This window comes from Chlorocebus sabaeus, chromosome 11 (assembly GCF_047675955.1).
Source record: "Chlorocebus sabaeus isolate Y175 chromosome 11, mChlSab1.0.hap1, whole genome shotgun sequence".
Classification (NCBI taxonomy): domain Eukaryota; kingdom Metazoa; phylum Chordata; class Mammalia; order Primates; family Cercopithecidae; genus Chlorocebus; species Chlorocebus sabaeus.
The window spans coordinates 76,087,439-77,240,871 of NC_132914.1; the positions used below are offsets into that span (position 1 = coordinate 76,087,439).

General features: G+C 36.6%; 3 protein-coding genes, 1 long non-coding RNA gene and 3 pseudogenes across 13 annotated transcripts; 3 read left to right on the forward strand and 4 right to left on the reverse strand.

The window, feature by feature from the left end:
* Positions 1 to 42,705: 42,705 nt before the first annotated feature.
* Positions 42,706 to 635,471, forward strand: SYT1 (synaptotagmin 1). Of its 5 annotated transcripts, XM_037987647.2 has the most exons (12): positions 42,729 to 43,149; positions 155,026 to 155,150; positions 221,182 to 221,247; positions 281,447 to 281,487; positions 395,690 to 395,872; positions 464,381 to 464,565; positions 470,591 to 470,713; positions 474,568 to 474,735; positions 477,885 to 478,052; positions 529,767 to 529,884; positions 627,184 to 627,317; positions 632,385 to 635,471. In XM_037987647.2, exons 5-12 carry the CDS (start codon positions 395,707 to 395,709, stop codon positions 632,589 to 632,591), a joined length of 1,269 nt encoding a protein of 422 aa, XP_037843575.1. In that variant the 5' UTR covers positions 42,729 to 43,149; positions 155,026 to 155,150; positions 221,182 to 221,247; positions 281,447 to 281,487; positions 395,690 to 395,706; the 3' UTR covers positions 632,592 to 635,471. The 5 variants fall into 5 exon arrangements, with proteins under 5 accessions (XP_037843583.1, XP_008002303.1, XP_037843575.1 ...); XM_008004112.3 differs by lacking the exon at positions 281,447 to 281,487 and having other exon boundaries at positions 42,708 to 43,149; positions 470,600 to 470,713; XM_008004109.3 differs by lacking the exon at positions 281,447 to 281,487 and having other exon boundaries at positions 42,732 to 43,149.
* On the reverse strand, positions 162,441 to 163,771 carry LOC119620287 (L-lactate dehydrogenase B chain pseudogene; annotated as a pseudogene).
* LOC119620288 (RE1-silencing transcription factor-like) lies at positions 483,381 to 487,071 on the forward strand (annotated as a pseudogene).
* Positions 635,472 to 732,372: 96,901 nt separating the features above from the next.
* Positions 732,373 to 823,115, reverse strand: PAWR (pro-apoptotic WT1 regulator). Of its 2 annotated transcripts, XM_008004113.3 has the most exons (7): positions 823,015 to 823,115; positions 821,856 to 822,518; positions 769,934 to 770,065; positions 761,900 to 761,934; positions 742,604 to 742,751; positions 740,454 to 740,558; positions 732,373 to 735,585 (listed from the first exon to the last, which is right to left on the reverse strand). In XM_008004113.3, the coding sequence occupies exons 2-7, from the start codon at positions 822,369 to 822,371 to the stop codon at positions 735,499 to 735,501; spliced, it is 1,023 nt and encodes a 340-aa protein (XP_008002304.3). In that variant the 5' UTR covers positions 822,372 to 822,518; positions 823,015 to 823,115; the 3' UTR covers positions 732,373 to 735,498. The 2 variants fall into 2 exon arrangements, with proteins under 2 accessions (XP_008002304.3, XP_072877068.1); XM_073020967.1 differs by lacking the exon at positions 823,015 to 823,115 and having other exon boundaries at positions 821,856 to 822,664.
* Positions 823,116 to 903,991: 80,876 nt separating this feature from the next.
* On the reverse strand, positions 903,992 to 1,070,666 carry PPP1R12A (protein phosphatase 1 regulatory subunit 12A). 5 transcript variants are annotated; one of them, XM_008004114.3, is made up of 25 exons: positions 1,070,214 to 1,070,666; positions 1,009,578 to 1,009,708; positions 982,300 to 982,418; positions 962,901 to 963,060; positions 958,860 to 959,004; positions 952,723 to 952,797; positions 951,682 to 951,770; positions 951,378 to 951,535; positions 948,003 to 948,127; positions 940,799 to 941,014; positions 939,500 to 939,594; positions 938,277 to 938,381; positions 937,220 to 937,387; positions 936,651 to 936,827; positions 929,644 to 929,734; positions 928,407 to 928,607; positions 927,997 to 928,162; positions 926,838 to 926,959; positions 924,758 to 924,823; positions 920,847 to 920,863; positions 918,998 to 919,133; positions 916,697 to 916,801; positions 912,036 to 912,083; positions 908,717 to 908,767; positions 903,992 to 906,193 (listed from the first exon to the last, which is right to left on the reverse strand). In XM_008004114.3, exons 1-25 carry the CDS (start codon positions 1,070,448 to 1,070,450, stop codon positions 906,107 to 906,109), a joined length of 3,090 nt encoding a protein of 1,029 aa, XP_008002305.1. In that variant the 5' UTR covers positions 1,070,451 to 1,070,666; the 3' UTR covers positions 903,992 to 906,106. The 5 variants fall into 5 exon arrangements, with proteins under 5 accessions (XP_008002305.1, XP_008002307.1, XP_008002306.1 ...); XM_008004115.3 differs by having other exon boundaries at positions 904,555 to 906,193; positions 937,220 to 937,351; positions 1,070,214 to 1,070,589; XM_008004116.3 differs by lacking the exon at positions 937,220 to 937,387 and having other exon boundaries at positions 1,070,214 to 1,070,589.
* A 133-nt stretch (positions 1,070,667 to 1,070,799) lies between these two features.
* LOC103238781 (uncharacterized) lies at positions 1,070,800 to 1,076,097 on the forward strand. Its single transcript, XR_005239922.2, has 3 exons — positions 1,070,800 to 1,071,173; positions 1,074,227 to 1,074,352; positions 1,075,890 to 1,076,097. It is a non-coding gene; the product is annotated as an uncharacterized lncRNA (long non-coding RNA).
* A 43,563-nt stretch (positions 1,076,098 to 1,119,660) lies between these two features.
* On the reverse strand, positions 1,119,661 to 1,120,264 carry LOC119620669 (small nuclear ribonucleoprotein G pseudogene; annotated as a pseudogene).
* Positions 1,120,265 to 1,153,433: the final 33,169 nt, after the last annotated feature.

The following is a 1,153,433-nucleotide window of genomic DNA, read 5'->3' on the forward strand; positions in this document are numbered from 1 at the left end:
TACTCCCTTCCTTACCCTTAATTGGAAGTTAAGATTACAGATTCTGAGTTAGACCAACCTTCAAACTGCAGATATGACATTTATTTGCTGAGCAACCTTGGAAGACAATAATAACAATTTCATTGGCTAATGATGAGAATTAGGCAATTTCATTTGACTAAAGCACTTCAAACAATACCCGCACATAGTGAATACTCAAAAAAATCAAGAAATACCTGTCTAAAATACTTGATTTCTAGTGTATTTATTTTCTCTTTTCCTTCCTTTTTATTTCATTTTTCTGACAAGTGATAAATAATAATTATAAAACATTAGAATATATGAAAAATAAGAAAACTCATGGTATCTCCATCTAATCACATGTAGTATAAATATTTGAGAGTGTTGCTTCTTTTTTAAATTTTATTTTAGGTTCAGGGGTTCATGTGTAGTTTGTCATATAGGTAAACTTGTGTCATGGGGGTTTGGTGCACAGATTATTGCATCACCCAGGTACAAAGCCTAGTACCCAATAGTAATTTTTTCTAATCCTATTCTTCCTCCCACTCTTGACTCTCAACTATGCCCCGGCATCTGTTATTCCCTTCTTTCTGTCCATACGTACTCAATGTCTAGCTCCCACTTATAAGTGAGAACATGCTATATTTGGTATTCTGTTCCTGTGGTTTCTTGCTAAGGATAATGGCCTCCATCTCCAGCCATGTTCCTGCAAAGAACATGATCTTGTTCTTTTTTTATGGTTGCACAATATTCCATCTTGCATATGTACCACATTTTCTTTATCCAGTCTACCATTGATGGATATTCAGGTTGATTCCATGTTTTTGCTATTGTGAATAGTGCTGCAGTAAACATACACATGTAGGTGTCTTTATGGTAGAAAAATTTATATTCCTTTGGGTGTATACCCAATAATTAGATTGCTAGATTGAATGTTAGTTCTGTTTTTAGTTCTTGGAGGAATCACCACACTGCTTTCCACAATAGTCGAACTAATTCTCACTTCCACCAGCAGTGTATAACTGTTCCCTTTTCTCCACAACCTCGTCAGCATCAGTTATTTTTTTTACTTTAATAATAGCCATTCTGACAGGCTGAGATTGCATCTCATTGTGGTTTTGGTTCAATTTCTCTAATGATTAGTGATATTAAGCATTTCTTATATACTTGTTGGCCGCATATAGGCCTTATTTTAAAAAGTCTCTGTTCATGTCCTTTGCCCACTTTTTAAAAGGATTTTGGTTGTTGTTTGTAAATTTGTTTAAGTGCTGGATATTAGATCTTTGTCAGACGCATAGTTTGCAACTATATTTTTCCCTTCTGTAGACTGTTTACTCTGTTGGTAGTTTCTCTTGCTGTGCAGAAACTCTTCAGTTTAATTAGATCCCATTTGTCAATTTTTGCTTTTGTTGCAATTACTTTTGATGCATTGATCATGAAATCTTTGCCAGTTCCTATGTCAAAAATGGTATTGCCTAAGCTACCTTCCAGGGTTTTTATAGTGATGGGTTTTACATTTAATCTTTAATGCATCTTGAGTTGATTTTCATAGATGGTGTAAGGAAGGGGTCCAGTTTCAATCTTCTGCATATAGCTATCCAGTTACCCCAATGCTATTTTTTGCATACAGTACCTTTTCCCCATTGCTTGTTTTTGTAAGCTTTGTCAAAGATCAGATGGTTGTAGGTGTATGGCATTATTTCTGGGTTCTCTGTTCTGTTGGACTACATGCCTATTTTTAGACTAATACTATGCTGTTGGGATTACTGTAGCCCTGTAGTATAGTTTGAAGTTAGGTAACATAATGCCTCCAGCTTTGTTCTTTTTTTTTTTTTTTTTTTTTTGAGACGGAGTCTCGCTCTGTCGCCCAGGCTGGAGTGCAGTAGCCGGATCTCAGCTCACTGCAAGCTCCGCCTCCTGGGTTAAGCCATTCTCCTGCCTCAGCCTCCCGAGTAGCTGGGACTACGGGCGCCCGTCACCACGCCTGGCTAGTTTTTTGTATTTTTTAGTAGAGATGGGTTTTCACCATGTTAGCCAGGATGGTCTTGATCTCCTGACCTTGTGATTCGCCCATCTCGGCCTCCCAAAGTGCTGGGATTACAGGCTTGAGCCACCGCGCCCGGCCAATCAGCTTTGTTCTATTGATTACCTAGGCTATTCGGGCTCTTTTTTGGTTCCATTTGTATTTTAAAATAGTTTTTTCTAATTCTGTGAAGAAAATGTTATTGGTAGTTTGAAAGGAATAACATTCAATCTGTAAATTGCTTTGGTCAGTATAGTCATTGTAACAATATTGAGTCTTCCTATTCATGAGCATGAAATGTTTGTCCAGTTAACTGTGTTCCTAGGTATTTTATTCTTTTTGTGACAATTATCACTGGGATTGTGTTCTTGATTTGGCTCTTGGTTTTGATGTTGCTGATGTATAGGAATGCTACTAATTTCTGTATGTTGATTTTGTATCCTGAAACTTTGCTGAAGTTGTTTGTCAGCTGAAGGAGCTATTAAGCAGAGACTGGGGTTTTCTAGGTATAGAAGCAAGTCACCTGTAAACAGAGATAGTTTGACTTTCTCTCATCCTGTCTGAATGCCTTTTATTTCTTCTCCTGCCTGATTGCTCTGACTAGGACTTCCAATACTATGCTGAATAGAAGTGGTGAGAGAAGACATACTTTCCTTGTGCCAGTTTTCAAGGGGAATGATTCCAGCCTCTGCCATTCAGTATGCTGTTGGTTGTGGCTCTGTCATAGACAGCTCTTATTATTTCAAAGTATGTTCATTCACTACCTAGTTTATTGAAGGTTTTTAACGTGAAAGGATGTTGAATTGTATCAAAAACTTTTTCTGTATCTATTGAAATATAATCATGTGCTTTTTTGTCTTCAGTTTTGTTTCTGTGATGAATCACATTTATTGATTTGTGTATATCAAACCAACCTTGCATCCCAGGAATAAAGCCTACTTGATCATGATAGATAAACTTTTGTGCTGCCAGATCTGGTTTGCTAGTATTTTGTTCAGTATTTTCACATCAATGTTCATCAAGGACATTGGCCTGAAGTTTTATACTTTGTTGTGTCTCTGCCAGGTTTTGGTATCAGGATGATGGTGGCCTCACAGAATGAGTCGGGAAGGAGTCCCTCCTCCTCAATTTTTTGGAATAGTGTCAGTAGAAATGGTATCAGCTCTTCTTTGCATATCTGGTAGTATTCGACTGTGAATCTGTCTGGTCCTGGGGTTTTTTTGGTTGGTAGATTATCTATTACTGATTCAATTTCAGAGCTCATTGTTTGTATGTTCAGGGATTAAATTTCTTCCTCTTTTTCCTAGGAGTACATACATACACTGTTATGATCACACTGCAAGTACGATTCTTGGTCTTGCCTTATTCATATAATATTACAACAACAACAAAATATTTTCTAAGAAACATGTAGACATCATTTTAAATATCCACATAATGGTTTAAATTATTAATATATACTAAGTTATCTAACTATGTTTCTATTATAGAGCATTTAGTTTATTTTTATCTTTTTATCATTATAGCTAGTGTCAAGATTCATTAATTCACCAACTAAGAGTGTTCTCTAGCCAGGAGATACAGTAGAAAACAAAAGATGGAGAATCTCTACCTTTGTGGAGCTAATATTGTGGCTAGGGAAGTAATAATATAGACACAGATAAAAACTTCTATATACATATAAATAAGTGGCATGGGACACAAAGAATACTAAGGCAAGACATATGTATAAAAGGTGACGGGGAGTCTCTCTTTTAGACAAGGATGAATTTAGAAAGCTTCTCTGAAGGGGAGATATTTGAACAGACACCTGAATGCAATCCTGATGAGATCATAAAAATGTTAGTGCATAAAATGTCTCATTATAATTTTTTAAGTATATGTATATTTATACATACATGAAAAATCAAAGGTGCAGAAATCCTAAATATTTTCATGCCATATCCTAAAGGCACTCTCCAGCAAACGTTAATATAAGAAAATCAATAACATGATAACAGCAAAATAAACACATTTGACTCACTGGTTGATAAATGACAGGTTCAAAATATGGCTCAGGGAGTTATGTGATTACTCAGGCCAATTTTCTTGTCTGGCAGGTTACAAGTCATGGATCTGAAAAGGAGCTTAGGCTTTATACTTCTCAGCAAAATCTTCTTCATCTATTTATAAAAGAAAATATGGTCAACATCCATGAGTATGATTCTAACAGGCTCATCCGCTTGGATTCAAACTATTGGCAACAACATATCTACATATTATTATACTTATAAAACAACTTAGAATCTCCTGTGGAATCTCAGTAGACAGAAACCTGTTATATTCAGCAATCTATAACCTGCAAAGAATTTCTTCTGACATTCAGGGTGCATAATGGAGGCTGCTTTGCTTAGAATTTTACATAATCACTGACAGTCAGCCTTCCTGCAGAAGTTCCCATATTCAGCACTACAGTCCTTTGATCATAATGCAATAGGACACATGTCAGAAAATATATTTCTATAAAGTGAAATAAATCTTGTTCTTTAACCCAGAAATGACTATAAACATTACCTTCATGCAAATTTCACTCATATGCATATATTCAGCTTCTGTAAGGAGAACACTGAATGGCAATTAGGTAGTGGTATTTTTAATTGAGGACAAGATTAAACTTTACTTAGCAGATTCTTACATAGTACAGGCTCAGAACTTTCATCTATATGCTATAGTAAAAACACAACCCTTTGGCCTCAAACTATTTGAGGTTTTTAAATTTTTCTTTGGCTGAAAGAAAAAGTGAAATTAATTTGGATAAGTCCTCTTGATGAAAAAAATTCATACAATATTTATATATCTGTTTTGTTCTTTAGTAGTGTGTTTATATATTTAGAGATAAAACCCAGCATTTCTTTTTTAGCTTTTTTGTTTGTTTGTTTGCAATGTAGTACTGTAGGAGCTCAAAAAACCTAAACAAAGCCTTAGGTGCATATACAAGGCTCAAACTGGAGATATGATGGATTTAAGACTGGGCAATGGTAAGAAAGAAGAAAAATAACGAAATGAGAATATAACTAAAACACTAGGGAATAATTTGTGGTAAGAATGGGCAGATAAGTGTCAGGCATGGTGGCTCACACCTGTAATCCTAGCGATTTGGAATGCCAAGGCTGACAGATCACTTGAGACCAGGGGTTCAAGACCAGCCTAGCCAACATAGTAAAACCACGGTCTCTATTAAAAATACAAAAAATCAGCTAGGCATGGTGGTGCACATCTGTAATCCCAGCTACTTGGTAGGTTGAGGCATGAGAATTGCTTGAACCCAGGAGGTGGGGATTGCAGTGAACTGAGATCGGACCACTGTACCCCAGCCTGGGTAGTAGAGCAAGACTGTGTCTAAAAAAAAGAATGTGTAGATAATAATCAGAAGTACCATGAGAAGGAGAAAGCAGAGAAGGAGGTAGGTAGAAAAAAAGATGTAAAGAATAGATAGAAATAGAAGCAAGAAGAAAGAGAAGAGAAAAGAAGTATTAATAGAAAGGATTAAATCAGCCCACAACAAAATGGAGGTATCAAGAAGGGAAAAGAGGAGAAAGTTAGAGGCAAAGGAAAGATAAATTCCAAGACTGAAAGTTACAGAATACCACTACAACTAGGGATGGATGGATGGATAGATGCATAGATAGATAGATAGATAGATAGATAAACTAGCTCATAAAGATACACAACTATCTCAGAGAACACAACACGTGGAAGTTCAACCAGGTCTTTCCAGGAGTTAACACCAGGACTGGAAAGCTGAAAATTTCAAGATCTTATAGTCTTAATTGTATGTACTTGCTCCCTTCTTCTCTTTCTGCAGTTTGGCTTCTAGTTAGAAGTTTTGTTTTCTCACAGTTGCCAGTTTTTCATCTACTCAGTATGACCAACATCAGAGAGTGGCTAGGATTCCGAATTTTAATCCTAGAATATCAAGGGAATTTGTTTGATCCAGTTGTATCAAGGATCCACCTTTGGTACAGTGGGTTTAAACTGCCTTCACTAGGGAGTTAGAATTAAATTGAGATTAGTTAAACTCCCACCTATTAATTGTGGGACAGTTCTCAGGAAAGAAAGTCATGAAATAGAAAAGTTTAAAGATGTCAACTTCTTAAAAGTAAAGATAATTAATTTAGAAATAAATGAAAGAAGAATACCTATAAATTGGTCATGTAAAACTCATGTTGAGAGCAAAAACAAACAGAGGAAGAGACAATAGGAGGGAAGGAATATTACGTTAAACAGGAATCTCTTCAATTACAACCAGAGTGCTTCATATTAACATCTGTGTTGGTAAACATTTTGTAACACCACAAAAAGTTGGTAAAAATTTTTATAACACCACATTCTGTTCTCCCTAGGACAGAATGTCTACTTATGAATTCACATAATTTAACCTTCTACAACCAACACCTCTTGAGGGCAAAGATTGAGCCTTATTTGTGTTTATGTCAGCATTTCACAAATTGCCAGGCACTTAATCAATGGTTATGGAGTAAATGTACCTCATAGTCAAGCTGAAGGTAAAAAAGTTTAGTTAGAGGTGTGATCACATTATACATATCCATAAATAAACTAAGAATGTACTGTAAGGTATTTCTAGACAACAGGAAGATTGGTGATATTAAATCATACAGTGTTAAGACTTTGGTGCTGTCTACTGATTCAATAAATTACATATTCATTAAAAAAAAAAAAAAAAAAACCCTGTGTGTCTTGTTTTTACCGAACACATTTTTTCCCAAACATGAAAGGCTATCCATTAGGAAAGATGTGGATAGAATGGCCAACTTGATATACGCAATGCTCGGAATGCTCTAGGTTATGTTCCTTGAGGGAGCTCAGTAAATAATATCCTTCCCTCTCTGGATCTTGAACAAACTGGGGAGCAAGATAAAAGACCAGCATGTGGAGAAACAAAATATCTCCTTTATTATTGACAAAGTCTGAGGAAGGATAAAATGGGAAAATCAAAATTGCTTTGCTAATTGGACCCACAAAAATAGACCGACTTACCCAAAGGGCAGCTCTGCATTGGGCCAGCCACCTCTGCAGAAGAGCATGCCACCAGATAAATAAGGAGAAAATATAATATCCATGAGTATTCTTAGAAGTAAGGGAAGAGGAATGACTTACTCCTACCTACAACATTCCAAATTAGTGAACTCATATGATGAGTGAGGTGCATTAACTAATATTGAAGCAAAATACAAATGAATAATGAGAAAAAATGAGGTTCAAAAATTTTTACTAAATTTTGTTTTAAATAAAGATTTAAATTTACTCACTAATAATGCCATTGATTTCTGCTTGTAACTAATACATTATTACTATTTTTATTTATTTCTTAGTGATAGCAATTAAAGCTTTGGTTATAATTCTCCTACATTAATTTAGTGGAAGCTGTCCAATAGTAATCTATTAAATTTTCCCTGTTAAATTAGCATGATGGACTTTTAATGGATCTCTTAATAAACATTATGATGATCGAAAATATTGTGAAATCAAAATCACTCTGAATGACATTTCTGACTTTGTGTAGTAAAACAGACCTCAAAGTCACGGATTCTGGTCCTCTGAGAAATAACTCAAAATCCATTATTAAAAAATTTCTGTACTGCTAGCAAGAAAAATGACAAGTGAACAGAGACTAGGTCACATTTAACAAGATATTTTAAAGAAATAAGCTCTTTAATTAGCTAATTTAAAGTTTTCATTAAAATTCTTCAATTCTAAGATCTTTCCCAATAAAATAGAGATAGAAGAGAGGAGATTTGATTTCAAATTAAAAGAGTATAATACATGGGTCATTTATTTGTATTTGTAAACTTCATGTCTTGGGATCATATGTTCAGTTATTTGGATCACCCATAAAGGCAAACCTTGAGGAGTTTAACTAATTTCAAAAACAACATTTCCTGTAGGATATAGATTCTTAAGACCTTCAGGTACAGCCAGCAGCTATTTCCCTTTGCTTCTGTGGAAACAGACAACAAGACTCCTTGAATTAGCAAAAACTGGAGAACTTCAATAATTTAACTTGGTTTTTGTCATTTAAAAAAATGCTAAGCTTCATGTTTACGGTCTCCGAGGATATATTTTAAAGAAACTTCTGCAAGTGGTTGAAAGTTGTGCTCTATGCAGCTGCAGTAAGGGAATGAAAACTGCTTACCTTGGAAACAATGACTATATCATGCTTATGTCATCTGTGAGCTACTTAAATAGTTCACATTGCTGAAGGGGTAGCAAGGCTCATTGTTATGTTTCCCTCTTGCCGCTGTCATTTCCTATACTCACTGGGTATTTATTGCGAGAAAAGCAAATAGTTTTTCTTTTAAATTTTCATTAGATTTTTATTATTTGTGTAATATATTTTCACCAAAGGAAAAGTAAATATATGCATATAATGACAAAAGATAATTTAGGAAATATTTGTCTTTTTCCTTTTCTTTTTTTTTTTTTTTGAGACAAAGTCTCGCTCTGTCACCCAGGTTGGAGTGCAGTGGCACAATCTCGGCTCACTGCAACCTCCACCTCCCAGGTTCAAGCGATTCTCCTCTCTCAGCCTCCAGAGTAGCCGGGATTATGGGAGCCTGCCACCACTCATGGCTAATTTTTGTATTTTTAGTAGATATGGAGTTTCGCCGTGTTGGTCTGGCTGGTGTCGAACTCCTGACCTCAGGTGATCTGCCCCACTCAGCCTCCCAAAGTGCTGGAATGACAGGTATGAGCCACCGTGCCCAGCCAGGAAGTATTCGTCTTATAATCTAGCACTGAATTACAAATCCTGGTAATATTTTAATTAATAACCATTAAGACATATTTATATGAGAATATTTGTTTTGCTTTGTTTTATTTTTCCTCATTATTCATTTAGTTCATTCACATATAAAGAATATTTCAAATACATTAAACTTATCATTTCTAATGACCTACAAATGTTATAGAAATTTTTTTAAAAAATAAAAGAAACATAATAAAGTGGAAATACTATGTATCATTGCTCTGAGACAACTACTAGAAATATTTTAAGATAAATATTTTATTTTCCCATTTTGTATTCTGAATAATTGAAATGACTGAATAATATATTAAGAACATACCCCATGTCAGTAAATGTGGAGAGACATCAATAGCATAGTGATCCAAAACATCATTTCTAGAATCACATTTCCTGGCTTTCTGAATTAAGACTATCACTCAGTTGTGGAAAACAGGACAAATTGCTTAATTTATTGAACCTCATCTCTTTAATGGGGAATAAAGCACTACCTACCACATATGGCTATAGTAAAGTAACTAGTACATAGCATTTATGTAACTAGTATATAGTATTTTATATAATACTATGTAATTTGAAACAATATTATACCACTAGTATATACTTTGTCAAATGAATAGCTATACTATGAACTATTTAACCAATTCTATTTTGATGGACTTTCATAGCATTTCTAATTTGTCACTATTAAATAGAATGCCTGCGATAAAAATCTTTAGACATAGTCCTTTTTCATTTATCAAATTATTTTGCACAAAATGGAAAGATAAGTCCAAGATTATTCATTTGAAAGAATTTCAGAAAACAGAACTTTTTAATTTTAAATCTTAATTACATGTGAGTATAAATAAAACTATGAATAAGCACGAAAGAACTCTTCTTGCTGTCAACAAATGCCATTATTTATAATCTGCACGGAGGAACAAAAGGACTCACAATCTTTCAGAAACTTACCTGTTCATAAATAGAAGAATTTCTCTCTTGCCAAATTTCTTCTAGAAAGTTTATACCATATATCTTACGTCACGTATTTTCTGTTTAAAATATTCAAACAAATATTTAAACAAAAATAAAAACCATGTAACATAAGTTTATAAGTAACTGTCAGTGTGTAAATGTTTTGTGTTCAGGGTTTCATTTTAAATTTGTTACTCGTTTTTTGTAACACATCTTTCCAACTGAAGGAGTGATAGACATAATGTGATTTTCAGGCTACCCTCCAAAAGCCTTTATAAATCATGGTGGGTCTGAAATACGTTATTTTACCATTTATTACAATCTAATATTGAAACAAAAAATGCATGGTGCAAGGAGAATAAAGTTTCTATTTCTCACAATACTTGATACAGCCACTAGATACTTGCGAAGGGTGTTGGCTCTTAGAGAAAGTCTATCAAGCCCCATTTCTTTGGGGTTTTGGAAAGGGGGAAAAAAAAACCAGAAAGAGATAGAATAACAGAAATGAGAGAGACATAAAGAATGCTTAGGATTAGGAGACATTCAGCTAAAAATAATAAAAAGTTTGAAAAGAGATGGAAGAAGAAAAATAAATCAGTAGCCTTAGGATGGTGATTGATTTTTCCTGATGGTCTCCAGGGCAATTCCTCAAGGACTCAGAGGCAGAAATACTATGTAACCCAGCAATCCCATTACTGGGCATATACCCAAAGAAATATAAATCATTCTATTATAAAGATACATGCACGCATATGTTTATTGCAGCACTATTCATATAACAAAGACATGAAATCAACCTAAATACCCATCAATGATAGACAGGATAAAGAAACTATACAGCCATAGAAAGAAATGAGTTAATGTCCTTTGCATTGACATGGACGGAGCTGGAAGCCATTATTTTCAGCAAATTAACACATGAACAGAAAACCAAATTCCGCATGTTCTCAGTTATTAGTGAGAGGTGAACGACAAGAACACATGGACACTTGGGAGTGAGCAACATACACTGGGGCCTGTCAGAGGCTGGGGGATGGGAGGAAGGAGAGCAGCAGGAAGAATAGCTAATGGGCTACTCATAACAGCTAAATGCTGGGCTTAATACCTAGGTGAGGGGATGATCCAGGCAGCAAACCACCATGGCACATGTTTACCTGTGTAACGATCCTGCGCATCCTGCACATGTACCACTGAACTTAAAATAAAAGTTGGAGGAAGAAGAACCTGAGTAACGCAAGAAAAATGAACGAAAAGGAAAAGATGTTTTAATATATTGTAGTGGAACATGTATTTTTATATCTCTTAATTTTTTTTCCAAATAAGTGAATAGAGAATGGCCTATAGGGAGAAAAAGTCAAAAGACATAACAAAGAAAAAGTAGAAAATGAGAACGATTACAAATAATTTGAAACAACTACTAATTATAATTATAGATGGACTTAGTTAAAAAATAAAGCAGTTCTCAGGGGAACATGTATAGCCTCAAATGTTTATGTTTTCAAAAAAGTAATGACCATAAATTAAGAGGCCAAGTCTTTATTATTTTCTTCTTCCTTCTCCCTCCCTTTCGGATGACATCTTTGGCCACAGATGCGTGTCTTTCACGATTCCTCTCTGAAGTCTCAGCTCTCTTGGGACAGCCTTCACAGCAGGAGGAACCAGGGAGCATGGCTCCTTAGAGGTGGTAGTTGTTTCCTGATGCTGTGAAACTCTAGATTCTCTCAGCTTGCCTGTATGACCCTTCGAGTCTTTCAACCTTTGCACCCACTTGGCTCTTTGAAATGTCTGCTGTTGAACTACTTAGAACACACTCTAGTTTTGCTGACTCTATCCTTACAGATAGAGGAAGGATTTTCCACAATTGTTTCCCGCCCCCCACCTCACAAAATAGTCCACAAATGATTGTAAAATGCACCACATTAAAATACATACATCTTTTTATCAAAAACAGTGAAAAGACAAAAATGACAAGATATATGCAACACATATAAATGATTAGTACCCAAAATATGTATAAACATCTATAATAAGCCAAATTAATAACAATATAAGAAAATACCATAGGTAAGGGAATTTTAACAGAAGATCTGCATGGACCATAAACATGTCATAAGCTTAAGTCTATTAGTAATTGTGAAAATGCAAATTAAAATAGCATCATTTTATACTCACTAGATAGAAAAAAAAAAAATCTCCCAATATTAACTGTTGACAAGGATGAAAAGTGACCTGAAAATTATACAGTGCTGGAGGCAGTACGAACTGGTTTAACCAATTTCAAAAACAATTTAACATTATATAGTAAACTTAAGATTGCATGTACCCTCAGACCAGTGTTACCTGATTTTTAGAAGTACATACTCAAAAAGTCCTCCATGCTTGCAACAAAAAATATGTGTAAAATTGTTTCCAACAACAACACAGAAGTAGCACAAAAAAGCAAATGTACATCATTTGAGAATCACACAATAAATCCGCATATATTCACATAATGGAATAATATACAGCAGAAAATAAATGACTTACAGCAACACTAAAAAGTGTGAACTGATCTCAGCAACTCAAAATTGAGTAATAAAAGTAAATTATAAAATTATAGAGCAGAAATTCAATTATATAAAGTTGTACAAAATTTTTAAATGTACAATTAAATAATATATTGTTTAATGATATGAAGATGTGGTAAACTATAAAGAAAACTATAAACATGTAGGGGAATATTAGGCAGCAACTTCTGGGCAGTGGTAATCTCTGAGAGTAGGATGCAGTGGCTTGGGTCAAGGAGGGGCCTACAGAAAGCTTTAAAGGTAATACTATTTGTTTTGGTCAACTAAATAGTGTATAAAAATTGGATGATATTTTCATTGTATATTATTAAATTTAAATATGCTCATAAATATTTATCTGTATCTATGCAATGGGTCCCAAAAGACAAGTTTTTAAAATGACATAAAACTGCCAACTTCAGCTAATAATTAAATCCTAAAATACTTCATACCTTAATATGAGTTATTAAACATAATTATTCAATAATTCACTATTATTGGACATCATATACTTGTACCAAACATCATCTCCTGTATAAACTGGGAAAGACATAGCATTTACAACCAGTGTCATTCTATTTATAGATATATGTTACATATAATGTTTGAGTATTTCTAATTCAGAAAATGTCCATAGTATGTTCTAAAATCTAAAATAAGTAACTTTTCTTAAGTTAAAAAATGTATTCTATCAGCAAAAGATTTAAAATGTAGGCCCTCTCTCTCTGAGTAACATTAAAAATGTAATTTTATGATAGTTGAACTTTACATACAGACAAACTTATCTTGATGTAATGAACTCACATTTTATTTAACTTCTTGCTCATTTTTAATCCCAAATAAATTTAGGGAATTCTTATTTAGACACCATATTTTCTGAGTTACCTCTTTTAAAGAAATGCCAAACTTAAATATAAACGTCACAGTGAAAGATTCCAGAGCTTAATCCTCGAAATTGATTCACTTGTTTTTATTGATGTGAGATGGACTAAAAACTCTATTGACATTCAGGGTTCCAAGTTTTATTTCCTTGCAGGATTGCCTTTATGACCAGAGGAATAGGTGAACTGCATATCTTAACACATAAAGAAAAAAAGTCACCATTTTATGAACAATTTTAAGATTTATCTGATCATGAAATAACTAAAATTTAGTAATTTTTTGAAATGCCTAAAGTTCTACATGTCTTAAAAATCTAAAATTAGGTTATCATGTTTCACTGAAATGTTTCCTCTATTGCAATGCTTCCTGAAATGTTTTTTTCTACTTTCTTAACTTACATTCAGTGCTCCTTTCCCCACACAGTATGCAACTTGGTCAGTATTTTTTCTCTTATTTTAAATAGAATAAAATGGGTATCAAGGGGTTCTTAATTTTCATATTTCAGATTGTGCCAATTGATATCAATTCCTTACATTTATATTTTTAATTATAAGTGAACAATTTTCCAAGTTCAAGTAAAAGCACTTACTCTAAACCTTGGCTTTATTATTCTATTCTTACAGTTCTTAAACAATTTACAAGTATCACTATCTTCCACTTTAGGTTAAGTGAAATCAAGTAATAAATGTACATAGTATAATTACTTGATGATGCTCAATATGTTGTAATAGTATTATTGCTTCCAGGTGATGAAAATAGTGGAGGTTTGTTTATTTGGAAATCTAAATAAAGAGTGCATAGTACCAGGTAACAAAATCATGCAGAATTTCATAGTCTATGGAATGAGGGGAAAATATACATTAATCATATTATTTATATCACTTTTAAACTCAGAAACATATAGAAAGACATTTATGTGAATGATATGTTCAATAAGGAAATGAAATGAATATTAATGTTTTTAACAACATAAGGTTATTTTCTAATACACGAAAAAACTTGTTAAAGAATATGCCTAAAGATCTCACAGCATAAATTTTTTTCACAATTTTAATTGGAAAACTTCCCACAAACCAATTGGAAGGAAAGCAAAAGAAGTGAACTCCTGCAGTGTCATATGTTTGAGAGCAATGAAATCCCTTCAGTCCAAGCATTAATAAGCATTTTCAGACCATAGAATAGTACACTGTTGACATACTTTAAGAATGAACTTCTGGTTACACAGGAAGATTGGCATGTGTGTGTTTCTCCATCTTTCTTTGAATCATATCAAGCATAAAAATATGCCTTATCTGTATAATCCTGTAAATCAAAAACTTGTAATTCCAGAGGCATTGCAATTGTTTACGTTAAAAATAACTTCAAAATGTCTCGGAAGTAAATGATTTAAACTCTAATTTGGATTTAAGAGCTGCTTAACTGTACAGAGCTTCCACAGCTGCTGGACAATACAATTCTGAAAGCACATTAAAAAAATTAAAGGAATCAAAGATGATTAAGGGATGGAAAAGTAACACTAGTAAAAGAATATTAAAGGAAGAGGGTTAAAATGTAAAAAAAGAAAAGAAAACTAGAACTAGTAATTCCTTTTCACACATAGTTTGTCTAATGTAGAGACTGAGGCAATATGCTGATACCTTATTGGGAAGGGGTATCTGTACTGTTGTGTCCTGAAAAAGTATCAGACATTAACTATGGGGTCGGAGAAGACAGATTCAGTATAAAATTGTATCAGTAAATTTCCCATACAGTGCTACACTTTGAACAGTTTTCTTTGTCTTTTTTTTTTTTTTTTTTTTTTTTGACCGTCTCACTCTGTCGCCCAGACTGTAGTGCAGTGGCGCGATCTCGGTTCACAGCAAGCTCTGCGTCCCGGCTTCACGCCATTCTCCTGCCTTAGCCTCCCGAGTAGCTGGGACCACAGGCGTCTGCTACTGTGCCCTGCTACTGTAAACAGCTTTCTTAAAAAAGAAAGTTCAATCCAAAACCTCATCAACATTGAAATGAAGTTCTATTTCAAGGGTCTCTTAACAACTATCTTGATGGCTTTTAACTCATGTTATCATGGCCACCAAAAGCGATATTCTTAACACAAAAACATACAATGTTATTCTTTTTTCCTGCTATCTCTTGAGCACATGGAATAATTCGTCTTTTTAAGTTTTTTATGATTATGAAATACATATAAAATAAGAAATTTATTGTCTTCTCCATTTTAAGGTATACAATCCAGTGGCATTTAATTGTTGTCCAATCATCCCCATGATCTAGTTCCAGGAGATCTTTATCACCTCTAAAAGAAACCCATACCCACCAGCAGCCACTGTCCTTAATGGGTTGTCTCTTTCCCCCACAACCCTTGACAACTATTAATATGCTTTGTGTCTCTATGGATTTAACTATTCTGGATATTTTATCTAAGTGGAATGATATAGTATGTGCCCTTTTGTGTCTGGCATTGTTTACTTAGCATAATGTTTTCAAGGTTCATGTATTTTATAAGCATGCAGCAATACTTCATTATTTTTCATAAAAACCGTATTCCATTGTTTGTTTATACCACATTTCGTCTGTTCGTCGATTGATGGACATTTGAGTTGTTTCCACATTTTGACTATTGGGAATAGTGCTGCTATCAATATAAAATATAGAATTTTTAGTTTGAACACTTGTGCTCTATTCTTCGGAGTATGTATCTACAAGTGGAAATGCTGGGTCATGTGGTACTTACATGTTTTAATTATTGAAGAACTGTTTTCCATAGCAGCTGCATCATTTGACATTCCCACCAGAGATATATATGAAGGTTAACATTTCTCCACATTCTCATCAACACTTATTTTCATTTATTAAATGATTATAGCCACCCTACTGTCTCTGAACTGGCATATCATTTTGCTTTTAATTCTCCCTAATGACTAATGATATTGAGCATTTTTCATGTACTTGTTGAACATTTGTATATGTTCTTTGAAAAAATGTCTACTGACATTTGCCAGTGTTTTAATTGGGTTGTTTTTATTTTTATTGGTGATTTACAAATGTTCTTTATATACAGATACCACATTTATTTCACTTTGCAGACATTGCTTTATTTTCTTTTTCTTTTTTTTTTTTTTTACAAACAAATGGAAAGTTTGAGGCAACTCTAAGTCAAGCAAGTCTACCAGAACCATTTTTTTCCAATAACGTGTGCCCACTTTTTGTCTCTATGTCACATTTTGATAATTCATACAATATTTCAAATGCCTTCATTGTTATTATACCTCATTATGGTCATCTGTGATCAGTAATATTTGATGTTACTATTGTAATCTTTTTTTTTTTTTTTTGAGACAGAGTCTCAGTCTGTCACCCAGGCTAGAGTTCAGTGGTGCAATCTCGGTTCACTGCAACTTCTGCTGCCCGGGATTCAAGCAATTCTCCTGCCGGGATTACAGGCACTGCCACCACGCCTGGCTAATGTTTTTTGTATTTTTTGTAGAGACAGGGTTTTGCCATCTTAGCCAGGTTGGTCTTGAACTGCTGACCTTGTGATCCACCCACCTCAGCCTCCCAAAGTGCTGGAATTACAGGCATGAGCCACTGCGCCTGGCCTTGTAACCATTTTGAGGTACCACAAACCTCAGCAAACTTCATTGACAATGTTGTGTGTGTTCTGACTGCTCCACCAACTGACTGTTCCCCTGCTTCTCTCCCTCTTCTTAAGCCTCCCTGTTCCCTGAGACAGAGCAATATTATAATTACATGAAGTCATTAATAATCCTACACTGGCTTCTAAGTGTTGAAGTGAAAAGAAGAGTCATGCATCTTTCATTTTAAATCAAAAGCCATAAATGATTAAACTTTATATGAAAGGCATGTTGGAAGCCACGCTAGGTCAAAAGCTAGGCCTCTTATGTTGTGAATGCAAAGGAAAGGTTCCTGAAGAAAATTAAATGTGCTACTCCAGTAAACACATAAATTGATAAGGAAAGTTAAACTATTTTATTACTAATATGGAGAGAGTTTTAGTGGTCTGGATAGAAGATCAGACCACCCAAAACATTCCTTTAAGCCAAAGCCTAATACAGAGTAAGGTCCTAACTCTTAAATTCTATGAAAGTGAGAGAGGTGTGGAGGCTGAAGAAAAAAAAGTTTGAAGCTAGCAGGGGTTGGTTTATGAGGTTTAATAAAAGAAGTTTTCTCCATAACATTAAAGTACAAGGTAAAGCAACAAGTGTTGATGGAGAAGCTGCAGAAATTTGCCAGAAGACCTGGCTAACATATTTGGTTGCCACACTAAAGGTGGCCACACTAAACAATATGTCTTTCTTATAAACAAAACCGCCTTATATTGGAAGAAGACATAATCTAAGACTTTCATAACTAGAGAGAAGTCTGTATCTGGCTTCAAAGTTTCAAAATACAGGCCGACTCTCTTGTTAGAGACTAATGCAGCTGGTGACTTTTAGCTGAAGCCAGTGCTCATTTACCATTCCAAAAATCATAGGGCCTTTTAGAATGATGCTTTATAAATGGAACAACAAAGCCTAGATGACAGCACATCTGTTTATAGCATGGTTTATTGAATATTTTAAGCCAACTGTTCAGACCTACTGCTCAGAATAAAAGAATCCTCTCAAAATATTATTGCTCATTGACAATGTGCCTGGTCCCTCAAGAGCTCTGATGGAGATGTACAAGGAAATTAATATTGTTTTCATGCCAGTGAACACAACACCCATTCTGCAGCCCATGGATTAAGGAGTAATTTTAACTTTCAAGTCTTATTATTTAAAGCATACGTTTTGTAAGGCTATTGCTGGGATATATTGCGGTTCTTCTGATGGAAATGAGCAAAGTAAATTAAAAACTTTTTGGAAAGGATTCGCCTTTCTAGATGCCATTAAGAGCAACAGTGATTCATGGGAGGTTGTCAAGATATCAGGATTAACAGGAATTTAGAAGAAATTGATTTCAACATTCATGGATGATTGAGGGACTCAAGACTTCAGTGGAGGAAGCCACTGCAGATGTGGTGAAAATAGCAAGAGAACTAGCATTAGGAATGAAGTCTAAGATTTGATTAAATTCCTACAATCTCATGATAAAACTTTAACAGATGAGGAGTTGCTTCTTATTTGTAGCACAGAAAGTGGTTTATTGAGGTGGAATGTGCTCTTCTTGAAGATGCTGTGATCATTATTGAAATAACAACAGAGGATTTAGAACCTTACATAAACCGAGTTGACAGGGCAGTGGCAAGTTTTGAAAGGATTAACTCTAATGTTGAAAGAAGTTCTATTGTGGGTAAAATGCTATTAAACACTATTGCATAGTTCAGAGAAATTTTTCTTGAAAAGTTAATCAATCTGGCAAGCTTCACTGTTGTCTTATTTTAAGAAATTACCACAGTCACCCCAGTCTTCAGCAACCACCACCCTGATTAGCCAGTAGCCAGCCATCAATGCCAAGCAAGACCCACCACCAAAAGCAAAAAGATTACAACTTGCTGAAGACTCAGATTATTGTTAGCATATTTTAGCAAAAAATTATCTCTACATTAATGCATGTACCTTTTTTAGACATAATGTTTTTGCACATTAATGGACTACTGAATAGTGTGAACATAACTTTCATATGCACTGGGAAAACAAAAATTCATGTGACTCTGTTTACCGAAGTATTTGCTTCATTGCAGTGGTTGGGAACCAAATCCACAATATCTATGAGATAGGTCTGTATTCTGGACACCAGAACCTGACCAGATTTATGATTTGCAAGTATTTTCTACCCATATGTGGATTATCTTTTAAGACTCTTGATTGTGTCCTTTGACGGATAAACATTTTTAATTTCGATGAAGTCTAATGTATCTATTTTCTTTTGTCCCTTGTGTTTTTGGTATCATACCTAAACGATTATGAAATCCATGGTTATGAAGATTTACCTCAGTTTTCCTCTAAGAGTTTTATAGTTTTAGCTCTTATCTTTGGGTCTTTGATCCATTTTTAGTTACTTTTTACATACGAAGCGAGGTAAAAAAGTACAACGCATTGTTTTGCACATTGCAATCCAATTGTCACAGCACCATTATTGAAAAGATTGCCCTTTCCCTTTTGCAAAGTCTTGTCACCCTTGTCAAAAATTAATTGGTCATAGATATTTGGTTTATTTCTGTACTTTCAAATCTATTTCATATGTCTACCCTTATGCCAGTACCACATTGGCATTGATTACTGTAGTTTTGTAGTTACTTTTGAGATCAGGAAGTGTGAATTTTCCAGTTTTTTAAAAAATACTGTTTGGCTCTTCATTGTTCCTTGCAATCTTATATAAATTTTAGGATCAGCTTTCCATTTCTACATAAAAGACCACTGACTTTTGATAGAGATTTCATTGATTCTATAAATTGCTTTGAGAAGTGTTGCTATTTAAGTAATATTAAGTCTACAAATTCATGAACATGGAATGTCTTGCCATTTATTTAAGTCTTTTTAAATTTCTCTCAACAATTTTAAGAAAATTTTAGTGTACAAGTTTTACACCTCGTTTGTTACATTTATTCCTAAATATTTTCTTCTTTTGATGCTATTATGAATAAAAGTGTTTTCTACATTTTGGAGGATTGTTCATTGATAGTATACAGAAATAAAACTGACATTTTGTTTTAATGTTGTATCCTGAAAAGTTTTCTTAATTTATTTCTCTAACAGTTGCATCTTATGGATTCTTTAGAATTTCACATGTTTAAGATCATGTCATTTAACAATAAAGATAATTTTACTTTTTCTTTTCCAATTTAGGTGTCTCTTACTTCCTTTTCTTGCCTAAATGCTTGGACTATAACTTACAGTACAGTATTGAATAAAAGTACAAAATGAAATTTTTGTCTTTTTTCTTAGTGAGAAAAATTTTATTCTTTCTGTTAGATGTGAGTTTTTCATAAATGCCTTTTATCTTGTTGCGATATTTCCTTTTTATTCCTAGTGTGTTGACTGTTACTATAAAATGGTGTTACATTTTGTGAAACACTTTTTCTTCACCAATTGAGATAATCGTATAAGCTGACTTTTTGTTGCTGTTTTTCTTTTCTTTTTTAACCTTTGTTCATAATGTAGTATATGATACAGATTTGTCTCTGTTGAGCAATTCTTGCATTCCTGGTATAAATCCCACTTGTTTATGGTCTATTTCTCACTTGGTTATGGTGTATAATCTTTATAATATTTTGCTAGATTCACTTTGGTAGCATATTGTTTAAGATTTTTTTCATCTATGGAAGTAAGGGATATTGATCTGTGTTTTTGTGGTAGTTTTGGCTTTTTATCAGCCTAGGCACATAGAATCAATTAGAAAGCATTACCTCCTCTTCTAATTTCTGGAAGAGTTCAAGGAGAATTGAAGTTAATTTTTCCCTAAAATTTTGGTAGAATTAACCAGTAAAGTGATCTACTCTTGTACTTTTCTTTATTGGGAGGTTTTTTAGGGATATTTTACATTGTTTTAATTTGCAATTTACCAAACATAAATGATTTGAGCACTGTTAAATGTACTAAACATATTCTTTTGTGACACGTCTGTTGAAATCTGTTCCTCATTTTTTAAATTGCTTAACTATATTTTTATTATTGGATTTTAGGATTTGTTCATATATCTTGGATACCAATGTGGCTTGCCTACTTAATTTCTTAAGTATCTTTTGAAGAGATTTTTAATATTGGTAGTCTATCAATATTTTACTCTAATAGTTGTTATTTTATGTGTTCTGCACAGCTAAGAACTCTTTAAATGCTGTAGATTTCAGTCTTTTATTAGAAATGTGCAGCATTTATCTCAGTTTGCGATGTGCCTTTTCAATCTTTTAATAATGTTTCATGATGATCAAAAGTTCTTAATTTAACGAAGTTCATTATGTCAATTTTCCATCAATACTTAGTTATTTCCATTTAAGAAATGTTTGCCTATCTGTACCATGTGAAGATATTTTTCTGTATGTTACACCAGAAGATTTACTGTTTAACTTTCACATTTAGGTCTATGTTCCAATTCCAAAGATACATACATCCAATTGGTTTAGTATTATACATTAAACATAAATCCTTTTTCCACTGAATTGTAGATGTGCCTTTGTTATAATCAGATGACTGTACACTTATGTGGGAGTGTTTCTGGACTCTGCATTCAATTCCATTGAACTATTCACATATTGTTTTACCAGTAACACAGTTATAATTACTGAACCTCTATAATAAATCCTTATACATAGCAGTATAAGATTTTCAATTCAGTTAAACTTCTTTAAGAAATTTTATGGCTACTACAAGACCTTTAGAACTCCGTATACATTTTTAATCAGCTTGTCAACTTACATTAAAATTGGTATTTAATTGTGCTATAAATCAGTGTAAATGAAATTTATTTTTACTCCTCTAATATAAAAATATATTTTTCCATCTTCTTAGGTTTTCTTAATTTTTCCTCATCAATGTTTATCATATTTAATATAGATGTCATAACTATATTTTGTTAGGTTTAATATTTAACATTCTTTGATGTTATTTTAAATGGTATTTTAAATGTTATCTGTTTCTAATATATAGAGAAGTTATCTATTTTTACATATTGATCATATATCCAAACATTGGTTGTTTATTTATTAAATGTAAGACCATTTATCCTTTTAAAAATTTTTTTGCATACAGAAAAATGTAATTTGCAAATAATGAAATGTTGATTTCTTAATTATTTATAAACACAGAGACACACATACAAATTCCTGGGTGAATTTAATTAGATGGGAATTCTATTTTCCAGAATTTCTTTCTATGTATGATGTAAATAGAGAGTTGGTTCAGCATTACTTGTGTAACACATGAAAGACAGAAATGAAGTTGCAGTTATTGGTCACTGAAGGTCCTCATACTCAGATGTGATATCAGACAGAAACTGACAAATGTGTAACATAAAGAACTTGGCAATTTCTAGCTTTTCCTCATATCTCTCCATTCTATACCCAGTTTTTCTTCCTAATAATACCCTCAGACCCACAACCAGACCCTTGGCTGCAGACCCACAGACACACAACCACTTTCTATAAATCTCTCCATAAGTTTCATGTGTTAGCTCCTTACTAAATATTAAGCTTACAGTTATAAAGGACAGATAACTTAAACCTCTAACTATTTTGTAAAAAGCAAAGAAACAACAAAATGTATTCTCAGGCGTTCAGAAGAAAAAAATTTTAATATGCAGAAAATATATAAAATAGGTTTATATTTTATGATGGGTTGCTGGGAAAACATAAGGGTTGAAACTTGAGGAAGTTTATAAAGAAATAGTTGTTTGAGATAAATTTGAAGAAAAAAACACTATAATTAAATCATAAACTCTTTTATACTTAAAAATGAAATGTCCTTCAACTTCTAGAGACATTAACAATGTAGACTGTTTATTTTAATTTTAGCACTATTGTATGTAGTTTGCAAACATATAAATCGCTACAAAATATTTAAAGTACCATATAATAGTGAAAATCTTACACATTAAATTTGAGATTAAAATGTATCTCATTGTATTAATAATATTTAATTTCCAGTTCAATCTTTTTATGTTTTAAAAACTGTTTAAACAAAAATATAAACACATAAATTGTTCAGCTAAGAAACCCATATGTAAGCAGAGAAATAAAGAAATTTTTAAAATAATAAAACAATTGTAAGCAATACTCATTGAATAGCTGATATGAAGTTCTTAATGGTTTCATCATGAATGTTTACATTAGACATGTCAAGACATTTGGTGTAATTTTGATAAAATGCTTAAGAAAGTTGTATCGTCTCTACTAAAAATACAAAATTAGCCGGGCGTGGTGGCGCATGCCTGTAATCCCAGCTACTCGGGAGGCTGAGGCATGAGAATTGCTTGAACCCGGGAGGCAGAGGGTGAGGTGAGCCGAGATTGTGCCATTGCACTCCAGCCTAGACAACAAGAGCGAAGTTCCATCTAAAAGAAAAAAAAAAAAAAAAAATCTGTATCTGTATCTTGCAGACACATTTTAATAAAATAAAATCATAGAAATATCAATTGTACATACCTAAATTTTTAATAAAGTAATTCTTTGACCAATAAATACCTAACCTATAGTCTTAGGAATAGGCAGCAAAACAAAGTTAATTTCCCAAATTTTAGACCAATTCAAACTCACTTGAACCACCATTTTTACTAGCTCTTTGCAATCTGTGCTCTGAATTTTCTTTCAATTCAGTCCATTTTCATTCTCATTGACCTTCTCCTAATTAACCTTTTTCTAATCTATTCCAAAATCCTCTGGTCTGTTACATATGCCCAGAATCAGCTTGCCATCTCATCACCCCAACACCAGAATGTTAAATTCTTACTATTTAAGCTAACACCACCACAGATTTTTCTTCCCTTGGGAAAAGCTTTTCTGAACATTGAATTGAAATGGCTGCCTTTGCCTAGTTACACCAATTTTTTTTTTTTTTTTTTTAAATGCTTTACTGGCAAAGCCTGAAACTGTTCCTAGCTATTTCATTCTGGAGTTTGCCTGGCATCAACATTGTACTCTGACACTACCAATGTAGATGATACAGAAGTAAACTGGGTAAAGCAATAGACATAACATCAGTAGAACCAAGTTACACTCCTATACCATTAATTGTTCTGTCATGTTTATTGTGACCTTTAAACAATCTGACTGTTAATTTCATCCTCTGTAAAGTGGGACCAATGGAAATGAGATCAGAAGTCTATGAGAATAAGATGATACGGGTACAAATACTCTATAACATACAAAGTATTCCCATTATAAAATATGCCAATTCTGAAAATATTTTTGTAATATTCTGACATATTGTACTGATGTTTTTCTCCTGTGGAAGCAGTATTACATATGGTGGTTAGGAATAGTTAATATGAATTATTATTATTAAGCTTTAGGTGTATAATGGATTACACAGGCCCCTTTGAGTCCTCTAGAGGAGCACTATGACAATCCTTCTCTCTGTCTCTCTCTACCTCTATCCCCATATATGTGTGTGTGTGTATATATATATATTTAGTAAGCAACCATCTTACAAATAAACTTTTCATTATAATTTATTAATTTGCTTATTATAAGTAAAGGTACCTGTTGTTTTTTTCTTTATATAAAATTATGATCTAAGAAGCTTATGCAAACAGGGTTAATGTTGAGATACAAGTATTCTACCTTATTGTTAAAAATTGTGTGCTAGAACAATAGTACAAATGGCAAGAGTCCTTTTTTCTTATTTTGTTCCATTAATTTGATCACAAACAAGCAACCTCTTCAAAGTGCTATCTGAGACCTGTACCTAATTCTCAGAGCTGAATATTTTTGACCTATGCAACACCATCATATCTCCTTTCCATAGGCAACCTAAACTTCACAACTCCCACATTGAAATGACATTCTTTTTAAAATGTACTTTTTCTGTATTTGCACCCTTAGTTAATAACTAATTTAAAATTTTCAATTAACTGAGTCAGAAATCTGCTATCCTCCTATATTTCTCCTTTATCAACTCTGCCTTCAGACCTGAAGAAGTCTTAATTTTATCCGTTAACTATCTCCCCAATGTGTTCCATCTTATCCATTTACTATCACTGACTTCATTCGGGGCCACATACATGCTGAGGCTAAGGGCCAGCAAACTTTTCTTGTAAAAGACCAGAAAGTGAATATTTTAGGATTTCAGGTCATATAACCTCTGTACCAATTACCTACCTCTGCTGTTGCACCCTGAAAGCAGCCATAGACAACACGTAAGCAAGTGGGTGCTGTTGGGTTTCACAAAAATTTTATTTACAAAAACAAAAAGTCAGCCCTCAGGCTGAGACCACTGAAGCAGCAATTCATGTCTAATCCTGTAATCTCCCTCTCAAATCCACACTCCACATTTTATTTTCTGCATTGAAAAGAAAATCTGACTATATTTATCTCTTTGGGTGGTTCTTTATTATTTGTAGATGCTCAAGATTTGTCCTTCATAATGTAAATCCTGGCTAAAATTTCAAATTTATTTTGAGAATCCTGGTATACGCACCTAGAGTTCTAAAGTTGCTAAAGTACTTGCGGTTCTTGGCTTCTTACTCATGGATTTGGTAAACGTTTATTAAGTACATATTATCTGCCAGTGTGGACTATTTTCTTTTGTGTGAATCGCTCTCTAAACTGAACACCTGGGGTGTGTCAGTCTGGTAGCCCAAATTTGCCTCCTCCAGTTTCACTTAAGAGCTTCACATTTTTATTTACTTATTAAATTTTATAATCTTCCCAAGGTTTTCATTTTTAGCTCTTGATTTTCCATCACTATATATTTGATCTACTTTCATCACTACAATGCTCACTCATAGTTGCCTGAATCTAAAATACATATTTCTGGTTTCAATTTCTGCTTTAGTTTCAATTCTGTATTTACTATTGTCACATACAAACCCTTTGAAGACATCTCCAACTGGACATATTCCAAACCTGAACCATTAGCTTCCTTTATTTCTTATCTTGATTAGTACAACTATTAAATCAATTACCCAAAGACTCTCAGTTGAATGTAATAAAGACTACATCTTAAGGGTGACAGGAATGTTTATCAAAATTTGAAACTCAACTTTTATTTATTTCAGCTCATTAATACATTAAGATGAACAGCCCTGTTCTATCCACCTACCAGAGGAAAAGGTAAATTCTCTGTGGATAAATATATTTTAAGGCTCTACATTTTTAATAAAAAATGTGATGCATTCTAAAGAAAAATAATATTAAGTTATGCTGAGAGAAAAAAAAAAAATGAATGACAACAATCCAAGGTTAAAAAAAACAGAAACACAAAGATACAAGTGATACAAATATTGTAATTAATGGTTAAGCCTTTTTTTTTTTTTTTTTTTTTTGAGATGGAGTCTCGCTCTGTCGCCCGGACTGGAGTGCAGTGGCACGATCTCGGCTCACTGCAAGCTCCGCCTCCCGGGTTTACGCCATTCTCCTGCCTCAGCCTCCCGAGTAGCTGGGACTACAGGCACCTGCCAGCATGCCCGGCTAAATTTTTTTTGTATTTTTTAGTAGAGACGGGGTTTCACTGTGTTAGCCAGGATGGTCTCAATCTCCTGACCTCGTGATCCGCCCGTCTCGGCCTCCCAAAGTGCTGGGATTACAGGCTTGAGCCACCGCGCCCGGCCAGTTAAGCCTTTTTTTAAATAATCATGATTGATAGTGAAAAAAGGAGATTAAAAAGGAAACTGTGAAAATATAGGAAAGGTGTGATAAAATAGAATTATAGTCTATGAAATGAACGAAATAAGGCCAGGCTTGGTTGATCATGTCCGTAATCCCAGCACTTTGGGAGGCCGAGGTGGGCAGATCATGAGGTCAGGAGTTTGAGACCAGCCTGACCAACATGGCGAAACCCTGTCTCTACTAAAAATACAAAAATTAACCGGGCGTGGTGGCACGTGCCTGTAGTCCCAGCTACTCAGGAGGCTGAGGCAGGAGAATTGTTTGAACCTGGGAGGTGGAGGTTGCAGTGAGCCGAGATCTTGCCATTGCACTCCAGCCTGATGACAGAGTGAGACTCCATCAAAAAAAAAAAAAAAAAAAAAAAAAGTAAAGAAATGGATGTTCTAGAACTGAAAAATACAATAATTAAATTAAGTATTATTATATGGATTAAACAACAGGTTTAATAGAGTAGAAGACAGAAATTGTAAATAAGAATCAACTTAAACATAATTCCAAACTGAAAATAAAGAAAGACTGCAAATAGAGAGAAAAAGAATGAAAATACACAAAGACTATAATACAGAGGTAGAGCACAGTAAAAATGGTCTGGCATATGTATAACAGGAGTCCCAGAACAAGAGAAGGTAAAAGAAACAAAACAATATATAAAGACACAGTGAGTATAAAATTTTCAAAACTGAGGAAAGATATTAAGCCATAGATTAAAGAAGCTCTGTAAACCCAAAGTAGGACAAATCAAGGGAAACCACAAATTGAAATAAGTTAATAAAATTACTGTAAAACACAGACAAAAAATTTTAGAAGTGATCAGAGTGAAAAATAAATATTATATTTTGAGGACAACAATAAAATAGATAACTTACTTCTCAACAGAAAACAATAAAATGAAATATTTAATTGCTGAAAGAAAATAACTGACCACAGAATTCTAAATCCAGTGAAAACATGCATTAAAATGAAAGCAAATATGAAAAATTTTCACTTCTAGCCATGACAAAATAATAAGTTCCCAACTTACATTCTGTTCATAAAAACACTAGAAAACTGGATAAAATATATGAAACAACTGCTTTCAAATATTGAACAAGAAATACATAACTACATTCCCTAAAATAGGGAAAAAAAGAGTGTTACAACCATCCTGAAATTCTGCCTGGAGGTACTTTCTGTACTGCGGTTTAGAAAGGAGAAACTGAAGCAGTGCAAACTCAAATCACCTTTGGGTTTGTCTGACTCAAGAGAGACCAGTTTGGACAATCCGAAGCAGCTGAAATTAACAGGTAAGGGAACTGGAAAAGGCACCAAACAGAGACAGTACAGAGATCCTGAAGTCAGCATAGAGATTACTTTGACTCTTTGGGTGAATAGTAAGATCCACATGAGGGAAAAAGAGAACTTCCTTAAGGGTGTGAACTCAACAGCTCACACAGGGCAGAGAAATAACCAGTTTCTGACCTACTCGAGTGGAGGAACCTTGCTGAACACCCAGAGCATTTAGTGGAGACGTCAGAGAGGTCATGCCTGAGGAAGAAAGCTAAAATAATCCTATAGTAATGGCTACTCTAGATGCACTCGAATGAAGCTAACAGACAAACCTTAAAATGAACAAGTTGATCTTAGAAAAATAAATCTTCATGCCAATATAAAATTCAACACATTTCAAAAGAAAACAACAATGCTCAGGTGCTTGACAACATAATATTCACAAAGCTCTGTATTTTTCTTTCTATGATCAGGAAGAAAAGCATTAATAGAAAAATAACAGAAATAGCAGAGATGATAGAATTAGCAACAAGGACTTCAAAAGAGCTATTATAAGTTCAAGCATTTAAAGGTAAACAAACACATAACAGAGAAAGAAGTAGAAGATGGGAAACAAAACAACATTCTGAAGTTGAAGGCCCATGATCTGAAAGGAAAATTGATAGGCTAAATAAATATCAAATAAGATACTGAGAAGAAAAGAACAGTGTATAAAGTGACATAGCAATAAAATTATCAACACCCATACTGAAACAAAGAAAAATAAAAGGTTAAATATCTCAGTTTTGGTTAACTGTGAGGATATTAAGAAGTCTAACATATGTATAAGTGAAATCTTTATTAAAAAGAAAATAGGTTTAAGGTGGGCAGAAGAAATATTTTAAAGATTAATGGCCCTAACTATAGATTGAAACTCTAAATCCATATATTAAAGAGACTTAATGAACCCAGCCAAAATAAAACAAAGAAAAGCTTTACACACAAAAATTATACTGCCATTGGTAAAAACAAATGATAAATAGTAAACTCTAAAAGCAATCAGACATTTGGAGACTGAACATGGCAGGGTTTGCAGGGGGGTAGATGATGAAAAATTACTTAAATGGATACAATGCATATTATTCGGGTGATGGATACACTAAAAGCCCAGCTGCTACCACCTTACAAAATATCCATGTGACAGAATTGCACTTGTATCCATTATATTTATACAAATAAAATAATATATATTATAATAATTATTATAATAATCTCAGTTGGAGAAAATGAAAATATTTTATGAAGGTCAACAAAGAAAATAAATTCCACCCACTTCTATCAAAAGCAATGCAAACTAGAAAATAATAGAATAAGGCTCTAAAGGGCTGGGAAAAACCACACATATTTATCAGTCTAAAATTCTATGTTCAGCAAAAAATTATTCAAAAATTAAGAATAAATTAATGACGTTTTCAAACAAACCAAAGCTCAGATAATTTGTGAACAGTTGACCTGTATTAACACAAATGTGACAAGACGTTTTTCAAGCTCCTAGAAATATGAACCCAACTGGAAACACAGAATGCAGAAAACAATAAAGTAAAACAGAAAAAAGTTTGTGAGTAAAGATAAATGAATATTGTGCATTAATAATAATAACCTAGAGATTTAAAATATTTGCATAACTATAAATGAATTACTAAAATTCTACTAAAGGTGGCCTAAGGATAAATACAGTTAAACATTCCTATTATTGAAAATCTGGTAAATATATAAGGCATATTAGATTGCAGTAAGCAAAGAATAAATGTCCTGTAAAGCAATCACTAAAAAACAGTAAGAATAATGAATAAATAACAAGTAAATAGATGGAAATAAAAAAACATTTTGTTTACCACAGAAAAAGAGGATAAGGAAAAAACAGGGAAAAATATTAAGATAAGTATAAATTAAAATGGTATACATAATTACATTAAATATAAATGGATTAAATCCTTAGAATATTTTTTAAATAGGAGATAAATAAATATGTACATGTAGCAAAGCATACGTTAAATGTAACAGCATACATGAGATTAAAGTAAAAATATGGAAAAATATACCATTAAAGTATTAACCAAAAGAAAGTTGATGATGTTCCATGATGTTTTGAAATTGCATGATTATTAAGCAAAGTAGATATAACATTGCTAAACAAAAACAGTTTTATTTCATAATTTAAAAAATGAGTCAATCCATTTATTAATAGAAGATAAAACAATTTTAAATCTGATTGTTTCAAATACATAGCTTCAGAATATAAGCACAATTAACTAAATTCACAATCTACAATCCATATCCACAGTTGTAATACAAGTATTTAACATCTATATCAATTGTTGACAAGTAAACAGATCAATAAATAATGATATTGAATATTTAAATCATAAAATTTACAAAATGAGCCTAATTGACATGTAAAATATTGCTAACAACAGACTATACATTATTTTCAAGTGGCCATGTGCTTTTATCAAGATATATCATCTGTTGACCAATAAATCAAGTTTCAACATGTCTTAAAAGATTGAAAATATCCAACCATTCCATTTAAAATAAAGCTAAAAATCAATAAATAATTAAATATCCAAACTGCTTGAAAATTAAGAAATACACTACTAAATAATCAATGGGTCGAAGAAGAAATTACAATACAAATTAGAAACTATTTTGAACCATAATGTAATGAAGATATGACATAACAAAATGTGTGGAAATGTAGCTGAGGCTGTGCTTAGAGGGAAACTTATTCCTTAAGTGTATATATTGGAAAGAATCAAATACTAAAGATAAATTATCTAACCCATTACTTTAAGAGTTTGGAGGAAAAAAACCAGCAAGTCAAAAACCTAATGAAATAATAAAAAAGTTATTGTACTTGCAAACAAGTGTTCAAAGGAAATCAAACAAAATAGTTACTATTTTCAAAATATAATCAAATTCCTGAGTATCAAAATAATTCAAAGTATAAGAAAATAAAATCTACTAACAAGAAATGAAATTAAAGAATATTAATAAGGCTTCTACTGTTATTAAAATACAATGGGGGATATGAATAATAACTTTTTGCTAATACTTAAATTACTTTATTAATCATTAAATTATTTAAAAACACTATGTACCAAAATAGCTTTTAAAAGAAATAGAAATCAGAAAGCCCTGTAACACCTAAATAAAATCCATTAGCAAACTTTCCTGTAAATACTCCAGTTTTAAATATAGTTATTGGTAAATTTTTTCAAACTATACAAAAGGAATAGCACAAATTACATGCAAGTATTCCAGGGGAAAAAAAGAAAAAATATTTTGCAACTCATTTTATGAGACCAGATAATTATAATTTTGATACTAAAATATATAAAAATATAATGAGAAAGGAAAATTATAGAATAATTTCTCTCACAGCTATATACACAAATAATATATATATATATGCAAACTAATTTCAGCAATATGTAAAACTATGATCCCTAATGCCCAAGTAAAGGTTATTCTGAAAATGGGAAAAATGACCGAACACTTGAAATTAAATGAGTGTAATTCACAAAATATAAAGGAGAAAATTATATAATCATTTTAATTAATGCAGAAAAGCCATTTGGTAGAAATTTATCCCAAAGTAATTAATAAAACACTTTCAAACCACCAGAAATAGAAACATTCTTATTCTAATAAACGTTACCTATAAAAGCCCCCCCAAAACAACATGTTTAATTTTTTTTTTTTTTTTTTTTTTGAGACAGAGTCTCACTCTGTCGCCCAGGCTAGAGTGCAGTGGCCGGATCTCAGCTCACTGCAAGCTCCGCCTCCCGGGTTAAGCCATTCTCCTGCCTCAGAACCCCCAAGTAGCTGGGACTACAGGCGCCCGCCACCTCGCCCGGCTAGTTTTTTGTTTTTTTTTTAAGTAGAGACGGGGTTTCACCGGGTTAGCCAGGATGGTCTCGATCTCCTGACCTCGTGATCCACTCATCTTGGCCTCCCAAAGTGCTGGGATTACAGGCTTGAGCCACCGCGCCCGGCAACATGTTTAATGTTAAATTATTTAAGATTTTCTCTCAGTTTGGGAATAAGACAAGAATGTCTACTGTCACCACTTTTGAAATTTCTTGCCAACCTAATAAAATAAGAAAAAGATTAAGATTGGAAAGAAGTTTTAAAACTACCATAAGTTACAAATAATTATACACATAAAAATCATTTTAAAATTTTGAGATATTTATAATAGTATCAAAGAACATTCAATATATGGTAATAAATCTAATAAAAGTTCTGTATGATCTCCACCTGAAAATTTTTAGATATTATTGATAAAATTAGGGAACATCTAAATAAATTGGGGTATTTACCATATTGATAAATTAGGATTTTTAATCTATATTATGAAAATATAAGCTGTTCATAAAGTTAACTATAAATGCAATTCTCTTAAAAATTCACCCCACAACAAATGTATTAATTATAATAGTATGTTATAGTTGAAAAACATGATAGACACTACTTTAGCAGAATGATCAAAGTTAATAACACCAATAATGGGGCAAATCAATGGCATAGCCTCTTAAAGAGGTGCACTGAGAAGAACAAAGGATGACTTCTGTGGTATTACTGCCAAAAGTATGCAACTTGAGTTGAGAGAATGTCAGAGAAGACCCAGTTTAAGAGACACTCTACAAAGCCATTGTACTGTACTCTTGAAAATATGTCAGTGTAAAATTGAACTCACTCATAAATCCTGGCATTTTCACAGAAATTTTCACAGGTATTTTTCTGGTGGTATTATCTGTGGTATTTTTCACAGGTATTTTTCCTTGAAAATTGCCAAACTAATTTTAAAAAGCATATTGAAATGCAGAGGACTAAGAATTGTCAAAGCAGTCTTGGAAAAAATCAACAAAGTATGAAAACATACTACCAAATTCAAGGCCTATGATGAAGCAGCAATGTTAAATAAGATAATGCAGTATTATCATAAGGACAAAGTAAACCACTTGAACGGGATTTAGATTATATTAACAGAAGAAGACCTGTTGCATATTGATTGACGAGAGTTGCTATTGCAGTGAAATGAGCAAAGGATCAGTTTAATAAATCCTGTTGGGTCAACTAGATATTCACATTGAAAAAAAAAATCTTGACCCCAACATAATGCCATACATAAAATGTAATTCCAGATGGAGTACATAAGTGAATGTTAAAAGCAACAAACAAAGCTTTTAGATGAAAATACAGGAAACACTCTTTATAACTTTGGAGTCAAGGAAGATTTCTTACAGTAGACACAAAACAAACCATCCATAAGGGCAAAATGTGAAAGACTGCACTACATAGGAAAAAGAACACATGCCCAATATATTTTATTATGATGCTACAGTAACCTTGATATCAAAAGCAGAAAGTACAGCTCAAGAGAAAAATTGTAGTACAATCTCAGAGGACAATAGGAATGTAAACACCTTAACAGAATGTTATCAAATCAAATCTAGTCATTGAAAAAATATTATATTAGAGTTCATTTATTTAAAAAATACAAATGTAATTTAATTAAAATACCCATTGTCTAGGTACAGTGGCTCATGCCTGTAATTCCAGCACTTTGGGAGGCTTAGGTGGGAGGATTCCTTGAGGCCAGGAATTTTAGACCAGCCTGAGCAACACAGCAAAACCCTCCCTCTACAAAAACTAAAAAATTAGCTAGGCATGGTGGCACACACCTACAGTCCCAGCTGCTTGCAAGCCTGAAGCAAGAGGATTTCTTGAGCGCAAGAGTTCAAGGCTGCAGTGAGTTCTGATTACACAATGATTACACTCCAGCCTGGGTAACAGAGGGAGACCTTATCTTAGAAACAACAACAACAACAAAATACACATTGATATAAATCATGTTAACCACATTCCCAAATTGATAGAAATTTGCCCTCTCAGTATGTGTAAACAAAATAACAAACAAAAACCTAGACAAAGTTCCTCATCATGGTTACAACAATAAAATGTAAACCAAAAATAGAAGAGAACTTCCTTACCCTAATAAATAACTTTGCCTAAAACCCTACAGCAAACATTAGATTTATTGGTAACATATTATATCATTTTTCTTAAAGGGAAGATAATAAAAGTCCTTACTTTAAGTGGATAATCCACCCAATGCAATAAGTCAGCATAAAAACTGAAAATGATAGATGTTGGAAAAAAAATGAAAGCTACTTTTCGTCGATTTTATGTTTGTCGCTTTAGAAAATTGTTAAAATCTGCAGATGATTATTATTAATTAGAAAAGAGAATTGCTAGATATTCAATTCCTCCACAGAAGTTAATTTATTTCATTTTTAGGAGGAAACATAGGTTTTAAAAGAGTAGAATTTACAACATTAAAAATTGGTATTAAATTAGATCTAGGAAAAAACGTGCCTTGCCTTTATTAGAAAATATATTAAATTTTTATTGGAATGCTTAGAGGAAGAATCAAATAATGAAACTATAAGCCAGACTGATAGAAACAAAGTCAAAATAATGCCAATTTTCCTCAAAATTAATTTTAAAAAGTAATAAATGATATCAATAGATCAACCAGATTTTTGTTTTGCTGGAAATTTACAAGGGGACTTTAAAATATACATGAGCATGTTAAAGATGAAGAATAATCAAAACATTTTGGGAGTAGAAGGAAGAATTTGTGGGGAAACGCTCTTTCAGATATTAAAATATATTAGAAATTTATGTTATTAAGCAGTGTGCTATTAATGCAGGAATAAAGAGGTCAAACAGAATGAAGACTTTAGAAACAGATATGTGCATATATGAAAAAATTATAGAACTAGAATTGCAGGTTGATGGGGAAAGAAGAGGCTCTCAACTGCTAGGAAACTGATCATTAGGGTAGAAAAATGTAATTAGATTCTGTCTCATAGTATAAATAAAATTTATTTTTAGAAAAAGAAAGTAAATATAAAATGATTAAATTTTATTAACTTATACATATAGAGAATATAAAGAAAAAGTGATAGAATTGGACTATACTAAAATAAGTTTCTCATATAAAAAGAAAAAAACTCCCCCCAAATTTAAAATATGAGTCAAAAGCTGGGAGAAGATATCTACAGTATATATTAGCCAACAAAGTATTAATATTCAGACTATATCAAGAATTCCAGTGAATCAAAAGGAAAGATTTAAAAATAAACAGATTATGGGCAAAATATCTGTGAAGGCATTTCACAGAAAAGGAAATATGAATGGTCAATAAATATATGACATTGTTCTCAAATTTCTCAGTATAAGAAAAACACAAATTTAAATCTCAAAATATATCATTAGTATCTACCACATTGATAAAAAGTATTAAGATTTGTTGTGATTTATTTTCTTATCCCAAGTAAATATAAACATCGATGCCTAATTTCGGGCTATTTTGTTTTTACAAAATACCTTAAATTATAATTATTTCCAATCTACAAAACCTGGATCCAATTCTTCACAGGAGAAGCTTACCCAAGAGAAGCTTGTGTATGTGTGACAATGTTCATAGCAGCATTGTATGTAATATAAAATCATCAGAATAATGCAAATATCTAAAGACAGAAGAATGGGTTTAAAATTAATGCAGCAGGGTGCAGTGGCTCACACCTGTAATCCCAGCAGTTTGGGAGGCCGAGGTGGGAGGAACACAAGGTCAAGCGATCGAAACCATCCTGGCCAACATGGTGAAACTAAAAATACAAAAAAAAAATTAGCTGGGTGTGGTGGCGCACGTCTGTAGTCCCAGCCACTCAGGAGGCTGAAGCAGGAGAATCACCCGAACCCGGGAGGCAGAGGTTGCAGTGAGCCGAGATCACGCCCCTGCACTCCAGCCTGGTGACAGAACAAGACTCCATCTCAAGAGAGAGAGAGAGAAAAAGAAGTTATGCAATTGAACACAATCACGCCTGTAATCCCGGCACTTTGAAAGGTCAAGGCGGGCAGATCACTTGAGGTCAGGAGTTCAAGACCAGCCTGGCCAACATGGTGAAATTCTGTCTCTACTGAAAGTACAAAAATTAGCCAGGTTTGGTGGTGGGTGCCTGTAATCCCAGCTACTTGGGAGGCTGAGGCAGGAGAATCACTTGAACCCAGGAGGTGGAGGTTGCCGTGAGCCGAGATCTCGCCACTGCATTCCAGCCTGGGTGACAGAGCAAGCTTCCATCTGAAAAGCAAAACAAAACAAAACAAAACAAAACAAAACAAAACAAAACAAAAGTGATAAGAAACTAATTTCAGTTACATAAATAAATCTCAAATTTTATTCTTAAACTAAGAAAGCAAGTTGCAGAAATACATCTTAAAGCATGATTCTATGTATAAAGCATCAAAAACAGGTAAAACTAATACATATGGTAAAACTATAAAGAATAGCAATATAATGATAAATACAAAACACAAGATAGTAGTTACCTTGGTTGTGCAGCTAGGGAGAAATATCAGATAGGGGAGAGAAATAGGTGATGGCAAAGGTTACCTTAATACTTGATTTCTGAAGCTGAATTGTGGGTATACTGGTGGCTTTATTATTAACCTTTACAGCATGCATACTATTTCATAATGAAGTTCTAAGAGTTCTTAAGCCCATAGCTAAAACTCAGTCACCTCATTGATTAAAGAGAGTGACTGGAAAAATACCCCTGCTCTAGTTTCATGGATTTCCCTTGGAGGTGATGAGATAATTATATTAATAGACGTGATTCAAGCTGTTTCTACATACATCTTTCAAGTTACTCAGTATTTCTAGAGTCTACTCAACTGGAGTGGTAGTCCTTGAAATAGTCACAGCTATTTTTAATACATCGTAAATGTCTATTAAGATTATCAAGCCATGGCAGTTGAACGCATGGAAGAGGGGGAGTCACCCACCGTGTGATCTTCCAAAAATTACTGAACATTTCTGTGTCTCAGGTTTTGCAAAAATGTTTGCTTTTATTTATACTATTGGCCTCCTGACACTCAAATGTAGTTATTCAGTTCTACTTAGGATGGATGTGGAGACACACATCCAGGACAGCTAAGGTCCAGGAGATGTCATTTTTGTTGCACCCATAATAGGTTCCCGCCCCCTGGAGCAGAAGCATGCCCACAGACAGAGAACAATCACTCACGTCCCTATCAACCTCTAGCAAATCTTCAACATCCCCAAAGACTTAAATAAACAAATGGAAGTATGCCCAGGTCCATGGCAGACATTTATGCTGGAGCCGGGGGTAGAAAACCTGGTGTCCTTACCCTTTTTGTTAGTTCAATGTCCAGTAAATGAACCTTCCTTAACAGTCCACCAATTTATGGTGCTTTATTTAGTATTAGGTGAACTAGGAACAAGTAGTACAGGTTGCATAAAATATTGAAACAAACCCATATGGTCTTCTCTGCAAAAAGCCATCCAGAAGTGTCCCGGAAAGAATCAAATGTATTTTTCAGCCCTATCAGAACACTAAGAACCACTGCAGAATCAAATTTTGAAGTAGAGGTTTTGATTGTCTACCATCCTTCTCTCCACAATTGTATTATTAAAATAGTTTTATTTTGTTGAAAACACAGACTCTTCTCCCACCCACACCCAACCCTCTATGGCTTTGAGTAACTCAATTAGTCTCTCTGGACACACTTTTCAAATAAGTTGAATGAAGCAGCTGAACTATAATTCTCTATGTGTTCAATTAGATAGAAATCCTTCCTCTGATTTCAAAGGGAGTTAATGTAAACTTTAATGTTGCCCTTGCTTTATTAGCAAACTAGTTTTCACCATGGTATATTCCTTTTATGATAGAGTATTTGAAACATATATCATTTGTTTCCTTTCTAAGAGCTTTAGCTAACATTAGCTCAAACTATTTTATTTTGCCCCTGAGATAGATTCACCTAAATGATATTTTCCTTGCTAACCTCAACAGCCTGACACAGTATATTACTTTTTGAGTCACTGTCCTCCTTTTCATTTCCAATATTTTCTTAGCCATATCTTTAAGAAAAGGCTTTTGTAAAGCCACATAGAAAACTACTAGCTCTTTATTTTCCTTTCTTTGGAAATTGTGAAGTTTCGTCGTTCGATTATGGGGCTCTAACTGTCTGCTCCAGAGACTTTACTCCCATCAGTATTCATTTTTTTTCTTCTCCCATTTCTAGATTCTCTTTATTAAATACCATGGATGTTCAGTATAAAAATCCACACGGCTAATTTCTTATCCAATTTTGATATAGGGAGTCTTCATATTTTATTCTTCACCCATTGGTTATAAAATAAAATCACTAGCAGTAATCCCAGGACAAATGATCTTGAGAAAGATGAGTGGAAGAGAAATAAAAATGATGGCTCTACTGTCTTTAAGGGCATTTTCTAGAAAACAAAACAAAACAAAAAAAGTGTTCATCATTTTTTTACCACCAGAATTGGATATTTCTTAATTTTAAAGAATAATATAAAGAAATGTTTTTATGAAAAAAAGCTTAAGTACACATTCCCCCAAAACTAAATTATTCCTATCCTAGATGATTACAGTGTAAGAATACTACATGCAAGACGGATGACTGTTGTCATTTTATGTATTAACATTTTCTATATCCAGGCATGGTGGCTCATACCTGTAATCTCAGCACTTTGGGAGGCCAAGGTGGGAGGATCACTTGAGCCCAGGAGTTCAAGACTAGCCTGGGCAAAATGGCCAAAAAAAAAAAAAAAAAAAAAAAAAAGGCAAAAAATTAGCCCAACATTGTGGCATGCACTTGTAGTCCCAGCTACCAAAGAGGATAAGCTGGGAGAATCGCCCAAGCCTAGGAATTCGTGTATGCAGTGAGCCATGATTGAGCCACTGTACTCTAGCATGGGCTACAGGATTAGACCCTGTCTCCTCCTACCAAAAAATAAATAAAAGTTCTTATAACATGAATTAACACCCTTCTACCTTTAATGCTCATAGGTGAAGAGTCTATGGCTGACTATTGGCTTAAATGGATGAGTTGATGGGAGGAAACCCAATAACTCAGAAATCTGGGAAAAAAATAATAGTGGCAGAAGTAGCAGCAAGAATAATGATAAAATGATAATAATAGTCATTAAGTTCTTGCTATGTGCTTGGAACTAGCACTTTATGTGCACCGCTTTTTTTAATACAAAAAAATTACCTGATTATAAATGCTGTGTTCTTATGTACATATTTTAGATGAGAAAATTGAGGCTTGGAGGGGTTTTGTACATATTTCAAGGTGACACAGCCAATCAGTGGTGAAGCTGGAATTCTACCCCAATTGTGACATCAGAAAACATTTAATTAATTATCTGTCCTGCAAAGAGAACAAAAAGTCAGTATCTTGAGAAACAGATAAAAAGTGAAAAGAATAGTAAGATATACATCTATATAAAAAATAAACAAAAAGTAGAAAAATTTAGAGAAGTCAATTTTTTTTTTTTAAAGAAACAATCCTGGGTAATGATATTTATAAATAGTTTTCACCAGACAACTAGTGTGGCTACTAAAGATATAAAGTTTAATGATGTGTGAGTCTTGATTAAATGTAACTCTTTTTTATTTTGACACAGAGTCTCATACTTGTCGCCGAGGCTGGAGTGCAGTGGCATGATCTCAGCTGACTGCAAACTCTGCCTCCTGGGTTCACACCATTCTCCTGCCTCAGGCTCCCGAGTAGCTGGGACTACAGGCGCCCGCCACCACACCCGGCTAATTTTTTGTATTTTTAGTAGAGACGGGTTTCACCTTGTTAGCCAGGATGGTCTCGATCTCCCGACCTTGTAATCCGCCTGCCTCGGCCTCCCAAAGTGCTAGGGTTACAGGTGTGAGCCACCACGCCCGGCCTGATTAAATGTAACTCTTTAGTATTATTGATTGACCAGGGAATTCTGGCCTTTCCAACAACATGCAGAATTTTCTTGATACCTCTCTCACGTTAAGTATTCTTTCTGTGGTTTACAGAAACCTTGGCTAAGTTTCCACTTAATGAATTTCTAGTTCTAAAGTCCCTAATTCCCACTCTTGCCATAAGACACACTTTTCTCCTCAGTGCCCCAATCCAATTTAGTTTCTATTCTGATCTTATAGCCTAAAATAGATGGCAAAGGAAGCATGAAAGTAGTAAATAGATGAATCCAATAAAAAAGGAATAAAGAAAATATTGAAAATGAGATCTTGATCACAGCAAAATACGAAGAAAAATTAATAACACTTTTTTAACAAAGAGGAAACAAAACATGAAAATAGATTTTTTAAAAGTTCTGAAAATAATATTTTTAAAATACCAATCAGGAGATAAATTAATTCTCAATAGCAAAAGATACAGGAATTCTAGATATAAAAGTACTTAAGAAATGGGATAATAAGAGTGACAAAGAGAGAGACAGAACAATTGACCCGATCTTCCTTTTAATAAAAATGAGTCTGCTTCAATAGGCAAAGAGATGATACACACTCTCTGCAAAGTATGATGTTGTCAGCCCAGTAGAAGCAGGAGGACATCTTCAAAACATTTCCAAGAGCTTGGAGATAATTTAGGAATAGGAGGGAGAGTTAAAATCTTAGTATAGCTACAGCCACCGTATAAAGAGTCTTCTTAATATTAATGTACAGAAAATGCTATTAATTTTAAAGTTAAGCATAATATACATGTAAAGCCTATTTCTTATTTTAGCCTGCAGTCTCCCTCAAGGTTTTGGGATACAAACCTCTGATACCATTCATGTTGCCAAGGATTCTGGCCACTGAAAGAGAAAGATTGCTAGGTAAGATGTGAAGTAAACAGGAAAAGAAATTGACTAAAATATTGATGACAAAATCAGCATCTGGAACAGAAATTTTAAAATCTGTATTTGTATTCTATTGCCTAATTTCTTCTAAAATAAGCATTTTTTTTTTCTATATGCAGCTATTGGTAAATAGGATAAATGTGTCAGTTTTAATCACTGGAATCTAGAAAGCATGCTAGGCATATATTTAGAATAAAGATTTATATTCAGTGGATATTATAATAATCCTCTCATACAAAGATATTTATTGGACAACAAAATTACAGGGTTACTTAATTCTTCTTTGTCTCCTCTTCCTCCTTCTTCTCTTTCTCCTCCCCTTCCTCCTCCTCCAGATTCTTCATCTCCTTTTTCTCCTGTCGTTTTTCCTCCTCTCCTTTTTCTTCTCCTCCTCTCCTTCACTAAATAACTGAAATAAAATTTAGACCAAATTCTGTTATCTTCTTTCTCCAACTATGAAATTATTTAAAAATAAGGTTTGGAGACTCTTTTGGGAAATGGAAAGTGAATATTTACATAAAGTCACAAGTCTGGAGTGCATTATTTTCACACTTCTCCCTCTAAGGTTAAACTTCCTATTATTCAAGCATAGTGCAAACAAAAGTATTTGTCACTTAGAAGGATATGTTTATATCACGTTGCCTTCTTTTCCCATATACTTAGAATAAGGATCTTAATCTTAAACATTACATAAGTAGAAGAGATTTAATTAAAAACTTGAAGAAATGTGTTACTGTTAATTGAATTCTTGCAACATTTACCTTTGCACACCATTGTTAATAAAACTCCAGTTCAAAGTGGATGGGTTTGGGGAATTGAGATAGCTATTTATTTCCCTACCTGAGATGCCAAGATAATCTTCTCAGTAAAATAAAGAACCCAATTAGGTGAGTTCTCATTTGTAGCTATTGATCAAGTTTACACAAAATGCTAGGATTTCTAAGTAAAACAAATAAGAGGTTCAAAGGCCTTTAAACGAGGTTGAGGGAGTGAGAAAGAGAAATAGTTCTCTGCGTTTTGAAAGCCTTTCACCTGTGGAGCAGATAATGGACTGGCCCCTCTCCCAGCTGGGCTCCGCTCCCGCCCCTCGCCTGGCGCGCGGTCCCTTCCCCCACCCGCTGAGCCTTCCTGTTTGGTATCTCGGTATTACCAAGCTATAAATTGCCTGAGAGCTTAGAGACAATCAGGTCACCACCGCCCTCACAAGGGAAAAGCTTCTTTCTTCCGAGCAGAACGGTTCAGCTGGGAAGAGAGGAAGCAGGGAGAGATCTGTGCTTTAGTCGTCACTGCTCTGGTAAGGGGTCGAGAGAGATGGGGGAAGGAGGTGGCAAAAAATAAAAATAAAAAGCATCCCCAACAATGCCGCACTTGACCCAAGTCTACAAACTTATTGGTCGCTGCAATGGAAACTCCCAGTGCACTCTCCACGGCCTGGCAGCCGCCGCTGATGGGTGGAGTCGCGTTCCCGGCCCCACCTATGGGACGGAGCTGCTTCTCCTGCATCTCGGCAACACCACACCCTTCGCGGGAAGTCTCCAGGCTTCCAGCAAAGCTCAGCTTATCCCGCCCCCGCTTCCAACCCGGAACCCCAGAAGAAGAGCATGATGAACCTCCAGCAGCCCGGCGGGCCACCTCCCCGCGGCTCAGTTTGAAGACACTTGTGCAGAACCCTTTCATGTCCCCACCCTGCCCAGCTTTCATAACTCCGCCGGGTTAAATGGCCAAAGACAAACTTCTGCCTCTTCTATCCCGGGTCCCAGCTTTTCAAAAACCCACAGCTGGCAAACCCACACACATCGAAACTCCTAGGTCGCTGTTGCAGTCTGGGCATGCTCAGTATCAGGGCAGGTTTTGATTGAAAGTAAAAAAAAAAAAAAAAAAGCTTTGTATTATGCTCGCTCTCTTTCTCCTGTGCATATGGCTTGCTGAACAGGTTTTGGGGCATTCTTGAGTCTACCCAGAGGTTTTATCAGATGCCCTTGATTGTGTCTCCTTGGCATCTGTTCCCCTCTTACTTCACTCCCTCCCCCAACCCGCCTCCACCCCGCTTCCCAGGTCCCTGTCCGCTGTGGGGATGGAGGGACACTAACAGAACTGGGATGGGAGATGTTGGCTGAGCGGATCCACCTATTATTAGTGCGCTGGGATTGGCTTCTTGGCGCAGCGTAGCCGAGGTGGAGCCAATGAGGATGCTAGGGCTGGGAGATGATGGGCGGCCGCCTCCTCACTGGAGGGATTCCTGGAGAAGCTGCAGTGTGGGGATGCTTTAGACCGAGTACTGCCCCCAGTGTCTTTCCACCTCCTCCTGCAGCAGCGGCAGCGGCAGCAGCAGTTAGCAGCGGCAACTTGAGGCTGCACCCCGGGCAAGCCCCCAGGGTGGTGCTCAGCCGAGAGGGGGGCTCGGCGCCCCGAAGGGGTGTGTGTAGGGTGGGGGCGACCAGCTGGGACCAGCTGGTGGCCCTGGAAAACCTCCCACACACCCACACCCACACACCCCTTTTGTGTTGCAGGCTGCCCCTCCAAGAGCGGAGGCAGCGAGAGCACGCGTGTGCCTCGCGCCGGTCCACGCGGGGAGAGCACTGGGGACCGAGACCCGGCACCACCTCCCGGTCCGCCCTCCAGGTAAGGAAGCGGGACTGGCGGCGCGGCCACCTCGGCGGTGCCTATCTGCTCGAATCCATCCCAAAGATTTTCTTCTCGATACACTTGGATTTTAGTGGTGGGAGTCTGAGACCTAGGGAGGGATCCCCGGGTGGCCTATTGTGAGAAATATGAGACCACATGTGCATCTCCTGAAAAGCACTTTGCACAGCGCCCGTGATTTAGAGCTTGGAGTTGATATTGGGCATCCCCCATCTTCTTGCTTCCTCTTTCCTTCTCTTCTCTCTCCTCCGTCCCCCGCCCCCAATCTCAATCTTTTCTCTCTTTCTCTCCCACACCTCCCCTCTCGCCCTCCTCCCACCCTAAGCACGCACAGGGTTTCTTTCTCCTCCTGGAGAGGATTGTCTTTCTTAGAGGAAAGAGGGGGAGTGAAGAAAGGAGAAAGATTTCTTTCTGTTGGGGAGAGGGATATGGGGGTGGGTGGGTTGGGGCGTAAACAAGATAGAACACAATCTCTGCGAAAATCAGAGCACAGAAAGCAATTAAACTGAATAAGGGGAGTAGACAAGCCGTCCAGCTTGGGCTGTCAGAGAGGGGAAGCGTCAAGTTTGACTTGATTTCCTCCTTGCAAGAGACTATGTCTCTCACTTGATTCGTTCAAATGGAACAAAAATAAACCGACAATCCAACCCACTTTCAACTGCTTAATTGCTGTTGCTTTTGAGTGCCAACCATCTGACTTTTCCTGTTTCCATCTGTCCTGTGGGACTGACAATTTGGTATTGCACATCAGTGTTAATATCTGAACTTTGAAAGGTTTCTTGAGTAAGAAAAAAAACACAATTAAAAATCGATTATTACTTTCCTGAGGTTTCTTGGTATGGTCTGTTGTTGGGGGATCAAAAAATGTAAAGTTTCAAAACATTTGCAAGGGACAACAGTTTTATAGGGAGGCTTGGATTTCTACTTTGAGAAAGCTAATCTTCTAGTTAGCTTTGTGTACATGTTGATATTCACTTTCTCCAGTATTAACCCTTTGGTGAAATAAAGCAACTGTTTAACTTTTGTGTGGAAGCTACATTTGTGGATGGATTTTCACTTTATTCTACCTTTCTACTATCTATTTGAATTTTATTGTCTGGATACCAAACTTATGCCTGGCTTTATTTTCTTTTAATAGGAGAATATTTAATGGATGTAAACATGATGTTTGTACAATTTCAGCACTCCCTTTAGAAGGCACATGGAGGCTCAGCTGGGCAAGAATCCTCCTGTACTGGAACAAAGTTTAGAAAGTAATGCTAGAAAGATAGCCTAAATTTTAAAAATCCTGAAGGGGAAAACATTTTTGTAACGTCTTGTTAAAAGAAAGAAAAATATATCAAAACAGCAACATGCCCCTGGCTGCCTGCATAATAGGTCAAGTAAATGGTACTTGTTGGACAGAGCCTTTACAGCAGCTTCAGCAGTCTCTAATTCCATCACTGGGGATATAAGCTTTATTTTCTTAGTATTCATCAGGGACAGCGAAGCGATAGTACTGTCAGATGGAAGGAGGTATACAGAAGTGCCTCGTTTGATGTAATAGGAAAGCATTCCAAGTGGGTCTTACCTGAACACAGAAAAATCAGCAGATGTTAGTATACAAAACACTTATTTTTATGTATAAGGGGAAATGCAGAGTCTTACTTTTTTTTTCTAGAAGTCCACTTGATATAAGAAAAGGGAATCTTCTATCCTAACTCTGCCTGACCTTCTACACTAATTTGTATCTCAGAGAGTATTTTTTCACTATGTATCTTTAATGTATAAGTTTACACACCAACTTAGAGAAGAGCTGGATTCATTTGCCATCAGTGTAATGTGTACTATTTCCAAACCATTTTGCATTTGAGGGAATGATCCCTCCGACCTAAGCAGAATTACCAAGTCAGGAAAAAGGATTCTCTTTCTAGGGCTTTGACATTTAAATGACTTAAAAAAAATACTGTCTGTGTTGAAAGCTAACTCTGGTTTTTAGAGGTGCCACCTTTTGGTTACAAGGACAAAGGGACAATCACTTAATTACCTCATGTGTATGTACAACTGAATTAACAAGTTTAGACACGAAAAGATGTACAAAAAGGAAGCCAGCTGACTTCATGTGAGAAAAAATAAGATTTTGTTGTCTCATTTCTCCACTGTCTTAGGAATATGTGAAAATTTAGGCTTGGTTTGTGACATTTATTTTCATGACTCTTTACAAATGTTAATTATAGAAATAACATCTAAAAAGATGGATATCAGTAGTTTTTCACATACTTCTAAAAAATTCAATATCTATATATTGGAAAGCAGAACTAATTCCAATATATTGTGAGTGGATTGTGGAGAGACCTTAAATGATACATTATAGGAAATTCTTATTCTGTTAGCCCACAAAATAGTCTAATGTCACAATTTCATACAGTCTTTATTTTTTTCTCCCTTTGACAGGATATTTTAGTAAATCTCATTCATGTTTCAGAGTAAACATGATAATTATGCCTTAAGGTATTTTTGTCATAATTGAAGACTGCTAATACACAGGGAAAATCCTAAAATACTAATTTCACAGAAAATACCACATGATTGAGAGTTGTTGCTGAGTAGCTTTGAACTTCATTTTATAATAGAGAATATTAGTTATTTCATCTGGTCAAATTATCAGATAGTTCTAATCAAGAAATATGAAAATGAATAACATTATATTTATACGATTTGCATATTAGACTGAAAATAAAACTAAAAAATAGTATTAATTATATGCTTGTATTAATTATATGCAAGATGAGCTGGAAGATTAATAAAATAAAATGTAGAATATGTTAGAAATCTGAAAGTTAATTTGAACTTTCCATTAGCCTAATAACACCATTAACATAATATCAGTTCATCACTTTTGATGTCAGTATATTAAATTGATTTTGAGTAAATTCCCAAAACAGAACCATCTAATCTTAAAGAACACACCCTTAATGTAGACAATTATGCGAGCCTGAAATATAGTTCTTATGATCTCCAGTTTATGCAACAGCCAAGATGAGCTATCACTAATTCCAAATTGAAACATAATACTTATTTTCCTAATGGTAATAATTAAGTAATTTGGGGGCAACAAGAAAGTAAAACAGTTTGGTTATATAATGGAGCAAATCTCTGTCTACTCTTACCAAAAATCCATATCAAAGTTAGACTTTCTGTCATTGTATAATGTAGGTATGGGTCTTGCATGCATTCTGCTGAAAATATAATATTTAAAAAAATTAAATATCTGATGTAGTTGTGATATTTTAAAAGTTTTAAATAATTTATTTGTCATAAATATTATTTGTACCAAAAGTTCAATTCATGACGTGGCTGATTTTTAGCTGAATTTTTTTCATTGAAATTGACGAAAGCCATTTAAACAGAGACAAAATATATGGCAATCTAAATAATAATTTCAGTTAGAATTTAAGGATATGTGTGTGTGTGTATATATATACACACATATATATATGCATGTTTGTGTGTATATATATACACACATATATATATGCATATGTTTGTGTGTATATATATATTCCACAATTATGTAACTTTTTCAAGAAGGATTAGAAACTCATGGACAGTAGAATATAATTTGCTGAAACTAGGGGGTATTCATGTACAAAGTACCATTTAAAGAAAGATGACGGAGTCTTGGGAATGCTTTTAAGTCTGGGAATACTCAGAGATAATATTAATGGGAGCCTAGATTTTTTTTCTTTAAAAATGGGGTTCTATGACTTTGGGCAGAAATTATTTTTATATGTATCATGATTGAAAAAACTCTCAGTACAAGATGATGCACTTCTTTATACAGGTAACAAATAAGTTGAAATCATATGATTTAGATATGATGGCTGATAAAACTTCTGTCTTTCTAAGGCTTTTGACAGATATTTCTTTCATTATTTGCATTAAGGTAAACATTCTTAATTTTTTATGTAATTGAATGGCATGATTATCATTGCATTGGGTGAGAGAATGTGGGTTGATATGTTTTCATTCAATTCCTCAAGAAATGATCAACATTATTTCATAGTCTTTTTGCAAACTTGATTACATTTCTCCACTAAGTGTGTCCATTTTCTTAAACGGAAATGTAACATTTAAAAAAAAAAAAGAAAAAAAAGAAAACCAGCATTTTTCTTTCAGCTGGTCATTTTAAGAGTGTTCTTGAGGAGCTAGTTTTATATGGACTATAAGATAAACTGTGGTAGCCGGGTATATGAACATCACTCTATTCATATGTACTAGCAATACAAAATAAACTTATTTAAAATTATAGTGCAAATGTATGCTACCTATTACAAGTAAGAGAGTATGCCATCAATTCCTGTCTATATCAATAAAATTTACTTTTGTTTTATTAAAAAAGGAAAACTTTTCTTTAAAGTGAACAATAAATACATTGCTATGTTGTAGAAATGGTGAACACTAGAGATGCTATTTCTGCAATTTAAAATATAATATTAGAGATTCTGTTGCAAAGAATCCTCCTTTTAAAATGGCATCTACATTACATTATTTTAAAAAAACAGTATTTAAGAGAGTTTCAAAAGAAATTAAAACCTACATTAAAGTAAAATAACACATTTATAGTAGTGTTAGAAATGCATTTTCTAGCATGTCTTTGACAAATGCAAAACAGATATTTTAAAGAATTATTTCTATAATTGCTCTAATTTTTATGTTTATTTAAACCCCAAGTTCTCATTGCTGATTTCCATACTTTACTAATAAAATAAATGAAAGGTCAAAGTTTATCTTTTTTGGTTACTACTATTGTGGAGATACAAAGAAAGCATACTGGTCACTCCTATAAATGTCTCACATATAGTATGTTTAGCATATTACTTACGCATATAAAAAGGCATTTTGTTAAAGAAGAGCTCTGGAAAATCATAAAGCAGATGAAGATAAAAAAACATGCCTTCTATTTCTTTGCTGTTTGTACAAAATGAGAGCTGGGGAATTTCCACGTAGAATGGGAATGGCCTATAAACTAGTGTAAGAATTTGGTGAAACTACTTGGTTAAGATATAATTTCCAAGAGTTCATAACAGCCCTGTTGAACAACATTTCATCACAGATACTAGCTTGCAACCTTGCTCTGCCAATCATAAATACTGTATACAAGATATTTAGCTAAGTGCCTCAGTTAGAAATTAATTTCTGATTGAAATATCCACTTAATTAAATCCAGGTATGGTACTGAAACTTGGTAATACCTTACCTCAAAGAACCTGTTTCTGTACTTGTGAAATGTAGCTTTGTTAATAATTTTAAAGTACTTAGTTCCAAGATATATATATATATATATATATATTTTTTTTTTTTTGGCCAAAGGGTATTATATAAGTAAAAGTAATTATGTCTTATTTCCTGTGATAGATAAATGTTTTCTTTTTCTTTTGAAATAATTTACTAAATCAAAGATAAAGTGCACATATGTACTCAAATGCAAACTTACTTGAAGAGTTTGAAATGTAAACATTCTTATTTTGCAATTGCTTACATGAGAAGTACAGTCTCCTGTCGTCTTCTATCATGCTTCCTGACAGCAGCCATCATTTCAGTCCCTTGGGAATAGAAAGGAAAGCAGACAAACCACCTGAAAACTCTGGTGAAAGTTCTCGTGATGTGGCCTCCAGGGAACAGCCTCTTGTTTTACTTGAGGCTCATTTCCTCTGGGCCAGCCTCCTTGCATGTCACTCCATGCCTACTGTGGGTAGAAAACAGGTACTTGGATTGACTGATTGCTGCTTTGAGATTCCTTGACGTATTTTTTCATCAACATGAAGGCGAAAGGACATGAATACTCGGTCAAAACATGCAGAGCTGTACTTACGTGAACACTTTTAAAATACGATACTGAATCTTATATAATTTTAGGAAAATTTATGAAATAGCTTTTCTTTCTTGGAATTTCTTTTGTTTACTCACAAGTGATCCAAGCAAAAGATGAGGCTGTTAAACCATGAGTCAGTATGGTATTTTTTTTTAGCTTAACACTTGAGGATAAAGCTGAGAGGATTGTTTAAAAAGAGTTTCAAGTCATACTTTCAAAATCCATCTGTGTCTTGTTGATGGAGGCCTTTAAATAAGCACATGCTTCATGGTCATTATCCCAGATAACTGACAATTTGTTTTTCTACAAAATCTCTAGATATTGTGAAACATCACACACAAGCTTGCTTTTAGGATGGATTATTAATAATGTATTTTTCAGATACAATTGTATGTGAGAGTTTCTGCAAGTGTAAACAACAAGATAACATCACAGCAACAGGCAACACTCACTAAAATATCAATTTAGAATTATCTGCTCTCTCTTTGAGAAGGAGAAAGAGCTAATTGAGTGTCTTTTTTCCCTCATGATGTGCTGGTCTCCAGTATCCCATGCCATACAAACAGTGGGTATGTTCCTTGCTTCCCTCCTATGAAATATGGAAACTGCCTACCTGCTTACTTTTGAGGGGGAAAAAAAAACTTATCTAGAAAGGTTTTTAGACAAATGATTTAATGGCCTTTGAAGCAAGGACAAGTGCTATAACAGCTTATTAAGGGATAGTTGAGCTCTAGCAATCAGGTTTTGAGTTATCAAGATTATTAGAAAGAAAAGTTGACACAGTTTCTCAGGAGAAAGACAAGGAAGCAGAGTATTGAAATCTGTTTCTGACTTGGAGTGTCTGCCAGATCCTAGTTTACAAGGCTGGCTTTCTGCCTAATCCCTAGCATTTTCATCAGATTTGAAGACTGAATAAAGTGAGCCTTTGGGCATTAGAGCATATTTCTAGAGCACTGAGACCTCTTCTATAAATAGCATAACATCACCCTTCTATTATAACCAATGTTCAGAATCCGAGGCCACACGTTTTTATATTTAAATATGTATAAACCAGATCATTCTGTGCCTGAAAGTACTAGGGTTTTATCTGTCTGTGTACAGGAAATTCTTCTGTGAAAAGCTTAGTTAACAATATGACATTACAAATAATATACCTATTTTTAGTAGTTTTATTAAATTATAATGTTAAATTTAAAAAGCCAAGCATTCATCTTGAGCTACATCTGAGCCTGAGAATTCAAAAAGTGACATTTCAGTACATAGCCAACATACGCTTAAATTGACAAAACTGCCCTGCTTTTAAATTGTTTTGTAAAAAAGTACTTGATATACAAGTTTCCGATGACTTTTTTTTCTGGAGAATCTTAGATACTTTCTGAACCACTCTTAGACGACACAGAATGAATATTAATGACAGGAGAGAGCTGACTCCTTCAGGCAAAAGTGGATGAGACAAGTTCTGTTATGCCTTTGAGACTCTGTTTCATCATTTATATATTGAACACATAACAACAGTTTTATTTCTCTTGATTTCTTGACTTTTAGACCTGTATGCATTGAAGCATATTACAACTCACAGCCTGAATAGAAAAGATTTGTTAAGTTCTCTTGTTATAAGAATGATATAGGAATTCCTTTGTGTTCCCTTCCGTTCTGTGCATTTTATTCCTTTCTCGTGTATCCCCTTCCTACTCTGCCCTTCTTCCTTCTTTTCTTCATTCTTTCGTATTTCCTTTCTTTTTTCATATCTTAATGAAATATTTTCCTATAGAATCACTAAATGAAGGTTTAGTACTTTTGACCGATAGTAATCTTCACCGGCTGGATTTATTTTGTTTCAACAACCAAGAAATGTAATTCTTAGTTTGTATACATTTTAGGTTAGCTTCACAAAATATATAGATAGATAAATAAAGAAGCAGCCTTTTAATTTGTTTATGTAATTGGCACACTTAAATGGAATGTGTCATGATTTGAATGTTTTTAAAATTTTGCATGTAAAGGCTAGCTTGCTGATAATTTCTAAACCGTAACTGTTTGCAGAGAGACAGAATAATGTTTGAGAGTCAAAAAAACTGGCATGTACTATTTGCATTGTTTTTCTTTATTTTCTATTTGGCCATTGCAATGGTAATAAGTTATTGTTTTCATGACAGGTGTGCAGCACTGTATATTTCTTTATTTTATTGCCTTATTTGATGTTGATAACGAAGAGGTTCCCTCTCTTACAGATGCAATGAAGGAGACTCAAGTGTTGTTACTTGCTTGCAATTACACATTTAGAAAGCCTCTTATATTTTTTTTCTATTGGAACTTACTGCCTCAGCACTTAATAAAGGGGGAAAAAGCATGTTTTGTAATTCTTTTAATATGTAAAAACTCGTTTGCCTTTGCTTATCTAACATCATTGTTGAGTATAGGATATGTAGTCTTTATGTATCCCACTGAAAAAATAAGAAAGATTTGATATGCTATCATTTCTTCTGTGACTTTAATTGCAAAACAAGTTGAGTTTGTGTTGTAAAATTATTCAAGGGACATTTTTTGTAACCTACAAGAAAAGTCACTAAGCTTGAGTCACTAGGCTAAGTTGGCCTTTAGTCATTGCTATTTCACTGTGATGTTAGATAAGTCATCTTATTTGTTTTCTTATTTGTAAACTCCATAGTTCCCAGCCACCAAGTAGGGTGCAGTGAGAAGTGATTAGAATCATAAGTATTGCAGCTTTATCACTAGCTCTCCAAACTTACCTCTTATTATTCTCCTCATTGATATTCATACACATCTTCTTGCTGTTCCTTCTCATAACATTAATGGAAGTTGTAAGAATCTATTGATACTTTTTATCTTCTATTCCAAGGTAGAATGATTAAACATTCTGCTTTAAGTGAACATGTCCAAACCACAATTATTATTCAATTCAAATGTAAAGTCTATCAGTTGGCAATTCTTTCGTTAAGAAACACATTTGGGAGCAATAGCGAATAGCCATACCATTGCAATGTGCATTAATATAAATGTATTTATAGCTAATCTGATTGAAGAAAACAGGACTTATAGTTGGGAATGGCCTATAGAAAGAATACAAAATTATATGAAACATAGGATAGGTATTAATGGAGATATTTGAATGAATACAGGTAATCATATTGTTTCTTACAATATGTCAGGCACTTTTCTATGTACTTTCCATGCTTCATCCCATTTAATATTCTCAATAACTCCTTGGGATTTGTGCTAATTTGTTCATAATTTTAAGTGAGAAAGTTGTGGAAAAAGAATAATTGAGTAACTTAAAGAATAATTGGGTAACTTCCCAGGTCACATTAAACCCAAGCTACTTATTTACAGAGCCAATACTCACTCATAGGTAGTCACACAATCAATAAACTCATAAATGGCAGAAGAATAGAATAGATAGTGGCAAAGAGGTAGAGGTAGAGGTACTCAAAAAAGATTAAATAGTGATAGGCAAAGTGATCCACTTTATAGGTTAGGTCGATATGACCATGACGGCAATAGGATAAAAGTGTGAAACTTAGAGAGCTGGATTCAGATAGCCAACTCTGGAATGGTGAACTTCAATAAGGAATGAAAATGCAATAATGTTTGCAAATTGTCTAGTACCCTGTTACTACCATATGGTAGATTTGACCACCTTTGCTCTTTCTCTTTTTTTATTCTCAGAAATTCTTCCACTTGTAAAAATGCCACCTGCCTCAAAATGCTTAAGCAAGAAAAGGGATTTTGGTGCTCATGTGACCGTAAAGTTCAGAAATATTCTGACTTCAGTCAGAGGTGGAAATGGGGACTCACACCATGTGGTCAGAACCAAGCCTATTCTCCTTCCCACCACTGTACCACTAGTACTCAATAATTTAACAACTGGTATGATCATACCAGTGTGAAAAGTCTACCTATAAGAGGCTATTGATTGAATTGAGTGTTATTTAATTCTAGTTATGTCCTTGCCTTACTCTCTTTGGCTTCCTCACTTTTTAATGTAGAAGGCTAGATAGTCTTTATTCACTTAATTGCAAAGATAAGAAGAAAGTCCTTTATAGGACTTGAAGAAATTTAGCTTAGTAGAATTAAGAACAGCAAATTGCAGAGCCACTTGTGTATAAATGAGAATTTCAAACCTTTATTAGTTTTGTGAGGAAGGAGGGCTTATTTCAAGGAGTTTATAAAGTTTTAACCTATATATGCTACAGATTAAACATTATCAATTTGTACAAATATATTATACATTTTTACATTTGCTATACCCTGAATTGAAGAGGAAATATTTGGGAATAATATATTTCTTCAGTAAGCATGATGATGTGCCTATTATATGCCAGGCAACATTTGGATGCTGGGGATACAGAAATAACAATAGTACACAGGTTTCCTGCATGTAGGAACTTACATTCTAAGGAAGAGGAGAGACCATTAAAAACAACAACAAAACATAGCTATGGTTCTTATATAATAAATACTACAAAAATCATAAAATAAACTAATAAATAAAACAGAGCAATACTGGGGAATGTGATTAACCAAAAGTTGAGCCTGAAAAGGAAAAGGAGCCAGCCCTATGACTATCAGGGAAAAGCACTGAGGTCAAATGAAGCAACCAGTACAGAAGCTCTACAATGGGAAATAGTTTGGTCTACTTAGGTATAAAGACGCTGGTTTTATGTGTTTGCCCTGCCTTAATATTTCAATTAAAAATAATCTGCAAACATTATTAAGAAATTTTCAAAACCGTATAATCATGTATGATCTCACCATGCTTTAAATATATGCTGTCTCATTTCCATGTAATATGTTTCCAGTCTGTGTTCATATGCTTACATTTTTTATGACAACAATCACAGAATATACACTGTTTTTACTCTGACTTTTCAAATGTATTTTCAGGTGTCTTATAGATATATGTTTTTATCTTCCAGTTTTATCTTCAGAAGAGCAACTGCTTTTCTTTTATTTTGTATATTCCTTAGACACTTTCTGCATGTCTTTTGTTTCTTAAATCTTAATAAGTCTTTCCCTTTCCCCTCACTTCTAAAGAAATTAAATACATGGCCTAACTCCAGTTTTATTGTTCCTGTAAATTTAAGTCAACACCTTAACTTTTTATCACATTCATGACATTTTTCAATGCAATTTCCTTTTGAGTGTATTTTTGATTATATCCTACAAAACTCTAATTTAGATTTTGAAACAAAAGTAAATAAACACTGAAAACATAATGAAACAAATCATTTTGTGTCGATTATCACTTAGACAACACAGGTCTTGTAGCATTAACCGGAAATTATTTTTCCTCTATCTAGTCTCATATCCTGGTTTCAAGAACTCAATAACCTAAGTCTACTTAAGTCGCTATATGATAGTAAACCAGTTGCTTACAAAGGCATATGAACTTTTGTGAGACTGCAATACTACTCAATCTGCTACACAGTAATGAAGTAATAATTAAAGCATCAATCTTAAATGTCCCTCTTTTTTTTTCTCCTAATGCTCTCTATAGACATTATATTCTGATAATAACATGTTTTGAAAATGGAGGGTTTTTTTGTTTTTTTTTTTTTGCCAAACTACTGTGCTCCTTTAGGCTCCTTTGTATCCTAAATATTTTATGTTATACTATATATATATGTGTGTGTATATATATGTGTGTATATATATATACACACACACACGCATATATAGTATATTTTGATTTTTTAAATGCACCTGGCTCCTCTACTAAATGCAAGTTTTTCTGAATTTTGCAATGACATTTTTATCATCTCTGACTCTTCAGTACCTGAAAGATATTAGGGAGTGAATATTTTATAGAATATTTATCAAATGAGTGTATTAGTCTGTTCTCAGGCTGCTAATAAAGACATACCCAAGACTGGGCAACTTATAACGGAAAGAGGTTTAATGGATTCACAGTTCCACATGGGTGGGGAGGCCTCACAATCATAGCAGAAGATGAAGGAAGAGCAAAGGGATGTCTTATGTGGCAGGAGGCAAAGAGAGAGCATGTATGGGGATCTCCCCTTTATAAAACCATCAGATCTCGTGAGATTTACTATCATGAGAGCAGCATGGGAAAAACCTTCCCCCATGATTCAGTTAACTCCCACTGGTTCCCTCCCACAACATGCGGAAATTATGGGAGCTACAATTCAAGATGAGATCTGGGTGGGGACACAGCTAACCCATATCAATGAGTAAATCCACTAACTCTGTATTTTCTAACATTTTTAACTGGCATCCAAATTTAGTATATACATACACACACTATTAGCAAAAGTTGTATGAAATATTACTTGTTATGCTTTCTGATACTTTTCAATTATCCTTTTCTATTTCATTTAAAAAGCACTGGTGATGATCAACTAAGTTTATATTACAATTTAACAATGTATAACAGCCTGTAGTTTTTTTTGTTGTTGCTGTTGCTGTTTTTTTGTTTGTTTTTTATTTTTGCTTTTTTGAGACAGATTCTGGCTCTGTCATTTAGGTTGGAGTGTAAGCACATGATCCTCTCAACTCAGCCTCCTGAGTAACTGGGACTACACGTGCATAACATCACGCCTGGCTAATTTTTATATTTTTTGTAGAGACAGGGTCTCACTATGTTACAGCCCAGGCTGGTCCTGAACTCCTGGGTTGAAGAGATCTCCCTGATTTAGCCTCTCAAGGTGCTAGGATTATAGGCATGAGCCACCACACCTGGCCTCAAAATTATAATCTTCTTGCTATATTCACATACAGGTAATTTTGTGTGAATTTATAATACATTATTTTTAAGTCCACAATGAATCTAGCACCAATGCTGTTATTGGCCACTCTTAAGCAGATTCATGTCAGTTGGCTACCTTCTAAGAAGTTCAGCTAATAGCTCTTAAGCTTCTTTTTGGTTGTCATGGGGTTGATATATTGCACCTTTTTTTTTTTTTTTTTTTTTTTTTTTTTTTTTAGTTGTGTATAAACTTTCTCGTAGATCAGAAGAGGATACACGAAAGGAATAAGGGATTACTTCTTTTCCTTTAAAATAGTGAGTGGAGAACTAGTCTATGGAAAAAATAGGCAATGAAGATTTAGCATAGGTATTTAGAGTTTTGTATTCCAATTAAGAAACAAACAAATAACATAAAATCTGTCAATCCGTCACCAAGTTCATAATGTGGAAATTTTACTAAATGATTTCCCTGATACCTTTCAGTGCTAACATGTGAAGGTCTGTAATTGAGTATGGCATTTTGCTGCAAGAAAATTAGACATATGAGTAGCCCAGCACATAAAGCCTTTGGCTTCCCTTCTAACATTTGAGTACTCTCATAGTGGTGAATAAGGTTGAAGATTGTATCTTTCCGTCATTCATTTATCTACTCAAAAATAGTTAAAGAATACAAACAAACTCCAAGACACAATTAGCCACCCATGGAAGAATTGAGTACCGTCTAGTTAAGAGTGAAACTATAAGCAAGTAATGATTCGCTCACATGTGAGCTGTGAAATAGCATAGTGTAGGATACTCTGTGGTAGCAAACAATACAAAAGCCTCAAGAACTTCAGCACAAAAGCTTTATTCCTTGCACATACCACATAGCCATTGTGGATCAGAGTTTTTGGAGAGTACATAGGGGAGAATGTTCTCTGATTTACATACTCATTCAAAAATCTAGACTCTGAGAGCTCCAGTGCCCCAGTGTCTTATAAGGCTGTCATCTCAATGTAAAGTTTAAGGATTCATTGCAGTAGGGCGAAGAGCATCAGAGAGTTTCTCACCAGCAATTATCTACTTTGACCCTGTAAAAGATACATAAAATTTCTGTTCACAGTCCATTAGCCAGACCCAGTCATGTGGCTCCTAATTAGAAGGATATAGGAAGTATAACACACCCATTCCCAGTCCAGGCTTGGAAGAAGAGGATATTGGCAAGTACTTGAAGAGATAAGCTGCATCAGGAAAATGCAAAGCTTTCTGCAAACACTAGAGTGAATGACAGTTAGCTGAAACAGCAATGGCTTCATATAGGAAGTGATGCATAAGATATACTCTGAGCGACTTTGAGGTTATGTTAGGTATTCAGTTCATTCCTTAATGAAAGCATCTCTTTTTAAACATCTAAGTCTCAAACAATGATATGTGTTTGGTTTAGAAGACCAGCACTCCTGGCAAATTTGGAAGCTGAACTAAATCTTTCCCAGCTTACTAGGATTCCTGACACATAGTCCAACCACCTACAAGGCAGACCTATTTAGATAGCTGAAAAACATCTCAAACTCACCACATTGAAACTGAACGCATCTTCATCAACATATCTAGTCCTTCCCTAGTGTCTTCAATCTTAGTGAATGATTGCACCATTCATCTAATTTTGTTATCTAGAAACCTGGGAGTTATATTTGTTTCATATATCTCTCATTTTTAACCTCAAATTCAGAATAAATAAATCTTGATAAAATTTTTAACTCATAAATATCTTTTGAATATGTTTACTCTTCTCTATCTTCATTGCAGCACCATAATTCAAATCAACTTGCCTTCTGAAATCTGTTATCCTTAACTTGACTTTCAAGTCCATGTGTTATCTGGCCCTACCTATTCACCAGCTGCATTTATCATATTGTTCCTTTGTTATGATACTCTGGCCATATTGGCCTTCTGTCAGGTTTTTAATATTCCGATTTTTTTTTTCTGCCTCAGTATCTTAACATATGCTGATTATGATGTTGGAGTGCTTTCTTTTCTCTTTTATCTGGTTAAATTCTATGCAGCCTTCAGATCTCAACATAGGTATCAGTTATTCCAGGAAGACATTTTTGACTCCCAGAATCACTCAGAACTTTGCATTGTACCTCCTCATAGTGACCTGTATTTTCCCTTTACAGAATTTGTCAATTTATGATTATATATTTATTTGGGTAGTTATTTGATTAGTAACTTCTTCCCCAACCAGATTTGGAGTTTCAACAAAACAGGCATGATCTGTTTTCCTCATCTGTGTGGATCAGAGCCTCACAGATAGTAATTAGTCGTTATATTACATTCCTGCTTCAGATCCTTTGTTCTTCCCCTTCCTACTGGCTGGAATGCACTTCCTCTGTATTCTCTTTTGATTACTTCTTCAAACCTTTTGTGTGTTTACTCAATTTTTGTGTGGTCTTTCCTGCCCAGTATTGCTGTACACTTATATCTCCTCCCCATTTCCCAACATCTTTCTTCGAATACAGTTTTTAAATAAATAAATTTATTTATTTATTGCCTCCCTGTGATCATTAGAATGTAAATTCTATGGTAACAGAGATTTTTGTATTTTTTACTTCCTGCTCTCCCAATGCCTAAAACAATACATATTTGTTGTTTCATAAATATTTGTTGAGTCAATGAATAAATGAACTGTAAATTGTCTCTCCATGAATTAGAACAGCTCTATGCATCTCATCCAATGAAAAACTATTAATTTACCAGTCTTAACAATTTCCGTAGAGATGACAAGCTTATACCTTTAAAGTGTATATAGGAAATATTTTTTTGTAGACTGTTACAATTTACAATAAGAAGGCCAAAATGACTAATTTGTCTATTATACCATACTTGGAAGCTTAAACTTTCTAGTGAAAGGGTTATATTTATTATAAAAATAATTTTTAACTTAGCTATTTTCTGACTGTCATCATCCAATCAACTTCATCCTACTGAATTTTCCTCCTAACTATTGCTCATTTTTTTCTTCTAATCTCACATTAATTATTGTAAGAAAAAAACAAACTTTTTCCAACGGTTTTTCTACCTTACAGTCCTGCTCTCTTCCAACTTATGTTCCTCACTGTCACGTAAGTCACTGAACACAAATCTGATCAGACTATTCTTCTGATTGACATACTCATGCAGCTTCCTCAAAATTAGAAAACAAAAGGAAATGCCTCTCATTCCTATATGCCCATTATAATTGACTTTGCTTGGCTTGTCACAGGATTTGTCACCCCCAAATACTTCCCTCCTGTCCCTCTCCATGAACGACTTCCATCCCTAACTACATCCATTTTATATGGCTCCCTTCATTTCTAATTTATTTTTTATGTCTATTTCTCAAAGAAATTTTTCCCAACCCATCTCTATAGTTCAAAGCTTACGTAATACTCTCAGCATATTTCCAGCATTACATTTATCATGTTGTTGTAGGATTATTGTTCATATAGCCACCCCCTGCTAGTTTAGAACTAACTAGGTTTAAAGATTATGTCTTATTCTTTATATTCCCATTTACTGGAGGAATGTCTGGCACATAAAATACATTATCAAACCTTGTTGAACAAAAATAATTAGCATATTTAGCCTTGATGGGGAGAAACTTCTAAAATATGCACAAAACTCAGGCATTTTCTAACTGTGTTTGTAAAGATAAACTTGATTATATCACTAGCCATTTATGCTTTGGGGAGAGTAAGCTTCATGTAGTCTAGGGAAACCAAGTAACCTTAACTTGGTAATTTGCCTTTCAAAAGAAAAGAAGAGGAGAGGAGAGGAGGAAAGGACAGAGGAAGGGAAAAGATAGGAAAAAAAAGAGGAAATAAGAGAAGAAGAGTATCAGCTCTCTTTGAGAAGCTGATTCTAGGGCTCATCTTTGACAAGAGAAATGTTAAGATGATTTTTTTTTTTTTTTTTTTTTTTTTTTTTTTGCTTGCTAAACTTGACACATCCCTCAGGCATCAAATCAGAGAGTATATTTCTAATCTCTCAATGACAATTTTGTTTCCCATTATATTTCCTATAGTACCCTGTATTTTTATAGCACTTGCACAATTTGAAATTATATATTTATTTATTAGACTATTTATTAAATGCCATGAGAAGCCACTAAGAACATAAACCACAAGAGGTCAGGGGGCCATGTATCCTCTATGGAAGCGACCACAATGCCAGTTACATGCAACACCTGACACATAATAGATGCTCAAAAAACGTTTGCTGAATGAATGGGGAGATGATAAGATGCACAGGAGATTGACTGAACTTTAAATAGATGCTTTCTTTATCCCCTAATCTTTAAAGAAGTATGAAGTTTTCTATATTGGGGAGGAAACAAAATAATATTGTAGCTTGGTATATTTGAGGGAGGATGAGCAGGCTTGGTTAAAATAGAAAGCTGAGCTTTCCACAGTGATTGGATCCAATCTGAATACAAATTTAATCACTCTATGAATGTATCTACTATCATTAGACCCTAAAATTGTAAATTCAGCAATGTAATATGGCTGACTCTCTAAAAATAAATTTTTATTATTTATATCTGAGAGTAAATATTCAGTTTTTTCATATTATAGTAGGATGAATAAGTTGCTTTCCAAAATTCCTCTAGAACTGCCAAGAATTGGCAAACTCTGTGTGGTAGAGAGATTTGAACAAATAACTGGAACAAAATGAAAATATTTTGGTAAACCCTAAGTAGACATTACGTTTGAAAATACTGAAAACTTAACTGATTTTAAAGAAGAAATATATTTATAAATTTACATCTTATATGTGAGGGTACTGATGAGACTAAATGTAGTTGATGGAAATCTGAAGTGGGATGTAGAGAAGTCCTTTAAATATATATTGCTAAAATTTTAACCTCGAGTTTTTATCCAATTATTTTGATAACGTGTTTTCTCCAAATCATGGCATCACAGATTTTTTTTTCTTGTTTGCTTCTTTTCTTTGTAATGGGAACAGTCTGTGATTTTACATCCTCTGGGTGTGAAAACACATTTTCAGAAACTAAAAAAGTGCAGTGAAAAATAAATCTTCTAGCTAAAGATAAAATGGAGATTGTTACCGAAATACAAGGTCATATGATTTTTTACAAAAATCTCTTATTACTTGATTACCCAGTTGAGAATAACTATGTCAAAAAATCTCTGAATTATATATGTGTATTTCTATAATTTCTTCGAACAATAATACATTAAATTATGATGTTCTAACAGTGAACAATTAATGTTTATTGCCACAATGCAAAAAATAAGATTGAATTAAGGGCTCTGTGATTGCAGGAACCATTTCTATATTGTTTGCAATTTTTTCCCCAGTGCCGACCTAGCAATACATGGCACATACTAAGTAGTACTTAAAAATCTTCGGTGGATATCGTTGAAGTGTCATCCTTGATTTTTTTCATTCATTTCTCACTCACTTATATATTTCTTTTGAATAAGTGTAATAATTTAATATGTGATTTTGGTAATAATTCTTCATGAACTGAAACTAGATGTAGTCAAGTCTTTTCTTCCAAGATGAAATATGACTTTCTTTCTTTTCTCAAGTCTTTGCTTCCCTAGATTAAATCAACAGGTAGCTCACTGTTAAGCTTCAAATAAAATATGGTAATTTAAGTGCTCATTTTGTCATAGACAATTAAGAGTGAAGAGACGATATATAATAATGTATTCCAATTCTTCTTTAATGGGACCAACTAATGCTTTGGATTATTTGAGTCCGTGTTACCTATCTCTGAAACAGATAATCATTCTTGACTTTCTCTTTTCTCTTTCACTTTCTCTCTACCTTTTCTTCTTGCTCTATTTTTAACCATTTCTTCAATTATATTATAAATCTCTATGGCATCCAAAGTGCCGAAGGGTTCTGTCACTGAAAAAGTTATTCCTTCTGTAAAGATGTTCAATATATACTTAATAATATAAGAGAAACATTTTAAAAGAAATATTTTAGCTTGTTTTTTAAATAAAAAATTATTCCATAAAATTATTTAAAATACTCAAATAATCTAATAATATATAAGTGGAAAAATTAGTCTTTTTTCAGATACTGTTTTCTTTCAGTCAGCCACTGTTACCAACCTCTTATATTCTCTAACAGAAATATTTAAAGCCCCCAACAGAAATACTGCATTTGCAAACATCACATTTAAAATCAGCATTCTATGATATATACACAATGGTCTATACATTTTCAGTTAGATTATTTCATTTATGTTGGATTAGATTTTACTTTATACAATCTACAGTGATTTTTAAATGTATAGTTATATATTTTATATATTAGGAATAGTTATATCTACTGCTTTTGGTTAATGCAGCATTAAATAATTGTGTGAAACGTTAATTTGAAGTGATTTTTTACTTTAAGCTAATTCAGTTTGATAATTTAGTTTTTTTCTAGTAAAATTTGTGATGACAGTAACAATGCACATAAGGTGTATTAAAGGGTTTTATAGATTTGATCACATTTAAAGATTTTTATAAATGTTCCACTTTTTTCATACTGCAAAGTATCTTTGTGTTAACATATTTTATAACATCTTGTTTAATATTTTCATTAATAATTGATTCTCTATATCATAATCTTTTAATATTTTAATGTTTGCATTTCTATATACATTCAGACATTATGAATACAATTTTATAATTACATTTAATATATCTTTGGTCTGGGGCTGCAATTGTTGAGCTTAAGAATATTAAAGCTTTTCAAAATGTAAACTTGTTAAGAATGAGCTTGCATATGTTAGCTATATGTAAAATATTTTAAAACAAAAAGAAACAATATGGAATATGTCTGAAGAAATATGAAGTTTTAAAAATGTTTGTAAAATTTGGCAAATTTAATAATAATAGTTTATATGTATAGAGTTTTCATTACATACCAGGTATTATTTTAACTGTTTTTGTATATTGCTTATTTAATACTTTCTTCAAAACCTCTCTGAAGTTTCAACTATTATCATGCTTGTTTTGGAAATAAGAAAATTGAGGCACAGAGAAATGATACTCTTTGCTTTAAGGTCATAGCTGTTAAATGTTAGGGGATTTGGATTTCAATCCACTAGGATCTAGATAATTTTTTACTTCATTAATTCAAAAATCTCTGAGCATTAGTTCAAAAATTTTCAGTATCAATAAGTTATTTATTCTCAAATAACTTACCTTTCAGTGAGGGCAGAAAAATAAGTGGAGAAAGGAAGGAAGGCAGGAAGGGAAGAGTGAGAAGAAAGGAGGAAGGAGGGAAGGGAAGGAGGAAGGGAGGGAAGGAGGAAGGGAGGGAGGAAGGAAGGGAGGGAGGGAGGGAGAGAGGGAGGAAGGGGACAGGTGCTATTAATAAGCTTTATCTTCATGAATGCTATCAAAAAATAAAAATAAAAAACAAGGAAAGAGATTAGAGAGTGCCAAGTTGGGAATATGAAGGCAGAATACATTTTTAAATAAGATTGTCATTGAAAGTCACATTTCAGCACAGATCTGGAGGAGGTGAGGAATTAGGCTAGGGTTAGAGATCAGGCCATGCCTGGTGATTTCAGAGAAAGCAAGGCGTCCACGTGGGCCAGGTGGTGTGGGCTGAGGAAGCACTAGAAGCTTTTTTCTGAGAGGAAACACAGGGCCAGATGGTGTAAGGCCCTGGGACGACTTTGGTTTTTATTTGGAATGAGAGGGGAAACCAGTAAAAGGTTTTGAGCATATGTGTAGCACATCCAACTTTGATATTTTTAAGGATCATTTAGAATAAAATATTCTTGCTAGAATAGACTGAATGGGGCCAAGGGTGGAAACAAGAAGGGAATTTGGACTTTGTTGGTTTATGATGGAAGCAAAATGCATATCTATTCTATTTATTTCCTAGATTTTGTGGTTTCTAAGTACATTAAGATAGCAGTGGATAGCTCATAAATACATTCCTATAAAATTTTTATAAGAAATGGAGTTTAACTTCCCTCATACATGGTAAAGCTTATCAAAACGGCATTTATTAACATGTTATACATACTTCCTCAGCCACTTTGCCAGCTAATTTATTATCCTGGGGCAAGTAAATGAAAGTTGGTCTAACTTCAAGGCATCTAGGAAAATAGCTGAAAAATATCTTTTTGTTTTTTTCTATGATTGAAAGAAATGTGAATGCACTCACAAACGTCAGAATGAGCAGCATTAAGGGTTCATGAATATAGAGCGAGTGCAATTGGTTCTAAAAGCTGGCCTCCACAAAATTCCTGGATTGGTATTACTTTTCGAGTAAGTTATTTTGAGACAAAATGAGTTTTCTTTCCAATATTTACGTTTAACTTCATTTTAAACAAAACAGATTGATACCAGCATTCACAATGATGCCTACTGTGCTGAAGGCTGATTTCGACAGTTGTAAGACAATATATGCCGTTCTTTGAAATTAATCATCACCTAAATGTTGCTTATTATAGTCAAATGCATAGCAACAAATTTAGAATTAAAAGATGTTTGTGACCATATGCCTGTGGTGATCTGTATTTTAATAAGTACATACTCCTGATGTTTTTAGTACACCGTCAGCAAGTATTTACTTATTGCCTGCTCTGAGATGAGCATTCAGCCACATTTGAATATTTTTTGAAAAGTTTGGGTTTTCAGGGAGAATATAATATAAACAGCTGAGAAAGACCCACAAAATGCTTTTGGATAAAAGTGTATGATAGTGTGTTATTTATTGCTCAAATAAAGACAATAGATACTTAAAAGCCATGAGAAATAAGCTGATACAAGCTATATGGGGTTAAGTCATTCAACACATTTTCATGATCTAGATTTAGGCATGAGATTAGACTGGAAGCCCCACCAGTGAGTGTAGAATAGAGTACCAGTTTATGTATGAAGTTTTAGGAGGAATATTTTTCTTTGGGATTAAGGAAATAATGGTATCCCATGATACTTTCACTTTCTAGCTTTTACAGTAGTTCCCGTTACCCACGATTTCACTTTCTGTGGTTTCCGTTACCCATGGCGAACCATGGTCTGAAAATATTAAATGGAAAAATTCCAGAAATAAACTATTCATACATTTTAAAATGCATGTTGCTCTGAGTAGCATGATGAAATCTCACGCCATCCTACTCCATCCTGCCCAGGACATGAATCATCTCTCAGTCCAGTATCTCGATGCTGTCTGTTATCCACCCATTAGTCACTTGGTAGTCCTGGCAGTTGTCACATTGGCTGTTGGTATCACAGTGCTTGTGTTCAAGTAACCCTTATTTTACTTAATAACGGCCCAAATGCACACGAGTGTAGATGTTGGCAATTCGGATATGCCAAAGGGAAGCCATTAAGTACTTCTTTTAAATGACGAGGTGAAAGTTCTTGACTTAGTAAGGAAAGAAAAAAGAATCATATGCTGAGATCATTAAGAGCTATGGTAAGAATAAATCTATTCATGAAATTGTGAAGAAGGAAAAATAAATCCATGCATGGTACACATAATTATTAGTACTAGCCGTGGTTTCAGGAATACACTAGGGGAGCTGGAACCTATCCCCCACGGATAAGGGAGGATTTCTGTAATGTAATTGTTTGTTTTTGCATATTATCTTCCCTATTAGAACAAGAGCTCCTCATAAGAGGATATCTCAATCATCTTTATATCCAAAATTATTTCTCATAAAGCTAATATTCAGTAAATATTTATTGATTGAAGTAGGTCATGAAATACTAAAATATAATTTCAATATCTAGCCCTTTTGTTTAGGAGAAATTGATTATTAATACTTGTTTTAAAAACCTGATTGTATTTCTCAAATATAATATTCTTGACTTATTGAAGACAGGTTTACATTAAGATTTAAATAATTAAAACAAACTAACTGAATTTTATTCCTAAAGAGGACTGCTCAAGTTTTGTACCCAAAAGTCTGTGATAGACAGTTTAAGTGGTTTTCAAGTTATAATTAGTAGTTGAACTCATTACATGAGAAAATTAAGATATTGTGTCATTGGCAGTAGTAATAAGGAATATAAATTTGTGCAATCACAGATATTAAAATATTTTTAAATCCTTTCTTAAGAAATTGATAGTATTTTTTTCAATGTCTATGATTTTGGAGGACAAGGTATTGCAGGTATTGGCTTTGTTTGTAGAAGATTACACATATAATTGTATAAAGTTAGGGTAAATAGATTGCTGATATTTCAATTCTTAGACCTCATCTTCTTTTCCTCTCCTGGAAATCCTTGTGTACAATTACCTTGGTAAATGGATGGACCCATTTCAATATTTTAGATTAATTTCATTTTAAAGAAAAATAGATTGACATCAACATCCCCAGTGATACCACTTTGCTGAAGGATGATTTTGAAAGTTGTAAGACATTTTATGCAATCATTTAAAATTAATCATCACCTAAATGTTCCTTATTGTAGTCAAATGCATAGCAACATATTTAGAATTAAAAAGATGCTTAGCACAGTGCTGGACACTTAGAAATGTCCAATAAATATTTCTATGATAGTTATTATCATCTTTTCTAATCTTGTTGGAGTTGTTCACTTTTAGGAGTGCTTTAAAGATCACTTCTTTCAGTCACCTTCTGAACTCCTCTTTACTTTTTATAGTTCAGCACACCACTACCTGCTGATTGGTTAATATCTTTGGTAGCTTCTGAGTCATGGTTCATCAGGAAACCAAGGGTGCTATTTGCATTCCAGCAAATCCTCCTCCTTCCTCCTGCTCACTGTCACTTCTATTTTTACTTTGGAGTGCAAGGTTCTTTAAGGCATCTTGTATTCTGAGGCTTCCTGCATTTACAGATTTACTACCTGCTTTATAAGAAATGTGTACTTGGCGACAAATCTTTACTAGAAAAAGACAGTTGTAATTAGACTAATACCTAAGGCCAAAGCTTTTCTTTGCTCCGAAACCCATATTATTTCCCCTTTTTAGACTATTATCAATTTTTATCCCAGTTCCTTCAGAGCTCCTGGTTAATTTTTTTAAGAAAAAATCAAAACTTATTTGAGAAACTTATAGTTAATGCATTGACAAACATGTATTGAATTCCTACTTTATCCAGAAATGTTTGTTAAGAACTAGTTCAGGATTTCTTATCCTGGTATCTGTGTTTCTTCGGGGGTTTCAGAATATTTTCCCTGAAATTATATACAAAATGTGGTGTATATATTTGCCTATACATTTTTCTGGGGAATGAGCTTATAGTTCCAATCACATTGCCAAAGGGTTGAGACTCCAAAGAAGTTAAGATTCACTCACTACGCTGGCAGAAATACAAAAAGCACATTTCTTTGGTTGAGGAACTTGTAATATAAGTGAAGATGACACCATAAATGGTAGTATAAAAATAAAGTTGAAGTGCTCTACAAGAGGTGAAAAGAGAAGAATCACTTAATCATTTTGGAGAGGAAGAACTGAGACTTTGTCTGGATTTGGAAATGTTATTTATGAAAGTTTTATGGGACTTCTATCCTGGATGGGAAAGAGCATGAGCAAAGCCTTGGAATTAGTATTGATGAGCGCGCATGGGAACATAACAGAGAGCCCATGTCTTGAATAATATTGATTTATAAAGAAAGAAAAGCTATTGCACATGTGAGATATTAATAATTCCCATGGCTTAAAATGTTGACTAGTACAATGATACATTGTAGATGATCTTTTAGCTAATCACTCTTAGATTTAAGCACTTTAGGATTTTGAAAACCTTAAATATTCTTCAAGAATGTTTTGTAAAATGACTCAATCACATTGATCAGCATGATACATAATTAAGAAAGACACTGGTCCATTTCCCAAAGGGGTCAAGCACAGTTTTCCATTAACAAATCACATTATAGCAGTTTACACTAACCCAGACTGCCCCAAACTTATGTATATTTGAGTTTTATTAAGTATATTCAGTGCATTTTGCATCTGGGCTTCTGTTTTATTTGATTAAAAGAAAAAATGTTCAAATATTCTGGCTAAAGAGAGCAGACATATCTACTTGAATATTCCACTGTCACCTCAAAAATAATATATCTTAAACTAGACTGTTCAGGATGCTCTCCTCCCTTCTACTTACATCATCTTTCTCCTCGTTCTTTCTTCTTCCAAGCTACACAGTTTCTATCCATTGCAACCAGTCTTTCATTCTCCAACTCCCTCATCCTACCCCAAATCAACTCATTTTCCCCAGAAAATTACTTTCTTCATCTTCTTACACTGTCTTTCTCGTTTTCACTCCTCGTTATAACCACATTTCTGTTACCTCCAATCTACAATCCAGAGTCTATCTTTTCCTTTCACCATTTTAAATATTGCTGTAACTTCAAAGCTTGGCTGAAGAGTAACTATCTGCTAGAATGTTTCTGAATTATAACTATGCAATACTTATGCAATAGAACTATGCTCCTAACATGCACCTCTCCAGATATTAGATATGTAGCTCACTATTTTATTTAGAATTAATCCTACTGATTCCTCATGTATATGTATAGTACCTGTCTTCTCACCCAAACTATAATCTTCTTGTGGGCAGATATAAGTCTATTTTATTATTGGTTTATTGTGAGTTTTATTTTGTTTTGTTTTCATCTATCAGATCATTAGGCACAAAATGAGCTCTTGATATGTAGTCATTTATTAAGACACTGGCATGATTTTAGGAGGGGAATAACACATAGTCGCTAGCCACCAACATATAATTTATGGTGTACAAAGCACTTTTACATGCTCTTTCTCATTTGCTAATCATAACAACACTATTATATGTTGTCACCCACATTTTGAAGATAAGAAAACAGTACATTTAGAGAAACTCACTGATTTGGTTAGGAATAGGAAACTAGTAAATTGCTAAACTGAGCATTAAACTCAACATTTTTACTCCATACCCAGGTTTCCATGTTACCATAGCTGTCTTCTAAGGCGGCATTTTGTACAAGAGAGTTAAAAATGAAATCATTTCTAATATCTGTTCGATCAAAGGAAAATATCTAGAACAAATTTGTCAAGATAGCTGACAGAATTTCTAGGTGTTACTGAAGTTTAAACTCTCCACAGTGAAATGATGGTTAACTAACATTTATTTACATATGGAAGAAGGTATTTTTGGCAGCTTTTTAAGGTGTAAAACTTAAGACACCTCAGAACATGTAGGATAAAAGGAAACTTTGTCAGGGATGTCTTGAGAAACCTGTGACAATTTGAACTGTGCTCAGGAGGAAGGACACAAATAATGGCTGTAGTGATATCTATTAAGTAGTCTTCCCTCTACAGTCTCTCTTTAAAAGCTAAGTAATGGGTGGCAGAATAAACCAAACTCAAACTGAGATGCATGTCATCTCATTAGTGTCTTCTTAGATCCGTGATACTAGTACTGATAAGCTCAAGTGCTGAGAATTGTTCAAATCAATCCTATGTACAATCAATAGAAGATCTAAGAAAACTATGAATCAGTTAATCACTATAATTTTATATATTAACAGTTCTTCATTCTCTTCCTCCTGGTATAAATTATTTTTGTCTTAATTCTTATGAATTGAAAGTCAAGTTCTGTCTGGTTTTCCTTCCATATCATGTATGGTCTACCTGAACTGTAGCTCTGGCAAGTCCTTGAACTAAGTGGTTTAAATGGGATAATACTTAACATACTTTGATAAAAACCAGGTGACTTCACTCATTAACCTCTTGGATTCACTAATATGGAAAACATCATCTTATCATGTTTTTAACAAGAAAACAATCTACCTACTTCCTACCGCTAATTTTTAAAATAATAATCTTATCAGTCAAATTATAGTACATTTTAGCTTCTGCACATAATATTACTCAGAAATTAGCTTAGTCACATACACCCAGGGGATCAGTCACTGCTGTTATAAAAAATCAAAAAAGTTCTTCAGTAATAGAAACCATTCTTCAGTAATATAAAATAGAGAAAATATTTTAGCAGTATGAAAAATGACCAGTATAGAGCTAATCAATCGTTTCCCTTTCCCCACCTCTCTAAATACACACTTTAAAACAGGAGCCCCCTGACAAATTTTAAATTTTGACATATAAATAGAAGACTTCAATCTTCCTTAGAAAATAACATTTGTTTTATTTTACTGGAGGTCTGATTCAGAATTCAAAAGGAAGTCAAAATTTAAAAGGAAGGCAAAAGGAAGTCAAGATTGATTTGGTAATAGTGGGACGCAAATATATATGGATATTTAATTTAGCAATACATTTATCACCCAATATTATCTCAAGGTTTAGTAAAGTTTAACCTTGTAAAGTTTAATGACAAATAACAATAAAGAGGAAAATTATTTTTTGAGAATTACATAATATTTTTGAAACAACTAGATATGAATCCTAATGTGAATAAACTCACTTTCGCAGAGAACTTTAGAGAAACATGTCATATTCTTGAATTGAAAAATTAGGATGTATAAATAGCATTATAATGTTCTCATAATGGTTTGGATTCACTCCTAACTAAATTGCCCAAATAAATTGATCTACTGCTGGCCTTTGCCATCAAAAACGGTTACCAATCTCCACTAGGATTGTGCAGATAAATGCAGTGGCTGCCTTCATCACAATCAGTATGCATGTACTTACTGAGGAGGAGTCTACAAATGAAAACCAATTCCTGGGAATTTGTGGGCAATTTCAATACCAAAAGCAGCAGTGACTAATAGTAAATGACAGGCTACATTTTTCAATTTGCTAATAATGATTCTTGCTTTAATTTTTTTTAATTTCCACTGGCTGATTTATCAAAATATATGGATTGTTAACACTGACTGTGAAGTTATAATCTAGATGAATCATTATTAATTCTTAGTACTAAAATCTATGTTTTTTAATTAAAGTTGTCAAAAATTCAATTTTGTCTCCAAAATTTGAATCAATGTTAAGCATAACTTTCAAAGCCAACTCACCTAGCAACGTTCTTCTCCATCTGTATTAAAGACGAGGAAAGTCTTAGTGCCAATAATCACTGAATACTAAAAAAATAAAAAGCCCACAAACTTAGATACTCATGAAGTCTGAACTGTAAGGGAATATCATGGAAAAGTTGAGGCAAAGATGTCAAGTCTTCTATCTGAATAAAATTTGTTATCCTATAATTTCTGCATACAGTAGGCCAGTAGATGACAATGTGTTAATGAAAACAAACTTCTCTTAAGAGAAACTGAGGCTTTAACCAAAAAGGTAAATTTAAGGCTAGAATTTATCTCATGTTTTATAGATAAGCAAAAAATAGAAACCATGTTGCAGTGTTAATAAATTAGAAATGAGTTTAATATGTATTTTTATACAGATTATTCTGCCATAACCAAGGCAATGATAAAAAAAAAATAGTAATAAAGCTGCCCTCTGCATTTCTCCTGAAGACTTCAACTTTCAGAGTCTCTCATGTGCAAAGATGCTTCCAGGGACCTGGGAGAATCAGGAGGCTAGCAATGAATATGTTTTATTTTTGGAAAATCTGCAAAAATAAGCTATTTTAACCAATATTGGTGAGAACACTGCATTCTTTCTACCTAACTTTGTATTCACACTGCTTTTATTTTTTTCATTTTTTCCCCTAAAAGGTTCTGATAATTGTACAAGTGTCAGGAAACTTAACACCTGGACCCACTCTTACATTCTTTTACTCTGCTTCAGTATCTCTCCCCATCAGTCCTCCTCACTGAAATCCTTCCTAGCAGTCAAGTACTACCCTAAATACCTCCTCTTCTAGACATGTGTTACAGTATGTTTATAGTACTTTGATTGTATCTATTTTCAGTTTTAATTTTACTCGGTCTTAATTTATGATTGTGTTTTTTAATCTTTTTTTTGTGTGATCAGCATAATATAGTAGCAAATGTCTCTACAGCCTAAAATAGGGCTGGCAGAGGCTTGTACCCAAGTCTTGTGACTTTCTAGCTGTGTAACACAGACAAAAAACTCACTTATTCTTTTACCCTGATTGAGCCTCAGTTCCCTCACTATCAAATAGGCATCAAAATAATGGGATTCTCTTCATAAACTCCTCACGATTAAATGAAACAATGCGTATTAAGTGCTTATCAGAGATCTTGGACAAGGATGAAAACTCATTATGAGCTAGTTCTTACAATTATGGCTATTTAAAGCCAGGCACAGAAAGCCAAATATCTGATGATATCACCTATATGTGGAATCTAAAAAAATCAAAACTCGTAGAAACAGAGAGTAGAATGGTGATTATCAGAGACTGGGAGGTGGAGATGGGGAGCTGTTTGTTAAAGGACACAAAATTTCAGTTAGACAAGAAGAATAAGTTTAAGAGACTTATTGTGCATGATGACTGTGGTTAATAACAGTATATTGTATACTTGAAAATTGCTAAAAAGTAGATTTTAAGTGTTCTCACCACACACACACACAAAATTCAGTGAGGTAATGCATTTGCTTATTAGGTTCATTTAGCCATTCCACAATATGTACATTTTTCAAAACATCATATTGTACAATATAAACATGCGCAATTTTTATTTGTTAATTAAAAATTAGTTAAGGTAAAATTAAAAATTAAAAAAATTTGTGACCGAGCCACTATTTTTGATGTTTTCTCCTTTGAGATTTTCCATACCATCCTGCAAAATATTTAGAAAATAAATATGTATTGAAATGAGTAACTCATGAGAATATTAATTTTTTGAGACATAAAATTATTTTGAATACAAAATGCACAAAGATAAAAAAGTGTTCTCTCGTAAAACTAATTTGTGACATTTAGGATTATGGGATTAAGTAATCAGCATATTAAATAAAACAACAAAAAGTTCTTCAACTATGATGTTTATTCTGTCAAATGCCTAATGTAAAATAACATTTGTTTTGGCAATTACTGAAGATTTAGCATTTGTTTGCCTCCCACATAATAAACAGACTGAAAAAAACACATTTGGTAGCTTGAAAAATGGCATCTTCATATGAAAAATTAAATGTTTCTATAGACACATTTTCATTTGTTTGTGATTAAGATTTAATTTTAAGTATTTTTAAAAGTATTCTGTAAAAGAATTCCATTTGTTGTTGTTGATCTATATACTTACCCATATGTAAGATATTTTAAATAACAACATATTTGAAGTCACAGGGCACAGAAATGAATGATTGTGAAATGTGCAAAGTATTTGAATAGTGAGAGTTAATTCTATACTATTAAGGACAATAAAAAGTGCAAGAGTAATTGTAAGTGCTAAAATGCTCTTTCAAGTTTTAGTCCATATTGTGATCTATGGTCTAAATTGAAGTTCATTGCTTCTGTAACTCATTGGAGTTCCAACCTAGAGAAATCAGTCACTGTATTATACTGGGGGCCTTATAAAAAGTATAAATGTGTAGGAGAAAGAAAAATGGATAAAAGAAACATAAGGACAGGAGGCAAGCTCAGCTATTTAGTTACCATGCAATGCAGTCATTTGTGGGCTTTTTCTCAAATGTAAAATGGAAATAATTATACCTAATTTAAAGCTAGGTGATGCATAGAGCACTTGGACAATTTCTGGCATATAGTCTGTGACTGAGCTATGTCAATAAATGAATGAATTTATATCTAGAAATCCAACTCTGTATAGCACCAAATCCCTTTATTATTTTCTTTTTTCAAAGCATTTAATGTAAAATTTGAACTGTATTATTCTTTCCTACTAATTTAAATTGCTGCTTGCCCTATTTGAATAAAAAAACTGCCTATTTCTATGGTTTTGCTAAGTAGTGAATAACTAGTGCCTTTACAGGAATTACAAGAAAAACACACTGAAAAATGTACTTGGAAGAAAGAATATATGGAAATATATGATAAAGAAATAACTAGGAAAATGCCTTAGGATAAATTATGAAAGAAAATATTTTGGCTACCCTTTTCTGTTGAACATATGAGAAAATGTGGTCAATAAGCAAGTATAAATCTGTTGGGAAAAGAAATTTATCTCCTACTACCCCAAATTTTACCTGAAACATGTTTTTAAGGAAAGAGAGAACAAACATATTCTGAAACATAGAAGAGGTGAGTTTAACTTGAAATTAAGAGCAACCACCCTCCCCAAAGGGAAAAATATCTCCAAACCCCTCTCCTCATGTAAACAGAGACTTTTCAGTATTAGCAGTCAACAATATTTTTATTAATTATTTATAATGTAGAAAGCAATGCCATTTAGTTCCATTTTCATTTAAAACACTACAAAATATGACATATCTTAAGATATAAAAATTTCGTGAAAAGAAGGTATCTGAATTATCTTCATTTCTTTTTGATGAATACAAAAAGAGAAAAAGGGAATGGTTTTTGCTTTACAATTTCTATATCTTTAGGAAGATTATAAGGAATCTTAAAATCTAACATATAAAATATCACTTTCTACAGCCAAATTACTTTACATAAACAGAAACCTATAATTAAATAATTTCACTTCCTTGAGTCTGAGAACCTCACAATCATGCTCTTCAGTTCTTTTGACTTAACAAAATATCTATATAAGTGTATGACAATGTCAATAGTCAACTAAAGACAATATATTCGAAGTAAATTTTATTTTAAACTTCTATTTCTTACATATAGACTACAAAATAGCAAACCTGGCATTTAAATATATAATTCCTTCAAATTAATTAAACTAAAACATGTCATAGGTAGTTTTTATACATTTTTATTAAAAATAACACTTAGAAAATATTCAGCCTAATTTGTCTTTAAAAATGTCAAATATCAGGATACTTTTAATGATTTTTGAGCATAAAAGAAAAGCAACTTTTCTTTCTCTGTGGTTCAAAGATACCGACATAGTAATATTACCTAGTAAACTATCCTTGTAGGATTAAATGTTCAGTGACCAGAAGCTAGATTGTTTTCTTTTGTTTTGTTTAACAAACTAGCCTCAAATACTGTCCAAACCTAAAAGTGGATCTTCATCATTACATACATTCTGCAAGCCTAAAAAATGACAGCCCAAGACTGTTATACAGAGACATGCGAGACTTTATCCTGATCCTTTAAAATGAATAGTCAGATGATGCCTTCACACTGATACAAATTAGATCTCGCATGCTGATATGCTCATAACACTAACAAGGGTCTATATATAATTAATTAAGTGCTACAGGCGGAGCCTATGCTAGGGCTTTGCATCTACCATTTCAAATACTCATCAGAATCACAATTAACCTATTGATAAGTTTTTGCTGAAAATTTAAAATTTGGAGACGTTCTTTTTCCAGTGGTTTTGAAATATTATGTTCATTAGAGAATACAGTGCTGAGCCTCTGATGCCTTTGTTGGTTTTTATTTCATGAAGTTAGTGTACACAGCACCCCTGCCTGAGCAGAGCTGAAACTCCGAAGTTAGGACATGAACCGAATATAAGGGCCACTCAGAGCTTGGGTTTAGGCAGCCTTCCGCACCTTTAGCTCCTAAAGGGTGAAACATCTCAGATGAAAAACTTCACTAACCAAAACTCCTAATTGCTAAATAAAACTTCTCTTAAGGCATTCATAAACGCTTACATGTCTGAAATTGCAAGTCTATACAGTTGAAAATGCATTTTCTGAATTCAGATTTTTGCCCTTGCTGCATAATAACTATAGAATTTTGAGCAAATTACTTAAACTCAGTGTCTCATTTGTCTTATCTGTAAAATTGGAGTAAGACTAGCACTGCCTCATAGACTTGTTTTGAGGATTAGAGTGACTTAATAAATATCAATATTCATGGAAAGATGCCTGGCAAAATTATTATTGTTTTGCCTTGTTGTTATCTCAGATAGGTCGTCCCTATACCATGCCAAAACTATTGTGTCAACTGGAGGCAGAAAAATTAAGAGTCAAAATAGCAAGTTGGTGCCTGAACATTTACTCTCCTTTTCGTTATTTTATCATTGTGTCAAAGAATTACAAACAACACAATACCTATTTTCAAAACGTCCTCAGCCCTCTGATCTTCCCAGAGTCACAGAAAGTAGTATTAGAATGGCTTTAATCTAGTTTGTCTTAGTAATAGACCCACAGTCCATCAAGAAACAAATGCCATTCTATGGCCCTAGTTAAACAGAATTCATGATTGTTTTTTCCCTTAGGACTGCATTGCAACCTCAGACAAGAATGGCAGACAGCCAGCAGGTTCTGCCAGCTGGCTTTGTACTGCACTCTGGGTTTTAGAGAACAGTAGCACAGATATTTTTGATCCTGCAGGCCAATTCAAGCACAATTTACAGTGAAGAAGAAAATTTTTAATAGTGATTTAGCATGTAGAGAAATTATGTTTTTAATATAAAAGAATATCACAATTTTTTAGCAGGCATGCTTTTGAAATGGATACTGACAAATTATCAGCTAACATGGGACATTTCTTTAAAAAGCATGTTTTCCAACAATTGATTGCAAATCCAGTAAAGATATAAAATGACATAACTGTTGGTTTTGAGATATTTTATTCATTCATCTCTTCAATACATCTTTAGTGAGTGCCTACTATTTGCCCGACACTGGCATGACACTGTATTAACTTTATTATTGAAAGCTTTAATGTGGCAAATGCTGGTGTAATATTGTTGCTTATACTATACTAATAGTGGAAATTATTGCTCAGTAACTATAACTAGTTTCAAATAAAATCTGAGATTAAAATTAAGCATTTAACTCTCTTAATAATTGAGATTATTGCTGAAATCATTATGAATGCTTTTAGTGTAGGAAACTTTGCCTTGTCCCTCAGTGTACTAGAACAGTACCTGACAGTTAAGAGTGCAATGTAATAACTCATTCAGTAAATAAGTATGAAAATCTAAGAAATGCACAATGTCAATTAGAGGAATTATGCTAATGATGAAAGGCTACAAACCCTGGAAAAATATTTTCATTCCAAAAATGTACATAATATTCTCGAAATATAATTTTTATTTGTATTTAAAAAGATGTGTAATTTGTATTAAATATGTATAAATGTATTATAAGGTAAAAGATGCATGTCTGTATTTAACTGTGGGTGGAGAGAAATTACAATCTACTCTATTTAAAAGTTTCTAAAATATATTTGTGAAATATTAATATTTTTCACCTAAAAGAGATTTTTCTTTTTTCTTATTCAAGAAGACTTTCTCTTTGAAATTTAATGTAGCATTTAAAAATATTCAGTGCTTTGTTTAATATGCAAACTTAGTATAATTGGATTTTTTGAGCCTGGCTCTTAAAATACTATGTGAAAACTTTTCCTCTAATACACTTAGTTCAATATGTTTTATACTTTTTATCAAAACTTTGTAATGAATTTCAAAATAATTTTAGAGCTAGATTATTTTGTGGGTAACACAGAATATTTTCCAAGAAGAAGTTCTTTGAAGGGAAGTCATTAATTTTTGTTACATAATTGAATTTAGCTCCTACTTTTTAATCTAAGTTACTTTTAGAAATATAAATTAGAAAGTCACATGAATAGGTAGACTCCTTATCAGAAGGAAAGATAGCATTATCTTGTAATTGTACAGTAAGACCAAACACAAATGTGACAAACTAGGTTAATCAAATAAATGGTCATTGAAAATTGCTAATAAATGCATAAGTGGTGATTAAGAGAGGCTGAGGTAATGATAATTATATTTCCATAGTTTTCTGATAAAATAGATGTTTTGGATGGAAAAATACTGAGGTGATGATTATTTACTTATTATTTTATTCTTTCATTTAAGAAATATTGATTTAAATTGGACTGTTTGCCAGGCATTCTTCTATTACTAATACTAAATTTGTGAACAATCCAGGTAACATAACTGCTCTCAGGGAACTTAAATCTAGGAGGAGAAGGCAGATGTTAATACATTATAACTGTGGTGCAATCAGGTGGGTTTAATTGTGAGAAGAAAATAAGAAAGGCCAGAAAATGATATGGGAAGACAGAGCCAATTTAGATTGAATAGTCAAGGAAGTCTCCTTTGAACTGAGATCCAATGATAAGAAGATGCCAGCCATTAGAAGATTGTGAGTCCTATTCTCTAGGCAAAAGAAAGAGCCAAATTTTCCAAGGGAAAGAGCTGATCTTGGTATGTCTGAAAAATGGAGAAAAGGTACATTTGAGTGGAGCATGGAGAACTGGAGGAAGGATGTGGAGAAGAAGCTAGAGCACATGCAAAGTACACCACATAGGACCTAGGAGGCCGTGGAAATAATTGGACTGAACTCCAAGTATAATGAATTGTGAACAGCATATTGGTAGCATCTTATTTATAATTTTAGAAATTTCTTCTATGTGAAGGAATAGCTGTTCTATACTTTTTATAGTTAACATGAATTTGGATTCCTATTGGTGAACATTCTTATTTCTTAATTTGAATACTCAACACAATCAAAATGCATGTAATTTTTAATTCATTGTGGTTTGTCAGAACACTAGAGGCAATTAAAATCATTTGACATAATATTTTCTTTTTTATCCTTTTACATGAATGCATTTTTCAATTCTTTCAAAATTCAGTTGAACAAAACTAAACCATTTATTTCACTATATCCTTCATAAAACATCACATTTTTTAAAAACGTGTATGGATATGTATCTCTATCTGGTTGATTTTATATTAATGCATTGCTTCTCTAACCAGAAAGAAGGGTAATGAACAGCATCTTTTCAGGTTAATGATTTCATGTATCGTGAAATGTTTCATGAAGTGTATCATGAAATGTTTCATGATGATAAAACTACTCTTTTCTAAAATCATTAACTTTGAATTGAATGTGGACCTCCTAAAATAATTTTTTCCAAAAAGAAAATCTTCTTCCATGAATGATGAAGATTAGTGTTGGTTACTGAGTTCGAGATTTTATTTTGGTGTAGTATTTTTTCCCTTTTCTTCATTTTCCAGACATGAGTATCTGCCAAGAAAACACTATATTTAAACCCCTGAGAAGTTCAAAAGGGATTGGAGACAGCAAAGGGAAGTCTTTTATATTTCAATATCCTCTGTAATTAACATTTCTGTCTTAGCATTAATAAAACTAAGTTTTGCCTACTTTTGCTTTTGATTTTAGTGGTTGAAGCCATTATTATTTGTGCAAAAAGACAATCTAGTAACACAAGTGTAAATTGGAGGGTAATTGGAAGAGATAATTTGCTGTTGTGAAAACATGTCCAAATATTTTTTCATGTAGTTGTTGGCAAAATGGTGATCATAGACCAATCCAATTCTCCTCAGACACCAACTGGTTGTTGTTGAGTGTTTGGCCTTCACAGTAGTCATGTGATCAAACTCCATCATACATGCTTGAAACATCTTAAAAAATGGAGATTACTCTTAATGGATGAAATGTGGATGCTGCCTCCTTACCTCTACATTCCTAAAAATAATCTACATTCCTAAAAATAATCTACATTCCTAAAAATGTACTTCAAGCTGGAAACCATCATTCTCAGCAAACCAACACAAGAATGGAAAACCAAACACTGCATATTCTCTCTTATAAGTGGGAATTGAACAATGAGAACACATGGACACAGGGAGGGGAACATCGCACACTGGGGCCTGTTGCGGAGTGGGGGGTGGAGGGGAGGGATAGCATTAGGAGGGATACCTAATGTAGATGACTGGTTGAGGGGAGCAGCAAACCACCGTGGCACGTGTATACATATGTAACAAACCTGCACGTTCTGCACATGTACCCCAGAACTTAAAGTATAATAATAATAAATATGTGTATATATACATTAATGTATATGATTAATGCTGATCATGTAAAGATAATCACAATTACACACATACTGTTAATCTTATGTGTGTAACTATGCCCACTGATTCTTGAAAAAATGAAAATACATTTGTTTACTTAAATTATAAAGAATCCGTTTGAAAGCAAGCTCAACACATAGAATAGTAAAAACATGAAGTATATCTTAGGGACATCTCTGCACCTTCCACATAAGACAATATAATGGGTCAGAATTTATAAACAGCCGTCTTCCAGAGTGTTAGTTCCTCATAGACAATGATGCAAACTACTGTAGGTAATATAAACTGAAAATATGGAAAAGAAAAAATAATTTGTCAGTAATAATAGCCCTCACATTGAACTAGAGCAATACTATTGATGAATATCAGTATTATTGGATTTTTTCCAGGAGGTTTCTCATTTTTCTAGAAAGTAGTAGACCTTGAGTTTTTTAACAACCAAATAAATAAATATACAAAATCAAATTAAAGATAGACAGAAATTTAAGTTTATTTTTTTCGTTGATGTGGATGCACACACATTAACTGTAAAGCAGAAGTAAATGGATAGTTGGCTATTTCACTGGCAACTGTGTTTTGTTTGATCTTAACATCTGATAGTCATGAAATTTGTAGCATGCTGTGAAAGACTCTGACACTATTAAAAATTTGAAGCTCTAAATAAACATACTGGATGCGCCATTTTCTGAAAGTCATTTGTGGGATTATGTACTAAAGCAAGGACCTTAATTTCAAGTGTTAACTATTCAACTCTACTAACATAAGTTCTGAAAGCTGAATTAGGGTCATGATATTAAATCAGCTGGATTTGGCCACAATTTTACAGAATCAATTCTTAACTCAGAAAATTGACAAAAGTCATTTATATTATACCTCAGGTGAAAGTAGTGTGACAGTTCAAAGTTAGAAGTAAATTTAAAAACCGTCAAATCTGAAATTTATCTTTCAAAGTAAATGTAGATACCTTTTTGTATTTTATATTAAAAAGTTTTGTGTTTTAAATTAAAAAAGAGAAAAATCTCAATATATTTGTATATAGACAAAATAGATATACAAATATATATAATATGTGTATATATATATGTTTTTGGATGAAGTCTCACTGTGTCACTCAGGCTGGGGTTCAGTGGCACAATCTTGGCACACTGCAACTTCTGCCTCCCAGGTTCAAGCTATTCTGCTGCCTCAGCCTCCTGTGTAGCTGGGATGACAGGCATGCGCCACCATGCCCGGCTAATTTTTGTAATTTTAGTGGAGATGGGTTTTCGCCATGTTGGTCAGGCTGGCCTCGAACTACTGCCTTCGTGATCTGCCTGCCTCGGCCTCCCAAAGTGCTGGGATTACAGACTTGAGCCACTGCACCTGGCCAAAATATGTGTATATTTTATATGTAATATTTGTTTTATAATTATTTGTAAAATTCAATAGGCTTTTATTCTTTCTGTATTCTTTAAAAAGGTTTTCTTTATTGGTTAAAGAGATACACATATATTAATTTCAAAAATTGCTGAATGAAAATGATAATTTATAATATTCTGAATATTTAATAGGTATGCATATTTAATTATAATCTTGAATGACAAATTATAAGATTGTTATACATAAATTAATTTACAAATGTGCCAAGAATTTTCTTATAGTTTTCGACCATATTTTATAAAAAGAAATTTTTGTACCCTTTAAGCCAGAGGACAATACTCTTACCCCATTATTTTCTATTAAAAAATTCACATATTATTAAAGAATCACACTTGAATGTACATTATAGAAAACTTGATCTGTCTCATTAATGGAACCAAATAACTGCTGTATTTAGTAAGAAAAATAATAATTTAAACAGCTATATATCATGACGGTTATTAGAATCCCCAGTAACCAAAATTTAGTCATAAACCAAATTTACTAATTTTTGTTTTTATAGTAAAATGTTACAATTTTAAAAACAAACTGGAAACACTAGTGTGTATTAAATTCGAAATTATATTTTTATAGACAATGTTTGCCTATAAATATTTGTGAGATTTTAAATTGGTCATGATCTGCATATGACTGAGCCTTATGATACTTTTATATTAAGTTACATGTGATTTATCCATTGAAAGCTAATGTAAAGCTTAGATACATTGAAGAAATATGCTATTAACCCGTAAAAATATAAAATTTGAATTTTTTTAGTAAGTATTCAATGAGCACCTACTCTGGAAAAAGTAATGTACTGGATCTATGGAGAACATGGATGTATAAAACATCATAACCTCTATTCACGAGTTTTCAAGTATCCCTACTTAATTCTGCCCAAGGATGAAACTCATTAACTCTAGAGTAGCTCATGACACACAAGTCAACATCAAACATAGAAAAACTATCCTTATATAGAAAACTTTTAGAAAGAAAAGTGCTGCAAAATAATGTTATTTGACATTTGAGGGGAAGAGATACATATTCCATTGTTCAAAAATAATGCAAAATCAGCCTCATCACATGAGTAATATTATATGAGCCATAGTCTACACAACATAAAAATACACAAATGGACATTCTTAGTGTTTTATTAACATACATACCATTTTAACCTGAAAGATAATATTATATATATAATTGTCATTGGCAATTAGGCATAATAGAACTAAATATTTTAGAAGAGATTTTATTTTTTTGGTAAAAGATTTCAAAATTTAAATAGAATCAACTTTTGCTCAAATCTATTTAATAGTTTGTAATATTGTCCTATAATTTTTGAATCTCAATCATCATTGTATTTAAGATTCCTATAATAAGAAGGCCAAATATGAATTAAACAATCTCCTAAGATATCTCATTTAACTGTAGCTTTTGTTGTTGTTGTTCTTACCTGAATACATCCTATAGTAGGCACTGATTACGTTGTAAGGCAGTTTATTGTTTTAGGACCACTTTATTTATTTATTTATTATTTATTTATTTATTTATTTATTTATTTATTTTTGAGATGGAGTCTCGCTCTCCATCTCCATCTCCAGCCCCAGGCTGGAGTGCAGTGGCGCGATCTCATCCCGGCTCACTGCAAGCTCCGCCTCCCGGGCTCACGCCATTCTCCTGCCTCAGCCTCCCAAATAGCTGGGACTACAGGCGCCCGCCACCTCGCCCGGCTAATTTTCTGTATTTTCAGTAGAGACGGGATTTCACCGTGGTCTCGATTTCCTGATTTTGTGATCCACCCGCCTCGGCCTCCCAAAGTGCTGGGATTACAGGCGTGAGCCCCCGCGCCCAGCCGTTTTAGGACCACTCTAATCTTGAGAAAGGTCTTCCTATTTTCTGTGGGCCAGAAAAGTTTATCATCTTTCTTTAGTAACATGTTGCCATGATTTTAAAGAGATTAATTATCTGGGGCCAGCCCGTAGTTTCTTCTTCGTAGAAGTACAGAAATCCCGCGGGGGGGCAAGAACGTCCTTATCTACACACTTCCACATAACATACAATGGGTTTTGCCATTATGATCAGCTTTAGGAGTACATATCCACTAATTTCATGAAGAATTGGAAATTCTCCCTATCCAAATTATCTAACTTGTATGTTAACAGTGGTGGCATGGTGTTAATTGAAGGAAAGCAGTTGTAATAGTAATAGCTAAATTGTCTTGAGCACTCACTAATATCAACTTTACATTCAATGTTTCATTCAAAGTCATACAATTTATATTTATTAAAAGTCCTTAAGCAGGAATGGTTTGGAGAAAGATAAACCATCCATTCTTCTCCCCTAACCTTTTATTAGATGGAATCTACAAGATACTGGATTTTGATTTTCTTACCGTTATTTATTTTCATTTTATTTTCAGTTTCAATAATAAAAACATAAATACCTGAACGTTGGACTATTATTCCTTTTAAGGGAAATGACTTGGAAAATTAGAGTTTTGAGACCTATTTTTTTTTAATTACAGCACATTACAAGGCTATTAAAAGTGTTGTAAATAATGTAAAATCTATTTAAAACTCTAATATGGAGAAAAATTACTCTAATTATATGTGTTGCAGCATCAAGGAAGTTTTTTTACCCTCAAGGGCTTCTTATATTTCATAAACACAGATGAGGTTTTCCTTCACTGAGGTAACATCAAAATTATATTTGTAATTTAAAAGTACGTCTCCTTGTCAGTATATTTCAAGGAATCTGAAGAAATAAAAGCACTATTTTTAGCATACTCCAATCAAGTCAGTAAATAAAGATATGGAATATATAAATATAAAGAAATTTGTGTATTTAGAAAGTACAATTGTAAGAGAGGTTCCTCTCAATAAAATATGACTGATTAAATTATTTTCAATAACATTAAGAAAGTCTTGAAATAGAAAAAAAAAAACAAAGTCAAATCAAATATTAAGTTTTGGTGATTGATTTTATTGTAGGCTTCGTGTATATATTCAAAAAGTAGGAAGATGTTCTAAAGGAAAAATGTATTTCCTCATGACAAGTGGAAGTTCATTCAAATATTTAACAAATACTGATGAGTACTTGCCAAGTACCTGATTCTAAGGGCTGAAGATATAGCAGTGCACAGAACAGAAAAAAAATACCTACTTTCATTTAGTTTATGGGATAATAGAGAGAAGCAGATAGACGTTCTAAGTCATAAAATATTTAGCATGTCAGACTCTAAAATGCTATAGAGAAAAGAAAGGGAAAAAGACCGTAACAGCTGTAAATGTATGCATTGTCTGTGGGCCACTGACTCATGTGACAGCATTCAGGGTGTGAGGGATACACTGGAAGTCCTGGCCTCTTTAGAGTAAGCAGAAGATTCATTCTGCCTGTCTTGATGCAGGTCCCAGACAGACTGGGGGTGTCCTAATGTAGGAAATGACCAGAGTCCTGCCAGGAGGAAGCAGTGTTCTGGGCTCTATCTTTACTCTGCTCGAGCACCATGGTATCCCTAGGCCATATTGATCATTTTGTCATTTTCAGGTTAACATCTCATCACCAAAACATTTATTTTAGTGCCTACTGTGTCAAACATTATGCTATATCTTGTGTATACAAAGAAAATTAAGACTTCATAACCACACATGGAAAGCTTAAATTCTGGCACTTTAATAATACCTACTGCTATAACTTTTTGATGTACATTAATTAAAGACAAGATTTTCATGTTGCATTTATTAAAGTATACATTTATGGCAAAGTGTAGTTAGACAGGGAATTTAACATTTTTTGAGGTCCTCCTCTTGTTTGGGTTTGTGGTAGGTGCTTCATGTGCATTACCTTATAAAATCAATTAAACATTATCTTCAGTTGGGTGTCATGATTCCCATTTTAACAGAAGAAAAACAAGATATGCAAGTTCTTAAAGCAAGCAAGTGACAAAGCAGACAATTGAATTTTCAGTATTCGTTTATTCTTTCTGTCAAAATAAGATGTCTGGAAAAACCACCCCATAAAATAGATTCATTCTGTAGCTTGAAATATTATAATAATTGCCTATGCGATATGGAAAAGTCAATTATTTCATATGAAAATACATTAAATCAGAATATATTACAGAATATATAAATAGATTTATATATAATAAGTTTATATATAAATAAGAATACATTACATAATATATTATATATTAGTTCCCTGGAATCTCTCTTCTCTAGTGAAGGACCAAAAGATTGAGTTTCTCTAGTAAAGCAAAGTGATCAAGTTTAGGTAATGATTCTTAGAGATTTACATCATCAAAGCAGTCCTTCTTTCCAGAAGTTGCATACTTATTAGAGCATTCAACACTAAATTCTTCTTTTATGTACTAGTGAAAGTATCCAAAGATGAGCTGTCTGAAGCCAAAATATAAAATGCCATGTGCCGTTAGGTCAAACACTCTGATCTGCCTCCCAGTTATTACTGTCACGAAGCTACTTTTTATTTTGTCAAATGAAATAAAAATGTGAGTTTGCCTATGCTTTACAACCAAAAAAGCATCATCAAAACCACACGTTCTTAGGACTTAATAGAAGCAAAATGATCAAGATGACTGTTTATAAAAAGCATTGATATATTCCTCTGCTTTATACTTTGAAGGTAATGAGTAATTTAATTACCTCTCAGGTATATAGAGAAAAGCTTTTCTCCAAACATTTTCTAGGGTCTGAAATATCTGAAATTGATCAGCCAGCAGCTATGTTATCACACTGAAAGTATGCAAATTTTGGTTTTGCCTAAGGGTCAAAATAATAGAAAATCATGCCAAGCTATTATAATCTTACTTTATTTTTTTTCTGTTTTTCTCATCTTGCCAGAGTTTTCAGAAACTCAAGGAAAATAATCTGTGAAGGATTCTTCACTAGCTGATCAGCCTGAGGCAAATAACTCCATCTCCCTCTGCCACAGTTTCCTCATATCCACAGTCTCCACAATTCCATGAAAATCCTACTCATTCCATTAATATTCATGGAATTTCCCGTTTCTAAGCACAGAGGGTCTTTCGTAATCCATTATTTTAGTTGAAATACTGAATTTAAAATTCGGACCAGATTTTTTGTTGTTGTTGTTGTTTTAAGTGCTGGTTATGTTATTTCTAAATATAATGTTACCTTAAGGGCACATGGTACAACTTCAAAGAAATGAGAAGCTCAGGCTACAGTCTCTGTCAGTTTTCATAAGAACATATCTTAACCATATAAAACTGAACAGAACTCAATGGTTCACTCTTAGAGCAGAATCTGCATCAACCATTCTGCTCTAATGATCAGTACTTAAAGCCAAGATATTTTCCCCTAATCACTAAAACATGGTTTTCCCATATTCCAATGGTTATTTGATAATATTTCCACTTTACCCTGTATTACAACTTCCTATATTTCTATAAATATAATACACTTAATAGAATATTGCAGTGGAAATGAATAAAAAGGACTCACAGAAAGAGTCGACAAGAGTCCACTATTTTGGCCCTTAGTAAAGTCACGACATGTCCAGGTTTAACTTCTTATCTGGAATATGCAGAAAATCAATTTTTTTTTACTTCACTTGGGTTTAATTAGGTTCTGGGACACTGATCTCTATTATACGTTTCATAAAGGAATGATTTAACAATCAGATCATGTTTTACTAATATATAATTAAGGCATTTCAGTCAACCAAAAGATTCCTAAGCCCTGCAGGACAAAGAAGGCATGGAAGTTGCATTTTATGACAGACTCTTTGTGGCTCCTCCATGTGGATGTGGAATGATTTCTGTCCAGAAATGGCTATTTTATTGGCATTGCACTGAGTAAATATATTACAGTTACTATTTTTTCTGGCCTCCATGCATTTTTTTTTGTGCTCCCATTCACAATTTTATTAACTTATTGTAAATATTTCCAAGGTGGATAGTTATCTAATATAAGTGTATGATTAGTTTAATGCCTTTATGAAATTAAAGTATGCTATGATTTATCATCTGTTTATTTACAAAACATCTCTCAGGGTGAGTTATATCTAAATTGCTTTGCTTCATCTGTTTCCTTATTTCCTAAGTAGAAAAATAATTTATTTATTTTTTCTTATTAGGTCTTCAAATTGTTTTTGATATATATAATTCCCTTTTACTCTTAAGATTCTGATTAAATTCTAACTGCAACAAAAATAACAAATATAAGCTTATGCTTTACCCATAGGGAAAAAATCCAGGGACACGTATACTTCCTTCTATCCAGAGAGAATTGTTATAGAAACCATTCTAACCAGATTTACTTGCTGCCATATTTTTCTTACAGTTAAATTTTTGTCCTGTTACAATCTAAGCCTAGATAGACATAGAGATAGATAAAGACTTTGTCCTCATTGTCCTCCATGAAGGAAAATTACAGATAATGACAAATCAATATAATACCTACTTGATTTCTTGAACATTGCCATCACCAAACTAGTACTTTAATAACTAACACCTACCTCAATATAATCCATTTCACTTTTGGTTGTTGTAATTCATTTTACTGCAATCAAATACCATGATATTCTAACTTAGTCTTCAAAGTGTCAAGTACCACCCACAACAGGTTGTTCTTTTAATTTTTTAAAAATGTGCTCTCTCTTTAAACAATATTCATAAAGTTATCAGATATTATGGATGCCCTAGTACCATCTCCAGTATTGTTTGATTGAACCCCCTCTTCCTCCTCTGTTCACATATTATCCAGCTTGGCATTATTAGCCCCCAGCCCTGCTGTTTCCTGCTTTATTCATGTGCATCCAAGAATCACTACATTTCATATCTAGAAATAAATTAGAAATTGCTTCCTCACCATTGAGTGGGCTCCAGAACTATTTACCTACTAGGTTGTAAGCTTCCTAAGGAAGGACAATCGTCATCTTACATTTGGAGCCCAAATGCCTAGCATAGTCCATGTGGCATAGTAGGTGTTTAATAGATATTTGCTAAGTAAATGGATGAGTGAATAATTGGATAAACAAAAGCATGAACCTGAACCCTGACCTCCTTGCCTAGTTCTTATTAGTTCCTTTATTGCATATCCAGTGTCTCAGTTCCTAAACATTCCATTTCTGCCTATTGCCTTGTACTAAACCTGGGTTAACTTTTTCAGACTCTAAGTGTCAAATAATAAAAAGGCTTAGGGATTTTTCTACCCTTTTAATTGATTCCTCAGCTCATCTTAAATCCCTGGATATTTGCATCCATCCAGTTCAGACTGCAAACATTTATTTGTTGATTCATTCAAATGGTGTATATTGATTTTTTAAGGTAAGCTGTCGAATTTTGCATACAATGGGGAGTAAACAAGCAACAAGCAAAGCCCTTGCCTTCATGAAAATTGCAATCTAGACAAATAGAGTAAATAGATAATTATTGCAAAAACCATGTAAAGTTACAACTCTGAAAAATTCTACAGAAGAGGATAAAACATACGGCGTTAAGAGAGCTCATAGTAAGGAAACTTGATGTTATCGAAGAATCTAGGCTTTCCCCAATAGTGTATACATGAGCTGACATCAGAAGGACAAACTGGAAAGAACCTGGATGATGTGCATGGGAAAAAGAATCCAGGCAAATTATTGAGAGGGCAGACAAGAGACTGAAAAGTCCCCTCTATGTGGAAGTTCAGGCAATGCAGAAAGGCATCTGTAAGAAAAGATCAAAGTAGAGATAGTCAGGTCATGTAGGGCCTTTTAGGTTATGGTGAGATTTTGTTTAAGAGTAATGGGAGGCCACTGAACGGTGTTGAACAAGGGAGGAAAATGATCAGATTTGATTTTTAAATTATCATCCAAGCTTCAGTTTTGTAAATAGATGAAAGTAGCACTAGGGTGAATGTAGACATATTAGTTTGTTGTCAAGATGAGTTTTCTGGCTTGTACAACTAGACGGATGTGGGTGTTATTCATTGAGATAGACAACACACTGAGTGTGTGGGAAGGCTGTGAAATTGATTTTGGACATGAATATGTGTTTGGAAATAAATCCTAGGAAAGATGTCCTATAGAAAATTGAATATGTTGGTTGAGAGCTCAGAGAAAATAATTTGTGTTTAGGTAGTAATTCAAGCTGTGGATGTGGAAGAAAGTATACAATAAAAAGATGGAGAGCCTAAGACTGAACCTTGAGGTACTCCAACATTTCATGTCTGTGTATACGAGAATGAGCCTGCAAGCTGATAAAGGAAAGACTAAAATAAGGCAAATATGTGAGAGAAGACCTGGGAAGAACATGGTTTAGGAGAGAGAGAAGACACTGTAACCGCCCCCTCAAAAAAAAAAAATCTGCTTTGAGATCACCTAAAAACTGAAAAATGTCCATTAGATTTAGTAATAATGGAAGTCGTTCGGGATTCCAGCAAGGACTGTTTCAATGGAGTCGTGGGACCAGACAACACAATGGTGTGAGGTGAGCAGATAATGGTGTGAGGTCTGAGATTTTTTGGTCATGATATTGGTGACTCCTTGGGAAAGTGAGGAGACTTAAATGCTGGGGAAACATTTGTCATTGCCTCATTTCTTTCACTTTATTCCAACCACGGTAGTGATGGAGTCCTAGAGGCTCCCCACTGGGACTACCCACTTTGTTAAAGTACTAAATGTGATGAATATTTGTTGACGATAGTAGCTAATTTGTATTAATAGAATCATAATGTCTTCTACAAGGCTCAAAGTCCTACACAATTGATGACATCTGTATCTGACTTCCAATATTTGTGACTTCCCAGGTGAGTTTCCATATTTCTGCAAGTTTTCTCTGAAACACTTGGAAAATACAATTTAGAATTGGGATATATAAGAAATATAATATCAGGGATGGAAGGTTAGGTGTATCTGTCATTTGCGATATTTTACAAAGTGAAAATGAATTTATTCATTTATTTTTACCCCATCTTCTTCCTTTCTTATTCTTTTTTTCTTCTTGTTCTCTTTAAGAAATGAATACTAAATGTTTATTCTGTAATGTACAAGGCACTAGATGATAAATAGAAAAAGGAAATTATGAGATAATGATAAATACACTGAAATTGCTGAAACAGAAAAGCTATGTCAGAATGAATAAAGATAAGGTTAAAGAGAATGGAATTGAGAGGACGGATATGATAGATACTTCTGAATGCAAGGCTGAGACGTGGTGGAGAATAAAGCAGCACTGAAAAAAAACAACATTTAACAGAGATTTCCTAGCAGCTCTGTGAAGGTCTAAAAATAAAGAGAGTTTGGTTATTGTAATAATCTGGATATCAATTTTAGGAAGTGAATATAAATGAAAAGCATTATGTAATGGAAGTAGTCTGAAGACTCAGTAATCAACAGAGGCATGCAAAGGTAAAGGCAGTGAATTTGGAATCAACAGGAACTTTTTTTAAAAAGATACTTTAAAAGGGAGATGTTTTAAATAAGTAAAATTATAATTATTGGCTTATTGGGCATCATGTGTTGGTAGGACATCTAAGTGTTCATATAATAAGCAGGAGAAAATGCTCACACACTTGGGGTTGCCCTGTAATTCACCTCAGAATACCCGCTTAGTAACTAGCATTTTCTTTTTTTTTTTTTTTTGAGACGGAGTCTCGCTCTGTCCCCCAGGCTGGAGTGCGGTGGCCGGATCTCAGCTCACTGCAAGCTCCGCCTCCCGGGTTCACCTCATTCTCCTGCCTCAGCCTCCCGAGTAGCTGGGACTAAAGGCGCCCGCCACCTCGCCTGGCTAGTTTTTTGTGTGTGTGTGTGTTTTTTTTTTTTTTTTTTTTAGTAGAGACGGGGTTTCACCGTGTTAGCCAGGATGGTCTCGATCTCTTGACCTCGTGATTCGCCTGTCTCGGCCTCCCAAAGTGCTGGGATTACAGGCGTGAGCCACCGCGCCCGGCCTGTAACCAGCATTTTCTAAGAGATGCTCTACATTGATAAATACAAGTGAAAGTGTCCATTGATTGAAAATATGTTACACATCCATTAGATTTATTTACATACGACTGGGAAGTTATATTTTACTTCTAATTATAAGTAAAATTATTTTATTGTATTCTCTTCTACTAGATATTATTGAGTCTATTCTTAGATTACCTAAATAGAACATTTCAACTTTGTCATAAGAAAATGTACACAATAATCTTGATTTTTCATTTAAAATTCTTATAAAGAAGGCTTATTTTTAAGGAACTAAATTCTAAATTTTATTTCTCTGTTCTTCATAGGTATGTTTTATTTAATTATTGAATTTATTTTCAGTTTTCTTTCAAAATAATTTTTAAGCATATTCATTTTGTATCAATTTACACTCGTAAAATCTAACATTGATCTAGAACTGTTAGGTAATTTTAAATTAAGCAAAATACACTCTCTTTGTCTTATTAATTGTGTAAGTATTTGAGAAGATCCTTAAACTTCGAAAAATTATATTTCTTCAAGAAACAATTATTAAATTTTGATATAATGCAGTACTAAATACTTCATTATTGTTAAAGAACTTTATGTATTTTTTCTCTATATCTCATAATGATTTAAAATCCATCCATGCTTGAAAAATGCTTTAGTATGCTCATTTCTCCGATTGTCTAACTGAAAAATGTTCTCTAATGATGTCAGTGATTATTTTTTATAAAATGCAGAATTCCTCATTCATTCTTTACTCTGAATAAGTCTTTAAGTAGCTTTTTCCAATATGAGTTTTTTTTAATGCTTTGCTTGATTATCAGATTCTTTGCAACTTTTATTTGATCTTGTAAAATATGTGATTTATTTAACACAATGGTGGGTACATGAAATGATTAAACTAATAGTAATTACAGTCTAACCATTAACCAGTGATATAGATGGTGAACAAATCAACCTTTTGTATCACTAGTCGCATACATGAGGATATTGGAAGGGTATCTTGCTATCCAAAACATTTATTGTGTCTCTAGGAATCTCATAAAAATTGAAATATCGTGGGAAAAACAGGTATGTTGTAAAGGGCATTGAATTGGATTTGCCTTGAGAAAATCAGTTAATTTCATTAAGTTTCAGTTTCTTCATTTGTGAGATAAAGATAATAATTTTTACCTATTGCACAATGTTATTCTGACCATAAATTAGATAATACATGTAAATTTATCAAAATAAAAAGATATTAATGTTCAATTAATTATTCTTTTGATCATCTATCAAATTAATCACTAATCAAAATTCTGTGGAAATATATGTAAGTAAATTTTCAAAGGGGCATTGGGAAATGATCGTGGATCTTTAATGAATTAAGCCTACTGTAACAGCAACAAATTATAAAGTAATTTGTTTGTATTGATGCACATGATAGATAGATGATAGATATGTGAGATATGTGTGTATAGATAGAATGATAGATAGATAGATAGATGATAGATATGTGTGTATAGATAGAACAATAGAACGATAGATAGATAGATGTTTCCACTTTAATGCCCTCATTTACATACATTTAAATAGACATATGAATTACAGCTCAGGCTGATTCGACTTCATTTATGGTTCCTATACCTTTTGATGTTTGCCTAACGATATATTCAGCTTAAATGCTATATTAGGAATATTTATTTTTCTTTTCGTAAAATTTCTGAATTCAAGAATATTATTTTGTTTTCTATTTATTTTTATGTATTAATTCATATAATTAAATATGTACCCTTGCAAGATATGTACACAGAATACAGAGTTTGTACATATGCAATTATAATACAAAAGTGAAGATTACAAATGCCACGTTAGTAATACAGAATGTTTGGGGATTCCAAAGAGGGAGGGATGACTTCTCACAGGTGGTGAAAGTGGGCATCTTAGAGGAAGTGTCTTTTGAGCTGTGCCTTGAAAGATAACTAGTAATCTCTTTAAAAAGATAGATTGGAACTCAACTATGAGCTATTGAACGTTTTAAAATAGAAAGGTGATATCATCAGAGAGATGCTTTAGGAAGATTGAAGTAGTGGCTTGAACCAGGTGGATTGGAAGGCAGAGAATGACTCTGCAGGTAAAAATGCAGTCAGATCACTATTTTAATAATAGATCAAAGGTTCCCAAGCACTGAACCCCCTGCTACAGAAGCATCTGCAGAGACTTTTGAACTGCAAATTTCCAGGCTCCTCCTCAGAGCCTAATTCAGTGGGTCTAAGATATAGCCCCAGAAGTAATATTAAAAACCTACAGAGTGATTTTGATGCCTAGCCAAGGTTAAGAACCACAGGCGGCAATGAGAAAGCTCTGGCCTTGCTGATAGACTCGAAGCAGGGTGAGAAGACAAGGCAATAGGGTCAACAAAGAAAAAAAAAAATGTAGAAATGACATAGAAGATATTTTCTTTCCTGTTACTTGCCCAGAATTCAAAATGATAATTTCTACTATTATTTGAATTTAATAAAATACACTTGCCAAAAAGTTTATCTTATATATGTGTTTATCTGTATTTTATCTATAGATGGATTGAATGCTTCTTTTCCTGCCATTTTTCTCTCATTTAAAAAACAACAAAATTTGTCTGAATAAGCTTACAATATTTCTTTTCTTTTTTCTATTTATTCTGGCTAGAATCTTGAAATTGTTTTAAGATTTTATGTCCTTTTATAATTACACTGATATTTAAAATGACTCTGCTTGCTACCATGGATATTTTTAAGAAGAAAAATATCAGGTGATGAGAAAGAAAACCACTATGCTTGAGACCATTTTCAGGGCTTTGTTATCTACTTTTCATCCCCAATTCTATATATTTTTATTAAGATTCGCAAATGCATAAGGATAGAAATTATAATATATTTTTAAATGCTAACTTAAAATATCAGTATTTAATTATGCTGTGTTAATGGGGATGTTTTATTCTAGACTTTAATCAGATGTTTTTGTGCCTAAATGAAATTTAGTCTTATTTTAATTAAATGGTAGAACATGCTAAAAATGATGGGTAAAACTAGAAGAAATGAACCCTAGCGGAAAACTCCGGTTTCAGTTATCAGTTTTGTAGGTGGAAAGTAGTTAAGCTCTGTGGTTGAACCTGCCGGACAGGCATTAACATTATGGTATAGGATTCATCTGTTGAGATAAGATTTTCTCTTATTTAACTTTATTGAAACATCTGAATAAATTACTAAGCCAAATGTATAGTTTCTTGTTTAAAATATATTAAAATCATGGCATAAAACAAAATTCTCATATGAAGTAAATAATAAAAATAATTGTGAATACATCATTCAAAACATTTTTCCAACAAAAAATGTTTGAGAAGAGCTCAGATTTGGTTATTGAAACCAATATTCCTTTGATAACTTATTTCTCTTTTTTCTTTCAAAATTCAGACTAGTTAAATTGACTTATTTCCCTCTTATCCTACTCTTTTGTATTCTTGCAACTAAATACATTTAGTTATTACTTATTGATCTGTTCACTTGAACCATCTGACATTTTTTTCCTATTGTGTACATATAAAATAAACAAAGTATCTTTTATTTATAAAGGCATTGGTTAATTGTACCCAATGAAACTATCAAAACCTGTTTTAATTACTTCTAAAACTCTATTCTCTGTTCAAGTCTCTGAGTTTAATATTTAATATTGAAACTATAGTGTTTACTGTTTTGCTACCTGATCTCTTTTTAAAGACTTTATTTTTTAGAGCACTTTTAGGTTCACAGGCAAAATTGAGAGACAGGTACAGAGATTTCCTGTGTACCTCCATTCTCAACATTCATTTCTTTTTTAAAAATATAAACTTGAAAATTTTTCTTTTTACAATCTTAATATAAATTCTCAAAGCATTTACAATTGTCCCTGTCCTTTATTAGAAAGTTCTCGCCCAGGCTGGAGTGCAGTGGCATGATGATGACTCACTGAAGCCCTGACCTCAAAAGCAATTCTCCCACTTCAACCACCCAAGTACCTGGGACCACAGGCATGCACCATCATGCCCAGCTATGTTTTTTATATTTTTTAGAAAACAAAAGAAAGAAAGTTCTTTCCTGTATTGAGTTGAAATGTTTTCTTATATTTCCACCAATAGCTCAATCCCTTGTGGCTATACAGAACAAATCTTACTCTACACGGCAGCCTTTCAAGAATTTGAAGACAGTTATATTTATCCTCCTACATCGTCTCTGTTCTTGGCAATTTTTCATGAGTCATGACTTTGACTTCTTTATCATCCTGTCTTCTGAATGTATCCCAATTATTTTCCATACCCAAAGTTGACTGTAGGACTCAGTTTTAGTCTGAACATCACAGCAAAAGGTAAAACCAATTTTGTTCTTGAGAATATATTTCCATTAACACCCTTTGCTGCCCACCCACACATCCCCACAAACTTGCCTGATGAGATTAGCTTTGAAGATGATTGTTTCATAATCTTGACTCACATTGAATTTAAGGTTGACGAGAATTGGGCCTTGGACAGAACTAAAGCCTACGTTGTTCGATAGACTAAAACACAAAATTTGTTAACTCTTAAGAATTAATGTTTTATATGGAACAAAATCTTTCAGGAATTCTAAAAGTCATACATCAATAAAGAGATTTTTATGTCTTTAGTGAGGCTTTTAAGTACTCTCATATTAAATCCTCTATAAAATTATTTAGCTCAGAAATGTACAAGCAATATTAACGTAGTTTTTTTTTTTTTTTTTTTTTTTTTGCTTAAATAATTCATTAGCCTCTGTAACTTCTAGAGTATACAAAATAATGCCAGGATTTTTTTAAGGTGTCTTTAAATCTGCTATCAAGTTAAAGAAAAGGTTAAACTTTTTCAGACGCTATGCTTTAGTGAAAGCAACAGAAGATACATGTTTTATTGCAAATAAGTGGATAACTTTTCTATTGAGATTTGGAACAAGACTATGCACCATACATGCTCTGAGTGGGCTTGATTCCTCCAGGGAAGAGGCCAGGAAAGCATTGATATGAAAACAGCCTTTCCCTTGCCATTCTCTCCATTCCAGGCAGATTATCTGCCAAGAAGCTCATCCTTATCTGTAAAACTGCCAGCATCAGTTCATGCAGCATTCATGTGTAATTTGCTTTTTCTGGAGAGCCATACTAGGGCAGAGTTGACTGATTGAGGGAATTAAAAGCTACAGACTCTGGGACAGGAGGGCTGCCCTGTGGGTATATGAGCTGGTTACATTTTGGTCCCTTTTCAAACCAGAGATATACAACTCTTGGTATATATAGGAAAGGCAGAATTGCCAATACTGACAGCGCTCCTAAGCAGCGCAAATGATCCACATGGCAAGCGCATCATTCACAGAGAACTCATCAGAGCAGCACCCAGATGAAACCCAAACAGAGCAATACACAGAGAGACCAACTGGGGCCAAATTTCGTATATAAAACGTATATAAAACATTCCTCATATAATAACTTATAATGGGAAGAAAAAGGATAAGTTCTGAATGGCAAAATATTATAGTATTAATTATAGTACATCCATAGAAAGAAATATCATGCATCTATGTATGATGATGGTAAAGAAAAACCTTTAAGATCTTCAGGAGAAATGTTTATGAGATACTAAACTAAATACTAAATTTCAATGCAATATGCATATTGGTATCTCATTTTTAAATTCTTAACTAATGTATTTGGAAAGATAAATGGTAATTAAGATCAAGATGTGGAGACAGGACAAATGAAAGATTACAACGAACATTTTAAAAGAGGCCAGGAAAGCATTAATGTGAAAACAACCTTTGAGATGACAGAGTTATTGATGAATTTTCATGATTATTAATTCCTGTCTTTGTACTCCTATGTGTTATGCAAATATTCCACAGACAATAAAGTTACTACTTTTGTAATAAAAGTCTATGTAATTAAACAATTTTTTAAAAATGTGACAGGTATAAAAGTTTCTAATTTGTGAACAATAAAAACTTCCTCTGGGGACCTTGAGCAAAATAATGATAGGTTAGAAGGCTATTAAAGAACTCCTAGAATCTGCTGGGTGGCTAGATCCAAGCTTCTGAAGGATGTCAAGGGAAGCTCAATACCAGGTGAGACCAGGAAGCTGAACACAAAGCTGGATCAGGTAGACCAAGAGAATAGTCTGACTACAACTCTTCCACTTGACCATCGATCTGTGCCACAGCCATTTGACCCCTGGGCTCTTCTGCCCTGAATAATCGTTAGTTCCCCTTACATTTTTGCTTTGCGTTGCCAAGATTTTGGCATCATCTGTTTGTCTATGATGCACATTTTGTCTTTTCACTTTCATTTGTTGAATGTGATCTATTAGCTCATAAGACAACTCAGTCACAGTTATTATATCTATACTTTGCCAAAATTTAAGGTGGTGTAGTATATATGTAGTATATATTACTACTCCATTTCCCATGGCATATGCTGATGTCTGAGCTTCCAGGGACTTGCATGTATATTTACTGCTTCCTTTGGCTTCTAGTGAAGGCATTTCTCTTATTTTGAGATTTCTATAACTCTCTGCCTCCGATAGAAAGGTGTTAGATGCTAAGTGGCAAATGTCCTGCACATGAAATGTTGGAATAGAAGGTAAAGCATTGTGTTAGCATGTCTCTGGATATTTTTAAAATCCTTAAAATAAATTTTTACCTGTACAAGAAAGTCTAATTGTGTGTGCCACAATTCCTAAGACTCTAGAACATTTCAATAATTTGTATTATATAGTTCAGGCATAATACCAATACATTGTCCCAGTGATCCATGTATGATCTGATTTATGTATGCATTACCAGCCTCAGACACCATATATTAGTAGTAATATATTGTAGAGTATCATTGGGGTATTTTTTTTTTTTGTTCAAAGAGCTATGGAATTTAGTCTTTTTGAAATACTAAGGCAGAAAAATACTAAGCTAACTACCAAAATTTAAATAAAAAATATATATTTTTCAGTTTTGAGTGATGTATAGTAATTTGTCTTTTTATTAATGGACTTGAATGAAATGTGCAAACTAAATTAAAATCATGGAAATCCATAATTAGGTTAATAATGTAGTGACAACTTCTTACCAGAGAAACAATAGCATTCAATAGGATATGATTTTTTATTTCATAAGATGTTTTACAAGATAGGAAATAAAGTCATAGGCATAATACCTGTGACTGAGTTGTCTTATGAGCTAATAGATCACATTCAACAAATGAAAGTGAAAAGACAAAATACGCATCATAGACAAACAGATGATGTCATCATCTATGAATGTGCAATATGGGTTATTGGAATGGCTTTAACACATTGAAGTTGGTCTAATAAACATTCAAGAAGCAATTTAGTTTTTAATTCACATGTTTTAATTTCTTCTTTTACCCATTTAGGTGCATGCATGTTTATAAACTTTTATAACCGAAAGTTCTCTAAATAAGAATTTTTTATTAAAATGCTTACATAACCACACTGAGAATAGAAAGAGTTCTTCAAATATTGCTGTTACCTTGATGTATATAAAGTAACTCTCAACTGGCAATTCACAACCTTCTATGAACTATTCAGTTGAAATTAATTCCCTTTCTTTCGCTTCATGTTTCCACTAAACTTTGCTTTTACCTTTATTATCTGATTCAAGTTTGCATAATATGATGCTGCTAATAATGATGATAATAATGAACTTTTAGTGATTTGCAAATCAAAGTTTAGACAGATTAGCAGGTTTGTTCAAGGTCATGCAGCTGATAAATAAGGTATTAATACTAAGATTCAGTCCTGAGCTGTCAGACTTGAGTCCATAATTTTCATTTCTACGCTATTGATAGATTATATATTTTCTTCTCTGCATCATCAGTTCTTTGAAGGTGAGACATTGATTTTATTTACTATTATAACTTTTAAGATACTTAGGACCACGATGACCACCAAATAAGTAAAATTAAAAGAAAATATATCAAAAATTTTAGTACAGCTGTTGTATAGTGTGATTGTAAGTACTCTATCTCATGCTGTTACCACTATAATTTTTTAATATTCTATAATGAACATAAGTTAGCATAGGGAAATAATTAAGAGTAGACATTTTGGTCAAATATGACTGTTTTTAAATTACTTCTTCCTCACTTTACAACTATAACAGGTTATCTATTGCTTCATCTAATCCATGAATTGGGAGCTGTTGGTGAAACTGATACTCAAGATTGTTGTAACAACTAAATAGACACTTTATTAGAGTCTCCGGCAGAAAGCAATCAATAGATGCTAGTTATTATTTTTAAATCAAACAAAATATTTAAGGAGAGACTTTAAGATTATTAAATATAACCCTTCAAATCCTTAAACCAGATTGTTTTGTATACAAGAAAGTCTGGTTATATATGCTACAATTCCTAAAACTGGAACATTTCAGTAATGTTATTACACAGCTCAGGTCTTGATTCTAGTGCTCAGGGTGGATAGAATAGGTAAAAAGTGCTAGTAATGAAGACATGCCCCACCAGGCTTCTTCCCATTGGTATGCTACCTTGACACGGTCATATTGAACAGTGAACTCTGTTTCGAAGCAATTTACATGCATATATAGATATGTTCACATGGTGCCGCTGAGATAATTACGATGTTATTTACTAGTTTTGTTTGGTATTTCTGCTATGTCTTTAATGACAAAATGTTGCAGAGACATGGGTGAGAGAGACAAAAGATGATGAGAATGAGTTGATTTTTTAAATAAGCAAAAAGAGGAGTATTTCTGCATACTTTTGTACTGGATGAAAACGGTAGAAGAGCAAATTTAGGTCTAAGAGAAGTTAATAAATTATATGTTTAAATTGAATACCTTTAAAGAATAAAAAAAACTCTTTGATTGTCACAGGAAAAATTTCAGTATATTTCATCTTGCATCAAAAAGTTACATCTAAATATTACTTCATAAAAATTATCCTAGGGTTTACTTGACTTTTCTCCATGCAATTCCAAATAAAATAAAGTTTTATGAACTCTGAGATTCTTTGAACAGTTTGAAGAACTTGAACTGGAATATCTCTTACACTAAGCACAGGAGACTGTTTTCCATATTTAACACTATTTTCACAGTGTATACTACCATATCCAGTACATACTATGTGCTCAATAAATATACAATGAATATGTAACTAATAGAGTCAAGAGGCATAAAGGACTTGTAACTGCAAGACCTCTCTTCAACCCTAGGCTTTGCCAGTTGTTGATTATTCTACTTTAGGCTAATAATTTATCATATAAAATATTGTATGTTATAAAATTATAAATATACAATTTCTTAAGAGAACTTATTATAAATTTATTTGGAAAATTAAAAAAATATCAGATTTTATTAAGGAAATATATGTAAATGATCCTTGCAAATTATAAATGCTAATTGTTTTAAAGTCACTTCCAGGGCGGAATGACAATGCCCTTAGCCCTTAATATTATGAAATCATAGAGCCTCTGTTGAAAGAGAACTTAAAAGTCATCAAGTTCAACCACACCTCTGGTTTTTAATTATCTTTCTACATAGGGACCTGGTGGACACATGGTGTATATTTAATTTTATCTTTAAGGAAATCGTTAACTCTATCCCTGGTATGCCTCGGAGTGTTCCCTTTGAATTATAAAGAAGTGTTCTTTTCAGTATTTTATTTCACTCATTTGGTTCTCACACAACCCCGTGAAGTACTATTACTATTCCCATTAAACAGATGAGAAACCTAAATAAAAAATGTGGTTACTTACCGAGTAACTCAAAACTAGTAAGTTGTATAGTCAGGACATGAACCCAGGTAATCTCCAGAGCCCATTCCCATAACCAGTACTGAGTACTCTTTCCATGTGAAGTGGAATGTGAAAATCTCCTCTGCTTCTTGCACACAATTGTGGATGAATGTAAGGAGCACCCCTTTTAATTGCATTACAGTATATCATCCAAACCAGCACAGTCCAATAGAAATTTCGGATGTGAAAGAAATATTCTGTACTTATGCTGTCCAATATGTTGGTTAGTAGCCACACTTGCCTTTTGAGCACTTGGTGTGTGGCTAGTGTGATTGAGGAACCAACATTTATATTTTGATAATATTAATTTAAATAAGCACACATGGCTGTCGCACATGCCAGCACTTATTGGGCAATGCAGTTTAAGTTCTATATCAAAGCTCTTCAGTGTTTTCTTTATTGGCATGTGTTACAGCTCCTATTTATGTGTGAGAAACTCTCCCATAGCTACAGGCTGACAAGACAGAGAAAATAGTGACTAAAAATTTAGATGCTGAAGAGACTTAAGTTTAAATCTTGGCTGTGGAGCTTAGTATTTACTCTGAGTGTAGAGCTGATTTACCCTTAAACTGGGATGATTATTGAACTACATCATAAAACTATTTTTTGAAACATTTTATTTTGATGTAATTTCAAATTTCAGACATTTGGAAAAGAGATAAGAATTGTACAAAGAATAACTGCATGAACTTCACTCAGAATCTCCAAAGATTCCTGAACTCTTTCTCTCTCCCCCCTTCCTTCCTTCCTTCCTTCCTTCCTTCCTTCCTTCCTTCCTTCCTTCCTTCCTTCCTTCCTTCCTTCCTTCCTTCCTTCCTTCCTTCCTTCCTTCCTTCCTTCCTTCCTTTCTTTCTTTCTTTCTTTCTTTCTTTCTTTCTTTCTTTCTTTCTTTCTTTCTTTCTTTCTTTTTTCTTTCTTTCTTTCTTTCTTTCTTTCTTTCTTTCTTTCTTTCTTTCTTTCTTTCTTTCTTTCTTTCTTTCTTTCTTTCTCTCTCTCTCTCTCTCTCTCTGTGTGTGTGTGTGTGTGTGTGTGTGTGTACGCTTTATTATTTTCGTGAATAATGTGAGAGTAAGTTGCTGGCTTACTCCTTTTCTTTTAGGTGCATATTTTCTAAAAATAAAGGCATGATCTCATCAGGAAATTAACATTCACTAGTCTTAATACTATTACCTAATCTACAGACTTTATTCAGATTTCGTAGATTTCCCAATAATGTCTTTTATAGCTAAAGAAAATATCATCTTATGTCTTGCATTCCATTTTTATGTCTTTAAACTTCTTTATTCTGAAACTGTTCCTCAATCTTAATTTGTGTTCCATGACATAGACATTTTCTAAATAATGCAAGCCAGTTATTTTGTAAATAGTCTCTCAATTTAAATTTGTCAAATGTTTCCTCACGATGAGATTTATCCTATACACTTTTGGTGGCAATACCACAGAAGTGATGATGTGTCTTTTGCAGTGCATCATATCAGAAGGCACATGCTATCCACCGCCCCATTATGGTGATTTTAACTTCGGATTAAGGTGGTGTCTATCAGAATGGTGTTTGCTAGTTAAGGTGATGTCTGCCAATAATTTCAATGTAGTTATTACTTTTTCCCTCTGTAATGAAAAGTATATTGGGGAAAGTTACATTGAGAATAACTGAATATCCTGTTGCTGCCTCGGATTTTTACCCACTTGTGTTTGCACTTGTTGATGATTCTTGTGTGAATTCTTATGATGATTGCTAAATAGAGATTTTCTAATTCCATATATTCTTTACATTTATTAGTTGAGTTTCTACCTGAAAAATAGCTTTTTTTCCACCTAATTGTTTATATCCTGGTGGACTTACATTATTCAATGGGTAATAATCCTTTATTTCATTACATATATGTGAATACACACACACACACACACACACACACACACACACGTATATATAGAGAGACAGATCTGTATTTCTTTATATCGTTGATGCTCAAATTGTCCTGGATTTGAGCTAAGGGAGCTCCTTCAAGTTGGCTTCTATGTCCTTTTGATGTGTCTCCATAATTCTTTGAATACATCCCTAATTTCTGGCATGAGACAATGTTTCATACTGATTTTCTGCTTTCCCTCACTAGCCATGGAATCAGTAATTTCCCTAAAATTCCTTCAATTCTTTGAGTGAATAAAAGTATTTAGAAACCGAGATTATGGGGCTAGGTCTTCTTCTTGCTACTGGGTGTCATTGATTCTAGGCTTTCTCAGCAGATAGCCTGGAGGTAGGACTAGAAATATTCATGAATGTATATTTATCTATATGAATAAATGCACATACATGCATGTATATTTATTCATGTATATGATCATATGTGTCACTACATATCTATTTCTATTTTTATGCCTATCTATGTATCTAGTTATCCATCTTAAAAGTCCTAAGTTCAAACTGACACCTCCAAAATCAACACCTTGGAGTTCATTCTATCTTCTCCCTTTTCCATATTTATAATTCCCTTCTCTAATTTAGCAAAACTTAGTTGCCATTGGCCACAATTTATTTTATTTATTTGTTCATCTTAGAATATATAGAAACTAGTTTCCAAACTGTTAATCTAGGAATCTGAGCAAAACCTACTCACTACAATTGAATATCTGTGCAGAGTTCTTTGTCTTCAGACTGAGAGTACGTAGTTCTAATAGTCAAGGTTCATATAGTTCAAAAATTGACTGAGGTTCCCCCTAAGCTGTGTGGCCATGTTATTCATTTGAAATATGACTCTGTTCATGTTTTTGTTTTAGGTTTTTAGATCTAGGAGATTTTTCCTCCCATGCTTGTTGGTTTTCTATTCTTTTTAAAGTATGTATGTGAAACATTAAAATTCCCCAAGTCAGAACCATACAAATATTATACTCAAGAAAATGTGGTTCCATCCCCCCTTTCTTCACAGAGCTGTTTTGAAGAGTAAATAATATTATAAATGTTAAGATTTTGCACTACCTGGCACATATTTTGGTCTCAAAAAATCTAATATAGCTATTCATCTAATAATAGTACTTTTTCTATGTTCAATTACACACTCATTAAGTACTTCATACCTTTTTCTCAATGTATGAAACCAAATTGGAATGCACATATGTGAACAAAACTCTTCTAAAATTTTGGTATTTAACTTTTAATAGCAAAATATTATTTGCAATCTTCTCACAATTGATCACAAAACAAACTATTGTGTTTGATTTCCCAACTAAGGAATAATGGCTTATTTTATTCCTTAAAAAGTGGAACATGAATGCTGCATGTGGAATAAGCATAATGTTATTGCAAGAGTAATATAGAAAACATATCAGGGTCAGAACTCATTTAGTGGTGCCTTAAATGTGAAGAAAATAGCTGTAATTCTGCATAAATGTTATAATTGTTAGATTGCAGAGAAACAAATAAAGAGCCCTGAGGCATGTCTGAAGAAATGAGCGGATTACATGCTTAACTAATTCTGGAAGATAAGGTTTCTAGATTAAGTCATGCTCTGCAAGGAAACAAATAAAGCAAGCACTACATCATTAGAATCTATTTTATTTTAATGTATTTCTTTAAAGAGAAAGCTTTGATTCTAATGTCTAACACTGCTGCATTTTCCTCAAGAAATCTTCTGTGCATACATAACTAGCGATTCTAATATGTACATTTTACTAGTGATATACAGTAAATATGTCAGAGAACAGAATTCTTCTCTTGGCTAAATGCTTGCAATAAAATTTCTGGATAAAATTTGAATTATTTTCCAACTTTGTGAATCATATATCATTAATAAAGCATCTTTTTACTTCTTTTTTGATCGTGTATAAAAGTTATTGAATATAATAAGAAATTTTAAAACATTATATTTTGATCACGTAACAGAAATGGAATAAAGAAAAAAGAAGTATATTTAGAGAACTCTTAAATGACAATACAACTATGAATCTTAAAGATTTTGGGGAAGCAAATAGAGATGACACATCAAGATCAAATTGTAAAATCCATATAAGTATCATCAGCATGACAATCTTTCTAAGAGATGGTTACTTTTAGATATACTCTCTATGTTATTTATAATATATAGAAACTTTTTTTTTGTCTATATCTTAATAGCAGGATGAAGTTAGAGGTAAGTTATAAGTTGCATACATTTAAATGTTGATTTTAATGCACCTTTGGTACATTTTATATTTCAAGTTGAAGGGAAATTTTAATTCTGTAATATAAATATTTTAATAGATACTTACTCATATATCCAGAGATTTTAATAGATATCCAGTTTTACCAAGAATTTTCTTAAAGGAATACACAGATGCTTACTGATTGGTTAGTACCCTTCTTTCACATTTCTGAGGTCTCATCTTCCAAATGAGGTAGATTCAACAACATTCCCCAGCTGTAGCACCTCAGGACCCAAGTCCTTTCCATACTGTGGCTAGGGCTTCCAAAGTCCCTCATTTCCCCACATCACCACTCCTCTTTAAGATCTCCTTCTTTCCTGATTTCTCATATAACCTTTTTATGCCCACCTCTGTCCTTGATGTTGGAGGAGGAAGTGGAACTGCCAAACATCATCACCAGGATGTGCATGAAATCCAACCACATATGGAACCCCAGATTTCCTTAGGCTGTTTTGAACACCCAATCTTTGTGTCAGATTATTTCTATGAAAATTTGGTTTCCACTTTCTAAACAATTGAACTGTAAATTTTACTGTAAGATTACTGTGCATCATTTAAAAATTTTTACATCTTCCATTCATTATGAGATATGTCCCATTCTGTAATCTCTGACCATGGAATCAAGCTTAAATTTTCATGACCCTTTTTGAAATTACATAGGTGTCTTGAGTTTGTTTTTAAGTGATATTCACCTGCTGTGCTTGTTGGTCTAAATGAAGAGAAAATTATCCTAATGGCTTTATTTTCCTTCTTCAGATGGAATTGTTAGCATGGCAAGGAAAAAAAATATATTAGCTTTTCCACTTTTATTGTAATAAGATTTCCAATAGATATCAGGATAATTTAAGGCTTCCATTGCTACAGTTGCTTGCCTTTCTCTCTTCTGGTTTTGAAATTATTACTAGGAATAAAGGACTCATTTCTTTCTCCTAGCTAGCCGTCTATAGCATAGTACTAAATACCCTTTCAACAGGATGCTTCTATTTGCATTGATCTTACTTCATTCTACTAATTTTCCCTATGCTTTCACTCAGAAACCTATGGATTCCTCCACACTTTGTTTTTCACTATTTATCTCCGTGTTCATCTGCTGGGATTTGAAAGTATGCACTTGAACTTGAAATAAGTAATAGTAATTGATGCAGTGTAAGACATACTCTGTTGTTATAGTATGGGGAAAGAGATAACTTAGAAAGACAACATTTGTAACAATAAAAGTTTTGAATATTTTTCCTTCTTGGCTGACTTCATTAGTAACTATCAAAGAAACATCTGACACTTCATTTTAAAGTGCAGTACTCCCCCATTATTCTCCAGGGATATATTCAAAGACCCCCAGTGGATGCCTGAAACTGCAGATAGTACTGAACCCACTTGCTGTCAGTCAGTACACCTTTCTGTTCATCCTCCAACTACAAATTTAATACTTCTTCCACGTTAACTAAGCCCTTATCATACACTCTATCCATAACTTTAATAGTGAAGTATGACAGCAAAGCTTATATAATTTGTTTTCCTTCTTCTCAATTTCATGAATAGAAGACTCATTCTTACCATAAACATTAGCAACTTCAGCATACTTCCTTTTTTTTTTCCTTAAATGAAGAACCTTCACTTTTTCCCTTAAAGGAAGCACTTCCCAGCTTCTGATTGGCATATCCAAATTCTCACCAACATTACTTTTGTGCTTTGGGGTTATTATAAAGTCAATTAAGGGTTCCTTGAATACATGCACTGTGATATCACAGACGGTCAATTCATCACAGAGATGGATACTAAGTGACTCACCAGCCAAGTAGCGTGGACAGCATGGATAGACTGGACAAAAAAATAATTCACATCCTGGGCCTGTCAGAGCAGGATGGCATGAGGTCTCATCAGCTACTCAGAATGATGTGCAACTGAAAACTTATGAATTGTTTATTTCTGAAAATTTTATTTAATATTTTCAAACTGCACGATAATTAAAGCCATGAAAAGCAAAACCTTGCACAAGAGGGGAATGCTGTATATATGTCTGAATCATATTCCATTGGGAATAATTTACATAAGATATACAGCATAGCTATATCTGTATAAACAGCACAGGTTTGAGCTGTGCAAATCTTACAGATGAAACTTAAGATTGTTAACTAAAAAAAGGTGGTAGAAAATTAATACAGTTTTATGTCTTAAATAATAATAAGCAGGAAATTTCGATAAATATGTAAGTTATTAGCAGCCAGGCGTAGTGACTCACTTCTGTAATCCAAGCACTTTGGATTACTCCTGTAATCCCAGGTGATCTGAGGCGGGTGGATCACCTGAGGTCAGGAGTTCAGGACCAGCCTGGCCAACATGGTGAAACCCCACCTCTACTAAAAACACAAAAATTAGCTGGACGTGACAGTGTGTGCCTGTAGTCCCAGCTACTCGGGAGGCTGAGGCAGGAGAATTGCTTGAACCCGGGAGGCGGAGGTTTCAATGAGCGGAGATGGTGCCAGTGCACTACGGCACTCCAACCTGGGTAACAGAGCGAGATTCCATCTCAAAAAATTAAAAAAAAAAAAGTTATTAGCAGCAATTAGTTTTATAAAGATGGGAAGAATTTTTACTCAGTAATTTTACTTTCTAACTTCACAATTTATGTAGTGTTTGAATGATTTATAGTTAGCAGCTATTACCTGTCTGAGTAAGAAAAGATAGAGATTTTCGAAGGACAAACTTTAGTTTAAAAAGCCAAGTGATGTAATGGAAAGTTGTGGAGTTTACAGTCAGAAAATGTAGCAGCCATCTAATCATATGACTCACTAGACGTAATTTATTCCTTTTGAGCCTCAGTATTCTTACCTGTAAAGTATGATAATAATTACCAGCCTAAAAGATTGTTCTGCAAGCAACATGTGAGAAATGTAAGCTGCAAATAGCAAGATACATCTTCTGGTTTTGTATGTATGATTTTATACTTACTTACAGATACTTATAATTCAGAAAGAATGTGGTGGGGGGGTGGTAGTGAGTAGGCCCATTTGTAAAATGGTGAAAACAAAATTCAATAAAGGAAGCTCCTGTTTCTGTGAAGTGGGCTTTTTTGGGTTGCACAAACAAGTGAGATCATAAGAGGACAGAGGGGAGGAAGAGTTATGGAGAAAGAGGAGCTGTTGATCCAGGGAAAACATTTCAATTAAATTGGAGGAATAAGTTTTAGTAATCGATTGCACTGCATAGTGACTACAGATAATAACAATAATGTACTATATATTTCAAATTGCTTATACTAGATTTTAATATCTTCACAAAAAATCAGTTGGTGAGGTGATGAATACATTAATTAGACTGGTTAAATCTTTCTGCAATGTATAGATGGATCAAAACATCACATTGTACCCTATAAATACACACAGTTAATAACTGTCATTTTAAAATAAATTAATAGAAAAAGAAAGCTCACATTGAAAATTCAAGACAGAAAGAGAAGGAAAATACAATGCAAATATACTGTACTACATTTTCAATCAAAGTAAAATAGCTATTCAGTGCTGGAAGTAAGGAGAAGGGAAATTGAAGAAAAAGTAACATAGCAAACAAAAAAGTCAAAAGTTGGGAAAAAATAGATAAAGCTAATGACTCAGAGACTTTTAGAAATAGCACCAAGCTGTGACGCCCAAGAATGGTCATTCGATTTGGAAAGGATGATCGAGGCCTCAATCACTTTCGTATATTGATAATGATAGGATTAAAATATTTTTAAAGACTTTCACCACTTCCCAACATCCTCCATTGGGAGGTTGGGAAGTCATGGAAGACTTAAACATAATCAAGCGATGCAAGCAAAATTTGATCTACTGAATGTAATGCAGCTCTTCATGGATTCAGGTTACAGTGAGCAACAGGTATAAGCTAAGCTTTAGAGTAAGGTGGAGATTTGTAATCTTGTGCCAATTGCTTTTCTTCCTTAAGCCTCATCAGGCTGTCAGGAGGAAATAATGTGTTGCTATACTTAAGACTGAATAAATGCTAAATATTGTTGTAGTTGTTGGAAATTATCCAGGCATTGTGCATCAATGAATTAAGAAGTTAAATATTCAGGTCGGGCACGGTGACTCACGCCTGAAATCCTAGCTACTTGGGAGGCTGAGGCAGAAAAATCACTTGAACCCAGGAGGCAGAGGTTGCAGTGAGCCGAGATCGCACCGCTGCACTCCAGCCTGGGCAGCAAGAGTGAAACTCTGTCTTCAAAAAAAAAAAAAAAAAAAAAAAAAAGAAAGAGAAAAGAAGTTAAATATTCAGAGTGCTTCCATCTGCCCATAGAAAGCAGGACTTCAATTCGTGTCTTGAGAACTGAAATTGGTTACTTAGAACTGAGTGAACAAGTGTGTAGGCATGATGTAGATTTATTTATGTTTCTCTCAGGAGTTATTTTAACAATTTTGTTTTGAGACTTCTAACAGACTTTCTGGAGCTCTCCTACCAGCTGCTATTGTTCTGTGCCCCTTGCTGGCAAGTACTGTCTTTCAATAGAGATGAGCCAATTTATTTGATGCTGCCTCTGGAGAAGAGAGAAGCCCTTTGGGTACAAAGTGTGCCTGTCATGCAGATGTCTTCTCTAATCTAATGAGGTAGAGAGCTGAGCAGTCAGGAGAGGAAGGAGTGTTGGTAAAAGCAGAGTCTGTTCTCTGCACCCACTTCTCCCATCTATATATGAATAGTTAGTACAAGAGCCACTTTCTACAAGAATCTTTAAAATTTGATATGACTTGACAAGGATGACTATCCTAGAGATGATCACATCTGAGTCTGTGCATGACTGGTGTATCAGTGCAGTCTATTTGGACAGATAGTTTCCTCTACTGCAAGGTGTGTTTCCTTTTTATTCTTCGTGACAGTTTGGCTTATAAAGTCTTCCCTTATTGATGCAATTGTGAGAGATTAAATTTAATTCTTCCCCTGAATCTGTAACATCTTTAGAATGTAATCTGAATATCCAAATTTAGGTTTTTGGTTTGGTTTTGTTTAATTAATTCATTGAACCATAAATACTTCTGTAATGAGAAACCAATTGTAGATTATACAATAACCTGATAGTGGTGATGAGGAAGACATATGCCTGCTGCCTTAATGCTTTCTGTGCCTCAGTTTCCTCATGCATGTAAGTGGGAAATGTGTCACTATCTTTTACTGGTTTCATAGGATTATATTCAGTGCCGCTTATATTTGTTCTAAAACCCTTGAAAAGTTATTTGTGCCTTCAAAGTTATCTAATGTCATATGAAAATACAAATTTTGAAAGGATACTATTGCAATGAGCTGTCAGTTTTAAATATTTTGATTTGAATTTTATTGAAAAAGCAAAATCCGCTTTAGGTTTTCTATGTGAAATGTTTAAAATTTGTGTAAATATTAACATCACATGGAAATCATATTCTATTTAATTTTTTAGCCATCATTTATCTTTTATCTGACTCTCCTTGTAATTTTCTTTTCAATTGCCTTCAGGGAACAATACGCAAACTCTTCAAGAACTCATTTAACTCTTATCAATTTATACCAATAAAAATCAAAGCTTATATAGTATTATGCAAATATTTTATTCACTTGGATAAGAGGGAGTCCATTCAATTCCACTAAGTCAGTTCTTGTATTAAAATCATTATTCATTTTATTTCATCATTTCAATTATAGGCACATAAGTTCTTATATCTTTTCTCAAACACAAAATCTCAGAACGTCTTACTTTCACGCAAAAAAAATTAAGCTCTAAAAAAGCAAATTTATATCACCTTAAGACGTCCAAAATTATAAAGGTTATTGGACGTCACTCCTGGTATCCTTGAAAATATTTGTTTGATTTTGAAGGAAGCCTCTAAGCAGTCAAGTTGAGTAATATTTTTAACTTCCTTTCTCTACTGTGAAAGAGTGCCCCTGTGAAGAAATATCTAGGGCATAGATATTTCCTCATCTCTCTTTATCATCTTGCTTTCTACCCTGGTGGTCTGCATATGGTTAGATGAATCTGTGTGACTAATATTAGGGCAATCTTGACCTCAGTGTATCAACTTCTGTGAGCCTGTCTTGTCTAAAATGAATTTGGCTGAGTTATAGAGCCTCTAAGAAACTCTTACTAGAGGAAGGAAGACAAAAGTTTGTGGTGGGAAAATGAAGAGGTCAAAAAAATGAGCTAGAACTTACTAAATAAACATTTTAGCATATATTATCAATATTAAGAGTAACCCAGGAAAATCACTGTTATGGCTTCTATATTCTTGAATTTAGTAAAAAAATAATTTGATTTTGGCTTAAATGTAATGTTCTATTTCTTAAGGTCCCATTTCTTAAGTCCTATTTCTCAGGGTCCCATTTCTTTTCACTCTACTTGTCAAGTTCAAGACTATTTAAAAAATTAGTATTTTGCTAGTACAGTTTATTAATAACCATCTGATTTAAAAGAGTAGAGATATATATCAGATGCACTCAATTTTATGTTTCAGATCACCTTGGATACTATCTGTTTTAGCATTAGTTTAATAATTTTTGATAATTCATCGTAAACTTCCATCACAGGTATTAGCGTGAAATCTAAAGGCCAATTTTTTTATATATCCTTTTTTACCTCATCAAGAGAGACATAAAGAGCGAGAGAAAAGTGAAAGAGAGAGTGAGATGGGGTAGAGTCCGATGACATTTAGATTTAAGGGAACATGCCTGCTTTGTGTGTTTGTCTGTTTGGTTCTTTCCAGAAACATAGGAATCTCAGCAGGGGAAATTGAGTATAATGTTCTGTATTTAAAGGATGCAGTTTATATGGCTTTTTGGTCAATACCATTATCTCCTTTATTCAGGGGGATATGTTCCAAGACCCCCAATGGATGCCTGAAGCCATGGATAGTAGGAAACCCTATATACACTGTTTTTACATATATATGTGTGCATATATGTGTGTGTGTGTGTATGTGTGTGTGTGTGTGTACATATATACCCACACACCCCATACCTGTTGATATGGTCTGGCTGTGTCCCCATCCAAATCTCACTTTGAATAATTCCTATGTGTCAAGGACAGGGCCAGGTGGAGATAATTGAATCATAGCTTGAATCACTTGAGTCAAGGAGTTCAAAACCAGCCTGGGCAACAGGGCAAAAACCCATCTCTACAAAACAAAACAAACAAACAAACAAAAAACAATTGGCCAGGTGTGGTGGTGCACATCTGTAGTCTCAGCTACCCAGAAAGCTGAGATTGGAGGATCACCTGAACCTGTGGGGTTGAGGCTGCAGTGAGCCGTGATTGTGCCATTGCACTTTAGCCTGGATAACAGAGCAAGACTCTGTCTCAAAAAACAAGCAAACAAATACAACGAAATAACAACAACAACAAAAACACTTCTTTTATGTCTGGAATTGAAAACATCTGTCACGCGGTCAAAACCTAGATTAATTTTCTATGTGGAATATATATATATATAAAAAGGGGTTGAAGTGAAAAATCTGGAGTAAAATATTTGTATTGAAATAAAATCTGAACTTTTTTTGAAAAGATACACTGAAATTTACTACACAAATAAGTCAAGGCTCTCTCTAAAGAATGTGTCATATAATCTTTGTCTTTAGAAAGTGGTAGAAGCATGGGGATGGCTGCACGACCTCCACATTCTCTGCAGGTAGATGAAATCTTGAATTTAGAAATTCTAGCAGATCGTGCTCTCTGTCCTTAGAGAAAAGGTATTAAATGTTAGTAAGTGAGGTATAAAAAAACCAAAGCCCAGGTCTTTTCTCATGCTCCACAGAAATCATGCCTTGCTCAAGTCAATAATTGGCTGAATTCATTTCCAATGAATGAAATGCAAAAACATGGAAAAGACTAAAATTGAAACTTTTTAATTTAAAAGATTTAAGCTGTGAGGATGGTACCTTGACCTAGAGAATTTCGAATCTGTCTTTGGACAGCTGGGCAACCATAGGAAGCAAGTAGGTGTCTGGAGATGGCTGCAGACAGGAGACACCCATCCCCTGGGTAGCACTGATTGCATTTTCCATGAAGGTTGCTGTTAAATTCAAAGCAGACACTCTGCTGAGAAGGTTCTGAGAGGTTGGTTCTGGGTCTCATTGTTTCAGTTAATCATTTATTCAATTAATAAATTTTGAGCTCCTGCTGTGAGTCAGGCAGTATGCTAGGCCCTGTGGCTACAATATAGGCATGGTTCATGTTTTCAGCAAACGACATTTTACTGCTTTGGTAAAAATAACAATTCCTCAGAAGAAAGGCTATATACTAAGTTATAGAACAGAACAGAACAGAACAGAAGTAAGACCCTTCCAAAAAGGAATGCAAATATACAAGAATGGATATGGATAATTTTACAAAGTATAGATTCAGGTTGGGTAAAGAAAACTGTGGGATTAGTTACCCTTGCTTTATGCTGAGAGTTAAGAAAAAATAAATACAATAAAATCAAACCTTTCATGTTAATCCTTTCTAAGACAAACATGCTTTTATATTCTGATTTTAATTTTCCATTTGCCAATGAAAGGCTCTTAGATAGCAGTTAAAAGAAATATATAAAAATTAAAACATAAAATGAAATTATTCCTAGGTTATTAAGTATTTAAAAGCTACAAACATATATAAAAACTAAAAAGTTTGTTGTAAAGCCATTTGAAAGGGAGCATACTTATCTGTAGCCACCTAAACTATATCTCAGGGCAGAGTAAGCACAGCTTGATCATATAATCTAGAAACCAGAATTATGTTAGCCTCATAAAATATTTCCAAGTATGCAGAGTTCATTTTCTTTGACGTAACAAGGGAGAGATACAGTAGTCTTATAGCCAAGGCAAGCCTTTGGATATAAGATTTTTAAAAGCTTGGAGAAAGTTATTTTATTATAATAAAATCAATTATTGAGATCCACTGCATTTATGTCACTTCTTTTAGAGTTACATAGAAATTTTAAGCTTTGTCTGCAAAGAATTACACTTTAAAAGAACAATTTCAGTGTAGGAAAGGTTAACCGATGAAAATATCATAGCATATTTGGGAATGTTTGCTTAGATAAGGACATAGTATTCATTGTTTCCTCATTTGTAACATATGGTGGTTTAATCAGCATTATCTCTAAGTTTCCTGGTAACTTGAACACTAGGATTCTTTAAACCCTAAGGAATCAGAATTCAAATTATGACTCGTGTGCTTGCTACTATATAATTGAAAAGTTAAACCTTGGTTATTTACTGTTTTGTAAATCATTACATATGTGTTACGTCTTTTAAGCATCTTTTAGTATAATTCTTGTAGATTGGCCTTGTAGGTATGCTTGTTTATTTTCTTTATTCTTTAAGTTGGCTATTTATAGGTAATTAGGAGATAAGATTAATCACATTTTTTCCTTATAAAGCCTACTTTTATGTTCACTAAATAATTTTAAAAATGCATATTCTTTATTTCTTAGTATATGTAGACTATATTTTTCTGACTTTAACCGAGTTTGGCAATTTTGCATGAACAAGCAAGGGACACTTTATTCAAGACTATTGCAATAGGAGAGAAAGGCTAGAATTCAGTCTGAGCTCAATTCCACTGAAATAAAAGGCACATATGTTCTTAAGAGCTGTGGTGGGGAATGTTAAGCCATATGTGTTTGTTAATTGTCTACCAAAGTGAGAGGAAAACTTTCTGATATCTTCCAGGCAAAGGATGGCTTTACAACTTGGAGCAAGGTACCCCTGAAAGTTAGGATCCTACCCTCCAAAAGACAGGGGAATAGGAGCTCTATCTTCCTTGATGATGACATTTCAAAGGGATGGCTCCCAGGTCCTTGAGAAAGACATTTCTGGGTTGTAAAACTGACAAGATGTTTTTTTTAAAGATTTACATTTCAAAGGAGGAAAGATTTTACAATTACAAGTTTTCTAAAGCAAATGTTCTAAGAGAGATCAAGGGCCTAGTATCAGGAAACAGACTGTCTAAAATTTAGTCGAGCTGGAGCTGAGGGGAATGTTTAGTCCACCATGGCCTTTTTTTCGAGGTCCTGTGATTTTGGGCCTTCTGGGTATGACTCATTTGGACTCTTAGAGATGGGAGGAACAGTAGGGACGATGCTTTGCGTACTCTCCTTTACTCTCTGCTATCCACTATTTCTTGAGAAGCCTTTGTGGCCTTTAAATTCTATAAGTTGAGTAGAAATTAAATATTTATTCTGGTAACAAACAATGAAAATGTATCTTAAATCAGTGGGATTGCACACAAGAAGATTATCATTGAAACACAATTATTAATAGTATTTGTATTACTTTTTTTTAGACCATAAACGTGATGGGGAATAAAAAAGGGAGGTTGTTATATTACAAAGATAGATAAATTCAAAAGTAAGTCATGATAAGCCACTGCTTAAATAGAATAGCCATATTCTTCTATTAGCTGCTTCTTATCTTCCAACTGAAGTTAAAAGAGAAAGGGTGTTTATATGTCATTTTAATAAGAAGACTGTGATAAGTATAAATTATTTTTTTCCTTCAGAATCTTCTCAATAAAAAGCCATAATTTCTGAAAAATTCTGTAGTGTGCTATAATGCTGAAAATGATTCAGAATACATTTACTCATAAAAATGTCAGTAAGAAAAGCTAACCTAGATAATTTTATTTATCTGAAAGCCAGAGCTCGCTAATATTTACTTTTGGGGTGCTGCTTAGGGTAATTAGGTATGATTTTCCAGTTACTTGGGGATGAGCAGATGTGACTGGTATTGCTGAGATCTTAATTTTATACTGCTAATGTGATGCTTACCATACAAAGGAATGTGAATGTGAGACAGTTAATGGTCGACGTAAAGATCGGAAACTGGGAGTCTTTCTAATCTATTTAAAATAATTACAACTAGGGCTAAAATAATTTTATCTTTGCGTTTCTCTTTTTTCTTCTTTCTTTGTTTTCATCCACCATTCCCATAGCACCTGAATTCTCGAGGTCCCTCCTCTCCCTTTCTACCCTTTTCCTTCTATTTCAACACAGCTTTTCTCCAGGAAAATAGGACACAGAAAGAACATCTACCTTCAAACAGCCATCAGCGAGTAAGTCCCGATCATGCCAGTACTCAGTAAGCCATGTCTGACAACTCACCCTTTCCTCTGAGTTTAATAGGATAAAGCTAGTAGTGGAATAGAAATTGAGAAATGTGGTTCTACTGATAAGGAAACCTTGTCTTAAAGTATGAATTAGCAGCAGTTAAGCAGATTTACTTCAGGAGTTGTTTCACTGCTATTATATTGCCTGTTTTATCCTTTGGCTTGTATGGACATATAATCTGAGATAATGACCCTCCATCTATTTGCACAGGTGCAAGTAAAAAGGTCCTAAAATGGACACACAAACTCACACACATACACACATATGCATGCCAGGCATACTAAATTACAGAAATGAATAATTCATCAATAAAGCAAATGTTATAATGTCCTGTTGACTCATCATTCATTATTTACTCATAACACAAATTAAAAAATAATTCTGAAATAAATTGACAGATTAGACCAGAGGATAAATCTAGGCTATCCAAGAAGTATAACTCTGTACAGTAACACTAAAAGAACAGCTGCCGTCTTTGTGTAGCTCACACATAGTCTGCTTTTATAGACCATAATGAGGACAAAACCGATTAGCAAATTAGAAATTGACAGAAATCAGAGGCACTCTGCTTAAGAATCACTAAAGATGGATAGTATTTCGACTAATGCTATTCTTTATTCATCTAAAGATTTATGGAATGAGTGTCTTATGTATAAACATCTGCTTCTTCAGGGAAGCATCTGTCATGTAGCCACCAAATAACATGACAGAGGGGTACTGTGTGAATCTGAAAAGCCTTAAGATCTGTGGTAGTGCTCAAATTCCAACCGCAGATTAAAACTTTTAATCAGGGTAGTTTTTAAAAAGTAGAATAAACCTAGCTCATAAAATGAACTGTTGAATAGCTTAATGTAAAAGAAAGCATTTCAAAGGATATTTCATTTAAATGCAAATGTGGACAATGAGTTGTTAAAGAGAATTGAGCTTTTCATATTCTTGTTTTTCTATACTCCTGGGATCAAAGTCACCTTTTGAACTTGCAAAGTAAGCTTCAAAACTTATATCTTACTGTTAGGATTTGAGTTTATTGTTTTCACTATTAAAAGACAAATGCTATCTGAAGCTTTATCTGCAGTATTAATTGTCCCATAAAGACAAGGGAACTGAATTAACAGGGGAAAGAGTAGGACTCTAGAACATTTAGGTCATGGCTTTGGAATCAGAGCTCTCAGCAGTTTCATGCTTTGTGGATAATTAAAATCAATACAAAATAATTACAGAACTAGAAGGATCTCCAGATACCTAATCCAGTCCCTTGTCTCCAAGAGAAGCTAGCTCTAGTCTAAACTAACTTCCACACAGACACTTGGGTTGCGTGAGAGAAACTGGGACTCTAGATTCACTCTCTGCACTTTCCAAGAATATTGCAAATGTGGCTTGGTAACCAGTATTCAAAAAGAGATTATGGTTTTTATAAGCATGACCTTGGCATCATCAAACTATCTTCTACAGTCTCAGATCAGCAATGCTTAAATGCTAGTCCCCAGAGCCTAACACAATACTCTTTACTTAGTCACTACTCAAAAAATGCTGGTTGATGATGTTTTTATCTAAATCTGGTTGAAATTAATTATCTTTATTATTCTGTTCTCAGGGAAGATGAGGACAAGAATGAGATGTACTGAGTCTCCTGATTTCAATTCTCTATTTCAACATTATATTTCTCTTTATACCATTCTTAAGGCTCCTTTTTGTTATAAGCTCAAACATCAGAGTGAAACAAATATATCCAAGTTCCATTAATGTTCCATTTCTTTAAGTAATTTTAAAGAGACAGAGTCTTGCTCTATTGCTCAGTCTACAGTGCAGTGGACCAATCATGGCTTGCTGCAGGCTCAAACTCCTGAGCTCAAGTGATCCTCCTGCCTCAGCCTCCTGAGTAGCTGGGACAACAGGAGCCTGCCACCAGCACAGCTATTTATTTTTTTTAAATTTTTTTTGTAGAGATGGGGCTATGTTGCTCAGGCTGGTCTTGAACTCTAGGCCTCAAGCATCCTCCTGCCTCAACCTCCTAAAGTGCTGGGGTTACCAGCGTGAACCACTGCACCTAGCGACTTTAAGTAAAATTTAATGTGACAAAATTACTTTGCAACATAAGTTTCTGGATGACGCCTTGGAGTTTAGTTTTATTTTTAGATACATTTTCTTCCTAAAGAAAAGGGCCATGGTTATCGAAGCATTTTGTAAATCAGTAGAATTCAACATGCGTAAGGTAACATGTCGAGTTAGATTAGTGGACTAGTACAACAATACTTTCTCTTTCAGAAAGGTCAGCATTGAAAACGTATGTGTGTCTGCATTACTGAATTGAATTGGTGAAGTTGAATATTTAATTGTGTGCTCTGTGAGAATAACTGCGGTGAGATACATGTCCTTTAGAACATTTCTTAATAGAATGTATACACACACACACACACACACACACACTATGTAACACTTTAGAAGAAAGAGATGGATCATTTTCATTGTTAGAGAAAGTCTTAGGAAAATTTTGTTTATTACATCTACTACATGCTTTGCAAACACAGAAGAGAGCTTTTAATCAATAGTTAACATTAGGCAGCTATAGGAACTTGCGTCCTATTTCACTGAATCTTGCCATCCTTGACTACTGGTCAAAATGAAAGATTGCTATTACACTATTACAGGAAAAGTTTCTCATTGATTGTTATTTCTACAACCAACAGTCTCCACCATCACTTTTCTACATTCTCTGACCCACATTTTACATTTCTTTGCAAATGCTTCTTCTTCCTCCTTGAGCTAATAGACACCTGGTTAGTTCACCTGCCAAAAACTCAAGGCATCCCAAGTGGAGGCTATTCATTTCATTAAGTCAGGTGGGGTGAAAAGAGAGGGGAGGGCTGAAAATAGGGATGACATTCTCCTCAGTTTCTATTGCTATTCAAGGGCTATCGCTTTCCTCTCATGTAAAACCTTTCCTCTGCACACACATCCCAGCACTGTCTTCTTATCATTGAGGGCACTGGAATCTAGCTTACTATTTTCCTTTTGGCCTCTTTTGTACAACTTCAGTGTCTTTGTGGAGAACCCTTCAATATGCCAACCTCCTCTGCTGACGTTCCATTCAGCAAACGTTATCAAACCTGAGGTCCAAAGAAAAGAATTAACCTTCATTTGATTCCTTATTAAAATCCCTCTCTACATTCAAGCTTTATGTCCTTTAACCCTTTATGTCCTTTAAAATTATCCATTGAATCCTCTAAAAGCAATACATTATTGCAGACAATGACTGCTTCCCATTATCACATGTTCAATCTTCTTATCCTGGCATTCAATGACCTTCAAGATTGGTTCTTAACCTTTGTCTCTAGACATTTTTAATTACTTGCATGAGATTATAACTAATGCAACAATTCTCCAAATATGCCTAGCTTTTCAGACTCCAAATCTTTCTCATGGCCTCTCTCCATCTTTCCAATTCTCTTCTTCCCCCACAACCCCAAATAATCATCCCCTTTAAAGCCCAAATTTCCAGGAATTCCATGACCTTTCCATATGAAAGTGTCCATGTCCTTCTCTGAACTTCTGCAGAATTATGTCCCACTGTCTGAAAGCATTTACTTTCTTGCTTTGTGGTTACCTATATATTTATCTAAGTCTCCTTAACTACTTGGAAGGTAGAACTAGCTTACTGTATAGTAAAATAGGATATTAGTTCAGTTTATGGTTCTAATTCGTTTTCTGATTTATCTCTTCACTTGTGTGAGCAATAGTTGTAAAATATATCATGCAAGGATACTGGTTACAGTGCTTTGAGTTCTGTATGTGTTCTATGAAATCATCAGTGAAACTGACCAGGGATTTCCTATGTTTATATTTTCCACATCACTCTCTGTGTAGTAGCCTAATAATAGTAGATGTTCAATGAGTATTCATTGACTAAGAAGAAGATATTAACTACATTCTTTTGCATAGAGTACAATAATATATAAAGGGTTTCTATTCCATTCACGTGGCTAGTTTTTGGTTATCTATTACTTCTTTTATCCCATCTGTGGTTGGAATTTCTCATGGAGTCTCATTGTGTTAGGCTGTTCTTGCATTGCTATAAAGAAGAACCTGATCGTGGGTGATTTATAAAGAAAAGAATTGAATAGGTTCATGGTCTTGCAGGCTTTATAAGAAGCATGGTCTTGGTATCTGCTCAGCTTCTGGGGAGGCCTCAGGAAGCTTACAATCATGGCAGAATGCAAAGGGGAAGCAGGCACCTCACATGGCCAGAGCAGGAGCAAGAAGTGAGGGGCAAGGGAGGTGCCACATGCTTTTAAACAAATAGATTTCGTAAGAACTCATTCACTGGCTTGAGGACAATACCAAGGGCATGGTGCTAAACCATTCATAAGAAATCCACCCCCATGATCCAGTCATCTCCCACCAGCCCCCCTCTTTAATACTGGGGACTATAATTCAACATGAGATTTGGCAGGGACATATATTCAAACTATATCACCCATCTCACAGGCCACAGCTTTAGCCTGTGTCAAATACTAAAACTAGTAGAAAAAGCATGGCATGTCAGATTTGGCAAAACAGATGTTTAAGTAATAGTGACAAGTCATACCGTGTTACAATGCCATGATTGCTTTGAAAATACTTTGCAAAACTTCTCAACTACAATTCATCATATGGTTCTTGCACCTTGATAATATTTCCCCGATAAAATGACATAAAATTGGCATTGTTACTCACCATTGACAAGACTGCATCACATGATCCATCTGGCTTGAACCTCATACTAAGTCAGAAGTTGTAAGTTTTTCCTGTTGAATTAATTGCCTATCATCACTAATTTTGCATAATTATATAGGTGTTTCTTTAAATGACATCTTACAAACATTGCAATTTGTATCTTTCAGAAGCTTATAACTTTTGGTTGTATATATTGATAAATAATATTTAAAATTAGTTTATTCTTACAAAGGTTTCAGAATTTTAAAAATCCCTGGGAAGGAATATACGCTAAAAGATGCTTAATGTTTAGTGTAGCTGAAATATATACTTAGAGGAAGGTTTTTCTTTTTAAACAGTTAAATAATGGTAAACTTGGCAAGTACCATACCAATTCCCCTTCTTGCCATGTGTAGTACAGGAGTGGTGATAATGTTAGCTATTAGAGATATTAATTTTATTTATCTTTTTTCCTGGAGATAAAGGCTTAGTAAAAGATGAAAATATTTCTTATAAGTAAATTACTACAAACCACTTAGTTTTTATTTAAAAAGTGGAAAAAGCTTCTAACTCAGCCTCAGGACATTAATTTTATTTGTGTACCATCTAAGATTTGTAAGTGGACTTCATTTTATCTTGGGAGTTCAGAATGCAAATACAAAACAATTCCTGGGGGGAAATGCAATTATTGAAAACTCCCTTAGAGAATTATTCAAAAGACAGGTTACTTTATTTATTTATTTATTTATTTATTTATTTATTTATTTATTTTTTTTGAGACGGAGTCTCGCTCTGTCGCCCAGGCTGGAGTGCAGTGGCCGGATCTCAGCTCACTGCAAGCTCCGCCTCCCGGGTTCATGCCATTCTCCTGCCTCAGCCTCCTGAGTAGCTGGGACTACAGGCGCCCGCCACCTCGCCCGGCTAGTTTTTTTGTAGTTTTAGTAGAGACGGGGTTTCACCGTGTTAGCCAGGATGGTCTCGATCTTCTGACCTCGTGATCCGCCCGCCTCGGCCTCCCAAAGTGCTGGGATTACTTTATTTATTTTAATAAATAAAGTAAAAGAATATTGTGATCACAACATGAAAAAATGAAATTAATCTGTATTTAATACAGAACAGAAATAAAATTAAGTTGTATTAATTCAAAACAGAAATATGCCTTATTTGCAATTACCTTATTTATGACAGTATTTAATTTTTCCTTTACATACAATTTTGGAGAAACTAAATTTTTGACTAAATTTTGATTTTAATCAACACACACACACACACACACACACACACACAGTGTAGCCTTATGTCATAATAACTGAGATTAATATCCAGTATGCAAAATACTTGAGATTAATGTAGAATAATTTTGAAGCAAAAATGTTTTTCTCTCAGATGTGGGACATGATTCAACATTTAATACTTAGAATTTCCTTTACAATGTTGCAGAGACAAACTGTATTCAAACTGAAATAAGAGCCATTTCCATTATTACATACCGATCCTGGAAATGTGTGTGAGAATGACAACTTCGATCACCACCACATCAGTTTGCCTTCCTTGTCGATTTCTTAGTAAAACCAGTTTAAGAGAATGTGTAGCTACAGGTATGTATATACAAAACTGAACTTATAAATAACACAGCAATTCAGCTGTTTTACTTGTTTCAGAATAAATAAGTAAATATTTCATTTTTACAAATTATTTTCTCAACTTTAGAAATATAAATGCACCTTGACTTGATTTTTTTTCTTACCTGAACATCTGTGGATGATTAATTGGATTTCTAGCCTAAGATATTCTTTCATGTATGTTTTGCTTTGTAGGAAGTTATAAAGCTGTGCACACATATATATGATATTACACATATGATATGCATATGTTATACATATGAATATATGTACATAATATATTCATACATATTTTACATGTATATTGTGTGTGTATCTATATATACATTTATTTCTTTCTTTATAAAATTACACAATTTTAGGTTAACCAATGATGTAATTAGGCAAATGTTTTCAAGCCAAACCTCCCTCCTCTGTTCAGAAAATGAGATTTGCAGTGCTTATATGACACACTCCTTGAATCATCAGTCTTTGGTGCTAATTTAGTCAAATTAGGTTTATGCTTCATTACTAATGTAGATTTTGACAGTGTAATCCAAAGACATGAATCTCGTAATATTAATAGGAAGTCACTTCCATTTGTAAAGAGAGTAAAGAATGGACAGTTGTGCCTGGTCCACCCTTATTCAGTCCGTGATCCTCATCTCCACAGCCAACGTGCCTCACACATATCCTACCTATAACTGAAGGCAGCCCTTCTTGGTTTTACCACTTTTTCTAAGATTCTTTAGCCTTGTAGAAGAAGGTTGAAGGGGGAAATAAAATAAGTCTAGTTCAAAATATCCAGTTTCCTCTTCAATGACACCACTCAACCTAATACTGTTCAAAGAAAAATTCAGGGCCCTTTTCTTTCAAGCAGTAACATCCAGGAGAAAATTTTAGGATGTAACAGACTAATAATGTTGAAGCTGATTAAAAATACACAAATAGTTATATATTAACGAATTCTTAAATAAAACTCCTTTGTTTTTATTTCAATAAAATGCCCTTTTAAAAATATTTAAAATCTGAAGTAAAAATTTCCAAAAGATCATCTTTTGGATCTTGAGGGATCCAATGAGGGAGCAGGTTTATTCAGGCCTCAAGAATTCATGGGGCATCTGGTGAATGCCAGGTGTCTTCTAACTGAAGATATAGCAGGAAACAAGAAAGACAAACGTCTTGTCTTTGAGAAGTTTACGTTCTAGTCATACTTAATGGAAAAAACATTTATTTATGGCTGGGGCACGGTGGCTCACGCCTCTAATCCCAGCACTTTGGGATGCCTACGCAGGTGGATCCCTTAAGGTCAGGAGTTCGAGACCAGCCTGGCCAACAAGGCGAAACTGCATCTTTACTAAAAATACAAAAATTAGCCAGGCTTGGTGGCACACACCTGCAATTTCAGCTACTTGGGAGGCTGAGGCAGGAGAATCACTTGAACCCGGGAGGCAGACACAGGAGAATCACTTGAACCCGGGAGGCAGAGGCAGGAGAATCACTTGAACCCGGGAGGCAAAAGGTTGCTGTGAACCAAGATCGTGCCACTGCACAGCCGAAGCGACAGAGTAAGACTCTGTCTCAAAAACAAAACACAACACAACAACAACATAGAAAAGAAACGAAAAATCATGTATTTATAAAACCCGGAATGATTCTTAAACCCACTAAACTCCGTAATTCTATGTGCCTATAACATTATACTAAATAAGTAATAAATACTTTTCTGATTATACACATACTCACCAAATGTAATGACCAGAGAACATGTTTTTAGCTAAAATATCCTAGCTTTGGGATGAACAGTAAGAGCACTGGACTGGATCAGAATGCAGTATAGACATATTTATTTGTTATGAGTCTGCCTCTTAGTAAAAAGTGTATTTTATACCACTCTGTTTTCAAAAACACACCAAAACCCAAGTTTTGTTTCCTCAAATGTTTAATGACATTTATTTATTGTATCTGAATGATTTATTATGATATTGTGATACAGCATCACTTAAGGTTGTTTGGATTTTTTAAAGCTATTCCCGAAAGATTTGCAACTACTTTCTCCTGCTATTTTGGTTTCCTGCTATTCTCACTGGAATGTGGATGATGTCCCTCATGTACTGCTTATTTCTTGAGCTTTTAGGTGCCACTTGGCAAATATACCAAATGATAGAGAGGAAAAATGAAGGTATTTTTACATTGTGAAAATTTTTCACTGGCAAAGCTCCTTTCCTGAAAGAAACATCACTCATGTTTAGACTAGATTATGTACACATCATGACCTAGAATTGGAAACCCAGTGGCTACTGAACTGGGGCTTTTCTAAAGCTAAACCAAACCATTTGAGCAAGAATTATGGACTATTCATACAGGTTATCAAATTTAGCCAGATGAGAGAGACCGTGTCTGTCAAAAGGTTGAATCTAGTAAAAAAAAAAAAAAAAAAAAAAAGATTCACTTAGGAGAAAATGTCTAATGAAAGATTAAAACTTTAAAATATGTACTAAATTGGTGTTCCCCAGGCTGTTAATATTCTCAGTGCCTACAGAATACAGAAAAGCTAGAAATAGGTAATGTAGCTTTGGAGGATAACAGAAATTTTGTTTGGTTTTGTTCCTATGTTTTCTTCAAAATGTTGTTATTCTTTATAGAACTTTTTAGGTTATTTTCATTGGTTTAAAAAAGCTCGAGTTGCCGGGCGCGGTGGCACAAGCCTGTAATCCCAGCACTTTGGGAGGCGGAGACGGGCGGATCACGAGGTCAGGAGATCGAGACCATCCTGGCTAACACGGTGAAACCCCGTCTCTACTAAAAACACAAAAAACTAGCCGGGGGAGGTGGCGGGCGCCTGTAGTCCCCGCTACTCCGGAGGCTGAGGCAGGAGAATGGCGTAAACCCGGGAGGTGGAGCTTGCAGTGAGCTGAGATCCGGCCACTGCACTCCAGCCCGGGCGACAGAGCGAGACTCCGTCTCAAAAAAAAAAAAAAAAAAAAGCTCGAGTCTATTCCAGGGGGGATTTTTTTTTTAAAGAAAGATAGAATTTAAAGGGGTTGAGTCTCTACATGGATGAGAAAAAAAGTCAATATAAGTATTTTATATAAATCAATCTCTTAAAATATTTTAATAAATATTTTATATTAATCTATTAAAATCCCTTCATAGCCCACTAACATTCTAAAATACCAGTTCTAAATTTTCAAGTTCATTTTTTAGAGCTTTCAAAGAAGAATAGATATATTATAGAAGAAAGTTGATGAAATTAATAATAGTTATGGAAAAAGATACAAATATAACAATGAAAGGTCCTGCAGATTAATTTAACCATTTAATTAAGAAAAAGAGCACCATTACTTAGGTAATTTTTTAAAGTCAATATTACTATAACTCAGTATATTAAAGGATTTCAAAATGAAGGAATTAGTCATGGAATAGTGTTTTGTATAATTAATGACATATTTAACTTTTTTATTTAGTCATATTGCTATCTTTACTCCTAATCAAAATACAATTTACAGAATGTATTATTTCATCTAGAAATTAACAGCTGGCTTGTAAGAAACGTTTAAGTTAGGTTAATTACTGCCTTTTAAATTTGTATAATATACTGTGACAGAAAATTAATGATGCTCACAGTATTTAGCATAGTTCATAACCCATATTTTAATGAAAATATACCGTTATTAGTGATATGCATGATACAGATATAATATACTCTAATTGCTGGTCATTTTATGTCTGTTCTATATAATTCTATAAAATGAAGCCATATTCATTCTGCTTATTAATTTAGACTTCACAGAGAAAAATTTGCATTTAATATATTCATGTTTATATTGGATTATATGAATTTAATCAACCTAAGGCATGACAAGTGGGGTTTGACTGACAGTTTCTCAAGATTCTAATCTGGTCAAGAATTCATTTTCCTTTCATCTTATCGCAGACATATGAGAATCTTAAATTAAACTGAACATGTTAGCATTTTAAGTAGTATCCATTTTCTTCCTGTGCACTGTGCCAAAAGTGAGATAACTACTTGTACAGTGTCCATAGAGAGGTGTTTCCTTAACATGCCCTAATAACAAATTTGTGACAGCTCCAGTTCTGGTGTCTCAAATGTAAGTTTTTTACAGAAGCCTACATTAAAATCTCTTTCTTTTTCTGTAGCAAAAATCAAGGTCCATTATATTATATTATACTATATTATATTATGTCAACTACCAAATTTAAGTTTCTCAAATTGGGTCACTGCTTTCTTTAGTCACACTAAATTCAGTGATTGTCTCTATGCCAGTGGCTAGTGATTGGCTATAGGACTTCTCCAAACCAAGGACTACAATTATAGGAAAGAAATGGTATACCTCTGAGCTAATATGAGAACACATAATTTTTGAACCATAGGCAAAAAATACTAGAAAAAGTGCCTTAGTAGTTGTACTGTAGAACATAATTTTAGAAATATAGGACTCCTGTGAAATACTTGCAGAAAATTTGATAAATATATTGCATGAGTAGTCAAGATGGCTATATTACTAATGAGTATGAAATAAAGCTTTAGTTACTTTTGTAGAGTAATACCAACTAACTTCTGTGCAGGGCAATGATAATGAGTAAAATATGTCTACTGGTTTCAAGATACTTCCAAGTAAGTTTAGAAGATATGAGTTCTCACAAGATAACCAAGATAATATAGCTCATTAAAATAAAACAAAACAAAACAAAACAAAAACCTTAAATAATATCCAGTTTAAGAGATTTCAAATACCATTGCATTTATAATTCACTTTGAGGTATCTATATTCCAGAAAATGACCGACAATGGCAAGTGTTTCTGAGTCATTGCTGTAGAAAATATCCAGGATGGGTTATTGCAGACATAAAACTTCCCCTAAAAGAAGATAATTCAAAGGAGCCAAGTATGGAAATTCATTTTTGAGTGAGAAAATATAACAGATTTTCAAATCTCTCATTTTGTCTTATTCAGCATATTGAGAAAGAAGCATATCAGAAAAACAGAGAAGCCACAGAGGAGAGTAGGGCAGTTCCATCCCATTAGGGTGAAAGGACAAGCAGGAAAAATGTAAAACTGGGCAACCTAAATTCTACTGGATTATCTGTACTATGAAAACCCATAAGATATGCATTTCTAACTGAACAGGAAGAGTAAATAAATAATATAGTAAATGTTTATACATAGCAGCAGAATAACTTTTTTTCACAAGTTACAAATATTTTAGCATTTTTCTTTTAACCCACAATTCTCCAATTATTTTTTTCAAAAACACAAGGAAAGTAAAAGCCTCCCTGGAATTACTACTATATACTCTAAAAGTAACTGCAGTCATCAGTTTGGTGTGAATCCCTTCAGACTTTTGACAGTATATGAATATGTATTTTTGCATTAATGACATTTTTCTATAGCACTCTGCTGTAGACTAGATTTCCATTCAATCATGAGGCATAAACATTTTGTATCATTACATATGAACCTACCTTATAATTTTGTCACTACAGTGTTTAAATAACTATCATAATTCAATTAAATAATCCTTTTTGAAGTATCTTTTTAATATAATAATATAAGCCATCATGCAACATATGTAAATGAACAATCACGCAACACACACACTTCTAGTGGAATTTACATTTTTACACAGTTTCTAATAAGCCTCTGTGATACGAGGGGACCAGTTTCGGTGGAGTATATACGAAGTGCCAGGGACTTTTTCATATATAATTTCATAAAATCACAACATTTGTTTGTAGAAATTGTGAGCATTGTTTTACAGTAGAAGACAATATGTTTCAAAGAAGTTGAAAAGTTTGTTGAAAGACACATAGATAATATATGGCAAAACAAATCTTCAAAGTCAGCTGTGTTTGGATGATTCCTTGCTCATTCCAGGTCAACAAACTGCAGGAAAGGCACTTTAAATGTACATGTATTTATTTGATTAGATCATACTTCTTTAATCAGATTATTTGAGTCTCAAACTGTTTTCCTGAACCACAAATCTCTGATTTGCAAAAATTGTGCTGTTCTGATTTTCACCTAGCATCCTTAGTAGGAAACCTGGCTGCTCAGACAAAAATGGAGTCACCATTGTGCTCTAGCCAAAAGTATCAGCTCGCAAATTGTCTCAGCAGGAGTGATGGGTTTCTATATTTCTACATTTCAAATACAAATTGACATCATCCATGGACATCAAAGATAAAATTTTCCCATCCAGTGCATTTTATAGTATATTGGAACTCACTGGTTTGGTTGGATAATGAGACAATCCTCTATATAAATGAACATATGTATTCTCTCCAGTGTAATAGTCAAGTCCAAACTCTCAGTATATGGACTAAATTTTTTCTGTAATTCAGTAATCGCATTGTTTACATAATGAATCTTTACTTCTAACTTTTTTAACTAATTTTTTTTTTCTTTTGAGTAAAAAGCATTCATTGCCTCCTAATATGTCAGTCTATTATGGGACCAGGAACTAATCTATTTATTTATTAAACAAAACTTATGGAACAATTATTATTTCCTAGATATATGCTAGACTCTAGGGATATAAAAACAAATTACACATAGAATCAATGTCTTTAAGTAGTAGTTACCTATATAGTAGGTAGGAAAGTTATATATGGGCAAGGAATTGTTATAATATAGACTATAAGGTGAAATTATAGTCCAAAGGTAGTTTTCAGTTATAATACAGAAAACATATGAACACTAGTGTTATTTTGGTTTCCGGGACAACATTAATGTGATATTTAATAAGATAAAAATGTTAAAGTAATTGGAATATTCCAAGGTGGGAGAAACATTAGTTTAAAATGTACCATTTAATATTTGATGTCAATGTGTAATTATGCAAAGAACTACAATGCCTGGTTAACATTAATTTAAAACTCTCCTAGTCTGTATTTTGAGTCAGTACAGTGAACAGGTTAGTCAACCTACCAGTAAGCATCATGTTAAAAGCCAGATGAATGACCAGATGTTTTTGTTCACCTGAGTGGGTATTTTGCTATTGTCTAGTCGCAACCTCCGTGCAGCTCCCAGTGATTTGGCTACAAGAGTGCTTTCTGGAGCTTATGTGTCATTCAGGGCATCTCTGGCGTCTGCACTTCTGTCTGTTCTAATGACCACACTCAGCAAGCACCAGCTTTCGAAGGAGACTCCACTAATTAGCTTAGTCGGCATAGCATCTGGTAACTGGTTGGTGGGATAAACAGAAAAGACTCCCGAAGTGAAGGGTGGAAAAATGAATTCTCCAGGCCATGAAGAGCACAATGAAATTATGAGCATACAACCCAAAGCCATGAAGAAGCTTCATCATTTACATTAGCCGCATCTGTAACATTGCCTGGCACGAAATCCTGGGCCAAAATGGAGATAATTGGAATTACACAATACTCAGTGCTTCAGTTTGGCATCAGTTTCATAATATAATAAAACTTATCATTTGTAAGCCTGTCTGCTTTTTCAAAAAAAGACCTAGAACAATTTGATCTGTCCTGCTACAGCAGACACTGATGCAGGTGGTTTAAAAACAAAGCATTTAATCAGGCAGGGTTTTACTTAAACTACTTGATGATTCATCATCCAGCCTCTGCTCATTGTCAATTGTGCCTCTCTGAGCTATTATTTATAGAATATTTAAAGAGCCTGGACTGCATGTGCCTCTGTCTTGGGTTCTATTGTACTATAAATTATAGGTCCAATTTGTTTCAAATTCGGCATGGACTGTCAGGATACCATGACTCATCTTCTGTTCAGATGAATACTGTATATGGCTAAAACAAAAAGTACTGTTGTTACTATTAATTTATTGGTAATTCTGGAATATTCCGAGACTACAGTTTTGTCATGTTTTAGGTCCACAGAATCACTCCATTCCTACATTCCCTTATGTTCTTCTTTCCACAGGGTAAAAATAAATGAATGGCTTTATGACCACTATGTAAATTCTGGTCTTCTAAAATGGCCACTATTAAAGGAGGTTGTTCGGGATGACACAACCCTTTCTTCATCATGAAAACAGACCAACTTTTCCTAAGTAGAGACTGTATAGATTTATTGAATCACATTCTATATGCTGAGGGAGTTTTGTTTTGTTTTGTTTTTCTTAAGCTGACTATTAAAAACAAAGTCAGAATTGGATTAAAGAAAGGAAAAGTTGACCTTTAATGAGAAAACCAAGAGGACAAAATTTGTATGCCTCATCTTTTAGCAGTTAATCATTGCAATTAAATAAACATTCAGTTTACTTCATCCTCATAGGCTCCTTGGAAGCAGAACTGTCTAATTTTCTTCATCACGGTACTCTAGTCTTTAACACATAGTAAGGGCACAATAAAAAGAGTGGTGGTAGGAATTGATGCATGAGTGAATGAGTAAACGACAAGTTGTATGGCTAGACTATTGCAATTCTGGAGAAAGTGGATTTTTTTAATATTAAAGGATGAGAAGAGGAATGAATAATATAGGGAAGAGATGAAATGGATATGTTTGTATCTGGTCTGAGGGTCCACTTCAAAATGAACATTCTCTCTTCAGAGCACACATGCATTACTCATGTGCTACTATTGCACCCATCACCTTGATATGTTATAGCTCCTAGGGGTTACTTAGATGGATTAGTTCACCTATTTATTTCCAGCGTAGAGTGTGGCACATTAGAAGTACTCAAAGTACATTTATGTATACACTCACTCATAGTGGATGAACAGTATAATCATCGCCCAATCCTAAAGTCTTGCCCCGTTTAAGGAGCCTTGAGGTATTGTCTTGAAAAGTCATGCAAATTGAAATAATGCACTGAAAGAATTTAGGCATTCAGCAAACACAAATTTTAGTAAAATTTGAAAATCCAAACCACAGCATGACATTAAGAAAACACAAATATTACTTAGCCAGAAGAAACAGGATTTTGAAATTTTTCATAAAATATTTAGAAAGAAAGAACTTGGATCTTGGAGCAGTTGAGTGAGAAATAAGGAAGCAATACGTGGGAGAGAAGAGAAAGGGAAAAGGAAGTGGATCAGATTTTTTTGTTGTTGTTAGTACTAAACTGGTTTACTTTGGGCTCCTAGCCAGGGTTGCTTTTTAAATCTATCCAAAGGCCCGGCGCGGTGGATCAAGCCTGTAATCCCAGCACTTTGGGAGGCCGAGACGGGTGGATCACGAGGTCAGGAGATCGAGATCATCCTGGCTAACACGGTGAAACCCCGTGTCTACTAAAAAATACAAAAAACTAGCCAGGCGAGGTGGCGGGCGCCTGTAGTCCCAGCTACTTGGGAGGCTGAGGCAGGAGAATGGCGTGAACCCGGGAGGCGGAGCTTTCAGTGAGCTGAGATCCGGCCACTGCACTCCACCCTGGGCGACAGAGCGAGACTCCGTCTCAAAAAAACAAACAAACAAAAAAAAAAAACAAAAAATGTATCCAAATATCCAACAACAACAACAAAAAATCCTCAATGATATTTATATGTCCACTAACGTTTCAGTTATATTTATAGAGTCAGTGACATGAAGGTAAATTATTCCGATTCACATGGCGCACAAAGGCACTTCATAGAATTCTTGGACTTCTCAGAGAATCAGAGAGATACTTTCTCTAGCTGCTACTTCATTTGTGGCCTTAGAGAAATAATGCATTAATCTGCAATTAGATCATGTCATCTTTCAGGATGTTTAGCTAAGGTGAAACGTGTGATTAGACATTTTAAATTGCAAGTCACCTCCACCCACAGGGTTGACACATGTTTTGTCTTTGGTATAGTTTTGTGTAAGGATTCACTCAGTATATCCAGAAGTCACCTTGACCATGAAATTAAGTCTGCCGCAAATTACAGCCTCACAATTAACTCAAACATTATCTTCTATTATTTGTGTTCTCTGACTTGAGGAGCAGGTGTTTGATTATTTTTTAACTTTTTACTTATTAACATAACTTTTATATTTGAATATATAATAATTTTTAAATTATCAAAATGATAGCAGGTATTAAGTGACAGTCTTCCACATGATCTTATGTGGTGCCCTGTGTACCTTTCTTATAATAAAAATATACGTGGAATGTCAGAGAGAGAGAGAAAGAAAAATATATGTAAATATCTTTTTAATATTGAATTAATTTAAGCTTCATCAGTTTGTTGTGCATATGATACTTACCCTACAGATTTTTGTTTTCAATAATGGTATATTATTATGAATAACTTTAAATACAAGTATTTTTCATTTAGAATTTTGCTGAATATTAGCACATGAGGAAAAATAAAATATGTAACTCATCTATCTGTGTAAAATAACGAATGCTAGATCTAAAGGAACTATTTGTTAAAATGTACTTAAACAAATGCATATTGCCTGCATTATATTTCTCTACTCTTTTATTGCACTATTAATCAGAAATTTAAATTCTATTTTTGAGCTTGTGATTATCCCGAATACTATGTGAAAGGGAAGTAATGATGGAATTTTTATTTTAATTATAACAACAGTTTTCAAGGGAGATAATCAAAATCTTTATCTGAAGCTTGAAGATGAGAAAACTGTATAAATCCATCTGCTGAGTTCATGTGCCTTTTGAGATTTGCTTTTCAATCTTTTAATTTCACATTTCTGGTTTTTAAATTATTTCTCTTATAAAATAATTTTTTGATGTCATTAATGCTGTTTTATTTAGAAGTGACGATTAAACAGGGTTTCTAATAATTCAACAGTTCTGTTTGGTTTTGTACAACATGTTATATTCAGGTGGTATCTGAATGATCAACAGGATCAAAATTCAGAAGACAAGAAAAGCGTTGCTTGATCAATTTTCGAACACACATTCAGGTTTTGTCCGGAGATCTTGAGTGCCGTAACACCAGTTGTGCTTGCGGAAAAGTATATGATTACTTGTCACATAGGTTTTTAGTTGGTATCTTAGACCATTTGGGTCATTATGACAAAACACCTTAGACTGGGTAATTTAAAAATAACAGAAATGTATTACTCACGGTTTTGGAAGCTGGAAACTCCTGGATCAAGGCACTGGCAGATTCTGTCTGGTGAGGGCCCATTCCTTATGGTGGTAACTTCCACATGTCTTTCCATCACAGAAGGTGTAAGCAAGCTTCTTGGCCTCTTTTATAAGGGCACTAATTTCATTCATGAGGGGAGAGCCCTCCCAAAGGCCCCACCTCTTAATGCCATTTTTGGAGACACAACATTCAAACCACAGCAATTGGTGTTATTGGTGGTTTTAGTGTCATTGAAATACAAACTTTATAATGACCAGAAAGAAACTTTTTTTTTTCTTTTTTGCCCTTAACCTAACAGTTTTCTGGGTCCATGCATTTTATTTTCTGCCAAGATATTATGTGTGTGGTGTGTGTGTGTGTGTGTGTGTGTGTGTGTAGAGAGAGAGAAGCAGCACTCAAATATAATGTCTGCACTATCAATTGCATCTTCTTTTATCTTTTGAAATTTCAAGGTCAAACTCAGTTTAAGATTAATATTTTTCTTTGGCTGAAAATAAATGAGTTGATCTGTGTGGAATGGGGTGATGTAAGAGGTCAAAATGTGTGGGTAAGGATGGAAACTTCTATAATATGAAAAAACCTCGCAAAATGAAGGTGCTTTACTTCTCTATTGAACACAGATACTTTTTGAATGGAAATGTGGTATGTAGTAATTTGGGAGAGAGTATCTTAGTAATAATGGAGTACCAACATTGATAGAAAGACTGGCATGGGGGGGCGAAATGTGCATTTCATAAATATTTCACAAAAGTGCAATAACATTCTGAGAAATAGCTGGAACATTTTAACATAAGATATTAATATAAAACACACAGCCAAAGAATCTGGAGACACGCTTACTGAGTTTGAATCCTAGCTCTTCTCCTTCTTTTTTTTTTTTTAATGATGGGCAATTTGTTTAACTTCCCTGAGCCTCAGTTTCCTCATGGGTAAAATTGGGAAAACAGTAGCATCTATTTCATTAAATTGTCTTGATGATTAACTGAGTTAATATCTCTCTCCCTACCCCTGCTAGAAAGAAAACTTGAGGAGGTTTTAACATTTTTCAGGAATGTGACCCAAATACCTGAAACAATGATGAAAATCATTTTAAACTGAAAATAGGCATCAAAAATGAAAAAAAAAAGTGTTTTTTGTCAAAATTAATGACATTTCTGCACAATTACTCTGTAATTAATACAATAACCAATATGTCTCTCTCTCTGACGTTCCATGTACGTTTTTATTATAAGAAAAGGTACACGGGGTACCAATTACTCTGTAATATTTATTGAGATTTGACTTCCTATATATAAGGCGGTTTCACAAAGCTTATGAAAAATATAGTTAAAAGATAAAATTAAAAATATAGACTATTTCTTGACATAAGTTCCATCAAGCTCAAGATACTTTTGTACATGAAGAACTAAGGTTCCTGGGAATTTCAAGGTACTCTAGAGCAGTTAAATGGAGTCTATTTTTCAAAACCCATCTAGGCCATAAAGCCTTTCCTGACTTGAAAAAGAAATATCAAATAGGACAGGAGCCACACATCAGTGATTTCAAGGAGAATGCACAGCAGAGTGAATATGGACTGTATCCTTTGGCCATTTTATCAGAGGACCAAGGAGATAAGGTCAGAATCAGAAAAAGATTTGCTGTTGAAAGTCACATTTATTGATTCCATTGGGTGTCCACTGTTTGAGGGAGACTGATGGACAAACATCTGCTTAGTTTTTCTATCGACTGTCAATTTACTGGAAAATATACCCGTGTGCCTTGATTATTAAGAAGAATATCTAAAATTGGTCACAGTGACTCACGCCTGTAAACCCAGCACTTTGGGAGGCCCAGACAGGAGGACAACTTGAGCCCAGTGTTTCAAACTATCCTGGGCAACATGGTGACAGCCTGTCTCTATTTTTAAAAAAGAAGAAGAATACCTAAGAAGTAGTTACATTTTTTTTCTTACTTTCATTTTCTCCTTAAATAAAAGTGCATTCTAAGTATTTTAAAGAAAACTCTTCTTTCTCATCCTGCCTCTTACTGAAGCACTTACGACATTCAAGCATTAAGCATAATACTGACATTATTTCAACTAATACAAAAATTCTTTGGGATGGATTTTATTGACTTTATTTTGAAGCTTTGAAATGAACTCAGAAAGATTAAGTAATTTACCTGTAGTCACACAGCTGGTAGGTGAGTAGAGCCAGGGTTGTATCCTGTTTCTTTTTAAAGGAAAAGCTTATATTCTTTGCATTTCTTTGGGAGTCAAAATAGCATGCTGACTTTAATCACTACATGGTTTTTGTTATTGTTGTTGTTGTTGTTATTTTGGGTTGTTAAGGTCTTGTGCACATTTTTTTTTTTTAAACCTGGAGATCTTAATCTTGTAAGGTGTTTTCAAATAATACTCAAAAAATAAGTAAATATAGAAATCCTACAAAATGTAGAAAATTGGCAACATTATACCAAATTGTTTGGTTCAGAAATTGCTTAAGACTTTAAAATCAATTGACCCAAGCTGCAATTTTATTTGCTTTCCGGAATTCAGATAATTTTCAAACATAAGAAATAGCTAAAAAACTTTAATTTCTATTTTCCTTTAGATTCTTGTATAGTTTCATGTGAGATCATAGCCTCTTATAATTCTGTTCAAACAAATTTTTATGGAAAATAAAAACCATTTTTGAGTGTACTTTTCATCTTTCTTTGTGAAGAAAGTTATAAGATAAAGGTTTATCTCCCTTCTCCAAATGTCCTTTAATAAATGGATTATGCTTCTGAAGCCCAGGTAGTTTCAAACAACACCACAAACACTGCACACAAGAGCTGTCACTTAGAAACGAAGTAATCAATAAACATTTCAAATTTATTTTTAAAATTTATTTCACAAATCCAAACAACACAAGTTTGTCTATAAGTTCCTTGCCATGTTTTTTCTTTTCTTTTTTTTTTTTTTTCTGTTTATATAATTCTTATTTAGTCCCTATCAGTTATGTTCAGGAACAGGCCAAAATAAGTCAAAACACAAGGCTGGGAGCAATGGCTCACATCAGGAATCCCAGCACTTTGGGAGGCTGAGGCGGGTGGATCACCCGAGGTCAAGAGTTGGAGACCAGCCTGGCCAACATGGTGCAACCCCGTCTCTACTAAAATACAAAAATTGGCTGGGTGTGGTGACACGCACCTGAAATCCCAGCTACTTGGGAGGCTGAGGCATGAGAATCACTTGAATCTGGGAGGCAGAGGTTGCAGTGAGCCAAGATTGCACCACTGCACTCCAGCCTGGGCAGTGAAAGCAAAACTCCGTCTAAAGAAAAAAAAAGCAACAAAAACAAAACAAAACGAAAACCTATGCGTTATTGTTTATGGTGATTGAGTTTTATTATTTGCAGCTGTAATTTGAAATAAAGGAAACCACACTATGCTTAATCTCATTTTGGATCATTTGTGCAAATGTGGAAAACTTTCAAGACCTGTATAGTATCTGAGAAAAATATTTAGAGGGCTTATGAGTCTGATGTTTTTATGATATATGAAATGATTTCATACGTAAATATTCCTATAATATGCTAACTCAAACTTCATTCTTTCATTTTCAGCAAATTATTAAGTCAATTCATCAAGTTACTTTTCTACAAACTGATAGAAAGCTGTCAATGTATACAAACTGATAGAAAGCTATCAATTATACAAACTGATAAAAAGCTATAAAAATATAGCATGAGGGAAGCCCATTTGCATTCAGCCGAATTTAACTTAAATGCCTAGATAACTTCTGGGAATTTGAGAAGCTACCTAAGCTGGAATGTGCAAATGTAGCTACCTGCTTACTTCACAGTTGTTATGAAATAAAAGACTAAAACCTTAAAAAAAAAAAAAAGCATGTATATAGATAATATATATACACATGCTGTTTTAAGAGAAACTTGGGAGATGTTCCAAAGTGTTGAATCAGCTAGAAGAAATTTTTTTAACTAAATATATATGTTTCTAAATCTATTTAGAATAAAATTATAGGTAACTGCAAATATAATAGCTTAAGATGTTTGTTTAGAGTTACTGAGATTATCTTATTTTAAAATTTGTAATTTAAAAGCTACTTTACATAAAAATACTGATTTGATTTTGCTTCAAATTTGTTCTTTAATTCTTTTGTACACATCGGATATGACAAAAACATTGTTTATTAATTGGCACTGCTACCATAAAATGTAAATGAGGGTGAACTTTACCATAGATATCCATTATTCTGTTGGACAATTCTAGCAAGAGACGCCTAAAAAGGAAGAATAAATCAAACATAGAAGGTTCTAGTCCTTATTACAAACAACAGCTGTCAGGGCTTCTTAAGAATATGTGCCTGTCAGAGAAAGCTGCTGAATTCTTCCCTGTCTGAAATTAATAAAAACGCAGTTGCAATGCCAGCTATGTAAGCCAGGGAGGAACTCGGTGAAAAGTGAGATAACAGGGTAAATGTTTTTATGTCTTTGGAGCTGTAAGTGCATTTGAGTGTTACCCTGTGATGAGAAAGGCCATATGAAGCAATTTGGTTTCTGAAGAATTGTGGATATAAAGAGTTTGAACTACAGGTATCAGTAAACAAGTAAACACCACTGGTGATTTTAAAATTGATACAAAGCCAAAGTTAGGAAAACCTGCATTCCAGAACTGTTTTAAAATGTCACATACAAAGTGTCAAAATTTGTATTTTTTAAATTTTTTTAAAATTTTAAGTCTGATAGTCAATACATTAGTGAAGAAATTTAATTAAAATGGCCACTTTACCACTCATATGTTTTTCTGGGAGTTTTGCTGGTTTTTGTTTTAACCCCGTTTGAACCTACTCTTTTAGGTAGATTTCTTTCTAACCATTAGCCTTTTCAGATTTCCTCTAAATAAGCACTTTAAGTAATGACTTGGATTTCAGGAATTTTTTGGTCACATTTGTCTGCCACAATTTAAATATATACAGCAATCTGGTAATATGGTGACTTGCACATTCAGTATTCATTTCTTGAGTGAATAAGTAAATATGTTTAAAATTTGGAAAATAGACACACTTTTCTGACTCAGACTTTCTTCCCTTAGTTTCCCTTATCTTAAAGAAATGCAAAACAACAACAACAGCAACAACACCAGCACAACTGAGTTCCTTTAGCACAAATGAAACCATTTGGTGAGCTAAGTGTCACAGACAAATGTTTTTGCATGCCCCCTGCTCTGGGACATCCCAGGCTCTTGAAGAGGACCAAGTACAGAGCGGCACCATCACTGTCATGTTATGAAGGGGGTTGCAGGATCTGCAGGTACCCAGGAAGGATTCTCACTTAAATCAGTAGGGTTAGAGATGACTTCTGGGAGATGTCACCTGGAATATCGAACACTTTTGAAAGTTTTCAAGTGAAAAAACTTAACCTAGCTAGAAGTTTTAAAGAAAGACCTACGATATTTTTTTCCTGTAGAACTAAAATATTAGTTTATACTCGAATTGCAAGAATCTCTATTAGCCCAGTGGTCTGTGTCCACATGTTGGCATTCTGAAGCATACGGTAGAGGTGGAAAGCAATATAAAGCTATCAGAATTGTTTTATATAGCGCAGTATGGCTCTGTCATCCATTAATTTTCTAAAGTTTTCTTCAAAAACACATATGTATTCATTCTGCCTTTCTGAAGTAGTTTATTTCTGCACTCAAAATGCCCATTGTATTGAAGATTGAGTATTTTTTTGGTTGCTGTTTTCTTAAGTTTGCTACTTCAAGCTTTTTTTTTTTTTTTTTTTAAAGAAAATTTGTATTTTAGAAGAAAGTTCTCACTTTATCATGCAGGCTGGAGTGCAGTAGTGTGATCAGAGTTCACTGCAGCCTCCAACTCTTGGGATCACTTCCTACCTCAGCCTCCAGAGTATCTGGGACTACAGGTATGCCCCACCTACTCCCTGGCTAATTTTTTGAATTTGTATTTTGTAGAGACATGATCTTATTGTGTTGCCCAAACTGGTCTTGAACTCCTCGCCCAACGTGATCCTCCCACCTCAGTCTCCTAAACTACTGGGACTATAGGCACGAGCCACTGCTCCCAGCACACTTCACACTTTAAATAGTTCTTACCCTCTTAAATTCTAGTGATGCCAGATTTCTGTGACCAAGTTCATATTGAACCAATTGACTGCTTTCCTGTCTTCATGAAAATTGGTCATACCTCTTTGTCTTTGTAGAAGATTTTATCTTTGTAACTATGTCTCCTATAGTAGGTTGATATTTCTCTGTGTCTCAAGCAGTATGGCATATAAACATGAGAAGGTAGTCATAGGATACATTGCTTAATAATGAGCAATTCTTAGGCATTACTAATGGCAACTTGAAACTATTTAGGCAGAAGGGCTCTTAGTAAAGAGAAAATGACCATCCTTCTAGAAGAAGTAAGCTGTATAATTGAACTGGAATAATTGTTGAACATGGTATCTTTTTCTTTTCTGCTTGATATGTCATATTTTGGCAAATGGATATGATCTTTTACTAAGTAGCTGGTATTATACTTTAGCAACTTCATAGTGACACCTTTTTGACTCATAAGTTACTAAGAACCAAACAAAGATAAAGGGTAATATTATAATATTCTTACAATATTTTTAATGTCACATAATTCTATGTAACTAAACTGTATCGAGACGAATGTATTGGATTATGTTGTTTGTTGTTTTATAGGTTTCTTCTCTTGTTTTTGTTGTTGTTGTTGTTTTACTTTGTTTGGCTTGGTTTGAGTTAGTTTAGGTTTGCTTACTTCAGTGTTTTGGACTGTGCTGACACAGAGAGTCTACACAGAAGTTTGGGTCACTCAGCTAATTTAGGGAATTATCTCAATGAGGTTGGGTATATAATGGAGCAAACATATGTAGGAACTATCTAATATGATTGTTACCAACACTAAATAACTTAATACGAGGTAAAGTATTTTGACCACTGCTTGGTACACAGCGATCACTCAATAGCATTCTTTTTTTGAGTCTTATAATGAATAATATCATCACTTCCTAGGTCACGTACCTTTGCTTTTCTCTTGTGCAAACTTATCCTGAATAGCCTAATGATCAATAAATATCAGACATCAGTACCAGAAAACTATCTCAATTTATGATCTAATTACATCAACCAAGTGGGTATATTTGTAAAGAGATTGGACCAATTGAATGAGTACATGTATGTGAGGTGTATGCATTTTCATCTTGTGTGGTGAAGAGAGAGAGAGAGGTTGGCCTGTGTGTATTCTTATTCCTAATCTCTATAGGATATCCTAAACCCAAGCTGTCATTTAAATTACATTTTAAAAATGTGGCTCATAGGAACAAGGAATTTGATTAATCTGAATTGGAAAGAAAAAATTGTGTAGCTTAACTTGTCCATCTTTGTTTCCCTGCAATCTACTCACCATGCCACAGTCAAAATGATGTTTCAAAAATTCAGTAGAACTGAAGTAGAACTGCCAACCTGGCTTAACAATTTTTAATGACTTCCTTTTTCATTTTATTGTGGTAAGAACAGTTAACACAGTATCTCTAGAATTAATTCATCTTCATAAACTGAAACTTCATACCAGTTGAACAACTCCCCAGTTTCCCTTGCCCATAGTCTCGGGCAACCACCATTCCATTTTTTATTCTATGAGTTTGACTATTTTACCTGTCTCATAAATGAGAACCATGAAGTATTTGACCTTCTGTGACTGTCTTGTTTCACTTAGTGTAATATCCTCAAGTGTCATTCATGTTGTATATTATAGGAATTCCTTCTCCTTGAAGGCTGAATAATATTTAATCACATATATATATATATATATATATGACATTTTCTTATCCATTTATCTGTATTCCTAAAATAAACATAGGGAAAAACAGCATGACATTGGTCTTTGCAATGATTTCATGAGTATGAAAATAAAATTACAGGCAACAAAAGCAAAAATAGCAAATGTGACTACATTTAGCTACAAAGCTTCTGCACAGTAAAGGAAACAATGGTGCGAAAAGGCTACCTACAGAATGGGAGAAAATGTTTGCAAACCATAGATAATGATGGGTAAATTTTCAAGGTAGGAACTCCTACAAATCAATAACAAAGAAACACACTGACAACACAATTTAAAAATGACCTAAATACCTGATCAGACATTTCTTTAAAGAAGACATGAATATAGCCAGCAAATATATGAAAAGATGCTCAACATCACAAATCGTCAGGAAAATGCAAATCAAAACCACGAGCTATCACCTCACACCTGTTAGGACAGCCACTAACAAAACAAAAGCAAAACAAAACAAAATGAAACAACAAACAGATGCTGGCAAGGTTGTGGAGAAATTGAAACCCTTCTATGCTCTTGGTGAAAATGGAAAAAGGGTGCAGCTGCTAAAAAAGCAAGAGGAGGCTCCTCAAAAAATTAAGAGTAGTACTATCATATGATTCAGTAATATCACTTCTGGGATTTAGTCAAAAGAATTAAATCAGGATGCCAAAGAGACATTAACACTCCCATAGTCATAGCAGCAGTATTCACAATAGCCAAGATGTGGAAATAACCTAAATGTCCATCGACAGATGAATACATTTTTTAAATGTAGTGTATACATACAGTGGGCTACTGGTCCACTCTCACTTTGCTTTCTGTGCTTCAGCTGTCCCCAGCACATGCTCACTCATTTCAGAGGAACCTTTGTGCATTCTGAATCATCCTCTTAGAACACTCTCCCATCCAGGCCCCAGCCAACTAATTTTTAATCATAATTTAGATCTCAACACAAAGGCTGGCACAGAGTAAGTCCCATAAATATATGTAGGATGAATGAAAAAAAGGTGAATGAATAATTAATTGAATGTGTATTTTCTCAGAGACTCTGGAATAAAGGGTAATTTGAAAAGTTTTCATTGGTAGTTTTCTGTCTATTTGAGTTAGTTTTATATTAGAATTATGTCAAAACCCAACTTAAAACTTCCCTTTCTTATATTTCATAATCATGTATCTGAATTTTTAAAAGATTCTTAGCAGGGTAACAGAGAAAAAAAGTCCTTTATGTGCTACTGTTTTCTTTTAAAATTTAAGGTTAATGCATTAAGCAGGGGAGGATAATACATACTGCCTTTAGAATTTTGGAAGATTTGAGATAAGGCCCAAAACTTAACTCACTGAAAATGGAATGACTGCATATGTCAAAACTACAGTGAATAGTCACAATTGAAATAGTGAATATTCTGCTTATGGCATAAACTGTTTTACTATTTGTGCTCTAAAAGTGTTATAAAACTATAGTCATACAAAGATAATAAAGTTAAAAAATCTTAAAGTAAAAGAATTCCTGTACGTGTTATGACCTTAATCCACTGCAACTGTCTCAGTCTCCTCTCACAGCAGCCTTAGTTGTTTAGCGTGAGTAACTGAGACAAAAATAATTCTTTCGAAAGAAAAAACATTTAAGCCCCAAATGCTGATAACTTTTCTTCTCCTCTTAGAAGAGCAAAAAGAAAGAAAGATACAACTTTTGAACTTTACTTTTATATATAACAAGGTTGTTGTGGTCAAATAAATGTGAAGAGTTTAGAATTCCATAAAACTGTAAAACACTGATGTAAATAATAATATTTTATTATTAACTATTATTAATGCAAATATATTCTGATATGCCACTGAGGAAAGTGATATATTTTATGCACACTACATAAAAATAGACCCAATCTGACAATGAGAAATTATTCGTAACCTTATTTCTAAGCTTTGTAAAATTTGTAAATTTAAATCATTCAAAATTTTATATTCATTTTAATCTTCCTCTATTTGTAAGTTCCTCACCATATTGAAAATCTATATTTGTTGTCTGATCTATTTCTTAAATAATATGAATTAAATATTGTGGGATGTTTTAGGCCTTTAAGAGATGTCATTTTTCCTTTTCAGTTTATGAAGATGCTAGTTGTCATTTTATATATACAGATTGGGCAGCTGCTGTGAGCACAGAATAATAATATTAAGCAAGTGATGCAAAACCTCTGCTCTCCTGGAGCATATAGTCTTTAATCCTCTGTTTCCAGCTTCCTACTGGATATTTGTGCTTGGTTTTCCTATGGGCATTTCAAATATATAATATTTAGTCCAAATCAAATACATGTGTTCCCCTCAAATCTACATCTAGTACTAATATTTACAATCTTTACAGTTATAACCTAGTAAATCAAATATTACTTTAACTGGTGTTCGAAGGAAGCAACTTTTTGAGGGTTTTCACAGGTGAGAAACAGTGGTTTAATGGGGCTCAGCCACTTGTCAACAATCACATAGTTAATAAGTCCCAGAGCTGACACTTGAGCCAAGATTGGTCTCCAGGCCCCATCACCATCACGTGATACTCTCCCATCAGATATCTCACGTTGCCTGGAACCTAGTAAATCATCAAAAATATTCTTGAATAGGCCTGGTGCAGTGACTCACACCTGTAATCCCAGCACTTTGGGAGGCTGAGGTGGGTGGATCATGAGGTCAGGAGTTCAAGACCAGCCTGAGCAAGATGGTGAAACCCCGTCTCTACTAAAAATACAAAAATTAGCTGTGCACGGTGGCAGGTGCATGTAATCTCAGCTATTCAGGAGGCTGAGGCAGGAGAATCACTTGAACCCGGGTGGCAGAGGTTGTAGTGAGCCAAGACCACGCCACTGTATTCCAGCTTGGATGACAGAGTGAGACACTGTCTCAAAAAAAAAAAAAAAAAAAAAAAAAGAAAAGAAAAGAAAAGAAAAGAAAAAAAATTGAATACACAAATATAAACGACAATTCATAATTCACATTTTTTAACTCTATTTTCTGTTTTTTTGACAGGGTAGTGGGAAGGGACCAACATTTGCTGAACATGACACAGTTACATACCTGAATCATTTATTTGTCATATATCATCCCATTTTATCCTCTTAACTCTAAGATTGGTACCCTTATCATCATTTTAAAGAAGTGAAAACCCAAGAAACTGAACAATTTTCTCTAGGCCAGTGTATATTAAAGTCACAATTCAATTACAAGTCCATTTAATTCTAATGACTTACTTAAATCTACTACATCATCTTGCTGATCCATTTTGCCTGGCAAACTACAGAGAGTAGTTTCCTTCTTCACATTTTTAGCATTTCAAAAGATGTATGTCAAACATTTCTGCTATATCGCTTATATCAGATAAGTCAGAATAAAAACATTGATGAGATGTCACCTATTTACTTACAGTGTCTCAGCCTGAACCCAGGAGCATTATTCAAAAACTCAGGAATGTGTGTTAATTTCACACTACATCCTTTTGATATGATGTTGGAGAAAGTACTTATTCCTTCTGTATCCTACAGATACATATAAAACATACCAAAACGTTAATATTCATAAAAGCATTTTCTTGCCAAAAATAGACAAGTTCAAGAGAAATCATTGTTGATTTCTGAGTTACATGTAAAGTCAATATATGCTTCTAAACTCTTTTTAACTTTTCCAATGTGTTACAGTTTTTAACAATCTGTTTTTCAAAACTAAATACCAGAGATCCATAAAATATTAGATAATATTTGAGCTTAAACTGTTGAAGGCAACAGCATAATTTTATTTCCTTATGTCAGAGTAGAGGATCGCATCTCAGTCAGCCTACCACAATGATGATATATTTTCTGAATTGTTTTTACCCACACATCTTATACTCAATTTAACAAATATTTATTAAGTACATAGCTGGCAAGGTAACAATATGGAGGAGATGAAAAAGACTAAGATATCATTTGTGCCCCTGAGGAATTAATAATCTGATGGCAAAAGCTGACATATATACAATCAACTGTAGTATGTGAAAGAATAAAGTAAGTCCTTTAATAGCAATATAAAGTGCTCTGCTAGTATTGAGAGAGGAAGGCTAGAGGGCAGAGCAATGTGGAGCTTGGATTGAAGTGGCAGGATATTAAAGGCAAGACATCAGTTACGAAGCTAAAGCACATATAGGCAATAACATGATAACGGCCTGAATTAGTCAGTGGACTGACAGAATAGAAGGAAAAGGAATACCAGGGGCATTTCACTGGAAGAATCAATAGTATGTGACAATCAGATGTGAGAGTGGAAATTAGGAGGAGTCAAAGATGAATTCAAGTTTTCTTATCAGATACTGGACTAGGAAACACAAAATTAGAAAGCTGTGGGAGAAGCATATGACATTTCATTTGAGGTTTGTGGGTTTAATATACCAGCAAGCCATCTATGAGCAGATAGCCATCAGTGGGAAATTTGAGTCTGCAAAGATATACAGCACAGCAGTAATTGGAGTACACAGAAGATTATAGAAATAGGAAAGTGCTGAGGATAAAAACTTGGGGGAAATTAAACACAGATATGATAAAGGAAGAGTAAGCAGAAAAATACACTGAAGTAGAACACAAAACTAGAAAAATCAAAATGTGTATGCATTGACACGGAACCCAAATTTTGAAACAAAGAGTAAAGAGAAGCTCAACAATATTAACAATGTAGAGAAGTTCAGAATTGAGAATGAGGTATGGGATTTGACAACCAGGACTTTTATGATGACTTTAGTAGGATGAAATGGGGAACCTGGATAACTAAAGATTACATATCTATATATGGAAGTAAATGCATAAAAATTTACTATGAAAATTTAATTGTAAATAGTAAAAAGATGTGTATATGGTTAAATAGGATGCAGTGTGGAATTAGTATTTTGACTCAGTATGGAGAAAATTGAACATACTTGTGAACTAGTAGGGAACAGCAATCGAGAAAAATGTAGCAAAGGATTCTTAACCCAAAATCAAGGATTAGGAATCTATTAGGTTGTTTTTGATCTCCTGCAAGCATAAGTAATATACTGAATGTACATGTAGTTTTATTGGAAGCATCATCACATTCTTGTAAAGATTCATACACCTCTTTAGCTCCCACCACCCCCAAAAGGAAACTTTGGAATCTCCGAAATATACAGACAAAATATTTTATGAGCAATGCCCAAGAGAACAAGATGAAATGCATTTGAGAGGATGTATAGGGAAGATCAAATGCAAAGCTCTGGATAAAAACACATCTTGGTTGGGATTCAGGAATGACCAATGTGGCAAGAGCAGTTTGAGGAGGACAGAGAATGGTAAATAAGGCCAGCAGAGCCTTTATGGACCATAGCAGGCGATCAGGAGAGGAATAAGTCAAGTTGGGATCCAAAGGAGTAGCTTGGATTGGAAGGAGTAGCTTGGATTGGAAGGAGTAATATGACTTATTCCAGAAACTTGATTTGACTGTGATATAATGAGCGGAGTGTGGTGAGATGAAGTAGGAGAAGTCAGCAGGACCCAGGAAATAAAGGGCATTATAAACATAAGCTATTATCAGAGCAAAGGTGAGCCACTGAAGATTTTAAATGGGGAGGTGACATGCTTTATCAGTCTTGCATTTTGAGTATTGCATTTTCACTGGGTACATTATGGAAAATGCCTTGGCAGACTATCAAGATTGTCTTCAGGGAGAAAAATTCCAAGTAATGGCCCAGGATTCAATGTCTATTGCTCTTTCTACTAGTACTTTCTTTCCTAATAATGGGAATGGTTATGTACTCAAGTATATTAGGAAAATTAATCTGAAACCGGTGTTTAGGATGAAGGGGAAGTAGAAGATATTCAGGAGTTTGTTACAGTATCTAAGTATAATGTGATAAAGATCTCAGTCAGTCCACTCAATGTATTAATGATGGAAATTGAGAAAAAAGGTGAGTTGCTGCTAGAGACATAAAAGAAAGAATTGATCGACTAGTGCCTGATTACAGAAAGAGAGGAAAAAGTCAAAGATGACCTCATGTGGCATTAATGACTAAAGATATTGTCATTTGTTTTTGTGGGCCTGGCCCATTGCAAACCTCCAGTAAACCCTACTTAAAGTGAATTAATGAACACAGGACCAAATGAGAAAGAAAGAAAACAAGGTTATGGGAATTGGTTTTAGTTTTAGGCATCTTAAGTTTGAATAGAATGGGTAAAGACAGTTGCCTAAATTGTAAAAGGTTATCAGTATATTAGTTTCATTTTACATTCTGGACTAACTCAGTAGTATTATAAACATGAGTCAATTTAACTAGGTGCACCTGTCTTGCAACAATACACAGAAAAAAAAATGACAGAGACGTATTTAAGAGTAAGGGCTTGAAGCATGATAGCCAGGGTTCAAATCTCAGCTCAACTTCCTGTAAGTGTGACCTTGAGAAAAGTACATAATCGTGATATTCCTATTATCTTCTTCAGAGGATAGCAAAGATGTGATAAATAATCCACTACCACTAGCCTTTAGCAAATACACTATAAATCTGAGGCTTGCAGATCAAAGACATCATTGAGTAACTTAATTACCCAAGATTCTCAACCAAAAAATAAACCCAATATGGCTTATTATGTGCTACACATTTTAATTGGATTAATTACCCAATCCTCATAACAGCAATGTTGGAGATTTACTATTATACCCGTTGTTTTAGTTCGTTTTCTAGATGATTAAATAAAGAATTATAGCTAGGTGGGCGGATCACCTGAGGTCAAGAGCTCGAGATCAGCCTGGCCAACATGGTGAAACTCCATCTCTACTAAAGAAAAAAAAAAATACAAAAAAGGTTAGCAGGGTGTGGTGACGCACACTTATGATCCCAGCTACTCGGGAGGCTGAGGCAGGAGAATTGCTTGAACCTAGGTGGTGGAGGTTGTAGTGAGTTGAGATCACGCCACTGCACTCCATCCAGTCTGGGCAACAGAGTGAGACTATGTCTAAAAAAAAAAAAAAAAGAAAGAAAGAAAGAAAAAGAATTATAACTAGGAGGTGCTAGAGCCTGGATTTGAACTCAAAACTGTCTGAAAAAAGAAGCCAATGACAACCAAGAACTAATGACTTTTAATAAATCAATTAATTTTTTGAAATTGACAATTTTTAAAAGATTAATCTAGTCATTTACTGTAAATATCACTCAAAAGATTATTTTCATATAAGATTCCATTCATTGTTTCTTAAATGGACTTTGTAGTAAAATGATAATAATTATATATAATAATATAAATGTTTCAAACTATTTAAAAGTTTAAATATATTAAATAGCATAAATATTATTAATTATGCTTCATAGAAAAACTTATTAAAAGACACCTTTTGAAACAAGAAACTAAAAATATTCTAAGAACATGTCAATGTTCTTCTGGTTATAAAGTCTCCTTTCTCTAGATTTCTAAAACTTGCCTACAAAATATTGCTCTTTTTAGCTCCCCTCTCCAGTCACACATGTCAGAAAGTCTGCTGTGCTTGGAGCAACTGAATCCTGTGCAGAGTAAACTTTTAATTTCTTGGCTTGTTCAATCCACGAATTATTGTTAAATGGAAGCTTGTGACTGACAGTTACTCTGACTTTAGTTTCCTAAAGTGTGAGTGTGTGTGTGTGTGTGTGTGTGTACACGTATGTCTATAGCGAGGGAGAGAGATTTTTCGTGCTTTTTTGCTTTTCCCAAATTTATTCTCCCAAAGATTTTTCCTGCACTTCAGACCAGAGTTTGCCTAAATTGCCACAGTGGTCACCTGTTTCTATTATTGCTGCTATTCATCATCTAGTAACCAATATACATTCTTCACTGTTCAATAGATCATGTGTGTTAAAAATTTTCTCTCATGATGACCACTTTTAGCAAATCTCTAGACTAGATTCATTTCTTAACCAAATTTATCTTATAAAGGTGTCCAAACTTCTTTTGAACAATTTTGAAATCAAATTTGAAAAATAAATTTACAAAAGATAAAAGAAATACATTCATCTTTTCTCACTAAGGACTAGAGAAAGTGAAGGCAATTCAGTTGAACAAAAACAGGTTGTTAAAATTCACAGCATAGTCTGTGTTGAGATTTTAGAAATAATAAAAAAATGAGAGTAGATGCATTTTTCCATGGATTAAATCAGACAAGAGAGCTAAGCTTTTCAAATTCACTTTTCTAAACAATTCACAAAGAAAAATTATATAAAGTTTCTTGTGTCTTTCATTTCACATTGAATAATATGGTAAACAGTTTTTCCCAACATTTTTGATTAAAAAAACAAACAAATTTTACTTTTAATAATGAAGCTGAAACGTTTTTCTAAGTATTTTGTGCTATTTTAACTTTATGATTCTAGAGGCAAATAAAGTCTTACAATGCCTTGACTTGGACTATATATTATAGCAGAGGCAATGTATAATGAAAAGGGCACTTTTCACTGACTCGACTGAGAATCAATAGATATGAATAATACTTCACCTATGCTGCTAATAAGCTGTGAGACTTTGGGCAAGTAAATTCAATTTCTGAACACTGTTTTCAAGGAAGGGAATCATTGACCCCTTTTAAGAGTCTGGTGACAATGCGTAAACATATATAATTTTAAAAAATATTTCAGGAGATTTGCAGACTTCTAGGAATTAAAGTTCCTATTAATGGGTAATTAAATGAAGAAATACATAATCCTAATGTCTGTTTTACATTCTGTTTTTAATACAATTTGTAATTATTTAATTGTAAATTATTTCTTAAACTAAGAACAAACACTTGAACGGTGTAGGTGAAAGCCTCGCTCTTATATTTTCTCCCCCATTTGCTGCCTTTGCCCTTTTAAACCGAGATTCTTCTTATGTAAATATCATGTAAGATATCTTGCCACAAAGAACATTTCAGTGTAATTATTCCTTAAATATTCATGTCTCAGGTAATTAACTGGTATACCATCTGTGATTTGCTTTTACATAAGGTCAAAAACCTAAGGTAATGCATCATAAACTAATCATTTATATTTTCTTTGCCAAGGTTCACTGAATCTTTTAACCTACATTGACTACGAGAAAGTTAATTTTGCATATTAAAATAATATTCAAATTAGACTTTTAAAAGTTATAGTATGGGAAAAAATGAACACACGTAAGTTAAAATTAAGGTTGCAATAAGCAAATAACTTGGCAGCTTTTCTTAGCAGAAACATATATATATATATGAGGCACATTTCTCTAAATTATTTAAGTTGGTATATTAAACCAATTTATATCTAATCCAGTGAAATTTATGGCACATATGTTCATTAGGAGAAAATAATTGATAAATTAAGAAACACTTCACTGTGAAAAATCTATTAATATTCCTAACTCATTCGATTTTTTTCTTTCACTTTTGAATTTTTATGAACTTATTTCTATGCCATAACAGTATAATATTGATAAGTGTAAAATACATACATTTGGCTTAAGTTAGATTCCCACTAGTCTCCTTAAGAAATAAAGGGTGCCAGATAGTCCACTATCTGCATTTATCTCTAAATTGATAATAACTAAAGGATTCAGAATTTTATGTAAACATCAAGAGAATGTGCTTAAAATAATTGAAACTTACTCTACGATAATCGAACTTAAGGTCTCAGAGAAATATGTTAGTTAGGATAAATGTATTTTGCTTTCCCATTAGCCTCTTTACCTTCTATTTTTCATCAGTTTGCTTTGCCCAATCAGGTTTTATTTACACCTTTTTAATAAGCTACAACAATTCTAACGACTGTTTCTTCTAACTTTATTTTTTAATTCACAAGAAAAATTGTATGTATTTACATACACAACATGATATTTGAAGTCTGTGTACATTGTGAAATGACTAACACTAGCTAACGTACGCATTACCTCACGTAATTACCATTTTTGTGGTAAGAACACTTTACATCCACTCTTAGTATTTTTATGACTACCTCATATTACTAACTATAGTCACCATGTTGTACAGTAGATTTCAGTTCCTTCTAACTGAAATTTTGTGTCCTTTGGCCAACATCTCCCCAGCCCAACTTCCAACCACCCCAGGCCCTGATAACCACCATTCTATGGAGGCTTCTCAAAAAAATTAGAAATAAAACTACCTTATGATCCAGCAATCCCATTACTGGGTATATATCCAAAGAAAATGAAAACGGTATGTCGAAGCGGTATCTCCATTCCCCTACATTTGCAGTATTCATAGCTAATGTATGGAATCAACCTAAAGAATGTTTTCAATGACAAATAACCAGGAACACATTTTATTAATCTCATATGCTCCAACTTACTACGCAAGTTGACCTTGTATAAAAGTAACTTTACAAGAACATTAGCACTAAATAATTCCTAATATCTTGGAGATAATTTTCAAAACAATACATTTGTTTACTCACTCAAGATGTATTTACTGAGTTACTACTGTTCTATGCCAAGTGATGTTCTACATCCTAGACATGCAGCAAAAACCAAACTGAAAAAAAAAAAATTCTTGTAGATTTTCAAAGCAACTATAGTAGAGAGAAAAAGCATGTGCAGTCATGTCTTACTTAATGACAGGGACTTGTTGTGAGAAATGCATCATTAGGTATTTTGTCATTGGGTGAACATCATAGAGTGTATTTACACAAACCTAGATGATATAGGCTAACTACACATGTCAGTTAGATGGTATAGCCTATTGCTCCTAAGCTCCAAACCAGTACAACATGTTACTGCACTGAATACTGTAGACAATTGTAACACAATGGTATTGGTGTATTGAAACATAGTACAGTAAAAATATGGTATGCTAAGCTTATGAGACCATCATCATTAACTGAAATTTTATTATTTGGTGCATAGCTATGTTAGATAATGATCAGTACTATGAAGAAAAATATAGCATTACTTATAAATTAAGAAAACAGATCAATCTACTAAATATCAGGTCTTCCAAAAATTATTTTTTAAACCAATATAATAATTACTCCTGAGAATAGGTACAAGAATTTTTTTAATCATGATAAATCTTATCTCCTACCCCTCTTCATTCCTGCCTCCACCTCAATCCATTCTTCAAAGAGCGACTAAAGAAATTAGATCCTCCAGAGGCTTCTCATGACCCCCCTCACATAGACCCCTCAGCACAAACTGACCCATGCTCGCCTCCAGCTTCATCATCCTCTGTGTTTCTCTAAACTCACTATATTCAAGCCGTAGTAACTTTTTATTTTTTTAAATCTGTCAAACATATAAAGTTCCTTCCTGCCTTAGGTCTTCTCACACATATCGTTCCCATGTTGGGCTCAGTCCCCACCTCCCTCATCCCACCCCACCCCCAAACCCAGCTAACTCCTGCTCACTTTTTAATACCTAAGTGTGATTTCTGCATGGAAGCCAAGTCTCCATGAGGTTCCCCTGTTTACACTCTTCAAGAGTCTTTACCTATCCTTTGGGAACTTATTACTATTTAAATTATGTAAACACTTATGTTATACTCTGTGTATTTATCAAATACCCCTCCTTGGATTGCAAGTTCTGTGGGATGAGGTGAGAGGAGGCAGTTGTTTCTCTCCTTGGCCGGTGTACTTTCACTGCTTTGCACCCTGCCTGGCATAGACTAGGCATTTAGAAAATTGTTCCTGAGAGAATTAAAGAATAAATTTCATCAAAAGTGTCTTCAATTTACAACATGTAGTTTTATGCAACACTTGGCAAAGTGGGTTCTTGTGGGAGCTGGTAATATCCTTTAAACCATGGGACTGAGAAAATGATTCTAGTTGAATCTGTGTTATTTAATCTGTGTTTTTTTAATCTATGGGGCTCTTGCCCCAGACTCTGTTGGAAGGCTGCTGTGCTTGCTTGTAAGCTCATAGTCCCAATGACAGATGGTTTTTAATCTTTGCTATTTGGCTTCTAGAATGGGTATGTATTACTAACTCATGCATTTTCTCTAACGTGGAATCTGATTCTGGTGGCCATTCCCTCTGAGGAATAAGATACTTTCTGGAACTTGTAGCCATGGGAGAAAGGTTTCAAACACTTTCAGTGAGTTGAGGGGAAGCCACTTTATGCTTGGAATCATTGTTTAAAAAAATTTAATTATGAAAAATCACAAATGGGTAAAACCATTAAATAATCCCAGATACCAATAGCTCAGGGCATTATTGTTTAATCACCTCATGCTCGGTATTCTAAAGGACATACACATAGAAGGCAAACACACAGTGTTGGTGATGTTTTCTGTGTTTTTTAGAGTGAGAAATTAGAATTATTTTTGAGGATGGGAAGAATCTTTCCTCACTGACTAGCATATCCCAAATTTACACCATGACACTTACCAATTTATAAAAATATTTTATTTCCATATGTGTCACCCCTACTTTTTTAGAGGCAGGAACTTGTCTTTTCTCTTTTTTATCCCCATAACCTGGCCAAAAAGAAAAAAAAAAAGTTTTAAATAGATGATTAATATTCATTAAACAAATCACAGGTAGTAAAGAAGTATCAAAAGCAACCTGAGCTGGAGTCAACTATTTCTTGTCTGTATCAGCCAGGCAAAATGTTGCTCAGAAGCCACTCAGGGAATAAAACTCTCTTGTGAAGAATCTGTTCCTTTAAACTAAGGACTTAAGTTTTCCCAAACCCTGTACATTCCCTTGTTTTTCTATATGGATTTATGCCAGAATGATTCCAATCCACTGGTTGGCAAAGAGAATGGTTTAATAACTGCAGAGGAAATATAAAATTCTATTCAGAATATAATAAAAGCTGTAGGAGATTATGTATTCATTTATCTTGTAGTAGGAAAATTCAGATCTTCATATAACAGAGTGTTGCCATGTCAGCTTCCTCTGGAGAGTTGAAAACTGAACTGTAAAGACAGCAGAATGATGTGATTTGTATTGGAGTCACTGGAATCGACAAAACCTAAATTTTTAAAAAAGGTATTTATTTCAGTTGACAAATGACATTTTATAAACTAGTGGTATACAATATGATTTTAATATATGTTCTACTATGCAAAGCCTCAATTCTTAATTGGTCTACAGGATTCAGCTGATAATGTGAATTCTGTCTACCTATGTTTTTATATCTGTGAAAGAATTATGCTACTTTATAACTCAGTTTTTTTGAGATTCCATATTCTAAAATTATTACTTTCAACCATCAAATATAAGACAGTAGAAATATGGGGCAAATTTTTTTGCAGTTTTATATCAAAAAAGTAGATAAATGCAATAGGGAGTGCATTAAAGAGAACAAAAAAAATTTTTTTAAAGAAAGAATGGGGAAAAAAGAAGAGAAAAAATGTAAAAGAAAGGAGAGAGGAAGGGAGCCCAAAGGGGCAAAGAAAGTGAGGAAGGAAGGGAATATTAAAGTATTTGATTGAGCTTCCCTACCACTCAAATGCTTTTGTATGTGCAGTATTTCAAAGTTCTTCCTAGGTAAATAGCAATGTCTTTCCTTTTTATTAGCACTGCTGCAGCTGCTGTTGCTCACAAAGAGATTCACAAATCAAAATAGACTCAGTTAGCTTTTCAATAATTCTGAAAAGGTAGGAGAACATTGCCAGAAAAGGATAGCACTCCAGTATCCTAACATGGAGTCTTGTTAGCAAAACAAAGTGTGAATTGCTTAGATAATTCCCTGCTGTTGGTAATTCCACTGGGTGCCTTCTGTGGCAGCACAGGCTATTTCTCCTCTATAGACCAATGCCATTGAGCAGGAGATGTCAGAATAATATGAAAAAGTTGCTCTTTTGAAATGTTTATTCTTCTAGTTTTTTTTAAATGTCAGCATGATTCATACCTATTGGTTCTTAGCCTCGAGCACCCAGCGCAACCAGGTATTGAGGAAGCTAGAGCAGGACGTGAATAATGAATGGGCTGAATAAGCAGAAGTCTATACTCAGTCAATAAGCAGAAGTCTATACCCAGTCAATGTGCAGAGTTGCAGGTTAGCATTTTCACAGATTCTTTCTATTATTCTCTCTCTCTCAAGGGAAAACAGGAAAACTAGCAAGAGAACTAGCAAGAGCTTGAACAAACGCCTGGACTCAGATTGGAAGACTACTCATTTGTCTACTCCCTCATTCCTGGAAATCGCACTGAAACCGTCTGATTAAGGTATTTGGAAAAAACAAATTTCTGACACATTTCGTTGATGATCAGCCTCCGTTATCCATCCATATCTTTTTATATGTGGCGGTGGGGCAGGGGGGCTAGTATTTGTGCTGAAGATTGAAGAACTGTATCTCTTTAAAAGTTTTTGTGATATTAAGGGGAAATTAGTATTTGTCACATCTTCTAAAATTATTACTATTATTAATGTTTTTGAAATGCTAGTTTCACTGGTGGCACACTGGCTCCTTGTATAACATGTTTGCTTTCTCCCACTGTCATTTTTTACTCTATCAAATCCAAAGCTGTCATGGTTCATTATCTGTAGATGATCTTGAGCAGCCTTGCATTCTAAAAGAATATGCCATGGCATCTGCCTCTGTGCTTTTGTGACCTGCTGCAGAGATGATATTTTAGCACGAGTCTTGGGTGAGGGGCTAGAGGGGAGAGCAGAATTTGTCTCAGACTGATGTTTCTTTGTACCATGCTGTGTCTCATTCTTTCCTATATGGCTAATTCAACAGTGAAGTACATATATCACACTGTGACTATTACATATGTTAGAGTATATAATTGGGGTTGTAAAGTATCTGTCTGAATGTCTTCACTAATGAATTCCGTCAAATTCAATTATCATTCTTAGATTCTTCATTAACCAATCAAATTACTCCTTTGGTCTAAGTCATTTCTAACACACTTTTATTAGACATACACACAATTCTATGAAGTAAATGTGAGGTGATTAGATTATCTCATGATCTTTATTTGGAGTCCTATGCTCCTGAAGTTTGGATTTCTAAAGAATAACCTTTCACATTACTTCCACTGTATACAGGAGAAATAATGCTACAGTGTGAAGCTCTAAGACTCTATTTTACTACTTATATCTTAGAATTTCTTTTTCCTGAGGAAGTTTGCTACAGTGGATCACCAATACAAAAATACATAGAAACATACCGACTATATATTCCTATTAAATTAACCTACTTATTAAATAGATGTATCTATAGGCTTATACTATACTGAATCATAATGTTCTTCACCTTTTAGGAATAAATTATTTCAGTACTAGAACTTTCTCCTATCTCTTACAGTAAGATACCACAGCATAGGATCACAGTTGTTATTGTGGAAACATTTTTTTCAAATTATCACTATTTCTTTACATGGATTTCTTCTTAAACAAAGTGGTTCTGGAAATGCATATACCCAGTATTTATAGTACTTTAGTTTTCTAGGAAATAATTGCTACAGTACTAATTTACATTGGATATTTTAATCATTTTACAATGAAGGGCAGGTGCCTAATATCCTTGCAGTATGATTCTTACCATACAGATCTGAAAATATTTCCATTTTGTTTTCTTCTACATTAATGTCTTTTAGGAACATTTTCATCTTCTGTCCTACAACTATTTTGAGAAACATCTCAAAATGTGGTCTAAAACCAACCTACAAAAATATATGTTCTGGGTCCCATGCCAGACTTAAGTCAGAATCTTTGAGAGTAGGCCCTAGGACCAGCATTTAAAATATACATATTAGGTGATTATAATGTACTCCAATGTGTAATAACCACTGCTCTACAAAATGAGAGAAAGGAAACAACTGATAGAAAAGCATTGTAAAACTAGATGTATAACTGATAACAAAAATAAAAACACCAAAATCAAGTTAAATTTGGATTTTAAATTTTTCTACATGTTTTTATTACTTGCTGCACAAAGCATTCTAGGTTGTTTATTTTGCCTTTAATATCAGTCTTAAATATTTTAAATTAAAATTTTTAATATTTAGTGTTAATTAAGGATATGGATGTCTGTTATTTAAAAGCATTTTCCAAGTTGCCAAATAATGAATAATATTTATAATGGTAAAAGGTATTACATTTATAATTTGTGTAATTCATTCATATTTTCATATTTGAATCTTTAGTTTTACAAAGCTTTGTAAATAACAAGTCTATATTCAATATTTTATATGTATTTAAGTATATAATAAACACCACTTTTTAAAGAATTTCAACATATCTTTTTGTTGTTATATACTTTACATATTAAAGTATATAATAAACACCACTTTTTAAAGAATTTCAACATATCTTTTTGTTGTTATATACTTTACATATTAAAGTATATAATAAACACCACTTTTTAAAGAATTTCAACCCATCTTTTTGTTATGGTTTCCATTTAAATGAATTACTTGAGTGTCTTACTTTCAGAAGATGCTTTATTAATACAACTAAATTGAATTCTTTGGGCTGAGATTTTTCCATTTTTTCATAAATGAATATTTCCATATTATCTAATCTTAATAAGAATATTTTCTCAGTATGACAAGTAAGGCATGTTTGCCAATTTAATATACCAAACTCTAAAGTAAGTATACACTCAAACGAGAGTTAGGGGACAAAGAACTGTCTTCTGAACCATGAAAAGACAGAATGTCATGATTACCTCAGGCACTGAAAGACAGCAAAAATCTACATTAGTTCTAGTAGAAAGACTACAGAGAATGTTTGACCCATAAAATTAATTTTTGCTTCCTACACAGCCGACTCCATGGAGACAAGGGCTAAAAAGTGACAATGGTCAAAATCTTAAGTTTGTAGGTTAACTTACTTTGTAAACTAAATATGTCCTGAAAAGACTGGAATAGTTTAAATTGTTTCTGCATTCATAAGAATCATTTTATATATCAAAAATTCTTTTGTTTTCATCTAGTTTTAAAGATTGTTTTTAGATTATGGACAGGCACTACTTTAATTCGGTTGTGTTTCAAAAGTTTCATTTAGAAGTTAAATATTTGGAACTCAAAACTTATTTTCAAATATAAAGAATGCTATAAATGACATTTCTTGCCCAGATTCAATTTTATGAAATCCACAACATTTTAGTAAAATTACAAAAGTTATAAAACTAGGAACTGAAGGGAAGAATCATTGAAAACAATACTATATGATCCTCAAAATTAAACCCATTAAACCAAAAATATTAAATTATATATTTCCTTTGAATATCAATGCTAAAGGAAAATAAATTTGCTTATAAATAAGTGAGAAATTAAAAGAGGGTAGGATACTTTTCTAAAACACAGAGAAACTGGGATGATAGCATGAGCAGTATTCCTCTGAGCAGGGGAGAGGGAGATGGAGGGGAGAGATGCTGGGTAGATTTAGATAATGAAAGGCAAAAGGATCTCAAGTATGAGTGGCCAACAGCATTGAACTAGCTATTAAATAGAAAATTTGCTCATAAATGGTATATTTATAATCCAGAAGAACAGGTGTATTCAATTTTTCTTTTCCTTTTGAGACAGAGTTTTGCTCACGTTGCCCAGGCTAGAGTGCAGTGGTGTGATCCTGGCTCACTGCAACCTCCACCTCCTGGGTTCAAATGATTCTCCTGCCTCAGCCTCCTGAGTAGCTGGGATTACAGGCATGAGCCACCACACCCAGCTAATTTTGTACTTTTAGTAGAGATGGAGTTTATCCATGTTGGCCAGGCTGGTCAAAAACTCCTGACCTCAGGTGATCCACTGCCTCGACCTCCTAAAGTTCTGAGATTACAGGCGTGAGTCACCATGACTGGCCTTAATTCTTTTAAAATGAATAGATAACTATGCTGTTACACATCCATTTAGAAAGCAGCTGTGTAGAGGAAATGGTAAGGAGAGATAGTGAGCATGCATGCTAACTCAGTGGGTGCCGACTAATGGAGTGAAGGGACAGCCTTCCACCAACAGCTTTTTCTGAGTGGATTAACTCCTTACTCAAGGTTTTATTGAGCTCCACTTTCTAAGGAATTCTACCCTTCATTTCTTTCAAAAAATTCAGCATCAAGTGAACCAAATTTACCAATTTGCTGCCTTTGTGTGCACAGTTGTTCATTTAATTTATGAAATATTTATTGAATACCTACTATGTAGTCAACACTATGCAATTTTTGTTACCTTTAGCCCAGACATTAGGACACAAATAATATTTTGTTATATTTGAATTTTAGTATTTTGTGTTTTACCATTTCTCCTTTATTTTCTGTTTCTTAAATTTGGTTAGTTGAAGGGAACAGGTGGCATCCATGCCTAGGGATGGAGGGCTAGGAGTGTGGATAACCCAGAGAAGAAGGTGCAAAAAAAGGAGGTATCTGTCTTGTTCCTCTATTCTTCTGATTTTAAGGATGTCTTAGCAGTCCTAAGTAGAGCCCCTATCACTTCCATTTAACCTTAAAAACAATTTTTAGAGATGGAAAAAAAATAGAACTATTTGCTCATGATAAAAATTCTCCATTCAAAGTGAAGAAAAACTAATACATTCAAATTGAAGACCTGTAATATATAGCTCTTTTTGGGCTGATAGATCTCACTACTAGGCTAATCTGTGATTTAAGAAGCAAGAAGTTAGAAAGGCATCCTGGAAAAACTGCCCATAATTCTTCATCAACTGTAATTTTCAGTGAAATAAAAGTCTAAATCTCCATTACCAGTTAGTTTGAAGTACAGAAGGTCATCATGTAAGTTTCTAAAATCCCTTTTAACTCTAGAAATTCTACTGGAGAGATAGGTGAATAAGACTGGGAAAAAAGAGTGGTTCATCTTTTATTGAAGAAAGGTGTTTAGAGGAATTTTTCAGTATCAAGCCCTCATTTCCATTCCATTTTCAAGAAACAAGAGCAAAGGATGAGTTTTGGCAACATTCAAAGAAGTGTCTTAGGGCAGGAATGGTCAATGCCTGTGTTGAGTTACCTGAATCTCTATTTGGCACCTTCTGAAAGTTACTATAAAAACCTGGGCTTAAGAAGAGGATGATGGTAGTCTCGCAGCCTTGTGTGAATTTTTCAAATGGTTTTGTTACCCCAAACCATAGAAGTGATAGCTCAAAATTTATAACTGATGCTATGTCATCAGTTGTACTCACATATAAACTTGCTTGATAATATTTCCTACACTTAAGTTTCCAATCAATTTATTTTTGTCTCCTACACTTCCCTGATCCAACAAATCTTACCCATCATGCAGCCTGAGTTCATACCTTTGTTTATTCAATGATTTTATTAAGCATCTACAATGTCAGTTATTCTTCAGATCGTCTTGTCCAGGCCCCTGTCCTCATGGAGACTACCTTCTAGTACAGAGGTAGACTATTAACAAGGAACAAATATATAAATAATAAGACCCACCAAAATCTTGTTTATTCACTAACTTTAATCGTATTTTTTTCTAAATTTTCTTCCTCTAAGTTTTTTTTTTCAGTCAGTAATCATACGCTTCATTTTAGCCTCCTTGATTCTTACTGTTTTCAACATTGCACTGAAATTAATATAATACACTTATTTTAACTCTTTTAAGATTTTCCATCATCTTAAGTGGGAGGAACAAATAAATTCATAAATTAACATATTAGATAAGATGAATTGCCTAAGAAGTTTAATCCACATAGCCAGGCATAAGTAACACTAGAGTTGCTCCAGTGTGGCCATTATGAAATCAAATACCTCACAGCCCAGGCCTCAAAGGCATCTTTTGTTGTCATGAGATTTTTCTTAATTACATTTTCCAGTGATTAAGTGTCCCATTTCAACACATCGGAATGCATTTCCTGTATTAAGTTGTCAATGATCATAAACTATCTGGCAAGAACTTACTCCAGTTATCCAAACAACCTCCTCCAGGATCTCTAGCTTAACCATTCAACATTTACTATGTGTACTTGGCACAAAGATGGTATAAAGTTTTAGACACTAAATTGTTTATACATTTTTCTCACTATTCCAAGATATTAGAACAGGATATTCATTTACATGTGTACACATCTAAATGTCTGAATATACATGTTGAAATGCAATAGGTTACATCTGATGATGGTTCGAGAACTAGAAGGATAATCTTAAGGAACATAAAAATTTCGCATTTGAAGTTATTGCTAAGAAAAATAGCAGTGTTAAGAGTTTAGATAACTGCAAAAGTAAAGAATCAAGGCAGTGTGAAGTTTCTATATCTTAGGGAACTTAACTAGCTGTTGAAAGGGCACCTCTCTGATATCATTAAAATTTTAAAAATTTGATACATAAAGATGTGCCAGTAACAAGTTTTGTCCTTAGCAACATTCCATTAATGATACTATCCTTTTCATTCAATGAATCTGAGAATAATAGTTTTCAGACCTAAATATTTACAACCATGGTTTCATCAAAATACAGAGAACATATATTGTATTGAGTATGCCTTTAGGGCAAATCTTAATAGCATCTAGAGACAGACCAACTACCCAGAAAAATTACCAAGACAATTATTAAGAAATTTGTATAAATCCCTTTATTACATCTTAGATTTTAAAAATTCTCAAAACAATTCCAGCCTTTACATACCTGTGATGGATTTTTATTCCCTGGACAATTTATCAAGAAATTAAAAATTCAGAGCATCCTAGCAACACAGTGGTATATTTACCATTACAGTATGCCTGTTTTATTTATTTTTTGTGACACAAATACCCCAAAGTATTTTATTTATTAACCTATTGGCTGAACTATAATATACCTACAGAAAAGTGAATAAAACATGCATTTTATATAGCATTATGAGATTTTTTTCTCTTGTTTTTTGGTCATTTGATCTTGTAAATTATTATTTTTTAGTTGTTATGATGAGGATTTAATATCCACAATATACAAAGAAATCCTACAACTCAACAACAAAACCTAATTTGTCTATTTACAAATAAAAATTACAAATTAGTTTAGATAATTACAAATTAGAAAACAATGAAGAATAGAATTTAATTGAATGGAAAATATATTAAACATGTATATTCATGGAAGAAACACACATGAAGATGAATTATAATTTGCTATCAAATACACAGAAAATTAGATGGAGTTTTTGGTTCACAATAGCTGACTAGTTGACAATATGCTAATGTTAAAAATAAACATTCTTCTAAGGTATTTAAATAGAAACACAACAAAAATAATCTTGGGTACGATCACTTCATTAGAGACTTGGGTTCAAATTTAGGTCCCACAATAGAAAAAGAATTAACAGGAAGGTGGAAAGAGCAACAAAACCACAGTTATTTGTAGTTCGTGACACAATCTTGTAAGAAAAGAAATTCAAGATGCTAAAATGAGAAAAAAGAAAGAAGCATCAAGTGTGGATTTAAAGTGAATATATACCATTACAAGACACACTGTATACCAAGAACCAAAAAGAAACTTACTGAAATTGTAGGAAAGAACAACGAATGACATAATGCAATATTTTGAAAATAGAATGTTGACATTTCTTCTTGAATTCTTTTTATTTTTTTTTAATTTTTTTTTATTTTTTTTTTACACTACAATAGTTAATTTTATTTGTTCAAGAGCTCATATTGCAAGCATTAAACCAAGCATAGGCTTTGATTCTATGAGCCCAAATTCACATATTGAAGAAGATCAAAGCAAACTGCGATCCATGTACACAGATGAAAACTAAAGGCTCAGAGTTAATAACATTGTAGTTTTTAAATTTCTATAGCCTAGAGCCCAGTTGTCACGGGTCTTTTAGGTGTCCTTCTGGATGTCCCACAGGGTATCTGCACTTTTCTTGAGCTGAGCAACTTCATCATCCTTTAGCTTCTGGTTGATAACGCTGGTTAATCCTCGGGCATTGAGGATACACGGAAGGCTCAGGAAGACTTCATTCTCGATGCCATACATCCCCTTTACCATTGTTGACACGGGATGAATCCTGGATAGATTTTTCAACATGGATTCAATAAGATCAGCCACACTTAATCCAATAGCCCAGTTGGCATATCCTTTTAGCTTGATGACTTCATAGGCACTTTCAACCACCATCTTATGCACTTCCTTCCAATTTTCACTATCATTGTCCGTTCCCATTTCTGGATTCAATTCCTGGAGAGAAACACCTGCCACATTCACGCCACTCCATACAGCCACACTTGAGTCGCCATGTTCCCCCAAAATCCACCCATGGCAGCTGCTGGGATGAATGCCAAGTTTTTCAGCCATAAGGTATCGAAATCTAGCAGAATCCAGATTACATCCACTTCCAATCACGCGGTGTTTGGGTAATCCACTTAGTTTCCAGGTAACATACGTAAGAATGTCCACTGGGTTGGAAACCACAATTATGATGCAATCAGGACTGTACTTGACGATCTGAGGAATAATGAATTTGAAGACATTAACATTTCTCTGCACCAAATTGAGCCGACTCTCCCCTTCTTGCTGACGGACTCCTGCAGTTACTACTACAATCTTAGAATTGGCAGTCACAGAATAATCTTTATCTGCCACAATTTTAGGCGTCTGAAGAAATAAGCTCCCATGCTGCAGATCCATCATTTCTCCTTTAAGCTTATCTTCCAAAACATCCACAAGAGCAAGTTCATCAGCCAGAGACTTTCCCAGAATGCTGATAGCACACGCCATACCAACTTGTCCAACACCCACTACAGTGATCTTATTGTTTGGGACTGTTGTCTCTTCTTCCGCAACTGGTGCAATGAGTTTTTCCTTAAGAGTTGCCATTTTGCACAGGAGGGAGAAGGCGCTGGAGACCTCAGTAACAGCAGTGCGGAGAAGACAATGTGAGCTGCGTGCGTCTCTTGAATTCTTTTTAAAAGGCAGCTATTTATCTTTTGTGAAAAATCGTAATACAGTTCCGTTTAAAAACGAAGACATACTCTACTATATTACCTCCCAATTCTCACATATTTATGGATAAGTATTAAAACTATACTTAGTATAATAAACCTAAATTTCTGAAATATGAACACTCACAATTTTCTAGGTGATAAGTTATTATATGATTTTGTTATTTAACTGTAAGCAAGGGAAAAATCTAAGAAAGAAGAATATATTCTTTCCAAAATGACTGCCCTTCAAGATGGCACTTGAATACATAGAATAATCAGATTGATCATTTGGGGTTAGTGGTTGTTTTTGTGTTACATAGAAGTAGAAATGACCACTATCTGATGGCATCCAAGAAAGTACCTCTCCGGTGACAGAACCGTCACCCTGATCACCATTGCTCATGAACCCCCTTCATGTTAATGGGCACATTCCAAGTAGAAGACATGATAACACATTCTTTATGTTCTTTTAGGACTGTTAATTCTAAAACTGTTGGGACTTCTTATATACTGCTGGTTAACTTCTGAGTATAAATGTAAGGAAATTCTATTTCATAATTTAGTGTCTTGAATAGGACTTTATAAATTGGTTTATGATCAGTATGCTTCAAGTTTATTTTGGATACCAGATGTTCCCTTTATTTAATCTACTTAAATCAGCAAAAGAAGTAATTTCAAACAGTATTCATCCAATAGACTGTAGTTAGGAAAATGTACATTAATCTATTTTTATTTACCAACAACTTTGTCCTTTTCTGTAGAAAAGCACTTTGAAGAAGGGAAAAATAAAAACAGAAGGAAAGAGAAATTATATATAACTATAAAAATTATATGCAGCTTTGCCTGCTTTTTATGTAACCTAGTATTCAAAACTTATCTGGTTTTATCATATTCCATTATGTTATGGACACACAGGCCAGTATTTTCCCACCAGTTTCTCCTAACTAAGAAGAACATTCAAACTGAAAATCTAAGTTTGTGTTTTTCTACTGAAAGAAATGTCGCTGGTGAATAAGGAAGATGATTTATGTGCATAAAACTGACCTTATAAAAATAATCTCTGTGTTCATCATAAAGTTGAATTTTATTGCTATGTAACATTTGTTCCAATTTCTTTTTGTATATCTCTGATAAACCATTAGTTTGTTGATCTCTGATGCCTTAGAACATATGACAGTTTAAAAAACATCTATTGTGTTTTCCCCAAAATTCTTTCATTAGTCGGTAGTTTTGTTTTGTTTTTTGTTTTTTTTTATGAAACAGTGACAACAATTTCTTTCCTGGTTACAATTTTTGCAGTCAGTGTTTTAGCTAACATACTGTACTAACTGAAAATTATCTTTAATTTAATTATAAATTAAATATATTTATTAATTAACAATTATATCTCCAAAGTAAAGATTTTTTGGTTTCTAATGCTAGCAATTCTTGTTTATATTTAATGAAATTCACATTTCACCTGACAGGGGAAAAATATTTTTCCCCATTAAGAAAGCCTTTTCATTCATGTCCTGAAACTACATATTTTTGTTCTGGAATATAAATCATCTATTTATTTGATATGTATGCTGAAATTTAGTTTGTGAAACAGGATATATATCTATTTGTATGTCTCACTGTAATAGAATTCTGGACTGTAATGAGTTGTTCTCCATATACATGAAGGATTAGATACATATCTTTCTCCTTTCCAAAAATGCCATCAGCATTGTCAGTCTCAGAAAACAGGTGAAAAAATGTCTCAATATTTCTGATATCTCTTATTAAAGATAGTCACAGTGCAGAACTGAAAAATATTAAAGTTTTATGAAGCATGACCATGAAATAATAAAGCTTTCTTTTTTATTTTATTTTATTATTATTATTATTATTATTATTATTATTATTATTATTTGAGACAGAGCCTTGCTCTGTTGCCCAGGCTGGAGTGCAGTGGCGTGATCTCGGCTCACTGCAAGCTCGGCCTCCCGGGTTCATGCCATTCTCCTGCCTCAGCCTCCCGAGTAGCTGGGACTGCAGGCGCCACCTGGCCCGGCTAATTTTTTCTATTTTTAGTAGAGACTGGGTTTCACCATGTTGGCCAGGATGGTCTTGATCTGACCTTGTGATCCGCCCGCCTCGGCCTCCCAAAGTGCTGGGATTACAGACGTGAGCCACCATGCCTGGCCAAAACTTTATTTTAATAAAGGGCTCATATCAAATAAAGGGCTTATATCCAAATGAGTATTGTCCTTCACTATGGTCATCTTAGATTTCAGAAATGCTTCCATCGTTCAAAATGTTCCACTATGTGTTTGCAACTTTTAGAACCAGTTTATGCACCAGGAAGCAGTCTTCGACAAACACCACTGTGAAGGCGTTGTCATTGTGATCAGTACAAATGAGGAGGCAGCCTTTCTAAGCATGAGGAACATTTCTTTTAATGAGTCTGTGTCCTCTCCAAAAGAAATACGCATTCATCAAGTACAATTTAATTTGAAATGGTGTGTGTTTTTTAGACAAAAAGATACATCTCTCACAAAGGAGAAGTACTCTGAGGCTGATGGGTTCATGAGGTCACGTGGTAGCTAAACGACCTCATAGGCTATGCCCAGAACATTAGTTAGACCTTTTCCAGATGTGGGGGAAAAAAACACATAAAGTTTCAGGCTGAATCAATGAGACTATTTTTTTACTCAACTCTTGTTACGTTTTAGAGTTATATCCTTATCCCAAGCAGGACATAAGGTCCTTTCAAGAACCCATGAGGCTATACATGACCTTCCCCTGCTACCTCTCTTTATTGGAATATAAAACCTTACTTGAGCCTACAGTACTCTGCATACATAGTTACTATTTGCTATTTACTTTACATTAGGGATATATAAAATAAACCCTAAAAAGCCAACCTATGCCAAGCTCGGATGGGCTCACTAGTGAATTTTATTCAACATTTAAAGAAGAGATTTTACTAGTTCTCTATGATCTCTTCCGGAAGATAGAAGCAGAGGGAATACATCCTAACTCCTTCTGTGATGACAGAATTACATGAATATCAAAACCAGGCAAAGGCAATACAAGAAAAGAATACTATAGACCAGTATCTCTCATGAACGTAGATGCAAAACTCCTCAACAAAAGCCAGCCCACAAGCTATCACGCCGGGTGAAAAGGTAATGGAACTGTGGAGGGATATTCTGCTTTCCATTACAAACCATTTATTTATTCAATCAATATTTATTTTTGTGAAGTTGATTCTATGTGGTCAAGAAATCAAACTTGTCATCTCTCTCATTCAGTCAGTCACTTATTCATTCACTCACTGAACAAATATTTTTTCAAAATGTACAATGCGTTGGCATTATACCTGGTGCTGGGGGATACAATAGTGAGCAAAATAGGCCAAATTCCTGCCATCATGGTTTTTACATTATATTGGAGAAGCAGACAATAAATGAGATGTTAAACAAATAGATAATAAACAAGATAAATACATCTACATTATATACTATGTTATCTTTATATCAATAAATCAAGATACATAGATATATATCTTATTATCTATTTATCCAATATAATGCAAGGTATATAGTAAGGTTTATATTATATATAATAAATATATAAATATTAAATAAATATATATAACAAATATATATAAAACGTAAAGTATGCTAATGATAAATGCCAAGAAGAAAGCAAGAACTTAACTTGTACATAGGGGTGAAATTTACATAGATTGTTTAGAGATTGCCTCATTGAGAAAACGACTTTGTGTAAAACCCCAAAGGCAATGAAGAAGAGTCTTGATAATGGTTCCTGGAAGAGCAGTACTCTGCATACATAGTACTGTACAAAAGTACATAGTACTTTTATGCAGACATAAAGAACGAGACACAACAACAGAGGCTGGTGTAGAGTGAATGAGGAAATATGCTTGAAGATATGAAGTCATAGATTTAGATGGAAATCAAACCATGCAGACCCTTGTGAGAAATGGCATGGAGTTTTGATTTTCAGCCAAATGTAATGAACAGCCATTGGAGGGTTTTCAACAGGAAAATGCTATAAAATGATCGACTATTATAAAAAATGTATTCCAGTTTCTGTACAGAGGACAATATTTAGATGTCAAGAGTACAGGCAGATAGAACAATAGGAAGTTACTGCAGTACTCCAGGTGGGGCAGCTACCAGAGTTGGTAATTTTGATTAGGCTTGTGGCTGCACACTACTGAGAAGTTAGTAGACTTGAGATATATTTTAAAAGTAGAACCTACATGACTTGTTGATGGATTGAATATGGAAAATAAGAGAGAAGGAATCATGAAAATAATTACCCTAGAGTTTTTCCTTGAACACTTTGGTGAAGCCGTTTACTCTGATGGGGAAAACTCCAACAGAAATGGGTAGGGGAGGAGAAAACAAATTTTGTTTTTATGTTAGGTTTGAGACTTCTAAGATAAGTCAGTTAGGCAGTTAAAATATAGGAGGCTGGACCTCAATGAAAAAGACTGGGATGAAGATATCAAATTAGGATTTGTATAAAGTAAGATATTCCCAATAGCAAATTAAAAAAACACCTTACTAAAATTTACTTAAATATTATTAATATTTGTTATGTCACTTTATTATATCTATTTATTAAATCCAACTCTAGAGAGTACCGATGTTTATTCAGTGGATAATTGATATTAGAACCCTGGATCAGCCTCTCTGGGAGTCTCCAGGCCTATACCCCATGTTTCCAGACTTTGTGCAGCATCTCAAGCAACATATCCTCCCATGGCAACAGACAAGGCAGAGTCACTGCAAGGAGAACACGCAGGAGAAAGGGGTTCTTTTTAAAAGAAGCTCTCTCTTCTGACTGGGGAGAAGATAGAAAGTATCTTCCAGAAAACTACCGATGGATTTCCCTAATGTCTTCCTCCAGAGCTACATCAAATGCCCATCCCTATACTATCCTTTGCAAAAGGGAAGTGTATTATCTAAATTTGAGAGGACAAGTATGAGTTATTACTTGTGACTGAAGTTCCATCATCAAAGAAAGAACTAGGACGTGTTGGGAAGGTAACCTTCCATGTCTGCTACAGTAGACATTCTCTTATAGATTGTATTTAAAATCAGGACCAGATGATGTCTCCAAAAACATACCCACTGTGCCAAGATATCTTCATCTTCTCTATGGCTACTGGAAGAAACAGATTATATCAGCGTGATAAGGGGATAGACAGACTTGTTGAGTCATAAATAGAACAAGCAGAAATAATAGAAGAGCTTAGAACATTCACAGGAAAGAAGAAGAAACTGAATTTCAGAAAATAAGTTTCTGTGTTTTTGTACCATAATTGAGGGATTGTGGGTGGTATTTGAACATGAGCTAGTGCACCTGAATGTCTTAAGTGCCTGTGAATGCTGCCATTCACCAGCAGCCTCTGTGAGAAGGCTTAATAGGTACTAATTGTTCATTTGTTTCTGAGACTCTGCAATATACCAGGTGCTGTGCCTGGAGCAAATAAAAGGCAGGCCTCTATCCTCAAAAAGTTCATAATCTCTGATGGTGATCTAGGTAAATAAGTAATATATTAAATATTTTTTGCCATAACTCTCCTATTATTGTAATTTTTTCTGACTTTAAAAACTATAACTCAAGCAATCTATTGACATTTAAACCACAATTATCTGGTTTACACTGTCTTTCCAGACATTTACTTTGTTCTATTATAGAAAAGACAATGCGTATTGATATCTGCATGTGTTTTTAAGTACAAATTCTTATCTGTGTCTGCCATATCACACTGTATTGTGAGAAGTCCAAAATTTAGGTTCTTTCTTAAATTTAATTATCTAGTACTTTCCTACAACAATGTGTCTCCTATTGACATTTCGAATTTCATTTTGTTCACATATCTTTTGTTTGTGTCTCCTTGATATTGCTAACAATGGCTGGTATAAGAGCTTATCTCCTATTGATTCTGAAAATGCAATAAAGAAAGAAAATGCAAAGTATCAGCCACATGTGCTGGTTATTCAAGCAACCATCCAACTTCTGTATGAAACTAATATTGGAGGAAATATGGTATGCATGCTGCAGCTCAAGCTCACTTGTGTCAAAGAGAAATACAAAGGCAAGGGATGGTGCTGCTTTGACAAATACATGAAGGAATAAAGTATTGAAATAAAACAACTGAACGTGGCCTTATGAGAATCTTTGTTTTACTTATAAGGCACAGCAGTTTCATGAATGTTATCTTGCTTATTATATTACTATATTTACTTCAAAACAACAGCATTTGTATTCTTATCTAACAATTTATGAATACAAATGACATGAAAATCAGGAGATACTTTTACTCTTTATTTTGATTTTTATTCCATTTACTCCACATGGATATATATCCTAAGTAATCATCAAAATTAAATGAATATTTGACGGAAAATATAACATTAAAAGAAACCCTGAGAAGTTATGTAGTTCTTGCCTGACTCTAGGCAAATTTATAATATATAAAGATCTTCTAAAGAAGAAATTCATATAACCTATTTTAGAAACTCTTCCTTATTTCTAACTCAAATCTTTATATTTTATATTGTTTGTTATATTTTATATTAAGTTTTTTCTTAGAAAATTTGTAATAAAGCATCATGTCTTTTGGCCTATGGCAAATGAAAAAAACCTTACAGTTAATTAATACAGAGATTTTAAAATTGTAGATCTTTGGATAACTCATTTTGTTTCCTTTGGATTTTACACATAAAAGTAAGCATTGATTTGTAATTAAGAGAAGGGAAGAATTCACGATTTGGAATAATTTTCTGTAAAAGAAGAATAGAATTAAAGATGTGTCACTATTTAAAATTAGATATTAGACATTTTTATCCAAGAAAATTCTAGAGAAATAATTTTGATTTTCGAATATGATTAGAAAAACTCAAACATTCAGCCTTGCCCTTTCTTTGAACTCTTTCTTAGGTTAACAAGTTCTCCTAATCTTATAGTTTTCGGTGCTGTTTATAAAATTGATAGTTGTACATTTATAGATTTTACAAAATTGTACTCTTTTTGTGGATAAGTATCTTTATGCCAAGTTTATTTGGCTTTGTGTGAATTACTGTTTGAAAAAAGACTGATCATTTTGTAATGAGTATCATTACATGAAGAGCTATTATTTCCTGGAACCTTTATTCTGCAGCCTCAGAATGTAGATCGGGGCCCTAGCAAGTTAAGGGCCAGGCTCCTCATCAAGGTCATTTTCCTCTTCGAAACACTGCCCTTTCCCCAACTCAAAGTCAGCCTAATGGTCAGGAAAATTCACTTATAAGGAAAGAAAAGGAACAGTGCCTTCTTTACCTATGCCCTGCATAGCAGGTAACAATTACCTCAAATTCATTGTGGAAGATTGGAATATCCAAGAGTTTTAGAAACAGTTATGCTCAGACAGCTGTGTGTGACCCCAGGCAAAGTGGATAAGCTCTCCAACATATTGTCCTTTATACAGAGTAAGTAAAAAGGGTCCTCAAAACATTATCTCTACAATAAGATATGAAGGTACTTTGACTTGTACTTTGTCAGTAGCATGAGGCTGTGTTAAGATATAACTTAAAATAGTGCTTCATAAACAGTGGATGGCCATGGAATCGAATTAGTGGCTTGTGATTGGCATTTTGAATAAAATAGAATAGAAAAATTAAACTATATAAGTTACATCAAATGCAGCAAGGATTAGTATTGCTATGTGAAACTTTGTATATTTGTACTATGTATATGAAATTGTGCTGTAAAATGTATTTCTTACCATGTGTAAAAGTTTTCCAAAAATGTTTGAAAGATATCAGCCTACAGAATTGGACCATCTAGTACAACATGAAAACCCCCTAAAAAATACCACTCCAAGATACAGAGCACAGACTGGCATTCAGGACCACCAGAAAGAAGCAGTGCAGTGATGATCTTCAGGGTCTGTGATTGCTTTGGGTAGTCTTCTTGCTGTCATGTTGCATTAAGTAAGGTTTCTGAGCTGCAGTCGTCATGTGGGTGTAATGAGTAAAAACTCACAAATGCCCATTCAGTTGGGCACTTATGGGAAAAAAGCAAATATAATAGTGTATCCTTTTTTAGTTTACGTTAAGAGCTGTGTTTAGGAATCTTCCTCAGAATTCATAGTACTATGATGACTGCAGAGAAAATTCCCTATATGTTTCCTCTACAAATTTTTACATTTGCTCTCTGGCATTTTTTTGTCAGCAACAAGATGGCTACTGTATGCTAATAAAATCCCTGTGCATCTACCCACAACTCATCCCTTCTGATGGCTTTATGTCTAATTACTTAAAACCTGTATTATGTTTTTCTATTTTTAAAACAGAATATGAAACTGTCAGGCCTAAATTATCCTGAACCCCAATCTGTGAAAGGACACATAATGATGGGGAAAATATATTCCTTATCAGAACAACCAGGTGTTCTCAAATATTGACTGAGCTGCATAATCATTTGGGCAAAGTATATCTTGCAAGAAAAGGCAGTGATGTTCAAATTCTTGCATTTTTATTTTCCATGAGTTTGATGTTTTCCTTTCAGAATAATCATTCTTCATGTTCTTGATAAAATCAAGTTGATGCATCAAGGCAGCCATCCTTGAAGACATAAAGCCTATGACATTAGGTCCTGTGATGTTGTTTTACATGCTGCTTACTGGCATGGATGCCCATTCAGAAATTCTGCTGTTTTACTGGGACTCCATTTTTGTTTTTCTAGAAGCAACTGCACATCCGCAGAATCTATCTTCTGGAAAGAAAACCTTTCAAATAAAACATACTCTGCATTTATTTATTTTAAGCCACATTAAAATTTTAAAAGGCAAACAAAATTTTAAAAGTATACACATGAACCATATAAAATTGTTGATGTTTTAGTTTCTTTGGCCTATAAAAATGATGATTTAATATAGCCCAATCTAATATTACTTTTCAAAAAGTAAGGCAAGATTCTAAACCTAATATGCAATTGCTTTTAAGTATCCAAATTCTTTGAGTTCAGCTGGTATTAGAAGCAATCTCATGCTTTTCTTCATTCTCATACTTAACAAATATTTTCCTGAGGTTCTACTATGTTCAGAGTACCAGGCATGTGGTAAAGAAAAAAAATAGAGCTGACACAACTTAATAATTATGAAACATTTTTTCTGATAATAGTATATTGTTGGCAGAACAAAAAAAGTTATATGTTTCCTTTGCTCATAAAGTGACCCAAAACTTTATAACTCCTTCACATGCCTGGTTTTTCTTAAGCATTTCCTCTACTTGGTATTGTTTTTTGTCAAATTCCCTGTGTTTATTTCCTCCTGAGTAGATTCACTCTGAATCAACCTGTCCGTGTAGCTTAGTCTTTCCCAGACATTATTCCCCAATTTTTTGTGTAAGAATTAGCCTAGTCTCTCTGTGTCTTGAAACATTAACAAAGCACTTAAGTGAGTCTTTATCATTTCAATTGCACTAACCACAATAAATAAAACATTAGTTGTTCTCATATAGTATTTATTGTTCCTTCAGTTTTGAGGAGAGAATCACAAGTGGATGTCTATGTAGTTTGTCCCTTTGTAAGACATTCACTGAATAGTCTGCCTATTGTTCTGCTTAGCTCTTTCACGTTTACTTGAGAAGTTGCATCATATTTTATTTTCTTTTTCTTTTCCTTCTCCATCTTTTTTTTTTCTTTTCACTTGGTGAGAATCCTTTGTTCTGAGGATGAAGTTTTTGAAACAAATGCTTCCCACCATCAATACCCAATGCCGCATGGTTTCTGGGTTTTTTGTTTGTTTGTTTGTTTTCGGAGCTCTCACTTTGTTTCTCCAAAATTGGTCGTCCCACTGTGATTGCTGCACTGAAGCTCCCCAGTCTATATGCTGAGTACAGTAGGGCAATTCATGGAAGCCAGCAATTCTTCACCTTCACTTCACCCTGGATCACCTGGGGAATTTTTAAAATACCGACACCTGGGTTTCACTCCCAAGATTCAGATTAAACAGGCCTGAACCAAAGCCTGGGCATTAGGATTTTTTTAAATCTCCCAGGGGGAGCTTAATGCACAGTGAAGCCTGAGAAGCACTGATTGAAGTTTTAACAAGAATCCCCAGGCACAGCCTTGTGTCTTTGACCTAATTGAAACCACGTCGAAACTTTGGAATAAGGTAAAAGCTAGTGTCTATACCCACTTTTAGAAACCCATTGTGGTGATTCGTTGGCTACCATTTATTAAGTTTTTCCTATCTGCCCAAAATTCATCAGAGTAGAGCTCAGATCTCAACAGGGGTGAGAAACAATAACCATAATAGTCTTTTTTTTTTTTTTTTTTTTTTTTTTTTGAGACGGAGTCTCGCTCTGTCGCCCAGGCTGGAGTGCAGTGGCCGGATCTCAGCTCACTGCAAGCTCCGCCTCCCGGGTTCACGCCATTCTCCTGCCTCAGCCTCCCGAGTAGCTGGGACTACAGGCGCCCGCCACTGCACCCGGCTAATTTTTTTCTATTTTTTAGTAGAGACGGGGTTTCACCATGGTCTCGATCTCCTGACCTTGTGATCCGCCCGCCTCGGCCTCCCAAAGTGCTGGGATTACAGGCGTGAGCCACCGCGCCCGGCACCATAATAGTCTTGAAGTCACTCTTTGGTATCCACTACCAGATGATGCTACTCACCTAACAATTTGGGCAGCTTTCTCCAGAGAATAATTAACATCTGTGTAAAGATGTAATCACCTGAAGCAGCTATATAAGCAGGAGCAATCTCAAGAGCTTTCATTTCTAGCAGCAAAGAGATTGTATTACAGTAGCATTTTGCCAGCATATCTTAGAACATCAGTGTAATCAGTATTAGAATGACGCATTGTAAGACTGAATAACAGAAAGAGATCAATTTCTATTGAATATCTACGTCTGTTGGTTCCCCAAGGTAGATTAGACTGGGAAAATCTAATGGAGGATTTTTTTAACCCAGCCTCCTTTCACTCCGTGTCCAATTCCTGCAGTTGTTGCTGAGGTTCACCAGATGGACTAAAAAAAAAGAAGAAGTGGCCCCAAACATGTAAGCAATCCCCAATTAATTGCTGTTTGAATGAACTGTGATGTTATTTGCATTCAGTCTTAATTTACATGGAAAATGACATCCTTTTGCTTAGAAACAAAGATAGTTTTCTTTGTCTATGTAACATTACTCACTGTAAGATAAAAACTTGCCTGAAGTTTCTGAACTGAACTTATTATTGTCCATAATGTCAGTAATAACCCAGGTCTATCTCCATCCAGGATTGTTACAATAAGGTCTAAAGGTGTAATTATAGGTATAATTTGACCTCTTTTTTACTACCTTCATACCATTTATTTGGTTGAAAGATCTCTGTTAGCTTTTGCTGAACTTTATGCTTCGCTGCCTCAATGCATTAAGTAAACCATAAAAAGAGGCATTAATAGTAATTTCCAATGAATATAATATCCAGCTGCTCTCAAGAGAATCCCTTGATCACATCTATTGCCATGATTTTGGCTTAGAAAAATGTTACTAAGCACCGTCTTGTCCCTTAAGGAAGGGTTGGTTTCAGGATTTTATAGGGGAATCTTGCAAAGGCACCTTTTCCCTTTGACCAGTGTATTGAGACCAACTTAGAGAAAATAATGAGATAGGAACTCTGCTAGTTGTCTGTTCTGTTTTGTCAGAATTTTGTTAAAGCCGTGGGGAAGAGCTTTAAACTTCCCTTGATTGTTATTTTAGACACTAATAGATTATTCTTTAAGGTTCTCAAAGTTCAGAAAGGCCATGTTGACACTGTTACCTATAAAGAGTTAGGTTTCTAAACACCACATCAAACAGCACATGCAGAATAAGCCCAAGAACAGTATGATTTGAGGATGCTGTAAAGTTCTATGCCACACCCTACAAATCCATGTATCTTCTTTTCCTACTCAACTCTAGTTTGCTAAAATACAGAAAATGGGTCAAACAAATCAGAGAGGTAAAGAACACGAGTAAACTAACAAAAGCAGCCTGGGAAATGCAGTGCTTTAAAGGAAACAGAGAAACAGAGTTTGGATTATTCATGGGATAAATATAGGCCTGGACACTGTATGAAGAATCTTTGAATGGTAAGTCATAGAAACCATGTGAGCTAATCTCAGTGATTTTTATCAAAAAAGACACTGGGCTATCTACAGAACCCAAGGAAGCATTAAGCTTTAGCATCTCAAAAAGAGAGGGGTCAGAAGCAAATACAGGGAGCTGAGCAGCAGGAGTATGGTCTCCAGGTTTCTGAAAGTCTCTTAGAGGCCCAACAGCATATGCCTCTACATCTTTCAGTTCTAATTCCAAACTGGTAGGAAAGTCATTTGATATTTCTATTTGGATAAGAGACCCATCCTATATGAATTAGTGAATTAGCAATAGCCAGGAAAGAGGTTCTTAGAAAAAAAACATGGCCCGTGGGAATCATTCCTATGGACAGTGTGAGCAGTTCTCACTCAGAAGGACCTAGATAGATAACTCTATAAGATTCTGTTATGGCTATTTTCACAGAATCCTTAAAATAAAGAGAGATCACTGAAATATAGGGAAACTTATGTATCATGTTATTCCCCATGCCTTGGGCTTTTCTATTTTGGCTAAATTGTCTTATATTCTTGACAGCTAGTTATTAAATAATTATGCACTGAGAGAAGGTGGTAATACTTTGCTTTTAAAAATAGGATTAAACTAGTCTGTGAGCAACCTTGAGTTTCTCTTCTCTTGAATTTATAAGTCATACTTGAGGAGGAGCATACACTGAGAGTATCTTCTGCCCTCCCAGAAGCCATCTCTTACCCAAATTATGTATATTTCCGCCTTGTTTCTTTCCTTCCTTTTTTTTTTTTTTTTTTTTAAGAAATGAAGAGGAAAACAGTGGAGTTGGGATGAGTGGAGTTGGGATGTGATGATGGGTAGGAAAGGAAAGGCCGTGAGGAAGAAAAGACACATGGGGAAGAAAAGACAGTATCTAGCAGAGAACACTGTTGTTAAATGTATCCCCTCACCTAACAGCCTCATGGAAAGAGAACCACTGCTTCAAGCAACAATTCTGGAGAAGGAGACTGACTCCACAGTCACCCCGTCTTTCTCTTAGTGGCCCTGGTGCCTGAAATGACTTTACAAAAGCTCCGACCCTCAGTCCACATTTAACAAGGAAAGACTGGGTTCATTTAAGTTCAAAACAAGTAACAAATTGACTCCTATCAGATCTTTGCCCCAGACCAGGTTTTGGTACATCTGAGAACAAATGGAACAAAAGAATTACAATAATCTGAAAAGAAAAAGGAAAGAAAGAGCAGGATCTGAGAACCCCCAAAATGACTCTTGCTCTCTTCATAGTTTGCCTTGTGCTGTCCTTGAGTAGAAGTAACTTTATTTCATTTGCCTATGAAAAAGAAAAATATTGAAATTATGACCAAGCATGGAGATATTTTACAGACACTGACCTTTAAATTAGCTGAAGGAACAGTTAGGGCAAGAGCACAAGAGTCAGGATTTCACTATGAAACAAATTTCATTCATCCTCATTGGAAGATAACCCTAAGTGTGTGAACTCATTGCAACCTATATCTGAAGTCTTTTTGCCAAGGAACAGTGCTGCTTGCTTTGTTCGGGGATCTGGATTGTGAGCAGTTTGAGGACAGAAGTCATGTCTACTGTGCCATGACATAACACCAAGCACCTAGCATAAGGCCTGCACATGGAGGCGCTGGGCTGAGTAAGATTTACTGAAAGGATATTAAATCATAAGGCAGTATCTAAACAACGATATGATGTTTGAGAAATCTTGGGAAGCAGTGTAGAATTAGTAGTGTTTACGAGTGGGGACTCTCAAGTTAGACTAAATTGATTCAAATCATGACTGCATTCTCTAGCTTTGTGATCTCCGATTTGTTTACTCTCTCTGAATCTGGTTACTTTCTTTGCAAAATTGGAGTAATAATATGAGCTTCCTCATGGGATCATTCATTAAGTAGAACAAGTTGCTGTATAGCCATATGCAAAGTCCAGTGGAAATTTGGTCAATATCTTGCGTTTCCATATTGACAGAAATTTTCGTTCTATCACACTGATTCCTGATCAAGGGATGGGTGGAATAAAGTGTGATAAAAAGGTCTCGTTTGTAGATAGTAATATTGATGTTCTAGAACATCAACACACTGGACTATGTCATAGAACATGGATTATTTTAGTGCTCTGCCCTATCACTAACCAATAAATAAATTATAAAATTCAAATAGGAAGCTCTGACCCAGCAAGTAATTTTTGGAAATTCCTATCTGGTGTTTTTCATCTACATTAGCATCATTCAAGGAGCAGTAGCATGCTCTTGGCTGTGGTTCTAAGTGTTTTTGAGCCTTCGTTTGTAACATTCTCTCTAGAAAGGCAGCAAACAATTTAAAGGCAACAAGATGGTGTTATTTGTAAAAGAAGATTCTTTTGTATATCTATAGTTTCACTTTCTGAGGGTTATTTTTCAAGAGTCTAGATCTTTGACGTGTTTTTCTATTTTTTTTGTCTAAAAGTGGCAGACTAATAGTGCTGATCAAAACCAGGATAACCATGATGTAAACTGTTTCTAACAGCCCTTCTAATGACAAGTTCAATTCTGATTTATATCGCCTTTCCTTTTCTTTTCTAATCCCTCCAGCCTGGAATAGTCTATTTTGGATGAAATGTATGTCTGTCAGAACAAATCTGATTAATAGCAACTGGAATTAAATTAATCCCACTCTCAATATTTGAATTTGTGTGTTACAGAGAGGATAGGTATGTGTAATGCAGCATCCAGTGTAGCACTTTGGCCTGCTGAATTGAGGTAACTCAGGAATCAGTCATTGTCAGTAGTTAATATATTCAGTGTTAGTGAGAACAGGAGAGGAGATCATCAGAAGGTGTAGAAGCCTGCTAATATCCCTACAAAGAATTCATTAACTTCAATATGATGTGATTTGAGAGAAAATGTTCTAATCACTACACATTTTAAATAAGCACTTGTACTTAATAGGTGCCAGGGTTTCAATTATATAGCTGGATATTATTTCATACTGAGAACTGCTGACTATTGGAAATGTATCAGTGAAGTTCATGGAAATATACAAAATGTTTGAAGTGTGAAATAAATGCAAACATTACCAATATTAGATCAGATAATATTAAATTGGATTGGGGTGTGTTAGAATATAGGACAGACATCATCTCTAAAGTAATTCAAAACTAATTCACCATTACTAAGCTGTGATTCAGCTGCAAACAAAATGGAAAGCAGAGTGCAATTTTTTTACAGCTAAACAGTGGAAGGATTAAAAATTGTAAACTTCTTGGAAACAAAATACCTCCTTTGCTGTTTAACATAAATGGTATTTTAAAATGAATTTTTAGAATTGCCTTAACTGCTTTTTTAAATTTATTTTTTATGTTATGTTATGTTATGTTATTTATTTATTTATTTATTTATTTATTTATTTATTTATTGAGACAGAGTTTCGCTCTAGTTGCCCAGCCTGGAGTGCAATGGTGCAATCTCAGCTCACGGCAACATCTGCCGCCTGGGTTCAAGAGATTCTCCTGCCTCGGTCTCCCAAGTAGCTGAGATTACAGTTACAAGTATGTGCCACCACACCCAGCTAATTTTGTATGTTTAGTAGAGATGGGGTTTCACCGTGTTGGTCAAGCTGGTTCAAACTCCCGACCTCAGATGACCCACCCGCCTCGGCCTTCTAAAGTGCTGGGATTACAGGCATGAGCCACCGTGTCTGGCCACCTTAACTGCTTCTTAATTTGAATACATAAAGCTCTTTATACTTAAAGGGAAATTATACTTTGTCTCTGTAGTTGAAGCTGTCAAGACTGAGGTTGGATTTTCTAATGGTGCCTTAGTCATACACATTATTCTGGGGCCAAAGGGTTCCAATCAGTATTTTGTTTGGGATTGTTGTTAGACCAGGTGGTTTACCTTTTACATCAACATCCATTGGTCAAATACCTATATACTCAGTTTCTCCAAGAAACGCCAATTTAAATTCCTCAAAATATCTCTACTTACAAAATATAAACAAAAACAATCTTAGCCACACTGTCAACAGAAAGTTTCAAATAAATTAGATAATTGAACAGTGCCTTTCCAAGAATTCTGAAAGTTTACCCTTCTAGTGTGTATGCCCATGGGATCCCTTATTTGTGCATACCTTAATTCATGTAATATTCTAGTGTAAAAATTACAGCAAGTATAAGGGGCTCCAAGAGATTTCTAGTTTAAATTTTCAGTAGCTAAAAATTGCCATTATGTAACCAGTTTACCTATTTTACATGCTACATTTAATGGACTAAAACTATGGTATTTTGCAAATCCTTTACACATTATGAAGTTCATTTCTTAAAAAGTCCCTATCCCTCTAATGAAGCCACTGTCAGTAGTATAGTCAGTAGAACATTCTGAAGTTTCACCATTCAGAGATAATTTAGAGAACATTAACTTTAGTTCCTATTATTAATTGGATTCAAATATCAATACTTCGTAGTTTTCTCTTCCTTTAGTGCAAATTTTAACTCTATTTTATAAAGAAGAATGCAGTTCAAACAACGCATTTAAGGAGAATCTATGACTAGGGTTTAGAAGACTAGAGATGTTACATTGCTCTCTCTACAATCCATTCTAATGGTTGGAAAGATCATGTGCTATTAGTGACTATATAAAGGCTCAAGGAGTCAGCACACCACCATTATCTAACTAATTGCTTTGTGAAGTGCTTTTAGAAAAATTGGAACTGAAAGGCACTCCATACTACCAATTTATTTTCTATTCTTAGTGTCAATGATGCATGAGAGAACAGCATATTGTAAAGTGTGTTTTTCTGGTGATAATATTTTTGTTAAAGTGATGCAGATTTTAAAATACTGTCTTGCTGAAAGGTGCAAACTTATCATCTGTTTTTTCCTGATGTGAAGTTTATCTTCTGGATATTGATTTCTTCAACTTTCTTCGCTCAAATAAGCTAGTTTTGTTTTGTTTTGTTTTTGTTGTTGTTTTTTGTTTTTTTTTGTTTTTTCGGAGTTTTTTTGTTTTGTTTTGTTTTGTTTTTGGCACTTGCTTAGAATTTAAGAGAAGCTAAAAAGAGTGCATGGATTAATTTCAGTGGTTGAATTAACCGAGATGTTTTGCTTTTGGTGATTTCAGAATTTTTTAATTCTATTTTAAGAACATTCTCTGCTTTAATCATCTGCATGATAAAATAACTAAAATATTTAAGGAAAAAACACTGCTGCAGTTGTATAGAAATGTTTATAGATCCCTTTTATAAAAAGTATAAAAATATAGTTTTTGTTTCTCATTTCTTTCAAACAATTAAATCAATTTTATTATAGACTTACTACAATCCTTTGCTGGTTAAAAAATTTTGCAGAAATAACATGGATAAAGTGAGCTTAAGCAAGGATAAAGTGCATCAATGCAATGATCTCCCTCCCCAGTCGAAAGACTGTGAAATAAAAGCAATCATGATATATGCTTGCTGTTCCTTTATTATAATTTTCATTTATGAACAACTTACTTGCTCTTAGCTGAAATTTCCTCAGGAGGAGGAATAACAATGCACTTGTGATTTCAACATGAAATATTCCTTGTTTGGCTTTTTGCTCATTGCCAGTTTTTTTATTTTTTTATGAAGGAAAATTTTGCTTAAAATAATGTCTCATCATTTCACATTTTAAAAACTTTTTCCTAATGAATGAAGCTTGGCTTTTGGACCTCAATTTCAGTATCCAGGTAGGGAGCTACACGGAAAATACTCTCATGCTGTTTTTATTGAAATGCCCTGAACTCTTGCCCTGAGCTTATTTCATTTATATTCCAAGTCTCCTCTAACTGTGTATCTAGTTTAGCATCACTAATAAATATGTATTCCTTGTCTCTCAAATTCACTGCGTCACTCCTTTGGGATCCTTCTATTGTTGTTAAGGAGATGAGGAGGTAAAATAAGGCAGAATGAGAAAAATGGGAGCCCCCACTTTGTTTGCAAATGATTTTATGAGATTTAAAGTTTTAAAAATATATCTGTTATGTTAAGATCGGTATGTAGTTTCCTTTTAAAATGAGTACAAGGATCTTTTATTTATGCAGCACTTTTCTTCCTTAGGGAATGTTACAAACTAGACAAACTATACAGAGTGCAGAAATCACTTGACCCACCACTGGAGTGGAACACAGCAGTTGTTTAACAGATCACAATGATACTGCAAAATCATTTAAGAAAAGAATTCAATGAGAGAGTACAACTCTCAAAGAAACTACAAAGAGACTTAGAAAAGAAGACTACAGTCTCTCAACTTAGAATTTGGCTAGGATATTTAGGCCAAACACTTCATTCCATTTTTTTCCCTTAAAAATTGTAGTGCCTTTGATCCAGTGATTGGCATCTAGAAATTTAAGTGTTTCTGTCACATGACATCTCCTAGACCTAGTCCCTTGAAAATTACTTGTCTAGAACTGATCCCCCCCAAAACACACACAAAAATTCCACTTAATGACTTGCAATCTTCACTCTTCTAGTGTACCTGCCTTCCTACCTTCATGTATCCTTTCCGATCACCAACAGTCCTAGTCAACGTTAGCAATATTGCAACACATATGTTATTTAAAACCCACAGTGCCAGAGTTGTAGCTTATCAAAAGCCTCATAAATATGAACAGGTACACACTTAAGACATCACTGCAAAATTAGAAAAAAATTTAGAGATATTCAATGAAGTTAAGTAAATAATGTAGTAGTAAAATAAACCTAGTATGCATCATTGATTGGTTGTTGCTGCTTTAATTCTGATTACAAAAGGGTATAATTTCATTCATATTATACTGCAGAGCTTTCTGAGCTCCTGAATATGACCTATTCATACTTTACACTTTGATGATGTAGTCTGTTTTCTCAATTTGTAAGTGTTGGACAGTCCCATTTAATTTTACATAATTCTATAGAAACTACTTCTACAAAGAAAAATGTAGGCTTTGAAGTCAGATTACAGTTATTTTTTTTTCCATCTGGCAGGTTTGAATCATCAGTTTCTCTAAAAGGATTAATTTCTTTTGTTCCAATTTAAAGCAACTGTTGCCAGCATCTTGAAAAGCATCAATTATGTGTAAAAACAGCCATAAGCAGAAAGCAGAAACCATAAGAAAATAGTTAACCTTCATCTTTAGAGTAACTCTGATGCCACTAATAATTCCATTTTCTATGTTCCCAAATATCTAATGACCCTCCTTTTTAAAATCTAATACTCTATTCAAGAAAAGGTAGTCACATGTAGTTTATATGTATAAGAAATGATAATGAAAAAATATCATATTCATTGAAATTTTATTTGCTATATTATTATTAAAAACAAATTATAAATATGAAAGTGATGACAATTGCAATTTCTGTCAAAATAATTGTGGCATGAAACTAATTCAGCTAATTCTCACTGACCTCTCTTATGTACCTGATCAATGCCAAGATTTGGATATGAAGCACTGAGGACAATTTTGGGAAATACTGAGCTCTACACAAATTTTGCCATTTTTATTTTACTACTGTTTTCTTTAGTTGAATAAGTAATTGTATAAATTACTTTAGTTAGCATAAGTAATTTGAATGAAATTTCAGTAAAATGTCAATAAAATAGCTATTTTGTTTTGTTGGCTTGGGGCTAAAGATAAGAAAGATTTGATGTTGCAACTGCTTTTGGATATTTTATTAGTACAGTAGCAATTGTTCATAAATACAGAATGAAAATAATAATGTAATTTTGATATAGATGTGAGAAGACTCTAGACCAATATTTTGTATCTAGTATGTCTCAGCTTTCTTTAAGTACTTTACCTCATTTCATTTCACAACAACATTATCAAGAAAATATTATTTCCATATTTAGATAAAGCAAATGGAGCAGAAAGTGGTTCGGTAACTTGCCCCAGGTCACATGGTTATAAGAGATAGATCAATACAGCTAACTCTAAGATCCTTTCTATTAAACAATAATATTGATTTGGTGAATAATATGCTCATATAATTTCAAACTTTCAAGGCAGAGTTTACACAGAAACTTGAAGCTTAACTTTAGTTGTATGAAACCCCAGGGTTTCATGGGCGGTAACTTGAAAACCATAATAGATAGCATTTTATAAAGAGATGCTTATTGTGTGGGCACAGTAAAACTTTCCTTTAGCACTTTCAGCTCTAGCAAATAAGGCTTCTCTGTGACTATGCTAATTTTATTTGCCCTAGCTATACGTGAAGTCAGCGGAGAACCTTATTTCAAGGGTGCACCAAACATGTGTTATAGGGCAGCCACAGACTTCAGAAAGAGAGTATGAATGAACTCATAATATATCTGAACCTATTTATTAATAATGTATTTCATGATAATGTTTTATTCATATCATGAAATTCAATATATAAATGTGTATTAATAGAAAGCATACCCCCCATGGATATTAAGAACATGGAATTTAAGGTCCCACAAACCTGAATTGCAATCCCAGTTTTCCTTTTGCTAGCTCTAGATCTAGGACAAATAATTTTAATTCACTCATCTACAGTCTCCTTATAGGAAAACTCAAGCTAATAATAATGTCTATCTCAGGCCTGTTGTACATTAATCATGCATTAAGTTAGATAGTATATGTAAAACACTTAATGGGATATCCGACGCATAGGAAGCCCTTCAGAAATGATTTTATTATTTTTTCATATATAATAGCATTATTAGTGATATATATCAGATACTAGACAAGGTCCTTAATAGTAAATAGACACGGCCCCTACACAGATATGTAGGTTATGAACTGAGAAGAGAGACAGTTAAACAAGCATTGGCCATGCGGTTTACTAATTACTAAACCAGGAAATAATTAAAATTGTTGGAGTTCCAAAAGCTTTCACTGAGTTCAAAAGTAATTTCAAGTTGAGAACTGGTCACATTGAAGGTGTATATGTCATGAGGGCCAGAGTTTAAACTCACATTTTCAAATTGTCCTTCCCACCATGGAAACACCTCAACACTCATGGGTGAGAAACAGACACCCCAAGGAGTACTGCCATTTGGACAGGTGCTCTGTTTGACTACATTTCTTTTCCCTAATTGTTTTGCATTGAAAGTTTCTGGTGCACCTTTTAAGATGCCAAAAGACCACAGGCCTCATCTCCTAACAACCAGATGTGACTGTGAATAAAAAGTTTAGAGAGGTTTCTCATTCAAGGTGTTCTTCTAGGGAGGACCAAAATCTTGAAGTTGATTAAAAATGCAATTTCTATTTTAGCTTAGAGAGGAGATGATGGCATTCATTACTTTTAGGATTTCCTGTCTCTGGCAGGCCAACTTGTGACCATGTATGAAGATCGCTTATATCAGGTTTGGGAATTAAAGTATTAGATTCGATTATCAAAGGAATGCTTGGTTAGCCAATGGATCAAGTGGGCTCCTGTATGGCCGACATTGCCAAGGCCAAAGGGTGGCTAGTGTGTAAGAAGTGGTTCCCATAATACATTGTCATTGGAATGCTCAGTTAGGGGAAAAAGCAGAAGCAGCAGTGACTATAAAAGAGGTCTAGGCAACAGGTGCTTTTCTTGAGAAACTGGTCATGTTACTAAGAATGATGATGATGATGTATGTTTGGCTTTTCTTATCTTTTGGCAGTCAGTAGGGATGAGTATTTGGTGCCATCTTCTGAGAGCCCCTGAAATGACATCTGTCCCATCTGTTTTATTTATTTGTGTGTGTGATTTTTTTAATTTTGTTTTGGGTTTTGTTATCTGAAATATACTATGTAGGATCATTAGATATTTGTGAGAAGATATTCTCGGAAAGCTTCAGAGCTTTGCGTAGTAAGTCAGATTGCAATGGGGGAAAAAGGGAGGATCCTGCAACACAGTTCCTGCTTTCTCCATGATCAGCCATGCTGACGCTTTTGGCAGAACACATTATTATCACACTTAATTCTTTTGAAACACGGTTTATTTATAAGTAATTCAGATGTCTTGCATTGATTATGGACTTTGATTGATATGTAGTTCCTGATATTTCTTGCTCTGTAAAGTTTTTCAAACCACTAGCAGAGTTGTAAGGAAAGAAGTGGTCTGTATCCTTACAAACATACTCCCAAGCTGCTCTGCCCATTAACATTTCAATTTATGAGTGTTTTCAATGTGAAACACTCATTGTTGGCCATTTTTCAGCAAAAGGGCCACTCCTGCTGCTGACAGGCATGACAGCCAGCCAGGAGAAACTGGTCATAGAGGAGATGCAAATCTCCCCTCAAAATTAGGTGAGGGGAAATTATATAACTAAATATAGCACTTTCATATTTTTATTTTGTTTTTTATTTTAACTTTTTTAACTGTTTATATTCATCCGTAATTCAAAGACTATATCAAGTCCCTCCTCCTCTGTGATGCTTCTTTAATTACTCCAAGCCATGTTGACCACCCTGTCCTCTGGACCTTCATGGCTCTTAGTTTATTCAGGTATTTAAAATTAAAAGTAAGACACATTAGTCATTGAGCACATGGAAACTATTTTCCAGAGGGTGAAAACATGCATGTTTTATGTGATTATTTTATTTTTTTTTTTGTAGTCAGCTTCATTAACATTATTCAGAGATTATTGCCTGGCTCAGTCCTGACCAAAGCCTTTTAACCATCATGTAGTAGTAACAGTACTGCAGGAACTTGATGCCCTTAAGGACCTCTATGTCCAAATATCTCGAGTTTACTTTGTCTTAATCTAATAGATCATTTGAACTCAGAAGGTAATGAAAGGTTAATTTGGGAGTGGAGGACAAAAGCTAGATCATACTTATACCTTTTTTTGTTCCCTTACATTAACGTTCATTTCCTGGGAATGAACGTGTCAAGAAAAGGCTTTGGGAGCAGAAGGCAAATAGATTTGAAAGTTCAATTCTCATTAGAGAGGTAACGAAATAATTTCAGTGCAAATATTCATCAAAGACAGAAGAGCACATGGGAAGTAGATGGCTTCAGAGATAGGAAATGCATGTGGATAAAAAGTATGAGGAATGACCCCCACAGTCATTCAATATTCAACTAATGAATGCTTTCTAAGTGTCTGGCACTGGTTTTAGGAAGGACTTGGAGATACAGTAATAAATATGTTAGCCAGGATCGCTGCCCTCAAGGAACTTATACTCTAGTGAAATAAAAAAAGAAAATAACATATATACCTATAAATAGTGATTACTCTGGTGAGGGGAAATATGAAGATAAAAAGGGAATAACGAGTAGTGACTTGGGAGTAGAAGGTTCATTTGTACAGGATGGTCAGAGAAAGGCTGTCTGAAATGCTCGCTTCTTAGTTGAAACCTAGAGAGTAACAACCATCCTGGAACGTCTGAAGGAAGAGGGCTCCAAACAGAGGATTCAAAACGTGCAAAATTCCTAAGGCAGGAGTGACTCTGGTTTGTTCTAGGGGCAGAGAGGAGTGTATGGCTGGAATTTAATAAAAAGAGGAAGAGAGGATTGGGTGAAATAGGCAGGAGCACAGCATGTAGAATCCTATAAGCCATGACAAGTGGTTGGACTTAATTCTAATTGCAATAGTAAAGCCACTGAGATGTTTTCAGCAGAGAAATACTATGACCCTAGATTATGTTCAAGAAATTTACTCTGGCTATTGGGTAGAATACTTACTATAGGGAGAAAATATTAGAGTTAAGATACTGAAGGGAATAATGGAAGTCATTTAGACTGTAATAGTGACTGTGAGAATGATATGAAGTAGTTAGATTTGGACCATTTTCTGGAGATGGAATAGATAGGTTGATAATGTAGAGAGTGAGGGAAAGAACAGAATCACAGATGATTTCCAGGATCCTGGATTCAGCAGCATGTTGGATACGTAAGGTGCTCCAAATGCCTTCTAGGCCATCTCCCATTGCTTATTCCTGCTTTTTGCTAGTCTTGTTTTCCTGCGTAATGTCCTCCTGGACAAGTGCCCTCATGTCTTTTCGCCATACCGAGCATAGCGTGAAGTACACAACAGGGGATCAATTACAACTCTATGAATTGATTTTCTTTACTACCTGGAAAAGAAAATATGATTCAAGAACAATTTTCTTCTATAGGAAAAACATTTTGGTAAAATTTATAGAAACTTTAGCTTTGCTCTCACCATGTTTATGGTTCCAAGATTACTTGGAACATGATTGTTCCATTTAGTGGCCTTCCTTGAAATTTAAAATATGAGTTGTTCGTTCTCATTACATGTTTAACTTGCACGAGGATACGTCTTTTTGTTATTATGTGACAACTTCTGTTGTGGCTGTTCTGAAATACAAAACAATATTTTAAGGGCTCTATAAATGGTTAGTACTTTCTATAAGAAAAAAATGTCTATGATTACTGTGTATTGTATTTTCCTACACTAATACTTTAAATCTTAGTGACTTTATCTTTACCATTTAGATAAAGAGCCCTCTGGTTTTTGTTTGCTGCTTTTGTTTTGTTTTGTTTTTGAATTCCAATTATTTATGCAAGGCCATACACTCTGTGGATTGTCAAAAGCAGTAGGCAAACCTACTTTCAGTCTTCCCTGACCTCAGAATAATCTTTGATTGTCTGCATACTTCCTTATGGATGAGCATTAGCAAATACAAATCATAGCTATTAATACTAAACTACAGGTATTAAGTTCTTACTTGCTCCCTGGTACCATGATAAACATGTGTATGTTTTATTTCATTTAATCAATGGAAATACCCTATGAAGTAAGTAACATAATTATCCCCATTTTACTGATAAAGACTGAGTCTTAGAAAGGTTAAAAAATGTGCCTAATATCATCTAGCTGTTCAACCAGAACTGAAACGAATAAAAATCTACAACTCACGCTCTTAACTGTTTAGATTTTCAGCATTTTGAAATTTGATGTGCTTATGCCTGCATCTCTTTGTTTCCCCATCAATATCAATTCCATTTGTTTCATTATCCTCTTATGTTTCTTTTCTTTTCTTTTTGTTTCTGAACCTAGATTTGATGCTTTTCTCCACAGGTACTTTGAGCTTAGCACAGAGACAGCATCCTCTATATTTCGTGGCACTTTCCTGCCATTGCTGTCACTGTCCTCTCTCCTGGATTCACAATACTGAGCTCTGATAATATTTCCAACATTTCTTACTTGCCTTTCAGTGTCTGTGAATGGAATGCTGCTGTGTGAGTCTGAGGTTTGTACTGGAGGTTTTATGGGTTTCTTGTTATTGTTAGATGAATACTGTAGGTTATTACTATTACTGTAGGTTAATATTTCTTTATCTTGTTCTTTCAATATCTTCCTAGCATGATGGAGAGAGAGGTTAAAAAATCAATAGAATTAGAATTGAAAAGAGACCATGACAAGATGAAAATCGGATAGAAACAAATTGAATGATTTTTTTTTCCAAGTCGAAGTTCAAGATTAGAGTAAGGAGGTGTCTCCAGTTTCTCTCAGAAAATAAAAGGTGGACAGTGTCTCACACGTATCTATCACGTGCCCTTTTCTCACTTTGGTTGCCTACTATGGAATCCTCCATTTCATTCTGAACAAGCTCTCCTTTCAAAGTGTTTCTTTATGTGTTCATAGCAGGGATCAAGCTGTTTGTGGTAGTATTTCCTACTGCCTCCCTTGATGAAGGCCTCACATCTTTGTATGAAGATGGGGAGGGTAGGTATCTATATTTTAACCCCTCACTTATTCAGTAAAGCCCACTAAACTATTCTGTATTATATTTTTTTAATTAAACCTGGATTCCTGATTTAAAACTTCAGTTCCTCATAAAATGCCTCTGAAACACCCAGATCTTCTGATTTTTTGGCTCTCACTGATTATGCCTTTATTCTTTCACTACAGACTCATAAAGTCCTGTCCTGCTATCAGTTTTCAGGCCATCCCTATGGAAGTTCAAAAATTTTTCTAGAGCCCATCCTAATCATTTTATCTTTCTATCTGTATTTTCATTATTCATGTCATGAAGACAATTTTCTTCTAAAGCTAGATCCTCTAATTGTACCCCTCATTTTATATTTACCTAATTCCTGAGCAGTCTTATTCCCATAGAATGTTTTCATTTTCCAAACCTATTTTATTTCCCCTCAAAGGGAAGGAAGGACAGAGGTGTCTTGATCTAGAATTGTACCTGCAGAGATGGTGAGAGGTAGCCAGATTTAGGTCATTTTGTCAATCATTGTTGAAAAGTTCTTCCAGAATTTGCTTTCTATTTCTTAAAAGAAATAATGGCTAAAAAGTTGCATTAGAATCTAATATGAAACTTTACTCGAAATAATATAATGTCATTAGTGAAGAGGAAGTTAAGGAAGAGACCACAGTCTTCAAGTAATGGAAACATTTATTTAACATTTACTGCATAATTTTTCATGCAATAAGTATTCATTAATTGCTAGGTACTCTGCCAGATATTAAAGATTCTGTTGAACATACAATAAACAATATCTCCTTAAGTTTACATAAGCTTAGAAGAAGGATAATTAATCAGTTTATTACAAGGAAGTGTGATGAGTGACCAGACTGGGAAATTACAGAGAAGTATGCAAATTCATAGTAGGGCATTCCATCTAGTCAAGAAGGAAATGACATTTCATCAAAGACCCTAAGAATAAATAAGAGTTAATCCTTTCCTGGTATTAAGGAGATAAAGTTGAAAAAAACAGTGTCCCTGACCTCAAAGAACTTACAACATAGGAATCTGTATGCTTTCTGAGAGATCTTGCTAGAAATAGTTCAAATAAACTAGAAAGAATTTTTAAAACAGCTGCCAATTTTGCTCTTAACATTTACCTGAGATTTGTAAAAACAAAACAAAACTAAACAAAAATCTGTGACCAATCAAAACCTCCTAAATTAAAATTTCTGAGTGTAGATCCTGGGAATCTGCATTTTATAAGCTCCCTGGGTGCTTCATATATATATATGAATAATTGGGAAACTTTGCCTAAAATATAAACATAGGTTTTCTTAAGAATCATCTGTGGGTGTTTTAGGCCAGGCGTGGTGGCTCACGCCTGTAATACCAGCACTTTGGGGGGCTGAGGCGGGTGAATCACCTTAGGTCAGGAGTTCAAGACAAGTCTAGCCAACATGGTGAAACCCTGTCTACTCTAAAAATACAAAAATTAGCCGGACATGGTGGTGTGCACCTGTAGTCCCAGCTACTCAGGAGGCTGAGGCAGGAGAATTGCTTGAACCCAGGAGGCAGAAGCAGCACTGAATGGAGATTTCCCCACTGCACTCCAGCCTGGGTGACAGAATGAGACTCCATCTCAAAAAAAAAAAAAAAAAAAAGAGAGAGAGAGAGAGAGAATCATCTGTGGTATATTATGTCTGCATATTCTCAGGCTGTACCTGAGAACTTGGAATTTATAGAAGAGGTCCAGACTCTATTTTTAGGAACCAGCACAGTGGGTGCTGATTGAGGAGTACACAGACCACACATGGTAAACTAAGTACTGTGAAGTTCCACCACAATGTTATCTATTACGGAAGACAACTGTGGACTAGATACTGATTTAAGTTTTAGAGGCAAATTGGATCCAATCACCTGGATGATATCTTACTTTTTTACCACACGTAGCACAAACCATCTCTTACTCAAGCATAATTGAGCAGGTGCTATTCTGATATACAAATGGCAAACACTTCTTTGTTCACAAAAATGTAAGTATATGTAGGGCTTTCAATATGTAAGGAGAGAATAACTTTTCCAGTTCTATTATTTGTTATTGTGGTACTTCTGGGATCGATGTGGTCATGTCACCATTATATAGCTCTTCCTTTTAAAAAGAGCTGAAGGGAAAATTTATTATAATATCTCCTCGTTCTTTGTGAAGTGTGTAGGCAAAAACAGACAGCTGTCTATAAACAAGTATTCAATGCTTCTGAAAACAGCAGAGTGCACCCTGTAGCTGCTCCCTGTGCCTCTTTCCGGACTGCCACTGCTTTGTAGTCCGAATGCCATTTTCCTTCTGTGGTTTTTCTTTTTTTTTCTTTTTTTTTTTTTTTTTTTTTTGAGACGGAGTCTCGCTGTGTCACCCAGGCTGGAGTGCAGTGGCCAGATCTCAGCTCACTGCAAGCTCCGCCTCCCGGGTTTACGCCATTCTCCGGCCTCAGCCTCCAAGTAGCTGGGACTACAGGCGCCCGCCACCTCACCCGGCTAGTTTTTTGTATTTTTTAGTAGAGACGGGGTTTCACCATGTTAGCCAGGATGGTCTCGATCTCCTGACCTCGTGATCCACCCGCCTCGGCCTCCCAAAGTGCTGGGATTACAGGCTTGAGCCACCGCGCCCCGCCCCTTCTGTGGTTTTTCATTACGCTTTATGATGAGGTAATCTCCTTAATGTGGCCTGCTGTGCTTTCTGGGTCGTACCCCAGCCCACTTCCAGATGCATCCCCCCTCTTTCTTTGTTTCATTAACTGTGCCACACCCCTTTCCATTACAAGGCCCCTCCTCCCATGCAGTCCCTTCTACCTGGAGGTCTCTGCCACCTCTGCTTGCTTCCACACCAGCCTAGCTAACACTCATCTTTCACAGGTGAGCTCAGGAGTCACTTAGTAAATAAGCCTGCCTTGATTCCCAGTCAAGGTCAGTTATTAATCACTATTTCTGTCTTGTAGAGTGCTCTTCTCAGTTTGTTATTTTATTCTCTTTCATGAGTTTATTTGCTTAATATCACCTTAACTAGACTGAATGCAGGGATTGTGTGTGTGTGTGTGTGTATGTGTGTGTGTGTGTGTGTGTGTTTACCATATTGCCTAAGCATAGTAGGTGTTGAATAAGTATTTGTTGAAGAAGTGAATGAGGGTTTAAAACACTCTGAGAGCATCAGGTCTATGGTTTCAGTTCATTGAGTGGGTTCATCAAATAATTGTTCAATATTTTCTATGTGCTGAGTCCAGTAATGGGCACCAGGAACTCCTAGAGGGATTAACTGTTTGTAAACTGTAACTACAACATGCACCCTGAGTTTCAGCCAACTCTCTTAAGAGTAGATGCTGTTGGAGCACCCATTTGTATAAGTGGTAGCCCTTCCTCACCAACTTATCTCCCCATCTTACCTGCAAGCATCTTAAGCATATTTCACTATATTTCTTCTGTTTTTTGCTCTATAATCCTAGGAGGTCTTAATAACAAAAATCCAATCGAGTCCAATTGTAGAAAACAAAGCAAAAACATCAGATGAGTTCTTCATTTACTATATAAAGCCACTTTTATTCTAGCTAGTTATAGAATATAAAGGCTAGGAGAAAATATTAGAAGGGTAAGCTTATGAACATTTTCTTCATATAAGACCAAGATTCTATCATTATATCCATTTTGTTAGAAAATAAGCCTTGGGTATTTTTGACAACTTCTAACGAAAAACCAGTTCAAATACTTTCATCAGTAACAATTATCATAGTTAGTACAATTTATTTTTTCTGAAATTTAACCTGAAACCTATGTTCAGATATGATTCCTAGTCTTTTCAAATACTTTATACTATTTAGAATAATGTTTAGAATTCTTCCCTTTAACCATTCCGTATCATGCCTATTTTAGTGAAAATATTTCTTCTCTTTGAAAAATGCATTCTAAAACTTTGATATTAAATGTAAGTTAAAAGTTTCAAAGCTAAACATGCACTCTAATATAAGCTTATGCTGCATAGCTTATATATTTATTTAATTTAAATAAATTAAATATATTTGTATTTTAATGCAAATTTAAATGTATTTGTAATATTGTCCTTTTATTTTAAGTAACAATAAGTAGTCAACTTTTTTATTTGCCTTTCCTATTTTTTATAGCTGTGCACATCAATTTATACCATATATTGTTTTATCTGATTCATATTGTTGCTGTCTCTATCACTTACTATTTTGTTAATGGTTTAAACTAGAAGAATCAGAGCCTAAATGGCCAGAAAAATAAAAGTTTATGCATTAAGTATATTCATCTAAACAACATGTGCAGCCAGAATATTTGGGTCTAATGGACCGAAGTAAATATAATCGTTCCTCATTTGCTTAAACGAATCCAAAATACCTAGTTGTCAAAACAGTTCTGAAGTTCAAATGAAAGCAATTTGTTTAAAGGCTTATGTGAAAGACACAGTAATATTCTTATGCCATCATGTTTATCCTTTATATCAATAATCTTCCATGTACATACCTATTTAACGTATTCTGCTAGTGTTTATTTTTGCCAGGCTAGGTAGGCCAGGATTATCTACACTTTATATAAATGAAAAATCTGAGGTAAGGAGAGGTTAAATGACTTTGCCAAGGTCGCACAGTGAGTCCACAGCAGATCTAAGATGAAAACACAGTGTAATGAGCCATGGTGCCTCCTTTCCTGGAAAATAATTTATCAAGCACTTATCCCAAATCAAGATTAATAGGGTCAGATGATAACTCTTCCTTCACTGAAACACATTCAACTATTACAACTGAGACCTGTTATTTTTATGTTACCATTTCTAAATTTTGTGTGTAATGAAACACAAAGACAAAGACAGTTAAAAACAGAAGTTCTTTCTCTCTAATAATATCAAAGATTTCACATCTTTTCACTATCATAGCATCTGTGTGAGGTAGGACATGTGTAGTGAATTTACCACACCTATCTCCAGATAAAAGCTCAAAAGAAAAATAGGTCTATGGCTCCTCAATGCTCTGATACCATACTTGTTTCTAGAACTAAGGCTGCATCTAGTGTGTTTCCATAAGCATTATGCTTTCCTTTGGAGTCACATGGTTCCTGTTTAAACAGCTGTCCTCAGTGCAACTGCTTTCATACTGGTGGCAATTATATTTCAACTAACAAACATTGTTGCATTGTTATTTATAAATTGGGGAGGGAGAGCAACTTAAACTACATAGAGGTCAGTTTTTCAGATCTGGAATCAGTTAAATTATTTACTAAGGGCGCCAGTGTCAGAAATATTATCCTCTGGTATATTTATACTTTTAAAGGGGAAAAACTCAATTACAAAATCCTTGAGCATTAAATGGGTAGGAGTGCTTTCTGCAACTTAATTTGAAATGGATTTTTAAAATCGATGGAAGTTGTTACTAATGATGTCATGGAGAAGGCATCATGATTAAGTTAAGGTCCAGTATATGCCCAGGATTTAAATATCTGCATGTGGTCTCCCATTCAGTTTGTAACAAATAAATAACTACCAACAAGATATAAATTTGGGAAAATTGTTATTTTTTATTTGAAATGTTGTGTAGTTTGATGGATAAAGGCCACCATAAATCCACTCCACTATATACTAACTATGATGATTTAGGGCATTTTAAGAGGCAAAGCATTGGTCTGTTTAATTATCTGCTTCTAGATATGGACAAGGGGCTTATTGTGTTTACATAAATTTTCTTACATCCATCACTTTTTGACCTATTAGAAATCCCTGATGGGAATGGAGAAAAATATAGTGACTCCCTAATAATGCACAAGATTTCCAAAGGTGGCTTTAAAAAACAACCTCAAGTCAGCTACCTGAGAACCTGGAAGTTCTCTGCTTTATGATATTCACATTTAAGAAAAATATGACTTCAGATCAGGAGACAAGAATATCAGAAATAATTGTAGTACATTCATTTTATACTTACTTGTATTAGGCATTTATTTTATATCAAGCGTTACGCCAAGTGATAAGAATAGCAAAAAAATTAATCATAGCCCTTCAATGAGCTTAACTGTCTAATAAAATAACCAGGCGTGTAAGCAAATAACCACAATGTAGTGGTAGACTCTCTAATTGAGACACAGATCAACAAAGAAAAATTAACTAGGATATTTCAAAAAATATAATAGAGATGTTACTGAAGAGATAATGGTTTAATGGTTTTTCAAAGTTATTTACCAACAAACTGATAGATGAGGAGGGGGTTGTGAGCAATGTGTGTGATACAAAATTAGGAAATCTAAAGGGCCATGACAATTGTGGGGAGGGGACTTCAACATAGCCAGAACATGTAAGAGTTGGGAGCCAATGCTGGAGGAAGAGGTTGGAAATATAAAAAGAGGCTAGGCTGATAAAGGCCCTGCATGCTCTGCTAAGGAATTTCAGGAAGCAGCTGTTGAAGATTTTTAACTAGAAAATTGACATGATTAGATTGTACTTTGATAAAATGTCTCTATCAACAAGGAAATAAATGGATAGAAGGAGTAACATGAGTCATATAAAGCTAGTAGCAAAGAGTCTAGTATAGAAGCCATGGCAATGGTCTAGGCTGAAGGTGAAGAGGTCAGTAGGGAGGGTTTAAAAGGATTGGTTTGAAATAAAATTGTTTATTTTTGTTAGAAGAGTAGTGTAGCATGGATGGCAATGGATAATGAGGGCAAAGAAGGACACGAAGATTTCTTCCATCAATAAGAGTAGATCTAGGTTTAGGGCAAAAGATAATTTTTTTAAAAAGTTTTTGGATATTTATTCAAATCTTTCCTCTTATCTGACATAAATTCTAAGTGAAAACCAAGTGCCAAGAAAGGAAAGAGCTGCTAGAAGTGGATTTCCCTTGATTGGATGGGCCAAATCTAAGTCCTATAAAGGCCTAAAGAAAAACGTTTGCCTTTTGTGGGTGGAGACTTTCTAGAGTTGGGCAGCAAGACATTCCTGGAAGAAAAGTTGCTCCTTATGGGTATCATTATTTAGCTTCAATAAGCATAAAGACCGGGTTATTTGAGAGTTAAAGAGTTTCCTTCTAATAATTTGGGAAAGACATATGTTAATCCCAGTTCCATGAATTAGTAGTTATAAAACATTTTATGAGTTGCTTGGATATTCTCTGAAACTCAGTTGTATTATGCTTAAAATAGGAGAGTAATATCTGCCTCATAATTATCTCTAAAATTAAATGAAATAGTATAAGTACAGTGTTTTGTATTCTGCTAAACACATACATAATTTGTAAACAGTAGCTATTCGTCAAATTCCTATTGAAAGTAGTACATGTGTCCATTAAATTAAGGAGTTGCCAAACCTCAATTTTATATTTCTTTATATCTTGTTTCTCTCCTTTATTCAATCAGCAAGCAGTTTTTAAAGCCTTGTCCTGTATCAAGGGGTCACAGATTTGCTGGCTATGGTCTGACAATCTAATGGAAAGAGAGAAGTATTGTCGAATAAAAACAGTACAATGTGATTTCACAGTCTATGAATATATACAAATAATATTTCATTCATGAGTATTCTGTTAGTGTCCTTCTTAAAATAACTTAATTTGGAGATTTGTCTTTAAAACTCTTGCAAAACTTTGAAGCCAAATTAAGTTACTCATGAGATAACTAGTTTGAATTACCATCAACATTCCAGGATCATACTGCAAAACCTATAGATGATATAACTACATAAACCAATCTACACAGTGATAATAAATATCATAATGATAATAATCATAATGAAGTTAAAAGTTAATGCAAACACTGTAATTCAGAGTGCCTACCTAACACAGTTGCTCTCTGTATAGATGTAATTATCAAGAATAATCAACATAAGAGACATTTTATCTATGATTCATCTTCCTGGTTGGTACTATGTTAGTTACTTTTAACTTTGATCGGAAAAATGACATGGGACTGGAAGGAGTTAGAAGTGAAGAAACAACCTACAGCATTTATTTATTTATTTTTTTACTAAACTCCTTTCATGTCAGAGAAACATAAAACTGCTGGCTAGAGAAACCAGGAGTAGAATTTGTAAGTGAAGCAAAGCAAATTCTAATCAATTCTTGTTACAGTATTAAAATGCTTTCATTTTCATAACCCATTTAACAAGTAGATATTTCCTGTGATGCAAAAATAAATTTTTTTCCCACACCTCTACAAATTGCTTTTGTGTGATATACTGCACCACAGGACACTTATCCGAAGAGCTAATGTAAAAACCTCATTTTGAGAAATAAAAGTAGTGTCAGTTTATATGTCAAGAGAATGAATACTGCATTCCAAGTTGATGTAGGATCTGACATTTCAAATCCAAAATAAATTATTTGGAAGACCGCTGTCTTTTTCCCCGATCTCTGTATTAAGAGCTTTTGTGACCTTGAATGCAAATGAAGTACAATACTAAGGATGTCCTTCATCAGTATGAATTAGAAGTTTTTTGATGTATGTTTCTGTGATCACCAGTTTATTTTCCAACACTTATTTTTTACCTACCTAAATCAGTTTAACCAGCAGCATGTTGTGAATGTGACTCATGTCATCTGTGCCTGTGGTTAACATTATGTTGCTGCAACAAGTCCGCCTGACAGATTTTTTGAGCCTAGGAAGTTGTCCATTTCAATTAACAGGATGCCCAGGACATTTCCCTGGCAGAATAATAAAAGTGCACACTGGTTCTTCTCCTCTCTGAAAAAGAAGAAAATATTATGTACTATTACCATGAAGTCAACTTTCTATTTTTTTTTTGTTTTTGAAAGCACAGTCTTAACAGGAAACTGATATAAACAATAAAAAATAATACGTATGTGCTGAAACTTAGAGAAGTGTGATTTCTTTATTCTCTGCATTACAGTATATGCACCAGGCATTCCTTTCCTAATTCTGTCTCTCCTGTGGAAAATAGATGGATACGTCCATGAGTTTATATTGCTGCTATTGCCTGCTGTTCCCTGTCCACAGCAATAGGTCTGAGTTTTCTGTGCTCTGGAAAGAAAGCACTTTGAAGAAAATGCATCATTCTAATGTTTAAATATTGTTTACTCTGTGAACTCTTTGAAGAAACCTGTGGTGTTTAATTCCTAGGCCAGTGCTAAGCAAGACTACCTAATGTGTGGTAAAGTAAAAACACAGTGTGATGATGACTCCAAATGGTTTCATGAAGAATTGATGCAGCTTCTCAATAATACTTTAATGAGATAGGAAACTGACATTGTCTCACACTTAGTCAACATTGGTGCTAAACTTTTAACAAAATTGCATTGTAAGCCGTAACTCTTTAGTCCAACTAGATTTCTCTCTGTTCTATTCTTGATATATATTTTTAATTTTTTTGGTAAACCTACATCAGAAAAGAGGCCAAAAAACAGAAAACCAAACTGAAGCAAAACTCCATTCAGCTATGAAAACATCCTTGCAAATGTATGCAGGCACTCCTTAGATATACCATTTTGTATGGTTGAGCTTCACAAACTCATCTCTGCAGCAGGCTGCACATTTGGCTAGGAGACAGCTGAGTTATAAAATTGGTTTTGGACTGTTGAGAAAAGAAATGGAGCTAAAGGATAGAGATTCTATCATGAGCCTAGTAAAACAGGAACCATTTCTTTTAGTAAATTTCTCCTCTAATATTGGTTTATTTTCTTTTATAAGCAGCTTGATAATTATCAAGTTGCCTCACCCTGTTTCTCTATGCACAGTGATCCTCAATTAAAATTGTGCATATATAGGTAGTGAGGAGATGAGCCTAAAACACTGAAAACATCTCCTTTCTTAAAAAATCAATTATTACTGAAAATAATATCATAGCATCATATGATTGATAAATTATAGCATTATAAAAAAGAATTATAAGGAAAAAGAACCATAGCATCATATAATTCGGAACCTGAAAGGATGATCAGTTAACCCCTCCAAAAATTATTTTAAAGATGAAAACTGCTGTGCACAAATGTCTATTTGCACCAAATTAGAAAGCTAGCTAGTATTGGAAGAACAGAAGTTTAGAAAATGCATGGTGCCCAAACCTAGGCTTTTTAAGAAAATAAGTTAGTATAATTCTTTTTATTTGATCTTTCAAAGAATTGAATTTTGTCTAAGTAGAAAATTTAACTCACTCATTAACATTTTTATTCTGTTGCCAAAATAAATTTATTTTTTATATTATATGCCCCTTTTGTTTCAAAGCATCTTCAAATCTATTTTTGTCATCATAGCTATTCTGTAAGTTAGCTATAAAATTTCTGATTTACTTTTTTCCCACTGAGGACAGTGAAAAACAGAGATAAATTACAACCCTTCCAAGTTCACAAATCAATGTCACTACAGACATTGACCATATAATTATGAGTGCCAATGAATTTGCAGAAGAAAAAAAGAAGAGGAAACTTACTTTCACTGAATACAAAGTTATTTGTGCTGAAAACTATTGAGAGAAGTTTTATATTTATTATGTAATTATCTGTGGAGAAGCATTATCTCAATTTCCTAAACAACAAACTGAGTCTCTCAGATAGGGTGACTAATTCAACTGAGGTTTTAAAATTACTTAGAGGCAAAGGTGGGATTCAAACCCAGGATTATTAGTCCAAAACATGGTCTGCTACATCAGTGATTCTCAAAGTACGATCTGGGTACCTATAGACTCCAAGACCTTTTTAAGGAAGATTCTAAGATTAAAACGATTTTCTTTATAATACCGTTTAAAATCTGATTATCTAACAATTGTACACTGGAGTTTTCTAGAGGTTACCTGAAGCTGCTTGACTGAAGAAGCAGAGTCCAACTGTTTTCTCTTAAATCAGACATTTAACAAGATTTGCAAATATATAAAACAATGTCATGCTTCTCATTATTTTTTGTTTGTTTTGGAAAATTATTTTTAATATATTATGTTACATGTTAGAGGTTTATTGTTTATTTTAAAATTAATTATATTTTATATTTTTTACTTTTAATATCTAGTAGGTTATATATCTGTAGATGCGGCTCACATACATAAAACCTCTCATGCATCCTTAATTTTTAAGAGTATAAAGGAGTTCTGACACAAAAAACATTTTGAGAACAGTGCTAAATTAAGCTTCTTTACTGACTAAAATTGGAAGCCATGATATACAGCAAAATAACACAGGATCTAGCTTTCAAAAGACAAGCAAATCTCTGTGTACCTTAGTTTTAGTGCTAGAAATGACCTTTAGATAAAATCTTGCTTCCATGCCGGTTTTTTATTTAACTTATCCTAGAAATAAATCAGTAATTATTGTTCTTTGCTTGGAGGTCATGAGTTATGAATTGTCACTGTAACCAGGTATTTAAATCTGACTCTTTTGACTTAGTTTGAGCAAAGGTCTAAAAAGCCAAAAAGGAAAAGATGGGGGATAAAACTTGCACATTCCAATGCGAGGGGCAAGAGTCTCCGCAGGGCTTTCAAAGGCAACTTTAAAAATTGGTTTGACAGTGCTGCTTCTACCTGAATAATATAAAAGAGTTGAAGTAGGAAAAGCCAGGTTTTTGGAGATTAAATAATATATTTGGTTATGGCTGTCACTGTGCTCTGAATCTTCATGGAGGAGGGAAGAGGAAAGCTTCTGTCTCCCACAAAACCTGAGGAGTGGGGCTGTAGAGAGACCTCTGGACATCCTCGACTGTAACACATGACATTTCTGGGGCTCCACAGAGGATGTCTGACCCAGAGCAGGAAAAGTCAAAGGTGGGATATTGTGACTGGCTCAGCCCTCAAATGGAGGAGCATGCATTGGAGGCTTCATTGAGAGCCATCTGTACTTACAGAGACTGAGAGCCAAGCATGATGTTTCCTCTGGGACCAGATTTTGAGAAACCAGCCTGTAGTCATTGTTTTTAGTAACCTTTTATTTTTTATTATATATTTTATAACTGATAAGAATACATTATTATTATTACATAATTATATTGCATTATTTCATGCCTACAGACATTACAAGACAAGCACAAAAATTCCCATATACTGTTTACCGAGCTTCATCAATTGTTTCTGTTATCTCATTTGCTTTATTATTCCATGTCTCTCTCTCTTTCTCTCTCTCCATGCACATTCATCACACATACACTTTTGTTTTCTGAACCATTCACCTATAAGTTAGAGACATCATGCCTCTTTACTCCTAAACACGTATGTACTTCCTAAGAATAAGCACATTTTGTTATATAACCACAGTACAGTGGTCAACATCAGGACATTTCACACTGATACAATAGTATTACCTAACATACAGCTGGAGTTGTTTTAAATTCTTCCCAAGACTGCCTGGAAGAGCATCCTAACCTCACAGAGGGTTAAAACTGCTATTTTTCCAAAGGTTGAAGGAGGAAGTGTGAAGGGCAAACAGATGAAAATGCATGGGGTTCTAACTCAGTCTTGAGTGTCTAGCAACGATTCTAGGAAATTGGGGCTGGAAATAGAACAGAATCTTTACTGAAGGACAATTCAAAGACGTATTTGCTGGGTAATGGGACTGAGAGAGGTGTGTGGCCAGCAAGCAGCAAGGCAAATTCAAGGATGGATTGGAGAGCACCTACCCCAAGCTTATGTTTGTGCCTATTGACTAATGTCAGAATTGATGGCAGAACCCAGGGTTGTGCTGCTTCAAAAAGTAAAGCACATTTATGTTCAGCAGCCAAGATTAGCTGCTCTATTCTTATTCAAATCCAGAATTTTGCTTGACAGTATGTTAATATAATGTGTAATGTATCTTTAACATTCTAGGGCTATAAACTCATTTATTCATTTAATAATCAAATATTAACTGAATGTCTACCTTGTAAAGATACCTGGGCAGTTTGTTCAACATTCATTCTTCAACAAACATTTACAGATAAGAATAATGTGCCAGAGTTTCTAATTGCTAGGAAAACAGTATTTGACTAAAATGGGCAAGATCCCTGCTCTCCCCTGGAAACTACTTTCTAGGGTGCATTCTGTTGTCCTTGTTGAACTTAGCAGTATCATTTCTGTAGGGAGATGCTGAAATGGTGTTTTGGTATATCTGGCATACTATAGTTTGTATCCTTAGTGATTAATGAAAGATTTTGATTGGAGAATAATGCTAAATGAAATTTTGATCTAACTTTGTTCCTCTGAATGATCTACTGTCTTCGTAAGGTCCTATTTGTTGGCTACATATTTTGTTATTTTTAAATTGTTTCAGGATAGTAAGTACTTTATGCTGCATTTACTGTGACCTTTGATAGCGTAAAGCAAAGCAGAACACACTTATTTTAAATGTGCTTATAAGATGCTTCTTTAGGCAAATAAAAGTTATACATTCATGAGCAAAAGCTTACAGGTGTATATATTAATAAATTAATTATTGTGAATATCAAGTGTTGATTTTATATCCAAAGTTCCATGTGTAGTTTTAATATTTAGGCAGTTATGATTTGTCTACAAGTATTTTGACATAATCCATGTATTAAACACTCGAACCTGAATTCAGAGTAATTTTCCTCTGGAGGCAAAAAAAAAAAAATTATCTGAACCATCATTAGTTTTACTTCAATGTGAATCATGAGTCTGCATCAACATGATTCCATTTTTCCTAAGGTGACTTTAAAACTCTAAACTGAAAGCCAAAACTATAATGACATTTGCTTGTTGAGCTTTATAGAAGCATTGGGAAGCCTGGAAATGATGCTTAAATTATTGAACCTTGATGTTTCTAGTAGCCATTTATTAAATCATGAGAAACTAAGTTTAGTAGCTTGCTTCGGGGATATTATTTCTAGACACACAAATCTAGTGAAAAGAACACAAAGTACACTGTGTTAGATTTCTGGGTATTATACATTGTAGAATAAAAACATGATTGATATCTTAGGCATACACACACATATAACACGTATGCATATATATGATGTATGTATATGTGTTTTATATATATGTATATATTTCTTCTATACATATGTATATAGGCTCTGTATTTTGTTCTGCAGGACTTGTAATGTGTGCATATATATATAGATATACATATGTTTATGTATGTGGGCATAATAGCTATTAAGTGGTAGCAAATTATAAAGCCTGTTTGACTCTAGAGCTTTTTTTAAAAAAAATACCAGACATTGTAACTGTGTAAGTGACCTTTTCAGAACGTTGGTAATATTGACAACCTCACTGGGAAGTGTGTTTTTATTTTGCTAAATAGAAGTAGATTATGTTTACATTGGAATGTTAAACTACTTTAAAATGAATCTTTCCCTCAGTGCTAGATATAAGATACTGAAAATAGCTGTTTAAAAAGATCCTTGAAATTCAAATGCCTTTGGCATAATATTATGATAAAGCATTGTGTTTAAAGCCTGATTTGTTAATTTTATGCATCATTTATTTGAATTTTATATAATTTTTAAAGGAAATATTACTATTCGAGTGTTTTAAATCACTTCCTTTTATAATTCTAAGTTAACAGATTGCTTACAGCAGTTTATGCTTCTGTTCAAACATTTTAAAGAAAGAAGAACGTTATTAATTTGTTGGGCATAGAAATTATATCTGTTCCATAAACATGTTCCAAGTACAGCACACAGTTATTATTGTTTCTTGATCAAGGAGCAGTTCATGTTCTAGTTATAGAAATGAGGAAGCAAAGATTCAAAGAGTTAGTTGCACTCTCTGAATGTGTGATGCATTTATATATTGAACATTGGAAAAAATGTCCATTCTTATCCATTCAACATGTCTTTCTTGATAAGAAAATGCCATTCTTCAGTTAAAAAAGAAAGCAGAAAGTTATAATAAATAAAACACTATGCTTTTATGTTATTGGAATCACGTGGTTTATTTATTTATTGGTTTTTAGCTATTAGAATATATTTAAAGCTAATTGAAAATCCACACAGAACTGAATACTGACTTGTTCCTTTTATACATATATGTGTATAATATATATATATATATAAAATACACATGTATATCACACTTTCATTGTCCATTCACTATCAATGGACACTTAGGTTGTTTCCATATCTTAGCTATTGTGAATAATGCTGCAAGAAACATGAAGTGGAGATATCTCTTTGAGATACTAATTTAATTTCCTTTGGATTTATCAAGACCACAATGAGACATCGCCTCACACCTATTAGAATGGCTGCTACAAAAAAGATAAGTGATAACAAGGGTTGGCAAGGGAATGCAGAAAAGGGAATTCTGTACACCGTTGGTAGAAAAGCAAATGGTACAGCCATTATAGAAAACAGTGCGGAGGTTCCTCAAAAAATTGAAAATAGAACTACCATACAATCCAGTATATCCCACTTGTGGAGGTACTCTGCTTTATTACAAGAACTGAGGTTCTTGCTATTTCTTGAACATAGACAACTTTCTGCTGACTCAGGCCATTTGGCCTTCAACTCTCTCCACCTGGAAGTTTCTTACCTGGATCCTCAGCTGAATGTCTTTCTCACTTTACTCTGGTTTCTGCTGGAATATCTTTCCAGAGACCCCTTTGCTGACCACCTACTTTAAATAGGTTCTCCTCCCTGTCTCCTGCTTACTTTCATTAAGTTTTACCAGCCTATAATTTTCTTCATAGCCATTATCACTACCAAGAGTTATACGGATTCATTTTCTCAATGAGTCCATGAGAGTAAGGACTTCATCATATTCAACTCTAGAAACACTGTCTATCATATTAAGGAGTCATCAAAAAAATAAATCATAAATGCATATATAAAGCATATATATAAGTATGCATTTTATTATATATAAGTATAATAAATAATACACAGATATTATATAGATATATATATACTTGTCAAACCCTCTGTGGAATAAATGCATTGGGTGGGTTGAAAACCGAAAGCTTTTAGGCAAGTTACAACCATGCATACTCGAAGTCAATTTGTGATCTTAAAAAAAATTCATTTTGTTTTCCACAGAAGAAGTCAAACTAAAACATAATATTCTACAGATATTTTAACGTGGAACAATAGAAATAATTTATTTAAAACCATAAATAAGAAGCTTTATTAAGATACATTCTATCTGCAGCAATGTAAAGACATAGCACCACATCAATTATCTTGAGTTTGCTTTAAACAGATGGAGACCAGTGTAGCCATAGAATTCACATCAGCTACCTGCCAAGATTTCATGGTCTGATAGCCTTTCTGTGGATGGACATTTCTCCTTATACATTCCCACCTTGCATGCATTTAAACTTGTCTGTCTCTTTATGCAGTCATATTATAGATTGATAAAGATCTCTACATTTGATCAAAGGGAGAAAGAGGATATTGAATACAACCAAATCCATAAGATGAGATTATCAATTGCTTGTTCAAGTAATATTGTAAAAACACATGGTTAATTTTGTCATCTGAGCAGTGTTTCTATGATTAATGTGTTCAAAAACCAGAAAAATCACATACTGTGTATTGAAAGCCTCTTCAACTTTTCTATCGAGTTATTATTTGTGTTCTACTAACCCTGTCAGACCTTATCAGATATTTCTTCACTTCAATAAAAATCTGTTTTTAAGCATAATCTTCTTTTATATTACTGTTCTTCTAAAATTTTAAGTGTAAATGCTGCAGAATAATGCATGTTGCTGACTAATACTACAGAATTCAAAACACAGAAATAAAGGAATATGGATAGAGCTGAGTGCTATTCAGTCTTTTTCTGTAGAGAAAATTAGTGCCTGCATATTCATTACAGAAACTGTAAACTCCAGGAGAGTAAAGTCCCTGTGTGCACTGTGGGCCTCATATCCAAGTCCCTGTGTGCACTGTGGGCCTCATATCCAAGGCACTTAGTACTATATAGGCACTCAATACATCTTTGTTGGATAAACAAAAATTTGAGGCTATGTAAATGATCCCTTCTACCCAAAAATAAAAATAATTATAACAGTATTAGCCATTTAGGTATAATTGGTAAATAGTTAACATAATCTTACTTTGGTCTAAAATGTGCCTGTTTTTCTGAATGTGGTATGGGGAAGGAATGAATTATATTCAGTAAACAATGAAATGTATAAGTATGATAGTTGTATAATTGAGTGAAGATTTTCTGCTGTTCCTTAAATGAAAACTTCACTTTACTCATGACCTTGTCTCAAGAGCAATAGAATAGTTGAAATGGGACAAGACATAGAAAATGTATATAGAGGTTCCTGGCATTCAAGGTGGAATAATAACAGTAATAAACTTTCTAACAGCATTATTTCAAAAGAGTCTTTTATGTTAACAATAGTCACACAAATAATTCATTTTTCTTTATCTTGTGGTTGGGACATTAGTCTCTTATGCAGAAATATGTACAAGATATATTTTGTTTTTGAAGTCCTACATGGTAGTAGGATACTTTTTTGTTCCTAGGTAATTTCTACTATTGCAGATATCAATTATGCCTTCAAACTATTCAATATCTCACCCTTGTGTGCTATGGGTAGTGCAGATTGTTTTTGTTTTATAGCCTTTGTTAATGCATTTGCAGATTGCACTGAAAAGAGCCTTAGAAAATTGCTCCGTATATCAGCCTCAACAGTACAAATTGTTTGTTTCTTTTCTTTTTTAATCCACACACTGTGCTAGTGTGCCATATTGTACAAATCATTAAAAAAGTAAATAAATAACTGATTAAAGCTATTCTGGAAAGTTGTAGTGCTGGAGCAAATATATTTTTTCAATGTTTCTCAAAACTAAGCAACATAAAGGGTAAATAAAATAAAATGTGAAGCCAAACATACATTCTGCCCTCTTCCAACCACAAGGATTCAGAAATATTTGCAACTTCTGACTTGGTGACTAATTTAGCATCACTTGTGAAATTAGTGAAATTAAAATATTTTTCATGCATGTAATGTTTTCTCTAGCTAATGAATCCTGAATGAAATTTTATTTATGTAGATATGCTAAGTGTGAACATAGGAGGTTGCATGGTATAAGTTAAGTAATTAATAATAACTGTAATAAATGTTATTTTAAGAAGTCTTACAATAACATTTTATAATTAAGGATTATTTTATAACCAACTGTATTATCAAGATAATGATTTTCTTCTTTACTCAAATGTAGAAAGAAAAGTTAACTGATTTGTATGTTGCTAGCCACATGTATTATATAAATCCTAATACATTTCGGTGTCACTGTGTTTAGTTTTTACGTCAGATTTGCTTCACCATTCACACTTTTCCTTTTTCTCCTTGAATACAGATTATCAGTACCATAAAAACTACATGACATTTTGTGATTTTAAGTCAACCATGTTTTCTCTTCCACATGTGATGAGTTTCAGTATTAAATACACTTCTATGAAAGAAACAAAATTGTATATACTTCATAATTCACTTTTTAAATTTTGCCTAAAATATTTTATTGTATTCAAGTACTGTGACACAACATTAAATGAAATATTACCTGATCAAATAAATGCTACCAAATTCTCGTGCTATATAAATCTTCTCTATCACTGTTCTCGTGAGAAACCTGAATTTGCTCTTTGTTGCCCTTTGTGAACTTACTCTAAGGATGTCTACAATATGGTCCAGTCTACTTTTTCAGTCTTCTTTCTCTCTCCTTCCCATACTTACCTTATTCTCCTGCCACACTAACCTACTGTCTAGAATCCAAGCATTCCCAGTGCTTTTCTCCCTCTATAACTTTGTGCCTTCATAACTGAAACACTTTTATCTATCAAAACGCATAGAAAGAATGGTCACCCTTCAAGGACCAAATGCCATTAGGGCTTTTGCTATTCCACTGAGCTTTAATTTGTATGCATAGAAAATTCATCATAATCTGCCTTGGGTGGAGTTATAAATGGGTTTAACTCTTCTTTTCCTACTCTGTCTTCTGAATTAAAAATTCTTGAAAGCAGAAATTTCTTGAGATTTCTCACTTTACTATTTTAAACAGCATTTGGGAAAATGCTTTGATCAAAATATTCTATCAGCAAAATGTAATGGACCAATATATATTATGAGTGAATGGCATCAATTACTTTAGTGAGGCCATCTGAAAATAAAATAAAATAAATTGTTCTTTATACAGTTTTATGTTTAAATTAAGTGAAGGGGTAGGGTGATGCCATCAGCTCTACTTTGTCTTAGAAGTATACCTACATTGTCTTTAAATAATGATGACATTTAGATGAGATGGGTTGAGTTTTCCTCAGAACTATGCCATGTCTCCAGTCGAGTTATAGTATTCTTCAATTCTTACCTCCAATGCATACTCATTCCCAAAAACTGCTATCTAAACCTTTGGAGCTGCTGCTCTTTGATATATGTTACAGAAGGAATAAAATGCATAAGTTTAAATAGAGAATAAACACACAATTTAAAAAATGATTTACATAAATAGCATCTATTAAAATTATCTGCTCAATAAAATCTATACTACTTGAAATAATCATCAAAATAGTATTGATTATACTGATATTAACTATTAATGTCACAAAAACCACATGATTATCTCACTAGATGCAGAAAAGGCCTTTGACAGAATTCAACAGTGCTTCATGCTAAAAACTCTCAGTAAATTAGGTGTTGATACAATGTATCTCAAAATAATAAAAGCTATTTATAACAAACCCACAGCCAATATCATACTGAGTGGGCAAAAACTGGAAGCATTCCCTTTGAAAACTGACATGAGACAGGGATGCCCTCTCTCACCATTCCTATTCAACATAGTGTTGGAAGTTCTGGCCAGGGCAATCAGGCAGGAGAAAGAAATAAAGGATATTCAATTAGGAAAACAGGAAGTCAAATGACTGTGTATTTAGAAAACCCCACCATCTCAGTCCAAAATCTCCTTAAGCTGATAAGCAACTTCAACGAAGTCTCAGGATACAAAATCAATGTGCAAAAATCACAAGCATTCTTATACACCAATAACAGACAGAGAACAAAATCATGAGTGAACTCCCATGCACAATTGCTTCAAAGAGAATAAAATACCCAGGAATCCAACTTACGAGGCATGTGAAGGACCTCTTCAAGGAGAACTACAAACCACTGCTCAACGAAATAAAAGAGGACACAAACAAATGGAAGAACATTCCATGCTCATGGATAGGAAGAATCAATATCGTGAAAATGGCCATACTGCCCGAGGTAATTTATAGATCCAACGCCATCCCCATCAATCTACCAATGAGCTTCTTCACAGAATTGGAAAAAACTGCTTTAAAGTTCATATGGAACCAAAAAAGAGCCTGCATCTCCAAGACAATCCTAAGCCAAAAGAACAAGGCTGGAGGCATCACGCTACCTGACTTCAAACTTTACTACAAGGCTACAGTAACCAAAACAGCATGGTACTGGTACCAAAACAGAGATATAGACCAATGGAACCGAACAGAGCTCTCAGAAATAATACCACACATCTATAACCATCTGATCTTTGACAAACCTGAGAGAAACAAGAAATGGGGAAAGGATTCCCTATTTAATAAATTGTGCTGGGAAAACTGGCTAGCCATATGTAGAAAGCTGAAACTGCATCCCTTCCTTACACCTTATACAAAAATTAATTCAAGATGGATTAAAGACTTAAATGTTAGACTTAAAACCATAAAAACCCTAGAAGAAAACCTAGGTAATATCATTCAGGACATAGGCATGGGCAAGGACTTCATGTCTAAAACACCAAAAGCAATGGCAACAAAAGCCAAAATTGACAAATGGGATCTAATTAAACTAAAGAGCTTCTGCACAGCAAAAGAAACTACCGTCAGAGTGAACAGGCAACCTACAGAATGGGAGAAAATTTTTGCAATCTACTCATCTGACAAAGGGCTAATATCCAGAATCTACAAAGAACTGAAACAAATTACAAGAACAGAACAAACAACTCCATCAAAAAGTGGGCAAAACATATGAACAAACACATCTCAAAAGAAGACATTTATGCAGCCAACAGACACATGAAAAAATGCTCATCATCACTGGCCATCAGAGAAATGCAAATCAAAACCACAATGAGATACCATCTCACAGTAGTTAGAATGGCAATAATTAAAAAGTCAGGAAACAACAGGTGCTGGAGAGGATGTGGAGAAATAGGAACACTTTTACACTGTTTGTGGGACTGTAAACTAGTTCAACCATTGTGGAAGACAGTGTGGCAATTCCTCACGGATCTAGAACTAGAAATACTATTTGACCCAGCCATCCCATTACTGGGTATATACCCAAAGGATTATAAATCATGCTGCTATAAAGACACATGCACACGTATGTTTATTGTGGCACTATTCACAATAGCAAAGACTGGGAACCAGCACAAATGTCCATCAATGATAGACTGGATTAAGAAAATGTGGCACATATACACTATGTAATACTATGCAGCCATAAAAAAGGATGAGTTCATGTCCGTTGTAGGGACATGGATGAAGCTGGAAACCATCATTCTCAGCCAAGTATCGCAAGGACAAAAAACCAAACACCGCATGTTCTCACTGATAGGTGGGAATTGAACAGTGAGAATACTTGGACACAGGTAGGGGAACATCACACACCGAGGCCTTTCGTGGGGTGGGGAAGGGGAGGGATAGCATTAGGAGATATACCTAATGTAAATGATGAGTCAATGGGTGCAGCACACCAACATGGCACATGTATACATATGTAACAAACCTGCATGTTGTGCACATGTACCCTAGAACTTAAAGTATAATAAAAAAGTCACAATTATTTGACTTCTCTCATGTTAAAATTCTATTCTAGAAAGTAAATGATAAGAACATTTTCCTTAGTATATTAAATAAATGTAATTTTTATTGTATGCCTTCTGCAAATACTTCTGATTTTCCCTGTTAAGTAATGTTATAAAATTTGAGGTTATAGTAGATTGTACCTAATGTATTCATCAGGGCTTCCATGTTAAGTTATTTTCTTGGCTTTGGCTTCTTTACAGTAAAGAAACATGAATGATGTACAACACAGAAGCGACTTCTCAGGATTGTAGATAATCTGTTATAGCTTGCCAGAAAATGCAGGGGAATTTTATATTTATGGTTTGAATATCCCTAAATCACCAATTCCATCCGCTCTTACTTCCTGTTAAGATGCTAATTCTTGTTAGAACCTTATTATGTAACTTTCATATTAAACACATCACAGAGTTAATCCTGGCTCTTCGTTATAGAACTTAAAAGTGAATGCGTGCATAGTTAGTGGGCAGTAGGTTAGTAAGGTTGGAGGTGTAGTAATTATCAGACTGGGAAAGAGAAAAAATGAGACATAGAATAAGATACAATAATATTCTACTTCTGGAATTCCTAATCATGGGAAATGTCTAGAATATATGCCCACATATGGCAAAGTATCTCCTGTACCCCTTTTTTCTGTTAATAGTCACAAAGTATGTTTAATTATGCAAGTTGGCATGTAAGCCTTTATAAAATATATATGTTATCAATCTAAATAAATATCATGGGAGATAATTGAAAATTTATGTCCTATATAATATCTAATTATTTTGTAGAAATCAAGTAACTTTTTTCACATTTACATAAAAGTCAGGAGCATAGCTAGTATTAAGCTTAAGTATAATGGTAGCTCCATGATTCAACTGTACCACCAGATTGGCAAGTGAGAGGACGCTGTGTTGAGAAAGGGGACTGATTGTGTCCTTTGAGCTTTTAGTTCAACAAATATTTATTTAGAACCTTATATGTATATGCCAGGCAATGTGCTAGGTACTGTGAACTGAAGATTAGTTAGATAGGGTTTCTTGGGGAGCTTCTATTGCCATAAACAACAATAATAAAAACAAATGTCAGTGTAATGCACTAAGTGATATATGATAGAGATATGAATTTGATAGGCAGGGACCTTATCTTGTACTCTTTTTTACACCACACAACTCCTGGAATAGTACAAGTGAAAACTTTGTTGATGTTTGCTTGTTTTATAGAGATGGAACTTTGGCTTCACTTGGGGTTACCTCCAGTGTATTGACAATAAGAATACAACTCACAATAATATTGTGAGTTGTATTCAGCTAGAAGGGCTGAGCTTCCCATCAACCTCTGCTAACCAAGTTTGCTACTCTTAATACAGTTAGCATTTAAATGATTTCATTATGTTGACATTTTAGTTCATGTTACAATTGTTAGTAAAATTAAAAATCCATGTGATAGATGGTGTTACAAGATTCCATTAAAGTCTGTTAAAACGAATTTTTATAGGATTCTTTCCTGATTATTCCCTATTTCAAGGATATGAAGTAATTGTAATAAAGACAGTTTCTTTTCAAAAGTGATACAAACTTAAACCATAACAAAAGAGAAAATTACAATGCTAAGGGGTTCTATGGCAAATACCTCAATGATGACACTGAAAAACAAAGCAAAAAAAAAAATGCATCACTTGCTATAGTATATAACTCCAAGGAATTTGAATTTCAAATTGAACCTCAGTTGCTTTAGCTGAGTTTTATATCAGAAGACCAAAAACTCTTATCCTTATAATCTGCCTCGAGTTGTACCTCCCAGGAAATTTGCCTGTTCTAAGGTATTAATCTGATATTTCTCTTGAATATGTTCTTTTGTCAGTAAAAATTAGTTGCTATTCACATTAGACACCTAAAAGATCAAAGATTGGAAGCTGAGAGAACAGTTCATCCATGTTATTGCTTCACTTGATCTGCTGTTATTCCATTCATTGTATCAGTTCATGGGTGAAATGAGAGTCTCCTTCCAACCAAGTCAAATGGTATCAAAATTGTAAGTGAAATTGGACTGAACTCTTCCCCTCATCTCCAACCATAGTGCACCCAATTGCTTCTTCTAGTGAAAACTTTAGTATGACTTCACTATATATTCTTCATGTAATTTGTTGAATGCTGTCCATTTCTCTCAAATATAATTACATTACTTTAAAAACATCTTTGAATTCTCCTCTGAATAAATCATTGATTTTGAATTTCATAGGATTGCATTTATGCTCATTTTAACATTAAAGAATAATTTGATCAGAATTAGGTGGTTGGTTCTTTCTTATGGTGAGTTTCTTTCCTTCATCCTCTCCTACCTTTGGTTTTTTCTGTTCATCAGTATGTTTTCATCCATTGAAGGGGGGATCTAGAGTCTAGTATTCTGAAATCATGGCTTCATAAGTACTACAACTTCCGAACATCTAAATCTAAGAACTAGCTTTTAAAATGTTTTAACTAAAGTAAATTTTTAAAAATTTTACTTTGGTAAATTTTTTAGAATTAAAGAAATGCTGTCCATTTAAAAGGAGTGTGACTATTTGGGTTAATGTGGTCTTTTGTGATTTCAAGTCTCCATATAACATATCTTACCCATCTCTCTAGTGCTTACCTCTTCACTTATATTTTCACTCATATTTTATAGACTATGATTAAGACAAAACATATGTCTAGACCTCGATAGCCATGTGGTTTTGTTTTATGCCTAATGTAATTCTATGTGAACTATGTAGAAATAGATGTTCTGGAGTTAAAAGTAGCATGACAAATGTTTTGTACTTCTCATAAATTTATCCTGAAGGCAAGTCCACAATATTAAATCATCACATGTAGAGGAAGCTCCACAATATTAAATCATCACATGTAGAGGAAGCTCCACAATATTAAATCATCACATGTAGAGGAAGCTCCACAATATTAAATCATCACATGTAGAGGAAGCTCCACAATATTAAATCATCACATGTAGAGGAAGCTGTCCTGTTGATTTTGAATTTTTAAAATATAAATATCATGCTGTTCAGGCAAAAGTCCCAGGAAAACTGATCAATTTAAAGATGTTTTATCTTCAAAATTCTTTGGAAAGCCCTTTTGTTTTAAGGCTTTTGTTCCTCTAAGATTAGATAAATGATTTTCAGAAATCTAAGATACTCAATAAATTAGTAGATCCAGTGTCTTTCCTTTGGGTAAATGCTGCTTTCTCCCCTTTTTACAGATGAAGAAATTAAGATGAAAAAAACTTATATTAATATGAAGGTAATATACCTAATAGGTAGCAATAAATGTCTAAAAAAATACATTTGCTACCCTCTCGAAGTCCATTCCAACATTACAGAGACTTTTTTGCAAGAGAAAAACAGGATTCGGATACAGACAGAATTGAATTTAGATCCTAGCTCTACTACTTATTAACTCCAAAGAAGTTATGAACTGAGTTTGCTCATGTGTAATAGAGATAATTAACACCTACTGCACCATTTCCTTGTGAAGCTGAATGTGATAAACATATGCAATCTGCTGAATGCAGCTTATTAAATAGCCAGTTAAAATTTTTCAAACTATCTGGCTTCTCCATAAATGGGCCTATAGCCTCCTCCAGTGAATCTCTGAAGAGGGCAATTTTCATGTGAATATAAAGGTCCAGGATACATGTGACCCAAGCTGTATTGTTGTCTATAATCTGACACTTTAAAAAAAAGTTTTATTCTATTTTTAATTGACATATGGCCTTTTGATATACCTGTAAGTTGGTGTCTTAGATAGGGATTTAAAAAAATGGATCTTTAGAGTAATTTTGCATGAGAAGTTGATTATTTCCTATTTTATTTCTACAGTTGTTCTCCACATAGATGCCCAACAGTGGAAACCAAAGACCACTTCGTCTAGACTGTAATTTTTGTCCTTGCTGGTCTTGCATTTCCAGCTTGGCACTTTCCCACCATTGTCATTACAGGGTATGGTACTGAACTAAACTCAGAATATAGCAAAGCACCTAAAGATGAGCCGCTAGTCAGCTCAGAACTATAAAAATCTCATGCTGAACCCCAACATACCACTTACTTGTTCAATGACACACTGCTGGGTTTGAATATGGAGCAAACGAAGGTTTAAATACATAATTTTCTCTTCTTCAGCCTTAAGCATGTATAGAGAATTGCTATCCCATTCTCTCTACCTCACTTCCCCAAAAGTTGGGAAAGCTGAGTCCATTTATGTTCATTGTTTGTCATTTAACCAACATCCTCCATCCTCTTAGGAAATATGCAGAGTTTAGGCAGCTACATTAGAGCACTTTGTAAAGATTTTTGGTTGACTTCTCCTTTCTACAAAGCCCACAATTATGTATCTGTTTTATCTCAACATTCTCCAGACTCTGTTGTAGCATCAGAATCTGTGTAGATACTAATACCTTCTGGAAATGAAACAATTCCTTCGCATTCTCTTTCCCTCATGCCTTCCTACTCTTCTGTAGCCCCCTTCGTTTACCCACCACTTCCTGCCCACAAAGCCACCATTTCTGCCATCACTGCTCTGCCAGCTGTCTTATAAGAATATTGTCATGGTGGTCTTGATTTGTACATAGAATCATAGGAGACATTCTGCTGTGTTTTGATACAGCTGAGAAAATGACCCCTGCTCACCCCTGCGGACTCAACTGGCAAGGAGACTTGAGGCCATAGCTTCAGATGCTTTTGACGCTTTTTAAATAGACCTTTCTCATTAAAGAACTGTACAACTTTGAACCTCATATGATAAGTGCCCTGGCCTCTCTTTCCAAGAACACCTAGGAGTATATGACAATGAGAAAACGAAACAAACAAACAAAAAACAAGGTAGAGGCATCACAGAAGTCCCAGGATCACTGTCCAGTCTTCATGGCTGAGAAGTCATCTTTGGCAGCTGCCAATCAACATTCCTGTCCAGTTTTTAAGCTCAGAGTATTTTCTGCTCATTTCTATTCATTGATGAGAGTTTATCTAGCATCTACTCATTTTAAGTACCAGCTTATTACAGGGAAGCACAAATATATAGTGCATGGCCTCCTCTAGTTGTCAAGACAAAACCAGCATTGATGAAACTGGGAAAATAGAGAGATCATGTGTAAGTAAGTGCTGAATTTTGTGTCACAGAATGTAAGTACCTGAAAAGCTTGTAGGAAAGGAAATACCTAGGAAGCCACTGTTGGTATGGAAAGCTTCATGGAGGTGTCAGTAATTGCCAGATGGGTATTGAATTACCTCTTCATGGAATTAAATATAGATGCTAAGAATTTCTTCAGCCTTCTCTCCTCTGCAATGGTAGTCTCAATTCTATGACCCTGTAGTAAAAGAATGTTTACATAAACTCCTACCATTTTATAGCATCTTTTGAACACTCTTCATTTCTCTTCACTTGGGGATGCTAAACTTGGAGGCAGGAAGTGTGTAGAGTCACTCTGACTGTAATAAAAAGAAAAGATAAAGATTTCTACATCTGCATACCTGTATCAATAGTATATGTGAATGTCACTTCATGCATACAAAAACCATAAATTACCTTTTGCATTCTCTCTTTTATGTTAAAGTCCCTCTCAGTAGTACTTACTTTTCATTATTTGAATCAGTGCATTGATCCTTTGTTCATCTTTTCTATTTTTCTCATTTCTCTTTATATAACTCATATCAGGCTATTCTCTTTCATGAGAGTGTTCACAATGGCCCATTTTAATAAACAAACCTGTATACAGAAATATTTAGAGCTGGAAGTCACCTTGGAGAATCAACTTTTCCCACCCTCTCATTTCACAGCTAATGAAATCAAGGTCAAAATAGATGAAGTGATTTGCCTAAGGTTATGGACTGAATAGAGGCAGTCGGAAATAGGATTATAAGATACAGAATTTTACTTCTGTCAATATGTAACTTTACTCATTGAACAAACATTTATTTATGTGACAGGTACCATTCTAGGGGCTGGGGGCCAACCGAAGCCCCCCCAGGCACAATTCTGCTCCTGATATTCACATTTCTGCAGAGTTCAGTTAGATGTGCTCAATGTGACTTTCTGCTATACCTTTTGGTAAATAGTTTTGTTTCTTCATGCTTTGATAGTGCCCTTATCTTCATTCAGTCCCAATTAACTTCCCCAGGCTTCTCATTTAATTAATTCCCATCCTTTTTTTTTTTCAAGGTACATTCTGGCTCTCCTGACTTAGTGCCATCCTGCCTCATTGTTATCCCCCGTTTCTAAAATAATTATTTTGAGTATAATGAAATGTTAAACATGGTTGAAACCAGTGTGTGATTATTGTAACTTTGGCTGCCAACAGATGTTTTCATATTTGTTGACTTGTATAATAAAGTGCCACAACAGAAAAATGAGTAGTTCCTTCATCCCTGCCCCCCTCCCTTTTTAAAATCTTTGTTGGTAAACATTTGTTCTATCATAATGAGAGCAGACTTGTAGACTTATTTTTCTTAAATGGTTGTCAATGGTTAGACAACAAAACACAAAAAATAGAAAAATTCTTCTGCCTTAAATATGAGGTACAATCTTTTGACCTTCTACCTTCATTTCCAAGAAAGTTCATATTCTGTACCATTGCCTTCCATCGTGTTTCTCCCAGCAACCCCACAGGTACTTCTAGTGGTTACCTGTAATCATAGAACATTTCTTTGTCTACTCTATTACTTGATGAATTCTTTTTCTTTCACTGCCTAATACTCTTCAGTAGTTATCCAGATAAACATTATTGTCTTTTTTAGTTATAGACACAATTAGATAATGTTGTGCTTAATGAACAAAAGAAAATAGCCACAGTTTCATGTAATACAGTATTAATAACGAAAGTGGCATTTTATTTTTGTTTAATATTTTTAAAGGATAGTTGTATGGTCTTTTTTTGGTAATGTTTATTTCTCTATAATTTTAAATACTCACAAAAAGCTGCAGGTATAGTACAGTTTCTCACATGCCCTCTACCTTGACTTACTAATTATTTATCTTTTGTCATATACCATTTTTTCTCTGTCTTCTCTCTCTCTATGAATATATGAAAAAATATATATATATAGTTGTCCAATAGAGGCAATTTATCTTCAATATAGTACCGTTATCTAAATCACAATTTATATTAAAATTTCATCTACTGTCCTAATAATGTTCTTAACAGCTAATTGTTTTATTTCCCACTGGTCCAGGATCTAATCTAGAATCATGCAGTGAATTTAGTTGCCATACAGTGCTTTATTTTTGTGTTGAAATGCTTACATTCACAGTAATGATCCGGAGAGTGTCCTTTTAAAAATAATCCCTGCTTGCTGACTGCTCTTCCAATAATAAGAATTTAAGCCAAAAGATATGTAACAAAAATCCCTTAGGATTAGTGATATCTGTGTTAAGGATATCTGTGCACATCAACCTTGTAACTATTTTCTAACCACAATTTTGGCATTTTAATGGGAGAGGGTCCAAGACAGAAAACTCTGAGTTTATTAATATTTTACAGTTTTGAAATTTAAACCTTAGGATCAGGATTCTGCTGCCATTCTAGTGCATCATGGGTTAAAGGGATAGTGTTTATAAGTAGCCATGGAACAAGGATTCACAGTGCCCTCTTTAAAACCAATCCTAAATAAATATTTAGCTCAGCGCTATGCTACTGAAGCCTCAACTAAAATCAATATTCTCCTCAAAAGAAATGCTTGATATATTTAAAAACAAAACCTGGATGTAAATATGAGTTATTTGTCATTCTTGAAAGTAAATTCTCTTTTAAAAAACATACAACTATGCATTTTTTAATGTCCAACATTAAAATGAATATAAATAGTTGTCTTCCTCCCCAAAAATGCCACAAAAATTATTTGCATATTTCTAATGCCTATAGCATGCAGTGTTTTGCTTAATTCTGTAAATAGATTATGGTTAGATCTGTACAGTATGAGCAGTTTGCTTTTTAGCCACTGTCAAAGCAATAATAATCCCTAAATCTCAGATATTCTTTTCTCCATATCAAGCCCGATTCTAAAATTGGATTTTAAAAAAAAGCACTAAAAAGTCATCAGCTTTATCAACTATGTATGTATATAATATTTTGTGAAAAACACACAACCCTGCCTAAACAGATTAATGTTCTTTTAAAAGTATTGTACAAAAACATAAAAGTATCAAGCCTTGATATGAGAAAATTATCTGAGTCAGTTAATACCAATTGCGTTACTGAAAAGTCAGATAGATGATGGAAGGTGCAAAATAATCCTGTGCTATGTTCACTTTTTCCTCTAAAATAAATACAAGGCATTTATACATGCAAGAGACAGAAATTAGCTACCAGAAAAATGCTGTGCACATCCATATGCAGAGCATAGATTAAGAATAAAATAGTTGTTTGTCCCCTACAGTAGAACAAGTTTGCCCATTCATCCTTGTGATAGATATGCATGCAAAACCAAAGTGAAATCAAATCCCTGCAGATGGCTCATAAGTCACAAACACTGTTTAATCCTTCCCTTTGGGAAGCCTGGCCCTTGGTAAGTAATAATGCACAATGTATATAGTGTCAACTCTTCTCTTATTTTTTAATAGGATGTCTTTGTCTTCTTTAGCAGATTTTTGTCCCATATTTCTTGTAAAGAGCTCTGTGTCACTCTTACCTTCATGTGTATGTCCACAGAATCTTGCTGTACTTTTTGTTTTAACAAAAAAGAAGTGTCAGTATACTTAAACTATACAAAGCATATCTAAAATTGATTGTGGCTCTAAGTCATGGTTTTAGAGGCAGTCAGGCAAACCTAAGTGCATTTTAACATTGCTCTTCCTAATGGATTTTACAGGAAACAGTTGAGTTTCAAGCAGGAATAAAGGAAAAGCAGATCTTGGAGGTGTAACTGTTGAACAGATGCAGTAAATGCGGCTTTGGAAATACAGCTGTCACTTTCGATATTTTATGCTGAGTTACCTATGTGACCCAGTAGCTAGAGCTGCTGACGTTAAAATATTTTTGTAATTCCGTTGAAAATAGATGCCATGAGAACTCTTAAAAACAGAGTAACATACCCATTATAAGACCTATTTTATTCTTTCCTCATTTTCACGATACCTGAATTTTTTGAAGACTGAAAATAATGAGAACTTATATAAAAAGGTACTTGTCTCTAGCACGATGGAAATTTTCATTTATGAATTGTTAACATGTCAAACCAAATCAGAAATTCCTGATATCTTTATTACATTAAAGCAATGTTGCCTCTTGAGGAGGATTTAATTTTTTTACTCTTTTAAACTGAAAGTTGATCTTTTTAATGCAATGATGTGCAATTATTTTTCTCCTAATTCCTGATGGGCTTTTAATATATACATATTTATGTGTGTTTGTGTACACACATATCTATTAACATGTATATAAACATGTATATTTAAATACATGTATGTTTATCCTATGTACTAGAATAGTTAGTAGGTTATATCAAGACATTGATTAGCTTCTGAAAATAGGCAAATATGTGTAACATGTTGAAGTGTTTCTAACATCAGTGAAAAATAGAAAATTTAAAAGTAACATGGGGCTGTAGAAGCTTGATTTATAATAATCGTATTGGTACTTGAGACAGCACCAGAAATTTAATTAAGAATCATGTGATTTATTTCTTAATGAACATAATATTCTCTAATAATGTCTGCCTAGATTAGTGTTATTCTAATTTCAAATTAAAACACTATAGAAAGCATAATTGGCTTTTCACAAAATCAGTATATAAACTATCCACAGACTCTTGATCTCTAGCTCATCAAACAGCTTTAAAATCTAAACTATCTATATTATACTACATATACTAAATATGGATATATGACATTATTTTTATTGGAATATGTAGTAAAATTTTAAGTAGAAATATTAAATAATAAAATTAACATATTTATAACAATCGGAAATGATTCTGAACTACGTGTAGTCAAGTAACCACTGTATATATTGTTTTCCTTTTAGAAAAACAAAATAATTCTGAAAGAAAGAAAACAAAGAAAAACATACTCCAGAATTCCTAATAGAACAGTAAGTACTTTAATGACACAATGATGACAATAAATCTGTAAAATTAGAGCTTACAAATGTCTTTTATAAAAACACTAACTTTTCCATTTTCTAAGATGATAAATTAGCAGAGTAAGCAAGTTGAGCCATCTCTTTCAATTTACTGGAGTAAACTGAAAATCATTTGTCCTATAATCTGCTTATATAAGAGGGCAAAGTAATCTTTATGACACATTTATGGAGCAGAAAATGTTTATGATGACTCCATCATATCTTTTGACTAGCATAGTATCATCTTAAATTCTAAAGAAGAAAACAGTAATAAGCTAGATGTAATCAAAGTACCTCATTTTCTCCATATGTGATAAAAAGTTTTTACTTATTTTGAACAAAATGTTAAATACTATTGATGTGCTTGGTTTATTTATAATCACTAAATTGGAATTATTAAAAAATGGCAGCTATCTTCAGGCTTAAAATCTACACGATATTATCATTAGTACATTTGTTTCTAATCTCACAACTTAACTAAAGATGTATTTTCTAGAAATGTATTTCCTTACTATTGTTTGATGATAATAATAGTTTCCCTAAATACATTTTCACTAAGCAAAGTTAAGTACATGTTGATGTCAATCCTCATGGTAAAATTGGTGACAAAATAAAAATTTCAAGATGCAGGCAATTATAAATTTTGAATATGTGAATATGAAGAACAATAACATAAAGACAGAAAAGCAAAACCCATGTTTATGACCCATGTTGTATCACATTTAATACCATTGAGTTTGAAATGCAGTTTCAAATTCAGTGTTTCAAAAGTTTCAAACAAATATTAGAGTAAAACATAGTATAATAAATTAACAAAATGAAAAATGTGTATCTTAATACATATCAAACTAGAGTCAAGTTCAATGAAAAAAAGTAAGTTTGATATATAAAAAGTGAAAATTTCTAAATAATTTTTATAGGATGTATACAAATTATTCTTATATAATAAAATTTTTTAGCCCCCAGAGAACTTTGATGCATAAATTACATCTTAACTTTGAATGGTTGGATATAATTAATCATCATCACGATGATATAAATGAAGTTTTTCTGAAATATATTTTATTTATTTTTGAGATATGAGAGAGGCAGAGAGAACACCTGTTTCTTTTACCTGTCTGTCTGAAGATTATGTATGTTACAACTTCACACAAAGCACTCTGCCACTTACTTTTTGTTGTAGTTATGAATGGCTATATATTTTAAATCAGAAATCTATAAAATTTATAATTCAAAATGTTTACACTTTTAAAAACTGCTCTTTGATTTAAAAAATTAACTCTAAATGTTTGAAAGTCTATTTTGAGTTTTCAGAGCAGGTTGTGAGCATGTTTACCTAGTTCTGGGTATAAGGATAATTTAAGAATCAGATTTTTCCATCATATATAACAATTTTTGAAATTCTGAAAATCTGAGTGAGTTACAAGATATGAAATAAGTGAGAAATTTCTTTTTAACATAGATTTTTTTTATCATCTTAATACCCAACATAGACAACGAAATCATTCAGCCCAAACAAACATTTTTAAACACCTAAAATATTAGACTGTCTTAAAGTTTTGTTTTTATATATATAATTCTGTTTTGAAACATAATTTTGATTCTGTGCAATACTCATTGAAAAATGGTTGAATTTGTTTCAACTGATAAGACCAGACATATTTGTTTTAAGCTCTTTGTACAAGAACCAAGTGATATCTACTTTGTTCCCTCACAATTTTTCAGCCTTCTGAGTATAATTTCATGTGAAAAGCCATCAATGACTCATTTTCTGCTCTGACTTATGTATAAGTTATTTGGTCTATTGTTCAGGTGTGACCTATATAAGTTATTTGACTGGAACTGTAATTTTCATAATTGTATTGAAATAGGATTTAGCCTAGCATACCTAGGAGAGATCTCATTCAAGTAATGAGATCTCCTGTTCATTTGGAGTAATCTTAGAAAAAATAACATACATGTTTCCAAAGAAGAAATTATGCCTCTTTTTATGCATTTTTATGTGGTTTGGAGCAGTTTTTCATCTCATATTTTAATTGCCTATTATTTAATAATTATATGCTAAATCACTCATAAATTACATGCAAAGGAAAATGACTCAATTCAAGTCCATGTAATAAAAAGTATAAAATTTTTAAAAATTTTATCAGATATTGTGAAGAAGAATACTCTGACTTAAATGACATTATCAAAACATGAGAGTTCTTAATATGTCTTAGCCACTAAAGAGCTCATGAGTTAGTGTTAGACAATAAATGGAATAAAACATGATATCAGATGAATATAATAGATAATATAGTGACATTTTATCTATAGACTGTGCATGTGTTGCTAGCCCATGAATGAGTTTTATGAATTGTATTTGAATCAAAACTTTATAAATGAAAGCTTTTTAGCACAGGAAAGCTCTACAAACCTCTTACAATTTTGCTTTTAAATTCATAGGTTAAGAACAAGTTGATAATTGATTAAAATATTACTATAATATTACTGAAGACATTTACAGCACATTGCATTTATTGCTCACAAAAGGTTTTTGTGCTTAAGAAAGAAATATAAGATAAAAGATAAAAATATAAGATGCATTCTTATAAGAATGTAAGAATAAAAGACCATTGGAAAATGTATGCTAAAACACAGTTGACCCTTGAACACCAACTCCCACGCAGTCCTAAAATTCCACGCCTAACTTTTAACTCGCCCAAAAAGTAACTACTAATAGTGTACTGTTGACTGGATGTTATCAATAACATAAATAGTTGATTAACTCATATTTTTCATATTATGTGTATTATATAGTCTATTCCTAACAATAAAGTAGGAAAAGTGAAGAAAATGTTACTAAGAAAATCGTAAGGAAGAGAAAATGTATTTACTATTCATTAAGCAGAAGTAGATCATCATAAAGGTCTCCATCCTCCTCTTCACATTAATTAGGCTGAGGAGGAAGGGGAGGGGTTGGTTTTACTGTCTCAGCAGTGGCAGAGGCAGAAGAAAACCTGTGGATAAGTGGACCTGCGTAGTTCAAACCCTTGTTGTTCAAGTGTCAACTATAGTCATCTTTCTTTTGATTGCTGAAGCTCAGTAGTACTTTCAAGAACGTCATAGTCTGCTCCTTATAAACTCTGATCATACTGGATGCTAATAATAAAGAGGGTGTGTTTAAAAACTCATTCAGATGCTCAGACATCCTTTTAGAAACCATTCATATTATCCTAGATTTCCTAAGCCTCTTTAATACAACTGGGAGTTGAGACACTCACTCAAAGTATGACGATTATTAACAACCCTGCTTTCCTGAAAAACCAAATACAGCAAGAAGTTTTCAATAAGAGTGATTCTAATGGAAAGCAGATTTTAACCAATAAAACATCTTGTGACTCATTAGAGAATAAATATTATTTGCAAATACCCCAAATGTTACCTACAAATGCTCCTGACAAGTTTTACTTAGTCAATATTTCCCTATTAGAAGTAATAAAGTCCTGCAATAAAAAAGCATAAGCCTGTGAGTGTGTGTAATAGTGGCATAAAGCTAGGAGAAAATGTAGAGGTCACCTATTCTAATACTTTCATTTTATAGAGGTTACCTCCTCTAATATTCTCATTTATATATGGGCTGAGAGGTCAAGCCATTTGCCTAAGCTCTTTTATCTAGTGATAGAACTGAAAAAAAAAATCTGTGCTAATTAACCACCTACCATTTTTTTCTATCTACCATATTAACTGAAAGTGCCATTATTAAAAAATGTGTGTCAGAACTGTTAAAAAAAACCTCTTCTCCAAATTTAATCTTTTTTCAACCAAAACACTAGCGAAAATTTATGTAAATTATTGTTTGTCTAATCTCTAGTAGTCTAAAATTGTATTTTGATATAGTTTATTAGAACGATGTTTATAAAGGTTATATATCTCCACTGTATAACCTTTATAAATAAATAAATATATATATGCATCTCCACTATGTATGTATAAAGAGAGCTCATTTATATAGGTATTTATTTATTTATTTATATTTATATACATCTCGACTATATATGTATAAAGAGAGAGGTAATCTGAGTCTTGACTTAATCCAATTCCATCTAATATTTATTAATGATAAGCAGTAAAGAAAAATAGCATATGCACATTAAGTTTTCATGAGCAGAGAATCCATAGGAGAAGGTGAGGACATTCCAGATTACACAGTTAAAAAACTACTAGATAATAATAATGTGTAATAATAATACATGCATGCAATCTGCCATCAGCAACACTTAAACAGTTATCTCAATGAGTCTCTCTTTTCTCATCTGGGTAATGAAAAATGTCTGCCCAACATACTTCCCAAGATTCTCTGAGATCAGATTAAATATATGAAGATCTTTACAGTGGTATTTAAGTTAAAATTCTTATATATATTATATAAATTCTTATGTATAAAATAATGCATATTAATGTTAAAATTATTTTATAATATTGACAAAATTATTAAACATTCGATATCACTAATAAAATATATTGATATTAAATAAAAATAATTAAAATTTATATATATAATAAACACTTATTTTTAAATAAACAATAAGTATTATTACATAAAAACAGATTATTATTATGAAAAGAAGTTCTTTTTGTGAACATTTGCCTTGTTTTTGGAGTACCATGTGTCATTTTATAAAGGCATGTTTGTGAAAAAACCAAAGTTGTTGGTTGATTTTTTCTTTAGGCAATAATGATCATACAGAAAAAAAATTCCCTTTTTCTTGAATTTATAATTTATCTTTAATCCTGATCCGTGTTCCCACACATAAGCCTAAGAGAGCTCATATATGGAAGGAAGGGAGTTGGGAAAGGAAAGGAAGCATTTACTGGGCTTTCGTTTTGTGTCAGGTGTTTAGTAGGCATTGAACTAAATTTCATTTAATTATTCAAAGAACTCTTCTGATGTTATAACGGTTTTACAGATGATGAAAATGCGGATTCAAAGGTTTATAAAGTTAGCTTACTTAGTATGAAACAGAGTTGCCTTAAACTCAGGTCTCTCTGATTTCTCCTTTTCAAGTTAGGACTCAACTAAACAGGGACAACCAGTGAAAGTAAGGCATATTTCACCTTCCTATATGAATGTCTATGCAAAATACTTAATGTGCACACGTTACTTTACTTTACTACTTATCATCAATAAATAAGAGATTGAATCATGCATATTTGTCCTTCAGATGCTAAAAATAACCCATGGTAGGAGAATTTAATTATTAAAGACAGAAATCTTTTGATAGGAAAAGTAGAACCAAAATCAAAATGAATTATAGCCATAAGTATAAAAATTCACCTAAAGGAGAAAAACAATATTTATTTTGTTTGTAAATAACAATACAGTGGATATTCACCATATATACTTAAGTTTTTATATATACTACATTATCGGGACTTATTTTCTTTAAAAACTTTGGTACCACTTTGGAAATTCATTCCTTTATTTATCCTTCATTCTTTATTCAACAGGCTGCTATTGATTACCCATGTATACATAGTTCCAGGTGTTTTAGATATAGGAATAAATAAAGCATAGTCCCTGTCATCAAGTAGTTTATATTTGGAATAATACAAATATAAGAAAGTTTGCTTCATAAAGAGAATAAAAGTTATATTGACTATAAGTCATAGATTTCGTTTTCAAGATACTCATCTGATTAACCATAATCAGATTAAATTATGTTTTTATTTGTCAAATGATTCAGTGTTTTGTCACTTTCCTTGGATATTGAGTAAAATGGGTTTCCCACAATCATCATTATGCGTGATAAAGCTAAACCATGTTTGACGATTTATAGTATTTTTTGATACACTAACAAAGGAGGCTTTTATAATCTTATTATAGCATAGTACTGGCTTTGGAAATTCTCTATATTCAAATGCCAACTCCACCACTGAGTAACTATGGGATATAGGACAATTTTTTAGACCTCTGTGTGTTCTGATTTCTCCACTGAGTAATTGTGATATTCAAATGAGTCAAATATAGGCAATGTCTTTGTTTATATAACAGTGTCTTGTTGATAGTAGTTACTGTATTCAAGTTAGTTATTATAATTAGTTGATAGAATTCAGTCCATTGTTTCTAAAACTTCTTATTAATTTTTTATTTGGAAGCTCTCATTGATATTAGTCTTTATTTTATTCTGAAAAACATTACCTTTCATCACTCTGATATATAAGTTGTCTAGTTAAAAGAGATAAAGTGAAAATGATTTAACCAGCATTTTTCGTTTTAAAAAAAAAATCATGTAAAGTTCAAAGTTAATAAGACTTGAAACCAAATGATTTAGCTATATGAATTATTAGTTTTGATCTGCTATAACATTATGATTTATTTACTTGTCTATACCAGGGTATTGCCTTGGGTTGCATTATTCTCCTTTGTAATTAAGAATGTTTGCACTGAATAAAAAACTGTATTCAAGTGCTGTTTCTGCCATTTATTACCTGCGTGTCTGCAGGAAGACAAAATAAGCTGCCTCAATGTCCTCTTCTATAAAAATGAAAATGAATCCTATTTTATAGGTTTCATATGAGAGTAATGACATGTTTATTAACTGCTTATTACAGAAATTAATATAGTAACATAGGTAAAAATTCATGTTGTTATATTTGTTATTTAAAACATCTTAGTAATATCAAAGGGGCATTCTTTTATTTCAAATTTATTTATTATAAATTAACATCTTTTAAATTATAAAACATAGTCGTGTACCACCTAACAACTCAGTCAGTGATGGACTGCATATACAGCAGTGACCCTTAAGATTATAAAATCAGATTTTTACTGTACCTTTTCTGTTTAAATACACAGATACCACTGTGTTACAGTTGCCTACAGTATTCAGTACAGTGACATGTACAGGTTTGTAGCCCAGGAACAACAGGTTAAACCATACAGCCTAGGTGTGAGGTAGACTGTACCATCTAGGTTAGTATAAGTACACACTATGGTGTTCAACAACAACAAAACTGCCTAATGATACATTTCTCAGGATGTACCCCTGTCGTTGAGTGATTCATAACTGTATATAGAAGTCTAGATGGAATAAAGAGTAAGGAAAAGTGTGAAGGAAGAAAGAAAAGGAGAAAAGTCTGGTTGGAAATCTTGAACACAAGATGAAATAAGGATTTGATAGAGTAGGATGCAGGCTTGCTTTGGGAGGAGTCCACCACGAACCCTCTCCTTGAAGGCCTCTTCCTTCTTAAAGCAAATACAGAAATTAGACAATCTCAATAGCATGACTCCCTTTCAGAAAGGTCAAGAGTAAGGCTTGAGACAGTCTTCATAGCCCTAGAAGTAGGCTGAATCAGTGTGCATCATGGTGTGAAGGGTAGCAAAAATGCTATCTTACCATGAAATTATTTTCTTTGGAATAACAAAGGGACCCATTTTCTCCAGAGAAAATAGACCTAACCAAACTGTAGGCTGAGTAGATGTACAGAAATAAATTGCATCCCACACATTGTTACTACATGCACCATTTTAAAGTTAAGGTTAGTAGGATGCCATTACATGGCAACTCTCATTTTTAAAAATAGTAAAATTTTGTATGTGACGTCTGAAATTGAAATCGCAGCATTATTCTTTTACCAAAGAAATCTCAGTTGACAAAGATGCTTATTTTGCTGCATTTTTCCCTCATGATACAGAATACTGTTTCTCCTCATTTTAAAACCTCAATTAATTATCTTCAGATGAAAATTTTCATATTCACCATTTTAAGTGGCTTTGCTGTTTGAGTCACTCTTTTGATAACACCATAAAAATCCCTTTACAATACTGACATGGGCTATCAGTCCTAACACCACTTCTTCTTTCCATGTAAAATCTTATTATGCCTCTAAAGATGAGTATATCCCAGTATTAATAATAACTATTCCGGTTTCAGCAGAAAGTAATTCATAATAAATATCTTAGCATTTTCCTCCTTTCCTTGGAATTGAATCATTACAAATACTAACAATTTTAGTTCTTTTCTGTTCTGAAAGATGAAAAATCTGGTTCAGCATATGCTCCATTGTACATTTGAGTAATTTATGTCCCCTGTTCTTATGGTTAATATGAATTGCTTAATCCTGTGATTGTTTTTGTTTTCCATTTTCAAAGGGATCCTGGCAAAGCCTATGTTTATGAATTTGTACAAAATGTTTCAGACTAAGGAGAATGCCTCTAAACAAATGCTCAAAATACATTGGTTTCTAACTCATATGACCCCCCAAAGTGATATTATATAATTTTTTGATAGTCTGAAATATATTGTAAGAAATAATTCTTAGCAGTAGTTTTGCAAGTTGCTCAGCATTTTTGCTTATCCGTTTTATATTTGCATGTGGCATTGGCACAATTTGCTATAACATCTCCTAGGACATTATATATTTTTTATCAGGCATATACTATTTGAGCTATGAAGGTTAGTCTTAGATGTTCTTTCTCTTTTGTACTTTGAAAGATTTTTTCTAATTTTAGACAAGGTTTTCTTAATACCCTCTATGTCTTAGACTCACCATGCAGGGATGTCCAAGGGAGAGAGTACAGTTATGTGTTCTCAGTTTCTGTTTCTGGTAGCGCCTTCCTCATCCTTCCTTTCTGCTCACCATTAGACACAGAAACCAAAAATTATGGCTTCAGGCTGCTAAAAGCCTGAAACAAAACAAAATAACAACAACAACAACAAAATAAGGCAGGTTGGACAAGCTCATGAGCATTACATATGTCACAACCTTTATAATAAATACCATTTTATTACAAAATGCAACAAAATAATTATTTGAATTATTCCTAGTAACATAATTCCAGAAAAAAATGGGTTTGAATAATTGTATACTTATGGATATATCTATTGTTCCCATTTTAAGAATTGAACAATTATTAGTGTGTTTTTTTGAAAGGCAAAGCCAGATTTGTCATTGAGACAGGTAAAAGAATGGTAGAAATACAGGCAGTCCCCAACTTATGAATGAGTGATATAAGAAAATTCCTTTTAAGATGTTTTCTTTCCATTTTATAAGATGGATATTTATCCAGAGTGGCCACACAAACAAACCTGTGAAAACCCACAGCTTACGCCAAATGACAATATTTTTAGCATTGGTTACGGTGACCGTGTGAGTGAGAGGGACAGAAGGAAAAACAAGTTTCTCCATTTTTCCTGATACTCAGGTGACCCTGCCCAAAATGTGAAAAATAACTAAAGCTGGCTTTTCACACAGGCTTCTCTCTCTTTCTCATCTTTGTTTTCTTCCTGAGGTAATTCTGCTTCCCATCTGATATTCTCTAGCTGCCTTTTCTTTAAAGTGGTTTTGGCTTCCAATTTTCTAACCCAACTTGTCTCTTGATCAAAATGACTCAGTACAGCTGGTATGGGGAAATGTCTAAGGAAAAAGGAACTAGACCAAAGTGTTCACACCAGCTCTGCATCCTGCATCCCGTCTGCTTCTCACTTCCCCCACCCCCACCCCACAATTGTTAATTTAAATAAACAAATAACTTAAGGAATTTTTGACAGTGTGGGGTCCTCGAGTGATAAATGTATAGATAGTATGAGTGAAGATATTTGAATACAGGAACTGAGATAGGTGGGACTTCAGCCTTAAATGCAGCATCCTCTGCACTGCTCTTGAAGTGGTACATTTTCTTCAATACTATACTTAGGAGCCTATAGTTTCTTTATTTTAATACATACACATTTTCCCAATGGGTCTTGCAAAGCTTATGATAGAAGCTTTGTTAATAAGGTGTGTATGTCTGTTCTCACACTGCTAATAAAGACATACCCAACACTGGGTAATTTATAAAGGAAAGAGGTTTAACTGACTCACAGTTCCACATAGCTGGGGAGGCCTCACAATCATGCCAGAAGGTGAATGGGGGGCAAAGGCATGTCTTACGTGGCGGCAGGCAAGGGAGCATGTGCAGAGGAACTCCTTTTTATAAAACCATCAGATCTCATGAGACTTATTCACTATCACGAGAACAGCACAGGAAAGGCCCGCCCCCATAATTAAATGACCTCCCATTGGGTCTCTCCCACAACAGGTGGGAATTATGGGAGCTACAATTCAAGATGAGATTTGGGTGGGGACACAACCAAACCATATCAAAATGTAACAGGCTAGAGATAACTGCTTTCATTTTTTCTAAAATGTAAAAGTAAGTGTAAAATACATGATTATATAATATTGTTTACCTACATTTTAATTTTCATTCTTTTCAATACCTCAAATGTAAAACCATTCACTCATAAAGTAAATTTTAATATTTACCTCTATATGAAGGAAATTGTTATTTGTATTAGCTATACCATTCCTTACACCTGGCCACCCGAAACAAGAAAATAATCAAGTTTTTAATTTTCAATTTTTTATCTTAACTCTGAATATAAATATAACTAAAATGTTTTCAGTAATAACTCCATGCACAATGATCAAACAAATGCTGTACTTGTGTGCTGGCATCAACAATTATGAAAGTGGCTTGATAAGGCCAGGCCAGATCTTTGTACCCAGTTATACCAGGCTACTGTCAGACAGCACCAGACAGCCCACCCCTCTGACCCCAGGGCTTATGGAAACAGTGGATGCTGGTAACTGAACACTTACTCCCTGCTGCATGCTTCCCATGTCATTTCATTCCTGTGAAGTGCATATTCATATCTGTATTTCATAAATGAGAAGACAGATTCTGAAAGGCAAACCAACTTGTTCAAAACAGCATAGCTTATAGATTTTGAGCCAGATGCAAACCAAAGTCTGTGTAATGCTAAAACCTGTACTCCTAGACATTATGCAAATTGTTTCATGGACTTAAACTGAAATAATATCTGATGAATTTCTCTTTGCGTAAGAGAGTGAGCTCCACAAGTGTGGCAGGCAGAACATCCTCATATCTCAGAACCTGACACAGCGAAGGCACTCAATGCTGGTTGAACCAAAGTGACAACTTTTTTACCCAGCTCTATCATAGCAGTAACTTTACTAAAAGTTCTCTGTTCCCTTACTTTTTTTCACAAAAGTTATCCATGTCCCTGAAAAAAACCTACGTCCCTGTAACAAAAAGCTTTTATTTTCAAGAGCTGTATCTTTAGCCCTTTTTTAAAATTGTGGGAAAATGTATATACCATCAAATTTACCATTTTAACCATTGGAAAGTATACAGCTCAGTGGTATTAAGTACATTCACACTGTTATTCGATCATCAGCATCATCCACCTTCAGAATGTTTTCATCTTCCTAAAGTGAAATTCCATACATATCAAACAATAACTCTCCATTCCCCCTCCCCACAGACCCTGGAAGCCACTATTTTACCTTCAGTCTCAATGAACCTGACTATTCTAACTACCTCATATAAGTGGAATTATGCAGTATTTTTCCTTTTGTAACTAAGTTATTTCACTTCATATATTGTCATCCTTCTTGTAGCACATGTTAAAATTTTCTTCCTTTTTAAGGCTGAATAATATTCCATTGTACGTATATATCACATTTTGTTTATCTATTTATCTGATGATTTATTGAATAATGTAGTTGTCCAAAATGGAATCTTTTTGCCAATTATTTCATGGAAAGATAAGATATAAATATAAAAATGCAATGAGTTCATGATTTTTAGAACATCTCTCTTTTTATATCATAAGCCCTAAAATTAATCATGGAAAACTAGTTCATTTAGGCAATCAGCAAAAGAAATAGATGGGTTTAAGATAATTTAGGATTTATGAGTTATAAATATGACACATTTTAACTACTCAGGCTGGAGTTAGCCTGTCTTCATTTGATTATCTGTTTTGATACATTGACTGTTCTTCAGAAGATTCGTGAAGCTAGGGGTATTTTTAAACTGCCATTTCTCTAAAATTAAATAGAATAATAGGGAGGGGAGCATTGATTCTAAATAAGAATGCAAATTTGTAGCCGTCAAGTTTTCTAATACTACCATGTAACTTCTAATCGGTGTATTACGCAATATTCTTGTTCAAGAATTGGTGTTTCAATGTTAAGTCAATAAGAAGGAAATAATCTATAGTTTTTAGTATTTTCAATAGCTTTCCTTATGTGCTCACCAATAATTTTTTAGCTGGCATTTATCAATGCAAGAGACAAACTCATATACAGATATGTATATATCCTCTAATACACAAACATTATTCTCTAATCCACTAATCCTTACACTGAAAAGTAGACGTCATCACCATTTTACAAATGGGGAAGCAGAGGATCGGAAAGGTTAAATGACTTTCTCAGTTAATAACTGGCAGAGTCAGCATTTGAGAACAGGACTTCTAGATACAAGGCTGCTGCTCTGTCACTTCACACTTCTGGGCCACAAAAATGAATGGGACAGTTTCCACCCTGGAGTAATTTATATTATACTGGAATGGATGGGCATTTTTAACTAACTAAAACATAATAGTATGAAGATTAGAAGTGCTTTGGAAGCCAGCAGGTAGACAGAGCTTAATAGTGCCTGAAAAGCTTGGCAAAGGAAAGGGCATTCCATCTTGGCCTTACATGACTTCCTTCCATGCTGGTTTTCCATTTTAATTAGTAAAGAATTTAGTTAAGCACATAGGACAATTGGTTGAAGTTGAAGCTGTAATGAGATCATGAAGGTTAAATTAAAGTGTTTGAAGTTTATCTCTTAGCAGTGGAAAACAAATGTTTTAATGTTTTCATTCTTGTGATTTTTTTCTGCTTAATCTACCATTCTGCAGAAGCCTTAGTAATAGAACAATAGTAGGAGAAGAAAAAGATTTTTTTAAAAAAGAGAATCCTTTTCTGAGCCTATGCTAGTTTATTTTAATGTTCTTGCATTATATATATATTAAAGGTTTTAAGTTTATGACTTTGCATGTTGATCAGAGTTATCATTTCCCTCAAGTGCTGCTCAATAACATGATCCATAATGACATTTTGTTGTTATTTTCTGACCTGTTGGGTGAGGCACTAAAGCCAGCTTCCCTAGGTCTATGTAGCTTTAAGTTACTGCAGTGAGGAAATTTCACAGTGCTGTCATGCTTTTGGTTAATACAGTTTTGTGTTTTGCTTGGGAAAGACAATTCTGAGAGTGTCCTATTGATTCAGATGTTTTCTGACAGTAGCTGCCTACCAGGTTTGCCTTCATTGACTTTTCAATGTTCTGTTACAAATAACTTGCATGTACAATTTGATAGTGAAAAGCCTAGAAGGTTCCCCACTGTGCATGAAGTTAGAGCAGCCCTGAGCCATGGGGTGGTGAGTGCTTATTATCATTCTGAAAATCATCCACTTTTCCTGGGCTGTTGCCATAAAAGGGTTGTGTTTTCTCTGTTATTCTTTTTTCTTCTACTGCTTCTTTTATTCTTTCAGACATTCCAATGCACTTCTTATTCTTTAAAAGTTTTAACTTCATTCTTAAAAATTCCCCATGGTGACTGAAACTTGAAATATAAAGTCACAGGTGTTTTCTGATATTTTTGAACACATGGAACACGAGATGGCTTGGATTACAAATACTTATTTTGTTAGTACAATTTAAAAGAATCTCTTCTGTGAGATTTTTCTAAAATGGTGAATGGTTAGAAATGTCTTTTATAATCTTAATAAAAACAACTACCATTTATCGAATGCCTACCATCTGCCAAGTTCTGTGCTTAGCAACTATCATGTTATCTATAATATTGACAACTCTGTAAGGTAGTATCATTAAACCATTTACAGATAAAGAAACAAAGACTCTGAGAAGTTAAGTGACTTGTCCAAGACAAGAGTGATTACTTCTATCTTTCTAATTGTGGTTGACTTCTACTTACTAAAAATGAGAGTAATGTCATTTGGGTTTGCAGAGCACTTCGCAGTTTCACATATGCCATGTCCTTTAACCTCACAAAACTGATAGCTATATTTTGCAGTTTGCCTTAATGTTTGTGAGACCATCTTGAGGCTTTAGATCAGAAATGGAGTATGAATTTCCTTGTGCTGAAATATGACCTTTTGTTAAGTTAGCATCATTTGCAAAATGGCTTCATTTCTATCATTACTAGTTTATCAGGGGAGAAGGCAGCTGGAGAACTTGCCCGTCGATGCCCTTGAAGAGTTTGTGGGATTATGTTTACCCAGACAACAGTTGCCTGTAGCAAAAGCATAATAATGTTTTTGAGACCCAACTGCTCTGCCCCTGAAAACTATGTAGGAAATACTTACATAGCTGCTGTTTCCTGCTGTCTCCTCCCAGGATCCCAGCCTGTGGCATCTCTGCCTTTCAAAGATATTCCACTGTGCAGTCTGTCCCTATGTCTGCTTGTAAACCAAAGCATAATGTTCATTTATACACATAAGTGGTGGAGGGGGAAGGAGAACCTTATAGAATTACAAATAAGATAATATTATAATGGGTAATAAGTACATTTCTGCCTCATCACCAGTGTTTCCAAAACTCAATGGCATCAAATTCTCTGAAATAATTTAGGGCTGTGAAATGGGAACTGGGTAAAGAAAATAAGTAAAAAACGTTGTTGAACTCAATAGGGAAAAATAATAAAACAAATACAGTAACAGGTACACTACTCTCCTCTATCCCCCATGGGAACACCAAAGCAAACCCACTCACCCTTCCAAAAAGTATCATTACTTTCAGATATCAGAGTTTTGACCCAGGACTCTGACCTCACTTTTCCTGACCTAACTCCTCCTAGGTGAGGTTAGTTTCTCCCTCTCTTCTGTATTCTCAAAGCACCTAGGACATGCCTCTACTTCAGTATCCATCTTCTCTACTGGATATGAGCAAAAAGAGCCTCCTCCTCATCCCTACCATTCTGGAGAACAGTCCATCACTCGGAGCACAAAGCTTAGTGCACAGTAGATGAATCTATCCAGCCATGCAACAGTACCAGACCTTCTGCTAGTACTGAGTGCGACACTCAGAGAATGTTATTGCGGCACTATTCACAATAGCAAAGGCTTGGAATCAACCCAAATGTCCATCAGTGACAGACTGGATTAAGAAAATGTGGCACATATACACCATGGAATACTATGCAGCCATAAAAAAGGATGAGTTTGTGACCTTTGTAGGGACATGGATGCAGCTGGAAACCATCATTCTTAGCAAACTATCATGAGAACAGAAAACCAAACACCGCATGTTCTCACTCATAGGTGGGAACTGAACAATGAGATCACTTGGACTCGGGAAGGGGGACATCACACACTGGGGCCTATCATGAGGAGGGGGGAGGGGGGAGGGATTGCATTGGGAGTTATACCTGATGTAAATGACGAGTTGATGGGTGCTGACGAGTTGATGGGTGCAGCACAGCAACACGGCACAAGTATACATATGTAACAAACCTGCACGTTATACACATGTACCCTAGAACTTAAAGTATAATAATAATAAATAAATAAATAAATAAAAAGAAATAAGGAACAAAGAAAGGGAGTGAAGAAGGCAGGGAATGTAGGAATGAGAGAGACAGGGAAGAAAAGACTAAAGGAGGAAGGAAAGAGGGAGTGAGGAAGGAAAGAAAGAAGAAAGCTTGGCCCAAGGCGTGAATAAGAATGTAATGATTTCATTTATCACATAGTATTTCACATAATACCTATTGTTTACTTTCAGAAAAGAAATTTATTTTGAGAATATGAATATTTCAGAGGGATAATTCACAGTGGAGATGGGGTAGTTTGTAGAAGACTAGAAATCAGTTTTTAAATGTTTCTCTTTCCACTAATTTTGAAGTTTATTTTTCTTGTTACTAAAATATTTCCACTTTTATATATGTGAAGATAAAACTTTTGCTTACTCCTTAGCTAATCAATTTTATAAACAAACTCTTTTATATGTTTTTATAATATAATATGTGAAATGAGAAGACTAAGAGATTTTACCCACCACCTACATATTACCATATTAAAATATTCCTGAATAAAGTAAACCCCACCATAAAAGTGTGTGTGGGGGAGTGGGGGTTATGATTTTTCTTTTTGATCTATGAAACAGATTATGCTAATTTACGTCAGCACTTCTAATAACAACTAACTATTCTGCACCCCAAACACACACACACACACACCCCATCTACTCTCTCCTGCTACAGTACTCTGTAGCATTAGTTTAGTTTTTCTCTTTTATTCCCTCAGCCCCACTCTTTAGGCCTAAAAAAAAAAAAGGGAAAGAAAGAAAGACAAGGAAACCTTTCCTTCTCATTTCTAGGGCTCTTAGGGGTTGCGTGCTGCCACTCTACCATTCTTCACACAATCCAATTAGAAACTCAAGGGTGGCCAGCATAGTGGCTTGTGCCTGTAATCCCAGCACTTTGGGAGGCTGAGGTGAGTGAATCGCTTCAGCCCAGGAGTTTGAGATCAGCCTGGGCAACATGGTGAAAACCCGTCTTCACAAAAAATAAAAACAAACAACAACAAAAATAGCCGGCTTTGTATCACACACCTGTAGTTCCAGATACTAGTGAGGTAGGAGGGTTGCTTGAGTCCAGGAGGTGAAGGATGTAGGCTGCAGTGAGCCTTTTGTGTGCCACTGCACTCCAGCCTGGGCGATGGAGCCAGACTCTGTCCCAAAAAAGAGGAGGGGAGGGGAGAGGCACAAAGGTGCCATGCATATCAGAGGATGCTTTCTTGTCTGCTTAATCTCAAATCTGGCCATACATTTGAATATCAAATAAAGCTGATATTCTCATTTTCCTCCTCTCTACTGAAAAACAATCTACCCCAGTGACAATAGTTAGCAGTCACTGCAGGCAAGATGATAAACAGGAAAACAAAAAAGATCTTGAGGGAAAAAAAAAAAGTCGAGGATGATTTTGAATATTTATTATATTATCTTGAAATCTATCATAATCACTTCTCAAATTCTTAATCAAATCTGACCAAAATGTGCTCCCCCTATTTTGAGATCTATAGGAAAGTCAAAATGATACAATTTCTCATTTTATCATTATTTTTTGTGCACTTATGTGCACAGAAGATACTATGTGAATTGGTTTGAAGTTTTCCTTCTTTTCACTATCTTATGGCTTAATTGGTAATGAGCAGCAAATTTTAAAAGATTAAAAATTACGGGGAGAAGGGGAGAGGAAATTTAGTGCCCTAGATAGAGTGACAAAAATTACAAGAGAACAAAGTAATTATTCACAAGATGGGAAAAATATATAAATGAATTGAATTATGAGTCAGACAGAAAAGACCACACAAATATATACCTACATGCAGGATCATACACAAACACAAATACACATGCACCCACACAAAGACATGCACACACAGTCTATAATACCCACATATCATCCACCCACACAAATGCAGTGACCACACATTTGCGCACATGCTCACAAACACTCTCACCCAAACATGGCAAAATTATGCTCCCAATTTAATTAGCAAAGAATACATTTTACCAGAAGCAAGGTAAACACCACATAGGATAGTAGCATATATCAGAGTAGCTTCCCTGGATCCCCAGAGTCCTTGAGGGGACTCACAACCACCTATGAACTGGACATGTAAGCAAACCTATAAACCTTAATTTTTTCTGCAACACTGAACTTTTATATGCCAGAGGTACAGCATGATTTCAGAAAATCTTAAACTTCCAGTCCTTGTGCCTCTGATTAACATTAAGCATCACATTTCTTGGTTCTCAAAAAAAAAAAAAAAAAAAAAAAAAAAACCTCAGTGACATGCAGGCCCTGTCATCATCTGGGGAGAGAGAGAGCAGAGTCAGTGAGCAAACGCTATGAGCCAAATGGTATTATCTTGCAGTAAATATTGTGAATTATACTTAATCTAATATTCAATTTATAAATAGGAATAATTAATAATTAGTGCCTAATTAGAAATAAATGAAATAATATTGGTAACATAGCTAATACAATGCCTGGCACATAAAAGATGCTTTAAAAAACAGAATGGGGAAAGGTGAGACAGATTTTCACTTCTTTGTTATGATGATGATTATCCAGTTGCTTTTGGTTTGGTTGGTTTCCCTCGCATAATCCATTAGCTTAAACTAATTGCATTTTCCAACTTGATCACCATTTAGAGTCCTAAGATGTGTTAATATGGGCTACTGAATCTGCACTCATATGTCTATGAAACCTGAATAAAACCTTAAAATTTTCAGGGATAGGTTGGAAATGCACATTACATGAGTGTTACTATACATTGCCTTGATGCAGTGTGCTTTGGGATCATAGATCAAAATGATGGGAAAACCTTCCTGCCACAACAAGCCAGTTAGTTTCTCCCACTGTGAGATTCTCCCCCAGCTTACAAAATAGACATGCTTTTTCAAAAGTGTTTCTTTTAACTTGTTGAAATGTCAAGAAGAGCCTAATGTTATAGATTTTGATGAAAGGTAGTTTTCCCTTATCAAAATCATACAGCTCATACCTATCTATTTTTTTTCAAATGTCCACTGTGCAAAAATAGTCTTTATGGGTATTGAACTTCTATAGTTGACTTTAAATTCTGCTCTCTATATTGAGCAGAAAAATAGTCATGGAACTGTGGAATTGGAATTTGGAGGTATGTATTTCAATGCCATTTAAATATTAAAAGTAGCCCATCAATATAAATATAAATATATCAATATAAATACAGCCATTTTCTAGAGTCAGTTGGTTGCAAGAGGCTTTTCTTTTTTAACATTTAAGATGCTTTACTTGGAGTTCCTTAGAGAAAAATTTCTTCAAATGCTAAGATATAAAAACCATAGCTTTCCAAAAAGATTTACATTAACTTTGAAACAAATAACTAACATGGTATGAATGGAAGTGAGGCCAGGCAATTAGTTTGTAAGGAGACCTTGTAATGTAGAGGTCTAGGGGATTCCAGGCAAAACATCAATACCAACTGCACTTTTTTGCTCTGTGGTGTAGAAAGGCAGATGAGAGAAATAGGGATATGGACACAGGTCCTGAACTTTAAAGATTAACTTACATTTCCCCACTTCTTTATCCTGGCATACATCCTCCCCTAGGATCCAACTGCCCTGAGCTAGAAATAAAGACTCAGAAGATATTTGTTGAAGACCACACAGATCAAGTAGTAATCATTGTAGAACATATATGTGCTGCCGTATTTCAGGGCTGAATATAATTATTTGGCAATATCACCTCTACGTTTTTATTTCCACAAAGACACACCCATGTGACAAGCCTTAAAGAAGGTGACAGCAATAGATATTATTTCCAGAGCTCCTGCTATGCTTTGGATTACAATCTTATCAATTTGGGTTGAAGTTGCAAAAAATTCAGGCCAAAAATGAACTTTGAGTATTTTATGAAACCCAAACACACTTGTCAAACCTAACCATGCAAAACAGCACAAATTAAGTCAACTTTCAATCTGGTTTTGTGCCAAACAGAATGAAGCCTCTGGTGGGCTGAACAGCTCTATTTCCTGCTTTCAATTTTGGAGAGTCCAATTAGTAAATTAAACTTTAAAAAGCTGTCTAAAATAATTAATTAGGTCATAATTATTCAGAAGCATATTTTATAGTGTACTCTAATCTAGTATCTAGTCTAAATACTTGAAAAGGGTATCAATTTCATTATTAAAGAATTAATTATAATTGGGCCTAATCCTTTGGTGATGAACGTTGAAAAAATACTCTGGGGATAAACTGTTCACATATGAAAAGTGGATAAATTCTTTCAGAGCTCAAGAATAATAGTTATGCTCTAGAAGTGTTTTCTGCTTATATTAATTCCTTTATTGAAATCCTTACAGATATCGCCCAACAAATAAAAGTTTCCTAGGAAAAAAAGCCCTCTGTTTAAATGAGTTTATCACATATGGACAACTGATTTTCCTCCTACTCTATCCCAAACATTTTCCATAATCAGTACATTGGCACAGAAAAGAAACAGGGAGAACTATCCTGCCAGGCATGTTAGCTCATGCCTATAATCCCAGCACTTTAGGCGGCTGAGCCAGGAGAATCGTTTGAACTCAGGAGTTCATGACCAGCCTGGGCAGCATAGTGAGATCCATGTGGAAAAAATTTTGCTGTTCCTTTAACTTCCTTCTCCTTTCTTCCTAATGTTCTTTTATGACCTAGCAAATCAAATTTTTAAAACTCAGCATATCATAAATAATGACACCAGAGATCAGTATAGCGTACTTGTTTCCATCTATGTCAGAAAGAAGAAATAAATACAGACCATTTCAATACCCTTCCTGCATATATAGGCCAAGGAGAATTATAAAGCCAAAGCTCTAGAGTTCAATAAAGGAAAGGCAGTTAGTGATTATAGTTTTATGAGTAAATTGTTGTGGTGAATTAATGCATTTTTCAGAAGAAAGAGAATAGGAATGACAGGTGTTCATCTATAAATGGTGATGAACAATGTGAAACCAAGACCACAGGTAATAGTTCTGTAAGGATTTCACAAGAATATAAACCACAGCAGCTAAAAACAAAACTTACATCCACAAGTAGACAAGTTAATCAGAAACATATTTTATGCACTGTTTCTTCTATATTTTCAGGCTTCACAAAATATATTATATATATAACTAAGGCCATAATGCTGACTTAAGCTCTTATTTAAATATATTTGTTGAAAATATTTCACAAACTTTTTCAGAACATATGTTCTTTTTATATTTGTCTGTACACATTTCTATTTTTTTCGATTGTGTTTGGATGTTGAGACTCTAAGTGATTTCTCTATTTATGGATATTATAATATTAATTTTAATACAAATTCAAAATTTTAAAAATATAAAAAGGAATCTAAAAGTCCCTGTAATGTAGAATGATGGCTACTAACTACGACTTACATGTGACTTGACATTGATAGAAAAATATTCAAGTATGTCTACAAATGAACACATAATAAGTATGAACTAAGGATATTGTCAGATGTTAAAATCCCTTTCTGGATCTCAGTCGTCTTGGCAAACATAACTGTTGTGCTACTCTTTGTATTTTAATGGGAGTAAAGTGTTTGGGTGAAAGAATAATTTTTACTTTTATCTCTTTCCAAAAATACACACACTGCTGTTTTGAGATGCAAAATGGAAAAATTGAATTGAATAGAATTAAGTCTCATTGTCCACCAGAATCAATAAATAATAGAGAAAAATAAAGAGATGCCCAATATAACCTTGAACATAATGCTTTGCCGGGTTATAAGAGTTTTCAAAGGCCTTTCATTTTCATCCTTTTAATTTTTCGAAAGCTAATTAAAGTGTCATAGGTAAATAATAATGCTTCCATTAAAACCAAAGCCTATTCTTTGAAGGCTGTTTATCACCCATTTCTGCTATTTTATATAACCATAGTGGACCTACCAATACACCCAATGAGTGGCATACAAACTGATAAAGATAGACCCAGGAATCTAGATTCACATCCATCAGTGTGAGAACAGCAACATTTTTGCCTCCAAAATGCTTTATAGACCTCAAGAAATTCTAACAACACTCCTGAGAGAACATTTGCTCTTATTAACAATTTCTAGTGATAAATTAATGGTTGATTAATTTGCCCAAGGACAAAGAAAGTTAGATTATGGTTTTCAGGCTCAATTTTTTTTTAGTCTAATTGATTATTAGCATTGCATTATCTCTTTTTAAACCTTGAAGGTCTTTTTGTTCTCTTAAAAATGCAGCATTCTTTGCTATTGTGAATCTACATTGTGGCTATACTTGTACTTGAGGTTACACTTCTATTTTAAGTTCCTATTTCCAACACCAAGATTTTTAGGCATTTTTCTCTTCTTTTTCTCTTTTTTTAAAGTTTTACTTTATTCTGAAGAGCTAAACTAGAAAGATGTACTAAAGATTGTTTGGCATTGGGTACACTTGAACATAAACATGGGAACAACAGACACTGGGGATTACTGAAGAGGAGAGACAGCGACAGAGGCAAGGCTGAACAACTACATATTAGGTACTATGGTCACTACCTGAGTGACAGATCATTTATTCTCGAAACCTCAATATCATGCAGTATACTTTTGTAACAAACTGTATGGGTGTCCGCTGAATCTGAAATAAAAGTTGAAAGGAAAAAAAAAGAAATAAAATTGTTTGGTTTTGTTTCAATTCGCCAAAATTTGAAATAAATAATAGTTGCAAGTAGTAAAAAATAGTCTACGCTGTGTGAACATAAGAGTAGATAACTCAAACCTCGGTTCCCCTCTAAACACAAACTCTAAATAAAGGAAGAGAGTTCTGCCCTTCAAAAGTGAAGATATATAGACAAAAGAAACAAATATCTTAAAATGCTGAGCCTCATTCTTTTCAAAAAATATTTAAATAAATAGAAAAACAAAAATAGAATTCATGGTGTGTGTTTGAGAGCAACAGACCCTTTTTCAGTATATTATTGGCTGGAAGTGTATAGAAATCTTTGTAAATTTTATTTAAAAATAATTTATTGGCTAATTCAAGATTTTATTTACTACTTTCTATGCCAGACGCTATTATGAGTTCTGAAGTTACAATAATAAATGATAATGAACTTTGTCCTTAAAAAGATCACAGTCTAAGAGAGTGGGGGAACCCAAATATAATAAATGTGTGCTAAAAGAGTACAAGGGAAGAAGTAATTATTAATACTTCTGTGGACAATAAACATTATTATAGATCAGAAAACTGGATCCCAAAGCCTAAATTTGATTAAATGCCTACTATATTTGTTTGCTACCATAACAAACCACCAATTTGCATAGCCTCAACGAAAGAAATTTATTCTCTCACAGTTCTGAAGGCTAGAAATCCAAACTCAAGATGTCAGTCAGGCAGTGCTTCCTCTGAACCCTTCTAGGGAAGGCTCCTTCCTTGCTTGTTCCAGCTTCTGGTAGCCCCAGGCACTTCTTACCTGTGGCAACATAACTCTAATTGCTGTCTCTGTCTTCACATGGCTGTCTTCCCTCATTGTATGTGTCTCCGCTGTTCATTTAAGAACACCAGTTATATTGGACTTAAGGCCTACACTACTCAAAAATGACTTCACCTTAATTACATCTGCAAAGACCCTATTTCCAAATAAAGTCATATTCATAGATACTGGGGATTAGGACTTGAACATATCTTTTTGAGAGGTACAATTCAACACAAAACTCTTAACTCAGTTAGGTGCTCAGTAAAACACTGGATTTCACCATTCTGAATGTAAAAGATAATGATTTAATTAAAACATCAGACAGTAAAATGACATATTAGTGTTTTGCAGTTTACAGTTCTATATATAGGTGTATATATATACACAGCTGTCATTATTTCATTATTATCTATAGAATTTCTTATTCTGTCTTTAAATATAAAAAGGATTATCTTCTCTGAACAATAAAAAAGATAAACTAAATTTAATTACCAGTTAAAGATGGGGGTAAAAAAGAGCAACAACACTCTAAAACAGTTTAATCATGGATATTGTATAATCTCTCTCTCTCATAGTTTGTTTATACCGGGAGACTAATGAAATAGAATGATAAAATCTTGTCCAGAGATGAGGAGGAGTATTAAATGACATCCTGTTCATTTAATGTGAATATAATAAACTTTAAAGTCAAAAATGTGAATATAATAAAGTTTAAGATTTTTGAAAATATGACACATAAGCATAAATACATAGATAAGATTAACACATTTTATCTATTAGTTATTTAAATTTATATACATATCCAACCTGAAAACTGTTCAATATTTGAGTTTTTTATAGTGTCTAAGAATGCATAAATGATACGCAAAAATATTTTCAATTTTTTGCTTACCATAGTTGAATGTTACAAACTTACTGTATCGAGCAAATTCCAAACTATCTGCTAGAACTTGCAGAGAAAACAAAATGTTTTCCATAACAGCAAGAGATAAATGATTATTTAATTATTATATTAAGAGATTTAAGCAAGATGAGAAATAAGGATGGGATGGATATTCCAGAGAAATGGAACGATTAATTCATTCAATTTATATATGTTGAGATTCTGCTTTATACCAGGCACTGGTCAAGGTATTGGGAACACAGCAATGAACACAGTGTTCCAAGTCTGCCCTCAAATAGGTTAACCTCAAGTAGCTTAGATTCTAGGTGAAGGAGTAAGGGGAAGGAAGGGAAAAGGGATGAATTATAGATAAACAACAAATAAATTTTTAGTACAAGTATGTTCCATGCAATATTTGGGACACTTAAATAATTACACAATGAATAAGTTGTCAGAATTAGTAATGACAAGGACAAGTAATAATATTTTTCATATGTCTGATGCAATAGTTAGAACGTAATTTTTTTTTTAAGAGACAGGGTCTCACTCTGTCATCCTGCGGGGGTGCAGTGATGCCATCATAGCTCACTGCAGCCTTGAACTCCTCGACACAAGCCATCTTCCCACCTCGGCCTCTCTAGTAACTGGAACCATGGGTGCATGCCACCACGCCTGGATAGGACATAATTAACTAAAAAGGTTTTTGTTGTTTGTCTGAAGTTCAAATTTAACTGGATGCCCTGTGTTTTCATTTGCTCCATCGAACCATCTTAACAGGAGGAGAGAGCAAATAAAGGCATTTTTAAAAGTAGTATGTCATAGAGTGATAAATACTTTGGAGAAAATAAGGCAAGGTTAGGTGAATTCAGAATGTTGTGAGGAGTGGGGGATCCCTACTCCATTCATCAGAGGGATGACCTCTCCAATAACGAAGCATTTCAGCAGAGACTTGAAGGAAGTGAGAATGTGGTCCAAGCCACCAGAGTCTTCCTGACTCGGCTAGAAGGACAGCAGGTGAAAATCCCTGAGGCAGGAGAGTGGTGGGTCTTTCCAGGAACAGAGAGTCCAGTGAACTGGAGCAGAGGGAGGAAGGAGAAAAGCACATTTTTTGCTTCCCTTGCAGTATCTGTTGTTAGCCAGAATTACTTCTTCGACATTAATCAAAACCTGACCTTCAGCTGTATGTATCTGCTCACCTCTGTCTGCCTGTCTCTCTTTTTCTGTCTCTCCCTTTATCTCTGCCTCTCAGCACAGGCACCTATCTATGTTCATATATAGCTTACGTATAGACCAAACACAAAGTAATGTCTGCTACAAGAAAAAATAATGAGCAACTTAATTAATCCAGGCCTTATTTACACTCACGTTGTCAATTTTGATCATTTGCTTATTTAACTAAATCGTTCTGCTTTCATTCCAGTCATTAGCTTCCATCTATAAATAATAATGTGTTCACATTCCATAAGAATGTTAGAGTTTCACGCATTTTGCATTTTGCAATAGAGACCAAGACTCTGGGGTGTTTTTATTTAATGAAACCTCTAATCAGATCCTGTGGATTTACTAGTAAGTAATCTTTAAAATAACACCATATACAGGACTTTCATACCCCAATTTGTTAATCTCATTTTTGGTTTTGAAAATCGCCCTCTATTTAACATTCTATCACACTATATGCTGCCTCGCTCCTGCAGCCCTCATCCCACACAGCTGTGGTCTACATGGCCCCAACATGTGGATTCAGTACTGCCCCCTCCCCCAATTGTAAATGAGAGGTTTAAAAGGCTCCAGATCCAAGTGACACATGCAGCATTTGTGTTGAGGTTCTGTCTCCATCTTTGTGCCTAAATCTCGGTGTAGTCCCTAGAAGCCTAGAACCCTACCTTTCTCCTCTTGTTAACTTCTTAAAAACTCTACTTGTTCTCTGATTTCTAGCCCAGTTGCTGATAGAATTTCACCTGCTAATAAAATTTTATGAATAAAATGTCATAATATGAATCATCCTTCATTCTTGAGTTTTGCTTACTCATGAACTGTGACATCCTATGCCAGCCTGTCAGACTCCTATTCTTGACTTTTCTCTAGACCTGTACCCTGCTATTATCATGCTTCTTGACACAGGCCAAGGTTTGCCTTATAGACTAAACTTTCTCTGAGCATCAGCTGATGCTCTTGGCTTGATTCAAGCCCAATTCTGAATGTGATTGCAGATTTTATTATCCCTGTCTGCTCTCATTGGATTTGGCAGGGCTGAGACACTTAGGGATAAGGGAAGTTCTGCCCCTCTTCTCAGTAATGGGATTGGTTGGATATTGCTTTTTACTTCTTGTTTTCCACGCAGTGGGAATATAACCAAAAATACTGTGTACTTCACTGTGAAGTCCTCAAACAAAAATATCATCAGAAATACCCTGGATCTCAAGGATCTCTAATTAGATGTACCATATACATACTATACAACACTTCCAGAACCAGGAATTAGAAGAACAAGCCCTAGGCCAGGCGCGGTGCCTTACGCCTGTAATCCCAGCACTTTGGGAGGCCGAGACGGGCGGATCACGAGGTCAGGAGATCGAGACCATCCTGGCTAACACGGTGAAACCCTGTGTTTACTAAAAATACAAAAAAATTAGCCGGGCGTGGTGGCGGGCGCCTGTAGTCCCAGCTACTCGGGTGGCTGAGGCAGGAAAATGGCGTGAACCCGGGAGGCGGAGCTTGCAGTGAGCTGGGATTGCGCCACTGCACTCCAGCCTGGGCGACAGAGCGAGACTCCGTCTCTAAAAAAAAAAAAAAAAAAAAAAAAAAAAAAAAAAAAAAGAAGAAGAAGAAGAAGAACAAGCCCTATATTTGCAGAAATGCAAACCTTAACTAATATATTTCTAATCTCTCTAATTTTACATACTGATACAAAAGAGATACTAAGAGTTCCCCCATCATCAGTTCATTCAATCTCTTGCTGCTTGGCCAAAATCTTCAAGGTTCTTGAATTTCATAGTGAATTTCTCTTTTTGGTCTGTGGGCCTACTCTCCATCTTTGTTATGTCTCTTTTGAGACTTTCCCCTTATACTCACTACAACTTCTCTCTTTTTTTGTGTGTGCACGTGTGTGTGTGCGCGCGCGCGCGCGCGTGTGCGCACGTGCACTAATCCAAACAGACTTTTTGGCCTTGTCCTAGCAGACGTTTAGATTTTTCTTCCCAGCAAGTATCTGTCTCTAAAGCTTGATGCATTGTTGCCAAAGAACACTTTCCTGATGTAAGTAAATAGAGCCATGTTTGGTTGGGCTTTAAGATGAAACACAGAATTGTCCTTTTCACTGTGGTAAAGTACATCTGATGCTTTAACATTTATATTCTAGATCTAACATTTAGACTATCAGTTGTGTGACCTTAATCCCCAAGTCTTGGTTTTCTTATTTGTAAAATAAGAATATCGGCTATTTGATCTTGAAGGTCACCTACACCTCTGCAGCTTGTGACACAACTGTTCATCACATTTAGCAGATGCCCTTCTCTTTAGAAAACTCTCAAGCCTATAGAATCGGATAGAATTTAAATGATCCCCAGCATAATTTTGCACTCTCGGGATTTCTATCTTCATAGTCATATACAAATTTTTTCGAAAACCCCAAGAAGAGAAAACCATACAAATTAGAGGTAAATATATATTAGATGATTATAAATCACTAATTATATCAACCTTGTAGGGAAAATATATTTCTTTTCTCACCCACAGCTAGGCTCATGACTGAGGCCTTTATAAGAAAAGTCATATTAACAAGAGAAAAGCATACAGATTTTTTAATAAAAATTTTATGACATGTCATAAAATTACATTACAGAACACAGGAACCTTCAGAACTGAAGAGCAAAAGAATGGGGAAACCTATGACCTTTATGCTAAGTTTGATGAAGAAGTGGATAGTTGTGGAGAAGTATGATGTGATCTAATGGTAATAAGCTGGAGGAAACTAGGAGGGCCTATTTGTTCAGATTCTCCTCTGTGTCCCTGTTCCTTCAGAGATAAGGATGTTTCTTTTCTCTGGGTCTAGGGAGGCACCTCTAGAATGAGGGTTTTGTGACCTGCTTCAGCGGAGAAAAATCAGGGGAAGGTGACACTGACTTTCTTGCTTCTGTTGTTTCCTCAAATGCCAAAATACGATATTTTGTGGTAGCGTGTCCTGAACTCCATCATATTTAAAAATAGAATGTTACTAAAATTTTCTAAAAAGAAATACTATACAATTTTATATGTTGTTACTTTCATACTTTCTATCCATTCTTTTTTTTTTATTGTACTTTAAGTTCTAGGGTACATGTGCACAATGTGCAGGTTTGTTACATATGTATACTTGTGCCATGTTGGTGTGTGCCACCCATCAACTCGTCAGCACCCATCAACTCGTTATTTACATCAGGTATAACTCCCAATGCAATCCCTCCCCCCTCCCCCCTCCCCATAATAAGCCCCTGTGTGTGATGTTCCCCTTCCCGAGTCTAAGTGATCGCATTGTTCAGTTCCCACCTATGAGTGAGAACATGCAGTGTTTGGTTTTCTGTTCTTGTGATACTTTGCTGAGAATGATGGTTTCCAGCTGCATCCATGTCCCTACAAAGGACTCAAACTCATCCTTTTTTATGGCTGCATAGTATTCCATGGTGTATATGTGCCACATTTTCTTAATCCAGCCTGTCACTGATGGATATTTGGGTTGATTCCAAGTCTTTGCTATTGTGAATAGTGCCACAATGAACATCCGTGTGCATGTGCCTTTATAGCAGCATGATTTATAATCCTTTGGGTATATATGTAGTAATGGGATGGCTCGGTCATATGGTACTTCTAGTTCTAGATCCTTGAAGAATCGCCATACTGTTTTCCACAATGGTTGAACTAGTTTACAATCCCACCAACAGTGTAAAAGTGTTCCTATTTCTCCACATCCTCTCCAGCACCTGTTGTTTCCTGACTTTTAAATGATGGCCATTCTAACTGGTATGAGATGATATCTCATTGTGGTTTTGATTTGCATTTCTCTGATGGCCAGTGATAACAAGCATTTTTTCATGTGTCTGTTGGCTGTATGCATGTCTCCTTTTGAGAAATGTCTGTTCATATCCTTTGCCCACTTTTTGATGGGGTTGTTTATTTTTTTCTCGTAAATTTGTTTGAGTTCTTTGTAGGTTCTGGATATTAGCCCTTTGCCAGATGAGTAGATTGCAAAAATTCTCTCCCATTTTGTAGGTTGCCTGTTCACTCTGATGGTAGTTTCTTTTGCTGTGCAGAAGCTCTTTAGTTTAATGAGATCCCATTTGTCAATTTTGGCTTTTGTTGCCATTGCTTTTGGTGATTTAGACATGAAGTCCTTGTCCATGCCTATGTCCTGAATGGTATTACCTAGATTTTCTTCTAGGATTTTTATGGTATTAGGTCTAACATTTAAGTCTCTAATCCATCTTGAATTAATTTTCGTATAAGGAGTAAGGAAAGGATCCAGTTTCAGCTTTCTACTTATGGCTAGCTAGCCAATTTTCCCAGCACCATTTATTAAATAGGGAATCCTTTCCCCATGTCTTGTTTTTTTGAGGTTTGTCAAAGATCAGATGGCTGTAGATGTGTGGTATTATTTCTGAGGACTCTGTTCTGTTCCATTGGTCTATATCTCTGTTTTGGTACCAGTACCATGCTGTTTTGGTTACTGTAGCCTTGTAGTATAGTTTGAAGTCAGGTAGCGTGATGCCTCCAGCTTTGTTCTTTTGACTTAGGATTGTCTTGGCAATGCGGGCTCTTTTTTGGTTCTATATGAACTTTAAAGCAGTTTTTTCTAATTCTATGAAGAAAGTCATTGGTAGCTTGATGGGGATGGCATTGAATCTATAAATTACCTTGGGCAGTATGGCCATTTTCACAATATTGATTCTTCCTATCCATGAGCATGGTATGTTCTTCCATTTGTTTGTGTCCTCTTTTATTTCACTGAGCAGTGGTTTGTAGTTCTCCTTGAAGAGGTCCTTTACATCCCTTGTAAGTTGGATTCCTAGGTATTTTATTCCCTTTGAAGCAATTGTGAATGGAAGTTCATTCATGATTTGGCTCTCTGTCTGTTACTGGTGTATAAGAATGCTTGTGATTTTTGCACATTAATTTTGTATCCTGAGACTTTGCTGAAGTTGCTTATCAGTGTAAGGAGATTTTGGGCTTAGATGATGAGGTTTTCTAAACATACAATCATGTCATCTGCAAACAGGGACAATTTGACTTCTCCTTTTCCTAACTGAATACCCTTGATTTCTTTCTCTTGCCTGATTGCCCTAGCCAGAACTTCCAACACTATGTTGAATAGGAGTGATGAGAGAGGGTATCCCTTCCTTGTGCCAGTTTTCAAAGGGAATGCTTCCAGTTTTTGCCCACACAGTATAATATTGGCTGTGGGTTTGTCATAAATAGCTCTTATTATTTTAATATACGTTCCATCAATACCTATCTCCTTCAGTTCTGCTCTGATCTTAGTTATTTCTTGCCTTTTGCTAGCTTTTGAATGTGTTTGAATGTGTTTGCTCTTGCTTCTCTAGTTCTTTTAATTGTGATGTTAGAGTGTGAATTTTAGATCTTTCTAGCTTTCTCTTGTGGGCATTTAGTGCTATAAATTTCCTTCTACACACTGCTTTATATGTGTCCCAGAGATTCTGGTATGTTGTATCTTTGTTCTCATTGGTTTCAAAGAACATCTTTATTTCTGCCTTCATTTTGTTACGTACCCAATAGTCATTCAGGAGTAGGTTGTTCAGTTTCCATGCAGTTGAGCACTTTTGATTGAGTTTCTTAGTCCTGAGTTCTAGTTTGATTGCACCGTGGTCTGAGAGACAGTTTGTTATAATTTCTATTCTTGTACATTTGCTGAGGAGTGCTTTACTTCCAATTATGTGGTCAATTTTGGAGTAAGTGCGATGTGGTGCTGAGAAGAATGTATATTCTGTTGATTGGGGGTGGAGAGTTCTGTAGATGTCTATTAGGTCCTCTTGGTGCAGAGTTGAGTTCAATTCCTAGATATCCTTGTTAACTTTCTGTCTCGTTGATCTGTCTAATGTTGACAGTGGGGTGTTGAAGTCACCCATTATTATTGTATGGGAGTCTAAGTCTCTTTGTAAGTCTCTAAGGACTTGCTTTATGAATCTGGGTGCTTCTGTATTGGGTGCATATATATTTAGGATAGTTAGCTCTTCCTGTTGAATTGATCCCTTTACCATTATGTAATGGCCTTTGTCTCTTTTGATCTTTGATGGTTTAAAGTCTGTTTTATCGGAGACTAGGATTGCAACTCTTGCTTTTTTTTGTTTTCCATTTGCTTGGTAGATCTTCCTCTATCCCTTTATTTTGAGCCTATGTGTGTCTCTGCATGTAAGATGGGTCTCCTGAATACAGCAAACTGATGGGCTTAACTCTTTATCCAATTTGCCAGTCTGTGTCTTTTAATTGGACCATTTAGTCCATTTATATTTAAGGTTAATATTGTTATGTGTAAATTTGATCCTGTCATTGTGATATTAGCTGGTTATTTTACTCGTTAGTTGATGCAGTTTCTTCCTAGCATCAATGGTCTTTACATTTTGGCATGTTTTTGCAATGGCTGGTACCGGTTGTTCCTTTCCATGTTTAGTGCTTCCTTCAGTGTCTCTTGTAGGGCAGGCCTGGTGGTGACAAAATCTCTAAGCATTTGCTTGTTTGTAAAGGATTTTATTTCTCCTTCAGTTATGAAACTTAATTTGGCTGGATATGAAATTCTGGGTTGAAAATTCTTTTCTTTAAGAATGTTGAATATTGACCCCCACCCTCTTCTGGCTTGGAGAGTTTCTGTTGAGAGATGTGCTGTTAATCTGATGGGCTTCCCTTTGTGGATAACCCGACCTTTCTCTCTGGCTGCCCTTAACATTTTTTCCTTCATTTCAACTTTGGTGAATCTGACAATTACATGTCTTGGAGTCATTCTTCTCGAGGAGTTTCTTTCTGGCATTGTCTGTATTTCCTGAATTTGAATGTTGGCCTGCCTTGCTAGGTTGGGGAAGTTCTCCTGGATGATATCCTGAAGATTGTTTTCCAAATTGGTTCCATTTTCCCCCTCACTTTCCGGCACCCCAATCAGACGTAGATTTGATCTTTTCACATAATCCGATACTTCTTGAAGGCTTTTTTCATTGCTTTTTCCTCTTTTTTCTTTAGACTTCTCATCTCGCTTCATTTCATTCATTTGGTCCTCAATCGCTGATACTCTTTCTTCCAATTGATAGAGTCGGTTACTGAAGCTTGTGCATTTGTCACGTATTTCTCGTGTCATGGTTTTTATCTCTGTCAGTTTGTTAATGGCCTTCTCTGCATTGGTTATTCTAGTTATCCATTCTTCCATTCTTTTTTCAAGATTTTTAGTTTCTTTGCACTGGGTATGTAATTCCTCCTTTAGCTCTGAGAAGTTTGATGGACTGAAGCCTTCTTCTCTCAACTCGTCAAAGTCATTCTCCGTCCAGCTTTGATCCGTTGCTGGTGATGAGCTGCGTTCCTTTGGAGGGGGAGATGCACTCTTATTTTTTGAATTTCTTGCTTCTGTGCCCTGCTTTTTCCCCATCTTTGTGGTTTTATCTGCCTCTGGTCTTTGATGATGGTGACATACTGATGGGGTTTTGGTGTAGGTATCCTTCCTGTTTGTTAGTTTTCCTTCTAACAGTCAGGACCCTCAGCTGTAGGTCTGTTGGAATTTGCTTGAGGTCCACTCCACACCCTGTTTGCCTGGGTATCAGCAGCAGAGACTGCAGAAGGTAGAATATTGCTGAACAGCGAGTGTTCCTGTCTGATTCTTGCTCTGGAAGCTTTGTCTCAGGGGTGTACCCGGCCGTGTGAGTTGTGGGGTGTCAGTCTGCACCTAGTGGGGGATGTCTCCCAGTTAGGGTACTCAGGGGTCAGGGAACCACTTGAGCAGGCAGTCTGTCCGTTCTCAGATCTCAACCTCCTTGTTGGGAGATCCACTGCTCTCTTCAAAGCTGTCAGACAGGGTTGTTTGCATCTGCAGAGGTTTCTGCTGCTTTGCTTTTTGTTTAGCTGTGCCCTGTCCCCAGAGGTGAAGTCTACAGAGACAGGCAGGCCTCCTTGAGCTGCTGTGGGCTCCACCCAGTTCGAGCTTCCCAATGGCTTTGTTTACCTACTTAAGCCTAAGCAATGGCAGGCACCCCTCCCCCCGCCTTGCTGCTGCCTTGCAGTTAGATCTCAGACTGCTGTGTTAGCAATGAGGGAGGCTCCCTGAGCATGGGACCCTCCCCGGTCAGTTGTGGGATATAATCTCCTGGTGTGCCTTTTTCTAAGACCCTTGTTAAAGCGCAGTATTGGGGTGGGAGTTACCCGATTTTCCAGGTTTTGTGTGTCTCAGTTCCCCTGGCTAGGAAAAGGGATTCCCTTCCCCCTTGCACTTCCCAGGTGAGGTGATGCCTCGCCCTGCTTCAGCTCTCGCTGGTTGGGCTGCAGCAGACCAGCACCGATTGTCTGGCACTCCCTAGTGAGATGAACCCAGTACCTCAGTTGAAACTGCCGAAATCACCGGTCTTCTGTGTCGCTTGCGCTGGGAGCTGGAGACTGGAGCTGTTCCTATTCGGCCATCTTGCTCCAGGTCCCTGCATTCTTTATTATTTTATTTGGAGGTGAATACATAAAAAGTTTCAGCAGTTTCAAAATTAACTAGATCAGCTGAAATGCAATTGTGATCCTTGGTCCTCTGTTTTTGCTTGTCATAGTAGATATTATAAATGTAAAACATTTAGTGTGAGCATATTGATAAGAATATAAAGTGTCGAAGCCGGGTGCGGTGGCTCACGCCTGTAATTCCACCACTTTGTGAGGCTGAGGAGGGCGGATCACGAGGTCAGGAGATCGAGGCCATCCTGGCCAACATGGTGAAACCCCGTGTCTACTTAAATCCAAAAATTAGCTGGGCATGGTGGCACATGCCTGTAGTCCCAGCTATGTGGTAGGCTGAGGCAATGGGCTTGTCATTGCAGACTTCCATACTTAGATTTCACTAGTATTTACAGTGATATTATTTAGCCTGTCTTCCTTCCTACCCCAACCCCAATTCTTCTCTGGATTTTCCACTTGCTGGGTCTACTGTGTCAATTACTGAGCCATTCTTGACAAAGTTCAGGCGTTTTATTGCAGGCTACAGCTCAGCATGCCTTTATTCCCTTGTCCCAGCTGTTGCATTAACCACCAGGAAGTTTCTACTTTGGTCTGCTGCTGACCTGAGCTCTGTTGGATAAAGCCTTATTCCTGCTTGAACTCTCTTGGATAAAGCCTTATTCCTGCTTTGTTTCTGTCAGCCCCACCTCTAGAGAATGAGAAGCTATTTATTCCCACAACATTGCTATGTTCCTTCCAGAAACAGGCTACTTTGCCCAGATGAAAAGCACTGCCATACACCTAATTCTGATATTAAACATACTGCTTATTCTTCCATGATACAGGGCATTCACACTATTGGATTCAACACTCACAGTAACCACACAGATATCTACCATTTAACACTGGATAGGACCAAGGGCAGGTGCACTTTCCAGTTTCCAGTGTCTTGCCCATTTCCTTTCCATTGTCTCTTGTTGATGAAATGGCTCTCAGGCTCATTCTGACAGATCCAAATAGTGAGGGAAATGAGGTGGTTGTTTGGGTCAGTTATCATGTTCTTGGGCAATTAATGGGAAAGGAATTGAGGCAATTTATGAATATTCCTCTTTTCAAATAAAGTGATATTAAGCAAGGTATTGAAGGGTCAACTGTGCAGTATTTGCAAGAAATAAATGAGAATGAATTAAAGACAAAAATGTTGACAAGAGCATTACATACTTTCTTCTTTTCAATGTGTTGTTGCTTTTCCTACAAATTGTTAGCTGAAGGGAACTATGAAAAGCTGATTAAAAATAATGTCACATAAAAATAAGCACTAGGCCATTCAGTATTATCATGACTATCTTGCTGGCCCTATTACAAATACCATGCCCTTTTAAAAAAATTGTATGCTTTTTTTTCCTGGTTTGATAAATTTTTGCATTTAAATTTTAAATCATTAAAAAGTACTATTCACATTTTTTTCTGATACGTTTTCTGAAATATGTTTGCATTAGTTTTTATGATAGTAGGTAATATTTTGCATTTTGCATTAGTCTTTATGATAGTAGGTACAGAGGTAATTTTTTAAAGCTACATTTAAGAATACATTTTTGGTGTTTAAAATTTGTTTTTCATGAATTTTTTTTTCTAAAATTTCAATAAGTTTTGATAGAACTATAAAATTAAGGTTGCCTTCTTCCCTATACTCACTGGTAATTGTCCAGTTGTAATTTATCCATCACTGGAGAGCCAAAGCAATGTCAGGGAAGAAGCAATTTGACTTTAGACTTAGAGTTGGGAGCTAAATGTGCCATCTCCCCGTGCCTTCACTCTGTTTGTGGATCTCACCCTCTTCAGCACTCAAATTTTCTCATGTCTAAATAGTAAGAATATCAGTATCTTCTCTAGTAGAGGTCATTGTAAGGTCTTTTATAATAGCCAGTATATGTAAAGCACTTAGTTTAGTGCCTGACATACAGTAGGAGCTTAATAAAATACTTAAAACGGCACAGTAATTACCTAGTTCTGAAGAAATTACCCTTTTTATATTTTCCACTTTTTTTCCTAATACTAACAACCTGCCTTGTTTTTTCTTCAACTTTTTAAGTTCCAGGTTTCATGTGCAGGATGTACAGGTTTGCTATATTGGTAAATCCATGTGCCAGAGTGGTTTGCTGCACAGACCAAACCATCACCTAGGTATTAAGCCCAGCATCCATTAGCTATTCTTCTTGATGCTCTCCCTCCCTCAACCCGACCCCCGCAAAAGGCCCCAGTGTGTGTTGTTTCCTCCGTGTGTCCATGTAAAAAAACTGCCTTTTAAGAGAAGAATATATATACACACACACATATATACATACATATAAGTATGTGTATATATATGTGTGTGTATACATATATGTATGTATATATGTGTGTATACATATATGTATGTATGTATGTGTGTATACATATATGTATGTATATATGTATGTGTGTATATATATAGCAGTTTGTGTATACACACACACAGAAGGAGACAGGAGCACTATTTCCTGGTTTAGATTTTCAAGAATGTTTTACACATATTCTTTGCCCCTGGATGCAAATGGATACTTATGCTGTATGGTATGACTTCATTGTACTCAATGGTAAGTTATAAATATATTCAGCTGTATTAAGAGGAAGAATTTAAAAGGCACATGAATTTAAAAGAATGCATGAGATCCACCTAAAAATTCTCTTCTGACAGGGGACTAATTTAGGTTACAACCCTGAATCCCCAGTATTTTTAACCCTTCTGATGTTTGGCATACCCTATAACTAAAGAATGAATAGAAAATATTTAACTTGCAATCATGGTAAAAATATAAGTCTAATATAGAAACTATTGTCACAAGTTGGCAAGAACATGAGAAAGATATTTCAACTGACTTTCACCTCTCCCTACACAGAGATTAATACAGTAATAATTTTACTTTGATGTATAATCCATATTAAAATACAGAGTGATATAAATGTTTCCTATGCTATATGAAGCATTAGATATATCAAAAGTCCCTGAATCCAAGCTGTAAAAGCCTTAGAACTGTATAAGAGGATTGACATGTATTTCTGAGATTCTTTTAGAATGTAAAGTAGGAAATTTTATCTAACTAAATTTGAATCCTCACTAACACAGATTATCATCTCATTTAAATTATGATATATATGTTGTTATTTAAATTAATTACCTTGATATTTTATACATAGATATATCAAATAAAATTAATGTATCAGAGTATGATAGCAGAAATGACATTTTCAGATATTTGAACTCCTTTGTTTTTTCTTTTATTATAGCAGTGTTCTCTATCAACCACAGAACTTTTGAAACATGCATGTTATGTTATGAACATATAAATAAATAATTTTATTCTTTTGAAAGGCCACAATAATTTCAAAGAACTATTTGCAGTTGACATTGACTAAAATAAAATACACTGAAGTGATAAAACAGATTTTAGATCTTAAAGTTGTAGTGGCTGTTAATATTGAATAGATCCATAAATATGAAAAATGGGCCATCTGTCCTTTTTGCTGATTCAAGGAGAATACTTAAAAATAAGATCAGTACTTTCACATAGTTGCTGATTGTTATGGATAAGGAGAATCTTAAATTCAAAATACAATATTTTCTATTCTTCACCGACGAGTCATTGTTACCAAAGTAAAACCTTCATTTCTTCCATGGCAAACCTCTGCTCTTTCAATGAGATTAAGCATTTGACTAATTCTCATTTTATGTTCAATATTAACTTATTGGTCCTATAGGAAAACAGCCTGAGGATTTAGTATATAGGTGCTTATCCAATGATATAATATCCATGTATTTGGAAAAGAAAGAAAAAATTACGCACATTACTTATTTCTTTTTACATTATATCGGACATCTGCATATTTGGGACATCTGGATATTTGACAACCACGAACCTCAATATGATTATCTGAGCATTTCATTTTTTATCTAAATTATTTGGCAACAAGGCAAAACAGATTTAATGATTATTAATTAACCTTCAGGTCCAAGGAGAGTTAGAGAAAGTTCTGTTATAAAATATAAGAGAAGCCATTCACTACACTAAAATTATACTCCCTAAATCTGAATCTGAAAGGAATCACAATGGATTCTGATGGATATACATATAAATACATTTTCTTCCATCTTTAAGACAAAAAAAAAAATTCACAAAATGATGGTAGGATTGAATATTTATGTTTTATAGGCTAAATATCATAAGCAAAAATTGATGAGAATGTACTGGCTCCCATATAAGTTAGTAGCAATTATGCCAGACAATCTTTAGACTGTATTATCTTAAAAGCATTCAGATCTTACCAAGTCCACAAGCCATCTACTTGGATATAACAGCTCCAGAGAGGCTGCCTAGCAGCCTTGTACAAGGATGCTGTAGACTAATGAGGTTAGTACCTTCCACTTTCAATAATTCCTCAAAACAGTTTAAGATGACAGATGGGGCAGGGAATTTAGGAATCCTGTTAATGGACGTGAGATTGGAGAGTGTCTACAGCCAAGCCATGGGTTTATGATAAAAGCAGATTAAAGAGGATACTATTGTGACTATACAGGGGATTTAGGTCATGCTGTAAAACTCTTCAGATGGTATAGAGCTATATGTTAGGTCAGTTCAGAGGCTGTGGATGGTGGGAATGGGTCTGTAAAGGAACTGATAAAAGTTTGGGACTGAAAAGATTTTAAAAAGACAGAGATCTTGGAAGAGCTATATGTTATGTCAAAAGCAATTGTGTGCTTGTGCATATGCATGTATGCAACTTGCACACATAACCTGCTGCTTACTCCTCAGCTCCCTTGTGTCTTCTCCCCTTCCAAAGTAGGCTGTATACCTATGAACATTTTAAAGGTCGTGTATAAAATCTACAAAGAAAAGAAAAAAGCAAATTACTACATTTTTACCTCCGCAATGGAATCTGGAGCACTGTTATGTCGCACAAATTCTCTTTTTCTTTTTCTTTTCCTTTTTTTTTTTTTTTTTTTTTTTTTTGGAGACAAAATCTCACTCTGTTGCCCAGGCTGGAGTACAGTGGCATGATCTTGGCTCACTACAACCTCTGTCTCCTGGGTTAAACCGATTCTCCTGCCTCAGCCTCCCCAGTAGCTGGGGTTAAAGGCACTTGCCACCACGCCCAGCTAATTTTTTTATTTTTTAGCAGAGACGGGTTTCACCATGTTGGCCAGGCTGGTCTCAAACTCCTGACCTCAGGCAGTCTGCCTGCCTTGGCCTCCCAAAGTGCTGGGATTACAGGTGTGAGCCACGGTGCCCAGCCCAAGTTCACTTTTTCTACAATTGACATGTGAGGCCTATTCTGTATCTAGTCATTCGTCCTCATTTCTCTCTGTATTCCACAGTTTCTTCTTCCTACCAAATTTAAAATTAACAATTTGTTTCTGTGATGGAGCATATTCTCTGTCAATTCAAGTACTTCTCTGCTTTCCCCAGGAGCTTCTAAGACCACAAGTGACTGCTTTACCATTGAATTCATCTCACTGTAAAGGAGTGTTTGTCACTATAAGCCTCTTATTTTCATACATGAGAGCTGACTGATCACGTGACATTAAAATCTTAGTTTTCCTGCATCTCAATTAGAAAAACAGAAGTAGTTCAACGTATATACTACTTCTATTTTGTAAAAAAAAAATACATATTTTTAATAGAAAACTATTTTTTCTACAAAATAGAAGTAGTGCATACATTGACATTAAAATTTTTTCCTACTGAAACTGCTGTGGCCAAGATTAATAATGTAGTAAGCTAGACCTCAACTGCCCCTCTGTTGAAAGGCTTGTGTGGATTCAACACAGATTTTGGAAGGAATTTTGACCCTTTTATAGATGCTGTCTTCGAGAGGAAGTTATATAGCCTTTTTTCAGACTTTTGTCATTTTTAAATGTTTTATTATTTTAAAAAATGTTTGTGGGTAGGTGTCCTATGTCTTCTTTTCTCTGTTTCCACAAAGACGTATAGAACCATCTCCCACTTAACAGTCTTCAAGAAGTAGCTTCAATAAGCATCACAGGATAGCAACTTTCCAGGGAGAATAAGGAAATGTAATCATTAATTTATTAGTTCATTTAACATACATTTTTGTGCACCTATTATATCCCAGGAAGTATCCTAAGTACAAGCATGTTACCTATGAACAAACATGACCCCTATCCTCAAGAAACTGGTACAACAGAGCAGAAATCAGACAATAAATGAGTAAATAATACATACATAAACATATACATCATAATTAGTGTTACGAAGAAAGTAAGTTGAGCAGTGATAGAAAATAGCTATCAGAGAATTATGGGAAGAGGATAGCTTGAATATATCCTTGAACCCTTGCTGCTTGCTGTATCTAAGCCAAGCAGCTGCTGGGGCCTCCTGCCCTGCTGAAGTATTAAAAGAAAGAGCTAGGGCAAGAATTTTTACTTCCTGAGCCAAGGAAGAGGAAGGGACCAGTTAGGGGAGGTCTAAGGAGAGGCCCCAGTGCATGTGTTAGATTCTGACAAAAACCTGGCCTGAGAGGTAGGTGAGCAAAACCTGCCTGTGAGAATGGTCCTTAACACGTGAACACATCTTCTCAGGCTTTGAGCAGCTTCCAGGTAAAGGAAAAAATTTTTAATGAAAAACCAAAAATAAAATAAAATAAGTAATAAAAGAAATGATTGTCAAAGATAACTCCAAGAGGATTAAAAGAAAAAAATAGATGCATATGAAAAAGATGGTAAAAAACATGAAAGAGCAAGTCAAGACTAAGAAAATATATTTAAAAAACAAATAATTCAGAAGCAAAATAGGTAAAAGACAACATCAGATATTTATTTCACTGGGGAAAAAATTAGAATGCCAATAAATATATCAAAATATGTTAAAGCTCACTAGCAACTTCTGAAATATTAATAAATAAAGGAGGCTGATCGAAATCAATTAATTTTTAAAAACCAAGGTACTAATGAAGACGTGAAAAGGTAAGACTTATATACATTACTGGCTGAAGTATAAATTAGTACCACTGCAAAGGAGAGTATCTTCAAAACACCCGGTGAATTTGAACAGGCTTATGAGCTATGATTCAGCAGTTTTAGTAGATTAATCCCCTAGAGTAGCTCTCGCACATTTCCATAAGGAGTTATAGGCCAGGATGCTCAGGTCAGCTCCCTTTGTAGAAGTGAAACATAGCAACAACACAATTATATTTCAGTAGGAAAACAGATAAATAGTATTGGCTGAAAAATATTATACTAGCCATATGATTTTTAAAAAGCAAATTGCTAAAAATAAGAGTATTATTTAAGGTTGTAAAACATGTATTAAATGTAAAAAAAATGAATTTATATACAAACTTTAAATCTAGAAAATAGCATTGTACATATTGTTTCTATAGATATCCATATTTTATGAAATATAAAATTATGTGGAGATGTAATATACACCAACTTCAGCAAAATGATTGCAGTTCAGAAGGAAGGGCGACAAAAGAATAGGAGAAGCTTTAGCTGATGTCTAATATTCGATTCTTGGAGATAGAGAACACTGATGCAAAGATATCAACACGAACATCTTTGTGTTCGTGGAAGTGGACATCTTTTGTAATATTATTTTTGTTTTTCATAAAATCAAAATTACAGTGGAAGATTCACAAATGAGCATATCTCCTAACAAGAACAAAAACAGCAGCTTGTCAAGGAGAGAGGCAGGCTGAGGGTGTCCAATGTCACAGAAGTACGTATGTGTAGAGTAGCTGCTGGTGTGCTTTGAGATCAGGTGTGGAACAATTCAGATATAACTGTTTACCAGATGTGAATTTTTAAAGGAGTTATTTCTCCTTTTAAAGATTCATTTTTTTCATTAATAAAGTGGAGACAATAATGGAATCTACTTCACAGTACTGTAAAGCAATGTACTAATATTGCCTGTATAAAACAATTATCACTGTGCCTAGAATAACTGTTCCATAAATGTTGATGGACACATACTTTATTCATTCATCTAGATATTATTAAAATGTCAAGAATAAAAACATAATTAGCATAAAGATAGTATGAGGGTAAATGGTAATTTAATAGTGAGAATTAGTTGAACATACTCGAGTCTCCAACCACCTTACATAATTTACCTGATACCCTCCCAATAACCATGCAGTGGTGCCTCCATCATTCTGTGTAAGGAGACCAAGACTCCAAGAGGCTCAGTGCTTTGCCTAAATCTGAGGTCCAGATTAAAGTCCATATCTGACTCCTGCACTCTTTCACTTATAGTGAAAAGTCCTCTGGACTTGCAGAGGATATGACAGCTTAAAAATACTTGAGAACCATAGTTCCACACTACATGCTCTTTATGAATACTAGTAGATGTTTTCTAAGGTTCAGAGGAAGGCCTACACAATTGGTCAATCTATAACTTTGATACCAGTATATCAATTATATAATACAAGTAAAATTTTAAAAAGAACAAAATTGCTTAACCTTAAGCTTATGATTTACTTTTTTGATGTGTATCATAGAATTAGATATAGATAAATTAGTTAACCAGATGTATAAAGAAAATAATACAGGTTGAGTATCCCTCAGCCAAAATGCTTGGGACCAGAAGTGTTTCAAATTTTTTGATTTTTTTCAAACTTTGGAATATTTGATATACATAATGAGGTATCTTGGGTTTGGGACCCAAATCTAAACACAATATTCATTTATATTTCATACAATACTTATATTCATGAACTGAAGATAATTTTATACAATATTTTTTAAAATTTTTGTATGAAGCGAAGTTTGTGTACATTGAACTATCAGAAAGCAGAACTATCAGCCACCTACGTGGACAACCTGTAATTGTTTGGCATCACCATCATTCCTGACTCTGAATTTATATGCTAATGATAAGCAATCGTTTTCATGCAGTTACTCACACATAAGTATTAGCAGTAAGAAATATGACATACCATTACTATAGTGAAAAATTAATGTGTCAGAGGTGGAATTTTCCACTTGTGGCATCATGTCTGTGCTCAAATAGTTTCAAGTTTTGGAGCATTTCAGATCTTGGATTTTTGTGTTAGTGATGCTCCACCTATACAGAAATGACTCTTATGCTTGAAAATCTTAGTCCATCTCTTCTGGTTTTTAAGTCATCCGTGAAGTTTATATGTGGTGAAAAATGCAACTGACCACATCCCAGGGCAAAGGCCTCCTTCAGGGCTCACAGTGGAGGCTACTGAAGTGTTATGACCGTGTTCTGTCAGTCATATGTTCCTTTCTTTGGGCTCACAAAGGCATAGAAAGATGTGACCTAAGTCCGGGGAGTTAGGTCCTAATTAGAGAACTGCCAGTAACCAGGAGTAGGACCATAACACCTGGGACTCTGAGCTTCATCTCTCCACGCTTCAGTTTCCTCATCTATGTAAACGAAAACATTGAACAAGAACAGTAAAGCAGTTGTCAGGTCTGTTTTGACTCCTACAGCCCTTTATTCACTTGAAATTTTAAGCAAATGTCAAATATGTAAATTTGAGCCTGAGATGGGACTTTGAGTACTCTCCCCAAATCCTCAGAGACATTTCAAGAAGCACTTTGGAACAACTCAGAGAAATCTTTGAAAAAATTAGTGGACAAGATGAACTCTAAGATTAATTTAATTAAGGAGAAAATTGAGGGTCCCATAATATGATCACCAGGTTTGAATCCCAGATCTTCCAGTTACTAGTCAGTCTGACATTGACTAAATTACTTAACTACTCTACAAGCAGTTTGCTAACCTTACAGGATTATTGTGAATATTAATTAAGATAATTCATGTGAAGCACTTAGAAACGAATCTAGAACATAAAGAAGAAATCAATAAAGTGATCTGTGATCAATTTACCATCACCGTCATTATCATCCTCATCATCACTGTTGTTATAAATGTAATCAAATGTATGAGAAAAACCTAGCAGTTGTCTGGCACAAGGGAGCTGTGTATATGTATATGTGTGTGTATGAGCCTGTGACTAATTTTTTAGCCTCTGCCATTTCTCCTACTTTCCTGTGAAGGTATCTACTTTCTATCAGACACTAGAAATATAAAATGTTATTAGTTTAGATTAAAAGATACTGAGGAATGAAGTACCAATCTCAGAACACGGTGATGAAAAACATTTTATGCAGATTAAAATGAATATTGAACTGATAGCATCTTTGTTAGAAACTTTCTTTCATCCCCAGAAGTTTAGTATTCCCTTTTCTGGACATTTTAGTGGTTGAATCATTCCTGGCTACGTGGGATGTCAAATGTTCATTAAAAGAAGCATCATGGTTATTGCCTCGTAAAGATGATTCTAACAGCTTAGTTCTTTATGAACTGCTTGTGTGTTGGCTTGCCGTGACTTTGCACAAGTTGGCCGCTGAAGCAGAAAAATCACCGCCGGGGTTGTCAAATATCATTGATGCAAGGTGCCTTTCTGTGTGCCTGGCTGAGCAGCTTCCAATGACATGTGATGTGGGGTTTTCTCCCAAGGCTTTGGCGTGCTGTGTGCAGCATATCTAAGCTGAAAGACTAGCGCGTGGCTGGGTATTCTCGGTAGGCCTCCAGGCATTTCACATTCATTTATAAAATGCCTTTTTTTCTACTTCAAATTAATCTTATGTTCTTTCCAATGACCACTGTAATACTCTTTTGACTTTGCATTCTGACAAGTTTAAAATAACCTGATAGGATTGAACTAAAGTATAAAAAACCGGAGTTACAACAGTCAGAAACAAATGAAAAATTGAAACCAAGTCTGCAGCGTTACCTTCACAGCTGTGTTAGTACACAATTCGAGCCTTTTCTAGCTTTATGATTCTAAAGTATGTCTTTGTTTTGAATTAAGTTGCTGGCATTATGTTTGCAGAGCAGTTAATCCGTCTCCAGAATTTGTAACGCTCCTGGTTATTCTGTGACTTTCATTGCAAATGGAACTTCAGTGTCAGGTTTATGGGACAGCTATTAAAAAAAAAACAGAAGGAGAGTTATCACAAGTCTCTTACGGAACTCGTTAACTTATGGTAATTAATCTAAATAGGACATTTATTTTAATTCTATCTCAGCAAACCAAATAAACTTTCTCTTCCTAGATGTGCAGTTTAATGCTCATTTATGTTCAAATATTATATTTCTTTAACTTGTTAATCACAATTTGTGTGGCTGTCTCATCCATTCATCTAACAAGCATGTATTTGGCACCTCCTGTGTGTCTGACTCTTGGAATTGAGAGATGAATAGGACTAGTTCCTGTCCTCAGAGAGAGTTCCTAGTCTGGTGGAGGAGAAGCTTTGCAGACAAAAAATGAGAAAAGTGCATCAAGCCCAGTGGTGATTAACATGTACCAGGCATAGAAATAACAGAAGAGAATGGCATTAACTCATTCTGGGAGTTCAAAGAACACTTTCTGAAGAAAGTGATGTCTCAGCTGGATGAAAAGGAGTAAAATAGTGATAATCCATGATGGAAGCTCAGGTTTGGTAATTTGTTAACCAAAAGATTACAAGTAAAAGTAACTGAAATAGGGCATCTGAACGATTTGCATGTGGCTTTACATTTAGCACTTTCCTGTTTTCACCTGTTCATTTTTTACTCCCTCTTATAGAAACTCCCTGAAATAACACAAACTGATATTCCTCTGAGTTTTCAAGTTGGAGAACTGGCTCTCAGGGTACACTCAGTGACTATAAGTTGAATGAGATAACACAACCAATATTTGTTGAGTGCCTACTGCCTCTCTGTGCCTTAATTCTTTCTTTGTAAAAGTGGCATAATAACCGTGCCTCTCTCCTACGATTATGGTAAGGAAAAAATGAGATTAATATGTTATTAACATTGACTAGCATTGGGCTCAAAATCAGGGTTATATAAGCCAGTTATTGTTACTAGTAACTATTACTGATTATTAATTAGTTATTATTATTAACTGGCTAGTTACTAGCCAGTTATTATTACTAGTAATTTTTCTAGATAACCATAAATTGGTTTGGGGGAGAAGGTAATCTTCCTTACCCCCTTGGGAAGGTTCAATAATTTGAGTCTGTAAAACAAACTGACAATAGACAGGTTAACAGGAAACAGGCATAAAAAGGATACAAGTAATAATAACTAGTAGAGACATGCCGTGCACTGTTTTAAGCCCTGAAGGTCAGCAGAACAAAGGCTGGCTTTCATGCAGTTTAAACCGTGTGGCCAGAGTGGAGTGATTGAGGAGGGGAGTAAATAAAAAGAAACAAAGTTGAAAGACTTGCTGGAGGAGGGAAAGGCACAGATTGCAGAGGGATTTATAACCCATGGTGAGACTTCAAAATTTTAAGCCAAGAAGGAACCTGATCTAACTTAGGTTTTAAAAGAATTACTTACATACTCTGAATAGATTAGAGGAGCGCAAAAATGGAGAGAACAGAAGAGTCAGAAGGTTATTCAGAACATAGTGACTTTGGGTCAGAATGTGTGTGTGTGTGCATGTGCATGCGCGCGCACGTGTGTGTGTGTGTGTGTGTGTGTGTGTGTGTGTGTAGAGAGAGAGAGAGAGAAGTGGTCAAAATCTGGATATATTTTGAAGGTTTATTAGGCAGAATTCACTAATGGAGTAGATATGTGGCATTCAAGTAAGAAAGATTCCAGAATTTTGGCCTAAGCAGAAAAATAGAAGCTTCCATTTCTTGAAATGGAAGATTTATGAGGAAGAAAATGGGCTTCAAGAATGAAAATTTCCATTTTAGACATGTTCATAATAAATCAGTGAATATAATATGGTATTGCAAAAGACCAAGGAATTAACCTGGTTTAGGAAAGATGGATAGAGATAAAAGAAAAAAGAATGGAAGAAAGATGTTGTTATGACTTCAAGATCCAAGGTGAGAAGTGGGAGACAATAAGGCTCATAAAAGAGAAATCTGTTTGGATCTGAATCAGAAAGATCACACAGTATGGTAACAAGAATTAAAACTGGACAGAAACAATCAGGGTTTAGAAGGCTAGAGTGGACAGTTTGAAATCATTTACTAGTAGCTTGGCAACAGTTAAAATTTTCAAAACAAGTTGATTTGAGCTAAGTATCTTAGCATTCACCACATTATACTGAGTTATGTATTTCTGTGTTTTGCTCTGCCACCAAACTGTAAATTCTGCTATGTTTTATTCATCGTTTTACTGCCTCTGCCTAGCACGGTACCTGGTACCTGGTACCTGCTTACCACTCAGTGACTGCTTGTGGAATTGAAAAAGAAGAAAAAGAAAAAGGCTTGTGCCCAAACAAGGACCCAAATTGAAATAACAAGCTCCATTGGTTCAAATTCAAACTATTCCCACATGCAAAGGATGCAAGTTTGCTGAGACCCCAGATCCAAGGTCCCATATCTGTCTTAACATTACACTCACCTCACATATCCCAAAAATAATTTTTAGTATCCTGCTACTACCTCATTTTGTCTCATACCAGCATTGAGAGCAACCATTCAATGTTTCTTTTTCTCTTACATTTAATTTGCTAAACTCCAAGTCAAACTGAACCCTGGTCTACTTGAAGAAAATACAGTGTTGTAGTTTCTCCTCCCCTGAGCAGTTCCATTTATCTGTACCCTAATTCACTGAAAACTCAGAGGAAAAACACATCTGTATTGAAACATTTGTGTGGCATTGATTGCTCCCCATGTGATTATTCCAAAAACAACTATGTAACAATGTGAGGGTGAAAATAATCTCTGTAGCTTGTTTTGTGTGGGATAACACCCTAGTGAAATGGAAAAATTCCCTAAAAGTTTGTCTACTTTTTCCTGAGACTTGTCTTTTCAATAAGAGCTTATTTACTATACCTCCTGCTTGCTTTTAGTCAGTAATATGTTTTGAAGATAGAACAAATTATCTTTTCCTTTGTTATTTTTATTGTAGTAAAACTATCCCATTAAAAAGTTTTTGAGATGTGGAGAATAGATCTCATTTTAAGTTGGTACAATCTGTTCAAATTTTGATACAATAAATCAAACTGAAGGTGTTAAAGGCGTAGGATAGCAATTTTTTCTCCAGTCCCACTTAATAGCCTGAAATACATCATTCCAATATATCTGCCTCCATTTGGTTTCTTGCTCTTCCTGTCTTCCCTCAATTATTATGATATCTCAAAACACCTCTCACACTTTCCTGTTTTGCCTGTCCAGCCAATACTCCCTCATTCCTGAAGAATTAGCTCCATCAGAGACCCATAAGCAGTACTGGGGTTCATGTAAATTGTAATTTTCTAGATAAGAAGAAGTTGGTTTAGGAGTGAAGGGGATTTTTCTTACCCCCTTGTAAAGGTTAGATAATTTGAGTCTATAAACCAAACTGACAATAGACAGATTCACAGGAAAAAGCATACAAGTTTATTACATGCACGTGCATAGGGAGCTACACAAAATACGGGACTCAAAGAAGGGCCTAAGGTTTTTATATGATACAGAATGAAACAGAGGCCTGGAGCTCCTGGCAGCTGTGGTGACAGGTTATGGACGGGGAAAGGGAAGAAATGCACTGTGAAAAAGGCTGTTGTTTCATTGTGCAGATAAAGTCTGTCAGGTAAGAATAGATGGTAACCTGTGGTACTACTTTCTCTGTCAGACCTTTAAAAGTGTCAAACCTGTCTTTAGTCCTCTTTTCCTGTGAGTTAATCTTTCCTAGATTCAAATAAAAGGACCTCGGAGAAACCCTCTGCCTGCATCCCTTGTTTGCTTTATTAATACATACATGTAAATTTATTTTACAAAAGGATACATTTTCAGAGGCATGCTTGCGTCTCCAGACCCTCTGAATAGCCATCTCAAAATATGCCAAAGAGGCACGCTTTGGGGTGGCATATTTTAGTTTCCCACAGCTCCCTCTTTGAAATTTATTTTCAGAAAGTTTTACATATTAAAATAGGATTGAAAAGAATAAAATAAAATAGGATTGATAACTGTGGAAAATTTGCATTAGACATTTTGAGATAAGACATTAGCAAAGGGAAGAAAGCATAAATTGGAATAAATAGAAAAATGACTCATTTTAGGAAGTGGTGTTGCAGGATTCCCACAATTAAGTCTCTACATGGTGTAAGCAAACAGGTTTTTAATATGAGGCTTCTCTAAAGAAATTAAAGAAAACAAAAGTTAACAATTGGAGCAGCATATAAACTACTTCTGAGTCCAGCAGCTGAAAAGATTTCTAGATTTGGCCTCAAGACATCTTCAGTTGAAGTGGGGATAGGCAGTGACAATCTGACAGATTTTAAGTTGTTATTGTGATTTCTCTGGAGTCAACCAGCTTCAGCTTTCAGGACTTCAAGAAGAAGGCACATTTAATTTCAGTGATTCCAAGTCAGAAAAAAATGGGAGAAAAAAAGTGAAAATGTTAGTTTGGAGAGTTGCAGTCAGACATGAGAGGAAACTAACAATTTCAGAATCCAGTCTAAATTATAGGTAAATAATAAAATCTCAAAAAAAATGAACAGAGCTAGAATCTAATAACAGATACACTATAGCTTTCTTTTAAATCATAATTTTTCTCTCTTGAGTTCCCCCTTTTTACCAAAGTTGATCACAGTAAAACTAACTTACTTGCAAAATAAGTGTTAGGCTTGTTATATTTTGCCTAATAATTTACATAAGTACAGCAAAATGATGATTAATCATATAAACTCATTTTCAATTTTGCTTTGCTGGAACTTTTCACAAGGAATCTCAGATTAAGCTTTTGAAAGGCTCTTGAGGCTGGGAAGCCAATCCAAGGAATCACCCTCAAACTGTGCCTGTAATACCTTTAAACTTGGGTGAACACTTCTTTTCTCAAGGTTCCCAAAAATATCTTCAGATTTCAGGTCATCTCAGGAAGTGATGTCTTTTTCTCATCTATAAATCAACTATGTTAATTATTTATCCAAGATATCAAGATATATTTCCCAATGGGTTTTAATTGGCTTCATAAAGTCAACTTTAATTCCTTAGAGGAATCTGGTCATATCTGAAAATAGGACATGTCAGGCAAAGTCTTAGTAATATGGCTAATGTTTCCTATTGTGTCCTATTACAAAGAGAATAGATTCTTCTTGAATGTAAGCAAATAACTGTATTGCTATTGAAATAAGAATACTCACAAATAATCTCCAAACTCTGAAGGTATCAGGTAGGGAGAAAAAAAAAGTTTCAATTCCACACACAAAAGTACACCTTCCCATATTCCTGTAAACTACAGATAGCTGAAAGAAAAACAAAAATTTAATGTGGAAAATGAAACATAAAAGAATAAGCCATGTTTCAAACAAAAAAGTCATAAAACGTAATCTTTCATTACTTTAGTCCCATGTAATAATTCTTATTGTGCTTGATGTTAGGTTAGTAGTTTTATGAGTCCAGTTTTTTCATTAGAGTTCTGGAATTCTTACCCAATCAAATACTATGATCTCAAAATCATCAGAAACCTATATTCAATGGTACTTGTCAGAGGCTTTTCTATAAATTTCACTGAAGAAAAGCAATTTGGGGCTATAACTGATTGCAAGATGCTTTTAGAGAAGAAGCAAAACCACTGTCTGTCAATGACAAAAACTTACAATAGCCATGCTTAAAAACCTAATGAGAATTCATAACAAGTCATTGACAAGGAAATGTATTTTGGCATACAACATTTTAACATAAGAACCACAATTATTACTGATAATGTACACCAGGACTATAAATTTCTAGAAATTTCATACAATTTTGGAATACATGTGGATAACATATATATGAAATTATAACTCAAAGAAGGTTAAACATACATGTGACTAACATATCTATAAAAATATAACTCAAAGAAGGTTAAACATTACTTGCTATTTGGAGTGCTTCCCATATAACTTAACATATTAAATGGGCCTGACTTGTTTAATATCTCTCTTTTGTGCTGCTGGGGTCCTTCTGGAATGCCCGAAAGTTAGTTTAAGGTCAAAAAGACTTAATTTTGATTTGGAGAAGGTTGTTAAAAATAAAGGTTCAAAGCATTCGATCAAAAATAGGAACACAAGTTACTGTGAAATTGTAGTTATTCATTTAACCAGAATGATAATTAAAAGACTTCAAAAGAAAATGCAGGAAGTTAGATAATTATAGAAACAGTTTAACTCTTTAACCAAGTTTTTCTAAGTATTCAAAGACCTAATAAAGACAGTATAAAGCACAGGAAATTATTTTGATAAAATACAAAAATCTATCAATACTCTTGTTTTTAAAAGAGAAGACCAAATTTTAGTTTTGTGCCAGTGTACTTTTTCTATTAAAGCTCATTTCTGAAACCTTTATAATAATTTTATTCAACTTTAGTCAGTTTAACCTTACAATATTTTCTCTCACTCTCTTTTCCCAACTCTCTTGAACTGTCATTCAGCTTTTTATGTATCATTTCTTCATTCTGAAACAAACTTTAAACTAGAATAATTATTTTTTCTTCAACACAACAAAAAATCCTCATGCCTTCCTTATAAGTTTCCTCACCAAAAACGCATCCTAGTTTCCTCGTACACTTACCTACAGAATTTTTTCTCTTATTTCTAGTAGTTTTAATTACATATATTAATTAGAATTTCAATTCTTAGTATTGTTATTTTCCAGTGAAAATCTAGGAAGTAAACAATCTTTAACTGTCATGTACCAAAACATGTTAGCAATACAGATTTCATAATTTCTAGAAACATAAGCTTTCTCATAAACTAATTTTACAGTGTGGATGGGGGCATATTTACCAGCCAACCCAAATATATTTAGTTATCTTATGACAAGAAGTTAAAGTAAATAAGCTAAAATGTATGGTTAGCAATTAATGTTCCATATTATATCTTACTTGGAAATGAGCTAATTATTTAAGGAATATTCATTATCTAATTTAGTTTAGCAATACTTTAAGGGTGTAGTTACCTGAAAGATTTGAGAAACCTTTGAAAGTATATATTATGAAACATAATTATTGTTAAAAATTAAATTTATAAAGTTTTATCCCACTCACATCTATTTAATTACTTTAAAACCAACCGCATTAAACTAGTCCTATTTGTGAAAGATTTATCCAAGTCACATGAACTTCAAAACCCTTTGAGTTTGTTACTATATTTCTAGCAGTCTTAAAAGTATTTCATTTATGAAAACTAATTTTACTTTAAGCCAATTTGAAACTCTTCCAAGGAATTTTATCCCATGTAGATACAACTTACACCATACATGCACACATGTATAAACATATACAAATATACAAAAAGGACACAAAAATGTTATAGTTTTTATTTTAAAACTTCCAAGAGATACAATAATATAATATTCGCCAATTTATAAAGTATTAACCAAGTTAATACTACCTGTTTACAATGGTCAAAACCCTTTATCAGTATTAATAGAAAAGACCTTTAAGATTTTTCGTTTGCCTTAAATTTTTAAATACCCTTTTTTCCCCTGAGTATATAGTTCCATTTTAGCCTAGGAGAGAAGGTGAAGAAATTTTTATTATGCTCTGAGTATGAGCCAGAGCCCTAAACCAAAGTTATATCTACAAGAGACTCAACACCAAAAATAATTCTCTTGACCAAAATTAATAAGCCTTTTAATGACTTTAACCAAGCGTCTAAAGTTAGAGCAAAAAGATACAGGCTGTTGAAAATCCAAAGCCACTCCCAAGCAAAGACAGTCAAAAAGAAAGAAAAGCTTTGCTTGTCAAAAATGACGTACAACCCACATTTCTGTCCAGCCATATTTGTGGGTCTCTCAGTCTTTTGATAGGCCACCCATACATGAGGGCCTGATAATCTGTGTGCCCTCAATAGACAAAAAGTTTAAAAGAGACAACAGTTGGTAAGACAAACAGGAAAACAAAAGCCATTCATGACAGGGAAAAGGATCATTATCAAATGAGTACCCCAAAAGTCAATAGTTATACAAATTCAAAACAAATAATTCAAACAAATTTTTATCAACTAATTCTTACAAATTTTTATCTTCCGATCTAAAGAAATTTACTGAAAAAAATGGAGGTAAATTCAGAAAAGGGAAGTTTTAAAATCTGGAGCGCAGAGATCCAAAAAATTTTCTCATTTATAAGGATTTTAACTTTGTTCTAAAACTTATTTTTATTATTTTAATATTGCCAAAGGAGTCTTTAAGGGTAACAGGTATATTTACTTGTGTCTCACTCTTCTTTTTTTTTAAATTTGATCTTTTCATAGATAGCAATAGTTAAGATGAGAGTTTTTCTACATACAACCAATTTATTTATTACAAAAGTGATTCAAATCAATAAAAGACCTCATTTATAGACATGTTTTCACCAGCAAATCCAAATTTGAAGGAAAAAGAGACAAGGAGTGACTCTTGCCACCCTTACTCAACTGGGCTTTAAAGGCAGAGATCTGGGAATACTGACCTTGGTAAAAATTCTTACCTTTCTTGGCTGGCTTTTTTGTCAGTTGTCCCAGGGTCCCATTTACAGCCTCCAAACTGAGCAGAGTGATTTGGTCTCCTGGCTGGGCTCACCAAAACTGTTAGGGACAAAAGCAACTTTTCTCCCTCTTCCTTCTGAAGATTCAATAATTTGTGGCTATAAAACAAACTGACAAGAGACAGATTAACAGGGTAAAAACACATACAAATTTATTATATGCACATGAGCATGAGAGTCACACAAAATATGACACTCAAAAAAGAGCCTGATGGTTGACATTTTTATGTTGTACAGGAATAATAGAGTCTTGGAGGTCCTGGGGGGTGTGGTGGCAGGTTAAGGGAGGATGAGGGGAGGAAATGCACTGTGAACAAAGGCTATTGTTTCATTGTATAGATAAAGTCTCTCAGGCAATACCCCACAGAAAGAATAGATGGTAACCTGTAGTAATAATTTCTCTGTCAGACCTTTAAAATTGTCAGACCTTGCTTTAATTCCATCTTCCTGTTAAATAATCTTTCCTAGGTTTAGAAAAAAAGGACCTCAGAAAAAGCCTCTGCCTGCAACTTTTGTTTGCTTTATTAATATAGATATATGTAAATTTCTTTTACAAAAGGATAGATTTTTCAGAGCTATGCTTGTGTCTGCAGTCCCTCTGAATACCCATCTCAAAATATGCCAAAGAGGTACACTCTGCGGTGGTGTATTTTGGTTTCCTGCATTGGTCAGGTGGAACAATATACCAGCTAGCAAGGATCTTTTGATTTCCTGAGAGACAGGTCATGTAAACAAATTTTGCTAAATATGATTAATGCTTTAATAGATGTAGTCCAGAGGATACATTTCTTAACACTTCCTGGGGCAGCTGAGGAATATTACACGGCAGAGATGATGTTTAGTTGAACCTTGAAGGATGAGACAGAGTTTCCTCTTGAAAAGAGGCATTTTAGGTGAAATAAGCAGTATGTTAAAAGGAACAGAGGAATGCAACAATACGACTCATTTGGAAGAAAGAAACTAGGTGTGATTGGAAGGAAGAATCATGAAAGATCAGGGGTAGATACTGGTGGGGCAGTTATTAAAGGAGTTTGAGCAGAGGCATGACATCTTCACATTGGAAGCAATGTGGGAGTCAAATTAACTTTAGTACCCAGTTGAGATAAAAGTCCATTGCTATACTCACAGTGAGGTGGGACAAAGGCAGAATCAAAGAGATTGTGAGGCTGGGAAAGATTCAAGTGATTTTTAGGAATCAGAATCCACATTAGTTGATGACAAGTAAAGAAGGGCAGAATAGCAAGGAAAGGAAGTAAACGATAATTCCTAAATGCCATTAGCCACAATCAAGTACAGAAGAGACATTGACTGAGGTTGAATCAGGGCGGAGAAGATAATATACCGATTTTGGAAGTGTTGCATGTCAGGGGGCTTTGATTTGAGCTAGTTACATACTTGGGAATCTTTACAAAAGCAGGAAGGTTGAAGCCACAGATGTGGATGTAATTACTAAAAGTAGAAGAGGTAGAGTGAAAAGGGACGGATGAAGCAAAAACAACATTTGAGATTGTCCAAAGAATACAGGTGTATCCCCTTACTGCAGTAGTCAAAGCCCAAGAGACCCTGAATAGGGCTGGTCCCTCTTACCTAGTCTGAGGGCTATCAGCCATACATCCGGTAAATAAGCATATATTCCTTGCTTTTAAAAAATTAAAATAATATATTATCATCCTCTAAGATGCATAAGACTGCCAGAATGACCCATTAGCCAGAGGTCATTGATATCATCTGTCCACAAGACATTAAACCTCAGAGGTCTTAGAAAGCAGTTTTTGGAGGCGCTATAGAAACAAATGTTTCCCTTTTCTTATGACTCCTATAGCAGCCGGTATCACCATAAAATGCTATGTAATCTTTGAAAGTCCCTCTAGAAAAACCAACACACTCACAAAATAAAGCTAAGATTTTGTCAAATGAGGCCTTACCCAGCTTTATTCAAGAAAAAAAGCAGTACTATTAACCTCTGGAAAATGACCTATTTGTCTTCTCCTCCAAGGAATAGTAGTAAAACTATAACAACTGTAAATTTATATTTGATAATGTTAGAAAATTTAAACTTTCAAGTATCCTGCTTAGAGATGGAAAGGCAGGACTCCCAAAGCTACATTGCTAGTTCCTAACTAGGGAAAAGCTTACTTTCTTCGCCTTCTTTAGTGTGAAACAAGAGTCCATTTTCAGGTGTGTGCATGTGAGCATGCATATTACTCACACACACACATTTAACTGAAATCTATCAGACATTGCATGGTCTTTTAAAAACTTGTTTTGTTTTCCTGAAATGTTTTCTATTTTGTTTTCTCCCAGTCTTTCTGGGCTTATGTTTTATCTCAGCCATCATTTAATGAGTTTCTCTGCTCTTCAAGAACCATAGAAGTTTCACGTTCTTTGTTTCATTTTATTTTCCAATATTTATATGAATGAGATGTTAACATCCAGTTTTATACATGAATCTCCCTCTGCAAAAGGTTCAACAACTTGCCCAATGTAAGTCTTTCTGACACTAAAGTCATCACTTCTTCCACCACACTGTCATCTCCAAATGAGCTGGGTACAAAGTGGTCCCTAATAATTCTAAGTTACCTTGAACCTCTTTATTCCAGAATTCATCATCTAATAGCAAAATTTTTGTATGTCAGTAATAAAACTAGAAATGAAGAAATCTCAAAGTATTAGCAACAAGAGCCCAATAAGTATGAAACACCCAGCAAAAGAAACTATTTATATCGGCTAGATCTAAACTTGTCTATGTCAGTTAATATTATTTATGCTACCCCATCTCAAAAGGTATACTAGAATTTCAGGTTATAAAGATGTGGTTTCAATTAAATATATTAAAGTAGTTCTCTAAACAGTTATTGTACAGTGTCCAGTTATTCACTAAGAAAAAAGCATTTAATGTTCTGTTTAGTGGTGACTTACTACAATGTTTCCATCCTTGGGCTCTTGGCCGCAGTCCAATCATAAACATGTTGTACCCTGCTATGGTACAACTGGAGAAAACCACTTGTTAACAGAGGCTCCTATCAGGACCTTTGAGGAACTGAATCTCTTTGTGAATAACCAGCTCCTAAGAAATATCTGATCTAACCATAACATGATCTCAAAATTTTTGCCTCTCCACATGCTATTTCAGAACCTGTGAAGAGCACACTACACAGATTGGTAGCAGAGCAATTTCAACTGGTCCAATGTATGAGTATCGACTTTTTATCCTTTAGAGCTTTACTGCTGCCACTCAAGGGCAAATTAGGAAGTAATTCCAAAAAATGCGGCCAATGGTAATTTTCTACATTGTGAGCACAGGAAAGCAGAAAATAAAAGATAAATAGGTTACTTTAGTGCTATCCTTAGTAACTCTGTCCAATCTTGGCAATGACAAACCTATATAAACTTTAACCAAATAAAGGCAATGCAGCCAGAAGATGAATTTTGCCACTTGGCTCACAGTCCTGATCCTGAGAAAACTGTTAATTCCCTGATGTCACTAAATACTCCCTACCAGTTGAGAAATGTATTAATTCAAAAAATCCATTTTCCACATAAAAGAGAAGCTTTAGCACAATAATGTTCTTTTGTCTAAACATTATTTATTCATTGCCACTGAGAATTTTAAAACAATGCAATTTGGAATAAACATATGCCTGGTTAATGTTATCCTTTAGAGAGAAATAAAAATTAATAATTTAAAACCATATAGTTCTAAGGCATCTGTTTTGATAGAAATGTACTCTTGAGGTAGAACAGTGAACAATTACTCAAAAATCAGAAATATTGGCGGAATCCCAACTTCTCAGATGGTAAAAGTAGTCTATCTGTAAATACAAAGGGTTTTTAATCCTTATATAGCTTGTCATTTCTAATAATGTGAAGAAATGTGTTGATAAATATCTTTAAAAGAATGAGTTGTTGTTTTTTTTTAACTTCTGTGTCTGTGTTAAAAACAAACACTGGTATACTTTGAAATAAATTGTCAGTCATGTCCTGTGTGATTTTATAAAAATAACATAGACACTAATTCCTAATTATGACAGTGACTGGCTTACTGGATTCAATTGGAGATTAATCTAGTTCACATTTTTCAAAGCAGAGCACTAATACTCTGGACTCCTAATCCAGATCCTCTACATTAGAATCCCAGGGGAAGCATTTCCATTCAACATTCCAGGTAATTGTAGGCATGCTAAAGCTTTAAAATCACAGTAATTATATTTTGCCATAGAAATTTCCAAAGATTTGTCAAATTATTTAACACTTGATTAAATGATTGTACATGTTCTTTGAACTTTAAGGTAATAAAGTAATATATTATTCATATGTTATATATAAGCATATTCAAAAATAGATTTATGTTAAATAATAAACATTTGGAGTGCTTCTTTGGAAGTATTGTTTTAAGGAGTAGTTCGTTAATATTGTTTTGTTGAGGACTCACAGCAACTGTACAAAGTATTATGTTTATCCCCCATTTTATGATGAGGAAAAGAGGTAACTAATTTGAATAAATTGCCTGAGGTCACACACCTAGCAAGTGGCAGAGCCAACTTTGGACTCATGCAATCTAGCTTCCAAACCTCTTCTTAATCACCAGGTCATACTATATCTTAAAGGTTTTTCATTGAAAACTGATCTGCTAAGAAGTCATAATAATAGGAAAATGCTTTTAACACATTATTAGTTGAAAACAAGAGGAACGAAGGCAAGGAGGAGGGAAGAGAGGAAGGAGAAAATAGAAAGGAGTAGGAGGAGAGAAAGGATCTTACAAAACAATATAGACACAACTGTCTTGCAGTGAAAATACACATAGGAAAAAAAAAGACTAAAAAGGCATAAACCAAACTACTTATTATCTGATGATGGGGTTGCAGTAATTTACTGTGTTTGCTCTATTTTCCAAATTCCCTGTAATGAGAGAATGAATGATCATGGATTGCTCTTATAATCAGGAAACAATAAATGAGTCATTTTACAGGCTGATTATATATGTCTTAGTTGACCTGTTCCATAAATATATGAATTGATTTAGATTTTTAATTATACTTGTTACTTAGCTACCTTTAGAACTACATAAATATTTAACTGTTTTTAAAAAACTTTGAAGAATGGTTTAATCCTTATATGTAACTTCTATATTTTTATATTATGTTTATGTGCTCTATGAAGAAAAACATGCAAAACACATTGTGGCATTAAAATAAGTATGTTATTTCTACATCACTGCAGTGGAAAACATTCCAATCTTATTTTGTTCTCCAATATTATGTACATAATGAAATAAATAAGATTATTTATCAACACATTTTATTTTACATTTGTTTTATTATTCTGATCAGAATTCATTTTGTTAGAATCCAGAAAAACTGTACCTTAAAATGAAAGGTAAGAACAGATATTTGCACACTCGTGTTCATAGTAGCACTATGCACAAGCATTATTCACAAGCCAAATAATTCATTGCACTATTCACAAGTACCAAAGGTGGAAGCAACTTATGTTGATTCCATCAGCAGATAAGTGAATAAACAAAATGTGGTACAACTGTACAATGGAATATTTTTCAGACTTAAAAAGGAAGGAAATTCTGACACAGGCTACAAAATGGATGGACCTTGGAGACATTATGCTAAGTGAAATAATCCAGTCACAAAGAACAAATATTATATGATTTCACTTATATGAGGTGACTAGAGTTGTCAAATTCATAGAGACAGAAAGTAGAGTGCTGAAGGAAGGGGAGAAATGGAGAGTCAGAGTTTACAAGGTACAGAGTTTTAGGGAAGGTGAAAAGTTCTGAAGATGGAGAGCAGTGTTGTTTGTACAGTGTGAATGTAGTTAATGGCATAGAACTGTCCACTTAAAATGGTTAAAATAGTCAAGTTTATGTTATATATAAATTTCCTCAATAAATAAATAAACTTGGTGTGGTGGCTCATACATGTAATCCTAGCACTTTGCAAATTTGAGGTATGTAGACCACTTGAGAACATCCTTGGCAACATGGCAAAACCCCATCTCTACAAAAAGTAAAAAAATTAGCCAGGCATGGTGGTGCATGCCTGTAGTCCCAGCTACTCAAGGACTGAGGCCACAGGATCACTTGAGCCTGACAGGTTGAGGCTGCAATGAGCTATGATCACACCACTGCATTCCAGCCTAGGTGACAGAGTGAAACAGTTCCTCAAATAATAAGTAAAATTAAAATAAATTAATTAATAAAGTAAAAGATGTTAAATAGTATTTTTTTCATTTGTTATTCTGTTCAAGACAGATCACATTCTCAAAATCTTAAAATGTCCTATTCATAAGGGTTGCACTCCTAAAGATGCTTTAATAGACATCTTTTTTTAGAAACTTTGCATTTATCGCCTCGTAATTGGTCTTTGATCATAATATATCCCTACTTATTGAACTCCTCCTGTGGCTGTCATTCACATTATAAATAAAATCCACATTCTGCAAAAGATGCTTTATAATATTGATCTCTGTGCATAGAAATATACCTACACGTATGTCCCCTCTCTCTTTCCTTCTCTCTCTGTATCTCTCTCTCTGTCCTTCCTACAGCTGCACACGTTTCTTGCTGTTTCTGGTACATACCAACTTTCTATCATTGGCAAAGACATGACACACAATACTTCCACCCCTAGAAAGCTTCCCCTAGACCTCTATGTTCCTTTTCAGCAAGGTCATTCCTAAGGGCCCCATCCAAAACAGTGCTGCTTCTAAGATGCAGCCACTCTACTCTATAGTCTTCTCTCTGTGTTTCCTCCTTAGCATTTCAATAACTAAAATGCTGTACGGTTCACTGGTGTGTTTCCTTTCTTTCTGTAGTGCAGTGTGAGCTCCAGGACAACACACATCTTAACTGTCTTGTTACCACTGTATCTCCGGTGTCACAGCACTTAGCACAGTGCCTGGTACAAAGTAAATACTCAGCGAATACTGCGTGTGCAACTGTTTGTATAAACATATTCAAAATACCTTATTGGCTGTCATTGATATTTGTGGTATAGATAAAACGGGATTGAGGCTTGCAATAGTAAGGATGAACCATTTCTGAATCAACAAATAGTTAAGTAGGTGGTCATCTGTTCTCTGAGATAACATCCTGATTGTAGGTAATAGAATTCATAAAAATGGACTCAACCTTTTTCTCCACTGAGAAATATTTAGAATATGAGCTTTTGTCAGGTATTTTCTTAAATGCTTTACATTCATTGTAGCATTTCATCCTCATAACACTATAAGGTAAATATTATTATTATTACCATTTTACAGATACAGAAACTGAGGTACAAGAGTCATTTACCCCAGGTCGAGTAAGTATTCAAATTGGATTTCACTATTAGCAATGATTCCCAAGCTAATGCCTTTAAGCAGTATTGACTGTGGCTTTCCCTAAACACAGATAAGTTTTATTTATCGTGGCATTTTCTTTATTATTGATTACATTTAAAATGTGTGCTTGTTCAAAAAAGTGAAGATATGAATATTCAAATAAGAAAATAATATAAAAATAATCCCTAATCCTTTAATTAGACATTGCCACTTTAAAAATAAATTTTCCTTATCTTTGGGCTTTGCATAGACAACTTAAAATAAATCAAAATGAAAGAGGAATGAAAATAGTGAACTCGTAAAATTCCAGAATAAGCAAAGTCCTAAAAAGATATTTTTTTCATTTAACTTGTTAAATGTTTTTTTCAACTGTAGCCATTCAATTTTTACTTTATGATATGGAATAAGGAGTGAAATTTTCCTTACCAAAATTTTTTTTTAAACAACTGACCTAGCAGACAGTAGGTATATTCTTTTATGTAAGTAAAAATAAAATGGTTTAAAGGGTATTCGAAAAGTTTTAATTGAATAATATAGCATAATATTTATTCCATAAATTAAAAATATTTTAAGTAGTTATTAATGTTAGATTCATAGTGGCTTCTAATACCTTTAGGGAAATAAGAATGATGTGACCTCTTACTGTCTAACTCAACTTCCCTGGTTAAACCGTATCTGTGATAATTAATCATATTTTGAACAGATTTTCTCTGAGCAGGTATTTTTCATATGTGTGAAAATGACCCATAAGAGCTTCAACAGATAATGCCAGAGGATGGGGCTCTCTTAAGAATATGTACTTATCCACACTAGTAGTGCAATCTTACCCTTGGGTCTGTAAATTTAACTTAATAGATATTCCACATGCATACTGTAAGAACATAAGGCAGGAAATATAGAAAAATTGAACGCTCCCACAGTGACAAATAGTAAAATTATACTAAAAATAGCTGCACAGGGATTGTTTTACAGTATTATTGTAGGCTCTTGTCACTGGTAAATAGTGTTTTTCTTGCAATACATTGCAATGTTATATGATACGTTATTATTAAAAAATTATGTTGACATGATTTAATGGAGTAAAAAAAATTTTTTTTGTAATTTAGTCTACTCTATTAGACAACAGTCATCTCAATATGTCCTTCAAAATACAAAGAATTATTTTTTCAAATATAATAGAGATTGAGTGAAAACTATAGAAAGTATATAAATAAGGATTTTATGGTGCTTACAAAACTGAATAAAAGATCATACCTCCCTTTAGGGAACTTATAAATTAGGAGGGGGTGGGATTTTTAAAAACACACTATATTATATATACAATACATATATAGCATGTTCTCTAATTGCTACAAAATCCTGAGGCAATTTAGAGAAAAAAGTGACCATAAAAAATATGATTAGGAAATAATGGGGAGATGCATAAATCCTGATGTTTCATCAGGGTAATGGTTTTAATTTGGATCCTGAAGTATTAGTAGGTTATTAATAGGCAAGGATCTCTTTATTCCTTATACACATATTAATTTAGCATTGTACTATGAACTTGTCCAAGGGCTAGACAGATCAATTGAACAGCAGTAACTAAACTCTACTCTAAAGCCTTTCGATAAACAAATACTAGATAAATTAGGTAAGTTCAGATACTGATAATTTCTATTGCAATAATAAGATAGGATAACAGCAAGTTGCTTGAGAGTAAGTTTCAAGCAAACTTGAAAGTTGTTTGAAAGAGGGGAGAAAGGGGCCTTTTTGTGAGGTAGGGCTTTCTGGAAACACAGTATCTGAATAAATATTAAAAGCCAATCTCAAATAGAGCATTTCAGAAAAAAGGAAATAGATTTATTAGAGATTCCGAGATTGAAACAATATTGGTCATGAGTTCAAGAAACAATAACTAGAACAAAACGGTGGTGGTACAGAATGAGGTCAGATTAGAGAGGTAGACACAGATCGTACTGTGCAGGATCAAGGAGATATTCAAGGCAGAAAGAACAGTTAGAGCCAAAAATACAATTCAGAGCACATAGAGCACAGTGGTTGAACATATGTGGCTACTGGGATCAAATGGCTTGGCTTCAAATTCTAGCTCTTCCACCTCCTGTTTGTTTATCATTGACCACATTATCTATTTTTTTGAGCTTCAGCCTTCTCATTTTTAAAGCAAAAATAACGATGATGCCCATCTTTCCATGTGTGATGAGTACTACTTGGTATAATGCATGAACATACAAGGCTTAGCAACGTGTCCAGCACTAACAAAGTAACCATTCTAGAGTATTTGGGAGAACAGAATTAAGTCCAGTTTAATTGTTACATATAAGGAAGAGTAATGGAAAGTAAGCAGAATATGAAACATCAGACTGTTTCATAAGCAAGAGAAAATCCTTACACTCCTTTTAGCAGGGAAGTGATGTGTCAGCAGCAGGCTTTGGGTAGATTAATATAGCAATTGTTGACAGAATATTTTGGATATTGGAGACAAGAAAATAAGCAATTTGGCCCGGCGCAGTGGCTCATGCCTGTAATCCCAGCACTTTGGGAGGCCGAGGCGGGCGGATCACGAGGTCAGGAGATCGAGACAATCCTGGCTAACACGGTGAGGTGAAACCCCATCTCTACTAAAAATACAAAAAATTAACCAGGCGTGGTAGCGGGCGCCTTTAGACCCAGCTACTCGGGAGGCTGAGGCAGGAGAATGGTGTGAACCCGGGAGACGAGCCGAGATCGCGCCACTGTACTCCAGCCTGGGCGACAGAGCAGACTCCGCCTCAAAAAAAAAAAAGGTTAACTTGGCAGGACTTTGTGACTAAATTAATGAGTACAATCTTAGGAGCCTGAGAGATTATATAATTGAAATACAGATGGTGGGGAGGGAACCAGTTTGAGTCAGAAGAAAATTAGTCAACTGTAGACCTGCTGCTCTGAGATTCCTGCAGCTATCCAGCAAGCAGTTGGAAATGCAAGAGTAAACTAAGGGGAAAAGTACTGGTTGGAAGTGTAGGTTAACATGCAGATTTTAGCTGCAGCTTTCTGATTGTCGGTTGGATTGTCAAGAGAAAAGAATGAAGATAAAAGAGCGGAATACTAAGGATAAAACCCTAAGGTCCAAGTATATTTCACTAATAAGACCAGAAGAATGGGTTTATAAATGAGATAGGGGAGTGATCCGCATGGTCAAAGGAAAGACAGAAGAACAGGGACCATATTCTACATGTCAATTGCTGGATATAAATGATACCTAAATAATGAATTTAAGCATTTTAACTCAGATATTCAGTTTATGGGATGGCAAACAACTGATTTAAAAATTGTTTATAATGCTTTTTTTTTTTTTTTGCTCATAATGAAAATAATGTAAAAATTCGTGAACTCTGTATTTTTCCTGTATATTCTAATTTACTTACTCTCATAGCGAACTTTTTTTTAATGTTCCAGTTTTAAAGCCTAGAATAACTTCCTAAGGAAACTGTGAAATATTCAGACCCATAACAGCTTCCTAGAAAGTAGTTCTTACTATTATGAAAAAAATTTTTCTTTGACATAATAGCAAAAGGTGATGAAATTGTTTCTTCTTTAAATGACTCTAGTCCTATGGTGGCATTTAGAAATGCATCGTAAGTGAGGGGTTATCACAAAGTCTTTTTTATCTGCTAGTTTATTCTCTACTTTACCTTTAATCATAGTAGGAACAAAGTATAAACAAAATCAGCAAATATAAATAAACATTGTATACATTGTTCTATTTTATTTGTTATTCAACATATGTCTCACTTTGCATTATATAGACCAGAATTCAGGTTCATAGAAGAAAATTCTTTCTTCAGATGAGCATCTTTATTTATATAAATGAAACTAGAAATGGGATTAAGAAATAGTAAAACTTATATACGATATTGAAATCCTATGACCAAGTATATATTAATAAACTTGAAAATATCAGTGAAATAAACATCTCAAAAACTAGAAATGATCAAAATTAACTCAAGACATATAAAACATAAAGAGGTCAATAAACCAGGATTAAATTTTATTTTTTATCCAAGAACTTTAGGGCCAGAGAGTTTACTAATGTTACTTTTAAATTCAAGTAATAGCTTGTGATAGTGTTTGCATAACATAGAGAAAGTGAAATGGTTATTATTGTTCCTGATGATTACAAAATTTGATCAACAGTATGAAAAAATATAGTACAATGGTGCAGCTATTAACATAAATGAATACAAAAGTATAAAATATATACCAACAAGGTATTTCCAATAATACATTAATGTATTGATGAGGTATGATAAGTTTGTTCCATAAGTTTAAAAAATGTTGTCAATGAATTTGATAAAATTTAATATTCACATTAGAAGTATTACCATTAAAACCAAAATATGGCATACTTATTCTCTCCATTATTTTGGAATAGAAAAAATTATTCTTTGCAGAGCTCATACTTATATGCATAGAATACCCCGGAGAGTTATTTGAAAACTGGCAGACAGTCTTAAAGACTTTAGCTACAAGAACCGGGCGCGGTGGCTCACGCCTGTAATCCCAGCACTTTGGGAGGCCGAGGCGGGCGGATCACGAGGTCAGGAGATCGAGACCATCCTGGCTAACACGGTGAAACCCCGTCTCTACTAAAAATGCAAAAAATTAGCCGGGCGAGGTGGCGGGCGCCTGTAGTCCCAGCTACCCGGGAGGCTGAGGCAGGAGAATGGCGTGAACCCGGGAGGCGGAGCTTGCAGTGAGCCGAGATCGCGCCACTGCACTCCAGCCTGGGCGACTGAGCCAGACTCCGTCTCAAAAAAAAAAAAAAAAAAAAAAAAAGAATTTAGATACAATGTAAGTAGCCTAAAAACCAGCAACTTGATGTTGTATCACTGATGACTACTTACAAGATGGAAATGATTTATCATCAATTAAGAAAAAAGCTAAAACGTTTCCGGAAACAATCCTAACAAATCTGTGAGAACTTTACCAAGAAAACTGTAAAGCTTCATTTAAAAAACAAAGCACGAAATAAACAGAGAGATGTATTAGATGGGTTACTGGATGGAAACAAATATTGTAAAAATATGAATTCTAAATTTAGAGATTTAATGCAATCTTCAGCAAATTACTAGAATATTGTTAAGAACCTAACATAATTAAAAAGTACATTTGGAACAATAAAAGTAGAAAGACAGCTACAATTAAATGGCATTACTTTTTTACACAAGAAAAAAGAATGAATGATTTTTTAAAAGTGCAAAGATGAAGATATGCACCTAGCTGATAACAATATAATCTCTTGGGGGTGGAATTAAAAGGGTTTCATCGGGGGGGGGGGTGAGGCTATTTCTTTTTTTTCTATATTTCTTTAGTGGGAGTGACTTTTACTTTCCTCTGACTTTTTTTTTTTAAAAAGTTGTTAAAGCAATAAAAGCTGAAGCTCTAGGGAAATATTTACAACCCATATAACAAATGTTTAATATCTTTAATACATAAACATATGTATCACTTATAGTAATAAAAGTATTCTAATAGAAAATTTTATAAATAATATCAAGTAATTGGCACTGAAAATAAATTAAAAATTCAATATAGCAAAATATTTTTAAAATAGAGATGGCGTTTTCATCTTTGTAATTTTGTGATTTAAATGCCAAGACTGATAAGAATACAGTGAGAGAGACCCTCCCATGCTCTTTGGATAGGAATGTAAAAGAGGAAATTAAAATCTCCGATTGCTGAATCATAATGCATTTTTTTTTCCTTTTCATACATTTGCAGATTTTAAAAAATTCTATAGTACTACATATTATTTCCATATTAAGGAAAATAAAAAGTAATTCAAATTCAAGAAAGTCATGTTTTATGTAAATGCAGCAAGCTACAACTTTTAAATATAGCACTTCCTTAAAACACTGCTTTTCTTAATTGATTTATGAGTACGGAACATAGTTACGGTCTCAAATTCTCTCCCCAGTAAGTTCATGCCTAACATTTCAGTCATTCAAATGGAAATACACAATGTCTTCTCATAAGGATAGTAGGTGGTATATATAGTAATAACTATCGTAACATTAGCAATGTTGCAGGAACTTTTCCTTAGTTCAGCTAAAGACAGGTGTCCTTATCATACAGCCAAAGAAATTAGGCTTGCAAACAATTTGAAGCGTGAGGAGGGCAGGGTTTACTGGGTGAAAAAGGAAAAGAGGGAAACAGGGACTCTCGCCCTGCTAGAGTACTTCCTGCCTGGCAGATTGAATCCCAGGTTCTACCCAGGAAGAGGAGGGCCAGGCCCCTCCCTGCTGCAAACAGCACAAACTTTTATGGCTCCAACCCAGTGCGTACCCCTCCCAATGTTTAGGCCAGTTGGAGGCTCTGCCAGGGAGCCCTTCCCACCTGTCTCAGTAATAGTCAAAATATTGAACATTATCATATGCTGGATACCATGTTAAGCTCTTCAGAGGCATTAGCACAGTTAATCATCAAACCCTATGTGATGGATATTGCTGCTTTCACCATTTTATAGGTGAAAGTATTGAGGGTCAGAGAAGTTACATAAATGTCTGGAATGTTGGGACTTGGAGGAGGAATGCCAACACCTACTCCCAGCTAGATCACTTATTTATTTGCTATCTTCCCTGAGAGGCCATTGAACTTACTTGAGCCAAAATGTTCTCAACTCAGCTGTAAAATGGAAATAATAATACTTGGCAATATTGTGAAACCCAAATGATGTACTATATGTGAACGCACCCTGAATAGCAAGTTCTATAAATTCAAAGCATAACAGAGATTAAGTATTTACATAGTTTCCCTCTTTAAAGTATCTTTCTTATTTTACCACTTATCTTTGCCCGAAACTTTTAAAATTGTGATATTTCATAGGAAAAATTATGTTTCCTTATTGAGTCCAATATCTGAAGCTTTGTCTATCCGGTGTTGCTAGTCAGTGTTTTATTGCAGACTAACCTATTAGTGACCTCTTTAAAAGTAAATCCTGGCTGGGTGTGGTGGCTCACACCTGTAATCCCAGCACTTTGGGAGGCCGAGACAGGCGGATCACTAGGTCAGGAGATCAAGACCATCCTGACTAACACGGTGAAATGCCGTCTCTACTAAAAATACAAAAAAAAAAAACAAAATTAGCTGGGCGTGGTGGCGGGCCCCTGTGGACCCAGCTACACGGGAGGCTGAGGCAGGAGAATGGCATGAACCCAGGAGGTGGAGCTTGCAGTGAGCCCAGATCGTGCCACTGCACTCCAGCCTGGGTGACACAGCAAGATTCCGTCTCAAAAAAAAAAAAAAAAAAAAGTAAATCCCAACCACAGAACCTGTCTTCCTGTGTAAGACTTTAGATGCAGCAAATAATAATGTATCTACAGCAAGTTTTCCACTATATATTGCTACTACCAAAGAATGCCAGATGAGATATGAGATAAAATAAATTAGTCTCATATGATTCAAAATGTAGTCTCATATGATTGCAAAATACACTTTGCAAACAAGTATTTTTTAGCACCTTAAATAAATTTTGGTTGAATTACAACTCATTTATAACATCACATTTCATGCTAATTTCAGTTGTTTTCCATATTGTCTCCTATTGACTTCTACTCCATTTCACAAGAAGAGTAAACCTTACTTTAAATCCTCTCTGAACAGAAGATTGAAGGAAGACCCTGCCATAAGCATAGAGTACTACACAAGGAATAGCTAGAGATGTAGGACAATTTTTATTGATTGGAAAAAAAAAAGTGAGCTGACCTCCAGTATTCTCTCTTAGGTTTTCTCTGTGATATGGCACAGGAAAAAATAAAAAATAATTTGAAAAAAGAGGCAGTTTTTTCAGTTTCATAGCAATTTATGAATAGGACATAAGAAATCCTTTTTCCCTTCTAAAATAAGGACTTTATGGGGTTTTGATCTTATTTTTTATTAGTGGTTAGAGAATCTGATCATTTACATTATAAGAAACACATGAAAATCTAGAAAACATTTTACATTTTGTTAGATTTACAAACAGCATGTTTTCACTTTCATTCTAAAGCTAATTATTCTTATCAGAAATTTGTATCTTACCTAGATAATTGGTTAATAAAACAGATTTTTAATTTACAAACTTTGATTCTTCATATAGCAGTCTGATTGAACCAATACATTTTTAAAAAATTTATCAGTTAATTGAGGTATAACGTGAATTAAACACACATAGACTTGAAAATAAAGCGTAAATCGAAATGCATGGAAAGATGTACCTGTGATTGGTTCTTAGGAAATTAATAATAAAGGTTAACATTTGTTGAACTCTTACCAAGTACAACATGCAGTTATGATATGCATTACTTCTTTTAATATTCACAATAATTTTATAATTAAGTACCATTGCTATTTTATACTCAAACAATTAAGTGATTTGCCCAAGGACATGCTACAAAAAAAGTGATGAAGTTGGATTATGCAGGCACTGGTTGAACTCAACAAGCAGTGTTCCTCATTCCTCATCTACACTGTAGGTAACATTTATTTTTCAAAATCTTAACTATATAAAGTATAGCAGTGAAAAATGAAGAATGTTCTAAATATAAATTGCCCTCACTTAAAAGTGTAAAAAAAAAAGTTTGCTACAATGAAAAGAGAATCCGTATGTGTCAGCGTGATCTAGACAGTATTCGTAATAAAGCTGAGGCTGGGGGCAGTGGAATAAAGAAGGGAAAATCCCTAGGGGAATATATTAGAATTAAAAAGGAGCATTTTAATACTATGTACACACCACCTCCCAACTCTAGAATTTCCCACCAGTTTTTCTCATGCCTTACATAGCCTTTCAAATACTCTTTCTCTTCCTGGAACACCCTTTCTACCTCTCCCTCACTTCAGGGCTAAGTTCTGCAAGTTGATCTCTTCTAAAGTATCAAAACCTTTCAAGCAAGGACAATGAGTCTTTTATCCATCTTAGCGTACTAATAAGTTGTAATAATCGTAATAAATTAGGCCGGGCGCGGTGGCTCAAGCCTGTAATCCCAGCACTTTGGGAGGTCGAGACGGGCGGATCACGAGGTCAGGAGATCGAGACCAGCCTGGCTAACATGGTGAAACCCCGTCTCTACTAAAAAATACAAAAAAACTAGCCGGGCGAGGTGGCAGGCGCCTGTAGTCCCAGCTACTCGGGAGGCTGAGGCAGGAGAATGGCGTAAACCCGGGAGGCGGAGCTTGCAGTGAGCTGAGATCCGGCCACTGCACCCCAGCCTGGGCCACAGAGCCAGACTCAGACTCCCTCTCAAAAAAATAAATAAATTATAATAAGTTATAACAATTTTTAAACCTGTCATAATGCCTGCCACAGACTCAACACTCAAGAAGTATTTGTGGAATAGACAAATATGATCTATTTCAAAGTATCTCACAGTTTGCAATGCATTTTCTTATAATACCTCATTTAATTTTCATGGTAAGCCCCTATGGTGAGTATTTAAATAAGAAACCTGAGACACAGAGAAGCTAAGAAACTTGTCTAGATTCACAAATCCTGCAAAAAAAAAAGCACGGAGACCCAAACTCAAGCCTTTCAGTTCTGCGCACAGTGTTGTTTCTCTCACAGCTCAGACAAGAAATTGGTCTTCTGGTAAATTATAAGGCCTACCTTTCATGTACCTAATTTCATGTTCTAAAAAATTTTACTACACTGAAGTGGTTACATTCCACAGAATTTTTTTAACTTTTCATTTCAAGTTAACTGGACGCAGAGCACAGTGGTGGTAAATAATAGACACAATCTTTGCCCTTGGGATAACTTAAAGTTTAGTTAGGATCAGGAAAAAAAAGCACAAAGAACTGCCATTCAAAGCAAGAAAGAGATGGTATAAGAGAGTCAACAGTTATTTGGACAAATTTTATTAGCTAACTAAAATATGTGCCAGCCTTGATACAATATGCTAGTACGTGAGGAATTTAAAAGGGGATTGTGGACTCGAAAGAGATACTAACAGACTCATGGATATGGTAGAATCTGAGACAAAACTTGAAGAGCTGGTTTACTTTTAAAAGACAAGTATAAAGGTAGTCATTCAGAGGTAATAATGAGACATTAAGTAAAAGCCACAATGTGGAGATGTGTGGGGCGTGTTTTGGAGAGAGCCAAGTTTAGTAAGAGTGATAAAAAAAAAAAAAAAAAGTTCTATTTCTTAGAATATAAAAGTGAAATATTAGGACCTTAAATGCCAGACTAAGGAATTCATTCATAATTTGATAAGCAATGTGGAGCCATCGAGAGTTTTGAGCAAGGGAATGACATTATTGGAGGTGGGTTTATAAAGATTGACCTACCAGTGAATACAGGATGCTGTAAGAAGCTAAAAGCAGGGACACTAGTCAAGTTTTCAAAGATAAGAATGATAAAGTAGCATCACTTAATTACACCATTGTATCACAGAAAATATTTAAGTGATCTAAAATAAATACATGCTTTTAGTTTATTCCCTCAAATAGATAAAATGATTTTAAGAGAGTCCCTGATGATGAGTTTTTATACTAAACAAAATGCTTATTTGGGTGAGAGATTGCAACTCAGTATGGTTAAATTAGATTTGTTATTTCTTAGAACTACATTCCCTTTGGTACTTGTAGAGAACTTCTATTTCAGATTTAAAAAGAAGAACATAAGGCATATGGCAATTTTTCATAGTTATTACAGGTGACATCTAAACTGACAGTGCAGACAAAGGAAAGGTATATAAATTAGACAAATAAAGTTTCTTTAGACTCATCCACAAACACCAACAGAAGTGTAAAAAGAGATAATGAACTTGCCTAGGGTCACTGCAACTGAATGAACAAGCCCAGATATCTATCAATTCCAAAGTGTATTCGACATAAAAGTCAAGTTATTTTTTATTGCTCTTTTCAAAAGCAGCCATTTTTAGGATATTTGTGTTTGTGATATGTTAACCAAAATATTTTATGTATGGTGTCCATTTTAATGGTGTCATTACTGAGTATAATGTGCTAATAATGACCATGACAACTGGCATCTCTAAACAACATAGAAGGTCAATTTCATTAATTTAACTTGATGTTTTTAGCAAATAAAATAGAAAAATATTTGCCTTGATGCTGACTATGGAATCTGGCACTTACTGGCACTGAATAAGCAGTTTTTTAATGATAATTCTCTTACACTAGAGAGATACGACTTTGAAACTGCATTGTATTCATTGACCAAAAAAACTCTGTGAAATGATCTACAAAAGAAAAAATTCTATTGTCAATTGAATTTTGGAAATTTGTATATCTTTTTCTTTTGGAGGTACATACTGCATAGTAGCATATTAAAGTCTAACATGTGCTACCTAAAAATAAAACCTATTTAACTTTCTTTAACCCAGTGCTTTCCAAACTTATTTGACCATGTAATTGATTTATCTTCCTCGTACATATATTCAGATTCCATGCTGACTTTAGGAAATATTGCCAGAGAACAAGGAAAGCAGCATTACATACCAGAGAAATGTGAAGTTTTAATAAAAGATCTGCTCACCACTAATCCCAGCCCTCCAAAAAACTACTACAGTGTCCTGTAACTTCACCCAACACCTCAACCCAATAGATGTTCAAATTTAACATAGGTGTTTACAGAATGTTCATAGTCCTATCTAATTCTGCCTTAAAAATAGAAAATTATCTCTGATTATCTTATCTCCCCATCTCTGCTGCCTCCATTCATTCAATCAGGGCTTTCTATGTTCTGACTCCACAACAGGAAGCATGACATATGTTTGAGATGAACTCATCAGCAGACCTCGTGGTCCTCACCTTTACGAAACAAGCAGGGTAGTAGAAGAAAAAGACAAGGAAAGAGCCTGATATATCTTTGCTACGGAAAATACCTTGTGTTGTGGGAACTGCCTTGGTGGATAAATGTAGTTCTGTGAACAAACCAAAATCTGAAGGGTGAGTAAGTAAGAAGGAAGGAAGGGTTTCAAACAAGGTCTTTGTGTGGGAGAGCAGATATATGGGAGAAAACTAAGTGTAGTAATTCATTCTGTCCATGCAGTACAGAGCCAAAGGGAAAATATTTTTTTACTGTTGTATTTCCCTTGTCAGGAAAGCTTAGACACATTAAGCAAACCCTGGTACATGTAGGGTAATCTGGAGGCAGAGTGAGGTGGCATCACACCTCTTACAAGCTTGACCTTTGGCTCTTTAATCAGGTAGCTACAGGTACTGAGAGGTAAGGAGGCTGATGCTCAATTCCTCCTACCCCTAACTCCCATGTCTTAAGTCCAGAGTTGCAAAGGGTGACCCACCTACATCACAACTCCTCCTACAGTGCTTTTCCCTCTGGGGTTTTATCCAACCTTGGAGAAATTCCTTCACGCAGACTCTGGGTCTTGATTGCAACCTTATCTTCAGACCAGAACACTTCTTTATTGGGATAGAACACAGCTCTTTGAAGTATATTCCCAAAATACAAAATATGTTAGAATACTTCTGGCCAGGCCTATATTGATGTGTTTACTTCTTGTCAAAATATTAATTTATCTTTGAGGAGAAGACCTACCAGATATTGAAATCAATGTGTAAGCCATATATAAGCAAAATTAAAGAGTTTCTACAATTGAAAATTTCAGCATTTTTCACGTAATCTCAAAAATACCAAACTGGCAACATTCCAGTAAAATGAAGATTAAAATGTTTTAAAAAATGAAAAACTGGAATATGTTAGTATATGCAATTATTCTACATTTTTAAAAGGAAACATTCACAGGAGAATGTGCTCATTTATCATCCTGACCAGACCTCTCCCACTCTTTTCTCTTTAAAGTTGAAAATGCTGCAATTATTCTGTTATGCCTCATAAAATAGTAAATTATCTCCAATTACTGTAAATTCACAGTAGCAGTAAAAAGCTTGTGTAGAACAACATACTCCCCATAGTCATCTTGAAATGTATTAGAATATCATAAAATTATAACTCAGAAAGAAGTTTCAAAAACATGTCTAGTCCATTTTTATTACCTCTGGGTAGGACTGAGTTGCAATTCCAGGAAACTATCTAAAGAGAAGATTCAACAATTAGTCTTGTTAGCTAGAGGGTTCAAGCACACTTATATAGTGATAAATATTTTTCCTATATGATACATTTCTTAAATATTTCCTCATGTTCATATGCAGCTAAATTTCAAAATTCACATCTACCACCTCAACACAAGTGAATGGCCTCTGAGCAATACATAAATAACCAATTTTACCCTTATGAACTTAGGAAAAACTTTTCATTTATTTGCCTCAATATTTTTATTTTCATCTAAAAGACAGCACTACCTAGACAAATGTTTAGCCCCGTTAAATGAAATATCAAAAGTAGTGTTTTAAGAGCAGGAGGGTAACCTTGCCTCTGCACAAAAACATCTTGTTCTTCCCACAGAAACCACAAAGTAAGCATAGCTTTTGCCACTGATATTGTAGAATATTAAGTAAATTTTAAAATTATAATTACTAATTTTTGTTGGGAATCAGGGCAATGCCAGATATCCTTTGTAAAATTTTAACACAGTCAACTGTTCCTTTATTGCTCAGCATGCCATCCAGGCTCCATTCCAGGGCATGCCCTTCCACAGTTTAGGGTTGCTTTGATTATTTCTACAGGATTTTTCAGACATTAGCCTGTCAAGCAAATATGTAGTAAGTTCTCATAAAGTATCTCACTTCCCCACACCCTGAAAGCTATAATGGGCAAACAGTAGATTCTAATGATGTGAACAACATAGCATAAAACCTTTGAACTTAGATCTTTGTTTGACACCTGGTTCTGTCACTAACTAGCTGGATGACCTTGGAAACATCATTTGTCTTATCTTCTCTCAATTTCAGGTGCCTTGTCATTAAAATGGGAATCATGATGGTTGCCTCATAGGTTAGAGTAGGATTAGTTGAGATAATTAATGGAAAATGAATAATAGGTGGTCAAGAAAACTGGTCCTCAGCCCATGTTTGTAGTTACTATGGCTAATATTCTTGTTGTTCTTAGTACTACTATGTCTATTGGGAGTGCCAGAGGATGGTGGCTCAAAAAGCCTAACAAAGATATTTAGGATTGGTATTAGTGTTCAGTAAGAGAAGTGCTTGGGGTTTTACACTGGCAGAGATGTACACAATATTCAATGTAGGAAAAGGTAGGTGAAAATTAAGAAGGCAAAGTATTTCCTGCACATTGTTGGTGAGGTGTTGACTTAGGATCTGCACAAAATCTCTAATCAAGCAAAACACTCTCTTGTTTGTATCTTACTTCATAATTGAGGAACTCAACAGCATAGAGTATTAATATAACATGCCCAACATGGGTGAACTAAGGATTCAGACTTAAGATTTCAAAGTCCAAAGTGAATCTTTATTCACTTTTACCAGGCGTGCCCTCTGCCATTTACAAAAGCAGTCTTTCCCATATTCTTCCCTAAGCAGACATCCATTTAGCCCTTACCTATATTGAATTCTCATAGTATGCTATACTTACTTTATTATAGGATAATTATTTGCTGTATTCTATCACCTTCTACTAAATTGTGAGCTCTGGGAGGTCAAGGAGAATTTTCCATTCAGCTGCATATCTCAAAGCCTACACCAAAATCCTGAGTTTCACCTCTGACGGTCTGAGTAGGCAAGTTGCTCCTTTCCCCCTCCAGTGAAGATGGCAAGCAGGATTCTATCTGGGCTTCTCTGAAATCCACGAGCAGCTCTGCAAATAGAGAAGCATTGATGTAGAGATTGTTGGGTAATAAATTAATGAGGAAGCCTTGGTACAAAATTTTAACGCCTTTCTGTTCTGAACTATAGTTAAATTCTTGAGCGTAGGCGTTCCTTCTTGAAAGTCCTGTTACTGGAGAGATTAATCTACCAGCAATATACAAAGACAGATTAGTGAGAGATGGCGGTCCCAATAAAATCATTTATAGGCTAATTTAATTCCTTCTTCACTCAGTTTTACTACAATCAAAATGTAAAAGGTCTGTTTACATGTTTGGTGCCTCAATATGTATTGAGAAATACAGTATTTTTAAGCAGGTTTTCACTTTGCATTTCTCTGCTTTAATATAATGAAGTCATTATCCGTGTGGGCCCACAATGCTCCGTGTTAAATTCACCAACTGCTGTTCTGTACATTCCCTCAGCCAATTTATTTCAATTTCAGAAGGAGCAACCAACTCCACAGTGGATGACTGCTGACTGCAGTTCCACACCATCACTCTTCAAGAGTAAACTCAAATCAAGGAAAAAGCTTCCACATGTGAGCGTGGGTGTGCTCAATCTCCTGTTAGTGGCAGCCACAGCTTCAGGCCTGATAGACCCCAGCTTCTGCCCATGGGGTGCAGAGCTACAGACAGCTCGCCTGCCTCTACCACAGGACAGGGTGTGTGTATGTATATATAGAATATATATGTATATACATATATTCGTATACGTATATACGTATACGTATATATAGAATGTATATATATATTCTACATATATGTATATATTCTACACATATGTAATGTATATATGTATATTCTATATATGTAAATATATGTATATACATATATAGAATAATATATATATAAAATAAATAGGTTGCATAGAGAAGATTTTCAAACCAATCATTAACACATGTAAGAGCTAGGTCATATTTATGGCATTGTTGCTGGTAGCCAGATATCATAAACATTGTATCATAAATGCAGTGTCATAAATACTTTTGTATGAAATTATATAACTCTTAGGGTAACACCTTAAAACTCATAATTTGCAGAGTTCCAGGGTTAGAACCTGAATGTTCAGAAATTTTCCACGAATGGCTATCATCAATTTTAAATAGCTATGTTTACCAAATAAATTTGTACTGAGCTAGACACGTGGATTAGCAAATCTGCAGCATAGAGCCGAGAAAGAAACCCCCTGGTCCTTTTGAGCTCGCTGCTCTTGTCTCTTATTTTCTCTGTTTGCTGATTCCATCAAATCATTTGATGTTTTTAGAGCTGATCTAGCCTGTTGTTCGACAAGACCCTTTTTTCTTGAACTACACTTACCCCATTACCTTGTACTTGTGAATAGCATATTAGAATGAGTCATTTTGGCATTTAACATGTGTGGTTATAAATTATTGGTTATGTATTGAACTCCACTAAAACTATGATTTTAATATAAAAGCTGATGTTTCAAGAAATCAGCAGTCTCTACTGGGCTATGTTTTTCAAAGTTTGGGTTGTGCATGATCATAAGGTTAAACATTTTTCAAGTGTAACATTAAGGACAAATTTTTCATGTAATTTGGATAGACAAGTCATTTCGTTCAAGTCTGTATACAATTTTCATGTGCTAGTCTTGGTGTAAAAACTAATGGTAGACTGTCTTTTTCTGCTCTTGTTGTTTAAAATGATAGTAATCAAGTTTACCATCTCCACCATTTAATAAAGCAAAGAGTACTAGTATAGAAATTAGAAAGGAAATAAAAGGAGCATTTAGTGAATGTCAATGTTGATCTAGTCAAACATTGTACATGCGTTAGCTCCTCTAGTTTCCACAAAGCCAAAATGAAGTAATTATTATCTGAGTTTTAGAGGTGTTAAGAAATTTACCAAATGTGCCCTGATAGCTCTTTAAATGCTGTGTTCCACAGGCTACCCATCCTGAGCACTCTAATTTTCTACGATACATAATTTACCTGGGTGATCTCATCTCTTTACTTGGTTTCAGTTACTACTTATATACTCTGATTACTCTCAAATCCATTATTTTCCACTGTTACCTTTCTTCTCAACCCCAGATCCAGATATCTAACTGCCTACTAAACATCTCTTCCTTGTCCCTAGACGTTTCATCCTTCACATACCCACTTTTGAATTCCCTGTTCTCTATGTTTCTTGTATTCTTCAGTGGTTACTGGTACCAACCAGCCAAAGTAGGAAAGGGCTGATCATTTTCTTCTTCTCCATTACCCCAATATATTCCTACAAATTTTACTTCCTCAATAATGTACAAAAGCAACTAGAGAATCTGTGTCTGTCCTCTCCACTGTCACTAACTTCTTATTGTGTCTATCATCATCTCCTGCCTGAACTTTTAACAGGTCCTCCTGCCTTCAGTCTTAACCTCCTGAACTTTATCCTCCATACTACTGCTGGAGAAGTTAATGGTAAACAATGCACTATGCCATTTTGCTTTTTAAAAACCTTTAATGGTTCTCCATTTCCTGGAGAAAACAGGCCAAGCTTCCTAACAAGGCCCTCCTTGATCTGGTTCACGCTTTCTTCTATAAAACTTCACCCCTCTTCAGTTTTTGACCCCTGACTGTTTTCTCCAGACACACAACTCCTCGTATATTTTCTAACATAAGGTGATTTTTCTTTAGTCATAACTTTTCTTCAGCTGAGAAGGTCCTTCTTATCTACCCTTTCACTTTTTCTATCTGACTCCTCTTCACCCTTTAAGATTCAGTAAATGTCACTATCACCAGAAATCGTTTTCTGACCCAGTTTTACAAAAATTTGTAAGGGTCTTATATTTTGGAAGTTGTTAACTAAATGTCTAGAGAGTTGACTTGACATCATTAGTGTTAGAACTTAGTGAGCAGAAAGATATTCTTGCAAATGAACTCAAGAAACCCAGGACTCACTGAAACAAAGAAGAACATTTCAAATCATTTTGGAAGATTCCTTCCTGAATTAATTCATAAGTTTTTTTTTTCTAAGCTAAATTACTTAAATAGCTTTATTCTCCCCTTGAGTAAGTACGGAAGCTAATTAGGCATTCTCCAAGGCACAGATGGGAAAAATATCATCTCCCTTCCTCTTTTCTTAATCCCCAGTATAGCCAGATGTAGTGAAGGTCCCAGCTGCCTCCTAAAAACCTGCTGTGGAACAACAGGATCCAAGAGACTGAAGGAGCCAATCAAGCTTAACATTTGCATGTGAAGGCCTCCCAGAAGCAAGGACTTCAGCTCCCTGGCTCCCTATCCATTCTGCTGCTTATGGGCAATAGGACCACACAAAGAAATGCGCCTGTGCTTAGGAAATAAAAATATTTACCCAAGTCAGAATGTTCGTATGTGGTGATGAGAACCCAATCAATTCAAGAGGACAGAGCAATTAATTTATATATTAGTTTTAAAAATACAAATTGACATAAACATGGGAACAATAGACACTGTGGACTACTAGAAAGGGGAGAGAGAAAGGGGGGCATGGGTTGAAAAACTACCTATGGGGCACTAGGTTCGCTACCTAGGTGTAATATTCCCATGTAGCAAATCTGCACCCGTACCTACTGTATCTGAAATGAAAGTTAAAATTTTTTAAAAAATACATAAAAATGCAAAATTTGAGAGGGAGAGCTGCTTAAAGCAGCTTCAAGGATTTTTATCTTTCTTGAATTTCTATTTAGCAGTCAATGTTTCACACTTGTAGTATATAAGTTACCAAAACTAACACATTTTCAGTAAAACTGGACTTGGATGATGTAACTTATGCACAGTATCCTCTAAAACACGGTTGTTCCCCCATGTAGAGCAGCTGAGTGAACTATAAGGATCAAACAAAGAAATCTACATGAAAAATGTATGCTTATCAAAAAGTTATATGATGTTTCATGTGATTAAATTCTAAGAAGATGTTCCTAAATGTTTCATTCTTACAGCTGCAAAGCAGTGTTGACATCATCTGATCCAAATTCCCTGCTTTATAGCTGAAAATCCAATGCATGTAGCAGTTCAGTGACTTTAATGATGGCACAGCCAGTGTTAGCCTAGAAACCCAAGGTGCCTGACCTTGAAGGAAGTTCATATATATACACATATTTGTACATACATATATACACACATATATGCATATGTTCATACATCTACCACCAATCACATACATATATGTAACCTGAATATATATATCCAGGTTAGGAATCTGTTTGTCTTCCTTCAGATTACTCCTAACCCCTGTCTCCTGTCTTCCTTCTCCTCTGGCAAACCCATTTCCCAATCACGAGCATCCCATTGCCCACTTACACGCTCCTCACCACCCAGAATATAGGAATTGAGTCTTACTCCCAAGAGACTCATTTCAAGCCACCTCTTTCCCAGGCATTGCTGGACTTGGCATCTGAATATGTTTTGTTCTGCAGGAGTAGATAGCCTCATATGCTAATTGAGGGTGAAAGTTTTCTTTGTCTGTTGGGTTTCCTCTAACATCTTATGAATAATCTTAAATAAAATGTAGGGAAAGCATTCAGTGACATGAAATAGATCTCTAAAGAAAGGCAGACTGCTATTCAACATTGCTAGCCTCTCACTGATTCCAGAAGCAAAGCGTCTGTAATAAAGTATTCAATTTTACGCTTTTGTTCTATCCCCACTCAGGACTTGCTAACCACAATCACTCCCTCACCCCACAACCTGCTCGCATGCCCATTTCTTAGTGTGGATATAAGGTCAGCCAGAGACAGCTAACAAGCAGTGAGTCTGCTGCACTTGTGTACTGAGCCACCAGAGGTGCTAATAGAAAGGAAATGTTCTCATTAAATGCTTTCAAAAAATAAAATTCTGGAGCCCAAGTATTGTCTTTAACGTCCTAACGGTAGATCTTGTATAGAGAACTCAAGCCTTGTATTTGTTTAAATATCAAGAACCTGTCAATGTATTGAATAATATACAACATAGAAGATGTAATTCAAGTCGACTAGTGTTTATTAAGTTCCTAATACAATATAGCCTGATACACACAAAGAAGTGAAAAGCTCTGCTTCCATGGTAAAGGGGAACTAAGAAAAGCTGAATTTAACCACACAGATTAATGAAAATATTCTGCTCTTGTCATTGCTTTCAGCACTTTTTTGAAGTAGATGTCTTATGTTTATCATATTTCCTGGCAAGATTTATAAGAGTCTTCAAATTATAAATCGTTAGCACATCTTGAGTACACTCTCATTTCTTCAAACTCATCATCACTCATATAATTAGAAATAAAAGACTGTAGAAAAATATGAAATTCCTTTGAAATAAGTCAATAAAGATATACATATTTTAAATGTACATGAACATTTAGCTAGTTATTAAAAATTTCCAATAAATTGAGCTATTACTAAACTGGAATATACCTAATTCAGATTCCAAATGTGATGAATAAGGCACATTTTTCTGGTCATAAGTAAGTTTCATTCATTTTACTGCCCATAAATTGAGTCTAGTAAGTTTGAGCGAGAGATATTTGAGCATTATGCTATTTAAGGTAAGGCTTTGTTTCCATCAAGTTCTTAGTAAATAATAAATTCTCAGTTATTTGGAGAAAGATGGCTTTTATTTTCCCCATATTGCCTAAGCCTCCAAGTTATAATTCTAACTGTTCATCCAACTTGCTCTATTTTTTATATAAATGATGACACCTCCTAAGTAAAGTCATCATTAACATCCATCATTTTTAAAAACAGTTTCACTGAAAATGAAGTATTAGAAGAGAGCCTAGTTTTACAAGAGGGAATTTTACCTTTTCTGTGGAGACAAGTTCTACAGTCACCCACAGAAACTTGTATGTTTAATTCAGTTATGATGGAAAGAATAAAATATCTTTTAAAAGCTTCAAACTAATTTACCATTTTATCCGCAAGTTTCTAGTAGGCTCTAACACTAAGCAAAACAGAAGCTAGTGGATTTTAGACAGAACCTGCCTTAAGTGCCCATCTATCTAAAAATATGCTTTCAGTTGGCTGCCTCCGCATTACAATTCCTATCAATGGGCCAGTACTCAGTAACACTCTGTTACTTCTAAAAATCTCTAAAAATGCAGTGTGTGTGTGTGTGTGTGTGTGTGTGTGTGTGTGTGTATGTGTGTGTATGTTTAGCTATCATCTCAGAAATCAGGTAAGCAAGTCATCGAGGAAACAAAATGGGTAACTATGTTAAAAATAAACACCTGATGTTTATTTCATTTGGTCCTCTAGGTATTAACATCATCTCCATTCTAAAGATGAGGAATCTGAGGTTCATAGGGATTGAGTAACTTGTTCAAGGCTATGCTGTTAACCACAGCACTGCATTCTTGTATTGAAAGCAGTTTGTTTACTTACAATTTAGAAACACATTTACTGCATAAATGCAGTACTGTTGTGCATAGAACCTTATTATACTTTTTTCCTCTGGCTAAAATAAAATTGAAGCATTTTACATTTCCTTAATTGTCAGCAGGTGTCTAAAGGTTCTGTTTTCCATTTTCTGAAGGTGTTAAACCTGAATGAGCTCAAATTAGTGATTCCTGATAAATATGGAATAAACAGAAATGCTATTTGAAAATTAACGAATATTAGTTCTTTATTTCATTGACCAGTAAATTAGCAAAAAAGAAGAAAAAAAAAAGTTTTCAAGAGCTTTATTCTTTCCCCTTAAGTGAAAAGGAAGCTAATTAAAGACTCTTTAATGCCAAGAGGAGAAATCTATTTCCCAGCCTGCTTCTGTTTTGTTATTGATCTTGTTGTGTTTTTGGCTAACATTTATCAAGCACATAGTATGTGCCAGGCACTGTGACAAAAACCTGCATCTAAATATTCAATGTTTGTCACAACCCCATGAGGTTTTCCTGAAATAAGCCACATTAAAATTATCAAAAAGAGAAACCTCTTGCAAATAGCTCATCAACATTCATCCTCTAAAAGCTATCCTCTAACTCACATATTTTGATTCTGCCCTAAACATAGCCAGAAGTATGTTGTCTTTCAAAATTATGTGGCCTGCCATAGGAAAAAAATTCTCCAGGACCAACACGATGTAATTGGAAGAACATAGATGCCTAGTGTTTGAATATACCCTTTGCAACTTTCTTGCTGTGTGATCTTGGAGACAATACCAAACCTCTCAGAATCAGAATATCACATATTATCCTATCTGAAAAGGGATTATGATACCAAACTCATAATCTTCTGAGATTACGACTTATGACTCTTCTTTGGCTTGTCGTGAGGTAGGATATAGATAATATATGGATAACCTGGAATAAAGAGTGCCCAATAAATAACAGGATATTACTCTCACCATCATCATCATCATTACCTTCGCCATTATCACCATCATCATCATTGCCATTATCATCATCATCATCATCATCACATGATACATTCTTCGATTCTTTGGGAGAAAAATGGTAGGAAATGAGTAGAAAATAAAACTCCTCCATGTGGTAATTGTATGTATTGTACATATACAACAATATATGAAGTCATTTCATGTTTGGTAATTAGACAATTACATCTCTACTCTTTTTTTAACATTATTAGTCAGATGTCCAGTCCATAAAGGTTTTAAAAGTTAAGTATGGAGTAATTTGAGTATAATTGAAGAGCTTCATTTGTTTCAAATAAAACTAAGGGGAAAAAGGACTGGAGGAAAGCCAGGAAAGAAAGGAGGGAAATTGAGAGATGGGGAAAAAATTGGAATGGCAATTTTTTTTTCCATTCTCTACCCTTGTGGGTTTGGTTTGGTTTGGTTTGGTAGGACTACAGAATAGCATATGCATCCTTGCGTCTTTTTATTTCTCATGATGAATAATCCATCCATTCTTTGCTTGGTGTCTTAGGGCTCAGCAGATTGCTTTATCACAGAAGGTTAAATCACAGAATCCTCAAAAGAATGGATAGAACCCATTAAAAACTGTGCAAATGCAAAATAACATACCAAATTATTTTTATTTTTCTGTTTTCTTCTTGATACTTCGGAACTTTATTCTTCTTTGGCAAATATTGTAAAGAAAGGAAAATGTTCAGAGGCTAGGCACAGTAGCTCGCGCCTATAATCCAGCAATTTAAGAGGCCAAGGCAGGAGGATCACTTTAACTCAGGAGTTCAAGACCAGCCTGGGAAACATAGTGCAACTCCCCTGTCTCTCAAAAAAAAAAAAAAAAAAAAAAAAAATTAGCTGTGTGTAGTGGTTCATGCCTATAATCCCAGCCACATGGGAGACGGTTGAGGTGGGAGGATCTCTTAAGCCTGGGAGGTAGAGACTGCATTGAGCTGTGATTGTACCACTGCACCCCAGCCTGGGCAACAGAACAAGCCTCTGTCTAAAAAAAAAAAGAAAGAAAGGAAAAGAAAAGTGCTCAGAGTTCTCAGCATAGTTACACAAAATTTAAAATATAAAAACTATATTATTCCTTTGATTGCTCTAATATCAATATGCAGCTTGCTAATAGGCATATCACATTCCTGAATAAATGATACTCACCCTTCCTGGAAGAGGTAGCCCCCAAGTATCTTCATGTCTTCGCACAAAGGCCTCCTTATCAAAGAAGACTTTTCTAACCTCTACAGGAAGTTCCCCGGCTCATCAATCACTACCTTCCTTATTTGTTTTTTTCTTTATTTTCTTCAGAGCACTTCTTGCAGTGTAACATCTCTCTGTTCATTTAGTGTCATTCTCAGTCCGTTAGAAAGTAAGCTCCATGAGACCATGGATTTTCTTTGCTTCACTACTGTATGTCATGGTAGAAAACTTCAGTAATAATTATTTCAATGATAATGCAATGATTACTGAAAAGTGAATATTAAAGACTATTGTCTTCTGGAAGAGCAAAGTCCTAATTGATTGGAAATCAAAGACTGATAAAAATTAATATCAGCACATTTAAAATACATAGCTGATACCTTGAGTGTGTAATCCATATATATGGCCATTAATAAAAGTGGGTTTTGTTCTGTTTTGTTTTGTTTTTGTTTTTGTTTTTGTTTTGAAATGGAGTCTCATTCTGTCACCAGGCTCGAGTGCAGTGGCGTGATCTTGGTTCACTGCAACCTTCGCCTCCCGGGTTCAAGCAATTCTCCTGCCTCAGTCTCCAGAGTAGCTGGGACTGCAGGCACGTGCCACCACACCTAGCTAATTTTTGTATTTTTAGTAGAGATGGGATTTCACCATGTTGGCCAGGATGGTCTTGATCTCCCGACCTCATGATCCACCCGCCTCAGCCTCCCAAAGTGCTGAGATTATAGGCGTGAGTCACTATGCCCAGCCAAAAGTGTTTAATAATATGCTAGAATTGTCCCTTAGATAACTCCAGTGAAATAGCCACTTTGGAGGATTTATATATGCAGTGTCAAATAACCTCATTTAAGGTGTCTATTTGGACACCTTGAAATGGTGTTAGTGGGAATTATTTTCAGACCCAGAATAAGACAGTGTCCTGGATGTCCTGGATTAGTAAGTGAGCAGGTTTAAGGGGTACTAGAGAGTAGGGAGTCTCTTACCATATCTTGGACTCAAGATTGTAATTAGGGTAAGGGTTTACCAGTAACATGAATTCTGTGCTTATTTGTCAACCCTATGGTGTCTATACTGAATTCAGTAAAACTCTGGCTTTCAACTTGAGAATTAGCACATCATACTTGTTTCCAATTTTATGTCATTGGCATTTGTGAGAGACTCCTATGTAGGACCATAGCCCACCAGGAAGAGACACTTGGGAGTCTCTGGCAGCATCTCTCAGCATTTAATCTATTGTCTCACACTGTTAAAATGTGGCCCCAAAGTTTCATATTTTATTCCACAAAATGAAAACTCAGGAATTATCTGGACTGATCTTCCACTGAAAGCAGACAAGTGGCATTTGTTACTTAAGCATAATTTTTTTTAGAGCTTCACTCTCTTCAAGCAGGTTGCTCATCAGAGTGTTCCTCCCAGAGGCATAAACAAACTCTAGTAGATGCAATTTTCTCCATCTTCTAACATTCCAGAAATAAATTTTAGAGCCCCTCACACATTGGCTTTCTGGCAAATGCCTGACTGGCCCACACTTAATCTGACTTTGACTTAACATAGCACTGGTTGCAAAAGATGTGAAAAACATGGGCAGTTCTCACAAAACAGACTGTGGTTCTAGAGCTTAGTCATATTTAAGAGCAAGAGTTCTGAAGCCAGTGTAGGTGGTAACAGCCATCTGAATGTGGGAAAGTTACTTAATGTTTCTAAAGCTCAGATTCCTCAGTCGTAAGATGGGAATAATGATAGTACCTAGCTCAGAGGACTGATGTGAGAATATGAGTAAGCACTGAACAACATTGTCTTAAGGCCTGAGCGGAATAGTGACCATGAAAATGACTATCACATAGCAGTTCAACATGTCTGTTGTTTTCACGTGCTGCCAAAATTCTGCATTTGTGTGACTGTTTCTGTTTCCAACTGTCTTTAACCAGCCACACAGAGGACAAAAAGTTCATAGGAGTCCTAGAAAACAATGGTTACTTTGCCTTTATTTCAAGCAATAGAAGGGGCCCTTCTTTAGGAATGAATGTTGGATCAAGTTGGAGAGGTTGATTAATATTGTTTAATGGTGTTTAAATTCAACTGTTTAGGAAATGGAATGTCTGTGCTGATAATAAAAAAGATCATAAATAGATAGATGGGTAGATAGGTAAATAAATGCATGATGGATGAATTAGGTAGACAGAAAAACAGAAACAGTCATAATATAGATGGGTGGATAAGTAGATGGGTGGATGGACACAGAGATAAAAACATATATGGGTGCATAGATGGATAGTTAGATAGACGGATTAGATAGATAGAAAGATAGCCCGGGCAAAGTGGCTCACACCTATAATCCCAGAACTTTGGGAGGCAAAGACAGGGAGGATCTCTTGAGCCCAGTAGTTCAAGACCAGCCTGGGCAACATAAGGAGACCGTGTCTCTTAAAAATGAAAAAATTAGTCAGGTGTACTGGCTCACACTTGTAGTCGCAGCTACTCAGGAGCCTGAGGTGGGAGCACCTGTTCGAGCCAGGAGGTTGAGGCTGCAGTGAGCCACAGCACTCCAGACTGGGTGACAGAACGAGATTCAGTCTCAAACAAACAAACAAAAAAAGATAGACAAATAGATAGATGATTGATAGATAGATAGATAGATAGATAGATAGATAGATAGATAGATAGACAGACAGACACATAGAAAGAACAAACCTTGGAACTCCCTTCCTCTTTTGAGTTACAGCTGAACACACTTATGTTTAAAGTCTATGCTTTTCAGGCATGGTGCACTCGAGGTGCAAGGAAAATCTGGCACATTTTCCTAGAACTTCTGATTTTGTTGATACCCTATTAAAATCATCAACATGCCCCTGCAAAATTTGATAAAATCCAAATTTCTTTATAGAACATAAAAACCCATTATTGAGTTGATGGGTGCAACAAACCACCATGGCACGTGTATACCTGTGTAACAAACCTGCACTTTCTGCACATGTATCCCAGAACTTAAAGTATAATAAAAAATAAATTAATTTTTAAAATCCAGTATTATCATACTTACCTTACTAACTTCTGTTCCTGTCAGTACTTCCTAGTCTTTGAGCCATGCTGGACTTACTGGTAATTGCCGGAACACATTATGGTTTCTACATGATTTATATATGCCATCCTTACTAGAATTTTGTGTTTGTGTTTCAAAAAGTATAGATATAAGACAAAACAAAAAAAAATTTATATTTTATACAACAAAACCTTAAAGGATCAGTGTCATTTTATGTTAGAGGAGCATTGTCTTGGGTTACAGTCCCCCAGACCCTCCTGATGGTATCCCTTCCCTCTCCTTTGGCTTTATGGGTACTTTGGTGAAAATTTTTAGAAATGCGTGGTTAACCAAAGGACTGCAATAGTTGGTGTGGCCTGACTCATAAGACCTTTGCAATTTTTGTTTTGTTATGCTTTTATTTCAGCAATGTATAAATTCGTTTTTGCTAATATTAAATACACATGCTATTAAGGTGATGCTGATCAGATGATATGTTCAGCAGAAAGGCTCTGAGATGCAATGGAAAACAGAACACAGTTTGCTATGAGCAGAAGATAAAAGGCATAGATGCATGCTAAGTCAAAGAAAGATCAAATGCTCAATAGACCCATAAAACTTTCCCTCATGGGTCTGTAAAAGAGCACAGTCAAGCTGATAAAAGTTCTACTGAAAGGAAGAGTCACTGTTGAAAGAAGATCAATTGAGTAGTGTATTGACCATGGATGCAATTTTCTAAAGCTTTGTAGAAATATTGATGTACTCTAGGAGGGATTACGTTGCAAAATTTGCTGCCTTGTTCACCATATTTGAGTATTTTAACCCCATTAAGTATGAGTGTCGGCAAAGATTTAGTACTTGAAACTGTGCTAAGAGTCCAAAATGTTTAAGAATCTCTGAGTTAAATTTTGCATTTTAAGTCAAGAGATTTACCAACACCTTTTATCATCAAACCAGAACCAGAAATCAGGGTTGGGGAAGAGGCAGTGGCTTTTAATGTAGTAAATCTAAGTATAAATGTATAAAATTCCATTTAAGTCATAGTGCTCGCATGGAATGTAAAGTTATAACAAAGATGATTCAAATATGGGTATATTATAAACATTTACAGAGATGTATTATTTTGCAAATGGTAAAAACCTCTCCAAATGGCCAGATGGAGAGAATTACACATATACAAAAAAATTAAGTAACATTTTTAGATTAAAAGTTTGCAGATCTTTATCAGAAACCTTTATAAAATCAAGTAAACCTTTTTTCATTATACATAATAACATGGAAAATTAGCTAAGTTTCAGCAGGAATTTGGGGTATACAGTTATAGCCACCAAAGAAGAATTTTTATGCTCCTCTGAAAAGAATATTTTTTCAGGAATAAAGTGTTTTTTCACAGTGAGCTGTAACCAAGTGATTATATATGTATTCATATGAGACACTTTTGAGAGAGGAGGTGCTAAAACAAATTTAAAAGTATTAATTGATCTATAGCAGGCTTTGTCCAGGCTTTTCTATGAGGAAACTGGAACACATGGTTAATCGAGGAATAACAGCTACTGCCTCAATATCATTTGCCATCCTATGCATTATATTGTCCACAATCTCTAAACTCTCTGAGTCTCACCATTGTATTGTTCAGAAACAGTTCTCCAGGAATGTCTGTTTCTATACATCTTGAGATCTTGAGAGCACAGGAATTGTTTGCTTTGATTCTAGATAATATTTACAAGAAATTTTATATGGCAAAGAGCTTTGGAAACTAGAGATTTGGAGCAAAGATCAGGTTCATTTGTTTGCATCTTTTATAAGAGTTGGATTTTCTAAGACTAGGATTTCTCAGTTCTGACTTAAACCTAGTATGTGAACATCATCTGCGTGGGCCATGCCATAATTACCCCCATGGTACTTGGGACTTGGGGTGTAAAGGGGAACTTGTACAAATATAAAGCTCATGCTGCTTGTCATGTCATAAATAATTTGGTCCTTTGTCTTTGAACCAGGAGTCTCATGTCTTCTGCTAGCATCCATGAATTTATTGCAGGCTAACTTGTTAGCTTACAAGTAGGTCAGAACCTCAGTCCCTTCGTAGTTCTTAACACACATCTAGAGGGCAAAAGCAAAACAAACAAACATTATGATAGTGATATTCAATCCAGTTGAGTGTTAGACAGGGCATTGAACAGGGATTTGGAAATAAATTGTAATACCACTGCATTACAACCATTTTGAGTTACTCAGAGCAAATTATTTCATTTCTTTCTGCTACTCAATTTCTTTTGTTTTTAATAAAGGAACTTCTGCTAAAATGCAAATGTGTGCACATGTGTTTTCTTTTCATTTTCTTTGCCCATTGTTTTATTATACTTTAAGTTCTGGGATACATGTGCAGAACGTGCAGGTTTGTTACATAGCTATACACATGCCATGGTGGTTTGCTGCACCCACCAACCATCATCTACATTAGGTATTTGCCTTGATCTATAAAGTTTTTGAGAGAGGGTGGTGGCCCTATAAGGTCTAACTCTAAATTCTTAAAAGTTGTTATTCTTTTTTTCAGTATTTTTCATAACTCTATCCCTTATCCCTTCCACAAGCGTTTTGTTTTGTTGTGTGTGTGTGTGTGTGTGTGTGTTCATGTGTGTTGTGATAACTTAAAAATCAGAGAATATTACATATGGGAAGCTCCTTAGAGATGATGTACTTTAGGGACTTCCATAATTCTGTTCTGATCAATCCTAGGGTTTCTTCAGAGAAAATTTTTGGTCTCTGAAATGCTTGATTAAACTTTAATTTTCATATACAATTTAATTAATTTTTAAGCTAATAAAACAGCATATATAATCAGATGTGTTATAAGCCAAGTGCTAACACATAGAAGACCATCAATGAGTCAATTTATATATTCACTGACACTAAAAATGCAAATGCCATAAAATTCAATCTCTAAAACAAATCTACACTGATAATATATTTATTTTGACTATTTTTCTATGGAAAGTTAAAAACAATCACTTTGAACAGTCTATTTTATAAATCAGAAATATGAAACAGTAATAAGAATATGAGTATGATGAAAGAATGTAGTTAATTCGAGTAAGGACAAGACGGTGGAGACAGGAAGTTAGCTGTACATGTATGGAGCTACGATAATTTAGTTGAAGTTTTTTATTCCTTTTGAGTTGAGGATCACATTTTGTTTCTTTTGAGTTTCTATGGTTAAATGCTGCAATACTTTGGAGTGTGGTTAACCAGAGTGAGTTTTCTTCCTAATAGAAATTGTTATTAAAGACTTTGTTACAACTAAACAGCAAAAAAAATGAATAATCCCATTAAAAAGTATGCAAAGGACTGAATAAACATTTCTTAAAAGAAGACATACAGGCCGAGCATGGTGGCTCACAGCTGTAATCCCAGCACTTTGGGAGGCCAAGGTGGGTGGATCATGAGGTCAGAAATTCGAGGCAAGCCTGACCAACATGGTGAAACCCCGTCTGTACTAAACATACAAAAATTAGCCTGCTGTGGTGGCACATGCCTGTAGTCCCAGCTACTCAGAAGGCTGAGGCCGGAGAATCATTTGAACCTGGGAAATAGAGGTTGCAGTGAGCCAAGATCACACCACTGCACTCCAGTCTGAGCGACAGAGCAAGATTCCGTCTAAAAAAAAAAAAAAGAGAGAAGACATACAAATGGCCAAGTATATGAAAAAATGCTAAACGTCACTAATCATCAGACAAATGCAAGTAAAAGCCATAATAAGATCATCTTACCCTGGTTAGGATGTCTATTATCAAAAAGACAAAAAATAACAAGTGCTGGGGAGGATGTGGAACTCTCATACATTGTCTGTGGGAATGTAAATAAGAATAGCCAATATGGTCAACAGTACGAAGTTTTCTCAAAAAAAAAAAAAAAAAAAAAAAAAAAATCCCTGAAAATAGAGCTACCATGAGATCCAGCAATCTCACTACTGGGTATCTATCGAAATGAAAGGGAATCAGTATATCACAGGGACACCTGGATCCCCATATTTATTGCAGTACTATTCACAATAGCCAAGATATGGAATCAACCTAAGTGTTCATCATTGGATGAATAAAGAATGTGTGCTATATATACACAATGAAATACTATATAGCCATAAAAAATAATGAAATCCTGTCATTTGCAGCAACATTGATGGAGCTGAAGGTCATTGTCAAGTGAAATAAACCAGAAGCAGAAAGATAAATATCACATATTCTCACTCATGTGGAAGCTAAAAAGTTTCTCTCATGGAGGAAGAGAATAGAATGATAGTTACTAGAGGCATGGAATGTGGTGGTTGGGGTAGGATGAAGAGAGGGTAGTTAATGAGTTAGATAGGAGTAAGTTCTTGTGTTCGATAGCACACTAAGCTAACCATAGTTAACAACAGTATATTGTGTGTTGTATATTTCAAAATTGCTAGAAGAGGGTCAGGTGCAGTGGCTCACACCTGTAATCTGTGCACTTTGGGAGGCCAAGGTGGGAGAATCATTTCAGCCCAGGAGGTCAAGGCTGCAGTGAGCCTAGATGGTGCCACTGCACTCCAGCCTGGGTGACAGGGTGAGACCCTGTCTCAAAAACGCAAACAAACAAACAAGAGAAGATTTAAAATGCAAAGAAAAGATAAATGCTTAAAGTAATGGATATCCTAAATACTCTGTTTTGATAATTATACCTTGTATGCATGTATCAAAATATCACCTATACCCCGTAGATATTTACAAATATTATGTATCAAAAAAATTTAAAAGGCTTTTATGTACATTTCTTGCTTGGCATTGCTACCTTTAATGATGAGATGATAGACTTAAACTTGGGAGAAACCAACCAGAATGAAAAAGAGATATGTATAAAAGACAATATGGAAGAAAAACCACAGAACTTAATGGCAGGTACAAGTACAAAAAAAGTTAAACATTGCTCTTGCATCCTGGTGACTGCGAAATGATTATGTTGTTGACAGAAATATGAAAGTTGAACAGAGTAACCAGTTTTGGAAGGAAAAATTAAGAACACAATTTCAGAAAGTTAGGAGTTTGAAGAGATAGCAGAACTCCTGCTATAATTCCCCAATGAACAGATCAGAATTGAGGAGAAAGGCCTAGATAGAATTATAGATTTGGCAGTCATCTGTGTCCATAGATTGCAGGCTTTGTGTATCAGATATTATCTGTTATTCTTGAATCTTGGAGTGCCGGTCATGTGGCAATTTTCTGCCACTCTTTCCAATAAAAAGTCCACGTTCTGATTTCCCTGTGACTCAGTAAATTGCATCAAATCTCATACACTGTTTTTCATGTTACTGGATGTCAAACCCAAATCTACCTTCACTTTAAGTGTAAAAGTTTTAAAACTATGTTGTGTATATGCAAACTGGATAATTACATATTCCTTTTCTGAGAAATATGGAAGCATGGAAAAAATACTAATAAATCATTTTCCTCAATCAGGTTAAGGAATCCAGGTTTACAAACGTATATTTGAATTACTTTAAAAGAGAAGGAGACCTGACAATTTCTGTTTGATTGTGGGATGTATAGCATCATCAAAATGGCAAGGTAAATGCTGAGGAACATTTTTCTGAATGCTGGAAGAATTGACCGGGTATTCAACAGAAGCTGAATGAAAATGTCAGACTAAAGATGAAGATTTTGTACCTTATCACACTCTGACTGGTACATAGCAAGATTTGATCATGGCTTCATAAAAGTAGGAAATTCAACTTTCAAAGACATTGCTAGTACTAGAATATACTAGAATGTTCCTTTAGTATGCATTCAAGTGTTTTAATAGTATGTTACTTGATTACTATTTATGTCTCTCTCATCCCTTAAGTCTACATACTTTTAAATTTTATTTCTTTGTAAGTATAAAATTATTCTAAGCTTACCTCAGACACTAACAAATAAGTAACAAGGGCTCGATGGGTATCAATTCCATGCCTAACAGGGTTGGGCATTATGAGAAGTTTAAGACACTCTAATAGAGTAGAATGGTGGTCTCCAGGGGCCAGAAGATGGAGAAAATAAGGAGATGTTGGTATAAGGGTGCAAACTTTCCATTATAAGATGAATAAGTTCCGGGGATCTAATGTATAGCATGGTAATAATACTGTATTGTTCAAAGATTTGCAAATCTTTGAAATTTGCAAAGAAAGTAGATCTTAAATATTCTCACACCACACACACACACACAAATGGTAACAATGTGTTAACTAACTTGATTGTGGTAATTATTTCACTATATATATGTACTGAAATATCATGGTGTACACATTAAATGCATACACTTTTATTTGTCAATTATATCCCAATAAGAGGAGGGTGGGAAAGTGAGCTAGGACTTCTGACATCATGCTAGTGAAGGCATTTATAAAATGTTATTTAATTACCATGTTCCTATTGTAAAGATTCAGTTTCAATAGTCCATAAATTATTTATTCATTATTGGTGCCCCTGACAAGATGAATAAATATGAAACAGCCTTGCACTTAAGCAGGGAAAAGCCTATGAAAAAATTACAAGCTACTTGGGAAGCCTATTTGGATACTTATAAAGTAAGTTGCTCCAGATTTATTCTGTGATGAGGAAGAATGAGAGAGCTAGATGGTTTACAGGAGCATCTTGCACTCGATAGTAAAAGGCACTCATTGGAACATCAGCTTTTTCAACTCCATGCCTTTACTTTTAGGGTCACAGGAAACAGGGATCAATTATGGTGAATGCATGCTCTTTCTCTTGACAGAAGTAGGAGGATTGAAAGATTCTGGTGCCCTTAAGTGTGGTTGAATTTCTGAACAAACGAGATCCTTGCAAGAATAATTAAAATAAGCTGCTAATTAAAAACTTTTGCTGTTTGAACTTGGGGAAGCAAATCAAAGTGGCAAGCTTTCACTCCAAGTCATCTCAGTGCTCTTTGACTCCCAGAAGGGCAGCTTGGGACAACATTGCCTGAAAATTTCTTGAATGCCTGAAAGGAATTGGGTTGAGTTCAGCTTAGAAGTTTAGATTGGAAAAGATGCCTATTTTAGAATAAATTGTGGATTTTTAGATTTAACATTTAGACAGAAAATTGCTTAATTTTGATTATTCTAAAAATAAATCTACCATTCCAGTTAGTAGAATAGACATCCTTTCAGCTACCATCTATTGAACTCAATATTAACAGTCAGGCACCTGCTAACTGCATAAGCTTAGTTAAATCTCACAGTAGTATTATGAGGTTGATATTTTAGTTATCCCATTTTTATAAAGAAGGAAAAGAAAAAAGAATGAAGATGTTAAGTAACATTCAAGACTCATTAGCTCACAAGGGTGAAGCTGGAATTAGAACCCAATGTATGACCCCAAAGCCATCTTCTTTACTACCTTATTTTGCCAACCTTGACCAGCCATAAACTTCAGGAATCCTATAGGAATGTGCTGGGTAAAATAGTTTCCAATTACAAAAAGACTTCTAATCTCTATTTTTTGTACTACATATTACTATTATACTATTTCTGTAGCTTTTAACAATATATAACACTGTAATAATGATGTAATTATTAATAAAAATGACTAATGCAACTCTATAATTTTCACTTTTAACATGTTACCTAAAGCACTTTTTGCTTAAATGTTTCTTCTTGGTCAATAATTTATTGCTCTTGCTAATGTAAATGGTAAATCCTTTACATTTAGAAAAAGAAATCATTTTTCTTGTGTTTTTCATTAATTATAATGGCAATGATCAATTTTAAATATGGCCTTGCCTGCATATTAAAATTGATTTCCTTCCCAGGTTTAGTTCTGCAAGTATTACTTATTTAGGAAACAAGAAAAATTATAAAATGTTTTTACTATTCCGTGTTTGCAAGGTATGGGTAGTCATTCTATAGGTCAGATATTTGTTCCAAAGTACTATTCCTTTGCTTCCACAAGCACCAATGATAGAAACAGTTAGATCTAACATTTATTATTCAATAAACTGATATGTTCCAAATACTATACTTGGAGCTTTTTTTTTTTTTCTCCCCGAGACAGAATTTCACTCTTATTCCCCAGCCTGGAGTGCAATCGCATGATCTCAGCTCACTGCAACCTCCGCCTCCCGGCTTCAGGCAATTCTCCTGTCTCAGCCTCCTGAGTAGCTGGGATTACAGGCCTGCACCACCACGCTCAGCTAATTTTGTATTTTTAGTAGAGATGGGGTTTCACCATGTTGGTCGGGCTGGTCTCGAACTCCTGACCTCAGGTGATACATCCACCCCAGCCTTCCAAAGTGCTGGGATTACAGACGTGTGCCACCGAGCCCGGCCGGAACTTTTTATACTTGGAACTTCATATCTGTTATCTCATTAATACCCACAACCGTCCTATAAAGCAGCTGTCATTATACACAATTATGCAAGAGCAATGGGGCTTAGATAAGTTAAATAACTCTCCCAAGTCATAAATTAGAAGAGACAAATGATTTTCTAAAACCAAGACTGCCTGCTTTCTAGTACTAATTTTTTACCCTATCAACTTGCTGCATCCAAGATACCTTTGAAAATATTAAAAATTAAACTATAAGTATAAAATAAGACCTTGAGTTCATTTAATATTTGATTTGTTCTTCATAAACATTTTATTGCATATTTTTAAATTTTAGATTAATAGAATTTGATTTAGCTGTAATTCTATAACGCATTTCTTTATGTAATTGGTATCATATTAACTCTTTGTTAGCCTTGCTGACCTTTCTTAGCACTGGTATTCATGTATATGAGCCTGCTTTTGTATTGACTATGGGCATTTCTTCCTTTCCTATTTCTCTGCACAAATCTCTTTGCTGTCATGTTGTTAGCAAATATTTATTCCATTTCTGCAAGCAGTCATGCATAAAAATATGATAATAGATATTCATGTCCTTTCTTAAACCCCAACACATACCTGCTTAACCATCACGTCATTCAGCAATATTTATTTCACCATGACAAGAAGGGCAACATAAATAATTAATATTGATTTCCCTGATCTTGCCTCTAACCCATACAGCTTTCTCAAGTACTGACTGATAGAAAAACACTTTACCTCTGAAGCTGTCTGACATTTAAATATTTAACTCCCATATCACAGTTCATGAAATATTACTAAAATACCCAGAAAAAAACACTAAAAAAGCAGTAATTCAAACTAAAAACTTGAGAAATCAACTGAAACCAATGAAATCATGTATTATTTTTAAAAGATACCTCTAGAAACTTACATTCAGGGCATCAAATTTATGTTTTTAATCTCCATGAAAGAGGCAAGAACATTATTGCTATTTAATAAAACCTTGAATGATATTTTGCTGCATTTCCCAAATGCAGTAATAACTATTAGTAGTAGTTCACTGGTGTATAAAAAAGTACTATCTTAATTCATAAATAGATTACTCTCTCTCACTTCTATTCACCTCCTCCCTTTGACTCTTCAGCTCTGCAACTTTGGGTAAGTTATCGCTTTGAGCTTTCCTCACTTCATCTATGAAATGTAAATGTAATTCACAGGATTAAATATGAATACACATACATATTCTTCGTGTGTGTGTGTGTGTGCGCGGGCGCGCATGTGCATATGTATAAACAAACGATGCCTGGCATACGTGTAGTAGGTTCTCAAAAACTGAGAGTCCCGTCCCTTTTTCCCCTTTTTGTATATTTACATGACCTACCTATGTACACACCTCGTTAAACACTTTATATGTTTCAAGGCTTTCATATATAGTGGGGCCAGGGTGAGGCAAGTGTGCCACTTACCATATGCACAAAATGTAAGGTGGTAAGAAAAAAACTCAATAATTAAGGTGAAATAATATTTTAGGCAATATTTTTAAAAATCAGAATTTATTCAAAATTTCCTGATGAACAAAACCTCAAAATATTGAATAAAGGCAAGGTCAACAGGACTGGCATTTCCTTCACCTTAGCCTCCAGTGTGGCTTAGCCCAGCTCTGCTTTCACCAGCATTGCCTACGCATGTCCCATAACTCTGGCCCACACATAGAAACAACATCGAAGATGTCTGTGTCCTTAGTCCCAGGCCTCCTACATAAGGCAGCTCACAGCCTCATTCCTTATTCTCGGTTTGAAGTTGAAAGGTTTAAATCTTGGATTTGGAGATAGGAATGAAGGCGAAACTCAAGCTGAGAATTTGAGAGAAAGCAAGAATGAGACAGTACAGAAGGTCACAAAGATCTAGCAATGAGGGAGCTTCCTTCTGAACTCACTATGGTTGAAAGGCTGTAGATGGGCGCAGTCTGCTCCCTCACTCTCCATCAGCCTCATCCAAGAATGAATTTTGATGATGACATTGAATAAATATCCATGTTTCTGTAATAGTTTTAGGAGACACAAAATGAACTTTTGGTTCCTCTTAGGCTTATAAATATAAAGGAGTATTCCGTAGTTATTTTTTCTTCCTATTGGCCTTGAAAAAAATACCCTATTAGTTATCTAAATCCTCATCATGTGTAGGTGTAGGGTCAGTTAATAATACTTTTTGATAAATAAAAATTGTTACATCCTCCTATAATACCTATTCCCAAATATTTAACTACGCTTCTACTAAAACCAAATCATAGACTAAGTTGGAGTGCTTGGTGTTACATGATTTGTTCTCTCCTGAGACAGGACACCCTTTTCTCTTTGATTTGCCCCAGGAGAAAGAATGGTCACCACTGGAAGACCTAATGAGCAGAATGATCAGGCCACTGAGCAGAATGAGGGAGTGATGGTGTTTCTAGCCCTCCATTACCAAATTGTACACAAAATATATCTGCAGCTGGTGCTGCCATGTATGCAGCATTTTAGGTGGGTTATGGAAAAGATCATACAAACCTATAGAAAGTCCCTGATTTATTTAACAAGTATGCTGAAAGTAATGGCACAGGAGCTCTCCACAGCAGGAAAAGATGGCAGCATATGGCCTCCCCTTTGCCCCTGGGCTCCCAGAGGGGCACACAGCTGCCAGAAACTCGCTTCATCTGAGAAGACCATGCTAATGTTGAAAATATAGCCAAGTTCTTGCTATGCCACAGTCACTTAAAATAGGAGGCATATAATAACCATATAATACTCCAGTGGCGTTTAGGCTAAAAATCTGCATGCTTCCATTACAGAAGCATTTACAAACTTCAGACTCTACAGGTTCTTCTGCACACAAGAAGCCAACATCCTCTTCCGGTAGATAAAGTAGTACCAGATTTCCCTTTAAAGTGTATCTACCTTTAGAATTCTTGTGTCTATGAAAAACTCTTTTCCAACAGAACACTCCTTGATAGAGATTTAGTACACCTTTACCTAGGTGCTTTCCATATATAGTGTGATCTTAAGATAATAGTCACTTCTCTGAAATATATTGTCTTTACTGTGTGCAAACTTAAGTATTTGTTGAGGTCTTAGATCAAATGAATGTGTTTTAATCCAGGCCTAACTGACTATAAAAGACTTTGTGCTTCATTACCATGCAAGTTTCTACAGACTGCATACATCAGAATCATCTGGAATGCTTATCAGCACCTCACTGCATCTGGTACTGACTCTTTGTACTTGGGTATGGGGCCTAGGAATTTTTAGTTTTACAAGCTCCTCATACATGCTGAAGTTTGGAAATCATTGCTTTAATGTTATACTGCATCCTGATTGCACTGATTCCTTCACAACTTGAAGTTCTGGTTGTCTTAGGAAGAGAAGCCTATAGGCTAACAGGTTGCCAGCACCCCTGTGACTGTTTGCTTCCCTCAAAAAAACCACATTGTTGATTGGCATAAGTCCTCTAGTCACTACCCGACCCTGAGCTCAGCTTGCAGACATCTGAATGAACTGGCAGTCAAAGCCATATAGTGCCAAGGGAGTAAGCTTCCTAAGAGTTGCTCATGAAAAATGGAGGCCAGGTTTTCCCCCTTGCTTTCTATCTTGAGTTTTGTTAAAACAAAAACTATTTTTATCTGTGGAAACAAGCATGTATACCATCTGTTTTCTTTGAGATATCAAAGTTCTGAATTGTTTTTAATTCAGCAACAAATATTTATTTTACCCTTCCATATGATGTTTATTCATCCTTGTCTCCTTCACCCTACCAGCTTTATCCAATTAAATTCACTCTATACATTAGTACATTAATGTTGTCTTTCTGTTAATTTTTTTCCTAATTAAACCTAAGGAATTTTACATTTTAATATATTGTGACACTATAGATTCCTTATTTCCTCAAAATTATACTCCTTTGGAAATGTACAAATAATGTGTATTTGCATCTCTGCCATTTCTTAAGTTTGTTATTTAGGCATATAATATATATAATATTAGACATGTTGGTTTAACTAAAATAAGCTATTTATTTTGTTTTCTTCCATTTATATTGTTGTGGTTATATAGGTTAATATATTTGAAAACCATGAGAAATATATTATAATTAAACTATTTTGCATTTCATAGTCCAAACAAGTAAAACTAATGTTGTTCTAACATTGACAATGAGAAAAAGAGGAGTCATTGGGATAAAAATTAAAAATATCTAGATTAGCAATGATTATTTAGACATGAAAAATAAGATGATATCTACTAAAATATATATAAACTGATACTCAGACATATTCCACTTATCATAATTAATTTGAGCCTTGTATATGATATTCATTGCTGCTTCTAATGCTCCCACAATTTTTTTTATGTCTTATGGAGCCCATATTTTCTAAGAAACATCATGGGGTCGTAAGAACACATTTCCTTCAGATGCATAATTCATTAGGTTAAACAGTGTATGTCATTGGCTTGGGTTTCTTTCTTCAGGGTGCTGCCGAAGTGCATCAGAACCCAGTTTAACTGGCAGCAATTTGAGATGCAGAATTAGCATATTGTTTCTTGGGGAATGCCCTTGAATGTGCTTGAGTAGCTGGTTGTGTAAGGCATGAACAGAATTGCCAAGAGCCAGGGAAGAAAAAGATTCCAAGCATCATGCGGTAATCCTGTGTGCCTGTGCCTAGTTTGAAAGCTCCTCAGGAAATGTCAGATCATTGCTGAATGATTAACGCACAGACACTGCAGACCAGAGTTAACCTGGGGACTCACAGCTCACTCATATTATAGCACACCTGTGCAGAATTCCAAAGCAAGGGATCCCTGTGGTGCCAGGTAAGACTCTCACCTTCACTACTAATGCTCTAAAGTTACAGCTGAGAAATTATTGAGAAGTTAAGCTACAACTTTGCTACCACTTGAAAACTTACATTTTTCACCTTCGTGGGGATGGAGCTTAATATATTTGTGTTCTGGAAGAGACAAAATATAGAAATAAATAGGGGGCTGGCTTGGATAAGTATACTGAAAATGTGACCATAAAAAGATGTAAAGAAAAACGAATCAACTTCCATGTGCACCAATCATAAGAGCTTAGCAATATGACTGTGTATTAATCTCACATGCCAAGAAACCATCCCATACTAAAATAGACGGAATAGATTATTTCCCTTTGGCAAAATGCTTGCAGGTGGAGCAAAATTTAATCAATCAAATTCAAATATTAGTAAAACGAAGAGAAATAAACTCTAGGCAATTCACAATTTCATAAGAACTTTCATTTGTCTTTTGAGCAAAGAATAAAATGGCTGTCATTGCTTTTAATCACTGGAGAACCAGAATTCTTTTTAAACTTCTGTCACTTATTGTTGAATATGCTTGTGTATGAGTCCTCCAGTGTTCTGTACCAGAGAATAGTTTCTTTATGGGATTTGTGTCTGCTGCAGAATGCTTGGAGGAATATCATTTTTGCTTACAGAAAATTGAAATAGGCATGGTCTATGTCTCAAGTGCGTTTTAAAGTAGGAGGTCAAGCACAAGTCCTTGGCAAGTGAGAAGCAGACATAATAATAAAACTTCAGACCCTAGATTGTCTTCATGTAACCTTGTGGGTCTATTATTCTGAGAAAATTTTACATTTAAAAAAAAAGATGGGTGATTAGGTATAGAAAGCAATATACAGTTTTCTCCAATGATACTCCAAAAATTGATTCTTAAGAACAGACCCTGTTAAGATCTTTCCATGTTGCTAGGAGCAATTGTTACCATAGGAACAATGGTACTAGCAAGCATCATTTATACACACATAACATAAAACCCATAAAGTAATTTAAATAAATTACCTTTACAATTATATACTGTTGTCTTTTGCAGCATTTTCACGTGTATAGTACAACTTATTAGGCCCTCTTTTACGCAAGCATATGTAAATTTGCTCACTGGTAACTTTCACTGGTTTATATCCTCACCCATTTTGTTACATTGAAGTTTAGTCTTTCTTTGGCATAGAAGAAAAGAAAGGATTCAATATTCTGAGCTCAATTGTCATTTCTGTAGGGAACTTTGAGTCACAGCAGTGATGGGTGCTCAGCCCTGATGGGGCTGCTATAATCAAATAAGAAAATCAAATAAAACGTTGACACTGCTGCAGATTTAAACTGTGCTTCACCCACAACCCAGTCATTTTATGTTGAGTATTATTTGGAAACATAAAATCAGAACAAGTAGTCATCCTCAAATTCCTTAAAACATTCTTTTTTTAGTTTTTCGTTAAAAATCACATTCTCTGATCAAACTGAAAAGAATTCAGCTCAAGCAACGTTGGGAAATGCTCCTCTACTTCCCCCCTTAAAAGAATAGTTAATTAGACTATATTACACAGATACTGATTACAGGCCTGTGGTTTGCTGTTGAAAGAATATCCTAGCTCAGGTTACAGGTCTCTCTAAAGCCAAAAGACAGATGTCTGAATTCAGGATGTAAATTGTTAACGTACTGCCAGAAAACAAATTGGGAGATGCGGTCCTCTGCTGTGCATGTGGATTTGTGCCATGATTGTGGATTTCCTGAAATACTCTTACGTAGAGAGTCTTAGGTACTGGGGACAATAAAGCACACCATACTTGACTACAACAGACTTCTGCCAATGGCACGTCCATCCTCACCTCCTTGATCTGTCATTTCCTCCAAAATTAGCTCAGTTTACAAATGCATCAAATTACTTTTCAGTTTCTATCAATAAAGTGTGCCATCTATTATTACAACTGTATAATATACTGGCACGGGACCAGACTTATTTCTCCTGAATCTCAAAAGTAGACAGGAAAAGCAGAGTCAATAACACCTATTAACAAGGATTATGCATTCAGCAATGTATATAAAATACTGGGTTCTTTAAAATATAATAGAGAACAGAGATATCTGTCCCGGGGCTCAAATCCCTTCCCTGACATTTTTCAGCGAGACGCTTCCTTTTCTTCCCCACCGCCCAGGAGGGCATGTCTTAGCAGTTTCCTCAGACCACAATGAGATAAGGGAAAGAGGCTTCTGATTTTCTGTGCAGGGACCCTTTCCAAGAACACGCAGACCCCAGGAATCCATGGCCCAGGATGCACAATTCCCATTTTCAAACAACTGGGCTAGACAGTACCAGGAGGTAGGTGGCTCTTCCAACAAAACATCTGGGTCTGTCATTGCAACTATTGACCCAACACTCTGAAGACCAGAATACCTCTCAAACCTCTTCACACCCTGGCTCATTGCGTTTAAGGGACTTATTTCCCAAGAAATTGGCATGGGATAAGCTTCTAATAAGCTTTCACTTTAAACTACCAATAATTCTGTTTTACCTTTTCAGGGGAGAATTACTCTTGAATCCATCTGCACCATCAAAATCAAAACACTGTTTCATCCTATTTAGCTGTAGCCTAAAGGCACTTTCTAAATTTTGTTATCATGTTAGTGTTCAACACATTCAGAGCTTGGTACCCTCAGTAATGAAGAGTTTCAGAGTCTAACCTTGCCTCGGACAATTATTTTTTTCCTACAAACATCATAGAAAGAGCAAGAACTTTGGTATTAGCAACTTTCTAAACTTCAGTTTACCTGTATAGAAAATAAAGAACATCACTTTACTCCATAATATTGGAATATTAATGAGGATCAAACTAGATAATGCACATAAAAGTACACAGGACAGCATCTAAAATATAACTCTTGCTTATTTCTACTCTTCCCTCAAATGCTTTAGATGGTAACAAATTCACTTAATATTCTAGACTGTGTATTATACATGCTTAATAATATATTATCTAATTTTATAAATCTCTATAGGTTTGACTCATCTTGATTAAAAACATATTTTTCTAATTTTATTTAGAATATTAACATTTTTCAAAAAATGAATTAATGAACTTTGTCATTTTGTTATATGTGAATTTTAAAGATCATAATCTTCATAACTCATCAGAAATATTTAAATTAATATTTATTTTTTATCTGATTCTTTCCATGACTTTAATAATTCTTTATCTAATTCTTTCCATTCAATAGTTAGTAATAGCTAACGCGTATGGTATATGTGCTTATAATGTCCAAAACACCATAACCGTTTTTAATGATTTTACATATTAAAATTTACTCCTCATGACAACAACCCAATGAGATTGACACCATTACCAACAGCCTAGTTTTACAAATGTGTAAATTGTGCCACAAATGTTTTATGTAACTTCCCCAATATAACACAGCTAATTTTTCAAACCCAAGCAGTTGGACCCCAGAACCAAAGCTTTAAACATAGTGTTTTAAGTCTTGTGGAGGAGAGAGAAAAGCAAAATGCTAACAGCACAACAACAAAACAAAAACTACTTCAGACTTCAAGGAGTTTTTAATCATGAGAATGTACAGCCTGTGTCCTAACCATCTTTCAGCCCTAAACGTATTCCCACAGACAGGCAGCACATTCATACACCCTCAGCCAATACACTACTCCATCCTCGCACTTTATGGTAGAATGCAAGTTACAAGAGAATGTAAATTAATGTTGTTGTAGGAAACAGTCCATTGGAAGGACTGGAACTAACATAGATTGTCAGCTGTACGTCAGACTCTTTCCCCGTGCTGTCTCATGTAATCTTCATCACTTTAGAGAAAACTGAGGCCTAAGAAAGTTCATTACCTTTCTGAAGACTACACAGATAATTATGAAAATTCTAGAATTCAAACCTCATTCTGACTTCAAAGCCCATAACACCACCACACCACAGTACAGAGACCTTAAGCCAAACTTCCAGTTTGAGAAGAAAATGCTTTGAGTAGTGTGAAATGCTAATCTTCCCCAGATATTCACCTCAGAAGCCAGGAGACATTAATAATTTTTTTGAAAAAAAGAGTGTCTTTACTTCAACAATTCTGGAAAATAGCAAACTTTAAAACATGACCTTATGAAGTGATACGGTAGAAAAATGAACAGAGGCTGTAGAAGTTCATCAAAGGTTGTTTTCTGAAGGTTTTCAGATCTGACCTGGGTTTTAAAAACAAAATTGTGTAAAGTGTCTACAAAGTAAAGGAGATAAAAGGCTAAACAGCAAATATCTACTTTTTTTTTTTTTTTGAAATGGAGTCTCACTCTGTCGCCTAGGCTAGAGCGCAGTGACACGATCTCAGCTCACTGCAAGCTCTGCCTCCCGGTTCAAGCGATTCTCCTGCCTCAGCCTCCCGAGTAGCTGGGACTACAGGTGCCCAGCACCACATCTGGTTAATTTTTGTATTTTTAGTAGAGATGGAATTTCACCATATTGGCCAGGCTGGTCTCGAACTCCTCACCTTATGATCTGCCTGCCTCAACCTCCCAAAGTGCTGGGATTACAGGTGTGAGCCACCATGTCCAGCCAGCATATATCTACTTTAAAAAATAAATAAATCTTCAGAATGTACACCTTGTTTATAAACTGAATCTTTGTTACCAAAAATTAAACTGCCTATTCTTCATATTTGCTCCCTTCCTCCACCCCTTAGCTAATATAATATTTATTCTTAGCTATTATCTCCTTTATTTTCTAAGCACATGAAAAGGAAATACAGGCCTTTAGAAAATATATTCTTAGTGTTCCCCTAGTCGCAGACTTTCTTGAAAATTAAAAGACAAAGAAAGGAGTTAAAGTATGTTTTAGGTGTACGGCCTGGTTTTTTTCTAGACTTAAACTGATTTTTAAAATATTTTTGTGAATTTTGAAACTGGGGGAAAGAGAGTGTTATAATGTTCAGTACAATAATTATAACTTAAATTTGGACAATTTTAAGTAGGCTTTGTGAGATTAAACCATATTAACAGATCTTAAAGTCAAAAGTTTGATAACTAATAACTACATTTCTTAACAATACATTATTTAGTACCAAACGCAAGTAGCTAATAATTAACTTGAACAGTCCCATCACAATGATTAAAAATATGTCAGCTGACACAAAGGAACAGTTATACCTAATGAGTTCATGAAAGTCTGAGATTATCTACAGGAAAAAATATGAAATATCGATCCTGAATATTTTAATGTTTTAGTATTTGTAAGTCAGGATGAGGGTCAAACATAAAACTTTTCAAGGATGTATAAGGGAATTTGTGTTTGGTGAAATAGCAATGAATTTCTGCACTACCATATAATTGGTTTGAAATAGGAACTTTTGATGCCACATCTGGAGAACAGAATAATATAATCCACAACAGGTAGTAATTATTGAAGGTAATTGTAATGCAGCTTGAGTTGTAAACATTAATGAAAAAAAAGATTTCTAAGCAAATAAAATCTCAAGCATCAAAAAGACAAAAAGTTTGTGATAAATGGTTCATTTAGGCATGCAGTGCTGTGTGGGCAAAATTGGATTGCAATCATAGGCATTTCAAAAAATGAAAACATTAGGAGAAAAGAAAATTGGACAGAAATGGCAGGGAAATTACAGCCTTTGATCCATTCTGAAGAACCTTTTTTTTGAAGCATCATCATGAGTGGGCATCAAACTCCTTCCAATCTTCTGTTAAAACTTTTATGAAACCCTGGAGACCACAAGGTAAAAATAATCAATTTAGGCCAGATCATGGAAATATTTTTCAGTGATAATATTTTTTTCCATAAAATTGTACAAAGCTAATTACAATGTTAAATTGCTATCTGATCTTGAAATTGACACTTTTAATTTCAGGAGAAGGTCTTTCCTGAATCATTTTTGACCTCTCCAACTAAAGATCCGTTATTAGACACATGCTTCATAGTAAATTACATGGAGATGGCACAATTTCAAAAAAATAAAGAGTATTGTAATGCTCTTACTGATAGATCATTGAGAACATCATGGGCCCAGGAGTCATACTCTGAATAATCACACCTTGAAACATAAATGGGCACTATGCTATGGAAACAGATCTTTGGCTATTGTAAATAATGCACTATAGTTTCCAAAGGCCTGTGGTGCTATATCTGCATGTGCAGAATCTTAAATTAATCCCTACAGCTTTGAAACAATGATGATGATAGACTTGTTCAATCACTATTAAAATGCCTGTAATTTGATTGTAAACCATTAATATTTGAAATTACTGATTGGTTTTCTTTATTAAACACTGGTAATTAGTCATTTCATGAGGCTTTTTTTACCTATATTGTTAAATCTAGGTTTTTAAATTAGCTTCTCAATATCACTTAAATTAATTCTTATATATAAGATTATTTTAAGTTATTATCTTTGGAAGAGTATTACATCCTAAAGCTGAAAAGGAGAATTACTGGCAAATAAGTATAAGAACATTACTTTATATTTGAGTAGATAGTAGCTTCATTCTTCTGAGAGGGCTGTTTAAATCAGATTTACAATGCCTGAAGCAAAATCTAGATTTATTTTCTTACTTTATTTGACTTGACTACATTCTGTTTTCATTAACATTTTCTATTTGACCTTTTGAATTATAGACCCCTTCTAACCTAAAAAGATGTTATTATGAAAGAAGAATGTGTTTGTTTTATATCTTTGAAAGTGAATACTGGTTTTATTGTTATTTGAAAATATTACTTAAAATACAGGGAGGTGAGATTTCAAATGGAATGACTGAAATATGTTTTTTCTGTCAAGATTTTCAATTTAACTATGGGTAGAGTAGTTTCTAGGATTTATTAATCTGCAAATTCTATAAAATGAATCATTTGCATGACACTTTTAAGGTTGTAATGATAATTTTTCCAAATTATCCCTAACAACATTTCGTATCATAAAATAGTTTCCTAAACAGCATTTTTCTTAGGTCATTGTAACATACAACATATTTTTTTAATCCAAAAGACATGAAAATCCTTGCCCTTGCCCTTGAAGAATCCATACTTTATGGAAAAGATTGATAAGTAATAAATTTAAAAATAGTGTGATGAGTGCTGTAAGGGAAGTGCTTAAATATCACTGCCTCAGGGACTGCTAGACTAGATTATATCCCCTGTGATAGACTGCCTTAGCACACTGAACTTTTCCTGTTAAAATGCTCCACATTCTACATGGCGATTACGTTTTTCAAATCTGTATTCATAACAGACCGTAAACTCTGCACCGGCCCCACCCCTTCTCTCTTGCTTACTACAGTATCTTCAATGCCAAGCATCATTTCTGACACACAGTAGCGGACTTACACATACTCACTGAAGAAACAAGCAAATGAGGGTGAATGAATGAAAGGTATGAAATGGTGTTTTGTTATTTAACCCAGATTAGACTCGTTTTGAATTTTTTGGTTTTAATTTATAAATAATAATTGTATATATTGATGGGGTCCAGTGAGATGTTTTGATATTTGCATACAACATGGTATAATTAAATCAAGTAATTAACATATCCATCAGTTCATATTCTAATGTTTCATGGTGAGAGGATTTAAAATCTACTCTTAACAATTTTGAACCATATATTATTACTAATTACATTCTCCAACAGATGAATAGATTTTTAAAATGGGGTATATACACACAATAGAATACTATTCAGCCGTTAAAAGGGAAATTCTGTCATTTACAACAACATGGATGAACCTAGAAGACTCTATTCTAAGTAAAATAAGCAGGCACAGAGAGAGAAATACTGCATGGTCTCACTTATATATGGACTCTTAAAAAGTCAAACTCATAGGAGTAGAGTAAAATAGTGGTTACCAAAAGCTGTATTGGAGCAGAGGGGTAGTGAGACTCTGGTCAAAGGGTACAAAGTTACAATGAGACTGGAGGAATAAGTTTTTGAGATGTAGTGTACTGCATGAAGACAGACCATAGTTAATAATAATGTATTGTATATTTCAGATCAGACCACTTTTAAATAAGCACTGAACTGTCATAAAAGAAAGTCCAAGTGAACATGATGAGGAGGGCACAAAAACAAGATGATAGTCATGCCAAGGTACAGAGGTGAGAAAGAGTACAGAGCAAGTTAAGTCAACTGCAAGGAATCTGGAATGATTGGGCATTCATAGAATAGTATTACAAAGTAATTGCTTAAGATATTATATTGTATTTTGTTGTTACGCTCCTCCATTTCAAGCAAGTAACCCATTCCTTGTCTAAGGGCATTTTATTTTCAGAGAATAATGGAGAAACAGCCAGGAGTCATTAGCAGTTCTTGTTTTTTATGAGAGTTTAAATGCATTGAAGGGATACGTTGTGTCCAGAAAAAAAGAAGCATAAAGGGGAGCATGATTTTGAGGACAAAGAGGGAATAAGAAGAGCGATTCCTCGAGATAGGAAAGGGGAGCTAGTTTGTCAGGACTGTAAGACAATGGTAATGACTGTGCCACAGACCTAGAGGCTCAGAGGCTGCTGGCTTCACCTCAGAGCCCTGGATCCCAATGACAGAATGAAGAAAAGGGAAGAGGCAGGTGATAAACCGATTGAAGAAACCATGCTGGCTGAGAAATTGGGCATCTCAGAGGTGACAAGGGTTGGCAGAGGAATTATGACCAGAGGAACTTCTATTTCTGGTTGGCATTCAGTAAATTCCTGGGACTTCAGAACAACCTGGAGACTATAAAGTTCCATATTTACTAAGATTGACATTCCCACCTGCCAGGAAGAATGGGCACTTAGAGTCAGTTTTAAGACAATTTATGAAAATAAATAAATGCAGTAATTTTATCATTTGAGTTTGTAATTTGAGATTCATATGTGCTACTTAACCTAGAAAGACAGGTTGGCGGCACATCATTGAAGAGCATAGTATATCAAGCTAATACCTTTGAAATTGATTCTGGAGAGAGTCAGCCATTAATGGTTTTTAGTCAGGAGAATAATAAAAAACATCACTCTAGTAGTGACAAAAGGTTGGACTGGACAGCAATAAGACTATTGGGAAGTTGATCAGGTACAGGCACTATTGCAGTCGAGTTGATGAGCTGGACCTAAGATTATAAGTATAAAAAGGAGCTTATGGTTTGAGAGCTATTTAGGCTGTAGAATCACTTTGATTAGATGTCTGTGGTGAAGTAATAAATAAACCTCAGAGCGCTCCCAGGTTCCTGGTTCACAGCAGGGCAGTACGGGGGAGATGTAATATTATCATTTGTCCCAAAAAGTATGAGGGATGTGCTGATGAGAGAAGGGAGAAAATGACATGGAGTTCAGGAGAGAGAAATTGGGGGCTTATCAGCAAAGTTGAATGTCGAACCACATAAAAGAGACATGGCCCAGAAATGTATAGATAGTAAAAGGACTGAGAAAAGAACTGTGTGTATTCAGGAAGTTTCAAAGAAGACTGAGGAAGAGTGAGCACAAAGCTAGAAGAACAGTGGAGAATGATGTCACAGGAGAAGCGAGAAGAGAAGTTTTCTGGAAGGAGAGATTAGTCAACTGTGATAGATACTACTAAAGGGAGAGAAATTAAAATAAACTTAGGAAATTTGAACAATAGACCTTAGATGACCTATAAGAAGAGAATGTGCAGATGTAGGGGGAGGATGTGGGAACCAGACTTCAATGGGACAAAAAGGCAGTTCTAAGTGATGATGTGGATGTTACAGACATTGATCAGGAGGAAAGAGGGAGATGCAGCACTCTGAGTGGGTTTTAGGACATAGGAAGTTGGCAGCAGAAAGGAGTGAGATACAAACAAACACACCTCTTCTATTGGCCTGGAAGGGGGGTTGGAATCCTTATGAAGTTAGAATCGTGTTGCACTTTGTATAGGGCAGTTAGAAGTGGAACAAAAGTGCCAGCTATCAAGGAGATTGTGGTTTGTTTGTTTGCCTCTATTTTCTGAAGAGAAATGTATGAGAGAGGAATTATCTGTTATATGAGGAATATTATGTGAGGAATTATCTATTCCTCATATAATCTCATATTACCTAAACATTTATCCATTATATCTATTCTATGAGAAATTATATGGAGGTATCTCTATAAAATGAGAGAAGAATTATATGCTGAGAGTGAGGACACAGCTTGGAATATTAATCGTTTAGAAGTAAGCATAGTAAGTATTTGAAGAATAGAGTGGAAAGGGAAGCTTGACTAGGGACAGGTGAAAGGGGAATTATAGAAATTTTTGGGTCCAAACTATGGAAATTAATTTACTGATGATGCTTCATAAAAAGCAAGAAACATGTAAAAAAAATATAATAAGAGAAATTAAGACCTAAGAGAAACCTTAGGTTTTACCCATTATTATTATCCTTCTCATTTATTTAAGAAAATTATTACCCTTCTAATTATATATAAGAAAATTCAAGACCCTTTAATTTAAGGTAAACTACATTAAACTTGACAATAAGCTATAAGCACCTATTTCCCAAGTTGTCATCAATGACCCCAAAACAACCCCAAAAAAAGGCATTAAACTCAAAAGGAACCCTCACTGGGAGAGGTTGAGGGAAATGGGGCTGAGTTCTAGCCCAAGACCTAGGTATTTGCAAAATTATTTAATTTCACAGGTTTCTCAGCTTTTGTCATCTGGAAAATAAAAATTTTAAACTTAATAGTATTTATGATCTCTGTAATCAATAGGATGCCAATCAGATAGATTCACCTGTTTTCAAATTTAACAATAAACCCATGCCTCTAGCTAACTATCTGGAAAGTTGTAGGTGGGAAGAAGGGCCATTGAACATGTTAGAAAACTCTGTTCTGTTTCACTATCTAAAAGAAAAATCCAGTTACAATTTTAATGGTTTATTGGCTACCCTAATGCAATCTATGTTATAGGATGGCTGTGATTAAAAACTTGGTTGATGAACAATAGAGACACATTAATTATGACTGGAAAAAATAAACATAAGCACAGAAGACATAATGCATTTTATATGTAAATTATCCTGCCTTATGATAATCAAACTATGTAGCAGCGGTAACCCTTCTTTCACTATAATGGTTATTTTCAAATGCTTTTACTTCATTAAGTGGACTTCATAGATGATAATCTCTGGCATAAAAATCATTCAATTGTCCCTCACTATTTCTTCAGAAAATTTGAAAGTTCATAGGTCTGTACTTAAAATGAGTCATTATGATGGTACTATTTTTCTTTCTATGGTTTGTCTGCCCATGTATTCAATTAGACATTTGAGGTTCAGAAATCAAGTCAAGTTGAATGTTTATCAGTTGGATATAAAACATGTACCCACATGGAAATCACTGTTGCTAATAATATTGTCTCTATTTTACAGTCAGAGAAATTGACATTCAGAAAGACTAAAGAATTTATGAAAACCAAGCAGATTTTAGTTGACAAATCTGAGAATCAAGCCCCTGACTTTATAAACTTCAAGTTCATTGATGTCCACTCCATAGCTTAGACTTCAGCTACCTTCTGCCAATCATTAGTGTGAGGTTAGACTGAGACCTGCCAGCTCATGTTACTACTAACCTGATTCTTGGTTAAATTTCTGTGGTGTACATCAGAGTCAAATATTCACGGGTATGTTAAAGAGCCACTGAAGAGCTAAAATTTCAGAAATTACAAGAAAACTATTATTTTAGTATAGTTAAATGTTACTTTAAAATATTGGCCAACATGTACTTACCCCATTGTTATGAGAACATTCCGGGTAAGAATTTATATAATCCTGAAACATCTCTATCACATAGGTATGTTTTTTTCTCCTTTTTTTAAATAAATGAGGCATCTGAGGGACAGAGAAATTAAATACCTTCACAAAGTCATACAGCTTGTAAGTTTTGGGGGCTAGATTAGGAAACAGTCTGACCCCAGAATCTAAATTTCACACCACCGTTAGGTAGAGATAACAGAAGAAAAAAGATCAAAACATTGAATTCAATGATTACTTACATACTACATTTTGACGAGAAGCAGGAAAATCCTTGTAGAGTGAAGCATTTAGAAAATATTGGTATTGGGGCACGTGATTACTAAATGAGGACCACATAGTGACAAACGGAGAGAACTTCAAACACTTCACGAAAGGGTCACTGAGGACATATTGCCTCATAGTTTCACCTGAACTGTGTGAAGATAAGTTTAGAGGAAAAAGCATATGGACCTGAGGCCTTGGAATCAACATGAGAACCAAGGTTTTTGGGGGAAAAATTCCTGTTTCCACTGTACTGAAGGCATATTGCACCACTTAGAAGTGCTTATCACTGAATACATCTACCAGGAAACATACGAAAGAGCCAGGAAATTATCTCTACTCCCACATGAAACAGCCATATGGCCACGGCACCACTATTTCACTCTTCTAAGCTCTTAAGCTCAGGATCTGATGAGCAAGAAAATATAAAAATAAATATTTAGCTAAATTTCTGAGCCAAGTGTAGAAATTGAAAGTATATCAGCATCAAGTTAATGGAAAAAACGAAAATATATTATAAAAACAGAAAAATACATCTTGCTAAAGGACAAGCTAAAGAACTATGTTCATTGCCATGAAAGATCAAACAAATGTAAGAGACATGAAAATAAAGCAAGAGATTATAAAGAGACATAAGAAAAATCATTTTATTGAAGAACTAATCAAATATTAGAATGGGCAGCCAAGAGGGATTATAGAGGCTCTGACTCTGAATATCAGAAGGGATGCTGTTCATCCTTATTAATTAAAAATTCAGATGTCAGAAGGCAGGGACTCCCTAGGATCCCACTGTTAATATAGAAATCCATACTCAGCTGTAATCATTGTCTCTGAGGCATTAACAATCCAAACATGCTTGAATTTCTCTGCTGACATATTCTTTTAAAATAGGGTAAAACTTTCTTCTCATCTAGGCATCAAATCAACTGTACAGATTTTGTTTAAAATCTGTGAGTAATTTAGTAGTGTCCTAGATTCACAGTGATGTCCCCAAATAACACAAAATATGTTTTAATGTACTTTACATATCAGGAAAAACAGCCTATTACAGTTATGTTTCCATTAATGCACTCTTTATCACAATTAGAAATATCTAGTTTCACTTTTAAAATATGCATTAAAATGGAACAAACTTCTCTGACAGACTTTTAATGATGACTCCATTTCAGAAGGAAAAAAGCCAAAGGGAATTCTTCTGTTGCCTTCTGGCCCCTCTTGTGTATTTCCTTTTCACAGAGTAGAACTTGAATACTTTCAACCAACCAACGTGAGATGGGAATTTGTTAACAATTACATAACCTCGGTGGATAACTTCATTGCCTAATCAGCCATTGTTACATGTGTGGAGCAAATTACTAAATCATGTACTCAGTCTCTAACCAATCTTCCCAGAGGAAAAACATATTAAAATCTACTTGGGTCTAACATCTGGTCATTAGGTACCTATCAACTACTATATGCCAAGTGTGTTCCATATACGACCTCCACCTCATACTAAGAACAACCTTGGACAAGATGAGTACTATTATTATTCATTTTACAAGTGACAAAAACCAGAACTCAATATTGTTTCACAGAATGGACTAGCAGAATTGTGAAGCTAATCCAGAGATGTTTATCTGACTTAGAAAGCCTACCATCAGTGAACAAGGTCATATGACCTCATTTTAATCAGGGAAGCTCACTGGTGTTCTTTGTATACACAGATGGCTTGTACGGGTAAATTATCTGTGTATGTGTGTAACCCTTTCAGGTGGTTTGCCTTCAGAGACTATACTTACCCCCAAACTGCCTGAAAAATGTAGGCTGTTCAGTTAATTTTTTTTGTTGTTGTTGTTGTTGTTGTTGTTGTTGTTGTTGAGACAGAGTCTCGCTGTCACCCAGGCTGGAGTGCAGTCACATGATCTCAGCTCACTGCAACCTCTGCCTCCCGTGTTCAAGCAATTCTCCTGCCTCAGCCTCCCGAGTAGCTGGGGCTACAGGCACACGCCACCATGCCTGGCTAAATTTTTTTTATTTTTAATAGAGATAGGGTTGCACCATGTTAGCCAGGATGGTCTCGATCTCCTGATCTTGTGATCTGCCTGCCTCAGCCTCCCAAAGTACTGGGATTACAGGCGTGAGCCACCGCGCCTGGCCTGTTCAGTTAATTTTTAATTCAATTTTTTAATCAAAAATCATCAAAATTTAACACAACTTAAAAGTTCTGATTAGTTGTACTCAGTGACTTTATTCAGAGCAGGGTCCTACTTGGCAAGCATGACTGTCAGTTGTCACAAGCAAACACTTCCAGGTCACCTTTCCCCTCACCAACACAGCCAGAAAGTGTCCAGAGCTTCACCTCTAGAATTGGCTTCAGCAAGAGAGAGACAGACAGGTGGGGAGGAAGCGAAAGGAGGAGGAGGGAAAGGTGGTCAAAATGAGGTGCAGAGAAGAGGAAGTTGTAGGGTTCAAGTATACTGCCTAGACTGATCCTGGGTCTGGGTCACCCGTCCCTGTTTCTGCCACCTGTGCACCTGCTGCGGTTAGTACCCTGTCCTTTCCACTGTCAGGCAAGCTTGTTACGCAAGACACAAAGTGAACTGCTTGCCGTTTATTGCAAGGGAACTTTTTAGCAGTGACCTTTAAAAGCACCACATCCTATAGGCATGACTATCATTCACCCTTTGCATTGATGCAGCTGGCTGAAGTATGACACCAGGTTACGCACCTTGGGCAATTAAAAATTGCAAAAGACAGACTGACACTAGGTGAAAAACCAAAATAGCTACTTCAGAATCAACCTCCATCCCGCCGCTATTTTAAGACTTCCTTTTTGAAATAGAGAGTGACAAAACGTCCCCCACTTTAAATGAAATCTAAACATGTTTAACTCTCTCTGTACAAAGAACCTGACAAAAATAATTTACTCATTTGACCTTATATGATAAATAGGTGCTTCTATTCCATGTTGTTTTGATGGCAGTGTTCATCTAATAAATACTTACGGAGTATTGGACAAATGTCAGGAAGTAGATTGGGTATTAAAAAGAAAAAGAAAAAACAGGATATTGTCCCTGCCAGTGAAAGACTGGCTTTTTAATTGGGAAGGCAAACAATTAATAGGACTTTGTACTAAGAGCTTTAACCTTACTATGCCCTGGAATTCTTCTAAGTGATTTAAGTATATTAACTCAATAATTCTCTCAACGACTTTTTACATTGTTGCTGTTATTATCCCCCATTTAACTAATAGAGAAAATAAGGTACAGAGAGGTTAAGTGACTTACTAATTTATTTATTAATACCTCTGAAACTAGGACTCAAACTCAGGCCACTGACTCCAGAGTCCACGTTTACATCCACCATGCTATAAAGCAGTGGTCCCCAATCTTTTTGGCATCAGGGACCAGTTTCATGGAAGACGATTTTTCCATGGACCAATGGGGAATGAACGGGGTGGTTTCGGGGTGATTCAAGCACATTACATTTATCATGCACTTTATTTCTACTATTATTACATTGTAAGATATGATGAAATAATTATATAACTCACCCTCATGTAGAATCAGTGGGATCCCTGAGCTTATTTTCCTACAACTAGATGGTCCCATCTGGGGATGATGGGAGACAGTGACAGATCATCAGGCATCAAATTCTCATAGGGAGCACACAACCCAGATTGTTTACATGCACAGTTCACAATAGAGTTGGCCCTCCTAGGAGTATCTAATGTCACTGCTGATCTGACAAGAGGTGGAGCTCAGGCAGTAATGTGAGCGATGAAGAGGGCTGTAAATACAGATGAAGCTTTGCTGCTCACCCGCCACTCACCTCCTGCTATATGGCCTTGGTCCTGAGAGGCCACACACCAGTACTGGTCCATGGCCTGTAGTTTGGGGACCGCTGCTATACTCACCTAAAATAAGAGAGTGACCCTTTCAGGGGAACCAGGAAATATTTCTGAGCAATGATATTAGATGATAAAAGGCCAGGCGTGGTGGCTCATACCTGTAATTGCAGCACTTTAGGAGGCTGAGTCGGGTGGATTGCTTGAGCTCAGGAGTTCAAGACCAGCCTGGGCAATATGGTGAAACCCCATCTCTACAAAAAATACAAAAAATAGCTGGCTGTAGTGGAGCACACTTGTAGTCCCAGCTATTTTGGAGGCTGATGCAGGAGAATCACTTGAGCCCAGGAGGTCGAGGCTGCAGTGAGCTGTGATCACGCCACTGCACTCCAGCCTGGGTGACAAAGTTAAACCTTGTCTCAAAAAAAAAAAAAAAAAAAAAAAAAAAAATTGATAAAAGATAGGTTGAATTTATAGTCAAAGAAAACTATTTCAAGGCAAAACATGTAGCGTGTCCTGAGGCAACACAGGTTGTTCAAAGAACCTTGATGAAGTATGTAAAAAGTGGCATTTAAAGTAGGTGGGAGAAATGAAGAAAGGCAGGGAAATTACATTAGGACCAGATTGGAAAAGGCTCTTATGCTTTGCTGAGGAGTTTGCACTTTATCCTGCAAACAATAGAGAGACAGCAAAGGTTTCCAAAGCAAGGAAGGAGAGGTGAACAGTAAGGTGGAGCATAGGCTGGTGGATTATCTCCAAATTACAGAAAATGCAAAATGTAGAAATTAGGTAAGTTTAGAGATGATGCATACATATCATATTCAGCATTTTGTTTTCTAAGACTTATTCTGAGGACTGACAAAGAGAGTACCGGGGAGTGAAGATAGAAAGAGGAAACAAAAACAGAATGACTGGGAAGGTAGAATAGTCCCACCCTTATCTGTAGATTGGTTTCCAAGGTTTTAGTTACCTGTGGTCAACCACAGACTGAAAATATTACAGTATTTTGAGACAGAGAGACCACATTCATGTAACTTTTATTACAGTATATTGTTATAACTGTTCTATCTTATTATGGTAATTGTTGTTACTCTCTCACTGTGCCTGATTTATAAGTTAAACTTTATCATAGGTATGTATACATAGGAAAAAAACATAGAATATCTAGGGTTCAGTACTATTCTATGGCTTCAGTCCTCCACTGGGGAAATTGAAACATAACCCCCAGGAGAAAGGGAGATTAGTGTACACAGAAAACCATTAGCATGTTTCATCAAATCTAAGGCACCATCAACTGTAGAGCACATTAATTTTAAGAAATCCTAAGAAAGAAAAATACTTCCAGTTAAACACCATCTGTTATTAGATGCATTCCAATTTCTCGGAGGTTAAAATGTAGCAGTGAATGCATCTCAGAATCTATGAAATATTGTATAATAACTGAGGCAAAAGTAGAATCGATCACTGGTTCCAGTCACTGAGTAAATGAGAACATAAATTAATTGCAAAAATACGTATTGAGTGTTATACGGAAATATAATGGAGATGTTGAGAATAAATGGCAGTTGTGATTGAAGGGAAGAAATGCTCACGTTTTAAGATATTTAGAAAATAGAACTATTAGACTTTGTTGTGCTACTGAATGCAGATGGTGAGGGAGAGATGCTTAAGTGATGTCTAAGATGGCTAATGAGGTAATGTCTTTAAGGCCAAAAGGGGAAAAAGAAGAGCATGTTGGGCTATGACATCAAGTTTGGCTTCAGACACGCTGAGGTTGAAATGTAAGTAGGACTTACCTGTGGGATACCCAGCAGGCAGTTGGAATATTGGCCCTAGCTCAGAAAAGAAGATAGGGCTAGAGGTATTGATTTAGAAAGCATCTAAGTGATGTGGTCAATGAAACCATGGAAGTGGATGAAGCCACTTACAATAAAAAGTCTGACTAAGAAGTTATGTTCACGTGAACTAAGGGAAAGCATTAGAAGTAAATGAAAGGAGACAGATTCAAGACATATTGTGAAGATGTCATTTCTAGGTCTTGATAACTGATAGTCTTTAGGTATTGAGAGAATGATGGTTCCAATAAGAGATACAGGGAACTTAAGAAATATAGTTATATAATAAATAAGAAATATAGTCTAGTTGGAGAAGAGTAAAAATTTCAGTTCTAGATGCGCTATGTTGAAAGTGCTGCCAAGACATCAAGTGAAAATGACCCCAGAATAGTTGAAAATGTGGTCTGTATTTCCGGAGATGGGGCAAATCTAGAGATGTAAATTTGAAACTCATCTATTCATAGTGAGAGTTGGTGCTGTGGCATAAAAGACTGCCAAGAGAAAAAAACACAAAGAAATAGTGAAGGATTCAAGCATAGAACCTTAAAGTAAGTTATATTTAGCAGAAGTCATGTGGTGCATAATGACATTTTGATCAATGATAGGCTGCATTTATATAGTGGTCCGTAAGATTATAAGACTGGGCCAGGTGTAATGGCTCATACCTGGAGTCCCAACATTTTGGGAGTTCCAGGCGGGTGGATCCTTTGAGCCCAGGAGTTCAAGACCATCCTGGGCAATATAGCAAAAAAAACCCATATCTATTTTTTTAAAAACACAAAAAATATTAGCCAGGCATGCTGGGTGCACCTGTAGTCCCAGCTACTGAGGAGGTTAAGGCAGAAGGATCACTGGAGCCCAGGAGGCAGAGGTTGTAGTGAGCCAAGATTGTGCCACTGCAATCCAGCCTGGGCAACAGAGGGAGACCCCATCTCAAAAAAAGGGGGGATTATAAGATTATATTTCTACTTTGCCTTTTCTATGTTTAAATACATTTAAATATGCAAATACTTACCATTGTGTTATAGTTTTGCCTAGAGTATTCAGTACAGTTACATGCTAGGTTTGTAGTCTAGGAGAAAAAGGCTACACCATGTAACCTAGCTGTGTAAAAGGCCATACCATCTAAATTTGTATAAGTACACTCTATGATGTTTGCTCAGTGACAAAATCACCTAGCAATGCATTTTTCAGACTGTATTCCATCGTTAACTGGTGCATGCCTGTGGTTCAATCTTATGCTAAATGATACTATTTAATAAAATACTAAAACTACTACTATATAGTGAATGCTGATACGTGTAAGACATTTTACATCTGATTTAAAATACTTATAACTGCATAATAGATAATCAACTGTCTATTTTGCACCTGAGGAACATCTGAGGTTTAGTAACTTTCCCAGGGTCACACAACTAGTAAATGACTGAGTAGGGATTTGAACCTGAGGCTCTTGCTTGAAAGTCCTCATGTTTCATAATGCACCCAGCCTACACAAAGCCTACCCTCCTCTAATTTTTATACATGGCTCTTACTTGTTTATAGAGTATAATATCAAACCCAAATGCTTACAGAAGATACAAGTAAGTAACATGTGAGAGACCCCAGCTGGGTCTTTCCCTAAGGATATCTGGAATTGTATGCTTCCGATTCTGGAATGCTTCTTTTAACTATGAAGACGTGTTCTTCAATTCCACACACAAAGGAAGAGTTTTCTTGATATACGTGATCTTCTTATTCTATTCTCATTTTTCCCTCTTTTGACTGAAACATGGTAACAAGTATTTCTCTACCATAAGAAAGCAACAATGTAAGATGATGGTAAGAGCACCAGATACTTGACTTCAGTTTCGTGTACAATAAGGAATGGTGAGAACTGTTGCAAAATGGAGAGTAAAACTCTATCTAAAAAGGTGGCAAACCCGGCCGGGCGCGTTGGCTCAAGCCTGTAATCCCAGCACTTTGGGAGGCCGAGACGGGAGGATCATGAGGTCAGGAGATCAAGACCATCCTGGCTAACACAGTGAAACCCCGTCTCTACTAAAAAATACAAAAAACTAGCCGGGCGAGGTGGTGGGCGCCTGTAGTCCCAGCTACTCGGGAGGCTGAGGCAGGAGAATGGTGTAAACCCGGGAGGCGGAGCTTGCAGTGAGCTGAGATCCGGCCGCTGCACTCCAGCCTGGGCGACAGAGCGAGACTCCGTCTCAAAAAAAAAAAAAAAAGGTGGCAAACCCTCAAAGTTCTGTGTTGCTCAAACTTCAGATTTTGTAAGGGAAGGTGGAAACTTAAAATATTAGGTTAAACCTCTCATCTATAATGTGACTCGTTATTTTAAATACTATGCAAGCTAAAGATAAAATGCTTGTGAGCAAAATGCACTTTAAAAGATGACACCACATTGCCTTATATTCTCCAAATTTAATATTTCCAATCCCTTCAATGGTTTATGTTGCTTGATTTACAAAAATTTACTCTCCTTTGAACGGAGACCATTCTCTCAGTGTTCCTCTTAAAATATGACATCTAGAGCTAAACAAAGTCATGCAGCTTCTCTCTGGCCTTCTCAGAATTCAGTGAAACTGCTACTGTTTTTGTGCTGTGCGCTGTATGCTAATGTAACCTAGTATTGCATTAGCTTTTTTCTTTTTTTAGCATTTACAACATTTTACTTGTGCCTAATGAGTTTTAGTCCATAAAAACCTTTAGTTATTTTTTCACATTAACTGCCGAGCTAAATCTTAACTCATCCAATACTTAAAAAGAAGCAGCAATTTTGCTTTGAAATTAAATGCAAGACTTTACATTTTCTCTATTAAATTTTTTATAGTGTAGAGTTGATTAAACTTTATTTTATTTATTTGGGCCCATTATTCTAGATTTCAGGCAGAGTTTTCAATCATCTGTCTCTTTCCACAGCTGCAAGTATAAGGATCTACAATTCATTATATGTACTGTGCACAGGTACAATGAATGTTCCTGAGAAGTCTCATCCACCAAGGTGCACACAATTTTAAAAGGTCCAAACCAGAATTGATCCATAATTAGAATATTACATTAGCCTTTAAGAACTATCCCCACAGCACCCTACAAATAACCACAGCATTGTCTGCTTTTGCCTGCATTGTTTATATGCACCCAGAGATGTCACACTGAGTGGGACACCTACTGCACACAGGGTATCATTTCAGTAACTTCAGCTATTTGTTTGCTTTTGCTATCATCCAGAACTCTAGCCTAAGTCCTCTTCAGTGTTCATCTTAATTAGGAAATTCCTTTCTGGCACCTGTAAACATATGTTTGATCGTAAAGAGCCTTCTCTTCCTGTTCCTCTGTTTAAAAGAACTAACCCATAAACATTAATTCATCTGGCTCACTGGGGCCTTGCACTCCACATAGCTTCCTTTCAGGGAACTGTGTAGGCTACAGTATAAATAATGATGGCAGCTCATGCATCCTAAGGCATCATCACTATGTGCGAAGCACTATGCTGTGCATTTTATGTAAGTCAGCTCCTATATTTCTTGATAACATGGTCTAAAGAAGGACTTCACAGCCAAGGAACTAAGACATAAAGAACTTGAGTAACCTCACAAAGTCAGTAATTGTCAGGTCAATTTTCCAATAAGCCTGTCTACACTGAAAACTCTGCTCTTGCTATTGCTATTCTTGTTCCTACACAGGTCATCTGACCCTTCCTTTGGTATAGTCAACTAAATTACCAGTTGGACAGCAGCACCCACCATCACCAATGAATACACTGTGTTCTGTGTTCTAAAGAGCTTATTTGGCAGGCATGTATCAAACCCTAAAGTAGAGTTCCCTGATAGTCCACGACTAGGTCTATACTTTTTAGCCTTTTTAAATCAAGGGGAGAATTTTTCAAACATTTTTCTCATTGTTTGTTATGTCGGTGCTTTAGAGCTCAACATACACCTTCATTTGTTCAATCAGGCTGTTGGTAAGATATTGAATGAAAAAGAATTCTGGGCTGTACCATTGTTGTATGACTTTCTATCTTTTCTCCACCATGACACAGATAATTGACATACATATCTGTATCATGTTCACAATACCCATTGCACTCCTAATTCTGAAGCTTTTTTTCCATTAAAAAAATAAGATCACAAGCACAAAATAACATAATCATGGTATTATCATAGGGACAACATCAAATCTGTTTTACTTTTTAAAGGAAATAATTAAGAAATGTTGGTGCTTTACTATCAGGGATAAATTACTGGTGTCCCAAGACACTACTGCAGAGGACCACTTAGTTTGAAGCATTCACAGAGAATTTAGTGGGCATCTTTTCTTTAAAACTTCCATTGTTCCACCAACTATTAATTCATCTAAACTAGACTGCCCTCTCATTCTTCACTTTTCCATTTGTTTTTACAAAACAAAATTGCAAGAAGTTGAGTAGATGCCTCACTAAATTGAAAAGTATGTGCGTACGAATAAATATTTATTACTTTTTCATCCACATCAGGCTTTGCTGTCATGAGATGAGAATAAAGAGAAAGACCTATGTCCCTTTACCTGCCTTAGAGCATGCTCAGAAAAACACAATATAGAGAGAAATCCTTAGTAATTGCTTCTCTCAGTGGCTGCAATCTCTGTTGAGCCTTTTGTTTTGTCTTTGGAAATTTAATGTTTAATTATTTTTAATATGTCAAAATATTAGTTTCTCAAGAGAGAAGCTGTGCAGTAACAGGCATTTGGAGATCATTGTTTGCTTTGCAAAGTGGATAGATTCGATTTAAATTTATTTTTTAATGGATCAAGAAATATCCAGCTTTTACATTTAATAAATAAGAAATGGTAAATGAACAAAGGGAAATGGTGATGTAGACAGAACCCTGGTGGATATCTAAATTTCTGTTGAAGGTGATTTATCCCTTTAGTTTAAGACTTTGATATAAAGTAAAAGGCAAATATCTAGAGAAGTAACCTTTTGGCTATCATTGGTCTTTTGTGAAGGAGTTGGACACAAATTTTGGTAAGACCGTAGAAAGAGAGGAATCTTATACTGGAATCCTTGTGGAAGTGAGAGGAAAGCAATAATAGGGTTGTTGGGTTTTCTTTTTTTTTCATTATCTTCAAAACTTTTGCTGACTAGTGTCCCATTAGTGTTTAGAAATGTAATTTTTCTTAGACAAATATCAGCTAAGCTTATTTAAGAGAAGCTTGCTCTGGGTGACATTTTTTCTGCATTTATCTTTAGAAACAATTTTTAACTCTGTTTTTCTATGTCATTTATGGCTGAAAATTATAATTGAACAGTTAGAAAAAAATCTCTGTTGATTAATTACATAGCTTATGTGGTATTTAAATAGCCAAATTTATTACATATTTGTAGCTTGAGAAGATTCTTCACAAATAAAAGCTTTTTTCTGGCCTGGGCACCATCCCAAATCAGATTTAGAATAATGTTGGAAAGGTTTTGTTCACTAAATTTATTCCAAAATTCTAATGTTCTTTAAGGACGGTATGGTTGCTGATTTTATTTGATGGTTTACTGTGAAGACTCTTCGATTAAAATGTGTTTCACTGAAAATTTATTCCTCAAGCAGACGCCTTAGAAATTTATCTTGATTGCAATAGAAGATGGCAATTTAGAACAATTATTTATCCTTATAATAACTCAAGAGCTTTTATCATCAAGCACTTGCTATTTGAAGACCTGACTCCCATTGCTAAATAAGTGAATATTAATCTGATTGTTTTTAGTCCTTATAACATAACTTAATCTTTTGCTAGCCTATTGCATGAACTGAGTAAATATTAAGTGGGAACTAAATTGTCCACCTTCTCCACTGTTTATAAAGATACATATCAGATATGTTACAATAGAATGAGTGCTAAAGCACATTTTCTTTTGAAGAATAATATTCTAGGAAACTTAAGTTTCATTTCTTGCTAAAGATCACCCATGGAATTCAATTTTTTCTCACTTTTGACTACCTGCCTTATTACACAAAAACATATTACTGTTACAAGAAATCATTATCCTTATCCTTGATTTTCAAATGGAAAAGGCAAACCAGAGACAATAATCAAAATTGGATGTTACGTCAGATTCATCAACTTGAAGTTCTGAGATTTGATTATTCAAAACATGGAACAGTACCTATAAATTTTTTTTTTTTTTTTTTTTTGAGACGGAGTCTGGCTCTGTCACCCAGGCTGGAGTGCAGTGGCGTGATCTCCGCTCACTGCGAGCTCCGCCTCCGAGGTTCCCGCCATTCTCCTGCCTCAGCCTTTCGAGTAGCCGTGACTACAGGCGCCCGCCACCGCGCCCGGCTAATTTTTGTATTTTTAGTAGAGACGGGGTTTCACTGTGTTAGCCAGGGTGGTCTCGATCTCCCGACCTCGTGATCCGCCCGTCTCGGCCTCCCAAAGTGCTGGGATTACAGGCGTGAGCCACGGCGCCCGGCTATAAAATTTTCTTTTACCTTTGTAAGCCATCTGGAACTCAAGAGCCATTAGACCTGCTTTTGCAAAACACTGTTTATACAAATAAAACCATTTTTCAGAAGGCAATTTAGAATTTTGAAATACATAATAATTATCAGAGTCAGTCTGTCAGGTTCTGCTCATCATTAATTTTTTAAAACATCAATTTTGGTAAACTCTATCATAATTGCAATAGAATGCAATTCAATAATGACTAACAACATTTAATGCAATGCATAGAATAGAATTCATAAGCTGACAATAGTGGTGGTCACTTCATATTGTATGCTGGGAAGCCCAAGCTCTAAACTGATATATACACTGCAGAGGCTGAGACAAAGGTAATATTCTGAAGAAGAATATTTTAGGGAGAAAAAATGAGAAATTGAATAGCCATCTACGTCACTTTTAAACCAAAATTTTATTTAATTTTTTTTATATGGTGTGATGCCCTAGTAATGGTTCAACAGCATCACAAAGAGTCCGAAACCCTGGGTGATAACATGTTCTCCTTCTATTTTTAGAAATGCAATTGACATCAAAATAGGTATAAAAATGCCTACCTCACTGGGTCTTGTGAGCATCAAATGAGATGATGTGTATGAAAGACTCCAGATGCTGTACAAATGTTGGTTGGATTTTATGGGGAGGCTTTAGAGATGCCTTTGCACGGTGGGAGGATCCTTGAACTTGTTGGTTGAAAAATCTTAGTTTGGCTAGCCATGTTATCTTGAGTAAATCATTTAAATTTAATTCCTCTGGGTCATACTTTTTACATGTAAAATGAGGATGCAATTTCTACCACAGTGCTGTTTTGTAAATCACTTCAAACAAAATGAGATCTATAATGAAAGTGCTTTATAAACAATGAAGCATAATGCTAATAATGTAACAGATTGGTAATAGAGTACTTACTAAATATGACATAAGTAAAGGAATGACATTTACAACAAAATAAATACAATTGTTTAAGTGAAAAATCTATGTAGAAAGGATTGAGAATTGAACTGAGTTCTTCTGTTGAATACTTACCGTATCGCGATCTCAGGGTCCCTATGAAGAAGACAAAGTCCTGGCCTTGAAAATGTTAGGATTTTAAGAAGAGGTAGGGCATACTTTGGGTATCTACAAGATATAAAGGAAATAAACCCAAAACTAAAATTTGTATTATAAGCCACTTTTATGGTTAAATCTCATTCCTAGCATGAATAATACTTTTTATTGAGAATCAATTGTATAGAAAGCATTGTCTCATGTCCTGATTTCTGGGAGAGTGTGTGTGTGTTTGTGTGTGCTTGTGTGTAGTGGAAATGGATTTGAAAGGTACACTACAAAAGAATGTAAATATGTTTACTTCTATTCCCTCAAGCTCATATACTTGAGAAACACAAAATTTGATAATACGAAGAATCACAGAATAAATGTCAAATGACTTACCCTAGAATGTATTACTGAAACTTATTAAGCCTACTATGTGGAAAATGGTCTTTAGTTATTTTTACCAAAGAAAAAAGAAGGTTAAATGTCAGGGACTGAATATTTGTGGCTATACTTTCCCCTAAAATCTAATAAATTGCAATTAAAACATTAAGAATTAGGAATAATTATGCTTATAATCTAATACTGCAGTCCCCAACACTTTTGGCACCAGCGGCTTGTTTCATGGAAGACAGTTTTCTCTGGTGGGTGCAGGGGGCTGGGAATGGGATGGTTTGAGGATGAAACTGTTGCACGTCAGGTCATCAGGCATTAGATTCTCATAAGGAGCATAACAACCTAGATCCCTCACATGTGCAGTTCATAATAGGGTTCACTCACCATAGGGGTAACGATCCTATGAGAATCTAATGCCTCTGCTGATCTGACAGGAGGCAGAACTCAGGCCGTAATGCTCATTCCCCATCTCCACTCACCTCCTGCTGTGCAGTCCAGTTCCTAACAGGCCATGGACTGGTACCCATCCCGGCAGGAGTTTGGGGACTTCTTGTCTAATACATATGTATACACTTAACTTCTTCGTCTTCTAGTGATTCCTTTAGAAATGTAAAGAGACAGGGAGCTTAGGAGAGACAACTAGATCTGGTTAGAGTCTTATTTGAGTGAAAGTTGTCAGATTACCTCCCTAAGCCTCAGTTTCCTCATCTGTGAGGAGAGTCCTAACTCACTGGGTTGTTGTAAAGATTCAGCATTATAACCAACACAAGTGAACCAAAACTGTGTCAGACAAATGCTTGAGTCTTAAAAAGCGAGTGTTTATTAAGTGTCTCAGTAATCTTTCTTCTTAATAAACCCACCGAGTGATAGTTTGATCTGGCAAAGATGGAATGGGACACCCAGCACTAAACTTAACTATTCTCTTTCCCACAGAATATTGCTAGTTTTTACTTGTGACATTTTAATTTTAAATTTACATTTTAAATTTTTCTGATATAGTCACTGGGAAGATAAAGGACAGAGTTTGTTATAGTGAGAAAATAATACAATTTTCTGAAGTCTTTTTCATGAAATGTTTTAAACTGGAGCTTTGTCTTTGGAAATTCTTGCCCTTGGGCATAGTTATCATGTTGTTTGAGGTTAGCAAGGATGTGATTTTGAAGTCACAATCAGATATTGTTTACTGAATGTGTATAAGATAAAATGAGATGAGAGGGTAATTATCTATAGGTTTGCCTTAATTAGCAGATAACATTTTCTAATTCAACGAGGCCTCAGTGATAATAATCAACAGTCAACTTTCTAAATAGCTTTCCCATATCTTTGTGGGCCATTAATCCCCTCATCTTTAAGTTTTCAACATTCTTTTTAAGGCATCTTGAATACTTGAGCAGCAATTTTCCCTGTTTGCAGCAATCACCAGTTGAATGCTTTTGTGAATGAGAAACTAAATGGATTTTCAACAATGTAGATAGTTTTAAATGAGAGTCCCAATGAAATTATGGATGAATCAAGGGACAGCAGGAAGTGTGTGATTTTCTCCATTTGCAAATGTTTTTCTAAAAAATGCCATCCTAAGAACACTTTATAGATATTAACCCATTAATTCCAGTGCCTCATTTTTTTGAAGTAATTCTTATTCTTTTTTTATGGCTCCAAAAAGTTCACAGAAGAATAGTTAGCAAAGCAGCAGTCAACTATACTCACCAAAGTTTATAAAGTGCATTAAATGTACTGCTATTCACTGGAAAACTCTTACAAAATATATACATCCATGACTTACAAAAGTATAAATTATAAATGGTATGAAAATGCTTCAAAATCTAAAAAGAATGTAAGAACTTCTGCAGGGATAAAAGAAATATATAGATTATATTTATATATTTATATTATATATTATATATTATATAAATATATTATATATTATATGAATATATTATATATTATATTATATATTATATAAATAAATATCGCATGAATTTTTGAGCAGAATGATCTAGAAAAAGCCTATGTGATGTAGTGAGGCAAGCAACATTTTAAAAACTCTGGAAGAAGATGGAATCAATGAAGTTTCAAATTCACCTGCAAAAGTTACAAGCAGATTTGAACTATTTGACCAAATCTAGCAGCACCTAAATTTGAAAGGATACCATTGGGATATGCCATATGTGCTTCTGAGAAGGAGAGTGGTACGAGTAGGACTTTTTTTTAACTTTTAAGTTTAGGGGTACAAGTGCAGGTTTGTTTCATAGGTAAACTTGTGTCATGTGGGTTTGTCGTACAGATTATTTCATCATTCAGATATTAGTCCTAGTACCGATTAGTTATTTTTCCTGATCCTCTCCCTCCTCCAACTACCCGGCTCCAAAAGGCCCCAGGATGTGTTGTTCCCCTCTATGTGTCCATGTGTCCTCATCGTTTAACCCCTATTTAGAAATGATAGCATGTGGTATTTGGTTTTCTGTTCCTGTATTGATTTGTTAAGGTTAATGGCCTCCAGCTCCATCCATGTCTCTGCAAAGGATATGATCTCATTCTTTTTTATGGCTACATAGTATTCCGTGGTATATATGTAGCACATTTTCTTTAGCCAGTGTATCATTGATGGGCATTTAGGTTGATTCCATGTCTTTGCTATTGTGTAGAGTGCTGCAATGAACATACGCATGCATGTGTCTTTATAATAGAATGATTTCTATTCCTTTGAGTATATACCCAGTAATGGGATTGCTGGGTCAAATGGTAGTTCTGTCTTTAGGTCTTTGAGGCATTGCCACACTGTCTTCTACAATGGCTGAACTAATTTACACTCCCACCAACAATGTAAAATCATTCCTTTTTCTCCACAACCTTGCCAGCATCCTTTTTTTTTTTTTTTTTTTGACTGTTTGATAATAGCCATTCTAACTGGTGTTAGGTAGTATCTCACTGTGGTTTTGATTTGCATTTCTCTAATGATCAGTGATGTTGAACTTTTTTTTAATATGATTGTTGACCCACATGTATGTCTTCTTTTGAAAAGGGTCTGTTCATGACATTTGCCTACTTTTTTATGGGGTTATTTGTGGGGTTTTTTGTACATTTGTTTATGGATGCTGGATATTAGACTTTTGTCAGGTGCATGGTTTGTAAAAATTGTCTCCCATTCTGCAGATTGTCTGTTTACTCTGTTGATAGTTTCTTTTGCTGTGCAGAAGCTCTTTAGTTTAATTAGGTCCTATTTGTCAATTTTTACATATGTAGAAATTGTTTTTGGTATCTTCATCATGAAATCTTTGCCCACACCTATGTCCTGAATGGTATTGCCTAGGTTGTCTTCCAGAGTTTTTATAGTTTGAGATTTTACACTTAAGACTTTAATCCATTTTATGTTGATTTTATATATGGCAGGGGTCCAGCTTCAATCTTTTATATATGCCTAGCCAATTATCCCAGCACCATTTATTGAATAAGGAGTTCTTTCCCTATTGCTTGTTTTTGTCAGGTTTGTTGAAGATCAGATAGTTGTAGGTGTGCGGTCTTATTTCTGGATTCTCTATTCTGTACCATTGGTCTATGTGTCTCTTTTGGTACAATACCATGCTGTTTGGATTACTATAGCCCTGCAATATAGTTTGAAGTTGGGTAGCGTGATGCTTCCAGCTTTGTTCTTTTTGCTTAGGGTTGCATTGGCTATTTGGGGTCTTTTTTTTGGTTCCATATGAATTTTTAAATGGTTTTCTCTAGTTCTGTGAAGAATGGCAAGAGTAGTTTAACAGGAATAGCATTGAATCAGGGTAGTATAGCCGTTTTCATGAGATTGATTCTTCCTCTCCATGAGCATGGAATGTTTTTCCATTTGTTTGTGTCATCTCAGATTTCTTTGAGCAGTGGTTTGCAGTTCTCCTTGTAGAGATCTTTCATCTCCCTAGTTAGCTGTATTCCTAGGTATTTTATTCTTTATGTGGCAAGAGTAGAACTATTTTTAAGGAAGATGATTCTTGCTACTACTAAATAACTATAGGAGAGGAAGAATCATTTGGCTTTCACATGACTCATGTATTATAAATAAAAAAGGTCTTTCAAATTAATTCCATTTACTATGTTCTATATATTCCTTCCATAATTCAATTATTCCATTCAGTAAAGGCTTAGTCTGCCAAAACCACTGCATGATTTTCCAAAGGAGGTATACAGTAAAAAAAAAAAAAAAAAAAAAAAAAAGATTAGAACCATAAGTTCTTGAGTTGGACCACGTGGGTTTAGATCTTGGCTATACTCCTTGCTAGCTGTATGACATGGATGAACTAGTTAATCTCTCCAAACCTCAGTCTCCTCAGCTCTCCTATTATTAATAAAATGGGTTTAATAATAATGTATTCCTCCTTATTTTAATGAGGGGATTAAGTGATAGCATGTTGAGAAAGCACTTATACAATATCTGGCATATTATAAATGCCCAATAAGTACTAGTTATTGTTAGAATTGCTGAATTTAAAGAGATCACTTATTTTTTAAAGGTATCTTGATTGTTACTACTATATCATGCAAATATTTATCTCTTATTTATTTAATAATAGAAAAATACTGTAAAAACTGAAAATTTCAAATTTAATTTTCCAAGTGCCTGAGTAATTTCTAAGTAGAGATATAAACACTTTTAAGTTCACAATAACATTGCATTTCATTGAACTTTTACAACTACAGCTTGGTTCTAAATGCTTTAAACTTCTCATATTTTAAATTTTCTTCCAAACCTAAAATGCATACATTGAATAACCTAACTTTAGGTATACTGAGACTTCATTTTATAATGAACAGTTATATGATGAGTGACTGGTCCCAAAAAAAAGGAGTTAAAATGCTTCAGTTTTAAGTGGTAAGACATTTACTGAGACACAGAGTAAAATTACAGTGAAAAATGTGAAGATGCTATCTGAGTGATGATAAGATAATTTTATTGTCTATTTAAAAACAGGCCTTGGCAATTGGAAAATATTAGTTAAATCTTTTTTGAGCTTTTTGCTGTTATTGTTGTTTTTATTATGTTATTAGTTTTCCTTTCTTTCTTCTATCTCATAATATTTTCCCTAAAGAATGGGGTTAGTTATGTGGGGCAATCTAATATGATGGATTTATAATGCTCTGAATTAAATTTTTGAGCTAAGAAAATCAGTCATAACACTTAAGATTTGTCAATTTTCTAGTGAATTATAGTTCTCTGTAAACAGTTTTGATTGTGAAACTTCTATAACTCTCTCATTATTTTGTAACTTCTTTCCCTTATTTATTTTACAGAGTAAGGCATTTTCTCTTAAGCAGCATCTCCCCTTGGAAATACTATGATCATTTGATAATACTGGGTTTCAAACTCTAGATGCCTTTCTCACATTGGCTTCATAGTTCAATTCCATAAGTTTGTGTCAAGATACTACTACATGTAATTCAGGTTACTAAGAGTTCCTGCTCTCAAAAAAAAAAAAAAAAAAAAAAAGGAGTTTCACATGTCCAGAAATAAAATAATGTGGCAGAAAAGGTATATAAAAACTCTTGAGATTTTAGGGAGCTGATTAATAGCATCTCTACCTTTTCACGTCAGAGTCCTGAACCAACTAAGAGGTAGAACAAAGTATCAAGCTGCTACAGATCAGGATAGTAACTTTTTCATTATGGGCTTAAATGTGTAGCCCCAATTTGGTTCCTTAAATTGAGCTTACAATTCAGATCACCAATGCTCCCCTGCAAGTTCCCTGTAAGCTCACTACGCATCTGACAGGGCAGCATGCAGCCTTTTAGGAGACAGGTAGATGGATAGTAATCACCCTAAATGTCCTGGACTGAGTAGGCTTAATTGCTTCTTCCAAATTTGTCAGTTAGGCCAAGCATCCTCCCCACTGCCCCATCTGGGGAATATGGATGAAGGAAAGGAGCCCAAACATGTAAGTGTTGCTCCTTTTTTCCCCTTTAGCGCATGCAGTGGAAATTCCCCATCACTCGGCTGGAATCGGAAGAGTAAAAATAAGTGTTCCCATCCTAAAAGAGACAACACGAACTGCGATTCCAATAAGAAAGATTCCAGATGGTTGCAATGATCAGGAAATAATTCAGAGAGAAGATAGTATCTGAGAAAGGCTTAAAAGAGGAATACAAATTAAACAGGCAAGATGAAAGAAAAGGGCTACCATAGGAGCCTCGTCAAAAGTCCAGAAGAAATAACTAGGAGAATTTCCAGGCTTCAAAAATGACTCAGTTAACATTGGAGTGAATTTTTAATGAATTTAGTCAGTATGATTTGAGACTTTATTAATATTTAGGAGGCAAGGATAAGGCAGACATCATAAGGTGTTTACAGTGAGCAAGTGTTGTGATGTATATTTAACTTAATGTGGCATTCTATGAAAGTAGTGTATCATGACAATAGATGTTGTGGAGTTCAGGCTCTGTTGCTGGACAAATGAAACCAGTATCTGTGTCAGTCTAGGAGGAGTAAAGAAAGGAAAATAATGAACAGTTTTGTGGGGACAAGTAGAAGACAGACGTCTATAATGAAAGAGAAATTTTGGAAAGTGGATCAATGCCCAGAGATAAAACCCACACTATAATTATGAAAATCATTAGAATTTTAACAAAAGGAATTTTGAGGGCCAAATAGCAGAGGGTCATCAATGGATGTTGAAATCACTAAGGATGCTTCTAAAAATGTTGGCATGATATGGTGTAAGCTAGTGGAGAAAGATGGATACCCATCCCAGAAGTTGTTGGTGACACTGATGAAGAATTAAGTAGCATACATACAGAAAAAATAAGGGCTTCAGTAAGTGCTGTAGGTTACTAATCTGGAAGTGGCATTGGGTGATAAATAATATGGTGATACATTCTCCTGGCCTTATAGAAAAATAGGCTAGGAGGCATCAGGGAGCAATCAGGTTTCAATTAATAAAAGGTGTAAAGAGCCTTGAAAAAGATTTGAGAATTTATTACAATGTGCAATAAAATGTAGCTAGTCAGTAACATATGATGTATGAGATACTAGTAAGGAAATGGACCAGAGTATATATGTGACCTGGGAAACAAGAGCGATCTAGATAAGAAAAGGGAGTTGGGAACTATCAATAGCAAGGATTAAGAAAATGGGTTGAGAGAGAAGCTCCAGGAAACTGCTGACAGTACAGAAGGTGGCATAATTTAATCACTTCAGTCCTTTGGAATGGTATTGCCAAGTCACTTTGGGATGTTAAAAAATTATATTCCTTCAACACTTTATAATTAGGAACAGGAATTGGCGTCATCCTATTGGAGCTTGCTGCTAACGACGTGGGAGTTTTTAGAGACAGATACAAGGTCTTGCCAACACAGTCTAATGTAGTCACAATGCCATCCAGTGGTTACTTTGGTTACTTTACAGGTACTTTCTGTTGCTCTTTAAGAATATATTTTATTTTATAGTCAAGATTCATCAAAGTTTCAGAAAGCTTGTATGGGAAGTGTCTTCTTATATCTTCAAAAATCACATAGCAGGGATTTGATTTGCTATGTACTTCTAAGCTAATGGAGTTACATCCAGCTGGTTTTCTATATGTGTTATGCTCTGGGAAACATGATTTAGCCTGTCCTCTATCAAAATTAATGCAATAAGGAACCATGAAATAATGGGACTTACACTGTATTCAATTTTAGTTCTAATAGAAACAATGGAAAATAACATCTGCGACATAGGCCTGGTTGATCAGAGGAAAGTAATGGAGATTTGTTGCTGTGATTTTATTGGTGCTATGGGCTAAAGCTATGGTATGCTCATCAGTATAGTGATAATGTAATAAATACTTTTGACTTGACTTGTATTTAGTCTCAGTTTGTCTATAAGGTCATAATGGGCAAACTTAAATGGGAAACTTTAATTTGGCAGCTGACAACATAAAATAAATCTAGCTGCCATTAGCAAGGACCCTTTTTAAAATTTCTATAAAAGCACAGCTTTCAAGTTTATTGCACATCTCTTTAAAAATGTATTTCAAACTAATTTCAGAGACATCTATTTGGCACACTCAAACTTTTGGTGATGAAATTCCCTTTTGCCACAAAAATTCATTCTTCGAATCTCCATGGTAAATTAGCTTTATGAGTTAGCTATTGTAATTATTTTTCTGTGAAGCAAAGGCAGGAGTAGAGACAATTTCATCATCTTATCATCATTTGTATGTGGAATCACTAAAGAGCTTGCCCATGTGGAACCATGAAAGTCCCTGGTTTACCCCTCTATCAGTAGGCATAAACATGTCTAAACCACCCAAGAAACTGTACATTAATATTGCTTCTAAGACCTGGGGGTTGGGGGTAGCATCACCACAGTCAACAATGTTAAACTGATAAAATATTTTAATGTTAAAATTATTGGAGCCATTTCTTGTTTGATTATTTTCATACTGTTGGTCCTTTAAGCTGTTTAAATTTGGTTCAGAAAATACAGAAGTGGGACGGGCATGGAGGTTCACACCCAGCACTTTGCAAGGCCAAGGCGGGTGGACCACCTGAGGTTTAGAGTTCAAAACTAGCCTGGCCAACATGGTGAAACCTCGTCTCTACTAAAAATACAAAATTAGCCGGGTATGGTGGCGCATGCCTGGAATCCCAACTACTTGGGAGGGTGAGGCAGGAGAATCACTTGAACCTGGGAGGCTGAGGTTGCAGTGAACCAAGATCGCTCCATTGCACTCCAGCCTGGGCAACAACAGCGAAACTCTGTCTCAAAAAATAGTAATAATAATAAATACAGAAGTGTTTTGGAAAAGACAGTGATATTGATGTAAATGATGGCAGTGTCTGCAGATTTTCAGGGGTGTAGGAGTAAGAGATCTAATGTTACCCAGACTGAGTGGCAAAACTGAAGATGATGACCATAATAGAAACACTGTACAATTCACAAGAATTATGGCGTTTTATCTTCACTCATGTAGCTAAATACTCCACGTTGATGTTAATTTATCAATACTAAATTAAGCTGAGTAATTCTTTTAACTAAACACCGATAGTCTACAACCTGCTTCATACAATACATTTACTGGGGGCTTTGTTCTTGTTGTTGAGTTCTATATTTTTTTAACTTTACATTTGAAAAAGTTTTAGACTTACAACAAAAGCTGAAATGGTACAGTGAACATACATATACCTTTGCTTACACCAAATGGTAACCTCTTTGCCACATTTGCTTTGACTGTCGATTTTTTTTTTTTCAGTAAACTAGATCAAAATAAGTTGAAGACACTTCAACCTATAACCCTGTAAACCTTAGGGTTTACAACCCTACATACTTCAGTAATATCTCCTAAGAACAAAAATACTTTCCTGTATAACCACAATGTCAATCACACATCCAAAAATTGAACATTCATCCAATAATATTATCCAATATAATTTCTAAATTTAAATTCCCCAAATTCTCCAAAATTTCATTGATGGCTCCATTGTAAAAGCATATTTCTATTTTATCATTAATATTATCTTCCCCAGATACCTTCTACCCAGTGTTTTTAGCATAGTTGGCCCTTGCCTGAATCACTTATTATATTGACTATTACAAAAAGGCAATTTTCTAATTCTATCATTTCCTTTACATTTTGAGACCTTTTTTTCTGTGAAGAATATCTAATTCTTCTACTATTAATAATATCACTCGGCTGCATAGATTCCTTTTTATTTCAAATTTTTTGTAATCCATCACCATTATTTTTTTCTTGCTCATAATGTCTGAAATTTAGCTGGTGAGAGACCTCTGAAAACCAGCTCCTGTGTCTTTCTGACATGTCCCCAACAGATTTGGGGCATGCCCTTACTTAAAAAATAAGGTATTCTAGGCCCGCTTTGTACCTTGCCTGTTCCAGACGTTTGTTTTTTGTTTTTTTGTTTTGCTTTGTTTTTGTTTTTTTCCTATGGGCAATGATATTTGGAAACCTGCATATGCTCATTTTAACTGCAATATTACTTTCTTAGGCTCTTTTGGTGGAAAAAGCTGTATTGTTCTTAATAATGAGTACATAGTTATACCTCCAAGTCAAATCCAATAACATAGGATATTTCCCCACTTTTTTCCATTTCATGTTTATATCACATCTCCCACTGTGAAACAGTAGTTTCTTTCTTTCTTTTTTGTTTTTCTTTTTTTTTTTTTTTTTTTTTTTGAGTCCCAGTCTTATTGCCCAGGTTGGTGCGCAGTGGCGTGATCTTGGCTCACCACAGCCTCCACCTCCCAGGTTCAAGCAATTCTCCTGCCTCAGCCTCCTGAGTAGCTGGGATTACAGGCATGTGCTACCATGCCCAGACTTTATTTTATTTTATTTTTTTAAATAGAGATGGGGTTTCTCCAAGTTCATCAGGCTGGTCTCGAACTCCCGACCTTAGGTGATCTGCCTACCTCAACCTCCCAAAATGCTGGGATTACAGGTGTGAGCAACAATGCCTGGCTGAAAACAGTAGTTTCTAATGTCATTGATCTATTTGCTATTTTCTCTAGCCCAAGTTTCAGATTTTTAATCATTCATTTTTGTCCTTGGACAATGTACCACTAAGGGTGTCTCACTTAACAATGTATATTGAAACTAACTTTACATCAGTTTATAGAGATATGCTTTATTTTTTTAATGGCTTCATAGTTCTTCATTTTATGGATCTATCAGAATTTACTCAACCAATCCCTGTAATTTGATATTTGGGATTTTCCCCAATATTATGCTATAATGACTTACTTTGTGCATGTTATTTTATATTCTTCAAGACATATCTTCAGGGTGAATTCCTAAAAGTGGGATTGCAAAGGGAAGAGTTACTGAAGATATATACTTTTGTCAGATATTGCCAAATTTCCCTCTATTAGAAATTGTACTATTTTGCATTTCCACCATTGTCCTTCCTAAAATAACCAAATCATTATTTCTCTTTGAAAATATGAATGATATTAATTAATATTAAAAAATAAAGAGCTTTTCTAGAACAAGCATAAGAATTCTTTACACACTATCCTCATGTCCTGATTCCAAACTCAAATTTAGATTTTATAGGTAGACTATGCCACTGCAGAAACAGAGAAGAGTATAATTCTAGACAACCGTCAACATATGTAATCGTTTAAAGCTTTAGTATTGGTATTAGTCCATTCTCACATTGTTATAAAGAAGTATCTGAGACTGGTAATTTATTTATTTATTTATTTATTTATTTTAAAAGGGGGGTTTAATTGGCTCGGGGTTCTGCAGGCTGTATAGGAAGCATGATGCTGGCATCTACTTAGCTTCTGAGGAGGCCTCAGGAAACTTATAATCATGGCTGAAGTGGCAGGAGGAGCAGGCATCTCACATGGCAGGAGCAGGAGCAAGAGAGTGAGGGAGGAGGTGCCACACACTTTTAAATGAGCAGATCTCAAGAAGATGAACTCACTGTCAGGAGGACAGTAGCAAGAGGATGATGCTAAATCGTTCATAAGAAATCACCCCTGTGATCCAATCATCTCCCAGCAGGCCCCACCTCCAATGTTGGGTGATATGGTTTGACTGTGTCCCCCAGCCAAATCTTATCTGGAATTGTAGTTTTCATAATCCTTATATGTCGTGGGAGGGACCCAGTGGGAGATAATTGAATCATGGGGGCAGTTACGTCCATGCTGTCCTCATGATAGTGAGTGAATTCTCACGAGAGCTGATGGTTTTATAAGGGGATTTCCCCCTCTTCACTCTGCACTTCTCCTCGCTGCCGCCACATGAAGGACATATATGCTTCCCCTCTGCCATGATTGTAAGTTTCCTGAGGCCTCTCGAGCCCTGTAGACCTGTGCGTCAATTAAACCTCTTTCCTTTATAAATTACCCAGTCTTGGGTATGTCTTTACTAACACCATGAGAATGGACTAATCCATTGGGGTTTACAATTGAACATGAGATTTGGGTGAGGACACAGGTTCAAATGATATCAGTATTTATGACTGCATTTCTCTTGAGCTAGTTAAAAATACAAAAATGTCATTCATACCATAGAAATTTGAAGTTGAAAGAAATCTCAGGGATTTACTTTTATGGATCATATTAGCAGAAGGTGAAGTACTGACAATATAAAAATGATTGAATGCATATCACATTGTTTCTTAGAGTATGGATCAATCTATATGGCATTTTTGCGGCTTTCTACTCAAAATACAATCTCCTCTCCCTTTTTTTCTTTCAGGGCCCCCGTTGTTCTCCATATCAACCCTATACCTTTCTAAATGTCTAATATGTTTAAATAGTTCCTGAGATCCTATGATCTGATTTCTCAGTTTCCATTCCCAAGTCTCTAAGTGTGGCAGACCAGGTCACATGACTGGAACTACTGTGGATTCTCCTCATGAGACACCAATGGGCTTTCACTGCCACTCAGTGCTCCTTGTGCTGCTCCAGGCTTCAAATGTCTGAAATCTCCCCAATACCCCTAATACCTTCTCTTTCATGTGATGACCTTAGTTTTTACTTCATATGAAGACCAACAACATCCCATTGTGTTCCTATCACTTCTATCCTCCCTTTTCCTGAACATCTTTATTTTCACTCTTTTATCTCTTTCTCCTAGATAACCCCAAACCTACCTCATCCTCCATGCTCTTCCTCTGGAGCTCTAAAAGTCATCTCCTTTTTAATTTATAATGCTTTAAATCTTTCTCACACTGGTAACTTCTCTTTGTCTACACACATGTATAGGTCTCTAACATTCTAAAGACAGCTTTTCAGCTTGTTACCCTGAGTTATTACTTTGTCTTTGTCCTTTCAACTGCAATTGTGCATTGTTTTAAAATCACAGCTTTTTACCCACTTGTCAAGCACTTGTAATCCAGCTTCCACTTCATAATGCTGTTCTCTTGAAAGTTTCTAGTGACCTCTAAACTCTAATTTCAATAGTCTTTTATTAGTCTTCATCCTCCTTAAACTCACTTTAATGTTTGGCATTACCGATTGGTCTTTTTTTTAAACTCCCTTTCTGTGATTTTTCGGGACACTTTGATATCATGGTTTTCTTCCTAAATGCTCTTATTTTCCCTTGTTCATTAGTTTGTCCCAACTCCTAAAATTAAGCATTTCCTGAAACATCTTCATAAACCCTACTTGAGTAATTCACCAGATGAACAACAAGTTGAGGACCATCCACGAGGATTTACCTCCTGGACTGTGAAAACAGCATAATGCATCCTGGGTACTCAATCAACAAAGTCTGAGAATAAAAGGAGAAAAAACTATAGATATGGGTAGGTCCAGATTATATGCGTATAGTTCAAGGACTTTATTTTTTAGACCAATACATATTGCAGTCAATTGCATTAATAGTTTTTAACTGACTGAAAGCAGAGATCTGAACTATAATTTAAAAGCATAAATGTTTACCCTTCTTCTAGCATCTCTGCTGAAAAGATTTTCTTTCAATCTAATAACCGAAAGGAAATTGCATAATATTAGTGTATCTAAACTGCCCTTAGTTACTTCTCATTAGAAATCAGTTCTGCTTCCCCATTTTTAAAGTCCTAACAATTTTAAATAGTTAAATATTGTGTACACATAATAATATTGTTAAACCTTCATTTGATGTAGGTCAAATTCTGATGCAACGTGGTCCTTGTAATAATCATTCAGAATAAGAACCAAATGTGTTATGTTCTTTTTAATTAGGAATTTAAGAAATATTCCATCATACATTCATTGCCTAAGTCAACAAATGTTTATTGTGCACTGATTATGTGGAATTCACTCTTCTGAGCATTAGAGATTCAAGCTAGACAAACCTTTGCCCCCTGGAGCATGCACATTTCATCTGAATGAATTAAACTGGCTGAGATGTTATGGTATATGTAGCTTATATATGCCGCACCACTCACTTCGGGAAGAGACAAGTCTTCTGCAGTGAGTGGTGCTGCATGGGATGTATCAGCTTTTAGTGAACACAGTAAGTTGTGCAGACAGCAAGATATTTGTCTTCTGTAGAGAGGAACTGGTTCATCTAGGTCAGTGGTTCTCATCCAGGGATGATATTGCCCCCAGAGGACATGGGCAATATCCGGAGATATTTTTAATTGCCACAACTCAGGGGAAAGGGTGCTACTGGCATTTAGTAATGCTGCTAAACATCCCACAATGCACAGGATAGCTACCCCCAACTACCAAACAAAGAATTATCTAGTCCAAAATATCAACAGTGTCCAGGCTGAGAAACCCTGCTCCAGGTTAAAGAGTCCATGTGGCTTAATTACTGGGTTCTTTCTTAGAAGAACATACACCATGCTTCTCCCACAGTCCCTCTCCTGCCTCTGACCATATAGATGGTCCTTTCAAGCTAATTTTTCTGGCTTTTTTTGTTCCATGGGTAAACAGAATGTTCAGGTTAGATCTGTACCTTCTATTTGTTTTCCAAGCTGTTCTCAAGGGTCAATCTATGCTTACTAAAGTTTTCGAGCAAGCACTAAGGTAGTAAGTTCTGTGCCTTCTGTGCCTGCTGGGCATAATTATAGGAAACAACTTTGTTTTTAAAATCTCATAACAAGAAGCACAAGCAAAATCCACAAATTACAATTCCTTTGCAGCGTGTTTGTACCCTTAGCAGCTCACAGCAGGGCCACATCACCGTCTCCGCCAGCCACCATTTTTCTAGCTACCTTCCTAAAATATCAGAAACAACAAACTTCCCAGGGTGAGGAAACAGCCTGTAGTTTTGCCCACATGGATCAGTATTTTTCCCATTCAGTCATTATGTTGCTATAAAGTAGACAATAAATTATTATGAAAACATGAATAGAAAGAGGAAATGAGTCATGTGAATCATTATTAGTATTCTATTTCACGTGGTGGAAAACTCACAGGGATCTTGGTGTTAGTCCAGAATTCACTCGTGTTTTCCCTTTCTTTTAAATGCTGAAAAAAAATTAGGTTGTAATGTTATCATTGTACTTGTAAAACTATACAACTAGGTATGAACTAAGTTACTTGGCAACAGTTGATCTCTAAATGGGACTTATACCTTTATTAGTTATGTAAAATTAGATACATTGTTTAACCTTTCAAGGACTGAATTTGGTAATATGTTAAATGAATAAATTGAGCTAGTATCTGGCATGAGAATCCTGGGTTTGAATTTGGCATCATCAGTTTCTGGCCATGTGACCATCAGAAAGTCACCCACTGTGCAGAGAGATTATAATGAGATAAGATTTACATGGGCATTACAAAGATTTTTACCATTGCTGTTGTCACCAACAGATAATTATCTTGCATGTGTCTTCTATAGCACAACTGAAAATCACTGTAAACTGTTTTAAGAGACAATATCCAGCATTCAGAATATCTAAATAGGTCAGAATTAGGTAGGTTTTAAAACTCTTGTTTCAGCTCTTTCCAAGTCGAATATGAATAAAGATAATGCACATCTAGGAATAGAAGTATAAGAATGGAAATCTAATTTGCACCCCGGTGGTTCTTGACATCATCTTTATTAACATGCACACTCTAAGTATTTTAGATTCACTGGGAAACTGTTGATATTTAGAAAGGGAATATTTCTCTTTAAACTGGTAAAGCTTAAGCATCTCCTCTGAAAATTCTTCTATCTCAGGATCTCTTTCCTGACATAAAACTGCATGAGCTGTGTTCTTACAGCAAGAGCATCTTCATTAGCAAACAGAAATGTCACCTAGCAAAAGGAGGTATCAAGAAACCAGTTCTCTCCACCATGAACTGCCATCTTGGTCTGTACTACTGATCCTCAGGAGCGCTAGTTATGCTCAGAAATTGACATCAGACGTTATTTACAGATTCTGTGAATTTCTAATTACCTTTGTTCACAAGAAGTCAATCACCAATGTTTATGAAGAGTCAACTATTTGAATGACAAATAACTAAGTGCTGGGGATTTATTAAAATGAAGTTGAACGCTACTTAAATTATCTTTCACCTATCCACTTGCATTTCCATTTTTCCAGACTGTTTTTCTAGCAGTTCTATTGAGCATGGTAAGGTCTTCACCTCCATCAGGCACTTTAGGGTTGAATGCACATTGGAGTGATTCTAGCGTGAGATTTTACAGAACAACTATTCTACCTTTCCAATATCCCTTCTGTGTTAGATTTCTCCAGAGTACGCAGATAATAAGTGGCCACACTATATCTTGTTATATAAGTTTGTACTGCAGAAGGAATGGTCTGAGTCTTCAAGGAACTGACATCTTTATTAGAGATAAGTGACAAATATATGTAAAAAAGAGTAGCCCATTCAAACAAAAAAAATCAGTCAGTCCATTACAGCAAATCATCATTATATCAGCTAACTACTAGCAGTATGGACTAAAAATGTGAAACAGTAGTATGTATATAGAAGTGATTTGAAAATATCCATGATTATATACCAGTTCCACTGAACCAAGTTATATATCATGTAATAATTATTTTAGAGCAAAGTTAAATATACAAGCTTTTTCTATAAACTACGTCCTATACTTCCACTAATGTCCACTAGAAAATGAGAGATATTCTCCATTTTTTTAAATCTTCAACGTTTTTGGCCAAAAAATATTTAAATGCAATCCCACAGCATGTTAAGAATTTAACTGTTTTACTTTCTGACATTTTAATTCTCAAAAATACTTCATTTGGTATTATAGCATTTTTTATATCTTTCTTTGTTCAAGATATAAAACAATGTCTATCTTTGTTCAAGATATAAAACAAAGACTTCTTATGTCACCTTTTCCCCTGGCACTAAAGGATTTTCTTTATGTCCAAGGATCCCCTCATATTTACATCTTCTATAACTTTCCTGTCATCTTTCTTTGCATATGATTTTCTAGTGTCTTCTGAATTTTACTTATTTCTTAAATATAAAATTTTTGTAAGTGATATGACATAAAATTCAATTACTTTATCAATTCTAAACATTCAAATTTCCTCTTATCTAGTCCACCTCACTTGCATGATACCTATGTTAGTCTGTATTTTATTTATATTTGTTGCACAAAGCCATTACTTTGTAGAAAGTATTCTTATAGCATACTGGAAAGAGTGTAGAAAGCCTGGATTCTAGTCTTACATTGCTTGATATTTTCTTTCATCAATATTAGAATGGGAAGACTGGACTTGATTGTGTTCCTTTGCCCATAACTTTTTAATCATGTGTGTTTTTTTCATTCATGTGCAATTCAATTTATTATCCTCCCTAGGTCTAGAAATGAAATTGAACTTTTGAAACTTTTTCTTTGAGAGAAAGGAAGTAATTTTATTCATGATATCCATTTCAGTTAGTAAAAATGTCTTTAAGAGGCTAAGTGGCTCCCCAAAGATTAAATGTCCAATAAGCGATAAAGTCGAAAGTAGACTCCTGGCCCCCTGGTTTCCCACATCAAAGACTAGCTGCCAGATACAGTTCCTCCTACCAGATTTCTCTTGAAATTGTAATTTGTCATCTTCTGAGTAGTAGACAATGAAGGCCTAAGATTTATTTTCCTTGCAAATGAATAATTAGTGAATGTCAATTTTATGTTTTTTTCAGTCTATGTGAAAGTCAAAAATAGTCATGTTAATTATACTTAGCAGGCAGTTTTCTGTGATGATACACCAAATCCTGGAGATGACAAATGTAAATATTATTGTTTTACTCCTTAAAAGATAATCTAATCTGGTATTATTTAAAAGTTCATTTCACGTTATCTTCCTTATAGATAACTTCCATAGTGTTTTGCTAATTAGATATAAGAAAGACAATCCCTCATCTAAACATTATTTTATTTACACTTGCTTTTAGGCTTTTGTTGTTTCTTTTTTTTCTTCTACACCCCCTTACAGCACAAGGTATCTCAAACCTCAAGCAGCTACCATCTGGCTTGTTTTATATAACTCTCTCAGCCCATTCAAGTGGCAATACACCAGTGAAGAATAAAAAGATATATATTGGATGGAGCCCAAGAACTGCACCCAAAATAGCTTTTTAAAAGTCATTGAGCATAACAGTGGGAATAATAGCAAGGTCTTAAGCGGCAGCTGCTCAGAGAGCACTGGAATAACTCTCCCATCATCATGCTGCAGGTATCGTCCAGAAAGCAATGCTCCTAGCACCTCCACTTTCTTTTTTACTTTAGTTTTTATGTCTATCTTTAGTTTTCATGTCTATCACTCAAATTGCAACAGCTGAAAAACACCTGGGATTTAATTCCTGCCGGATTTCATACATTCACATTAATTTTGGTAATTTCCCAATTGTAACAGTGAGAACCTTCCTCAATTTGGGTGAGCAGCTTTAATATTTCATTGCATAATCATGTATCACCTCACGTTATTTTTAGTTTCTAATGGAGATAGCAGATGAGGCTTCATAAAAGATTAGTAGGAGCCCTAGAAATAGCTTTATCACTATTCCAGTATATTTCTTTTTTCTTTTCCTGAGAGAGCAGAAAAGGATTCCCTTCGAAGAAGGCATATTTGGTAGTGAACAAAAGGGCAGCTTCCCAAGACCACTAGCAATCTCGCTGATACATTGGAATGTCTAATTTTGATTCTCTCAGGACAGGCTATCACAATGCCCCTGTTCAGCTACTGTAGGGCACAAGCTAATCTTTACATTCTGTTTCCTTCCTCCCAATTCTTCCCATTTGAGTTATTTAAGGAGTATGTCATGTTTCACTTTTCTACATTTCTTTCACTGAAATATCAAGACTTGGGAAAGAAATACATCTTTTTTAAACACACACACCTACAGCACAGTTTATTCCTTTTCCATTTCAAATAATTTATTCACATTATATTGGTGTCTTGTAACTTTCGTATTTGCTGTGCTGCTTTTTAAAATAATTTTCAAATGAAATTTCCCATTCCATTTCCCTTATTCATCCAGAGATTTTTATAAGATCGTATAGCATGTAATACAGTAAAAAACTCGACATACCAGAACATATTTTTAGAATAGAGACATTCTACAAATGGCAGGAGTTTTTTTCCATCTTATGCCTTATGAAAAATGGATTTGGAACTTATAAAAAATGTATCTGGAACATCTGAGTGCAAGATTTTTGATTGGATTTTAGAATTCAGATCTATGATTTAAAAGCAATTTCTTCCTTTCTGAAAAGGGCCATGTCAAATTGATTTTTAAGGAGAAAGAAAGGGTGTAATTTGGATTTTGAACCCTTTTGTCAGGACTTAAGATTGTTTTCATTTATGTTGACTTCATCTTTATTGCATCCTCATGGAGTGGGAAAAGCACATGTTTTCACAACTTTTTTTTATAAGGATTGACCATGGGCAAAGCCATAAATAAGGCTTTATTCTTTGTTCCATCTCACCTTTCTAGCTACACATCTATTCAACACCAGTGTGGCTTTCTAACTAATAATCTTTTTTTCTATCTTGAGGGAAAAGTCTTAATATTTTGTGGCATAACTCCAAAAAAGAGTTTGCTTCTCCCCCAACCCCCAAAGAGTAAGGAGAGGAAACAGTCAACACAAATGAATTAATCACTAATGGTTGAATTTCAAGTAAAAATCTAATGAGTGTGGAGTAGTTGTCTAGGAGATGCAACTGGAAATTTTACAGAGCCCCACTTCATCATTCTTATAAAAACCAAAGATCTGAGTATCAAATCACTAACCTATGTTTTTATCTTGATTCTCAAACTCTGAAAGTAGTTCTTTCTCAATCGGGCTTATAACTTCCATGATGGTTGCATTAACTTTAATGTTCTAATTTTTAGCACAGCTAATGGAGTAAATTGCAATTGAGTAAAAAGATGACTAGACCACTATCTAGCTTTCTGACTTTTGGAAGCAACCATCCCTTTCTGAATGTTATTTGCCTCCTCTAAAATTAGGAGGCTCAAGCATATTTTTTTAAAAATAGCTCTGCAATAAGCTCCTTGGGTTTGAATTGGATTCTATCACTTTACTAGCTCTGTGGTCTTGTACAAACTATTTAGTCTGTCTACACTTTAGTTTCCTTACTGTAACATGGAGATTATTGCGGTACCTATTATGGAAGGAATTCTATCAAATGGTGTTGGCTTGGTTGGCTTTCAACAACTTTTAGCTATTATTTGATTCAGAGGTATGTTCAAGTCATTATAGCTGTGTAAAACAATTAAAATAACTGAAAAATGTAAACAATTCCCAAATATTTGTATAATGGCTGACATTTTATTAAGTGTTTATTATATGTGAAACACTACATTCTTGATTTGTATATCTCAATTGTTCCTCTCAGTAACACAGTATAGAAGATAAAATTATCCCTGGTTTACCCATGAAAAAATTAACCTAGGCCAAGCATGGTGGCTTACACCTGTAATCCCATAACTTTGGAAGGCCAAGGCAGGCAGATCACCTCAGGTCAAGAGTTTAATACTAGCCAGGCTAACAAGGCAAAACCTCGTCTGTACTAAAAATACAAAAATTAGCCAGGCATGGTGGTGCATTCCTGTAGACCCAGTTACCCTGGAGGCTGAGGAAGGAGAATCACTTGGACCCAGGAGGTGGAGGTTGCAGCAAGCCGAGATCATGCCACTGCACTCCAGTCTGGGAGACAGAACAAGACTCCATCTCAAAAAATAAAAATAAATATAAATATAAATAACCTAAATAAGCACATAGTCACACAAGTGAAAAAGTGCTGGAAGTTGCATATAAAGGGAAGCATGTTTTCCTCCAGAGTTCACACTTTTAATCATTGGACTGTATTTTACCTTCCACTCTGGTGTCCTCTGCCTTCAGTCTAGATGACTAATGCATAATTAACTGCAGCACTACGTCCTAATGAAATAAAAAACCTGTCTGTCTTTCTTGAATCATTTTTACAATTAATATCTGATTTATATTAACTCTTTTCTGAACTTGCCAGAGAACTTTAGAACATGATGCATATATGTTTTTCAAGCATGCAAATCCATTAAGTCAAAGAGAGTTTTCGAATCACAGCTTGTTACTCCCCTACCTTCTTTCCTGTCAAAATCACCTGTGAAGAATCAAGTTTCTCAGAAAGCTCAGCAACTTATTGAGATTTAGCCTGGAATTCACATAAAACTAGATAAAATTAGTGCTAAAAGGCCTATAAGAGCTCCATAAAAGAATTGACATCAAAACACACACACACACACACACACACACACACACACACATTTTCATTTCAAATGTAAGAAACCAGAGTTCTGACCCCATTGCTTTCCATAACTGGCGAAAAATATGACTTTTGAAATCAATACATTTCAATCTCCATGTTATCATCCTAGTGCAGTACTCCACGGTGCTGAGAAGAAACATCAGTGTTTCATTCTCCAGATTGATCCTCTTCTTTCAGAGAAATGACTTTCAGCTATTTTAGACTATATGCCCTTCATTTGAGAAGCAGTTTATATTCATTCACTTACAGTCATTATTCACTAATATCATGGATTGATGGAGTTAAAAAGCTTTTCATTAATTCTGTTAGCAAGGCTAATTATTACAGTATTTGATCATTTTACTTCTAGTTGCCCCTCTTTTTTTCAGAACCTTGTGTCCCCCGATCATTCTTTTGATAGAGCAGTATATTACATGTTTTTATCTACAAAGACGTGTCCATGTCCCCAATAATGAGAGCAGCTACTGACAAAAAAGATTCCTGTTCCTTGTGCTAATTATGCACAGAAAGTTCTAACTCTCACTTACCGATGAGATAATTAAAATGTGAGTCTTGGAGCAGAGAGGATCAGAGATTTAGATGCTTGTATAATACATATATTACTGGCTAGTAATTTGTACTGAAAAAAACATAAATATAAATATATATGTGTGTAAACTCTTTACTCCATTTACCAAGTATCTTATTATTTATTATTGCAGATGTTATTATTGCTAAATTCAAACTGGTCACAGGTTCATTCAAGATAAACACTATGCCAATGTAACTACATACCAATTATAAAAATAAGGAATATCTTGGTGAAACATAGATACGGATATAGAATAGATATTCCTGATCTCTAAGTGTACATCAACAGTAGGGTTCTTTTCTCATTAAATTTAACTTACCAAGAACATGTGTTAAAACTCTTATTTTACTGTTCAAAGACATTCACGTGAAATTGTTTTAGTGAAGTGGCAGATCCAGTACATGAAGAGCCTTGGGAATAAAGAATAGACAAAGCCTTATAATAATGATTCCTGCTAACAGAAATATTTATAAGTACAGTATGACATCCTGTTTTTAGTTGCTACGCAATTAACATTTTCTCTTTTCTTCTACTTCCTCTTATACTTACACACATGAGGATATGTGGGTTTCACTATGCCAGGATGATTAGGTAGAGACATTTGTTGACATTTTAAGAATTTTAGGACATTTCTAGACTTCAAAAATGTGTGGTTAGTTGTTTCTTTTTTACTGTCAAAAACTTGTAGTGGGCATCGCTATGCTTCAGGGACTTCACACATACATAACATCTCCTTTAATCCTCATGCAACCTCTGAGGACTTGCTGGTCTAGTGTGGAGCATGGGACATATACCTGAATAACCACAACTTAAGATACAAAATAGTGACAGCCATGAGCAAGTACAGAAATAAGTAGCCGTAACCGTGCAGAAGAAAACTGTTGCTTCTACCCGAAGAAATAAAAAAGGCTCCTTTAAGTGGTGACATTAGGAGTTGACCTGAGGGGGAAAAAAAATGGTACTTTTAATATCAATCCACCCCTATAACTTCCCCTTAATTTTAATGTATATCATTAGCATTATTCTTGTGTTAAACAAACAACATTAGGGGGATGCTTTGGCAAGAATCTGAAATGAAGACAAGGGTGTAAGTAAAAAGGAAAGAGATTAAAGGCCCAAGAATGTCAGGAGTACCTAGCAAGGACTAGGAGTGAGAAGGAACAGGAGTGTGTGTTTTAGTGAAAAGAGATCACATAGGATGAAAGGAACCAAAATCTATTCCTAAGGAGTTAAAAATAAAAGGATGCAGAGTAGGAAAATCATTGTTTGATTCTCCTTTGATACAATCAGCAGTTGATATCATTAAGACAGCCTAGTTTATTTGTTGCCTAAATTGACCTATTCAGATGCCAAAGCAGACCTTTTGTCTTCTGGATGGGTAGGGATAAAGTGAGAAGTGTTTAATTTCTGATCCCATGTACAGGACATTGGAGGCTCAGATGCTCATTACTCATGGAATACTGATGAGGATGAAACAAGAAGTGTGTCATCTACTGAGGGTCTGGAAGTTTACTATTGTTAATACCTACAATGTGGAGGGTGGGAAAAGGATGCAAAGGAGGAAGAGACACTTGTTTTGAAGGTGGCCAAGATGACCTTCATCCTATAGCTAAGCTGAATGACCTTGCTGATAGGTGAAGTATTTTGCGAAATAATTCTGGCTCACTTAGGGGCTAGCCTTGTGGATTGTCATTATTCATAGAAAGACACAGTGTCTGCTCCTAACATTGACCCCACAGTATGAGAGTTGAGTAATGTGGATGAATTACTTATTACTTATTCCAATTTTAAGACTCACTGACCTCTAATAGAACCAAAGTAAGAAATTTTTTTCTTCCTTCTTTTCCAATAAGTTTATACCTCTATCTATGCTTCTCATAAATGGATTCTCTAGAATCAAGTGATTCCTTTCAATACTGTGGACTCTCAAGCTGGCTAATTATACCCGAATTGAAGTCAGCTCCATTCAGGTGATTCTACATTTCATTTTACACAATGCCATAGCCAGAAGTGACCCAAAACCATTTACTAACAGCCCGATAGGGTTCCTTAACTTTCCAACAAACTTCAGGAAAAACACATAGGATAATTAAATAAATTCAGGAAACAATTTCTTAAACATTTTCTTTATACTAGGGTTGAGCTAGACACTACCTAAGTCTCGAGGAGTTTACATTATGACCTTTTGAAGCATTATTTTTTACAAATATGAAATAGATGTATAAATAATAAATATAATGCTAGGCAATAGTACATAAGAGATGTACTAGAGAAATAAAGTGTTACTGGGCTGGCTCAGAGAAGAAGGAAACAGTTGACTTATAACCTAAACCATTACAAGGATTAGGATAGTAAAGAATTAAGTGGGAGTGGAATTTGGATAGAAAGTTTACCAGGACTGAGGAAAATTGAGCTCCTATCAATATGGTGAGTTAATTAATAGAGTTACAATTCAGGTGTGTAACCCAATAATTTACTTTCATTTCCTGGCTTATCATTACTTATTTCTGTATTTTCATTTTTTACTATTATTAAGATTCATCAAAGCTGGGTACTGTGCCTCATACCAGTAATCCCAGCTATTAAAGATGCTGTGGCAAAAGAATCGCTCATGCCCAGGAGTTCAAGGCTGCAGTGAGCTATGATCATGCCACTGCACTCCAGCCTGGGTAGTGAGAACCCCATCTCTAAGACCCATCAGGTCATCATGACCAAAATATCTTTTTTTCAATACATGAAAAATGGATGAAGCTAACATTAAATATCATTCTTATGTATTTCTTCATCAAATTTTGTGTTTTTTATTTTTAAAATGATTCATTTTGTTTTTTTTTTTTTTTTTTTTTTTTTTTTACTTCTTAGGTATTTTTAAATCCCAATATGATCTGGCAAATAATTATCATAGAGCATACAATTTCAAGCAGAAATGTAATTGGCTTTAAAAAATACAGACTCCTCATTGTAGTCATATAACTTTTGTTGAACCCCAAATTTCAAATTCCCACTAAGCACTGCAACTTGTATAAAATTATTCAGAAAAGCAGTGTTTTATGCAGAGTAGGCCTCTGAGGAAAAAATTATCTATAGTCTAAATAACTTTTGTAAATAGGCCTACTATAAAATTCAGTAGACTGATTTTTTCTGTCTCTCAGTAAATCTGGTATAACATTGAAAAAGGTCACCATACTTGGTTTGAAGTCTAAATGAAATAGTGGGCTTGATTTAAGAGCCATATTGTGGCTGGGCACGGTGGCTCACGCCTGTAATCCCAGCACTTTGGGAGACCGAGACAGGCGGATCATGGGGTCAGGAGATAGAGACCATCCTGGCTAACACGGTGAAACCCAGCTACTCAGGAGGCTGAGGCAGGAGAATGGTGTGAACCCAGGAGGCGGAGCTTGCAGTGAGCTGAGATCGCGCCACTGCACTCCAGCCTGGGCGACAGAGCAAGACTCCGTCTCAAAAAAAAAAAAAGAGCCATATTGTATGAAAAATATAATTGTTTTTTACTGTTTTTTTCCTGAATGGGTATGGTTGGTGTCACCTATGTTTAATAATGTAACAACTGCAGTGGCTCTCAAAGACAAGCCACATCAGAATCACCTGGAGGGCTTGTTAAACTCAGTTGCAAAATTCTACACTCAGAAGGTCTGAAGTAGGGCTTAATAATTTTGTTATTATTATTATTATTATTATTATTATTATTATTGTAGAGACGGGTCTCACTATGTTGCCCAGGCTAGTCTTGAACTCCTGGCCTCAAGCGATCCTCCTGCCTTGACCTCCCAAAGTTAGAATTACAGACATGAAAGGATTTTTATTTTTAATGAGTAACCAGTGATGCCTATGCTGCTGGTCCAGGGGATCCACTTTGAGAACCACCGTGTATGCACACACACACTTGAAACACATAAATATATATATATATCTTAAATTAATTTGTGATCATGAAGGGTATGTGTGTGTGTTTAAATACCTGTGTGATTGTACATCATTCAACCAACTACATTTTTAAATCATTAGTCGTTTCTTATTATGTGGCAGTGAATATAACCACTTCTAACCTATAGAACTGTTCTGATGTTCAAAACCAGTTCTCAGCTGCTGGGAATGCCTTAAACGCTAAGGTCAAATTGTCAATAGAATCCTGCCTGCGTAGATTTAATACCAGTAAGACCGATCTAAAATTGGCATTTCAGTAAGCTACTTTGCTAAACTTTAATAACACAAATTCTGTTAACCTTGAAGCCCTGATTAAAACACAAACAAGCGAGAAAATCCCTATTGTTGACTGAGCCCATTTTGCATATTTATTGCTACACCTTTAATTTGTAAGGCCATGGCAGGCTGTATAATGAAATCTGTTCCTCAGTTGCTAGGTCTTTCATTTTGTCTTTTCCACATTATATTACATGTAGGTGCTGGATGTAAGTGTACTAGCGGCTTACCTACATTTGGAGAAAACATAAAAACCTTTGAAAAAGTGTTTGTTATCATTCTGTCATTCCTTTCTTAACTCTTTTTCCTGTATTTGTCCATCATCTGTTTTCAGAGTCCAAAAATGTTAAGTAGTTTTTTGCTCCACCAAAATGAAAATTCTAACTGTATTTATTTAACTATTTATTTTTTAAAGAAATGCTGTATTTTGTTGGGTTGAGTAGTATATAGAGTCTATCAAGTGCTTTGATTAATTCAAAGTTATCCTTTGCACAATCATATACTTGAAAAGAGAGAGGTAACCCTGAAAAAAGAAAGAGAGAGAATACAATATGAATGAGCTGGGGTTGGAGAGTGTGAGGATACCAAAGTTCAGAAACATGGGGACTATTTGGCACCCAAGAAAATAACCACATAGTCAACATCAGGTTTTGGAACTGCTTATGGGGAGGAAAGAGGATGCCCAAAGTAGTTTAATGAAACACTGAAAGTAATGATTTAGGAACAGATTAAAAGATGCCAAATTCATCATTTCATCACATGATCTGCCTTTCTTTGCAGCCTAACTTGGGAGAAACTAAGGAAGAAAGTATAACAAATTACCTGCTTTTTCTTTTTATATAAAATTATGTAAAATTATAGAAAACAAAGTGAAAACTACATGTCTCATTTCAACTACTATATCTATGGATTTCTTACAGAGAACTGTCTCTAGTGACAAATAATTTTAAATTACATGCATTGTTTACATTTAAAGACTATAAATTCTATTTTTTTCTTCATTCAACAAATATTTATTATGCAACTTCTGTGTGCCAAGTGTTAGCTGAAGGAAATACAGTTGTGAACAGACATCTCTTGCCCAGCCAGGTAGTTAAGACATACTAAGAAACACTAATAGCAATAAAATGTACATGGAGTTATGTACATTTCTAATTCTGTTGTTGTTGTTGTTGAGATGAAATCTCACTCTGTCACCAGGCTGGAGTGCAGTGACACGATCTTGGCTCACTGCAAACTCCATCTCCCAGGTTCAAGCAATTCTCCTGCCTCAGACTCCCAAGTAGATGGGACTACAAGCGCCCACCATCATGCCCGGCTAATTTTTGTATTTTTCCTAGAGATGGGGTTTCACCATGTTGGCCAGGATGGTCTCGATTTCTTGACCTTGTGATCCACCTACCTTTTCCTCCCAAATACTGGGATTACAGGCGTGAGCCACCACACCCGGTCATACATTTCTAATTCTATAATATCTGGGTACTCCTCTCAAACTCAACCTTAACTTGGAATTTAATTTCAGTTATATGGAGGAAAAAGCATTAGTCCAACCTCTATACCTTTTCTTTTAGTAACAACTACAGAGCAGAAATATGTTCCTTTAACCTTTCAGAGGCTATTTTCCCTTTCAACACAGTGGAGGAAAGCTTCAGATCAGAACTAATCATTCTGTGATTGACTGATAGTTTCCCTCTTTTTGCTACATACAGCCCAATGACATGCATTGTACACACAACAGGAGGTAAGAGAGTCAAACAATTAGGGAAACAATTAGTTCCAGTTTCTACAATTCATTTGATGTTGTAGATGAAATTGCCTGAAAATATTATGGACATTAAAGATCAGTGGTGAAACCTAAGTAAATACATTTATATTCAAATTTTAGAGGCAGATGCTTAGTTGATGCTGCTGTTCTGCAGATAAGCAATGTTAATGCAATAACAATTACAGTTTGGCAGCAATTAATAAATGGACTGTCAAAATCAGTCAAGTTGTGTTCATGGTTTTGGAAGGCTGCTGATTTTAGCTTTGACAAGATGTGGCTGAAGTGTTGCTGAAAAACTCAAAATGATTAATTAATTTAGAAGATATCATTCTGTGACTCCCCTTTAGTAGCTGGAAATGGAGGAACCCAAACATTCAGTGCAACCTGATGCCTTTTTTGGGGTCCACATTTAATTAGTATTTCTGTCTAGTAAATGCAATGTAGGAATATTCTAAGATTTATGAGATTGATGAAGTTGCAGCCAAGTAAATATGAGTCAACTTGGAGTAATATAATTTGGTGAGATCTTCAGGTCACACAGAATTCTAGATTTAGAGCTTTTGTTGTAATATTAGGGTATAAAATTCAAGATGGGGAGGAAATTAGGATGGACTAAGAGTGATGGGCTAGCTCTGAGTGAACTCAAAGCTATGTCTCACGCAGAGCAATGTGAGAGACTGAGGTCCCTCTGCACCTTGGAGTAAGAAAGCAGAAAGACAGTTAATAAAAATGGTCAAGAACATTTCATCCACAACAGTGGAAAAGGGAAAATGCTTAAGAGTTCTACTATATTTCCTCTAAAGCAAAACACACAAACGAGTTTAAAGCCATAATTCCATCAAATTTTGAGTTTATATGTTAGCCTATTCTTAATAATGATCAAAGCTGCTTAAACCCAGAAAGTAAATCCTGATCAGTTTCACATTATCTATTAGTTTGTTCAGCAAAAGAATAAAGAGAATACAGATGTTAACATGCGTATTTCTGTAGTATTTAAAATCCAACACACTCTGAGAGAAATGTTCTAGAGTGACTCAAAATCAATCCCTCAAAGAATATTTATATATTTGTAAAAGGTAACACTGTTACTTTGATGAATAAACTTTTTTCTTAAAAACTCTGGATACAACTAAGACAGCTAAGACATATGGAAAGCAAATAAAACATCACTATCATCCAGAAAAAATAAGGTAATACTAATAGAGAAAATTAATTATAAATATTAAATCCATTTCTATACCAAAACAGAAAAGAATTCACATTACCTTATTCAGGTTTTTCTAACCTTTCAGTTAAAATCTTGTAGAAATCTGTTATAAAATTTCATTTTGTAATGTAATGTTAGGAATTAATTAGGAGGGAAAACAAATTGATATTTTCAGCTCCTTATCTTTGGTGTTTTAGAACTTATATTGTCTTTCATGTTCTAATTAATTTTACTAATCCCTTTAGTTAATGAATAAGTAAATGAGGACCAGGGGAAAAAGTCATCAATTGCAGGAAAAGTGTAGAAAATTATTAATTCAGAAGTAACCCATAACAACCACAGTGAACTTGTCAGTATTGCTTTGCTCTTTTGCTAATATTCTAGTTTCTGTTTTATTGTTCTTCATAGAGCAAAATGTTTCACAGTTAATCTTAACAGTACTTTTGTTTCTAAGCCTTCTTAAAGGCATTGATTTGGGAATAGCCAAATATTTGAATACAAATTGATTTTATGCAATACACAGAAAACAAGCATTTTATTGATATAAATGGTTTCTTTATTTGTAGAATTACACTTAAAATTATTTTGAAGCAGCATGAACTCTCTCTGGACGGTATTAGAATTTCATGCCTAAATCAAGTTGAACATTACTTTTATATGAGCTTTTTGTCTTCTGCAGTAGCATAAATGCCTATGGTTAGAAGTGTCAGGGGAGTAGAGGTGGAGATAAAAGCTTCAGGAAACAACATGTAAGTGTGAAAATGACAGAATGTTCATATAGGAAGGAATTGCTATAGCTTTTCTTTCCTTCATTCCTCTTCCTAAAAGAAATACTTAAATTTAAGGACTTCAGTCATTTTCTTTCAATCTGGTTGATAATAGCAGGAGACTCAGGCCTACCTTACATATTAACACAGAAAATGCCCAGACACTATAGAGACAGGCATGAAGAAGGGGAGCCTGCATGAATTTTTGGAATGACAAACTTTCTGTGCTGATATTCTGATGTCAGTTGACATTCTGATATTGATTTCCAGGCTTCCTTCACTGAGGAAGTAGTTATAATCCTTAACCGACATGGCCAAGAAAGAAATCTCAAGGGCAGTAGAAACTTTTGCTGTTGTCTAAGATCTTTTTATCCTCTTTAATGCCATACCATTCTTACCTCTTTGGAAGGCTGTTTCTCATTCACAACCAATTCAATTCAATTCAGTCTCTGATGATGGACTTCTACAAAGTGCATCTTAATCAGCAGATTTCCACGCAGACTTTTCCTCTCTGTAACACCCTCTGCAAAATGCTGGCTGAAATTTTTACTTGTTACCATGAATAACAGCATGATTTTGCAGCTACATGTTCCCCTCTTTCAAAATTGAATGCTCTATATCCGTTTTTCCCTACCAGCTGCCTTCCCTCTCTCCACTGTCAGCATTTTGTGATGAAAAAGATTCAGTTACAATATGTGCCCCATATTGTGTAGGCTTTATATTCACTCAGGCTTTGAGTCAGGCCTCCATTCTCACCATAGAAATGCCCTATCACCTCTCCAAATACCAATTCTCTCTAAAATTAAATTTAATCTGATATAACATGAAAAATCTAGAAATGCATCCAAAGCCTACTTCTGACACCAGAGAAAAATGAAAAACCATGAACAAATTCACCTAAGTTTACTCACATTTATGTGTTTACTCCTTTATAAGAGAGTAATGCAATATTAGGTTTATACCAGTATAAATATATATCATAAGAACTATTAAATTTTATACTGTGGTAGGGATTGAGACATTGTACTGAGTATTGCAAATACAAATGTTAATAAAATCCTATCCCAAAATTCAGGGAGCTCAGAGCTGATTGATGAAATAGATATATAAGAAGATAATCATGGTATAATTCTAGAAATGCAATAATTCCTAAAAGTCCAGATCTTTTCCCTTTCCCAATATAATGGTAAGGAAGTTTGTTTAGGAAAATATGTTTAAGAATAGGTAGTATAACATTTTCTCATTAGAATTATAAAGAGGGCTTCTCTTCCTGGTGACATCTTAAGGACAAGAGATTATTTATGCTTCCTTCCAAAAGCTACTGAAATGGTATAATAGAAGAGATATGAAAAGGGTGAAGACATAAAATTATTTGCAACAAGAAAGTACCTTAATAAATCAGAAATTCTGAACTGTTTCCAAGACATAGAAAACATTTTATAATAATTGCTAAAGATACCAGTTCTGAGAAAACTGCAACCCAGAAATGCTTGGAAGAAACGTGCTGCAGAGAGAGGAGCCATTTTCCCCAGCTGGCCGTTGATAGTCTAACAATTGCCAAAGGATTTCTGCCTGGAGGGTAATTACAGTGGAGTAATTTATTAAAGGAGAATTGCCTACTCACAGCTGGACAACTGGCTCCAGTTTACATAGAGGTACTTAGAGCCACTACGAGAGGTCTCTGAGTAATGTGCACAGGGTGTAAGACCAAACAAGAAGCAAAGCACAGTCCTCTGAAGCTCAAAAGGGTAAGAAAGAGTAAGAATAGACCCTCTGCCAGACAGAAAATGCTGTCCACTCCCAGAAAATTTCCTCCTTTACCCTGAAAAATGAGGGAACTCCTAGCTTATCTCCTGCTACCTGCCCAGGCACTTAGAAGGATCTGTGTCACCATGTGTAACATTCTCTCAGTCAATACTTTCATTCAGAGAAGAAGTAACTGGGGAAAGAGATTTGCCCAATTTAGACAAAATCTATACCAGTCATAAGATTAATCAACATTAGATTCCAACATAGAGTATCTAGCTTCAGAGTCCATGCTGTTATCCAGATAATAACTGAACCAGTCTATATAATTCAGAAACGTAATCTGTCCACCCTCCCTGTCATATTTATCTTGATTAAAGGGGATTTTTTGTGAGCCAGATAAATATCCAATTGGTGAATCATCAACCTGTACAAATAGTGAAATGGTAAAAAATTAAGGAAATGTATTTTGGAATCAGAGGGTTATGACATGGGTCACCCCATCATTTCATAGAGTCGTCCTTTGATCATTTCCCGGCTGTTTCCAATTCTCAGAGCTTTTTACTTCCTTCATTGCTGATGCTGTGGAGCCTCTAAAAGGCTTATAGTCACATTCCTAGGACCTGTAGCGAAACAGCCCATGCTAGGCAAGGGTGATTTCCGCATATGTATTTTCTGGAAGTTGGGGCTTGTAAATAGTTGACTACCTCTGAGTGTCATGCAAAGCTGGGCCAGAGCCAATGAGAGATTCTCGCCAGTTTCACACAGAATCCTGAATAATTTCTTTGGTAGCAGCTATCATTTTATTTAAAAGTTGATAAATCTGAAAATATCTTTAGACCGTATTATGTAAAGAAAGGCAAACAGCCTTCCTCGAGAAATTGACAAAAATACTTTCAGTTCTATATGAGTCTAATTGATGTTGCTATAAGGCCAAAGGAGGGTGAAGTAGGGACACAAAAAGTTAGTCATATTGCAGGATCTGACCTTCAAAATAATAGGCTCAAAATTTGTTTAAAGTCGTCTTTTGGTATGACTCATACTACCCAATCCACAAGGGGCTAATATGTAAGCCAGAATTTTAATAATTGTTTAGTACTGAGTATCTAAAGTATCTTTAGATCTATGCATTCTCTCCTGGTAGAAAAATCTACAGGAAAACACTGTATTAACCTTTACAAACTCAGAGTAGTGGAGCTGTACTCTCTAGTAGAGCTGTAGTGTGCATATTCTTTCCACGTCTAGCGTGGAAAAACCCCTGACTTTAAGTTGCCTGTGTAAAAATCTTTCTCATATAATTCAGTTTTATTTTATAATTTTACTCCAATTATTTTAGTGGTGCTTTGCTAGCATTTCTGCTTTTCCTCTTTCTTTCTTTATTTTTTTTAGGCACAAAAATTTGACACAGTCTTTTGGGATTCTTGATTCCCTTCCCATTGATTTTGTCTTTGATTGCAAAAGTCCTTGAGTGGTTTCTAAGCATAAAACTGCTGGTAAACAAGTGGACTTTTATTGTCATATATGCTATCTTACTCTGTATTTCACCTTCTATAATATAGGGTGGTTTTAGTTGATTAAAATAAACACTCATATTTTATTCATGCTATCAGTATGCTTTTTAGCTTAGTAAAATGTTAGTTTATCTGTAATGTAATATTCAGTTATGAATTTGCAATCGTGTGTCCTCACTCAGATATGTCTCCTTAGCTGGTTGGATATTAATTGAGATTTAGCTACTTATATTACCTATTTTAAGAAAAAGCAGTTGGATCTCCATGGCATGGAAGAAAAAATATCTGACTCAATACAAACATGTTTTCTTCCAACAATGCATCGTAGTTTATAATTAGACTGATGAAATAAACTTGAAGTCCTAGTCATCAACAATCTCGAGCTACACAACAGGAAAAGGTGCAGATCTTCCATATATCTGTTGCTTTACAGTAAGGTAGAAATGACTTCTACTTAAGAATATTAAAAAATTATAATAGGGCATTTTGAGAATAAAAGACATCCAACAACTTTTAAAGTGGAAGTTTGGCACACTCACTATAAGCACTTTAGATCACATTTTAGTTTTCTTTTAATGTCATAATATCAAATTATTGATCAGTAAGTATGAAAAAAGTCTAAAGAAATGAGCCAACTGCCTGTAGAATGACTTCATATCAGTGGAATTATAGCATCTATAATTACTGAATAAAACATGAAAAGGCAATTTAGCTCCATATATTGCTCTTGTCAGTAAGCCAGCGTGCCTGTTTATCATGTAAATAGGATAGTATTTACAGATCATGCTCCAAATCAGAAACTATATTCTTTCTAAACTCTTTGAAGATCTGAGATGCAAACTGTGGTGTATTCATCAGTCTTATTAAGCCACTCAGATGAAATGGAATTAAGTCCAGACATTGGCCAAAATGAAAATAAAAGTTAAAGAGCCAGAGATAATGACCTTTTATTGAAGTTACTTATTTCACAATGTTCAATGTCATGTTTCCAATGTGAGATGGTGACTCAATGGTATTTTATAGGAAACCTGTTCAACGCCACTTTCTTAAAGTGATGTGTTCTGGGTTTGTCAAGACGAAAGAGAAGATGTGAAAATTTGTCATGGACATATCCCTAACTTTATTAAAGCATGATTGGTGAAGAAACAGAAAATAAATTGTTTCTTAGTAAGAAACAAAAGCAAAGAAGAAAGAGAAGGAGACAGGGAAGAAGCAAAGAAAAAGGAACTCACTAAGAAAAACCTGGAGATTATGCAACATAAGAATCACAATAGGGCACCTGCCTTTCAAATATTCTTTCCAGTCCTCCAAGTCGTGCTGATTTATTTGTAGCGTACTCCTAGTAGATCAAGGTGTAGTTGTCCACTGCCTCCTCACTAGCAGACTTTGATCAGTGATGGACACACTAAAACGTAGAACATTCAATTGGAATGTAATATATAAAATTGAACCCTTACCTAAACCTTTCAAATCTTTTTTTTTTGAGACGGAGTCTCGCTCTGTCGCCCAGGCTGGGGTGCAGTGACCGGATCTCAGCTCACTGCAAGCTCCGCCTCCCGGGTTTACGCCATTCTCCTGCCTCAGCCTCCCGAGTAGCTGGGACTACAGGCGCCCGCCACCTCGCCCGGCTAGTTTTTTGTATTTTTTAGTAGAGACGGGGTTTCACCGTGTTAGCCAGGATGGTCTCGATCTCCTGACCTCGTGATCCACCCGTCTGGGCCTCCCAAAGTGCTGGGATTACAGGCTTGAGCCACCACGCCCAGCCTCAAATCTTTTAAAGCAGCTTAAACTAATCACAAAACCAATTTTCTTATAATTCACATCAACTCAATTCATATTTATCCAGCTCCACAGGATGCAGAGTGCTGAACTTCACCATAATTTACAGAATGTAGGGAAGACACAACGCTGTTTTGAATAGGAAAACAAATGTAATGAAAATCTCTTAGACCTATTGATAATCAAAAGCTGGGAGTCAGAGGCACACGCAGGTAAAGAGTATTAGCAACAAGGCAAGTTAGCTTTGCCTAGTAGATAATAAGCCTATGGAAAAAATAAAATTTTTTTATTGCAAAAATAAGATTATTAAATATTTGTGTATGCTCTTTTTTGGCAGATGTAATACAAACTGAATTAAACTGTAAGGGAAATGTATTATTTACCATTATAAGATGTCCCAAGGTATGGTGGTCATAGGTTGATTAACACAGTGCTCAACACCATTGTGAGGTTATGGTTACTTTCAGTTTATAGCTCGCCGTCCATAGAGTATCTATCTGCCTTACCTTTCACCAGATTCTCTCATACGACATGGCTGCAAGCAGTTCCAGGTACCACATGCAAACACACCACCACCCAGCAAAGGAGATATTGCTTCCTCTGGATGTCTTTTGAAAAGTTAGAAAAACGTTTCCAGAAATCACCCAACAGAATTCCTCTTATATTACATTTCCAAATCGACTCATATGCCCTTGCCTAAACCAACTATCAGCAAAAAGAATAGGATTTCCATGATCAACATGTAGACTAATAAGATTTTTTTCATGAAACAGGGATAAGGTAATCTCCCCAAAGCAGTACTTGTCAGAAAAAAAAAGGGGTGGGGAGTATCTTAAATTGAAAGGAAGGAATAGCTGTTAGGTAAAAAACAAACATACTGTTAGGTAAACAGCCAACAATCTTGCTTTTATTGTTTCGTAGATTGTGGATACTGTTCATTCTTGTCTCATGTCCCCAAATTAATTCACTGGCACACAACAGAAGGTAGAATTTGGGGAGAAGTCTCCTATAATTATTTATACTAGAGTATATTTTGGATTTTAACCATCTGCATACATGGCTGTATCCCCAGGCATTCACGTGGTGAATGAATTACTTGAGAATTATTCAAAGCACCTAGTATAATGTTGGACACATTGTAGACACACAGTTTATTCATTTGATCAACATTTATCTACTCATTTATTAGTGAGGCAGACTTCCATGGACTCAGAGCTGGCCTGTTTCAATTTAAATCCTGGCTCCACCACTTACTAGCTGTGCAAACTTTGGCAAGTTCTCTCATCTATAATAGAGAGACACTGTAATAATATTGCCTGACTCATGGGGTTTATTTTGTGAGCATGATATGAGCTTAGATGTTTAAAACACTTATAATTATGTCTAGGTAATAGTATCAGCTTAATAAATGTTAGATATTTTTATTTATTAATATATTATTTATAACTGATAGTTTGCAACATTTTCCATCATCCTGTTTACCTCAATCTGAACTGTGTATAGATGGATTTTAAAGTTTTGCTTCACTGCGTGACAAAACAATGACTGTTTGAACACAGTGTGATAAAAGAGGGCTGTGAGCTGCACGCTTATATTTTCTGTCAAGTGCCTGCAGCTCAGAAACATCAAGAGTTCAGATTTGAGTTTCAGCAAAGCAACAGAAAACGGAAATTCCAAATTATTTATCTGTAACTTCTATTTTAAAAAAAAAAAAAAACACTATGAGGGTCATTTGGCTTGCTTCAGCTAAGCTATATCTCTTCATAACTACCAAAAGCATCTAGTACCATCTTACTATACCAAAGTTAGAGATCACTTCAATTAATATTCTATTTAATGAGCACAGTCACTTAGAAAAGCTGTCAAATTGATCCATGGAAGATTTCATTTCCATCTCTAGGCCTTTACATCTCCCTCTTCTATCAAAAATAAATTAAAAAGAAAAAAGAGAGACTTTACTCCTGTTGTAACTTTTTTTTTCTTTTTCTTTTCTTTTCTTTTCTTTTTTTTTTTTTTTTTTGAGACACAGTCTCTCTTTATCACCCAGACTGCAGTGCAGTGTGGCGCGATCTCGGCTCACTGCAAACTCCGCCTCCCAGGTTCACTCCATTCTCCTGCCTCAGCCTCCCAAGTAGCTGGGACTACAGGAGCCCGCCACTACGCCCGGCTAATTTTTTGTAATTTTAGTAGAGACGGGGTTTCACCGTATTAGCCAGGATGATCTCGATCTCCTGACCTCATAATCCACCCACCTTGGCCTTCCAATGTGCTGGGATAACAGGTGTGAGTCACCATGACCGGCCTCCTGTTGTAACATCTTTTAAAACACTGTAAAATCCACCTGAAGTTTTTATAATGCATTTGAAAAAAACTCATATATTTTCTTGGTTATGAACCTGCCATTCCTACTAAAATCTTGGGAGGCTTTTTAAAGCCAGAAGTATTCTACATTATTCAGTGGCACTTTTAAAATAAATGTAGTTTTGAAACTGCAATGATAAAATATTTTATTTATAGAGAAACGAATGCATAAGTAGATTATCAGCAAAACAATGTTAAACTTGTGAATTCATTAATGAATATGTTTTCGTTACAACTCTAATGTACCATATTTTTAAGATTTATATCACTATTGTAGGTGGGAAATTTTCAGGTTTGTATAAAACCTTCTGATTTTCTGTATATTATTATCATAATTCAGTACTTGAATTTTCTCTTGGACATGTTTTGCCTATTTGTTTCCATTCTTTTATTCTCAATAATATAGGTCCAGAGGGGAAAATAACATAGCAATGAATATAGTTTTCACTTGGCTCATGGATTTATTTTTATTTTAGCTAGTTCTTCTGAAATTTATATTGACTATAGTTGCTAAATATCATTGTAATTGATCTTCTGAGAATGAGAAACACAGTTTGTTTAAATTTTTTTAAAGTTTTCCCTTTCCAATACATTATTTATAAACAATACTCATATTTTCTCCTCATTCTTTAGGAAATATGTATTTCATGTACTCTAAGAGACTGTTAATTACAAGATGCACTGTTATTTTATATAGCACTAAGAAAGAATGTTGCAAAACAATTTCAAATATGGTTTCATGTAATTTGAATTTATATTTTGTATTAAAAGATTTAGACTTATTTAGACAGATTTCATTTTGTCACTGTTGTGCACACAAAAAAACAAAAATAAGAGCAAAATAAATTAGTTAATGAATTTCTAAAATTTCTAAATCTGTTCTCAATGCTCAGATTTGATAACGCTCTTTTTTTCACATACCATTTCTGCAAATATTGCTTTACCGTTGCCTCCAAAACCTTCCAAATTGCTTGACTCTCATTCTGCTAGTTTTGATGGTAAAGCCAATATTAGAAGGTTTCAGATGACAACCCAGATGCAGATCCCTTATTTAAGTCACCTATGAGTGATTTGTTGACTGGAACATCAATAGGAATAATAACTGTGTTGAGTGTACACTGAGCAAATGACAACTGGGCCTGGCAGACAGTGATAGTAAGATACCACAGATTTTAAGAAAAATCCCCATTTCAGAGATGTAAAAAATGTGAAAAAAAATGTTGTGAAAGAATGTATTCAGTTGAGTGTTTAAGCCATCACTCAACTATCAGTCTCCATGGCATTTTCCTTAGCTTCCATGATAGGATCCCACATCACACAATGCTGTCAGTTCTAACAGTCTTCCTTCCATGTACAGTTAGGAATGCAGAGTGAAGAGTTACTGACAAAATTCATCACTTCTGGCTATAAATTCAAATGATCCAGAAACTAACAAGACTAGTGACTCTACACAGTACTTTCTTGATTATAAGGTGCAGATACTTAGATCATCATCAAGTGTTAGTATTTGTGGGATACTACATACTGAAACCCAGATCGAGGTGAAAACCAGGCCAACGGAAGTGGAGTAACTGCAAGGATGATTACACAGTGATCACAGATGTGAGCCCTGGGATCAGATAGCCATACTGGAATCCTGGCTTCACCACTTACTAACTCTGTGACAATGAGCATGTTTATTTTTTTCTCTATGCCTTAGTTTCTTCAAAGGTTTTCATAGTTTAAATTTCTAGGGAATGATTCTTATTGGCCTAACTCACCTTTTCATGCTAAACAGTGTCATTGGCCTCTGTCCAATGAGCTGCCCTTAAATCAGGTACACATTCCTCCTTAAATTTGCTGTGACTATGCTGTAGGGGGTCGTCACACAATGTGCATGAGCTCGTTTCCACCTTTAGAGCCATGAGAACAATTTTACTGAAAAGGAGCTATCGATGGGCACACACTGGATTTCATACTTTGCATACATCTCCCACCCACCACCTTTAGGATCAAGGGTTAGATCCATCTCTCCTCAGAGAAAACAAAGTTTTTTGTTTGTTTTAATTTGATTTGATTTTAGGTTCCAGGATACATGTGCAGAACACGCAGGTTTGTTACATAGGTAAACGTGTGCCATGGTGGTTTACTGCACCCATCAACCCATCACCTAGGTATTAAGTCCCTCATGCATTAGCTGTTTGTCCTGATGCTCTCCCTGCCCCACTGACAAGCCCCAATGTGTTGTTCCCCTCCCTGTGTCCATGTGTACTCATTGTCCAGCTCCCACTTATGAGTGAGAACATGCAGTGAAAAACAAAGCTTGAAAAATGAAAAAAAAAAGATATAGAGATGTTAAACCAGTTGGGCCAGCTTGGAAATAAATCTAGAAAAATAAAATGACACTTTTTGACACAGGATGTTATTATGATTTTTAAACAATGAAAATTAGGGTTAGATGGGAAAACAGCTGAATTCTTAATATAATATAATATAACGTCTCCTTCCACCTTTAAGAAAGATGGCTCCTGAGCTTTTGCTCATCTTGAAGAGACAGGGTTGGTGGGGAACGAACACTGAAGAATCTAGCAAACTAAATTGCCTTACGTAAGAAAAAGACAAGAAAGAATTCTCATTAACAATATGAAATTTGCAAGTTGGTAAGTCAGTTTTCCAACCTCTAGAAGTAGGATTAACTAGCTACTTAAACAGTTTAACCCCTGGTTTTTTAACAGAAACATTTTCCTTTTAAGCTATTTGTTCATTTTGAGAAACTTACAGCTGCATCTCTCTGCACTTATCCTTATTGAGCCCAAATTTCCTAATTCCTGGTCCTATTTGCTACTTCCTCTTCATGCTTTCCCACCTGCTTCTTGGAAATCAGAGTCATGTTCCCAATTACCTAACTATGTCAAGAAGATAACTATGAGTTGTAATTTACCACTATTGGTTTCAGGAGATGCCATTGTGGGGCCATATTTGAGTTTCCATAATGGGAGGAAGGGTCAGCAAGCAGAAATTCATGGGCTGCTTTAATGGTGTGAATTGATATCTTATTCTCCTGTTCTCCAACTCCACACAAAGCATAAAGCTCACTAAATTCTCATTACTTACATCAAGTCTTTTTTTTTTTTTTTTTTTCTTGAGACGGAGTCTCGCTGTATCGCCCAGGCTGGAGTGCAGTGGCCGGATCTCAGCTCACTGCAAGCTCCGCCTCCCGGGTTTTTACGCCATTCTCCTGCCTCAGCCTCCCGAGTAGCCGGGACTACAGGCGCCCGCCACCTCGCCCGGCTAGTTTTTTGTATTTTTTAGTAGAGACGGGGTTTCACCGTGTTAGCCAGGATGGTCTCGAACTCCTGACCTCGTGATCCGCCCGTCTCGGCCTCCCAAAGTGCTGGGATTACAGGCTTGAGCCACCGCGCCTGGCCTACATCAAGTCTTTAGTACCTGATAAGTGAGACCTAACTGAAAGTGACTGTTGTTCTCCCATTAGGGAAAAACAACAATCAAAGAAAGAAAAGAAAAAGTTAAGACCAAGGAGAGGTTATAAGAGAAACTGGAGACTGGAGCATTTTGATCAGAGCAAGAAGAGAGGCAGATAGGAGAGAGGGATATGAGAAGGAAAGCCAATAGGGCTTCGGAAGCTGCGGAGAAGTTCTGAAGAAGGAAGAGAGAAGACATATAGCACCTTCTACAGAGCCAGAAACCAGGGGGAACAGAGATGTTTAAAGGGAATTCTTAGGAAAGACAGCTGGTGAGCATACAATATTTCTTTCTGCTTGCATTCTTCCAAAGACACCTTCAGCATAACGCCTCTACACACCTCTTCAATTGTTTGTATTGTGGGATTTGTGACAATGGGTAAGAATGTTTGTTCTGTTCTTAAAGTAAACCTAAGACGGCCCAGTTATATTGAATTTGCAAAAGCACTATGAGAAATACTTCCTGGAAGGCACACACTTTAAAAAATTCTCCCTACACCTCTGAGGAAACTTTTGTGACTTGTTAAATGGGTAAAATCTGGAGGCAACTAGATCCATTTTGGGAAAAAGGGAAGAAGAATCCAGGCACCTGTGTGTTTTAGGTTAGCCAGACTGCTGTGCTTCCGGTTGTTCCAAGGTCTGAAAAACTACCTTTCATCAATAGTCCTTTCTTTGGAACTACCGCCATATAAGTCAGCTCTCCTCCATAGTGACAGGCCTGTACAATCTCTTGCTTCCCTCTTACTTCCCTCAAGAGAAATTGTGTTTGAACTAGAGAGAAGATACACCTCGAGCCTGACATTCAAACATCTGCAAACTTGTGGAAGATTTTGATATGCTGCTAGACTTTACTTAACTGCCTAAGGATCTTTGGATTTGGAAAGAATTTAAATGAAAGTTTTGACAGTGGTTCATTTTTTTTCCAAAAATATTTCAGAGTAGGTGTTATAGGTCAGATTCCCTGGGAACCTACTCTCAATCAGAGGTAGTTTACTAGGAAATGTTCTCCATGTAAGACACTGAAGGAAGCAAATGTACAGAAGGGGAGATGCTTGCTGAACTGATACGCCATTACAACAGGCTTTAGCTGATCCTACAGTGTCCTTCAGAGATGAACTAAATCAAGACCAGCATCCACCACTCATTGCGTGAAGGCTATTCCTGGGTAAGGGGGCTTAACCCTCAGCAAGGCAGCTGCTTTTGGTCAAGGGCAATTTCTTTGGAGTGACTCCCTGACTGTGAGCAATCAGCAGGCAGCACTTCTAGAAGCTGAGGGAAGAGGCTGAAATCCTTATTCTCGAAAGCCACAGGGCATAGGAAGAAGTGAATAGACGTGGCCCTCGCTTATGGATTCTACCTACACCCACAGCAGATCAAGGGAAACTTGGATGGAATAAAATCACTACATTCTGCCCTTTGCCTCAAAATATACTCTAACACCTTCCATAATATCTCCCAGATTCTTTTTAATAATTATTCCAAGAGTTAGTTTCAATATGGGACTTTTCTGCTTTAGAAGACTTTTTTTAGTAATATTTTTTCGACGTTCTCCTGTATGTGGTTTAATTTTGCATGCTATTGTTATAAAATACAATACTTAAATAGAGATGGAAGTAATGCTTTGTCTAAAAATCATGATGCTCTTACAGCATAGTAGACTATCTTACTATGTAATCTGAGAAATCTATATTAATTTGTAGATCTAGAGATAGGTATAATTAAAGTCCTATTAAGAAGAATAATTCTAAGGGGACAGAGGGAAGTTGTCATAGCAACCAAAGTCCTAATTTTCCTCATTTTATACCACAAAACTATAAACTATTTTTCATATCTCATTTTTTTTTCATTTTTCATAACTTATTGGTGTACAGGTGGTATTTGGTTACATGAGTAAGTTCCTTAGTGGTGATTTGTGAGATTTTTGATGCACCCATCGCCCAAGCAGTATACATTGCACCATACTTGTAGTCTTCTATCTCTCACCCCCTCCCACTTTTCCCAAGTCCCCAAAGTTCGTTGAATCATTCTTATGCCTTTACGTCCTCATAGCTTAGCTCCCACATATCAGTGAGAACATACATTGTTTGATTTTCCATTCATGAGTTACTTCAATTAGAATCATAGTCTCCAATCTCATCCAGGTTGCTGCAAGTGCCATTAACCCATTCCTTTTCATGGCTGAGTAGTATTCCATCATATAAATATACCACAGTTTCTTTATCCACTCATTGATTAATGGGCATTTGGGTTGGTTCCATGATTTTGCAACTGCAAATTGTGCTGCTACAAACATGCTTGTGCAACTATCTTTTTCATATAATGACTTCTTTTCCTCTGGAAAGGTACCCAGTAACGAGATTGCTGGATCAAATTCTAGTTCTAACAAAAGTATAAACTTTAATGATACCTTTATATCTTTTCTACATTGTATTTTAACCAGTGGCCATTTTACATATTTGCTAAATATGTAGCTGCATCATTCATTCTTGAGATTTAGCTTCTGAAATACATTTTAAAGTTGTTTTTTGTTTTGTTTTGTTTTGTTTTGAAAATCTGGCGTTAGGAAATTAAACCTCTTCTGCAAGATCCAGTTTTCCCCAGAATAAAAGTTTTAAAGATTTTTTTCTTTTTATAATTTAAAATAATTCAGGTCTGCAATATATTGAGAATGTAGAAATATAGGGGAAAAGTGGATATTCTTCCACAAGGCTAACACTTTTTAATGCATCTTTCCAGCCTCTTCTCTGCAAAAGATTTTTTAAAGAAAAATTGGACACTTTATATACTGTCTCATAATTTGTGTTTTTACCTAACACTCCCATGTATTTCCAGGTTTATAGATGGCTACCTTTTAGATAATTTTTATAACATCATTTTATAGATTATTATAATTAAGAGGTCTCTCTGTTGGATAATTTCTGGTACTTCTAATATTGTAAATAATGTTACTATAAGCATCCTTATATTAAATTGCTTTTATATCCATTTAAGATTAATTTTTATTGAGAATTTCTGGAATAAAAATGACCCTTTCTAAAGCTTTTGATATGTTCTGTTAGTTTGGTATCTATAAAGTATCCTACTAATCTAGTCTCCTTCCTAATTGCCCAGTTTCTTGTACACTCACCTTCACTATCTATGTTTAGCCAGATTTATAAATGAATGTCTTCTCACTGTTATTTTAATTTTCAGTTCTTTATTTGTGAAATTAAATTTTTTAATTTTAGTTTTTGTTAGGAGGGAAAGGAGTTTGTATTTCTTTCTTTGAAAATTGTTTGTGCTGCTATTCACAATAGCAAAGACTTGGAACCAACCCAAATGCCCATCAATGATAGAGTGGATAAAGAAAATGTGGCACATATACACTATGGAATACTATGCAGCCATAAAAAAAGAATGAGTTCATGTCCTTTGCAGGGACATGGATGGAGCTGGAAACCATCATTCTCAGTAAACTAACACAGGAACAGAAACTCAAACACTGCATATTCTCACTCGTAAGTGGGAGTTGAACAATGAGAACACATGGATATAGGGAGGGGAACATCACACACCAGAGCCTGTCAGGGGTGGGAGGCAAGGGGAGGGAGAGCATGAGGACAAATACCTAATGCATGCAGTGCTTAAAACCACCATAGTGCATGTATACCTATGTAACAAACCTGCACGTTCTGCACATGTATCCCAGAACTTAAAGTAAAATTTAAAAAAAAAAAAAGAAAATTGCTTGTGCTGGACTTTCTTTTAGAAGATAATTTAATTTTCTATTCAATAATATTTTTCTTGATAATTTAATTTTCTATTCAATAATATTTTTCTTGATAATTTAATTTTCTATTCAATAATATTTTTCTTGGTATATTTCAGGATGCTGAATTCCACTTTAACAAACTAAATGACTGTGCCTCTGAAATTAAGCACTATGTTTCCTTTCAGTAAGATGACTTGTGTCTTCCATTTACTGGCAAATAGATTCAAAAGAAAATCAAAATACTTCTTCAGTACTGATTTAATTGTTTAATGATGCTTAAATGTTATTAGTAGAGTAGACCAGTAGAAGGAACTTTGGATCAGGCTAAATCTGTGTAGGACCAATCACTTAGTCCTGGGAAAGCCGCACTCCAGTTACTTCTGTAAAATAAGATTGAGTTACTTTTCAGGGTTGTAATAGGAATTGAGAATTTTCTCCTTAAATATCAACAACAGTATTTTGGCACAAAGTAGGTGCCTAATAAATGGAATCATTAGTATTAGCTCCTTTTGATGTTATTTTATATCAATATGTCCTTTATTTTAGTGATTTTTCAAACTACAGGTCTCAAATCATGAGTGGATTGTGAAACTAATGTACACAACTTTGAGATACAACTAGAATTTTTTAGTGATAAAGAAGAGAGTAGAATTGAATATATCCGAGTATTTCACAGAAGTGTTTTTATGTGAAATTTCTCTTCAGTATATAATATCTAGGCAGACAGAGTGTGTATACTGGATGACAATGTAAAATAACCTCCTACTATGAGTTGTATCCAAAAACTCCTTCAAAAAACAGGATTATGTTAGATACTTATCTCATAGTTTCCAAGTCTCCTGATACTACAGTGGCTAAGATACCTTGGTTAAAATCCCAACTCCATTAATTACTACTGTATGACTTTTAACTGTCTGAGTTTTACTGTATAACCTCCTATGACTTAATTTCCTCACCTATGAAATGGGTGATAATTATTAATGGGAATAATATGAAAACTACTATACGCTTTAATATGTTTAAACCGCTTGGCGGGTGCTCAATAACTGTTAGCTTATTTTTTAAAGACTGAGTAGAATATCTTTTTTTCTGAATAAGCAAACTGTGTACATAAAAGAATATAAAGTCATCAGGCTGGGAGCCATGGCTCATGCCTGTAATCCCAGAACTTTGGGAGGCAGAAGCAGGCAGATCGCTTGAGGTCAGGAGTTTGAGACCAGCCTGGCCAACATGGTGAAACTCCGTCTCTACTGAAAATACAAAAATTAGCCAGGTGTGTTGGTGGGTGACTGTAATACTGACTACTCAGGAGGCTGAGGCAGAATTGCTTGAAGCCAAGAGATGGAAGTTGCAGCGAGCAGAGATTGTGCCACTGCACTTCAGCCTGGTCTACAGAGCAATACCCTGTCTCAAAAAAATAAAAAATAAAAAATAAAAAATGAAATCATCACATTAGCTAGGACTGAATAATCAACTAATTTTATCATCCACAAAATGATGCCTCCTGATAAGCATTTTATTTCCATAAATGTGAATTTTCAAGAACCAAGTAACTATTCTTAGGTTTGCTATTTACAAACAGTATTATCTCTCAAGATATGAAGAAATAAAAATAAAACACTAAGCAATCCCTTAGTCTTTCATTGTCAATATATTAAATCCTCAATTACCCACTACATTTTTGTATTTTATGATTTTTTTAAATTTCACAGTGGTATGCACTAAGTAAAAAGAATTTTTTCTGTATTTCGTACAATTTTTTTATTAAAAAAATAAGAAACAATAGGGATAATATCATTGGCTGGTAAGAGTTAAAAGCTTATAGCTCTTACTTTTTTGACGAACACCTTCCACAGATATTTTATGTCTATAGAGGATTGGTTTGGAAATTAGAGAAACATTCTTTGCTTCCTTAAAAAAAAAAGAAGCTGGGTAACTTTAAGAACATTTTCTAAATGTTGACCCTATTTAGCAAAAGTCTTATTGTTCCTATAGTCTTTTATGTCTTTCAAACTATATGTAGAAAATTTTTATGTACAAGTATAAGCTGGAGTAAAATGAAAACTATTTAACAACTCAAGAAGTGAAGGAGGATCCAGCTATCAGTACACACAAAGCCTAGAAACAACTGTGTAGCCACTTGGAGGTAGCAGCTGAACATCAGTCTGAATGACCAGCAACAATATCCCACCTCTAGAACTAGACAAAAATTATGCAGAAACATAGTTGAGCAATATACCTTTAATGTAATGACGGAGCTATTATACTTAGTAATTTTCATTTAACTCAATCATTTCCTTTAAATTCTACAGTAAGCCATAATTCCTCAAATATCTTCAACTATCCTGTAGAGAGATAAGTAATAGTGTGTATCACATCCGGTGTTTCTCACAGCAAAGGAACAAATTAATTTTTTGAATATGTACATAATAGTGTGTGTGTGTGTGTGTGTGTACAATTTTAGTCTGACTGACTCAATGAAATACAAAAGTTAAGACATCATTAACATCAACAGTTTCACTCAAATTGTATCAACAGAGCAAACAATACTTCAAAGTTTTCCAGGGAGATGGGCTCCTAAACTGAACAAAGTCAGATAATCAGGAAAAGCTTCTGGGATGTGACTTGAGTTGGAAACAAAAAGTTTCCACATTTCTGGGAGGCCAAGTGCTATTAGAGATGGATGGATAGATCAATTGAGCAATCAATTGATTGATCCACTGGTAGTGTGTTCCATTGATCCACTGATCTATGGAACAAACTAATATGCCAGTGGATCAATGGAACAATGGATCAATGGAACCAACTAATATGCCAGACACTATGCTAAATTTTTTGCGTAAATTATTTCATACTCATAAAATCCTTACAGATTTGGTCTGGTTATCCTCATTTTACAAATGAAGAAGCTGAAAAACAAGATCTGAGCTGATATCTGTCCATTTCTACCCTTTAGGATTATATTAGTAGCTAGTAATGGAAAATTAAAAACTTAAAAAAGAGAACGAGGCCAGGTGTGGTGGCTCACACCTGTAATCCGAATACTTGAGAAGGCTGAGACCAGTAGGATCACGTGAGCCCAGGAGCTCAAGGCTGCAGTGAGCTATGATCTCGCCAGTGCTCTCCAGCCTAACAACAGAGCAAGACGCTATCTCATAAACGAGAAAGAGAGAACTAGTCAATTATAAAATAAAAATTCTTATCTATGTGTATGTGTTAGCCTCAGCCATGATCTCCTGGAAGTAGATCCAAAATCTCTGAATTTTGATTAAGATTTTAATAAACCTCTTACGCATCTGAGATTATTCTATTTTCAATTGTACTTTCACTAAATATGTAAGTATGCACAACTAACTCACACATTGTTTGAATTTCTTTTCTTTCCTTTTTTTTTTTTTTTTTTTTTTTTGAGAGTTTCACTCTTGTAGCCCAAGATGGAGTGCAGTGGCACAATCTTGGCTCACTACAACCTCTGCCTCCTGGGTTCAAGCGATTCTCCTGCCTCAGCCTCCGGAATAGCTGGGATTACAGGTGCCCACCACCACACCCAGCTAATTTTTATATTTTAGTAGAGATGGGGTTTCTTCATGTTGGTCAGGCTGGTCTCGAACTCCTGACCTCAAGTCATCCGCCTGCCTCAGCCTCCCAAAGTACTGGGATTACAGGAGTCAGCCACCACGCCCAGACTAAATTTCAATTTTTAAAAAATCTTGTTTGCTGGTTATCTCCATGTCTTTGCAAATTAAAAGGTTTTTATAAGTTCATCTACTTTTCTGTTGAGAACATGAAATGAATCCTGTCCAGGCCTCTTTACTTCTCTATATCTGCCCCAAGTCATGACATTCTTTCCTCAGAAAGTCTGAAATCTTAAGTCGTGCAGGAGAATTACAAAGTCCGGAATAGTTTTAGATTGGAGAATATACGTTCATTTCTACTCTCTTAGAATACCTTCCTTACATTTGTACCTTCACGTGTTCTAAGAAAAATCTAGGAAGGGCAGGTTTTAGTTCTTTGTATTTCAGAAGGTGGATAAATTATGAAGTCAAATACCTTGTTAAAGTTTAGGTAGCTAGTGAGGAGGATGAGAACTGATGTCTTCTGAATCCACAGCTAAGATGTTTTTACTGATTACTTTATTAATTATTTTGGCATATTTGGGAGGTAAACAAATACTTTGAACAATTGAATGAATTAATAAAATAAAATATTCTAATTAAATAAGCTAAATAAAGTAAAATAACTAAACTTATAAGTTGTGTTTCATTAGCAGCACCTTGATGTATATAATCAACCATGCCACATTTATAGTGATGTAAAAAAATTACCCAACAAGACAAGAAAATTATTGATCAGAGCATTGTTTACAATAAATGTCAAAAAAAGTGACTGAGGTGAAAACTTACCATCAATAAATAAGATTCAAGAACCAATTACTGTAATACATTCATAACATCTTAGAGTATCAATATTATGAATAATATTACTTATAACCATTTTTAAAGTCACTAGCATTTTGAATGCATGTTATTTATCAACATTTCCAATACAAATATTTTATCTCTTTTTTCCTTTTAGAAAACACAAAATATTTAAAGTATAGAGCATGTATTTTGTCAAGAATTGTTTCATACACGTTTTGGTAAGATATGGTTTAAAAGTTAAATATACACAGCAAATAATTGGCTATATAAATAACTAATAGATTTGACAGTATACATAGTATTGTCGGAATAGAATACTATTGAGTAACTATGTCTGGTCTTTACCTTCTGGAGAAGAGCTCTTCACTCTCTGTGTTTCCATAAATATTTCATGAACCAACACAAAGCGATATGCTAATAATGGACTATTTACCCAGTGAGCAGGTGCCACCTCTGATGTTCTTTCATCTCTGGGATGCCTTTGATGTGGGAGCAGTTAAGCCATTTTGAATTGTTCTGTCTTTGCTTCCCTCCCCTCACAGCTTCACCTGAACCTAAAATGGTGAGCGAGAGTCACCATGAGGCCCTGGCAGCCCCACCAGTCACCACTGTCGCGACTGTTCTGCCAAGCAATGCCACAGAGCCAGCCAGTCCTGGAGAAGGAAAGGAAGATGCCTTTTCTAAGCTGAAGGAGAAGTTTATGAATGAGTTGCATAAAATTCCATGTGAGTATTCTATATTAGTACTTGGGTAAAAATAAGTGGTTGAAAAACACCCCATCCATTGGAAAGAAAGCAGAACTCCTTTTAATATACTATAAATTTACATTTAATTTATTATTATGGGAATGATAGTATCCCAATATAAAATGAAATATTCTTGGAAATGGAATATTATTCTTGTCTTTAAATATACTTCATGAATGAAAATCCAGTTTATAAAAAATGTCTGCAGCTTGTATTTAATATAGGTAGGTTCTTTTCTTCAATGTCTGTTTCTCTCAAGAATATTAATGTTTATGGGTTCTGTTGTATTTATTTTGGATTTGCATTTATGAAATTATTTCATTGCAAAGATGGTTTCTGAACAATAGTTAAAGTTTGCTTTCCCAATATCGCAAGTTTGATTTTCTGTCACTCATTTGTCATCATTTAAAAATCTTATTGTTATTTTTTAAAGTTTCTTTATTGTCATTTAAAAAAAACTGGACCTAAGTTTATTTGGATAAGTATAGTACTAAGTCTAATCAGTGACATTTAATTTTTTAATTTTATTTTTACATTGACAGATAAAATCATACTGTTGTACAACATGGTAGCTATCATTAATAATATATCTATGATGTATACCAGAAAAATGTTAAGAGAATGAATATAAAATGTTCTCACCACAAAAATAACTATGTGAGATTATGCATATTGCAATTAACAGGATTCAGTTATTCCACAAGGTATCAAAATACCATGTTGCAGACAGTAAACATCATGTTGTACAAAAGATCTCTCAAACTTATTTCTCCTCTCTAAGTGAAATGTATTCTTAGACTAACATCTCTCCCTAGTTGCCACCTCCCCTCAATCACCACAGCCACTGGTAACCACCATTCTCCTCTCCACTTCTATGAGATCAACTTTTTTAGATTTCACATATGAGTGAGATCATGTTGTATCTGTGTTTCTGTGCCTGGATTATTTCACTTAACAATGTTCACCAGGCTCATTCATGTTGTCACGAATGCCAGGATTTCATTTTTTATAGCTGAATGGTATCTCTCAAGTGGATGTACCACAACCCATTCATCCACTGTAGACACTTGGGTTGATTCTATATCTTGGCTATTGTGAAAAATTCTGCAACAAACACGGGAGTGCAGGTATCTGTTTGTCACATTGATTTCATTTCTTTGGATACATACTTGGTAGTAGGATTGCTGGATCATATGGTAGTTCTAGTTTTAATTTTTAAAGAAACCTCCATACTATTTTCCATAGTGGTTGTACTAATTTACATCCCCACCAACAGTATGCAGGGGTTCCCTTTTCTCCACATCCTTGCCAACACTTATATTTGATTTTTTGATACCAGCCATTCTAATAGGTTTGAGGTGATATTTCATTGTGACTTTAATTTTCATTGCCTTAATAATTAGTGGTATTGAGCATTTTTTTCATATTTCTGTTGACCATTTAAATGTCTTCTTTTCAGAAATGTCTAGTCAGGTCGTTTGTCCTTCTTTTGATTGGGTTATTTGTTTTATTGCTGTTTGAGGTCCTTATATATTTTGGATATTAACCCCTTATCAGGTGTATAGTTTGCAAATATTTTTTCCCCTTCTGTAGATTGTCCCTTTATTTTGTTGATTGTTTCCTCTCCTGTGCAGAAGCTACTTAGTTTGATATAATCCCATTAATCTGTTTGCTTTTATTAACAGTACTTTTTGGGTCATATCCAAAAAGTTATTGCCAAGACCATATCATAAAGCTTTTATCCTGTGTTTTATTCTCAATTCATAATTTTGAATCTTATATTTAAATCTTTAATTCATTTTAGTTGATTTTTGTATATGTTGTGAGATATAGTTTCATTCTTATGCATGTGGATATCCAGTTTTTTCAACACCATTTACTAAAGAGACTGCTCTTTCTCTATTGTGGGTTTTTTGCTCTTTTGTTGAAAGTGAGTTGGCAGTAAATGTGTAGATTTCTTTCTGAGTTCTCTATTCTGTTTCATTGTCTTTGTGTCTGTTTTCATGCTTGTACCATGCTGTTCTGGTTACTATAGCTCTATAGTATAAAACTATAACCCTGTAGTATATTTTGAATTCAGGTAGTGTGATACCTCCAGAAATGTTATTTTTGCTCAAGATTACTTTGGCTATTTAGGGATTTGTGTGGTTCCATACAAATTTTAAGATTGTTTTTTTCTATTTCTGTGGAGAATGTAATTGATATTTTGTAGTACCTTTGTCTGGCATTGCTATCAGGGCTTTGCTGGCTTTGTAAAATGAGTTTGGAGATATTCCTTCTTCCGTTTTTGGAAGAGTTGGAGAAGAAATGGTATTAGTTCTTCAAGTGTTTCATAGAGATTAGCAGTGAAGATATAAGGTCTTCACTTATGGGAGACTTTTTACTACTGATTCAATCTTTTTGCTCATTACTGATCTATTAAGATATTATATTTCTTCATAATTCAATCTTGGTAGGTTGTATGTATCAAGGAATGTATCCATGTTTTCTTGGTTATCCAATTTGTTGGTATATAATCGTTCATAAGTGTCCCATGAGCCTTTGTATTTCTATTGTATCAGTTGCAATATCTCCTTCTTTGTTTCTTATTTATTTGAGTTTTCTCTCTTTTTTCTCTTAGTCTTTCTAAAGATTTGTCAATTTTGTTTAACTTTTCAAAAACCCGGTTTTGTTTATCTCAGTTTTGTTGATCTTTTCTGTTGTTTCTGTAGTCTCTATTTCATTTCTTTCTGCTCTGATCTTTATTGTTTCCCTCTTTTACTAAATTTGAGCTTAGTTTGTCTTTGTTTTTCTAATTTCTTGAGGTTCAACATTAGGCTATTTATATAAGATTTTTCTTTTTGTGAAATAGACATTTATTTCTGTAAAATTCCCTCTTAGAATTGCTTTTGCTGTATACCATAGGTTTTGCTATATTGTTTTTCTTTTCCATTTGTCTTAAGAAATATTTTTTGTCTCCAGAAATGTTTGTTTCCTTTTTAATTTATTCAATGACCCATTATTTATTCAAGAGTATGTTGTTTAATATCCATTATTTGTGCATTTTTTCTAAAGTCCCTTCTGTTTTTGATTTCTAGTTTTATATCATTGTGGTCGGGAAAAAAATAACTTAATATGGTTTTAATCTTCTTAAATTTATTAAGACTTGTTTTGTGGCCTTACCTATGATCTGTTCTGCGGAATGTTTCATGTGCAGTTGAGAAGAATGTGTATTCTGTAGCTGTTGGACAGAATAATATGTATATGTCTGTTGGGTTGATTAGATACAGATTGTAGTTTAGGTGATTTTTCCCTACTGATTTCCTGTCTGGATGATCTGTCCATTGCTGAAAATGGAGTGTTAAGTCACTGTTATTGTACTACAGTTGATCTCTCCCTTCAGGTCTATTAATATTTGCTTTATACATTTAGGTGCTCCAATGTTAGGTGCATATATGTTTGCAGTTATTATATTCTCTTGCTGAATTTTGACCATTTTATAATCATTATATATCATTATGTAATCATTATATATATTTTATGACCATTTTATGTCATTATATAATTACCTTTATTTCTTTTTACAACTTTTGCCTTTTATTGTATTTGATCTGATACACATATAGTTATTCATGCTCTGTTTTGGTTTTCATTTGCATTAGATATCTTTTTTCATTCCTTTATTCTGTATGTCCTTATAGGTGAAGTGTAGGCAGCCTTTAGTTGAATCTTTTTAAAATCCATTCAGTCACTCTATGCCTTTTGATTGAAGAATTTAACCTACTTACATTTAAAGTAATTATCAATAGTTACTACTGCCATGTTATTAATTGTTTTCTAGTTATTTTGTACATTGTTTATTCCTCTCTTTTCTCTCATACTGTCTTCCCTTGTGGGGAAGGGAGTGATTTTTCTCTAGTGGTATGTCTGATTTCTTGTTTTTCATTTTTTGTATATCAACTAGAGGTTTCTTCTATGTGGTTACCATGAGGTTTTCAAAACACATCTATAGTTATAACAGGTTATTTTAAGCTGATAACAAATTGACTTTGATCATGAAAAAACCTCTACAATTTTACTCCTCCACTGTCCACATTTTGAATTTTTGATGTCAAAATTTACATATTTTATATTGCATATTCCTTTAAAAATTATTGCAGCTATTACTATTTTTAATCACTTTGTTTTTTGGCCTTCATACTACAGTTATAAGTAATTGACACACCAGGATTACAGTGTTATAGTATTCTGCATTTGACTGTGTACTTACTTTTACCAGCAAGTTTTATACTTTTTTTTTATAACGTTTTTGTGTTAATCATTAGAAAACTTTTTTTCAACTTGAAGAACTCCCCTTAGTATTTTTATAAGACAGGCCTGGTGGTAATGAACTCCCACAGGTTTTGTTTGTCTAGGAAAGCCTATATCTCTCCTTTATTTCTGAAAGATAGCTTTGCTGGGTACACTATTCTCTGTTGGCAGTTTTTTTCTTCAGCATGTTTTATAGTATTCCACTCTCTCCTGGCCTATAAAATTTCTGTTGAAAAGTCGGCTGCTGGATGTATTGGAACTCCCTTATATATTATTTGCTTCTTTTCTCTTGCTGCTCTCAGGATCCTCTTTTTCGTCTTTGATCTTTGACAATTTGAGTATATGTCTTGGGGTAGTCTTATTTGGAATGAATTTAATTGGAGACCTTTGATTTTTCTGTATCTGTATATTTACATCTTTCTCCAGGTTTAAGAAATTTTCCGCTACCATTTATTTATTTATTTATTTGTTTATTTATTTATTTTCTTTTTCTTTTTCCTTTTTCTTTTTTTTTTTTTTTTTTTTTGACAGAGTTGTGCTTGTCACCTAGACTGAGGTGCAGTGGCATGATCTTGGCTCACTGCAACCTCCACCTCCCAGGTTCAAGAGATTCTCCTGCCTCAGCCTCCTGGGTAGCTAGGATTACAGGTGTCTGCCACCATGCCCAGCTAATTTTTTGTATTTTTAGTAGAGATGGGGTTTCACCATGTTGGCCCGGCTGGTCTCAAACTCCTGACCTCAAGTCATCCACCTGCCTTGGCATCCTAAAGTGCTGGGATTTCAGACGTGAGCCACTGTACCTGGCCTACTTTAAATAAGCTCCCCACTCTTTGTCTCTGTCTTCTTTTTTCTCCTATGGCTTGATTGTTTGCTTTGTTGATGCTGTCTCATAAATCCCATGAGCTTTCTTCATTTCTTCTCATTCTTTTTTCTTCTCTATTTTTAAATAGCCTGTCTTCAAAATTAAAGATTATTTCTTCTGTTTGACCAGTTCTGCTGTTAATACCCTCTATTGCATATTTTTCTTTCATTATATTTTTCTCAACTGCTCTTTTCATTTCATTCATTGTATTTTTTAGCTTCAAGAATACTTTTTTATTATTTAAACCTCTATTAAATATCTTATTCTGGTGTCATATTATTTTCTCATTTTTTTTTCTTGAAGTTCACTGAGCTTCCTTAGCTATTTGGAATTATTTGTCAGGCATTTTATACCTCTCCATTGATTTATGGTCAGTGACTCGCACCTTATTTTTTTCCTTTGGTGATATGTTTGCCTGACTCCTTGATCTTTATGATCATGTATCAATGTCTGTGCATTTGAAGAAATAGGCACTTACATCAGTCTTTACAGTCCTCATAGACAGGCTTTGTCTGGGAAAGTCCTGCAGCAGGGTGTAGTGCTAGAGTGCATCAGAAGCCCAGGGCAGTTGCAGCCAGCATGGCATTGCCAGAACCTGGGGCCCACTGTGGCAGGTGAAGCACTGGAGTGGGCAAGAAGCCTGGGGCAGATGCAAATGGAAGGACACTAACATACTCTAGCAGCCTGATGCAGCTGAAGTCAGTGCAGTGCTGCCAGAAGCCTAGGGCCCACTATAGCAGGTATGGCACTGGGGCAGACCAAAGCCTGGGACAGCTGTGGCCAGCATGGCACTTCCAGAATCTCAGGGCAATTATGGCCATAAGAGTGCTGCCAGAAGCCTGAGGTCCACAACAGCAAGCACAGTACTGGGACAGCTGAAGCCAAGGACCACTAATGCTGCCTGCTGCTGAGGGTGACCTGAAGCCCAAGAACACTGATACAAACCCAGTGGTGGTACATACCAGATATCGAGTTTGCCGTACAAGCCTGAAGCCTGGGGCTATGTGGTCCCTCCTGGCACCAAGGCAAGTTTAGAGGCTCAGTTACCGGTATAGGTCTTGAATTTAAGGCCATGTGGGTCTGCCTGGTACTGTACTGCACAGGTGCAATGCTAGGGTCCAAGGCAAAGTCCTATGCTCACTTCCCTCTCTTTCCCCCAAGTCGACAGTATCTCTGCACCTGTGCTGCCTGGGGCTAGGGAAAGGGTGATGCAGGTGTTGTAGAACTGTCCTTCCTATCTCTTCAATGCATTTTTTCTTATTATTATGCTACCACCAGCTACTGTGAGCTTTCATGTGGTTTCCTTAGCTCTTGTGAAGTTATTTTCATGCATGGATAGTTGTTCAAATTTATGATTTTGTGGGAGATGGTATCTGGAGAGTCCTACTGCTCCATCTTGCTCTGCCTCAGTTCCAGTTGCATTTAATTTGAATCTTAAACTACAACTTAGTCTTTTTTCTTCAAGTATGAACACTTACTATGTATAGTCACTTTCCCAAATGCTGAGAGCAAATATTTAGCACCCACAGAGCTTGTATTCTAGAGGGGAGAAGAAGTTAGAAATTAATAAAGAAGAAAATATATAGTAATAAATGATGTAAGGAAAAATATAGGAGCGTAAATGTAATTGGGAAGGGGAAAAGCGTAAAAGGTTGTTATTTTGGGGATGACCAGGGCTGGTTTTCTTCATAAGGAGACCTGAAGGAAGTGGAGGAGAGGATATCACAAAATCTGGCAAATAGGACAAAGGCCCTTAGGCAAGAATCTACCTGGAAGAGCAAGAAGCCCAGTGTGCCTTAAGTAGATTGAATGAGGTGGAGACTGGCAGAAGATGAATTTGAATGTAGCAGAAACCATGTCATGTAGGGTCTTGTCGATTGTTCTAAAGAACTTAGATTTTACACTGAGTGAAATAAAATGCCTTGTTGAGCAGAAGTGTCCCATGATCTGACTTTGGTGGGTTTTTTTGTTTTATTTTATTTATTATTATTATTATTATTATTATTATTATTATTATTATTTGAGATAGCGTTTCACTCTTGTTGCCCAGGCTGGAATGCAATGGCACTATCTCAGCTCACTGTAATCTCCGTCTCCTGGGTTCAAGCGATTCTTCTACCTCAGCCTCCCAAGTAGCTGGGATTACAGGCATGCACCACCTCGCCAGGCTAACTTTTTGTATTTTTAGTAGAGATGGGGTTTCTCCATGTTGGTCAGGCTGGTCTCGAACTCCCAACCTCAGGTGTTCTGCCTGCCTTGGCCTCCCAAAGTGCTGGGATTACAGGCATGAACCACTGTGCCAGCCCTGACCTGAGTTTTTTTAAAAGATTATTCCTGCTACAGGGGGAAAAAAAAAGCTAGGGTAGCAAACTATAGAAAGGCAAGGGCAGAAGAGAAAGCAGGTTGTTGAAATAATCCGAATGAGAGATTTATGACATGTATAAGAGAATTATTCTGTAAGGACACTGAAAAACTAAATGAAGCATACAAGGAATCAGCTTCTTATTCCTCATTAATTAGCAACTTGTTAATTTGTCCACTTTTAAGAAATTCGAGTTGATCTAAGACACACACTTAGCACAGTTGTCAGTAATTACCATTCTTAGCAAGAAGACTCGTGAGCCAGTAGAGATGAAGATGGTCCAATACATCAAACACTAGAATGGGAAACACAAAATCTCAGTTCTTGTCATTGCTCTACCGCTGAGTTAATGGACTGATATACAAACTCCAGGTATTTTTGATATAACTTTGAGGTCATAACTACCAGGCATAAACTAAATACATATATTATGGGTACAAACTTTCACTTAAGGAATATTTTCTCATAATGTTTAGATAGGAGAAATGTGTTTTAGAGGAGCGGAGAAAGCAATGAACAACATAAATCAAATTCATATCTTGGCTTTTAACAGCATCTTTCTCTCTGGAAGAATAAACAATATGAGACACATGGCAAGGCTGATAACTATAGGATTGAAATGCTCCCCATATACGAGCCTAACTCATTTACCCAGTTCCTTTTGGTCTTTGCCCAATGTTGGCACCTCCCCAACCACACTATTTAAAATTGCAATCCATTCATCTTACCCCACCTTTGCCAGTATTTCCTGTCCCCCATCCTTGCTTTATTTCCCACCATATTACTTAGCAATATCTGAAATATCATGTATTTTATTATTTGGTTTTAAACTGTTCTAGCTTCTTCCAAAATAATGTAAGCTCTATGAAGGCAATATGTTGGGTCTGTTTTATTCAAGGTTATATCCATGCTGATGCCCGGAACATATGAGGCACTAAATATATATTTGATGAATGGGTGAATTAATGACTACCAATTTAACTTGTATCCTGAGCCACTCCTCTTAGACTTTGAGGCCTTAATATGCTGACACATTTAAGCATCTTACTAAATCATACATTTTAAATTTCCAACACTTATGAAAGCATCATTTTAATGCTTGACTGTCATAAACATAGAAAATGCAATTGTTTCTATCTTTGGTCACAACTCCTCTATCTTTTAGCCTTTCTCACTCAGAGCCAGCTATTACTTTATTTTTTCCTCCCTATTCATTAGTAGGAAAACAATCAGCTGGAAAAAATTATCTATGAAACTCTCCTTTCTTTTGTTTCTCTTGAGTAATCTCATCTCTTTCCTTCCCAAACCATTGTCTTCGTCCTCTGTCCCTTTATTGGGCACTGGAAATCAGACCAGATAAACAATCTGCTTGTCCATGGAGATTTGCCTTTGACCAGCAACCTAAAATAATAGAATATCAAAGAATCTGAGTACCACCCTTAAATATATTACATTGCTAGCACTCTCCTTGATTTATTAGGAAGAAAAATGTAAGATAACTAAAATCTTAAAGTGGTATGGTAAATCAATGTTAGAAAACACTGCATCATAAATAAAAGCCATGCCATTTATTAAAAGTGTGTAATAGTATGTATTTTACACTTTCATTTTAATCCATCAAAATTTTTCCTACCTGTGTAATTGACATTTCTAATAGGATTTATATGCAGGAAGCAACAATAAGCAAAAATAAAATACATCCTTAAAATCAAATTCCTTCAGGAGCATATGTTATATAAAGGTTATCACTTTTGGCTTGGCATAATATACTGTGACGCTAATGACGGGTAGCAAATTAGAATATTAATCGATTTAAGTTTCTGAACTAAATCTTGGCTATCTGGCAGATGTGTTTATTGCAAAATTGATAGCAAACAGCTTTACTCTGTCACTTGAAATTCCCACTTGTAAGAAGAGAGGTGTCACAATGGCAAGGAGTGTGCATGTCATTAGTTGGGTAATCTGCACAGTCCAGCATGAAACATATTCAAACCAAATTGCCTGATGATATCATCCATAATACCACAGGGCTTAAATTTTTTTTTAAAAAAAGGAGAAGGAAATGGTAAATGCTTAGCATTTTTATCTTTCAATTCATTCTTCACACTGTTATCTAAATGAAGCAGACAAGGTTTTTCAGAATGTTTTTTTATTTTGCAACTTTGATTTTAATATGACTAGGGCCATGGTTGGTTTGTAAAGCATGAACTCATGTCATCTGAATAGCTGTGATTAAGGCTTTGATATTCATGAGCTTCTTGAAGTAGAGTGTACCTTTCTTTAAGCACAGTAGAAAGTCAAATAGCCAGAACCTGACTCTTAGTCCAGAATAAGAGCAAGTGGATTAGGAATAGTTGTATAATTTATGCAGAAATGTTATGGGATAGACAGTTTAATTCAGAAATTAAAAATACAAGCTCTAGACATAGACTACAAGAGTTCAAACCCCAGCTCCTCTGCATAATGGCTCTGTGACCTTGGGCATCTTAATTAATTTTCTGACTATCAGTTTCCTCCTATATAAAATGGGGATGAAAATAATACTCCCATCATAGGGTTGTTTGGTAAAGGTGTCAATGCATGTGAAGTGGTTAGCAGAGTGTCTGGCACTGAATAAGCGCTCTAAAAATGGTAGCTATTATTAAACTCAAGTTGTCACTTTAACAAGTCTATTTCTATTTTAGAAAAACCCTCTATTCAGGTCAGTCACCCAAATTGAGAAAATTCCGGAAACTTTGCAGCCAAATATATGTGCATTGCATTCTTTAATCCCACTCCAATGATCTCTGTATTAGAGAAGGTAAATTCTCTCTTGGTGTTTCTTATTTCATCCTCTTTTTTTTTTTTTTTTTTTTTTTTGGTCCTATCTCCTTCCTTCTCCCTCCCTCCTTCATTTCCTGTAGCCTACCACAGGTACTCAAGATTCACATATATGAAAATGCCTAGCAAAATCCCATACGTCGTAGGTTCTTAAGGAATACCAGTTTTCTTTTTGCTCTAAAAATTTCTCCCCCTACTTTACCTCTCCCATCAAGCTATCATTCTCTCTCCTTCCTTCACATTTCCACCATACTTATTTAAAAACATAATCTGGACCCTGACATTTGTTTTATCAACTCCCATTACCAACTCAATTCCTTTCACTCTAATTTCCATCCTTTGCATACTATTAAAATTGTTTTCACTAAAGTCCCCAGATACTTCCCGATGTACAATTATGAGGGTTATTATCAATATTCAGCAGATATTTCTGCATTATTATCACTTTTGGCCTTCATCTACTGAAAACTCTTGACTTCCAGGACCACTCTCCTTTCTTCCTCTTCTTTCCTTCTCTTTATTCTCTTCACTGACTGGTCCTCCTTTTGTTATGATCTTTTCTTCCAATAGATATTAGAGGTCCTTGTTTTCTGGGGTTTCTCTTTTAATCCTATTCCATTTTTATTCTACATGCTCTCCTTGGGCAGTTTCATTCACCTAGCCATTCAAATAAAAAAACACCCTATTATTCTTGACTCCTTGAGCTATTTCACCACATATTCTGTACCTGCATTCAAGTTATGTGAATTACCTTGAATGCCTCGCAAAACCAGCCAGCACTTCACTACACCAGTGTCTCCCCTCATGATTTTTTGTCTTTCTGAACTCCCCTTCCCCAGTAACCCTGATACACTGTTGGGTGTTTGTTTTGTTTTGTTTTGTTTTGTTTTGACATTCAAGAGCCAGTTCAAGTGTCACCACTTGGATGAGAAGTTCCCTCATTTCCCAAGGCAGAAATATATGAGTCTTCTCCAACTTTTCAGAGCTCTTCATTCAAATCTCTCACTGTTCTGGTTACCTGGGGTTTTCTGCCTTTCTCACTGAAACGTAAATTAGCCAAAGGCAGGACCATTTTCTTACACATCTTTGTATCCCCCACATCTGGAAAGTGTCTGACACCAAAGGCATTAATAAAATCCAGATCTTCTCTTCTAGGCACTGTGTTGGATGAGGACCAGCAAAGCTCTCCTTCCAATATATGGGGCAGCCAAAACAGAGAGGAGGAGCTGTTTCCTTTGAGACTGGGTTAATTACTGCTACAAACAACTATTTAGATATCAAATTACAAAAATTAACATTATATCAAACAGTGTGGTCCTTATGCCTTGCTCGGAGAAACTGTGATCTAGAAAGTGGTAGTTTTCAAACCTTTTTAGCCAAGGATTGCTTTGTTCAAATGCAGTATTACATAGATACTTAAATGTATAAGGTCTTATTTTATTTCATCATCTTCTTTAGTTTGTAGCTTAATTTTGGCTCAAAATATAGAAAGTGTGTGTGTGTGTATATATATACTACTGTGTATGTGTGTTTTAAGAGTTAGTTACCATTAAAAGCAATCCTATGGCAGAAAGTTCACCTAGAGCAGTAGTTTTTGTTTTTTGTTTTGTTTTGTTTTGTTTTTTTGAGACAGAGTTTTGCTCTGTCACCCAGGCTGGAGTGCAGTGGCACAATCCCGGCTCACTGCAACCTCCGCCTCCCGGGTTCAAGCGATTCTCCGCCTTAGCCTCCCAAGTAGCTGGGATTTCAGGTGCTCACCACCATGCCCGGCTGATTTTTGGTATTTTTAGTAGAGACGGGGTTTCGTCATGTTGGCCAGGCTGGTCTCAAACTCCTGACCTCGGGTGATCCACCCGCCTCAGACTTCCAAAGTGCTGGAACTACAGGCGTGAGCCACTGCGCCCAGCAGAGCAGTAGCTCTTAATAGAGATGGCACTGCTCCTACAACATAGTGTAAATATTCTGGGGTCATTTTCAGTATATTAAAAAATGGGCATGCAGGAAACTCCTGGCATTTAGAGGGCATGGTCATAGGGCCCTACACATCCTGCAAAGTGTGGGACAGTTTCACAAAATGAAGAATTGTTCTGAATCCCACACAAATCTCAAAAGCCCCATAGGACATATATATAGATGGAAACCCTTTCTGTAATTATCTGAACCTAAAACTATTTTCCATATAAACACAAAGTGTTTTTGCATGGCTCTCATATATGAATACATGGAATAGTCTAGTTTGTATTCTAATGTCCACCTAGCCTTTAATCTCTGATTTTCTTCTGATTTTTAAAAATTCTTCTGATTGTCTTCTTTAAATCTAAACATCCTTTTTAGTATTAGTTTCAAGCATTTGCTTATTTCATTGTGTCTTACTGTATAAGCTGCATCTGAAGATTTTTGTACTGAAATAGAATTGTTTAAATAAATTAGTCTTCATTTACATCAGGTATAACTCCCAATGCAATCCCAGTTGATGGGTGCTGACGAGTTGATGGATGCAGTACACCAACATGGCACAAGTATACATATGTAACAAACCTGCATGTTATGCACATGTACCCTAGAACTTAAAGAATAATAAAAAAAAAATCTAAAAAAAAATAATAATAAATAAATAAATAAATTAGTCTTATTTCTCCATTATATTATAGTTGACACATTTTACTAGTTTTAAAATTATATATGTAGGTATGTGATATTCTTATTTGCACTTAGAGACAGAAAAAAGGAATATTACCAAACATTTGTTATGAACTGGGGTAATACTGATTTTAAAAAGCAATGGGCAACAGGACTCTCTCAACATTCTCTATTCAAGGTGGAAAACTAACAAAAGTACATTCTACTGATGCCACATTTCAGGAAGGTTGTTTATATGTCCCCTTGGATTTTGTTTTATAAACTAGTGTTGAGGGATTTTTATAAACTTCCAAAGCATAGGTAACACAGAGTAACGGTAAGCACACAAAGCCGCCAAGTAAATTAAAATCACAACTAAGTTTCTAAACTTTATTCAGCTACATTCCATTAGCATTTCAAAGATATTAAGCAAACACACCTGAGGAAAATTAGGGGCTTGAATACGATTTTGGGCCTATATCCAGAATAATTCAGGAATTACCTTGCTGAAATACCATACAAATGTACTTTAAAATAGCTTTAACATCTATTTTGTTTTCACCGCGTAGCAGATACATTGCATACTACAGACTACATTTTCACTAAGCAAAGCCTGACTACAAAAACAAACCTACAGAGACAACAGAATGAGAGAAGCTGGGAGACTGCTGTTTTCTCCTCACTCATGACTATGTAGATCTTTTATTGCATTGCTGATCTGTCAAGTTTGTGCCAGTTTCTATTAAATTGAGGAAAGAATTGAGAAGCAAAAACCAGAGGGAATTTATGAGATGGATCATTATATTTTTAGTGCTTGGCTTTATTTTTGTTTGTTTTGATTTTCATTTATAAGAATACTGTACTAAAGGGATTTGTACTTGATGTCTTCTGAGTCCACGTGTCTCCCCAGCCTGTCTTTTAAGTGAACCTAGGTAACTTTGAAATAAAGATTAAGAAAATATTGGCCCGTTGAAAGATTTCCTCACTAAGCAACACTTTCATTGACACTGCTGCCCTGGAGAAATTTCAAAATCACTTGAACCCTCTCCTTTTTTCTCTTCTCTTTCAAGCTGTTTTCACACATACAAGCTTTTTCTTAAAAGAAAAAAAAAAGGATAATAGTAGGCAACAAATAATAGAAACATATTTGAACTGATAAATATGCCATTTTCTGAAAGTAATTTATATCTGTCCATAGAAACTCAGAAAAGAGCCAGGATTGAGGGACAATAAGCTATAATTGATTGAGTCATATTGTTCAATGCCTTGAAGGTAAAACATTATTTTAATGTTAAAATGTAAAACATTAATTATTTAACGTAAAATGTAAAAAATTTATTTTTGTAAGGATTTGGATCAGATGATTTTAAATCAATCAACTATTGCGGTGGATTTAAAACACTGCTGTTATAATCAAGCAAATATTACTACCTAAATTATTTGGTACACTTAGGTAGCCCCAAAGTGGTAGCAATTTATCCATAATGCTGTCTTAATCACTCAGAGATTCTTAGACAATATTAGCAACTAACCCAGGTTCAGGGGAACATTGTTTGCTATGGTGCAAATCTATGAAATGAGGTCATTTGTAGTATGAGCTACAAAGTTGGTCTTCCCAAGTTCAAAATTCTGACTCTGCCATTACTAGTGTATGACCTTGGACAAATCATATAATTTCTCTGTAAAATAAAGACAGTAATAGTACTTTACCTCTTGGAAGGTGTGAGTAGTAAAGTATTCATGCATATAAAGTGCTTAAAACAATGTCTGGAATATAATGGCCACATTCAAATTCTGTAAGTTTCCACTGCATATTTATAGAGCGCCTACTATGTGCAAGGCTGTATATGCCATGGTAAGGAGTTAAATCAAAGCACATAATTTTTCTGGACCTCAACAGCATTACAACTCAGAACGTTTCTGCAAGAAGGACTTCTAAATTAAAACGTCTTAGCAGGATAACAATGGCTCTTTATGACATGGCTCTCGCGTATGCTCCAGCCTCCTCTGCAACTGTTCACCCTCACACAGTTTGCTCCAACATGACAGAACCTCTTAACAGTTACTGAATGTATTATCCATAGTTTTTCTTTCCTCCAGATCTTTATACAAACTGTCTCCTCTGCCTGAAATTCCTTGTTTGTCATGGCTTGTCTACCTAGACTCCTTCTAGTTAGCCTTCAGAACTCTACTTTTGTTTAAAGCTTTTCCTGTTTTCTGGTACCAACTTCCTAATCCACTATTCCTCAGCAGTTCTCCCTCCATAACAAGTTTGTACTTTGCATATGCTTATAATTTTTACTTATATTATTTTGTATTTAGTTGAGGCCAGGGACACACTGTCTTTTCATCTTTGTGTCTCCAGTTCCAGCACAAAATCTGGCTCATAGGTAGGCCGAATTATTACTCTCCTTTAGCTCAAAGGCCCTCACATCAAGTTATCAAGAAAGACGTCCAAAGAGCTCTTATGGGAAAAGGGTGAGAGAGGACATAATAATCAAAGGCGACATTCACTGTGAAGCTGAATCAAAGGTGGGCAACCTTCCAGAGCCCTTCTGCCTTGCCCTCGACCGCACTCTACAATCCATCTTTGTTTTTTCCCTCTCCTTTTACTTCTTTTCTCCCTTTCCTCGACCTTTCTCTAACATTATCATCTTTTGTTCCCTTTCGTTCCTCCTTGCCCATGCTGATTTCAAATGTTCATTGTTTAATTTTTTCTCTATCCGTCTCGTGGCAGCCCCATCTAATTCAGAGTCAAGATGCAAGCAGCCACCAAACTGGTCCTCCAGCTAAACAGTGTCCTCACCCCCAAGCATGTTTTTTCCAAGTGGAGATCAGGTACTCAGTGATAGCTTCAACTTTTTGTTTTAAAAATAATGAATTGCATTGACATATCCAGAAAATAAGATTGGTTCATTTCACACGATGACTGTTATCTAACATAGCCCAGTTTCCTGTGTTTTCACTGAGACAGTTCAAAAGAAAGCTAGATACACTGTTACAGTGGCGTTTCCCCCAGTGGGTGCATGTGTGAGGTTTGCTTTGCTGAGTACCTGTTTATAGGAAACTTGTGTAGATTTCTGTGTTTCGCCCTATCAGCCACACAAAGCACAGCAGTTCCTCTTTTCAGCTACATTGTCAATATCACCACAACCATCGATAACATTTGAAGTGGTGCTTCCACATGGCCTTGACAGCCATCTTCTGCTCACACTGATTGGAACTGTTCTGTCACCTCACCTTTCTACAGCTGCTGTCACTCATCCACCTTTCTTTTCCAGATCTGCTAATGTGGCTCTAATGCGATTTACCTGGCTGCCTTCCAGGCCCCCATCAGTAGTGAATCTGTTTTGCTATTTTGCATTAAGTAGCCTTAAGCACCAGTGCTATTGATGTGAAAGGCAAGGCACTTCCACCAGAGCTTGAATGTAATAATCCTTCTAACAGCTGAGCCCTGCAGAATTTTACTGGTGCTGCAATTACAGGAAAACATATAGGCAGTTTCCCAAGGTCAGCTGTGCTACTGTTATCTTCCATTGGAGATGGATGCCGCCTTGCCTCTAATCTGTATTACTTGATTTGGCCATTCCCTTAGGCAGGGATAGTTGGACCTATATGTACAAGGCACCCCATACAATGTATCTTACTGTTATTGAAAATCTCTTCTCCCTTGGCTTCTGATACTCAATTCTCTTTCCTTCTAACATTCTTTCTTTCTTTCCTTCTAACATGTTTCTTTCCTTCTAACATCTTTCTTTCCTTCTAACATCTTTCTTTCCTTCTAACATTCTTTCTCTTTCTCGCTGCCTCCTCCAATTGCCTAGAGGTGGGTACTCTCCAAGCCTCTGCCTCTGACATTCTTCTACCTCTATGATTTATTTATAATTTCAGGATTTCCAATACTATCTTTATGTAAATCACACTCAAAACTCAATCCTCAAACTTGATATCTCTGTTGAACGCTCCTCTTTTGTTAAATTAACTTTATCGAAGAATGGTTTACATATAATAAGATGCACCCATTGAAAATGTATAGTTCTGTGCTTTTAGTCATATAAAAACAATGTAATCATCACCCCCAAAAATTGCTTCTAGTTCCTTTCTAGCAATTGCCGCCCTACTACCTTTAGTTATGGGCAGTAATTAATCTGCTTTTCTGTTACTACAAATTAGTAATAACTGTTCCAGCATTTAATTAAAATGGAACCATGCACGTATTCTGTATCTGATTTCTTTCACTTAGCACAATGCTTTTGCGATTTATCTTGCATGTTTCAGTAGTCCATTTCTTTTTATTGCTGAGTAACATTTCATTGAATGGATATCCATGAGTTGCTTATCCATTGATTTGTTGATAGATATTTAAGTTATTTCTGGTTTGGGGCTTTTTTTTTTTTTTTTTTTTTTGAGATGGAGTCTCGCTCTGTCGCCAGACTGGAGTGCAGTGGCGCAATCTCGGCTCACTGTAACCTCCATCTTCCTGGTTCAAGTGATTCTCCTGCCTCAGCCTCCTGAGTAGCTGAGACTACAGGCACATGTCACCATGCCCAGCTAATTTTTGTGTTTTTAGTAGAGACGGGGTTTCACCCTGTTGGCCAGGATGGTCTCTTTCTTTTGACCTCGTGATCCACCCACCTCGGCCTCCCAAAGCGCTGGGATTACAGGCATGAGCCACTGCATCCAGCCTAGTTTGGGGCTTTTAAGGAAAAAGTTGCAATAAATATTTTAGGGCAACTCTTTAAGAGGGCATATATTTATTTATGTTTTCATTTCTCTTAGGAAGTACCTAGATATAGAATTACTATGTCTGGTAGTACAGAAGTATATTTGTCTTACTTTATAAAAAAGAACTGCCAATCTGTTTTTTAAAGTGGTGTTATTATTTATATCTCCACAGGTGATGTATGAGAGTTCTAGTTGCTCTACATCCTTGCTAACACTTGGATTTGTCTAGTCTTTTTCATTTTAGTTACTCTAGTAGGTGTATAGAATATATCATTGTGGTTTTAATGTGCAATTCCCTGGTAACTCACAATGGGTTGTAAACCTAAATGTAGAAGTTAAAACTGTAAAACTTCTAGAGGAAAATGTAGACAATAATTTCATGACCTTCATATAGACAAAGATTTTCTTAAGAGGTCACCAGAATTGTTAAATATAAAAGAAAAACTTGATAAGTTAGAATTTTTCAAGGAGTCAAGACTTCTGCTTTGTAAATATACCATTAAGCAAATACAAAAAACGGCTAGTCACAAAATGGGAGAGAATATTCATTTTTTATATATATATATATATATATATATATATACATATAATGAATATATAAATATATATGATGAATATATAAAAATATATAATGAATAGATATAAATATATATAATGACATAGAAGTTATTTCCATAATATATATGTTTTAAGACTTCTTACAATTCAATACAAATATGAGCAAAAGATTTTTAATAGACACTAAATGAAAGAAGTTATGAATGGCTAAGTTCATGTAAACATGTTCAGCATTCTTAGTAAGAAAATATGAAATAACAATGAAATGTATTTTTTTTTTCTTTTTTTGAGATGGAGTCTCGCTCTATTGCCCAGTCTGGAGTGCAGTGGCACGATCTCAGCTCACTTAAAGCACTGCCTCCTGGGTTCATGCCATTCTCCTGCTTCAGCCTCCCAAGTAGCTGGGACTGCAGGCGCCCGCCACCATGACCGGCTATTTTTTGTATTTTTAGTAGAGATGGGGTTTCACCATTTTAGCCTGGATGGTCTCGATCTCCTGACCTCGTGATCCGCCTGCCTTGGCCTCCCAAAGTGCTGGGATTACAGGCATGAGCCACCGTGTCTGGCCAATGAAATGGATTTTTAAAGCTCTCTTTTAGATTTGTTCATCTATATACCCATTAGCAATTGAAATTCAGTATATCCAGAGCTAAATTCACCTTATTTTCTTTTTCCCCCAACAAAACAAACACATGCATGTTTCTTGACTCCGAAGCTCAATACCAGAGCTTATATTTAATTGTGCCCACTTTTGGACCCCCATTGTCCAACTAGTTAGCAAGTAATATTTCCTAATTTTCTGTCCTCTCTCTACTCTGTCTCCACTGTCATTGTTCTGGTTTAAGCCCTCATCTATATTGTAAGAGTCTCTTAGGAGGTGTTCCCACAATGATTTTCCATTTACGGCCAGCCTATTGTACATAAATCTTTCAGATGATTTTTCTTAGAGCCCAGCTCTGAACCTGCAAGTCCCTTGTTCAGAAATGTTTAGTACTTCCCCCTTATCTGGCTTTTCAACTTCTTTATTTGACATTCAAACCTCTCTATAGTTTAACCCCAACCTACCTTTCCAACCTCTCTTTTATGTACTCAATACTTCGTGAACTGAACTAATTACTGTTCTACAGATGCATGCTTCCATTCCTGTCGTTTTACCTTAGTCCATGATGTTCTCACATCTGAAACGGCATTACACCCATCTATGCATATTCAAAGCTCCCTGTCCTAAAAGACTAAGACTCAATTCAAATGCTAGCTCTTCTAGAAAGCTTCTGCCAAATACCAGCATTACTAATTTAATATACTTTTCATCTTCCACTGAGTGGTATTATTATAAGCTCATATCTTCCGTACTAGATTTTTAAGATAACTGTAGAGGTTGACCCATTCCTACATAGTGCCAACTCCATGCTATCTGCCCTACAAGGATAAAACAGTGAACAAATGTTTGTGTCATGGATAAACAGCTTGATGGTGGGATATAAAACAGAATAAGTCATCATTCTTACAATCTGATAAGAGAAATAGGATATACGTGGAAACAATAACAACATAAGAATGTGATGCATAATGAAACTTGTGAGAGACGTGTAGAGGAGTCATCATAGAGTAATTTGGAATTAGGTTAGGGAGGTCCATCAATATCAAGATGAGTTTAGACTTTATTTAATAGTTAAAGAGGCGCCAGGAACCATTCAAGATATTCAAACCCAGAAGTAACATAATTACAGTTTTGTTTTGGGAGTATCAATCGGGCAGCAGTGTGTGGGTAGAATGGATTGTGACGGGGGAACCTGGAGGGAGAGACAGGCAGGACAGAGGGAATTGAAGGAACAGTAGCGTGAGATAATGAAAGACTAAACTGCTAGCAAAAGTGCAGATGTGACAGACTCTGTGGACATGCTGTTGACAGGCGCTGCGTCTGGGTCTGAAGGTGTGTAGAAAAGAGAAAATGAAATATAATTTCAGAGAAGCTGGGTAACCATTCCAGGGTTATGCCCTGTAGGGATTAGAGAATACAAGAAAGAGTTCAGTTTTAGAAATTGAAATTTCTTTGACCACATACAAGTTTAGGTTGCATTAAATAAGAGCGGATATATGTTATTAGTAAGACTACATAGAAGGGGGAAAAAAAAGAGAGAAATCCAGTGATAAATTCCTAAAATACAAAACTCATGGAAGCGTAGAGAAGTTGATGAAGAGATAAATGAGCTGTCAAGGAGTATTGGGTAAAGTAGAACAGCAGTGTGTCATGGAAGCTAAATAGAGAGTTCCAGAGAAACAATAGTCATTTCCATGTGAAAGAATGTTTTTGAAAGTACTGCTTAAAGTTTGGAAGAAACAAAAAATAGGGAGTCTCTGAGCCCACTCCAGCTCCAGAGGCTGCCCATTAAAAAATTTAAATTAAAAAAAAGAAACAAAAATGATTAAAGCAGGCAATCTACCCTTACAGTGTTTTCAGTCTAATGAGGCAGAAGGAGCAGACTTCATCCTTATCATCAACATTCCCATCATTTTCCGAGTGCTTATTACAGGCCATCATCTGTATATTGAATTATAATTTTTCTAACCCCATACACTTATGATCTCAATTTTATAGGGGAGTAGAAAGTCTCAAAGATGTTATGCAGAATACATTTTAGTACAGGGTTTATTGAAGTAAATATTAAAGAGAGATACAAGTGAGCTAAGCTCAAGGGAAATAGAACTGGCATGGGAATGACAGAAAAGGAGTTAATAAAAAGATAACCTCTAGACTGTGCCATGAACCAAAGAAGGATTTGCATAACCAGAGAGTTGGTAAAAAGTCATTCCACACTGAACGAGGTGAGTATCATCAGAGTTTTGTGGTTAACAGTGAGGTTGGTGTAATTGCTTGGTGTGCAATATATTGTATATCCTACAACTTACTGTAGGACACATTTAGTGGTATGGCTGGAAGAGAAAGCATGTGACCCGATTTTCTAAGAACTTTTAATGCCATCCCAAGCAGGTTTTATGCTGAAAACTCTAATCTTTTGTGGACTTTAAGAAACAAAGTGTGACCCAACTTAATTTTTTTTTTCTTTTTGGATCATTAAAGAAATAACTAGACATATAAGCACCCAGGCATGGTAAATGCTTCAGATAGATCACAGAAGATTATGACTGAAAAAAAGGCCAGTAGATTTAGAGCTCTTTGTTGACCTTGGAAAGCCTTGTTTCATTAGAGAGCAGCCAACTTGCAGGGCGCAGGATGGGGAGTTAAGAAGTGAGGAAACAGAGTGAGAATGTGAAAGCAGTGAGCGTGAACTGTTCTCTCCCATAAGAGGACAAGTAGAATTACAGCTCATGCACTTAACAAGATGCAGGGCAATTGGCTATGTGTTGCGGTAGTGAAAAGAAGGAGATGAAAATAAATAGGTTTTCATTACCAAAGACAGAGCTAACTCTCCTGCCTACTTCCAAATGCTACCACATATCCATACCCTTGATGTCATTACTAATCCCTCATATTTTTGCAACAGAAGATGCTTGTGAACCTGGGACAGAAATGTTGATGGCAATCCAATTGATAATCTTGAATGTGAGAAATCCTTTTGAATATATTCATATGGCTAATTTGCTTTGACTATAAAGTGTTGCTGAGATCTCATTAACATATTTGTGATATTTTCCCTGCTTCTTTGATCAGAGTCTCCCTGTCCTTGGAATTCTCCATAAGCCTCATGCATACAGCATTTGCCAATTTTATTCGTATGTTCCAGTTATTTGCCTTATTCTTTCAGATTATCCTATATTCTTTGGTGGCAGAAATTGACATTTAATATGTATTGATCCTATACAGCAGGTACTAAATAATTATTTTTGGTTTGAAATAATTTTAGATACTATGTTTCTCTATTATAAATATGTATAAAAAATTGACTTGTAGAGATACATTAGTTTTCTATTGCTGCATAAAAGTTTACCACAAGCTATTCCTCTGCAGAACTCATAGCCCTAATATAACCATGAGAAAAATATCAGACAAATCCCAATTTAGAGACATTTTGAAAATACTTGACCAGTACTTCTCAAAACTGTCAAGGTCATCAAGAACAAAGAAAGTCTGAGAAACTGTCACAGCCAAGAGAAGCCAAAGGACACATGACAACTAAATGTAATGTGGTGTCCTGGAACAGAAAAACTCAGAAAATCTGAATAAAGTATGGACTCTAGTTAATAATAATGTATTTATATTGGTCCATCCATTGTAATAAATGGGCCATATTAATGTAGATGTTAATAATAGGGGAAACTAGGTATGAGCTATATGAGAAATCTCTGTACTATCTTAACGTTTCTGTAAATCTAAACCTGTTCTAAAAAATAACGTTTGTTAAAAACATTTGCTACAATCTTAGTGGCTTAAAACAACACACATTTATTATCTCATGGTTTACATGGATTAGAAATCCAAGCACAGCCTAACAGGGTCCTCTGCTCAGGGTCTCGCAAGGCTGCCATCAAAATGTCAACTAGACCACAGAAGAGGGAGCCAAGGCTTTTTTCAAGTTCTTTCAGACTTCTTGGCAGAAATTCTGTTCCTTTAAGTTATAGGTCTGAGACCCTCAGTTCCTAAAGATGACTCTTCCATATGCAGTTTACAACGTGACTGCTTCTTCAAGGCCAGTGGAACAACTCTCTCATCTCAGGAAGGGCCTAGTCATGCTTTAAGGGCTTTCAACTGGGCTCACCCAGGACAGTCTCCCTTTTGATGAATTGAAATGCAACTTATTTGGGACTTTAATTATATCTGCAAAATTCTTTCACCTTTACCACATAGCACAATCCATTATAGTCACAGCTCTTTCCCATACTCAAGGAGAAGGCTTACATAGGGCATGTGTGCAGGAGAGGGTAGAGTCTTGAAAACCATCTTATTAATAGAATTCTGCTTACCAAAGATTTGGAAAGAGTATGAACATATGAGAGAGAGCGAAAGAATTGTTACTTTATGAAAAGGCAATAGATTACCTTTTATCTAAATAGGGTCAATTTGCACTACTCTATTTTTTACAAAATTTAAAGGATTTGAACTGGAAAGCACCCTTCTTATTCTCATTTTCTTCTCTCCTTCTCTTTGGTGTCATTCCATTACAGCCACTAAAATAGTGTATTTTTGCAGCGTTAGCGGCAGCATGGTTATTATAGTGGTGATATCTTCCAGTGCAGATTCTTTAGAGTCTGAGCACTGTTTAAAAAGAAAATGAAAGCTATATCAGTTTACTATTAATTATGCTCAGTCTAGTGAATCCTTCAAAGGTTATATTTTGGTGATGGTGATCAGTTCACATCAACAGTTCAGGAATGTCTATTTCCAAGACTATGAAAACAACATAGATTCCAGGTTGGAGACATTCCAAATTCCAAACTTTTGCTTACAATAAAAAAAAGATTAGGAAGAAGTAGAGTTTCTGTGCTTCATTTGATCTCAGATGTACAACTTAAAATTATGAGCTAGTATACATGGGATTGGTTATTAGAAATTGCTAGCTTGACACATTCATTTTTTAAAAAGTAATTATATATTGCAAGGTGTTGATACTGTCTTTTATAAGAAATATGCATCTTAAAAAATGTAGAGGAGAATATTTTATTTAAAAAAGAAAGGGCTGGGCACAATGGCTCACACCTATAATCCGAACACTTTAGGAGGCCACAGCAGGAGGATAGCTTGAGCCCAAGAGTTTGAGACCAGTCTGGGCAACAAAGCAAGATCCCATCTCTATAAAAAATTTTAAAACCAGCCTATCATGGTGGCACATGCCTTTAGTCCCAGCTGCTCAGGAGATTGAGGTGGGAGGGTTGCTTGAGCCCAGGAAGTCAAGGCTACAGTGAACTGTGATAGTGCCACTGCAATTCAGCCTGGGCAATAGAGTGAGACCCTGTCTCAAAAGAAAAACAAAAACAAATGGTAAGTAAAATTCTGAGAGTCTAGAAAAAAACGATTCGTTTACTGAGGAATGATTTACACTGGAAACTTTTTATTTATTTATTTTATTTTTAGAGATGAAGTCTTGCTCTGTCACCCAGGCTGGAGTGCAGTGGCACGATCTCGGCTCACTGAAACCTCTGCCTTCTGAATTCACGTGATTCTCCTGCCTCAGCCTCCTGAGTAGTTGGGACTACAGGTGGACGCCACCATGCCCAGCTAATTTTTTGTATTTTCAGTACAGATGGGGTTTTGCCATGTTGGCCAGGCTGGTCTTGAACTCCCGGCCTCACATGATCCACCCACCTTGGCCTCCCAAAGTGCTGGGATTATAGGCATGAGCCACCATGTCCAGCCTACACTGACAACTTTTGAATATAGTTCCCAAAACATAAAAATTCATGTTTTTATAAAGCATAGGAAAATGACTGAGTACAAAATAATTGGTGTTGGTGAAAAGAGAAAAAAATGTATCTGCATTAAGAAATTAGAAATGTATTTTGTAAACTCAAAAGTAGAGAATGTGTGCTTTGGGTCGAATCATGTGCCCCATACCATATGTCCTAACCCTTGGTACCTGTCTGCAAATATGACTTCTTTGGAAATAGATTACTTTTTTTTTTTTTTGAAGATCTAATCAAGTTAAGGTGAGGTGATACTGAAGTAGTGCCTTAGAAGAGAAGAAACCAGTGTCCTTAGAAGAGAAGAGAAAGAGAGACACAGGGAGAACGCCATGTGGCAATGAAGGCAGAGATTAGAGTGATACGTCTATAAGCCTAGGAACACCAAGGATCGCTGGCAACACCAGAAACTAAGAGAAAGGCATGGCACAGACTCTCTCTGAGAGCATTCAGTAACAGCATGGCCCTCTAATACCTTGATTTCAGACTTGAAACCCCTAAAACTGTGAGCAAATAAATTTCTGTTGTTTTCAGTCCCCCAGTTTGTGGTCATTTGTTACAGCAGCCATAGGAAACAAATATAATGGACAAGTTGCACGTGGATCACCTGGGTCCTTGTGAATGAATTCTGAGATGACTTTACCATCTCTGCCAAGGATCATTGTTACCCACCGCTCCTGAAGGAGGGAATGTCCCTTAATAAGAAGAGGGTGATAGAGCAGCTTGGGAAGCTAGACTTCATCTGCTTGTCATCTTCTCTTGGGCTACTTATGTCTGCTTTTGATTGTGTGAGGACAAGGAAAACTCTGGCCAGAGGACCTTTTGGTGAGAAGCCCCTCCCCTGTGGGCTTGAAATGCCGATTTATGCACTGGGGCTTGATTGTCCTAATAGTTACCATTGACTGAGTATGCACCTAGTAATGCACAGACAGCTTGAAGACTGAGTTTTCAAGCACCAAGCAAAGTGATATTTTTTTAAAGCATGGCTTCTACACAGAGGTAAAACAATTTCAGAAATTGAAGATAGAGAGATTTATTAACCAAGATTATTCAACTGCCAAGTAGCAGGGCAGGATTCAACACTTAGCCAAAACTAAGTTCTTGAACCAACCAGGTTCTCTGCTACTACATGCTACCTCCTCCTCCCAAAATGCCAGTGGAAGACTGTGTGTTATATTTAATAAGTAACTTGTACTTGTGTATAACTTCTATGTAACTTTACATTGAATATTGTACCTTGCTGCTTTTTTCCTAAAATGATGTATTAGTCCATTTTTACACTGCTATGAAGAAATACCAGAGACTGGGTAATTTATAAAGAAAAGGTTTAATGGACTCACAGTACCATATGGCTGGGGAAGCCTCACAATCAAGGCAGAAGATGAAGGAGGAGCAGAGGCACATCTTACATGGCAGCAGGCAAGAGAGCATGCGCAGGGGAACTGCCCTTTATAAAACCATCAGATCTCGTGAGACTTATTCACTATCATGAGAACAACAGGGGAAAAACCCACCCCATGATTCAATTACCTCCCATCGGGTCCCTCCCACAACATGTGGGGATTATGGGAGCTACAATGCAAGATGAGATTTGAGTGGGGACACAGTCAAACCATATCAAATGGTCTCCAGAATGTTCCCATTTTATCATTTTTTCATGTTTGTTTTCTTTATGACTTGTTAAATAGAATTTCTTAAATTGCCCTAGCACAGCCACATGCTTGCTCACATTTCAGTGTCAAGCAAAACATCAAGTACAGGGCATATTTTTCACACTGATGCAACTTTGCTGGTAAATTAAGATAAGAATATTTATTAGATCCTTTTTGTGTTTATGTATTAAAATAAATTCTAAAATTAACTCAGCACAGTGAGAATAAATTTGAGGACCTTTCTTGGGAGCAAGAATTGCTAAAGTTGGAGACTCAGTGCAGAAAATCGAATCCCTTTTCTCTGCTTCCAAATTCAAGCATCATAAAGCATTCTTACTGGCAAGCAGGAGGTCTCTAAAACTAACACAGAGCTGTCACTTTAAAGACAGGTCTTAAAGTAATGTTAATTTCAAACCTCTACTCCTTAAATGTACTAAGTATCCTTATCTTAGAAATGGAAAACAAAGTTCACAGGGCTTTCCGAGGAGGAAAAAAAGGCAAGATTACAAATTTACATAGCATAAAAAGTAAGAAAGGAGGAAAGGAGGGAAGGAAAAAAGAGAAGAAGAAAAAAAGGAAAGGAAGGAAGGAAGGAGGGAAGGAAGGAAGGAAGGAAGGAAGGAAGGAAGGAAGGAAGGAAGGAAGGAAGGAAGGAAGGAAGGAAGGAAGGGAGGAGGGAGGGAAGGAAAGAAGGAAGAAATAAAGGAGAGAAGGAAGGAAGGAAGGAAGAAATGGAAGGAAGGAAGGAAGGAAGGAAGGAAGGAAGGAAGGAAGGACGGGGGGAGGGAGGAAGAAAGGAAGGAAATACAGGATGGGGGTGGCTAAATTATACCTAATAAAGCTTAGAATGTGGTATAAATTTTATGACATGAAAAGCATAATCCTGTATACTCTATCATAAAGTAAAAGAAAGTTGTTATATATTTTACCCAGTTTCATAATGAACTCTTACACCACGTTTTCAAATGTGTTAAAACAAGCGATCAATTCACCTTGATTCCATTCTGGGCACTTTAACGCACTGCACTGAAAGACTTCATACTGATAATTATTAGTGTTCTCTTTTCTTGGCCAAAAATTAAGGCGCTTTAATTAATACCTTCATCACTATCATTGACTTTGCACATGCCATATTGTCATTTACTTTACAATTTGCTAAACCTTTTTTCTCTCTCTTTGGTAATCTTGATCCTCAAGAACTTTCCACATGATTTCTTTCATAGTCCTTTTGCATTCTTTTTCTCCTTAGAAACTTTCATTTTTTCTACACTGGCACAGGAAGCATCAAAATTTGATCATAAAGCTGAAGTGACAGCCTGGCACAGTGACTCACGCCTGTAATCCCAGCACTTTGGGAGGCCAAGGTGGGAGGATCACTTGAGGTCAGGAGTTTGAGACCAGCCTGGCCAACATGGTGAAACCCATCTCTACTAAAAATACAAAAATTAACCAGTCATGGTGGTGGCGCCTGTAGTCCCAGCTACTCAGGAGACTGAGGCAGAAGAATCGCTTGAACCCAGGAGGCAGAGGTTTCAGTGAGCCAAGATCACGCCACTGTACTCCAGCCTCGAAGACAGAGAGAGACCCTGTCTCAAAAAAAAAAAAAAAAGCTAAAGTGATCCATAGTTTTAGTAACTATAGTAACTTTCCCATCTAAGTTTCCACACATCTCAGTTTAGTACATGTTGAGCTAGTAAAGCTGGGCTTCTAGTTTGGCTTTTGAATGGCTTTTTTTTAACTGAGATTTCTATCTTTAGTTTCTTTTTCTATGTGGCAAGAATGGAATGAGAACTTTAAAAGTTACTCAAAAACTTCATCTGATGAAGTAGGTAGCTGTCTTGGCAAGTAAATGCAATTCCTGAAAAATTTTTCCACTGGAATGATAGCTACTATGGCTACAAGATAAGGTATGAGCAATGAGTTTTCTAGCCAAAGGAATGACTCTGAAATTGCCATACCTCTGTGTAGAAGCCATGCTTCAAAAAGTATCATTTTGAGGCCAGGCGCGGTGGCTCAAGCCTGTAATCCCAGCACTTTGAGAGGTTGAGGCAGGTGGATCACGAGGTCAGGAGATCGAGACCATCCTGGCTAACATGGTGAAACCCTGTCTCCACTAAAAATACAAAAAATTAGCCGGGCACGGTGACAGGCGCCTTGTAGTCCCAGCTACTCAGGAGGCTGAGGCAGGAGAATGGCGTGAACCTCAGAGGTGGAGCTTGCAGTGAGCCGAGATCGCGCCACTGCACTCCAGCCTGGGCACAGAGCGAGACTCCTTTTAAAAAAAAAAAAAAAAAAAAAAGAAAAAAAAACCTTTATTATTTCTGTATTTGTGCAGAACTTTGAGAAGTAATGTTTATAAGAAGAAAAATACAGCAAAGCATTGAGGAAAAAAAAAAAGAAAGAAAAGAAAAATAACACAGAAAATAATTATGCAATTTTGTTAATTCTGAGACCAAAGCAAGTTGTTCTGAGGAGCAACTTGGGATAAATCCCTCAAACTAGCTTCTATCACTGTCTAATTAAATTCAACGTGATTTCTTATAGATCACATAGTAGGATAAATATCGGTGAGATACCAAATGAACATAATACATGATTCCTTCAGTTCTAGAAATGTTGAACAGAGTAGTTTAAGAGGATTTCATGAAAAGTAAAAAGAATATATAACAGTAGACTAACACTTTTTTTTTTTCAGGAAAAGAAACCACATCAGCAAATAGATGTGGCCTGAACAGGGCATAATTGACAAAGGTAGAAAGATCAGTTTGGTTGCAGAAAATCAGCCCCTCCACCATAGTATGAGATAAATGTTTAGCATCCAAACATAAAGTACTTTTGATATCAATTTAAAGCAGAGCATTTCTTTTATTTAAAAAAATAGGGAGTTATTAAAGATTTTTACTAGTATTTTAATCATAAGATTAAAGTATTTTATGGAAATTGTGCAAAAGTCTTAATGGAGAACAGACTCTGAAGACCAGTAGACAGATTAGTGGTCAATTCCAAAAGATGAGGCAATTTACATAAAAGATATGATCCTCTTTTCCAAAATAGTATTTATTTTTGCCTCTGCTCTTTCATTCACATTGCCTCTCTTTCACCCATCAGCTTTGCATGTATGAATTTTGCACATTTTCATGATACCACTTTCATAAGAACTTCATTCATCAGTATAAGTTTCATTCCAGTTCTCTTCTTTCTCTGAATTTCCACATTTTTTTAACTTTTGCCTCTGTCTTAGTCCATTCCTGCTGCTATAACAAAATATGTGCAACTGGATAATTTATAAAGAGCATACATTTATTGCTCACAGTTTTAGAGGCTGGAAAGTCCAAGATCAAGGTACAAACAGGTTCAGTGTCTGGATAGGGGCCTGGTCCTTGCTTGTAAGATAGCACCTTGAACACTGTCTCCTCACGTGGTGTCAGGTGGAAGGGCAAAGGGGCAAATACTGTGTAAAGCCTCTTTTATAAGGCATTAATCCCATTCACAAGGGAGGAGCCCTCATGACTTAATCACTTCTTAAATACCTTGACTTTTAAAACTACCACACTGGTGATGAAGTTTCAACATATGAATTTTGGGGGATACATTCAAACAATAATGGCCTCTGAGGCAATTATCATTAATTCTATCTGGAATCATAGTCATTTATCTCTTATCTCAATTATTATGATTTTTCTGGAAAATTAAGGGGCTGCCTTGATTTCTTTTTATCACCCTTGTCCAGCCCAGTGGCTGGAACATAAGGGTTCAGTATAAGGTTAACAGAGTATTCAGTTGTTGGGGGTGTTAGAGGGATAGAGTGACAGAAGTAAAGATGTACAGTTGCTAAGAAGTCAAAGAATAAAAGCAAGAGATTCAAAGCATGAAGGTTTTTTAAATTTAGAAATTTTAAATTTGTTTCTGATTCCAAGTGTCATAAGAGGTTGGGAAAAATAAAGATAATTACATTTGATGATTAGTTTGTCGCCTATGACTTTCCAGTGTATGGTTTTTATAGAGCAGATATTTAAATTTTGGGGAGGGTATTCAAGTGTCAAGTATGATGAGGCACCTTTTCTCACCTGTATAGAAAATGCATTCTCATTTCTCCTATTTACCAGTACTTTCAGTTCACTGCTTTTAAAAAGATATCTGAAGTTAAAAACCATCTAATACGTATAACTCATAAGGCAGGGATGGCTTTTCTTATAATTAGACTTTATAATATTGTTTTTAAACATTCTTGGCCTAGAACTAACATACCACTGCTGGGATATATAGAGTATAATGCAAAATAACACAAACAAAGTCAACAATACACAATTCTTCCTCATGAGAGAAACAATTTATGGGGAATTATTAAAAACTCCAGGATTATTAGCATCCCACCTGCAATTGAGAAAGATAAAAATATATATTCCCTTAACACGTGGTAGATTGTTTAGCAACCACCTACACATTGGCCGTGGATCACTAAACATTTAATGAGTGCCCGCTGTGTACTAAACAACCTTCTAGAGTACACAACAATGGCAGTGGAAGACATTTATAATACAATACAATAGATGCTTACAGCACACAAACATAGATACTCAAAAGGCTCACAGTTATAAAAAGAAAACAAAAAATATATATAAGAGTCGAAAAACAGCTTCGAGAGCAGTATTTCAAAAACCGCAGGAAGCTATAGTGAAAATCTAGGAAGATGCACAATGAAGGAACCCAAAGTATAAAAGTAACAACAGCCACCTTGGCTGCTGAAAATATTTCTCTTAAGAAAGAATATCTTGAATTACGTGTTCAGAAAATGAAGGTCAATAAAGATCTTATTGGTTAGAAAAAATAGCAAAGAATAGTCCAAATGATTAAGTCAAATTTTAAAGTTAACTTACACAGAACTAAGCCCATTTGACCCAGTTGGCACAGTGCATTTAATCTTCCTTAGGATGCCCCACATTAAAGTAGGTGAACTAATCACATAACATTGGTGCAAACCAATGATATTTCTGAAAAAAAATACCTTTTTTTTTTTTTTTGAGACAGAGTCTCGCTCTGTCGCCCAGGCTGGAATGCAGTGGCCGGATCTCAGCTCACTGCAAGCTCCGCCTCCCGGGTTCACGCCATTCTCCTGCCTCAGCCTCCCGAGCAGCTGGGACTACAGGTACCCGCCACCTCGCCCGGCTAGTTTTTTGTATTTTTTAGTGGAGACGGGGTTTCACCATGTTAGCCCATGTTGGGATGGTCTTGATCTCCTGACCTCGTGATCCGCCCGTCTCGGCCTCCCAAAGTGCTGGGATTACAGGCTTGAGCCACCGCGCCCGGCCGAAAAAAAATACTTTAAGTGAATCCTCCATTAATGGAGAGTTGAGAAGATTATTTTTAGATCCAAAAGACAGGATTTAATAGTAAGTGAGATGAGTGAGATGGATAAAGGGTACAGTAAGATTAGATTGATTAAAATAAAAATATATTAGAAAGAAACTAGGAATCAGTAGAGGGAGAGATTGGGTTGTGCAGGTGATGGAGAACCTCTATTGTACCTGACATTCTTTAAAGGAGGAAAATGAACATATTCAAAAAAGAAAAAATATTTTGACAATAGCATGAAAGTCAGAGACCTTTCTTGCCTCCTTGTTTAGAAATCATTATAGCAATTTAGGCATGGAAATATCAAAAGGAAGGAGAAGTATGGTGTTTGTGAAAACGAAAAAGTCTTAAGTTTCAAAAATGCCATGGAGAGGAATTTGGCAGTGGATAGGATGTAAATGAGTACCAAAGAAGATGCAGAAGGCTAAATTTACCAAAGACTAAAATGAGAGTCATGAGGAAATGGTATGTTTAACAAAATGCAAATAGGCAAAAAAGGCTTGATTCTGGAACATATCAGATTTCAGATCTTGCTGACACAAACACTTCTGGGCCAAAAGTTTAAGTCAACTGGAGACCCTTGACATTCTAACTGAGAGTTAGCCCTGCAAAGGAGGTGATTGATTAAATTGATTCTAACACATAACTGATTATATAGAAAAACTGAGAATATTGACCCTTTAAAAGTTTATGAAATTAATTATCTGGTTTTAGAGGTAGGATACCCTTGACAGAATAAGCCGATTTTATTTCTTTGCATGTGTTTTAGCTATTTTTGACTCTGGAGCATGTTTCATCTCCCAAGCATATGGCTATTCCGGCTTAGAGTTGTTGAAGGGCAACCACTACGCAAATTATTCCGTCTTTTCTTTGTCTTTTTCCAAACCATCCATCTGAAGAGTTGGAAGTGTGAGTGGTGAGAAATCAAATGCATCCAGAAGAGACAGACTCTAAAGGACATACACCACTCTATGGAAGGACTAGACTAGCTGCCCAATCAGGTAGTTAAAGAAAGACCAAAAGTTATTGTTTTTTTCTTTAGGGAGATGGCATCAAAACATTTTGAGCCAGAAGTTAGTGCTAAGTACATGCAGGAAGGAGGTAGAAACAAGGGTCTGGTCATTTAGAGATAGCCAAGCAGGTAATGTGGTAGCCAATAGCAGCAGCCCAGCTTTGAGGATGACTTTACTCCTATCAATGAACCAACAAGAGAAGGTTAGGTCCCCATTCCTGGAGAAATGGAATTTAAGACTTTTCATATTAACAGCAGTTTAAGAGAATTAAGCCTATTTTAGAAATTAGAGTAGAATGTAAATTATCAAAGTTTTGAACCCAAACATCTCCAAATCAGAATAAGGCAAATCAAGAAAGCTAGAACTCCAGGCCAGGCATGGTGGCTCATGCCTTAACCCCAGCACTTTGGGAGGCCGAGGCAGGCAGATCACCTGAGGTCAGGAGTTCAAGACCAGCCTGGCCAACATGGTGAAAGCCTGTCTCCACTAAAAATATAAAAACTAGCCGGGTGTGGTGGTGGATGCCTGTAATCCCAGCTACTTGGGAGGCTGAGGCAGGAGAATTCCTTGAACCCAGGAGACGGAGGTTGCAATGAGCCAACACAGTGCCACCACACTCCAGCCTCGGCGACAGAGTGAGACTCAGTCTCAAAAGCAAAAAAAAACAAAAAAAAAAAAACTAAACAGACAAAGAAAGCTAGAACTCCTTAAAGTCCGCAGACAAAATAAAAAAAAAAATAAGTTTGGGTCTGGAACCTGTAATATAATCATTATCATTAATATAATGTATTAAGCACTTTACTTGAATCATCTTAATTCATCTTCATGTAATTCTAAAAGATGAATATTATCATTATTTCCATTTTAGAGAAATTAACTTACCCAAAGTTTTACCAGTAATATGTATCTAGGAAGATACAAAATCTGTCTAAAAGTGGGTGACAAAAATACCACTGTGTAGGTAAATGGAGGATTCAGGATGAGAGTTGAATATACCTTTTATAGAAGTCCTTCCAGGAAAGAAAGGACCACGGCTTGGTGTGTCTGACTTCCAGAATATGATACCTCCCAGCAAGAAAAAGCTCTTATTTCTTGTTCTTACTCACCCTTATTAATAAATACAATTCCAGTATGTAAACATATTCCTCCATATTCCTAGTAAGGGCTTTCCTGGAATACTCACCTTGAATCACCCTCAGATATGTCAATTTCCTTGAGTCCAGCAAGAATAGACCACTTAAAATATTTCAAATTTGAGGGTAATTCTCATGCACAACTTTGGTATATCTCTGGAGCGTTTTTATATCTTTGGAGATGTATTCATAATTTATACTGCAGCAGTAATAAAATATCTGTGAATAAAATGGTGAGGTCAGTGATTTTAGGATGATACAATTCTGGTCATTTTGTTATAATAACCCAGAACTAGAAGAATCTTCATATGATAAAATGGATGATCTATGAATTGTATTTTAGGTGGGGGGAACTCAACTTCAACTTGTGTTAAGTGTTAAGGGGAATTTTTTTGTTTTGTTTTGTTTTAAGAATTAAGAAGTAGCCACCTACCCTGGCTTCCACAAAGCTGGACATCAAAGCACAAATTATGTTATCAGCATTTCGTTTTTTCTTTTTTCATCTTTTGGCTTGGCTTTCTTCAGGTTTTAACATCTCTCTTAGGCAGGTGTCCTCTACATGGTGGTTGTCCGGCAGCTCAAGGTTTCCATTCAACTAGTGGAGCAGCTCAGCATAAAGTGACTTTTCACTCACTCAACAAATATGTTGAGTGCCTACCATGTGACAGCATTGTACTCAATGTGAAAATACATCAGTAAAGAAGACTGCAAAATTTCTACCCTTCTGTTGCCTTTTCTAGTTCTAGCATTTGTCACAGTAGTCTCAAGTCTGAGTACTACTAATACTGACTTGGGTCATATACTCATCTATAGACTAGTCATTTTGCCCTGGAGGAATGGAATCTCCTGACTCACCAGACCTGAGACTTATATCCACCCTTAAAGAAGAGAAGAATCACTAATACTCTAATTACCCTGATTAACAATGGGGAAGCATTATTTTCCAGAGAGGAATTTGAGTGCTTTTACCAAACAATGGATGTGAACCTGGAGGAAAAAAAAATCAATTAAAACTCCAAAATCCAAATTCAGGAAAATTAAATGAGGAAATCTCCCCAGAAAATAAATAGAAGTTGCTCAGATACGAGAAAATGGAAATTTGAGTCAAAATAAACCTCCAGAGTCATCAAATCTAGATACACCCTCATCTAATCAACAAGCACATTTAGCAAAATAGTCTTCCCTAAAGAGTAAGTTAGTGGATGAAGTTGCACATCTATGGATAATCACTCTCTGTAGTCATTGTCTGAGGTTTATAACTTCTATTTACAGAAGTTCAGCACTCACCAAGTGAAGAGCTCTGGGCTATAGATACTTGCTTCTTTCCATGGACAGTAAAAAGTATGTTCAATCTTGACTTAACCCCAAGTGAGTACAACTCAAGCTGTTAGTGATTGAGGCCTCAAGCTTGGTAATTTATAAAATATACTTTACTCTTCTGTTTTATGGAGGAAAACCTGCCTATCTCCATGCTTTGGAAAAACTGAATCAAAATTTGTCTAATATGCTGGCTTCAACTAAATGTATAGTAACTGATAAATATCTCCTAATGGGGTTTTATCTTTTTTTTTCAATAACAATGTTATGGTAGTTGAATATGTTTTTTTCTTAACAAGATAGATGACAGATAGATAGATAATATATAGACAGATGTGTATCTATATATCTACGGATATTTGAAGAGCAAAAATTTACAGATTTATGACATGGTAGAACATATTAGTTAAGAGCATAGATTTCACAGCTACATGGCCTAAGTTTAGTAAAAAATCATGACTCTATCATTAAGCTTCTAAATGTGAGCAAGAAACGACTCTGAGATTTTCATCAGAGAAATGCGAATAAAAATGGCACTGACATTAAAAGATTATTGTACATATTAAATGCATTAACATTAAAAATTTAGAACAATGGCTAATGTATTGTTGACATTCAATAATTTTAAGGATTATTATTATAATCATCATCATCACCACCGTATTTAGTATATCTTCACTGCAAGTAGTGGTCATTAGCATTATTCAAAAAGTATTTCTGACTGCCCCTGCTTAGGGGCACATGGCAGAATTGCACTTCTTTTACTTTCTTGTGGGTAGAATTGTGTGATTCGTTCTGACAGGGAAGTTGTGAGTGGAAGTGATATGCATCACTTCTGGGATAAGCATTTGATTGTTGATATGAGATCATCCAGAACTCATTCTTCCTTCCATAACAGAAACCAGCGATTTTGCAAGTGCTCCTGCTCCAACGACCCAGGTCTCTAAGTGACTGCAATAAGCAGAAGCTCTACTGATCTACCGTAGACCTGTAGCATGAGTGAGAAATAGGCCTTTGTGGTGTTATACTCCTGAGACTTCGGATTGTTTGTTACATTACTGGTGCATAATCTAACTTATCCTGACTAATATAGCCACCTTACACAATAAAGCATTTAACTTTCTCAGATAAAGTCAAGTAATGGAGAAGAAAGTTCCAGAGCTAGTTGACTGGTTGAGCCAGTAATTCTGAGCTTCTCTGAATCATTAAAAAAACAGCTGTGGCAGCTCCAAACATCATATTCTCACATAGCAACACAATCAGGAAGTGGGATGGTGGGGAGCGAAGGCAAAAAGGATCTTTTTCCCCCATGCTCTCTCTTTTATCAGGGAGGAAAATATTTTCCAGAAGTCTCCTCCAGGTTTCCATTATATCTTATTGTTTGTGCTAAATCTTATGTCCAACTCTAGACCAGTCAATGACAAAAAGAAAAAATTATAAGCATACCTCATTTTATCATGTTTCACTGTGTTGCACTTTACAGATACTGCAGATTTTTTTACAAATTGAAGGTTTGCAGCAAATCTGTGTCAAGCAAATCAGTGCCATTTTTCCAAAAGCTATGTTCCCTCTATCTCTCTTATGTCACATTTTGGTAATTCTTGCAATCTTTAAATCTTTTTCATTATTATTGTATCTGTTATGGTGATCGGTGATCTTTGATGTTACTATTGTAATTGGGGGCACCAAGAACCATACCCATATAAGGCAACAAATGTAATCCATAAATGTGGTGTATGTTCTAACTGTTCCACCAAAAGCCATTGCCCAGTCTCGCTCTCTCTCACTCTCTCTCTCTCTCACACCTCAAGCTTCTCAATTCTCTGAGACACAACAATATTGAAATTAGGCCAATTAATAATCCTGCAATGACCTGTAAGTGTTCAAGTGAAACGAAGAGTCTTGTGTCTTTCACTTTAAATCTAAAGCCAGGAATGATTAGGTTTAGCGAGGAAGGCATGTTGCAAACCAAGATAGGCTGAAAGCTAGCCATCTCACACAAGTTAGCCAAGTTTTAAATGTAAAGGAAAAGTTCTTGAAGGAAAGGTGCTACTCCATTGAACACACAAATTATAAGAAAGTGAAACAGCCTTATTGCTGATGTGGAGAAAGTTTCAGACAGAAGGTCAAACTAGCTACAATTGCCTAATCTGACATCTAATCCAGAGCAAGGCCCTAACTCTCTTCACAGTTTTATGAAGGCTGAGAGAGGTAAGGGAGCTGCAGAAAAACCGTTTGAAGTTTGGTTCATGAGGTTTAAGGAAAGAAGTTGCCTCCAGAACATCAAAGTGCAAGGTGAAGCAGGAAGTGCTGATAGAGAAGCTGCCACAAGTTTTCCAGAAGACCTAAGGTAATTGATGAAGGTGGCCACACTAAACAACGTATCTTCCATGTAGATAAAGCAGCCTTGCATTGGAAGAAGACTTTCATAGCTAGAGAGAAGTCAATGCCTGGTTTCAAAGTTTCAAAGGACAGGATGACTCTCTTATTAGAGATGAATGCAGCTGGTTGAAGCCACTGCTCATGTACCATTCCAAAAATTTTAGGGCCCTTAACAATGATAACACAGCTACTCTTCCTATGTTCTATAAATGGAACAACAAAGCTGGATGGCAGCATATCTGTTTACAGCATGGTTTATCGAATATTTTAAGCCCATTGTTAAGACCTGCTACTTAGCCAAAAAAAAAATTATTTTCAAATATTACTGCTCATTGACAATACACACAGTCACCCAAGAGCTCTGATGAAGATGCAGGAGGAGATTAATGTTGTTTTCATGCTTGTTAACACAATATCCTTTCTGAAGCCCAAGGATTAAGAAGTAATTTTGACCTTCAAGCCTTATTATTTAAGAAATACATTTTGAAAGGCTGTAACTGCTGTATATAGTGATTCTTTTAATGCAGCTGAGCAAAGTAAACTGAAAATCTTCTAGAAAGTATTCATCATTCTAGATGCCACTATGAACATTCATGATTCATAGGAGGTCAAAATATCAACATTAACAGGAGTTTGGAAGAAGTTGATTCCAATCCTTATGGATGACTTTGAGAGGTTCAGAACTTCAGTGGAGAAGGTAAATGTAGATGTGAAAATGGCAAGAGAACTAGAATTAGAAGTGGAGCCTGAAGATGTAACTGAATTGCTGCAATCTCATGATGAAACATTAACAGATGAAGGATTGCTTCTTATGGATGAGCAAAGAAAGTGGTTCCTTGAGATGGCATTTACTCCTGGTGATGATACTGTGAACATTATTGAAATGACAACAAAGGATTTAGATTACTACATAAACTTAGTTGATAAAGCAGTGGCAGGGTTTGAGCAGATGAACTCTACCTTTAAAAGAAGGTTGGCTGTGGGTAAAATGTTATCAAACAGTGTCACAGGCTGCAGAGAAATCTTTCATGAAAGGAAGAGTTGGTTGATGCAGCAAACTTCATAGTAATTTTAAGAAATTGCCACAGCCACCCCAACCTTTAGCAACCACCACCCTAATTAGTCAGCATCCATCAGGCTTCAACACTGAAGCAAGATCCTCCACCTGCAAAAGATTATGACTTGCTGAAGGCTCAGATGATTGTCAGCATTGTTTTAGCCATAAAGTGTTTTTAAATTAATATATGTACATTGATTTTTAGACCTAATGCTATTATATACTTAACAGGCTACAGTATAGTGTAAACAGAACTTTTATATGCACTGTGAAACCAAAAAATTCATGTGACTCACTTTATTAGAATATTCATTTTATTGTGGTGGTTTGGAACCGAGCCTGCAATATCTGTAAGTTATGCCTGCACAAAGCTGCCTTAATTGGGTCATAATCCATCTTGCACATCTGGGAAAGTAGCCTACTATTCTTGAGTAAATGAATCCCTGCAAATATCAGAACAAAATCAGCATTCTCTTAGCAAAAATAAGGAAGAAGAATGTCTATGTAGCCAGAAACATTTATCACAAGAGTAATGGCCTTCTACAAGACTCTGTGGAATTGAAAGATTTCTTAAAATGAGGTGCCCTTGTGTTTGTAGCATATGCAGTTTTGTCCCAGGAGAGAGTTCTGGGTCTACTGAGAGAAACTGAGGTATACTGATAAGTCTCAATGCTTGTGTATTATAATGGATAGTGTGGATTTCTAAATAGATTTGCTCTGCCACATTATTAGACAGACGCCTAATAATTTAATGTACACTAAAGTATGTTAATAGGGAGAATGTGTAATCGTAAATTAATTACCAAGATTATTATTATCCCAACTTTAAACAGTGCTTGAATTAAAATATATCCCTAGAATACAAAATGAATAGTGGCTTAACTGTGTTCTAAGGTGAGAGATAAGGGCTCTGCAACCCTTTGTGGCTTTGGAAAATGACACATTTTGCAGTTTGAAAGCATGGATTTCAGTTAAACGTTAAAAGCAGATGACTGCCATGACTTTCTATAACATGATCATGCAGGACAACGAGAGAAATGGCAAAACAAATTCTGCCTTGTGGCACATGTTTTCTCTACTAATATTTGCAATTCCAATTTTCAATAGCACAGGTGTATTTAATTACCTCTGAATATTGCAGTGCAAACCCATTCAATGTTGAAAACAGGAGCCCATAAAGGAATCTCAGGCTTTGTTGGCCTGCAGAATCTTGTAGCTGCAGATTGGTTTTAATATATCCAGGGAATTTTTTTTCTTTGTCATTGTGCTTTCTTTAGAAGGGCATTTAAATTATCAAACCATTACCTTATCAAGCACAAATGTCATGCCAATTCTTGTGATTTCTGAGTTATATGTGCTAAAATTACATGAATTCCATTGAATATTTTTATCAAGTCCAGTGATAGAAACATGTATTTTCTCATGCTGTAGTTCCAAGATCTTTAAAAGGGATTGGTCAATAACTCAAAACCATATTTTGATGAAGAGACATACACTACTAATAGTAGATATGCTTCCAAAAGTCTACAAACAATAGAAATGCTTCTAAAAATTTTAATGCAAATTACTCTGCCTCATACAGAAGAAAAATGCCATCTACTCAAGTTAATTAATCCATGTTTCTCATTTGTTTGCCCTACATTTGAGTTTTAGCTGAGTAACAATATTACAAAATGTATTTACACAGTATAAGAATATTATATTTTCTGCAGGGTATACCCATGATTCACCTTTAAATTAACTTCAGGAAATCTCAAATGAAAGCTTGCTAATGTTAACTTCAGCTCCATTTCCAGAGGAGACCATGTTACTAATAAAAATAGCTTCTAGCAATTTGATAAGAGAATCTCTGTGTGTTCCTGGCCAAGATAAATGATCTTAAAGATTTAGGGCACAAAAGAAAATTTTGTTGAATTTAGCCTTAACAGATATTTAGTAGCATGTATCAAAATTCAATTTTATCTGAAACTGAAGAAAACCCATCAGATATTATAATAAGACAATAACTCAATTTCAGACTTGTAAACAAAGGTGATATTAATCAATCGAAATGTGGAAAAATAGTCAACCTGTATCCTTCTCATACTATAAATCAGCATGTTTGATCACTGGAAGCTTCATTTTGATGATTAGCAGTCATGTATTGAGGCTAAATGATATGTTTGTCTCACAGCTAATATTAACTAAATCTATTTATCATCTTGCCAGTGGTACTACAGTGAGGTCACACTTTTGGTGTAGAACAAAAAGAAACCAGGAATCTGTCAACAGCATCCCATTGTAACATTACTGTTGAATGAACCAAGAAAGAAAGAAAAGCCTCTGCCTATTAACCTCATATACTTTTGGAAATGGATGTTTGTGTCCACATCCCCTTTGATATAGTGGGTTATGGCCTTGGCACTGAAAATCCCTTACTGTATATAAAAAGTAGGATGAATACTAACAAATGTTTTAGGATGTATCACAACAACATCTGAATTCTCCCTTCTGATGCTTAGCATTTTATTTCACAAAAGGCAAGGCTACTAAAAGAAGAAAAAAAATCAACTCTTTAGATGAAGAAGCAAAATTAATTAGTAAATGTAAAAAGTGATTATTTGGGTTTTGCTATGACAATAACAAGATATCTCATTCTCAGAAGAAAGTCAGCTAAAGTACACCTTTATTTCACATATTTCTATGGATTACACATTTGAGAATACTAAGGAATAATCATTCTGATTTATTTTATTTCAGAATGACTGTGATGGTGTTGGAAAGCAGGGTTTTGTGCTTCTTTTCTTATGTTTTTCTGACTTAACATCTTGTCTGACTTTCAAACAGTTCAAAGGAAAGAGAGTACCGATTAGACAAGGGAAGAAGATGAGAGACTGCCTGAACAGCATCACTTTTGTAAACTGAGAGTTCTTCCAAGGATAGAGTGTGTAAATGCTGACCTACATTAAATACAAGTGACATGGATTTCTGGGCATGTGGGATGCCTTGGTAATTTGAGTGACAAATCACATGTGGTGGTGCATTTACTATTCTTTTGTGGCTTTAAAGTTAGGTGATTTTGACTCTAAAGCATGAAAGTTCAAAGAGCTGTTAAGATTTCTCTGTGATGTATGCAAGGATTTTCTTAGGAATAAAAAGTCTACAAAATTCCCAAGAAGACACGGATGTGCAATAAAAGCATAAAGAAATGTCCAGGAATAAAAACACTAGATTTTGTGTAGAGGTTACCCCTTGGGAAGAGAGAAAGGGATGCAATCAAAGGTAGTTATATGTGGCCTCAGTAGTACCCATACTATTTTATTGCTTCACTGAGTGTGGGTACGTAAATATCATAATTTTTTACTTGACTTAATTTTAATAGTATTTGAAAGAATTAAAGAAGTCCATGAGGTAATGTGAAAATTTGTAATGAAAAAAGCTGAATACAAAATTGTATATGCTGTGATGACAACTCTAAATGTTTGTGTGGAGATGGGGACAAGAAGAAATAGAGTTAACTTGCTAAGGTGGCAGAAGTATGAGAAATGTGGACAGAAATTGATGAGAAAAGTGATTTGAGGTTTTGGTGATGAAGAAAGGGAGAATATAACCCAAGGAAGATTGAAGCTTCTTTCACATAAAACTAGGAAATGTTTAGCATAAATCAATTTCACCAATTTGAACCTGGTCTTCCTCTGTCCTCTCCCTTGTACTCACCAAATCATTCTGCAATCTTCCAGTTAAGGAAAAATACTTCCTTCGGTATGAATGTCTAGAATTAATATTCATAATTCTACAAAAAAATTCAGAGCTCTAAACCTAAAACAAGTGAAAGTACAATTGTTTTTAAATGTTACAAATACAATACCTGACATTAAACTGTATTTCCTCTATATTGCATATTCTGAATTTAAAATTGTCTAACACCTTTAGGCTTAAAGCTTAAATTAGGCATGTAAAACAAAGTAATGACAAAAGAAGACCACATGTGGTGGCTCATGCCTGTAATCCCAGCACTTCAGGAGGCAAAGACTGGAGAATGCTTGAGCCCATGAGTTCAAGACCAGCCTGGGCAACATATGGAGACCCCATCTCTACAAAAAAATAAAAATATTAGCCAGGCATGGTGTCATGCACCTGTGGTCCCAGCTACTCAGGAGGCTGAGGCAGGAGGATCTCTTGAGCCTGGGAGGTCGAGGCTACACTGAGGTATGATTGTGTCACTGTACTCCAGCCTGGATGAAAGAGTGAGCCCCTGTCACAAACAAAAACAAAAAAACTCATATTTATTTTCAGAAGGGACTCGACTTTATGGAGCCATATGGGGCAAAGTACAAATATGCCTTAGAACTACTTAAAAATACCTATTATTTTTTCTGTAAGTATCCACAGCCAGCAAGAGCAAAACTTGTGGAGTATGATTGGCAAAAAGATTTTCTTTTATTTTGATTCCACCATTCCTTATTTTTCAGGCCTTGAATAAAGTGAAATACAGAACTGTTATGAAAAAAATCAATGTAGAACCTATAATTTAGCTACTATTGTTCTGTTGGATTTATTTGATTTTGATCAATTTCAGTCAGGTTCCCTTGATTTCTCTGAAATTGGAGAGTATTGTATTCTAAACAAATGACTTGTCTTTCCTGGTTGAAGTAAATAAGCAATTAGAGCAAAAGGCTATTTCATTGAACTTCAAAGAAAATTGTTTTTAAGATTCTGTTGTTGTTCTGTGGCCCTTAATAATGCAGACAGTCATTATACAACAGAAATCTGTCAGAGAAGAAATTTTTGTTGGTAGCTAACTTTACACACACACAAGCACACACACACATGGCGTCAGAAGCAGAAGCACAAGGTACTTCCTCAGACAACCACAAATATCATCAAAGTCTTATTTTGACATAATGCTACTTTAACCAGAAATTCAGATTTATGGAATGAAAATTGCTGTAGTAACACATATTTTGAAACCCACCTAATACCCAGAAAGTGACAGCAAATCCCAGTGCTTCAGTACCTCTGAGTCAGTTAAACTGTGGGGCAAAGTTCTGTTGTGTTCTAGTATTACTGTCTTTCTGAACTAAGACTGTCTTGCGCTTTGGATGATAGGAAGCAGTGAGGGTCCTGCCTTTCCCAGGTTTGAACTTTCTCAGGTGGTTGAGATCTTCCTTGCAACTCCTAAATTTCATTACATTTTTCTCCATTCCACAATCCCCATCCAGTAATAAAAATCTATTCAAAAGATGAAATTAGGAATTCTTACATTTACAGCTAAGTGTTAGATTATTTTTCTAAGGAAAAAAAAAATAAGATTCTGTTTTTACAGAAAGTCTCTTTTTTTTTTTTTTTTTTTTTTTTGGTAGACTTGGGTCTCAAGCCATTCTGTTAAAAGGGGAAAGGAGTAATATCATTATATTAAAATATACAACCATATCATGAGATCAAAGAATAAAAACATCTTGAGGATCATCTGGTGAGTCCCTCTACCTGCAGAAACCATGCATGTCTGCATCACTGTGAACAGCTCAGGATGGCTCAAGGGTCACCTGCTATTGGAACTTCAGTGGTCTCACACAGTCCCTAAATCCAAACCACTCCCGTCATTGTTCTTTGGGGTTGTACAGGCCATTAAGTGCTCAGTAGTCTTATAAACACATGCAGATTCCTCAAACAGAAGTAATAGCTTCAGTTAGTATCCTTTAGAACCATAAGTTTAAAACCCAGAGGGAGACTATAAGTGATGTCCAGGCAAGAAAAACAAAACTCCCTGCCAACCTTACTGCCTACAAAACTTAATGATCTATGCCAGATCTACTCTTTGTAAAATTCTTTCAGAAAATATCCATTCTTAACGTTAAGAAATGTGTACCTTCCTTCCTCCAATATTTTCAATCCCTCTGCCACACTATGTTTATATTCTCTCAGAATTCTAGAGGTTCCCATTGTCTAAGACTTAAAAGCTGTTATTTTATACTGGATTAATTTTAATCATCTGTATTTCTTCAAAGTTGTAGAGATTACATTGGGCCAATTTTCTTTTCCTTCAATTTTTAAGAGAGGCAAATCAAACCAAGTCTTTACAGGAAGCACAGCAAGTCTCATATAATTTTATAGTCTAATTATTTTAAATATGTTACCAAGGAACATCTTTAGGTTAAAAGAAACTAAATGTTAGAACAGAATTTGATATATATTTCTTATTATTTAAAATGGGAAAGGGCATTAGCATTTATTAAATCTCATCTGTGTGCCAGGTGTTCACATGTATGATCTCATGTAATTCTCACAATTATTATTGTGGTATTATTATTTCAATTTGCATGTAAAGAAATAAAAGCTCAAAGAAGAAAATGACTCACTGAGTTCTGAACACATGATTCTCTGAGTCCAAACCTCTAGCACTTTCTAGAATACCATGAAGAGTGGAAGTAATATGTAACATTATAATTAATGTTTTATTATTTTACTGTTTTATTATTAAATTTCACTTATTAAAAACTACACATAAACATTTATTTTAATTTAAAATCAAATTATACTGACATAGTGCCAAAATAACTGCTCTATGAGATCAATAAATCCAATCTATTCTGATGTAGAAAGGCAAAACCCATGTGTGTTGCTTTATAATAGTAACCAAACAGTCACTCTGTTTCAGCCATTTCAGGAACTTATTTGTGATTGTTGTATATTAATTATGACTCTGGTCAGTTGTGGTTAACAAACCTTTTTTTCCTTATACTTTTTTTTTTCCAAAGAGGCTATTTTGTTTTATAGCATGGTTGAATTTTGCCTAGAAAATTACAAATTTATTCAGTATAGCCAATATTTATCCCAACTTTCTGAAGAAGAAACTTCTCCTATTTAACTCCAACATCATGACTCTTCTCTGACATTTTTCCAGCCGTAGGTGTTAGCATCTGCTGTTGTAAAATCTTTGGTGTTGATTGGTGAGGACTGAGGTGAGGACCAGAGCCAAGATCACTTTTTTTACATGAAATATTATACAATTCTGCCACATGTTCAGCTCTATAAATTACTAGAAGTTTATGGAAGTGTGTGCATCTTCAAGCTCATCTTAATCATTTCCACATTTGTATTCTTAAGCTTATACCTGAGATTCTGACTCGCCTCTCACAATGTAGGAAAATGGGGGTACCAACTGCTTTCTCTGCCAACTCCTGAGTACTGTTGAAGCTGAACTAGCTCCTCAACACTTCTTCTCTGGGAAATGTACTGCAACTCTCATGCTACTCATCACCTCCCCTCCTCATTTCAAAAATGGTGCTGATCAGAGACATTCAGAAAAAGTGCAAAAGAACAAAACGGTTCCAAATAGCTTTCCGCAGTTCTGCACTGCATTCTTCCCTCTGTTGATTTCCCTACAAAACAAATAGGCAAAAAAGCAGCTCACAAAAGAGATAGAGTACATAGAAAAGAGAAAACCGAGGCATAAGACAGCACTGTGTGCTTCAAGAAAGACCTGGAGTAAAACTTGGAGCACAAGGTTCAGGTGAGAATTGAAGTTATATTAGCATAAACATATGGTCACTTACTGCCCCCTCTACAATGTCCACAGAATGTATTTCTAATTTTCATTCCATTTGTCTCCAATGTGTGATAGGACTTCAAAGAATCATGATTAAAGAAATTGTTCAAGTGCAATCAATCACCACTTATAAGTCAGTGAGCTCCCATTCTGGGGTGAGTGCTAAGCTTTTTCAATAGGAGATAGCACACTCCATTCACTTCTTTGTTGTGCTTTCTTAAGATCCTTCTTCTGGTGATTTTTTTTTATGTCCAGAGTTCTACTGTTTTCTTTCTTTCTGCCTAATAATACTTAATTTAAAATAAATACATCTTTTTCAGAGATAATAATTTGATCCTTAGTGAAACATTTACCCATATCAGCCCACTATATTTTGTGTTTTATATTCTTTCATTTAAAATTATTGAGATGAACTTCAGTTATAAAATTTTACATTGCTTGAAAGGCATTTGCCTAAATACGTTACATGTCTACTGTAGTTTTTCAAAGAATTTTGATTCAAGAAGCCACAAGTATATTAAAATAATTCTATTACTTCCAGGAAATGGCTGGAGTTAGTGATCCTGTAAGGTTATAAACATATAATATTTGTATAGTGACCAGGCTCTTGATTTAGATAGTTACATATAAGCAAAATACTGAATGAAGACAAAAAATATAGCTATCCCTTTTATTAAGTTTCGTAGCTTTTAATCCCCTAAGGAAATCCTCTAGCTATTTCACTATTTTACTAAATCATATTAAAATGCAAATTTCCACTAATATTACAATTCTAGTCAAAACCACCAAAACAAAACATGGGCTCTTAAGCTTTTTTTTTTTTTTTTTTTTAAGTATGAGCACAGACAGCAGAAAATAAAAGTTTCTTGTAAGTGAATATGGCATCTACTTTGGAATTATGTACACAGTAAAGGACTAAAAATTGTGTCATCCTAATTAAGTTTAAATTCTATTGTCATTGATTTGACATAGAATTATCAGAGATTGGATTAATAAAAAGAACTTGACAGTTCAAAGAACTAAGCTTGCGACTGGGCTATGATTTTTCCCAAGGATTTTTTGGGCAGTCATATTATTTTCTGTACCTTAAATTTACCATCTACGAATAAAGATAATATTGACTACACACAATAATAAGCCCACCTATTTTTTAAATTATTCAGTGGAAATGTGATAAAGTTGTTTCTCAATGAAAAGTGATCATTATAATAAAATGTGCGTGTAGCTAGTTATTGAATAATAAAAGTTGAACTCAAGGTAGCTTTTTCAGCACTTAAAATACTTGGCCAATTTTGAAGGAAAAAAGAAAACAGCACCCAAAAGTCTATTGTTGTTGATGCATTATAGAATTGAGAGTGTGTTCAAGCAAAACCTAGCATGTTGCCAATGGAAAGATAGTAAAAATCTTGCTACTAATATCTGTACTGCTCTGCTAAAACATTTACCTCAGGTAGTGTTAGCTGGGATGGCTAGTTATTGAAAATACAAAGTAGTGCATATTGTTTATTTCCATTAGTACAAATTTAATATTATTCTAATGCTGCTTGCATTATTTGATTAAGATAAACAATTCTCAGTCACTGTGACTTCAAAAGACTCTTCTATATTCTTCCCAAAGTTTGATTTACTCATTCTATTATTTATTCATGAATAGCTGCGTACTACCAAATGTCTTGCCTTTCAGTTTTTTGACAGCAATCTTTATTTTAGAATGTTACTCTCACCTTCTGATATATCATTAAGTTTCAACATGTTGAATGCTTTGGGGGTTGTATTATACACGTAAAATTGCTTATATTTCATCTTTTATCTAGATAGCTTTTATAGTTTGAGTTTTTTTCAACCAAGTTTTCAACATTTTTAAGTTATGAAATTTAATAGGAATTGCCGACAAACCATAAAAACTGGCATTTTTAAACTCTTCTTAATATCCACTACACTAAGTACTTTATATATTATAAATCTATATATCACAAATCACTTAGAGGGTTTTTATGCTTAACTCCTCTCTCCACCTGCCTCTCATTTTATACATAGTAAAACTGAGGTTCAGAAAGTTTAACTAACTTGATCAAATTTATTTGGCAATTTAAGTGGCAAAGCTAGGAGTCAAAATCCATGAAACTTCTTATACTTGATATTGCCTTGTTGTTGTTATGATTAATAGCAATTATGTTTTTCAACAAATGATTTTCACTGATTTGGAGTAAATAATTTAAAATTATTTCATTTAAATTAAGCCTGATAGTACTATACTAACTGATATAGTTACAAAACTAAACTCTTCTTAGCAGTAATATCATTAGCATTTGCTCAGTTTTCATCATGCACACAAAAGAATGCCAGAATATATGGAAAGAGCTGAACCCCAAAGACCTAAGTCTGATCTCAACTCTAATAGTAATCACTTTACAGGAGCTACATTTTTAGATTCCCAATGTTATAATCTTTAAAATGAAGATAATGTTAGCCACTTTAGCTCTTCTGCAATTTGGTGTTTGGAATCAAACCAGTTGAGGCCATGTGAAAGGGTCTCAGAAAGTGAAAAAAACTCTAAATGAAAGAATTAGTCAATACTGCAAGTGCTGCATGCAAGAAGAGTAAAACTATTGGCATTACTAATACAATGTTAAGAGAATCTTTTCAAGAGGATCTGCTATGCAAAAATTATTTAGAAAAAATAAAATAATTGACAGAAAACAATTGGGTCTCTGTCATTTCCATAGTCTATCTAGAATGAAGAGTAAGGACTATTCACATAGGTTTTCTAAGTAATCTGGAAAAGTTGATATATCTCGGAAGTTTTATTAGGATTTAATCCATGATATTTTTTAAGTGTGCCATTTAGATTTAATAAGGAGCCCAGTGGAGCCATGCTTACACTTTAGGTAAACAATATTTGAAGAAAGCTTTCCCTGCCTCTGATTATACTTTTATTTATTCAATAAGCATTTTCTAAAGATTTAGCATGTACCTAACTGACATTTCTTGTAAGGCAAAGGAAAGGAAGAAAGCAGTATCCCTTTTCAGGTAGCCTCCCCCATGTTAGAAAGACAAGTCACAAAGCTACTAGAGAGCAAAGATAGATATATGATAATACAAAACAAAACGTGTGAATACATGCAGATAAGAAACAAAATAAAGGGCTCATATATGGTATTACTCAGGTAGACATTTGGAAGAAATCTTTTGGGAGCAGTGTCTTATTTTGGCAAAGAAAAAAAATAAAGGGAATTCTACATCCTTAAGGGAGATCTGTGAAAACCTACAATAGCAAGAGTCATGCAGGGCCTTGTGGTCATGTGCTTACAGTTGCAGTGCTTAGAATACAAACTCTAAACAGAAGAGGCATTTGATGGTAAAAGAAAAAAATCATGAAGAAAAAGTAACTGCATAAGAGACTGACGGGTATACGGAAGTCCCTTCAGACGCAGGAACAAACAATAAATCAAGGATCATGGGAGTTGTAGAATGAAGATGACAGTTTAAAAGCCAGGAAATGAAAAGCAAAAATGCTGCTACAAATTGAAAATTGGACAGATAAAATTGCCATGGAGACAAACTGATTGACAAAAACAGAGCAAACTACAGATTGGGAGGAAAATTAATAGACTTGGTCTGTAGCAGCACAAATCCATTGGAGAATCAAAGAAAAAAGGCCCATGGATACTTACACAAGTGAAGGGCTTTGTTTTCACTGTTGCCTACCTGTCACTTTGTATAGTAATGAAATTAATGAGCCTGAATCTTCCCTTTCACGACTGTAAAGATTCAAATGCCCTGTTCTTCTCCACTCAAGCACAGCAGCCATACAATTCTGCTGTCAGTGCAATCAAATCTTTCCAAGTTACAGAGAATTCTAAAAACACGCTCACTTGTTTCTAGAATCTTAAAAGAAAGGTAGTGGAGGAAAAAAATCCTTCCAAAAAATAAGTAATAAGGCATTTTTGTTTCCTTATTGCTTGTAGCTGCTGGCCTTAAATTATAAAATAGCAGGGAATGTATCTGCCCCTTTAGCTGATAATCTTTTATCATAATTGAATTTAATCTGAATAACATTAAATTTCTTAGAAAAGAAACAAGTAGATATTAAAATATTGAATTATTCAGAAGTTACCAACAGGGGCCATGTTCAATACTTGGAATGAATTTCTTCTTTCTCGGGCATCTTTGCCAAAGTTAGAAAACAGGTTAACAAAATTGTTAACCAAATTGAAAGCATCAAAATAAAGCCAAATACAAATTGGGTCAGAGTCCAAGAGCTGTCTATTGTGAAGTCCTCTAACATAAAAGTTGAAAGGAAAGTTAGCTTCCCTGAGAAAGGAAAAAAAGATTAAGAGGTTATGTGTTTTTAGTTTTGAACTTAGAAATCAGAACTCAAGAAAGACATACTGAAAATTTCATAGGATAAATGGATTTCCCTTTAACCACAAAATTGTGTTGTCCAAAGCATGACTGAAAACTGTTACAAACTTCCAAAGGCTTCAGATGATTAGCCTGTGAATTGCCTTCACCTCTGCCAACTTACCTGGCATCCTTTATGTTTACCAGCGCACTTCTCCCTGGAGCCTGCAGACAGCAAGCTCCTGGGCTGACTGTGGAGCCTTATCTAAATCCTCTGAAAGTTGTGCCGGGGTTTATCTCTGCCTGAAGACCCATCATTTTGCATGTCAATTTTCAGACATTCCAATATTGTGAAGATATGGATGGCTTTGCCTTATCATTTAAAGCAGACTAATATTATTATAGGCATTTTATAAAATTAATTATTTGACCAATACATGTGCAGGTAAAATGTCCTTCATTCAACTAACTTCCATCATTAAGACTAATCATTGCAAGCAGTGAGAAACATCAGTAACCTTAATAAGTTATTCAGTAGGGACTGTGAATTTGTTCAACAGCACAGGAAATACAGAAATCAGATCAAAGGGTAGAGGATCTGGTAAAAATTTATCAATGCATAGGTTGTGACTTTGTGTATATCAAAACAATATAATATAATTTACTAAAGTTTTGATGTATTGACAGTTGAGTTTATGGGAAAGAGAGGGAGAGTTACCACTCTAATAAACGTTAAGGATTTTTTAAAAATCATCATAAAAAGTGTATTCATTTGACTTGTAAAATAAAGTTGCCATGACTATATAGCAGAATCAGAATCCATTAACCAAGGATTAACCATTAACCCTTTAATTTGAAATTTAGCATGCTATGTGGTATTTTTCACAGTATTTCATGTCAAATCTGCCCAAGCAGACTATAAACTAATAAATTATTTCAAACTTGTTCAAATGGATGAGCAAATGAATGAATGAATGAGTTTCTCTTCTAGATTGCTATTAACCACAATTTATCTGCCCTAAAAAGTCACAGGTAACTGACCCAAGTCAATGGCTTGGAGCATTTTTACAGTATTTTTGCACAGACATATCTTCTGGTTTCCTCTTTGTCAGGAACACAAATTGAAAAGAGAAATAGAACTATGTGGGAGGAGAATGTGACATATATTCTTAAGGAGACAATTCTGCAGGCTATTTGGAGAAGGCTACATGAATTTGCTACAAGGAAACATCATTTCATCTACTATGATAAAAAAATCTGATGCAGATTTTGATAAGTCTGTGTCATATTGAAAGCTCTGTTTAACAGAGTAATCACTGGGTGATAAATAAGATTAAAAGGAGTCTGAAAACCAAAGGAAAGAAAGGAAGGAAAGAGAAAAGATGAAAGGGAGCAAGATAGGAAAAGAACTGGAGTCTTCCAAATACTATTTTCACTGTGGAACAAGCAGGGCTTTGGAGCGTACGTACCTCAGAACTCAGCTCCCCTGTGAAGTCTTTTTTGAATTCCAGGCCCCTTTTATCTTGCCCTTCTGTACCCAGCTACCTATAAAGCCTTTCTGCTCCACTGAATTTTGTGCTTACCTCTATATTGCCTCCTATCTCTAGTTTTATTTCCTGGGAGTTAGTCTTTCTAAGCTCCTAGGGAAAGGGAACCATCCTTTCTGTGTTCTCTGTTCTATCACTCCACCCCTGTATAGTTTAAACACACCGCAGATTGTCAATAGGAAAGAAATGAACAGTTAAATGATCTGATGAGGAAATAAGTTTTTCCTTTGGCCTTGGTGTGTCTTGCCTTGATGCTCTGAGAAACCAGTTTTTAATTGGGAGTCCAATTGTCTTCCAAACCTGGAGAACAATAATCTGCACTCGGGTACCACATATTAGCAACTGTATGAAAAAGTGCACACACACAATGCAGATACACATACATGCAATTTCCCATGAAGAATCTACAACTTTTATCATATTTTAAACTGGACATATGATTCACAAAAGGTTTAGAACTATCGTTCTAAAGAGGAAGCTATACTTCCGATACTTCAATACCCAGGAGCCAAGAATTGGTAGTCTTTGAAGCCATTTTAGGCTATAATGAGAAATTCTTCATTTGGACTTCTGACTGGTTGATTTAATCTTAAATTATGTTCTATAAGACTTTACACACGTTTTCAAATACACATTCAATGTTCTGTCTCCAGAGGTAGCTAATGAGTATATTAATGCACATATTTCCAGAACTTTTTTCCATTTGTATTGTACAATTTAGAAAAAGCTTATTTTGATCTTTGCCAATTTTTGAAAAATGATTATCTTTGTGTGTTTTTGAAAATTATTCATAAACATTCCCAAAAGCAAGACTTTGAAATAAAGATTTTTTTGTGCTAGTTAATAGCAAAATAATTACTTCTATATAATATTCTGCACCTTGCATCTACCTATAATGATCTAGAAAGATGATGGATTATTTTGGGTAAAACTAGAAATTGGCAAAAAGCATCAGTAAATATAAGAATGAAGAAATATGTAGATTATTCATAAAATGAATAATGCAGACATTAGTGCAGTGGTGAAGCATTCATAAGACAAAATCGAGATATGTTGAAGGTAGAAAATGCTTGAAGTTACTGCTGAATTTTTGTAGTGATCATAGCAATGGTATTACCTGTATTGTCTTGTAGCTCCTGGCTGGAATATCTGGGACTGATGCAAATGTACAAGCTTATATTTTCCAGGGACAAAAATACAGCTTATCCTGTGAAAAAAATTGTGGATTTAAGGTTGTTTCTTAATATGATGAATGCCAGTGGAACTAATAATACAAATCTGCCCTTAAAAGTGAAACCAAGGCAGAAATACAAAAAACCGTGAATTATGCCATAGATTAAACTAAGATCCCAGTGAGCAAATCTACCAAAGTTTTCCAGCCTAGGAGACAGAAATAGCTGACTATGAATGGGAATGAGGAAGAAGAGAATCAGTGCTAAGGAAAAGCCCCTTCAGATGGTGGCATACTTCAAAGACTGTCCACTCTACTTCTACTTGAGCTTAAGAACATGACTATGTGGGTTTCCTTTGGGTCATCTAATATTTATTAAGCACTGACTCAGGCATTTTAGGCACTGCAAAAAAGATCCATTCAGAAATAAATGCGTAGAATCACATACAGCCTGCCTCCCCTTAGCCATAGGGCACATTGTATACATTAGAAAAGGAGCTCCTCCCCAATTGTTAACTCAGTAGGTCTGAGATTCAGTGAATGTCTGATGAGTAGGCCTCAGATTTGGAAGCATGAGCTTGACATGCACAGCTGCCAGTCTATAACGCCAAAGATTTTCCTTTTTAAAATGTATACTCTGCAACAGCCTTGCTCTTGGTGAAAATTTCATCTTTGTTTTCACAATGCTCAATTAAAGAGAAAGATATGTGGAGCATTTACTTTTAAAATATATACATGCCAGGACTCTTTAAGTAAATAATTTAAAATTTTTTTTCTTTAGTGCCAAAACTCCCTGGAAGAAGAAACAATGATGTTTTTCCATCTGAGAGTGATATTTTTATTGTAGAAAGAATATTTATTAGTTGGCTTCATCAATAGTTGTATCCCTGAAGCACTAAATTTGTATACAAGAGCCTATTAAGCCACGTAGATTTCATTTGAAAATGTACCATATTATGTTCTAAGAGCTGAGTTTAGCAAATATAAGAAATTGAGTTATTTTAGTACGATAAATAAGACTGAGATTTTAACACCTGGGAAATAAATAATAAGCTTCATGATTGCACAAACCATCCTTAGCACTGTATCCCAATCCTGAGAAAAATGCCTTGCACATAGTAGATGCTCAATAAATATTTTTCATTACATAATTTTTAACTGCTCAATTTATGCCTATTTGTCATGAAAAAATAGGCTTTCTTAATAAAGGAAGATTTTTTTTCAACAAAAGACTTGTTAATGCTAATTTATTTCTAAATGATTCCAAGTATTTCTTTTGTGTTTGTATTAATATCAGTGCTTTGTGTCATGAATAATCTACAGAGAGCCAAGATTTAAGTCAGTAAGAAATACATTTATTGTATAGGAAGGGAGTTTATTAAAATACATTTTATACATTTTATACATTTGCACACATTTATCTCTTTTTTTCTTAATGCGTCTTTTTATATCAGTCTAACATAAACCACTCAATGTATTGTATCACATAGTCAATATTTCTACCAATGGGGAGCAGATTTTAACAGATGTATCTGATATTTTTATTTAAAAATCTGTCAATGCTAAGTGAGGCATATGGTAAGCCTTGAAAAGGAAGTATTATTAAAATGACTAGAGAGGAAGAAGAATAGCATTTGAAAAAAGACAGAATGCACTTTAGAAAACACAGGAGTAGAACTGAGCAGGGAACAACAAGTTACCCAGTCTGATGAGAATAGAAGTGAGTGTTGGGGAACAGTGAGAAATAAACACAAATAAGTAGGATGGGCTAAATGACAGAGGACTTTGAACACTGTGCACAAAATAATTGATAATTATATATTAGAAAGTTTTATCTGATTACAATGAATGGGTAAAATGGACAGAGGAGATAATTGATGGGAAAAGAGATCAGATGGGAGATAATATCAGGGCTATACCTTATAAATAGACATAAAAGAAGAGTAAAACACATTGAAGGAGAAATGGCAAAGCTTGCCAACCAGTTGGCTTTGGGAGTAAGTATTTCCCCATTTTTCCAACGTGGTAGGAAATGACAGAAGCACTGACAGAGCCATAGAGCTGTTTTGGAGAACTGGTTTGGGGAGGAGATAAAGGATGCACAAAGCATTCTATAGACTTTGGGAATACACTCCTGGAGTATAGAATAGGGAGCAGAATAGAGTAACTGACCAAATAGTGAGGCATGGGAAAGGATGTGCTCAAAAATGAGTGAATGGGAAAATAACCAAGGGGCTAAGAAACACCTTAGATAACAACCGCATTCAAGCTTTGAGACTAGAAAAGGAAAGAGAGGGAGAAAATATAGAGATGTAGCAGGACATGCTGGTAGGGAAGAGTAACATGAAAATAAAAGCAGAAGAAAATTTTAAGAAGGATTACGTGATCAGGATTTTATAATACCACAGACAGTGTTGTTTGGGTTTGGCCAAAAAAAGCTATTCATTATCTTCTGGAGAATCCTGAGTACAATGTTAGAGTCTTGAGAATGGTTGCGGAATGAATGGATAGAAAGGGTGGATAAGAAGAAAAGACAGTTTTTTACCCCCAAGATAGCAGATTGGAGCCTTTGTTAGTGTGCCTCAGTCACCTGGAGAGAGCAAAATAGTGTGTGTTACCTTTTTTTTTTTTTTTTTTTTTTTTTTTTGAGAAAACATCTTGCTCTGTTCCTCAGGCTACAGTGCAGTGGCACGATCATAGCTCACGGCAGCCTCAAACTGCTGGGCTTAAGTGATCGTATCACCTCAGTTCCCACATAGCTGGGACCACAGGTATGCGCAACACCCAGCTAATTTTTTTTTTATTATATTTTGTAGAGCTAAGGTCTCATTATGTTGCCTAGATCTTGAACTCCTGGGTTCAAGTGATCCTCCTGCCTCAGCCTCCAAAGTACCGGCATTATAGTTATGAGCCACCATGCCTGGTCACACGTTGTGAACTTTTATCCAAGAAGGAAAAGAGAAACTTCACAGAAAAAGTGAAAGAAACTTCAGATACTTTCAAAGGAGCAGTAGGCAGCAACTTACACCATGAGTGAGGCAGAAAACTGTGAGTCTTCACAGTGCAAAACAGGGAGAGACCATCACCGTGATTCTCATTTCCACTGCAAAGCCTGGCAATCCAGGCCACAGGGGAGTGCCTTAACCCTACCCAGCACTGAACCTGATTTTGTGAGCAGTGAGGAGGATATGAGAAGGAGCAGCATCAGGACACACTTTGCAGGCACTCCTAGACCCCAGTGATACAGAAGGAAGACATTCCTAATCCTAACTTGTAAAATCCTCACAAAAGTTGGCAAGTTAAGCTCAGCCAGTGCTTACAGGTTGCAAGAAACTCCCAAATGTGGCAGGGCATAGTGGCTCACGCCTGTAATCCCAGCACTTTGGAAGACCGATGCCGGCGGATCACGAGGTCAAGAGATGGAGACTATCCTGGCCAACATGGTGAAACCCCGTCTCTATTAAAAATACAGAAATTAGCTGGCTGTGGTGGCGCGCACTGGTAGTCCCAGTTACTCGGGAGGCTGAGGCAGGAGAATCACTTGAACCCGGGAGGCAGAGGTTGCAGTGAGCCGAGATCGCGCCACTGCACTCCAGCCTGGCGACAAAAACTCCGTCTGAAAATAAATAAGAAGAAAGAGGAAGGGAGGGAGGGAGGGAGAGGAGGGAGGGCAAGGGAGAAAGGGAGAGAAGGAAACTCCCAAATGAGATTCGTGATCTAATCTCAAGTGGGGATGAATCCCCAAGGCCAGAGCTGAGCACAAGTGGGAAGCGTGCTCTTGCCACAGGTGCGGGAGCTGGACACATCTGCTTTGCGGGTCAGTCCAGGAGGTGTGTGGCCTGAGAGCCATAGTTTGTGTCTTGAGTAGGAAGTCTTGCGTCCTGGGTCAGTTTGTATTCTGAGCATGGACTGCCTGGGATTCTGCTGGCAGTTACATCTTTCTTCTGTAGAAGTCTGCAGGTGTGAGACACACCATGTCAGGGTCATGGGAGCTGAGTGGGTCTCATTGTGGCCTGCTGCCCCTCTCTTCCTGTGCAGACTCTTTTGTGCAGCAGAAATGGTTCCACTCCTCTCTAGAACATTACCCTAGTGGCCAGGAAACTTCCTTTCAACCTCCACTGCTTTGCATCTGCACTTAGGGAGCCAGAGCACAAACTTGGCTGACCTAGCCCCCACACAGCTTTGCCTCCTTTATATGCCTTGGTAGCAGACTATGGATAGGGACTTTTGAGAGTTCAAAGGCCCCACCCATCACCTGTGATATCTGAGTACTCTTTCTGGGTAACATAGGGATGCATAAATCCCACAGGCACAGCTGGCTCCCTCCTGCAAGTGCCACCTCCAGGCAGGAGGTCAACTGGCACAGCCTGTTACAACATCTACTGACACAACATAGTGCTCAGGAAGAAGAAAACTTTTGTGCAAACTCCACTAACACTATTGCCTACACCATGCCTGCTACTCAGAAGGCATGGACCCTGTTCACATATGCAATAAGCATGTGAACATGCTCACTACAACTGGCGATTGAGAAAGCCACCACACTAAGGCTATTTGTAACCAAGGAAATCTTACAGAGATACATCACTTGCCTGTCACCCCCATCAGAGCTGGTGCTTGCACCTGCCACTGGGAGACCAGAGGGCAGATCAGCCTCGTCCAGCTCCACCCACCACCAGCATGGATTGTGGCAGCCCCACCAGATGACTAGATCCAGAGGAGCAGGAGCATTCACAGTCGTCTGACCCTAAGGGACTGCCACCCCTAAGGGAAAAGGGAGTGCACCACACCAAGGGAGCACCCCACAGGACAAAAGAAATCAGAGTATGAGCTTTTCTCCATTCCAGAACTTCTGGCTTGTGGGCAGAGAACAGCTGTACCTCTTTAGGCAGAGGCACAGGCAGAGTGCTGGGCTCAGTGGAGGAAGACTATAGCTCTGCGCAGCAGTCGAGTAGCCCCTGTGCTCATGAAGAGATTTGGATAAGGGTACTTCTTGTCCCCCTTGGCCATTGCTGCAGACACAGCCAAGAATTCTGCGAAAGCTCAATGAGAGTACACGTGTACACAGCCTTTCTGGAACATTTCGGGGTGACTGCGTCCCCAAGGGAAGTGTGCCCTCCAGGTTAAGGCTTGCATGAGGGATGGAGTTCCATTCCCCACTACATGAATAGTAGTATTTCTGCAGATGGACCGAGGTGCCTATCTCATCTGAATATAAAAAATCCTGGGATGGGGGCATGATATGAAGGTAGGTCACTTTTGTGCTGGCCTCGTAGTGGAGCTGAGGTGACTCCCTCCCTTCGTCCACAAAGATTTCAATGTATTTCGCTGGGAGCTTCTTCAGCCACTTCTATCAGAACTGGGACTTTTGCCCACTATTGGGTTTTGCATTTACCCACCTGCTTCAGCCACAGGCAGTTCTTACCCTTAGGTGCCTTCTACTGGCCTGAAGGCTGAACTGTTCAACCCAGTGAAAAAATACTGAGGGTAGGGGGAGGGAAGTACACGACTGGGAAATGAGGTAAGCTTCACGAGACCTCTGCCATCCTAGCCCCACAGGAGACAGTAAATCTGCTCACACACCTACTACAAGCATCATGTGAGAAAGCCATTGCACAAAGATTCTCTATATCTAAGGAACTCATACAGAGTCTTTGACATGGAAACCACCCAGAGCCAAAGCTAGTCAATCATAAACTATACACATTATAGTCACAACCTCAAAGATCAATCAAAATAAATTTTAAAATAATAAGAAGAAATATTCCCAGATGAGAAAGAACCAGAAAAATGATTCTGGCAATATGAAAAAACAAACAAACAGTTTTATAACACCCCAAAAGATTACACTAACTCTCCAGCAATGGGTCCAAATCAAAATGAAATCTTTGGAATACCAGATGAAGAATTCCAAATATTGATTGCAAAGTTTCTCAGTGAGATCCAAGAGAAAGTTGTAAACCAACATAAAAAGTCAAAAAATGCAATTCAGGATATAAATGAAAAATTATCTAAAAACAGGTATTTCTTTAAAAAACAAAACAAAAAACCAGAATTGGTGGCGCGTGGTGGCTCATGCCTGTAATTCCAGCACTTTGGGAGGCCGAGGCAGGCAGATCATGAGGTCAAGAGATTGAGACCATCCTGGCCAACATGGTGAAACCCCATCTCTACTAAAAATACAAAAAATAACTGAGTATGGTGGCACACACCTCTAATCCCAGCTACTTGGGTGGCTGAGGCAGGAGAATAACTGGAACCTAGGAGGCAGAGGTTGCAGTGAGCTGAGATCGCACCACTGCACTCCAGCCTGGTGACAGAGCAAGACTCCGTAAAAACAAACAAACAAACAAACAAAAGAAAAGCTTCTGGAAATAAAAGACTTGCTTAGGGAATTACACAATGCACAATGGAGTTGAAAATTTTAACCATAAACTAGACTAAGCAGATGAAAGAAATTAAGAGCTTGAAGATGAGGGTTTTAAGTTAACCCAATCAGACGAATATAAATAAAAATATTAAAAGAAACAAACAAAGTCTCCAAGAAATGTGGCATTACATAAAATGTCCAAATCTAACAATCAGAGGTATTGCAGAAGAAGAAGGACAAATGATGAAGGGAGAAGAAGGAGAAGAAGGAGAAGAAGGAGAAGAAGGAGGAGAAGGGGGAGAAGGGGGAGAAGGGGAAGGGGAAGAGGAAGAAGAAGAGGAGGAAGAGGAGGAAGAGGAGGAGGAGGAAGAAGAAGAAGAAGAGGAGAAGGAGGAGGAGGAGAGAGAAAAAGAGAAGAAGAAAAAGAAGAAGGAGGAGGAGGAGGGGGAGGAGGAGAAAAGGAAGAGGAAGAAGAAGGAGAAGGGGACACCAATAAAATGTTTAGAAACCTATTTGAGAGGACAACTGAGGAAATATTCCCTGGTCTTGCTGGAATATTAGATATCTAGACACAAAAAGCTCAAAGAACTCCTGGGAGATACATTACAAAAAGGATATAACCACAGTGTATAATTATCAGGCTACATAAAATCAATGTGAAGGAAAGAATTCTAAGAGTAGTGAGACAAAATAACTTATAAAAAAATAACATATAAAGGAAATCAAATTACTTATAAAGGAAAACCTATTAGACTAACAGCAGACTTCTCAGCAGAAACCTTCTAAACCAGAAAGCTTTGGGGTCCTGTCTTTAGTCTTCTAAACAAAATAACTATCAGCCAAGAATTTTGTATCCTGCAAAACTAAATTTCATAAATAAAGGAGAAATAAAGTCATTCCCAGACAAACAAATGCTGACAGAATTTGTCACAACTAGACCACCTCTACAAGAAATGCTCAAAGGAATGGTAAAAATCAAAGCAAAAGGTTGATATGCACCAGTATAAAAACACTCAAAATTATAAATTCATAGAGCTTATGAAATAATAACACAATGGAGAATATAAAGCAATTAATGATCCACAATGGAACAGTTACCCACATATCAATATTAACTTCGAATGTAAATGTTCTAAATTCTCCACTTGAAAGATATAGGTTGGCAGAATTGATAAAATACATAATCCAAATATCTACCTCCTTCAAGAGACCAACTTAACACATTAAGATTCTTACAGAGTCAAGGTAAAAGAGTGGGAAAATATATACTATGCAAATGGAAGCCAAAAGCAAGCAGTATTACCTTATTCTTACATCACAGAAAACAGACTTTAAATCAACAGCAGTAATAAAGACAAAAAAGGTCATTATATAATGATAAAGAATCAACTCAACAAGAAGATGTAACAATCATAAATATATATACACCTAACATCAGAGTTCTCAGATTCATGAAACGAATACTACCAGACCTAAGAAAAGAGATAGACAGCAATACAGTAACAAGGGGGAATTTAACAATCCACTGACAGAGTTGACAGATTGTCAAGGCAGAAAATCAACAAGGGAGCACTAGACTTAAGCTGATCTCTGGAACAAATGGACCTAACAAATATTTACAAAACATTCTGCCCCAAAAGTGCAACATACATATACTTCTCATCAGCACATAGAACATTTTCCAAGATAGACCATTTGACAGGCCACAAAATAAGTCTCAACAAATTTTTAAAGATTTAAATCATACCAAGTATCTTCTCAGATCACAGCAGTATAAAACTAAAATCACTTTTAGGAGGAACTCTCAAAACTATAAAAAATAGTTGGAAATCAAACAACCTGCTTCTGAATGATCTTTGGGTCAATGATGAAATTAAGATAGAAATTTAAAAACTTTTTTGAAAGGAATTATAACAGTAACACAAAGTATCAAAATCTCTGGGATACAGCAAAAGCAGAGCTAAGAGAGAAGTTTATAATGCTACATGCCTACATAAAAACAGACAGAAAGATCACAAATTGACAAGCTAATGTCATGCCTCAAGGAACTAGAAAAACAAGAACAAACCAAACCCAAACCTAGCAGAAGAAAAGAAATAATAAAGAGCAGAACTAAATGAAATTGAAACCAACAAATACAAGGATCAATGAAACAAGAAGTTGGTTATTTGAAAAGATAAATAAAATCAATAGACCAATGGCTAGATTAACCAAAAAAAGAAGAAAGAGAATTTAAATAAGCTCAATCAGAAATTAAAATGAAGACATTACAACAGATACTACAGAAATGTAAAAGTATTATTCAAGATTACTCTGAACACCTCTAAGCACACAAACTAGAAAATCTACAGGAAATGGATAAATTCCTAAAAACATATAACCCCCCAAGCCTGAATCAGGAAGAAATAGAACACTTGAACAGAACAACAACAAGTCTTGAAATTGAATTAATACTAAAAAAAAAAAAAAAATCTCACAACAAAGAAAAGGCCAGAATTAGATGAATTCACAGCCAGATTCCACCAGTCAGTCATAAAACTGACATCAATCCTACTGAAACTACTCCAGTGGATCAAGAAGGAGAGAATCCTCCCTAACTCATTCTACAAAGCCAGTATCACCCAAATACCTAAACCAGGAAAGGACACAACCAAATAGGAAATGTCCCTGATGAATATAGATGCAAAAATTCTCAACAAAATACTAGCAAACCAAATCCAACAGCACATGAAAAAATTAATTCACTGCAATCAAGTGGGTTTCATTCCAGGAATGCTAGGATGGATAAATATATGCAAGTCAATAAACATGATTCACCACATAAGCAGAATTAAAAATAAAAACCATATGGTCATATCAATACAGGTAGAAAAATCATTCAATAAAATCTAGCATCTCTTCCTGGTAAAAATTATCTACAAACTAGGAATAGAAGGAAAATGAACGTAACTCAAAATAATAAAAGCCAGATACATCAAACCCATAGCCAACATCATACTGAATGAGGGCAAAGTTGAAAGTGTTCACCCTAAGAACTAGAACAAGACAAGGGTGCCCAGTTTTACCACTTCCATTCAACATGGTACTGGAGGTCTTAGCCAGAACAATCCGGCAAAATAAAGAAATAAAGAGCATCCACATTGGAAAAGAGGATGTCAAACTGTCTCTGTTGGCTGTTGATATAAATGTATACATAGAAAACCCCAAAGACTCCTATATTTGATAAATGAATTCAATAAAGTCTCAGTGTACAAAATCAAGGTACATAAATCAGTACCACTGCTATATGCCAATAATGATCAAGCTGATAATCAAAACAAGAACTCAATCCTATATGTTTTTATAATAGCTGCAAAAAACATAAAATACCTAAAAAATATGCTTAACTAAGGAGGTGAAACATCTCTACAAGCAGAACTACAAAATACTGATAAAAGAAATCATAGATGACACAAACAAATGGAAAAGCATCCCATGTTCATGGACTAAAAGAATCAATATTGTGACAATTACCATACTATCCAAAGCAATCTTAGGCTCAGTATAATTACTATCAAAGTATCAACATCATTTTTCACAGAATTAGAAAAAACAACACTAAAATTCATATGGAACCAAAAAAGAGCCTGAATAGCCTAAGCAATCCTAAACAAAAATAACAAATCTGGCAATATCACATTACCTGACTTAAAATTACACTACAAGGCTATAGCAACCAAAACAGCATGGTTGTAAAATAAAAGTAATATGAAAGTAGACATATAGACCAATGGAACAGAATATACCCAGAAATAAACCCAGAAATAAAGCCACATATCTACAGCCAATTGATCTTCAACAAAGCAGACAAAAACATACACTGGGGAATGGATATCCCATTCAACACATGGTGCTGGGAAAATTAGATAACCAAATACAGAAGAATAAAACTGGATCCCTATCTCTGACCATATACAAAAAAATTAACACAATATGGATTAAAGACTTAAATGTAAGACCTGAAACCATAAGGATTCTGAAAGAAAACCTAGGGAAAAAACTCTTCTCAACACTGGCCTCGGTAAAAAAATTTATGACCAAGACCCCAAAAGCAAATGTAATAAAAACAAAAATAAATAAATAGGACTTAATTAAACTAAAATACTTCTGTACAGCTAAATAAATAATCAACAGAGTAAATAGACAACCTATAGAATGGGAGAAAATATTCACAAACTATACATCCAACAAAAGGCTAATATCCAAAATCCACAGGGACCTCAAATCAACAAGGAAAAATAAATCCCATAAAAGTGGGAAAATGTGAAGAGATATTTTTCAAAAGAGCCACACAAATGGCCAAAAAACATATGAAAAAAATGCTCCACATCACTAATCACCAGAGAAATGCAAATTAAAACCAAAATGAGATGTCACCTTACAATCAGAATGGCTATTAATAAAAAGTCAAAAAACAATAGACATTGGCATGGATGCTGTGAAAAGGGAACTCTTACTCACCGTTGATGTGTTAGGTAAATTAGTACAACTTCTATGCAGAACAGTATGGAGAGTTCTCAAACAACTAAAGACAGTTCTACCATGTGATCCAGCAATCCCATTACTGGGTATCTACCCAAAGAAAAAGAAGCCATTACATCAAAAAGACACCTGCACTCACATGTTTATTATAGCACAATTCACAAACGCAGAGTTATGGAATCAACCCAAGTGTCCATCAATGGATAAGTGGATAAAGAAAATTTCAGATATAGATATAGAGATATAGATAGATATAGATAGATCATGGAATACTACTCAGTTATGATAAGAGAACAAAATAATGTCTTTTGCAGCAACTTGGTTAGAATTGGAGGCCATTATCCTAAGTGAAGTAACTCAGAAACAGAAAACCAAAAACTGCATGTTCTCACTTATGGGTATGCAAAGGCATATAGAGTGGTATAATGAACACTGGAGACTCAAAAGTGGGAAGGGAATGAGATATTGAATATTACCTATTGGATACAATGTACACCATTCAGGTGATGGGTTCACTGAAAGCCCAGACGTTACCACTGTACAATTCATCCATTTAACCAAACCCCTAGAGCTACTAAAATAAATAAATAAGGAAGAAAAGACAGCAGAAAACACAGGAATAGCCCACATGAATATTACTAACATATAGTTACCTATATACAGCACATATTACAAATCTCTTGAGGTCTTCTTTGTATCATTTGAATTCCTATTGTTGCTATAATGAATTATTCCAAGTTTACTGGCATAAAAGCAACACACATTTATTATTTTCCCATTCTGGAGGTCAGAAATCTGAAATTGGTTTCACTGAGCTAAAATCAAGGTGTCCGCAGGGCCAGTTCTTTCTTGAAGGTGTAGGGGAGAATCCATTTTCCTGCCTTTTCCAGCTTCAACAGGCACCTGCATTCCTTGGCTCATGGTCCCTTTCTTCATCTACAAACCCAGCAACAGAGACTTTTCAAATCTCTCTCTCTCGGACTCTGACATTTCTGCCTGCCTCTTTCACTTATAAAAAACTCTGGTAATTGCATTGAGTCTACACTCAGATAATTCAGGATAATTTTCCCATCTCAAGATCCTTAATCTAATCACACTTGCAAAGTCCCTCTTACCAGGCAGGGTAACATATTCACAGCTTCTAGAAAATAAGATGTGGACATCTTGGAGGGGCCATTATCATGTCTACCACGAGGTATAAATTAAAACATCAGAAGCAGTTTTAAATTAATTTGCCTTGGACTTAATTATTACGTATCAATTTACCTTTGGGTCAAATAATATATGTGAGATTGATTCATCAACCAGAAAATGAAAATAATATTTTTAACAGAGTTTTTATACTAGTCTGTTATTTTCTGCTGAAAGGCCTTTAAGTTGAATGTTAAAATTCTTATTATAAACTTCCACGTAATGATAGTTGGGTAGCAATAACAATAAACTGATAGTTTTCTGCCTGTAGCAGTATTTTGATGAGACTATTTTTTTTGACTGAAACTCTTATTTTATATTTAAGAAATCACTGCATTTTATGCTGTTATTTGCTCCACTGAATTTTTTAATTGAACATGTTCTATTAAAGAGACTTTAAACCTAGATACAAATTTTTTTCTCTGTATACATTTTTAATAATCACATTTTTAACCTAACAACCTAAAGATAAATTTGAATTTCTCAAACTATTCAACCTATAGAGTTTTTCCTCTGTAAAACTGAAGTGATACTGAACAAAACTGCTGCAAAGACTAAATGAGATAATGTATCTATAACTGTAGCCCAATTGCTGGGCCGTAACAGGTAGGTAGGTCTTCCATAAACTTTTAGCTTGATCCAAAATATATTCCAGAAGATTTGCTGACCAATACTGAGACACGTTTCTAGAAATACTGCAGATGAATAATACTCTGGGTGTTGTTTCTTAGTAAACTTGACAAATTTTAAATATTTGGTTACTCTACGCAATGAAATAAAATTTTAACATGAGCATCCTAGTACTCTATTTACTAAAAATGGCTGTTTCTTTACATGATATACGACTAATAAGTCAAGCTATCCTATAGCTATACAAAATGATAACTTTAAGCACTTTTTTATTTTATCTATCTAAAGGTGCCAAATACATTGTGAAGAAAATTCTGTTAATTATATTTAATATAGCATATTCCAACTTAAAGTTATTCAAACTGAAGGCAAGTCTAAAAGACGGCAGTGCTTTAAGAAATAAAAGCCATAAAATAAAAGTTGTCCAGTGGTTATAAATTCCCTTCAAGTTGCATTATTTCACATTTCTTCTTGTAATCTCATGTTCCTAGCTCTTTAACTCCCTTTGATTAAATAATGTTCCTTTGCTTTCACTGTTTTCTTTTTGTGAACTTGTCAAGTCATCTTTGTCTTGTCTTGTATAATTTAAGAGACTTTTATGTAGCTCTCTGAGTGATTATCACCACACAAGTCCAACTGGGAGAATAATTTACGAGGTTCAAAATGAAGGGTCATTATGAATGCCATCTTTCCTGCAATGGATACGTACACTCTCTTGTTAATGCATGACAGGATTTTAGCTAGATCAAGGGAGATAGATGCTTTTAAATGAAGTATTATGAATGACATCATTGGTTACATAAAATAATTTACTTTTTTAATCTTTACATTGCTTAATAAGTTCAGAGAACTGGAAGAAAACGTCTTTGGGTGTGGGTTTATCTGTAACTTTCACATAAGTATTTCTTTGGTAGAAAGCACAATTTCAAAAGTTGTAGTTTTATTTTATGTCCTTAGGTTAACATCTAGTATCCAGTCATAAGCTGGAATAATATGCATAGTAAGTATTCTGCACAATAATACTAAATGCAGAGGAAAAGCAAAGAGAGTAGATTTTCTCAATTTTGAAGAGAGGTTAATTTTTAAGTGTTTTTACTTTATCAAAGTACTCCTGACTGGTGTTCAGCAATCATTGGTTCTAGTAATGTTTATTTGGCTTTCCCTTATCATTTCAGTGCCCAGTATCGTTTTTTATTACAACAGACAAATAAAATTACTTCTGATTAATTTCAATAGCTGTGATTTCTTTTATGAGTACTTCCCTTTCAACCTAACCGAAATCATAAATGTTTCCACGTCACCTTATTTTTTATAAGCACATGATGTAAGGCATACCAAATAAGAAAATATACCAACTCTAAGCAGAGGGACAACTGTAATAGAAAACTAAATCTTTATTTGAGTATATTTATGTATATATGTTCTATTATTTTAAACAGCCTGTAAACCTAGGCCTCTCCTCTTATCTAAAAATCATCCTTCCTCCTGTCATTCCCTTTGCATTTTCACTAAATTCCCCTCAGGGTACTCATCTTGCTTTTTACATATTTATTTGTGTGAGTAGTTTATGTTTTTTCATATGTCCTGAGCTCTTTACCTTACCCACAATGCCTTGACTGTAAAGAAATGATAGCTAACTTTGGTCAGGTGCCGTGGTTCACGCCTGTAATCCCAGCACTTTGGGAGGCCAAGTCAGGCGGATCACAAGGTCAAGAGATCGAGACCATCCTGGTCAACATGGTGAAACCCCATCTCTACTAAAAATATATATATATATAAATATATATATATATATTTAGCTGGGCATGGTGGCATATGCCTGAAGTTTCAGCTACTCAGAACACTGAGGCAGGGGAATCGCCTGAACCCAGGAGGAAGAGGTTGCAGTGAACCAAGATCACGCCACTGCACTCCAGCCTGGCAACAGAGCGAGACTGTCTCAAAAAAAAAAAAAAAAAAAAAAAAAATCTACACCTGGGTTAAGAGCCACCAAACGCATGAGCATCACCCACATCTAGAGAACCTCAGTGCATGCATTTCCCCATGATTGATTTTCAAATCACCAAGTACTTCTTAACCTTCACTATTGTTATGATTTTACATTTGTTGTTCTACATATATGACTAATATCTGTCCTCCACCATGCCAGAACATGCTAGTATTTTAGAGATGAGTAATAGCAACTGCCATTTATTAAGCTTTTGCCATGTGCCAGGCACTGCATCTTATTATTTAATACTCAGAAAGATCTATGGGGTACCTACCAATTTACTTCCACTTTAGAGATGAGGAAAGTGAGGCAGAGAGAGGTTAGACGACTTGCCCAAGATCACACAGCTAGTAAATAGTGGAGCCAGGATTTAAACTCAATGGCTGAACTCCAAAGCTTGGCTCTGAATGAGTGAAGAGATGCATTTCTAGAAATCTAGCTTGGAGAGTCAAGAAAAGTAATAGGAAGGAGATGACATTTGATATATCTGGAAGGGCAAAGTGGGAAAGAAAGGAAGCAATACACTCAGTGGAGACAACAACACAGATAAAGTACTGAGGAATGGTGTACCTGCAGCATAACGGGTGCTCAAAAATGCAAATGAAAAAATGAATATTTTTATAGCCCATGAGTTAAAAGGTTTTGCACATCTAAGTGTTGTATGACTAGTGCTCTCTGTGTGTTTCTTTCTTTCAGTGCCACCGTGGGCCTTAATCGCAATAGCCATAGTCGCAGTCCTTTTAGTCCTGACCTGCTGCTTTTGTATCTGTAAGAAATGTTTGTTCAAAAAGAAAAACAAGAAGAAGGGAAAGGAAAAAGGAGGAAAGAATGCCATTAACATGAAAGATGTAAAAGACTTAGGGAAGACAATGAAAGATCAGGTAATGTATTCTTTCCACATTTCTTCTTAGATTATTTTGTTTAAAAATGATAAACAAATGGTTTATTATTTTATGCCATATAATTATAGAAATAAACAACTTCTGGACCCATATTGTTTTTGAGATGCTTTGCAAACTTTTCAGTCATTGTTCAAGATCCCAAAGCATAATGGAGGCATTTGGCAGGATTTTCCAATCTCCTGAGCATATAGAACAGAAAAGGGAATCCATGATCATCAGGTCCATCTTGATGGGTTTGGCATATGAGAATGATGCCTGAATATTTTGATTACATCTGTTTAACCAGTCTTCATTGTGTTTAGAGTTAGAAAAATCAAATAAAAAGTGCCTGAGTGTTTTTGCAGTTGGGCAGGGGATCTTTCTAATTTCTACTGTTCATAATTGCTGTTAAATAACTGAGTTTTACAGCTGTTCATCAAACTTGATGAAAGCTGCTTTTCCTACATGTCCATCCAGTTGGAAAATTAGTTCTCAAGAATAATGGATTATATGGGAGAAGGGAGGGAATATGAGCCAGTTCTAAAGAACAAGACAGGACAGAATTTTTGCCTTATAAAAAAGTTTTCTTTCTTATTTCTTAAAAGACAAAATTATCATTTCAATTTAATAAGGACAATTACAACCATAACACTGGTTATAAAATCCATCTGGCTGGGTTATCTTTCCAAGCCCAAAAAAGCGATTTGGCCTGTTCTTTCTGTTGCTATCTGTTTTTGGCTAAATTAATTGGACAACTTGGTTCAAGATAACATTTACTATTATTAATAATTTTAAATGCCCCTTCAGTTTTTAAATAATATTCATATTGAATATCTCTAAAGAATATTTAATTCATATTTTAAAATTAAATTGTATATATACAGATTTTTTATAGAAATCACATTTTCAATTACCAATGTTTTCCATGAAATACAAAAGTTTTATTTATTCCCAAATAGCAAAATACATAGGCAGTTTTATAAATTCCTCTTATACTATTAATTACTATTCATCAAACTCTTAAACCTGAATCTCCTTAAGAACAATTTAATCAAGTGTTACAACAGGCATTTTAAGTACATTGGCGTTGTTTCCTAGTTCATTACACATTCAGGACACTAACTCCCCTTCCCAGCTTGAGTTTTAAACTCTTTTTCCTCAAAGACACTGCAGTATCTATTGATAATAATTTCACAAAGGCTCATTTTTTACTTCCTGCATTTTTGTTTGGTTTTGGAGCTGTGGAATGGATGGAATGCCTGTACTCATACTCAGAGAGTTTGGGACTGAGCTCAGAGTAGTAAGAGTTTGATTTTTCTGGCAATTTCTAATCACAGTCACAAAAGCCAATGCATAAACGTCCAACTACAAGTGTCTAACAAAGATTTTTCTCTTCAGTGAAGTAGAAACTAAAATTTCAAATCATGTCTTTATTTCCACTTGATAAAGATTTATTTAAACAACTTATTGGGAGATTAAGTGTGGAAATAACCTCCTAGATGGACATGGACTGAATAATATGTATGTTAATTTTATCAATATTATGAAAACAATAATTTGACAATAGATTACTATCATTTTCATAATTATCATAAAAGTTGAATGTGGTTTCACTGTGTTCTAGAATTAATTAAAATTACTGAATAATGTTAAGTGATAACTATAACATTTCTTCCTAGGACAATAAATCTATAATATTTGTGGGATTTGTTCTGTATGATGTAAGATTATAATTTATGGCATAGTGGTGGTGTTTATTACCCCTGTTATGACCTGGATAAATGACCAAGATCTCAAATATAGAGAATTAATGGGGGTTAATTTTTCATTGATGATCTATTTTTTGGATGGGGAGAGACAGAGAAAATGATTCAAACAAAGAGATATTATGAAGTCAGTGATAGTTTATAACAATCTGTTATTGCAAATTATTTAGAATGTCAACCACTCAAAAAGATGTTTTCAGTCATTTTAAGTAGATCACTTTGTCTACATAGGACATTAGCTAGGTCTCAATTTTACTAAGTTATGAGCAATTAAATGCACAGAATAAGATATAATTCAGACAGATGAATATACACTCCAGGGATAAACGTTTATGTAACTGTAGCTTATGCTACTTTTTGAAGCAGACAAAAGTAGCTAATCATGGGTTCCATCAGTTTATGAAGAGGATGACTGAAAAAGCAAAACAGAATGTGCATATTTTAAGAGAATGTTTTATCACATGATGATCGCCAGATCACCCAAAAATCAAAACAGCATGAATACAAATTAAAATTATTATTAAATAATTATATTTTCAAAATATCTTCAGCAGAATGTTGAAGTGAACATGGGAAGAAAATAAAGATGGCTTATGCCTCTCTCGTTTAAAAACAAGACAGATGTGAGAAGCATTTTAGATATAATTTCTTAATCTTAAGAGAGATATATATAGGCTCTAGATACAGGATATAAATGCTCTAGGACAATCAATACATTTTTACCATTTCAATTCATATCAAACTCACAGAAATTCAAATTTCAATATTCATGGCTACATGTCTCTATAGTAAGGTTTTGAAACCAAGGAAGATTTTTTAAATATTCTGCAATAATTACAAAAAGTATAGATATTTATGTTGCATAAAATACATATTTACGTGTTCTTTTGTATGCATTAAAACTAGAGAACACTAACCAGACAGAAGGAAAATATTCACTTGTAAAGCCATAGGTCTGGAAAGGTCATTTCTCCATGGTTTTCACTAATGTGTGTGGATATTTTAATTTTTATTTCTTCCTTCTATGTCCTTATCTGTGTTGTGTCTCATGACTGTTCTGGACTGTCCCTTGCGGTAGGTTTCCTCTGCTACTTAGACATCCCTAGTCAACGCTCAGATACATTTAGTGGCCTGGCACCTGGGGCTCCACAGCTGAGGGTATATCATTCTGACACACATCAAGAGGCTGAACTAAATTGATTTCTTTAAAGTTAAGGTGTTCTCATTTTAAACACGCTAACGGATTAAATATAACAGTATTAGAAAGCTCAAGTTTTAAGTTGATGGACACAGAAAGAAATTCAGTCCCTTGCGCTACTTTTCCAGTGTGCCTTATTAAATCCAAATCTGAACAATGTCACTGAGAATGAACAAATGCTCCTTCTGATGGTTGCGAACACAGCACCTGTTGAATGTCAAAGCAAACCATAAGCATGTGCACTTAATCTTTGAAATTTAAAATAAGGTCTGATATTCCCAACCCAGCTTTTTCTACTGCAATTTATCAAACCTCAGAACTGCTAGGAGTACAAGCTTTTTCTTCCGAATTTTGTTCCATGGAGGGGAAAATAGTGCTCTTGAGATATTATAATAGCTACTGATTTAATAGGTCTGAATTTAATGTGATGGTACAGAAAATGTCTTGCTTAAGCTCAGCCTTTGGGACAGAAATAGACTTAATCACTTCAGTGATGAACAGTGGCACTGAGAAATTATCAAAAATTTAGCCCTATTTCATGCAGAATAATTGCAGAGATGGTCCTCCCTTCTATTCAGGTAAAAGCCACTTAGGGAGAAGGAGATTTAATATATCAGCTATTTCAAATTGCACTGGGCTGAAACATGATACATAAATTCAGTTCTGAAAGAGACTTTTGAAAAGGTATTTTAATCGATGAATTTTTTATTATAATAATAGACTGACATGCAGATTTATCAAACAGAAATAGATGTTAAATAGTTTGCTATTATTTTTACAAAACCAAAAATCTTATAGGGAGGCAAATTACCTAAGTTGCAATTTCCTGAGCACATCTACGACAGTGTTAAAGACTTATACACAGCTAGGGTTTTGAAAGGGCAAAGGGATTCCACTGCCTAAAATTCTCTAACTAAACTCAGTAGTCTTTTTTTTTTTTTTGTCACTTTACTATCACATGTTACCTTTAGTGACCAAGCCTCTTGTTCACAAGTTAAACAATTAATATAAATTTTAAAATATTTTCATGTTATTTCCTGTCTTTAGCCATATTAGTAATTCAACATTTTAACATTCAAAGAAACACCCAAGCATAGATTAAACTTTCCAAATTAAGTGGTTTGTAGCTAACCAAATTTGATAATGTTTCTACACAGATGTATATCATGACGGCAATTTTCAATTTTCAAAACTCACTGTCGGTTCCTAAGAAATTTCCAGCAAAAAAAGCAGAGGCATCTCTGACAACAGCTCAATTCTGTTTATATGACCTTCCCACCTGAATGAGTTCTATTAACCTGTGATACAGCCGAGTCTCAGTTTTTTAGAATCAAATTGGAGTTAACTGGGTGAAGCCAAATTAGAAAATCTTCTAAATTCAAGGACTGAGGGTGCCATTTTGAAGCATCACTGAAGGTCCCTGAGTAAGAGGGTGGATTGAACAGAGAATCTCCTTCCTGAGAATGCTGAACACAGCAAAGAAAAAAGACCATGTAGTCTTGGATGCGGGGGTAGCAGAGAGGAGGAACTGTGGTCTGATGACTGATGCCTACCTACAACCTGGTTATAATTCTTGCATTTGAGTTCTATGAGAATTCTTAGATTCAATTTGAGAGCTAACAAGAGTTAAGATTCCTTTACTTTGTCAGAGATATAAAACAATCTACCACTGGTATGTCCATTTTGATTTCTGTGAGATTCTACAGTAATACATGCATGCATACACATATACAAAAATAGCAATAAAAATGCTATAACCTAAAACTAGGAGACAATAATTGTTGTATATAACATAACAACAAAGTTGAAATCATTAAAATACAAAGAGCCTTTGCAAATCAATAAGAAAAAGGCAAACAATACATAGACAAATTAGCAAAGGCTATGTACAGGCAGTCCCCAGAAGAAAAAATACAAATGGTTCATACACAGTTTTTAATCTTTTCAACCTCACACATAGTCAGGAAAATGTAATTTTATATTATTTTAAATTTTGAGTAATGACTGTGTATACATTTCTAATTAATTGTTCCAATTACTTAAAGCAATAAGAATTGCACATCCCTAGAAACAAAACTCATGTACTTACAACCTTTATAAATGTTGATATTTTTAGGAAAATGTTTGCATGTTGGAAAAAATATTATATTTTTTGATTTTTTAAAAAGAAGAGCATTTGAATGAAACTTATGAGATAATGAGCTTTCTAATATTTCCATTTATAGTACACTTAAGTTTTAGGTTATAAAGAGTATTCAATTGGTCAGACTGAGTTTTGAGAGTTCAATACAATTGATTTTGCCCTTAAATACAAAATGAATTCTTATACCAATTTGTTTTTGACAGAATTGCAAACCTAACTCTTTTTATCTTTTGATATCAAATAGACTCTTAAATCAATTTAATTCAGCCTAGCTTTTGGTGGAGCTGTTATGAAAATAAAGTGGTAAACTGAAACTGGAAGTGGGGTGAACTTTTCTCTAAACATGGATTTGCTGGTGGCATGTTTTTTTCCTCTTTTTCATACCATAATAAATGTAGATGTGAAACACAGGGAATTTAAATTTTCTGAGGATCATTACTGAACTATCTTTTTCATAGGAAACAAGGCAACAAAAGGCCATGCATTTGATATTAATTATTCCACTGCATGTAGCGATACTTTATATGATGCTGAGCATCTCTTTAAACTACATGAATGTGAAACCTGGCCTGGTTAGTAGCATGTTTATCTTTCCTCTGAAAGCAGCAGTTTTATCAGAGCCAAATACAACATCAAGTTGATACTTTCTTTGCAACAATGTTACATTTTTTGCTTGCAATATTCTGAGGGGCTTCTTCCATCGCTTTCATTTTGCTTGCTGATTGGGGAAAAAAATTCCGTGCACAAAAGGAATTTAAAAAAATATGTAAGCAGCAAATGTGAATGTGTGTCAAACAGATTTCCAGCATCTTAGTGCTTGCTTCGAACAGCTTGGAAGTGTAACTACAGGCCCAGTTCAATTTAAGTTTTAATGAAAATTCACTGAAATTCACATGTGATCCATTTCTCTATACATAGGCCCTCAAGGATGATGATGCTGAAACTGGATTGACTGATGGAGAAGAAAAAGAAGAACCCAAAGAAGAGGAGAAACTGGGAAAACTTCAATATTCACTGGATTATGATTTCCAAAATAACCAGGTCTGAAGTGGAGAAATGTCTTCAAATTCCATTATGTTTTCTGAAATTACCAAGTAGAAATTGCAGCAAGATACTTCTTAAAATATTTTGTTTGCTGCGAGCAGAAAATGCAATTATCAACGCTATGGATGAAATAATTTCTAAGAACAGGCAGTCCCCTACTTGCTAATTTAACTTCTGGTAATTAGAATTCACAGTATTCAACCGATTACATCTACTTGTGGCACTTTCAGCAGGCAGACAGAATACAAATTAACTTGAAGCAGTCGGTCTGCTTCTGAGAGGTTCTAGCCACAGTCTCACCTTCTCAGCTCCCTCAGCCCGAGCTGCAGCAACCTCCCTTGGACTCTACAGATTTAGAACTAGACAGGGCTAGGGGCCTTTGAGTTCGGCCACTATTCTAGCCAAAGTTTTGAAAAACGATAGAATGATTTGATAAGGGATCAAAGATGAAAAATTGACTCTGGTCCTTTAAATTTAAAAGCAGGATTGCCTTATATGGTACTAGGTGAAACTCCTAGTGCTAATGAGATAGCAATTCTAAAAGAGTGAGAAGACCAGAGACTTACTTCTAGTGCCCAGGAATATTGCCCAAAAAGTGACAAGGAATTAAGAAGGTAACAAAACAGGCATTTTTGCTTCAATTTCTCGTAAAGTCATGAAATGCCACCTAGATGAATAATAGTGGCTACCTTTTGACTGCCTGTCAATAAAATAGAGATTGATGAAAGATAACTGTTAAAAGTCACTTTACATTTGAAGACATTCCAGGATCCACAACATTGATGAAAATGTTCCTTACCTTCTGAATTGTTACAGAAATGTGAAAGCTGGATAAGAATTAGGGGAATAAGCTAAGTTAGAGATCAGGTTTTTAAAACTCTGTAAGATAGACTGGGCGCGGTGGCTCACACCTATAATCCCAGCACTTTGGGAGGCTGAGGTGGGCAGATCACGAGGTCAGGAGATCAAGACCATCCTGGCTAACACGGTGAAACCCCATCCCTACTAAAAATACAAAAATTAGCCGGGCGAGGTGGCAGGCACCTGTAGTCCCAGCTACTCCGGAGGCTGAGGCAGGAGAATGGCGTAAACTCGGGAGGCGGAGCTTGCAGTGAGCCAAGATCGCCACTGCACTCCAGCCTGGGCTTGACAGAGCGAGACTCCGTCTCAAAAAAAATTTAATTTAATGTAATTTAATTTAAAAATGTGTAAGACATAGCCCTTCTCCAAGTAGGAAAGTTTTAAACCTCTCCAGTTCATTTTGCTTCACTTACCTTTTTGGGTAAAGAAGAACTGATGAATGTAAAATAAATACAGTTACTAGTAATGCAGCATGTGTTAATGATTTCCAGTTTGATGAGGAATGAACAATAAATAAATAAAACACCAATGCTCATCTTTTATGACTAACATCCAAAGTCAGTAGTGCTGTGAGAGCTCTAAGCAGTTGCAGAAATTCTGTATTTTATTTAGGAATTGACAGTTCAGATAATGTCTTCACTTTCTGAAGTTTCCAGAGGGTTCCTCATGAAGAATGTGTAAATATGCTGTCATAGTAAAAATAATTTTTTGATCAGCTTCATTATAGCCCTGGCTAGTTATTACATAATACGTTCTAGAAAACTACATTATTGGTTTACAGGTTCAGGTTTATAAGTCTACCATTTTTACTTAATTACATATGACGTTTGTGATCATTTCTATCACTTCTACTAAAATTTGAGCGTCAGGATTTGGTTAGGAGCAAAACCTCTTATTGATATATTCTAGGAGAGATCAAGGACAACTTATATTGGTCTTAATGTAGAACATATTTTCCAAAAAATTAATCCAACTTTCTATAGGCATCCAATACTTTTCTCATCATTTATTGACCATTCATATTTTCCAGTGGAAATCTAGTGGTGTCTCATCCTGGTTAGTCATAATTTTGAAGCTTTTAAGTTAGCTTTAATTATTAATACTGTAAGTATCATTTTACAAAGTAGCATTTTTAAGAAAATAATAACACTGAAAATATTTTTACCAAAATATAGTAAGAGTACATTTACTGTTCCCTTTCCAGCAAACATCAAATCTAAAAAGTTATTTCATTCTGAGAAACTGATGAATTTTAAAAATATGACGCATTGATTTTTTTCCCAAATATTCTCATTTGATTTATAAAGTGATTCCTAAGAGGCAGGAAGATAAAGTCTGAAAAACTTCATAAAGTTTGGATCAAATATGTATGTTTGCTTACCAAAACTAAAAGACAACCCTAACATATTTTAATTAAGACACTTTCATGGTAGAGAGAAATGTGATATTTATCTCTTAGGCAGAAGTCAGAACAAGGTTGGAAAAAGTAACCTCATTCTTTATTAACAAAATATCCGAAACTCTAAATCATAAATCATCTAGCTTCTAAAGAGTTGAAGCCATCTCTCTCGTGTTTTTTCCTGCTCAAAAGAAAATTGTTTATAAAAAGTGAGGATGAGGAAATAGAATCTTACTTATTCGCATTGCTGCGTAAAGGTAAATACCAAATACAAATTTAGCAAACAGAGAGACAGACATTTGCTTTACTAATCTTGTCTTTATAATCTGATGCCTATTTTAGCTGTTTTTTGACCATCTGTCTGTGTTTTGTGTACCTACAATCTAGCATTCTTATTGCCATTGTCATATCATGATTCCACAAAAAAGATATTGAAGCATTAAAATGGAAACAACATAATCATTCAGGTTATTGGTCCATGTTAAAAATTGAGCCACCTAGCCAAAATGCACTTAAGTACATGGCGAGTCACAATTAAAATGGCTATGCTTTTTTTTTAAGGAGGTGAATTGCTGTTTTACTCTACTAGTTAAAAAGGCATGAACTCAAATTCTCAGACTGTGATGTAAAAACCTGTGGTGTTACTGCATTTACCAAATAGCATATACCTTGAATAACAATAAGAGTCTACTTTGTTTCCTGTATGGATCTAAATCAGTCTGTTGACGCAAAATCTGTAATGACAGAGTATCTATGATGGTGTACACACACCTCTTTTTTCTTTGCAAAAATATTAACAATGCCATAATACTTTAATATTCATAATGAGGCTTAAGAACGCATCAGTAAGAAAACAGACTTAAAGAAATGTAGATAGTTCTGTGGTGCTTGGAAAAAATAAAAAACATAGTTACTCAACATTAAAAAACCTCACCTCCAATCTCCCTTCCTCCCTATGAAGCTGAAATTACATTTCTTTGACTCCATGTCCTATATTTAAACACAGAATCTCACAGATAATAATCATTCTACTGTAAGTTAAAATAAATGTAGCCAGCGCCCAAGTGAAGGTCAAATATAATAGAAACTAGAAGATCTTATTTTTTATCTCAAAATGCTACCCAATTTCTAAGAAATTTCTACTCAGCTGGTCTGAGGCTTTGATAAAGAATAAAAGCTTCCCACTTTATAATTACAAACTTGCGATTGCTTAACAATGTATTTTCACTTACAAATCATGCTCTGGAAAGAAAAACAATGCACAAGGGTTTTTAGCAACTGGAAAGTTATTTGATTACAACTCTTTTGAAAAAATGAACTCCATATTTAACTGCAACCAGCAACCTTTTAAAAAGCCTCCTTTGTGCTTAAAACCAGGCTTCCCAGAGCCTGCATCTGTCATAATTGGGTTTCCGAAGTCTACATAGCTTACTTCATTTGCCTTCTGTATTCAGACTCATAAGAGAATAAGAGTTTATTAAAACGAAATAGGAAGAGGGAGAAATTCCAATATGCAGCATTGTGAACAAATCGATCTTTTCCAAAACGTCCACTAATATTTATGTTTGCTGTATCCTCTCATTTATTTCAGCTGCTGGTAGGGATCATTCAGGCTGCCGAACTGCCCGCCTTGGACATGGGGGGCACATCTGATCCTTATGTGAAAGTGTTTCTGCTACCTGATAAGAAGAAGAAATTTGAGACAAAAGTCCACCGAAAAACCCTTAATCCTGTCTTCAATGAGCAATTTACTTTCAAGGTATTTTTTAATATTTATTTATAACCTTTCCTTTGTTGTTTTAGTTAAAAGACTGATCTCATCCTGTCACATACACAGACATGCACATGAATGCTTGTTCAGGGACTCACAATAATTCCAGTAAGAACATGCAAAATTCGTATCTTCACTACAGTCAAGATTCAATATTGCCTTTCAGTGTGTTCAGAGTACGATTCAGTTCAGTCATTTCGGAATGGAATTGACTAGAACATGACTAGGATGTCATAGTCACATCTAAAAAGTGAGATCCCTACCTAACATAAAGCCAAAAGAATGAAATCATCATTTTTCTAAATTTCAAAGTTCGTGAAAATAGGTACATCTGTTGCAATCCCAGGATTAAGTAAGCTATGTCCCAATGCTTAAATGGTACAAATAGACATGACTCTTGTAACAAAATTCTGTGTGTAGAAGGTCAGTTTGAGCACGTTAAAGTCATTCTTCTTAACTAATCAATAAAAGGAATATGAACACACTGTTTTATTGCATTTCTAGCCTTTTTCCTTTACTCTAGGTTCTGCCCGGATGTTCTTCATCTTGTTGAGGCACCTCAGTTGACAAACAATAACAGAGATTCCAGCCATATAATATCTCATCAGGAAAACATGCCCTGCAGGTCTCCAGGATCTTTGTGGATCTAGGCTTGAAATCATTCATAAAAACAATTCTTTTGGTGGATATCTTTAACATGCGAAAAAAAACTTTCTAATGCATTACTCAGAACAATATGTTTGTGAAAAATGAAATGTCTGTGAATATGCCAGCAGGCTAATTCAAAATCACCGCGTCCATCAGCCAGGCTTAGCATGTGCCTTGTGTTAGCAAACATTCTGGGATAAAATAAATTGAAAATGAGGGCATGAGTCATTTTCTCAAACCTTGTTTTCAATTATGTAAAGGGGAAGTGTCTTTCTATTCACTCTAAAATTTCTGAGTTTTCAAGACAAAGGTCCCTCATGGATTGTCAGTAATCTTATTTAAAATCTGGTTTTGCTGTACCTAGACAGTGAATTTAAATTAGCAGTAAAGACATTCTGGAAATACTCAGCTCATGAAGAGTATTTGCTCATGAAGCTTAATCACTGTAGTCAACATACCACAAAACATAAAGTGGAAATAAAATTTTAAAAATATTGTAATAGTAATCACAGTTGTTTTATTCATCTATTTATTAACCTTAACTTAGGTCAGCAGTTTCTGACCAAAACTTAGTGAGGAAATTCTTAAATTATATGAGCTAATGTATTGGGGCTTTGTTTTATATTGCATTACCTACATTATTATTTCTTTTTAAAAATGCTAATGATTTTATTAGTAATTTCTATAAAACCAAGTATAATTATTGAAATTTTTGAATTCTCTATACATTTTTTTCAAGTTTCATTTTATTTCAGACAGGTTGATCAAACTGTACATAATCCACAGTATAATATATTCTGCTATATTTAAAAACACTTCAATTTTTCTAGAGAGCTGGTTAGACATTGTAGATTACTCATCTTGAAATGCCAAGAGGCAATATGATATAGGAATGGAAGCATAAAAGACTTTAAAGAGGGCTGGCTTTACAATGGATTTAAACACTGAACAGGAACTCAACAAGCCTGAAACTAAATTCGTCTTCTTTTCCTCCAAACAGTTATCTGAAGGAGCTAGTAATCATTCAAACAATAAATATTTTCAAGGGCTTCTTCTGCGCTAGGTGTTTTACATATATTCATTCATCCCCAAAACAGCCCCATGAAGCAGCCATTATTACAGTATTTTCACAATTTAATAGATGAATAAACTGATGTTTAATCATGTGCCCCAGGCCCTTTAGCTGGAAAGTCCAAATCTGGTACAAGGTCTGTCTGACCCCAAGCCCAGATTTTTGACTGTTGGCTCTTTGAGTACAATCATTAGAAAGTCTAGAGAGATTTTAGATATACAATAAAATTTTCAAGGGTTTAATCCCTACTCTAAAATATTTTGTTTCTTTCTTTGAGAGTCAGCCCTTTGGAAGGGTTTGTTTTCCATTCCTTCTAAAATGGAAAAAGTATGATGCTTACTTTTTAATCATAACGTCTTAATAAAATAATCAGATTCCAAACAGATGATACATAAATGACAGAAAAGAAAAACTCTTTGGAAAACTAAAATTTCTTCTATGTAGATGGCCTAATATTCTTCCTTTTCTTCCCTCCTTAATATACAGTTAATTGAGAAATGTTTGCTGAAGCATAAGACAACCATTTACACTGATAAAATAATAGGAAGTATATGAAAATTGATCAAACCTTTAAGACAAGTCTAAACAATTTCTTAATTAGGTATTTCTACCCAGTTACTGAAGTGTAGCTTACTTGGATTGCACTGCTTTCACTGAATATTAAAAATGTCACTAATAAACATCCCAACCCATAGCATCTGTCCCAGATATATTTGAACAGCTGGAGAATTCATCAGTTCTTGGCCTTTTGCCACCACTCATCCTAAAACATGTCATATCCAAGAATGAACTTCAAAACCCATATTATAATGCACCTCTGATATTCAAAACATCAATTTCCTAGTCAGTTCTTGTCAATCAACAAATTATTTTAAGGAGTAGGTGAGGCACTTGTGAATATCATTTCAATCCTTTCAGACTCCTTGCATAGTCTTTAATAAATCATTGCTCCATTGAACTGTGGCATTTAAATGCCTTGAAAGAGTTAATGGAACATTTGAAAAAAGTTATTTGCCCCTCAGTAAGTTACACCCTGACAGTATAACTTATAACAACAATAACAACACAATATTCTACAAGAAAAACTTATTTATAGTCAGATGCAATTGGCTTGTTTATTCTTTTATTAATCTTAAGGATTCATAGCATGACTAATAGCAGGATCCATTATTAATAATGCTAACAGCTTCTAGAACTTTGAGATAAAGCAATAAATCACTAAAAATTCCCATTTTCTCTCAAGTAATTTTAGCCTCAAGCAGTTTGTCAAAAGTCTCAATTTAAAAAATAACCAAAGACAAAATTATATCCCTGTTCTTTTTATGCAACATAAATATTAAATTAAGCACCATGAACAAGTAACATGTTTTAAGCATTTTTGTGACTGGATATTTTATCCTCATCGCTTTTTATTTAGGTGCCATACTCGGAATTGGGTGGGAAAACCCTGGTGATGGCTGTATATGATTTTGATCGTTTCTCTAAGCATGACATCATTGGAGAATTTAAAGTCCCTATGAACACAGTGGATTTTGGCCATGTAACTGAGGAATGGCGTGACCTGCAAAGTGCTGAGAAGGAAGAGGTAAGGCAATTATTAGCATTTCTAACATCACAAGCTGTACTCGCCAGTTGCTGCTCATATAATAACTTACTGAGAAATACTCTTTACAAAGGGGGGTGTAGGCCTCTAGCTGTTGAGAGCTGGTAAAATAGGGACAAAGGCATTGCACCACTTTGTTAAAAAGTGTACAGGTCTTCTGGGTGTTATTTGAAAGGAGAGAGAGAAATTTGTATACTGGATCTAGAAACAGCAACCCTGGACACAAACAAACACACATGCACACAGGAACTCTTTCTAAAAGCTTACAAAAGGCCACACACACTCATAAACTACTGCTTTAAAAGGACAATGAAAAATTATTTTATTTCTCATATTTTTCCACAATCATTTTGTGTTTTCTGCTTAGGTTACGTAGCTATTACACAGAAATAAAATGGTACTTTTTCCTTGATTGTTTCTTCATATCACAGACAGTTCATTGTTTCTCCTAAAGATATGAGAGCATAATTGGTGAAACATCAAATATAATTCACAAAGCCTGATATTAAATCCATTTTTTAAATGACTCACATTTTATGCTACTCCTCACATTGTTTATCCCCAGTTTTAATAGTTTAGCCCAGTATTTTTCCATGACTTAAAAAGGGAAGTTCAATATGTTCAGTGCATTTAAGCTTCATAATAATCAATTGTATCTGATTATGCAATGCCTGCCTGGCACCAGCATTTTTCTCTGCAAATATTTCAGTGGAACAATACTAGAAAAGCAAAAAACCCGTAGCTTCTCCAAATTCCTAAAACAACTCCTTTCCCAGTCACTCTTTAGTTCCTGACATACAGCTGTAATTACCCAAGGGATGGCTGACCGCTCAGTCATTTAGGATCTCCAGGTCCCTAGGATTCCCTGGCCTCTTGGGGTCCCCAGGGAGATCACGGAGAGAGTCAGACCTTCAGAGAAACTCAGTTAAGTCCATCACCTGGGAATCCTCTCAGCCTAAGGTCTGCTGTGACCAATCTGAAGCTATGAACTTTATACCCCCTATATGATGAAATGAGGTTTTAGAACAGGCCTATTAATTCCCATGATGAAACAAGTTTTCACTCTAAAATTGCTATTTGATATTTGATTTTACAAAATGAGTCAAAAATACTTAAGTTAGGCTTTGCTTTTTTTGGGAAAAAGAAAAGTATATATACTTATACTTTCCCAACAGAAAGCAGAGCTTTAAGTATTTGTGTATATAATATTCATGTATACATATTTTATATATATATATATATATATATATATATGCCATCTCAATAGCTAAGAATGTTGACTAACCTTTCTTAGACATTGAGACAGATTTAGCCCTACTGTGGATATTCAAGAATACCCAAGAAAAAGACTGAGTTTTAAAATCATATGATTTTATGGATAGTTCTTTCCTATAAGTGAACTAATAGTAATGTTACAGACATCTTAATGAAAAAAATTCAATCATTCAATTACAGTGTTCATAATTATTTAACAAAGTAGTGAGATATTTCATTGAATATTTTATTGAAGTGTTTGACTTTGTGTAAATTGTTTGGGGGGAAAAGTAGGACCATAACAAATGTTTATTAACTGATTGGTTTTCATTAGTTGGCTGGTGTTTGGTTGGCTTATTCGTTGAATATGAGAACATGAACCATTGGTACTTCACAATGCCCACCTGTGCAGCGTGCATGGCTCACACTTGTTACCTTCACCTGGATAATTATCAGGTGGTAATGACATCCCAGATCACACCCAGTGGGTTTCTGAAAAATTGTGAAATTTTTTTTTTTTTTTTCTGAGTTAAGGTAATGTAGACCATTGAGCAAGTTGCTTCTTCCATAAATCTTTGAGTACGAGCAGAATTTGAAACTTAACACCAAGTTGACAGGTTTCGCTCTAGAATCTAGGGGGTTAGGTACACTGCCCATTCAGAATTTTAACCTAGAAAGTGGCCTAACATGATTTGCCCCTTATCTTACTTACCAATGAAATAGAATAGAATATGAAGTACCCAGCATAGAGTCTGGCATATGGTAAATGTTCACTAAGTGAGAGCTCTCTCATACCTTTTTCTTGGTTAATTTTGTGTGTTCTTTTTTCCCATTTTGTGAGTTCATCTCCTCATTTGTTGTGTCCCTCTATTTTTATCTACTTCTCCATCCTTTTTCTCACCACTGCGCTCACTGAGTATCTGTAAGAGTTATTAATGGGAAATATTAATTTTATCATTACACTTGTAAAACTCTAGAGACTTTCCTCCTTGATTTCTACTCAGAAATAGAAATTTTTAGTTTTCAGTTGGACTATTTCTCTTTATCAAGATATAGGTTATAAAAAACTATATAAGACAGATGTCTAGCTTACAAAGTATCTCTAGATGACTAGACCCAGTTAGAAACTTTTTCATAATAAAGGAAGTAAGATTCCAATTACATTTTATATATGAAGAATTATATATTCTCAATGATATGTGCTCTAACATTGCATGCCACTGTCCATTAATTGCAGAAAATTATAATTGTGTGAATAAATTGAAGTCTTAGATTGACTTTAGTTTTATGATTTTAAAGAAATTGTTTTTCCAATTTACATGAGCAATTTTGTTCATGATTTTAGTTTTGCTTTCATCTAACAGTGTTAAGCGTTATTTTTAATGTCATAATGAGATGAAAGATATCAAAGAAAGTGAGAAAAAGGAATTCAAGGAACAGCTTTGGAATCTAGAAACAGTACTGCTAATCATAGTAAGCTGTTCTGCCAGAGACTTGGATTTAAACAGGTTAAATCAGACCCACTGACAGCCAACTCTGTGATGTTAATTAAATGCAGTCAGGTTTTGTTGCCAGAAAGTTGACAACTATAAGTCATAAGATGATGAAGTAATTGTGTAGCTTAAAGGATTATGTGCTACTTTTTGTGACCAAATTATGTGCAAGCAATTTAGAAAGAAATGGGAATGAACATGGATAGTGTAAGAGCTCATTTGGAAGTGATTAGACCCATGTTTAAAAGGAAGTAATGTGGAAGAGATAAGCTGTACCAGGAAGAGCAACAACAAAAGCACATGGTTCCCACTATTTGATTCTGTCCCTAGGTGGAAATATTACTGGTGAGGTTTCCATTTGGCTTGATCGTGTTCTGCAAATTTACACCATCAAAGCCACCTCACTGGTTCCATTCACTTGCCAGTTTGTTTTTTTAACGATGCATGGTCGACTACTTTCTTCCTCCACTTCCCCACCTTCTAACAGATGAAGGTGGAATTTGACCTTGGAGACAGGTCAACCTTTCTCTTATTTTTGTTTCTTTAAAACAGAAATATGTATCCTCTGAGTTCCTAGAGATGGTTATATATAAAACTGTTGTTTCTTAATTTTTTTCTTTCTCAGTATATGGCTTCAAAATCATCTTTGGTAATCAGTATACAATTCTTCAATGTGCAAAAGGTTACCAATATGTATAGTCCCAAGCTGTCTAAGTTGAATCTTCAAGATTTTCTTCTTTTTAATCTTTCAAAAAATAAGTATTTATGGTATACGCAAGTCAAACCTGAAACCAATCTTTATCATTTTAGAATAATCTATTTAAAATTTTGACTTAATTATTTCAAACATTACAATCAACAGCTGTGACTCCATTTTTCCCTTCTTATAAATTTCACTTATGTCCAATTTTAAAGTTGTCTCAGTTCTGTACCCCAGGATCAGATAGATCATCAAAGTATTTAAACCCTTTTTATTTTAACATTTTATTCCATTTTTAAAATTTATTTTTATCTCCATGCCTACTACTATATAGAGAGATATTTGTTATCTAAAAACAGCATAAGGAATAGACAGCACCAGAAAAAAAAACTAAGCCTTTTTTTAGCATTCCACCCTGACACGCTGCAAGCCCTCATGACTTGAGCAGTTACTGTTTTGTTTTGTTTCCATTAGAGAAAAAGTCTATCACCTCTGCTTTGTGTAAAATTTGGTAAAGAGTGATTTTTAAATGAGATTCTGTAATCTAGTGCAAATGGAAAAAAAATTGATTGCAGAATTAAAACAAGTTGGAACATAATTTAATTAGTATCCAAGCAGAAGGGAAGAGAAACTACTTTAATGCCTTAATGGAAAATCAATTTTGCAAGAAAATTTCACATTTTTAAGCCTAATTAGAAAAACATTTACTTCACAGAAAAGCATGTGAAGAATACATATTCAATCAAATGGCAACAGTTTTTTAACCTCCAATGGTCAATTCCTTGGTACTTCTTCCGAGTGAGTTAAAGTCATTATTCCTTATGGCATCTTTTACGCCCAAGGGTCATGAAAGAAGTGATGCTGTTTCTAAGTACATTTAGCAATCAGATGGCAACTATGCTCTCCAAGAATCTCCACCCACCAATCAATGCCCTGATTGGAAATCCTTATAAAAGGTTAATTGCTGGAATTTTAAACATGGATGCCAGTAAGAACCTTCCTGGTCATTCACAACCTATCACATTTAAGAAATGCAACAAAAACATTAATTTGCATCCATAGCATTTCAGGAAGTTATACTTGTTCTTCTTTACTTTTTCATTGTCTATCTTCCCCACTGGACTGAAACTCCATCCAGGCATCAGCCATTTCTATGGTTCCTCACCAAGGTTACTTACAGAGGCAAGAACACAGTAGGCGTGCAAAAATATTTTTGAATGAATGAATGGAGTTTGAATGAATGTTTATTATACGGTAGGAAATGTTTCCAAACGCCCTTTTTAAAGTCCATGTTAATAGTCATTGTGTTCTTATTTTACAAACGATGGTTAAAGTATTCTGAAAGCTGAGGAGCAAAATGTCCTAGCTCTGAATGCTGAAAATAGTTTAGTGCCTCTTTGGGATTTTTTTGGTATGTTTCTTTAAAGACAGAGGCAGTACAGATGCTTAGCAAAATCAACCTTGTTACTGTTTTTGTTTCTGGTTTTGAAAATAATAGATTTTGTCTCAATAACTTTTGTTTGTTAAAGGCTTATTCAGTGTCTCCCTCTCTGTAACCCTCTTTTTCATCCTGTTTCCATAAGGCACACGGAGTTCATAGATTACCTTAATTTAACTTTTGTTTAAATTTAAGACTTAAAGCTATGGTGTAAGTCTCTGCCTACATCATGGAAATTGATCCAGAGGAAAATGCGAAAGAATTAGTTCTAGGGAGAACTCAAAGAATGGGAACAAAATCTAAGTTTATCATGCCTAGAATATTTGTTGTTAATCAATTTTATAATATAGTGGATATCGTTTAGTAGTATTGAATTATTTTATAGTATATTAAAACTATTAATATATATTAGTGTACCTAGTATCTATGTGTCCATATCATGAGACTTGGAACATATTGATTTCCCTTTAAACTGCTACAGAAGTATAAATGTGTTTTATTTTTTATGGTATCTTGGGCCATAGCTGTGGTTTGAGTTTGAGTCTTTGGTTAGAATTTCTGTCACCAATTGTAATTGTATTCTTATGCATAATAAATGTTATCCACTTCATGATGTGGTTTCCAAGAACATGATAGGAAAAAGCAAATAACTTGGAATATCTCTCTAGTATGTAAGACTGTAATTTGCTTGCCTTTCCGATTAAAAAGACTTTTCAGACACAGGTAAAAGAAATCCAGATTCTCACTTCAGAGTTTCTAAACAAAAATCCAATATTTTTTATTTTAAATTCCCTAGAAAAGTAATATAAATTAGACTCTAATTTGAAGCAACAATTAAAGCGAGGAGAGACCCTGGACATTTTCAAAATGCACTTTGGCTGCCTTCCATTGTTCTCCCTCCCATTGTCATACTTTAGCCTACTGCACCTGCCTTCCTTGTCACAGTGATAACCACCCAAAGGTCTGGGCTGACAGCCTGGCTCTCTAGCTTCCAAAGTTCATCTTCTTTAAAGTTTATATCAACTTCTCTACCTATGCTATAAACACAAATAATAGCTACCATTTACTGAGAGTCTACTGCATGCTGACAAAAAAAAAAAAAAAAAAAGATCGTAACGTTCTTCAAAATTGGCATTATCAAATCTGTTTTACAAAATAGGGAAGGAAGGGAACTGAGACCCAGGAAAGTTTAAGTAATGTGTCCAAGTTTACACAGGCAATGCCATAACTACAATTCAAACACAGGTCTAAAAGCCTACACTTTCCATTTTTTGAGATTGAGTCTCACTCTATCGCCCAGGCTAGAGTGCAGTGGTGTGATCTCAGCTCACTGCAACCCCTGCCTCCTGGGTTCAAGCGGTTCTCCTGCGTCAGCCTTCCAAGAAGCTGGGATTATAGGTGCCTGCCACCATGCCCAGCTATTTTTTGTGTTTTTAGTAGAAATGAGGTTTCATCATGTTGGCCAGGCTGGTCTCGAACTCATGACCTCAAGTGACCCACCTGCCTCAGCCTCCCAAAGTGCTGGGATTACACGCGTAAGCCACTGTACCCGGTCCACACCACCTTCCGTAAAGAGTCTCTCTTGGTCTTTTCAGGTCTGTCTGGCTCCCAAACCCATTTTCTCTCTACACTGCCATATTGCCACTAAGAGAGGGCAACGATATTGTCTGTTTTGTTTATCTACTTATGCCCAGCACATTGCACTATGACTACAACATCCAAGGTGCTTAAATATTTCCAAATAGATTGGTTGAACAAATTAGAATTTAACAAACATGCCTTCTAATGTTCTATCACCTTTGAGAGAGTCATCTTTGAAAGATACAGTTATTCCAGTTGCACTGTGGTATCCCCAAATATTTTTTAATTCTAATCCCTCTCTCCAAATATCTTTCTCGGTGTATAATACATTATCTGTTCTCAATAATGATTTTTCTTTGTCTTGAAAAGGTAAATTTCATTGAAATGGCCATAACTATGGAGGGTCAAATACAGGCTATTAGTTGATGATCGAATTGGGTAAAACAGTTGTAATTACTGTGGGAAAGTAATGAGATGGACGTTCTTATGAGGTTTATATTCTGACTCTGTCCTAAATGCTTTGAGCATTAACATTATTACATGGTCTCTCAAATGATTTGCTATGGGGAAAATTCTCATTAGGCGATATAAATTCTGATACAAGTAGTACCAAGAAAATATAATTGTTTGAATAGAAATCAATGTAAGTATTAGGTTTTCTTTTTATCCAAAGAATAAAAGGACTGAGAGTTTTCAGTTGAATTTTAAATAAAGCAGAGCAAAGTGGTTTTGGGAGCCTGGGTTTCCTGTATATAGGCTGGCAGAGCAGAAAGTGAGGAGTGGGTATTGAAATGGGAACAAATATAAAACAAAAGGAGAATGAGAACAATGATGTAGACAAGAGCAGTCTTGTTTACATCTGGTTTTTCATATTATTGAAATAATGAAGAGGGTTTTGAGTGGGAAGCAGTGTGAGCAACGCAGGAGAATGCTTTGTTCTGTCTTCCATGGATTTAAACCTTTTAAAATGTAATCTTTTCTCTTGAGTTCATCATATGCTTGGGAGCAATTTTTTTATCTTGTTTGTGAATCTTCAAATGAGATGTTTTTACCTTCTGTCTTACTCCTACCTACCTTTGAGCAGGCCAAATGTTTGTGCTGTAAAATCTTTAATCCATTACAATCTGTTACTCTGCAATTAGATGAAATGTCAGTGATTGAGTTGTGCTAGTTGTACTACAGAATAAGGGAGGAGAATGAGGACTCGCTGAAAAACAAGAGCTTAAATAAAGAATTCGAGAGAGGAAGCATACACAGACACAAACTTACTTGCTTTAAACATGATTAAATTATTGCCAATTATGAACAAGAACTTTTAAATACTGCAAATTAATTTTATTTATTCATTCTTTCATTGATTCATCATATATTAAGCCTCTTTTATAAGCCAGGTATTGTGCTAATTTCAGGGTATATAGTGGTGAATAAGATAGACCCCCACGTCCGGCCACCCGACCTCCCGAGCCTGCAGGGCTGAGGCTGGAGTCCTGCCAGACGCCGTGGGGGGAGTGAAGTTTGCAAACTTCCAGGGCGCCTGGCCCTGGGTGTTGGGTGAGCCCGGGGGTGGTCGGAGGGACTCGGGGGCAGCTGGAGAAGCCCAAACGCAGCCTGCGTGATTACAGTTATGGCCACCCAGGTGATGGGGGAGTCTTCTGGAGAAGGGCTGTTTACCGGCAATGGCGACGTTGGAATGGCCTTGCCTAACGGCATGTATGACTTGCATGATCTCTCTAAAGCTGAACTGGCCGCACCTCAGCCTGTCATGCTGGCAAATGTGGCCTTCACTGGGAAAGTAAATGGCAGCTGCTGTGATTACCCGGTCCGTGAAGAAAGACAGATGGCAAAATTGATGCCTGTTGGCAACAACTTTTCAGATAGTGAAGAAGGAGGGGGACTTGAAGAGTGCTGAAATAAAAGGTGAACCTCATGGGCTGAGACGTTTGGAACTCAGCGTTGTAGAACTTCAGCCTGTATTTGACGCATCAGCTGCTCCAGAGATTTACAGCTCAAATAAAGAGCTTCCTCCTGAAACACCTGGAACAGAGGACAACGGCAAGAACTCGAAGACCAAATCCTTTTGCTGTAAGTCATGCCAATATGAAGCAGAATCTGAAGAACGGTTTGTGCATCGCCTCAGAGTTCACAGTGCCAAGAAATCTTTTGTGGAAGAGCGGAGAGGCCGGACGCGGTGGCTCACGCCTGTAATCCCAGCGCTTTGGGAGGCCGAGGTGGGAGAATCACCTGAGGTGGGGAGTTCGAGACCAGCCTGACCTACATAAAGAAACCCCGTCTCCACTAAAAATACAAAATTAGTCTGGTGTGGTGGCACATGCCTGTAATCCCAGCTACTCGGGAGGCTGAAGCAGGAGAATCGCTTGAACCCAGGAGGCGGAGGTTGCGTGCAGTGAGCCAAGATCACGTCATTGCACTGCAGCCTACCCAAGAGCAAAACTCCGTCAAAAAAAAAAAAAAAAAAAAAGGCTCGGTGGCTCACGCCTGTAATCCCAGCACTTTGGAAGGCCGAGGCGGGTGGATCACGAGGTCAGGAGATTGAGACCATCCTGGTTAACACGGTGAAACTCCGTGTCTACTAAAAAAAAAAAAAAAAAATCAAAAAATTAGCCGGCTGTGGTGGCGGGCGCCGATAGTCCCAGCTACTCGGGAGGCTGAGGCAGGAGAATGGCGCGTGAACCCTGGAGGCGGAGCTTGCAGTGAGCCGAGATCACGCCACTGCATTCCAGCCTGGGCGACAGAGCAAGACTCTGTCTCAAAAAAAAAAGAAAAGAAAAGAAAAGAAAAAGAAGGGAAGGGGGAACGGAGAAGCAAGCAAAAGCCAGGGAATCTGGCTTTTCCACTGCAGAAGAGGGAGATTTCTCCAAGGTCCGTATTCGCTGTGACCGCTGTGGCTACAATACCAATCGATATGATCCCTATACTGCACACCTGAAACGCCACACCAGAGCTGGGGATAATGAGCGAGTCTACAAATGCATCATCTGCACATACACAACAGTAAGCAATGTGTTTGGAAAGTGTAAGCCTGGAATTAGGAGACGTAATTATTCCTCCAAGAATATCACTTGGGAGATTCCAAAGCCATAGCTATTACATGGCAAACTAGGATAAGAGGGGTAGTATGAATGCTCGCAGACCAGCTGCAACTTTCCTATACAGTGAAAAAGGCTGGGGAAACAAGTATAGGTCATATTTTTTTTAATCATACTTTCTCAAGGATCTCCACAAACTAGTGGGTGTCCTCGCTGTCTGTGTGACAGCCTCTTTCTACAGGTGAGGCCTCAAATGAATTGCAGCTATCCTAGTGTTCCTGTGGGGGTACTTTGTATGAAAAAAGGGCATGTACTCCAAAACATTTTTGTAGGTTCTTTGGCGAGGCACCAAAGAGTACGAAAGAATCCAATATAGGATTTTTCTTACTGATAGCAGTTATTCGTTGCAGTAAAAAAAAATATGATCCCAGTAGGGAACCTTGAATTCTGACCTCCCATATTCTGTTTTGAAACAATCACTGTATGTTTTTTTTTTTTTTTCTTTTTTTTTTTAATCTGATGATCTCTTTGAGGGCAACTTCAGATTTTGGCAGTAAAACATGAAAGATTAGGAAAAGCATTAATAATCTGTGAGTGGAAAACTTGTTAAAAATCTGAGAGTAAAGTTTGAGTTAAAAGTTGTGGAAAAACTTTTAACATGGAAAAACATGGAATTGACTGGGAGGCCAAAGATTTTAAAAAGCAGAAGATTCTTCTGTTAAGACGTGAGGAGTAAGTTGTGTGATAATGCTGTGTGTTTTGTGTGCATGAACGGAAATTGTAAATGTTGAATTCTAGGCTCCAATGATCACTGTCAACAGAAGATCAAGCTGCAAATATTTATGCTTTAAAACTTAAATTATAAAGCTAGTTAAATCTTTCTAACAACTAGTTTTAATGTTCATGGGTACATTTTACCTAAGTTACTGTTAACATTGTATAGAGAAAGATTCATCTTAAGCACAGATTGGCTATCAGGAATTATTTTGGGGAAGAAGTTTTTTTGTGGATTCTTTCATACTGCAAAAGAAAATCCATTTGCCTTCTGGGGAATTGAGCTAAATTCTAATCTAGTCTTTAAGACTAGAATGCTAAAAACAAAGACACGAAGGAAATTAAAACCCCTTATTATTAAATTGATTTGTAAAAGCGTTGTTACTGGAAATTGATTGGACTTGAGGCCTTCTTCCAGAAAATAAGGACTTGATTGTCAGGCCTGTATTAGGTTGTGAACCTTGATGCCATGTATTCATACTTACTAGAAATTGTTTCAGTGAAAAGCACATTAGCAGTATGAACTTCTGGTCCAGTTGGAAGTTCTTCCATTTGAAAAACATGATATTTGCATGGAACTGTTTGCATCTTTTTGTTTTCTAGTGCCACTCGCCCACACTGGATAGAATTTAAGCTAGAATTTTCCCTTTTGATAAAAGAACAAAAAATGAACATGTTATTTGTAAATTGATGTGTAGTAACTAGTGATAAACTTGAAACATATGACAAGCCTGATCTTAGGTAGTTATGAAAATGAATCTCTTACCTATCTTTTGAATCTATATTCACATTGGTTTTTAAGACTTTTAAGTTATATTTTTTCATTTTTTCTTCAGAGCTGCTTCTTATTTGGGGGCCACTTTTTTCTTTTATTGTGTAATTCATCAGGGGCTGCTTTTTTTTTTTTTTTTTTTTGATAAGGCTTATAACTATGGCTGGATGTTTTGCTCTAGTCTTCTAAGAAGGGCCATTTTATTTTTCAGAGTCACTTATAAAGTCATGTGTAATTAACTTTGGAGGAGACTGTTTTGCATATGACTGCTGCTACAAATTAAAACCCAAGTAGACCTCATTGCATGTCACCCTATGAATGCTTACAATGGAAGGAATACCTTGCCTGTAGTATACTGTCACTTCTGGACTGAAAAGCTGAGGAAGAAACTTAATTTTCTTTTTTGCATAAGTCAGAAAAACTTACTACTGTCCCCAGTTTCCTGGTTGACCCCAGCAGATGAAATGAACAGATAGTGTTAATTCAGATTGAAGAAATTATCTAAATCTTGGCTTGCGTAGATTTACAATCTACATGCAGTATTAACTAAATCAGATAGCTTTTACAGTTTCACATGTGTACATAGGTTCCCTCCCCGTCCCTTCCATACCCATTAGTTATTGAACTTTCTAACGCTAATTCTATTGAAACATTACAACAGTGTTTTGTTGCACCAGTTTTATAAACTTATGCAGTGCAATACGAGTTATTTTTCTGAGGCAAACCAAAGGTAAATTTCTCAAGGTTCTTGCTGCCTTCTTTAGCAGCATTTGAGGGAGGATCTTTTACACATTTGTAACAGATAAAAATAAAGCAGATTGCAAATTCTTTTTTTAAAATCTTAAACCATGTACCAAGATTTTGGTCCAAGTTGTGTAGGATAAGTTAAACTTAAATTGCATTCTGTTAACCAATATGAGTGTATTTCTGTAAGCATAGTTATGTTGGAATACAGTTTTAAAAAGAAAAAAAAATCGACCCACTAAGCTCAGTCAATTAAAAATTAATAGTGAGACAGAACTGCAGGGTAGATTATAACTCAGCCTATGTGGATCACCATGACTCTGCTTACTACTGATGTGTCCTTTGGCTTGTTGCTTAATCCTTTCATAAAATGAGATTAATATTTACTCACCTCCATGAGTTGTGACACACTCCAAATGAAATAATTAATGTAAAGCACTTAGAACAATACTGGGCACCAGATAAACTCTCAAAAAATATTAGTGGTTTTTGTTATTGAAAACATTGGTCAGAGAGCCCTTATTTCCTTGCCAGCTGAAAAGCATTTCTCTGATGACTAGACTTATATCTTTCCTTTTTTGAGGACACTGGGACAGCCTAAGTGTTCAGAAGGCATTGTCATATATGGTTTTAATAAAAGAGTGGATATCTGAACCTAGATCCCATGTGCGAGAGTCTGTGGGGTGTAAAAAGATTTCACAAAGACGAACCCAGTTTAAGGCTCAGCACGTGTGCGTGGAAGATAGTGCTACCATGGTGTGACCTCAGTGATTGTGCACCAATTAACTCCTCTAAGCTCTGACACCCCACAAAGGAACTCAAAGTTTCAGGCTCTGCTAAAATAAGACAGACAATAACAAGTGTTGGCAAAGATGTGAAAAAATTGGAATTCTTATACATTGCTACTGGAATGTAAAATGATGTGGCCACTTTTGAAACCAGTTTGACAGTTCCTCAAAATGTTAAATAAAGTTGCCATGTTACCCAACAATTCTACTAAGTTCTACCCAAGAAAAATGGAAACTCATGTATATACACCAAAAAAAATGTGCAAGAACAGTAGTAGCATTTTTCATAACAGCCAAAAAAGTAGAAACAACCAAAATGTTCATCAAGTGATGAATGGATAAACAAAATGTGGTATATCCATACAATAGAAATTACTTAGACATAAAAAGAAATGAAGTCTTGATACATGCTATAACACTGATGAACCAAAATAGGCAAATCCACAGACAGACAGAAAGTAGATTCATGCCTAAGGGTAGGGATAGGATAGGGAATGGGGAATGGGGATGATGGGTATGGGATTTTTTTGGGAGTGATAAAAATCTTCTAGAATTAGATAGCAATGACGGTTACACGATCCAGTGAATATACTAAAATCCACCAAACTATACACTTTAAATGGGTGAATTTTATGGTATGTGAATAAATACCATTTTTCTCAATAAGCTATTTCTTATCTTCTGTTTTCCTTATTTTTAAATTAAATAAAATTTTAAAAAAATTATCTGAGACAGGGTCTCTTTTTGTCACCCAGACTGGAGTACAGTGGCACAATCATAGCTCACTGCAGTTTCAAACTCCCAAATCCAAGGAATCCTTTCACCTCGGCCTCCTGAGTAGCTGAGACTGCAGGCTGGCACCACCATACCCAGCTAATATTTTTTGTTTGTATGTTCATAGAGACAGGATCTTAGCATGTTACCCAGTTTGACCTCAAACTCCTGGCCTCAAGCAATCCTCCCACCTCAGGCTCATAAACTGTGACTCACCACAGCTGGTCCTAAATCTGTTTTTAAAAAAAGTTTCAGGGACAGAGATACCAAACATCAAAGCATGATGTTCCAGGCTGACTGGGGTCCCATGTGAAACAGCCCTCAGGTATGCTGGAAATGTCTTTCCTGGGGCTGTTTCAAAAGTTTTGGGATATTTGCTGAAAATATTCTAGTCTCTCTTTAAACCAGAACACTTGTCTCCAAAATCACACTCCTTATTACCATTTCTATTGATATAAGGGCAGTACTAAGGTTGCCTTTTTAGAGAGGAAGAACCCAGGCCTAGGACATATGCTAGCCACTGAGAACTCAGGATGAAAATGCCAGTTTTTCTGATTCCACAGCCATTTTCTACTAGTCTACTCTCCCTTAGGATAAGAAGTTTTATGCTTAATTCTCCTGATGTAAAAACAAAGTTTTAAACATGAAAACCAATCTTTTTGCAGCTTGTTTTCATACTGTAGCTGCTCAGAGATTCCCTAAGTTGCTCTTTTCTGGACCTTTTTTCTAGCAACATCATGGCTTTTTAAATTGAGATAAAATTGGCATGCAATAAAATGCACAGATGTTAAGTGTACAGTTCAATGAGTCTTGACAACTCTATACACAGTGTAACATCACTCCGATCAAGCTACAGAATATTTCTTACCCAAGAAAGTTCCTCATACCTCTTTCCAATGTGTCTTAGCCCTGGCTCCTAGAACTAACTTCTGTTCTGATTTTCCTTACCACAGATTAGCTTGCCTGTTTTGAACTATATACCAAGGAATCATATTATTTTGTGTCTGGCTTCTTCAGCTCAAGACGATGTTTTTGAGATTCTTCATACAGTAATATTTCACTCCTTTTTATTGCTAAGTGGTGTTCAATTATGTGAATATATCAAGATTTATCCATTTTCCAATTGGTGGACTTTTGGGTTACTTTCAGTTTGAGATTGTTAGGAATAAAGCTGTTGTACTTGTACAGCTTTCTGTGGACATATGCTTTCATTTCTCCTGAACTGCTGGTTCATAGGTAGGTATATGTATCACACTTCTTTGAAGCTAAAATGACCAGGACCCCAGGTAATAGTCTATATAGGAATGTATTGTGAGACCTACCATATATTTTCTTTTCATTCTCACTAGCCTCCTTGATGATGCTCATAACCACCTTGATTCTTGACCTGGGCACTATGTTTTCTATCCTGCACTGTACAGCTGGCACCTCATTACACACATGCTTATTCTCTAAGTGTAGGTGCATAGCCACACAATGCTGTTACAAAAAGATGCCTTGTTTAGCTGTTTCGTTGTCTCAATAGATAGAATATAAGCTTCTTATAAGTGAGGAAAGCATCTTAGCACTTTTTGACATCATAGTAACTAGCTCTTAGGAGAAAGCATGGCATGGATCAAATGAGCATAGGACTTGGAATCCAAATCACATCATCTCTGTGAGCCTCATTTCCTCCTATGCTAAATGTTATTGAAAAAATGTAAAATAAATTATGTACCTATGCGTTTGAAGTTTAAAAGTTATTTTTCAAGCATAGGTCTGTCCAATGCCAAATGAATTCCTAAAATAATCAGATATATCGAGTAGCTATTCACTTTCACTATTTTATGGTGGGAAAACAATCCATTGTTTCCAGAACCATTTAAAAAGTTTAGGAGCATTTTCACTCTCACTGCGGGGATGGTGAACATCTCAGTATCTTTATCACCACTTCCTTCCGTCCTTCCCAGATTTCAAGTGTCCGAAGGCAAAGTGGAATGACCCCTAAGCTTTTTTCAAAAGCTGATGGAAGAATTACCTGTCAGCCTACTTTGTGCAAAACAACTTCTGGCAATGGCTGTCACCCTGGCAGCCTTATCTCCACTCTTCTTACTTTTTGCTCTACTTTAAATGTCTCTCCAATCATTAATCATATGCAATTATTTTCCCTCTGGGACAGGCCACAGCAAAATTGCAAACTAGAGATGGCAGAGTACTCATTGGGGCGCCTTGCTCCTGGCCTTGAGGAGCTGGCAGACTTCTGGCTTGGAAAAGAGCAGAACATTGCACAGTGGGAGAATCCAGGGCACACAAGCCCAGCTCAAGCCAAGCTATCTACTTACAACTTTAAAATGCTTATAGGGCAGTGTTGTCAGAAGTGACTGTCGGGCAAAGTGTCAGAGCCCTGGCATCAGGAAGTGGTCAACTCACGTGTTGATAATTTACTGACAACAGCATAGGTTGAAAAGGAAAAGTGTATTAGAAAGAAAGAACACCACAGAAGAGTGCAGTAGTGCACTTCAGTGAGAGGACTGAGCGCACTGCTGTAGATTTTTCCATAGGGGTATTCAAGGACCTTAAGGCAGGAGCTTAAGGGTAATTTGGACTATATTAACCACATAGATCATGATAAATGATTATGTTTGTAGATACTTTGGTGTTTTAATGTCAGCAAGGGTTGTAAAATGAGTTTTGGAATGGCATTACAAAGATATTGAGCTGTGAAGAATTGCCCCAAATTTAACACTTTTTAAAGAAAAAGCTACCAAAAATATGTGGCTCCCTAAATGTACTGCAATGTGACCTGTGGCACTGGCTATTCTCCTAAATTTCCATTTCTATATACAGAGACATTTAGAAACTTTAATTACTTAGAAAGATTGAAAGAGGCCTGGAACCAGAGGCCAATTTTAGATATTAGGAAAGTCTAATTACTTCTAATTTTCCTAGATAAGGAGTTGTGCCACCAGAGAGCCTGTTTGATAGTCACCAGGTGATCCTTACTCCCTTCTAAATTCCTCAAATAAGGAGTTTTGTCTCCGGGGCCTGTTAAATGGTCACCAGGTGATTTTCACTCTCCTCTGTGGCCCGGTTCATCCTTGAATGGAACCCTGCTTCAGGCATCCTTCTGAAAGCCTTCTACATCAATATTTCTCTTTTCATGTGGACTATAACTAGGTTACATGCAAGAATAAATTTCTGGACCCTGGATAGCACTAGAATACAGATGGGAACATTTATGAGTGAAGCGAAAGACCCCCACATACAATTCTAGAAGAGGACAAAAAGGAAAATTTGAAACTATCTCTAGTCAACTTCTCTTATTCTCTAAGCTGCAGATACTCTGGAATGTGGTCAGAGGTTGTGTTTTGCCACAAGTTAACCAACTGCTCTTCACTTTAAGCTGTGATTTCTACATGAATAAATCAACATTCCGACAAGGTGCTTCCCTGAATTTTCATGTTCTGCTAGTGTTTTAAAGACAGGAGAAAAAAATGTTTTTCAGAAACCAACATAGCATCAGAAATAGTCTGCTCTTAATTGTATCTCAGTGTTAAAAAACAAAAACAGAGTGAGATTAGAATATTAAAATAGGTAGAGAGTGTGGAACTTTGTTTTTAGTTTAGAACATATTTTTGGATAGCCTCTCAAGTCATAAACAGGGAATATAGAAAGCAGCCTTTGAAATGCCTGCCTGAGATTAAATCAACATTAATGTTTAACTTAGAATCTAAGGAGAGATGTATGCCTCTTTGCAAGGTCATTGACTTTCCAAGCTGTATCACACTGATGTTTTGCTTATGTTGAAGCCTTGCTGTCATGTTTGAAGAGGACATAAAGGCAATGGAACCTATGTGTCACAGTAGGATTGCCTAATTTTGGTTTAAAAAATGCCATTTTTGTTTCTTTTTGGTAAACAGTGCTCTCTGTTTCCTGGAAAATCACGTATAGTGCAAATTTACCTTTACTCATGTTTAAGCTCACACCTATTGAGTATCTGTTTAAGTCAAGCACTGTGCTAAGTCTGTAACTCATTTACTCACAACAACACTGTGGGGTAGGCACCATTATTATTCCCAATTTATAGATAAAGAAGCTGAAACTCAGAGAAGTTGGAATTCCGTATGGCCAAGTAGCTAATAATGGGAGGACTGAGATTCAGAATTTTGTCTGACTGCAAGGTTCTTATCCACCATGTTAAATTTACTCTAACTTAGAAATAGGTTACAGGGCCTGTGCTAGGGATGACGTTTTGGTCTGCAACACATGCACTCTACACATGCCCTACACATGTGTGTTTCCTTACTCCAAACTCCCAACAATTCTGCCAACACCACAACACTACACAGTACCAAGTGGGAGCTGCAACAGCTGGCATCCATTCAACACCATTCCCAAGTCTTAGCTGCTCCCAAGATTTCTGGGCCACTCTTTCCATGATACGCCTATGCGTGAAAAATCCCATATAAAATTCACGTGCTTCTGTTTTCAAGTCCCTCTATTCCCCATCCTTTGCTTTATTCCATTCCACAATATTGCAAGTTCCTGGAAAAATGCAATAATGTCTTCCATCTCTTTCATCACCTTCCCTTTTGCCAAATAGAATGAGGAACATGGAGTAGAATATCCATCCCTGTAATTATACCTGAAACACTAAAGATCAATGAAGTGTGTATTTTAATGTTCTCCAAATAGCATTTAATTAGGGGTACTTGAACACATGAGAAATGTCTTTGCAAAGTAAATGTTTTGTGTGCTTAGAGTTTTCTAAGCCCCTGTGTTTCATAATGCAATATAAGTTCTTTATTAGTACCCTCTGGCTGAAATAAGATATTGAGCTATGAAGAATTGTCCACAATTTAAAATTTTTTAAATAATAAAAAAGCTACGAAAAATGCATGGTTCCCTAAAATGTACTGCGATGTGAACTGCAGCACTGATCATTCACCCAAATTTCCATCCCAAAACCCTACCTCTCATGAAAGAGAGAGAAAAAAATAGGGAGAAAAAAAGCACATGGTACATCTTACAAAACGAGTTAATTACTAAATGCTTGTCATTTGGTCCCCAAATTATCCTTTCTTCAAATCCAAATCTTTAATATTTTAAAGAATAAATTGCAGCATTTCTGCCTGGAGGTTTTTACATCATCTTTATAGGAATTATTTTGACCAATTTTACATACAACTTAGCTAAATTTGTAAAGATTTTTTGTGTTAGATCTGAATCTTGCAGCATAACTAGTCTGTATTAGATGAGGAATGGTTGTCATTTTCAGTTATGACTCTCCAAACTTCGTATCAGCTGGTGCTATAGCCCTGATTTCCTGCATCAGCAGCGCCTCTCTCAGGTAATTTATCTTTTTTTTTTTTTTCTTTTTTCTTTTTTTTTTTGAGACGGAGTGGCGCAATCTCAGCTCACTGCAACCTCTGCCTCCTGTGGTTCAAGCGACTCTCCTACCTCAGCCTCCCAAGTAGCTTGGACTACAGACACATGCCACCAGGCACAACTAATTTTTGTGTTTTTAGTAGAGATGGGGTTTCACCATGTTGGGTAGGATGGTCTCGATCTCTTGACCTCATGATCTGCCTGCCTCGGCCTCCCAAAGTGCTGGGATTACAGGTGTGAGCCACCACGCCTGGCCTCTCAGGTAATTTCTGAAGACCTTGATTCTCACCACCACTGCAAACCCCCAAACCCAACCCCTTCTACCTGCTGGCCTGTGCTCCCTCTTCAGAACTTTCCTAATTTTGTGATTCTAATTGCTGGTCAGTCCCCTTGAGAGGAAAAACAATGGACAAACTTAATTTAAATCTGAAATAACTAATTAGTTCAATGAAATCTCACAAACTGTGTTACAGAAATTATTAAGTCAAATTTGCAAATGAGGAAACTGAGACTCAGAGAGTCTAAGAAATTTATCTGGAATCATATAACTAAACGAGTAATGGCCAGAAATTTAAATCAAAAGTTGCCATACTCCAAAGTATGTTAATTAGTATTTTAAAATTCTGTTAAAGCAGGGACTTCATGTTAAATTCCTACTATTGGAAGTTCAGGAAATGCTTAAGAATAGTATGAAGGACCCCGGTAATGAACTTATGAAAGAAATGTATCCTGTGAATATGGTGGCTTTTCCTCTTTTAACAAATGGATTGAAGGTTTTCCTGAAAAAGTGATGAGGGATGACTTTAAAAGGTGCCTATTTAAATTAGCATACAGGCAGTTTGAATTCTAGTTCTTCCTCTTCTGGTATGTTAGAGGGAAGGAAATGGTTTAGCCCAGTGACTGCTACTCCATAGACACCTGAACTGAACCTGAAGATAGAAAAGGGATGGGACATAGCTGAATTTTAACAAGGATAGTTTAGGCCAGGGCTGCTGCTCAGGGCACTGGGTTTGAGTCTGAGACTAGTATTTACCAAAACGTGTTGTATAAGTCATCAGGGGATACATTCATGGAAAAACTCAGTATGCAAGCACAAGCACCAAACCTTCTTTCAGATCCTCATGTTGAGCACATAATGAATTCAGTGCCCTGGGCTAGAACTTAAATAACTGGGAGCAGAAACCAGTTCACCATGTGTAATTTCTACAGGAAGATAATGCTTCAGATGTCATGTGATCTCCTCCAAGTGGAGCACAGCCACTTGCCCAGTCATTAGTTAGAGTGCCCAGATGAGAGAAGAGAAGCAGAGGCTGGGAACATAACAGGGGCGTGCAGTTGATTGTTCCTCTCAGGGCCAAGATGGCGTGACCCAACGTTTCCCAGAGCCCCTCCCATTCTCAGTATACAGTCTGGTCAATGTTCCCTAAGAAAATGATTCATTCAGCGTGCCTCCTTTCCAGTTGAAATCACATACGCTTGACTTCAGAACTGAAAACGAAAATGGTTCTTCCTAAATGCAAGTTCTGGCATGCCTAAACAGAAATTTCATGTCTAGTAAGCTAAAATCTCGCAAGGAGTTTAAGGCATAACTTATTCAAACGTATTCTGAGACTGTGAAAATTGAGGACTCATCTATCCTCAAATGGAAACTGCTGCTGGCCTCATCTTCTGTGCCTTATCCTTCCTTTTAAAAAAACTCTGAGATTTACCACTTAAATATCTCCATCCATTTGGATTAACTTTCATGTTCCATATATTTCTATTTTTATTAGTTCACCTTTGTCCTCCAAATGTAGGTCATCATACAAGTGATAAATTTAAGTAAGATTTACATTCTCTTTGTTCTTATGAGTGTATCAGTGAACATTATTAATATTGCCTCACATTTGCAGGACACGTTCATGTGCTTTAGAAACCATTGGAACCCAGCCCTGTATTTCTGAACCAAATTCTCTCCTCCCTCAAACCCTCGGGGCATTGGGCATTCCCTCAATTATGTGGCATCTATGGTAGTTTCTAATCTGATTGGGGCTCCTAAAATAGACCCAGAATCTCTTTTTTGGAGTGAGAGAATGCAGTGATGAGTATTTATTAATTAGGGGAAAAACCTCCACTTGAGGCAGCTGGGAATGACTTTCTGAAGACACTAAAATCCAAATAAAAAGAAAGACATTCAAATGTGGGAAGAAAAAGTAAACCCAGTAAGACCCTCCTGAAAGTGTTAAATGTTGAAACAGATATCTGAAACGGATATCTGAAAGAACCAACTTCTTTGGAGGATTTTTAAAAATAAGAATTGGGGCATGGATTTGTAGTCTTGCTTCAAGGCAAGGGAATAGACAAGGTGATCTCCCGTGGGATCTAACAGCCCTGTAATTCATCAAAGAAGGTATTTAAAAGCAAAGCCATGGGGGAAAGAGAACGGTAGCATCAATCTAAATCAAGCCTTACATGCATTTTCTCTTTTCTTTTCTTTTTTTTTTTTTTTAACTTCTAATCTCTCCCTGCATTTTGGTAAGACCCATCACAGCAGGACATACTCTCTACAATTACTTTGACAAACAATAGTAACAGCACTTGGGTTTTTAGTGTCTGCCAAAGCAATCCATTTTTGACAGTGAAAAGTAGAGGAAACTGATTCCTGAAGCTATGAACTAAAATGACAGATTTGGGGATCTGATTTACCAGAGTGGGTATTCCATATATCAGCCCTGGCTGACATTCCTGGGCAAGTACCCATAGGCACAAACTCTCAATGGAAAGTTGTATAAATGTAACACAAACAACAGTCATAAGTTGACTTTCCTATCAGGAACCTTGTAAAAAAATAGGTACAACATTTTATAAATCTTTTATTTTAATGAAGTTTATTTAACACAGAAAACTTCAGTCCAGAGATGTGAAATTTTACATTATAAAGAGTTATGGCAAATAGAAACACTAACAAACTGAACCTCTAGCTGTCATAACTGAAATACTGTACATACCCATATTCATGGATGCCAACATGCTCTAACATAATTTGACATATTAAAATAGGCTCAATTTTCAATGATAATAAAATGGCTACTGATACTATGACTTCGTGGAATATTAGATAACCATTAGACATACTTATATGGAAAAAATGCTTTAGTACATTAAATAGAAAAAGCAAAATATAAAATTACATATAAATTATATAGATATGCTTTTGTAGTGGGTTTTAAAAGTATTTGCATATGTATAAAAATAATTCGGGAATCTATGAAATGAGAATAGTTATCTTAGGAGGCTAAGATTATGGTATTTTTTTTCTATTTTCTTTTCTTTTTTTTTTTTTTTTGTGAGACGGAGTCTTGCTCTGTTGCCCAGGCTGGAGTGCAGTGGCGTGATCTCAGCTCACTACAAACTCCACCTCCCGTGTTCAAGCGATTCTTCTGCCTCAGCCTCCTGAGTATTTGGGATGACAGGTGCCCGCCACCACTCCTGGCTAATTTTTTGTATTTTTAGCAGAGACGGGGTTTCACCATGTTGGTCAGGATGGTCTTGAACTCTTGACCTCGTGATCTGCCCGCCTCGGCCTCCCAAAGTACTGGGATTGCAGTCGTGAGCCACCGCACCCGGCCCATTTCCATTTTCAATACACACAAATACAATTGCACACACACAGGGAGATACACATTTGATGTAACAAATAACCATGCTTTCAGAATTCAGTCCAGTATATCTTGGTTTAAGAACAGACTTACATTAAGTGCTCTGCCATGAGTTATCAGAAAAAGTAAATAGACCCACATGATCCCGCCTTCATTCCCTTTTCTCCTCTTAACACCTCTGCCAGCAAAAACACACACATTGAGTGGGCCATTGTAACTTAGATCCATCTGGTAAGATTCTTTTTCTTCTTCCAAATTAGTTTGTTCCAGAAATTATCTGGTAGATTGTTCAAGAGAAGTATTTAATATTTGCCTTTAAGGAATGAGAAAATACGGAGGTCAAAATGAATTTGCATTTAAAAATAAGACCTAGATCACCCCTGCGGTGCATCTGTGGGGTTTGAGATGTGCAGCATCATACAAATATCACTAGGAAACTAAGACATTTGGAAACAGCTAAGAAAAGCCATGTTGCTGGAAAAAATCATGACTGGCAAAAAAAAAAAAAAAAAACTTTTTGTGAATATTCCATACCCTACAAAGAATGGGACAAAAATAAATACATGAAGACTTACACCCTGGAATAACACAGCAGAAAGTATCTTATTAAAAGATTTTCAATACCTTTGAGATACCGTGACATGATCATATAAATCCAAAATACTTCCTTGAAGCATGGATTTTTAAAGCTTGACTTTTTAATGCTAGTTGGGCTGTATTATAAGTAGCCATCAAATTTTTTGTTTCCTTTTCCTGGCCATCACAGAAAAATCTTTGGTAATTGGTAAGTTTGCTCTATTACAAGGAAACCTGGTAACCTTGGGATATTCTGCTGTTAATATCTGATTCCTATTTATGTATCTTCCCAGGAAAAGCATGGGGGTTGTAGGGCGAGACCGAACCATCTGCTTATTTTAACAAAGCTTTTGGCCAGCTTCTGATGGTTAAGGAGCGCTAACTCCCTGGCTAGCCTACCAGAAGCTCAGAGAATAAGAGTTCCTGGTATTTACAGTGTTACTTTCTAAATCAGTTTCAGAATGTGACTAGTACACCTTCTTCCTAGGTAGGAAAAAGCTATGTTATGGCTGAAAAGAAAAGAAGCAAGTACTCTTTTTCTTGGTGGATGTGGGAAAACAAACCATTTGGATACTGAAAAAGGAATAAATACTGTCAAGCACTTAATTTCATACACAAAATATATAGAGAACTTATTTTAAGCTTTCTATTGCCTTTTAGATGCCAAATTCAGATCTATTTATAGATGCCAGCTTTGAGTAATTCAAAAATTTATATAAAATAATTTCCGTGAAACTTACAGTTTATGGAAAACAGAGAAAGGATTGCCCATTTCATGTAAGGCCTGTGATTTCCTCCTTTTACACGGATTTAGTATGGCTACAGATAAGGTTCATGGAATAAGAAGGTTTTTGTAGTCAGACCCGGGTTCAGATTGCCTCTGCCACTCATGAACCGTGCAAACCTGAAGTCAGCTAACCTCCCTGTGCTTTTAATGTTCTTATGCATAAGATAGAAAATATAAAACCTCATCACAGTGTTATTGTAGGGATTAGATGAGATGCAATATGCAAAAACACCCAAAACTAACAAGTATGCAGTGAATATTAGCTCCTTTCTTCTTTTCCTTCCTCCAGGCTCTTGGGCTACTGTAATTTACACATTAACTAATTGTGTAACTTAAATTTCCTACTACCTCTTTAAAATGCAGACCATATCTATTGATGGGGGAAAAACATACAAAGCTTAAAGCATGTGCCATAAAATAGTTCCTTAAAGGGTAGTACAGCAAAATGGAACAGATTTTCATGCCCATTCACAGGATGACAGTGAATTTTAGCATAATTATTGAAAAAAAACTCAGCTACTCTGACTTTTTACAATATCTAGTGATCAAGAAAACCTTTAGATCATATTACTTTTCCTCTCAATGTTGTAGTTAGGCTATTCACTCAGAGAGGCCTGTGACAAGCTATAGTTAATAAGTTTTCCATGGTGTCAAAAGTAATAATATTAATGCGCCGTTGTGAGTTAAATTAATTTTGTTTTGTGCACTGGCCTGCATAAACGTGAATGACATTTCGAAATATGATCAGGCAGGAGCTGAGAAGGAGCCAAGTGGCAAGGCAGAATGAGATGCGGTCATTAGAGCAGAGCAGCCAGCTGCAAGCATTTGTCAGTGCAGGCAAAGAGGTGCAGGATATTATTACAGCAAACTTAGGGGAGTGTTCTTTCAGTTCATTTTGCCCTTTGAAAAAAATACTGATTTTTGTCTTTAGAGAAAAGTAGAGATGTTTGACATCCGGCTCTCCATGTTTGGAAATGAAAGACCATCTTCCTGCTAATCACTGATTTCAAGTGTCTTTCAACCCTCAGATTTTTTATCTCTGCCTGCGAAAGGCAGCTCATTGGTAATAGCTTTTAAACTGATGACCAAAAATTGGCGTTTTAAAGTCTTAATGGTTGTGTTTGTTTCAGACTTCTTCAGATTCCCCACCACCACCATACACAAAGGCATATACCTCCTGCCAACAGAACAGATAAATATGCTGTCTGTAAACAGTTGAAAGATACAGGTTGAACCTAGGAAGAAAATACCTCAGGATGACTCAGGGATCAGATGACCAAAATGGCTTGTGTAATAAGTTTTATACTTATTACAAAATGGCTGGACAAGCCCTTTTCCACTTGAGCTCTAGTATTTTAACTACTGCAATCAGAAATCAAATTATAAGAAAAATGGAGATGTTCCTATTAAGGTAGTCACTGTAAACAAGAACTAGATAATTTAAAGGGCTCTGTACCTCTTCATATGTTAAACTTGACAATTTAGTTTAGGCAACATCTCGTAGTAATGAGCCTCTACATTTCTTTCATACATCTAGTATCACAATATTTTTGTCTGTTCAGAAGTATATGCACCAGGCAATTTTTAAATTTGTCTATAGAAGTTTCTCTATTTTAATAAAATGAAGAGCACTATATTCAGAGTTCTACATATTGTTTAGTATCCACAGCAATCCTACATGATATGAAAGCATTGTTATCCTCATTTCACAAAGGAAAAGTAAAGGAATTCCCCGAAAGTCATGGGACTGTTAAGTCACAGAATCTGTGTTTTAACTCAGATCAATTTCACTCCAAAGCCTGTACTCTAGGTAACATATATCCACAAATACTCATGCCCTATTTCCTTCCAGCAACCAATCCACTGTGCCTTCTAGGATAAACAACTATGTTCTGTAGCTTCTGCATTTAACTATCTCAAATGAAAAGGCACCAGCAAAGGAAATGGCTTATTCTGGGAGATTTTGCGTTAATCTGATGATTCACTTCAACAAACATACATCTTCAGATCATTTCATGCTGGGCACTGGTGATGTAAAGATGAATTAGACAGTGCTAGGCTCAAGGACTTCATAGGCGATGAGGAAGGGATGATGCTATCTGGAAGTAAGGAGTTCAGAAGAGATGGTCACAATGTAAATTTGAAATGGGTTCTAAAGGATGACTAGGAATTCAACAGGTTGAGAATAAGGGCTTCTAAGAAGAGGAAGCAGGGCAAGCATTGGAACATGTAAAGAACAAGATGTCCAGATCTGATTATAATCTAGTACTGTACATGTGAGAGGGGAATGGCGTGAGGGGTAAGCCAGAAAAAAAAAAAAGTAATATTTTAGGGTCTTGAAGGTGGGAGTTAACATTTTAAGTCTCACATTTGGGAGCCAGGGAGGATATTAAAGTTGTCAGTGGCCATATCAGCTCTGCGTGTAAGAAAGCCAATATTTTGGTGATGTGAAGATGAATTGGAGGCTCTTGCGTCCATTTAGGAGTCCGTGAAACCATATGGCTGTGAAGATAGAATATGAACTAAAATTTGAAACAGTATTTTCAAAACTAGAATTTGCAGAATTTTGTTATCGATCAGATAGAGAGGTGAGGGGCAGAGAAAGCTATTGAAAATAATTTCAATTCGTTTGACTGAGAAATGAGTAAACAGGGCGATAAATGAAATTACAGAAAGATGAACTAATTTTAAGGGAAACGATTAAGTTCTGTTTTGGACATGTTGATTAAAACAGAGTTCATTTCTATTTAAGATGATATTACATCTTTACCCCACCACAACTTGTTTTAATGTTTTATATGCAATATTTAATATTCTCCTAAATAGTATCATACCCACAGTCAAGGAGCATTATTTAATTTTTCTGATTCCACTATCTCTTTACCAACCTAACACTTTTTAAAAATTACTCATGGCAGGGCGCGGTTGCTCACACCTGTAATCCCAGCACTTTGGGAGGCCAAGGCGGGTGAATCACGAGGTCAGGAGATTGAGACCATCCTGGCCAACACAGTGAAACCCTGTCTCTACTAAAAATACAAAAAATTAGCTGGGCTTGGTGGCAGGCGCCTGTAGTCCCAGCTACTCTGGAGGCTGAGGCAGGAAAATGGCCTGAACCCAGGAGGCGGAACTTGCGATGAGCTGAGATGGCACCACTGCACTCCAGCCTGGGCGACAGAGCGAGACTCCATCTCAGAAAAAAAAAAAAAAAAATTACTCGCAAAGAAATCCTAAAACCACATTTTTTTCTTTTAAAAGAATTTGAAAGGAAAAAATGCCCTGAAGAATAGCAAGCATGGCCTTTATCCTTGCAGCTTAGGATGGTGCATTTTCAAGTTTCCTCATGGACTTTGTGATTTCCATTTCAACACATCCCAGTTAGCAGCCAGGTGTAATAAACCGCTACAACCATCTGCTCTTTATTGTACTGATCCAAGCTCATGGCCACAGAGGGGTTAAGTGGAAAATGAAATCCAATCTGTGTTATCCAAGCACAGGATTCACTGGACTTCAGCTCTGTAAGACCCATTGGGTGAGGAGGTCCTAAGCAACCCTGCGGAAGGAGAGCCTTGGAAAGGGCCCAAGTGTGGTAAAATACACACCTCCACATAGATGTCTTACCAGGCCTTAGTCCCTGTGCCTTTCCCTGTGTCTACGAAAAACCTGGTAAGAGGGCTGACTTAGGGGAATGTCTCTATATAAACACTTACATGACATTATCTTTCCATTAATTAATATACTGAAAATATAAGTGTCTGCTATGTGCCAAGCACTAGCTGAGCAGGAACTACGCAAAGTTGGATAAAACATTTTAAAATTATTCTTAATTACCTATGGATGTGAATGCTACTGTACTTGAATAATAATGAAATAACTAGCATACATGTATACTTTCCACATTCTAGGCACTGTTCTGAGCACTTTATCTCATCTCGTTTAATCCTTACAGCCAGGTGAGATCAGTACTATTATTATCCCCATTTTATGCAATAGGAAACTGAAACTTAGAGAAACAAAACAATCTGCACAAGGTCACCTACCTAGTAAGTGGCAAGCCAGAGTTTTCAAGCTGTGTCTGTCTGACTTCAGGCTTCAGCTCCAAACCCCTACTCTGTGTAACCTAACAGGTGCTTCACTCACACAGCCGTCTCTACACTGTATCCATTGACCTTCAGCCATATGAAAATGGAGAAGAGAGCACTGATCGCTTGTTTAGAGAAGGTGGCTTGCTTTTCTTTTTCTAATTCACTCCTTAAAATAATCCCTTTCTTGCATTTATCCCTCTCTTTTGCAGAAAGCATATCTTTCCACCTATTTTATCATATGTGACCTCATTAAATCCCTATAAGGAGAGAGGAATAAATTTTATTACCCCTCCTGAGTCAAGGCACTGTAATACATCTCCTCTTAGTCAATCTGTTTAACTCAGGCAACCTCAGGAACATAAAGGAAAGTCGGAAGCTTGTGTTTGGACATGCTTCTGCTCCTCTGAGAAACCCTTTCACCTCAACAGTCTACAGATTTCCAAGGAAGACCTTGAGACGGTCATTCAGGAATTGTAGCCTGTTGTTTCCTGTGCATTCAAGAAGACATGAAAGCAATTACAAATTGCTTAACAGACGATGCATAATATTAGAGATGAAGAGTCTGGCTGCGAACGCTTACACCAGGGAAATTCTACCGTGTGATTTCTTTTCCAGATCAGCACCTTGTGCTAACAGTATCTTACTGGCATAATGTTGAGTACTCCTAAATAATGATCCAGTATAAGAAGAAAATTTAAATTTCAGAAACTTTCATTACATAGAAGAAAAAGCATGGATGTCTGTGCTTAACAGACCTGTTTTTTGAGTTCTGATAACATTAGGAAAATTACCTTACAGGGCTGACCCTCAATTTGTTCATTCACAAAATGGAGATAATAACTATATTTCAGGGCTGTGAAGATATGAAATAAATTACATGAAATACCTGGCGTATAGAAGCTGTTCCATAAGTGATAGCCTGTTATTGACATTGACTAACATTTATTGAGCACTTCGTATATGCCAGGTGCTGTTGTTTGCACTTCATATGTGTTAATCCATTAAATCCACACAACGGTCCTTTCACTTAGGTACTATTATCATTTGGATTTTCCTGATGAGGACATGAAAGTCCGTAAAGTTTAAGAATATTACCAGATCACATAACTAGTAAGTGGTAAGCCAGACTTTTTGAACCCAGGAGTCTAACTGTAGTCTTAATTATGTCACTCACTGTCTCTAAAATCATTCTTGGGAACCTAACATCTTTCGGGCATACAGACTTAACCTCCAGTCCATTTTCGTTTCCTGCAGTTCCTTATTCATAAACCTAGGAAATATTTCTCAGTGACCCCTGGAAAAATTGCACCAACTTCACTCTGCAGCTTGTTCAATTTTACCCTCACATGCAATTGAGAAGTGTTGTTAATTTATAATAGCAACAGCTTCTTTCAGAAAACTTTCCCGCCTAACTCTACTAATCTCACCTATAAGCGACATCATTGGCTCATTTCTCTACCTTGAATTTCACTCTGGATAAATTTAGAAGTCACTTTTTATAATTTTACACATTTTCTTTAAATTTTTCCCACAACATAAACCTACAAGATTATTCTTTTTTCTTAACAGCTTGCAAAAGTAGTCATATATACCTATGATTCATTTCCTTCAGCCAAATGGTCTCAAATATTCAAGAACTTCAACTGCCTAAAGGCTTTTTTCAGATAACACAATTGTGCATATACTCTTTTCAGCTTTAAATTCAAAATACTTTCCCTTAGATTTTTCATATTCTCCTAGTTGAAAGATTTTTTAGGACATCTAAAATTTATGTGATTTTTTAAATGTATGTCTTTTGAGTTATTTTCTTCTTTTATTTTGCCAAGAATTAATATGCATTTTAAAGCAATAGGGATAATTTGTCCCTTTGCAGCATTTTTTATCCCTTTGCAGAATTTATCAAACAATAGTTACTACTTTTATGAAGTACATTTCCATGGACATCTACAAACTTCTTTAAATTACAGTGTCAGTAGTAAACATGCTTTTATGAGATTCCACATGTGGAAAAAAAATAACTTTTTAAAAATGTTTAGTTTGATCTCCACCCAATATGATATAATATAATAAAATTATAGGTAAAAGTCATAAATAAAAATAGTCATAAAAAATGATAAAAGTTATCTGGTGAAATTGATTAGCAATTTATGGATCATTTTTCTCATTTACATTTTTCTAGAAACTTACTAATTTTTCTTCATCAAAATGTGATGCTCAAAAGTTGAAAGCCAGAATGCCATCACAAATAAGGAGGAAAATTGTCATAGTTTAGAATGCCTAAAGTTACAATTGCATAACATATGCTGTTAAAAAATATATCCTCCATTAGTCATTTCTCATAAAAATCTGTGATGAACTTTACATAACTAAAAAATCCCTAGTATCTCAGCAGGGTCACTCCAGCTGTCAGTCTGGATACATGCAAAATGAAACAAATAACATATACCTATTTTCTTTCTTTGTCTGAAAAGGATGGCTTTCATTCCAATTCACATCATACTCATTTGCAGATAAACTATATTTTTGCACTGTGTGATTTAATGACATCACATTTTCATGCAAAGGACCATTGAATTCCCTCATGATGTTCTGATTTTCTTAACAATGAACACCAGTGAACTTTCCCCTAGGCAAACCAGATGGAAACTAAATTGTTTCTGCAGAATGAACAACTTGTGAAATCTCGGCAAATGGAATTCCAAATATGCTTAGAGATGATCTTGACTTTCTCTGTAACTCTGCCACAACATGCAATGCATTTAAGGCCTACATGGGAAATACACTAATTAATTGTATACCCTGTAAGCAGAAATGAATGAGAACAGAAGATCACTATCAAAGGAATAAAAGTCAAAAACTCTGAAAAGAAGTAATATGCAGATGGGACATCTTCACTAAGAAAGTATGAGTTTAATGTACATATTGTGGGAGGTATTCCCTTGTCATCTTTGAATTGGTTCTTTTTAACCTGTTTTGTGAAGGAGGTAATTTAAGCACGTTTCTTCGCAGTTTCAAATACGTTATTTAGCTAGTTATATGAAAATCTGAATTCAAATTCTTAATCTATGTGTCTATATTTGCTACTTCACACACTCCTACCTATACACCAAAATGGAATTAAATGGACTGTGCATGAAAAAGATTTTGTTTCTATTACCCACAATCTAATTATATTATTTTCACAGTGACATTATGAAACTATTCAGTATATGCAACATGCTTGTCGCACAAAAGATAAATTGTGCTTTCTTCTTTATTTCAAATAAAGAATCCTTACAATTCTCATAGCAGTCCTTCTACAGAGGGTTATAATTTCCCCAGATGTGAATAAAATGGTCATAGTTATCATTAGGTTTTATATCTTGTCTTAGTCCATTTAGGCTGCTGTAACAAGATACCATAAACTGGGTGGCTCATAAACAACAAAAATTTATTTCTCACAGTTCTGGAAGCTGAGAAGTCTGAGATGAAGGTGCCAGCAAATTCAGTGTCTGGTGAAGTCCGCTTACTGGTTCATGGTCTTTTCAACCATGTCCTCACATGTCAGAAGGGGCAAAGGAATTCTCTCTGGCCTCTTTTACAAGGACACTCCTCCCATTCAGGAAGACTCAGCCCTCATCACCTAATCACCTCCCATTGGCCTCGGCTCCTAATACTATCACCTTGGGAGTTAGGATTTCAATGTATGAATTCTGCAGAGGAGACGCAAACATTCACAGCACAGTGTACCTATTCAGAAATTCAAATATGCCACCTCAACTACTATGTCATCAAGTAATGAGGGCTTTTTTGCATTTTTACAAGGTTCACTCATATCTAAATCTAAATCTAAAGAGGGTTATTTTGCATCTTTACAAGATTCAGCCACTCAATAGCTTAAAAAAATAATGAGGCAAAGTCAGGGAAATGCTTTTTAGAAAGGGTTATTCTACTGGCATTAAACTAGCAAGAAAAAAAATATTGGCATCTTTCATTTATAGAACAGGTTTAATTTATCAACACCTTTATATTTTGACTTGTTTATTCTTACCAGCTCTTTGTTATAAAAGAGAGTAACATTATTATTTGTAAATCTAACAACAAATAACAAACCAGCCAAATTCCCAGTGTTATTTATGTATTATTTTCCAAACCTATTCATTTATCTCAAATTGTGATTGCTTTTTCTTTGTCTCCTTTACATTTTTTCCTGCCTAGTTAATTCTCCAGTAAACTTTATACGTTGTTCATGATATTGCTCTTCTTCTGGAAAGATTGATACCCAAAATCCTACTTTATATTTTTACCTTTGCTTTTAATAAGAAACCCAAATGTATCTTAACTCTTAAAAAAAAAAATACTGAGTATCAGCTATGTGCTAGGCAGCGTTTTCTTTTTAACATCACTATTGCCTATAGCTTAGTTTTTCATTGTTTCCTCATGGTCTTGACCAACTAACTCCAAACTTTTCTTACTGAGGTACAAACTAAGAGGACTATTTTCTCTGTCCTATGCCTTTCCCACAGTACCAAAAAAAAAAAAAAAAAAATCTCTTTGGCCTGTAACTCTATATTCACCTTTAGCCATATGATGCACACTGTTAGGGAAACCGATTAAAACCCGGGACATGTTTAATGAAAGAGGGAGAAATGTGAGCAGATATTTACAGCACAATATTGCCAGTGCTATACTGAGGGTTTGGGAAGGTGTTATAGAAATGCAAAGAAAGAAGAAGGGCCAAATGAGAATGGTCAGGGAAAGGCTCAGTGAGGAGATCATAGTTGAGAAATGAGCAGGAGACCAGTAGGAAAACAAGGGAAAGGAAGTTATATCAGGCAGATGAAGTAGCATGTTCAAAGGCTTGGAGGCACAAGAACATGGTGCAATCGAGAACATGCAAGCATCAGCTCTCCTTGTTCTATTTCCTGCAACCCTATATGAATTTACTTTCATGTAGTAAGATTTCTGTTGTGTAAGCTTAATCTCCTTTGATATTTTTTTGATAATACTTCCATCATTTTTCTTTTTATGTTCATAGGCTTTATCCTCTACTCTGGCATCATATTCATAGGTTGCCCTTTGTGTTCTTAAAAATCTTTTCAAGTGGGACCACCTTTTCCAAGAGCCTGTCAAGAGGTCAGGTTATGTTTAACCTGGACCCTCCCATATCTACTGTGTTAATCCTTCTTGCTTATAAAGATTAGGAGATCCAGGAACATTCACAAAGCTGGTCTTTTTTATTTCTCATGACACATTGACACATCTAACTCACTTTTTCCTTCCCCACAATTCATTCTTCCACTCCAGGTGACATTCTTCCACTATTGATGAGTATCAAAACACCCCAAGCCTATCCCTTCAGGTGTGTTGACCTTCCTCTTACCATTATTGTAAAGTGCTTGTGCTTAATAGTAAATGCCATTCTGCTTCCAACGCTGCAAGCAGTGCTTTCCTACACTTGTGCAATTTTATTTAGGCCCCCAAGACCCTTTCAACTAGATCTTTCTTTCTGGAATCTAATGTCTCCTCTTGTCAGAATATCCTTTCTTCTGGAACTTGGGTTTTATCCACAGAAAACCTGTTATGTTTGTCTGTTTTTCCAGCCTTTTCTTATATTTCTTCTGTATTTCTTATGCCTTTCCTTGTATGCCTTTCCTTGTATGCCTTTCCTTGTGTTCTCTGATGCTTTTTTTTTTTTTAACTCCCAATCCTTTCTTTATTCCTCTGTGGACTTCAAACACAGGTCTGTGTTTGAAAAGGCAGTGGTTTCCCTTTCCTCTGCAATAACCATCTTCTCTAGGCACCTTTATCTCGGCTCTTGCTCTTTCTGACTAGCTAATTTAAATTCCTGCTGTACCTTTAAATCCATTTTGAGAGAAGTATAAATAATATGTAACACTGATAACATTTTCCTCCATTCAATCAGCAATAGTTTACCAACACATACACATACCCAAAATGCCCAATGACAACCTCTTTTTAGGGTCCATCCATTCAAAAACACATACCCTGTGCTAAACCTCTCATGCTACCTTGTTCTTAGATCTGAGACTTTTTTCCAAGCACTTTCTTCTCATGTGATTTGTCGACACACATGTAAAGGACATCTCTGGCTGTTCCAGCATCAGCCAGAACTTGTTTCTGTTCTGGATTAAAAGCAGCTGGAAAGTAGAATGTCCTTGTTCACCTTGACAGCTTTCTATTCCATACTTATGTTTCCCTATCCTAATGCCAAATTTCTCTGCTGCTGTTAATGAAACTTTACTACATCATAATGGGATTTTTCAATGAAATTGCCATATGACCTATCTCCTGTGTTACAGTCCTGAGGAGAACTAACAGCCTTTGGCTTTAAATTGCTTGGGGAAATCACCAGTGCCTCCTGCTTTTTCTCCCGATACAGCCTACAAAATATATCCATTTTCTCTATCATCTGAGATTCACATCAAACTCTTTATTTCTGTGGACTTGAATTACTGCAAATACGTCTCCTGGGTTCTTCCCAATTGAGCTAATAATTAGGGTCCTGCCACATAGTCCCTCTCCAGGCAAGAGCTCTCATCCATTATGAAGTAAATCCACAAAAAAAGTCTTTCAAAATCCTTCCATTGCTTTCCCCACGATTCCTGAGTTGATTTTCCTTATCTTCTCTCTTCCTTCTGTCCTCTTCCTAATGGAAGATAAAATAGACAAATTAGCACTTTTTCCCCTTTATTCTCTTCCTCAAGCTTTTTTTTTCCTCCTCTATATCTTTCTCTATTTTCCCTACTGCTTTGTCTCCCTAACTATAATTATTTGCCTTTTTTTCTTTTTTTTCTGTCTTCTCTCTTTTTTTAAGTGTCCAATTTGCATTTGCTGTTGACAGATGCCATGGCAAGCTAGCGCCAAAAGTAGAGAAGCTGGCTTTGGCCCCCTCTGACCTCCCTAACACTGCACTCATTCATACATTCATTGAGACAGGATCTCAGTCTTTTACCTAGGCTGGAGTGCAGTGGCAATCAGAGTTCACTGCAGTCTCGTTATAACTTCTGGGCTCAAGAAATCCTTCCACCTCAGCCTCTGGAATAGCTGGGATGACCGGCGCACACTACCATGCTGGGCCATTTTTTTTATTTTTTATTTTATGCATTTATTTATTTATTTTATTTTGGGGGGTAGAGACAGGGTCTTGTTTTGTTGTGCAGGCTGGTCTCAAACTCCTGACTTCAAGAGATCTTATGCCTTAGCCTCCCAAAATTTGGGGAGTACAGCACGAGCCACTGTGCCCAGCCCCTAACACTCCTTTAGATAGCTCTTCTCTTCTCGCCACCTTCTGTGTGACTTGCCTTAGTCTATCCCATGTCTTTTATGTCCTCCTTTTTGGTTCTCCTCCCCCCCAGTGTTGGGCCGCCCTTGGCTCACAGATAGATTGTGTGCCATCTTCACTGATAGGTAAATAGACATTTACAGTCAATATTGCAGTAGACAAAACAGATATTATTTATCCATTTTAATGGTGGGAGGAGCACATGCTCAGCGTGCACCTAGGAGCAGATTAGTGGCAGAACTCAGGTCTGCTGGGCATTCCCTATAGCTCTTCTTTTACGACGGCTCCCTGACAAGAAGAAAAACCTTCCTTGAGTAATGGCATCTCCAAATGGTTGGCCATTCCTATTCCCTCCAGAGATTTCTTCTTGGTTACCATTGTCCCAGAACTAAAAAGAGAAAAATATTCTTTGGATAGAACAGCATCCTGGCTTCTGAGCTTTCTGCATCAAGACCCCATTTTCCCCATGATACCCTCTCAAGTTAATTAGGATGCACTAGCAGGAGTAGCTACAGAGCGACAGAACTTCAGGATACAAAGTCTTTGCAGTCATTGAGTATGATTTGTAAAAATGTAATGCTGCTCTGTCAGGAAGCCTGTGTATAAATCATTCAGATACATATCTCTGCCACTAAAGACTATGCTTCTCAGAGTTAAAAGTACTAAACAATGACTTCCAAGGCTTATCTGCCATTGTTTTTCATGAACGCTGCAGGATCAATAGCACACTTTCTGGTATATTGCTTTAAAATGCCTTCTTTCTAACTGTGCAAGTCAAATCTACATTGTTATTTAGAAATATATGTTGCCCATATTTCAAAATTGCTTGGTATCCACATTTACATTTACATTTTAACAGAGGATAATACTGGTTCCCATAATCCAAATCACTATGAGGCAGCTTTATCCCAGAGCCTCAAAGTCAGGTGAGGACGGGAAAATAGAATGTTTAAAATTGAATTTGACCCAGCAAACCGAGGACATGTGGTTGACAGAGGGAGAATGTTAAAGTGGCAAAGCAAGTTGGTAAAGGCTTGTCTTTGGACACCGTCCACAAACTGCTCTCCATTAGTTTCTTTCCACTTCACATGTCCTCAGGCAATTGGCCATTTACCTGGATTCTTACTTAGCCCTCTACTGAGAGCAGCACCCAAGCTATGGGGCCAACCTACCATCTTCCCCATTTTTGACCATTTCCATTGACTTAGAGAAATCGTCCATATTCCAAGAAAATGTCAACTAAAATATTTTCTTTTTTCTTTTTCCTTTTTTTTTTTTCTTTTTTGGACAGGATCTTGCTCTGTCACCCAGGCTGGAGTGCAGTGGTACAAATCATAGTGCACTGCAGCTTCAAACTCCTGGGCTCATGGCCCCTACCTCCTACCTCAGCCTCCCAAGTCAATGGGATTATAGGTGTACGCCACCACACTCAGCTAATTTTCTTTAATTTTTATTTTTAGCCACTTTGTTGCCCAGACTGGTCTTGAACTGCTGGGCTCAAGTGATCCTCCCACCTTGACCTCCCAACAAACTGAGATCATAGCTGTGAGCCACCACACTTGACCAACTAAATTTCTTTAATTTTTTCTCCCTCCCTCCCTGCCTGCCTCCCCACCTCTCTCCCTCCCTTCCTTACTTCCTTCCATCCTCCCTCCCTCCCTCCCTCCCTCCTTTCCTCCCTTCCTTTTATATTTTTGTATTATGCTTTAAGTTCTAGGGTACATGTGCACAACCTGCAGGTTTGTTACATATGTATACATGTATCGTGTTTCTTTGCTGCACCTATTAACTCATCATTTACATTAGGTAAATCTCCTAATGCTATCCCTCCCCTCTTCCCCCACCCCATGACAGGCCCCGGTGTGTGATGTTCCCCACCCTGTGACCAAGTGTTCTCATTGTTCAGTTCCCACCTATGAGTGAGAACATGTGGTGTTTGGCTTTCTGTCCTTGTGATAGTTTGCCCAAAATGATGGTTTCCAGCTTCAACCATGTCGCTACAAAGGACGTGAACTCATCCTTTTTTATGGCTGCATAGGATTCCATGGTGTATATGTGCCACATTTTCTTAATCCAGTCTGTCATTGATGGACATTTGGGTTGGTTCCAAGTCTTTGCTATTGTGAATAGTGCTGCAATAAACATACGTGTGCATATGTCCTTATAGTAGCATGATTTATAATCCTTTGGGTATATACCCAGTAATGGGATTGCTGGGTCAAATGGTATTTCTAGTTCTAGATCCTTGAGGAATTGCCACACTGTCTTCCACAATGGTTGAATTACACTCCCACCAACAGTGTAAAAGCATTCCTATTTCTCCACATCCTCTCTAGCACCTGTTGTTTCCTGACTTTTTAAAGATCACCATTCTAACTGGCATGAGATGGTATCTCATTGTGGTTTTGATTTGCATTTCTCTGATGACCAGTGATGATGAGCATTTTTTCATGTGTCTGTTGGCTGCATAAATGTCTTCTTTTTAGAAGTGTCTGTTCATATCCTTTGGTCACTTGTTGATGGGGTTGTCTGGTTTTTTTTTTTTTTTTTTTTTTTTTTTTTTTTTTTTTGTAAATTTGTTTGACCTCTTTGTAGATTCTGGATATTAGTCCTTCGTCAGATGGGTAGATTGCAAAAATTTTCTCCCATTCTGCAGGTTGCCTGTTCATTCTGATGGTAGTTTCTTTTGCTGTGCAGAAGCTCTGTAGTTTAATTAGATCCCATTTGTCTATTTTGGCTTTTGTTGCCATTGCTTTTGGTGTTTTAGACATGAAGTCCTTACCCATGCCTATGGCCTGAATGGTATTGCCTAGGTTTTCTTCTAGAGTTTTTATGGTTTTAGGTCTAACATTTTAGTCTTTAATTCATCTTGAATTAATTTTTGTATAAGGTATAAGGAAGGGATTCAGTTTCAGCTTTCTACATATGGCTAGCCAGTTTTCCCAGCACCATTTATTAAATAGGGAATCCTTTCCCCATTTCTTGTTTTTGTCAGGTTTGTCAAAGATCAGATGGCTATAGATGTGTGGTATTATTTCTGAGGGCTCTGTTCTGTTCCATTGGTCTATATCTCTGTTTTGGTACCAGTACCATGCTGTTTTGGTTACTGTAGCCTTGTAGTACAGTTTGAAGTCAGGTAGCGTGATGCCTCCAGCTTTGTTCTTTTGGCTTAGGATTGTCTTGGCAATGCAGGCTCCTTTTTGGTTCCATATGAACTTTAAAGTAGTTTTTTCCAATTCTATGAAGAAAGTCATTGGTAGCTTGATGGGGATGGCATTGAATCTATAAATTGCCTCGGGCAGTATGGCCATTTTCACGATATTGATTCTTCCTATCTATGAACATGGAATGTTCTTCCATTTGCTTGTGCCCTCTTTTATTTCATTGAGCAGTGGTTTGTAGTTCTCCTTGAAGAGGTCCTTCACATCCTTTGGAAGTTGAATTCCTAGGTATTTTATTCTCTTTGTAGCAATTGTGAATGGGAGCTCACTCATGATTTGGCTCTCTGTTTGTCTGTTATTGGTGTATAAGAATGCTTGTGATTTTTGCACACTTATTTTGTATCCTGAGACTGCTGAAGTTGCTTATCAGTGTAAGGAGATTTTTGGCTGAGACGATGGGGTTTTCTAAATGCACAATCATGTCATCTGCAAACAGTGACAATTTGACTTCCTCTTTTCCTAATTGAATACCCTTTATTTCTTTCTCCTGCTTGATTGCCCTCTGGCCAACTAAAATTCCATACAATGATGGATGCCATGTTACCCATTAGGGGGTGAAACAGTGTTTCATACTGTTTTAAAAGACCCACAGAGATCTAAAGCTTTAGCTAAAGGTAATAAATGGTAGAATTTCAAGTACCTCAGCACACTATAGCATAAAGAATCTTTTGACAAGGACATTTTTGGAATTCACTTTTCCCTACTCTGCACTAAAATGTCACAGAAGTAATTATTTACAAATTACTTTCTTTATAGTGGTCCTTTATAATACATGTTTCTATAATGACACCTACAATTTTATGTTGAATTTTTGTTTACATGTCTGTCCACCCCAGCACTGAAAAAGCTTCTTAGGGCAAGGACATGTTTTAATCATCCTTTGTTTCTAGCTCCTTGTAGCATTACTGGCATATTGAAAACCCAAAATAAAGGTTTGACCTATAAGACTAATCTTTACTCATTTTCTACAAGCCACAGATTAAGTGGATCACTAATTATACTTCTGAAAACACTGTTTAGAAGTCATTTATTTATTAGTATTAATTATTTCAGGCTAGGCTACAATAACAAATAGGCCCAAACATGTAATGGGTTCCACAAAAGAGCAGTCTACTTTTTTGCTTGCTCAATAAGATAAGGAGGTTCCAGCTTTGCAGGTAGGACTCTGCTTTATTAAATCTTCCAGGATCCTGTCTCACTGAACCTCTGCCATCTTTAGCATTTCAGCATGCAGCTTCCTGTCTCATTGAACCTCTGCCAACTTCAGCATTTCAGCATGTAGTTTCCAAGGTCACTCTGAGGTCACTATCACAGACATAGAAGAGAAAAAAAATCATGGGTAGGAGTTCTGGGGGACTGGGTCTAGAAGTGGTACACATCACTTCTGTTCACATTCCATTAGCTAGAACCCAATCACAAGACTACATCTAACCACAAGAAAGGCTGGGAAATGTAGTCTAGCCGTGTTCTCAGGAAGAAGAGAGTGGACTTTTGGTAAACTACAGAGACTCTGGCAGGCTCTGCCAGAGTGGAATACTCAATAAATATATTCATTCTTTAGCTTCATAAATATGTACTCATAATACATGTGCCAGGTCATCTGCATATAAATAAAAGGGTATGATGTAAAGGAGATCAAATTCATGGAAGTGAGATATAATCAAATCATCACACAAATCAATACATCATTACAAACTAACAGATATTTCAAAAGAAGAGTACAAGGCACTACTAACAAGTCCATTAAAAGGGTCTGATCTAGTCTGATGCATCAGTTGGGTCTTCTCTAAATAAATGAATTTTGAGGAGAGACGTGAAAGATGAGTAAAAGTTAACTAAGTAAACGGGAGGGTGGCAAGAGGGCAGAATGTCAAGCAAAAGGAACTGTTTATGTGAAGCCTCCGAAAGTGTAGGTGGCATGGCACAGTTAGTGACATAAAGAAGGCTTTCTCCTTGTGGCTGTTGCACAGAGGGAGAAAGTGGGATGTGATGAGGCAGAGGAATAAGCAGGAAATAGAACTTGAAGATTATTCTAAATGAAAGTAAGAATTTGGGCCTTTTAACTCAAGAGAGATAGGAGACCTACTTAAGGATTTTAAGATTTGGTTTTTTGATGTTTGGTTTTTTAGAGACAGGGTCTTGCTCTGTTGCCCAGGCTGGAGTGCAGCGGCACAATCATAGCTCACTGAAGACTCAAACTCTCGAGCTCAACTGATCCTCCTGCCTCAGCCTCCTGAGTCACTGGGACTACAGGCATGCACCACCATGCCTGGCTATTTTTTTGGTTTTTTTGTAGAGACAGTCTGGCTTCGTTGCCCAGACTGGTCTCAAATCCTGGCTTCAAGCTATTCACCCTCCTTGGCCTCCCAAAGTGCTGGGATTATAGGAGTGAGATACCATGCCTGTTATTTAAAAGGTGACTCTGTCAATTGTATTCCAGGAGTCAATTTCAGGAAACCAATTAAGAGGGTATTGGAGTAATCTGTATGAGAGATTATTTGATCACATGGTGAAGACAATAAGGATGGAAACAAGTGAACCTATTGAGAGATTTTGTAATAAATAAAATCAGAACTCAAAAGAAGTCAGTGATCAACGATCAATGATAATGATCAGTTTTCTGGCTTACGCAACCTGTTGTATGCTAGTATCATTTGTTGAAATCGAGTGAACCAGATTTAGAAGAAAGATCACAATTCAGTTTTTGACATTTGAGTCTAAAATGAGTGTGAGATATTCAATGACTAGTGGACAGTTGGATATAAAAGTCTGGGGCTTAGAGAAAACATATAAACTAGAGATACAAACTGGAGAATCACTTCCATATTGTAACTAAAACCATATACTGGGATAAGATTAGTTTATGAAGAAAAGGTGTTAGCTATAACTACACCCTGCAAAAAGAGATCAAGAGTGAGTGGCCAGGGAGGCAGAGAAACTAAAAATCAGGAAAGCATTGTATTACAGAATCCAAGGAAGAGAAGGGAGTCAATAAATTCTGCTGAAAGTTCATGGAAATGAGACCTGCAAAATATTAATGTTTCACTAATATGGATGGCATTTGAAATCTTAGTAGCAGTCATTTTAATAAAATGGTGGAGAGAGAAATCAATATAACATGAAAAATGGGGACAGTCATTGTATCCAATTTCTTTAAGAAATTTGGCTGTGAAAAAGAGCAGAGAAACATGACATGTGTAGAAAAGAGGATAACTGAAATAGGAATTTTGTTATAATAATAGCAAACACTCACACAGTACATTTTGTGAGCCAGGACTCTTCTAACTCCTTTTTACATACTAACTAATACAATTCTACTGGCTCCATCACTATTCTTCCATTTTAGAGATGAGAAAAGTGAGGCACAAAAGAGAAAGTACGTTGTCGGAGGCTTAGAAAGAAGTACGTTGAGAGAGAGAAAGTACGTTGTCAGAGGCTTAATAAGAAGCAGACCTGGGAATTGAACCTGAGTAGCCTGACTATAGAGTCTATGTTGTCACAAAGTCACTGAGCAATCTTCTAAGCATATTTTAATGTTGAAGAAAAGATCTCTAATGTTATTTTTTCTTTTTTCAGTAGTAAACTATTTGGCACATACTCCCAATATTTCTCTCTATCTTTAAATCAGATATACATTGTGCCATACCAACATATGATGTGTTTAATAAAACATATAAATGAAACACAATTTTTAAAATATGGGATAGAAGTAAATATAAATAGAAGGTCTAATGTTTTCTTCTTGTACTCCAATGGATTGCGTTATGAAATCCGCAGTGAAGATAACTAAATAAGAGAGGGAAAGGAGAGAGAGAACTGAGTGCATTTACTGGTTTCGATTGCATGTGACAAATTTCCACAAATTCTGTGGCTTAAAACACCCATTTATTAGTTCACAGTCCAGTAAAACAGAAAGAATAACCAGACAGGTAGCTCTAATAAAGTAAAGTCATGGAAATGTATGATTTCCCAGCCAGAAGAACCTTCAGGACCATGTTATCCAAACCTGTTTTATAAAAACAAGGAAGGTGGGGCCCCAATGGTTAAGCAGTTGACCACATTTCACCTCCTTCAAATCCTTCTTATACAGACCTTCCCTGAACTTCCTGTTTCAAATTGCTATCCTTATCCCCCGCCTACTTTACATGTTTCCACAGCACATACCTCACCAAACATGTCTTTTATTTTACTCATTGTTCATTGACTTTACATGTCTTACTGACCACTGTGCCCAAGGGACTAGAACAGTGCCTGGCACAGAGGAGGTACCTGATAAATATCAGTTAAACCAAAAAATAGTGAATGAATACCCATGGCGGTCCAGTACTCTTTCCACCACTCTCTACTGTACTTTACTGTCACTTTTTGTTTGTTTTTGTTGTTGAGACAGGGTCTTGCTCTATCTTACCAGGCTAAAGTACAGTGGCGTGATCTCTGCCCACTGCAACCTCCACTTCTTGAGCTCAAGTAATCATCCCACCTCAGCCTCCTGAGTAGCTGGGATTATAGTATGCATCACCACACCTGGCTCTTTTTTTTTTTTTTTTTTTTTGTAGAGACAGGGTTTCGCCAAGTTGCCCAGGCTGGTCTCAAACTCCTGGGCTCAAGCAGTCTGCCCGCCTCAGCCTCCCAAAGTGCTGGGATTACAGCCATGAGCCACCATGCCTGGCCTACTGTCACTTTTCAGAAGCATTTTGATTTTCTATTTTCATCCTTATTTTGATCACATCAGAATATCTGCTTTTCTGTGAATTATTATTTCTAATGGGACCACAAGTGTATCAGTTAATCAAAATATAAATGATGGATATCATGAGGAAATTTTGAACTTCTAAATCATAAAGTGGAAATCCATTTTCAATTAAATTACATGAATTTTATACTTACAGAAGAGTAACTTGGTTTAAGCAGTTCAAGTGGTATAGTAGTGTGGACATGCATTCCTGTGCCTAGAACACTCACGCCCTCTTGTGGACAGGGTTCATCCTGACTTCCTGCTGAACCTTCCTTACGTCAGCCCAGGTAACGGCTCCTCCAGGATACTTACATGTCCCCTGCCCTCGTCCTCCTCCCATAGACACCAGCTCTGGTTAAAAGGGGAAAGCTAGAAGGCATGTTTTAAAGCTACATTTTCATGGCCATCACATTGATTTTACAAAGAACATGCATTTGGGGTGGCTTGCAGAAATTTATAATGATTATTGGGGGAATAAATCTCGAATTAAAGTTCCCCTCCCCTTAGTTCTGTTACTAGACCCTGGAAAGTTTTAATCTCACCTCCTACAGCATTTGTGCCACTTCTGTGGTACAGTCAATGCATTATATTGTTACTCATCTAGGTATCCAGAGAGCCTAGACTAGAACCTAGAAGAGTCTATGGTGGAACTCAGTAATTATTTTTTAATAAGAAATGAACGAATATAAACCAATGAATTATAGAGTATGCCTAAAGAATAAGCATCCAAAGATACACTCTCTCTTTCACCTGAACAATTTACTGTGCATTTGTACACTAGGCCAGATTCAGTCTTTCTAGCCTGAACACATCACACAGCAACATTTCACACTGTGACCATCTGGTCCATTAGATGTAAATACCGATTTGGCAGATACTTCAGGAGTATGAGAGTAATGTGGGAATAAAATGAAGATGAAAAATACTACCACCCAAAGATATATTTAAAGCCACCCATTAACTTATTAAAATTAAAAACATGACATTGTCCTTCATATAAGTGAAGCCCATCTTAGTATTTTTATTAATGGGGACTAAGCAAATAGTCTGAGTTTTCATTTGAGAGATAATTAGGTCTCCATTTGTTTGTCACCTTTAAACAAGACTCCCAACCTCAGAGAAAAATAATCTACTCATCAAAGAATATGTTACCAATTTAACACATAGAAAAATCTTCCTACAATTAACATAAATAGAATGTCCTTTTAAAATGTCACAGCATTAATTCAGGTACTTTTGCAAAACTCACTCAAGAGTACAGTGTTTCCATCAAATGTATGCGCTTAGCCCCATTTGCAAAGGTCACTGAAATGAACCCATCTTTTTCCACATAAAACGATGTATGGGGCTACAGAAGCCATTAAATAAATATTCATTTTAAATCAAGCTTTTTATTTATTCTTTGGAGATGACCTCTGTTCTAATTATCTATAATGCTTTCCAAAAAGGAAAGGTATTTTTGTCGTTGTCTAGTAAATCATTAATTTTGTGTCTATTCAGTGGCTGCATCTTTTTAAAAATAATGAAGTTATCAGGCTGCTCAGAACAAAGCTGCCTTCTGATTGTGAGCTCCATATTCTAAAAGAGCAGGTTAATTTCTCTGAATCTCACAGCTGGAACTTTTCTAACACTAACTGGCAGGTTCCACCTAGTGATCAAGGCAATTGACTAAAATAAATTACACATAAAGCTGAAATTCCTAATAGTAATAAGGCCCCTTCATGAGATAATCACACCAGCAAAAGCACTTACGTGTTGGCTGCAACCCTACAGGGTCTTGAAATTATCTTATAAAAACTGTACCTCCAGAAACGGTTTTGTTTCTAGTTTCATGACAGGGCTAATATGGCAGTGTCCATAGTACTAGGCACAAAGGAGGAGCTCCAAAAAAATTCCTTACTTGACTGGATTGAACTGGAGACACTGTTGTTAGAGCACTAACATCAGTGCTATTTACAAAGCAGACGACTGGTGAGTTCCTCATTTCAATACAGTTAATTTCAATACTAAATAATTTCAACTGACAATTATTTAGAAGTCTTTATTATGTGCCTGGAGCTAGGCATAGAATAGTAGTATATAGTCCCTGCTCTTCTGGAGTTTAAGGTGAGTTGAGCTCACATATAAGAAATAAATAGGGAAAAAGTAATCTCTAGGCACCATTCTACTGGCTATAAAGCAATTGCTAGCAGAAATCCAAGTGGGCTAAGAATTTGTTTTTTCGTTGTTGTTGTTTTTGTTGTTGTTTTGTTTTTTGTTTGGAACATGGACTAGGGCTTAATGGTTAGGAGTAATTTGATTAGGCAGAAGGGAATAAAAGCATTGCAGATGGATTTTCAACTAAGCAAAAGTCTGGTAACTGGAAGGAATATAGCTCACAGAGAAACAGTGATTGCTGTAGCAAACTTCCCAATCTTTATACCATCTTCATGACCAATGCATTTATTAGCTGGGCTGAAGGGAGTGTTGATGGCTTATAGCTCACAACTGAGTTCCCCCTTCCTGGCATCACCCTCAGCTGAAAAGATGCTGACCCAAGATGTGGGAGCAGCCCACATCCAATATTTGGGGGATTCAGGATGATAAAATCTCATCCTTGTTGCCCCAGTTCCAAATATCTTTGAAGAACTCTCAACGCTCCAGAGTTCCCCATAGAATTGACTGAGGCCTTTGATGTAACTGTATCACAGCCCAACTTCTCTGCCTGTGTAATCCCAATTCCCTCGCTCCCAAAGAGGACTTGACCTAAAGGACACACCCCTATAAACTTCATGTTGAAAATCTGCCTGAGTCTGCTTGCACAGAGAACTTAAGACAAACGAAGATGCTGCAAAGACCAACCTGACTTATTCAGTTCTAGGGAAGCTGCATGTTCTCATTCAATAGGCATAGACACTATTCTAATGCTGGGAACACAGCAGTAAGAAAAACAAGTTTCTTCTCTTATGGATTTGATATTCTGGTGAGGAAAACCTAAACAGACATAATAGAATGTCAAGTAATGACATGTACTAAGACAAAAAAGAAGCAGGGCAAGGGAAGAGGTAATGTTTGTGTTTAGGACTGCATTGGACTATGTTAGATAGAGTGGCCACGGAAAAAGTCCCTAAAGAGGTAACATACAAGCAGAAAGCTGAATAAACTAACGAAACAATTCATGCCAGTATCTAGGAGAAGAATATTTCTGACAGAAGGAACAGCAATGCAAAGACCCTCAGATAGAAGGGTGCTTGGCATGTTTTGGGACGAGGAAGTGAAATCTGGAGAATAGTGGTAGGATACGAAGGGGTCAGATCATATCAGACCTTTTAGTGTAAGGAACAGATGTTATTCTAAGTAAAAAGGGAAGATATAAAAGGTCTTTGAGTAGAATTGTCCCATGATCAGATTTCCGTTTTAAAAGGATCACGCTGCCTTTTAAGCAAGAAGGAAACTAGAAAGGAGCAAGAAGAGGTGCAAAGAGGCTATTATGAGGCTACTACAGAGGTCTAGGTCAGAAGTGACAATGACATGGACTTAAGGTTGCCACTGGTCATGGCTTGCCTGGGACTGAGGGTTTTCCCAGGATGCAGGACTTTTAGATCTTAAACCAGGAGGATATTGAACAAATCAGGACATTTAGTCACCCAACTTGGACCAGAGTGATAACCCTATGAATGAAGGCATGTGGTCAGGTTCAAAATATATTCTAACGGTTGAAGAAGCAGTGAAACAAGAGAAAATGGTTTAGACATTTAGGACAGAGGCAAAGTGTAAAACTTCTTGAAAGTCAGGAAGAGGGGTTCAGACCTTTCAAACATTCACTTGGCATTAGTATGTGGTATGCATTGAATTTTGGAGAGATTATAACTAAAGAGGTCTTTACTCAGACTATTTCAGAAAATATGACAGAAGTGTCACTAGGGCTCAAACACAATGGAGCTGATGGTAAAAATGGAGGTGGAGGTGATTGAAGTGGTAGTGTTGGTAGTAGCAGAGGTCATAGTGTAGGATGGTGAAGGTGGTGGTGATAGTGGCAAGTATCATGTGGAGATGGTGGTCATATTGACATGGATGTGGAAGTGAAAGGAAAGAAAGAAAGGCAGAAAAGGAAGGAAGGAAGGAAGGAAGGAGCGAGAGAGAGAGAGAGAGAGAGAGAGAGAGAGAAAGAAAGAAAGAAAGAAAGAAAGAAAGAAAGAAAGAAAGAAAGAAAGAAAGAAAGAAAGAAAGAAAGAAAGAAAGAAAGAAAAGAAAGAAAAGAAAAGAAAAGAAAGAAGAGAGAAGGAAGGAAGGAGAAAGAAAGAAAGAAAGAAAAAGAAAGAAAGAAAGAAAGAAAGAAAGAAAGAAAGAAAGAAAGAAAGAAAGAAAGAAAGAAAGAAAGAAAAGAAAAGAAGGAAAGAAGGAAGGAGAAAGAAAGAAAATAAGGAAAGAAGGAAGGAGAAACAAAAGAAAGAAAAGAAAAAGAAAGAAAGAAAGAAAGAAAGAAAGAAAGAAAGAAAGAAAGAAAGAAAGAAAGAAAGAAAGAAAGAAAGAAAGAAAGAGAAAAGAAAGAAGGAAGGAAGGAAGGAAGGAAGGAAGGAAGGAAGGAAGGAAGGAAGGAAGGAAGGAAGGAAGGAAGGAAGGAAGGAAGGAAGGAAAGGAGGGAGGGAGGGAGGAAGGAAAGAAGGAAGGAGGGAGAGAGGAAGAAAGGAAGGAAGGAAGGAAGGGAGGATCCAATCTAGAGACATTTACAAAATGAGAAATATTAGGACTTGTGGGTTAAATGAATAGAGGAAAACAGAGGGAAAGAAAATTGAGATGTGTTAGTGACCCTGACAGAAGGATGTTGGAAAGAATAGTTGAGGGGAAGGATTGGTATTGAACATTAATTTAGTTACAGATATAAAGTAATAGTGGAATAACCAAGTGGATGGCCAACTGGAATATTAGTTTCTATCATTCCAGACAGCAGTGTACTAGTAAAGAAAACTCATGATTTTGAGTCAAAAGAGTTTGCCCCAGTTCCTGAGACAGCTGTGTAACCTATACCCTCTGAGTCTCAAAGTCTTTATATAAAAAATGGACATAACAGTACCTAGTTCACAGGGCTATTCTAGAAAAAAAGCAGACAAAATTGTCAAGGAGCAGCAAGGATCTGATTTGGGTATCTTCTTTTTTCTTTGCAAATTTTCCAAGAACCCTTTTAGTCTCCATCACCATAATCCCACCAAAGAAAAACTTTCTTTTTAATTTAGAAAACCTTGGTTTCTAGAACTTTGGAGTGACAAATAAAATATTTATATTAAATGTTTATAAATTACTACACAGCCATCTTTCTTCCAAACTGGCATGCCAAAACTGTGAAATTAGAGTTTGATGTAAAACTCTTCATATAAAACTATTAAGTTCTTCTAATTCCTCTATGTTGATGGACAAGAGATATAGTAAAACCTTCACATGCTAGAACAACACTCTAGGGTCAGAAGTGCTTTTCTTCTCATCACAGAAGTTCAATGAAAGACTTCACTGAGGAAATGAAAATATTTGTTTCCAAAAATTCATACTGGCATGAGTCTTGAAATCTGATTCAGGGTAACAACACTGGCTTACTATATAAGCCACAAACACAAGCCTTGTTTTGACTGGGGCAGAATAGAACACACCTTGTGGGGATGACACAGAAGTCCAGATCGTCCTGCCATGAGTGTCCTTCTGGCAGGCAGTATCAGGGCCTCCCCAGGATGCATATTCTAGGTCTTGTTTCACATGAACTTCAAGTCTCTCATCCTCCACAACATGTGAGAAACACATGACAATCATATCTGCAAATGTCCTAAATCAATTAATCTAGGATCAAACCATCAGGTGGTAAAAGAAAGCTGCCCTAATTTTCCAACTTTGGGTAGACAATTATTAAAGCTGATTCTTAGAGCATTAGGGGAAGCATATACTTAAACCTCCAAAAACTTCACTAACAAGACAAAGGTTAGTATAAACTAGGTATTTTCCTTGCCATTTCCTGGAAATGAGTTTTTCTCTATCTTGTTGATGCCCATAAAGGACACAAATTTCAGGAAAATCAAGGGCTAGCTTTCAAATATTTTGGAGATCCAGAAGTAATAAAGTGTTAAAACTTTTTGAAAAGTAACTTCAGTTAATTAATATAAACTACACATTCAATTTGGCATATCAATTATGATAATTTTATGAGCAAATGAAATTTTACATGTTAAAGTTCTTAAACTAATGAAGCAAATGTAGATCTGTAAAGGGTGCTTTTAAAAAAGCACTTTTTCATATTTTTATTTCTCCCAAAATGCCTGTATTTTTCTTCCAAACACTCATTCTTCCACCATCCCATAACTTTAAAATTGTAAGTAACATCACAGGTCTCTCCTGCTTCCAGCATGCTTTTTCAAACTGTACAAATACTCTCTTCTGAAAATAAGTATTATGTAAAATATTTTACATTTCCTATGTGTCATAAGATTGAGGAATAAAAAGATATTGGAAGAAAGACATTTGTGACATTTCTCTGTTTAACACAATTGCAATGCCCCTAAATTAATCATGGAATTAGATTATGGCCCATAAAGGGAGATGTTATTTAAGAGAGAGCAGTGATGTCTGAAATCCCTAATTAGAAGAGTTAGAGTAACCTGAACCTGCAACACAATCAGTTCCCCAAGGAGGCTATTGTGGAAAACAGACAGAATTCTGAGAAAAAAAAAAAAAAGAGCCCTCCTCCTAATGAGCATTTTGAACAGCAATTTTGTTCATTTATATTTCTCTTGTCCCATAAAGTTCAGATAAATTTGTCCATATTTTATATTAATTTCCATGATATTGTCTCCCATTCTTTATTTTCAGAGACTCTGAAGAGTAATTTATTCCACTAGCCTCTCCTGTTGTATAAATTAATTCCTCCTAAGAGTGTGTAGGCACATCAGGTGAATTCAGCACATTGGAAGTAACTCTTTATTATTTATATTAATGGAAGGGGGTTATGACCTAGATAATTCAACACAGGTATTTTCTAAAGTTTCCACTTTTTAAGTTTTGAAACTGTGTGGAAAGTGATAATTTAATCATGGATCCTGTCTTCAAGGAGTTTATAGTCATGTGGGAGAATTAAGACATATACACACTAAGACAAAATCAGAGTTCTTAGTAACATAGAGATGTATGGTAAAATGCTATGGGGACTCAAGAAATGAAAGACTTGGAGCCATAAACATATATGGTGATGTTTCCAGCACAGACATTACTTTAGCAGAAAGAGGCGCTATTTCTCCCTCACACATTGAATGTATTACCTCTCAATTATAGATAAATTACAACCTTTCTCTTTTGAAAAATGGATATAACGAATACACCCCCCCAAAAAAAGAGGGGGGAATTACATTTTCTTACCTGTTAAATTACATCTAGGCGCCTATTTCCACACTGGAGACTCTGGGTGACTTAACATATATGTCAAGTTATAGATAAAGACACATATAGTCATAATAAGGGTATAACTTGAAAGTGCCTTAGTATATGGCCTTCTGTAGCTCATTCCTATGTTAAAAGCCTATCTGCAGAAGTCTGACATAACTGTTGCCTTCTATAGCATCAGAATTCACATTTCATTGTGGGAAACACTAAAATAAGTCCTGATTTGCCATCCTGCATGTCAGAAAGCACTCTAGAGCCTGCAGTATCTGAGGGGCATACAACAAACTCTCTCTCTTGCACTCTCTCTCTATCCCTATCTCATGCTTATAAATGTGAATGCAAATTCTACTTATGTTGAACAATAATATAGTTCTTAATTAATCACCCTAGAAAATAAAAAACTTAAGGTAGGATAATGAGTAGGAGTCTTTTCCGAAAAAAATGTAAAATTCCCTATACCATCATCATTGTAAACATTTGATCAGTTGTTCAAAAACGCCTGAGTACAGGACTGTTGAATGTTCTTTGGGCCTAAGGTATGGTATCAGCAGAATAACATGAGAAGTTATGAGATGCATTTGCATTGTGTTAATATGGATTTCCATTTTCTAGCCTGCTGCTCAGATTTTTAGGATTAGGAAAAAAAGTTAGACCTCACTTAAGATGAGTAATACTAAAAATGCAAAACCTTATCCTTTGTTACATTTCAGCTATCAGGAATTCAGAATTTCTCATTAATAAACAGAATTTAATGAAACACAAATGCAAGTCTTTTTCCCAAAAACCTAAATATAGAGTATTAGAGGTAATCCTATTTGAAATGTAAAAGGACAAAAATTTAGGTAGATTGATTAGACTAAAGCGTTAGGCTTTTTTCAAAGTTATTTAATAAAAATATGAAAATTTTGCCAAGAGTTTTGCAGTGCTATTCAGAGCACAGACTCTAAAAGTCATGTTGTTCTCATTTCCTGCACCATTGAATTATAGATATATTTTGATGAACATTAAAGTATAGATGATATTTGTTAAAAACTGAAATAGATGGTCTTAAAAAAGAATAAAAGCTGTTATTACTCTTGATACCTTAGTCAATGGGAGGCCATTGTGTAAATGCCAACGGATCTAAAATTTTCAAATTCTAATCAACATAATCCTCCTCTTGAAGAATTTACAATATATATGTTAAAACTCTATTTACTTGTATTTGGAAAATTACTAATGCTTTCTTATTGGTTTTCTTAGCAAGAGAAATTGGGTGATATCTGCTTCTCCCTTCGCTACGTACCTACTGCTGGTAAGCTGACTGTTGTCATTCTGGAGGCAAAGAACCTGAAGAAGATGGATGTGGGTGGCTTATCTGGTAAGCCTGCGGTGTTTATTGATTTTTTTCAAATGCTGTTTCATCGTGGATACCAAATGCATGGCGCACATGCTGCGACTCCCCACTCCTTAATTGATCACAGTTCTCTTTCCTACGGAGCCTGGAAGCAGTCTCAGAATTCATCCCAACACAGTGCCCCGGGAAGCCACTCTCAATTTATAGGAATTGGCATAGAAGATGAAATCTATTTTCCTTCTTTGGAGCCAAAGTATCCATTGTCTTTTTGATGGCATTGAAAGCTGAAAATGTTTGCTTCTTTTCTGAAAGGGAGTACTTATGACAGATTATAATTTTGTTGAGTGTGGAGGGGGTTTTTGGTCAAAATTCACCCACGATATAAAAAATAATGTTTTCTCTGAGACTTATTTATTAGGTATTTGATAGCCTAACATAGTTCCTACAATACCATTTATTGAAGACATGGTATTTCAACATATATGCATAATGAAATCTCTGTTTGAGAGTGAACCCCTATGGTAATGCATTTAATTCCATAGCTTACGTTGAGGATGGGAGAGATGTGGGGATTTAAAGTTCTATACAACCCAATCTCAGTAAAACATGGTGAATAATATATACCCTGCCTCAAAAGCAAAGTCAGCTCAAGGACTTGTCACTTCCACGGTTGAACATAATTTTTCTTCTTCTCCATACGATTAAATCAATTATATTTTTAATTTTCCGCTAAATCATTAAAGTGTGAGGAATTTTCTTGATATGCCACAAGGTCATCATAAATTGACTGCAGTTGTCATTGTTTGTGGCTGTGGAATTACAACCAACATTACTGGTTATTCAATGCTTTCTTTAATAAAAATATGGCAAACTTCAAAAGGTCATCCTAAGGCAGCATGGTGATTTTTTATTCTAAAGTATAACAGCTAAAAAGTGCTACAGCTGAGCTTCCCCTCACTTACTCACTAATTTGTCAGCCAAATTCTCCTGGTACCTAACTTTATTTCTCTTTATAAATAAGTCATCTGGGGAAGCTGTACTAATTCTTTCATGTTATTAAGACCCTATATAATAACTTGCTGTTTTTATTGTGCCTAGTAGTGTAACACAGCAAATGTAAAGCAAAGAGCACAGTGTTCTCTAGAAATATAGAGTATTTAATGTGACTATAAATGAAAAACATGCAGAGAAATTTTTAACTACAATAACAGTTCACTCCCAGATTATTACTTAGTATCTTAAGGTAATTTCAGACACTTTTAACATTTCCCTGCCCTTTGGTTCAACAGCCAACTATCATGACATGATTTCTTTGTATCCTCTCTCTCATGCTTTATCCCAAATGTCCATGCCAACCATCCCCTCATCACCTATGTCTAGTACTCTGCTAGTCTTCCTAAGGCATCCTATATGCTTCAGCAGAATTCCAGAGCAGTTTTACCATGAAGCCAGAAAAGCTTCAGGGCCCCTCATTTGTCCTGGCTTCTTCTGGGGTCCCAGAAATGAGTTCCCATCACCACAGATAGATATTTCTTTTTTTTTTTTTTTTTTTTTTTGAGACGGAGTCTCGCTCTGTCGCCCAGGCTGGAGTGCAGTGGCGCGATCTCAGCTCACTGCAAGCTCTGCCTCCTGGGTTCACACCATTCTCCTGCCTCAGCCTCTCGAGTAGCTGGGACTAAAGGCGCCCGCCACCTCGCCCAGCTAGTTTTTTGTGTTTTTAGTAGAGACGGGGTTTCACCGTGTTAGCCAGGAATGGTCTCGAATTCCTGACCTCGTGATCCTCCCGCCTCGGCCTCCCAAAGTGCTGGGATTACAGGCATGAGCCACCACGCCCAGCTAAAAAGCCCTAATTTTAAGGGTTCCTCACTACCTGTGGAATTAATCCATAATCACTCTCTTCACTTAAGTATACGTACTGTAGATACATCCAGCCTATGTCATGCCATATCTCATTTTCACCAAATTGACCAGCACACTATTTTGCAAATAAACTACACAACTTTTTGCCTCCATTACTTGCTTAGGTCATTTCCTTCACCTGGAATTCTCTTCCTGCCAACAGTGTCTAGCCAATTCCTACCCATTCTTTAGGCCCAGCTTAAGTATTATCTCCTCCATTCATTCAATAAACATATATTGTGTCCCTACTTTAAGTCAGCATGGTTCTGAGTACTAGGTTTACATTAGTGGATAAAACAGTGCAAAGACCCTCCCCTCCTGCAGCTTGCATTCTAACGCAGGGAGACAGAAAATAAACCAACAGATAGCAAAAGCATGAGTCTACCAAGAGGTAACAGGTGCTATGGAGCAGTCAAGCAGGAAGTAGGATAAGGAGTATTGGGGATTCATCTTAAATGAGGTTCGGGGAAGACCTCATGAGTAGGTGGCATTTTAGCAACAACCTGGAAGAAGTGAAGAATTGAGCCATGGGGTATCTAGGAGAGAGAACAGCCATGGAGCGTCTGAGAGAGAGAACAGCCATGGGGTGTCTGGGAGAGAAAACAGATAACTCATGGCTCACTTTTTCACTTCTTCCAGGTTGTTGCTGAAATGCCACCCACTCATGAGGTCTTAAGACCTCATGGTTTTAAGATCCGTCCCAGTAGAACAAATCTTTGCCTTTTTTTAAATGCCACTAGCCGTTTGTTTACACCCCTCAAACATCGTGCTTCTCTCTCACTAGACTGTGTTCTGTATTTATCCCTCCCACAATGCTCTCAGTGACGGGTAGCACTAAGCATAGCTGCTGAATGAATAATGAATTATTTACAAAGGAGCTATGGCCTGAAAAAACAACTCTTGCATTTCAAATGTGTCTAACCCACTTACCATTAAAATAACTTTAAGCACTTGGATGGTCTGTCTCAAAGTAAGCTGACCTATGTACGAGGAGAACAAAATTATATAATAAGATCATTCTAGGTAATTCAAATGCCAAAGTACATTTGCTGGAAATGACTAGTTAATTGGAACCAAAGTGGGTTGTTTTGCCAGAGTTTAAACTCCATCTGCCACTAACTAGCAATTTGACATTGCACAAGTTATTTATTTAACTCTTCTAAGCCTCAGCTGCATTATCTATAAAGTGGGAATAATGAGAGGACTTTGTTGATGATGCTATGAGAATTAAATGAAAGCACAGGGCCTGGCACAACTAAGTGCTCACTAAATACTATTGTTGTCATTTGTATTAGTAATTTTATCAAATCTTGGTCTAAATATGCAACATGGGAAAGCAACCAATGGATGATTTAACCAATTACTTGCTTCAATGGGGAAAAAAGTTTATCTGATTGTTTGATGGAATTAGCTGATTAATTCAGGCAAACGTATCAGTAGGCCCACGTTTTGCATAGACACTATAGTGAATTAAGATAATTAACAAAACATTTGAGAAAATAAAACATGGAAACATATGTAAAATAATTTTCTTATTGCTCTCCAACAAAGTTGTTTCCTTCCTACAGTATTCACTCAAAATGCATTGCACAAAGATTTTGCCTCCATTGTATATCCATATGCCAAAAGATGCAAATCCCAGCCCTTCATACTTTACAGTGACAAGCTTAATTGGACTATGCACATCTCTACAGTAGATTCTTGCACTTGCTTTCTTAATATCCCAACTTTCAAGTGCTTGTGAGCAACAATGAGGATTTCTGAATTTAACTGCAGTTGTGTTGATTAATGACAGGCACACATTTTGAGAAATATGTCATTAGGTTATTTGATCATTGCACAAACATCATAAACACAAACCTAGATTCGGCAGCCTATTGCACACCTAAGCTATGTGGTATGGCTTATTGCTCCTAGGCTACCAATCTACACAACATGTTACAATAATGAATACTGTAGGCAATTGTATTTATGTATCTAAACATAGAGAAGGCACCACAAAGATACAGTATCATAATCTTACGGGACCACCATTCTATAGGCAGTCCATCCTTGACTGAAATGTGGTTACACAGTGCATGACTGTATTTGTATTGAGATCTTGAATCTTGCAGGCTGCAAGACTGTTTTTCAGGAGCGAGTTGGTGCTGTAGAATACGTGTAGGATTTTTTGCCTTGTACTTGGAAAGAATCAAGCCTTCTGCCTAGTAAACATGTCTCAATAGCTTTGTTGCCTTTTACACATCTCTGTGTGGAGTAAATCTTCCTTCAAACAATAAATGCTTTCTACTTGGGAAAATTGGGGAAGAGAATAAAGAGGTCAAAGGGAAGGCACTGGAAACGTTGAGGATTCCCAAAGGTATGAGACTGTGTGTCTCAAAGTTTTGAGCTAAAGTATGTAACTTTTATTCCTAAATTTATACCTGTGTAAATTCCCAAGTCGGAGACTAATCAGATACTTTGCTTCTTGTCCCTATTTGTGTCACAGCAATTACTTTCCTCAAGTTTGGTGTTTCACTTTGTTTTTTGTCATCTCAGAAATTTGACACTTCTGAGTACAGCTTTAACGAGGAAGGTCAACACTGTAAGTTTAGTTTAGGCTTTCTATTGTAAATTAAATGAAATTCTGAAAGTTTTCTATTTAAGGACATGACTGTTTAAAGAAGGAAACACTAAACTTTAAAATCAGCAAAAATTGAAGTGATTATAGCTTTTAAATTTTGATCTATTCAGTAGAAATTCTGTTTTTCTACTTCAATCTGAGAATTATTTTTGACTGTTAAAAAGTCACATTATCAGTTAGAGAACAGTTTCTAATTTAGAAATCTTTTTTAACTTGGTTTTCTCATGTGGTTCTCATGATAGCACCGTGAGGTAGTTTCTGAAGATGACATTCTTATTTTACCAGTGAGAAAATTGAAGCTTAGAGGCATTAGACAGTGTCCATAAACTATCTTCCGGCATGTGGCACACAGATGGGGGTGTTCATTACTTGCGATTGCTCTTATCACTACTGACATTTGATCTCAGCTGACCTGAGGGTAGGACTGAAGTTCAGATCCCCCTGTTCTCAATGCAGAGGACTTTCCAATGTAGCATTCAGCCTTGCCCACACCCCTACCTTCAAGATGGGAGAGAACGAGGATTCCTCAGCTCTAACCTGCGTGAGGTGCCTCCCTTGCCCAAAGCCAAAACATCAAGATGAGGTCCTCATGGTAGAGAAGACTAGAAATGGAGTCTTCATGGATTGTTGGAGATGGAGGGATTCTTGGAGACTGGGGAAAATGTTCATAAGTGTAAACCCTTATGGATTCTCCTAGTCAAATAGCTCCAGGGCAGCCCCTTTCTTGCCTTCTCAGAACCACAAATTGATTTTCTTGCTCTTGTGGTTTCTGGCAGATTCCTCTTCTTGCTGGGCCCAATATGAAACAGAATGTGGTCTCACAGACCTGTTATACTTCCTTCATTCCCTGAAGCTAGCATGTAGTTCTTCTGAGACTTCTTTCTGTGTTTGTACTGCTAGTAGCCATGGAAAATCAACAAGGGTAAAAAGTGTACAGTCCTTTGATGTGGTTTGCATTCACCTAAATTGGGGGAGTAGGGAACATAACAAAAGTATGTCAAGCATGGGGGCAACCTGGAAACCCATATGGTAAAGGGCTGAAATCACATGTAGCTATTCCCGCAGCCTCCTGAACATCAAGGAACTAGCGGGGTGGCTAGGAGGTGGGATCAGGTCAACAATGGTTGCAAAGTGCTCTCCTTCATCATTTTTCTGTCCCTTTCACTCTCTGTTCTTTGCCCCATCCCTAGTCCTCTTCCTGGCCATCCCTGGTCCTGCCTTGTCACTATGAAATGAAATCTGTACTGTGAAAAGCAACATTTGGAGCTGTAGAAGAGTTCCCCCAAAACATCTAAGTCTCCAAAAGAAAAGGGAAATGAAATGTTTGAAAGTGGCAGCAACTACTTGAGGGAAATGATAGAGAGGGAACAGGGGACTCGTGGTGATGAAGGAGTCGCCATCTCTATATGTCACACTGCCAGTGTGTGGATTAGCTACTGTGACTTAGGCCAGCAAAATTTACCCTGTCCCTCTCCTTCCACCCACACACACTCTGTTTTCTGGAAAATGCCATTTTTTAAATGTTACTCGTGGGTTTGTCTTTTCTATCTCTCCTTTTCTACTGTCCTAGAAATGTAATTTGGGAAATGCAGCCAGATTTAAATATTTGAGATCATTTAGGAAAGAGCAACTCACCCAACCTCAGGTAACTACTAGATTCCAAGGAGAAACCATGAACCAGCAGAGGTAGGTCATTCCCTTAGGCAGCATTTATCAACATGTGATATTTTGCATAACCCCATCAAAATCACCTCGGGTACTTATTAAAAACTAAGATTTCAAGGACTAATTCAAACCAAGCTATAATTGAATATCTAGGGGTGGGCACCTGGAAATTGCATTTTAAACAGGTCCTCCCCATCCATATACACATACCTATGTTATTTGTATGCATCTTAAATTTGAAAACTATACTTCAGAGGCTTAAAACACTATGTCATAATTTTAACTGAGGCCTAGGTCAGCCAAGTTCCAAGTTAGAATTTCTTTTTTGTCAGTAACATAGAATACATCTTTTGCTTTATATAATGGAATTTCCTCAAATAAGAAGTTCTATTTCTTTCATCAGTCCAGTATCCTCTTCCCTGAAAAATACCTTGCCCACATGTCTAAATTATTATCTTTTTTTCTTGAGTCTCCTCCACTGAAAGAGGAAATCAAAGCAATAGATGTTTCCTTTGTACATTCTGAAGCTATTTCCTAATACCCTTGACTACCACCCTTATCTGTCCTTCCACTGGTGCTGAAAGCACAACAAAGAAAAACACTCCAAATTCAATTGATTTGAACTAAAAGCCACTAGTCTGGGAGCCAGGCCAATAAATAAAATAGCAAAAACTTATTTGAACCAATTAGATAGGGATATGCAAATTAATTGGCCATGATATTAGGGTCAAGCAATAATATGCAAATAAACTGGCATCTTATTGAGCTAATGGGACAGGAATATGCATAATAAGTTGGCTGTGATGTCAGAAGCTTCATCATAATTTTAGGCATGAATGTTACAATATAATATCAATTCTGGGACACTTCAGAATGCTTAACTACAATATTGATAAAATAATCTAAATTCCTAAAACGTGAACAGATTGGTCTAAAAAACAAATGACAAGTCTTGAAACTGGATCATTCTAGAAAATGAGTAATTAGAAAGGATTATAGCCAAGCTCAGTACAAGTTGGGACCCAGGCACAGTCACTCGTTTCCACAGAATGGATAGAAATGCTATGCCTGAAGACTAACAGTTTTAGAGAAATGAGCAGACGTGAAATCAAGAGAAATAAGTGATAGACTGTAATGTGTTTGTTCAGAACAGTTAGCCCAAAAACTCCTAAGTAAATTCTTTAGCCAGCAGGTATATATCCAATCAGTCAACAAACATCATGTGAAAACTCCTTTGTGCCAGGCACCATGCCAATCTTTGGGAATATGAGCAAAAACAGCAGACACTTGCATAGCAGAATGTGAGCCAGACACTGTTCTAAATGCTTTACATATGGCTGATTTAATCTCCATTACAACCCTATGAGGTAGATACTATTTTTAATGTGATTTTATTGATGATGGAACTGAAGGACAGAGAGGTACATAACTTGCCCGAGGTCACAGGATTACTATTTGACAGAGCTAGGATGTCAACCCAAGCAGACTGTCTTCAGACTCCAATGAATAAAACATGATGTCTAGGCCTTTATCATTGCTCAGCAGGTTCAACCTGGAAAACAGGTGGGTAACTACATGCTGCAGTTTGAAAGATGTCCAAAAGTGACCTGATTCCAAATATCCTCTATACTCGAACTAAAATTCTATCATGGAACTCACTAACATAAATCAGTTGGTTGACTGTTTAATTAGTTCTTTGGCTACTTAGACAGCAAAGGTGAGATCAACAAGTCCATAACACCAGACATTGAATAGTCATCGATGATTTTTATTCTGGAAAGGACTGTATCAGTTTCTTCCTAATGCACAGATTGGTATGTTATTTTTAGTGACTTATTCTTCATACACAAAAGAGGATGAGACACAAAAGAGTGACATTTCAGCTGTATCTGTACAGGTGCAGAAGAGAGGTTGCCGAACATGGTGGAAGAGAGTCCAAGTTTAAGGGACTTGGTTGCCTTTTGGAGATTAAAGAAAATTTTTACCTACAACTAAATTTTACCAAGGGCTAATTCTGTAAAGGAGTAGGTGATATTATTGCGAGAGGGGCAGTATGATGTAGGAGTACAAAAGCTTACTACCCCTGTAAATTGTTATGGCACTCTTTGGGTCAAAATTACATATATAAATATTAAAATTAAAGAAATCTGAATTGCAATAGACAGCTTACCAGGAAAATACATCTCAGCTAGATAATGTTAACAAGAGAAATCTACGGATGAAGAAGTAGAAACAGGGAGGTCTGTTCTAAGGCACTTTCACCAGTCACCTTAAAACTTGTAATTCTGAAGGTAAGATAAATGTTTCCAGCCATTGAAATGCAAAGCTCAGTGGGTAAATTTAAAAAATCTAGCTAAGCTGAGTAGCCAAAAAATGTGGTAGATGTGCTTCATTTGAGTCAAGCTAAAAAATAATACACTGAAGGGAAAACATGACCCGATTTAGAGTATAGAGTAATAGGATCAATTATAAATCAAGAAAAATGTCACATAGAACCATCCATTGAAGACATTCACCAAGTGAATGTGTCTTTTTTGCTACCCCAAAAAAGGTTTGATGTTGTCACAGAAGATTTTATAAATAAAAGAGAGGGAAAATCCCCCCTTTGTCCAAGTCCAGAGCTCATTCATGTGTACAATACACAGAGTTTTGGTTGTCCACCTCAGGAAAGACAGTGGTGTTAGATGACTATCTGCTGGAGGACGGCAGCTACAATAGAGGGATGAAGGGGCTGTGTGTGAGGACAGGCTAGGAACAGTGGGACTTTGTGGTCTGGAAAAGGAAGGCTGAACAAGGATATGATGAAAGTCTGGAAATCTTGAAAGGTAGAGCTAGAGTAATACCTACCTATTTATCACATCCCACAATACTAGAATCAGGAAGTCACCTTGATGTTTGAAAGAGAATAGATAAAAGGGACAGCTATTCAGGATTATCTCAAAGGCACCTTTCTACTCAAAAATTCTTTGTCAAATTTTCTTTACTACTTTACAGTTGAGTTGTAAATGCGTGTTGCTCTAGGAAATGGAACAGATAGAAATATAAGACTGAGATAAATGTATGTCTGTTTTGTGTTATAGGCTTATAAGGAGACATCTCTAAACCTTTGTGTTGTCTTGTAGGAACCCCTCAAGCCTTTCCATGGGTAACCATAAATAGCCCACAGCTGCATATCTCACTAATCCAACCCAGAATGCTTACATTTGCATTCTTGAGTTGGACACTTGTATTCCCTTCTCTTCATTCAGTAAACAGAAAAAATAATAATAATAATAAAGAAGGTCGGAATTTCTAGCAGGTAATTGCATTGGGAGGAATAGAGCCCCCACAAATTCCTATTTTAAAAAATTATATTTAGTGGGTTCTTCCAGGAGATACTTGGGAGTTTCTAATAAAACTATTAAAAACATGTAGCAAAAGTCAGTGCTTATTTTCCCCTTCCTTTTATAAAGGTATAAGATTCCTGATAGTAAAGCCTATAATAGGTGACAAAAGCATGCAAAGTTTTGAGTCTCAAACTCTACAATAATGCTCAGAAATGGAAACATCAAAGACAGTCTTTAAAAAAACAACAAAACAAAAAAAACTGTACTGGCCAGGTGCAGTGGCTCACACCTGTAATCCCAGTACTTGGGCAGGCCAAGGTGGGAGGATCGCTTGAGCCCAGGAGTTTGAGATCAGCCTGAGCTGCATAGTGGGACCCCCATCTCTACAAAAAAATTAAAAAAAAAAAAAAAAAAAAAAAACTAGCTGGGAATGGTAGCGCACACCTGTGGTCCCAGCCACTTGGGAGGCTGAGGTGAGAAGACCTCTCGAGCCCAGGAGGTCAAGGCTGAAGTGAGCTGTGATTGTGCCACTGCACTCCAGCCTGAGTGACAAAGCGAGTCCCTGTCTCAAAAAAAAAAAAAAAAAAAAATTGTACTTTATTAAATCACCTCTGCTTCCAAAAGTATATACTGTTTCTACTTGGTTCCTTAATACCTTATTCTTAATCTCAGTTATGAAGATATCATTATTGTTCCCTTTTCACCATAGTCTTGCCACCTGCTGCACCATGAGCTACTTTGAGAGCAGGGATTGTGTCTACTTATGTCTCTGTTCTCAGAGCCCCTAGCATATATGCTGAAGAAACAGACTAGTTCTCAGAGCCCCTAGCATATATGCTGAAGAAATATACCCTGCCTAAACAATCAGTTATGAATTTTTAAATTCCACTAATCTAACTGATTATTTTGTCTTCATCTTCCAAATGATCTGACTTAGTTTCATCACTTAATGCAATTGTTTTGGCATCATATAGTAGTAATCCTATTATAATAGAAATAACAGCTCATAAATAAAAACCAGATAATGGAATTCTTAAAATCAATTGGTTATTTTAGCCATCATTTTCAGAAGATTTTACTTCCTTCCTTCATTTCCCTCCTCCCCACCATCTTTAGTGGTTAAAAGAAGAAAAAAGAAGCAGACTATCTCCAAGAGATAAAAGAGAGTGACACAGAAATGCACACATTACTGTAGTTATACCTCAATGACAGTCATAAAGGCATTTTCAAGGGAAAAAGTAAAGACAGAGAATGATCCCCTGGTCACCTTTTGCCCAGCATGAACAGATAAGGCAATGATTCAGCATCTTACTTGCCCAGTTTTAAAGACTAACTCCTTATCAAAGGAAGTCAAAAGACCATAGCAGCTGACTGCCTTCTTGAATTACTAATGGCCTAAGTTTGGTGGCACATCATTTTCAGTGATGACTGGAAAACGAGGAGGCTTTCTATAATTTTTTTCTTTCAGAAATAAATGATTTTATTTAACTTTAAAAAAGAAATAAGCACATTTATTTTATATCCTCAGAACCACTGAAACTGCTTTTACCCAAAACTAAAGCAACATGATTAAGAAATTAATAGATTTCAAACTACTGATTTCAGTCAACAATATGATGGTGTAATTAACTAATAAAGTGTCCCGTTAACAAAAAAAAGAGCCAAATGCACATTTCGTGATAGTGCACTTGCAGAATTACTACATATACTACATATACATATGAAACTGCAAGATTACTCAGTAATCTACTGATGCAGCTGTCATTTGTTGAGAATATTATGAACTTTCATATCCTTATTAAGGAAACAAATGCTTTCATAAATAGCACTGTGTTTAAATATTTCTCTAGAATTTTAGTTTTAAAATTATAGGAAAGCTCAAGAAATAAAGTTAACCCATAACCCCACCACTTCTTTTCATACATAATTAAAAAGTAACTCAAATCAGCCCCTGTAATCCTTTCCCATCCCTCAGAGTTAATTGACTCAAGGAAATAATTTGAAATTTTATATCCTTTCAGGTATTCTTTCTGCTTATATCAATTCTATACATATATATACACAAATATATATGCATTTTACAAAATGGGATTTTAAACACATTATTCTGTAATTATTTTTCACCTAGCAATATATAATAGAGATCCTTTGGACCAACATATCAGTCTGCCATATCTAGTGGTTGCATAGCATCCCTTTGTTTGAACGTATCATAGTATATTTAGTAATTCTCTTATAAATATAACTATGAGAAAAACTATATAACTTCACCAAAAGACTTCAAATGAGACCTAAATAAATAGTTAAATAACATGCTCTTGGATAGGGAACAATATAGTAAAGATGTCATTCTTCCCAAATAAATGCCATAAATGAATTTGAAAGGTAAATAACACACTAAAAGAAAGCTTTGCCTCACATAAACAGATCAAATATTAATATCCCTATAATACAAAGAGTTTCAACATATCAGTGAGAAAGTAAAGCAATAGGAGAAAGTCTCTATTTTATTAATGTTCCTAAAATGTACTTGCTGCTGCTTCTACTACTGGCTGCTGTTGCTGAGAAGTAAGACGTTACATTTATACAATGTCATTATGCATCTAAATAAGAAAGGATTTTAAAGTAAGATGCAATTACCCTAAGTTCAAAATCTAAAAATGTGTTGCTTAAAAAAACAACCTAGACTGATTGCAAAGAGTACCAGAAAAAAAAAAAAAAAAAAAAAAAGCAAGTCATTAGCTTGTAGATTTTCAAATTTTCATCAACTGTATTGGCAGGAGTTTGAATCCATTAAAACACGCAATCCAGCAGCATTATTATGATAACAACTTGCAAAGATCTGTGACAGTCACTAAAAGTCAAAGTAAAAATATATACCGCTATGAAAGTCATTTTTAAGGGAATTTTCCAATTTCTAGACTTTACAAAAACAAGTAAGCATTTGAAAGCTACTTTTACTAAAAGTTGCCAATTCAATTTGTGTCTCTAGAAAACACTCCTGCATTTTAGGGCACTGTCTTTAATGTAGTGAAAATATTGCAAATGAAACTAGCCTAAAGGGCAATAATGTATCACAGTAAATCTCCAGTTACTATAATTAGGAATCTATTCTAATCTTACTGGAAAGACATGTTCGTGTTTTATGTTTATAAGGATTTCACTGAAATTTTTAAAAAATAGCTTAGTAGAAGAGATTTTAAAAGAGGCAGTGAATGTTTATGAATTATGCAAGTCTGAACTTTCATTTTAATAACTTCATTAAAATATAAAAACCTTAAAAGCCTCCCATCAGGAATTTAACTTTATAGAAATGCTTTATATGTGCCCTGACCTTGCCAAGAGGCAAGCCTAAGGTATGATTTAACAGTTACAACAGGGCAAAGCCTAATAATAAATACCTATCTGAAAATGCCAGCATTTGTCCTTGCCTCCTTGGCCTCCAGTGGAGTTGCAACTCAGCCATAAACAGGCCCTCTCCTGAGAGACAGCAGGGCGCAGCAGAAAGGGAACAGCAATTGGCCCCGGAAAGCCTGGATCGGAAGCCTTTAACCTTTCTGATCCTCAGTCTGTTCATCTATAAAACTGGGGTATTAGAGACAGCCACATTGTTGAGTAAACAAATGACATAACATTAGGTGGAAGCTCCAAGTAGAAAGCACTATATATACAAATATTGGTTGTTTCTAAGCAAAAGACAGTTCTTGGTTAACTCTTAATTTTTCTCACCATATCCTGGCTCCAGGAGAATGTGTGTCCCTATATGGCTGATATAAATAATACTCTGTGTGTGTGTGTGTGTGTGTGTGTGTGGTGTGGTGTGTTCAAAGAATGCCTCTTCATTATTTGGATGGCAGTCACATGCTTTGGCTAACTTACGTTGGCATCCTGAAGCTAACAGCAAATCCTCCTCCCATCTCCTGTTACTATGTGGATGCAAGACCCAGCATATTTTATAAGAAATCAGATCAGTAGTATATTTCTACCACCTTCAGCTTGTTAAGCTATTTATTTGAGTTAAGACACTGAGTTCCCTTCCAAGTACTTCTTTTATGATAACAGATTCAAGACAGACACAGCTAATTGAGCCAATGAATAGGGACAAAGAGGAAGAACAGAGCCTCTGTCATCCTAATTATCAAGTTAATGCCTGGTTGCTGGACAAACTCTCCCTCTCTCTAAAATGAACCACCACAAGATGGAACCTGCCGTTGCAATGTTAATTGGACTAGAAGTGGCAGGACCTGGTCCCAGAGCAGCTCCTGGTTGTCTTTCCAAATAATTTTGCCCCAGCTAATAAATACCTAATTGGATACAATATGAGTCGGTATTTGTTGTTCATTGCTACATAATTGAGTGGTCAAGATTTCATCTTTCACCTGTCTCTACAAATTCTCAATCTCCACAAGTAGTTAACATTAAAAACAAGAAAGTTACCCATGTAAATTTCTACATCCTTGCATCCAAAGACCCTTTAACTCTCTTCAGCTCGCTTTCCTCTACATGAAATTTCATTGTCTATATTAAACATATCCCCAAGCTGTGCCCATCTTGGCATTTCAAAAAAAAATAGAAAAACCTGGTTGGATTATACATCTGCCTTCTCCTTAAATCAGATGAATTGCTCCACTTGCTGATAGGATAAATAGCTCAGTTAAAGCATATACTAAGAATCTAGGTAAGAAATGTGAAAAAAAAAAATGTTGCTTATTAGTCCTACAGCAGAGATGATACCTTTATACCACTTTGAGTTGTTATTTAACTAATTGCTATATTTACCCGTATCAGTCGTGTTGAACTGTGCCTCCCTCAAACAACTAGCAAGACTGACCTGAGGTTGAACCAATTGCTTAGGACACATCCTCTATGAAGCTATAAACCTGAAACCTATCTATATTTCAGTCTCTAGAGATGAAAGTGTCAGAGCTGGCAGGGCATGGTGGCTCATCCCTGTAATCCCAGTACTTTAGAAGGCTGAGGCAGGAGGATTGCTCGAAACCAGGAGTTTGAGACCAGCCTGGGCAACATAGTGAAACCCTGTCTCTACAAAAACTATTAGCCAGGCGTGGTGGCATATGCCTGTAGTCCTAATTACTCAGGAGGGTGAGGCAGGAGGATTGCTTGAGCCTAGGAGGCTCAAGCCCATGATCACTCATATGGCTACATTCCAGACTGGGTGACAAAGCGAGACCCTGTCTCAAAAAAAAAAAAAAAAGTGTCAGATAAATTTAAGAGGTATATTTCAGCCTGATCCATATTGAGATTAAGGGCTGCTTTCTTTTAAATAAAGGTATGTTTAGTATTTCTACAGTAGGATTCAATACAATAGAATTAAAAGTATGTGTGAGTTTAGCCCAAAGCTAAAGAAGAAGATACTATTCTCAAGCCAAATTACATACAGTATGTAGATGTACCTGTGTCTTTATCTTTTTTTTATTTTTTTGAGACAGGGTCGGATATATCTTTTAAAATCGACTTGCCCTCGTACTTTTATAGCACGTGCAGATTTTGATTCTTGTAACTGTCACTTGAAATTTTGTTTTTTAAAGCTAAATTAGTCCAACCATCTTGCGTGCTGCAAGAGGAACTAGTTATTCAAGCTATGAGAATTTAGTATTTGCTTACAAGCAAGATAACAAGAATGGAATCTTTTTTATCTTGGGTGGGTCAGTGAGCAAAAAGATGTTTCTTTTTATTTCTGTGTGCTATTGGTATGGGTGGTTCTCGTCATTGCCTCTCTAACTTTTCATTTAAATTTCAAAATGATTTAATCTTAAATGTAAAATAACTGTGAAATCTTATTACCAAGATTATTTATTTCAAAGATGAGTCTCCGGCAACAGAGTTCCTACACTCTATGCTGAGAGATCTGGAATATTGCATTCATTTCTGAGAACACACTTAAGAGGAGAGACATTAATTTTCTGAAGCACATCCAGCAGGAAATCAGGGTCGTGCAGAGGGCAGATACAGTCTCAGATAAGGAACAGTTCAAGGAATTGGAGATATTTAAGCTGCAAAATACAGAACTCAAAGAGGACATAACTGTCTGAAAAATGTGGGAAAAGAATTGAACCTACTCTTATTAACTATAAAGACCTGAACTGGGATCCATGAGTATAAGCCATGGAAATCCATACTTTGTTCTTCCCATTTTAGTTCCCAAGCAAAAGCTAGACGAAGGTTTAACTCAGAAATACTGAGTTAGGGATGGTGCCCTATCTACCTGCCATAGGTTAGGGAATTAACCTATTAAATCCCTCCAATCTCCTAAAGTTTCATTTTAAAACTCTAAAAGATCATGCCCAGCCTAAAGATAACATCAGCCCATGGAAGAACACATCTATTAAAGACAAAGGTATCCTCACCAAAAGTGATTATTTTATTTTTTTCCTTACGATAATAAGAATGAAAGACTACTACTGCTAATAAATATTATAGTTATAATCTAGTCAGTGCTTTCTCTGCTGTGAATTTACTAATTTGGCCTTGTTTAATCCTAGTCACACTCTCATGAGGTAGGTATGGTTATCCCCATAAATGAATGAGAAAACTAAGGTTTGGAAAAGTGACTTGCTCAAGGTCACAAGGTAAAGAAATGGCAAAGGCCCAGCTCCTCACTCCAGCTGCATCTGTTACCTAAGCCTGCCCACTTTCTCACAGCTTCCCCCACCTAGACTATGCACACTGTAATTTCAGTTGGCTATAATCCCCAAATCATAGAAGCCTCAATTCTAGAAGATAATGAATGCTCTTGAGCAGCAAAATGATCATCAGTTGACTCACAATGAATACTCTCTATAGATTATTTTGACAAAGTAACGCTATCCAACTGTGCCTGCAAATGCCAACACATGCAAATCCCTGCGACTTCAAAAACAGCAAATGCCCTAATGAGCTAAAGAAACAATTGCTCTTTATTCATTTTTTTCAGTGTGTTTCTTACTTCTGCTGGAAAATAATGTCCAGAAGGAATTTGTGTTCTATTCAATGACTATAAAAAAGAGGAAGGTTAGTGTTTACAAGTTTACATCATACAAAAAAGAGTGGCCGTGAAACAGTGAGCTGTGGCTTCCTGGTGGGAAGACACTCATATGCAGCCCGTGACTTCCTGGGCAGTTTTAATTTACTTTTAATCATTTCAGAAGTTGTGCCTCCGAGGTTTGAGATAAAAAGGTTCATAGCATGTTGCCTTTTTCTCTCTTTTCTGCCCCTCTTTTTTAGCTTGGTAAAATGTAGTCCAGAAAAAGAGGTGGAGGGTGAAGAACCAGTTTCAGTATCTGCTCCTCCAGGAAACTTCCCCACATATCCTAAACCCATCTTTGTTCTTCCTTTTTTTTTTTTTTTTTTTTTTTTTTTTGAGACGGAGTCTCGCTCTGTCGCCCAGGCTGGAGTGCAGTGGCCAGATCTCAGCTCACTGCAAGCTCCGCCTCCCGGGTTTACGCCATTCTCCTGCCTCAGCCTCCGGAGTAGCTGGGACTACAGGCGCCCGCCACCTCGCCCGGCTAGTTTTTTGTATTTTTAGTAGAGACGGGGTTTCACCGTGTTAGCCAGGATGGTCTCGATCTCCTGACCTCGTGATCCTCCCGTCTCGGCCTCCCACAGTGCTGGGATTACAGGCTTGAGCCACCGCGCCCGGTCTGTTCTTCTTTACCTTTATACTGTCCATGTTTTTTCACTTGATCACTGACTGTTGTTTTTCTTTGATTGTGTTCTGTACATACCTTTTCTCATTCATGAGACTGAATTATTTAATCCTCAGGGTTACCAACACCCTCATTATTTCTTTTTCTGTGTTCCCATGGTCCACTGGAGTTATCTCGTCCCATGATTTATCACACACTGTAGGTATCCATGGCTCTTGCTCTGTGAACCCCTTTAAGGAGACCCAACTTAATTCACTTTTGCATAACCATCATCTAGCATCGCCTAGCACATAGTAGGCCCCCATGAGGAAATTAAATTAAATGAAAACTCCGATAGTTCTTTTAATCCCCAGTGTTTGACATATAGTATGAACTGAATTGAAGTAAAGTGAATTAAATTCAATCAGAACAAATCAAAATGAATTGAAATGACTGTATTAAGACATTGTTATGTTGGATAAAATTATCCAGTTTATATTTATAATTTGAAGAAAAATTGATTAGCATAGCCTAGCTATGTTGTTGTGTGATTCCTATGATGGACACTCAAGATTGCCCATTAAGTTACTACCATAGAAAGGTCAGCAGCCTTTAGGCCCAATATTGCAGTTACTTATTTAAGTTGAGGCCATAAGGGTAGACATAGTCTAAATCACTGTGTATTTAAAGAATGGCTGAGAAATGTAGACTGAACCCTGGAAGGCTGACAGTATTTCTGAACAAGCAAATGATGTTTAAAGTGAACTGATGCTGTTGATTATACAGGAGGATTCCCCAAAAAGTAGATCTAAAATTTCATTTCCAGGGCTAAGTCACCTTCTTGGTCCATGGTTTGCTGTGATTCCAGAGGGAGAGGAAACCATACCCACAACACTCTCATCCCTCCCCTCTCTTCTTACCTCTAGCTTCTAAAAAGTAGTCCATCAGCACGCACTGTGCACCCCATCTGGGTTCAGCCCTGTGTTAGGCACCTGAAATTCAGTCAATACAATGAACATTATCTCTCCATTTTTGGGTCCTAACATCTCAAAAAGGAGACCAACAATAAGTAAGTACCAAAAATATTAATCATAAATGGTCACAAATTCTATCAGGATGTGAAAGAGAGAAATGACAAGATATTCCCCTCATCCAAAAATGTAGACTCTGACTTAGGAGTATAGGCAATTCTTTTCTCAAAATTATATCCCTTTTCATCAAAAAAAAAAGTAATTACTGGTAAACAAGAAAAGTAAGCATTTTGTAAAAATGAAAATGACTGGGGGAGAGAGGAATGTCCTCCCCTACAATCTGTGCTTAACTAGCTTAGGCTTGTCTAATGAGACCAGACATCTTTCAATGTTGATGATGATCACCTATCAGTAAAATTTTAGGAGCACATTCCTCTTTATACATTTACTTGTAGGTTTGTAAGTGTATATTTACTGCGATAGTAATATAAAATGGACATTATAAACTTAAAAGTCAAAAAATGTAAAAGATAAAGCAAAAGTAAACATTTTACAATTATTTGCCTTATGAATGATAAAAATGTTACTCTCCCTTTAAAATATAATTACTAATATGTTAATAAATGTGCCTTACTTTTCTTTTAGATATCTGTTTAACTTTGTCATGTAGCAATTCACAAGTATAATATTAGATTCCATTTATTTCAACACTTACGTTTTATAGACGGTCACATCTGGAAAAATGCCTCACAAATGCACAATATTCATAATATTTAATATGAGCTTAGTTTGGAATTTACAGAAAATATGTCAATGTATCACATCGACTGAAGTTTCTGATTTTTTTTAAATTTTAGCCAGCTTCTCTAACCTGAAATAGATGATCATTCTTACCTGTAGGCATGACTGACAGAGCACAGCTGAGGAAGAGGTACCAGCTCTGTCATATTCTCATTTCTCACTGGTATTTGCATTATCAATTTTTCTTCAAGCCACAGTTGTTGTTCAGGACTCATTTTAGGCAACATACTCATTTTGTGAGGAGTAGTTTGGTACAATTAAATAACATAATCTATAAACCAGTTTAACTGGCCTCACAGAAAGTGCAATACATAGAAAAACGCTAACAGCAAATAAAGTGCAGGCCGCTCTGGCACCCCACCCCACGGTGGCACTTCCACGCCACCCTCAGGAAACCTTGAGTACTGCGTGTGAATCATGCCCGAACAGGGGCACCTCTGTGATACTGTACATCAGACCTCAGTAAATTTCCAATCCTTTATTTTTAGAAGGAGAAAATAAAGTAGAAACTCTGGTATTTTCTTCTGGGGTGCCAGAAGTAAATATTTGAATTTCTACTTCATTTTTTCCACACTGGAGGTCAGAGAAACTAAAGGTTTCAAGTTGATAAACCAAAAGTCAGCCAGCAAATACATTTTCCTTTCCTTTTTCTTACCAAAGAGAAAAAGATGATACCATATTGATTAAGTTTTGTCTTTATAGACCAATTACTCATTAACCAGAAGGACAGATCATTGTTATTTATTAATGTGATACCGAATTTTTATTTTAAAATGGTACACATTCTAACAAATGGTAAGTTCTTCATAATTTTCAGAAATAATGCCTGGTTTTAAAAAGAAAAACAGATGTAAAGAGGCACTAAACCAGATTAGTTTCAGGACATCCGATGTCACCAGAAGAATAGAAATGGCTGCATGTTGCGCCTGTAAAGGGAAACACTGGATGGGTAGCAGGATGGCTGCTTACAAGGATTTGAAGAACTACCCTATGAACAAAAATATGGAATCAGACATTCAGCAAATATGTATTAAATGCTCCCTAACTAAGTACCACAGTGAGGAGCTGGAGCGCTGGCGGCAGTGAGATGGATTTTGTGATACCTGCCTACAAGGAGCTTGGAACCAGCTCAGGGAGATCCACTTTAAAATACTGTGTGATTTAGATTAGGAGTAAACAAACTTTTTTTGTAGAGGACCAGATAGTAAATATTTTAGGCTTTGCAGGCCACATGGTCTCTTACGACTAAATATTCAACTCTGCTATTGCAACACAAAAGCAGCCACAGACAGTCTGTAAGGAGTAGACATAGCTGTGTTCTAATCAAACTTTTTATTTGTGGATACTGATATGTAAATTTCATATAATTTTATATGTCATGAAACGTTAATCTTTTTTATTTTTTTCAACTCTGAAAATGTAAAAATTTTCTTAGTTTATGACCTACAGAAACATGCAGCAGCTAGAACTGGTCCACAGGTAGTAATCTGCCGAGAGCTGATTAACAGGATTTCACAAGACCTCAGAGTAAGAGTACTTAACCTCCACTGGAGATTTCATGGACACTTCCTGGAGAAACCAAGAACCGCAGTGAAGGACTGTGCAGGGCAAGGGGATAGGCCAAAAGGACAGTGAGAGCAAAGGCATGATTGTACAAAACAGACATGGTTGTACAAAAACAGTGTAGAGGAACTGCTAAGAAATGAAGTTAGAGAGGCAGAGCAGAGTCAGGAAAATTGAACTTTATGTTCCAGAGGTGGTGAGTAGCCACTGCAGGGATTTAAGCAGGGAGTTTGTGCTGGAAACTGTAACATTAATTCCAGCTCAGGCTGTGGAATCAGCCTGACATGGTTAGGATCCCAGTCTGCCACTCACCAAGCATATGGACTCAAATCATTTTCTTATCCTCTTCAAATATCAGTTCCATCACCTGAAAACCAAAGATAATCCCTACCTTGCTGTCTGTTATTCTCTATTCTTGTACCTGTCTGCTTCACTTATTTCTCATAGTGTCACAACTAGTAATATAAATTTCCTTGCTGACTTGTTATTTGACTGGTGCCCCCTCTAGATTGTGGGGCCATGTCATCATCCATATAGACCAAGTGCCTAGCAGGGCGCCTGACTCAAAAGTACCTGATGAATAAATGGGGAAAAAAAAATCAACTAACAATGATAAAGCCAACGATCTCCCACCTTGTAGTTCTATCACTATCCATGCTTGCTTCTTGCCTTACAAGGATAAATATGTTGTATCACTTATTTAAAACTCAGAATAAAGTCATAAAGAAAAATGATTAACCACTTCTATACAACTATTTTATCCACAATGTTTATTTTCTTAAGTTCTCATTACATTTCACTTTGCCACATGGCTTTTCCTTCTTCTACTGAGATACACTTCCTCCAAGAAATTTGCTTAATCTAAATGTTACAGGAAAGGAGTCCCAATCCAGACCCCAAGAGAGGGTTCTTGGATCTTGTGCAAGGAGGAATTCAGGGTGAGTCTGCAGTGCACAGTGAAAGCAAGTTTATTAAGAAAGTAAAGGAATAAAAGAATGGCTACTCCATAGACAGAGCAGCCCCGAAGGCTGCTGGTTGTCCATTTTTATGGTCATTTCTTGACGATATGCTAAACAAGGTGTGGATTATTCATGCCTTCCCTTTTTAGACCATATAGGGTAACTTCCTGATGTTGCCATGGCATTTGTAAACTATCATGGTACTGGTGGGAGTGTAGTAGTGAGGACAACCAGAGGTCACCCTCGTTGCCATTTTGGTTTTGATGGGTTTGGCTGGCTCCTTTACTGCAACCTGTTTTATCAGCAAGGTCTTTATGACCTGTATTTTATGCTGACCTCCTTTCTCATCCTGTTACTTAGAATGCCTTAGCCATCTGGGGATGCAGCCCAGTAGGTTTCAGCCTCATTTTACCCAGCTCCTATTTAAAACAGAGTTGCTCTGGTTCACACATCTCTGACATAAATGGGCAATTTTCTAGTTTATATTGCAGTGACCTGAAAATGAAGCAAAATCTTTCCAATGCATAATTCAGCCTAATTTTTTTAACTTAAATTCACAGGTAGGCTAAATGGCTCATTTCATTAATGATCTACAAATGTCTGCATGCCTCTTTATCTAAATTGCCAAAATACCTTTATATTTCATTGCCCAATGTCACATTATAAATTGTAAATATATGATTTATCTATTCATTAGATTTCCAGAACTCTTATTCTAGGGCAAACAAGAAAGCAATAAAATCCATGTTAAATTTTAGCTCATATTGCTCCTTATTGTTCAACTTCATTCATTCGTTCAACAAATACCTATTGAATGCTTACTGTGTGCCATGTACTGTTAAACCTTCCCTTTTAGAGATATTTATGTAACATGTTTTTTAAGGTGTTTATTTTCTAAATAGCTTAAGTCTTAATCACCAATTTATTTTTTTCTTTTATATGTGTTGGTAATTGTGGCCTAGATAAAAGCCCTAGTGATTATAGTGACAGGACAAAATGTAAAAATTCTCAGGGCTATTTAAATTATACACAGATTTTAAGAAGCACTGTGTTGTGTTTCTGTCATCCTTCTACTTTCCAAAAGAATGTATCTGCATCCTAAAATGTAATCACATTTACTTAAGACAGAGTTGCTTTTGGAAATTCAGACTTTGCTTATATTGTGTTTGTTGTATAAACAACTTAGCTTCCCTTTCTCCCTTTTAGTTACAGAATTATTTAGGACTAATTATAGATTGAGAATATCCAGGGTGCTAAACTTATGTACAATTTACTCAACATACCCAATCTGTTACTTAGGAAAGAACTGCCTTTTTTTTTTTTTCTTGAGACTGAGTCTCACTCTGTTGCCTAGGCTGCAGTGCAGTGGCACAATCTCAGCTCACTGCAACCTCCACCTCCTGGGTTCAAGCAATTCTCTGCCTCAGCCTCCCTAGTAGCTGAGATTACAAGCACACACCACCATGCCCAGATAACTTTCGTATTTTTAGTATTGACAGGGTTTCACTATCTTAGCCAGGTTTGTCCTGAACTCCTCACCTCAGGTGATCCACCGGCTTAGGCCTCCCGAAGTGCTGAGATTATAGGCGTGAGCCACTGCACCCTGCAAACCCTGCCATTTTCTAAGGAGTGCTTATACTTACATTCTAACATGTATTTTGTTATCACTCCAATCTTGAGTAAAATTAATAAGGGGATCATCTGTATGAGAAAACAGATAATTTGATTATTTTTCTAGAAATTAGTTATTTCCAAGAAAACTCTTTTCAAATATGACAAGATTTCCTGGGATTTAATTTGCAATTACTAATTTGTTAAACCAAAAGAAATTGGAGATATATATTCATTCAATGCCATGTATCGATATTCTATAAATATATATATTTCACATGTGTGTATATATATTCTTTCTTTATTTTTATTATACTTCAAGTTTGAGGGTACATGTGCACAACGTGCAGGTTTGTTACATATGTATACATGTGCTATGTTGGTGTGCTGCAGCCATTAACTCGTCATTTACATTATGTATATCTCCTAATGCTATCCCCCCATCCCCCCACCCCACAACAGGCCCCAGTGTGTGATGTTCCCCGTCCTGTGTCCAAGTGTTCTCAGTGTTCAATTCCCACCTATGAGTGAGAACATGCAGTGTTTGCTTTTTTGTCCTCGTGATAGTTTGCTGAAAATGATGGTTTCCAGCTTCATCCACGTCCCTATAAAGGGCATGAACTCATCCTTTTCTATGTGCATAGTATTCCATGGTGTATATGTGGCACATTATCTTAATCCAGTCTATCATTGATGAACATTTGGGTTGGGTCCAAGTCTTTGCTATTGTGAATGGTGCCACAATAAACCTACGTGTGCATGTCTTTATAGCAGCATGATTTATAATCCTTTGGGTATACATCTAGTAATGGGATGGCTGGGTCAAATGGTATTTCTAGTTCTAGATCCTTGAGGAATCGCCACACTGTCTTCCACAATGGTTGAACTAGTTTACAGTCCCACCAACAGTGTAAAAGTGTTCCTGTTTCTCCATATTCTCTTCAGCACCTGTTTCCTGACTTTTTAATGATTGCCATTCTAACTGGTGTGAGATGGTATCTCATTGTGGTTTTGATTTGCATTTCTCTGATGGCCAGTGATGATGAGCATTTTTTCATGTGTCTGTTGGCTGCATAAATGTCTTCTTTTGAGAAGTGTCTGTTCATATGCTTTGCCTACTTTTGGATGGGGTTGTTTGTTTTTTTCTTGTAAATTTGATTGAGTTATTTGTAGGTTCTGGATATTAGCCCTTTGTCAGATGAGTAGATTGCAAAAATTTTCTCCATTCTGTAGGTTGCCTGTTTATTCTGATGGTAGTTTCTTTTGCTCTGCAGAAGCTCTTCAGTTTAATTAGATCCCATTTGTCAATTTTGGCTTTTGTTGCCATTGCTTTTGGTGTTTTAGACATGAAGTCCTCACCCATGCCTATGGCCTGAATGGTATTGCCTAGGTTTTCTTCTAGAGTTTTTATGGTTTTAGGTCTAACATTTTAGTCTTTAATTCATCTTGAATTAATTTTTGTATAAGGTATAAGGAAGGGATTCAGTTTCAGCTTTCTACATATGGCTAGCCAGTTTTCCCAGCACCATTTATTAAATAGGGAATCCTTTCCCCATTTCTTGTTTTTGTCAGGTTTGTCAAAGATCAGATGGCTATAGATGTGTGGTATTATTTCTGAGGGCTCTGTTCTGTCCCATTCCTCTGTATCTCTGTTTTGGTACTAGTATCATGCTGTTTTGGTTACTGTAGCCTTGTAGTAAAGTTTGAAGTCAGGTAGCGTGATGCCTCCAGCTTTATTCTTTTGACTTAGGATTGTCTTGGCAATGCGGGCTCTTTTTTGGTTCCATATGAACTTTAAAGTTGTTTTTTCCAATTCTGTGAAGAAAGCCATTGGTAGCTTGATGGGGATGGCTTTGAATCTATAAATTACCTTGGGCGGTATGGCCATTTTCGTGATATTGTTTCTTCCTATCCATGAGCATGGTATGTTCTTCCATTTGTTTGTGTCCTCTTTTATTTCATTGAGCAGTGGTTTGTAGTTCTCCTTGAAGAGGCCCTTTACATCCCTTGTAAGTTGGATTCCTAGGTATTTTATTCTCTTTGAAGCAATTGTGAATGGGAGTTCACTCATGATTTGGCTCTCTGTTTGTCTGTTATTGGTGTATAAGAATGCTTGTGATTTTTGCACATTGATTTTGTATCCTGAGACTTTGCTGAAGTTATCAGCTTAAGGAAATTTTGGGCTGAGATGATGGGGTTTTCTAAATACACAATCATGTCATCTGCAAACAGGGACAATTTGACTTCCTCTTTTCCTAATTGAATACCCTTTATTTCTTTCTCCTGCCTGATTGTCCTGGCCAGAACTTCTAACACTATATTGAATAGCAGTGATGAGAGAGGGCATCCCTGTCTCATGCCAGTTTTCAAAGGGAATGCTTCCAGTTTTTGCCCATTCAGTATGATATTGGCTGTGGGTTTGTCATAAATAGCTCTTATTATTTTGAGATACATCTCATCAATACCCAATTTATTTAGAGTTTTCAGCATGAAGGGCGGTTGAATTTTGTCAAAGGCCTTTTCTGCATCTATTGAGATAACCATGTGGTTTTTGGTTTTGATTCTGTTTATATGCTGGATTACATTTATTGATTTGCGTATGTTGAACCAGCCATGCATCCCAGGGATGAAGACCACTTGATCATGGTAGATAAGCTTTTTGATGTGCTGCTGGATTTGGTTTGCCAGTATTTTATTGAGGATTTTTGCATCGATGTTGATCAGGAATATTGGTCTAAAATTCTCTTTTTTTGTTGTGTCTCTGCCAGGCTTTGGTATCAGGATGATGTTGGCCTCATAAAATGAGTTAGAGGCAATTCCCTCTTTTTCTATTGATTGGAATAGTTTCAGAAGGGATGGTACCAGTTCCTCCTTGTACCTCTGGTAGAATTCAGCTGTGAATCCATCTGGTCCTGGACTTTTTTTGGTTGGTAGGCTATTAATTATTGCCTCAATTTCAGAGCCTGTTATTGGTCTATTCAGGGATTCAGCTTCTTCCTGGTTTAGTCTTGGGAGGGTGTACATGTCTAGGAATTTATCCATTTCTTCTAGATTTTCTAGTTTATTTGCGTAGAGGTGTTTATAGTATTCTCTGACGGTAGTTTGTATTTCTGTGGGATTGGTGGTGATATCCCCTTTATCATTTTTTATTGCATCTATTTGATTCTTCTCTCTTTTCTTCTTTATTATTCTTGCTAGCAGTCTATCAATTTTGCTGATCTTTTCAAAAAACCAGCTCCTGGATTCACTGATTTTTTTTTGAAGGGTTTTTTGTGTCTCTGTCTCCTTCAGTTCTGCTCTGATCTTAGTTATTTCTTGCCTTCTCCTACCTTTGAATATGTTTGCTCTTCCTTCTCTAGTTCTTTTAATTGTGATGTTAGGGTGTCAATTTTAGATCTTTCCTGCTTTCTCTCGTGGGCATTTAGTGCTATAAATTTCCCTCTACGCACTGCTTTAAATGTGTCCCAGAGATTCTGGTATGTTGTGTCTTTGTTCTCATTGGTTTCAAAGAACATCTTTATTTCTGCCACCATTTTGTTATGTACCCAGTAGTCTTTCAGGAGCAGGTTGTTCAGTTTCCATGTAGTTGAGCGGTTTTGAGTGAGTTTCTCAATCCTGAGTTCTAGTTTGACTACACTGTGGTCAGAGAGACGGTTTGTTATAATTTCTCATCTTTCACATTTGCTGAGCAGTGCTTTACTTCCAACTATGTGGTAAATTTTGGAATAAGTGTGATGTGGTGCTAAGAATGTATATTCTGTTGATTTGGGGTGGAGAGTTCTGTAGATGTCTATTAGGTCTGCTTGGTGCAGAGCTGAGTTCAATTCCTGGATATCCTTTTTAACTTTCTGTCTCATTGATCTGTCTAATGTTGACAGTGAGGTGTTAAAGTCTCCCATTATTATTGTGTGGGAGTCTAAGTCTCTTTGTAGGTCTCTAAGAACTTGCTTTATGAATCTGGGTGCTCCTGTATTGGGTGCATATATATTTAGGATAGTTAGCTCTTCTTATTGAATTGATCCTTTTACCATTATGTAATGGCCTTCTTTGTCTCTTTTGATCTTTGTTGGTTTAAAATTTGTTTTTTCAGAGTCTAGGATTGCAACCCCTGCCCTTTTTTGTTTTCCATTTGCTTGGTAGATCTTCCTCCATCCCTTTATTTTGAGCCTATGTGTGTCTCTGCACATGAGATGGGTCTCCTGAATACAGCACACTGATGGGTCTTGACTCTTCATCCAATTTGCTAGTCTGTGTCTTTTAATTGGAGCATTTAGCCCATTAACATTTAGGGTTAATATTGTTACATGTGAATTTGAATCTGTCATTATGATGTTAGCTGGTTATTTTGCTCATTAGTTGATGCAATTTCTTCCTAGCATCAATAGTCTTTACAAATTGGCATGTTTTTGCAGTGGCTGGTACCGTTTGTTCCTTTCCATGTTTAGTGCTTCCTTCAGGAGCTCTTGTGGGGCAGGCCTGGTGGTGACAAAATCTCTCAGCATTTGCTTGTCTGTAAAGGATTTTATTTCTCCTTCACTTATGAAGCTGAGTTTAGCTGGATATGAAATTCTCAGTTGAAAATTCTTTTCTTCAAGAATGTTGAATATTGGCCCCCACTCTCTTCTGGCTTGAGAGTTTCTGCTGAAAGATCTGCTGTTAGTCTGATGGGCTTCCCTTTGTGGGTAACCTGATCTTTCTCTCTGACTGCCTGAACATTTTTTCCTTCATTTCAACTTTGGTGAATCTGACAATTATGTGTCTCAGAGTTGCTCTTCTTAAGGAGCATCTTTGTGGCATTCTCTGTATTTCCTGAATTTGAATGTTGGCCTGCCTTGCTAGGTTGGGGAAGTTCTCCTGGGTAATATCCTGAAGAGTGTTTTCCAACTTGGTTCCATTCTCCCCGTCACTTTCGGGTACACCAATCAGACGTAGATTTGGTCTTTTCACATAGTCCCATATTTCTTGGAGGCTTTGTTCATTTGTTTTTACTCTTTTTTCTCTAAACTTCTCTTCTGTCATCATTTCATTCATTTGATCTTCAATCACTGATACCCTTTCTTCCACTTGATCAAATCAGCTACTGGAGCTTGTGCATTCGTCATGTAGTTCTTGTGCCATGGTTTTCAGCTTCATTAGGTCATTTAAGGACTTCTCTACACTGGTTGTTCTAGTTAGCCATTCATCTAATCTTTTTTCAAGGTCTTTAGCTTCTTTGCAAAGGGTCTGAACTTCCTCCTTTAGCTCGGGAGAGTTCGATCGTCTGAAACTTTCTTCTCTCAACTCGTCAAAGTCATTCTCCATAGAGCTTTGTTCCATTGCTGGCAAGGAGCTGCATTCCTTTGGAGGGGGAGAGGTGCTCTGATTTTTAGAATTTTCAGTTTTTCTGCTCTGTTTTTTTCCCCATCTTTGTTGTTTTATCTACCTTTGGTCTTGATGATGGTGACGTACAGATGGGGTTTTGGTGTGGATGTCTTTTCTGTTTCTTAGTTTTCCTTCTAACAGTCAGGACCCTCAGCTGCAGCTCTGTTGGACTTTGCTGGAGGTCCACTCCAGACCCTGTTTGCCTGGGTATCAGCAGCGGAGACTGCAGAACAGTGAATATTGCTGAGCAGCAAATGTTGCTGCCTGATCGTTCCTCTGGAAGCTTTGTCTCAGAGGGGTACCCGGCCACGTGAGGTGTCAGTCTGCCTCTACTGGGGGATGCCTCCCAGTTAGGTTACTCAGGAGTCAGGGACCCACTTGAGGAGGCAGTCTGTCCATTCTCAGGTCTCAAACTCCATGCTGGGAGAACCACTACACTCTTCAAAGCTGTCAGACAGGGACATTTAAGTCTGCAGAGGTTTCTGCTGCCTTTTAGTCAACTATGCCCTGCCCCCAAAGGTGTAGTCTACGGAGGCAGGCAGGCCTCCTTGAGCTGCGGTGGGCTCTACCCAGTTCGTGCTTCCCAGCCACTTTGTTTACCTACTCAAGCCTCAGCAATGGCAGGCGCCCCTCCCCCAGCCTCGCTACCACCTTGCAGTTCAATCTCAGACTGCTGTGCTAGCAACGAGCAAGGCTCTATGGGTGTGGGACCCTCCGAGCCAGGTGCCAGATATAATCTTCTGGTATGCCATTTGCTAAGATGGTTGGAAAAGCACAGTGTTAGGGTGGGAGTGACCTGATATTCCAGGTGCTGTCTGTCACAACTTCCCTTGGCTGGGAAAGGGAATTCCCTGACCCCTTGCACTTCCCAGGTGAGGCAATGCCTCACCCTGCTTCGGCTCATGCTCAGTGGGCTGCACCCATTGTCCAACAAGCCCCAGTGAGATGAACTCAGTACCTCAGTTGGAAATGCAGAAATCACCCATCTTCTGCGTTGCTCACACTGGGAGCTGTAGACTGGAGCTGTTCCTATTTGGCCATCTTGGAACCCAATCCTATATATTCTATTATATATATTCTATAATTATTATCCAAAATTCTGAGAACAATTTAGCATTTTAATAAAATATACATAACATACACAACATTTAAAGCCTTAATATTCAATTAGGCACATAGTAAATACACAAAAATAGCTGTTGAATTAGTCCATTAAGAGTAAATTCCATTTAGTATTTGTTTCCCTGATAGCTTTATTCACTCATTAATTCAAAAAAAATATTTATAGAACACCTGCTATGTGCTAGGCATGTCTACAGGTTAAAGATATAGCAGTGAATAAAACAGGCAAAAATTCTCTCTCACAAAGATGGCATTCTAGAGGGGGAGAAAAACACTAAAGAAGATAAATTATCAAGATACAAAGTGTTTTAAATAATAAGAGCTTAGAAGAAAAATAATGCAGGGAATGTTGATGAAAAATGGTCAGATTCTGGAGATATTTTAAAGGAAGAGCCAACAGGATTTGCTTCTGACCATGAAAGAGAGTGAGGAGTCAAGGAGGAGTGCACTGGTTTTGCCCTGAGCAACTGGAAGAGTGGAGTTACTAAACACTGGGATGCAGAAATCGGCAATAGTCCAGGTATAGGGAGAATCCAGGTTCAGGAAGGGTGGACAGCATGGGCTTAGTTAGGGACATATTAAGCCTACAATACCAATTAAGACAACAAATGGAGATGTCTAATATGCAGTTAGTCACCAAAATTATAACTTCTTATTTCTCACATTTTTCAAACTGCCATGGAGTAGTCCCTTTTTTCATTGTCTCAACCATGATAAATTTCTCATATTTATCACCCCCAATACATGTAAAAGGTGTTAGCTAGAGTGTCTTTCTCACTTATTCCTCATATTATCTAGTTGTTAAAGCTCTTAACTGTATAAAATGCAGGCCATAAACCATGGAGTTTTACCTCATTCTTATTTTTCATTCACATCCTAGATTATCAAATTCAAATTCCCTCCCATTAGAAATCTTTTCCTCACTAACTGGAAGAAGCTTAAGACTTGATTCCTTTATGTAATCCTTCCAATCTAACCCCAGTTTACCTATGTGTGCCTTTTTCCAGGATAAATTTGGAAACCTTCAGAAACATCACAAATATGACCAACTTTTGAAGGATCTTCTAATGTGGTTATGTAATCTGTGACACATAAACACAACTCTTAAAATTTCAAAGAGAACAGTCCACTGGAAAAAAACCTTTTTTATTCTTCTTACTACCAAACAGGCTGGATTACATAGCCCATGAGGCCAGTTTACAGAAATGAATTCGTAAAAAAATTGCTTTTAAAGAATCAACTGAAGAGAGGTTAGTTTAGTGGCCTCACAGACTTCATTAAAAACAAGTCTGGGTCCTGATTTGGCAGTGATTTTCAAACTATTCCGATTCAAGAACCACTTATGAAGGTCAAAAGTAAAATTTACTAGCCTCAATGGCTATAAAAACAAACAAAACACGACCCCCAGTGGGGTAAAGGGTTTTGATGAGACACTAGCATTAAATCACTAACTCATGCCAAAAACGAAAGTATAAAGATTGGAATCTAGATCTGTAGTGATTAATCCAAGGAACAGGCTGGAATGAAACAACCTAAGGACCCTACTTGGGGAAGTACTAAATATCATAACTAAAAATGGCCATTAGACGAATTTACAGCCCAAATTAGGAAAGTTCTTCTATCAATTACTTGCATACAGAACTTAGGAAATTTATGGAAGACGTGACTGTGACTTCCAAAATGGATACAAGAATTAGTACATGTTTGAAAACAGACTTTGGGTCAAAGCGTTTCTTTTCAAAATAGGGATGAGAGTTGGGGATGCGTTTCCCTCTAAAATCTTCCACAGTAATTTCCTCCTGAGAAAAGAAATTCATTTCATTTTAGTGTTCCTATCATGTTTTTGACAATTTACATCCTCATTTTCAGTTCTGAGAGCATGGTTTAGTAAACGGTCCTCAGACCCACATAAACATATCAACAGATCATTTTTAAGCAAGTTAATCAAAATATGAGGAAAACAATGGGATATGCTTGAAATAACAAATCACTTGATTACTTAATTAGGTTAGCAAGACTGCTAGAAATTGAAACCCTGTCGTTTTTTAAAACCTTGGCTGAAAATATTTCTGGATAATGATTCAAAGAATGAAGAAAATTGGTCTTTTTGAAGGTTACCAAAATGTACCAGCTGTGTACCATTCCAAGGAGTCCTCTGAGAACCCTGAAAGTACATACGGGTTTTTGTTAATCATCTTAAAATCTCAAAGAGAAGTCTGTGCTACACAATAATACACAAAATCCACATGAAGCCTCCTGGTGTTTTATGGAAAGTCCTAGTTAGGCCAATCTTTTTGGATTTGCTTGAGATCTTTATTTCCAAGCTCAGTAACAAACCCCTGAAAGCTTAGATTTCAAATAAACACCTCCGTTTTGTCTTATGCCTCTTCATATAGTAATCATGTATATGTTTACATACTGAAGAATCAATCCAATAGAAATCTAGCTTTGATAAGTATGTTTACTAGGAGAATAGTAAAATTACCCATAACGTAATTTAAGGGAATTAATTACCCAAATAAAAGACTATGACCATAAATAACTATAGATATTGCTGAGAGTTTACTTACTGTGCTTAATATTTCACATGTACTATTATGGCTAATATATCTTGTTGAAAAGATGAGGAAAGAAGCCTAAAGAAATTAAATAATTTGCCAAAGGTTATACCCGAGAGCAAGCAACTGAACCAATCATCTAACCCGGGCCTTCTAACTCCATTTGGGTCATCTTTTCTGATTTGTGGCTCTAAAACCCCCTTTCCAGACACAATTTGATATTTTTAGAAATCTTCTTTTAGAATTAACCTATTTTACTGAAAAAGATTTCATTTCTTTTGAAGATTAACCAGAGATTTTAAGGCTAATCTTGGCTTTTCTTTCAACATTTCTTCACCACTGCCACCCCCACCAAAAAAAATAAGAGAAAATACAGTTTCTGTCATTTAGGTATTTTGAGAAAATATTAACAGCAGAAACAAATTAGCATGCTCTGAAAAACAAGTCCCAGAGTTTAGAGAGACTCTGACAAAGATGCAATTTGAATGTGTTCCTCAAGTACATTCATTGCCATTTATACCTTATTCACTATCAGCAAATCTGGCTGTGCCTGGGGTGAATAAATTTTTGTTTATTTATTTTAGAGACAGAACCTTGCTCTGCCACCCAGGCTGGAGTGCAGTGGCATAATCATAGCTCACTGAAGCCTCGAAACTCCCCTCTTTCCTCAGCCTCCCAAGTAGTTGGGATTACAGGTACACGCCACCCTGCTCTGCTAATTTTTTTTTTAAGACATGGGGGTCTCACTATGTTGCCCAGGCTGGTCTCAAACTCCTGGCCTCAAGCGATCCTTCCACCTCAGCCTTCCAGGTATCTGGGATTGCTGGCATGAGCCATCATGCCCAGCTTAACAAGTTCTTTCCTAAAAGTGAAGAGGGCTTGTTTAGAAGGACTGGAATAAGCTTCCCTTGCAATTCCCCAAGTGGACTTTGTAAAATGTCCTCTTCCCGTCAACTCTTCCACCTCCTAGAAACACCTAGTCATGCCTTCTTCCTTCCTGGAACCCCTAGGAGTTTCCTGGGCTTCCTTGAGCTATGGCAACCCCATACGTATGATTCCAAATTTAGACAGAGGAGTGTAACCTGTGTCCTAGAGTGCCAAGAGCCCAGGAAAGAGAATTAGCAGCAATATGTGATACGGTGCTTAATACTTGACAGTCTTTCCCTCATTTAATTCCTATGACAAATCTAGGTAATACTGTCATTATTAACAATTTCCTGATAGGGCTTAGAGACTCCGAAATCTAAAGTCCATGCCTTTGGCTACTCCACCATAATTTCTCCTAGGACTTAATAGTTTTTATTCCTTGAAACATTGGCAATGGATGGCCTACTATAATATTATGCTGAATTCCCTGATTCCTACTTTAAAACACAACAGTTTCCATTTTTGAAAGATTATAGATCCATCTCTTTCGCTTGCCCGAAAGTAACCCATTCTTCCTTCAAAGGTAAAACTGTACACCTAAACTTTGTAAAACTCTGTAGTTGAGACTGTCTCAAGTTCCTATTGAATCAGATAATTGTTATCAGATCTCCTTGAAAAAGATAAAAGGACCACCATGGTTACAAAGTGCAGAGCAACAAAAGCCAAAGTCCAGTTAACAGCACTTCATTGAAATGCAAGAGGCATCTCTGTGTACTGACTTCCCATCTTAGACACAGCAGAGCAGGGGGTTTTAAGGATTTGAATTCTGAATTTCTGTTAGAATAACATCTGCCAAGAACAAGCCCTGAATGTACTACTCATCCCTGTAGAGAAAAATGAGGAGCTTATCACGCAGGTCTTTGTCAAGCTAATACCTACACCTGTTGTCAGGCTAAAGATTTAGATACTCCTGGATGAAATTCCAGGTCTGCTGTGTGAGGGTTAGGGAGCATGGTTGAGCTACAAACTGCCTGAAAGCAAGCTGACTTTAAGTTGCCATGGCAAAGAAAATGCAGAGAATGAGAAGCTTTTACATTAATATTTTCTACATCTTGTTATGATAGGATTGTCCAGCTGAGGGGTGCTTTTTTTGTGCTTCTACTGACATGAACAGATAAAATAATAAACACTAATTATAGAGTATTATAATGATTTCTGGGCTTGCCTCAGAGGGGCGTCTATCTAGCTAGGTAATTACTTCCCTGACAGATAGGTTTTTACGTGAGAATGGAGCATGATGAGCCTAGTTTATTGCCTGCTGATGAGACCACGGGGGAGAAAGGTCATGCGGTATGCTCATTAAGACCATTTTAGTCAACGTGTTTTTCAATCAGCCGTCAGGGTACCCACCCCTGGTTAAAGAAATGCTGCAGATGAAAATGGCACAGTGGTTCTCAGTCGTGCGAGTCTGTTACTTTAGGGAAGTGACCAAATGGTAAGAGACTTCTCAGGTGGAAGTGGAAGGCATTTCTTGAGAATATGATACCTTTGCCTATAATGCTCTAAAGTTGTTCCCTAGTGTGAAAGAGAGGGCTGGTTTCTGGATGATACTTCTTTCCCTGAAAGATTATTTTCCCCAGCTCATTCAGATTCAAGTTTCTACACAATTCTGGATAATGTTTAGGAGGTATCCTGACTTCAGGAAATTTATATTCAGAAATACACAAACACATGCACTTTTCTCCTTCTCCCATACCCTAATTGAATTTGCCAGGAAAAAGGGGCAATGATTCTTTCCTCTTGTTATTTACCGGTAGATAATAAAGAATATATAGTGGAGTACAAAAGACAGAAAATCAGAGAATCCAGAGAGGAAAGGAAGTTATAAAAAAAAAAGATAAGAAAAACTAAATGAAGCTTTGACGAAAATGTGATAGTGTACACATACTGCCCTTCTTGAAATGATCCATCTTCTTGAAATGATGTGGTTTCAGTGCTTACCTCTTAGTCCTGCTACACCTATGGAAATTCGGAAGAAAGCTAGGTTTATCACTTTTTAAATGATGGCAAATGTTATGTGCTCCAAAGGCTGAGTAGAGATTCTTGGATTGTGATGAAATATAAAAGTATAGTGCTGTCCCCACTTTGAATTACTAAACAAACTCAAATATTGTAAAAAGGCAGGCTGCTTTTCTTGACTGCTCATGCAACATAAACTTTTCTCCCAAGTAGTCTGTGTCGTGTATGGAACTGCAGATAATAAATCTAGGATTGTTTGCCATGTCTTCTATGAATACTCTGAAGGAAATGTAGCCACACCTAAACATAACTGTTAAAAATATTATTGGCATGATATGGTAATAGAGGCCCTTGTAGTGCTTTGTGGAACAGACACATATACAGTCACGGGGGATAAGAGTATGTTTTGAGAAATGCACAATTAGGCAATTTCATCATTGTTGTGTGAACTTCATAGAGTGTACTTACACAAACCTAGGTGATCTAACCTGCTACATGCCTAAGCTATAGGGTAAAGCCTATTGCTCCAAGGCTACAAACCTTTATAGAATATTATTGGACTGAATACTGTAAGAAGTTGAAACACAAAGGTAAGCATTTGTGTATCTAAACATAGAAAAAGTACATTTAAAACACATCATTATAATCTTACAGGACCACCATAGAACATGTGGTTCATCCTTGACCAAAACATCCTTGTATTTCCACTTCCTCCCAAACTATGAATACTTTTATCCTCTTCAATATGGGACAATGGCAAAATAAGTTTATATAGTATAGATGGCTATTCAAGATATAGTGATTTCAATAAAAAGTGGGGGTTTTTTTCCCTAAAAACAAAACAAAAGAAAATCTCCTTTTGCTTTTCTAACTACCCTTTATGTCCATTTTGTTGTTGTCCCTTGCAGAATTTACAGTATTAGATAAAACACACAGTGGAAGATCAGAATTTAATTAGGTTTATTTGTTGTTAAAACAGCTTTCAAATTCTTTCATCTTATAAGGAATGAATCCTTAGATTACTCACAGACACATGAAAACAAAAAACTACAGAGGAATGTTCACATTGCACTTCAGTTCTTAATCATGTAAAGCACCTGGGCCTTTCTAAAAGATGCAAATCCCTCTTTATTATTTTGATGAGCTAACAAGACGAATTCATCTCTAGAACACTATAAAAACTAAATTGTGAAAAATGGCCCCAACCATACAACCTGTCCTTGATCATACCTATTATTTGGTAATTCTCTGGGGAAACTAGAATCTTTTAGAAGTAATATTTGTGTTCTAACTATTTAAGTGGATGATTTACCCTCCTCTAGGAAACTTAATATTGAGAGTAGGCTGAGAGGTGATCATCTTAATCTGGGAAATTTTTCATAAATTAAGGAAATTGAGTTTAATAGTTAGAGCAAATTCTCCACATGCATCATGTTTCTGTACTGAATGCTGAACTATACCATAACCAAGCAACTGAAGACAAGCTTGGAAAATATCCAGCAGATTCAAGTATTGCTACTTGGCCTAACAATCTCTTAAACATATGCTCATTTGCAATAGCCAATACAAAAGCTTTTGTGTAAAAGGCTTTATATTTTATACACAAAATATAAACCGAATTTTATAAGATTAGATTTGTATGCCAAAAAGAATCTTTCATACATACAATTCTCTAATTCTTAGATATCAAAAACAAGACTATTTGAACAGTTTAGTATTCAAATAAGTGGCAACTTACATTACCCATGGGGGCATGTAACCAGAGTGGCTGTATCTGAGCTAGGTACAAAAATGCTTAATACTGCACTTAACACCAGCATGTAAAATGTATGTGAATTCAACAAAACATATTTTAAATGGCTTTACATTCCGTTACTATGTGGGTTATAGACACAAAGTTATGGCACTGAGATGAATCACTACTTTTGACAAACATTTTTGACACTCTGACCTGGGAGATCTGGAGCACCATCTACTGAGAGCCAAAATGATCTAAATTTATACTTCCATCATTTCAAGGCTTGAATGGAAGCATAGCAGAAAACAAGAATGAAAACTGATTTTCTATTGTTAGCAGATGTGAAAAAACATCATCACTTATTATATGATAGGTTTGGTTGGCTTTCTCCTGATCAGTTACATAAGATGTTATGTTCCTGATCTGTTTATGTATAGGTGTTTAATACCCAAATCTTTGAATTATTGTTAGATTATTTACTGTCTTTTGCTAATGGTTATTCCCACCAAGCAATTTATAATAAACAACTAATGGGAGGGACCACTGGAAATTTTTTTTTTTTTTTTTTGAGACAGTCTCACTCTGTCACCCAGGCTGGAGTGCAATAACGCGATCTCAGGGCATTGCAACCTCCACTTCCCAGATTCAAGTGATTCTCCTGCCTCAGCCTCCTGAGTAGTTGGGATTACAGGTGCCCACCACCACGCCCAGCTAATTCTTGTGTTTTTAGTAGAGATAGAGTTTCACCATGTTGGCCAGGCTAGTCTCGAATTCCTGCCCTCAAATGATCTGCCAGCCTCGGCCTCCCAAAGTGTTAGGATTTCAGGTGTGAGCCACTGCTTCTGGGCAGGACCACTGGATTTCCGTATGGAACAAACTACTACCAAAAAGAGAATTGTTTTTCCAAACTCTACATAGATAAGGATTATATAATCAGTTATTGGAAATGCATTCTCAGGATTGTCTGCATAATTTATTGTGTATGTATTTGTGGATGCTCAATCAAGGTTTATGTATATTCATTGATTTTTTCCAAATCTGATTAACCTTACAAAACATAACAAAATGTTATGCATGTTTATTCCCCCAAAAAATGTCAGCCACAGTTAAAATTAAAATTATGATACCAAACTTACTGGTTGCTATAATTTATAATTCAAGATGGTATCAGAGCCACATTATATATTAAACTGGTTTTGTATATGCAGGTCATCATAGGATTTAGAACAAATTGGTGTATTAGGCCATAGTTACCAACTGAAAGGAGCATCAACCAACTGTGGTTATACAGTCCATTACTTGTTTTTGTTTTTTTAATTCAGGAAAATGTGTTGTATATGAACATACTAAATAAAGGAAATAAAGCTATTAATAGAATGTGCCCCTGGTGTCTTAGGTGAAAACATATACCAAGATTCATAACTTCCCTAAAATTGTTACTGTCAGTTAGCTGGATAAAGTGGTCTGTGACTAAGTTAAAAAGCTAGAAAAATCTTGTAGTCAAAAGGAAAACAAACTTTGTTACGTATACTCAGGCTGGCCCACAGAAGGTGGTGCATGGCAGTGCTGGTGAATATCGTTGCTGCAGTCTCTGATACTGCTGTAGCGCTGCCCAGCTGCCACTTTAAACCAACACTGGCTAATCTGGGGCCTTGAATTAACCCTTAAAGGTTGTATGGTGCATTACCCTGCTATTTAAAAATTACTTCAAACCATTCCTAAAGAAAGGTACCACATCCTTCTCCAGAGAAGAAGTTATTAGATTCTTTACAAAAATACATATTTATTTAAATAATAAATTTCCAACAAAAAAATCACAATTATAAGATTTCTTTGAAAATTGCCAGGGTTTTCCCCAAATACATTTTTGGATTTTTTTCCTTCCTTACTATTCATTAGTTGTTTTTTTTTTTTCTTTTTATACTTTAAGTTCTGGGGTACATGTGCACAACGTACAGGTTTGTTGCATAGGTATACACGTGCCATGGTGGTTTGCTGCACCCATCAACCTGTCATCTACATTAGGTATTTCTCCTAATGCTATCCCTCTCCTAGCCACCCACCCCCCGACAGTTCCCAGTGTGTGATGTTCCCGTCCCTATGTCCATGTGTTCTCATTATTCAACTCCCACTTATTAGTTTTCTATTATATGGACTATCTTCCATGTTTATTTTGCTTTTATAAAAAATAAGAAATCTGTATTCCTGGTATTCCCTGGTGTTTGGATCTTTAAACACCTATTAGAACCATAATTTCTGTAACATAATAATGCTTTTCAGAATGTCTCAGTGCCCGTTCCTGAAGTTACTAGTTTCCAAGTCTCCTCAATGCCTAGCCTCGTGCATCCATAGGTCTGCAGTTGCGCCCATAGCATTCTCATTGCTGCTTCAGTTTCCCCGTGGTCTGCTTCTCTTCTCTATGGTTGTGTACTCTCCTTATCCTTCTTGTTTTCTCTGTCAACATTAACTTCACATACGTGAAAGACCTTCTCTGGGAAGAATAACCTACTCCAGCATTTAATAGAGCCATTCTAAACATGTCTGACATAGGGATGTCCGCCTGTCACCTGCCTGTTCAGGATAAAGGAAGTGACCTTGAGATTGGAGATACACACATTATTGCAAACCGCAACCAAGGCTAATATCTTAACCTGAGTTTATCCTAATTTATCTCTATTTATCTTCATTTTCAGCACTTCTGCTATTTCTACCCTCTGTACCCACCTTGTAATCTTCAAATACTGTATCTATCTGATATCCTTCATAAAGGGAATATTTTTGCACATATTATGCACTTTCACTTGAAGTGACAGTAACCCTCCAAGACAGCAATGACCCAGAAAAGAGACTAGAAATGTAGTGATAATTCATAAGTCAACATCTGCTTCTCTTTTCTACCTTAGTCAAGTTTAATGCAGAGGGCATTATACTTAGTTCTAGTCTCAAGTCTACCATAATTAGAACCATAATCACGGGCAAATCACTTAATTTGTCTGGGCATCAATCTCTCAATGAAAAAACTAAACTATTTGACACATATGGCCCCTTTTATGTTTAAATCAATTTTATTGTTTTTTACTAAATGAGGTTTAGAACATTGACCTATCAAATGAAGTCACTGTAAAGAATATAAAAATTATAGTTAAATAACATTTCAAATATGAAGCTATTTAAATGTCAATTGTGCAGGCAGTTTTTGAATATTTCTAGTTAATTATAATCACTGCTTTCTCCATCTTTCTATTCTTCCTATAAGCATTTGATTAAAGTTGATACACAGAAATATCTTTTAATATGCATTCTATTGGGGATACCAATTAAGATTTCTTTAACTTGTTTATTTTAGAAGTTGTTTATAATAACAAACAATAGTTGTTAAGAGGATAACATTCCCAGTAGATGGTTTTGAAAAATTCTATAATAACCTAATTATGTATAGATCCAGACTGTTTATGTTTGGCATACAAATAATTGCTGGGAATTAGACTTGTTTGATCAATACATGCAATTAAGTGCACATAGGTTAAACTTTTTCTTTAAAAGTTACTTTTTTATATTAACATTTATTTTTTAGGTTATATATTTAATCCCAAATCTTTGTTATCTCATGAAGACCAGTTTGTCATAAACACTTAATAAATGTCATTTTGTTCAATTAAAACAGAAGAGCCTGTACATCCTATGCATACATACTTTTTCTTCTACTGCATTGTACAAACATTTAAACCTATGTGTGTATAGCTTCAGGAAACTATAGCCAGAGCTGGGCCAGAAAATGTCTACAGTAGCCTTGCAATAGTTTTCTAGTTCCTTGGTCACTACTATGCATCACTAGTGGCTTTACCTATGTCCTTTTTCTCTTCAACCTATATACACACAGACTTTTTCCTGCTTCTTTAAGGGGGGGAAATGCCTGCTAATTCAGGCGAGGGACTATGTGTTTGAAAAAGTTTCAAATAAGATACTTGGCCAGTCACAGTGGTTCACATCTGTAACCACAACACTTTGGAAGGGTGAGGTGGGTGGACCACCTGAGTCCAGGAGTTTGAGACCAGACTGGGAAACATGGCGAAACCCCATCTCTACTAAAAATAAAAATAAAAATAAATTTTAAAAAATCCGGGTGTGGTGGCACGCACCTGTAGTTCCAGCTACTAGGGAGGCTGAGGTCAGAGCATTGCTTAAGCCAAGGATGCAGAGGTTGCAGTGAGCCAGGATTATACTACTGCACTCCAGCCTGGGCAACAGAGTGAGACTCTGTCTCCAAATAAATAAATAAATAAATTTTGTAATGGTAGAAGTTTCTAAGCAGGGATTTCCATGTTCTACTCATAGAAAACCTTACAGAACAAGCAGGTACTTTAAACTCCAACTTCTAGGGCTTGCTACGTCATAGAAATTATTCTATAAGGACATGATCCACGTCACTACATCACACATGATTCCAGCCCTCTTTGTCTAAGCCTGCGACATATACTTAAACCCTGTTGTTTAACAAATCATCTCCAAAGCAACCCATCTTTGAATGTCATTAAGGATGTGTATATGCAATGCAAGAAACTTTGCTATCCCATGATGTTTAGAAAAACCTGCTTAATGAGTAGATATATTCCACTTGTTTGTTACTCTCCATAGGTACTCTCTCTCTCTACTTACAACAGAACTGTATGTAATCAGTTGTTCTCATTCACATATACAAACCCTGACAAGAAATAAAAATGTGGGACTATCAGTTCTTTGCATCAGGGAACATTTTTAATAAACTATAGAACATCTTACTAATCAGATCTTTTAACAACACATATGTTAGCCATAATTTCTGTACTAAGACACTGAATCTATATTACATTGTAAAAATTCGAGTATGAGCTATTTATATGTTCTCAGCATCATATCCTACCTAAAAACCCTAAATTAAATAGTACACCCAATGAAATTGAGACCATTTTTAGTTAATTTAAGAAAATAATGTCAGATATTTCCAGTTGCTAAGCATTTAATATGAATCAGGCACTGTGCTAAGTATTTTATAGAGAGTAGCCCATCTAACCCTAACAGTAACCCTATACGGTAGGTACTGAAATTAATTTTATTTTATAGAGGAGGAAACTAAAATGTTGAAAGCTTAAATAACTTGCCCATAATTGTAAATGGAGCTAGAATTCAAATTACGTTTTTCTGGCTCCTGAATTATATTTTTATACTACCTCCTACGAGTACATTTATATTCAAGTTTCTTTGGCTATCTCACCATAAAATGCTGCCACTCCATCTTAATGGTTGAGGAGATTCAACTCTCAGTTCCACTATAAGTAGTAGCATGCAATTTTAACTACAGCTCTAGAAGTATCCAAGATTATTTAGCTCAATTTCCCAGGTCTTTAGGTTAAATTCATTGTCTTTAATGTGTTTCACTGCAGCTACCCAATGCAAATTTTGTCACCAAGAACAAAGGAATAGTCACTACTTCTTTTTTTGTTTGTTTGTTTCCAATAATTATTATAGACTGTGCTGTATTGAATTACCTTGCATTCCATTATTTTGCCAAATCATTTATAAGATAAATTCCTAGAAGTAACATTGCTGGGTCAAACGATATCAGTAATTTTGATAGGTACAAAGGCTTTTTGTTATTGTTGCTTGTTTTCATTTTTATTAAAGTTATACATACAAGCACATAGATTTAAGAATCAAACAATTCTACAATTGCTTTTTATAAAGGATAAGAAAAGCAGACACTACCCTCACAGTGCTTGCAGGCACCTCTTTTAGATCTTTTTTTTATTTACCCTCTTGTCTCTAGATAATATGCTGCTTGATGAATTTTGTTTCAGTGTTACCCACTGACTCCCCACCATGGAAAATGAGGGTTTAGCTCCTTTCTATGCACACACATATTCCTTTCATTCCCCCATGTTTCCAATATAGTTATGCCATAATTTTGTCTAGCTCAACATTCAATTCACATTATTGGGATTATGTGGAAACTGCACAATGGAGCCATATAGTAACGTTTCAACACTTTTCCTTTCTCATCTAGTATTGCTTAATTGTCCCATTGGCTTAGTTTTCATATATTCATCACCAATTCAACCCCAGCCTCGCTGCTGATTGTCTAAATCTCTCTCAAGCTGCTCATCCTTACGAAGTAGCCTTCCCCAGAGCCTGACTTGCTACAGTCTAGACTGGTTGCTCTCCGAGTCATCCTGGGGATTCCTGCCATCTGTGTTGGAGCTCCTAATGTCTTCCTCTTTCAGAGTTGGCTCCATCTTGGTGGCAAACATCCACTGGTAACTAACTGCCTGCAAGGTGACTTTGGGCAAGCTGCTTAACAACTCCAAACCTCAATCCTTTCATCTCACCTTAATTGTGTCACGACTTTTAAGATTAGTCATAGCCTTTAGACCCAGTGGTTAAAGCAGTTGTTTTCAATTGGTAGAATACATTAGAAGTTCTGGGGGCATTTGTTAAAAATGCAGGTGCCCAGGCCCACCCCTGTGATCCTGATTCAATAGCTCTGAAATAGGGTGTCAGGTATCTGAATATTAAAAATAGCTGGTGGTAATTCTGATGCAAAGACCTGAAGAATCACTTTTTAAGAAGCACCAGCTCAAAGATATACAACAAAAATAACAAGTCAGCAGTGATTTTCAAAGCCAACAGTAAAAGAAGCTTTCAAAAATTCCTTCCCAGTTCTAAAATGTATACATTGGGGGATGCCAGAAATGTATTGCTTAAGATTTTTGAAAAGTTCCCTGGGAATTAAAAAAAAACTAATTTAATAAAGAATAACACAGTCCATAGGTCATTAACTTCAAATCATGTATTAGGAAGATGGCCAAGAGCTAAAATGACCCATTTTTATTATTTTCTGAAAGTGGAAAAGATGTTGCCAAGAGCGAAGAAAAGAAGATATTATCTTTTGTAATCATTGAAATAGAATTTTCAGTTGATCCCCCCAACAGTTTTGAGTAGACAGTAAGAATTACATATGATTACACCACTTAGAAAAGCCAGAGAAAGGAATAAACAGATTTATTTTTGTTCAGAATGACTGATTTGTTGTGATCAGAAACCAAAGGATTTTAAAATACTGAGTACGAACCTGTGTATAAGGTTTGCAAGACAATGGGTAGAATACTGGATGTCACAACTAAAAATGAGGCCAGTGCTGCAGTAATTTTACAAGATGTGTGGCAAATACGAATCCATTGTTGAAAGGTCTCCAATTCACATATAACCTAAACCTCAGTAAAAATCGTGCCACATCCATACCACATGAACAGCACATATCATCACAAAAATAGTGTTCTTTGAAGAATGGGTGGGTACCACTAGAGACCTATTATTAATCATTGTTTCTCCAAAGAAGGAAGAGTTTAGATATTGTTTTGTGAGAGTATCTTAATGACCACCACTTTTCAATATTTTTAAAATATATGTTTGAAATATCCTAAATAGGCACGTTTCCATGGCAATATACTTTGGGCAATTTGAGAGCAAACGAATAACTATGAACAAGTTTCCTTAAAAAGTTTTTATTTTCTAGCATATCTACAAAAATCACATCAACTCTTTGCTATTGTGAAAAACTACATGTCATAGGAAAAGTAATGCTATAAACAGATTTCATAATTTGAAATAAACTATCAGCTGAACAAAGATTACATTAAGAACATACCCAGTAATACAGATTGTAGATACATAAGAATTTACACTGGTTTACAGCAAATGAGGACAGAAGGATGGAGGATAATTTACTCCCCATTTGATCCCACATATGGGATACAATTTACTTGGCGTATAAAAGACAAAGAAAAAGGGTATAGGGAGACTATCAGGAGAGGTAAACCAATTTAAGCTGATACAAAATGAAAAAAAGACAAATGTTTATGTCTGATGACCTAAAATTAAGAGATTACTAGTTCAATCAGTTTAATGAAGATTAATCTGGTCCAGTTAATAAAAAAAACTGAGTACATCTATTGTAACCATGTCTGAAGAGGCAATCCTGAAAGCATTTGTTGTTTCTGAAGCACAACTCTTTATTTTTCTTTCTTTTTTCTTTCTTTCTTTTTTTAATTATACTTTAAGTTCTAGGTTATATATGCACAGCGTGCAGGTTTGTTACATATGTATACACGTGCCATGTTGGTTTGCTGCACCCATCAACTCGTCATTTACATTAGGTATTTCTCCTAATGCTATCCCTCTCCTAGACTCCCACCCCCCAGCAGGCCCCAGTGTGTGATGTTCCCCTCTCTGTGTCCATGTATTCTCATTGTTCAGCCCCCACTTATGAGTGAGAACATGCAGTGTTTGGTTTTCTCTCCTCGTGATATTTTGCTGAGAATGATGATTTCCAGCTTCGTCCATGTCCCTGCAAAGGACATGAACTCATCCTTTTTTGTGGCTGCATAGTATTCCATGGTGTATATATGCCACATTTTCCTTATCCAGTATATTATTGATGGACATTTGGTTTGGTTCCAAGTCCCTGCTATGGTGAATAGTGCCACAATAAACATACATGTGCATATGTCTTTATAGTAGCATGATTTATAATCCTTTGGGTATATACCCAGTAATGGGATCACTGGGTCAAATGGTATTTCCAGTTCTAGATCCTTGAGGAATCACCACACGGTCTTCCACAATGGTTGAACTAATTTACATTTCCACCAACAATGTAAAAGCATTCCTCTTTCTTCACATCCTCTCCAGCATCTGCTATTTCCTGACTTTTATGATCGCCATTCTAACTGGAATGAGATGGTATCTCATTGTGGTTTTGATTTGCATTTCTCTGATGACCAGTGATGATGAGCATTTTTTCATATGTCTGTTGGCTGCATAAATGTCTTCTTTTGAGAAGTGTCTGTTCATATGCTTTGCCCACTTTTTGATGGGGTTGTTTGTTTCTTTCTTGTAAATTTGTTTAAGTTCTTTGTGGATTCTGGATATTAGCCTTTTGTCAAATGGATAGATTGCAAGAATTTTCTCCCATTCTGTAGGTTGCCTGTTCACTCTGATGATAGTTTATTTTGCTGTGCAGAAGCTCTTAGTTTAATTAGATCCCATTTGTCTATTTTGTCTTTTGTTGCCATCTGAAAGCATTTCTTTAAGCTTCTCTGTCAGCCTCACTCTTCTTTTCCCCACTCCATCCTTCTCTCTGATTTCTTCTGCCTTCTGGGGAAGAAATGAAGACTGAGCAATTTCATCAATATATACCCCTCTGCTAAGGACTAGCATCTTGTGCTTTTCCCTCCTGGGATAAAGAAGACCAGAAACAGCTGCTATGTCAATTTACACCTTGTCTCTGACTAACCTAGAAGCTACAGCAGGGGCTGCATTAAAGACATAATATATCATTTGGCTGTAATCTGCTCTAATTCTTTGGCATCTGGTCACATGTATTATTTAAAATTAGACAAATACATAAACTGTTGACATAGCCCAGATAGCTTGATGATAGCACCTGGTAAATGCTAGGGGTATGTAGCTGGGTATTAACTTCAATTGTAATGGACCAGCAGATATGAAAATGATTTGGGATATTACCAAAGCAGTTGTTAAACGGAAATAATATTGCCCTTACTGGGAAGAAAAAAATTGAAAACAGTAAAAATGCAGCTACAAAAAAATTATAGGCATAAGCTCTAGAGTACGTTAGATTTAACCTGTGTAGGCAACTGATAAAGACTGATAAAGATAGATTGCTATGACAGCATATAAAACAGTCTGCAGGATGATTCAGTGTCCAAATGTGAACCCGTTTAAGCTAATAAAGATCAATACCAACCAGAAGTTGATGATGTATAACCTACCCTTTATTCTTATGTCTCATTTTAAAGGTTACCACATTTCAAAATTTATACATTTAAAGATGCTTAACTTTTAAGATAGGAATTGATTTGGCTTATTTTATGTTAAAGAAAACTGTTTCAGCTCACATCAATAAAATATAATACCTAACTAGAATTCATCAAAAACAGGTTTCTACTGCAACATTTCAAAAAACTAGATGATATGTTTTTATGCTTATTAATCACTCAAATGGTAAAACATCTGGACTGTAAATTTAATCTTCCAATGAAATAGCTACACAATAGAGTTTTTTACTATTAAATACATTAGGTTATTACCCTGTTTACCTAAAGTTACCTCCATAATTACCAATAGAATTAAGGTTAAGAAGATAAATTTCATGAGAATCCCAATGTTTGAAAACTATTTTCACACAACACACACATAATTTTAGTATCTTATATTATTTTTTAAGACCAAGATGATTTTAAAGAACTTGATACATCATAAGCCTTAAATACATTTGTCAAAGAGATGAGAGAAAAAGAGGAAGGGAAAGAGGTAGAGAGGAAGACTGGTTGTAGAAGAGACATGAATCAACCATGTCTGTGTTTAAAAATTCCTCTGAATGATTTATGAATTCATTACAGAGATCAACTTTTTTGTTTTTTGGGGTTTTTTTGAGATGGAGTCACTTCTTTTGCCCAGGCTGGTGTGCAGTGGCGCAATCTCAACTCACTGCAACCTCTGCCTCCCAGATTCAATCAATTCTTCTGCCTCTGCCTCCTGAGTAGCGGGGATTATAGGCGCCCACCACCATGCCCATCTAATTTTTGTATTTTTAGTAGGGACGAGGTTTCACCATGTTGACCAGGCTGGTCTTGAACTCCTGACCTCAAGTGATCCTCCAGCCTCGGCCTCCCAAAATGTTGGGATTACAGGTGTGAGCCACCATGCCTAGCCCCAGAGCTCAACATTTACTACAGATTTTGTTTTTTGGTTTTTGTTTTTTGTAGAGACATCATCTCACTATGTTGCCCTGGCTGGTCTCAAACACCTGGACTCAAGCAAACCTCCTGCCTTGGCCTCCCAATGTGTTGGGATTACAGGCATGAGCCACCATGCCTGACTATTACAGACTTTGATAGTAGTCTACTAGATTCATAAAGATATTTCCTCTCCTCATCCATGTGTAGTAAACACTTAAGAGTATAATAAAAGGGGGAAAAGAATATAGAAATAATATCAAAGAAGAGAGAAGTCCATTTAAACTGATGCATATCATATCAAAATAAATTTAAAATAACATACTCAGTAAAGAACTATCCAGATTTTCCTAATTTTCTAAATTAACAAATTTAGGGAGACATCTTTATAGTTTATAAGTTAGCCATTGACTATTTTGTTATCATACTGTGGCTACAAAATACCCAATAATACTCTGTATCCTAAATTAGTTACTACACCTAGAAATATAATTTTTAATTGCTTCATGCTTACATATGAAGTTTTCTTTAACCATTTCTAAACAGAATATTTTAATACTTTAGAAACTGAAAGAGGTATTTAGTATGCTGGTCATTTTATGAGGTCCAAAGAGTATGTTAATGGAGTTCCAGGTGAGAACAAGATATTTTTATAATGACAGCCAATTTTCATCTGGGACCACCCTCAAAGCAGGATTGGTTGATGTCATGTCTGCCCTAAATTGATAGTATTTCACATGAATACAAATTTAGAAAAATATGTTGATAATTCCACAGCATATTGCAAGTAAATATTAATTTAAGGATTAAATGTAGAAGTATTAAATTAAATATTAATCCAATCTTTCTCACCCTCCCAGTACATCATAATCACCTTAGTGGATTTTTAAAATACAGGTTCCAGGATTCTATCTCAAGAGAAGCAGTTAGTTGAAGGTCATAGGAAATAATTATTTTTTGAAAGTTTTCCCAGATGATACTAATCCAGTACAAAACAGGATTAAATGAAGTAATCATAGTCCTTTTCTGTCAGAATACAGGAATAGAGCTTCTTTGTGTGGCTTGATTGAAGGATGATATTCTTCTGACAGTGTGTCAACAAATATTTATTGAGCATTTATTTAGTGCCAGGCATTATCATGTTGGTACTAGGAATAGAGAGGTTAACATGATATTTTCCCTTCAACAATTTATATTCTAGAAGAGATAATTAAATAATAAACATAAAATAACTTTGGGTGCTGGTAAGTGCTACAAAGAAGACAAACAGAATAATGTGAAAGGTAAATGAAGGGGTGGACTTAGCTCTGGTGAACAGACAAGTTTCTTTAAAAAAGTAACATATGAAAACCTAGAGGAAGAGTGTTTCAAGCAAAAAGAAAAGTGAATGCTAAGGTCCTGAGATGGGAAGAAACTTTATAAATATTTCAGGAATATCCAGGAAGCTGGAAAGGTCAGAACTCAGCCCAGCACTGGGAGAGTGGAAGGGATGAGGTCTGAGAGGCAGGCAGGAACCAGCCGGTGTAGAGGTGTGGAGACCGCTGGAAGGGGGTTGCTTGTATTCCAGTTGCACCAGGGAGCTAGCCATCAGATATTTTGTTTTATTTTATTTGAGACAGGGTCTCCCTCTTTTGCCCAGTCTGGAGTGCAGTGGCATAATCACAGCTCACTGCAGCCTCGATCTCCTGGGCTTCAGCAATCCTCCCACCCTAGCCTTCCAAATAGCTGGGATTACAGGCCTGTGCCACCATGCCTGGATAATTTTATTTTCTGTAGAGATGGGAGTCTCCCTATGTTGCCCAGGCTGGTCTCAAACTCCTGGGCTCAAGTGATCCTCCCACTTCAGCCTCCCAAAGTGTTGAGATTACAGACTTGAGCCACCATGCGTGGCCTGTCAGAGGTTTTTAAATGAAAGGAGATCTACCTGCATTTTAGAATGTTATTCTGGTTGCTGTGTGGAAGTTGACCTGAAGAAAGAGGTCAAATTTGGAGGCAGGATCTCTGACGCCGCAAAATGATGGTACCTGGGTACTGGCAAGATTCTAGTTGATGACCTAAGACTTACAAATAATTATTTTTCTTTATCATTCTTTTAGGTCAAAAACTCTATGCTACAAGGCCTAAAGATGTGGGGAGGATGCGATTCATATAAAAAGGAAGCATCCTGATAGATTTTTCCAAGTATATGTGATTTCCTAATCCAAACAGCTTTTCATCCAGGAAGTTTCCATCACGCTGTCCACTATCCACCGTAAATTCCATAACACTATGCAGAACTGAAGTTCCTGACATTTTTGTGTTTCTCAGAAAATGTTCGTGCACCTTTTTAGTCTTGTAACTGAATGAGGTTAGGTTATGTTCATGCTACAAACATTAGATTCCAAATTACTGCTTAAAGTTGAAAGTTAACCTTCTAATTGAATTAATTTCTACATATGTTTTTCCTGTTCCACCAATTATATTCCATTTGTCATTTGTTACATTTCAGGAAAAGTGTTCAGTATGAAAGGTCAGTCTGATCCACAGAATAAAGGTAGGAGGGCTCTTGCTACAACATAGGCTGAGCCCTTCTGAACTAACAGGGAAAATGTGCTCAAATGCTGCTGAATGAATTCCATACTTTAAGGAGAGAGAATACTAAGAACCATGCTCTGAGTTCATAGCAGTAGTTATCTCATATTTAATAATTGACTTGGCTTTTAAATACTGTCTTAAAATATCTTCTGAATTATTATGTTTAATTTTTAATTTATACTGGCTTTATACCGTTAGCCAGCTTAACTTTAAATTTCCTGATAACAAGGAGTAGGTATGTGATCTATGTGTGTTAAGCCTATTATGGCATAAAATATGTAATAAGAAGTCAGTAAATAGGTGCCAAATAAAGTAAACGTTAAACAGAATATGGTCCTTATATGGTCCTTATTATGGTCCTTGACTCTAGAAGTCAAGAATAAGGTCCTTATACTTTAGACTTTAAAATGGATTTAAAATATGATTAATGTTAACTTATACAAATCGACATGTATAAAATTTGTGAACAGTAGACGTGTATCAAAACAGTTGCAAATAGGATTTATTGATGAGGAAAATTTTCTGGGATAACATCTAAATTGCTATTTTAGAAGGAAAAGGACTGTAATATATAAAATGGACATGTTTTTAAAATAATGCATTTTGAGTAGGATAGGGTACAGAATCTGATATCAGGGGTCAAACAATTTTCTGTTCAATAGTGATTCCTTTTACAGTATTTTTGCCATGGCCCTTGTAGCTGATTCCTCTCCAACCCCTGCTCCAAGTCACTGTCCAGCTCAACACGACCATACGAATAACCAGTACAGTAGATGAAAATAAATCATGTAGTTTCAGAAAGTCTTCTATATTTCTGTCTGCTTAGTCAGTCAATGTTGACAACATTAATACATAGTCCAGTATTGTTGTCCCTGGTCTCCTTTGAAATGCTACAATTTTAGAATCCTATTGTTTCAGTGACATTTATTTTCTTAGGGGATTGGATTAGGGCATGAATAAGAAGGAATATTCATCTTTTCCTTGTTCTTTTCAAGTTTTAGAAGGGTTTCTGATATTGTTATTTTTGATGCAAATTGTTATATGACATTGAAGCAAGTCATCTGCAGTAATTTGAATTATTTTTTCTGCCTTTCAAAATTTCAATCATTGTCTTCAGTAGGTAATCTCAAGGAATATTATGATAAAAGATAACATAAAAATTCAGATATGATATTCAGTTATTTAGAGGTATATTTAATTTTCCTGCAAGTCAAAGTATTCAAATATGTTCCAAATATATTTCCAAAAATATATTTCCAATCAAACTTAAATTGGCTTTGTTTATACTCGGAACAGTCTATGTTAACTACATTTATCCCATCTTCTATAACATATTAGGGGAAAAAGCAGACTAAGTGTTATCAAGTACATTTGACGATTGCTGATGGATTTAGTTTTAAAGGCAACTTTTAATATACAAATAAATTAAAATTCTCGTGTAGAAGATATTACAGAGTAAAGAAGTGCCTCTGAAACATTGGGGTTTCAGAATAATCTGGAGGTCTTGTTAAAATGCAGATTTCCCTTCCTACTCCCAGATGTCTGGGTGGTGCCCAAGAATTTCCATTTCTAACAAGTCCCCAGCTGATGCTGACATTGCTGGTATAGGGCCACACCCTGAGTACCACTTGTAAAAATGATGCTCATCAGTCCCCTGCTTTTCTTAAGGAATAAAATTTTTCAAGCTAATCAGTTATATCCACCAGAACAATATCACTTAAGAGAAGCTTCTAGAGCTCTTTAACCATATTCATTTACAGCTCTGCTAGACAAACCAAATTGACTTGAGTTGATGCAAAGAGCTTATCTGAGCATCTTTCTAAAGCCAAGATGACTGGAATATACCTAGTCCTACTCTTGGAACTTCACTTTTTCTCCAAGAATACACTAGTCATTCCGTCTCCCTCAAGTTCAGACTTCTTACTCTGCTTTCTCACTCCTCTATGCCTAACTTATCCTTTATGTTTATGGACATAGTATAAACCATAGAAAGAAGTAGGTATCAGGACCCATGGCAAGTCATTAAGTTGAGCCATGATTTCATCAAAACGTAAAGGTAATAGTACCTACTTCTGGCTATTGTGGATAGAAAAATGAGATGATATATGCACAGAATCAAGCACAATACCCAGCACTCAGGAGGTCTCCCCTCCTACTGCCTGCAAAAGAAGCTTTTTCCTATCTTCCTAGAACTTCTGGCCTCTACATGTTATTGATCTCCCTGTCAACTGCATTCCATGAAATTCCCTGCTAATCCTAGAGTGTATTAGACAGAAACGGAAAAAATGACCCTATCAGACAGTGTTTTCAGTTTTTTAGAAGGCAGAAAAACACAAAGGGGATAATTTGACAGCTGCTTGCAAGAAAGTAGCAGGACGGAAATTAGAGCTATGGCAATTTGTAGCTGTCTTAATCACCTCTGGCAGAACACCTTTAGCTACAGGTAAGCACAACATCTGACAGAACATAACAAATGAGACCATGCCATGTTTGATAGTAAGTTTTAGACTGAGGGCACATTGCTGAAAGGCAGGTGCTGTTCTGATCACCTTTGTACTCACTGTTGCCTGTGCCATTGCCACGTTTTCATAAGCCTCGGTAGTGCATTTGGTTTCCATGGAGTCCACCCATGAAGAAACAAACATCTAATCCCAAAGCAGAATACGGATCTCTTGTAGTTTCATTCACCCTTTTATCACAATAATTTTTAGATTCAAGTAATCACTCCTAGCAAGTTTGAGAGACCCTATATAGTTAGGGACATGTCATCTGGACCTTGACTCTATTGAACAAATAGACCTCTTCAGTTCCTTGGGTCTATGACCCATCTGTAAGGTGGACATAATGCTGCCTGGCTAATCTGACTTTCATTGTTATTATAGTACGTATCAAATTGCATTGTAGAATAAAAATGTTAAACAAGGGCCAATGGAATACTGGTGACAAAATTGAATAGCAATAGTACCTAGAATCAAATCAATTATCAGCTTTCAAACATACCGAATATCAAGAAAGTGCCATAAGGCCAGGCACGATGACTCACGTCTGTAATCCCAGCACTTTGGGAGGATGAGGCAGGAAGATGCTTGAGCCCAGGAGTTCCAGGCTGCAGTGCACTATGATTGCGCCACTGCACTCCAGCTGCGGAGACAAAGCGAGACCCTGTGTCAATTAAAAGAAAAAAAAGTGTGCCATAATATTCTCATAATGCTTTCACTTCGTATTCATGAAGCTAGTAACATAAGCCTCCTTGATGATACAGCCTATTACAAAATCCAAGTTTGCCCCTTCTACTTTGGAACAAATGTCTTTTATGAGTGCTTTGGCTAGCTAATGAATTTCTACAGAAAAAATTTTACTTTTCAGTTTTCTTCATTTTGATAAATGGAGATTACCACATGGAAGAATGATATTAAATATAATAATTAAAACCCATCAAAACTCAAACTTTTTTTTTTTGGAGACAAGGTCTCACCCTGCTACCCAGGCTGGAGTGCAGCAACACAGTTATAGCTCACTGTAGCCTCTAACTCTTGGGCTCAAGAGATCCTCCTGCTTCTGCTTCCCAAGTAGCTAGGACTACAGGTAGGAGCCACCATGTCCGCTAATTATTTCATTTTTGTAAAATCATGGTCTTACTATGTTGCCCAGGTTGGTCTCATACTCCTGGGCTCAAGCGATCCTCCCACCTTGATCTTCCAAAGTGCTGGGATTAGAGGCATGAGCCACCAAAACTCAAACATTTTTAGGCCAACACTCAAACTTTTTTAGGAAGAAAGAGATTAAGAAGGTGGGCTGCCCTGGGACTTACTGATTGTGTAAGCCTAGCATTGTTGGCCTAGTGAGTGTTTTAGCACTTTCAGAATCTAAGAGCCCTTCACAGATCGTCTGACAGGAGTTGACCCTTCAGCCTGAGTCAATCTACACTCCACCCATCGCAAGCTCAGATAGTAGAAATTTCTCCCATAGAAAGTTTCCATAATGCTACATGCAAACCTCTTGGGAATAGTAGCTCCTCTCTTGCCTGGAAGTGCAGGCTACTTTCTGGAGCTGCCATGTCCCGCATGGCCAGTAAGTGCTGCCATGTAAACTTGTGCAATTTCCCAGTCTCAACACAAAATCAAAGCTTCAAGCTTTGGGAGATAAAATCCAGGTTTCGAGTCTGATAAAATCTTTTTCACAGTAGTTATCTAGGATTGATTAATTCTGAAGGCTCTAATTTCTGTTCTTCAAGCTAATTTAACACAAGGCAGCCTGAACAACACCACTCTTGGATGGGCAGCCTAAGAAACAGATTTTCACAGGTGTTTCCTCTGTGCTGCAAACCTAAGTAGGCCCCTGCATTCAATCACATTGATGCCAGAGACAGGAAAAAAACTTCAACAAAAGAAGAAAAGAGAACAAGCTCAGTAAAGCTGAGGACTCCTCAAGAGCCATTTTGATGTAGAGATCTCTGTGAAAGCTCATTAAATCCTCAGTGTGTGAGGCAGGGCTTAGGGACAAATCGAAATAAGGATAAGAAGACACCATATCCACCCATACTGACATATTTGTAAAGCATTCATTAGTTAAAATACTCCAAGGAAATTCCACATGACTCCTCAGCATATTAGGGACCTAAATCAGCTCTTCTGGTTAAACCAGAGTCAGATTAACAGTTGCATACTTGAGAGATACAGTTAGTTTTTGCTTTGTTTTTTGTTTTGTTTTTCATAATACCACAAACAAACCTGTTGAAAGAGCAATTCAAAGCATGGTTCCCATCATGAAGAACCAGTTGGGTCCTCTTCAGGAGGAAAGATAGCCCCATACACCATGAATATCTAATACCTCTGAATAAATGATAATAAGTCATTAGATGATAGGTGTATATGAGAAAAGCCAAACTTACTAAGTTAGGTCCCTACTGCTTTTATTTTCTGGAAAACATTCATAAGGAAAGATGTATCTTCATCCTTCAGCCAAAACCTGGATGAGAATAAGACCTTCTATTATTCAGGATTCCCCAGAGAAACAGAACCAATAGTGAGGGGGTCAGGGGAAGAGGCAGTTGGGAGAGAAGGAGAAAGAGAGAGGGGCTTTATTTTAAGGAATTGGCTCATTCAGTTTTAGAGGTTGGCAAGTCCAAACTTTGCAGAGTAGCCCAGTAGGCTGGAGACCCAGGAAACACTTGATGTTCAGTCCAAGGGCTCTCTGCTGGCAAAATTCCCTCTTGTTCAGGGGAGGTCTTTTTTCTCTTAAGGCCTCTAACTGATTGGATGAAGCCCACCTAATGACCTCATCATAATTTAATTACCTCTTTAAAGACACTGTCTCAAAATACAGTCTCATTCTGGGGTGCTAAGGGTTAGGACTTCAACATATGAATTTAAGGGGACACAATTTAGCCTATAAAATACCTCAATGGGTTTTATTATGATCTAGATATTAGAAAAAGAGATAGAGAGACATAGGGAGGTTGATAGATAACAGATGTATTTCTCAAAGCAGTGATTCTCAAAGTATGGTCCCAGGCCCAGAACGATCAGTATCATGTGAGAATTGGTTAGAAATGCCAATTTTCAGCCCCCACCCCGAATCTACTGAGTCTGTGAGTGGGGCCCAGCAATTTGTGAATAAACCTTCCTTCCTGGTGGTCCCAATGAAGGCTAAAGTTTGAAAACAACTCTCTTAGAAGTTGCTTGATTACAAGAATGACGCCACCTAAGAAGTTTTCCAACAAACATGGGTGTAAATATTGTTTAATCTGTGTGTTTTCATTAAATATATCAAGCTGAGTCATATTTTATAAGTGAGTCTTGGATCTATTTTACTCTTGTAAATTGAAAACGAAGCCAGAGCTCCAAGGATAAGCATCACAACATTGCAAAGAAACTTGGCCTCTGAGTACAGATTTCACAGGGTAAAAGCAAAACTGTGAGTACCCAATAAAGCTAATTTATCAAATACCAGAGCAGTCTAATTGCTGTCTGTCTGGTTAGAAGCCTCAATTACCTTATGTAATTCCTATGAATGGCAAATAAATTATAACGGTGGTACTTAATAAAATTCATTCTACCCTCTTCTTAAAAACGAAAAACTATAAATAGAACTACTGAGTGGCCACTTTTGAGCAAGAATGTAATTTATATTATGTCCCAAAACACCTTCCCTACCCTCACAAGGTAGCATTTGCAAATACACTGGCATTAAACAAGCCTCTTCCCCATGTTCTTTGAGAATCTACAGTATAGCAGCAGGAGCAAGAAGTTTTAATTCACCTGTGAGTTATTTCCAAGCCTTGCTGGATGGTCAGATCTGTGAACAGTCATACACACAACCAACTTATCTGGAGAAGTCAGCTTCATTTGAACATATATTCTACTTGGTGGTCAAGTACATGTAACTAAAGGTAAAGCCTACATCCAGGAAGCTTACATGACTTGCCTAGCGTAGGTCTCAGCACATAAGATATCAGATCACATTGCATAATGCAACGAGAGCTAACACTCATAATTACTTATGTAAATCATATGGCAAGAATTTCCCAGGCCTTTAGGGAAAAAAAAAAATGTTTATTTGCGGAGTCTAATTTTTTATATCAGCTATCAAGAAAAAGATTGTCAAGGAGCGTATTTGATTACTGGACTTGGATCTGGATGTACCCTCTTTGTGACATTGTCACATAATGACAACCTGGAGGTTAATACATTAAGGCAACCTCTCTGTGAGTGATGATTCAGAACTACTTGAAAGTTGCATTATTTAACTGTGTCCAGATGGAATAGAGAACATTCTCACGCTGAGCAATTATACCAGCAGGCCATTGATTGGGAAGTTGATGTTTGTCTTTTTCCACATGAACAAGGGCAGGCCCATTGCTGGAAGCTAGTGCTCTATCATTTTTAAATAAAGAGAATACTTGTCATTAGCATTTTCTAAAGCATTGGAGATATTTGATCTGGATTTGCTTTTATTTCTTCCTGATCAAATGAAATCTGCAAAGCCTCCGTATACTCTTGTGCAATCTTAGCACTTATTTAAATCCTAGAAGCTCATAGAATCAAAAGTATACTTTTCATAAGAATTTTTAAACCCCAAAATTCCAAACAGGCAGAAATAAATATTACCTAGAATTCTTACAGATTTTTCAATGGATGCCTTCCTAATCAAAATATTGTAATGTAAACACTGATTAATTTATCTAGAATTTTAGAAGATTTAGAATAATATCAACCTAGCTATGGGGAATACAAAAATAAATCATCAAAGAAACATTTTATAACCCTTGCTATGTCTCAGGAATTATACTGGAGTTTGACAAATAAATTTCTGACCACAAGCACTCATAGACCCCTGCCCTCAAGGCTACACAGTTGGGATATACCCTAAGCAATATCTATTTCCGTTAAGAACACACTGGGCTGCAAGTAACAGAAAATCCACTGTAAACAGTAGAGTAGGCAACTTGGGAATTACTTTTTTCACATAACAAGAAGTCAGAATGCAAGCACTGGTTTGCCTGCTCTATGATGCCATCAGGAACCTATTTTTTTTCCTTCTTTTCAGCTCCTCTATCCTTAGTATGTTGGCCTGTGTTTCCATGATTGTCTCCTCATGGTGCAATTGAAGACAATGGCCATCCCAACCAAGTTTTTCCTCTTTATCAGTAAAGCAAAGGGTTTCTCAGAAATCCTACTCAGACTTTCCTTAGATCTTATTAACTGGAGAAGCAAAGGGCCACTTTTATCTAAAAGACTAAAAGAGAACGAAAGGGACAAGATCATCATGGCTGGCTTTTAAGTACAAGAATGACATAGGAAAGTGATGGTTTAAAAAAAGTAATATGGAAATGAAAGAGTACAAAGGGAGTCAGTAGGACCAAATGGAACATTGTTAATATAATTCTGTCACGAGAAAAAGAAGGTCTAGGTAATGGATCCTCTTATGATGTTTTAGTTTGTAATACCCTTCATGAAAGAAAAAACATTATGGACAGGTGGTCAGATACTTTCTAAACAACATTCACAAGTTGTGCTGCACTATGGTGACTAGTATGTCTGTAGCTGCAGGTTAAGCACTATCCCAAGCACAGAGGTGGCCCCTAGGGCAAGATAGTGCCTCTGAGCTCGTAAGGGTATACGTTATAGGCTCTAAGCCCCTGAGAAAAGTCTAAAAACTACAGGTCTGACATGGGTGCATCTCTGATACATTTTCCCAAGTCTACAAAGCACAAGGTCTGTTTACATATATCTTTTTCAACGTTATCTCATGTGCCCTGATTTCCACCTTATTCTATACACTCTCTGAAACTTCCAAAGATTCTGCTACATAAATCAACCTCATGCCCACGTTAGTGGCAGCAGAAATGAAGCTTAACTTAGCCCAAAAGGGTTTGAAGAGAACCAACAAATAAAGCTAGAACCAGATCCACCACTATCATTATTCTCATGCTACTGTACATTAGACAGTAGTAGAAAACTGATGTTAGAAACACTGAGCACCTAAGTGTCACTCACTCTGATCTCTAGTTGCTGCTTCTGATAATTTTCACCAATTAGCACAGGCTTAGAGTCAGACTATCTGGGTTTGAATACCAGTTCTGCTACTTAATAGTGGTGTAATCTTGGGGAAGTGCTTAAATTCTCTGTATTTTTCAATAAAATATTGATCACAATAGCACCTACTTCACAGAATTGTGGCGAGAAAGAGAGTGAGTTAATATTTGAAAGCCCTTGAAAAGTGTGTGGCACATGTCAGCACTCCCGGAATGTCTGCTATTTTTATTACTGCAGCCATTATTATTCTGGTGTAGAGGTGAACTACTCTGTTTTGGAGGTCATAAAGACCTTGATTCAAATCCTGACATTATCACTTACTATCCCTATGACCCTGGGCAAGTTAATTAATGGTTCTGAGCCTCAGTTTATTTATTTGTTAAAAAGGGATAATAATGCTTGTTTCATCAGCCTGTAGTAGTAAGATGGCATGTGACAGTGCTTAGCACAGGCTCTGACAAATAAGTAATCTGTATTCTTTTTTCTACTCCATGATTCACTCTTTTCTCTGGGTTTATCACTAGAACTCCCCCGGGATGATCTGTTACTTGTGACTAATTTATACTGTGTACTTATCCACTAATATTATTTGAGTGAAACAAACTTAAATTCAGAATCAGGAACTACCTTGAAAGGAAAAAAGACTCATAAGAGTAGTCTCTTCTGGTTTTGAGAAGAAAAGATGCCATCCTACAAATATGGTAAAGGTCTTGATGAGAGATGTAGAACCATGGTTCTTTAGCATCAAGAGGTAGTACCACCATGCCTTCGTCTCACTTCCCCACCACAACTGAGTGGTCTAGCCACCCTCTAGAGTTGCTACCACCATTCGTTGGGAAGCCATGAGGGCAAAGAAAAGTTTGGGACCTGAGATAGGTGTCCCCATTTGTCATACCATTGGGATAGCTCTGATTGTCACATTCTGAGAAATGCAAATACTAAGCTCTGAGAAGATACAGTTTTCTTTGGAAATCACCTCCATCCCAATTTTTGACCTCACTTTTAGGTGGGATGTATCTACAGAACAGAGTCTGTGACTCTGAGACACATCAAAGCCTATTTGGTGGCCCCTCCTGAAATCAGAAGAGGATGTAATTTTCTATGGTTTTTGCAACTCTCTTACACACAATCCAAGCAAAGAACACTATAGTTTTAGAGTGGATGTGGCTGTCCTTACTCTGGTATACTCACAGGAGAAGGACAATGACACAGTACTTCTTTCCTTCCATCTTCGACCACATCACTACTGTATTGTGACCTCTTCTTCCCAAGCCCCTCCTCCTACGAACAACAGTTGTATCCCCTTAATCTTGTTCAAACTGCCTTCTAACACTGACCACCACCAAAAGATGTTGCTTCCAGAACAGGCTGAATGGAGAACCTTAAATGCATGGGGAATATTCTTGACTCTCACCTGAAATCAGTTTAGCCTGGGTATTACACTTGAATTTAAAGCAAATGTATGCACAGGCAATCCTGGGTGAGCTCCTCTGAACAGGAGATGGCAGTAGCAGCCAAGGATTTGGGCAGCCCTTTCTAGCCCTAACAGAGGGGATTTCCCATCAGTTGACTGTCGATTCTGGACTGCAATTTTGCCTCACCAAAGTCAAGGTGGCTAAATAATATGCCCAAGATCCCAGACCTTGCTGAATCTCACAACTATTAAAGAACTCGAAATTGCTCAAATTTAAGGTCGAACAACTAAGTGAACACTGTGGAGAGCTGTTACTAAGTCTCACTGCAGAGGAAAGGGGGAGCCCTCCAGGAAATAAACAGATATGCCCACTTAGATTTGCATTAGTGGGTTTATTGGAAGGAGCACGGATCAGAGATCCAGTGCACATTCTTACTGAGACTTTGAGCAAGTCATTTAGCGAGGTGATTCAGCCCATGCCCTCATGTGGATTCAGGGGATAAGGAAGTCTTCCTCACAGATTTTACAAAGGGTTAAGTAAGAAAACAGCCAGGAAAACTTATTTTGTAAACTATGACATGCTATAAAAATACAAGAAGGACATTTTGGTTGGTTTTAAGTCATTTCTTTGAATTTGTCCTGGCACCTCCAAATTTCCTAGACCACATTTTTTTTCTTTCCTTTTCTTTCTTTCTTTTGTTTTCTTTCTTTTTTTTTTTTTTTTTGTCCAAGTAATACGGTCAGAAGCTGTTTGACTATGAGTCTATTATTTCTCTGATAATTATAATTTCCCAGAGAGTTATGGCACACAAATTACTTTGTAATAGCTCTAAATTCTTTGCTTTATCCTGAGTCTACAATTATGCACTTATCCATGCTCCTGTCATCTGTGGTACTGATTTATGGAACCTCTGTTCTCTGATCTCATTTCTTACCTCTGCCTCCTTTAAAACTCAAGAAATGTGGCAGCAAGGTCAAATTTCTCATCGGTCCAGCATTACATTCTCAGGTGTAATCATTCCGTCTTAATAAAGCAAGCAGTTAGTTCCACAATGGTCTGTTTAATCCACTAGATAATTGCTAAGCCTTCATTATATAACCCCGCATCCTGTCCCTTGCTATAATTCCAGAACCATCATGTTGTGGTTTGAAACATCTATTAATTCGGTGCAAATATTAATTAAAAATTTATTTCTAGCCAAGAATATGATGGATTAAGTGTCATGTATTAAAAAAGGAAAATATAATTAATCCTAACCAATTTCACTTGGAGCAAAAACAATGTAACCGGAAAGTTTTCTAGTAATTGCCACACACTCACAGACTTTTTTCAAAATTTGAAAAAAATATATCTAAATTGTAAAGTATTACAGAATCAGTTTGGTATTATGGTAGAAGATTTATAAGCCATGCAACTATACAAAATTTTTGATATCATTAATAAAGCAAAGATATATTACTTTGCTTTGTTGTACTTGTGTCCTAGAGTGAATTTTATTCATAGTAAAATTAGATCCTACTAGCTTCTTATACCTGAATGGCCAAGAGGTAGAGAAATTTCCAGAACAGCCTTATTAGAGAGTGGGATGCATGACAAGACCATAATCTAAAGCCAGTTCTCAGTTTTATTATTTACTTTGCTGCCTTGATCATTTTTCTGCACTCATTTGGCTTGAAGGCATAGACATTCCCTGTTGATTATCTCGGCTTGGCAGTGGGTTTCTGCTACACATTTTGATTCCTAATATGGTAGTAGGAGAGGATTTTGTATGAGTTCCAGCGAGTTTCTCTGGGCTTGTGGAATGCAGCAAGGAAAGAATCCTACAGAGATGAAAACATGAACATTTGCATTGATTAAAGAGAAAAATGAAAGAAAGAAAAAGTATCACTCTAAATTTTTTTTTACTCTGTTCACTTCACTTCTAATAATGTCTTACACTTTTGGGGGTTGGAGGAATTAATGCTGTGTGTTCTTTTAATGCTTATATCTTCATGGCCGTTTCAAAAATTATTTTGAAATGCCTGAGTGTGTTTTCAGAGGCAATGTTAACAAAATTGTTTTCATCATCATCAAGGTTGAATCCCTGAAGCACCCTATTCCTCTGTTCTACAAATTAGCCACATGAAGAAAACTGAGAGAATAAGTTTCATGTCGCTAAAAGAGAATAATAGGCTGATCATGTATATTCACAGGGTACAAATTTTGCAGCAATATGAACTATTACTAAGGAAATACCTTACTTGCCTATCCATCTATTGATTGTGTTGGAGTTCAATACAATTTTTCTCTCAGGGTCATAAAGTAATTCGCAAAAACAGGGGTGTTCAAAGGCGAGAATTCAGTCATGGGTTCTTAGTTTCTGTTTCTGGTTGGTCCAGTAAAGCCCCTTCCTCAGCCCCCTTTTCCACTTATCACTACAGATGCAGACTTAAAACCATGACTTCAGGCTGTTCAAAGTCAAAAAAAAAAAAAAAAAACCCTAGAACAATAACAACAATAAAATAAAGCAGATTGGACAAGCTCGTATGCATCCCAGATGAAGAACTTTCCTCTAGTAATAGGCTCCTTTTCCCTAAATGTATTTACTGAAGGCCTCTGTATTTTAATAAGCTATATTTGCACTGGTTTTAAAACTTCATTATTTTCACCATTATTCACATCCACTTAATGTGTTACTTTTATATAATTAAGAATTACATTTGGCAGTTATGCTCTCAAAACTGACTATATCAACATTCTGTCATGTATTTATAGGCTTATTTGGTTCTGTATCCAAAAAAAAAGTCACTAATGAGAGATCATTTACAAATCCAAGAAATTCAGCATGCTAGTGTAGATGTGAAAGTGTGGTTTTCATAATGCTCCAAATATTTTCTTTTCTGGATAACTTATTTTAAGAAGCCCTTCAATAAACAGTTCTGATTTGACAGCAATAACCAACCACAAACACAATTAGTCAGTATATTAGATAAGCCCAAGATTGGCTAAAGAATCATGCAAACCTCAGAATAACAATGATGTGAATGACATAGAAATTTATTTCTCTGGAATATGAAATAATGTAAAGATAAGCAGTCCAAAGCCGACATGGGATCTTCATCTATCACAAGGAACCTAGGCTACTGTCTTTCTCTTCTGCCATCCTCAGCATGTGACTTTTGTGTCATGGACCTGTGTGGCACATGGGCTTCCAGAGAATGAAGAGAAAAAGGGAAAAATAAGTGTGAACCTATGTCCTTTACTGAAAGTCCCACATAGTGCTCCCACTTACCTCTCGATGGTCAGAATCTAGTCTTGACCACCTGCAAGGGAAGCTGGGAAGTGTAGTCTTTTATACGGTTGCAATGTGTCCAACTAAAAATCAGGGCGCTAAAACTAAGGGAAGGTGGTGAAATGGGTACTGAAGGAGGCCACACCTAGTTTTGGTCCTGGTCAGGTTCCCTGGCTCCTTGACTTGCTATCATTGTCAGATCATACAGTGACTTGGCTTTCCATGCATATTCATATTTATTTATGTAAATCAAAGCGTTTGTGTTTCACTAACATAAATATAAATATTTGAAACAAACATAAATATATATATTTACATAGAAATATATATGTAATTTTAGAAATTTTGAAGTGTAGATCATTAGAAAAAAATGCTAAGCAATCATAAAATTCACCACCCAGAAATAAGTGGAGTTAATTTGATGGTACATTTTTTCAGGTCTATTTTCATATACACATGTGTATCTATATACTTCTCTTAGTAAAACTGAAACATACAAAGAACATCATTTTTAACCTCTTTTTTTTTTTTAGCAATAATATATTGAGGCATCTTTCTGCACCAATATTCTTTTCAACATTGTTTTAAATTGCTATAGATCATTTCATGATATCATTCCACAATTTAACCAGTGTCCTATTGTTGGCAGTAGTGAGTCTGTACAGATCTGAAACGTTACAGTAGGTAACTAGTCAGACGTGAGCAGGGCAGTAGAGGGCCTCCCCACCACCACCAAGAATGTCAGGTGGTTATTAAACTGCCTGTGTAAAATCAAAATTGGTTGCAGCCAGTGGCAGGGAAAGGCAGTCTCCCAACAGACAGAAAAACATGAAACTGGTGACCAACTTGCTGATAAGATCTCAGGAGTTTGGCGAGTGGGCTCAAGAAAGATGGTGGAGGTTAACTGGCATATGACCTTACAGTAACACTCCACTGGTAAGGGAAGAACACATCAAGTAAGCATGTGTACAACTCCTGTAAACACACTGTGCATGCAGCTCTCCCAAACGCTAGCAGGCCACTGTGCATTCAGACAGCCCACCCAAGGGAAGAAGGGACACAAGACCCTGGAAGTATGCCAACGTATAACACCCCATGCACTTGATCTTTCAAGTCACCAGGTTGGCCCTCTTGCAAGTGTACTTTACTTCTTTTCATTCCTGTTCTAAAGTTTTGTTAATTAAACTTTCACTCCTGCTCTAAAACTTGCCCCAGTCTCTTACTGTGCTTTATGCTCCTTGGTCAAATTCTTTCTTCTGAAGATGCAAGACTTGAGGTTGCTGCAGACCTGTATGGATTCACTTCTGCTAACATACTTGCTACCTCAAAAAAAGCAACTAGGTGGGATCCTTAAAGGGCCACAGAGTGATGCCTTATGCAGGTGGTTAAACTGCTTCAAAAAACACCAAAAATTTGGTGTTGGAGCAGAATAGAGAAGAAAAGTGTATGATAAGTCATAGGAGCTGGCAGAGCCAGGGTTCCAGTTAATGTCTGTTCCGGCAATGGGCCAACAGACGGGGAAGGGTTGGGAGTCATCTGAACTGGTAAGGTAAAAACAAGTATAAATCTCAGAAGATAGCTGCAAGGGAGCCCGTATCTTTGCTGCCAAGCAAATGCAGCAAGGGCTGCAGACACACAAATAATAAACACAAATTGTGTGTTTTAAGGCAGAGAAGGAAGTCACACAACATGTGATGTGAAACCAGGGAAAAATGCATAATTGCCCCTAAGATGGAGAGTCTGGTGGGTGTGCAAGGCCATTGCAGAATACATGCAGAGAAAACCAACTAAGCGGTGCAGGTTCTTGGGGGAGAGCTGATTTTAGTTGAAAAAGCAGAGGAAACACCAGATGTTGCATGGCGTTAGGCTGTAGCCCTACCACTCTCGCACGCCTCCTATCCTGGAGGGACTTTAGTACCTCAGTCCTATTCCTACTTGGCACAGACTCCAAGGTCCTTCCTGCCCCATCAGGCTGAGCTGGGAGATCAGCCAAGGGGAGTAGGGCCACTGTGGCAGAGAGGAATCATTCTGGGAGTTGGTTAGTAATCAGGAGAGCAAAAAGGGAGAAGGAAACCATGTACGCGGGTTGAACGCCTCTGCTGAGGAAGGTAAGATGTAGAGGTACCTTACTACTGGGGAACATATCTGTCACACAGTACCAAAGTATGTTAGCAGCAGTGAATTCATACAGGTCTGCAGCAACCTCAATTCTCGCCTCCTCAGAAGAAAGAATTCAATGGAACGGTATGAGGCAGAGTGAGAGACCGAGGCAGGTTTTAGAGCAGGAGTGAAAGTTTACTAAAAAGCTTTAGAGCAGAAAGATGTAAAGTACACTTGGAAGAGGGCCACGCAGGCAACCTGAGAGATCAAGTGCACAGTCTGACCTTTTGACTTGGGGTTTTATACGCCGGCATGCTTCTGGGGTCTTGTGTCCTTTCTGCCCTGATTCTTCCCTTGGGGTGGGCTGTCCTCATGCACAGTGGCCCGCCAGTGCTTAGGAGGAGCCACATGCACAGTGTGTTTACTGGAGTTGTACGCATGCTTACTTGAGGCGCTCTTCCCTTACCAGTCAAGTGTTCCTATAAGGTAATGTACCAGTTAAACTCCGCCATCTTGCCTCTTAGTTTGCATGCTTCAGCCCACTCACCCAACTCCTGAGATCTTATCAGGAAGCTGATCACCAGTCTCAGGTTTTTCTGTGTATTGGGAGACTACCTTTCCCTGGGACTGCCTGCAACCAATTATTATTTTAGGGAGTCAGTTAATAATCACCTGACCATCACCTGATGGCTGCCTGACATTCCTGGGTGGGGGCCGAGGAGTGGTCTCTCCGCCTACCCTGCTCACGTCTGACCAGCCACCTACTGTAACACTGTTGTTAATCATTTTGGGTTTTTCTGTATTATAAGCCACACAGCAATTAACATCTTTGTTACTAAATCTTTGTTCATATCCTCAATTACTTTTAGAAGATAGTTTTTCTGATCAAATAATATGCATATCTTAAGGCTTTGATATGCCAAATTCCTCTCCAGAAAAATTAACATTTTACATTGTTACCCTTCCATCTGAGTATATGCCAATACCTTTTGCCCAGCAATGAACATCATATAATTCTTTTAAAATTATTTACCGATTTGATAGACCAAAACATCAGTCTCAGGTTAACTATGCCTTTGATCACTACTGAAGTGGAACATTTCCCCTGCCTTTATATTTAGCCTTTTTTATTATTGTGGAAAGATATGAGAGGAGAGAAAGAAGCTCATGGGCTCAAATTTGGAAACACTAACTTCAGACTGAAAGGAGAAAGCCTCTCGTTCTGAAGATAAGTCATGTATGCTAACTTAGAATCGCAACATAAAAGGAGAGGTTATCCTTCCATTTCAAGAGGCAGCCAATGAAGCTGTCACCCGACCTCTTCCAATAAGGTACCCAGATATTTTCCTCCTTTGAGGAAGGAAGCCACCATGATCTTGGCTCACATTGTGTTGAGTTTGAAGGACGCTGCTTCATATGCAATGTATGAGTTTTCTCCCAGCACAGTTTTTCCTTTTACTTGACTGTCAAGCTCTTGTCCCTGCAGAGTGGCAAGTGAAAATATTCCAAGGGGCTCAAATTTAATTCAAGTAGTCAATAAACCACAGGATCTGTCTGCTCTACTATTTTCATACCAAATAGGATACTTCCCATCTAAATTTGTAACTGAGCTGAAAACAACTTTGTGCCTTTAAATATCTGATGTTGTGTCATGTTTCACTACATTTAAAGCCAATACAGTAAGTAGCCAGATCACAATATGCCAAACAGCTGTTTGTATCATTTCCTGATATATGCTAAGTAAAGAATTTCAAATACCCTAGGCATAGGCTATGTGTGAATGGGATTGATATATTTTCTTGCTTCTGTATTGTATAAAACACTCTGGAGTAGTTAATTCTTTGCAAGTTTTTAAAGTTTCCTCATGGCCAAAAGCTAAATCGTAAATCAAGAATTAATGTAAGAGAGAGTTTGAATACTCTCTCTTAATTCCCAGTTAGATTATAAGGACAAAACTTCAGGTAATTGCATACCTAAATAGTAAGGTACAAATAAAAATAAGAAGAAAAAAATAATCCTCTAACAGCAAAATCAAAAATTAAATATTGAACCATAACTCTCTTCTCCTCTATAAACCTAACCGTTCTTTTCCATATATGTAAGGAAGGCAAATATGCATTTTTGTTTACAATTTAGGCTGGGGCTGCTACAGTGACTCACTTAGAGTACACCCCAATGAAAATTTAGTGGACAATAACACAGAACACTATAAGCCCATAAAATTATAAAACATTATTGGGGTTTGCCTATCCTCCAATTGTCGTGGTGAAGTCTATTTTTCTTCTTGTATAGGAGAAGCTTTTTAGAGTCAAGCGTCATTAAATCAAAATGCAAAGGAAGGAGAAAATGAATATGGGCTAATTGCATTCTGAATGCAACTGAACCGAAGTTGGTACAAATTACTGGAGTATAAGAATGCATTGTGCATACCAGGAAGACAAGTCTTTTTGGTGAAGCCGGAGTATGAGTGTGTACCAGGAAGTGGCAGCAGATGAGGATTCTGAGTGTGTGTGTGTGTGTGTGTGTGTGTGTGTGTGTGTGTGTGTGTGTTGGCAGGTGGAGACACATTAGATTCTTGTATGTTGCACTGAGAAGTTGGGACTTTCTCCTGAAGCATACATCTCCCAGGAGAGTTGCAGCTACTGTCTAGGTGTGTCCCATTCTATACAATTTGGCACACTCTGTATAATCTTCTCTCCTTTATTGCACAAAGAAGTCCTATACCTGCACTCTTGCTAGAGAAGTAAAACTTGTATTCCTTATCAGTAGATCTACAGAGTAATAAAAGGAACACTCTGATGGGAGCAGCTGTAGTGGAACTGACGGCCTCTTTCTTCTTACCATCAACTGCCTGAAGATAAAAGGAATAGAATTAATATAAATAAAGGGCAGAAAGGTACTGACTCTAAAACAATGAATTTTTTTGTAATAGGAGTGGAAAGAAAGCAGAGACCAATGAGGGCTACAAGAATCACAACAGGCTCCTGGGAGGAGGTGATACTTGCTGTCCCTGCCAGATGTAAAGCATAATCTTCAGGGTCCTCAAGAATTAAGTGGCAATAGGACTCAAAAAACCATTTCTCCAGTAGGGATATAGTGATGTGCAAAACAGACAAATCTCTGGTCTCATGGCTCACCGCAGAAAACACAGGTACCTGTATTTTTTTGCAGGGCCTTGTTAGGTTACCTGTACCCAAAGGATTTAGGTAATTGTTCCTTTATAGATTTTCCATTTCATTTCCTTATTTATATAGAATTATTTGCTTGCTTCTTTACAATTTGTTTGTCTAAATTATAAAAGTAATATGTGTTTATGACAGAGAAGTAAAAACATACCAGAAGTATAAAGTTTCTCTCTCCCCTGCCCTACCCAATCCTTCCATTCAGAGATAACCAATGTTAAAGTGTCGCATGTGCAACCTTTCAGGAATTTTTCATATGTATGCAAGCATAGATTTGTGTTATATATAAGTATTATCATACTATTTCACTTTTTCATGTAACTGCTATAGTGATAGCACCATAATGCTGGTATAAAAGGGACTCCACCAGGGCAATCTGGTTGGAAAGAGGGTCTTGAAGCTCCATTGCAAAACACTTAAATAAAATACAATATCAATTGTTCGTATCAAAGAAAGGAATGTGCTGAAAAGTAGGAGACAGTAAAGCCCCAGCAAGTAATTCCTTGGTTTTACCACTTAAACATTTTTGTATAATGGCACATAAATAGCTGCCTATGATTCCCTTGAGTGAATGGACCATAATTTCTTGAACTTCCCCAATAGTAAACATGCAGATTATATGTAGAGTTTTTGCCTTCATAAACAATAATATTTCAAATCCCTTTGTACAAAGCTTATACTTAGGCAAGGGAACCTATAACAAATTCCTATAAGCAGAATTCCTGACTGAAAGGGAATATGCATTTTTAATGTTAATAGATATTGCCAAAATTAAGCCAATTTTCCAGTTAACAGTTAATGGGAGAGGACATTGTTTTTTAAGGATTTCCTTGTAAAAAGAAAGTGCTGAGTAATGCGGCCACAGAACTAGTTCTGCTAGCTTAATTAAGTTTCAAAGTCTACCTACCCATTTGCAAGCCAGGCTTTACATGTTCAGCTTTCTCTGAGCTTTTGATAACAAAGCTGTTTACATTAGTAATCCAACTAAACTGTGGAGTGGCACAGTCCCATTTACATTGAGAATCATTTTTGTTTTAGCTTGTAGGAGTGTAAATTACTATTAAAGGAGTTCCATTTCAAATCCAAAGAACATTCTGCTGAGAAGAAAACTAATGAGAGAGGGAGCCACAAAAGACAAGTCTGAGCTGCTGACAGCAAGGCAGATAGAAAGAAACAAGGCAAGGCAGAGAAACAAGTTCTGGGAATTGAATAAGAAACTCTGTCACAGTCACATGACTGTCTAGGTCTCATGAAACAAAAGGTATGGTAGATGTTTGCCTGGAAGTCCCTTGGGAAAGAATGGCAGCAAGACCAGATGGCAAAAACAAAAAGTTGAACATCTTTGCCATTTTCATTTCATGTTCAAATGCTTCTTAGAAACATACAACCTTATCGGCATTAACATTTTGACATTTTATGTATAGATTCTCTTCTAAATAGAGTTTAGGTTTATATTCATATTATTGTAATAAAATAATAGATGATCACTATTTTTTCAAAGATTAAAAAATATGATTCATAGAAAAATGCGAGCATTAGTAATTTAGTTTCGGGCTTTGTCAAATATCTTTTTAAAAACTCAGCTAATAATACACTAAGTCTTCTCATACATAATTCATATTGTTGATTAAAACCTAAGAATGGAAGGAAAAGGCTAAGTCTAATTTTTTTGCTAAAAGAATGAGTAAAAAGTAATCAGCCATGTTAATATTTCAAACAGCAAACTATTTGAAATGCATTTCTGCTTTGAAAGAAAAATTTGAGACTAATAAGTTCTATTATACACTATTGATAAAGAAAGAAGATATAAAAGATATGATATACTCTTTAAAATGATCATACTTTCAAGGAAATATAAAAGAATAGCTTCTTTTTTTGGTCAGTAAGAAAACTGTTTGAAGCCCTGTGTAGTCATAAATAGCAAAAATTCGACAAAAATCCTAATATGTGTTTGTGTGTGTTTTCTCTTCTTCAAGATTCCTATGATATCTAACAATGATATATTTTTAACTTAGTCTGAATTGTAAAGCATGTATCAATTGTCAGTTATCAAAAGTGTCTCTGACAATCTGAGGTAGCAAAAAGCAAAGAAACAATGAACATGTTCATTTAGTCTTCCCTGCTTTTACAATTTGTCATTGAAACCTGTGTCTTCCTCCTAATCATGTTTTCTTAAATTTTACTTTTATTTAGGATTTGGTGATTGAGAGTTTGGGTTTTCTGTTTGCTAGTTGATTGGTTAGTTGGTCAGGTGGTTGGTTTCTCTTCATCCAATTGCATACAATGCATTTCTAAAAGGACTTTTAAGGAAATGTGGACTATCATGTAGTAATATGCCCTGTTGCTCATTCCTCCTAAATCTCTCTTATATCCACCTCTGCCTGCTTTCCCGTGGCCTGCCTTGGTTTAGGCCCTCACCACTTCTCTACTGATGATAACAGCCTCCCAAAGCCCAGCCCCGTTGGCTCCTGCCTTGACGTTACTGCCAATGACCTCGTCCTAAAGCAAAAATCTCATTATGCCACTCTCCTGTTTAAAATATTTAACTGGTTTTAATTAGCTTCTCAATTCCTTTATGATGAAATCCAAATTCCTTAGAATGCTCTGCAAGCCCTTTCATGACAAGGCCCAGGCCTGCCTCTCCTAATGGAATCACTTGTAAATGGCATCATTTACCCTACGCTCCAGCAGTAATAACACTATGCATTTCACACAGGGGAGCTTTTGTGGGTGTCAGTGTTCTCCCTGAACTGTCATCATTGTATCCGCCCACTCCCACCCCCCACTTCGACCTGAAGAACCTCTAAAGTTATGCTTTTCTGTTTTTCTTTTGCATATCACGTCCTGAGAATCTTGTTAAAAAGACTTTACTTCTGTGGGTCTAAGATGGGGCCTGACATTCTGCATTTCTAACCAGTTCCACACACATATGCAAGACAAAGCTCAAAAACCTTACTCTGCCATCACTCCTTCTGTGAAAAACTCTCCTACAAAGCGGATCTACACTAAGTGTCCTCTTTCCAGTGTTTATGACTTGTGTATAGAACATGTACAGGTCCTCTTAGATGTCTCACGCCTTATTTAATTACTTGGTTATAGGTCTGTCCCTGTAATTACTTGTCCATCATCAAGGGCTGGAACAGTGACTGCTGCTCCTTGTAGTCCCAGAGCTAACATTTGTCCAGATGTATAGGAATTTCACAGAAGTATTTTGCATGGAAATTAGTGAAAATTTTTCACGTGGTACCTGAGTGATCATTTGATAAGGTGTTGTTAAAAATGTCCACTGGATGGAAGGTTACAGTAACTTTTTAGCTCTCAAATTCACAGTTTTTCTTCATGTTATTGACAGTCTCTCCAGTGGGTTTTGGTTAGGGGGAGGCTTAAAAGTAATTGATTTATGATTCTTTTAACCAACATATAAGTCAAGAGGCTGGCCAAGAGTTTGAAGAGCCCAAACCTGTTAGACAGTACAACCAATTATCTTTGTGGCCTTGTGGGTGACTTCGCCACCCCCACTGCACAGCACAGCCCTGCCTGTTTCCAAAACACCTGGCCTTGCACAAAAGAATGAAGAAAGAGCCAAGGCACAGAGAATATTCTCCAGCAGAGAGTTTGGGCAATAAGTCTTTAAAGATGTCTGAGTAGAGAGACAATTAGTGGAAACAACATCTGTCCAAGGTTTCTCCCATCATGTCATGAACTTGACAAGAAAGGCAGCAGTAACTGTTCCAACTGTGTTAACCAATGGCCCTGAAATTTGGTCAATATCAGATATATCAGAGCCTGAGAGATAAGAGTGGTTTTCAATGCTATGTGCACATTAGAATCACCTGGGAAGTGATAATTGTAAAATATGAACACCGGAGGCCCCACCCCAGAACAGCTAATTCAGAATTTCGGGGGGAATGGCCAAGGGGTCAGTAGATTGTAAAACTCAGGTGATTATACTGTGAAGCCAGAATTAACAACCATTGGTAGAGGGTAGTACCTTCTTCCCCTACGGGTGCCTCAGAAGTGAACATCTACCTTCAGCTTACACATCCCACTAATTGGCCACTGCGTCTTACTTATTTTAGGCCAAATGAAACCAATAGAAAGTTTTGCCTTTTCTCCATGTAGAAGGGACTAATGATTCTATAACTAAGAATTTTTAAATTTCTACTTACATTTCCCATCACACAGTTGTTGAGAAATTGGTAAGTTGAGAAAAAATGTGAGGTGTAGAAAGAAGGAAGCTGAATTCATTTAGAAAAGAGAATTCCAAATGAGCTTAATTTCCTTTTTTCTAAATCTTAATAATCTGCCTTGCTTTTCTTCTCCTTCCACTGCACCCTTTCTCCACGAATTCATCAGTCATAGTCAGGTCAGGTGGGATCACACTGGCTAACAAAGGATCTGAGGGTACAATGCAGAAGTTGCCAGATAATGGGATTCAATTACATTTCTAAGCATAGACTTCTCCAGTGTTGGCTGTCACACTGCCTAATGCGGAAAAGCCCTGCGTTATGTACATGGTAGGTGCTTCATACATTTTAGTTGAATCTGATTCAGAGTACCTCAATTTTTTTAATGAAATATTTGAGGTCTACAACAATAAGTACCAATAATAATATAAGGAAGATGCTTGTACCTACCACACTGAAGAAATAAAACCTAACATCTATAATCAAAATATCCTGTGTCCTCTTTATCTCCTTTCTCTCATTCTCTCCTTAGAGGTAACTGTTACCTTGAATTTATGATTCCCAACCCTGTTTTTTCATTTTGTTCATCATTCCAATGTATGTTTTTATGACACACACAGTTTTGGTTTTGTATGTTTTCAGCTATATAAACGGCACTTTACTGTATGTATTTTGTGCATTTTAAAGCTTTATATAAATTGTATCATATATCCTTCTGCATCTTGACTCCATATTTTATTCTTGGGATGTATCCGTGTTGATTAAAGTAACGTTGTTACTTTTTATTACTGTATAACATGCCATGGTAGGTAAATACCGCAGCTGGTCAGCTAATGGATTGTTGAATTATTTCTAATCTCTTGCTGTCACAGACAATGGAACATATCTCCTTGTGCAAATGTGGATGAGTATTTCTAGACATTTACATAAGAGTGGGATTGCTGGAATGTAGGGTATGCACATTTCTAAATTTCCTAGATGTATTAAATAACACCCCAACCAGAAGTGTGTGAGCTTTCCTATGGCTCATATCCTTGCCACGTTGGCATTGTTAGACTTAAATGTTCGGCCAATTTTAACTGGTGAGTTTTTCCTTAGAAACCCTGAAGAGGGCAGCACATCCTGGTAATTGCTGCATCTTATACCTGCATTCCAGTTTATGGGTCCCTCCCTTCTTTACTGCTTGAAATCCTTTGATCTTCTCAGTTACTCTTCAACCCACCCTCTCACCTCAGTCAGCTCTGAGCAGTATCTTAGAAGGACAGACAAATATAACACTATCTCAAAGCTGAAAGTTACCTCCAGCTTTTTCTTTCCACATTCCTGACACACTTCTGTCCTCTGACAAGGAGGCAGGGAAACAGAAACAAGTCAGTCTAGAATTAAAACACTTTTTCCAGTCCAAAGTAGCACGAGAGAGGTACGATGTGAGTAGAGAGCAGTCTCCCACCATTCTAAAGCAGTGGTTTGTAATCTAAATAGAAGGGCATTGCACATTATCAAAAACTATGCTTATATAAATGGGAGAAATACTGAGAAGTAGGAAAAAGTATTGCAAAGTGGTAGTGGCATTGTTTTTCTTCTGGAATAAAAGATACTTACTCCTTTGCCTTCTCAGTTACATTTTTCCTGGTTCCCTAAGGAAAAAAAAAAAAAAACAGTGTTCGGCTTCAGAACATCTCCTAGAATTTCTCTCGTTTAATACTGAGCTAAAGTCCTGCCACTTCCAGAGTTCCACAGTGGGAATGCAGCCTTCACAAAGATGCTTTCCTTTAAACAAAGCAGATGGGGAATTGAGCTGCGCTTAAAGATTTGACATGGCTGCTTTATGAGGGAATTTATTGTTAGTACTTTCAAAGTAGACCTAAAACTACCACTCTGCTTTTTTATTACTGAAACTGAATTTTAAGACTGTATTGCTTTAAAATAAATGGATGAATAAATAATAAAATTTTATTGTTGGGGAGGAGGAAGTATACAAAAAAATATGAATTGTTTTGGAATTGATTGCTATTTTGAGTTATTAAACCTTTTTCCCCTCCATTGTGTTAGATGAAACTTCCTCCAAATGAGATCTGCTGATTTTTCATTACAGTCTTGAACTCTTTTATATGCTGGTGTGTTTTATAAATTTCTAAGGTGCGCCATTTAGAGAGTCTGTGCTTCTGAACTGTTTGACCATAGTTTCCTTGTTTAAGGAACACCTCACTGGAGTTCAAAGGTCACAGTTTGGAAAAATGCTAGCTTAGCTATTCTAAAGGTGGCTACACCATCATTACTAACCATTCTGGCCAGACATTCACAAGACCCAATTATATGTCATCTTGACTGAAATTCTTTCATGATAGAATATCTGTCTTGACATGTTGGTTGGGATACATATTGCTCTTGCACTGAGTGTTGTTATGGAGACATTTGAAGCTAGTCTAATTTGTGCTTTATCCAATGTGACACGGTTTTTTGTTTTTTGGGTTTTTGGTTTTTGTTTTTTTTTTTTCCTCAAATTCCCAAGGAATGTCTTTATTCTTGAATTTTAAGTATTCAATCAGGGCTGTGCTAAGCATTCTGTTATCAATATTTCCTAGAACATGGTATGCTCTTTCAATCTATAAATGTGGTTATTCTTTCTCTTTAGTGAAATTTCCTTGCGTGGTATTTGTGAATACTTTTCCTGTTCCATTTACTGAAACTTCTCCTTCAGGGACATCAATTTCCTCATGTTAAGTGCTTTTGAACTCCAATCTGTCACCTTCTAATTCCTTTCGTTCCCTTGTATTTACAAGCCATTCCTCGAGGCCAGTAATTTTATTTGCAGGCATGTTTATTTTGTTCCTTGCTCTGTCACCTTTTAAAAATTCACTCTATAATATTGTTTTTGTACTCAGCCTCCTTGGTTCTGTAACCTTCCTGTGGTTCTGTCAACTCATCTTTGAGCTCTTGTTTTTCTGAGTTCATGTTCTCATTAACTTGATTCATAGTACAAAGCACTTCTAAGGAATTTTGTTTTGTTCTTTGGATTATGTTTTCTTTAAAAGTGGGAGTTTTATCTTTCTTTTGCATGCTATGTTCCTTTCTTTTAAGGTTGATTGGTTTTGTTAGTTTCTATTTGGGAGCATTGCCTTAGCATGTTTGGATGTCTGTCAATGGTTTCCCCCATCTTATTCACACCTGAACAGCTTTATCCAGATCTTCTTTGTTCTCTCTAATGTAGGTTACTTATTGACTCAATTTCTATAGACTCTTAACTTGTTTTCCCCGAAGCTATGATTAAAGAACTTGATTTTGGATACCATCCACTTAACTGCAGCCTAAGGAAATGGTGCAGGGAGTAGAGAGGGAGGGGAAAGCTCTGCTGAAGCTGTGTGTCATCTGAATTAGAACTCCTGGGCTCTGCACTTTTGATTGCTCGCTCTCTCTCTCTCTCTCTCTCTCTCTCTCTGGGATTTGTCAGATGTTTTTAATTACATTTTAATCCCTCTCTTGAATCAGAATACATATCCATCCTGAAGGGGAACACTCTAGGATTTTTTTTTAATCATTCAGCAAATTTTTATTGAGCCCCTCTCCTTTGCAAGGCACTATTCTAATCTAGGTGCTAGAAATAAGCTGTGTGAACAAATGAGACAAGATTCCCCTTTCTAATGAGTTTATATGCAATGTGGTATCTTTACTGATACATGCAGTGTCAGAAAGAAGCAGCCCACTTCTGTCCAATAGCAAATCCACCATCCTTCAGACAAAAATGAGAAAAGTAAGGATAGTCATTTAGTTTCTCTCCACATTTGAAGACCATAGTGAGGTCTTAAGATTTCAGTAATTCACCAGTAAGGTTCCAGGGGCAGGAAGGAAGTTCAGGGTTAGAAGCTACACTGTGCCACTCCAAGATCTGTTCTTTTCTGAGCTACCATTGTGTGTGTGTGTGTGTGTGTGTGTGTGCGCGCACACATGTGCATGAATGCTTTGTTTTGTTTTAATGTCTGTATTATTAGGTTACAGTATTTTTCTTATTTCATTGCTGACTTATTACCAGAAAGGAGGGAGCTAGTGGTTTTCATTTTTGGCATCCATTGTTTTTAGTTCTGAGAGAGAGAGAGAGAGAGAGAGAGAGAGAGACTGTATAATCTGCTTTCATTCTATCATCTGAGGCTGGAGGCCTCAACTAGTTCCTTTAACTTTAATTGAACCCCAGAGTCCACTAGTATAAGATCGCTATGAAGTAGCTCTGCCCTCAAAATTTTGTAAGTACTTTAAGTCACACACACACACACACACACACACCCCAAAACAAAACATGAAGCTGAGGTGTTTTGGTTGGGTTATTTGCCAGCTTAGCCTCTTACTCTTGGCTAAAAAACATTTCAAGGACTTAAACTGTGGAATACTTCTAAGAAATTGCTTTGTCTTATCCCTGGATACTGCAAAATGGATTGCCTCAGATCTAAGAAACCCATTTATCAGAAAAATTCTTCAATTTCATGACACGTTATGCTCGAGATGTTATTGCACAATCCCACAGAAATCCAGTCCCTCTCCTAAATATGCCAAATACCTGTACAGATGGAGCAAGCAGAGAGAGAAAGTGACAGCGAACACCTGTTCCTAAACTCTCCCAAGGTACCTGCTCTGGGTTAGCATTAGAAGGCCTAAGCACCTGGATCTATTAACCTAAATAGAAAAAAGAAATACTTGTAGTATTTGGTTATTTCTTTTTTCTATTTAGGTTAATAGATGGAGCATTACCTACAAATGAGATGAAGCATCACCTACAAATGTCCCTCAAACAAGTCATACTTAGTTCAGATTATAAAGACAGTATTTGATAAATGCCGTACATATAAGGGAATTTGAATGGCACTAGCTTGCAGCTTCTTGTGTCACTACCATGCCTCTAATGCAATTTCCCCCATCTAGAAATGTAATCCTCAGCCAGTTGCCTTGAAAGCTGGTTACCGTGGAGATGATTATCAGTATTATGATGACCTATTTAGAAGAATTTCTGCATCACCAGAAAACAAATAACCACAGAGAGAGCCTTTCAAATGAATCATGCTCTTTCTCTGAAAGTGCCTTTACAAACAAATGCCATGGATGCATTGTGTGTGTGTGCTGTGTGTGGATTTGTTCATTATTTAGATTTGCAAAGGTTTTAGTGAAATTCCAGTTGTCTTTAAGCATTCCAAGAGTAGAGGGGGTAGTACAAACAACAGGCATAAGCATATAGACATCTGTTCTCTTCCTACAATTTGAAATGCATGGCCATGGCTGTATTGATTTCTCAGCAATGTTAACATTTCTTTCATTTGTACAGTTTTTCTTGCTCATCCACTGCTTTTTGAGGCTTTTTTAGGAGTGCTGGAGTGTGGTTGGCTGGTGGTTGGTAAAGACTGCTTTTTACAAACTGATTGATTGCCCATTAATAGCTCCTAAACATACTCTGACTGCTTGATGGCTATTTTGATTTTCTCAGAATTATGTCATGAAATCTTCTCTTAACTTCTGTTTGGTCTCCCATTTTTCTGTCAAATAGTTTTGTGTGTGATTGTATGCAGATCTAGCGCCATCTTTTTTTAAGTTTTTAAGTTTGTTATCCATTAATCATTGCCCTGCTCCTTATAGGAAAGACTGATGTTTCAGCTGCTGCCCTTTTTGGTTTTGTTTTGCTTTTGGGTTTCCTTTTTCTTCTTCTTCTTTTTTTTTTTTTTTTTTTTTTTTTTCTGAGACATTTAATTTGCACTTGTAAAAATTTCAGTGATAAAAATTAAACCTTTATTATGTTCACAGAAGCAGAAAGTAACAACATAAGCCAAATGTTACCCCAAAGAGGTCAAACAGATCTAATATTTTCCTTCCAGTCTATGGAGGTCATGTATTCATGGCATTTTTATATTTGTTCTTACTGTATTTTCAGGCACACTCCTTTTTCTACTCTCATCCTTCCACCCACTGTCACTTCTTCCAAGGTAATGGCAGGAATGTTCATATTTTCTGCTGTTATTTCATATCATCTAGCAAAGTGCTGGATAATGGATGTTTAGTAAACTTGACCCCTCATACAACCTCCAAAGTTTTTTTTTTTTTGTCTGTTCACATTCACAATGGCCTTCCAGTGAATTATCTAGGAATCTCCATTTTTTAAACCATGTACAGGCAGTCTGTTTTCCACAGAACATTTTGGGTTCAAGTCAATTGACTAATTTTGGCTCCATTTTCCATTTCTATACCATAGGCATGTCCTTATGCCTGAAATCACATTGTTCTGAACTGAGGGCAAATATCAAATTCATATTAATTGCCTCACTAATATTCTTAGGCTGATTTAAATGCTATACAAATCGCAATAAAAATCTTAGTGTGAGAAACTTTTCTTCCATTCAACTAAATATAACTCTCTTTCAATACTTTTTAGAAGGAAGTACATTGACATTTTAATTACAAGTTCTTAGTTAAATTTTAACTCCAAAGAGTCTAGCACAATATATTTAAGTAGTCAACTACACAGTCAGTGTAAAATGTTGACTTCTGTCCATAACACAGTTGCATAGGAACAGTTTTACCTGCAAAGCACTAATAATGCTTACTGGCATATGGCCTTCGACTCATTTATACCATTTCCTAAAAGAGGCATGAAGGACACAGAGAGCTTTTCCATTTAACTCAGAGCCCATAAATGGTAGCTCTTCTTAGAATATTATGTCTACTCTCTTATTCAATTATTCAATAAAGATTGTTAACTCTCCCTCTAAAATGGCCTTCAGATTAAGTAACAAGTTGTGAGTTGTTTGAAGCATATTCACATCCAGCACTGCTTGATTTAAAAAAAAAAAAAAAAAAAAAAAAAAAAACAACAACAACAAAAAAAAACGCCTTTCTGAAACCAGACTTGGAGTCCGCATCACCCAGAATAGTTCCAGACAACATTCAGAATCAGACCTCTGACTCTGCCCAACCATTCCACTAAATTAATTCACTCTGCACTCCCTTGGATGGAGTTGGAAGGCAAATCATGAGCTTGCTTTAGAATATTTCCTCTTTGCCTAATCTTCACTCCTAGAAATGACAGTGCTTAGCATTTAGCACTTGCAATCCTTCCCACCCTGAAACTAAACTGGGAAGAATGAGAGCAGAGTGTTCTAACCTTATTCATACCACAAGAAGTTATTCAAGGAAAAAAAAAAACATATTTTACAGCCTTTAACTAGATAAACTTGCTTTGTGAATACAGCACAATCTTCAGAAGAATGATGTGGAATAACTTCTCTCCAGAAACATTCCATGGCTTTATTCCCTCTTCTCTAAGAAAATTCATGTTCTTAACTGCTAGCTATCCAAAGCAAATCATTAACACTCCATGTGTCTTGCAATGTTGCATGATAGCGATAATCTACTATTGATAACCTGCAGACCTGCTCACTCCAGGAAGCTATCAAAAAGTGATAAGGCAAGTGAAAAAAGTACAGCCACACAACAGAATGTTAATATTTGCATTTCTAATAACATTTTTAAAAGGTTTCTAATTAATGTAAATATATTATGATATGGTTTGTCTGTGTCCCCACCTAAAATCTCATCTTGAATTCCAATCCCCATAATCCTCACATGTCAAGGGTGGGACCAGGTGGAGGTAATTGAATCATGGGGGGAGTTTTTCCAAGGCTGTCCTCATGACAGTGAGTGATTCTCGTGATATCTGATGGTTTTATAAGCATCTGGCATTTCCCCTGCTTGCAATTCTCCTTCCTGCCGTGTGAAGAAGGATGTATTTGCTTCCCCTTCTGCCATGATTGTAAGTTTCCTGAGGCCTCTCAAAGCCATGCTGAATTGTGAGTCAATTAAACCTCTTTCCTTTATAAATCACCCGGTCTCAGGTATGTCTTCATCAGCAGTGTAAGAACAGACTAATACATATTAACTCACCACAGTTATTCCAGTTAATAATTTTTGTCATGTTCTATCCAATCTGGAATAGTACCTGTTAGGGTATTCCTGACGAGAAGCTCAGGGAGGGTACTGTTGGATAAATCAGCTGTTTACAAGTTCCGTTCACCATTATTTTAGTGTCCAGTGAGTAAACTATGCCATCTAAGATTTCCAGGGACAGCTCTTATGGGGCTGTGCCCAAGAAGTCCCCACAAGGTTTAGAGCCCTCAATCCAACTTGCCAAAAGAATAAACCAAAAATAATGTATTCATTAAAGAAGTGATCATTGAGGACCCATTGTGTGCCATCAGGGTCTCAGCTAGTGCTGAAGATATGGTGGGAAGAAAAAAATAAAAACGGAAATGGTTCCTGTCTTTTGAGGCTTAGAGATTAGGAAGGAAAAAGACATTTATAAATCACACAAACAGAAAGAATGAATTGGCATTTATAAGAATTATGAAGGAAACGCTGCTTTAGAATGAGGAGTCAAAGGAGTTTCCATGAATAAATGATGTCGGAGCTGAGCTTAATTGAAGAGGTGTGGGAAAGGGACATGAGGAGCAGGCATCCCAGGCATGAGGCATGAGAAGTGAACACATTCAAAGGGCTAAAAGGTCACTGAGGCTGGAGTGGAGGCAGGAAGCGGGAGTGTCCTGAGAGAAGAAACTGGAGAGGTAGAGTAGGAGCCAGATCATTCAGGTTCTATTAGTCTAGCTCAGACATGTCTGCATTTAACTTATGGTATAATTACTGGATTAAAAACAATATAAGGAGTTATACCATGTTTTAATCCTTCCTTACACCATGTATATAATCTAAATTGATAATGCTTGTGAATGTTGAATTACAACGAATGTTCAAAGTCACAGGACTTCTGTGATAACTAACATTAACTGTGTGACCGTGGAGTGGTAACTTTTAGTCTTAAGACCTTCATCTGTAAAATGGAGGTCATAGTACCTACCTCTCAGGGTGGCCACTATATCTTCATAGATAAATTGGAGAGACTGGATGGTACAGTGCCTGGTCAAAGCCTTTTAAAAATTGGAAGTTATGCAGTACAGCCCTTACACCTGGGAAAGAATGAACTCTACCCTGGAACCCAGAGTTTAGAAGGTCCTATTCTGGTCCTCCCCTAGCTACACTCTCATGGGGTGGAGAGTCTTCAAGTCCAACAAAATATTCTCACCTGGAGGCCACACTGAACTCCGTATTCTAGATGATGCTCTGGATAACCTGAGACCCCAAAGTTTCCTGCCAAAATGATCCCATGATGATTCACGAGGCCTTTAAGTGTCTTTTTCCCAAAGCATGCACCATCTGAAGGCAGATGCATACCCCATGTCTGAGGGGTGGCTAGGGAGCAATGGTGAATGGAAATTGTACATGCAGGCAGAGTGTCCTCAAATGTACATGTGAAACTTCTTGCAATGCATGTTGTAGCTCAATGTGGGAAGAGGAGGGGGACGGGACAGGGCCAGTAATAAACTTTACCCACACTACCGGTTTCTATTGTGGGACCCCAATCTGAGAATTATAAATGTAAATCTAGATTCTCTGGTCATTATGAACATTTATTTGTCAAGATATGAGAACAGAAAATACATATTGCCTTAGTCCACTTGCGTTGCCATAAAGGAATACCTGAGGCTGGGTAATTCATAAAGAAAAGTGGTTTATTTGGCTCATGGTTTTATAGGCTGGACAAGAAGCATAGTGCTAGCATCTGCTTCTGGTGAGGACCTCAGAAAGCTTCCAGTTGTAGTAGAAGAAAGGGAGCAGGAATCACATGACAAGAGAAGGTGCAAGAGAGAGCGGGGGAGGAAAGTGCCGGGCTCTTTTTAAAACTCAAATCTCTTGGGAACTGATAGAGCAAGAACTCACTCATTACCATAGGATGGCACCAAGTCATTCATGAGAGATCCACCCCCATGACCCCATGACCCAAACACCTCCCACTGGGACCCACCTCCAGCATTGGGGGTCAGATTTCAACATGGAATTTGGAGGGGACAAATATTCAAACTATATCACATGTTAACATTTGAATATTTTGTTTGTTTGTTTGTTTTTGAAATGGAGTCTCACTCTGTTGCCCAGGCTGGAGTGCAGGGGTGTGATCTTGGCTCACTGCAACCTCCACCTCCCAGGTTCAAGCGATTCTTCTGCCTCAGTCTCCCACATAGCTGGGACTACAGGCACCAACCACCACGCCTGGCAAGTTTTTGCATTTTTAGTAGAGATGGGGTTTTGCCATGTTAGCCAGGCTGGTCTTGAACTTCTGGCCTCAAGTGATACGCCCGTCTCGGCCTCCCAAAGTGTGGGGATTACAGGCCATCATGCCCAGCCTGGATTTTTAATTGATAACTTTTCACTATTAGATATATGGCACATGGACTTGGATTTTTAGTGTTAATCTGGGCAAGTAAAACAGGGAGGTCTGAGCCTGCGATTTACAAAAGTCTACATATCAGAGAATTCCATTTCATTTAAACCATCTTAAGATATATGGATTTCCTATTTATAAAAATCACATTAGATTAATCACGAGTTTCCATTATGCACAGGAAGACTAGAGAAAGCCAAGGGAAAAAGTAAGTTCAAAGGAAGACAGTCCCTCTAGTGACCTCTTTCCCTCTCTACCTAAGCGTAACGCTATCCAAGTATCACTGAATGTATGTCTTATGAAACTGTATATCTCTATGTAGAGATGGAAGGAGAAAAAAACATGAAAGATGATGTTTAGAATTAACAAATGCTTAGCTCTCTAGCTGTAAAACTTGTTTGTACTCCCTGGCTATAGAGCCTCAAATTCAAATTGAGCATTTCTAGCTGAGTGAAAGGTGCCCGCCTGCTCTGAATTCCTCTCACAGTTATTGCTGTACATAAGTCATTCAGCAAGAAAACACACATGGTCTTAGGCTATCTTTCCTACTACAAAAAATATGGGCGAATTTAAATACAACTTTTTTAGGAATTGATGTCTTCTCTTCCCAATTGAACTATAAGTTCTTTAAAGAACAAATTGGAGTCTCCTGTTTTCTGTGTGCCTTCATTCTCTTGTAGCCCCTAAGAGTTGCTCAGGAAAGCTGGGTATGGTGGCTCATGCCTATAATGCCAGCACTTTGGGAAGCCAAGGCAGGAGGATCACTTGAGTTCAGGAGTTCAAGACCAGCCTAGGCAACATAGCAAGATCTCATCCTCCTAAAAATCAAAAGAATTAGCCAGGTGTTGTGGTGTGCACCTGTAGTCCCAGCTACTTGGGAGGCTGAGGTGGGAGGATCACTTGAGCCCAGAGGTTGAGGCAGCAGTGAGCCATGATTGTGCCACTGCACTCCAGCCTGGGCAACAGAGCAAGACTTTGTCTCAAGACAAAACAAAACAACAACAAAAGAGATGTTCAGTAGATATTTATATTTAACTGGTTCATTCAGGTATCTAGCAAATATTGACTGGATCCCCACCGTGTACCAGGTTCTGTGTCAAGCATGGGGATATGGAGTTGAACAAGACACTGGCTGAAAGATAAATACCTGGCACATAACAGACACTCAGTCAGTGAGTGAATAAATGAATGAATGAATTCTGTACCACAAAGTTAAGAGAAAATATCAAGAAAACTGGAATCACCATTTAAGTTATCTTACATCCGAAGTTATCAAGGTGAAAGATGTCAGCCTGGCAGAATGCCCACGATTCTAGAAAATCTGGGGAAAACAAGACAGTCCCAGCATTTGTTCATCTGGATCATCTCCATGACTATTTAGTAGTATGTGGTGCTAGAATCTTGCAAAGTATTAAAGTTTTTCATAGAAACCAAATTTTCTATATAAGGAATTTAACTAGTACCCCCACTCTCACTTCTCAGGGACAGAGCAACATATGTAACGAAATTTCTTCTGTCAAAGAAATCAGTGTATACAAAACATTATTGTATTTTTTACTGAGATCTGAAATACTGATGTGTGATGATTGACTTTAATCACAAATTTGCTTCATAAAAGTCTGTGGAATCAGCACAGAATTATATTCCTCCATGTCATTTTCCTATATATGGTATAATATTAAAGCCATAGTTTATTTTATTTTTATGTATTTACTTATTTATTTATTTATTGAGATGGAGTTTTGCTCTTGTTGCCCAGGCTGGAGTTGCAGTGGCACGATCTCGGCTCACTGCAACCTCTGCCTCCTGGGTTCAAGCAATTATTCTGCCTCAGCCTCCCAAGCAGCTGGGATTACAGGCATGTGCCACCATGCCTGGCTAATTTTGTATTTTTAGTATAGATGGGGTTTCACCATGTTGGTAAGGCTGGTCTCAAACTCCTGACCTCAGGTGATCCCCCCGCCTCAGCATCCTAAAGTGCTGGGGTTATAGGCGTGAGCCACCATACCCGGCCCTTGAGCCACCATGCCTGGCCCCATCATTTATTTTTATTTTCTCCTTCTAATATTGTAAGAAAACTAGATTACCAAGCTAGAAGTTGATCTCTCCTGCAAAGCTATTTATCTCCTTGATGTGCAGTAAGCCAGCTGATTTTAAACAGAATTTTGCAGCTATATGAAAGAGAATCACATTTGGTCATCAATGAATTAAAATGAAATATCTCTCAGGAAGGATAAGGAAAATCAACATTGAAATATAAAAACTTAATAATAAGCCAACTAACATGTTCAAAGCTTCTGTTTTTAAAAAAGGGCCTACATTATTAATACTATAAAATTTCAAACGAAATATTATTGGTATTAAAAAAATTATCACTTTTTCTTTTTTTTTAATTATTATACTTTAAGTTCTAGAGTACATGTGCACAATGCGCAGGTTTGTTACATAGGTATACATGTGCCATGTTGGTTTGCTGCACCTGTTAACTCATCATTTACATTAGGTATTTCTCCTAAAGGTATCCCTCCCCCCTCTCCCCACCCCATGACAGGCCCCAGTGTGTGATGTTCCTCACCCTGTGTCCATGTGTTCTCATTGTTCAATTCCCACTTATGAGTGAAAACATGCGGTGTTTGGTCTTCTGTCCTTTTATCACTTTTTCTAATGGGAGAAAACAGTGCATTGTTCATCCTCTTCCAAGTCCATAGGCTCAACAGAGTCACTTAAGGATACGAAGCGGGTAGCACAGGGAAAGAAATTCCCAAAAAAATAAGTTTCTTTCCTTTTTTTTTTTTTTTTTTTTTTTTGAGAGGGAGTCTTGCTATGTCACCCAGGCTGGAGTGCAGTGGCACAATCTCAGCTCACTGCAACCTCCGCCTCCCAGGTTCAAGCAATTCTCCTGGCTCAGCCTCCCGAGTAGCTGGGATTACAGGCATGTACCACCAAGCCTGGCTAACTTTTGTATTCCCAGTAGAGACAGGGTTTCACCATGTTGGCCAGGCTGGTTTCAAACTCTTGACCTCATGATCCACCTGCCTTGGCCTCCCAAAGTGCTGTGATTACAAGCGTAAGCCACCAAGCCTGGCCTGATTTTTAAGCAAAGAAAGAAGCACTGAAACGTTTTCAGCTAAGAAAACTTAGAGGCCATTACCCGACCCCCTAGGAAACATACCCAAAACATTGAAAAGTACTAGAAATAGTTCCAAATGAGGAAATGAGAGTGATTTTTTCACTTTTTAGAAGCATTTCCGGGTCTCTCCCTCAGTTATCCTAAGATTATCTCAGTCCATACACCGCCTAATTCTTCGACGGCAGAATGTTTTAAAAACCTGCAGATATTTTAAAGCAAGTGCATTCAAGGAATAGAGAGTTAATGAAAGTAAAATTGATTCTGGCCAAACCAACTGTAGAATTGAGTGAGCCTGAGTAACCCCACTGAAGAGCATGAACCCCATGTAATCATATGATGTATAAGCTACCCTCTATTCTCACATTATTTTCATTTTGTACTCATGTTAAATTGTCTGGAGACTGTCTCTATGTGGATAAGAAGTAGCATTAATTCGTCATTTTACATGTACATTTTTTAAAATCCTAGCAGCAATGTTACCAAGTAACAATGTTACTGATATTATTTCATCAATTAGAAATGCTGAATTATTTTTAAAGAAAAATCTCGCTAGTGACCTTTCATCTGACGTAAATAAGAGGCTAAGCCTGCATCTCAAAAAAAAAAAAAAAAATGAAGTCAAATTTACCACTTGTAATTTTGTTTGCATTACTGAATCATTTGACTTGTTTTTGTCTTTGTGTTTGTTAATCAGCTCATACAAACAGTTTATCCTCAGTCATTCCACCAAGCTCTTTGCAGTCATCTAGAAATAATCAGGCATTATTACTACTATTCCTCCTCTCATGTGTTTGCCCTTCCTGAAAGATTTTCCAAATAAAAGGAGAAACAGGTTTGCCTTATACATGAAGAATTTCACCATAAAATCTGAACAGAAAAGATCCAGATTATACAAACATAATGTACTTGCCCTCTACTAAAGGTGGTGCTCCAGCCCTCACACTGATATTTCACCTACCCATAACCATGCCCCACCTGAGAACTCTTTCTTTGCCATATTCTTGTTTTCCAGCTTTTGTATATGCGTCTCTACATTTTTAGTCAAGAAGCTGGCAGTCACATGCAGTCCATTTGCCAATGCTGGAAATGACTGTTGGAATTCAATGGTTTCCCCCACCACTAAGAAAAATGCTTTCCATTTAATTCATAATACTAACAGTTTGTATTTATGTTTTTTATCCATTTCAAAGCACTCTGCCACCATTAATGAACTAAATCAGCCTTTGCTATTTCATGATCTGTCTCATTAAAATGGAGTTGATTTTCTCTGTGGTAGTCACTTGCGTAATGTTGTTTTCTTCTAGCAAACCCTGCACTTAACTAATGTAAATTCATTTTTAAATTGTGTGTTTACATAGAAAATTTTCCCAGACTATATCTTTAATGCTACATCCTTACAACAGCATTACAGAGAGTATTTTATTCTATATAGACATTTTAAACTATAAAGACACTTAAATGTTTTAATGTAGTCTTCTCTAAGTACTCGTAAATTATTTATAAAGACACCCTTAAGTAAATGTGTTGAAACTGCCAGTGGTAGAAATAGAAATTGTTTGCTCTGTGAGCCTTATTACTACTTAATTATTTGTATACTATTAAATGATTGGCTTACTGATGAACTAAGGCTTACTCAATAAGTGAACAAGAAAACCTACAGTTGGCAAAGAAACTCTGAATGTTAAATTTATTATGTTTTAACTCTGTCTCTGTTACTACTGGACCACTTTATACAAGTGCCTGATGGCTCTTGCCTAGGAATTTGATCTAATGTGGGAGGAGGATGTCTCTCTGCAAATAAGTGCAGGCACACACTTAAAGTTTAGGCAGAGATGGTATTCTAGTGACTCTAGGTTGAGAAACTATAAACATTGGTTGGTTGCCACCCACCTTCTATCCTCCCTTCTTTTGGCTAGAGCCTTCTGGCTTCTGCTTGAGGAACCACCCTATCCTACTCTAGCCTTGTGCTTAGAATAAAATTGAGCTTACCCCCAATTCCAAAGGTAGGTCTGCCTGGCCTTCCTAATGATTTAAAGATAGACACAGAACTCAACTTAGCTCATCACATTCTTTTAGACACAGGGATTAATATAGAATAAGTATTTCATCTATGTTAGTCCAATCAGAATACACTTAGGACCTTCCCTGGGAATTCTGGATGTAGACTGTCTTTTCCCTTGGGTGGTATAGTGTGATGATATAAGACTTGTAGCCGGTGCAGTCATTTGCATCCATAAGAGGAAAGCCTAGAATGGCTGGAAGACAATGGCTGGGGCCTTGCTGATACTGTTGGATTTGTATTAGATAGGGAACAGACCAAACTGCTGTAACAAAGAGATTCTAAGTTACAGAGACTGAAAAAGATAAAATTTCCTTTTTAAATTCTTTTTTTGTCTTTTTTTTTTTTCTTTTAGTGGAGAATGGGATCTTGCTATATTGCCCAGGCAGGTCTCGAACTTCTGGGCTCAAGCTATCCTCCCGCCTCTGCCTCCCTAAGAGCTGGGACTACAGGTGTGAGCCACCACAGCCTGCTAAACTTTTTATTTTCCTTATGTCTCCTTTTATCTACCTCATAACTGTGTGGCTAGCCAAGACTGATAGATAGGCAGTTTGCGGTCATGGGGTCAGTTAGGGACCCAGGATCTTCCTATCTTGTTGTTCTGCTGTTCTGCGAGGGTACTGTCTTCATGTTGCAAAGCCAGTGATGCTTCACCACCCTCCCATCACAGCCTTGTTTCAGTTACAAGAAAAAAGAAAGGAATAGTGGAGGACAAGAAGCTTATTCTAATGTAGGGCTTATCAATCTAAGTTCTGTTGACATTTTGGGCCTGGTAATTATTTTCTGTTTGGGGTCGTCTTGTATATTGTATGTTTAGCAGAATCCCTGGCCTCTACTGCCTAGATGCCCGTAGCATCCCTCTCTCCAAGTAATGACAATCAAAAATGTCTCAGACACTGCCAGCTGTCTGGGAGGGAAAACAGCCCCCACCAAGAACCCCTGCTTTAAGGATATCTATGGAGGTTACACATATCACTTCCATGTAAGAGTCAGAAGATAACAGTCTTCTGACTGTGTATCTCCCAGACAAAAGTCTGGGAGAAATGTTTCTAGCTGGGTGAACTTTTGCCCAGGTCAAACTTCAGGGACTCTATTGCTAAAAAATGAGGGAAAATGAATTTTAGGGGACAATTCAAAATCTCTTCCACACAGCTGTACTTTTGAAGCTTTCTATCATATTGGTCAGTAAGTTACCTTTACAATTTAAACAATTTGGAATAGGTTTTTCGGTCACTTGAAGTTCAGAGCCCTAATTGATACCAGTATTATCATCTTTATCCAACACTGTAAGTTGAAAATAGTGAACATTATCCAAAGAAAAAAGGATAAAAGCAATAATACCTGAAGATACTCAGAAGCTGGGTACTGGCTGAGAAGGGATTGAATAAAACAGCAGAAATGAGGCTATTTCTTATCAAGAGAACTGTGGTTGAAATGGAAAGGCCATGGTCACAGGAGCCTGTGGTCACTGTAGTAGTTAAAAAAAAAAAAGGCAGTATAATTATGCAAAATTACCAAAATGAAAACTGCAGGCATCTTGCATTATTTGGCTTTGAACTGCTACTTTCTAGTTCTCATTGTAAATACAAAAAGCGTTCAGTGGCTCCTTTATATCTCACACAAAAGGATCATTGCTTATAGCCAGCTGTTTGGCAATTATATTTCTAGGAAGTTAGCATAATTTGAGATTAGAACTGCCTGAGAAGAGGGGGATGGTGATAACATTCTAGGGTATTAAAGTAGGCTATGGAATAGTGATGGTGGAAGCTCTGATTTTAGAAGTGAATGGCCTTTCCAAAGTTCATCTCAAAGCCAACAGTTCTGAATTCAGAACATATTTTCCCATAAGAATCTTATTTTTTTAAGTTATTAGATTAGCACAGGAGTCCTCCAATACCAGAAAAGAAAGAGATATGTACTTTACGGTAGTACAAAAGAAAATGCTGCAGGGCAAAGGAAGATTTGTCTGAAGGTTCAAACTGAGGAAATCATTAGTAAAATCTTCAGGGAAGAGGTGACTTTTAAACTAAGCTTTAGATGAGGAAAGCAAGAAAGGGCATTTCAAGCTGAAAGACAGTCACTTCAAAGACACAGTATTTAAAATTCTCCTTGAGGAATAGTAAGTGTCTACCATGAGTACAGCATAGGGTTTGTGGAGATATGACAATAAGTCAGGATGGGGCTGTGAATGCATGGTGGAGTTCAGACTTTTTAGTCCACAAGCCACTAAAGAGTTTTAATGAGGAGGATAGTATGATCAAATATAGCTTTAATAATTATATGAAGAATGCTTTGAAATTGAGGGCATTACTGCAGGAGAATTGGATTTCTGATCTTAAGACGTGGCAGTGGGTTAGAAAGAGAGAAATAACCAGAGAAACAATGTGAAGGTAAATTGGCATGGGAGGTAGAGAAGAAAGAATCAAATATGGCTCCAAATTTTTAGGTTTATGAGGTTGGAATAATGGCACAAGGACAGGCTTAAAAGGAAAGGAATGAGCTCAGTAGGTCTCTGTCTGCAGGATAAGAGAAGAGTTAAGGTGGTTGTGGCCTTATAGCACATGGGCTGCATTTACATTTCTGCAAAGCTTGCCCATTGGGGTCCCTATAATTGGTGAAAAATCACTTACTGGATTTTGTACCTAGTTCCAAAGTCTTCCTCCAAGTTTACTTTATATTACTTGTTTGGGATATAGCTCCACATGTTGAAACTGTGCCTCTAACAACAGTGTTGGTGAAGACATTGCATTCCAGTGCCAGATTCTGTGGTCAGAAATTTTGTTTCAAGAGGTAGCAATAATATCGGAAGCATAGGTTGCATTGTAGAGTGTCTGAGAAAAGGGGTGCAGAGAAAAATCCTATCAAACATGTGTTAAAATCATGTCAAATGTGATATACTCATAAGAACATGCTCTTGAACATCTTGGGGCAGAGGAAGGGATGGGAGAGAATAAAGGAGGATCATCTCATGCTCAAAGAGAGAAAAAGAAGACAGCAAAGGAGAGTTTAGCAGGAAGGGTACTGTGGAAATGCCAGCAAAGGTGGGATCAGGGATTATCTGGAAAAGAGAGAATTTCTGGGGTGCCTGTTGATCCACATCCGAATTCCTTATGTCTATTCCCTCCACACAGTTGAAGTCATCAAACCAACCAAACCTTTGTATAGCATGGTGGGTGATGGAGAAGAACAGTAATTGGAACAGCCAGGAAACAGGCATACCTCATATGCCATATATGTCTGTATATTATATATCATCTCCTCTTGCTCCCTGACCAAAAAAAGATGGCAGATTCATTGTATCCAGGGTATACTGATGGAGGCAAGTAGGATGGAATGCCATGCCTGAAGGACTAGGTGGAGGTGATAGTTCATGCCACTTAGAGCTAGATATTGGAGCATCAGCGCTAGATTAACCTGCTAGGTACTGGTTGCTGGAAGGAACCCTTCAGAAATGAAACTCCTACCAATTAATATGAGAGCTCTATGTTTCACTCAAAGTTAATGCCAGAACATGGACTAAATGAACAAAAAGGAATGGCACCAGGCCACAGGTGTCTACCTCATGAATTGTATTCAGAAGGGGCTGCCCATTTGGCAGAGTTATAGAATGGCTAGTTCATCTTTAGAGTTGTTCATAGACTGAAGCTGATCAGGTAATTACAAAACCAGTCAAACAAGGTCTATATCCTCATCCCTGAAAATAGCTAGTGAGACCAAAGTAGTCATCTGGTCACCATGCTAGGATCCTCTGCTTCCCTCTCACATGGCATAGTCAGTGTTCCAGGTCTCCATTGTCTTGGAGCTGAGGAACAATTTGATTCGCTAAGTCATATCACTGTAGCTTTAACACAGTGACTTCCTATTCCTCATTCTGAATAGGAAAAAGTTTGGGGTGGAGAGTAGTTGTACAGCTAAGCAGAAACCAGAAAGAAGAAAACAGACTATAAAATTTTCTCAGAGCAGAAAGGAGTCAAGAGAAAAAGCAAGGGAGGAGGTATGGATATTACCTCACTCCAACAACCAATACATACTACCACATCTCTGACAACAACAAATCTCAAGCCTGAGGGATTCCTTTTCTCTAATTCCTCATTTTCAGCAGAATAAGGAAAGTAGATACTCCAGGCATAATATAGCTAAGTGTATCAGCATTAGCTGGCCTCAGAATCTGGAAAGAAGCTCAGTAAATCACTTTTGATTCACACTATCCTCCAGCCTCAGTAATAAGATTCCATTTGGAACTCTGAGTTTTACTTTTCAGCTGTGTGTGATTTGATCTATTGATGTCAGAAATGGGAGCAAACCATACGGGATGTTGAATCAGTTTCCCATCTCACACCGTGAGACCACCTCATATAGGTGGTAATGAAAGAAATGCTCCCTTTGTCTTTCATCTCATACATGATGACATTCTTCAAAACGAACCAGTTGTTTAGAGTGGGTATGCTTCTTTCCAGAAATAAACTGGGACTGGGATAGCTTGGCTTACTTGTGCAGCAAATGGGAAGACTTTTTCCCATTAGCTAATGGTGGTTACCAATTCAGCAAAGTGAGTTGAAGGAGAGTCTGATTCATAGATGCTGACTTCGATGTTAGCCCTTTCATAAAACCATAGTAATAATTAACAATGAAATGTGCCAGCCACACTTTGAATCACTTTCCATGTGGTAACTCAATTTAATTTTAACAACTTTATGAGCTAGGCATTATCATTTTCACTATTTTACAGTTGAAGGAGTTATGCCACAAAGAGGTGAAATAACTTCTCCAAGACCACACAGCTAGAAAAAAGCAGAGCCAAGATCCAAGTTAGACTGGCTGTAGAGTCTGTACTTGTAAACACTGTACTAAATTGTCTCTCTGACATATCACAAAGAGCAGCAAGTTTGGAGTCAGGATAGACTGGTTTGAATTCTTTAAAAAAAAAAAAAAAAAATCAGCCTTTCTGACTGGGCGCAGTGGCTCACTCCTGTAATCCCAGCATTTGGGGAGGCCGAGGTGGGCAGATCACTTGAGGTCAGGAGTTCAAGACCAGCCTGGCCAACATGGTGAAACTCCGTCTCTACTAAAAATACAAAAATTAGCTAGGCATGTGCCTGTAATCCCAGCTACTTGAGAGGCTGAGGAAGGAAAATCGCGTGAACCCAGGAGGTAGAGGTTGCACTGAGCCAAGACCGTGCCACTGCACTGCAGCCTGGGTGACAAAGCAAGACTCCATGTCAAACAAAAAAAAAGGACTCAACTACTTTTTTAAGATAAGTTAAACAAACAAAAGAAGTGAAGTGTCCGACGTCCTGCATCTATTCCATTGGCAACAAGGATTATCTAAATGATCATTGAAGACGGGGTGTCAGTATTTAGATGATGAAGGTTTCCATGAGTTCTTGTTTTGGGTAACAGAATGAATCCATACAGTTGCAGAGATACAGAATGCCTAAAGACAGTAGCCCAACTTTTTGGTTGCAGGTTTCCTATGCTACTTACATGTTTCAAAAAGCCTAGTGAATGTTTAGATGTTATGTATGGTGTCCAGCAGCTGTACTCAGGAAAAGCAAGAGCAATATTTGTGAGTTTCATTACATCTTATTTTATTATTTCCATAAAATTTTGTTTTGTTGTGCAATCGCGAGGACTTGTAAGCCACCAAGAAACTGACAAGGATTTTGCTTTGCAGAACAACCCCTAAAACAGAAAAAATTCAATTATCCAGTGGCCTATTTTGTAGGAGAGGTAACCTTTGCTTTAGAATTTTCAAAAGTGTGTTCTTAAAGCACAAATGTGACTCATAGATGGGTGTATTTCCATTTAGAGGACTCAATCAGTAGCTGGGGATGGAGGAGCAAGGTCTAGATCTCAGAAAAAGTTACAAACAAGCTAAGCAAGAGATTAGGGATATCACTAAAGGGACCCACGTTCAGGACAAGACTTCAGTACAATGAAAGAACTAAAAGACACTTAGCTCCTTGGCAATCAAGACTGGAGGAAATGGAGAAGCAATCTAAGACTTCAGATTGTTGGGCTAAGAAGATGCTCAAATGTGCCCATCCAGGTACATAACATATGGTCTAGACTTATCCAGGCACAAAAGCTGATAAAGAACTCTTAAGTTTCTTCCAGCTTTTGTTTTGATTAAGATGGGAATTTTGCCTGCAAAGTAAGTGCTTTGGTACCTGTGCCAGGGTCAATCTGCAAAGGCAAAGACCGAGACTTCCCGTTTATAGCAGTTCCAAACCTGCTCTGCTTTCAGCCCTCTGGTTTTGTTTGTTCGTTCGTTTTTGTTGTTGTTGTTTTGAGACTCTGGCTCTGCTGCCCAGGCTGGAGTGCAGTGGCATGATCTTGGCTCACTGCAACCTCCGCCTCCTTGGTTCAAGTGATTCTCCTGCCTCAGCCTCTGGAGTAGCTGGGATCACAGGTATGCACCACCACACCCAGCTAATTTTTGTATTTTTGGTAGAGATGGGGTTTCACCATGTTAGTCAGGCTGGTCTCAAACACCTAACCTCAGGTGATCTACCTGCCTTGGCCTCCCAAAGTGCTGGGATTACAGGTATGAGCCACTGCACCCGGCCCCCAACCCTCTGTTCTCTTTTTTTATGTATCATGAAATTGTAGGATACATCTGAATCATCAGAACTGGCAGCCTCTGCTTACAAAAGCAACAGATCAGCAAGTCCTAAGTTAATTGACCTCACCATCTACCCCTCTTCCCCCTGCCTTCTATTGTTTCTCAAACATGCAGAAGGAGGTGCTACGTAGGGCCTTTGCAGGTACTGCTCCTTCTGGCTGGTACAAGCATCCACCATACAGCCAAATGACTGGTTCTTTCTTGTCTTTTGGTTCTCTGCTAAAACGTTGCCTTCTCAGTGAGGACTTTCCTGATCAACCTTATTAAAATCACCCTATTCTCCCCAAGGCATTAATAACATCATGTCAGAGCTTGTAGCAAAATCTGAAACTATCCTGTTGGGTTTTTAATTTGCTTACTGAAATGGCTGATGTGCAAGGTTTTTTCTTATCACTTATTGTGTTAAATTAATCAGTAGATACTCAGAGTGCTTCTCTTGAGAAAATCTATGCCTCAATTAGGTTGATAAAGTTTCAACACATGAACACAGGAGGCATATACAGTATATACATGTATTGCATCAGTGCCAAAGAACAACTGGAGACATGACTATCTTTATAAAATTGCAAGGGGTTGGATGGGGGAGCTAGGGAACTTTATAAAACAAACAAGGTCTCTGAACCAAAAATCAACTGTGTGTGAACCAAAAATCAGTTGGCTGTGAACAGTAACATGGATTATCAGTGACATTTTTTGCTTCCATTTACAACTGTTTACAGTGGATTTTTTTTTTTTTAACTGACCAACTCTTTAGTTTATGGAGCTGGTTTCATATCTCTAGGCCTAGTTTTTAAAGATATTGTTAATTTTGATGAAAATCTTCATTATGATCCCCTGAACTGGATGTAACATTTTTAAAAATCTCCTAACAACATGTATCCTAGTAATGTAGGCTTTGGGGTAGTGGGAAAAAGACAGGAATGGGAGTCAGAAGACCCAGACTGAGGCCCTAAATAAGTTCCACTTATTCAACAAAAACTGAATATGTGCCAGGCACTGTTTTAGCAAATTCAAATAGTGAATATAACAGACAAAGTGTCTGTCCCTTAGGAATTATGTTCTACTGGGGATAGGGAGGGGGAGATAAAAATACCCTTTTTTCATCTGCAGTTTTCTCTTCTAAAAATAGGTGGCATTAGACCAGATCATCTGGAAAGTTTCTCCCAGCTCTACATGTTCCGAGAGAGAGAAAAGAAAATTTGAAAGGCTTAGCAATAGTTATTTTAAGGAAGTAAAATCCTAGATTTAATTTTTTTTTTCTTTTTGGTCATCATTGCTTTCTGATATTTTTTCTATAATGAGCATGGGTTACATATGAAATGGAAAAATGTTTAAGAAAAACAGTAGAGATTTTCCTTTCAACCGTGAGCATTGGTTTCTAGTGACCTGAAGGTACAACAGTCATCCATTAGTAATGGGAGCTGTAAATGGAAATTGTCTTGCCCCTGCAGTGACTTATTAATCTTTGCCTAATGAGGCTTTAGGGAAACTGCTCAGGGGATCTTTATGCTCCTTTTCCCATTGCTTCAGTGTGTACTAGTCTCTTCTCTTTTCCTCAAACACTTGAAGGTCTTCTCTACCTAGGAATATTTAGGCTCAGTTGGCCTGATCTTACCCTTCAACCTTCACATCTCAGCTTAAATGTTACTTCCACAGATGCCTTACCAGAGCAAACTAAAACCTAAATTCCCTATCTACTTTACTAGTAACTCACCATATCATCCTTGGTATTTCCTATATTATTTCTACTCTGCTTTTTTCTTACAGAGCACTCTTGTCAACTTGTAATTTCATGTCTTTTGTTTCTATATAAACTTAGTCTATTTTTCCCCACAGTCTGAAGCTTCATTGTGAAGACAGGGATAGTCCGTTGTGTTGAGGCTATATTCCTAGGGCCTAACAGTGCCTATCACATCATAGGTATTCAACTAATATTGATTGAGTAAATTAATAAATGAATGAATAAAATGGTTCTTTTGTCCTCTCTCTGTTAAGAGTTTTATTCCCATATAGGGTTGTGCTGCAGGCAAGCCTTCGCCAGCTCACAAGAGTGAACTGTTAATTTTTCAGGGATTTTGCAAGCCAATTGTTAAGCTTAGTGGCTTGACATTGGCCTCGGTTGGAGTATATATATAAATACCATAGACATAGGAAAATGCTACATGTTAAGACTTTTTTCTTCCCCAAAGAGCTGGTTTACCAGCATACTGCTACTCTCATCTTCTAAATCAAACTATAAATATTGATCTGTCATGCAAAAAGCATGCCCCATAGGTTACTTAAAATATTTCAATAAAAAATTATTGAATTTAAAAAATACTAAATACATGCTATATAATTATTTACCCATGGGAAATACTTAGTTCTTTTATAAGCTAAATTATAATCTAAAATATGTGTCTCTGATCTCCTAAAGTTTCTTTCCTGTTTTTCATTCAGATCCTTATGTGAAGATTCATCTGATGCAGAATGGTAAGAGGCTGAAGAAGAAAAAGACAACAATTAAAAAGAACACACTTAACCCCTACTACAATGAGTCATTCAGCTTTGAAGTACCTTTTGAACAAATCCAGGTAATGTCAAACATAATTTTGTCTTCCCACTCAATTTCATTCCTTCAGACCACATAAATTATACACACAGACCTTGTAAGTTACCAGCGCACATGCCTTCATTAGAACTGCCATTCTTTCTCCCATGCACATTTGATGCTTGAGCTACATCAAGAAGGATAGGATAAAATATACAGTGCAGGATGTGCTGACTCATCAGCCCAAAACAGCTGGCACTGTGTTGAGCGGAAAAAGAGGAAAAGCAAGTAGGAAAAAGAAAATCAACAGAATAATTCTGTTCACTCAAAAAGTGCATCTATAAAAGTTAAAAAGCCCAGAGAAAAATATGAGCTTTCACTATTTACTCCCAGACCATAAATAAGTCTCCTCATCAGATCTTTAGAGCAAAAAATAGTGACAAGAGAAATATTTTTGGTTGATGCTAAATATGCCGCATATTGAGTCTTTATTAAAAGATGATTAACAATAGAAAAATTAGGCTAAAGTTGTATTTTCAATTATTTAAATTCAGCTTCCTGTGTCTGAGTTGGAATGGATGGCCATTTTAGTAAAAATGGAGACTTAATTTGCCAGACAATAATTATGATGGGAAATATTTTATTAAATGTCCTTGTAGTTAACATGTTCAAATTAAGTTGCTACATGTAGTCATAATGATAACATGCAACCTTATCATTTAGGGGTTTTTAAAAATATTTGCATTTTCTCACCCCATCTCCATAGTTAGCCTATAAGAATCTAAAGTTCGGCCGGGCGCGGTGGCTCAAGCCTGTAATCCCAGCACTTTGGGAGGCCGAGACGGGCGGATCATGAGGTCAGGAGATCGAGACCATCCTGGCTAACCCGGTGAAACCCCGTCTCTATTAAAAAATACAAAAAACTAGCCGGGCGTGGTGGCAGGTACCTGTAGTCCCAGCTACTCGGGAGGCTGAGGTAGGAGAATGGCGTGAACCCGGGAGGCGGAGCTTGCAGTGAGCTGAGATCCGGCCACTGCACTCCAACCTGGGCGACAGAGCAAGACTCCGTCTCAAAAAAAAAAAAAAGAATCTAAAGTTCATATCCAATAATTTTGGGCCATTTCTCACAAATCTTTAATGGGCATCATAGAGTCAAACTGCATGAAACAACACTGTTATTACATTTTATTCAATAATTGGCACAGGTGTATATTTTCAGTGATGTAAAAGTTTGCTCATAACTTGAAGGAGAAACAAAGAGCAGACATCAAACCTACAACGAAGAACCTTCTAAAGGTCCGCAATAACAAATATTCTTCAGTATTTTATTTTATTTATTTTAATTGCCAAATAGTAGTTGTACATATTCATGGGACACATAGTAATGTTTTCATATATATAATGTATTGTAATCAAATCAGAGTAGTTAGCATATTTATCATCTCAAACATTTATCATTTGGTTTGGGAACATTCAATATCCTACTTGTAGCTATTTGAAATTATATCATATGTTATTGTTAACTATAGCCATCCTATAGTGGTACAGAACACTAGAACTCATTCCTCCTATGTAGCTGTGATTTTGTATCCTTAAACAAATCTCTCCCTATCTTCCCGTTCCCAGTCTTTAGTATCCTTTGTTCTACCTTTTATTTCTATGATATCAACTTTTCTTTAGCTTCCACATGAGTAAGAACATACAGTATTTAACTTTCTGTTCCTAGCTTATTTCACTTAACATCGTGTCTGCCAGTTTCATCCACTGCCACAAATGACAGGATTCATTCTTTTTTATGGCTGAATCATAGTCCATTGTGTATACGTACCACATTTTATTTATCCATTCATCTGTTGTTGGACACCTAGGTTAATTCCATATGTTGGCTGTTGTGAATAGTGCTATACCACCCTTAATAGGCCCAATTGTGTCTTCATTTACCTTTAATCTATTCTTAGAAGACAGTATCTTATGAATGAATCACAGCTTTATTCCATGAAGAAAACTAATATAGCTACCTTATTTTATATATATATAAAATATATATTTTATATATAAGTATAGCTATATAATATATACATATATAAAATAAGTATAGCTATTATATTAGCTTTCTTCATAGAAACATTAATCCAAAGACACACACACACACACATATATATATATATATATATAATATATATATAAAAAATATGCCTAGGTCCAAGTTAACCACTTTATGTATGTAATCTTATTTCATCCTTAGAAGAACTTTGTGAGAAAAGTACTATTGTTATTATCCCAATTTTATATGTAAAAAAACTGAGGCTTAGAGTTTCTTTACCTATAAAGTAGGAATGATAAGAGTCCTTGTCAAAGTAAGATTATGCAATAAAAGCACTTGGAACAGCGCCCAATACATAGGAACACACAGTAAACGGTCCTATCATCATCATCATTATTATTTACATGCTAATGTCCTCTCTTTTTCAAGTTAGCATTTTATTGGAAAATGGATCTAACCATAAGATTAAATCAGTATACAAATCAGTGCTGTCTAATAGAATTTTATGACGATTGAAATATTCTGTCATCCATGCTGTCCAATAATATTGTAGCCACAGGTGGCAAATGAGTACCTCAGTCACTAATTTGACCAAGGAACGTTATTTAACTTCCATGTATTTAAATTTAAATGGATACAGCTAGATGTGGCTGGTAGCTACTGTGTAGTATAGGGTGTCTTAAATGACCAAAAATAACCAATAACTCTACCATCTTCATATTGGTTAATAGTTTTAAATACAACCTTTATCATATAAATTTTCCCATGGTGTCAAAATTATACATACTTATTTATTTTCAACATCTGTTATATAAGTAAATGCAGAGGACACTGGTTCCCTCTTCCCAATAACTTGTTCGCTAGCCTGACCCAGTGGGCCCCTTGCTTTGGACCCACTCACAAACCCTCAAAACATCAATTTTTTCCAACAGTTTATTTGCAATATTTCTTCAGTGAACTCTTTTGAGTTCTAAGACCTTATTCCTATGGAAACTAACACCTCCTGGCATTTAATTTTTTTAATTTCACTAAATAGTATAAAGCAAGGCACTGAGATGAAAACTCCCATTGAGCTACAATTCTATGCCTTTAAAATAAATATCCTTTTCAACTACAAACTGCAGAAAATGCAAATATATCGAAAGTGAAGCACATGAGAAATAAGACATAGGTTAGATTTCTAGGGCAGCATTTCAGAGGCAATAACATTTTGTCAGGACAGACAGAAACTAAGCCCAATACAGAGTATATTAGACATGGAAACAAGGAGCATTCCTTTGGCTGTATCCCTCTTTCTCTACTCCTTGAGTCAGTTTGTTCCTTTTTTTTCCTTTTTTTATAGGTGGCAACTTTTCTAGTCTTTACCCTTTCCTAGAAAAAAATAATTGAGTATCTCACAAGCTAAAATAGGGGTTTAAGTTTCCCTTATCCTGAGGTTATAAGACAATCTGCCTGTTCTTCTGTCTTTCTCTATCCCTATGAAATGTATTATGAAAGAAGCAAAATACGCGAATTTCCAATGCATGTGAAAATGTAAGACTTCCGCCCCCAAATGTAGAAATAAACTACATATGCAGCTGGAAACATTAATCCAAAGGCTTCACAAGGATATTTTGTCTTGAATGCTACTAATCAATGCATTCCTAAGTGGAATAATCAAACTCTAAAAACTTCTGTTGCCTTTGTGTATCACGTGCCCCGCCCCATTCATTACAATATGATTGCTTCCTGATAAGTTTGCTTAAGACAAGTTCTAAGAATCAATATAGCCCTCTTCTTGCTTCCAGAAACTACCCAGTGGATAGTTAATTCCTTTAACAATGGAATCACTCCCAGGGAAGTTTGTCTTTTTTATTGCCAATGTGTTGCATTTTACATTCTAAATTCCACTTTCAGAAGTGATTGCTTTCTGTGTTCTGAAGCTGTATATCAATGACATTTCTCATTTCATTAATGTAATAAATCAGTCTTCAGCATATAAAGTCCACTAAAGGGCTCTAACTCAGCTGGCTCTTCATCTGGCCCTAGCTTTTATAATTATATTTTCTGCTACTTTTAACTCTGGCAATAAATGTTATATATTCCATTTATTTTAAACTCTTATCCTTACACTCAGCTGTAGATTGAAACCATCACATATTCTGCTAAGTAAATTAATTACTCAGAAAGTAGAACTGAAATGTGCTTTTAAAAAGTATATCTTTTATACCATAATAGTATAGGTTTGCTTTCATCAGTTTAATCATTCAGAAAAGGAAGTTATCAAATAAACTTTCAAAATCTGATGGAATCATTGAAGTAAATCCTATGTAGCCTAAAATGATATTTACATTTGATATCAATGCCAGATACATAGTAGTTACTCAGTAAATGTTTACTAAGAGAATGTATGGATGAGAAAAAAAATCTTTATTACTAGTTTTTAAAGACTTTCACTATAATGTCATGTTTTATGCTCACAGTCATATGATTAGTTGAAGTTCTACATTAATTTTTTTGTAACATGCTGTCCCCCCTTGAAATTGGATTATTGCACATGGTTGCCTTGGGAATTGTAATCAAATAGAGTGGCCTGAACACCAATGCCAGAACTTTCACTGATGAGACAATTGAAGCAAATGAATTTAGAGGTTAGCACATGTTGACACAGACCCCATGGCATGGAGGTTTACAGCATAGGCTCTGAAAACCAAACAACTCATTCCTTAAACAACCTCAGACAGGTTATCTAACTTCTCAGAGCTTCAAGCATCCTTATCCGTATAACGGCAATATTAATAGGATCTATTATGAGAAGTAACTGAGTTCATTCATGTAAAAGACAGTGCAACATATATAATAAAAATTAACGTTTGAGTAGTAAGATGATGATGGTGACACTTATGATATAGTAATGGAAAAAGGAAATTTGGACTCAAGTTTCTATATTCAAGTCATTTTCATCCTCATCCTAGTGCTTGGAGACTGATTCTTTTATTTCCAATTCTTTAGTGCTCAAGGAAGCTTTATAGTCGGGCCTTATCTCTAGAGCTAGATGATTCATATTCGTTTCATGTCTTCTTTCAGAAAGTGCAGGTGGTGGTAACTGTTTTGGACTATGACAAGATTGGCAAGAACGATGCCATCGGCAAAGTCTTTGTGGGCTACAACAGCACCGGCGCGGAGCTGCGACACTGGTCAGATATGCTGGCCAACCCCAGGCGACCTATTGCCCAGTGGCACACCCTGCAGGTAGAGGAGGAAGTCGATGCCATGCTGGCCGTCAAGAAGTAAAGGAAAGAAGAAGCCTTTCTGCATTTGCCCATATAGTGCTCTTTAGCCAGTATCTGTAAATACCTCAGTAATATGGGTCCTTTCATTTTTCCAGCCATGCATTCTTAACACAATTCAGTGGTACTTGGAATCCTGTTTTAATTTGCACAGATTTAAATGTAGAGAGCCCCTAAGTCCTTCATCATACCACTGCCCTCCAAATCTACTCTTCTTTTAAGCAATATGATGTGTAGATAGAGCATGATTGAAATTATTTATTGTATCACACTGTTGTATATACCAGTATGCTAAAGATTTATTTCTAGTTTGTGTATTTGTATGTTGTGTTTCCTAATCTGTGTATATCTAGATGTTTTTAATAAGATGTTCTATTTTAAACTATGTAAATTGACTGAGATATAGGAGAGCTGATAATATATTATATGGTAATATAGTATCGTCTGCATTCCAGCAAAAATATCAACTCATAAGGCACTAGTACAGTTAAACTGACATCTTAAAGGACAACTTAAACCTGAGCTTTCTATTCAATCATTTGAGTACCAAGATAAACTTACACCACATACTTGGTGGGTGAATCCAATTTTGTAGAATTCCTACACAGGCAAAATAGCATGATCTGAGCAGCAGCATCCAGGCTGACCTCAAGGAAGCATAGCCACAAACCAGAATAGCATCTGTCTGTACATATTTACAAAGCTGAAATAATGGCTTCACTCTTACATTTGAGGAAGCAACTGAACAGGAGTCAATGATTTCATATTACTCCTTGTAGAATAACAACAAGGTGTTCCGTGCGTGCGTGTGTGTGTGTGTGTGTGTGTGTGTGTGTGGTGTGCACACATTTGTTTGGGGTTTGGGGGAGAAGAAGCTAAGGGGAGAAGTTAACATTTATGAACTATTGCCTGACTATTTAAAAAGAAAAAAGTAGCTCTCCGTTATCACCTTTATACAAAATGTGCATCCTGTGAATTCTGTTCCAGATTTCACACCTATCGTAATTCCAAAAGGTTTGCACATTAGAGTTTGTAACAAAATATTTTATTATATAAAACCAGATTAGAAGGAATGCAGGATATTTTTAACACAGCAATCTGTGCTTATTACACAAAATTACTTTGTGGTAAACAGACAGTATTGTAATCCCATCAAAAGATGAAAAAAAAAAAAAACCAACAACAATTAGCCATAGTTCTGAATGCACTTCAATTAAGCCAAAACAGACAGCTAGTGATCTTTTTATATGCTCTTTTTACTTAAATAAGTTTTAATTTGTCCTTTAAAAAAAGGTGAAACAAACCAAGAACAAGTTCTAGAAAACTGAAGCAACCTCTTACGTATACTAGATGCTTGATTTAGGAGGAGTTTTTAAACGTTTTCAATGTTATTATGTAGTAAATGGCACTATTATGAAGCTACTAGTCATTCCATAAGAGTCTTAAAGGACTGCTCTGTGTAACACTGTGACTGCCGTGTGTGCTTAGACCCGTAGTTTCCTCAGTGGATAGCACTCAATTTATTCCGTAGTGATATTGTAACAATACTGCCATTCCCTTCTACTGCACTGCCCAAGGTGTGTGTAGCACAAACAGTTCTCATTACAAAGGACCAATCCAGAACTGAAAAGCTATGCATAGGACAAGGAAGATACATAGAATGGGGTGGAACACAGCATTTTGTCAAGCACTGTGCAATATTCCATATTTTTCCCCACTATGGTAAACAACCACTTCGTGGAAGGGCAGCCTATTATCTCACACTGCATCTAGCCTTTTCTCCCATTCACTTCTGTGACCCATTTTAATTCCCAGGCCACAGACAGTAACGATGCTGTGAAATGAAAGTTTGTCTTCACAAATACCAAAACAAAATGGAGGAAAACTAAGCATTGGCCTCATGTTCAGTCTTCAGGATATCACACCATGTCTTTTCAAAAACTAAAGAGAATTCAAAAAGGGCTGATGGTAGGCTTTGAACATGGGGTTGGCTGTTTCCCAGTAAAACTGCAATTCCTGTCGTTACTGTTTCCTTATCAAAGAAGGGGCACTTTTGCCTTTTAGGCCAGACACAGCAAACGCTTTATAATTGGCACAGACATAACGGATAAAAGGAAAATAACATCACCGTCTGCTGATGGTCCATACTTCTTTAAACACATAGGCAATAGAAAATACACACAAGTCAGAATGTGAAATTAAATAACAGTTTGAATAGAAAATTCAAACAAGACTCTTTCCAATTTAAAGGGCCAAACCCTACCAAAGAGAGGGAGTTGACTGGCTTTTAAAAAATATTTAAATACCACAAATAACATTTAATTTCACTGTATTCAGCTTTAAGTTGTACACAATGAAACCACACTTTAAAACAAGCAGGTTCAAGCTGCTGAATATACATTATTTCTTGCATTAAAGTACTACTAATGCATTCTCTTGCAACACTGCCAGAAATGGGATTGTCACCATAGAATTAGTTGGTACTATGCCATCTTTCACAAGTCAGTGATGGAACCTGCTTTATGACCAAGATTCATCCTCAAATAAGCCACATGTACCCTTCTGACAAAGCTGTGTAAAGTATTAGAATCCGATGCTCTAGAAAGATCCTAGTTGCCTTTGTGTATATTTACTGCCTGCTTGAGTGTTTCTATGTGTGGGTTTTCCCTGTATCTTGTAGAAATGTTGGGGTGTTTTCTTCTGCCATATGGCTCGTGGCCTGCGAGCCAACTACTTCAGCTGTATTTTACCTTCATTTTTGATGAGGTGATTTAAATTTTGTTTCACTTTGTGTAGTGAATTCCACAGTAGTTTTCTGATTGTTGTTAAAAATGACTTAACATATTACACAGATATTCAATAAAAATGTTTTATTTCCTGTTGATGTTGCTGCCTTCCCACTCTTTTCCTTGCCTGACTCTGGTGGTAACCCAGTGGCCTATTGACTTTGGGGGACTCCTGGAAGCAGCAGCAGCTAAAGAAAACTGCACTGAATGCCAGCATCTGAGTCACATCTGAATACAGAATGGCTGGAGGGAAGACAACACCCGGGAGCATTTGGCCATGACCGCGTGGTGTTCCTGGGCAGTGTCATTCTCAACATGTGTTTCTCTATGCTTGTTTGTCATCAGTTCATCTGGCAAACTCTGAGGCTTTTCACTTTGCCCAACATGTGTCCTTCAGGGTTTTCACTCCAGAACCCAAGTCACATAGCTTCTCCTGAATGGGACTGAAATCAAGACTATTTTAACCCCAGTTTCAGAGGACAGCATGATACATTAGATTCTATGCCTACTGCAATTGCTAGGGGAAACAAGTAAACATTTTTCCTCCACTAAATTTAACATTTATCAAGTGCCTACTGTACTGGATGCTGGAGCCCACAGTCTCAGGCTGATGTAAATACACCATCCCAATGCACTGTGTTTGCACTTAAAAGTAAGGGTGTTGGGTCCCTGAGGATTTTTTTTTTTTTTTTAACAGAGTCTCGCTCTGTTGCCAGGCTGGAGTGCCGTGGTGCGATCTCGGCTCACAGCAACCTCTGCCTCCCAGGTTCAAGTGATTCTCCTGCCTCAGTCTCCCGAGTAGCTGGGATTACAGGCGCCTGCCACCACGCCCAGCTAATTTTTGTAGTTTTAGTAGTGACAGGGTTTCACCATGTTGGCCAGGATGGTCTCCATGTCCTGACCTCGTGATCCACCCATCTCAGCCTCCCAAAGTGCTGGGATTACAGGCGTGAGCCACTGTGCCTGGTCTATTCCTGAGGACTTTTACTGGCTCAATCGTAGTGGATACCATGGTGTAACACCATGATCCCCCTTCAGCAGAGAGGTACTCTTGTTGCAGCTGCTAGAAGTAGTGCTTGCTGATAGCTGACAGCTGTGTTCCTCTGTGCTCCACAGAAGGAACCTGTCTCACCTAAGTTTATGCACCCTCCCTGGGAGCAGCCCACAATCGGCTGCTGATTCTGTATCTCTCTGAAGTGCCATCTCAGAATCGTAGCCCCAGGGGTTAGTGGAGACTGCTTTTGCCACTGCACTGCAGTTCAACTTCTTTCTCTGCCCTGTTGGTTTTCTTCACTGCTTTGCAGGTGTTGCTCCTAAGAGCAATCCCTCCAATAAAACCCCTTCCTGTACAGCTTCATCTCAGAATCTGTATCCTGGGGATCCCATCCCACAACACATTCTTTGGGGAGGAGATATCAAAGAGTTTTCTAGAGAGGATAACACAGCGAGCGAAGTACTAAAGGAACTGGCAGGAGTCATCCAAGTCAGGGAGTGAGCAAGACTTCTGCAAAATTTATCTCACTTGACAAGTGTATTCATGATGGAGTCTTTGAGGGCTGGTTACATCACACTTCCTTCAATCAGTACTATCAGTCATGGCCAAATAAAAATAGGAACTAAACCCAAACTGCTAAGACAACCAAGGGAAAGATCGCTTAATAACTATATATTGTGATGAAGTTGTTGGCAAAGGGTTCAAAAATCTAAGTTTATAAAAGGAAACTTAGGGCACAACTCGGGTTAGAAATTTTTTTAAAAATCAGCATTAAACAATCACAATCGTTTGGTTTTCAATGGTGAGGATTCTGTTTCTTAAAATGCTCTTGAAATTTGATCTAAAACTATTTAAAGAATATTTCTTAATGAATTATCAAAAAAAAAAAAACTTGCTTCATCCTTTTTCAATGTCATTTTCCCAAAAGGTTTGAACGTCTAATGCAAATATATTAAAGATATTTATTAGCCAGGAAAACAAAACCATCTCACATATTTCAGGGAGAGAACGTAACATAGGAAACTGGCTGTATAGGGAGAGCTGAGAAAGCAAAGCAGAGATAGAGTAACCCAAAGATTAGTAGATAGCACCTCTAGAGTTGGGAGAAGAAAATAGAGAATGTAGTATTCATGGAGCCCAGGACTGGAAGGGAGGGACTGGAATCTTGGAGAAGTTTGCATGGAGACTCTATGATTCTAGGACCACAAAAGTGTATTAGGTGCTGGTCCACCCTGGAGGTGAGGGAACTGCCGGAAAACCCTGATCCAGTCTGCTCATTATTGGTAGAAGGAAACTGATAGAAGCTGAAGGCAGGAAGAAAATCTCTTCTCCTCTCCTCCCTTCCACTACAGCCAGTGCTTCCCATTGGCAGAACCAGCTGGTAAGGGATTCTAGGAAAAACAGTCTGCAAGGACTCTGATCCCACCCCAAGTATACAGCAGAGTATAAAGGCGGGAATGAGAACAGCCAGCAAATGATCAGTGCGTTAGGAAACCTGTTCCCAGCTGCAAACACTTTTTAAGTGCTTTCATTTTTCCCACAGAGGAGTCAGATGTTTCTGAGTCACACAAGTCATCCCCCACCTGATAAAACATGCATAGAAATCACATTCTTATTCTTTTTACGCACAGAGTTGACTCTTAACAGATTTGAAAATTCCAACAATGATTGCAGTTACCTTCCACCCCCACTGCAACACATCTTTATTACATATGCACATGACTCTTTGATGTCTAGCAACTGATTTAGGCTGCACACAAATCTCTACCATAAAACAGTCACACGGTGACTTTGGAATAAGAAGGTAAAAAAGCAGGAAAATAAAAATGAGAAATAGCCTGGTACTAAATGTACAAAAAAATTTTCCAAAGCATACAGAGTAATAATTATGCAAGAGGAGCCATCAACAGAGACCCAGAAATAAAAGCACCATGCAAACATGCTGATGATTTGTGCAATCTAACTTCTGAGGCTGGCTGTTATATACATTTTAAAATCCGCATTTCAACTATATTGATTTCTTCACTCCTCACAGCGTCCCACCAATGAATATCCCCAAAGTTGTCACATTCATCTTTCCTTGACAGTAACTATCCTGCCAGCCAAGCCTATCCCCTGTGCAAAATATTCTTGCCCCTACCAGGGCACACACAAGGTTAAGAGGTATTTTATACTTAGCAAGCTGAGACTCACTTCCTTTTCAGCTGTCCACTTTAACTCTGTCAACTTCCTGCTCCTCTGGACTCTGCAACAAAGTGTTGACACCTTTTATAGGTAAGAATGTTTGAGTTGCAAAAGGAAGAAATCTAAATGAAGTTGTGCTAAGGAAAAAAGACAGAAAGAAAGGTAAAAGAGGAGGGAGGGAGATAGAGATAAACCACCAGCTCACCTAACCAGGAAGTTCAAGGTGGGTGATTACTTTTAGGAACAGCTGGATCAAAAGCCACAAACAATGTCATCCTTTTCTCTCTTTTTCTCCTCCTTCCCCATAAACTCTGCTATCCTTAGTACTGACTTCATTGCCAAGCTACTATGTCTCCATGTAGCAACAGGGATGACCCTTAGCAGCTTCACACATACTCTTCCAGCTTAGCAGGCTTGCAGGCAGTGTTTGTTTCACAATTATACCACCAAAATTCCCAAACCTGACTTGTATGCCTGGGTCACGTGTTCTTAAAGCAATCACCATAGCCAGATGATGATAAAGTATGTACTTCAGCCAAAACTAGGCCATGTCTGTAGACCCAGAGGCAAAGAGAGAAGGGGAAAATAGCTCCTCAAAAGAAAATAAATATGATGTTAACAAAAAAGAAAAGTAGATACCGGGCAGACAAAAACAGCAAACAGCTACACTTTGGCTCCTGGCATACCACGAGCCCCAAGAGGAGGGACAAACTCAGGTGATAACAGCATCCTGGTCATTCCTCCTTTTACTAAAAACACTATTAGAAAGGAAATTGTAAAAGTGTATACCACCTTTCAATTATCTGAAAATTTCCACTTACTTTCCTATTTATTGACCGGAAAATCAATCACTTGCTGTACGTTTTCACGGAATTTTTTTTTTTTTTTTGAGACAGGATCTTGCCCTGTCACCGGGCAGGAGAGGGTGATAATATCCCCCCGTGATATGGTTTGTAATATCCAGTGGGGGAGAAGGTGACATTACTCACCATATTGTGGGGGAGTGTACAATCCTTTGTAATATCTAACTTGGAATTAGGAATAATGTTTTCCTAGAATATTTTGAATAAGTTCACAGTGTGTACACCTACTGTGACATTAGGTGTAACATCTCCCTACGATATTACCAATAATATCACAAGGTGTACAGCCACTGTGACATTAGGAGTAACCTCTCAGTAGGATACTATGAATAATATCACTGCGTGTACACTGTGACATTAGGTGTAACATCTCAGTAGGATATTACAAATAATATAACTGGAAGTACACCCCATGTGATATTAAGAGCAACATCTCCCTTGGATATTACAAATAATATCGATTAATATTTATTATAATAATTATTAATATATTATTTGTAATACCCTAGGGTGATTTTATTTCTAATGTCACAGTGTGTGTACACCATATGTGTATATCCTGTGATATTATTTGTAGTATCCTAGGAAAATGTTACTCCTAATGTCAGTGGGTGTACACCATGTGTTTACACTCTGTAATATTATTCGGAATATCCTATGGGGATGTTACGTGGGTAGACACTATGTGATATTATCTGTAATATCCTAGGGGGATGTGACTCTTACTGTCACAGTGGGTGTGCACGATGTTTTTACATCCTGTGTTATTATTCATAATAACATAGGGGGATATTACTCCTAATGTCACAGTGAGTAAACACAATGTGTGGGTACTCCTAGTGATACGAACCGTAATATCCTAGGGTGATGTTATACCTAATGTCACAGTGGGTGTACACCACGTGTGTACCCCCTGTGATATTATTCATAATATTCTAGGAAAATGTTACCCTAACACTCTGTGATATTATTTCTAATACCTAGACGAATGTTATTTTTAATGTCACAGTAAGTGTACACTATGTGTATACAGTGTGTGATATAATTCGTAATATCCTACGGGCATTTTACTCCTGATGTGTACACCCTGTGATATTACTCATAATATCCTGGGGTGATATTACTCCTAATGTCACAAGGAGTGTACAACCTGTGATATTATTCATAATATCCTAGAGAAACGTTACTCCTAATGTGACCGGGGGTGTATGCCCTGTGATATTCTTCATAATATCCTAGGGGAATGTTACTACTAATGTCACAATGGGTCTACACTGTGTTATATTATTCACAGTATCCTACTGGGTTGTTACTCCTAATGTCACAGGGCATGTACTCCCTATGATATTATTCATAATATCTTACGGGGATGTTACTGCTAGTGTCACAGGGGTGTACACCTTGTGATATTATCCGTAATATCCTAAAAAGATGTTAGTCCTCATGTCACATGGCGTGTACACGCTGTGATATTATTCATAATGCCTTAGGGGGATGTTACTCTTAATGTCACAGAGGGTGCACACCCTGAGATATTATTCGAAATATTATAGGGCAATACTACTTCTAATGTCACAGTGGGTGTACACACGGTGATATTATTAACAATATCCTAGGGGAATGTTACTTGTAATGTCACAGGGGCTGTACACCGTGTGATATTATCCATAGTATCATAGGGGGATGTTACTGCTAATGTCACAGGGAGTGTATACCCTGTGATATTCTTCCTAATATCCTAGAGGAATGTTACTCCTGATGTCACAGAGGGTGTACACATTGTGATATTATTTGTAATATTGTAAAGGGATTTTACTCCTGAGGTCACAGAAAGTTTACACCCTGTGATATTATTCCTAATATCCTAGGGGGATGTTCCTCCTGATGTCGCAGGGGGTGCACACCCTGTGATATGGTTCGTAATATCCTAGGGTAAAGTTACTCCTAATGTCACAGTGGGTGTACACACCCATCATTCATAACATCCTATGGGGATGTTATTCCTAATGTCATAGGTGATGTCCACCATGTGTGCACACCCCCTGATATTATTCATAATATCCTAAAGTGATATTACTGCTAATGTCACAAGGGGTGTACCCCATGTGTATAAACAGCCCATGATATTATTCATAATATCCTAGGGAAATGTTACTGCTGATGTCACAGTGAGTTAAACAATGTGTGTACACCCCGTGGTATTATTTGTAATATTTTAGGCGGATGTTACACCTAATGTCATAGTTGAGTGTACACCATGTGTGTACACCCTGTGGTATTATTTGTAATATCCTAGGGGTATGTTACTCCTAATGTCACAGTGAATGTACGCCATATGTGTATACCCTATGATATTAATTGTAACATTCCAGGGGGATGTTAGTTCTAATGTGACAGTGCCATGTGTGTACATCCTGTGATATTATTCGTATTATTATAGGGAGATGTTACTTCTAATGTCACAGTGGGTGTACTAGGATATTATTCGTAATACACTAGGGGGATTCTACTCCTAATGTCACAGTGGGTATACAACATGTCTGTACATCTGTGATATTATTCGTAATACCCTAGGGAGATGTTACTCCTAATATCACAGGGGCTGTACACCATACCTTGTGTATACATTCTGTGATATTATTTGTAATATCCCAGAGAGATATAACTCCTAACATCACAGTGAATGTAGACCCTGTGATAGTATTCGTAATGTCCTCAGAAGATATTACTTTTAATATCACCGAGGGTGTATGCACTGTGATAATATTCATAGTATCCTAAGGAAATATTACTTCTAATGTCACTATGGGTGTATGCCCTGTGATATTATAAGTAATATCCTAAGGAGATGTTACTCCTAATAACACAGTGAGTGTACACTCAGTGATATTATTCGTAATTTCCTAGGGAGAAATTACTCCTAATATCCCAGTGAGTGTACATTCTGTGATATTATTCATAATATCTTAGGGGGAAGTTACTCCTAATATCACAGTGGTTGTACACTCTGTGATATTATTCATAACATCATAAGGAGATATTACTCTTAATATCTTTGGGAGATATTACTGCTTATATCACAGTGGCCGTACACCCTGTGATATTATTTGTAACATCCTGGGGAGATATTACTCCTAATATCACAGTGAGTATACATGCTGTGTGTATACCCTGAAATATTATTCGTAATATATTAAGCAGAAATGACTCCTAATATCCCAGGGAGTGTCAATGCTAGGATATTATTTGTAATATCCTGGGGAAACAGTACTCTTAATATTACAGTGAGTGTACACCATGTGGGTACACCCTGGGATATTATTCGTAATATCTTAGGGAGATATTAGTCTCAATATCACAGTAAGTGTACACCATATGCGTATACCCTGGATATTATTCATAATATCCTGAGGAGATATCACTTTCCTAATACCACAGTGGGTGCAAAACATTTGTGTACAACCTGGAATATGATTCATAATGTGCTGCAGAGATATAATCTCCTAATACCACAGAGGGTGTACTCCATGTGTGTACACCTGGGGTATGATTCATGATATGCTGCAGAGATATTACTCTCCTATTATCACAGAGGGTGTACACCCTTATAAAATAAGCATTCAATAAATGGCAGTTACTGTCTTTCTAAATCTAGCCCAGCAGTCAGCAGCCTTTGCTGTAAAGAGCCAGAAGTAAATATTTCAGGTCGATACATTCTCTGTCACATCTTCTCTCTGTCTGTCTGTTCATCAGCCCACCCTTCCTTTCTTTCCAATCCTTTACAAATATAAAAACCACTCATAACTCACCAGCCACACAAATACAGGCAGCTGTAGTTTGCTGCCTAGATTCAAGTCATGTCACTCTGCTTCTAAAAAAGCTTCAACGTTTCCTATTCCTTAAAATTAACATTGAAATTCTTTAGCATTGCAAGAATGCTGAAGGCCATCCCCAGGTACTAGCTGTTACACTCTCTCAAACCCTACTCCATTTTCTAGCAACAAAATTCTCTAAACAAGCTGCATCCTCTCACATCTCCATGCCTTTATAATGCCATCCTTCCACCTGAAATTTCCCGGCAAAGTCCTCCAGGTTGGTGAGTGAGGTGGGGAGGAAGGGAAGGTGGGGAGGCGCTCAGGCAGTTTGGGGGAGGACAGAGACGTGCCATTTATTTCCAACTGCGCTGCACTGCCACTCTCTCTGTGAAGCACAGCCCAGGTTCTCAGGTTTTGTTCATTATTGCTGTGTTCTTCTAGCCCACAAATGGTTCCTTAACTTCCAGATGCTTCTGACCCTTAGGCAAACAACAATGCTTCTTAGAGTAACAGTGCCTGAAGGACACACCACTTTCCTTGAATGCATTGCAGAATTTTTTTTAAAAATTCAGGGGAAAAGAAACACATTTCAGAATATGTAAGCAATGCTTCCTCCAGCAAATGTGAGATAGTAGGATGCCTTATCAATTATAGAAAGGAATCAGAAGACAGGTCCCTGACTACTTTTCTGTGAGTACCACAGTTGCTTCATTTTCTCACATTTCCCTAAAAATATGTGCTTCTGAGTTTCTCACAGCTAGGACTCAGACCCAGATGACTCAAATTAGGCAGGTTTGGGACAGTAATTATGGGCTACACGACTCACCTTTGTTTGCTCTGCCTCAGCCTACCATCATTGCTGGGGTCTCACGGCCAGGAGAGGAAGAGATAAAGGCATCCTCATTGGCCTCCCCGACCCCAGAAGCCACTGTGACTTGAGCTCACTCCGGCCTGCATTTTTACTCTGAAAGATTCTCCCAGTTTGCTGACAGTTCTTTAGGAAGATGTATGCCATCTCTACCTATTTAGTCTTTGAACACTTGCTCTGAACTAAGTGCTTATTATTTGGTTGGGAGACTAAGGCAGACCTAGGTGGGGTCACTTGGGGCCTGTTATAGACTGAATTTTATGTTCCTTCCAAATCCATCCTAATGCCCAGTACCGCAACATGTGACTGTGTTTGGGCATAGGGCCTTTAAGGAGGTAATTAAGTTAAAATGTGGGCACTAGGGTGGGCTCTAAGTCAACCCAACAGATGTTCTTATTACAAGAGGTGATCAGGACCCAGTGAGCCACCAGAGGCACCTGGGCATAGAGGGATGACTGTTTGGAGGCAGCAACCAGGTGGCCATCTGTAAGCCAAGGACAGAGGCCTTGGAGAAACCAAACCTGCCAGCACAGAGGTCTCTGACTACTAGCCTCCAGAACTGCGAGAAAATTAATTTCTCTGTTTAAGTTACCCTGTCTGTGGTATTTTGTTATGGCGGCCTTGGCAGACAAATTCGGGACCCATCTATTTGACCCTTGACAGAATTAAAAATGCTTCAACCCAAGCAAAACTGGCTTTGTTAGGACGGTAGGTCAGATCTCTCCGGCCCTCTTGAAACAGAATATACTCTCTCCTTGCAAAGTCAACATAGACCCTTTCCTTCACACTTCTCATGTCCCCTTCCTCTTACCCCCGGAAAATATAGCACCTCTCCTCCTGCCTCACTTACCCATTCCCAATGCACATACTTCTCTTTCTAGATTGATCACTATTCTGCGAAGCTCTGGACTGTAGAAATGAAGCAGGGAGGTGGAGTAGGGGGTTCTAGATATGGTGTGTGTTTTTGCTTTGTCTCATGCATGTTGTATTGGTTCTCCAGAAAAACAGAACCAACAAAGTGTGTATATGTATTGATGGAGAGAGAGGGAGAAGTGTATTTTAACACATTGGCTCAAGCCACTGGAGAGGCTTAGTAAGTCCAAAATCTTATGGGCTGAGCTGGCAGGCTGGAGACAGAGAAGAGTCGCAGTTTGAATCCAAAGGCTACCAGCTGACAGAATTCCTTATTGGGGAAATCTGTCTTAGTTTTAATCAGGCCTTCAATGAATTGAATGAGGCCCACCCACATTGTGGAAGATAACATGCTTTACTCAAAGTCCACTGATGTAAATGTTAACCTCAACCAAAACCACCTTCACAGAAACATCCAGAATAGTGTTTAACCAAATATCTGGGCATGTGGCCTAGCCAAGTTGACACATAAAATTAACCATCACAAATGTCATTCTTGTACTAAACTTCTTTGCCCCATTCTCAATGAACTAATTAGAACTATATTGTCAAATATGATCGCCACTAGCCACATGGTGCTACGGAGCATTTGAAATGGAGCTAGTTCAAGTTCAGACGTGCTATATATGCAGGATATATACTAGGCTCCAAAGACTAAGTACAAAAAAGTAAAATATCTCATTAATAATCTTTATGTAGATTTCACCTAGAAATGATAATTTGGGGAGTATATGGAGTATATTAGCTTCCTGGAGTTGCCATGCAAATTATTAGAAACTTAGTGGCTTAAAACAGCACATTTATTATCTTACGTTTCTGTAGTCCAAAAGTCTGACTCAGGTCTCATTGGGCAAAATGAAGGTTTCGGCAGGGTTGCATTCCTTTTGGAGGCCTTAGGTGAGATCCTTTCCCTTGCCTTTTCCAGCTTCTAGAGGTTTCCCACACTCCTTGGCTAGTGGCCCCTTGCTCCATCTTCAAAGCCAACAACAATATTGTTGTTGAGGAGAAGAGGCTATCTCCTCTCTAGCCCTTCTCCATCCTCGCATCTCCCTGACCATAGACTGGACACACCTGTATGATTCTTGACACTCTATTCTTCTCAAGCCCTAGCCTTAATCACATCTGCAAAGTCCGTTTGCCATGTAAGGAATATATTCATGTTTCAGGGATCTTGGACATCTTTCAGGTCATTATTTTGCCTACCTCATTGGGTTAAATAAAATATGTTATTGAAATTAATTTCACATTTTAAAAAACTTTTCTTGTGGCCACTAAATGTGGCCACTAAAATTTTTTTTAATTACATATGTGGCAGGCATTTGTGGCTTTCAATATATTTCTATTGGACAATGCTAGATTAGAAACTGAGAAACACAGAGATTCAGGGGCTTGTCAGAAGTTATAGATCACATCAATAATGATGCTAAGAACTTTGGAGTTTTTGTTTGTTTGTTTGTTTTGTTTTTTGTTTTTTGAGATAGGGTCTCTGTTGCCCAAGCTGGAGTATACTGGTACTATCTCAGCTCACTGCAACCTCCGCCCCCCAGGCTCAGGTGATCTCCCTGCCTCAGCCTCCTGAGTAGCTGGGACTACAGGCATACAACACCACTTCTGGCTAAATTTTTAATTTTTTTGTAGAGACAGGGTTTCACCTTGTTGCTCTGGCTGGTCTTGAAGTCCTAGACTCGAGCAATCCAGCCGCCTCGGCCTCCCAAAGTGTTGGGATTACAGGCATGAGCCACCGCACCCAGATCCTAAGAATTTTGAAGGGCCTCAGGGCTCAGACCTCCTCTCTTTCCACATTCATCTTAGGTGATCTCATCCTGTCTAATGAATGCCTTGTTGTTTGTTGTTGTTACAGGTTCTCACTCTGTAGCCCAGGCTGGAGTGCAATGGCACCATCACAGCTCACTGCTGACTGCCTCAATCTCCTGGGCCCAGATAATCCTCCACCTCAGCCTCCTGAGTAGCAGGGACCACAGGTGTGTGCCACGATGCCTGACTAATTTATTCTTTTCTTTTTTTTTTTTGTTTGAGAGATGGGGTCTCGCTATGTTGCCTAAGTTGGTCTTGAACCCCTAGGCTCCAGAGGTCCTCCCACCTTGGCCTCCCAAACTACTGGGATTACAGGTATGAGCCACTGCACCCAGCTGACTTGAATGCTATTTATGTGCTGATGACCCAAAATTATCTTTGGTCCAGGCCTCACCCTTGAATCCTAGCCTCACATCCAACTGCCTATTCAGTGTTTCCACTTGGATGTGTAAGAGGCTTCTGAAATGGAATGTGTCTCAAAGGGAACACTTGCTCTTCCCCAGCACCCCGCCACTCTTCATCCCCACCCACTATTCATATTATTTTCCCCATCTCACTAAGGCCAAAAACAACCTTGACTACTCTTTTTTCTTTCATGACCCATGTCCAATTTATCAGCAAGCTCTGTCAGCCTTGCCTTTGAAATATATGCAGTATCTAATTATTCACCACCTCTACTCCTCCCACCTGATCCCAGCCACTGTTGTATTTCACAACAATTAGTGCCACAGCTTTTTTTCTATTTTTTTATTTTATTTTATTTTATTTTATTTTATTTTATTTTATTTATTTATTTATTTATTTATTTATTTATTTTTTGAGACAGAGTCTCGCTCTGTCTCCCAGGCTGGAGTGCAGTGGCGCAATCTTGGCTCACTGCAAGCTCCGCCTCCCGGGTTCACGCCATTCTCCTGACTCAGCCTCCCGAGTAGCTGGGACTACAGGCGCCCGCCACCACACCTGGCTAATTTTTTGTATTTTTAGTAGAGACAGGGTTTCACCGTGTTAGCCAGGATGATCTCGATCTCTTGACCTCGTGATCCGCCCGCCTTGGCCTCCCAAAGTGCTGAGATCACAGGCGTGAGCCACGGCGCCCGACCAGTGCCACAGCTTCTTAACAGACCTCTGTGCTTTCGACCTTCTCCCCTTTAGTATATTCAATACAGCAGCCAAAGTTATTGTGTTAAAACACAGATTGTGTCATTTCTCATCTTAAAGTTTTCCAATGGGTTTCCATCATACTCAGGAGAAAAGCCAAATTTTTTACCATGTTCTACAAGGCCTTACATGGTCTACCCTCTGGCCACTGCTTTGACCTCTCTACCCAGCACTCCTTCCCTAGCTTGCTCCACTCCAGTCATGCTTGCCTCCTTGTGTTCTTCAGACATGCCAACATGCTTCCACCTCAGGGCCTTTGCACCTGCTGCACCTGCTTTTCCTTCTAAGTCAACAGTCATTCTCCAGAGAGTTCCATATCTAATTCTTTCACTTTTTTAGGTCCTTGATCAAATATCAACTCATCAGCATCCTCATTCCATCATCCTCTATCCTGGAGTGCAGTGGTGCAATTTCAGCTCACTGCAACCTCTGCCTTCCTGGTTCAAGTGATTCTCCTGTTTCAGACTCCCCAGTAGCTGGGATTACAGGTGCACACCACCACGCTCTGTTAATTTTTGTATTTTTAGTAGAGACCGGGTTTCGCCATGTTGGCCAGGCTGGTCTCAAACTCCTGACCTCAGGTGATCCACCCACCTCGGCCTCCCAAACCCTGCTTTTTTTCCATAAAACATCACTATCTGACATACTAAATATTTTCTTGCTTATCTGTTTATTGCCTATTTCTTTTCCTCAAACCCTGGGGACTAAGCCTTTCAACTGCTTGTTCATTCCTGTATCTCATGTATCTAGAACACTGCCTGGCATTATAAGCCCTCAGTAAATACTGACCAATAAATATATGAACTATCTGACTCGAAAAGAATTAGTAATATTAGGCTGAATAATTAGGAATAAGCTATATAACCATGTGTTCAATATTATTTTTTCCAGAACTGCATTATTTAGTTTGGCAGATATTTAAAGGCAATTTATCAACCATGTTAGCCAATTTTCAGATGACAGTCTTATCCACCAAAGAGCTAGTGGTTTCAAATCCTAGTTGTCCTTTTGCTATTCAAGATCAATGTTTTTTTTACATAGATAATTGTTTCAATCTAGTCTTTAGAACTGGCAGAAGAAAACTACACATAATTGCTGTTATAATAAATGGAAAAGCAGCAAAAATTACTGATTTTTTTTCCAGTCCATTTAATCCCTAATCAACTGTCAAACAAAACGTCCTTCCCAACTGACAGCCTCAGTTAGCAAACTTAAAGGGCCTGCTTTTCTCAGGCTCCTGCCACATTTCAAGTCTCAAAAAGCAAGCTAATTGCTTATCACTTATGCAGAATGGGAATGGGGCATTATATGTTCTTACTACTGTACAACTCTATCCCCTTATTGGCTAATATTTTTGGAGCTGTTGATTTCAACTTTCAAATTGCATATTTTCCCCAACCCATATCAATACCAGATGTTTACGACTTTGAAATGAAATCTTCTTTTGCTTTATTTTTCTTAAAATCACATTGCACTTGACACTATTGTCTACATGAGGTATTGTCATATTTTAAAGAAACTTCCAAACTACCAATAGCCTTTATCTTCTTTCCATAAAACCTTGAACTAATGTTTGTATTTTTTCCTAATAACTTACCAGTCCTATGGCCCTTAAAGACATTAAAAAGAAGGAGGCCGGGCATGGTGGCTCACTCCTGTAATCCCAGCACTTTGGGAGGCCGACGCGGGTTAATCATGAGGTCAGGAGTTCGAGACCAGCCTGAACAAAATGGCAAAACTGCGTCTCTACTAAAAATACAAAAATTAGCTGGGCATGGTGGCATGTGCCTGTAATCCCAGCTACTCAGGAGGCTGAGGCAAGATAATCGCTTGAACCCGAGAGACAGAGGTTGCAGTGAGCCAAGATCGTGCCGCTGCACTTCAGCCTGTGTGACAGAGTGAGACTCCGTCTCAAAAAAAAAAAAAAGAAAGAAAAGTAGAAGGAGCTGTTCTACTGAATCATTTTTAAAAATTACAATGAAATTGGACCTAAAAGAGTATTAAAAATTGAAAAAATCATAATCCATAAATTAGGTCAGTACTAATTCTTGCTGGAGCAAGATATTAGTACACAGATACACCACACTACACCAGTACACCACACGACACAGATACCCCAATGGCACAGAAAAGAAAGTCCAGAGAGACCAAAAATATATATAAGAATTTAGTATATGAGAAAATAGCCATTTCAGTAGTTTTTGTTTAGTTTTGTTTTGTCTTGAGACAGGTTTCACCTTGCACCCAGGCTGGAGTGCAGTGGTATGATCTCAGCTCACTGCAGCCTTAACCTCCTGGGCTCAAGCAATCCTCCCACCTTAGCCTCCTGAGTAGCTGGGACTACAGGTGCATGCCACCATGTCTGGCTAACTTTTGTATTTTTCATAGAGATGGGGTCTCCCTATGTCTTGAACTGCTGGGCTTAACTGATCTGCCCACCTCAGCCTCCCAAAGTGCTGGGACTACAGATGTGAACCACTGTGCCTGGCCTTCAGTGGATGTTTAAGACTAACAATCTTAACAGATTTGAGGCTCATTATTTATTTCTGAAGCTGGGATTTAGAATACCTGAATTCATCATTTTATTTCATCATTTTGTCCACTGAACTTAGGAGCAAACAACCAGCTTCATTAAGTTCCTTGGTTTTCCACATAATGGTCAAAGGTATTATATATTAAGTCACTAAACTTCTTGCCTCTCATAAGTGATGAATCAGGAGTGTCAAATGCATTTATTTTGCATAATTCTCTAAACAGTTTATGCCAAGGACTGTCAGTGTTCTCTATAGTATTAGAAGTAGAGTCCTTAGCATTTTTTAGTCTAATCATATTAAGCAGCCAACTCCAGAAACCCCCGAACCAATGAAGGAACCCCATCTTTAATATTCTGTTCCTCTAGAACCACTCCTGGTGCCCAAATCTGTATTAGTCAGGGTTTTCTAGAGGGACAGAACTGATAGAATATATATATATAATTCTGTTATATATATATAGAGAGAGAGGAATTTATTAAGTATTAACTCACATGATCACAAGGCCCCACAATAGCTTGCTCCTGCAGGCTGAAAAGAAAGGAGAGCCAGTCCGAGTTCCAAAACTGAAGAACTTGGAGTCTGATGTTCAAGGGCAGGAAGCATCCAGCATGACAGAAAGATGTAGGCTGGAAGGCTAGGCCAGCCTCTATTTTTACATTTTTCTGCCGGCTTTATATTTTAGCTGTGCTGGCAGTTGATCAGATTGTGCCCACCCAGATTACGAATGGGTCTGCCTTTCCCAGCCCACTGACTCAAATGTTAAATCTCCTTTGGCAGCACCCTGACAGACACACCCAGGATCAATACTTTGTATCCTTCAATCCAATTAAGTGGACACTCAGTATTAACCATCACATAGTCCTCATCTCGCTGGACTTTGCCTGGCTTCTTTTTTTTTTTTTCTTTAACTTTGGACCTCTCATCTGTGTGATCTGTTGTACTCGGGCTCACCGAGCTTGGGGTTCCACTACCATCTCATGTCTCTTTATATTCCAGGGCTCCTTTTCTTTCTCCAGACAGTTGATTAGGTCTGGCTTAGAGGCAGCAATACTAAGGAAGATCAGGTTTCTGTAGTTCTCTAACATGACATTTCTTTTTCTTTTTTTTTTTTGAGATGGAGTCTCGCTCTGTCCCCCAGGCTGGAGTGCAGTGGTGCGATCTCGGCTCACTGCAAGCTCTCCCTCCTGGGTTCACGCCATTCTCCTGCCTCAGCCCCCCAAGTAGCTGGGACTACAGGTGCCTGCCACCACGCCCGGCTAATTTTTTTTTTTTTTTTTTTTGTATTTTTTTAGTAGTGACGGGGTTTCACTGTGTTAGCCAGGATGGTCTCGATCTCCTCACCTCGTGATCTTCCCAGCTTAGCCTCCCAAAGTCCTGGGATTACAGGCATGAGCCATCGCGCCCAGCATCTAACATCACATTTCTATAAAAATTACGCTGTGTTGTATTTAGGCATTGCCACTCCTCCAGATAGAATTCTATAGCCACATCCATAAATGTCATTGGCCCCATTTCTAGGCTTCCAGGGGGTCCTGGTGTCTTAGCTGTGGATCTCCCAACACCTGCAGGCCACAGAGGCTGTATCTCTAGAGGCAGAGGACACAGAGAAGTCTACATTGTTATTATAAAAAAGAGTACATTGAATCTGAAGATTGCTTTGGGCGGTATGATCATTTTAATGATCATAATCCTTCCAATCCATGAGCAGGGGATGCCTTTCCATTTGTTTGTATCTGCTTCAATTTCTTTCAACAGTGTGTTTGGTTTTCCTTATAGAGATCTTTCACCTCTTTAGTTAAATTTATCCTTAGGTATTTTACTTTTGTGGCTATTGTAAATGAAATTGCATTCTTGATTTTTTTTCTCAAGTACTTCATTATTGGTGTATAGACATGCTACTGATTTTTGTATCCTGCAACTTTACTAAATTTAAAAAGTTAAATCGGAATTTTTTGGTGGACTCTTGCCTTTTATTTCATTTTCTTGCTTGATTGCTCTGGCTAGAACGTCCAGTAATACGTTGAATAAAAGTGGTAAAAATGGGCATTCTGTCTTGTTCCAGTTCTTACAGAAAAGACTCTCAGGCTTTCCCCATTCAATATGATAATACTCATGGGTTTGTTGTATCTGGCCTTTATAATGTTGAGGCATGTTCCTTCTATGCCTAGTTTGTTGAGAGTTTTTACCATGATGAGATGTTGGATTTTATCAAATGCTTTTTTTGTATCTACTGGGGTGATCATGTGATTTCTGTCTTTCATTCCATTGACGTGATGCATCGTGTTTATTGTCTTGCATTATGTTGAACTACCCTTGCATCCCTGTAAGAAATCCCACTTTATTATAGTGTATTTTTTTGTTTGTTTGTTTCTTTGATGTGCTGTTGAATTTGGTCTGCTAGTATTTTATTGATAATTTTTGCATTTTTTTTTTTTTTTTTTTTTTTTTGAGGCAGAGTCTCGCTCTGTCCCCTAGGCTGGAGTGCAGTGGCGATCTTGGCTCACCGCAAGCTTCACCTCCCAGGTTCATGCCATTCTCCTGCCTCAGCCTCCCAAGCAGCTGGGACTACAGGCACCCGCCACCACGCCCAGCTAATTTTTTTTTGTATTTTTAGTAGAGACGGAGTTTCACCGTGTTAGCCAGGATAGTCTTTTTTTTTTAATCGGTTTCGAATTTTTTATTTTTATTTTTATTATTATACTTTAAGTTCTAGGGTACATGTGCATAACGTGCAGGTTTGTTACATATGTATACTTGTGCCATGTTGGCGTGCTGCACCCATCAACTCGTCAGCACCCATCAACTCGTCATTTACATCAGGTATAACTCCCAATGCAATCCCTCCCCCCTCCCCCCTCCCCATGATAGGCCCCGGTGTGTGATGTTCCCCTTCCCGAGTCCAAGTGATCTCATTGTTCAGTTCCCACCTATGAGTGAGACAATGCGGTGTTTGGTTTTCTGTTCTTGCGATAGTTCGCTGAGAATGATGGTTTCCAGCTGCATCCATGTCCCTACAAAGGACACAAACTCATCCTTTTTTATGGCTGCATAGTATTCCATGGTGTATATGTGCCACATTTTCTTAATCCAGTCTGTCACTGATGGACATTTGGGTTGATTCCAAGTCTTTGCTATTGTGAATAGTGACGCAATAAACATATGTGTGCATGTGTCTTTATAGCAGCATGATTTATAATCCTTTGGGTATATACCCAGTAATGGGATGGCTGGGTCATATGGTACTTCTAGTTCTAGATCCTTGAGGATACTGCCATACTGTTTTGCCATACTGTTTTCCATAATGGTTGAACTAGTTTACAATCCCACCAACAGTGTAAAAGTGTTCCTATTTCTCCACATCCTCTCCAGCACCTGTTGTTTCCTGACTTTTTAATGATTGCCATTCTAACTGGTGTGAGATGGTATCTCATTGTGGTTTGATTTGCATTTCTCTGATGGCCAGTGATGATGAGCATTTTTTCATGTGTCTGTTGGCTGTATGAATGTCTTCTTTTAAGAAATGTCTGTTCATATCCTTTGCCCACTTTTTGATGGGGGTCTTTGTTTTTTTCTTGTAAATTTGTTTGAGTTCTTTGTAGGTTCTTGATATTAGCCCTTTGTCAGATGAGTAGATTGCAAAAATTTTCTCCCATTCTGTAGGTTGCCTGTTCACTCTGATGGTAGTTTCTTTTGCTGTGCAGAAGCTCTTTAGTTTAATTAGATCCCATTTGTCAATTTTGGCTTTTGTAGCCATTGCTTTTGGTTTTTTACACATGAAGTCCTTGCCCATGCCTATGTCCTGAATGGTATTACCTAGGTTTTCTTCTAGGGTTTTTATGGTATTAGGTCTAACATTTAAGTCTCTAATCCATCTTGAATTAATTTTTGTATAAGGAGTAAGGAAAGGATCCAGTTTCAGCTTTCTACTTATGGCTAGCCAATTTTCCCAGCATCATTTATTAAATAGGGAATCCTTTCCCCATTTCTTGTTTTTCTCAGGTTTGTCAAAGATCAGATGGCTGTAGATGTGTGGTATTATTTCTGAGGACTCCGTTCTGTTCCATTGGTCTATATCTCTGTTTTGGTACCAGTACCATGCTGTTTTGGTTACTGTAGCCTTGTAGTATAGTTTGAAGTCAGGTAGCATGATGCCTCCAGCTTTATTCTTTTGACTTAGGATTGTCTCGGCAATGCGGGCTCTTTTTTGGTTCCATATGAACTTTAAAGCAGTTTTTTCCAATTCTGTGAAGAAAGTCATTGGTAGCTTGATGGGGATGGCATTGAATCTATAAATTACCTTGGGCAGTATGGCCATTTTCAAGATATTGATTTTTCCTATCCATGAGCATGGTATGTTCTTCCATTTGTTTGTGTCCTCTTTTATTTCACTGAGCAGTGGTTTGTAGTTCTCCTTGAAGAGGTCCTTTACATCCCTTGTGAGTTGGATTCCTAGGTATTTTATTCTCTTTGAAGCAATTGTGAATGGAAGTTCATTCATGATTTGACTCTCTGTTTGTCTGTTACTGGTGTATAAGAATGCTTGTGATTTTTGCACACTAATTTTGTATCCTGAGACTTTGCTGAAGTTGCTTATCAGCTTAAGGAGATTTGGGGCTGAGACAGTGGGGTTTTCTAAATATACAATCATGTCATCTGCAAACAGGGACAATTTGACTTCTTCTTTTCCTAACTGAATACCCTTGATTTCTTTCTCTTGCCTGATTGCCCTAGCCAGAACTTCCAACACTATTTTGAATAGGAGTGGTGAGAGAGGGCATCCCTGTCTTGTGCCAGTTTTCAAAGGGAATTTTTCCAGTTTTTGCCCATTCAGTATGATATTGGCTGTGGGTTTGTCATAAATAGCTCTTATTATTTTGAGATACGTTCCATCAATACCGAATTTATTGAGCGTTTTTAGCATGAAGGGCTGTGGAATTTTGTCAAAGGCCTTTTCTGCATCTATTGAGATAATCATGTGGCTTTTGTCTTTGGTTCTGTTTATATGCTGGATTATGTTTATTGATTTGCGTATGTTGAACCAGCCTTGCATCCCAGGGATGAAGCCCACTTGATCATGGTGGATAACCTTTTTGATGTGCTGCTGGATCCGGTTTGCCAGTATTTTATTGAGGATTTTTGCATCGATGTTCATCAGGGATATTGGTCTAAACTTCTCTTTTTATGTTATGTCTCTGCCAGGCTTTGGTATCAGGATGATGTTGGCCTCATAAAATGAGTTAGGGAGGATTCCCTCTTTTTCTATTGACTGGAATAGTTTCAGAAGGAATGGTACCAGCTCCTCCTTGTACCTCTGGTAGAATTCAGCTATGAATCCATCTGGTCCTGGACTGTTTTTGGTTGGTAGGGTATTAATTATTGCTTCAATTTCAGAGCCTGCTATTGGTCTATTCAGGGATTCAGCTTCTTCCTGGTTTAGTCTCGGGAGAATGTAAGTGTCCAGGATATTATCCATTTCTTCTAGATTTTCTAGTTTATTTGCATAGAGGTGTTTATAGTATTCTCTGATAGTAGTTTGTATTTCTGTGGGGTCGGTGGTGATATCCCCTTTATCATTTTTTCTTGCGTCTATTTGATTCTTCTCTCTTTTATTCTTTATTAGTCTTCCTAGCGGTCTATCAATTTTGTTGATCTTTTCAAAAATCCAACTCCTGGATTCATTGATTTTTTGGAGGGTTTTTGTGTCTCTATCTCTTTCAGTTCTGCTCTGATCTTAGTTATTTCTTGCCTTCTGCTAGCTTTTGAATGTGTTTGCTCTTGCTTCTCTAGTTCTTTTAATTGTGATGTTAGAGTGTCAATTTTAGATCTTTCCAGCTTTCTCTTGTGGACATTTAGTGCTATAAATTTCCCTCTACATACTGCTTTAAATGTGTCCCAGAGATTCTGGTATGTTGTATCTTTGTTCCCGTTGGTTTCAAAGAATATCTTTATTTCTGCCTTCGTTTCGTTATGTACCCAGTAGTCATTCAGGAGCAGGTTATTCAGTTTCCATGTAGTTGAGTGGTTTTGATTGAGTTTCTTAGTCCTGAGTTCTAGTTTGATTGCACTGTGGTCTGAGAGACAGTTTGTTATAATTTCTGTTCTTGTACATTTGCTGAGGAGTGCTTTACTTCCAATTATGTGGTCAATTTTGGAATAAGGCCAGGATAGCCTTGATCTCCTGACCTCGTGATCTGCCCGCCTTGGCCTCCCAAAGTGCTAGGATTACAGGCGTGAGTCACCACATCTGGCCTTCTTTACATCTACTTTCATCAGGAATGTTGGGTAGGTCTAGCCCACAGTTTTCTTTTTTTGTTATGTCTTTGTCTGGTTTGGTATCAGGGTAATGCTGGCTTCATAGAATGAGTTAGGGAGAATTTCTTCCTCTTAAACTTTCTGGAATCATTTCAGAAAAAATGGTGTTAGTTCTTTTTTGAAAGTTTGGTAGAATTTGAGCCAGGCATGTGGCATGTTCCTGAAGTACCAGCTACTCAGGAGGCTGAAACAGGAGGATCTTGTGAGCCCAGGAACTTGACACTAGCCTGGGCAACATAACAAGAACTTGTCTCAAAACAATTTTATGTAAAGAAAAGAAACTTTGGTAGAATTTGGCAGTGAAGCCATCTGTTCCTAAACTTATCTTTGTTGAAAGACTTTTTGTTACTCAGACAATCTCAATACTCATCAGTCTGTTCAGGTTTTCTATTTCTTCGTGATTTATTTTTGGTAGGTTATATGTGTCCAGGAATTTATCCATTTCCTCTCAGTTTTCCAGTTTGTTAGTGTAGAGTTGTTCATAATAGTCTCTGATTATATATTTTTAAAAATTCTTGTGGGTACATGGTATGTGTATATATTTATGGAGCACATGAGATGTTCTGATAGAGGTATGCAATGTTCTGATGATATTTTGTATTTCTGTGGTATCAGTTGTAATGTTTCCTTTTTCGTTTCTAGTTTTTTGGGGGGAGTCTTCTTTCTTTTTTTCTTGGCTAGTCTAGCAACTGGTTTATTAATTTAGTTTACCTTTTCAAAGAACCAACTTTTCATTTTGTTGATCCTTTATATTGATTTTTAGTCTGTTTCATTGTGTTCTGACCTGATCCTTGTTATTTCCTTCCTTCTATCAGTTTGCAGCCCTTGCCCATGCTGTCTCCAGGCTTGGGAGAGTCTGCAGGGACCAGAGACTGGTATGGACTCCCAGCACAAAGCAATCACCTCTCAGAAAAGTGGCCAGACTGTTCTCCATGCAGATCCCAGTCCTCACTTCTCCTCACTGAGCAGGGTGACCTGACCTGGGACTCTAGAACAATCACCCTGTCTCTATCTGATCACCACAATCAGAGACAGCCCAGCATTTCTCCAAGGAGGAAATCACAGAGTCAACCCACAACCCCTCCATCACCACATTTGCAGAGGTACAGCTGTAACAGTTCTCAAACGAAAGAACAAAGGTCCTAGTCATTACACTGGCACCTCCAGCACACTACAGCCACCACAGAGAGAGGGGTCCAGCCTCTGCTGGGAACCCCCACCCCCATCTTCACCAGGCAGGATCCCCAGCTCATGAGTGCAGAAGTCACTCCACCCATAACTGAGCATACTCACTGGTAGTGGCTCAGAGTTTCCCTCAGGAGAGGTTCCCAGAGGCATACAACAGCCCCTCTGCCACTGCCACAGTAACAGTTCTATCCCTCCTGCCTTTGACCTGGGAAAGAAACAAAGAACCTGAGAACTGCACCGAAGTTTACAGCACAACACAGCCACCATATAAAGATGAGATTGATCTCTCTCCCTGTAAACATTTGACACCCTGCTCCCCAACAAGTAGAACCCCAAGCTCACATGAGCAGTGTAGCCACCCTGCCACACTAGCTTAACACTCCCAGCAATGGCCATTCCACGTGTCTTGGAAGTGGAGCCCCCAGGGGCAACTGAAAGATTCTCTGCCATTACCTATGTAGTGAAACTGCCCTTGCTACCCATGAACTAGTGGAGAAGCAAAGGCTGTAAGTGCCTTAACCACACCTCCAACAAACTGCAGTCAACCCAAGGAAAGGAGGCCAGTCCATCTCCCACAGGTACCATCCCACCACCACCCTTTCATCACCAGATAGGAAATCCCTGGCTTGGGCCCACAGCACAGATGCTCTATCCTGGGATGATTGCACTGAACAAATTCTGACCTTCATCTCTCTGGGGTGGAGCCCTCAGAAAACAAAATACCCATGGCCACAACCACCACTAAGGTCCCTTCATCTACTGCCTCCAAGTTGGGGAAGGAACATAAATCCTGAGGTTGTCCCAGAGCTGTGGTGGACAGCACCAGGAGCACGAAGCCACGATCTACAGCCAGCACTCAAGTGGGAGAGGAGCCCATACTTTCAGAGCATTGAGAGGGAGCACAGTGGCAACTGTGAGGAAATATAGGGGAGCCACACAACTGAGCAAGAGCCTACCAACTGACCAGTATGCCTAAGCACCACCTACTGGCTTACACTGCAAAGCTTCACCACCAAAATACCTTGCTAACATATGTCCCTGTGAAAGCAAATACAATAAATTAGCTACAAATAAAGACCCTGCACAAAGCCTCAGCCCTGTGAAAACATCCAGAAAAGAAGTTTATTGATTGTACTCAATCTAAACTGCAGTTACAGGAACACCCACATGCAGAGATGAGAAAGAACCAATGCAAGAATTCCAGTAACTCAAATGTCCAGAGTGTCATATGTCCTCCAAATGACTGCATCAGCTCTCCAGCAAAGATTCTTAACCAGGTTGAGCTGGTTGAAATGACAGAAATAGGATTCAGAATATGAATAGGAATTAAGATTACTGAGATGCAGGAGAATGACAAAACCAATCCAAGGGTGTTATTTCTGAGGCCTCTGTTCTGTTCCATTGGTCTATATATCTGTTTTGGTACCAGTACCATACTGTTTTTGTTACTGTAGCCTTGTAGTATAGTTTGAAGTCAGGTAGCATGATGCCTCCAGCTTTGTTCTTTTTGCTTAGGATTGCCTTGGCTATGAGGGCTCTTTTTTGGTTCCATATGAAATTTAAAGTGGTCTTTTCCAATTCTGTGGAGAAAGTCAATGGTAGCTTGATGGGGATAGCACTGAATCTATAAATTACTTTGGGCAGTATGGCCATTTTCACAATATTGATTCTTCCTATCCATGAACATGGAATGTTTTTCCATTTGTTTGTGTCCTCTCTTATCTCCCGGAGCAGTGGTTTGTAGTTCTCCTTCAAGAGGTCCTTCACATAATTTGTGCGTTGTATTCCTAGATATTTTATTCTCTTTGTAGCAATTGTGAATGGGAGTCCACTCATAATTTGGCTCTCTGTTTGTCTGTTATTGGTGTATAGGAATGTTTGTGATTTTTGCACATTGATTTTGTATCCTGAGACTTTGCTGAAGTTGCTTAGCTTAAGGAGATTTTGGGCTGAGATGATGGGATTTTCTAAACATACAATCATGTCATCTGCAAACAGAGACAATTTGACTTCCTCTTTTCCTAATTAAATACCCTTTATTTATTTCTCTTGCCTGATTGCCCTGGCCAGAACTTCTAACACAATGTTGAAAGGAGTGGTGAGAGAGGGCATCCTTTTCTTGTGCTGGTTTTCAAAGGGAATGCTTCCACCTTTTGCCCATTCAGTATGATATTGGCTGTGGGTTTGTCTTAAATGGCTCTTATTATTTTGAGACACATTCCATCAATACCTAGTTTATTGAGAGTTTTTAGCACAAAGGGCTGTTCAGTTTTGTCAATGGCCTTTTCCGCATTTTTTAAGATAATCATGTGGTTTTTGTCATTGGTTCTGTTTATGTGATGAATTATGTTTATTGATTTGCATATGTTGAACCAGCCTTGCATCCCAGGGATGAAGGCAACTTGATGATGGTGGATAAGCTTTTTGATGTGCTGCTGGATTCGGTTTGCCAACATTTTATTGAGGATTTTTGCACCAATGTTCATCAGGAATATTGGCCTGAAATTTTCTTTTTTTGTTGTGTCTCTGCCAGGTTTTGGTATCAGGATGATGCTGTCTTCATAAAATGAGTTAGGAAGGATTCCCTCTTTTTCTATTTTTTGGAATAGTTTCAGAAGGAATGGTACCAGCTCCTCTTTGTACCTCTGGTAGAATTTTGCTGTGAATTCATCTGGTCCTGGACTTTTTTTTTGGTTAGTAGGCTATTAATTGCTGCCTCAATTTCAGAACTTGTCATTGTTGTATTCAGGGATTCGACTTCTTCCTGGTTTAATCTTGGGAGGGTGTATGTGTCCAGGAACTATTCATTTCTTCTAGATTTTCTAGTTTATTTGCATAGAGGTGTTTATAGTATTCTCTGATAGTAGTTTGTATTTTTGTGGGATTGGTGGTGATATCCCCTTTATCATTTTTTATTGAATCTATTTGATTCTTCTCTCTTTTCTTCTTTATTAGTCTGGCTAGCAGTCTATCTCTTTTGTTGATCTTTTCAAAAAACCAGCTCCTGGATTCACTGACTTTTTGAAGGGTTTTTTTTTTATCTCTGTCTCCTTCAGTTCTGCTCTGATCTTAGTTATTTTTTTGCCTTCTGCTAGCTTTCAAATGCAAAAGAATGGAAATAATAACAAACGGTCTCTCAGACCAGGGTGCCATCAAATTAGAACTCAGGATTAAGAAACTCACTCAAAACCACCTGACTACATTGAAACTGAACAACCAATGAGGGCAGAAATAAAGATGTTCTTTGAAACCAATGAGAACAAAGATACAATGTATCAGAATCTCTGGGACACATTTAAAGCAGGGTGTAGAGGGAAATTTATAGCACTAAATGCCCACAAGAGAAAGCAGGAAAGATTTAAAATTGACACCATAACATCACATTTAAAACAACTAGAGAAGCAGGAGCATACATTAGATTTTATATCCATTTTTCTATCTATCTTTACAAAACAAACAAATCCTTTTGTTCAATGAGGAAATGTGCTCAGCTGAAAACACTCACCTAACTTAGATCTCCTTATGATCTTGTGACCAAGTTTTAGCGAATGAGAGCTAAGCTGAAGTAATGAGGTTACCGTTTATAGGAAAGAAATTCAAGAGGTACTAATTCTATTAATGTGCCCATTTGCCTTTTGTCTCTGTCACTTTATCCTACCTGGAACACAGTCATGATGCCTGAGGTACAGCCAGCATTTTGCAACTATGAGATTGAAACCCACACTCTAAAGAGAATAGAGCAGGAAGATGGAAGTGGCCTGGCCCCTGATGGCGTTATTGAGCTGCCCAGGCTCCAGAACTTCCTTTTGTTTCAGAAAAATAAGCTTCTTTCTTATCTAAGCCAAGTCTTCTTTCAATTTTAACAAACACATTCCTAACCAACAGTCATATTTACAACATTTTACATAATTTGTTATCTTGCAATTAGTTGATTATGTTTTGGATTTATTATTCTTATACTTTTACTGACTATCACCTCAAGCCCTTCTTGAAAGTAGGTACAGTGTGACCGGGCGCGGTGGCTCACGCCTGTAATCCCAGCACTTTGGGAGGCCGAGGCAGGCAGATCATGAGGTCAGGAGATCAAGACCATCCTGGCTGATACGGTGAAACCCCGTCTCTACTAAAAATACAAAAAATCAACTGGGCTTGATGGCAGGCGCCTGTAGTCTCAGCTACTTGGGAGGCTAAGGCAGGAGCATGGCTTGAACCGGGGAGGCAGAGCTTGCAGTGAGCCAAGATCGGGCCACTGCACTCCAACCTGGGCAACAGACCAAGACTCCATCTCAAAAAAAAAAAAAAAAAAGTAGGTACAGTGTACCTGAATCAATAAAAATACTTATAAGTATTATATGTTCTACACTGCAAACTTTGTAGAAAAGCAATTAGAAATAAAAATACAAGTGGCCTGCAATGGATTTTTCTAAACCAAAACATTGATAAAAAATCTAAAACCATTTTTTTTATTTTGTAACAATCACCTCCTACAAATTATAATATGTTCCCATTCATAATTTAACTACGTGAAAATAAATTTTGTGGTGAGAATTTTATTTTACCCTTTGTAAAACTATCACCACCCTTAAGTATTATACTCTTGAAGTTGAGATGCTAGAAACCAGATGCATATCTGTAACTTCTACTTTGTCTCTTTTCATAGAGAAAATTTGACTTCATTCCATTTCCCAGCACAACCAGACTTGGGAATGCTGGGATATTGATAGCTCTAAAATATGAGGTAAAATGAAGGGGATATAAATTGCTAAGTATTATCATTATCTTGATGGCACTGTCATCTTTTTCTCTTCTTTAGATACAGATTCACTGACTGGGAAGAGAGATAAAATTGAATTCTATAAGTCTACGCAAGAATGGAAAGGCAATAATTCAAACCACCACTCTCCAAGTTCTACTGAAGATGAGTTGGTTTGTAGTTATGGCAAATTGCCTTGTAGTTTTCAAAGGCAACTATAGAGACTTGACATTTTTAGCTGTGGAAAAGTGATGAGACAGAATCCAGGCTCATTTATGAAGTTTCACCTGATTGAAAAAGGGCCAAGGAGGCCGGAAGCGGTGGCTCACACCTGTAATGCAGCACTTTGGGAGGCAGAGGAGGGCGGATAGCTTGAGGTCAGGTGTTCAAGATCAGCCTGGCAAAACCTCGTCTCTATTAAAAATACAAAAATTAGCCAGGTATGGTGGTGTGCACTTGCAATCCCAGCTACTTGGGGGGCCAAGGCAAGATAATTGCTTGAACCTGGGAGGTGGAGGTTGTGCTGAATCGAGATCATGCCACTGCACTCCAGCCTGGGCAACAGAGCAAAACTTCATCAAAAAAAACAAAATAAAAAAAGCCAAGGAAATCAAGCCCAATTCTGGAAATGTCCATGCATATTAGTTCTTCATAATTGTAAATGGAATTCTATGGAATGCTGAGGCTGTCGCTTAAAAGCCTTCTAAATAACCTGCCATAAAGAGAGAAAGATCAAAGAGAGCAATGCTTAATCTTAATCTGTGGCAAGAGTCACCTCAAATAAATTACAAAGAATGTGCCTCTTAGCTTTGCATGCAAAAGCAATCTCCTTGAGGTAAGTAATTAATTGACTCAAAGTATATTCTGAGCAATTAATAAATTTAACAAATTCTATTGAGTGCCTATTATTTGTTATCACTGAAATTTATGCTAAGAATACAAAAAAATTTATATGGCAAAAGTATGTAACTTTAAAAAGTTTATAACAGAAAAGGAAATATAAAACAAATACAGGGAAAAAATAATGATACATAGACTAAGTATTCTACATCCAAGTGACACAGCAAAAATGACTACAGGAATCCAACATAATAAATAGAGTGCCATGGGTAAGAACTCTGCAAACAGAATGGACTTGAATCCCTGTTCCATCCACTTCACCTCTGTGACTTAAGGCATGTTGTACAACCTGTCTATGCCTCAGTTTCCTCAATGTAAAATGGACATAAGAAATGTACCTACTGCACAAGGATGTTGTAAGGATTAAATATGATAATGTATGTAAAATGTTTCTTATGAAGTCTGGCAAGAGTAAGTACATGATAAATATTACCCAGTGTAAAAAAATTATTAGAGGAACGATAACTGAGGACTGGCTCTGCAACTGCATTGGAAGTCTTTTTAGAGATGTTGGGAAGGATCCAATTTAAACAAGAGGAGGACAGGGAATCACTGAACACATGGACTGACATGAATACATACAGGAAAACAGGAATGCACAGGGAATGTTTTAGACTTACAAATTTGCATGCAGCTGAGCAGTTTTTTACTTTAAAATGAATATTACAATGAATAAAGAAGCAAAGAGTATGAGTGGCAAATTAACAAATTAGGGAATGATTAGTAAACGAACATGGAAAAAATGTAGGTTTACAAAGAATCAAAAGTGCAAATTAAAACACAATGTGAGAGGGCGCCTGAGTCAAAGTGGTGAATTAAACACACAAATCTAATTATTCTCTGAACCCCAAATCCCAAAAATGACAGCCATGATATTAAGAAAATAGAACAAATTGCCACCAGCAGACTAGAAATGTTGTGAAACTTTTTAACTATAAAAATCACACTGCACTGGACTGACTGACGGAGAATATTCAAAAGAATGTGCAGGAAAAAAAAACCCTCTACCTTGCAGAATGCAGCCCTTCTGGAGGTTATCCACCTTCACAGGTAATTAAAACATGGAGGAGCTGGGATGAATAGTTGTGGGAATTATCGGGCAGTTGCTGTAACAGACACATCCTGAAATCTCATTGGTTTAATACAATAGACGCTTCTTTCTCCCGTTTGCATCATGTGCAATCAGCCGCAAGGACGAGTGGGAGCTGCAAGATGGCGGCGCTGTTGCACGCTTTTCTTCAGTTTGATGGACGCTCTGACATCTTTATAACTTCAGGTATTTCTCCGGGAAAAGAGAAAGGGAGGACGCAGTAATGCCTTTAGACCAGGGCAAGTGAGGCTTTTATCCTGGGTCATGCCACTCAGGGATCCCTGTGCTTTGGAGCATCTTCCTTGACGTTTTCTAAACCTGGTGTCTGAAACTGCCCAGAGACAGCCAGTATCTTCCATGCAGGGTACTTCAAGTCTGGACGTGGTCTAACATGACTATGGTCATCAGAATTTCCTCTTTGAAATTTGCTAAGCTCTCTCCCAGGACTGGGAACAGCCTGAGCTGGAAGTATCATCCAGGTGAGGCACCCTGGGCCAGGACTGAGTGGGTTTCAGTCTGGTTTCTCCCCTTTGGACTATTCTGTGACTCCTTCCGGTATCTTTGTTTTTACTCTAATGTGTCTTTCTTTTTTTTCCTGGCTGTTTTTAAGATTTTTCTCATCACTACTACTTTTCAGCAATTTTATTATGAGTTGGTGTGGCTTTATTCGTGTTTCTTGTTTGGTGTTTGTCATGCTTCTCATAGCTATAGGTTTATAGTTTCATCAATTTTGCAAAATTTTGAATTTTTTTTTTCAAATATTTTTCTCTCCCCTCTTCCTCTTTTCCTGGGAATCCAGTTACATGTAGTTTTGATTGCTTGATATTGTCCCACAGATCATGATGCTCTGTTGATGTTTTTTTTAAGGCTTCTTGTACTCTGTGACTTTTTTTTTTTTTTTTTTTTTTTTTTTTGAGGCAGAGTGTCATTCTGTCACCAGGCTGAAGTGCAGTGGTGCGACCTGGGCTCACTGCAACCTCCCCCTCCCGGGTTCAAGCGATTTTCCTGCCTCAGCCTCCTGTGTACCTGAAATTACAGGCACTCACCATCACACCCAGCTAATTTTTGTACTTTTAGTAGAGACAGGGTTTCACCATGTTGGCCAGGCTGGTCTCGAACTCCTGCCTTCAGGTGATCCGCCCGCCTTGACCTCCCAAAGTGCTGGGATTACAGGCATGAGCCACCACACCCGGCCAGGCCAGTGAAAGGCTAATTTAGTTCCAATACTAAGATAACACTCTAGAGGTTTCTTCCCAATGTGTTGTATATAATGAAATCTTTTCACTATGTCTGGTGGGCAAATTAACTATTCCCAGCCTTGAGCTCCAGTCACGATTGTTCTACACCTTTCCGATGGTTGTTATTCTGGTCTTGGAGAATTTTTTTCTCACACATGTACAAATCAATACTTAGGACCCCTCTGCAGCTCAGTCTCTCCTTCCCTCTTCTTCCTTCCCTCCCTTTCATTTTTTTCTTTCTCTCCCTTTCTCCCTCCCTCTCTATGCCTTTTCTTCTCTTGTCTCCTTTGGGAATTCCTTTTCTTTTTTGAGACAGTCTCCCTCTGTCGCCCAGACTGGAGTGCAGTGGCCCGATCTCGGCTCACTGTAAGCTCCGCCTCCCGGGTTCACGCCATTCTCCTGCCTCAGCCTCCTGAGTAGCTGGGACTACAGGCGCCTGCCACCGCGCCCAGCTAATTTTTTGTATTTTTAGTAGAGACGGGTTTTCACTGTGTTAGCCACGATGGTCTCCATCTCTTGCCCTCCTGATTCACCCACCTTGGCCTCCCAAAGTGCTGGGATTACAGGCCTGAGCCACCAGCCCGGCCAGGAATTCCTTTTATGAGGAGGTTAGTTAGCTTGATGATATTTCATAATTCTTGTAGGCCTTCTTAAGTCTTTTTCATTCTTTTTTTCCTTTTGCTTCTCTGATTAGGTGATTTTATATGTTCTGTCTTCGGTCTTGTTAATTCTTTCTTCTGGTTGATCACATCTGCTGTAGAAGCTTTCTAATGAGTTTTTCAGTTCAGTTACTGTATTATTTCTAGGATTTCTATTTGGTTTAAAAAAAAATTTGGTTTCTATTTCTTTATTAAATTTGTTATTTTGTTCCTGGGCTGTTTTCTGAATTTCATTTAATTTTCTATCCATATTTTTTGTGATTCCCTGAACTTTAAGAGAATTATTCTCAACACTCTGTCTGACATTGTATACATCTTCAATTCTAGGTCCATTGGTTCTTTTTGATGGTGTCATATTTCCCTGAGTTTTCACAATCTTTGCACCTTTACATTGATGGCAGTGCATTTGAGGAGACAGTCACCCCTTCAAGTTTTTTTGTTGGTGTTCTTTAGTAGTATTAGACCTTTACTAATTAGTATCAGAACTTAAATCTCAGACTGTTGTCTCTTCTCATTCTAGGGAGGACCTGTAATGAGCACCAGAACTAAAACACTGCAGTGGAAGTGATTCATTGTCCTGTTGTTATTTCCTGCTCTGGGGAAGACTTAGAGTGAGCACCAGAACTTAATGTTGCTCCAGAAATATATTGCTGCTCTGCCATTGTTTTCCAGGATGGGGAAGAATAAGTGGGTACTGGAACTTAATCCTGACCTTTTAGTTGTTTCTAGGCCAGGGAAAGGCTCCACACAAGAACTTGGGCTTAATGAAAAATCTGACCAGGGAATTCAGGCCTTCCTGTGAATTGTGCCCCCTGTGGCACTATGGCCCCAGCCTGTCTCTTTATCATGGCATCCCTGCTGATGGGAGCACAAAGTATCCATCAAAATCCACATGCTATTTGCTGCAATCTGTGTCCTGCTCTTTGTCTGCAATTCACTCTGGGTGGTTCAGCCCTCATTGCACCCCAGTGGTTCCTATGGGACAGGACTAGAGTAGGATTCCCTTGAAGATTTCCAGACTGATGGGAGATCAAATGTCCACCTCTGATTCTCTTCTCAAACCTGGGAAATTCTCTGTAAGTGATGTTATGCAGGCTTGCCGGAGGGGCAGCACAGTTTGAAATGACTATTTCTCTTGCAAGTCATAATTCTCTCTGTCTGTGGGCCCAGGGGGGTTTTCTGCTTCTCCCCTGATTTCTGGTAAATTCAGGATGGTATTCTTTCCTGTCTTGGAGTAGTTTCAAGTTGCAATTTTTTGGGGCGGTGAGTGATGGTATGGGACCTTTTATCCCACCATCTTGCTCATATCTTCTCCCTCCCTCCCTCTCTCCCTTCTCCCCTCTCTCTGTCTCTCCCTCTCTGCAACTCCATTCTCTGTGGTACTCTGACCCACAAATTCTTGCTACTTTGGCCTCCCCAAACTGTAATCTGTCCTGTCTTTTTCTTTTCTTTTTTTTTTGAGACAGAGTCTAGCTCTGTCGCCCAGGCTGGAGCCAGTGGCCGGATCTCAGCTCACTGCAAGCTCCGCCTCCCGGGCTTACGCCATTCTCCTGCCTCAGCCTCCCGAGTAGCTGGGACTACAGGCGACCGCCAGCTCACTCGGCTAGTGGTTTTTTTTTTTTTTTTTTTTTTTTTTGTATTTTTTAGTAGAGACGGGGTTTCACCGGGTTAGCCAGGTTGGTCTTGATCTCCTGACCTCGTGATCCGCCCGTCTCAGCCTCCCAAAGTGCTGGGATTACAGGCTTGAGCCACCGCACCCGACCCTGTCTTTTCACTTATCGGAGAATGCCAGGTTCTATTTGGGCCCCCCTCCCTGTGTTGTGGCCTGGAAACTGCCTCCAGGCAATAAGCTGGCACAGTCACAGAGCTAACCTTATTTGTTTTCCTACTCCCAGAAATATATCTCTGTGTTGCCTATCTGTTGCTTCACATATATTTTGCCCAGGTTTTTAGTTAAGAAAGCAAATCTTGTCCCTTTATTCCACCCTGATCAGAAACTTCTCAATGTAGCTTTATTTTACATTTCTCTGATGCTGAATTCTTTTTTTTTTTTTTTTTTTTGAGACAGAGTCTCGCTCTATCACCCAGGCTGGAGTGCTGGAGTGCAGTGGCGCGACTGATGCTGAATTCTTGATCAAAGAGTAGATGCATTTCAACTGCTGAGAATACTGCCTACTTGCTCTCCAGAAAAAATGTTAGAAATTTATATTTTAAGAATTTGGGGGCCAGGCGCAGTGGCTCACACCTGTAATCCCAGCACTTTGGGAGGCTGAGGTGGGTGGATCACCTGAGGTCAGGAGTTCGAGACCAGCCTGACCAACATGGAGAAACCCTGTCTCTACTAAAATTAGCCGGATGTGGTGGCACACACCTGTAATCCTAGCTACTTGGGAGTCTGAGGCAGGAATCACTTGAACTCAGGAGGCAGAGGTTGAGGTGAGCCAAGATCAGCCATTGCACTCCAGCCTGGGCAACAAGAGTGAAACTCCGTCTCAAAAAAAAAAAAAGAGTTTTGGAGAGTGAGTATTTTCTTACATTCAGGACAATCCTAATGTGGCTAATCTTAAAACATTGGATATGGATAGGTAGTGATTAGAATAGGAAATACAAATGCCTTTAAACATATGAAAACATGCTTAACCCAATATGGAATACAGAGACCCAAAGCACAAAATTAGGAAAAAAAGTAATTTAGTAGAAGGAAACACCATGCAAAAACAGAAAATATCAACATGTTTTGTCTTTTGAGATGGAGTCTCGCTCTGTCACCCAGGCCGGAGTGCAGTGGTGCAATCTCGGCTCACTACGGCCTCTACTTCTCAGGTTCAAGCAATTATCCTGCCTCAGCCTCCCAAGTAGCTAGGATTGTAAGCACCTGCCATCATGCCTGGCTAATTTTTGTATTTTTAGTAGAGATGGAGTTTTGCCATGTTGGCCAGGCTGGTCTCGAACTCCTGACCAAGTGATCCGCCCACCTCAGCCTCCCAAAATGCTGGGATTATAGGTGTGAGCCACTGCACCCAGCCAAACAATATGTTTTTGATCAGAGAAGACAATGCATTCATAAAATAAGATGCTATTTTTTAAAAGAGACGTTTCCGAGAAAAAAAAAATGCTCTCATAAATTTAAAATGTGATCACTAAAGTTAAAAAAACAACAAGAAAACCCCAAGAAACAAAAGAAGGGTTGATAAAAGTTCTCATAAGTTGTACACTCACATACACTAAAGGATAAAGATACAGGAAATAAGAGGAAAACAAAGATTAAAAAAAAAAAAATAGAGCCAATCCAAAAAATCCAGTGCTTACATAGTAGGAGTTTCAGAAACAGAGAATATAGAGGAGGAAATTATCAACAAAATAATTGAGAAAAATTTCCCAAAACTGAGATACTAGATTGAAAGGGTCCAATGAGTGCCCAATACAGTGGATGAAAATAAGAATGAAACATATTATGGTGACATTTCAAAACACCAGGACCAAGAAAAGATTCTCTAAGTTTCCAGAGAGAAAGGGAGAGGAAGAGGAGGAGACAGAGGAGGAGGAAGAGGACAAAGAGGACAATGAGAATGAGGAAAAGAACGTGGTGACCATACAAAAAAATCTGATATGAGAATAACATTGGACATCTCAATAGCTATACTGGAAGCTGGAAGACAATGGAAAAATGACTTCAAATGATATCCAACTTAAAATTCTATACCCAACCAAATATCAAGCAGGTGGATGAAGGTGGAATACAGGCATTTTCAGGCATTCAAGATCTCAAAACAAACTAACTCTACATTAAGTGAAACATTAAGTGGGATATATATATATCCCACCAACTCAACATTAAGTGAAACTGATGAATATGTTCTACCAAAACAAGGAAGTAAACCAAGAAAGAGGAAAACAGGATATTTATGAAAATAGGAGATCCAACACAAAAGGGAACCAAATGGAATATCCAGGAAAAAGTGAAGGATGATCCCAAGATTACAGTCATACAGCAAATATAGAGGCCAATCAGAACCATGTTATTCAAATGGGTGTCATATTGAGAAGTATCATGAACAAGATTCTCCTTCCTTTTTGCTATTATTTTAATCTGAGAACTGAATGCCCAAATAAAGCCTGGCCCAGATTTTCATATATACTTGGCTTATTTGAATCATGTGCAGATGCATCTCTTCGCTGCACATCCTGCCTCTTGGATTAGCTAAGAACACTAACTTCTCTCCCGTGAAAGGTTTTGCTTTGACCTATTCCTGAAAGTTCGAGGTAGGCCACAGTGAGGCCGTAAGCAGAAAATACAATGCAGCCTTTTCCCCTGTTCCTATTGGACATCCAGTACCTGAACATCCACATTCCTTCCAGATACCTCAACTGTGGTAAACCCTGTTTCACCGCACTCACTCATGACCATGTCCCCTCACATCCCAAAAGAGGGCCCTGAAATTTTTTAGGAAAGCTGAGGCCAGGCTATAGTCTAGTGATTCTGCACAAGTTGTTTTCTTGGAAGTTTTCATCTAATAGTGGCAATATTGACTTTTCCTTACACAGCTAAGTTTGTGCTTGCCACTTAATTTCTTTAAAATTAAGCTTTAAGAAAATTAAGTTTTCTTAAAAGATACAAATATGGGTGGTACAGCTATACAGAGAAACATAATAAATACAAAACTCGTATAGCATTTCCTCTGGAAGGGAAAAAATGAATGAAATTAGGAAGAAACAGAACTTTTTCTAAAGTGTCAGTAAAATTTTGGTCTGGTTGGCATATATACAACTTTCCATTTTCTTTGTATTTTATTATTTATTTACGTATTTATTTATTTAAATATACAGAGTCTCGCTTTGTTACACAGGCTGGAGTGCAGCAGCATGGTGTTGCCTCACTGCAACCTCCGCCTTCCAGGATCAAGCGATTCTCCTGCCTCAGTCTCCCAAATAGCTGGGATTACAGGCACCTGCCACAGCGCCTGGTTAATTTTTTTTTTTTTTTTTGTATTTTTATTAGAGACAGGGTTTCACCATGTTGGCTAGGCTGGTCTCGAACTCCTGACCTCAGGTGATCCACCCGCCTTGGCCACCCAAAGTGCTGGGATTACAGGCATGAGTCACTGCACCCGGTCAACTTTTCATTTTCTAATTATTCTTTAAAATGCGTGTGTGTGTGTATATATGTATACACACACACACACAGAGATATATACATTTTATATACTCTTCCATGTGTGATACACTTCACAAACTTTACAATAAAAAAGAAAAAACATAACAATGTTCATAACTGGAAAAGTTGGCCATAAAATTGAATGCATGCTATGATTACAACTATGTGCCTTATATAACTAGAGGGGAAAGAATGGAAGGCAGTTATATCTAAATAAGAATAGTGAATTATATTTAAAAGATTACACATAATTTTCTAACAAATGCAACAGTTTTCAAGTGACTCCAAATGCATTATCCCATTTGGTCCTCACCATTCTGTGACACAAATATTTTTAATGACTTTCATATTACTTATGAAGCAGAGGGCTCACATAATTTAACAAAGTTTGTCCATAATCTGACAGCCAAGGGTAGTGGGCCTGGAACTCAATTCTCAGTCTTCTAGTTTTAACTTTGCCCTTTGCTCTGTCCTCTATGCCATACAACATCTCTATACCGTGCTATTTGCCTACCTTGGTCAAGTGACAACTTACTAAGCCTCAACTTCTTCATCTGTAAAGTAATAATAACAATGATAGGGCTTCATTCAGAGTTATCAGGATTAAATGAAATAAATCATGTAAAGCACATAATAAGTGCTCAATAACTGTTAAGTATCAGTAATGATAATGTTAAAATTAAAAACTAATTAGCTGAGTTCAAGTACTATTCAACTAGGCATTAGGCATACAAGAAAGAATATGAGCTCACTGTCCAGAACAGACACATAAACAAATTCAGGAACCTGTGGGAATGATGGCAGTATACACAGGATGCTATGGGAATCGGGAAAAGGAACATTTGGATTGAGATTGGCTGGGTAAAGGCAGCTGGGGAAGGCTTCCTTGAGATGTTACATCCTCTGAGATGTACAGTTGAATTGGAAAACATATCTGAGATGCTTATACTATCCCCTCAACCTCCACCTGAGAAAAGGAGACATGATGATAGTTAAGAGTAGAGGCCAGGATATGACTATATCCAGAGTTTAATATTACCTTACTGAAAAGGTCTACAGTGGCTGTTAAAACAAATCAAAGGAATAAAGACAAAAGATCACTTTTGACCAAAGATAAACAGTATTTTAAAAATCTTGAATATGTACTGGGGATTAGATAATATCAAGGAATTGTTAATTTTGTTGTGTGTGCTATGGTTACAATTTTTATAATAATTTTTAAAATGTCTTTATTAGAAATAGAGTTCAGTTCCCATAGTTATATTTAATTTATACATTTGGCCCACAATGCAAATGAGATGGAAGGAGTCAGGATTATTAAAAGAAGTATCCCAAGAAAAAAATCACCAGGAATTAAATGAGAAGAATAATTTTATCTGTACTTTTATATATTTTTGGCATTTTTATAATACAAAATTTAAATAAAAAAAAAAAAAGTCAGCCAGGTGCAGTGGCTCACTCCTGTAATCTCAGCACTTTGGGAGGCCGAGGTGGGCGGATCACTTGAGGTCAGGAGTTCGAGACCAGCCTGGCCAACATGATGAAACTCCATCTCTCCTAAAACTACAAAAATTAGCCAGGCGCCCTGGCGCACATCTGTAGTTCCAGCTACTCAGGAGGCCGAGGCAGGAGAATCACTTGAACCCAGGAGGTGGAGGTTGCAGTGAGCCAAGATCATGGCACTGCACTCCAGCCTGGGCGACACAGCGAGACTCCATCTCAAAAAAATAAAATAAAGTCACTAGTGACCTTGATGGAAGCCATATCAGTGCTGTGGAGAGAAGACAGATGGCAAAGGGTCAAAGAGTGCATGGGTGAAGAACTATGAAGGTAATGAGTCTAGCATGACTCAGGAATGTGGGCCATAGCTCAGTGGAATATCGGGTTGAGAAAGCACAGAGAGTTATATAAATACATACAAAAATAAACATACTTTGGTTAATTCTTTTTTTTTTTTTTTTTTTTTTTGAGGCGAGGTCTCACTCTGTCGCCCAGGCTGGAGTGCAGTGGCACGATCTCGGCTAACTGCAACCTCTGCCTCCCGAGTAGCTGGGACTACGGGCATGCACCACCATGCCTGGCTAAGTTTTGTATTTTTTAGTAGAGACAGGGCTTCACCATATTGGCCAGGCTGGTCTCGAACTCCTGATCTTGTGATCCGCCCACCTCGGCCTCCCAAAGTGCTGGGATTACAGGCATGAGCCATCTTGCCCAGCCTACTTTGGCTAATTCTAAAAGAAAGCTAAACATATATGTAGGTCTAAACAGATCATGCCATTGCCCTCCAGCCTGGGGGGATAGAGTGAGACCTGTCTCAAAGAAAGAAAGAAAGAGAGGGAGAAGGGAAGGGTAGGGGAGGGAAGGGGAGGAGAGGGGAAGGGAAGGGAGCAGAGGAGAAAGGAGAGAAGGGAGCAGAGGGGAAAAGAGAGGAGGGGGCAAAGAAAGACTAAAAAAGTAAAAGAGAAGGATGATAGATTAAAAACCCTGATGATAAAATACAAACAATTAGCCGAGCGTGGTGGCGGGCGCCTGTAGTCCCAGCTACTCGGGAGGCTGAGGCAGGAGAATGGCGTGAACCCAGAAGGGGGAGCTTGCAGTGAGCGGAGATCGCGCCACTGCACTCCAGCCTGGGCGACAGAGCGAGACTCCGTCTCAAAAAAAACAAAAACAAAAACAAAAACAAAAAACAACCCTGATGACAGACATGGTCCTAAAAGGGGAAGTGATTCAACTGTCAACAAAAAAGCAAAAGAAACTGTATTCAAAACCGCATCCAATAGTACAAAATCTTCAGCTTTCTTTCAGCCCGATCCCCCACTACTTTCAGGGAGACAGCAGCCATTGCCATTATGGCTGGGATAGAGCTATTTTGATGGAAGACCTGACACACTGGAGATGCCAACAAAAAGGAGAGAAAGCAGCATAGCTACTCAGAGTGAAAAGTTCCATATTGAACGACTCTGGCGTTGGGGTGAATCGTGCCATTCACCCACAGCCCTGCTGCTTCACCACCATAATCAGACTTGTTCCAGCAAATGACCTACCCACACCCTCAGGCCTCAAGTTCAGGAAAGGCAAGAGGTCTGACCTAGGTTGGAGTAACCCAAAAGGGTTAATATGGGCTCAGCCTGAGGTAACTGGGGGAGGGTTGGGGACTGGGGGTGTCAGTATCCATGTCAGAGAAATTCTAAGTCCCAAATTTGGTAGGTTTTTAATCTCAGGGGTCAGTCCAAACTTAGGCCAACTTTCTTTTGGTTTGAAATAGCAGCAGGCTGCGGCCAGGCATGGTGGCTGACACCTGTAATCCCAGCACTTTGGGAGGCCGAGGCAGGCGGATCACAAGGTCAAGAGGTCGAGACCATCCTGACCAACATGGTGAAACCCCGTCTCTACTAAAAATACAAAAATTAGGTGGGCGTGGTCGCACACCTGTATTCCCAGCTACTCGGGAGGCTGCGGCAGGAGAATCGCTTCAACCCAGGAGGCAGAGGTTGCAGTGAGCCGAGATCATGCCACTGTACTCCAGCCTGGGCGACAGCACGAGACTCCATCTCTTCGTCTCAAAAAAGAAAAAAGAAATAGCAGCAGGTTGCTTAAATGGCTACTCACTAACAGTACTCATGCTATTATTCTATACTAAATTCAATGATATAGGAATTTTGGCTCACCATTTCTCTGTAATTGAATTTCCACAGTTACCCCTAAGTTGGCCCCACAGCAGGAGAAAAATATTTCAAAATAATCATAAGAAAAAAAATTAATTTATTCCTCTCCTGTATGCAAACCAAAAAAAAATTTTCCTTCCTTTCCCGCTACACCATACAAAGATGTATCTGAATCAGTGGTCTTTTGAGAGCCAACAATAACTCCCAATTGTTAAGGAACTAGAATTCTACTAGAATAAATCATTTTCCTAACAATGCCAGGCAAGAACTGGAAACTATTTGTTGCACTCTTTAGTTGTCTTAATAGGACATCATTAAAATTCCTTTTCCATTCACTACTTGAGATGCAAAGCCAGGGAAATGGTCCACTACGTGTGGGTAAAGACACTCTAATTAGTGTTATTGTAACCCGGTTTCCTGCCCGTGGATATGCTAAATCATGTGAACTGCATGAATAGCTAAATACAGTGGCAAGTGTTTCAGATCTGCCTGCTGTGCTGAATCTATATTCTGCCTCTAATTAGAGCTACAAAGATTTCCTATATACAAGTCCACATTTCTAACTCTCCACCCGTTATTGACTCTTCCTTGAAGCCACCTCACCCCACAGTCCTCTTGGCAATACTCACTCCTGTGTATGTTTTTTATTCCCTGGAACACAATCCATTTCCCCTGGCCAGGAATTCTCACTGACGATACCTGGAGAGCAGAGTTATTCTCAGAGAACAGCTTGCCCAGTGCCAGGCTTCATTTGTCTTTCCTTATGAGTCATTTATCACAGGAAGGTGGCCTGTTGAGGTAAATCCCGATTGAAAGCCTGTATATTCTCCTGTGTGCAACCTGATTCCGGCACTGAGCAAAGGAAATTACTTTGCACCCTGCATATAGGGTGCACCAGTACAGAAATGAAAACGTCTCACCAGCTGGCAATAACACATGCCCTATCACTGTCTTTGGAAGACAGTCTTGAGTTCTTAGAGAAGAGTAATCACGTAGTATGGTGATTTACATATGCTACCTGAGATTTCCCCCATTCCAAAGGCTTTAACTACCTTAACATCAGAACCCAATGTCAGAGGTCAGGTTCCTAAACTTAGGCATGTTCTTACATTCATTTCCTCACCCTTTCCCACCTTCTCTCCACCCTGTTGAACTTGACATTACAGGTAGAATCCATTTATAAACAACTCAGGTACATTTATTCTTCATTCAGTAAACATCTGTAAGTTGCTGGTATGCACCAGGCACAATGGTAATAAGCAAATCCAAATCATTGAAGGAAAGTAGAATTCTGATTCTGAAGAATTATACATCACACTAATACAAGCATTCATTATTGATTTTCAATTTTTAGGGTCAATCTATACACAAAACTTAAACTCGATAAAAATATACAGGGTAGCATGTAAATGTTAGCAAACATGACAATGTGAAAACACAGATGACACAGTCTGGGAAGTGGAAGGCAGGAATCGTTGTTCATGGGAAGAGTTGGGGAATCAAAGAAACAATTTCTAGGGTCAATGGGAGAATAAAAAAAGGTATAAATAAATTAAACCTATGGAGCTCATTATAGCAGACATTATTTGTGCCTGTCCTATTGCTGCCTCTCCTTCTCCCTCCCTTCCTACTGCTTTTTGTTGTTGTTGTCGTGAGCAGAGGCCATATTTTACTCATGTGTCCACATTATTCTTTGGGATTGGGTCAGAGCTCAGAAGGATTGAGGTAAATCATGATTTTGTAGATTATGGTAATGGCACACCCCTTGTCAGTCATGAATAGTGGGTATATGGCTGGTTTTAGTCGGAGACATGAGGAGGAATCTGCACTGGGCTTCCAGGAGTGCTGTAAAGCAAGAAACAGCCTCTCATATTCTTCTAGACATTATCTGAATTAATTAATCTTATAGCTGACTTATCTTGGGAAATGTTATTGTGAGAAAAATACATTTTCCTTACTGCTTAAATATTGAAATTGATTTTCAGTTACTAGCAGTGAATGTACCTTTACATAAGATAAACCACTGAGGAATTAAAAATGATGATTTAACTATACTGGAAGGAAGGAGAAAAGATGGGGGAGGAAATCCAAGTGAAGAAAACTTTCATGTAAATAGTAGAAAGTCAGTAGATAATAGATATATAACTGATTTTTTTTAAAGGGAATGGAGTAGTGGTATAATACTATTTAGAGAGATGGAAGTAGACATCAAAATAAACAGGAGTTAAAAATGGGACCAGAGTTGAGGAGGGGAGCAGTGGGTAAACGTTGCTTTCCATTATTAAGTCCTTTTGCACTATTTTCTTTTTAAACTATGTGCATGTATTATTTTGATAAAAGTTTTAAAATTGACATAAAAAAGAAAATGAATTTAAAATCACAAATTAATTTCCTCTTTGGGAGGCACTAGAAAGAAAGAAAATAGAAATTTTTCTCTGAGACAAATCAGCAAGTTAATAGAAGTGCTTTTAACCCAGGAAGAGTTCCAAGGGCTCCAGTGCTTTTCCTTGTGCTATTAGTGCAGTAATATTCTCTTTGTGCAGATGTGGATTAGGCTTTTGGCAGTGAAAGTGTTTGAAACAGGAAGAGATAAAGGAGCTTGGAAGGCAAATAAAGAGAAAAATCCCCTAGCTACAGTCTAATCCGTTTTCCTTTCCCCATCCAAATAATGCAAATGACACAGATTCTCAGATTCCATTTTGTGACTGTCTGCCTGTTTGTTTTAGAGATGGGGGTCCCACTATGTTGCCCAGTCTGGAGGGCAGTGGCTATTCACAGGTGCAATCCCACTACTGATCAACACGGCAGTTTTGACCTGCTCCATTTCTGACCTGGGCTGGAATGACCTAGGCTCACCCCTCCTCAAGCAACCTGGTGATCCCCTGATTTGGGAGGTCACTACATTGTGGCCAGACATAGTGTGGACACTCTATCAGCATAGCACACTACAGCCCAAAACTGCTGGACCCAAGCGATCCTCCCACCTCAGCCTCCTGAATAGTTGTGACTATAGGCATGCACCACAGCGTTCAGCTCCATTTTGTTAAAACAGTATTATATGAATTAGATAACTCAGCATGCTGGATTTCTCTCACTAAAGTAACTCACCAATTTTCTCCAAGCTAATTTCACTCTTACAAGTACAACAGAAAATCGTCTTGATTATCTTGACAGTGTCCTCAGGGATATGAACACAGATCACCCTTCAAAGTGGATCTCCCACACCTCTTTGATGTTGTTAACTAAAAGGTACTAATGCCCTAACTTGAGCGACAAGCACTGCTTTAAATCAGCCAGACATTCCTCTTCAATAAATTCCAAAGCCTCCAAAGCTACAATTGTGTTCTCAGGAGAACAGAGTTACTAAAACAAGTACTAGGAAGAGGATGATCCTATAACTTCCAAAGTCCAAGAGAAATAAACATTTAACTTCCAACTTTATTCACTTAGTGATGTCCCATTGAATCCACTGGTCAACAGGCCATTTGCTTTAAGTTGTTTTTCAGTAATGCAAGCCATACATATTGGTTTAAAGTCAGTTAAAATAAATCCTAACCTGAATCTAGTGAAGTCTTTAACCTACTACAATATTAAATATGTCTTTATCTAGCCATGCATATTTCTACTAATATGTCCTTCAGAAAAACATACGATGTTGTACATTGCAGCATCTTTTCTTGAGGCAAAACTTAAAACAGAATCTGGAAACGATCTGAAAGTCAAATAGCAGGAGACTAATTGAATAAATAATGATGTAATCACTTTGTGGAATATCATGCAGCTATAAAATCAAAAACAAATTAGATAGAATTCCATGAATTGACAGAGAAAGTCGTTCATGATACATTGTTATATATTTAAAAAGCAAGTTGCAGAAATATGTACCCAATTTCATTCTATTTTTCTAAGAAAAGGTAAGGTATGTATTCTTTTTTCATATAACCGAGGAAAGGTATGAAAGGGTATCTGACAAACTATTAATTATGATCATCTTAGTGCATGGAATTAGAGCACAGTCGAGTTTTTACTTTATGTACTAGTGAATATTTTGAATTACCATATCAACCATGCATTATTTTGCATCAAGGGAAAAAATAAAACTCGTCTGTTGGGAATGTGAGAAAGTTATCAAATCCTTCTTTCCAGGATACTCCTAATATCACAATTTAATTAAAATACATCCAGTTTTTTCAATATCTTCAGTGGATAAAGATTTTACAAACTTCTGTAATTTTGTCATAATACTAGTTTTGTTTATCAAAAGGCTAAGATGTATAATATAGTAGGTAATTCACATACAGTTACTTATCTACTCTTCTACTAACAGCACAGGCTCTATTAGGTCCATTTTACAGACAAGAAAACAAAATAACTTAAACAAGATCACATAATTCTTGAAGGTAGCCTAGCCAAGATAATAGACAGACTGGAAAGCAGGCCTAACTGGAAAGCCAATATTCTTCCTAACACTATACTAGATCTATTAGGCACATACATCTAAGTTAAATCATTCACTTCATTTCAAATTCATTTGTAAATGAAAATATCATTACTATGGGGATCTAAAAAACCTACCTTTTAGAGTTGATTTAAAAGGATAAAAGTGTTTAAAAAGGATCAAAGGAGTTTTCCCAGTCTTCAACAAATCCCTCTTCTTCCACTCATCACACTCGTTTCCTAAAGAAAACTGTCCTTTATGAGCCACCATGTCTTCTGGTACTCAAAGTCATACTCTTCCTGCCTTACATTCTCCTTCAATCTGTTTTACTTTTTTTGAGACGGAGTCTCGCTCTTTCACCCAGGGTGGAGTGCAGTGGGGCAATCTCAGCTCACTGCAACCTCAGCCTCCCGGGTTCAAGGGATTCTCCTGCCTCAGCCTCCTGCGTAACTGGGTTTACAGGCATATGCCACCACACCCAGCCGATTTTTATATTTTTAGTAGACACAGGGTTTTGTCATGTTGGCCAGGATGGTCCTGACCCTCCCAAAGTGCTGGGATTATAGGCGTGAGCCACTGCGTCTGGCCTACATTCAATCTATTTTTCAAAAATTACCTCAGTGAAGTCTCTCCAAATTCTCTAGTTTTCTCTAGACTTCATACCTGATCAGGGATCTTCAATATTGAAGATTACTTCAGGACTTCTAAAAGCTAAGATTGTATTCATATATCAGAATATCCTGCAGGTGTAGTGTTATGTTTTGTACATTAACAAAATAAAAAGTATTGCAGACTCACAGTCATTTAACTCTAATCTTTTTCAGTTCTACTTGCATATGGTTTGTCATTCCTGGCCTTGAATTTGTAATATTTGTTAGCAACTCTATTAGGGAGACAGTGGCCAACAATTTTTACAGGGAAATGCTCATTACAGCAAAAGATGAAAACTCTGGGGTTTAGAAAATGCAAAGCATAGTAAATAAGAAATGGGAAAATACACTAGGCACCAGAGAGGAGGTAGCTCTGTACCCTATTGTGTACCCTGAGATATGACTGAATTTATTACTGATGCTGTATTCCTACACAGTTTCAGGGACCAGAAATGCTTTTCATCCCATCTCTGACTGGTCCAAAGATCATACTCCCCAGGGACCTAGCACTTCATAATAATGATTCATTATTTATTCTAGCCCCAGGACATTTCAAATGAGTGTTTCAAACCACTGCTGGTTATTATATTGGATTTAACTTTACTGATGCATTTATTGACACCACAGGATCCACTGAAATGCAGTGGTCTCCATAGCTCTTTGAAAGCTGCATCTTTATTTGATTTTCTTTCTCGAATCCTGAAACCTAGCACAAGAATCTTTCTGTGATAATTAATCAAAATAAACATATTTGTTGAATTAATTAATAAATGAATATTTAAACAAACTAGCAGAGTAAAATCTAATGACTTTCAAGTTTTAAAGAATTAATTATTTTTCTTAATGAGCATACCAAACGTTTTCCAAGCCCATGCCAAAATAGCCATGAAAGTAGGAGTGGCATCTGGTGTTACCTGGCATACTGAAGAACTCAATTAATAGTTGCTGAGACAATGAATGACAAGCTAGATTACCAAAACAAGTTATCTTATTATTTTTCCTGATATTATACAAGTGCTATGGAGTAGAAATTGGAAACATGTCTGCTCCTTTTTTATCTACCTTTAACCTTTCTGCCTGGGGTCATTGCTACCTGAGTTACAGTGTCTATATATCCTACAAATAGAAAGAGACATAGATCATCAGAGAGAAAATTCAGAAGGGTGCTTCCAAGTCATTTCCAGAAAACCAGCCTTCAGGATCAACAGAAGAAAAGAAAACAAAATAACACACCCCACCCCCAACCCTACCCCATATCTCCCTAAAGCACAGATACTGCTAATTGGAAAGGGTGCTTTAAACCCTGGAGAGAAACCTCGTCTGGAGTCTACTACAAGTAAATCTTCACAGTTGCATTTGCTTGACCCCATAAGAAAGGACGTAGAGGAATGAAAAGAAGAGGCTGTTAGTGTAAATGGTCAACCACATGCAGTCATGTGCCACATAACATTTTGATCAATGACAGATCCTATTAATGATACTGGTCTCATAGGATTATAATACCATATTTTTACTACACCATATCATGTTTGGACACACAAATACTTACTGTTGTGTCACATTTGCCTACAGGATTGAGTACAGTCACATGCTATACAGGTTTGTAGCCTAGGAACAAAAGGCCATACCATAGAGTGTAGGTGTGTAGTAGGCTATACCATCTAAGTTTGTGTCAGTACACTCTGATGTTCGCACAGTGGTAACACCTAACAACGCATTTCTCAGAATGTGTCCCCTTTGTTAAGAAACACATGACTGTACTTCCCTTGGAAAATCCTTGGATTGGAATGTGACTCAAATGATACAATAAAGCAACTGAGATTTAAAAGCTACTGGTATTAACTGGTTTGGCAATTTTCTTACTCTGATCTACAAGAATTTGCTTATGGAATTTCAAGGAGGCACACATGAACCTATCTTTCCTAAGAGCACCAAATGCACTAATGGTGGCTAAGTCACAAGCCTATGTATACAGAGAGACCTAGGAGGGAGGGCACAGGTCTTGGCGGAGGGGTGAAGGGTACTGGTATTTATTTACTTTTCATGGCCATACTGTTGCCATAGAGATCTAAGTAACTCCCACATGTAAAACCCTTCAGTGGCTCCCCATTGCCCTGAAGATTATTCCCCTTCCTTAACATGTTTACCCTCTTTCAGGATCTGGCACAAAACTTCCCTATCTGGGATTTAATCAAATTAAACTTGTTGCTATTACTCATTTTAACTATGAGAAGAGGTAATAATAATTGCCAGAAAAAACTAATAGGCCAGGCACAGTGGCTCACGCTGTAATCCCAGCACTTTGGGAGGCCGAGGTGGGCGGATCACCTGAGGTCAGGAGTCCAAGACCAGCCTGGTCAACATGGTGAAACACAATACAAAAATAAGCTGGGCGTGGTGGTGCATGCCTATAATCCAGCTACTCAGGAGGCTGAGGTGGGAGAATCGCTTGAAACCAGGAAGCAGAGGTTGCAGTGAGCCAAGATCGTGCCATTGCACTCCGGCCTGGACAACAAGAGTGAAATTCTGTCTAAAACAAACAAACAAACAAAACTAATAGATTATATAAGTTTTTGTATCCAGAGGAGCTAAGCGAGTGCTTAAAAACAGTAGATGCATAATGTCTAAATTAATGAATGAATAAATAAAAGAACAAACAAATGAGACATTTTTCTTATGTGATTCTGTCCAGTTGCTTTGATACAAAATTTGCTAGTTTATATTCACAGGAGGAAAAAATTTTAAATATATCTACATATGCTAATATTCACAGGAATAAAAAATATCTATCCATCTATCCATCTGAAAGCCCAACAGAATCAGGCATTTTAGATATGGTTGTTATCTTCAGTGGGGATTGTTGAACCCAAGAAAGCAAGGGATTTACTTGTGTTTACCTTTTCATCCTCAAGTCTAATTTTTTTTAATCATTCAACAAGCCAAAAGTCCCTGAAGCCAACTAAGCAAACCATATGATTGAAAATAAAATTGTAACCTGGTCATCTACTGACTAGGAAATTAATCAGGACCCCAACTCACTTCCTTAGTACCATTTTAGTCTGAAAAAAAAAAACAACTAAAGAAATCATGGCCAGGCACGGTGGCTTATGCCTGTAATCCCAGCACTTTGGGAGGCCGAGACAGGCAAATCACCTGAGGTCAGGAGTTCAAAGCTAGCCTGGCCAACATGGCAAAATCCCATCTCTACTAGAAATACAAAAATTAGCCAGGTACGGTGGTGGGCACCTGTAATCCCAGCTACTTGGGAGGCTGAGGCAGGAGAATCGCTTGAACCCAGGAGGCAGAGGTTGCAGTGAGCCGAGATCGTGCCATTGCACTTCAGCCTGAGTGACAGAGTAAGACTCTGTCTAAAAAATAAAATTAAAAAAAAAAGAAATAAAAAATATCTGGCATTAATGTATCACCCAGGCCAAAAATTGCAGACCACTGAGTATCAGAAAACAAACTGTCATCTAAAAATGTCTCCTGAATAGATATCACTAGTTTAAAAAGTATTAATGCAGTTTTCTAATTACATTAATGAAGTAGTTTAGAACAGAATGACTAATTCCTTTGCACAAATATGAAGAGAACTCTAGAGAATTACTTTGCCATAGAATCCCCCTTTCTCCCCAATGCTACCAGCAGCCTTAATAATAGTACCACCATCTACTACTCATTGCTCAGATCAAAAACCTAGTAGTCATCCTGGGTTCTTCTCTTTCACATCCAATCCATTTATAGGTCTTGAGAGCCCTGGCTACAAGAAATGTCTCTAAACTGACCATTTCTCACCTTCACTGTTACCACCCTCGTTTAAAGCAATTAACAGGTCTCCTTGACATCACATTTGCCATCACATTGGCAAGTCATTGACAACCCATTTGGCCGTCTTCTTCACAGCAGACAAATTAATTTTTTCTAATTACATCAGACCTCATCCCTTTTCTGCATAAAACACTCAATGACTCTTCATTGCAACATGAATAAACTCCAAGCTCCCTACCATGGCCAAAAACGCCTTCAGTGACGCAGCCTCTGCCTTCCTCTTTAGCCTCATCTCCCTGACCATTCTCCCTTGTTCACCCCATCCCAATCTACTGGTCTTGTTTCTATCAGACATGCTGAGCTCAATCTCCTTCCCCTCAAAATTGTCAAATGATTGCCTTTTCCCCAACATTCACACTTTAATTCAGATATCATTCTTCTGAGAGATCTTTTTTTTTTTTTTTTGAGATGGGAGTTTTGCTCTGTCACCCAGGCTGGAGTGCAGTGGTGCGATCTCAGTTCACTGCAACCTCCACCCCTTGGGTTCAAGCCATTCTCTGCCTCAGCCTCCCAAGTGGCTGGGATTACAGGTGCCCACCACCACACCCAGCTAATTTTTTGTATGTTTAGTAGAGACAGGGTTTCACTATCTTAGCCAGGCTTATCTTGAACTCCTGACCTCGTGATCCATGCGCCTCAGCCTCCCAAAGTGCTGGGATTACAGGTGTGAGCCACTGCACCCAGCCACTTCTGAGAGATCTTTCTTAACCAATTTAGTCAGTCTGTAATGCAACACTTTATCTTTTCATGGCTGGACTTATTATTTGTCTCTTCCCACTAAAGGGGAGGCTACTTATGGGCAAGGGGTCATCTCTGTTGTCCTTTTCCCTGTCCTGTGAACAGAACAGTTCCTAGCACAAAGTATGCATTAGTAAATACTTGCCAACTAACCCAGTACCACCATAAAAGGATATTCTTCTCCAAATAACAAAGCCTCACGTTCAGAATTAACACACCTGGAAGCTCCATTTTGAAAAACAAACAGTTTATCTCTTTGAAAGGAATATTCCAGACCACTGTGTGATAAGATTTGCATCCCTAAGTAAAGAAATGACTTGTCATGGGCAGACACCATAGGTAGTTCATCTTTCATTCTCACTGGATTAAGATGTAAAAGTCTGATTTCAACATCCTGAGACCTTCAAGCTAAACTTGATGAATTATTTCCCTTCTCTGGTCAATGGATAAACAGAAACTTCTTGTCAATTCTCACTATAATTTACTGAATCTTACATCTTTGGAAATCTGTTTTGCTCCATCTCAGTGCAGTTACAGCTCCACTCTGTGGAAAAACAAGGAAGATAGGCAATACAATGTAGGTATGTTACCTAAGTGATCAGTGAGAAAATTTGGGAAACTATGTATAAGAGATTATAATCTGTAAAAACCTATGCACAAAATGTCAGAATGATAAAGAATATTTTATTCTTATCTAGACTGGATATGGTACTTCTAAAAATTAATTATGTATCAGGGCCCAATAAATATTTGATTATTTACATGCTGTCTTTCCCATCTTCCCGCCTCTTATTTCCATAGCACACTTGAAGCTGTTCAGCAATTTTCGCTTTTAACTATTGCATCTCTGTCAGTAAATACTCTGACATGTATAAAAATCACAAATACAAAACACAAAATTCATTCTAGTCAGATCCAGAAATGAGACAATTTAAAGCAAATAATTCCCTATATGTAAATACATAGAGATGCAGCCATGGAAACCAGCAGAGGCAGCACTCTCTTTTCTGAAAAGAAAAGACATATTTTTCACTGACTTGCATCCCTTGACCTTTGCCTAGGAAAAAAGATCCTTCATAAAATTGTCAATAGTCATGAGTGACACTAAATCAAGACCTAATCAATGTCCAACTGGCTCAGTTTCCAGGAGATCGGGTGCGGAAATAAGTTAATCTCTTCCCAAAAGGCTCAGAAATATTTTTAACATTTCTTAGGATTTAATACATTGCAATTTTGGGTCCTTGAGGCACCAAAGCATAGTCTGATTTCTAGTAACACAGCAACACCCAAACAAACAGCTACACAGTTTCTACTGGTTTACTGTTTAAGACTTTAAAACCATTTCAGGCCCAGTTTCAACATATGATTGATGGAAATAGGATAATTCTTTCCCTCCCTAGCCTCAGTTGGTAGAATTTGAGCTCCACTATATACTACTGGGTCTTTCATTGGACTAACTCATTAGAAGGCTTCAACTGTTAATGAAATTAGAAACTAGGCAAAGTTTGTCTTTGGTGACTCAAGAAAGATAAACCCTCATCTCCACTCTCCCCCATGCTCCTGTTGCTCTTTAGCTCTCAAGTTCTTTTCCTATCAAAACATCCTCTGTGCAAGAAATAAAAACTCCTTAGCATTAAAATAAATGTTTGCTAGAAGCTTCAAGGATGACCTTTCTCAAGGAGCTAAGGAAACAAACAGGAATCAGGGCTCTGAATTATCGTATGTTTTCCAGAATAAGAGAACAGGTAGGGAGATGACTGGGGAGTTTTCCCTGAACCTGTAAAATTGTACCACACAGCAGCTGCCTGCTTTGGCTACACTGTGGTTGTCAATTCAGTTAAAAACTTCAAAACCAGACTCTTCTTTCAAGTCGTTCATAATTCAGACAAGTAAACAATTAATTTTCATTTATGAAATAATTGCAAGGATATTTAAAGGACAGAATTAGTACAAAAAAGGTTAAGTTTTACAGAGGAGGCAATGATTGAGTTTGGTTTTCAAGAATGAATAAGAATTTGTCAGTGGTTGAGGTTAAAGGACATTTTAAGCAATGGGATCAAAATGAGCAAGGTAAGGTGAACTGAAAAGCATTATATTAGTAGCATGGACTCTAATTCACCCTCTTCCCCCTCCAGAAGATTCTGACCTTAAGTATTATGAACTCTGCTTACAACTATCAGTGCTCAGTTTTAGGACACAAATATGTATTGAGAATATTATTGATGGATATTCACTGTGTGGAATACAGTGACGAACAAGGTACAGCCCAACCCCAAAGCAGTTTACAATACAATGAATGGGTTTAGACAGAAATGTATGCAAATAACATAAGATCACTCAAAATGAAATTCAGGATATCCCCCAATCTGGCCATAGTTCCCTGTATGGCTGCCAGCAGCTGCTTAGACCAGCCTTTACTCAGCTAACAGTATGCAGGCCTGTTAGAGTAAGGAGAGCTCTGCTCCAAGTGTTGACAAATGTCCCTCCCACTGTAGCTAGATCAGCCTGCCTGATCATCCATGATGAAAGTTTGAGCTCACCAGGAAGCCTTGACTCCTTTGGCCAGATATCCAGCTGATTGTTTTGGACAATTATGAATTGGGTAAATATTTTCTTAAGGCGGAAATGTTAACAGTTTGGGTAAATGCTCTCCAAAGCTTCAGGTATGGAGTCAACCACTTTTCCTTTAGAAAGTCTCATCCTCTTGCTTTTAACCTTTTAAAGTAGTATGGCAAGATTGGAATTCTCTGCTGCTTTTCTTTTTGCCTTTTTTATTTTCTTGAGTGCAGAAGCATGGAGGACCCATGTTAAGAGGTCCTTCCCTCTTGAGAAAGCATCTGAAGTCCAATCACCTGCCTTGAGATTCCCACTTATGGAATGATAGGAGCCCCTCATGTAAAATGAGTGCAGTAACAAAAGATGAAAGCAATCTCAGTAAACACTGAGATCTCATTATATGAAAAAAAAAATGTGAATGCGGTATTCTCTAGTTCAGAATCACAGAAGCATAGACTCAAAAAGACCTCAGAGGCCATTTCATCTAATATCTCATTTTATGATTTCGGGAATTCATTTTCATTCATTGACTTACTCAAAACTCGAAATGATTCATCCTAGGTCAGCATTCATCTTACTGACTCTCAAAGTATAATCCCAGCAGCATTAACATCACCTGTGACTTCCTAAAAACAAAAATTCTTTTTCATTTTATTTACTCATTTATTTATGAGACAAAGTCTCACTTTGTTGTGCAGGCTGGTTTCAAACTCCTGGCTTCAAGTGATCCTCCCACCTCAGCCTCGCAAAGTGTTGGGATTACAGGCATAAGCCACTGTGCCCAGCCAAAAAAACTTAAAATTCTTGAGTCCCGTCCCAGATCTACTGCATTGGAAGCTGCGGCAGTAGGGCCCAGCATCTGTCTTTTAACAAATCCTCCAATTTATTATAGTGCATGTAGAAGTTCGAGAATTACTTCCCTATACACTATAAGTGAAATGTATTAGTCAGGGCTATATAGTTTAACTGGTTTAAGCAAAAAAGGGAATCGGTGCTCTATGCAACTATTAAGTTCAGGGAACAATACTTTCTCCAGAATATCTGTGAAAAACACTACATTTTTGCAATGACTCCCCATTTCCTTCCCCACCAACTACATACTCCTCTGTTACAGTTGTACATAATCTTGCTCCCAAGTTGCCTAACTTGATTTTCCACTGCTCTTCAACAGGCATCTCAGCTAGACTTTGTGGTCTCCTCTCCATGCCTTGACAATGCCATGTCCATTTCCCTCATTCTCATTTCATCCATGAGGTTCCCCTTGACCACAACACTTTTCATTCCCTCCACCTATCAAAAATCCTGCCCAGACATTAAGATTTAAGCTCACATTCCACTACTTACATAAAAAATCCTTTGTCTGCTCCAACCCTTTCTTATAACTGTCTTATTAACCCTCACAACATTTGGTCTCTGACTCAAACAATGTAGCTGTTGATTATGTTTCTGTCTTAGGGACTGTTTTGTTGTAAAAGAACCCATCTGTGTTAGCTTAAATAAATGTAGACAGTGGTAAGGATTAGGATGGATTTCCCATAATCCAATTGCAGGATGATGAGCTAAACCTCAACAGGTTTGAAAGTCTTAAGTATTAGATAAGAGCACTCACTCCTCATGTTGCAATATGAATAGACATATACTGGCCTCTCGCCTTAACCCTCAATCAATATTAATTATCTGACTGGTGAGTTTGAAGGAAGAAACTACACATGCTTTGTGCAGCCCTTTTCTTTCTTCTCCTTGGGGATCTTCTGTATGGGGCATTCAAGGGCAGGCCCCACAGCTGGGAAAAACCATGGTGGGACGGTGGGCAGCGCTGCAGTTTTCCAAGTCTACCTTTGATTAGGTAGATAAGTTTATTTCTGCAGTGGAGTTGATAAGCCCCTTGATACTGCAAGATTAAAGTTGTCTTCCTGGCCAGGCGTGGTGGCTCATGCTTGTAATCCCAGCACTTTGGGAGGCCAAGGCAGGCAGATCACGAGGTCAAGAGATGGAGACAATCTTGGCCAACATGGTGAAACCCCATCTCTACTAAAAATACAAAAATTATCTGGGTGTGGTGGCACGTGCCTGTAGGCTCACCTACTCAGGAGGCTGAGGCAGGAGAATGGCTTGAACCCACAAGGCGGAGGTTGCAGTGAGCTGAGATTGGGCCACTGCACTCCACCCTGGTGACAGAGTGAGACTCCGTCTCAAAAAAAAAAAAAAAAAAGTTGTCCTCCAAACTGCTTAAACAGCAATAAACACTTTTATTTCCATGTGCCTGACTTAATTATCTGTCCCTCAGTTGGTTTGGAACTCAGGAGATGAAAAAGGGGGTGTTATCAATGGTCACACTAAAATTTAGATAATAGGCAGTGATCCTTTCTCTATCTGGGGCTGCATATTTAGGATTTCTGCTGTAATCCACTCCAATTCATCTCACTCTGAAAACTAACTTCTTTTTAACTGGATCTTCTGGTTCCTCACTAACCTGGGCTTTTATATGGAACTAGTGTTATTATTAGTGACAGAGACTACTAATTTTCACCAAAATTTAATCTCCTCTGCTTCTTTAGTAACAGAACACCCAAAGAGGTGTTGAATGGTGGCCCAGAATAAAGAATACATTTCTCACCTAGGTGTTACCGTTTGTTAAAGTTCTCACCAATGAGATTTAAGTAGAAGAGCAGTGCACACTTCCCAGAAGATATCCTAGAAAGGGAAGGAGTTTGATCTTTTCTTCACATTTCTTCCATTCCATTGATTGAAATGCAATTCTAATGTCTGGAGTGAGGGCAGCCATTTTGGACCATGAGAGAGAAGCAGAGTTGTGCTAGATCTGGCTTATATGAGCTTAGGAGAGCAGATGGTTAAACACTGAGGAATTCTGCAAGCTTGTTGTTAAACCATTGTAGCTTGAAATTGGCCATGGTGGGAGTATTTCTACCATGAAAATCAGGCAAATGCTACAACTTATGCCATTTTTCCCCCCAGAGGGCCAGTTTACCAGCCTACCACTGGATAAAAGCCACATGTTGAAAATGGTAGAGCAATAAGACAGAAGGGGTCTGAGTCCCTGATGATCATGAAATGGCTAGCCAGATGAGCCTTCAGGACTGCCTATATTTACATGAGAGAAAAATAAGTTTCTATCTTGCTTGGGCATTGTAATTTTTGCTTTCTGCCCCTCAAAGCCAAATTTAATTGTAACTAAAGCCCATTTGAGGCACTAGACCCAACTCAGCACTATCTAAATACAGTTTTGGGGTATTAAGGAAACTGAGAACGAAAATGTAACTAGTTCAGTTTAGGTCAGGTATTCACATTCCTGGTGCAATCTGTGGGACCAGAGATGTGGGTTCCATGGTACAAACCTGGCCACCTAAACCTATCCTTTCAGCAGGGACTATTGATTCACATCTCAAAAAGAAGACATGGGCTGACAGACATCCCAAAATAGTTTACTATGCTACCATTTACTATATTAGCACATATTAAATACCATTTGCCATATTAGCACATAGTAAATGGTAGTATAGCACATAGTTTTTCTTTTCCTTTTTTTTTTTTCTTTTTTTGAGATGGAGTTTCAGTCTATTGCCTAGGCTGGAGTGCAGTGGCGTGATCTTAGCTTACTGCAACCTCTGCCTCCTGGGTTCAAGTAATTCTCCTGCCTCAGCCTCCCGAGTAGCTGGGATTACAAGCATCCACCACCATGCCTGACTAATTTTATATTTTTATTAGTGAAGGGGTTTTACCATGTCAGTCAGGTTGGTCTCAAACTCCTGACCTCAGGTGATCCACCCACTTCGGCCTCCCAAAGTGTTGGGATTACAGGCATGAGTCACCACACCCAGCCCTTATCTAATATCATTCTATGTAGTATCTATTCCTTTTAAGCCTATTTGTCTGAATTATTTTCCAAAAACATTTTATAAATCATTGTTCATATGCATTTTTCCTTTAATTACTAGATAGAGATTTTCTGTTTTGCCATGAGTGCAGTAGACTGTTTTATACTCTGTCAGTCACTGAGCACTCTACTATGCTGTCCTAAGTATCTTGTTTATTCCAATATGGTCTCTCTCCATTTATTTTATGTTCTAGCCAACCATTTTGACCAATAATGCCTGACAAAAGCTATTCAAATGATGGTGCTGTACCTGCTTAAAGGAACAAGAAAGAGAACCACAGGAGACCTTCAAATACCTGTTTTACCGCAGCTCTAAGCACCTTCAAGGAAACAGAGGATAAAGTTCCTTAGGGAATAAGAGACTTGTAAAGATCTTTTGACTATAGGAAAACCCTCATAAACATGACTGCATCCAAGGAGGATTGACCAACAATCATGTGAATATGGAGCTAGAGGAAGACATAGATGGAGGCATATCAGACTTTAGGGGATCTGAAAAGACTGGAAAAACTACTGTCACTGTAGTTTTTCAGTGGAAATGCATTTCCAGTGGACTTTGCTATCATGACCTTTTATACTGCTGATTCACTTAGGGCACCCAAATTCAACGACACAATGCAGCACTCAAATGCATCTACTTAAAGTGGATGTGCGTGTGTGTGTGCATGTGTGTGTGTATTTCATATCTGAGTTGATATATTATTGTTAATGAGATTATAAACTCCTGGAGGACCTTGAGAGAAATAAATAAATAAGACAGGATCCTTAACCTATTAAATAAAAGAGAAAAATAAAGAGAATACTACAAAATGGTGTGAAAAGTGCTATGAGAGAGGTAAGCAGAGTGCAGTGTTCATAAAAGTTGACTTTCCAATATCCATTTCACCCCCTATGAACAGTCTAATCCACGCATGAGAATCCTATTCCCTTCACTGGCCATTGGTTTCAGAAGTGAACATCTGATTCAGTCTTGGTTAATGAGACACGGATGGAAGTGGAAAGTTTTCTGAGAAAGTTTTCTCAGTCCTAAACTGGAGACACAAAGAAGAGATGCTCCCTCTCCTTCGCTGAACTTTGGACTGGGCTTACTGTAAGGCAGCAGATATTATTTTAGCACATGGAAAAGAAAGCCTGGAAAGAAAAAGGTATTTGAGTAGACAGACTTTAAATGCCATAGGAGGAAGTACCATTCTTCTCATGGCCAGGAGCTAAACCTTTTTAAAAAGGCCTAGACCAACTGCTTTGCATGATAACTAATTGCAAAAGTCTTATCCCTACTCCTTACTATGTTATAGGGCTAGGACGAAGTCTAAAGCAAGACCACAAGCACAGCACCTTGGCCAGCCCAACTGGCAGTGTCAAGAACAAAAATTCCAATTTTTTTTTCTAAGAGTGAGATTGAGTATTTGATGGTGAGAAAAACAAAATGATTAGTAGGAAAATTTTTGGGGGAAAATGGAACTATTCAATGATCCCTTCCCCAAATTCTTGATCCCTCAACTACTCATACAGGAGTTTTGCTTTCTTCAGGTGCACCTCAAGAACCACAAGTTTCTCAAGAGATGGGTATACTAACCAATCTCTGTAATTATTTCTAGATCCTGTCCTTTCAGAGTCTTGTTCTACACTCCACTGGTCATGTGAGGTTCTTAATCCTCACTGTGCATCAAAATCACTAGATCAAAAACAAAACAACAAAAAAGCCCCTAAAACTACAATACCCAGACCAATTGAAACTCGTATGAAGCCAAGGCTGAGAAACACTAACTCATTGTACTGGGGGCTAAACATCAAGAATCGCAGAGGAAGTCCTGGAGCTAAGAATAAAACTCTACCTCACATTCTATGTCTAGAGGAGTTACAGATGTAGGGGACAGACATCCTCATGCAGGCATTAAAGGCAGTTAATACTTCAGCAGACTCACTTCTCTGATTAAAGACTTGGAGAAAACAGAGGTCACGCTGGGCGGGTGGTTCACATCTGTAATTCCATCACTGCCAAGGCAGGCAGATCACTTGAGGTCAGGAGTTCGACACCAGCCTGGCCAACAAGATGAAACCCTGTCTCTACTTAAAAAAAAAAGAAAAAGAAAAGAAAAATTAGCTGGGTATGGTGGCACACACCTGTAATCCCAGCTACTCGGGAGGCTGAGGCAGGAGAATCGCTTGAACCTGGGAGGTGGAGGTTTCAGTGAGCCAAGATTATGCCACTGCACTCCAGCCTGGGCGACAAAGTGAAATCCTGTCTCAAGAAAAAAGAAAAAGAAAACAGGCATCATCTCTTAGGGAGATGCATTTTGTAGAGAGCTGACTATCCCTTCCACCATCTCTTACTGTTTGGGGCATTAGAATGTGACCTAGGCATTCCACATGAACTAGAATGTGCTTCCCACCAATACCACGTGGCTAGGGATTGGAGATTGGCTCTGATCTGAAAGTTGTCACATCATTGACCTGACACAGCACCTGATCCTTGGGAGAGCAGAGGGAGGTGAGAGGTGCTGAAGCTGAGAAGTGCCAGAGGACAGACTGCATTGCCACTCTTTGGAATAGCAAGAATAAAGAGTTTCGCACAGCACTGATTAACACCAAGGAAGGTGGTGGGAGGCTTAAGCCTTCATGCTTTCCCATGAAACTGGGTACTATGGTATGAAGATTATTATACCTGAGAGAGGTCTCCACCTGGAGCTTGGTCACAAATATCCTACAGAGTCCACAAGAACCAGCATATATGTCTCAAGAGAGACCATATTCAGACTCCTTCCTATGGATTTAACCAAAGGACAGTCTGTTGGCCAAATAAACAGCCACAATCTGTGGAGAGAAGTGAGGACAAGACAACCTCACTAGAGGCAGGCAGGCAAGAGGAGTCAATGTTAGCTTCAGTTTCAGAGGGTAACCACAGGAAAGGGGACTAGGATGTGAGAGAACAGACCCAAGACCCCCCACTCCACCCTCCAGGGTTTAAGATTACTAGACTATTCTGGGGGTAGATAGAAGAGAAAGACGACTTTTGGATAGAAAATGATTTTTACACTTTTTAAATGAACACTTCTGAATCTTAAGATTCCAATGAGAGCATTTTTAATAAACTGGATGTGACACAAGTTATAGAACTAGGCTGAAACATCAAGGAAGCTTACTACCCAGCAGGCAAAGAGTTTTTTAAAAAACACTGTTAGTAGAAATTATGGGGAAAATAAGATCCTTTCATGTTTATACCTTAACATAAGGAAAGATTCTCATGAAATTGGTTAAGCATGGTAATGTCTGCACTCTTTGAATGTGAGTTGAAGTGTTGACTCTCCTAAGTGACACATTTATGTTTCCAAGGTGATTTTCATGGAGACAAAAGGTGGAGAAGGACAGTCCTGTGAAGTGGCTGCAACATTCGAAGGTAACAGTAAGTCTTCATCAAGAGCCAGACAAGCCTCAGAATAACGGGTAAATAAATAATTTAAAGCAGAGGTCTCACATTACCAGACTAAGTCCCAACCAAGCAAATCATGTTCCTTATTTGAAATTCCTCTAAGTGCCACAAAGGTTGTTGTGTTTGTGATGTAGGTTTTGACTGTCCTCATGTTACCAGAAAGGGGTCCTGATCCAGACCCCGAAAGAAGGATATTGGATCTCGCACAAAAAATAATTTGAGGTGAATCCATAAAGTGAAAGCGAGTTTACTAGGAAAGTAAAGGAATACAGGAATGGCTACTCTATAGGCACAGCATCCCCAAGGGTTGCTGGTGGCCCACTTTTACGGTTATTTCTTGATTATATGCTAAACAAGAAGTGGATTATTCATGCCTCCCCTTTTTAGACCATATAGGGCAAACTGTCATGGCGCTGATGGGAGTGTAGCAGTGAGGACAACCTGAGGTCCTCATCGTCATCTTGGTTTTGGTTTGGTGGGTTTTAGTCGGCTTCTTTACTGCAACCTGTTTTATCAACAAGGGCTTTATGACCTGTATCTTGTGCCCACCTCTTATCTGATCCTGTGAGTTAGAATTCCTACCTGTCTGGGAATGCAGCCCAGTAGGCCTCAGCCTTATTTTACCTAGCCCCTATTTAAGATGAAGTTGCTCTGGTTCAAACACCTCTGAGTTGAATGAAAAGCATTCAAAAATAACCAAATAAAAACTTTATGTGGATAAAGAATCAGAAAGACTGTGGCGACAATTCTGAGTCAAACCTTCACCATTTTCCCCTCCTTCCTGTAGTGAAATTAGACTCAGGAGAAGTTCCAGGATTTAACAAACCCAGGAATAATAGTCTATATTTCAACATTGAAAAGTTTTCTTACTCCGTTTACCAACTATGGGGACTATGACTAAAATATTACAAGAAATAACTCATGTCTCAAGACTCAGAGCCAAATTAATTTCACCTATCTATAATTTGCTACACAAACAACCACTTTCCCAGAGGCCTCTGTTCCCATAGGTCAATAAACATGAGATGACTCCACGATGAGACTCCCAGGCTTCAGACAAGTCCATAGTCTTAGGTAATTATGATCTGAGGTGGTTTTGAAGCTCCTCTTATACACACACACACACACACACACACACACACACACACACCCCAAACCCATCCCTCCCACCCTCTGCACCCCGCCCCATCTCTGGGCCAAAACTTTCTTTCCAGTAGGTCTGAAAAGTACTGCCTGAAATTCTCAGCATTCCTGTCATTCCCTAAGGGCTGAGGCAGCTCTCTAAACATTCTTTCAGGCACCTGAGGAATTGGGCCACCAGCTCTTCTGTGGGGAGCCAACAGGAAATTAAGTATAAAGGGCAGCAAAAGTATTTGGGGAGATGATAATGAGGCATAAAGGAAACATAAAGAAGGGTGGGGGTGCAAGAAAAGAAGTCTGGTCTACCTACACACTTTGCCCTGCAGACGGCTCCACCTCTCAGCACGTGTGATGACTTACCTAGGAATGGAATGTGGGCCGGGGAGGGGAAGCTGGTACAAAGCTGTGGAGGCTGGAAAGGAACCTGGGGCCCTTGTACAAATCCTGAACAGTGACTTTTAGCTGGAATCACTTGCCAGAAGCTTGGGGAAAAAATGTTTTCACTGAGGGGTCTAATTGGATGTCAAAAGCCCTCTACAGAAAGCCTGGCTCCTAGAGCTTCCTAGTTGCTGAGCTGGGCTATCCTGGCAAGAATCCTCTCCCTCCTCCTTTCTTTCCCTCTTCCTCCCTTCCTCTTTCCCCTCCTTTTCTCTTTTCCACACACAATCTGACAGTTTATTTGGGACAATTCTTTGGAGAACTGGGATACACCTGCAGTATATTCATTTTTAAGCCACGGACAAACCACTAGAGGGCAATGCCATCACTAATCGCTGAAACTTTCCTGATTTCCTCTGGCTTCAGCATTCAGCAGGCCTATCCACACATCCTGTGACAGGATGTTTCTGAACTTTTCCTTTCCTTCAATTCTCATTGTAAATAAACAACCTCGGGGTGAATACATCCAGATGCACATCATAGACATGCACTATGAATTGCACAGGCCAAAGTTTCTGGTCTATCTGGAACAATCTTGCCTAATATGCACCACAGTTCAGAAACCAGAGCTTCAGCTTGCATTTTTGTCCTGAATTTCTGCCTGAATTTTGGAGTTTCTCTCAAATGCTATCTCTAAGGGCAAAAGGAGCCCTTCAAAGAAATGAAAAGCTAAATAATCCAGCATAGCCCATTTGTACAGGATTTCTGTTTTGTTTCCATATTCAAGTTACAAGTATTTGGTTTGCTTAAATGCAGGGTTGTCCAAATGGTCAAAAGCTATTAGTAGATTAGTCATATATGCAAACATGGGGAGCAGGAACACATGTTTCTATGTGTATAAATGGGGGTCCCAATAAATTTGGTCCTAGCCGGGGCATACCAAAGAAAGCAAAGCTACAGCCGGGGGTGGTGACTAATGTCTGTAATCCCAACACTTTAGGAAGTTAAGGCAGGAGGATCACTTGAGGCTGCGAGTTCAAGGTTAGCCTGGGCAACACAGCAAGACTCCATCTCTACAAAAATAACAATAAATTAGTCAGGTATGTACTGTCATACAGGTGTGCACCTGTAGTCCCAGCTCCTCAGGAGTCCGGGTGGGAGGATCCTTTGAGCCCAGGAGTTTGAGGCCGCAGTCGCTATGATCACACCACTGCACTCTAGCCTGGGTGACAGAGCAAGACCCTGTCCGATAAAAAAAAAGCGGGGGGAAGGGAAGGGAAGAGAAAGAGAGAGAGGGAAGGAAGGAAGGAAGGAAAGAAGAAAGGAAGGAAGGGAGGGAGGAAGGGAGGGAGGGAGGAAGGGGGGGAGGGAGGGAAAAGGAAAGGAAAGGAAAAAGGAAAGGAAAGGAAACAAGGCTGCTAGAAATCTTAAACTCGGCTGGGTGCAGTGGCTCATGCCTGTAATCCCAGCACTTTGAGAGGCCGAGACGGGTGGATCACCTGAGGTCAGGGGTTGGAGACCAGCCCGGCCAACATGGTGAAACTCCATCTCTACTAAAAATACAAAAATTAGCCAGGCATGGTGGCGGGAGCCTGTAATCCCAGTTACTCGGGAGGCTGAGGCAGGAGAATCGCTTGAACCCAGGAGGCGGAGGTTGCAGTGAGCTCAGATCCTGCCACTGCACTCCAGCCTGGGTGACAGTGTGAGACTCCCTCTCAAAAAAAAAAAAAAAAAAAAAAAATCTTAGAACTCCTTGAACTTTTTTTGGCAGAATCTCCCTTCCTATGAGTTCAACTAGTGTTCTTAGGCATACACTCTGCTCTCCTGTATAGGGGCAGACTAGCATCTGACTTCTCTGAGATTAGTATTTCAAGAAGTTCTGCAAACTAACCTACTGAAGTTAGATTGAAGATCTGGGTAAAAATGTAAATCAGAAAGTATTCAATATATCAGGTAAAGGATATAACAGGCTATTCATGGACTGGAATACTGCTGCCTCCAGCACTGGTGCTATACTTCTTCAAGTACAGCACTTCTTCAAATATTTGCTGATGTCAAGCTTATCCTCCATTTATCAGCAGAGGCAGATAAGGTGAGGAAAATATTTGTAGGCAGAGAGATTTCTGGAATTTTCCTACAGTGCTGAAATACCATCCAGAGTTCAAGTTGGCCATATTTGGACAATGACTGCTATGTTATTTTTTCTATCTCTTCTATTTTCACTGCTATATAATAACATTAACACTCTTTACACAAGGTCAGTGCTATTTACCTAAGACTTTCCCAAATCTTTCCCATTCTCTCCCCTCAAAGGGTCATGAACACATTCTATGTTTCTGAAGGAAAACATATAATAGAGGAAAAGTTTATTGAGATTAGTCAGGTGGGGATTGTAATTCACCAAATCTGCATTTCCTAGGAGAAAGAGCAGAAAACTAGTCCCAGGGTTTAAAGATTACAATTCATAGAAGACGCCTATGGTTGGGCCAACACTGTATTTCACAGCAGGTGAGGAGAGAAAAAGTACAGAAAAACAAACAAGGATGGAAGTATGGTGCAGGAGGGTGCATAGTGAATAGAAGAAAATGCTATGGAAGACTACTCCTCACCTAGCAAAACCTGTCTAGGTGGAACGCGGACTGAAGGTGGAGATGAATTCAAGGGTTTTACAGAGGGCACCTGTTACCTAATCACAGCCCCAACGACACTACCAAGAAAACATCATGGCCTTTTCTTTTACAGGCACTTTGTTTACAGGACAAATCAAGGAAATCAAGGAAAAGGCACCTTTTCTCTGCCAGAACACTTTTAGAATCCAAGATTTGGTACACTGAGACAAATAAAAACACATAGCTAGGAAAGGATAGATGAGATCCCACTTGTAACTTGGCTAAATAGAGTTGTTTCATTACCGACAACTTAAGTTCAATCTGTATTATTCTGAATGTATAATTGATGTGGCCATCTGTTTCCAGTAAAGGAACTTTTGTTTTGCTTTTTTCCCCTCACTTTCACTCAGGAGGAATGGCTTTCTCATTAGGAAATGTTCGCATGCCCTCAGAAAAGGTGTTTGGAATAGAAAGACTCCCCGGAATCACAGATTAAAATGTCAGTAGAGTTGAGTATGTTCTTCCCCATTTTGAGCTAGTTAAATGAGAACTCACGCCATCCTCCACGCAGGGAACTTCTCAGGTAAAACTATTAAAGCCATGGAACTATCTACTTAGTGGGGTTATTAAAATCCTATGGCACTCTGGTGAACAGTGTTGTGGACTGGCAGCCAAAATATCTTTTCCAATTCTAGCCCCTATATTTCCTGGAGTTATAGAAGTAAAGCAACTAGGAAAGCTGTAGGTCTTCTCACCCACTTTGTAGATATTTATTGAGTACCTACCCAATGTTTTAGGCACTGGAATACAATAATAAATGAGATCTAGCACAGTCCTTGCCTTCACAGTTCAGAGTCATGAAGGAAACAAACCAGTAAAAAGGCAATTGCAACTTCATACCCACTAGCATGGCCATCCATCATAAGAGAGAGAGAGAGAGAGGAGAAAAAAAAAGGAAAGAAAGAAGTGTTGGTGAGGACACGAAGCAATCAGAACCCTCATATAGTGTTGGTGTCAATGTAAAACGATGTGGCTACTCTAGGAAAGTCCTCCAAAAGCTCAATACAGAATCAGAATAACCATACGATGTAGCAGTATCACTGCTAGGTACATACTCAAGACCATCGAAAACATATGGCCATACAAAACTTGTATATGAATATTCATAGAAGCATTATTTATTAATACCCAAAAAGTAGAAACAATCCAAATGTCCATCAGCTGATGAATGGATATACAAAATGTGGTATATACATACAATGGAATATTTCAACCATAAAATGAAATGAAGTACTGATACATAATACAACATGGATGAGCCTTAGAAACATTATATTTAGTCCAAGAAGCCAGAAACAAAGGGACAAATATGGTAGGATTTTGTTCATACAAAATGTCCAGACTAGGGAAATAAATAGAGACAAAAAGTAGATTAATAATTGTCAAGGGATTTGGTGAAGGGGAAACATGGAGTGGCTGTCAATGGGTGTCTATGTGGGTTATTTTAGGAGTGATGAAAATGTTCTCAAATTATATAGTGATTGCATAACCTTGTAAATATATTAAAAACCACTGAATTGTACAATTTAAGAGTGACTTTTATGTAAATTATATCTCAATAAGACAAGGTCATTATAATACAATAAGATGATGGCCATATTAGAGGGTGCTAGTCTACATGTGTGGGGTAGTGTTGGAGAAGAGGTTCAGAAAAGCTTTCTGAAAAAAATGATTTTTTTTTTTTTTTGACACGGAGTCTCGCTCTGTCGCCCAGGCTGGAGTGCAGTGGCCGGATCTCAGCTCACTGCAAGCTCCGCCTCCTGGGTTCCCGCCATTCTCCTGCCTCAGCCTCCCGAGTAGCTGGGACTACAGGCGCCGCCACCACGCCCAGCTAATTTTTTGTATTTTTTTTAGTAGAGACGGGGTTTCACTGTGTTAGCCAGGATGGTCTCGATCTCCTGACCTCGTGATCCGCCCGTCTCGGCCTCCCAAAGTGCTGGGATTACAGGCTTGAGCCACCGCGCCCGGCAAAAAATGACTTTTAAGCAGTGATCACAAAAGACAAATAGGAGTAAGAAGGAAAAGGAGGAAGAATAGATGGATGCTAAAGGAACAGCAGAATATGCCCACAGCAGAGGGGAGAGAGAGCACATGGCACATTTGGAGGAATCATTGTCCTGCTGGGCTAAAACATGGTGTTCACAGTGGAGAGAAGTAAGGCTAGGGATAGAAGGAGCAAACTAGTCAAGCTAAAGAATTTCTACTTTATCCTAATTATAACAGGAAACCATTGAAAGAGCTAAAGAACAGGAACGACAAAATCTGATCTGTTCTTTGGAAAGGTTGTTCTAAATGCAACGTGAAGAACGGACTGGCGGTAAAGCAAGCATAGGGGCCAAAAGATTAGTTAGGAGGTTATTGCACTAACACAAGTCTGACCTGACCAAATAGGGAAAATTGGAAGGTACTGGGGAAGTTCTTCCAAGCTCCCTGTAATGCTCTGCCAACTATAACAGTACTAGGCTCTGCCAGGAAGCAAGATGTGGTTTCATAAGGAGGTGGTGCCAATGCTAAGGCTGCTAGCAAGCCTTCCAGCAGACTCCACTCCTGCTTTTGACCCAAACTTTATATACTCAATCTCCTCTAGACTTGGGCTCCCTTTTCCCTCCGCAGTGAACATAAAGATCCTCACCATATGCAACAGAGAGATCATCTACTGTAAGAGTATGGATTTCAGAGTCAGAAGCACCTAAGTTCAAATTCCTACCCTGCCATTTCCAAGCTTACGTGATAAGATATACTTAACCTCTTATCTCAGTTTCCTCGAATGTGAAATTAGGAAGATAATAACATATCTCAGTTTTGTGCTAAGGATTATATGTGATTACAGATGTAAAAAAGCCTTGCACCAGACCTATCATTTACTAGGTGCTGAATAAATGTAGTCTTAGTGCTCTTTGGATCACAATCCTATAGTTACAATCATAATTCTTCAATGCAAGGATGAAACCAAAGGGTGTGGCCTGCTACTGTCAAAATTTTAGTGAGCTAGGAGGACTACTCCACATCTTCCTAGAAATAGGTACTTGCTAGTCGACAAAGGTAAGTTATTTGTATCCATGGTTCCTTAAAATACCATTTCAAAGCCAAATGTATTTAGGGCCAGCTGCAGTGACTCGTGCCTGTAATCCCAGCACTTTGGGAGGCCAAGGCAGGTGGATCACCTGAGGTCAGGAGTTTGAGACCAGCCTGGCCAACATGGTGAAACTCCATCTCTACAAAAAATACAAAAATTAGCCAGGCTTAGTGGCAGGCACCTGTAACCCCAACTACCCGGAAGGCTGAGGCAGGAGAATTGCTCAAACCTGGGAGGTGGAGGTTGCAGTGAGCCAAGATCACGTCATTTTACTGCAGCCTGGGTGACAAGACTGAAACAAAAAAAAAAGGGCTGGGCACGGTGGCTCATGCCTGTAATCCCAGCACTTTGGGAGGCCGAGGTGGGCAGATCACCTGAGGTCAGGAGTTCAAGACCAGCCTGCCCAACATGGAGAAACCCCATCTCTACTAAAAATACAAAACTAGTCGGGCGTGGTGGTGCATGCCTGTAATCCCAGCTACTCGAGAGACTGAGGCAGGAAAATCGCTTGAACCCAGGAGGCAGAGGTTGCGGTGAGCCGAGATCGCGCCACTGTACTCCAGCCTGGGCAACAAGAGCAAAACTCCGTTTCCAAAAAAAAAAAGACAAAAACACAGTCAAATGTATTTAAAGTAATTCCTAAAAGGAAAGACCTCAAACAAGTCATCAAATCAAGCGCTTGTTTATGCTCAAGCAGGAAGGCCAAAGTTCCAGGTAAAGGCTCTCCTTTCTAGAATCAGCATAACTGCAAGGCAACAGACCATATAAATAGTTTGAGGCACTGAACAAATGGAATGTTGTCTGGAATGATAATGTGGAAAGAGTTCATGTTAACACAGCAGACCATTTAATGTAAAGAGACACATTTTAAAAGCTACCTAGAGCTTTCTAGGTACAAGTGTTTTGTTCAGGTTTTTATGCAGACAGAAACAATTTAAAAACAGGCAAGGACAGAAGGTATCAAAATGTGTTTTAAAATCTATCTGAAGGAGTTCATTACTATCAGCACTAAAACCCAGTCTTTCCTCCTTAACCAGGATGCAGTTCCTAGAGATAAAATATAATTTTAATACTGATCTAATATAGTAAACAATCCTCAGACCTTTGGAAAGATTTCTCTCTCTCTACACACACACGCACATGCGCGCGCACACACACACTCACACACACACACGTTTTATCTTCCATGTATCCCTCTCCCCCTCCTTCCATACTATGAAGTAATATTTAACCCCAAAGAAATAACAACCTTGTTAAGTTTGTTTCCTTCTTTGCTAATCACTGCAATGGATTTCAGAAAGCACAAGGTGGCAGAAGCACACTAGAAATCCAACTGGAATAAAGGCTACAGTGCAACGTGAACATCATGAAAATGGCAGCAAACTCTATTTTTCATAAAAATAAATGAGTACTTTTTCATCATAACAAACATGCTCAACAAAATTTGGAAAATGTGACAGGTAGAAAAAGGTAAGGGGATTGTATTACCCAGACATATGGACAAGTGTTTAATTCTTCCTACTACAATTATTAGTTGTGATTTTATCAGATATGCAACTTTATATCCTCCCTTTTAAACTCAAGCACTTTCAAACCTGATTTATTCAAACATCTCTTTGTTTCAAAAAAGATTTAAGGCATCTGCATGTGTCCACATTTTTATAAACATTTTCAAAAGATCATTGATTAGAACATGGCTAATTTTATCTAGCCATTTTCCCATTAGCAATGATTAAGTTAAACATTATCAACGACACCTGAGCCAGTAAATTTACATTTTAAGATCTCATTTCAAAAAAATAAACAAACAGGCTGGGGGCGGTGGCTCATGCCTGTAATCCCAGCACTTTGGGAAGCCAAGGCGGGCGGATCACCTGAGGTCAGGAGTTCGAGACCGGCCTGACCAACATGGTGAAACCCAGTCTCTACTAAAAATACAAAAATTAGCCAGGTGTGGTGGTGGCCGCCTATAATCCCAACTACTCAGGAGGCTGAGTGAGGAGAATCGCTTGAATCCGGGAGGCAGAGGTTGCAGTGAGCCGAGATCACGCCATTGCACTCCAGCCTGGGCGACAGAGCCTGGGCGACTCCAGCCTGAGACTCCGTCTCAAAAAACAAATAAAAACAGCCATCTGAGAAAATCAGACATGAACAAATAACATTTTATTCCAAAACAGAATCAAATGATGCTATCCTGTTTACTTTTTGCACTGGCCTGTGGGTACTTGGACCTTTGTTTTCTTATTTTACAAACCTATATATACAGTGTGTGTTTAGAAAATCATTTTATACGTCAAAAATATAATGCAATAGTTTTTAAAATACTTAAGTATTGTGGTAGCAGTCAAAAGTTATTTATACTTTTAAAAGATTGCTACCAACTAGATTTGCCCCTGGAAAATTAACCAAAGCTGTAATTCATTTGCTACTTTGGAATCAACATGAATACTAAAAACAACTGTATAAAATAATTTGGTCTAGTCATCTACTTTAGACAGGTGAAAAGCCATTATTATTCCCCTCTATTATGGGCTCAGGCAAGTAAAGCCAACATCAGTGGAAGACGGTGCTCAGAACCCTGTCAAATATGGGGAAAATTCTGTATCTCCGGATGTCTTGTGACCTTAATTCAGACCTTTAATCCACAGGTCAAAATATGTAAAATTAGAAATAATGTAATGACTCTTCACCCTTTTAACTGAAACTCAATTTTCTCCATTATATGAGCAAAACAATGACTTCCATGGGAGAGGAAATTCAATTGTCAGGAACAGAAGTTATTAAATTCCAGCAACTTCTGAATGTTTAGTCTTTGAGTCTTTCTTTCGTAAGCACTAACTAAGCAATCACAGGGAATTCTCTTCAAGGAGCATTCTCATTCATGATTTTCTCCAGGCCCCAGTGAGAACTCTAAATTAAAGGGCTCTCCACCCGGCGCTCATGCCTGTAACCCCAGCACTTTGGGAGGCCGAGGTGGGCAGACCACGAGGTCAGGAGATCGAGACCATCCTATCTAACATGGTGAAACCCTGTCTCTACTAAAAATGCAAAAAATTAGCCGGGCGTGGTGGCAGGCACCTGTAGTCCCAGCTCCTCCTTTTGGGAGGCTGAAGCAGAAGAATGGTGTGAACCCAAGGAGATGGAGCTTACAGTGAGCCGAGATCGCACCACTGCACTCCAGCCTGGGCGACAGAGCGAGACTCTGTCTCAAAAATAAAAAAAGAAGGGCTCTCACTCTTTATGGCTTTATTTGCTTATTCCTTTCTCAGTAGCTTAGAAGAAATTTCCCTTTTTATTCAAATGTGCTCAGCCAAGTCAGAGAGGAGATTTCCTGAACTCCGAGCACCAAGGTTAAATCTTCCATGGTCAACACCTTGCAAACTGCAAATAATTGAAGAGGGGGAAAAAGATCACCTTAAATAAATTATTAGTATAGAATCTCTCTGCACTTTCTCAACATTTCTTCCCCTTAGGCCTGCATGAGAAATTCAAGACCAAGTCTGGATAATTCAACTATAAACTCAGCATCAGAATGTTTTCTGCCTTCCTATTTGCTAAGGTTTCCAAAAACTGGGCTTATCCATTTCCAGAGCCCTGGAAAACATTTGAAAACATGAACTACATTAATAATAACGTGCCTCCTCTACAGAGCATCCACATTTTAAACGCCTAGAGATCCTGGCTTGGGAAAGCTAGGAAAGTAAATACCAACTATCATGACTGGATAAACTAATCTAAATTCCTCTGCTGAATCTTGTCCCCAAACTTCCAATAAAAATAAGTTAGGTTTTGGCCCTCAGAACTATTTCTTACAAAAATTGCTTGTCATTATACCAGAATAGTTTCCCCCATTTTCTGTTTGTTTGTTTTTCCTCTAGTTCTATTCTTTCCCACATAGATTAAACCAAAATAAGATTAGCCAAACCTAATTTGATTCTAATCCAAGCCACACACCCTATGTATTCCATTACAAATCAAGTTTAATTTACTGACTTCCTTGGGTCCCAACTGAATGACCTACTGGAAGCTATGAAAGGGGTCACTGAGTAAGATTGCAGGCCAAAAAAAGAATGTGAAAAACACAAGCAAGCCTGGAAACAAATTCACCCAAAGACATAACTTGGTTAAGATGTTTCTTGTGGAATTTGAATGCTAAAAGATCAAGTCCCCTAACAGGAAAAGCAGCCAACAGAAAAGCAGATGCATTAATTCACTCATAATTCGTTCGTTCATTCATTCATTCAACAATTATACACAGACCTCTCATATTCATGAATTTTAACAACAGTAGAAACTTCAGGAGAGTATTTGCTTTCTGGTGCTTAGTTCAGCACTGAAGCCAGTCTCCCATTACCACAGGATTTTTTTCTGTATGTTGTAAAATCTGTGAACATAAACTTTACTTTTTAACTGCCTTTTTTTTTTTTTTTTTTTTTTTTTTTTTTTTGGTGATTTGGAAGCTGAATTAAAAACTTCCCCTTTAATTTTGGCAATGAGTAGCTTTTAGATTCTTTTAATCCAAGGGATTTTACGCCTTCTGAAGTCAAGGTTTTCCTCTAAAGAATAAAGAATTTTGTTTGCTAACAATGTGAAAGTAAGAGCTAATGTAATAGCTACATATGGTCTTATACCAGTGATAAGTCACTCTAATGTTGTTACAGCTTATGTTACAAACGTTCACAATATTTTTGATCCTCAAAATCACCCTCATGACAGCAGTACTACTGCAGAGAGGTGTGAGGAAACGAGTGAAAAACCCACAAAGAAGAAAAAGCAAAAGCCCCAGAAGGTTCCTCAGGAGAATGGAACAGAAGACCCATCTCTTTCTCCAAATCCACGAAAAAAGAAATCTTTTTCCAAGGAGGAGTTGATGAGTAGTGATCTTGAAGAGACTGCTGGCAACACCAGTCTTCTCAAGAGGAAGAAATCTTCACCCAAGGCGGAAACAGTTAATGATCCCTAAGATGCAGGCAACAGAAGTGCCTCCAAGAAAAAGAGGAAATTCTCCAAAGAGGAACCGGTTAGCAGTGGACCTGAGGAGGCTGCTGGCAGCAAGAGCAGCTCCAAGAAGAAGAAAAGGTTCCATAAAGAAGCCCAGGAAGTTCAGAATGCAAATAAACAGTCTCTGGGAGGCGGGGCATACCATAGCCCAAGGTGACATATCCTACCTCGTCTACTTCCCCAATAAAAACAAATTCTCACACACACACACACACACACAAATCACCCTCATGAAATAAGAGAGGAATTATTATAACCACTTTGAAGATTAGGAAGTGGAGGCTCAGGAAAGGGAAATGATATGTCCAATGTCACTTTTTCTAAGTGGTGAATTCAAATCTTAAGACTATCTGATCACTGTTCTTTTCTACTTTTCCTCAATTAATGTTTAGTTTAAAATTTAAGATTTTGTGTATTTTGTTCTAGGGGTTGGGACTATAAAGCTATACACATATATAAAATTCCTCCTTAGCCTAGGCAACATGGCAAAACCCTATCTCAACAACAAAAAAAAAATACAAAAATTAGCTGGGCATGGTGGTGTGCATCTGTAGTCCCAGTCACTTGGGAGGTTGAGGTAGGAGGATAGCTTAGGCCCCAGAGGCAGAGGTTGTAGTGAGCCAAGATGGTACCACTGCACTCCAGCCTGGGGCAACAGAGCCAGAAACTGTTCAAAAAAAAAAAAATCCTCCTTATGATTCAAGAGATTCCTGCATAGTCCTCAATCTTTGGTTTTGCTGTAAGAACAGATCATCTGCCCCATTTGGCTTAAAAACAAAAATTAAACACATAATACAAACATGAGACTACAAATACATTAGACTTCCAATAAACAGAACAAAAATGTTCAGTTTAGTTACAGCATGTCATTTGGTGAACAGAAAATTAGAAAAATGATTTTAGTCCCCATTACAGCATTATTTAACTAGAAAACTTTGGATAAATTTCTCAAATTCTGTGCCTCAGTTTGTATACACTATTAAATGGGGATAAAAAAATTGTCCTTCAAATGTTATAACAAGTACAAAATCATTAAATCTAAAATTGGTATATATTTCCTAGTTCTACTGGTATAAGAATTCTGAAAAAAGAGAAGAAAAGTTCATTTCCAGTTTCGTCTCACGCAATAGTTAACATACAAGGTAGTTTTTTTTTTTTAAAGTTTGTTTAGTATCTAGAATATTGTGTACACATTCATTAAATTCCTTAAATTCTTTTAACTGATACCCTTTGGACCCTGACTCCAAAATTATGTAGCCATTTTCCCTATTACACAAATAGACTGGTTTGCACAGGTTACACAGTATGTTAATGGCAGAATCAAAGGTCAAAATGTCTGATCGATACCCTAACCATGCTAGGATCATCCACCGCTAACAAGACAGAACTGTGACAGTCTCTTTAACGTCAGCAGAATTCTCTAAGCTGAGCCTTATTTTAGCTATCAGTTTCCTTCAGTTCCCATGCTGAATTTTATCAGATCTGCTTCTTTCTCTTTCTCTATTCATGCCTAATAAGCAAAGAAATAAAAAATAAAAGCTATAAAAAGCAGAGCACAGCATCTGGATAATTCACAAACCAGAAAAACCTGACTGACAAATAAGAGTTAACTAAATGGATTTTTTGTGGGTTTGTTTTTTTTGAGACAGGGTCTCACTCTGTTGCCCAAGCTGAGGGCAGGCACACAATCACAGATCACTGCAGCCTCAAACTCCTGGGCTCAGCCGATCCTCCCACCTCAGCCTCTTGAGTAGCTGGTTCTACAGGCATGCACCATCACACCAGTCTGATGTTTTGTTTTGCTTTGTAGAGACACTTCTTGCTATTTTGTCAAGGCTGGTTTTAAACTCCTGGCCTCAAGTGATCCTCCTGCCTGGCCCTCCCAAAGTGCTGGGATTACAGTCATGAGCTACTGTGCCTGGCTGGATTTCTTTTCTACAGTTTAGAAACTGAATCTTCTTCAATCACATAATGAGTCTCAGGATATAACAGCAAAATACAATGTGAGTTTGTGATTAAATTTTATTTTCATGAATTTTTTTGCATAGCCAGAATCACAAAACAAAAATGAGGAAATGCTTAAGTTGATTTACAAAAAGTGAAAGAAAAAACACAACTGTGGGAACTCCATCACCAAAACAGTAAAAAAAAAAAAAAAATTCTCAAAAACCTTTCAGAAAAGGCAGTCTAGACACCCAAAGAAATTCATAAATTGACTGGCTGGAGAAGATCTGTTGAAATATATACATAGAACTTACAAATTAAGAAGTAACATATGGAGTAGGTAGCCAAAGCGTATGTGGAAATAGTAGCAATAGTTCTGCATTTACCATGTGATTTATATTGGGCAATGCATTTTTTAAATCTATTATTTTACTTAATCCTTACAAATGCTAGATTGTTAAGAAGTCCTGCTAGTCCTTAAGGGAAATAATCTCTCCTTATTCTGTGCTTGTTCACGTTATATCTATACTCTAAATGTAAACTTATCGAAGACAAAAACAATGTGATTCATGTTAGTCCTGCCTTAGGCATCTACAGTTGCCTGCCCAATAAATAAACTAGTAGAGTTTAAATGAGTAATTTTCAAACTTTGGGTGCATAAGAACCTTGAGTAGATCCTATTAAGAGGGCAAAGCTCTATAACCCACACCCCAAAAAATGACTCAATATATCTGAGTTTGATCTAGTGCTTATGTGAAATATTCAACAAACACTTACTAAATACATTATGCAGTAGGTATTATTAACTCCACCTTACAGACAAGGAAACAAAGCCTTCAGTAAATAAAGTAACTTGCTAAAAGTCATAAAACTTAGATAAGAGTCAGCACAAGTACAATAGACAAGATCTCTCACTCATTCATTCCTGTATTCACTTATTCAACAGGTATCTGAATACCTCCTATAGCCTTTTGCAAGGGAAATGCATTCAGATAACAAAAATCAATTATTTCTGTACTATTAGCTGACAGTCCTGAAAAGCTACCCTCTACCAATGTAGTACTGGAATATACATCAAAAGGGATGCAAATCAAGAGGCAAGAAAAAAGGGACGTTCTAGTTTTATTTCTAGAGATAGCAGCAACTATTTTAGAAACAGCTGTTTCCTTTGGACACTAAATTTTTTTCAATGGGGAATAATATTTTAAAATGTGCTTTTTCTAGGCCTGGCACAGGCTCAAAACGCCTGTAATCCTAACAGTCTGGGAGGCCAAGGTGGATGGATTGCTTGAGCTCAGGCATTCAACACCAGCCTGGGCAACAAGGTGAAGCCCCAACTCTACAAAAAATACAAAATTAGCCTGGCGTGTTGGCATGAGCCTGTAGTCCCAGCTACTTGTGGGGGCTGAGGAAGGAAGATCACTTGAGCCTGGGAGGTCAACGCTGCAGTGAGCTATTGCGCCAGTGCACTCCAACTTGGGTGACAATTTAAGTAAGACCCTGTCTCAAAAAAAGTGCCTTTTAAATATCTTTTTCTGTTTAATGTCTTGGTTGTCTTTTCACTGTTCAGAAAATTCATCTACCTCTTTAAATCTGTATTATCTTTGGTAATCCCTATCAATCTATATTAAAAGTCCCCAATATTTTTATTAATAGTTAAAAAAATTCTGTTTCCTGCTTTTTCTGTTTAATATCACTTATGGAAAAAATAGTTCCTACTATGTCTGAATTTTTTTTTTTTTTTTTAGACAGGGTCTCACTCTGTCACCCAGGCTGGAGTGCAGTGACACAATGTCCGCTCACTGCCACCTCTACCTCCCAGGCTCAAGCAATACTCCCACCTCAGCCTCCCGAGTAGCTGGGACCACAGACATGTACCACCATGCCCAGCTAATTTTTTGTATTTTTTGTAGAGATGGCATTTCACCATGCTGCCCAGGCTGATGTCAAACTTCTGGGCTCAAGTGATCCGCCTGTGTTGGCCTCTCAAAATGCTGGGATTGATTATAGGTGTGCACCACCCTGCCTGGTCCTGAATTTAGAGATGAAACTTTATTTCTTATATTCCACAAATTTCACATCATCACAAGTAAATATCCCATGTTTATGCTGAGCAGAGTACTGACCTACTTACTAGAGTGTATTTATCAGATATGTGGAGTCTAAGAATGGTGAGTATAAGATCCAACATATTTAAGGAAAAAATACAGCATGAAGAAATTGTCCCGTATGTATAATTTCAAATTAATACATATAATTGGACAAATAAAATATCCACTTCACAGTTAAATTCTTTTTCTAGGTCATAAAATAAACATTACTTTCAAACTTGTGCAATTCAGCAGAAAAAAATGTTTTGTTCTAGACCCTTTCAAGTGCCCCTGTGACCTTTTCCCGCAATGATTAAAAAAAAAAGCCCTATTGCCAACACCTATACTTGCTGCCTTAAAGTATGTGTATCCAAATCAATAAAAAATGCTTTTTGTTGTACAGGAACAGGGGCAGGTCAGTAGACAAACTTCCTGCTTTGGTATGCTTCCTGTTTTCTGCTATCAGGACATACCTGTAAGTAGTAATCAAGATCACTGAAAAAACAAATGGAGAAGTAGAGAAAGAAACTGACTTGTTGCCAACCCACCTGAATTCAAGCTAATTCTTCCTGTTTATTTAGTTCCTGTTTCAGCTTGGTTAATGACACTTCCCTGGAATGTATTTGTTTAGGAGTCCAAGCAGAGCCATTTCTTACTAGGAAAACAGGCCCAGGGTGAACCCAGAGATTTGAGAGGAAAAGAAACCTAACTGGGAAACATTTTAAGCTTCTCAAGTAAACTAACTCAAGAAACTCTTTCTAAAAGATGTTTTCCTTTACCCAAGATTTTGTTCAGTGTTCCTTCAGTAGCTACAATTTACCACGGACTGTAGAGATTACATCTGTGTCAACATTTCTGCATTCTTTTTTAGAACAGAGTTCTGATTTACTTCAACTGGGTTTCTAAGGGACATCGAGTTTTCTTAGAAAAGCAGAAACTTATGACCAGAAGACAATTTTGTTAATAGTCCAGAAGCTTCCTTATATATTTTTTAACTTTCAGGAAAGACAACCATTATAATCTTCTCAACTTCATTACTGATATAACCATATTATCTATGAAAATGCATTGTATCACACAATTTATATGCATTATCTCATTTATTCTTCACAATGACCCAACCAAATTAGGCACTATTTTGTCCTTGCTGTAGAAGAGGAAACTGTAAAGCAACTTGCCCTATGTGACACAGCTAGTAGTGGTAGAGCCAGGATTTGAATTCAAGTAGGTCTAACTTGGAAGCTAGTATTCAAGTGGGTCTGATTTGGAAGCCATCACTTCATTAGGTGGTGCTTGTACAGAGAGCCTTAAATGCAGCACTCAGATGTAATAACCATGGTTCAGTCAGATGTTCAATGCATTTTTCTAAATATTTCTATGATTGAAACCAATCTTTCCATCTCAATTCCTTCAAAGCTTGCCTTAAATACTAGATCCTAAAGAAGTCCCTCCTAGTCCTTTAAGGAACGAATTAATATCTCTCCTTTGCTTGTGCACATTCTATTCTCCATACGTAAGCTTTTTTGAGAATGGAACGAGGCCGATTTCCTATGCACTCCTGATGCTTCTCATACAGAAGTAAAAGGATCGTATCATACTTACAGAAACAGGCCTCCAACTGTTGTTTGTAATACTGAATTCATATCATGTTCTAAAGAGGCAAAATAAATAAGCGTTAATTTCTACTCTGCTCAAAATATAGTTTTTATAACTTCCTATACCATATAGCTTCATAGTATTTTGTAATCCCTAGTCTTTCTTCTACACACACCCGTGCTGCAGACTAATTTTATTAGTGGTTAGATACCTCAATTTTCAGGTACTGGCAAATATCTGATTTAACTTATATCATCATGTGATCTCAAGTAAATAAAATATCTCCCTCAGCCTTATTTCCCCATCTACAAATAGATTGATCAACTTCTAAAAAGTCACGAAGATGTTATAAACTCATTTGAGGCCAAATAAAAGACTTCTCAAGTATCCTAAGGATGGAATTTAAGTTGTTTTAAGAGCTTTTAAAAATCCATGTATAAAAGGCTAAATAAATACTATTCTAAGTTAATAAATGAGCTAGGTACAGTAAATCCCCCAAACTGGATCTAATTCCCCCACATGTTCTCAAATGAAAGAAATATTCACATAAGAATCACAACAAAAGAATAAAACATTGGCCGGCACGGTGGCTCACACCTGTAATCCCAGCACTCTGGGAGGCCGAAGTGGGTGGATCACCTGAGGTCAGGAGTTCATGACCAGCCTGGCCAACATGGTGAAACCCCATCTCTACTTAAAAATACGAAAAATTAGTTGGGCATGGTGGTGCTCACTTGTAATCCCAGCTACTCTGGAGGCTGAGGCAGGAGAATTGCTTGAACCTGGGAGGTGGAGATTGCAAGTGAGCCAAGATCGCGCCACTGCACTCCAGCACTCCAAGCTGGGTGACAGAGCGAGACTCCATCTCAAAAAAAAAAAAAAAAAACAGTGTCTTGACCATTCAGTTCCCCTCTCCTGCCACCAAAACAGTAAAAGGATGATTATTTCAACCATAATGGGAGTGTTTCTCAAGTAACTAGATAGAAAGAGCTTGTCAAGTACACTGCACTTTCACCTCAGCTGCAGATCTCAGAAGGAAAAACACAGGAATAAATAGATTTAATTGTGGGTGACTGGGAATTTTATGAGCTATAGGAACTCAAGATATTTGGAAATCCATTATAAAATTAAGAACAGAAACTGAGTGTAAATAATCACAAATGCTTTAGAGGATCAAAATGTATGAGAAAATGTGGGATTCTGACTGCCCACCAAGTACCTAATAGCACTGACCATTAAGGACATGACTTCTGGGCAAAAATAAAATGCATGTATAGGGGGCGGGCTTCAAGATGGCTGACTAGAAGCATTTCACGCTCGCCTCCTCCAGTTACAAGAACCAAAAATAGGCCAGGTGTGGTGGCTCATGCCTGTAATCCCAGCACTTTGGGAGGCCAAGGGGGGCAGATCATGAGGTCAGGAGTTTGAGGCCAGCCTGGCCAACACAGTGAAACCCCGTCTCTACTAAAAATACAAAAATTAGCTGGGCATGGTGGCATGCACCTGTAGTCCTAGCTACTCGGGAGGCTGAGGCAGAACTGCTTAAACCCGTGAGGCAGAGGTTATGGTGAGCCGAGATCGCACTACTGCACTCCAGCCTGGACAACACAGCGAGACTATCTCCAAAAAAAAAAAAAAAAAAAAAAGGAACCAAAATAATGTATAAACAATCACGCTTCAAACACTATCCAAAAGAGAATACTAGAATTAAACAGAATAGTGTCATGAGATACCAAAAGCACAAAAGGAGAGGGAAGAAAGGCAGTCTGTTTGGCTGGGAGCCATGGGTGACTTCCCAGTGTGGGGCGAAGTAAGTGAGAGACTTTTAGAAGTACACATCTCCACCATGGAATTATGCATTCCTGACCACAGTAGAACCCCTTGATCCTCCCTATCCTTGAAACTAATAGGGAGCTGCCAAGAGACCATGGGACAGAACTGCTGTCTCACATACCTTCTGAGTCCTAAGTGGCTACAGCAAGGCGTCATTTTCAAACCTGGCCTTTGGCAGACTGCACTCTGTGCTGGATCCAAGCAGCACCGGTACTGATGAAACAGGGAAACTCAGACTGTCATTGCTGGGACTGGGGCACAAACTTGAGAGCACTCCTCTTGGCAGGGCTGAGCAGCCAGTGAGGTATGAGCTGTAGCTGCCAGTCCTGTGACCTTCTAGGACTGGGCCATGAGATGGATGCACAGTCTCTACCTGCTAACCCAGGTTGTGGCCACTGGAGCCAGCTTCGCCCTCTCCAGCTGCTACCACTCATCATATAAGCATTCTGCCCGGGACCTGAGATCACCTGATTCCAATCCAGTTCACCAAAGCTGGTGCTGACTCTCACCATTGGGGGACTTCAGCAAAAGCCCACCCAGCCTGATTTCACCTCTACACCCCAACGAGAGAGAGGACACTGCTCAGGACCCAGAAAATCGTTCTGCCACTGCTACTGCCATTGTCCACACAACGCTGAATGCTCAGGGGCCTGAAAATCTGCCCACCTGCCTAGTTCATTGCTGCCACTACTGGAATACAGACAAGCCATCTGAGAAACCAAGAATCAGCCCACTGGTGACTGCCAACACAAGTGACAGTGCATGCCACCCTGGCACACAAAGATAGCCATAGGAAGCCTACTGCTGCTACCACTAGGGCCTGAAAACTGGCTTGACATCCCAGTCTCCAGCACACAGCTTTGCCACAGCCTTCACTAATAACAGTACACTAACCCACAGAGGAAATCACAGATACTACTAATGCTGTTTATAGCTGAAGAAATAACACAGACAGAACACTACTGCATACACCCAAAATCAAAGCCAAACTGCCCTACACAACCAACACCACAGATATGTCTTAAGGAAAAAGTTCTCCCCCACAAAAGTAAATCCAGGCCGGGTGCAGTGGCTCACCCTTGGAATCCCACCACTTTGGGAGGCCAAGACAAACAGATCACCTGAGGTCAGGAGTTCAAGACCAGCCTGGCCAACATGGTGAAACCCCGTCTCTACTAAAAATACAAAAATTTGCCAGGCGTGGTGGTGCACATCTGTAATCCCAGCTACTTGGGAGTCTGAGGCAAGAGAATCACATGAACCTGCGAGGCGGAGGTTGCAGGTAGCCAAGATCGTGCCACTGCACTCCAAAAAAAAAAAAAAAAAGTAAATTCAAAAATAGGAAAAGCAATTGTAATACCAGATGTACAGATATCAGTGTAAGGACACAAGAAACATGAAAAAATGAGGGAATATGACACTTACAAAGGAATATCATTATTCTCCAGCAATATCTTTTTTTTCTTTGAGACGGAGTTTCGCTCTGCCGCCCAGGCTGGAGTACAGTGGTACAATCTCAGCTCACTGCAAGCTCTACCTCCTGCATTCATGCCATTCTCCTGCCTCAGCCTCCCAAGTAGCTGGGACTACAGGTGTCTGCCACCACACCCGGCTAATTTTTTTTTTTATTTTTAGAAGAGAGGGGATTTCACCGTGTTAGCCAGGATGGTCTCGATCTCTTGACCTCGTGATCCACCTGCCTCAGCCTCCCAAAGTGCTGAAATTACAGGAGTGAGCCACTGCACCCGCCTTTTTTTTTTTTTTTTTTTGGGAGATGGAGCCTTGCTCTGTCACACAAGCTGGGGTGCTGTGGTGTGATCTCAGCTCACTGCAAGCTCTGCCTCCTGGGTTCAAGTGATTCTCCTGCCTCAGCCTCCTGAGTAGCTGGGGCTACAGGTGCACACCACCATGCCCAGCTAATTTTTGTATTTTTAGTAGAGACAGGGTTTCACCATGTTGGCCAGGATGGTCTTGATCTCCTGACCTCATGATCCACACACCTTGGCCTCCCAAAGTGCTGGGATTACAGGCTGAGTCACCATGCCCAGCCAGCAATACCTCAATCAAAAAAATTTTCTGATTCCAGAAATAGGGGGAAAAAAAAAAACATTCAAAATCCCAGATAAAAAATTCAAAATATTGATTTTAAAGCTCAGTGAGAAACAAGAGAATTCTGAAAAATAATACCAAAAAAAAAAAAAAAAAAAACCCAGAAAAACAATTCAGGATATAAATGAGAAATTTACCAAAGAGATAGAAATTTTTAAAAAGAATCATATAGAAATTCTGAAACTGAAGAATTTACTGAAAAAGTATAAGACATATTAGAAAGCTTTAACATTAAACTAGGTCAAGCAGAAGAAATAAATCTCAGAACTTGAAGACAAATCTTTTAAAATAATCCAGTCAGGGAAAAAAAAAAAAAGAAAAAATATAAAAAGTAATGAGCAAAGTCTAGGTGACACTTGGGACCACATAAAGAAATCAAATTTAAGGCCAGGTGCAGTGGCTCACGCCTGTAATCCCAGCACTTTGGGAGCCAAGGCAGTCAGATCACCTGAAGTCAGGAATTCAAGACCAGCCTGACCAACACAGAGAAATCCTGTCTCTACTAAAAATAAAAAATTAGCCAGGCATTGTGGCACATGCCTGTAATCCCAGCACTCTGGGAGGCCGAGGTGAGGGAATCACTTGAGGTGAGGAGTTCAAGACCAGCCTAGGCAACATGGTAAAACCCCATGTCCACCAAAAAATACAAAAATTAGCCAGGCGTGATGGCACGCACCTGTAGTCCCCAGCTACTCAGGAGGCTGAGGCAGGAGAATCGCTTGAACCTGGGAGGCAGAGGTTTGCAGTGAGCCGAGATTGTGCCACTTGTACTGCAGCCTGGGCAACAGAGAGGACTGCATCTCAAAAAACAGAAAAAAAAAAAAAAAAAAAAAAAAGAAAAGAAAGAAAGAAATCAAATTTCAAGATTAATAGATGAAAACTGTCAAGTCAAGGAAGAGATTTAGATATTCAGATACAGAAGGCTCAGGAATACCCGGGTAGATACAATGCAGATAGGTCTTCTTCCATGTTACGTTGTACTCAGATTGTCTAAAGTCAAAGATAAACAAAAATCCTAAAAACAGCGTAAGAAAAGCATCCAGTCACCTCTAAAGAAAACCCAATCAAACTTACAGCAGATTCCTCTGCAGAAACCTTATACATAAGAAGAGAATCAGATAATATATTCAAAGTGCTGAAAAGACAAAACTGTCTGCCAAGGATACTATATGTAGCAAATATCCTTCACAAATGAAGGAGAAATGAAATATTTTCTGGACAAGCAAATGCTGAGTGAATTTATATATTACCACTAGACTACAAGAAAGGCTCAAAGGAATCCTAAACTTAGAAGTGAAAGGATGCCACTTACCATTGTGAAAATATACAAAAGTACAGGCCAGGCACAGTGGCTCATGCCTGTAATCCCAGCACTTTGGGAGGCTGAGGCAGGTGGATCACGAGGTCAGGAGTTCAAGACCAGCCTGGCCAAAATGGTGAAACCCCATCTCTACTAAAAATACAAAAAATTAGACAGGTGCAGTGGCAGGTGCCTGTAATCCCAGCTACTTGGGAGGCTGAGGCAGGAGAATTGCTTGAACTCAGAGGGCAGAAGTTGCAGTGAGCCAAGATCGTGCCACTGCACTCCAGCCTGGGTGAAAGAATGAGACTCTGTCTCAAAAATATATATATATATACACACACACACACACACACACAAAAGTACAAAACTCACTGGTAAAGCAGTCACACAAAGGAGAAAGAGAAAGGACTCAAATGGCCCCATTTGAAAAATCTACCAAACTACAATGACAAACAATAAGCGAAAAAGGAAAAATAATATATAAAATCGCCAGAAAGCAATGAACAATTATGACAAGAACGTAATAACCCTGAAGGTAAACGGATTAAATTCTCCACTTAAAAGATACACAGTAGCTGAATGAATTAAAAAACATGATCCAACTTTATGCTGCTTACAAGAAACTCATGTTAGCACTAAACAGTTTGAAAGGGATGGAAAAAGATATTCTACATAAACAGAATTCAAAAGCAAGCAAGAATAGCTATATTTGTATCAGATAAAACAGACTTTAAGTCAAAAACAGTAAAAAGAGACAAAGGTCTTTATATAAGGATAAAAGGATAAGTCCAGCAAGAGGTTATAACAATTTTAAATATATATGCATCTAACACAAGGAGTACCTGGATTCATAAAGCTAATATTACTAGATCTAAAGAGAGAGAAAGACTGTAACACAATTGTGGGGGACTTTGAGACTTAAGTCCCAGCATTAGATAGATGACCTAGACAGAAATTCAACACAGAAACATGGATTTAAATTGGACGTTAGACCAAATGTACCTAACAGACATTTACAATACATTCCCCAAACTGCAAAATATACATTCTTTTCATATATATGAGACATTCTCCAGGATAGGCCATATGTTAGGCCACAAAATAAGTCTTGACTTATTTATTTATTTAGAGATGTCGTTTCACTCCATTGCCCAGGCTGCAGTGCAACGGCTCAATTTGAGCTCACTGCAATCTCTGCCTGCCAAATTCAAGTGATTCTACTGCCTCAGCCTCCTGAGTAGCTGGGATTACAGATGCCTGTCACCATGCCCAGCTAATTTATGTATATATGTGTGTGTGTATATATACACACATATATGTGTGTGTGTGTGTATATATATATTTTTTGAGGCAGAGTCTCACTGTCGCCCAGGCTGAGTGCAGTGGCACTATCTTGGCTCACTGCAAGCTCCGCCTCCGGGGTTCACACCATTCTCCTGCCTCAGCCGCCTGAGTAGCTGGGACTACAGGCGCCTGCCACCGCGCTCAGCTAATTTTTTGTATTTTTAGAAGAGACGGGGTTTCACCGTGTTAGCCAGGATGGTCTCAATCTCCTGACCTCGTGATCCGCCAGCCTTGGCCTCCCAAAGTGCTGGGATTACAGGTGTGAGCCACTGTGCCCGGCCTAATTTTTATGTTTCTAGTAGAGATGGGGTTTCACCATGTTGGCCAGGCTGGTGACAAATTCCTGACCTCAGGTGATCCACCCACCCTGGCCTCCCAAAGTGCTGGGATTACAGACATGAGTCACTGTGCCTGACTCAACAAATTTTTAAAAATCAAAATCATACCAAGTATCTTTTCAGACAATAGAATAAAACTAAGTATCAGTAACAAGAGTAACTCTGGAAACTATACAAATACATGGAAATTAAACAGCATGCTCCTGAATGATAACTGAGTCAATGAAGAGATTAAAACAAATTTTTTTAACGCCTTGAAACAAATAAAAATGGAAATGCAATTTATCAAAACCTGTGAGATATGTGAAAGCAGTGCTAAAAGGGAAGCTTGTGGCAATAAATAACTACATCAAAACAGCAGAAAGATTACAAATGAACAATCTAACAATGCACCACAAGGAGCTAGAAAAGCAAGCACAAACCAAACCCAAAATTAACAGAAGAAAAGAAATAATAAAGATTATAGCAAAAATAAATGAAGTAGAGAATAAAAAGCACAAAAGATAATGAAAAGCTGGTTTTTCTTAAAGATAACATTATAAACCTCTAGCTAGAATAACCAAGATAGAAAAAAACAAATATATAAAATCAGAAATAAAAAAGGAAACACTACAAGTGATACCACAGAAACAGAAGAGATCATCAGAGACTATTATGAATAAATATATGCTGACAAACTGAAAAACCTAGAGAAAATGGATAAATTCCTGAAAACGTACAGCCTATCAATGTAGAATCAGGAATAGAAAACCTGAACAGACCAAGAATGAGTAATGAGATTTTATCAATAAAAAGTCTCCCAAAAAAGAAAAGCCCAAAACTGCATGAATTCATAGCTGAATTATACCAAATGTACAAACGAGAACTAATACAAATCCTCTTGATATTATTTCAAAAACCGAAGAGAAGGGAATTCTAACTCATTCTATGAGGTCAGCATCTCTCTGATTTGAAACCAAAGATGTAACAAAAAAAAACAAGAAAACTACACGCCAATATACACAGATGCAACAATTATCAATGAAGTACTACCTAATCATATTCAACAGCACATCAAAAAAAAAAATACACCATTACCAAGTAGGATTTATCTCAGGGATGCATGGAAAGATGGTTCACCATATACAAATCCATAAACATGATACATCACATCAACAGAATGAAGAACAAAAAACCACATGATCTTTGCAATAATTTCAGGAAAAGCATTTGGTAAAATTCAATATGCCTCAACTGCCTCAACATAAGAAAGACCAGATATGACAAACCCATACCTAACACAGTGCTGAATGGAGAAAACCTAATTAGAACAAGTCACTACTCCTATTCAACACAGCACTGGAAGTGCTAGCCAGAGCAATCAGGCAAGAGAAACAATAAAAGGCATCCAAATTGGAAGAGGGAAAGTCAAATGATTCCTCTTTGCTGATAATACAATCTTGTATCTAAAACAAACTAAAGACTACACCAAAAAAAAAAAAAACTCTTAAATTTGATAAATGAATTCAGTAAAGTTGCAGGATACAAAATCAACATACAAAAATCAGTTGCATTTCTCTACACCAGTAATAATCTAGCCAAGACAGAAATGAAGGCAATCCCCATTTACAATAGATTAAAAAAAAAAAAGGATGAAATGCCTAGGAATAAATTTAAGCAAGGAGATGAAAGATCTCTATCAAGGAAAACTACAGGCCAGGTGCAGTGGGGCTCACGCCTGTAATCCCAGCACTTTGGGAGGCCAAGGCAATATGTAATCCCAGCTACTTGGGAGGCTGAAGCAGGAGAATTGCTTGAACCCAGGAGGTGGAGGTTGTGGTGAGCCAAGATCGCACCATTGCACTCCAGCCTGGGCAACAAGAGTGAAACTCCGTGTCAAAAAAAAAAAGGGGGGTGGGGGGACTAAAAAACACTGATGTAGTCCTAGCTACTAGGGAGGCTGAGGTGGTAGCATCACTTTGAGCCCAGGAGTTTGAGTCTGCAGTAAGCTATGATCCTATCTCTAAAAACAGCAATAACAAAAAACACTGATGAAAAAAATTTGTAACACAAACAAATGGAAAAACATATCATACTCAAGGACTGAAAAATATCATTAAAATGACCATATTGCCCAAAGCAATCTACAGATTCAATGCAATCTGTGTCAAAATAGCAATGCCATTTTTCACAGAATTAGAAAACACAATCCTAAAATTCATATGGAACCAAAAGAGCTGGAACAGCCAAAGCAATCCTGAGCAAAAAGAACAAAGCTGGAGGTATCATGTTACTTGACTTTAAAATATATTACAAAGGTATAGTCACCAAAACAACATGGTATCGGTATACAAACAGATACAAAGACCAATGGAACAGAGGCGAGAACCTAGATATGGGATAAAGCTAAATGTTTACAGCCAACTGACAAAGCTAACAAGAACTTACACTGGGGAAAGGACAACCTCTTCAATAAATGGTGCTAGGAAGATTGAATAGCCAGATGCAGAAGAATGAAATAGGATCCCCATCTCTCACCATATACAAAACCAACTCAAGATGGATTAATGACTTAAATGCAAGACCCAGAACTATAAAACTACTATCAGAAAACATAAGAAAAACACTTCAGGACTGTATTAGTCCTTTCTCACACTGCTATAAAGATACCAAGACTGGATAATTTATAAAGGAAAGAGGTTTAATTGGCTCAAAGTTCCGCGTGGCTAGGAAGGCCTCAGGAAACTTACAATCAAGGCAAAAGGCGAAGGGGAAGCAAGACACATCTTACATGGTGGCAGGAGGGCAGGGAGCGCCAGATAATTACCAAACAACCAGATCTCATGAGAACTCACTATCGTGAGAACGACAAGAGGAGAACCTGCCCCCGTGATCCAATCACCTCCCACCAGGTCCCTCCCTCAACATGTGGGGATTACAATTTGAGATGAGATTTGGGTAAGGTCACAGAGCCAAATTATATCAAGGACACTGATCTAAATAAAGATTTTAGAGCTAAGACCTCAAAAGCACAGACAACAAAACAAAAATAGACAAATAGGACTATAAACTATAAAGCTTCTGCACAAGAAAGGAAACAATCAACTGAGTGAAGAGATAACATGTTGAATGGAGAAAATATTTGAAAACTATTCATCTGACAAGGGGCTAACATCCAGAATATATGAGGAACTCAAATAACAGTAATAAATAATAATAATCCCATTAAAAATTGGGCAAAGGACATGACTAGACATTTCTCAAATGAAGTTACACAAATAGCCAATAGGTATATTTAAAAAAAAGCTGAACATCACTAATCATCAGGGAAATGCAAATCAAAACCACAATGAGATATCATCTTACCCCAGTCAGAATAATTATTATTAAAAAGACAAAATATCAGATGCTAACAAGGATGCAGAGAAAAGGGAACTCTTATACACTGTTGGTGGAAATATAAAGTAACACAGTCATCATGGAAAACAAGTATGAAGAATTCTCAAAATACTAAAAATAGAATTACCATTTGATCCAGCAACCCCACTGCTGGGTATCTACCCAAAGGAAAAGAAATCAATATATCAAAGCAATACTTGCACTCACATGTTTATGTAGCACTGTTCACAATAGCAAAGATATAGAATCCACCTAAGAGTCCATCAATGGATAGATGGATAAAGAAAATGTGGCATATATACACAATGGAATATTATTTAACCATAAAAAAGAATAAAACCATGTTATTTGCAGGAACATGGATGAAACTGGAGGTCATTACGTTAAGTGAAATAAACCAGGCACAAAAAGAGAAACAGTGCATGCTTTCACTTATATGTGGAAGCTAAAAAATTTGATCACATGCAGACAGAGAATGGAAAGATACTAGAAACTGGGAAGGAGAGGGGGAGGAAAGAGATTAAAGAGAAGTGGGTTAAAGGATACAAAAATAAAGTTAGATGAAATGAATAAATTCAATGTTTGATAGCTGAGTAGACTGACTATAGTTAAGACAAATGTATTGCACTTAGATGATGGACACTCTAACCTGATTTGATCACTATGTATTATAAACACGTAACAAAATCTCAAATGCACTCCATGTATTTGTGAAAATAAAGTAGTAAGATTCATTTAACAAAAATTAATGGAAACATGAATTTGTGCACGAAATCCCCACTCTCAGTTTCTCAAGATGAAGGGAATAAATTTGTCTTTTCCAAACATTAGACCTATCAGCATAATTTTTTCATCACAAATTATGACCCATGACATGTACTGACACCATCTCTTTCAAAAAACAAGCAGAGTTCAATTTTCATCTTTTGGAAAGGATCAAAGAACATTCTAACAACCAGTCCTCAATTCTGTGTCAACACTCTTTCATTGGGTAACTAAAAATTAAAATGGTGTCGGCTAGGATTTTTTTGTTCACTACTATGTTCCTAGTACCTAGACCAGAGCAAAAAGTAGGCACACAATAAGTATTTGTGAACCAATACAAAAGACAAAATGCAAGAATTTTAGGCTTCAGTTGCTTTTCACATTCTGGAAGAAAACTGGATCCTTCCGTCTGGATGGAGGTACTAAGGGAGTAGAGGAAGGGTTTTGCCAGAATTATGAAGTGGTGTCCCAGGTGATGGCTGCCAGTAACTGGGTTTTATTCCAGGCATTGCAGAGGGTCTTGGTGGTTCCATCAGTCAAAAGGGCAACTTCACAGCCTGTTTTGAGCCATCAACCAACACTTTCCTCATCAGGACTGCCTCACAACCAGCTGTGAAAACTTACCAATGATTGGCACCTCCACACAGACCTCCATTCAGATATGGCTAGAGATGAAGTATCTAATCAGAAGCACAATTTGGGCACCACTTTTTAAATTATGTATTTAATTTACATAGTTCTGATGTCCTTTCACACCTAATAAATATCTATAAATTTTTACATAGTTATGTGGCTACCACCTAATTTGAACACAACTACTAAAAAAAGTCTTGCTTTTTATAGTCAATCTTTAAAATAAGTCTTGCTTTTTATAGTCAGTCTCCTGAAGTCCATCACATACATGCATAGATTTGAATTTTCAAAAAAAAAAAAAAATCAAGATACAGTCAGTTGTCCCTCAGCATATTTAGGGGATTGGGTCTAGGACCCCCTATGGATACCAATTATCTGTGTAGTATGTGCATATAGCCTATGCATACCCTCCTGCATACTTCATCAGCCCTAGATTACTTACAATACCGAATACAATGTAAATGTTCTGTAAATAGTTATACTGTATTTTTAAATTTGTATCTTTCAACTGTTGTAATTTTAATTTTTTCCTAATATTTTCCATCTATGGTTGGTTGAATCCATGGATTAAAAATCCATGGATATACAGAGCCAACTGTACATCTATGATCTGCTGTCTTGCACAGAATATAAGTGAGAAAATAAATTTTAAGAAGGAAAAGAAACAAGCATATTTCTGTCATCATCTTAAAATTTTTCAGTGAAAGTACAAGTTGGAGTCCGGTAACGGTGGCTCACACCTGTAATCCCAGCACTCTGAGAGGCCAAGGCGGGCAGATCACCCGAGGTCAGGAGTTCAAGACCGGGCTGGCCAACACGGTGAAACCCCGTTTCTACTAAAAATACAAAAGTTAGTCAGGCGTGGTGGCAGGTGCCTGTAATTCCAGCTACTTCGGAATTGAGACAAAAGAATTGCTTGAACCCAGGAGGCGGAGGTTGCACTACCCGAGATGGTGCCACCGCACTCCAGCCTGGGCGACAGAGCAAGATTCTGTCTCATAAAAAAAAAAAAAAAATAGTACAAGTTGGAGAATGTTTCAAAGTCCTTACAGACTTTACAATTAAAAACTCCATAAATGGGCCATGTGCAGTGCCTCATGCCTGTAATCCCAGCACTTTGGGAGGCTGAGGTGGGTGGATCACCTGAAGTCAGGAGTTCAAGACCAGCTTGACCAACATGGAGAAACCCCATCTCTACTAAATACAAAAATTAGCCAGGTGTGGTGGTGGGCACCTGTAGTCCCAGCTACTCGGGAGGCTGAGGCAGGAGAACTGCTTGAACCGGGAGGCAGAGGTTGCAGTGAACTGAGATTGTGCCACTGCACTCCAGCCTGGGAAACAAAGCAAGGCTCTATCTGGAAAAAACAAAAAACAAACAAACAAAAAAAAACAACAAACCTCCATAAATGCCCTGTTTTTTATACCATCTAATAGTTTAGATGGTTATCAGGTTTTAATTGTCTGCAAAAGAAGGTAACTCTTAATTCCAGGTCCTGAAAAGGAAATATACAAGATGAGATTGGAACCTCTTATTGCCAGAAAACAAGGAAGTTATTGATAACCAAAATGATACAGGAACCAACTTGCAGAGGCTTCCACTGGCCAAAGATGAGACAATTTGGACATAAAAAGTAATTACTGCAATGGAGTAAAGCTCATGAAATAAAAAACTCATTACTTACCTTTGGAGGTTACTAAGGCTATAGCCCATTATTATAAAATTGGTAAAGAATCAGTATGATTTTATCTTTCTTGTATTTTAGGGAAACCAAGCAGTTGATGAGAAAAGTTTCTCTAAAGAACTCCAACTACTCATGTAAATGAATCACAGAATTGGAAAACTATCAATTTGCAATACCTAAACACATAACAGATGTGAGCAATCATCAATGTTTGCTAAAATTATTACACAAAAGGTTGATGGGGAGCTTTCAAACAGAGCAGATTCAGATAAGATTCAGATGCTTATCTTAATCTGCTTATCAATCTTAGTATCATTAAAAATGAGACAACCAGACATTATGTGTCCTCTGATGTAATTCAGTTGGAAGCACTCACCACTTATTGAATCTAATAAAGGTTCTACATCTAACAATTAGCAGAAAATAGAGGTTGACAGAGGGATACATTGATACCACAGATACAGTGACATTCAGAATGTGGGAAATTCTGTAGAGCAAATGATCTAACTTCTTCAATTTGAAAAATGGTCTAAGAATGGCGAAGAAGGAATAATTTATAGGTTAAAAAAGACGCGAAAGACACACTAATAAAATGCAATAGGTGACCCTCATTTGAATTCTTAACCAACACTGAAAGGACAACTTTAGAGGCATCTGGAGGAAATCTGAACACAAAGTATTAGATGATGTGACAGTCATAAGAAAAATGGACCTCTCAGATCTCCAACTTTAGGGTGGGTAATTGACTGGCAGTTCCAGTCACTGTGGTCTGAATCCACCCTGGTATTCAGCTGAGGGCACATGTCCTACTGGCTGCTCCGTGCCAACAAATGAGCATTGCAGGATTACAATGGCACGCCCATTACTACAAGATGTGAGACTGCTCAGAAGTGGGCATATTTGGTTTGAGGACTCCCAAACAGCCTTGTTAAAACTTTTTTAGAACTACTGCTGTAGTTTGGTTTGACCTCCTCCAAATCTCATGTTGAAATTTTATTCCCAATATTGGAGATAGGGCCTAGTGGCAGGTGTCTCGGTCATGGTTGCAGATGCTTCATAAAGAGCTTGGTGCCATGCTCAAGGTAATGAGTTCTCACTCTATAGTTCATAAGAGCTGGTTGTTTAAGTGCTAAGGCCTCCTTTTCTCCCTCTCTTCCATCCTCTCTTGCCATGTGACACGGTGGCTCCCCTTCCTCTTCTACTGTGAGTGGAAGCAGCCTGAAGCCTTCACTCAAGTGTTGGTTGGGGTCAAATAATTTGTATTTCTAACAGGTTACTAAGTGAAGTCAATGCTACTAGTGTCAGAAACACACTTTAAGAACCACTGGCAAAACATTTAATAAGACAATTCCATGATAAAAGTGTATCATAGCATAAAACCACAAAACTGTGCAGTCAAAGACTAGTTTTATGATACAATGTCATCTTACCAATCTGTACACTCCACAAGTTTTTAAAAATTAATATATAAAGCACCTAACACAGCCCTGCACATACGGCTACTGAATTATTAATGTTATTATGCTGTAAGTTATGGTTAAAGTTGTGCTCAAATTGTTACTTGAGACACTTTGCTTCATTGAAACTATATTGATTTTTGGCCAGGCGCGGTGGCTCACGCCTGTAATCCCAGCACTTTTGGAGGCCGAGGCAGGCGGATTGCCAGGTCAGGAGATCGAGACCATTCTGGCTAATACTGTGAAACGCTGTCTCTACTAAAAATACAAAAAATTAGCCGGGCGAGGTGGCGGGCGCCTGTAGTCCCAGCTACTTGGGAGGCTGAGGCAGGAGAATGGCGTGAACCCCAGAGGCGGAGCTTGCAGTGAGCCGAGATCATGCCACTGTACTCCAGCCTGAGTGATACTGTGAGACTCTGTCTCAAAAAATAAAAAAAACTATATTGATTTTTTTAATTTTTTATTTGAGTCTCGACCTCCTAGGCTCAAGCAATCCTTCCCCCTCAGCCTACCAAGCAGCAGGGACTACAGGTGCATGCCATCTTGCCCAGCTCATTTATTTTTTTGTACAGACGGCATAACCCTGTGTTATCCTGTTGGTATTACAGGCATGAGCCACTGCACCTAGCCAGGTATATTGGTTTTAAAAGGGTTACAAGAAACAAGATGCACTTTTAGGCCTCCTATAATCCTGCATTTCTAAAGTATCCATTTATTCATCTCATTAAAATTTTCACTGATTTAAACAACAGTTAATATGAACAGATCGACATAATTTTACTTTAAATTAATGTTGTTTATTGTCCTAAGCCATCCATACACAAAACGTTTAAAGTGTTATGGAAGGCTAACAGTTTTTCAACTTTTCTTAATACCATCAGATGAATGTATTCTTACCAAACATGATTTACGCATTTTTCAAATGTGGATTTCTTAGGCCTTTGACTGACAGCTTTAGGCCTTTGCACTACACAAAGAAAAATACACCTTTCTATTCATTTCTTAATAATGTGTTTACATAAAGCTAAAATGTCCACTGATGACATCATATACGTTTGGTTAATCACAGCAAATAGTTCACATTTTAAAGGAATGCAGATATTTGGATAGAAGCCTCTAACAATGTAAATATTGCAAATTTCAAGTTCCATAATATGTCTAAACAGGGATAGCAACTGATTATATGTGGATTAACAATAGTGAATAACTGAGCACATTTTAATGTGAACAACATACACAGCAGTCAAAACTTATTGTTTTTCCTATGTGTAAAGTAAAAATTCAATCTATCTTTAACTGGCTCACATTATTTTCATGTTGTTCAACTATTTGAAACAAAGAGCTTTTCCTTTCTTTAAAAGGATTTTGATTCAGTCATTAACAGATTTTTTAAAGTGACAGTAAAATTATGCATTTGGTCCAGGATTAAGAGGGAAGTTTTACTTGCTAGTTTCCTTTTTATCTGGTTAGACATCAAAATAAAATGAATGGACTGTAAAGGATCTTATAACCAGTCTCTCTCTTTAATATGAAGGTCCAATATTACATAATTCTTTACAAGGCTTGACCAGGAATGAAATGTAACCTCTTTTAAAGATGAAGAAAAACTGAAAGAATAAGATTAAGCAAATATGTGGGTAGTTTACAGCTGCTGATAGAACTGTGTGCACACGTGCATGCATGCATAAACACAAAGTGACTCTAGAAGGGAAAAAAACAGAGCTTGATGAAGTCTAAGATGAAAGGTTCCAGTTTCATTTGATTATGAGACCTTGGAAAAATTTACTGGCTTGCTAGTGAAATACGTTCTTACACAGGGACTTGAAGCGTTTATCTAAATAGACTGACTCAAGGATGCTTTTTCTCTTGTTAGACTTGTATGACATTACTGAGATTAATTTAGAGTTCTGAAGTAGAGAAGACTGATTAGCTTGTGCCTGTGTATCTGTGTATGAAGAATAACAAATTAAGACAAAAGGTTATGTAAACCATTTACTAAAAAAGTCTAAATTTTTATATTCCTAGGCCCCTACTCATCTTTTACAAACTTTGAAGGACCTGAAATTCTTTGGACACCATCAGATTTAGTTTATAATAGTTACGATTTTGAAGAAATTATTCATGTAGTTTTAAAACACAATAGAATTTTCAGTCAGGCTGAACTTTTGTGCACTTCCTCATTTATTCGAGAAACCCCACCATTAATGTATTTAGACCTTAACATGATGGCTTTGAGTCTTAAATCACTGTCCACCTAAAATAATATACCAAATAAAGATTTTAAAAGTGCTGCATATGGTTTCTGTAAGAGGTATATAAGTTAATTAGATTACCAGAATTACCCTTTAGCTTCAAAAGTAAAACTCATGGTCAGGATTTTACTGATAGTATAGGAAGAAAAAAAAACCACTGCTGAAAAATAAATGAAAAAATTTTTATTGAGTATTACTTTATACAGGCAAATTAAAAGTGAATCTATATTAAGCTGACTATTCCACAATAAAAACCTATACAATGGGAATAATCAAAGCTGTCTACACAATACTAATGTGTTCAATAAATTATCCAGATGTTTTTCTGCAAATATTTGGATTACCTGATTAGCTGATTCTTCAACAAAAGTTAAATTTTAGCTTTAATATGGTAGCAGCAGAATGCTACTTAAATTTAGAAGAAAAACATAAGAATAAAAACCCTGAATAGCACAGCCAAATCTTCCAAGAAATAAGTTCACCAAAAAAGTAACATACACCTATTTGGTATCCAGAGGAGGAAACAAAACACAGGCACTTAATCAACATTCACCAAGTGATCATCACTAACATTCTATTATTACCAGAGCAACTGTCAATATGTGAACTGTAGATCAGAACAGACTTACATATCTAAAAACAAACCAGTAATCAATAATATATACAGAAATATTAACTTGAAGTCACATTTAAATACCATCAAGTTTGGTGTATCTGATATAGACTGACTTCATTTCATCACTGCTATAAATTCCTTAAAAGTGTTCTTTTCCTAATGTAACATTATCTTTAAAAAATGGCAAGACATTTCCCAATATGCATCAGTTCTTTCACTCCACCATTCAGTAAATGTTGCAGCAAATTAAACAGAACCTGTTAACTAGATCTAAAAACAATGGCTGCATAATTAACACAAAGAAGTACTTTTGAGTAAACTATTCAGATTAGAGAGGCTAATGCTAACTAAGACTGCATTTTCTGCTACTGACATGCACTATATAGATCATACACTAAGATGGAAGGTTGGTCCATGTCCATTTATTTAAAGATTCTGTAACACCTATAATAGTATTTAATACAGCTCCCACAAACAATATTCCTCTCACATAGATGTAGTTATTTTTAGTGGGGATAAGGATATGACACATGCTACGAGATTCTAGCTAAGAAAATAAAAACAATATGGGCTCAGGTTTTCTTAGCAAGTTTTTGAACTGGGAAACAACCAACTTCCATATATCCAGGAGAAACTTAGCATGGGGCAACGTGCCTTAGTTGATGTGCCTGATAAGCAAACTGTTAGTTGTCTCTTAGTATTGTTTTCAGCTTAATGTAACAACAAAAGAAAGGTGTCACACTACTTCTCAGATAGTAACAACTGCAATCTTAGATTGTAATTGGGATTACAATTACAATCCCATGGGATATCCTTTATTAATGAAAGCACAGTTCCAATGCAAAAGTCAAGCTTTATGGTTACGTATCAGGATAGGTTCAGACCCAATATGACCATGTTTAGCACTAACTTTTAACATGTTAAAGTTCTGATTCCTGAATGTTTTTCTCACTTAATATATTCCCTCCAATGACAAGTTGTTGTGTTTGGCTTCTTATGCTGAAAATATATGCCTGAATCCTATAACAAGTTATTAACAGTATCATGAATAGTTATTAAATAAGTGCCAGCACTGCATGGAACTTACTGTCACCGACTCAGAACCATACAACTACATACATATGCACAAAAAAAAAAATCCCAAAGAGACCTATCATTGTACATATGAATACTGTCCAGGGTATCAGATCAATTATCAAATCCAAGGTCTCTGCTGTTTTATCTTACGGTGTTGAATATATGAATGCTTCCCTATTACACTGACTTTTCTGTATTATTTTCAAGAAATTATTAACTGGATTCAAAATCTTACACTTTTATTTCTAATTATAAAATCCAGATTAATCCAGAAAACACAAACCACACGTAACCGAGGTAGGTTTTTCACCTTAAGAATACATTGATTCTACCACAATTTAAAATTTTAAACATTGAAGAAAAAAAAAAAAAGACTACATTGCTCCATATACCTGCCTCTGGTACTTAATTTTCCGCATTTGAAACTACTTGAACAAGTGTGACAGTGCTAATCTACTATATTTAGTAAATCCCTTAGTACCTACAAATACACACCCAAAAGCCCTTTCCCCCTTCTCTAATGGTAACTGTTGTATAATAAAATTGCCAACAACTCTAGAAAGATGAAATAAAGATTACTGTAGCAATCTTCAATTAATTCATTTCAGAAATCAAGGAAGTCATGTTCATTTTAAATATGACAAACTTACTATTTTGAAAATGAGCTCATAAACACATTAGAACTTTGAATGTGCTTTATTATGCCACAAATTCCCAGGAGATTTAAGAAATAGTATTTCTGAACAGGAATAATAATTTCACAAATACTATCACTTTATTGACAATAGACAAGTCTTTTAGGGTAGTGCACATGTACTTAACATCTACCTTCTAACAATCTCAACACTTCTTATAAATTTTCAGGGGAAACTGCAGCAGAGCCTACTTTATTTTTCAATGGTTAGTGTAAAACTCTGTATGTAAAATAAATACGTATTTTAAGGAGATGGGAGAAGGACTGCATGTGAAATGCTTTGCCTAAGTTGTAAGGCTCTTGTCTTTACACTATCATTATGTTAACAAGGCCAAAATAAATCACTGCTAGAAATGTTCTCCCCAAAATTCTTAAACAGCTCAGTCTTCAAAAGTATTTAATAATTTTTTTTTTCTTTTGTGAGACAGAGTTTCACTCTTGTTGCCCAGGCTGGAGTGCAATGGTGCAATCTCAGCTCACCAAAACCTCCACCTCCTGGGTTTTCAAGCGATTCTCCTGCCTCAGCCTCCCAAGTAGCCGGGACTACAGGCATGCGCCACCACACCCGGCTAATTTTGTATTTTTAGTAGAGTCAGGGTTTCTCCATGTTGGTCAAGCTGGTCTCGAACTCCCAACCTCTGGTGATCCGCCCACCTCGGCCTCCCAAAGTGCTGGGATTACAGGCGTGAGCCGTTGCGCCCAGCCTAATTGATATAATTTTTTAAAGTGAAATGAAGTGTTCCTTTATTTACATATGAATTAAATAGAAAATTCAAAGTAATTTTTTAAATAAAACCCCACATACTAATACATTTTAAGGTTGGATACTAACAGCATTTTCACAAGATCCAAAGTGTGGATGAGGAACTAGGAAATAAGGACATGTGTGGCACATAACTAAGGGTAACTAAAGAAAGGTGAGTACCTCACAACCAAAAGCAGCTAACTATGCCTGGCATACCACCCTATCATGTGGGCAGCAGATCACTGTTCCCATGCTAGGAAAGAGCCTCCAAGAAGGGAAGCCCTTATGCAGTAATTCTGCAACTATATTAAATTTGGTAATTTAACATTAAACTTTTTCGTGAGCAGTGAATACACACATGGTCATATAAAAACCGCCCTGGAGACCAGGTTAATTATTAAATAAACTAAAAGGGGAGAAATGCTGGTAGATAGAATTATGTCAGTTCCAGGGTTTTCAATGGAATAAAGAAACAGCAGCAGCTGTTTCAAAACTAGGCTATGATCAGAAACCTCTGGAGCCCAGAGTCTAAAGCTAAACCTACATAGGCGCTACAGCCAGGGAGTTCTTTCTTTAAGTTCCTCAAGTGAGTCTGATGATCGGCCAAGCTCAAAACTTCTGAATTGGGGAAGGGAGAAAGCCAACCTAGGTAAATGTAGAGACTTTTAGAATTCAACATTTGGGCCAGGCGCGGTGGCTCACGCCTGTGATCCCAGCACTTGGGGAGGCCAAGGCGGGTGGATCACAAGGTCAGGAGATCGAGATCATCCTGGCTAACACGGTAAAACCCCGTCTCTACTAAAAATAAGAGAAATTAGCCGGGCGTGGTGACGGGTGCCTGTAGTCGCAGCGACTCGGGAGGCTGAGGCAGGAGAATGGCATGAACCCAGGAGGCGGAGCTTGCAGTTAGCCAAGATCATGCCACTATACTGCAGCCTGGGCAACAGAGTGAGACTCTGTCTCCAAAAGAAAAAAAATTCAACATTTGATACTTATCATTTACTCCACATTTTCCCCCAGCTGTCTCACCTTCTCTATTTTTCTAACAGTGAATAATAAAAGGGCTTGGCAAGTGAAGGAAAAAGTCAGTAGAGTACCCAAAATGGATTTGACTATACTCAAACCACTTTCACATATTAACTAGATAAAAGGATATCATACTGCTATTTGAAATTCAATCATTGAGCAAAAATGTCATAATGTCAATGTATTTTAAGGGAGGGGGGAGTTCTTAACATGAAAATGTAATATAAAAACAATTCTAATAATAATATTTAATACAAGAGAAAATTTGTATAATTCTTTAGAAGTAATTCTGTTTTTAAAATTTCAATGCTAGGAAGAAAATTCCTTAAAATTGAAATAGGGGAATATTCTCTCATATGAAAAAACTGTGTCACAGTGTTATTCTTCAACTTAGAAATCAGGCAAAGTATTTTAGTACTATTTCTCCTTACATATTGTTTCGTATAAATGTTTTAAGTATGAATGACATTTTGGTTTTTATTTTAGTGTGCATGCTAATATAATAAAAATATGGATTTTTTTCTCCTACACTGACTTCGTACACTTTCCAGGCCTGAAGAACAAACAACTTTTAAAATATCCTATGTTCACTTGCAAACCTTAGAACAATTAAAAAAAAAAGTAGTACCTACATAAGAAATTTTACATTAAAATTACAATTGTATGTTTTTCAGGAGTTAAAGTGATTCAATTTTTCAATATTCAAACATAAAATAGTAAATTTTTATTTACTATAGCGCAATTCAAGTATTCTCTTAAATTTATATTTAATCGACTAGAACATGACAGTGACTTTATAAGAGCTTTCCTTTTAAAAGGTTGCTGTTACACAAAAGTATGACTCTATTACTCTAAATGCTTAGAATAAGTGGAAAGAAATGACAGTAGACAAAAACCTTTATGAGTGAGTCATCAACACATAAAAGGTTGCACACATCAGTAATAAGGCATGTGTAGGTAATATCCCAAAAGTATTTAAACTCATGTAAACAAAGACTATGTATATTCCTAAGGGAGAAAAGGTACTACCAAAGATGAAATATATTCAAATGGCTGTGACTTTAAACCATGTATTAGTTGAATACCACACAAAACCAAAAAGGTATTATCTATCATTTAATAACTGAAAGATATTACTTATTTGTGAGATAAAAGGTGGATGCTTTTTTTAAAACCAATAATGAAAAAGAAGTATTTTGAAAACAAACATCCATTTTCTAGAAATAAATATACATGCTTAGTTATTTTAATGTATTGCAGCATAGGAATATTGTGCTAGCATTGACCATAACATTCAATCAGTAGTTTAAAATATTTTTTCCACACTGAGTCTTGAATCTTCTACCTGGTCAGCTGACCAACAACTTTCAAAAGAGTTTTATTTTCCTGCTTTAGCTGTTCATTTTCATCTTCTATGTCATCTAGGTCCTTAAGAAAAAAAAAAAGATACTTTAAAAATACTTAAAAATATTTGACAAGAGATGAAAACACTTAATATACATTCAAAAATAATTCATACAACCAATTAATTTGGAAATGAGGGTAAGCTCTGAAAACAACTTTAGATGTAATATGTCCCACCAAAAATGAGCATCCATTACTTAAATCTTCATTCTTATAACAAGTCTATAGGCCAACTCTTAAAGATCTTTCAGTTTTTCTAAGGAAGCCAAAAGTCAGAACTTTAAAATTGTGAATCTTCCAATTTTCAATCATCATAAATAAGTTAGTTTTTTAGCTAAACAAACTCCACTTCCCTTCCCTAAAACTGAGGCAAAAAAAAAAAAAAACTATCCATGCAAGCCATATGTGGTATTGAGCCCTAGGTTGCAACCTTGTATCAAATTGGGCATCAAAAGGTGCAGGTACAAGTTCTAGATGCACTCCTACCACTTTGTCTGATCTTTAAAGGTGTACAATGGGGAAAACACTCTGGGGAGGCGACAAAACTGAGGCCTACAAAAAAGGGGATCTGGAGTATAGAGAGTTGATCTGGATCAATTTATATGTTGGACTTTTCTACGACATTTTGAAGCAAAGGTTTTAGCGCTAAAAATAACTCAAAGCCACTAAATTAAGTATTCGCTCTCCAGCTTTAAAAGCATATGATCCACCTCTTTTTTCCCTGTATTAATCCTTGTCCCAAATACACAACCATCTGGTTAAAAAAAAATTCACCATAAGTTTTAGTTACAAGAAATGTTATTTCAAGACAGACTCTTTACTGTTAAAGAAGCAGACATTTTTAGATTTATTCTTGCAGTTTAAAGTTTGATGTAATCAATTTGAATCACTGCTATAGTATAAAAGCTTTCTAATACATTTAATATATTGCCTTTGGATAATTAGGTAAATTATTTTAAAATTTACAAGATCAGAATTTGCATTTATTTACAAACTAAATGAATAATGTTGGGAAACATTTGTTTACACAATAAAAAATATGGGATTTCTAAAATTACCACAGTTGAAATCTACCTAAAATTTAGAATTAAATGATAAAACATATTCATGTACCATTATTAGATTATAAACTCTATGAAGGCAGGGGTTTTATTATTCTTAAGGCCCACAGTGCCTAAGACAGTTCAAACCCATCAAGGGCATCAAAAATATTTGCAGAAACAGGTTGGGCGTGGTGGCTCACACCTGTAATCCCAGCACTTTGGGAGGCTGAGGCAGGCGGATCTCTTGAGGTCAGGAGTTCAAGACCAGCCTGGCCAACATGCTGAAACCCCATCTCTACTAAAAATACAAAAAATAGCCAGGTGTGGTGGCTCATGCCTGTAATTGCAGCTACTCAGGAGGCTGAGGCAGAAGAATCACCTGAACCCAGGAGGCGGAGGTTGCAGTTAGCCAAGATTGCGCCACTGCACTCCGGCCTGAGCAACAGAATAATGTAATCAAAAAAAAAAAAAACCTTTTCCTGTCTGCCTATACACCCCAAAGAAAATAAATCCTTCTATCAAAAAGACATATGCATGTGTATGTTCACTGCTGTGCCATTCACAACATCAAAGACATGGAATCAACCCAAGTGTGGTACATATATGTCATGGCATACTATAAAGCAAAAATAATAATAATAAATATTTGTGGAAACAGATAACCTACAGAATGGGAGAAGATACTCACGAACTATGCATCCGAAAAAGGTCTAATATCCAGAATCAACAAGGAACTTAAATCAACAAGCAAAACACTATACAATCCCATTAAAAAAGGGCAAAGGACATAACAGACACTTCTTAAAAGAAGACATATGGCATGGTGTATGTAATCCCTCACACCTGTAATCCTAGCACTTTGGGAGGCTAAGTCGAGCAGATCACTTGAGGTCAGACCAGCCAGGCCAACACATGGTGAAACCCCATCTCCACTAAAAATACAAAAATTAGATGGCCGTGGTGGCACATGCTTGTAATACCAGCTACTTGGGAGGCTAAGGCAGGAGGATCGCTTGAACTCAGGAGGCAGAGGTTGCAGTGAGCTGAGATTACTCCACTGCACTCCAGCCTGGGTGATAGAGGAAGACTCTGTCTCAAAAAACAAAAACAAAACAAAAACACAAAACAAAAAGAAGACATACAAGCGGCCAAGAAACATGAAAAAATACTCAGTATCACTAACCAGAGAAATGCAAGTCAAAATCACGAGATACCAACTCACAGCAGTTGTGACGGTTAATATGAAGTGTCAACTTGATTAGCCAGTCAAAAATTGCTATTAGTAAAAAGTTAAAAGACAACAGATGCTGGTGAGGCTGCAGAGAAAAGGGAATGCTTATACACTGTGGTGGGAATATAAATTAGTCCAGCCACCGTAACAAGCAGTTTGGAGATTTTTCAAAGAACTTAAAACAGAACTATCATTAGACCCAGCAATCCCATTACTGTCTATATACCAAAAGAAAATAAATCTTTCTATCAAAAAGACATATGAATGTGTATGTTCACTGCTGCACCATTCACAATATCAAAGACATGTAATCAACCCAAGTGTCCATCAACAGTAGATTAAATGAAGAAAATGTGGTACATATATGTCATGGCATAGTATAAAGCCACAAAAAATAATGAAATCATGTCCTCTGCAGCAACATGGATAGAGGTGGAGGCCAGAATCCTAAGCAAATTAACTCAAAAACAGGAAACCAAATACTGCATGTTCTCACTTGTAAGCGGGAGCTTACGAGTGAAAGCTTACACTGAGCACACATGGATATAAATATGGGAATAGACACTGTGGACTACTAAAGGGCAGAGGAAGGTGGCATAGGTTAAAAAAAGTTACCTGTCAGGTATTATGCTCACTACCAGGGTGATGGGATCTGTATTCCAAACCTCATAATCACACAATACTCCCATGTAACAAATCTGCACATGTACCCCCTGTATCTAAAATACAAAGTGAACTTTTTTTTTAATTTAACATTTTTAAATTTTTTTAATTTAGAATTTCTTAGATCAAATTCTAACACCAATATAGGAGTACTTGTATTTTGAGATGGGAGTCTCGCACTTTTGTCCAGGCTGGAGTGGAGTGATGTGTCTTGGTTCACTGCAAGCTCTGCCTCTCGGGTTCACGCCATTCTTCTGCCTCAGCCTCCCGAGTAGCTGGGACTAGAGGCGCCCATCACCACGCCCGGCTAATTTTCTGTATTTTCAGTGGAGACGGGATTTCACCGTGTTAGCCAGGATGCTCTTGATCTCCTGACCTCATGATCCGCCCAACTCAGCCTTCCAAAGTGCTGTGATTACAGGCGTGAGCCACCACGCCCAGCCATAGGAGTACTTGTATTGGAACCAAAGATGAAAAGCAGTCTACAAAAAGTAGAAAGACTTAAAATACCTGAAGTCAAATACTGGCTCAGCTGATTACTCTATATGACTTTGAGCAAGTTAAATTCTGAGTTCCACTGTCCTCATATACAACCTATAGTTAATGCCTCAGAGCTTTATTAGAACAAGTCGGCATATGATGAAGCCTCTCTCTTTTTTCTCCTTTCATGGTTGGAGTTGAGACTGGATAGCGGATTTGCTACAGTTTTCCCTGAAGCAGACTTATTCTTTCCTCAATCTTAGCCAAAAGCCTTCTAAAAGGCAAAATTATGGAGTCTCTTCTCATCACTGTTACCTAATAAGCAATTACAACTGCTTCTAGCAAATAAATTCTGGGGCTGAAAACAAAAAGGAGAGTTAGCTACAAAGAATACAGGGCTAAGGCTAAACCTAAAGTTGGGGATGCATTAAGTACAAATGGAGAAAAAAAGTGAAGATACACAGACATCTGGAATTTCTTATAGTGATAAAGTACCAATTTTAGGGCCAGGCACAGTGGTTCACGCCTGTAATCCCAACACTTTGGGAGGCCGAAGAAGGCAGATCACTAGAGGTCAGGAGTTCGAGACCAGCCTGGCCAACATGGTGAAACCCCATCTCTCCTAAAAATACAAAAATTAGCCAGGAGTGGTGGCACGTGCCTGTAGTCCCAGCTACTCGGGAGGCTGAAGTAGGAGAATCGCTTGAACCCGGGAGGTGGGGGCTACAGTGAGCTGAGATCGCACCACTGAACTCCAGCCTGGGCAACAGAGAGAGACTCCATCTCAAAATAAATAAATAAATAAATAATAACAATAACAATAATAATAAAGAGTACCAATTTTACTTTTTTTTTTGGTGGGGGGACAGAGTCTTACTCTTGTTACCCAGGCTGGAGTGCGGTGGCACAATCTTGGCTCACCGCAACCTCCGCCTCCCGGGATCAAGCGATACTCCTGCCTCAACCTTCTGAGTAGTTGAGATTACAGGTGCCCACCGCCATGCCCAGCTAATTTTTCGTATTTTTAGTAGAGTTGCGGTTTCACCATGTTGACCAGGCTGGTCTCAAACTCCTGGCCTCAGGTGATCTGCCCTCCACAGCCTCCCAAAGTGCTGAGATTACAGGTGTGAGCCACCGTGCCTGGCCTATTTTAGTTATTTCTTGAGGCAACTCTCTGCCATTTCTCTTATGTTTGTGGTGGTGACAAAGCGCCTGTCACCTCCAGACTTTAACAAAACACAGAACAAATCCATAAATCAGTCTACCTCCAAAAGAATAAAATTAAGTGAGCTAAACTGGTAACTGCCCAAAGGAAATCAGTTTTTGGAAGAAAATGATACTTCTTACTAACTATTATTTCACTAACAAAAGAACAAAGTGAATAATGCAATTAATAATTTCTTCATATTTATATATTTTCATCGAATTGAAAAAAAAAAAACCCCTCCAAACCTGAAATATGGTGAAATACTTACTCTATTTAATAAATCAATTTCTTCTTTGAGTTTTCCAATCATTTCCTCTTTATCTTGCATCAGTCTCACAAGTCTTAGGTTTTCTTGTCTTTCTCGTACTACTTCCTGGTAGACACAATTTAAAAAACAGTAATTAGGAAGTAATTGGTTATTTATAATATTTCTAAATGGCATATATCTGCCAAGTTTGGTAAAATATCTTACATACATGAAGATTTCCAATGAATTCCTTAAAATATTTGGTGAAGGAACAAAGATTCCACCACAAAAGGAGAATGAGGGGAATACAGGAGCTGTTAGGATGCTCCTGGGTAAAGCTATGTTTATACAAGTCTTTAACAAAACTAATGTAACAGACTCAATGATTTAACTTCATGTGAGTGTGTATGTATGTGTGACAGTGTTTCGCTCTTGTCACCTAGGCTGGAGTGCAATGGCACTATCTCGGCTCACTGCAACCTCTGCCTCCTGGGATCAAGCAATTCTCCTGCCTCAGCCTCCCAAGTAGCTGGAATTACAGGTGCATGCCACCATGCCTGGGTAATTTTCATGTTTTTAGTAGAGATGGGGTTTTACCATGTTGGCCAGGCTGGTCTTGAAATCCCGACCTCAAGTGATCTGCCTGCCTCAGCCTCCCAAAATGCTGGGATTACAGGCGTGAGGCACCGTGCCCGACCTGTGATTTAACTTCTTTAGCTTATCACCACTGTAAGTTATGAACTACCTTATTCTTTAATGGGTATCTTGTTTGAAATAATTCAAAATTAATTTTTATTAAAAATACAAAGTTTAAGAAAAGGAGATGGCCCAATAGAAATTCTAAACAGAAAAACAATTATCCTAGTTTTACTTCTGGCTCTGCCAGTTAACTGATAATGGATAAAAAGAAGGAACTAAAGTAGATTACTGACTTTTAATTTTTTTTTCTTTAAACAATGCAATACCTTTTGCAAAGAAATCTTATTTAGAATCCAAGGCATTGGACTTGCTCAGCCACCTTGGGGGCAAAAGGGAAGCAGAGCTCAAAAGGCCTTGCCCAGAACTTGGCTTCTTTCCTACTAAACCTCCTAGAGAGCAATCAACCATCCATATCCCTTAGCTGCTGCCAACTACTAGCAATTCAATCCAAACTCTTGTGGAACTCCCTTCAAAACCAGTAGATTGCATATTACTAAAGTTTTTAATTTAAAATTATGAAATAATAGGCTGGGCAGAGTGGCTCCCACCTGTAATTCCAGCACTTTAGGAAGCTGAGGCGGATGTATCACCTGAGGTTAGGAATTCAAGACCAGCCTTACCAATATGGTGAAACTCTGTCTCTACTAAAATTACAAAAAAAATTAGCCGGGCATGGTGGTGCATGCCTGTAATCCCAGCTACTTGGGAGGCTGAGGCAGAAGAATCGCTTGAACCTAGGAAGTAGAGGTTGCAGTGAGCCAAGACTGCGCCATTGTACTCCAGCCTGGGTGACAAGAGCGAAACTCTGTGTCAAAACTAAATAGATAAATAAAAATAAATAAAATTATGGAATAACAAGTCCAAGAAGAAACTGTTGTTAAAGCTTAGAAATGTGACCTCAAAATAATCATAAATGTTATAAAATAGAAACAAGTTTTAAAAATGAAATTTCTCTATATAACATATAAATGAGATCTTTAATAATATAGAGAATAATCTCAAGTAAAACAAAACACATTTTCAACAATTACAAAAGTATTCAACACCATTGCTAATTTTAGGGGTTGAATGTCAGTGGCACAAACCTGAGACCCTACAGTTAATAAATTTATGCCAATAGTCATCTGACTTGTACAGAAAGACATTTTTAAACAGGCATATTCTTACACAAAATTGTTTCAAACATCAAAGATGGACCTAATTCAGATTTACTCCTGTAATTTCTAAAGTGACAAATGAAAATCTATTCAGACAATATAATAAATACACAGTAGTATATATTTGCCAGCTCAGGCTTCTAACCACTTCAAAAACAAAGACTTTTAATATATTAAAGGTAACACTTGGCAGAATAGAAGCGCACATATTAAATATTAAGGAATATTATTTCCTTTCTCGCTCAGCTGCTATGAAACAAAAGAATTCTAATGGTATATTAATTTTATCAATCTTAACTAACTTATAATCCATACCTTTTCAAGATCTTCAATTTTCTTTTCCAGTGTGCTACTTGAAACCAGATTACCTGAAACATTTGCATCCCTGTTGTATCTAGGGAACCCACTTCTATCTGTTCGAGAATATCTACTTGAGACATCTTCTTCAGAGACACTGGTTGTGCTGTGGAAATATAAACATTTTATTAAGATCCCTAGTATTCAGTAAGAAAAACACCAAGAATATTTTCTATTCAGCTTAAAAAAATTAACATTCCCCAAGGACATATGGCTATAGTAGCAACTTATTTGTAACTGTAGAAGTTAATCATTATTCCAACACAATGAAAAAGTGTAAAAGTAGCATTAATTCTTTCAACCATTATCTACTGAGTAGGTGTTAAGTAATGACTGAGTAGGTGTTAAGTAATGAACACTGTTCTGGATACTGAAGACGTAACAGCGAACACAAACATGGACTCTGCCCTTGATAGAGCTTTCGGTTAAAAGGGAATATAACTAATAATAAATAAAGCAACATGATCAGTAAAACAAGGTCAGTGATGGATATTATGAGAACTATGATAGCACAGATCTCCCAGATTTTTTTGAGATGGGGTCTCACTCTTGTCACCCAGACTGGAGTGCAGTGGTGCAATCACAGCTCACCACAGCTTTGACTTCCTGGGCTCAAGCGATCCTCCCACCTCAGCTTCCTGAGTAGTTGGGACTACAGGTATGTGGCCACCACACCAGGTAAATTATTTTGTATTTTTTTCCCAGAGACGGGGTTTCACCATGTTGCCCAGACTGGTCTCAAACTCTTGGCCTCAAGCAATCCACCGACCTTGGCCTCCCAAAGTGCTAGGATTACAGGAGTGAGCACTGCGCCTGGCCTAGATCTCCCAGACTATCTGTGTTGAAAAACCACTTTCCTTCTTCAAAATTCCAATCTTTCATGGACCAACACTTTTAAAAAGTAAAATTAAAATGAACTGCTGGAAAAGTAAAAGTTAAAAAGGTCATAAGTCCAAATGTTTCATTAGATTCAGACCCACAAAATTATAAATAGAAAAAAAGAAAAGAATTACACAAAGTGGCAAATTCTCCACTGTAAGTATGCATACAGGCAATTAATACAGAAAATTGCTACCACACTGATAATTTTGCCATGCTATAATTTTAATTTAATCAAAAGTTGTAAGTAAAACAGCGATTCCTTAAACACCAATTCATGCCCTCTGAACAGCACATATGTCAGTATTTAAAGTTTTTAAAGTAACAAATGAGTTTGCTTCTTGTTTGCCGTATTATTACTCCATTAAAAATTACCCCCAAACTTACACACATTTCTTATCTCAAAGTTCCCATTGGTCAGGAATTTAGAAGCAGCTTAGGTGGGTGATTATGATTCAGGGCTTCTCATGAGCTTTTAATCAAGATGTTGGTTGGGACTTCAGTCATCTGAAGGCTTAACTGGGCTGGAGAATCTGCTTCTAAGCTCACTCACATGACTGATGACAATGGCCTCAGTTCCTCACTATGTTGGCCTCTCCACTGGCCTGTTCACCACATGGCAGCTGGCTTCCAGAGACAAAGTGACAGGACAACTGAGACAGAAGCTGCAGTGTCTGCCATAACGCAACCTCAAAAGGGACATACTATCACACTGACCTTATTCTATTGTTCACACATATCAACCTGGTATATTGTGTGAGAGGATTATACACGGTGCAAACATTAGGAGGTAGGGTTCACTGGAGGCTATCTTGAAAGCCAGTTACCACATTTGTTAATTAATCTATGTTGGACTGATGGCAATGCTACTCAACAAGAGATAATGTATATCTAAACTACTTCTGTGTTTTAATAGCACTCAGAGAAAACAGTCTCAAATGATAGGAGTGATTTTAATGCAATTTCAACAAGCTTGGACATTCATTTTTAAAAACTTTTGTCTCAAATGCAGAAAATTTGCTTTTCAAAATTTGTTTTCAATCCTTTACTGACTTGTATCCATTTCCAATAATTTATCCAGCAAATTTATAGTTAAATCTAAAGTGACTTCTGGTTTTAAAAAATTGATTCCTCATCTATGAATTTCTTACCCATGGATTTTCTTGTGATAGAAAATAAAAGTGTCCTATCAAATGTCTAAGGTATTTGATTGTAACTTTTTCAAATGTGCAATATCAAGATCACCATCTACTTTATTGATAGTTGTTACTATATTGTTGCACCATTTATAACAAGCTAAGGTAACTTTCTCCTCAAATATCCAACTTTCATTTTTGTCATCTGATCTTATCTGCCATTGAAAAGCCTTCTGGGCTCACTGCAACCTCCACTTCCTGGGTTCACGCCATTCTCCCGTCCCGCCTCAGCCTCCCGAGTAGCTGGGACTACAGGCACCCGCCACCATGCCCGGCTAATTTTTTGTATCTTTTAGTAGAGACACGGTTTCACCCTGTTAGCCAAGATGGTCTCGATCTCCTGACCTTGTGATCTGCCCGCCTCAGCCTCCCAAAGTGCTGAGGTTACAGGCATGAGCCACTGCGTCCCGCCTAATTTTTCTATTTTTAGTAGAGACAGGGTTTCACCATGTTGGCCAGGCTGGCCTTGAGCTCCTGACCTCGTGATCCACCTGCCCTGGCCTCCCAAAGTGCAGCGATTACAGCATGAGCCACTGAGCCCGGCTGACTGAAATTCCTTCTTTGCATGGAAAGCTAAGATCACTTAAAAAATAAACAAAGAATGAGGCTATCAGACAATAAGTCTAACTCACATATTTGAAAAGCTGGGGACCAAACTGGTTTCTTATCTTGCAAAAACACCAAGAGTTCATCCCAAAGTTCGAATACTCTTGACTGAAAAGGTTGCTTTGAAGACCAATGTACACCCTAGCATCTGATAACAGTTGATCAGCTAACTCCCAAACTACAGTATTTAATTTTTTAGAAACCTCAAATTTAATGAATTAGTGTTTAATAATTCACACTTTCAGTGAACTATACTGTGAATTCAGCTGATATAGCAAGAACACCATTTAGTTCAGCTGACAAAGCAAGACTTTCTCAATGAAAGAAGCAGGACACTGATTTACATTCTGGTACAAGCTTCAGCATGTTTTTCTTATCACTGTGCCTGCATAATTAGAAGATACTCCTACAAAAGTAAAGCAAAACTCCAAACCACATTTGCTGATACTGTAACCCTTTGCAAGTGTTATATAGTTTAGAGCAAGCTGTATTTGTCAGCAATGAAGGTGAAAAATAAATTGTTACTTCCTATGTTAGCAAAACCAATGTGTTCATCAAATTGTAACAAAAATTCCTTTGCTATCCTTATTTGTCTGAGAGTTAGTTTTCCATATCACCATCCTGTCCCTAAATACATCAAGCTATGGTGTTGCTGGAAAGTGGTACGGGAACTATCTTCTTTACTACAGATTTATCCAGCATTTCCAAGCAAACATATTTTGTCTTGTCATTTGTATGCATTTTTTTTTTAATGTTAGCAACCTCAGGTGAGACTATCAGAAACCCCAAAAATACTAATGAATACATGTGAAATCCTGAACATCTGCTCCAGTCATCTTTGTAATATTCTTTCAAATAATGAACTTGGTTTTGAACATATTTGATGAATTGGTTTTGAACATGTCATGCCTACAACTACCAATTAAATTTTGATCATTTTATATTGTTTAAATAGCCAGTGTACCTCTAAACAACCCGCTTTGGTTTTAGCACTTTGCCCATCAATTATGGCTAAAAACTAAACATAAGACACATAGTACTTTCCAAGAAAACTAGTACAAATTCTTTTGATTTGTATCTCTTTGAAATTACTTCCATCATCATCATCATCTGGTTTACTACTGCTATCGCATTCAAAAAGGTGTATCTTTGTCAATAAAGTCCAGTAAAGCTTGTGTTGTCATCAGTAAATCAGACTTATAAATAATATAAATTTTGCTTCCAGGATTTAACTACTACTTGTAAAAGATAAAATTCAAAAGAATGAAAAAGAGTTTTACATTTTTAAATTACTATATATTTTTAAATTATTTATGGGACAAGAATAATTAAAATTAATGAGATTTTTAAAATAAATGCTTTGTTTTTTGGCAGGGGATGCGGGGGGATACAGGGTCTTGCACCGTCACCCAGGCTGATGTACAGAGGTGTCATCATGGCTCACTGCAGCCTTGAAACTTCAAAACTCCTGGGCTCAAGTGATCCTTCCACCTTAGCCTCCCAAGTAGCTGGGACTACAGGCATATGCCACCATACCTGGCTAATTTTTTTTTTTGTAGAGACGTGTCTTACTATGTTGACCAGGCTGGTCTCAAACTTGTGGCTTCAAGCTATCCTCCTGCCTTGGTTTTGGGATTATAGGCATGAGCCAGCCACATTTTATTTAATTCTTATACATTTTAGGGTTACAAATGACTAACTTCAAAATGTCACACATTGTAACAGTCCTGCTGTGCATGATTAGCATGCAACTCACCACTGCACGTGAACAACTCTATATCCTGTTCACAGAGTAATCCACTGATCATGCACTTGGATGTGATGATGACAAGTCAAAATGCAATTCAAGTTGTGAAATGCTTATTCTCAAGTTCTTTTCTTGTCTTAGATTGATAACAAACAGTTCAAGGACTACACTTTGGGTACCACTATGTTAAGAGAAGGTTGAAACTTAAAAAGGAGGAGAAAAATGTGCAAAAACCTAGAAACTGTAGCCCATTTGAGAAACAGAGAACTCCAATATGGCTAAAGCATGGAGTGTAAACTTAAGAGTAATAATAAATATGAGGGTGAAAAAGCAAGCAGGAAACCTGAATTTTTTTTGTTGTTGTTTTTTGTTTTTTGAGAGACAGGTTCTCACTCTGTGGCCCAAGCTGAAGTGCAGTGGACAATCATAGCTCACTGTAAACTCAAATTCCTGGGCTCAAGCAATCTTCCCACCTCAGCCTCTGGAGTAGCTGCATGTGCGACCACGCCCGCTAATTTATCTTAATTTTTTTTTAGAAGTTAGGTCTTGCTATGTTGCCCAGACTGGTCCTGAAGTCCTGGCCTCAAGCAATCTTCCTGCCTTGGCCACCCAAAGTGCTTAGAGTAGAAGTCTGAGCTACCACGCCTGGCCCTGAAAGTTATTTTATGGAAGAATTTAAACCAAGGGTCTCCAAATATTATTACAATTACATAAGGTCTACCATTTTTATAGGATTTACAATATGACAATATAAAATAATCATCTGCATCCCAAAAATACGGCATAAGAAAAAGACTAAAATTTGTTTTATTTATGGTACAAAAATTTGTTCTCACAAGTATTTTAAATTAAAAATTGAATATGCTTCATTATTTCTGAAGATCTTAACACCATGTGATAATAGAGATTCAAAGATCTAGTTCTAACATCAGTTTGAATATTTGATTTTTAATGGCTATCAAAGCAGAAAGGGATGCCTTACAAAAAAATGAGAATTTTTTTTAAGTTTCACTTAAAACCTCAAAATCAGCATAATTTTTCTTAATTCATGAGAAAAGACTTGATTTTGTATATCTTACCAGCTGAAAAGCAATGTGATCTTATTTGCAGTTAGATACTTGATTTTCTCCATAAATTCCCTAATCCCAGACTTGCACATTTTGTAATAAACTAGGTAACTCATAAATCCACATAGATGGACATTCACATTATAGTACTGGGCAACATGCAGAAAGTGAACAAAGCACGCTTCCCTCAGGACACCTTTAGTACAAAATGACCATCTGACATATAGAGCAAAGAAGGAATGACTAAACAACTATTACACAGTAGTAGCTTTTAAATATTAATGCCTTAGTGTTTTTCAAATAAAAAGGTAAATATGAATAAAAGTTCCAATATTTTCCTCCTGCACCCTAGCAGATTATCTTGTATATCACCCTGATTCAGATTCCATTTAAAGGTAACGGTAAGCCATTAAAGCAGGGAAAGTTACAGTTATCATTTTTATAAAATATATTGGAGATGAGCTAAACGGAGACAGAGAGGCCAATGTGGAGGCTACTGTAATCACCTATGTAAAAGATGATGGTATCCTAGATTGGTGTGATGGCAATGAGATACTCAGAAGATAAACTCAACAAGGCTTGGTGAATGAATGCATATGGGTGAGATAGGGAAAAAAAATATGTGTCAGAAATAATGTCCAGGCTACTGACTTGAGCAAAAGTAGATGTTGATGTCAACTACTGAAATCCATCAGGTTTCACAAGCTTACTTTTGAAAATGCTTAGTTTAGTACGCTTCTGAGATATCTAACAGCAGGTATTTAATAGCTGTTGATTATATAGGTACGGAGCTAACGATCTGGAGTCTTCAGCATCATGTATAGATAGTAATTGAAGTCATTGGAGTGAATGCAATTTCTACCGCAAATATGAGAATAAAGTCTAAGATTAACAGCTGAGTAGGCTTTGCATAGTGGCTCACACCTGTGATCTCAGCACTTTGTGGGGCCAAGGAAGGAGGACTGTTTGTGGGGCCAAGGCAGGACTGTTTGTGGGGCCAAGGCAGGATGACTGTTTATGCCCAGGAGTTCAAGACCAGTCTGAACAACATAAAGAGACCCTGTCTCTACAAAAACAAAAATAAAAAATTAGTCAGGCATGATGGCATGTTCCTAGAGTCCCGAGCATTTGGGACTTGGGAGGCTGAGGTAGGAGGATTGCTTGAGCCCAAGAGGTTGAGGCTGCAGTAAGCGATTACGCCACTGTACTCAGCCTGGGTGTCATGGTGAGACCCTGTAAAAAGAAACAAAAACAAAAAAAATCAGGTTATACCAATACATAAAGAAGAGGTACAGGAAAGAAAGAACTACAAATAAGAATGGGTAATACCAGCAAAGTGGTAAAAAGAAAATCAACAGAGGCAGGTATCACTAAAGCCATACTATATTATCAAAGAAGATTAGAAGCATTTTAAAGGACCCGTTTTAAACAAAAAAAGAAGTCCAACTTTCTGCATTCATCCATGACCTTTTAAGTAGAAACTATAATGCTGACAGCTACAAACAAACCATCCAGAAACATGGATGTCCATTAGTAGTCATGTATTTGCTTGATGAACAAGTTTAAAACAATATTTCAAAAATGTTTATTAACAATTTTTAAAACTTTCCATCTTAGGCTTGTCAATACATAAACGGCATCATTATGCAATTTTTTTTTTTTGAGACAGAGTTTCACTCCTGTTGCCCAGGCTGGAGTGCAATGCCACTATCTCGGATCACTGCAACCTCCACCTGCAGTCAAGCAATTCTGTCTCCACCTCCCCAGTAGCTGGGATTACAGGCACCCGCCACCATACCCGGTTAGTTTTTGGTATTTTTAGTAGAGATGGGGTTTCCCCATGTTGACCAGGCTGGTTTCCAACTCCTGACCTCAGGTGATCTGCCCACCTTGGCCTCCCAAAGTGCTAGGATTACAGACATGAGCCACCACACCCAGCCTTCATTATGCAAATGCAAGGAATAGTGAAAAACAAGATCAGTGCTTCATTCCCAATATGTATTATGTTTTTAGGAAATACTGTCATAATTGTGAAGAATTGTGTTGCTTGATCTTATTGCCAAATTTAGCCGTTTAACCTATTTTAAAGGCCAGATATGCACAGTGCAAAATACTCAGAATAAAAGGCTGCTTCATTAAATCCAAAAAGTTTTTAACATTCTGTTTATGAATGTTAACACAAATCACTAATATGATCCAAAAAGAATCCTCCCTCCACTCTTAGCTACAAAGACATGAACTATATTGCTCAGAAAAGGGGAAAGAAACAGTATCATCAAAAATAAATGCCACCCCTTACTGGAAGTTTTCCCCCTCTGGGAATTTTCCCATCTTATGTAGAAACCAGGGGGTGTTGTGTTGGGGGAAATTACACTATTATTCTAAAACTATCATGAGAATGAGATTGGCAGCATTAAGAGATTACAGCTAGAGGAATTTTCCACTAAAATAGACATTATAAAGCTTTAGCAATGAGAAGAAATACAAGACTCAAGGGTAAATCCTACTTTTAGAGTAAGTATCAAATATTCAGAAGTACAGGATATATTCTGAAATTCCTAAATAACCAGCAACTACATGACTGGCTTCCATCCTTTTAGTGTCTTTCACTGCCCTATTCTCTTCACCCTCTGCCACTCTCTCTTCAAAACAGCTCCTTGCTCTGTTTATCTCTCTTCTTCCTTTAAATACAAACATACACATAAGAACATATGCCAACAACTAAAAATAAAAATCAAGTCTCATTAAACTCTCATAACTCTTTATTAAAATTGATACATATTTATTATAGAAAACAGAAAATACAAATGAGAGTAATTCCACTAACCTAGAGATAATGTCCATTAACATTTTATAACATATTAGCAAATTTTAGCCTTTTGGATTAGATTCCTTTTAAAAATCTTAGAAAAAATCTTTATCTTCTCCCAGAAAAATAAACAATATCTTCTTTTACACAGAATTTTAGCAGTTTATCATATGAATAGTTCTCAGATAATACTTTATATATATTATGATACTTTGTTTTGTATCATATTTTTGTACTATGCTCTCTCCTCCATTTTACATAAACAGGTAATAATTTTCTCATGTAATATTTTTCTATAGCATCATTTTAATGGCTGCATTATAACTCTACAGCAATATATTATAGTTTTTAAATCTATCTCATTATTAAAAATTTAAGTTGTTTCACTTAGGGAATATCATACATACTCATTTCTGGTATATTAAATATAGTGAATTATCCTAAAGAGATCAAATACATGTGGCTGCTCAAATTTCACCACCTGAGAGCTAGACAAGTCCAGAAAACACTCTCCAAACATAGTTTATTATATACAGTAGAAACAGCTAAAATTATACATTCCTTATTATCATCTTAACATGGGTGTCCTAAACAGCCAAGCATAGTACTCTGCACCTTTGAACTATTCAATAAATATTTGACGTATAATGTGTGTATACATATATTTTAAAAGCCTTCAACTAAGCAATATGAAAAATTTCTGTGTACTAAGAATAAGGGTCACACAAAAACTTGTACACGAATGTTCACAGCATATTGTCTATTATATGTATATTTCGTATTAGTCAAAAAGTGTAAAGAATCTAACATGTCCATTATGTTAATCCAAATGGTAAAACATAATATAGTACATCCATGCAAACTACAATATGGAATCATCTTGAAAAAATTATGCTTAGTAAATGATGAGACACAAAAACCCACATACTTGGCCAGGTGCAGTGGCTCATGTCTATAATCCCAGCACTTTGGGAGGCCCAGGAAGGCAGATCACTTGAGGTCAGGAGTTCAAGATCAGCCTGGCCAACATGGCAAAACCCTATCTCTACTAAAAATACAAAAATTGGCTGGGTGGGGTGGTGCCTACCTGTAGTCCCAAACACTTGGGAGGCTGAGGCACAAGAACCACTTAAACCCGCAAGGCGGTGGGTTGCAGTAAGCCAAGATTGCACTACTGCACTCCAGCCTGGGTGACACAGCGAGACTCTGTCTCAAAAAAAAAACAAAAAAACAAAAAAACAAGAAAGCCATATACTGTATGATTCCATTTATCTGAAATATTCAATATACACAAATCTATAAGGATAGAAAACATACTACTGGTTGCTGGGGGATAGGGGCAGAGGAAGAATGGATATGAAGGGTATGGAGTTTCCTTCATGGTAGAACAAATTTTGGAACTAGACAGCAGTAATGGTTGTGAACACTGTGAATGTCCTAAAAATACTGAAGTGTACACCTTAAAAGGGTGAATTTTATGGCATTTGAATTACATCTCAATGAAAACAGGGAACAGTATGATCAGTTTAGTGGTTAATTTCCAAATAAATGCACAAAATGCACTTAAAATGACACCAAATATTATTACATGGTTTATTTTTCATTATAATGAAGAAACTCTAGATGTTGTTAGACTTCCTAATTCAGAACAAGTTATTTTCTGACTTTGTACTATAGCTAAAACAAAGTAAAGATCTGAGTGGATCTGTGAAATCTAGAGCCATATAGCCAGAAGTTACTTTTTGGGAAAAAGATAAAATGAAACCCTATGTTAAAAAGAAAAAAAAATCTAGTTACTGGTACCATCCAGTCACTTGGAGTTTAAATAAGCTAATCAAACTACCACACTGTACCTATTTCCTACCCATGCTAGGCAAATTAACATTACTACCATGAGGTAATGCAACATATGCTGACACAATCTGCAAATTACCTGTTTAATCTCATACAAGTCATTACACTTCACTGTGCCTCAGTTTACTCATTTGTAAAATAAGAATAATAAAAGCATCTCCCTAGAACTATCAAGGAATTAGCTGAATGGAAAGTACTTTGAATAGTACCTGGTACACAGTAATATTATATAAATATTAATAATATTTATGACCTAGAACCACCAGTCCACAAAATGTACAAGAATCCCCAATTTATTTTAAATAATCATTTTATGACTTTCATGTACTGTTTCCAAATCTATTAACTAGAAAGGTCAATGCTATTGCATGCCTGACAGCATTGGGTAAAATACAGAACATATTCTAATATAGAAATAATAGATCTTGCCAGGCGCAGTGGCTCACACCTGTAATCCTAGCACTTTGGGAGGCTGAGGCAGATGGATCACTTGAGGTCAGGAGTTTGAGACCAGCCTGGCCAACACAGGAAAACCCCATCTTTACTAAAAATACAAAAATTAGCCAGGCTTGGTGGCACGTGCCTATAATACTAGCTACTCGAGGGGCTAAAACAGGAGAATTGCACCACTGCACTCCAGTCTGGGTGACAGGGAGGGAGGGAGGGAGGGAGGGAGGGAGGAAGGGAGGGAGGGAGGGAGGGAGGGAGGGAGGGAGGGAGGGAGGAAGGAAGGAAGGAAGGAAGGAAGGAAGGAAGGAAGGGAGGGAGGGAGGGAGGGAGGGAGGGAGGGAGGGAGAAAGAAAGAAAGGAAAGAAAAGAAAGGAAAGAAAGAAAAAAAGAAGGAAAGGAAAGGAAGAAAGAAAGGAAAGGAAGGGAGAAAAAGAAAGAAAAGAAAAGAGGAAAGGAAAGGAAAGGAAAGGAAAGGAAAGGAAAGGAAAGGAAAGGAAAGGAAAGGAAAGGAAAGGAAAGGAAAAAGGAAAAAAGAAAAAGGAAAAAGAAAGGAGAGAAAGAGAGAAAGAGAGAAAGAGAGAGAGAGAAAGAGAAAAGATCTTAAAAGGAATAGATTTCTTTAGAAAGGGCCATATATAGCCCAAGAAGACTCGCTTTCTTCAACTACTGAGAGAGATTCATTTGGTCGTCTTTAGTTTGGATTTTTCACCTTTAAAGAATCTGGCTGATTTCTGGCCAGGTGCACTGGCTCACACCTGTAATTCCAGCACTTTGGGAGGCCAAGGCAGGCAGACCTCTTTAGCCCAGGAGTTCAGGACCAGCCTGAGCAACACAGAAAAACCCCATATCTACAAAAAATTTTAAAATTAGCAATTTAATTTTTAATTTTTAAAAATTTAAAAACTAGGGTGTGGTGACACATGCCTGTAGTTCACAGCCACTTGGGAGGCCAAGGCTGGAGGATCACCTAAGCCTGGGAATTGACGGCTGCAGTGAGCCATGATTGCACTACTGCATTCCAGCCTGGGCACTGGAGTGAGACCTTATCTCAAAAAAAAAAAAAGAATCTGACAGATTTTTCCGGCTTTGACCCTTGACCAACAAACCAAGAAAGTTTGTGTCTACTTGGTGGTTCTCAAAACAAGTACTGGTTAAAACGATGATCATGGTGAAACCCTGTCTCTACTAAAAATACAAAATTAGCCAGGTATGGTGGCACATGCCTGTAATCCCAGCTACCCAGGAGGCTGAGGCAGGAGAATCACTTGAACTCAGGAGGCGGAGGCTGCAGTGAGCCAAGATTGCACCATTGCACTCCAGCCTGGGCGACAAGAGTGAAACTGACTCAAAAAAAAAGAAAAAAGAAAAAAAAAACATTAAGTTCCATTTAGGAAAAAAAGTTAACATTGCTGTGTTGCAACATCTTAAATCTTGAATGAAAACTATGTCTAAATCAATTATTCATCTCTAAACGAACAGGTTCTAATCGGTTTCTTATGAAAGAGCTTGAGAATGAAGTTGAGAACTAAAGGTCTTAACTGGCTATCCCCAACCTTTTTGGCAACAGGGAGCAGTTTCATAGAAGACAATTTTTCCATGGACCAGGGGGATGGCAGGGAGGATGGTTTCGGGATGAAACTGTTCCACCTCAGATCATTAGGCATTAGGTTCTCATAAAGGAGCATGTAACCTAGATCCCTCGCATGAGCAGTTCACAATAGAGTACGTGATCCTAAGAGAATCTAATGCTGTTGCCGATCTGGCAAGAGGCAAAGCTCAGGCAGTAATGCTCACCCACTGCTCACCTCCTGCTGTGTGGACTGGTTCCTAACAGGCCACAGACAGGTAAGCAGTCCACACCCCGAGGGGTGGGGACCCCTAGCTTAAAGTATTTCACAGTGTCTCAAATTAAATGCATTTATGTTATGTAGAAGTCTTACTTAAACAACAGCAAAGATTTAGTTTATGGAATCATCTACACAGAGTTAGTTCTGCTATAATACAACATAAGTGTTTCTAAAATCACTGTGTTATGCAAAAATCACTCAATAAAAACATGAGGAGCCAGGAATGGTGGCTCACACCTGTAATCCCAGCACTTCGGGAGGCTGAGGTGGGTGAATCACTTGAGGTCAGGAGTTTGAGACTAGCCTGGCCAACATGGCAAAAACCTATCTCTACTAAAAATACAAAAATTAGCCAGCCATGGTGCCAGATGCCTATAATCCCAGCTACTTCGGAGGCTGTGGCAGGAGGGAAACGTGAGCTCAGGAGGTAAAGGTTGCTTGAGCCCAGGAGGTAGAGGTTGCAATGAGCCAAGATCATGCCACTGCACTCCAGTCTGGGTGACAGAGTGAGACTTCACCTCAAAATAAAATAAAATAAAATAAAAGGGTGGGGGAATTATACAGAAAATGGGGTTGGCGGACAATGTTCTAAAACTTCATCAGTGACACATTATAGAGATAGTAGCCTAATATAAAGTGGTAGTACAGTTTTACAGGTTAAACAGCTAAGAAATACATAAATACGGCATTTTATCTTGAAAAAGCAGTAAAGTTTCCTTATAGAAGCTGGTTGGCAGCAGAAGGGTTGCAGCTTATGGGTTAATATGAAATGTGAGAAAGAAGATATCTGAAATTAGACTGGTAGTTGTAACATCACATGTGGAAGTGATAGGGACAGGAGGCAGGAAAATTCTGGGCAGAAGAGGACGGTCCTGGTGAGGGTCCCACCCTCAATCCTTGAACTGTGGCCCAAAATGAGAACATGCATTCCTGTTGTCTTGCTTGAATGTTGCCTTTTCCAAAACCACCCATGGCCTGTTCTGCTCCCCATCCTGTGCCCATAAAAACCTCAGGCTCTGCCACCAGAGAGAGGAGAGGAAGAGAAGAGGAAAAGTCATTTGACTTCAGAGTAATGGCTTGACAGTGTTGCTCCAGGGAAAGATTATCTTCCCCCTCCATCCCCTTTCCAGCTCCCCTTTCATTGGCAATATAATCCTCAATATTCACCACCCTTCAATTCGTTCATGTGACCTGATTTTTCCTCGACACTGAAGGGTGCAAATGCTAAAGGCTGTCATACTGACCCTATGCTCTTGCTAGCAGAGAGCAACTGCCTCACAAGAAAAGGCAGAGGGCCCACTGAACTGTTTTAACACTTAAGCCGTCCATGGACAGAAAAGCTAAAAGAGCACTAACTATAACACTCCTTCTGGGATTTCAGGGGTAGTGGGCATCCCCCTAGATACTGCCATGGGGACAGTACAGAATTCATCCCTGCCAGCGATCAAAAGCACTCACCCCAGCTCTTGCACCTGTTCACCTGTGCTCCGCGCTCCCACAAGGAGTAGAATGCAGTGGGTTTGAGTGAGTGGAATTTGCCCCTGCCCCACCAAAGCGCCTGGTTAGGTCCAGTACCTGTGCACTCCAGTTCCTGCCTGCAAAGGGGCCAGGGAAACTTTCCTGCTTCAGAAGCAAAGCTGTAGCTCATACTGAGGTACCTGGTACATGTTTGCCAAGAATACCTGAGAGGCTTTTGTGTATTCAGTTGAGCTGGGTAAGGTTTTCAGCATTTACCTAGCATTTCTGGTGAACAAAACTGTGTATAAGCAAAGGTGAAATTTGAGGTAGGGTCAAATTGTTCCCTATTAGGACCAATTTGCATTTCCAAAGCAAGCACTATAACAGAATTGACTTTGCAAGAAAATTCTGACCCCGAAGAAAAAGAATCATAGTCATCTTTTATCCAAATAAAGTAGACAGAAATTATGGGTCACCACAGCAGTGATAGTGAGGATTTCTGATATTTTCATGCTATACTTCATTTAAAAGGCAGAAATCACTCAGTTGATACTAGCCATTATTTAGAGAACTAAAAGGTGAAGATACTCATGTTACATTAGGTGAGGAGTAAACCAGAATGTAAAAGTGTACATCCATTATGCTCACGGTTATACATACAAAAAGCCTAAAAAAACAAACTGGAAGTAAAAAGTAAAAGCAATGTTAACAGTGCTTGACTTAGATTTTGGTAAGATTTTCTAATCCTAACTTTCTCTATTTCTTAAATCTTCTAGTGGGTATGCATTACTTTTTAAATGGAGAAAACAATGTTTAAGTTGTATAATGTTTCTATCTTGATCATATGCAGTAGTTGCAAAAAGTATTAAGGAAAGAAAAGTCCTGACGAAGTTACATGAATTATAAAACTATAATAATACTGTGAAACACTGCAGATATGAAATAGGGCTTAACATCAAAATTTTGGCTAAGATAAGGTTAATATTTTCTGACATTCATATCTTGATGTGTCTATGCTCTTTATAAAAACAAAAACTAGTAATATTTCCTTTCTGCTCAGATGGAATGTGGTAAAATAGTTCACTGAAGTAAACAAAGCCTTTTTCCTCATCTGTGAAAGACATGCCTGCCCTGGCTGTCACCTGATGAGGCTAACTATTAGGTAATGTATGTGAAAGTGCTTTAAAAACTACTAAACCTATTAAGGTTACTTGGAGGGGAGGGGGTAGGGAGAGAAGTGCTGAGAAGCACTTATTACTTTGCATAAATGTTGCTTAATAAAATAATACTGAATTAAGCATATTTGTGAAAACAAGAGCCAGTTAATAAATAACCGAATGGTAAAACACTGTTTGTCTCGTTTCCCCTGTTGTTTGTTTTATTTAGAGTTGGGATCTCACTGTCTCCCAAGCTGGAGTGAGGTGGCACCAATCATGGAAGACTCGGGGGCTCAAGTGAGCTTCCCATCTCACACCTCAGCCTCCACTGCAGCTAGGACTACAAGTGCTTACTACAAGCACCCAACTAATTTTTTTCTTTTTCTTTCTACTTTTTTAAGAGATGTTGTCTTGCTATGTTGCCCAAGCTGGTCTCAAATTTCTGGCCCTCAAGTAATCCTCCACCTTAGCCTTCTGAGTTGCTGGGATTACAGGCATGAGCCACTACACTAACTTCACCTGTTATTTATGAATAGTAAGTTGCATACCCTGGCTAATCCTGCCCTTTATAAGTCCTTAAGACTGTCTTGCCTTCTCTTCTCTTTTTTAAAAGTTTTTAACCAATGTACTATAAATTTACTTTCCAAATAAAAATTTTGTTAAGAAAATTACACATTGAGGCTAGGCACAGTGGCTCATGCCTCTAATCTGAGTACTCTGGGAGGCAGAGTTGGGAGGATCACTTGAGTTTGAGATCACCCTGGGAAACACGGAGAGATCCTGTCTCTACCAAAAATTAAAAAAAAAAAAAAAAAGAAAACAAAAAGAAAATTACACATTGAAAAAAAAAAACCCCACAAATTCATAACACCAATCCATCTTTACTAAATCTTGAGTTTCAGAAATTACATAACCCTCACCTCCAAATAGTTCCCTACAGTTAAACACATTTTTATAAGGAAAACCGGGAATATGTAAGACACATTCTACATAAGTCAATTCAAGTTTAAAAAACAGCATAATTAGACTGAGCATGTAACAGACTCAAGGCTAAAAGTGCACATTCTTATTTGTGAGAAAAATTAAGTATTTTAATTCATAACTTATAAGAGCATACACTCAAATGAATCTTCTGGGTGTCTGAACCTTCTAATGACTTTAAGAGTTATTTCTAGTTACATAAAATTTATATATATATTTATATATAAATCTTATATCTATATGTAAATCTTATATATTATATATTATATATTTATATAAATATACAATATATAATTTACATATTATATATAATTTCTCATGTTATTTGGTTTACTGAAAATATTTTCTATTTTCAGTTATATATATAAAAACTAAGCTACTAGGTTTACTGGAAATATTTTCTTACATGAGATGCCAAATTTCTTTTACTCTATTCTCCCTTTTCTTCATTCCCATTAGTCAGCAGACACCTTCACTAAGAAACATCTATTCTCCAGTCATTGCTATAACTTGCTGACAGATTAATGAAAATAACAAACTGTTGATATAAAATGTAACACACTTCTACTAGATAAGAGATAATTTCATATATAGACTCTAGGTTTTGTGGCTTTTTAAGTTTTTGTGTGTGTGTTTTTTTTCATTTTAGATGGCATTGAAATGGGAGCTCCAAACCAATAAAAAATGATGGGAAGTTTTAAGATATTTATAACAGTATTAAACAGGGGCAAATCTTTGAAAACTGAAAAGTAACAAACCACATGCTCTAGGCTATGAGAATACAAGTATGAAAAAAACAAACACATGGACATGTCACAAGTAATGGTCTCAAAAGTTTCACAAAAGTTTATACAAGAATAAGTTTGCCTTCTGATTTAACACAATGACATGTAAATAAAGCTTTTGATAGGATTTATAAAATTATTTCCCTCTTGATTCGAATTAAAGAACACAAATTTGAAAAGTGTCATTCGTAATTTAAGACTATGGTTTGATAAGAACTAAATGTGTAAGATCAATACAACAAACTTGTTAAGTTGCCACAGTTTATCTTTAGTCTCCAACTAAAAACTAATGCTTAAAAATTTTTGGTTTCAGAATGTGGTATGGGAACAGACCACATCAAGGCTATTTCATAATTATTTCTGGAAAAAGAAAAAGGATTTTTTTCCAGTTTAAGCTATTAATGGTAAACAAAAGGGCCGGGGTGCGGTGGCTTACGCCTGTAATCCCAGCACTTTGGGAGGCCGAGGCGGGCAGATCACAAGGTCAGGAGATAGAGACCATCCTGGCTAACACGGTGAAATCCCTTCTCTACTAAAAATACAAAAAAAGGCGTGGTGGCGGGCACCTGTAGTCCCAGCTACTCAGAAGGCTGAGGCAGGAGAATGGCGTGAACCCAGGAGGCAGAGCTTGCAGTGAGCCAAGATTGTGCCACTGCACTCCAGCCTGGGCAACAGAGCAAGACTCCGTCTCAAAAAAAAAAAAAAAAGGGCAAGCAAAAACAGGTTTTATTATACCTACATCAAAATTACCCAGAAATGAAAATAAAAGCAGTAACAGTAGTAAACGTACTGATTGTTTTCCCATGTGCCAGAAACTATTTCAGACTTACTTACTCTTGCTGATTATCTTGACCTTCTCATCTCTTTCTGTTGCTAATAAATACTGTAGCCCATGACAAAAATTAAATTTTATTTTTATATAACAGTGTAAAAATAGAGTATTGGTTAACGAATGTTTTATTTATAGCCTAATTATTTTAAACTCCAACATACAAATAGATGAAAATAAGGGTTTTACATGTATAAATCTAGGCAGGTGGTCTTACATAGTTAATAAAAATATGGGCTCTAGAGTCAGGTTGCCAGAATTCAAATCGATTTTACTGTTGACTAGGTTTTTAACCCCAGAAAAATTATTCTACTTATTTAACCTCACGTCTCTCATCTATAAAATGGAAATAAATATTATTCCTGCCTTATAAGATAATCATGAGAATTGAAAGAACTCTATGTAAAGCACTTTGGACATACTAAGTACTCAATAAGATTTATCATTCTAGGATTATTAGCACAAGTATGACCACATGCTTCTGCAACATTTATGGACTCAACAGGGAAGAAGTGAATATCCTAGACACCTCTACTTGTACCCAATTCTGATTTTCTTCCTATACATAAACATGCATGCACAAACACATTCTCTGGTAGAAGTGTTACTCATTGTGTACAGGTGGTGCAATGAGATCTGTGTCCTCCCAAAATTCGTATGTTGAAGCCATAACCTTCAATGAGATGGAGCCCTTGGGACATAATTGGGTTTAAATGAGGTCACGAGGATGAGACCCTCATGATGGGATTAGTTCCTTTATTAAGAAGGGACCTCAGAAAGCTTACTTGCACTCTTCCTCCCTCTTCCTCCCTTTCTCTTTCTCTCTGCCGTGTGAGGACACAGTGAGAAAGTGGCTACCTATAAGGCAGGAAGAGAATCCTCACCAGAACCTGACAATGGTGGACATGCAGCCTCCAGAAATATGAGAAAATAAATTTCTGTTGTTTAAAGCCATCAGTCTATGGTATTTTGTTATGGCACTCCAAGCTAACTAATACAGATGGGTCTACTTGTATTTTCAATGTTTAAATACATGAGAAATAGCAATTCAAGGCATTTATTTTGCAAAGTTCATCAACATTTATTTTTCAAAGACTGCGGCATGTCAGAGTAAGCCATGGTCAGGCAGACATTATACTCCTGCTTACAATGTAATTTATTTTTAAGAGCACAATAGTAAGTAAGGTTCGTTACTTTTCTTTTTTTTTTTTTTTCTTCAGACGGAGTCTCGCTCTGTCGCCCAGGCTGGAGTGCAGTGGCCGGATCTCAGCTCACTGCAAGCTCCGCCTCCCGGGTTCACGCCATTCTCCTGCCTCAGCCTCCCGAGTAGCTGGGACTACAGGCGCCCGCCACTGCGCCCGGCTAATTTTTTCTATTTTTAGAAGAGACGAGGTTTCACCATGGTCTCGATCTCCCGACCTTGTGATCCGCCCGCCTCGGCCTCCCAAAGTGCTGGGATTACAGGCGTGAGCCACCGCGCCTGGCCTCGTTACTTTTCAAAAAGCTACTTTAAACAGTTCTAGTTAAGTCAATGTCAGACAGATAGTACATTCATGCCTACAATATGTTTAAGTCATAAGGATTCTTACCTTTTATATCTGCCTGAAACTGTTCTAGGTGGCTCCTGTAAAGTAAAAATAATTACATATCAGTTTGAGTATGTATGTACACAATTACTGATTATATAAAATAGTTGATAGAGAATATCTAAATTTTTTTTTGAGACGGAGTCTTGCTCTGTCGCCCAGGCTAGAGGGCAGTGGCGCGATCCCGGCTCACTGCAAGCTCCGCCTCCCAGGTTCATGCCATTCTCCTGCCTTAGCCTCCCGAGTACCTAGGACTACAGGCGCCCGCCACCACGCCAGGCTAATTTTTTGTATTTTTTTAATAGAGACGGGGTTTCACCGTGTTTGCCAGGATGGTCTCGATCTCCTGACCTCGTGATCCACCTGCCTCGGCCTCCCAAAGCGCTGAGATTACAGGTGTGAGCCACCGCGCCCAGCCGAGAATATCTAATTTTTAAAAGACCAACTTGAAGCAATTACTGGTTTAAAAAATTCACATATTGCTGCTCAAACAAAACAGAAGTCTACATCTGATTTTTCAGTCCAAATCAATCACTTTTTTTAAATGATGTTTTTAATAAAGAAGTATTTTTAAAGCTCAGAAAATGGACAAGGCTGGGGACATCATTCATCACCCAGTCAGCTTAAATCCCTTTGAAAGTCAAGGGGCATTAAAAAGTACCACTATTATATTCTTTTTTTTTTTGAGACGGAGTTTCGCTCTTGTTGCCCAGGCTGGAGTGCAATGGTGCGATCTTGGCTCACTGCAACCTCCGCCTTCCGGGTTCAAGCGATTCTCCTGCCTCAGTCTCCTGAGTAGCTGGGATTACAGGCATATGCCACCATGTCCAGCTAATTTTGTATTTTTAATAGAGACGGGGTTTCTCCATGTTGGTCAGGTTGGTCTCAAACTCCTGACCTCAGGTGATCCACCCACCTCGGCCTCCCAAAGTGCTGGGATTACAAGTGTGAGCCACCATGCCCGGCCTTACAGTCTTTATATATCTCCCTTTGTCTTTTTTATGCCATCATTTTTCCTAAAACTTACAACTCACCATATGCATATAGTAATCAGTTCCTATTTTTAAAGACTATATATACAGCTAAAAATGGAAAGTGAAAAAGTACATTTTAATATTGTGCTGATTCTAAGCTACTAAAAAAAAGATTGTTGAAAGTTAACATTAACCATTGGGGTAGAAAAATTGTTACCTTGCAAATAACTAGGCAGTCATATCTCTGTTCAATCTTTTGACAGTCTAGGTTCTCCAAATACTTCTGCAGTTTCACTTTAATAAAACAGGTCAAAATCAAATGATGTCTTTAAAAATTGTTAACTTTTTTCCTAATTAATCATTAAGTTGCCAAGAGAAATCCTACAATTAAAGAAGTTCTCATCCAGTTAAAGCAAAAGAATACCTTTATAAGATAACCAGTTCCAGAGTAAAAGAGTAAATACTGACTGCATGATGCAATAAAAGACTAGCAATGTGGGGAACCAGTACAGCAAACCATATGATTAAGAGGAAGGATCAGATCAAATTTCCAAGCAGACAGGCTACTCAGCAGCTAGGAGACTATGGGTTTAACCTCTATCAGTGTCTACTTATCTCTAAAATGGAATAACAGTGCCTATTTTATTGGGTTATTGTGGAGATAAAATGACATAAGTGAGTAAAATTAGCACAGTCCCTTCCAAATAGGCTTTCAATTTCAATTTGATAGCTAAAACCAATATAAAACTAACTGGGATAAGGAAAAATCTTAATTGAATTTTCTGCATGGAATTTGAGTAAGTCTGTCTTAATTATTCCAAGTCAATAAATTCCCATTACAGAAGCCTATATTACTTAGTTTAATATAATTTTTGTCCCAATTTTTCATGTATATATCTTATATTCTAAGTAAAATGTAAGTGTCTGGCAGATAGGGACCCTCCACCAGCAATACCTTTCTTTCTCCCCCAAAACCCCAGTTCGCCTAGTATGCAATAAATATATACTGACAACTTAGGGAAATAACTTCCTTGGTAATCTACAGTTACAAAAAAGTACCACTTGGGAAATAATCAGCAGCAGGAAATAACCAGGTGACAAGATACTCGAGTGACTACGTATGTGGGTTTGACCCCACAAACAGGCTTAGTGCTGGGGAAGTCATGCCTTGACAGTTGATACAAAGACACTTTAACCATCCCTGAGCATCAGTTGTTCTTACAGCAGGACAACAACAAAACCTGGCAAGCAGACTTTAAAGAGTTTCTTATCTGCCTGTCATTAAGCAGATACCCACTAATCTGTACTTTTGATTAAGTAGATACCCACTAATCTGTAATTTTGTACCAAACATGTAAAAGAGATCCCCTATTTATTTAGATGGCTATTTAAATAAAGTAGAAAGAAATATTAAGCTTATGTATACTTACTCAAAGTATACCTTATTAAATGTGAATGATAATGATTCATACAGTAGTTTTTCCAGCTGGGCGCAGTGGCTCATATCTGTAATCCTAGCACTTTGGGAGGCCGAGGGGAGTGGATCACTTGAACCCAGAAGGTCAAAACCAGCCTAGGCAACATGGCGAAACTCTGTCTCTACATAAAATACAAAAATTAGCTGGGTGAAGTGGCATGCACCTGTAGTCCCAGCTACTCGGGAGGCTGAAGTGGGTGGACTGCTTGAACTCAGGAGGCACAGGTGGCAGTGAGCTGAGATCACACTACTATATTCCAGCCTGTGGAACAGAGCAAGACCACGTCTCAAAAAAAAAGGTTTCTCCCCTGCTAGTTTCACAAACAGTATTTGGATTAACATTTTACAAACAGCTTCTTTTATTAAATTCCCTGATATTACCCTACATGAACTAAACTAAGGCATATGATGTCTGTCTACACATACATGAGAAAAAATGCCAGAATCTCCAAAATAAAGTTCTGAAACAACACATATCATTTCTCTCACATCTCTCTCATTTGGGTTATATTTGAAATATCTCAGAACATGCCACATCAGCTTGATTGCCCAGACTGCCTGTTACTGAAATGGAGTCAGCAAAATTGCTAAATGAGAACAACCCTTACTAGATTTATTGATGTGTGGGTTACTGGTATATCAACTGAAATGGTACGAATAACTTGACAACAAACACTAATTTTTTTTTTTTTTTGAGATGGAGTCTCGCTCAGTCGCCTAGGCTGGAGTGCAGTGGCGTGATCTCGGCTCACTGCAAGTTCCACCTTCTGAGTTCATGCCATTCTCCTGCCTCAGCCTCCTAAGTAGCTGGGACTACAGGCGCCCGCCACCATGCCTGGCTAATTTTTTGTATTTTTAGTAGATACGGCGTTTCACCATTCACAGGATGGTCTCAATCTCCTGACCTTGTGATCCGCCCACCTCAGCCTCCCAAAGTGCTGGGATTACAGGTGTGAGCCACCACGCCCGGGCCAACAAACACTATTTCTGAGGCTTGAAATAGACATTTTCTGTAATATGGTAAAACTTAGAGTAACAGATATGTAGAGTAGAATTTTAACAAAAACAGAAATGTAAAATGGAGGGCATTTTCAGCAACCCTAAATTGCAGTGGCATTATAATAATTTCACACTTTGATCCAATTATAAATGACTTAAAAGTCAGTATCAGACAAGTTTTGACTTAAGTATACTAACCAGAAGTCATGTAAAAATATCAGATTTCTACATGTATCTACAGTTGTTCGGGTTTTTTTTTTTAAAAAAAACACTCAGTCACTTAAAACATACCTCAGTAAGTTTTACACAGTATTTTCCACACTGCTAGCTTGATGCAGTTGATAAAATTAGAACTTCCACATACTAGGTTGGTGCAAAAGTAACTGCGGTTTTGTCATTACAGTCATTCCATACTCAAGTCTGAGATATACAAATAATCAAAATTTAAGCTATACTTATTTCTAGTATATGGCTAGTATTTCAATAGTTAAGATTTTGAAGCACACAGACGACACTTAAGTTTATTCCTTATTGGTGGATTTGAATATGGTCTTTTATTAGAGATTATACATTTTGAAGCTAAATGTTATTTTATAATGATTCTTGTAATCAAAGTATAAACTTTAGGCAGGGCGCAGTGGCTCAAGCCTATAATCCCAGCAACTTTGGGAGGCCAATGCAGGCAGATCACCTAAGGTCTGGAATTGAAAACCAGCCTGGCCAACATGGTGAAACCCTGTCTCTACTAAAAATACAACAATTAGCCGGGCGTGGAGGCAAGTGCCTGTAATCACAGCTACTTGGGAGGCTGAGACAGGAGAATCACTTGAACCAAGGAGGCAGAGGTTGCAGTGAGCCGAGATCGTGCCACTGCACTCCAGACTCCATCTCAAAAAACAACAACAAAAAAAACTTTTAAAAGTAAAATGTTTCCCACACTGGATAGATTATATCAGTATGATTAGAGACTGGGAGGGGCTGTAGCCTTCTCATGCATGTTAAAAATGGGCAATTAAAGGTGGAGTTCAAAGTGATTTCTATATCCTGGCCACAAAAAGAAAACTGGGCATATCTTAAATTAGAAATGTTAGAGAGAGAAAAAAAATTAACCTATATAGTGCAGTGAAAGAATCCCTTATAATTTTTTAGCTTTATTTTTAATTGACAAATAATAATTATATATATGTATAAGGTTCAACGTGATATTTTTATTTCAATACATGTATATATTATGGAAGGATCAAATTACAGTAATTAGCATGTCCGTCTGATGTATTTTCGACGTCCCCTCCAAATCTCATGTTGAAATATAATCTCCAATGTTGGAGGTGGGGCCTGTTGGGAGGTGACTGGATCATGGGACTGGATTTCTCATGAATGGTTTAGCACCAATAAGATCTGGTTAAGAGTATGGGACCTGCCCCCTCTCTCTCTTGCTCCTGCTCCTATCATGTGATGTGCCTGCTTCCACTTTGCCTTCAGCCATGAGTAGCTCCCTGAGGGCCTCATGAGAAGCTGAGAAGATGCTGGTGCCATGCTTGTACAGCCTGTAGAACCTGTGAGGCAATTAAACCTCTTTTTCTTATAAATTACCCAATCTCAGGCATCTCTTTATAGCAATGCAAAGAACGGCCTATACAGATGACTTCAAATACTCATCACTTCTTTTTTTTTTTTCTTTTTTTGAAACACAGTCTCGCTCTGTCACCCAGGCTAGAGTGCAGTGGTGTGATCTCAGCTCACTGCAACCTCCGCCTCCAAGGTTCAAGTAATTCTTGTGCCTCAGCCTCTTGAGTAGCTGGGATTACAGGTGAACACCACCATGCTCAGCTAATTGTTGTATTTTTAGTAGAGACGGGGTTTTGCCATGTTGGCCACGCTGGTCTTGAACTTCTGGCATCAAGTGATCCACCCACTTCGGCCTCCCAGAGTGCTGGGATTACAGGCATGAGCCATTGCACCAGGCTCTTATCACTTCTTTCTGGTGAGAACATTTAAAATACTCAGCTATTTTGAAATATACATTATTATGAACTATAATCACCTTGCTGTGCAATAAAACAAATTATTCCTCCTATCTAACTGTAACTTTGCACCCACTGGCCAATGTTTCTCCTTTCTCCATCTACCTTAGCCTCTGATAATCACCATTCTACTCTCTACTTCTATGAGTTTGACTGTTTTGGATTCCACATATAAGTGAGATCACTGCAACAAAATGGATGAAGGCAGCGGACATTATGTTCACTGAAGTCCCTAATAATTTTAAAGAGGAAAATGCTTAACATTCTTACATGTTAGAACAAAATTCCACACAAATATAAATGTTACCTTAGACGTCTTAACTATATTTCTGTAGCCACAAAAATTTCTAGGCAAAGAAACAACTATATAATTTTTGGTACTTTAATAATTACTACTCCATACTAAATAGGGACAAAAAAATGAAGAAATACAGTAGTCCTTTTCCCTTTATCCAAGTTTTCACTTTCTACAGTTTCAGTTACCCATGGTCAACCCATGGGCATTAATAAAATTAAATTTTTAATATTGTGTTATTTAATAATTTTAATAAATTTAAATTATTATTTAAATTATAACTTAATTAAAATATTAAATGCAAAACTCAAAAAATAAAAAATTCATAAACTTTAAATTGTGAGTTGTCCTGACTAGCATGATGAAACTTGGTGCTGTCTTGCTCCATCTTGCCCAGGGCCTAATCGCTTTGTAAAACGTATCCACAGTGTCTATGCTCCCTACCTATTAGTCATTTGGGAGCCACCCTGGTTATCAGACTAACTGTTGTGGTATCCCAGTGACTGTGTTCAATTAACTTTTATTTAGTAATTGTCCCAAAGTACAAGAGTAGTGATGCTAGCAATTCTGATATGCCAAAGAGAGGCTATAAAGTGCTTCCCTTAAATGAAAAGGTAAAAATTCTCAACTTAACATTGAAAGAAAGAAAAATCATACCCTGAAGTTGCTAAGATTTATAAGAACAAATCTTCTATCCATGAAATATAAGGAAGGAAAAACAAATCTGTGCATAGTATAAATAGCGTTCAGTACTATCTATATTTCAGGCATCCATTGGAGGTCTTGGAACAGAACTCCCTTTGATAAGGGGTGACTGCTATACTAGTATCACTGAAACTGCTTGTAAAAAGTACAACTGTTAAGACTGGTACTGGTCTTAAAAGTTTCAAAGACTATGTAATTAGATCTCCCAAAAATCCTTAAGTCTGTTATACAACTGATCTCAAATATACTTGTTCTGAAATAATCTTCCTTGTAATGGGATGGTTTCTATTACTAAAGGGAAGGGGAAAGATCTACGTAGAACTGAGAAAATGTTGGCAAAGCACAAACTATTTTGTGTAAATTTAAATAAAACACTCTGCTTTATTCAAGCTTATAATGATCAATAAGGAAATCCCCATGAACAGAGTCTGCAGTGGCAGATCAGAACTTCCAACGTATAAACAAGTATAAAAGCATAGGTGAAATAAGATCAGACAAATATGAGCCCAGATGAATACAGCAAAGTAATACTGATGTTATTCAAATAATCCAGCGACAAAGCCACAGCCCTCAGTAAAATTATGGCATAACATGCTAACTGACCCTCAGGACTAACTTAAAATATCTATATTGGCATGCATAATTTAGTATGATATACTGCTGAAGATGACTGCAGAATAAAATTTCTCTAATGTATAACTGATAAAATGAAAAATAAGAGCTTTATCAAATTAATGAAGATTTTAAAAGGAAAAACTCATCCTTCCCCTTCCTTTCCTGAACAATTAAGTCCTAAAGCCATTAGGCAGGGCAGAGCAACGTGAGGAAACACAATGACTCAGATCAGGGTATCAGAATACGAGAATCTGCCATAAAGAAGAGCTGCCTAGCATAGAGAATTCAAGTCCGAGCAAACTAAGGAGACTGCCACATAGCAGAGCTCACTCACTCTGACCTAAGATATCAGAGCCTGAGCAGAATGAGAAAGATTTCTACAAAGCAGGGAAGGGAAGCCCTCATTCGTGAGGCAAGGTCAGAAAGGGAGTCTCATAAAGGGGTAGCCAGAGTCTCAGGTGGAATGTGAAGTTTACCTTCTCAGGAGGGTGGTTCAGAAAAGGGTGATAAGAGCTCTAGCACAGTAAAAAATATCTACCATCTCAGAGGCAGCCTGGCATGGGGTATTCTGTGCCAGAGCCCAGGCAAGATGAAGTGAATGTCCACATGGAGTGGCAGTCTGGCCTGGAGTTGCCAAAACCTAATCAAGTTGAGGAAGAGTCCCCATGGAGGAGCAATCCGACATGAGTTCTCCGAGTCTCAGCAGGAGTAAAGAGAGGCCCTACAGAACAGCCTGTCAAAGGATGCCCAAGCCGGAAAAGGGTGAAGAGAGTGTTCATGCTTAAGGTGAGCCCAACATGAGATGTCAGAACCCGCTTGTGATAAGGAAGGCATAAGTAGGAGGAAAGAAAGCAATGGGAGATATGTTACTACATACAACTCAACAGGCATATTTGAAAAATTGCCATTAAAATATATAGTGACTTCCTGGTATTTTTAAATACTCACCTGTAGCAGATAGGAACTGCCTGGATCTAGTAAGTTTACAGCTTCATTCTGCATAGTGTTCTGTTGTGTAATTGCATCTTCTCGTTTTCGCTCTTTCTGCCCTGCTTCATCATCTTCGTACTCATCTAAGCACTGAAAGAAAAAAAGTTTCCATTTTATTTCTACTATTAATAGACTGTTTTGATAGTACGTGAAAATACATTTTGATAGCATTAAAGAAATATTTGTGCATTCAGAAATTAGTTTGCACAATAAAAGCTTTTCTTCCAGCAATATGTACATTTAATTCCTATAAATTATCTGCTTAAAACTTATAGTTCCATAGCCACACTACTGCCAACAAATCTCTTCCCTGAACTTCAACCACCAGTGACAGGGTTTTCTTAAAGAAAGGTTCATTCATTCTTTTTCATTCATTCAATAAGTAAACTACGTCTACCTTAAGGCATTCTGCAGAAGGTAACAAAGGATACACTAAAGAAATGGAATTTATAATCTAGTAGGAAAGATAATACATATATAGATAGATAACTTAGGATAAAGGCCCGTTTTCTAGCTTTATATTCTATGAGCATATAAGGGAAGAGTATTTTTACCTGGAGAATTAGAAAAGACTATAAAAAACCTTGTAATTTAAAGAATGGTTACAATTTAAATGGTTTTTAATGGAATTGCAGATATATATAAAAAAGAATTACACGTAACAGCATATTGAAAAAGCTTACAAGAGAGGGTTGCTAAAAAACAGAATCAACACCAGAAATTATCTAACTCTACACTTTCTACATAAAAAAAAAAAAAAAAAAAAAAGAAACAAATCTCTATCCATTATACACACTATGGGTTGGGTTATCCGCTCCTTGCAACTGAATACATTCCTAACCAATACACTGCCCTAAAGGCTTCTGTGTGAGAACCCACGACCCCTCTCCAACAAACAAACAACAAAAAGAAAACCTCTCTGCAGAGACACCAAGGAACTGACCACAGCAAAGTATAACAGTATGGCAGTGAAGACAATAGCAATCAGACAAAAAAAAAAAAAAGGCTATGCAGAGAGAAGGAAACACTGAAGCTACTGTGCAAACCAAGAAGGTGCACTGGAATATTTGGAGATAGGAGGAACATATTGAAAGGGGTACCAAACTTGATAAAGACAAGGTCTACAATGGAGGACATGGAAGAAAGCATCTGTCTGAGATGGAGTCTTACAACATTAGGATGATACAGAGAAGTCGTCTGAGGACAGAAATGGAAAGGGCAAATGAAAGGAGCAAGCAGGTTGAGATTCACAGTTCTCCTGAAATTCAACAGACTGCTTATACGGTGTCACCTGGCCCTTGTCATATCAACCTGCCAAGAGTGGGGCTTGGGGAAACAACACAAAAAAATTATGATACTTCAGCTACTGTTACTGCTATGAGTTTAAACTGTTCTTGACTCTAACTAACCCAGGAGACTAGTGTCTTTTGCCAGGATACACAAGCTAACATGTTAGCCAGCAAGCGGGGTATGATCTCAAAGCCATCAGTTTTTGACAGAGGTGAGGATTCGAAAGGCATAGAGGGAACATAAATCATAGATAACCCAAGAAGTTTAGACTTCTCATTCCATAGCTTGGAATGATATTACAATGCTACAAAATTCCTTGGGATAAGAGCAAAATGATCAAAATTCTTTTTGGAAAGAACCTGAGTACAGCAATGCAGAGAACAGGAACAGGAATAAAAGTGAAAAGACTAGTTAAGTGACTAGTTAAATGACATAGGCAATTTTTATCCCATGAAAAATGATATCTCCTAAGTGGAAACAGAGTCAGTGAAAGAAATCTGGTATGCGACACCAAAGTGTTAAGAAATTAGTCTTCATTAGAAAAAAAATCTCTCTTAGGACTTTCAAAAACCTTCTCAAATCACTAGACAATATCTTGTTTAATGACAACATACCAGCAAAATTTAAAAGTAAAATCAGACTCAAAGCATTGATGTCCACTATCAACATAACTGTTAACATCATTCTGAAAGTGCTAGTTGATAAAATTACGTAAGAAGAATAGACAATTTTAACATCAGAAAGGAGGCAAAATTACCATCATTTTAGAGGAAATGATATTGTAAAAAACAAAAACATTTTAGAATTATGAGTTAAGATCTTTTTTCAGTAAATAAGCAAAAAATTTCCCAAAGTAACATCAATAGCCAGTTACAAAATTTTTAGTAACAACCATAAATAAACTAAAAAACAGTATGTGTATGAAGAAAGCTGTAAGACTTTACTGAGGAATACAAATTAAAACCTACACTGAAATTAAGAAAAACCTAGTATTGGGAAGGTGTCAATAGTCTCTTAACTCATAAATTAAAATTCCAATCAAAATCATGAAGAAATTTATTTGGAAAGTAGGGGTGCATCATCCAGAAGAAAAAATACGTGTCAAAAAATTTACTTTTTTAAAAAAGAGGTATGAAACCAAACACTCTAGTTAACGTTAAAATGTATAAAACTACAATAATAAAAATACCTCATAGAGGTCCTAGAACAGAAATAATAAAATAGCACAAAAGGCATTTTAAATCAAGGTGTTCCTTAAAAAAGGGGGGAGGTCATTTAATGAATAGTAGGAGAAGCAAAAGTATGAAATCTGGAAAAGAATAAAGAATGGTCTCATCTAGTCTTCCATTCTGTGAAAGAAATCACCACTCATTCTCCAGCACATGGACTCAAAAATCTCTCACCATAGGCTCCAACATCATTAGCTTAAAGTTGGAATTCTTAAATTATCATAGATTAATATAAACAGAAAGCAAAAGTTGAGGCAGGTAGCCATGAACTCCCAGAGCACTGGGATGCTATTTTATTTATCTTTGTTTTCATTTTCTGAGACCCAGCCCCACAACACTAACTTTCCCTCCTCTTGTCCCCTCAACAAATCTAGACTCCCTTACCAGCACATTAAAAGAAAAAAGAAAGGAAAAAACAAAATACTCAGTAAATGTTTCATAAAAGGATGAATGAGTTACCAAGATGAGACAAATCATCTTGGAGATAAACTGGGAGGTGAACTGTGATACCCGAAGTTAAAATTCTGAATGCTCTTTCCCATAGCAACACTATTATCCACTGAACTGGGAACCTATTCATCACACATAGTATTCCTATGGATACAGTATGTATCTAACATTCCAGGCAGCTTTTAGTATAGGGATTACTTGATGAATCACAACTTCCGTCCAAAATTCTGCTAGCAACCAATACAGTTCTTTTAATGACAAGCAACCTACAAATTCTTAAGCAATCTTTTCTAACTGGAATAAATACATCTGGAGGAAGAAGTTGGTGGAAATCATGAGAAATAAGAGAATTCCTGTATCTGCTATACTTAAGAGCAGAAGTGGATTCTCCTCATTCCTTTCTTTAGCTGCACAATAATTTTATTAAGTAGATATACCTACCATATTTTAATCAGAGCTTTATTGATGAACATAATACAGCTCATATTGGAGGCTAGAGTTTCAACATAAGAATTTGAGAGAGACAAAACTTAGTCCATTAATAACATAATAGCTGATCTTATTGGAACCAAAAATAAAACACTTGGAACCTGGAATGCAAAACATGGTTTCTGTTACAGCAAACTACTGTTGAGGTAACAGTCTTCAATACAAAGTCATTTTTACATTAGGATCAACAACTCAAAAAAACCCATACCAGCTCTTCATATGAGACTAAAGTTAATTACTATAATAGAAATTTTTTTTTTAATTGTTTAAGGCTTAAGACAGTGTCCTTATTTTTGGTTCCTGCTACATTCTTACATACCAATCAATTCATATTTTGTATTACAAAGGCAACTCTTGCTTTCAGGTAATTTTTGCACACTATTTTCTATACTATGTGACAAGAACCACTGTTTATCTTTGACTCACTAGTGCCTTCAATGTGTGTGGCATTTAGTAGCTACTTAAATATCAGAGGGAGGAAAGAAAAGAAGAAGGAAACTAAGTTAGATACTTATCAATTTATATAGTACCCTTAACTTTTATTTGCTTTAGTTTGGCACCCTGCCGATTATATGAATCAAAATATTTAATATTCAAAGAAGTAATGAAAATACACATAACAAATTTAAGGTACAACACAAACTTCTTATCACAGAGTATAAAAGTAGAAACCAAGAAAACCTTCAACGTCCAGGTATCCCCTGCCGTGAATGAGCATTTAAATGCTAATTGAAAGTACAAAGACAGCACTTGAAAGACATTTCAAAGCCTATATAAAATTGCCAAAATGTCCACTAGTAGAGTTTTTGAAACTAGCTAATTCTGATGTTTCAACAAGAAATTTTTACAAAAATTCCTCCCCCACCAAAAGCACAGCATTTACATACAAAACCTACTCTAAATCCTAGATAATCAGAAATCATCCACTGAACAGTCAGCTCATTTGGAGTTTATTCACATTCGTGGCTCTAATCTACAAAGGGAAAAGTAAAAGCAGAGTAAGCTAGAGCTATGTGAAAAGAGATACTCAAACATTTACCTGCTATTTTTCAGCTGTCAAGGAATACCAAAATTTTACATAGCAAAAATAAAACAATATGTAAATGTTTGGTTAGAATGTTAATATAAAAAATATTTCACTGACATTTGACTAAATAATTACTACGTGAACAAACATGAATTTTGGTCTACTATGTGTCATGCTGCTCTATAAATTCACACAAGTTAGTATGAAGCAAATGGTAAGACAATAACACTATTGATTCAGATGTGTCAAATCAAACATTAACATACAACAGTTGTTTAGAAGGGAAAACATTCCTTCAGTATAAATGTGCTTATTATGTGGTTCCTCTTCTTTGTAACTGAAATTTTAGATTTGTTTAAATTGCCAAAACCCGTTATCATTGGGTTTTGCTTTACTTTAAAGGACCCAGAGTTCTTGATTTCATCTCATAAGGACAGACCAAAACTTTTATAAGAAAGAGAGAAAACAAAATGTCTACATAAAACAAGTTAATTTTGTCTCAGTTTTGACATTTACTGAAAAATGCTCTTGTGCAGCGTAAGCCTTTTAAAGAATGATAATCATATGCCTTTCTCATTACATAGTTTGGATCAAATTATATGCCTAACAATTACAACCATGAAGTATTCATTTACATACCTCCCTTCAATGTTCAAAACACGTTACTGTTGACCCAGTCATCTAAGTGGAAGACTTAATTAGGACACTAGAAGACAAACACCCCATTTCTCTCTACCTCAGTTGCTTTCCTATTCCCTTTATCAAATAATCGGTACATAAGGAGTGCTGTGCTTCAGAAAGTTTTAAATAAAAACTTTTGTAATTAATTCTCTTTTTCAAAAAAATCTGTGGGCAAAGATAGAAAGCTTTGTGCTTTTTTATTTTGTTAGCAAAAAACATTTTCACATAAGGTAAAACTAAAAATCCAAGGTAAAGAAAATACAACTTTACTTGAAGTCTAAACTGAAACTAGGCTTTAAAATTCCCTTAGATTCTAAACAGGTTTGCACTTCCTTGTCCTAGGACCTAACCCTAAGATGGTTTCCAAACAACACACCAAAGTTCAGTGAACTCAGACACCTCAGACACTTCAAATTTCTGAGTGAAACAAAGTAATTTTAGGTAATCTGTAGAATACTGCATGAACCACTAACTCAACAGTCCACAGTTTCAAAATTAGATCCTATTACCCTTTCCATAGCATCACAGGTTTACAAAACTGAGTCTCTGTAATGTAAAAAAGAAGAATCATGCTCCCTTCACCCCCACCACAAAAAAAAAAAAATCAACGTGGAACAGGAAATGAGGGTAGAGCTTCTAATCGGATTCCAAGTTTTAAGAAGTTGTACAGTGTCCAAGAGATGCACACATCCCATTAGAAATTTTGATTACTTAAGAATGAAATAAAAATATTTCCTCCAATAATTCATATATTATTTATTCAAATGGCTACTAAGTTGTTAGGACATAAATACTTACATCGTTTGGACCAAACTACTAAGAAAATAAAACTATTTGATATTTCTTTAGATCTAAGGACACCAAGAAAAGATTACTGGCCCACTAAGAGTGTGATGAACGGAGAAAGCTTGGGAACCTTTGCAGCATATGGGTAGAAACTGAAATGATACTGGACCTGTCACTAAACTTAGTGAAGCATTAACTGACTAGCTTATATTATTACCCAAAGGCCATTAGTGCTGTCTAAGGGCTAGTATACTCTATTTACAAATATCTGAGGGCTAATTAACTGAAATCCAGCTGTGGCCTAAGGAGTCCAGTTTCTCTGCAGCTCGCTCCAGGAAGAAATGCTCCTCTGTTCTCATCTGGGCCTGCACAAAGTCATCTTCCTTTATCAGTACTTGGGAAAAACATCCATGTTATAGGCCTAAAACTTGTAAACAAATGAACAGATCTTGGTAACGTTAACCTATCAATAACAACATTATTAATATTATACGTACTTTTCCAAAAATACTTTCAGAGCTATTAGCTCCTAACTATAGTGTTTCATTGTATAATCTGAAGGCCCATTGGGTCAGCTCACTGTGATTTGATTGCAGCAATTTAAAGAAGCAACAGCTTTTGGTAGATAACGCCCAGGATTCACAATTAAGAACATGTGTTTTAGAATCAGGTTTTGTCACCATGTAACTTTAGGTGTGTCCCTCCGTATCCTGAGCTTCATTATCTTCAACCATTTTTAAAAGAATTATTTTTATATTAATACAGGTACAGTCTCCCTTGTCCGAAATACTTGAGACCAGAAGTGTTTCAGATGTCAGTTTTTTTCAGAGTTTGGAATATTTGCATTATATTGATTGAGTAACCCTAATCCAAAAATCCAAATTCAATGAGAAGTTCCTAAAGGCAAGGGGAAGGGATGGGGAAACGCTAGAGAAATGATGAAAGTCTTCAGGAAGTTAGTGAATCTTAAATTCAGTTGATTAAGAAAAAGCTGTAGTAGCAGTACCAAGGACACTCCTGCCCTGCATGCCACCTCAGTCAGGCAACTATCGCATACCCATGGAGACAGTTTATTCTCTATAGATAATGAACTAAAGGCATGTCTGACTCCGAGACATCAGTAATAGTCAAGAGTGGAGGTAAGGAACAAACCATTTGAGAAATAAGGAGTGAAAGTCTACATACAAAATACTGGCATTTCCAGTCCCCTTCCCCGACATGCATCTACAAATATTAAAATGAAAAAAGTGTAATAATAATTTGCGTATATTCATATTTATCAGATTTACTGTATACAACAAATCTTTATAATAGTTCCTGTCCACCAAAAACCCATATCTCACTATAGAGAAAAAGATTTAACTGTGGTCAAGCTTTATATAGAAAGAGAAAAAAGGAGAAAGAGAATTATATTCAGAGGTTAAATGATCTTTAAGAGATGCCTGAAGCAGTAAATAGATAATTTAATACAATTAGGTAGTATACAAACAAAATGGTTTATGTAGTTACTTTAATATACATTAAAAAAATATATATATAGCTAGTACATAGAACCTGTAATTTCACAGACATTATTGCTTAGGCAAGGCAAAGTTTGTAAACTATCAAATAAATATTAACATAGGCACTTTGGCCAGGCGCCGTGGCTCACACCTGTAATCCCAGCACTTTGGGAGGCTGAGGTGGGAGGATCACAAAGTCAAGAGATCAAGACCATCCTGGTCAACCTGGTGAAACCTCATCTTTACTAAAAATACAAAAATTAGCTGGGCATGGTGGCATGTGCCTGTAGTCTCAGTTACTCGGGAGGCTGAGGCAGAAGAATCGCTTGAAACCAGGAGGCAGAGGTTACAGTGAGCCGAGATCGCGCCATTGCACTCCAGTCTGGTGACAGAGAGAGACTCTGTCTCAAAAAAACATAACAAAAGAAATGGCAGTAGTATGTGAATGTCTAAACTTTCAGGCACACTACTGCAGAGATAATTACTAAATTTGGTGGTAAAGTTAAGGTCAGATAAACTATAATTCCTTTAAATGCGATTCTAGAAACTTTAAAAAATTGATACAAATGTTATTGTATACAAAGTTTAACTTTTTGAAATTGGGATGCAAGTTTTTTGGGATTTACACTGACATAAGATAGGTTGACCAGAGATATGCTTTTTCAGGGAAATTTTCCCAAGATAGGAGTTAACATCAGGTAAAATTAATTACTGCAGCTATTGCAAGTTTAAAGTTCTAAAAACAGTTAACAGACAAGATGTAGAAAAAAGAAAGCAATTACATAAAGACAGAAAGGAGGATAACTAGCAGCTATACTGACAGAACCACCATTTCATTTGTCATGCTAGGCACAGAGTTAGGTCATCAAAATAGGTAGTCTTTATGCATATCTGCCTTTTACAGATTAAAAATATAAGATTCAAGTTAGATAATTTACTTGTAGCACCAGTTCTGGGGAAGGTAAAGTTGAAGATGAAAAAAAGTATAACATAAAGGCAAAAATCCCTTTGATAACCAACTAAGTATCAAAATTAAATTCCCAATATAGTTTTCTAACACAGCAGTCCCCAATCTTTTTGGTACCAGGCACTGGTGCTGTGGAAGACAAGACAGAGGCAGGGGGATGATTTCAGGATGAAACTGTTACCTCAGATCATCAGCCATTAGATTCTCATAAAGAGCATGCAACCTATGTCTCTCATACACAGTTCACGATAAGGTTCAGACTCCTTTGAGAATCTAATGCCCCTGCTGATCTGACAGGAGGCAGAGCTCAGGCAGTAATGTTCACTTGCTTGCCAGCGGCTCACCTCCTGCTGTGTGGTCTGGTTTGTAACAGGCCAAGGACCAGGAAATGGTGACCCCTTGTTCTAACATTCCTAACCTCAAAATCTTTATAAAATCCATAAAGTAAATAAAATGACTAAAAATGACTGCAGACTAGTAGGTTAAGAGATGGTCAATGAATTAGAGATTTGGTGCATTCCAAGAAGGTACTGTGCCCAGAAATTTGATAAGACAGATTCATAATGTTCCTCTTATTCTAGCTAAAGACTTAATTACATTGCTGGTTCAGTAAATGAAGAGTCATACCCAAAACTTAAGTGGCCACATTTCCACTTTTCAATTAAAGTCAGAAGTTATTGAGCAACCCAAAAAACAGTAACACACACACATTTGGATATATGCTTTAAACTTCTATAATCAGGCCGGGCGCGGAGGCTCAAGCCTGTAATCGAAGCACTTTGGGAGGCCAAGACGGGCGGATCACGAAGTCAGGAGATAGAGACCATCCTGGCTAACCCGGTGAAACCCCATCTCTACTAAAAAAAATACAAAAAAAACTAGCCGGGCGAGGTGGCGGGCGCCTGTAGTCCCAGCTACTCGGGAGGCTGAGGCAGGAGAATGGCGTAAACCCGGGAAGCGGAGCTTGCAGTGAGCTGAGATCCGGCCACTGCACTCCAGTCTGGGCGACAGAGCGAGACTCCATCTCAAAACAAAAAAAAACAAAAAAAACCCTTCTATAATCTGTATAATTTGCATAAAAGGGACTATGTGCAGTAGCACACACCTGTAATCCTAACACTTTGGGAGGCCAAGGCAGGAAGATTGCTTGAGCAAAAGAGTTCAAGACCAACCCAGGCAACACAATGAGACCCTGTCTCTACAAAATTAAAAAAAAAAAAATTAGTTGGGCATGTTGGCACATGTCTGTAGTCCCAGCTACTAGGGAGGCGGAGGTGGGAGGGTCACTTGAGCCTAGGAAGTCGAGGCTGCAATGAGCCATGACTATGCCTTTGCACTCCATCCTGGGCAACAGGATGGCTCTAACAGGAGCTAGACAGTGTCTCAAAACAAAACAAAACAAAACAAAACAAAAACACACACACACACACCCCTAAACAGTCGTTTAGCAAATAAACTTAACTTCTCTAAGTTTTTAGAAATCCTCCTACACTTGGGATATCAAAAAAAGTAGTAATTTTGTGAAACTGTAGGGAGACTCTGCTATTCATGCTTTTAAAATGTGCTTTTAATTTATCTGACTACTAAAGGCTATAATAATGTCACTTGGAAAACAGAAAGCTGAGTGAGCATCTGAGGGTAAAAAGGAATGTTTTCACAGACTCAGTTGGTAAATACCACTGGTTCTAGCTAAACACTGTGATTCCTTAACTGGAAGCCAATCAAGATCTTAATTTTAAAAGTCTCCTTGTTACATAGGGCAATGGGCAGCCATATTATCTCAATTACTCTTTCACATAAAACTCAAGGATTGAATTAACACTTTGAAGCATCATAAACATCCTTTCCTTTTCACCAAATTTCTGAGTCCATATGAAGAGGTCAGATTTAACTGAAATAGTCAATAGGCTCAGATGTTAGTCTACTTTGGGTACTATAAAGGCAGATTTTTCTTTATGTTCAGGACATTTATATTATATATAATATACAATAGGTCAATATATACAAAAACATATGTCAAGGATACATATAACATACCATACACGTATGTTAGGATATTTATTATAGCAGTGTCATATTAAAAAGTTGGAGAGTCTAAATACCCATCAATAAGGAAATAGAGCTAGTCTCAGTGGCTCATGCTTGTAATCCCAGCACCTTGAGAGGCCAACACAGAAGGATTGCCTGAAGCCAGGAGTACAAGACAAGCCCGGGCAACATAGCAAAACACTGTCTCTACAAAATATTTTTAAAAGTATAGCCAGGCATAGTTGGTGTGTACTTGTAGTCCCAACTACTTGGGAGGCTGAGGTGAGAGGATGGTTTGAGCCCAGGAGTTTGAGGCTGCAGTGAGCTATGATTGCACCAAGGGACTCCAGCCTGGTGACAGGGTGAGATCTAGTATCAAATAAATAAATAAATAAATAAGGAAATAGTTAAATCAGCAGTCCTCAACCTTTTTGACAACAAGGACTGGTTTCATGGAAGACAATTTTCCACAGACCGGGCTGTAGCAGGGGGAAGGTTTTGGGATGAAACTGTTCTACTTCAGATCATCAGTCATTAGTTAAGATTCTCATAAAGAGCATGCAACCTAGATCCCTCACATGCACAGTTCATAACAGAGTTTGTACTCCTATGAGAATCTAATGCCACTGCTTATCTGATAGGAGGCAGAGCTCAGGCCGTAAAACTTGCCAGCCACTTACCTCCTGCTATGCCACCTAGTACTTGTCTGCAGCCCAGGATTTGAGAACCCCTGAGTTAAATTTGCATACCCATAAAATAATGTAGTGTGCAACTATTTAAAACAATGAGGTCAGATCTATAATGTATTGGTTACTTCACAATTAAAGTATATTTAGAGCATTTCATTTTATGACACATTTGAAGCAAATTTTGCTAGAATTCTTGTAATATCTGCTGAGTTGCAAAGGAAGGCTACACGCTACATTGACGCTGTACCTTGTTATCAACAAGTTATTAAATTTTTGGTTTTTTGTTCTCAACGGGTACATGCTCAAATGTTGGACCTTCAGACTCATCTGTATACTGCCAAAGGACTGCACGTGAGGATTCATATTCCATATAAACATCTCAGTATATTGGGCAAAACTTACTAAAATACATCAAAGGATCTTTGATCTACTAAACCAGGAGTTGGCAAACGTTTTCTCTGTAAAGAAGAGATAGTAAATACTCTAGGCTTTGTGGACCATAAGGTCTCTGTTGTTGTAGACCAAAATCTATCCGTCACAATGTATGAACAGGTGTGGCTGTGTTCCAGTAAGACTTTACTTCTCAAGTCCAACAGAGCTTAAAGGTGTTTAAAAAAAAAAAAAAAAGAAGTACTTACAAAGACAGGCAGTGGGCTGGACTTGGCCTACAACCACTAATTTGCTGACCCCTGTGCTAAAATCAAGGTGCTGCTAATGTAGTCAATCTTCTTTTTAACAGTACCCTACATGCACGCCATTATCCTTCAAAAACAGATCTTTATACTGCATGCTTTTATTTTGATTTTTCAAACGTTCAATTTGCAAATTACAATACAAGTGCTTTAAGGGAATAATATATTGTGGGACTCAATACAGAACTTCAATGGCAAAGCAATTTTTCATTGTGTTAAAGCACAGAAGTGCAATTAAGGCCAGCATAATGGGAATAAATAATTCCACACAAACACATTCTATAGTAATAAACCTGCAATCAAGAAATCCACGTGCATGCTGGAGTAAATGGCCTTAAACAGAAAGAATTAGTATCTAGGAAATGCATAATCACATAAATAAAAATTTCTAAAATAAAGCAAAAGGTTACATTTCTAAACTTTAAAATATTTTTCTTTCTTCACACTTGAATTTTTATTCTAAGTGACTGAACAAAAAAAAATACACCATCAAGATGAAAAGGCAATTCAGAAAAGAAATACAAACACCTAGCAAATAAGTGTAAATATATGCAATCTCCAAAAAAAAGTAAATTATAACCAGAAGAAAGAATTGGTAAAAAAATTAGGGTGCATAATTTGCATTTGAAGCTTTTCCCTTACAAGCCTGAATCCTCAACCAGATTTTCATCTTCCGTATCTCAGCTCAGACTCTCCAAATATAGCTGCCCCATCAGGTATTTCAGTTTAGATCTGGCCAGATGATAAGGCTATTCCCCTATCTAGTCTGGGCCACAAAAGATTCAAATGACATTAAGAAAATTCAAAGAAGATGAGCCAGGAATGGTAGCTCATGCCTGTAATTATATGGAGGCTGAGTGGGGAGGATTGCTCAAGACTGGGAGTTCAAAGCCTTCCTGGGCTCACAAAAAAATGGCGGGGGCAGGTGGGAATTGCGATGCTTAAATTCCTTGTCCCTTCTGTAGTGGATTTCTAAACCGCTTGTAAGTCAATAGAAGGCAACGGGCACAATCAGTATTTTAAATCTATGCCATGAAAGAAAAAGAAGCAAGCCAGTATCTACCAACCTACTAATGAATGAAGTGTTAGATACACATAATGGAATATTATTCAGCCTTAAAAAGGAAATTCTGACACATGCTGTAACACAGATGCACCTCTGAAGACATTATGCTAGAGGAAATAAGCCAGTCACAAGACGACAGATATGTATGATCTCCCTTCTAAAAAGTACCTAGAGTAGTCAAATTAATACAGACAAAGTAGAATGGCTGTTGGCCAGAGGGGGGTGGGAAATTAGGAGTTATTGTTCAACAGATATGTAGTTTCAGTTTGGAAAGATGAAAAAGTTCTGGAGATGGATAATGGTGATGGTTACAAAACAATGTAAATGCACTTAATGCCACTGAACTCTACACTTAAAATGGTTAAATGCTAAGTTTTATATATGTATATGTTACCACATTAATAAAAAAGAAAAGATGAAAGCAATTAAATTTGCAACTGCAATGACCCTAAAAACCTTTCAACAGCATTAGTGGAATTTAAATACTTAATTTATTAAGTACTACAAAGATACTCATTGGCTAAATATACCCTGCAATACAGACCACAACCTGATAGATGTGAGGATGTGAGCAGATTAAAGAAAAGAAAGGCTTTCAAAACAAATTACTTTAAAGCTTTTATGTGAAGAAGCTTCAGATTTGTAATTCTGAAGGGAATGTGCCTTTTCAAAAGCTCTTTGGAAAAAGTTCAATCATAAAAGACGATGAAAATACAGAGCGTCATGAATTTATTTCATTTTCCAACCTCTATATTAAACTGCTCCTAAAATGCATTTAAAAAGAATGCATATTCTTCAGCAAATCTTTTCATCAATCACCATGTGAAAACCTTTGGCAGGGACACTGTGCATTCCTGGGAGGATTTAAATTAATTTGTGAGGGACTGAAACCTGGCTTATAAGCAAAGAATTGGATTTAGGATTTGACAAAGAGTTCTTTTCTGAATTTAAAATGTTGTATCATGAGTTCACATTTATGTTCTGCATCACCAGTAAAGTGACGAAATAATACAGAACTTCAAGTATTTATGGTCATAGCTTTATCTGTCTACAACAACAAAGTATTTGAAATCACATTTCTACTTTGAGTAAAAAAAACCCAACAAACTAAATTAAATATTCCAACTGTAAGAAATCCTGTTTCTTTCTTTTTTCTTTATTTTTTTTGAGACAGAGTCTCACTGTTGTTGCCCAGGCTAGAGTAGCAATGGTGCAATCTCAGCTCACTGCAACCTCCACCTCCCAGGTTCCAGCAATTCTTCTGCCTCAGCCTTCCGAGTAGCTGAGATTACACCACCACACTCAGCTAATTTTTGTATTTTTAGTAGAGATAGGGTTTCACCATGTTAGCCAAGCTGGTCTCGAACTCCCAACCTCAGGTGATTTGCCCACCTCGGCCACCCAAACTGATGGGATTACAGGCGTGAGCCACCGCACCTAGCCTCAGTGCTTATTTTTTAAGAATTGACCTCCTCATTTTATTTGTATTTCAAATTCAAAATCTTTAAAAAAAAATTTTTTTTAACTATTTTAACTGTAGACAACAGGAAATCGTTTAATTCTGCAAGTTTTAGTTGAGGCCTAAGAACTCAAACTGATTTATAGTATCCTTATTTGTACTGAAGTAAATCACAGAAAAATCAAGCCCAGTTGGAGGTACTACTGTGTCTGAATGATATAAAATCTTCCTATAACAGCCAAATTGTCAGATCAGTTTAGTCATAAAACATGTTAAAACAGCTGCTGTAAACATGAGAGAGGAAGATAAAAAAGGTTAACAAAAATGAAGTGATGGTCCTTAAGAGACAGGGAAAAACCAATTAGTTTTGTTTGGTTGTATCAAATGATTAAATTTTAAATGACTGCATTTAAGATTTAAGTACAATACTATTCAAAGCACCAGTCAAGTGTGGGGGAGTTACAGGAGACATGGACTTGTCAATCTAATGGTTATAGTGACTAAAAATAGTAACAATGAGGCAGTACATGTGATCAATAAATTTTAAAAGGGAGAGGGATGTGTTTCCATATGAATACAAAGCTTTGCATCATTTCTAACACACTGATTCAAAAGACAGCTTTTTCTTTGCCCCCTGTCCAAAAGCAACGCAATGCTCCTTCCCATAAATCAAACAACCAAAGCTCTGGGAGAGCTGGCTTCCCTTCTTAACATGGGAAGCTGTTCATAAAGCCTAGTTCTGGTAGAGCTTTACCACCTGTATTAGTCCATTTTCACACTCCTACAAAGAACTGCCCAGTTTATAATAGCTGGGTAATTATAAATAAGAGGTTTAACTGACTCACAGCTCCACACGGCTGAGGAGTCCTCAGGAAACTTACAATCATGGTGGAAGGTGAAGCAGGCACCTTCTGCAAAAGGTGGCAGGAGACTACATTTATAAAACCATCAGATCTCATGAGAATTCACTATCACAAGAACAACATGGAGGAAACCGCCCCCATAATCCTATCACTTCCCTTCCTCTAAACAAGGGGATTACAATTCAAAGTGAGATTTGGGTGGGGACACAGAGCCACACCATATCACCACCCCATGGGAGAGGGAGTTACCACTTGGGTACTGGGGATTGCCAGCAGTTAAATGCCCTTTATTCTTTATTCTGTTCAATAATAATCAAGGAATTGAAGGAATTCTTTCAGCTTGCTAAGATGCCAGGTACTGCTGTGGTACTTAACGGAAAAGTTAAGGAAATAAAAGAAAGAATAAATTTGCTTAAGTGTAGCATCTCTATTAGTTTTCTAATGCATTGCCTGGAGGCTTGTTAAGAATGGAATGTCCGGCCTTTAAACAAATCCCAGTCACTTTAAACAAAATCTGCATTGTAACAAGAGCCTCAGGTGATTCGTATGCACGTTAAAGTCTGAGGCTTCCTGGTCTATAGTGACCACAGCTGCCAACCTGACAACCCCAATTAGCTCCAGGCCTCCACTCTCCAAACATTTAGGCTTTACAATAAATGTATGAAAGCAGCTCAAAATCTAAATATGAAATAACAATTTCTCAAATTCCAGACTAAAAAGAGAGAGGACTTAAAACTAAAACATAGGTTCTTATTCCTGGCTCTCCTTAGAATTCCTTACGCACTAGCTTTACCAAAATATCGGTGCCCAGGACCTACCTACAACAAAGGATTAAATACTGGGCATCAGTTCCCCAGGTGATTTTAACATGTAGCTAAAAAGGATAACCAATAAACTTACAGCATGTCTTCTCAACCTTTAAATGCAGATTCAGATTTCAGGAAGTCTCTATCGAGGCCTCAGATACTGCATTTCCAACAATATTCTGAAATGGAGCAACTCAGCCTCTGCCCTTGCGATCCATAAATTTAGAAACAGGTTATCAAAAAGACTTCAAAAGCTTTTGCCCTCAGAGCATCTTTCTCTATAGTCAAGTATGATTACTGCCTCCAATTCAGAATATTAACATAATGTGTCATAAACTGTTTTAGACAAAGTCAATACAAAAATTAATATGACATAAAATTCCTACCCTTGTGGAGCATATAGTGTAAAATATGTGAAAGAGACAAATAAGCAATTAAAATAGAGTGCTGATAGAAGGTATCTAACCCAGATCTGGGATCAAGAAAGATTTCTGGAGTGATAGAAATAAGCAAATGTGGGATACAACTCCTTCAGGCAAAGGGCAGTACATCTCGAGACCTGAAGATGAGGGAAGGCATATCACATCCGAGGTATCAAGGTATCCTTCCAAGAATATGAAGGATAGAATATTTGAGAGGTGAGACAGAAGGGGCAGAGGGAGCAAAGGCCAAAACATGAAGAATGCTGTAAACCACCTTAAATATATTTTGGACTTTTCCTAAAGAAAACAGAAAATTGTATGAATAGATTTGTGTTTCGAAAGCTAGCTCTAACTGCAGGATAAAGAACAGACTAGAGGCAGATAAATTAGGATCTACTACAGCGATTCAACTGCTTGATATTGGTAGCCTGAAATAGTATGATAGTAACGAGAACGGGAAAGAAGTAGATGAATCTGAGCAATATCTAGAACTAAAATTGACAACATATGGTGAATGAACGCATAACATGGGGGTGAGGTGGGGAAATATGGAAGACACATGTCAATTCAGAACATTCGTGGCAACAACTTGGAAAAACATTCGAGAGATGGTACTACTACTTACAAGTTAGGAATACAAGAACAAGAAGGTGTAGCAGGAGAAAATTATGATGTTTTAGAAAAAAGCAGAAAATGTCCAATAGGCAGACTAGTACACAGGTATCAAGCTCAAGAGGAAAATATGGACTGGAAATATAGATTAGTAAATTCAATAATGACATCCAGTTCTGGCCAAGTTGGAATAACTGGGACCAGATTTACCACCATCCCTGAAATAACAACAAAAAATAGATCAAATATACAAAACAATAGTTTTCAGAGACTGAACATAAGGTGGCACAAAACAACGACCCTGAGAGACAGAAAACCAACCAGGTGAGCTCTACAATTACTGCAGCTTAGTGAGGGAGAATCTGGGCAGAGACCAGCACTCTCCCTGAATTGAAAAGATGGAAATGGGAGTCCAGGAATGCCAAGGTAGCTAGTTTTCAGGTCAGAGTTCTGAAGAGGAAAAAAGTCTCAAGAGGAAAAAAACAGCAGATATCTCTCTGTAATCTAAGTATTGAACAGTATATTATGCACATGAAGAAATACTCCAAAGCTGGGGAGAGTCATCTGAAAGGTTAAAGGAATAAACCTAAACAAAGCCAATAGAGGCAACATGAATGAATCTCAAAATAAGTGCGTTCAGTGAAGTCAGATTTTATGGAAAAGAGAGTCCATAATGTATGCTTCTATTTATATAAAATTCTAGAAAATGCGAAGTACTCTATTAATAGTGACAGAAAGCAGATCAGCAGTTGCCTTGGGCTGGGGAAAGGATTACAAAGGAACACGGGTAAACTTGTGGGGGTGATGGATTGTTCATTCAATACCTTGACTGTGGTGGTTTCATGTGCCAAAACCTGTTGAATTGTACATTACAAAAAAATGCAGTTTACTGTATGTCACCTATACTTTTAAAAAAAAAAACCTATCAGGATATACATAGAGTAACTAAGTTAAGGGGGTGGGTTGAGATTGCTGAGAAATCCTGTATAGATTCTAAAGGAGGACTCAAATAGGACCATAAAGAGTACCAACATTTAAGGAAGTAATAAAACAAAGAGATTATGAAGGAATGTCCAAATAATTGGAGGAGAAACCTGAGGAGTATGGCATCACCGAAGCAAAGGGGGAAAATTTTTTCTCTCAGGGAGAAAATATGAAAGATCCACAATGTCAAACAAGATAAGGCCTTAAAACGTCTAACGTGCATATGACAGAAAGACTATGAGGTGGGAATCATGGTGCAGGAAGAAAGAGCACCAAGGCAGTCTCATATCCAAAAATTTGTGTCACTTTACCCTAGAAAGACTAAGAAATCTAGAGGAATTTTTATTTCAGATTTGATAAGAAAAACACATGAATCCCAGATGCCAACAAATTTTTGCATCTGGCATTGGCACCCTCCTAGTATGTTATATTCAATATAAACAATAATTAATTGTTCTTAAAGAGTCTTTAAAAGAAATTAAGCCAGAATCAAGCTAAGAGTTATTAATGCATACAACTCATTAAGGATAAGAAAAAGTTCAACTTAGAGGTCTATGGTCCCATCTGAATTTAATAAGAAACTAAATACTTGAAATTCTTCCAGTTTTTCGTTTTTAGTGAGTAATAGGGTTATTCGTGTTCCTCTTATCGGACAACCAAGCAGAGAAACAAGAATTTTTTGCCTTGTGTTTGAATAAAAACTTATGTTTACATACAGATGCACATCACCAGTACACATAAGAATTTAATCAGTAAATTAAATGTAGTGAACAATCTCAAAAACAAATGTAGATTTATGTTATATCACACTAAAATTCCTAGAGAATATTCATCCTTCAAAATAAATAATACAATAAAATAGTCGTTTAATTGTTTAAGTTTACAGATTCAGTTGGAATGAATCTGTAAGGCTGGAGTGCAGTGGCATGATCTCAGCTCACTGCAACCTCCACCTCCCAAATTCAAGCGATTCTCCTGCCTCAGTCTCCTGAGTAGCTGGGATTACAGTCACCTGCCATCATGCCCAGCTAATTTTTGTATTTTTAGTAGTGATGGGGTTTCACGATGTTGGCCAGGCTGGTCTTGAACTCGTGAAATCCTCACCTCAAGTGATCCACCCGCCTCGGCCTCCCAAAGTGCTGGGATTACAGTCATAGGCCACTGCTCCTGGCCTTTTAGCACACTTTAAAAAAAAAAATATGGCCGGGCACAGTGGCTCATGCCTGTTATCCCAGCACTTTGGGAGGCTGAGGCAGGCGGATCACAAAGTCAGGAGATAGAGACCATCCTGGCTAACATGGTGAAACCCCATCTCTACTATAAGTACAAAAAAAAATGAGCCAGGTGTGATGGCAGGCGCCTGTAGTCCCAGCTACTTGGGAGGCTGAGGCAGAAGAATTGCCTGATCCCAGGAGGCAGAGGTTGCAGTGAGCCAAGGTGGCGCCACTGCACTCCAGCCTGGGTGACAGAGCGAGAATCAGACTCAAAAAAAAAAAAAAAAAAAAAAAAAAATCTAAACTCAAGCTAAAAAAAGAAATCCCTATAATGTATTTCAGCAGGGGCATTTTAGACATTGGGAAAGGTGAGTCAACACAGAAGTTCAAATCTAACCATATACTTTCACATAAATAAGCTTTATTTGTTCTTGTCCTTAAAAACACTGCCTCTGTCCTCTTCAAGTTAGCAGCCAATTCCCCATTTGTACAGAAGTAATATATGACTAGAGAAAGCCCATTAGTCTACATATTGTCTACACCAAGCAACACCTAAGGCTAAAGTGTTAAAAAATTTTTTCCATGGCAAATCCCATTTTACAACTATGCACATTTCTATCTACAATTATTCAGATTTATTGTATTCTTATACAACTAAAGAGGAAAATAAACTATAGTAGATTGAGAGTTCACATTAATTAAAAATCCTATCAATGATAAAAACAGAACATCAACCAAGTTTTTAAAAATTATTTTGTGATATTTGGAAAACATTTTGTCTGTTGCTCATCCTTGTTAATTTTCTTTCTTTTCTGATATTTAAAGGAAATATTTGGATTTAAAAGACTACAGACTCCCGGGGGCCGGGCGCGGTGGCTCAAGCCTGTAATCCCAGCACTTTGGGAGGCCGAGACGGGCGGATCACGAGGTCAGGAGATCAAGACCATCCTGGCTAACACGGTGAAACCCCGTCTCTACTAAAAATACAAAAAAAAAAAAAAAACTAGCCGGGCGAGGTGGCGGGCGCCTGTAGTCCCAGCTACTCGGGAGGCTGAGGCAGGAGAATGGCGTAAACCCGGGAGGCGGAGCTTGCAGTGAGCTGAGATCCGGCCACTGCAGTCCAGCCCGGGATACAGAGCAAGACTCCGTCTCAAAAAAAAAAAAAAAAAAAAAAAGACTACAGACTCCCCAAAAGTAGTTTTTGTCCAAAAGAAGGGAGATTAAAGGGGGTGGGGAAGGAAGTAAACACATGGAAAAAAAGATTCACTCTTCTTAAGCAACTACTATATTAGACAATTATATTAGACAAGGTTGCAGGAAAAATAGTAAAAAGAAAATGTTGAGAACAATACACTCTGTCACTATGGTTAGTGCCCAGGCCCATATTAACAGTTTTGCTGATAAAACTAGCCATTACAAAGCAGTGAGCAAACATACCACAGACATTATGGGTTATAAATGTTATTAATAGTACTTGGAGCTTTGCAATCAGCTACAGTGAATTGTCTAGTCTCTTACAAATTTATCCCAGTCAGGAGTAGCCAAGGAAAATGAAACGAAATGAGGGAAACAGGTTAACAGCACAGATAAAATTCTTTTTCCTAGGGCAACCTTCATAGTGGCACTGACAGGAATCTCCTCCTTCCCCGATAAACTGAAAATGTCATGAGGCAGAGAATGAAAGGAATTAAGTATCCCAGGACAATTCAAGATGACAAATAGAAACAAACAAAAGTGCTAAGAGGTTACACTGAGAGAAGTCCCAGCACTTTGGGAGGCCGAGATGGGAGGATCAAGAGGTCAGGAGATCGAGACCATCCTGGCTAACACGGTGAAACCCCGTCTCTACTAAAAAATACAAAAAAAAAAACACCTAGCTGGGCGTGGTGGTGGGCACCTGTAGCCCCAGCTACTCGGGAGGCTGAGGCAGGAGAATGGCGGGAACCCGGGAGGCGGAGCTTGCAGTGAGCTGAGATCCGGCCACTGCAGTCCAGCCTGGGCGACAGAGCAAGACTCCGTCTCATGAAAAAAAAAAAAAAAAAAAAGAAGTCTTCCAAATGATGTTATGCACTAAAGTTTGAGAACCACTGCCATAGACAGACTGACTAGGTTCACACCATTACCTCTAAAGACCTCTTCCCTAAAATCCAGACTTGATATATCTAGCAAGATGGCTAAAACACATTTCATTGTACTTTATTTTTTATTTTTATTTATTTTTTTTTTTGAGACAGAGTCTTGCTCTGTTGCCCAGACTGGAATGCAGTGGCACAATCTTGGCTCACTGCAACCTCTGCCTCCCAGGTTCAAGCGATTCTCCTGCCTCAGCCTCCCGAGTAGCTGGGACTACAGGTGTATGCCACCACGCCCGGCTAATTTTTGTAATTTTACTAGAGACGGGGTTTCACCATATTGGTCAAGATGGTCTCAAATTCCTGAACTCAGCTGATCCACCTGTCTCACCTATCAAAGTGCTGGGATTACAATATAATGGTGGCCAGCCATTATATTTTTTTAAAAGTATGTAATCATACAGACTACGGAATATAAAGATTAAATCCAAATAGCTAAGGAAAAAAATCTGTCCTTAAGAATGTACAATTTTGACTGGGTGTGATGGCTCACGCCTGCAATCCCAGCACTTTGGGAGGCCGAGGCGGGTGCATCACTTGAGGTCAGGAGTTCAAGACCAGCCTGGCCAACAAGGCGAAACTCCATCTCTAATACAAAAATTAGCCTGTAAAATCCCAGCTACTGAGGAGGCTGAGGCAAGGGAATTGCTTGAACCCAGGAGGCAGAGGTTGCAGTGAGCTAAGATAGCGCCACTGCACTCCAGCCTGGGCAAAGAAGCGAGACTCTTATCTTAAAAACAACAACAACAACAAAAAAAACCTTACATTTTAATAAACTTTTGGCCATAATATTTCTAAAATCTGTCCTTAAAAACTTAAATTTTAAACTTTTAGCTTATAAACAAAAGATTTCAAATCCATTATGCCATTAACAACCTTGAAAGAAAAAAATCTCTGGGGATATCCACACATATTTCTTGGTAAAAACAGAAAATATCTCTGGAAGGATACTTAAGAAATAACAACAATGGCTGTCTGCACCACTTGAAATTTTATCATGGACTGTCACTCTTTTCTTAAGAAATTAATTTATTACATTTAAGATAATGTTTTAAGCCATAAGAAGATAGTTTTATTACACAAAAATTTGATGTAACATTTTACACTTAAAAAAAACTATTAAAACTAGGAAATCTTCAAAGTTTGATTCATTTTAAAGACATTATTACATATATTAGACCGAAGCCCTCTCCCTACACCATGTTCCCCTTATCCTCACAAACGCTTATTTCAATAAGCATCTATGAAAAGTCTAAGTGTCATCAGTAAACGGTAATACGATCAGCTGGGGCCATACACTAAGCAGAGGAGACTACAGAGTTCAGGGAATTATAATACAGATAGTGTTACAGCTGCTTAATCATATTCAGAAAGTAAAATGGAAAAGTAACAAAAAGTAAAGATAAATAAAAACATCTCAAACAATAACCTAAATGTTGCCACTTTAATAAATAATAAAAAAGATTTTCATGTCAAAAGATAGTATTTTCAAAAAGCTCTATTTCAACTTGGAATTCAGGACATATTACCTAAATGACAGAAAAATCTCAGTCAATAAGCATAGCAGGATTTAGCCAAGCACAGTGGCACGTGCCTGTGGTTGCAGCTACATCAGAGGCTGAGACAGGAGGATCACTTGAGCCCACAAGTTCAAGGCCAGCATGGGCAACACACTGGGACGTCTCTCAAAGAAAAAAAAAAAAAAAAAAAAGGCATACTAATGCTTAAAAGATACAGAACTTTAAGGACAGGAAACAGTAATCTAAATCATTTGTAGTTCACATTTGACAAAACAGTTTTTACTGATAACATCTTGTTTAATCCTCACGACAACCACCGTGGGAATAGGCTTTGATGTATTCTAACAACAAAATAATCAAGGATCAGAACTGCTCAGAATCATCCAGCTCCAGAAAAGCCCAGTCTTTTAGTTCTTTGCCTGTGACTTTCTACTGCATTTACTGTATGAGGAAATCTAGATAACCTGCAATTATTAATCTCTTGCTTCCATTCACATTCTAGTTCTAGACCCTTCAATAATGGACCACACTGCCAAGTTGCCCTAGAATTCAGTTCAGCTCACTTCCTTCTACAAGGCAAAAGTATCACTCACACATAAAGACAAAAAAGCAGGAGCCCAGCTCTTTATGGATTCCAGACTAAGAAATGCACAAAGGTTTAAATCAAATCACATAAAGCCCATTTACACAAAGGCTTGAATGAAATCACATAAAGCCTATCTACTTTTTCTTAGATTTCTATGGGTTACTAAGTACTCTTAGCATTTGGCATGTGAAGATGGAGTAATGAAACATCAAGAAAATGCTGTTTTTAAAGTGTTAATTATTAACCACAAGGAAATAATTAAAATGATTCTATGGTAACAAGTCATTAAAAATAAAAATAGCTATCCTTTGAGAATGAGAACCTCTTACATGGCAGATATTTTGAGTAAATGCTTTTAATTTATTTAATTCTAAGCCTAAAGATAGGCAGCTGAATCTCCATTATACTAATGAGAGCCTGTCCACCTACCTAACTTTACACAACAAATAACTATCTTACTCCAAAATTCATCAACTTCATTTTTTGTGTAATGAGAAAACAATGAGTGGATAAGGTGTTTAGTAGCATGAGGTTTGCTCCCTTGGTGTGGCCAAAGAACCCCAGTCACTTACTCTGTATTCTAAGGTTTTGTACACGGGATATGGAGATTTTTGTTGGTGCTTTGCTTCTTTCTCCTATCTTGTCTATGGTTTTAAGTGTTGATGCACACATTTTAGAACTATTTCTTTATCTTCTCTGTCCTTTAGGAATACACCTGATAGAAATGGGTGCCACTTTTGACTTATAGTTTACATCTTAATCAGAATTACCTCAGAAGATTTTTTAAATGTAGATTCATCAGTCCTGTCATATATTCATTAAAGTTCCCTTCATGATTAAGCAAATAAAGTTTAAAAACTTTATTTATTTTACACTGTGGGAGGCCAAGGCAGGAGGATCGCTTGAGCCTAGGAGCTCAAGACTAACCTGGGCAACATGGCAAAACCCCAGCTCTACTAAAAAATACAAAAAATTAGCTGGACGTGATGGTGCACACCTGTAGTCGCAGCTACTCAGGAGGCTGAAGTGGGAGGATCACTTGAGCGCAAGAGGTGGAGATTGCAGTGAGCCATGATCTGCAACACTATACTCCAGCCTGGGCAATCGAGTGAGACCCTGTCTCAAACAAAACCAAAAAACAAAAAAAAAAAACCTTATTTATTTTAAATAGCACAGTATGAACTTCTGACACAAACTTTTAAGAGAAATAAACGAAAAGTTTTATTACATGTAGTGATTTACTAACATACCAGTTAACTGAAAAATAAGATTAACCAGGCTATGTGTTTATAATATAATAAACAAAAATATATCCAACCACAAAGTATACGCCAAATGTACATTTTAGGAAAAGTGCTGAGTGTTGGCAAATATGAAACTGCCAATGTGCCAATGGGATAAATAGCTTATAATAAAATAGTCCATCTTACATTCTAAACAGAAATTTGCCCATTAAAAATAACTAGTCATAGTGAGAAATGTGGGACTATTTATCACTATTCATAAAGGATTATTTTCTTAAGAATGTACAAAGTAAATCTCCTTGAGACAGTCAATGGAGGCCACCACCTTAAGGGTTGGTACTGCAACTAGACCCCAACTATTTTTCTTTTTTTTTTTTTTGAGATGGAGTCTCACTCTGTCGCCCAGGCTGGAGTGCAGTGGCTCGATCTCGGCTCACTGCAAGCTCCGCCTCCCGGGTTCACGCCATTCTCCTGCCTCAGCCTCCTGAGTAGCTGGGACTACAGGCGCCCGCCACCGCGCCCGGCTAATTTTTTGTATTGTTTAATAGAGACGGAGTTTCACTGTGGTCTCGATCTCCTGACCTTGTGAGCCGCCCGCCTCGGCCTCCCAAAGTGCTGAGATTACAGGCGTGAGCCACCGCGCCCGGCCGACCCCAACTATTTTTCTAAGTGAATTTTCATTACTCAAAAAGATCTGGAAATAAATGACGATGATCTGAGTGATCTCTTCTTTCACTCCACCTCTGCAAAACCTTCCCTTGATTAAAAAAAATTATACGGTAAATTAAACACTCATTTATTTACTATCTTACTTCGAGTCTTCTCTGATTTTCAGAACTTTAGGATCACGCCATGCTTCCAGATCATTAATTACCAGAAACTTTAATACCAAGTTTTTACACTAAACCTATATTTACTGGAACATGCCCTGAAAGGGCATTTTTGTTTATGTTTTTAAACAAATGCAATTATCTTGTTTGGGGCCACACATTGTTTTTCAGAAAGTCAATGTTTCAAAAGGTAATATTAAAAATAAGGTCCTAAATGTGCTATCGAATTATTTTAAGGACAAAATAGACTCTTTTTTTGGGGGGGGAGGTAGGAGAGAGAAAGATGAGGTCTTGCTATGTTGGCCATGCTGGCCTTTAACTCCTGGACTCAAGGGATCCTCCTGCCTCAGCTTCCCAAGTACCTGGGACTACAGATAAGCGTCATCATGTCTGGCTTTTTTTTTTTTTTTTTTTTAAAGTTCCAAGGCCTATACTTGAACAACAACAACAAAAAAGAACAAAAAAGGATAGTGATTATGGTGTAAGTATAGTTAATACACATCTACTATTTATGTAAACCGAAACTGTAGTGAACATTCAGTCACTGCATTCATCATTTACAACTAGACAACACCTCTTCAATTTCCAACTTGGAAGGAGGAGCAGCAATTCACTAAACCATTTCCCGAAAGTCAATGGTAGTTATATTTTAAGGTTCAACTGTGAAGTTTACTGTGTACCTCCAATAACATGAAAAAACAGATTATAACAATGAAAATATTTAATTTCCGAGACATGCTTCCATAGAATGATGGTACTACTCAGAAGATGCCCCCTAAAATCTGATTTTTAAGGAAAAATTTTATAGAGACAAAAATCATTTCAATTTCTTATTTATTTATTTACAGAGTCTTGCTTTGTCGCCCAGGCTGGAGTGCAGAGGCCCGATCTCGGCTCACTGCAACCTCTGTCTCCCAGGTTCAAGTGATTCTCCTGCCTCAGCTTCCCAAGCAGCTGGGATTTCAGGCATGTACCACCATTCCCGGCTAATTTCTGTATTTTTAGTAGAGACGGGGTTTCATTATGTTGGTCAGGCTAGTCTCAAACTCCTGACCTCGTGATTCGCCCACCTCAGCCTCCCAAAGTGCTGGGATTATAGGCATAAGCCACCGCGCCCAGCCTCAATTTATTTTTCTTATAGTCTACAAATACATAACTAAAACAGATATCTTCAAACTATAACTATGCTATTAAGTTCCAATCTCTAAAACAATTTTCATCAGGTCCAAAAACAACAAGAGATTAAGTCTAACTAGAAAAGATTTATTTTGCTGACAGATTATTCTATTTGGTCCAGCTTCCTTCCATCCTTCAACTCACGTCCTTCCCACTTCGAACCCACATTAAATAACTATTTAAACTGCCAAATATTTTAAGATGTATAGATAGTTGGCTCAATAAACTTGTCTCGACATATTTCTATTGTATCATAAAAATTCTGTAAGATAATTAAAATAAAAATTGTTACACAGAGAAAAACTGACTTCACATTTCATCTCAAGTATATACAAGTAAGGAATTAAGATGACCTTCCCTTTTCATTTGTATTTAAGAACAAGAACTGAAATTTCATTATGCTTAATTAACCTATTGCTTACACTACTCTGATACACATCTCTTCTCTCCAGACTTCATTCCATTCCAAGTCTTAGTTTCTGGGTTGTATCATTTATGACAGCTTACAACTCCCTGTCTTGCCTCAAGAGCACTCAAGTTTTTGAAGCAATCCTGGAAGCAAATCAGTTGAGTTTTATAAAATCAAACTGCAGTAAAACTCAATATCCCATAACAGAGCCTGATTTTTCTCTTCCATGGAGTTAATACTAATATATCTCACAATAAATAAGCATTTTAAACTAATTGCAGACATTGTCTTGTTAATCTTTACATTTTCTTAAGGAAACAGGTAAAAGTATCATCAGATAACTGGAAAGCTTCCAATCCTTTCTAGACCCTTCAAGCAAATTTCTTAAAGAGATTATATAGTGTTATTTGATATAGTACCAAAATAAGCAACCTGTAAGATACAAACTACAACTTAATAATTTAAGAAGGCAATTGTATTAGTGGAGTCCTTCCTCCACTTGTAAGTGGAGGCGGTTTCAATTAGCACAAAGGGGGCTTAAAAGTAGTCCTCTCATCTTTCTCACATAGTAAAGCTTCTGTCTCCTTAAAGGAAAAAAATTAGGCATCTAGGCTATCTTATTTGTACAAATTGTATCTCAAGGTAACTAAACAGTTGATGAAAGGAAATTTCTCTATATAAAATATTCCAAGTAATAAATTACAAAAGAATGAATTAGAATATCACTATTTTGCAACCAATAATAAAACAGATCTAGGCCAGCAGTAAGCATAGTCCAAGCACCCCTGTGAGTCCCCAAGACCATTTCTGAGGATCTGCAAGGTCAAACTCTTTTTAGAATGCTAAAATCTTACTGCCTTTTCCCTCTCCTCATTCTCCCATAAGTGTACACAAAATTTCCAAAGGTTACATGATAGGTAATATTACAACCAACTAAAGGATGAAGCGGATAGGAGAAACACGATGTCTTTTCAGCTGGACAATAAAGAGATTTACAAAAATGTAAAACAGTGGACCAATTTTCTAAATTTTTATTTGGAAAATAGTTCTTACAAAAATGTTCTTTATATAAATATGCAACGGGCTTTTTTTTCCAATTAATAATAGGTATTTCTAAAATTTCTTGGTTTTAATTTCTAATAAAGTAAATGCCCATACAGTGATCTTTACACAAACAAAACCCCTCTAGGATACTCAATAATTTTTAAGAATGTAACGGGATTCTTAAGGCCGAAAAGTTCGGTGTGAAAGAAAATAAATCTTGGGTCCCCAAAATCACTAAGCTAAAGGGAAAAGTTAAGCTGGGAACTGCTTGGGGCAAACCTGCCTCTGATCTAGAAGCCCCTTCCCCTCTTCAAGTTGTCCCGCCTTTCCAGATGGAACCAATGTACATCTTACATGATGTCTCATGTCTCCCTAGATGTACAAAACCAAACTGTGCCCGACCACCCTGGGCACATGTTGTCAGGACCTCCGGAGGTTGTGTCACAGGCGCATCCTTAACCTTGGCAAAATAAATTTTCTAAATTGACTGACACCTGTCTCAGATATGAATATTTTGAGTTGACAGCTGATCTATGTAATTTACCAGTGATTGCTGACATAGAAAAAGAACTGACCAGACTTTTATTCCTCATGATGGAAGTACAAAATACCACATATAATGTATCCTCGTCAAAATAATAATAATAATGAATGGATCTGATCAAACCACTAGTTTAAATCTATTTATCAAATTATAGGAAATAGTTTACAGGATTACATTAAACAAGACCACGGGGATGGATTCAGCAAAATCCAGACTGTGAGAAACACTATAGGACAAACAACAAGCTTTATTCAACAGATAAACTGTGAAAAAATAATACAGGAAGAATGTAAAGATTACAAGTTAAGAGACACTGCAAGCAATTATAATGTATAGATCTTATTTGGACAAAATATAAAAGACATATATGAGATGTCCATGAAAATTTGGGCACTGACTGGACACTTGATATTAATGAATTATTATTTACATGTAATAGTGGAATGTAGCTATCTTTAAAAATGAAGAGTCCTTATCTTTTAGAAATTCATACTATCTACAAATGAAATGATATCTAGTATTGCCTCCAAACAATAATTGGGGGAAATCAATAAAGTAAGATGAGCCACAAATTAATAATAACTGAAGCTAGTTAACATGTTCACACATAGGGTTGATAATACTATCTTGTTTCCTTTTGTTCATTTGATTTTTTGTTGTTGTTTTTTTTTGTTGTTGTTGTTTTTGAGACGGAGTTTCGCTCTTGTTGCCCAGGCTGAAGCGCAATGGCGCGATATTGGCTCTACCACAATCTCTGCCTCCTGGGTTCAAGCGATTCTCCTGCCTCAGCCTCCTGAGTACCTGGGATTACAGGCATGCGCCACCACGCCCAGCTAATTTTCTATTTTTAGTAGAGACGGGGTTTCTCCATGGTGGTCAGGCTAGTCTAGAACCCCTGACCTCAGGTGATCTGCCTGCCTCAGCCTCCCAAAGTGCTGGCCTCTTTTGATTTTTCTATAGTATAGTAAAAGTGTGTGGGTTTTTTTTGTTTTTGTTTTTAATGGTTCAAGTTAGGAAAAAATGTATTTCCTTAGGTAAGCTGAATCATTTACTCTTATGCCTAAGGGTATTAATAGTGTTTCCTCCCACAAAAACTACCTGATGAAGTGGTGTTTCTGCTTCACAAGATAGCCCTGAAGTAGTTTGTCTTTGGCCTTCTATTATCTTACTTCTGAACTCTTTACCTCTAAAATACTAGAAACAAAAACTGGTTAAGTAAGGAAAGTTATAGAGCAGCGGTTCCTAATCTTTTTTGGCAACAGGGACCGGTTTCAAGGGACGCAATTTTTCCATGGAACGGGGGGGGGGGGGGGCGCGGGGGTAATGGGGAGGATGGTTTCTGGATGAAACTGTTCCACCTCAGATCATCAGACATTAGTTAGATTCTCATAAGGAGTGCACAACCTAGATCCCTCACATGCGCAGTTCACAAGAGGGTTCGTGTTTCTATGAGAATCTAAGGGTGCCGCTGATCTGTCAGGAGGCAGAGCTCAGGCAGTAATGCAAGCCATAGGAATGGCTGTAAATACAGATGAAGCTTTGCTTGCTTACCCACCGCTCACCTCCTGCTGTATGGCCTGGTTCCTAACAGGTCATGGACCAGTATGGGTCTACAGCCCAGGGGTTGGGGACCCCTGTATAGAGAATACAAACATAAGGAGAGGAATCCAAACAACAAGTTGGGGAATTCCTACTGGAAGGAAATACTCTCATCCCAATCAAATACAAACATATTTACACACATGCACTTCCAACTGTGTGCTGTTATGAAGGAACAGTTCAAAACAAAGCTAGGGAAAGAAGAATGGAGTACATTTTTAAATAATTTCACTTATCTTTTTCTATTCAGATACATCAAAGACTTTAGTCTTCACATTTTGGTTTGAATGACTTCAGTCTTGGTGATATTAAAAAAAGAGCCCTAAGAGTTACTGACATGAACTATGTAGAAAATTCCCCATACAGTGGAGATTATGTAAAGATTAGGGATATAAGACCAACAATATTAAATTGAGGATTTCTTGTATAACGATGTTAATAGAACTTAAAAAGTAATTTGCAAAATAGATTTAAGAATCAGAAAGGCCTCAGAACTTTCCCTGCATGGTAGGGAATAAGCCATATTATAGAGTAGAGCCATATCTGTTCTCAGGACTATGCAAATTTCAAAATACACTGTTCTATCTTTTCAACTTGCCATATTATCTTATATCTTGATTATTGGTTTGGGACATGATTTTCATATCTGCAGACCTTAAATAACTAAAAAACATATTTTTAAAAACTCCTAATAACCATCTTAAATTATACATACTTCATTTTCAAATCCTCCAACGAAAGCAACGCTAACAAACATCTAGATAATCTAACCTTAGTTGAGTAATTCTCAAGTGTTCTTTAAAAAGAAAAATCAAACAATACCTGCACAAAAAGATTCCAAAATATACTGAAACTGTTAAATAAGTTATTTACATAATGAATAAACAGTTATTCTTTTGTTCGTTGGGTTTGTTTGTTTTTTTAAGATAGTCTCTTGCTCTGTCACCCAGGCTGGAGTACAGTGGCACAATCTTGGCTTACTGCAACCTCCGCCTCCCAGTTCAAACATGCTATAGGCGTGCACCACGGTACTGGACTAATTTTTGTATTTTCAGTAGAGATGGGGTTTTGCCATGCTGCCCAGGCTGGTCTCGAACTCCTGAGCTCAAGCAATCCACCCTCCTCCACCTCCCAAAGTACTGAAATTACAGACGTGAACAACTACACTTGGCCTTTTTTGTTCTTAAATGGGTTACTTTTCTAAGAAAAATGTAAATATTTTTAACCTATGGATATACAAAATGCTAAAGATAGGTGGATCTTTGAAATAGGGAAAAAAAATTAAGTTGTTAATCGCACTATATTCATTCGTTGCACCACAGCATGTTTCTATTGTTTTTTCCCCATTTTAAAAAGCCACGTAAATAGTTTTAATAATGACAAAAAGTTTTAAGCAACTAACTGGTAGTATATAAGCAAAGTCCAAGAGAAAAATTCAAGGGAAGTTACTAAATTATAGAAAAGGTCAGTTGGTTGGTTGAATTATATTCTCAAAGATTATGGAATTAGGTAATGAAAGCTTAAAAAACCAAATTATCAAATCTGTTACTGCAACCAAAATAAAATCAAAAGAGTAATATATTTCACCAGGAGGATGTCCATCTTATGTGTCACTATTATACATCATTTTTTCTTGGGAAAAATAATGCAACGAGTAATAGTAAAAATACTTCATAGAAAATCATTAGGTTTCAAAATGCCAAAATATCTCATTCAACTCATTCTGAAAATTCCATCTGACATTAAAATTTCCTGAGACAGCAAATGTTACAAAGGGAATAATTTACAAAATATCAAGGTAATAGCAATGACTGTAACTGAACCTTTCTTATAACTACACAAAATTATCGGCAGATACTCTCTAGTATCAAATATTAAAACTTCAGTTCACAATTAAAAAAAGGCTATCACAAACTGAACTTCAAATTTTAAGTGTACTTCAAGATTTTGTGATTTTAAAGCAAAACCTTAGGAGAAAACACAATTTATAAATGAAATAATTTCCATATCAGAATATGTTTGCCACTTTCTTTTTTAGGGTTTTTTTTTTCCATTATTTCCCTAGTTGACAGAACCACCTTCTTAATCCTACATGTCAAGCACTGAGCTAAGTATTAAGGATACTAAAGTAGACTGTCAAGGAAAACCTAGCTTAAAAAGGAAAAACATTAGCCAGGCACAGTAGCACGAACTTCTAGTCCCAGCCGCGCTGGAGGCTAAGGCAGGAGGACTGCTTAAGCCCAGGAGTTCAAGTCTAGCCTGGGCAAAAAGCAAGACCTTAGAACAAAAAAAAAAAGGGTGGGGGGAACACTACATTCAAATACTAATTTTAAATTCCACTACAGCCTAAAGTTGGTGTTGTTTTAAACTCTAATTCAACAAAATGGAAAGTACTAAGTACTAGACAACATAATTGGAATATCTTTTCTCTAATCAATTTACCACCTAAAATATTCCACCAATTTCAAGATTAAATCCCTTCACTAGGAGAATCATGTGGCTAGATTTCCTCAAAACAGGAAAAGTTTTAATCAACATTCTATACTAGAAACATAACCCTTATGTGTAGTTAGCGTAGAAGTGGCTTCTCTAAATTCAAATATATGGCTATAGCTTTTTGTAGATATTCACCAAACTGAGGTCATTCCCATCTATTCCTAGTTTACCAAGAAGTTTTACTGTGAATGGGTATTGGATCTTGTCAAATACTTTTTCTCCATCTATTAATAATATGAGATTTTTCTTCTTTAGCTTGTTGATGTGATTGATTACATTAACAGATTTTCAAATGCTGAACCAGCTTTGCATACCTGGGATAAACTGTACTCGGTCATGGTGTATGCTTTTTTTTAACGGGGTGTTTTTTATCATGCTAATTGTTCAGTTTGCTTGATACGAGGGATATAAAGACAAATAGTTCATATAATTTTTGAGGATAATTAAATAAGCTTATACATGTAATGAACTTAGAACAATGCCTAGCATATACTCAAAATGTTAAGATTATTTATAAAGAGGCTCAATCATAATTTCTATAAAAAGGCTACAGCCAGGCACAGTTGTGCACCTGTAATCCTAGTTACTTGGGAGGCTGAGGCAAGAGGATGACTTGAGCCCAGGAGCTCAAAGCCAGCGTGGGCACAGCAAGACCTTACCTCTAAAAATAAAAATATTAAAAAGCTATAGTTCTGCATGACATTCTTTTACTGCACGAATAGCAGTGTAAAGTATTGTTAGTTAATGGCATCAGCATCCACCCAATTGCTCTAAAGGAAAACCTAATTATTATTTTGATTGTTCTGCTTCTCACAGAAAGTACTGTCAGCTCTATCTATAAAACATATTCCATATGCAATCTCGTCTCTCCATGGCCCCTACCTCCCACCTGCTCACTCTCCCCTGTATTGCTGTAGTCGTCTGCCCTCTCTCTCCTTCCCACAAACAGAGCCCATTCTTTACCTACAACCTAAACTGATCTTTCTGAAACAAAAATTAGATCAAGTACTTCCTCTGCTTCAACCAGCAAGCAGCTCCCAACTGCATTTAAACTCCTAACTCTACCATGACCTGGTCTCTATCTCTTCTCACCTACTCAACTTTTGCTCTAAGTTGAATACTTGAAGTTTCCTGCCTCAAAGCCTCTGTAATGTCTGTTCCCTCTACCTATAACATTTTGTTTTGTTTTGTTTCTCCTCACAATCTCTTCCGATTCTCCTACCTAGAACATTTTTAATATCCCAGTTCCTTGCCCTGATTTTTACCTAACTGGCTCCATCCAAAGTTTGGAACTAAATACCTAGCTCCATAGAGGCTTTCCTTGCCAACCCTAAAGTGCTACCACCACTCTGCAGCGTCTACTTTGTAGCCTATCTCCCTGTTTTATCCTCTCCAAGGTACTTATCACCAAGTTTATTGTGTGCAGTAGATCACACTCATACTCCTCAACGAGAGTCAGTTTTATTAACTTGAATGTATCACCAAAAAGAAATGATTTTAATACTTTTTTCTGTATTTCAAACATATACAGCAGTAGAGAAAATAAAATGAATCCTAATTTGTCCATTACAGCAATTTCAGCAAGTATCAATTTCATTTATACTTCTATTACTTTGCCACCACCACCTGTCTTACATTATTTGGATGTAAATCCCAGGTATTTCTTCTCTAAATATACCAATATATATCTCTAAAACAATTCTTCTACAGCACACACTACAACATTATCAAAACTAAAATAACGAACAATGATTACCTAATATTATCAAATATCAAGTTAGATGTCAAATTTCTCATTTACCACAACCATTATTAAGTGAGTCAAATTAATCATATTTCTGTCAGTCTCTACCAATACAAAGAAAGAGAAGGAAACCAAGGCTGGAGAAGGAAGAAGTGATTTGTTCTTCAAGTTTGCTTCCTGTTCCTGTCAGTTTCACCTGAGCCTGACTTATTCACTATAGCAGCATTCACTCAAGTAGCAACAGCTGAAAGCAGCCTTATTGTGCCCCTCAGTGACTCCGTTACCAGCCAGTTGGAGGCCTCTCCTCAAAGAGCTGAGTCTGAGCTCCTCTTTCAAACTCAGTAACCCAGTACCAGCCAAACAGCACCACCTTCTCAGAGGTCTGAGATTTGTGAGAACTTAAAGTAAGAGCTAAAAATAGGTAATATACTTTATGGTAGCATTTTTTATTCCTCATATAAGCACTTCACAAGGTTAAATTCTTCTACTTAGAATGTAATCCCATTCACAACAACCACAAAAAGAATAAAACACCCAGGAATAAGCTAACCAGGGAGGTGAAAGATTTCTACAATGAGAATTACAAAACACTGCTGCAAGAAATCAGAGATGACACAAACCAATGGAAAAACATCCCATGCTCATGGATAGGAAGAATCAGTATTGTCAAGATGGCCACCCTACCCAAAGCAATTTACAAATTCAATGCTATTCCTAACAAGCTATCAGTGATACTATTTGCAGAATTAGAAAAAAAATTCTAAAATTCATCTGGAAACAAAAAAGAGCCCAAATAGCCAATACAATGCTAAGCAAAAAGAACAAAGCTGGAGGCATCACACTACCGGACTTCACTATACTACAAGGCTACAGTAACTAAAAGAGCATGGTACTGGTATAAAAACAAACACATGGACCAATGGAACATGTCAGAGAACTCCAGAAATAAAGCTGCACACCTACAACCATCTGACCTTTGACAAAGCCAACAATAGTAAGCAAAGGAGAAAGGACTCCCTATTCAATAAATAGTGCTGAGATAACTGGCTAGCCATATGCATAAGATTGACATTGGACCACTTCTTTTCAACAGATTTAAAAAAAAAAAAAAATCAACTCAAATGGACTAAAGGCTTAAATGTAAAACCTGCAACTATGAAAACCCTAGAAGAAAATCTAGGAAATATCTGAACATCAGCCTTGGCAAAGATTTCATGATGAAGACTCCAAAAGCAATTGAAACAAAAACAAAATTTGACAAGTGTGACTTAATCAAACTAAAGAGCTTCTGCACAGCAAAATAAATTATCAATAGAGTAAAAAGACAATCTACAGAACGGGAGAAAATATTTGCAAATTATGCATCCAACAAAAGTCTAATGTCCAGAATCTACAGGGACCTTAAGCAAATCAATAAGCAAAAAAAAGAAAAAAAATGACCCCAATAAAAAGTGGGCAAAGGACATGAACAGAAACAGACACTTCTCAAAACATGACATACTCGTAGCAACAAACATATGAGAAAAATGCCCAATATGACTAATCATTTGAGAAATGTAAATTAAAACCACAATAAGATACCATCTCATACCAGTCAGAATGGCTACTGTTAAAAAGTCAAAAATCCACAGATGTTGGTGAGGTTGCAGATAAAAGGGAACACTTAAACACTGCTGGTGATAATTTAAATTAGTTCAGCCACTGTGGAAAGCAGTTTGGAGATTTCTCAATGAACTTAAAACAACTACCATCCAGACCCAGCAATCCCATTACTGGGTATACACCCAAAGGATTAGAAATCATTCTACCACAGGGCCAGGCACAGTGGTTCACGACTGTAATCCCAGCACTTTGGAGGCCAAGGTGGGTGGATCGCTTGGGCTCAGGAGTTCAAAACCAGCCTGGGCAACATGGCAAAACCCTGTCTCTACTAAAAATACAAAAAATTTTAGCTGGGCATGGTGGCGCACTTGTGTTCGCAGCTACTAGGCAGGCTGAGGTGGGAGGATTGCTTGAGCCTGGAAAGTGGAGGTTGCAGTAAGCTAAGATCATGCCACTGCACTCCAACGTGGTGACAGAGCAAGACCCTGTCTCTCATATATAAAATAAATATAAATATATAAAATAAATCATTCTACCACGAAGACACATGTTCACTGCAGCACCATTCACAATAGTAAAGACAAGGATTCAACCTAGATCCCCATTAACAATTGATTGGATAAAGAAAATGTGGTAAACACCATGGAATCCTACACAGCCATAAAAAAGAATAAAGTCATGTCCTTTGCAGCAATATAGATGGAGCTAGAGGCAATTATCCTAAGCAAATTAACGCAGGAACAGAAAACCAAATACCGCATGTTTTCAATTATAAGTCAGAGCTAAATATTAAGTATACATGGATGCAAAAAAGGAAACAATAATCACCGGGCCTACTTAACAGTGGAGGGTGGGAGGAGGGTAAGGATATTATGGGTACTATGCTGATTACCTAGGTGACAAAATCATGTGTACACCAAACCCCCATGACATGAAATTACCCATGCAGCTAAACTGAAAATGTACCCCCTGAATCTAAAATAAAAGTTGGGAAGAAAAAATAATAACAACAACAAGCTTAATATATTTGTTTTGCTCAGGCTAGTATTTAAAAGGTGACACTGACTCCATCGTGAAACTGGAAGCACAGAGGAAAAAATGACGCTGATCCCATTAAGCAGTTGGAAACAGAGGAAAAAAAAAATCAAGAATTTTATTTTTGGCAAGTGCAAAGTTAGCAACTAATTTCTCAAATCAGAAATATGAACTTCCCAATGCTTTGCTTTCCTCACCTGTAAAAAAGAAATAATAACAGTAATAGCAGCGACCCGTCTAGAGCTGTTCTAAAGATTTAATGAACTAATACATGTGAAGGACTTAGAATAGTACCAGGTTTAAAAAGCACACAACTGTAATCTCACATTAATATGGCCTGCTTATTCAAAAATACAAATACCTTTCTTCACCCATAATTAATAAAATATTCTAAAAGCCAGCCTGTAGTATAAGCAATTTCTGATTTAATCAGTCTTTCAAATTATCATGTGACTCAAGATAATAATAAGCTCCCCTATGTACTCCAACTGAAGACACTAACAGTCAATTAAATAGTCATAAAACTGAAAACGTATTAATAAACTGTATTCTCTACTATAGTATTCTATGATTTCAAACACAGCATCTCCCCAACTAGAGTATGGCAACAACCTCCCAACTAATCTCCTTACCTCTATTTTCTCCTTCTTCTAATCTGCTTTGTACCACAGCGCAACAGTTGATCTTACTAAAATTTTGCTCTCACAATATGAACATATCCTGCTCAAGTTCTCCTGTAGCCGGACACATCAAACCAAAAACCTTCGGGCTTGTTTTTAAGATCCTTCACTATTCTGCTCCCTCAATTTCACCTACTATTTCCTAATATAAGCCCTCTACCCCAATGAGGTTACTAATTCTCACCTTTGTACTACTGCCCACTCTGTTTTCACAGTGTGAAACAGAACTCTCCTCTTCACCTGTCCATTTCTTATCAGTCCTTCAAGATTCAGTTCAAGGCCAGGCGCGGTGGCTCACGTCTGTAATTCCAGCACTTTGGGAGGCCAAGGCGGGCAGATCACGAGGTCAGGAGATCGAGACCATCCTGACTAACACAGTGAAACCCCGCCTCTATTAAAAATATAAAAAAATTAGCCAGGCGTGGTGGCGGGCACCTGTAGTCCCAGCTACTTGGGAGGCTAAGGCAGGAGAATGGCGTGAACCCAGGAAGTGGAGCTTGCAGTGAGCCCAGATCGTGCCACTGCACTCCAGCCTGGGCGACAGAGCGAGACTCCATCTCAAAAAAAATAAAAAATTTAAAAAAAAAGATTCAGTTCAAACCTCACATTCCCTCCAGAAAATTACCTGGACCATTCAATCCTCCAGGAATCTCTCAAATATCTGTACCAAGAGTATGACCTAACATTTAACTCATTTTTATTCTACTCATTTTTTAATGTTCAAGAATTGTCCTATATAATCTTGTTTTTCTGGGTTAGATTATAAAGTACTCAAGGACAAAAATTAGTTTGTCCAAATCCTAGCAGTGCTGGTAACAGAAAAACTATATTAACTCAAGCGTTCAAAAGGCCTAGTACAGTGTCTTAACATGTACTAACAAGGTAGTAAATGTATGCTAGCTATACCAGAACATCCAAATTAGAGAATATTCTGTAGACATTAAGAATAACACATCTATGATGTTTGTAAAGATACTGATAACAAAAATGTTGTAACAATATCTGTAGAATGATTAAATTTCTGGATATATAAATACAATTATTTTGTGTATGGCTTCGAAGAATTGTATTCCAAAAATATAAAGTACTAGTTATCACTGGATAGTCAGAATCACTATCCAATAAAAATGTTATGAAACAAAAGTGTTTATGAAACAACAAAAAAAGTAATAATTAACATTTCTCCTTTTAAAAAAAGCTTAAAATGAAATAATACAACAATGTCAAGTTTAAAGGCAGGTTATAAGAATGTACATAGAATATAATCCCAATGCATAAAAATAAAAATGGAAGAAAATTCGTTAAATTTATAAATAATATTTTACAACTGATTTTTGTAGAAATCAAATCCTATATTTGCTATTTTATTTCACATTTTCTGAACACTATTCCTAAAACATGGTTTGGAGATGCTCTTTGGTTCCTCTAAGATACTACTGGGAAAGAAGGAAGTATGGAGGGAGAAAACACTTGTAGAAGTTAAACAAGTAATACATAGGGAAAAATTCAAAGGCAATTCCCATCCTTAAGCACTTGTACTCCTACCATTTGTATTACAGAATGAACTAGAAGAATCAGAATGCAATAAACTGGTTTTATATTAAAGTGCAGGGCAAAGTACAAACTCAGGGATAACGTTAAGCTATAAACTTTTCCATTACACTAGAATCAAACTCTAGCAATTTAGTATCACTGGAGTTCCCCACCTCTACAGCATCTGCCCTCCACCCCCACTCATTCTCAAATTTATTCATTACATAATTATTTTTGTCATCAAAAGAAATCATTTGGTACAACTTTGTTTAGATCCTATCCTCTAGTTTCTTTTTAATGTATATGGAAATTTTGATTTATTCTACTATGTTATCTTTACAGTATTTTGCGTTGTTTACTACTCTTGAACATCTGCCTCCAAACAAGAAAATCGTTTTAATGATTTCAAATTAGGCAGACAAAACTGTTTTATTTCCAAACCCTGTGAGAGTTATTGTATATAAATAGATATGGACAGAGGAAGGAAGTACCCAGTCAACAATACTGAACAGCAGAATAAAGTCTGAATTCTTTGGCATGGCATTAAAATTCAACACAATTGGTCCATATCAATCCTCTTTAACTGTTCTCCATTCGCTCCCCACCATGAATTTTCTGAACATCACTATTTCCTCTGTTAGAACATATCCTGCTTATTTCCAACAATGATAACCAATGTGTGGGCACTGGCACCCAAACAGACCTGGAGTCAAAGCCAAGTTCTGCCAGAATGGCTTTTGGGCAAGTCCTAACTTCTTTGAAGCTCAACTTCCTCATCTTGTAAAATGATAAATATAAAAAACCTACCTCATGAGTTAATGTGAAGATTAGATGTAACCCATAGTAAGCCCTCTGTGCAGTATTGGACATACAGCAGGCATGCAATATAAAGTTATTATTTCTATTACTTCCCAGTTCTGTGCCTTTGCACGTGCTATTTGCTCTACCTGAAATGTTACCGTGTTCCCCTCTTCACTTGGAGAATCTTTCTTACCAACTAAGACCTAAAGCATAATGCCACCTCATCTTATGCAAAGCCTTTACTGGGTTCCTTAATTAATGGTTCCCTTTAGGGGTTTTCTTGCGGGGGGGGGGGGGGGCGAGTAGGGTGGTGGTTAGAGACAAGGTCTCACGCTGTCACCCAGGCTGAAGTACAGTGGCATTATAGCTAACAGCAGCCTAAAATTCCTGGGCTCAAGCGATCCTCCTGCCTAAGTCTCCCAAAGTGCTGAGATTACAGGTGAAAGCCACTGTGCCCGGCCCATGGCCCCCTTTTCTGTGCTAGTAGTACTTTGTTCTTTTCTCCATCATAGTAGTTGTTATTATACTAAACTATAATTATTTATCTTATTCCCTGAAATATTAGAAGTTCCTTAAAGTCTGGTAAGGCCAGGTGCGGTGGCTCATGCCTGTAATCCCAGCACTTTGGGAGGCCGAGGCGGGCGGATCATAAGGTCAGGAAATCGAGACCATCCTGGCTAACATGGTGAAACCCTGTCTCTACTAAAAATACAAAAAATTAGCCGGGCGTGGTGGCAGGTGCCTGTGGTCCCAGCTACTTGGGAGTCTGTGGCAGGAGAATAGCGTGAACCCGGGAGGCGGAGCTTGCGGTGAGCCGAGATTGCGCCACAGCACTCCAGCCTGGGCTGCAGAGCGAGACTCCATCTCAAAAAAAAGAAGAAGAAGAAAAAAAAAAAGACGGGTGAATATTTTCTATCACATAGCACTGAGCCTGGGGCACACAATAGGCATTCAAATGTTTCTGAAGAAACCAACTTATAAGAGAATCTATAAAAAATGCTGCAGCATATGAGAGGAGTGACAAGGGCAAATGCTACAGAGAGGACAAATGGAATGAAAGAAGCTGTCACATTTGGCAATTAAGAGGTCACAAGTTTGGTGACACTGGTATAAAAAAGGTCACAGGCAACCTTAGAGAGATGAATTTCAACACAGTAGTAAGAAATGAGCAGTCAGCAGATGAAAACGTTGCCTTTAAGAAACTGACCAATTATGGGGAAAAAACAGTAAGCTAAAGTAAAGCAAAATTAAGGGAACATTTCTGCATAACAAGATGAACCAGGAGGTAAAGACTGAGTATTTAAGTAAGAGGTAATAAAATAAAATCTCTGATACAGATGTAGTATTAGCCTGGTGGGGCCAGGAGCAGTGGGGGATATGCTAGACTCAGCTAGAGGAAAAAGGTTGAGGTTGAAATGCAACTTAAGTTTTGAGTTAAAAGCTTTCTGGAAAGACTAAATTAATGTTTTGTTTTTTTGTAATGGGCTAGATAATCTCTAAAGATTTTTCCAGCTCAAAACATTCAGTTCTGTAATTTTTTTTTTTTTTTTTTTTTGGAGATGGAGTCTCGCTGTGTCGCCCAGGCTGGAGTGCCGTGGCGTGATCTCAGCTCACTGTAAGCTCCGCCTCCCGGATTTAGGCTCTTCTCCTGCCTCAGCCTCCTGAGTAGCTGGGACTAGAGGCACCCGCCACCTCGCCCGGGTAGTTTTTTTGTATTCTTTAGTAGAGACCGGGTTTCACCGTGTTAGCCAAGATGGTCTCGGCCTCCCAAAGTGCTGGGATTACAGGCTTGAGCCACCGCGCCTGGCCCAGTTATATAATTTTTAATGCCAATGAAATGTCTCTGAAATCTATCCTTCCTTTCCTTTTCTAACACCATTTCCCTAGCAGTCATTATTAGTATACCCTTAAATGAGTACTCCCATTTCTCTGCTTCCTATACCTTTCCTCTATGTCATTACTTGGATTGATCTTCCCAAGCCATTGTTTTCTATGTTTTCACAACATTTTACGTATTTTAGATAGACTGATGGGGATACAGATATCTATGTATGGGTAGACATATAATGCACTGTAACATTTGTTCAGAAAAACATGGATTTGTCCCAATGCCACTGATATGAATGTACGTTAGGGAAAAAGTTGAGAATAACACTAATTTTGCATTTGCTTATGTTCAAATGCAAGAAATGCTCAGCAGGCACAGTTAACTGCAACCCAGTCACATAGAAATATATGCATTACCTCAGTTCACTGCATACGTTATGAGCTACACCCATCCACATCTGGTGTAACACTCTTGCTCCAATTTCAGATAACCTTCCTCCTACCGTAATTCACAAGCTGGAATCCTTCTAACACATAGTTTTTAAAAAGTTTAGGTATTTTTCAAAGTAAAGTGTCATATCTGTTGTAGTATTTATGTATTTATTAAGCATTTAACATATGTGAAACTGCTAGTTTTTATTAGGTTTCTATCTTTTTAAATGCCATTGACAAAGTTTTTGAGTGTTAAGCCCCAAATTCTGTTTTCACATATGCCCTACAGTTTTTACTGTGCAATTCTGCATACCATGATAAGTTTCAGGAACTTATTTGAGCTACAGCATACATATATTTATAATTACTGCAGCTCTAACCACCAATTTCCCAGTGAAATCAAAGGTTATAGAGGTTTAAAAAAAGAAAAAACCTCTGGTCATCCTTCACAATTATCTAAAGGACTTATACCTGTGAGGCTCAATGGCACAAACACTTTTCTTGAGCAATGTTTCAGGAAATACAATATATGAAAAGAAAAAAATAGGCCAGGTGGAGTGGCTCACACCTGTAATCCCAACACTTTGGGAGGCCAAGGCGAGAGGAGCACTTGCGTGTAGGAGTTCAAGACCAGCCTGTAGAGACCCCATCTCTACAAAAGAATTTAAAAAATTAGTCAGACGTGGTGGTGCAAGCCTGTAGTGCCAGCTACTCAGGAGGCTCATGTGGGAGGATCTCTTGAACTCAGGAGGTTGAGTCTGCATTGAGCCATGATCGTGCCACTGCACTGAGCCTGGGTGACAGAGACCCCGTCTCAGGGAAAAACAAAGAAAGAAAAGAAATAGCTATTTATCTAAGACTATTTATGGGCTAACCAAAAAGCCACATAATAAGGTAGATAAGCAGTAAGGTCCTTTCCCAATGAAGTAACGGTTAAGTATTGTAATATCAAACAGCACAAAACACATGCATCCAACTGGACATGGTGGCTCATGCCTGTACTCTCAGCTGCTTGGTTGGCTGAGGCAAGAGGACCGCTTGAGCCCAGGAGTTTGAGGCTGAGTGATCACACCATAGTACTGCAGCTTGGGGAACAAGCTAGATCCCTGTCTCTAGAAAAACATGTAACAAAAAATCCACATCTACCCCTATTTTTGAAGTTATAGAATAACATTATAAAAATACTCATGATGAGCAGTTAAGTACACACACAAATCGATAATGTCGTTCCATTTCTCAAGCAGATTCACAGAAATAAGAGTAGAAACACAAATATTAATATGTATAAGATAATAGGTTTTTCCACCTTTTCTTGGATTTATTTCTATAAGGGAACTACAGTGAACACATCACCTTTTTAACACATTACTTCTACCAGCAGAAAAAAATTAGGATTATATAAATTTGACTTACACCAACTTTTGTTTACATTATAGGATATGGAGAAGAATTTCAAGAATTTGAAACCTAAAAGTAACTTCTTTGATTATTTCAGCTAATGTAATTGTACTTTTCATTTCTATTCTTCAAGTACCATCTTCTAAATGTTAACTCTGTTGTGAGATTTATATTCTTCTTAAATATAACTAAACATATTCTGGAAAAAAACTCCAAAAATAATAGAAAATCAATTGATACTTTATGTAACCTGCAAATTGTAAAATATTAAGTAGTTTGCTTACATGACCACAGATAAGCTTAGTCTAAAAGATGTCTTCTTAAGTTAATTTTATCTGCTTCAGTTCTATATTTCAAGCTGTATATTATTATGTTTATTTATCCTATTCTCTTAGTCCCCCTAGAGTTTTGTTTTGTTTGGATTTTTCCCAGCCAGAGTCTCACTTTGTCACCCAGGCTGTAGTGTAGTTAAGCAGTCAGAGCTCACTGCAGTCTCGACCTACTGGGCTCAATTGATTCTCCCACCTTAGCTTCTCAAAGTGCTACAATTAGAGGTGTGAGCTAGGGCGCCTGGCCCCATAGAATTTACTATGAAGAGCCTGAAAACAAAGTTTCAGCTGCCACAGAATTGTAATCTACAATATAAATTCTCTCCTATCTGTTCATTTCTGTAAAACCTAACAAAATATTAATTTTCAGAATACAACTACCCTATTTCCTCAACTACCTAAAATAAATGAGGCTATCATTGAAAAATACACTGTGACCCACAAAATTTTGCTGGACAAAATCTCCAAAAACTATCACAGAATAAACATTTACTAGTCAACTGACATGCTAAGATTTGAACTTGCTGGAGCTCTTTCTACCTTTTGAAGTGTGTGATTTTGCTGCTTTCAGAAATTAAATATTCCTGCAATTTTGTTCAGCCATGGTGCCCAGTGTATTTTTACATAGCCTAAGGAGAATGTAATAGATGGCTGAGGCTCAATTCTATACATGCAGGTATATGGCTATAACACAATAGCCTAAGATCTAAACAGAAAGTTGACTCAGCAGTTAACCAAATATGTTTCAAATCAATTGCCAGTCAAGGATGCTTACAGGTCTAACATGTAAGATTTGTAATCAATGGGGAAAAATTTTGTACTTGATAGTAGTTTGATAAGATGGCAAACACAATGCTTTAAAAGTTTGAGTTGCTAATTATCAAATACATTTATAAACGCAATTATATACTTTCACTTAAAGATACATAAAAATTAAAAACGAGTGAAAGTAAAGTTCTAATTACACATTAACTATCTGAGGTGTTTCTGTAGTCTAGACTTGTCTAAATTCTGGAAAAGAGGCAAAGCAGACACAGCACTTTGCACTAAGTATGTGACATTACATAAATGTTTAAAGTACTTTGAATTTCCAAGTAGCTCAACCTTCTGTTAAAATATGCACAGTTTTTAACTGGAAGAAAAAAATGAGAATATTTAACAACCTCATAGGAAATTAACCTATACAGTAACTACAATTTGTGATTTGGGCATTTTTATAATATTTTCACAAACATCATTTTATTTAATTCATGCAACAATCCTGTTAAGATAATCAGTATTCATTTCATTTGCCGGATCAGTAAACTAGTACAGGGTATTTAAGATAGTTCTTCCCAAACTTTAGTGTTAAACTCAAGTTTAACTCAAGTTAAAATGCAGACTCTCAGATAAAATCCCGAACCCGGACTGGGGTGGATCCCAGAAATCTGCATTTTAAATAAACAGCACAAGTGATACTGGTAGAGATGATCCCCCCAGACACATCTTTTAGGACACTGATTCTAGTACTATAACTAAAACGGTAAGCGTGGAAACTCCTTTTTTTTTTTTTTTTACTCTGAATCAGTGTTCCCAAATGTTTAGATGACAGAGCTTTGCAGATCTCCATGAAAGATATGTAAAAATTTAAGTAAATTGAAAGTATTACACTCAGTTAAATTGTTAGGTTTTTGCAAAAGTAATCCAATTGCAAAATTAATCCAATTATTAGGTTGGTGCCTTTACTTTCAATGGTAAAAACCGCAATTACTTTTGCACCAACCTAATAAATACCTATTATACTAAATTCCACTGCAAACAAATGGTAGTGGGTGCCCAAGTTTAAGAAACTTAAAATTGAGGAGCTCCTACAATAATTTCATTTTCTCTGTAAAATGTGGGAAAGGCTGATATTAAATTATTTTAAGTTAATGACTTCTCATAATTTGAATAACCTATCACTTTACTGAAAGGAAAGCTAAAACTTAGGGACCAGAGGTTCTAAGAACATAATGAAAAATAAAGATGAAAATATAAAAGCACTTAAGAGCACACCGTGTGAATACTAAAAAAACCATTGAACTGTATGTACACTTTAAAAGGGTAAATTTTATTGTATGTGAATTATATCTCAATTTTTAAAAAAAGGAAAAAAGCACTGAGAAAATGTCAAACCCTAATATTTGCCAATAATTTTATACTTGTAAAACATTATATCAACCTTGCTATTAAATGGCATAATTATTTTCTGGCACACATCATAGGTGCTAAAAAAGAAAAACGCGGAAATAATAATAAATAGCATAAATAGGCTGGGTGCAGTGGCTCCCACCTGTAATCCAAGCACTTTGGGAGGCTGAAGCGGGTAGATCACTTGAGGCCAGAGTTTGAGACCAGCCTGGCCAACATGGTGAAACCCCATCTCTACTAAAAATACAAAAATTAGTTGGGTGTGGTGGTGCATACCTGAAGTCCCAGCTACTTGGGAGGTTGAGGCAGGAGAGTTGCTTGAACCTGCGAGGTGGAGGTTGCAGTGAGCTGAGTCACACCACATGCCACTGTACTCCAGCCTGGGCAACAGAGCAAGACTCCATCTCAAAAAAGCGGAAGGAGGGAAGGAGGGAAGGAAGGAAACAGTATAAACAGGCCACTAGCTGGATACTGATTTTAAGTAAGAATTTTAATGCCAGTGTCTATATATTCATTTGTTCTCAAAATTTTCCATTAAAGTCTCACTTCACCCATCTTCTATAAATAGGGCTATTTTCAAATTCTATAGTCATATACTAACAATTTAACACTAAAATATTCTTTGTATTTCTTAAACTAGGTATACAGTATGTAATACACTGAAGTGCAGTAAGATGGTTTATTATGCACAAGACTGTGAGTGCAGACTATCTCTAATCTACTTCTCACTACATATATGACCTGAAGTAAGTAAGATACCCTCTCTTCCCCATTTTCCCATAGGGCTGTGGTGAGAATTAAATGCACTAATGTATATCAAGTGCTTAGAAAGGTGCCTGGCACTTAATAAGCACATCATAAATGTCAACTACTTTAATTATGTAATTATTATTTTTATGAGAAATGGCATCCCAGCTCAGACAACTCAGTACAAATCCTGATAATATTAAAATTTCAATTTACTTTACAAGTGAGCTCAAACATTTAGGAAAGCTGGGCTAATATCAGCCCAGGTTTTACACTAAGCAGTCTGTGTTTACACTGTATCTACCCCATTCACAAATCAAATTTTCTCCAACTCTGAGTCATTATTAGTTTCTCTCCTGACTCATCACATAGAAAGGTAGACAGTCTGGAGCATAATGGGAATAACAAAAGGCATTTCTTAATCCACCTGGATTTATAAAGTTTACTAAGTGGAACTTGTCCTATATTCAATACACATACTAAATAATTATGACCTAACCTGTGTTCACTTAAAAGTGCTTTCTATATGTTAAATGCTCCTTTATCTTCCCTTTCACCAACATAAGTTCAAACTATGGAGTAGGTGTTATGATCCCATTTTGATAGAAAAACAATTTATCACTTAAGTAAAATCAAAGATTCACATTTTCTGACCACTAGTCAAAAATAAATGTACATTTTGCCAAGAGCCTGGTGTTCAAAATTTTGCCACACCATAGGTTGGAGGGTCAGAAGCAATCTCTGAGTACACAAATTTGACCTGAAATTCTATTCAATTCCATACCTTTACTGTTTTCCTCATTCAAATATTTAAATTAATTCAGATAACCTTTAAAAAAAAGTTTTATAAAAGTCTAAGGAAATATGCTCAGTAATGAAAGGTAGGTTAATGTTTAAAAACTCTCCTTTTCCTAGATATATACATACACACAAAATACACAAAAACATTTAAAATATTGCTCTATCACTTACTTTCTATGTGATCTTGAATCATTTAAGCTCTAAGTCTTCATTTTCTCCTCTAGAAATGGGGATAAACAGTGTAACTACCACATGAGACTGCTGTGAACTTCAGTAAGTAAAGCACTTTAGCCAACCACTGAAGTTAAACCACTTTAGCCAACCACTATTTTAAAACAGAAGTTTTAAATACTGTATATGTTAACTTTTACACTTAAACCAAAACTTCAGTGCCACCTCTACCTATTCAAAGATTCTATTTTCTATGGCAACCATCTCCATTAACCCATTCACACAACCCTACTCAACGGCAGTAACTTCACAAACACCCTGAAAACAAGTATATAACTGTCTAGGAAGCTTTCTTCAACTGTCACTCGTCCTCCCTGGGTTAGGTACCTTGCCCAGGCACTAAGCTGTACTTACTACTCTACTTTTCACATTTCCTTATATTACCTGAGAGCACCTCGTGGGCAAGGCTTATGTCCTATTCATTTCTATACCCAGACTGCAGCCCAACAGTTCTTATTACTGACTCACATTTGAATCAAATGGGGAACTTTTAAAAATATTAATGCCTGGGATCCATCTCAGACCCATTCAATTATTACAGGGTGGGGTGAAGGGACAAAGAGGGCAAGGAATTGAATTAGCATAAGCAAACTTTTTAAAGATCCTAACATACTATCAATGTGCTGCTCAAGTTAAGAACCACTGCATGCTGATACTTAATATACTATACAAACAATTATGTATACATGTACATATGTGAGAATATATGTAAAAATATACAGGTACTGAAAAGTTTAAGACTCAGGTCAAGATTCTCATCCTCAATACCTTCTCCCAGCCCAATCATCCCCTCCTTTAAACACACACTATTTCCAATAAATAGTTACATGTTTCATTAAGATGACTTTCAAACTGTTAACTCAGTACTTAAATTTTTTCATGTAATTATGCCTTATCCTTCTTCCTAGATTATAGTCTTGCTCCTTGAGAATATACACTGCTGTATTCTTGTTTTCTCCACTGAAGGATAGTGTCTTTAACAGGTATGTAATAAACAGTTGACTGATCTGATAAACACACATAAAAATTATTGGCAAGAAGTATGCCATGTCCAAATTACCCAATTCGGGTGAATTACTACCAAAAAATAGAAAAGGTAAAAATTTAGAAAAAAGGATTTTTTTTTTTAATCTCTTAGTAAATTTTATCTCATTAAAGCAGCTCTGGGTATTTCGACTTTAGCCATCACATGCAGTAACTACCCAGTTTCCTACCTCCCAAATGGCTAGTTTCAGTTTTTGACCTGGTTCCTTGCCTATAACTATCTTCTAGTCAATTCTGGTATCTTTAGCTGCTGTCAGGTACCTTTATAACAGTATTATATACACACTATAGAACTTGTAAAATGAGGTAATGAAAGTCATGTATCACACAGAAGTTTCGTAAGTACTTCCTTGAAGGAACTTAATGTTTATCCACCATTAAAACAAGATCTCTACATACGAACTACATGTTAATCTACTAATACAAACTTGGTTGGGAATCATGTCTGAAAATAAGAGTCTTACTCAACATTAGATAAAATAAAGACTACTGTTGAATATAGATAGATTGATCATTTTCATCTTTTTACATATTTTCATACCTGAAAAATTTGCAAAATATGTATGGCTTTTTAAAATAGGGGTGTTAAATTAAATATTACACAAGAAACTCCACGGCAACTGGTATTCTCTATGTTGAAACTACTAGGAGAAATGGCACACAATTCTAAAAAAGCAACAATATAAAGACATGAAAATGGCTCAGCTTTAAAGTTTTGCATCATCTATTTTACCACTATTAAAATCATCTGAAATACATAAGTTGTTTTGAAAAATATGAAAATATGAGGAGGAGGCACTCAAGAAGTATGTCTGTTAATTAGATACTGTGGTAAAACATTACTGTTTTGTTGGGTCCTGCAGCTTGAAACGGATAGAGCCATAGTTACCACTAAAAGAAAGCAGTCCTCAATTCCCTATTCAATAAAAAAGGTTCAAATTCCACAGACAAAAAAAGGTACCGTTGGTTTGTTTGTTTTTAAGGAAGATTAAATTTAGGAGTTGCCAACACCCAAACGAAAAACATTCCACAGTATTAGACTCCATTGTAGTGGGGAGTCATCTACATTCTCAGCACTAGGTTCTCTTACTCAACGCAGGGATATTAACAAAAGATGTTTCTTAGGATCTCACAAGATACACTCTACTTACTTCCCCTAGGAAACATTATGCTTGTTTAAAAAAAAAAAAAAAGCACTTGAAAAATAATTTTAGCACATGCAGCCAGAAAAAAGTCAAGTTTAACATCTGCCAAGATATTTCCCGAAATAAGACCCCTGTTAGATAAACAATGAGAAAAAGATTGAAAATGACAAATTCTTTTATTTGGACCATCAGCTACTTTTAAAAATCAAGTTGAGGAATGTAGCTTTTCCAAAGCCTTGTCTTCAATTTCCCCTTAATCTTCACATTTTTAACTAAAAAAAAAAAAAAAAAAAAAACCTGGAAATTTGATTACCACTCTTATGAATTCCTTCTAAAGCAATTTAATGAATAACAGACCTTTTGTGCAAGCAGCAAACCACAGAGGACAGTTTTGCTGGCTGATAAAAATCTCTGAAACGCTCATATAAATACATCCTACAAAGACACACTATGATTTTCCAGGTATGGAAATCATAATACTAAAAATTTAGGTGTATTTAATATACACTCTAAGTTATTGCAAATGCTTTTACTTAAACCACAATTAAAGTTAGTAAATTCGAAATATTTACTGGGTGACAAAGTTGAGTAAAATTAGAAAGCCAGGAGAAGAAAACGTGAAAGCTAAAGAGTCAATGAGAAAAAGATGCAAGTACTTTAGGTGAAACAAGGTGTTGAACCACTTCCTCAAATCCATGAGCTACTATCAAAGTAACTAAAACTTGTTTGAGATTGTTTTGTCTTGTTTCTGGTAGAGGGAGGTGTGATTATACACTTAGTAAAAATGTTTTACCAGTCACTCTAATGGAAGATGCTGCTACCTGCAGCAACGTTTTGAAAATGCTCAAAACTGCAAACAACCCGAAACAAACAAAAAACCCTACCACGTATGTGTTTCAGACACAGTACTCAAAAAGAGATCGTCTTAGCGAACAGAATTGTGGGTTATTAAAGCATCCCTGTTGTCTTAAATATCACTCAGAAAAAAACTGTGTGTGTGTTTAGGAGCACAACTTATAAACATTTGATTTCTATATAAAACAGTGAATGTATTCATTCGGATATACTCATCTTGAGTTCACTGGAAGATAAATCTGTCTCGGATATTGCTAAGGCCAAATTTTCTTTACAGGTGCTATTAAACATTGGTAAGAAAGGAGAAATAAACTGGTAACTTCACATGGGCACGTGGGACCCTAGAGAATGTCGTCACCACCATTAATCAATTTTTCTAACTGATCAAGCACAAACAGCCAAGTCCAGGTGGGCAAGTCCTGGAGCCACAAGTTGTCTTTCTACCACGGCAAAAAAGGATCCTGGATCTGAGACCTGGCCAGGAAGCCTGAAAAGCACGTGTCCTACTCTTGAGTTTGGGGAACTTCCCAGGAGGCATTTGTTCAGAGTAAAACTCCATCACCCCCTGCCTGCCTAACTCGGTGAATGGACAAGTACCAGCCAGAGGAGGAAAACTCTGGGCCCCGGGTAGCTCCCAGGAGGAAGACACCGGGAAGAAGCTGCCGGCTCACCTCTGCAGCAGGGATGTTGACCACGCCGGTGGAGCGCCGCTTCTCCCGCAGCTTCCTCTTCTCGATCTGCCCCTTGCCTTTCCTGGCACTGGGGCCCGAGCTCTTGCCCTTCTCCGGGACGCCGTCCTGCTCCTCCTCGTCACGCCGGGGCGGCGGTGCAGCCGAGGCAGAGGCGGCTGGGGGCTCGTCCTCCGACCGCCGCGGGCCGGGGGCCGCCCGGGTCAGCACTGCGGAGCCTACCGCGCAGTTCACGCCCCCGGGGCCGGGGACAGCAGGTGCGGCCGGCGCGCCGCCCGGGAGGTTGTTGTTGAGCTCGTTGGCAGCGGCGGCCGCCGAGGTGCCCAGAGTCCCCGCGGGGGGCTTCCCAGCGGCGTCGCTGCTGCCCCCTCCCGGGGCGGCCGGGCCCGGGGGGTTCTGCTTGGCGCGCATCTTCTCGCGTTTAGCCTTCCACTCCTCCAGGAAGTCTGTGGTGCTGCCGCCGAGGCCGCTGCTGGTCCGGTAGCCACCGGTCGCCATATTCCCAGAGGGGCTGGCCGGGCTCTCACCTCAGGCCGCCCACCAGGGCTCCGGCCGCTGCCTCCTTTTCCTTCCTGCGGCCCCGAGGATGCCAGGGGACGACCTCCAGGAGCGGGACGGCCGCCGCTCCCCCAGCAGCCGGCGGGGCTGAGGGGAAAGACAAAAGGGGGCGGGTAAGGGAAGCGTAAGATCCCCGCCCGACCCGAAGGTCTGGCCCCGGGCTGCGCCCCTCGGAGACCCAGAGCGCGCCCACTAGTCCCTACCGGCGAGCAGCCGCCGGGTCCCCACCCTGCGAAGTTTCTCCCACGCACCTACAGTGCGGACCCCGACGATCACCGCCCCCTCGAAGGGAGGAGAGAGGACTGACCCCACCCCCTAGTCGGCCCGCCCGCCAGCCCCGTCCCCACCAGGGTCCGCGCCGGCGGCGGTCGAGGTACTACGGCCAGACCCGCCACCTGTCGGCCCGTCGTATCGCTTGCCCCGCGCTCTGGCCACCGCCGGTCTGAGGTCCCCGCCAGCTACACTCCCACTCCCAAGGCGAGGCGCGGAGTTCCTAGTCGGTTCGAAGAGGAGGCGGGGACCCAGCTGTCCCGCGGAGTGGGGAAAGGGCCGGGTGTGAGCGAGCGGCGGGGCAGCCCCTTACCTCGGAGAAGCTTGTAGGGGACGAGGCGTGTGGCTGGGATCGGGCACCCAGGTGTGCCGAAGCTGGCGCGCGCTCTTCCGCCGCGCGGAAAGTGCCGCGGCAAACTCGCGGTGCGGAGCTCCAGGCAGTCCCAGGACAGGAGGGAGGGAGAAGAGGGAGGGAGGGGAGGGAGCGAGGGGCGGGAAGGGAGCCGAGTGGCGCCGAAGCACAAGCGGAAAAGGCCGAGGCGGCGCTTGAGGGGCGCGGCGCGCGGTGGGAAGGGTCGTGGCCGCTGACGCCCCGCCCCCGGCGCTCAGGTGCGCGGCGTAGCGTCCTGCCCGCCGCTGCAGCCCGCCCCGCGCCCGCCGTCCTCTACTCCGCACCCGTCGCCGACCACACCGCGCCCGCCGCGCTCCGCCCGCGGCCGGCGGTTTGGACCGCACATTCCTGGGCTAGCAGCCTCGCGGCGTCCGGCCTCCCGGCGCCTCCGACTCCGGGGCGGGAACGGCACTCCACGCCCTTCTCCTTGCTTGTCTTCTCCGCCTCTCTCTTCTCCCACCACTCTTCCTTTTAAGTACAAGACCGAATTATTTGAGAAAAAGTCTCGAACGCTGCTGGCTAAGGGGAAAAGTGCGATAACTTGTGATGATTCAGGGAATGACTAGACAGGATGGGAAAATACCCACGTGTCTCTTTTCCTAGTCGCTGCTCCCTTTTCAGATGTACTAGGGCAGCGGGCAGAAGAATAGAAAGAATTGAAGCAAACCTAGCACCCTCATTCTAAGAAAACTGCGGTGTGCTGCTGAAAAGGGTTGGCTAAGAGGAAGGACTTACAAGTATCTTAGGGTTGCGGGAGAAAAAACTCAGTTCGACAGTTTATTATATTGGCGATTCCAGTCTCGGAGTTTTCCGCTTAACCCTGTCTCTGCATCTCCTCTTTACAGGGAATGAATTTAGCAGCAAAGCTCCCTACCAAATAACGCTACACTGATGCTAATGTGAGATGAGCTGGGGCAGTGATTGTCTCTCTTTTTTCATAATTAACATGCCAGAGGCTTATCCTCAGATGCAAGTCATCTACAATTTGTGGATCAGAGCGGGGTGGGCTGCCACTGACGCACCTGAGAAGACTGACCTTTCTATATCCAAGTAATGTCAGGGCACATCATTGTGGGAGGCTACAAATACCAGGTCTCCATTTTGTGAAAAAGTAGGAGAGCCCTAAGTCACTCTTACCTAACATAAACCTTTCTTCCTACTTAATATTCGTGTTTTGCCCAGGTAGCACGTGGTGAGTGAGCAATCAGTTTTTGCCTGCCACAGAACTGGAGACAGAAGAAAGTGATTCATATGCTCTATATTTCTCGGGGAAAGACAGTTTTGGTCTTTGGTCTGGCTGTTGTGGGAAACGTATGGAGAGAGCTCTGGAAAAATCCTTAAAAAATTAAAGACTTTTCTTGGGAATAGGTCTAAAAGGCTGAACGGCTGTTTAAGCTAGTACCAACCCCAGTGTGCCACCTGAAATTTCTGAATTACGTATTCATTAGTTTGTTTTCTGAGTTTTAAGGAGAGTAAGGGAGGCTGGGACATTAAACGTATTCACATTAATATGCTTTGTGACTTACCAGAGGTCTTTTCTCTTGGAAGGGCTGCAGGATATAGTGGAAAGGGTATAGTCAGCTAACTGAGGGATTTTGGGGCATGTTTACATTAGCTGGTACTAAGCTTTCTGTACTATAAAATCAGCAAGAATTACTTTTTTTTTTTTTTTTTTTTGACACGGAGTCTCGCTCTGTCGCCAGACTGGAGTGCGGTGGCGGGATCTTGGCTCCCTGCAACCTCCGCCTCCCGGGTTCAAGCGATTCTCCTGCTCTCAGCCTCCCAATTACATTATATTTAAGCTGTCCTAAGAATTGACACTGCACATAAAATGTGCTTGATTCGAGGAAGGCACTCAGTAAACATAGTCCCTTCTAGGGACTTAACAGTCCTTGGTCTCTAAGAAGTGTATGAGAGAATAGGAAATTAAAACAGATGGGGCATTGAATATACAATATCAACCTAAAAACGATAGACTTTGAATGAACTAGGATAACATGCCACATAAATTTCTCACTGCATGGCTTAAACCAGTTCTCTTAGTCTTAATAGGTTCTGAGTCAGGAATTTTGGCTGCTACTGACTTGTGTGACTTTGGGCAAGTTGCTTAACTTTTGTGCCTCTGTTTACTTACATATAAAATGGGGATAATAATACTTCCTACATTGTGAGAGTGTTGTGAAAGTGCCTGCAGTCCTCAGATAAAAGGTGGTATGTGAGTACCAGAGTAGTTATTATTAGTCTATAAAGTGCCCTAGGAACCATGGATGAAAGAGATTATTGAGGTACAAAGCTCTGTGTTTTGTTGTTATTATCATTTATTATACCTTTTGTCTTTACCATTCTCAATAGTCCCGAAGATATATTTCACAGCCAGACTGCTTCCAACATTGCACTGAGGTATTTAGCTGAGTCAGTCCTAAATTGCAAGATGTTTGCATACCATCAATCTTTATATATAGTGTTCTGATGAAATAATCCTCAAAGACTTGAAGCTTGGTTTCTCAACCTCAGCACTATTGACATTTGGGGCTGGATAATTCTTTGCTGCCCTGCCCATTGTAGGTTGTTTAGCAGCATCGTTGGCTTCTGCCTGTTAGATACCGATAAGAAACCCCCACCTGTAATGTGACATTGCCTCGTGGTCCCTGGGATAAAATTCTTCCCCAGTTGAGCACGTCTGAGTTAGCCTAAAATAACCGATTTTTAGCGACTCACTTACCCTTAATAATATAATGAAATATGGTGATAATGCTGACAAAACATTCATTTTAATATATCAGAGTGAAACCTATTCTAGATGCTAGTCTTAAATGATTTTGAGGAAGTGTATTATTATATGTATGGATAGCTAGTATATTGGTAAGTAGCCATTTTGCCTTCAATGCAGATATTTCTGGAACATATGCAATTCATCCTCTAACATCAAAATATTATATGTGCATAGTATAAAAAATTACATACTTTAGTTCTATAAGGATTGTAACAAAAAACAGCAATCTGCTCTCTACCTTATCCACTCTGAAAACCCTACCCAAAACTTTGAACTTTGTAACTGTTTCCATTAAGAGATCTTCATATTTATTTTTTATGTGCATATCTGCTATTGTATATCTTGATTTTTCCATTTTTAGATATAGAAGAGGATTTAGCTCTAATACACTAATAACACATATGCTTTTCATATTCCTACACTCCCACTATATATCATGATTTTTATTGAATAAACATTCAATGTTTATAGTATTATGACTATACAAATATTGTTCATAGCTGAATCATGTGGTGTACTATGATTGCATTTCTTTTTTTTACAACTGTTTTTTCTTGTTACACAACTATACTTTTTGTCTTTACCATTTTTCTGCAGTTAAAACTTGGCTCTTTTTTTTTTTTTTAATCATCGGCTTATTTTTTTATATACCAGTCACGAGTATATACTCAAATTTTCCTCCTCTCAATGAAGTTAATCACATTGGGTAAGCTATCAGTTCTATTCTCTTTTTTATTTTTTTGGAAACATCTCTTCTGGAGCCCTCCATCCCCTGCTTTAATCTGGATTGATTTTGTTTGTTTGTTTGGAGATGGAGTCTCACTCTGTTGGCGAGGCTGTAGTGCAGTGGTGCAGTATTGGCTCACTGCAACCTCCACCTCCCGGGTTCAAGCAATTCTCCTGCCTCAGCCTACCGCGTAGCTGGGACTACAGGTGCACGCCGCTGCACCCAGCTGATTTTTGTATTTTAGTAGAGATGGGGTTTCACCATGTTGCCCAAAGCTGGTCTCGAACTTCTGAGCTCAGGCAACCCGCCTGCTTTGGCATCCCAAAGTGCTGGGATTACAGGCGTGAGCCACTGAGCCTGGCCTAATCTGGATTGATTTTAAGGCTCATTGCTTGTGGTCATCCTGGGATTATGCTCCTCTAACATCTTGAGAATCATTTTCTCTACAGACTTCTTGTTTCCTGAACTGCATACTTTTCTCTTTTTGTTTCTCCCCTTCATTTTAGTAGAGTATATCCTCAGTATATTCTGAAGATGATGTAGCTCATTCTTAGAGACCTTGCATATTTGAAAATGTTTTAAATTTATCTTTACACTTTATTAATAGTTTGGTGGAGCATAGAACTCTAGGTTAGAAATCATTTTCCTTCATAATTTTGAAGGCATCGCTTTATCATCATCTAGTTTCCAGAGTTGCTGTTTAGAAGACCAATGGCATTCTGACTGCATTGTATTTTCTGTCTCAAATTTTTGGATCTTCTTACTTAGATCTTCTGAAATATCTTGAAAATATGCTCTGATTTGGTCTTTTATCAATATTACATTACGCACTCAGTGGACCCTTTTAATCAGCTATCTGCCCTCCAGTTGGGAAACTTTCTTATCCTCTTTCTTTTTCTCTGACATGGAGTCTTGCTCTGATGCCCAGGCCGGAGTGCAGTGGCCTGATCTAGGCTCACAGCAACCTTCGCCTTTCGGGTTCAAGGGATTCTCCTGCCTCAGCCTCCTGAGTAGCTGGGATTACAGGCGCACATGCCCGGTTTTAGTAGAGACGGAGTTTCACCATGTTGGTCAGGCTGGTCTTGAACTCCTGACATCATGATCCACCCACCTCAGCCTCTCAAAGTGCAGGGATTAACAGGCGTGAGCCACTGCACCTGGCCTATTCTCTTTCTTTGATAAGACTTTCCTTCTACTTTCTCTGTTCCCGCCTTCTGGAACTCCTGTTAAGTAGGTGTTGGAATGCTAGAAGTTCTGTAACGAATTTTTTTTATCTTTTCTCTTTTATTTTTCATTTCCTTGGCACATTATTCTACTTTTAGTGAAATTTCCTTCACTTTATATGCCAATTCTTCTACAGAATTTTCTGTTTCTGACACTATTTCTAGTATCTCTTGTTCTCTAAATATTTTTTCTGTAGCATCTTGTTCTTATTGACACATATTGAGCATTTTTTTTCTCTCTAAGCAAATTGCTTACTTTTTTTGTTTTAATCTTCATCTTTCATGTTAGAGCACTTCCTTATCAGTCTGCTGTTTATTCATATTTAAGACTGAAGCACTGCGAAGCTGATTGAAAGCTCTTCTGCGAAAAGAAAGACCTTGTTGGGCTGATGGACCTTATTTAGGGAGCCGGTGTTTGGCCCCAAACTTTTTCTGGAGGTGTGTATCAAATTCAGCATCCATGGAGCTTCTCTTTTGGCCCAATAATTTTCCTTGAGTAAAACTATTTCTGCTTGTGTTGTCAGTTGCCAGTTTTTTCAGGTGCCAAGTAGGGAAAGAAGACTGCAGGAGTCTCATTACTCAATATGCAGGTTTTCACTTAATCCCTATACTTAGTATATCTGACGTACCCAATTTCAGTGCGTTTGTAATTCAACATCTGTACAATGTGAAAACTTCCAGTCCTCTGCCAGGATCAGGAGAAATAGCCTCCTTGCTACTGAGCCCTGCAGAAGGGATTGAGAATCTAACTATTCCTTGTGTAGATTTTCAACTAATCCTGTTTTCATCCCCATCCTTCACGCTGTTTCAGAGGTATATGCTGCTGCCTCCAATTTCTGAACCTTCAGGGCTCTGCAGGACAAAAAGATTACTTCTTATTGGCTTTGTCTCTTGCAGGTTGTTAGAATTTACCTTCTCTGCTCTGCTAAAGTCTGTCTGCTTTCTATCTTTCATCTTCCAAAATTTTGTTTTTACTGTTCATCCTCTTTGTTGTTACTGGTTTATCATTTTACTTTGGTTTTAGTGAAGTCACTTGAGGAAGTAAAGATAAATGTGTATTCAACCTGTTATATTTAATAGGAAGTCCAATTCATCCGTTTTGCAGATTTCCAGATACTTTGCAATCTACTCCATAAGTCCACATCAGCAGAGACCTCTACATCTTATTTCTGTCCTCAGTGAGTTACATCATAAGCCATATTGATTGATACTATAAGAAACTCTAAAAATTTGTTTTATTTTCTATAGGCTGTTTTTGAAGGTGTGGCCCATTACATTACGTATGTTCCTGTTATTAAAAACTTAGGAAAAATTTTCTGAAATCCATATTAAGAATAGATGTGGTTCTCTTTTGCAATTGTTTTTTTAACCATATAGTAAAACTATTTTTCATATAGTTAATGAATATTTTCTTTTCAATTGCCTATAGGTAATCTTAGACCAGATTTGTGGCCTATCCAGGGAAGACCTAGATTTTATGGTACCTGAAGCTTACATAATTTGGTGGACTTTCTATAAGAAAAATAATCCATAAGAAAATAAATATTTAGAATAAGTGAGAATTTTTTTAATTACAAACTTTAACAAATTGAAAAATGCCATAAATATCACAAAAATCCAGGAAAAAAAACCCTATTCTTTTACTCTCTGACATATTTCTATGCCATTTTGTATGCATTTTATTATTTATTTTATTATTTATTGATGCATAAAGTACATGTCTTTACATGCAGATGTATCTACTGTTTGTAGTACAAGTATATAGGTTTATGCATCACAAACACAAGAACTCTTATAAATTGTACATCAAAAAAACTACTTCAAAAAAGAAAATAATGGCCGGGCACAGTGGCTCACGCCTGTAATCCCAGCACTTTGGGAGGCTGAGACAAGCGGATCACGAGGTCAGGAGATCGAGACCATCCTGGCTAACACTGTGAAACCCCGTCTCTACTAAAAATACAAAAACTTAGCCAGGCTAATTTTTTAATTAGTGGTGGCGGGCACCTGTAATCCCAGCTACTCAGGAGGCTGAGGCAGGAGAATGGCGTGAACCTGGGAGGCGCAGCTTGCAGTGAGCCGAGATCACGCCACTGCACTCCAGCCTGGGTGACAGAGCGAGACTCCATCTTGGAAAAAAAAAAAAAGAAAAGAAAATAATGTATTGGCTATCCATAATTTTATACTCAGCATTATATCACACATTCCTGATAGCAAAGAATATGTGTTCCTGATAGGAAAGTATATCAAATGCCAATGGAAACCTAATTCTCTGCTTATTTTACATGTCTCATGACTGGAAGAATTTCCCACAGACTGGCTTTAGTGCCATCAGACTATACGACTCTCCAAGGAGCAACTCATTGTTTCTATTGTCAACCTACTTCCAAGTCACTCTTGCTCACTGAGGACTTTAACTCCTAGCTGACCTTCTTTCTCCCCACTCCTCTTTATGTCCAGTTCTTAGTGATAACATCTACAAAGATAGTTTATTCAGTGTCCTGGCATCTCAGATACTTGACCTCCTCACTCCAAGTAAGATTTTTCCTCTTTACCACCTCTTCAGCTGGTTATCTCTTGACTTTGTCATCATCAGTAAGTACATCTTCAAAATCTCTGTTCTGAATATTCCATTTTTCAACTACTACCACCTAACTCTTCAGCACACTTCCCGTCATACCCCCACTCCAACCATTTTTTGATCTATTGATCCTACTTTTCATTATCCTTCCTTTCCATGTCCCAACTTCCTTACTCAGCTTTAGTTCTAAAGTTTATAATTATTAGCCTCTTCTGTGTATACCTGCTCAGCTGAAGAAGGATAGCTAAAAACACTATGGAATGCTTTCTAACCCTACTTTAATGCATCTCCACAGTCTTAACTAGGCAGTCCATACTGTCTGGCAATCCTAGTAAGCTTGCTCTCCTGTACTGCAAAATGACTAGTTTATATCAGCCTTTTAAGCCTCCAATACCTCCTTATACCAACCTCACTCTCAGTTGATGAGCTTGCCTTCACCCTTCACTGACTATAAAATAGCACCACTCAGAGTAGGGCTTATCTTCCCAAGACAGCTTTACCCATCTTCCTGCATCTCGATCTACTCTCTGCCTTCTTAATTAAATGAAATTAGCTGCTTCTCTTAAAGGCTGTCCTGCCATCTGTGTCTTTCCCCTTCTGAGGGCTTTGCTTCTACAATTATTCTCTCATGCATAGTCAATTTCTTCTCTATTAAATCACTCCCTTCAGCATACAAATGAGCTCTAGTAATTCCCTCTGTATTAGTTTTCTCTTTATTGTCGTAACAAATTTCCACAGACTTAACATCTTTAAAAGAAAAAACCCACCTTTATCATCTTACAGTTCTGTAGGATAGAAGTGCTACCTGGATCTCACTAGGCTAAGACCAAGAAGCTAGCAAGGCTGCATTCCCTTGTGGAAGCTCTTGAGAACAATCCATGCTCTTGCCCTTTCCAGCCTCTAGAGGCCACCCACATTCCTGGCTGGTGGTCCTCTTCTCTCAAAGTAAATAATGGTGCATCTCTCTGCCTTTCTTCCATAGACACATCTCCCTAGGATTCTCTTTTTTGCCTCTATGTTCTTTTTAGAGGCAAAGATCATTGGAACCACCTGGAATAATCCAAGATAATCTCCTTATTTTAAGGTCAGGTGACTAGCAACCATAATTCTATCTTCAACCTTAATTTCCCTTTGCCATGTAGCTTAATACATTCAGAAGTTCCAGAGATTAAGGTCTGGAAGTTGTTGGAGGCCATTATCTACCTAATGTGCCCCCTTAAAGAAATAAACTTCCCTTGACTCCAGAATCTAATCTGATCAATGTTATAATTTACTGTCGAAATTCTTGGAAGGGTTATCTTTAGTCACTGTTGGTATTTCCACCCTTACCATTCTTTCTATAATTTCCAAATGGTCATTAATCCTCACCACTCATTATTCACCACTCCTGTCAAAATTATCGATAAACTTCATATCTTTTTTTATCCTACCTAACCTTTATTATTCAGCACAAATGACCCTCATTTTTAAAATCCTCCTTCTTATAACTTTTTTAAAAATCACCAAAAAAGTTTTCTTTTGTCCTCTAACTTCATTGGATGTTCCTTCTCAGCCTCCTTTACCCACTCCTCCCCGTCTGTTTAATCTGTGAAAACTAAGGTCTTGTCAGTAGTTAATCACTGGCCCTCTTTTCTTCTCATGCAACACTTTATCCCTAGGTGATTCCATGGAATACCATCACTTTAGGAGTCACTCTTATATCCCATTTGCCAATTTGACATCTGTATTAGTCAGGGTTTCCTAGAGGGACAGAACTCATAGGATAGATGTATATATGATGGGGAGTTTATTAAGGAATATTGACTTGCAAGACCACAAGGTGAAGTCCCACAATAGGCCATCTGCAAGCTAAGGTGCAAGGAAGGCAGTCTGAGTCCCAAAACCTCAAAAGTAGGGAAGCCAACAGTGCAGCCTTCAGTCTGTGGCCAGAGGCTCAAGAGCCCCTGGAAAACCACTGGTGTAAGTCAAAGAGTCCAAAAGCTGAAGAACTTGGAGTCCAATATTCAAGGGCAGGAAGCATCCAGGATGTGAGAGAGATGAAGGATGGAAGACCCGGAAAGTCTGCTCTTCCATCTTGTCCTGCTTGCTCTATTCTAGCAGCAGCTGATTAGATGGTTCCCACCCAGCTCAAGATGCGGCCTGCCTCTCCCAGTCCACTGACTCAAATGTTAATGTCCTTTGGCAGCACCATCACAGACATACCCAGGAGCAACACTTTGCATCCTTCAATCCAATCAAGTCGAAATTCCATATTAACCATCAAAACATCTTCATATGGATGTCTTCTCAAAATGAACGTGGCCAAAAAAAAACTTCCATCCATTTCTCCATCCGCCCCCACCTTATTACTCTCTCATTTCTTTCCCATCTTGTTAAATGGTCTCACCATCCATCCAAGTGTTCAAGCAAAAACCTACAAGACTTCTTTGATTCATCTCTTCCTTACCCCATAAATCCAATTCACCATTCTGTCAGCTCCCATTCCAAAATGTATTCAATCCTCACAACAACCAGAATGTTCTCAAAATGTAATCAGACCACGTGACTCCCTTGTTCTCAGCCCTCTATGACTCCCTATTTCACTTAAAGTCCAAATTCCTTACATTGGCCTTTAAGACCCTGTATGATCTGATTCCTGCTTTCTCCTTTAACGTTGATTCTGATGACTCTTCCCCCTTTTCATTAAACTCAGCTTTCTGTCTGTTCCCAAAGTATTCAAAGCTCATTCCTGCCTTGGTGCTCCTGCACTGCTTAGAAGCATTTGCACCCAGATCTAGCTATACCTATCACTGAGGTCTCAGTTCAACTGTCACCTCCCAAAAAAAAGCCTTCCCTGATCACCCAATCTAAAAAAGCCCAATTCTCCACCCTAAACCTCAATCATTATTGTATTGCCATTTTATAGAATTTATAATACTAGTCACCACTAGAAATTATTCATATATATTTATTGGTAACCTCTCCCACTCTAGAATATAAACATACTGAGACAGACATCTTGCCTACTGCCTTCACAGCTGTGTTCCCAACACCAGTAACTCCCGATAAACATTAGGCATTCAACTTACTCTGAGTTCTAGGGATAGATTTAGAAAGGTCTACAAATCAAGTAAGGAAAAAAAGCTTAGTTTCCCCTTCAGTGCTTCCTATTTGTTATAAATTTGTCTGAATACAAAGAAAATTATTTGTATTGTCAATTTATGACTTAATGGACTACTAATAGATACGGAGGCTGAGAAGGAGCATACAATTTTGATATCATGTTATCTGTCTGTTGTTAGGAATTTACCATATGCTGCCCTTAAAATAATGAGCATCTACCTTTGTTTACATCAAGCCTAGCCTAAGTTGGAAAATATCAAAGAAAAGAAGGTTCTACAAAGGCAGGTAGGATTATGGTGGTCCAAAGCAGTTTACATTGACTTCAGGCAATTCTAAGTTACATGACCTTGGGCAAATTATCTAATTTCTCTGCCACAATATTTACCTCACAGATTATTGGGGGTATTAAATGAAATGTATTCTTTGAGTTTTTTTAAAGAAACAGGGTTTTGCTCTGTTACCCAGGCTGGAGTGCATTAGCATGGTCATCGCCCACTGAGGTCTCAAACTCCTGGGCTAAAGCAATCCTCCTGCCTCAGCCTCCCAGGTAGCTGGGACCACAGGTGCATACCACCATGCCCAGATAATTTGTATTTTTATTTATTTTTGTGTGTGTGTGGAGACAGGGTCTAGCTGTGCTGCCCAGTCTGGTCTCAAATTCCTGGCTTCAAGTGATCCTCCTGCCTCAGCTTCCCTTATTTGACTTTTGACATAACCACTAAACATACTAAGACAAAAAAGCAATAGCATTTTTAATACAGAAAGATTCTTGCCAACAAAATCAGATTTCAACAAAGTTAAAATATCATATTCCACCTTGTAAGTATACAGCCAAAGAAAATAAGAGTTCCTTATGATACCAGAAAAAGGGGAAATGTCTTAAGGCATCAAAGCCAAGATTGAACAATTTGACTACTTTTTTTTTTTTGAGACAGAGTCTTGCTCTGTCACCCAGGCTGGAGTGCAGTGGTGTGATCTTGGCTCACTACAACCTCCACCTCCCGAGTTCAAGCGATTCTCCTACCTCAGCCTACTGACTACCTGGGACTACAGGTGTGCACCACCACGCCCAGCTAATTTTTGTATTTTTAGTAGAGATGATTTCACCATATTAGCCAGGCTGGTCCTCAACTCCTGACCTCAAGTGATCCACCCGCCATGACCTCCCAAAGTGCTTGGATTACAGGCGTGAGCCACTGCACCCGGCCTTGACTACATTTTTAAAAGTGAAAATAGGCAGGGCAGTGGTGGCTCACGCCTGTAATCCCAGCACTTTGGGAGCCTGAGGTAGGACAATTGTTGAGGCAAGGAGTTCAAGACCAGCTTGGTCAGCATAGCAAGACCCTGTTTCTACAAAAAAAAAAAAAAAAAAAGAAAAAGAAAAGAAAAGAAAAAGAAATTAGGTAGTGGTGTGCGCCTGTAGTTCCAGCTTCTCAGAGGATTGCTCGAGCCTAGGAGTTTGAGGGTACAATGAGCCAAGATCCCACCACTGCACTCAAACCTGGGTGACACAACGAGACCTTGACTTAAAAAAAAAAAAAAAAAGACAACAAACAAAAAGACAAGTCACATGTTGAAAGTACAAATTTGCCTGGCATATAATATAAAGAGTATGATTAATATTGAAAGAACTGTAACAAATCATTGAGGAAAAAAGCAACCATGTTTTTAAAATGGTCTAATCACACTTGTAATCCCAGTGACTCTAGTGGCTGAGGCAGAACTGCTTGAGACTAGGAGTTTGAGACCAGCCTGGGCAACATAACAAGACCTCATTCCCCAAAATAAAAATTTTAGAAATTAGTTGGGTAGTGTAGTACATGCCTGTAGTCCCAGCTACTTGGGACCCTGAGGCAGGACGATCGTTTGAGCCTGGGAGTTGAAGGCTGCAGTGATGAGCTATGATTGCACCACTGCACTGACTCTTAAAAAAAAAAAAAAAAAAATTGGCCTAAGAATATGAATAGTCCATTCATAGGAGAGGAAACTGAATGGCAGATAAATACAGGAAAATATAAACAAAAAATGCCAAAATAAAACAAAAAGTACCCTTTTATACATATTGTATTGTCAAAAGTTAATGACACGTGATGGTGGGCAAATGAAGGGAAAACTCAGCACTGAGTATAAATTGATCCAACTATTTTGGAAAACTGTTGGCAGTACTTAAGTTGAAGATGTAATTTTCCAACAATTCAGCAACTGCATACTTAGCTGTCTACCCTAGAGAAATCCTGATATGTACACAAGGACACATGGACATAAATATTTATTGTGGCCAGGCACAGTGGCTCATGCTTGTAATCCTAGCACTTCAGGAGCCCAAAGCAGGAGAATTGCTTGAGCCTAGGAGTTCAAGACTAGCCTGGGCATCATGGCAAAACCCCATCTCTACAAAAAGATAAAAAATTAGGCAGGCATGGTGGTGCACCCCTGTAGTCCCAGCCTCTCGGGAGGCTGAAGCAGGAGGATCACTTGAGCCTGGGAGGTGGAGGTTGCCATGAACCGTGATCGTGCCACTGCACTCCAGACTGGGTGAAAGAGTGAAACTCCATCTCAAAAAAAAAAAAGTAGCATGAATTTTCAACTTTTAGTTTTAGAATGGATATATACAGCTTTTAAAAATATAATAGAACATGTTATAGCATCTCAGAAACATGTTTAAAAACTAGTTTCAAGTACATATGGAAAGTATGATACCATTCATACACATTTCTAAAATGTGCAAACAATATGTATATTGTTGACAGATACATATTTTTGTAACACAAGCACACAAAATTCAGTTTATTAGTTGCTTCTTAGGACAGATGGAGAGAAAAAGCTATAGGAGCTGTAATGTTTCTATTGTTTATAATGTTTTATTTCTTTAAAAAAAAGCTCTAAGATAAATGTAAAATGTTAACATTTGTTCAATTTGAGTAGGACGAGTACATAAACTTATATTATCTTTGCACTTTTGTATGTTTTAAACTTATATTATCTTCTGTACTTTTGTATGTTTGAAATATAGGATTCAAAGTAACGTTTAGAAGAAAATACCTGGCCATGCGCGGTGGCTCACGCCTGTAATTCCAGCACTTTGGGAGGCTGAGGCAGTCAGATCACCTGAAGTCAGGAGTTCAAGACCAGCCTGGCCAATGTGGTGAAACCCCATCTGTACTAAAAATGCAAAAATTAGCTGGGCATGGTGGCAGGCACCTGTAGTCCCAGCTACTTGGGAGGCTGAGGCAGGAGAATCACTTGAAGCCGTGTGGCAGAGGTTGCAGTGAGCCGAGATAGTGCATCACTGCACTTGAGCCTGGGCGACAGAGTGAGACACTGTCTTAAATAAATAAATAAATAAATAAATAAATAATAACAGAAAATACATGGACTTACATTAATCATTTCATAAGAAAACATTGTATTTTAAAAGACTGCAACTTTAACTTGTCCCAACTTGTCTTGGGGCAAACTTAAAATGTTAGTATTTTTCTAACAAGCAAAAAAAAAAAAAAAAACCCACACAAAATTGGAGAAAATTTAATGAAACTACATACCCTGGAAATATTTGAATTGGTTTGTGGCTTGGGGCAAAAGAAGAAAACTGAAGCCATGCCAATTTTAAAGGCATAACCTCCTTTTGAATCACTGATCTTTCTTCTAATATTTGGAAACAGATCCCTAAACTGGCTCCTAAACTGCTTTACTTCAACAGTCATACAGCTGGGCAAAACTTCGATGCCTCTCATTTTAACCAGCTCTTCATTGTCATCTTTTATTTGTGCACTGGTGCCACTGAAGAAGTATTCCAATTGTTCTGATTTCCTTTTAGGAACTTGACAAGCCACTGCCATTTCCTTTCTTCCTTCCTTTCTTCCTTCCTTCCTTCCTTCCTTCCTTCCTTCCTTCCTTCCTTCCTTCCTTCCTTCCCTCCTTTCCCTTCCCTCCCTCCCTCCCTCCCTCCCTCCTTTCTCTTTCTTTCTTTCCTTCCTTCTTTCTTTCTCTCTCCTTCCTTCCTTCCTTCCCTCCTTCCTTCCTTCCTTCCTTCCTTCCTTCCTTCCTTCCTTCCTTCCTTCCTTCCTTCCTTCCTTCCTTCTTTCCTTCCCTTCTTTTCTTTCTCTTTCTTTCTTTCTTTCAACGGAGTCTTGCTCTTGTAGCCCAGGCTGGAGTACAATGGCACAATCTCGGCTCACTGCAACCTCCGCCTCCTGGGTTTAAGCGATTCTCCTGCCTCAGCCTCCAGAATAGCTGGGATTACAGGTGCCTGCCACCATGGCCGGCTAATTTTTATATTTTTAGTAGAGATGGCGTTTTGCCATGTTGGCCAGGGTGGTCTCAAATTCCTGACCTCGTGAGATGCCTACCTTGGCCTCCCAAAGGACTGGGATCACAGGTGTGAGTCACTGCGCCTGGCCGCCACTGCCATTTTCAAAATGGTGAAAACATGTCTTTGTCAAGGAAGATTTTGTAGATGGAATGTTTTGGTTCTCTGGACACAGATTGAGCACCTGAGAGTCTCAGTAACACACCTGGTTTGGCTGCTTTGCTGAAGACACTCCATACATTGTGACTTGTTGCTCTCACCATCAACAGAAATTGGGCTGTGCAAGCAATTTTGAAAGAAGTCTTGTCTACTGCTGTGAAAGTCATCAACTTTATCAGAGCCCAGTCCTGACCCCAGCCTTTTCAAGAAATTTTGTCTAGAAAAAAGATCAAAGTAGAAAACTCTTCTCTATTGCACATCATTTACTGACTTTCCAAGAAACAAATGGTAAAGTATGTAACTGAACTTCATGGCGGCAGAGGGAAAGGAGGTACCTGATCAGAACAGTTTAGGAGTTCTTTCATGGTTTTGTTACATCATATATGTTTTTGGTCATGAGACTCAGATACATTTTTTGATTCAAGATCTTAAAGCATTATGTATGCTGCTAAAAGAACCAAGTCTTATAGCTCAGCCATCATTTCTTTAGTTACTACCTAATGGAGATGGGTTTTAAACTTCCCAGTATGGAGGAAGGACTTTCTATTGTCTGAAGCCCATTGAGAAAGTCTTATTCATTTCTCTACAAGCAGATGTCTTCAACACCTGAAACACCACAGAATTCTTTTGAATGTTACTTGTGCTCAGATGATTCATATTTAATGAGTACCTCACCAAAGACATCTCCATTGATTTACAGTGGTTATGATGAGATATGAATTCAATTCAGTCTTGGAGTTTTGACCTATATGAGTCAATGTGTTCAGTACTTCTTGCCATGCAAACAAAAAAACAACTGGATGACACAGATGATGTAACATCTAGATTTTAATCTAAAACATAGATCTAAATCAGAAGCAGTTTTTCACTGGAATTCACTATTGAGCAAAGTAAAGGCTGCCTTTTATTGACACACTTTAATTTAAATTACTGAAGATAATATTTTGCATAAAATAAATTATAGCAGTAATTTTTTGATTACTACAAGCAGGACACTATGCAAATCACTGCATATGTAGTGTATTAGTTCATTCTTACATTGCTATAAAGAAATACCTGAGGCTGGGTAATTTACAAAGAAAAAATGTTTCGTTGGCTTATGGTTTTGCAAGCTGTACAGGAAGGGTGGTGCCAGCATATGCTGGGCTTCTGGTGGGGGCCTCAGGGAGCTCTTACTCATGGCAAAAGGTGACAGGGATCCAGCATGTCACATGGTGAGAGTGGAAGCAAGAGAGAAGGGGGAGGACCCAGACTCTTAACTGGATCTCACATGATTTAACTGAGCAAGAACTTACTTATGACCAGGGAAAGATGCTAAACCATTCATGAGGGATCCTACCCCAAGATCTGATCCCCTCCCACCAGGCTCCACCTCCAACATTGCGAATCACCTTTCAACATGATATTTAGAGAGGACCAACATCCAAACCATATCCATGTTTAACCCTGTAACAGTTCTATGAGAGGAGCATTATTAGTATTACTTTTTTTGGACTAATCAGAGCAGTGAGACATAGAGAGATTAAGTAACTTGTCCTGTGTTACACGGCTAGCACATGATAAAGCCAAATATTTCAGCACATCTGTGTGATTCCAGAGCCCATCTTTATACATAAAAGGAATCAATTTTCAGGGGAATAAAATACACCAAATGCAAACACCACAGTTTCTGTACAGTTTTCTCTAAAAGATTTGCTTTGATTTCAACAGAATTTCAGGGCTTCATAATCAGTAAAAGACAGAATCGCTCATCTACACAAATCACATAATTTGGGCTCCTTAAGGAGTCTTTCTTTTTTTCTCTTTCCTCTTTTTGCATCACAGTGGAGTACAGCAGGTGCTCTATGTCTAAATATTTGTCAAATGGCATACAATCAGGATGACTGTCCTGAGGTGGCCCCAGAAACAAGCTCACTGTCTCCTAGGGCTGTACTTGGGATGTGAGAGCAGTTTGTGGTGGGGAAGTATTCCTTGGCGTATGTACCATAGCTGGTGTTTGACCCTCAGTCTTGCATCTTCGGAACTTTTGTTTTTTCCATTTGAAGAGCCTATTATTGATGGCTCAGGGACACAGTCATATTAATATTGACAATTTGCCTGATATGTAAGAGCCAAATAACTAATCGATCTATAATGAAAAACATGAAGGTCAGAAACACAGGATTATTAAAGTTGTCATGATCAGCATGTGTTCTCCAAGAAGGCAGACCTACATGGGAATGAAAGCATAACTGGAGTTTACTTGGTAAATATGAAGAATGAACAAGAGGGGTTGATTAGAGGATTCCAGTGTTTACTGGACTCAGCTAAGAGAGCCTAAGGCATCCATCTCCACAAATAAGGAGAGCCCTGCCAAAGTGCATACAGCAGAATGGCTGTCCCCAGGACCTTTGCCATCCAACTGTTTGCTAAGGAGCCCAGCTAACGCTGCTACGATGAACACATTCATTCTTTGTATATGCTAATTATTTTAGTCTGGTTATGGTCATGTTTTATTGGTCAGATCTCTTTCAGGTGAATTTGCATCTCTCTGTAAAATCCATTTTTTGAACTTTTCAAAGTTCAATTCTTCCAAGGCAATTTTATTGGTGGATGTTCTATTATAATTTTAGTGTACTAATGACTAATATTTTTGAAGGTCACTCAAAAGAGGTCTAGTCCCTTTATCTTCCATTGAAAATTGCTCCTAATTTTAAAGTCAATATGTAAACCACATGAAGAAAATAATCACAGTCCTTCACTCAATAAACATTTTGGGGGCATACTTACTGTGTGCCAGGCTTGCTCTAAACAAGTTACTATTCTAGGCAATGAAATACAAAGATGAATGATAGCTCTACCTTCAAGGAGCTTGCAGGTGTGTAAACACATATGTAAACAAAAACAGGATCATGAAAGAATATCTATACAAAAAAGACTTGTAAACAAAATGATATTCAGTTCTAAACAGAAATATGAACAAATTACTGTGGGAAGCACAGAATGAAAAAAGAGATGACTTCACCAAGAATAAACAGATTTTTCAAATAGACAAGATAGGGAAATACTTCTGACAAATGAAACCATTTATGCAAGCGCACAAAGATGTAAAGTGCCTACAAGGAATGGGGAAGGTGGTGCCCTGGAAGGCCGGAATGGGGACAAAGATGGGTTGGAGGAGACACAGGCACAAGGATGAGACTAAAAGCTTCAGGGCCAGAGGCACAGGAAACCTTCCCTACCTCCCTGGAATACTCAGCTCTCCTTACTTGCCTCCTGTACCTCTGGCTATTAATTGTCTGTCTTTTTCAGAAGTTTCTGTTTTCCTCAGTTCATTCTTTAAATCAGCAATTAAAAAAAATAGTTTTTGAATGCGTAATGCATGTGGCACAATATTCAAAAGCTATAAGGGCAAGGTGGAAAAAATCCTACTCCTGATTGCTAGCCATGCAGTTCTGCTCTCCTGCTCCCTGAGACAATCACTGGACCAGCTTCCTGCATATCCTCCCCAAAAGTCTCTACATAGGCAAGCATATACATGTATGCATGTATGTGTGTGTGCATAGGTGTGTATGTATATAACTTTTCATATATAATTTTTCACATGGAGAATAGAATATTCGTATATCTTTTTTTTTTTTTTTTTTTTTTTTGAGATGGAGTCTCGCTCTGTCGCCCAGGCTGGAGTGCAGTGGCCGGATCTCAGCTCACTGCAAGCTCTGCCTCCCGGGTTTACGCCATTCTCCTGCCTCAGCCTCCGAGTAGCTGGGATTACAGGCGCCCGCCACCTCGCCCGGTTAGTTTTTTTGTATTTTTTAGTAGAGACGGGGTTTCACCGTGTTCGCCAGGATGGTCTCGATCTCCCGACCTTGTGACCCACCCGTCTCGGCCTCCCAAAGTGCTGGGATTACCGGCTTGAGCCACTGCACCTGGCCTATTAGTATATCTTGAATTCTTCACTCTAAAATAGATTTGGAAGATCTTTCCATATTGATTCATTATTTTATTCATTTCTTTGACAAGTATTTACTCAATGGCTACCATGTGCCAGGCACTCATGTGGTCAAGATACAGTAGAGGACAAAATAGGCTAAATCTCTGCCTTATGGAACTCACATTCTAGTAGAAAAAGTGCAGGAAAAACAGTCAAAAACTGAATAAGCAATGAAATATATATAATAAGCCAGCTGGTGATAAGAGCTGTGGAGAAAAATAAAGCTGGGAGAGTAGAAGTTGAAGAGTGGCTGTGAGGATCTAAAGGATACACAGAAACAGCAAGAGAGAGACTTTATTCCTTTATTGGTCCAGTAGCATTCTGTGATTACACCACAATTTGTATAATCAGTCCCCTTCTGATAAACATTTACATTGTTTCTAATATTTTGCTGTTTCACTGATAAATTTGTATATAAGTCATTGGATACATTTGAGAGTATATTTGTAGATTAAAAGCCTAGAAGTGGAATTGTCATTTCAAAGGGTCTGTGAAGATTGATCGATTGACTGATTGATTGATTTTTTGAGGCAGAATCTCACTCTGTCACCCAGGCTTGAGTGCAGTGACACAATCTCAGCTTACTGCAACATCCGCCTCCTGGGTTCAAGCCAATTCTCCTGCCTCAGCCTCCCAAGTGGCTGAGTCTACAAGCATGCACCACCACATCAGGCTAATTTTTGTATTTTTAGTAGAGACAGGGTTTCACCGTGTTGGTGAGGCTGGTCTTGAACTCCTGACTTCAGGTGATCCACCCACCTCAGCTTCCCAAAGTTCTGAGATTACAGGCATGAGCTACCGCACCCAGCCTGCAGTTGTAATTTTAACAGATATTGCCAAATTGCTCTTTATTTTCTATAAGCTTTCTGTTCATATTCTTTAAACAACAAAAATTGTTCAAATTTTTGCATGCACGTGTGTGTGTGTGCGCACATGTGCTAGGGGATTGCTTGTTTGCTTTTTTTTTCATTTTTGATTTGTAGAAACTCTACTTAGTAAGGAATTTAGCTCTTTGTCTGAGAGGTGGGTAGTAAATATTTTACCCAATTTGTTAGTTCTCTTTTAACTAGGTTTACAATGCATGAAGAAAACGTTTATTGTCTTGTGGTTCAATTAAACAATCTTTTTATGGCTCCATAATTTTTTTTAATCTGCAATGTTTTCTTCTAGTACTTTTACAGTTAGTTTTCAACACTTACATGCTTAATTAATCTGAAATTCATTCTGTATGAGGTGTGAGGCATGGCTCCTGATACGGCTCGACTCTGTCTCCACCCAAATCTCATCTTGAAATGTAATCCCCATGTGTTGAGGGAAGGACCTGGTGGGAGGTGACTGTATCACGGGTGCAGTTTTCCCCAAGCAATTCTCGTGATAATGAAGGAGTTTTCATGAGATATGATGGTTTTAAAACTGGCAGTTTTTCCTGCCCACTCTCTCTCTCCTGTCTCCACGTAAGACATACCCTGTTTCCCCTTCACCTTCTGCCATGATTTTAAGTTTCCTGAGGCCTCTCCAGCCAGGCGGAACTGTAAGTCTTTTATTTATACATTACCCAGTTTCAGGTAGTATCTTTATAGCAGTGTAATAATGGACTAATACAGCTCCAATTCTTGTTTTTTGTTTGTTTGTTTGTTTTTTGTTTGTTTGTTTGAGACGGAGTCTCGCTCTGTCGCCCAGGCTGGAGTGCGGTGGCGCGATCTCGGCTCACTGCAAGCTCCGCCTCCCGGGTTCACATCATTCTCCTGCCTTAGCCTCCCCAGTAGCTGGGAATACAGGCGCCCGCTGCTGCGGCCGGCTAATTTTTTGTATTTTAGTAGAGACGGGGTTTCACTGTGTTAGCCAGGATGGTCTGCATCTCCTGACCTCGTGATCCGCCTGCCTCAGCCTCCCAAAGTGCTGGAATTACAGGCGTGAGCCACCGCGCCTACCCCGGTTCTTTTTTTTCCTACTGCTACCCAGTTGTCCCAACACTATTTTTATCTTTTATCCACTATTTTGAAGTCCTACTTTTCTCATCTGCCAAATTCCAATAAGCATTTGGGTCCAATTTGGATTTTCTATTGAACTCTTATTGATATGACTACTCAGTTATTCAACAAATATGTATTAAATGTGTCAGGCATTGTTCTATCCATTATCAGTACCACATTTTGCAATGTTTTAGCTTATAAAATATGTTCTCCTGTCTGGTAGAGAAATGCATCTCATTTTACTTAATTACATTAAACGTCTTTAAGATTTTTCCTGGCTCTTCTTGTTTGTTTTCCATTTGAACTTTAGAATCAGTTTATCTGATTCCCAAATAAATAATTTGGTATTTTTATTGGGATTACACTACATTTATAGATTGATTTAGGGAGACTGATGTCTTTGTCATGCAGAAATTTCCTGAACGTGAACAATATGGGTCATTTGAAACATCTTTTTCGTGTTTCCTTCAGTAGTGTTTTAATTTTCTTCACACAAATCCTCCACATTTCCTGTTTTTTTTTTTTCAGTTTTTTTTCCTTTTTTTTTTTTGAGACAGGGTCTCACTCGTCGCCAACCTGTGCAATGGCGTGATTTTGGCTCACTTCTACCCCGCCTCCCTGGTTCAAGTGATTCTCCTGCCTCAGCCTCCCAAGTAGCTGGGATTACAGGCGTGCACTGTGGCCAGCTAATTTTTGTATTTTTATTATTTATTTATTTAATAAATGTGGCCAGCTAATTTTTGTATTTTTATTATTTATTTATTTATTTATTTATTTATTTATTTATTTTTGGGACGAAGTCTCACTCTGTCACCAGGCTGGAGTGCAGTGGCATGATCTTGGCTCACTGCAACCTTCGCCTCCTGAGTTCAAGCGATTCTCCTGCCTGAGCCTCCCAAGTAGCTGGGACTACAGGTGTGCACCACAATCCTCAGCTAATTTCTGTCTTTTTAGTAGAGATGGGGTTTCACCATGTTGGCCAGGATGGTCTCGATCTCTTGACCTCGTGATCTGCCCGCCTCAGCCTCCCAAAGTGCTGGGATTACAGGCATGAGCTACTGTGCCTGGCCTTTTTGTATTTTTAATAGAGATGGGTTTTTGCCATGTTGGCCAGGCTGGTCTCAAACTCCTAGCCTCAAGTGATCTGCTGTCCTCAGCTTCCCAAAGTGCTGGCATTACGGGGATGAGCCACCATACTCAGCCCTGTCTTTTTTTCAGTTTTTTAAAAATTATTTTATTGTTTCTGACAGTTTTTCATTTGATTCTCTTTAGTTTTCCAGATAATCATAGCATCAGCAAATAATGATAATTTTGCTTTACTTTTTCCAATTTCAATTTTATTTATTTCTGTTATCTAATTGTGTTGGCTGAATAACAATGGTGATAAAGAAGATCCTTTGCTTATTATTGATATTAATGGGAATGCTACTGCGCTACAAGCTTCTTTGCTATAGTTAGAAACAAAAGTCTCTGGCCAGGTGCAGTAGCTCACGCCTGTAATCCCAACACTTTGGGAGGCTGAAGTGGGAGGATCGCTTAGCTCAGGAGTTCAAGACCCACCTGGGCAACATAGAAAGATCTCATCTCTAGTAGAAATTAAAAAAAAAAAAAAAAAAAGTCAGACATGGTGGCGTGTGCCTGTAGTCCCAGGAACTCGGGAGGCTGAAGTGGGAGAATTGCTTGAGCCCAGGAGGTTGAGGCTGCAGTGAGCTGTGATCATGCCACCGCACTCCAGCCTCCCAAAGGGTGAGACCCTGTTGAGAGAAAGAGAGAGAGAGATAAATCTCCAATGAAAAGTTTTTAAGTCGTCAAACGTGGGGTGCTTATCAAGGACCAAAGTCTTTGAACATGAAAAGGTTTATAGGTTCTTTCTAGTGATGGGGATTTATCATAAGAATATTTGAGAAAGTGAAGGGGATAAAAAACCTTGGCTGTATAGTTGCTAATTACTCTTCATCTCACTCTTTTTTGCCATCCTAACACAACAGTATTCTCACATTTTTACACACATAAGGTAGTCTGAAATGTGCTTCCTCAAGGGTTACAGGCTATATGCAGAGGCAAAATTCTCCAAAAGGAAACTTAATTGATAGAAATTACACTTTATTGCTCTGAAATTACTCATTCCTGAATGGGTGTACTGGTGAATAATAAAATTCCCGAACAACAAGAATAGGAAAGCACTATGAGATCCAAGTGACCTGGTAGTACCCTAACTCATCAGTCCTTAATTAGACAAAATTTGGCCTTGGAGACTTTTTCCTCAAACGTACAAAAATTTGCCCCCACTGATCTAATCTGTCAATACTCAAGATTTCTTGTCTCAAAACATTGCACAAAACAGAGATTGTGCAAAGGCTTTCATTTTGATCCTCCACAGTGCCTCAAATATAACGAATGTTAAAAGACCTGTTGAATGAGTGAATGTCATGTAATTAGTGCACTGTGTGTGGTTTTATATTGGTGATATGTTGCAATGTATATTGAACAATGAAAGGCTTTAGTCTGACAAATGCATTTATTTTTAAAATATGATAAATGTGGCCAGGTACGGTGGCTCACACCTGTAATTCTATCACCTGGAGAGGCCAAAGTGAGTGGATCACTTGAGGTCAGGAGTTTGAAACCAGCCTGGCCAACATGATGAAACTCTGTCTCTACTAAAAATACAAAAAAATTAGCTGGGTGTGGTGGTGGGCAACTGTAATCCCAGCTACTCAGGAGGCTGAGACACGAGAATTGTTTGAACCCGGGGGATAGAGGTTGTAGTGAGCTGAGATCACACCACTGTACTTCAGCCAGGGCAACAAAGTGAGACTCTGTCTCAAAAGAAAGATGATAAATGTAGTTTCAAAATGTCATATTATTATAAGAATATCATGTTTACGGATTGAACAACTGGATTAGTACTGAAACTTTATTAACTATCATGGTGAAAATTTACTCTGTCCTCTGCTATTTTATTTTTTGTTTTCCTTTTAAAACACACAAAAGGCACTATAACCCTCTGTTATTTATTAATAGCACATATGTTGAGGTGAGGACAATTCTAAGCCCCCAAATCGCTAACTTTTCAATGTTTTAGTGTCTATTTGGTTTTTCTTTCATGTTGCAATGGTGGGAATAAAGAGCTGAATAACTTATGTATTACTCTACGTGTGATAGGACAAAACTAAGAAAATTGTAATAGTCTGGAAAAGATTTGTCAAAATAATCCCTTTGGTTTAGGTATTTAAACTCTCCTTAGCTATTCATTTGATGTGAACCATTGCAAATAAAATAGCTTAATCCTAGAAATGCAAATAATATATAATTCATCTTCAAATCAATTGCTAGACACTTACTAAATGACATTAAATGAAAAAATGAATTAATGGATAAATAAACTCAATATATGTTTGTTTTTGGAATTTTAACTTACCTTCCTAACTAGCTATGGAGCTTAGAATTAGTAGATTCAACTAATGTTTCATAAAACTTACTCAACATTTTTATTTGAAATAGGAAATTATTCATATTTACCTTCTGAGTCACTTTTTTTTTCTTTTACAGTCAGGGTCTCACTCTGTCACCCAGGCTGAAGTGCAGTGGCGGGATCACAACTCACTGCAGCCTCAACCTTCCAGGTCAGGTGATCCTCCCACCTCTGCCTCCTGAGTAGCTGGGACTACAGATGCATGCCACCACTCCTAGCTAATTTTTTTTTTTTTGCATGTTTTTTGTAGTTTTCGCCATGTTGCCTAGGCTGGGTTCTAAACTCCTGTGATCAAGCAATCTGCCCACCCGAGCCTCCACAAAGTGCTAGGATTACAGGTGTGAGCTACTGTGCCTTGCCCTGAGTCATCTTCAATGTTTTAGAATTTCCACAAAATTAAGAAATAAGATGAAAGAAAATAAATTTTCTATATTGTGCAATATTTTGATGATGGCTGGTCATCAACATTCACTTAATCACTTATTCATTAAAGGGAATCCTAGGATCAGAGAACCTTAGAAGAAACATTAGACATCACCTAACACAGGGCTCACAAATTGGTGACTAGTAGATCCCAGACAGGTTTTTCTTGACCAACACATTACTTTTTTTCCCTAAACATGATTTTGAACCCTTTACAAGGGTCAAGCACCTAATGGTGCTGTAGGTTCTTAAGCGCTATATTATCTCCTGGGCTTTTCACCCAGCAGCCTCAAAAACTTTTTCCTACTTGTTTGATTCCCATGGTTATTTAATAAATAAATTCTAGTCCAACAACTCACTCGACAGATTAGACCCAGAATGTAAGTAGATATGATGTGTTAATGTTAAAAGTCAGCATAACACAGCAGTTCTAAAAGTAAAGCATGAATTCCTGGTTCTTGGGGGAATTTCTAGATGTATCAGAGGTTAGTTTCTCACACCATTATATATGGCAGTAGCCAGTGTGCAAAGCTCTTTCAGGTTGCCAGGGAGAGCTTTATACTCAGGGTCTGTCTGTCTGGTGATGGAGATTTATTGAAAGGATATGAGAAAGGAAGAAAAGAAACCATGGTAGCAATTGAAAGACCAGGCCTCGGGAACTAAAGCCTAGTGTAAAATGTAACAGTGGTTTCAGTAATCTTCCATTCTCATGACTTATTGGCTCCTCTGTTTCTCTCTCCACTTTTCCATCCTAGTTCACTACTCCCTGTCTCTTAGTATATATTGTATTAAAAATCCGGAAGGAAAATATTCGATTGATTCAATTGTCACAATATAGAATCACTTTCCTTCATGGGTTAGTTCTCACCTCAGATTCCTGGCTATCCTAGGAATCAGCATTTATCAGGTATTTTGACCACAACCTGCAGCAATAAATACATTTTACATGTGATCTTAGGCATGCATGCATAGACTTTTTAAAAGATGGAGTCTTGCTCTGTCACCCAGTCTAGAGTGCTGTGGCACAATCTGAGCTCACTGCAACCTCTGCCTCCCAGATTCAAGCGATTCTCCTATCTCAGCCTCCCGAGTAGCTGGGACTACAGGCGCATGCCACTGTGCTTGGCTAATTTTTGTGTTTTTAGTAGAGATAGGGTTTCACCATGTTGGCCAGGCTGGTCTCAACCTCCTGACTTCAGGTGATCCACCTGCCTCGGCTTCCCAAAGTGCTGGGATTATTGGCATGAGCCACCGTGCCCAGCCATTTATACTTTCTTAAGATAATAATAAACAATAAATAAATAAATAAGAAAAAAATAAAAAATAAAACTATGTTTTACACTCTGATAATTTCTGTTCTTAATCAGTCCTATCCTGTCCCATTCTACTCTATTCATTTAGCTGGTTATGCCATGCTGAATTGATTTCATAACTGCAAGCTTGTACAACAATGCTATAGATCAGTGTTTCTCAAACTTTAACGTATACACGAGTCACCTGGGGATCTCATTAAAAATGCAGATTCTGATTCAGTAGGTCTGAGATACTGTGTTTCTAACAGACCTCAGTGATGCTGACACTGCCAGTCTGTAGCCCACACTTTGAGAAGTAAGCCTGTAGGGAGTTTGTCTTTGGTTCTTGTGGCCCAATCCCCGGTTTAATCAGCCAAGGCCAGGGGCTTAGAATCTTATTATAAAGTGGCCGGGTGCGGTGGCTTACACCTGTAATCCCAGCACTTTGGGAGGTCGAGGCCGGTGGATCATCGGAGGTCAGGAGTTTGAGACTAGCTTGGCCAACATGATGAAACCCCATCTCTACTAAAAATACAAACATTAGCTGGGCATGGTGGTGTGTGCCTATAATCCCAGCTACTCAGGAGGAGGCTGAAGCAGGAGAATCACTTGAACCTGGGAGGTGGAGTTGCAGTGAGCCAAGATCACGTCACTGCACTCCAGCCTGGGCAACAAGAGCAAAACTCTGTCTCAAATAATAATAATAATAATCATCTTCATCATCATCATCATCATCATCATCATCACCTTACTATAAAGTTTGGAGATCTATGCACAAAGATCTTTGGCCATTTTGTTGAGAAAGAGCTGTGGCCGTGATAGACATTCAGAACAGCAGAGACTCTTATCAAGTACAGCAACATTTAGTTCAGATCTTAAACGCGATCATGTTCATTTAATGAATATTTATTTATAGAAAATTTACTATGTGCCAGGCCCAGTTCCAGGATAAGACAAAGTCTTTCTTTTATATTTTACATGCTAATGGAGTGAACAATTACATCTATAATTTCAGGTTATAGTAAGTGAAATGAAGAGAAATGAATGAAGCAGGGTGAGGGGAAAGACCATGGCAATGTGAGGTGTTTGATGTGTTAGATTAGGTGTTTAGGCAATGCCTTACAAGGCCAGTGACATTTGACAGAGACCCAAATGAAGAAAGACAACCTTGGGAAGATCTAGAGGAAGGACAGTCCAGGCAGAGAGAACAGCAAGGGCACAGGTACTCAGGTGGGAAAAAAGTGATGTTGGAGAGTTCAGCAAGAAGGCGGGGCTGGCTAGAGAGGAGTAAGACAGGAAAGATGAAGTCAGGTAGGGAAGTAGCCCTGATCAGGGAGGACATTACAGGCTGAGTTAAGTTTGGATTTTATTCTGAAGGTGACTGGAAACACTGAAGGGTTTTGAGCAGGAAAATGACATGAAATTTTAGTTTCAAATGACTGCTCTGGTGAATACGTGGAGAGTACACTATAGAACAAGCTTATCCAACCCACAGCCCGTGGGCCACATTTGGCTCAGGATGGCTTTGAATATGGCCCAACACAAATCTGTAAACTTTCTTAAAATATTATGATTTTTTCTGATTTTTTTAAGCTCATCTGCTATCATTAGTGTTAATTTATTTTATGTGTGGCCCAAGACAATTCTTCTTCCAATGTGGCCCAGGGAAGTCAAAAGATTGGACATCTCTGCTTAGGTCAGGAGTAGAAGTTGAAGACTGGTTAAGGCGTTATAGTAATAGATCATATTGACTCATTGTGTCCACTGATTGGATTGTGTCAATTTGTTTTTTTTTAGAATTGAGAATAAATTGAAGTATTTAGCACTGCTGAAAGACTATAAGATTGAAAATGTAAAGATACTCATTTATATTAAGAGCTTTGTTGATAACTGACATCTAGCAATGCAGGATGCAAAATTCAACAAAGGATAGTGAAAAAATATAATAGATTTCCCTATTTTTCCATAAACCCAGATTTCTAGGTGAGCTCCAAGTCTGCACAGCATCAGCCTGACCTCCATTCTCCAATGTCCAGATACCAGAATAGAAAATTTCATCTGCCTAGAATAATCTAGTGTTCAATGTCCTGAGACTGACTTAAGTAACAGGAAATGATATGGTTTTTGTTTTAAATAATAAAGTAATGAATATTGGTTAAAGGCACCATCACCCTCATCTCTCATAGGTGGTAACCTTCTCCCTCTGGGCCATCTTGTTCAAATCTGATCTTGCTGCTCTTATTTCTTGTATTATACTAAATCTAAGATGTCATCATGTGGAGAATGATGTGCCATTATTTAGTATAACACAGAGAAAGAAAAAAGATACCAACACTGCCAATTAAGTAGACATACCATCACATATAAGATGAACCTCAACTTCAGAGATGTCAAAATGTGAAAAATATGTCCTTCTTAAAAATTATGAAGTATGTATTTTTATCATTATCCAGCTACACAGAAACCTAGAGGTCATTGTAGGCTATACTCTCTCAACTCCCATATCCTATCAATAACGGGGCACTAGAATTTCTACTTCTCAAATCTCACAAATTCTTGCCTTATCTTTCACCTTGGAACACTCTTATCTGTTCTAGCCTGAACAACTTTATTAACTACCAAGTCACTCTCCACATTAAAAGCAGAATGATAATCCAAAATATAGATCTGATATTTACACTACTAGATTAAAAACTTCATTATTATCTAGTTTCTTCCTGGTCAAGTCTAATCTTTCCATAATCTAAACATACTTTGTGATCTTGATCTTGTCTCTATCTTTTTTTTTTTTTTGAGACAGAATTTCGCTCCTGTTGCGCAGGCTGGAGTGCAATGGTGAAATCTCGGCTCACTGCAACCTCCACCTCCTCGGTTCAAGCGATTCTCCTGCCTCAATCTCCCAAGTTGCTGGGATTACAGGCGCCCGCCACCACACCCGGATAATTTTTGTATTTTTAGTAGAGACAGGGTTTCATCACGTTGGCCACACTGGTCTTGAACTCCTGACCTCAGGTGATCCGCCTGCCTCAGTCTCTCAAAGTGCTGGGATTACAGGCATGAGCCACCGCACCCAGCCTCTACCTCCTTTTTAAGTAGGTTCAGGAAAATACAAAAAACTAGCATGTAAAAATGTATTACCTTCTTCTGTAGTGGCTTCCCCTTCTTTTATTTTTTCCTTGCTTGAGACAGGGCCTCACTCTGTCACTCAGGCTGGAGTGTAGTGGTGCAATTATGGCTCACTGTAGCCTCGACCTCCCAGGCTCAAGCAATCCTCCCAGCTCAGTCTCTGGGAGACTGGGACTACAAGTGCATGCCACCACACCTGGCTAATATTTGTATTTTTTGTAGGGATGGGGTTTTGCCATGTTGCTAAGGCTGGTCTCAAACTCCTGAACTTAAGTGATCTTCCTACCTTGGCCTCCCAAAGTGTTGGGATTACAAGTATGAGCTACCTTGCCTAGCCCCCTTCTCCCTTTTCTGTCTTGAGAATGCCTACTTATCCTTCAATAATTGGTTTAAAGGTTGCCTCTTTAGTAAATGTTTTTGGTGCCCTCTGTACCCACTCTCCAAGGATCTGTTTTTTTTTTCTTCTACAGTAGTTAACTTATAGGCCCCTATTTTAGCCTCTATCCAGTGTTATAATTGCTGGCCCTTCTGCATTGTCAGCCCCTTAAGGTCAACAAACATAATCTGTATATCATCACATCCTTAACACACAGCATTGGTCCTGGCACACAAGTAGGCCCGTACCAAATGTTTGCCATTAATAAGGAAATGGTGTGGCCAGGCATGGTGGCGCACGCCTATAATCCCAGCACTTTGGGAGGCCGAGGTGGGCGGATCACCTGAGGTTGGTAGTTCAAGACCAGCCCAACCAACATGGAGAAACCCTGTCTCTACTAAAAATACAAAATTAGCCAGGCATGGTGGCACATGCCTGTAATCTCAGCTACTCGGGAGGCTGAGGCAGGAGAATCACTTGAACTTGGGAGGTGGAGGTTGCAGTGAACTGAGATCATGCCATTGCACTCCAGCCTGGGCAACAAGAGTGAAACTCTGTCTCAAAAAAAAAAAAAAAAAAAAAAGGAAATGATGTGAAGCTGAAAAAAAAAAGTCACCCTTAATAAATAATATGAGATCTAACGGTTATAAGATATCAATTATTCCAACTTTGAAGGGGGAGGTTAGGACCAAAGAAAAGACACGGTCCCTCTCGCCTTTCTCAGCCCCCATTGTAAAGTCCACTGCTGTTGCATAGAATCCAGAGTACCTATGGAGCCCTGATCCTGGAACCCTCTGTGGCCACAGTGGTCCCTGAAGTAAGTTTGTGAGGCAAAGCAACCTGGGTGACTATAGAATGGAATGTAGGGGTGCCTTTTTGTCAGCCACCGTTGTATTCAACAAAAGTAGTCTAAATTTATAATCAGTTGATCCATGTGGCTTATCACTAGAAATTATCTTATGAAATATCAATCAATGTTTCAAAAAATCACAATTGGTAATTTTCAAAGTTATTCAACCATATTGTGAAAGAGCAATAGCCCCTGTAAAACTTTTCTCTATAACTCTCCTTTAAGAATAGGTTGTCAAAAATCAGAAAATTCCAAATAAAACTGAATAGTTCAATGTACAGATTGTTCTTTAAATTCTTCTAAGGCCAAGGTAATGATTTTCTTTCCATTTCACATCTTTCTACACCATAGCACCTCATAGAGTGCCAGTACCTTGTGGGTACTTAATACATGTTGATTGAAAAATGTTGAAAGAAAAATCTTAATTTGAAAAATTTTGTAACTTTAATTTTGCCTTGGGCTTGTTTCTTTCAAACTTGGATAAATAACAGGGTAAAACATAATCAGTCTCTAACCCACTAAAATCATGACTGGCTTCCTTATGCCCCTATATTACTACAATATAAATATCACAATAAATATTCAAAGTGGTGTTCAAGCAGTAGAAGGTCAAAAAGCAATAGGACTATATTACAGGGAAGGCATGAAGACCCAAATTTCTTCTTATGTAATATTACTCTAATTGTATGGTCTACAGAGTGGTGAGAGGTTTGAACAATAAGAGGGAGTATAAGGACTGTTCAAGAAGTAAAGAGAGAAATAAGAAAACAATTATTTTGAGGAAGACAATTTACATTACATCAAGCCATTTTAAAAATGTCATTTTGTAGTAAAAAGTGGTTTAAGGTGTGAACCTATAATCCCAGCTACTCAGGAGGTTGAGGTGGGAGGATTGAGTGAGCTCCAGACTTCAACCCTGTCTCACACACACAACAAAAAAAGGTGCAAAGAAAGTATTTTTTAAAAATAAAAGATGCGTTCATGCAATGTTAGTGCCCTGAAGGACTCAAAAGAAATGAAAACAGCCCTTCAGCATCTGTATCAGCCAGAGACTATGTAGCATACTGGTTAAGATATGAATTTTTTAAGCGGTTGGTTCTTTTTGCTCTTTTTTTAAGAGTTTAAAATATTTTTTAATTAACAAAAATTGTATGTATTTATCACATGCAACATGTTTGAAATATGTACACACTGTGGACTGACTACATTGAGCTAATTAATATATGCATTGCCGAACATACTTATCATTTCATATGATGAGAAGACTTAAAATCCACTCTCTTAGCAACTTTCAAGACTATAATACATTGTTATTTACTATGGTCTCCATGTGCTACAATAGATCTCTTGAACGTATTGCTCCTACCTAACTGAAATTTTGTCTCCTTTGACCAATATTTCCCCAACACCCCGCCTCCCCACCTCTCTCCAGCCCCTGGTAACCAGCATGCTACTCTCTACTTTTATGATTCTGATTTCTGACTTTTTAAAATTCCACAAATGGGTGAGATCATGCAGTATTGTCTTCCTGTGCCTGACTTATTTCACTTAACATCATGTTCTCCAGGTTTATCCATGTATTTCCAAATGACAACCTGGTTGTCTTCCCTTTTTAAGGATGGATTTTTCTTGCTTTTAAGGCTGAATGTTATCCCATTGTGTATACATTTTCTTTATTCATTCATCTGTTGATAGATACTTAGGTTGATTCCATATCTTGGCTATTGTGAAAAATGTTGCAATGAACATGTGAGTGCAGATATCTCTTCGACATACAAATTTCATTTCCTTTGGAAATATATCCAGTGGTGTGATTGCTAGATCATGTGGTAATTCTTTTAAGATATGAATTTTGGCCGGGCGCGGTGGCTGTAATCCCAGCACTTTGGGAGGCCGAGACGGGCGGATCACGAGGTCAGAAGATCGAGACCATCCTGGCTAACACGGTGAAACCCCGTCTCTACTAAAACTACAAAAAAACTAGCCGGGCGAGGTGGCGGGCACCTGTAGTCCCAGCTACTCAGGAGGCTGAGGCAGGAGAATGGCGTGAACCCGGGAGGCGGAGCTTGCAGTGAGCTGAGATCTGGCCACTGCACTCCAGCCCCGGCGACAAGCGAGACTCTGTCACAAAAAAAAAAAAAAAAAAAAAAAAAAGGATATGAATTTTAAGGTCAGACTTCCTTTAATTGAATCTTGCCTATACTACTTACTGTATGATCTTTGTCTGTCAAATTCCTTCATTTCTGCTGCCTCAGTTTCTTCACCTGCAAAATGGGAAAATAATAATATTTACTTGATTAGGTTTTTATGTAGTTTAAATGGGATAAAGCTTTAATGAACTTAGAATGGTGCCTGGCACATACCAAGTTTCTACTAGATGAATGATGTTACTTCGATCAGTCCTCTTCAGTCAGAAAGGAAACTATGAAGTTAGCAGTCATTTATAGGGGGGTAAATAAGAATTTTGAGTTCCTAATTATTTTTATAGACTTATTAGGGGAGATGAAGCTTTGAGGTCAAACACATCTGGGTTTGTCTTTGGGGAAATTTATTTACCTTTTCTAACATCATCTTTTTCATCTGTAAAATGGGCAAAAGATTATAACTAAGTCATGTAGTTGTTGTGAAAAGTAAATGAAATTAGTTATATAAAATCCTCAACAGAAAGCTCACAGAGTGCTTAATAAGTGGCAGCTCTTGCTATCAGTAATAATTAATCACATTGATCTGTATTTTACAGATATATCTTCTTAGTTTCCTAAAATTACCCAATTCAAAAAAGAGCTTAAAATGTTTATTACACAAACCTATTCTTGAATATTCTGTAATAACTATTGCCTACTTAATTTTTAGAGCTAATTAGAATTATTAAAAATGTTTAAATTTTGAAGGCATACTCTATTTTATATTACCTAAATATATGAACAATGTTGAGATTTCAAAATGGGGACCACATAGAAACATTAAAACAATTATATTACTTAACCTGTTTTTAAAAAAAATCACAATTCCTAGTTGTGAAGTTCTATGTGCAAAAATGAAAAAGAAAAAAATCAAAGCAAAAATACTGGTAAACAGGCCAGGCATGGTAGCTCATACCTGTAATCCCAGTACTTTGAGGCCAGGTGTTCGAGACCTGCCTGGCCAACATGACAAAACCCCATTTCTACTAAAAGTACAAAAATTAGCTGGACGTGGTGGCGTACACCTGTAATCCCAGCTACTTGGGAGGTTGAGGCATGAGAATTGCTTGAACCTGGGAGACGGAGGTGGCAGTGATCTGAGATCATGCCGCTGCACTCCAGAATGGGTGACAGAGTGAGACTGTCTCAAAAACAAACAAACAAACAAACAACAACAAAACTGGTACACAAAGGCATATTTTGTTGATCACTGCAATGAAGAGGAGGCAACACAAGGTTGATAGAAGCCTAGTAAAAGAGGTGCAACATATTTGAAGGGATAGGTCATGTTTTATTTCCCTTTTCGTAACCCTATATGGCTCTGGCACAGTGGTGTTCTGATTCATAGGCCTGAATTCTAAGGAGATATTTTTCCAACCAGCATATTCTTATAAATGATATAATTTAAATGATGATAATAAAAAATCAAAGGTAGTTGCTGAAATCGACTTGGAAGACTTGGGAGAGAAGCAGATAGAACATGAACAAGAAAAGATCAACTCAGATTGAGTCTTCAAATAATTTTAAGAGGCATTTGTTTAGAAAGACACTTCTAGGGATCTATATGTTCAGAGAGAAAAAGAATGAATTTAAAGATGATGCCATGGCTATGCATTTGTTTAATGGAAGGGACAACATTAATGGTTAAAGAAAATGTGCTTTTATATAACTTGAAAAGTTAGAAATTGATACACAACCCCAAAACACTTCATCGACTAGGAATGTATTTTCCCCTGAGGCTCAAGAACTTTAAAGCCGCATGAAATATTTCATTGTCTTGTGATTCATAATGCTGGTACATCTTACATCACACTCACTTAAAAAACAGGGCCTATTTCCATACATCATCTTCCCAGAGAGGAACTAAGGAACATGAAGGTGAGTTATATTGTCAGAAATAAGATCTTCACTCCTATATTAGACATTTTTGTTTACTTCCTCTATGATATCTCCATACCTGACTTTTAAGTTTCTGCTTCCAATATACCATATGCTCATAGGTTTTTCAATTTCTACCAGTCTGCAACAGTTTGATTTTGGTTGGAATTAGGCAGGTGGTACCTGAAGGCCCTCTACATACATTTGTTCTGATTTCAAAAGGAATAAGTCAGTATAGCAGAGTGGTTAAAATTCATTATTAGGTTTCAGACAGATCCAGTTCAAATTCAGATCTGACTTATGTACTTCAAGTCTCTAAGCCTCAGTTTTCTCATTTGTAAAAAAAGTATAGTAATAATAATATTGACTCCATCTGATTGTCGAGAGCATTAATTGTATGTAAGGAACTGTGGTAAAAACTAAAGGCATGATAATTATTTTTGAGCTCTTTATTATATAATGTTTAGAGAATTATGGGACTTACAGGATGGCATTTACTTATTAAGATGGGAACTCACGTCTTTCTTGCTTCATGGAGTATCCTTAAGCAATAACAGTCTCTTCTGCATTTAATATTAATTGTATACTTTGAAATACCTTTATTATTATTTTCTATGGTAGATTATTATCTCAATGAATGGAATAAAAAGCCTGGAAATGCGACTTCTGCTTCTGGTAAGATGGAGTAGATGTACTTTTCCCTATTCCTTCCGTTAAGTACAACTTAAAACCCTAGATATTATCTATAAAACAAACATAAATAGACTATGAAAGGTGGAGGGAAGAAGGCAGACCAGCTGGGGACCTTGGAACCCAAGGAATGACATGGTAGTGAATTATTTAGGTTTTCTTTTTGCTTCATATATCCTGGATTGGGTGCTGGGGAAGACTATAATCCAAATTGCAACAAGCACAGACCAAAAAGTTAAAGCCCCTCAAAAAGCCTGCTTTCTCTAACTAAAAAAACAGGAATAATGCAGCCTAAAAGGACAGAAAACTTTGAGATAATAACCAATCTATTTCAGCCAAACACCATAGAAAAAAATGGCCACATCCCTCTCCACACCAGGAAAGGCCAAATGGCAGGCTTAGACCTCCATCATTTCCAGGCTGAAATAAAGCACCCCAACTACCCCACCAGTGTGGTGTCAGAGAAGACTAAGTAGGGAGCTGGAACTTTTGTGTCCATTTGGCAGCAATGAGCCCCCAACTGCCATGCTTCACAATGACAGTATAAACCATGTAGAGGCCTGGTCTTCCACTCCCACCAAGTAATAATGAGATGCCCTCCCTCCCTACTGTGGTGGTGTAGAGGAGGCTAGGTGGAGAGACAGGACTTTCACTACTGCCCAGCAGTAATGAGACCACACTCCTCCATCCCTCTGTGATGTCAGTAGAAAACATACAAAGAGGAGTGTTGAGACACTCCTACTCCTCTAAGCCAAGGAAGCCTAGTGTGAAGCCAGAACATGTAGACTTTCTCAGAAAGAACAAGGAGTTCCTGACCTGAGTTGTCAATGAAGACTGAGTACTGAGCTCCTACCCCTACCTGGTAATAATGAGGTAACATTCTGCCAACCCACTTTCCCTGCTAGAGTGGTATCAGAGAAAGCCAGCTAAAACAGAAAGTTTAAATAAGATTCAGAGTCTTGTAACATAATGCTTCAAAAATCCCCATTTCAATAGTAAATCACTTGTCATGCCAAGAACTAGGAAGATCTCAAACTGAATGAAAAAAGACGATATCAACTCCTAGATGACAAGAGAGTTTAGAATTATCTGGAAAATATTGTAAATGAGCCACTAAAGATGTTTCAATGAGCAATTGCAAACATGCCTGAAATAAATTTTTTAAAAATAGAAAGTTTCAGCAAATAGAAAGTCATTAAAGAAATAGAAGACATATCAAAGGGATATAGAAGAAGAATCAAAGGGAAATTTTAGAACCAAAAATATAACTGGTATAAAAATGAAAAAGCAGAATAGAGAAAACAAAGCAAAGAATCAGTAAACATGAAAACACAGCAATAGAAATTACCCAATCTGAACAACAGAGTTAAAAGCATACTGGGAAAAAGAAAAATGAACATACCCTTAGAAACCTAAGGAACTATAACAAAAGATCTAACTTTTATGTTAATAGAGTAGCAGAAGGAGAGGATAAAGAGGTACTTAAAGAAATAAGACTGAAAACTTCTCAAGTTTTACAAAAGACATAAATCTATAGATTCTAGAAACTGAGTGAATGTGATAAACCTAAAGAAATCTATAACAAGACATATCACAATCAAACTTCTAAAAATTGAAGCAAACAATCTTGAAAGCAATAAGAAAAAAAATGACACTTTACCCAATATTACCAGGGTATAAACAATTCAAATAACAGTGGATTTCTCATTATAAATCATGGAAACAGAAGGAAGTGGCACAACATTTTTCAAGTTATGAAAGCAAAGAATCATCAACTCAGGATTCAGCAAAAATATCCTTCAGGAATGAAAGAACAATAAAGACATTCTCAGATGAAGGAATATCAAGAGAACTTGTTTCCAGCTGACTTACCTTTAAAAAATGGCTAATGAAAATGTTCTAAACAAAAAGAAAATGATAAAAGAAGGAATCTTGGAACATCAGAAAAGAAGAAAGAATAATACAAGAAAGATAAGCAAAAATATGGGTAAATACAATAGATTTCTTTCCCTTTTTGAGTTTTCTAAATTATGTTTGATGGTTGAATTAAAAAGTTACAATACTGTCTGATGTGGTTTTAAATGCAGGTAGAGAAAATATTTAAGGTAATATAATATAAATGGGGGATATGTAAAAGGATATAAAGGGAGATAAATTTCCACATTTCACTCTAACTGGTAAAATAACACCACCAGTAGACCATGATAAGTTATGCATATGTAGTGTAATACCTAGAGCAACCAATATAAAAATAAAAATTTTCATTTTAAAACACTGTACATAAATAAAAATGGAATTCTAAAAAATGTTAAGTAACCTACAGAAAGGAAGGAAAAAAACAGAGAAATTAAAAGGAGAGGACAAAGAAGAAAAATAAAACAAAATAGCATACTTATGTCCCCAAATGACAATAATTACATTGAATGTAAATGGTCTAAACACACCAAGTAAAAAACAGATATCAGTAGAGTGGATTAAAAACATGACCCAAATATATGCTTTCACAAGAAACTCATTTCAAATATAATAATATAGGTAGATTGTAAGTGAAGAATAGAAAAAGATATATCATGTAGACATTAGTGAAAAACAATCAGTGGTAGCTATATTAATATCAGATAAGGTCGACTTCAGAACAAAGAAAATTACCAGACAGAGAAGAACAACATAAATGAAAAAATGTCAATTCACCAGGAAGACTTAGCAATCCTAGATGATTATGCACTTTACAACAAAGCTGCAAAATATGTGAAGAAAAAACTGATAGATCAGAAAGAAGAAACAGGCAAATTCATGATTATAGTTGTGGAGAACATAACACCCTTCTCAATAATGGAGAGAAAAACTGGACAGAAAATCAGCAAAGATATAGAAGAACTCAACAACAGCATTGACTGGCAGTATCTAATCAACATTTCTAGAACATTCCATAAGACAACAACAAAATACCCATTCTTTCCAAGTGCCCATGGAACTTGATACCAAAATAGATGATATCCTGAGCCACAAAACAAGCTTCAACAATTTGAAAATAGTTGAAATTATTTGGAATATGTTCTCTGACCACAATGGAATCAAACTAGAAATAAACAATGGAAAAGTAACAGGAAAATCTTCAGACACTTGAAAACTAAACAATGCATTTCTAAATAATCAGTGAGTCAATGGGGGAAGTCACAAAGGCATTTTTTATTTTTTATTTTATTTTATTTTATTTTTATTTTTATTTATGCATTTATTTGAGACAGGGTCTCTTTCTTTATCACTCAGGCTGGAGTGCAGTGGTGCGATCTTGGCTCACTGCAAACTTCGCCTCCCAGTTCAAGGGATTCTCCTGCCTCAGCCTCCCAAGTAGCTGGGATTACAGGTGCCTGCCACCATGCCTGGCTAATTTTTGCATTTTTAGTAGAGACAGGGTTTCATCATGTTGGCCAGGCTGGTCTCAAACTCTTGGCCTCCCAGTGATCCACCTGCCTCGGCCTCCCAAAGTGCTGGGATTACAGGTGTGATCCACTGTGCCCGGCCACAAAGAAAATTTTTTTAAAAATAAGCTGAGCAGAATGAAAATGACAAAACAACATATCAAAATGTGTATGACACAGCTAAAGCAGTGCTAAAATATTTTAAGCACTAAGTGCACACATTATGAAACAGAAAAAGCCTAAAATCAATAATTGAATCTCTTGAGAGCTTAGAAAGAAAGCAAAATAAAACCAAAGCAAGCAGAAGGAAATAATAAAGATAAAAGCAGAAATCAATAAAATCAAAAGTAGTAAAACAATGGAGAACAACTATTTTGATTCTTCCTTTGAGTGAGATCATGTGGTATTTGTCTTTCTGTTTGGCTTTTTTCACTTAACATTATGTCCTCCAGTGTCATCCATGTTGCTGCACATGACAGAATTTCATTCATTTTTGTAGCCGAATGATACTCCATTTTGTATATATACTACATTTTCTTAATCCATTCATCCATTAATGGACACTTAAGTTGATTCCATGTCTAGGCTATTGTGAATAGTGCTGTCATAAATATGGGAGTGCAGGTAAATCTTTGACATACTGATTTCAATTCCTTTGGACATATATCCAATAGTGGAATTGCTGGATTGTATGGTAGTTCTATTTGTAATTTTTTGAGGAATCTGCATAGTATTTTTCACAACAGCAGTACTAATTTACATTTCTACCAGCAGTGTATAAGTTTCCTTTTCTCCACATGGTGGTTGCCAGAGGCTGGGGCTGCTACAGGGAAGGGGAGAATGGGAAGATATTGGTCAAAGTATACATAATTACAGTTAGGAGAATTAAGTTCAAGAGATGTGTTGTACAGCAAGGTGACTACAGTTAGTGATGATATAGTGTACTCTTGAAAACGTAGAGAGTAGATATTATGTGCTCTTACCACAAAAAAAAATACCCGTGAGGTAATACATTTGTTAATTAGTGAGATTTAACCATCTAATAATGTGTCTGTACTTCAAAATATCATGTTGTACATAATAAAAATGTACAATGTTATCTGTCAATTTAAAAATGTAATAATTAAAAAAAATAGAGAAAATGATGAAATTGGAAGCGAAAAAACAATAGAGGAAAACAGTGAAACAAAGAGCAGAGTCCTTAGAAAGATCAATCAAACCTCTGGCTAGACTGAAAAAGAAAAAGGAAACATGAATTATTAATATATTTGTTTAAATGTTAATATCATGAATGAAATAGGGATATCACTATAGACTTTGCAGACATGAAAAAGACAGTAAGATAATAATTTGTACAACTCTACACATATAAACTCCACAGCTTAGATGAAATAAAAGAATTCCTTGAAAAACAAACTATTACAACTCACACAGCATGAAAGAGATACTTTGAATAGACCTATAACCATTAAGGAAATTGAATTTGTTATTCAACAACTTACAAAAAAGAAACAAGCCTAGATGCTTTCACTGAAGAATTCCAACCAACATTTAAAGAATTAATGCCAAGTATACATTTTCTCTTACCTCTTCCAGAATATAGAAGAGAAACACCTCTTAATTCATTTATGAAGCTAGTATTACCCTGATGCAAAAGCAAAGACAGTACAAAGAAAGAAAACTACAGACCAATATCCTTCATGAATACAGATGCAAAGATCCTTAACAAATATTAGCAAATAGAATTCAGGCATACATACATATGTATATATATCCACAAAGAATTATAAACCATACCAAGGGGTTTTTATTGTTGGGGTGCTTAGTTGATTTAGTATTTGAAAATCAATCAATGTAATTCACCATATTAAGAGGCTAAAAATTAATTATATGATTATATCAATCAGTGCAGAAAAAAATTTGACAAAATTCAATACTCATATATGATTTTTAAAACTCAGAGGGCTGGATGTGGTGGCTCACACCTGTAATTCCAGCACTTTGTGAGGCTGAGGTGGAAGCATTGCTTGAGGCCAGAGTTCGAGACCAGCCTAGGCGACATAGTGAGACTTGTCTCTACAAAACATTTTTTAAAAATTAGCTGGGCATGGTGGCATGTTCCTGTGGTCCCAGCCACTTGGAAGGCTGAGGTGGGAGGATTGCTTGAGCCCAGGGTTTGAGGCTGCAGTGAGCTATGATCATACCGCTGCACACCAGCCCGTGTGACAGTTTTTGTTTGTTTATTTGTTTAAGAGACAAACAGAAGAATATATACTTGATTTATGTGAGCTTACATAATAAGAACTCTCAGAGATATAGGAATAGCAGAGAACTCCCTCAATTTGATCAAGATCATCTACCAAAAAAACTATAGATCGCATTATACTCAATGGCGAATGCTTTCCGACTAGGATCAGGAACAAGTCAAGGATGTCTGTTGTCACCCTTCTTACTCAACATAGTGCTAGGAGTCCTAGCAAGTGCAGTAAAACAAGAAAGTAAAAAGCATACAAATCGCAAAGAAATAAAACTGTCACTATTTGCAGATTACATAATTATCTAAATAGAAAATGCCAAGGAGTCTACAAAAATACTCCTACAACTGGTAGATGAATTCATCAAGGTCACAGGATAAGCTTACATAAATCAATTGTATTTTTATATATCAGCAATTGTCACGTAGACACCAATAGTAAAAGTACAATACCATTTATGATTGCTCAAAAAATTGAAATATTTAGGTGTAACCATCACAAAACAGGTACAGTAATTTAATGCTGAAAACTACAAAACACTGCTGAAAAAAATGAAACCCCTAAATAAATGAGAGACACACCATGATCATGGATTAGAAGACTCAGCATAGTAAGGATATCAATTTTCACTGATTTGATAGACAAATTTAATCCATTTGCTACCAAAATCTCAGCAGATTTTTGTAAATATAGATGAGACTATTCTAAAACTTATATGAAAAAAAAAAAAACAAAAGAAGTAGACGAATTAAAATTATTTTGAAAAAAAAAGAATTAAGTGGGAATCTATCCAATTTCGAGGTGTATTATATAGCTTCATTATGAAGTATTGGTGGACAGAGAGACACACATAGATCAATGAGATAGGATAGAGCCCAGGAATAGACCCGCACAAGTATGTCCAACTGATTTTTTTTTTTTTTTTTTTTGAGAAAGGGTCTCACTCTGTCACCCATGCTGGAGTGCAGTGGTGCAATCCCAGCTCACTGCAACCTCTGCCTCCTGGGTTCAAGCAATTCTTGTGCCTTACCTACTGAATAGCTGGGATTACAGGTGAGTGCCACCATGCCCAGCTAATTTTGTATTTTTAGTAGAAATGGGGTTTTGCCATGTTGGCCAGGCTGGTCTCTAACTCCTGGACTCCAGTGATCCGCCTGCCTCAGCCTCCCAAAGTACTGGGATTACAAGCATAATCCACTGTGCCCGTCCTCCAACTGATTTTTGACAAAGGTACAAATGTAATTCAGTGGAAGAAAGATAGCCTTTAAAAAATGGTACTAGAGTAATTGGACATTCATTTTAGAAAGCAAATCTCAACCCAAACCTCAGACCTTATCCAAAAATTAACTTAAAATGGTACAGGGACATAAATGTAAAATATAAAAGTATAAAACTTTTAGAAATAATAGGGGAAAATGTTTGAGATCTAGAGATAGGCAAAGAGTTCTTAGACTTGACAAGGAAAACATGATCCATAAAAGGAAAAATTGACACATTGGACTTTATCAAAATTAAAAACATTTGCTGTTGAAAGATTCTATTAAAAAGATATAAGGACAAGGAGTAATGTTTACAATATATAAAGAACTCTCAAAACTCAACAGTTAAAAAAATCCAGAAAGTCAGGTACTGCATGTTCTCATTTATAAGTGGTAGCTAAATAATGTGTACAAATGAACAGAAAGGGAAGAATAATAGACACCGAAGACTCGGAAGAGGAGGAGGATGGGGGAGGGGAGATGGGGGCGAGGAATGAGAAATTACTTAATAGGTACAATGTATATTATTTCGGTGATAGTTACACTAAAAGCTCAAACTTCACCACTAGGCAATATATCCATGTATTAAAACTGCACTCGTACCCCTTAAATTTATAGAAATAAAAAATTAATTACTTAAAAATACATAACCAAAAAAAATTTTTTTTATCCAATTATAAAATGGACAAAATAAATTTTACCAAGGAGAATATACAGATATCAAAAAAGCATATACAAAGATGCTTAACATCATTAGATATTAGGAAAATGCAAATTAAAACCACAGTGCATAATACTACACACCTATGGAGAATGGCTAAATTTTTAAAAAACTTTAAAAAATTAGTGAAAACACCAAATTCTGGTGAGAATGGGAAAAAAAACTATCACTCCTACATTGCTGGTGGGAATACAAAATGATACACCTACTCTGGAAAATATTTTTTTAAAACTAAACATGTGAAGGTACCAAGAACATACATTGGGAAAGAACAATAAATGGGGCTTGGAAACTGGGTATTTATATGCAGAAGGAGAAAATTAAATCCCTATCTCATATTATATACAAAAATCAGATCTAAATTGATTAGAAACTTAAATGTAAGACCTGAAACTATGAACCCACTATAAGATAACATTAGGGAAATGATCTAGGACATTGATTTGTGCAAAGATTTCTTGAGTAAGACCGCAAAAGCACAGGCAACTAAGCAAAAAATGGGCAAATGGGATCACAGCAGAGGAAACAATCAACAAAATGAAGAGACAATCCACAGCATGGGAGAAAATATTTGACAACTACCTATCTGACATGGGATTAATAACCAGAATATATAAGGAGCTCAGACAACTCAACAGAAAAAATCCAAATTGAAAATGGGTGAAAGATATGAATAGACATTTCTCAAAAGAAGACATAGAAATGGTCAACAGGTATATTACAAAATGTTAATCAACATCATCAATCATCAGAGAAATGCAAATCAAAACTATGAGATATTATCTCAGTCCAGTTAAAATGACTTTTATAAAAAAGGCAATAACGGATGCTAGCACAGATGGGGAGAAATTGGAACCCTCCAACACTGTTGGTGGGAAGGTAAATTAGCACAGTCACTATGGAGAATAGTATGGAGGCTTCTCAAACAACTAAAAATATAACTATCCAATGATCCAGCATTCCTCCTGCTGGGTATGGGATCCATATAAAAGGAAATCAGTATATTGAAGAAGTCTCTGTACTCCCATGTTTATTGCAGCACTATTCACAGTAGCCAGGATATGGAATCAACCTAGGTATCCATCGATGGATAAATGGACAAAGAAAATGTGGTACATATATACAATAGAAAATTATTCAGCCACAAAAAGGATGAAATTCTGTTATTTGCAACAATATGGATGGAACTGTAAGGCATTATGTTAAGTGAAATAAGCCAGGCGCAGAAAGACAAATATCACATGTTCTCATATGTGGGAGCTAAATGTATTGATCTCATGAAGATACAGGGTAGAATGATCATTACCAGAGACTGGGAAGGATACCAGAGGTGGGGAAAGGGGGATAAAGAGGGAATGGTTAATGGGTGCAAAAATACAGCTAGAAGAAATCAGATATAATGTTTGGTAGCACAATAAGGTGACCATAGTTAACAGTAATTTATTGTATATTTCACAATAGCAGAGTGGAACTGGAATGTCCCTAACACAAAGAAATGATAAATGTTCAAGAAATGTTCAAGATGATGATATCCCAATTACCCTGATTTGATCATTACACATTTAATGCTTATATCAAAATATTACTTCTACCCTATAAATATGTGCAACTATTATGTATCCATAAAAATTAAAAATTAGGAAAAAACCCTAAACAAGCAACTATACAGTGACCCAGCAATTGCACTCCTGGGCATTTATCCCAGAAAATAACAATTTATATTCACATAAAAAGCTGTACACAAATATTTATAGCAGCTTTATTTATAAGAGTCAAAAATTGGAGGGCCGTGTGCAGTGTGTGGCTCTCTTGAGCTCAGGAGTTAGAAACCAGCTTGGGCAACATGGTGAAACCTCGTTTCTACAAAAAAAACATATATATAAAAATTGGCCAAGTGTGGCGGTGCACGCCTATAGTCCCAACTACTCAGGAGACTGAGGTAGAAGGATGGCTTGAGCCCCATAGGCGGAGGTTGCAGTGAGCTGAGATTGCGCCACTGCACTCCAGCCTAGACAACAGAGCGAGACCTTGTCTCAAAAACAAACAAGCAAACAAATAAACACCTGGAAACAATTTAGATGTCCTTCAATCCTTCAATGGGTGAATGTTTAAAAATCTGTGACACAGGCCAAGCATGGTGGCTCACGCCTGTAATCTCGGCGTGAGGCCGAGGCAGGCAGATCACCTGAGGTTGGGAGTTCAAGGCCAGCCTGACCAACATGGAGAAACACTGTCTCTATAAAAAATACAGAATTAGCCAGGTGTGGTGGTGCATGCCTGTAATCCTAGCTACTTAGGAGGCTGAGGAAGGAGAATCACTTGAACCCAAAAGGGAGGTTGTGGTGAGCCGAGATTGTACCATTGCACTCTAGCCTAGGCAACAAGAGCAAAATTCTGTCTCCAAAAAAAGAAAAAAATCTGTGACATACCAACACCATGAAATACTCCTCAGCAAAAAAAAGGAATGCATTCTTGATACATGCAGAAACCTGGATGAAGCTTCAGAGAATTATGCTTAATGAAAAAATAAATCCTGAAAAGTTACATATATACAATTACATTTATGTAACATTCTTGAAATGACAAAAACTGTAGAAATTGAAACAAATTAGAGGTTCCCAGGGACTAAGGAGAGAGTCAAGGTAGGAGTAAAATGTGTGCAGCTATAAATGGGAAACACAGGGATTCTTGTGGTGTTGGAATTGTTCTGTATCTTGACTGTATTAATGTGAATATCCTAGTTGTGATATTATACTACAATTTTGCGAAATGTTACCATTAGAGGAAACTGGGTAAATTTTACATGGGATTTCTGGTTGTTTTTCTTTTCTTTTTTGTTTTGTTTTGTTTGTTATTTACAACTGCAAGTGAATCTCAAAGGAGACTTTTAGAAAACTATTAAATTACCCAGCCTTAGTTTACTATTTATTTGTAAAATGGAGGAAATAATAGCTGTACTATGTCCTGGAATTGGGCAGCTAAAGTTGGAAAATGCTAAATAACTTGGACATAGTGCTATAGACTTCTGGATCACAGAGTTGTCAGTAATTTTCTATTTCATTGGTATCCACATTATTTTTTTTCTGGACCACAGGTTGGACACTGAGGAGACTGGTGGGAAGCAGAGCAAAAGGTGCTTCTCATACCTTCTTCTCTTTCCAGTATCAAACCACACTTCCCTCTCCTCTCAGTCTTGCTTTCATCTGTTTTCCATATTAGAATTCTGAGGGATTTTGTAGAAGAAAAGAGGCTTTTACTTACATTTTGAAACCAACTCATCTAGTCCCAATCTTTTACTTTACTGATAGCAGATAGAAACCAGAGAGGTTTAGTGACTACTCAAGACACTGAGGTAGTTGATGGTGAAGCTGAGAACAGAACAAGGACTATTGACCCTCACTCCAGTGTTTTTTCCACTAAATCATGGTGACTTGTATTTCGATTGCTTTCTCAATATTTTTGTCAACGATCAAACAGCTTCTTAAGCAGTTAGTAATTTACGAAAGCAACATCATTTATTGTTGTCTAGAGACATAATTTTGTGCAGTAATTCTTAAGCATATGGGTAGAATGTTTAAGCATTTTGGTAGTCGTGGTCTGGGATATTGTTCAAGGAGTGCCTTAAACATAGGTACAGTGTTTATTGTACATATCGGAAAAGCTTATTGGTGCCACCTAGTGGTTTGAGTGACAGGTATCGGTAGCAATTAAGAAAGACATTTCAAATGCCCCACCCTGCTTTTGTTTATGCTCTATCAGTGGATATACTAAAAGTCATCGCCAACTACCTCAGCTACTTTTTTTCTATAATATTTTAGGTGAAAAATGCTTTTCAGAATACAAAAGAAGAAGTTTTGGGTTAGCTGTAAAGTTTTTCTCTGCTAATTAAAATTTTTCTTCTTAATAGAGAAAATTATTTAGATAAATTATTTTCAAACTCAAATTACCTGCTAATTACAGTTCATTCTTAAATCAGAAAAACGGACACTTAGCACAGATCCTTAGGATTCCTGTAAAATAAACAGTTGGGTTCAGTAGGTGCTCAGAAGTACTAAATTTTTTTTAAATTCTGTGATTCAGATTTTTTACTAAATCAGATATTTTCTGTGTTAAAAAAAATCTTGTGACCATATAAAGACTATTGTCATAAGAGCTACAATTAGAATTAAGTGCACGATTTAATCATTAGAAGGTTTTAACCATGTGAAGTTTTCTAATAAGCATATATTTCTTTCAATGAAAACTTATACTGAACAGATACAACCCTTGTCCTAACATCAAAGCAGTTATTTGCAGACCAAACCTATCAGTACAATTGTTGAATACCTAAAACACTTAATGACATCTTTATTCTCACCATACAATTTTTTTCTCTTATGAGGGGTCATGAAAGGAGTGAATCATAAAATAATTTGTTTGCCCAAGGTGTTATTAACTTTAGAAATTGCTAGTCTTCTGGGCTGGCCCACTTATCAAAGCCATTTTCAGAACAATTATGACAATGATGACTAAATACTCAAGTAGACAAAAGACGTTTGGCGGACAAGGAAAAGGAATATTGTTAACTGGTCTGTGAAAGGAACCTGAATAAACCCAAGCATTGCAGGGTACAAAGGTGACCGCTGAGAGGAATGGGACCAGTGACAGGAAGAGAACAGAAAACTGTTTTAAGAAAAAAATGGCCAGGAGTGATGGCTCACACCTGTAATCCCGGCACTTTAGGAGGCTGAGGTGGGCAGATCATTTGAGGTCAGGAGTTTGAGACGAGCCTGGCCAACATGGTGAAACCCCGACTCTACTAAAAATACAAAAACTAGCTGGGCATGGTGGCGGGTGGCTGTGATCCTAGCTACTCGGGAGACGGAGGCAGGAGAATCTCTTGAGCCTGGGAGGCAGAGGTTGCAGTGAGCCGAGAGGTTGCAGCAAGCCAACCTGGGTGACAGAGCAAGACTCTGACTCAAAAAAAGAAAAAAAGAAAAACATGAGGTATCACCATCAGAAAAGAGAAAAAGGTCTGAGATAATACTTAACAGGGCTGAAAAAGTTTAACTAATGGGAGGAATTTAGAAAACATATTTAAAGTGCCCATTTAAAACTTTCAACCTGTGCAAATTATGCTTTCAGGTGTTTGAGACTTTTTTTTCTTTTTTCTTTTTTCTTTTTCTTTTTTCTTTTTTCTTTTTTTTTTTGAGACAGAGTCTCACTCTGTAGCCCAGGCTCTGGAGTGCAGTGGCGTGATCACAGCTCACTGCAGCCTTGACCTCCTGTGCTTAAGCCATCCTCCCACATCAGCCTCCTGGGTATACGTTGGACCACAGACACATACCATCACACCCAGCTAATTTTTCCATTTTTTTGTAGAGAAGGGGTTTCGCCATGTTGCCTGGGCTGGTGTCCAGTTCCTGGGCTCAAGCGATCCTCTTGCTTCAACCTCCCAAAGTGGCCTGAGCCTCTGTGCCTGGCTAGATTAATTTTAATAATTGAGAAATTTTAAACCATTGACTAGGTTTATATTTTCAGACTAACAATTCAAAAAGATTTACTAAGAAAACATAATGCAAATGTAGTCCACTTTCAAGGGCAAGGATCAGACATGAAGTTTGTGGGTAGCAGTCATCACTCATGTCAGAAAATACTCCTTAAAGAAAATCTGCACATTGGAACACCCTCAGAATTCTTTAGTTCAGCGGTTTAGATTGAATGTTGAAGACGTAGGAGAAAACAGCAGGTTTTGAAGGAAAAGTACATGAGAACTTTAGTGTTGACTTGAAATTACATGAAGTAGAATGGGCATTAAGTAAGATATTGTTCAGCTCCTGGCTTCATTGCTCGTGTCTTAAGCTCATGAATTCAATTTCTTCCTGTTAACTCAGGCAACTGGAAATCAGATTGCCTCTTATGGTTGTTGTGAGGATTAAATCATATACTGTGCATAAAGTGCTTTTCAATGCTTGGCACATAGTAAGGTATCAAGAAATGTTAATTTCTTTTTTCTTTATGACTAAACATACCAGATAATATTTAGCGAAGCAATCAGCAAAGCCTCCAAAGTTCTTTCCCATAGTTTTCTGGTTTCACTGGTTGCATAGACTTGCAATGGCAAAAAGTCACAAGTTTTTAGCAATACTCACATAAAATTCTTAATACCCAAAAAATCTATTATCACACATAATTATAACAAGTAGATTTTGTGCCTAGTGACACATATTTTTAAATTTTTGAATACAAATTGGAAAACTAACATGTTCCATTTTGACTTGAGGTTGCAAATTTCTTAGTCTGGAGCCAACATGGAACTTCTTAAAGAATAAGGCAATAATAAGCATGTAGGCTACAAAAAGAACACTTCTATTTTTAGGATCAGTATCAAATAAATGTGAAATATTGGTGATTTCTTTTTCCTTTTTCTTTTTTATTTTTAGATAGAGTCTTGCTCTGTTGCCCAGGCTGCAGTGCAGTGGCGTGATCTCGGTTCACTGCAACCTCCGCCTCCCGGGTTCAAGCAATTCTCCTGCCTCAGCCTCCCAAGTAGCTGGGACTACAGGTGCATACCACCATACCCAGCTAATTTTTGTATTTTTAGTAGAGAGAGGGTTTCACCATGTTGGCCAGGATGGTCTCAATCTCTTAACCTCGTATTCCGCCTGCCTCGGCCTCCCAAAGTGCTAGGATTACAGGCGTGAGCCCCCATGCCCAGCCAATATTGGTGATTTCTAAAGAGACTTTTGTACCAAGATTTGAGAAAAATATTCTTGCTTCTATTAACATTTTCAAAGATGTATAAATGAACACAGGTGATAATTTTTAAGGATTCTATGAAAGATTTGCTACCCCTTCCAATGCTATTCCTGCCCCAAATCCAGAAACATAAACATGCTATAACAGGCAAAATGTCATTATTGAGATATAGTATCTATATTATAGATCCTCAACAACTCCCTAACAATACTGACACAGGCTCACATTAATAAACTGTGCTTGCAGACATGTCCATTCAGTGGTTTGCTGATGAACCTAGAAAAAAAATGTTGGCATATTGGTAAAGTGCAAATATAGCCCTTTTAAAAAAAAAGTCTGGCAGTATTTAAAGTAAAAGTATAATGTAAATTTTTTTCAAAATGTAAAATATTGAGTACTAATTATATTTGAGAATAGTGCCTAATTATGCCTGTTAAATGTATAACTTTGCCATTTGAAATCTTGTTTAACATGTCCCTTATTAAGCTACTAAATGTATTTTGTGGTCCTTATATTTTCCAAGTAGGTCTTTTAAAAAATTGGCTGGGTGCAGTGGCTTATGCCTGTAATCCCAGCACTTTGTGAGGTTGAGGCAGTGGATCACCTGACGTCAGGAGTTCAAGACCAGCCTGGCCAACATGGTGAAACCCCATCCCTACTAACAATACAAAATTAGCCAGGCGTGGTGGTGCATGCCTGTAATCCTACTTGGGAGGCTGAGGCATGAGAATCACTCGAACCCAGAAGGCGGAGGTTGCAGTGAGCCAAGATCATGCCACTGCACTCCAACCTGGGAGACAGAGCCAGACTCTATCTCAATTAAAAACAAAACAAAACGACAACAACAAAAAACACAAACATTAAGCCCATCAATACTGTTCTTTGCTTTCTGTGAATTTATGTTATCTCTTGATATATATCTAACATTATTCTGTTTAGTTATTCAGTCATTCACTCAGTTTTGAGTGTGCCTCACAATACAGAGGAGTTCGGATTGCCTGTATCCCTGTACACATATTCCCGCCAAGGCTGCAGGAGAAACACTTAGAAGTGCATTTCTTTGTTCAGGGCAGTCATCTAAACTCATCTTCAGCACAGTTATAGTCCTCCTGCTATACTCCTCTCCCTTCCTATCTCAGGGGAAGAAGCATAAGAAGCAGGGATAGGAGCTTCTAAATGTTGCTCCAATCCCCCAAATTCAGATGTGAAGGAAAGAGGGCATGTGTAAGGATGTGCCCCACAGTGACAGCCACTGGCCTGTGCAAGGAGTCCCTGAAGGTGTGAGAATGGAAAAAGCGTTTTCACGTCTATGATTTTAAGTTGCTGGCACCCATTCTCCTCTGCTGCTGCTCATCATTTCCTCATTTATGACTCTGACAGTCTAGCTTACTTGCCCGAGAATTTCGCTGCAGTAACTCTTTCTTCCACCTACCAGCTTTTTAGCCATCAACCTCCCTAGCTTGATAAGGAGGGGAGGACTAAAAAGGCTACAAGATCAGTTTTAACTCTGTAATTCTATAGAATTCACTAGTTTTGTATTAAATTTTATAAATGACAAAGTGCTTCATTAACCTTACTATTATCATAATTTTTGTCAAATTCCATCAGTATCTTGTTCTATATTGCTGGACTAGTTTTGCTGCCTGTTATACATATTGTTCTTTTGTACTTAAAATGACCTCTATAATAGATTTAATTTGTACAAGGATAAAGGGGAAAATATGACTCATTTCAGGGCCTTAGACAAAAATAAGATGTGCTAACTTATGGTCTTGTGGGAGGAACTGATTGATGCACTTGAAGCCAATTATAACCACTATGGCAGAGGCACAAAGTAGTGCCATGAGAATCCAAAGAAAACCCAGCTTCACAAAAGGCGTGCCATGTTAGCTGGCTTTTGACAGCTGCATTGGAAACAAGGTAGATTATAGGTAAGGGCATAGAAAGTTGGAGGCCTGCTCTGAGAGTGAAATATGGATGGAGCATAGAAGGGGTAAATCAAAGTGTGACTGATTTTAAGAAACAGACCTGGCACAGTGCCTGGCTTATAAGACAGTGCCTGGCTTATAAGAGATGTCCAGTTGATGTTGAAAGAAAAGATGGATTATGTCCCTCTTCTGCTCAAAATCTTCCTACCACATTTGGAATAAAATCCTAGGACCGTACCCTGATTCATGAGCCCCTATAATCCCTGCCCCCTTCCCCTCTCACCTTATGTCTTACTATTCTTCACCCTGGTTAGTTCTGCTCTGGCTCACTGTCTAGTGGAACCCATTTCTGCCTCAGAATGTGCATCTGCAGTTCCATCTGCTAATCCCATTCTCCTTTCAGACATATACGCAGCTCCACCTCTCACCTCTCTCAGGTCCCTGGTCAAATATCTTCTCCTCAGAGATGTCTTTTTTTCTGTCCAACCTACCTCGAATAGTCACCTTCTGTTATATACTAAATGTTTATGTCCCCTCACCCCTAAATTCATATGTTGAAATCCTACCCACCCCCCAATGTGATAGTAGTAGGACATAGGGGCTTTGGTAGGTGGTTGGGTCATGAGGATAGAGCCCTCATGAATGGGATTCATGCTTTTATAAAAGAGAATCTGAAGGGCTCCTGCATCAGTGGTTGTCCAGGAAACAGGCTCTCACCAGACCCTGAATTTGCTAGTGCCTTGATCTTGGGCTTCCCGGCCAAGAACTGTGAGAAATAAATTTCTGTTGCTTATAAGCCACCCAGTAGCTATGGCGATTTGTTACAGCAGCCTGAACTGACTAACACATCCTCATACCCAGTTACTACCCCTTTCCTCTACTTTGATTTTTTTTTTTTTTTTTGAAATGGAGTCTACTTCTGTCACCCAGGCTGGAGTACAGTGGCTGGATCTCAGCTTACTGCAACCTCTACCTCCTGGGTTCAAGTGATTCTCCTGCCTCAGTCTCTGGAGTAGCTCGGATGACAGGCATGCTCCACCAAGCCTGTCTAATTTTTTTTTGAGATGGAGTTTCACTCTTGTTGCCCAGGCTGGAGTGCAATGGCATGATCTTGACTCACTGCAACCTCTGCCTCCCGGGTTCAAACGATTCTCCTGCCTCAGCCTCCCAAAATGCTGGGATCACAGGTGTGAGCCACCGTGCCCGGCTTACTTTGATTTTTTAATAGCACTTTTCACTGCTCAATATTGCATCTTTTATTGATTTGTCAATATTCTATCTCATTCACTAGGCTATATGTTAAATCATCAATCATAGGGATTTCACTTAGCTTACCATTGTTATCTCCAGTGCCTTGTACATAGTAGGTCTCAATAAATTATTTGGAAAAGGAAAGGAGAGAGCAAGGGGCTAGTTGGTGGGCTTTGAACACAATGTCAAATTATTCCGAAGGACACTGTCTTCCAGTCACACCTCTTTACTAATTTCCCAGCTTACAAATAAACACTTCATGAATCCTTATCATCTTTTGCTTGATTCAATGGGACTATATTAAGGACTTAGCATGTAGATGGTATACTATTATTCATGAAGTAGAAACAAAAGAAATAAGTAGATATTCTTTAAGTCAACAAACAGTTGTTGAGTACATCTTACCGCCAGGTGCTAGTCTAGGTGCTGGGAATATAGCAATGAATAAGACAGATATATTGTCACGGAGCTTATAGTTCAACAGGGAGAGTTACAATGAAGCATGATGAGCATATTACATAGGGGAAAAGAGTAGGTACTCTAGTAGATGAAAGTTTATTAGAGGAAAGGTTGTTCAAACTCAGGCCTGAGAGATGAGCTGGTCAAACAGAAGAGAAAAGATGAAGAGTATCTCAGAACAAGGAAACAGAATGTGCAAAAGACAGTGTGAGGAAATCAGAGAAGTTGTATATGGCTGAAAGCTTAAGTTCTCAGTCTTCCAGATGCTTACAATCTAGGTGGGGAGATAAGACATGGATATGTGAAACAGTTACATAAGAGTCCAAGTAACATGGATAGAACTGAAGATCATTTTCTTAAGTGAAATAAGCCAGATACAAAAAGACAAATATTGCATGTTCTCATTTATATGTGGCAGCTAAAAAATTGGATGAGATGGAGATAGGAAGTGGAAAGAGAGATAACAGAGACTGGGAAGGATGAGAAGGGTTGGGGAGGAGGATGAAGGGATGTGTGTTAAAGGGTACAAACATATGATAAGACAGAAGGAATAAATTTAATGTTTGATAGCAAAGTGACTATAATCAACAAAAATGTATTGAACTCAGCTAATGAACACCCCTAAATACCCTGACTTGATCACTATGTATTACATACATGTAACAAAATTTCAGATGTACCACATAAATTTGAACAAATAATAAATAAATAAATATGGGCCGGGCACAGTGGCTCACGCCTGTAATCCCAGTACTTCGGGAGGCTGAGGTAGAAGGATTGCTTAAGTCTAGGAGTCTAAGACCAGCCTCACAAAACTCCATCTCTACAAAAAAAAAATACAAAAATTAGCTGGGTGTGATGGTGCACCTGTAGTCCCAGCTACTTAGGAGGGTGAGACAGGGGAATCACTTGAGCCCGGGAGGCAGAGGTTGCAGTGAGCCAAGATCGCACACCTCTGCACTCCAGCCTGGGGGACAGAGTGAAACCCCATCTCAAAAAAATAAAAATAAGTAAATATGAATGCAAGTATCTGTAAGAAAAAGATCACTGGTTATAGTACTGAGTGAAACAGATTGTGAGTCCTGTAGAAGAGAAAAGAGAGGACAGTGTGGGCTGAAGGTGCCTACATGTCCACAAGAAGCAGATAAGATGCAGCAGAACACAGAAAAGGTGTCTGGAATGTGGCTAGATAAACAGAGGTAAGAAGCCTTCTAATCAGGAGAATCGGTATTTTGGAGAATAGGGTGGGCTAGGACTGCTTAGAGCGTTAACATGGGAATGGAGGGAATAATAAAGTTTGGTAGCAAGGTTACAAAAGGCAGCCCTTGAAAATAAGCCTGAAGAATTTAGACTTTCTCTTGAGGATTATTAGGAGAGTGAAAGTAAAATGTCTGTGAATAACTGGCTCTGTAACAAATACTTATTGAGTACTTATTATATGCCAGAGTGCCAGTAAAGAAGTGATAAAACACATCCCTGCCTTCATGGAGGTTATAAAGAAAACACATTAGATGATAAAGATATGTAGGATAAACTGAGCAGGAAGATATGCCCTTACCAAGAGAAAGGGATGCACATGGAATTCATTTGCAAAATAGGAAAAAAAGGAATTGAACAATGAATGAATAGGGAGAACAAAGGCAAGACAAGAGTTTTGGGTCTTTACTTTGCTTTACTTTCCTACCTGCCAGTCTGTTTATCCTCACAATTGAGAAATTAGTCTGAAGTTAAGACTTTTAAATAATTGAGTGTTGACTGACACCTATTTACTAGGTTATTAAAATTTTTGATTTTTACAAACAGCTTTATAACAGTCTAAATTACTTAAAACACAGATTATCTCAGTCTCTCTGTTGTCTTACATGGGTGGTTTACCTAAACCAGTCAGGAACTGTATGTAATAAGTAATTTGCAATAATGGTTGAAATAGAAACAGTGTATTGCACATAATAGTCATTCAGTAAGTGTCTGTAAATGAACAGTTTTCTAATTATGTACTTTAATAAGTTAGAGCAGAATCAGGGTTTTCTGATAAGAATGTTTTTCTTACCTGAGTTCTAATATACTTCCCTGAGTGTGTGGAGATAAAAGAAGGGTGGGTGAGTAACATACTGCAGTCAGAAGGGGTATCTCCCATAATCTCCAGTTCGTCTTATCTATGCCAGAGGCCACCATTTAGTAGAAAACAGTGGAATGTGATAGTCATCCAGTATGTGTGTCCCAGGGGGAAAAAGTATTTGAGATCTTCTGCCTTAAAAATCATCCTCAAATGTCATCATTCTACAAATTAGTTGTTTTCCTTTTTCCACATCCCTTTCTGATTTGCTCTAATGCATACATATTAGTTGCATATGTCTAGTATATTCATTTTTATTTAATATTAAGCTGGAAATTTAAAAGGAAACATTAAAGGTCATCTACGGCAGATTCTTCTACTACATAAAGTAATCCGGTAGGTTTATAACCCAGGCATTCAGCAATGAGTTGCGGCTAATTGCCTTTGTATATGGTAGAGTTTCCTTGCTTCTTTTTTTTTTTGAGATGGAGTCTTACTCTGTTGTCCAGGCTGGAGTGCAGTGGCATGATCTCAGCTCACTGCAACCTCTGTCCTGGGTTGCTTGTCCTGGGTTCAAGCAACTGTCTGCCTCAGCCTCCAGAGGAGCTGGGGTTACAGGTACCCACCACCACATCTGGCTATTTTTTATTTTTGTATTTTTAGTAGAGATAGGGTTCCACCATCTTGGCCAGGCTGGTCTTGAACTCCTGATCTTGTGATCCACCTGCCTCAGCCTCCCAAAGTGCTGGGATTACAGGTGTGAGCCACTGCGCCCAGCCAGTTTCCTTGCTTCTTTAAACTTCACCCCTGCAAAACCATCCTCCCCCACCCAACAGATAACCCAAAGATGATGTTCACATACAAACACACCTTTTACTTTAACTTACACACTTTCTACCCTCTGGGCTGCCTTCACTGCAGCCCAGAGGGCAGAAAGTGTATAAGTTAATTTTCAATGCAGATTTCATTCATCGAGAAAAGTTTAATGAAAATAAAAAATCGCTGGCTGTGGTGGCTAACGCTTGTAATCTCAACACTTTGGGAAGCTGAGGTAGGCAGATTGCCTGAGTCCAGGAGTTCAAGACTTGTCTGGGCAACATGGTGAAACCCCATCTCTACCGAAAATACTAAAGTTAGCCAGGCATGGTTGTGCATGGCTGTAGTCTCAGCTAATTGGGAGGCTGAGGCAGGAGCATTGTTTGAGCCTGGGATGCAGAGATGCAGTGAGCTGAGATCACACCATTTCACTCCAGCTTAGGTGACAGAGAGAGACCCTGTCTCCAAAACAAACAAACAACCCCAAAACCAATTACATTACAGAAAATTTGGAATATAAAGAAAAAACTATTACCTATAAAGCTAATCATTAATATAAAAGATTGATTTTTAGTCCATTTGTTTTAGCCCTTTTGTAAAGCTAGTTTTTAAATTATAAAAGTAATAAAGTAATACAGAAGTTTTGTTTTCAGTAATGGCACAATAGCTTATATTGGACTGTTTTCCACAGATGACGATTTTTGACCCTGGACAAAATTTTGTAAAAAACCAAAACACTGGAAAGTTACCAAATGTAGTCACAAACTGAAAAAGACTCCACCCTGGTACTGTGGTTTGAGTATGTCCCCCAGCTTTCATGCATTGGAAACTTAATCCCCTAATTTATATGTTGATAGTATTTGAAGGTGAGGCCTTTGGGAGCTAATTAGGATTAAAGTCATCAGGATGGGGCCCCTGTGATGGGAGAAGAGGAAGGAAGACCTGGGCTGGCACGCTCCTGCCCTCTCGCCATGTGATGCCCTCTGCCATGTTATGACACGGCACGAGGTCACAGCCAGATGTGGCTGCCTGATCTTGAATTTCACAGCCTCTAAAACAATGAGTTAAATCAACTTCTTTTCTTTATAAATTACCTAGTCTCAGGTATTCTGTTATAGCAACAGAACAATGGACTAATACACCTGGAAAGGAGGGAACACCACTTAGTAAAATCCATGTTTAAACAGATTAATCCCCAAGGGCATTTTCCAATTAGTGCCGTGGAAGCTAGAACTCAAGCTGAAGTCTGATTGGCTTTAAGTATGAGAAGTCAGAGTTTGGGGCTGCCAAAACAGCTGGCAATTGAGGAGGAAAGTTCTGAAAATGAGAGCCATGAAGATGGAATTTCCAAACCTGTGTTTTAATTTTCCATCAAATCCTTGGATGATCTCTGAATTGCACATGCATGGTCTCAAAAAATGTCCATTGTAAAGTAATAGCTTTAAAATGCTCAGCAGAGGCCAGGCGCAGTGGTTCATGTTTGTAATCCCAGCACTTTGGGAGGCTGAGGTGGGTGGATCACCTGAGGTCAGAAGTTCAAGATCAGCCTGGCCAACATGGTGAAACCCTGTCTCTACTAAAAATACAAAAAATTAGCTGGGTGTGGTGGCACGTGCCTGTAATCCCACCTACTTGGGAGGCTGAGGCAAGAGAATCGCTTGAACCCAGGAGGCAGAGGTTGCATTGAGCTGAGATCACGCCATTGCACTCCAGCCTGGGTGACAAGAGCGACTCTGTCTCAAAAACAAACAAACAAAAATGCTGAGCAGAGATATTAGTTGTTGCTCACCGTAAGAGAGACAGATTTTGGAGTTTGAAGGCTACAAAGTCAAAAAGGGGCTTGGTAAACACCTCAAGCTTTCAATAGAAACTTGAGAGGGGCTACACCTTGGAGTAAAGACTCTTTCCTAGGACTAAGGATTTACTTAAAACGAAGGATAAAATTGAAATAGACACATCTTAAAATTATGAAAACCAAGCTTACACAAGTTCAAAGTCATTAGCCAAAAACCTGGCTGCCTGCTAGAATGAAAATCAGCATTCTTCAGAGGAAGATAATGTTTTATCCACAATGTCTAGTATAAAAAAATTAAACATGTAATGAAAGAGGAAAACGTGACTCAAGATCAAGAGAAAGAGTAGTCAACACAAATAAATCCTGACATGACCTACATTAGCAAAAATTTTAAAGCAGTTATAAATATTTTCAAAGACTTAAAGGAAAATGTAGTGAGTGAACAGGTGAAAGAATCTCAGGAGATACATTATACTATTAAAAAAAGAACTAAAATGAAATTCTAGAACTGAAAAGTATAATATCTGAAATTTAAAAAAAATCTCTGGATGGGCCTACCACCAGAGTGAAGGCGGTAAAAGGGTCAGTGAATGTGAAGAGAAATCAACAGAAAATGTCTAATCTGAAGGACAGGAAAGAACAGGATGAAGAAAAAATGAACAGAGCCTTAGTGAGCATTTGGACAATGTATATGCAGTTGAAATCTAAGGAGAGGAGAGAAATAATGTAATGGGGAAGAAGGAAAATTTGAAAAAAGTAATGACTGAAATTTTCTCAAATTTGGTGAAAATGTCAACTGAAAATCCAAAAACCTCAGTGAATGCCTAGCAGCAAAAAGACAAAGAAAACCACACTATGTACTACCAAAAATAAAGAGATGGTCTTAAAACAATGAAAGGAAAAAATTTCATATAGGAAAAAAATTAATTATAACTGAATTCTCATCAAAAACAATGGAGACCAGAAGACAGTGGTATGACAAGTTTAAAAGGCCGAATACAAAAAGGGATACAAAAAGGGAATACAAAAAGATGTCGAAGGCAAATGATATGGTATGACAATTTGGATCTACAGGAGCAAAAGGTAAACAAAAAAGACCATCTATATTAGTTTCTTGTTGCTGCTGTAACAAATTACTACAAAATTAGTGGCTTAAAACAAGAGAAATTCATCTTATGACTCTGGAGGTCAGAATTCTGAAATGGGTCTTACTTGGGCTGAAATTAAGGGGTTAGCAGAGCAGTGTTACTTCTGGAGGCTTTAGGGAGAAATAAATGTCCTTGCTTTTTCCAACTTTTAGAGGCCACCTGCATTCCTTGCTCATAGTCCCATTTCTGTATCTTCAAAGCCACCAATGGCTTTGAAGTCAGGCCCTTTTCATGTTACCATTTCTATTGGTCCTCTACTGTATCCTTCTTTTCATTTTAAGGATCCTTATGATTACACTGAGACCTTCTGGATAATTCAGAATGTCCTCCCTATCCTAACATCAGTTGATTAGCAAGTGTAATTCTATCTGCTGTCTTAATTTCCCTTTACCATATGACCTAATATATTGAGAAATTCTAGAGATTAGGACATGGACTTCTCATTGCAGGGGGACAGCATTATTCTGCCTACTACACCGACTTTTTTCCTCTTAATTTCTTAAGTATAACTGTTATTGCACAAATCATAACATGGTATTTTGGCATTAGTAAATAAGTAGATATAAATTGTATGATAGCAATAGCACAAGGGCTGAAGGGTGGTAAATAGGATAAACTGCTATAAGTTTACATGAAGTGGTATCATATTAACTTGTAGTAGACTATATTAGGGATGCATATTATTATCTCTAGAGCAAAGTTTCTTAAATAGAGTTCTATGGAACCTAGGTTTCTGCAAGATGTTGCTAGTTTTGAATTAGCTCTTGAATTACCTTCTCTAATCTTTTATTTCATGCCACACACTGACTTACATTAGTAAACAAGCTCTGTCAGTGAAATAGCAAATAGGAAGGAAGTTTTCCTTCTAAAGAAGGAATTTTTATTTGTTAAGATTTACTTGCGCCCTGGCCACTCCACTGTTGTTATAAATGTTGAAAACATAAATGATGTAGGCTAGAAGTAAATTGCATTGTGAAAATTTTGGCATTTTTTTGTGATTTACACACTTAGTTATATACCCTTTTGTTAAGTATTTTATTAATGTTTTATAAAAATGCCTGATGATCTAGTATGGTAACTTTTGAAGAAGAGGTGTGAGAAGGATGAGAAGTATTTTAGGCCAACGCTTATTTAAAATTCTAATATGTTAGTAATGAATAATTATAATCTTCAGAGTCATTTCATTACACTAGTGCAACAAAGGACACAAAGTCTGTCTTTACAATAGTGCTCTTTATCAATAGGTTTTACATGGACTAGGAATCCAAGTTTTCCTATTCCATTGTGTATCATTGGCATTCACTGATTTCTAAATGTAACAGTAGTTCCACCAAAAATGAAAAGACACTTACAAATTACTACCATTTCACGACGAGAGGTGCTGATTACCTTATATGGCAAGTTCAACCTCAAAACATAATGAAACTTTTACTTTTTTAAAAAAGTCACATTCTGTGAAAAGTCTCAGGAAGCAAGTTATTTAATAAGAGAACTTATTGCTCAGAAAAGGAAAAGTCACACATCTGTTGAGAACAGAATAATGCATTATTCAAAATTGTAGTGAGTTAAATGCTAGAATAAGATGCAGCATAAGAAATTGAAAGTTCCATTCTCAAATAGTACAATAAGTTGACATTGATAACATGTCTCATGATGGTAAAGAAATGTTCTATAACAAATCAAAAATTAATAGCTTCTCCATCTAGGTTTATGAGGCAATAGATTTCACTAATATACATCATACTGTACCATTTGTAAGATTTGTAATTAATGGTAAAATTTTAAACTTTTTTTTCTGCTGCAAAGAGCTGCCTGCAATAAGCAAAGGCCAAGATACATTTAATGTTTTGTCCTCATAACTGCAAACAAATGGCCAGTCTTAAAGAAACTCTATTGGTATCTGTACTAATGATGCCCCATCAATGTTTGGCTGCAGCCTCTTATTAAAACAAAAACCAAAACCAAAAAAACAAAAAAAAAAAAGAAAAAAGGAAAGAAAATCCTGTTTTTGATGTCGCAGTACTCTGTTTTCTTTACAGATAGATGCTAGTGTCAAAAACTCTTAGAGATGAATGTGGTGGCTCATGCCTGTAATCCCAGCAGTTTGGGAGGCTGAGGCGGGCAGATCACGAGGTCAGGAGATCAGGACCATCCTGGACAATATGATGAAATCCCATCTCTACTAAAAATACAAAAATTAGCCAGCTGTGGTGGTGTGCTCCTATAGTCCCAGCTACTTGGGAGGCTGAGGCAGGAGAATCACTTGAACCTTGGAGGCGGAGGGTGCAGTGAGCAGAGATCGCGCCACTGCACTCCGGCCTGGTGACAGAGCAAGACTCCATCTCATAAAAAAAAAAAAAAAAAAGAAAGAAATTTGAAAATTCATATGATGCTACCAAAAAATGGTTAACTGTGAAACAAAGATCAAGTCACTCAAGAATATTTTTAAAAACTGCATGAAAATCTGGACAATCAGTAAGTAAGTCACTTGCTACATACAGAGATCCAGGGGCTTAGTAGTGGAAGAGTTCTCAATAAAGTGCTTGAACTTAAAACCTTGCAGGAGGTTTTTCTTGTTTGTTTTTGAGACAGGGTCTTACTCTGTCGCCTAGTCTAGCATGCAGTGGCACAATCTTATCTCACTGCAACCTCTACTTCCCAAGCTCAAGTAATCCTCCAGCCTCAGCCTCCTGAACAGCTGGGACTACAGGCATGAGCCACCAAGCCCAATTTTTTTTTTTTTTTTTTTGAGATGGGGTTTGTCACGTTGCTCAGGTAGGTCTTGAACTCCTGAGCTCAAAGGGATCTGCCTGACTCAGCCTCCCAAAGTACTGGGATTACAGACATGAGCCACTGCACCGGGCCGCAGGAGTACTTTCAAGAAAATAAAGTGCCAGAGTTTGCTCAGTGTTTTGAAATGCAGAATAGCTGCAGAAATGAATCTGCTTAGCAGACATCTTTTATCGCATGAAACAGTTGACCAAATTTCTACAAGACCTTGTAAAAAGGTTTTTATCTCAATTGACAAAATTCTTAGACTTTCAAGGGAATTGAATCTTTGTGAAAATCATGTTGCAGAAGGAAATTTTGAAATGTTTCCACTACTGCTTGATTATGCAAGTGAGGCGGGATATCACTAAGCAGGCTTTTTATTGAAACCACCTGGAAGAACTTCAGTATACAGCTAAACGGTATTCTCCCTCCCTTCTAATACAGGAGGAGGGTCCCTTTAAGATCTGCTCAGGTTGAGAACTTGGAGCTGCAGTCTGATTGTACACTCAAGATGAGAGCTACTGATATGCCTCTAGACAACTTCTGGCTTTCTATTTAAAAAAAGAGAGAGAGAGAGAGAATATCCTATCATTCATAGAAAAATAATGAATATCTGGCCAGGAGCAGTGGCTTGCGCCTGTAATCCCAGCACTTTGGGAGGCTGAGGTTGGTGGATCACCTGAGGTCAGGAGTTCAAGACCAGCCTGAGCAACATGGTGAAATCCTGTCTCTACTAAAAATACAAAAAAAAAATTAGCCAGGCGTGGTGGCATGTGCCTGTAGTCCCAGCTACTCAGGAGGCTGAGACAGGAGAATCGCTTGAACCTGGGAGGTAGAGGTTGCAGTGAGCCGAGATTGCACCACTGCACTCTAGTCTGGGTGACAGAGTGAGACTCCATCTCAAAAAAAAAAAAAACAAAAAAAACAAAAATAATTAATATCTTGCTGGAGTTTATATGTGTGAATAGGCTTATTTATTTCAGGTGAAAATGAAATCTGTGTACGTATCCTAACCTATACCCAGAATTGAGCACCCATTAAAGCCCATTATAACCAATATAGGCATAGTCTAACAATGACATGCTTTCAATTCCCGTCAATCTTCTGTCCTATTGTTGTTATACAGTTACATTTAAATATGTTATACTCTCAATGTGTTTTTCCTATTTTTTATTTAGCCATTTATTTTAAGAGCTTTTAAGTATGAAAAAAGTCCTTTATATTTACCTATATCTTAACCATTTCCACAAAGCTTCTCTTCTTTGTGTAGTTCCAAATTAGTTTGATATCCTATTCCTGCTGCCTAACTTCCTTTAACATTTTTTTGTAGCATAAATCTGCTGCTATTGAGTTTCCCATTTTTCTCTTAAAAAACATTTGTCATTCATTTTTCAAAAATACTTTCCTGACTGGGCACGGTGGCTCATGCCTGTAATCCCAGCACTTTGGGATGTCGAGGTGGGTGGATCACCTGAGGTCAGGAGTTCGAGACCAGCCTGGCCAACGTGGTGAAACCCCTTCTCTACTAAAAATACAAAAATTAGCCAGGTGTGGTCGTGGGTGCATGTAATCCCAGCTACTCAGGAGGCTGAGGCAGGAGAATCACTTGAACCTGGGAGGTAGAGGTTGCAGTGAGCTGAGATCGTGCCACTGCACTCCAGCCTGGGTGACAGGGCAGGACTGTGTCTCAAAAAAAAAAAAAAAAAAAGATACTTTGCTGTGTATATTATTCAGAGCTAACAGTTCTTTTTTCTTTAAAGATGCCATCCCACTGTTTTTTTTGGCTTGCATAGTTTCTGAAGAGGAGTCTGCTATTATTCTTAGCATCTTTTTCTGTATGTAATGTCTTTTTTTTTTTTTTCCTCCACTGATTATCTACAAGATTTTATCTTTATCTTTGGTTTCCAGCAGTTTGAACATGGTGAATCAGCTTTTTGTTTTTAAATTCTTCCTGGTATTTTTCTGAGCTTTTTGAAACTGTGTTTCATCATTTTTGAAAAATTCTCAACAATTGTCTCTTTCTAGGATTAAAATTACACATATGATAGACCATATGATATTGTTCAACAGCTCTTGAATGCTATATGTTTTCTTTTGCTTTTGTTACTTATTTTTCTTTTTGATCATTTCATTGACCTATCTTTAACTTCACTGTTTCTTTCCTTGATTGTGTCAAATGTATGGATGTGTCTGTATAAGTCACTTTTTATATCTGTTACCATGATTTTAAATTCTACCATTTGACTATCTTTTACCTTCTATCTCTCTGTTGATTTTCCTTATCTGTCCATGCATGTTCCCCATCTTTTCCATTAAAGGTTAACAATTTAATCATAATTATTTAAAATTTCCTATCTGATAGTTCCAACATCAATGTCATCTCCAAATCTGGTTCTATTGATTGCTTTGTCTCTTGAAAATGGGTTTAAACTATTTTTTTTTGGCTTTTTTGTATCCTGTACTTTTAAATTTCTTGCTGTACAGAGTAGAAATTGAGATAAATAGTAGTAAATACTATTTATTACTGGAAATGACATTTCTCCTGTTGACTTGTAGAGGGTTGAGTCAGTATAGTCAGGAATTGAGCTGGGTTTATCATTTGCTGTTGCTATGTTTATGTTCCATGTACCACCAGTTTTAAATTGCACTAGATATACCTTGTGCTTAGGGTGGGATTTGGTTCCCAGAGACTTTTTCCTCAATGCCCTGCTTCTTCCTTAACTTTATACCTTCTCTATAAATGTGTGCCTCAGAGTTCTCCATGTTTTTGCCTCTTCCCCAAAAGTAGACTTCAGTTGCTTGTTACTTGGTGCTTGTTATTTGGCACTTGCTAGCAGGTAGGATGGGGAGAGAGAGGGCAGGAGAACTTTCTGTGGTCCTGCTCCAGTCTCAGACTTAGCCAGACCCTATATCTCTGGATCTAGGAGTGGAGTTTTCTCAGTGATTGTATCCCTCACCTAGAGGCAGGAAACCTCTCATGGACTGGATCCATAATAGTTTCTTTCCCCTCTTCCAAAGTTGGAGGGTTTTCTTCTTTGTATTTCTCCCAGATGCAATGGTATGTCACCTGTGCTCTGGGGGAGATAAGTTTACTGCCCTTACTCTAACAACCTAAGTATTTTGTTTCTTAGGGTAAAAGGGTCTGGGTGGAGATTTGTGTGTTTACCACAGAACTGGCCATTCTCCTCTCCAGGCCTATACTACAAAAGGAGGCTTCCTATGAAATCCCACCCTGACTCCAGTCTTTCTCATCTGTATCCAGTGAAGTTGATGAAAACAAACCAGCAAAAGGATGCAAACCATCTTTGGGTCTAGGGCTCTCAAGGGTTCCATGATTTCATGCTAGAACAAACTCAGCCTTTAGCAATTTGTTCAATATTTTAGCTTCTTACCTGCTTGTGTGGTGGGCTTGCCTTCCTCTTATGCTCTACCACAGGTAAGTCAGTGCTTTCATCTTCTCTGCTCTTGAAGGTGCCTATTTTTCCTTAGAATGTCAGGCTATTTTGGTGCCTTACCTCAGTTCTTGAGGGGGGGTGGTTCAAGACAAATTATGATTTTGTACATTATTTTTTCTTGTTGTTAGCAAAATTAAAAATTCTTTCCAGCTTTCTAGATCTTAGGCAGAAGCTATAAGCATTCTTAAGGAATTGAAATGTCATATTTATCATATTCTAAATTCTCGTATGTATTTGGATTCATTTCTCAACTTTTTATTCTATTTCATTAATCTGTCAATCTATGCAGGTACCAGTTACATGAATTGTAGTTTATTGTACATAATGATGAGGGACATTTCATCCATCCTCGTTATTGTTATTTTTCTAAAATTTCTTAGATATTCTTGCTAAGTTAATTTTTAAATATAAAGTGTAATATAATTTTCAGTTTAGAGAACTGAACTTAAAATATCCTATGTTGAAGATAGCACTCTACAGCTGTAGCTCTAAAAGATACCCTATTTCTAATTCTTTTAACAATATAATAATGTTTTTCTCTTATTAAATCAAACTTATTCACTATAGCAAAATAAAAAATAATAGATAGTTAAATAAAAAGAGTAAAAGTACCTGCAATTCCACCATCCAACTATACCACTGTTAGCTTTGGACTATATCCTTGTTACAGAACTTTTACTACATAAGCAGACACATGTTACACCTATTACATATAAATGGTTTCACACAGCATTATAATCTGCTTTTAAACTTAAAATTTAAAAATGTTAATTATTAAAATTAAATTTTAATATATTATCAAAATAATATTAAATATTATTCTTATTAACAGTATTTTACAAATAGATATCCTTCTAGAACAGTGATTTTCAAATGTGCTGCTGGGAACTCTAAGGATTTAGAACTCTAGAAAACTTTTCATGGGCTATTCTGCATGGGGTTGGAGAATAGAGCTTGCCAGGCTGACCCTAGCTCTGGCCCACTATTCTCTCTTCTGGTAGAACATTTACTTGTGTCTTTCAGTTCTTAGGATTCTGCATAAGTTTTAATTTAAAAAGGGCTCCAAAAAGAAAAATAAGTTTAAAAATCACCATTTTGCACCATCAATTAATTTACTATGAACTACTTCAGGCATACAAAAAATAGCGTACAATATAAAACTTGAACATATATCACTAACCTGAAGAAATGGACATAATATAATTGAAGCTTTCTGGATACCTCTTTTTCATTCTTCAGAAGCAATCAATCACTATCCTTTGTTTTATAATTCTCCTACAAGTTCTTTTATATTTTTGCTACATATGTTTCTATAAGTAAAATATGATATTATTTTGGGCCAGGAGTGGTGACTCACGCCTGTAATCCCAGCACTTTGGGAGGCCCAGGTGGGTGGATCACCTGAGATCAAGAGTTCGAGACCAGCCTGGCCAACATGGTGAAACCCCATCTTACTAAAAACATACAAAAAATTAGCCAGGCATGATGGCAGGCACATGTGATCCCAGCTACTTGGGAGGCTGAGGCAGGAGAATCGCTTGAACCCAGGAGGCAGAGGTTGCAGTGAGCCAAGATCCTGCCACTGCATTCCAGCCTGGGCAACAGAGCGAGATGTCATCTCAGAAAACAACAACAACAACAACAACAACAAAAAACTAGATTCCTTTCCAAAGAAGTGGGGGCAGTTTATATGCATATTAAGAATATATGAAAGTTCCAGTTGCTTCACAACCTTACGGTTATGTCCTTTGTGAAAATTCCATTTTTAAAAATTATACTTTAAGTTCTAGGGTACATGTACACAATGTGCAGGTTTGTTACATATGTATACATGTGCCATGTTGGTGTGCTGCACCCATTAACTTGTCATTTACATTAGGTATATCTCCTAATGCTATCCCTCCCCTCTCTCCCCTCCCCACGACAGGCCCCAGTGTGTGATGCTCCCCACCCTGTGTCCAAGTGTTCTCATTGTTCATTTCCCACCTATGAGTGAGAACATGCAGTGTTCGGTTTTCTGTCCTTGCCATAGTTTGCTCAGAATGATGGTTTCTAGCTTCATCCATGTCCCTACAAAGGACATGAACTCATCCTTTTTTATGGCTGCATAGTATTCCATGGTGTATATGTGCTACATTTTCTTCATCTAGTCTATCATTGATGGACTTTTGGGTTGGTTCCAAGTCTTTGCTATTGTGAATAGTGCCGCAATAAACATACGTGCGCATGTGTCTTTATAGGAGCATGATTTATAATCCTTTGGGTATATACCCAGTAATGGGATGGCTGGGTCAAATGGTATTTCTAGTTCTAGATCCTTGAGGAATCGCCACACTGTCTTCCACAATGGTTGAACTAGTTTACAGTCCCATCAATAGTGTAAAAGTGTTCCTGTTTCTCCACATCCTCTCCAGTACTTGTTGTGTCCTGACTTTTTAATGACTGCCATTCTAACTGGTGTGAGATGGTATCTCACTGTGGTTTTGATTTGCATTTCTCTGATGACCAGTGATGATGGGCATTTTTTCATGTGTCTGTTGGCTGCATAAATGTCTTCTTTTGAGAAGTGTCTGATCATATCCTTCACCCAGTTTTTGATGGGGCTCTTTGATTTTTTCTTGTAAATTTGTTTAAGTTCTTTGTAGATTCTGGATATTAGCCATTTGTCAGATGGGTAAATTGTAAAAATTTTCTCCCATTCTGTAGGTTGCCTGTTCACTCTGATGGTAGTTTCTTTTGCTGTGCAGAAGCTCTTTAGTTTAATTAGATCCCATTTGTCAATTTTGGCTTTTGTTGCCATTGCTTTTGGTGTTTTAGACATGAAGTCCTTGCCCATGCCTATGTCCTGAATGGTATTGCCTAGGTTTTCTTCTAGGGTTTTTATGGTTTTAGGTCTAACATTTAAGTCTTTAATCCATCTTGAATTATTTTTGTATAAGGTGTAAGGAAGGGATCCAATTTCAGCTTTCTACATATGGCTAGCCAGTTTTCCCAGCAGCATTTATTAAATAGGGAATCCTTTCCCCATTTTTGTTTTTGTCAAGTGTGTCAAAGATTAGATGGTTGTAGATGTGTGGTATTATTTCTAAGGGCTCTGTTCTGTTTTTTGTTGAGATGGAGTTTCACTCTTGTCACCGAGGCTGGAGTGCAGTGGCATGATCTCGGCTCACTGTAACCTCTGCCTCTGGGGTTCAAGCAATTCTCCTGTCTCAGCCTCCCAAGTAGCTGGAATTACAGGCATGCGCCACCATGCCCAGCTAATTTTTGTATTTTTAGTAGAGACCGTGTTTCATCATGTTGGCCAAGCTGGTCATGAACTCATGACCTCAGGTGATCCTCCCATCTTGGCCTCCCAAAGTGCTGGGATTACAGGCATGAGGCACCATGCTCAGCCAATATTAAGCATATTTATAGTTCATATTTTAGGACTAATGTTGGAACTAATCAGTACTATGTATTTCAAATATCTTCTTCCATTATGTGACTTGTCTCATTTTTGCGTATGTTTTTTATGCAGAAAATTTTAAAAGTTGAATGTAATAAACTATGTCAGTATTTTCCTTTATGGCCATCTTTGTGTTTTACTTAATTTTTTTTCACCTTACCCTTAGATCAAAAAGATAGCCTCCCACATTCTATTAAAAATGTTAAGGTTTTGCTTTTATTTGGGCTTGCAATTTGCCTGAAATTTATGTGTGTGTGTGGTGAGATAGAGATCCAATTTGTCATTTTATTTAGATAACCAACTGTTCCAACCATTCTTTCTCTAATCATTTCTGATGTTACATCTGCTACTTATTAAGTTCTCATAAGTCTGAGTCTATTCTGGAGTTCTGTGTTCTGTATGTATTGTTTATTTTTCTATTATTGAGTTCAACATTGTTTAAAATAGTATGATTTTATAATGTCTTGATAGTTTTTAGGGTAAAACTTCACTTTATTCTTAGTCTACAAAATTGCCTTGACTATTTTTGGCACTTAGCTCACTCATATAAACTCAAATTCTTCATTTCTAAGCAAGAATGTTGTTCCTAAATCATGTAATTTTCCATTTTTGTTAGTATATAGAAATGCAATTGATTTTTGAAATTGACCTTGTATCCTGAGACCTTGACAAATTCATTCTTAGTTCTAGTAGTTGTTTTGTAGATTCCTCAGGATTTTTTGTGCAAACGATATGTCATCTGAAAATAGTTATACTTTTTCCTTTCAGATATTTATTTTTTGTTTTTTCTTAATACACTAGCTAGGACTGCCAATACCATGCTGAATGGAATGAGTAAGGGACTAAGAGGGGACCATCCGTTACTTGTTCCTGATCTTAGGAAGAAAGCATTTAATATTTCACCATTATGTTGGGTGTAGGTTTTTAATGGATGACCATTATCAGATTGAGAAAGTTTTTTTATATTTCTTGTTTGCTGAGAGTTTTACATTATGAATGGGTATTATTATATCTCGTTAAATGCTTTTTTCTGGGTCTATTGAAATGTTCATATTTTATTTCCTTTACTATGTTAATATGAATTATATTGATTATCAAATGTTAAACCAGCCTCTCAATTCTAGTATAAACCACATTTAATTATGATGACTTATTCTTTTTATATATTGGTTAATAGTATTGAAGACTTTTGCATTCATGTTATCGAGGGATATTGGTTTATGATTTTCTTGTAATGTCTCCATTAGGTCTTGGTATCAGGCTAATGCTGACCTTACAAAATGAACTGGGAAGTTCTGCCTCCTCCTTCATTTTTTGAAGAGTTTGCATGTAAAATGTTTTATTTCTTCCTTAATTTTGGGTAGAATTCAATATAGAAACCATCTGGACCTTTAGTTTTCTGTGAATCACAGCTATTTTAAAGTTTGTTTCTGATAAAACAGTTGTACTGTCAACTTGGACAAGCTGCAACTACATTTCAAAGAATCTCATTCCCTGTTTAGTTCTGGATTAGTTGGTCAAAATCAAAATACGCATGAGATTTGGAAGGTAGAGTGAAGTAGTAGCTAATATACTCTGATGGCCTTTGTGGTGAGAAGTAATGAGATACAACTGCAGAGGTGCTGGTGGGTTCCAGTCTGTCCTTGTTCTTCCCTGCTCCATGTCCAACTTTTATTTCTAACTGCAGAACCTGTTGACCAATTATGACCCAAGACTCACTACCAAATGAAGTGACAATATCTTTAAACAACTTATCCAGCTTTCTTTTGAAGGCCCACTTCAGCAACTGGATATACCTGGCTTCTCAATTTCCCTGACAACCTCCAATTTGGCCAACTATATACTGCGCTTCAGAAGGGCTGGTTCATGATTTCTCTCTTACCCACCAACTCACCCTTTCAGTTTCTTACTTCTTCAGTTTCTTCCACAATTGTGTCAAATCTTGTTGCTATAAATTCCTTATTTCATAATACTCACACTGGTTCTGCTTCCCTGATTAAGCTTTAATAGAGATAATTTAAAAATTATAAATTTCTATGGGTCCGTTTTAATTATCCTTTTTCCTTTCTGTTTTTACAGTCAGTTGGTTTTATCTCCTGGAATGCCTTGCAATTTTTTGATTGAATGCTGGACATTGTGTATCAAATTATAATAATTTTAGGCTCTGGATGATGTTATCTTCTTCCAAAATGATGGACTTTAACATCTGGCAGTGAGTTAGGGTAAGAACAGATCATCTTAATCTTGTTCAGGATTGAGCAATTTCAGACTTTGTGATGGCTTACTTATTTTGGGTTTATGCTTTTCTTTTAGGGAATAGCCCTTCAAGGATCCCTGCTTAAAAAAAAAAAAAAAAAGCTGGTATTTCATGCAGTTCCTCCCCTTTGGCAGGCCATAAGCTGTTTTGAATCCCCTACCCTGTGTGAGTGATAATATAGCTGCTCAGTTTTTCAGTCTCTTGGCCACTAGTTATAAATTGTCTTTGGGGAAAAGTGGTGCTGAATGGTGTGGTTCACTTTTTTTGTGCTTCTCTTTTTTTAGGATCCTGGTCCCGCAAGGCCTTGCTGCAAAACATTGGAAAAAATTATCTATATTAAACTCAATTATTTCCCTCTCATTCTCATCTAAACAGGATTTCACCACCACCACTGTAGTTAAACTGCTCATATTGCTATATCCAGTTGACAGTTCTTATACCAGTCCTTATCTGGTAACAGGAGTCACTGCTTCCTAGAAACATTTTCTTCACTTTCTAGAGCATCAGTCTCCTTATTTTATTCCTATTTCATTGGCCAACCTTCATTATTTTTTGTTGGGTTCCTATCTTCCTGATCTCTTAACACTGGACAACCTAGGCCCCAATCCTGGGACCTTTACTTTTTTTTTTTTTTTTTTGAGATGGGGTCTCACTTTGTCGCCAGGCTGGAGTGCAGTGGCATGATCTTGGCTCACTGCAACCTCTGCCTCCCAGGTTCAAGCGATTCTCCTGCCTCAGCCTCCTGAGTAGCTGGGACTACAAGTGCACACCACCATGCTCAGCTAATTTTTGTATTTTTAGTAGAGATAGGGTTTCACCATGTTGGCCAGGATGGTCTCGATCTCTTGACCCCATGATCCACCCACCTTGGCCTCCCAAAGTGCTGGAATTACAGGAGTGAACCACCATGGCCAGCCCTTTACTCTCACTCAGTCTCATAAATTTCCCTGTCATGCATATGCTCAGGCTCCCAGATTTCTATCTCTGGCTTCTTACTTCTGAACTCAATATCTTGACTTGGATGGTTAACAAATATGCACACTGATAAGCATCTCAAACTTAACATGTCCAAAACATAATTTCATACTTTCTACCACAAACTTGTTCTACTGTCTTCTAAGTTAATTGCAATTCCATCCTTCTAGTTACTAGGGCTATAATCCTGAACTCCTCTCCTACTTCAAATTTAATCGTGTGGGCTCTGCCTTCAAAATAGATTTAGAATCCTTCCACTTCTCAGCACCTTCACTGTTATCTTCCTGGGCCAAGACACTATTATCTCCCATATGGGTTACAGTAATAGTCTCCTAAGTAGTCTAAGGGAGATTCCTTAAAAACCTAAGTCAGATTATATTATTCTCTTAAATCCTTCAAATGGCTTCCAGTCTCAGATTAAAAACTTCAAGTACTTACGATGGTTTATAAGACCATATATAATCTTGCCTCCAAATATTCCTCTGGCCTCATCTCTCATACACTTGTCCTTGTTTACTTGGCTTCAGCCACATTGGCTTTCTTGCTATTTCTTAAAAATGCTTCTGCCCCATGCCTTTGGGTGTGCTGTTCCAAATAAACATACTTGGAATGCTTTTTCCCATAAATCTTGATGGATCACACTATCATTTCCTTCAGTCACATCAGTGATGCTTTCCTTAACCTATTTAAAACCAAAATCCTCCTCCCTAATATGCTCTTCCCCAACATTCCTTAGGCTTTTTCTTATCCCTACTTTTTCTCCAAGGACTTGTAATTCTCCCTGTAATTATTTTGTTTTTCTGCCTACATCCAATAGCACATAAACCTTATTATGGTGGAGTTTTGTCAATTTTGTTCACTGCTTTATCCCTCGCACCTAGAATAGCACCTGACACACAGTAGCACTCAATATTTGAATAACTTATCAATTTTCAATGGATTCTGATTAAATTTACAAGTCAATTATAAATAAGTGGTGACATTTCAAGGTTTAAACTTCAGTGATCAGGTTCCTCTTAGGTGATATTCCTGTCATTGATTTTTTGCTTGCTTTTTGTCCTTCTTCTGGTTATAGCCCCCTTCTTTTTTGGGGGGACTGTACATCCTTTATATCTTCTGGCAATGCTGCTAACCATAAAACTTTACTTCACCCTTGCCCAGAGTGGTAAATAGAGACCGAGGACTGATCAATCAGTACTCCATCTCCATGATTAGTTCAAGGGATGATAAAGGCTCATTTCCTGGGATTTCATATATTAGGTGCTGGGGTAAGAAATTACTTCTTTCCTCTGTGGTTGTTACTCATTCATAGTCATAAGTTTTCTCCATTTTAGTAGGACAGATGAGGTCAATGCACAGAAAAGGAGAGAGGTGACACCCAATGGATTCTGTCTTGTCTAAGGACAGCTAGACTTCTGAACTTCCCAGTAACTTGAGCCAATATATTTTATCTATCCTCCCAACCCTAACCTTCTAGGCAATTTGAGTTTCTTCACTTGTAACTTGACAAGCACTGAATAATATACTGCTCATTTTAATAGTATAACCTTATCTCCCCCTAAACAAAAATCTCTTTCTCGGTTCCTTCTGTGGGGATTCCCTAAAAAAGATTTTTGAAGTGAATCTGCTCAACATAAAATGAATTCATCTGATGAGGAACTTCTCCAATCCAGTTTCTGAGATTAATGTCTTCCCTAGCATTTTTCAGATGGTGGGAGTGGTATCAGCAGTACATTCCAATATAGCCAGAGATTTCTCACCCCACTGATAATTCTTTTCACTTCTCACTAAAAGACTTGAGAATTCTTTTTTTTTTTTTTCAACCCGTAGTTCTACTTCAGCCCAGGTGATCTAGGTTTGAAACCTACAGGCCAGTAGTTTTCAAACTTTAGCTTGCATCATAATCCCTTGGCGAGGCTGCTGAAAAAGACTGTTGGGGCCAGGTATAGAGGCTTATGCCTGTAATCCCAGCACTTTGGGAGGCTGAGGCAAGAGGACTGCTTGAGCCCAGGAGTTCGAGACCAGTCTAGGTAACATAGGGATACCCTGTCTCTATGAAAAATAAAAAATTAGCTTCCAGTCTCAGATTAAAAACTTCAAGTACTTACGATGGTTTATAGCTGGGACTATGCCTGGTAGTCCCAGCTACTCGGGAGGTTGAGACCTGGGTGGAGGAGGGTGGAGGATCCCTTGAGCCCAGGAGGCCAAGGCTGCAGTGAGCCATGTTCACATCACTGCACACTACTTCAGCCTGGTAGAGGAAGACTCTGTCTCAAAAACAAACAAACAAAAAACCAAAAATCAGTTGTGCTTCATCCTCAGTTTCTGATTCTGTAGGTTTGGGATGTGGTCTGATAATTTGTATTTCTAACAAATTCCCAGATGATGCTAATACTATTGGTCCCAAGATAACATTTTGAGAATTACTGATAGATTCATATATTAATAATAGAAAGTGGTTAAGTATATTTTCCTTTAATCCAAGTACTCAAGTAACTGGCAGTCCTGGCATATCTAGCTGCATAAGTCATGCAGCAAATGGATGCATATTTTAGAAGTAGTAGAGTCCCTACCTACATCATGCTGTACCATGGTAATGATGCACTTTATAGAATCCAGAAAGCCTGGGCCTCAAAGATAAGCAGCAGTTGTGTTGGCTTTCCTAAGAATTTAAGCTTGCAAGAGATCTAGATTGTAGGACATTTGCCTCCCTACTTGGAATTTTTGGCTTTCTCTCCCTCTCTCTAGCAAGGGAAGAGAGAAGAGATGTAGGAGATTGGCTACTCTTTTCCTGATCAAATGTAAGGGACTGTCATCCAGCTGCTTGTCTCATATGAAAAAATCTTTTTCCAATTTGATTTCCCGATAAACTAGATTAGATTTGTCTAGAGGTGTATTTTTCCTCTGCCAGGGAATATGTAGTATGATTGAACAAATGATCTTTTATTTTTTAAGTATTACTCGTGTTACCCAAGGTTTGATATCTATATGATCTCTTTTTTAACTACTAACATAGAATACCTACATTTTAAGTTCTCACAAGTGATTTTACTAATGAACTCTATTTCCATTCAGAAAAAAGACAATTGATAGTGTAAGTTTCTAAATACAGTTTCTGGACCAACAATATCAACATCATCAGATAACTTGATGGAAATGCAAATTCATGGGACCCACTCCAGACACTCAATACTGACTTAGAAACAGGAGCAACCAAAATTGTGTCCGAACAAGCTTGCCAGGTGATTCAAGTTGAAAACCACTGTTGTAGAGGAATAATTAAGCTAAACACTCCTAGGATAAGAAAGATGGTGAATATTACACACTGGGATGATATTACTATGATCCCTGTTGGAACGATAGCACAACATTTATGGAAGCGCACCTCAGTATTCTAGCTAAGACAATGAAGAGACAAATGAGGACAATGTACGTTAAGTGTACAGACCAATAGTAAAATCCATGAGAAAAATCATTTTCTGAGAACTGCTCTAAAAATGTTTATTTTGCCCAATGAACTGATATGATTTTTTAATATAACAATGACATTTATAATGATCAATTTTCCTGTTCCTAGCTTGGTTGCTTGGAGACTTTGAAAATGTTTTATATTTAAATGAATGTTTCCTCTAGGTGATTTAGCTTAGTTTTCTAGTATAATTATCCTCCTTATTCACAACTTATATAATTATTTTATTAAAAACATTTATAGTTATACAGTATTTGTGGGTTTTATTAAGAAGTTACAAATTCTTCTTGGGAAAAGGATATATAGATAAGGTTTTTGAGGGAGCAAGTCTAGCATATGGTCAATAAATATCTAAATGAAGTCCTGAATTTAGCTCTCCTGTTGCCTCTCTGACCTTCTTTCCTATTACTCTACTTCTTGCTCACTCCAATATAACCAAAGTAACCTTACTGTTTCTCCAACATATGAGAACATCTGCACCTCAAGGCCTTTGCTTTTGTTCCTCCGCATGGAAATGCTGGTCTCCCAGACATCGGCATAATTTTTGCCCAACCTTTCTTGCAATTTTGGCTCAGATATTACATTCTCAGTGAGGCTTTCTCTAATTAATTCTCCCTTCGATCCTGAATTCTTATCCTGGCCTAGTTTTTGCGCGATCTAGGCTCACTGCAACCTCTGCCTCCCAGGCTCAAGCAATTTTCCTGCCTCAGTCTCTCGAGTAGCTGGGACTACAGGCACGTACCATCACGCCCAGCTAATTTGTGTATTTTTAGTAGAGATGGGGCTTCACCATGTTGGCCAGGCTAGTCTCGATCTCTTGATCTCGTGATCTGCCTGCCTCGGCCTCCCAAAGTGCTGGGATTACAGGCGTGAGCCACCGCGCCCAGCCCTAGTTTTTCCCTAGTTGTCTACTATCTTGTAAAGTAACATGTAATGGATTATTTTCAATCTTTCCGCTATTTGAATGTAGTCTCCACAAGGCAGGGATTTTATTTTTGCCTGTTTTTCTTTTGGATGTATGACCATCACCTATAGCATTGCTTGGCATTTAAGTGCTAACAGGAGCTTGTGAATGAGGAGACAAAGTATGCAAAAATCCGAATGTTTATATTTAATAGCTTTAAAAAGCTTTCTTAAAAATCTAGATGCTAGTCTAGATTTTTTCTTCCACAACACGTACCACAACTATTCAGATTTACTCTTTCCTCCAAAACATTTAATAAACACCTACTACATGCCAGGCACTGTGCTAAGTGCTGAGAACAAAGATGAATGATATTCTGATGTTTCCAGGAGCTCATAGTAAAATAAAGGAAACGACTTTTTTAAAAAACCACAAATACAAGGTAAGTGTAGGTGTTTGTTCACAGAAAATACTAAAATTTAGGTCCTTTCCCCTCTGGTTTTTCTGCTACTAGTCTTAGTAAAGCAAATACTAGACACTAGAGGGACAGTAAAGCCGAAAGAAAGAATAAAATAGGCAGGGCTAAAGCTTCAGACAAAAGAAGAAATCACAGATTATAACATTCTTATGCAGAAGAGCATTATGTAACAAGGTTAGTCTCTCACCTGAAGGCTGACAAATGGCCCACATGACCTCAGGATATTTTGAGAAGCATTATGTAAACTTTAAGCATCCACAATTAGTGATAATCCTGACACTCCAACAAATAAAATTATAATTATTTTCTTAACAATTATTAGCTATTATCAAGTATTGATTAAAACATTTTCTAGCCCACACCACCTTTCTATGGCAAATACATCTTGTATATGACACCTATAAACACCCTGCCACTTTTCCCTATCTTTCCTTCTTTGGTAAGAGCAACTAGGGTTCATAAACAAAGCAGACTCACATGAGTAGCAGGTCAGTGTTCCTGGAGTCCTTTAGGACAGATGTGGCGGCATAGTTAGAGGTTTACTTTGTTCTTTCCAATGATACAAGGAAGTCTTCTGAAATCCACTTCTCAAACCTTTCTCCCTTACTGGACTGAGTAAAAAATTAGGTGTTTATGGTAACCAAATAAATTATTTCAAATTTTTGCTTTAAGGTATTTAAGTAACATTATGTTTTAAAACAAGATGCTTTGGATATGTGTAATTGACTTTTATCAAATGAAGCTGAGATTTATTATCTAGATGTGATTGAATCCAAAGGCCCATGTCAAAGGTTTACAGATCAGTGTCCCCGCAGGCTCTGCAAAAGTATTTGATGGATTTCACCAAATTTAAATTCAAATTTTGCAAAATGCTTTAATTTTTAGAAATTGTAAAAATAATGTTTACATATAGGCAAAATTTGGACAATATTGAGTACTAAAGCACTAACTTGTACTGCAAGGTTATCTTTGTGTGGCGCTTCTCCTACTCTGTACCTGTATTTTTCACTGTTGAGGAAAGTAATAGCACACTCACTCACATCAACTGGTATACTACTAGAGCATGTGTACAGTATATATTATAAAAGTTTAGGTCAGCTGCATTTGCTCAGCAATGCTGTGGTCACAACCTAAGAATTGTGCAGTAACAAGTGAAGAAGTCAAGCTGCTGTCATAAAACTGTCTTATAGAGGCCCATTTTGGCTACTTTTTCTGGGGGTGGGGAAGTTCTTATCTACGAGTTTATATACATACAATTTTTATGTTTTACATATTTGGTATTCCACACATTTTTCATTGGGAGAAAAGTCTGTTAAAATTGTAGCACTAATAATGTTGCTTATCTTACTAGGGAATAAAAAAGGGAATTAAGCTCTGAGCATTAATTTTTTAAAAATCTATTTTTGAAGAATGCAAAGGAAATTTTTCACGCAGGTATGTTAAATCTTTTATAAACTTATAATGGACTACTGGCCATCATTAGAATTTGCACCAGAGAATCAACTAACTGCTTGAGCATTACTGCATTCCTCTATCTAAAACAAAAACAAAAACAAATTATAGGGCAAAGTGGTATTAAGAAAGAAGCCCTACGAAAGGAAAAATTTAGCAGGTGTGGGGGTGAGGATGTGAGATTAGAGAATGAGGAGGAAAAAAAAAAATCAAGAAGTCAGGTGAGGTGGCTGACGCCGGTAATCCCAGCACTTTGGGAGGCCGAGGCAGGTGGATCACAAGGTCAGGAGATCGAAACTATCCTGGCTAACACGGTGAAAGCCGTCTTTACTAAAAGCACAATTAGCCGGGCGTGGTGGCAGGTGCCTGTAGTCCCAGCTACTCGGGAGGCTGAGGCAGGAGAATGGTGTGAACCCAGGAGGCAGAGCTTGCAGTGAGCTGAGATCGCGCCACTGCACTCCAGCCTGGGGACAGAGCCAGACTCCGTCTCAAAAAAAATACAGCCAAGAAATGCCATCCTCAAAGATACTCAAATATTTTAAGCCTAAGTATATAGACTCAAGAAACTTATGCAGTTACATGCAAATAAACTATGCAACTAACTGGTATATGAAAAAAAGTCCTGGATTCAGAGTTGGGAAAAATCACCACCACAGTTTTGGTTAAGAGTTTTGTGTTGTACCAGGCTTTGGATGCTGAACCAATAAAGAATCCGTAAACCTCAGCTTTCTCACCTGTAAAATGGAGCACTTTAAGGATCAAATGAGATATGCTATTGAAACAGACCTGTAAGAAAAACAGAGTGAGAAAGAGGGGAGAAAGCAAATCTCTTCTTTTCCACTATCACTCTTCCAGACCTACAACCACCAAGTACGTGTTCTATTAGTTATATATTGTTGAGGACAGAATCTACTAATACCCTTCATTTCTTCAAACTTTTCCCCTTTTCTTTCAGCTTTTTAAAAATAAAAATGCAGTTGGTTTATGAGACCCAGACACTTACTGGAATTTAAGGAGGGGCGTGTTGGGATAGCTTGGCTCAAAAGATCTTACTTCTAATAACCTTTAGACAACTTTTAATAATAAAACTTTGAAGTTACAGTAATAAGGTAGAATCCATTATTTATGTTACCTTATTATAGAAATAAATCTCACACTTCTGACTCCTGTATTTTTATTTTAAATTTAGTACTTCGGTAATCTGGTTATTTTATAGGCAAGGAAGAGTAATATAATACTCTCCACATCACTTACCTAAGAGAAAGAGCACTCATTTGTATGGCATTAATGCCAGAGAACCTTTCCAAAATCAAAGTCAAGAAATGGATTTAGTTATAGAGAGATGAATAAAATATGAAAATAATATTTCACTCTAAACCCAATGCTTTTGAGAGAGTTCTCATATGTACATTATTCCTGCTGCACATCATATTCAGATACAGAGACCATGCACATACAGTGTAAACATGGAACATCAAAGACTGCATCAGCCAGCTTTCATCTTTGCAAACAAAGGTTATCATTAGCAAGACAGAGCTAATGAATAGTTAACAATTTTTAGTGGAGTTTGCTGTGTATTCTGCTTATAATGTCAAAGTGAAGGATAATCTACAAAGCTATTTATTATGTCCTATGGGAAATGTGTTGGGATTGGAAGTCATGACTGTCTCAGTTTAACCAAGGAAGACTAAGTAGTAATACACTTTTAAGCAAAAGAATAAAGTTAGCCTAATGGATTAGAAAATATCTACCTTACTCTTTTATATGAATACTCTTGTAGGACACATAACAGTAAAACCTACCATTCTAAGCATGAATAGGTAAAGTACTGGAAATAGAAATAATAGAATTCAATCCTTGTTGTATTAATTTAGTCAATATTAATTTAGGCTTACTACCAGTCCTCTATCCAAGTTCCAAAATCAAAAGTGCCTCTTTTTTTTTTCTTGGAGATGGAGTCTCACTCTGTTGCCCAGGCTAAAGTGCAGTGGCGTGATCTCGGCTCACTGCAACCTCAATGAATTGCCCGGTTCAAGCAATTCTCCTCTCAGCCTCCTGAGCAGTTGGGATTACAGGCACGTGCCATCATACCTGGCTAATTTTTTATTTTTAGTAGAAACGGGGTTTCGTCCTGTTGGCCAGGGTGGTCTCAAACTCCTGTCCTCAGGTAATCCTCCCGCCTGGGCCTCCCATCCACACCTGGCTAAAAGTGCCTCTTAGTTATAGATGGGTTAGCAGGTCGAACCTTGGACAAATCTAAACTGGAAAATGATCTAATATTAAAGTAAATTGTATGTTTCAATGGAATATTACCTTTATATGTATCACTAAGCCTATGTTTGCAGATAAGAAAAAGCACAGGTTTATTTTTAAAAAAACAGAATGTTTATGGAAGCGAAATCTGCTACAAAGCAACTACCCTGAAACTCACTATTTTTACCCACTTATTATCATAAAAAAACTAGTTCTCAGATTCTGCATACAGACAGCTTTATGTAAAATATATAAACATTTGTCCAAATTGGTACACAGATTGCATAAATATGGCAATTAAGATTGCATTTACAGATGTGCATGTACAACGCTGTGCAAATTATCACAATATTACAATTTCAGAAATTATTCAAATTGGTATCCAAGTAAAGCAACCAGTGAAAAAATACCCATGCAGAATTTAAATATCTCAGAACAAAATTTAAAATGTCTTCATTAAAAGTTCACACATTTAAAATAGTTTTATTCATTTTATTTGTATATGTCAAAATACATTTTTATTTCCAAAATAGTGGGTTTTGCAACTAGTTTCATGCAGAAACAAGGTCTGCTCAATACTACCAATAAAATCAATATAGCACAGTAGCTGTTCAGTTTTAGATACAAAGAATAAATAACCTAAATACAAAACACTAAAATATTAGAAACATGTATTTAATCATTCTTCACAGGCATCCAAACTTCACAAATATAAACCATAGCATGCCTAACTGTTGTGCAACCAGAACATGTTGCGGTCACTCAAACTGATCAGTTATCTGTATATTTTACCTCCACATAAGACCATGGAAATTCTCAATATTCAGACCCACCATTCATACAGTTCAAATATAACCAAAAATAAAACTCCCACAACTATCCTTGTACCTTTAAAATCAAGAATCCTGAGCTTGGTAGTAAGAGCATAACCTTATATCTTCATAAAACCAATCAAGAGAGAGAGGACTTAAAATCCTGCTTACCAAAACACCCTTCCCCAACCCCAAAGTAATCTAAAATAGGCAGTAGAACACAATGACCTTTTAAAATGAAGGGGTACAAATTCACATTTAATATAGTATACAATACAATCAATAATACAATCAGCTACTATAAGCTTTACAATGTACAATTTATTCAAATGGCTGAACTGTTCAGTGGTTAAGGAGACAGTTATGTGCCAGAAAGATGTAGTATTTTTTGCATGGTTTAATGAAAATATAAAAGCTATTTGTCCAAATAAAAGCCATCTTCACTATGTACTTGGTTTTGCGCTTTTTTTCCCTTAAAAAAAAGGCCACTGAAATGTATAAAATGGTCTGAACATGATGGTGGTATCAAAGTCGATGCCTCTTCACATGGCAATAACAGTGCATTTAACATTAACTCACGGGTTAATTCTGCAAATGATTTCATAGCATTACTTTGGCTAGCACAACAGTTTTAGACAGCACTCAGATAAATATAGGTATGTGAAATGTAAAGCAATTATCTTATGCAACTTTAATTATGGTTGAGTACTATCAAATGAAAACTAAAAATAAAAGCATTTTACAGTAGGAAACTTTTGTAAAGATAGGGCTCCACATAATGTGTAACTTTTAAAGTCTTTATATCACATTGTTAGCAAATTTTGTTTTTTAACACTATCATGGAGTAGCCTACTCTGCATTAGCAGACATTTGAAATAAGAAATAGTCAAGCATGCCATGTGGTGGTCTAAAAACCAAAACAATACACTTATTTGTATATACAGCATCACTCAGTACCTGCTAAAATGAATGTGAAGATTACAGAATCTAACATCTTATACTACAATAAAAACAAAAAAGTGACCAATGAAGCAGAAAATAGGAATTAAAAGATCTAATCTCAAATGACTTTAAAGCATTCATGTAAGAAATAAATGCATATTGCACAAACAGTGAAAGCATATGTTCCACCAAGCAATTCAGTTCCAGGTGGGAGACAACACAGCATTAGCCTAATACATGACAATAATCACAGAAGAGCAAGTGTTTTTATCTGTAAATGAAAAAGCTGTGAAAACATACAAGACTCTGCCACATGAAGAGTTTAGAAGGAAAAAATACAAACCCAAACTTAGATGAAAAGCCAAAAAAATTTAAATATCGAAAAACTGGAAACTGTGGCACATCAAAAAATGTTGAGTAACTGTCTTCTGTGAGAGCTGAAGGTTTTTGTTGACACAAAAGTATTTATGTACAACTAAGGCTTACTGGTTAAATATCTGAGGCATATCTGGCCTTGAACACTTTCCTTATATGCTGGAGCTGTAAACAAGTTTTCTCAGTCATTAAAAAAAATTCTTCTCAGCAGCTGCATTAACATGAAACAATGGTCTTGACTTAAAAAAAAAAAAAAAAAAAAAAAAAAAACCAACAACAACAAAAACACCCCAGAAAATTAAACAAAATGAAATAAAAATTCTAGATAAGAGGGCATTTGGCAGGATATCCGAAAATGACAGTCTCCAAGGATTCTTCCCAGGCTTCCAGTGACTGCCAATTATGGTCCACTGGGTTACTAACATGTGCAATTCCATTACTTGCTGCTTTTTTTTTTTCTTTTTTTATTTGGAAAGTTTGCTTATAACTCTGATCAAGGCCCCATTTTCATCCTTTAGCCTCTGGTTGTCTGCTTTTAGGTCTGGTAACATCTGTAAGAGAAAAATTGAAGATTTACCTTCAATAAATAGATAAAACATTATTTTTAATAAATGTTATATTTTCACCACAAAACACATGATCAAGCTTTGCCAGTTATATATATTTCTAGTATCTAAAACATGTATCAGGAAGAAGGAAAAAAAAACACACCTGGATTTGTAAAGCTAATTAGTTTCATAAATGCTGGAATGAAAAGTTTATTCTCTCCAAATTTTCCATTGCAATTTACTAAATCACTTGATTTTATGACTCACAAGCACACCACATTCGAGCAGCCAAGACAATGAAGCCCGTTTTTGTTAGGATAGGCTCTTAAAAGAGGTTCCTGTCAGCACCCAAACCAAAGACTTTTGCTTAATGTATGTCAGACCTAAAATCATAATACTTAACATTGTTCCACAAGAAAGCCAAACTACCTAGGAAAATATTGAAGAAGTTAGACTTGTTCTAAATTATTAAAATTCCTTAAAGGATTCACCTATTGTACCTCAGTTTAAGATGCCTAATACAATGTCCGATCCCGAACAGATGCTTATTAAATGGTAACAATTACTATTATTAGAATAGTATATCATGTGTAAGCTAAAGTAGTAAGTCTGTATCTATGATCCAACCATTACAACACTAACCAATTTTGAAGCAAATAGCCTCATATCTTCAAACAATGCATCTCAATTTTCTGCTGTTTTACAGACAAACTGATGAAGGGGATGAAAATATTACAAGTTAACTGAATAGTCTACTAAGGACAATTAAAATTGTATGTTCTTTGCCAGTTTCACTAAGAAATGAAATAGCTCATATTTTTGGTCCTTAAACCATACTTTCCAAAATAGTTCTCTTTCCTCAGTTTTCAAAATATATTAGATTATCTAACTAGATAAAAGTACAACTTCTATTTGCAAAACTACCTTAAGCCAAATCTTTAGGAAGATTTAATTTTATGTGGAACTAACACATCCTTATCTGTGTTCAGAATCTTTAGATATAAAATATAGTAATCTTGAGTTTATTCATTTGAATATGTATAATAGAAAACTGAATGACTATAAACTAATGTGGTTCTGACATCAAATGACATTATTTTGAAAAACAGATAATGCATGCTTAATCTTCAGCTTCAAAATATATTAATTATATGTAAAATGTTATATACTGTTTATGTTTTCTCTCTAGTAAAGAACTGTAAATAACATATTTTAAGTCCTAAAATATCTGTACAGCTAAAAAATGTGCAAAAGCTTTAGAAAAGTACAAATAAGTCTTTAAATTCCAAAATCATCCCTAATTTTAGTGTAGTTCATCAACTGCAATATACAATTAGTGACAATTTGTAACATTCTAAGCAGCCATGCATAATTAGTTATATGATATGCTCCAGACACAATGGCATTAATTTGTAAAAGTGAGCTCTTACAAAACACGCCTACTAATATAAAAACACCTGCCTGGCTCTACCAAGAAGAAATGATGAAACTAAAAATTATAGGTTCACAGACTGCAGTTGCCTATAGAACCCTGAGCGCTTGGCTACCACTCTTGTCAAGGCCCTATTCTCAGTCAGCAGTCGCTCATTTAACTCTCTCAGAGACTGAATTTGCTTTATTTGGTGCAGGTTCTGCAGGAATCAGAACATAAAGAAATAGGAATAAAAAATAAGAAAATGGAAAAGTGTACAGTAAGAATATAATCACAGGTAATAATTTTTTAAAAATAACACGTCTTAAAAGAATAAGAGATTCAGAAAGGTAAACAATGTATTCCTAAAATTCTATTTCAAACTAAATAATACATAAGCAAACAAAATACAAAAGATTTGTCTCCAATCTTCAAAGCCATTGAATAATAATGGTCTAATAATAAACCAAACAATTTAATACTGAAACATCTAAATCCTGAACTACTAATTCTGTGGGTATAATATACTATGCATTGGTTCATTAATTCACAATGTGATAAAGATATTTTATGAAAGACAATGTGGTAAGAGGTAATCAATTAACTATGCTACTTTTCTTGTGAAGACATTCAAAACATAATTACTTCTACAGATAATATGGAGTTTGATAAAATACAGCTCTGACTGTTCACTCCCCTAAGGTCCTTTACTTTCAAAGGAGAACATTTTATAGTATCCTCCTCCACTACTTACTCACCAAGAAACATAAAAGTATACAGAAACATGAATAAATAATACATCCTATATCCTATTATTATTATTAACTTTTTCTACGTGAACAGCAAAAGTGCGACACAAATTGATTATCAAAATAATTTGGGTTTTATTTTTTATTTTTTTTTTCTTTTTTCACAGGTGTTAAGATTTGGGTTTTAGACTCTCTTCTGGCTCACTAGAACCTGGATTCAAGAAGAAAGAGAAGCACCAGATATAGACAGTTCACAAATTGGATAATCAGCTTTGAGAACAATTAATGTAAACCATATCTTTAATAGTATTTTAAACATTAATACATAAACAGCACTATCTCTCATAAATAACATAGTTTACTTACTTTGAGCTCTTCTTCCATTTCAGATATTCTTCTTTCTAGAGCTCTTCGTTCCTAGATCAATTTAAGGTACCAATGTTAGTTATATAATTATTACATTCTTAAGTTTTCTTCTATACTGTGAAATAGTGATACTTCAGAATTAAAGGTCCAATCAGGAGCAGTGTAGAAAAGATGTGATGCCAGTGATATGTAAAAGCTTTCCAAAATTTGAGAAAAATAAATATGAAGATCTTTTTCCTTAGTGCAAGCTCTTAATTCAAAGCTTTGACTTTCTGGAAGGATGCTATATAACATAAACTACTTTTTTAGTTCATGTAAAACTTAGAGTGAATCAATACTCAAGACTGAAGACTGTACAGAAAAGAAAAACAAAACTCACACAAAGATGCAATCATATTACAGTGATAGAAGCAGAAAAGCAAGAAGCAAACATGCCTAAAATATGTGTATTTTGCAATTTCAGAGGAATGTAAGAAAACCCCTTTCCACCACCCACAATGTGTACTAGCTATTATTTATCCAACTGACTTTATAGCTTTATATTTAGGTTGACATTATGTGTAGCATTAATGCGGTGAATCTAATAGAGAAGCAACTGCAGCATTTATTTTAAACTTCTTTCAAAGAGTAACAGGCAAAGCCAACACACAACACATTACTGCAGTGTACTGTTTTATTCTCCCTTAAATGATAAGCATTCTGGGGTGTTATGCAAAAAGCAAGCAGCAGTAATTGATGAGCTGTAAAACTGGTTAGGTCATACCGCCCAGAAGATACTGACTCTTGCCGGTCACCTTTCAGATACAAACCATTTAAATTTAGTTTAATCACACTGAAACTATTTCCAAGACATTCTTTCCCAGATTAATAACAAACGCTGATATTTAGTCAAGCAGTACATTTACTGTAAATGTTAATGTTTTTAGGGTATGGGATTTTAAAAGTAGATAGAATCCTACTCATCATCTTTTAAGTACCATGTTATTCTAACATCAGCATGCCTAAACATTACATAGACAAAAACATTATTTTCAATACATAGATCTTTCTTCTAGTAAATAATACAGTCATGACAAATTCATAGAAATCATCACACTTCTCAAAATACTAGCACATAAAGTGTCATATTTGATCTTTACCACTTTGCAAAATATCAGAAATAGAATATTTCTTCTGAGAGGTAATCTCCCCATGAGCCTCAATTTTATTAGGTGTCTTCAAGATTTTAACTTAGTGGTAAAGTAAGACAAGAAAACTACACCCGACTGCCTGATTCTATTAGCTCAATGAAATTGACAACTGTAAATGGTACGAAATTTCTTATATTTGACAAATGTATTAACATTAAAAAATATAACTGGCCAGGCACAATGGCTCAAGCCTGTAATCCCAGCACTTAGGGAGGCCTAGGTGGAAGGACAGCATAAAGCCACGAGTTCAAGACCAGCCTGGGCAAAAAAGTGAGACCTTGTCTCCAAAAAGAAATTAAAAAAATAGCTGGGTGTGGAGGCAGGCACCTGTAGTGCCAGCTATTCTGGAAGCTGATGTGGGAGGATTGCTTGAACCCAGGAATTGGAGGATGCAGTGAGCCGTGACTGTGCCACTGTACTCCAGCCTGGGTGACAGAGCTGAACCCAGGAATTGGAGGATGCAGTGAGTCGTGACTGTGCCACTGTACTCCAGCCTGGGTGACAGAGCAATATCCTATCTCTTTAAAAAACAAACAAAACCACAAGGAAAAAAAAATATGGTTGATAGAAAATGCATGTAAAGTGTTTAATTTTGTGCCTGCTTGATATAGGGAATGCTGAATAAATGTTAGCAGTTACTATTAATACTATGATTATAGAGAGTGGATTAGCTACTTTGTAATTTATCTGCATTTGACAAGCAGAAAAAGGAGGTCAGGTGAGCCTGTCAGAATATGAATGTGTCTGTATCATGTATATGTTAGGAAAAAAAAAAGTATCAAAATATCAGCTATCTCTGCATGACAGATTACGGATAATTTAATATTTTCTTCTTTTGCTAAAGTTTCTGCAATAAACATATATTACTTTCATAAGAAAAATTAAATATTTGAAATTGTGATGGTATTTGAAAACTAAATATTACTTTAAGTACAGTCTGTTATCTATGCCTTTCATCTCAACCGTTAGTATAACAAAGAACTGATTTTATTATTTCTGCTTATCCTGGAGATAAAATTCAGTAACAGTTAAATATTCTAACAGGAAATAATAATCAATGTTAAATTTATTAAAACACTATTTTAGCAATTATTAGTTATGTCCATTTTGAAAACATGGCTCAGAACACTAATTTTTAAAACTTGCAGAAATCATAATAAAATGGTAGCTACTGCAAGGTACAACTAGCAAATGACACAGACATTAAAAGACTATTTTTATATTCTTTATTTTTTTAACCATTTCTCTTTTTTTGGGGTGAAAAAGGCAAATTGGTTATTTTTAAAACAGAATGGAAGAAAAATGTTTTTATATCAATAGCTCCTGAGAATTTACTCTTTCATCATAGCTACCAGCCTGCCATTTCTTCTGTGGTCGAAACCCTACCAAGTCTAGCTACTGCTCAGCTACACTACAAACAATCTTTGGGCACTTTAACTTTTGGATCATTTATACATTCTCAACTGATCAGGCTAAATTTGTTAAGTTATTCCTATGACTACTCCTAGACCTTTGAGCAACAATAACTGAAGAGAAATACAAGTGAAGGTATTACAGTCAATAAAAAATTGCAGAAAGACATCAAGTGGCATAAGGATTTTCTTGTAATCAATTTTTTTGTTTAAAATATCCTAAGTTAAATATTTCAACTCGAAATTTTAAAAAATTATTAAATTTACCTTAAAAAGAATTTGAAAATTTGATGTTCCAGATTTAAAAACTTTATTTCAAGAATAGAAGTATTTTAGGTTTATAAATAATTAAAATAAATGTATTTATGATTAAAACATTTTAGGTACATACCATAAGAGATAAACGGCATTTCAAGAATATCAAATTCACTATCAAAATGTGTATAGTACATTTCAGAATCAAGGCAAGATAGTTTTTTTTAATTCATTAAAATAATTATGTGGTAAATTAAATTTTATTTAACAAGGTCATTTCATACCTAGAGAGACCCTATAGAATTCTATAAAGAAGCTAAGTTGCTGTAAAATACATTAACTCAATAAATATTAATTTAAACTAATTAAAACTGTCATCCATAATAAAACAAAAACAAAAAACCCACCATTGTTTACCTAAAACAAGAAAAAAAATAATTATTTAATAAGCGGGACACTTACCCTTTTTTCCATTTCCAACAGTGACCTATCAGCAAATCTTTCTTGTCTCTGCAATGAAGAAATTATGAAAGAGGTAAGTGCAAAAAAGATTGAGGGGCGACCACAGTAATTCTCTTTTAATGGGTATTAAATCACAATATTCAAGTGGAGTAAAACACAGGTTCATGAGTAAAGCAAAGAGAAAACAGGATTTGTATTAAAATAATAAAGAGTGAAACGAATGTTTAGAAATAGAATGGTAACCAGACCTCTCATTTTATGTTCTCTATCACTTTTCCCCAGGAACTTTCATAGTTTAGTTGGGCGTGAGCGTGAGTGAGTGAGTGAGTACTGTGGAAGAAAAACAAAAACAAAAAAACTGTAGCTTTCCTTCTGAAGCCGAAATTCTTTCTTTTCCTACACCATCAGGAGTGGCTAATCACAATGGTCAGATTCCAGGACCTTGATTGAAATATATTCATTACCAGGTTGAGTGACTCTGTATCCATGCAGCCAGACCAGTAAACTGGCCTTTTTATCTTCTCCCACAGCTATCTTGGTCTTGGCTCACACTCTAGAGGTTTCTTTTCCAATCATCCATGCTCCACAATTGGTTCATATCCACTTTCACTCACAAGATATTCTAGCTGTACAGCTTTCTTCTGCTGGTGAGCTCAGGCCTTTCATTTTTTCCACTTCCTGTACTATGTGACCAGCTCAAAGTTGATAAAATCCTGAGATTTAAGCTTGGCTTTAAGGGATGGAAAAGCACCTTGGGTTTTAGCCACATGTTGTATCCTGTACTAGAGATTAGAGAGCTATGGACATTGACCACAGGCCCAGTTTAACAACAACAACAAAAAGTGGCATCTTAGATCTTATTTACATTGATTTCTATACAAACATCTCCCTTGGAATTCCTCGTCAATTTGCTGAAAATGAATTCCTCAAAAGCCAACTTGTTGAATAACCCATTTTACTAATTTACCAAAAATGATTTTTGACCACTTTAACAAGAATGCTTTATGAGTGCTAACCATAAAATATGCTTTAAAAACATATTGATTAAACACAATTTCACTGTTCAATGAGGTAATTTAAAAAATATTTCTTTACATAATTTTCTTTTATGCCAACCCTTTCAGTATTCAGGTTTTAGTATCTCTAGGACTTGTAACCAAGTCACTTTTTGATTCTTCTTTCACAATTTTAATGGTCATGGTGTGTAACATTTAAAGAACTAGTCATGGTCAGGTTTTCTTACTTTTTCTCCTATTTTAAATGGCTTCAAGCTTTTGTGCTTACTCTTTCTGGAAACATGAAAGTCAATATTCCAATTGCTTCTTAGAAGAAATTCAGTTCAGAATTTCAAATATGAGGCTGGGTGTAGTGGCTCACACCTGTAATTCTAACACTTTGTGAAGCTGAGGTGGGTGGATCACTTGAGCCCAGCAGTTCAAGACCAGCCAGGGCAACACAGTGAAACCCTGTTTCCACAAAAAAATAACTAACTAACTAAATAAATAAATAAAAAATAAAAATTGAAAAATTAAACAGATGTGGTGGCATTGCCTGTAGTCCCAAATACCTGGGAGGATAAGGTGGGATGATTGCCTGAGCCAGGGATACTGAGGCTGCAGAGAGCCCTGATTGTGCCACTGCACTCCAGCTTGAGTGACAAAGTGAGATGCTGTATCCATTAAAAAAAATAATAATTTAAATATGAACGAGACTGTTCAGTTAATTCTCATTTATTTTTGGCTCTGAATTTAAACATTTAATTGCTAGAAATATAAAACAAAGGCTGATACGCCACTTGAGGATTTAAAAATAAATCATAGAAACTCTTTACAAGACCGAAAAATTTTTAAATAATATTCAAAAGCACCTGAAAAAAATCAAATAGCCAAAATAATAACATCACACGTAAATTAACAAAACATGGAAAAATAGCATTTCATTGGAGATTTTTTCATATGGGAACATTTTAGCAATTATATGTGGTTTGCCAATTTCATTGATTAGAAAACATCAACATCAGTTTAGATATTTTTACTTAGTATTTTTACTTTAGTATTTTTAGTATTTTACTTTAGTATTTTTACTTAGTTAACTTTCTTGTTAAACATTCCAGTTAAAGCTGTTAAAATCACAATGAGTAAATCTGGTGAACTGGTCATTTGGCAAAGTGGTATTCAGCAGACTGGTTCTGGTAGGCTGGCATATTTTTTCCTTTCCTTGGAGATGATATGGGAAGGAGAGTACCTGAGCTAGGGCAAGAGTCAAGGATTCCAGAGTCTCTTGGCTAAATACTATCAAATAGACCTAAACTTCAAGATTAATTTCATGCAACTATCAAAACTGCCACTGCTATTTGTGGCAAATATCTGATGCAAATATTTGTATATTTGTGAAAAGTTATGAAGTCAATCAATGCCAAAAAACAAACAAACAAACAAAAAAAGGTGGAAAAGTTCACAGTAGATACAGGATAAATGCCTGAAAGTTGAACCCCAAAAGTTTACTTTAATGCTTATCAGTTTTACTTTTATGAATTATACTGCTCATTATTAACTCAGTATACTGGACATGATACTCAGAGTACCTGCCAAGGCAGAAGCTGTCATACTTTTTAATCCTGCTTCTCTTGCCAGGTAACAGCAATTCGTACCCGATCCATAGGCAACTTTCTGTACATTGACCTATGAAATGGTCACTAACAAAACAGGCTGCTCCATACTGGGTAGTAAGTGGCTAATTCTATCAATTCCCCTCTCTTGCAGGGTTTGACTGAGAGAGATACAGAAGAATTACATGACAATGAAGTAGGCAGCAAAGCAGAACACAGAGAAGGCATTAAGTAGTGGAGACACAGATGAGCTGAGTCACCATGACAGAACACTATAGTAGGAAGCAGTGCATTTATTTAATAAATTTATTTATTTATTTATTTGAGATGGAATCTCACTCTCTCACCCAGGCTAGAGTGCAGTGGCACGATCTTGGCTCACTGTAACCTCCACCTCCCGGGCTCAAGCAATTCTCCTGCTTCAGCTCCCGAGTAGCTGGGACTACAGGCGCCCACCACCATACTCAGCTACTTTTTTTGTACTTTTAGTAGAGATGAGGTTTCACTATGCTGGCCAGACTGGTCTTGAACTCCTGACCTCAGGCGATCCACCTGCCTTGGACTCCCAAAGTGCTGGAATTACAGGCATGAGTCACCGCGCCCAGCCGCAGTGGACATCTTTACTTAGAACTAACATTGTAATGAAATCCCTAGAGCTGAAGCTATGCTCAGAGAGCTCATTATATTTTTATGTATACAGGCTCACTAAGATACTAATACAACCTGAAGGATGATGACAAGTTCACTGATTAAAAAATACCAACATCAGTTTAGATATTTTTACTTAGTTAACTTTTCTGCTAAACATTACAGCTTACCATGAAGCCTAAATATAAGTCAGTAGTTTTAATGTGTATGACACTCTTAAGTTTTTATGACATCTCACTATGAAACGTATTCTTGTTCTGTTTTACTTTTCTGTTTATCTTTACAAAAACCTCCATTAACATGAAGGAATCTGAGGAGTCTTCACAACCTTGTGAGGTGAGCCTGACCCCTGGAAGTTTAGCACAGTATCTACTGTCCTCAGACAATTGCTTTACAACACAACAATGGTTAAAAAAAGGATCTGGTAACAAGTTTAAGTTCAAATAGAATGAACTTTGTTGGTTTTTGTTTTGGTGTTGTTTTATTATAATTAATTTTTAAAAATTAAGAAAAAGATGAGTGTAAAGACTGATCAAAAAGAGTATGTAGTCCCATTCACAGATCTGGACATGCTGTTTTTAGATCCATGCTTTCAGCGGGATTCTAAGAGTTGTGCTGCAGAAGTATGTTTATACTAGAAAGTCCCAGGTTAAAATTGAACACGTTTGTTTTCTTAAAAATTACAGGATGCCTTAGAGCCTTTAGCAAATAAATAGACCCTGTAAAGTCTCTAATATGTAAAATATGTAATATTTCCCTAGTTTCTTTGATCACAAAGTTTTTTTTTGTTTTCTGAAAGGAGGGAAACGAGGAGAAGATGTACCTATTCCTATTTCCCAGAACTAATGTTCCATGGAAATGGAAAAGTGGCTTGGGAAACAATTGCTAGATCATACGTACAAGGTTGTGAGTTTTGCTTGGCCATCCCAATTTTATTGTTCAAATTTATCTTCTCTAGGCACAGAAGGAACTTACAAAAGGAGTTATGATTAAAATTACCTTCTTCCAGCACTACAATATAAAATAATCTTTACTTGAACAAACAGAAAATATTTGTAGTAAACAAAAATTTTTATAAAAATTTTTATATGGCTATAAGATGATTCTGTATAGATGCTTTTAATGTTTTAATGCCTTGCTACATTTGGTATTCTGGAAATAAACATTTAAAACCTTGACATACCACAACATTGGTATTAAAAAGCTTTTTATATGTTGACTTTTGACTGTAAGACTATTTTTTAAATTTACTTCAGAAAAAGTAAATAATCCAAAAACAGCATTATCTTCTATTATCAATGATCAAACTTCTATTTAGAGTATTGGAAAAAATTTTAATACCATTTTTAGATGGAATAAATCACAACCATTACCTTGAGAGTAACAAAAAGAAAAGGATACAAACCTGGGTGGCCTTTTCCAACTGTAATTTAAGATCTGTTAGTTCCATATTTGTATCATGTAGCTGTGCCTTCAGCTTTTCATTTTCAGCTAGAATTTGTTCATAAAGCTATAAAAATTAGGGTAAAAGAACAAATTACTTTTCTGCTCTCCTATTACTTTAAAATTTCTCATTGATTACTTTGCAATATTAAAACAGCTTAATGTAGCATATGAGCTATAAAAGATACATTTAAAAAATCCTTCATGGTTGCAAAGTACAGACTGTTGGTTATGTAAGTGTGTTTGTCCCATATAAAGTCTTAAAATTAGTTCCAGCATTCAAAAATCAAGACTTGACAGAAAAATCGGACTTTTCAGGTTATCTTAAAAAAGATTCAGTCATCTGATAAAGAGGGACCACATACCTGCACAGCAACTGCAGCTAGGGCTAAGGAGTCACTGTGATCTTTATTTGGAGTCCGTGAGATTTTCTGCCCATCACTCTTGAATTCCCAGAAATGAGATGGAGTACCAGCTGTATTTATCATTATACTTCTATATTGCTTATAGTAAAGTTAAAAGGCAAATGACGTATTTCCTGAAATATTTCAAATCCGGGATAAGATCCAAGACCTTCCCCTTTTCTAATGTTTTTTGTCTTTCTTAACACTGCTTCTTCCTTACCCCTGCTTTACTACTTCCACCATAATTCTGGCTATGATCATCTCTTATCTAAACTATTCTAATTCCCTGGTCGCTCTCTAATCTGTTTTGTATATAGGAGCTAAAATTACCTTTTCAAAATGAAAATCTCGTCATTTTCATAGGCCAACCATTCCATTTCCACCCACAAATTAAAAACTCTTGAATGGCTTCCCGATGTTCTTAGCATACACAAAATCTTACAGTGGCCTATAAGGCACTGCATTATCCGGTCTCAGCCTACACAACTGCTGCCTCAAATAAATATTTCTTCCACTCTACTAGCCATAACTAAAATTTAATTATTCCAATGCATCATGTATTCTCCCCCTACCAGCTCTATGTGCGTGTAGTTCCACTCCATTTGGAATAATTTTCTCTCCCATTTTTGCCAGTTAACTATTAGTAATCCTTCCATGTTTGGCTGAAACCACACTTCCTTTGGAAATCAATCCACTTTATTTTTTTTTTTTTGAGATAGAGTTTCCCTCTTGTTGCCCAGGCTGGAGTGCAATGGCGTGATCTCAGCTCACTGAAACCTCTGCCTCCTGGGTTCAAGCGATTCTCCTGCCTCAGCCTCCTGAGTAGCTGGGATTATAGACATGCGCCACCACACCCGGGGTAATTTTGTATTTTTAGTAGAGAGGGGGTTTCTCCGTGTTGGTCTGGCTGGTCTCGAACTCCCGACTTCAGGTGATCTGTCTGCCTTGCCTCCCAAAGTGCTGGGATTACAGGCACGAGCCACTGTGCCCAGCCAAGGAAATCAATCTACTTTCTTTTGTTATATACTTTTATAAAATTGCTTTTCTACTTCAGGTTAACGTCTCCATTATTTATTATACATTCATTAGTATGACTATATAATAAGGTCTCTCTCCCCCACCACATGGGAGATACCCACGATAGCAAGATAACATCTTCATCTCCATTTGCCCATTGGTAGAATCTCTCTACTTAGCACAGTTCAATTCTTTATTGAATAAATGATGAATCTTAATCATAATGTAAAATGATTCTCTCCCTCACCCGTTCCCCTAACTTGGCTTTTAAAAAAGTATGTAATTCAAACAGCTGCCAGATAACTGGGGACATGTACAAATGCCATAAGCTTTCTCCTTCTCCAACAGACTTTCTGTTTACTATAAAGCACAAAATATGAATATATAAATGAATCCCAGATTACTGAGTTTCTGGGATTTATTTCTTAATTACTTCAATCCTTAATAGCACTTGAGCTGCCCCAAGTTTTTCAGTTACCTATGAAAAACTATCAATATATTCTCTTAGGAAAAGCCATCTTCTGTTTGGCTGCTTCCTAGTAACAAACAAAGAAACAAAGTGTGCATACACTTGTGTGCACCTGTTTACTGAATGCTCCTTTCCAGCTCAATCATAGCAATGACTTGAGATACTTAAATGTAAAATCATCTTGGATGATTTTCTCTTCCCTTTAATAAACAAACAGCTATTTACATTCTACTTACCATCACTTGCCGAAAACTGAAAATGAAAATAAGTTATTTTACTCATTTCATTATGAGTTTTTAAAATAACATTTGAATATGAGTATCTCAACATAAAAGATAACTTTTTATTAAATATAACTAAATAACCCAAGTACCTTTTTAAAGTCAGTTGAGTCATCCTTTTCTAGCCTGCTGCTGTAAGGTTTTCTTTCTTCCAAGTAACTGTATGATCCAGAGCGACCCAGCAAGGAATCATATCGATCACCAGCTGATGTAGAACTGGTTTCATATCTTCATAAGATTTAAATAAAAAACCTTGTTATAGGCTTTTACAACTTATATTAACATGCATCCTAGTACACATATAACTCGACAGTTCAAAAGTGTAGGTCACAGTCTCCCTCTGTTATCTGATTAATTTTTGTGATATATAATAAGTGGGAAGTTATTTTATTTTTTGAGATAGGGTCTCACTCTGCTGCCCAGGCTGGAGTGCAGTGGCATGATCTCAGCTCACTGCACTTGACTTCTCGGGCTCAGGTGATTCTTCTACCTCAGCCCCCTGGGTTGCTGGGACTACAGGCACATGCCACCATGCCTAATTCTGTACTTTTGGTACAGATGGGGTTTCAACATGTTGCCCAGGCTGGTCTTGAACTTCTGGGCTCAAGCAATTCACATGCCTCAGCCTCCCAAAGTGTTGGGAGACTACAGGAATGAGCCACTGCACCCAGCTATTTTTTAATACTACTAATTTCCATTAATTGAGGAAGAGAGTCAACATTTCCATGTTTAAAAGCCAAAACTGGTTTCATATGATTAATATTCTAAATTGTACGTTTCCTCCCACATTTTAATATTTCCAAAACCAGAAAATGGCTTACAATTGACGATGCATTCTAGTTTAATTGGTAGCACCTTTCCTTTTTTTAGTAGTAGGTAACACAATGGTGTTCTAAAAATGAGTAATGTCTTAGATTTGATGAAATAAAGTATATCCAAAGTGACAGGTAATGGCTTTGTCCTAAACAGGAAAAACAAATCTTATTGGTAAAGGAGAATTCTCTTATTATCTGGTTCTGAAATTCAGATTACCTTTTCTGACAGATGCCATTGGCTCTGCATTTCAATTCAATAGAATCATCAGCAGACAGAAATTTATCATTGGTCTTATAGGGCTGTGGTTAACAATGATAAGAGAAATGGAATGGAGATCAAAATCAAGGATATAGTGGAGGTTCTCTGAAAAAATGGATAATTTTGAATTAGGTGACACTTTTTTGTTTTGTTTTGTTTTTTTAAAGACACAGGGTCTCACTGTGTCCAGTGAGGAGTACAGGCTGGAGTGCAGTGGCACATTCATAGCTCACTATAACCCTGAACTCCTAGGGGCTCAAGTGATACTTCTGACTCAGCCTCCCCAGTAGTTAGGAATAGAGGAGCATGTTGTCATGCCTGGATAATTAAGAAAAAAAATTTTTTTTTTTTTTTTTTTTTTTTTGGTAGAGATGGAGTCTTGATGTTGTCCACTCTGGTCTTCAACTCCTGGACTCAAGCAATGCTCCTGCCTCAGCCTCCCCAAGTGCTAGGATTACAGGCTTGAGCTAGATGACACTTTTTAAAGTGTCTTCATTGGTTCTCTTTTGTCTAAAGCAGGGCTACATAAGAGAAGATTCTGAATACTTAATCAAATATATTTCTGGCTAAGTGTGGGTTTTATCAGTCCCTGATGTTAATAATGAGATAGTTGAACTAACTTAAGAAACTTTGGAATACCTCTGTTGTAGAGATTTGGGAAAAAATCTCACTTGCTTTGACTAGTGATCTAAAAGCAAAGCCTTTAACAAAGAAAGCTAGTAACAATGATAAGGCCATCAAAATTTCTGTAATTTTTTTATCATCAAATAATTCTATAAACTTACAAAATCCATAGATTCCTAGCAAAACATTTTTAACAAAGATAAAAATAAGAAAAAAGTCAATTAAAAAATAAATAAAACATACCTAGAAACGGAATCCGTCTAGAAAGAAAGAGAAAAACATAGGCATACTAAATTTTTATGTTTTCATTAAACTATTAACCTCTGATTTAGTAAATTTAATGTAGTATCAATAGTATTTTCAAACTATTAAACTAACATCTGCTTCCTACATATGTTTTAATTTTACTGAGGTTGTTTTAGAAAGAGGTTCTAGAATACAGAGTCACTGTATATTTTCAAAGGCACATCATCATGCAATTACATGTGGCAATTTATGGGTATCTCCTGTGACTTCCTACAATGACGACTTACAATATTTTTTAATTAAAATAAAAAAAGAGACTAAGAAAGATATCTATTACATATACCCACTGAGCAGGAGGAAGTAATATATTTACATTAAGAAATGTCGAGTTTACTATGATATCTCAAAGCAGTCATTGTACTCATTTTTGTTTCTGAGGCAATGAGAAGCAAACAAATGAACACCTAAGGTACTTTATACATAACAGTATATACATATTTTGTTTAAAATTTACTTTCTGGAAATCTAGCTATATACCTTTAACGTTAGCAGTTAGGTGACAGGAAATTTAATTTTCTCAAGCAAGTGGTATGCTACACTCAAGTTCCAGAAAGTCTTATTTAAACGGTGAAAAGATTAATAGGGTAAAACACTCTTACTGGGGGCCAACGTAGTCTTTTTCAGTAGTCAAATTTAGCCTTTTCTTCCTCTATTGAAATACTCACTGATTCTATAATTTAACTATACACAATGGTTTGTTAAACTTCTTAATTTAAATATTAGTGATTTCCCATTATATTTATCTTTGGAGATACTGTAAAATTACTAGGTTACTTTTGGGATTGTTAAGCCTATTTTGGACTAAAAATGTTTTACTAAAGTCTATGTAAATTTCCTCTGCAAAACCAATTTTAACTTTGCTCCTTCCACTGTTTTTTAAAGTAATATTTTATTGATTTACTCTTTGGTTTTACAACAACTAACAATTTTAAAGAATAAATTTCAATTTTCAACATATTCAAATTCAGTAAAATGGCTATTCATGAACTAAAATGTCTACATATCAAACAAAAATAATACATCTCACCTTATAGTTTGCACTTACATTCACTGATTTAAATTTTAAAAATAGAAAGTCTAGTCACAGAAATCACTCAAATTCCGTTTGTCTTTAAAAATCATGGTGTTATCACTGATTATTATTACTGTTTTTGACATGAGGTGTCGCTCTGTTTCCTAGGCTGGAGTGCAGTGATATAATCACAGCTCACTACAGCCTCGACTTCCTGGCCCAAGTGATCCTTCTGCCTCAGCCTCCCAGTTAGCTGGGATTACACGCATGCAACACCACATCCGACTAATTTCTTAAATTTACTGTTGAGATAGGGTCTCCTATGTTGCCCAAGTTGGTCTTCAACTCCTGGGCTCAAGCAACCCTCCCACCTCAGCCTCCCAGAGTATTGGGATTATAGGCGTGAGCCACTATGCCCGGCCTATCATTTAAAAAATTTTAAGAATTGTGGTAAAAACCACATATTGTAAAATTTACTATGTAAACTGTTTTTTAGAGTATATAGTTCAGTATTTTTAATTATATTCATATTGTTGTGCAAAAGATCTCTAGAATTTTTTCATCTTGTAAAAATAAAACTCTATATCCATTGAACAATTTCCTTTGTTCTCCTCTTCCTAGCTCTCGCAACAATGGTTCTACTTTCTGTTTCTATGATACCCAAACAAAATAAGTGGAATCACATAGTTCTTGTCTTTTTGTAACTTGCTTATTTCATTTAGCATAATGCCCTTGTTCCCCAAATTTTAAGGTTAATTTTCCAAAGTAAAAATATGCTTTTAAAGACAAAAAAGATTAAAACATATAGAATGATATTCAGAAATATCTTTCTGACTATGGTATTGTAAGTTCATATAATGGTATACAAAGTTCCTGTGTAATTTCTCATCCCTCCATTCTCTAGATAACCACTGTTATCTAACCAACCTTTTCTGGACACATAACATCTATGTGAATATAGAAAATATTGATCTACACATATACATTGCATCTTATTTATTTATCTACATCCATTCTTCCTTTTTCTCATGGTGTAGCAGTTACTAGGTTTAGGTGAGATGACATGTAGCCCATGTTGGTAGCAAAATGGCTGCAACAGTTCAGTGATAGGCCCTGTCTATCCTAAGCCAACTATAATCTCATCCCTATGAGATAAATCAGCCTGAGGATGAAGCTGACACAAAGGACTGCAGAATATAACTGGAGTACATTTTCTTTGTTTAATCCAGTTTGACTTAGGTTTCATATTGTTATTTATATTTGTTATATTTATTTATATGTTATTCATTACTTATAACTAAAAGAACTCCAACCTATTTAATAGAACAAATAGACTGTTCTATTAAATAGGTTGGAGTTCTTTTAGTTATAAGTAATGAATAACATATAAATAAATATAGATCTATTTAAAGTAAACAAAAAACACTTAAATTGAAAATAAAAAAAAACTTTTCTTTTTAGAAACAATGTTCCTCTTCATCTTAACGTATCTCACATATAATTTTAACAGTAAAACTAAATACAATATACATCAATATGCTTCAAAATTACAACTTTAAAAGCTAGATAATCTCCCTTCCACTCTAGCTTGGTGGGGGTTGCAGTCTGCATGATAAGGCAATGAGAGGTGTCAGACAGGGAAGGTTTACTAATTTCCTCCCCTCTTGTTTACCTGTCCATTGTTTTTCATGGAAAGATGAGAATTTACAGGGTACTACTGGGAAAGGAAGATGATGGATAAGTTGATAGAATATAATAAAGAAGGGACATAGGTAAATTGGGGAGTTCTGATAACTGACAAGCAAATAGTTTAGTTAACAGTTAAAGCTTTAGGTCTGCAAATAATGTAACCTCAGAACCAATTCACTCCTCAATGTCTGGCCACCTAAAGATAAAATAAAATTTTGGGGTGGAAATAGGCAAACTTGGCCCTAAAATAATGTTCACAGTTACCTAGCAAAGGCAACCCACTTTTGTTCACTTCCTGTTACTGTAGATCCTTGCTGACTAAAAAGAAATGTGTTTGCTCTATTAAGGAACTTCAACTCAAAATGAGTAAAATAATATTAATATGACCAGAATGCTACTTCAGGCTAAACAATGCCAGGTTTAGAACTAACTCATGTTGTTCAGCTCTATCCTCATATGAATAGAAATATTTTAAATATTTTTTAGCTTTCTGCACAGCCAAACAATCAGGAAGCGGGTGGGGGAACTTTCAACCCTTGCTGGCTATGCAGCCTTGTCATTCAAACTTGCTTTAGGTCCTTCATCAGTACTGAGAGGAAAAAAATGTCTTTTAGATTCTAAACATAAAAATCTGTTGGAGACTCTAAATTTCTAAATATATGTAAAAGAAAGTTAAAAGATGCCTATCTTCTCCAGAACATAATTTTGAAATAAAATCTACAGAAATAAAATCTGAGCCTACTACTTTCGGATTTCCACTACTTCTGAGTAGCCTTTAGATATTCTCCTTTGGCCAAGGGTACTATTTCTTTTTCTGCTCTTTCTTTTAACTTCGAAGGTTAAATGACATACAATAAATTACATGCACTTAGAGTGTACAATTTGGTGAGTTTTGGCAGTTCTGTATATCCACAAAACCACCACTAGGATCAAGACCCAGAACATTTTCATCACCTCCGAAACATTATTTTGTAACCCTTCCCAGTCCTTTTAATCCTGATCCCCAGGCAAACACTGATATTGCATACCCGGCATGTAGGTAGAGTATGCAATAACTGTTTTGCATGAATAAATATAATAAAACACAATTTAAAAGGATTATTAAAAAATATGAATACTTCTCAATACAAAAAGTAATGGTATTTACCTGAGTTTCTTTCTTATTGGATCCCTCTTCTGTGTCTGATTGTTGTTCTTGTTCATTTTCATCACTCTAAAAATAGATTGCCAATTTATTGTAGGAAATTTTAATAATAATTACAAAAATTATTTCTTTAAAATAATTTTTGGGAGTCTTCTCTTAGAATATACATTGAGACGTTTGTAGATAAAATGGGACGTCTAGGATTTTCTTCTAAATAATATGGGAGTTGGGTGATAGGGTGGGAATTCAGCTGAAAAAATGAATACTTGGGGTAGGGCTCCTCACACTATTCTGTTACTTCTATAAAGTATATGTTTAACTTTTCTATATTAAAAATCAAAAGAAAAATAGAAAACTATTTTTTGATTTCCCCATCTGTTCTTCCTTTGTCATTTATGTATGATTTTCCTTCTCTTTTTAAACTTTTTAAAATAGACATATGCACTCTTGATTCATTAAGTCGAATATATATTTTGTCCACAGCATGGACAATGCAAAGATATTAAAACTCTTGAACTCCATTTAATACTTTCCCATATCTTTGTGCTACTGTTTTCATATGCCTTAGCTCTTTATATATTTTAAGCTGCATATGACAATGTTATTTGTGGTACATTTAATTAATTAATTAGTAATTAAGTAAAATGAAAATGGACTAAAACACTGTAATTAAAAAAATGTTCAGAAAAAAGTTGACCTAAATATGTTTATTAAAAAAACACAAATAAATTGAAAATAATGGAAAATATATATTATACAAAGATAATCAAAGAAAGCTTTTCAAAAAAGCAGAATTTAAGGTAAGATATAATATTAAGAGATAAAGAGGAACATACAGTGAGAGATGGGTCAGTTTAACAGGAAGACAGCTGATTCCATGTTTTCAGTGAAAGAATGGACAGTTAGAAATTTTCTTTAAAAAAATATTTTTATAACAATAGAAGTAAATGTACTGCTACATACAATAGCACAGATATATCTTATAAACATAACACTGAGTTATAAGATTTATAGTTCTAGTCATATGCTCTTCAAAAACAGGCATAGTTAACCACGGTGTCAGAAATCAGGATACTAGCTAACTCTGAAAATGAGAATAGGGATTGAGAGGGAGAACATGGGGGCAATCTACACTGCTGCTTTTATTCATCATTCTGAGTGGTGATTACATAGATATGCTCCCATTGTGCTAATTCATTAAGCTATACATGTATGAGTTATATTTCTGAACATGCCATACTTCAATAAAAAGTTTATTTTTTAGAAAATGGACACAAAATCAATGAATAGCAATGTCAGGCCTACATTCAAGGATCAGGAAAAAAACATTAATTTTTACAAGACTGTTGTAATTTGATAAGCAAAGCACTGTTTCTATTTAGCATGCCTTGAGATGGAAGTAATCTGTAATGTAGATCTTATAATGATATTTATGAAAATGAAATTTAAATAGACTCCTTAGATATTCTTAAAAGATGTTTTTACAAGTAAAGGAGCAGTTTAGCTATTATAAAATAATCAATACACACACTCTGAGCTTCAGACATTATTATTTCTATTCCATAATTAGGTCAGAACTACTCCTTTTAAGTAGTACCAACAATGTAAGTAGTTAACTATCCTTAAAAATAATTTTTCTTATTTAACAACTCAACTCAGAAAACACTGTGATGATTTAAGGAATATATAATCTAAGGCATATAAGAAATTGTTAGTATGTACTTTTGGACACATTAAGAATACCACTGCTGGGTGCAGTGGCTCACGCCTGTAATCCCAGCACTTTGGGAGGCCGAGGTGGGCAGATCACAAGGTCAGGAGATCGAGACCATCCTGGCTAACACAGTGAAACCCCGCCTCTACTAAAAAATAAAAAAATTAGCCAGGTGTGGTGGGGTGCACCTGTAGTCCCAGCTACTTGGGAGGCTGAGGCAGGAGAATGGCGTGAATCCGGGAGGCAGAGCTTGCAGTGAGTCAAGATCGCGCAACTGCACGCCAGCTGGGGTGACAGAGAGAGACTCGTATCAAAAAAAAAAAAAAAAAAAAGAATACTATCAAATAATGTAATTTAATAGATTCTCACATCTTGTGTCCAAAATGAAACTCCTGTAGATCTTCTTTTCTCTCTTGGTCGCCGTCGTTCTCTAATTGATTTAGATTGTGATTTATCTTCTCCTTCTTTTTCCTCTTCTCTTTTTTCTCCCTCTGTTAAGGATTGCAATAAACCACAATATAGCAATATATCTTGACAATATTTTGCAAGGTAATTGTAAAAACAATGGGTAAAATGGGCCAGGGGACTATCCAGGGGAATGGAAGATAGGCAGCTGCTACTGCTTAGCTCCAGCCAATTGTTGAGAATACAGATCCAGTGTTGCCAGATCTGTCAACTTTTCAAGAAATGACAAAAATCTTAAGTTTGAAGTGAGTATCTCTAATATTAAATGTTGGTTCAACATTTTTACAAACACGATGCAGGCCTCACATATAGCAGTTTAAAGAACTGAAATATCTCAATGATCAATATAAGAAGATATATAGCTGGAAATTGGGAATAAACTTTATTTTCTGGTGTTTATTCTACATTATTACTGATATTATCATGACTAATACTGTAAGATTTAGGCTTTAAAATATAAAATGCCTATAACTAAAAGTAATTTTATTTAGTACTTATCTCTGGTTTAAAGTAGGAATTACTCAGAATTTAAATAGAAAGTTTATATAAAATAATGGGAAATGGTAATAATGAGTATCAATATGCCAATATATAGTTGAGAGAAATGTATTTTTCAAGAAATAAGCATACAAAATGTGTTTTAGTGAGATCATTACATGTATTTAGTAATTTCAGTTTACAATAATTTCACAAAAACTATTTAAATGATATGATCTACACAGTAGGCAAGAAATAGCTTGAAGCATCTGAAAAGTACTACAGTAATAAATTGCTTCTAGAAATAGTCACCCACCAGTTCTATATTAACTTTTCTTTGCAGGTGGACGTGAAGATTTTTGTGAAATATTAGGTTATAAAAATATTAATATCAACTGCAGGCCATATTATTTTCTATTTCTGTTTTCTAGTTTTCTCACTCTCAACCTTCATATTCTTTCTGTTTAGGTTCAATGAATCACAAGTTAGGATGCTGTTCCTTTTCTGTTGAATTACTATTTAGGAAACCCTAATCCAAGGGATTATATGAAGAAAGCAAAGTGTTTTCAAAATTTGCTATTCTTACCTCTTTCATTTTCTTTTGTTATTCCTCTGGAGTAAGAAGTTATGCCTACAAGACTATTTGGCCTGTTTAGTTGACTTGAAGCATAGAGTGAACTGCTCATAGTAGAAAGTGAAGAGGATGGAGTGGCTGAACTTGAAGTTGATACTGGCCTATAACGCTGGTAAGTCTGTGAAACATTAAGATCAAAACCATTTGAAACACTAAACACAATTAAAAACATATAAAATACTTAAAACTTCATTTCAAAGAAAAAGTAGTGTTCTAATCATGCCAAAGTAATTCAAATTTCCAGCTAAAATCCTTTACAGTATTTTGTATATGGTTTGTTGGTATATAAATCTCTTGTATGTTGAGGATCATAAGGACTATTCATACCATTTGACTTAAGTGTGTTTTTGATATACTGTTACCTCATCATACGTTCTGGAGTATTTTTGTTTATATTCGTCTTCTCTAGATGTTTCTGACTCCTTCTTTTCTTCTTGTTTCTCTTTATCTTGTTTTTCTTTTTCCTCTTTTTCTTTTTCTTCATTTTCTTGTTCTCTGGTTCGGGTAGAACGACTTCTTCCTATGGTTTTCTCAGCTTCTTGAAGATCAGTTAATGTCACTCCCTGCACACACAAAAAGATCAATATAATTATGAGATGCATTAAAGCTTGTTCAAAGGAATATTTTAGAAATACATATATCACATACAAATGCATTAAAAGTCAAATATGCGTGTTTAGAATTGGTTTGCAAATGGAAACAGCAAGTTACATTCATTCTATGAAGAATCACCATTAGCAAGCACAATGATAGGTACTGGATACTCTATGCATATAAATGTTCCCCACAAGCTCAAAGTAGGGAAGAATAGCCAATATATATACTGTTTGCATATTATATTATAAATATTTATGTTTATATATGTCTCTCTGTGTGTATATATATGTGTATATATATCTATATATACATGCACGACAATTGCTAAGGCTTAAAAGAGATTTCGATAAATTTTTCAAGATTTGACCTTGAAGAACAGGTTAGATTTCAAGAAGTGAAAAGTATAGGCAGAAAAAGTATATTAAGGCCCTAGCAAATAGTTCAGCTTGAAAGCTAAGTAATGGTAAGGACAGACAGCTGAATCTGGACTGTGGACCTTCCTAACTGTGGAAAAGTAGAAAGACACAAAAGTGTGCATCATATATAGCATAATTAGAATGGCAAAATGGAGGTAAGGAGATCACCAACCTGAATGACATTTTTTTCATACTTGCACATTAGCTGTTTAATATACCTAATATAAGACCCTATTCTCTGCCCACAACTTCCAAATAAAGAACTTTTTAAATAGTTATTAGACATCATATATGATTATTCTAACCAAATACTCAGTGCCACACACTGTATTAGGAATAAGGATAAAATACTCAAAAAGACACAAAGGCATATGCTAATTAGATGAAATATAATAGTAACAGTGTAACCGTACAAAAGGCTATGAGTAACCTTTACCTTTTGAGGATTTACTCACACTATATGCTGACATCAATATTTTCACAACAAAGTGAAAAAGAGAAAGGTAACTTGTTTTACGTGTGTGTCTGTATATATGTTTTATATGCTACTTATGTAAGTTTTATATATTAATTACATTAACTATACCTGTGTTGATCTTCTAGATTGTCTTGCTTGTCTAGATCTTGCTTTTCTTTGGGATTCAGACTCTTCATCCCTAACAGGAGTGAGGTATGATCTACAGTAATAGATTAAAAAAACCGTTAGTTGTAAATGCAATAACTGTGAATGTAAATATCTATCAATGTATATGAATAAAACATACGGGTTTAGTATTTTAATAAGTTTTAAGGAAAAGTCTTCAGAAAATGGTCTTTGAAATTCAATAATGCAATCAGATAATTTCTTTTTAGATTGGAACTAGTTATATTTTAATAATTATATTTTAGTATCACATTTTAACTTCCTAACTACATTTTAAAAAATAATGTAATTTAATTTTAAGATGAAACCACATTTTTAAAAAGGATTTAGAGAATTGAAGATTAAAAATTTTAGCTCTACTGAAAGAAATAGAAAGATTTCATTTAGCCCAATTAACCAGAATGGATAAGGAGTAAATTTTTTGTCTGTTTTTAACCGAGGAAGATCCTCTTCTCCAGCCCTGAAAACATCCCCCAAAAGTGGTAATCTAAGCATCTTATTTAATGACCTACTAAAAGGGGCTTTAATTTCTTCTCTACCTACAGTATTTTCAAACATTGGAAGACAGGTATCAAATTCCTTTCTAAATCTTTTTTTTTCTTTTTTTTTTTGAGACAAAGTTTCGCTCTGTCGCCCAGGCTGGAGTGCAGAGGCGTTCAAGTGATTCTCTCACCTCAGCCTCCCCAGTAGCTGGGACGACCTGCGCATACCACCACGCCTGACTAATTTTTTATATTTAGTGAAGACGGGGTTTCAACCATGTTGGCCAGGTTGGTCTCGAACTCCTGACCTCAAGTGATCTGCCTGCCTTGGCCTCCCAGAGTGTTGGGCTTAAAGGCGTGAGCCACCGCACCCAGTCTCCCTGCATTCTTGTCAGTGTGCTTTTACTAATGACGCTTATGTCAGACAACATGTTATTGTTCATACTTTGCTCTAAAAAATTCAAGTGTTTTTTATATATAAACAGCTTTTAAATCAGCATGTTACTCTTGAGTAACTGATTTTCTGTTATAAAGAACAGGTCTTGGCATTTATCGCCACTAAATTTCTTCTTATAAATTTAAGCCTATGTTTCCTCTTGTCACGGGGTATGTACCTTTTCAAAAGCATGTAATCTGTGTCAAAAGTTAAACAAGGCTGGGTGTCATAGGTCATGCCTGTAATCCTAGCACATTGGAAGGCCGAAGAAGGCTGACTGCTTGAGCCCAGGAATTCGAGCCCAGCCTGGGAAACATGAGGAAACCTGTCGCTACAAAAAAATAGAAAAATTAGCCAGGCATGTGGCACATGTCAGTACTCCCAGTTACTCTTGATGCTGAGATGAAAGGATCACCTGATCCTGGAGATCAAGGTTGCAGTCAGCTGAGATTGCACCACCACACAGCCTGGGTGACAGAGTTGAGACTCCATCTCAAAAAAAAAAAAAAAATTAAATAATTAAAGTCAAACAAGCAAGGATATGACAGAGCTCTGCAACACAACATAAAGCCTTTCCTCTGATAATCAATATTTCTTGGGAAGTCCAATCATTAACGCTTCATCCAATTACACCACCTAGCTCACACTTCTCAGAGAACACTTACAGAAGTAGAGTACAGTTGACTGCTGAACGCCACAGGTTTGAACTGTGCAGGTCCATACATGAAAGTAACACCAAGTGTGCCTGTCTCTTCTGCCTCCTCCTACCCCCTCCACCACCTCTGAGACAGCAAGACTAATCCCTCCTCTTCCTCCTCAATGTGAGGATGAAGAGAATTCTGACCTTTGTGATGATCCACTTCCATTTAATTAGTAAATATATTTTTCTTCCTTATGAGTATCTTAATAACATTCTTTTCTCTAGCTTACTTTATAGTAAGAATAGAGTATATATGTAACATACAATATATGTGCTAATCAACCGCTTATGTTATTGGTAAGGCTTGCAGTCAATGGTAGGCTATTAATTTAGATTTGGGGGATTCAAAAGTTACATGCAAATTTTTGACTGCACAGGGAGTCAGCACTCCTTGAACTTGCAATGCTCAAGGGTCAACTGCATCTCTATCTTCTATGCTGTTTAAATTTATGAAGTTTATTCCATGTATTCCCCTCTTAAAACCCCAGGCAATGATCTAGTGAGTTTTCTTTATTCATATGCTGCCCCTTTTTTTTTTTTTGAGAGGGAGTCTCACTCTGTGGCCCAGGCTGGAGTGCTGGGGCATGATATCGGCTCACTGCAAGCTCCGCCTTCCAGGTTCACGCCATTCTCCTGCCGCAGCCTCCCGAGTAGCTGGGACTACAGGCGCCCGCCACCAAGCCCAGCTAATTTTTTTGTATTTTCAGTAGAGAAGGGGTTTCACCCTGTTAGCCAGGATGGTGTCGATCTCCTGATCTTGTGATCCGCCCACCTCGGCCTCCCAAAGTGCTGGGATTACAGGCGTGAGTCACCACGCCAGCTCAAATGCTACTTTTAAAAAAGGCTCTTTCTTGGCCGGGCACGGTGGCTCATGCCTGTAATCCCAGTACTTTGGGAGGCCGAGGCAGGCAGATCACCTGAGGTCAGGAGTTCGAGACCAGCCTGACCAACATGGAGAAACCCCATCTCTACTAAAAATACAAAAGTAGCTGGGCTTGGTGGTGCATGCCTGTAATCCCAGCTACTCAGGAGGCTGAGGCAGGAGAACTGCTTGAACCCGGGAGGTGGAGGTTGTGGTAAGCTGAGATTGTGCCATTGCATTCCAGCCTGGGCAACTAGAGAAAAACTCTGTCTCAAAAAAAGACTCTTTCTTTTGTTAGCTTTAGCATTCTTCTCAATGTGTAATTCATTTTTTTATCCTAACACTATTCATACAATCATAATAAACCTCTGAATTTACTGTGGGTTTTATGCCTTTTCTCTGTGTCCTTTAAAGCTCTCAGTTCAGCAAGTATAGCACATCTTCAAACATCCACAGAATCATCTACCAATTTTCAAAACTCTTTTGAGAACCCTCATTACTTTTATATTTATAAGGAAATCATATTTCTTTCTACAACCCCGAAATTTTTGGAAACTGCTTCTCTAAAAGTAGAATATATGATACTATTCTTAGCATTCACCTCCTTAGATAATTAACCCTAAGATGACCAGGTAATTTCTCACGCAAGATCTTAGTTGCCTCAATTTCATCAATTAACTCTTACTTATTGCTTAAAATTAGTTCCGAGAACTGGTTCTTCTTGCTGTTTCTACATAATTACATTTGTAGCTAAGTCAAGAAATTCACAAAATGGAGTTTTACTTGAATGGGATATCCAATAAACTTATATTAAGATGAAAATTCCATCACTATTATACTTTGACTTTAATTTTATTTAGATATGAAATACTATGTTTTTATAACTATTATAGTGAGTTTCCTGGGACAAGTAATTCAAAAGGAGTAAGAGAATAACTAATAATCTTGTTATTAAAATTTAAGAACATTAATTCTAGGATATAAGAGGGGCTTGGGCTTGTTACAAAAAACGGTTGTATAAATTAGGGAAATGCTACATATTCTAACCTTCTCTAAGAAAACCACAATAACATAAGAGGTCTGTGATATAATGAGAAATGTAACCTGTATTAACTTGGCTTAACTCAGTATTTCCCAAGACCATTTAAATAGAGGATCCTCCACCCCGACCCATTTTGTGGCACATCCAGTAAATATAGAAAAGTGCTCCTAAGAACATCAGCCTGGAAAATGTCCAATGGCTATTTTTTCCATTCATTCATTTAATTTAAGTATGTACCTACTGGCCCTACGCAATTTATTACTTTTCAGACTTCTACCAAATGAAGAGAAGAAAAAAGGAGATTAAACTTAAATGTGATAGTTAATCTGGTTAAACAAAGTTTATAGCAGACTGTGTATAGTAGCTCATGCCTGTATTTCAGCACATTAGGAGGTCAAGGTGGGAAGACTGCTTGAGGCCAGGAGTTTGAGACCAGCCTAGGCAACATAGTGAGACTCCATCTCTACAAAAATTTAAAAAATTAGCTCGGTGTGATGGCACACCTGTAGTCCCAGCTACTCAGGAGGCTGAGGTGAGAGGATCCCTTGAACCCAGGAGGTCATGGCTGCAGAAACTATCATCATACAACCACACATAGCCTGGGTGACCGAGATCCTGTCTTGGAAAAAAATAAAAGTTCACAGCAAGACAGATAGGGTGCATGTTATCACTTTAGTATTTCATGAGCTGCTCTAAAACTAAACATGAACGTGAACTACTGTCAGATTTGATTACAGTCAAATGTTTCATATTTAGTTTATAACAGAGAAATTTGCATTGACACTTGGCTCTTTTTATTACCGTGGCAAACAGTACTATCAACCATTACAATCTCTCCCAATGAACCTGGATTCCTTTTCAATAGTTTCAAATTGCCACAAAAGTCAATAAAGCTATCATACCTGATTTCACATATGAAGGTTAGGGAGATTAAAGTTACTAATTGAAAGACTTATAAAAATCTGCACCTGCAGATAATTTTAATTTTCCATGTGACATTCATCCCAAATTAGCATAAAAATACAGCTTATCAATTTGTAATATAAACACATTTCCTTTATTTGATAATTACCATCTAATATTGAGTTCCTTTCTCCTCCTTTGGGGTACCTATCTAGAGCAGACCTCTAAGAATACGACATAGAGAAGAAAAATAATTTATATATTTTATGTACTTTTAATTGCAAAGAGCTGATCATTAAAAGATGGTAGAATATACCCACCAAACCCCACTGTTGCCTTTATCATTGCTATATCACACTGACCTTACCTACTGCATCTCTTTCTTAGAACTATACAGGGTATATAATTTTATTCCTTAGATGCTTACCATTTTCTGAGCAACCCAAATAGTATACCTGTGTTGACTTTTTTGTTGTTGTTGTTTTAGCCACAGTATATTCTCAAATTACCATATATACATTTTTAAGGCAAATTTTAAATCATATACATTTCAGAACCATTGATGAAATTTAAATAAAAGACAAACAGAAGAGGCCAACAATGTATTCAAGATTGCAAACAATTATTTCACATGGAACAAAACACAAACACTGATATCACTGCAAACATCACTGAAACAAGGTAAGACAAAAAACCTCCATAATATAGACCACAAAAAATGTCACCAGACACATTTTTTTCTTACACAATTAGAATATGTTGTGTTTAAAAATATATCCAAGTGTTTAATTTTCAATCTTCAATGTCTTCCATTAAAACTAATTAGGACTAATTCTAAAAGTCAAAACTCAATTCTCTTCAGCAGAATAAACAATCTGTGGGTTAAGAATCATAATTTGTTCTGAAACAATTGATGATTCTGGGGAGACATTTATTAGGTTTTGTCACTGGAGAAATTTTCAAAAGCACTGAATGCTAGAGATAGAAAAGATTCTAGAAGTTAAAAATATAAATCAAACACTTCATTTAACAGAAGAGATTCTGACTCAAAGATAATTCTAACCTTAAGAATCAAGGCAGAGTAAGGAGTTAAGAAACCAAGAACTTCTGATCCTTCTTCCTTTCAACAACCCCTCCCAACCCCACCAACAAAAAAAGTAAACCCCTCAAACTTAAATGATGGATACTAATTTCTGTTGGCTCTATGGTCTTACTGAGAGCACTACAACAACCTAAAACTGACTTAAGTTTATAGGAAAAAGGGGAAGAATAATTAAAATATAATATGACTTATATTGGTACTCAAATCACAAACCACCACTTGCAGTGGCATTATAAAAGTACCACTAAATTTCATCATAGATAGAAGTACAAACAAAACCTAAATATAGACAAAAACTAAACATGCAATGATACAAGAAAAAGTTAACACTAACTTATTACTTTTCACATATTCAAACACAAATATTACTGTGAGGCCATTACTACTACAGGCCAGGCACTTCACTTGGCAACAGAGAAAAAAAACTCTGTATGTAACTACTATGTGACAGAAATAAATCAAAGTTAATTTGGTCAGCATTTTAGTAAAAAAAAAATTAGTTACATAATTTAATTTTGCAAGAATAAAATATAAAAATAAGGCTGACATTTGGTTTCCTAAGGTTTTCTTTTTTTTTTTTCAAGAGGAAAAAAAAGGTAGGGACTATGCATAATATAGCAGAAAGAACTGAACTACTTTTCCTGCAATCTTGGGGCGAGCCTCAGCCCTCACACCAATAAACCATACAAAAGTAAAATAGTCACATATTATCTCTGGGTCTGTTTCCTTTGGTAAAGCAAGGAAATCCCAAAAGATAGTAAGCTCCTTTGTACATCTATGATTCCATGCCAATAGGCGGCAACAGAAAGAATTGAGCAATGTTTTAAAAATATTTAAGCACACAAAATAAATTCAAACTCTTTGAAAAAAATCTAAATAATAAGTGCTTTCTATGTATCAGAGACAAAACTAAATGAATGTATTCAACACACTTAAAATTATCTGGCTTACACTTATGCACAGAAGTCTTTCCTTACCAAGAGAATCTTCATATAAAATTCTCAAAATCAACAGGAACTAAACAGTTCAACATTCTTCAAATTTCTTAATGGAGGAAACAATGAAAAGAATGATAAAACCTGTTTTTGTCATGTTGCATTTAATTTTCCGTGTGTTGTGTGTTCAGTTCATCAAAAAAATTTTTTGAAATAAAACCACCTTAGAAACTAAAATGTTTAAGTAAGAAAACAACTGTCTTGCTCACTGACTTTAAACAAAAAAATATTACTTCTGTCAGAGATGGATCACAAAGCCTAAATACAAATAATTGCTAGTTGTATTTAGTTCTGAGCTGACAGGGTATTTCATTTATTACTCTACTGGAGAGATGGTCATCAACCTCACAAGATCTTTTTCAAAACAAAAAAACAACTTTGATCACTGGGCAAGATATATCAGCAGTACTGTTATGACCTTTACACACCTGCGTCTCTCCCTGACCTCTGTTGTGGAGGAAACAGTGCCAGCAGTAGTTGTAGTCAGGGTTGTGGTAGAAGCTGCAGCATTTACAACAGTTGGAGCAACAGGAATGGTCACTGCCGTAGGAACACTGTCCTTTTCTTTTTCAGTACTATCCTCAGCCCACAAACGATTTGAGGTACTATAGCATCATAAGCAGCAACACAAAAAAGAGAAAAGGAAAACAGCTAAACAACGAAAGCACTTTCTAGCAGCTGAAAACACATGACTACAGGGATGGATTTTTTTAAAACATAAGGTGAGACATCCTTAAATTACGAACCAAAAAGCTCTCCCAGAGTTGTCAAAGAGAGAAATTTACATTTTAAGCAGTCTAATTCAAGGAAAGTTCATTGTTCAGGAACTTTTTCCCCCAGACATGCATAACTGCCTCATGTTGAACCAATCTTTGTTTGCGAATAAATTTAACAAGATAAATGAGAAAATCCAGAGCCCCACAATCTTCTAAACAAAAACGCATGCACATACATAAGCACACAGTAGACCTGAGCACAAAATGTATCTGTGACTTACCTGCTTTGTGTGCCTGCTGAGGAAGAACCCGTTGTAATCTTTGTAGTAGTGCTTGTGCTGGAAAGCAGGCTTTTCTGAAGCCCAGCTGCAGAGGTAACTGTTGGTGTTGATGTGGTGCTTGGAACACTAGAACTAATCAAATCATCTTGTCTTCTACCAAAGGAGCAACTAAACAAAAGAGTCATATCTATATAGGATGTGTTTGTATGTGTATTCTAGAGTTAATGTCTATACAGTATACAAATTACAAGGCTAGAAAAAAATTAAAAACTGTGTTCCTAAATACACCACCAGCTCCAGCACCAAGAGTTGCATCTACGACTTGCTAGAGTTTAGACAATTTCACTAATTTGGTAGTGTATCATTTTAGTGCCTCCTCCCAACTTTCTCAGCAAGACAATGATCTGCTATTTCACATTTTTGAAACTATTCCACACCATATGGTCATGCCAGGCTGAGCCTGAAAAACACACTTTGGTTTTGTATTACCCACGGAAAACAAGACGTTGACATTTTTTGAAGAAAATTATTTCAGCAATGGGTCAGATACCTCGGAAGTAACCAATGCCCACATGAAACTTGTTCACATTTTACTCTTCTTTTTGGTTGCTTTTAGTAAAGAAATTGTTTATAGGGCTTTTTTTCCTCTTCAACATGATACTACCAACATTCCAATTGAAAGCATTTCCATAGCTCTGAGTTCTAGGGCAAGGCAAATCTTTCCAGATCAACAATGACAACCAGATCAATTAAGACACTGGCCTGTTTAAATTGTTAGTCAAGGAGTTCCTTCTAAAGGAGTTCCTTTTAAATATGTAACAATCTAAAAAACATTTCATAATATTTGAAGCTTAATTATATACTAGAAAGGCATAAGAACAAATTATCACCCATCTTTAAATATATATCCTGTGTTTAGAGTAAGTTTTAAACAACAAAATCTCATAATTTAATAAAAACACATATTTGTTTAAAATGATGTTAAACTGAGGGCTCCAAATTGCCTCATATTTTTATAAATGAATAAATAAAAACCACTTAAGAATAATATTATTACCTTTTATGATAAGTTGATCCTTCATTAATTGAGCTATTTTTTTTAAGATCATCTTCCCATTTTCTCCTTGTATATGAACTACTTGTTCGCAAACTTGAAGAATCTCTGTTAAAAGAACACCCTTCAGATTCTGGTAGATAATTTTAAAATGGGATTAAAAAGGCTATACACCAGCAAATATTAATATAAGCTGAAACTGGCAAAAACCTTTGGGAGGACACTTGGGAATATTTATCAAGAAGATAAAATAATTTCAGTACTAAGATTATACCCTAAGGTATAATTTTTCCCCTAAGTATAGGGGGAAAATTCAGGTATTTACAGAAATATACTTTTTGATCACAAAATATAAAGTAGGGGAGATGCTTACTTTAACCGCAGAAGATCTACTTCATAGTATACTACGTGCCAATAAAAAACAATGCTTATTAAAAATATATATTAACATAAAACATTGCTTATGAGATCTTAGGGGAAAAAAATCAAAAGCTGGATATGATAACATGATTACAAGTATATTAAAAAGTTCTTGGCCAGTCACGGTGGCTCACGCCTGTAACCCAGCACTTTGAGAGGCCGAGGCGGGTGGATCACGAGGTCAGGAGTTCAAGACAAGCCTGGCCAAGATGGTGAAACCCCGTCTCTACGAAAAATACAAAAATTAGCCGGGCGTTGTGGCAGGTGCCTGTAACCCCAGCTACTTGAGAGACTGAGGCAGAGAACTGCTTGAACCCGAGAGGTGGAGGTTGCAGTGAACCGAGATTGCGCCACTGCATTCCAGCATGAGTGAGAGTGAGACTCTGTCCCAAAAAAAAAAAAAAAAAAAAAAATTCAAATTCTATAAGCTGAAAAATAGGAAGAAACAAACTAAAATATTTAAATAAAAATATTTAAAACAAACTAAAATGATTAAGTCAGGCTTTCCTTCCCTTCTTCTTTCCCCTTTCCTAAATGTTCCAAATATTTAGAGAACTTAGTTTGCGACCTATCTCCTCCCACTTTCCCCTCACTCTGTTCCAGCCACAACTTCTTTGCTATTTCATGAACATACTAAGTCTGCACCTCCTCAGGACTATGTAGTTGGTATTTTCTCCTTCAGGAATACCCTCTATCTCTTCCCACAATACATATCCACACATAATTGCAATGCTCATGTATTAACTCTCATGCTAGATAATAAAGATTTTATAGTGAATGCATAAAGCAAATAAAAATAAACTCACCTGTTTTCTTTCTCTTCAATGTCAGATGTACTGGCTAGTCGTCTTGGTATTGTAGGTGCAACATATGCAAGCCTAGTTCCTTTACTATCTTTCTCCTACACAACAGAGAAACAAGTAAAAATTAATTTGTGTACTGACTATAGACAATGCTAAAAGTATTAAGAAAAGGTTATTCAATAATGTATAATTACATACCTATCATAGTTTACAGTATTTCAGAAATTCCTAAACTCTAAAATTAATGTCAGTCAATAATCAGTCTGTTCAAAGTAGTTTTCTTTCTCTTTTAGTCTAGAATCAGATAACATTTTAACTAAGGAAAAAAATTCCTCCACATTTTAATGACTTTTTCTAAAACTTCTATAGCAGATTAAAGTAATACTGTGTCATAAGCTGAAATTCTTCCACAGAAATAAAGTTTCAAATATGGTTCACTGAGAGGCCTCAAGCACTTATATTATACAAGCTATTCAGAACCTTGATAATGAGTGCTCTCAAATACATCAAAATAGTCAAAACAAATATTATTTACATTATATTTATCCAAATATGGCTAACAGTGTGTAGTGACAATGACACTCTGATACATTCCTAGTAAGCTGGCATAAAATACCTGGAAACCAATTGCACAAAAAATTGATAAAAAAGCAAAAATATTAGAATTACTTGAGGAGCAATTTCATCTGAATTTCTGATACAAGGAAACACTTCTAAGTAGAGAAAGAAAACTGTATGGGCAAAAAATAGTCCAAGCGCTGAATATGCTGTAGAAATAAATACTAGTATGAATAAACTGTGGTACACCCTAAATAATGCAATATTAATACCACCTCTCAAAATAGAGTTATTAAATTTACTCACTAAGACAAAGTTGCTTGTAATATGGTAGATGAAAAATCTGGGTTTTTTTTTTTTTTTTTCAGATACTGAATGTAACTTACGAGTATACTAACATTCTAGAATAAATGTATTCCTATGTTTTTTAAACTTCAGAAAGCTTCTTGAATCATAATAAACAAAATAAGCCTGCTCCTTAACACAGTTCTATTATAAATTCTCAAGTAAGATAATAGATTCCTTTAACTGAGTATAGTCCCATAATTTATGTTTTAGGCAAATACATCTGATCTTTCCAGTACTTATAATTCTGTATAAATTACATTTGTCTTATGTAATTCATTAAGGTTAATTAACTTGATACCTAGATCTAAAGATAACTAGCAGACAATCTACCAGATTTAATGTTCCTGGAAAAGAAATCATGAGTTTTCACAGAAACCAGACTGTGAAATAGATTACCTTTTCTTTATTATCCAAAGAGGAGGAAAGTCTGGGACTTGAAGCTGAACGTGTAACACCTGCAGTATCTTTTTCTTTCTGACCCTCTTTAGATGCTGTGATTTCAGCAAGTGCACCATAGCTGCCCGTCTTTCTAAGTCCTAACCTCCAAGTTGCAGGAGACTCATCTTTTCTCTCTTCTTCTTTGGGAGAAATTTTTGTAGCTGTGGTTGGAAACTGTGTTTATTTTATTTTTTAAGGAAAAGAAAAAAGAATTTTTAAAGCTGATCAGTCCTTAAATTGGAAACAATAAGTTTGCAGATAATATATTTAAAATTATGGTTTACAGTTTCAGGATAAAACACTTTCACTAAATAGGTTAATGTCTTAGTAAAAAATGTAAATATCTAAAAATTTTAAAGAAATAGACTACCTTTCCAGGGGTTAGACTTAAGAAAACACACTACACACTTTATATCACACAGAAAAATTATGATGCAAATACAGAAAACAGAAATGAGCACACTGTAAGGACTTAAAACCATGCATCTTTGGAACCAATTTATATTAAACTTGTTATGTTGTAACCTAATATAAATTCTTGCACATAGCAATGCCTCACCATAGATTTTTCACCCTTATTGGGCACAAGAACAATGCCAGTTTTGCGCAAGCCCTGCCTCCATGATGCAGGATCTACTGATTCCACCACAGGCATGATAGGAGCAATGAAATCATACTAAAGCCAATTAAAATAAGACAGGTAAAGAGATAAAGATTGAAAGCATGAAAACAGAAAAGGGAAGTTACGAGCAAAAAGTATTTTCTTCATTTTAAAATAGTTTTATAATAAATTAAACCCCAATAATTGGGTAATGATCCAATCTTTAAAAGTTACTGGGAACAAGTTCTAGCTTTAGCATGAGATAATCTGAAAAAATCTAATAAACTTCTAAAGCAATTAAAGACATATAGAATAGATAATATAGCATGTGAGTGAACAAACTACTGCACATGAATTTTGTTTTTAATCCATGTATATACTCTGGTTAAAAAATTTTATGTCCAACACAATCAACAAAAACTAGTAACTGATATTTTCTAATTATAATACTCTGTTTAACATCACAGCCTTAAATTTACTGATTTCCCCACCAAACATTAAATATTACAACTATAGTAAAAACTAATTTTATGTACAAATATTTATGTTATTTTTAGGGCTTTCCAACAACCCTAAAAATGCAACCTCTGTTATCTTTAGATCACTTTATCAACTTCACTTCTAGAATTTCTATACTCAACCACAGTTAACTATACAGATTGGTGAATACAGCAACTAACTAGTTGCCACAAGCATAGGGTATTAATAGTTTTTAAAAAATCCTTTCTTTCATATCTATTGCCAACATTTGCTATAATTAGCAGGTTAATAGAGTTTGTTAAAGCTCCCATGATGATGCTTGAGGGCCACTTCATGGACAAAACTGTTATAAAGATATACCTCTGGTACTTCCAGTAATGAACTGCTATCAACAGGGCCTAAGCATTCCTTAGTTCCTAAAATGTGCACCGAAGTGCTCCAGGGTGTCACAACAAAGTCACAGGGGCTCTGTAGAATATTTTAGAGTTTTGAGAGAAGCACAGTGACATCTCATAGACACTGCACAACCTGCCATTTTGATCACATTTGCATCGAACTACCTAATGAGACAAACAGGTAATTCCTTTTGCCAGTGGCACTGTGAAAAAAGCCTACCAAACACTAGGGGCTCCAATGACCAAGAAAGTTTGCGAACTCTAATATCCTGTGCAATATGATAGGTACTGAGACAGCTACTTATTGACTGGTGAGTTTATAGGGCTAGACGGCAAATGCCAAACTTTGTGGATCACAGATAATATTAATACACAAAGGAATGAGTGTGGCTGTACCCAATAAAACTTTAGGGACAGTGAAATTTTTCTGATATTTTTCTCCAACCAGTTTGCTATACAAAAACAGGTAGTGGGCTAGGTTTGGCCCACTGGCCAGTTTGCCAACACCCACATTAGGTCTCTCACCTCCTCAAAAAACAGAAACAACAAACAAAAAAACCTGGAAACAAACTTTTTCCCCCCATGATAAAACAGCCAGAGATCAGATAACATTTATTGTTATAACTGAAGCTAACATTTAACAAATATTTACTAGTGTGTGACCCTCAGCTAAGTGTTTCACATGGGTTATCCTGTTTCAACCTTATAATTACCCGATGAAATACTACCATTACTGTTATTCTAGAGTTGAGAAAAATGAGGCAGTACTATCTATCAATTTTGAAATCAGCATTTGTTACACAGTAATCATTGATATACCTCCACTCTGCCCAACATGAATTTGGATTTAAGTACCGCTTCATATGTCTAAAGGCACCTTTTGATTTTACTTGGTATATAAATAAACCCTTCCTGAAATACTTAACCATACCTCCTCCTCCATGAAACTCTCTTCTTTAGCTTTTTAAACTGGATGCTATCTTGACCTTCTTTTTCTTTTGACTCTGACCATTCTTTTCTTGACTGACTGACTGTGTGTGTGTGTGTGTGTGTATACAACACTCCTTATACAGGCTGTGTGTGTGTGTGTACAACTTTCCTTGTGCTAGCCCTTCCAGAGTCTGCTCTTGGATCTCTCATATTCTGTTTCTACTTTCTTCTCCTGGGGGATTGGAGGAGGGTCTTTACTTCCTCAGGCTAAATATTAATTGTAGTCAGCTTATTCTCAAATGTATTATTCTCCAGTCCAGTCTCCTAAATTTCCAGTCCTAATTTTACCTGTAGAGTGGAAGATCTAGAACTGTAACTGAAAACTTGAAACTCAATATGACTAAAATAAAACACCTTTACTTCCAAACCATCTATTCTTCAGTTCCCTAATTCTGTTAATGGCACTAAAGTTAGCTCTTCGATCTCCTACGTTTCAAACTTCACAATTATGTTAGACCTTCTCTGTCATTTTCCTCCATCCATAAATTAGAGGTCAAGTCTCTAAATCTCCTCTCCTTTATAAGCCCAGAGCCACTTCCCTAGTTCATATTCTTATCATTGTGGGCAACTTCAATGACCTTCTAATAAACCTTTTCTCAATCAGTCTCTCATCTTCAAATCTGTACACTGCTGTCAGAATAATATTCTATAAAGAATAATTCTCTCAAGGCATTGTTCAAACATCTTCCATGACTCTCTACTACTTATCAAATAAATTATAAAAGTGTTATCCTAGAAGAGAAGACATCCTGCAACATGGCTCTACCTTTCCTGTTTACTTTGTATATATGCACCCTATAAATTAATCAAATGGAACAATTCATTTTTCCTGCCAAATTATTCCACATTATCCCCACTTGTTCATATTGTTTTTCTTCCCTCCCTTTCAACAAGTTATGCAAGCCCTTCTTCTCTCAGGTGGAGTACTACCTACTTTAAGATTTATCTAAAATGTCCTGATTCTATTACCTTAAGTCGAATATAATTTCTTCTCCTTTTAAATCATGCTACATCTGTACATTTAGATTGGAATACTTTATGTACCCACAGCACATAGCAGTCTTTTGTTAAATTATTAGCTTTTACATTGAATTGAATTAACTAGAACACTTAATTCCATAAAAATTCTGAATTTTTAACATCAAGTAAAGAAAACGCCATTTACATTTTATTGGAATGTACACCCATATAGAAGAATAGATAATCTGCTTTAGAGATCTCAACAATATTTATTTTGACTAGAAAGGCTTATACAGACTTATTGTTAGTTAACAATTTTAAGCACAAAATCAAACTGATGGTTTTATAGATAACATCTCCACAAATCATCAGCTTGATATTGCTACAGAAACAGTTCTTTAATTTCAGCTGAAGGGTTAAGGAATTAAGGAAAAATCATTTAAAGTAAACACCTCTATCTTTCACCATAGTTACCCCAAGTTATTAAAATAAGTGAAATGCAAAACTGTTTTGTGTGCTTTCATTTTTGTGATCTATCTTGCTGTGAACACGTGCACACGCACATAGTTTATGTACCGCGGAAGGAAGCTGGAGAACTTAATATAACTTTGTCTAAATATCAGAAGTGGAGTCATGACTGGGAACCTAAAAACAGATAACTGCAAAACCTTTTAAGATGCAATTAGAAATTAACAATCTGTTTAAGGAAATTTGTATGTTAGGTCACTAAAGTTACAGATAAACTTGAAAAAATTTTAAAAAACACTAATATGCTAAATTAAAGTAGATACAGGAGTGTAAGAATCACTGAATATAACAGGTTTTAAAAGTCATACAATATTGATAAGAAGACTCCCTCTTCATCAAAAAAATATTTCAGGCCAGGCGTGTTGGCTCATACCTGTAATCCTAGCACTTTGGGAGGCCAAGGCGGGTGGATCACTTGAGGTCAGGAGTTTGAGACCAACCTGGCCAACATGATGAAACCCCGTCTCTTATTAAAAATACAAAACTTGGCTGGGTGTGGTGGCAGGTGTCTGTAATTCAGCTACTCAGGAGGCTGAGGCAGGAGAATTGCTTGAATCTGGGAGGTGCAGGTTGCGGTGAACCAAGATTGCACTCCAGCCTGGGTGACAAGAGCAAAACTCCGTCTCCAAAAAAAAAAAAAAAAAATCAAAAATTTTACACATGATTGTTTCGAATAAAATTTGGTCACAAAACTTTAAGAACAAAGAAGCAATATAATCTTCAAAGTAAGTTATTGTGCTTGAAACTGAGAATAAAATAGTTTCTAAATACGCAAATTTAGAAGCAGATGTTATTATATTAATTACAGAACCAAGAGTGATTTTGAATAAGAACTTTTACAGCAAAGAGATTACTGGCCCACTATGCTAACAGAGGTTATAAAGTATTTCTTTTCAGTTAGGGCATTAGGTATAAACTGAGAACTAAATTGCCATAAATGTTGGCTATATATGAGAACAAGAAAATTGAACACAGGAAGTTTACTGTAATCATTTGACTGTAGTAGGAAAGGGATTACTTAGCCAAAAACCCAAAAGATAGAGAGCCAGTGCTGGGTGCAGTGGCTCATGCCTATAATCCCAGCACTTTGGGAGGCTGAGGTGGGCAGATCACAAGGTCAGGAGTTCGAGACTAGCCTGGCCAACATGGTTAAAACCCATATCTACTAAAAATTTAACTAGCCAGGCATGGTGGAGACACCTGTAATCCCTGCTACTCAGTAGGCTGAGGCAGGAGAATCACTTGAACCCGGGAGGCAGATGTTGCAATGAGCCAAGATTGTGCCACTGCACTCCAGCCTGGGTGACAAAGCAAGACTCCGTCTCAAAAAAAAAAAAAAAAAAAAAAGAAAGATAGCTAGTTTCTTGCCTAGGTATTCCAGGGAGATGGAACTTCTGGGAACTTTTGATAACCTTATAGTCGAAACAGATCAAAAGATGCAGACATGAATTTAGTATTCACTGAAAAAGAATATGGGGGCTCTAGAATAAAATAAACTTTAATTAAAGCAGTTTATAGTGACGCTAGTTACAGCATGATTAACAGTCTTCAAAATTTTGCAAACTGCTTTTAGATAATTTCTTATTAAAGCATACATAATTATGATCATATGAACATGAGTTCTAACTGAATTCAAGAAGCACTCAGTTTTGGAATATATAAGGTAAGATAACTCATTCAGTTTCTCGATATTCAAACTACATATCAATGAAACCAACACATTTCTACCACTCATTATTTACATTACTGCCCTCCTTGGGAAGAATTTTAGAGAAGGATTATTACTAACAGTAGGGACTTTTTTTTTTATTCTGTAGTTTATGATTTCAAAAAGACCTTGACCACCTAAAGCCAAATTCCAATACTGACAACACAACAGAAATGCTGTGAGGATTTAAAAAACAATCAGTCCTTAAACTCATGCAAATAATGTCAAACTAGCAACAAAATAAGAAGTTCAAAGGCAACTAAACACAATGTACAATCCAAGTGGACCCTTGATTTTAAAAAACAAACAGAAAGACTCAAAGGACAATTGGGAAAATCTGGGTATGTATATTAGTTATTAACAACATAAATAATATTATACCAAAGTTAAATTTCCTAAGTGTGATTATTTTGAGAATGAAGGATATTAGTCTTGTATTTAGGAGATACATACTGACATATTTAGGCATGAAGTGTTATGATGACTGCAATCAATTTTTCAAGGGTTTGGTTAAAAAAAAGGTGTGTGTGGACAAAGAGGGAAATGAGTATGCTCATTAAAGATAAAAAAGGACTGGTGAAGAGAAATCTTTGAAGAGAGACTGGTAGGTCAAACATAAACAAAAACTCTGAATCGTTAATTTGGGTTAAAAGAAGGATAGGTTCCAGAGAAGCAGGAAAAGGTAAAAAGATCAACACACTAACTGGAAAACACTGCTTCGGTGGAGAGAAGAGACGAGAGAGATGGAGAACAGATAGAGACAGAAAGAGAGAAGAGAAATAAATGAAACTAACATTTTGAAAACACACTGAGTTTACTGGCTAGGTTGTCTCAACCAATCCTTACAATATTAACTGTGTTTCTCTTCATTTTGTTTTGTTATACAAAAGGAAGATAGTAAGTAACTTGCTCAAGGTCATAACAACTAATAAGGTAGAGTCAGGAGCTCATCTCTGGTTTATCCGACCTCAGGGATCATGCTCCTACTGGCATACCAGTTGCCTGCCTAGTCCTTTGTACTACGAGTTTAAAAAATTTAGATTCTTGTTCTCTCATTGACTTGTGGTAATAGTTTTTGTAACTTTCTTACCCATGTGTGAAATTATCAACATGCACACCTCTACTTAACAGAGATAAAGGATATAAAACCCGAGCTTCTCAAAATAAAAGTTCAATAGAAAAAAAAAAAAAAACTAATACAATCATTGATTTTAATATTACAAAAATTTTTAACTTTCTGCCATTTATTAACTATCAACTGTATGTAATATTTGTTAACTACCAACTATAATATCAACAGTAATATCAATTGCAAAAATGATAAAAAAAATCATTCAGAAGAAATCTCATTCAACTTAGAAACATAAATACATATTTACATTCTGAAATCTTACATATTTTTGGAAGAAACTATAAAAATTCAGAATTACTTTAATGAGTTAGTCCAAGTGGTACATAAATAGAATACATGTATTTTCAACAAATACAATTTTGGCTTACCTTTTTAATAGGTGATGTAGGTGTTGCTTGACCTGATGACACAGTAGGTGTTGTAACAGCTACAGGAGCTGCTTGTGTAGTAGAAGTGTTGGCATTAGTTACAGAAGCCAGGGGTTTTGTCTTATCTATTAAAGACAAACAAGTAAGAGTCAAGATTCCATAGAAATTTGGTCTCAATGGTTGGGAAAAAATCATTTTATATTCCATTTTTGTTTAAGGTTTTATTAACTAAAAGTCTTTCCCCACTGTGATTCCTTTTTGCAAGTCAGTTTTTCAGGGAGCTTCTAGCATTGTCTCAATATATATGCTGAAATAAATAGTTAAGATAATATGAAAGATATACAACAAAGCTTCTGACAATAAAAAGCACAAATAGAATCTGACTTCTATGCTTTTAAAATGAAGAAAATAAAAACAAATTTAATTAAGATTTAAAAATTTGAATGCATGAATGCAATTAAAAACTTAACAATAACTATGCAATTTTCTAATGGATAAACAACTACTATTACTGATCTAAAACTGATGGTTCCTCTTTAATCAAGGAAATCTAAAAGTGCTTTTGTCAATAATTACCTTACATTCCTGTCAAACAGTATGGTTAAATGTCCCAAAGAGCATGTCTTCTCACTCCTAAAAAGTCTAAAGTTAAATGGGCACAATATCATCTTGGAAAATAATCCACCTAACTGTGTACAGAATCAATCAACAAATAATAAGTGTCCCCATTCTTCAAGTAGTGTCCTAGGTACTAGGGATATATCAGCCAATGAAAAGACAAAATACCTTCACTTACAGTCTAGTAGGAGATATAAATAATAAATAAGATAAAATCCATGTACCACCATCCAAGTTATTTATTTACTTTGAGACAGGGTCTTGCTCTATTGCCCAGGTTGGGGTGCAGTAGTGTGATCTCGGCTCACTGAAGCCTGTTACCCAGGCTCAAGCGATCTTCCCACCACAGTCTCTTGAGTACCTGGGACTACAGGTATGCGTTACCACACCTACTAATTTTTGTATTTTTTGTAGAGACAGGGCTTCCCCATGTTGCCCAGGCTGGTCTTGAACTCGTGAGCTTAAGCAATCCTCCAGACCTGGACTCCCAAACTGCTGAGATTACTAGCATGAGCTACAGCACCCAGCCCCACCATCCAACTTATTTTGTAAACGTTATTAATATCGTTGTAGTCTTTCTATCCATTTAATTTCAACAAAGAATGACAAAGTCCTAGAAGAAAGAACCCTAAAAGCAAAAAATGTACTTCTCTTTCTCATTTTCTCAACTACCTTTCACATTTGTAAATTGTTTGAAAGGTATAACTAAAACTTAGGTTGCACTCTCATTTTTATCTGCTTTATGAGAAGAGAAAGAACACTGAAGAAAAACTGTTTTGGTAAATAATTTATTTTACAAAATTCAGCAAAATAGTTATTTTATGTCAAATAGTTTCCCAAGGAAATAACCTTACAAAAAGTAGAAAAAAGAAATGGTTTACAAATTGTCAAATTAAGCTGTAGCTCTACAGGGAAATGGCTGCTTTCTCAAGCTTTCCAAATAAAGCATGATAAAGCCTAGCTGATATTAAAAGAGCGAGAGGAAAGGAACCACACAGCGTTTACGTGGATTAATTCTTGAGACAGAGTCAAATTTTCCTGGCACCACTGACCACTAGCAACAGGAAGAACAAAATTATCATAGTACAATGCTTCAGAGGAACATTTAAAGTTAGCTCAGTGAGAAACTGAGTAGAGAGCAACTAGTACATTTCAATTCTAAATCGTGAACAAATACAATGCAATTTGATGGTAATTAGTTATATTTAATAGAATACTAGAGTTTTAAGAACCCTCCAGGTCTTATAGCCCGATTTTTCTCATTTTATAATCAAGGATATTCAACCAAAAGATAGCAGAAGATTTGCTGGTTACTGGTAAAACTGGCCTAAGGTCTCTTGTTTTAAATAGTCCCTTAGTGTCTAATATTGAACAGTGACTTGTATACAAACAAGGGCTAATGAAGAAAAAATTTAGTCAACAAAAAACTAGAAATCTTTGAAAGAGATGTCTGGACTTCTAGTTTTTGAATTATACTACATAAGTAGTAAAAGGCTTAAAATATAAGTTAGGAGGTCTGGGTGCAAGTCTTGGCTCTCTTGTGTACATAGTTTAATTTGTAATGATATACTTGACTACAGACTGAGAGCTAAGTAATGTCTCCCAGGGAGGAGATTAACTGCATAAAAATAACTTTAGGCTATAGGTTGAGCGCCGTGGCTTATGCCTGTAATCCCAGCACTTTGGGAGGCTGAGGTGGGAGAATTGCTTGAGGACAGGAGTTCAAGACTAGCCTCAGCAAAATAGTTAACCCTACAAAAAATAAAAATAAAATTAGGTGTGTGTGGTAACATGTGCCTGTGGTCCCAGCTACTGGAGAAGCTGAGGAAGGAGGATCACTTGAACCCAGGAGTTTGAGAATAAGGTAAATGTTCATCATAATGGAAACAGATATATTTAATAGAATACTATACAATAGCTTAAAAAAAATGCAGATAAAGCTATAGAAATAGATTTATGAACAAATATAAAAAACGTAACTTTTGAGTGAAAAAACCCAAGATGTATAACAATTCCTACCATATGAAAAAAACACAAAACAATATTACAATTGTTATATATTACATATGAATGCACATATGTAAGAGTATAAAAATGAACTAGAAGATTACAGAAAAAAACTCATGATAGTGACTGCCTTTGGGAAGGAAGAAAAGGGAAGCAGACTACGGTGGGTGACTAAAAAAGACATCTATAATGTTTTAACTTTATTTAAAAAATTGAAGTAAATATGATTAAATGTCACAGTAGTTAAAGTCTTAAGTCTAGGTTGTTGGAATATGGAATATGAATGTTTATTATATTATACTTTTCTGTATCTTTAAAATTTCTCAAAACAAAGCAAATTCCCCCACACACTCACAGCAAAGAGTTTTTACTCCATTCCTACTTTACTATTTCTTAGGGAAAATTTGGGATGCTGTTGGGACCGGCACCCTGGACGTTTGGACCTCAGAAGTAACAGGAGCATTTTTGAATTACTGAGAACCCATTCACAACCTATCTGTGCCTAAGGGACTCTTAGAACCCTCTCCAACTTCTTTAAATATAGATCGGCAAAACACAGAGGTGAACAACAGCCTCCAGATAATTAAAGAATAATAAATTCACAACTATATGTAGGTTTCTAGCATTCACTGAAAGATAATTTAGTAGCTTGCCAGGTATCTAAACAAGTAGCAAATCAGTCTGAAAAATCTTGTCTTATTTTACACTGCCACAAAATTCAACGAAAATGCATTTATCTTTTAATTTTACCTGTTTCAGCTTCTGATTCCGAGTCATCTTCCTCATCTTCTTCACTAGAGCAGCTAGACTCATCTTTCTTTCCTTCTTCTTCTTCATCAACCTTTTCTTGTTCCAGAGATTCAATACGGGATGCATTTTTCTCTGGTTCAATAATCAATGTCTCTTTGCTGTTAAAGGAAAACAGTGTTCAAATGATTAGAAACAAAAAAGGTTAAAATACATTCATTCTTCCCAGATCCACAATAAACATGCCTGTGGCCATTATGCCATCTCATTCACAAAAGTAACAAACGTACTTGAACATTTTACTCACTTTTTAAAGGTCTTCTGTGACTGATTATTGTCCATATTTGCTGTTGATTCAATTAGCGGAGATTTCTTGTCCCGTTTTTCACTATGGAGCTTTGTACAAAGTTATGCAAAGGAAAATAAGAAAACTATTAAAATAATATTACTAAGATGCAGTGTTTAAAATAATAACAAAGTAGTTTTTTCAGACATTAAATAAGACAAAACAAAGAAATAAATTAAGTTTTACCTGAAAAGGAAAGAGCTTGAATAAAAAATGAAATAGACTAGACAATTAAAAAGTTCCATACAGGGCTAAGGTGAATTTTTTAAAACCCTCCAACTTTAATGAAAAAGTTCAGATCCATTAACCACTCAGGCTGGCTGAGGATAGTTTACTCAACACCCTGTTTCTGGCTGGGCGCAGCGGCTCACGCCTGTAATCCTAGCACTTTGCGGGGCCAAGGTGGGTGGACTGCCTGAGCTCAGGAGTTCAAGACGAGCCTGGGCAACACGGTGAAGCCCCATCTCTATTAAAATACAAAAAATTAGCCGGGCATGCTGGCGTACACCTGTAGTCCGAGCTACTCAGGAAGCTGAGGCAGGAGAATTGCTTGAACCCGGGAGACAGACATTCTAGTGAGTTGAGATCACGCCACTGCACTCTAGCCTGGGACAGAGTGAGACTCCATCTCCAAAAAAAAAACAAAACTGTTTCAGGTGACATAACTCCTTGCTACTGGACCTGCTATTGGATATATGAGATTTTATAGACTCCATCTTTTAAGTAAAACCCTCTAATGAAATTGTAAAAACATGTTATTCTTGAGGACATATATAAGTATTCCTTTTGAGAAGGGGAGGAAATAGAAATGGGGATAAGCAACATAAAAAGTTAAATATCACTACCCTTTATTCTCTTTCACTATCATTTAGTGAAACTTAAGGATATCTTAAAACCAAAAAGTATAAAACATCACAAGAAAACTTTTGTAATTGTCTCAAATTCAAAGTTACTAAGATAATTATGTAATACAGGCAATTATTAGACAGTCATCAAACATACCAGATTTTGTTTCTTTTGCAACTCTTCTAAATATCCTAAAATGTCTTCATCTGCTACATCAAAGGCTGTTTGGCCCTAGGTAGGAAACAAGGGGCGGGCAGTAATGGTCAAAAGTCAATAAATCATAAAATGCCTTCAGTAATTCTGTATAATTTTATATAAAGAAGTTGGATAACATTTTTTACAGTGGTTATAAATGATACAACAACTACTGTAAAAACATACAACTCTAAGGCAATGTACATGAAATTTATGTGAGACAGAAGCTGTGAATATCTCCCCTTATTTTTTTGGTAACAGCTTTATCGAGATGTAATTCATATACCAAACAAATCACTCATTTAAAGTGTACGATTCAATGGTTTTATGGATATTCAGAGTTGTACAACTATCAAAATAATCAATTTCAAACATTTTTATCACCCTAAGAAGTAGGAACATACCCTTTAGTAATCACTGTCTGCATCCAGCCCAAGGCAACCACTAATCTACTTTCTGTCTCTATAGATCTGCCTATGCTAGACATTTCAAGTAAGTGGAATCATACAATATATGGTTCTTTGTGACTGGCTTCTTTCACTCTACATGTTTTCAAGGTTCATCCATGTCATAGCATGTATCACTTCATTTCTTTTGATGAATAATATTCCATTGCATGACATATACGGTCTGCTAATCTAGTCATCAGGTGGACATCTGTTTTTTTTTCTTTTTTTTTGCCTATGATGAATAATGCTGCTATGAGCATTCATGTACAACTTTTTGTGTGGACGTCTGTTTTCATTTTCTTCAACACCCAGTTAAGGGCGAAATTACTGGGTAATTTAACCTTTTGAGGCCTTTTTCTTTTTGATGACATCCTACAACTTAAATTCTTGGTAGAGTAATAAAATTAAAAAATACATATATTTAAGCTGTTTAACATTCAGCCAGTCACAGGTATGGCTTAATTTTAAAAATTAGTCCAGATGAACATATGTCAATCTATTTTAATTCACTGTGAAAGAGAAAATTTCAAAGAGCTGCTGACTAAACATAGTAAGAATATTTCCTGCTGCCTGCATTAGTCCTTATAATAGCCCTACTGCACAAGTTTCCAGGACGCTTACAAGTTCATTATTTAGAATACAGTCTTCTTTATGTTATCCAGTACATGATCCTTTCACAGAAAAAAAACGTTTTTAGCAACAAAAAATATAATTCTGAAAGAAAGTTCAAATTTCTTAACAGTATTCCTATATCCACAACGACATAAGAATGGATAAGAAATAATGGCTTCTAAAATCACATTAATTTTTCCGTTTAGAAACCACCAACAACCCTTGTTTCTGTACCAACATCAGGATGTTAATATCTATTCAGAAAGGAGCTAATTTCCAAACACTATAAAACAAACTATAAGTTAGCCAATATCTGAGCAGTTTTCCCATTGTCTGTTAATAAAATAAAAAGCTATTGTCTATGAAAGGTATCTTTTTTTTTGAGATAGGATCTCGCTCTGTTGCCAAGATTGGAGGACACTGGCATGACCGTGGCTCACTGCAGCCTCAGTCTCCTGGAGCTCAGGTGATCCTCCCACTTCAGCCTCCTGAGTAGCTGGGACCACAGGTGCACACCTCCATGCCTGACTAGTTTTTGTATTTTTTTGTAGAGATGTAGTTTCACCATGTTGCCCAGGCTGGTTTTGAACTCCAGGGCTCAGGCCCACCTCCACTTCCCAAAGTGCTGGGATTATAGGTAAGAGCCACTGTGCTCAGCCCTATGAAGTATATCTTAAAAGTATATAAAATACTGCTTTTTCAAAATAGGTGAGGATGTATATAAATTTACAAGATTCAAAAATACTTATCATACTTGCCTTTTCTTGCTAGAAAGTCTTTCCAGTAGGAATTTAAGAGACAATCTATCCTTTCCCACTCAGTCCAAGATAAAAAGTTTTAGTTTTAATAAACTTTCCTCCCATTTCAATCTTGGGAAATAGAAGCCAAGATTTAAATTCCTGAAGAATAAATAGTTCTGAAATCAAATAACTGGCTCAAAACTTAAGGTGCCCTTTAAATTAGAAATACATGTTAATTCTAGTTTTGCTATATCATATGCTTTATATAATCAGTTCTAAAATGTTAATAATGCTATACATTTAATGTAAACCGTGTTTAAGATTATGTTATGTGGAAATAATTCACTGACTTATTTTTAAATATCATATTAAGCATTACCAACCCTTCTCATGAATGAACTATCCCACTTTGAAATGTCTGAACTGTAATTAAATTTTTGTAGCAGTTAAATGCAATGGGGTCACTTTAATAACCAAGGAACTCTCCTCTTTAAGAGTAAGAAATTGGATCACGCTACTAACCTTTATTTTCACTTTCTCCCTTGATAAATGAGTCTACTTTGCAAACAGCAGCTGATACAGAATCAAAACTAGAGTAAACGTGGGCTATAAGAATTTCTACTTTCAAAAAAAAGCACCCTCATCAACTTAACTCAGCAACTTAAACATGCTCTTTAAACAATCTGTAGCACAGTTATAAAGCTAACAGTCGTGAAGTTATAAACATTATTTGGTTCTTAACTACTATAAGGCTACTGTGCTTCACTGATAGAGTATAAACACATTATAGTATATAAGCAGTGCCACTCAAAGCAACCAGGCAACAAATGAGGACACAATGCTGAGCTATGAGAACATAAGAACTCTATCAAGAGAACTATCTTAAAAATAACTGCTTAAAAAAAAATGAGTCCAATGCATCTATTAAGAGTCACAAACACACTGGAGACATTGTAAGTCTAACTTCACAGTTTCTTCATTTTTCTTTACTCACTTATTCTAACCAAATTGTTTTTTTAGGTACAACCTCTTCATCTTCACAACAATGAATAATGTAGCTGGGACAAGTATTAGAATGATTCTCACTGTACAGATGAAGAAACTCAGTCTGAGTGCATGGTATTTGCCCAAGGTCATACAGATCATTAAGAGAAAGTGGGAATACAATTTAGGTCTCTACTACTCTACTGTGTCATTTTGCCTTTATCAAAAATAAAAATAAATGCAGATGGAATTAGGGTAAAAACATCCTTGTGTCCATTAATAGCAGAAATAGCTTTGTCATTCATTTAAATCTTTATAATGACAGTTATATTAATCTAAAAACTTGTTTGCTAGCCATTGTATTCAGTAAGAGAAATTCCAACCAGAAAAGCATTCTAGTCAATAAAGAAAGAACAATATTTAGATATATTCTAGTAAAGCAATTATTTTAGTAAACTAAGAAAGCAAATAACCTTTATATTTAAGGTCTGTATCACAGAATCTATAATAATGAATTAAAATGACAGTAAATATGTATTACAGTTTGCAAATAATTTAAAGAAATGAGACTGAAATCTCTAAATATTTTTAGGAAGGGTTTCAGATTTTCTATATGATTTGCTACACTTACTATATTACACATTATTTTCCCAAATAGTGTTTTCTATTACTGAAGAATTCATCTAAACTCTGGTAGTACCTTAGGTGCACATCTTTAATATCATTTTTTAAAACAATTTGTTAATAACCTTCAATCTGTAAGTACTAAGGAAGGTATCAAATGACAATATAAATTCATATAGGCAGGCTTACATAATTAAGACAAAGTAATTTATTTTGATTGAACATGATGTATGACATTTTAAAATGTAGACAATAAAAACAGTCTAATTCTACATGCAAAGTTATGACTAAACTTTTAAAAATCAAAGTCGTAAAACAGAACTTCTCAAATGAAAAAAAAAGGCTTGTGTTTGGATATAGTTATGGCACAAACTCCTTTAGAATGCCATAGACATTATGTAGCTCCTCATTATAAAAAGCAGTCTTTAAAGTCTTGACTTTTAAAAGAAAAATAATATTTTTATTAAAATTTATATTTTTACAGCTTAATAGTATCTTGAAAAATAAAAGATGAGGAAACTAAAACGAAAAGAAGTTATAGAGGAGCTTAGCAGAATAAAAATAAAAAACAATTATCAGGGTTTTAGGAAAATTACTTGACTTCTCTGATCATATTCCTGAATCCAAAAAAACCCTTAATTTCACAGGGTTGTTAAAAGAATTGCATATGTGTAAAAAAGGCTGAAAATCTTTAAATTTTATGTAAATATGAGGCACAATTGTGTGTGTGTGTGTGCGTGTGTGTGTTTTTCTTTTTTTTTTAGCAGGGTCTCCTTCTGTTGCCCACTGCTGTGCAGTGGCACAATCATGGACTCAGTGCAGTCTTGAACTCCTGGACTCAAGCGATCCTTCTACCTCAGCCTCCCACATAGCTGGGATTACAGGCTCACACCACAAGGCCTGGCTCACAATTCTTTTAAGATCACATAAAGATCTACTGAAATATCGAATGACAGATAAGAGAGTAAATAAAATTTAGAGTGACAGAGGAGCTGCTATTAATTTTTTTAAAAAGGATACAAGGCACAGTAATTTTATATGCACTCCTTTTCTGATAGCAAAATTATGATCTGTATGGCATAGGAATTAGACAATTGTTGGCCAGATGCAAATAAAATAATTTTTCTCATACATACTATATATTGTCTATGTTTCACTAGAATACTGATTCAGTAGGGGAAACACACCATATTTAAACTTGTAAGTGAAATAATCCTTTTTGGAAACCATTTCAATTAATAAGCTTCTCTCATCTAGTTCTTATCCGGAGGCTACTGTTACTAAATGAACCAATTATCAGCACTGCCCATATGAATGGACATGTGGTAAAAAGTCACTGCTTGGGAGAGAAGAATGCAGACCAGAGTTCAGAGGCTAACAGGTATCTGCTAATCTTTTCAGAAAAAAATTCTGAAGGGAAATTTCTACATGAAAAGAGAGGTAACATGACTTGCAAAGCTAAAATTAGCTGGCGTTTTACTTAAATAGTATCAATATTTATTTGTCTTCTAATGCTGATTACAAAACAACAGAGAAAGTAAATTATTGAAAGTTTTAACTAAAAATTCAACCCAAAGATTTTTGTATTTGTATATAAGTATAAACTAATCATTCTCCCAAATTTTTTTACTTTCCTTAAGACTTCTACCAACTCCTATGATTTTCATGCCTGCACATTTCTTATATAAAATATATATTTAAATCAGTTAACGAAAGTAAGTTATTTAGAACTCTACTCCAAAAACAGCAAAAGAATTAGATGGTCCTATTTTGAATAAAGATGAGATCATTTTATGACTCTCTGCTACATAACCTATGATATTTTCCTATGAAATGCAATATACAAGGAACACTCTATGGAAAGGTAATTAAACTCACTAGAGGAGACATGTTTTGAGTTCTCCATGATACTTATTATCTACCAACACAGAGTGGGAAGCGACTAGCAGGAATACTGGTGACTGGTTATTGACTGATAGTATCTACAAAGGAGTAGAGAAGTCTAGTTTAACAAGAAACTTGATAACCTGAATCTTTTCATGATTTCGTGAAAAACACTTGTATGACATTATCTCCCTCCCTCCTTCTACCTAATTGTGGTATTAAGTATATAATTTACCTCACTCAACAGAACTACTTTCTCATCTACAAAACTAGAAGACTAGATGATGTTGCATCTCAATGATCACCTTCAGTATAAAACTTTATAGTGTTTACTGTCATTACCTGCTGTAAAAGACCTCATTATTCATGTCACTTAGAGAACTCTATAAGCAAGCTAAAAGACCATCAGCTAAAGAATAAGAACCACACTTCTACATGTGTTCCAACTCAAAGGGGAGGCAGAAAACATTCACATAAGAATGCAACATTTTCTAAGCTTCTGAATTCCTAAGAACATAGTATCAATGCAAGTATCCAAATCTACTCTACATGTATGGCAATCTGACTACTGAAAGAGTAATACTTCTTTCTTTGCAGCACAAGGCCAGAACTACCTCATATGGTAGCTGAAAAGACTTAAACCATTAATTAGTAAGTCAGTTGGCTAAAAAAAGTTTTATGCAGTTGATAAAAATACAATAATATAAGGTAATCCTTATAACCTTTTGAAATTATATTTCTAAATATAGTTTATAAAACTATATTTCTAAAAGTTAAAATATTAAAATACTTTTAAAAGGCCTACCACTTTGTTGACCATCTCCATATCACATAGATTGTCCACTAAAATTCGACATGCTTCTTCTTTACCCCAATGAGCTGCAGCATGAAGAGGTGTCCAGCCATCATAGTCTTTAATATTAACATCATAGCCTGCCTGTATTAAAAGTCTAAAGAAATTACAGTGAATTAGACAATCATTAAAATCTAGAAATAAACGATCATGATCAAAAGCTTTCTACCATGCAATTTAACTACAATTTTCAATTAATTTCTTTTCAGAATTCACATCCTTCCCCCTCAATGAATTAACTATGGCAAATACAAAGTATTTCTCAGAAAAAATTCGGAAAAAGAGGATCTTGAGTCATTGTCATAATAATGCAGTTTTAATTAATTCCTAATGACTCTCAGTCTTATGGTTTGGTGTGACACTGATTAATTCTTGTTAATATGACTTGTAAGTTAAATTTTCACAGAAAAGCCCATAATTCTTCAATGTAAAATCAAAAACTGATTAATCACTTTGTATGTAAAACCGATTTATTGTGGGAACTATCATCTTCAGGTTTCCATATAATGTATAATCTCGGGCTAAATGTGTTCTAAGAATATACTGGAATCAAAGAAACTTGTTTTGTAATGTTTCTGTTGCCTTGAAATTCAGGAGCTGAAAATTTTCAAAGGAAAATGACAATCTTTTAAGAAGAAAACAAAGCAAAAAACATATTCCAAGGAGTTGGATCTATTTTTCTGAGCAGTAGAAAGCAGATACTCTAATCATCAACAAGCTAAAACAGAAACACATTTTAATACAATGCAAAGAGTTGCATAAATTATGTTAGTATGCCCTTCTAACTACATATTGACAGCAACCTTTATTTTATTTAGACATTAAGCTCACAGAAGAGCAACGATGGGTCTATAAACTGCACATAGCATAGCCCCACACAAACAGGCGAACGAACACTAAATACAATTCATGAAATCTAGTTAACCTTTACCTTACTTTCCAAGATGTTGAGCTTGAGAAGGACTTTCTTTTTACCTACAGGAGGTGGTAGTGACAGCTAATGTATAATCCCCCTTCATTTATTTAAGAACAAGTCTGGTATTTCCTAACAATATTTAATACAGCTATTTCTAATCCTGCTTCCATAACGGAACCATCTTAAGGGCTTGTTTTTTAAAAATAGATTCCCCAGCTCACCCCAGTACTACTCAATTAATCAGCATATGGAGAGATGGGCCCTGCTAATCTATATTCTTAATAAGTTCCCCATATGAATCTCTTATCATTACCTGTCACCTGCCTGCAGACCAACATTTAGGAGCCATGATCTAAAGAAAAGCTGAAAGATCTAAGCCCAAAGAAATATCTCCACTGACATATATTACCAGAAACCTTATTAATAGAGGCAGAAACAATACTGGAATATAAGAAAAAAATGCTGTTCCTTATTAGGAAATATGAACTATAATAATGTTAAATATGCTAAGCAACATTTTTAAGTACTTAGAAGTCTGTGTGGTGAGAAAAAAGAGGTAGATAAATTTTTTCAACATGAAAAAAAAGACAGTATCTATATTCAAGGAGCTTTTAATGGAAGTGAAACCACCACCAACTGTCATGGATAGGTTCTGTGAATAGACATGCAATGGGAGTACAAAACTGAAAAGCATCAAAATCAAATTGAAAGGAGTTGTGTGTGTTTGGGAGGGAGAGAAAATGTGAAGAAGGCTGCGTTTGAAACAGATCTTTTCTACTGATTTTTATTTCGTATTTGTTTTAATTAACTTTCATAAGTAATATGTTCACAAAGTTTAAAAAAAAGAAGAATAAAAGGATACATAGGGACATTACTCTCTCACTGCTGACCTTTAGCCAACTAGTTTGCCCTTCCTCTAAATAACCATACTATTAATTTTTATTGGATCCTTACAGAATGATTTCATGCATATATAAGCAAATACAATTTTAATTTTTTTTACAATAAATACAAATGATACATACTTGGATCCTTGATTTTGACATTTCATAATATATCCTAGTGTTCTTTCTATAACAATATGTAAGGAGATTTCTCATTCTTGTTTTAATGCAGAATATGCCAGTGAAAGCATATACCATAATTTATTAAATCATTCTCTTATTCCTATTATAAACAATGCTGCTAGCAGATTATCTTACTTCCTATGTGAGTGCCAGTATCTGTAAAAAACAAATTCCTTGAGGTAGAATCAGGGAACTAAAGAACAACTGTTATTTTGATTGAATTTGCTCAATTGTCATTTCTACTAGTAAGAGTGCCTTTTCCTACACCCTGCCAACAGGATGTCAAATGTTTTGATCTTTGCCACTGACAGATGTAAAAGTGTAACTCACTGTAGCTTTATTTGCACTTAATTATGAATGAAGTTGATCATTTTTTTTCATATGCTTAAAGGCCTTTAACTGATTCAAAGGATTGAGCAGAATTTGCCTCCAAGTTGAAGAGATGGTGAGTAAAAGCATCTAGACAGAAACAAGGGAAGGTATTAAAGACATCATGATAGAACTTCAATAGATATATATATAACTGGCACAATTCATACTTTAGGGGCAATGGTGGTAGCTTAGCTTAAAAGGGAAGACAGTGGCCAGATAATGAAGAATCTACATGCTAAGTTGAGGAGTTTAAAATTTATCCTGATGCCCACTAAGAACTAATAAAGGATTTTGGGACCTTGGATAACCTAATTACAAAGATCATTTGCAAGCCATCCAGAAACCTATTTTGTAATATAACCCAGTACTCATATATATGTCTACAGAAACAATTGCTTTAAGAAACAATTCTTACCTTTATGTAATCCTCTTTAATACTTTCTATTCTCAAAAAAAAAAAAAAAAGGCTGTTGGGAACTCTCGAAAGTTTTCGATTACAGAGAAACAGGTGGACAAGAAAACTAATTAAAAGGCAACAATGCCATAGTATTCTTAGGAAAAAGGCCTAAATTATTGAAGTTGAATAGAGACTGAAAAGAGGAGGCTGGGCAGTGATGGCTCACGTCTGTAATCCCAACACTTTGAGAGGCTGAGGCAGGCAGATCAATTGAGCCCAGGAGTTCAAGACCAGCCTGGGCAACATGGTGGAACCTTGTCTCTACAAAAAATATGAAAACTAAGTGGGCATAGTGGCACATGCTTGTGGTTCCAGCTACGAGAGAGGCTGAGGTGGGAAAACTGCCTGAGCCTGTCACCCAAGAGGAGGAAACTTGGGAAAGGTGACTCATATATTCTTTACTGCTTTTACTAATGAGTGGGAATAAGAAAGACTGATACTAGAAGTTCAAGAGAATTAGAATCAATATATTAATAAAAGGTGCCATAGATTTTGCTAAGTGCTGGTCTTCCTTTCACATAAATATAAGAATAATTTCATATATTGAATAATACACTGAATAATTTTCTTCATATAGCTGCCAACATTTGTACTGCAGAAGTAAAAATATTATTGCAACATGAAGTTTTGTTCCAAGCAAATTTGCTAAACAATATATAGCCTTATAGAATCAAAGTTGCTTATGGCTTAGTATTTTATAGTGTGCTAATAGTACTAAGTTCCAGTGTTCATGTAGTAAAAAAGGAAACTGTATTTAAGACAAATTACATGTAAATAAATATTCTGCAGGAATGAAGCTTTCAAAATTGATGGTATGTTCACAGGACATTGTTCTTAGACTCATGAACCAGTTATCAATCTGGAACCTCAAAATGACTCTCTGTAGTGATTTACTAGGCCAAAAGGTAACAGATAATAGTTGAGTGACACTTAAATTCAACTTACTGGAAAATCACAACTGATAAAAAAAAAAGTAATAATCAAAACTAGAGAGTTGAAAGAATTTTAGAACAAAAGCAATCATATTCAAAGTAGTAGTTCTCTTTCTTCCTGAAAACAGGCATTAAAGAACTCTTTTATGTTGCTTTAAAATAACATTTGCAGGTATTTTAAGAAAAGGACCAATGAATAAAAAAGACAAACTAAAGTAGAAAAACAACTCTGTAAAAAACAATACTTACTTTAAAACTTCCGTATAGCCTTTAGCAGCTGCAACGTGGAGTGCTGTACCTCCAGATTTTGCATGCCGGACATCATTTATATGACCACTATTTAGCCACTGCCTGGCATCTCTAAGCATGATCCGTTCTTCTTCCTTTCGAGCTGCTTCTATATCAACCCCTGATAAAACGAAAATAATTGCTTTTATTTTTGCTTAATAAAAACTGTTCCATGTTGGGAAATAAAATTGTCCAAAACATGTCAAGTTTAAATAAAATTAAAAGTGAAAGTATATATATATTTTTAAAATTGGCTGCTTATAACAAGTTGGTTAAACTAAAAAATGTGGGATATTGTAGACATTTTAACAACTTTCTCTACTTATTATTTTTTTGCTCCACAATACTATTTTGATCTATTTTTCCTTTCTGATTATTCTTGTTTTTTAAAATTTGAACATTTCCTAAGATATAAGCATCCTTTGGGCTAAAATTCTTTTTGAACAATTATAATGAATAAGTCTCAAATTTCTATCTACTGTTTTGATCTGTTCTATGAAATCTAGCCTAGCAGGTACAAATGTTTACTGAATGCTTCAACTTGGAGGTCCTGTCTTCATCTAAAATATATTGTACTTTAAAATAGATTATTTCTCTAGCAAACTCCTTTCATTTCCTTTTCCAACATAGTACATTCTTCATACCATTAAAATTATTTTCAAAATTTTAGTAAGTTATATAAATGTTCATTCATTTAAAAGCACTTACTCTAAGCACTACCCTAGGTTGAGGTGATAAAAGTGGAAAGAGGCCAGACAAGGTGGCTCACACCTATAATCCCAGCTACTTGGGAGGCTGAGGTGGAAGGACTGCTTGATCCAGGAGGTCAAGGCGCAGTGAGCCATGATCATGCCACCACTGCACTCCAGCCTGGGTGAGAGCAATACCCTGTCTCAAAAAACAAACAAAAAAAGGGAAGAATACAAAAATGAATAGGACCCTCTAATTCCTACCTTCAAAGAGCTCAACACCTTGGAAAAAAAATTAAAGATACTCTTGAAATTCTTGAATGATTTCATGTGGTCTTATGGCTTCGACTACTTGCTATTTAATAAACAGCACACACCACAATGCATTTACAATCTGCCTTACTCCACAAGTCTATGAGTCTTTTTATCTTTCATCCCCACTGTCTGGTAGAGTACCTGATACAAAGTAAAGGGAGATCAGAGCCAGGAGCGTTGGCTCACACTTGTAATCCCAGCACTTTGAAAGGGTGAGATGGGCAGATCATTTGAGGTCAGCAGTTCAAGACCAGCCTGGCCAACATGGTGAAATCCCGTCTCTACCAAAAATACAAAGAAAAAAGAAAAAAAAAAAAAAGCCCAGGAGATGGAGGATGCAGTGAGCCAAGATCATGCCACTGTACTCCAGCCTGGGCAACAGAGTGAGACTTTGCTTGAAAGAAAAAGAAAATTTAAAAAAAAAAAAAAAAAAAAAAAAGCAAAGTACAGGGAGATTACTAAATGTTCACTAAATGAACAATGAATGAACAAATATAAAACAAGAACACACACACACATTTCCTCAGCTAAGATTCTCCTATAATCCACATCCATGTATACAACTGTTTGGTCAAGATTTTTCATTCATCCATCCACTCATTTAATACATACTGAGCACCTACTATTTTGCCAGGTACATCACTAGATGCTACAGGTATAGACGTGAACTTTTTATATGGCAGAAGATGATTCATTTGTGAAGAAAAATAAAGCCAGAAAAGGAAACAGAAACGGTAATGAGAAGGGGTGTTATTTTATATAGGTTGGTAAAAAATAGCTTCTTTGATGACTTTACAACAAGAAATAAAGTGAGTGACAGCCATACGACTGGGAGAACATTCCAGGCAGAGGGAAGTATCAGTAGGCTCTAAAGTGGGAGCCTCCTAGGAATGTTTTGTTTAGAAGGACAGGGTCTCTACAGAGTAGTAAGGACAGTGAGCGTGGTGACATGATCTAACTTAATTTAAAAGGATCACTTAGGATGAAAAGTTGAGTAGATATTGAGATACTCACTTGGAGGCTACTGCAATAATCTAGGCAATTAATGATGGTAACTTGAACAAGGGTGGTAGCAGCGAAGATAGTAAAGTGGTTGAATTCTGGGTTTTTCAAGGCATACTAAGAGAATTTGAATTAGTTTGAATACAGAAGAAAAAGAGAGGTTGAGAATCAATCAGAGGTTTTCAGTCTGAGTAACTGAAAAAATTAAAGCTTCAATTTCAGAAATGTGAAGTTTAAGATGCCTAACAAATATCTCATCAGAGACATCAAGTAATCAGTTGGATATCTAAGCCTGTAGCATAGCGAACTACGGAAACAATAAAATATTATGCCATGGGCATCTCAAATGCAATGCTAAAATCTTAACCTAATTTTTCTCCAACTGTTCTATTTGCTGCCTGTCTTGTTTTCCTATACTAAGTGCTCTCACTTACCTAGCAACATGAAAGTCATCTGAATTTCTCCCTTTACCTTACTCTCACCCCATCTGTGATTGTTAATTGTGCCAAGAGATGCCTAGATGGCTGGTGAAGCACTGTCTCTGGGTGCATTTGAGGATGTTTCCAGAGGAGACTGACATAGGAGTCAGTGGCCTGGGAGAGGAAGACCCATCCTCAATGTGCACAGAAACAATCCAATCAGCTGGGAGAAATGGGCTGAAAAAGGAGGATTTGCTCTCTCTGCTTGCTGTCTTCTCTCCCTTCAGGAGGAGGATACCTTTTTCTCTCCTGCTTTTGGATATCAGACTGACTACAGGTTCTTCAACTTTTGGACTCTGGGACTTGCACCAGTGGCTCCTTGGGGGGGTTGTCAGGCCTGACAGGGACTGCAGTGTCAGTTTCCCAGCTTCTAGGGCTTTGAACTTGGACTGAAGACACACTACTAGCTTTGAGCCAGCCACATTATCAGCTTCTCTGGTTCTTCATTTTGCAGGTGACCTATTGTGGGACTTTGCAGTGATTCTGTGTCAGTTGCTCCTAATAAATCCCCTTCCATACATCCTACAGGTTTGTCTCTATGGAAGAGCCTGACTAATACACCATCCTATTAGTTACCAGATTTTGAGTTGCCACTTCTAGACTGTCTTCTAAATGGCCCCTATCACTATCCTAGTTCATAGCTTATGTCTCACACTTTGACTACTACTACTGGCCCTTAACTCATTCAGTCTTTAGTCCCTTCTAATTCATCCCCCAATCTACTGCTGAATCGGAAAAAATAAAATATGATGTCATTTCTCTATATAAAATTTGTCAGTGGCTGCTTCTGGAAGACAAAGCTCAAGCTCTTTAGTATAGAAGACAAAGCCTTTTATGACTTGGTCTCAGTGCATTTTTAACTTCATCTATAGTCTTTCTCTCTTACCATCATCTAGTGTTCCAACCATTTAGACCTCCACATAGGTCCCCAAGTACATCATGGTCTGTGTTGTCGTGACAGCTACCTCTACCTGAACTGTATCTTTTATTCTGCCTGCTTATTAGCACATTACCATTTTTTTTCAAGACAACTAAATTGCTCATTACTCAACTGAAGCTCAGCTTTTAAAAAGCAGACAATAATTCAGAAATATTTTTAAAACTCCAAGATAACACAAGTATAGGAAAAGTCATCTTCAAACTGGAGATTATAATATCTCATTACTGCATTTGAAAGAAATTTGCAGTAAGATTTTCCAAACAGACCTTATGAAAACAATAAATTGTATAAACTAGGTATGTAATGAACAGAACCTATTATAATCTTTATAAAAACCAAATGCCACCATTTCTACAGTAAAGCAGTTTTACATATATCAAAAATTTCCTACCAAAAGATAATCAGCCCATTTAAGATATGCCTAATGTTAATAACCTTTCTATTAAGTGATTTATCTCAGATTTGCTTTTTTATTTTTTTTATTTTTTATTTTTTTTATTTATTTATTATTTTTTTTTAATTTATTTATTATTATTAAACTTCAAGTTGTAGGGTACATGTGCACAATGTGCAGGTTTGCTACATATGTATACTTGTGCCATGTTGGTGTGCTGCACCCATCAACCCGTCATTTACATAAGGTATAACTCCCAATGCAATCCCTCCCCCCTCCCCCCTCCCCATGATAGGCCCCGGTGTGTGATGTTCCCCTTCCCGAGTCCAAGTGATCTCATTGTTCAGTTCCCACCTACGAGTGAGAACATGCGGTGTTTGGTTTTCTGTTCTTGTGATAGTTTGCTAAGAATGATGGTTTCCAGCTGCATCCATGTCCCTACAAAGGACACAAACGCATCCTTTTTTATGGCTGCATAGTATTCCATGGTGTATATGTGCCACATTTTCTTAATCCAATCTGTCACTGATGGACATTTGGGTTGATTCCAAGTCTTTGCTATTGTGAATAGTGCTGCAATAAACATACGTGTGCATGTGTCTTTATAGCAGCATAATTTATAATCCTTTGGGTATATACCTAGTAATGGGATGGCTGGGTCATATGGTACATCTAGTTCCAGATCCTTGAGGAATCGCCATACTGTTTTCCATAATGGTTGAAATAGTTTACAATCCCACCAACAGTGTAAAAGTGTTCCTATTTCTCCACATCCTCTCCAGCACCTGTTGTTTCCTGACTTTTCAATGATCGCCATTCTAACTGGTGTGAGATGGTATCTCATTGTGGTTTTGATTTGCATTTCTCTGATGGCCAGTGATGATGAGCATTTTTTCATGTGTCTGTTGGCTGTATGAATGTCTTCTTTTGAGAACTGTCTGTTCATATCCTTTGCCCACTTTTTGATGGGGTTGTTTGTTTTTTTCTTGTAAATTTGTTTGAGTTCTTTGTAGGTTCTGGATATTAGCCCTTTGTCAGATGAGTAGATTGCAAAAATTTTCTCCCATTCTGTAGGTTGCCTGTTCACTCTGATGGTAGTTTCTTTTGCTGTGCAGAAGCTCTTTAGTTTAATTAGATCCCATTTGTCAATTTTGGCTTTTGCTGCCGTTGCTTTTGGTGTTTTAGACATGAAGTCTTTGCCCATGCCTATGTCCTGAATGGTACTACCTAGGTTTTCCTCTAGGATTTTTATGGTATTAGGTCTAACATTTAAGTCTCTAATCCATCTTGAATTAATTTTCGTATAAGGAGTAAGGAAAGGATCCAGTTTCAGCTTTCTACTTATGGCTAGCCAATTTTCCCAGCACCATTTATTAAATAGGGAATCCTTTCCCCATTTCTTGTTTCTCTCAGGTTTGTCAAAGATCAGATGGCTGTAGATGTGTGGTATTATTTCTGAGGACTCTGTTCTGATCCATTGGTCTATATCTCTGTTTTGGTACCAGTACCATGCTGTTTTGGTTACTGTAGCCTTGTAGTATAGTTTGAAGTCAGGTAGCGTGATGCCTCCAGCTTTGTTCTTTTGACTTAGGATTGTCTTGGAGATGCGGGCTCTTTTTTGGTTCCATATGAACTTTAAAGCAGTTTTTTCCAATTCTGTGAAGAAGCTCATTGGTAGCTTGATGGGGATGGCATTGAATCTATAAATTACCTTGGGCAGTATGGCCATTTTCACGATATTGATTCTTCCTATCCATGAGCATGGTATGTTCTTCCATTTGTTTGTGTCCTCTTTGATTTCACTGAGCAGTGGTTTGTAGTTCTCCTTGAAGAGGTCCTTTACATCCCTTGTAAGTTGGATTCCTAGGTATTTTATTCTCTTTGAAGCAATTGTGAATGGAAGTTCATTCCTGATTTGGCTCTCTGTTTGACTGTCACTGGTGTATAAGAATGCTTGTGATTTTTGCACATTAATTTTGTATCCTGAGACTTTGCTGAAGTTGCTGATCAGCTTAAGGAGATTTTGGGCTGAGACAATGGGGTTTTCTAAATATACAATCATGTCGTCTGCAAACAGGGACAATTTGACTTCTTCTTTTCCTAACTGAATCCCCTTGATTTCTTTCTCTTGCCTGATTGCCCTAGCCAGAACTTCCAACACTATGTTGAATAGGAGTGGTGAGAGAGGGCATCCCTGTCTTGTGCCAGTTTTCAAAGGGAATTTTTCCAGTTTTTGCCCATTCAGTATGATATTGGCTGTGGGTTTGTCATAAATAGCTCTTATGATTTTGAGGTACGTTCCATCAATACCGAATTTATTGAGCGTTTTTAGCATGAAGGGCTGTTGAATTTTGTCAAAAGCCTTTTCTGCATCTATTGAGATAATGATGTGGTTCTTGTCTTTGGTTCTGTTTATACGCTGGATTATGTTTATTGATTTGCGAATGTTGAACCAGCCTTGCATCCCAGGGATGAAGCCCACTTGATCATGGTGGATAAGCTTTTTGATGTGCTGCTGAATCCGGTTTGCCAGTATTTTATTGAGGATTTTTGCATCGATGTTCATCAGGGATATTGGTCTAAAATTCTCTTTTTTTGTTGTGTCTCTGCCAGGCTTTGGTATCAGGATGATGTTGGCCTCATAAAATGAGTTAGGGAGGATTCCCTCTTTTTCTATTGATTGGAATAGTTTCAGAAGGAATGGTACCAGCTCCTCCTTGTACCTCTGGTAGAATTCAGCTGTGAATCCATCTGGTCCTGGACTTTTTTTGGTTGGTAGGCTATTAATTATTGCCTCAATTTCAGAGCCTACTATTGGTCTATTCAGGGATTCAACTTCTTCCTGGTTTAGTCTTGGAAGAGTGTAAGTGTCCAGGAAATTATCCATTTCTTCTAGATTTTCCAGTTTATTTGCGTAGAGGTGTTTATAGTATTCTCTGATGGTAGTTTGTATTTCTGTGGGGTCGGTGGTGATATCCCCTTTATCATTTTTAATTGCGTCGATTTGATTCTTCTCTCTTTTCTTCTTTATTAGTCTTGCTAGTGGTCTGTCAATTTTGTTGATCTTTTCAAAAAACCAACTCCTGGATTCATTGATTTTTTGGAGGGTTTTTTGTGTCTCTATCTCCTTCAGTTCTGCTCTGATCTTAGTTATTTCTTGCCTTCTGCTAGCTTTCGAATGTGTTTGCTCTTGCTTCTCTAGTTCTTTTAATTGCGATGTTAGAGTGTCAATTTTAGATCTTTCTTGCTTTCTCTTGTGGGCATTTAGTGCTATAAATTTCCCTCTACACACTGCTTTAAATGTGTCCCAGAGATTCTGGTATGTTGTATCTTTGTTCTCATTGGTTTCAAAGAACATCTTTATTTCTGCCTTCATTTCGTTATGTACCCAGTAGTCATTCAGGAGCAGGTTGTTCAGTTTCCATGTAGTTGAGCGGTTTTGATTGAGTTTCTTAGTCCTGAGTTCTAATTTGATTGCACTGTGGTCTGAGAGACAGTTTGTTATAATTTCTGTTCTTGTACATTTGCTGAGGAGTGCTTTACTTCCAATTACGTGGTCAATTTTGGAGTAAGTACGATGTGGTGCTGAGAAGAATGTATATTCTGTTGATTTGGGGTGGAGAGTTCTATAGATGTCTATTAGGTCTGCTTGCTGCAGAGATGAGTTCAATTCCTGGATATCCTTGTTAACTTTCTGTCTCGTTGATCTGTCTAATGTTGACAGTGGAGTGTTGAAGTCTCCCATTATTATTGTATGGGAGTCTAAGTCTCTTTGTAAGTCTCTAAGGACTTGCTTTATGAATCTGGGTGCTCCTGTATTGGGTGCATATATATTTAGGATAGTTAGCTCTTCCTGTTGAATTGATCCCTTTACCATTATGTAATGGCCTTCTTTGTCTCTTTTGATCTTTGATGGTTTAAAGTCTGTTTTATCAGAGACTAGTATTGCAACCCCCGCTTTTTTGTGTTCTCCATTTGCTTGGTAAATCTTCCTCCATCCCTTTATTTTGAGCCTATGTATGTCTCTGCGCATGAGATGGGTCTCCTGAATACAGCAGACTGATGGGTCTTGACTCTTTATCCAGTTTGCCAGTCTGTGTCTTTTAATTGGAGCATTTAGTCCATTTACATTTAAGGTTAAGATTATGTGTGAACTTGATCCTGCCATTATGATATTAACTGGTTATTTTGCTCGTTAGTTGATGCAGTTTCTTCCTAGCCTTCATGGTCTTTACATTTTGGCATGTTTTTGCAATGGCTGGTACCGGTTGTTCCTTTCCATGTTTAGTGCTTCCTTCAGGGTCTCTTGTAAGGCAGGCCTAGTGGTGACAAAATCCCTAAGCATTTGCTTATCTGTAAAGGATTTTATTTCTCCTTCACTTATGAAACTTAGTTTGGCTGGATATAAAATCCTGGGTTTAAAATTCTTTTCTTTAAGAATGTTGAATATTGGCCCCCACTCTCTTCTGGCTTGAAGAGTTTCTGCCGAGAGATCTGCTGTTAGTCTGATGGGCTTCCCTTTGTGGGTAACCCGACCTTTCTCTCTGGTTGCCCTTAAGATTTTTTCCTTCATTTCAACTTTGGTGAATCTGGCAATTATGTGTCTTGGAGTTGCTCTTCTCGAGGAGTATCTTTGTGGCGTTCTCTGTATTTCCTGGATTTGAATGTTGGCCTGCCCTACTAGGTTGGGGAAGTTCTCCTGGATGATATCCTGAAGAGTGTTTTCCAACTTGGTTCCATTTTCCCCCTCACTTTCAGGCACCCCAATCAGACGTAGATTTGGTCTTTTTACATAATCCCATACTTCTTGCAGGCTTTGTTCATTTCTTTTTCTTCTTTTTTCTTTTGGTTTCTCTTCTTGCTTCATTTCATTCATTTGATCCTCCATCGCTGACATTCTTTCTTCCAGTTGATCGAGTCGGTTACTGAAGCTTGTGCATTTGTCACGTATTTCTCGTGCCATGGTTTTCGTCTCTTTCATTTCGTTTGTGAGCTTCTCTGCATTAATTACTCTAGCCATCAATTCTTCCACTTTTTTTTCAAGATTTTTAGTTTCTTTGCGCTGGGTACGTAATTCCTCCTTTAGCTCTGAGAAATTTGATGGACTGAAGCCTTCTTCTTTCATCTCGTCGAAGTCATTCTCCGTCCAGCTTTGATCCGTTGCTGGCGATGAGCTGCGCTCCTTTGCCGGGGGAGATGCGCTCTAATTTTTTGAATTCCCAGCTTTTCTGCCCTGCTTTTTCCCCATCTTTGTGGTTTTATCTGCCTCTGGTCTTTGATGATGGTGATGTACTGATGGGGTTTTGGTGTAGGTGTCCTTCCTGTTTGATAGCTTTCCTTCTACCAGTCAGGATCCTCAGCTGTAGGTTATAGCTGTAGGAGATTGCTTGAGGTCCACTCCAGACCCTGTTTGCCTGGGTATCAGCAGCAGAGGCTGCAGAAGATAGAATATTTCTGAACAGCGAGTGTACCTGTCTGATTCTTGCTTTGGAAGCTTCCTCTCAGGGGTGTACTCCACCCTGTGAGGTGTGGGGTGTCAGACTGCCCCTAGTGGGGGATGTCTCCCAGTTAGGCTACTCAGGGGTCAGGGACCCACTTGAGCAGGGAGTCTGTCCCTTCTCAGATCTCAACCTCCGTGTTGGGAGATCCACTGCTCTCTTCAAAGCTGTCAGACAGAGTCGTTTGCGTCTGCAGAGCTGCTGCGTTTGTTATTATTTACTGTGCCCTGTCCCCAGAGGTGGAGTCTACAGAGACAGGCAGGTTTCCTTGAGCTGCTGTGAGCTCCACCCAGTTCGAGCTTCCCAGCAGCTTTGTTTACCTACTTAAGCCTCAGCAATGGCGGGCGCCCCTCCCCCAGCCTCGCTGCTGCCTTGCTGGTAGATCACAGACTGCTGTGCTAGCAATGAGGGAGGCTCCGTGGGTGTGGGACCCTCCCGGCCAGGTGTGGGATATGATCTCCTGGTGTGCCGGTTTGCTTAAAGCGCAGTTTTGGGGTGGGAGTTACCCGATTTTCCAGGTGTTGTGTGTCTCAGTTCCCCTGGCTAGGAAAAGGGATTCCCTTCCCCCTTGTGCTTTCCAGGTGAGGCAATGCCTCGCCCTGCTTCAGCTCTCGCTGGTCGGGCTGCAGCAGCTGACCAGGACCGATCGTCTGGCACTCCCCAGTGAGATGAACCCAGTACCTCAGTTGAAAATGCAGAAATCACCGGTCTTCTGTGTCGCTCGCGCTGGGAGTTGGAGACTGGAGCTGTTCCTATTCGGCCATCTTGCTCCGCCCCCCAGATTTGCTTTTTTAATGTGTTATTCTCTTATTGGCTTTTAAAACAGGTAGCATTTTATTATTTTTATCCCTCCTTTCATTACAATCTTAAACATTCTGATCTTTATTGTCTTTTACTATCCTGTTTCCTTTGAACTTCAAGTTAAAAAAAAAAACTACTTCTTTTCTATTTATCTAATTTCACGCTATCTTTATCTAATGACAAAACAATTACCTTCTTTAGCTTCCAAATCATGCTCCTAACTGATTCATATATAAAAACAATCCAAGTGTAAAGTTAACGTGAAGGGCAATTCCTTATGTTTAAGAAAATTAAATTAGAAAAGAAAAACCTTTCTTTTATTCTTAAATTTTGAAATACTACCGATTAGAGTATGTAGACCCTGCTTAGCTCATCAAAAAATTGAAGAAGAAACAAAAAACAATCTAATTGTACTATGTATTAGGAGACTTGCTTTCTAATTTCAGTGCTTTGACTAACTAGCTAGTGATCCTGAGAAAGCCATAGCCTCTTTGGATATTAGTAAGATAGGTTAAGAAAACAGATACTGAACCGAGACGGGCTGGATTTGAATCTCTGATCCACCACTTACTAGCTGTACTACCTCAGGCAAGACAATCTATGCTATACTCTGGTTTCATCTGTAAGATGAGAATGATGACAGTATCTATCCCATAGGGTTGTTCTGAAAACTAAATTAATTAATACATGTAAAGTGTTTAGATCAGGAATAAGAACTAAGGTGTTAATTATCATTATTAGTTTGAAAAGTCTATGATTCTGCTTCTCTCTTCTTGATTTCTGTTTTAAAAGAAAAAAAATCTTAAAATGCATTTAACCAGTCCTAACCCACCTACTATATAACTGCAAGGTTTTTAAACAAAGAAAACAGTATACAATAAAACTAAGCTGGGTATAACAAAGTGATCAGACTAACATTTGTCACTATGATTTAAGAGCAGTAAATATTAAATTAAAATATAGCCAAATATCTTAGATTAAAATAAATAAAATTAGGTTGGAATTTAGTCAGCTAACAGATTCAAAAATTAATGTGTCCCTAGCTAAATAAAGAAAATAATTACAGCTACTGTTCAATGATTACTACTTTCAAAGGCAATTTACTTAAGCATAACTAGCTACTGACCAAATGTACTAGAATAAGAAAAGCCAAAAGAATGATTAAAAAACTTAAAAATATTGAATAACAATTTTCACCCCTGGATAATTTGAGAAATGTTACCACTACTAATGATACGGTTTGGCTGTGTTCCCACCCAAATCTCATCTTGAATTGTAGTTCCCATAAGCCCTACGTGTGGTGGGAAGGACCCAGTGGGAGGTAACTAAATAATGGGGATGGTTACCCCCATGCTAGTGGTCTTGTGATAGTGAGTGAGTTCTCACGAGATCTCATGGTTTAAGGGGCTTTTTCCTCTTTGTTTGGCACTTCTCTCTCCAGCCGCCATGTGAAGAAGGACATGTTTGCTTCTCCTTCCACTATGATTGTGCTTCCCCTTTCACTATGATTGTGAGTTTCCTGAGGACCCCCAGCCATGTGGAACTGTGAGTCAGATGTCTTTCCTTTATAAATTACCCACTCTCAGGTACTTTTTCATAGCAGCATGAGAATGGACTAATACAGTAATTTGGTACTGGGTAGTGGGGCACTGTTGTAAAGATACCCCAAAAAATGTGGAAGCAATTTTGAAACTGGGTAAACAGGTAGAGGCTGGAACAGTTTAGAGGGCTCAGAGGAAGACAGGAAGATGTAGGAAAGTCTGGAACTTCCTAGAGACTTATTGAATGGCTTTGACAAAAATGCTGATAGTGATACGGACAATGAAGTCCAGGCTGAAGTGGTCTCAGATGGAGATGAGAAACTTGTTGGGAAATGAGGCAAAGGTCACTCTTGTTATGCTTTGGCATAGAGACTAGTGGCATTCTGCTTCTGCCCTAGAGATCTGTGGAACTCTGAACATGAGGGAGGTAATTTAGGGTATCTGATGAAAGAAATTTCTAAGCAGCAAAGTGTTCAAAAGGAAGCAGAGCATAAAAGTATGAAAAACTTTGCAGCCTGATAACGTGACAGAAAAGAAAACCCAATTTTCTGGGAAGAAATTCAAGTTGGCTGCAGAAATTTGCATAAGTAACAAGGAACCAAATGTTAATTGCCAAGACAACGGGGAAAAGGTCCCCAGGGCATGTCAGAGACTTTCTCAGCAGTCCTTCCCATCACAGGCCTGGAGGGGTGGGAGGGAAAAATGGTTTCCTGGGCTGGGTCCAAGGCCCCCTTGCTACGTGTAGCCTTGGGACTTGGTGCCCTGTGTCCCAGCTACTCCAGCCCTGGCTAAAAGGGGCCAATGTACAGTTCAGGCCATTGCTTCAGAGGATGCAAGCCCCAAGCCTTTGTGGCTTCCATGTGGTATTGGGACTGTGGGTGTGCAGAAGTCAAGAATTGAGGTTTGGGAACCTCTGCCTAGATTTCAGAAGATGTATGGAAAGGCCTGGATGTCCAGGCAGAAGTCTGATGAAGAGGTGGAGCCCTCGTGGAGAACTTCTGCTAAGGCAGTGTGGAAGGGAAATGTGAGGTCAGAGCCCCCACACAGAGTCCCCATGGGGGTACTGCCTAGTGCAGCCATGAGAAGAGGGCCACCATCCTCCAGACCCCAGAATGATAGATTCACTGACAGCTTGCACTGTGTGCCTAGAAAAGCCACAGACACTCAACACTGGCCCATGAAAGGAGCCAGGAGTGGGGCTGTACCCTGCAAAGCTACTGGGGCAGAGCTGTCCAAGACTGTGGGAGCCCACCACTTGTATCAGCATGACCTGGATGTGAGACATGAAGTCAAAGGAGATTATTTTGGAACTTTAATGTTAGTAATAGCCCTATTGGATTTCAGATTTGCATGGGGCCTATAGCCCCTTTGTTTTGGCCAATTTATCCCATTTGGAACAGGTATATTTACCCAATGCCTGTACCCGCCACTGTATCTAGGAAGTAACTAACTTGTTTTTGATTTTACAGGCTCACAGGCAGAAGGGATTTGCCTTGTTCTGGATGAGACTTTGGACTTGGACTTTTGGGTTAATGGTTAATGTTGGAATGAGTTAAGACTATGGGGGACTGTTGGGAAGGCATGATTGTGTTTTGAAATGTGAGGACGTGAGACTTGGAAGGGGCCAGGAGTGGAATGATATGATTTGGCTGTGTTCTCACCCAAATCTCATCTTGAATTGTAGTTCCCACAATCCCCACAAGTCGTGGGATGGACTCCATGTGAGGCAACTGAATCATGGGGGCAGTTACCCCCAGTGCTGCTGTTCTTGTGATAGTGAGTGAGTTCCCACGAGATCTGATAGTTTTATAAGGGATTTTGCTTGGCACTTCTCTCTCCTGCCATCATGTGAAGAAGGATGTGTTTGCTTTCCCATCTGTCAAGACTGCATGATTGTAAGTTTCCTGATGCGTTTGCTTTCTCTTCTGTCATGACTGCATGATTGTAAGTTTCCTGAGGCCTCCCCAGCCCTGTGGAACTATAAGTCAATTAAACCTCTTTCCTTTACAAATTATCCAGTCTTGGGTATTTCTTCATAGCATCATGAAAATGGACTAATACAACTAGAGATATATTTAGGGTGCTTTTTTATAATTATTAAAATCTGTTAAGAGATGCCCCTATACTTCTGTTTCTTTGGAATTAAGATATGCTATATAAATTTATGCATTCCCATTACATGTATCAAATGAACATCATGAAGCATTTTCTAGGAGATATTTTAAATAAAATGCAGTATGGTACAGTGGTACAGAATGTGGGCTCAAGATATCTGTCATACTGTTTAGGACAAACACTTCCTACCTGTATGATCTTGGGTAAATCACTAAGCCTCAATTTTCTCATCTGGAAATGGGGTAACAGTAGTATAAACCTCATAGAATTGCTATGAGGATGAAATGAAGAAATGCATGTGAAGCTTTTTGCTCAATGCCTGGCATATAATAAGCATTTAATAACAGTTAGCTACTCTCATTACTACTATTATTAGTGTTAGCACTTAGCTTTTCATCTCCAGGGTCATCTCATCTACTAGTTCTCAAAACTCCCCCTTTCTTACGGTTCTCCTAGATTTACTTTTCACATCTTCACATATCTTAAGTTCTAACAATGCACCAACCACTGTCATCTAGATGTCCTTTGGTACTACAAACCCAATATATACTCACATAGTCCCTCAGTCTGTTTCTGTCTCATCTCACACTTTCCCACGTGAACTCATCTAATCATCACTTCTTCAACTGGAAACTTCAGTGAGTTCGTCTTAATTCTTTCTTCATATCTGCATTCAATTCTTCACCAAACTGTTCTAATTTTACTTCAATATTTCTTCACGACAGCCTTGTTCTTCATTTAAAATGTAACAGGTTTTGGCTCCTTTCATCTTTCACCTGGACTAATTTGAGAATCTTCTTCAAGGAATGCATGTCACCATATATCCTACATTCTATTTCATCCTCCAAGTTGCCATCAGTTTTATACTAAAAACCATCCAATCAGATTAATTTATTGCTTGGAGATCTTTGTTGCATCTATGTAATGCCTACAAAATAGATATCCTTCACTATCTGGCTCTGACCTATCTTTTCAGGCCTCATCTCCTACAAATCTCACCCTGACTTTGCATCTCAATTCCAGTCCCAATGAATGTGTCTTCCAGTCCACATATGCTATGGATGTCTCCAATTCCTGTTTTTTTTGGTTTTTGTTTTTCAAAAAAAACATTGTCCAGGCTGGAGTGCAGTGCTGTGATCGTAGCTCACAGTAACCCTGTACTACTGGCCTCAAGCAAGCCTCTCACCTCAGCCCCCAAAAGCCATGGAATTATAGGCATAAGTCACTATGCTTGGCCTTCCAATTCCTTTTCTTTGCACATTTTGATACCCCATATTTTGTGTCCACCAGTTCCCTTATTGCCAAGCAAACTCCCTCTAAATATCGTAACTCTGAAACCTTTCCTCACTACAGCTTTTTCTATTCTCTCACAACATTATGTTCCTATATATTTTAATATTGAGCACACTGTATTGTGAAGCTCTCTTCGTTTGACACCTCTGTTAGACTGTGAAACCCTTAAGAAGGATTGTCTTGTTTTTTTTTTATTGTTAACACCCAGCACATAGAACATTTGCTGGCACATTAATCAATACTAAATGAATCACTGAAACTAAAATCAGCCCTGCTTACAGTCATGCTAACAATTTCCCTTATATAGAAGGAAACCAAATGCAAGAAATTTTCAGTACAATTCCATGCCTTTTCTAGTTCATAACAATTGCTAATATCAGATAAAAAATGGGAGCCTTTAACGTTTACTTTAAATAATTACCATTGTTTGACAGGAAACTGTTATCTGAGCTATCTAAGCACTCATCACAGCAAAATGGGCAGTAAATTCTTCTTGCTAGGTTGTGATGCTTTATACCTATTCTTTAGTTTACTCTACTCTAGAATATCCCATGACTCTAAAACACTTGTCTATCTAGAACATGGCTATTGAAAGCTCTTGTGTGTGCTTATTCAGGCTCCAGTTTATAACCACTTTTCTATTGCATTTCTTGTTTTTCTTAGGTTCTAGTTATCTTCAATCACTTTTTATAACACCTCAATTCTATTTTAGGTATTTATTTTCTCAGTTTTCGTGCTTAAGATATTTTTTTTTGGCCGGGCGCGGTGGCTCAAACCTGTAATCCCAGCACTTTGGGAGGCTGAGACGGGCGGATCACGAGGTCAGGAGATCGAGACCATCCTGGCTAACACGGTGAAACTCCGTCTCTACTAAAAAATTACAAAAAAACTAGTTGGGTGAGATGGCAGGTGCCTGTAGTCCCAGCTACTTGGGAGGCTGAGGCAGGAGAATGGCGTGAACCCGGGAGGTGGAGCTTGCAGTGAGCTGAGATCCGGCCACTGCACTCCAGCCTGGGCGACAGAGCGAGACTCCATCTCAAAAAAAAAGAAAAAAAAAGATATATATTTTTAAAACAAACCCACAGTTGGCTAGATGCAGTTGCTCATGCCTGTAACATCAGAACTTTGGGAGGCCAAGGAAGGTGGATTGCTTGAGTTCAGGAGTTCAAGACCAGTCTGACCAACAAAGTGAAACCCTGTCTCTATTAAAAATACAAATATTAGCCAGGTGAGGTGGCATGCACCTACAGTCCCAGCTCCTCAAGAGGCTGAGGTGGGAGGATCGCTTGGGTCTGGGAGGTTGAGGCTGTAGTGAGCCATGATTGTGTCACTGCACTACAGTCTGTCTCAAAACAAACAAAACAAACCTGCAGTCATTAGGAGTTTTCCTAATCCTAAGGAATAAAAATCTCCTTTCATGGAATTTATTTACCTCCTATTCCTTTCAAATCCTTAGTTTCTATTTTCTGATGAAGCACATTTCAGCAGGAGTCAGCCCTCTACATGAGTCTTTCATACCATTCCTCTATCATTTGACCTCAGTAAAACACAGCTCTAATAATGCCTGTTTGATCACTGCCTAAAGATAATAGAATATAACAAAAATCACATGTGGCATTTTGTGTGTGTGTGTCCTGCCCAAAGGTACTGAAGAAGTAATCACACATATACACATTAATTTTTAATTATAGTAAAATAAACATAAAAATAAAATTTACCATCTTAACCTTTTTTTTGTTTTCAGAAAGGGTCTCACTCTGTCACCCAGGTTTAAGCACAGTGATGTGATCAGATCACTGCAGCCTCGAACTCCCGGGCTAAAGCGATCCTCCCCACTCAGCTGGGATTACGGGTCTTAACTATTTTTAAGTGTACAGTTCTTAAGTACATTCACACTGTTGTGTAACACATAAACAGAGCTCTTTTCATCTTGCAGAAGAACAACTCTGCCCATTAAACAACAACTCCCTTTTCTCCCCTCCTTCCAGCTCCTGACAGCCATCATTCTATTTTCTCTACGAATCTGACTATTCTAGGTACCTCATATATGTAGAATCATCTGTTTTTCTATTTGTGTTTTGGTCACTGGCTTATGTCACTTACCATAAAGTCCTTCATGTTGTAGCATATGTTGGATTTCCTTCCTTAAGGCTGAATAATATTTCACTGTATGTATATTCCACATTTTATTTATTCATCCATCAATGGACATAGGGTTTGCTTTCATCTTTTGGCTAATATGAATAATTTGTACACCCATGTTTGTACAAATTATTCGAAGAGTTGAGTTGTTTTAAATTGTTTTGGGTAGACTGGGAGTGCTGGCTTATGCCTATAATCCCAGCACTTTGGGAGGCCCAGGTGGAGGATCACCTGAGGTCAGGAGGTAGAGACCAGCCTGGCTAACATGGTGAAACCTCATCTCTACTAAAAATACAAAAATATTAGCCAGGCACGGTGGCAGGTGCCTGTAATCCCAGCTACTCGGGAGGCTGAGGCAAGGAGAATCGCCTGAACCCGAGAGGCAGAGGTTGCAGTGAACCCAGATTGCGCCACTGCACTCCAGCCTGGGTGACAGAGCAATGCTCTGTCTCAAAAAAAAAAAAAAAAAAAAAAATCTTTTGGGTAAATTTCTAGAAGAGGAGTTGCTGGATCTGGATCTTTTTTTTTTTTTTTTTTTTTTTTTGTTTAGACAGAGTCTCACTCTGTCGCCAAGGCTGGAGTACAGTGGTGCAATCTTGGCTCACTGCAACCTCTGCCTCCCGGTTCAAGCAATTCTCCTGCCTCAGCCTCCTGAGTAGCTGAGATTACAGGTGCACACCACCATGCCCGGCTAATTTTTGTATTTTTAGTATAGACAGGGTTTCACCATCTTGGTCAGGCTGGTCTCAAACTCCTGACTTCGTGATCCGCCCACCTCGGCCTCCCACTCGGCCTCCCAAAGTGCTGGGATTACAGGAATGAGCCATCGCACCCGGCCTGGATCATGTTTTATATATACATACATATATATACACATACACAGCTTTATTAAGATATAATTCACAGCATCTACATAGCATTTAAAGTGTAGAATTAAATGGTTTTTTTAGTAAATGTGAGGAGTGGTGTAACCATCATGACACTCAACTTTAGAATACTCATCACTCTTAAGACTGATGAAACTCTGTGCCCACTAGCAATCACTCCTATCTATAAATGAACATCTCCCAAATTTACATATCCATTTTGTAACTCCAGACTCACGTATTCAACAGTTTGGATATCTAACATGCAAAATAAATTTAACATGCCTGAAAATGAAGCCCTAATAGTTCCCTATAAAACCTACTCTTCTTATAATCTTCACATCTCAAATAGGAACTTCATCCATCCATTTGTTCAAACCAAAAATCTTAGAGTCTTCTTTTTTTCACACGTTCTAGCTAATGACTCAATAATTCTTTTGGCCAAAACTTCAAAATATACCCATAATCCAACCTCTTCTCATCACTTCATCTACTACCAGTCAAAAATAAATCACCTTGTTTTGTCTGGATTATGGCAATTATTTCCTAACCCTTCTCCTACTTCTGTCCTTGTCTCCCTACAATCTATTTTCAACACAAGAGCCAGAGAGATCCTTTCTAAAACTGTATCAAATTATGTCAGTCCTCTGCCTCAATCCCTCCATTGGCTTCCTATTTCCCTCAGGTTAAAAGCCAACGTCTTCCCAATGACTCACAAAGCCTTATGTGATATGACCTCCTGCTACTTCTGTGACCTCACCTCCTACCTGCCTCTTCCTCTGCTCTGCCTCTCCAGTCATGCTAGTTTACATGCTGCTTCTCTGAATATACAAGACACCCTCCCATTCTTGTATTCATTGCTCCCCTTGTCTGGAAGGCTCTTTCCCCAGATCAACATGACTCATTCCCTCATTGTATTCACATCTCAGCTTAAATGACCCCTTATCAGTGAGCCTTCCTGACCACACTATTTAACTTTGCAATGTGCCACTTACCCTGTGCACTTTCTATCCCCTTTGCCTGCATTATTTTGCTTCAAAACTTTTACTTCCACATAATTTTATGCCTGATCCTGTTGTTTCTGACATTTAACTTTAAAAATACTTAAAAGATAGAGTTGAGAATATTCTAGAAAACAGAATCATACTGTACTATTGTTTTGCAAGCTGAGTTCATTCTTTTCATTCAATTATGATTGTCCTTCAACGTCAATAAATATTTTTGCTGGAAAAGTACCATATTCTTTCTAAAACATTTTTTCCATTTAGGTTGCTTTTTATTTTACCTTGCCGATTAACTTCATTTTGAAGTAGCTCTTCCATTGCCTCCTCCTCCGCAATATCTAAAGGTGTGTCTCCTTCACTGTTGACAGCCCCTACATGTGCTCCCTGACCAATCAAAAACCTGTAAAACCAAAGAGAAAATAGTTAAGCAAAAGATATTATCATTGAAATAAAACTAAATGCATAACCAGTCAGGAAAGTTCCTATATAAATCAGCAATAAAAGACAGTATACACATTATTTAAATTTTAAAAAACTATCAGCCCGTGCGCAGTGGTTCACGCCTCTAATCTCAGCACTTTGGGAGTCCAAGACTGGCAGATCACGAGGTCAGGAGATCAAGACCATCCTAACATGGTGAAACCCTGTCACTACTAAAAATACAAAAAATTAGCTAGGCGTGGTGGTGGGCGCCTATAGTCCCAGCTACTCAGGAGGCTGAGGCAGGAGAATGGCGAGAACCCAGGAGGTGGAGCTTGCAGTGAGCTGAGATCATGCCACCGCACTCCAGCCTGGGCAACAAAGCGAGACACTGTCTCAAAAAAAAAAAAAACAAAAAAAAAAAACTAGAGCATGTTTCTTTTTTATATTTCCTAATTTTTCTATAATGTACACATGTTGCTTTACCAATACAAAAATGTTAATTTTTAATAATAATTACGAAGTATTTCATAAAATGTGAATTTTTAATAATAATTAGAAAGTCTCATAGGATCCACCTCCACTGAGACTTTTCATTATCTCCATATGGACTGGTTTCCTTAAATATTTTGATAAGTGCATTCCAATATAATTGGCTTCTGTGTACTCTGTATTTTATTTTAAGCATCCAAAACACAATTCTAAGAAAGTATCTATAGGCTTCATCAAACCTGACAAAGGGATTCATATACAAAAAGGTTATTAATCTCTTTAATCATGTCAACAGCACATTTCCCAGAGTCATCTACTGAATGATGTAACTAACCATCTATTACCTAAGTCCATTTATTTTATTTTATTTTATTTTGTTTTATTTTTTTGAGACGGAGTCTCGCTCTGTCGTCCAGGCTGGAGTGCAGTGGCACGATCTCGGCTCACTGCAAGCTCCGTCTCCGGGGTTCACGCCATTCTCTTGCCTCAGCCTCCCGAGTAGCTGGGACTACAGGCGCCTGCCACCACGTTCGGCTATTTTTTTTTTTTTTTTTTTGTATTTTTAGTAGAGACGGAGTTTCACCGTGTTAGCTAGGCTGGTCTCGATCTCCTGACCTCATGATCTGCCCACCTCGGCCTCCCAAAGTGCTGGGATTACAGGTGTAAGCCACTGTGTCTGGCCTACCCAAGTCAATTTCTAACTTAAAAAATTTCTGAATGGCTCTATCATGCTAGGAGAAAAGATAACGTACGGCCCTCATTGATCTGGCCTTGTCTTCTTTTTCAGCCTCCTTCTTCTTCCTGTCTGTATCACAGTTTAGGTGCCAACAACAGAGAACTACTTGTAGCTCTAGATTAAACCATTTTCTTTGGGTATCCCTGGTTTTATTTTTCCATATACAAAGAATGGGTCTTTTTCTTTATGTTCCTAACCAATTTAGCTCCTTCATATTTAGACTACATAAAAATATTCTAATTATAAAAGTTTAAACAAAAAGTACACGTCCACAGAGGCAAAAAAGAACTCCTTTATACCTCTCCTACTATTATGTTCCCTCCCCCAGAGATAAACACTATCAACAGTAGGGCAAAAATCTTCCCAGTACCTCTGCCATAAATTTATATGTGTGTAAACATATATACACTATCACTTTTGGGGTTCTTTTTGTAAAGCACAAATTAATAAGATTATTCTAAATGAAGTATAATGTAACTCTTCCCTTCTAACACCTGAAAAATATTCCACAGTATGTCTGGTTCATACCTTCATTTAATACTATTCTCTTAACAGATGTGCACTTAAATAGTTGAAATTAACAATTTTAAAAAAATTTTCCCAACATCATGAAAATAAAACATTTTGTCACTGCTTTAATTTATATTTCCTGATTACACATGAGACTGAAAATATTTAGATATATTTACTGGCATTTGTATTTCCCCTTTGGTGAACTGCTTATTTACATTCTTTGCTGGTATTTCAAATGTATTCATTAATTCAACCAATATTTATGGAGTGTCTAGTATGACTCTGGCACTATGTTACATACCAGGAACATAAAGGTAAAGAAAAAGAAACACAGAACTTCCCTTCAAAAAGTTTATAGTCTAGTAAGACAGTCACATTAAATACACAAATAAATGTAAAGCTGTGGTAGGTCCTATAACAGAATTAGATGGTGTCTAGGATTAACAGGAAAAATGGATTTAGTGAAGTCAGAAAAAGGATTCTCTGATGATTATGTAGGCACTAACAAAAGAGAACAGAAGAGCAATGTGCTGTAAGTGAGAAAGAACAAAATAACGTCCTGTGATAGAAAGAATGTATAGCTGGATGGAGGCCCAGTTCATTTTCCTTAGAATAAATGAAATAATTGATCAATCTCTATATCTTTTAAACACACACACACCCCCTCACCTCTAACAGTGGTTACCTCTAAGAGACAGAAGAAGAGAGATTTGTATTGGTGGTTTTGTGTGTTAACCAAGTTTGTTCTAATAAGTTTGTTCTGGACATGTGTATCTGATCACAAAAATGGCTACTGTACCATTTTGTAGTTTCATGTTTTACATTTAAAAATATGTTGTAAAAGTTCTATGATCTTTATGGAAATTCTACAAACAGAAGTTAGACTTCAGGTATTTTTTTTCTGTTTTTTGTAGTTTTGAAAATGTATATAAAACTAAAACGAGTATTTCCTCATATACTACAAATAAATAAATGAGTCTAAAGCAGAAAGGTAAGATATAGTGGAGTCTTGCTGTGCTATGCTCCGAGAGAATACGTAATTATTCTCCTAGGCAAAATTCCAAACAATTAGGAATATTTACATAAAAATACATCTATTCTGCTTGGGTATCAAAAAATCATTCAAAGGATACAAAGATTGAGAATAAAAGGAGTATCTCAGAATAGCTGCAGAGCTTGAAGTACAGGAAGCAGAGTTTCAAGGAAATACTAGGTCAAAGCCAAATACAGACAATACAGAATTTATATAAACAGGAAGGATGTTAAGAGAAACTAACAGAGTAAAGTACCAAAACTGCTGGCAGGAAGCAGGGTTCAAAGCAATCCTTGAGCCAAAAGATTAGGTATGTGTGTATGTACCTATGTATGTATGTATTTATGCATGCATACACACAATTCACAAACTTCTCCTGCACTCCAGAACTATTACTTGCAAATGTAAATGTTACAAAGGCACATTTTAAAAAATAATAATAAATTATAATATACAAAATCTCACGGATTGATTAATCCTATGGTGGATTAATTCTTATCTACCATAAATAACCTCCAAAAGCAATTCAAAGGTTGGATGAGTGAAAAAAGCAGAAACTTTTATGCTCTGCAGACTTCGGATTCAGTTCCCACCTCTGCCTGTTGACACCTGTATGACATTCAAAGATATAGTTGAGAATAATACATTATAGTTATGTATTATTTAGTTATAAGTTATATATATACCTTAAACAACTAAAATCTAATTTACAAAATAACTTTACAGGGCAATGTGAAGTTTAAATGAGTTAAAAATAAAATGAAAGTACTATCTGTTGTCATATGTAAAATTATCACATTTAGAAAGCAATGTTTCACTTTGGTAGGCCAAGGTGGGCAGATCACCTGAGGTCAGAAGTTTGAGACCAGCCTGGTCAACACAGCAAAACCTCAAGTCTACTAAAAAAAATACAAAAAAATTAGCTGGGCGTGGTGGTGCACACCTGTAATCCCAGCTACTTGGAGGCTGAGACAGGAGAATTGCTTGAACCCAGAAGGCAGAGGTTGTAGTGAGCCGAGATTGTGCCACTGCATTCCAGCCTGGGTGACAGGGCTAGACTCTGTTTCAAAGGGGGGGGGGGGGGGGGGGGGACAAAAAAGAAAGCAATGTTTAAGACAATGTGAAGAAAACTACAGGTATCTGGAATATGAGAATTTCACTTTGAGAGACCCTGGAGATACTGAAAACAGACATCTAAATTTCCTTCAGAACAAAAGCTGGGGTATTAGAAGCTACTTGCGTGGCTGTTAATTAGGAAAAATATGCCATACTTATTCTAAGATTCCTTGGAAAGAAAAAAAAAAAACAGATTTCACATAGGTATTCCAAACTGAAAGTCAGAAGATTGAGCTACTTTTCAAATGAATAACCCTATTGAGTGCTTCAGGGTAACGAAAATCAGGCCTATATTTTCTTAACAATAGTTAATAATTTCCTTAAGCAATTCAAAGGTAGTCAACATAAGAGATGTCACCTAGTATAGGATGAAATTCTTTTTTATCTTTATTTTAGAAGAGACAGTCTCATTCTGTTGCCCAGGCTAGAGTGCAGTAGTGCAATCATAGTTCATTGTAACCCTGAACTCTTAGGCTCAAGCCATCCTAACTGCTTCAGCCTCCCTAGTTGCTAGGAATACACAAACATACTACCACATCCAGCTAAACTAAAAAAAAAAAAAAAATTTTTACGGATGGGGTCTCCCTGTGTTGCCCAGGCTGGACCCAAACTCCTGGCATTATGCAATCCTCCTACCTTGGCCTCTCAACGTGCTGGGATTACAGGTGTGAGCCACCGGGCCCAACCATGAAATTCTTAACAAATTGTAGAAATGAAAAATGGTAATCTGACAGATTTAACTGAGATTTATAATAGTCTAGAAACTCAGATTTGGTCATTTTAGATAGATAAATGAGTAAGCTTCCAAATCAAGACATGATCCAAAAGAATTTTTACAAAATTATTTATGTGCTAACTGGAAAATCTAACAAAAGGTGTAAAGTTAACAAAGCTATTGGTTGCAATGTCAATATGGTATATTAGATAAACAGGTGAGATTCTGTGTTAACTGACTTTGGAAGACAAATTTTGATAGTCTCCACTCTCTTCTGAGTTTTGTCAAAAACCAAACCACAGAAGCAAACATTTAAGAAAAGGAAATAGCTCATTTAAAAATTCTGATCTCTTAAGAAAAAATTTAAGAAAAACTTTGTCTTTAAATTAGAAGGTAATGAGAACTTAGTGAAGAGAGACAAAGAAAGCAACTTTATCAGCAAGAGCTAAATATATTTAGTGTCCAAATTTAATGTGTATTTTCTTCTTCAGTTGATATGGCTTGGCTCTATGTCTCCACCCAAATCTGATACTGAACTGCAATTCTCAGTGTTGCAGGTGGGACCTGGTGGGAGGTGACTGGATCATGAGGGGTGGTTTCTAATGGTTTAGCACCATCCTCTTAGTGCTGTCTTGTGATAGTTCTCACGAGATACGGCTGTTTCAAAGTGTGTAGCACCTCCCTCTTTGCTCTCTCTCTCTCTCTTGCTGGCCATATGAATATGTGCTCACCTCCCCTTTGCCTTGTGCCATAATTCTAAGTTTCCTGAGGCTTCCCCTGCCATGCTTCCTGTACAGCCTGTGGAACTGTGAGTCAATTATGCCTCTTTTCTTCATAAACTACCCAGTCTCAGGTAGTTCTTCACAGCAGTGTGAGACTGAACTAATACATTACTGTAGAAAAAGTAGTATCAAAAAGTTATCTTAACCAATATAGAAAGTTTTAAAAATCAGAAAGTTAGCAAAATAGCATTGTAATAGTTACGCTTCTTGAAAATCTGAATAAATTACTCAAAGCCATTCTAGGAGAAATTATGAAAACTACGTTATCTGAACTATTCAAAGATTAAGCAGAACATTACACTACTAACTTCAGAAATAAATGCTATTTTCATTAGCAAGTCTCTGAGCAACAAAATGCACAGTAGTAAATAATCTTATGAGTCATCAGTGGAAATGCACATTCCCATTTTCTCTTGGAAGTTCTATATCCCAGTGAAAGATACTGTGTAACATTATGAATCCAAACAAAAGTTCTGACCTCAGACCTTTGAAAGTTTTCTTAAAAATGACAGTTCTATCAGTACTTAACAAAAGTGATATGTGGTCTCCATGATTTCTGATAAGCAATCTGCTGTCATTCAAACTGTTTAGCCCCGCTAAGTATAGTTTCTAATTTCTTTCAAGATCTTTTAATCTTTAATTTTCAAAAGTCTGCATATGGCATGTCTTAGTGTGGACTGCTTTGGTTTACCCTGTTATGAGTTTGCTAGGTTTCTTAAATCTGCAGGTTTACGTCTTTTGTCAAATTTGGGAAAAGTTTTCAGTGATCATTTCTTTGAATACTTTTCCAGCCACGCACTCTTTCTCCACTTCTTCAGAGGGATCTGATGGCACAGATGTTTGCTCTTTTGTTACAGTCCCTGAGGCTCTGTTCATTTTTAGCCTATTTTCTCTCTGCTGTTCAGATTTGGCAATTTCTATTGTTCTGTCAGTTTACTGATTCATTCTTCTATTTCCTCCATTCTGCTATTGAGCCTATCATCCATTGAAGTTTTTAATTTAGTTACTGGATTTTTCAGCTCTAAAATTTCTGTTTGGTTCTTCATATCTTCTATTTATTTCTTTGCATACTATTTATTTGCTAAGACTTTCTATTTTTTCATTTGTTTCAGGCATGCTCATTCATAATTGCTTGTTGATGCATTTTAAGATAGCTCGCTTTATAATCTTTGTCAGATAATTTTAGTATCTGTTATCCTGGTGTTCATCTCTATTAATTGTCTTTTTTCACTCAATTTGAGGTCTTCTGGGTTCCTGGTATGACAAATTTTTCTTTTTATTTCTTTTTTTTTTAATTTATTTTTTTTTGAGACAGGGTCTCACTCTGTTGCCCAGGTTGGAGTGCAGTGGCTTAATCACAGCTCACTACAGCCATGACCTCCCCAGCTCAAGTGATCCTCCTACCTGAGCCTTCCGAGCAGCTGGCATTACAGGCATGTGCTATCAGGTCTGGTTAATTTTTTTTTTTTTTTTTTTTTTTGGTAGAGATGAGGTTTCGCCATGTTGCGCAGGCTGGTCTCAAACTCCTAGACTCAGGCGATCCACCCACCTTTGCCTCCCAAAGTGCAAGGATTACAGTTGTGAGCTACCACACTCAGCCAGAGAATTTTCAATTAAAATCTGCGCACTTTGGGTATTATAAGACTCTAGATCTTATTTAAATTTTCTGTATTAGTTGGCTTTGTTTGATCTTGCTCCAGCAGATGGAGGTAGGGAGGTGTCATCTCATTTCAGCAAGGTGGGGGTAGATGTTCAGGTTCCCCACTTGTCCTCCATTTACACTACAGATGGGGCAGCTTCTTGATTCCCCTGGGTTGGGTGGGAGTCCTGACTCTCCACTATACCTCCACTGACATGTCTCTGGCTGAGAAGCTACTGCTCCCATGTAGCCTCTACTAACACCCCTGGGTGCTGGGGGTGGGGGCGGGGGTGCGTGTGTAGAGAAAAGCCTTTTTACTGCTTAGAAGTGGTGAAAGTATTCATTCTCCAATAGGACTCCTCTGATGCCACTTAGCAGGGAAGGACAGAAGCTCCTCTTTACTCCCAAATAAAAGTAGAAGTTTTGGCTTCCCACATGGTCTCCAGTTACACTACAAGTTGGGGAAGGGCTAGTTAACCATTCTATGGTAATTAAAGTCCCAACTCTGACCTGGCCTAATCTGACACAATTCCAGTGGAGGTGTTAGGGTGCCTCATTGCAGCTTGGTGAGGATGGAAATCTAGGATCCCTACTTGGCCTTTGCTGGTATGAGTGTGACCAGTGTTTTTTTCTGTGGTGCTTGGCTGAAGTAGAATGGTTATTCTCAAAAAGTTTTCTGTCTTGCTAGGGTGTCCCTCTACTAGTATTTAAAAGATTGGACTTTTGCTGCCACTTTTTTGTCTGTGGCCATTGCACTTCTGGGTTATCAGCTTCTTCAGCTCTAATTATGGAATATATGAGGCTAAAAAAAAAGGCAGGGAACTACTGTGGGTCATTACTATTTGGGTCCTGAAATCCCTAGCTCCTCTGCCTTATTCTCTCCACCTTTCAGAGTCTTCTTGTGTTTTATGCATAATATTCAGAGTTTTTAGTTGTACCCAGCATGTAGTATAATTAATTTTACCAATAACAAAGACGAGGCTAACACTTAGGAGAGAAATTAATCTATTTGTGAAATGTGGCACCTAGATTGTCATTTATAAAAGACAAATTCACAATTAGGGGAAGTGTTTACATTTTCTTCATAAAGTAACTCTTAAACATAGGAAATGCTCAAGACAGAACCTCTCTCTCAATTTTTCCCCAGAGAATTGATTCTAAACCTCTTTAATCATACATTAACTCTTTGAAACCACATATTTGTTTATTAAAAACCCTTACATGCCCTAGCATCTTACTTTATACTGCAACTTCCAATTCTCGGAGGCAAAAGTACTACTTATTGTTTAACAATTCTAAGATGCACATTTCCTACACATTTTAATGTCACTGAAATCTTCTACAATCAATGAATCTTAAAATCAGTGACTTTGTATAAACTGATGTTGGCCAGATGGCAGATTTGACTGGGTTGTCATTATCATCCACATGTGGCACCAGTCACAGCTATTTATATTGTTTTCACTGCAGTTGAGTTATGTGTGTTGTTGGAACCATATTTGTTGACCTTAACTATTATATAAAATTTCTTCTGGATGTTGTCTGAAAACTTTTTGTTGACAACTTTATGGTAAGATCAAGAAAGTGCCAACATCAAAGCTTGCAGAATGCCTATCAATGACGCAAAAGAAAATCCCAAGCAAGTAATGTTATATAACAATACTCTAAGCAGCACAGAGAATGATGCTGTGTGTGGGTGGCAGAAGAGGGGGCTGGGGGAAATTATGGGATACAAATAAATACTGAACCATAATTTTATTTAATTTTTAAAATCGGTATTTATGATGTTACAATGATGGCACCTTAGATCTGATGAAATCCAGTATGAGCATTATAAATATATCCAAAATATTTCTGGCTTCCTACTGTATTTTTTCCATTGATAGCTCAAATTAGACCAATCTAAATTAACATTCTACTACACTGTCTGCCTCTTCTTCAGCTTCCCCTAATTCTGCTCTTTAGATCCCTTAATAAGTTTAATGGTATCATTTTCCCAATGACAAAGGCTAGAAAGAGAGGAAGAATAGTGTAGTGTCTAAAGTGCACATTTGAAAAGTTAAGACTGTGTGGGTTCAAACTCTAGCTCCGCCACATATTTTGTGTGACTTCTCTCTATGACTCAGTCTCTTCGTCTATAATTTTTTTTTTCTTTCCTTTTTTTTTTTAGAGACGGGATCTCATCCTGTGGCTCAGGCTGAAGTGAACAGGTGCAATCATAGTTTACTGCAGCCTCAAACTCCTGGGCTCAAACAATCCTCCCACCTCAGTCTCCCAAGAAACTAGGCCTACTGACATGCACTGCCAGGCCCAGCTAATTTTTTTGTTGTTGGCAGAGATGGGGTAGCTATATTGCCGAGGCTGGTCTGTAACTCTTGGCCTTAAGCAATCCTCCCACCTAGGCATCTCAAGGTGTTGGGATTATAGGTGTTGGCCATTGTGCCCAGCCAAATAACAATTATTATTTTGAGATGGAGTCTTGCACTGTTGCCCAGGCTGGAGTGCAGTGGCGCCATCTCAGCTCACTGCAAGCTCCGCCTCCCGGGTTCACGCCATTCTCCTGCCTCAGCCTCCCCAGTAGCTGGGACTGTAGGCGCCTGCCACCACACCAGCTAATTTTTTGTATTTTTAGTAGAGACGGGGTTTCACCGTGTTAGCAAGGATGGTCTCAATATCCTGACCTCGTGATCTGCCCCGCCTCAGGCTCCCAAAGTGCTGGGATTACAGGCATGAGCCACTGAGCCTGGCCCCCAAATAACAATTATTAATACAGGTCTATTATCTCTCACCTAAACCCAAATTTCAAAATTGTTCATATTTTTTCACCCTAAGAGGTCTGAGAAAAACAAAGAAAATTCCATGTCTTTGTTATTGTGAATAGTGCTGCGATGAACATACATGTGCATGTATCTTTATGGCAGAAATTTATTTTCCTTTGGGTATATAACCAATAATGGGATTGCTGGGTCAAATGTTAATGGTTTTAGGTTTACAGAAATCACCAAACTGCTTTCCACAATGGCTGATCTAATTTACGTTTCCACCAGCAGAAGTAAAAATTTTTCATATTTTAGAAAGATAATATTACAGATTATATAACACTTCCACCAGGTCTGGGGCAGCACTCCATAACAAAACACAAAAATATTTCTCCAAAAAAAACCCCACATTCACAGTGAAGTGAGATAAAGACTACAAACAGCCTCCCATCAGTGCAGGTCATGATCTGTTGCCAAATGTGCCTACAACAAACTTAAAATTTATGTTTTCATTTTTTGCAGTTATGGAGGTTTATGCATAAGGGCCTGCAGTTAGTAGTACATTTTTATGCGACTGTAAGGATGACTGAAATTACATTATTTAAAGGACTTAGAACAGTAAAAACACACACACACACAGTATGCACTTGGTAAATGTTAGTTATTATCATCATTAGCACCACTTTTGATTTTTCTTTCTACCTTAGTACTTAGATCCAGTAAATCACACCAAGACTTATCAATTCTATTCTCCAAATTTCTTTCAGATTTGCTCCACTTCCAATCTCACTGCCACTGCCCTAGTTTTCTTGCCCAACCTCTCTAATTTGTCAAGAATCTTCCAAAAAACCAGTCTGAAAGGTCATCACTTCCCTAAAACTGCATCACCATCAAAGGACAAACTCAGCATGGCATACAAATCCTTTACATTGTAACCCCAGCTCACTTTCCCAGTCTTATCTGCTACCCTCTCCATATTCCACTAATGGCCTCTCTCCAAGAAATTATGGCTCCAATGAGGCCCTTTTGTTTAATGCAATCAGAACCACTATTTGCTTGGTTAACCAAAAAGGCTGATTGAAATAGGTAATCATAGAATATAACACATATGCATAAATAATGCATTTATTTAATCATAGAAGACACAAATGTATATTTATTTATCCATCCTTTAGTGAAGACTAGTCTATTTCTTTGGATGATGTCTTCATGACTATAAATCCATGCTGTCTTTCTTGCATAAATGATATCCGTAATGTGTTATCTAAGACTTCAAACTGTCTTTACAGTGCACCAAAAACTTGAAGTCAACAACAAAGCAATTTGAGTACACAATCTTTTTAGGTTTTTTGTTTGTTTGTTTGTTTTTGTTTTTTTTTTGAGATGGAGTCTCGCTCTGTCACCCAGGCTGGAGTGCAGTGGCCTGATCTCAGCTCTCTGCAAGCTCCGCCTCCCAGGTTTACACCATTCTCCTGCCTCAGCCTCCCGAGTTGCTGGGACTACAGGCGCCCGCCACCTTGCCCGGCTAGTTTTTTGTATTTTTTTAATAGAGACGGGGTTTCACCGTGTTAGCCAGGATGGTCTCGATCTCCTGACCTCGTGATCTGCCCGTCTCGGCCTCCCAAAGTGCTGAGATTACAGGCTTGAGCCACCACGCCCGGCCAGTTTTCTTTTTTCTTTCAGTCTTTCAGTTGTCTCACCCGCATCTAATTAAACAGCAACCATCCTTTTAGGGCACTGCCATTGAGTCTTTGCGAAGTATTCAACTTTGTTATCTCAGCAACAATATTCTGGTTTTGCATATGACAGGCATTAACAGGTAGAAAACACAAATAACTTTTGGTAAGTTTGCAATTCAACTCTTGGAAACAGAACTGTGAGCTTAGAAGAAGTGGCCTACTGGTTGCACTGTTTAGGCATATGGATATCAGTCAATAATTTTTAACAAAGAAATGGTAAGTATAAATACAGTGGTAGCCAGTTAAAAGAACTTTATTGTATATTATTTCTCATTCGTGAATGACATGACTTTCCTCAGGCAGCTCCCAACTCACAGAGGCAAAAATTACACTCATCATTTAAAATAAACGAATGTTACCTCCTCTAGAATCTTTCTTTAATTGGCCTAGACAGAATTACGCACTTCTTCCTCAGAGTTCCTTGTACACTGGTCCATTTAGTCTATCAAGTATTAGAGTTAATTGACTTCACGTGTATCTATCTAAAAGCCTGAAGATGAGGATCTATGTTGCAGCCATCTTCAAACCTCACAGTGCCCAATGCTACTATCAGTTATGATATAATGGGAAAAAATCACCAGAATTTAAGTCTCAAGAATGAGAGTCCAGTTCTGATTGTGAAATAGGAATAACAGTGAACATTCCCATAAATTTCCATGAAAACCCGAATAAGAATGTATATGGGAACATCTATAACTTTTAGCAAATGTATCTCATTATTATTACATAAGAATATAAATACCCCAAATAAAATGTTAATGTTTTCCTAAGATCTTAATTTCTCCAAGACTTCTAATCAAAATACACGATATGCTTTGTACTAATAAAGTATTCTTCACAAGAAATACATAATAAAATTGAAATTCATGGATTTGCCAACTTTCCTATGGCCCACATAACAACATATGAATGAAAATATGACAAATTACTACTTCATTCTCCTCTGCTCCTCTCTTCTAGATAAGCTTGCCCTAAAACCAAGAGACAAAATGATAGTTTCCTTTGTTAAATAATCCGGGAAACCCAAGAGCTTACCTATTTTTCACTGAAAAGTGGTAACCATAAATTACATTATAAACAATAAGAACTAATTCAGCTAATATTTACTGAATAGAAATACTTGCCACATATTGTGCCAAGTGTCTTATACACATGATCTCATTTAATCTTCACAATAATCTTATACATTAGGTACAGGTATTAATATTTCCATTTTATGAATGAAGAAACGGAGGCTTAGGGAAGCTGGTAACTCACTCGAAGTGACAAGAATTACTTAACAGAATTAAGATTTAAACAGAGTTGCCTAACTCCTGAGCCTGAGCCTGAGCTCTTAACTCCTGTACTATAATATTTATTGCTGGGGGGACGTAGGGTCTATTTTCTTAGATTTCATAAGAATTTCTGAAATTCTTGAAATTTCTGTTTTCAAAGCACGAAAAATAACAACACTATTGAATTCTAGACAGAGAAACCAGCAGATTCAAAGGCCATGAGGCAAGATGCCTAGTTTGTTTAAAGGCTCTGCCAAGGGACCAGCATAGGTTTAGGACAGTGCCTAGAAAAGAGTGGAGAATGGAGTCAGAGAGGTGACAAGCCACCAAAGCATACCTCTGTAGGCCACCGGAACTCTGGCTTCTACCCTGAATGCAGCATAAATCCACTGATAGGCTTTCAATAAAACTGTCATGCTACCCAATGCAAAATAATTTAAAACGATCATATGGCTACTGTGAAAAAAACAGATATGGGAAAGATGACAGTTATGCCTACAAGGAGGCAACTGCAACAATTCCAGTGAAAAACAACAGTGGGAGGCCAAGGCGGGCACATCACAAGGTCAGGAGATTGAGACCATCCTGGCTAACACAGTGAAACCCCGCCTCTACTAAAAATACAAAAAAAATTGGCCAGGCGTGGTGGCATATGCCTGTCGTCCCAGCTACTCAGGAGGCGGAAGCAAGAGCATAGCATGAACCTGGGAGGTGGAGCTTGCAGTGAGCTGAGATTGCACCACTACATTTCAGCCTGGGGGACAGGGCAAGACTCTGTCTCGAAAAAAAGAAAAACAACAGTGTCCAGGATCAAAGGAGATGGAAAAAGGTGATGAGAAATAGATACTGGATATATTTTAAAGCTGAGCCAAGAGAAATCTTAAGATTCCGTTTAATGTTTATAAAATAAAGGCTATAATCAAGAAGAAAAGCCAAGCCACACAGTAAGTCGCCACATGTATTTCTTTTTCTTTTTTTTTGAGATGGAGTCTTGCTCCTCACCCACAGCTGGAGTGCAATGGCGTAATCTCCACTCACTGCAAGCTCTGCCTCCCGGGTTCACGCCATTCTCCTGCCTCAGCCTCCCGAGTAGCTGGGACTACAGGCGCCAGCCATCAAGCCTGGCTAATTTTTTGTATTTTTAGTAGAGACGGGTTTTCACCGTGTTAGCCAGGATGGTCTCGATCTCCTGACCTCGTGATCCACCCGCCTCGGCCTACCAAAGTGCTGGGATTATAGGCATGAGCCATCGCGCCCGGCCACACATATTTCAAAGTTATATCCTTAAATAGCTAATTCTTTAATGATCGAGTGAGAAAGCTAATGAAAGTTCTCCCATGCTGAAAATGTCACTGGGCCAGGCTGCATGGCGGATTCCTATAACCCCAACACTTCAGGAGGCCGAAGCACAAGAATCACTTGAGGTCAGGAGTTTAAGACCAACCTGGAAAACACAGCAAGACTCTGTCTCTACAAAAATAAAAAAATAAAAATAAAAAAAGTAGCTAGGAGCAGTGGTACAAGTCTACAGTCCTAGCTACTCCTGCTGAGGCAGGAGGACTGCTTAAGCCCAGGAAGTCCAGGCTGCCATGTGTTACGATCATCACTGTACTCTAGCCTAGGCGACAGAACAAGATCCTGTCTCAAACAAATGAGCAAAATCCTATGAGCATTTTATAATAAGATATGAAATCTTCAATAGCAGTGTCTTTAAAATTACTCTAAACAAGAAGAAAAATGTATTAAGTGCACCAATTAATAATCTTTTTCCATGTGCTGTGAAGCCATATAATGCTAGGCTAATACAGGGCTAATTTCCCTCTTATATTGGAAAACTGAACACTAAAGCTATTCAAGATAAAAACATGCCTTAAATATTTGTTGTGAGAGCCTAAAAAACAAATGTGGTGACAAAACTAAGTAACAGAAAAGATTATATCCAAATAATTACACTGGCAAGCAAAATGTTAATCATTACATTTTCTTATTCATATACAAAATATTTTACAGATAAACATAAAAATTCCTATAACTTGCAAGAATACAAAAAAAGGGACAACTCTAAGACTAAAATTATAGTCATTCAATTAACCAACATTCATTGGTCAATTAAGAGGGACATGCTGAATAAATGATAAACTATAATGAATACTACACAGTGGAGTACTAAACTGAAAAGAACAATGACGAGTATCTCTATACTCCACTAGATAGTGATCTCCAGAATAGACTGTTAAGTGAAAAAAGCAAAGTGGAGAAATATGTGTTTGATATTCTATCATTTATTTAAAAAGATAGGGGGTTAATATTTCAATTAAAATAATACTTTTATTAACAAACTAGAAGATAGTTTTTAAATTTTTTTTAATAGGGTATGGGAAGAAATAGGGTGGTAGAGCAGGTATTGCCATTGGAACTAGTATTTTATGTAAATTATAAAACAAAATTAAAATTTAAAAAAGTAAGCTCTCAAGTGAATTCAACACATAGTAACCTGATGGTATATTCCAAGTTGAATATACTAAGGACAAAAAGAAATGCCAACAAAACAAAACCCTCAAAAACAAAACTTCGAATGATTCAGTAACCATACTGGTGGTGGTGCTGGTATTATTATACTCAGTGTAATGTATGTGTCATACATGATGAAGCAAATTAGTAATTATGTTTTACTTTAATCCTGTGCTTCCCAGCAATGAATGAGAGGAAAGACAGTGACACAGCATAGAAGAGGTTAAAGAAAAAACACTTTGGTGCTGATTTCGACCTGGAAACAATGACCAACCCAACAGCAATGAGTACTCTCAGCAGCCATCCCAAGGAACAAGGTTTCTTGGAGAAATGAGGACTCTAGGCCTTGGGCAGGAATGTAAAAGATTAGTCTGAAAAATCTTGCAATACCAGAGAGTAAGGAAACTTATAAAGACCACTTTATTTGGTCATGCCCCAAGGTCTTAGGAAGCCAACTTGAAGAGCCTCTCAATGAACAAAGATGGTTCAGTTTGCCAACTGACAAGGATAATAGCTGCAATGGACTGAAAAACATCAATATGTCCAAATGAGAGTCGCTTCCAAGATGTCCAAATAGAACAGTTCTGGTCTGCAGCTCCCAGCAAGACTGACGCAGAAGACGGGTGATTCCTGCATTTCCAACTGAGGTACCTGGTTCATCTCACTGGGACTGGTTAGACAGTGAGTGCAGCCTGCAGAGGGTGAGCTGACGTAGGCCAGGGCGTTGCCTCACCCGAGAAGCACAAAGGGTCGTGGAATTTCCCTTTCCTAGCCAAGGGAAGCTGTACGTGACTGTACCTGGAGAAGCAGTATACTCCTGCCCAAATACTGCACTTTTCCCACGGTCTTCACAACAGGCAGACCAAAAGATCCCGTCCCATGCCTGGCTTGGCATGTCTCACGCCCTTGCTCGCTGCTAGCGCAGCAGTCTGAGATCGACCCACAATGCAGGAGCTTGGCAGGGGGATGTGCGTCCGCCATTGCTGAGGCTTGAGTAGGTGGTTCTAGGCTCATAGTGTAAACAAAATGGCAGGGAAGCTAGAACTGGGCAGAGCACAGCAAGGCCTACTGGCTCTCTAGAATCCACTCTGGGGGCAGGGCATATCGGAACAAAAGGCAGCAGACACCTTCTCCAGACTTAACTATCCCGGCCTGACAGCTCTGAAGACAGCAGTGGTTCTCCCACCATGGCATTCAATCTCCGATAACGGACAGACTGCCTCCTCAACAGGGTCCCTGACCTCTGTGTAGCGTGGCTGGGAGAAACCACCCAGTAGAAGCCAACAGACACCTCATATAGATGGGTGCCCCTCTGGGATGAAGCTTCCAGAGGAAGGATCAGGCAGCAATATGTGCTGTTCTGCAGTCTCCATTGGAGATGCCCAGGCAAACAGGGTTTGGAGTGGACCTCCAGCAAACTCCAACAGACCTGAATCTGAGGGGTCTGTCTGTTAGAAGGAAAACTAACAAACAAAGAAATAGCATCAACATCAACAAAAAGGATATCCACACCAAAACCCCATCCATAGGTCACCAACATCAAAGACCAAAGGTAGATCAAACCACAAAGATAGGGAAAAACCAGAGCAGAAAGGCTGAAAATTCCAAGAACCACAGCACCTCTACTCCTCCAAAGGAACACAACTCCTCGCCAGCAAGGGAACAAAACTGGGCGGAGAATGAGTTTGACAAGTTGACAGAAGCCAGCTTCAGAAGATCGGTAATAACAAACTTCTCCAAGCTAAAGGAGCATGTTCAAACCCATAGCAAGAAAGCTAAAAACCTTGAAAAATGGTTAGACAAATGACTAGCTAGAATAACCAGTGTAGAGAAGAGCTAAATGACCTGATGAAGTACGAGAACTTCACAAAGCATACACAAGCTTCAATAGCCAATTCGATCAAGTGGAAGAAAGAATATCAGTGATTGAAAATCAAATTAATGAAATAAAGGGAGAAGAGAAGTTTAGAGAAAAAAGAGTAAAAAGAAACGAACAAAGCCGCCAAGAAATATGGGACTATGTGAAAAGACCAAATGTACATTTGAGTGGTATACCTGAAAGTGACGGGGAGAATGGAAACAAGCTGGAAAACACTCTTCAGGATATTATCTAGGAGACCTTCCCCAGTCTAGCAAGGCAGGACAACATTCAAATTCAGGAAGTACAGAGAACACCACAAATACACTCTTCGAGAAGAGTAACCCCAAGACACACAATTGTCAGATTCACCAAGGTTGAAATGAAGGAAAAAATGTTAAGGGCAGCCAGAGAGAAAGGTTGGGTTACACACAAAGGGAGGCCCATCAGACTAACAGCAGATCTCTTGGCAGAAACCCTACAAGCCAGAAAGGAGTGGGGCCAATATTCAACATTCTTAAAGAAAAGAATTTTCAACCCAGAATTTCATATCCAGCCAAACTAAGCTTCATGAACAAAGGAGAAATAAAATCCTTTACAGACAAGCAAAAGCACCTGCCTTACAAGAGCTCCTGAAGGAAGCACTAAATATGGAAAGGAACAATTGGTACCAGCCACTGCAAAAACATGCCAAACTGTAAAGACCATCGACACTATGAAGAAATTGCATCAATTAACGGGCAAAATAACCAGCTGGCATCATAATGACAGGATCAAATTCACATCTAACAATATTAACCTTAAATGTAAATGGACCAATCAGTGTGCTGTATTCAGGAGACCCATCTCACGTGAAAAGACACACATAGGCTAAAAATAAAGGGATGGAGGAAGATCTACCAAGCAAATTGAAACCCCCCCCCCCCAAAAAAAAGCTGGGTTTACAATCCTGGTCTCTGATAAAACAGACTTCAAAACCATCAAAGATCAAAAGAGACAAAGAAGGCCATTACATAATGGTAAAGGGATCAATTCACCAAGAAGAGCTAACTATTCTAAATATAAATGCACCCAGGAGCACTCAGATACATAAAGCAAGTTCTTAGAGACCTACAAAGAGACTTAGACTCACACACAGTAATAGTGGGAGACTTTTAACACCCCACTGTCAATATTAAATGGATCAACGAGACAGAAAATTAACAAGGCTATCCAGGACTTGAACTCAGCTCTGGATCAAGCACACCTAATAGACATCTACAGAACTCTCCACCGCAAATCAACAGAATATACATTCTTCTCAGCACCACAAGGCCCTTATTGTAAAACTGACTACATAATTGGAAGTAAAACACTTCTCAGCAAATGTAAAAGAACAGAAATCACAATAAACTGTCTCTCAGACCACAGTGCAATCAAATTAGAACTTGGGATTAAGAAACTCACTCAAAACCACACAACTGCATGGAAACTGAACAGCCTGCTCCTGAATGACTAAACGGTAAATAACAAAATGAAGGTAGAAATAAAGATGTTCTTTGAAACCAATGAGACACAATGCACCCGAATCTCTGGGACACATTTAAAGCAGTATATAGAAGGAAATTTATAGCACTAAATGCCCACAAGAAAAGCAGGAGTGATCTAAAATTGACAGCCTAACATCACAATTAAAACAACTAGAGAAACAAGAGCAAACAAATTCAAAAGCTAGCAGAAGACAAGAAATAGCTAAGATCAGAGTAGAACTGAAGGAGACAGAGACAGAAAAAAAAGCCTTCAAAAAAAATCAATGGCTTTTTGAAAAGATCAACAAATTAGATAGACCACTAGCAAGACCAATAAAGAAAACAGAGAAGCATCCAAAAGACACTATAAAAAATGATGAAGTGGTAATCATCACTGATCCCACAGAAATACAAACCACCATCAGAGAATGCAATAAACACTTCTATACAAATAAACTAGAAAATCCATAAGAAATGGATAAATTCCTGGACACATATACCCTCCCAAGATTAAAGCAGGAAGAAGCTGAATCTCTGAATAGACCAATAACAGGTTCTGAAATTGAGGCAATAATAGCCTACGAACCAAAAAAAGTCCAGGACCAGATGGATTCATAGCCAAATTCTACCAGAGGTACAAAGAGGAGCTGGTACCATTCCTTCTGAAACTATTCTGATCAACAGAAAAAGAGGCAATCCTCCCTAACTCATTTTATGAGGCCAGCATCATCCTGATACCAAAGCCTGGCAGACACACAACAAAAAAAGAGAATTTTAGGCCAACATCCCTGATGAACATACTGGCAAACCGAATCCAGCAGCACATCAAAAAGCTTATAAACCACAATCAAGTCGGCTTCATCCCTGGGATGCAAGGCTGGTTCAATATATGCAAATCAATAAATGTAATCCATCACATAAAGAGAACCAACGACAAAAACCACATGATTATCTCAATAGATGCAGAAAAGGCCTTTGATAAAATTTAACAGGCTTTCATGCTAAAAACTCTCAATAAACTAGGTATTGATGGAACATATCTCAAAATAATAAGAGCTATTTATGACAAACCCACAGCCAATATCATATTGAATGGGCAAAAACTGGAAGCATTCCCTTTGAAAACCTGCACAAGACAAGGATGCCCTCTCTCACCACTCCTTTTCAACATAGTATTGGAAGTTCTGGCCAGGGCAATCAGGCAAGAGAAAGCAATAAAGCGTATTCAAATAGGAAGAGATGAGGTCATATTGTCTCTGTTTACAGACGACAAGATTGTGTATTTACAAAACCGCATCATCTTAGCCCAAAATCTCCTTAAACTGATAGGCAACTTCAGCAAAGTCTCAGGATACAAAATCAATGTGCAAAAATCACAAGCATTCCTATACACCAATAACAGACAAACAGAGAGCCAAAACATGAGTGAATTCCCATTCACAATTGCTACTAAGAGAATAAAATACCTAGGAATACAATTTATAACTTATAAGGGATGTGAAGGACCTCTTCAAGGAGAACTACCAACCACTGCTCCAGGAAATAAGAGAGAACACAAACAAATGGAAAAACATTCCATGCTCATGGATAGAAAGAATCAATATCATGAAAATGGCCTTACTACACAAAGTAATTTATAGATTCAATGCTATCCCCATCAAGCTACCACTGACTTTCTTCACAGAATTGGAAAAAACTACTTTAAACTTCATTTGGAACCAAAAAAGAGCCGGCATAGCCAAGACAATCCTGGGCAAGAAGAACAAAGCTGCAGGTATCACACTACCTGACTTCAAACTTTACTGGAAGGCTACAGTAACCAAAACAGCATGATACTGGTACCAAAACAGATATACAGACCAAGGGAATAGAATGGAGGCCTCAGAAACACCACCACACATCTATCAACATCTGATCTTTGACAAACCTGACACACACAAGCAATGGGGGAAAGATTCCCTATTTAATAAATGGTGTTGGGAAAACTGGCCAGCCATATGCAGAAAACTGAAACTGGACCCCTTCTTTACACCTTATACAAAAATCAACTCAAGATGGATCAAAGACTTAAACGTAGGACCTAAAATCATTAAAATTCTAGGAAAAAAACTGGGCAATACCATTCAAGACATAGGCATAAAGAATTCATGGGCAAAGAATTCATGTCAAAAACACCAAAAGCAATGGCAACAAAAGCCAAAATTGACAAATGGTATCTAATTAAACTAAAGATATTGTGTATAGCAAAAGAAACTATCATCAGAGTGAACAGGCAACTTACGGAACGGGAGAAAATTTTTGCAATCTATCTATCTGACAAAGGGCTAATATCCAGAATCTACAAAGAACTTAAACAAATTTACAAGAAAAAAGCAAACAACTCCATCAAAAAATAGACAAAGGATATGAACAGGCATTTCTCAAAAAAAGACATTTACGCAGCCAACAGACATATGAAAAAATGCTCATCATCACTGGTCATTAGAGAAATACAAATCAAAACCACAATGAGATACCATCTCACGACATTTAGAATGGCGATCATTAAAAAGTCAGGAAACAACAGATGTTGGAGAGATTGTGGAAAAATAGCCTTTACACTCTTGGTGGGAGTGCAAATTAGTTCAACTACTGTAGAAGACAGTGTGGCGATTCCTCAAGGATCTAGAACCAGAAATACCATTTGACCTAGCAATCTCATTACTGGGCATATACCCAAAGGATTATAAATCATCCTACGATAAAGACACAGGCACACATATGTTCACTGTAGCACTATTCAATAGAAAAGACTTGCAACCAACCCAAATGCCAATCAATGATAGACTGGATTAAGAAAATGTGGCATATATACACCATGGAATATTGTGCAGCCATAAAAAAGGATGAGTTCATGTCCCTTCAGGGACCTGGATGAAGCTGGAAACCATCATTCTCAACAAGCTATCACAAGATCAGAAAACCAAACACCACATGTTCTCACTCATAAGTGGGAGTTGAACAATAAGAACACATGTACACAGGGATGGGAACATCACACACCAGGGCCTGCGGGGAGTGGGGAGCTAGGGGAGGGATAACATTAGGAGAAATCCCTAATGTAGGTGACGGGTTGATGGCTGCGGCACATCATCATGGCATGTATATTCCTGTGTAACAAAATTGCACGTTCTGCACATATAACCCAGAACTTAAAGTATCATACAAATAAAATAAAATAGAAAATGCATGAGCTCCTAATATTACTTAAACTAGAAAAAAAAAAATTAGTCCCTACTGAGGGTAGATAGCAAGGAAATTCATTATTTAAAAAGCCAGTATATAAGAAGAAATAATAAAGAATATATTCTATCTCCCCTATAAAAATTGTACTGAGGTAATATGGTTTGGCTGTGTCCTCACCCAAATCTCATCTTGAATTGTAGTTTCCATAAGCCCCATGTGTTGTAGGAGGAACCCAGAGGGAGGTAAGTGAATCATAGGGGCAGTTACCCCTATGCTTCTGTTCTTGTGACAGTGAGTGAGTTCTCATGAGATCTGATGATTTTATAAGGGGCTTTTCCCCCTTTGCTTGGCATTGTCCCTTCCTGCCGCCATGTGAAGAAGAATGTGTTTGCTTCCCCTTCCACCGTGAATGTTAAGTCTCCTGAGGCCTCCCCAGCCCTGTGGAACTGTGAGTCAATTAAACCTTGTTCCTTTATAAATTACCCAGTCTTGGGCAGTTTTTTACAACAGCATGAGAATGTACTAATACAAAGGGTAACCAAATAGCAGAGATGAGAAAGTTTCTTTTACAAAAATATTCCAACTAATAAATAAAAAAGAATGACAATTAAAATGCTACCATTGTATAGTTCCTATGTTTTCATCTTATTATTTCTTCAAAGAACTTGGTTTTCAATGCTTTGCACATAGTAATTCAATTATAATTTATGCCATAGATGTATAACTAATTGATAATTCAAGATTGGAACAATAAGTTGCATACATGGGTTCTTGGGCCCTAAAATCATTTGCCTTTTCTAGTATGTCCAAAGTCATACTGTTCCATTTTATTTCTAATCCATAGCCAATGACATTAACACTCTAATTTTTAAGGAAGAGTATGCCTTGATGTGATACTGGAAAGTTTATACTGCTCATATTAGTTTGCTAGGACTACCATAATAAAATGCCACACACTGGGTGGCTTAAACAATAGAAATATTATTTTCTCACAGTTCTGGGGCCTAGAAGTCCAAGATCAATGTGTCAGCAGCTTTGGTTTCCTCACAGGCTTCTCTCCTTGCTTGGTAGATGGCTGCCTTCTTGTTTGTTCACATGGTTTCTTTCCTCTCTATGAGAGGGACTCTGGTGTCTCTTTTTGTGTCCAAATGTCTTCCTCTTATAAGAAAACCAGCCAGACTGGATCAGAAACAATTCCGTCGGCTTCATTTTAACTTAATCATCCCTTTAAAGGCCCCTTCTCTAAATAGAGTCACATTCTGAAGTACTGGAGGTTAGGATTTCAACTAAGAATTTTGGGTGACACTATTCCGCCCATAATACTGATTCAGCACCCCAAAGGAAAAGAATGATGTTAATGCATACATTTTAGTATCTGACATGATATATACAGTAGGTGCTTAAATATTTACTGACTGCATAATTTTAAAAACATGTTAAAGTAATAATATTCTTAAGAATGAAAAACTCAAGACAGTATTTATTAAAACAATGCATATGCTGAACATAAAATCAGACTCCACAAACTCACCTCATTTACTTGTCCTCCATTCCACTCTGGATAAAGGGCATTATTAAATAATCTGTATTTTTAGTTTTCCCTAGGACTTCTACCTTGTTAAGAATAAGCAAAAGTTTAGGGTAATTATTTTGGTGAAAATGTGAGATAATTGAGCCACAATATGAACAGCCATCATTCATCTGGTCTATTCACTTGGTTTCAATTACGCTACAGGCCAAATGTAAAATTGTTAAATGCCTAGAAATGAAACTGTAATCTGACATTCTTTGTTCTACTATTTCCAACAGAGGTTAAAAATTTAGAACTCAATGTATCCTAATCATCCTCAAATCCTCAGAGTAAATGAATCTAGGCTTAACTGCACATATCAATAGGGATGATTTACTACAATTCTGTGCATAAATGCAGTTAGTGAAGCAGCATATAAACAAACAACTGATGTGTTAGAGATGATGATGATGAATTTGCCAAGAACATCAGACACGCTTCCTGGAGGAAATGACCCTTATACAAACTGCATGTTTAGAGTTTGGTAGAAGCTGCTCAAGTAATGCAACAGCAGGCAAATAAACTATTATGAAGAAAGACACACTGATGTTAACCAGTAGGGAATGTTGGGGAACTGAAAGTAGTCCAGTATTGACAGAGTGAAAAATGTGAAGTGGAATGCAGTATGAGAAAAAAGGCTCAGGAAGAACCTAGATCTTTCCAATTTTACAAATAATCTTAAATTATTGAGACTAAGTAGATTGGTCAAGGACACAAAGCTAGTGAATGGGAGAACTAGGATTTGCAACAAATTTAACTCCAAAATACTTCAGTTAGCACAGTGACCATATGCCCCAGTTTCCTATCCCCTGGTTTATAACTATTGTCTACATTATTATTATTATTATTATTATTATTATAAGTGCTTTCTTTCATTCCTATAAAACATTCTGATCTGTAGACTATCTTCACCCTATCGATTAGGCTACCAGGATATTATTTTTCTATACCCAAGAAAACTAGGGTTTCATTAATTTCACTTAATCATTAGTGAAATTAACTGCTGAAAGAGGTGTTTTTAATGTATTTCTTTCTTTTTTTTTTTTGAAACAGGGTGTTACTCTTGTCACCCAGGCTTAAGTGCAATGGTGCTATTTTAACTTACTGCAACCTCTGCCTCCCAGGCTCAAGCAATTCTCTTGCCTTAGCCTCAAGAGTATTTGGGACTACAGGTACACATCATTGTGCCTGGCTAATTTTTCTGTATGTTTTGCAGACCTGGGGTTTTGTCATGTTGCCCAGGCTGGTCTCGAACTCCTGAGCTCAAGCGAAGCCTCCCAAAGTGCTGGGATTACAGGCATGAGCCACCATGCCCAGCCTGCTAAAAGAGATTATGCCGATAAAAATAATTGAGCATTTAGAAGGATTTTGGGCTATCATCACCTTAACAAATCATCCAGTATATGCTAGAGTTAAACTGCCCTTTATAAAAAGTCATTATTGTAAAAAAGACCTCATGTGGCAGAAAGAATAAAAAGGAAAACTTATTCTTCTAATTTTAATCTGGTTCCAGGAAACTCCATAGTCTATAGCACAGTCATAAATTCAAACTAAAGTAATTAGACTAGCAACTATAGTCAACCTTGGCCCCAAAAGGTCACTTTTGTTTGTACAAGTCCTATAAAGCATATATTCCATATCCCACTCTCCAAAAAATGAAAAGTAATAGTCACCCTACTGATAATATTAGCAACTGCAACAAACTGCTTACCCTTCTCCTCATGCTTCTTATATACTAGCATGTAAAAGCTGAATATGCCAAGATATTTACTTTTCCTAGCTACAACATGGACAAATGACCAGGACTAGGCTAAAAGAAGTCTCATTATGGGATGTCTTCAGCAACTGGAGGGTTCCCTTGGAAAGGTTTTCCTCTTTGATGTACACAGAATACGGAGAGAGTATTTTCTACTTGCAATCCATTTTTTATTTGCTTTTGGATGTGGATATGTAAAACACAATTCTAGAGTTGTTGCAATCATCTTGTAACCATGAGGGGAGAAGGCTAAGAATAAGATCCATTTTTGGGAATGCAGAAGAAAAAACTGAAAGATCCCAGGTCCTTGCTGACATCACTGAGCTGCTTAATAAATCTAAATGTCCTTCCTCTAAATGATATTTTATTCTGTATAACAAGTACCATTATTGTTTAGGTCATTTTAAATTGGGTATTCTATTACTTGCAGCTAAAAGCATTCCAACTTACACAATAGGTCTGTGACCTAATCAAGTCTATGCAAAGAAATTATTCAAGACAATTAATATTGTCTTTTCAAACTCAGAAACATGAATACAAAAAGGAAACGTAAGAATTAAACATCTGAAGAAAGAGGTTGAGTTTTCATTTTCCCAGTGTAGATATAAAAGGTAATGGTCAAAAGTTAATATGTACTATTTCCTATGAGCCAGGTCCTATGTTTGATGAATTACTTCAGTTAATCCTCACAACAAACCTAGGAAATATTACTTTATAGAGGAGAAAACTAAAGCCTAGAAAAATTAAACAACTTGCTAACTCCTTGATAGTGATTCAGGAGGCATACATATTCCATATCAATTAACTCCAGAGCCTAATCATTAAGTATAAAGATAAATACATAATTAACCGTTTTTTTTTTCTATGAAGAGATTTAAGTCTTCTATTGAGCAGGAAAAGTCCAAAAAGGAAGTAAAGAACTTGAGAATCATGATTGTTAAGTGTGAACAATCACTGCTGTTTTGCAATGGGAAAAAGACTTCCTCAGTTTATATACAAAAATTTACGGCTCAGAAAGAGGAAACAAATTATGGAAAGATGTCGTATAGTAAGTGGCAGAGTCAGTAATAAAATTCAGGTAATTCAGACCTTACCGTTACCAGGCCCACTTTTCATTTCACCATACAGTTTCTGCCTTGAAATTTAGATATTGTATCTCCAGTACAAACGAGGGAAAAAAGTAAAATGTACAGAGATAAAACTATGAAGGCTTATTAAGTTACAGAGTAGAATTCTCATGTTTAATATTTATTCATTGATAAGCTTTGATATGAGCAGAGAGACAACACAACTGTTTACTGTGTGGATAGATAGTAACAAGAAAAATAATTTAATGAAAAAATTATTTTTCAAGATATCTACACTTCCATTGTTAAATGCTTAAAACAATCAGATGTTTTTAATATGTACCCACACATTAAAGGTAGTAGAGAATACAATGACTATTTCTCATAGAATTTTCTATAACATGTATTTTTTAAAAAAGACAATCTTCAGAAAAACTAAGTAAACAGGCTCACTGGAGAACTATGTATCATATTCTCCCTATAGCAAGTAACCCAGTTGCCAATTTTATGATTATAAAGGAATGGGTTCGACTGCTAAGTATTAACCCTGAATCATTTGACAATGCTCCAGCCGTACTCAAAAGAAAAAAGATGGAGACAGAGAATGTGTACAATTACTAATGTTAATACAAAGTACCAAAGGCCAAAGAGGGTGGGAAGACAGAAAGAAGATCTGATTCTGAGAATATATGGATTCCCAATAACCACTTATTTTCTTTCTTGGAAAGAATAATTTTCATGAATTCAAGTATTATAAGAGTTCACTCATTTATCTTTATCATTTCAATAAACACTCAGGTCTCTCAAACAGTATTAGAATAAAATTAAAACACAGAACTGGCTTACTCTGCAATATCAAGATATCCACAGGAAGCTGCTGCATGTAGTGGTATCCAGCCTTCATTATCAGGTTGATTAATATTTGCTCCATTTTCTACCAGAAACTTCACCATATCAACATTGTCATCAATGCAAGCCTAAAAACAAAACAGAAAGCAAGATTGGAAAAAATACGAATTAATCCTCCAAATAATATATCAATAGAATAAAATTCCTACTTTGTAGCTTTTATAATACAAATATTCTCTGTAAATAAATCTCCTGCTATCTTGACTATACTCCATCAAACACACCAATGACACTAAATTGTAAAAGTCCTTGCTTAGGTACACATACAACAGACTAGACTCTTTATGGCAACCCAATTCGGATAACAAGTACCTATTAAAATGAAGACATTATAATTAAGTACAATAATAGTCTCTACAGCAGTGGTTCCCAAAAATGTTGTCTGCTGGGGGAAAGGGGAGTAGATTCTTTTAGGGAGTTGATTAGGGCAAAACTATTTTCAAGATAAAACTAAGATGTCATTTCCCTTTTTTACTTTGTTGACATGTACACTTGATGGTATAAAAGTACCAGCTGTAAAACTGCATGTGCTTTCACAAATAATGGCAGTGGCCAAAAAAAAAAACCCAAAAAACAAAAAAACCCACCTCTATTAATAGTCACTGTATCGACCACTTGGTACTCATAATTAAAAAAAAAAAATTGCCAAGCACAGTGGCTCATGCCTGTAATCCCATCTACTTGGGAGGCTGAGGCAGGTGGATCGCTTGACCTTGAGTTCAAGGCTGCAATGAGCTATGATCACGCCACTGCACTCCAACCTGGGCTGCAATGAGCTATGATCACACCACCGCACTCCAACCCGGGCAACAGAGACCCTGTCTCCAAAAACAGTGGTGGTTGGGGGGCAGCAATTTTTACTCATACACGTCTTTGACAAAGCAGTACGTGTTAAACCTTGGCCCTTGTACACAGGTCTTTTTTATATTCTCTATGGGAAGTATATGTTAAAGCACCTCTTCCAAGTATGATGGTTGTCTTGATGAAAAGCACTTGTGAGATTGAGATGTAAGCTGATTTAGCCACTTTTCCATGCAACATTATGTCTACTTAAAATGACAAACTACAGTTAGTCTAACTTTGATTTTTGGGAGATCTTTTCTTGCAAATGAACAAAATGAGTCTGTCACTTCAAGAAAAGCAATTAACAGTATATTTGTTGCCAATAATAAACTCAAACTTTCAAGAAAAAATGAACTATTTTAATGAAAAAACGTTATTTGGTAACGTGGGTAAATCGCTGTTATTTCTAAATAAATAGTGTTTTAAATCCTCAGTTTTAAACTCTAAGACTGTAAATATTAATACATACAACCAAGAAAAAATGAATTAGTTACTTTAAAAATGTCATTTGGTAACAGGGGTAAATCATTGTTATTTTTAAATGAATCCCTGGTTTTAAACTGTTAGACTGTAAATATTCACCTACAGAAACAAAAGCTCATTGGAATCTTCAATAATTCTTAAGAGTATAAAGAAGTCCTAAAATAAAAAAATTTTGAGAACTACAGTCTTAAAGTAAATAAGGGAACTTTTATCAAATGCTTGCTTTGTGCCAGGCAGTATGAGAGGTGCTTTATCTATGATTTACATACATTATTCTCACAAAAACCCACTCCAAGGTACTCATTGTTCTCCACAACTGTTCCTAAAATCACTCTGTTCCAGCCACAATAGGGACCTTACTATTCCTTGACCAGGTGGTACCTCAGAGCCTTTGTTCTTGCAGTTCTCACTGTCAGGAATGCTCTGCCCCCAGATCTAAGCATGCTGATTCCTTTTCATCAAACAAATCTCAATTTAGATGTTTCTTCTTCAGGAAGGCCCTCCTGAACATCCTTTTAAAGTAATTCCTAGTACTCTATCACATTATCAATAATATCAATAGCCACAATTTTCTTATTTATATCTATCCTCTACCTCTACTAGAATCTAAACTCCATAATTTTCAGATTAGGGATATATCTGTATGTGAATGTAAGTACTTTATACCTGTCCTATGAGATAGGTTGTATTCATAAACATACTCCATTTACCATGGGGAGGCTTTCTGGAATTGGCACTATTCATAAACATCATCCTATTGTCTCTCCTGAGATGCAATCCCCATGTATTACCAGGACTTCTGCCCAAGAATGTAAAGTCTGTGCCATGTATTTGACTTGGGGGATTGGGAAGATGGGATGAAATCCACTCAAGGAGCCTTTAAAGTGAAAAGCTTTTTTCCCTCCTAATTCACACAAAGCCACTATCTGCCCAGAGGGCAAGTGGTCTTTTTTTTTCTAATTTGGGTAAAACTGAGTAAATGAACTAAATAGCTGCTATTTCCTATCTATGATAAACAACTAATACTAGGAGTATGGGGGCTGATGATTATCATCTCTGTACTCTAAAAGTGTCTCTAATAAACTGATCAGTAGACAAATTAATTTACACTGTCATCTTTGGTTTATTGTCAAAAGATCTTTGTTGGAAAACTCATGTGCTACCCATTTAAATGTATAAAAAGCCCAAGTTTATTAAGAATCCGGAAGGATATTTTAAGTAGCTGTTGAAAATAATAAAAATTGATGTGTCATTTAAAAAGTGGTTCTAACACATAGACCACTACTTTATCTACCCATCCCCTTAAAAGAGGCTTAAACACCAACACAGTACTTAACCACCAAAGGAAGTTCCTGTTTGTTTATATTTGGGGAAAAAAACTGTTTTCTAGGACTGAAAACACATCAACAACAACAAAAAAGGATATTAATGTCAGACTGTAACTAATGGAAAAAACAAAAGAGCTTCTTAAGTGCCACTTCAACCTAAGAAAGAGCAGTTTGGGGCTGGCTGATGAGATATAATGGATCAGCATTATACACAAGCAATGAATAAATAAGATATGATTGTATCCACATTTCATAAATTAAGTCTTTGCTTGACTCTCACCTTTTTGGTACTGCCTTACTTGGACAGCACACAAAATTACAACCCCTTCCCCACCATTTTATATCCTGAGTATCTACTTTATTTTTCTCCATACCATTTATTGCAACATACTATATATATTTTGCTTATTTATTTACCATCTGTTTACCCCACTCTCAGCATGAGAGTTTACTGACAGCAGGAATTCTGCTGCATCCTCAATACCATGAGTTCTTGGGCTCAATAAACAAATTAATGAATGTAGGAGGAAGCTAAGAATCAAAGAGATTAAGTAGCTTGAATAAGTCACACAGACAGGAAATGATAGGGCTGGGAATCTCACAGAGATGCTCAGGTTCCAGAAACTAAGATTTTCCCACACTTAACACACTGCTTTCCACAGATGTTCCTAGTTTATCAACACATTTCTCACCTGCAACAGGATATCACACAGTCTATGGGCTTACTAAGTATTACTTGTATAAATGAAATAAATTTTCCTTAACTACCACAGAAACAGAAGAAATGTTTCTAGCAGCATTTCCCTAAGGAAGAAAATGACAAAGTTTCTATCAAGAAAAGCACTATGCAGTATATCTAAAAAGTTTTAAAGCGGGAGGCTGAGGCAGGTGGATCATGAGGTCAGGAGATCAACACCATCCTGGGAAACATGGTGAAACCCTGTCTCTATTAAAAATACAAAAAATTAGCCAGGCATGCTGGCACACGCCTGTAGTCCCAGCTGCTCGGGAGACTGAGACAGAACTGCTTGACCCTGGGAGGCAGAGTTTGCAGTGAGCCGAGATTGCACCACTGTACTCCAGCCTGGGCGACAGAGCAAGACTCCATCTCAGAAAAAAAAAAAGTGTAAAAGCATTGAGAGGGAATCATAGCTTTTGGTTTTAGGTTCTAGTTCTGGCTGTGTTACAAATTTTGTGGCTGTGAACAAGTAATTTAATCTTTTTGGGCGTTGGTGTCTTCATATTTCAAGTAGAGGGAAGATGTGTGTGGGGGGGTATTTATCATAAAAATTCCCTAATATATTTAAAATTATTATGTGTCTATGATTCTTCCCTCTAGAACAAGTTATAAGCAAGCTTATGGCAGTTTTCCAAAGTGCCTAGAACATACCTTACAGATAACAGATGATAAAATACATAGGCAACATTGATACAGATATTGCTCAAGAAAAGAACTATTTTTCATAGGGCAGTGGTTAAAAGAAGGGTTTGAGAATCACAGCTATTTAATGACAAAGAAACATATTAAGTATATTGTATTAGAAAGTAGTTTACAGAATGCTGAGATAAGAGACTGACTTACTGTGACTCGCATAATCATTCACTTTCCTTGAGAAATCATACTGATTAAATTATTTCTCTTTTGAGACAGTCTTGCTCTGTCACCCAGGCTGCAGTAGCATGATCCACCGCAACCTCCGCCTCCTGGGTTCAACCGATCCTCTTGCATCAGCTTCCCGGGCAGCTGGAACTACATGGTGGCATGTGCCACCATGCCCGGCTAATTCTTGTATTTTTGGTAGAAATGGGGTTTCACCATGCTGGCCTGGCTGGTCTCAAACTCCTGACCTCAAGTGATCCACCACACCTGGCTGATACTGATGAAATTCTAATCACCTTTTTTTTCTCAACCTCTTTTTAAATCCCATAGGCTCCAAAACTGTATCCTGATTTTTATCCTCAGTATAAAAATATAAAACCCTACTTGATAATTACATGTAATACAAATATGATTGTTTTTCTAAAATGAAAAATATCAACAAGCAAATAAGAAATGATCTTTATAAAAGAATATGGGGAAATGCCCTCAATATATTAAGAGGGGTTTTTTTTTTTTTTCTTTTTAAGCCTACAACACTTGGTATTCCCAATAGTCTCCCATCCAAGTACTAACCAGATCCAACCCTGCTTAGCTTCCTAGATGAGATGAGATCAGGTGTTTTCAAGGTGGTACAGCAAATTTTTTTTAAAAAGGATGCAAATATGGATATAGAAAAGGATAAAAGAATATAGGAGAAAACACACGATGTATTTTTTTAATGCCTAATGTGATTTAAAGTTTTATATTAATCCATTCTCATGCTGCTAATAAAGACATACCACAGACTGAGTAACTTATAAAGGAAAGAGGTTTGACTCACAGTTCCACATAGCTGGGGTAGCCTCAGGAAACTTACCATCATGGTGGAAGGAGAAGCAAACACCTCCTTCTTCACATGGCGGCGGCAAGGAGAAGCGCCAAGCAAAAGGGGAAAAGTCCCTTATAAAACCATCAGATCTTGTGAGAACTCACTCACTATCATGAGAACAGCAGCATGGGGGTAACTGCTCCCATGATTCATTCAATTACCTCCCACTGGGTCCCTCCCACAGCACATGGGGATTATGGGAACTACAATTCAAGATGAGATTTGGGTTGGAACACAGTCAAAACATATCAACTTTACCAAAAAAAATCATACAAGACTAAAAGAATATATTCTGAAGGTTAAAAATAATGGTTGTGAGACCCACTTTTATTTTCTTCCTTAATTTTTCCTACGTTTTCAAAATGTCTACAATGAATAGACGGTGTTTCATTAAAAAAATTCAAGAAGTTATTTCTTAAATAAAAAGCATTAAATGGTAATGTGGAAAACCAACCAAGGCTGGGTGTGGCAGCTCACGCCTATAATCCCAACACTTTGGGAGGCAGGCGGATCACTTGAGGTCAGGAGTTCAAGACCAGCCTGGCCAACAAGGAAGAATTCCGTCTCTACTAAAAATACAAAAATTAGCCAGGCACAGTTGCACATGCTACTTGAGAGGCGGAAGCATGAGAATCGCTTGAACCTGGGAGGTGGAGGTTGCAGTGAGCCAAGATCACGGTACTGAGCTCCAAGCCTGAGCGACAGAGCAAGACTCTGTCTCCAAAAAAAAGAAAACAACCAAATTGCTGGTGGAAGTATGAAATTCACACAACCACTTCAGAAAACTATCTAATAGCATCTACTAAAGTTATGTGGAATGAATAAATATACAGGGTTGGGTGTATGTGTATGAAGGGAGATACTACTCACGTAACAGAATCCTATAAATTGATTTAAAAAAGAACATTGAACAAAAAGAACAAAATACTGTTATCTTCAACAACATGAAAGAAATTCATAAATACATAAATGAGTAAAGAAGGCAGGTACAAAAGGATACATACTGCAGGTTTCCAGATAAAATAAGATCTGGTGATAAGACTTAGAACCAGGGTTAAATCTGTGGGAGAATGACAGGAGGGACATACGGGGGCTTTCTGTACAGTTGGAAATGTCCCTATCTTTGTTGGGGTGATTTTTACATAGGGATATAGATATGTGAAATTTCACTGAATTGTATACTTAAGAGTTGTATACTTTACCAATGTAAACTATACCTCAAGTTAAAAAGTTAAAAAAAAAAAACAAAAAAACCAGGCTACCATTTGAGACTACTATGTATCACTTAAAATATGTATTCCTTTAACTTCTATGCCTTGCCTCCTCAAGCTCCACATATCAAATGCAATCCTCCTTTTAACTGATAACCTCTAAATACTCTGAAAACATTTTTTTCCCTAAGAATTCTAGCATATTCTCTTTTTACGGCTAAATATCACTAATTTCCTTTAGCTACTCTTCATATTATATATACTAAAAAGTACACATGCCAAGACCATAGTAAAAAGATCACATTAAAATATAGTTGGATAGTCCATAAATAACAATGATCACGTAAGGGCCATAATAGCAGTAGATAGAAAGTACTAAAATATCACTGAGGAGATAAAGAGATCTTTTTGTGACTAAGAGGGTCCATATGGGTCCCTACATATTTGAGCATAGTTTTGAAGATTACATAAAAGTTCAAGTACCAAATTAACTGGCAGGAACCTCACTGAGCAAAGACACTGCTGATTTTAAAAGTTATGGAATAAACAAACAGTATGTTCACTGGTGGTAGACAGTATTTGTAAGTTATAAAACAGGATAAGGCTAAGTGGTAAAAAATGTGAATACAATGCAAAGACTGTAGTTGTACTGCAGATTATTTTCAACCTCTTTTTACTTCAACACACGAACAGAATCTGCTACGTTCCCACCAGTAACAGTGGCTCAAGTAAGCAGTAGAAGAAAGTAGAAAAAAACACTTTAGAATTTCAAGATGATGCTTGAAAAAGCGATTTAGAGTTTTTAATAAGGGGGTGACATGATCAGATTAGTATTTCAGAAAGATCATAGAGGCAATAAGAGGAAAGAGCCTAAACAAGCACAGATATCGGCACACCTAGTTTCACTGTGCCTCGTGGGTATTGAATTTTTTTTGTTTGTTTACAATTTGAAGGTTTGTGGCAACCCGGTGTCAGGCAAGTGTATTGGTGCCACTTTTCTAAACACGTACTTACCTCATGTCTGTGTCACATTTTGGTAATTCTCACAATATTTTAAATTTTTCATTATTACTAGATCTGTTATGGTGATTTGTGATCAGTGATCTGTGATATTACTATTTCAATTGTTTTGGGGTGCCATGAACCATATTCATAGAAGATGGTGAACTTAATTGATAAATGTTATATATATATATATATATATGCTCTGACCACTCCACAAACCGGCAGTTCCCCATCTCTCTCCCTTTCCTGAGGTCTCCCTATTCCCTTAGAAATGACAATATTAAAATTAGACCAATGAATAACCCTACAATCACCTCTAAGTACTCAAGTGAAAGGAAGAGTCATGTGTCTCTCATGTTAAATCAAAAGCTAGAAATGATTAAGCTTGGTGAGAATGGTACATTGACAGCTGAGGTAGGCCAAAAGCTGGGCCTCTTGTGCCAAACAGCCAAGTTGTTAATGCAAAGGAAAAGTTATTGAAGGAAATTAAAAGTGCTACTCTAGTGAACACACAAATGGTAAGAAAGCAAAGCAGCCTTACTGCGGACATGGAGAAAGTTTTAGTGACCTGGATAGGTCAAACTAGCTGCAACATTCCCTTAAGCCAAAGCCTAATCCAGAGTAAGGCCTCAACTTTTTTCAATTCTATGAAGCCTAAGAGAGGTGAGGAAGCTGCAGAAGAAAAACGTCTGAAGCCAACAGAAGTCAATTCATGAGGTTTAAGGTAAGAAGCAATCTCCATATTATACAAGTGCAAGGTGAAGCAGTAAGTGCTGATGGAGAAGCTGCATCTGGAAGATGCAGCTAAAATCACTGATGAAGGTGGCTACAAATAAAAAATAAGAGTTTCACTGTAGACAAAGCAGCCTTCTACTGGAAGAAGATGACATGTAGCACTTTTATACCTTGAGAGGAGAAATCAATGCCTGGCTTCAAAGTTTCCACGTACAGGCTGAATCTCTTTTCAGGGGCTAATGCAGCTGGTGACCTTAAGTTTGAAGCCAGTGCTCATTACCCATTCGAAAAATCCTAGGTCCCTTAAGAATTACACTAAATCTACTCTACCAGTGCTCTATAAATGGAACAACAAAGCCTCGATGGCAGCACATCTGTTTACAGCATGTGTTTACAGCACATTGTTTACAGCATGGTTTACTAAATATTTTAAGCCCACTATTAAGACCTATTACTCAGAAAAAAAAGATTCCTTTCAAAATATTACTGCTCACAACAATGAACCTGGTCATCCAAGGGGTCTGATGGGAGATGTACCGGATTAATGTTGTTTTCATGCCTGCTAACAAAACATCCATTCCGCAGCTCAAGGAGTAATTTCGACTTTTATGTCTTATTTAAAAAATACATTTTGTAATGCTATAGTTGCCACAGATAGTGATTCCTCTGATGGATCTGGGCAAAGTAAATTGAAAGCCTTTTGGAAAGAATTCACTATTCTACATGCTATTAAGAACATTGGTGATTCACGGAAGGAGGTCAAAATATCAACATTAATGGGAGTTCGAAAGTTGATTCCCACCCTCATGGATGACTTTGAAGGATTCAAGACTTCAGTGAAGGAAGTAACTGCAGATGTGGTATAAATGGCAAGAGAACAAGAATTAGAAGTGGAGCCTGAGGATGTGACTGAATTGCTGCAATCTCATGATAAAGCTTGAATAGATAAGGAGTTATTCTCTTCAACAAACAAAGCAAGTGGTTTCTTGAGAGATAATCTACTCCTGGTGAAGACACTGTGAACACTATTGAAATAGCAATAAAAGGTTTACAAAATGACATAAACTTGGTTGATACAGTGGCAAGGTTTGAGAGGATCGACTCCAATTCTGAAAGAAGTTTTACTGGGGGTAAAATGCTATCAAACAGCATCACATACTACAGAGAAATCTTTCATGAGAGGAAGAGTCAGTTGATGAGGCAAACTTACCTTATTTTATGAAACTGTCACAGCCACTCCAACCTTCAGCAACCACCACCCTGATTAATCAGCAGCCAACATCAAGTCAAGACCCTCCACCAGGCCGGGCGCAGTGGCTCACGCCTGAAATCCTAGCACTTTGGGAGGCTGAGGCGGGCAGATCACGAGATCAGGAGTTCGGGACCAGCCTGACCAACATAATGAAACCCCGTTTCTACTAAAAATACAAAAATTAGTTGGGTGTGATGGCGTGCGCCTGTAATCCCAGCTACTCAGGAGGCAGAGGCATGAGAATTGCTTGAATCTGGGAGGCAGAGTTTACACTGCGCGGAGATCGTGCCACTGCATTCCAGCCTCAAGTGACAGATCAAGACTCCGTCAAAAACAAACAAAACCACCTTCCACCAGCAAAAAGACTATGACTGGCTGAAGGCTCACATAATCACCAGCATTTTTTTTTTTTTAGCAATAAAGCATTTTTAAATTAAGGTATGTACTACAGCATTACGATTTTGCAAGATATAATGCTACACTACATTTAATAGACTACGGTATAGCGTAAACACAACTTTCATATGCGCTGAGAAACCAAAAAAATCTGTGTGACTCACTTTTTTGTGGTAGTCTGGAACCCAACCCACAATATCTCCAAGGTATGCCTGTACTCATATGAAACTGAGGAAGCTTAGGAGAAAATGAGAAAGGTTTAATGAAAGATATGAAGAGTTAAGATGCAGGAAGAAGTCATTCATGAAGACAACCACCACAGATTCAAGGAACAGACTGGGAAAAGAAAGATGACAATTTTGTTTGTTTTGGACACGCTGAATTTATAGGTGTCCGTATACGTATCTAACCATACAGATCTGGAGCTGTGAAAATAAATGCGGGAGGAAAATGTCAATTTGGGAATTATCTGCATTGAGGTAATAAAACAATGGGACTTGAAATCATTCAGGGAAAAAGTGTAGAGAAGTGATTTTGAAAACAGGAAAGGGTTAAGATTAAATTATGATTAGGACATTCTGCTTGGAAAACAGACATTTGTGATACCTTAGTCAGTAAACAGCTAAAAATAAAAAGTTCAAGACACCATTTAGTACAGAAGACAAATACAAAAATAGATGATTAAGACAATTACAGACATGTCCACTGGTTTTTATGAGAGCTGAGAAAAGAGAACTAAGAAAGAATGGCGGTTGTCAGGGAATATTTCCTGGAGGTGACTCATATACTTGAGTTTAGTGTAAGAACAAGTGAAAAACAGGTCTGGTATATAAAGACGCAAAGCCAAATACCGTGAGGTAAACAAGATCCAGAAGAGGGTCTTATCTGCCATCTTTTGCGTAATCCTTTGACACTGAAGATAAAAGACTTTCATGACAAATCATGAATTTTTAAAGTTTCTCCATTTGAAGAAGGTGATTACACTGGCTCTTTGAAAGACATTAACGCATAGAAATAGCTATTCTCCAATAAATGAAACACTGCTAATTTTGATTTTAAATGTATATACTTATATGTCGACATAAGAAACACCAACAAAATACCAATACCAAAAGCAATTAATATTAAATCTGCTTGTTCTTTTGTTTATATGATTTTGAAATATTTTAATATAAATGCAATGCTAAAAGCACTGCCACAAAATATACATCATACATCAATCTCAAGTTAGTGGTGTAAATTGTTCAAACTGTTGTCCAAAACATTTACAAAGTCCATACAAGAAACTGGCAAAGCATGCCCATAAAAATATTGTTGTCAAGAGAATCAAAAGCTAACACATGTAGCACATTAAGAAACACATGACTTGCTGACTTAAATTTCTGACTAAATTTGGTCAGTTTATTGAACCATATAAGGAAAGAAGCAGAACGGCTCAAATACACTTTCAAAATCTTATCTGACATGGTTTACCTTCAAGTTTTTCTTGAACGTACATGCAAAAGAATTAGCAATAATAAATGGCTGTATAAAGACACTTCTGTCATTTAATTCTAGGTACAGGCAGCTTTGTCAACCTGAGTTGTAAACTAATTCAAGTACATAAAACTTTCATTTTTATTGTTCCACACGTGTTCATAAGGAAAACACTGAGAAGCCTGTTAACAAAGAGTTAACAAGGTGTTTATACAATGCTCAAAGCAGACAGAGTCCATGACTTAAAGACAGATCTTGAGACATGTGTAGCTTGAAAAAACATTAAATTTCATTCCTAAAATAGATCAAGACAAGTATGTTTAAGCAAACATAATTAAATTGAGTAAACTTGCCATCACAAAACAAGTAGCATTTGAAATAAATTCTAACATTGTTATATTCTTCTTCTTGAAAGTATTTTTGTTAAAAGTACAAACTCTAGAGCCAGACTGTCTGGAATTAATCAAGTTCTGCCATTTACTGGTTGGGTGTTCTTGGGTAAACTCCCTAACTTGTGCGTAACAGTCTCCTCCTGAAAATGAGGATAATAATAGAACCCGCTACCTCAAAAGTTTACTATGAGAAACATATGAATATATACAGCGCACAAAGTAGTACCCGTCAAAAAGTTAACCACTATTGTTTACATAAATAGTCCATGCTAATTCTTCCCCATTTCAATTATTTTCTCCTTTTTTATATTACTATTCTAGAATGCATTTTCATCCCACTATAAATTATGAAACAATTAAATGGCAAAGAATTGTCAAATATTACTTTTAGTGCCACTTTTGGTAAAAGTCCCACTTGCCAAAAGTTTCTAAGAGGATAGTTAAGTTTTAAAAGATGCTCTAAGAAAATCTTAGGGATTACAAACATCCTTCAAACAAACTTTATGCAAACTCATTCATATGATTCAGAAGAGCAAAGCAAAAGAAAAGAGTTCTATAAATGTAATTATAACAATTTAGGTGAAAATGAAATTATGGTAAATTGCCCGAAATGCTTGCAAATTTGTGCCTAATCATTAGCAACAGCTAATTATTGATAGGTAATAGGCAAATTAGTTTGAATTACTTTGAATACGGAAGTTCTCTTGGTCAATTTCTTCACAGAAACAATTTCCTTTTTTTGTTTGTTTTTTGTTAGACATAGTGTCTCACTATGTTGCCCAGGCTGGTCTAGAACTCCTGGCCTCAAGCAATCCTCTTGCTTCGGCCTCCCAAAGTGCTGGCATTACAGGTGTGAGCCACCACATTCAGCCAAACAGAAACAATTCTTTATGACTCTTAGGACAAACTCAACTAGTACAAGCAGAAATCTGTGTATATACTAGAAAATGTTTCATGCCCCAAGCATTCAGGGCTACATAAATGTCAATATGTTTAAAGAGGAACTGAATTGGATACTGTCCAAGCAATGTTTTTGTTCTATTTTCTAGAAAAATGAAGCAGGACATTTCAAAGAAGGAATTATGGATGTGGTTTACATAAGAAAGACAAAGAAAAACTCCAAGCAGTACTCCTATACTAAATAATAATAATTAAAAAAAACCCTAGCTCTTGCATTAAAATACTGGCAAATGAAAAATCAAATACAATTTTAGGAGGCCATCTATATTTAGTTATGAAAACAAAGAGTCCAGCATTGCATTTAAATTGACCTTAACCTCTCTACTGTCTCAGGTGTGAAAATCTAGATGTAAAAACAGAAATCTGTACACTAATAAGTTAAATATTCAAATGAGAGTCAAATGACAAGATGACTGGAACAAGAAATCCAAAACATACACAATGGCTATACCATACAGAACTCTTCATTTGGACAAACAAAAGTTGAGGCTTATGTATAGTATCCTAGAGTAATTATAAAAGAACAATGTCTGACGAGACAATATATATTTGTTGACTGAATGAACTAGACATAGCAAATACAGGATATAAAAAAATCTGACAAAAACAATTCAAGACAAAAAACCCACAAAAATTTCTAAAGAAAAAGTAATTTAATTACCGTATAAACATTCATTCAACAAATACTATATATTGGAATGAGAATGCCAAAAACTAGAAACCATAAATATCCAAAGATTAAAATATGCTCTTTATCTATTCTTGTTACATAGCTCTGTTATTTCCTTTACTGATAAAAATCTATAAAGTAGTACATTGAACCTAGATTTTCAGAAGCCAATACTTTTATTTGGGGACTTAGTAAGGGAACAGCATTTCTTCCGAAGTTTAGTCATTACAGATACAAAATAAATTGAACTTCAGGGTCATTCCTTCATCAATAATTTTTACTGATTGCCTACCACATATAACATAATGCAGTGAGTCATTCATTTTGGTAGATACAAAGACCAACACTAGAGGGCATATTTTCCTTGCTTCCTTTGTGCACAATGCCCAGCATACAGCAAATACATAATACATATGTAGTGAATCAAAATACTAACTTCTTAAATGAGTAGGCATTTATGACCTACTGTGTGTATGTATACATAAAACTGTAATAAGTACCGTGTAAGATATGTTGACTTTATTAGTATTTTATGTATTTCCAGTCTTCTCCTGGCTAGATTATAGTTCCTTAAGATGGAAACTGCCTTACACATTCCATAATTCCTTACAGTGCTATTTCAATAAATTTTTGTTGATGAGCTAAAATGTACAATCTTGTCCACAGGATGCCCAACTAGGAAAAAAAGATAAGCAAGTAAGTAGAAAAATGCTATGAAATTTAACAGTGATAGAGTAAAATAAAGGAAAACTCAATATGTGAATGGAAATAAGTTAAAGAAAACTTTTTGGAGAAAATAAATGTTACGCAGGTCTCATTACTGTCTGAGCTCTGGAGATAAGGTGGAAGGCAGATACAGAGAAAGGTTTCCTTGCTGAATTCTATCGTTTATCAGATGTGGTTCACAAACTGAGCTAGAGGGGTTTAATCAATAAATACACTCAATAAATATACTAATGCAAAAATTTTAGTTTCAGGGAAACAAAAGCTTCTACTTACTATTTACTTAAAAAACAAGTTACAGAAGAATACTCATAATATGATACAATTCTTGCTGTTGAAATGTCTAATGAAAAGTCTGGAAGAATATACACCAAAGCATTAATTAACACTTTAATTTAACACTTTAAGCCTTAAAGTTACTGAGTTATTTCCCAAAAACATCTCTATAGTAAGGACATAAAATTGGTGCTGTCTTCCAAAACAAAACATTAACACAGTTAATACACAGTTGTTAACTGTTTCTGGATGAATCAGTGTTCAGCAAAACAAGTCGGCCATAAAGAGAAGAGATTAATAATTCAACAATTATTTACTGAGTGTCCGCTATGGCCAGACACTATGCTGGCTGGTAGGAATACAATGGTTAAGTATACAGACCAGATATCTGAATTCATACAGCTTAAAATCCAGTAGCAAGACACGTAACTAAACACACAACAACAAAAAAAAGATATGACAAACGCTACGAATTTAACTAAAGTACTTAACCAATATTTAGGGGAGAGGAGAAATCAAAATCTCTGAAGGTGGTGCCCAGAAATTTCCTCTTTAAAGAAGGTGCCCATCTAACTTGTAAAATACATTAGGTTGCGAACTACTGATACCCACAGTAACCAAAACTAGAGGAATAAATAACATGGCACAAGCAGCATACATAAAATGTGATCAGAGAAGCTATGTCAGAACCCAGAGGGCATGAGTATTTAACAAAGGGGAAACAACAGAGGGTTGAGAAGCAGTAGCTTGAAAAGGCAGGAGGGAAAGAAAGAAAGTAAATGTAGTTACATAGAAGCAAGGGGAAAATGGAAAATAGAATTATAAGCAGTTAAGTACTTCCTAGTAAAAATGGCAGAGTGAAGCCACATTTTACAGAATCTATCTCCTAAATAAACACTAACCCTTACTTACATAACACTTTGATATGTGCCAGGGAACGGTTCCAGGTAGTTTACATATACTAATTCATTTAATCTTCACAACAACCCAGTATGTAAGAACTATTACGACCATTTAACAGATGATAACTGGCAAAATTCAGGTTTTAATCCAGCAGTCTGGTTTCAGCATCTGTGCCCCTAACCAATAGGCTACACACGACTAAACAGCAGCAGCAAAAGGTAAAATAACACCCCAAAACAATTTGGTCCTATCTATCAAAATTTCAAATGCACATATTCCTTGACATTGCAATTTCATTCTAGGAATTTATTCTGTAGATACAATCACACATGTGCAAAATGACATGTACAGAATTATTTGCTAAGTTCTGGTAAGCGTAAAACTGGAAAGAATTTAAATGTCCATCAATAAAGAACTAGTTTATGGACTAACATGAAACACATTCCTGGATATTTTGCAAAGTGAAAAGAACAAAAGTAAAACATGAGTCGTCTCTGATCATAGTGTTATATTTTGTGTGTGTATTTGTTCACATATTAAAAAGATGCAGAATAAACACTATGGCAACTGTGATAGAACATGTCCAGTTCAACCGAAGGCCCTATAAGATAGTAGGAAATAGAGCCCTAGTAAATGAATGTCACAGCAAGGAATGGCCTACATCGTAATATGTAGAAGAGGAAGCTGATGGGCTCTCCCTTTGCTTCTTTCTCCACCAGCCTAGTGATAGAAAAGACAACAAAATCCCGGCTCTAAGCTGCACTGGGTTCCTCATGCCAAGCGAGCCACAATGACCACCAACACATGAGGTAGGGAGACACTGACTAGGAAACAGTATCTCCCACATACCTGTATCTTTATCTGGTTTACAACATTTGTACTGTTTGCTTGCTATTTTGATACAATTCTGTACTGGGCCTAAACTTTTCTTGCCAATCCTTAAATACAAATCAGCCCTCTGTAGTCTAACCTAATTCAGCAACTATGAACAACACATACTACAGGAAGAAAAAATAAAAAAGAAATGGGGGCTGGGGGTTAATGTGTCTTGGTCTGTTTGTGCTGCTATTATTTTTAAAATATCATAAACTGGGTGACTTATAAGCAGCAAACATTTATTTCATAATTTTAGAGTCAGAAGTCCAAGATCAAGGCACTGGCAGATTTCATGTCCAGTGAAGGTCTGCTTGCTGACTCATACATGTATACTCACGTGGTGGAAGGGCAAGCAGCTCCCTTGGGCCTCTTTTATAAGAGCACTAATTTCAATTTAAAAGAGTTCTGCCCTCATGACCTAACCATCTCCCAAAGGTCCCATCTTCTAATACCATCACCTTGGGGTAAGGATTCCAAGATATGAATTTTTAGGCATGACAGAAATATTCAGATCATAGCAGTGTATCAGCATGTAAAACTTCAGATAGAGACAGCAGTGTGAAAGAGGACATAACTTGACAAACCAAAGGAAATGCCCTACGTTTTGAGGCTGCTTAACAACACTGAAAAAATAAGAGATCACAAGTGGATGATAAATCTTATTTAACAAGAAAATCCAGTCAAAAGAACAAAATAAACTCAGAATTCAAAACAGGATGGTTGAAAAACTCATACAAAGTAAATTAGACAGGATTTAAATATCATACATTCTAATAAGGTAGAAATAGTAACATGGCTAACAAAATGAGATGAAGACTAAAACGGATGAGTGCTGACTTCCTCATCTTCCCCACTAAGCAACCAATTCAGTATGTCTAAAATTGAAATGTAGTTAAAAATTATCCTACACAAAAATATCCACTGAAATGTTTTCAGACCTATCTTCTAAATCTTAAAGAAATCTTTAAGAAAATACTCTCTCTAGTTGTAAAGAAAAATTTATCTAAAATTTAATCATTACTTTGGTCTTTTAACATTTTTTAATTAAAATAAGCATATGTAATATGCATCCTTTTTAACAAAAGTATATCAAAGGATTTGTATAAAGAGATTCTGAAAAGATGCTTTCTAATTAAATTATGGTTAGTTATGGACAATCAACATTCATTGAACAACTTACTTTTTAGCATAAAGAACGGAGGCCTAGCTCAAAACTTTTTTAAAAGAGAGCCAAACCTTGCCTGCAATAAACTCACAGGCCATCAGACATAAGCAAACACATAAATTTCTAATATTAACTCTCTAATCTCAAATTCTCCTTACTCCAGTATACACGGATAACTTCGGGAACCTCAAGAATACACACACACACACACACACACACACACTCTCTCTCTCTCTCTCTCTCTCTCTCTCTGAGAAAAAGGGGAAAGGTCTTGGAAGAGAAGGGAAATTTTTCTTGACATGCCATGACATGGAAAGAAAAAAAAAGTTGGAGGGCAGGGGGGGAACTACATTCCTGAATCCTTTTCAGAAAGGAAAGAGCAAAGATATGTCTAAGACAGACTGAGAACCTAGTAATTGTTCAGCTTTATTCAGATATGTTTTTAAAAAAATAAAAAATGAAGTTAAGAATATATAATTCTGGGTCCTGGGGATGATGAAGGATTGAAAAATGTTATTTGATTATCTTAACTAAGTAATATTTTCCATTTTAGACAACCAAGTTACTCTGCATTTCTAGGACCACTGATGAGGGGAGTTGAGGAAACAGGAGTTAATACTTCAAAGTCACAAAACAAGAGGGGCACTGAACATTTAGATGGAGGGCAGTGGGGAAAGAAGCAAAGATAAAATTGATTCAAGTATCTTGTTGAATAGTGAGAAAGGGAGATAACAAGCAGCTCTTAACAAGGCATAATAGGAACCAACTGCTAAGTACATAGCAATATACACTGAAGAACGCAAAATACCACAAATATTACATTACTTTAGTTTGCTTATAGTAGGTAGCCTCTAAGGTAGCAATGATCACTAACTACTTCATGGTAGTGACACACTTGTGTAACTGCTTCCCCTAGACTGGGTGACTTGTTTCTTACAAACTTAATGAGACAGAAGTAATAAGATGTCACTTCTGAGATTAGGTCATAAAAACACCATGGCTTCCATCCTGGCATGCACCCTCCTCTCTTGCTCTCTCCTGGATCACCCACAACCTGGGATAAGCCAAATGCCGTGCTGGAAGGCAGCCGTGTTGAGGACACATGTGGCAAGGAAGCAAGGCCTGCCAATAACATAAGTGAACTTGGAAGCAGATCCCTACCCTACCCTACCCAAGCCTTTAGATGAGATGGCAGTCCCAGCCAATAGCTTCAGGAAAATCTCATGAGAAACCTTTAGTCAGAAGCACCCAGCTAAGTCATATCCATTCCTGAGCCACAGAAAGTGTGAGCTAATGTTTGGTATTTTAAGTTTGGGGGTAATCTATTATACAGTGATAACTAACGGCCACACTGTTGGATTCTGATGAATGTATATTCATACCAGTCTTCACTGCTTAAGCTTACATGTGTCAAAACATTATGTTCCCTTCTGCAACTTATAATATCTGTCTTTTCTCCTGAATTTTCACCCTTCTTAAATGTCATCAAGAGTTACGTAGACTTAGTCCTATCTCTCCACTTCCACAGACTCAAAGCTCTAATAACACTAGACTACCTTCCACTTCTTAAACATGCCCAAACAATCTGAAATTATAACTTGAGAACCAATAAATAATAATTGTCTGATGTGGCAGTACTCATGATTAACAAGTAAAAACAGTACAAAACAACAGTCTAACCAGAGTTATTCTAATAAATAATAAAAATTATGATTCCTTTAATATTTACTTTTGAGGAGACAGGGCAAATAGCAATAATTTTTTAAAAAAAGAAATGTCAGCTTTTATACATTTGCATTGAGGGAAAGAATATATAAATTTTCTATTGCATAATTCATTCAATCGTTTTCTTCGATGCTAGTACTTTTACATTTAAAGATAAAGTTTTAACACCCCTTCGAAGCAGATCACTATCCTGCCAAAAGGGGAAGTAATAGGGCAGAAATAAGAACACCTCAATTTTCAATCTGCCTCCTGAAACAACTGTCAGTATGGAGCCCTTATGAGAGTAAAGTTATTTTAAAAAAAAATTATCACAGTATTTCCCAAACTGTTTCCATGAAACTACTGAACTGAAAATGTTAATAAATGCTCTTTGAGGTCAGGCGCGATGGCTCACCTCTATAATCCCAGTACTTTGGAAGGCCAAAGTGGGCGGATCACTTGAGGTCAAGAGTTCAAGACCAGTCTGGCCAACATGGTGAAACTCCATCTCTACTACAAATACAAAAATTAGCTGGGGATGGTGGCGAACACCTGTAATCCCAGCTATTCAGGAGGCTGAGGCAGGAGAACGGCATGAACCCAGGAGGTGGAGGTTGCCATGAGCTGAGATTGCGCCATTGTATTCCCAGCCTGGGCGACAAGAGCAAGACTCTGTCTCAAAAAAAAAAAAAAAAAAAAAAGGAATTAATTACAGTAGTTTAGGACTTTATAACTTCACTGGAGGAAGACAAAGGGTGCCCTGAGTAACGGATGACACATTGTTAGACTCTACAGATTTCTCCTCAATTTAGTCTTCTTTTACACCTTAAGCCTTTAAATTTCTAATGTCTTCTCCAGCCTATGTTAATGTAGCTAAGGTTAAATAACTCCCTCCCACCATTTTCTGTGATATTATGAACATAACTGTCCTAACATACTTTAAAAATTGTATAATTATCTACTTGTATGTACTATTTTTACATTCATCCCTTTTCTCCCCCTTCTGCCTCCACTACACTATGGGCTCTCAAAAGCAAGAACGCATCTTAGTTGTTACTATATGTACAGTATCTAGAACACACTAGACAGTAATCAAAAGCTGAAGGAAAGAAACCTACAAGTATGATTGAGCTTCATTAGTAGGACTAGGAAATAGTTTGCCAATACTTTGTCGCCTGTAAATCACTGTTCAGAGAAATGTTTCTGTATCATAGCTGACTTACTACAGGAGAATAGATACATTGTAAAAACCTTTTCCAATTTTCTGTTGTTAAACGGGTAAATAACACTTTCCTTTTTCCTACATGAAAAATGTGTAATTGATACTAAAAATTTTCTACAAACCATTAAACCATCTTGCAGTTAAATGTGTAAGTAAGTGATACTCATGACCACTCAGAAAAATCATATTCTTCAAGGCAAAAAGATAACCGTACTTAGAGCTAAATAAAAACATACCAGAGTAGAAATAAGTTATCCTAGCATCCCTTTGTCACTTATCATCGCTGCTCCTCAATGTTCGCATCATTATCACCTGTGACCTCTATTCAGGTAGCAGGAGTTCTATGGCAGGAAGATTCCAAAGAAGTAATAATTTTGCTTTCACCTTCCCTAGTATATGCCATCAATCAAACCTACACTTCCTCGTTACACCATATGACGATCTAACCCCTCTCCACCCTTATAGTGACATAAAATAATGAGAGACTGCTTTTAAGTTTCCTTTAAGAAATTACATAACCAATAGCATATAATGTTCTGTTAAAATAACATTAGCACTGTACCATAAAACTACTGCCACAAAAGGAATTCCTCCCTCTAGGAAGACACACTACCAATGCACAGAAGGTTCTTAGTAATTTAACTGCTGTGGTAATAAAGATAGGCAAAAAGACAGAACTGAAGCCAAGAGTAAAAGCCAGCTAGTTGATTTTTTTCTTTTCTTTGTTTTTTGGAGTGGTGCCTTGCATTTCACTGGAAACCTAAAAACTAAGTCTTGACCATATAAGGCTTTGGGATTCCCATGGATGGAAAGATCAAGGAAAATGTCAAATCTAATAATCTTAAGATACATGCAGACAGGTATCCTCCGAGGATTCATATTTTTAAATTCTAGTTTCACTTAAACATAGATCCGAAAAATGTTCCTATAAAATATTATCAAATTCACAAAAAGGAGTACATATAAATCGTTGATACTGCCTTTAAAAAGAAGTCTTTTAATGGAAATCTTCCTAAAATCTATCACACACTCCTTTGTCATTTTAAACAAATACAAAAATATGATTTAACTTTTTTCTATTAACTCATTATTGCATCAGTTATTACACTCTCCTGTTACACAACAATGTCCTTATAGCCAATAGTTTATGTAGCTAAAATACCTAATACGCTTTTTGGGAATTATGTTTGCTTTTAACAGGTTGTCTGTCTTTCATTTTGCTTTCAGCTGTCTCCTCTTAAAACTATCTGACAACCTTTTATCTTCCATACTAATTTGCAACTTTTAATTTGCCAAAAAAATTTTTAAAGAGCCTAAAATAAGAGTACAAAAAAATCATGTGAGAACTTCTCCTTAGTAAAATAAAAGTCCTTATGCTTACGTGTGTGGATTCCGCAACCTGTGTGTCAGTTCTATGAGTAATGATTATTTCCCAGATATTTTTAAGTCATAAAGTTTCCAATATGGGGGCGAAAGTTTATTAGAGAAATTATGCCCTGTAAAATGTAGAGGGCTAGCCTATAAGCAAGTAATGTCAAAACTGACTACTGCTGAAAAAAAGAAAGCTAATATTATTGGCAATGTTTTCTTCACATGGAGATAATTAAAAAGAGCAATCACATGAAGCAACTCCTGCAGATAATTTCAGGGCTCCTGGAACAAAAACAGAAAAACAAAAAAACAAAAAACAGGAGCAACTCTAAGAAAATGTAGAAAGATTATATGCTAATACTTTATCTTTGCATTATTTACATTTTATTTACAACTCTGACTGCTCATGACTTCAAAATTAAAATAAACTAGTAAACCACTGTACGATGTAATTTTTAAGTACTATAGAACCAAAAAAGGGGAAGGAAATAGAAGCAGCTCAGCTTACAAAACTTAGCAATGTATAAAGCTCAATGGAATAGTTATGTCTGATCCAAATGGAACACTATTTTCTGATACAGCTATTTCATGTTAAGAGAACAGACTGTATACATAAGACATAAAGGTACACCCCAAACCTCTATTTTGTTACAGTAATAAACTTCCTCTTCCAGAAAACCAGTTTGACTTCAACGCCCTTCACCAGAACTGCTACACTGTTCAGATTTTGTCAACAATTACTATCATCTGTAAGGTACTATACGCTGGGAATACAAAAAAATCAATCATGACTAATACAGATCCCTTATGTTAAATATATGATTTTAACAGACTCAATGTGAAAACAAAATAATACAGTAAATGCTGTATTTTGTAGGAGCTCAGAGATTAGGGAGGAGTCTAAGTAGGAAAAAGGTTTCTAGGAGAAACCTGATCTATGTCGTTAAGGATAAAGAAATGGTGAAGGTTAAAACAATTTTTTTTTAAAGAGTAGTAGTATATCAAATACAGAGCATTTAATATTGCTGAAGGGTCATAAAGTACTAGAAAGAATTGTAGGTGATTAGAGAGAATTAAGGAGAGATAAGAAAGAGGGGTTGTGACTGGCCTTATAAACCATGCTAGGAGGACCGAAATGTATTCTGGTACAACAGAATTTTTCAAATATGAGTAACATAAGACTTTTCCAAAATGAAAAAAAATTCCCAGACATCCCTAATATTGACTAGAATTATTTTTGTTACAAAGTTATTTAAATAGCTAATAACATAAACCTAGACCTTTATATATGTTTCAGTGCACATCTAAACCAAAATAAATTTTATTTATTTATTTTTTATTTTTGAGACAGGGTCTCACTTTCGTCACCCAGGCTGGAGTGCAGTGGCTTGAACATAGCTCACTGCAGCCTCAACTTCCCGGGCTCAGGTGATTCTTCCGCCTCAGCCTCCCAAGCATCTGCGACCACAGACGTGCCACCTTGCCCTGTTGAGTTTTGTATTTTTTTGTAGAGACAGGTGTTCACCACATTGCCCAGGCTGGTCTCAAACTCCTGGACTTAAGCGATGCTCCCGTCTCAGCCCTCCAAAGTGCTGAGATTAAGGCATAAGCCACTGAGGCCAGCCCAAAATAAATTTATACATTTTCCTGCCATTTTCTCTTTAGTTCGTAAAGGGGTGAGTGATGCCATTTCACTGGGAACTGGCTCCCACTTATTGCAAAGATGATTTAAATCCATCTTGATCTTTCCTCGTTTGCCTATGACAATAAACCTATTCTATTTGGCACCAACTCACAGGATAAATGCAACTGTATGCAACTGAAATTAAGAAGTAGTATATCAATTCTAAAATAGCAATTCATCTTGTTCATCTATCTAGCTATCCATGCTCATATAGTTTAGATTACCCACATAGCAAAAATTCAAAAATTAAAACATTCTTGTTGAGGTAGAGATTAAGAAAAGAAGTTTCAAGAAGGCTTCCTAAAGACTTCCCAAGAACGATCCAGCAACCCCATTGCTGGGTCTATACCCCAAAGAAAACAAATTGTTCTATCAAAAAGACACACGTACTTGCATGTCTATTGCTGCACTATGCACAACTGCAAAGACATGGAATCAACCTAGGTACCCGTTAATGATGGACTGGGTAAAGAAAATGTGGTATTAAACATACACACCATGGAATTCCAGAGAGCCATAAAAAAATAACGAAATCATGTCTTCTGCAGTAACATGGATGCAGGATGCTGGTGAAGGCCATTATCCTAATTGAATTAAACAGGAACAGAAAACCAAATACCATAAGTTCTAAATTATAAGTGTGACCTAAATATTGGGTACTGTATTCATAGACATAGGATGGCAACAATAGACAGTGGGGAGTCAAGGAGGGAACAAGGGAGAGTGGGAAGAATTGAAAAACGGTTGGGTACTTTGCTCAGTACCTGGGTAATAGATACATCACATAATATACCCAGGTAACAAACCTGCACGTGTACCCTCTAAATCTAAAATAAAAGCTGAAAAAGAGAAAAAAGAAAATCAGGTTACCAAAAAGTAAAACAAAGCAAAAGAGAAAAAACAACAAGCCTCCTAAGTTCTAGGTTTATGTGATCAAGTGGAGGATGATGCCAATACTTCCAAATGTTTCACTGTGAAGACCTCAGAACTCTGAAATTCAGCAGAGAAGAACATGGTAACATATCCTGCATCTCCTCCACCCTTTTTAAACTGAATCTTCTTTTGTCCTCACTGTGAATTCTTGATTCTTGACTCATTCCAACTCTTCCAGTCCACCACCATTCACAGGCTTTACTTGCCTCCTCTCTACTTCAACTACACATTCACTGCACCTCAGGATTCTTGGTAACCCTTGCCAATCTCTAGGACTGAATAACACCATTAATTTGCTCTCTGTTCTCCCACACAGATGCTGTCAAACAATGCTAGGAGAATTTAGAAACTATGTGGATTTGGTCCTCAATGAATTCACACTAAACTCAATGTAATACTCTACTAGCAGGTATTTTTAAAATGTCTACTGCCAGAATTCCTAACACATTCTATTTATCATCTCAAATCTCTGACAGTTGCCTTAAGATCTCATCGATATCAAATCCCACTGATCCACAATCCCACTTCTAATAAATATCCAATAGCTGGCCGGGCGCAGTGACTCATGCCTGTCATCCTAGCACTCTAGGAGGCTGAGATGGGTGGACTGCCTGAGCTCAGGAGTTCAAGACTAGCCTGGGCAACATGGTGAAACCCTGTCTCTATTAAAACACACACACACACACACAAAATTAGCCAGGCGTGGCAGTGTGCACCTATAGTCCCAGCTACACGGGAGGCTGAGGCAGGAGAATTGCTGGAACCTGGGAGGCGGAGGTTGCAGTGTGCCGAGATGGTGCCACGGCACTCCAGCCTGGAGACAGAGTGAGACTCCATCTCAAAAAACAAATAAATATCCAATAGCTATACCCTTACACTGTCAAGAAAATGGAAATGGTCAATAGCTATTATCTAAAGATTTCATTCTTTGCACATAAGATTTTACAGTTTCACACTCCTCATCTTCCTTCCCTTTGGTGTGAAGGAAGAAACAGTCTACCACTCAAAAACTGAACTTCTAATGATGTCTTATACAAGTGCCTTCTACTTTTCCATCTTCACGTTGCAATATTTTGTCCTGTACTTTAGCCAAACAAAACTAATCACTAGTCCAATTCTTAACCTGGTATTTCTTCTATTGCTACTCCCTTCTCCTACAATGCCTTTCCGACATCTCTGCCTATACCAACTCACACCCTCCCTCAACTAAAACAAATCTTTTCCATCCCTCTATATCCTAAGAGTTACTTAAATAAAAACATTTTTTAAATTTCCTTATGCTACCTTCCATATATACTATTCCTCTTTTCTTTCACATTTTATTGTATGAAAATGTTCAAACATACAGCAAAGTTGAAAGAATTTTATGGTAAACACCTATATAATCACTATCTAGATTCTACTATTAACATGCTACTACTTGCTCAGCACACTTACCTATCCACAGTCATTTCTTTACACATTAACACAGTTACTTTGAAAGTACCAAAGAAGTAAAACTGTAGAGTATACTTCTCCCTAAATAATTCAGCATGTTTGTCATTAAGTAGAGTTCAATATATTTCATTTTCTTTTGATGCAAAATTTAGATACAATGAAATGCAGAGATCTTAAATACATATATTCACTGTGTCTTACCAATGCATAGACCAGTCCACACAACCTAACCTGTATCGAGATTTAGAACACACCATTACTACCGAAAATTTTCGCATGTCCCTTTCTGGTCTATCTCTCCCATTCAGAGTCAACTACAGTTCTGGGTTTTTTTTTCCACCACAATAAATAAGACGAGTGGCCATTCTAAAACTTCATGTAAATGGAATTTTCGAACGTATCTTTATTTTGTGAAAGGCTTCTTTTAGCAAAATTTTTATGAGAGTCATTCATGATGTTGTGGTTATCAAATAGTTCATTCCCTTTTATTGCTGCATAAATATTCCCTTGTATATCCATACCATAGATCATCCACTCCACCACTGATACATACCTGGGCTATTTCTAGTTTTTGACTACTAAGAATGAAGTTGCTATGACTTCATTATTAGACTTATTCATATGAATAAGTCTTCTTAGAACATATATTTTCTTTTTCTCTTGGGTAAACATTAAGAGTGGAATTTCTCAGTAAGTATACACTGACTTTTATAAGAAAATTCCAAACATCTTTACAAAGCAATTGTACCAATTTACATGACCAACAATGAGAGTTCCAATTGTGCCACATCATCGCAGGCATTTCATGATGCTCACATGAAAGGTTTTTGCATTTTGGCCTTTCTGACTGGTGTAACAGCTCCCCTTTTTTGAATATAATAGGCATTGTGTTGTACCATTCATGTTATTTTGCATATTATTCATGTATTTGTCTTGTCTCTGTTAAACTATATGCTTCCTGAAGTTATGAATTGTGCATCAACTATCCTTTCCCTCCTGCAATATTTATAGCAGAGTGCTTTGCACCTGCTAGAACAATAAATATAACTTTCATTCAATTGTTCAATAAAACTTCTTTGCCTTTCCTGTTTGGATAAGCCAGGGCAAAAAAATTCAAAACGCAGATCTGTGAAATAAGGTAACAGATAATGAAGAGTTAGCAATAGCCCTCCAATTTTATCCTAGTCTTCTGCTAAATTACAAAACATCCTTAAAACCATTTATTATGCTGTCTGTCCTATAATGATGTCATATCTAGACACATGCATATAGAAACATACAGAGGCAGAAAACAAGCTCCATGTAAACTCCACCAGTGCAGGGATTTTTGTCTGCTTTGTGAATTCATTGATGGATTCCAGGGTCCACCACGTAATAGGCACACAAAATTTGTTGAATAAACACACACAAAACACACATTTCCATAAATGTGCCTTTGAAACAAATGGCAGGGAATTTAAATCATGAACAAAGCTTTTTAAGGCTGTAGCTTTAACATCCTTAAACCTAATACTCATGAACATATCCCTTCGGATATACATTTCAGTTTCTGTCCAGGATTTTAAAGTATTTCCCAAGGTGTATCTTCACACCATCGGAATGGTAATTCTCTGTAATGTAATTACCTGACTTTGGGATGTATACACAATGAATTTTAAGAGAAGGAGAAGGCTCCTAAATAGTCACCCCAGATGTACCAAAATCAACGCAGCAATCAACGACATATCATAAACCATAGTACAGAAGGATTGTCTATCTATTAAAAATCTCAGTTTTAACTATTCATCTGGGTATCTATGCACCAAATAAATCAGGAGAATTTCAAGTGTCCATTCTCTTCAAGGCCCTAAGATGAAGTCCTTGAAACAGGTTACTGTAAAGAGAATCCTTCATACCATTAAACATTTCCTGAATATCTAGCAATCAGTGTTCTAGGTACTATGTTAGGTGCTAAGGCTATAAAGATGAAATCAAGAAACCTGTATTTTGGTGGAAGGAACGGTTAAGCAAATAAACAATTACAGAGCCATTACAGAAATATGTAAGAATGTAAGAACACACAATAGAGGGCTCTAGATCAGGAACCAATTAGGATAAGCTTTTTGGCAGAAGTAACTGTTTGAGATGCCTGATCACATGAGCCAGCAAAGTAAGGATCAATTCCAAAGGAAAATTTTAGTAGTAATCAAGCTCAAACACCAGTTTTCTCCAGACCAGCTGATCCCTTTCAGGAGGGCTCCTTTGACTACTGAAGGGCAGCTGAAGGACATTTGGGTTGTTGACATGACAGCTGAAGGGCATCTGAGTTGTTTTCAGTTCTTGGTTATTATAAATATAGCCACTATAAAAATGTACATACAAGTTTTTGTGTGAACATGTTTTCATTTCTCTGGAGGTAAAAAAAAAAAAAAAAAAAGTAAGCTTACTTCAACTTAACTTGGTCCTTGTTTGTGAAGGGTGTCATTACAAAAAAAAAAAAAAAAAAAAAGGTATGTGACAAGTACATAGCTTCCCTAAAGGTAAATATTATCATGCAATAATCATTAACAGTTACTAACTGAATATGCACCCCAAAAAGATGATAATGAACAAGGAAGCAAAAGCAAAGCAAAACTTAGATTAAGATCCAAAGAGAAGTTACTCAATATTTTAACTTAATTGCTCAACAATTATTTACTGAGAACTCACTATGTGCCAGGCACTAGGATAATACTTGGGTTCACTGCTAGACAAGTAAACAAACAAATAAATACACAATTACACCCTACAAGAAGAGGCATGAAAGAATAGGGTGCTAATAGGAAAAGACAGGTTTCTGGAGAATAAGACATGGAGTCAGGGGAAACTTTCCCTGTTTCCCTGTTACAAAACTTAAAGAATGAATAGGAGTTAAGAAAAGGTGAGGATAAGGGGTGGAAAGACTGTTTAGGCAAAGGGAAAATACAATGGCTAGAGATATGAATGGGCTCAGGATATTTGAGGGTCTGAAGGGAAGTGCAGCTAGAAAACAGATGAACAAGAGAAGAGACTACAAAAGTCAGCAGATCCTGATAAGTCTTGTTACAGATTTGAGATCTTATTCCCTAACAACTTGGTTCAACTTAAGAGCGTCAACTACTTCACATATCTCCAATTATTTTAAGAGAGATGTAGAATTTCAAAGCAGATTTCAATATCAAATGTGTAAGTGTTTCTAACAAACAACATCATTTCCTCTAAGCCTCAAGTGTTACTAATAATATCAGTACCGATGCTTAACGTGAAAATATGACATTTCTTCTTAAGTCCTTTCATCAGTACTGCATTTTATATATTATTTTATACATTCAGTGTTTCATCTAATCCTCACAATAAATTGGTCCAATTTTTTCTAGCAATTTTATGCTAGAGTCTTGAAATCTTTGATACCTCAAATTGGAAAAAAGTGATATTTTTATTTTAAAATTAAATGACATTCAGTTCAACATTCATCTACCTGCTAGACAAGTTACCAGTTTTCAAAGGGATTCTTAAAATGGATATTGGCCTTTCAAACTTTAAAAAAAATTTTTTTTTTAATTTTAATTTTTACAAGTACATAGTAGGTATATATATTTAACTTACTCCTTTTTAAAAACAATTTCTTGCCTGCATGCTGTTTACCTCATAAAGTCATTTTTAACTAATTCTACTGTAAATAACAATCAAGGAGAAACCTAAATTTTTATATTACAGGTTAAACATCACTAATCTGAGTCCCCAAAATGCTCCCAAATCCAAAAATTTTTGAGCACCAACATGATGTCACAAGTGGAAAATTCCACACCTGACCTTATAGTGACAGATCAAAATTAAAATATAGGTACACAACATATAATTTATACGTATCCCCCTCTCTTTAGATGTAATATCATTTCTGTGCATGCCTCAACTCCCCCTTGCAGGCATAACCACAAAAGGTTAAAAAAAAAAATCACATGTGTACGTGTAAGAAAATGCTGCTTATCGGTAGCATACATATTCAGTCAAGAGTAATGGTGATGCCAAACAACCACACAGTGTCCATATGAGCGACTGAAATAGCGACACCTTTGCTTTCTGATGGTTCAATGTACACAAACTTTGTTTCATGCACAAAATTATGGAAAACATCACATAGGCCAGGAGTGGTGGCTCACGTCTGTAATCCCAACATTTTGGGAGGCCGAGGCGGGTGGATCATGAGGTCAAGAGTTTGAGACCAGCCTGGCCAACACTGTGAAACCCCAACTCCACTAAAAATACAAAAATTAGCCAGGCGTGGTGGCATGTGCCTGTAAATAATCCCAGCTACTCGAGAGACTGAGGCAGGAGAACTGCTTGAACCCTGGAGGCAGAGGTTGCAGTGAGCTGAGATCACGCCACTGTACTCCAGCCTGGAGCAAGACTCCGTCTCAAAGAAAAAAAAAATCATATAAAATTACCTTCAGGCTATGTGTATAAGATACACACGAAGAATAAATTCATCTCCTATTTAGACCTGAACCCATCCCCAAGATACCTCATTAAATACATGCAAATATTCCAAAATTAGAAAAAAGGCGAAATCTGAAACTCTTCTGGTCCCAAGTATCTTGGATGAGGGACACTCAATCTGTATTCTATATGGCACAATCTGGATCTTGATACTGTAAGTCCATGTCTTGCTTTCTAGTTTCATGCATAAATGCTCTTTTATCTATTTTTATTATTACAATTAATTCTTTGAGAAAATAAAGGTAAATATAAATACAATCATGAATTCACAGCTCTTCAAAAAAAGAAATAAATGTAAAACCACATCATACAACTATTACTATCTAGTTGACCCATTTTTCCCCTCTACTCAATAACTCTTCCTCTCTCCCCCAACACATTGGATATTTTCCTTGAAAATCTGCCTATTTACATCATCTACAATCAGGAAAGTTTACTTTTACGTGAAAGTGTTCCTTTTTTCACCTGAGGTCAGGAGTTCGAGACCAGCCTGGCCAACACAGTGAAACCTCGTCTCTACTAAAAATACGAAAATTAGCCAGGTATGGTGATGGGCACTTGTAATCCCAGCTACTGGGGAGGGTGGAGCAGGAGAATCACTTGACCCCAGGAGGTGGAGGTTGCGGTGAGCCGAGATCGCACCACTGTACTCCAGCCTGGGCGACAGAGTAAGACTCTGTCTCAAAAAAAAAAAAAGGAGTGTATCCCTTTTTTCTCCCAATTCTGCTTGACTGGAATAAAATGATGGCACTTATATGTGGTGCTTAATTAAACAGAAAAAAATGATCTAAATGACTAAAGTCATTTCAGATCCATTCATTTTGTATCCCCGAACAGACTGGAAACTCAAAGGCAGCTACTTTCTGTATGTGCCTCACTACCTAACAAAAAACTTTGAATGGAGTGGTTACTCAAATATTAGCTCCCTTTTCCCCACAGTGGGAAAGGTTGTGCTAGGTACTTTCACATATCCCTCTCATTTCATCCTTATGACGAAAACCCTGCTGCAGAATATTATTATCATTTAACAAGCTCTGAAGAGGAAAAGACTCAGATAAAGTAGCTCATTCCAGTGGCACAAGTTCTTCCCTCTACATCTTACATGCTATTTCTTTTATACCTTTAACACCCTACAATATAATGTTTTATTAAGCAATTGGCTGCTTAATATACATGAAAGTATCCATAGTTTTCACTTGCTCCATATTCAACTCTGAAAAGCAACAGCACTAGGTGACTGGTGCTTACAAGGGCCAAAAGGTGATCTATTCTCAGTGAAGATGTGTGTGGTGTAGAAGTAAAGTGGAGACCAAGCGGGGAAAAGAACTGTTGTTCAATTATTCAAAACACACTGAAGCATCTTCACTCGGAAGAGAATACCAAAACCATACAAAGGTAAATTCAAATATAAATACAAAAACATCTCTAAAACATAAAATAGTGAAATTCATGTCTGAAAATCTATTTTAACACTTTATATCATAATTCAATTCATACATGGCTTAATCTTTCTTCCAGCTGCTATGTTACTAAAACACCTTCCTTCACTAATTTTATTCATGTTTTACTATAGCTATTATTTTCCTGCTTAGTATACCTAACAGCCTTCAAACAACTTTGTAAAGTCTATTCTGCAAAATTCTGTGTAAACATTCTAACAATATAAAATTGAAAAGTCCATTAAACCTAAAAATAGCACTACTAGAGCTTAACAACAAATTACTTAATTTAGAGCTTGAACCACATAAAAAAAAAGCGTTCAAATATCCTATTCTAGAATGTTTTGTTTTTGCCCCCCCCCCTTCTTCTTTTGAAGGAGAGGCATCCAAATCTGCTTCCCTGTCATTTCTGGCAATCATTTTACATTCTTATGCCATTCATATTTCACAAAAGAGTAAACAAACTCAAAGGGGTTAATAAAAAAAGGGAACTAGTAAGTGGCACAGGAGGATTTAAACCTAAGACACAGAACCAGTGTTCTTTTCAGCTGCCTTCCTGCTGAAGGCAGGAGGCTGCAGATACTTTCAAATTTAAGGCTACTTATATATAGCTTTAAATTTGAGTCATTTATTTGGTATCATAACTATCTTTCCAATTAGGCATATTTTTATCTGTACATTTGATAGTCATGGCTTCACTCTTAACCTATGTATGTATTTTTAATTATGATTTTGAATCAAGCATCTTCTGTAGAAGAAATCACTGAATTGTGGAACTTACACATATTTTTAAAATTTACATAATCTACCTGTAATACATCAAATTATCCATGTCTGTAATAAACTGAAAGAAGTAAATGATTGTGTACAGTGCAGGTGAGGACAGAGTAAAACAGACTCACATTTTTAGTGGTCAAACTGGTGCGAAACATTGAGAACAAATTGGTAATGCTTATAATAAGTGGTTTAATACATTCCTTCATTTTCACCCAGAAGAGTCAGTTTGGAGATGCTCAGCTAAGGAAATCATCCTACTTTAACTGAAAAAAATCTTATGCATCAAAATGTTCATCACAATATTAGCACCAGAGCAAGCATACAATAAATATTTACTATTTGAATGAATAAGCAAATGAATGAATGAGTGAACTACGAATAAAAAAAACCTAGAAACAATTGGAATGGCTAATAAAATTATAAACATCCAAATTAATACTAACGATAAAAACTTAAAAAATCAGCTATATGGTAAGTGGGATTAAACTGTATAGTACAATCAAGAATTTTTTAACCCACAAATATACAAAATACATTTAGAATACACACAAGGTATATAAAAATACACACAAACACATAAAAATTAGGCAAAAGGAGTACACCAACATATTAACATAGGGTAAAGGGTTGATGGTAATTTTTCTCTCTTATTTCTTATTTTCTAAATTTTCTATAGGGCAGATATATTACCATTAATATTTTTTAAAAAACTAAAACACATCAATATTTAGCCAATATCAGTAGGAAAAAAAGTGGCTTGCTTTAAATTGCTTATTGTATACAGAGTGGTTATTTATTTATTTATTTATTTTTGAGACAGAGTCCCACTCTGCCATCCAGGCTGGAGTGCAGTGGAGCAATCTCAGCTCACTGCAACCTCTGACTCCCAGGTTCAAGTGATTCTCCTGCTTCAGCTTCCCAAGTAGCTGGTACTACATGTGTACACCACCACGCCCAGGTAATTTTTTTGTATTTTTAGTAGAGACAAGATTTCGCCATGTTGACCAGGCTGGTCTCGAACTCCTGACCTCAGGTGATTTGCCCACCTCAGCCTCCCAAAGTGCTAGGATTACAGGTGTGAGCCACCGTATCCAGCCTACAAATTGCCTATTGTACTGATTCTACATAAATTACCTCAGTAAGTCTCTTTACATCCATACATACATTTTTAATGTATTTCATTAATATATAAATAGAGATTATAATAACTCTATCTCCCCTCACTCAAACGGTCTCTTAGATGTATTAGTATATACGAGAGAGGCAGGTGGGAAAGGTACAGCTGTCATCTACAAGAAAGTCCCTGTGAAAAAGATTATAAGAAAATTAAAATGTCTTTTGATATATTTTCCAATCACCCTAAGAACAGGCAGGCCCTGTCCTTCTTTTAGCACTACGAAAACTCATCTGCTCATGATTTTAATTTACAATAAACATATTTTAGCTTTCAAAGACAACTAGAAAGATAAAATGGAACTCTGGAACTTCTGTAAAAAATTGGGGGGAAAAATTTCTGAGTGTCCAAAGAGATTTAGCCTCTACTAATAAAAACATCATCAAGGTTAAAAAAAATAGAAAAGTGAAACAAAATAAAAATTAAAGATCATGTGGTATATTTTCTTGGGAGGGAATGAAAATTAAGAAATTGATAAACAGAGCAAGTGCCTACAAAGATGAAAGTTCACTCTACTATTGCTACTTTTGGGCTTAACCTAACTTTATTACTGTTTATAAAAATAAATCTGTTCAGGCATGGTGGCTCATGCCTGCAATCCCAGTGCTTTGGGAGGCCAAGGCAGGAGGATCACTTGAGGCCAGCAGTTCAAGACCTGCCTGGGCAACAGAGCAAGACTCTATCTCTACAAAAAATTTAAAAATTAGCCGGGTATGGTAGTGTGAGCCAGTAGTCCTAGCTACTCGGGAGGCTGAGGCAGGAGGGCTGATTGAGCCGAGGAGATCAAGATTATATTGAATTATAATCCTTCTGCTGTACTCCACGCTGGGAGACAAAGCAAGACCTAGCCTCTATATATTAATGTACGTTATCTTTCTTACTTTAAAAATTGGAAGATTGTTATACTGTATTCTGTGGTATATAATAGTGGTTCATAGTACTTTTAAGGGAGTGACCTCCATTATCAGCCTAAGGAACAATAAGACGGCTTGCTACATACACTAAATTTCTGAAGAACAGATTTCTTCATAAGAATAGGTATCTGGGGTTGAAAACATTTAGTTAAGATGACAACTAACAATTCATCTTTCCCATATAAAGCTTTCTTTAAACAATGCTAACTCTTACAGTCTCTTGCACAGTAATTAAAGAGTGGAATCTTTTCTGAAAATTCACTTCTATTTAAAACAGGGTGAGGATCCAAAGCATTGTATTTGATTATTTCAGATATTCAAAGAACACACTGTTTGTAGTAGTGGAAGCAGCTATGATAACTGCCATACCTAAACTAGATTCTAGCTTTACTTTTATTCCAAAATAGGAAGAAGGCAGTTAATAATAGAAGACCCAAATGCCTTTGAATTTTTTGCTGAAACTAGGAACTGCTTTTCTTGTAGTCTTTTCATTTTTTAGCTCCCTGTCATCCACAATCCTTTAAAACACAGAAGTTCTAAACTTGGAATCAGATTATCCAATAAAAACAAACAAGATTTCAGTAATGGAAGAAATGACTTAATATGAAAGCAGAAGCTAGGAGAAAAGCAGGTATATAATCTCATAAACTGAAAATGAAACAGAAGCATTTAATAAGGCTTTTACACAATGTCTTCTGATACAGGAACATTTTAAAGAAGTTAATGGAAATACAAAATACTAACAGAAGACCTGTGACCAGCAAGTTTGGTGTTAGATTTCAGTCATTATATGTTAACACTGTTCAGATAAAGGTATTCAAAATCAAAGGCTGATTAAATAACCATATGCCAACAGGATCCACAATTTCTTGTTATATACCACCCATGATTATAAACAGTGAGCCCTGGAACAACAGAACACATTAGCTGGCAAGAGTAAGACCCTGGTGTACCCTGGATGCATCCAGGAAGTTTCTGGAACACCCCATTGGGGTAGCTTTAGGAGATAACTGACCTACCAGATTTGTTCTGGTCTATCAACTGACCTATAATTAAGACCCAGGGATTCCTAAGGATACCATGAGGATGGAACCTGGTGATTCAAGTAGTCCAGAGGCACTATGGCATAGTGTTTGTGAGAACAGTGTTCAATCAAACTTCTCAAGTTCAACTCCCAGCTCTGTAATATAAGCTTTGTTGTGTGACCTTGCAGTCACATCTGTACCTCATTTTCTTCACTGGTCTAATGGAATAATAAAATGAATAATACCTCATATGATTAATGTGATAATGTAACTGCCTAAGTCATGTCTGTTATATCCTTAAACACTATTATGTAAGTGTTTACTATTTACTATTCCAACTAAATAGGTCCCTCTGAAGTCTCGAAGATATTAATTCCCAAATAGGTCCATCTGAAGACTCAGATATTAATTCCCACAACTGTTACTAGAATCTGTTGCAGTATGAACTTAAAAGCTCTGCACCCCGGCTGGGCATGGTGGCTCATACCTGTAATTCCAGCACTTTGGGAGGCCAAGGTGAGCGGATCTCAAGGTCAAGAGATGGAGACCACTGTGACAAACATAGTGAAACCCCGTCTCTACTAAAAATACAAAAATTAGCTGGGTGTGGTGGTGTGCACTTGTAGTCCCAGTTACTCAGGAGGTTGAGGCAGGAGAATCGTTGAATCCAGGAGGTGGAGGTTGCAGTGAGCTGAGATCGCGCCACTGTACTCCAGCCTGGCGACAGAGCTCCGCCTTAAAAAAAAAAAAAAATTCTGCATCCCAACTACAGCCTCTGCTTAATGTCATATTGGTTTGTTGTTGTTGTTGATGATGACGTTTTCAGACAGTCTCACTCTGTCGCCCAGGCATCATATCTAGCTAATTTTTGCATTTTTGTAGAGACAGAGTTTCACCATGTTGGCCAGGCTAGTCTTTAACTCCTGATCTCAGGTGATCTGCCCGCCTCGGCCTCCCAAAGTGCTGGGATTACAGGCCTGAGCCACCCTGCCCAGCCTGTCATATTATTTCTATAATAAAAAAAGGGGAGAAATCATTCTGTAAACTGACAACAAATAATATTCATCATTTGGATGGGGATAAAGAAAGCAGTTTACTGGACAAGAAAAGAGCCAATCTGAATTAGTCTAAAAGACCTAATTCGAACATCATGGGATGGGATAACTACAACATCTAATTAAAATGAACCTTAAGACAAGGCACAGTGGCTCATGTCTATAATCCCAGCACTTTAGAAGGATGAGGCAGGAGGATCACCTGAGGTCAGGACTTTGAAACCAGCCTGGTCAACATGGAGAAACCTTGTCTCCACTAAAAACACAAAAATTAGCTGGGTGTGGTGCCAGGTGCCTGTAATCCCAGCTACACAGGAGGCTGAGGCACAAGAATCGCTTGAACCTGGGAGGCAGAGGCTGCAGTTAGCCGAGATGGCGCCACTGCCTGGGCAACAGAGCAAGACCCTGTCAAATAAATAAATAAATAAATAAATAAATAAATAAATAAACCTTAAATAGTATACTTCAACGTATAATCCCCATGACTCTATTCTTAAAAAAAACCTCTTCCAATCTTATAAGAGCTATATAAAATTAAAATGTTTTAAATCTAGTTTATTCTACTATGATTTCACTCCTTAGTTAATGCACTATTGGAACATACATGTATATATGTATAGAAACACACATAAACACATCCAATTTCAAAGGCTAGTCATAACACAAAGATGAATGCTAACAGTTCAAATTATTCAGTAATTTATTAGTTCAGTGTTAAGTATATGTAGCTATTAAAATAGAGAATATAACTAGTGGCTAAAAAAGTTAGTATTACTAATCTGAAAAGGGAAAGTAGAAAGAAAAAAGCCCTAACTTCTTAATTTCTAACACAAATCCCTTGAAACTTAAGCAAAGAATTCTGAAGATTAATATAAATTACTGACCAAAAAAAACCCCATAACTTTTTCAGTAAATAGAAAACTTACAGCATCAAATAAAATCAAGAGAGACTGGAAGTGATATTTTTATCTCTAAGGTGAACTACTGAAATGGCTTGCTAGCAGCCATGTCCTAACCTATTTACCCCTACTACCAAATTAATCTTCCTGCAGTAGCCCTTAGTTCATTTAATCTACTGTTAGAAATTCACAATTTATGAATTTTAAGTCTACACTTCCAGGCTTGCTACAATTCATCCGCTCATTTTCACACACCTTTTTTCCATTTCCTAAAACCAACAACCCTCCAGGCCCAACACCCTGAGATTCCATTTCTATCACTTGGCTTCAGCTCCTTCCTCAGCCTCTCTCCTCTTCAGTGCATTTTATCCTAAGCGAACTAACACAGGAACAGCAAACCAAATACTGTATGTTCTCACGAGTGAAAGCTAAACAACAAAAACACATGGACACAAAGAGGTCAACAACAGACACTGGGGCCTACCTGAGGGTGGAGGGTGGAAGAAGGGAGAAGATCAGAAAAAATACCTATCAAGTACTCGCTTATTACCTGGGTGACAAATAATCAGTACCCCAAACCCCCATGACTGGCAGTTTAGCTATATAACAAACCTGCACATGTACCCTGAAACCTGAAATAGGAGGTTTTTTAAAAGACTATTAAAAATTCTAGAAAAATCTGTTTTACCTTGTTTGATGGAGCATCTCCCAAACATATCATAATTTCTTTTTACTTAGCATGCCTTTTAACATCTTGTAAAGCACCAGCTTTTGACTGAAAAGCCATCTGAGAAAGAGCTCTGGCCTCTACTCCTGTATTAGCCTCTGGAACTGGCCTCCAGGCACAACTCTCCCCTCCACCTCCCATTCCCCCCACCCAATCTGTTCTACAGCCAGCAGCCATCTCTTAAAAATGCAAATCTGATTAGCACTAAAGCAATTAAAACACTTCAATGCATTTCTAGGGGTCTAGTGTGAAAATGAGCTTATCAAGGTCTCCTGGATCCTGCTAGATCTGACCTCAGCCTATCACTATACTGTTTGCTACCATTCTTCTCACCCACTATGCTCCAGTCACACTGGCCTTCTAGTTCCTCTGCTAAGCATGCTTTCTCCAAAGCGCTTTGCTCTGACCAGAATCTATTTCTTCACCTTCCACCAAGATTCTACCTCTCCACCCTCGACCATCAACTCTTTACCAAGTTACAACTATGGGTCTTTCAGTTCTCACTTCAATCATGACTTTCACAGAGACTCCATCCAAACTCTCAAAACCTTCTGTTCCTGCAAAACACTTTATACTTTTCCTTCAAAATACTTAATACAACTTGCATTGATATATTTAATGAGAAGAGGGTCTTTTTTGCTAATGTCTGTATTCCCTAGCTCCCAGTATTATGACTGGCACGCACAAGGCAGGCAAACATTTTTTACATTAATGAAACATTGCTGGGCATGGTGGCTCACACTGGTAATCCCTGCACTTTGGAAGGCCGAGGCGGGAGGATCGCTTGAGCACAGGAGTTCAAGACTAGCCTGGGCAACACAGCGAGACCCCTAACTACAAAAAGATAAAAAACAGTTAGCTGGACATGATGGCATGCACCTGTTGTCCCAACTACTCAGGTGGTTGAGGTGGGAGGATTGCTTGAGCTCAGGAGGTCAAGGCTGCAGTGAGCTGTGATTGTGCCACTGCACTCTAGGTTGGGTGACAGAGGAAGGCCTGATCTTTAAAAAAATAAAAAAGTAAAAATTAATAAATAAAATTAATAAATCTCTATAATATAATCATCACCTAATCATAACAAGAGAATCCCTATCAACTATAAACATTTTTATAACTAATCACTTTAACAAAAACCTTCAGCAATCTCCTGTGGAATTTCAGCTTTAAAATGTGTATTAATCCATAAAGTACATGTTTCCACTGCTACTGCATATGTACAACCAAGCAAGAGATAAACAAATTCTAAATATATTTGAATACATTTGAAATCTCACATACTTCTTATACCAGCAGGGTATGAGAATTCTAGTCTCTCCACATCCCTTCCCAGCATTTGATATTATCAGTCTTTTTAAATTTAGCCATTCCAGTGGATATGTACTGGTATCTATTATGCTCTTAATTTGCATTTCTCTGGTGAATGACATTGAATAACTTTTTGTATGTTTATTACCATTTGAATATTTTCTTTTGTGATGCATCTGTGTATTTTTCTTATTTGTTTAAAACACACATGTGCACACGCGTGTGCATACACACACATCTTTTCCTTTATGGGTAATAATCTTTTTGTGTCCTGTTTAAAAATCTTTTCCCCACCTGAAGGTTATGAAGATATTCTCATAGTTACCTTCTGGAGTATCTACTACTTTTGTATTTCACATTTAGATCTACAATCCATCTGGAATTTATTTTTGCGTATGGTATAATGTATGGGGTATGGGGGGGAATCAAGATGAACTTTTTCCCCATATAGATAGGTTGACAAGACTCTCTCTTCCTCACTTTTCTGAAATGCCACCTTTATCATAAATCAGGTGTCCATATCTGTCTGGACCTTTTTCCAGACTCTATTCTGATCCATTAGTCTGTTTAATTTTGCACTAACACCACATTGTCTTAATTACTGTGGCTTCATAAGTCTTACTGTCCATCAGAGTCAGTCAGTCCTCTCACTTTCTTGTTCCTGAAGACTGACTTGGCTGTGCCTGGTCCTTTTCATTTTTATATCAACTTGCCATTTTTCACACATGCATACACAAACACACAATGCACACATATCTGGGATTTTGTTTGGACTTGTATTGAATCTGACTGGTTTGGGAAGAACATCTTTACAATACTCACGGTCTTCCAAACCATGAACATAGTATATTCCCTCAATTATTTAGCTCAGTGTTTCTCTTAGCCCCTTATAGAAGTCTACAAGGTTAATACTCTCATTCTCTTACAAGCATATGGTGGAGTTTTCCAGGAGCCACGCATGTGACATCACAATAGGCTAGATGCAAAAGAGGATATGAGAATCCAGCTGTCTTAATTAAAATATTTAAAAAATTTTCCAAAATTGTAAAACGATGCCACTCTTTTTGTTTTGTAAAATACATCTATTTTTCATAAGCATAATATTTACGTTGGAATGTAATGGATTATTTTAAAATAAATATTTAAAAGTTTTCTCAGCTTTATTTTCTAATTTAGTAAATACAGACAGCCAACATAAACAAAAACCTCTTTGGGTTGCTCAATTTTTTTTTAGTATTAAAATAGTAACAGACAAAAAATTAAAAATACTATTTTATTGCAGTAATGTTCATTCACATGAAGTTGTAAGAAATACCAAGATATCCCTTTGTCTAGTTTCTAATGGTAAAACTTTGCAAAACTATAATATAATTAGAATATTTATAGTGCTATAATATACCTATATTCATGTTTACCCAGTTTTATTTATTTGTATAGTATGTCCTCGATTTTTAATATTATAAAGGGGGTCCTAAAACCAAAAAGTCTGATAACTGCTGGTTTAAAATTTCTTTAACATTTGTTTGCACTTTTTTATTTGTACAGACTCTACATTTACACAATTGATATTGGCATGTTTCTGAACTCGCTTATTATTTCCAGCTTTATGTCCCCATCATCTCCTCAAAATACATGATTACAGTCAGGTAGGTATGCTTTTTTAGAGGGGTTCAGTCCCATTAGCCACCACTGACGACCTTGTATGATACATGAACAACCTGAAATGAATCATTTGGTCCCTTTCCTGGAAATCTGGAATTAGAACTCAGAAGGAGATAAATCTCTCTAGATAACTAGACCAGAATGTAAACTCGGGAAGTGACCTTATTTTCTGCCTTCTAAACTGGGAAAACAAAAAATCTAGTTTGCTATAAAAAAGAATAATCTGGATTTGTTAGAAACAATAACGAGAAATTTAGAGAACTTCTTGAGTTGCATATAGTAACTGATTCTAATTCATTCTAGAAGCCCAGGTTCTACGACATACTATAATATAAATTATTTAGGCCAGTTACAATGGGTTTTTCTTACTTATAACCAAGACTCTTAACTAATATGTGCACAAAGTCCTTCTACCAATTTCCTACTAGAGGTTGGTCTAACATTGTGAGTAAGTATGCGGCTTTGAAAATTGATTCCTTTTTGTTTTTCAAGTGGCTCATAAGAAAATAATTGAGTTGACGGAGTTCTGGAAATCTTAGGGCATTTTAAGACTCCAAGAACCATACTGTGAAGTACGTGTGCTTGCTTATGTGTGACAATGTATGCATGTTTATGTATAAATTTGTTAACAATTCTAGTTTGGAACACAAGTTTGTTTTTCTCTGTAGAACTAACTTTGTTATATGAAGCCATTCTCTTGGCAGGTCATTGGTAAGATCTGCTGAACAGCAAACAAATCTAAAAACCTAGACACATTCTAGAGATGTGATCTTACAATGCAGAATAACAGATTTTTTTTTTTTTTTTTTAAATCTAGGCTTAACACTATTTTTGCTTTACATTAAATTGGTATATTTTTAAATTATTATACTGTTGTCAGACAGCAAGTTTGTTGTTAAACTTCCAATGACTTATTTCTCATATGTCTGTCAAAAATGATCTCTACCAACCTATACTCATCAATTTTTTAATGTGGAATTTTAAATTAATACTCATTATCTTTTCATCTTATTATTTAAAACCCACTACTTCATGCTTTTTGAAGTTCTCTCTCAGCTCCTACAGCTTTATCTGCTTAAATGTTACACAGGATAGGGTCAAGATTAAGAACACAAGGACCACTATGTTAGTCTTCCCTTTGGGTTGACATTGAGTGATCAATCAGCAGGCTGACATGTATACAGTAGTTCACCCAGCTGTTAGTCAGCCTAATCCTGATAATATTCATGCCAAATTTTTGTCATGTTAACCATAAAGATATAACAAGAGCCTTTCCATGTGTTTTACAAAAAGAATCAAACTATACTGTTTGCAACATCTTCCCCCAGTTATATTTATAAACCTTGACCAAAAAGGAAGTAAAGATAGGTCAATATAACTTGTTTTCAGAAAACTCAAACTGGCGTCTAGTTTTCAACACAGTCTCTTCCAGAACTATCTGTTTAATAGTGGATATTAGAATTTTGCCAGTGTAGAGTAGAAGACCATTTTAAACAAATGTACCTATAAACAACAAATGTATATGTAAATTAAATGCCATTCCATCAGTTGCCTTCCATCTTCCTATTCTTGTTCTGGTTTGTAAATTTTAAAAGTCCTCTTTTCACTGCCTTCAAAAATACTTTCACAAAATTCATGTAACTATGGGCTTCAACACTCCTGATTCTAAGACTTGGGGCTGTTTTTTCAATTCATTCTTAGAACGGATATTCATCGACTAATGCTTTATACATTCATAAAGAATGGGGCAAAAGAACATACTGTATAAAACTGCTTTTCTAATTCTTTCTTCTACATTATCTCCTATTGGAATTGTTTAAAATTCTAAAATCCAAATTTTATCTTTTAAAACCCTTTGTCCTTCAAAAATGACTTGCCTTTTCGGTAATTATACTTAGCTTTTCTCTGAACTTTCTGTAGTCCACTTGCAAAAAGCTACAGAATACATCTAACCATATCCAGAATTCCATTATTTGCTTAAAATACTCTCCCAAGGTGTTCATCACATCGTCAAGCAATCATTCCTCATGAAATAAAAGGTTCAGAGAAAAGGTGAGTATAATACAGAAATAAATACTAAACCATCAACACCAGCTTCCTTAAGTGGTCAAAGACTAGCAAAGTAAAATTCATTAATTATATCGTTTCTATATTTAATCCATTAAAACATTACTGGGAATAGCCATTTAGGCATTTTTCTCCAATTGAGATTTTTTTTTTTCTGCTTGTTGTAAAAGATCCAAAAGTGACATAATTCAAAATCTGTATTTCCCTCCCAGAGACAACCACTGTTAACAGTTGAGGTAATTTACCAGATTCTTTCCCTATGCAAATAACCCCCCAAAGGGCTCATACCATACATACAGTCTTGTAATTAACATTTTTACATTTGAGGGTTTTTAAAGCGAGAAAAACTTACATAGTACTCCCACATATAAAGACTGGCTGTAAATGTCAAGGATGGGTTGAAAAGGCAAAAAGATGCCATGTTATGCAGAGTTAAGAGTTTAATATGTAACAATGATTTCCTATTTCATATAAGCTGAAACAAATCTGCTAATGCTTACTCAAACAACCTTTCTGTACAACTATTACTTTCCTCATTAACTACAACTTTTAAAAATATTAAAATATGCAAAAAATCCTCGAATACTCAAAGCAAGTCCTGTAATATTTTGAGCAAAAAAGAAAAAATATTAAATCTATTAGGCATAAAAAAGTGTATAAAGGTATAAGTTTCTTAGTTATAACTAATATTTTCACCTTTATTTTCCCTGAAAAACACCACTTAGTAAATTTAGAAACTGAGGGAAGTTAGAGATTGTTAAAATTCTTTCACTATATAATTAGAAAAATCCAACATGCTCTGAGAAAATGTATTCTCACCTATTTTAACCTGTGACTTTATTTTTATAGCGTACTATTTCAGTTAATAAAAGACTTGTAGATTGTTACTACTACCACTCCTTTATTCCTTTCCAACAGTTCTGTGATCCACTCCTCCCCATACACTTCTGTCACATACATAATATCATAAAAGTAAATCCGGCTTTACTTAGAAGTTCTTTACTAATTCTTCTGAACTGAAAAGTACGGAAAAACAAAATTTTGCATATATTTTTAGGCAGTTCACTGAAACCTTAAAAAAAATAATAATAATCACGAATCTGTATCCTGTGTTTTTTCCGTATGTTCATAAATTGTTTTCTACTTGGTCTTCATATTTCCAGGGAATCAGAGGGACGTAAGAGAACAGACTAAATTCAAGGGAAAAAAACACACTCCAAGCATGATCTCCAAGTATTACTTATAGTTAGGCCACCTCTCCTCCGTGTGTGCACAACATCCTGTATAGATAGTCTTTAGCGTACATTTTACACTTGATTTTTGTTTCTTGTTTACTTGTCTCCCCCAGTATCATTCTGCAATATCAATATTCTGCTGCTGACCTATACAGTAAGCACACAATATTACTGCATGCTGTGAAAAGCACCTTTATCACCTAGTTGTCCAAACCAGAAAACAGGTGCATGCACATCTTTAATCCCTCAAGCCAATCCACCTCCAATTCCTACCAATTCTATTTCTTAAATATATTTTAATCCATCTACTATTTTCCAACCCTACTGCCACTAAGCTAGCTCATCTCATAGTCATCTCTCTCAGACTACTCAACTTCCTCAACTGTCTCTCTACCTCCAGCTTTGTCCTCTCTTTTCAGTGCCTTGTCCACAGTGCAGCCAAAAGTGATTTTTCTTTAAAAAGAAAAATTGGTTGTCCATTTAATCTGATTAAAATCCTTCAACTGGCCAAGCACAGTGGCTCACGCCTATAATCCCAGCACTTTGGGAGGCCGAGGCAGGCAGATTACTTGAGGTCAGGAGTTCGAGACCAGTCTGGCCAACACGGCGAAACCCCATCTCTACTAAAAATATAAAAATTAGCGAGGCGTGATGGCATGTGCCTGTAATCCCAGCTACTGAGGTGAGGTGGGAGAATCACTTGAACCCAGGAGGCAGAGGTGGCAGTGAGCTGAGATCAAGCCACTGCACTCCAGACAGAGCAAGACTTTGTCTCAAAAAAAAAAAAAAAAAGAAAAAGAAAAAAAAGCCTTCAATACTTCTGTTCCCTTCCAGGTCTTCACACATGCTATTTTCCCTCTCTCTGAAACAGTTTCCCATAATCTTCCCTCTCTAACAACCTTGGCTAACATTTACTTATCACTGAGCAGCTCACACATCAACTTTATCCAGAAAGTCTCGGCAGGGCGCGGTGGCTCCCTGTAATCCCAGTACTTTGGGAGGCCGAGGCGGGCGGATCACGAGGTCAGGAGTTCGAGACCAGCCTCGTCAACATAATGAAACCCCGCCCCTACTAAAAATACAAAAATTAGCCGGGCATGGTGGTGCATGCCTGTAATCTCAGCTACTCAAGAGGCCGAGGCAAGAGAATTGCTTGAACCCGGGAGGTAGAAGTTGCAGTGAGCCGAAATCACACCACTGTACTCCAGCCTGGGCAACAGAGTGAGACTCGTCTCAAAAAAGAAAAAAGTCTTCTCCCCTCCCCTAATCTAGGTGAAATGTGCCTTCATAAGCTTCCATACTGTAGTATTACCATTACATATCATTACATATACTGATGTAAATTTATAATTGCCTGTGTATTTATCTATACATTCCAGTAAATTTATAATTACCTGTGTATTTATCTATACACTCCAGTAGACTACAAGCTGTGTTAGGGCAAGGGCAATGTCTGGCTGTTCTGTTCACCATCACAATTATAGTGACTAATACCAAGCCTAGGCTGAGGCTGGGGAACTCACAGAAGATAATTACTCTGGCTCTGTCACTGCCTCAATTTTTAGTAGTAAACACTGATAAATGTATATGTTCACTTTTTTTAATGTCTGAGATATCATTCACATACCATAAAATAACCCATTTGAAGTGTACAAACAAACAGATTCACAGAGTTGTTCAACCATCAGCACAATTTTAGAACATTTTTGTCATCCTAAAAAGTTGTACCATTAGCAGTTACTCACCAACTCCCCTCAACACCTCTAGTTTCTGGCAACCATTTGTCTGCCTTCCTGCTTCATACACAGATTTGCCTATTCTGGACATTTCATATAAATGGAATCATACACTATGTGGTCTTTTGTGACTGGCTTCTTTCACTTAGCATAATGTTTAAGATTCATCTTTGTAGCAATTATCAGCACCCCCTTTTTGCTACTGAATAATATTCCACTGAGTCCAGGGACAAAACATATCACTTTATTCATCAGCTGATAAGACATTTGTGTTTTCATTTTTGGCTATCATCAATAATGCTGCCATGAACATTACCATACACATTTCTGTGTGGACACATGTTCAATTCTATTGAGTATACACCTAAGAGTAGAACTGCTGGATCATATGGTAACTCTGTTTAACCTTTTAAGAAAATGCCAAACTGTTTTCAAAGTGGCTGTACAATCTTACTATTATCACCAGCAGTGCATGAGGGTTCCAATTTCTCCATATCTGCTGTCATTTAAATATCCCTCCCAAAACATATGCTGAAACTTGATCCCTAATGTGGCACTGTTGAGAGCTGGGGACTTTGGGAGGTGACTGCATCAGGAGGGCTCTTCTCTCATAAATGGATTAATCCATTCATGGATTAAAGGGTTAATGAATTAATGGGACTCTCTATAGAGTCCCGAGCAGGTAAGAAGGTTCTCACCAGAGTTGACCCTACAACCTTGGACTTCTTAGCCTCCATAACTGTAATAACTAAATCTTTTTAAATAATCCAGTTTCTGATATTCTGTTATAAGCAACAGAAAACAGGACTAATACAACATTCTAGTCACTACTTGTTATCTCTTTTTTATTACCGCCTTCCTAGTAGGTGTGAACTAGTATCTCATTGTGGTTTTGATTTGCATTTCCCAAATGGCTAATTTCATTTTACTGTGGACTCTATGAGGGTACTGTTGGTATATGTTTTGCTCAAAAATGTGTCTCCTCAGCACTTAATAGTGTCTGGCACAGAAGAGATCTTTAATATATGTTAAATGAATATATAAAAGATTTTTTTTAGGTGTGTACATGGTAGAGGTGATGGACTGTATGTGAGGAGAAAACAGAAAATGACCCTGAGATTCTAGCTTAGTAAATGGAAGACTGATACAAAACAGAAGATATGGATCATATAAAAAGGAGGACAGGTCATATAAAAAGAAAGTTGAAACCACAGAAATAACACTAAAAACAAAAACAGACATATGAGAACCTTGGCAACATTCATCTTCAAGAAAGAAACTGACAAAAAGGTACACTCAACAGGGGCATTCAGAAGACAAACCAGTAGTGAATAGCGTCATAAAAGGCTCAAGACATCTGCTGATAAGTTACCTATAACTTACAGAGCTTTCTCAGGGATGTCTTCCATGACACTCTGGGTTAAGCCCGCCTAATAAAGCCTTTAATTTCACCTTGCATCTCTACTCTACCACTTATTTACATTGTAATCATTGGCTCATGCTGCCACCTCAACCAGATTGTATACTACATGTAGCCAGGGACCATTGTTTTTAGAGATTAGTATCGTGCTGGACATATGATAAATGCTGATCTCTATGTTTCTTGCATGAATGAGTTATTCACTAATTTAAATGAACAACAGCATCATAAAAATGAATACAGATATTGTTTAGTATTTTAATAACTTTGAAATTTTCAAACATTAGAACTAAACCTTACATAAAGAAAAAAGAAGAACACTTTTTACCTTATCTTCCCCAACTGCTTCTCTGAGTGAAATACGACTAATTTTATTCTCACAAACACACACACACAGAGTAATAAAGCAATAAAATAATTTTCCTCAGCTGGGCCTGGTAGCTCATGGCTGCAATCCCAGCACTTTGGGATGCCAAGGCAGAAGGATTGCTTGAGCCCAGGAGTTTGAAACCAGGCTGGGCAACACAGTAAGACCTTGTCTCTACGAATAATAATGATTTTAAAAGTTAGCCAGGTGTGGTGGGCACATGCCTGTAGTCTCAGCTACTCAAGAGGCTGAGGTGGGAGAATCACTTAAGGCCGGGCAGTCGAAGCTGCAGTGAGCTGTGTTCACACCACTGCACTCCCAGCCTGGGTAACAGAGCAAGACCCTATCTCAAAACAAAAAAATCACAATAAATAAAACAAAAATGTGCCTGTGGGTGATATATAGGGGATAACATTATCGCATGAATTTAATAGGTGTGTCAACATGAGTACTTTCAAAGTTAGTTTTCCATTTTCAATATACTAGAAACTTTATTAAAAGTGTCTTTTGCAGACTTGGAACTAACCCAAATCCCCATCAACGACAGACTGGATAAAGAAAATGTAGCACATACACACCAAGGAATACAGCCATAAAAAAGAATGAGTTCATGTCCTTTGCAGGGACATGGATGAAGCTGGAAGCGATCATTCTCAGCAAACTAATACAGTAACAGAAAACCAAACACCTCATGTTCTCACTCATAAGTGGCAGCTGAACAATGAGAACACATGGACACAGGGAGGACCATCACACACCGGGTCCTGTCAGGGGCTCAGGGGCAAGGGGAGGGAGAACATTAGGACAAATAACTAATGCATGAGGGGCTTAAAACCTAGATACGAGTCGATAAGTGCAGCAAACCACCATAGCACATGTATACCCATGTAACAAACCTGCACGTTCTGCCCATGTATATAAAGTAAAATTTTTTTACAAAAGTATTTTGTATAAACAATCATTAAAATGGCACATTATTTTGAGCAAAACATAAGATTGCAGGTAAGATTTCTAAGAAACAATCCTAAAGAATACAATGTGATGAGTGAGTAAAGATGTACATGGTATAGGCTGGGTGTGATGGCTCACGCTTATATTCCTAGTACTTTGGGAGCCCGAGGCGGGTGAATCACCTGAGGTCAGGAGTTCAAGAACAGTCTGGCCAACATGGTGAAACCCCGTCTTTGCTAAAATACAAACATTAGCCAGGCATGATGGCAGGTGCCTGTAATACCAGCTACTCGGCAGGCTGAGATGGGACAATCGCTTGAACCCAGGAGACAGTGGTTGCAGTCAGCCAAGATTGTGCCATGCCACTGCACCCAGTCTGAGCTACGGAGGGAGACTTCGTCTCAAAAAAAAAAAAGATGTACATAATATTCACCATATCATAAAAAGTAGAAAATACACTAAATGTTCACCATGAAAAGACTAGGAAAATAAATTCCGAGATGCATATACACATGCACAGCACAATGGAATACTATATACTCATTAAAAGGGAAAATGTATATGACACATTCGTTAATGTATTAATGAAATTCATTAACACAGAAATGTTTCTTGAAATATGCAATGTTTCAAAACCGGTTATAAACCAGAAAACCCGGTATGATCCCATTTATAGAAAATTACATACTTGTACAGAGATATTTAAAAGGATGTTAAACTTTTAAATGGAGCAAACTCCAGTCCCGAAATTTTGGATAACACTTAATTTTTTACATTTGTCATTAGTGTTTTAATTAAATAATTATTCTTAAACTTTTACAACTATTTTTATTTGGGATAAATTCACATACAACAGTAAACATACAAAAGTAAGCCATGTTTAAAAATAAAAAGGAGAGCTGGGCACGGTGGCTCACGCCTGTAATCCCAGCACTTTGGGAGGCTGAGGTGAGTGGACCGCCTGAGGTCAGGAGTTTTAGACCAGCCTGGCCAACATGGTGAAACCCTATCTCTACTAAAAATAAAAAAAATTAGTCGGGTGTGGTGGTGGACGCCTCTAATCCCAGATACTGGTGAGGCTGAGGCAGGAGAATCACTTGAACCTGGGAGGCGGCGTTTGCAGTGAGCCGAGATTGCGCCATTGCACTCCAGCCTGGGAGACAGAGCGAGACTCCGTCTTAAAATATAAAATTAAATTAAATTTAAAAAAAGGAGATGGGGATGACCCATATAAAAGCAAGACACTGAAGACTTAATAATTACTTATTAAATTTTCATGTATATCAAAAAATAATTGAAAACACTGAGAAGATCAAAAATATAAAGGCATTTTAACTGTAAAAAATGATGGTTCAAAGAGTTAAATAGCAATAGGCATTTTAAAAGAAAAAATATTGAATATGCTACAAAGTTCTTAAGTAGATTGTATGTACTTGGAAGGAATACAGAAATTGCTGAATATGTCATCTGTTCAAACCTCTTAAGAAAAACTGTAGAAATTACAGTATCTTTAAGAAAAACAATAGCTCTTAATGAAATAGTGTCATGACCTAGAGACAGGAGCATCACAATCTTTTTTTAAAATGTAAGACCTGGTCTCACTCTGTGGTTCAGGCTAGAATGCAGTGGCATGATCACAGCTCACTGCAGCCCCAACCTCCTGTGCTCAAGCAATCCTCCTGCCTCAGCCTCCCAAGTAGCTGGGACCACGGACGCGTGTCACCATGCTCAGCTAATTTTTAAATTTTTTGTAGAGACAAGGTCTCACTTTGTTGCCCAAGCCAGTTTTGAACTCCTGGCTCAAGCGATCCTCCCACCTCAGCCTCCCGAAGTGCTGCGATTACAGGCATGAGCTACTGTGCCAGGCAGCACCAAAATCTTTTGCAGAAAACACAAACATGTACAAAAAAGACTATGTTCACAACCTGTAACATTGACTTGTTTCATCAAACTCTAGAACACAAATGAACAGTACTTTAAGTTTAGAAATTCTGAAGCATACTCAAATCCAGACAATATAAAAAGAGTTAACTTAAATCCAAGGTGACCTATTTATGATCATATTCCACTTAAGAATAAGCTTTTTAAAAAATATCATGTAATCACGGATATTTATTAACCATGATTACTGTATGACCTACCTTTATTCACCAGATACATCTTTGAATGATATCATTTTCAAAATTTAAAAACTCTCCTGAAAGAAAAAAAACTCTCAACACTGAGGATATTTTTAAAAAACGTTCTGGAGCTGAAACTCCAATAGAAAAGCTCTATAAGTGTTCCATGTAAGAGTATAAATATTCAAATAAGTTTATAACCATCTAAAACAATTTTGAAGGCTAATAACATATAATTTGGGATGTTTATTACAAGTAAAGGTAACTGAGTGTTTACGTGTACGTGTGTGTGTGTGTGTGTAGCAGTCCATGAAAATACACTTTCCCACATGGTTATTAATCTTTAAGAGGGTGCCAAGTACATCTCACAAAATGTATTCTCCTTTGCACTATGCAGTACTCAAGAAAATGACATGAACTTTGTACAGTCTTATGATTTTATTGTTAGCGGTCATGTTAAACTAAGAAAATAGTAATTTCAGCTCAAATATGAGTTAAATCATCAAGTTAAAAGTGAAGCTTTTTATTAAGTGAAGCTCTCTCTGCAGAGTATCTCACTCAATACACATAACATTTAAATAGACTACTAAAAAGGTGACAGCTGAGGAATGCTTTCACTTCTTTCCATGGTTTCTACTGAATGTCATTTCAGAAATGCCTATATAACACATGACAATGTGGAATGTCTCCACCCATGAAAGAGCATTTGAGTTGGGCAGCAAGCACACTTAGGGCAGTAACACAGAACTCAAGCATGTCTTTTTATGGTTAGCCAGCATAACAATGAAAAGATAAACAACCAAAACACTAATAAGGTCAGAAAATACTGACATAGAGGGAGTCATAGTAAAAATGTTATTTGGAAAAAAAAGTATGAGTAAAATAACTAAAAAATACGCATTATTTCTAATGTTACCATGCTAAAGATTTCTTTTCCTTTTTCTTTCTTTTCTTATTTCTTTATTGGTAGAGACAGGGTCTCCCTATATTGCCCAGACTGGTCTTGAACTTCTGGGATCAAGTCTCTCGCCTTGGCTTCTCAAAGTGCTGGGATTACAGGTGTGAGCCACTGCATCCAACCTAGAGATTACTTTTCTAAATGAACACTCAAGGATTTGTTTAAAGAATTTTTAAACTAAGTTACATAAACTGAAGCTTCTATTGATAATCAGTAATAGCTTCCATTTCAAAAATAAATCTAACTTCCCGATAATTTTTGTCTTTAAGACAAAATCTCGCTCTGTCGCCCAGGCTGGAATGAAGTGGCACAATCTCAGTTCACTCCAATCTCTGCCTCTTGGGTTCAGGCGATTCTCGTGCCTCAGCCTCCTGAGTAGCTAGGATTATTAGGCATGTGCCCCCACGCCTGGCTAATTTTTTTTTTCTTTGTATTTTTAGTAGAGACGGGGTTTTGCCACATTAGTGAGGCTGATCTCAAATTCCTGAGCTCAGGTGATCTGCCTGCCTCAGCCTTCCAAAGTGCTAGGACTACAGGCGTGAGCCACCATACCCAACCACCTAATAAATGTTTTGATTGTAATAATGGCTACTTTTACATTGTAAGTATTATAAAAGTAAGTGGTTGATATAAGTTTTTTATTAGGACATTTTAAAAGCTTGTCAGTGTGTTATATTTACCCAAATTATTATTTGGATTCTATGAATTCTGCTCTTCAAAATATTAGTTTACATTGTATCCAATTTTTTAAAATCATTAAATACTTATTGTGTACCTACTAAAACAACATGCAGATACAAAAGGAGATTTAAAGAAAAAAGAATCAAAGTCCCTACCTTAAGGGTACCTAAGGGACTTCTTTTTCTCCTCCAGTATCCCTGATACGAAGTTTCCTACAATTTGTCTCTAAAAAGAGTCAAATAGGTACATGTATGTATGTATAAAAAATTTACTGTAAATGATTTTAAAAAACTAAAACAGGCTGAGTGCAGTGGTTCATGCCTGTAATCCCAGTACTTTGGGAGGCTGAGGTGGGAGCATCACTTGGGCCCAGAAGTTTGAGACTAGCCTGGGCAACACAGGGAGACCCTGTCTCCAAGAAAAAAAAAATTAGCTGGAAGTGGTGGCACACGCCTGTATTCCCAGCTGATCGGGAGGCTGAGGTGGGAGGATCACTTGAGCCCAAAAAGGCTACAGTGAACTATGTTCATGCCAATGCACTCCAGCCGTGGTGACAGAGCCTATCACGCTGTCTCAAAACACACATATATACATCACATGCACACACACACACACACAACAACTGAAACAATATAAATTGCTATTAGGGTAAAGAAAAATAAAGGTAGTTAAAAATTAAATTCTATGTCGTGAAAAAAGGAATGTTTCTTGTTGCTGCTGATGTATTCTGCACATAATGATAAGTCAAAAATAATCTTGGCACTTCCTAAAATTTAGGACAATTTTGAATTCTGAGATTAATTTAGATACAGTACTACTGCAGTTCAATTACCATAGAAAGGTCTTAAAAGTATGGGCTAGCTAAGACAAAAGTGGATGAAGAAAAAAATTACATGTGTGTTTCACTTGATTTTTCAGTTAATTTACAGAGAAACCTCCAACTACTAACCACCACCATAATGACGAAAAGATTTAAGAATATTTTCTTCTTCAGACTTTAAAGAAGATACCTGGCATAGGGTAAAGTTTGAGCTTTGGAATCAAAGAGACCTGCATAAGAATTCCAGCTGTGCCATTTATTTTCTTGTTAACCTTGAGCAAATGAAAAAGCATGTTGTGAAAATTAAACTACTGTTTGGTAAAGCACTGCTCCTCAATAAAACACTGATTAAGTCATGGCTACTACATATCTGACTCCAACTGACTACATATCTAAACTTATAATTGTTGGAGGTCTTCAATCTTTCAAAGAGGTATACCAAAATACCAATACCTCATCATCTTTTCAACCTTATTGTGGAGCCCCACAAACTTTCAAAAGAAGGGTGGAGTAAAAGATAGCAATTTTTTGCAGGCAGAGGCAATGAAAATAGCAATTCCATATAGTGTCAAGAAGTAACATGTTACGGTAGGAACAAAACAATGTTTTATGCCTCCCCCTATTAAAAGGTTTTTAAATAGTTTTCTTTCAAAAATCATCTAATAAGATTTTTAAAGTACTTTTCTTATGTGAACTGTAATTTTTATATGTGGTAATAACAAATGGATGATGAAAAACATTTCCTCTATTCCATCCAGTGTTTCGACCTGGCTATACTAGAAAATGCTCAGTCACAGCTTGCAATCATACTGTAGCTGAGGCACATGAAAGATGGTCTTGGTTATGACACCTCAAAGTCAGACCACAAAAGTGTTGCCAGGAAGCATAGAGGCAGCAACTACAGAAAATGCATTATAACAGCAGCAGTGAGGGAACTGGTGCCCTACCAGCACACCCCATACATGGCTAGGGTTGCCCACTTATCTGTAGGTGAGGGGCCAGTTTGGGGTTGGGAGGGTTTTGTTTGTTTGTTTAGGTAGGTTTTTAAAAATGGATTTAGGATGATTTCAATAAAAACTTTTGAAAGGCATGAGCATAAGTGTTACAGCTTTTCTAAAGAGAAAACTATGCAGAGAAATATTTTACACTGCACATTCTTTTAGACACAAATTTTAATGCTCAAGTTATCCAATAGGTTCTTCCAAGATCCTAACATTCTCCATCAAAAAAAGGGTAAATAGTTACGAACTATAAACTCTTAATTCAGATTTTTCAAAATAATCAATTAAATTATTTGCTAACAAGCAATTCAAAATTAATTGCTTCCAGTGTCTTTTACACTTCACATCTTAAGAAGACTACAGTATTCCTTTTACTGACGAGAGAATCACATATTTTACAAAGATGCTTAAAATGGCTCCCTTAGAAGTAGATCAAATTTGTACTTTAAGAGCAAAAGGATTTCACATTAAATCTATCTGTAAGTCTGTCTGTACTGGAAAGTAAAAGAAAAACTATTTAAAAATTGTAATAGCATAGAACATGGAACATCCTACTTTGTATTCCTCTAGAAGTGGTACCCAACCTTGGCATCAGGAACCAGTTGCGTGAATGACAATTTTTCCACAGATGGGGGTTGGGGAATGGGACCAGATGAAACTGTTGTACTTCAGATCATCTTCAGGCATTAGATGCTCATAAAGAGCACACAACCTAGATACCTCAAAAGCATAGTTCACAATAGGGTCCGCGCTCCTATGAGAATCTAATGCCGCTGCTGATCTGACAAGAGGCAGACTGCAGGCAGTAATGCTAGCTCTCCAGTGTGTTGCTCACCTCCTGCTGTGTGGCCTGGTTCTTTACAAGTCATGGACCGACCTGTCCACGGCCCAGCCATTTGTGAACCTCTGCTCTAGAGGATCTAGCTCAGACTCTAAGAAAGTGAATAATTAATTAATGACTCAACTGGATATATTTTTCTACCACTTAACCAAGATCTAGACTGCTTTAGAATTTAAAAGAAAGGAGGTCAATTTAAGAATTTTTTAGGCTGGCCACGGTGGCTCACACCTGTAATCCACTTTGGAAGGCCAAAGCGGGCAGATCACTTGAGGTTGGGAGTTCAAAACCAGCCCAGCCAACATGGTGAAACCTCATCTCTACTAAAAATACAAAAAAAAAGTAGTCAGGCGTGGTGCCACACACCTGTAATCCCAGCTACTCAGGAGGCTGTGGCAGGAGAATCGCTTGAACCTGGGAGGCGAAGTTTGCCGTGAGCCAAGACTACATCACTGCACTTCAGCCTAGATGACAGAATGAGACTCCATTTCAAAAAAAAAAAAAAAAAGAATTTTTCAAAGTAAATACATTGAAATCCACAACAAAGTTTTTAATCTGTTTCATAAACACACAAATTCCATTATGTGCAAGAACAATATGCTAAGTATCTGATGTGAAGGTTTCAAAAATGTATTTCACAACATACAAACAACTCTAAAACTTACTATTGATGATTTGAAGTAAAAAGATAAAATTCAATAAACCTTTAGTGAGCACCCACTATGTGCTAGGCTCTGGAAATACAAAAATGTGGACGATTAGGTCCTCAGAAGCTGCAAGGGACGACGAACACAAACACTATTCAGTAAAAAGTGTTTTTATTGCAGGAGAGGCAAAATATAAGGTACAGTGAACACCCCAGAGAAGAGAATGAGAATCTTGAACAATGACTAGAATTTTAATTGGCAAACAAGGGAGAGAGCATAAAAAGCATGGCTAAAGGCATGGAAATAAAAAATGTAAAGATCTGGTTAAAATGTCAGCAAGTTAACCCATTTCTATAAAAGATACAACACAATGGAGATATATCAACCATAAGCTAAATGATAAAATGTATTATATCCAAATTTAGAGAGAGGAGTGACATCATCAGAGTGATACTGTCCAAAGATTAATACAACAGCAATATGCATGCTAGATTAAATCAGGGAGTAAACAGAGGCAGGAAAAACAAGCTATTACTATACTCTAGGGATAAAAATAAGGTCAGGCGCGGTGGCTCATGCCTGTAATCCCAGCAGTTTGGGAGGCTGAGGCGGGTAGATCACCTGAGGTCAGGGGTTCAAGACCAGTCTGACCAACATGGAGAAACCACATCTGTACTAAAAATACAAAATTAGCTGAGCGTGGTGGCACACGCCTGTAATCCCAGCTACCTGGGAAGCTGAGGCAGAAGAATCGCTTGAATCCAGGAGGTGGAGGTTTCGGTGAGCCAAGATAGCATCACTGCACTCCAGTCTGGGCAACAAGAGTGAAACTCTGTCTCAAAAATAATAATAATAATAATAAAGGTATGAACTAGGTTGCCAGTAAAGAATGGCAAGGAAAAGAACTGATGCCAAGGTAATTGTAAAGAAAAGACTGAGCTAGAAGATAGACTGGATTATACATAGACAAGGGGAATGAGTAAACAATAACTAAAATGTTTGACTTGATCTAAAGATCACTGACAAAAACAGGGACATCAATGAGAAGAGTAGGCTTGATGGGGAAAGACAGACCTGTTGTAGGCTGAATTTAAAGAAATTCCTGATAATGATGTAAAACAGTCTTATAACTAAATTAATAGTACTTTAAAATAATTAGTTAAAAAGGATGCTGGTAAAGTCTAAAGAAGTACCTCTAATGTTAAGGGATAAACGTAAAATTATAATACTGAATTGCAACTATGAAAATCTATGTTTGAACAGCAAGAAATCCTTTGAAGAAATCACAAAGGTTAACGTGAATACAGTAGTTGCCATTCTATGGCAAAGGGGGTGAACTTGTATTTACTATATTACTACTTAAAAGACATTATTAAATATAAAATTGCAATACATTTAATAATATTTCATTTTAAATCAATACATAACCCAAACAAATGGAAACGAGGCTTGGAGCTTTGCAGAAATGACGGAACCGTAAACTGACTTGGAAGTCACTGGCGCAGAGGAAAAAGAAAAGATTTTAAGGTTAAAATCAACAGGCTAAACTCAAAACTGCTAGAGAAAAATCTCAGCCCTGTATTTTATGCACACCAGTATCAGTAAGAATCAGCAATAAGGCAATCTACATATAACCTTATTAATCTCCTTAAATCTTCATAAAGTATGCCAAAATAGAGATATAATCATATACTGTAAAACTCTACCAGGTACCTATAAAATCAGAAGCTGATTATTGCCCCATTGGTAATAATGAAATTCTACTCTAGACCTCGGTACTAGAAAACCGGCAATTTATATCTATGGTTAACTTTGTGCTGTTTTGTAGCTTTGGGGGTCAGGTCCCGCGTGGAGTGGGTGGGGAAGAAAGGCTATTCTGGAGACTAAGATAGGAAATTTGACAAGAAACACTGCTTTTTCTTCTATATAGAGGACATATTTCTATACAAAAAGAACAGTGGAAGACTGGATATCTTTTATAACTTCTAATGAGGGAGCACATTCAACAAATTAACAAACCTTTCAATATAAGCTGTTTATATTTAAAATAAAAGCAAAATACTAGATTTTGTATTTTGTAAAAGTATATTTGTGGGTTGTGATGTTCCTAAAACTTTTCTCTAGACAATGAAATTTAGAACACTTGATCAAAACCAAAAAGTAAATGAATATTCAAAAAATAAACAATAATTAACCCAGTAAAACATTTTAGGTATTCTACGATCTTTTCAGGTTAAATTTTTAAAAAACTATTCAAGGACTATTAAATCAGTGATTTTAGTATTTCGAATTAAGTATGGAAAACAAGCTAAGTTTAGAGATTTCTTAAAAGTTTAAAATTTTCTTGTGTGTGTGTTTATTTACTGTCTTTCACTAGCTGTTGTCCTAAATTTGCCCAAAGTGAACTCCCTATTTTCATAGTAACAATGGGGAAAAAGTACAAGAGTTGATAAATAAGAAATGAGAGTGAAGAAAACATAACAAAAATTTTAATGCTTGATATTTTAAAGATTTTGGCTTCATTGATTTAAGGAATTTGCAGATAAGGAAAAATGTTATGGAAAAGGGGAGGCAGTTGGAAATTATTGGGTCAAACACTCATAGTGACAAAAAGTGACAGAAAGGTATTATGCAAATGGTGTAAATTTAGAAACTTCTGTTTAAGTGTTTGTCAACTAAAACAAAATACCCAATAAAGATACAGCTACACAACACCAAACTGACCACTGAATTCAGTTAATCAGGAAGACATTGGTAAGTCTGACAATTCTTGCAACATGTGAATATTGAGAGGAGAAAAAAAGATCTTAAGAAGACAGTTAAATGTATTTTCTCTTCCTCCCTAAACCAGTATTACAACAATGTAAATATCAAAAATTTTCCTCTTCCTCCAGGCCAATACAATTGGGTTCCTCCACAACAACAGTAACTTTAAATTTCTATTTGACGATTTCAATGAAACATATTGATGCGAACAATTATCCAATTATCCTGACCTCCTACAGTAATAATCAAAATCTATTTCACACTAAAACGTGTAAAGTACACTTGAAAGAAATTTGAAGATTCATCTTACATAATTACATTATCATTTTTAATGCCAAAAGTTTCTTTCATTCTCAACACCATGGTTTTAAAATCTTAAGAGTTATGATATGCCTTAAATAAACTTCACCCAAATAAAAAGTTTGCTATGCATTAGAGAATCTAAATTAATGAAATAGAGAAAACGCTAGATACCCTGTTATATTTTTACTTGGTGCCACATTTTTAATTCCATATTTGTCCTGCAATTTGTCAATAATTTCAACGTATCCAGTCAACTTTGTAAACAAAGGCTATACTCCAAGTCTGATATGAGAATTCCATTATATAAAATTTAAAATGGTCATCACTCCCTTAAACAGCAAGCACTACAAGGAAAAATGTTACTACACACCTCTTTTAAAAAGGCATCAAGTTAACATTAATGAAATATAATAAAGCCTTGAGTTTTCAACCTCCCAAACAAGTTTTTACTACAGCATTACTCGAAATAAGGCTATGCATCTTCCACATACAACCAAAGCAACTTTGAGATAGCTTACAAGTCTTTTCATTGTAAGGGGAAGCTATTGCTGCAAAGTCATTTTCTATTATAGTTATTCCAAGTTGCCCGCCAAGAAAATCGAAAAAGCGTATGCCTTGTCACCTATTACCATCACTTAAAAATTGCTTTTTATGCAGAACTCTACATGGTTGTGTTGCTTTTGGCCTGTTAAAGGCAAAGCAACATTATCTCTGGATTGCCAATAGTTTCTCCTTATTTGGCTAACATTGAGAGATCCCAATCAGACTACTATAAAACTTTAACATGCACAAAGCATCCATTTTGAGAAAAGTTTGTGACCAGTCTTTTTTTTTTCCCACCCCCAAAAGAAAAATCAGAGCTTGGTAACCGGCTTTGAAAAGAATGTCCCCTATTTATTCTTCTCTTTCTAACACAAGTGCACAACCCAGGACCTGGGACTCAAGGATCTCTGACATTGCGGCAAACTTCGAGTATCAGACTCAACACGTTCCGGTCCGGAGGTGGGCAAACCCTTTAGAGGGCTTCCTTACTCTACCCATTTCCATCCCCTTCCTTTCAGCCGGTGCAGATCAGCTAATTACACCCTGTTTTCCCCTCCCCAGTGACCAAGAGTAATAAATGAGAAAACAGGAAATCGTTCGCTCAGGGCACTCGGCTTAGGGCTCTAGATTACTATTATCATCATCATTTGTAATCAAGTCCTCAAAAGTGCAACAAATCCAATGCCTACCTACAAGTCAAAGATGTTCATCTGCCTAAGCGTCCCTAATGCCTCTTGTTAGTTTTCTTCCTTCAGTATCCACCCCTCCGAATTTATCACTGACACGGGGGCCCAGGCACAACCCCACTACACCCCTCCTTGTATCGACCCCAAATCCCAGACTCATCCACCAATGGCCCTGGGGCCCCAAGACGACCACAGTTCCTTTTCCCCTGTGCCCCGGAAATCACCCGGTTCCCAACTCCACCAGGAACTGTTCTGAAGGGGGCCTCAAGCCCAGCGCCCTCCCCTCCACCAGCTCTCCCTCCCGCCCTCTCGGGAAACCGCCCCCTCACCCCGCAGCAGGGAGTCTCCCGCCGCCCCCAGCCTCAAGAGGTGGAGAACTGAGGGCAGGCCCCGGCGGGAGGCCGACGAGGACCCTCAGGGTCAGGAGAGCCGGCGACTGGGCGCACAGACCTGGTGCAGGGCAGTGAGTCCGTCCACATTGGCGTAATTGATGTCGGCGCCGCGGTGCAGCAGCTTGAGGACCTCGTCCGTGTCCCCGCTGGAGCAAGCAGCCAGGAAGACGGCGCCATCGTCGAACTTCACCTTGGTCTTCTGGCGCTTCACCACCGGAGGCTCGAGGTCCGTCTCGGAGCCGATCCAGCGCTTCAGCTGCTCGTTCCGCTTCTGCTTCGCGTCCGCCATCTTCATCCCCTCTCCTGCCGCCGGGTCTTCTTATCGCGAGGGGTGGAAGGGGGAGGCGGAGAGGGAAGAGAGGGGAGGCAGGGGGTGTGTGAATGTTTCTATGAGTGAGGGCCAGAGGAGGGCTGGGAACCGGGAGGAGACGCTCGAGACTTCCAGTATCCCACAGAGCACTGGGGCGGCGCGCCCGGCCGAGCGGACCTCCCTTCCTACCACAGAAGCCCTCCCGCCCCCAGCACGGCCACCCGTCACCGGCGGCCAATCTAACGTAACTTCGCGAGATCCGGACTGGGAGGTGCCCTTCGACCAGTGCGCATGCGCCCTGGGCCTGCGCCCGCCCCAGGAAAGGCGCTCCCGCGAACTGCGGCGGGGGTGGCTGGGCCACCGGAGGGAAGCGGGTGTGGCCCAGGCAGCGGGGGCTGGGACAGACCTGGAAAGGAGGAAGCGGGGAAGGAAGGTTGTCCTGCCGGGCTGGGGGCTCCCGGTAATCCGGAGGCCAGCAGTGGAACCGCAAGGGTCTACAGGGCAGATCTGCCTCCCGGCCTGTTTCAGCTACGCCGAGTCGTTGGCTCAAGGCGGAGGATTTTCCTATTGGCTGCGTTATTTGAATGGAATGGAGGATAGGTCGTGAAGTAGGTGCCGGTGGTTGCTCTAAGGAACTCAGATGAACTTGGGCATGTCAGAATTAATAACCTTTTAAAAGTGAGGTCTGTGTAGCCGAGGGTTTTAATGGTAAGTTCTTGAGGTGACCACCTATTGGCCAGGGTTGACCTGCGGTAATTGCGGTGGCTTCCTGCCAACCCCCACTTTAGAAATGTTTTTCCTCTTTACTTTTGTTTTGCTTTCTCTCACGCTTGAGTTCTCTTCCTTCAGTGCTTTAAGCCTGTCTCGTAGGACCCATGAGCTTAGCTCAGCCTGATTACTGGTCCTTACCTTTTAAGGGATTTCTGGTTACAGCTCCATCTCTTTCTAAGGAGGGTTAGAGACCTAGCTGCGTCTAGTATTTAAACGGAATGTTAATGAAGGCTATTAATTCAACCACTATTTTTTGAATACCTACTATGAGCCAGTAACTGTACTAGGCACTGAATATACAATGAAAAATATGACATTTATTTGAACCACCTCTTGAGTTCACTTGCCCAAACAAGACTGTAATGTATTATCTTCATAAAAAAAGACTTTAACTTTGCCTCACGCGCACACACATAGGATTTGTAATACTGATGTCTTATGAGCCATCTATCTACAATCTCCACCAATTGATTTTACTGAACACTACATCGTTATTATCCACTACTATTTTTAGAGCATTTAGAAAAGCCAAAATAAAAACCACAAAACCTTACCATGGAAGATTAGGGGTCGTCTAGACTGAGTCCCTCAAGAACTAGATAATTTACTTAATTTTACCCAGAAGTAGGATTAGAATTCACTCAGCAAATACTATGCACCTGTTCTGGGTAAGGCATTGTTCTGGGTGCTGGAGATAGAGCAGTGAACAAATAAGCTTTTCTTACTGTCAGCATAATGCCTTTTCCAGTGGACTACGCAGCCTATCATATTGAGAAAATTATTGAGTAAAATATAATTAAGAAACTACCTGCCTGTGAGACAATTTTCTGAACCACAATTAATAGGATAGTAATAGAATCCAGGTTAGGGTAAAAATATTTCCTCTGAATTACATTGTAGAAATAGAAAATGAATTGTAATATTCATAAGATGTACCATTGTATGTTCATAACATACATTAATGATAACATCAGACCTTTGAATATTCATGGTGTTAGGTGCTGAAAAACATTGTTAGCACTGAAATGCAAAATCCCTATCCACAGAATACTGCTCAGAATAAAAGAAAGGAACTTGAGGATTTCCTTATCAGCTCCTCTCTCTACCTAGGCAAACTGACAGTGTATACTGTTTTCCAAGAATGTTACAGCATATTTGGTAGCTCTTAAAAGTGCCCTTGAAATATAGATGGGTATCTCAAGTTTTCATTCAGGCAAAAGGAGTTTAGTGGGAAGTATGCTATTCCTGATTCAAGCACTTATTTCAGGATGCAAAATTAATAATAGTTTATTAATAAAACATAATTAAGTTCATTCAGTTCCCAGAAGCTGTCAGGGAAAAACCAACCAACCAACCAAGACTGTTATCATGTGCAAATTTCACTGAATTTAGTTTTTCTTCTTCCGTGGCTCTAAGGTTCAAGATACTCTATGTTAATATTGAAAGTGCTCTTCAACTGCCACCTACTTTGTCTTTAGGGAGGGTTTTTTTAAAATTGTTGTTAGTGAATTAATGGTACTGAAGACTTTGGGTTAATTCCAGAACAAGCAAAATTTTTTATTGACACACACAGTCCCGGCACAGTGACTCACACCTGTAATCCTACCACTTTGGGAGGCTGAGGAGAACTCTGTCCATGAGTTCGAGGCTGCCGTGAGCTATCTGCACTACAGCCTGAGCGACAGAGCTAGAACCTATCTTTACAAAAAAAAAAAAAAAAAAGACACACACAGACACACATGTGCTTTTACTGCATATTTGTCTAAGCAGTACAAATGGAAGAAATGCAAATATTTTCACTTCCTAATGGCCTCTGAACAGATTGGGATATGAGGATACATTTTAGCTCCTTTAAAGCAAATTAAGCCTTAAAACAGAAGTACAAATAAAACTATACTTACTATTTTGCATATATACATAGAAATATATTTTTGGCTGCAACAAATGAATCATGTTGGAGTTTTTTTGTTTTTCTTTTTAAGACAGGGTCTCACTCTATCGCCCAGGCTGCAGTACAGAGGCATGATCTCAGCCTCCCAAGTAGCTGAGTCTACAGGTACCGGCACCACCAGGCTTAGCTAGTTTATTTTCTATTTTTTTTAAAGATGGGGTCTCCCCATGTTGTCCAGGCTGGTCTCAAACTTCTGGACTCAAGTGATCCTCTGCCTTGGCTTCTTAAAGTATTGGGATTACAGGCGTGAGCCACTGCACCTGGCTGGGGGTTTTATTTATTACATGCACAAGATTGTCAGAATAAGATCTCTATATATTTTTTTCAAAGTTTAATCAGACTACAGACATTCCTTACTGTTAATTTGCTTGCTAATAATGATCAACTTAAATTATAAATGTATTTGAAATGCTGACGTGCACAACTTAGATTTGTTTCTGCTATTATAATCTCCTTGTTAAAAATATACATCACATATTAATAAATACTTTTGACTGATCTATTTATGTTCTCCTTATCCCTAATTTAAATCTGAGATACTAATTTACGTTTATACACTTGAGAATAGAACAGTCAACAAAGACCTTGTTTCTAAATCTTCTGTATTCTACACCTGGGCCAAACTCTTTTCCATTACATAATAATTTCTTTCCAATGTTTTATTTAAGAACCTGAAGAAAAGGCTGGGCAGGGTGACTCATGCCTGTAATCCCAGCACTTTGGGAAGCTGAGGTGGGCGGATCACCTGAGGTCACTAGTTTGAGACCAGCCTGGCCAACATGGCAAAACCCCTGTCTCTACTAAAAATACAAAAATTAGCTGAGTGTGGTGGCATGCACCTGTAATCCCAGCTACTCGGGAGGCTGAACCCGAGAATACAGGAGAATTACTTGAACCAGAAGGCAGAGGTTGTAGTGAGCCAAGATCACACTATTGCATTCCAGCCTGGTTGACAGAGCAAGACTCTGTCTCAAAAGGAGAAAAAAAAAATTTTTTTTGGAGAAAAGTTGACAATCTGTTCACATCATAATTTATTTAGTCCTACACAGGGAGTTGACCAGAACCAACACGGAACCACCCTAACTTGCTTCAGACTCCATTGCTAGATCAATCCTGATTTCTAGATCATAGCATCTAATCCTTTGCCTTGCCTCTGGATTACAAGGTGAGTTTCTAATTTACTTTAGGGTAAATTTTGTGCCACATCTGACTTCACATCTGACTTCATTTCAAGAAACTAAGCCTATCACAGTACAAGTAATGGCTGATATGCTCATGAAACTTCTTTGGTCTCCCCAAACTGGGAATCAGATGAGTGTCTGGCAACAATCTAAAGTGCAGTTATGCTGCTAAAGAAATAACTCATCTTCATTGCACATGACTCCCAACCTGTATCACGTGTCAGAATGTCACGTCCCTTTCATAGGAATTAATTTAGTATTTCCCAAACTTTATCAATTTTGTTGCCAAATTCAAGAACCACAAATACTGGTATTTCCTTAATGTTTTCTTTAACCTTTTTAAGACAAATTTATTTTAAAGCAACATTATGTTGCTTTGGTAGGTGAAAAACATTTTCACTTGACATAAGACTGTTAAAGCAAATACAGTGAAAACAAAACATTAGTTAGGTTGTCTGTCAAGGGTCTGAGCCCAAGCCATGCTCTCAGTTTGTTAAAAAAGGGATATTGGTAAGGGTTGGACATATGAGCATCAACCTAAGATTTTTCAATTTAGCATAATCAGAAAGATTAAAAGATAGTGAAAAAAGAATATTTTGCTAAGTGCTTCACTGTTGTTTTAATGTTACATCTACCTATTATAACATTACCTCATGTACCACCAGTCTACATGTCCTACACTTTAGGAAGCTGGCTGACTTTAATTAGTATGTGTAATAATAATTATGACTAATTAAGTGAAGGTTACAGGATAGGCCTTAGTGGCACACCCAACTCAAGGTGTCAAGGCAGGGAATTGGCAGGAAGGCCAATTTGTATGAAATATCTGTGTACTGAAGGAATTTCAAAAATAAGAGTCATTCTCCATGGCACTGAAATTACAAGAATAAATTACAAGATGAAGTTTTCTTCAGTATCTGGAAGGCAAGTTTAAGTGCATGAGTTCTGTCTTGGATCACTAGTATTTAGTTGAGGGATCCATTCAATTGTCCTTCAAATCAAATCCCAGGAAAAGTTTTAAAATTCCTTCACAGACCAGAGTGCAAAAACAAAGTAAGGTATTCATGAGAACCAAAACATGCTGACCGTGCTCAATTTTGGCAGGTGGGAATATCAGCTTCATGTGGTTGTCTTAAAGATTAAATGGATAATGTATGTGAGAGAGAAAAAAATTTGAGATTTTGTTTGTGTTCTTGTATTTGCCTTTTCCTTCCCTTATTTAAACTGATAGCAACTCTGCTTCCTTGCCTCAGGGCAGGTTTGTGGCAAGGAAGAAAGCAGAAGTTGCTTTCAAAACATTTTCCCTCCTAACTTGAAATGTCCACCCACTAATTTCTATTTAATAAGAGTTTAGGGCTAGTGATCTGATTGAAATTAGTATATGAGGGTGCTAGAAACTTTAATGAAGTTCTATTTGCATAGCACTATAAATCAATAAAAATAGCAGTTTTCTAAATTTGCCTTTATTTTCACTTTACAAAAATTTTGACCATAATTCCATGGAATATTATTTTTACTTAGGGTGGAACCAAGCAGAGGGGTTCACCCAAGCCATCCTTGGGTGTTTCCATGGGAAAGAAGGATTTCACTGAGAATAATAAGTGACACCAAGGCTCAAAAGAATGAGAAGTCTATTGGTCTCTTGAACAGCAAGGATTTGCTCACAGATCTCTGGAAGTAGCCAGAATGTGACAGGATCTCAAAATGAATGGCTGCTTCATGGAGGCTGGTATGTAAGCCTGGGACTCCCACTAGCCGAACATAGCTGTGCCACAAACATGACTGAAATGTAGCAGTTTGGTGGATCTGAGGTCAGTCAGTAAAAATGTATTGATTGGCACCTGTTCTTTGTCAATCATTATTCTGGGTTCTGGGGACACAGGAGTGAATGAAACAAATGAAGTACCTGCCATCAATGAGCTTACATTCTAGTGAGGAGGGACAGAAAATGAATACATTTTAATTCAGATACCGCTAAATGTAGTGAAGAAAAAAAATGGGCTGAAGAGAGCGAAAAACAGTTTCCGAAGTTACTTGCAGTAAAGAGTGGGGGAAGAAAAGATACTGATTTAACTGGGAAAGATCTGAGCTGAGGGTGTATCCAGGTTTTCTGGAACCTGATATTGTTACAGTTTAGAGATTCTTCTTTAAGAAAAAGGATTTAAAATTACAAATAATTAAGTTCAGGGCCTTGGAAGGGGTCCACTCAAGTGAACAGAAAATTATGTGCTCCTTATAAAATACATGATTTAAAACTACAACAGTGGCTGGGCGTGGTGGCTCATGCCTGTAATCCCAGCATTTTCCCAGCACTTTGGGAGCTGAGGCAGGTGGATCACGAGGTCAAGAGATCGAGACCATCCTGGCCAACATGGTGAAACCCCATCTCTACTAAAAATACAAAAATTAACTGGGCATGGTGGCGTGTGCCTGGTGTCCCAGCTCCTTGGGAGGCTGACGCAGGAGAATCACTTGAACCTGGGAGGCGGAGGTTGCAGTGAACTGAGATTGTGTCACTGCACTCCATCCTGGCAACAGAGTGAGACTGTCTCAAAAAAAAAAAAAAAAAACTGTAACAGCAATTGAGTGTATAAACACTCAATTTGTTTCCTCAGATCTATAACCAAGGATTCTAGAACATGTGTGTCAAAACCCAACTCTCAGTTTTGTTAGGTATCACTTAACATCAGTGTAAATCATTCATTTATTCACCATTCATTAAGCCAGTATTTATGAGTACCCTATTGGTACTCTGTATGTACCAAGCCCTGTGTTAGTGCTAAAACTATAACAATGTAAACACTCATTCCCTGCAATCAACAATGTATACTGACCAAAGATTCAATTCCATGATCAAGCATAGCACCATTAATAGTAGAGCCACCTCCATTATGTGCCTAAGCATTACCTAAATTTTAGCCTGAGTTTAACCAGGCCTTTCAGATCAACTGTCACTTTACTAGAAACATGGAAGTAACATATTAAATGATACCACACATACTTAATCAGAAAAACCTGAAATGTAGGTTAATCTCTAGGGCACTGGCCTGGTCTCTTTTAAAGTCAGTGTTGTAAAAAACTTTAAATAAAAATGTTCTAGATTAAAAGATACTGAAAACCATAATGACCAATTAAGCTTATAAATTTTGATTAGGTTCCAGTTTGGAAAAAAGTTATATATAATTGATTATTGGAAAACTTGAATATGGATTGTGTTTTAGATGATATTGAGGAATTTTTGTTATTTCTGTTCTAAGATGTAATAATAATGTGATTTTGTAGGAATGTATCCTTCATTTAAGGAGATGAGTATGTTAAACATGATGTTGACAACTTCCTTTCAAATGATTTCATATAATAAAAAATAAACACAAATGCATATAAGTAGATAATGCAAGTTTGGTAAGATTTTAATTTCTGAATTTAGGTCACAGGTATCCAAGTATCTTTTACTATTTTTTCAACTTTGCTGTTTGATGTTTCTTACAATAAAATATTGAGGGAGAAAAAGTGGATTATGGGAGACCGTGTTGTGACTCTCTAATAATTAGAGTCAATGCCATTACTCCAGAGATACTTGGACATGTGGGTGAGGTGTTTTTGATTATCAAAATGATTGTGGAACACTACTGTGGTTTAGTGAGGAAGACAGTAATAACTAAATAATTTGCAATGTGTGGGAATTTTCCAAACAATAACTAAGTACCCTTCCCAAAATGCTAATAACCCCTGTTGAGAAATACTAAAATTAAACCCATAAATAGCTCATACAAAAAATATTTCCTTAACCTTATATACAACTCTAATGTTTGTTCTCCACTTCACAAAACAAAGTACTCCTGAGAAAAAGTCATCTATATTCATGGTTTACATATCCATGTTTTCTTTCTTTCTTCTTCTTTTTTTTTTTTTTTATTATACTTTAAGTTCTAGGGTACATGTGCACAACTTGCAGGTTTGTTACATAGGTATACTTGTGCCATGTTGGCTTACTGCACCCATCAACTCGTCATTTACATTAGGTATTTCTCCTAATGCCATCCCTCCCCCACTCCTCCACCCCACAATAGGCCCCCTGTGACGTTCCCTGCCCTGTGTCCAAGTTTCCTTACTGTTCAGTTCCCACCTATGAGTGAGCTCATGTGGTGTTTGGTTTTCTGTCCTTGTGATAGTTTGCTGAGAATGATGGTTTCCAGCTTCATCCATGTCCCTGCATCCTTTTTTATAGCTGCATAGTATTCCATGGTGTTTATGTGCCACATTTTCTTAATCCAGTCTATCATTGATGGACATTTGGGTTGGTTCCAACTCTTTGCTATTGTGAATAGGGCTGCAATAAACATACACGTGCATGTGTCTTTATAGTAGCATAATTTATAATCCTTTGGTTGTATACCCAGTAATGAGATCTCTGGGTTAAATGGTATTTCTAGTTGTAAATCCTTGAGGAATCACCACACTGTCTTCCACAATAGTTGAACTAATTTACATTCCCACCAACCGTGTAAAAGTGTTCCTATTTCTCCACATCCTCTCCAGCATCTGTTGTTTCCTGACTTTTTTTTTTTTTTTTTTTTTGAGGTGGATTCTTGCTCTGTCACCCAGGCTGGAGTACAGTGGCACCATCTCTGCTCACTGCAAACTCCACCTACTAGGTTCACGCCATTCTCCTGCCTCAGCCTCCTGAGTAGCTGGGACTACAGGCACCCGCCACCACACCCGGCCAAATTTTTTTTTTTTTTTTTTTTTTTTTTTTTTTGGTATTTTTAGTAGAGACGGTGTTTCACCGTGTTAACCAGGATGGTCTTGATTTCCTGACCTCGTGATTCCCCCACCTCGGCCTCCCAAAGTGCTGGGATTACAGGCGTGAGCCACTGTGCCTGGCCTGTTTCCTGACCTTTTAATGATTGCCATTCTAACTGGCGTGAGATGGTATCTCACTGTGGTTTTGATTTGCATTTCTCTGATGACTAGTGATGGTGAGCATTTTTTCATGTGTCTGTTGGCTGCATGAATGTCTTCTTTTGAGAAGTGTCTGTTCATACCTTTTGCCCACTTTTCGATGGGGTTGTTTGGTTTTTTTCTTGTAAATTTGTTTAAGTTTTTGTAGATTCTGGATATTAGTCCTTTGTCAGATGGGTAGATTGCAAAAATTTTCTCCCGTTCTGCAGGTTGCCTGTTCATTCTGATGGCAGTTTCTTTTGCTGGGCAGAAGCTCTTTAGTTTAATTAGATCCCATTTGTCTATTTTTGCTTCTGTTGCCATTGCTTTGGCTATTTTAGTCATGAAGTCCTTGCCCATGCCTATATCCTGCATGGTACTGCCTAGGTTTTCTTATAGAGTTTTTATGGTTTTAGGTCTAACATTTAAGTCTTTACTCCATCTTGAATTGATTTTTGTATAAGTTGTAAGGAAGGGATCCAGTTTCAGCTTTCTACATATATCCATGTTTTCTGTTCATTCCTCAGTCCACTCAAGTTTGGTTCAACAACCACCTTCCTTTAAACTAGTTTTATCAGGATTAGCACTGATGTCTTTGCTAAATCCAAAGGGTGCTTTACATTATTTGACCATGGTGAATATTTCCTCCCTCTGGAAATTTTCCCCTTGTCTTCCATGATACTACTTTCTTCTGGGTTTTCCTAACTCTCTAATTACTTTTCAGACTCCTATTATAAGCCTCCTTTTTCTCTGCCTACATCTTATTTCACAGGATTTCATCTTTAGCTCTCTTTTCTATTTAATTTTTCTCAGATCCCCACCTCAAGGCAAAATATTGCACCTAAGTCCCATACCTATTTACACAACTGCCTACTGACATGAAATCTTCAAGCCTAACACATATGAAATGGAACTTAATATCCCCTCACATACACTTGCTTGTCTTATAGGCTTTATTTCAATTAATGACTAGGATATACTTAATGCTTTAGGAACCTATCCAAGAGACATGGATTCCAAATGGCAAGGGAGGGGAGTGGTAGGGAAACAGATGGCTTCCAGGAGGAGGTGACACTTAAGCTAGGTGACTAATCAAGGGAGAATTGAATGAGGTATTTGGAAGTGATGCAATGTGAGTTAGGGAGGACACTCAATGTGCAGGAATAGAAGCAAAAGCACAAAGGAAAATAATGCTACACTTTTTTTCTGAAAGTGGAGAGTAACTCAGAATTGATGAAGTATACTTTTTTTTGGAGGGGGGCAGGAAGAATGGGCAAGAGATATGGTTGGTAAGGTAGGCAGAAAATAGATCATGAAGAATCTTTTATGCCATTCTAAGGAATCTGGATCTTATCCTATTAGGTCAGAGTTCACAAGTTGATTGTTCACAGACTACACAAGTGGCTTGTTTGGCTTATGCCATGCTTTAAAACGTGATGAATTATTTGTTGACACTTAAAAGCTAAACCATTTCACATAAAATCTGGATTTCCAGTCTGTTTTGAAGACCTAGAAGTTCTGGCCACATTTTCTCACATTTGACAGGCTCTAATGTCACCATTCTGCAATAGTCCCCATCTAATCTGCTTTGTTCAGTTGTCACTTCTGCTACCTGTCTGGCCCCTGAGAGCTTTGGCAGTTGCTACTTCTGCTTCAGATGATGAGAAATTATTGAAGCAAGAGAGTAATACCAGATATTTGGGTCAGAAAGATCATTCTGGAAGAAAAATAGAGGACAGGTGCTGGGGCATAGGGAAGAGTGCCCTAAAGAAATGAATGCAAATTCTAGAGTAACAGTGCATGTGTTTACAGAGGGAGAACAAACATCACTTTGCCTCAGACACCATTTATCCTCCTAAACCACTGGATAGCTCAGAGGAGACAAGACTCATGCAGTACTGAGGTGACAGCTGAAGATGGCCTCAGCTAGAGCAATGACAGTACAGATGGAGAAGAGGGGCCAGGAATCAATAAAGCTTAATTATTGATTGTATGTGGCATGTAAAAACTGGAAGGAATGTAAAATAATTTCCAAGTGAATGATAGAGAACAAGGTGCTAAAAATTCTCACTTATCACACTAATAAAAAACTTCTGTATTAATTGAACAAATTTGCTTTCATAGTGATTACCTTACTAGATCTATTTTCACATATGCCTAGTAACTATAAATTAGTCAATTATACATCATTTCTAAGTAAAACTCCAGGAAAGATAATTAAATGCAAAATGAATGGAAATTTTAAGAACTTAACGATCACTAGGAACAACTAAAAGTTTTCTGAGAAATAAGCCATGCTAAATTAGGCTCGCTCATCATTTTGTTGCTTGTGTGTTTGTTTTGTTAAGAATGCTGGGGTAAGTCAGTATCACGTAGCCATAGATCTGAGAGAGTAGGCGCAATTAATAAAACTTCTCTAAGCTGCTTTGTCTTGATAGGTACATGGTAGTCATTGCATTTCTTAACCTGAACACATTATTTCTCATACTGTATCAGCTTTCCATTTTTCTTTTTTCTTTCTTTCTTTCTTTTTTTTTTTTTTTTTGAGACGGAGTTTTGCTCTTGTTGCCCAGGCTGGAGTGCAACGGCGCGATCTTGGCTCACCGCAATCTCCGCCTCCCGGGTTCAAGCGATTCTCCTGCCTGGGCCTCCCGGGATTACAGGCATGCACCACCATGCCTGGCTAATTTTGTATTCTTAGTAGAGATGGGGTTTCACCATGTTGGTCAGGCTGGTCTCAAACTCCTGACCTCGTGATCTGCCCGCCTTGGCCTCCTAAAGTGCTGGAATTACAGGCGTGAGCCACCGCGCCCGGCCAGCTTTCCATTTTTCGAAATGATTCTCCACATTATCGTAGTTTATCTTTTTCAATTTTACTTTCCATTTTTAATTTTTTCATTTGGTTTTCAGTCACTAATTGAGTGATAGTGTTTTCTTCTACCTATTGAACTTTAGATATTTCTAGTTTTGCCAAACTATATGACTTTTATTTAAATCCTCAATATTATTACACCTATTGTATATATCTTTACCTCTCTGACTCATAATCTCATTTCTCATACACACATGTGTACACACACAATATATGTATATATATATTCTATAATATACTATATGTAAATTATTTAATTTTTATTTTACTTGCTTTCATTTTTCATTATTTTCAAATTCATCCTTTTGAGTTTTATCCATGTCTTATTTTTATTATTATAGATAAAATTCTATATGACATTCTTTCCATATCTTTTATACCCTATTATGTAGTTACTCCAGTAACTAGTTACTCCAGTAATTACATAATATACATATAATATATACATATAATGTACATAATAGACATATAAAAATAAAGAAGCTTGTATATGTTTCATTCATACCTATGGTGGTAAAAGAAGATATGAAAAACATACTGAGAGGAATAAGGGTTAGATTTGCCACATGCATATAGATTTGTAAGACATGAACAAGTTGAAATTATAAATGAGAATGACTTTATTTTTAATTACATCCAAGTAGGCAAAAAGATCTTTCTGTCTGAGAAAGTAATTAATTTTCACTTTTCTTTAGAATAGGTTAAAGACAAATTTTAGAGTAGATAAGAAAGCTGTTTCTCTGTTCATTTTCATAAAAATCACTGCAATATTCTAATCTCCCAGGAATAGGAAATGTTTATATGGCATCAGATTAGTTGAGATCTGAAGTGAAAGCTTGAAAACCTGTTTTAGTGACATTGTTCTTGTACTTTTATAGCATTCTTGTGTTTTTTACTGTGACACTCTGTCTGGTTCCCTTTATCTCCAGATTCCTATTACAGGTCAACCCTGTTTACTTCATCTCTAGAGGTAAAAGTTGACATAGTGTGTTTTTCTCAATTGTAAAGGTTTCTGGTATGCTATTGACTTAATTCTGAAAGTAAGACAAATATAAGAAGAAAAAAGGAAAGAACTAATTTTGGCACGATGAAGCTGTTTTAGATGTTGATCATGGTGATGTTTATATGAGAGTATACATTTGTCAAAGCTCACAGAACTATACATGAAAAAAGCTGAAGCTTACTGTGGGTAAATTATGTTTCACTAAAAAGAGAGAGAGAACCTAAGACTGTCAGTCACAGCCAGGAAAAACTCCTATGCCATATTCAAATATCACATTCATATTCAGATGAAAATTTTTCTGTTAATACAGTAAATATTACTGATGTGACCTTCTATATAAATCCATTTTAGCTTATCTACTTTCATCTTCAAAACTTTGAAAGAAAATAGCTTCTCAAAAGCCATTCACATGCTAATCATTGGTTTTTCAGAAGTTTACATTTAAATATAAGTTAACAGTACTAAATTGGTTAACTAAGTGTAGTTGATGGCCAGCCTCCAGGATGGCCCACAGTGCATCTTGCCTCGGGGTGTTCACACCCCTGTGTAGATCACTTACACAGTGAAAGGGGCTGATATATGTAAGGAACAGGATATTGAGGAAATGGCAGTGTGACTTCTCATCCTAGGCCATAAAAGCATTATTAAAAGTTTCTGCTTTGCTCTCTCAGGGTAACATACTCATTGCGGAGGAAGCCAAATTGCCTTGCTGAAAGGATACTCAAGCAGCCCTATGGAGATGTCCACAGAGCAAGGAACTGCTCCCTGTGAGGAAGCCATCTTAGAAGGGCATCCTCAAGCCTGAGTAAAGCCGTCTCGTGACTGATGTCTTTTTTTGAGAGGGAGTCTCACTCTGTACCCAGGCGGGAGTGCTGTAGCAGGATCTCGGCTCACTGCAACCTCCGCCTCCCAGGTTCAAGGGATTCTCCTACCTCAGCCTCCCGAGTAGCTGGGATTGGCTAATTTTTGTATTTTTTTAGTAGAGACGGGGCTTCACCATGTTAGGCTGGTCTCGAGCTCCTGACCCCCGGTGGTCTTTCCGCCTCTGCCTCCCAAAGTGCTGGGATTACAGGCGTGAGCCACCGCTGCCGGCAGACTGATGTATTAAATGCGACCTATGATAGACCTAGAGCCATCCCACCCTCAGATTCGTGACCCATAGACACTGTGAAATAATAAATGCTCATTGTTGTTTTAAGCTGCTAAGTTTGGGGAATATTTTTGTTATATTGCAATAGACAATAAATACACTAATATTTTATTTTTCTGAAATATATTCAAACTCATATACTCTAGGACCAGCTACACTGACACAGAATACCATTTGCTGGAATTTTAAGCTCAATGATATTAATTAATAAAGTGAAGATATTGAAATATGTAGACAACGCATTGATTCTAACTTCTAATACAAACAAGATGCTGAAGAAGTGATAGTTGTTTTTTGTTTTTTTGTTTTTTTGGTTTTTTTTTTGGTCAGAGCCTGTTCATTTCAAGGAACTGAAACCTAATCAGAGTAGTTTAAGTAAAAACAGGATATATTGCAAGGATAAAATCTCGCGGAAGAGAAAAAGCTGAGTTCTTGGAAATTGGAAAGTTGTCAGGTGGTACTTCCTTACTTCTTCCTCCCTCCTTTGCTCCCGTTTTCCCTCTCATTATTTTCTCTCTTCTGTTTCCATGCTTGTTTCTCTACCTCCTTCTCCTTGCATCTCTTCTCTCTTTCTGTCTCTCTCATTCTCTCCATGTCTGTTCCTCTCCTCCCTGCTTTAATTTTCTCTACTCCTCTTTTCTTGTTCTCCTCTATTTATCCCTCTTTTCCTCCTTCCCTCCATCCTCCCTCCTCTCTGCAGCATTCCAACTTTCCTTCCCCTCTCTTCATCCCTCATCCCTTTGTCTCCTCTTCCCTCTTTTTTGCCTTTCCTTCTTTCTTCCCTTCTTTTCCTCTCTCCTTCCCTCTGCTTTTTTTTATACGTCTCCCTTTCTTTTTATATTTCTCCATAATCTCTTATCATTCTTATTATTTGCGGTTTTTTTTTACTCTTCTCTTCTGAAGGATGCCTGCTTTTCCCCCCTAACTTCTGTCTTGGGCTGTTATCAACTCTGATCCCAGTTCTAGGTGGCCTTTACAGGTTCAGGCCTACTAAGTTTATAGGAGAAATTACAAAGTGGCTATCCATAGCTGAATTTGGCTTACAAATGTGTTTTGCTTAATCCAGTCTCTGATTCTCCTAGGTTTAATTGTTGGTCATAAATTCAAAATATAAAAGAAGTATAGGTTGGGCTCAAACAAGACACTTTTCTACACTTCAATAGTCCAGAACATATCTTTGCATATTACAGATTAGTCTCAAAGTGGATATTCATTGTAATGAATTATGAAGAAAATATAAAAGTTTATTCAGATATTTCAGAAGTCAGAAGCATTCTTTGTAAATATTTTCATAAAATATTTTTAAAGATGCTTAAAATATAAGCTCTAGACATGTAGAAAATTTGGATATGAGGACAATCACATTTCAGGGAATTTTAATGAAAAGTTAATTATATTAAATAAAAATAAAGTTGAATTGTTAACTTTTTTTTTTTTTTGAGGCAGAGTCTTGTTCTATGTCCCAGATTGGAGTGCAATGGCACAATCTCAGCTCACTGCAACCTCTGCCTCCTGGGTTCAAGCAATTCTCCTGCCTCAGTCTCCCAAGCAGCTGGGACTACAGGTGCCCGCCACCATGCCAGACTAATTTTTGTATTTTTTTTTTTTAGTAGTTATGGGGTTTTGCCACGTTGGCGGGGCTGGTCTTGAACTCCTGACCTTAAGTGATCCGCCTGCCTCGGCCTCCCAAAGTGCTGGGATTACAGGCATGAGCCACTGCGTCCGGCTGAATTGGTAACTTTCTTTCATTGTTTTAGAAGAAACATAACATAAATATAAGATGCCCAAACATAAATATAAGATGCCCTAGCTTTTGATGCAATAGAGTCCAACAGCTCCTAAGACACTAATGCCTTTAAAATTAGAGTTTTAAATGATACAAAAAGTATTAGAGATCAGCATTGACATCACCCTATACTAACAAGCATGAAACTGTTACAATAAGTAGCTAAAAGACAAACTGCCTTCTGTCCATGGGCATAAATTAGGGAGTTCTTTTTTTGTAGGGGGGTGGGGGAGGGTCTCACTCTGTTGCCCAGGCTGGAGTGCAGTGGCACGATCTCTGCTCACTGTAACCTCTGTCTCCTGTACTCAAGTTATCCTCCCAACTCACTCCCTCCCCTACCAAGTAGCTGGGACTACAGGCGTGCACCACCACACATGGCTATAAATTAGCAAATTCTTGTATTCCTAACTAGTTACTTGTAAGAATGAATTGTGTGGATTTGTTTTCATTCTCCAGCTAGTTCTAATATCCTTTAAGGCAGACTCAAATTTCTTCTGTCCTTCTATATTGTGAAGCATCATATTTTTCACATTGTGCATGCTCAACAAATGCTTGTGATTGACTGATACTATAGTTTGCAAGTGGGACCCTATCAAACATAATTATTTCCAAATGTGCTGCATACATGTCAATTGCAACCATTTCTTTGGGCAAGAATCATAAATTAAGCTCCTGCAGATATCCAACTGAGTACTTTTTAATACTTTTTTTAAAAATTAGAAAGCTAATTCATCATCTTTGAAAAATTATCAAGAAATAAAAAATATAAAGAAGAAGATAATGTCACTTGTAATATCATTACCTGGAAATTTACTAATTTTTTGGTACACAGAGTATCTTCTATATTTTTTTTCTTTGAAAACACTTGTAAATGCATGCAGTTAATTTTTTTAACTTTTCATCTTGGATATAGTTGACAAGTAGAAATTGTACATATTGAAGGCTTATAATTTGTTGTGTTGTTATATGTATTCATTGTGAAAATACCATCGCAATCAAATTAGTTAACATAACCATCACCTCATGTAGTTACCTTTTTTTGTGTGTGGTGAGAGCACTACCCTCTCAGTACATTTCAGGCAAATAATATGGATTTGTTAACTGTAGTTACCAGGCTGTACATTAGATCTTCAGAATTTATTCATCTTGTATAACTGAAACTTTGTATTCTTTGACCAGTGTCTCTCTATTTTCCTCACCTTCCATACTGTGGCAACCACTGTTGTACTCTCTGCTTCTGTAAGTTTCACTATTTTAGATTCCACATATAAGTAAGATCATGCAGTATTTGTCTTTCTGTGTTAGCTTATGTCATTCAGCATAATGTTCTCCATGTTCATCCATGTTGTCCCAAATGAGAGGATTTCCTTCCTTTCTAAGGCTTAGTAATATTCCATTCTATACAGTTCACATTTTCCTTATTCATTCATCTTTGTTTAGACACTTAGGTTGTTTCCATCTTAGGTATTGAGAATAATGCTACAATGAGTATATAAGTGCAAATATCTCTTTGAGTTGCTAATCTTTTTTTTATTTTGGATATGCTGTGGTTTGAAATGTCCCCCAAAATTCATGTGTTGAAATGTAATCCCCATTATTGTGGTATTAAGAAGTGTGACCTTTGGAAGGTGATTAATTCATGAGGGCTTTGACCTAGTGAATGGATTGGCACCCTTACAAAAGGGTTGGAGTACTCTCTTGCCCCTCTGTCCCTTCTGCTATTTGAGGGCACAGCAAACCTCCTTGCTGGAGGATGTAGCAACAAGGCGCCATCCTGGAAGCAGAGAACAATACTCACCAAACACCAATCTTGCCAGTGTCTTGATCTTAGATTTCCCAGCTTCCAAAACTATGAGAAATAAATTTCTACTGTTAATAAAACACTCAGCCTGTGGTATTTTCTTATTCAAATGGATTAAGACAGAATGTATACCCAGAAGTAAGACTGTGGGATCATACAGTAGTCCTATTTTTAAATTTTTGAGGACCCTCCATTCTATTTTCCATAATGGCTGTACCAATTTCTATTCTTATCAACTGTGTACAAAGGTTCCCTTTTCTCCACATCCTCATCAACACTTGTTATCTTTTGTCTTTTTTATAGTAGCTGCCCTAACAGGTATGTGGTGTTATCTCACTGTGGTTTTGATTTGCATTTCTCTGATGATTGGTGATGTTGAACATTTTTTCATATGCTTGTTGGACGTATGTATATCTTCTTTTGAGAAATGTGTATTCAGGTCTTTGTTCATTTTTCAATCACGGTACTTGTTTTTTTGATATTGAGTTTTTTTAGTTCCTTATGTATTTTGCTTTTAACAATTTTTTTTTTAATTAAAAAAAATTTAAATAGAGACAGGGTCTCACTTTGTTGTCCAGATTTGTCTCAAACTCCTGGGTTCAAGTGATCTTCCCACCTCAGCCTTTCAAAGTCCTAGGATTACAGGTCTGAGCCACTGTGTCCAGCTGAGTTCCTTATATATTTTGGTTATTGTACCCTTATCAGATATTTAGTTTTCAAATATTTTATTATTGTTAGTGAAAATGGAATTATTTTCTTAATTTCCTTTTAGATAGTTCATTATTTGTGTATAAAAATGCCAGTAATTTTTGTATGTTAATTTTATATCCCACAACTTATTTAAATTTGTTCTAACAGTTTTTTGTTTAGTCTTTAACATTTTCTACATATATGATACTGTCATCTGCAAACAGTGATAATTTTTCATCTGCCTTTCCTATTTGTATGTATTTTCTTTTTCTTTCTCCCTTCCTTTCTCTTCCTTTCTTTCTTCCTTTTTTTTTTTTCTTTTGTCTAATTGCCCTGGCTATGACTAGTATATGTTGACTAAAATTAGTAAGAATGGGCATTCTTTCCTTGTACTGGATCTTAGAGGGAAAACTTCCAGTTTTTCCCCATTGATTATGATGTTTGCTGTGGGCTTTTCATATATGATCTTTATTGTGTTGAGATAAGTACCTTCTATACCTATTTTATTGAGAGTTTATTTTTTATTATGAATGGACGTTGAAATTTGTCACGTGCTTTTTCTATACTTATTAAGATGATCATGTGGTTTTTATGTTTCCTTCTGCTAATGTGGTGTACCATACTGATTGTTATTTGCAAACCAAACATCTGAACCATCCTTGCATCTCAGGGAGAAATCCCACTTGATCATGGTGTATAATCCTTTCAATTGCTGTGGAATTTGGTTTGCTAGTATTTTATTGAGGATTTTTGCATCTGTGTTCATTGGGGATATTGACCTATTGTTTTCTCTTCTTGGAGTCTTTGTCTGATATCATGGTCATCCTGGTTTTGGTAGCACGGTGATGCTGGTATGACAATTCCTGTTTTCTTTTGGTTACTATTTGCATGAGATATCCTTCTGCATCCCTTCACCTTCAGCCCATGTGTCCTTAAATCTAAAGTGAATCTTTTGCAGACATCATGTAGTTAGGTATTGTTTTTATTTTTGTTTTTAAATTCATCTAACCACTCCATGTCTTTTGTTTGGGGAGTTTAGCCCATTGGCCTTTAAAGTAATTTTTGATAGATAAGAATTTACTCTTACCATTTTGTTAATTGTTTTCTGCCTGTTTTGTAGTTACCCTTGTTCCTCTCTTCTCCTGTTGTCGTTCTTCTCTTGTGGTTTGGTAACGTTTTTGTGGTGGTATGCTTTGATTCTTTTCTCCTTATTTTTTATTTATCTACTGTAGGTTTTTTCATGGTTACTATGGAGTTTACATTAAACCTTTCCTAGTTATAGAAATATGTTTTAGGCTGATAAGCACTTAACTTCAATCACATACATACATACTGCATATTTTATTTCCCCTTCACACACTCTATGTAACTGATGTCAGATTTTGCCTCTTTCTATATTACGTTTTCATTGCAAATTTCTGTGGTTATAGTTATTCTGACTAGTTTTGTATTCTAATTTATATATAAGTGTTAACAGTAATTTTATTGCCACAGTTACAGTATTATAATATTATATGTTTGTATTATGTTTACATTTATAGTGAGATTTATACTTTCATATGCTTTCATGCTGTTGTTTAATGTCTTTTTATTTCAATTTGAAGAACTTCCCTTAGCACTTTTTGTAAGGCAGGTCTAGTGGTGACAAATTCCCTTAGTTTTTATTTGTCTGGGAATCTCTTTATCTTTCTTTCATTATTAAAAAACAATTTTGGCAGATAAAATCTTCTTGGTTGACAGGGTTTTTGTTTGTTTGTTTGTTTGTTTGTTTCAGCACTTTTAACATATAATCCCACTCTTTCCCGATCTGTAATGCTTCTGCTGAGAACTTTGCTGATCTGTAATGTTTCTACTGAGAAGTCTTATTTGGGTTCTTTTCTGTTTGATTAGTCACTTTTCTCTTGCTGCTTTAAGAATTCTTTTTCGTTTTTGTCTTTGGCCTTTGACATTTTAGTTATAATGTCTCATTGTAGACCTCATTGGCTTCAATCCATTTGGGGATCTTTGGACTTCATGAATCAGGATGTTCATTCCACTCTCTAGGTTTGGGAAGTTTTTAGCCATTATTTCTTTAAATAGGCTTTCTCTCTCTTTCTCTTTCTCTTCTCCTTCTGATAAGGCCATAATGTATATATTGGTTCACTTGATGGTGTCCGCTATTAGTTCTATACTTTTTTCATTTTTTTTCGTTTTGTTTCTCTAACTAGATATGTTCAAATTACTCTTTGAGTTCATGGACTTTTTCTTCTACATTACTAAATCTATTGTTAAACATTTTATTGAACTTTCATTCTTTTTGCTCCAGGATTTCTATTAGGTTCTTGTATATAGTTTCTATTTTCTTTGTTGCGCTTCTTATTTTTTTTCATATATTGTTTTCCCAATTCATTTAGTTGTTTATCTGTGTTCTTTTGTAGCTCCTTGAGCTTCTTTAAGAAAATTATTTTGAATTCTTTGTCAAACAGTTAATAAGTCTCCATTTCTTTAGGGTCAGTTACTAGAGCTTATTAGTTTGCTTTGCTGGTATCATGTTTGCTTGATTCTTCATGGTCTGTGTAGCCTTGAGTTGGTGCCTGTGAATTTGAAGGAGTAAACACCTTTTCCAGTCTTTACAGGCAGACCTCCTTCTGCTGTGGCCTTGAAGTGATGGGACTGTCTCCTGGGATCATGGTTTACCAAGGGTGGAGTTGTGTCATGTGATTGCTGCTGAGTCTGCAGTGAGGTCTGCCATTGGTGAGCCTGATACTGGGAACGTAGGCAGGTGTGAATCTTGACTGGATGGGACTGCCTCTGTAACCATGGTCAAGCAGGGCCAGGTCAGGAGGCCACTTCTGGTCTGCAGGTGGACCCACAGATGGCAAGACTCTACCAGGGTTACAGATGGTTGTGGCTCCTGCTAGATCCTTGGGTGAGCTCCTGTTGGGTTCTGGATGGGTTGCTGAGTGGGCAGGACTGCTCTGGGACTGCAGTACAGCAGAGTTGGAGCTAGGTTACAGGGCTCCTTCACAGTCTAGTTAGGTCCGTGCTTGGCTGGCCTTTTACCAGGGGCACAGATGAGTGTGGCTCCTCCCTTGATGGTCCCTTGGTGGAAGGGGCTAGTGGCAGGACTGTGAAAAAGTGGGACTAGAGCCAAGTCCACAGGGATACAGGGCTGCTGCTTGTCTGCAGCCAGGACCATGGTCACTGAGTCTGCCACTGGGGTGTGAGCCTGTTTTCTCAAAACAACCCTCTTGATCTTGGGTTCCACCAATACTTTGCAACCTTCTGCTAGGATCTCAGAGTTCTCATAAAAGCACTTTTGTCCATGGATGACTGCCAAATTATTATTTCTCTTGGTGTTGAGGGTGGGCATAAGCTGGGATCTCCTATTCTGTCATCTTGCTCTTTATCTCTTGGCATACATTTTTAAAATACAAAAATGGGATCACTTTATACATACAGTTTTATAACTGTCTTTTTCATTTAGCCATATATTAGGGACATCTTTCCATGTCAATGAAAATTGGTCTACAGTATATAAATATCATTCCATGTACTGTACTTTATTTAATCAATCATTTTTTGTTGATTTTAAGGCATTTACATGTTTTGTATTGTAAACAATGTATAGTTGAACATCATTGATTTACCTTTCTTTAGAAAAAAATTTCCAAAACAGAATTGCATAACAGAAGTTCAAGCTCCAAGCATGAGGTCAATAAATACTTGTTGAATAATCATCAACTATGTGACTAATAATGGGGACACAACTATTGTTTAACTCATTTAGAATGGTTAATCTTTTAGACATATGAAGGCATATTATAAAAGTGTGTATATACACTTTTGCATGTAGTAGCTGGGTCTACAGGCGCACACCACTGTACCTGGCTAATTTTTCTGTTTTTTGTAGAGACAAAGTTTCGCCGTGTACCCAGCTGGTCTCAAACTCTTGAGCTTAAATGATTTGCTTGCCTCGGCCACCCCAAGTGCTGGAATTACAGGCGTTAGTCACTATACCTGGTCTGTAAAAGTATATTTTTGAAGTCTTTATAATAGCTTCACTGACAAATATTTTGAGATGCTTATTCAGAGAGAATATCTGTGGTCTAAAGTTTTGGAGAGACCCAATACACTGTTAACTTGTAATCCCAGCACTTTGGGGGGCCTAGGCAGGCAGATCACTTGAGCTCAGTTCAAGACCAGCCTGGGCAACATGGTGAAACCCTGTCTCTACCAAAAATACAAAAACTTAGCTGGGCATGGTGGCACACATCTGTGGTCCTAGTTACTTAGCAGGTTGAAGAGGGAATATTGCTTGAGTTCAGGGTGCGGAGGTTGCAGTGAGCCGAGATTCTGCCACTGCATTCCTGCCTGGGTGACAGAGTAAGACCCCGTTTCAAAACAAACCAACCAACCAACCAACAAACAATATATATATATACACACACACACACACATACACACTGTTAACTATCAAATATTGATAGCAATATTTACTGTGGGGAGATAACAAACCACAGTTGTTCTTGTGGTTGATATTAGTAGCAGTGTCATACATTAATAGTGTCCCTTACCAATGACTTAAACATTTTAAAAACAGAGATAATAATCTCAGAGTTGTTGAGAGGGTTAAGTGAGATAATCCAAGGTGCTTGTCAATGGTAAGCAGGTAACAAATACCTGTCCTACTTCCTAGCATTCCTAATGATGCCTACTCCTAGCAGGTGCTCATTAATGCTGTGAAGATACTGGAGTTTTCAATCGTGACATATTAACAATGACCATTAGACTTTATTTCATATTCAGATAGAGTTTTGTATACTTTTGAGTGTATTCAAATGACTACATAAAGCTGCACTAATTTTATTGCTTGTTAAAAGGAAGATAATCATTGAAAAGTATGAATTACAGTTTTTAAAAAAAGTAAGGACAGTTTTTTTCCTTCCTTCCTTCCTTCCTTCCTTCCTTCCTTCCTTCCTTCCTTCCTTCCTTCCTTCCTTCCTTCTTCCTTTTTTTTTGAGATGGAATCTCACTCTGTCACCCAGGCTGGAGTGCAGTGGTGCAATCTCAGCTCACTGCAAACTCCACCTCCCAGGTTCACGCCATTCTCCTGCCTCAGCCTCCTGTGTCGTTAGGACTACAGGCGCCCGCCACCATGTCTGGCTAATTTTTTGTATTTTTAGTAGAGTTGAGGTTTCACCATGTTAGCCAGGATGATCTCCATCTTCTGACCTCATAATCCTCCCACCTCAGCCTCCCAAAGTGCTGGGATTACAGGTGTGAGCCTGGCCGATAGTTGCATTTCTTTTAAATTCATCTAATAACTATAAATAATCTAAAATACAATAAATTAGTTGGGGAATACATTTTGTCATATAAGTAACTCTGTTTTTTTGTTTGTTTTGTTTTGTTTTGTTTTGAGACAGAGTCTCACTCTGTCGCCCAGCCTGGAGGTGCAGTACAAGCTCCGCCTCCCAGGTTCAAGTGATTCTCTTGCCTCAGCCTCCCGAGTAGCTGGGACTACAGGCACATGCCACCATACCCAGCTAAGTTTTTGTATTTTTAGTAGAGATGGGGTTTCACTGCGTTAGCCAGGATGGTCTCAATCTCCTGACCTCTTGATCTGCCTGCCTGGGCCTCCCAAAGTGCTAGGATTATAGGCATGAGCTACTGTGCCCAGCCTAACACTGTTTTGTTTTTGTTTTTGTTTTTGTTTTTAACTTACCAGTTGCAAGTAAGTTATCATGTGCAACTAAAACTTTCTGAGATATCTGCACAACCTGCACAAATAATTTTAAATCCTCTTTTGGCCAGGTGTGATGGCTCACACTTGTAATCTCAGCATTTTGGGAGGCTGACGTAGGAAGATTGCTTGAGCTCAGGAGTTCAAGACCAGCCTGGGCAGCATAGTGAGACCCCTGTCTTTACACATACAAAAAAAATTCTTTTAATTAGGGGAGTATGTTAGCACATGTCTGTAGTCCAAGCTACTTGGGAGGCTGAGGCGGGAGGATCCCTTGATCCTGTGAGTTTGAGGTTACAGTGAGCCCAGATTACACCACTGAACTCCAGACTGGGTGACGGAGTAAGACCCTGTCTAAGAAAACAAAACGAAACAGAAAAGTCAAACTCCTTTTCCCTCTGAAATCTCATTCTCTTAGAGAATCTTTTACTCACAATTAAAGGTAAAATTTATCAACCCAGATTCTTTAAAGTGTAGGTCGACTTAATGTGATTTTCTCACTGTGTATGTTTTTATATAAGCTGGATAAAAGAAAAATGGGAAAAAAACTATCTTTTCCTTGAGACCATTAAATTTTAATTTTAAACCTCACATGGAAAGCAATGTTCAGTTTGAAGTGAAACATTGTATAGCAATATATTAGAGATCCTGGGGCAAGTTCAATCTAATTCAACTAATAAATATTGAGCACATGTTATGAGTTCAACACTGTGTTGGGAATACAAAAACAAATTTAATCTGGATGTTAATGCTGGGAGAGAATTTAGGAAAAATTTAATACAAACCCTTCAATAGACAGAGGAGGAAATTAAAGGTCCTGAGAGATGAAGCGGCTTTCTCACAGTGAGTAGATAAGTAGTAGAGCCAAGATTAGAACACTTCCAATTTGGTATTCCTTGCATTGCCTCACACTCACTGCTCCAAGGTTTTACAAAAGATACAGTTTTTACATTGACTAGAACTCATGTGGCTGGGCTATCCCAACAAAGCAGGTCGGGAAAATTTCCGTGATAGTCAGCATCTCAAAATAGCAGCTAGTCACTGCAGCTTTGTTCCCAACTCTGGAATAATGAAAGAAATTCTAATTATACAACTGGCACTGGACAAATAGTCCCTCTCACCAAACATTTGAGAGCTAACTATGTGCCTGGTTCTGTGTTATACCTTAGGAATATAAAGTAGACCCCAAACAATCCTTGTCTTTAAAAACCTAATAGTATAGTGAAGGAAATAAACCTATGAAGAGATAGCACTAGTAACATTACATAGCCAAAACCAATGCCTAGGAAAATGCATTGCAATTTTTTTTTCTTTTTTTCATCATTATTTGTTAAAATTTTGTTATAGTGAGAGTGTTTTGGCCAGGACACAAATACCCAGATCTTTCTTCAACACCCCTCCAAGAGGTGCCCGTGGCAGAAATTTGCAAAAGAAACAATGGCAAAGCAAAGCAAAGTTAGCACTTGACTCCAAACCTCAATGCAGAGAAATAGGATAGTTTTAGGGGAGCAGTCATTACGTTGGTCTAGTTGGGTTTAAATGACCTGGCCAAAGCACCATGTTACATTCAAACGCAGATTTTAGATCTTATTCTGGTTGCATGGAACAAAAATGTGTGTGTGAGAGAGGGTGGACCAGCTCATTCAGCCTCTGCCATTGTGGGTCAGCCCCACTCTTAGTGCTCTGATGGCCTGAAAGAGAGAATCACAGAGAGCCCCTGCTGCTGATATTTTACGCTGGGAAATCCCACCACTAGCAAATGTGGCCTCATCAGTGACTTTAAAAGCAATAAACACCTCCTCTTTACTTTGACAGTTTGGTGCCCTTCCATAAGACATTTCCTCCTTAGAGTATTCTGTTTTGTTTTGTTTCCTTTTTTTAGTGCCAGATAATCTCCTTGAAAACTTCACTTAAATTTTATTAAAAAAACATTCTTTTTTTCTTCTTCTTTTTTTTTTTTTTTCGAGACAGAGTCTCTCTCTGTTGCCCAGACTGGAGTGCAGTGGCACAATTTCTGCTTACTGCAACCTCTACCTCCCAGGTTCAAGCGATTCTCCTGCCTCAGCCTCCCAAGTAGCTGGATTACATGTGTGCACCACCACTCCCAGCTAATTTTTGTATTTTTAGTAGAGAAGGTGTTTCACCATGTTGGCCAGGCTAGTCCCGAACTCCTGACCTCAAGTGATCCACCTGCCTCGGCCTCCCAAAGTACTGGGGTTACAGGCGTGAGCCACTGCCCCAGCCCAAACCATTAAATTTGGATCAGTCCTTTTCATTATATCATATCATCTATTATACCCAGACTAAACATTAGTGGCCACCCTGTGAGGTGCAGATAAAAACAATGTATACTCTTAGTTTGCTTTCCTTGAGTTAATGGAAAAGTTGAAAATTTTAACAGAGGAGCTGATCATTCACATAGAGCTTTAAGTGTTTTTAGATGGGCCATGAGAAGTAAAGCAAACATTTTGAATTATTACAGCTCTACAATTCTAGTGTGAAATGATTTTTATTTTTTAAACTTGTTTGCCCAGTTAACTTTGGCATTACACAAGAAATGGACAATCTAACAGAATTTGATGATTATCTCATGAGGAAATACAGCTACCTACATTAGAAAGCAAAAACATGGCAACTTTCTTCTTAAGCGCTTTTCTCTTTTAATCTTACCTCTCCATAAATATGATCTGAGTAATCTATAACTCTAGATACCTGCTTTTTAAAGCTTATTGCTTTTAATGACATTGGGCTCATAAATTTTTGCGTGTTAAACCTCAATGGTTCCCCCAAAACACATTTTTGTTCTCCCATAATAACATGCATTTAATGAGCTTGTTTATCAGATACCAATCTGCAGGAAAATTAATCATTTTATTTATGTACTCAATTCAATCCAACATACATCGATTGCATGCCTACTATGTGCCAGGCCCTATGCCAGGTGCTGGGAGTATAAAGATGTGTAAGACAGAGTTCTTGCTCTCCAAGAATTCAGTGTGTAAGTATAAATAGACTAGATATCTATAATAAAAGATTGAAAAATGCTATAAGAGCAGTAGGAGTATAGTACTGAAAGAGACAGAACATAGAGGCATAATTATTCCTGGGTAAAAGGAAGAACGGGGTTGGAAAAGAGAAACTATTGGGATTGGTGCCATTACCATATGGCTGCACCCATGATGATTTTGAGATTCTGATTTGATGTGCTGGTCTAGCTGCTGCTTCTCTCCCCTTCACTAACGATTCCAAAATTCATAATTCTTCATATAGCTCAATACTTTTCTTTTTTTTCTTTGTATTTCTTCATGTGCCCCTTGTCCTCTTCCTCTTTAGCAAACCACCTTTCTTCCTTGTTCATAGAGCAAATTGTTTCTCTCATATGAACAACCTCAATTTCCTGCTCTCCTTCCCCATTCCATCCCCCCACCCCCAGTGTTTTCTATGAAGATATTCTGGCCACAAGTTTAAAGTTTAGACACATCTTCCGGTGCTCTGGATTACATGAATTCTTGCTCCTTGGAAGAATTTACTGTGTTAATGATTTTCTCCTTTTTTGTATTTTCATCCTTTCCCTTTGGCTTCTTCTTTGCATTCAGATGTCCTCAAATGTCTCCCATCTTTAAAAAGTAACACAAAACCTCCACCTCATTTTTTACTTTATTTTTTATTTATTTATTTATTTTCAGATGGAGGTTTGCTCTTGTTGCCCAGGCTAGAGTGCAATGGTGCAATCTCAGCTCACTGCACCCTCCACCTCCCATGTTCAAGTGATTCTCTTGCCTCAGCCTTCCAAGTAGCTGGGATCACAGGCATGCACCACCACATCTGGCTAATTTTGTATTTTTAGTAGAGATGGGGTTTCACCATGTTGGCCAGACTGGTCTTGAACTCCTGACCTCAGGTGATCCACCCACCTCAGCCTCCCAAAGTGCTGGGATTACAGCCATGAGGCACTGTACCCAGCCCTTCCTTCCTTCCTTCCTTCCTTCCTTCCTTCCTTCCTTCCTTCCTTCCTTTCTCTCTCTTTCATTTCTTTTTTTTTTTTTGTCTTGCTCTTGTCCCCCAGGCTGGAGTGCAATGGTGCAATCTCAGCTCACTGCAACCTCTGCCTCCCGGGTTCAAGTTATTCTCCTGCCTCAGCCTCCCGAGTAGCTTGGATTACAGGTGCCTGCCACCACGCCTGGCTAATTTTTGTATTTTTAGTAGAGACAGGGTTTCACCATGTTGGCCAGGCTTGTCTTGAACTCTTGACCTTAGGTGATCCGCCCGCCTTGGCCTCCCAAAGTGCTGGGATTACAGGCATGAGCCACCGTGCCCAACCATTTCTTACTTTAATAACCCTGTCTTTCTCCTCTCTATCAAGCTCCCTGACAGAAGAATTTACCATTTATTTCAATGCTGACTACTATTTGGATACTTCTTCCATACTTCACTAAAACTTCTTTGACAAACATCATCAATGCTTTCTTGTCAAATTCAATGTTGTCTCTTCAGTACTACTCTTACTTATCCTCTCTATATCATTTTATATGGTTAAATATGCCTTTCTTCTTGAAAGTATCTTTTACTCTAGCTTTCAATATACTGCTCTTTCTAGATTTACCTTTTACTTTTCTATTTTATGTCCTTTGTTGTTTTCTTTTGACTTCCATTTACATCTCAAGGAGTGAGTATTGGCTCAAATAGTGAAGATAGATAGTCTTTTAATACTCCCCAAAACACATGGACTACACATGGGAGCAGTGTCGCCAAAGAGAGAGGAAATGATGCTAGGTCAATTCATCCATCTTATATCTCTACATCTATTTAATTTTTTAATTTTTTCTTTTGTCTGCTTAGCACCATAGGGTGGTATTAAGCTCACTCCATAACTCCAGAATTGGGCAGATGATTTCAGTCTGTCCAATCAGAGTTTTCTACTTCCTAGTTATAGTAATTGGACTAAGGATGAGCAACAAGACTATTTTCTGAGTCTTTTATTACAACTACAGGGAAAGAAAATGGCACAGTTCTGCTGTACCTGAAGTTTGGGTAATGTATATGTAGTGTTGCCAGGTGTCACTGTAAGGAATAAGCCTGCCTGACTGAAGAGCAGAGTCAGAAAATAGAGATAAACGAAATTCTTACAGTATCATTTGAGTACCTGGAAAGATCCAGCTGTCCTAGGAGCCAATTATTAAATTGGTCTTTTCAGTCACTTAAGATCACAAATGGTTATCATTATTATGATGATGATTATCATTATTATTGCTTAAACTTGAGTGTCTGTTTACAAACTTGGAATCACAAAGGAAAAAAAAGGTCCTATCTAATAAGGTTTTCCTGACTTCTAGGCCCTTGCTACTCAGTGTGGTCCCAGAACCAGCAAGATTGTATTGCCTGGGGGTGCATTAGAATGCAGAGTCCCAGATTCTACCCAGACCTAATGAATCAGAATAAGCATTTTAATAAGATTCTCTACGTGATTCACTTGTACAATGCAGTTTGAGGACTACTGTTCTTGGATCTAACAGAGTTTTTCTCTCTCCCTTTTTGTTTTTGGTTCTCTATGACCATCATGTTCACCTGGGCAGGGAGAATGTATCCCAGAGACAGCAGAAGAGAATCTTCCTGACCAGTTGCCAATCACTGCTTCACATGTCCTGCTTCACGTTTTGCATCCACTTCTGTGGTTTTTGCTACCACCTACAGAAGATTGACTTCCAAATGATGCCTACCAGAAATGTGAACCTGGATGTTCCACAGTGTCTGAAATGCAATTTCTAAATCTCAGTTCTCTCACCCTCCCTCCCTTTCTTCCTAAATTGTATTCTTAGTAAATGACACCTATTTCTCTGGTTTTAATTTCCTTACCTCTCTTTTCCCCTCCACTGCAATAAGCTCTCTGGCACTGAAACTTGAACTGATGTGATCACCAATGAGCTCCCTATTGACAAGTCAATCGTATCTTACTAAACCTCTCTGGGTATTGACAATTCTATGCTTCTTGAAGCTGTTTCCTTCCTGGTCTTTCTTGTTATGATCCACTTTTGGTTTTCTTGCTCCGTTTCTGACATGACCTTTTCATTTTCCTTTGTTTATTTTTCTTATATGGCCTGCCCCTTCACATTGGTTTGCCTAGAACTGTGATTTCAGCTCTTTCTTATTCTATAGTCTCTGGGCAATTTCGTCTAATCTGTGGTTTTTATAACATATTTAGCAAATGTTTCTTGAGCATCTACCAAATATCAGTGCCTAGAACTAAACCTGAGATATACTGGTGGTGTCTTTTTGAATAAATGCATGCATGAATGAATATTCCAGGCGTTATTTGTGGTAGATGCTGGAGATACATATGTCAATAAGATTGGGTTTCTTCCTACCCTCAAGCCAGCCACAGTGGCTTCACATCTGTTACTCCAAATTATGTGGAGTCACATCTGTTACTACAAATTATGGCTTACTCCTGAGCTCCAGACCCACATATTCAAATACTTTTTTGTATTCTCGTCATCTTGTCCTCCATGTACCTCAAGTGTAACACGTTCAATGTTGTACTTCCTTACCTTATATTTGTTCATGTTATTTTACCTGACTCGGTGAATAACAGCATCATCTGTCTGATGGACTAAGCCAGAAATCTGAGGTTCTAACTAATCACCAGCAGCTATCTGTACAATCCTCTTAATGTCTGTCATTCTTTTTTCTCCACCCTCTTTGCTATTGTTTTAGGACCTTTGTGCATTATCTCTTGCTTGAATTATTACAATTGCCAGCCTGGAAGTAACTACTTTAAATTCTTTCAGCTAATTCTTTAGGTATCAAGATTTATATCTTAATAACACATTTATTTGCTACTTCCTGATTTTTCTCTGACTTAAGCTTTATTTATTGATTTGCCACTTTTAAAGATAAAAATTCAGCCCTGTTTTTATCTTCCCCATATTTACTATACACAGAAATTCCTTCTGAGCACTCAGTCTAGCAATATGCTTTTATTTTTATTAGATCAATGGTCAGTGTCTATACTATTATGACAATGAAAATGCTAATAACCAACTGAGCTGTACTTAGTACCTAACATTGTATTTCCTTTTCTACACATTTTTTTCCCTGAAGATAATTTTTCTGGTTGTTTTGATTCCTTAGCTGTCTACTAAATTGAACAGTATGAAATTAATAGTTTTATAGGACAAAATTATTGAGTATTGGCATTATGTGGTTCAAACTGGCATATTCTTTTTATTAACGCCTAATTCTCTCCTAGTTACCCACATATCTCAATACTTTTAGATGAAGTGTTCTATCGCTTTCAATTTATTGATACCTTCTGATGAATCAAGTGTTTTTTTCATTTTCATCTTCCTGGAGCCTTCTGACTTGCTCGAATCTGAACTGGTTGCCAGCAGGGACACAGCTGTCATCCTAGGGTTCTTTCTTATGTGTTAGCATCCTAGAGATCTGTTCCTTATATCCTATGGCTTTTTATTTTTCAGTTTATTCCCTCATTTTGAAGGATCAAATTTTCTGATAGCTTCCTAAGAAAGAGTGAACTAAAGGTAAAGTTTTGAGACCTTGCCTGTTTAAAACATCTTTATTCATCCGTCACAATTTGTGGCATGGTGTATCATTCTATGTTAAAAGTAATTTTCTTTAGAATTTTGAAGGCACTGCCGCAATGTCTTTTAGCTTTCAGTTTGCTAAGAGGTCCAAAGCCATTCTGTTTCTTGATTCTTTGTTTCTGATCAGATATTTTTCTCCGGAATCTTTTCTTTTTCTTAATATTCTAAAATGTGATGATGTTATGTCGTGGTGGATGTCCAATAAGTGTCCCGTTGGACTGAGTACTCCGTGAATACTTTCAATCTCACTGGCCTGGCTTGGGTCACATGCCTACTCCCAAACAGATTGTGGTAAACAGGAGAATGCTGTACTCTGGCCAGTTCTAGGTAATTTGTCCATTCCTGGAACTGATAATTGGGTGGAGGTACATGGACTGACAATATAAGAAGGGAAATTCAGGGTGCTGTTATGAAAAGAAACACAAAAGATTGAGGAGACAAACCTAGAGGCATCCACTGTATAATGTAAACAAACTCTCTGTGTATGTGTAGCTTGATGGAAACCTGATTTGTAATCCGGATGCTGAGTTTTGAATGACTGAATTTGCTATTGTCCAAATGATCTAAATGACATTCAGTGATTCACAGTCACCATTCCAAGCATGCAATTTATAATAAAGAGAGAAGTAGTATCTTATATTTTATGGAAAACTTGATTAACTTTTATTCATTTTTAAGAAAATATATGAAAATGTCTGGTTAAATGGATTCTATAGATGCAACCATAAATATATTTATTTCTCAAAAGCCTGAAAATATGTGCCCATTTATGTAGTGCTAGTTGATGAAGTAGCCAGGAGCCAAGTCATTTGTGTGAAAGAAATGGGACCATGTTCCCAGAATAGACCAGTAGCAGGTCGAGGCAGGAGAATATCTTGAACCCAGAAGGTAGAGGTTGCAATAAGTTGAGATCATGCCACTGCACTCCAGCCTGGGTGACAGAGGGAGACTCTGTCTCCAAAAAAAAAAAAAAAAAAAAATCAATGTATGCCTTTTTATATAGTTTTGGTTTTGAATCAAGTAAATATTTTACATATTAAATAAGAAAAGATTAATTTCAAACCAAGAGTCTCTAAAACTGAAAAGATAAACAAATAAGTCTTGCTATATGTCAAATTGCAAACATAACCACACACACAGAAAAAAAAAATTTCCAGTAGATGTAATACTCTGTGCATCCTATTGAGATATAATGAAATATAATCTAAGGAGTAAAGGCCAAGTGTGGTGGCTTACACCTGTAATCCCAGCACTTTGGGAGGCCAAGGTGGGCGGATCACCTGAGGTCGGGAGTTCAAGACCAGTCTGACCAACATGGAGAAACCCCATCTCTACTAAAAATACAAAATTAGCCGGGCATGGTGGTGCATGCCTGTAATCCCAGCTACTCCGGAGGCTGAGGTAGGAGAATCTCTTGAACCCGGGAGGTAGAGGTTGCAGTGAGCTGAGATCTCACCATTGCACTCCAGCCTGGGCAACAAGAGCGAAACTCCGTCTCAAAACAAACAAAAAAGAAACAAAGAAAAAAAACCTTAAGCATCTCTCTGATTTTTATTGTTAGTATAATATTACTATTATAATTTTTAAACCATTATTGCATATTTTTGGGAAAAATACATAAATATTTAAGGAGACAAGATTTTCAGTGTAAGAAAAGGATAACACATAAGTATGAAATCAAAGAACTTACAAAAAAAATCATGTAATGTTGAGTTTGAATTGGAAATATCTCTGAAGGAACTAGGTTCCCTTAAAGAAATGGCTAATTCAAAGTCTGAGGCAGTTAGGTAAAAATAGAGCCTGCTGTGTCTTGTGCCAGAAAGCAAGGAAGTCCTCAAACAAAGGAACTGGCTTGAAGCAGCTTCCATTGACCAAATTTGGAACAAATTAAGCATCTCTAAAGAATAACTAAATGATTATAAAACATTGAATAAATAAAAATCCATGAGTTCTGAGGGGAGAGAGAGAGAGGGAGAGAGAGGGGAGAGAGAGAGAGAAAGAGAGAGAGAGAGAGTCATTTGCTACAAGTGGAGGAGACATTTATATCAGCATCTTATTCTGAAAATAGGTAAGAAATTATTTACCATGTCATTTTTTTAAAGAACTGTTGAAACCAGTTAATGTGTGAAACCTCTTTTTTACAAAAGAATGTCAGCTTTTTAATATTGAAGAAATAATGGAATTAGAAAAATCATCATTTTGGAACCTCTAATGAAATATTGATTCAGGCAAAAAAGCCAAAATCATTAGGTGAGAAGCTGATGGGGAAGAAGATACTCACATAGTGTGTCCAAGTATCAGCTCGCATTACCTGTTAATTGCAAAGGGGAAAACACTTTGCCGTTACAGTGAAGACACTGATCACTTAACAAAGTGATCAAACCTAGTATTACTGACAGACAAGTTGAAACAATGTGACTCCCGGTGTGATCATTCGATCATAGCATCTGTGTGAAGTATCTGTGAAGTATCCCCAACATGCTTACTCTAAATCTAATCAAGCTCTTAGACCCAATTCCCAGTTTACAGGAAAAAGAAGGATAAAAAAGGAACCAGCTAAATGACACCAGGAGGAAACTGTTCAAATTCCCAAGAAGCAGTTTTTTGTTTGTTTGTTTGTAGCTAGCAAAGAGCTTAATCAATGAAACCTGAAGGATCTTTTAGCTTTGAAGGTAGACACACAGGTGTTGCTTCCCTCAGCTTTTACTGTGAGACTTATTCTTTCATAAAGATAATATGCTGCTGCTGCTGTTGCCGCTGCTGCTACTGCTGGTCTGGGCATTATGTCCAACTGTAAAGGAGTATTCTTATACAGAAAAACAATTCCAATTTCAACATAAAAAAGCAATGTAAGCTTGAGAAACATTGAGCTGTACCTAGAACTGATGTCCTTCTTTTCTAAATAGAAGAAGAAATTGTTCTTGTCTAAATACGGGCATTTTGATTGCTTGATTCCACTGATCCCTATTAGCTGCTTGCTACATTAAATTCTCATTGGATGTGCACTTGCCTTCTTTGTCATGAAAGTAATTTAATCTCTAATACTGATTTTTAAAATGTTCTTTGGACTTCTAACTGGATCACTTCTCATTGATGCTGTTACATTGCTATGGCATTTTGAACTTAGTAAATTACATTAAAAATCACCCTTCTTAAATTGCATTTAAGCTTAGGCGAAATAGCAGAGAAGCGTATGCTTTCTTCCTTTCCTACAAAATGAAGAGAACTTAAACTAAGGGCTCTCTTTGGTTTGGAGGAGAGAAAGTCAGGGAGATGGTAGAGCAGCTGTGTCTTGTTTTTGAGAAAAGAGAAAATTCAGGCTCATACTTTTACAGCTGCCAGGCAGCAAAGCTTCTGTGCAAAACTGCCCTGTTTTTGCCACTGGCAACTCCACCCTTGTTTTTCCCAGAAACACCCTCCAGTTTCCCTTTCTTTAAACTATCATTTTCCTCTCCCACTAGTTAGCAGGATAATTGCTATTAAATGATAACTAAGTAGATTTTCTTATACAGTTTGAAGAAACCAATTTATTTTATAGTCTTGCTACATTCATGTTAAATCTTAGGTAGCATTTCTATCTTTTATATATGGGTACAAGAACTAGGCTAAAGGTAGAGAAACATGTTTACTGCATATATGAATAGATCGCCTTATAGTCTTAACAAGAACTCACCATTTTAGTCTAAGCTAGTAGTTCTCAGTGTGTAGTTCCTGGATTTACAGCATCAGCATCATCTGGGGACTAGTTAAACGTGCAAATTTTTGGGCATCAACCAACTTTCTGAATCAGAAACTAGGGTTGGAGACCAGAAATTTGTTTTGAAAACCCTCTAGGTGATTTCTTTTGCACGCTAACATTTTGGAACTACCTCTATGCCATGAGATTCCTTATATTCCTTTATTAAGTCAGCAAGCATGTTTAAGTGTGTTCTTCGTACTATGATCCGTAAAGAAATAATATAAAAAATCTCTATCCTTAGAGTGGTAATATGGTATGTAGAGAGAACAGAGTTTACACAAAAAGCCGTAACAGGCACTTCTGATAATCTGCTTTCTCTACTTCTGGGTTTTCCTAGGTTAGAGTCTGTACATAAGAGTGGATGAACCATACTAACCAATAGTGAGGAGGCAAAATTAACATATGTATTTGTAGAAAAGAACAGCTCCGGATGTGGTTGAAGACACCAAGCTTCAGACCCTGAAAATATAAAAATAAGATTTTTTTTCTATTTTATATTGAGAAAGAATGGCTAATCAAGAGCATTGAAAAATGGTGGGAGAGATGATAGGCGAGCTGGGATAATCTAGCTTGAAAGAAAAATTAAACTATACACTGTCTACATAAACAGCATTATCTTAGCCTGTTGACTCAGCTGGTTAGAATTCTAAGTCACAGATTGAATTCCCTACTGAGAATGGATGAATATTTTCATTCTCTGACTACAATCTACATCCCGCCTCACAATCCAAGACATCAAATACAGATGGAATGAGGGATGGGTGAAGGATTGTGGATCATTACACATTCATCCCTCTTCAGGGGTGAAAGCTACTGAAGGTGGGTGGCAGCACCATCTTTGTAGGAGGTAGTAGATAATAAATGGTAAATTTCTCAAATTCTTTCCCAAAGCTTTCATTGGTATGAAGATTTTTTTTTTTTCATTTTTAAGGTAAATTTGCCTTTTTGAAGAAAGAACATAATTTCTCAACGAAAGTTCGTAAGGTATAATTTGTATACTATGATAATTTTTATGTTATATAACTAGTAAAATGTTTCATTTGGCAAAAATATATCAGATATAAGCATGTAGCTCTCCTATGCACATTAAATAAATCTTGATGATATTAAAAAATTAGAGGTTAATCTCTTGCATCCTTATAAGGAGACAAAAATTAAATGCCTCACTCTTAAATATAGTAGGTGGAATCCACTAACATTAGCTATGGATGCCTCAGAGTTTCCATGCAAGATCTTGTTTCTAACTAAGCCGTAGGGAATTTCCTCAAGGTAAAACTTGAGCATAGTATCTGTTCTCAGCAGATTGTTTTATAAAGTTTTTGAGTGTGAAGTTATCGTAAAAGATGAACATAGAGTGGAATACACATATGCCCAGTTTTCCCTATGTGTAATGTTTGAATAAATAGGAAAAGTTTATAGTGGATGTAATGATAGTACTGAATGCCAGTGAAAAAAGAGAAAGTTTTATTTGTATTTCCCCATCTTTTAACACCAGGAAACCTTCCTACATGTTTCAAGGGAAAACCCAAAAGATTGCTTTTTTAAAACTATCACTTTTAAGTTATAAAAAAAGGTAGGATATCTATACACACATAAATGCATTCATAAATTAATATCTGGGTACCTCGATCTTGGGCTGTATTCATGGAAATATGCCATGCTTTGTATATGAGCATAATGCCATTTGTCACCTATCATTAAGTCTATTTTTCTAATACAAGGATAAATAACTATGGAAATTTGAACTTACAAAAATATATTTTTAAAAAGCAATTGATAATACATTGATTATTTAAACTTGATTTTCTAGTATAAAAACAACCAATAAAAAGCATTTTGTTTTCTTTTTGTTTAAGGGGTCATACAGCACTTCAAATGTTCATTTTAAAAGCATTAAACAGAACACTTTGGTTAAAATATCAATATACTCCATAATAGTAGGGGAAAATAAAATTTTAATTAAAGAATTCACCAGATAATTAAATTATACTCTCTATGAAAACCAGGGATTAAAACCTGAAATGTCTTTAAGAGTCAGGCAGGTAATATAAATGATGAAGCAGGCTGTGCATTGCATGGAAACAATTCTTGAACCGAAGAGTTTACATTTAGCCTAGAGGAGGTAGCAGGACTCAGCTCAGGACTCCATATAGTGATACAAGTACAACATTTTTAGATCTTTTGATTGTCAAAAGAAACTCCAAATCTAGACTTTTACTTTTTTTTCTTTTGAGACAGTCTCGCTCTATCTCCCAGGTTGGAATGCAGTGATACGATCTCTGCTCACTGCAACCTCCGCCTCCCAGGTTCAAGCAATTCTCCTGCCTCAGCCACCCCAGTAGCTGGGACTACAGGTGCCCACCACTACACCCGACTCATTTTTGTATTTTTAGTAGAGACAGGGTTTCACCATATTGGCCAGGCTGGTCTCGAACTCCTGACTTCAACTGATCTGCCTGCCTGAGCCTCCTAAAATGTTGGGATTACAGGCATGACCCACCACACCTGGCCCAAATCTAGATCTTTTAAAAATACAACCTTTAAATCATTTAATTCTGGGAATTAAGTAATTTTTTAAAAACATTGTGTTTTTCAAACAAAATATACCTGCTGGATATGATTTGCTCTGTGATCTATCAGTTTGTGACCCTTCATTTTACCCCCAAATTGCAGTATTCTCATCTGTCTTTCTCTGGCATATAAAATGCTGAATGCCAGATGTAGATAATCTCATGCTGTTGTAAAATGTAAGTGAGGAAATAACCAGGCTTGGTGTTACATGTGTCAGGAGGATTGCTTGAGCCCAGGAAAAGGTCAGCCCGGGCAACATAATGAGACCCCTTTTCTATAAAAAGAAGAGAGGAAAAGACCGACTATCATTGAATATTTGTTAAATATTTATTTGGAAAATTAATACAATATGCATTTTTGGGGAGGTGAAGGCCTCCCCAGTATCAGCATGCACACCCATTGGCATGTGAACTTGTTTCCACAGAATGAGTAAAATAGGAATGTTAATTTTATTGACCCAACACCACTGACTCATTGGAAAAAAAAAAGCCAGAGAGAGAGACCTCCTTCTCTCTCTCTGTCACACACACACACACGCACACTGTGTAACATCAGTAGGAGTCATTGTACAATAGCATATCTGAAAGGCCAAGGTCCATATCTTTACAGATTAAGCTCTAATATATCTTCAACTTCATGCTGGGTGTCTAGTAAAGTATGTGTAAACATTAAATAGAGTTTCCAGTACTTATTAGAGCATGCTGTTTGAAAGTGACAGAGGTCTTGTCTTTATAATTCTTATTGTCATTGAACTTCTAACACATGCAGACACAATATGGATCATTAACAGAAATGGTCAGTTCTTGCTATGAATGAATGATCTTGTTTTTATGAATTAAAGAGATGTATGTTGAGAAAAAGATAAGGAATAGTGGGGTTTTATTGTATTGATAGTTTAGAATTATCATCTCAGGTGCATATTAAATGTGTTAGAGGGTGTGCATTTTTAAAGTAAGCATTTAAATTTTAAGTATAACATACATATGGAAAAGTGCCTACATCATTAAACAGATTAATAAAGTTTTACAAGGTAAACACATTTTGTGTTTACTTTAGTGAAAGTAAACACAAAATAATACACAAGGCTGTGTATTATTTTCAAAGAACCAAGCTTGAAATCTTTTGAAATGAATTCATAATGCATTTTGCATATTTGGTTATTTCTGAAATATACCTCTCAAAACAACATTACCTCTAACTTCTGCAGTTTTATTTCTCCCCCCACCCACCCTTTTTTTTGTTCCTGATGACCCTTTGGTTAAACTTTGGATCATTTATTTCTGTAAACCATTCATCACCTAGAGTCTTTTCATTACACAACACCAAGGCTGTATCTTGAGCAAATTCTCCTTCCTTCCTTCCTTCCTTCCTTCCTTCCTTCCTTCCTTCCTTCCTTCCTTCCTTCCTTCCTTCCTTCCTTCCTTCCTTCCTTTCTCTCTCTCTCTCTTTCTTTCTTTTCTTTCTTTCTCTCTCTCTCTCTCTTTCTCTTTCTCTTTTTTGAGACAGGGTTTTGCTCTGTTACTCAGGCTGGACTGCAGTGATGTGATCATACATCACAGCACCCTGAATCTCCTGGGCTCAAGCGATCCTCCCACCTTAACCCCCCAGGTAGCTGGGACTATAGTTGTGCACCACCATGCCCAACTAATTTAATTTAATTTTTTTTTTTTTTTTTTTTTTTTTTTTGTAGAGACAGAAGTCTCCCTACATTACCAAGACTGATCTCAAATTCCTGGCCTCAAGCAAACCTCCTGCCTTGGCTTCCCAAAGTGCTGGGGTAACAGGTGTGAGCCACCCTACCTGGCCCATTAGTATTGCTTCTGAGTTATTCACTGGAGTTACAAGATAAACATTCTCTAATCTGATACTTACTTTTTGAAAAGAAGGACACAAATATTACTTAGAAAGGCACTTTAGTCACAGTATCTAAAAATGTATAAATAATGCCATTACCTTTTAAAAATGATTAAATTTCTGTATTTTATTTATTTATTTATTCATTTTGAGATGGAGTTTCTCTCTTGTAGCCCAGGCTGGACTGCAATGGCACAATCTTGGCTCACTGCAACCTTTGCCTCCTGAGTTCAAGTGATTCTCCTGCCTTGGCCTCCCGAGTAGTTAAGACTACAGGTGTGTGCCACTAACCACTATGCCCAGCTAATTTTTTTGTACTTTTAGTAGAGACAGGGTTTCACCATTTGGCCAGGCTAGTCTGAAACTCCTGATCTCAGGTGATCTGCCCTCCTCGGCTTCCCAAAGTGCTGGGATTATAGGCGTGAGCCACCACACCCAGCCTAAATTTATGTATTTTCAAATTAACTTTCTTGCAAAGAAGAGGAAGAAGGCAGCACATTCAGAAAAATGTATTATTAAAATTAGAGCCTATCATTAGATTCATCTGAGCAATTTTACTATAAAGCATATACCTATAAACATATTATGTAATGTCTCCTGTTTGAATAGTTAAAGCAGGTCACATATCACAATCAAAACAATGATAAACATATGTTGTAACCCAGTAACATGATTTAAAATTTCACTATCTTACATAAGCAAAGTATCATTTAAGTAGGTTAGCCAAAATGATTACATGTACCTAAGACTATTAATCAAAAAATTCAGAAGAAAGTTTATTGTCTGCTTATGGTAAGAATGCTATTGTGTCTGCCTAGAGTTTCTGATTGACTACTTACATGAAGTTAGACTGTGATGGTAGTGTTTTAAATTGACACCCAAGGATTCTCTGGACCTTCTTCAGAGTGATGGTGCAAAGTAGGCTATCGATAATTATAATTGAGGGAGACAACCCAAATTTGGACTGTTTTCTTTGATCTCCACAGATAATAATATACATATTACAGAACCACAGGCCATTGCATCAGTAAATTACTAATGAAAGTGTATCCACTGGGCGCGGTGGCTCAGGCTGGGTGCCGTGGCTCACACCTGTAGTCTCAGCACTTTGGGAGGCCGAGGTGGGTGGATCACCTGAGGTCAGGGGTTCGAGACTAGCCTGGCCAACATGGTGAAAGCCCGTCTCTACCAAATATACAAAAATTAGCATGGTGGCTGGTGCCTGTAATTCCAGCTACTCGCGAGGCTGAGGCAAGAGAATCACTTGAACCAGGCAGGCAGAGGTTGCAGTTAGCTGAGATCATGCCATTGAACTCCAGCCTGGGTGACAAGAGTGAGACTCTGTCTCAAAAAAAAAAAAACAAAAAAGAAAAAGTGTATCATGTGTTCTCAGTAAAAGAGTCCAGTAAAGTAGAATTTTCTCTGCTTTATTCAAATTTATTTATACACTTTATTCTAATTTATCTATATAATTTATTTTTATTCTTTTTTTTTTTTTTTTTTTTGAGACAGGGTCTCACTCTGTCACCCAAGGCTGGAGTACAGTGCCACGATCTTGGCTCACTGCAACCTCTGCCTCCTAGGCTCAAGCGATCCTCCAACCCCAGCCTCCTGAGCAGCTGGGACCACAGGCGTGCACCACCACACCAGGCTAATTTAATTTATTCTAATTTGAGAAATTCTGAATTTATTTCTAATTCAGGAATAATTTATTTCTAATTCAGATCTACTGTACTGTAAGTACCTAGACAAAATTCTTCATGCAATGCTCCTAGAGCAAGGCACTGATAATGATGTTTTGTGTGTGGTTATATGACTAGTAGAGAGTTAAAAGTATTTATGTGTATAAACACTGGATGATTTGGTCCACTCAGTAGACACTGTGTTAGGTACTAAGGATTCAAAGGTGAATTTTCACCTTGAGAAACTCAGTATGTCAGTGGGACAGACACATAAACCCATAATTGCAATATGATATTGCACATGTAAAGTAGGAAGCAGGCACAGAATGCTATAGAAACACAGAACTATGTGCACTATGGTTTTCATGAGTGTGCATCTCCAAGTAGGGAATCCAGTTTGGGGAAAATTTAAATATAAAAGATAATGAGGGCCTGAATCAGGGCAACAGTCTGAGGGAGTCAAGCAATACATAGGAGGTTTAAGAGGCAGGATTTAATGATTGATTAGATGAAAGGAGAAATATAGATAGAAAGAAAATGAGATGATGAACAGAGAAAGAGGTGATGAACAGGCTTAGATGAAGGTACTGTTAATTGAGATTGGCAAGACAGGAGAAAAACCAGGTTTGGAGGAAATATGGAACTGATTGGGGCAAGGAGTTGAAGTTAGGGTACTTGTGGCATATCTTTGTAGATATGTCAAACACACAGTTTAATATAAGAGTCTGAAGCTTGATTAATGATGAAGTGCTAGTACTAGAGGAGATATTGAAGACCCAGGATAGTAAAAGAATAATAAACTGGTCTCCATGGTGACACTCTGAACCTTATCATTATCCTGATCATTCATCTAGCATCTTAAATACCTTACATCCCCTAATTCCTCTCTGAATGCTACCACATCCTTGACTTCACTAAAACCAACCATGTGCTTATTCAAGGAAGCATTTGAGAGCTTAATATCAAATCAGCCTTGAGGCTGTTGCCACTTTAACATTATCTGAGATCTTGACCCTTTTCTTAGTGTTAGCAACATTTCTTAATCCTGTTGGCTTTTGACTGTATCATACTTCCCAATCCATACTCCAAGTTGTTCAGCATTGCCTTACTCCCATAAATGCTCCCAGGGACTGGAACCATATCTAGACCTCATGTCTAGTTCCTTGCTGCAAGACTGCCTGACTCAGGATGGCACCCTCGTGCCTGGGCCTGCTACTTCTTTGTAGTGAACTTTTATTGTTTATGGATCCCAACATTCACTCACACTCCTTCTAGGAAAGAACTTCAACAGATTTCCAAGTGGTGAATTTCTCCCTTCTCCCATGGCGCAGTTGGTTACTGTAAAGCTGACCCCAAGCCATTCTCCAAGAGTCTGCAGACAATTAGTAGTTTACATTACCTTAACTCCAGCGATTCCCCTCCCCTAATTCGTGTGTGTGGATGATTTCTCCCTTTTTCTGCTGGATGTGACTGAGAAAGCATGTAGCCCTGGGAGGTGCTGGTGATCTGAGAATGAAGTCATTCAAAGGAAAAAATAAAGAGACTATGTTCTGATAATAATATCTGGACCCTCCTTTGAGCTGTTTCTAACCCCAGATCTCAACCTGGGCTACTCAGCTATGTTATTTTTAGCATAAAAGAATTTGTGTTGGATTTTGTTACCCTTCAACTGAAAAAAAATCAATTTTCTTTCTTTCTCTTTTCCTTCCTTCCTTCCTTCCTTCCTTCCTTCCTTCCTTCCTTCCTTCCTTCCTTCCTTCTTTCCTTCCTTCCTCTCTCTTCTTTCTTTCTCTCTCTCTCTCTCCCTTCTTTCCTTCGTTCCTTCGTTCCTTCGTTCCTTCGTTCCTTCCTTCCTTCCTTCCTTCCTTCCTTCCTTCCTTCCTCCCTCCCTCCCTCCCTCCCTCCCTCCCCCCCTTTCTCCCTTTCTCCTTTTCTCTCTGTCTCTCTCTCTCTTTCTTTCTTTCTCCCTCCCTCCTTCTCTCTCTCTCTGTGTTTTTTTTTTTTTTTTTTTTTTTTTTTATACAAGGTCTTGCTCTGTCATCCAGGCTGGAGTGCAGTGGCACAATCACAGCTCACTGCAGCCTTGATCTCCTGGGGTCAAGTGATCTGCCCACCTCAGTCTCCTAAGTGTCTGGGACTACAGGTATCAGCCACCACCCCCAGCTAATTGAAAAAAAAAAAATTTTTTTTTGTAGTTACAGGGTCTCCCTATGTTGTCCAGACTGGTCTCGAGCTCCTGGGCTCAAGCGATCCTCTGGCCTTGGCCTCCCAAAGCATGGAGATTACAGGCGTGAGCCACCATGCCTGGTCTGTTTTGATTTTTAAAAGAAATGTGTTGGCTCACATGATTGACAAATAGAGTAGTAAATCCCCAGATACTGGCAGCCAGTGTGGAAAGACTGTTCTCTCTAGAGAAGCTGGAGGTAGGAAAAGGAGGGCTGGGTTGGGGGGTTGGAGATGGCAACAGCAGGGTCCTGAATGCCTGGACTGGCTGAGAGGGGCTAGGCTGTTTGCTCACAGGATCTTAAATCAGAAGTAACTACTAGAAGCAACATTGCGGGAACTGCCACACTCAGGTCTGGTCCATGCTGAGTCACTAGGGTGAAGAAAGGGAGTCTGGATTCAAAGCCAAGTAAAATGGAGAAGGGGCACTTGAAGAGAGGAGAGGTTCCAATTAAGTCGTGGTGAGCAATACTTGGAAATATTCCACCAGCTTAGAGTAGGGCATCTTCTTATTTCATTATTGTGGCTGTGGACAGAAGAGCACTAAATCACTTAACGGAAAGACAGAAGGGCAGATTCTTGGACTTTTAGTCATCTCATCTTCAGGATTTGATTTGTATCCTGCTTGACACGGCTTACCTCTATATCCAGTCATCACCAGGCTTTTCTTTCTGCTTAGATCCTTTCATTTAATCAACAAATATTTGTTGTCTATTAAACATTGTGCTAGATGCTGGAGATGGTAGCAGTGAACAAAACAAAACTGCTGCCCTCATAGAGCTTATATTCTATATATTCAGAGACAGAGATAAATGAACAAATAGAAATAACCATGGGAATAATGATAAATGCTATGAAGACAAATAGAGCAAGATCTGAATTAGGTCATGCAGAAACCTGTGGGACAAGCTTTGCAGGCAGAGGGAACAGCATGTGCCACAGGAGCATGCTGGATCTGTTTGATACCCACAAGGAGGGCAGTGCATGAAAGGGCAACTGGCAGTAGAGGAACTCACAGGGATAGACAGAGGCTTGAGAATGTAGGAGCTTATGGGCCATAACAAAGACTCAGGATTTAGATGGTACTTGCTACTCTGATCCAGTTCTAAAATGCCAGCTCTTTCTGTTCAAGGTTCAGAGGGTTAAGAAAGAATGAATCAGAGATAGGACTTTGAGAGCTCAGGGAGTGGGTTAAACAGATGAGATAACAATGCTAAGGCTCTGGCCAAACTCACATCCCACAGTGCAACCACACCCTGCTTAGATTTCATTTCTATCTTTAAACTGGAGTTTAAGCAGAATGGGAGTGGAGGGTCAAACTGCCTCCTTGTGAGAATTCCCTTCTGATCTCTTTCCACTGTGTGCCTGGGCGGGGAAAATGGAAGATCGGCACAATTGAGTGTGAGATCAGAAGAGAATTGTGCAACTGATACTCTAGTTAAAAGGAATTCTAGCATTCACCACTACTCCAAAATTATCAGTGGCTATTTCTGCCAACGCAAAGGTTGCCACTGCAATGCTATACTGATTTACTCTTCATTTTAACAGAAAGCATAGTTCTATAACTTAAAGATACAAAGTCAAACAGAAGACCCTACATATTGTGATCTCTTAACTTGTCCTGATAAGTCAAACTTTTGGAAAGTATTGAATAATTTACCCTGCTTAGAAAAATATTCACTACTTGCTTTAAATGGTAGGCTTAAGAATGATTTTTCTTTCTTTGTTGAATGGTAATTCATTGTATGGCAGAAAAAAGAAACTTTGTTAAAATGAAAAAGACATTTGTAAATATTTTGTATCAAAAACATATATATTAGAAATGGATGCAAGTGAATGACTATATTCAGGTTTGGGGTTGGCAGAACAGAAGAATGGAATAGAATAGAATGGAATGGAATGGAATGGAATGGAATGGAATGGAATAGAATAGACAGACTCAAGTATTTTGAGAACTTAGATATTCTTTTAAATTATCCTGACTTTTTTAACATGAGAAAATTAAGTTTGAAGAAGTTTGGCCTAAGTTGGAAGCTTGTCTTTCAAACTTTGCATGAAAATTTAAGTAATCTGTTCTGTTTTAACTTTTAGTTATCCCTGCTGTCAAAGGTAGTCATTTTATTGTGATTATATTTTTGTAGATGCACAAAAATCTGAAGGATGATATCTCCCATGGGGTTGGTTATAGTATTTGGGGAGAATTAGTTAGTCATTTATTTCATAAATACAGGTCTATATCTATGTCTACATTTACATCTTACCTATATTTTAACTGTAATTAACATAAACAAATGTATTTAATATGAGACCTAGCACACACACATACACTGAAAACAAAAGGTGCTTTCTTTTATTATTTGTTTTTCAATTCTATTTTATTCTTTTCTGTTTAATTAAAACTTCTGATCCTAATCCACTGAAATGATTTTATAACCCACTTTTGGGTCGCAACTCACAATTAGAAAAGAAGTTATGATTTTGAAAAAAAGTTATTTTGGATTGAGAACTAAAGTTTAAGCTATTAGCTAATGATGAAATCCATAATGGCTGTAAAGGGAAGGTGGGGATTATTTTGGGATCATAGTCCTAGGTTTTGATGGTTGCTATCATAGAATGAATTTATTCTCTACTCCTGGACCTGATGGCCAATGGCCATAAATTTGACCATAAATCTGTCTTTATTCTTGGTGTCATTGATTAGCTTAACTAGCCTCGCAGTACTAGCAAAAATAGGTCACAAGTTCTTGAACCACTCACTCTATACTATGAGCCATAGATATTTGCTTATAGCTTTATACTTTAGGTTTCATTAGGCAGAGACAGAGAGGGAAAATTGAGAGCAAAGTTCATTACTGAATTTATACATGAGACTCAATCATCAATCCAAAGTTCACTTAGAACTTTCAATGAAACTGTGAAGGTTTTAATCCTGTCCAATGCATTGAAGTCCACATAAATCCCATATAAGTTAATTATTTTGAATAGATATGTAGCTTAAATATCTCAGAACACATACCATCTTTTTTTTTACTCTGTATCCCTTAGGCAACAGCAATGTGTTGAAACTCTTTGCAGGGTATAGCTTTTGTTCTTGCCAACTGAATATCCATGAAGTCTATCCATGAAGTGACTCATATTTCCTCTTGACTACCATCTACTCCTTCCCCCTCTCAGTCTTGCAGTGTAAGTCATGAGGATAGGGACCAATTCTCAGAACCATTTGCTGGATCTTTGCAATACACCCACTCCCACCCCCCGCAGCCTCCCTCCCTGACACCAACTGTCATTGCACTCCCTGAATCCTAAGGCATCCTCAACCTCCCTCCAGTCTTCAGGGCCAATATTGAAGAAAGGCAAGAGTCGTCTAAAGAATTCTATGATGCAGCATCATGATTTTTGTTCCTAAGTTGGTTTCTGATTTTGTGCCTCAGTTCTGATGATGGGTTATCCACCTTGATAGCTGAATCCTGTCACTATATGTAAACTTGTCTATTCTCTGAAAACCTAACACTTTGCCTTTCTCTTATTTGATGCTAGAGATTTAGATTATGACTGTATCAGTTGTCTGACTTCACTGGTACTACTGACCTGATTTACTGTCTCTCTTCGTTTTTCTGAAAACTCTTGGGAAACTGGACTACAGTCACTAGGCATCTCATGAGTAAGAGTGTTCCAGGCTAGGTGCAGTGGCTCATGCCTGTAATCCCAGCACTTTGGGAAGCCAAGGTGGGAGGATCGCTTGCGGCCAGGAGTTTGAGACCAGCCTAGGCAATAGCAAGACCCCATCTGTGACTTATTTCCTTGTAAAGAGCACCTGAGGAACTACTTTCCTATGCTACCCCAAATTTTTTGTTGCAGTGTTCCAGATACTGACTATTGCCAACTCACTGGGACATCTCCCAGCATCTGTAGCTGAGTTGAATCTGAATGTCTGCCTCACTTCCATAGGTGAGTCTCTTACTAGAGGCTAACCCCTGCTCCCTCTTTTTTTTCCTGCTGTTTACTGGAACTTAGCTGGAAGAGTCTCAAAGCATGTAAAACTAACTTTTTATTGTCTTTCCCAATGTCTAACAGGACATCTTGTTCAGAAAATAGTTGAATAAGCATGGCCATTTGAAAATTAGTATCAGATTTCACTTTGTTTGAGAGGTCAGATTGATTTACAAAAGAAAACTTGTACCTTAATATCTGTTTTAAGTGAGAAAAACTTGAGAATAATGAGTCTACATCTTCAAAATTTATTAAGAAATAAAATGTCAAAAGTTCAAGTTCAGAATGATGTATATTTAAATGCAACATCCAACCTGTTTCATTTTGGTGCTAACAACTTTTAAATATGTTCCATGAAACCTCAAACAGCTTTTAAATTGTGTTTTTAATTTTGTTATTAAACTGTTTCATAGAGATTACAAAGAAAGAAGGAAAGACAGAAAGAGATAAAGAAAAGGAAGGAAAGAAAGAAGAAAGAAGGAAGGAAGAATTAATGAAAGCAAAAAAGAAACACAGAGAAAAAGAAAAACAGAAAGAAAAAAAAGAGAAGAAACCAACTGGGTTCCTTTATAGTCCCCTGATGGGTCTATATCAGTCTCTGGGATCCTAACTCTACTGTAAACACAATATTGGGAATTTATTTTGAAAGGACTAGAAATTGGGTTTAGCTTACATTATTATGTGTTAAGTTTCAGTTGCCAGAAACATTCTGTCTATAGAGAAAGAAAATAGATTGTTTTGCTTCCTAAGGAAATGCATTGAATTTGAAGTATGATGACTGAAAGTACATTATGTTGGAAAGTTAAATGCAAGTTAACCAAATGCACATGGGATTGAAAATTTCTCTAAAGGTTCTTTGTGGATTTGGGTATACAACATTGGCACCCCCCACCTCTTTTTTTTTTTTCTTTTTTCTTTCTTTCTTTCTTTCTTTCTTTCTTTCTTTCTTTCTTTCTTTCTTTCTTTCTTTCTTTCTTTCTTTTCTTTTCTTTTCTTTTTTTTCTTTCTTTTTTCTTCAGGTAAGCTTATCAGCCTTACATAGGGATGTTTTCTGTGTCTGGGTCCTAAAATAGCAAATAGATTTAGCCGTGAGGGAGTCAATGCAGAAGGAAAACAGTAAGATAGAAAGCAGAACAAAATACTGTTATAATTGCTTTAAATGCAGCATCACGAGCTATTTGCATTTTTGCCAATTTACTTAATTAAGCAACAGAATATGAAAAGTAGCTTTCAAGGGCCTCTCTGTCTCAGCCCAAAGGCAGACATGCAAATAAATAATTAGGATATAATGTAATGGCAAATCATAGTGGAATGAGAGACAAATGGTCTCCTGGATAAGTGAGTCATGAAGGCTTCAACAGTATAAGTGATGTTTGAACTATGTCTCAAAGGGTGATAAGAATGTGCTGGATGGAGAGGAAAAGAAAGGCATTGTAGGGCAGTGAATAGCTAGAGCAAAGGCACTGATCTGTGAAAGTACAGGGCATGTTGAGGGAAACAGTGAATGACCTGGTGTGGTTCTAGAAGTACACTATGTTGGGAAACATATACTATGTTGGGAAAATGGTTCTTGGCATGACATGGCTAGAAAAGTAGATTAGAATCAAGTGATGAAGAACCTTATACGTAGATCATATGATTTTGGACTTGATCTCAGGGTCCTCTGAAGTTTTCTTTTAATTCAACATAAGTTTAATATTAAGAATACACATGATTTTTTTTTTTTTGTCATAGTGAAACAGGCCGTTTGGAGAAGGGACATGTGGGAGTAATTGATTTCTCTGCTGAACGCGGCCATTATTTATACTTTTTCTGAGGTTTCTAACATGATAATATTTCCTTCCATTTATCTACCACCATTCCAATATTGTTCCATTGCCCACTAGTTGTGATCTCCACACATTCATCAATCAAAGATTCATAAAGGTATCAGATCACCACAGTATTCCTTTGGCATGTCTGACACAACTTAATTTTAATGACAACTTCTTGTCCATAGTTTTTTCTCTCCAGGAGGATGAGCTTTGCTCATGTTGGCTACTTACCAGGCTCAGAGCTGCCTTGAAACAGAATTTGCAGCCTCCCTCATGTGCCTGTGGTATCATTAAAGGTTTTTAAGCAGAGGAAACCGCCACTTTCTGGGTCATTGCCACTTCTCCCTCATGCTCTGTAACCCCACCTCAGCAGTATATTACATGATCTTTTTATTTCCCCCTACTATTCCTCCCAAACTCTCACAGCTTCCTTAATACCCAGCCAATTGCCAACATCCTCTTTCTTCAAGCAACTGGTGATTATCTTTGCTTCCCAGAATGTATTTGATCCTTAGAACATCCATAGTTTTAAAAAATCTTACTAACCAGACAGTTAACATCCTTTTCATGGTCATCCATGGTTTGGTGGTCTTGGACATATGACCTCCATGTCAATTCAAGCAAGATCTGAACCCCTATTAGAGATTAGAATAACTTTTAATAAATATTTATTGAATACCCACTATGTGAGGGATGTCATAGGCATTGAAAGACAATGATGAATAAAACAAATGAGACATCTGCCCTCAGGAGTTTATAGCCCGTAACAGGTGTGGGCAAACTACACCGCGTGGGTCAAATCTGGCCCACCATCTGTTTTTGACTATAAAGTTTTATTGAAACACAGCCATATTCCTTCTTTTGTGTATTACCTATGTCTGCTTTTATGCTACAAAGTGAGAGTTATATAGTTGCAGCAGAGACTATGTGACCTGAAAAGCCTAAAACGTTTACTATTTCACCCTTTGCAGAGAGAATTTGCTAATCCTTGGCCTAAACCATGCTTCTTGAACAATCTGTAATGAAAGATTAGTTAAAAATGTAAAAAATATATTGTAGACATGTTTTCTAGCTTTTAACAAAAATGAGTTTTTAGAAAAACAAACAAAAAAATCAAACATACAAAATACAAGCTCGGAATACTATGTGAAATTGTTATTTAAGTTTCTAAATACTTAATCTTAGTTTCTGTGTTTATCTCCTGAATGATGAGTAATAAATAGTTTGCAGACAAGCACCCATGAGCTTTGATACCACACTTTGAGTAGTGCTAGCTTAGAAGTGAAGACAGAAATCAAGCAAATAATAACACTAATAATTACCCTAGATCAAATTTTACTAATAACTATGACTAAAAATCATAAAGTGATATAAGGCTTAATTTTAGGGGAGACCAAGATAGGGTTTTCTGAAGGGATGAACTTTGAACTGAGATTATACAGTGAATGTGAATTAACCAGAGACAGAGTGTGTGTCTTTGCTGGAGTCTGATGATGTTAAAAAAACATCCATGGCAATGGAAATACATGTGTAAAAGCCCTAGGTGGGAACGAGCAGGAGAATAGGGTCTAGAGGCAGAGAACCGAAGGCTGTTTCATGCCGACTTCCTGGAACTAAAAAGAAAGGAGAACCCTAACTTTCCATGCCTAAGTAACAAAAGGACCAGAGGCTACTCCCTTTGCAAACCCGCTATCTTTTCTGCGCGGCAGATGAGAAATTGGCTGTCGGCAACAAATCATACTGATTATGGGTCCAGTCTTCATTTGCAACTTTGTAACTTCACTCCAGCCTCTGAATGGTTGCTGTCCACAACCAATCAGACTGATTGCGGGTGGAGTCTTCGTGTGCATAGAGGTACTTTGTAACTTCACTCTAGCCTCTGATTGGTTGCAGAAAGCAACGTTTGCACAGGAGTGTGAACTTTATAATTTCACTTCAGCCTCTGATTGGCTGCTTTCTGCAACCAATCAGACTGATTGCAGGCTACCACTTCATTTACATGAGGTGAGTATGAAGTGGCCAATGGGAAACTTCTAGTGGGCATTTGGACCCAAGAAGATTCTGTATCCAAGCCCTTGAGCAGCTGTTCGGGCCGCTGCCACACTGTGGAGTGTACTTTCATTTTCAATACATCCCTGCTTTCGTTCTTTTGTTGCTTCATTCTTTCTTTGCTTTGCTGGACGTTTTGTCCAATTTTTTGTTCAAAACGCCAAGAACTTGGAAAACTTGCGGTCAAGACCCTCTACCGGTGACAGGCAGAAACTTACTATGTGTCTGTAACTGTGTTAAACACTTTATATATATTTCTCCTGTAATACCCTCTTCAATCTCTAAGGTCGTTATCATCATCTCACTCACGCTTTTCATCATAAATTAAGCAATTCGTTAACATGCCCTTTTTATCATCTATTTTATGGATGAGAAACCTGAGGAGTAGAGCTGTAAAATAACTTATTCAATATCACTTAAGTGGCTAGTGAGGCATAGAGTTGGAATTGGTTTCCAGGGGTGTTTGATATCACAGTCTGTGCTTTTATCTATTGTGCTATGCAAGTATCATTTTTAATCATAATAACCCATGATTTCAACCCTGGAGGCGTTTGCGTCTAGTTACCAGCAATCCTAAAGAACTATCTTAATTTTACTGTCTTCCTTGGCAAAGCAAGAACATATAATTAGCTTTATCAAATTTCCAACAATTTCCACATAAGTGAAGAACCAGGCTAGCCAATGAAGACTAGAATTAGGTACCACAGCCTTTGGTAGTACCTAGTAGGAGAGGTATATGGCTTGTATCAGAATTAGGTTTGTCTGTGAGTAATAGAAACCCTAAATAACACTTGCTTCAAGACTCAAACTTGTTTCTTTATTATGGAAAACTCCCAGACAGCTTAACCAGAACTGTATTCCAGGAAGTCACCAAGACCCGTATCTTGTGTTCTGACATCTGTAGCAAGCCATCTCATACTCCAAGATGACTGTTTGGACACTGTATTCATTTCTCAGGGCTGCTGTAATAAAGTACTACAGACCAGGTGCAGTGGCTCACACCTGGAATCACATCACAGCACTTTGAGAGGCCAAGGCGGGAGGATCACTTGAACCTAGGAATTTGAGACCAGCCTGGGCAACCTAAGGTGACCCCTATCTCTACAAAAAAATATTTTTAGGCCAGGAGTGGTGGCTCATGCTTGTAATCCCAGCACTTTGGGACACTGTGATGGGAGGATTGCTTGAGGTCAGGAATTTGAGACCTGCCTGGTCAACATAGTGAGACCCCATCTCTATTTAAAAATATATATATAGATATAAATACAAACATATAATATATTTATATATATGATTATATATAATATATAGTGCTATGTATTAAATATGATATATAATATATACTATATAATGTACAGTATGATCTGTATTATATATATGTTAAATATGTATATCTTTAATTAGCCAGGCGTGGTAGTGCACACCTGTAGTCCCAGCTACTCAGGAGGCTGAGGTGGGAGGATCACTTGAGCCTGGGAGATTGAGGCTGCAGTGAACTATGATCATGCCACTGTACTCTAGCCTGGATGACAGAGTGAGACTCTGACTCTAAATAAATAAATAAAATAAATAAATAAATAAATAAAGTGCTACAAACTAGGTGGTTTAAAATAACAGAAATTTATTATCGTAGCTCTGGAGGCTGAAAGTTCAATGGTAAGGCCTTGGCATCACCAAGGTTTCTCTGAAGAATGTGGGCGATCCACTTCTTTGCCTCTTCTAGCTTATGATCTTTGCTGGCATTCCTTGACTTCCTTGACTGGCAGATCCATCGCTTTTATTTCTGCCTCTGTCATCACATGACTATGTTCTGTCTGTGTGTCTCTACATCATCTGTCCTCTGTCTCTGTGTCTTCACATGGCATTCTCCCTCTCTGTGTGTTTCAAATTACCTCTTCTTATATTTCTTCTTCTGGAAATATAATGACCTCTTCTTAACTTGGTTAAACCTATAAAGACCTGTTTTCAAATAAGGTCACATTCACGAGTACTGGGGATTACGATTTCAGCTTTTTTTAGGGGGAAGGAGGAGGTCGTAACAATTTAATCCATAACAGGTTCCAAAATCATGTTTACATTCCAACTTTCATAAATAGGAGATCATGCTTCTTTCTCTTAAGAATACTTTCTATGATATATGATGTACAGAAAAATTCTGCTTACACTGGTCCTGCATAGTTGCAAATGAGTTGGTCAGATTTGTGCCCAACTAAATCAGAGGTTCTGGTACTAAGGAAGAAGGAATGCATCCATATGGGATGACAGCAAGCAGTACCTACCATATGGTCTATAACTACTCTTCACACCTGCTACACTTAGTCATTTCTTGATCTATTGGATTGCCATGTTTGACACTCCTACCAAAACCTTGTTCATAACACACATCACCTGTTTTAGGCTGGAACAGAGATATAGGAATTCCTGGAAGTTTTTAACAAGCCACTACCATGGTGTAGTGGGGAAATATAATTGGAATCGGATTGTAGTTGTATAACTTATTGATGTGATCTTGAGCTATTCAGTAAGTTCTAAGTCTCAATTTCCTCATCTGTAGATTGGGGATAATCATTTCTGCCTCATATAATTGCTGTATTGCTTCAGTGGGATAGTATTTGAAAGTTCCTGGCATAAATAAGATATGTTGTAACTGTTAGCTATGAATCTAGACAGGAGAAGCAGGAGGAAAAGAAAAAAGGAAGGAGGTGGGGGAGAAAAATGGCTTTCTAGATATAACAGTCTCATTTAAAGAGAAGCTTGAGAAAAATGGCTATTTCCTTCAGTGTCCTTTTAAGCAAATCATGGTTCTTTTGAGACAACAATGATCTACCTACTTTCAGCAGGTCTTTTGATATGATATATAACCACCTCACACTATAGTGAATTATTATTTGAGGAGTAGCCTTATCAGAAAGAAATATCACTAAACAGATAATATCACAAGTCCCTAAGAAGTGACAGCTATTGTGATTGCAGTAACTTAGAGCAGTCCAAATGATTTTTTGGGCATTATATAAGTAAAACATAGAACATTTCTGGCAGACATTTTTAATTTTACTTTTAAGTTTCAGGGTAAATGTGCAGGGTATGAAGTTTTGTTACATAGGTAAATGTGTGCCGTGGTGGTTTGCTGCACCTGTCAACCCATCACCTAGGTATTAAGCCCAGCATGCATTAGCTCTTTTTCCTTATGCTCTCCGTCCCTTTCCCCACCCTCCCCCAACAGGCCCCAGTGTGTGTTGTTCCCCTCCCTGTGTGCATATGCTCTCATTGTTAAGCTCCTACTTGTAAGTGAGAACAAGCGGTGTTTGGTTTTCTGTTCCTGTGTTAGTTTGTTGAGGATGATTGTTTGCAGGTTCATCTGTGTCCCTGCAAAGGACATGCTCTCATTCCTTTTTATGGCTGCATAGTATTCCATGGTGTATATATACCACATTTTCTTTATCCAGTCTATCATTGATGGGCATTTGGGTTGATTCTGCATCTTTGCTATTGTGAATAGTGCTGCAGTGAACATATGTGTGCATTTATCTTTATAATAGAATGATTTATATTCCTTTGGGTACATACTCAGTAATGAGATAGATAGGTTAAATGGTATTTCCAGTTCTAAATCTTTGAGGAATTGCCACACTGTCTTTCACAATGGTCGAACTAATTTACATTCCCACCAACAGTGTAAAAACATTCCTAGTCTTTCACAGGCTCACATTTGTTGAGCATTTGTTGTTTCTTGACTTTTTAATAATTGCCATTCTGGCTTGTGTGAGATGGTATCTCATTGTGGTTTTGATTTTCATTTCTCTAATAATCAGGGATGTTGAGCTTTTTTTCACTTTTCTTGGCCACATGTATGTCTTCTTTTGAAAATTGTCTGTTTATGTCATTTGCCTACTTTTTAATGGGGTTGTTTTCTTCTTGTAAATTTGCTTAAGTTCCTTGTAGATTCTGGATATTAGACCTTTGTCTGACAGACGTTGTAGCAAATAGCGTTAGCTATTTGTCCCACAATATACATTCCCTCTCCCTTTCTGTGTAGTCAGTCAAATTTTTAGCTGGGACACATGGCCACCTACTAAATGACATTTTTCAGCCTTCCTTGCAGGTAGATGTGGCTATATGATCAAACATTTGCAAATGGATATGAACATAAGTAATGTATGCAAATTCTAGTCTTTTTTTTTTTGAGATGGAGTCTTGCTCTGTCTCCTAGGCTGGAGTGCAATGGTGCCATCTCAGCTTGCTGCAACCTCCACCATCCTGGTTCAAGTGATTCTCCTGCTTCAGCCTCCTGAGTAGCTGGGATTACAGGTACGTGCCACCATGCCCAGTTAATTTTTGTATTTTTAGTAGAGATAGGGTTTCACCATGCTGGTCAGGCTATCTTGAACTCCTGATCCCAGGTGATCCACCCACCTTAGCCTCCCAAACTGCTAGCATTATAGGCGTGAGCCACCACACTTGGCCCTGGTCATGTCTTTAAAAGGGAGAGATATGTCCTTCCGTTTATCTTTTCTCTTTCCTGTTACCTGGGATGTGGATGTGTTGCTGAACATTTTTTGACATGGGCAACTACTTAGGACAGCAAAACAACAAGATGACAGAAGCCTAGGTCCCAATATCAAGGAGCTGCTCTTCCAGCCAAGTTTTGCTTAAACTTCGATTGCTACATGAAAATAAACTATTTTGCTTAAATCACTGTTATTTTGGGGTTTTGGTATAGCAAATGAACCTGTATCCTAAAAATGACAGGTTTTGGTAGCCTAAAGTGGGCACTGGCTGAGTTGCCAGGCAGTGGGTACAAGAACACAGTTAATGTCATCTAGAAGGCTGTCCACATTTATTATACAGTGGAAAAATATTTGGAAAGCTGCCATCCACAATAACTTGGAAAGCAGACCAAATGCTTGTGGAAGCCATAGCTTTAAAAGAAAAGGTTAAAAAAAATTCAAGATGTTGGAATGTATTGGCTGCTTCTTTACTTCTTTCAGTAAAGTTTTCAAAACAGATATGGATTGAGTCCAGTTGCAAACAAAGATGAAAGAGAATACAACTTTCCTAAGAGAAGACTAATCATTGAGAAATTTAGGGCCCCCAGAAGGTTGAAAGAACCAATTGCTTCTGCAGTACAAATGAAAGTAATGACAAGCAGTGGCTATGAGGAGTAGATGTGGCAGGAAGATAGTTTCAGTTCCTCTTTACTGCCAGCTCCCTCCCCAGCAAGTCCAAATAAACATAATAATATTTTCAAATAGATTCTCATAAGTGTTCAATAAGACATCTTTTACAATTTTTAATTTTTCTACTGGAAATAACAATTTCAGTAAAAGGAATGTCCTTACTATTCAAATAGAGCCTTAAGTAAATTTAGCCAGCCCAAAGATCTTCAAACTAAAATATGCACATTCTTGGATTACAAGAAGAATTCCCAGGGGAGCACTTGGACACATATAACTTTAACTTTCATGTTTATTTTTTTGCAAAATTGAACTACCTGAGAATTTCCCCATGGTCAAGAGCCACTGTACTTATTTATTGTCTTTCCTTTCACAATTGCCCTTGTCCCACTTAACTTCAGAAGGTCTACTACCTCTCTCCCATCTCCAATCTTATAATACTGTAAATGTACAATACTTTATATTTGCAATGATTTATGGCTAATACATATAATAACCAGATGATTTTTAATGAAACACTTAGACCATTGAGATCATAGAGAAAAACCTATTTACATAATTTCAATTTATATACATAGTTTTATTGCAAAGAAATATGATGAAGGTGATCAATGTGAGGGTGTAAGCACAAAAATATATTATATTAATGTTCAATTCTGTGAGGGAGTGAAAAGGAAACACGAATTCAAGGAGCAAACGAAACTATTAAAGAGAAACTTATTGACATTTAGAAAAATGAATGGTGGTAGTGTTAAATCACCATATTATTTACATTTTTAAAGTAATATAACATTTTATTTTTAAAATGTCAATATATACAATATGTTGGATTTGCCTCTTTTGCTACTAGTGGTTAGACTTATGAGAACAGTTTTATATTTAGATTTTAAAATGTTTGAGGGACTTCATAGTATCTAAGTGTTCTTCAATTGTATATTCCAAGCAAAAATGTTTTAACACCACATGTCTTTTTCCTTCCTTCCTTCCTTCCTTCCATCCTTCCTTCCTTCCTTCCTTCCTTCCTTCCTTCCTTCCTTCCTTCCTTCCTTCCTCCCTCCCTCCCTCCCTTCCCTCCCTCCTTCCTTCCTTCCTTCCCTCCTTCCTTTCTTCCTTCCTTCCCTCCTTTCTTTCCTTCTTTCTTTCTCTTTTGTTTGGAGATGGAGTCTCACTCTGTTGCCCAGGCTGGAGTGCAGTGGCGCAATCTCAGCTCACTGCAAGCTCCACCTCCTGAGTTCAAGCGATTATCCTGCCTCAGCCTCCCCAGTAGCTGGAACTACAGGTGCATGCCACCACACCCGGCTAATTTCGATTCCCTATGACACCTAAATTACTCCCCATAAGCCCCTTGTAGATGTGAAATTATAGCCCCTCTGTTTGCTCCTGAGCAAATAATCCTTTGTTTAGAATGGCTGATGAGCCCTGGATGGTTGTATATTGTCTAGGGAGCCAAATGAGGTCAGCAGAAGTTTTGTCTGCATGAAGTATAGAGGAGGTTAAGCTTCAGACTTGGGTATAATAGATGGTCCTTTCAGTTTAAGTATAAACAGTAACAGTAGGTTATTTGAGGTGAAGAAACATACATGGAAATGGTAACAATGTGCTCCTTTCTTCTTTTTATGAGGCTTTCCTTTTCTTTCAGAAAAGTTGAAAATATAACTTTCTTAGTCCTTCCATATTTGATACTGTCACTTGGAGATAATCTTGCTGAAACAGTGTTACTCTACATGTTTTCCTTGTATCCAAAGCAAATACCAGTTTCCAGACCTTTGTATTTTTCAAATAGGACTGTTAGAGTTCTCAATTATGAACTACATTCATTCTGCTATAGCTAGAAGGCTTGGCAAGCGTTTTATAATGGAACATTGTATACCTTATTAGGTTTGTTACTTTTTTTTTTTAACAATGGAGATTTGGAAGAACAAGTCAATGGAATGTTTTATAAACACTTTAACTTGATTTTCTAATAAGGAAAAAAATTGTTAGACTTGTATTAGCACACTGATCAATTCTTAAATTATATGAAGATAAGGATAGTCATATTAATAAAACTTTAATTTCTCTTTAGCAGAAGAAATTTCCTCTCCACTATAGTTTGTACTTATTGTTCCTATTAAAGCCAACTACGAAAGACTAACAAAGCATGTTATAATTTGCCTTCTAACTGGAATATATTGATTTTTTATGTTTTACCAATTTTTTCCCATTGAAATAAGAGAAATAAGTCTTGCATTTACTCGTGAAGTTGAATATTCAGTAGGGACTCTTATCCAGCCATATTTCTCTTGGAACTGCTCATTCTACAGCAGGAATGTCTCCCTCTCCTAATAGTCTTATTTCTATGAAAATATCCACTTCCAAAGTACTAAATTGATTGGACCTAGGATTGGAGCTCTCCTTCCCTTCTCAACCTAAGCCAAACCAATCTGACTCTCTTTCAGGAATTTAGCAGCAGGGCTGAGAGACTGGAATTTGTTCTCTACCTGTGACTGAGGCTTTTGCTTATTTTCTTGAAGCTGAGGACATAGCCTGCCTTTGCAAAAGAAAAGATGTCTGATCCCTAACATTAATCAACCAAGAGCAAGACTACAAATGGTGGCTCTCATAACTGCATTTAAATATCTGAAAGGCCACAAATTAAGAAAACAAACTACAAAATAAGTTTGTTTGTTTGGTTTTTTGAGACAGGGTCTCACTCACTCTGTCGCCCAGGCTGGAGTACAGTGGCATGATCTTGGTTCACTGCAACCTCTGCCTCCTGGGTTCAAGTGATTCTCATGCTTCAAGCCTCCTGAGTAGCTGGGACTACAGTCACCTGCTATCATGCCCAGCTAATTTTTGTATTTTTTGTGGAGATAGAGTTTTACCATGTTGATCAGGCTGGTCTTGAACTCCTTACTTCAGATGATCCATCCCCCTTGGCCTTCCAAAGTGCTTGAATTACAGGCGTGAACCACCACACCCAACTCAAAATAAGATCTTTTCTATCTTTATATCTTCACAAATAGATTTTATAACTACGTAGGAGATGAGGTTTGAACATTTGAAACTCTGTGATCCCTTGGAATTTTACAATGGAAAGTGACTTTTCGGGGAGAGATGCCACGTGGTCTTTTCCCTTTTCCATCAAGTACCAGTAAGGGCCACACATGTATATGGACACCTCAGGATCCTATCCAAGCATGTATATGGACACCTCAGGATCCTATCCAAGCACCACCCACAATCCTCCTGTACAGCTGCCCCTTGACTATGCTTTGGGACCAGAGGGGCACACTGACAACAGACAGACCCAGGGAAGAGGCTAGTGCAGGCCTTGGGAATAAACTCAGGTATTTTCTTCCCAAAAATTCTGGGGCCTCAAGTGCCCACATCATGTTGTAGAAGGGACTATGTAGGCTCTGGAAGGACACAATTTCATAAACGCATGGATTCCTTGACTCATTGGGAAGGGCACAGGTAGGGACAGGAAAGAGTGGGGCCCTCTTAAGGCCCTCTTTCATAGCTCTGCTGTTTTTCTGCTCATTTTCTGTAAAGCCACCATGGCGTTCTTATACAACATTTCTCCATTTATCTTAAGCCAGTTCGACGTGGTTTACATTAGCTGTAATAAACGAAACCTAGCAAAATCAGGATGCCCAACTAGGAGACTTTGAATTGATGATCCAATTAAAATTTTATTACCCGAATTTATGTATTTATGATACTTTTAGTGTACAAAGGGATTTCACATTCACTTTATAATTCCCACAGTACCCTATGAGGTAAGAATCTCTTCCCCTTTTGCGGATATAGAAACAGAAGCTCAACTAACTTGTTCAACCTGCCAAACAGGATTCCTTATGGATCTGTTTCTTTCCAGACATTGATGTGCTTAAAGAAAGTAATCAGTTGGTGCTAACAGTAAAGCAAAGTGCATGTTAATAGGAAAGTATCTCTTCTCACAAAAACTATTAAGAAAAGAGAAAAAATAGGTGAAAATATTATTTTTGAAAAATAGACAAAAACATCATGCAAATGGTAGTCAGGTGTGGTGGCCCAAGTCTACAATTCCAGCACTTTGGGAGGCCAAAATGGGCAGTTCCCTTGAACCCAGGAGTTGGAGACTAGTCTGGACGACATAATGAAATCCCATCTTTACAAAAAATACAAAAATTAGATAGGCATAGTGGTGCACACCTGTATTCCCAGCTACTCTGGAAGCTGAGGTGGGAGTATCAACTAAGCTTCAAGAGGTTACAGCTGCAATGAACTGTGATTGTACAACTACACTCCAGCCTAGGTGACAGAGCAAGACCCTGTCTCAAAAAAATGCAAATGGTAAGAATCAGAGACTTCAGTTGGTAGTGTCCTTTCATTTGGTGGCCTGCACCAAATGCTGAGCCAAAAGTATACTTTCTAAGTGTGGGTGTCCAAGGTGTAAAGCCAAGAAGGACTTTTTCCAGAGTCAATGGGAATTTAGGATGGGGAGGGGAAGCAGGTATTAAATCTCCAACTGAGGTATGCAGGGATTCTACAGGTAGCTGGTTCTATCTCTGGTTACAGAATGAAAACGAAGGTGTGGAATGTGGGAAGGGCACTCTTCTCTGGTTTTGGCAATCTGCCTCCCTGAAAATGGAGTTGGGGCAGATGCACAGAGAATAAGTCAACTGGTGGTTAATAGCCCCTTTGAGCAGCCCAAAGAATGGTGGTTGTTGTATGTATGTATGTGTGTGTGTATGTGTGTGCCCTTCAAACCAACTAATACGCTGCAATAGTTATGGTGTATTTGCTCATTTTCACACTGCTATAAAGATACTATCTGAGACTGGGTAATTTATAAACAAAAGAGGTTAAATTGACTCACAGTTCCACATGGCTGGGGAGACCTCAGGAAACTTACAATAATGGCACAAGGTGAAGGGGAAACAAGTACCTTCATCACAAGGTGAGAGGAGAGAAAGAGAGAGCTCAAGGGAAACTGCCACTTTTAAACCATCAGCTCTCGTGAGAACTCCCTCACAAGAACAGTATGAGGGAAACCACCTCCGTGATCCAATCACCTCCCACCAGGTCTCTTCTTCAACACATGGGGATTACAATTCAAATTTGAGATGAGATTTGGGTGGGGACACAGAGCCAAACCATATAATTCCATCCCTCTCAACTCCCAAATCTCATGTCCTTTTCACATTTCAAAACGAATCATGTGGCTGGGTGCAGCGGCTCAAGCCTGTAATCCCAGCACTTTGGGAGGCCAAGGCAGGCAGATCATGAGGTCAGGAGATTGAGACCATCCTGGCAAACACAGTGAAACCCCGTCGCTACTAAAAAATACAAAAAAAATTAGCCGGGTGTGGTGGCAGATGCCTGTAGTCCCAGCTACTTGGGAGGCTGAGGCAGGAGAATGGTGTGAACCTGGGAGGCAGAGCTTGCAGTGAGCCGAGATCACACCACTGCACTCCAGCCTGGGTGACAGAGTGAGACTCCGTCTCAAACAAACAAAACAAACAAACAACAACAACAACAAAACCAATCATGCAATCATGCATGACTTTGGAAAAGTCATAACTCATTTCAGCATTAACTTAAAAGTCCAAATCCAAAGTCTCATCTGAGACAAGGCAAGTCTCTTCTGCCTATGAGCCTGTAAACTCAAAAGCAAGTTAGTTACTTCCAAGATACAGTGGGGGTACAGGCATTGGGTAAATGTTCCCATTCCAAATAAGGAGAAATTTGCCAAAACAAGGGGGCCACAGGCCCTATGCAAGTCCAAAACCCAACAGGGAAGTCATTAAATCTTAAAGCTCTAAAATGATCTCCTTTGACTCCATGTCTCACATCGAGGGCATGCTGATGCTAGGGGTGGGCTCCGAGGGCCTTGTGCAGCTCTGCCCCTGTGGCTCTGCAGGGTACAGCCCCTGTGGCTGCTTTCACAGGCTGGCATTGAGTGCCTGCAACTTTTCCGAGCATACAGTACAGGCTGTCAGTAGATATTCTGGGGTCTGGAGGATGGTGGCCCTCTTCTCATAGCTCCACTAGACAGTGCCCCAGTGGGGACTCTGTGTGAGGGCTCCAACCCCACATTTCCCTTCTGCACTGCCCTAGCAGAGGTTCTCCATGAGGGTTCCAACCTTGCTGCAGACTTCTGCCTGAACATCCAGGAGTTTTTATATCTCCTCTGAAATCTAGGCAGAGGCTCCCAAAGCTCACCTTTTGCATACCTGCAGGCCTTTTGCACACCTGAAGGCCCAACACCATGTGTAAGCCACAGAGACATAGAGCCTCATTGTCTTGGCTATTAACATTCAGCTCCTCGTTACTTATGTAAATTTCTGCAGCTGGTTTGAATTCCTCCTCAGAAAATGGTTTTTTCTATTATACCACATGAACAGGCTTCAAATTTTCCAAACCTCTATGCTCTGCTTCCCTTTTAAATGTAAGTTTCAATTTCAAACTATCTCTTCATGAGCACATGTAACTGTACACTTTCAGGAAAAACCAGGTGACATCTTGAATGGTTTGCTGTTTTAGAAATTTCTTCTGCCACACCCTAAAATCATCTATCTCAAGTTCAAAGTTCCACAGATCTCTAGGGCAGGGGCAAAATGCCTTGTCTCTTCACTAAAGCATAGCAAGTGTGACCTTTGCTCCAGTTCCCAATAAGTTCCTCATCTCCATCTGAGACCATCTCAGCATGGACTTCATTGCCCATATTAGCAGTTTGGTCAAAACCATTCAACAAATCTCTAGGAAGTTCCAAACTTTCCCACAATTTCCTGTCTTCTTTGGAGTCTTCCAAACTGTTCCAACCTCTGCCCGTTACCCATTTCCAAAGTTGCTTCCACATTTTTAGGTGTCTTTATAGTAGTACCCCACTTCTGGTACCAATTCTCTTTTAGGCCATTTTCACCCTGCTATAAAGAACTATCTGAGACTGGGTAATTTATGAAAAAAAGAGGTTTAATTGAGTCACAGTTCTACATGGCTAGAGAAGCCTCAGGACATTTACAATCATGGCAGAAAGCAAAGGAGAAGCAAGCACCTTCTTCACAAATTGGCAGGGGAGAGAGGAGTAGGGGAACTACTACACACTTTTAAACCACCAAATCTCATGAGAACTCACTTGCTATCATGAGAACAGCATGGGGGAACTGCCCCCATGATCCAATCACCTCCCACCAGGCCCCTCCCTTGACATGTGAGGATTACAATTTGAGATGATATTTGGGTGGGGCCACAGAGCCAAACCATATCAGAAGGCCATCAGTGGAGGGCTTTTATGCACAAACACATGATAACAAGAACTATCAAAAAAACTGCAAAAATCACGATCTTGCGCAAAGGTCACTGCAACTGTACACACAAAAAATATTTCTTTCAGGACATCTGCCCAGTCACTGTCTATCCAACTTTGAACTGGCATCATCCTTGTTAATCTTTGTAACCAAGGATAATTATCCCAAAACAATTAAGTAATCTTAATTTTTTAAAGAAAACGTTGTCTTCTTTTATCCTCTGAATATGCACATTAGTTTACTATCCATTGTATTCCCATTGCAATGCCTTTTCCCAAATAAACATCATTTTCTTTTAGAGTCTCTCTCTCTGTTTATGATTTAGGTTGACAAGGGTTTGCAAATGGAAATTTTCTAATTTTATCATTTCATTTGCATTTATTAGCTGGTGTATTTGATGACTAGAGTGACCTTTCTCATATATCAAGGATATTTGGTTACCCTGAAATACAGTTTATACAAGAAAGGAAGGACAAGTGCTTAATTCTTTTTATTTTACTATTAATTTACAGAGTAATGATTTAGTGCCCCAGCAACTTTCTGTGATATTTAATGAGTTTTGTTTGGAGCTCCATCTGCCACGCTTTTTAAACTGATTAACTAATTATTAATTCTTCTATGTTCGTGTGTTTTACTAAATTGCATCTTTATATTTTTGATGCTTAAATTGTCTCATCTTTGGTTAGTGGGAACTTCTTCAAGCAAGCTGTGTGTCCCTGGGACATGGTCTGATTATCCTTTGGTAACGTTTTTGCTTTCTGGCATATCATGATATCGCATATCCATACTGTACTTTTCCTGCCTCAGATGTGGGACCAACCACTTTTGGAAGGTGTTCTAGTTCTTTTTGGTGGAAAATAATAATAGCCTAGAGGCCAAGTACTACGATGATATTGCTTCTAAGACTTTTTTTATGAAGAGAAATAGGAAAAATGTATTTTTACAGTTAAAAAATTATTACATGAAGTTTTCACATAATTTTACATAGTCAATTTTACTTTCTATAGAAAGATTGCTTTTGAACTTCTCATCTAGTGGTGGCAAGCATTAAAAAATTTATTTTATCAGAATAATAATAAAATTGTCATAACTGATTTCATTTAAAGCAAAATATGGTACATATCTCCTGCACTTAGTAATATGAGCACACAAATATCTCTTCATTAAAAAATACAAAATACGTTATTTCTAGGGATGGAGAAAGACAGTAGTCAGCTATTACATATATTCCCAACTGAAGCTGATAACTGATGAATATAGTGATTTTTCTCAAACGTCAACTAGCCCTTTATTTCATTATATTCAACTGACTTCTTGGAAGTTAATGGGGAAGAGTGTTGTTTTCCCATCATAGTTCTTTAATTGTGATAAAGCACATTTTCAGAATTGAAAAGGCCACTTCCCATATCCTCTTCACTCATACACCCATTCTGTCCATGGCAAATTTTTTGTTTTCTTTAGAAATTACAGCGATTGCAAATTCTGCTGTGGGTAACAAAGAAGCCACACCAGCAATATCAGTCAGAGCTGTTCTTACAGTCATAATTGGCTTAATTATTCTTATTTATTTATTTATTTTGAGATGAGCCTCACTCTGTCGCCCAGGCTAGAGTGCAGTGGTGCAATCTTGGTTCACTACAACCTCAACCTCCTAGAGCTCAAGTGATTCTTTTGCCTCAGTCTCCAAAGTAGCTGGGATTACAGGCTCCCACGACCACACCCGGATATCAACTATGCTTTTTTTTTTTTTTAAACCATATTCATAGAGTCTTCAACCATAGCATTACAATGGACTTCTGAGAAACTTTGCACATTTTCTTAACTATTAATTACATTTCAACCCTTGCATTCTTAGCAACATTCACTGTAAAAATTATTCATCTCTATTAATTATTTATATATGAATTTTAAAATTTTCATCAGTTGGAATTAGCGAATCCTGATCTGGAATGCACCAAAACAAAACTCCAGTTCTCAGGAACTGCACACAGCCAAACCCAACGTCCAGCCAGATCAGGCCAGCCTCTCTGTTCTACCAGGTGTGAAGCAGGAGGAGTTAGCTGCATTTAAAAAGATTCGTCCTTCCTTCTATTCCGCTCTTTAAGAGTAGTTTTCACAGCATTTGGGAATCTGTAACTCTGTCTTTTAAAAAATTATTCTATGTTACTTGTCCCACCAAACTTCAGTGCAGTTACTCCACCTGAAAGTTTGCCAGACATTCAAGGATGTCTTTGGTTTTATTTTTACTAGTACTAACATCTAACTCTTTAATTCTGACATGTCCTACAATATAAGTTGCAGATTTTACCAGTGTGAGACTTTGACATTGTCTTCTATGCAGGCTGTGAGGACATCTTCCAGTTTAACAGGTTGTTTTCAGAATTTCTCACCCATGTCCCATTCCATGCAGGGTTCTTTCCTTTTGGGGAAGCCTATTTTAGCAATTTCGATATTCCATGGATCTCAGTACACTTCAGAATTTCAATTTATCTTCTCCACATTCACTACATATCTGCTGGGCTTGTGTGGCTCTCTGGCGTGAGGTGTTTGGGCTAAATTACTTATATTTTAGATTCTTGAGAAAGACTTGTTACATATGCAGCATGCAGGCTTCCCCACCCGTCCCCACCTCCTCCAATACATTACTTGATCTCAATGATTTCGAGATTCTGTGAGGTTTTCTTTTTCTTTTTTTCATTTTCATATATTTGGTAGAATTCACTAGTAAAGCTGAGGCTTTCTTTGTGGGAAAGTTTATTGAAATGGATTTAATTTCTTCAATAGATATAAGATTATTCAGATTTATTATTCTATCTTGTGTTGGTATTGTTAAGATGTATTTTAAAAGAGATTTGTTCATCTCATTTATTCAATTTATTGGCATAAAATTGCTCATGACATTTCTTATTATTCTTTTAATATCTGTAGAATTTGTAGTGATATACTTGTTTTATTTTCTAATATTTATAATTTGTGTCGTTTTTCTGTAATTCCTGATGTGCCTAACTTTGAGTTTATCAATTTGTCAGTCTTTACAAATAATTCATTTCAGGCTTTATTAATTTTCTCTATTGTTTTCTATTTCTTTGATCTAATCTCTTTATTATTTTCTTCTTTCACTTTTTTGGCTTTTCTTTTGTACTTCTTTTCATAGTTTCCTAAGGTGATTTTATACTTTATTTTTTAATACAAGAATTTAAAGCTGTAAATTTTCCTCTAAGTATAAATTCTGATATATTTTCCTTGATATTCAGCTTGAAATTCTACTTTTGAGATGTATTATAATTGTCATTATTTTTGAGATGTTTTCTAATTTCCCTTGTGATTTCTCCTTTGACACATAAGTTATTTAAATGTATGCTATTTAATTTCTAAATATTGTAGGTATTTTAAATATTTTATTGTTGCTGATTTATCAAGTAATTTATCATTTGATAATTTGATAATTAATGTGATAAATTACTTGATAAATTATTGATACTTGATAAGTAATTTATCATTTGATTACTTCCATTATGATCAGAGAACAAAGTCAGGTCAGGATTTCAATCCTTTATGTTCATTTGATATTTATTAATACTTGTTTTAGAGTCCACAATATGTTCTATCTTTGTCAATATTCCGTGTGCACTTGAAAAGATCGTGTTTTCTGCTCTTTCTGGGTGTAGGGTTCTATAAATATCTTCACATCATGTAGGTTGGTACTGTTTTTCAATTCTGCATTTTTGCTGAGTTCATGTAATTGTTATATCAATTGCTGAGAGAGGAGTGTTAAAATCTCCAATTATGGTTTGTTTACATTTCCACTCAATTTTGTCAATTTTTGTATCATGAATTTTGAAACTTTGTTATTAGGTCCACGTACATTTATGATTATAATGTATTACTGAGAAATTGAGCTTTTAATAACTATGATCTCTATTTCTGGTAATGGTCTTTATCTTGAAGTCTATTCAAACAGATATTAACATGTCCTTTTAGTCTTATTATGCTTACTAGATACATGGTATATCTTTTCCTATCCAGTTCCTTTCATCCTGTGTATATAGATTTCAGGTTGTCTTTTGTAGGCAGCATATAGTTGGATGTTGCTTTTTACTTTATTCTAACAATCTCTTCCTTCTTGTATAATCTTCATTTTGATTTCTTCTTGTCTTAATTTGCACATAGGAATGTCAGTATAGATGCTTCTTGACTTATGATGGGGTTACATCTCAATAAACTTGTCATAAGTTGAAAATGCATTTAATACACCTGACCTGCTGAACATAATAGCTTTGCCTAGCCTACCTTAAACATGCTCAGAGCACTTAATTAGCCTACATTTGGGCAAAAATCACCTATCACGAAGCCTGTTTTATAATGTGTTGAATAGTTCATGTATTCTATTGAATACTGTAATGAAAATGAAAAATAGAATGGTGCGGTACTTGAAATATGGTTTCTATGGAATAAATATTACTTTCACACCATCATAAGGTCAAAAAAATTGTAAGTCAAACATTGCAAGAAGGGGACTATCTGTATTATATTGAATACTAGCAGTGACAGCACTGTTCCTTGTCTTGTTCTGGATCCTAAAAAACATATATAACTTTTCACCATTAATTGAAATGTTTGTTTTAGTTATTTTGTAGATAGCCTTTGTGTCTTTGTCAAAGTAATGAGGTTCTATTCCTGGTGTTCTTAGACTTTTCTGCATATGCGTTCAATTTATCAAATGCTTTACACACTTTTAATTTTTATTTTTAATTTGCATAAATTTAAGGAGTACAAATGCAATTTTGTTACATGGACAAATAGTGAAGTGGTGAAGTCTGAGCTTTTAGTGTATCCATAAACCGAATAATGTATATAGTACTCATTAAGTAATTTCTCATCATCCACCTCCCTCCCAGCACCCTACACTCTTGAGCCTCCAATATCTATCATTCCACACTTTATGTCCATGTGTACACATTATTTAGCTTCCACTTAATATGTGGTATTCTGTTTCTGAGTTGTTTCACTTAAAATAATGGCCTCCAGTTCCATTTATGTTTGTTGCAAAAGACACGATTTTATTTATTTTTTAAATGGTTGAATAACATTGCATAGTGTATATGTATACACCATGTTTTCTTTTTCCAATCCTCCACTGTGAACATTTTGGTTGATACTGTACCTTTGTTTCCATATCTTTGAGATGATCATATGGATTTTGTCCTTAATTCTATAAGTGATGGATTACATTTATTGATTTGTATATATTGAACCATCTTTGCATCCCTACTTGATCATGGTGTATTATCTTATTGAGGCATGGTCTTGGTCTGTCACACAGGTTGGAATGCAGTGGCACAATCTTGGCTCACTGCAACCTCCATCTCCTAGGCTTAAATGATCTTCCCGCCTCCACCTCCCGAGGAGCTGGGACTACAGGCATGCACCGCCACACCTGGCTAATTTTTCTATTTTTTGTAGAGATGGGGTTTCACTATGTGGCCCAGACTGGTATCGAACTCCTGGACTCAAGTGATTCCCTGCCTTGGCCTCCCAAAGTGCTGGGATTACAGGAGTGAGCCACCACACTTGGCCATATAATCTTTTTAATGTGGTGTCAGATTCAGTTTACTAGTACTTTGTTGAGGATTTTTGCCTCTGTGTTTATCAGGGATATCGGTCTGTAGGTTTCCTTTTTTTATTGTGTCTTTGTCTGATTTTGGTATCAGGGTGATACTGGTTTTGTAGAATCTGTTAGGATAAATTTCTTCCTTCTTGATTTTTTGAAATAGTTACAGAAGGACTAGTCCTAGTTCTTCTTTGTACATTTGGTATAATTTGGCTGTGAATCTGGTCCTGAGCTTTTCGTTGTCATTGTTATAAGACTCTTTATTTGTTTATTTACTTACTTACTTTGAGACAGGGTCTCTGTCTGTTGCCCAGGCTAGAGTGCGGTGGCACAACCATGGCTCATTGCAGCCTTGACCTCCTGAGCTCAAACCATCCTCCCTTCCTCAGCCCCCAAGTAGCTCAGACTATAGGGGTATGTCAGCATGCCTGGCTAATTTTTGTATTTTTTGTAGAGATGGGGTTTCACCACGCTGTCCAGTCTAGTCTTGAATGTCTGAGTTAAAGCAATCTGCCCACCTGGGCCTCCAAAGCTCTGGGATTATAGGTGTAAGCCACTGTGCTTGGTCGGGAGACTTTTTAAAATTGCAGATTCAATCTCACTACTCATTATTGGTCTGTTTAGAATTCATATTTCTTCCTAGTTCAATCTTGGGAGGTTGTACATTTCTAGACATTTATACATTTGCTCTAAGTTTTCTAGTTTGTGAGCATATAGTTGTTCATAATAGTCTCTGATGATCTTTTGTATTTCTGTGGTATCAATTATGATGTCTCATTTTCCATTTCTGATTGTTTTTATTTGAATCTTCTCTCTTTTTGCTCAGTCTAGCTAGCAATTATCAATTTTGTTTCTCTTTTCAAAAACCAACTTTTCATTCTGTTGATACTTTGTTTTTGTTTTTGGTTTTGGGGTCTCTATTTGATTTAGTTTTGCTCTGATCTTTGTTTTTTTCTTCTGCTAGCTTTGGGTTTGGTTTGTTCTTGTTTTCTACTTCCCTGAGGTGAGACATTAGGTTGTTAATTTGTGATCTTGCTAATTTTTTGATGTAGGCATTTAATGCTATAAACTTCTCTCTTAGCACTGGTTTTACTGTATCCCAGAGGTTTTGCCATGCTGTGTTTCTATTTTCATTCATTTCAACAAATTTTTAAATTTCTGTTTTAATTTCATCAATTACCCATAAGTGTTTAGGGGCATGCTGTCTAATTTCCATGTTTTTGTATAGTTTCTGAGGTTCTTGTTGGTATTGATTTTTAGGTTTATTTCACTGTGATCTGAGAAGATACTTGATGTGATTTTGATTTTCAAAAAATTTTCAACACTTGTTTTGTGGCCTAACATATGATCTGTTCTGGCAAATATTCTATGTGTTGATGAGTAGAAAGTATATTCTGCAGTTGTTGGTAGAAAGTTTCATATGTGTCTGCTAAGTTCATTTAGGGTAAAGTCCAATTAAGTCTAATGTTTCTTTGTTGATTTTCTGTCTCAATGATCCATCTGGTGCTGTGAGTTGGATGGTGAGATTTCCCCCTATTATTGTATTCCTGTCTGTTTCTTTCTTTATGTCTAGTAATATTTGTTTTATGAATCTGGGTGCTCCACTGGTTGGGTACATACATATTTAGGGTTGTTATATCCTCTTGTTGAATTGACCCTTTTGTCATTACATAAAATACTTTTTTGTCTGTTTTTTACTCTTTTTGATATAAGTCTGTTTTGTTGTTGTCATTGTTAATGTAACTATAGTTATTCCTGCTTGCTTTTGGTTTCTGTTGCATGGAATATCTTTTTCCAACCCTTTAATCCAGTCTAAATGTGTTTACTAATAAGGCGAGTTTCTTGTAAGCAGCATATAATTGGATCATGTTTCTTTTTTATCCATTCTGCCAGTGTGTGTCATTTAAGTGGAATATTTAATCCATTTATGTTCAAGGTTAATATTGTTATGTGAAGTTCTGTTTTTGACATATTGTTAATTGTTATCTACTTGTTTTATAAATCACTTGTTTCTATCTTTTTCTCTGTCTTTCTGGTTTGGTGGAATTCTGCTTTGTTGACATTTGATTCATATCTATTTCTCCACTGCGTAATTGTTTTTTATGACAGTGAGTTTTATACTTTTGTGTGTTTTTGTGATGGTGAATATAGACCTTTTTTTTTTCTGTGTTTAGGATTCTTTCAAGAATTTCTTGTAGGGCTGGTTTAATGGTGACAAATTTCTTCATCATTTGCTTGCCTGGGAAAGACTTTATTTCTCCTTCATTTAATCGTGCTGGATACAAAATTTGTGATTGGCAGATTTTTTCTTTCAGCAATTTGAAAATCCCTTCTCATTCTCTTCTGGCTTGTAAGATTTCTGCTGAGAAGTCCATTGTTAGTCCGATGGGTTCCTTTTATAGGTGATTACACTTTTCTCCTGTTGATTTTAGAATTCTTTTTTTTTTCATCTTGACTTTTGATAGATTGATGACTTTATGGTGTTGTGAAGTCCATTTTGTAATGTATTTGCCTGGGGATTTTTGGGTCTCCTATACCTGGATGTCTAAATCACTTGATAGACTAGGGACGTTTTCATCAATTATTTCCTTAAATAGGTTTTCTAAAGCTTTTGCTTTTTCTTTCCCCTTGGGAATACCAATAATTCATAAGTTCTGCTGTTTTATGTAGTCCTATTCATCTTGAAGGCTTTGTTCATTTTTTAAAATTCTTTTTTCTTTATTTTTTTCTGACTGGATTATTTCAAAACATCTGTCATCAAGTTATTGGATTCCTTCTTCTGCCTGGTCTAGTCTATTCTTGAAGTTTTCAAAGGTATTTTGTAATTCCTTATATGATTTCTTTTTTATTTCTAGAACTTCTCTTCAGTTTCTTTTTAAAGATAATATATATCATTGATAAATCCTTGGTTTATATCCTGAATTGATTTGCTGATGTCTTTCTATTGGTTTTCAAGCTTTTAAAGAATCACTGTTTTGAGTTTTTTAATCTGGCAGTTTGAGGATTTATTTTTTGTTAGGATCCATTGCTAGAGAATTACTGTGCTCCTTGGTTTGGAGGGGGGCGGTGTCATAATTCCTTGCTTTTTTGTGCTTTCCATATTATTATTCTGCTTTCAGCATGACTGGAGAAATAGTAGCTTCTTGTTTTTGAATTTACTTTCCTTGGGGCAAGACTTTTTTTTTTTTGTCTTAAGTGTATGAGTATAAAGTAAGTTCGCTAGGACCATTTGACTTTGCCTCTGGGTGTGCTCAATGTGAAGACTCTGTATGACTTTCTTGGTTATAAATAGTCTTGGTGTTTTCACAAACATCAGTTGTTAGTAGTGGTGTACTGGATGAATGAGCGGGCTCATGACCTCCTGAGTGGACAGGGTTTAAGGGCAATGGTGGTAGCACAGATTGCAAGAGCATCATTTTGTTCTTGGGCATTGTGTACATGTATCAGCAGATATTGTAATAAGCTATGTTGGCCAACCTCCTGGACAGTAGATGATGCTTTCAGGTAAGAGCCTGCTGCAGTGGTGGCAATAGGGTTTGTTCTTGACTTCTATTAACATGCATAGTTCTCAGGTGTCTCAGGTGATATGTTGGGCTGTGGGATGCTCAATAGTCTGGGTGCTGTGCTCCGTCTTGGGAGATTGGACAAAGCTAGGTGGAAATGGAACAGGGCCTGAACTTCAACTCCCCAGTATTGGGCATAAGCACTAGCCCTGACAGGGTTAGGGGGTAGTCCTCAGTGGTCTGGAGAAATGCTTGGGTGAGGAGCATAGTTGCTGTTGCTGTGCTGAGTCTCACTACAGGGAAGAAAGAGTGGTCCTAGTGCCATAGCCTAACAAGTGAAGTGGGACCTTCTCTCCTCTTATGCCCCAGACCCAGCAAGGCAACTTCCTCATCCCCACTGTGGCAGCCAGTTGGGACACTTACTTAGTCACTGAGGTTTGCTTCCAGTCAGCGAAGCTTCCCTAGGCCGTAAAACTCACAGCTCAGTCAAAACCATGTTGACCAAGTAACTCTCCTCCTGCTTCCTGCCTGTGAAGGATAGGAGCCTGGTTCCAGTGCCAGCAGCTGGTGCACATACTACACTAATTTCTCAGTTTTGGCTGTGGGAGCCCGTTCCTTGCTAAAGCCCCAGATCTCCAATCCCCAGCTCGAGTCTCTCTAATGCTGAGATGGCTACCACTGCTTCTAACTTGCGGGATCCTGCACAACTTGTTAGGAGCTAAGATCAAGAACAGCATCCTTCTATTGGTGTCTGGGTCTGGGAACGTCTGTGGGACACTTCCTGGAGACATTCCTTCTCACAGTCTCCTAGCTGCTCCCAAGTTAGATCCAGGGCTTGGGAGCATCCAGGTGCTCTCCTGTGACCTGGATTGTACAATTCCTCACTAAGAAGATGGGTCACGGAGAGACACTCACTCATCCTCTCCTGTATTAGGGATTCACTTATGGTTTTCAGCTGAATTCAGCCATGTAGGCTGCCTGCCTACCTTCTCTTTCCCAGTATCTTTCACTTTTCTGTTGAACTCTCATGTTCTTTCTTGGATACAATTTCAAAGTGTGAATCTCTATACACTATTTATTTTCCTGCCTCCCTCCCCCCCTCCCCCTCCCCTCACCCCTCCCTCCCTCCCTTCCTTTTTTCCTTCTTTCCTTCCTTCCACTTTTCTGTGGAACTCTCATGTTCTTTCTTGGATAAAACATCAAAGCATGAATCTCTCTATACACTATCTTGCTTCTTCCAAGTGGATGAAGTGTGCTGGAAAAGCCTCTATTCTGCCATCTTGGAAAAGAATGCAAAACAACCAAACAAAACAAACAAAAAAACCCTTTTTTAAAAAAAGTCTACTAATTTTTAAAAACTAATCTACAAAAATTATAATTTTTTTCAGCATTCTTTTCCAGCCTGCCTGTTCTTGTAGTTTTTTATCCTCACTCTTACTGAGCTCCTGTGCTGCTTCGATGTTATTATCTCCCTGTTGATTCCAGGCTGGCTTTGTTTCACTGTTGCAAAGAGATGAGCAATGACATCCTAGGGTAGTATTGTGAAAACAAGTGGGCATCATTACCAAGTTATTTGCTGGCCTCCTCTTCTTATTGACTCTCAGTCTTCTACATTAGGTTTCCATTTTACTCTCAATATCCTTCCCCCATTTATACCAGGCTCTGACCTCAACTTCTCTCCCTAAAAGCTTCTCAACCTTTTGGTGCAAAGTTCTGGGATTCCTTAATTTCTATGTCATTTCTGTGATATTGTGTCCAGACTTGGTGGGTTCTTGGTCTTGCTGACTTCAAGAATGAAGCCACGGACTCTCCTGGTGAATGTTACAGTTATTAAAGATGGCGTGTCCAGAGTTCGTTCCTTCTGATGTTCGGACGTGTCTGGAGTTTCTTTCCTCTGGTGGGTTAGTGGTCTCGCTGACTTCAAGAGTGAAGCTGCAGACCTTTGCGGTAAGTGTTACAGTTCATAAAAGTGGCACGTCTGGAGTTGTCCGTTCCTCCCAGTGTGTTTGTGGTCTCACTGACTTTAGGAGTGAAGCTGCAGACCTTCATGGTGAGTGTTACAGTTCTTAAAGGTGGCGTCTCTGGAGTTGTTCGTTCCTCCCGGTGGGTTTGTGGTCTTGCTGACTTCAGGAGTGAAGCTGCAGACCTTCGCAGTGAATGTTACACTTCATAAAGGTGGCACATCCGCAGTTGTTTTTTCCTCCAGCCGGGAGTTGTTCCTCCCTCCCGGTGGGTTTGTGGTCTCGCTGGCTTCAGGAGTGAAGCTGCAGACCTTTGCGGTGCGTGTTCCAGCTCTTAAAGGTGGCACCTCTGGAGTTGTTGGTCCCTCCCCGTGGGTTCCTGGTCTCACTGACTTCAGGAGCAAAGCTGCAGACCTTTGTGGTGACTGTTACAGTTCAGAAAGGTGGCAGGTCCGGAGTTGTTCATTCCTCCCATCCGGAGTTGTTTGTCCCTCCCAGTGGGTTGGTGGTCTCCCTGGCTTCAGGAGTGAAGCTGCACACATTTGCGGTGAGTGTTACAGCTCATAAAAGTGGCATGTTCCCAAAGAGTGAGCAGCAGCAAGATTTATTGCAAACAGTGCAAGAACAAAGCTTCCACAGCTTAAAGGGGATGGAGAGCGTTGCCAGTGCTGGCTCAGGTGGTCTGCTTTTATTCCCTTGTCTGGACCCACCCACATCATGCTGATTGGTCCATTTTACAGAGCGCTGATTGGCCCATTTTACAGAGCACTGATTGGTGTGTTTACAATCCTTTAGCTAGACAGAAATTTCTGTAAGTCCCACCCATCCCAGAAGCCCAGCCCTCTTCACCTGTCACTGGCACTTGCCAGGGGACTTTGTAGCACCTAGCCCCAGCACTCCAGCAGCCCAGAGGGAGCCCGTCCCTTGATCAAGCCCAGCAGGCGTAGGCCAGGTGTACCGAGTGCGGCTGCCGAGCCCGCCCACCCCAAACCTGCCCCGTCTTGCGAGCCCAGCGCGCAGTCCCTCACGCCACACCTCCCTGCCAGCAGAGGGAGCCGGCTCCCTCATGGGCTAGCCCCAGAGAGGGGCCCTCATAGTGCAGCGGCAGGCTGGGCTTCTCCAGTGTGGCCAGAGTGGACGACGAGGCCGAGGAGGTGTGGAGAGCGAGTGAGGGCTGCTAGCACATTGTCACCTCTCAACATCTTCAGAGTTTGGTTTTAGGGGTGGTAGCTTTGTTAACTTGCCATCTTTTCTGGAAAAAATAATAGATTATTTATAAAATAGAAATTTTATTTATCTTGTACTATAATTAAGATTTTCTAATAGTTATCAGTGCTATCAATTTTTTTTTTTTTTGCTTTTTTTCTGGGTACTTGGTAGGATTGTATTTCCCTATACTTTTGCTGAAAATCAGTGTAGCCATGTGAGTTGCTTTGCACGATGAACAGCGAGCAGAAGTCTATATGTTACTTCCTCTGGAAGGCCATAGAGCCAGTGCATAATCTACCATTTTCTCTTTTACTGTCAGCCATGTGATTAAACATGCTCTAACTGAAAGACTGGCAAATTTCTGTAAAGAACCAGAAAATAAATATTTTAGGCTTTTGTATGCCCTATGGTCTCAGTTGCAACTACTCAGCTCTGCCATTGCAGTGCAAAAGTAGCCATAGGCAATACATTAATAAATGAGCATAGCCATGCTCCAGTAATACTTCATCTGAGACACTGAAATTTGAATTTCATATAATTTTCACATACCACAGAATATTATTGTTGTTTTAAAGCGGTTTTAGCTCTTGGATCATACAAAATCGGGCAGCAGGCCAGATTTGGTCCACAGGCCATAGTGTGTCAGCCACTTTCTAGATAGACAGTACTTGGAAACTTTGATTCCCAGAGGGAGGGTAACACAGAGCAAAGCCCCTGCTTACCCACAAAGTATATTCGGTGTGTGGAATAAAAGGGAAACTTGTTATTTTAAGTCACTAAGTAAAAAAAAATACAGCAAAACCTAACTCAATCTAATACACTAATTTTGTTTTTAAATGATAATACAGCAATGAATAACTAGAAGACAAAGGTTAAGGGAAAGGAAAAGAGAAAGAGATGCTGAAAAAAAGCCAAGGGGAGTTTGAACTGAAAGTTAACTGATTAAAATTTTGACAGATCATTCTTTCTTTTCATCTGAACTCCGTATCTGTAAATCCTGATCATCTGCGCATTTGCACATTTAATAATGTATCTTTTACTCTTTCTGGGATGCTGAAATGTTGATCGCTTCAAGTAATTAAAAAAAATAAAGTCATGGAAGTATTTTAAAGGAGATCTGAAAACTGCGTCAGAAAGTCAGGAAGGCCAAAATAAGGAGCTCTGTTAAGAGACATTCCATCAACAAAAATATCTCTTCTCTTCTCTGCCATGGCAACTCCAAAATAGTAAAGAATATGTAATATGCAGTATCCTTATTTGAACCAAGATGCTGAGAATCATGCAGGCAACAAATGTCTATTTTGGTGGCAAGAAGGAGCGTATTATGAAAGGAGATTGTTCTGATTATTTAGCTTTTGTTGAGCTTTCCAATTGTGAATAGCAGAATTCCAGAGGCACTCAATGTATCCACTCTCCAACTTATAATTGTATACTCACCTTGTGTATCTTTGTAATCGTTGGAGTCCTGATTCTAGCATGGTTGGTTGTGTTAAATAATCTTTTTCTTTGGACATGCCAGAGTAGGACAGAGAGGAAGATATTTGTGGTGATACAGGTTGCACTTGTCAGAGCCTCCTGCCCTAGAACTGTTGGTGGGGAAACAGTCCTTATTTGATCATTTTTGGGGAAGGAAATTAAAATAAGTTGTGTGCAGAGGCTCTAACTCCCTCAGGGCAGCTGAGTGGGAGAGAGAGAGTCTCTTTGGAAAATCCACAGTTTATTCTTCCAAAACAATGTAGCCTCTAAGAAGTCAGAAACATTTGGAGAAAGTACAGAAATGAAAAGCATTATTGTGTGAAGTTCAAACTCTCAAGAAAAAAAAAAAAGGTGTTTTATAAAAAGTTCAGACTTTACTTTTTGCCTTGGAAATCCTGTGGACTACAATGATAGGATTTGTTTAAAATGTTGCACTTAAATATTTAAATGTAGCAGGCTCTATGTGTTTGATTTCTTTGTTTAACTGATGCATAGTTTCCCAACTATGTAGTGACTGGTGTAAAGTGTGAGGCTGTTCTATATTTATGTGGTTCAACTTTCCAGAATATTTGGATACTGGCCTTAAATATGTACAGTATTATTCCCTTGCAGCAGTTTTGTCAATGCCCAAATATATTAATGTTATATCCCCAAAGTCCTCTCTTCTGACAGATGGCTAACAAGGAGAAAAGTAAATTAAATTTATTAAGTCATTTATGAAAAATATAGGGACTTCCGAGAACTACAAAGCAAAGTTTCCATTCACTATGTAGAAAGTCAGATGCCTGGTAAATCTTTTATCTATTTGTGTTTTAAACAACTTTGCCTTCAGCACATGGATTTTGTGTGCAATGTCAGTATGTAATCTGAAGGAATTACAATAATTTAATTGCATGAAACACAGAACGGGGCAGTAAGAATTTTAAAAATAATGATTTAGCTGATTTTCTATCAGAAGCATTGAGAAAAAATTTCTGAAGGAGAAAAAAGTGAAATGTTAGTCTCCGGTAACATTGTCTAACAAAGGTTTGGTTGTCTAACAAAGGTTTGGTTTTACTGATGCCCTGTGGCACTGATACATTGTTCTAAAGTGTAGAGAGATGAATGTGTGAATGTGGATGTCTGGTCCTGACCTTGCTAAATACATGGGATTTCTCCCTGAGGCAGACCTTCATTGGAGTGAGGTCAACAATAAGAATCTGGCTTTGAAAAAATCATGAATTGACAAACAAGCAGAGAATCTGAAAGGTTACATTTTCTACCAGTGAAACTTTAATAATCCCCAGGAAGACTGTACACATTTTAGAATAAGTAGTTTTCACTCCTAGGAATTGGAGCCCAGGGCAAAGGTGAATGAAAGGATATAAAATTAGCTTGAGAAACAAAAGAAGTCTAAGGAGAGTTTATATTATAAAGTGCATACTGGATTCTATAACATACAGTGATCAAAGTAAACATGATTTTAAATGATACAGATGTCCCAAGATATAAAGCATTCTGTGGTTCTAAGAGTTCTTAGGAGGCTGCACAAACTCTTATAGTTTAGATAACATGATATGATGTTTCTGTGTATTCTATAGGAAATCATTAATCTAAACAATTCTGTACAGCTTCCTAAAATACTTTATCAACCCTAGAAGAATCTCTTTCTTAAAATACTATGTTTTTCTGTGATTATTGCTCTCAGTCTAATTTTAGGAAAAACAAATATTATAGGCTAAATTGTGTCCCTCCCAAATTCAAATGTTGAAGCCTTAAGCCCTAGTACCTTAGAATTTTACTGTAGTTGAAGATAAGGCCTTTGAAGAATTGATTAAGTTAAAATAAAGCTTCTAGGATGGGTCCTAATTCAATCTGACTGGTGTCCTTATAAGAAGAGGAAATTTGGAACACAAGGAAACACTAGGAATGTGTGTGCACAGAGAAAAAACTACGTGAGGAAATGGGAGAAGACGGCCATCTTCAAGTCAAGGAGGGAGGCCTCGGAAGAAACCAAACCTGCTGACACCTTAATCTTGGACTTCTTGACTCCAGAACTCTGTGAAAATAAATTGTTGTTTAAGCCACCCAGCCTGTAGTATTTTGTTATAGAAGCTCTACCAAACTAATACAAGACACAAAAATGCTTTACCTTTTCCCAAAGCCAGGAGATCTCTATTGGGAAGAAAATGAACTGTCATAGGGGAAATCAATGAAATTTTAGTTAGGCTTTTTGCTTTGTTTTACCTGGATACAAACCTTAGTGTGGTTTTCATTGAGAATGTCAGGATGAAGAGGTCAGGAAGCCAGATTTTTCAGACCACTGATACAGAAAAAACGTTCACTGCTTTACCACAGTCCCAAGAGAAACCAGTCAATACTTTTGATCTTGAATATATGAGTCTTTCTGATAATCTAGTATCAAAAAATGTCCACCTATCCTACACCAGCTTTAATATTAAGAAGATATCTTGATGAAAAAAATAGGAGGAAATTGGCTTTTACTTAACTGCAAAACATTAAAAATATTTGCTTATTTTCGCCTCATGGAGGGGTAGCCATTATTTGCACTTTAACGGTATAGAAAGGAAAATATGCAGATGTTTAAGTTTTCTTTGGTTACATAGGTCAAAATCTTTAGCAAGATGAAGACTTTTTCTTTTTTTTTAATATTTATTTTTGTGGATATATGGCAGGAGGAAACCCGATTACAGCAGCATTCTGGAGAGGGTAATCTCATCTTACTACACATACGATAGAATCAGAATGTGGGGTATGTCTAGAGCAGGCTCAGGGGATTAGGATGGCCTTGCTAAAGGCTGTAGGGGAAGACTGGATTATCAAAAGCCAGAAAATTACCTATAGTTGGAATTACATTCAAATACACACACCAAATTCATGTTCCTAATCCACACATCAGAAGTCTAGAAGTCAATGGGGTCGTCCTTCAATAAGACAAGATGACACATCAGGCAAGCAGTGAAACCCAGGAGTTAGGTGGAAAGAACAATGTCCCAAAGTAATCACAGTTCACAAAGGCAGGAATTGAAGAGCTAAGTTATAACACAATCAGTTCAGAAATGTGTACATGTAAGACACATAAACTTGTATGTGACATTCCTATTATTGAAATTAATGTCCATTTTGAGCACCTGTTACACTGAACAACTGAAATGTGCTCTTAGTCAATTCAGGATTTCACCATCCCTTTTTCCAAGCTTATGGCCAATTTCAAGCACCTTTTATATACTATCAAGAGAGTGGCATGAAGGAGATCTGAGGTTTTTACATCTGGCCTCAGTTGTTTTGACCAATTCATCCAGGAGTGTGCTGAGATGGACATTATCTATCTGGTTCTTGTTTATCAATCCTTGCAGGTTGCTGCTGAACTATCTCTTGGTCTTCGGAGGAGAAATATTTTGTTCCTAGTCTGCCCCATTAAGGGCTATAGGGTCTCTACGAGCTGTCTTAACTTCTCTTTACGTATATGTACCCTGCAGCCAATATGACTCCACAGATCCTGCACTTCACTGAGCCCCGGAAGCTTAGACCTTATTTTCACGATTATTATCCAAGAAAGGAAACTCCACCACCTCATTCTCAATTTCTCCCACTCTCCTTCCGTTTCTCCTTCATTTTGGGTAATGTCAAGGTATACGACTCTTCTAGAGGTCCAGAGTCCAAGTCCTTTTCTTGCATTTTCTGAGTCTTTTTCTCCCAGCTATTACTATTCTCAGATATGATTTCCAGTGAGAGCCATAAACACTGCCCAGCTAATAGTAGGAGCTCGTAAAGTTATTGTTTTATTTTTATTTAGTGCTTTTCAATTTATTTATTTATTTATTCATTTTTCAATTTTTTAAAAATGTTTTTTCTATTACTATTATTATTATACTTTAAGTTCTAGGGTACATATGCACAACGTGCAGGTTTGTTACAACATGTGCCATGTTGGTGTGCTGCACCCATTAACTCGTCATTTACATTAGGTATATCGCCTAATGCTATCCTTCCCCCCTCCCCCCACCCCATGACAGGCCCCGGCGTGTGACGTTCCCCATCCTGTGTCCAAGTGTTCTCATTGTTCAGTTCCCACCTATGAGTGAGAACATGTGGTGGTTGGTTTTCTGTCCTTGTGACAGTTTGCTCAGAATGATGGTTTCCAGCTTCATCCATGTCCCTACAAAGGACATGAACTCATCCTTTTTTATGGCTGCATATATTCTATAGTGTATATGTGCCACATTCTCTTAATCCAGTCTATCACTGATGGACATTTGGGTTGGTTCCAAGTCTTTACTGTTGTGAATAGTGCCGCAGTAAAACATACGTGTGCATATGTCTTTATAGCAGCATGATTTATTATCCTTTGGGTATATACCCAGTGATGGGATGGCTGGGTCAAATGATATTTCCAGTTCTAGATTCTTGAGGAATCACCACGCTGTCTTCCACAATGGTTGACCTAGTTTACAGTCCCAGTAACAGTGTAAAAGTGTTCCTATTTCTCCACATCCTCTCTAGCACCTGTTGTTTCCTGACTTTTTAATGATTGCTATTCTAACTGGTGTAAGATGGTATCTCATTTTGGTTTTAATTTGCAGTTCCCTGATGGTGAGTGATGATGAGCATTTTTTCATGTGTCTGTTGGCTGCGTGAATGTCTTCTTTTGAGAAGTGTCTGTTCATATCCTTCACCCACTTTTTGATGGGGTTGTTTGTTTTTTTCTCGTAAATTTGTTTAAGTTCTTTGTAGATTCTGGATATTAGCCCTTTGTCAGATATGTAGATTGCAAAAATTTTCTCCCATTCTGTATGTTGCCTGTTCACTCTGATGGTAGTTTCTTTTGCAGTGCAAAAGCTCTTTTGTTTAATTAGATCCCATTTCTCAATTTTGCCTATTGTTGCCTTTGCTTTTGGTGTTTTAGACATGAAGTCCTTGCCCATGCCTATATCCTGAATGGTATTGCCTAGGTTTTCTTCTAGGGTTTTTATGGTTTTAGGTCTATCATTTAAGTCTTTAATCCATCTTGAATTAATTTTTGTATAAGGTGTAAGGAAGAGATCCACTTTCAGCTTTCTACATATGGCTGGCCGGTTTTCCCAGCACCATTTATTAAATAGGGAATCCTTTCCCCATTTCTTGTTTTTCTGATGTTTGTCAAACATCAGATGGTTGTAGATGTGTGGTATTATTTCTGAGGGCTCTGTTCTGTTCCGTTGGTCTATATATCTGTTTTGGTACTAGTACCATGCTATTTTGGTTACTGTAGCCTTGTAGTATAGTTTGAAGTCAGGTAGCGTGATGCCTCCAGCTTTGTTCTTTTGACTTAGGATTGTCTTGGCAATGCAGGCTCTTTTTTGGTTCCATATGAACTTTAAAGTAGT

Excerpts from the sequence above, each read along its gene's own strand:
- SYT1 (XM_037987647.2), top strand. The coding sequence starts at position 395,707 with ATGGTGAGCGAGAGTCACCATGAGGCCCTGGCAGCCCCACCAGTCACC. Across the intron at positions 529,885-627,183 it reads GGATGTGGGTGGCTTATCTG|ATCCTTATGTGAAGATTCAT; the intron begins GTAAGCCTGCGG and ends TTTTTCATTCAG. Across the intron at positions 627,318-632,384 it reads TACCTTTTGAACAAATCCAG|AAAGTGCAGGTGGTGGTAAC; the intron begins GTAATGTCAAAC and ends GTCTTCTTTCAG.
- PPP1R12A (XM_008004114.3), bottom strand. The coding sequence starts at position 1,070,450 with ATGAAGATGGCGGACGCGAAGCAGAAGCGGAACGAGCAGCTGAAGCGC. Across the intron at positions 951,536-951,681 it reads TCACAGAAGACCTTTAAAAA|CAAAGAGACATTGATTATTG; the intron begins GTGAGTAAAATG and ends TTCCTTTAACAG. Across the intron at positions 928,608-929,643 it reads AATCTAGAAGATCAACACAG|GGAGTGACATTAACTGATCT; the intron begins GTATAGTTAATG and ends TTGTGTGTGCAG.
- PAWR (XM_008004113.3), bottom strand. The coding sequence starts at position 822,371 with ATGGCGACCGGTGGCTACCGGACCAGCAGCGGCCTCGGCGGCAGCACC. Across the intron at positions 761,935-769,933 it reads GCAGTTCCTATCTGCTACAG|GAGCCACCTAGAACAGTTTC; the intron begins GTGAGTATTTAA and ends TTTACTTTACAG. Across the intron at positions 742,752-761,899 it reads GTTTCAGGCAGATATAAAAG|CACAACCAGTGTCTCTGAAG; the intron begins GTAAGAATCCTT and ends ATATTTCCACAG.